This window comes from Pseudorca crassidens, chromosome 18, assembly GCF_039906515.1.
Source record: "Pseudorca crassidens isolate mPseCra1 chromosome 18, mPseCra1.hap1, whole genome shotgun sequence".
In the NCBI taxonomy this organism is placed as follows: domain Eukaryota; kingdom Metazoa; phylum Chordata; class Mammalia; order Artiodactyla; family Delphinidae; genus Pseudorca; species Pseudorca crassidens.
The window spans coordinates 65,475,518-66,614,292 of record NC_090313.1 but is presented as its reverse complement, the minus strand read 5'-3'; the positions used below and the strand labels follow the sequence as shown (position 1 = coordinate 66,614,292).

General features: G+C 41.3%; 6 protein-coding genes and 4 long non-coding RNA genes across 31 annotated transcripts; 6 read left to right on the top strand and 4 right to left on the bottom strand.

The window, feature by feature from the left end:
- Nucleotides 1-41,671: 41,671 nt before the first annotated feature.
- On the top strand, nt 41,672-201,953 carry FREM2 (FRAS1 related extracellular matrix 2). Its single transcript, XM_067713219.1, has 24 exons — nt 41,672-47,198; nt 59,281-59,370; nt 112,556-112,702; nt 119,396-119,626; nt 129,724-129,849; nt 130,928-131,179; nt 156,631-156,780; nt 158,463-158,672; nt 160,054-160,251; nt 161,029-161,193; nt 161,763-161,945; nt 165,120-165,250; nt 167,194-167,352; nt 171,137-171,440; nt 173,550-173,681; nt 176,707-177,038; nt 186,464-186,656; nt 188,168-188,272; nt 189,754-189,881; nt 189,980-190,114; nt 190,863-190,989; nt 192,233-192,420; nt 193,002-193,148; nt 196,103-201,953. The coding sequence occupies exons 1-24, from the start codon at nt 42,020-42,022 to the stop codon at nt 196,610-196,612; spliced, it is 9,522 nt and encodes a 3,173-aa protein (XP_067569320.1). The 5' UTR covers nt 41,672-42,019; the 3' UTR covers nt 196,613-201,953.
- STOML3 (stomatin like 3) lies at nt 199,583-236,856 on the bottom strand. Its single transcript, XM_067713221.1, is given in 9 exon segments — nt 199,583-201,727; nt 214,775-214,909; nt 216,604-216,807; nt 218,465-218,518; nt 218,520-218,548; nt 221,192-221,241; nt 221,243-221,262; nt 221,344-221,447; nt 231,701-236,856. Coding segments are annotated over 9 exon segments (693 nt in total). The 5' UTR covers nt 231,753-236,856; the 3' UTR covers nt 199,583-201,682.
- A 147-nt stretch (nt 236,857-237,003) lies between these two features.
- On the bottom strand, nt 237,004-266,171 carry PROSER1 (proline and serine rich 1). The gene is made up of 13 exons (XM_067713220.1): nt 265,069-266,171; nt 261,983-262,048; nt 259,586-259,654; nt 257,537-257,631; nt 256,456-256,549; nt 254,520-254,630; nt 252,161-252,244; nt 250,703-250,781; nt 249,766-249,861; nt 245,268-245,312; nt 240,116-241,763; nt 239,193-239,343; nt 237,004-238,583 (listed from the first exon to the last, which is right to left on the bottom strand). The coding sequence occupies exons 1-13, from the start codon at nt 265,111-265,113 to the stop codon at nt 238,461-238,463; spliced, it is 2,706 nt and encodes a 901-aa protein (XP_067569321.1). The 5' UTR covers nt 265,114-266,171; the 3' UTR covers nt 237,004-238,460.
- Nucleotides 266,172-266,305: 134 nt separating this feature from the next.
- On the top strand, nt 266,306-276,139 carry NHLRC3 (NHL repeat containing 3). 2 transcript variants are annotated; one of them, XM_067713217.1, is made up of 7 exons: nt 266,306-266,603; nt 266,813-266,971; nt 267,937-268,021; nt 269,798-269,998; nt 270,758-270,849; nt 273,298-273,410; nt 274,004-276,139. In XM_067713217.1, the coding sequence occupies exons 1-7, from the start codon at nt 266,520-266,522 to the stop codon at nt 274,254-274,256; spliced, it is 987 nt and encodes a 328-aa protein (XP_067569318.1). In that variant the 5' UTR covers nt 266,306-266,519; the 3' UTR covers nt 274,257-276,139. The 2 variants fall into 2 exon arrangements, with proteins under 2 accessions (XP_067569318.1, XP_067569317.1); XM_067713216.1 differs by lacking the exon at nt 267,937-268,021 and adding an exon at nt 267,276-267,423 and having other exon boundaries at nt 266,307-266,603.
- Nucleotides 276,140-288,314: 12,175 nt separating this feature from the next.
- Nucleotides 288,315-295,482, top strand: LOC137211103 (uncharacterized). The gene is made up of 3 exons (XR_010936903.1): nt 288,315-289,168; nt 291,494-291,614; nt 295,351-295,482. It is a non-coding gene; the product is annotated as an uncharacterized lncRNA (long non-coding RNA).
- Nucleotides 295,483-343,657: 48,175 nt separating this feature from the next.
- On the bottom strand, nt 343,658-386,183 carry LOC137211161 (uncharacterized). Its single transcript, XR_010936929.1, has 3 exons — nt 386,070-386,183; nt 345,353-345,467; nt 343,658-343,900 (listed from the first exon to the last, which is right to left on the bottom strand). It is a non-coding gene; the product is annotated as an uncharacterized lncRNA (long non-coding RNA).
- Nucleotides 386,184-411,176: 24,993 nt separating this feature from the next.
- LHFPL6 (LHFPL tetraspan subfamily member 6) lies at nt 411,177-666,666 on the bottom strand. Of its 5 annotated transcripts, XM_067713204.1 has the most exons (5): nt 666,536-666,666; nt 666,085-666,198; nt 634,132-634,706; nt 440,286-440,384; nt 411,177-412,301 (listed from the first exon to the last, which is right to left on the bottom strand). In XM_067713204.1, exons 3-5 carry the CDS (start codon nt 634,514-634,516, stop codon nt 412,183-412,185), a joined length of 603 nt encoding a protein of 200 aa, XP_067569305.1. In that variant the 5' UTR covers nt 634,517-634,706; nt 666,085-666,198; nt 666,536-666,666; the 3' UTR covers nt 411,177-412,182. The 5 variants fall into 5 exon arrangements, with proteins under 5 accessions (XP_067569305.1, XP_067569304.1, XP_067569306.1 ...); XM_067713203.1 differs by lacking the exons at nt 666,085-666,198; nt 666,536-666,666 and adding an exon at nt 636,143-636,435; XM_067713205.1 differs by lacking the exons at nt 666,085-666,198; nt 666,536-666,666 and adding an exon at nt 635,823-635,956.
- On the top strand, nt 636,606-645,314 carry LOC137211095 (uncharacterized). Its single transcript, XR_010936885.1, has 5 exons — nt 636,606-636,757; nt 637,368-637,529; nt 642,062-642,234; nt 643,135-643,392; nt 644,717-645,314. It is a non-coding gene; the product is annotated as an uncharacterized lncRNA (long non-coding RNA).
- A 64-nt stretch (nt 666,667-666,730) lies between the features above and the next one.
- On the top strand, nt 666,731-966,675 carry COG6 (component of oligomeric golgi complex 6). Of its 17 annotated transcripts, none has more exons than XR_010936888.1 (27): nt 666,732-666,991; nt 668,887-669,030; nt 673,010-673,081; nt 674,375-674,433; nt 680,171-680,282; nt 680,649-680,731; nt 681,115-681,185; nt 684,373-684,466; nt 689,203-689,331; nt 689,410-689,501; nt 691,336-691,400; nt 692,585-692,676; nt 694,090-694,207; nt 703,328-703,459; nt 703,798-703,965; nt 706,703-706,810; nt 707,838-707,891; nt 710,734-710,813; nt 742,121-742,295; nt 776,719-776,875; nt 799,747-799,897; nt 832,793-832,933; nt 939,870-939,948; nt 941,304-943,682; nt 943,882-947,925; nt 948,952-949,824; nt 953,019-953,290. XR_010936888.1 is itself a non-coding variant. In XM_067713212.1 (20 exons), exons 1-20 carry the CDS (start codon nt 666,839-666,841, stop codon nt 745,338-745,340), a joined length of 2,073 nt encoding a protein of 690 aa, XP_067569313.1. In that variant the 5' UTR covers nt 666,732-666,838; the 3' UTR covers nt 745,341-745,403. The 17 variants fall into 17 exon arrangements, 3 of the variants coding, with proteins under 3 accessions (XP_067569313.1, XP_067569314.1, XP_067569315.1); XR_010936890.1 differs by lacking the exon at nt 953,019-953,290 and having other exon boundaries at nt 941,304-941,616; nt 943,444-943,682; nt 948,952-951,669; XR_010936898.1 differs by lacking the exon at nt 953,019-953,290 and having other exon boundaries at nt 943,882-947,104; nt 947,703-947,925; nt 948,952-951,669.
- Nucleotides 966,676-1,116,679: 150,004 nt separating this feature from the next.
- On the top strand, nt 1,116,680-1,118,325 carry LOC137211113 (uncharacterized). The gene is made up of 3 exons (XR_010936913.1): nt 1,116,680-1,116,848; nt 1,117,554-1,117,635; nt 1,117,775-1,118,325. It is a non-coding gene; the product is annotated as an uncharacterized lncRNA (long non-coding RNA).
- The last annotated feature ends 20,450 nt before the right edge of the window (nt 1,118,326-1,138,775 follow it).

Here is a 1,138,775-nt window from a genome sequence, read left to right as displayed (position 1 = left end):
TGAAAATAATGTATTCTGTAACTCTGATTTCTAAAATGCTAAATTAATCGAATAGGTTTTGGTTCAATATTTGGTGGTAGTAAATACAAATTAAGTGACAGAATTACAAAAGTTCACTGCAGTGAAACCTAAAAACTATATGGAACATACGAGAAAAGGGAGACGTAGATTCTGAGGTCACAATCCTTCCCCTTGGCTATTGCAACTAATAATCCTGTTTTCTCTCCTTCTCTCTCTCTCTCTTTTTTTTAAAAATTATTTATTTAATTTTTGGCTGCATTGGGTCTTTGTTTCTGCGTGCAGGCTTTCTTTAGTTGCGGCGAGTGTGGGCTACTCTTCGTTGCAGTGCGTGGGTTTCTCATTGTGGTGGCTTCTCTTGCTGCAGAGCACGGACTCTAGGTGCATGGGCTTCAGTAGTTGTGCCATGTGGGCTTAGTAGCTGTGGCTCCCATGCTTTAGAGCGCAGGCTCAGTAGTTGTGGCCCACGGGCTTAGTTGCTCCATGGCATGTGGGATCTTCCCGGACCAGGGCTTGAACCCGTGTCCCCTGCCTTGGCAGGCGGATTCTTAACCACTGCACCACCAGGGAAGCCCTCTCTCTCTTTCTTTTTAATGACAATGAGCCAATGTATCCAGAAGCATGGATTATAATGTTTGAGTTCATTAAGTAGAATTTTGTTTTTAAGTCAATGAGGAGCCCATTGAGACATTATATAAGGAAGAGCATAGTTCAAATTCACTTGAGAAAGGGGCACGTCAATGAATCCGATCAAAGAAAAAGGTAGGGAGCTGGGAAAATGATGACAGAGGTCCAGACTCAACATGGTTAAAGCCCAGGCAGGAGTCCTTGATGAGACAATATATAGGGTTAAGTGAATGACTATGAAAAATACAGGAGAGAAACACGGTAGATTGAATATAGGTATTTTCTTCTATTCCCTCCTGAAACTCAGGAAAATGGTGATAAAGGGATTTTCTTAAGAGCATAAATGCCCAAGAACAAATGGTAGAGAAGATGCGGCAGCAGTCAAATTTTGGAAGCTGAAAAGCCAGTGAACGAACTTAACAGAGTAGAGGGAGCCTGGACCTGAGTTGGCAGCAGAGAAAGGCCAGCAGCAAGGCCATCTGAGCTGCAGAAGCCTAAAAAGGCACAGAAATTGGAGGGACCATGTACCTGAAAGTAAAGATGCAGTTAAGAATAAAACTAAGATAGGCTACCTGTTCACATAAGGAGCAGTTATCCCCCAGATTCTCTTACCCTACCCAGCTGAGCAACTGCTTCTCATCCACCCAGGCAGAGGACAAGTCTGCCTTCCACAAAGGTAGAGTTGGGGGAGAATGTGAGGCCAGACACCAGGCTCCACTGGCAAGGGAGTGAGTGAGCCGCTGAAAGTGAAAACTAGGGCTGCGGTGAAAAACCTGTGTAAGAAAAGAAAAATCTCCCACCACTTAACCCAGTCGACTGGCTTAGTTTCTTTGTCCTTCTAGGCAAAATGATAAGTCTAGTTACCATCTGTCACCATACAAAGATAGTATATTATTATCGACTACATACATTCTTCACACTGTACATACCATACCTGCGACTTATTTATTTTGTAACTAGAACTTTGTACCTCTTAACGTATTTCTCTTATCCCCTCATCACCCTCTCCCTGGCAACCACCTGTTTGTTCTCCATGTCTATGACTCTGTTTCTGTTCTATTTGTTCAATTGTTTTGTTTTTTAGATTCCACATATATGTGAAATCATATTCTTTTTGTCTTTCTCTTTCTGACTGATTTCACTTAGCATAGTACCTTCTACGTCCATCCATGCTGTTGCAAGTGGCAAGATTTCTTTCTTTTAATGGCTGAGTAATATTCCTGTGCGTGTGTGTGTGTGTGAGTGTGTGTGTGTGTGTATCACATCTTCTTTATCCATTCATCTGTTGATGAACACTTAGGTTGCTTCAATATCTTGGCTATTGTGAATAAGGCTGCAATGAACACAAGGGTACGTATATCACACACAGAACATTTCCATCATCACAGAAAGTTGTATTAGACAACGCTGATCTAGATTAGTGTGTTCATTATGGAACATGGGGACATGGACTTACTCACCTGAAGGGATTTTATGTTATTAATAATAAGTGATCCAAAGCCATCCCAAAGCTCTAGATGCTATCATCGTCATCCAAGATGTTCAGACTCAAAACCCGATTGCGCTTACCTTTACATAAAAGAGTTAAAATTCACTAGTTTAGATAATTTATTTAAATTTAACAGATTTCTTTACTCCAACAGATCAAAGGCTATGTGGTACAAATATTTTAAATTATCCTCAACATAGTTCTCCTTTCTGATCTTACCAGATATAGCCATATGATCCTCTCCTTTCTTCCTTAGATCAGAAAAATCAAAATGGAAACTTTCTTATTTTCCAATGAAGTTAATTAAAAGCAGTATCAACAAGAGAACAGTTTTTTTTAAGAATGTATAGCCATAATAGGTGTAGATAACATTTATCCATGACATCGTATTAGAGGAAAACTCAAAACATTCAAGATAAAAGTAACATTTTTGATTTTGGTTTGGGGGGATGTTTCTTTGCAACTCTGAATGTAAAATTTGCCACTGAGTAAATTCCTTTCTCTAACTCAATCATAAGAATGTATGAGCACTATATTGAGCTATACAAAAACATTTTTCTGGATGAATTGAATGAACTCCCAACTTCTAAAAGTTTTAAACATTTACTTATAGATAACACATATAAATATCATGTTTTATTTTATTATATCAATATCAAGATATTTGATTAAAAATATTATTATCCCTACCTCAATATGTCAAATAAGCCATTTAATGGGATCATTAATTTGATTATTAATGAGTCCAATCATTATTAAAAAGAAAATTTATATAACTGCAATAAAAGAAATAAGTAGGACTTTTTTTCTTTTATGTCAAAATAATACCCTATTCTGCAAATGCTTAGGACTTCAGCCTTTAACAATATTCAAACAATAGTTAATGAACATCTATAAGTGCTGGAGAGTCAATACTTAGCTAAGCATGGTGCCCCCTGCTGTGAAATTTTCAGGCTAGTGGTAGAACTGACAGCCACGTAGACATTACACCCATTTGCATGTCATGGGAATATGTCAAACAAGATCATGACACAAATCATCCCTAAGAATCTCAGATATAACCTGCCATACATATTTATTAATTCAATAACTATTTATTGATTTGTGCTATATATCAAGTACAGTTCTAGGCCCTGGTGATACAACAATAAATTGATAAGGTTTTATAATCCAAAGAACAATCAGCATTAGTTTATATAATCATATTCAAGTTTTATCTCTTGCCTTTTTTTAGGCTCATATAGATTGAGAGGGAATTCACGTTGCTGTGAATTTTATCTCTTAGTTATTTGGTTTGCAGAACTAGAGAGTAGAAACCAGTGCCCATCAGCTCTTTTCTTCAAATCATAGCAGGGACTTCCCTGGAGGTCCAGTGGTTAAGACTCCGTGCTCTCAGTCCAGAGGGCACAGGTTTGATCTCTGGCTGGGGAACTAAGATCCCGCACGCCGCACGGTGTGGAAAAAAACAAATCATAACATATTTGTTGAGCCTTGAGATACCATCTGAGAGTAGTAATGAATAATTAAATAAACACAAAGTGACAAGGCTGTTGTAAAACTGTATCCAAGTACTCCTGGCTGTTAGAGGAAGATACAGATAAGTATTCCAGAGTAGACTAGTAAGGATTTATAAAAGAGAAGACATTTGAGTTTAGTCCTGAAGATGGGTGGATGTTTCCTACGCAGAGAAGAGCATGCCAAACATAGGAAAAATGAGAGCCTCTGAATTCAGTCTGGTGGTTTAGAGCACAGAGTTCAAGGGGGAGAATGGCAAGAGGACGAGATGACATATTTTTAGAGGGTATATTTTTACCATGAGAAATATACGTGTTTGAACTGAATTATCAATCAAGAGCTCTTTTACAATCTGACTCACGAGCCAAACATCCACTTTCTCCTTTTATGTCAAGCTTTTTCACAAGAAATGTATCGTTTTGCGGCATTCTATTTTGGTCAATGCTGGTTGATAGAAAGAATGTAAAGATCATCCTTAATATATTTTCAACTAAAATTTTCATTAACCTAACAGATATTTTAAACCATCTGCTCTGTCCCAAGCACAATATACGGAACTGTAGTAACACAAGAGGTAAATAGGATACAGTCTACCTTTGAGAATTTGCTGTTTAATTGGGGAAACAAAGGTGATCCAACATAATTACATACAAACATGACATGTGCTCTCTGATAAAGATGAGGGAATTTGGAGGGGAGGAAAGATGTGGCTACCTCAGGGAAATATAAGATATTTAACAGAAAAAGTAATATTTTCTGTGTCTTTAAGAATGATTAAGGACTTGGCAGAAAGAAAAGTGAGAAGAAAGTATTCTAGGCAGAGGGATAAAGATAAATGATGTCTTCTAGCTATAAATGTTCCTGGCAAACATTTCTCTGTCCTAGTTTTGGATGTTAATAAAAATATTTTCAAATGTAAGAAATTCATATTTTTATAAACATACTTGCTCATTATAAATGTCTATTTTACTAGATTTTATATGCAGCCAACTAGACACCATGCTTTTGAAAAATATTATTTATGAAATAAACATATTCTAAACATCAAAACCCGTGGACCCAATTTTCATTCCTCCATCATATCCTGGATGTATTTCCCCTACTTAGAAAGCCCCATTTGATATTGCTGTTGACAAGAGCAAGTAAACTTTTAGAGTAAAACAAAGCCAGCATGGGAGACTGAAAAGCCACACAACTTTAATCGAAAAATTCCTTTCCAGTATTTCTCCAAATTTGGTCCATAGCAAAGTTGGGAACACCTCAATAATACACTTTCAGATAAGATTTCTCTCCTTTCTGCTTTAACAATTCCAGTATCTCACTCCTTTATATTTATAAGTTTTTACTAAGGTGTAGTTTATACATAGTGAGATGCAAAAATCCAAATGTAATTTTTGATGAACTTTGACAAATATATACATCCCGGTAACCCACACTCTAACCAAATACTTCTGTCACCCCCCAAAATTTCCCTCTTCTTTCCATGTATAGAAATTGGTATTAATCATTATTGGTGTCTATATTCTTATACATTAATTTATAACCTGCAATATCAAGTATACAGGAAATCCAGTCTCTGCCCAAAGGTAATGGTATTTAAATACATACACAAGCAATACATAAGCTAATCATAAGTTCTGTAATAACAGCTTCCCTGTAAATACAGGAGTACTTTTAGCATGGAATAGATACCAAAACGTCATCACTAAAAACACTTATTATTTTTATCATAGAAAGAATGCACATAACTATATTTATATGAATGAGTCACCAAACCAAAATAAAATTAATACCAAATATAAAACCCTTATAATAGAACAATGCTATATACAGACTTTACAGTAAATACTTCATGGAAGAAATGAGATTTCAGCAGAGTGCTATATAAGGAGGAAAATACAGGGACTTTCAGGAAGTCACATGGAAAATGCAGGAAGAATCATGTGTAAATGCTACATGCGTGTGTGTGTGTGTTTATGTGTGTGTGTGTGTGTTGGGGGCAAGTTAAAAATGGAACAGAGTGTAATTTGTGAAGCATGAGGCATTAGTAATTGCTTAATAAAAACAGTGCTTACATGAATTAAAATAGATCATAGAATCCATTGAGTAACTGCTGTATGAGAATGTCTTGAATTTCTAAGCAAATTCCTGAGACAGAGAGACCTCAAACGGACTATGGTACAAATGCTACTGGTGTAGAAGATTTTTGTCTTAACCTTTGTAATGTGCTTAGCTGACAGTTGATGGGGGGTAACAATTTTGACCTTCTGTCCTTGGATAATTTTCACCACTAGTAGATACGATAATGCTTATTATAAATGTCCTCTAATATTGCTAAGAAGATGGCATGTTTTATAGTTGAAAACAAACAAAACACCTCTGTGTGTTTGCATTACTTACTGTTATGCTATTCAATTCTTACCACAACTGCAAATACAACCTCATGATGACATAAGAAATCTCTTCTTGGACTTGTTTGCCTGTGGCTTTGAGTTCATTCTTATTTATCTTTCCAATGAATACCATCTGTCTTTCCAGTTAGTCTATAAATTCCCAAATATCTTGAGCCCACTTCTCTACATTGTAAATAGTCAATAAAGGTTGAGGACAGAATGACTTTAGATGACCACTTATAATGTAAGCTCCAGATGCTTCCTAGAAACATACAATGGATACAAGTCTTTCTTCATTACTCTTTAAATATACACATAAAGTCTTTTATAAAAATATGAGATAAAGTTTATTTATTAAGTTTAGGTATGTATTTACATTCACTTTTTTTCTTGTTATAAATCTCAAGAAAGCAGTAACTGACTCTGTATTTATTTCTACTTGTAAAGTGACTAATGGGACACAAGGCTTCAGTAGAGACTTAAGAATGTATTCTGAGTTAATGATCATGCTATCTAGCTGGGTTATAGTATTATGAGCAGAGAAAGCAGGCTTTCAACAACTGTTCTTAATTGGGAAAAATAAGCCCTTCTGAAAAACAAAACTTACATTTTTAAATCAATACCCAATATAAAACTATAAAAAGGCAAAAGGACAATAAAACACACTAAAAGGCAATAAATAAGGGGCAGGCCATTAAAAGTAAACTGAAGTATTTCTGGGTGTAATCATCTTTTGATGGGTCTACTTGGCTGAGCTACAATGCCCAATTATTCAACCAAACATTAATCTAGTTGTTGCTGTGGAAGTATTTTGTAGATGTGATTAAAGTTCATAATCAGTTTACATTTACATTAAGTAAATAATCTGGGTGGGCCTGATTCAATCAGTTGAAAGGCCTCAAGAGCAGAGCTGAAGATTTTACATAAAGAGGAAACTCTACCTGTTGACAGCAGCTTCCGCTCCAGAGTTCCAGCCTGCCTGTCCTGACAGCCTGCCCTATCTATGTGGGCCTTGCCTACCATCCCCACAACTACATAAGCCAATTCCTTGCAATAATTGTCTTAATATATATCTCCTACTGCTTCTGCTTCTCTGACTGAACTCTTTCTGATACCAGGCATGCATTAAATGACAATGTTAGTGCTTTTATATAAAGCTTCTATCTCAGCCCCTCATTTTTAGTGACAAAGGATTGCTATAATTGCATCCTAGAGGAGAAATGTCCTGAGATCACGGACTTTTTTAAAAAAATAAATTTGCTTAACACCATTTCAGAGAGCTTTGTATTAATAAGGATTGAAAACTATATCTTCAAATATTTTAAACAAAAACAAATATTTCAATATTTTGTAATCAGAAAGTCATAACCAAGAAAATAAAATGTTCTTTAATTCATTTGATGTTAACATGTAAACAATAACCAAGTAAGAAAATTTCAACAGAGTCTTTCAGGTCATTATTTTCATAGGTTTTAAGGCGAGTACCTAAAGTAATAGTTCAGCATTCCTAGCTTATTTGTTTATGCAATGAGAGCCATTAATCATTCCATTTGAGCTCAAGTATTTGCAATTGAACCTTGTACCAGAGCTCTGATAGAGTAGCATACTTGAAGACTGACCCTGTGGAATTTCTTTTCTTATTCAACAAACAATTCAGTTCAGTTCAAACATTTATTGAATACTCATTAGTTACTAGGAATATAAATTCTTTACGGCTAAGTTTTGATTATTTGCCTATTAAACTCTCAAATACAAAATGGGTGTCAGGATTCAAATACTTACACTACTGAGAAATGTTAGAAAATTAGAAAGCCACCATTATTCATATTCTGAAAGAAATTTTCTTCCATTGACACTCAAATGAAACAATTTCTAATATTTTCCCAAACTTAAACCATACCCCTCTCTTTCCTAATTTGGAGGAAAACATTTTATAATGTTGTAATGCATTTGTAATGCAATTCTGTAGCTAAACTAACTACCACTAAATCTTATACTTTCTTAATGGATTAGATTAGAAGAAAAGAAAGAAGCTTGGCCAGCACTTAGCGTATAAAAATAGATGGCAAAATCAGAAGGGGTATAAATAAATGAATATGAAGGGAGGGTAGAGAAACGGTCAAAGAAAAAGAAATATACAAAAAAGGAGTAAGAAACAGATGACAGACATTAAACATCTAAACATCAGGAAATAAAAGCAAGGAATAAGGTTCAAGCAAAAGGAATTTTAAAAGTCATTCTTCTGTGGAATAATCAATTAACAATAAAAGAATGTTTTAGCATCCTTAGAAGAAAGCTTACATAATAAATCTCAGATGATTTGGTCTTATTCTTCCACCAACTAGACAGTAGGAAGACTAACTAAACTATTAAGTCTAACGCAAGGAAACTGATCCTCTAGAATTCGGATTTATAATACCAGTGGAGATGACTATGGAATACACTCTTATTTTTCTCCTTAGAAATCTGGGAGTGGTCTAAGGCCTAAATTCCCTTGAGAGAGGGAATGGATTGGGGCACAGAACTCTTTTAAAAATGTATCTGAACCCACCTTGCTTCCTAATATATTAGTAGCTTAAAATAATACATGTCTGTCTACCCCTACATTTAGCCCACAGTGTCTGTACGGCTGGCCTACTTTATTAAGAGCTCCTTTTGTTTTTATGGGATTGCATAGGTATGAGTGCAACCCATCTGCAGAATGAACTGCGGCAAATCTTCCCATGAATCTCTGAAGTCAGATCTGTTCTCCTCATAATGCACAAAATCTTGTTTTTCTCTCATTCCTGTAAAGTAGCAGAAGTTTTTCTGCATGAAAGGTTGGTTGTGGGCAAATTCCAAGAAGCAAAACAAATTGAAAGACTCATGTCAAAAGGTCAGTTTTATAAAGATTCTTCCCTTGGATTGTTTTCTCTCCTGATACACCTCCCCTGGTGTAAAGTAAGGCCAAGTGTTTATTTCTTACAGTCAAAACATTTGATTCAGCCCAGGTGAGGACACTAGGACAGTAGGAGTAAAAGGGCTAAAAAGAACAGGGGGAGTAAAGACGGAAAATGGTAAACACATAGCTAGTTTGTTTAATGTAAATCCTAACATGCAAAGCCTTCTTTACAAAATCCCTGTTTGCGATGTTAATCTTTTTATCCTTGCCATTGTTGAAGAATGTTCCTCTTCTGGTATTATAAATCCTGGATTGTTTCCAAAAACTCCCTAACCCAAGAAAAATGTCTCAAGGCCCTAACCTATTTCTAAAGATTTATGAACATTAAAAGAAATGAAGGATTTAAGTATGAAGCATGGTCTCTCTGCTTATAAAGTTGGTGTGTGTGTGCTACTTCCCTAGGCCTATTTTACATGATGTTGTTTTATTGGAATCAGCATGTTGGAAGTTTCTAGGTTTGTTTATCTGAAGCATTCGTTACTGACATCTCTTTCTTTCTTTCTTTCTTTGTGTGTTTGTGAGTCTATTCATGTGACTGCTAGTTTTTCTGGTAGCATGGTAGCTGAGAGTTTTTTTGTTTTCTTTAATTTTATTTATTTATTTTTGGCTGCACTGGGTCTTTGTTGCTGCACACGGGCTTTCTCTAGCCACTGCCAGTGGGGGCCACTCTTCCTTGCGGTGCGCGGGCCTCTTGTTGCGGGGCATGGGCTCTAGGCACGCAGGCCTCAGTAGTTGTGGCACTCGGGCTTAGTTGCTCTGCGGCATGTGGGATCTTCCTGGTCCAGGGATCGAACCCATGTTCCCTGCATTGGCAGGTGGATTCCCAACCACTGCACCACCAGGGAAGCCCAGTTACTGACATCTTTAAAACATCCTGTAGTGTACTTACATGCCCATTTTGACTGCATTACAGAAGAACTATCTCAGCAATAAGAAGTAAAAGAGGGCATTATTTTTATCGATTAAGGGATCAACTAAAATATTAGAAACTGAACGCAATGAGAGGAACATAAGTGGGAGAAGGTATTGGATAGGAAGAAGCAAAATAACGGATGATATTTAATGAATGATTACTACGATGCCGTCACACTTCTAATTACTTTACATCTGTTGTTTCATCCAATCCCTATAGCCATTCAGCTAAGCAATAACTCAAACAATATTTTTATTTCTATTTTATAAATGAAGAAACTGAGAAATGATGAAATAAAATAATTTGCCCAGTGATTACACAAGTAATCATATATACACCATATACAAGTAGTATATGGTGAAGGTAGGATTCCAATTCGAGCATTCTGACCCCGATTTCCACAACTTCACACTATGCTACATTGGCTCACTTAAATTATTTTCCTGAATTATACATTAATATCTCTATAATCCGAATTATACCTTAGCAAGATGTTGGGAACTCCCAATACAAAGGCCAGAATGGGGCTTCCCTGGTGACGCAGTGATTGAGAGTCCGCCTACCGATGCAGGGCACGCGGGTTCGTGCCCCGGTCCGGGAAGATCCCACATGCCGCGGAGTGGCTGAGCCCGTGAGCCATGGCCGCTAAGCCTGCGCGTCCGGAGCCTGTGCTCCGCAGCGGGAGAGGCCACAGCAGTGAGAGGTCCGCGTACCAAAAAAAAAAAAAAAAAAAAAAGGCCAGAATGACATCCTACCCCATGTTTCATTTGCTTACACAGATTTGTCATAATAGTAGATGATGATCACTCCGAATTTTCTTCACTTTTTAAAAAAACTTTTTCCTGGTTTTTCCTGCATAACACTGTAGAAAAGAAATTCTAACCTTTTTGGCCCCATGGCCCCTTCATGCTCTGAAAACTGCTCTGAAAATTTATTGAGAATCTCAAAGGCATTTTGTTTATGTAGGTTCTATTTTATATATTAAATCTGAGAAATGTTTAGAAGCTAAATTTAGGACTTCATTTTAAAATACAATAATAAACCCATTAAATGTTAACATAAGTAAACCTATCTTTATTAAAAATAACTACATTTTCTAACACAAAAAAAGCAAGAAAATTGGCATGATTTCACATTCTGGCAAATCAACGTCTAGCATAACAGGAGACAGCTGGATTGTATGTCTACTTCTGCGTCAATAACGTCCTTAACTGCGCATGCACCGGTGGTGAAAAATACAATGACCACTAGTACCACTAGCATAGTTTGGTGCACTGTGTTGACATGCGCTAAGGCACCAGGAGTTTTGCCCATCATTACGTTTGCTCCTTCAGTGCAAAGGCCAAAAGACCTGATATTTAAATCCCAATTATTTAAAAAAGAAACAACTAAACACAACCCTGACCAAATAAAGCTTTTGTTTCTACCAGCACACTAATAAAACAGTAGTGGAAGAAATCATCATTTATTATGGAATGGTTTTCATCATGTGATTTTAATCCAATGAGGAAAGTTATTGGGAAAAGAATGGAAACCTTGATCTGATGCAGAAAGCAAAAAGCAGCGCCAGGCTCCTCCTTTTCAGGTGGCAGCTGTTTCTCATAACCAAGACACAGGTTTTTTTGTTTTTTTTTGTGGCACGCGGGCCTCTCACTGTTGTGGCCTCTCCCGTTGCGGAGCACAGGCTCCGGACGCGCAGGCTCAGCGGCCATGGCTCACGGGCCCAGCCGCTCCGCGGCATGTGGGATCTTCCCGGACCAGGGCGCGAACCCGCGTCCCTTGCACCGTCAGGCAGACTCTCAACCACTGCGCCACCAGGTAAGCCCAAGACACATGTTTTATTTTCAAAAATAATTGCGAGGACTAAGGAATAGCTACAAATGCCTTATGTAAAATTAGAATTGTTGTATTTTTATTTGGTTTGTGGAACTTTACCAGAAAAAAGAAGAGATCAAACACTGTTTAAAGGAACTGTTTGAAGTCCATTGAAAAAAAAGGTTGCAATGAGCCATGTTATGATACTTCAGTCTTCCTTTGATACATACTGGATAAAACTCTGGCAGACATATATGTCTAGCTAAAAAGATTGGTGATGGTTATGTGACCAAAAGAGTGTGACCTGGTAATGAAGACAAGACTGTGGTGGAATTGACCCGCCTTTCTCCTGGCAGTAATTAGCACCTTGGTTGTGTACAAAACAACCAACCAAACTAACTGTGATATGGCATTATTGTTAAAAGATGCTTTTTACTTAGTATGCTCACACCAAAGGACAGGAAAATCTTGCAATCATCAAGTGGGGTCCATAAAACTAAGCTCTCTATTTGTTATTCTTAGAGGGGACATCTTTAAACACAGAACAAATAAAAGAATGAACTATTCAGAATGGCGGAACCAACACCATCAAATGGGACACATAAACAGAAGTCCAGCAGAGATGTTCTAACACCTTCCTTAGGCCATAGAGATACTTGTCAATCTCAAAACTGAAACAACGAGTTACATTAAAGTCCTGTACCATATATATTTTCTGAGCATCCAGAAAATATACTCTTAATGTCTCCCTCCAATGACTTATTATCTGAGTAACGGTTTCTCTATTTAGTATATTGTATTATTGCACTTGAGTGTTTCTAAGTCTGTCTGCCTCTGGGACTGTGATATTAAGGCTGAGAAACGTCCCCCTCTGTGCCCCCAGTGCCTGGCACACAAAAGGGACAACTTTATATTTGTTTATATCTGTTATATTCCAAGAGTGCAGGGATTTTCCACTATTGCATTCTCAGTGCCTAGACCACTGGCATCCAGTAGGTACTCAGTAGATTTGTTGACTGAATGGCACAATTATGATTAGTGGTCCACGTATATCTGCCACTGAAAGACAGAAGAAACTATGTTCCTTTTCTGTTAGTTTATTTTATTTTATTTTATTTTATTTGTGTTAGTTTATTTTAAATAGCATTTTTCCTAACCATGACATAGATTTCTATGGCTTTTGTTTTTACTGATTTGCCCTGGCTAGACCCTTAGATTATAAACTCTTCAAAAACCAAAGACACTTGTCTTACCCATATCTGAACTCTGTACATTTCTCTTCACAACAGCAAACTCTAATGATGTTATCCATGGCAAAATGTCATAGCCTATTCTCAACGTTTTCATTTTATGTTAAGAAAATGTTAAACCTCTCTCCTTCATATCTCACTTTCTACGTCCATCAAAAAGTTAAGAAAATCAAATAAGCGTATTTTAGAAAAATGCAATTAGTATAAGCACTTAGAATGCCCTCTGTCGCCCATCCGCTCCTGCTAGCTCTGGTCCAGGCTTGTCCTAAGACATCTCCCTGACAGACAGGATCAGGGTGTGGCTCACGAGGCAAACAGTGGAGTCTTCTAGTTCTTGTGCCTCACAATGGGTATTATGCATAAAAGAGCAAAAGTCTATAGAGTCCTATTTCTATGCAATGGCTACTAGGAGAAAATTTCTGTTAATGTCCTATCTACTATGTTTATGCAATACTAAAGTATAATTTGAGTCTAAATGAAAAGTTTAGTTTTAATACTAAAGTTACAAATGTAATCGTATCAACATTAGGAAAAAATAATTTATGAAAATGGTCTTTACATAGTAGCCCCTATTTATGTTCTGGAGCTCTCTAAGGGAAATGACTCTGCCATAGGGAAGCCCAAACACGCACAAAACTACAAAAAATCACTGCTCATCCTTCTTTAGAGGGGGAAGTCATGGAGTACAGTGGACTTTGCTTCTATTGACCAGCCATACTGATAGGCTGGCACCGCCCCCTTGTTCATAGAAGGCTATGACCACCTTCACCCAGGGCCTCCTTTTTCCTAAAGAGTCTGGCTTCATCTCCATTCCACAGCTAAGTTAGCTTCCCCAAAGATTATGAATCATCTTCTAATCATCAAATCCAATGACTGGTGTTTGTTTCACATTCTGTGCCATCCCACTGAACCAGTCCATTTCCCCTTCTACTTCTTTCCCCTTCTTCACTCTTTCACCATCTGCCCCTCACTTAAAAAAAAAATTTTTAATTAATTTATTTATTTTTGGTTGCATTGGGTCTTCGTTGCTGTGCGCAGGCTTTCTCTAGTTGCGGCGAGCGGGGGCTACTCTTTGTTGCGGTGCACAGTCTTCTCATTGCGGTGGCTTCTTTGTTGTGGAGCACGGGCTCTAGGCTTGTGGGCTTCAGTAGCTGTAGCACGCAGGCTCAGCAGTTGTGGTGCACGGACTTAGTTGCTCCACGGCATGTGGGATCTTCCCGGACCAGGGCTCGAACCTGTGCCCCTTGCATTGGCAGGAGGATTCTTAACCACTGCACCCCCAGGGAAGTCACTGCCCCTCACTTTTAAAACTGGGTCTTTGATCTTATTCTTTTCTCACCCTGTCTGCCCTTCCTCAGAAACCCTATTCATTCTCCCAGCCTACATCTAGAATGTATATCACTTGGCTTTCCTTCCCTAATTTTCTTATTTCTGTTTGTGGGGTACCATCTCTTTCCAAGCACCTACACATATTTTGTGCAAATATTAAATTTTACTGATTCTTCACCTTATTAGATTGAACCGTATGAAGTAGCTATTAATGTAGTCAAAAATGGCCAAATATCAGTAATTTCCCATGATTCACTTTATAATTACCAGCAAACAAGTTCAAGTGCTTTTAATCTCAAACTACTCCAGTGGCCTCCTGTCTCTGTACTTCCATTTCTATACCTACAACAATTTCTGAAGGCTGTAATTTATTAATCCTTCTGAAATACTCATCTTTGAGAACTTGTCTTAAGTAAATAGACTAAATTTCTTCACTTTTCATTAATCATCTTACAATTTGCTCCAAACTTACCTTTACAGGCTTGTCGCCCTACTGACCTTAATATTCCTCCCTTCCAGTTGAACTGGTGTAAATATCATCTCTCTCCCATCTTTAGTCAGAGAACTCTCCTTTCTTATTTCAGAGATTCCTCTGCCTATAGACACACTCAAACATTAACCTTACGTATACGTGGGACATTCCCAGTATCATTCACTTCGCTTGCAATTATTTTTACTCATGATGTGTCTTTCTACACACTGTTTAAATGCCTTCAAAGTACAAATGGTGTCTTTTATGTCTCTTTATTTCTTCTTTAAGCAGAGTAGAGAGTCTTATATATAGTAAGGGATCAAAAGATAGTTGCTCTCAGTGATTTTTTAAGTGGTCTGAGTCATCTCCCAGATACCATCACTTAATCTTCTCATCTGAAAATAGTTCTCCAGGCCCAGAGATGGGATGTCTTTTAAAGTGGTTTTTAGACGAAACTCTTTCCTATCAATGCTACTGCAATTCATGGCATCACGCACTTGTGGACTGATTTATCTCCTGGGCAGACTCCTAGATTTCATCAGAATAAAAACTGATGAAAGATAGAGACTTTTCACAGGTTTTTAAAATCTTGGACTAGACTTGAATTTCTTTAAATCGCTAGCAATGACATCTTGTAGAGATGTATAGTGATATATCTCAGAATCTACTAAATCCAAACAGCTCAATGACTAAAGTTAAATTGAGAACTTTGATACATGAATGCTGTTTTCATGGGACCTCATAATCTGTTATCTGAATATCCAGACAAGAAAATGCCTCTTTTGTCATCAAGTCATAATTGTCTGGTTCGTCCACTGCCTGCTTGATTTATTTTTAAATACCCTGATCTTTGTCTTCTCCTAGATCTAAATAAAGTAATTCTTACAGGCCCTACTGGTCCCCTAATGTCTTCTACCCATGTTTCATCCGTGCTGCCAGACAATTGCTGAGATCAATCCAAGATGATTTAAAAATAAGCTAGTTTATGTTTTTAGATAACTCCCTAAAAAGGCAACTCTCAATCCTAAAGTTGTATTTCTTGAGAAACTTCTATTGCATTGTCCACTTTATTGCACAAAGGCAAAAAAGACTAAAAATGGGTGGTTTTGACTTTAAAACAATTGAAATAACTTCTATAAAACAGCATACTCTCTTCTGGTCCTTTGGGCCATTTTCAAAGACTACTTATCAAAAGAAGAGTCAATAGACTTAAACAAAGGTTTATACCATTAAGCTCCAGTGAGGAAAAGATTCATTTCAGAGGACCACAAAAATATATGAATAGGGAATAAAATAAATTAAATTTAATCTTCAGATGGGACATACTTAGGTAGATTTTCTAAGTATCTGATATGATAGCATTCAAAGTCATTTGGTTTAAATTCATGATTAAAGAAATAAAGATATCACATTTATTTAAATGTGCTGTATTCATTAATTATTGAACCACATGACTGACTTGCTATTTTACCTTGGTTAAAGATTAATTGTGGTTGTTCTTAAGCTTTCCTTAAATCTTTTTACTTTGTAATTGAGTGGAAAGAGTATGCTTAAAGTTAATTTCTATGTCATATTAGGAAGGAAGGAAAATTGATTACACCCGGCAGAAAAATTTCCCTTAACTCAAACACACTGATCTAAAAATGAAGGCCAAATGAAACAAAAGATCCTGGGTTTTTTTTCTTTTTTTTTTAATTGACCTCTGTTCTTCGTTTGTTTGTCTTGGAATAGGTTATGAAGCTTTCTTACTAAACATTTCATTTCTTGGCTTATAGCCAATGTAATATTATTAGAAAAACATTTTCCCTCTCTATAGAAATTCATATGTCCGTTAGTTCTTTCTTTAATACTGGTATCTGCAACCTAATTGTAATTGAACATTGTAATTAAACATCATCATTTATTTCTCCAAAGGAAAAAATTTGCATTTTTATTTGTTATCTTCCAATTCACACCCCAAAATAAATATTAAATGTCTACTACGTGAGAGTGCTTTAATAATTCCAATAATACTTTGTAAGCAATGCAAGTAAAATGTATGGATACTTTTATTGTGTTTGTATTAGGTGCAATGGGCAGCCTTTACAATGGCTCCCAACAATCTCTGCCTTTCTGTGTTTGTGTCCTTGTGTAGCCTCGTCCCAAATTGTATCAGAGTTGGTCTGTATGAACGTTGAATACAGTAGAAGTAAGGTACTGTATAATAAAAAATGTTCCTGGCTTCCCTGATCTTGCCCTTTGCATCTCTTCATTTGACTGGTTCTGATTTGTATCCTTTATAATAAAACATTATAATTATACTATTATAAATTTATAAATATAATTATACATTATATTTATATGAAATATAAATATAATTGTAATATTTTATTACAAAATTATAAATATAGTGCTTTGCTAAGTTCTGTGACTCAGTCTAGTGAATTATTGAACTTGAGATGAAAATAGGAACCTACAGATTTGTAGCCAGTTGATCAGAAGTGCAGGTGACCTGGTGTCTGGGGTTGAGGGCAGCCTTGTAGGAGACTGTGCCCTGAACTTGTGAAATTTAACCAAACTCAGGGAAGCTGGAGTCAGAATTGCATTGCATATGGTATGTCACTTCCAAGAGTACAAGATACAAGATATCGTGGCTTCTGCCTCTCTCTCTGAGATCCCTTGCTCTGGCGAAATTAGTTACTATGTTGTGAACAGTCCTAGTAAGAGTTCCATGGTGAGAAACTGAGACCTCCAGCCTACAGCCATGTGAGGGAGCCTGTTTTGGAATTGGATTCTCCAGGCTCAGTGAAGACTTTAGATGACTAGAGTCCTGACTGACACTTTTGTTATAATCTCATTTGAGACCCTGAGCTAGAACTACCCAGCTAAACCATTCCCAGATTCCTGAACCACAGTAACTGGAGATAGTAATTATTTTGTTGTTTTTAGCCACTAAGTTTGGGATAATTTGTAATGCAGCAATAATTAACTCACTAGGGAGTATAAGGTTATTTGCGTTTGGTTTTAAGATTCAGATCTCTTGTTTTCCAGTCCATCCAAAAGAATAACATGTAACTACCCATTCGTGTCATTGATTGATTTTTCTTTGGAATGGATCTCAGTAAATTTGCATTAGTGCCCCAAAACAAGTAAGACTATCCCTCTTGACTCTAAGATAGGCTAAACAACCCCAAATCTCACTCGCTTATTATCATAGTAAAAGTGTATTTCTTGATCACATTGTAGTTAGATGTGGTCCAAGCGAAAGATCAGCCATGTGAACGTCTTTCATCTTTTCACATCCCCACATGGGAAAAAGTGGGGAGAGTCTTATCACCAGGGGTCTTATTACCAGGGCTGGAAATTATGTACCTTACTTCTGCCCACATGCTGTGGCCAAACTCAGTCACACAGCACCAACCTAACTTCAAAGAAAGCTGCAAAATCTGCCTTTTATACCTGGCCAAGAAGAAAAAATAGAATTTGTGACAATCAAGAGTCTCTGCCGTAGAGATCTGCTTTCTTCGAGGTCCACTGGCTCCGGCCAGTAGCATCAAAAGGTATAAATGACATCTTCCACCCCAAGCAGAGGAATCTTCATGATTTAACAGAACATAGATTAATGCAATAACACTAAACATCTCCCTGAGACGGCACGTGTGGCGTATCATGATTGTTAGTTTCTATTTTGGTGAAAATGTTATGCTGTTTATTTACACGGTCACAAAACAGTACGAAATGTCGGTTTCTCTATTTCGTGTACTAGTATGTTTTTGTTCTGTCACGCTTGAGACAGTTACAAGATCTGTACATTTATATATGACCTGATTGTGTGGACTCACTAGGATGAGTAGGGGAAGGGCATTCTCATAGGCACCTAGAGACACACACACTCAGGTCCTTTGTTCTGACCTGTGTTGCTTCCGAGATGGACTAGTTAGTGCCTAACTTCTCCAGCTCCTCTCATCTGCAGACGTTAACTTTACTGAACTTTTAGGTTTTGCTCAACTAGGCCCCTGAGCCAGTACCCGTGATGAAAGTCATTCCAATAGGCTGTTCACCAACATGCAGCAATAGAGTATAGCTAATCATTATAGTTCATCTTGCTGCCCTCAATACATGTACATTATATCCCTTGCCTGCCTCCTTCTTCTTCAATCCACACCCCTGCCCCGCTTCGTCCTGCCCCCGTCACATGCACACACACCTTCCATGTGTGCCTAGTCAATATGCTTGGGCTTATGCTTAATTGTATGTCCACTTCCCACTCTGAAATTAAAGCATTGGGCTGAAATGTAACCTACTACATTTAGGCCCCACTATCCACTTTGGTTCTTGTTAAATTTGAATCTGAAATCTCCATACCCTTTTAAGATATTTAATTTGGACTAAAATACTAGAGGGAGACCTACGTTATACATTTTTCTAGTGTCTCTGGACCTGCTCATTACTAAATTCCTCCCTGTACTGGCAGCCACTGCTGAAGTTTCAGCATGTCTGAAGGCTAAGCCTCTATGGTGATGACATTACGTTGTTTATTGGTTTTATTCAAAGACCTTACAAAGATGAAGTGAGCTAGAGATAAAGAGAAGCTTAAAAGGACTGAATATTTATTTTTGAAAATTGAGTATTCTAAGTAATTTTTGGTATCTGTAACATATTAAAGAAATCACCATAATGTATTTTCACATATATGGATTTGCCACAATAAAACGAAGAATACAGAAATAGAGATAAATATGTAAAAATTGATCATGTTGGAAACCAAAGAGACAATATATATTAATATAAAACACCTTAGATCATTCTCTTTATATACTCATTCTTTAGTTCCTGAGAACCCAGAAGAAAAAAGTATATATTATCCAAGCTATTTGGGACTCACTCAGAACCTAGAATTTAAATTGAAACTTGAGATTAAAAGTCGGTTTTGTGGCTAATTGGCATATACCCTAAAGAAGAAAGGGATTATCCAAAGATTCAGACACTCCCTTTCCCAAAAATCTGTCAGCAAAGCTACCTTGAACTTTAATGATGGTAACAAGATTGAAGTTTTATCATGTTTTATTATCTTCTTGAAAAACAGGTGAGGATGGGGGTAGAGAAGGGGAAAAAATGCACTAACGAGCACATTAATTACTCTCTTTTAAATCTTGATTCATCAGACTTTCCAAACTGGAAACCCTTGATATCTTATCCTGAGCTCTGCTATTTATCAGTGGATAGATTAGAGAAAGAAAATTAAAAATTAAAATAGCCTCATGTGTTCTGACCTCTTCTGTAAGGGCTCTGAAAAAATGCTTTAAATAAACAGGCATGTAGCATTTTTCTTTCTCTTCTCTCTGGAAGAAGAGAGCGAGGGGCAGATGTTTCCACTGTCCTTTCTTCTAAGCACTCTCTGTTTTAGCTGCCAACCACGCTTAGCAAAGAAAGGGGGCTGATTACAAAATCAGTTCCAAACGCTCTTCTTAGGATGAGAGGCTATAATGAATCATTGAACTGGAGACCTGGGCAAGACCCCAGCTGCTTACAGGCAGTAACTCCTACAGTCGAGATAAAAAGAAAACTGACACAGAAAAACTTAGACAAAAGCAAATTTAAACTTTTCTTCTCTGGAAGTGATAACTGAGCCAATTTTGTCTTCACGTTAAAGCTGGGTGGGAAGTTTTTCTCCCAAAGAGAACAAATGGAAAATTTTTTTTTCATTGCAAATATTAACTCTAGGTTTAAATTCTCACATTCATAGGCAACTTGTCTTTCTGGAAGGCTCTCAGAAAGAGCCTTCATCATTTGCCGGTGATTTTATATAAGAAACATGAAAGGGGATGCACTAACTCCACCCCCATCCTCGCTCAAGGGGGTGGGGACTACAGAATGTAGTCCTGTAGCGATGTTTTCATTCACAAAAATTCGGAGAACTAACTATGTGTCCCACATATTCTAGGTTCTAGGGACAGAAAGATGAACAAGAGGGTCAAGAGAAACGGTTCTTCCCTTATTATCTGTAGGACTTACAGGTCATCTCTCTCTATTTAAAAGCTTAATTCCCATGCTGTGAGCCTTAAGAGGTACTTTCCCTGCTCTGAAGATGTCTTTATCCTTCCAAAGAAATCCAGAATATACATTTTCTCACAGGGCACTGAGACAAAATCAACATTGTCGACAACAGGGGTGTTCCAGCCCTAAATGTGTGTGGAAGTTCGGGCTAGGAGTCAGGAGGAGGTGGGTGGGCATCTGTTTGGCTTTGGAAAAAATGCAAAACCTTTCCCATCACCAAAATAAAATATATTTCTGAGACACTATTGCCCTTCTGCCCAGGTGAGTGCATGGTCTAAAGACGGGATAGAGGAGTAGGCCCTAATTCATCTCTTCTTCCCACACTTACCCCACACCCTTGGGTGTGACTGCCTTTCTAACACGTATTATTTCCCCTTATGTACCACACATGCATATATTTGTTTGTTCTCATCTTATATTCCTTCTCTCTCTGAAAGAAATGCTGACATTCCTTACAACCCTGTAACACCCAGAAGACATAAATAGGAATCGGTTCTATTTTGGTACTATTCTGTTAAGGATGCTGTTTAGCTTCCCCCAAATATTAGAGTGTGATGGAATTATATTGGTCTTTCTAACTAACAATACCAGTAAGGTTTTATTTTGTTTGTTAGTTTTATTAATTCGAGACATTATAAAGTCAATAAAAGAATTTGTAGATAAAACTAAACCTAGTTATTTTAATCAATACATATTTATTGAGCATCTATTATGTGCCAGCCACTTTCCTGGCACAAAGACAGACAAAAAAATCTTCTCTCAGGGAGTGTAAATCTATGAAATGTATGAAATGTATTCAGTGCACACACACACACACACACACACACACACACACTGACTTATAACAGGTAGTGTGTGTCTTATGTAAACTAAATAGTATCTTAGAGAAGTCTTTAGCAAGAAAGCGGGAAAGACAAGTGATGATTACCTAGTTTACCTTCCATGTCAGATGCTATACTCATTACTTATTTAATTCTCCTAATCACCTAAGAGATCAATATTATGAGGAAATTGGGAATTTAAGAGATTACACTGTTCAGTGGTAGAATAGCAAAATTCTTTTATATCCACAACTCCCTAATGCCTTCTATAAAAGAACATGGTTTGAAACGAGCAAATTAGCCTTTGACATGTTAACTCTGGAAAAAAAGCAGGAACACCATAGGAAAACTAAATGAATGTTGCTCAGTAAACGGAAGGGCCTTCCCTTTCCTGCCACTCTCTGCTGTCTGTTCCTCTTTTCCTGTCAGTGAAAATAGTACTGCCATGTCCCCCCAAACCAAGCAAGAAACAGAATAATTGCTCACTTTTCTCAGTTCTTTAAATCGCACTATAATTCAGCTGCCCTATTACTCTCAAATCTTTTCACACAAATGTCTTTTCCTGAAATCTTTCTCTCCTTTTTACCCTTACTTGACTCACCTGCAATTTCTCCCCTAAAATATTGAAATCTCCTCACCGCATCCTTCTAGGTCCTGCACACCACCCTCTAGCCACCAGTGTCAGAGTGGCTGCTCTATGTAGAGACTCCACTCCTTCTACAACATTAGATCCCAAATCAGCAGCAAATACAGCCCTATCTTTATTAATCAGATTAAAAATACATCGTGCAAAAAAATGTTTCTTCTTCGTGCTTGAATTATGGAATCTGTCCTTAAATCTCTGCGTCATTGCATTTCCACAGTATAACTGGGAAAATTTTTAGTAAAGTCATAAACATCATTCACACCACTGGGGGTATCTTGCATTTCTTTCATAATACTGATAAAACTTGCAATTTGCTTGTTTACCATTTGTCTTGTGCTAAGTTGTAAGGGCACCTTACATTTGTTTAGCTTCCTTTGGTTTGGTTTGGTTTGAATTCAACAGTATAAGCTCAGAGCCTCACACACCGAGTGAATGAATAACACAAAGTCAAGACTGGTGCCTGGAACCAAGGAGTGGCTTTGCAACCCAGCTAACTGGCTGCAAACTCACAGTTAATCAACAAGCATTTACTGCATTGTACACACTGTGCGTCTGGCGGTCTGCGTTTTGTCTGCCTCTAAAAACATGTATCTGCTTTTCAAGCTGTCATCATTGCTTTTCGTCAGCCTAACTAAGGTAGAAAGAGACATGCAGAGGTGGAGAGAAAATAACTGTGCTCTACGTGTTCAAACTTGATGGTGTGTCGTTTTGGTGTTTGCATGATAAAAATATGCCTAAGACTGAATTATGTCAAATATGTACGAATGGTATTTTGCCTGCAGTAGTACCAGAAATCTTAGAGCCTTCAAACCTCTGCAAATCAAAGACAGACACACAGTGCCAGCTACCAGGTGATGTAAAGAAAAGGTTTTCCCATTTTGTGGGAAAGGCGACGGATCTCAAGTTAAGTAATTTGCCCACAGTCGTGAAGTAAATCAATGAAAACACCAAGGTTAACACAAGGTGGGCAACAAAAGGTAACACACTCCCTGTTTAAAAAAGCTCATGGTGGGGCTTCCCTGGTGGCACAGTGGTTGGGAGTCCGATGCAGGGGACACGGGTTCGTGCCCCGGCCCGGATAGATCCCACATGCCGCGGGAGCAGCTGGGCCCGTGAGCCATGGCCGCTGAGCCTGTGTGTCTGGAGCCTGTGCTCCGCAACGGGAGAGGCCACAACAGTAAGAGGCCCGCGTACCGCAGGAAAAAAAAAAAAAAAAGCTTATTTAGTAGGAATGTTCTGACATCAGTCAACCTTAGTTTAAAATTCAGAAGCTTCTGGGAAAGAAAGGAAGGAGAGAGAATCAGAGGAAACCAAGACACTGTGGGATGAATTTTATGATTCAACAGAGGGGTTAAATCCGAAAAGATTCTATTACTGCCCCCCCCATCATACCTCTCTATTTCCAGGCTCTATTCCATTTTAATGCCTATGTTGAAATTTTAGTCTTTAGCCTGCTGTCTGCTTCTTCTGTTGGTTTCTATAGAGCAGATGTTTTAAATCTAATATCCATGAACCCCTGGACTCCACGGATGAAGTGGAAGCCCGGGAAGTCCCTCTTCATGAACTCCTTGAAACTGCAGGCAAACCCTTTGTGTAAACGTGCAGACGTGCATCCCACAGGCAAGGGGTCAACAGCCTTGATAAAATTGCCATGAGTGCTAATACTGTGCAAAAATGAGTCGATTACTGCCATAAAAAATAAATAACGAGATCCACACAGCAAGTCCTATTCAGAAATCAAAAAATTGTTTTCTTTAGAAATACAAGGAAAGTATTAGCTGAAAAAAGGGTTGATAAGAAACATAGAACTCTAAATTGTGCTACTGCTGTGCTAGCTGATGAGGGTAAAGCTGAAGTACAGTAACAGTAACTTCTCCCCCCTACAAAGGGTCACCGTCCCAAACCTGCAGGAACCCTTCACTCAGCCCTGGCTCATGACTCAGAGTGAGTCCCCTCCCAACAGTGATGGATGTTCTGATGCCCACTGACCGCTGATGTCTGTTCCTTCCCTTTTATCTCCAGATCTTTGGTTTTACTGAAGTTAAAGCTTCCCTTCCAATAATTTCTAGAGTCCTTTTCTCTGGAAAAATATTTATTTGTTTCTCTTTCTCCTGTAGTGCATCAAACAGTACATGATGTGACTTTCTGTGTGCTGTGACATCACAGATGTAGTCAAGTTTCTAGTATACGTCTCACTTTCCATCCTGACTAGCAATAGTTAGTATTCAATGATGGGTTTAATATCTTAAGAAATGCCCAATTTTAGAAAAGATTTTCATCTACAATCTACCTAAAATGTAACATTTTCAGATTGTTACATCCTTGTGTTAAAAACGGATGACTCTAGTCTAACAACTGACTTCTCAGGCTGATCATGGAAAGAGATTTTACAGTAGAGCAATCAAAAGGAAGTCCTGTTCTCAACTCTTTATGGTAATTCAACTTTATACTGTAATCAAGACACAGGAAACAGAAAAGCAAAGGATTCAGTCCTCATTGTTTTTCTAAATACTTAACTCACAAATGTACCGAAGACAAGCAATTTAGCAAAGATTTAAAAAAAAATGTAAATACAAAAATAAAAGCACAGGATGTGTCCAGGCTAAGTTAGAAAATATTCGGATGAAAGAGTGTCCTTAATAATTCTAAAAGTTTTTCTGTCTCTACCTAGCACAAAACAAGTGTTTCCCAACAAATGAATTAAGAAATGTCTCTTCATTCAATGGGACTATTTAATGACAGTTAACTTTTATCCTTGATTAGTAAGACCTTTTTGCTGTAATTAATGGAAAGTGAACTCAAAATAGCCCAAGAAAAAAATGGGAGAGGGGGATTTATTGCCTTACATAACACACAAATATTCCTATTTCTCCTTCAGTTCTGAGTTCTAAGTCACCTCCTCTGGAAAGTTTTCCTGAACCCCTACAAATCCCATAGGTGGTACCATGGGATGCCTTATAGATCCCATCTTGGGGTGAGTTTCATTTGAGAATTTTTTTTTAAATTCTATATTCCTAGGAAAAGACTAATCGTTTTATAGCCATGGTAATAAGTAGCCACCAGAACTTTAAAATCGGTTTCTTCCGTGACAGTTTGCCTCAGGAAACATATTTTTGTAAGCCAGCCAATCAGTAGCAACGCCTCATCAATCAGGAATCAGCCAATCAGAAATAGACTCAGACTCAGTCCTCTAAACGCTCCTTTAAGTGTCAAACAACCCACAGCAGTCTCATCGAAACATATTTCTACAGATGATGTTCAATTCATTTACATGCTTGAAATTTTGCCAAACTCTGAACTGCATTCTTTTTCTAAACCTTGTGTGAGATCCACAGCCTCCTCTGCTCAGAGAGACTGTGCCCGGCCAATGTAGCTCCCCCTCACTGCAGTAAACAATCCACTCATCTTTGTGCTTCTTGCTTTTTATATAGCGTAGTCCTCTCATAATTCTTTGACGATCTATATAGTCTGTTTTCTTATCAGTATCCAGCACTGGACACTCTCATTAGGGCAAAGGCTGAATCTGTGTTTGTTGCAGTTGTACTTCCCTTGCCTGGCAAGGAAATATACACATGGCATTTGTTGATTAAATATGTGAGGATGTGAGGATGGACGGGTAGGTGGGTCAATGGATGGATGGATGGATGGATGCATCGGTAGATGGATGGTGATAGAAAGGCAAAATCATATTGTCACCTGGAAGGTTCTGGGAGATGGCCCTCTGGGCAAAAAACATCAGAGGTCTCAGAGGGAATTCCAAAAGCAAAGGTAATGAGAAGATCCTTCATAAAGAGATTGTGATTATATGTGAGATACTGGCAGAAATTCTCAAAATAGGTAGGGGTAAATTTTAATGGGGTCCTTTTCCAGTTTTCTAGAGCAGGAGAAGGGGGCCCATGAAAGAGAAAATGATTCAGAGACAATAGTGTCTCAATGAATATATAATCTAACATTTATCCGTCATCAGGTGGAATCAGAAGAAACTCAGATTATTAAATTACTTACCAAGCCACTTAGAGAGTTGAAAGTTTAGAACTCATAGCTTAGCATTTGATTTTATCCAAATCACATTGCCTCAGGTTGGGTTCCGTGGGGAAAGAGCCTAAGATGGAGATTCTTGTTCAAGTGATTTTTTGAGGAAGAACTCCTGTGAGATTGGGAGAGACAGAAGCAGGACCATGCAAGGGAAAAATCCAAGCAAGAATGTAATCTCAACTACAACCTGGCTTTGGTGTGATTCCTCAGGGAAGCTCTGAAGTATGAATTAGTCCGCAGAACTGGTCGCACTTGAGGCAAGGGGGCTAGCCTTGTGAGCCACTGGCCTCGGTCTGATGCTGTCTGGGTAGAATAGAGTCTTAGTTTGTCCAGTGAAGTGGTTCCTGTTTGGCCAAGGGCAGTTCTCAGAGCAGGGAGAGGGCATGAGGAGTTATCAGCCGACCCCAAAGCAGCTGGCAGACAGATGCACCTTGGGGATCTGGGCAAGGTACCAACAGCGTCCTGTACACAAGGCTAAAACAGGGCTTCTCAATGGTGGTAGTATTGCCAATTGGGGCCAGAAAATTCTTTGTTGTACAAGGGATATCTTGTGCACTGTAGGATGCTTAGCAATATCTCCAGCCTGTACCCACTAGATACCAATAGCACCACACCACTTTTTTCCCCAATTGGGAAAACCAAAAATGTCTCCCAACGTTGCCATACGTCCCCTGGGGGCAAAAATCACCTTGGTTGAGAATGCCTGAGTTAGCACAAGAAGTGAACGTGAAGGTTAATTAAGTAACTTTATCTTTTTTTTTTTTTAACCAGGGCCTGGGACTTTATTTTTTATTTTTATTTTTTTAACATTTTTATTGGAGTATAATTGCTTTACAATAGTGTGTTAGTTTCTGCTTTATAACAAAGTGAATCACTTATACATATACATATATCCCCATGTCTCTTCCCTCTTGCGTCTCCCTCCCTCCCACCCTCCCTATCCCAACCCTCTAGCTGGTCACAAAGCACTGAGCTGATCTACCTGTGCTATGCGGCTGCTTCCCACTAGCTATCTATTTTACATTTGGTAGTGTATATATGTCCATGCCACTCTCCCACTTTGTCCCAGCTTACCCTTCCCCCTCCCCGTAACCTCAAGTCCGTTCTCTAGTAGGTCTGCATCTTTATTCCCGTCTTGCCCCTAGGTTCTTCATGACCTTTTTTTTTTTTTTTAGATTCCATACATATGGGTTAGCACACATTATTTGTTTTTCTCTTTCTGACTTACTTCACTCTGTGTGATAGACTCTAGGTCCATCCACCTCACTACAAATAACTCAATTTCATTTCTTTTTATGGCTGAGTAATATTCCATTGTATATATGTGCCACATCTTCTTTATCCATTCATCTGTCGATGGACACTTAGGTTGCTTCCATGTCCTGGCTATTGTAAATAGAGCTGCAATGAATATTGTGGTACATGACTTTTTTGAATTATGGTTTTCTCAGGGTATATGCTCAGTAATGGGATTGCTGGGTCGTATGGTAGTTCTATTTTTAGTTTTTTAAGGAACCTCCATACTGTTCTCCATAGTGGCTGTATCAACTTACATTCCCAGTGCAAGAGGGTTCCCTTTCCTTCACACCCTCTCCAGCGTTTATTGTTTGTAGATTTTTGATGATGGCCATTCTGACTGGTGTGAGGTGATATCTCATTGTAGTTTTAATTTTCAGTTCTCTAATGATTAGTGATGTTGAGCATTCTTTCATGTGTTTGTTGGCCATCTGTATGTCTTCTTTGGAGAAATGTCTATTTAGGTCTTCTGCCCATTTTTGGATTGGGTTGTTTGTTTCTTTGATATTGAGCTGCATGAGCTGCTTGTAAATTTGGGAAATTAATCCTTTGTCAGTAGTAACTTTATCTTTTGCGGCACAATGCAGAAGAGGCTGTGACACAGAAGAGTCACGAAGCAGATATTTTTGAACAATATTCCAAATTGTGAGGTAAGGAAAAGGGACTCTGAAAGAATTCACAAGTGACTCTCCAGCAAAAATTATCTCAACAATTTTGCTCTTTCCATGTACAGAAGTATGCACCTATTAATTGTTTTGATTGCATAGATAAATGCTTCTAACACAATGTAACACATTGCTCCCTAAGTAATGTGTTTCCTCAAGTCATGAGGCACCTGTCACCATGGGGTTTTCTGACAGTGACAATTATCATACTCTCTCATTCTTAGAACCGGGCAAGTAAAACAAAATCCATTGTCAAAAATAGGGCTCAGAGCAGGTGATCAAGCCAGACAGGATATGAGGAGGGTTAAGCAGAAACTTCAGTACATGAGAAATGGAAAGAAGGCACCAGTCGTATAGACTCAAGTGGAAACTGAGAATGTGATCTAATGTATTTCTGCAATTGGTGGCTCAGCAGGACAGGTGTCAATAGTTCCAGCGGCAAGTACCTGAATCAGTCATGGAGGCATCAAACTCAGTGATGAGATGCCTCCCAGCTTGTCTATTTGATGGACATATACAAATCCCTTCCTGAAGACTCAGTTGAGTTTTCATCTTCGCTGTGAAAACTTCCCAGCCTGCTCTCCCCACAAGCAGAGGTGAGGTTTCCCTCTACTCTTTTTCTCTACCCAGGGCATAGATCTATTAAAATACATACCCATTGTTTCATCACTGTTGGACTATTTGTCATTCTCTCCAACTTTTAAAAAATTTTTATTTTATATTGGACTATAGTGGATTTACAATGTTGTGTTAGTTTCAGGTGTACAGCAGAGTGATTCAGTTATACATATACATACATCTATTCTTTTTCAAAGTATTTTCCCATTTAGATTATTATAGAATATTGAGCAGAGTTCCCTGTGCTATACAGTAGGTCCTTGTTGGTTATCTGAGTTTGGGATTGACCTATATCTTCTCTCCAATTAAATGGTGAGCTTCCTAGAACAGGGTTTTGTTTTTTATCTTCATGACTTAAACATCTAGAACATTTATGCAATATTCATTCAACAAGCCTTCACTGAGTACTTGCTATGAACCAGCCACAGTCTGCCTCAACGCTCTTCTGTCCTACAGATTCCCTATAATAAGGGAAGAACACCTCAACACCAAAAAAAGGAAGTATTACCTCTCATTGTCTTGAGAATGACATCACCCTGCTACCCTAAGAGTCTCTGTGCTTCTGTGATGGGCTTTGATTGCCATTCTCCATCCCAGGGAGAGCTGCACTGTGATGGATTCGGTGTCTCACGAAGTCTGTGTGCCCTGGGCACCCCCTGTAATTTAAGCTGTCCTATGAAGAGACAACCAGAGAACTCAGGACATTTGCTGCAGCTGATTAGCGTTATAATACATGCAATATACGACTGTTGATGATGAATGCCACCAGCAGAGGGGAATGTTTGATATACCTCTCTGGGATTGCCTGATTTTTACTGCTACTTTTTAAGAACTCATATAAATCAGAGCCACCTCTTCTCATAAAATTGTTGAGATTTTTCTAATATTATTAAAATCTAATATGTCATTCAGTGATATTGGGAAAGAAAGAAATTATATTGGAGAAGTCAAGTGGATTTTGATGTTCCAATAGTTGTTTTCCTTATTCACGTCACCAGCACTGGGGACATGAAACATTTTCCAAAAAAAAGAAACCTTTTTTTTTTTTGCGGTATGCAGGCCTCTCACTGTTGTGGCCTCTCCCGTTGCGGAGCACAGGCTCCGGACGCGCAGGCTCAGCGGCCATGGCTCACGGGCCCAGCTGCTCAGCGGCATGTGGGATCTTCCCGGACCGGGGCACGAACCCGTGTCCCCTGCATCGGCAGGCGGACTCTCAACCACTGCGCCACCAGGAAAGCCCAAGAAACCACTTTTAGAAGCTACTTGCATTTGCAGACATTAATGGGTTCTTTTAATAGCCTGATTTCCCCCTATCTAAGATTATCCAGAACACTTGTGAAATATTTTGATATTTATAGTTGTAATACGCCAGTAATTTCAATCACTTAAACTCCCAGATGACATCACAGTAGTACTATCTCAAAATTAGGAATGTTTTACAAACTTTTTCTATTATACATGTTTTTATCATATACATGTATGTATTTCTATTATTCCTTTAACAGCTGTTCTACAGTCGGGGCTAGCGTAGCAAAATCAGCACCTAAGGTGTTATTTTTAAGCACACACAGTAGCCTATCTGGAAACATAATAGTATTATGAGTATTGTGATTTACATTCTCTGGGGAACAAAGGCAATAAACAGAGTCAGAATTTCATCATGGCCTAATGTAAAAAAGATAATCTTCTGCTGTATCATATACCCATATCAACATGCCTATAAAAGAAACATGTTTCTAGATAAAACACAGAACCCAAAGATAAACATATATATTTTTCTGAGTTAAGACTCATCTAGCTTAGCTGCATATTTTTACAAAAACCATCCTCGCAACCTGGAAAGCTGTACTTAGATACACAGTCAGACAGATATCAACATGCAGGGATCTTGAGGCATTAGGAAGAAAAAGTATGAAAATGCCCAAAAATATTATTTTGGCTACATAATTAAAAGAAGAAGATAACTTCTAGAATTTAAGTGGCAAGTTACACATTTTAAAATATTGTAATTATATTATTTCAAAGTCTAAAATAATAGTGCAACGAGCTGGAAGAAAAATCCTCACTGGAGTTTGAGACATTACAACTCTCCATAAGCAGAGCCCATTATGACTATCTTTGAGCATAACAGTTTCACACCAGGAATAGATCAAAGTAATGTAACAGCCTTGTGTATATAATTACAACCTTCCATCCTTTGAAGACAGTATAGTAGATGTGGGTGTGTACATGTACATGCATGTAAAGGCATGCTCTTTTGGAAAAAGAATTGGGCCAAAATTCTCTTGCTTAGGTTGTGTTGAGTTCCAGTTCTTTGGGTCCATTTTCTCCCCACACGTTAGCGGTCAAACACTTCCATTCCTGCTCCTTGTGAAGTCAGTTCGCCACTCTTCCAGTTAGAAACCATGAAGCTGTCTTTAATTCCTCCCTCTTCTTCATTCTCTGTACGTCTATCCATTCTTAGCATAGTCCTTTGCATGCAGTAAGCATTCGACAATTATGTCTTCAAATTACTTGCTATGGACATATTTTTACTTCCAAGTGTTCTAGCCTTTCCTTTTGTTCCTTATTTCTGCAGCGACCCTACTCATTCCACCCTAGTCAATTCACTGTAGTCCTAGGCACTCTATTCTTATTTACCATACAGGAAACTAGCTGCCACATTAATCTTCCTAAAGTATTACTCTATTGATCACCTTGAAAATCCCCAATAACCACTGCTACTTTAGTTTTCAAATCCTAATGCTATTTCCTTTTCTTAAGTGACTTTCTAACCTGAATCACCACAGAGTACTCATCAATACTTTCATTTTATACCACTAAAAAACCTATTTTCACCATCATTATCCACTACTAAGGTGCAGGGTTTTGGGGAGTTTTGGGGTTTTTTGGGAGGGTGGGGGGCGGGGGTTTGGCTGCACAGCATGGCTTGTGGGATCTTAGTTCTCCGACCAGGGACTGAACCCAGGCTGTGAGAGTACAGAGTCCTAACCACTGGACGGCCAGGGAATTTCCTAAGGTGCAGTTTTAACCACACCCTTTGATGTCCTCCCTGATGTATAGACTCTCCTCTCTTTATTCAGTTATTCAAATGCATCCTTCAATTTCCAACCCAAACCTACATCCTTCATTAAACCTTCCTAGTTTCTTCTTCAAGTACTTCATTTTTTTTCTGAACAATTACTGTCCTTAGTCTACCTTGCAACGTTCATTATTTAATTATATATTATTCTTAATTCCCTTCTAATTTTCCCTTAATTTCCTTCTGATTATTCTGGTCTGGTTTATCCAATTTGGTGGTTCAATTTTTAAAGGTAGGACAGGTTTTAACCACCATCTCTGAGCTCAGAAATCATGAATAATAGGCATAGAAGATATAGCTACTTATTTTGTCAATGCTATATACTGATTTTGATGCACTAAGTCAGAATACATCAGACAAAATAATTGAAAGAAAAGTAAAAACTACTTTTTCCTTCCAAGAAATCAGTGTCAATGATAAGCATCATATGTAAGTTATGGAAAACAGCAGGTGCATTAAGTTCAAATTCATCAATATGAATTTGAAAGCTCTTTAAGAAAATTTAGAAATTGCTTCAGTAGACTTTACCATTCTTGTTCTTCCCGTCACCAATTATTCTAGTAAGCTTTCTTAAAGGTGAGAAACCTGTATATTCTTATTAGTGGAAAATAATATGATTACATTTACAAGAAGACAAGCTAACAATTAGGAAAATTTGTTTCAATTAAGTTAGCTTTTTAAATGTATTCGATTTAGTATTAGGTTAAAATATCTCCATTCATTTAAAGTGAGATGGACACATTTTGTTTTCTGTAACTGACATTTTCATTGAGAAATAATCTCCTTCCTTTATCCATCCAAATCCCAACTGCTTAACCTTAGACATAGTAAGCACTCAAAAATTATTTCTTCAGATGACTTGCAATGAACACATTCTTACTTCCAAGTGTTTTTTCTCCTTATTCCTACAGCCACCCTAGTCATCCGGCCCTAGGACCCTTATTTAAAATATTATAAATAATAACAAGCACTTGTTACATATTGATCTACAGTGATTTTCCGGTGTTGTTTTGTTTGCTTAGGACAAGGTAATAGGTACAGACAGAGCCATAGTCTGTGACTCAATGGCAACAGCTCATATGTAAAAAGGCAGCATTTGCCAACCCTATTGTGTAATGCGACTCCTCAAGTGACTTCTCTGTTAATTTGCTAAATTTTAATTTATCTATCTATTTTCTTTTAGACAGTTTTTCTTTGTAACTTTTTTAAAGTCCATTATATTGCCGTAAACATCTTTGTTTGTATAGAACTCATTTCAACCTTGGATTAGTTCCTAGGATAAATTCTTAAAATGGCAATAACTGTTTCAAAGGAATAAAAATATCATCTCCTCACTGGGGGCTAACTAATATACTAACAATAAGCTAATTCCTTTCTGAAAGTGTGGTAACCGTGTATACATTTTCTATAACTTAGCATTCCTATTTTTTCCTTTTCCTTTTTAATTTCTGTTGCTGTTGGGTTAGGGTTAGGGCTTTGTTTCTCTGAGAATTTAAGAGGTTAAAATGGAGCTAGGGGGCTTCCCTGGTGGCGCAGTGGTTGAGAGTCCGCCTGCCGATGCAGGGGACACGGGTTCGTGCCCCAGTCCGGGAAGATCCCACATGCCGCGGAGCGGCTGGGCCCGTGAGCCATGGCCGCTGAGCCTGCGCGTCCGGAGCCTGTGCTCCGCAACGGGAGAGGCCACAACGGTGAGAGGCCCGCGTACCGCAAAAAAAAAAAAAAAAAAAAAAAAAATGAAGCTAGGGAACTTTTCAGCTAATTTATTTCTGCTGTTTCAAATTATGTTTAGCAGGATAATGTAGCTTATTTTACTTTGAAATATCCTTGAACCACAAATAATGGAGGCACTGTGTTGGCAGACGAGATTGTCTGGAATAGAAGAACCCAGTCACCGGATCTATATTACCTGGGTTCAGAGCCCAGCTCAGCCACTTATCAGTCCTGCAATCCCAAGAAAGCTATTGTGCTTAGGTCTTGGTGCTACCTTTTAAAACAGACACTGATAAACAGAGCAAACAAAATGGCAAGGGGTCTGGAAAACGTGTCGTAGAAAACAGTTGAGCAAATCAGCAATATTTAGTCTGGAGAAAAGATAACATGGTGGGGACACGATTGCTGACCTCAAATACCTGGAGAGCTGTCATGTGGAAGAAGGAGTAGATAGAATCCATTTCATGCCAGAAAAGAGAATAAATGGAAATGACAAGGAGGCAGTGTTCAGCTTTATGGAAAGATGGACTTTCTAATAATTACAGCTTTTCAGTGATAAACCCAGCTGCCACCTGGAGCAGCAAGCTTTCTGTCATTGGAGGATTTGTAGCTGTAACCAAATGACCATCTATCCTAGATGGTGAAAGTTAAATAATGACGTCTGGACAGGAAGGAAGGAGATGGGGAACGGAGCTTGGGGGACCTGGCAAAAGATAACAGGGCTGAGCGGGAGGGAGCAAATTGGGAACACTGCTTGAGATGCTAGGAGGTCACTGGCAGAACCAAGGCTGGCATCTTTCTAGGTCGGGGCTAGAAAATTGTTGGAAAATGGGGTCTAGAGATTGATTCATAAATAAAAAAGGAAAGAGAATATTTTTTGAAATATGTCAGTGACCTACCAATGAAATCATTCTCGAGGACTAATTCATCTTAAAAAATAATTTCTGAAAATAAATCTGTAATTGTTTCTCTGTTATAACCTTATAATTCTGTTTTGAAGCTATCAAAATAAACGTTTTTCCCCCTCTAGGAATGTGTGCACTATTCATTTCATATTAAAGTTAGATTTTTTTAAGTTTATTTACATGTATCCCTTAGATTCCTCTGTCTCACAGAACTTAATTCGTGTGAGTAGACGGGAGAAAGCACTCTATTTCAAAGAAGCTTTTGTAAAACTCCACATGGTATATTTCTAGGACACAGTGAGTACTTCGTTGGAAACCTACTAATAGGAGTCGAAAATAGAATTGCTGTAAGAAACCTACAGAAGTCATCCCATAAGATTTTGTTTTTAATTTAAATCCCAGGAAGAGAAGAGTTTTTCCCTTATTTGTTCTTTGTTTAGTTCTTCTGGGTTCCCCTGAGTGGTGGCCTCTTGTTTCAACTGTGCTTAAATTCCACTTCGTTCTGAGTTTTGTTTGAAAACCTACGGGTGGAAAATCCACAGCTATTCATGCCCTAGGATCACTGGCTTTAAAAAAAGATCTTAACAGGACACAGCCAAATATTGGGGAAAACTGTTTTTAAGGGCGTCAAGGCTTTTATGCTGAACCTCAGGCCACACTGAGTTCTTATTGCTGGCTCAGCTCAGGTCCCTGCAAAGCACAGTGACCCGGCCTCTCCTCTCTTCTCCCTCCTCCATCAGTCACTTTTCTCAACAAGGATTTTCACAACTGTGTGGATTGAGTACGTTTCCAATATGTAATCCAGTTATCCCCATTAGGAAAGCCCGTCAAAAGATAATGCTATCATGGACCACTTTCCCCTCTCTGCGGTGCTCAGTAAGCCTTTCACTGAATAAGAGAAACATACGCAGGTTTTGCCAAATGTGCTTACAAATGTTTTTTCATGGCATATTTCAGAATGTAAAAGAAAGAACAAACTAGCAGTAGTCAGATGACTTGAATTGTAATTCATGTAATTTATTTTTCATTTCATCAAATTTATTTAATTCTAATGTCATTAATTGCGTGAACTTGAAAAAAAAAAAAACCTCACTGAACCCAGCTATGTCTCAATTTTCTCAGTTACAAAATGGTACTATTGATACTTAACCTGCTACAATGTGCAGTGGTTGTTTCGCTCCCTGGAATTGGAGCTCCTTTCTTCTAAGTGAGAAATTCCCACAGTGCGAATCTTAGTGGTAAGGAGAGTTACTCAACACCAGGAGGCCAAAAAGCGCAGACACACACTCTCCCCGTGCCCTTGGCAGGCAGAATGTGGGCCCGAGACTTAAGCTGGAAAAATCCATGCCTGCCTGGATGTTTGAATTTACAGTGACAGAGAGAGAGAGAATTCATTTGGTCCGTGGCTGCCGTGACCTCGAGTTCAAGAGTGGCAGAGGTGATGTTTACCGAGCTGCTGCCTCATACCCAGTGTTGGCCGTAGTGGAGGAGTCGCCTGCAGGGTCCACTGTCCAGCGGTGGCTGCAGTGGCATCCCCACAAGACCGTTGCCGAGCAGGACTTCGCTTCTGGTTGCCTAGGCTTTTCGGTTCATGTTCACTTTTCTGAGCCTTCTGCTATTGCCTTCCCAGATATGAGAGCAATCCAATATCTTTTCATTTCTTTTTTGCTTAATTCTCTTCTGCTTGCTACTAAGAAAACTGAATAATATACCTGGCTACCTCCCAAAGGTGTTGTGAAATCTGGCTGAGTTGTTTCAAGTTGTTTCAATCTGGCTTGGAAAAGAATAAAATGTGATCTAATTTCATGTAATAGGTGTTTATTAATGTCTTTATGGAGGTAAAGGATGAGCAAATATTCATCAGGCTGTGTGCTCAAGATGCTTTCAAAATAGTGATGGGCACAAGAACACAATGACAATACCACAACATACAGTAACATTGGTTTCAGGTGAGAAACGCAAGCAAAGGCCTGTGGTGCAGGGGGAAGAGGATGGAGAAAGAGTCAAACACATGTAGCGTGTACTAAGTTGAGTAGATGAGCAAAGATTCCATGGGAGAGGGAATATTTGACATCAGCTTTAAAGGTTGAATTGGAGCTTAAAAGAGGATACAGACACTGGCTTTGCAGTTGGAGCTAGGACTCTCTTTTCCTCTCCAGCTCTACACCCAGATCTCAACCTCCTTGGTTCAGTTTCCTCACCTACGAAAGGAGGAAGTTATGGTATTATAAATGGTCTATAAGGTTCTTGTAGTTCTTAAATTTCTGATAGACTCCCGTGGGCAGAGAAGGAGAACATTGCAGGTAGAAGGAGCATGGTGGGCTAAAAAGTGAAGGTTAAAAAGGTGAGATGAGCAAAGATCTAGAAGGAAGACAGCACGTTCAATCCCCAGACAATGTATAGTTTAGCATAAAATATAAAGATGAAGACAGTGTGTTTTACTTGACAGACAATGGGAAGCCAGAAGAGATTATAGCAAAATGCTGTGATCAAAGATGAACTTTTTTTCTGGAGAGATGCATAGAATGACAGATACAACAGTAAGGAGACTGGAATTTGAAGGAAGTTAAAACAAAAATAATGTTGAACTGAACTAGGATGATGCCAGACAGGACTGGGAAGAGAGGACAGTTGTGAATGACATTGTGGAGATAGATTCTCTCCAGCTTAATGACTCCAGAGAATGAGGGAAGTCGTGGTCAAGAAAACTTGCAGGGCGAACGTCACCCGATAGAAGGTTTATAAATCTGTTTGGTAAGGAAGTTGAAATAGTAGATTCAGAAGATTCAAAAGATTCAGAAAGAGCGAGATGTGTGCATAGTTTGAGGGGGTATTGCTACTGAGGGAGACTGTTTTCTACAAAATAGGAAAAATTAAGCAAGATTTTAAGCAAAGATGAAACAACTAGGAAGATTGGAAGTCCAAGCAAGAGAGGAAAACTGATAGAACAATTAATAGATATAATTAGGATATATTATTTGTTATAATCACAATCAAATGTTTCACTTTCACTAATAAGATACTAAGAAATAACTTCAGAAAATGAGATGAGAACCAAAGAGAAACTAAGCGTTTGCTATCTTTACTTCATAAAAATTTGGAATATATCTCTATCTATCTATACCTATATATTTTTAGATATAGAAAGGTATTTGAAAACAGTGATCATTTTTCTTTATTTCAACTTTGCATATATGCATATACATAATACATATACATTTTGTTATTTCATCTTTCCTATAGCTTCATGAGGAAAGTCAAGGTGGTATTTTCACCTTCCTTCTCTCCTCTCCAATCACATTGTTAGAAACGGAGACAGTGACTTGTCCACAGCTCCAAGCAAGTAAGTGGAAAAGCCAACTTCAAAGCAGAGTTTTCTGACTTCTAGTCCAGTGTTCTTTCTTTTTCCACATAGTAGACCCCCATCTGAACATAGCTTCGTCTGGAAAATCTGGGTATTTATGACACTATTTGTATCACCTTATGATAGATCCATCTTGAAAATTTACCTATCCTCATAATGAATTTTAATTTAGTTTTGTATTGCCAGATTTTAATTTTGATTTTCTTGTTGATTAAAAACTATAGCCACTTAATGATGTTGTATGTAAACTGCCCATGTCAATGAATACAAACATTGTCATACAATCGAAAAAGGAACAATCGATTCATTGGCAAAGCGCACAAGCTAGGAGTTCTAAGTTTTCTAACCTAGTAGTAGTGACTTATTTTTTATTAACAGAGTCAGTCTTTCTGGCAAGAATGAAAACTATTGCTTCTGAGCACAGAACGTAAGGAAGGAAAATGGCGGGTCATCCATAAATTTGGTCTTATGGCACCAAATACCAAAACCCAAAGGGTAACCAAAGGGGAATTTGTCCACAAAGACTGAGTCCCTTGTTTTATAGTTGAGGAGACTGTAGTTGCAAAACAAAGGGAACTGCTGCAAGTCACACAGTGGGTGTCAGAGCCAAGGCTGGAACCCAGCTCTTGGTCAATCAGCGCAGGGCTGTTTACCCCTTCAGCCCTGCTCTGAAATCAGTTAAGTTTGGATTTATAGGAAGCCATGGTTTTGAAGCTATCCAAGAATAAAATTCTATTGAGAACGATGACAGATTTTTGACATAAAGCTTCAATCACTCATCTGTAAGTATTTTTAAGGCGCCTATGAGGCAATCTCTATTGGAGTCTTTTGAGCCAGTAGAGGAACATAACATGTGAAATAAACCCTGAAGTGGCACTGTAACAATCAAAATGTAACCAGGTGTATCTTTAGCTCCAGTCTTACTTTAGAGTACCAAACCCATTGTCCAGTTTCTACATGAATATCTTGCCTGCATCTTAAATTCATCACATTACCTCTTTTATTTCAGGGCACAAATCCTCTGGTGCTTAACCTTAGGTCAGAAGTCATTTGAGTTTTAACGATCAATAAATTTAGCTTTAAGTTGATTTGAGGAGACATTCTGGTGTGTTTTTCATAGAGTAAACAAATTTAAGAATTTATTATAGAGGATATTTTCCCCAGAATATATACAGCAATTGTCTAAAAGCTTAAAAAGGTAAGAACTGAAGAATTAAGCTCAGATTTTAAAAAATTACAAGCTTGTCAACTTATTTTATCTCTTGTAATATTGTGAATGTTGGCCATAAAGTATCCTTGCTAATTTAAGTATAGAAATATTTTAACACTGAGCCATTTATCTTAATGTGAGATCATTACCACCAATAATATTTGCTTTCAGATGAGAATTTAATATTTCACTGTTATATCAACGATCATCAATGCAAAATATATTTAAGCAAATGACAGTATGTGTTACCTTCGATGTAATTTTAAAAACCCAAATAACTAAGACATTTACCAAAAAATAATAATAATTCCTAGGAATCATTCCATCACTTCAGTCAAGGCAGGCTAAATTAAAAAGTCAGAAAAGATTATAATTTACTGATTTCCTTAGGCTACTTGAAAATACATGTGGACCTCTATTCTTCTTCCCATGAAACAAAATATTGAACTCTGCCCTTCGGGCATACTGCCATACCTCAGATGCTGATCTTATCATTGCTTGCAAGTCAAACAGAGTTGGACTTTAAAAGGAAGAAAGGAAATGCCTGGAGCCATTGGGAAGCATCAGGGGTCAGGATGATGGTCTCATTCTGGTCAGAACATACCCAGAGTCACAATGCCTGAATAAGGATGACTTGGCTTCCAGCTGACGTTTTTCAATCAAGACACATAACCAGAATTTGAAATACAATATATAAAGAACCATATTCTGAAATTGATGTCCTATTTCGCTTGGCATCTTCCCATTTATTTGTGAATAGGACATAATAGATGTGTTCCTTGTCACTACAATTTGAATTCTGTATGTAATAGTAAATAAGCATACTAAATTAGACAATAATAATGCCCAAAGCAGATTGGAAATTGACGAAGAGTTGGTTGGGGATTTTCTCATACATTTAAAAGATTGGTCACATCCCTTCTGTGTTCCTGGATATTCGTTTTGTACTAAATTGTGAAATGTATGTATCAATTGTAAGCGGGAGTTCAAAGTTCCCTAAAAGTACAATATGTATAGAATAAGCTGAAATATATTCAATTAACTAAATGTTATTTGTTTGGGTAAGTGGCTCACTTAAAATTAGTCTCTCTCTCCCTCTCGACTCCCAGGGTCAGACACTGCCCAGCGGGCTTCCTGGAGCCGTCTCTGATTATCACTCAGCACTACTTATGCACAGAGGTGATGCTGTGGCCTTGAAAATAGCTCTCAATGCTTCAGGCAGGGATCAAAACCCTAAACTGGGGGAGCTCAGGAGAAAGACACAAAAGGTTTAAAGGGATAAATGCTTCTCACTGCAATGTACCCGCGTATGCATCTTATATCTTCAATTTAGACTGAAATGTAAAAGGGAATAACACTGTCTTACACTCCTTTCCCCCCCCCCCAAATCTAAAATACCTTTAAGCAGGAAAAGGGCAAGATGACCATTATTTCGATTTTATATTCCAATTAATTATCTGATTTGTATTATCGGAGAGAAAAGAACATGACCCAAAATAAAACATTTTGCTCAGGATAACCAAGACTGCTTAAAGAACTAATCTAAAATGGTAGAGTATTCATGGTGAGGGTTTGGGGGTGGGGGGAAGCAGTTAGAAAACCTTTCGGAAAGGGAATCTACACACTTCTGAAACCCGACAAACACAAGGGGGCAGGCAGAGCTCGAGTCTGACTTGGAAACCTGCTGACTGAGGGTAGCTAGCCTGTTTTAGTTCGCCCTCAGGATATTTATCAATTCTCCTGGCAGGTCAAGAAATGTGATTCTGACACGCGGGTCTAGTTAGTACTTGGTCTAATTACTGCGAAGAGAACAGGAACGTCTCTAGTGACCACTACCTCCACAGCGGCGGCTTTGGAAGAGCCAGGGGGCTACATACCCTGGAACGTATCCTCTGCTGCGACTCTCTCGATTCCGCTCTGAGGGCATTTCTCACGCATTCCAAGCGCCCCTTTTTCCTTTTCCTCTGAAATTTGGTCGCAAAGGAGGGGCTTGTTAAAATCTCTCCAATCCGAGAACTGTAGTCATTGTAATTTACGAGGAGACAGCGAGGGGCGGGGGCGAGGGGAGGCGCAAACTGCTCTAGACGGGCTTTTAATTCCAGCTTTCCTTCTTATGCGCAAAGGCCCCAGAGTTTCTCCCTAAACTGCTCTGGGTTTTGATTCACACTCAAGCCACGTTGCGTCTAACTTTCCTCTCGGGTTTGTTTGCAAGTTACAGTGAGACATAAGCATTCCCTGCGCGGGATCCCATTGAATTGGGGGGATGGGAGCTAAAACGGGGGTATTGCTGGATCGCAGGCAGCTGGAAAAGTTGAATCTAGCTCGGCGGCGTGTTCCGGCTCTGGGGCTGGAGAGCCGCAACCCCATCAGTGCAGTGCGGAGCTAGCGCCCTCACTTCCAGGACAACGCGTCGCGCGTTCTACCTCCTCCCCTCCGCGCGGTTTCCCGGCCTCCGCCCCTAGGAGCTGATTGGCAGAAGTCGCAACCCAACCCTCGTCTCGGGGCCTCCTCCCGGGACCGACGATTGGCCTCATGGGAGGACTGGAGTAAGGGGGTGCGAGGGGAGGGATTTCCCTCAAAGCTCAGGGTCCCGGGCCCTGGGAGGGAGGAGTGCCGGGACTCAGTTCTCCGCTCGACTGAGCCGCGAGCCGCGGAGCTGGACCGGCCGGGACGGTTTAGCCTCCCCGGCAGCTCCGGGGACCGTGCCGAGCCTCTTTCCCATCCCTCTGGTCCAGCCTCGGCTACAGCAGGAACCCCCGGGCGCCGTGCGGAGTTCCTGGCACTTTCCGGAGGGCTCTCTTACCACCTGCCCCGGACTGGGACTGACTGCGCTCTCAGGGCGACCCGTCCGAGCCCTAACATCCGGACCATGCACGCAGCCCGGACCCCCGGGATCACTGCCCGCGCGCGCCACGCAGCTAACCCCACCACCTCTCAGCTGTTGCCTCCGCCGCCGCCCCGGCTGGTGCTGCTGTTTTTGCTTCTCCTGTCACTGGTAAGCCGCGTCCGGGCACAGCCCCCTGACCCCGGCCGGGCGTTGCTGTCCCCGGATCTCGCGGGCGTTGCAGGAGTCCCCTCCGAAGAGGCCATAGTGCCGGCGAACCGCGGGCTCCGGGTGCCCTTCGGCCGTGAGGTCTGGCTGGATCCGTTGCAGGACCTGGTGCTGCAGGTGCAGCCGGGGGATCGCTGCGTAGTGACCGTGCTAGACAACGATGCGCTGGCCCAGCGGCCCGGCCGTCTGAGTCCCAAGCGCTTCCCGTGCAACTTCGGCGCTGGCGAGGTGCGCTACTCGCACCTGGGCGCGCGCAGCCCGTCGCGGGATCGGGTCCGGCTGCAGCTCCGCTACGACGCGCCGGGAGGGGCGGCAGTGCTACCCTTGGTGCTGGAGGTGGAGGTAGTCTTCACCCAACTGGAGGTTGTAACTCGGAACTTGCCCCTGGTCGTGGAGGAGCTGCTGGGCACCAGCAATGCCCTGGACGCTCGGACCTTGGAATTCGCCTACCAGCCCGAGGCTGAAGAGTGTCGCGTGGGCATCCTTTCGGGCTTGGGCGCGCTGCCTCGCTACGGGGAACTCCTTCACTACCCGTCAGTCCCGGGACGTGCCAGCGAGGCGGGCACCCAGGAGCCGCTCCTGATGGACTGCAAAGCTTTCCAGGAGCTAGGCGTGCGCTACCGCCACACGGCCCCCAGTCGTTCTCCAAACAGGGACTGGGTGCCCATGGTGGTGGAGCTGCGCTCACGAGGGTCTCCTGTGGGCAGCCCTGCTTTGAAACGCGAGCACTTCCAAGTATTGGTGAGAATCCGAGGAGGGGCTGAGAACACTGCACCCAAGCCCAGCTTTGTGGCCATGATGATGATGGAGGTGGACCAGTTTGTACTGACCGCCCTGACGCCAGACATGTTGGCCGCCGAGGATGCTGAGTCTACCCCGGACTTGTTGATCTTCAACCTCACCTCTCCTTTCCAGCCTGGCCAGGGCTACCTGGTGAGCACTGATGATCGCAGCCTGCCCCTCTCCTCTTTCACTCAGAGGGATTTGCACCTCCTGAAGATTGCCTATCAGCCCCCCGCTGAGGACTCCGACCAGGAGCGTCTCTTTGAACTGGAGCTGGAGGTAGTGGACCCAGAAGGAGCAGCTTCAGAGCCTTTTGCCTTCATGGTGGTGGTGAAGCCCATGAACACACTGGCTCCAGTGGTCACACGGAACACTGGGCTCATTCTCTATGAGGGCCAGTCTCGGCCCCTCACCGGCCCTGCAGGCAGTGGACCACAGAACCTGGTCATCAGTGATGAGGATGACCTAGAGGCAGTACAGCTGGAGGTGGTGGCTGGCCTCCGGCATGGTCGCCTTGCCCTTCTGGGTGCCTCAAGTGGCAACCCTGCCCCTAAGACATTTACGGTAGCTGAGCTGGCAGCCGGCCAAGTGGTCTACCACCACGATGACAAAGATGGCTCCCTAAGTGACAACCTCGTGCTTCGAATGGTGGACGGAGGGCGCAGACACCAGGTGCAGTTCCTGTTCCCTGTCACCTTAGTGCCTGTGGATGACCAGCCGCCAGTCCTCAATGCCAACACGGGGCTGACACTGGCAGAGGGTGAAACCGTGCCCATCCTGCCCCAAGCTCTAAGCGCAGCTGACATGGACTCAGATGACTGTCTGCTGCTTTTTGTGCTAGAGTCGCCCTCCTCAACTACGGGGCATCTGCTTCTCCGTCAAACCCATCCTCCCCAGGAGGAAGAGATGCTGATCGGGGGCCCTTGGAGAAAACAGGGGGTGTTCTATGAGAAGACGGTGACAGAGTGGCAGCAGCGAGACATAACGGAGGGGAGGCTTTTCTACAGACACACTGGGCCTCACAGTCCTGGGCCAGTCATGGACCAGTTCACATTTCGAGTCCAGGATAACCATGACCCCCCTAACAGGTCTGGGCCACAGAGGTTTGTGATACGCGTTCATCCCGTGGATCGCCTCCCTCCAGAGCTGGGCGGCGGCTGCCCCCTTCGGATGGTGGTACAGGAATCCCAGCTCACGCCGCTGAGGAAGAAGTGGCTGCACTACACTGACCTGGACACAGACGACCGAGAACTACGCTACACGGTGACACAGCCCCCAATGGACACAGATACAAACCACTCACCAGCCCCACTGGGAACCTTGGTCCTGATGGACAACCCTTCAGCGGTGGTGGCCCATTTTACACAAGCCCAGGTCAACCACCATAAAATTGCTTACAGACCTCCAGATCAAGAACTGGGAGTGGCTGCCCGAGTGGCCCAGTTCCAATTCCAGGTGGAGGACCGAGCTGGGAATGTGGCTCCAGGCACTTTCACCTTTTACTTGCAGCCAGTGGACAACCAGCCACCTGAGATCCTCAACACTGGCTTCACTATTCAGGAAAAGGGCCACCACATCCTGAGGGAGACTGAGTTGAGTGTGAATGATATAGACACTGATGTGGCCCACATCACTTTCACTCTCACCCAGGCACCCAAACATGGCCACATGAGGATGTCTGGACAGATACTGAGTGTGGATGGGATTTTCCACTTAGAGGACATAAAACAGGGTCGGATTTCCTATGCCCACAATGGGGATGAATCTCTGACTGATAGTTGCTCCTTGGAGGTCAGCGACAGACACCATGTGGTGCCCATCACTCTCAGAGTGAATGTCCGGCCAGTGGATGATGAGGTGCCCATGCTCAGCCTTCCTGCAGGCACGCTGGGGTCCTATCTAGATGTTCTAGAAAATGGGGCTACTGAAATCACTGCCAGTGTTATCAAGGGGACCGATGAAGACACTGATGATTTGATGTTGACTTTCCTCTTGGAAGATCCACCCTTATGTGGAGAAATCCTGGTCAACGGAGTTCCAGCAGAGCAGTTTACCCAAAGGGACATCTTGGAGGGCTCAGTCGTTTACGCCCACACTAGCGGGGAGATAGGTCTATTGCCCAAGGAGGACTCTTTCAACCTGAGTCTGTCAGATATGTCTCAAGAATGGAGAATAGGTGGTAATACTATCCAAGGAGTTACCGTGTGGGTGACCATCCTCCCTGTTGACAGCCAGGCCCCAGAAATTTCTGTAGGTGAACGGTTTATAGTGATGGAAGGTGATAAAAGTGTTATAACCTCAATGCACATAAGTGCTGAAGATACTGATTCCCTCACTGATGACATCTTGTGCACCATAGTTATTCAGCCTACCTCAGGTTACGTGGAGAACATCTCTCCAGCCCCAGGCTCTGAAAAATCAAGAGCAGGAACTGCCATAAGTGCTTTCACTCTGAAAGATCTCAGGCAGGGTCATATAAACTACGTCCAGAGTGTCCATAAAGGAGTAGAACCGGTGGAAGACAGATTTATATTTCGTTGTTCTGATGGCATTAACTTTTCAGAGAGACATTTTTTCCCCATCATAATCATTCCCACCAATGATGAACAGCCAGAAATCTTTGTGAGAGAATTTATGGTGATGGAAGGCATGAGTCTGGTGGTCGATACGCCCATCCTCAATGCTGCTGATGTGGATGTTCCCCCAGATGATTTAACTTTCACTGTTACCAAGTTTCCTACCCACGGTCACATCATGAACCAGCTGATAAATGGCACGGTTTTGGTTGAAAGCTTCACCTTGGACCAGATCATAGAGAGTTCCAGCATTATTTATGAGCACGATGACTCAGAGACTCAGGAAGACAGTTTCATGATTAAACTAACGGATGGTAAGCACTCTGTGGAAAAGATGGTCATCATTATGATTATCCCCGTTGATGATGAGACCCCCAGAATGGCCATCAATAATGGACTGGAAATAGAAATTGGGGAAACCAAAATTATCAACAACAAAATATTAATGGCAACTGATTTAGATTCTGAAGACGAATCCTTGGTTTATATTATTCGTTATGGGCCAGGACATGGCTTATTACAGAGACAAAAACCTATAGGTGTCTTTGAAAATATCACACTGGGCATGAATTTTACCCAGGATGAAGTGGACAGGAACTTAATTCAGTACGTCCATTTTGGGCAAGAGGGCATTCGGGATCTAATTAAATTTGATGTGACTGATGGAATAAATGCCCTTATAGATCGTTACTTTTATGTGTCTGTTGGGAGCCTTGACATTGTCTTCCCTGATGTGATAAGTAAGGGAGTGTCTTTGAAAGAAGGTGGTAAGGTCACCCTCACAACAGACCTACTAAGCACTAGTGACTTGAACAGTCCTGATGAAAACTTAGTTTTTACCATCACCAGGGCTCCCATGAGAGGTCACTTAGAATGCACAGACCAACCTGGAGTAGCCATCACATCTTTCACTCAGCTCCAACTGGCTGGCAACAAAATCTACTACATCCACACAGCTGACGATGAGGTGAAGATGGACAGCTTTGAGTTTCAAGTCACTGACGGACGTAACCCCGTCTTCCGGACATTCCGTATCTCCATCAGTGATGTGGACAACAAAAAGCCAGTGGTCACCATCCATAACCTGGTTGTCAGCGAAGGAGAAAACAAGCTGATTACTCCCTTTGAACTCACTGTGGAAGATAGAGATACTCCAGACAAACTCTTGAAATTCACTGTCACCCAGGTGCCTGTTCATGGTCAACTCCTATTCAACAATACCAGACCCGCCATGATTTTTACCAAGCAAGACTTGAATGAAAACTTAATCAGCTACAGACATGATGGCAGCGAGTCAAGGGAAGACAGCTTCTCCTTCATGGTGACTGATGGTTCCCACACAGAGTTCTATGTTTTCCCTGATACAGTATTTGAAACAAGAAGACCCCAAGTGATGAAGATCCAGATCTTAGCTGTTGACAATAGTGTCCCCCAAATTGCAGTGAACAAAGGGGCTTCGACACTTCGCCCTCTGGCCACAGGCCACTTGGGGTTCATGATCACAAGAAAAGTATTGAAAGTGGAGGACAGAGACAGCTTACGTTTTTCTCTTAGGTTTATTGTGACGGAGGCCCCTCGACATGGATATCTCCTCAACCTGGGCCAAGGCAACCACAGTGTGACTCAGTTTACACAAGGTATGGTTCACTTTTCTTTCTTTAGAATCAAAGGGCACTCCAGGGCTTCCCTGGTGGTGCAGTGGTTGAGAGTCCGCCTGCCGATGCAGGGAACATGGGTTCGTGCCCCGGTCTGGGAAGATCCCACGTGCCGCAGAGCGGCTAGGCCCGTGAGCCATGGCCGCTGAGCCTGTGCGTCCGGAGCCTGTGCTCCGCAATGGGAGAGGCCACAACAGTGAGAGGCCCGCATAACACACACACACACACACACACACACACACACACAAAAAGGCACTCCAAGTCTTATTTCTTGAGATATGGCTGTCACTGAGAACTTTGTAAATAGAGCATCAAATTAGAGTCCAAGGGAAGGGAAGGGAAGAGAAGGGAAATGAAGGGGAGGTGAAAATACAGGGACTCTCTTTCCTGGGAGAACAGCTCCCTTCTTGCCATATGTCCTACTGCAGTGACCTTTATTAGAAGGAGTATCTTATTTTGAAAATACAAGCTAAATTGTCAAAGGAGGAGCTCGACTTTGGTGAATTAAATTTAAAGCAGGCTTTCCAGTTCTGCTCTGTTAGCCACACCCGTCCTCTGAGCAGCCTGTTTTATATGCTGCACACAGTTCATGAAGCATGTTAGCATCTTAGAGAAAGATGTGCTTTCTAAATTCTATATATCCACATTATTATTATTATTATCATCACCCACCATTCAAATAGAACCTTCAAATTTATATTATTTTGATTGCTTTTTTAGAGGATTTGTTCTAAGTCTGGTATAGTTGTTAGAAACTTTGTAACGAAAATAAAAAAGATGTATTTATATTTACTTCGTAGATTTTATAATTTTTATAAGACTTTATGACTTAGGCTAACACCAGTCCAAAGACGTAAGAGGTAAACACCTATCTAGATTTAGAATGATCATATGTACAAGGCATGCTGCAACAATCCACACAAGAAAAGAAAGTATACTTAATGATGTATAAGAAGACAATAAGTCCACCACCAAAATATACAACCACTTCATTGTTAAGAACCTGCAGGTATGTTAACAAGATTAGTAGTAGAAGGAAGAAAATATTTTCTCATTTCAAACCTCCTCTCTGCCCTGTTTCAAACACAATAACCAACACCGTTGCCTGAAGCATCTGCATCCTTGAGACTAAAGCATTTCTGTAACCTCCGTTTTCTTTGTGTGTGGACAGAATCTGAGACAGGAAGGGCAGGTGACCTGCACAGAGTTACTCAGTGACTAAAGGGAGAAGCCCATTCAATCTGCTGGCTTGGGAGTTAGAGCTCTGTTTTCTAGAACGTGCGACTTTCATTACAAAGAGCTTTGGGTTGCTTTCATGAAAATCTCACCCTTGTCAGAATGGAAACCAGATGGAGTTAAACCCCAGGGCTTCCCAGGGGGAGTGTTCTTTTCCTGCAGCAGTGTTGTGCTCTTAGATAACAAATGCTTTAATAAACATGGATGTTGCAAAGTGTAGTGTTAAAGTAAACTGCTTCTCTGTTTTAGATGCTGGCAAATAGCCCTACACTCCAACCTCCTGATTCTTGGCTGAAAGCCTGACTATATCCTAGGGCTTGCAGGGACAGGAAAACTTCAGAGTGCCAGTGTCATGCCAGACCAGCAGGAAACTTTTGTGTGAAGGCTTTCTGAGGGTAGAAATGCATGCAATCTTAGACTGGTTTATTTTCATGGAAAGTAAAGCGGATGAAAGGAATATGGAAAGGATATTCTTTACAGGATTGAAAATGTTACTTCAAACGACTCCTCTGATGAGAAAATATAACCTGAATTTAGAGATTTTTTTTTTAAAAGAGAAGGAAAATAAGCAAATGATTTAATTTAAATTCTATGGACCAAGTCCAACAGCTCAAAATATTGGAATATTATTTCCTAAATATTGAGCCATAAAATTCTGCTATTTCATTACAGGCTGTTGCTCTATCTGTCATTGACTTGACGTCACCATGATTACTTTTTATAGTCATTTGTAAATATAGAGTAGCTATGAGTTTATTATAAAAAGTGAAGATAAATTTTTAAGGTTACATTTTAAAAGAAATCATCACGTTCCAATAAGAACCCAAATGCTGACTAGGAAAATTGTTGGTATTTAATCACACAGGACTCATTACAACAAGTTGAGGCTGGAGTTTGGTTCATAGGAGTTATTTATGGAGATTAGATAAGTGAGTAAAAATGGAGAAACCTCCATTATAGAGCTACCAAGGCTGCTCTTACAGTAGAGAAACTAACAGCAGTGACTAAAGTGAGGACTGTACTGTCTTTTTCTTTGTTTTCGTTTTATCTTGAAGGGATGAGATGAACTCTATTTTGATGGATTTTCAATGCACTGAATTAAGTCCACTTAGCACATATGGCTTGGGAAGGCTATTGCCAACTAAATTGACTAAATGGTCCCTAGGAGAAAAAAAACTATTTCTAAAACTTATTAAATTTCACTATTAGGAAAAGTAAACGAGGTAGAATTAGACAAATTAAGGAAATTATTTTGTTATTTCAAATTTTGCTCTTTCTCAAGGTGCCCTTCCCTGCTCTCTCCACCCCACATCTAAATCACTTGTCTCAAGTACCCGGATTTTTTTCTCTACAATAAATACATAATAATGTCTTGTGGGAGATAATTTAGAAATCAATTTCAGAAATTTCCCAAAGGCAGCCAGGGTGTGACTACCAGGAACGTTAATGAATTTAGAATTAAAAAAAAAAATAAAACATGGAATGATTATGTAGATAAACTGAAATAAATGTGATGCATGTTTAACGATGAGAAGAAAATCTAGTTAATTGTTAGATGTTTACTGAAAGAAAATAACATTTTGGCTGACGTTTTTATCTTCCTAATACTTCTGTGCCTTAAGAAGCAAGTGTTTATATGTATATTTATAGTGTGTTTTGTTATTTTTAGAGGTACCTGTAGAATAACAGTGTTATGATCAAAGTCTTTACTCACTTGAGATTTTTTTAAAAGCCCCCCTTTCGAACAATGCATTATTAACAGAATTATGAAAAGGGTTGTACTTTGTTTCATCTAATCAATTTGACACCTGAATGTCTTATAATTGAATTCATGTTCTCATTACTTTAAAAAAGAAAAGTTCTTAAACATCAGTCTTGAAGAGGTATTTTATTTCAATGAAACTATCTCCCAAGTACTATAGTTTCTGCTTAGAAAACATTGATACAGGGATTGAGTATTGTTGTTGTTGTTTTTCCTATAGTGGAGCCTTTAGATTTTCTTATAGAATTAAAGAAGAAATGGGAACATTGGACAAAGGTCTTCCCCACATGACCGGAGGATGTTGTCTTTATGCTAAGGACCTATAGTCAGAGCAGAGTTCACTTCATTCCTAAACCGATAATTTAAAGGTTGTAAAAGTTAAGAGTTGTAAGAGAAAACAGGTAAAGAGCAGTGCAGGGGGCTTCACTACCCCCAGAGAGACATCATCCATTCGAAGGGAGAGATGCAGGTGTGGACCACGAGAACTCCGGGCTCTTTCATTTTAGATTAACAAATATTTGAGCCTTTACTGAATGTAAGATCCTGAGCAAAGGACTGTGGAAACAAAAAACAGATTGGAAAAAGAAATTTTTAATCTTCTACAAAAGGCAGCCATGCAGAAAGAGGCAGAATTTGGGGAGATTACAGTAGAGTTAGAAAAGAAATGCTAAGGGAGAACAACACATCTTGAACTTGCTTCACCTTTAGGTATCTCTATTAACAAGAAGGTACTATTAACTATTAAATCAGATTTTCCCCTCCTCAAATGTCTGATTGTAAGCAAGTCACCTTCCAAAACTGTGTGAGCCAAGGTAGATCATATGTTTCACATCTGTAAAGCGGAGCTATAGAAATTCATGGAGTAATTTGTTGATTCTAATACTTTGCATCACTTGATACTATTCTTTCATAAAATCATTTTCTTTTTTTTTTTTTACATCTTTATTGGAGTATAATTGCTTTACAATGGTGTGTTAGTTTCTGCTTTATAACAAAGTGAATCAGTTATACATATACATATGTTCCCATATCTCTTCCCTCTTGCGTCTCCCTCCCTCCCACCCTCCCTATCCCACCCCTCCAGGCGGTCACAAAGCACCGAGCTGATCTCCCTGTGCTATGCGGCTGCTTCCCACTAGCTATCTACCTTACGTTTGGTAGTGTATATATGTCCATGCCTCTCTCTTGCTTTGTCACAGCTTACCCTTCCCCCTCCGCATATCCTCAAGTCCATTCTCTAGTAGGTCTGTGTCTTTATTCCTGTCTTACCCCTAGGTTCTTCATGACATTTTTTTTTCTTAAATTCCATATATATATGTGTTAGCATACAGTATTTGTCTTTCTCTTTCTGACTTACTTCACTCTGTATGACAGACTCTAAGTCTAGCCACCTCATTACAAATAGCTCAATTTCATTTCTTTTTATGGCTGAGTAATATTCCATTGTATATATGTGCCACATCTTTATCCATTCATCCGATGATGGACACTTAAGTTGTTTCCATCTCCGGGTTATTGTAAATAGAGCTGCAATGAACATTTTGGTACATGACTCTTTTTGAATTATGGTTTTCTCAAGGTATATGCCCAGTAGTGGGATTGCTGGGTCGTATGGTAATTCTATTTGCAGTGGCTGTATCAATTTACATTCCCACCAGCACTGCAAGAGGGTTCCCTTTTTTCCACACCCTCTCCAGCATTTATTGTTTCTAGATTTTTTGATGATGGCCATTCTGACTGGTGTGAGATGATATCTCATTGTAGTTTTGATTTGCATTTCTCTAATGATTAATGATGTTGAGCATTCTTTCATGTGTTTGTTGGCAGTCTGTATATCTTCTTTGGAGAAATGTCTATTTAGATCTTCTGCACATTTTTGGATTGGGTTGTTTGATTTTTTGTTATTGAGCTCCATGAGCTGCTTATAAATTTTGGAGATTAATCCTTTGTCAGTTGCTTCATTTGCAAATATTTTCTCCCATTCTGAGGGTTGTCTTTTGGTCTCGTTTATGGTTTCCTTTGCTGTGCAAAAGCTTTGAAGTTTCATTAGGTCCCATTTGTTTATTTTTGTTTTTATTTCCATTTCTCTAGGAGGTGGGTCAAAAAGGATCTTGCTGTGATTTATGTCATAGAGTGTTCTGCCTATGTTTTCCTCTAAGAGTTTGATAGTGTCTGGCCTTACATTTAGGTCTTTAATCCATTTTGAGCTTATTTTTGTGTATGGTGTTAGGGAGTGATCTAATCTCATACTTTTACATGTACCTGTCCAGTTTTCCCAGCACCACTTATTGAAGAGGCTGTCCTTTCTCCACTGTACATTCCTGCCTCCTTTATCAAAGATAAGGTGACCATATGTGCATGGGTTTATCTCTGGGCTTTCTATCCTGTTCCATTGATCTATCTTTCTGTTTTTGTGCCAGTACCATACTGTCTTGATTACTGTAGCTTTCTGGTATAGTCTGAAGTCAGGGAGCCTGATTCCTCCGCTCCGTTTTTCATTCTCAAGATTGCTTTGGCTATTCGGGTTCCTTTGTGTTTCCATACAAATTGTGAAAGTTTTTGTTCTAGTTCTGTGAAAAATGCCAGCGGTAGTTTGATAGGGATTGCATTGAATGTGTAGATTGCTTTGGGTAGTAGAGTCATTTTCACAATGTTGATTCTTCCAATCCAGGAACATGGTATATCTCTCCATCTATTTGTATCATCTTTAATTTCTTTCATCAGTGTCTTATAGTTTTCTGCATACAGGTCTTTTGTCTCCTTAGGTAGGTTTATTCCTAGATATTTTATTCTTTTTGTTGCAATGGTAAATGGGAGTGTTTTCTTGAGTTCATTTTCAGATTTTTCATCATTAGTGTAGAGGAATGCCAGAGATTTCTGCGCATTAATTTTGTATCCTGCTACTTTACCAAATTCATTGATTAGCTCTAGGAGTTTTCTGGTGGCATCTTTAGGATTCTCTATGTATAGTATCATGTCATCTGCAAACAGTGACAGCTTTACTTTTTCTTTTCCGATTTGGATTCCTTTTATTTCCTTTTCTTCTCTGATTGCTGTGGCTAAAACTTCCAAAACTATGTTGAATAAGAGTGGTGATAGTGGGCAACCTTGTCTTTTTCCTGATCTTAGTGGAAATGCTTTCAGTTTTTCACCATTGAGGACAATGTTGGCTGTGGGTTTGTCATATATGGCCTTTATTATGTTGAGGAAAGTTCCTTCTATGCCTGCTTTCTGCAGGGTTTTTTTTTATCATAAATCGGTGTTGAATTTTGTCAAAAGCTTTCTCTGGAGCTATTGAGATGATCATATGGTTTTTCTCCTTCAATTTCTTAATAAGGTGTATCATGTTGATTGATTTGCGTATATTGAAGAATCCTTGCATTCCTGGAATAAACCCCACTTGATCATGGTGTATGATCCGGTTAATGTGCTGTTGGATTCTGTTTGCTAGTATTTTGTTGAGGATTTTTGCATCTATGTTCATCAGTGATATTGGCCTGTAGTTTTCTTTCTTTGTGACATCCTTGTCTGGTTTTGGTATCAGGGTGATGGTGGCCTCGTAGAATGAGTTTGGGAGTGTTCCTCCCTCTGCTATATTTTGGAAGAGTTTGAGAAGGATAGGTGTTAGCTCTTCTCTAAATGTTTGATAGAATTCGCCTGTGAAGCCATCTGGTCCTGGGCTTTTGTTTGTTGGAAGATTTTTAATCACAGTTTCAATTTCAGTGCTTGTGATTGGTCTGTTCATATTTTCTATTTCTTCCTGATTCAATCTTGGCAGGTTGTGCATTTCTAAGAATTTGTCCATTTCTTCCAGGTTGTCCATTTTATTGGCATAGAGTTGCTTGTAGTAATCTCTCATGATCTTTTGTATTTCTGCAGTGTCAGTTGTTACTTCTCCTTTTTCATTTCTAATTCTATTGATTTGAGTCTTCTCCCTTTTTTTCTTGATGAGTCTGGCTAATGGTTTATCAATTTTGTTTATCTTCTCAAAGAACCAGCTTTTAGTTTTATTGATCTTTGCTATCGTTTCCTTCATTTCTTTTTCATTTATTTCTGATCTGATTTTTATGATTTCTTTCCTTCTGCTAACTTTGGGGTTTTTTTGTTCTTCTTTCTCTAATTGCTTTAGGTGCAACGTTAGGTTGTTTATTCGAGATGTTTCCTGTTTCTTAAGGTAGGATTGTATTGCTATAAACTTCCCTCTTAGAACTGCTTTTGCTACATCCCATAGGTTTTGGGTCGTCGTGTCTCCATTGTCATTTGTTTCCAGGTATTTTTTGATTTCCTCTTTGATTTCTTCAGTGATCAGTTCGTTATTAAGTAGTGTATTGTTTAGCCTCCATGTGTTTGTATTTTTTACAGATCTTTTCCTGTAATTGATATCTAGTCTCATAGCGTTGTGGTCAGAAAAGATACTTGATACAATTTCAATTTTCTTAAATTTACCAAGCTTGATTTGTGACCCAAGATATGATCTATCCTGGAGAATGTTCCATGAGCACTTGAGAAAAATGCTTATTCTGTTGTTTTTGGATGGAATGTCCTATAAATATCAATTAAGTCCATCTTGTTTAATGTATCATTTTAAGCTTGTGTCTCCTTATTTATTTTCATTTTGGATGATCTGTCCATTGGTGAAAGTGGGGTGTTAAAGTCCCCTACTATGAATGTGTTACTGTCGATTTCCCCTTTTATGGCTGTTAGCATTTGCCTTATGTATTGAGGTGCTCCTATGTTGGGTGCATAAATATTTACAATTGTTATATCTTCTTCTTGGATCGATCCCTTGATCATTATGTAGTGTCCTTCTCTGTCTCTTCTAACAGTCTTTATTTTAAAGTCTATTTTGTCTGATATGAGAATTGCTACTCCAGCTTTCTTTTGGTTTCCATTTGCATGAAATATCTTTTTCCATCCCCTCACTTTCAGTCTGTATGTGTCTCTAGGTCTGAAGTGGGTCTCTTGTAGACAGCAAATATATGGGTCTTGTTTTTGTATCCATTCAGCCAATCTGTGTCTTTTGGTGGGAGCATTTAGTCCATTTACATTTAAGGTAATTATTGATATGTATGTTCCTATTCCCATTTTCTTAATTGTTTTGGGTTCGTTATTGTAGGTCTTTTCCTTCTCTTGTGTTTCTTGCCTAGAGAAGTTCCTTTAGCTGTTGTTGTAAAGCTGGTTTGGTGGTGCTGAACTCTCTCAGCTTTTGCTTGTCTGTAAAGGTTTTAATTTCTCCATCAAATCTGAATGAGATCCTTGCTGGGTAGAGTAATCTTGGTTGCAGGTTTTTCTCCTTCATCACTTTAAATATGTCCTGTCAGTCCCTTCTGGCTTGCAGAGTTTCTGCTGAAAGATCAGCTGTTAACCTTATGGGGATTCCCTTGTGTGTTATTTGTTGTTTTTCCCTTGCTGCTTTTAATATGTTTTCTTTGTATTTAATTTTTGATAGTCTGATTAATATGTGTCTTGGCGTATTTCTCCTTGGATTTATCCTGTATGGGACTCTCTGTGCTTCCTGGACTTGATTAACTATTTCCTTTCCCATATTAGGGAAGTTTTCAACGATAATCTCTTCAAATATTTTCTCAGTCCCTTTCTTTTTCTCTTCTTGTTCTGGACCCCTATAATTCGAATGTTGTCCCAGAGGTCTCTGAGACTGTCCTCAGTTATTTTCCTTATTTTTTCTTTATTCTGCTCTGCAGTAGTTATTTCCACTATTTTATCTTCCAGGTCACTTATCCGTTCTTCTGCCTCAGTTATTCTGCTATTGATCCCATCTACAGTATTTTTCATTTCATTTATTGTGTTGTTCATCATTGTTTGTTTCATCTTTAGTTCGTCTAGATCCTTGTTAAATGTTTCTTGCATTTTGTCTATTCTATTTCCAAGATTTTGGATTGTCTTTACTATCATTATTCTGAATTCTTTTTCAGGTAGACTGCCTATTTCCTCTTCATTTGTTAGGTCTGGTGGGTTTTTATCTTGCTCCTTCATCTGCTGTGTGTTTTTCTGTCTTCTCATTTTGCTTATCTTACTGTGTTTGGGGTCTCTTTTTTGCAGGCTGCAGGTTTGTAGTTCCCGTTGTTTTTGGTGTCTGTCCCCAGTGGCTAAGGTTAGTTCAGTGGGTTGTGTAGGCTTCCTGGTGAAGGGGACTAGTGCCTGTGTTCTGGTGGATGAGGCTGGATCTTGTCTTTCTGATGGGCAGGTCCACGTCTGGTGGTGTGTTTTGGGGTGTCTGTGGACTTATTATGATTTTAGGCAGCCTCTCTGCTAATGGGTGGGGTTGTGTTCCTGTCTTGCTAGTTTTTTGGCATAGGATGTCCAGCACCGTAGCTTGCTGGTCTTTGAGTGAAGCTGGGTGCTGGTGTTGAGATGGAGATCTCTGGGAGATTTTCGCTGTTTGATATTATGTGGAGCTGGGAGGTCTCTTGTGGACCAGTGTCCTGAAGTTGGCTCTCCCACCTCAGAGGCACAGCACTGACTCCTGGCTGCAGCACCAAGAGCCTTTCATCCACACGGCTCAGAATAAAAGGGAGAAAAAGTAGAAAGAAAGAATTAGTAGAAGTAGAAAGAAAGAAAGAAAGAAGGGAGGGAGGGAGGAGGGAAGGAAGGAGGGAAGGAAGGAAAAAAAGAAAGGAGATAAAGTAAAATAAAATAAAGATAAAATATAATAAAGTTATTAAAATAAAAAAATAATTATTAAGAGAAAAAGAATTAAAAAAAAAACGGACGGATAGAACCCTAGGACAAATGGTGGAAGCAAAGCTATACAGACAAAAATCTCACACAGAAGCATACACATACACACTCACAAAAAGAGGAAAAGGGGAAAAAATCATAAATCTTGCTCTCAAAGTCCACCTCCTTAATTTGGGATGATTCGTTGGCTATTCATGTATTCCACAGATGCAAGTACATCAAGTTGATTGTGGAGCTTTAATCAGCTGCTTCTGAAGCTGCTGGGAGAGATTTCCCTTTCTCTCCTTTGTTCTCACAGCTCCCAGGGGCTCAGCTTTGTATTTGGCCCCGCCTCTGCGTGTAGGTTGCCGGAGGGCGTCTGTTCTTCGCTCAGACAGGACGGGGTTAAAGGAGCAGCTGATTCGGGTCTTTGCCTCACTCAGGCCGGAGGGGAGGGAGGGGCACGGAGTGCGAGGCGGGCCTGCGCGGCAGAGGCCTGCGTGACGTTGCACCAGCCTGAGGCGCGCCGTGCGTTCTCCCGGGTAAGTTGTCCCTGGATCTCGGGACTCTGGCAGTGGCGGGCAGCACAGGCTCCCGGGAGGGGAGGTGTGGACAGTGACCTGCGCTCGCACACAGGCTTCTTGGTGGCGGCAGCAGCAGCCTTAGCGTCTCCCGCCCGTCTCTGGGGTCCGCGCTTTTAGCCGCGGCTCGCGCCCGTCTCCGGAGCTCCTTTAAGCAGCGCTCTTAATCCCCTCTCCTCGCGCACCAGGAAACAAAGAGGGAAGAAAAAGTCTCTTGCCTCTTCGGCAGCTCCAGACCTTTTCCCGGACTCCCTCCCGGCTAGCCGTGGCGCACTAACCCCCTTCAGGCTGTGTTCACGCCGCCAACCCCAGTCCTCTCCCTGCGCTCCGACCGAAGCCGGAGCCTCAGCTCCCAGGCCCGCCCGCCCCGGCGGGGGAGCAGACAAGCCTCTCGGGCTGGTGAGTGCCGGTCGGCCCTGATCCTCTGTGCGGGAATCTCTCCGCTTTGCCCTCCGCACCCCTGTGGCTGCGCTCTCCTCCGCGGCTCCGAAGCTTCCCCCCTCCGCCACCCGCAGTCTCCGCCCGCGAAGGGGCTTCCTAGTGTGTGGACACTTTTCCTCCTTCACGGCTCCCTTCCACTGGTGCAGGTCCCATCCCTATTCTTTTGTCTCTGGTTTTTCTTTTGCCCTACCCAGGTACATGGGGAGTTTCTTGCCTTTTGGGAGGCCTGAGGTCTTCTGCCAGCGTTCAGTAGGTGTTCTGTAGGAGTTGTTCCACGTGTAGATGTATTTCTGGTGTATCTGTGGGGAGGAAGGTGATCTCCGCGTCTTACTCTAACGCCATCTTCCCGGAAGCCCTCCATAAAATCATTTTCTTATATGTAATGCCTTTAAACTCCATAGCATGAACTTATGAGAGATCTTAGGAGATGAATAAACCATAGAACACACACGAGACAAATAAATATCACATACTATTGCTGAAGCAATTTTTAGCTATGATCTTGGATTTATGTAACCTTCGAAATAACTACTTGCTGATTGGCCCAGATCCAATAGAGGTCTACTGTATCACTGAACAAAATGATGTTTGTTTTATTATGTTGTCTGTGTGGCATCATTAAGGAGAAAAACTGATAAAATGGATGAATACATTTTTAAATTGTATTTCAGTCAACACTGAAAACAAACTGAATTTGATAGCTAGAATAGAAAACATTAGAAAAAGCGTTTCCGAGGCAGAATAACTTTTCACTCTGAATAAAGGTTTCAGCTTTCACTCGATGTTTTCTAAGTTCTCTTTGGCATTGGGTCATGATAGTAATTTCAATCCGTGGGATTTTTTAAAAAAATATTTTCTTCATTTTTCCTTTTAAAAATTTGGAGAGCTTAAAAGCAGCCTGCTATACCATGAGAGGTAAGAAAAGTTAGCCTGAGGTAGAGCCGAGGAACCTCTTTCCTCTTAGGGCCAGTCCTACAGGGAGGCAAAGGGTGTGATTTCAGTAGTGCCAGGAAATCTGCCATGCCTCAAAATATCTCCCTTTCCACCTGTCATGGAGTCTGACATTCCGTATTTAGATAGTCACTCCTTTGGTGCATGAACATGCGAATACTATTGGGAAGGGCAACACCTTGCTATTATTATAACCTAGCTCTTGCATTCTATCTGTAAGGGATCAGATTTCCAAGGGACAGCTGAAATCAAGGGGCTAAGAGATATGAGAAATAGGATAGCACTCTTTCCCTTAGGAGAAGAAGGAGATCTAAACATGGCTCAGAAAAGTAATAGCCAATAGGATTTACCATAAATGATGAGTCACCAGTTTTGCCCTAGTAATTAATCATCTTCTTATTTGGTTCTTTTCTAGCTGACATTGATGATATGAAAATATGCTACGTCTTGAGAGAAGGGGCTAATGCCACAAGTGACATATTCCATTTTACAGTTGAAGATGGTGGTAAGTATTCACTCTCCTGTTACTATAAACAAGGAGAGTGACTTTTATTCGTTGCTCTTTGACTACTTTATTACAGGGAATCGGTATCAAGTATCAGTTTATGCTCACCTGAGTTTGTACTGCGTGAAGTTGGTATTTGCTCATGAAAATCTTACATTCTCAGTCTGACACAATACTACTCTGCAATGATTGTAAATACATGTTCTAGTTATATTATTCTTGTCTTATGATTTGTAAAGCACTAAAGAGAAAGATCTATGTAAATAGGATTCCCATGTCCAGTTGTTCAGATTATACTCTGCATAAAGCTGTCTGCTTGAGGCCACCAGAGGATGTTGGGACCAGCCCAGCCCCACTTGCAAACCATGTGTTCTACCTAGGTGTGTCTGCCCAAAGGGGGTGCCTTTTTCTAATTTTCTTGGGTGCTGTGTGGACTAATGCTGGTGGATCATACGTCGCCTTCACCAAGAAATCAGTGCTAAATAAATGTGTATTAAGCTCAGTATGTCTAATGATTTTCTTAGTTTTCTTAGTTTGGGGCATTTTGTGACTTGGTCTAGCTCAGCTTTTCCTTGATGAAGTCTGAATACTGCAGAGAATAGACTATGATCTGGGATCTAAGTCACCTCGGTAATTTATTGTCATCGCTCCCCCACAGCCCTGACTGCCTCTCACACTCTTCAGCTCCCTTCCCCCACCTGCAGCCTAGGAGGAGAGCTGGCCACTTCTAGATTGATCATAAGGATGTTTGTGTTCTCACTTGCTGTCAGGAGAAGGAAAAGAACCTCAGGAAGAATGTGTGAACGGGACACAGGAAATGAGGGGTCCTGTGTGCGAGAGAAGAGAGAGGGAGAAAGGATTCAGTCACCTGTTTCCTTACGATGCTTTATGAAAACGCACACTCTTCTGTCCTCTATCTCAAAAAGATTCCATGCTTACCCTTCCTATTTTTTTGAAGCATTAAATAGCACTTATTTAAAATGTCGTTGGATGTAACAGGATCACAGCTCTGAAAAATGACATCTGCTGGGTGTGTGACAGAGAGGAAAAAGAAAAAAGTGTGTTAACTTGGGTTCAACTAAATTTAATAAGTTTAATGCCTTTACTTTTTTAGCAACCGAATCATACGTTAGTATTCTACATATTGATAAATGAATCTTAGTATGAGACCAAGTTCTGAGAAGGAAATCAACTTATCAGAAAATAATCTGCTTGTTGAATCTTGCTGCCCAAATGGGAAATACTACTGCGAGTAAACTTTAGAGTGAGACTCTGAAATAATTCAAATTTGTCTTATATATATACATATGTATTTTATATATATGTGTATATATATATATATATATATGAGGACTAAATCTTTGTTTCCAAACACCATGTATCTCTTTCCGAGTGACTGAATAAACCTCAATAGCAAAAGTATGATTTTCTTTAAAATTCCCCCAAAATTGTTTGAAATCCAATGACTACGATTCCAAGACATTACAGCCTATACTTTTTTATACATTTTGCTTTTTCTTTTTATAGATATATATGCTCTATTATTATGCACTTTTCTTTCCTTAGCTGAATGGAATGGTAGCAATTACTTTAAAATTTTGATCTGTATTCAAACTTTGGAAAACATTATACTGTATCATATTTCAAAATATTAAGTGAGGAGTGACTAGTTGAAGAGACTGGGTTTATTTTTGGATTTGCTGAAAAAGTGGCTGAGCCTCTAAAGATTGTGTTTATGGAAATAGGAACTAAATCATTTGGGGAGCTTTTTCAGAGCTAGAGTTTCATGTGAGAGAGAAAAATTCCGGAGATATTGTCCTTTACTCTTCTCCTCCCACTGACTTAGCATTACTTACGGAGCTCAGGCACATTCTGGCAACTATCTGTGGAACAGAATTTATCTTAATTTCCCTGATGCAAGAAAACTTCCCTTTGACAGAATAAATACAGAGACCTGCAAGATTAAAAAATAAAAAGTCATATATGTATTTCAAAATAGTTTCAATCTGATACTTATTTTTTTAGGATTTTTGCACTGTCTCTCGTAACATATTCTAATATATCAATGAGAAGTGCAATACTATTTAAACTTACAGAGTATCTTGAATGAAATTCTCCTCTCTGGGAAGTGTGAGGTATTTTGCTAAACAGAAGTAAAAAAAAATGTTTGCAATATTTGTGATAAAAGAAGAAATAAAGATATTCTTCCTCTCTACAGAAATATTATACTAAGAATTATTAATTTTTTCTGACCTAGCTATTATATCTTCTAATAGTACAGTCAGTAATTTCATCAAAATATACTCTAGAAAAGACCTATTTTATAGACTGTAATATTAACATTTATTTTCAAAATCTTCAAATGTAGCAATGTAAATTTCATGAACTAGATGACATGTTTATGAAGACACATTTGTGATGTCGTTTGACACTTCTCCAAGATATGTATGCCTCAGGAATTATGTCAGGTAATACAGGGATTGAATCTTATGAACAAGGATTCTCCTTGTTTCTCAGTTGGAAGGATCTAGGTCTCAGAGTAGCCAGGTAACTTCCCCAAACACATCCATCCATCTATCCAGGAAGTAACAGAGCTCCCTCAAGGGTACTTACTCTTCCCATCCATTTGATGACAGACTTTTTGGACCAGAGGGTTTAGTTACTGAATTCAGCTGTAGTCATTTATTATCATTTACTTTATACAATTATAGTAAGCATATCCGTACCCCATTCCCATGAAATGCTTCAGTATTTCAGATCTGAGAAGTCAAGGCGCCATGGCATAAAATCAGTCAACTCTCTACTGCCAATTCTCTCTCCAGCTCACTAAAAATCACTTTCTTCAAGTCAACCAGATTGATTTTAGGACAGTGACTATCTAAGAAAATTACTGGAGCAAATGTAATCCTCAAATAACATTAAAAATAAAACATAGGGCTTCCCTGGTGGCGCAGTGGTTGACAGTCCGCCTGCCAACGCAGGGGACACGGGTTCGTGCCCTGGTCCGGGAAGATCCCACATGCCGCGGAGCGGCTGGGCCCGTGAGCCATGGCCGCTGAGCCTGCGCGTCCGGAGCCTGTGCTCTGCAACGGGAGAGGCCACAACAGTGAGAGGCCCGCATACTGCAAAAAAAAAAAAAAAAAAAAAAGAAGGCTATAATCTTCCACTTGAGACATGGCTCAACAGAAGCAAACATTTGTAGGCACATGTATGTCACCATGAGAAGAGTAGCAATCTGGAAATTACTAATGCCAATAAAAATAGAGCTTTTTAGTAATGGTATCTGCATCAGGAAGTGTTATGCAGCCCTTAAAATTCATAATTATAAATTGTCATATTATAATTCTTCAAATGATCATTTAGTAATGAAATACATTTATTGGAATATTAATGAAGAACCTGAGGAAATTCCCCGGTAGTACATTGGTTAGGCCTCTGCGCTCTCACTGCTGAGGGCCCAGGTTCAGTCCCTGGTCAGGAAACTAAAATCCCACAAGCCGCACGGCACAGCCCAACAAAAAACCCCATGAAAATGTTACATCAAAATAGGTCATCCATCCAGTTTTCTGGGGCCGATCAACACATGCATCTTCATAGTTACAATCTAAAAGGTCAAACTCTGAAATTAGGAAGTGTATTCCTGTTATCTGTGGCTTCATCCAAAGAGCTTTTGGATATAAGTGTGGGTAACAATCACCTATGGATTTAGCTAAACCGTCTTCCATCTCTTTTGCTTTTACCCTTTATGTCTTCTCAAGGGTAATTCAATGTAATAATAATAATACAGACTTGGGAAACACATCCTCCTTTGATAATTGCCTCTGTGAATTAAAATTCCAGATCTAGTACTTGGGATTTTGTGGGAAGAAAAACAGCATGTATTCTTGTTTTGTTTTGTTTTGTTTTCCTAAGCTAATAGAGGGAAGAAATTAGAAAACTAATAATAATAAAATAAATCCAAAAGATAACAAGAAATGAGAGAACACAGAACATAGAACAGAAGAAACAAAAAGAAAGCAAATATTATGATGATAGATATAAAGCAAAATGTATCAATAATTATATTAAATGTAAGTGAACTAAATATTCTAATTAGAATATAAAAGTTGTCAAACTGGATAAGAAAACAAAACCCAATTACATGTTGCTTACAAGAAGCACATCCTTGAAAACACATGTATTCTTTTATCCCCTTCATAATAGAGCATTTTACCTGATTTCTTCTCAGCGTTTAACTCTGTAATTTTCCTCTTCTAACATTATAAGTATTCTAACATGAAAGAGCTCCTGTCCCTTTTTAGTTTTGTCTCCAAGGAAATCGTCTAGCTCTTTATTATGATGTGAAATCCAGTCTCATGTAACTATTCCAGTTATGTCCCACCCTCAGCCCTGATGACCGCTAATCACTCCTCAACTTTCAACTCAGATGTCATTCCCTCTCCAAAGTTGCTCCCAATATCTTGATAACAAAATTAGGCATGCCCTTTTTTTGTGCTTCTATCCCTACCTTTCTTTAGAACAAGAATGTTGTATTCTGATTATTTGCTAATGTGAAGACCTCCGTTAGTAGAGAAGAAACTTTTTCAAGTCAAAAAAAGGTGTCATTAATCTTTATACCACAAGGTCTATCCAGGGGTGAACACACAGTAAATATTAAACAAATAGTAAAATAAATGAATAGACAAATGGCCAAAAGAAGCTCTATTTTATATAAGGATCAATTAAATAGTATTCTACAAAAAGCTCCTATAAACAGTTCCCAGGGGACCCTTTGCATTCCTTTAGAACATTCTCTTATCCTAGCATTGATTTAAATCCTTGTGGCAGCAAAAAAGATTTTTAGTAAAGCTTTCACATTTTTAAATAGATGAAACTAACTGCTGTAAAAATGGCTTTCAAACCTTCAGTGAAATGTACTTAAGATTGAAGAGATTCACAGTAACCACCAGTTTAGAGCTCATGTTATTCTTAAAGGAGTCTTTTAAGAAAAAAAAAGTTGTCAGTATGTTATATAAACAATTATACAATTTTAAAATTTAAAAAGAAATCAACATTTTCTATAAATCACTGAAATTTTTAAGTCAGCACCACTGTCTTAAGTATTTTTAGTCACCCCAATTTTTTTGCCTCATGTAAGACAACTTTATGACAGGGAGAGAAGTAGAAAGCTATATTAGCATAAAGTATCCTCAGTTCTTATTAAAAAACCATTATGTATATTTTTATGTTTCTTGTTTGTTTGCTTGTTTCAAGTCTCAAAACCTGATCATCAGATTCAAGATACTTCTTTTTTTTCTGCAATATTTCTCTTTTTTAAATTTTTATTTTATGTTGGAGTATAGTTGATTAACAATGTTGTGTTAGTTTCAGGTGCACAGCAAAATGATTCAGTTATACATGTACATGTATAGATACATGTACATGTATCTATTCTCATCTATACATGTACATGTATCTATTCTTTGTCAAATTCTTTCCCCATTGAGGTTATTACAGAATATTGAGCAGAGTTCCCTGTGCTATACAGTAGGTCCTTGTTGGTTATCTGTTTTACATATAGCAGTGTGTACATGTCAATCCCAAACTCTGACATAAATCAAGGTACTTCTTGATGGGCAGAAGAAAGAATTAGGATACGTGATCATCTGGCCCGGTATACTTAGTAGGCGGAGCCCTACGTTTTTCTCCATTATGAAAACTGGTTTGCCGCTTCCTCATTTGAGCTCTCATATGACATGGGCACACCGTCTGTGAGAGCCTCTCTCTGGTTTTGGCACTGAAACTGGGCGTCAGACATGATATGCGTGTTGGCCATTATAATGTATCTGGTCCATAGCCAGACATGTGTTGCCACTGTCTTTGATTGTGCCTTGCGGTGCCCAGTTTTTCATCTGCCAAGATCCCTAATTCATATGCTATTGAAAGATATAAATAGCTTCTTGACATAGTAGAAAAAGCTGCAAAGTCATTTCTGTATATGAAATGTCAGTTAAGGACGAGGCTTTCAGAATTTTATTCCGTACCTGATGGTTGAATACTCAAGACACCAGGAGACTGGAAGCTCTTCATGCTGGTTTAGAAGAAGCACAAGTTTTTGCTGGAAGGTGACCAGTAACTTCAGGGTTTAGAGCAAAGTCATTATTGATAATTAGCTTGAATTTAAAGCAAGGGCTGGAAAAATATAAATAAGTGCAGTAAGTCGGAAAATGAGGTCTGAGTACAAGCATGAAAAGATTTTACAGACATTCAGCTGAGAGGAAAAAAAGCAAGCATTCTTGGCAATAAAGTTAATTACTAGTGACATGAGAACCGGAGGAAAGGCACTAGTGCCTCAGGGGCTTATAATAAGACGGTGAAGTAATGTCAGGCACTGATACAAGTATTTTTAATCTGTAAGAGAGCACAGATCCACTAGAATACAGATCCTGGGAGGAGGTGTTGGCGACTATGGCATAATGTTTGTAAGCCTCTCCTTTTTTATTGAACAGTTCTGAACAGTTCAAGTCATCAGGATCTTTCTGTGCCAGAACCCTGCCTTTAAAAGCATGAATCTATAAAAATACCTGTACTGTACTGTCCATGAAAGAATGTGTACCTTTTAAATAGAAAAATATAAACTAAATTTTATTAGTTATTATTCTTCAGGTTCATTCCAAAATTGTATGTCATATGGCTGTACTGTTTTCATTAGCTTTTGTTCAGAGGAAACTTTTCTTAAATCATTAAATCTTCCCGTGAATATGAATCCTTATTAGACACATTTTTAGAGGTTTACCATGGTTCTATATTTACTCTCAAAACAAATGATAATCACCTTTTAAAAACTAAGCAAATCTTTCATAAGTGACTAAAATACCATAATCTCAAATCAAATATTTATTTGTGGTATATATTACATTACTCAGTAATATCCCAGTCTGTCTTTTTAAATTTGCTCTGCGTGGCCAGGAGAAATAGACCGTGGTGTTCAATGACAGTTGTCATTAGTATGATTCTGTATTTGCTAGAACCTATAAGAATACAACAGAGAACCAGAATGCAATGGAAGAGAAGGTTCAGAGTTTCTATGGTGAAACTTAAAGAGTTTCCCTATTCACTTATTTATTGAATTATTCAACAAGTATTTTTGGTGCCCCAACTATGTTTCAGGTGTCTATTGGGATCTTGGAAAATAACGACGATCATGGCAGTTTTGACCTCTGACCTGAGGTTCTGATAGCTATGGATGGTAAAACAGTAGACAAATACAACACGTATACATTGTTTAAAGTACTATGGGGGTTATAATTAAATCCAAGATAGAGATGCAGATGTCAGGAAAGGCCTCTGAAAGGTGTACTATTTAAGCTTAGACCTAGAATGAGATGAAGCTACGTCAGGAAGAAGGGAGGAAGAAATGTTCCAGGTGGAGGGAAAAGCACGCGCCATGGCACTGAGCTTGGTGTGTTCAAGTGACCGGAAGAACATCAACACACCTGGAGCTCAACTAACAAACCAGAGAGTGGGACAAAGATGATGCTCGAGAGACAGACTGGGGCGAGAGCCTTATAGACCCAGGGCAGCAATTTAGACTTTGTTCTGAGGGAAAGAGAATCCCCCAAATCATTTTTTTAACTTTTTATTTTATTTTGGAGTACAGTTGATTAACAATGTTGTGTTAGTTTCAGGTGCCCAGCAAAATGATTCAGTTATACATATACATGTATCTGTTCTTTTTCAAATTCTTTTCCCATTTAGGTTGTTACAGTATATTGAACAGAGTTTGGGATTGACATATACACACTGCTATATTTTAAATGGATAACCGACAAGGACCTACTGTATAGCACAGGGAACCCAAATCATTTTAAAACAAGGGAGTAACACATTCCAGTTTATGTTTTCAGATGATGACTCTTGTAGCTGTGGAGAGTCAAGGGGGACGTATCAAGGAGAAAGCAGGGGCTGTTGCAGGAAGACATCTGATACAGAAAGAAGAAGACAGGCTTGCGTAATTTCAGATCTCAATCTATAGTACTTACTGATGGACTGGATTATGGGGTAAGGAAAAAAGAGAATTAAGCATGATTCTGGGTTTCTTGGCCAGCGGAATATGGTGCTGCCATTTGTTGAGATGGAAAAGACTAGCGGGGCATGGAAAAGGTTGAAGGGAAATTAAGAGGTCCTTTCCAACATATTAATTATGAGATGTCTTACTTCTTTGAAATGTGTACACAGGAAGGTCAGCCTCTTGACCCTGCTTGTCTTCCTTTCCATCCAAGTGAGGGGCGCAGCCTCTGGAGTTAGAACTGGGACAAATACCAGTTGGTGATGTGACCCTGAGCCAAGAGACTGAACCTTTCCAAGCCTCAGTTTCACTTGTAAAGTGGGACAGTAATAGTACCTAGCTAATAGGGTTCTTTTGAAGATTTAAGTAAGATTATTCGTGGAAATAGGATCATTCATGCAGCACAGTTCCTGCAGCATAGTAAGAACTGTGCAGGTAGCTACTACTATGAGGGTTTCCAGAGCTTCTCTTTCTGTCTCCCTTTTTTTTTTTTTCCTTGCTTATTTTCCCTCTCTCACTCCTCCTTCTGTCGTTTTCTTTCTTCCTTTCTTCCTTGTGCTTGCTTTTCTCAACTGTGTATAAAGTTTGACTGTCTCTTTGTTTTTGGTGGAAAGATGGGATATACAGGGACAAAAGTGGAAGAATAATGAACACTTCCTCAATGCTGAATCTAAAGGCCAAGAATGCTTCCAAAGTTATTGGACCACTAGTAAGTAGCTAAACTAAGATTTCCGTTAATCTAATAATGATGAGTTTTCACTTTGGCCAAATCATAGAAATACAAAACACTGTACTTCTTTTCACTGTACATGTTTTATTTCTCTTTTTTACTGACTGGAAATATAAATTTTGTAGACTTGAAGGTTAAATACAGTAACATGCTTTTACCAAAATGTAGTACTCCAAAACATCTTGATTTAGCAATTGTGAGGTTTGAGGGACAGTTTTTTTTTTTTTTTTTTGAGGGACAGTTTTGATCGCAAGTCTAACACGCTGGGACACAACCAGCCGGAGACAGTGATAAAATACCATGTTTGTTCAGGTCTTAGAATCTCCTAAATATATTTAGTATAGAATGCTGTACTGAACTATACTGTAGTATAGTTATGCAGCTGACAGATGTTCCATTTAATCATTATCATAAAGAAAAAAACAAATAAAAGCATCTTTGAGAAAATTAGTAAATTTAAGTAATAAGAAGAGCATATATTTTGAAATTCTCCATTTATGTCATTGGAAAATAAGTGCCGTGGATTTGTATATTAGTCTTAACATGTTCCTTAAAAGCTGAATATTGCTTATGTGAATTATTTGCAGTAGACGGATACTTCTCTTTTTTTAATTAATTAATTTATTTGGTTGCTCCGGGTCTTAGTTGCGGCATGCATGTGGGATCTAGTTCCCTGACCGGAGATCGAACCCGGGCCCCCTGCATTGGGAGCGCAGTGTTAACCACTGTGCCACCAGGCAAGTCCCCAGTAAACAGATACTTCTTGATTCCGTGTAATAAAAATGTAAAATCTTATTTTCCTGTGATTTTACAGGAAAACTGTCTGCTTTTTTAAAATCTCATCCTTCTCATGTTCTTAAAAATAATGATTGGATAATATGTAGATTTTATTTAACACCTTCATTTATCTGTTTCTACCTGATAAGTTTTGCAGCCGTGGGTCTTTCTGCAATATTCCAGTGAAGTCAAAGGGAAAAATGTCATACCTAATCCCAATTGCAAATAAGGAGAAATATGGTTTTTTCACATTGTGATAAAATGAGGAATGTGTGAACCACACACACACACAAAATATAGATGTTTTGGTTCTTGCTTCACAAATGTAGATTGACTTCATAATGTACATTTCCTAGGAGCAATACTGTTTGTGTAAATGAGGGGGAAAAAGTTTTCCTGAACCTTTTCTTTTAGAACAGTTAGTGTAAATTTACTAAAATCGTTAATTTATTGATCTGTTTCTGCCCCTAAGGATAAAAAATCAATTGCCAAGTAGTGGTATCATTAGCGATTTTTCATTAGGGAATAAATATAAGGTTAAGAAAACAGTGTACCTTTAGGTGGTTCACATTTAGAATTCTCGTATTGTTGTTATGGTAGAAGATTCCAGAATAAATTATTCAGTTATGGCTAAGTACCATTTCACATAAGACTCACTTTTTGCAGAGGCTAATAGTATTCTTGGTGCTAAGAAATTAAAAGAAAAGATTAAGGGAACAAAATTATCTTGCTATGTTTGGTTTTCAATTTAGAACTACGTTTTATTCTTCTTGTTGATTGTGATTTAAGCTTGGAAAATAGCACCTTCATAGTATTTTGATGAAGGAAGCCAGGACACAGTTCTCCTCTTTTTGTTTCAAGAGAGCTCTGACTACTTTCCTCCAAACTGAGAGAGCGGAAGTGCCTGCTCTCTATTTCTTTGCTGGTTTCCTCTGTGCAGAAAGAGCTAATCATTTCATCTTGGTAATGCCCCACCTGTTACCTTTAACTCCACTTACATAGTTATTAGAGGCATGATTTGAGAACACTGAAAACAGTGTTTTTAAGCATAGCTCAAGAGAGCCACTTCAGAAATTGAAAATAAAGTGGTAAAACTGGTTAGTAGACTTCAGAAATCCAAGAGACAGAGAAGAACCATTTTGTGTTCCCATAATCCTTCTCTTGCTTTGCTTTATTTTTATGCAGAAGTAGCCCCAAATTAAATGCATGGCATCATTGCTATAGAATTAAGAAAAGTAGGCTACACTTAACCATTTAAGAAATTGTTATTAACCACTTAAGAAAAAGTTATTCTTACTACTTAAACCTGAAGAACCATTTTGTTTCACCATGCATAGCCATCCAGTTACTAAACCAGTCACTTTTACCTGCTTCCTGAATTTCTTTTGAATCAGATTCCTTCACTAACTCTATGGCTATTGATCCCGTTAGAACCACATCAGTGTGGTTTATCTTAAATGAGTTATTAAAAGTAAACTGCTTAAAATAATGATTGGCACAGAATAAGTGCTATATAAATGTTAGCCATTTTCCCCAGCTGTAATATAGTAAGCTATCCATGAGAACTATCTCTGTTTTTTACCCTTGTTTTTCATTGATGTATCCTCAGTGCCTGGAGCATATAGCTGCTCAATAAATGTTTATTGAGTGAATGAAGGACTTTTTTCTCATGTAATTCTCCTAATGGATCTCTTCATCTCTTGTAACTTTCCCCTCTGACCCAGATACACACTGTTTCTATAGTTACCTAAAAAAACAGTTGTGATTTTTAAAATTATCTTAAAAAAAAAAACCTTCTGTCCTTCCCTCTGCTGCCACAGTTCATTTTCTACAGTGCAAATCTGATGCCATTATTACTTTCTAACTCACAATGGTCTTTTGTTATGCACAGGATAAAATTCAGACTCTTCTTGGGAATTCCCTGGTGGTCCAATGGTTAGGGCTCCACACTTTCACTGCTGAGGGCCCAGGTTTTTTTTGTTTTGTTTTGTTTTGTTTTTTATATCTTTATTGGAGTATAATTGCTTTACAATGGTGTGTTAATTTCTGCTTTATAACAAAGTGAATCAGTTATACATATACATATGTTCCCGTATCTCTTCCCTCTTGCGTCTCCCTCCCTCCCACCCGGGGTTTGATCCCTTGTCGGGGAACTAAAATCCCACAAGGTGCACAGTGCAGCCAAAAAAAAAAATTCAGACTCTTCTTGATGTACAAACTAGCCAAGTCTAATCTATCCAGCCACACAGCCTTTTCAGGATTCCTGCACATGCCACATGCCTTTCCTTTCTTCTTTGGTATCCTTCCATTGTCTCTGCATGAGATTCACTCCAACAGTGTATTTTCTCCCTGATTTCTTCTACCCCTGTTATTAAGGTCAGACATCACTTCCTCTGTGTCCCCATAACTACTAATATTTGTATCCAGGGACAATATTCAAAGTATTGATTTGTATATCCATATATTGATGTAAATAATAATTTAAACCATTGTCAATTATAAAATTATATATATATACATACATATGAATGTGTATATATACACACTCGTATATCTATAATTACTTAGCAAGTGATATAAGTGGCAGCACAAATAATAATAGCATAATATAAGAAGGTTGTTAATATACTATGCAGTATAATACACATATATATGTTTTATAAAAGTGCTTACAAGTATAAGTTTACAGTACAAATCACTCATCAAATCACTAATAATTTTAAAATGTTGTTTTGGTGTCATCTTTTATGAAAGCAGCTTTCTCAAGCTAGAGCATACCTTCCCTGAGCCATCATTTGACGTAGGATCAAACTCTTCCCTCAAACTGGTCATGATTAAGTGACTTGTAACACTAATTGGTAGAAGATTTCTCTCAGCATCAACGATATTGTTCATGGTGTTTTTGTTGACCTAAATCAATTACATCCAAATTCTTTCTAAGCCCTACAAAATATATGAGGCTCACATATTCAATGTCTATGTACAGATAAAGTCACAAAAATTATTCACTGGAATGCAGGGTTTAATTAGGTAGAACTTCAGGACCAATGAGAGGCTGGGTATTATCTTGGTTAACAGTGTGAGCTCTTCCAGGCATTTTGGGCTTGAATTCTGACTCTGCAAGGTTTTAAATAATCTTTCCGTCTACTTGTTAATCAGTACAGATGCATTCGCCATTTTAACAGTCAGTATACAAGCTCAGAACATACCACTGTGTCCTGGAACACTTTACGTACATCTGGGTTTGTAAAGCTTCTCCTCTGCAGGAACTGCTCTCTTCATATTCCTGTCTCCTTGTCCAGGGCTTAGTCTCCACCTGGCACTGAGCTGGAGGTCAATAAATATTTATGGAATGAAATCATGAATAAATGCTGAAGGTAAATAACTAGTGGTTTCTATTTTCTCTTAAAGTTGTATGTGGAATATCTTCAGAAGTCAAGAGAGGAATCTAAAGGAAAATAGAAAAGTCTTACCCATGTAAAAGAATGTGAAATAAACAAAAGCTTGTCTTGTCTTGTCCTTTAGCTGTCTTCCAAACACACAGAGGTGTATATGAACATATATTTTCCCAATATTCTTTGCATAGAATTTATGGTGACATCCAACTCTCTGTCTTGCTTATTTTATAATGGAGTTCCTCTTCTTATGTGTATGCCTGGATATGTTTCCAGTTTAGAGACTTAGCTTTTAGACATTTAAGCTTTTGTAAGTGCTGCAGTTTCTTTGACTTAGTTATTATAATAAGCGTGCTGAATCTTATTGATTTATGTTCTAGACACCACTGAGAATGGAATGAGTTTGTACTCTTAATAGACTCACTTCACTCCCCTTTTCCTGCATCATTTTGACAAAGCTGAGAAAACTGCTAACCCCTTCCCCTCTGGGTTCCCACCTCCACCTCCTGTATGTATGTGGTAAAAGTCAACATCCATAAGAAAAGGTACAGAGTCAATTAAATGTGACCTGATAATCGTTTCAGTTCATTTGAGAGAACAGTAACACTGTAAGGGATAAAGTGAATTAGCAAAGCACTGGAGATTCTTCCAAATAAATGGTGTTGCTAAGTGATGTGATAAAGTAAATCTGTTTAGAAATAAATCAGTCTCTGCTTTTACCTGCCTGATTAAATATTCACTATATGAATTTTTTAAATAGATCTTTATTGGGAAAAACACTATGGATTTATATAGTGAAGGTGGTGAAGACCATGTTTACAGAGTCTTTAGAATTATAGATACAATATAGCATCTGATTTTGAGATTTCAAAGAAAGGCTTGTCTTTTAAAAAGAAGATTCCTAAAGTTTTACCGTGTTGATCAAGTCACTAGCTTACTTTATTCATGTAGAGATGGTTTTCGGGTGGTGGTTTGTTGGTTTGTTTGGGCATGCCTTGCGGCTTGCGGGATCTTAGTTCCCTGACGAGGGACTGAACCCAGGCCACTGCAATGAAAGCACCAAGTCCTAACCACTGGACCACCAGGGAATTCCCTAGAGATGGTTTTTTAAAGTCTTGTTACTTATTTAAAAGTTAAAAATAATTTTAAGATTTTAAAGCAATTTTTCCATGAAAACTACTGAAGAGAACTGAGTCCATGTAATTATAAAAACATCAATTAAAAAGAGCATTTGACACTTCGTTATTACGATCCTCAAATACCCACAGTGCACAAACAGTTTTAAATACAGTGGCTTATCTTGTAGATTCCAAGAGTTAAGGAATTAGATGCAAATAGGGCAGACCGGAAACATAGGTGTGTAGACTGGTTGTGATTAAGGGCTCTTATGCAATTCTCTAGAAAAACATGATTCTGCTTTATTAGGTAGTCGCTTAATCCATGGTGATTGAGTTACTTGACCCAGGGTTTTTTTTATTGTTAATGATAGATACAACTGATTTCATGATTAAGAGTCTTTTGAATCTACCAAGATAGCTTAATACAGGTTCTGCCATATTCTTATTTCTTCCTTAGGGATAATATATCCATATGGACCCCTTCTCGTATTTTAATGATCATTCGGTATCTTTATTAAGTAGAATTCAGAAAGCATTTTATATACATTTTCTGTTTTTATCTCATCAGTTACTTTGAGTCAGGACAGTACACACACACACACAGATTTCTCCTGTGGGATCCTAGTATTATCACCATTTGGCAAGCAGTTTTACACTTTAATGAGTTAATAACATTTTCCTGCTACCAGTTCCAAAACTGGCCTTTTAAGCAATAATATGAACAAAGACTGAAAAATTTTTTTTTTGACGTTCTGAGTTACTCCTGGATGGTAATTTGATTTGGCATTTAATTCTCACAGTTAGGTGGCTGTTATCAGACACGAGTCTTCTATCATCCCCATTTCTTTTAATGGTATGTCTATTCTCTCAACCATCTAAACATCTTTATAAAATATTTTTGGACCCATCTATATTCTCTCTTCCATGCTAAAGGTGGAATCAAAGCTGTATTCTTGTTGCTTTTAAGAGTTGATGAGACCAAGACCCCCCCCCCCACCTCAGCATTCCTTTTCCCTTTTTAGTATTAATGGAAAGAAAGTAGGGTTTACAATGATCTTTTGAACTTTGAATTCCTGGCATGCTTATTCAGAGCATCTACTATCTCAGAAGTCATTTTACATCCCCAGCGATAAGCTATACATAAACAGAGGTTTTTTTAGTATTTGCTAATAGCTCTTGTTCTACCAGTTTCTCTCTCTCTCTGTCCTTCACTATAGAAAGTTACACTAATATTGATACATTTAAGAGATAATTCTATTAAATCTATTAGACAATTATCTGTTAATTACATGCCCTCAGTTTTGAATGTAGCCATCATTGCAATATTTATGGTTGGTAGTGGGCCTGCAGATAGAAGAGATAGGAAACAGTGTGTACTGAATACTTCGTATGTAACCAGCCATTTACCCAAGTCAATTTACTGGATTATCAAAAGAGCAGTCAGTGATTTCTATTGTTGCCATTTTACCTAGGAAGAAAGTGAGGCTTAAAGAATTAAAATAAATTTCTCAGAGTTACTGTATTAATTTCCTATTGCTGCTGTAACAAATTATCACAAGCTCAGTGACCTAAAACAACACAAATTTTCTTATCTTACAGTGTGGGGATCAGAATTTTAAAATGAGTCTGACTGGGTTAAGATCAAGGCGTCGACAAGGCTGTGTTCCTCTGGAAGCTTTGGAGGGGAATCCGGTTCCCTGCCTTTTCCAGCTCTCAGAGGTTGCCTGCATTCTTTGGCTTGTGGTCCCTCCTTCCATCTTCAAAGCTGGCAGTGTAGCATCTTCAAATATCTCTCTGATGCTGACCTTCTGCTTCACTCTTCCACTTAAAAGATTCCTTGTGATTGTATTTTGCTTATCCAGATAATCTAGGACAAACTCTCCATCTCACAGTCAGCTCATTAGCAACCTGAATTCAACAGACAATCTTAATTCCCCTTCGCCACTAGACTAACATACTCACAGATTTCCCTGGGGGTTAGGGGGAGGACGTCTTTGGGGAGCCATTATTCTGCCACCCAAAGTAATCCTGTTTGTAGGAAATAAACCAAGTGATAAGTCAAGTCCAGGTTTGTCCACATGTTGGTGGAATTCAAGGGGCATGAGGCAGGTCCTCCTGTGCAAAAATATCTCACCCACTGCCTGCCGTAATACCTGAAAATCCATCGTTAGAGTTACTTCCTTTGAGGTTTGTATGTAAAAGTCACCAGGAATCCCCCAAGTAAAATTCAGATGTTACAGGTCCTCAGGAGATTTGTCAACAGCTTATTGAATACAAGGGACATTTCCGGAGCAGGAAGTAAGGGAAAAGGGTAGCAAAGAAAGTCACCAGAAGGGGAAGTGTAATGATGCCAGTTCTCTTCCCAGCCTATTACATCATTTGGCCCAGAGCTAGTCTTAGTGGTAGGATTTCCCCCTTACTTAGGGATACGAGGCATGTACAAACAGGGTTGTAACTTTTCTTTGATGTATTTTCTGTATTCTTAATCCTTATTTACTACTCTCTTGTTGATACTTGACAATTTAACTCTAAAGAAAATCAATTGGCCCACTCTCAACTAGAACGGAGATGCACGTTTGTCTAGAGAGATTGACACTAAATGGACAAAATTCCACTGCCTTCTTGGTATGTGCAAGCCACATTGCTTAAAGATGTAGGGATTACATGCACTCTAGCAGATACTAATTGTGTCTCAATTCTGGGTAGATACTGACATACAAAAGCCTGGGTTTATAAATTCAGACCAGAATGATCTATGCGGATTAAAGAAAGCTACCTGAATCATACCCTATAAAATTAGGTATCTGCAGTGTCCCATGTACCCAGGCAGGGGTTCTGAGCCTGAGCTGGATGAAGGTAAGGGTAGGTTCCCAGCGCATAGCCTAAGGGGCAGAAAGCTGAAGTTCTCAGTCCAAATGCATTGAATTGTGCTTTGCAAATACTTTATGAGGCAAATGACAGACGCTAAAGAAACCAGGATCAAGCAACCCAGTTCAAAAGGGAGGGAGAAAGACTGAATCTAGACAGCATGGGGCCCCTTGACCTCCCTGGGGTGAGGAGGGAGATGTTAGGATGCTCAGAGGGTTGGGATCCAAAAGAAGGAGTCCTGTTTCTAAGATGTATGTATTATTAGTCTCCTCAATGTGGATCCTGTATCCTCAAATGTGTATCCTCAAATCCTGTATCCTCAAATGTGGAGGTAAACCAAGATATTTCTGATCATGACTTTAATGAAAAGCAGCACAGTGACTATTACAGCGATTGTGTATTTGGTAGGTGCAGAAGGAAAAAAAAAATCTTGTTGGCTGGCAGTGCATTGAAATGAACTCCAGATGTCTCTAAAACTTGAGGAAAATGAGATTAACTGACAAGACATCAGAGGGAAGAGCCTAATGGAGAGCATAGGTAGGGACCAGGGAGGGTGAGCCAGAGCAACCCCAAAGAAAGGAGCAGCCTTGGATGAAGACAGCAGACCGGAAGGAGAGCAGGGATGGCAGAGGTAGCCATCTGGGGAAGGGAAGTAAAGCCAGCCGCATAGCTTTATAGTCAGTGGGTACATTTCCTGTGGCACAGTGGCAAACTGATCCTTAAAAACAGTCCTGTCACCTGCACCAGAGCAAGGATGGAGGTGTCAAAGATGACATCTACTGATGCTGATCCGAAAGGCAACTTAATACCACGTTTTATGAGAATAAGTAGTCGGCCAGGCTATGCATATTCAAGCAACAAGATTTCAACACACTGTGAAGCTGCAGGGGGAAAAAGTATTAAAATTTCATAACTCTTATTTCTGAGACTAGCTCTTGATAACATTTTAGCACTGATGAATCCATGTTGATGAAATTTGCCAAACTTTATTCCAAGGAACAGTAAATTAAGTAATAGTTACCCTTGCATTTTAGTGGAATAAATACAGGCTTGTTATCTCCTTATGGTACCCAAAGCTACTAGTGCCAGAAAATAAAACCCTGAAAATACAAAGTTTAAAGATGATGATAGTTTCCATCCTTCCTGAATACTACCTACAGCTTAGAGAGAATGATTTCTCAACCACGGTCAGGCATCAAAATCACCTGGGGAGTTTTTTAAAATCCGGAAGCTCAAGCCAGCCCCAGAAATTTGAATCTCTGGAGCTGGGACACAAGCATTTGGTTTTTTTTTTTTTAACTCCTCAAGTAATCTTAATATGCAGCCAAGATTGAGAAGCACTGACTTAGAATACGTTCTAAATCCTGCCTGGAATTCTGACCTCTTTTTTTCATTTAACACTGATTTAACTGACTAAGCTAAGTCTACATTGCTTGAGAAATGGTTCTCAAATTTTAGCATGTAGGACTTGTTAAAACACAGATGAAAAGGCCCCGCCCCTTGAGTCTCTGATTCAGTAGGTCTGGGGTGGGGCTCCGGCACACTGGAAGCACATTTTGAGAACCTCTGTTCTAGCAAGATGATGTAAAGATAATTAGGCAGAGTTTATATCTGGTAATATTTTTTCCATCCTACTGCCTATCCACTTGACCTCAGATTCAATCTATGACCCAGAGTTAATATCAAACATGAGATTTCAGATACTTTCTATTACTCATTTCTGCCAGTTGAAGAGGTTCGCAAAAGGTTTTGCTGAATGTTGAAAATTTAAGCTTGGAGGTATTTAAAACCCAGCTGGAGGTGATCATGAGGGTGTGCTGCGCTCAATGTGTTTATTCATCTTAAATCTGTTAATATCTGTGTCTGGCACATAGTAAGCAAGTAGAGCTTGTTAACACATGCATGCATTTTTCATTTTGTCAAATATAAGAAGAAATTTTTGATAATATACTACTTATTTAGAGAAAATTTCCTTTGTATTTACCTATCCACTGTTTGTTTTTCCCGTGCTTATCAATGTTGCTGGGAGAAAAAGAAATATGTCCTGAAATAGACACATTTTAAAAGTAAATTATACTTTTTTTGAAATACACTTTGTAGGGAAGAAAAGAAAGAGATGAAGTTATAACTAGGACTTACGGGGAATCATACATAACCCCCAGCGTATTTTATATAAGCCAACCAGTAATCTGGGTGTGTAAACGCAAGTGCAGACACACACATTCATTTATTATTCATTTATCCATTCATTAACTCTTCCTTATCTAACAATTTTGTGTCAAGTACAATACTAGGTGCAGGATTTAGAACAATGAAGAAAACATAAGGAATCCTTGCCTTTATAGTTCCTACAAGGAGGGGACAAAGAAACAGTGGACAGGTAAACAGATAAAATTTTAAAATGGTTATAGATCATGATGAGTGGTCTACAAATAAAAGGAAACAAACAGTGGGTGAGATGGAGAATAATGGAAAGACGGAGAAATGTAGGAGGTATTTAAACTTTCCTAGGTAAAGCCAGAGAAGGCCCTCAGTAAGCTGTATTCAAGCTGAGCCTAATAGGCGAGAAGGATTTAGCCCAGGGAAGACTTGGGAGAAAGCGAGGCACTCAGTAGGAACGATGCAGGCCATTTCTGCAAAGGTCTGAGGTAGAAAAGAGCCTCGCTTCTTCAGAACTGAAAGAAGACCAGGGTAGCTGAAAGCACAGTGAAGTAGAGGGAAAGTGAGCAGAAGACAAATCATTCAGAGCTGTTTAAGCTCCATGGATTCCATCTAAAATACGGTGGGTGTCATGGAAGATTTCTAAGTAACTGATAGAATCAATCTATTCATTAGAATTAATATAGATCTAATTTTTGCGGATCTATAGAGAACTGATTTGGGGGGTTTTCAAGCTCAAGTAATTGGATAAATAGCGAGGCTTTTGGCTGGTGTGGGGGGCTGTGATGTGGGGAAAATGAAAAGTTCTGCTTTAAACACGTCAAGATTGAGAAGTCTTTGAATGAGGCAGCAAGTGTGCAATTTCACGTGGGACCTACAACTCACTGAAGTCTGGGCCTGTTTTGAAATGTAGGTTTCGTTATTATTCGGATATGGTGAGGCCAACAGATTAGGATTCAATGCTATTGAAAAGACAGTTTGTTACTCACAGTTCCCAAGAGGAGGGGTACATCATGTCACACGGGGCCACACAGGGAAGCACCAGGGTTGGTCAGGCGTCACAAGGCGCAAGGGGAAAGCATGGGTAGCAGCCTTTGCTGTGGCTCCCGTCACGAGGCAAGGAAGGTAAGCAGGCTTTAGGACTGGCTGGTTTGAAAAATTTCGGCAGTCTCTGGGGTATAGGTGCTGTCTCCAGCTGTCTGGTACCTGACCCGGGGTGGTTAGGACAGAAGAGTATTGCCTCCTGAAGGGTAAGAACCTGACACACGAGTTGGTTCAGAGTACGTGCTCTGGATTGGTTGGTTTGCATATGAGAAGCATGTTACCGGGAACAAGACCCCAGACTCCAGAACATCAAGAATACAGAAAATAGGGCTTCCCTGGTGGCGCAGTGGTTGAGAGTCCGCCTGCCGATGCAGGGGACACGGGTTCGTGCCCCGGTCCGGGAGGATCCCACATGCCGCAGAGCAGCTGGGCCCGTGAGCCATGGCCGCTGAGCCTGCGCGTCCGGAGCCTGTGCTCCGCAACGAGAGAGGCCACAACAGAGAGAGGCCACAACAGTGAGAGGCCCGCGTACCAAAAAAAAAAAAAAAAAAAAAAAAAAGAATACAGAAAATAATAAATTGAGAGATCGGGATTGACATATACCTACTACCATATATAAAATAGATAACTAATAAGGACCTACTGTACAGCACAGGGAACTCTTCTCAATACTCTGTAATGACCTATATGGGAAAAGAATCTAGAAAAGAGTGGCTATATATGTATAACTGGTTCACTTTGCTGTACAGCAGAAACTTAACACAACACTGTAAATCAGCTATACTCCAATAATAATTTTTTTTCTAAAAGGGCTACAGAGCAGCATCAAAAAAAAATGCAGACAATAAGAAAATATAGTTAATACGGGGTTGGAGGTATGAATTTGTAAATGGCATCTGTTGCGTGTATATGGAGGACAGGGTGGTAAATAAAATCTGAGAACTACCCACCATTCCAGATACCTTTGGTAAATGCTGAAAAGTGTATCCAAAAGACAGGTGCAAAAATATTCTTTAAAAAAAGTTTTTTTCCCTCCACTAGTAAAGATTATGGCCATAGGGAGCCTAGACAAAGAAATTGCAGCTGCTTCCCCTACCCCAACCTGTTGCCCAAGCTATTCTTATGTGGTGTTTTAGCATAGACGTGTGATTGTGGGTGGAGGAAATAAAAATATTTACCCAGCACGCATATAATGAACTTACAGCTGTTGCTGTACCTTAATTTGGAATCTGATAGCTGCTTCTAAAAGGGTTAAGTGGTGGTTCAGTTAATCGGTAAAACTTCTGCCAAGTTTCTAGGTATTTTAATTAAAACAGTTGAAATGAAAGGTGGTGATTGTCAGGCCTGACAAAGTAAGATTCTTTCCTGACTTTAATTAAGGTGCAAAGGAAGTATTGTTTTAATTCCCCAAAGCTTACTGGAGGTTGTTTTTATGCTTTGGGTCCAATTTCAGCCATACTGAACCAGCAGTTTTCCTCTGTTGCACCAAAACCCCTCTAAATCGTGGGTATTTAAGTTTTAGATTCAAGTCTAAAGGATAGAAATCTTTACCATATCATTGATATAAGTATGTTAAAAGAAGCCCTCTAGGTAGTGTACTATTTTATTCCTTTATGTAAAACGCTGTAAAAAGTGCAGATCAAACTTCTGCTCTTCAAATGCATTTGAAAACTTCTCTTTTATGGATAAAATATTGCAGGCTGCCTGAAGGCAGGGACCACGTTTGTTCACCGTCTTATCTATCACCTGACAGCCCTTGGCACAGGGTAATTCATCAATAAAATCTAGTGAATAAATGAATGCATGGACACCAAGTAAATTACAACGGCAGCAGTTACCATCTATGTAATAAATGTTGCCATGTCCCTCATGCTTCTTCCACTGCATAGCCTCTCAATATCTTCCTTTCTTCAGCCCTGTTTTGCTTCTGCCATAATATTTCATAATTTTATTACATAATTTTAGTGATGGGAAAAGTGGAACAATTCAGAACTATAAAATTAACTATATTTCTCTTTAATTATAATAACAAGTTAATCCAAGCTTGTTACGTGAGCATGGCTTATGTGCAGATGGTTATACAACAGCAACATTGCCAAAAGGGTCAGCCGACTCAAGATTAACCTTATAAATGCTTATTGGACCTGGGGTTGGCCCATTTCTCAGATGAAGAAAATTAGGCAAGTAGAGGTTTAGGATATACTTAGATTCACACGGAGAGTTAATGGTACATTCAAGACTAGAATCCTCAGATAAACTTTGCTCTGGTGAGCACATGATATCATAAATAATGCAGAACATGGTATATTCTTTTCCTTTCATTTTTTTTCTACCTGGTGGTTTTCTGAGTCTCTGATAAGGACCAGGTTACCTGTTATCATTGGCAGGGCTGCCAGTGTTAGCATTCTTCACCAAGCAGGATTAATACTACGGGAGTAAATATACAATAAGCGTGAGCTTTGGTTTTCTCCATTTGGGTTATTGAGAAGGTCAAATATCAAAGGCTTTGTGTTTGAGATGGAACGTTCACTAAGACTCCCCACCCTATCATTTCCATGAATATGTTTTATAAGACACTAAGCTCATGAGATATCCCGTGAAAAGAGTTTCGTAGTAAACTCTGTTTGGGAACTACTGCCTACTTCATCCTCCTCCTAGAGAGTCATAATAGTTTAAGAGCTCTGAAGAAAAGAAACCTTTAACTCAGCATTTCCCATACTCATTTGAGCACAGACATTTTCTTTTTCAAGTAACACCAATGAGTATACTATAGGATTTGTCTTCCAAAAAACACAGTTTATTATGCACACTGTGAAAGAGAATGATGAATTTTTGTGCATATGATACTTTCTTTCTGAATTATTTTATTTATGAGATAACAGCAAGATAGGAACTTGTGTGTCATTCTTGAAATGTATTGCTACATAGCTGTCCAAAAAGATAACGTAATTTTGTCATAGCCTCAGGAACATCTTAGCAGATAATTTCCATTATTGTGACATCACCAAGATTGTGAGTTTTTTAAATGTTATTTTAATAATTATCACTAAATTCTAGACCAAAGAGGAATTTGAGCTAATTTTATTTCTGGCATGTTCAATGTTTCTAAAGGACTTGGATTTGATTCTCACTCAACTTCCTTTACCCATGAATACTTCTTTCAAGACCCTATACCCATTTGTGAGTGATGCATTAGGACAAATGCAGTATTGTGATATACGGACTGAGGCTTTCTTTAGACCTTTGCACAAGTGTTAAATGTGGGCTCTGTCATACCTAGCAGTTTAATGTTTGTGGTCAAACTGTGGTCAATATGTTTCTTTCAAAGGTACATAATTATAGAGGTTTTTTTTTTTTTGCGGTACGCGGGCCTCTCACTGTTGTGGCCTCTCCTGTTGCGGAGCACAGGCTCTGGACGCGCAGGCTCAGCAGCCATGGCTCACGGGCCCAGCCGCTCCGCGGCATGTGGGATCTTCCTGGACTGGGGCACAAACCCGCGTGCCCTGCATCGGGAGGCGGACTCTCAACCACTGCGCCACCAGGGAAGCCCCAATTATAGAGTATTTAAACTGTAGTTTCCTATGCTGAATTAGTAACACCGGGAGAAATGATAGTCTTATCTGTGGTCTGGCAGTAAACATAAAGTATCTTATGTTGGCTAACTATGTTTTATCCAGATTTGTTAAATGATAAAACAGAGACAGCTGTCAGAATAAAGCTAAAAGTGTATGAAGTAGGTAAATGAAGAGATCAAAAACATGAGGGGCAATTTCTCTTTTTTTCTTTTTTTTGGTACAATTACAGCACAGTTGTTTAGGAGTCATGAGGGGAGTGAACCCTGATGGCCGAGAATTTAGAAACAGTGTTAGAACACTGCCTTTGGCTAATGTAAAATAAACCAAGAGTCCATTGTCCTGTACCTCTCATGGCAGTCCTGGGTCTAGTTGCAGTGTGAAGAGGTCTTTGTTGTAACTGGAATTTTCTTATTTTCTGTTGGACTGTCCCAGTATGCTATGGTGCATCTGTTTAAAAGCAAAAGTATGGAGGGAGTAGATTTTTATACATTTAACCTCTTTATAAATGATTTTTCTTTTTGTTTACAAAGTGATTCTCTCAACCATTATTCAGTGGTAAAAACACAAATGGAATCTAAGAACTTCATATATGGAATATGCACAGGGGAGGTGAACTTGGCACCTCGGCAATTAGTAAAGGCACTTAGGTGCTTGCTAGAGGGATTTCTGTGAGCTTTTGCATTTCTATCAGTGTGAATCAGTATCCCATTCTGGGAGAAAGGAATGCTGCATTGCTGGAGATTCTCATTAAGACTTGGCACTTTCTTGGAAAGAGTTGCAAGAAGAAAGTAAAAGAATTATATTTGACCTATTCCTCAGGCAGCTCACCCTCACTCCCCATCCGCCCCAGACCTATTATTTGCACCTATGTGATTTGAGATGTGTTCATGGCTTATTCTTCCAAGTTTAAAACACTTTTATTCAACCATGATTTGTCATCTAGATAAGGCTCCTTGCCTTCACTTTATAGGTGCAGATAAGATGAGAAAAATAGCCAGAAATATTATTGTTTGTATATTTAAGGAGGGAAAGATCAAAGACACTATTTTTCTTCAAGTTTCGAAAGTGTAAAACCTAGCCAAATACACCGAAATGACTATAAAACTATTTTTATGCAACTTAATTTTAAATAAGCTTTTCTGCTTCAAAGTCCTTATCTATGCCTTTGCTGAGAAATACTAGTGCCGCTATGAACATTGTTTAAACTAAAGGATCCATAATTTTCTTTTTAGACTTAAATTCAAATGCAAACCTTAATGTTTACTGTTCCATTTCTGCCTACCATTTTTTAAATAACAGTGCTCCATTCAAAATTTTATATTGGAGAACTCTTCATAAACGTGGCAAGAAAAAATAACTAAAAAAGACGGAGAAATCTACGTTAACTTCCAGAAAATGTAGCCACTGAGGAAATAATTTCTGCTTCACTGACTTTATTTTACTTAGTAACTAATTTAGATATTAAATCAAGAAAATTGTAATGACTGAAACATAAATATTAAATGATTAAAATTAGTCTCACATAAATGTCCTGAAAAACAGCATATGGATGTTACTGGGGGATGGGGGACGGGGGTGGACAGAAATTATAAGATGTCAGTGAGAAATAGCCAAGCAGCAAGTCCTCTGTTAGACAGATTAGCTTATCAAATGGGTCTTTGTTTGTTTGTTTGTTTTTGTTTTTTGCGATATGCGGGCCTCTCACGGTTGTGGCCTCTCCCGTTGCGGAGCACAGGCTCCGGATGCGCAGGCGCAGCGGCTATGGCTCACGGGCCCAGCCGCTCCGCGGCATGTGGGATCTTCCCGGACCGGGGCACGAACCCGCGTCCCCTGCATCGGCAGACGGACTCTCAACCACTGCGCCACCAGGGAAGCCCTCGAATGGGTCTTTTATGTCATCCTCTGAGGGAATCAGGTGGATGATATAACTTATTATCTAGCCAGAATACTTTTGAGAGGGAAAGGGGGCACTAACCTTACTGGACACCAAGACAACTGATATAAACAGGAATCGTCCTGGACAGATAGAAAAGAATGCTCAGCCTACAGATTATGGATTCTCACGAGGGGAATAGAAAACCCCTCAATAATCATGCTTCACCATTATTTACTATGTTCAAGGCTCTGGAAACAACTCTGAAATGAACAAAGAGGCCCATCGTCCTGGAGCTTACTACTTATGTGATCAGCTGAAAAAATAAAATATTTGCCCAGGATAGAGTGATTTACAAATAGATGGCCTTAGTCTATATATAACTTCAAGTGTACTGTAGAAATGAAGCAAATAATGACAGTGGACTTAAAAAGAGATCCCATGAATTAACAGTATTTGATACCTGGTATAAAGCAGGTGATTCTGAATTTCATTTTTAGATGTGTCATGTAGAGCCTTAAAATGTTACACTAGTTCATAACACCAGTGACTTCATATTCAAGTTAAACTGGTGACTGCAAAAGACACGTGAAATATGTACGTATCCCTTTTCTTTTTTTTCTTTTTTCTTTTTTTTTTTTGGCGATACGTGGACCTCTCACTGTTGTGGCCTCTCTCCCGTTGTGGAGCACAGGCTCCGGATGCGCAGGCTCAGCGCCCATGGCTCACGGGCCCAGCCGCTCCGCGGCATGTGGGATCTTCCCAGACCGGGGCACGAACCTGTGTCCCCTGCATCGGCAGGCGGACTCTCAACCACTGCGCACCAGGGAAGCCCCCTTTTCATTTTAAAGCATGTAATATTAAAGGTGCTTAAACTCTAAGCTTGACTAAAATCCTCTTAAAGGAATTTAAGTTGGAAAAAATGTCATGTCTTCGTAGTCCTTTAGAGTGGAAAAGTTAAATATCATTTGCTCTAAGATTTTTAAAATTAAGACCACATATATGTCAGAAGTTATAGATTCATGCTGTCTGTCAGATCTTGCCAAGTTCCTTACTGGACTTTGCTAATCCATGGACATTGCCAATTGAACAGAAATGACTACTACTAATAAAACATATCTTCATTAAAATGTATGCTTTATTTTCACTTAATAAACTAGTGAAAACCATTATTTTCCATAATAAACTAGTGAAAACCATTATTTTCAAAGTGAGCTGTCTGTAAATTCAGTAAGTGTCTATTGAATTTGTGTTGTGTGTAAAGCTTTGTGCTAGGCTTTATATGGTGATTCAGAGATCACCAAGACACAGCCCCTGGCAGGAGGAGGTGTAGCAAGGAGGAAAGAACTGACATTCGTGTCAGACAGCCTGGGTTCAAAGTCCATAATTTAAGTGCAGTGTCTCTACGGTACAGTCCTTCTAAAATAGCACGAAAGCTCGCTGGAACTGAAAGAACTGATGGACGTTCTGAAAAGAAGAAATCATCCTAGCAGGTGTAATAATGGAAGTTAAGAAGAAATTAATACAATAATTGCCAAATAGTGAAGATTCAGTATGGGCGTAATGGTGAATCTGTAGAGAATGCAGTCAGACACGGTTTGGGGAACTGTCAGAAGAGCTTAGAATGCTGATTGGGAGGGGTCCCACCGGCTTGGGAAACGGTGAGAAATGTTATTGTATTATTGGGATATTGTTTCAGTAATTGACAATGGTTAAAGAACTATGAAGGGTGAAAGTGATGCCAGAAGAGGATCTTTGACAAGGACAAGTATGAAAGAGACTTCATTATGGAGTGTTTGAGTTACCTACACAGAGGATGGCAACGGATGATGGAGAGAGGAAAACTGTCAGGCACCTGCTAGAGTCATCAAGTAAAGAGGAAGGGTGTCTCAAAGGTCTAGGCTGAAATATGGGATCCAAAGAGGGAACTGGTTTTCAAGAAATGGCAGTAGAACCGCCAGTTTCTAAGAAACACTGAGGAGTAAGGAGTAGACCAGTACCTCCTTCCTCAGTAATGAGGAGTGGATAGTAGGAAACAAGCAGCTTCTGTTGGAGAGAACTTTGGAGGCAGTGGTTTTTCCTGAGGATGGGCAGGTTCAATGAAGGCAAAACAGTGGCACACGATAGATAACCTCAAATGTGTACAAATGTTTGCCTCTAATAGAACAGGGATACAAAGGGCACAGCAGTTGTCCAGAAACCATACTTACCCTTGCTATCTACAGGAAATGGACATTTTCTAGTCTACTCCTTTTATTAAAACATTGGTTGCAACCCACCCACTAAAATGATTCCAGTAACCCCTGATGAAATGTATTACAGTAGGAGATTTTTCATGTAATTAAAAAAAAGTTTTTAGGGAATTCCCTGGTGGTCCAGTGGTTAAGACTCTGCGCTTCCACTGCCAAGGGCCCGGGTTCGATCCCTGGCTGGGGAACTAAGATCCCACAAGCCATGAGGCGCGGCAAAAAAAAAAAAAAAAAAAAAAAGTTTTTAAGAATCTTTAATCCATATGTATCTACAGCAAGTGGTATAATGATTAAAACAGAGGTATAATGTCATTCTTCAGTTCAAATCCCTTTCCTTTGTTTTATTGTTTTTAAAAATTATTGGACAAAATACCTCTGATATTTATCTTATGGAAACATGAGCTGCCTGCATTTGACAAATAGCTTACATAGAACTGTATTTACTACCTATTAATGATGAAAATAAATCTTCTAGTCTCAAGCCAGAAAAAACTAGCTCACCCAAACAAATGTTTAGGAAGCCTAGTGAACAGGTGTATAAAGCAATGCAAGGAAAGCAACGTTTACACTAAAAACTAGACTTGATGCCTACCTGTTTATGTTCTTATAAAAAGCCATTGTCCAGTGAACAAACCAGGTAAAATGAACCCATTCTTAAGAAGTGTCAATTTGTAAAAAAAATAGCATGTATTGCCCTATTTTTTTTCTTTAATCATGTTTTCTGAACTTTACATGTTCAACATACATTTCGGAGCCTGGCAAGAGGCATAGGACAATATGAGAAAAGAGAAGCTCAGGTGGATTTGTGGGGCAAAAATGTATTTCTTTCTTTTGCACCTATGAAGTATTCTATCTATATAAACAGTTAAAAGATTTTCCTTGACCCTAGAGCCTTTGTGATTAAATAATTGTTTATGCATATTGTATAACATCAGTGCTAATAATTTTTTGGACTGAGAACTTCCTTTTACTCTTAAATAATTCTTGAGGACCTCAAAGAGACTTTAGGGGGAGATATATCTATGGATATATGCCGTAATTTAAACTGAGAAAATTTTTAAGTATTCATTATTAATTCATCTAAATATCATAATAATAAACCCATAATATATTTTTAAAATATTTTTATTAATAATAACTATATGTTCCTAAATAAAAATCTTAGTGAGCAGAGTGGCATTGCTGTACAGTTTTAGAAATCTCTTTAATGTTTGGCTTAAAAAAAAAGACAGTCTGCTTTTCATATCTGATTCTGCATTCAATCTGCAGTGATATGTCATTCTGGCCAAAGTATATTAAGAAAACTCAGCCTCACTACTTTCCCTTTTATGGAGAATGCTAATATCTTCATACTATATATAATTATTAGAAATTGAGACTCACACTTATGTATGAGATGTTAAAATCATCTCAATTTATAAGTATTATAATCCAAAATATAAATATGCCCCTTAGTTTAGAAATTATGTGGTCAAATTTTGATAAGCAGAGACCTCTGACTGTAACATATATATCCAATAATGGCTATGTTTGAAAGTGAAATTCGCTAAGGGCAGGAATTATCTGCTCTCTTTGATGGTTCTCTCTTGATTATATCTGTGAAGAAGATAACTGCTCCTTTGTCATTCTATTTTCAGTTTTTATTCTTGGTAAAAAAAAAAAAAATGTCCATTGATCAAAATAGTAATTACTTGTCACCACAGCAGGAAATCATAGCACGAACTTTTGACAATGCTTACTCAGAAACTACTTAGGACCGTTTAAATAGTTGTCGCTGGACAGCTTAACACACAGTAGTGCAGAGTCCAAAAATGCTCTGGTTGGTCAGAGGATGAATGGAGTGGCTTTTAGGGTAGCCCCAGAAACTGAGTTTTCTGTTGTCAGAAGCCTTGCTCCAGGCAGGTGAGCGTTTGTGGGAGCTGTGAGCACCGGCACGGTCAGGTAACACTGACCGCTTCTCTCTACCTCCCCATTCCCCCCGCCCCGCCGCATCTCTCTACCTCACCCATCTTTCCAGGTGATGAAGCTAGGAGAAAGAGATTTCGTTCTCCTGACCCCCTCCAAGTCTCAGAGACGCTGTTGGTGTGAAAGTTGGAGTCCCCATTTCGCCAGGGAGCAGAGGGGAGCAGTCAGTGGCAGAATGGAGGGTGCAGAACACGTTCCCTTTGGCTGCATGAAGCCTCTTCAATGTATTCTAACTGCCCCCTCCCAACAAGCGCTGAGAACTAGACTAGCTTGCACTGTTTACTCAATCAAGCTTTTCTTTGCCTCAGAGGTTCACTTAATGATACAAGATATGTCAAACCTTGAAAGATAATTTTTAACTAGAAAGTAACCTATTTGTAAGAATGATTTTGAGCAAGTGGTTCTAACTGGCTTGTGTTTTCTGGCCTTAGGGTGCTACAAAATTGTTTCAAAAGGAACCAAATAGGGCTAAAAGCAGACGCTGGAAATAGGGATGGAGAGACTGATTTGTGAAGGGAACTGGTTTAGACGTATTATGATTTTATTAACGGATACATCATCAAAACTGCTCTCTGTAACCAGGGAGCGGGCATTGTTTTTGAAAAGCAAAAGAAAAGGTACTCATAATTGATTGTAATATTTTATGTCATTTCAACATGTGAAACCTTTTTGATGGTTTACATTGAAATGGCTGCATTTTTACACTGTCCTCCCAAATGTTTATTTATGTATTACAACATGTTCTCTCTGTCCATTATTTGGTGTGCAACATAATATATAGCAAGACAGTTTTGAGCATGTGGCTTGTAGGAGAAGCAGGTCCATAGATTCACGGTTAAACCTCAGCCATGAGGAAGACAAAGCAAATAATAACTGGTTATTCCTAATTTAAATAAACAATGGAAAACCATCATGGAAAGAAATTTATACTGATGCTAAAAACCAACACATTAACCTTTGATGAAAATTCCATTAACCAATAGATAGTGTTAACTTTTAGCAGAAGATACACAATCAGGTGACTCACACATAAAATTTACTTTTGTTCCTGCTTCCATAATTCCTTTTATTCATTTTCTCTCTTACAGCTTACTTTTAGTGGCCTCTGCGTTTGGTAGTCTCTCTGGCCCCAATGCCCTTATTCCCTTCTTTATTTAAGCAAAGTGCTCTTCGTCTGTGAAGATTAAGCTTCAGCACGGTCTCCTCTTGGAAACCGTTCGTGACTAAGGTGAAGTAGCTCTGTGCACCTCACCCACAAGGGTCCTGTGCATGTGTGCATCGTGTGTGGGCGTTTCAGTAGTTGGTACTCTTGTCCATCTCCCCTTGGGGGCTATCTCTCCTTCATCTTGGGATCATCTACCCCTAAAACAGCCCCTTGCACATCACACATGTTCAAGGCTTGTTGAATAAATAAATAAAATAATGAATTAGATTTAACTTTTGAACAATTAGGAATCCCAGGAGGTCCCGTAAAAATTATTATTTTAATGCTAGGTGTGTGGAATGTACATGTTTTTGCTATTTAGATGTTTAAAATTAAAAACAGTATCCAAGACGAATCTGAAGGGAAAAAAAATACAGCAGTGCTCACATTTCTTTTCAGTATCTATGGCAAAATGCAAGCTTAGAAGCTGCCCAATGGATTTGACCACTAAGATTTGGTTGGTGATCTTACTAAACACGGTTTTCCTGGGACCAGAAGACCTACTGCAATGTAGATCAAGTGTTAATGGAAGGTGGAGAAACCGGTATTCATTATGTTGAGTCCTCTTTAGGCTTTTATGGGAAGGAGAAAAATAGGGCAGCTTTCAGGTGTAGCCCTCTCAGCATGGCACTCCTGACCTGTTCAACCTGGCCCTTCATAAAATCAAATGGTTCCACCTACAGTTGCCTTCCTTTTCTCATACTGTTTCCTGCCTCGAAACAAGAGCCTGCTCTGATCATCCTCTCTAGGACTCAGCCAAGCCCCCAACTTCTCTGTGAAGTCTCCTCTCATCTCCCCTTTCACTGGCTCTCCTGTGTTCCCTCCTTTAGAACGTATCCCCTGCCCCAACCCCACAGCACCATTCAGATCGCCTCAATGCTATTGTCTATTTCCCAAAGAGATTCTACTGAGTGCCTCTAAGAACAGGGATTTGGAGTCTTATTTGGTTCTGCAGTGCCTAGCTGGAACTTGTTTTATTGATAATGATAACGTAACGAATATATTGAGATGTAATTTAAAGTGGCTTTTTAAAAATTAGCTGTGATATTGGTATCAGAACCTCAGAATCACATACACAGTTAAAGTCTGAGGGCATTCAGAGAAAGATATTATCGCCTGCTGATACCAGCATAATTTTATCCCTCAGTTCAGAGTGGCTACATTTAAGCCTGTTTGAAATAACAAGATGGATCACAGTGTTTCAACTGTTCCTTCCACTCATAATTTATTTGATTCTTTATGGCAGTTCAAAGCCAAATAATATACATACTTTTACCAAAACTTGTAATTGTGTTTTTATAAACTCTAAGAAAACTTTTGGTTGTGAGTTATAATAATCTACTTTAATATGTCTTCAATATGTGTTTTATTTATTTATTTTTCATTTTGCGGCACGCGGGCCTCTCACTGTTGTGGCCTCTCCCGTTGCGGAGCACAGGCTCCAGACGCGCAGACTCAGCGGCCATGGCTCACGGGCCCAGCCGCTCCGCGGCATGTGGGATCTTCCCAGACCGGGGCACGAACCCGTGTCCCCTGCATCGGCGGGCGGACTCTCACGGGCCCGTGAGCCATGGCCGCTGAGCCTGCGCGTCCGGAGCCTGTGCTCCGCAACGGGAGAGGCCATGACAGTGAGAGAGGCCTGCGTACCGCAAAAAATAAAAAAAAAAAAAAAAAAAAAAATGCACGTGCATATCTAATAATGAGTATTTCCACTATGTTCCATGAGGCGGGATTCCCTAATTTATATAGCACAGAGATCACGAAAGTGAGAAATGGGATCAGATTCCTCATGTAGAGAAATTATATGGACTAGGAAGGGTATCAGAACGTGAATCTGGCACAGGGGACAAAACAGAGGCTAGCCGTGAGGCGCTGCCTGGGACCGTCAATTTCTGAACCTACTTTTTAGGGTCCTTAGATACAAATTAAGTCTCTGGGCTTTTCCCAATGCTGACTTCATTTTTCACTTTCTCTGATCTTCTAAGTCTGTTACACTTGTCCATCTGCTTTCCAGATTTCAAATGTTATTGCTTCTACATTCTTTCCTGTTCTCTTTCTTCTTGGGAAATTATGCCATTTTATTGTTCACTGGATTATAATTTTTGTGAAGCTTCCAAAGAGGGTAGAAATATATCTGTGTGGAATCTTCTAACCGTGAGCCTCCACCCTTGTTCTTTACTGCATGACAGTAGTTCTTCCAATGAGTTTTGAGTTTAGGACTTAAATGAGCATTTAGCTTGGTCTGCATCTACTATATTGGCAAGAACCAACACTTGTAAATTACTGCAACTTTTAAATGGTCATCAGGGCAATGGCAACCATATCGTTGGTGGAAATGGCCCAGTCGTAAGGTCTGAACTGGGTTTTGTAGGATGACTTAGACATTGAACTAGGACCACAAATACTGGAATATTTCACATGTGTAACCCTCAATGTACTTGGCCAACTTATCTATATGGAGCACTGATCAAGAGGAGCAAGTAGGGGCTTCCCTGGTGGTGCAGTGGTTGAGAGTCTGCCTGCCAATGCAGGGGACACGGGTTCGAGCCCTGGTCTGGGAAGATCCCACATGCCGCGGAGCAACTGGGCCCGTGAGCCACAACTACTGAGCCTGCGCGACTGGAGCCTGTGCTCCGCAACGAGAGAGGCCGCGATAGTGAGAGGCCCGCGCACCTAGATAAAGAGTGGCCCCCGCTCACTGCAGCTAGAGAAAGCCCACGCACGGAAGCGAAGACCCAACACAGCCAAAAATAAATTAATTAATTAAAAAAAAAAAAAAGAAGAAGTGCTGCCCGAACCACTGGGGCTCTTCTTCCTGTTGTCCAAAAAAAAAAAAAAAAAAGAGGAGCAAGTAAAGCAAAACAAGCTTCTGATGAACAAAATTGATGCCACTAAGTACACGCCCCATCTCATTCACCTTCCTCCCAGATATGCCCCGGTGCTGGGGCGTGGGGGGGTTTCCTCTTGTCCAAATCTACACTTAAGATACACGATCCAGGGAGGCTGCAGCTAACTTTATACCTGGCCTACTGGAGTCAGTTTTCACCTAAGTTTTTGTCACTCTGGATAGTATGTTCTTTACCATTATGCTGTTCCTCCCCCACTAAAACTTTGTGTGCCAAGGTTTCTCCTCTTTGGTTCACTCAGAGTCTGTGGAGCTCAGTTTGTCTCATTATTCCAGGCCCCTGGCAGATTTCAAGGATAATATTAGGATGGCTGCAGAGAATCTACTTAAAAGAGGGGAGCGTTAATAACGTAAGTGATGGTGAACAATTGACAATAATGGAAGAAAGGGAAAATATTTTAAAACAAGCCCAGAAACTCAAAGGGCACAATGGGGGCTATTTAACGTAAGTACAGAAAGTCTTGTGGTTCTCAATAAGCCATGAGGCATCGCTTTATTAGAGTAGTGTAATAACAGCTGTTCCTAACTGTGTTCCGGAGTCTCTAAGCCAACCACCATAGCACCTTTTGCTTTCTGATATCTCAATACTTAACAAACAGAACAATAAAGATACCTTTCTATGTCTTTTCCCTTCTTACATCACGAGCTGGCTTTTTACATCCATGGCCCTGGCACCTAGCACAGTGCCTAGTTCATGGTAGCCACTTGTAATTACTTGTACAGTAAATGGCTTAACAAAATGGCTAGCAATGTGGATAGATAGATAGATAGAAACAAAGATAAGTATTGCTGAAGACCAGTGAAATACTTTTGTAACAAAACATATAAAGACAAATTTTAATTCTTACAGAAATGAAAGGGGAGAGGTGGAAAAAAGATAAAGTGAAGAGAGTAAACATAAAGATTTTTTGGATTTAAAGAGTGTCAGCTAATACTATAAACTACTAACATCTGTGAAGTCAGAATAAAAGCATCTAAAACATTTTGTTGTTATAGCTCTAGTTTACAGGTTAGTAGCAAACCTTAGTTTTTCTTTGAATGACTCTAACTTGTTTCTGAACTTAAAATAATACCAAAAAATTCTATAGAAAAGAAGCCAACTCTTCAATTAAAAGGGATGCCACCTTCCTTATCCAGATAATTAAGCAGATTTTCTTTCTTTTTTTAAAAAATTTATTTTATTGATTTATCTTTGGCTGCTTTTGGTCTTCATTGCTGCAAGCTGGCTTTTCTCTAGTTGCCGCAAGCAGGAGCTGCTCTTCGTTTCGGTGCGCAGGCTTCTCATTGTGGTGGCTTCTCTTGTTACAGAGCACGGGCTCTAGGCTCGCGGGCTCAGTAGCTGTGGCTCGTGGACTCTAGAGCGCAGGCTCAGTAGCTGTGGCGCATGGGCTTAGCTGCTCCGTGACATGTGGGATCTTCCTGGACCAGGGATCAAACCCATGTCCCCTGAGTTGGCAGGCGGACACTCAACCACTGCGCCACCAGGGAAGCCCCCCAGATTTTTAACAGTACTTTTACTCATAGAGACCATGTGATAATAAATAATCACAGTCATTATTTATTTAATTTTATATAAACTAACATGACGTGGGAGTTCACTGAGTCATGTGTTTCTCACTAGAAGTCAAACTGTCTACATTCGGATTATAACTTGTTTTTTTCTAAGGCAAACAACATCATGGCCATTAAAATATTAGTTAGGATGAATGGCCCAGTAATCCTCAAATATGAAGGTAATGCCTGCATGGAAAATAGAACTATCTTAGAAAATACACAAAATAGAAATTGAGGAGCACATAAGTAGTGTATAGAATCCAAATGATCGGGGCTAAATATTCATAAATGAAGCAGGCTTTAATCTGATTCAGTTATTTTAAATTCTGTTGAAGTATGTTTTTAATAGTATAATAAGAAAAAGAAAAACTCTGCTGAGTGTGCTATTCATCTTTTGTGATACATGTTAATAAGAAAAAGTTCCAATCTGGGTGACAAAACCAATCCTGAAACACACCTCATTTAACTAAAGTTATTTGAACTTCCATCCCACACTTGGTAAAAACTATGAGTATAGTCCCTGACATTTCATAATAGCATTCTTTATATTTCATTCTGGGTATGATTGCTTATAAAAGTCAACAGGTAGTGAGTGCTTAATCACCTCCTTGGAAACACCAGGCTGGCTGTCTTTCCTGTGTGGTTTTCACATATTTTGTCCCATCTTAAAAATATTTATGAAGAAACAAAATGTAAATTTTAAAAATATTTCTCATATTTTGCTCCCTTCTTCTCCTCTGTTGACCTAAGAAGTCTAGGTTGTCATGCTAACCCAGTCACTTTTTTTTTCTCCAACATATTATGGGCGTAGATCAAAACCAGGAAGCTGACAAGGTCACTGCTAGGGGATTATTCTTATTCTTAGAAGAGATTTGGGGGCAAAAATGGGGATTTTCTGCCTGCGTGTGTTTGCCTACCTCATTTCTCCATCTTTCTTTGCCGACTCCTCACAAGCTGGCCTCTGTGTCAAATTCACATTCTGGGGTAATGTACCCTTTCTAGTCCTCATAATTCCTCTATATGAAGAACCTGATCCCATTTCTCACGCTCATGATTCCTGTACCACACAAACTAGGGAAGCTTGCCTCACAATACAGTTCAAATACTCATTATTAGATGGACAAGTGTATTTTTTGTAGAACCCTTATAATTGCATCCATCTCTACTCGTCTGTCCTAACTTGGTCTTTAAACCACTTATGTTAACTAGAAGCTCTAACATAGGCTCAATAACTATGTACTCTTTTTTTCTTCACATCAGCCTCTCAAGCCTATTTAATTTTTGGTAAGGCTTATAAACAAGTTCGTAAGTAGAGAAACGAATGCACTTAGAAGCTACCATATGTCTTCAGACTGTTCCTATTGGAAGATGTATAATGCTGTCTAAGTGTGTTGAGCATGAAGGGTGATAAAGTTCTGATCCTGACTTTGCCATAGCACATAAAAATGTCCACATTCATATTCCCAATACCCAGATTACTTTTCTAATCAAAACTCTCTCCCTAGCAATGGTAGGGGTGAGGGATGCGGGCTGGCCAGTGGGTGGTGTAAGGAAAATGAAGTGAACCAACCACGTAATCTTATGAATTTACTCCCTGGCAGATTAGCTAAAAATAATGGTCTAGAGTAGGCAACACTTATTAGAATATATGCTTTCAAATATCTCCACTATGAGAAAAATATTTGCTGTCAAGAAAGCCCTCATTTATAAAAAAAAAAAAATCTTGAAAAGATAAAGTTATGCATAATTTAGGCTGAATTAATTAAGAGAAGTTTTATTAACCCCTGACAGTTTTTAGGTAAAGAGGATTAAAACTGAGGTTAGGAAGAAAGAAGGGAAATTGCAGAGCTGGAGGGCTGGCATGAAAGGAGTAAGAGCTTTAAATGACCAAAGGTGATTGATTCCTCCAGAGAACAAAGGTGCAGAAGAGATACACAGAGACAAACTTTGCCTACCTGGCAACATTGCCTGGGTCCTTGATGGAGCCAGAGCGGAGTTCCAAACACTGGCTAGGTGTAGCCTACCAAACTAGTCTAGACATCTTACTTCAGACCTTGATCACAAAGTAGGGCAGTTTGGTCCAGTTCCCTTTGTTCAAATTCACTTAGTCCAGCATCTGTAATTTCTATCACGTATTTCCTGGTTTGAGCCCTATCCCTCACCTCTCCTGAGCCTCTCATTTTGAGAAAAGAGAAACAAGATAACCAAAAAGAAAAGAAATGTAAGTGTTCCTCACCACTTTACTCACTTTGTTATCAGTAAGGTACTAAAAGATACTTACAAGATTTTCAACTCTTAAGAAAGCATCCTGGGCTTCCCTGGTGGCGCAGTGGTTGGGAGTCCGCCTGCCGATGCAGGGGACACGGGTTCGTGCCCCGGTCCGGGAGGATCCCACGTGCTGCGGAGCGGCTGGGCCCGTGAGCCATGGCCGCTGAGCTTGCGCGTCCGGAGCCTGTGGTCCACAAGGGGAGAGGCCACAACAGTGAGAGGCCCGCGTACCGCAAAAAAAAAAAAAAAAAAAAAGAAAGCATCCTGAGAGTCTTCTATATTCCTAAAGGCTAGTTTTCCCATTATTATTCTTTCATTTTTTTTTGGTTTTTTTTTTTTTGCGGTGCGCGGGCTTCTCACTGTTGTGGCCTCTCCCGTTGCGGACCACAGGCTCCGCACGCGCAGGCTCAGTGGCCATGACTCACGGGCCCAGCCGCTCCGCAGCATGTGGGATCTTTCCGGACCGGGGCACGAACCCATGTCCTCTGCATCGGCAGGCGGACTCCCAACCACTGCGCCACCAGGGAAGCCCTACGATTATTATTCTTTAAAAGGTACTCATGATCAGGTTTTCTGTTTGTGTGCATTTTCTCTTGTAAAGATTTTCAGTTTCAATTTCTTGAATATATGTATGTATACGTTGGTGTATGTACTCTTCTATACATATATACCCCAATAGTGGAGTTAATTAACAATTTGCATTTGTTTCTTCAGTGGATAAAAGATATTTTCCAGTAGAGCTGGCTAATATCATTGACAGCAGTCAGTTGAGATGTGAATCAGTGACTCAAAGATGTTCTTCTGCTTCCTTCTAAAATTGATGAGTACAGAGCTGCTGTACTTATTCATATTCTCATGGGAAGTAGTTACTGATCAGGGTGAGGAAGAAGTACAGACTAGAGAACAATGTGCTTTCAGATTTTTAAACATCTGTTTATCAGCCTTAAAGTCTTTGTTGCAGCATTATCCTCTTTCCAAAACCCAGCTAAGTCTGTCCTTCCCGTGCCTGTTGTTTTAATAGCTTCAGAAGCATTGTTCTCAGTAAGCCTTTAAACCCCTTATCAGAGTTGGGCAGAGCATAGGGTTCAAATATCCACAGGGGGTAAGATCCAACTGCAAATGGGAGGCTGACATGGCTCTTTGTACGCTGTTGGTGATTTTAGCTGTATGTTTTTGGAACTGGCCAAAATCCTAATCTTTGTCTCTTCTGACATCTGAGCCCGCATTTGACTAATTAAAAAACAGAGCTGAGGCACTATAGTGTTAAGCCACAAAAATGGCAAAGCATGCGTCTCAAACAATAAAGGTGGCCTCTTGGGAACAAGTATACCAGTAATCAGTCGTATTTATTTGAACTTAGTTTATTTTTCTTGGCATTCTACAAGGTAACGCATTTACTTTTCCATTCGGATTAGGAAATGGAAGTGCCTTGAACCAGAATTTATATAGCTGATAGAAGGAAATCCCTTAATTTTGTTGGTTTTTGCTCCTCAAGATTATGAAGTACAATTCCAACTTTTGAAGATTATGAAGTACAATTCCAACTTTTGGTGTCAAATGTGAACAATTGAAAATTATGTTACTTGGATGTGATTGACACTACCCAAGGCTCTCTGCTCATATCTGGATTTTAAATGCTTTATACTTGAAGCCAACTTATCCCAAAGTACATTCTATAGAACAGAGTCTCACAGGCTAGCTTCAGGAATGGGTTCCCTGGTGAAATGAGATTGAGAAATGCAACACACTCTGTCCCTTCCTTGTACATGCTCAGTGACATTCGTATATCAAAGGCCCTAAGAATTGCAGCAGTGAAGAATTCTGTTTATATAGCTTAATCCCGGGATATTTCTCTCCTAGTTGACTCAGAGTGATTTTTTTAAACACAATACCTATTAACACACAGGAAAAATAAGGTTTGAATAAACGTATTCAGGGAAATGCTTCTCTAATTTGTTCAGTGGAAGACCATTAAAGGACTGTGTATTCTATACTTTTGGAAAATGTTTTGGACAGTGTTCTCATTCTTTGTAAAAGCAAAAGAAAGGGGTGTGTGTATGTGCACACGTGTACGTGCCAGCACACGTGCATTTGAATAGGTAGTATTTCTCCTTTCAACTACAAAAAAGCATGGAAAGCTGGATGACCCGTGTCCAGTTTTGTCCTAAAATGACCAGCTCACACTCCTAAAATGACCTTAGGAAGTGAAGCCCTTCTACTTCGTACTCTCAACTCTCAGGTGTTCTGGTGAAGCCTAATCTCCTGAAAACCTCTAGAAGGGAAATCATTGCCCACATATTTGATTTCATACTAGAATCCAAGTCATGCATACACTGTCCCTTTGGCATAGTTTGTGCATTTCTCAATATCCTCACTCCTAACTTCCCTGAGGATTAGCCATAAATTTTGATTGTGTAGGAAAACTACTGGCTCAACTACTTCCTGCAACAAGAGAATAAACTCTTTGTACTGGAAACTTTCCACATCAATGATGGTTTTGAAAATCTCTGCATATTTATGTAAAAAGAGAAGGCGGGTTTATCATTTGACCACATGTATTATCAGTTCATAAGAAAACATGGAATTTATGGAGAAAAGGCAAATGATATGTTTATGTTAGGTTCTATATGTTGATATGTCAGAATATAGTAAGTTTTAGATGATTGACATTTGGGGTCAGATAATTCTGATTCTTTATGCACAGTCAAATCTTGACTGTCCTGTACATTATAGGGTCCCTAGCCTCCCTGGCCTCTACCCACTAGACACCAGTAACATTCCCCTCTCTCTCCCCCATTGTGACAACCAACAATGTCTCCCAACGTTGACAAATGTCTCCACAAAGGCAAAATCATTAACCCTCTGCCCACCACTAGAAACGACCCATTTAGACTAGGTTATGAGCTGCAAAGTCAATGTATGGCTTTCCAAGTGTGCCTCTGAAGAGTTTTCTGCGACCCGTGAATTCTTTGCAGTAATCATTGTCTCAAATCTTCAGAATATTCAAATCATGCCACCAGCATTGCATATTAACCAAGTGAAGAAAAATGTGGTTGATCTTGGCCTGAAAGCGAATTTTGTCATACTGAGTCACATTTTATTTTAAGCTGAGAGAGATAGGAGTCAGAGAAACTTACCTGTGGCAGTTTCGGCAAAAGTTTGTTTTCAGTCTGCCAGTTCAAGTATTGATGATATTGACTGTTTATGGTGGGCATTTTGGTTAGCCATTTTATTTATTCTTGGGTAAATTTGAATATCCTAACTATTCCTATTTTATTGTGGACAAAACTTTAATTTTCTTATAGCAATATTCATAGACTCATTTGTCTATGAATATTGCTATATTCACAGCAGTATTCCACAGCCAGTGGAAGATTCATTTATCTTCCACTGGCAAAAGCCTAATTTGGGGAATTCCCTGGCAGACCAGTGGTTAGGACTCCTGGTCTCATTGCGAGGGCCCCCCGGTTCCATCCCTTGTCGGGGAACTAATGTTCCACAAGCTGGCAGCGGCCAAAAATAAATGATAAATAAATAACATTATTTTTAAAGAAAGAAAACTAATCTGGGGGGTACTTGTGAATGATACCTTTGATTCCTAATCCAACTTTATTCTAACGAGTCCTTGAATAATTCTACCAAACTAATATTTCTTAAAGTAGAATTCAGATTCTTTCTCTACCCCAAATTTCCTCCATCCTCCCCCTGACTACGCCCCAGCCTATCTCCTCCTTCTCCGATGTGCTTCCGCAAACCCTGCAAAGCTTGACTGTTCTATTGATGAGCGCACCAAGCCGTCCTCCTGCACCTGTTTTCCTGTGATTTCTTCCCCTCCGAGTGGCACCGTCCTTTCTCCCCCGCCCCGTGGCACCTCATGTGTCAAGACTTCTGTGGTCCCAGTTGAATGCCCTCCCGTGCCTCCCAGGTACTGTAGGTTCACCCTTTCACCTTACATGTTGCATTATAATTGACATATGATTTTTGGTTTACCCTCCTTACTAGAGTCTGTCTTACAGAAGGGACTATATGTGAACCCTCCTTATTCTTTACAACACGTGTGTTTGCACAGAGCTCTGTTTAAGCAAACACGTTGCTGTATGTTGTCTAAATTATTTCCCTGCAGGGTCTGGTGCTCTAAGACCATACCAACTTGTCTTTATACTTATTGTGTCTTTTTTCTTTCTCTTTCGGCGGCTATATATGACTAAAATCACCAAGAGCGGATGTATTTGTAGCTCTGGCATAATTTTAAGGGGATCAGAGCAGTCACCAAGGAGTCTGACTAATTAAATAACGCACAAGTTGAGCACAAAAGCTAGCTTTGAGAAACTAATCTGAAATAAATGAAAAGAAAATGTGAGAACAAACATGACACTGATGGTTTTCTACTCCTTCTCTCTCTCTCTCCCCTCCCCCCCCTCTCTCCCTTTCTCTTTCCTTCCCTCCTCCTTCCGTCCTTCCTTGCTTCCCTCTCTCCTACCTTTCTTGACAGACATCAATGACGTGGCTTTTTTAGTTTGTCACAGGAGCGATAGCCAGGTAACCAGATGTGATATGATTCCATAAATTTCTTTTTAATTTTAAATCTAAAATTTCCAAATCTTGATTTTACTTCTGAGAACAAATACACCTAAGAACATGTAAGTGGCTCAGATTTGAAAACAGTGACAACAGATCAACCTAAAACTTGAATTTAGCACTAGCATCCTAGGACTCTAAGTCAAAATTCACTCACAGTATTTTAATTATAGAATGGTTTCTGTGCTGCCATTCCACACTGATCCCTCCATCCTAGCCATCAAATTTAAATTGTGGTAAAAACGTAAACAAGTTAGGTTAAAGAAGGTTTCTTTGTTTAACAGCCAGATTAAGGCACTTCTGGATGTCCCCCCCCCCCCTTTTATACATTTGTCTCAGGGTGGATATAACACATTTTCAAAAGACAATCCAGAATAGAGCTCAAACTATAATCCTTGTTAATTGTAATGGTTGTGTCTTCTAGTAATGTGCACGGTACTCTTATACAAATAGGAAGCAACCTCCCTTCACAGGGAATTAACTAAATGGTGCTAAACTGGTTACTCGGAGAGGTACAGGAGAAAGAACCATTGCTTTCATTTCCCTGCAGAGTCTCCTTGGGGTGAGGGGAGATGTCTGGCGCCACAAAAGGAATTAGGCTCTGGTTTGAACAGAAACCTGAAGGCTATTAAGTTTATTTTAAGAATGTGTTGCCAGGGATCTAATAAATTTATACGTTGCCTCAGGCAGTGCATACATGAAATCTTGCTGCACCAGGTGTTTTGGTTCGCATTTTTTCCTTTCCCCAGAGGCAGGAGAGGGTGTGGTTCTTCTTGACAGACTTAACTCACTTTTGATAAAGTAGTTATTGTTTCTATGAAACTATGGCAGTTTTTAAATTTTACTGCTATGTGTAAATGGGGGCAAACGATAGAAAATTATCTGGGGGCTGCTTTACAAAGAAATGTAAGTCCTCCCACATTTATTTATGTATATTATATATATATGTATTATAATTTCGTATCATCTTAAACACAATGTTTATGATCTTATGCTTAAACACAGTATTTGAGATCACAGTCTGTTAAATGGAAAGACCAGTAGCTTAGGAGTGAAAACCCCTGGGGATTTATTTCTCTTCTGCAAATAGCTGCTTTGTAATCTTATTCAAATCACAGCCTTTCTGGATCTTGGGGAAATGGAGCTGGGAGAAAAGATGCAATCTGGAGTTCATTCTTGCCCTAAAATGCTTGGAGTTTATACTTGTCTTGTTCAGCAGATAATTATTTCTTGAATTAGTTGGTGTTCTTGTTTAGCATACAGAATCCCACTTTCATTTTCAGAAAATAGTTTCCTTAGTTACTCATATTACTGCATTAAACTGACAGCGCTAGCTTTTAATTTAGACCTCACGTGATCCTCTCGGAGCACGCATGTTGTAAATGAGAGTTCCCCTTGAAATTATACGTTTGCATTGTCCTTTGTCCTCTGTAGAGGTACATCTGAATTCCTTATCCTAGGCGTGCATCCCAACAGTGAACACATTCATTTCACCGGGTTTAAACCCCTAATTAAGAAAGCAAAGTATTGCACAATTAAATCAGGTTTGTTTAAGGAAATATTTTTAAGCCCTAAATTAGGAGATATAAACTCATGGTTCTCCCCTTATTTTTTTTTTTTTTCATTTTTTACAGGGGCTGCAAGTAAGCACATTCCTTTTTTTTGCTAGGGATGGAGTTGGGGGGAGGGACCATGCTTAGAGAATTGTGGAGGATCCCTGCAGGCTGGGGCTTGCCGCCTCTGCCCCAGCTGTGGCCCTGATGGAGCACATCATTCAGACTGGAAGAAGCGTTTTCCTCCCGGTGCCCCTTGCTTTTGTCTATGGCCTCAAATTCATTCAAAAAATAAGAGGGTCGTACCCTTAACTTAGGTTAATTTTTCTGATTCAGTCTCAACTATTTCAAAACTGACCTGCATATCCGTTTTTTTCCCACTTGATTCTTACCATTTGTCAGCCTTGCTATGAATTAACACAAGAGGGCTTGCTGATGGTAGAGGGAAACACACTCAGATCATCCGTTTTGCTTCTATCCAATGGCGCTCATTTAGAAATTAAGTTAAAGCAAATAAAAATTAAGTTAGCGTCACCTGTAAATAGAATATTGACCTAAAGGAAGTAATCTGATTACTCAGAAGAAGTGTAAAAACAATATTAGCAGGTTGAATTTGAACCTTAAGTCAATCACATACTATATCTATAGAATTTAAAGTGAGTAATTTAACCTGACACTTAATGTCATCCGTAGAATGTGGAGATGCCTAACCTGCAGGGCTATTGTGAGATGCATTGAGATAACATACAAAACATCAAAATCACCCTGACCATGGCCCCCACTGTGCCCAGCCCTCCTCTCCAAGCATATTCAGGGTCCCCAAGGCTGAACTGACATTCAGCCAGTTTACACCTGCCCTCAGCTGAGTTTTAGTTCTTTTGAGCCATTGCCTTTTACGACTGGCCGGTGCCTGTGTTGTGCCAATCTTGCTGGTCAAAGGCCATGCTTCTGCCCACGACTAGGTGTTCTCTGCACTCAACCCAGGGCCACCACCACTCTGCCGGGAATACCAGTTGCCATGTTCAGCCCCCCAATAACAGGGACCTGCCTGTGGCCCCAAGGCCCCCAAAGAGTGGGTGCCAGAGCTGTGGGGTGATCTTTTCTGTTCTATTGAAGGGAAAGGATGTTTCAAAGAGTGCTGCTTGGAACCTGGTATAAAAAAGTAGATTAATTAAGCATCTCTTTAAATTTCCAGTTATGGTTTTCTCTCTTCTGGGACCCATTCACCCAGGAACCTGGGCTCTAGCTAGAGATGAGTAATACCTTCTTACTGTACTCTGAGTCCCTACTTTGAGCTGACGTTTAAGACTTTGTACAGAGGCTACAATATTGTGCCTGGCACATCCATTTTTATAACCGTGAGTTCTCTGTTTAGAGGTTCCTTGGAGTCCAAGAAAATCAGTTTCCGTAGGGTCCGTTCCTCCAGTTTTCCAAACAAGCAGAAAAAGGCATGAATCCCCATTCTTAGCTGTTGCTTAAATTGAGCTTCTAGAACAGAGTATCCTAAGATTCTCTAGGATTAGGAGTTATTCTGCATCAGAATTCTTTCCATGTATATTATTTTCTAAGAGGTTAAAGATAACCGTGTGAGTTACCTAAATTCTCATAATATGTCCAAATTATAACAGGTAGCCGTGCAGGGGAACCCGTCCACCCTTTACCCTTGAGTCATGACTGTGTCTGAAGCCTAGTGCTATTCTGACTAGGGACAGATCTTGGAGGGAGGCCAGGGCTGCGATCCGAATGCGGTAAGCATTCCTTTCAGCTCACACTCCTGGGCATGAGCCAGGGGAAGGATTGATTAAAGGAGGGCCAAATGCGTGTGGAGGAAGAACACTTCCACTCCCCGCGCCCCATTGTGCCCTGTCCCAAAAGACTAACCTCTTGTGATTTGTACTGAGTAAACACAGTTGATTCTTGTTCTTCGCGGTAATGTTCTATAAAATCGCTGTGAATACTAAACGATAGCTCCCAGGGGAAGTACAGAGTTAGATTCCCTGCAAGCCTCTGGTCATACATTTCATCAACCGATCAATACACAACCTTGTTTTCCGTGTGTTTCTGTTTAAAGACACCTTATTTGATCTATATGTTGTTGATCCATTAACAGTGAACTCGTGGTCATCAGACTGTAACTCGTGCCTGAATGAAACTTCTGGAACATGTGTATTTTCTCCATAAGGGCACATCGCAGCCTTCTTGTGCTCAGGAACGCTGCACAGCACTTCAGCACTATGATTGGGGGCTATTTAAATAGAGAAATCACCAACGAAAAGCACAAAAATGTGGAAAATGTGGCACTAAATGGACGGTGAAAAGGACGCTTGTTTACAGTACGAGAGCTGAAACAAGAACACTGAGTCAGATGATGCAGATTTTTCAAAACTGCTCTGCAAGTGTCCGGCAAGCCCACAAAATAAATATTATCGAGTGGATGAATTCTTAAATATGGAATCCCAGAATAATTAGAATTGTCTGTGTATTAACCTCTTGTAGAGTAGACGAATGGGAATTCAAGTCTGTGGAACCTCGTGTATGAATACCCATTATTTACACATTACGGGTATATGTGTGATCAAATCATGTCCCTGAGGAATGAACCCACTCGTATTAAAGCAGACTGTGATGCTCTTACTTCTAGGTGAACATTGGTATATTTGTCAGCCCCATATCCACCTCCGTATCACTGGGTAACTTCTTATCTTTAGAGCCTACCAAAGGATAGAGGGTAGAGTGTAAACTTATCCAGGCTTGAGCTCAATTTTATGTAACTTGTATGACAACGACCAAGTCATCACAGCTCCATGTCTGCTTCTTTATTAGGAAGAGTGTGCTTATAAGTGCCTTGCCTGAGAATAGCCTAGAAGACCTCTACATGAGTGTGTATATCCATAGAGATCAGCGTGTGCCGTGCCTGTTTCTCTCCACCTCTGGGTCTTTGTCATGCTACCTGTCTTTCTGTACATTTCTCTGTATATTCTTTATGTGTCTTTGTGGATCTGACCCCCTGTACTATGCTGCCGCTTTTTCAGAATGTGTATAGCAGTGGGAATGGCATGGGTAGGTGCGTACAAAATGGAGGAAGAAAATAATATCCCAATTATCGAAAGTTGTATTGCAGCAATTTTGGAAAAGATTATTGGACTAAATCCTTGGAGTTATTAAATAGTCAGCAAAATTATAAAATCTCTTGACAATTTTTCTGGGTCTGTCTGCCAGTTCTTCTGGAGTTCCGTCGGTCATACTAAGGCACAGCTGCCCTCAGATCGAGGCTCTTCATCTCTGGGGGTCTGGGTCAGGATTAGCACCACTACCACCCCTTCCCAGGGCAGATTTTGAATGCATCTTGACCACTCTCTTTGTCTTTAATATCCAATTACTTAAATAGGAAAAGGAGAAGGAAATAAATATTGAGTAAATGTCCTGAGCTCCTATCAAATTCTTTGAACTTCCCTTTCTACTGGATTTCTTATCTCTGTTCTTATACTTAATCTTCCAGGAACACTTCCTCTCCCCCCGCCCCCATCCAGCTTTTTAAAATAGCTGTATATTTGATTTCCAAGTCAGCTTCCAGGCTGAACTTCAGGCAAATGGAATTGTAGCAAGCTAGAAAATCTTAGCAGTTTGGAAAAATATTACCCATGGATCATTTTCTATTGGTAGCTGACTTTTCTTCAAGAAAAAAAAAAATTGTCAAAGCTAAACGGACACCCAGAAATGATCCTTATTTAAGCACAAGTCAAAGTCCTGACACTAGTTTCGTATTGAAAAAACTATGCTCTGTCTTTACAGAAATCAGTCAGCCCTAAGTTCCTAGGGAGGGCTAATTGAAGCTTGTGACTCTTTGTTATTCTAAAAAAACTTGTGTTCCCGTTGAAAAAGAAGATGAAGATGACTAAAGACCAGCTGGAAAAGTTCAAAAGAGGTCTTTTCATCAAAACCTTAATGGCTGTGGTGTCAGGATTTGGGGACAAAGCATTTGGGAGTGTAGTTGTCAGCTGTCAAGCACCTGTTGTATGGATTTATGACACAAGTTACAGACTTTAATTTGTTTCCAATGAGACAGTGAGACTAGCTCCTTGAGCATCATAGATGACAGGATCTATTTTAGAAAAGCGAAGAATCACATTGAAGTGAAACTTTGCTGGTTTTTTATGTTGTTTAACTTCATCAGAAATTTCACATTCAGTAAGCGGTGGCTATTATTAAAAGTGTCAACAGTGATTATTTCCACTTTGAGGTTTTAGAGGAATTTACTTGGTAGGTAATTAACGAATAAATAACATGTCTTTCCATTCTTTAGATAAAATATGGAGTTCCATTATGCAAGGCAATTTTAATAATGAGAGTTACAATAAACTTCAGCTTAGTTCCTCAGATCCTTATATCACTCCTGCATAATAAGTAGTGCCTAAGATTTTCCAGATTCTGAAATGCAATATGATTTGCGTATGTAGAACTCAAAAGAGTTAGGTAGTAGTTAATCCCATTCAGAGTTAAGCTTTATACATTTAGCTTTGTAGTCTCTAGCAAAATATCTACTTAAAAATCCCCGATGTAGAGTGAATGCTGAACCTTTAAAACAATTGCCTGGAGCATGTCACTGTCTTGCAAAGCAAAGTTTCTCAGTATTGTTTTTGAATTTTATTTCAAATAAAATCTGAAAGTGGTCGACATATAAAATCCTTGGCAAACTTGTTCAGCAGTGTGTCACTTGAAACCCCTGATTAACCAGTAACCGGGCACCCTCTTCCTTCCAGTACATAAGCACCAACCAGAAAATAAGTTTTATAATTTATAATCTGTAAGTAGAGATGAAATTAGCTATCCCTAAGGCCATCCTCATGATGGAATGGAAGGATTAAACAGACCTTTTGTCATCAATAACCCCTGGAGGTATGATCTAGACAAACACAAATTCCAATAATTCACATTCACAGGTAATCATTTAAAATCTTTACATAGTGTTCATAGAATAGAAGTATGCAAGACATTTTAGAAAGAGTGTCATTAAAAATAATTTTCGGGCTTCCCTGGTGGCGCAGTGGTTAAGAATCCACCTGCCAACGCAGGGGACACGGGTTCGAACCCTGGTCCAGGAAGATTCCACATGCCACAGAGCAACTAAGCCCATGTGCCACAACTACTGAGCCTGTGCTCTAGAGCCCGTGCGCCACAACTCCTGGAGCCCGTGCGCCACAACTACTGAAGCCCGTGCGCCTAGATCCCGTGCTCCGCAACAAGAGAAGCCACCGCAATGAGAAGCCTGTGCACCGCAATGAAGGGTAGCCCTGGCTCACAGCAACTAGAGAAAGCTCACGCAGCAACGAAGACCCAGTGCAGCCAAAAATAAATTAATTAAAAAAATAATTTTATTTAGGGAATTCCCTGGCGGTCCAGTGGTTAAGACTTAGTGCTCTCACTGCCAGGTCCCAGATTCGATCCCTGGTTGGGGAGCTAAGATCCCACAAGCCATGCAGCATGGCCAAAAATTTTTTTTAATTTAAAAATTAAAGAAATTAAAAGTAAAAATTAAAAAATTTTATTAAGAGAAAATGACTCAGTGCTAAAAGGGATATGTTACATTTATGTAGGATATTTATATTGCCCATTAAATGAAGCACCACTGAACTTCTTTCAACCAAGACATTAGAGTGTCTAATTCATTAAATTGGCATTTTTCTAACAGTAAGCAAAATGAACTCCCTGCCCTCCTGGATCATGGGTGACAATGGGAGGAGACAGAGTGAACAAACAAAAAAGAAAGCATAAATAGGATATGAGGTTATGGAAAGCACTGGAGGGAAAAATTGCCCAGAATAAAGGAGCTAGAGAATTCTGGGGTTTCCACTGGTGTTTGTTGTGTCATATTAAGTGTCAAGGAAAGGCCTCATTGACTCAAGATTCTTAACACATGCAATATTTAGAAAAAGGGTAATATCAAATCTTAAAATTAGCTAAAAATTGTTAAAGAAATAGAGAAATGGTATGCTTAGTGATCTCATTCTTAGACATAGGGGAAAGAAACAGGAAGAAAGTATACAGAATTGTAATAAAATTCATTTGTTAAGCACAAGAGTTACCAAGTAAGTCAGAGGTTATTCATCACAAGTCAAGTAAAACTGTAGCATGTGCTTTGTTTTTGTAAGCTGAGAGCTGTTATGAAATAAGGAATGAAATAGGAGTCACAAAGTAGCCATTTTATTACCAAAAATCATACTTATCCATAGGCTTTTTAGTCAAGGAAGACGTCTTTAGACCTCATTGTGTTCCAGGCACTGTGTTCGATTTGGCTGCTAGAAGGATGAATTTGACCAGTACTTGTCCTGGGGACGTGCACTCAGGCAGTTAGTGGCAGAATACACATGAAGATGAAAGGATTACAATGACTCTGATTGGAGATACAGAAGAAGTATACACTGCATGGTAAGCCAGGCTCCCTGAGCTTTAGGTGAGCTGGACCTAAACAAATTGCAAGGAGGAGTAGGAAGCTAAAGATATTCTGGGCAGAAGACTTCCCACATGCTTTTGCATGTGGGAAGAAAACAGTGAGAAGCTAGATATGACCAGCTGTTTCTCTCCGTGGAGAAGTGATAGGATGTGAGGCTGTAGGTATTTGGACGGACAGGAGTGGCTTGGTAGAGCATGACAGGAAGTTTGGAATAAAATCTAGGACTTGGTGGAGCCGCAATCTAATTGAGAGAGAAGTGTGGCATAAGGTTGTCTTCAAGTAATGATTAGTTGAGAAATCAGAAAGGTTTCATGTATTAACTTAATTGATTAAATGTTATTCTGTTCTTGTTGTTTGTCTATGACTTTCTAGAGGAAATGTTCCCAGTAATAGAACATAAACACAATAATGTAAAAAAGTATTTTTAAAGACAATAAGGCCAAGTGTTGGCATGGTAAAAAGAATGCATGCCGGTCAATCTCTGACAAAAATGAGTACAATTAGTAAATGTGTACAATTAAACAATATGAGAGGATATCTGCTAAAGCACAAAACTGCACAAAATAATCAATAGGTGAAAAACTGCAGAATCACAGAGATGAGAGGGCTGGGGTCGCTGCAGGAGACTTCAGGAAGGGGATGGTAAAGGGAGCCTTTGAGGAGTAGAAAGTGCAAGCAGAAGAATGATGGGGGTTATCGCTGTAGGCAGAAGCACAGACGTAACAGAAAGGGTGAGGGTGGGAAATCCATGGAGCAGCAGGACTCTTGGATGAACCTCAGAGTGAGCAGATTAGAGACAGTGGGAAGAAGACAGGGCAGGACAGGTGAAACCAGAAATCTGCACGGATAGCCTGATGGCTTGATGTGTGCAGCAGCTGTACGGAGACGGGGCAAAGGAGGACTGAGTGTAGATGGATTTGAGGCAGGTTAATAGTCTGGCAGTGGGTGTGCAGGGTGGACTTGAGCATGCGTGGGGTGAGCGGGAAGGAGTAAGGTAACTTTTGTTGAAGGATGCTACGTATGTACTGCACTGTACTGCATGGGTATATGGGTTATCTCACTTGATCCTCACAGCAGACACAGGCATTAATTAATATGACCCTCATTTGATTCTCCAGATGAGGAAACAGAGGTCTAGGGAAGAAACTTGCTCAAAGTCAGACAGCAGATAAGAATGAAGTGGGCTATGAACTCCAGTTCTGGGTAACCCCCAGCCCGTGGCCCCTCCTCTCCAGAACAGTACCCGGTGTCTAAGACATGGCAGGCATAGTAAGTTCTTAAGGACAAAATGTGGAATGAATTTCCTGTTCTCCAATCTATTTATATCTTAGATTTTTAAAATGAACAAAAATGACAGGTCCGTAATCCCATCAGTTTAAAACACCAAACAGCTCCATATTTGAAATGTTTCCTGTTACTACGTCACTGCATGCACAGTATCAGTACCATTCGTTTCTATATTTTGTGTTTTAAGTATTTCAACAAAAAATTCTTTTTTTTTTTTGTTTAATGACTGAATCGCATTTCATTGATTTGATGGACCATAAACAGTAAACTCTGAGATTTTTGGTTTGAGGGCTATTATAGAAAATATTGCAATGAATAGTCCCTTACAAATAGATTTTTGCTTCTCGCACAGAAGGACTTACAAGATCAAATGGTATGAACGTCTTTTTGTCTCTTGCACACATTGCCATGTAGCTGTCTCAATGGCTCGGTGCTAATTTACAATTTAAACAGCAATAAATAAGAAAACCAATTTCCCTAAATAATCTCGGCTGTGCTGGGTGTTCATTTTAATCTTTAGTACGTGTCAATTCATAACTCAAAGACGCTGCAATTTTTTTTTAAATTTCTAGCAAAGATGAACATTTTTTTCATGTGTTTGTTAATTATGTTTTCTTTCCCACGTGTGGATTTTTTTGCTCTCAGTCTGTTAAAGCCTTGATGTTTTCCTGTCTCATTTCTTTTTCTCTAGTGTAGCCCTGTGTGAACTCAGAAGAGAATAAACTGGAGTTAAAATTGTGTCTTTAGCTGTGTTTATTATTTGGGCTTTTTTCTCCCTTTTACAGAAAGACTTAAAGGAAATTATTGATGCCTTTGTGTATAAACCTCACCTTACTCTGAAATAATTGGTGTAGATCAAAGGAAGTAGAGGGATACATGCATAGTGATCAGCTGATAACCATTTCTCTTTTCTTTCACCTAGCAGAGCAGCTTTCACATTAGAGAGATCACACACATTTTCTCCTGATAGACCGCCAGCTCCATTTTGGTGGGAAGGTGGGAGGAGAAAGCCTTATCTTCAGAGTAGAATGGAATCAATGAAAAGACCTGTCTGTTTGCTTTAAGGAATGGAGTGGAATCTAGTGGGGAAGGGAGGTGGAGAAGGGATATTTGTTTTTCCTTAAGTGGTTATAATTAAAGCCTTCCACCCAATTGCTCAGTGAACCAGAAAAAGGTATTTGTGAAGTTGTGTGTGTGTGTTTAACATCACAGAAGAGCCCTGCAGCTTTCTTTATAGAAAAACTTGCTCTCCAGCGGCACCTTGTGGGAAATGAGTCATCCTGCAACTTGGATACTTGACTTTATGATTTAACAAAATTGCTTTTGGTAGTTCTGTGTTCCTTCCCTCTGACCCACTTTCCCTGCTAAAGATCAAGGGATTTTGCAAAGAATTATGTCAGTTGTATTTCTGCATAACAGTCAGTGAACAGTAAGATGTATCTTCATGTATGTATCCTAGATTGTGAATCAAACCAAGTAGCTAGAGTGATTCGTCATGTTGCATCATTAAAGTCGTATTTGGAATGTCTAAGGTTATTCATTCAAGAAACCACTAATTCGAGGCTTTAAATTTTTGTTTTCCAGGTGGAAACAAGTTAATCAAGCAGCACTTTAGTCTGAATTGGGCATGGATCTCCTTTGAAAAGGAATATTACATGATCAATGAGGACTCCAAATTTCTAGATGTCGTGCTTAAACGTAGAGGTTATTTGGGAGAGACTTCCTTTATAAGTAAGTTTAATTTGCACTTCTGTCTCAAAATCCCATTTTTCTAGCAAAAGTTCATAATTTTACTATGATTAAAAATGTTGGGCTTCCCTGGTGGCGCAGTGGTTGAGAGTCCACCTGCTGATGCAGGGGACACTGGTTCGTGCCCCGGTCCGGGAAGATCCCACGTGCCGCGGAGCGGCTGGGCCCGTGAGCCATGGCCGCTGAGCCTGCGCGCCCGGAGCCGCGCGCCCGGAGCCTGTGCTCCGCAACTGGAGAGGCCACAGCAGTGAGAGGCCCGCGTACCGCAAAAAAAAAAAAAAAAATTTAGTTTTCTGCTCTAGTTTTAAAGCTTAGGGAGATACTGACAATTAAAGGTTCTTTACTAAAGAAACATGCCAAAAGTTTTGTGCTTAGGCTAAATCAAAGAGACAAAGGCTGAAAAAATAGGAAGTATGTAATCAAAATATATACCTCTTCAAATCTTCTACCTACATATGATATTTCTCTGATATAAAATAACTTTACAAAATGACAGTAATAGCTCATAAATTAAAATAACTTAAGTGTCACTAGATCTTAGAATAGGCTTAGGCAAATCTGTAATTTATAAGATAAAATCCTGCTGAAATATAAATTTATGAAGGCTACTTTAATACTAAGTAAACAAAAAACTGTTCAGTGATCTATTAGACATTGAAGTGTAATTTACTATCTGTTTGTTGCATTTGAATGCTCTGGTAGGTCACTAAAAGTTTCAAAAACCCTAACACTACATAAGAGCGCTACGTAAAAGATAAATGTTGTAACTTTTCTTCCCAACAGTAAGGTGTTAAATACTAATCCTTTTCTGCTGCCTTACCCTTTTAAATAAAATCAACAAGGACCTACTGAATAGCATAGGGAACTCTATATGGGAAAAGAATCTGAAAAAGTTTGGATATATGTATATGTATAACTGAATCACTTTGCTGTACACCTGAAACTAACACAACATTATAAATCAACCATACTCCAATATAAAATAAAATTTTTTTTAAAAGAGTCAAAAGCAAATGAGTAAACCTTTTTTCATCTCCAAGCTCACATTCAATTTCATGTAAACATAAAATAGAGAAAAGTAGGTATATTAGTCATTTTAAACAGTAATATAATCAGCACAAAATATTTGGCATGGTGATGAAAAATAATAGCACCCCAGGTGATTATATTATTTTTGGTACCGTGTGTTATGTAGACATCTAGGCTGATAGAATTTTCATGCAGTGAAAGAGATTTCATTGTGAGTATCAACTAAGGTAAGAATCTAGGAAAATGTTGGCAAAATAAAAAGCTGATAACCCTGTGTTTGTTTCCAAAATGATTATTTGAAATTTTACTGGTCCATGAAATTCAAAAGCCTTAAACAGTAGATCCCTATCAACACACACACACACACACACACACACACACACACACACACGCATATTCTACACACCATACTTTTGCCATGAACTCTATTCCCACCCACCTGCCATGATTTCCACTGATGCTGGGATGCTGGATATTAATTATCCCTTATTTCCAAAATGCTTTTTTGTTTTTTAACTTTAGATGAGGGGTTTTCACATTTTGCTTTACTGACCCCTCAAGGCTCCTCTGGCTTCAGGGGTGCGGGTCCACCTGCACACCCATCTGGCAGCTCTGCTTTTATCATCTTTATTTGCCTGTGCATCTTTGTAGGCGGTCATTTACAATCTGTGTTTAACCTTCTAAAGCACAGTGAATGCTCTTATTGCCCTCAAAGAGGCGTGTTCTTTCTGCGCACACACGTGTGCCCTTCAGATCAGGAATTTGATTCTGCCTTACGTATTGTCAGTCAGAGATGCACCTTAACTGTGCTTTGTGCTTGAAAATGTAGCAGATAATTCACAGGGAAAATAATGACTAAAAGACAGAGCACCTTAGCAATTCTTAAGGATGTTTTCATCTATTTGCGTTTTACCTAAATTCCCACTCCTAGTGAGTATATTTAGTTATTCACTCACATACGGCCCCTTGATAGCAATGGGAAAGTTAATGGTTGAAAAATATTTTTAAAACTATCTTTTCAGATTTTTCTCTCTGTTGCCATTTTTTAAGCTGAATGCTAAAATATTGAACGAGCTGTTTTTTTTCTCCCTAAGTTATTTTTTCAATGAACTATTATTTCCTTCAGGCGTGGAGATCATTCATAATTCTAAAAAGGCTCTATACTGCTACTTGGTTAACCTCACAAGGTTACTTAGTAACCCAGGGTGATAGAAAGTTGGAAAGACTTCTGTGTGTGGCCCATATGCATCAATCATTGAAGATGGTAGTAGAATTCATGCTAGGACTGGGAATGGAAAAGTCAGGTTAAAGCAAAGGGTAGCCCTATAGAAGTTCTGCAAGGGCTATGTTTCGTATTACTGTTCCCCTACAACCTCCAATTTCATGTATGGAGGTTTAAAATTAGATAGTTCGTATTATAGCTAAAGACAGAATATCATTTACCTTCAGGCACACAGTTAATAAATCATGTATTTTGTATATGTATTTTCTCAGAGATAATTGTTGATTTTATAACCATTTTAACCCATTAATAAATTAAATATGTATTTGCATCTCGCAAAAAAATTTCAATTTCAAAGATCTTATTGCTCCCAGTTACTGAACACGCATTAAACGCAAGATATTCCACTAAGCACATTAAGTACTTTACCCATCTCTTTTACTCTTTACAATCTTTTTTATTTTTTTTTAATTTTTAAAATAAATTTATTTATTTATTTTTGGCTGAGTTGGATCTTTTTTGCTGCACACGGGCTTTCTCTAGTTGCGGCGAGCAGGGGCTACTCTTCATTGCGGTGCGCAGGTTTCTCATTGCGGTGGCTTCTCTTGTTGCGGAGCACAGGCTCTAGGCGTGCGGGTTTCAGTAGTTGTGGCTCGCGGGCTCAGTAGTTGTGGCTCACGGGCTCTAGAGCACAGGCTCAGTAGTTGTGGTGCACGGGCTTAGTTGCTCCGCGGCATGTGAGATCTTCCTGGACCAGGGCTCGAACCTGTGTCCCCTGCACTGTCAGGTGGATTCTTAACCACTGCACCAACAGGGAAGCCCTTTTTACAATCTTTTATTCACTAACTCAACTAGTATTTTCTTGAGTGCTTGTTACGTGCCAGACACTGTGTTAGGTAATGGACTGTGAGATGATAATAATGATAGCTAATTTATTGAGTTATTATTACAGGCCAGCCCTGGTTCTCAACACCTTACATAGTCAACCCCAAGAAAAGTGGGTCATTATATCCCCCGTTATACAGGTAAGGAAACAGAAAGGTTGTCATATCCCCAAAGTTACATAGCTACTAAGGCCAGAAGTGAGATTTGGCTCCAGGGCAGATTCTCTTAACTACCACCCCGCAGCACTTCTTAAATCCTCTGCAACTGAGGAAGTTAACTTGCCTATGATTTCATAGCCGCTATGTGGCAGAGGTAGGACTGAAGTCTAACCTCTCATTCCAAAGTACCTTGCTTAACCCCCATACCATTCTTCCATGCCACAGGAAGAGATGCAATTGTAGTTTCATTTAGTAAATCAAAGTAATATGTTTTGTTTAATAATTATCTTTGAAAAAAGAAGCATAAATTTAAGCCCAGTTTATAAGCCTTTTAATTTCCAGAATTCTTTTTCCCCAATATAATAATATTTTTGTAATATGTATGGTTTACTAGCTGAATATTTGTATCTCCAAGAAGAGCAAAATTTTCGAACATTGAGTGTGTGACTGTCTTGTCTACCAAGTAGACAAGTATGAACTAATCTGTCTCCTTCACAATCTATACACCATTTCTTCATCCTTTATTAAAATTGGGCACCTATGTAAGAGTGCCTTGTGGAGGTATGATGTATTTAGTATGTATCTACCCACCCTCAGATCTTAATGCACATAAGACTTACATGGGGATCTTGCTAAAATGTTGGTTCTGATTGAATAGGTCTGGGATAGGGTTTGAAATTCTGCATTTCTAACAAGCGTCCAGATCTGGTCCATGCTGCTGGCCCATGGACCACGCTTTTAGTAACAAGGTAGACTAGCCCTGCACTTAGAATAGGTACTATGTGTTAATTATGAAAAGGGAATCTTTATTTTTGACCCCAAGTAAATTTAATATTCCATCATGGTCTTATCGTACCTTTTAAAAAAGATGACATGCCCTTCATTGTTTTCTCATGTTTGAGAAACATACCAAACAGTTTAAGACAATCTTTTTCATAAAATAGAACTGCATTCCTCTTCACCTGACGAATCAATGATGTTGTCTATTTATACTTCACATCCAGTTGGGAATCTCTTTCAAAATCCACCACAAAATTACAGAAACAACTGAGATTTGGCTTTGCAACTTATTTTTTTTTTAGGTTGGATGATTTGATTATCAGAAGTATGACTAGTTGGAACTAGTGGACACTCCTTGTATTATACGGAGTCCTTTTGGTTTTTCACTGCCTTTTGAATCTCCAGGAAAATAATGCATTGTTGATGAAACAAAACAAATCGGAAAAGTGGGCAGTAGCTATCAGAGTCCAAATAATAGATTCTTTTGCTGGTCGTACCACTGGGGATAAATGGGTCAATGAGCCGCGTGTGTGCTGGAACCTCAGAGAGAATGATTCCTTTCATCATCACCTTGGCGGTGAATTGTGGTGGATCCAAGAGGTGTTGACAGCCACTCTGTGAGCATTAGGAACCAGAGAGCTGACAGGAAGTCTGCAATGCTCAACAAGATACGTAGTGCTGAAATTCCTGGTTCTGTGCCCTTTTTTCTCTTGCCATTCAGTAAATTATGCTTCACCTCCTATTGAAAAAAAGGAATATTTCTGAGACCTATAAGACAGAAATAGTTTAGTGAAATATTTATCTTCATCTTCCTTTTAAGATGAAATAGTCAGTGATATATTCAGATGAAGAAATAAATATTCAAATTAATCTTGCAGGGTGGGGTGAATTGGGAGATTGGGATTGACATATATACACTGTTGATTCTAGGTATAAAATAGATAACTAATGAGAACCTGAAAAAAACCCCAAATAAATCTTGCATAAGCACCACAGGACAGAGGTTTTATCTGTTCTGTCTGGCTCACAGTAGGCACCCAATGAACATTTGTGATTGAATGGATCTTACGTGGTCCAGTTTCATTTCTAGTTTGAAGAACAAAAGGGCATTTTCTGAAAATAAGATAATTTTTTTCAGTTAAGTGAGAAATGGTACAAAGAATTTATTTTCAGACTTTTTAATTCTAATAGGCACAAGATTTTATTTTTCTCTTTTTAAATCTTTCTACCAAATTCTCTGAAAATGCCAATATTTTTGTTTTTTGTTTTTTTACATCTTTATTGGAGTATAATTGCTTTACAATGGTGTGTTAGTTTCTGCTTTATAACAAAGTAAATCAGTTATACATATACATATGTTCCCATATCTCTTCCCTCTTGCGTCTCCCTCCCCCCCACCCTCCTATCCCACCCCTCTAGGTGGTCACAAAGCACCAAGCTGATCTCCCTGTGCTATGCGGCTGCTTCCCACTAGCTATCTATTTTACATTTGGTAGTGTATATATGTCCATGCCACTTTCTCACTTTGTCACAGCTTACCCTTCCCCCTCCCCATATCCTCAAGTCCATTCTCTAGTAGGTCTGTGTCTTTATTCCTGTCTTACCCCTAGGTTCTTCATGACATTTTTTTTTTGAAAATGCCAATGTTTAAAGGAATATATTTGAAAATTATTCCATTAACTTGTATCATTAAGAGGTTCTGATCAGTACTTGAAAATATACTAGAACAAATACTAACTGCCATTTTGTAATTTTTCTATGATGTTGAATTTGTTGACTCTTACTCATTGCTTTATAGATCATACATCTTATGATTTGAGTATGTGGCATAGTAATGGCAAATAAAGATGCTCTTGTAATGTACTTAGAGACTCAGGGATCCTTTAACCTTCCCAGCTAACTGAAATGGAACTTGAGTGAACCGACAGAGTACTGCTCATAATAACCATATATATTTAGCTCTCCAATTCTCTTCGCATGGCTTCGTGGAATTCTGGAATGCTCCACAAAGAAAAACCTGGCAATAGTCATGTTGACAAACACTGAATTCGATTTTTTAAGGGTCCTAGTTCCATTAAATGTTTACAGAATATTATAATTTTTTATTATCATGCTTGGCCATTTACAGCTCAGATTATCAAAGAATTCTTTGACTCACAGAGTCTCTTGCTGGCTTATATTTTCTAGTTAGAGAATTTTTCTTAAGTTTTTAAAATATAACACATGCAATACAACCCATGCAAAAAAGTAAATGTGAAGAGTTTTTAGATCGTACGAATTTGTGGGTGTGAGACTATTTCAGAATGTGAGCATCGATTTCCTCGGTCCTGCTTTACAAGTGGTTCTAACACAAACTTAGCTCGAAGAATATATAGCAAAACCATAATGGGGCAAGAGTAGAACACAATCATGGACTGCTTAACACCTACAGTAGAACACTTTTACTGTAAGACCCATACCCAATTATCCATCTCATGGAATCAAGGCAGGATTTACTTTGCACTGCAGGATACAGTGACGCACAAAAAGTTAACAACAAGGAAAGCCTTAATAACCTAGTTGAAAATGAAACAAAGGAAATGATATTGTGTTTCTGTGAAGGTATTGGCTCAAGAGATGGGACTGCAAAAAAAGACAAAGACTTCAAGGGCAAAGCACAGAAACAAGTGCAGTTCAACCCAGGCCAGACCCGGGCCACGTGGAGAGTGCGGATCCTGAGTGATGGGGAACATGAACGGGCCGAGACCTTCCAGGTGGTTCTCTCAGAGCCCGTGCTGGCTGCCCTGGAATTCCCTGCAGTGACCACAGTGGAGATCGTGGACCCAGGAGACGGTAAGAGCTACCATCAACTCAGTGGTGTTGTCACTGTTGGGTTTTTATGACAAAACACCTTATAAAGGAGGTTTTAAATTCAATGTTTGGATTTTCCATAGAGAGAACTTTCTAGATGAATGGTTCAGTATTCTCAGATATGCTGATGGGAGAGAGGACCCAAAAATTAATGAAAGGAAGGGATATTTTTTCAAGTCAATGAACTACAAATACACCTAGGATTATCAATATGTTCTTTCTCTTATTATTATTTTTTTGTTTGTTTTTTGTTTTTTGTTTTGCCATGGCTTACAGGCCCAGCCGCTCCGTGGCATGTGGGATCTTCCCAGACCGGGGCACGAACCCGTGTCCCCTGCATCGGCAGGCGGACTCTCAACCACTGTGCCACCAGGGAAGCCCTTTCTCTTATTATAATTTTATCCTTCAGAACCGACGTCACTCATCTCATTTTTCTAGAATTATTTCATGACTTTTTAAAGTCTTTTAAATGTGTTTTAAAATGTCCTTTAAACAAATGCTTTAAGAATTAGACCATTTGGGGATTAATTTGTTCTCCATATAACACTTTATTCAAATTTCTTCATATATTCACCAGCCAAAACTTTTCATTCTGCCATATGTTTCCACATTTGTTACATAATACCCACCAACCCACCCCCTCTCCTTGGTGAAAAATACCTTGCATCATTGCTCTTAATTTCTATTAGATCATGTTTTCTTGTCAATGCACACCCTTAGCTGCTGTTGGTTAAAGTGAACCTCACTGATTTGAGTGTAAATTGACCTTTCCCTCCCCTGCCGTACTCCTCCAGTCCTGACTTGTCTCCGTGCAGCCAGGAAAAAAAAAAAAGGTTGAATTGGCCTTTTGAGGGCTGGCATTTATACAAAGCTTGGTGAGCCTCTCTAAAGCTGAAATCCTGTCAGAAGACAGACGTGGCTTTCTTTTAAACCGCCAGCCTATTTATTTCGTTAGTCAGAAAACTCTTAAATGTTCTGTGAAGATACAATCTACCGAGTACGTGAAACGGAGACATATGTGGAAATCTCTGGGTTTAACAACTGAGCATAATTAAGGAGAGAGGATAAGAGAACCGGAGCTCCGGCTCTGTTTGTTTAACTAACATCTCTGCCTTTAGTTGCCTATGAACTTCAGTTATGTTTATCATTTCCGTTAAAGAACAGGACGGAAATGTTAATTAGCATTTAATTACATTTAATTTTATCTGCATTATCTAGGAATAAACAATTAAATTTTCTTCTAGTCCTGAGTTTGGGGTAAGTGCTAGCATAATAAAGCTTTTCTCTCTTTTGAACAAGCCCATGACAGCTTTAATACATATAAACTGGCCCATTAGTTACAGTTTGTCTGAAGCCATTTCTTGATGTTTTATTTGCCCATTGGTATAATTGACCTCAGGAATAGGACACTTAAACTCATTTGTGCCTTCCTGTTTATAAGCCCAGAGTGACACACAATACTCCCTACCCATAATAAGTCTGAGAAGTGGGATTTTAAAAACAAATACACACAATACACACACACACACACACACACACACTCCTTATATAATCTATACTCTTGAAGGCTACCTAATTAAAATTTGCCACAATTTTATTTTATGTAATGGTCACCTGAGTTGTCTTGGCATTTTCTAGATGAAGTTCAGCCCTATTCATCCCAGGCCACGATCGTCCCTATGATGGCTGACAAGTGTGCTGGTACAGCAGATGCCTAATATAGTCCATGTCTTGTTGAACATCAGCGGTCTTGAAATGACAAGACATGGGTCTGTTTCACAGCTCTGCAATGTATAGTTGTATGAGATCTAACATCGAATCAAATGGCTTTTATGAAGATTTAGTTTCCTAATGCACACAACAAGGAAAATTAATTATTCTCATGTTGCAGCATTCTTAGGAAAGAGTTCCATACAACATAAAGCAAAATACAAATTTTGTTGTTATTTCTAATAGCATAAATACAATGTTAGATTTTTTGTTGTTGTTTATTTTTTGCCATTTATATATATTGTCTATTATTTTCAATGTTAGATTTCATATTAAGAGATTAAATAACCTTTTTTCTTTCCACAAAGGATCACTTTCCCAACCATTTCAAAATTTTGATTATTTCTTTCTACACTTGCTTGTAACTCTTCACGTGTGAATTCACTAGCTCTAGGAACCATTGTGCCTGTAAGCTCTCCCTCTGCTGCATATTAACTCTAGGACATGTTATGAGATTTTTTTTTTTGCATGTATTAAAAATGTATCCAGCTCACACTTCTGCTGGGGACAGCACTGTGTATTGGGGATGCAAAGATAATAGGATACAGTCCCTTCTATCAAAGAGCATATGGTCTAACAGGAAACAGAGCCCTGTAGATAAGTTATGGCGGCAGAATGTGATGTAGTATCAACACAACAGAGAATGAACAGAGTGTTACGGGAACAAGAGGGGGAATAATCAACTCTGCTTTATCTTAGGCTGGGAACTGCTTTTACTTATTAGCCAGTTTATATAAACACATGCAAGTACACACTTGTGCCAGTACTTACCAGTAACTGGTACTGATAAGGATAATAACTGAAATTCATCGAGCACCTGCCGTGTGCCAGACAGTGTACTTAACACATTATATACATTCTTTCATTCACTCCTTTACCTCACTGCCTTTCAGTCATACGTACCGTTTAACTTGATGTTTATAGGATGCTCTCAATTTCACATGAGACAAATTTTAGAACATTTGTTCCCAAATTTTATGACAAAAAAACTTACGAACATAAGCTTTCTCCACACACACACACACACACACATATACATACATATATCCATCATGGATCCTCACATGTTCATAATTATACTCTTATAATACTCTCCCTCGATTTATGTTTTTAAATTACACAGTCATGGCTCAGGTAAAGCTTTTTAATGACTATGACTTTATTCAATAAATGAGTATCTACGTCTACCGCAAAAATAACAAACACCCTTAGGTGCTTATTTACTTAACTCGACTCAACACTCAGTGCCCATATGGGTGCTCTGTAATGCTTCTCCTGCCTCCAGATGTCTGTGACTCTCTGATTGGGCACCATGGCTCTGTCTATAATCAATAAAGTTGACTTCTCTCTAAAGATTGGTGCAGTCGTTGTGTTTTCCTGCATCATCTGTGCAAGAGTGCAGCCTGACTCGAGGAGCAGACACCAGTGAGAGCCTGGTGCAAGTGCACCCCATCCCCCTCCCTCACAGCCCTGGACTGGCCATGGGTAGAATGGAACCAAAGTTCCCAAATGGCCACACACAGATCTCACAGCTATGCTGGGACCTGCCCCTGCCCATCCAGGAGGGGCCACCCGAGCGCAGTTCAGCTATCAGATGGGGCTTCGGAAGCCCACATTTTTGTCCAGAACAGACTTATTTTGTTGCATAAAAGTGAAGACTGAAAAGGAGCTTTTGGTACTATTCAACAGAATGCTGTTGGAGCACAGAGAGGGAATACAGCGTTCTGCCACGATTATGGAAATCAGGAACTTCCTAGGCAGATGGGTTTAGTCATTGATTAAGTAAATCAGTAAATTCAATTTCCTCATCAATTGAAGCCTGGGGTACAAAGAGAAAAACTAAAATAAGCAGAGAACAGACTGCGGAGCAGAGAGGTAAGCCTCTCTGTGTCGCACCCCCTACGCCTCCAGGTGTTTCTGCAGCCTCAGGGTGCACACCCGTGGAAAATCTGCTACTGTTATGAGTTTTACCTCTCTCCTTCATCCTCCTCTGTCACTTTGCTGTCCTCCTCGGTTCACTTTGATTCCACAATCTCCATCTTTTGCATATGCCCATAGAAAGTTCCAGCTGGGAGGGGTTTTTAAGTGCATGAAATGTTTAACTCCTTTTCTGGATGAGGAACCCAAGAAATTGGGCCACCTTTTAGCCTCTGCCTAAGTCAACCACTTGAAAGCTGTTTTATTTGGTTTTCTTTTAGAATCGGCAGAGATGGGTGACATTACATTTCATTTCAGGGGATGGGCACTCCTCTGCGAAATTCCATTGAATGGTTAACAGTTGTCTTCTGTTAAAAGATCCGCTGCCGCTAGGCTGGATTGTGATCAAAAGCAGACAGCAGATTTCCATAAGACAAGAAGGGCTTTGAGGAAATTTCAGATCACTGTTATTCCTCCTGCCCTGTTTTCTAACCCAACTCAGAGAAGTCCGACAGGATTATTCCTTAGGCAAAGGCTTTCATAATAATCATCATACCAATCTCTACCACACTGGAGTGCCCACTGTGAGCCAGACACTGCATTAGGACCTTTACAACCTTATCTCATTCCAACCTTATGTTTACAACTCTGCAGTTTATATATCAATTTACAAATGAAATCTCTGAGGCTCAAAGAATTTATTTTCCTAAAGTCCCCCAGCTAGTAAGTGCCAGAGCCAGTGTTTGAACAGACAAATACACACACATATATGTATATATATACACACATATATGTATATATACACACGCATATATACACACATGCATGCACACATATGTACACACACGCACGTGTGTGTATACGCGCTTTTGCATATATGCGCACATATATGTATATACACATGCGTGTATATATGCGCACATACATGTGCACGCACATATATGTGTATATGCGCGCACATATGTATATATGCGCGTGTGCATATACATGCACACATATGCGAGCGTATACACGCACGTATATGCATATGTACACATGTATGCATATATACACACATATGTATATATACACACACATATATGTTTATATATATACACACACACATTTCCTCCAAAGCTCTTCTCTTTCCTGAATTATACGGTTGCCTGTCATTTCACATGAAGAAATAATGAAATCACATCAAAAATCATAATTAAACAGTATATTTTGCCATAACAGCATTGTTTCACCTATTCTTCTATATAAAAAAGTAACTCCTTTTATTCTTATTCTATTATCTTTTGTCTTTATACATCAAGCCTCAAATATATGAGTATAGGTGAATAAAAGCAAGTGTTCTAGGAAAATAATCAAGACCACTTTAGCCCTTGCATGATGTATCTGTGTGTTCAACAAATGTTTATTGAGCATCTGCTATATGCCAGGAATTCTGCTAAGAGCTAGGGATATATGCCCGAGTGAAGAATGCACACTGACCCTGAAGCATCATATCACTCAGTGATTACATTCCACTAAATAGTTACATTTAACAATACAGATGCTATGTGTTATGATAAGGGGAGCAATCACGGTGTCCACAGAAGTATCTAACCTGGGATGAAGATTCTTGACTTTCTTTATACTAGGTTCCCTAACCGTGAGAAATTACACCATCTTTCCTCACTCTTAGAAGCATATAGGTATTAATTAATATAAAACACTTTAATTTCTGGGAAGAGGAAAATATGAAGAACTAAAACTTTTGATTTCATATAAAGATCCCTTTCCTTTTTTACTATGTGTCATTTCTAACCAGTAAAATGACTTTTATGTACTTTATTAGGAGAACACAACCTTAAATATAGGTATTTGAGTACAGATACCTAACATAGATATCTGAAGCCTATAAGTATTTTATGCAATTCTTTAGTTTGTACACTTGAAGTATCTGCAAACTTCTGATTGAAGTGGGCTCATTCTGATATTTTAATGATGTCAAAACATAGCTACGAACTAGTGGATTAAAATATATGATCTCTAATCGTTTTTGGCGGGACCAGTTTAGGTTAATACTATATAATGTATAGTAGAGAATAAACATACTATTCTAGAGGAAAATAGAGCTTATATCTCAAGAACCCTAATCTTATCGGAGACAAAGAAAAGGCAAACTTTCGTGTGCTGAGTGAACCAAACCCATTTCATGAGGTAGAATTCAGATGACATAGGCTGACTAATATATGAAATTCAAATATTATTACTTTTAAAATTTTGTACCATCGGAAATGTTGACATAAAGAGATCACTGGCTAGGTGATATTTTGACATGAGTGTGCTAAAACAGAAGGTCCAGAATTAATGAAATGATAGTCAGTTGCAGCTGATGACACCAAAATGATAAAGCACGCAAGAGCTTCAACTTCAGTCAGTGTCAAAGCTTTCTTCTTTTTGAACTGTATTGCTGTGCAGCATGGGTCATTGTCTTAAGAGAAAGAAAAAGATATTAAACACTTGTTCAAAGGACAAGCACACATTTGTACATTTTTGGCCCCAAAAAGGTAGATAAGGAAAAAGGTGGTGCAAAGTAAAACTATTTCAGTGATGGAAAACTTTCCCAAAATTTTCTACATTCACAAAATAAAAACATTCAATGATATGAACAAAGATTACTCAGAGTTTCACTCTAACCAAAGTATTAGCATAGTGCTTCAGAATAATTTTTGGACCTCATGGTATCCTGATGTGAACTTGTAACACTTATTGTCATTGTGACTTAGATATGTTTTCATTATTCTGTTCTTTTAAGTCCCTGTTAAATTAGCCTATATTACCATATCCGTTTCAGAGTTAAAACAAAACAAAACAAAACAAACGATTGAAATGTTAGAAAGCTTCCCACTGATGTTCAAACATCAGTGGCAGACTCCACACTAAGTACCATTTGTTGGCTAGTCTGAGGGCACTGGAGCAGCCTGAAGATGTACCAGAATATCTTCTGAGTTGTTTTTGAATGTGCCAAACTGTTTAAAGATGATGAACACTCAGTGCCTTCATCTAGGCCCTGCATTTTCTTTCCCTTCTTTGTTCTATTATAGGAAAGATTTTTAGGAGATATTTTTCTCTCATGTTTTTAGCAGAGGCTGGTGTTTTTGTAATCCACTCAGTATAATTGAGAAAAGGACATCTTTCAAATGTAGCTACAACTATTTTATTTCTGAGAACAGAAGTCATTTTTTTGCCTAAGTTACAGCACAGTCAAAACCTAAAAATAAAAATTGCCATTAGATAAATCAAAGTACTCCTTTCAGTACAGTCACATTGACTAATAAAGCACACGTTCACTTTATTCCGCTTTATCTTTCAAAACAAAGAATAATGAAACCAATCTGAAAATTTAAAAGTAACACATGTTCATTGTCAAAAATGGACAGATTTAAAGAAATAAAAGTCACTTGCCCTGCCACGTGAAGATAACCACTGTTTACACCGAGAGGATGTCCCTGCAGTCATTTTTTTCTGTGTCTCTATTGACTTATTAGAGAGTTTACTATTTCCGTAATATCACCCTTGTTTTGTCTCTCGGTGTATATAGGAGCGTGTATCTGTTAATCCCAAACTCCAAACTCCCCACCTTTCCTCTTTGGTAACCATAAGTTTTATTCCACTGTAAAACTTTCCCACTTCTCTGCCTGCCTTTGGGTCTCAGCCAAATACAAGTGATGGTGGCTGGATAAATAGCCTTTGCTTGTTTCATCCCACTGCGTGGTCCTTGTATATTTCCACAGGATCCTGCCCTGAGTAAAAACCAAAGTCCTGCCAGTGGTCCTGAAAGCTCCGTGCGATCCACTCACCCCCACTCATCATCACTTCACCGGCCCATGTTCTGTCCTCTCCTCCTTGCCCAGTTTACTCAGACCATCAAACCACACTGGTGTCCTGGCCATTCCTTGCATATACCTGGCCTGAACACTTGTTCATTCCCTTTGCCAGGAATTCTCTTCCCTAAATTACGCACATAGGATATCTCATTACCACCTTGCCATCTCAGCTCAAATGTAACTCTATCACAGACACTTTCCTGTATAATACAGACCTGCCGTGGCGCATACCATGCCCCAGCCCTCCCTCCACCCTCCACCCCCCGCGCCCCCCTGCATCCCCGCCGGCACACTCCATCTTCTTCATATCATTTGTCACCTCCTGGCATACTATATATTTTCTTGAATATGTGTTTATTTTCTTCCTCCTCTCCACCCCCAACTAGAAAGAAAACTCCATAAGACCAGGGATTTTGCTTACCTCCATGGCTCCTGTGCCTGGTTCAGTGTCTGGCAAGAAGGAGTCAACCAATCCATGTTTGATAAATGAATAATTAGTTATTAAATCTTACATCCACAGATTTTTTTTAATGATGCCATTTTTTCAATTGCTGTATCAGTCAGAGTCCCAGGAGAAAAGAAATGGCGCATTCAAAATTAGCAAATTTAAAATAATTTAATAACATGACTTTTGCAAAGATGAGACCGAGAATTGGGAAACCACCAGGTTTAGTTAAGTGCCCCAAGGCTGGTAAGAGCGGATACCATCACCACCTCTAGGCCTCGGGGGAAAGGGAAGGAGAAGTTAGCTGGACCAGTGAGCGAGCTAGGGCGGCCAGTGGGCACGATGACCGTTACTTGGTGGGGTACAGCCAGCTCTGGAACCTTGAGGGGAGCCAGGGGGACGAATGCTGACCCCACGTTGCTCTCACCCTCCAAGTCCGGCCTGTGCTGTCAGCCAGAGACAGAGCACAAGGGAAACCTTTGATGTGGTTCTCATTAGTCAGCCCCTGGAGCACAGGGCAGAGTGGAGAGGGGTGGAACGTGGACCTTGACGGCCAGCGTCCACTATTCCAGCGTCTTTTATAATCATCCAAAGCAGTGTGGCTTACTGTTTTAAAAATAATCATGAAGCATTTTCCGTGTGTGTGTGGGACTTTCAGTGAAACAGACTCCCAGGCAACTTCCAAAGTATCTATTTGAGGGTTATCATGTCAAACTGTTGAACTAAACGTTCTATTGAACTAAATGTAGTTTTACATTGAACCACGATTTCCAACAATTTAATTATGCCATTTTTATTATTTAGTGTACCTTTGCGCTACCTTAAAAATGAATCCGTGAGACTCATAGTATTATATAAGTATAATGTATACTCTGTGCTATTGTTATACCTGTAGAGGAGGAGGGAAACCACAGATGTGTCCCTTACAGTGATGCATAGATTTCTAAATTCTAAAGGGACTGCTGTTTAAACACAATAAACAAACAAAAACACCAAGTGTCAAACAATGCATTATTATACTTTTATTTTTTTTTTAATTTATTTTTTAACATCTTTATTGGAGTATAATTGCTTTACAAAGGTGTGGTAGTTCCTGCTGTATAACAAAGTGAATCAGTTATACATATGTTCCCATATCTCCTCCCTCTTGCATCTCCCTCCCTCCCACCCTCCCTATCCCACCCCTCTAGGTGGTCACAAAGCACCGAGCTGATCTACCTGTGCTATGCGGCTGCTTCCCACTAGCTATCTACCTTACATTTGGTGGTGTATGTATGTCCATGCCACTCTCTCACTTTGTCCCAGCTTACCCTTCCCCTTCCCTGTGTCCTCAAGTCCATTCTCTACGTCTGTGTCTTTATTCCTGTCCTGCCCTTAGGTTCATCAGAACCATTTTTTTTTTTAGATTCCATATCTATGCGTTAGCATACAGTATTTGTTTTTCTCTTTCTGACTTACTTCACTCTGTATGACAGTCTCTAGGTCCATCCACCTCACTACAAATAACTCAATTTCGTTTCTTTTTATGGCTGAGTAATAATCCATTGTATGTACTTTTAATCATTAATCATTCAAAAGGAACACGTTTGGGGTAAGAAAAAATAATAATAGAGTGGACATTACAAGATCTGAGTTGTAATCCTGACTCGACCAGTAAGAGTCCTTGACAAATAATTTCAACTCTGTGGGTCCATGTTTCCTCATCAAAGTAAGAGGTGAGACAGGATGACTTCTGAGGCCTCTTCTAAGTCTAAAAGTCAACTACTCCAACAGAAGGTGGAGATCTTTCCCGAGAGAACAAAGTTGGACTTAAAGGAAGTGTGTCAGCAGCACTTATTAATTGAGAAAAAAAAAGCAATTACTGGAGATAAAAGCAATGTTGGGTCTTATTTCTAGGTTAAGAATTCACTAGCCCAGAGCCTACACACTCTATACCTGCTTCTTCTCCCCTGTCTTCCCTCCTTCCCCTCACACTGCGCTATTCTAAAAGAATATGCCGGGGAAATGATCAATCATGAGAGCAATTAATTTGCACAGGATTATGTCATATGTAAGATGCTCAGACAAAAACAATTGTGTTTTCTCCTTAGAATCAACTGTATTCATCCCCCAGTCTGAATACTCCATCGAGGAGGACATTGGTGAACTTCTCATTCCCATCAGGAGAAGTGGAGATGTGAGCCGGGAGTTGATGGTGATCTGTTATACGCAGCAAGGTAGCTCGATTTGCGAGTGAACTAAAATGTCCCCGTGAAGATATAAATAAGCCTCTTTAACATGTTGGAGGCATAACATTATGCCACGAAGGTTATACTTTACTAGTCCAGTTTTCAAATAGGAAAAAAGCATGCAGGCGGATGTCTTCCTTCACTGTGGCACCTTTGAGGATCTGGAAGGACTCTGCTGCTTATTGGAAACATTTCTGATTCATTTGGTTACTTTAATACTCAAGGCCTTTGGGGTTGTAAGAAGTTGAAGCTCCCCTCTCCCGCTCAAGCCTGCTCAAGTAGAAGGCGGTTATTGTTAAAAACAACAACAAAAAAAGAGGCAAAGAAATGCATACCCAAGGAAAATAAACTAATTTCAAACTGGTCTGAAACTCGTAGCAACCAAATTTCAAAACATTTGTTTTGCTCATTGAGTAAGCTCCCTCCAAAAGGTGATTTTATGCAATACAAAATTAAAATTAATACATAATACTCATTAATATACTAAATACCTTTCTAGGAAACAGGTAGGCTTTTCTAAGAATGTAAAAGAAAAGGTCATAAATGCAGTTGACACTGCAGACTTTCATTAAAATTTTCATTAACATATGTGAGTTGAAAGGCAGTAAAGAATCGTGGTCAAAATGCAAATTTTAGGATCAGCCTTGAGCTCTGGGTCCCAGAACAAGTGGTTGGACTTCTGTAAACCTCAGTTACCAAACGTGTAAAGCCCAGTAGGGTGGTTAAGAGGATTACAGAAGCGATGCATGTAGAGCGCTTGGCACTTTGCCTGCACACAGTAAGCATTTGAATACTAAGCTATTATTCTGTATTATTGTGTTGTTTTAAAAGACCACTGGCAGGAAGCAGAGGAGAAAACCCTTGAAATGTACTATTTGTCAGATGTTGGAGACCATTGTAAAGGTGACTTATGATGCTAGCACAGTATGGAGGAGTTATTGCAGTTTCCAGGGGTGTTCATAGATACGATGGGCCATGAAAATGCTGCATATGAAAATAATCGTTTCTGGAGGTACCCTTGTAGTATGTTCTACATAAACCCCTTTTGGATTCTCTCTGTTTCCAGGAACGGCACGAGGAACTGTGCCAACATCAGTGCTGTCCTATTCTGATTACATATCCCGGCCCGAGGACCACACCAGTGTTATCCGCTTTGACAAAGACGAGCGGGAAAAAATGTGCCGGGTCGTTATAATTGACGACTCCTTGTATGAGGAGAAGGAAACATTCCACGTTCTCCTGAGCATGCCGATGGGTGGGAGAATTGGATCAGAGTTCCCAGGGGCTCAGGTTACGATCATCCCTGACAAAGACGATGGTAAGTACTAATTTACCCGAAAATTATTCCTCCTACCAGGCGCACCAACGTCAGGCACAACCTTCTAAACAGAAGGATGAGAGTGCAAAAGAATTTTCACATGCACGTTTATCTTATGCTTGATTTTATAGTGCGATTAAGATTCTAAGTTGGCTGCATGTATCAATTTGTCTTTCATGATTTAGTGTTTTCAAAGAGCAAAGTCACACCTATGTGTTTTCACCTGTGTACAGTTTCTTTTACAACACCATTTATCATTAGGTGATTGAACTTTAAAAATTTCCTGGTGAAGAATTGAAGCAATTTTAATAGACAATTTATCTTTTTGTTTGTTTGTTTTGCTTTGATTGCAAAAGCTTCTATTTTGTAACTTTAATCTCCATGTTTGAACTCGTTTAACAAAGAAACCCATCAGACGAGGCTATTAAACGAACGAGGAAGGTAATACATGGAAAATTGAGTCTAACAGGCTTCCCCAAAGGGGGAGGGTTTATCCTAGACTACTCTTCCTGAGGGAAACCTAATTCCCATAAAAGAATCCCTCTTTCTGAGCAGAAAAAGGAGCAAAAGGGTCTTCATCATCACAGCTCAAAAAAACAGTTTGTGCTTTCTTGTGAGAAAAGAGAACAAGAGGAAAGACCGTGAGTCATGTTGTCATGAAAGTGAGAGCGGTAAACTGAGAGATAGGACCCCAGGACTTGAATATTTTTCTGTCCGTCTTGAATTTTCCTCATGGTAGATAAAAAGAGGAACAAACTCGGTGGATGAATCTTTTGGTTCCCAAACTGGAGGAGAGTCAGAAGACTGTCATTCGAAAGAATCTGAAAACTCAGGAAGTTAAAAATTACCTACCCGGGAAGTGCTTTGATGGTTGTGATAGTTCAGTTAAAAAGGCTTTAACGTGTCTTGTGAGCTTATACTCTGTTCCAAGCCCAGCGCTGGGTCCTTTGTACATTATGCTCCGAACAATCCTGTGAAATATATAATAACGTCTGTTTTTTACTGAGAAGTAATGAGAATTAGAAATGATTTTATCAAGAAGGATTTGAAGAAAGTCTTACTTCTACCTTAAACTTAGATAATGTCCGGTAGCTTTAGTTGACTAGTTTAATAGGAAATTCTATTTTGTATTTAAATATACAGAAATTTTATTTTAAATTCAGTTGATCTCAGAGAAGAAGCCAGTATTTTGAATGTCAGCCAGAACATAATTAATAGCCCACCCTAAACACCTATCTGCTATCTAGATAGCTCTGTTTTTATTAATATAGATAGAAAGATATAGAGCTTTAATTTTAAAATAGAAAATACATTTAGTGATTACTTTGGTTCAGTTTGCTTTGTTGGCAAAAAATTGTTTCCATATGGATTGTTACAAGATGCACATGGGAAAAAAATAAATGTTCAGAAAGAAACTATTATTTATTAAGCGCGAGGCATTTTCACTTGTACATTGCTAGATCTTTTCAAGAGTAAAGGGTGATGTCAATTTTTTACATATGACAAGGCTGAGAGAGGCCAAGTGATCGACTTGAATTTACAAAGCCAGTATGTGGCAAAGTTAGTATTATCGGAGCCCCATATGTGACCTTTCCATACTGCCACTCTGCCTCTAGAACAAGTGCCTAGTGGTGACAAGTTTGTGGAACCATAGGTACAGTATCTACTACGACATAATATTTGTTAAACGCTTTATTAGCATCAGTGTTTCACTTGAGCATTACAGTTCCCTGGTGTAGACAGCTAAAGGGGTATTAGGAGTGGGGTAGCCAAAGCCCTCAGAAGCTTTTCACCCCAGAAGAGGACTGGGGAATTTGGATGCCACAGGCTTTGATTTTAAGGCATTAGAGTACCATGCAAACACTGGACCAGGAGTTTGTCAGGAATGTTACCAGCAATCACCCAGCCCCCGTTTAATAGAGCAGAAGTCCTGTGTCTACCTCTCTGTTTTCTCCCATTTGTCCTTTCCCTTCCACTTCTAACTTTTTATTTTATTTTTTAATCACTCAGGTCTCACTAACGTCTTACCTTGTGGGAAGCACCACAAGTTTTCTAAGGATAAAATAAAACAAAGCAAATAAATAATCCCTACCCTCAGAGAGCTTTCACTGTAATGAAGGGAACAAGGCAAAGGTACACTGAACAGACTCACAAACATAAAACCTCACCAGAAAGTACACGATTAACTATAAGCACATACAGTGCTTTAAATAAATTCACAACGTAAAATTTTAACTTAATAAAGTACAGCACAAATTTAGCGTTGGAAGAAGGAACTTGCCACTTTAAAGATCCCCTCGTGGAGTAAATCAAGAGATGGAATCTCTGGATAGTGTCACGTTGCAGTTTAGTAAATATTTGTTCCTTTCTTCAGCACATAGGTTTTAAGAATCAAAAATTCACTCATTCATACATCTATTCATTAAAGATATGAGTTAAGCACCTCTGTACTCACATATTTCTCAGTGCAATAGCAACAAGGGGACACGAGCTCTGAACTCATGGACTTTTCAGACTCTGGGGGGTACACAGATAAGTGAACAGGCAAGCATAAAATAAACGTAATAAGTGCTCTGCTGAGGAAGGAACATCTTTCTCTTTCAGGAAGAGCTTCTTTGAAAACATGATTTCTTAGCTGAAATTTGAGGACAATATCAGAGTAACCCGGCAGAGAGAGAAGGGAAGTGTGTTCACAAGTGCAAAGGCTGAACGCATGTGATGCTTTCAGGGAACTGAAAGCTCAGATATAGCACAAATCTACAGCTCAAAGGAGTGAATAACAAAGAAGAATTTGGCTGGGCAGGGAGTTAATCTGGTAGGATTGGGTAGCCATGTAAAGAAGTTGTGTTTTATTATTGAAATAGAAATCAGAAACTCTGACAGGTTATAAGGAGAGTGACAAAATCAGATTTGCATTTTTGAGATATTACTCTGCCGTGGCTAAAATGCAGAGACTAGATTGAACTGCTCTGAAGGCTGTTGGAGAAATATGGGTGCTAGGTGATGGTGGCTTGAACAGGGTGGTTGTATGAGGATGAAGAGACCAGGGAGCATGGACATGACATGGGAATTGACTGGACGTGAAAGGCTGGAGGACAGGAAAGTCCAAAGAATGATATCTTCGTTTCCAACAGGGCAGTTGGGTTAAGCGTGGTGCAGTTCACTGAGACAGACAAAACAGGAGTAGAACTGGTGTAGGGACAAAACAATGAGTTCATTTAGGACGTGTTAGTTTGAAAAGGCTGCATGACTTCAAGGTGCTGGATATGGAGTAGGCAAATGGAGATATAGGTCTGGAGATTAGGACAGAGTTATGCACTAGGACATTAAATTACATGTTATCGCTATTGATAATAATAAAAGTCATACAAGATGGCTTATACAAGAGGATAAGATGGCTTCAGAGGACATGCAAAAATGGCCCTCATATGACTTATGATGTGGACAGATTTTACTTGATTTTCATATTTTTTTAAAAGGAGCACATTTCACGAATGTTAAGCAGAGATGGGAAAGAGTGAAGAGAAAGGTAGTTAATGTAAGGGTATGACAATCCAGCAAAGAAAGTGCTAAAAAGAATCTAAGGATCAGACATGTTTCAGTGTCTAAGTGCTGTCAAACATTTTTAATCTGTAATGTCTAACATGCAGCAAGCTAGGACATTATCTTAATTCCTCTTGCTAGTCCAAGCTTTGGGGGATTTTTTTCCAACATGCAACTATTTCACTTGTTTTTTAAATAATAGGAAAGATAAACCTAAAACTTATTTTAGAGAAATTTGCTTTGTGATCATCTTTGTTGGAATACTTCATATCTTATGAGCTTTGGGGTCAACTTTTATTAATGTCTCTGAACCTCATTTTCCAGGAGTAAAATGAAGAGTTTACCTGTATTTCCTATATTTTACTAATTTTTCCTATATTTTTTCATTTTAGAAGTTGAAATCTTACGATGTACATAGTTTATAAGCGAAAACAATACTGCTACACATAAAGTACTGTCTGTGCAGACTTTCACCAGTTCATCATGGAAAGAAAGAATGCCCAGGTTAATGGGGAGAAAGTCAAATTTCACTCAGGTGCAATAATACAGTTACTAACAGTTGTCACATTTGAACACTTACTACGTACAAAGGACTTTACGTGAATTATCCAGTTAAATCTCAAAATAAGGTATCTTCTCCGTTTGATTGATGGAAAAATTAGACTTACAGAGGCTAAGAAAATTGCTTAATGTCACACAGATGCAAAGTGTTGGATATATGTCCTAAATTTAGGTCTATTTAAGATTTGATTTGCTTCTCCACTAGGCTATAATGAATCCTGAAATTCATCAAAGGGATTAAAATACGTCATACCTAATGACATAACTGAAGGGATACGATTGTCATAGAATCTAGAAAAGGATAATCCAAATATAGGTCAACATTGGTCAAGGGAGGGGTGTTGTTTCTGAAGGTGGCCAATTGCTCAATCACTAAAATTTTATGTAATTGGAGTAGGGAAAATATTTAAGCCTGCTACACAATCTGAGTGAAATATCCTGCATGACTTTCCAACACTTTTTGCTCTGATTGCTGTCTCCGTTTCTGTGGTAATGGGCATACCAGATGACGAGTCCACCGACCAAATGTTCCCGGACTAAAAAGAAACACATCCTTTATAACTTTGTAACTCAAAGCAATCTGAATTTTTAAAAAAGGAATTGATTCTCCAAAGCTAGAGTATTCCTCAGTGAAATTATAGGATACCATTTCTGTGGCTGCCGAGTGAAGGACCAACACCTGGATGGAAAGTCACTTTTCTTAGGCGCAAATGTTTGAAAATCTCAGCTGGGACCAAAGGTTTTCTCTGTACTCTTAATTATATGAGAGTAGAGCAGGGGCTCAAAGGACAGAAATATGTCCTGATTGAATCTGTATTACATCTTTAAGAAACCGCTCAACTCTTCACTGTGTTTGGAAGAGACTTACACGTGAACAACGTGCTGACACAAGAACAGTGCTCTCATTTTGTGCAGATATCCTGAACATCAATGCCTTCAGTCCTCAGTACTTCAGTAAAGGTTACAGTTTAGTACTACAGCATTTGTTCCTTAGGAAGAGTATCAAGTCAGTGCTAACAGTATTTCACTAATCTTTGCTGTCGGTCTTTGGTAGTTAATTAAGGAACACTTAAGCTGAACCCATTTTCAGCTTTTGTGTGCCCACCCGCAGGGGTTTTCACTAAAGTGGCTGCCTTCCTCGACCCCCCTAGAAAAATTACCATGCTAGTAGGTATAAACCAGAGACACGTAAAAGGCAGCACAGCATGGTGAGCCCTGTAGTAGATGTAACTCAATTCAGTGCCATTCAAAAGCTTCCAGACATCAGAATAGCTTTCTCAACAGCAGGAGTACCATAGAGAAGAAAGCATTTCTAGTGCTAGAAAAATACATCATGGTATGGTGTGTGGGTGAAATAGGTTTCATGCATTTGTACTGAGCTGAAAGGCTTGGTCACCGTCTTGGTGACCAAGAAGAATAGTATTCTTCTTGAATACTATTATTTGCATTTGTGTAAACTCCAATTAAATAACGCCAGGCCCGTCTTTGTAAGGAATGGCCAAACTCAGTTAAACTAACAACTTGACAAAACAAAGTTACATTCTGCATTTGGTATGCTTGGGTTAGAAAAATATTAAAAAATCAAGACATGGAAAAATGAGTTTCTGACTGCTCAGAATATGAATGCATTGAAGCCCTTAACAGACTATTTAATGTAGTTGATAATGCTAAGGATTCAGGGAGAGCTAATAGATGTTTAATGAGTGTCTGGTCTGTGGGGAGGCGTTGCAAGAGTTCGCTGAATAATAAAGATTATATTTTTCCACATTGGAAGAATACTAGTTGAATGATGTAGATATTACACCGTTTGAAAACGAACATAAGATAAAGGAAAACATATGAAATGTCTTGCATTTAAAAAAATATTTAATCTCACATACCACACACAGAGCAAATATTTATTGTGCACTTACTAAGTGTAACAGGTGGGGATTATAAAGACACTTAAGACATAGGCCGGGATCTCAGAGAGCTTAAAATCTATTTGGGAAAAAAAACACCTAAGTACGTTAAAGGTTAAAGGAGAATAATTTAGTTCGGTAATAATTTGAAACACCACAAAGCAGACAGAAGAAGGCAGTGTGATTAAAAGCAATGTTATGATCACTCTGTGAGTCAAGAGGAGGAACAGATAAAGGCTTTATCAGATGGAAAGGATTCAGGTGAATGGAGAATAAGGCAAAGTATTCCAAGATAGCATGCGTGAAAGCAGGAGGGAGAGAAAGACGTGGGAGCAGAGGGCAATCCAACTTGGCCACATTGCCTTTTCTGAGAGACGCTCATTGCCCAGCTTCCAGGATTAGGTGTTAGGAGATCTGGGCTGTGGATGCATTTTTGCTGCTTTCTATTCAAGGAATCTTCACCAATCCACTTGTCTACTTGTACCTGTTTTCCTCATTTGAGTACATTATCACCTGAATTTCTTATTTTACAGAATCTTCATGAGGACCAAGTAGCATCTGTATGAGAGCACTTTAAAAACTAGCTCAACTAAAGAAAGGGTGGGAGGCATTGGCAGTTGACTCTGGAAAAATTGGTTGGAAGCACACTGTGGATGCCATTGAATGAGATAAGAAGTTCTGACTTTACTTCGTAGGGAGCACCCAAAAGTTTCTGGACAAAAGAGTGCAATAGGGCTTCCCTGGTGGTGCAGTGGTTGAGAGTCCGCCTGCCAATGCAGGGGACGCGGGTTCGTGCCCCGGTCCGGGAAGATCCCACATGCCGCGGAGCGGCTGGGCCCGTGAGCCATGGCCGCTGAGCCTGCGCGTCCGGAGCCTGTGCTCCGCAGCGGGAGAGGCCACAACAGTGAGAGGCCCGCGTACCAAAAAAAAAAAAAAAGAGTGCAATAATCAGAGCGATGTTTGGAGGTTATTAATTCGATAGCAGTGTAAGTGAACAGAATAGGAGCCAAAAAGGGAAGTGGACCTGTAGGGGGAGGACGTTGGGACTGGAAAGGAAACAACCTACCGCTGAGAATAAAACCTGCTAAGACTTGGACCTCATGTAAGGAGGGAAATTTAAAAATATGTATCTAAAAACATGTGTGCTTGACAGGTTCAAGGAATGGAGGAACCATTCGTTAACAGGAAGTTAAGAGAGAGAATCAGTCTAGGGAAAGGAAGCTGAGAGAAGATGAGCAATTCTGTTCAAATATGCCGAGTTCAATAATGGAAGGTTATTAGAATGTATTTCTACTAAATGTTAATGTGCGGGTTGTTTTGGCTGTTAGCTGCAAATAGTAATTGTCACTTGTTATGTTACAAGAAAATTGTGGAAATGTACAAAATGAAGTATATTATTGGAGTTGTCACGTAACAAGTGCACCTTTAGGCCTTTAAAACAAATGGGTTTTTAAAATAATTTTAAAATAGTGTGGTCTAGTTCCCTCGTTCTGTACCCCCATTGGGTTAAACATAAACCATTTTATGATATAGAGTCACTTCACATCATTTTTTTTTAATTGTAATGGTTTCAGGAGAGGGCTTTCGAAATTACAGGATTAATTCATTTTTAACAAACTCGTAAAGGGGAGAGGGCAGGAAGAAAAAGAGCATTGGTGAATATGAATTGGAGGGGAGAGAGAAGGGAGACTTCCCAGGCTTGGCCTTGGGAGGACCCACAGGGTCCCAACCCCCAGTCCTCTCTTCTTAATTCTGGACCTGGCTGAACTCAGAGCCCAGCAGGCCAGCTGTTAATAGGAAACAGCTCCACGTGGGGCTTGGGTACAGGGACACAAATTAAAATAAAGGCAAGTAAGCAGGGGTCCGAGGCTGCTGGAGTGGGTTCATTAGCAACGGGGTACCTGTTATGGTCACCGGCTCTGAAGGAACTTGCTCCTCTGCTGTTGGGAACTGATCTTTTTGAAACTGTTGATGCATTATACTGCTCACAGCAGGAAAGGCATTCAGAGCTTTGTTCCTCTGCACACACACGAGCTTGGCAAGCAGCCACTTGAATCTCTGCTGCCCGTCGCATGAAAACATTCACCGCTATTACCAGAAAAGGCAAAGGCTCCAGAGTTCTTTGTGAGAACAGCTCACCGTTTTGTATAACTTACATTGAAGAATGACCTTATGGCTCGCCAGAAAGTGAGCACAGGGAACTGTGCCACGACATAGGGACAATTCACCCAGAAATAAGCTCTCAGATTCATGGAATGTAAACTTGCAGATACGTTGTCTGCTAGGGTAGTTCTAAGATATTAAGGTTACACTATTGAATAGGATCATACTGTTTGCAGTATTAAACTAACTCATGTCTCTATGTTTCAGGGCTCCATAGATATCATATATGTCATGTAATGATAAGTATAATATATAGTTATTGTAACTATAACTATTATAACTATTATATATGATAACAATAACAGGTGTGCTAAGCCTCTTACTTGAATGATTTCATTTAACACACAGACACACAGACTATGAGCCTGGTTGTGTTATGCCTCCGTTTTATTGTCTTTGAGCGGTTAGGTAACCTGCTCAAGGTCAAACAGTTGAGAAGCATTTAGCCAGGCTGACCACAGAGTCCATGGCGCCAGCCGCTATGCGGCCCACTTCATACTGTACTGGCAGCATGTGTATTTAATAGATATTCTACACCGTATATTCTACACTGTAATACTCAAAAATAGCATGAGGCATGCTAATAGAAATGAAACAAACTGTATCCTTTTCTGTGCATGCAGACTTGCGGACCCTAGAATACTTAAAATGTTAGCAGTTGTAGACGTAAGGCTAACTTATACATGAATTATTTTGGTTCACCTTTTACCAAGTATAACTCCTCCAGGATCATTAAGAGAACATGTGATGGAGTCTGGTAGTTCACTTGCACAAGGAAAAGCATTGCTTTTCCACATCATTTAGCAAGTTGTCCAGTGGAAGGGTTTCCCTTCTGAAGGACTGGGTTTGGGCTGTCTTGTCAAGTCCTCATGGATAGATGCTGTCTTGTGTTTGTTTTGTCTTTTTCATGGTAACACTATCTGCCTGATTCCCATCTTTTCCACACAGGAGAGGGAACGCTGGCCATCAAAGGATACATATTGCTGATGTATTATCACTCAAACCCTGGAAGCAGATCACTACACATGTTATAGGAACCGCAAGGTCTCAGTCACAGCTGAATTCCATGTTAGTGCTAAAATTCACATAAATCTGGGAAGCAACTTCTCAGATACTAGACTTCAGAGTTTGTAAGCTTAAAATTATTAAAAGAGATATTATAATCAAAAACAATAAAATTCATGAGACTGAATAATTAGAAAAGATCTCTTAGTACATGTTAGCAGTAGCATCGGAAATTCCAAATTATTCACCAGCAACAGAGGTCTAGTGTATTCTTTTGTTGAAAGTATAAAGCACAGAGTAAAGGCCGATAAACCAACACTACAACTTGGCTGAAAGCAGAACACTTACAGGCTTGACCTGCGTGCTCCATGACGTAAAGAGAGGCCAAAGTCTGTGAAGTACTACAGTGAAGTCACAGAGGTCTGTGTATTTATTTAGTAAGTCCAGACAATGCACTATGTACTTATGGTCTGTTGTTGAGAACATACACTTCATAAAAATCCATTACTAAATCGACAACAGCATCTCCTTTGATTGTATTAGAATGAAAAATTAAGAAAAACATTTTGGAATGTAAGTACTATTTTCTGACACTGTTGGTATGTCCGTTGGTCACTGTAGAAATGTGGAACTTGTTAGTTTGCTTCCCTGAGAAACTTTCACCAACCGGAAATAGTTCTGCTCGAATTAGAGATCTTGAATGGGCGTCCCTGTTCTCTGTATATCTTACGTGCTCTGCACGGGTAGATGTTACCTTTCACGGGAGGCTGATAGCCTTTATGAGCTCCCTAAGAAGCAGGTCTTCGTTCTGCCTTACTGAAGCAGACATTTGAATCCCTTTTTCTCTCCCTTTATTCCTAGTTTAGAAGTCATATACATACCTTTTTTTTTTTGTCATTGGCCTTAAATCTTCTTTTAATAGACGTCAAGAAACTTGCTACAGACCTCAAAAGATACAAGATTACCCTGTAAAGTATACGGGGAATGTCATTTGATAAAACCAGTGGACTACATCATGCTACAGATAATCACAATAATAATCTATGTTAGGATTATAAGATGTAGCTAAAACTAAAACCACCTCTTTTGTTTAGGCCATTTGTAACAATTTGAAACACTTAAAATTAGGGATAAAACTTTCCCTTCACACTTCTAGAGACATAAAGCATCGCTGCATCCTTTCTCTAAGGCACAGGTTGGGCTGCCCTGGTGGCACAGTGGTTGAGAGTCCACCTGCCGATGCAGGGGACACGGGTTCGTGCCCCGGTCCGGGAAGATCCCACATGCCGCGGAGCGGCTGGGCCCGTGAGCCATGGCCGCTGAGCCTGCGCGTCCGGAGCCTGTGCTCCGCAGCGGGAGAGGCCACAACAGTGAGAGGCCCGCGTACCGCAAAAAAAAAAAAAAAACACAGGTCTTCATTCTGCTGTAGTGAAACACACAACTGAAATAATGTATATTCAGACATTTATTTATTTAAAATGTTTGCTGAGCATCTCTAATGCACCAGATGCTGTGCCAGGGGAAAAGAGATGAAGGATTTGTCCTGCCCTCACTCCTTATGTATATACGTCAGCACTGTATAGCACCTAGTAGCCCCCCTTCTGAGTAGTGGGCATCCCCCAAGGCACCAAGGACACTGTGATGAACAAGACAGGCCCAATCCATAGAGGATTCCAACAAGGAAACAGGCAAACAGATACAAAAGTGGCAGCTGATCAAACCAGGCTCCATGTGCAATGGGTGCTTTCAAAGGGGCATCCAGTGGGACCAGAGGTTCTGGGAAAGCCACACAAAGAATCAAAAAGACTGAGTCATGGCATTTGGCAGCCCAGAAATTGATGTGCATTGTCACATGTCCCCTCGGGCTGTGACAGCAGTCACCGAGTTAAACACAGTCCTGGGAAAAGAAATTAAATGGTTGGTAGAACTTTATTAGCCAGTACTTAATAATAAAAGAGTCAGGAGAGTCAGAATATTGACATTGTAAGAGAGAAATAGCTTTCTCTTTACACTTCATGGGGCTGAAATGTATCTCAGCTTCAATTTCCCTGAGGGTGTTTCACAAACAATCTGTTTCACTGTCTCCGGAAGGATGCCACAAAGCTGAAATTCTGGTCCAAATGCCAGCAAGAAGCTCATTCTTCTTTCTGTTGTTGTTCAAGAATCGCATTTCTTCAAAGGGATAATTTTCAGGACCACACTCACTGCCAGGGACAGCTTTAAAACGCCAAACCCGTGGAGTCCTTCACGATCGCAGCGCTGCAAGGTGATCCTCCAAGTACAAAATAAAATTATAGATAGTACAGATGCTGCCTTTACATTTGTGACTCTGCGGTGCGTGGTCTCCAGCTCAGTAAACTGGTAAAGTACTGTCTACACTGCACAACAGGGTTGAAAGAAGTACAGAGATTTATACCCACTTGCCAGGGGATTGGTGTCCTCCCAATGGATCAAGCTTGCATGTCTTAACTGACATTGGTCCAGAATACATATTTTGAAGTTTTTTAAAATGTCAGTACATCTTTTTTTTTTTTTTTTTTGCGGTACGCGGGCCTCTCACTGTTGTGGCCTCTCCCGTTGCGGAGCACAGGCTCCGGACGCGCAGGCTCAGCGGCCATGGCTCACGGGCCCAGCCGTTCTGCGGCATGTGGGATCTTCCCGGACTGGGGCACGGACCCGCGTCCCCTGCATCGGCAGGTGGACTCTCAACCACTGGTCAGTACATCTTAATAGCACTATGTCCTAACCTACTTCAGGATACTGAGAGGACAAATAAACTGTTAGCAGGAGATGTTTGATTAATTCTCTGAGGACAACTTCATTACCTCGTTCAAAACATGATATCCCGTGACATTTCTGTGAATAGGGAAACTCCATTAAACCCTTATGTTGTAATTATGGGAGACCCAATAATTAAGTTATGTATGGAATTCATTTCTTCTTTTTCTTTTGAAACAGTGAAAGTAATATAGGCATACAAGTAACCATGGCCCTAGTGCCTTAGCTTCTGAAAGAAATCAAAGCAAATCAAAGAAAAAATAAAGAGCAGCAGTAGTCCTTGCTCTAACCTGGTTTTCCTCCTGCATTCTTTTTTTTCTTCTTCTTCTTCTTATTTTTGGCTGTGTTGGGTCTTGGTTGCTGTGCGCGGGCTTTCTCCAGTTGCGATGAGCGGGGGCTACTCTTTGTTGTGGTGCGCGGGATTCTCATCGTGGTGGCTTCTCTTGTTGCAGAGCACAGGCTCTAGGTACGCGGGCTTCAGTAGTTGTGGCACGTGGGCTCAGCAGTTTTGACTCGCGGACTCTAGAGCACAGACTCAGTAGCTGTGGTGCATGGGCTTAGTTGCTCCGCAGCATGTAGGATCTTCCCAGACCAGGGCTTGAACCCGTGTCCCCTGCATTGGCAGGCAGATTCTTAACCACTGGGCCACTGGGGAAGTCCCTGAGCTACCTTTTAACCACTTAGTTCACACAACTCAGCCCTAACTCAGGGCTGCTCCTTTTATCCCAGGAGGTTATATGGCTCTATTGTTTTTAATTTCACTTTTTAAAAATATTAGACAGATTTCATCCTCTATAAATGAAAACAAAACACAAATCTAAAGGATTAAACACGATGTTTTCTTAGGACCCATGTATATTACTGAGTACATTTTATCTGAATATGAGAAGTCACATGAAAATCATAATGCCTACACTTCTATCATCTGGGTTTATGGTTTCTCTTTAGTGCGCAAACCATTTATGAGAAAGAATGGTTTTTTAACTCTTATTTTTCCTTGAGAGGAAGCAACTGTTTTCTTTTCAATAAAAAATAAAGACAGCATAGATAAAATGTTGAATGAGAGAAATAGCTGCAAGCTAGTATCATTATCCACGAGAAAACGAATCCGAGAAGACCAGGAAGAAGGTGCACAGACCCGAAAGCTTCGTGATCTGACTTCGCACAGCTGAACTGGGTTTCGTCCATTTGCAGACCAGGAATCCAAGAACCATTCCTCTGTCGATGGACATTTAGGTTGCTTCCGTGTCCTGACTATTGTAAATAGTGCTGCTATGAACATCGGGGTGCCTGAATAGGAGGGAAGTCCCAAAGGGTGGGGATATTCATTTTGTGGTGCAGCGGAGGCTGACACAACATGGTAAAGCAACCATACTCCAATAAAAATTAAAAAAAAAAGAAATCCAAGAACCAAAGAGGTTGACTTCCCCAATGTCAGGCATTTCAGAAGTGACTGAAAGGGGACTTGCACTCATGGCTTGTAGGACAGTTTCCTGTGTTTTTTCCCCATCACACTGCAAGAGGATGGAAGACTCCTGGGACCACTTTTCAGGTTCTAGCTAAGAAACAATGGAGCAGAGTCGGCCACTGCTACTGAGTAATACTCACAAGGAAGAACAGGGAAGGAGGATTCTTACAAAAAAGGAGCACATCCCCTCAGCTTGAAGTGGAGCAGCTTTGCTTATTCATTCTGGAGTCCCTTCCTTTGCCGCCTGCAGGCATGTTTCAAGTGTCGCTTATTGAACAGTCTGTGGTCAAGGTTATTTATTTTTTGAGTGTCAACCACATGCTTTTATTCCTGAGACCTCACACAGGTTGTGTTTGACACCATGTTGGCCGTAATCTTTCTTCGTTCAGCTGCTGGGATTCCCACATAAATCACCCTGATGTCAAAGTCTCTGCAGACTCTGAAATTTTATGAAATTCACTTTAGTCTGCAGGAATAAAAATATACATGCATGCCTTCTGATGGGTGATTTGGGGAGCAGTAACAATTTTAAATGAATGGAGAATTTAAGAATAAGGTGGTATCTTAATTTTCTTTCCCTGTTCCTGTAATGATGGTGTGCTCTTGTTTTTTGGGTTTTTTTTTTTTTTTTTTTTTATGGTACGCGGGCCTCTCACCCCTGCGGCCTCTCGCGCAGGCTCAGCAGCCATGGCTCACGGGCCCAGCCGCTCCGCGGCACGTGGGATCCTCCCGGACCGGGGCACGAACCCGTGTCCCCTGCATTGGCAGGCGGACTCTCAACCACTGCGCCACCAGGGAAGCCCTGCTCTTGTTTTTTTAATGAAGAAATTTACCTTCACAACTGAGGAATACTGATCTGTAACATATTTTACAGATATAACATAATTTTTCTCTTACATGGAATATTGTGTCTCTGTCTTTACAGACTCTCATTACACTTCTTTAAAGAAAAATATTCTAAAAATGCTCACTTTTCCATTTTTTAATCATTTTCAGAGAAAGTACTACATAATAAAAAAAGCACAGATTTTGCAGTCTTAGAAACTTACATTTGAATCCTGCTTCCACTATATATGAGCTGTGTGACCTTGAGATAATTATTTAATCTCTCTAAGTTTCAATTTCATTTTTGTAAACAGCAGATAAAAATAATGACGTTATAAGTCTGTGTTGGGAGCACGATAGGTAATATAACAAAGATTCTAGGGATTCTGATGTGACCTGCAGAGGCAGACACTCAGTAAAAGTAGCTATTACGTCATAATATTACTCTTGCACTAGCTTTAATAGTAACTGGTGTGTTTTCACAAGATGAGCTTTAGAGCCATAGTGATGATTACTTTGGATTAGAGACTGGAAGCGGTATCAGTCTTAGCTTATGTCTCCACACACTATTTTATGACCTCGTATGTCAGGCTCCACACTTCTCATTGGAGTTTATGGATGAACAGTAGTACTTGATTTCCACCTTTGGGGAGGTCTCTGTCTAATGAGGGAGATGAGTGAGTGAATGAGTCATGTGAATACAGCGTGAAAAGCGCCATGTGAAGTATGAGCTGCAGGACTTGCTTGACGGCTGTCAACTGGGAGGAGGTTAGATGTGAAAATCGAAAGGCACAAACCTTGCAGGACCGTGCAGAGTCTTAGATAATGATTTTTTGGAAAGTGCAATAACTTCTCGGTTCCCTAGAGAGGATTCTCATCCACACCACTGAGAAATACTGCAGCAAGCTGGTAAAGATGCCAGAATCTGTTAAGGGTAAAAAAAATGTTTTAAAGATTTTAACAAGAGAGAAGAGACTTTCCACTCTGTAATAAATGTTTTTCTTAAATCTACTGTTTTGAGGTTATGTTTAATGGAGGTGTGTTATGCAGATTAATTCTTGCTTAGTATTAATACTTTCATTACAAAAGTATTACATGAGAACCATAGAGAAGTACACAAACTAAATGGCAGTAGTCTTGTCTTATCTCCCTCTTCAGACCCACACCTCTCCCTTGAGGTCACTTAAGTACAACGTGTGGCTTTTCTGTACACACAATTTCATGCACACATTTTCTTTTACTTTGATTAGAAGTAATTATTGTTATAGTGAAGAGGCAACGAGCACATATTCTAGAGGGAGGCAGTCTGACTTCCTTTCCACTTACTGGCTATTGATCTGGAACTCCTGGACTTCAGTTTCCTTATCTGTATAGTGGAGATGATAATAATACCTACCTCAAAAGGTTATGAGCACTTAGAACAATTCAGGCATACTGAAAATACTCAATTAATGTTTGTTATTCTACTTGATCTTTTTCTGCATAGTATTTTATGTTATAGTTATTTCACATAACAGTGTATGACACAAAAAGCTTTTTGTGTCATAAACCTACTGATTCTTTTTAATGGCTACATAGTATTCCACAGGGTGGCTGTAACGTATTTTAAAAAGTCCATATTGATGAGCTTTTAAGTTGTTTTCAGATCTTTTTCTATCCCACTCATGAGATAGTAAATATCTTTTTCACATATGCAAGATATCTCTTATTTGCTTAGTACTTATCATTACATTCAGTTTTAGATGCTACAAAGAATACTGTTTAGGAAATTGTAAATTGAATCCATTGAGTTGAGAAATCAGTTAGAGAGTTATAACCAGTTTTCCTTCCTCTCCCTTGTTTATATGATGTGATATCATATAGGATAGAAATAAAAAAGAGTTTTAAAAACACTCTCCTAGAGATGGGTTCTCAGAAATATTTGTTGAATAAAGAATATTCAGGAAGCCTTCTTCAAATGCTACTGGATGGTGGAAAACTCTGATGACCTTAACATTTAAATTTTATTTAAACTTGTATCGACCCTGAAAAAGACAAAATCAGAGTTTTGGAGTGAAACTAGATCGACAGTAGAATCTCTAATTACAGTATCTTTTTTTGGAGAAAGGCTCACCACGTATTCTCAGCTGAAATCTTGGGAAGATTCAGTCCTTAAGTTATAAGCATTTTAGACATGTCCTGACTTTTCTTTATTCTTTCTGAGAAAATTATAGTTGGCAAGGAAAAGCAATGTCAAAACATGCCTTTAAACTGACATATACTCAAACATATATTTGACCTTTTTTTTTCCAACAAGAATTTTGAAAGTGCTTTTTAGAGACTAAATATTAGGTCTTTCTTAAGAATGTGTGTTTACATATGTTTTGAAAGAAAAGTAGGGAAAGGCCCAGTCAAAATTATTTAAAACTAATTTTTTACAAGATGTTATTTATAGAAGGAAGTTAATCTAATTTTTTTTCTTCCTATTTACAAACGTAATAGATGCTACTTGGGGAAAAAATGTAAAGTATATAGCAAATTAGTGTGTGGAAGAAATGTGCAACAAGGGAGGCAAACTTCCCTCATGATCCCATCTCTAAGAAATAACCAGTTAGCAACTTGATATATATTCTTTCTTATTTTTCTGTGCATCAATAATATGTGTATGAACAACACGGATTATTTTATACATACCATTCTATAACTATCATGTAAGAATTTTTTTTCTTTACAGAAATGTTCAAAAATTATACAGCGTCATGTGTGCTCTATCTAAAATTAACCAGTGTTCCATTTTTCTTAGTTGCCTCAGGTCCTTTAAAGGAATCAAACACTAGACATAAAACATAATTTTCCTTCTAGTACCATTCAACTACCATGGGCCTCCAAAGTAGCAATGATCGCAAACTGGATAAGTATCTATTTCAACTTGCTTTTTTTTTTTTTTTTTAAATCAGCATCGTGTTTTCAAGATCTGGTTATTTTGATGAATTTAAATGAGTGTTATTATCCATTCCCCTGCCGCCCTACTGACATTGGGTTTTGTATGTATACATAGAGTTGCACTAAACATATTTGTAAATATTCCTGAATATACGTGTAGGGAACTTTTCTAGGGTGTATACCTAGAGATAGAATTGATGGGTCATGCTGGACGTACAAGTTCAATTCTAACAGATATTGCCAACTCTCTCCAAAGTGATTGAATCAATTGCCTTTCTACCAGCAGCATCTGAGAATGTCTGTTTCCACACATTGTTGAACTGTTTGGGTTTTGCTAATCTTATGAATATTAAATAATATCTCATTTTAAGATTATTTCCATATAACAGTGAAAGTTTTCTCTCCTGAGATTTGAATGTTTATATAATTTTTCAATTTTTCCATTTGCTGTTAAAATTTTTGTTGTAGATTTATAAAAGTTTTCATTTATTTTGGATACCAATCTTTTGTTTTGGGGCTCAGGGATACATACATGCTGTAGACAAAGGTTATGTTGCGATATTTTTTAATATTCCTACTACATTATTTTGCCTCATCTATCATTTTCTGAGCATTGTAAGACTTAAAAAACCCACTATAATCGTGGATTAATCAATATTTTCCTATAATCGTCAATTTTTGCTTTATATATTTCAATACAAATTCAAGAATGTCAGATAATCCTGGTTGGCCGTTGTTTTGTATTATGTGGAATTCCTCTGTATTAATGAATTTGCTTTAAATTGTATTTGGACTTTTGTTAATGTTACCACGCTGCCTTGCTTTTTTCCTGTTGGTTTAACATAGCCTTCTTACATCCTTATAGTTTTCATATTTTCCTCAAATTTTGTTTACAGCTACTTTTTTACGTCTGTTTGTTTTTTAATCCAGCCCATCTGTTTTAAATAAGGAAAGTTAAGCCGTTTGCCTTATTCTAGTGATGGCAATATACTTGGGCTTTTAATTTGGGGTTTCTGCATATGGATTTTTCCTCTATTTTTTTCCCTCCTTCACAGCTTCTTGTTATGCCAAGAAAGTTTCCCGTATCCTTTGTGATCTTTATTTTCTACTGGTTTCTGTCCTTTTGGTGGCAACTCATAATTTTCATGAAGATACTTTACTATCTGCCTAACAAAGTTTACTCTCTTGAAAAAGACAAGGACATGGAATAGTCTAGACACCCACTGAATTCATCTGTTTATAACTTCCTCTCTGTTGTCGCAAGTTTCAGTTTCAGCGTTAAGTTGAGAATATCAGTTACGATGATCGTTTATGCTTGCCATCAATAGTTGGATTTACCAGCATATTTTATCGATTGCTCAGCAAAGTGTCTTGCATCCAGTTGCTCCATTTGATTTTACTTTTCTTCTGTGCTTTTAGCACTTTCTCAGTGTGCATCTATAGGTAAGAAAACCTCTTCGTCTTTAATGGCTGAAAATATGTTTATTTTGCCCTCGCTCTTGAGTTCCGTTTTCCTTTGGTTTCTATGGCTCCAGTGTTGATTCGCAGCCTTTGTGCAGACAAGAGGCCAGCAGAACCATTCGCTTTGCGCTCCGCTCACCACTGTGATGTCCTGTTGTTCTGTTACGTTCTTAGTTCACAGAGATGCTTATCTTGTTTTGAGCATAGCTCTCCCTTTCCTTATCAAGCGTAATAATGATAAAGGGAAAGTCTTCAAAGCTACCAAGAAGAAATGGCATGCTATCTTTCATTTTTAATCTATCATTGCTGCTGAGGAAGCCAAGTAGAGGGTGTGAAATCACAAAACTGTCTTTAACCAGATGTCAATGTCTTCACTAGATTTTCTACCTTAAAAAAAGGAAAGAAAAAAAATCAACTTCATAGCCTGGTCTTTCATTTTCTGAATGAACTGTAATTCAACCAGTCCCCTTCTGAGGGATTTTGGGCTTGTTTTCAGTTGTGCCTGAGTACAAATGAAGTACAACATACTTGTGTATGTATCTTTGTACACTTACGTTAGCATTTCTATATGATACACCTACATACATTGAATTCAGGGTAGGAATTATGTTCATTAAAATCTTGTGACAACCTTTTGTATTATGGTTGCCTTAGTTAAGGTTAGTTAGCTTCGTTAAGGGTACACACTTTATCTAGGCATGGATCCTAACCCACCATTTCCCTGATGTGTGACTTTGGGCAAATCTCTCAATCTCCCTAATCCTTAGTTTCCTTATCTGTGAAAAGAAGACTAATATAGTACGTACCTCATAGGGTGGCTGTAAGGATGAAGTAAGATACTGAAATCAAAACAATTAGTGTGGTATCTAACCAATACTTATTATTTGCTAAAGACACTGACATGAGCTAAAACAACCTGAAGGTTGCTGAGACCTGTAGAGGTTTTCAAAAGCACTGGTGAGATACACGGGTGGGGCTGGGAGTATATGGTAGATCTCTGTACCTTCTGCTCAGTTTTGCTCTGAAAACAATTCTGAACTGAAAACTACTCTAAAAAATATAGTCAGCTTAGAAAAAGAAAGAAAGGAAGAAAGGAGGGAAGGAGGGAAGGAAGAAAGGAAGGAAGAAAGGAAGAAAGGAAGAAAGAAAGAAAAAGAAAGGAAGAAAGAGAGAGAGAAAAAGAAAGAAAGAAAGGAAGGAAAGAAAGAAAAAGAAAAAGAGAAAACACTGGTGCCTGGGGGAACCCATTGGAAATTATGATTCGATAAATTGGAGGTGAGAACAAGCATCTGTATCTTTAAATCTCCTTGGCGGATTCTAATGCACATCCAACTTGGAAATGCCTGGAGGCAAAGTATTTAAAAAGTGGAAGTAAAAAAAAACCCTTCTCTTGGAGTTCATTGTGGTGGGCTCCCCTTGCCCCTGTGGACCTGCTCCAGATTCAAAGGTCAGCCCTCAGCAGTCGTTTTACTGCAAAGACGAGCACTTCATCCTCCTTCTGAGGCTTTGTAACTCCCACTGCCTGATGCTAAGGACGGTTGTCTTCTAACTCAGCCACCACAAAGACGTATTTATTCATTTGCTCTGGCAAATCACTGATCCTATTTTACACGGTGTTCATTACCTCCGCAAACGTTAATTGAGCACCTACGGCCAGATACTGATTACACTAAGTGTTAGGAAGGCGTCAGTGAGTAAAGGAGGCTTAATTCCTCCCCTTAGAGAGCTCAGAGACAGTGAGGGATACAAGCCTGAGGTGACTGGGGAGGGGGCGGGGTTGACGAGGGAAGACAGGGTGCTCCCCAGCACAAGTGACTTCTCCTGAAACCCGAACTCCCTGGTGTCCAGTGGTTTAGGACTCCGTGCTTCCATTGCAGGGAGTCTGGGTTCCATCCCTGGTCAGGGAACTAAGATCCCACAAGCCGCGTGGTGCGTCTAAAAAATAAAAATAAAAAAAATCTGAAACCGGAGTTATCCTGTGAGGAGGGAAGGGTGTTCAAAGCAATGGCAGTGGTATAGCAAAGACTGGGAGTGCCACATTTAAGACGTTCAACACACTGGATTTTGGGGTAGAAAAGAGGCTAAAATGAGATTTAAAAGGCAAACTGAGACCAAATGTTTAGTGTTTTACAAACCAGTGTTTTTAACCAATGTTAAAAAGTCTGTTAGCAGCCCTAAGAGCGTTGAAACTTTGAAAGGCTTTCAGCAAAGGGATTGCCATGATGAGATTTGCTTTGGGGGATGGCCTCTGGTTAAGAGCCTAGCTAAGTTGCTGTTGGGAGAGTTCAATGTCAGGTGACGCTGGCTGCATCTAAGGTAGTGGCAGTGACAGAGAGAGAAGCCAGGGGGTGGGCAGTGGTGGTGACTCTGCTGCCTCTGTTTGAGTTTACCTTGAGGTGCCGACGGCATGGCGTTGTGTAGGCAGCCAGTTTTCAAGGTCCAAAACTCAGAAGAGAGATCTGAATTGGAAATCATTTAGGGAGGTTCCTTTGTATTATTTTCAGCCCTGAACCAAAAGATGGCGTAGAAGTTTTTTGGTTTTTTTTTTTTTCAATTCTAAGCAAACATCTTAGAGCTGCAAAGCCTACTTGACCAATGTTCCAGGTACACGTGAGTAAATAAGATTTGGCTCCAGATAGCAATTACTACTGGCACCTCTTCCTTTCATCTCATGAGACACAAAGTAATTGTAAACATCAATCTAGACACCACAGACTGAGCAAAGGAAAAAAGTTCACTTTTTCCCTGTGGGGAAAAACTTAAATGATTTTCCCTTTGTCTTCATTGCAGGTGTGTGTGTTGTACGCCAAGCCTCCTCGTCAACTATGTTTGCAAGAAATAGACATGATCCTATCTGTGTTGTTTGTATTGAAAGTATTCCCAACCTTGAAAAGCATATTAATGTTTAATGAACTAAAACAGACTCTTCTGTAGGCAATGCCTTGATCTGTGCCCTTTCTTTAAAAGTGTTAACACCACAAAGGATACAGAGAGTAGAGTTTGGCTTCCCTTGAGAATTTCACACTATATCACGTGGCCAATTTAAAAACCTCCCTTGTGCTTCCCTCACACTGTTTGTATATAACTTATCTTTTCTCCGCTGGGGGAATAAACGTGCATTCTGCCGTGTCACCTGTGGTTGGTGGAGTGGTGACGAATGACTGTTTTATGGTGTTTTGTGGGTGTGGGCTACATGACTTTATTTGATATTTTCTCATTCCAGGTAGTAATACCAGCCACTGACTGTTTTCTCTATTAAGATTGTGAACTTACAAGGCACGGTGTGTATTTAAGATCTGATTACACAATTAAATAGTTTTTTTTCTTTCTGATCTACTTGAAGTTGTAATATGGATATTTACAAAACTAATAGACAAAGGTCTACAGTTTACTTAACTTTTAAGAGAAACCAAGCTTCTAGATAAAAACCAGAGAGGTGAGTTAAAATCTTATTCATAAATAATGATAATTTGCAAGAACAAGCAATTCTTCTGAATTTCGCATAGGTATCCTTTAACTGTTGACAGTTTCATCCATTTATCTCTCTCTTCCTTTCACTAGTTTATTACTTCCACATTAAAATGGTCAAGGAAATTCTTGCCAGTTATCTTGAGCAATTATCTATAACTCAACTCACTGCTTGAAGGATTTTTAAGTCGTTCACATTCCATAAGATTCTGTACAAATGGTAATAATTAAAAATAATATTTAAGTTTTAGAGACTTATGACAAGGTATTGAGAAGTTGAAATAACAATAATGATGATTCTTTGCAGTTCTCATTCAACCACACTGAAAAGATACAGAGGTGCTAATGCCACCATTTCTTTTTATTCATGATGTAAGAAACTAGGCAGTTAATGAGAATGAATAAAAACTATTAAAACGTGTTTTAATTTCATCAGAGTCACTTTATACTTTAATTGCAGTGACTGCAATTGATTAGTAGACTAATTTTCCAGTGATCATGAATAGAGCACAGAGAGGGAGAGAAAGTACATAACTAACTTAAATCTACAGATAGGCAAAAAAAATCAATCTTAAGGAGAAAAATATCTTTCCTAATGCGTTCTATTAGCTGCAGTGGTGAAATTGAGAGGTTTAGGATTAAAACCCTTTTTCCATTCCTCCTCTTTCTTTCTGCTGGAGGTAACCACACACTATACAATGGCGATACGATACATTGTTTGCATCATTCACATAAATCTTATTATTTATTGCATTGTCACATGTGCTGTGACCTCCCACCTCTGTCTCTCTCCCTTCCTCTCTCTCTCTCTCTCACACACACACGCATAAAGCACATATGTCAGACACATAATAAATGTTCTACACGTGGTAACTATTATCATTACTCTTCACTCTTAATGACAACTTGGATAAAAAAATTTCAGAGTACTATTGAATACATAGAACTCTTTTTTTCCTTATATGAACTGCACATTATGCTATAACATCAAAACACTTGATCTGCAGTTGACGGAGTGAGTCTGAACACACACTTGCAGAACAAAATTTGGTCTCTGCGTAGCCCATTTGGTGATCCATGGTCGTATTCACTCACGTGATTTTAGTCTGTTCCACCTCTAGTATGTATCTGGGAGGAGCAGAGAGACGGGAATACGGGAGGGGTCTCCCTCACTGCATTTCACAGATATCTTCCATAACTCAAATCTAATCTGTACAATGATGCGGTTTGCCAGGAATGTGAAGAGGCTTAGATCACTCACTAGATGCAGATGATCAGGCCTCTGCAATAATCGCAAAAGCCTTTTAAAAGACACACAGATGTGCTTGGTGTGGTCGTCTGGTCACAATAAGCATTTTCAGGGTTCGTCTTCACCTTTGCCCCCTGCTCAGCGTGAGAAATGTAAGGAATTTATTGGCTTGTATTTGAGGTCCACCTTGGCTGGGGTGAATAAGATAATCCCTTCATCTGTGTACATCCACTCACAGGCCCTAGCACTGTCCAGGCTGAAGGGATGAGAAGGTGAAAGTAAGCTGTGGGCAGATTTATCACCCCGTGAACCAAAATATGCAGCAAAGTCTCCAAGGTTGCTTTTGTATTATTCAAGAGTTCAGGGAGCTCTGTGCTTTTTATCATGCTCGCATATGAAGAGACAAAGAAAACACAACTTTCCAGTTTCAATAAAGATCATTTATTGGGGGGAAGGAAGATAAAGAATCCTTCCTCGAGCAGTGCACAGAATGGGTTTCCTGTGGTTGTGAGCCATAATTGTAGGGTTTTGTTTCATTTTTGTGTTTGGTAATTCAATTAAATGCTCTGAAATGTGATAGTCGTCTCTTGAATGACCTTGTGTTTTAGGGAACATTGATGTGAGTTGCATGAACTTTTAGACTTAGATCTCTGGAGTCCTGTAAAAACCACACACAGATGACTAAAATGTCTCAAGTCAAAGGACTATCTGCCTTATCACATGAATATACTCAATTAATTTATCTTTGTTGATAAGCTCACAATAGGGAAAGTATACACTCCATTTACTATTTCTGCAATTTCCCACAAGCCTATAAATATTTCAAAATAAGTTTTGGGGATTTTTTTTAAAAGCTCATAGATTGTCTCCCAGGTTTCTTCATTAGTCAGCTAACTGCTATCCCTCAGACTCTGGCAGCTGTCTCACGAGGTAAACTGCTGGTCACGGGTAGAATCAGACAGGGAATGATGGTTAGATCAATTCATCGCCAATACTGGAGAAAAATACAAAGTCTCCAAAGTGTGTGTCCTGTTTTAATGGCCTAAGTCACATGATTTTCATACACGTTTAAAACAAATGTAAGGGCTTCCGTGGTGGCGCAGCGGTTGAGAGTCCGCCTGCCGATGCAGGGGACACGGGTTCGTGCCCCGGTCCGGGAGGATCCCACATGCCGCGGAGCGGCTGGGCCCGTGAGCCATGGCCGCTGAGCCTGCGCGTCCGGAGCCTGTGCTCCGCAGCGGGAGAGGCCACAACAGTGAGAGGCCCGCGTACCGGAAAAAAAAAAAAAAAAAGTAAGCCCCTTGGTATGAGATTATTTCTCTAGTGGAACCTCAGTATAGAGTACCCCCAAAACCCTATAGGTAACCTACTATGATGTCCTAAAGTCTTCAGGACTCATAATCATATATTTTCTAGTTATGCCAATCGTATGTAGTCTAGTTATGCCAATAGGGGCTAACTCTCTAGGGGTTATAAGAGGCCCAAAGACAGCGGACTGGTGGGCTAGAAGATGTCGTTATGCAAATAGTCCCCAGAGTGATGACGCGGTAGGAGACAGGAAAGTGAGCCGTCCGGCCAAATTCATAAAATTTCAGCTTATGTGTTTTGCTTCATTTTGCGGCTACTTTGCCAGCTAAACTTTTAGGAAGTACATTTAGAAGCCATTTACAACCCCACACACAGGGGACAAAGTAACTCATGTGCCGCAAGATAAGGGTGCTCCATCACAGGCAATTCCCTGGTGGTCCCCTCGGTGCTTCCACTGCCGCGGCGGGGGTTCAGTCCCTGTTCAGGGAACTAAGATACCACAAGCCGTGCAGCGCCGCCAAAACAAAACACAGCAAAACAACAACAACAAAAACAAGCAATAAGAAAAAGTTCCATTAGACACTTTACCATATGTATTTTTGTTTTTCAGCAGAGGCATTTTGATCTGAAAACTGTGTAAGTCTAGAGATTAAAGAGATGTTATCTTGCTAAAAGGAAAAAAAAATGATGGTATAAGGAAGTCGATAAGATGAAGCGAACTGTTCTTTGGAATTTCATCGTACAGTTTGATGTGGAAAAGTAAACGTAACAGAAATGGTTTCTGTTTCCTTCTTAACAGAACCCATCCTCTACTTTGGTGACGTCGAGTACCCTGTGGACGAGAGCATAGGCTCTGTGGACGTGCGGGTGTGGAGAGCCGGCACTGACCTGTCCCAGGCTTCTAGCGTCACCGTGAGGTCTCAGAAGACAGACCCTCCCTCTGCTGATGGTGAGCAGTTTCCTACAGCAACTCTTTTGAGTATTCTACAATTTTCCACTTGCCGTGATGAAGTACCTTAAAGCCCAAATACTTCACTTCTGTTTAAGCAGTCTGGTTGAATGTAATTTTTTCTGAAATTATTACTGTATAGTTGGCAAATCTAGGCTCTATTTACTATTGTGAGAAAATACATCTAGAGGACCACAAATCAAAAGCTGAGTTATAAACATATAAGTCAAAGACTCTACATTTGAATGCCTTTATTTGCATGAATTGGTTCTCTATACTTGGGAAATCTACCATCGTTGAATATTATGACATCATATGCACAACTAGAATAATTGTGAAGGCCACCCTCAGAGAAATCTAGTGGCATTTAAGTGTCATGCAGGTATGTATCTCTAGCTTGGCTCCTTCCTCATTTTAAACAAACGTCCCCATAAATACTTGGGACCCAAAGACTTTTCCTACACTTCATTATACAATCTGTCCTAGCCGACACATGCTTGCCTTTTATTCTGGAATCTACATCTGCTAAAAGTTTATCTTAAAGCTGGGACAAGCATAAGATAAGAAATTTCCTTTTTTGTTCCACCTAAATGACCAGCAGTACAAACTATCTCTTACACATGCCCACACGCGTACATCGTGCACACATCACACATTCATCACGCATACCATTCATCCCGTTTTATGTCACCCTTAAGTTTTCACTTTTTAAATGTTGTAGAACCAGCATAGTGTTTTGCATGTAGCCGGTGTCCAATAAACATTTGTTTAGCCAAATCAGTCATTTCTTTACAGAAAATTCAAATCAAAGAAAGAGATGAGAATAAAGGTAAAGAAGAAGAGGAAAAGAAAAACACGGAAAGAACCACAGTGAGATTCAGATACAGAGACTTTTAAAGATGAATTAAAGACACATACTCAAATATAGTTGCATATTCAGAGGTAAACAGATACAAAAGGAGAGTTAGAAGAGCAGAAGGTATGAAAACAAGGAAGAAATAATACTGAACACTCTCCCCTATTCTCAGTCTTTATGGATGTAGTGCCTAAAGATTAAGAGAAAGTTTTGTTTTTTTAACTACTTTAGAACATAAATGGAGATGTCAACACTAGTATGCGCCCCACAGTCTGAAAAATAATAAGCCAAAACCCAAATATGTCTCTGGGGCAGGTGTGGGTGAAGCATGTCAGACAAAAGCTTGTATCTGAAATGTGTTGTTTTAACCAGCAGGCACACACCTAAAGTTCTGTAGTAGCTTCTGAAAATAGATGTGGATATTTAACTAATGATAACAAAATTTCAATATTTATATTTCATATATAATTTATGATAATCAAATGATTGATATGCTGGTTATTTTTAGACCTGATTTTTACTAGTTCTATTTGAGAATTCCAAAATAGATGGAAGAAAACTATAAGAAAGCTAAAATAACTAAAGGTAAAATAACTTGTTAGACATAGATAAGACAAAGTTCAGAACCTGATCCTTGATCTACCATCTCAATAACCAAAAGGTTAGATACTAATCTTTTGCATTTCGTTAAATGTATTTTCTGTAACGGTATGCTAGTCTATATATTTTAAAAAGGATTATAAATATATCTTCACAGTTTGCTTCTCATAATTTTGTTTAAATTGAGTTAGTCCCCAACTGAAAAATTCTTCTGTTACTGTCATAGCTGGAACAGACTATGTGGGAATCAGTCGTAATTTAGATTTTGCACCTGGAGTCAACATGCAGACTGTTCGTGTTATCATTCTGGATGATCTTGGACAGCCGGTGCTGGAGGGAATTGAGAAATTTGAACTTGTGCTTCGAATGCCTATGAATGCTGCCCTTGGTGATCCCAGCAAAGCCACGGTGGCCATAAATGATTCTGTCTCAGATTGTGAGTGTTTATTAATTTATGATGATAAGTAAAACGATAAGGTAGACTTTATATAAATGTTAAGTAAAATGATAAACTAGGGTTTATATACCCGTATTAGTTTGCTAGGGCTGCCATAACAAAGTACTACAGACTCAGAAATTTCTTGTCTGACAGTTCTGGAGGCTAGGAGTCCAAGATCAAGGTATCAGCAGGGTTACTTCCTTCTAAGGGATGCAACAGAAGAATCTGTTCCAGCCCTCCCTCTTGTCTTGTAGATGGCAATCTTTTCCCCTGTGTGTCATTATATCAGCTTCTATGTGTGTCTCTGTGTCCAAATTTCCCTTTTATATAAGGACACCAGTCATATTGAATTAGGGCCCACCCTAATGACCTCATTTTTACTTGATTAGTTCTGTAAAGACCCTATCTCCACATAAGGTCACAGTCCGAGGTACTGGGTGTTAGGACTTCAACCTGGGAATTAGGGGACACAGTTCAACCCATAATAATACCTTAGCTGACCAAGTCTTACTTTCTCATCCTGATTATTTTGATAGAATTAAACAGCTTCAGAAGAAAACTTTCAGTCTTCCTCGCAAATTTAAAAAAATGAGATTGCTATCAATATCTTGATTGTGTGTCAAGAACTCCCCCCCGCAGATGGGTGGAAACGCATGGGGTTGCACAAACCCTTGAGTATTAATGGTCTTTTTCGATTTCTCAACACAAGACACTTTCTGTTATCTCCTTACTCCCAGACTCCTGAAATTCCCCTAATGATGTGCCAAAGACACTGTTCTGAAGCAGTAAGCTTCTGGACACATGGCAGGTCTCTCTGACACGTCATCACAAGAAAATTCTGAATAATCTTCTACCACGATGATCCTGACATTGCTTGGAGGAGTCTAACCTATTGTCAATGAGGCCTATAGTTAATTGACCTAGTATAGGTGTCACTTTCTATTATGTAATATATATAATATTATAGCCATTGTCAACTTTTCCAACACGGTCCAGGTAAACTGTGCATGTGATTATGTGCACAATATTTAATATTATTCATATCAAGAAATTCTGAAAAGCTCATGGTAAAGCAACATATATAGATACAGACATCTTAAAATCTCTGGTTTTATCTACTTTCTCACATTTCATTGCATCTTCCTACTCCACAAAATAGACAGAGCAAAATTACAAGGATAAGGAAATCAAAATACTGAGTTAAGTGATTTGCTCAAGGCCAAAACATTGGCAAGTGACTGAGTGGAGAGTTGGTTCCAGTTCTTCTCATTTCTGTTCCATTATTCTTCCCACGAAACCATGTTTCCTGAAATGGCGTTTTCCTTACATTTCTATTCACTTTGATTCATATGTTTATTTTCCTGTATTTTTTTTGCAGTGCCTAAGATGCAATTCAAAGAGCGAGTATATACTGGCAATGAAAATGATGGGCAGGTAGTTGCTGTGATCCACAGGAGTGGAGATATCCAGTACAGGTCTTCCGTGAGATGCTATACGCGCCAGGGGTCTGCACAAGTGATGATGGACTTTGAAGAACGCCCAAACACTGATCTCTCCACCATCACCTTCCTCCCTGGTAAGTTTCGGCTTGAAATTTTTATTTGGAATTTGCAGAAGCCCAGTTTGGGGTGTGAAATATCTATCAAGGAAATACAGGTTCTGGATTTCAGCAAGCTTATGACATGGTTTAATGTGCACTAAATGATAACAAAGGGAGGTAGATTAACAGGGTGAATGAATGTTCCTTTGGTTTCCGTATCAACTTATTGATTAGTTTCTAGTGCTGTGCTATATTGTTTATTCAAACTTTATGCAGCAGATAATGTCATATCAAATGTGTAGATTTCACAGTACTGGGAAAGACTTAATGTTCAAATGACAGAAATGAAAGGAAATAGATGTCACATTTTTAGTATGTATCCAATGTCATAAAATATTTGACCACTTTGATCCAATAATTGTACAAGATACATGTGCTGTGGTCAAATTAACAATGACCAACCAGTACAAAGTTGCTAAATTTGCCTCCTGATCATAATGTTAGAAATTTGTAAATAAAATTGGCATTTCCTCTTTTCCCCTTGTTTTCAGACATAAGTGACAGAACTTAAGACAGGCATTAAAGAACTCCCTGTACAAGTAGGGCCTGTCATTGCATATGTTCAAACCTCATCATTCATTCAGCAAATATTAATCAAAGGCTTATTACATGCCAGACACTGTTCCTTGCGCTGTCGATACAGCAGGGAAAAAAGCAACATCCCTGCCCTCGTGGGGCTTACCTCCTGGTTGCAGATGCTTCCCTTATGGCCTACGGGATGTGACTGCCCTGCTGTCGTTATTATTGTTCCAGGTGAGACTGAAAAGCCTTGTATCCTTGAGCTGATGGATGACGTACTATACGAAGAGGTAGAGGAGCTCCGTCTGGTTCTTGGCACTCCACAAAGCAACTCCCCTTTTGGAGCTGTGGTTGGTGAACAAAATGAAACTCTGATAAGGATCAGAGATGATGCTGATAGTAAGAAGCTGTTTCTTGTGTTCAACTGTAAATTAGGAACTGAAATCCATCTGTATTAAAGTTTTAGGTGGCTCAGAAAATAACCCTCTCTTTCTGACTTGGCTTTTAAAGTAATTGAGAAATAGGAAAAAGACTAAGATAAGTGGAGAACGAAATAAACCATTTAAACTGAAAATTATGTTGAAGAATATGGTTGATACCTAAATGCTAAATCCCAGGCATTCAGACCTCCCTACTCCTCACATACCCTTGGGTGCAGGTCGTCCTGGGTCAACAATTTCCTCCTTCCCTTCCCTTAGTCAGTGGCCCACTCGTGTAAAATTTTTGGCGCATAGACACAGCCCACAGCACGTGATTTCTGGGGGCTGGTTAATTGCTAAGGAAGGAGCTGGGCCATGCATGCTCAGTTTCTCATGACACACCAGTGATACTGAGTGAGGGGACAGAGGGAAGGCAAGAGAATAATATAATTAAGCTCCTCCCACATGGGAAACAGAAAAACCATTAGAAGTGGAGAAAAAAAGCATTCCCTTTACAATTTAATTTGTCTGTGTCTCCCACTGTTTTAGAGACAATTATTAAATTTGGAGAAACCAAATTTAGCGTCAGTGAACCCAAAGAACCAGGACAGTCGGTGGTTATAAAAATTCCAGTGATTCGCCAAGGAGACACTTCAAAGGTTTCCGTTGTGAGGGTTCACACCAAGGACGGTTCAGCCACGTCTGGAAAGGACTATCACCCTGTGTCGGAAGGTATGGGGGCTCCTAGGGCCCGTGTCCAGATGGGTTGTGCTCACACTGTGTTAGTGCTGGTACCCTTGAGAAAATGGAAGAGAGATATCCATCCAACTGAAATACAAATACATGTACTCCTTTAAATTAATCTCCTTAAGGAAAACAAAGTCAATGGAATTTATTTCCAGAGTTTCTCTTTTTGACTGCTGGGTACCTGTGTTAGGGAAATTTTGAGTTAGTGTGCTAGATGATCTTCTGTTTTGAGTCTACAGTCCTTTCATTTTCAGTGGGTTTTACCTGCGTTATGGCAATCCGATATTAAATAACAATTTTCCTGAATATCCTATTGCATTGAAAATGTGCATGATAGCCAAGAAGATAGTCATAGAACAACAACAATGCAAAACTTCAAGCTAGAAAGTTTAATGTTAATGGAGGACAGTAAAAGGGGGACAGATTACCAGCCACAGGGCCCATGAATTCTCTGGGCCTTAGGAACTCATAATGAATACATTTCATCCATCCCTCTCCTTCTTCAAACTTTCGGATCATTTCACCCATTACTTTTATGAGTATAAAACAAGTCAGTTCTTCTCTCTCCCTGTGGGTTGTTTAGTGGCAAAATAGAGACTGCCAGCAGTTTTTGATGATCATAGACTACAGGCGTTCATCCTGATCTGCTCAGTTGAGAACAAAGTTTAGGAAGTGACAGAATCAGTAATAGAATTAATGAAACAGTTGGAAAAACTAGCATCTTCTACAAAGGAACACTTATTTTCTTTGCACATATGGTAAAAGTTTTGATGAACTATAGAGCTTCAAAGTTATCCTCATATTATTTTCTACGTAAAGAATGATAATACATTGGAAATATATGCATAAAACCCAAAAAGAGAGGAAAAAACTGATCAGCTGCTAAATTATAAAATCTAAAATAACTATTTCTAAAATGAGCATGTTTTACATGAAGGAAACACCTTCTAAATGTGGATGACATGATCTTTAACAGAAGATGCTTTTCTTATAAAGAAAATTCTTTTTGCTAAGACAGAAACAAAATTACATGTATATAGTAAATTGACAAATGAAATCAGAGAAAACTTAAATAACAGTAAATCAACCTGTGTCTCTTTTATCCTATAAATGTCAACATGTGTTTATTAAAAAAATTTAATAATCTTTCCTGAAATATATTTTAATTTCTCCTTTTATGGTCCAAATTGAGGTAAACAAAAAATTAAATATAGAATAAACATTGAAATATTTTTGGTTAATATTTAACCCAAATATTTTTGGGTTAAAAATGTCTAGGGGCTTCCCTGGTGGTGCAGGAGTTAAGAATCCGCCTGCCAAGGCAAGGGACATGGGTTCGAACCCTGGTCCAGGAAGATCCCATGTGCTGCCGAGCAACTAAGCCCGTGCGCCACAACTACTGAGTCTGCACTCTAGAGCCTGCGAGCCACAACTACTGAGCCCGTGCACCTAGAGCCCATGCTCTGCAACAAGAGAAGCCACCGCTCACCACAACTAGAGAAAGCCCGCCCGCAGCAAAGAAGACCCAACACAGCCAAAAAATAAATAAATAAATTTATTTAAAAAAAAAAAAGTCTAAAGTGGCTGAGGAAACAACTATCACCTAGCATGTATACTGTAAGAAAACAATTAATTTAAGCATTTAAAATAAACACTTAAGTTTTCAACTTCTCAGAAACTAGGTTTATATAATTCAGAGGGTTACAAAACTCAAATGTTTACAAGGCCAAGACAAGCAATGAAAATGAGGGAAGCTAGGAAAGTGTGAGGGAAAGATGGAGTGATGGAAATGTTCTTCAACCAGAAAGTCCATTCCGTGCTGAGAAAGACCTGTACTGTCATAGCCAGATGACTGTTGCCAGGCAGAAAAGTACAAAAGATCTAAAACATCTGTATTTTTCTATGAAATCCCCAGATGTTGAAGGGTTAGAAAATAAATTTTCATTGCACCTTCACACAGGTCAAATCAAACAAATTGGTGACCCAGAAGTGATCAGCTATTTTCGTCCTCTGGAACGAGGACTGTACGCCCTCTTGGGGCATGAGAAATCTAAGGCTAATGGTATCAAAGAACTGGCTAAGGCCAGTGTGGAAAATGGCTGTACCCAGAAACAGAACTAATTTTAAAGATGAGTCTGGCTTACAAACACAATTTTAAAGAAGAAGATCCTTTTCATAATTGATGGAAGTAGGAAAAGAAAAATACGTTGGAGACACATTTTCTTCTGCCACATTTTAAAGGATTTCTTAATTTAGAATTATAATGATTGAATACCGCCGTTACGTGAGAAAGCAGCGTCTGTTATCGTCTCTGATTGGAATGATTATGCATTATATTCTTTATTTTCTCCTCTGAACAGTTTTTCACAAGGCATTGTAAAACCAACAAAATTGTTTATTCAAGTTTGGTCAGCTGCTTATTCTTGAGTTCAATAAAATCAATTAATTTTTTAACATTTTAAGAACCTCAGAATGAATGGTTAAAAAAGGATTACCATTATTGGGTTTATTTTTCATGACAATGAAGGAATTATTTTTAGTGAGGAGCGACAGGGTGAGAGAAAAAAACACCATTAACATTTTTCTTTAAAAAAATTGCTGAATTTCCAAGATTAACGTCAACAACCGAAAGAAGTCTTTTAAAAATATAATTTGACATGATATTAAAAATTTCAACAATTTTATGTCCAGCTTTTCTAGATATATACATAATGAAAATACTATTCACACTCAATAATGCCTGTGATCATATATTTGACTTATGTCCTGTTGGTTTAGAAATTCTGGGAAATGAGAGGTGAGTTTGTCTGATTGTGCCGATATCAAAATTGTTGATTGTCTATTCCATAACTCTGCATTTTTTCAAACTGTGGGTCAAAAAATCAATTTAGTAGCTTATGATTATAATTTTCTTCTGGATAAAATGGAATAGAATAGAAAATATTAGAGTGCAATGCATATTGTAAGAATAGGTGATGTTTTTAAAACTTTTTATTCCATTTTATCCACACTCACATGTGCACACAAACATATACACGTAAGTATACTGGGCCACAATATGAAATATATTTCTCATTGTGGATCACTGTCAAAGAAGCTTAAGAAAAACTTCACATATTCCTATGTAAAAGATTTAAACCTGTGATTTTGCATTTGTAGAAATTGAGTTTAAGGAGGGAGAAATCCAGCACATTGTTGAAATTGAAGTAATATTCGATGGGGTAAGAGAGATGAGAGAGGCCTTCACTGTCCACCTAAAACCCGATGAAAATATGATAGCAGAGACGCAGGTAAGTAATTTATGGATATAAATTTGTGGCCAGTATTTTATCATGGAAAATGCATGTAAGCATCACATAGTGTACAGTTAAGTAATCAACTTTATACAACCCTTGTATAAAGACAGTGCCCATAATCTTTTTTCCCCTACTAAATAAATTTTGTTTCCATTCGAAAACAAGAATCAAGTAAGTCCTGGGGCTTCCCTGGTGGCACAATGGTTGAGAGTCCGCCTGCCGATGCAGGGGACGCGGGTTCGTGCCCTGGTCCGGGAAGGTCCCACATGCCGTGGAGCGGCTGGGCCCGTGAGCCATGGCCGCTGAGCCTGCGCGTCTGGAGTCTGTGCTCTGCAACAGGAGAGGCCACGGCAGTGAGAGGCCCGCGTACCGCAAAAAAAAAAAAAAAAAAAAAAAGTCCTAAATTCCCTGGCGGTCCAATGGTCAGGACTCCATGCTTTCACTGCCGAGGGCATGCGTTCGATCCCTGGTCAAGGAACTAAGATCCTGCAAGACCCATGGTGCAGCCAAAATAAAAAATTCCTGTCTCTTTCTTGAAAAATCATGTTTGTAGAAACTCAAGGATTAGAGCCTCCGAGTCCCACATCAGCCCAGTTACCCTTCCTATTTTAGTCAGTAACGACTGAATCTGGGGTTAACCTCCAGAGAGAAAACATAGTCTCAGCACAAAGATGAGGCTATTAATTTAGTGCCACAACTCATAAAAACACACATTTCAACCCACAAAACAGTTTGCTAACCCTCAAAATTCCCACCTGCTCATCGTAACTTTATTAAATTGATGTCCAGAGCCTCAGTGACCCAAATGTTACTGTCCTAGCACTTCTTTCCTGTGTTTATTTAATTTATATTATTTCATCAACCAGATATTCTTCAAGATAAATGTAATTTCCATAGAATTTTGAGCTTTAAGCCTAATTTTTAAAGCTAAGTGATTTAACGAACAGACCAATGTTTACAGTATCTGTGCTTACATTTACTCGATTTCTTTTATTATTTGTTTCACTATTAGCATGAGATCAAATTGGGGAGACTGTTTTTTCCCTTAAGTACAGGTATTTTTAATATTTTATAATTTTTACTACTTGATGGTATTTACAGTGCCTTGGGTTTTTTTTTTAAGTCATATTTAAAATGCAAGAAGTAGGGGCAGAAAATCTTTTTCAAATATATTTTTGTAAGTCTTGATCACATAAGAAGTGAGTCTTTAGTTTTTATGGAGCATCATATTAAACTCTTTTGAGTAAGAGGAACAGAGATTCACTCAAATCACTTCAAGTGATCAAAGCCCCTTTTAAGAAGACCCACGTAAATATAGGCTTGGAAACTGCAATGTATCGTTGGATATTGAAAGATGATTCGGGAGCAAAAGGCAAATGTGTCAGTGGGGTTTCCTTGTCATTCTACCCCCAGTAGATGTTCACAGGTTCCTCTTCGGTCTGTGACTCAGCTTCTCCCTCTGCCTGTGCTTCTGTCCTCTGCTCCTCTGAAGCTTCACTTTTCACCTGATTTCCACTTCAGCAGGGTCCATGCTGTCACATGACCTCTAGCATCTGCCTTCACCCTGGTCTCTTTCAGCTTTCCTCCCACTATTAACTAATTGACTTTTTCATGGATCTTCCACTTTACCACCCCGAGACAGACTTAACTACTATCATCACAATTTGGAGAAAAAAATACAAGCCCAAATACTTTGTGGGCCACTGGCCAACCCAGGACTCAGGTACCCTCCCCTGCACCATAAGATATGGCCCAGGTGCCAGGGTCATGAGGAACAAAGCACATAGAGCCTGTCACACTGCAGAGGCTCTGGGTGTGACAATTTTTACTATAATGAAGCCATGGACTTGCCAAGCATTGTGAGTATTGTTCTGCACAATAGAAGCAGCATGAGTCTAATATGTCAGTAATCATGGAGAATTATCTTTTCCTTCTAGGCCACCAAAGCCATTGTGTACATAGAAGAATTGAACAGCATGGCAGATGTCACTTTTCCTTCTGTCCCTCAAATTGTGTCCTTACTGATGTATGATGACACTTACAGAGCCAGAGAGAGTGCTGGACCTGTGTCTGGTTATCCTGTTGTCTGTATCACAGTGAGTAGGAAGTTGAGGAAAATTGTAAAATAGTTAAAATAATCATGAACATTAACCAATATAGTATGGGCTTTGTCATGATGAAATAAAAGTGGGGGAAAACTGCAGGATTTAATCTATGAACTTTTGAAAGGAAACTGTTGATCAAGTAAAGGTCCTATTTTTCTTCCTTCATCCAACAAAGGTTTACTAACTGATGTACACATAGTGTGTTATCTCATATTATCTCAGGGTTTGCCACTGAGAGAAAAATAAATAAGATATGAACTCTACACTCAAGGAATTTAAACATAAGGGAGAGAAAAATGTATAAGAATCAGTCACTCTACTATAAGGCATGATGTGATCATTATACAAACTAGGAGATAGAACAGCAGCTCCACCTGTGAGGGAAGGTTTGGGATCGTCCAATGAAAATGTCAATAGTTTAAGAGTCACATAAGGGGGAATCCCCATAAGGTTAACAGCTGATCTTTCAGCAGAAACTCTGCAAGCCAGAAGGGACTGGCAGGACATATTTAAAGTGATGAAGGAGAAAAACCTGCAACCAAGATTACTCTAACCAGCAAGGATCTCATTCAGATTTGATGGAGAAATTAAAACCTTTACAGACAAGCAAAAGCTGAGAGAGTTCAGCACCACCAAACCAGCTTTACAACAATTGCTAAAGGGACTTCTCTAGGCAAGAAACACAAGAGGAGGAAAAGACCTACAATAACGAACCCAAAAGTTAAGAAAATGGGAATAGGAACATACATATCGATAATTACCTTAAATGTAAATGGACTCAATGTTCCAACCAAAAGACACAGATTGGCTGAATGGATACAAAAACAAGACCCATATATTTGCTGTCTACAAGAGACCCACTTCAGACCTAGAGACACATACAGACTGAAAGTGAGGGGATGGAAAAAGATATTCCATGCAAATGGAAATCAAAAGAAAGCTGGAGTAGCAATTCTCACATCAGACAAAATAGACTTTAAAATAAAGACTATTACAAGAGACAGAGAAGGACACTACATAATGATCAAGGGATCGATCCAAGAAGAAGATATAACAATTGTAAATATTTATGCACCCAACATAGGAGCACCTCAGTACATAAGGCAAATGCTAGCAGCCATAAAAGGGGAAATGGACAGTAACACAATCATAGTAGGGGACTTTAACACCCCACTTTCACCAATGGACAGATCATCCAAAATGAAAATAAATAAGGAAACACAAGCTTTAAATGATACATTAAACAAGATGGACTTAATTGATATTTATAGGACATTCCATCCAAAAATAACAGAATACACATTTTTCTCAAGTGCTCATGGAACATTTTCCAGGATAGATCATATCTTGGGTCACAAATCAAGCCTTGGTAAATTTAAGAAAATTGAAATCGTATCAAGTATCTTTTCCGACCACAACGCTATGAGACTAGATATCAATTACAGGAAAAGATCTGTAAAAAATGCAAACACATGGAGGCTAAACCATACACTACTTAATAATGAAGTGATCACTGAAGAAATCAAAGAGGAAATCAAAAAATACCTAGAAACAAATGACAGTGGAGACACAACGACCCAAAACCTATGGGATGCAGCAAAAGTAGTTCTAAGAGGGAAGTTTATAGCAATACAATCCTACCTTAAGAAACAGGAAACATCTCAAATAAACAACCTAAACTTGCACCTCAAGCAATTAGAGAAAGAAGAACAAAAAGCCCCAAAGTTAGCAGAAGGAAAGAAATCATAAAGATCAGATCCGAAATAAATGAAAGAGAAATGAAGGAAACGATAGCAAAGATCAATAAAGCTAAAAGCTGGTTCTTTGAGAAGATAAACAAAATAGATAAACCATTAGCCAGACTCATCAAGAAAAAAAGGGAGAAGACTCAAATCAATAGAATTAGAAATTGAAAAGTAGAAGTAACAACTGACACTGCAGAAATACATAGGATCATGAGAAATTACTACAAGCAGCTATATGCCAATAAAATGGACAACCTGGAAGAAATGGAAAATTCTCAGAAAAGCACAACCTTCTGAGACTGAACCAGGAAGAAATAGAAAATATAAACATACCAATATCAAGCACTGAAATTAAGACTGAGACTGTGATTAAAAAGCTTGCAGCAAACCAAAGCCCAGGACCAGATGGCTTCACAGGTAAATTCTATCAAACATTTAGAGAATAGCTAACACCTATCCTTCTCAAACTCTTCCAAAATATAACAGAGGGATGAACACTCCCAAACTCATTCTGCGAGGCCACCATCACCCTGATATCAAAACCAGACAAAGATGTCACAAAGAAAGAAAACTATAGGCCAATATCACTGATGAACATAGATGCAAAAATCCTCAACAAAATACTAGCAAACAGAATCCAACAGCACATTAAAGGGATCACACACCATGATCAAGTGGGGTTTATTCCAGGAATGCAGGGATTCTTCAATATATGCAAATCAATCAATGTGATACACCATATTAACAAATTGAAGGAGAAAAATCATATGATCATCTCAATAGATGCAGAGAAAGCTTTCAGCAAAATTCAACACCATTTATGATAAAAACCCTGCAGAAAGTAGGCATAGAGGGAACTTTCCTCAACATAATAAAGGCCATATATGACAAGCCCACAGCAAACATCATCCTCAATGGTGAAAAACTGAAAGCATTTCCACTAAGATCAGGAAAAAGACAAGGTTGCCCACTATCACCACTCTTATTCAACATAGTTTTGGAAGTTTTAGCCACAGCAATCAGAGAAGAAAAGGAAATAAAAGGAATCCAAATCGGAAAAGAAAAAGTAAAGCTGTCACTGTTTGCAGATGACATGATACTATACATAGAGAATCCTAAAGATGCTACCAGAAAACTACTAGAGCTAATCAATGAATTTGATAAAGTGGCAGGATACAAAATTAATGCACAGAAATCTCTGGCATTCCTATACCTATAAAAAAATAAAGAATCACATAAGGAAACGTCATTCCTGTATGAAGTGGTTGCCTTACAAATGGCATAGTTACTTTTTCAATTGCCTTCTCTTACCTTTGAATTATAAGCTCCTTGTGAGCAAAAACTGGGACGCATTTATTCTTACTTTGCAATACCCCTGGTGTAATGACCTACGTATAATAGGTACACAATAAATGTTTATTGGATTAGCAAGGCAGAAATAATAATGCGGTGCAAGTTACAGAGGTCTTGAAATGTTATATTAAGGAACGTGCACTTTATTTGTTGGGTAGCAGGGAGCTCTTGCACAGAAGAATGGCATGAGGAGAGGGGTTGTATTGGAGTGTTACCATGGCAACCGTGGTCACCTGACGAGAAAGGCCCTGAATTAGATAGAAAGGTGATGCTTGGCATGGGAGGGAAAAGACCAACTTAAGAGACATCCTACAAAAAGAATCAAACAAGTTCACTGACCCACTGGATGTTGGGGGCAAAATGAGAGAGAGAAGAGAGGGAGAGAGAAAAGAACAAGGATGATTCGACAACTCTGAGGATTCGAGAGATGATGAAATGAGTATCACTTCTACTCGTATCAGGTTAAAGGTGGAAACGGCCAATAAGCTGTTTGAAATGCAAGATTAGAGTTCATAAAAGCTAGCATCGCGAGGACTAGGAATTTGAAAGTTGCGTGAATAACATGTAGAAATGGAAAAAAAGTAGTAGTGAAAACACTAAGGGAGAGAGAACTTCAGAGGAATAATTTCCACCTTGTTCTAAACTGTGGCCCTAACATAGTTACTTGTTTCCCATAGGCTTGCAACCCTAAATATCCGGACTATGACAAAACAGGATCCATTTGTGCAAGTGAGAACATCAATGACACTTTGACCCGGTACCGATGGCTGATCAGCGCACCCGCGGGCCCCGACGGAGTCACCAGCCCCATGAGAGAAGTGGACTTTGACACCTTTTTCACTTCATCCAAGAGGATCAGTTTAGACTCCATATACTTCCAGCCTGGCTCCAGGGTGCAGTGTGCGGCTCGGGCTGTGAATGCTGATGGCAATGAAGGCTTGGAGCTGATGAGCCCTACCGTAACCATCGGCAGAGAAGAAGGTAGTGCATGGCCGTTTTCACATGAAGGTCGCTGGAATACCATGGAATGTTATATATGTCTAATTTCCAGTTATTCATTCCTCCAAATGCCCCATGTATTCCGTAATACTCTATACGGGTTTTTTTGGGGTTTTTTTGTTTTTTTTGCGGTACGCGGGCCTCTTACTGTTGTGGCCTCTCCCGTTGCGAAGCACAGGCTCCGGACGCGCAGGCTCAACGGCCATGGCTCACGGGCCTAGCCGCTCTGCGGCATGTGGGATCTTCCCGGACCAGGGCACAAACCCGTGTCCCCTGCATCGGCAGGCAGACTCTCAACCCCTGCACCACCAGGGAAGCCCTCTATAAGTATTTTTAAATGATAATCTATTTTCGCAAAAATATTCATTAGAAAACAAATATTTATTCATTTTGCATTTTTCGATCACTGAGCATATGTCAGGCTTTTGGCTGTCATATGAAAAATAAGGCAGGATTCCTGCCTTCCAGGAGTCCATACTCAGACTGAAGACACAGACAAATTTTAGTCTGGACAGGACACAGAAATGCAAAAGTAGTAGTGATGGGTTCTAGCCTGAGTGGATCTGGAAAGGTTTCATCAAAGAGGAGATGCTTAAGCTGAGTCTTGAAAACAGTAGGGGAAAACAAGCATGAGCAATGACTCATAGAAGCATGAAAAAACGTGGAGTATTCTGGGAACTACAAGCAGAGAAATGGGGCAGGATGAAAGGGAGAGGAAGGGAGATCAGGAGACGAAGCAGTTGGTACGCAAGGGTCGGATCTGGACAGGGCAGCTCATACGTGATGCCGTATCACTCCCAGCTGGTGGCTGGCTGAACAGGAGTTTGCTGGGGCAGGAGGGGAAGGACAGTCCAGGTAGAGAGGTGTGTACTAGTGTCCATACTTGGTTATTAGAGGGGAGGTTGAGGTCAGGGCTAGGGCCCGGACACAGTGGAGGTGGAAGATACATGTGGCCGGAGACAACACTGACGAGACAGGAAATCCACTTTATAAACTAATCCTTTACTCTGCAGAAGAATGTTTAAATCAGAGTTTTCAAATAACAGTCTTTTAATAAGATTCTATTTCTAAAAATTCCATTTGTGTACAACACTTCGGATGTACATATGTTGCAGCAAGAAAAGTTATATGTACCACCTCCCACCATTATATACTCAGGATCAATATTTATTGATAACACGTAGAGTAACCATGTTCTTTTATTAGGATTAGAATGTATGGTTTTTAGATTTCTCTTAAAACCAAACTATTGTGTTGGTACCAAAACTAAATTAAACAATGCCTTAAAGTGAGTCACCCCCAATTAATAGAGCAGACATCCCAGATGCTAGGGCCTGATTCTGATCTGTTTTCTACAGACAGAAAAGAAGTTATTTATTGCCTAGTTCTCTGGAAACTGTGATCCAGCATCGGGCGGTCTCTTCCATGGTATTAAAATGAAGACACTACAGTGCTTTCAAAGCAAACATACGAGGAAGTTTTTCATGTTAAAATTCTAGATAGATAGATAGATTAGACAATGAGTTATAATTTATAATACACATACTGTAAGAAATTACATATATAGAGAAAACTATATATTTTGCTCTCTGATTCTAAGAAGGCTAGTTTTTGTTTTTTAGAATGAGTGCATTTTTAGTTTTATTATAAATAATGTAAATTTTATGACTAGTCTTAAGGATTTAATTCTAAGGTAACAATCTCATTCATTTAATTAAGCTACACTTACTTTTTCCTGTTGTTTTTCAATCATTTTTACTATGCCTGTTTATACTTTATGTTAAGACGATTTTGTGAATATGACCATAACAGACGGTGTCCAGCACAAATTAAATCACATTGAACAATATTTATTTTTTCTTAAACTTTATAAAACACCCCAAATGTTAAGAAGAAGCCATTGAACTGTCTGCTGGGATTACTTTTCCCATGATGGTCTTTTGCTTCGTCATAATATCAACTCTCAGCAGTGCCTTAGTTCACAGAGAATTTTAAAGTACACAGAAAATTCATAGTGCCTATTTAAAAATATATACTTCCAGTGTTGTCTATTATCTTCTTTTAGCATAAATGTCTTCATTTTGCCTCGAGGTCTTTGTCAGCCCCGGGTGCCAGGGATAGTGGGAGCAGAGCCCTTCTCAGCTAAATTGCGCTACACGGGTCCCGAGGACCCAGAGTATACCAACCTCATCAGGCTCGCCGTCACCATGCCCCACATAGACGGTAGGTGACTTGGGAAAGCAAATCCATGGAGGTGGTTTGGGCTTCTCTTTACCTGCTTTATTTGACTGAACACAGGCAGACCTCATTTTATTGCACTTCCCAGATACTGCGTTTTTTTAAAAATGGAAGGTTGGTGGCAACCCCGCTTCCAGCAAGTCTGTCAGCGCCATTTTTCCAACACCACCTGCTCACTTCATGTCTCTGTCTCACATTTTGGTAATTCTCTCAATATTTCAAACCCTCCACCAGCAAAAAGATTAAGACTCCCTCGGGATAGTTAGCATTTTTTAGTAACAGAGTATTTTTTAATGAAGGTGTGTACATTGCTTTTTAGACATACGCTATTGCACACTTTATAGCCTACAGTATGGTTTGTTTTTAATTTTTTTGTTGCAGTATAGTTGACTCACAATGTTGTGTTAGTTTCAGGTGTACAGGAAAGTGAATCAGTTATACATATGTATATATTTTCCATTCTTTTTCAGATTCTTCCCCATATAGGTTATTACAGAAAACTGAGTAGAGTCCCCTGTGCTATACAGTAGGTCCTTGTTAGTTATCTGTTTTATACACAGTAGTGTGTATATGTCAATCCCAAGCCAGTCTCCTAATTGGTCACTTCCTCCCACGTTTCCCCTTTGGTAACCATATATTTGATTTCGAGCTCTGTGAGTCTGATTCTGTTTTGTAAATAAATTCATTCATATCACTTTTTTATCAGATTCCACATATAAGTGATATTTGTCTTTGTCTGACTTACTTCACTTAGTATGGTAATCTCTAGGTCCATCCAAAGTTTCTGCAAATGGCATTATTTCATTCTTTTCATGGTTGAGTAATATTCCGTTGTGTATATGTACCACATCTTCTATATCCTAGTAAATTTTAACATAACTTTTATACGCACTGGGAAACAAAAAATTCATGTGACTCACTTGATTTCAATACTTGCCTCATTGCGTTGGTCTGGAACCAAACCTGCAATATCTCTGAGGTCTGCCTGTTTTCTGAATGACCAAGCATACAATAAATGCTCAGTTTGCAACTTAAGCTTCAAGTCCTGCTTCTTTTGAGTGTTTCTGTTTTCTTTCTGCCCGGTTTTTTTCTCAAGTCTGACAATTTTGACGTTCTTTAAAATTAGATAAATTTCACACATGTCACAACACAATGAAACAAAGCTTTGGTTAACGTGCTTGCTGTCTTTTATGACACGGCACAGTGTGCCTTCAAAACTCTTGAGCTTGGACTTACAGGAAAGCAATTTGGAATCTCAGTCCCTGCCTTCAACACCTGTTTGCTTTTCCATATCTGGAGTCTCATAGATCTTTCCCAGTATTTATTGCAACAACTAAGACATTTCCTAGGCATTAAAATAAGGTAAAAAAAAAAAAGCAATTAACAATGTTAAATTCTGTGTCCATTTTCTCTGGATAGGGAAGTGTGGGCAGAATTTCTGAGTCAGTAACTTTACCCACATTTTATGAACCTTTCCTCAGGTACAGAAGACATTTTCAAGTTCTATTCCTCTTAATTCGCTGAAGTATATTAATATTATTACTTAGTATGTTAGTTATATTTTAAGTACCTAAAGGACAGGAAGCATTAGGCAATATTAGGAACTACAAGGTAGAATTTACCTGCCTTATGGAAAGGACATAATTCTGCTTTGTCTGCTTATTACAAACCCAAATTTATGCTGGTGGGCACAGGTGCACAGAAATCTGCACCTCCTTACTTTACAGTGTAATGTTGGGTCCATGTTTGACCACCCTGCCTTTAGACCCATATGGGAGGTGTGATTCAGATGTGCAGAGGGCAGAAGGGACCATCAGGGAAGGGCAGACCTATAATAGTTCTTCCTAGTAGAAAGATTGGTCCCTCGTGCTTCTCCTAGAGCTTGACTTAGCATTTTCTGAAACATTCGATAGCCGTAGCTCCGCAGAAGCTGACCAGTTCTTTTGCGGGGCCAGAGGATCTAAGAGGGAGAGGTGGAAAAGGTGTCAAGAGAAGACCCCTTTCACAGTCCTTTTTGCTGCATTGCTTATGCCAGGGCTCAACCAACTGTGTCCCATGGACTGGATCTAGCCTTCTACCTTTTTTTTTTATGGTCTGCAAGCTAAAAATGGTTTTCACATTTTTTAATGTTTGGAAGAAACCAAACCTTCTTCTTCTTTGAAAGTAGAATATTTCATGACACATGAAAATTCTATAAAATTCTAATCCATTGGCCGTGATTAAGTCTTCTTGCACACAGTTATGTGAATTCCTTTACAAATCATCTATGGCAGCTCTGGCTCTGCAATGGCAGCTTTGAGCAGTTGCAACAGAGACCTTGTGGCCCACAAATCCTTACAATATTTACAGTTTGGCTCTTTACAGAAGAGGTTTGCCAACTCTTAGCCTATACCGTATAGTGGTAGTTTTCAAACTTTTTGGTCTGAGGACACCCTCAACATTATTTATGGCCACAAAGACCTTTTGTTTTGTGGGTTATAGCTATAAATATTTACTGGATTTAAAATTGAGGTATTGTTAAATATGTATTTATTCATTAATTTTTAAATAAGAATGAATCTATTACGTGTTAACACGAAAAACATACTTTTAAGAAAAAGAACTACAATTTATAAAGCAAAACAAAAAAGTGGCATAGTTTCACATTTTTGAAAATATCTTTAGTGTCTGGCTTAATAAAAGACAGCTGGATTCTTATGTCTGCTTCTGCATTCAATCTATTGCAATATATGATTTATTTTAGCCTCTGAAAAACTCCACTGTACACTACTGAGAAAATAAGCGTGGAAAAGTCCAATAATACCTTACAGTCGTGAAAATAGCTTTAATGTTATAGATCTCCTGAAATATTCTCGGGATCCTCCGGGGTCCTAAGATACCACTTCTATAATCACTGCTCTGCAGTATTTTATAACACTTGTCTTCTCAAGAGATAAAGAGATTATAAAGTGTTCAAAGGCCTTTGCTGTTGGTAAAAATGGTAACAGTGATTTACAAAAATCCCTTGTAGGCATGCTCCCTGTGATCTCCACCAAGGAGCTCTCCAACTTTGAGCTCACCCTCAGCCCTGATGGTACACGAGTTGGAAACCACAAATGCTCCAACCTCCTGGATTATACTGAAGTAAAGACCCACCACGGGTTCTTGACTGAGGCTACCAAAAATCCAGAAATAATTGGAGAGACGTATCCTTACCAGTACAGCTCATCTATCAGGGGTTCCAATACCTTGCGCTTTTACCGAAATCTGAACCTGGAAGCCTGCTTATGGGAGTTCGTTAGCTACTATGACATGTCAGAGCTGCTCACGGACTGTGGAGGCACCATTGGAACCGATGGACAGGTACGGATGTTTAGCATCTGAGCTTTGGTCACTGGGCAGACCGGTTGCTTTTGTTCAGTTACGTAGACTTGGAATAAATCTCAGCTCCAGTCTTCCATCCTGGTGATGTAGGTTATTAGGCAGAGGAAAGAGCAGGTAGTTGGCATGAGTGCTGTGGAAATCCGTGTCTGTTTCCAGAACAATGTGTCCAAATCTATGTATTTTTTAGCAATGGATCAGTAACATTATCTTTGTATTGAAAGGACACCGTATAGTTATGCTGCAAGCTCCAAATCTGCTCTGATGTTAGAAAACTCCAAACACGAATTTCTCTTCGAAGTACACATTCTCATTTCTTGTGTTATGCACAGATGGCTGTGATGCGTCACGAGTGCTCTCAAATGAGGGTCCTCGGGGTCAGTCTAGTTTTTCTCCCTTCTTACTCTCTTTCTTCTTTCCCTGCCTTCTATCTTTCTCTCCTTCTACTCCTATTTCCCCCCGCCCCTTTTTCTTTCTAGTTTTCTCCCCATTTCCTCCCTATCTGGTCCATTTCTCCATCACTAACATAGTCAAAAGTATTTTCATTTAAAGCTTACTGTTATTTCTACTCTGCAATTACTGATTCTTCTTCATACTACACAGGCAGACATTTACACATAAAATACACACACACACACACACACACACACACACACACAATCCCCCCCATCACCACCATCATCATTGTTGTTAAAATGATGGTGAAGCAAGGTCTCCATTAGCAGTTACAGTAGAGAATCTAAAATATGTAGGGTGTAGCTTAGATTTGTGATGAGTATTTGAATTAAAAGCCACGCTTTGTCCAACTGGACTGAAACAAAGGGCTTATTTACGTAACTTATACATTAAGACGTTGAATGGTACCCAGAAGATGTCTTATCTTTCAAGATTTAGCTGAGGTGAGGCTGGATTTTTTTTCCGTGCTATATTCCTGTGATGTTAAACTATAAAACAAGTAGTAACAAGAGAAATGTAGACAGTAACTATCAGTTTAATTCCAGAGCAAAGCTGTAAATCTCGACCGGTTCCGCTGGCGTTGATGTCTAATGGCCACATGTTATGTCTGGGAACTGTTGGGCTCCAAGGTAGTGAGACTTTTATCTCTGTCTCCTCTAAAAGCAACAAAATATCCAGAAACTTGCATGAATTACTAAAAATCTCAAGCAAAAACACCAACAGGAAGACAGTGTAGAACAGTGGAAAGAGCCTGCATATTGGAGTCAAGGAAATGTGGACTTATATCTGGCTCTGACATTCTCTAGCTACGTCTTCTTGGGCAGGTTACTTAAACCCTCATAAGTGTTACCTCTTCAAGTCCCTCGTTCCCACCCTGTCTTTGCTACCTGGAAGAAACGTGAAAGAAAAAAGGTCCTATTCTCAGAATAAAGACTCATATTAACACATCTACTTCAGCCTCTTCCTTTATAGGTCAAATATCTCCATTCCTTTGGCCGTTCCTCCCAGAGCCTGTTTTCAATCCATTATTAAATCATTCCTCTTTTCTTTCTGGATGCTCTTCTCTCAGGATCTTGCTGAAATCACAGGCTCTGTTGGCATAAGTGAAATGGGACATAGTAATAGGATTATATTGTAGTTCTGGGTCTTCTTTGTTAAAAAGCACTTCATCCCATGAAGCGTCTCTGTGGGTCTCGTCTAGTCTGTGGTCACTTTTTAGCCTCAAGAATGTTTTCTATCTTCTCTGCAAATGGCGGTAATTTTCTGTCTTTCATACGTGCAACCCAGACGGGCTTCCCTAGTGAAAACCCTGCACTTATCCTACTTAAGCTTTATCCTACTTAAGCCTATATCTGCCCACTTTTCTGGTGTATCAAGGGCATTTTGAATGCAAATCCGTCTCTCCAGCCAATCCTCACTATAAAATGCTCAGCTAAATTAATTTTACTTCGCCGGAGTTTTAAAATCACTGTTCCTCTGTTTAGTTAAGTTCAGTTTTTTTTTTCCCATTACAACTGCTAACTAGAAAAGTTATTACCCTGCTTCCGTAGTTGAGCTATCGACTGTTCTACTCCACTAGGTGAAAACTGGCAACTGCCGGGTTCAGTGAAGTTTTGCCTGCCTGAACACTTTATGTTACTTTCTACTTAGGGAGAAGAGAGAGTGCAGTATAAGAATTATTGAACCATCCAGTTCCCAACTGGCTTGTGTTACCTTGAGGTGTAAGATGGCCAGCTGGTTATATGAGTTTCTTCTGAAAGGACTTTTCTGCTTTCGCATTGTTGAAAATAAACGTAGTAACACAAGCATGATGATCAACATAATAGAGGTGACCAGATTCAGTGTAAATCATTGAAATTTCAGGTTCTTGTGACAAAATTCTTAAAGCCTCAGTGTAAATGGAATTGCAGTAGCATCTGATAAAGCGTGTCCACTCTCAGAGTGAAGCTCAGAGATGGCTATCTCGTTTTCCCCAACTTTCTTGGGTTTGAACTTCTACTTCTCTAGTTATTGAGATCCTCTCCTATATCCTCACCTCCCCTGACACATACATTATTTAAAGGTAGGTGAGGGAGAAGAAAATACATATTAAAGTAAAGGAAATATAACTCTTTGAGATATTTTCTTAATTTTCCTCACAAGTTTTAGGTTCTAGAGAAGAGAAAATATCTAATAATATTACTACTACTACTAATAGTAATAGCTAACATTTATTTAATATTTACTATATGCCTGTCATTGTGTGTAAGTACTTTACATAGTTTCACTAATTCTGTCCTCAAAACAACACTGTGAGACAAATGAATTTTGTCTCCATTTTTGGAGATGCTGAAGCAAAGAGACTTCAAACAACGTGTCCCAATTCAATTCGTTTGTAAGCCTGTGCTCTTAACCACATCATGATACTTATCTGGACATTTAATCGAGTGAATTAAATGTCATTTAATTGGGCGAATGTGAGGAATGGTTATGGTCACAGACGAAATTGCAAGAAAGGCAAATAAACTTTTTCCTCTGTTCTTTGTACAAGAACAGAAATAACCCCAGGTCTATTTGTCCTCTGCCAATTCCATACTGCCCTGGCCAAGCAGCTAATAGATGTCTTTCCCTCTTCTGGTCCTTTTCTAGACTTGCTGCCTTAGATCAAGGTAATCACTATGCAAACAGATTTTACTAACTGGTAACTGCTTCTGCCGGGAACAACATGATACAAACCGATTTTTATCTTTAGTGTTCTTAGCAGCTAAAGCTACTGCCTGGAAATATTGCCAGGGCCCTGCATTTTATTTTGTGATTAAAAAGAGGTTTTTCACACACTCTTAAAGATTTCTGCCTTCTCTAACCTCCCATATTCAAATTATTTCACTTGTAACAGAGAGTTACCAAACTGAAGGGATCACCTGAAATATCTAAGATAGTTATCTGTTCACAGCAGATAAGTGAAGTCAATAAATGAAGTTTTATTAAGTTTTATGCAGTTTGACTACAACTAGCTTTAGCTGATATTAAGACCAGTTCTGCCTTTTCCATCTTGTTCGTTGCCCATTCATTCATTAAAGAAATAATCAGTGAACACCTACTCTGTGCCAGGGACCAAATAGGTACCCAGTGAGGACACCAGACACAGACCTTAAACTCCTTCCAAGTCGAGTTATAGGAGTCGAATACTTGCTCTTATAAAAGTTAACAATTTTACTTGCCAAGAAGAAGAAACTTGAAATTTCTCTAATGATATTCACCACTAAAATCCCTCCTAATAGTTACTTTCTAAAATGTAAAAACAGATATAGCAGGAAAAGAAAAACAGAGATAAATAAAATAAATTATTCCGCTCCACCTTTTTGTGTGACCTGTATTTTATAAATAAAATTTTAACTTGTTTGGGTACACAATGAAAAACACTTGTGATGCAAAGTAGTCAGTAATGTTCAACTAAGTTTTTAAACTATTGGATATTTTTGATTAGTTTTTCTCTTGAAAACAACTTCTCTTAAAACGAAAGAACTTCAGTTCATTTCACCTTTCATCAGCCTGACTATTCATGTTAAAAAGTCAGAATCTTAACTCTCACCTTGTTAGGTAAACAGCAACTGATAACATCATTCAAGGAGCATGACTAAGTTACAAAAATTCAACTCCAATCATATGACATTGTAATTTACTCATGAGAAGACATAGCCTGATTTTGGGAAAGTATACGTATTTTTTCTGAGTTCCTTGGTTAATGGAATAATTTTCCTTTTTTAAAAAAACTATGTGTTTGATTTAGAAACACAGACCTTTGGGGCTAGAGTACACTTTAGAAGTCATGTCTTTCCATTCCGTTATTTTCTACTTAGTACACTGGTTTAGTCTTTTTTTTTTTTTAAAGATGTAAGCCACTCTAAATCATTCTGCAAGAAATGGCAAGAAGAATCCAAAATGTATAACTTTCATGAAGTATGTTGCTTCCTATTGTGTCAAATTTGTCAATTCATATTTTTAGTGGTGTAGGTTTTTTGGTTAATGGAAAGTAAAGATATTACCGTGGAAAGCTGGGAAACTAAAAAAGTATAAAAAGGAATTCACTCATTATCCCGCTATCACTGTACACAGACATATTTTCTAGTCTCTTTTCAATATACATACACATTTTTAATAGTAGCAGCATAATATTATCCATACCATTTTGTATACTGCTTTTTAACCTAACATACTGTGATTCTTTTCCCATGACAAGAAAAATTCTTCACATAGATGATTTTTGATTACGACATATTTCACCTTGTTGCTGCGCCATCATAATTATTTAAATATTCTTCTATTACTGGTCATTTAGATTATTTATAATCCTATACTGTAAATATCCCATAGAGTTGTCCTTAATCCTAAAGAATTTGTGGACCAGTATTGATCCTCCCTCATTCCAAGGTCCCTTGTGCATCTCTGATATCACAGCCCTTCAGAAAGGCTTGTAACTGGAAAGAAGCCAAAGTTTCCTTCCAGCCGTTCCTGGATGTGTAGACTGCTATTACGCAGAGACCTTGGCTAAGAATTCTAACTTGTTAAAACAATGTCTTCCACTGAGTCGCTAAGTACACACTTTACTGAGACTTCAAGCTATTGAGATCTATGAGCCTTCTTTACACATTCACAAACACCACCGTCTTGATGATATAGACATGCATCTGGCAACAAAAGCAGCAACAGAAAGAAATTCCAGCCAATGGGAAATCCCCACCAGTGGTTGTCCTCAGATAAGGTTCTAATGGCTCTGGCTCAGTTTTCAGTCTTTGAAGTAAGCACAAATCACTTGTCCTGCGTAAAGTAGGGTAGCCGCATGACTATCAAAGATTTTGAAATGATTGTTGTTTTCAATATATGTGGTCTAATTGAAAGACCTTGAGTAGAAGAGTCTAATCTGTGCTGTCCAATATGGTAGCCGTTAGCCATGTGTAGCCACTGAGCATTTAAAATGGGGCTGGTCCGAATTGGGATATGCCGTGCATGTTAAATACATACCAGATTTCAAAGACTTAGTACAGGGGCTTCCCTAGTGCAGTGGTTGGGAGGCCGCCTGCCTATGCAGGGGACGTGGGTTCGTGCCCCGGTCCGGGAAGATCCCACATGCCATGGAGCGGCTGGGCCCGCCATGGCCGCTGAGCCTGTGCGTCCGGAGCCTGTGCTCCGCAACGGGAGAGGCCGCAACAGTGAGAGGCCCGCGTACCGCAAAAAAAAAACACAAAAAACAACACTTAGTACAAAAAAAAAAAAGAATGTAAAATATTACATTCTAGTTATTTTATATTGATGGCATATTAAAATGCAATATGTTTGACATATTAGGTTAAGTAAACTATTGTTAAAATTGGTTTCACATGCTTCTCTTTACTTTTTGAAATATGGCTACTGGAAGATTTAAAATTACATGTGTGGCTCACGTTATGATCCCATTGAACAGTGCTGGTCTAGATACTTGAGTATTAGTCCTGAATGTACTGAATAATCTTGGGCAAGCCAATTACCTTCTCTGTGGCTTAAGTTCAACACGTGTAAAATAGTGCCTTGCTCAAGCTGCAAAGGGGCAAAGTAAATCTGGATTACTTTTTATTAGTTACATACCTCTATTGCTTACGTCTATAAGAATTTTTAAATATCTGTAAGGTAATATGTAAATTGAATAGCTTCAGCTACAAGTCCAAAATAAGTGAGGAATTAAAACTACTTGCAGTTTGGGCTTCCCTGGTGGTGCAGTGGTTAAGAACCTGCCTGCCAATGCAAGGGACACGGGTTTGAGCCCTGGCCCGGGAGGATCCCACATGCCGCGGAGCAACGAAGCCCGTGCGCCACAACTAGTGCGCCTGCGCTCTAGAGCCCGCAAGCCACAGCTACTGAAGCCCGCGCCCCTAGACCCCGTGCTCCGCAACAAGAGAAGCCACCGCAATGAGAAGCCCGCACACCGCAACGAAGAGTAGCCCCAGCTCACCGCAACTAGAGAAAGCCCGGGCGCAGCAACGAAGACCCAAAAGCAGCCAAAAATAAAATTAAAACAAAAAACTACTGCAATTTTCCTCAACAATACTTTCCACCTTGGGCAGCACTGTGAATGTAATTTTTCTCTTGGGGTACTCTTCTTTCTTCCTATTCTTCCCCTTTTCTACCATCTAACACAGATCAGCAGACTTTCTCTTGTCCCTTCAACAGGCAATATCTCCCCAAATATAAACCTGCTGCCCATCATTAGTCACTTACTAGTAGTGATAGAAATTTATATCAGTATGGTACCTTTCACAAGTCATTTGCACTTTGCACTTTCCCTTTAAATATGGAATTTAAACTATTGTTTGCCTTTGTTGAAGAAACAAATCAGTAAGGATGTGTAAACTCACTCATCATGTCAGTTTCTTTAAGAGCAGTATACCAGATTTAACATACATTTCTTTCAGTATAAACAAATACTTTTAAAAGTCCTGTGGAATAGGCTGAAAGAAAATGAAGGGTTCATTAAGATGGCATCTAAAGCAGGGGTCCCCCACCGGTACCGTTAGGAACCCGGCCACACAGCAGGAGGTGATCGGCCGGGCAGGCGAGCGAGGCTTCATCTCCTCCCCACCGCTCGCATTACCGCCAGAGCCATCCCCCCGCGCCCCCCCTTCCCAGGAAAAATTGTCTTCCATGCAACCGGTCCCTGGTGCCAAAAAGGTTGGGGACCGCTGTAGAGGTTACATTGATTGCACTGTGTTCTTCAATTTTACAGGAACGAACAGGTAAGTGACCTGGGTGATCTGCCTAGTCCCATTTAGGCTCCAATTCCTTTAGACAGAGATTCTAAGCAGACAAAAAGACCTGGCTGTGGTGAACAAGAAAATGCAATAAGATGCCGATTCCATGTCCAGAAATGATCAAACTCTAGGTTACCAGGAGGATCAAATGGAATCACGTAAGAATTCGTCAGGGAGCCAAGTAACTTGTTCCTAGGATGTGAATGTTAATAGTTCTCTCCAAAATAGCACACTCAGTAACATCTGATGGATAGAATGTAATGTTGGCAAAATTATTTTTAGCACCTAGAAAGTTTAATTGGAAATCCATGTCTACAGCCTATTCTTTAATGAGTGTTTATTAAAATCACAGGATGAAATAGTCATCTTAATTACCAGTGGCATATGGATTGACAATTACTCTCCATTACACCGTCAGGGTGTCAAAACTGCACTTCAAGATCCCTTCCTCAATGACTGCAGGAATAGCTACCCTTAGAAACTGCTATCTCAGAGGACTTCAGTGCAAAGGCGCCTCTCCTGCCGACCACGTTAGGAGATGACGAGTGTTAGCTACTACACAGCTGAGAATCATAATTTGCTTGGTGGATGGTTTTCTTTCGATACATTTTTGTTGGTGATTCAGGTTGTCATTTTGGTGATTTGAGGAGTTTACTTTTAACCCCATGACAAAATGATAACTAAGAGCTATCATGTTTTAGATTATTCAGTAACTCACATGTATGATTCCTGTTGCCACCTCAGGGTGGAAGGAGAAATAGACCTATCAGAAAACCTGACTCAAACTTGTAAGCAGTATGATGTGACCTCAGCCCATTTCCTCTTGTGTAAAAGAAGGTAGTTGTATTTTCCCTGCTATTCTGCCGCGCTATTCTGAGAATTAAGGATGATAACCTTTGTTAGGTGATCTTAAGACCACCCTCAGCTTGGTTTGGAATACGATAAAGTGTGAAAGAGTAGTAAAAGCATGGGCCAAAGGCTGGGGTCTATTATTGGCAGGGCTACAACAGAAGGAAGTGGGAAATTTGCTTTATTTCTTTGAGTCTTAACTTTCCTCTCTCTCTCTTTCTATCCTTCATCTCTCTATCCATTCATTCAATCATCCACACATACATGTAAATATAACTATGGGGAAGAATGAAAACATTGAGTAGCTTTATTTGTGAACTTAACACGATGTCTGAAAAGTGGTAGATGCTCAATAAATATTAGCTTATCCTCCGTGACCCCAGTCCACCTGCAAAATACAAAAGAAGAAAGTATAAATTGTAAGAAGACACTTCAACTAATTATTTTTGAGCCATCTTAAATATTACATGGAATCTTAAATGTTACATGTCACTACTAAATATGTTTGCTTTCAGGTCTTTGCTGCTTTATTTCCTCTTCCTCTATATAATAACTTAAAAGTAACTTATAGCACTGTTATTCATAATAGGCAAAAGGTGGATATAACCCAAATGTTCATCAACTGATGAATGGATAAATAAAATGTGGTATATGCGTACAGTGGGATGCTATTCAGTAATAGAAGTATTGAAACATGCTACACTACGGATGAACCTTGAAAACATTATGCTAAGTGAAGGAAGCCTGTCACAAAAGACCATATGTTGTGTGATTCCATTTATGTAAAATGTTCTGAATAGGCAAATGCCTAGAGACAGAAAGTAGGCTAGTGATTGCCAGGGACTGGGGAGGGAGGATGGAATAAGGGGATGACTGCTAATGGAGATGGAATTTCTCTTGGAAGTGATGAAAATGTCCTAAAACATTGCGGTGAAATGTTTGCGGTGATTGCGGTGAAAGTTGCACAACTCCCTGAATATATTAAATAACATTGATTTGTCCACTTGAAATAGGTGAGTTACATGGTATATGAACTATATCTTAATAAAGCTGCTACAAAAAAAAAAGCACTGTTTTAGTATGCTCAAAATAATGTACTTTAGCTTAAAGATTTCTGCTGCCTATCCTTTGCTGCAAAGGAAAGTAGTAGAGTAATAACTATTTAATTACTCCCAAATTAAGTGAGCGGGACAGTAGTGTTATAAATGCTGTCATTTCCTTTCCTCAATGATTAACTCAAAACCTTCAGATAAGTGAAAGGAGAAAATGGCTTGCACAAAATTAAGCTGGTTTCATTAGCAACACTGACTCGTGTTGATAGATACAATTTTATTGTTTTAGGTCCTAAACCTAGTGCAGTCCTATGTGACTCTTCGAGTCCCTCTGTATGTTTCCTACGTGTTCCATTCCCCCGTTGGGGTAGGAGGCTGGCAGCATTTTGACTTGAAGTCAGAGCTTCGTCTGACTTTCGTGTATGACACTGCCATCTTGTGGACTGATGGAATTGTCAGCCCCCCAGAAGCTGAACTCCAAGGTGAGCTAACAGAGACTTGGAAAGCTAGTTTTCTTACCTATTTGAATGACTTAAGAGAAATTTTTACTGCAGCTAAAAATAATAGAAGCATCTTTCAATGTATTTTATTTTTATAGTCAATATTTTCAAATCATTTCTGTCATGGAAAAACTTCTTTAAATTATATCAATGCATCAAATTTTGCATGATACGTGACTGTTAAATATAATGTCCATTTTAGGCGATTAATCATTCATGTGTTACTCAACACAATCTCTCTCTCTCTAGATTTTAGAAAATGGATAGGGAAAAGTTCCAACTGAAAGTAAGGAATGAACCCCAAAGAAAAAGTTACACATTTTTGTTTATGAAAATGGGAGATGCATTTTAAAGCCCAGTATAAACTGTGTCCTGGATTCTAGTTCTGGGTCTATAGCTAACTAACTGTGTGATCTCAAACATATTGCTTGACCTTTGGCAGTCAATTTCTTATGAAAGATAGACTAGACTTCTAATTTTCTTTCAGTTAAAAAATTCTATTATTCTATAATACTTTAGCTGAATGTCTTGGAACAGTGGTGGTGCGTGCCACTACAATTTGGGCCCCCAAATCATCTGCATAACTTTGTTTCAGTCTTGATGTCAGAATCATAATTCAAAGTCCACAAGCATGAAGCTAATGAATCCATTAGTAGAATTAGTGCTGTTTCTTTTCAGGCACATACTGCTGTTCAGGCTCCACGCATGTCTAACCATCATTGCTTCTTACGAGCCAGAGGGAAAATTCGGTTGATAGGACATCTCAAAGTGTGTTGTCTTAAACAGATTAAAATTACCTTAAAGCTATGTGAAAGGTAATATGATCACCCTAAGTAATCAGTCTAGACCGTTTCAAATGTTTTAATTCCATATCTTGCCTTAGGAAATGTATATTAAGTGAATCTTAATGCAGATCCATCCCTTGGTTCTCAACTTCTACATCAGGATCTCATGTTTCCTTATTCTATCTGTAGCCAACTTTGGTCACCTTGCTAAATTTCTTGGGGAAGTTTTGGAGTTTTCATTAAGCCATTAATGAAATTAATTTGGAATGTGGAATCAATTAATTTGGAATAATGAAATTACATTTGGAATTACTTTGGAGAGCACAAACCTGTTTCCACCTACATGTCCAAATCTTCAAAATTTGACCAGTTCCTCCTGTCTCTCAATTTACAGCTTAATTTCTATAGACTAAAGCTTTAAGAAATATCTTGGCCTATTGTAATCACTCTGTATATTTCATATGGACCTCATTCATGTGACCTTATTCTATTCTGCCTGCCTTCTAGACAGCTTTTCCTGTTAGAAAACAAAACAAAACAAAATAAGAATATTTCTGCCTCTCTGATCACTCCGAATTTTTCTGGTAATACCTTTTGGCTAGAATGCTTAAAGATGAGAGGAACCTGAATTTGGTTTTGGAAGAAACCCCAGACATTAGGAGTCCTTGGTCACCAATATTCCCACTCTTGTGTCCCATCCCATCATAGGTTCTCTCTACCCAACCAGCATGCGCATCGGTGAAGAGGGGCGTTTGGTCGTGAACTTCAAGACAGAGGCTCAGTTCCATGGCTTGTTTGTGCTGTCACATCCCGGTAAGCCCCATTACCCTTAAATAGCCGCTCCCCACACAACAAGGATATACTTGTTCCATATTTGCACACGTTCCAGCATGCTTCCTTATGAGCTTTGAAGCCCTTAATTTCAAACGAACCACGTATGTACAAATATCTATATGAGGGCTTGATCATTGCTCAGCTACGTCTTATAAGCTACAAAATCATCACTGTAGAATTTTAGAGAAAATACCAAATGGTTGAAGTAAATTTAAAAGAAAACTCTACTTGGAGTTCCCTGGTGGCCTAGTGGTTAGGATTCCACGCTTTCACTGCCGTGACCTGGGATCAGTCCCTGGTCGGACAACTCAGATTCTGTAAGCCGCGCAGCATGGCCAAAAAAATAAAGAAAGAAAAGAAAACTCTACTGAGTTAATTTTAAGAGTTTTCCTTTAGATTGAGAACATAGCCACAACATTCCCATTCTCTACTTCAAATGTGTTGTCCAAAAATTTGAATTTTAGGTCATTTGTTCAGTGAGCACAGCTCTTCTCTAGGTACTGTAAGAAAACTTTATGATGGAGACAGAAGTACCACTTCACTATTACACTTGTTTCAGACACGTTAGCTAATTATGTTAAGTGTTAGCCATGTAATTTTACTAATCTGATGAATTGTGCTGTGAATGTCAATAATGTGGCAGTCACTCACGTCTAAGCTTTTATAAAAAGTTTCATTTCATTAGAAATAATTTTTTATTTGACTTCACATTACTAAACTGGTTTGCACATCTTACTGGTGTGCCAACTCATGTCAGATTGGAAGAGGGAAGTAATTCACGCGCTGTCTTCTGTGTCCTTCTTTTTTCTGGGTCGGACGGAGAGAATCAGGCTGAAATGCAGGAAGAGAAAGACAGTTTGCTGTATTTTTGTGAGTCTGAGCTCTGAAATACAGAACCAAAAAGAATCATTTTGCTTTATTGTAATTGACTGTTCCGGAAAATGAGGATTTCCTGGTCTTTACAGTTCCCTTCCACGTGTCTACCTTTCTATGAGACTGAATCTTTGTTTAGATATGATTGAGGCAATCTAATTAAAATTAGCCTCCATGTATAAGTTGGGTGTGCCTGGCTCTGTGGGAGCAAGTAGCCCGAGGTTCTGTTCATAGCTTCAGCGCATAGTGAGCCTTTATCGAACGGCTGTGCCTCCCTGGAAAGCAGCCCTGAACTAAGTGAGCATTTCTGTACAATTCGTTTTTGGCAGCATTATATAGAGTGGAAAAAGCACTGCATTAGGAATCAGAGGCACACAGCCCAGCTGTGTGATCCCGGGAGAGTCACACAATCGCTCGCAGCCCAGTTTCTTTAACTGCAAAATGAGGATTATTATACCAGCCCTGCTACTTTGCAGGCTTATGATAAGAATACATGCAAATAAGGGATCATAAGGCACTTTGAAAACTCCAAACGGTCATGCACTCTTTTAACCACTAGACCATTATTGTTCTTGGCATTTTTCTAGCGGCCTTCACCAGCTCCATGATCATGTCAGTTGATCACCCAGGTCTGATGTTTTCCCTGCGTCTCATAAGGAGTGAACCAACCTATAACCAGCCAGTCCAGCAATGGAGCTTTGTATCTGACTTCGCAGTAAGTGACTGAGGCTCTTAATTTTCCCTTGCTGCTGCCTTTGACTACATCTCAGCTTTTTAAATGAAAAACACGAATGTCGTCTCTGCTCCTTAAAGGTACGGGACTACTCGGGGACGTATACTGTAAAACTGCTGCCGTGCACCACTCCGTCACACCAGGAGTACCGCCTGCCAGTCCACTGCAACCCCAGAGAGCCTATCACTTTTGACCTTGACATCCGATTCCAACAGGTGTGTCTCATAGAATCTTCTCCCACGTAGAAGCCCACTTGGTTAAAGTCATAGTTTACTTTTATCAGTAAAAAAGAAATTTTTTTCTCACCCAATGACTTCAATTCTTACATGCTGAGAAAAAAAAGGAAGTCAGGCAGGAAGGGAACAAGGGAGGAGGAAAGAAGAAAGAATTGCCCTTTATCCGTTGCGGGTTCGGTATATAAAATCCACAGGTTAAGAGTATGCAAGGGTTATTTTTTTTCTTATGGGATCTGATCTCCTCCTGGAGTTTGCTGCCTTGGAGATTTGAGAATTTTCCCCAGAGTTCTGTACTTCTTCATCTCGTCCTTGATCATCAAGGAGAATAAATATCCTGTAGTCCATGCCACCTCAGAGCGCCTAGTTGCCAGTATGTATTAAAAGAAATGTGATGGCATCTTTTGCCCAAGAACTCTTACTAAATGTTGGCCTTCCGCTGTTTACAAGTCCCTTATACATCCAGTAAACCAGTGGAAATGAGCTCAAGCAATGCTAGTTAGTCCCATTCGAAAAATGATGTAACCTTGACAGTTTTGTCTTCTTAAGAAGAACAAAGTCAGTGTTACAATTCCCTAAGAAGGTGGTTTGGCTGGACATGAAAATTTCTGTGCAGTGTTTACCATTCTTTACGTCAGCGTACAATGCATGTGTGTATCTGCAAATAATGTGTTTGTGCACCACCAGAACCATCAACAACACATAAAAGGGCCTTTACGCTTGGTTTTAGGTCAGTGATCCAGTGGCAGCTGAGTTTAGCTTGAACACGCAGATGTACCTACTCTCCAAGAAGAGTCTCTGGTTGTCTGATGGATCCATGGGATTTGGACAAGAGAGTGATGTTGCCTTTGCAGAAGGTATCACTTTACACGTGAGACGCCTGCTCATCTGTTTGCCATTATATCTGTCGTCCTTTATTGGGATCGTGTTTGAGGGGAACAATTATAACCTCCTTTACGGTCTTGAGATTATAACTGGGTCTTTATCATTTTGGTGGGAGGGGTCACTGAAATTGGATATATGTTACAGGATGGTTTTTATTCTGGGGAAGTTAACCTCTATTTCCCTTATCTAAATGACTTTTGAAACAAGTCTGGATTTTTTTCCTTGAATGTTTTTATTTTCAATTTGCATACACACCAATACTGCAGCTACATGAGAATATATAGTTCATGGGCAAGGGTTGTGCCTGTCTTGTTTAGTGGTATATTCCCAGAACCTAGCAAAATACCTAGTACACATGGTAGGTGTTCAGTAGTAGCTGTGAAAGAGATGATGAAATACCAGGGAGTTTCCTTAAACCCTCTTTCAAAATCAAATAAAGCTGGGTTTGGGGAGGGAAGGATTAAGAGTTTGGGATTAGCAGATGCAAACTAGTATATACCGAATGGATAAACAACAAGGTCCTACTGTATAGCACAGGGAACTATATTCAATATCCTGTGATAAACCATAATGGAACAGAATATGAAAAAGAATATATATATGTATAACTGAGTCACTTTGCTGTACAGCAGAAATTAACACAACATTGTAAATCAACTATACTTCAGTAAAATTTTTTTTAATTTAAAAATCAAAGCTAATTCAGCTTTTTATTTATGTTTTCTCTTTAGTGTTATTCTGTAATGATTTGCCTATATCTTGGCAACTAATATACTTATGTAAACTGGACTTTAACCACAATGGGATGTTATGAATGTTGAATTATAGGCCAATGGGAGGGAGACGCAAGAGGGAGGAGATATGGGGATATATGTATATGTATAGCTGACTCACTTTGTTATAAAGCAGAAAAAAGTTATGTCTGGAAAAAAAATAAAAGATAGGCCAAGCCTTGAGGTTATTCCCACTACAGGCGGAGCACGCTGAGGGTCAGTAAACCTCCGGTACCTGTGATCGTCTGCAAAGTGGCCTCATCTGAGGCCTGGGAGTGGACCAGATCCTGAAGCTAACTCAAAAAGGGCTTCGACATGTGATGCCAGATTGGGAAGAGAAGGAAATGCTTTCTAGTGTCATTATGGTCACAGACTGTTTGCAGTGTCACATAGACATACCTTATCACTTAACAGAAATAACATTTCCACGTCTCTGTTTCAGGCGATACGATTTATGGCCGGGTCATGGTGGATCCTGTCCAGAATCTGGGCGATTCCTTCTACTGCAGCATCGAGAAGGTGTTCCTGTGCACCGGGGCTGACGGCTACGTTCCCAAGTACAATCCACAGAACGCAGAATACGGCTGCTTGGCTGACTCTCCTTCACTCTTGTATAGATTTAAAATTGTGGTAAGAGCTTTGGCCCAAACAGTGAACTGGCTAGATACTCAAAGCTAATGGTCTTTGTCTTCTGTTTTAAAACAACAGCATCTTTTTAAAGGAAACCAAACGGTGGCATTTTATGGTACAGTAAGTCCCCTACATATGAATGAGTTCTGTTCCAAAAGCGCATTCGTGAGTCCAATTTGTTCATAAGTCCAACAAAGTTAGCCTAGATGCCCAACTTACACAATCAGCTATACCGTAGCCGCTATGTCACTGCTGTTTTTACGCTTATTTCTGGACATCCTGGGCTTGAAATAAAGATACTGTACTACCGCACTCTATACAGTACTGTACGGTAAAGTACACAAAAGCACAACCACTTGTAGAGGATGCAAGCGCATGACAATGTACCCCAGAGACGTGAACTAATTTATGTGATTGGACACGCGAATGCAGGTTTGCATCTTTGAAAGTTCGCAACTTGAAGGTTCATGTGTAGGGGACTTACTGTAATTGGTACTTGCACAAAACTAATAGGAAAACCTTCTGCATTTGCAAAAGTTGGCATTATCTGCAGCAGTCCTCATTTTCCTTATTGCCTAAAGGACAAAGCTCAGCCGGAGACACAAGCCACCAGTTTCGGAAATGTCCTGTTTAACGCCAAACTGGCAGTGGACGACCCTGAAGCTATCTTGTTAGTGAATCAGCCTGGATCCGATGGATTTAAAGTCGACTCAACACCACTCTTTCAGGTGGGCCAATAACAAGGTCACTTACAAGAGGTGTGTAACCACATGCAAGTTACTTAACATCTGAGCACCTCAGATGTCTCCCATGTAGAAGGCAGTAATTGTCATACTGCGTAGAGTTAATGTGAACTTTGAGTAAAATAACGCATGTAAACCACACCAGACCCTCCTGGGCTCCTAGTGAACATTCCATAAATGTTAGCTATTATTATGTTTATTAATGTATTCATGTTATTTTAAGTCTACGTGTAATGAAGACCCTTATTCAGTCCAGAATATAAATCTAAATTTGATGGTTGGGAACTCTGCTCTTATTGTTCGAAACCTCCTCTCGGTTGACTTTTTATGGCCACCTTTATAAGGGTGATCTTGTGTGAACTGCTGGACTCAGAGAAACAACTGTGCACAGCCCAGGAATCTCTCTTCTTTTTTTTTTTTTTAATATAAAGAAATTTATTTTGAAATAGAATAAAGTTTCAGGGGTACAACATAGTGTCACAATTTTAAAGGTTCTACTCCATTTATAGTTATTATAAAATATTGGCTGTATTCCCTGTGCTGTACAATATAGCCTTGTAGCTTACTTATTTTATACGTGGTAGTTTGTACCTCTTAATCCCCTACTCCTATCTTGTCCCTCCCCTACTTTCCTCTCCTCACTGGTAACCACTACTTTGTTCTCTGTATCTGTGAGTCTGTTTCTGTTTTCTGATATTCACCAGTTTGTTTTATTTTTTAGATTCCACATATAAGTGGTATTATACAGTAGTTGTCTTTCTCTGTCTGACTTATTTTACTGAGCATAATACCCTCCAAGTCCATCTGTGTTGTTACAAATGGCAAAATTTCAATCTTTTTCTGGACGAGTAGTATTCCATTGTACATATATATACCACATCTTCTTTATCCATTCATCTGTTGATGGACACTTAGGTTGTTTCCATATCTTGGCTATTGTAAATAGTGCTGCTATGAACATTGGGGTGCATATATCTTCTAGAATAAATATGTTTGTTTTCTTTAGGTATATACCCAAGAGTGGAATTGCTGGATCATATGGTAGTTCTATTTTTAGTCTTTTGAGGAACCTCCATACTGTTTTCCACAGTGGCTTCACCAAATTACATTCCCATCAAAAGTATACAATGGTTCCCTTTTCTTCACATCCTCACCAACACTTCTTATTTGTGTTCTTTTTCATGATAGCTATTCTGACCAGTGAGAGGTGACAGCTTATTGTGGTTTTGACTTGCATTTCTCTGATGATTAATGATGTTGAGCATCTTTTCGTGTGCCTTTTGGCCATCTGTATGTCTTCTTTGGGAAAATGTCTACTCAGGTCTTCTGCCTATTTTTTAAATCAGGTTGTATTTTTTTAACATCTTTATTGGAGTATGATTCCTTTACAATGGTGTGTTAGTTTCTGCTTTATAACAAAGTGAATCAGCTATACACATACATATATCCCTATATCCCTTCCCTCTTGCGTCTCCCTCCCACCCTCCGTCCCACCCCTCTAGGTGGTCACAAAGCACTGAGCTGATCTCCCTATGCTATGCGGCTGCTTCCCACGAGCTATCTATTTTACATTTGGTCGTGTATATATGTCCATGCCACTCTCGCACTTCGTCCCAGCTTACCCGTCCCCCTCCCCGTGTCCTCAAGTCCATTCTCTATGTCTGTGTCTTTATTCCTGTCCTGCCCCTAGGTTCTTCAGAACTTTTCTTTTTTTTTTTAGATTCCACATATATGTGTTAGCATACGGTATTTATTTTTCTCTTTCTGACTTACTTAACTCTGTATGACAGACTGTAGGTCCATCCACCTCACTACAGATAACTCAACTTCATTTCTCTTTATGGCTGAGTAATGGAATCTCTATTCTTAAATACTTTATAAACGAAGATAGAAAGTTCTAACCTAGAGATAGAAGGTAAAAAGAGACCCAGGAGACCATAACACTGAGCAGACAAATGAGACAAATTAGAGATGTGTCCGCATTGTGAATCCTTGGGGGAGCAAGTGCATCTTTTAGGATGTTTACTGAAAATTGTCCAGACAGGATGGGCTGGAGAAATATGTTATCTTTATTCCTCGTAAAGAAGGATGCTTGAGAAAGCATGTCTGTTCTTCTGAATCTTTTCAAACAGGAAGTTAAGTTAAAGTATGATTTGTTTTGTTTTGTTTTTAATGTTAACTCTGAAGGCACTTGACCTCTTCTAAATCCTGAAGGCTTCAAAGAGCCATCAGAAAATGCCTTCTTTTCACAAACCCTGAAAAGCAGAAAAACTGACCTTTTCTATGGCCTTATGTGTAAAATACACAGCAAGACATACTGGGAAAGAGTCTTGAGGTTCAGAAGGTCTGACTCTAGTCCTGCCTCTGATACTAACTAGTTCAGTGACCTTAGGCAAGTCACTTAACTGCTACATATTCTCATTTACTCATTTTTTACTATTTAATTTTTGTACAATTTTTAAAGGGTTACACTCCATTTACAGTTATTACAAAATATTGGCTGTATTCCCCATGTTGTACAATACATCCCTGGAACCTGCCTTACACCCAATAGTTTGTACTCCCACTCCTGTACCCTTATATTGCCCCCCCTCCCTTCCCACTGGTAACCACTGGTTTACGCTCTATATCTGTGTCATTCGCTCATGTTTTAAATGAGTAAGTTAGACTGTGTGATCCGGAGTTCTCTGCAGCTCTGACAAGTCATAGCTTACCAAATATTTACCACCACGTGCTCCCTTAAGAGCGGCACGGCATATTTTATAGAGCGCTTTACACAAAGCCTTGCGCATACTACACGTGTAAAAATATTACGGATGTGAGTTCTGCGGACTAAGTTAAATGATTATTATCTGTGCCATGAGTTTCTCTTGCAGAGTCGTGAATTTTTAGGTTGGCATAGGCTTTAATTTTCTGATGAATAGAGTCGTGTTTCCTAGGTCTCTCTGGGTCGAGAATGGTACATACACACCATCTACACAGTAAGATCCAAAGACAACGCCAATCGAGGCCTTGGCAAACGAAGCGTGGAGTACCAGTACCACTCTCTGGTGAGTAAAGGGAAGCCCCAGGCAACTTCCAAGAGCCGGAAGAAGAGGGAAATCAGGAGCACACCCCCGCTGGTGTGGGAAATCGGGGCTGAAAACAACCGAGGAACAAACATCCAGCACATCGCCCTGGACCGCAGCAGCAGGAAGCAGATCCCCCAGGGGAGGGTTCCTCCTGACGGCGTCCTCCCCCGGGAGCTCAACCGTCCCACCTCTGAGGTCAGCCTGGTCACGGTGGTGGGAGGCGTCGCGGTGGGACTCCTCGCACTCTGCCTCACTGCCATGGCAGTGATGATGCGCCAGGGCAAGAGCGGCAGGAGAAAGGACACCCCCAAGGGCTCCGGCAGCACCGAGCCCATGATGCCCCCGCGGGGCCACCGCAGCGACAGCTCAGAGGTTTGACAGCCACAGGTGGAATTCAGCCTTTTCCTCCAGTGCGCAGGAGAAGACAATGGAAACCCAGTGCTTCTGTCAACAGCAGAGAATTGGGGACTTCTGTGTCAAAGCTGCTCAGAGGACCTGACTGTACTAGTGAACTTTGATTTGCATGCTGTCCACTCGTTCAGGCATCAAAGGACAAATTCAGACCACAGACCACATCTTTCCTCTTGCCCAGAAGGCATCAAGTATGTATCCAGATGTACACAGAGCCATAGACGGACGGTGAGGAATGTACTTCTCACCTTAGGCATTTTCTCTACACAGTAGAGATGAACCTCTTCAACGGTGCTAACAGATCCCTTCAGAAGTTTAAGAGGAGTCTATTGTTGCTATATTAGTATGTCTTGAAGGTGCAATTATCACATTGTTTATTCATTGTATAACAGTTTATTACTAAAAAGGTTTTAATTGGTAGTCTCGAAGAATGATGAATATACTGTTTATTGTGACAAGTTTTCTAATAGGCGAAGACAGAATGGAATTACGACCGAGGGTAGCTCAGCCCACACATCACATTTTTTCCTACTGGAGAGAGAGTGGAAGGAAAGACAGAGGGACAGTAACCTACTCACTTCAATTTGGATTGCTTCTCATCTTCGTCGGACCCTTCTTGTTTCATTTGCTTATTTAATTTTAAATTAAACCAAAGAATATGTTAAGTCTGGAGAAGATTGCTGAAGAGTGACTGCTCTGTTCGGGTACCTGGTCAGAAGTAGAATTCTTGCATGATAATACGGTATTGGTGCTCATCGGAGAGGGTTGGTGACATTTTGATGATGAAGAAATGCCATAGAGTTAGATTCACATTTACAAGACAATGTTCTTTAAGAACTGAGCCTAGATGTTTGCAGTATTGAACCCATAAATGATCAGGACAAATATCATTCTGATGGTGAAGGGAGAAAGTGGTATTTATTAATATAATATGTTTAACCAAAGTGCCTCTTACCTATACTTTATAGAATAAAAGAACATTTTAACAACGACACATGAGTTTAACCCTCACAACAGCATCACACAGCAAGGTCCAAAACTCAAATTGTCCAGAAGACATTTTATTAGCTTTCTAATAGACACCTGGTCCAAACGATGGAAATCCCTTCAACCGTCATTCCAGAGATGATCTTAGAGGTGGCCAGCATCCCTGATCATATTCTTTTTTTTTTTTTTTTGGCCATGCCACGCAGCATGCAGGATCTTAGTTCTCCCACCATGAATCGAACCTGTGCCCCCTGCAGTGGAAGCGCAAAGTCCTATCCACTGGACCACCAGGGAAGTCCCGATCATATTCTTTGATCAAAGAAGAAAACTTCACTCTCTGGCATCTTCAGTTCAGTGAACTGATGCGTGTGGCCCATCTCAGTACCTAAAAATATAACTTGTAATACTGCTTGCAGTGTTCAAAACCAAGGACTTGAGTGAGCTTGCTCGGCAAGCTTCTCATCGTCTTTCTAAGAAATGTGCTTGCATCAAATAGCAGAATTTTCGATCGGAAAGGGAAAATGTCAGTAGTTTAGTGACCAATCTTCCAAAAGCTAGTAAATGTATTTCAAACGACAATAAGGTCAGGAGAAAAAGAACCGACCTAAAGACTAACCCTCAAGTGCTGCCTGGGGTCCTCTTTCATTTCTAGTTATAACCTGGCCAAGCTGGACGTCCTGGTGGAATAGAGATGTTTAGAAGACTAACCTCTCCTCAGGTCATACAGTCATTTCCAGCTCGGTGTCTGTGAGTACCAACCATCTCTTGATTGAAAAAGGGAAGCGACACTGGTGCTGGGAGAGAGGCCAAATGTATCCAATACTTGCCTCTCTTTGGGGCAGCTCTGCACTTGACATTCAAAGTCTTTTAAAGGATAGAGTAGACCGTATTCTCCTTCCATTGGGGAATATACAAATGCCACCTACAATTCAAAGGTCTCCCAAAGGACTTATATAAAGAGAAAGTACTGTATAATCCAGGAGATCACTTATCAAATAAACATTAATACTTTCTTAATGATCCCCTTTTCTTTTGCTTTGCCCTCTGGTAAGATGCTTAGCTACTTCTTTGGCTACCTCGTAACTTGTATAGGAATGAGCATGACTTAAGCAACTTCAAATAGTGTGTGGACTTTTTACTACTTAACCATTGGATTCAGTGTGTGTAGACTGTTAGAACCTAAGTACTCTCAGTTGACTTTATGTTACGTTAGTAGTTAAGATGCTTCTGAGCCTGACTGTCATACAGCCTTAGGGGTCTCTGTGACTAAATATGTTATCAATGAAGCATCATTACAAGAAGTCTATTTTGAGCCTTTGAGCCAGGCTGGTTTTTTACCAAATTTCTCTCTACAGTGAGTTGTTCTAATGAGACGACTTTGGATGAACTGGAGTGCTTATACAGTACAGAACACATCCTTTCCTAACAAAGAAAAATCTCTCCCTCTCTGCCCATCTCCTTCTCTCTTTCTCTCCCTCTTCTCTTCTTCCTTCCTTTCCTCCCAGTGAAAAAAGAGAGTCTGTGGGAATTAAGCAGAGTTTCTTAAGTGTAAGCTTGGATTTCTGCATCATTTTCTTAATATTTATGTACTGAATATGTGACTTAATAGACATTTAATCAAAAACTTTTTAGTGGAAAAAAGAATCAAACACAATGCTTTGTTGTGCAGTAAAACAGATGCTTAGTTTCAATATTTTGTTTTTAGAGAATTATTCTGGTACAATCAGAATAAATACATAAAATAACTTCCATAGAGGACAGGATATAAGCAGTCATAGCTCCTTAGATACTCATAGCTTCTGACTCCAATGAAAACAAGGTCTTGTTGACATTATATAGTAAACACAAAACAATATTAAACTTTAGTGGCTCACCTGGTATATGAACCATGACACATGAAAACATCTAAGTGTGTTTTAACAATGGTTTTATTTATTTCAGTTAATTCCCTCAGTTAATGTTTACCAAACGCTCCCCTAGGATTAGCCACTTTGAGAGATTACTTGGAAACCAAGCTACTCTCCCTGCCCTCGGGCAGGTTGCCTCCAATGTGGCTCTTTCTTTGGACTAAAGGGATCAAGATTTGTATTGGTTTCTCTCCTGGACAAACAACACACCAGGCACACCTGTGAACTATAATTTAAAAATCTCTCTAGAGGACCAGCAGTAGAGTCTACTCTTCTCCATCTAAAGAACCCCACGTTATGGATCATTCTGAACACAACTCTAATACAAAAGATTTCAAATCAGTCATTTAATGGAATCATCCTTTGCAAACCCACTCAGAGAAAGTACGTTGCAGAGATGTAGGTGGCCCTGCATATTCTTTTCCTCTTGATGGAAGACAGACCCCCTTTATTCTAAGAATGGGATATAACACCTAAACTCTTCTTCTAGTTCTGTAACTCACCAGCACCTCCTGAAGTCCACTCTTTCACAAGCATCACAATGTGTGAACAACATGAGGACAGGTCAGCTGGAATCCTGCTGCCATACTTCTGCACAGCATTTGTGACAAGAGGACCAATTCTTGTGAAGGGATTCAGCTCTGGAAGCAACAAAAGAGCCTCTTTATCAAGTCATCTTACCTCTAATTATTTTCCAAGGTACCAACTCCAAAGTCAATTTTTAAAATGAGAACAGAACTGTGTAAAACCCACAGAGAGCCTTTCCTCATACAAATCAGTGCTAAAGGCTAAAGCAGCCCCCAACTGAGAAATTAAATTAGAGTAACAACAGAGTGAAATGTAATGACATTTAGATTTTAAAAGTTGGAAATCTGATTTCAGCTGCTGCTTTGAAAATATCTATTTAGTATCAACTTAAAAACCAACTTAGTCCTTTAATAGGAAAACAAAAATTTTTTTAAGATGCAAATGGTTTACAAATTAGAAATTTACATAATTGTATTAATTTGAAAACAAGCACATTATGGTTCTTTGAAACTTTCATTTTTTTTCTAGCCATGATAGCAATAATAAAAGGATGAAAACAGGTGTCTTCACTCACCATATGGCAAATGAATGGGACTTAAAGATTCCACATTCCAACTTGTCAAGGCTTAGAAATGTATCATTTGTCCAGAAACTATAAATACTACTGTTATCTCTCTCTCTCTCTCTCTCTCTCTCTCTCACACACACACACACACACACGTGCATAAAAAAACAGCCAAACAACTCATTTCTAGAAAACAACGACCCAAAAAACATAGTTCTACCCGAAAATGCCCATTTTGAAGATTTTCAAGGTCAACGCAATTGTCATTTGTAAAAACAGACTATAGTGGGAGTTTCTGTGACATTAATTCAAAGGTTAATATGTTTCCTTAAGATTTTTCTCCTAGAATTGATCCCAGTATTACATGGTAATGACACAGGAATTCTTAGAAAATGTCTTCCATAGGTTCGAAATATTCCTCACTGTTTATTTCTGTTTCCATATCCTTGGATGTTAAGAACATAATACTTTGAGATTTTGGTAGTTATTTTTATTTTGATAAGAGATTTTAAAACAGAAGTACATGGTATTTTCCTACAGTTTTTACTAGAAAGATTACACAGAAACATTTTAAATAGGGAAAGAAAGCCGATTCTGTCTTTAGAAATAAAGTTGATAAAACAAAATAGACTAATGTGAGACTCTTTTAATTTTATTGGGAGAAAAGTGAGAATGTTGACTTTACAAACTTTTAAACAGTTTTGCTTTCTTCCCGATCTTTCAAGTGCATTTATTTTCTTTCCCCTGACATTTGTGTGCATTTTCTTCAGTATTGTGTTTTGCTAAAGAACAAATACAACAACATCAAAAACAACTGCTGTAGCAACAACACCTACTTTTACTTTGTTTTCTTTCCTTTTTCCTGCCTTTCTTGCTTTCTTTTCTTCTTTCTTTCATGGGCTTTGTTTTCTTCTCTCTCTGAGATTTGTCGTTCTTCCAGTAATGTTTCCCTTTTAGTTTTGAAACCATTACCATTTTCACTAAATCATTAGCATTCTCATTCATCTGAAAGCTGTCAAGTGAGCACAGGGTTTTCGCAGTAGCCCTTCTTTAGAAAATGTTCAGGCTTTTGGATGAAGGGAAAAAAAGAACTTCCTGCAAAAGATCAAAAGCATCATGTTGAATAATGTGATGACAATCTGTGCCTTGCTTTTCTCTCAGTGGAGGTTCAACATTGACATTTAAGATGTAAAAAAGAAAAATCCCTGTAAGACTTTAATTGAGTAAGAATAAAAGGTCAAAGATCACGCAGATGAAGTTGTTTTGGATGACTGAATACTTTCCGATGAAATAAATGGCAAAAAAATTATTAAAATCTTAACAGCGTTGAAGTATTGATATTTAAAATTATAATCATCAGATGCACAAGACTTCTACTACTACCCAGACGTGGCCTCCGCTGATTACATGATTCCTTAAACACTCTAAGTGAATTTCTACTACAGATATTTATTTTTTCTGATGTTTGGCCCTGTAACATAGGAAATGTCAGGATTGTACCTTAAAAAAAGAAGAAAGAAAAGAGAAATGTAAACTTTAAAAACTAACATTAAAAATCAAGTCCATTATAATAAAAATCACTTAAAATACAGAAAGGCAATTACTGGAAGACTAAGAAAATTTGTGTAGGGGCTCACATTAAGCAGATCCCTAAAAGTACAAAGCAGAATCTTTCTCAGTGGCCTCAGGAATTCAAGCTTTTGGCAAGGTATTTTAAGCCCATTTGTCTATACAAAAAATCTTTATCCTGGACAAGGAATTGTATGTTTTATAATCATTTTAAGTGCCTGCTTCTGTACCAAGCGCCCTCAAAAACACTCAGCAAATTTATATTTATCTAGCCACTGAGTGACATAACTGTGTAATAGAATTATTCACAGAACTTAATAGCCTTTGTGATTTTCCCACGGGAATTCTTCGAAAACATTCAGAGTCTAGTGGTTTTTTTCATCTGTTTACTAGGGTGCTGCGTATTTGCACGATATTGAAGCTTATCCCTGGGAATTCAATTATGCAAAGAATTTGGAGCCATTCAGTCTTAAATCCATGTCTAAAATAATTCTTGCTACCACTTGCACCTGTTTTCCTTCAAAATACATCACATGTTGAATATAAATAAAGCCCATATAAATATAAAAGTGTTAAAATGGCCAAGTTATAGTGGTGCATTTTATAACTTTCATTCACACTAAAATCACAGAATCCCCGTGGTCTGCAATGAGTGGCAGTTATTCCCATTCTGGTTCTAGAGACTCGGTTCCAGGCTTTCACCCTGGGATCTGTGCTCCCACTACCTCCTTAGTGCAGGTGGCAACATGTTGCGCTCCTCTGGGTCCTAGTGTCTGCCTACCCATTGTAGACAGGGGCAATGTAGAGTTAGAGGCAACAATATATTTAGGTGACTAACATTTTGTCCCGGGGAGCAGGGTGATAAGACCTTGCTAAGCTCTGAAACTCTGCCTGGCTACACTGGTGAGGATGAATCAACTGATCTGATCTATTGCCGAGTGTCTTTACTGCCAAGGAGACTAGTCACTTTTATGCAAAGTTAACCTAACTCAATCATTACTTGATTTATTTTTAATATCATTTAATTTTAAATTAATCATTTATTACTTTTAAATTAATTCATATTTTAATTTAACACCAGAAGGAAATGCAAAGACAGCCCCTTATAACTGTTGAAGACAAATCCCCCCAAAGGGGCAAAATACACAAAAGAAGGCAGAGTTGGGGGGGGGCGGGGGGGGGGAAGAAATCCTGTCAAAGCTCTTCCGGCACTTCCAAGGCTCAGGGGAGAAATGGTCATGTTTTAGCAAAAATGTTGCGATCAGCAACAGAAATGTGTGGCTCAATCAGTCCTCACCATAGGAGAAAAAGAAGGTGTGTGTGGTAGGGAAATTTCCAAGCTGCGTGGGACAAAGCCTGACCTCCAGGATGTTGGGGAAGGGAACCAAGGAAAGGAAGATTCATGATCCAGCCCCACCACAGTATTGACGGTGGAAGGTAGGATCTCCCTGCCAGAAAGTCACAACCAGCACACAGGCACCCAATTTAAAGGAAAAGCCCCCAAACCAGATTTAGTCAAAGTGGACCTGACTAGAAAAAAAGTCACCAGGAGCAGTCAGGCTCTGCTGAGACTACCCTCTACTGATTCCTCCCTAACCGCCCCCCAAGCCAGGAAACTGCCCCAGAGGAAGTTTGATAGGAAGCTTTGAAAATCCTATTCCCAACAGCTCCCAAGGCATTTCAGGATGTTAAGATCTCATCCTAGAAATTTAAATGTGACTAATTGCAAAGTGACAAAAGGTAGTAGAGAAGGTTACTGGACAGAATAACATTATATCCAAAGGAAATTGGGGCAGGTCAGAGATGCATGCAGGGTACTCACCAGGGGAAGAATATTTGGAGAAGGGTATAGGCAAAAAAGGTCAGAACATTTCCCCAGACCTTCCTCAGAGTTGAAACCGTTCAGAAGACAAAGAGTCAGAAACACAGAGGCTGCATTAGAACACGAGAGCTAGAGCTGAGGCCTGACGTCGTTCTGCCACTTCTGATGAGGACCCCCCTCCCTTTCCACAGCACTGCCACCATTTGGCTTGAATTGTGGAGAGACCGCTAAATCAAGAGGCACTGCTGATACCCAAGTGGCAGAAGAGAAGGCCTCAAAGGCAGTGGCCTGAATCAAAGAAGCTTTGTTTATAATTTACAGATGGATGATTTTCTGTTGGAACGACCTACACAGCATATTCCTTCCAGGGCATTTCCTGTACATTAAAACGGGTCTGCTCTGTGTGGATGAATTCTCTAATTCATCTCCTTGGAGATGAGCCCTCCTTCTATGGAGATGAGGACCCCAGGCTCATGACTTGGTGTTTTTAAACCTAAGTTTTATTATAATTCAGGTACGACACGGTCAACAGGTCAAGAGACAACTGCCATTGAAAAGATAGCTTAGTTATACTCACAGATCCCAAGAGGAGCTGGCACACTGCATGCACCACCAGGGCACTAGGGGAGCAACAGTGTACATCAGGAGGCAAGGGACTTCCCTGGTGGCGCAGTGGTTGGGAATCTGCCTGCCAGTGCAGTGAGAAGACCGCACACCGCAGCGAGAGATGGCCCCCGCTCGCGCAGCAACAGAGACCCAACACAGCCAAAAATAATTAATTAAAAAAAAATCAGAAGGCAAAAGGAACAAAGGCAAAGTGCAGGCAAGAGCCTTTATCATGGTTTTCATGGGAAGGAATGGGTGAGGCAGGTAAGCGGTTTAGGATTTGCTAGTTTGAATCATTTTGCTGGGCCCTGGGACACTGAGCTGTCCCTAATTATCTGGTACCTGGCGCTAGGGTGATGAGGGCAGATGGTATGGCCCAGGGTGTGAGGGCCAGATAAAGGAGGCGGTGGGGTTAGGAGCTCTGAATTGTTTGGTTTGCATATGAAAGGCATAAATGGCTAGGAATTGATTAGTCCTCTTTGAGTCTGTGGTAAGGGCAGAGTTAAGTAGCTTCTAGAAGAAGAACTAGGATCTTTTCATCTTAACTCCCAAGATATTTAATTATACTCCAAATCACAGCAATAAGCACAAAGACCTTCAAAACCAAACATAAAAATTTTAGACTATTTCTTTCCTCCTCGCAAACAGCACTCAAATCCCTCAGCAAAAGGTAAAAGAAGGAAAAGCAAAGTTTGTGAGAAGCAATGAGGAGTCTTCTGTCCCAGTTGTGTCCAGTCCCTCAGGCCCTCAGTCCAGCCACTGGAAGTTCCTAGGAGTTGTGAGCAGAGAAACAAGACGTGGGGTTGGGGGGGCGGCGGAGGGCGGGGGTAGCAGGTGGCTGGATGGGCCTTTTTTAATGTTTCAGAGGAAATCTGAAATGAGTGAATTTTTGGCCAGTGAACAGGGGAGGCCCTTTTGCCAAACTTACTAATTAATAAATCAGTTGTTTTTATAAGGCAATGAATACAATGTCCAAATAGCCAAGAAACAGTCATAGGGGATTTTCAATTCAGCTTGAATTTCTACCCAAAGTAACATTAATTACTGATCATACTTCCTGGAATTGCTGTTTTCCCCACAATCTGCTAGTGAATTGACTTTCTTCTTTAACTTAAAGGTCAAAAAAAAAAAAAAAAACAAATTGGAGATAAGCCCCATCCTGCCCCTGCCACTACATGGAGGGACAGACAAATATTAACACGGAGTCAAGCTCCTCAAATGTACTGTGGCCTGTGCTTCTCTCTCTAAAGGTGTCTTGCCTCCCTCTTTCATACCTAAGATAATTGACAGGGATGTCCTCCAATTCACATTTTTCTTTTGTGATTTGGAGCACGGAGGAGGGATTTCTCCCTTTTCTAACAGATACTACAAAGTTAAAAGCAAGCAAAAATTATGTTGACAGAGGAATTTCTATCTTGGCTGATTAAAAAAAAAAAAAGATGAAACAACTTCTGGAAATATTTAATAGTTGTGTTCTCTCTCCTGGACTGTTTTGAGCGCCCGGCCTTTCTGCGGCGGATTAACAAGCCCGTAGGTTCAGAGACAAAGGCTGAGGTAGGCTAGGGTTCCACCCCTGCAGGAAGGAGGGCGAGTTTATGATTCTCTGTAACACCAGTTAATGGAGCCTCTGGAGTCTTAGCTCATGTTTTCCCAGATTCCAGATTTCCCAACATCAGTCAAGCAGTCCTGACTTTTATTGAAGAGACAATCTGTCTAGAGATATTACTGTTTCCTTAAGCAACTCAATAAAAAGACAAAGAAAAAGCCACAGGGTTAGTTCAACTATTCTGTAAGCTGACTTCAGAAAGAAAATTTTTATTCTATTTCTTAGGTATATCACACATATTTCAAAGAGGGGATAAATGGCATTATATGATATTTGATCAGAAAATGGCTTCCATTTTGACAGAATCCTAGAGAACACCAAGACATTCCGGCCTATAGAAATTTACCATAATTTTATTGACTGCATAAGATCCAGGGATGTACACTGGGATCAATGTGGACTCTGGGTTAGTCTGGATTCAAAGAAATAAATTTTCACAAAAATTCTCCTGATGAAACACTACATTATCTTCAAATCTCCACTCAATTACATTTCTTCCTATTACTCATTAAAAAGAAAAGGCTGTGAGGGGTTCCTTCCATTGTCTGCCTTCCTTTCTGATATTTCGTGTTATTTATCAGCACCATTTGGATCCCACATGTTGGCAACCTACCATATGGATTCTATACCGAATTAGAAGATTCATGTGATCTAAATTTTACATATCAGGGAGGGATATGTTATTGCTAAATGAGTAAGACTGAGTCCACTAAGAGGCCTCAAGGAGCTTAGGGTCCAGTTGAGGAAGCCAGACTTAGCATATGATGAGCATCAGTTAAATACATCGGTGTGAGATGTCAGTAAATAACCAGGACATGTGTGTGCCACGGAAGACAGGGAAGGGGTCTGCAGGTGTACCGAGGAAGACTTCAAGGGAGAATTGAGACTAATGGATGGGTTGGGTTTGGACTAAGAGAACCCAGAGGCAGGCTGAATTTATAAGCTGTCTGATGAGTTTTGAGCAACGTATCAATTAGATGTTTAATTAGAGACAAGGGATGAGACAGATAGGAAGTTTGTGGCTAGACTATGAAGAACTTTGAGGGCACAGGTTAAAACTAAGGAGTAAGGTCAATATAAAAAATTGGTTTTTGCACTTAATAGTGACCAGGCATATGGTAGATTCTCAAGTTTTTGTTGAATAACCATATAGTTAATGAAAGAAGTTTCTCCTTTATAAGAGACTTTCAGGAGAAGATCTGAGAAAGATTGAATTAGAAAAAATACCATTTGCAACTCAATGAGAATACTGTAACTGGGCAAAATAGATGCTAAAAATGTTATGAGAAATATTGATTGGGGGCTTCCCTGGTGGCACAGTGGTTAAGAATCCGCCTGCCAATGCAGGGGACATGGGTTCGATTCCTGGTCCGGGAAGATGCCACATGCTGCGGAGCAACTAAGCCTGTGCACCACATCTACTGAGCCTGCGCTCTAGAGCCCGCCAGCCACGAGCCACAACTACTGAGCCCGTGTACCACAATTACTTAAGCCCGCGTGCCTAGAGCCCACGCTCCGCAATAAGAGAAGCCACCTCAATGAGAAGCCCACGCACTACAACGAAGAGTGGCCCCCGCCCGCCGCAACTAGAGAAAAGCCGGCGCGCAGCAACGGAGACCCAACGCAGCCAAAAATTAAATTAAATTAAAGAAAAAAAAAACAAGAAATATCGATGGGGAACTGAACAGCTGGTGACTCAGTCAGCATCACCAAGTGAGACAGCCAGATGCTGAGTGTGCCCTGATGGGATCCAGGAGGACATGCTGGGCTACACATGCTCTTGCCAAAAACTGGTCCTGAATGGAATCACGCTTCCAGATCTAATTAACCAGTTTACTGGAAACGATGCTAAACAACATCAACAAAATTCAGAAAGGGGAAATTCTAGAGGACAAACAACCCAGTTTCTCCAACAAACAAAGGGCACAGAAAGAAACACGGGATGTGAACATGTAGATTAAGTGAAATTAAGAGGCCAATGAAACACAGAAAGAAACAGGGGCTGTGAACGTGTAGATTAAGTGAAATAGGCCAATGAAACAAAAGCCCTCTCTGTGAGAACTTAGGATTCTTAACTCAAGCAACCTACAGGTAAAAAGATATTTTTAAGAAGATTGGAGACATTTTAACATGAACTGAGTATTAGATGATATTATATAACACATAGTTCTTGCTGATTAGTTACATACTGGTTTACATGATATAGTGTCTGAAAATCTCCAGAGATGAAGAAGTGACCACCAAAATTACTGGCTGCAGAACCACGCTGTGCTGCTAGATCCTCACCAGCAAAATGCGTGTCACGTGCCCCTGCCTCTCTCCCATTTAATTCTGTTCCAAACTCAGGCCACACACCTGTGCATTTCATTGGATAAATCTAATAAACATCTGTAATGGTAGCTTTATTTCACCCTTTAGGACATTAAAGGCCAGGCTTTGCTGGCTAGATCACAGAGTTTTGTGTAAGAGACATCCAGACAGGAAGAGAAAGGGGTGGGAACTTACCCTGTTCTAGTAACAGAGGACAGTGGGAAAAGGGGGTTAAGAGAGAGAGAGACAGAGAGATGGTGGAGGGGAAGGAGGGAGTGATTAGGTAAGTGAGGATCACAGAAAGAGCAAGTGGGAGCTTGCCACCCCCTACCATTTCCCATTTAAGACTCTGGAAAGAGATCACCTCTCCAGGGGTCCCTGTTCCAAGGTTGCACACAGCCAAATACACTAGTGAACAGTACCTGCGATGTCCACAGCCACTAGAAATTGTATTGGCCCAGCAACTAAGGGGCAATGCCTGGGGCAACAAAGGGGGACTTCAGACTCTGCCTCAGCAGTATGGTCAGTGTCACGCCTTGCCTGTCGTTAAAACAGGAAAACCACCGGAAGGGGGTCCTCTGCACTGGCTTAAATGAGGTGGTGCTGGGACTGCATCTCAAGAAGATTAGACACTTCCTTCTCTCCAAAGACGTTGTCAATTATTTCTCCCTCCTAACTCCACCCTCCCTTCCAGCTTCCCTCACCAGAAGAAAAACACTTGAGCCTTATTCTGGGGGCAAGTGTGACTGTATTTTGAATATCATCCTTGACACTCACATTCCAGGAGGGCTCTGACCTTTCCTGATTCTTCTACAGTCCTTTGCCCCCAGATATGCTTACTTTCTAAGGAGCCCTCTTTAATCAGCCTTTAGTAACTAATATAGTAGATGACCTACGGTAATGCTAAAGAATTAAGGAAGCTGAATGCTGGAAGGCGGAGAGCAATTTGAATCTTCTGGAGAGTTTTCAAACCACACCTGCCGTGGCCGGAGATTCTGCTAGAGCTCTCACACCCCCATTCCCACCCCATGGGACGTGAGCAGGCTGTTTGTTTTGATAAAGAACTTCCAGTGAGTGAGAGAATGATGACCTTCAGGGAGAGCCACTAGTTTAGAGTTTGCTGTATGCTGGCAGGAAAGATTTGCATTTTCAGTGCCATCACAGAGACCCAAAGAAGGGATAACTGAAGACTGCTGGAACTGGCTAGGAAAAGATTTGGGCAGCAAAATGTCCTTGTATAAGCAGGGCCCCCTGCTCAGGTGTTCCTCAGTGCCACAGCTGCCCTGGCCTGTGCTGAGTCTCTGCACCACTGTCCATGAGACGTAGGGTCACTGGTGAAGTGTCTACCTGGTGTGACTTCCTGGACCCAGATACTGGCTGGCGTGGAGGAACTATGCTACATTTTTGTCTGTTAAAGTGCAAATATTTGCCCTGTAAGAAAAAAATCTGAACGTCAGTGAGTTTAAAAATGAGTACTAGAGGGCTTCCCTGGTGGCGCAGTGGTTGAGAGTCCGCCTGCCGATGCAGGGGACACGGGTTCGTGCCCCGGTTCGGGAGGATCCCACATGCCGTGGAGCAGCTGGGCCCGTGAGCCATGGCTGCTGAGCCTGTGCGTCCGGAGCCTGTGCTCCGCAATGGGAGAGGCCACAGCAGTGAGAGGCCCGCGTACCGCAAAAAAAAAAAAAAAAAAAATGAGTACTAGCGTCAGTAGAATCTACTGAAAAATTCATAAGCCGTGAATTGAACAAAAATCCTATCAAGTATGATATGATTTCATGGGAAGAATAGGTTACAAAACCAAAGTTGGAGTGGGATCCCCGTTTTGCATTTATATGAAGATAGTACCTGTCTGTTGAGGGAAGCATGTGGAGGGGATGTGAGTGGAGACGGGGGTAGATGGAGGGGGTGGGATGTGAGGGTAGGGGTGATGCCAGGAGTGTGGGGGTGTGTGGAAGGGAGTGTGTGTTGGGGTTCGTGTGCACACGTGTGTGCATGCTCTCACAGGCCTAAACACAGCAAAAACTATAGTGGGCACCCAGACTTCTAAAACCTTGAAGGTTGGTATTGAAGGCAAAAAGGCGGTGCAAGGGTTCTGTCACTCCTCCACCCAGTTCCCCCAGTAAAACTCAATGATGTTTAAGAGCAAGAACTTTGGAGTCAGACCTGGTTTTCAATCCTAACCCAACGTTCACAGCCGAGGGACCCTGGACAAGTTATTCAGCCTCTTGACATCATTCTCTCATCTGTAAAACAAGGATATTTCTTAGCACCCATATGGGACTGAGCACAGTGTCACACATGGCAGACATTCAATAACGGGTAACTTTTAAAAATTCTAGCCCATTGCTCAAAATGGATCCCGAAAGAAAACTGCACCATGGCAACAAAATAATCTCCACGAGAGCAATTTTGCAAATATGTGCACATTCTATGGCTTCTTTATTTTTAAGAGGTTTTTTGTTTTTTTGGTTTTTAGAGAGGAAGAATAGAGTTTGCAAACTATTCTTGATGACTTGGGGCTCTTGGGACTAATGATAGAGTGAAAACATGAAGTCCACAGGCTAATGTTCCCCAGGGATTTCTACCAACCAAACCTTTTACAAGCGTTCTCACTTGTAAGCAAATAAACTGACTGGACCTTGCAGCCTCCTTATGCCTTGTCTCACCCTGTGACAAAGGTGCTGGGAGGCTGAGATTGGCCACCAGTCCCAGCAGGATGACACACAACCAGAGAGCTGAATACAATCTGCCTAGAGGAGGTGGTGATAAATTTGCAGCCGTTAGTCTTTTGTTTTTTCTTCAGGTGGAATAATCTTTACTTTTACTAAATGATTAGTCTTACAAATAATTAGAAAGCTTCTATAAAATTAGTATTTCTAGGTGATTTCTGAATTATATATTACTTCTATTTTTCTCTTTTTTTTTTTACTGGAGTATAATTGCTTTACAATGTTGTGTTAGTTTCTGCTGTACAACGAAGTGCATCAGCTATGTGTATACATATATCCCCTCCCTCCTGGACCTCCCTCCTACCCATCCCACCCATCTAGGTCATCACAGAGCACCGAGCTGAGCCCCCCATGCTATACCGCAGGTTCCCACTAGCTATCTATTTTACACATGATAGTGTGTTTAACATCAAAATCAATCACAATTTTAAGCATTGTGGGGTTTTGCTGTAACGATTGGAAATTTAGCCAATAATAAATTTAGCCAACTTTGGAATTAGGAAGCAAATAACTAAATATTGGAAATTTAGCACAATAATCACTTTGGAATTATACAGCAAATAGCTAGTGGAAATATGTGTTACTTTGCAGATTATCCAGAGTGCTTCTTAAACCCATTAAAAAGTAATTCTGGGGCTTTCTTGGTGGCGCAGTGGTTAAGAATTCGCCTGCCAATGCAGGGGACACGGGTTCAAGCCCTGGTCTGGGAAGATCCCACATGCCATGGAGCAACGAAGCCCGTGCACCACAACTACTGAGCCTGCGCTCTAGAGCCCGCAAGATGCAACTACTGAGCCCCCGTGCCACAACTACTGAAGCCCATGCACCTAGAGCCCGTGCTCCGCAACAAGAGAAGCCACCACAATGAGAAGCCTGCACACCACAATGAAGAGTAGCCCGGCTCGCCGCAACTAGAAAAAGCCCGCGCGCAGCAACGAAGACCCAATGCGGCCAAAAATAAATAAAATAAATAAATAACTTTTTTAAAAAGTAATTTCCCCCAGCTACTACAAGAAAGTTCCTGCTCTAAGTCAGGGACACCTACTCACTGATTCTCATAAGAATAATGCAAAGTACTTTTATGTTCTTAAAAATAAAAGCAGTATATGGTCCTTCTTTTTTCTTTTTCTTTTTTTATAGCCTCTATAGCATCTCCCTGCTAATGCTGTTCCAGCTGTAGAGTTACTGGGCCTAAATAGTGTTGAAATTCTCAACACTTCTAAATGCTGGTCTCCATAGGAACAGATATGCCTCCCTAAGCAATGGCTGGCCGCAGCAGGAGGGTCTCAGGTTCTGTTAGGAACCTTCTTGTGGTTACTGTAGCTGATGCCACCAATGCCCTCTAGTACATTCATGGGCAGAGGAAACAATGGTGGAATTCTTGTCTGTGGTGACAGTGGTTAAGGTCTGCAGGTAACGCAGCTGGAGGGCGATGGGGGACTCAGCCAGCACCATGGAGGCTGACTTCAGGGCTTTAGAAGCATTCATTTCTCCTTCTGCTGCAAGGACCTAAATCGACAGAAATAAAAGCCTTTAGACAGCTTACAGCTGTCACTAGTGCTTTCTTTTCCTGGGTCTGCACTGATACTTCTCTCCCAGCCCCTACTTGGCCACCCATGTTTCATCTGCTTACTTCTTTGGCAAGGATTAGAGTTTCACATCCTAATGTGATGAGAGAAATTGGAGAAGGTTGCAGGAAGCAGGGAGATAGCTTACAAATTATGAGTCCTTAGATTTCATTCTCGAACAAAATAAAAGCGCTGCCTTTAACCCAAACAAATACAGGTCCATCTACCCTGGTGATGCTCTTGAGTCACCATGGAGCCTCACCACTGGCTGCTTTCGTTTTCAGAGAAGTCTGAAATTCAAGGCCTCCAACTGGCTTCTTTTCTGTCCTTTTTACTTATCATAGATTTTTATTTTAGATTTCATTCGGTTGCCAATTTTGTCTCATCCTTACAATGTAAGGATTGTTTCAAGCTCTCCCCGCTCTTGATGCAAGCAGCAGCAAGTGCCGGGCTGCAAACCCTCACTGGGACTCTCCTAAGTGCCCTGTTCCTCCTCTGGTCCTCAGACTGCCCAGGAATGACTGGAGCTCAGCTGCCCCTCTGTGCGCACTCACTGCCCACGTGCAAAAGCGACTCCCGGGCTTCCCTGGTGGCGCAGTGGCTGAGAATCTGCCTGCTAATGCAGGGGACACGGGTTCGAGCCCTGGTCTGGGAGGATCCCGCATGCCGCGGAGCAGCTGGGCCCGTGAGCCACAACTACTGACCCTGCGCGTCTGGAGCCTGTGCTCCGCAACAAGAGAGGCCGCGACAGTGAGAGGCCCGCGCACCACGATGAAGAGCGGCCCCCGCTCGCTGCAACTAGAGAAAGCCCTCGCACAGAAACGAAGACCTAACACAGGCATAAATAAATTAATTAATTAATGTAGGGGCTTCCCTGGTGGCGCAGTGGTTGAGAATCTGCCTGCTAATGCAGGGACCACGAGTTCGAGTCCCGGTCTGGGAGGATCCCACATGCCGCGGAGCGACTGGGCCCGTGAGCCGTGGCCGCTGAGCCGGCGCGTCTGGAGCCTGTGCTTCGCAACAAGAGAGGCCGCGATAGTGAGAGGCCCGCGCACCGCGATGAAGAGTGGCCCCCTCTTGCCACAGCTGGAGAAAGTCCTCGCACAGAAACGAAGACCCAACACAGCAAAAATAAATTAATTAATAAACTCCTACCCCCAACATCTTCTTTAAAAAATAATAATAATTAATTAATTAATTAATGTAAAAGAAAAAAAAAGCGACTCCCAAGTCAACTGCTTAGAAGCTGCTGGAGCTTAGCAGAGAAACCAGAGATAAAGTAGAGGGAAACCTCCCTCGAGTCCCAAGTATGATTCCAAAGTACTGGAGGCTTCTAATCTAATTGGCTTCTGATACTTCAGGAAACCCGTCCACACAGATATGAGGGCTATGGATCCAACAGACTCACGGACACGCCAGACCAAGCTGCACTCACATTTTGTACTTCTAACCTGCATTGTAGTCACCCCCTCCTCTTAGTTCAGTTCACTTAACACACCAGAAGGAAGATGCTCCAAAGACAGGCACCAAGTTGCCACCTCAGAATCATCAGCTTTATAAACGTGCAGGTTCCTGGGCCCACCAGAGACTCTACTTCACTGAGTGTGAGGTGAGGCCTGGGAACCGGTGTTTGCTTTGCTCATTTCTCTCTAGGAGGCTCTGCTGTGTGGCCAGAGTGGGGACCCCCCTGGCTCAGTCACTGAGTATGCTGCCGAGCACCCTTGACCCAAGACCTAACACCAAGCTTCCTCAAGGTGCATTAAGCTGCCTATGAGCTTTCAACTCAAGGGGAAATTCTCAGTAAAAACTGTGAGAAAGAAACCCTCTTCTTATTGAAACCGTTGAGGGGACCTGAGCTTCCTTTCAAGCTCCATCCTTGTTGGCTCCAAGGCTGGGAAGCTCGCCCTCCAGTGCAGATGGAGTCGCCCTTACCCTGGCCCTGGCCTCCCGGGTGGCCTCGGCCTCAGCAGCCATGGACCTCTGCAACTGCCCGGGAATCCGGCCGTCTTTGATTTCCACTTGGGCCACCTGGATCCCCCGCAGCTTGGTGGCGTCATCAAGTAAAGTCTGTTTCCAAGTCAAAAGAAAGGTCGTTGATCAGAAGACAGGTGTGTAATCGAAGTTCCTGCTGTATGTTATATACGCAAGAAAAGTCCTCTTCTTTCCCTCCTTCTGTATTTACAGCATTTGGAGTGAGACAGTTTGGAAAGGGGATAGGAGTTCTTACCGCCCACTTCCTGGCATTGAAGTGAATCCTGGGAAGGATTCAGAAACAAAACTTGATAGGTCTTTTAATAGGTGGTCTCTCAGCAGGTCCGCCCCAAACCATTCCTAATGAAGTATATACTATCCATCTAGATGTGAGCAAATAGCCCACATTTTCTTGTCACTGACACCAAACTGGCAGCAACGGACTTTGTCCTGCTTCTGCCATTTGCAGCTGTGAATCATTGGGCCCATGACTTAACCTTTCTGATTCTCAGTTTTCATACTATAAAAGGTTTTCTTTCAGGATTGTCATGAGTTTTGGAGATAACACATGTTAAACTATGTATCGGTGCCCAGCAATAACTCAGTACATATTATCACTGGGTACTTTGTGAGATATTATTTGTCTTGCTCTGTTTAACCCCTGACCTGTGGCTCAGTTTTAAACAGGTAGCAAGGCTATATATATATATATATATTTAAGGCATATATTTTTTAGAGCAGAAGAAGCCTAAAATCAAAGACATCCTCATCTTTTGTTAAAGCTTAAGACCACTGAAGATATCTTGCTGGTTATCCTGGAGGGGAAGGGATGAGAAAGAATGCCTTGAGAAATAATGAGACCGGATGGGTAGTTCCCTCAAAGGGGAAAGGGCAGAGATCTATGTGATACCAAATAGCAAGTGAGCCCTAGCTTTTCCGTGATCCCTGCAGAGAGCTGGGAGATGGGGAGACCTCACAAGCAGCCAGTGACCTGACTGTGATGGGGAAACAGCTGAGTCGTTGAACTCGTGTGGCTCTTAAAATGACGTGGAGAGTTATCATGCAGAACTGATATTACCTTATAAAACCTCGGGGACTTTGCACTACCTTAGGGGCTGGAGGAGATGCCAAGAAGGGCCAAAGTTGAATTTCCCTCTTAACGTACAGAAGGCAGGCTCAGAATCAAAATGTTAATTGATTCAAGAAAACACAGAAATGTGATCGTCTATAATCTAGGGTGTACGGGAGGTGAGATGGATACCTGTTACATCCTTATCAATATTATAATTATGACTGCTATTCATATCATTATTGATATTAGTACATGAAGTTGGATTTCCCAGGGACAGCAGTCCTGTGCTGTCTCAACCAAACCTCCTTCTAACGTTCACATTCCACTGAACTGCCTGAGAAAGGGCAGCCCTTCCTCTGGAGTAATCTAAACTAAAAATAACTCTGATCTCTAAGCTCTTCAAAAAAGGCTAAAGTGTACAATGGTAATTCATAATTTTGAATTCCACACACACTCCAACAGCTCCCCGCTCCCACTCAGATTTTTAAATCTGGACCTCATGATTATAAAAAAAAAAAAAAAGTGAAATCCCAAACTGAAGCCCATCTGTTTAGAGCAGTTGTGTGTGTGTGTGTGTGTGTGTGTGTGTGTGTCTGTGTGTGTGTGTGCGCGTGCGCGCACATGGGGAGGGGTGCTTTGAACTGCTGATATTTGATCATCACTGTTAATTAAAATGAGTGAATTAATGATGTAGGCTATTGGTCCTTGACGTCTTTACCTGGATGCTATGGGCCATCTCTTCTCGGCCAGCTAAGATCTGGGACAAGGTCTGTGTCCCTAAGACATTTCTCAGAGTGGTCTGAGCCAGCAGAAATGTGGCCTGCTGGACATCGCTGACATTAGCCACTGCCGAGACGGCACTGTAGATTCTGTAATAGACCACTCCATCCACTTGAGTGGTCACAGAGTCTCTGGTGAGGATCTGTAGAGCAGGAACACGGAAAATCACATGCTTATGACTTTCACAATGATTGATCCACAAAGGGTCAGCCAGTCCCAGAGCCCTCTCCGCAGGAGGAGAGCTTTAATGACAACTCATGCCAGCATCACCAGAAATCTGTCCTGGCTTGAATATACTATCATCCTTGTTGATAGCAAAATTCCTACACAGATGTGATCTGTACCTATCCCTGTAACTTCATCTTAGAGAAGTCAGAAGTGAAATAGGTATTTCCACTTTAAAATGTGATAGTAGAACCTGCTGGAATTCTACCATCTAAGTAGTGGTAGAACACCTGTCTCCCTGATACCTGAAATCTTTTTGGTTCTCAGTTTCATCAGGCTTGATGAATAGCAGTGCTTTTTAGAAAACAGATGGCACCAGAGACCGTGTTCTGTATTCAAATAAAGAAAAATCCATTTATAGAGGCTCTGCATTAATTGTTCTGAATTAACAGGACAAGTACTTTGGAGCAAATGAGCTTTCTGTGGGTACCACGAAAGCAGGACCTAGAACTCCCTTCTCCCATCTAGAACTGTTTACTATGGAGCCAGAAAAGGCCCATGAGAGGCCCTAAACATCCTAAGCTCTCTTATGATTAGGGCTGAATTCCAAAGTAAGGACTCTGCAGTTCCCACCAATGGCATGAAGACATCATTGTTGAGTCTCGATTGAGTTTTCTGGACCAGAGGGAGGAAGATTAACATTTCCTCGTAAGTGTTGATTTTCTCACTTCTCATCCCCTTTGCCCTCCCACACATTTTCTTTTCTCTTCCTGGATCATTTTGTTTATCACAAATTGGCATGATTATTAGCAATTCTGTTTCTCTTCCTTATCACCCACTTACTGGGTCTGGTCATTTAGTTGCTGTACTTTAAGAATTGAAAAGAACTATTTGAAATCCAGTTACAGGTGAGCCCTGTACAGTGTCTGCTCCTTTCCCATGCACACCCCACTTTGTTGCATCCAAACACTCAAAAAATTTAGTACAGTACACACGGTTATATTTAAAATGGATAACCAACAAGGACCTACTGTATAGCACAGGGAACTCTGCTCAGTATTCTGTAACAACCTAAATGGGAAAAGAATTCAAAAAAGAATAGATATATGTATACGTATAACTGAATCACTTTGCTATACACCTGAAAGTAACACAACATTGTTAATCAACTATGCTCCAATATAAAATAAAAAGTTAAAAAAATGTAATGCAGAGGTGAGTTATATCGCTATTACTAAAACATTTCCGGAGACGGTGATGGAAAGGATAACGTCCTGAGCAGCCACCAATAGTTTCAGCCCCCAGTACAATGACTTATCAGACTCCTCCAGGGGTCGGCTTGTCATTCTCCACCCACTTTCTCTGCCATCTGTATCCCTTCTCTCTCTTCTCTCAGACTTTCTCCCACCCAGCCATTGCAGGTCTTCTAGCAATTCAGCCCTTGCTCTCGGCTTCATTCTCATTTGGCGAGACAAAGCCCTGTCGTCTCAGGAGCCACCTCCCCAAGCAGATCTCTAAGAATTCAGTTCATCCTCCCCTTTATAGTTTGAAAACATATGATACAGTCTCAATGGTCCCTGTAACAGGGAAGGTATTGGTTTTATTTCTAGAAACATAGCTTTAATCAGCATTACCTCCTGTGGAGGGATGTTGCACGTAATGGTCCGGAGATCAACTTTGACAAAACACATCTATGCAAGGCAGGACCAGGATCAAACCTATGCAAAAGAAAATATGGTTTAGAATTTCACCCAACTGAAAATAACTGCAACAAATTGTCTGCTAGCTATAGAGTACATTATTTGCATGGGACTATAAATGCTTCTCAGATGATCTTCCATACGTACACCTATACCTTTGGGGAAATTATTTCCTGCTATGAGTCAATGACTAAAGAAAAGTGATTCCCTAGAAATTAAAATCTTTTGGTAAAAAGCTGAAGATCCTTGACAATTAATTTTTAGATTTTCTTTTGTAAAACATTCAACTTACTTCTATCCAAGTGTTGAGTGTGACATTTATTTAAAAGGATATTTTGGAAACTGGTTTCTTTATGTTAAAGGTATCTGTATAAAAGATTCAATTAATAGACTTTAGACCTTGAATATCAGTGACTGTCAACATTCTCATTTATCTTCATTAGTACTGAAGGAATGTTAAAATTGAAATCTTCCCAGGATTTCAGTGTCCCCAAAACCAATGTATTAGAAGATTTGTAGTTTCTCTGTAGCTGTGTTCTAGTTTATATATACAATGACATTCCTCGGTTGTAAATACTTTTACTTATCTCTTGTGAAGATTTGGATTGAGGTAGGGATAGGGCTAAGGAAACTCATTTGAGGATTCTATGACTCCTTAACACTGCCCTGGGGAAGGTTCTCTACAGCAAGCGCTATAAAGATTAGAACCACAAGGAATGTCAGCAAGATGGGGACACCAATCCATTTTCATTTACCAGAAAGATTCTGTGCTATTGTTTTTGTTTTCAAAGAAGAAACAACTTTCTACACTGAGTATCATGAAAAGGACAGGTAGCATCAACAGAAAACACTGTTAAGGTGCTTTCTTTCTTTGGGTGTCTAAACCTTTCTGGGGTAAGGATTACTTCCTAATTTACTTTTTTTTTCTGGTGCTAAGTAACCAGTTAAGATCATGGCCTTTAGAACTAGAGAGAGTTAAGTTCCAGCCCTACCACTTACCAGCTGTGACCTGGGAACATTTATCTAATTTTTCTGAGCTTCAGTCACCTAATATCTATAAGATGGCAGTGAAGATTAAGCAGGTGTCAGCATGATAATGAAATAAAATACTAAACATAGTGCCAGGCATGTATTCAGTGCTGAAAAGTAGCAGCTCCTGTTATGAACACTTTTATTATTAAAGCATAATTTACTATTTACAAAAGTGGAGATGTTTTCCATTAGCAATTTGGCCTGTTTTCCTCCGGCTCTTATGACATTTTGAGGTAACTTCTCTTAGCCCCAGAGACATGTATGACGAGATTAGTTATCCTGGGAGATTTAGTGGTGAACACTTCCGGGAAAATTCATTTAAAAGAGACTTTTCTCTAGAGTCCTGCAAGTTATAGCTATTTGACCTCTCTCAAATCCAATTTTATTCTAATTTATAATCTTGGCTTCACCACGTGAAACATGACCAGGAAGGGGTTAACTTTGCTCTGGTATTTCTCACTTGGATAATTCTAACACCTCTATTTGGACAAACTCATAAAAATATGCATAATAAGCAATTTTTGCCCTCTTTCTTTTAGGTTCCTTATTAGACAGGTAGGATTGTATCAATACTACTTGAAATGGCCAAGTCTCCGTAACAAGCTTCCCCTTTGGAAGTTTCTCATATGTTTAAAAATGTAACAGATACCTGAGTGCCTACCGTAGTACATGGCCAAGTGCAAAGCGCACAGAGTGAATAAGGAAGTTCCTGCCCCCCCAGAGATCCTACAGTGCAGTTGAAGGGAGAATGATTTTACTTAAATACATCACATTAGGGGGAAGAAAGCAAATGTTATTAGAGAAGTATAGCAAATAACCATTCTCTTCCATGTGCCTTCCAAGATGCTGTTTGGAGAGCCTCCCCTGTCAAGAATATTAGAATCTATCATATGAAATTGCCATTTTGGTGGATCGAAACCAAACATTAGCAATTTCATAGGGTTCAACACAATATACACAAGAGAAGTTATGAGTATTAAATCAGTGTCTTACTCCTGAGGACTTTTAGTATCGATACTCCTGGCTCCCACAAAAGAAAATCCCATCCTTTTATGATATGAACAGTTTGGGACATTTTTTATTCTGAGGCTGTAGAGAAAGGATGGAAATAAAGACCACATTTGACAAAAGGAATTGTCAAATGGCTTCCAGCTCTATGTTGCTCTTAATCCACTTGTCAAGAGAGGACATTACCTTTGACTTTTCCATTGGCTCTTTCAGAGTGAGAATCAAACACCAGCTCCCAGAATACTCTCCCTGAGTAGCTTAATTGTCTCCCTTGGCCATTTACTCCCTCCCTTCATTCTTCTTTCATTCTCTTAGTGGCCCTGGTAATAAGGGACACCCAGCCAACGTAACCGGAGCCACTCTTTGTTCACATTCACTGAAACTCTCAGAGGGAGTGTTAGAACACTGATCCAGATTCCAAAGCTCTCCAGCTAATGGTCTAGTGATCGCTTCTGTTAACTCAAGTAAGAGGACAAGATCCTTCAATTGTACAGAAAGGCAAGGGCTCCAGCTTCCGGTTAATTTTTTTTTCAATAAATGTTTCCAGAGAACATTTTTGGTGGCACTAGTAGCAGTAATAGGTGCCCGTGATCCTTATCACGAGCAGCTGCAGTGTCATACCTGGCCCTTTGGCTTTGTCAGCTTGGATGCGTCCCGGTCGGAATACAACAGCGTTCGTACTCCTTAATAATCTAAGAGATTAAGGGAGAGGATTTAGTCTTAATGATTCATCAGCTCATGGAGAGAGCCCAGTTTATTTCCCAGGGTATTACCTTCAAGCACATCCATATGGAGATAGGGAAGGTAATGACCATCGACAGGAAAGAAAACGAAAACAGGATCCAGCCACATACACCAAGCCCTTTACTCTTGATGCCTAGGAGATGAGGAGGCAGTTCTGTAGCTGACATGGTTCTCAGGAAAGCAATTCAGCTGCATGGGTGAGGAAACCGTCCAGAGGGCTGGCCAAGCCAGAATGGGGCTGAGGAAGCGACCTGAATCCACACACACGCACGACTGCAGGAAACACCACACACGTGCGCACGCGCACACACACACACACACACACACACACACACACACACACGGAAAATGTTCCTTCAGGTTTTTAGATGAAAACTGACCTGTCCCTTCCAAGAAAAGTCTCATAGCAATCAATAACAATAATCACCGTTACATTTACTTAGGGCTGCCATGGTCTATTATTCTCAAAATGCATAAAACTACCCGCCTCAGGATCATCAGGGTGTCATTTTAAAAGACAGATTTCTGGGCCCCCAGAATTCTCCAGGGGAAGTCTAGGCAACCTCTGGGGCAGATAGGTAGGTACTCTTATCCCCAAACAAGTCAACAGAGCACAAGGAGAAACATCTTCCAGAGTGCTTACGTTTGAGTTTCTATGAGAGGCTTTAACTTCCCAGTGTGGTGGCCTCAGGAAAGCCACTCGACCTTTCTGAGCCTCCATTTCTTCATCTGTAGGATGGGGATGGAAATTACCTACCTTGAAGGATGTGATGAGGATTAAATGAGATTATTTATATAGGCACCTAGCCCAGACATTAATGCCTACCTGAGTAGATGTATATTACTACACTTATTCCCATCTTACAGATTGATAAATACTTTAGAAGTCTTTATATTCACTATTTCACCTTGTTTTAAATCCTTGCTGCTTCTTGGTTCTCTTCTCCTTGACACGAGCCCCACCCTCAACCCTCCACTTCCTCCAATTGATTTCACATTCTCCACACAAACACTAGAACTAATCATATTTGCTAGATAACTCTACTCAGATAATCCACAAACACCTTATGTTATTATGCCTCTATCTCAGTTAATGTCTTAACCATCCAACCATCCGTACTTAACCATCCGCATTATTGTCCAGGTTAAAGACACAGGGTCATCATTGCCTCTTCCCTATCCAACTACAGAAGTCACTGAGCCTCATTGGTACCACCTCAAATTCAGCCTCACGTATCCATTTTACTACAACGGGTTCATTGGCGAACATAAATTTACGAATATTTACAAAGGTTCTAGGGTTTTGCTCTTACAGATAATGCTGTGATGAGTTTTTTTTTTTTTTTTTTTTTTTTTTTTTTGCGGTACGCGGGCCTCTTACTGTTGTGGCCTCTCCCGTTGCGGAGCACAGGCTCCGGACGCGCAGGCTCAGCGGCCATGGCTCACGGGCCCAGCTGCTCTGCGGCATGTGGGATCTTCCCGGACCGGGGCAGGAACCCGTGTCCCCTGCATCAGCAGGCGGACTCTCAACCACTGCGCCACCAGGGAAGCCCAAGTTTCTACTTTTTTAAACTGAATATGTTTGGGAGATATTTCCATGTCATTACATCTGGATCCACCTCATTCTTCTTCATTGTTGCCTCCTATTCTAAATTTGTGACTCAGTTATTTAGCCATTCTCCTATCGATGGATATTATGGTTACTTGCAATTTTGCCTTCACAAACAAGGCTGCAATAACTGTGCTTGTACACGCCTCTCCCAGACGATTTGCATCTTGAGGAAAGCATTGAGAAGGCAGCACAGCCCTTGAGCCCTCTGGTGTGTTCCCTCCCTGCTGACACTGCCGTATTTGGTGTTCAGGAACTTTGGGGTGTGGGGGGCTGTGACATTAGCAGTGCTGCACACACAGGCAGCTGGGACTCCAACAAGGACATCAGCTATGCTTTATGCCCTGAGCAAGCCCTAGCCATGTCCAGACTAGCTACAGCCTTAACACCAAGCTGCAGAAGCAAGTGCTTGTCACAGAGAAAACTGCCCTGGCCTCCGGAAGCTCCCCTGCAGTCCCACCCAGCCCTATAGCATCATTACCTGAGGCTCTGTTAAGTACTAAATGTGCAGAGAGAGACCAGGGATGAAGACACGATTAATCGTCCAAGATTTACACCTGAGCGTTAGAATTACCCAGGTCTCTGCTGCTGGGAGGATTGGTGGAGCCTGGGGGTGTCATTAGCTGCCGGCGAAAGTGGGGCTGTCGGCTTCCCCCGCAGGGCTGGGCAGCTCTGCCTTGTGAGCAGTAGCTGGGCGAGCACAAAGCGCTGCTTTTGCAGCTTCCTGCAGAGCAGATCTTTCAGCCAGCCTTGCCCCTCCCCACCTCTCCCGCAGTTAAAACTGTGGATGCTGTGCTGAGAATTGGATTTGAGGATTCTAATTCCAGTTCAAAGGAAGTACTGGGACTGTATGACAAAGGCTCTTCAGAAATCTCCCTTTACCTCAACCTACACAAGGATTCTTCCAGAGCCTTCCCTGAGCCATTCCCTTGAGGGGACGATGGAAAGAAAATGGGCCACACACCCTCTCTGTTAGCCATGAAGCCCTGAGCTCATCTGATCATCTCTTGCTTTATCCAAATCCATGGATGGGTGTTTTCTATGGGTAATTGTCACCATATCATAAAGCCATCATCATATTACTTCCTGGTAGAGAACTGGACTTTGTCACCCCCGGAAAATTGCCCTCCGGTTTCTCATTCATCAATTTAACAAAAATTTTACCAGTTATATGCCAGGCACACTGTGCTAGAGCTGCAGATACAAAAGAGAATAAGATGGGGAACTTTCCAACAGGAGTTGGAACAGGGCTTCCCTGGTGGTGCAGTGGCTGAGAGTCTGCCTGCTAACACAGAGGACACGGGCTCGAGCCCTGGTCTGGGAGGATCCCACATGCCGCGGAGCAACTAGGCCCGTGAGCCACAACTACTGAGCCTGCGTGTCTGGAGCTTGTGCTCCGCAACAAGAGAGGCCGCGACGGTGAGAGGCCCGCGCACCGCGATGAAGAGTGGCCCCCGCTCGCTGCAACTAGAGAAAGCTCTCGCACAGAAACGAAGACCCAACAAACAAACAAATAAATAAATAAATAAATAAATAAGAGTTGGAACATCTTTCCCTCAATCTGCAAAATGAAAGGTGAGCCATAATGCACAGAACCTGAGGCCCAGCGCTGCTGACACTGGGGAGGACTCCGGGACTTCAGTTGGAAGGACTTTAAAGATAACTGAGGCCAACCCTGCATTTTGCAGCCAGAAAACCTCCTGGTTAGTGTTGTCACCATCATGTCAATCTCTCTTTAGGTAAAGTGGTACCCACAAGTTCCACAATCTTAGGCAGTGAGGCAAAACTAAGCTTCATTTGTCGAGGCACGCCTCTGGGGCTTTGTTCCTGGAGCTTAGATGCAGCCCATAGCACCAGAAGGGACTTAAATACCCTCTAGGACTAGGGATAAACACTCAAGGCAAGATTTGTAACTCATGTGAGGCTAGGAAATAAGGAAGAATATTCTAGATCACTAACTGCACTTAGATAGCTTTAGAAGTGGAAATGAATTTCAGGAAATAAAACAGACTAGGTGACTTGGTGGCTTATTTCCCAACTTTGGCTTGATCAACAGTATTTAAATATTAGATCAATTCTATATGCAATCCATGCCCACAGATCTGTGTTACTGTAAATAGCCATTTCCTCTCGAAGCAGAAATAGCCATTTAGGTAACAGGACAGCGTTTAAAATACCCAAACCGAATGATGTACATTACACATCAGGGAAATGAAAATGAAAACCACAATGAGATAAAAATACACAGCTTCCAGAATGGCAAATGCTAAAGACTGACGATGCCACATTTTAGCAAGGGTGTGGAGCAATGGGAATTCTCACGTTCGCGAATTAATACAATTATCTTGAAAAAACTATTTGGAAGTATCTGTTAAAGCCAAACACACACTTTATGACTCAGTATTCAACTTCTAAGTAATATCTCAGAGAAGTGAGTGCTGATTACAGTGAAAAACATACTCAGGAATGTTTATTGCAATTTTATTCGTAATATCCAAGAAATGAAGAACCACCCAAACCCACCAACAGTAGAATGAATAAATAAAGTCGTGGTATGTTCACATAAAAGATTACTCAGGAAGAAAAAAGACAAGGTTACTGCTATACAGTATTCAAAATATGGATGAATCTCATAGACAAAATATTGGGCAAAATAAGCCAGACACAATAGACACACTTTGTGATTCCACGTATAAGAAAGAGTACATACTGTACGACCTCGTATTGTATCATTTCGTCCAGGAAGAGGCAAAATTAATCTATTATGTTTAAAGTCAGAGTAGTACTGTCTCTAGGTAGTGAGTGGAGTTTTGTCAGTTGGGTATTATCTGGGAAGAGATAAGGAAGCTTTTTAGGGGGATGGAAATGTTCCATGTCTTGATCTGGGTGGTGATTGCATAGACTTCCACATATTGAGCCTGTGGAAATAAACAAAGACCAGCCAGCTAGAAAAGCAAAGGGTATTTATTCAGGCTCTCACAAAAGAGTCAGCCTCTATCTCTTGTGTTTTGGCAGAGACTCAAAGGCAGGCAGAGGAGTGGGAAAGCTTTATGGTGGAAAAAGGGGGTGTGCCCTGATTGGAGGCTGTTGGCCTAGGGAAGCTGTAGATGGACAAAATAGAAGCAGAGCATCCTACGTGATTGGTGTAGGGGTACCTGCTTGGTTTTCTTTTGCTGGACCTAAATTGGAATCGGGGACAAAAAGCAGGGGAGCTGTCAGTTATTAATCAAGTCCTGGCCATTTGGGGCTGAATGTTACAGAAGTAATTATGTAGCTTCCGATAACAATGTGGTTTCCTGAGAATCTGACATCAAGCAGGCTGGCTTCCTGGGCTGATTATTTTAGATAAAAGGTTGGTTTTCTGGGCTGGTTGCTGCAGGTTGGTGGTCAGAATTCTATTTTTAGATATGGTCCAGCCTTTGTCTGTTGTGTATTCAGTCTCTCAGGCCAAGGACTTAAGACTTGCGCACTTTATTGTATGTATCTCATACCTCAATAAATGATTCACACAGAGACCAGAGGATTCCTACGGGCAGGCTAGCATTGAAGATGGGAAACTCACTGCTTGTTCTGAATTCTCAGAAAGAAGAGGACAGAGAGGCGGGAAGAGCTTTAGCACAGCCAGCCTAGGGACAGACAGGCGACAATGCCTCACAGGGATGGAAAGTGCAGGTCCTTGGTCGGGGGACCCTGCGTTCAAATTGAGACGCCGCCATTTGAAAGCTAGATGACATCTCATGAGTCACTCAACCTGCTGAGGTCTTACTTTCCTTCTGTTAACCCAACAATAACTAGTTGTGAGAGTTAAATAAATTACATGTAAAGGAATTATTAGCCATATCAGGAGGCCTTCTAGTCGGCCAGGCCACTGACTAGGATTTTCCTAGAGGTCTTAACATTTCCTTCGGCTTGCCTCGCCATTAAAGAGATTTCCGTTTCCCTTGAGCATTTCCTTTAGAACGCTTAACTTTGTAAATCCTTTCTCTGCCCCTTTGAGATGTAAGTCTTTTTAAAAGCCTCTTGCCAGTTTTACAATCTGGGACTATCTTTCTCAAGGACCTGGGAGCCATTCTCTTGAAATGTAATCATCAGGTAGATAGCATCCCTAGCTCCCAGTCTCTGTGGGCCAGTAGGAGCCTAACTTCAGTGGGTACCATGCTCCCAGTTGTAAAAACACACCCTGTCATAAAGATGTGAGAATTTTATTAGCAAACCAAACCCAGACAGCCTATAAGCACCGCGCAAAGCCCTTCATGCTTTCTCACTAGCGCACTCCAGTCTTTAAAAATCCCACATCCTGGGGAATCCCTGGCGGTCCAGTGGTTAGGACTCAGTGATTTCTCCGCTGGGGCCCGGGTTCAATCCCAGGTCGAGGAACTAAGATCCCGAAAGCTTTGTGACGTGGCCAGAAACAACAACAACAATAACAAAAACCCCCAAAACTCCACACCCCTTTGTTTCAGTGGTGTTGGTTCAGATTGAGGTTTGGCTTCTCTCCTATGGCAGTAAGCTTGTCCAAGGTTTTGCTTTCTTGCCTGTTTAATTTTGTCTGGTTCAATTTTGCTTTGACAACTGAATATTTTTTAAATTTTCCTTTATTGATTTATTTTTCCAGATGGAATTCTGAATATCACTTGTGGATGTTCTGTTCCATCCAGATGATGACTCCTCTCTATGCGCAAGAACTGCATTTGCAAGGAGAACACGCAATAAAACCCTAACCCCTGCAGGTTTCTACCTCCTAAAGCGATCTGGTCACTGACTGTATAAGTTCTTTCAGATAACTTTTAGAACCTTAAAAAAGATAAAGGGAGAGAGGGAGAGAGAGAGACACAAGATTTTTGGTGCAGAACTACCAAATCAGAGCTAGATGATGATTTTATCATCCTTGTACTCCTAGGACTACAAAATTCCATAATCCCAAGAGTCTTCTAAACTGTCAGATTTACATCTCAACTACAGAAGGATGATCTGAGCTTGGTAGTTACATGAACTTCAGACACGGTTATACCAAGTTTCTTTTTTACCATTTGGTCTTTTTAAGAAAGAGTTAAAATATATTTTGAAATGGAATGTTCAAAAAGGTGTAAAAATAATGTTTTTCATACCTTATATACCCCCTTTCAGCTAAAGAATTTAAGCATTGCCAACACAATTAAAGCCCCCTCGTGCGCCCCGCTTCGTGACCTCCCCCTCCGCCAGAGGCAGCTTGCCCGGCAGCTTCCTCATGGTAAATCCAGTGGGGCTCCATCCCACCAGTCAAATGCAGCAGCAACTCCCAAACCTGCCGTTCAAAGACCAGGCTTGACACAGGGGTTCTCAGCTTACCCGTAGTTGAGCTTTTCAGGTGGCAGTGCTGTGCTCTCTCACTTCTGGGTCTAGGTGACTAGGGCACATGCCAACAGCACATAAACATCCCCTGCGGTAGAGAAAGCACCAAAGTCCTCACATACTTTTTGCCTCGCATGGGCCTTTGTGTCCCCCAGACCCCCATTCACATCCCACATTCTCCTTTCTCGCACCTTCTTTTCTAGGAAGATTTTCCAATCTTACCTTCACCTTTGGGAGCTCCTCTACTGAGTTTCTAAAATACCCTCTATCATCACTTTTCATAGTACACTGTAATTTTTAGTTAACTTTCCTGTAGATTTTTAGTGCTTTGGGAGCAGGCGTTTTATTTTTACATCTCTGTCTCCTGATACACAGTAGATTCTGGATTCATTCATTGAATGAATGAAGTGGGCGGCACCCTCGATGCTTTGAACTATCAAGAATGATGCCCAGCAACAAGATAGACTTATTGATCTGTTTGAAGCTTCTTGTTTGGAAATAACGATCCATCAGAGGAGATTCTGTTTGCTTTCAAGAGAGTCAGTTAACCTGAGAACCACACGTACATCTTCGCATTTTCTCCTTCATACGTACTATCTTACACCCTCAGCCCCCCACACCGGTATAAGAAGAAAATAAAGAGAAAATGTTTTCCTTGCGTCATTCTCCTCTCTCGCCAGCCCCCCTTCCTGTCTGAAATAACTACCAACAGCAACAAGTGCAAATACTTTGTCCTGAAGATTTATGCCCATTCTCACGATAGTGTTATTTATAAGAGTGGTAAATCAAAAACACCCTGAAAGTACAATGGAGGGATAATTAAGCAAATCATGATACAGCTACACAATATCATATTATAAAATTTTTTAAGGTACAAAAACATGAGAAAATTGCTACGGTATATTGTTAGAAGAAAGAAGTAGTAGGATGCAAAATTATACAGATGGTATGATCTCTCTTGGCAAAAACAATATGCTTAGAAAAAATATTGGATAAAAATTAACCAAAATATTAACAGGGATTAATTCTGAGTGATGGAAGTATGACTGGTTTATACTTCTCAGAGTTTTCTTATTTTTTGCTACCTTTATACTTTTAAAAAGCAATTTTAAAATGAAAACTAATCATGTCAAGTAAAAAAAAAAGTACTCTGTGTTTTCAGAGCAGAAAAGACCAGGTGCTTCTCAGGGGAAAAATGAAAGGTGTGTGCAATAAGAACAGGCACCCTCCCTGGACCTGGGGAGATCAATAGTATTACAAATTCTTCCCTCTTTTCTGTTCACTTCCGATCCTGTGGAGATACAGTCAGTAAAATAGTCTCAGCAACTTCCTGGCTCTTTCTCCAGCGAATCAAGGATTTTAAGCACCGAACATAAAATCTGAAGTGAAACCCAACGGGTAAACACTATCTTTTCATCACCTGTAAATTATCTGTCCTCCTGCCTTTTTCTCTGAAGTATGCACACAGCTTGCGTCAAGAACTTTTTTAAGGAAAAATGCAGAATTGCTGAAAAGAAATACCGTGCGACTCAAAGTGTGGTCTCAGTCTGGCAACCTCATGAGCTTAGGAATTTACTTGGAGGCAAACTCTCAAGTCCATCCCAGACCTAAGGAGGAGAACTTCTGGAGGTGAGGACTGCTCTGAGCTTTAAAAAACTCTCCAGGAAAATTCCTTTGCACATTGACATTGAGAAGATTTCTAAGACTGAGATGATCAAGATTCCAATTAACTTCACTTTAACTCTTAAAGAAAAAAAAGAAAGAAAAAAAGAAAGGGGTAGGACTTTATGGCCGAGGCTAGTGAGTAGTGGTGTACTAATAACAGTGAGGACGCTGGGGGAAAAGCCCTAACTTATAGCGTTCTGTACATTCTGATCTACCCTTGTGACATCACCGAACTTGGAGTCAGGAAGAGATGCACCCTAATGGCTTTCGAAAGCTAGGACAAACCTGGGGGTGATAACTAAGACTCATTTATTCATTTAATTCTCGCAACATTATGAGTGGAAATTTCTGTACAGCTTGAAGAACCAAATGATGTTGTCTTGTTAATGTGTCCAAGAAGGAGGAGGGCAAGGGCAAACTTATCCCACAAATCTCAGAGAAGGACTGATATTGCATCTCACAAACTGCCTAAAGCATATGAAATAGAAGTTGTAACATAATAAGCCCCATTTCGGTTTGATCTGTGATAGGGCGGGTTTGTCATTATAGTCAAAAACCAGCACCAAGTAAACCCATGAGCACTTTAAAATATTTCGCTGGTGATACAGCTTCAATCGTGCCATTTATCCAGTTGATGTCTCAACCTGTTAAACGGAAACTAAAATGTCTCATGAAACTTCTTGTTTAAAAAGATAATCAAGGGTACCCTCGAAGAGATCCCCCCACTTGCACCTTCCAAATGATGTTCACTGCCTCCAGTATACCCACGTTGCTAGGTCAACTTCACGAGAAAAGTTTCTTTTTCAATCCAGGTATATACCTCTAAATGTATACTTTCTTTTACAAGCTAATAATGACAAATGCGTTCTCTATTTCTAACCTGCACTGTGACTTCTTTAGCAACATAAAGTATAGAGCACGGGTTAGGACACACACACCCCACCACCACCACCACCATCATCATCATTTTCTGGACCTTCAACAAGTTTTTAAACTCTCCAAGACTCAATTTTCTCCACCATAAAATAAGCTTATAAAAAAATCTACCTCAGAATTATTGTAGCATTTAAAAATATAACGTGAGGGCTTCCCTGGTGGCGCAGTGGTTGAGAGTCCGCCTGGCGATGCAGGGGACACGGGTTCGTGCCCCGGTCCGGGAAGATTCCACATGCCGCAGAGCGGCTGGGCCCATGAGCCATGGCCACTGAGCCTGCGCGTCCAGAGCCTGTGCTCCGCAACGGGAGAGGCCACAGCAGTGAGAGGCCCGCGTACCGCAAAAAAAAAAAAAAAATATATATATATATATATAAAAAACATGAGAAAAATGCTTTACAATACAGAAGAGCCGTTAACATTCACGGAGGCAGTTGGTAATTACAGGCTAAGTTTTATCTTCTTCAACTTCTCTCCATGTATCAAACATGGTGGACCTCAAACCAACTTTTCTATTTAATCAAAGCATCATCAGATGATATTTGAAACTGGGTAAATTTTAGCTTGTTCAATATGTCTTTGCTAGTTAATGCAAAAAATATGAATACAAAGATAAACACAAATTCTATCTAACACTTAAGAAAAAGGGCATGTCATAGACTGCTCTTCAAGAAGCAAATAAAACCATGATAAGCAATGAATCCAAAATCCTGGGCTCTAAATGAAATTGAAGCCAATCTCAATAATGTATTAACCCACCTCGTGCTCGCTCGCTCTCTATGACGATACAACTCTCACTTTGCTTAATATACATAAAACAAACTTAAGGCAGGAAAAAAGGAACTTACCCACTAAATTCTCTTTATCCTGTTTCTCTGGGGAGGATGCCCCAGGATCCATCTCATTCTTGAGAAGCTTTTATACTTGGCAAATATTCATAGGTTTGGAGCCAGACCTGGGCTCCAGGCAGCACCCAGGTGTGCTTCAGAGAAGGCAGAGCAGAGAGACGGAATGAGAGTGAGAGAAGTTCCTCCTCTTCCGTGAGCACCCTGAGGAGTAGGTACCCTGGTGAAGGAAGCCTGTTAACATAAACAAAATGACCTCTTTCATGAGTTCAGGCTGCCATTGTTCATAGAGAGAACTCAAAACTACGTATATGAACTTCTGACTGTGTTGCTTCTTGTAAAACATTACTATGTAGTTTTCTATATAATTTATATCTTATAAAACACTTCTATGCAATGTGTGCAACTTGTTTATCATTATGAACTGTCCGATACACATGGCACGTATCTCCATCCTCATGTTTCAGATGAGAAAATTTCATCCAATGCATTTTACACACTGCAGTGAGTGATTTTTTTGTGTGTGCGTGAGTGATCTTTTGAAACTCAAATCTGATCATATCTCCATCCTGCTTAAAATAATCCAACGACTGCCAATTATTAACATGTAAAGATGAGAATCCTAAGTATCCTAAAGGACCTGCTAGTCTGTCTCTCCTTCCCTTTCCAGCCTCACTCACATGATACTCCCCTCACGCACTTAGCAAGAGCCCCATTGGCCTTCTGTCAATCCCACTAACCTATATGTGTTTTCTGTGCCACAGGGCCTTTGCACGTTACCATATGCATAATTCTTTGGTTCATGTTTGTTTCTTCCTCTAGACCAGGAGTTGGGTAACTATAGCCTGCTGGGCAAATTTGCTCTACCACCAATTTTTGTAAATAAAACGTTATTGGAACACGGCCACGTCTGTTTGTTTCTATATTGTCTTTGGTCACTTTTGCACTAAACCTACCTATTGAGTAGTTGCTATAGAGACTGTACAGCCTGCAAAGCCTAACATATTTACTATCTTTCCCTTTACAGAAAATGTTTGCTGACTCCTACGCTACATTATAACTTCCATGAGGGGAGTGGCTGGCTGGGTCTGTTATTTAACACAGCACCTGCAGCATTTAGAACAATGCAGGCACATAACTGTCATCCAACAGTCACTTGCTGAATGCATGAATAAGTAATTTATCAAAGATAACAGCTCACAAATGGCAAAGTTCTTTCTCGAATCCAGATCCCTGGGCTCCTGTCCCAGGAGTCTTTACTTCATCATATTACTCAGAAACAAGGGCAATATTGCACTCACTCCAATACCGAAAGCACCAATATTCTAATTTTCTAATGTTCATCTTTCTCATATCAATATTCCAAATAATATTTTGTTTGTGGAAACAAAACAACACAAAACAACCTCTGATATTTCCCAGCTTATCTTTTCTAGTCTTTTCTTTTCTCCCAACCATGTAGTTATTTTCTTCTTAGCAACTTCATCTGAAAAAACCTCCCAGATTGTGGGTTACTTTTGCCAACTACTTGATTCATAACTGCCTTCTCCACAAACTCAAATTACGGTAATAACCAGGCAGGGCTGTCATGCACAGTTGGTAATTATAAGCATTAGTATGGAATATCAGAACTTGGGGAAAGGAGGCTGGGGACCAGAAACAGATCAAAACAGACACACATGCATGCACAGAGTCAGAGACTTTCAGCTTTCGAATACTTTCCTCTGCTTTCTCCTCATACGTCCTCGGTTATGGCTTGATGTGGAAATGATACTACAGGCATAGTGGTTAAGAAGTAGACTCTGGGCTCACGCTGCCTGGATTTAAAGAAATCCTGGCTCTACCATGAACTAGCTGTGTGACACTGGGTAACTTAACCCCTTCATGTTTCATTTTTTTCTTTTCATCTGTAAAATGGGCATGCTGGTGGTCTTTACCAGAGTTGTCTGTGTGACAAATATGTGAAACAGTGCATGTAAAATACTCAGAATAGGGACTTCCCTGGCGGTCCAGTGGTTAAGACTCCACAGTTCTACTGCAGTGGGCACGGATTCAATCCCTGGTCGGGGAGCTAAGATCCCACATGCCACCCGGCACCGCCAAAAAAAAAAAAATACTCAGAATAATGACTGGCATTAATACATCATAACTATTATCCCATGAATGGGAGCTGAGCTGTATTTCTCAGGACTCAGCTGTCTTCTTTCTAAAAATGGGAATGCTGGGTTAATTTTCACAATATCGTCTTTTCCCCTTGTTTCAGCTGAGTAGAAGATTGCTTAGTGATTGGATGTGTTCAAACATTCATCACGTCCCTTCTCTCCCTTGTCTAACGCTTCTCCAGTTTGCTGCAAATTTGAAAACTCGAGGTCCGTTCCTGGTTCTGTGCTGTCAATCCATAGACTCCACTGCTTCCTCCTGGCCTCTGCTTGATCACCATGTCACCTTCACTTTGGGACTAACCTCTAATGGAAAGAGCAACATGAAAACTTCCTGTTTCCATCATTTCTTGAGAATAGATCATAGACAGTCTTTCCCTGGAACTGGAAGCTGCTTTCCCTCCGAATCAGATGACCCTCCAAAGTCATGAAAACAACGTTTTGGAAGTGCCGGTTTAGTTAATTTCTAAATCCATTTCCCCTTAATATTGGCTAGATACCACTTACACCAGCACCACCAGTCACTGAGGTGCAAGGTTCAAAACAACAGTAACAATAAGTGTTCCCTGGTGGTGGCTGGAAAGTCTCCAGAGCACTTACAACAAACACATCCCCTTGGAAGATGACTAAACAACTGTTTTTCTTCTTCCTGCAAAATGTTCCAAATATCTCAGCCTAGAAAGCAAGAATGATTTCAACAACTAAGGAACATCTAGGACAAGCTGAGTCCCTAGCCAGGAGCCTCAGGAAATGAATGAAACATAAACCCATTTGCAATGTTTCCTCTTCCTTTGCTAATGATATTAAACCATACACGGGCCAGTTAATGGAATTTTCTCCCCTTTGTCAAGGGGGATTGGGAGGTAGGGATAAATCAGATTGAGAATTGCCAGAATGCACTTCTGATGAAGATTTTTCTGTGTGTTTCTAAACCTTCATTCTTTCAGTTCCTCAACTAGGCAAAGTCCTGAAATGAGAACAGCTATTTTTTTTAATTTAAGTTTTTTTAATTTTTAAAGGTTACTTTCCATTTACAGTTATTTCAAAATATTGGCAATATTCCCAGAGTAGGACAGCTATGTTTTTAAAAGCCTTAATTCTGTTCCTACTCTTGACAGGCAGGATGCCATCCCCAAAGATGTACATTTTATTTTCCCTGAACGTTCATCTTCGAGCACAAAGGGATCTTGAAACCATCCACTCTAGCCACAGGCCTCTCTCCTTTCTGAAGCTTCTGGTTTCAGGAACACTCTTCCGCCAGATGCACCCACCACCATCTCTTAAGATGCACACATCTGTTCCAGGACTTTTGATGGTCCCTTAGGAAAATGTTCCTTGTTCTTTAAATGATGAAGTTCTCTGATTTCATTAACTTTTCATCAATATACATCATCCATCCTGTCTTATTCATTCTCATTCATCCAATACTTTTTTTTTTTTTTTTTTTTTTGCGGTATGCGGGCCTCTCACTGTTGTGGCCTCTCCCGTTGCGGAGCACAGGCTCCGGACGCGCAGGCTCCGCGGCATGTGGGATCCTCCCGGACCAGGGCACGAACCCGTATCCCCTGCGTCGGTAGGCGGACTCTCAACCACTGCGCCAAAAGGGAAGCCCAACACTGATGACTTTTAACTCTTACCATAAACTTTATTGGGCATAAATTAAATTTTAAATTGAAATTGAAAACTTATCATAATGCCCCTCCTGAGTACTAAGACCTTGGGGAGATGTTAATTTTGATCATTCTCCCCAACTTACCTGCTGATATTGGCCAATACTTCATCTTTTAGCTGAACCAAATTAGACATTGTTTACTACTATTGTGTCACCTTTAAAAACAACAAAGGCTCATTAAATCTGATGTGGTGTAAAGTCTTTTCTAAAATTCGGTGACAGTAACTATATTTTATAAATGCACAGACTAGACCCATCTAGCAAATCAAGTGGTGAAGCTTAAAATTAAGGTTAATCAATTACATGAACTGACTGTGTTTCCAAATTCTATGAAGACTACAGGCCTTTATGGAAAGAGGCCAGAGAGGTCCACTTCTATTGCCTTTTCATAATGGCAGTCCTCCCTGTCTGCATATTGGAATCTCTGCAGTAACAATACAGTTTACTATCTCTAATCCAACCTGCATGCTGCAGCCTGATGTTTGCAAAGTACTTTCTAATAAATTTCCAAGCTGTTGACCATAGAGCAAACGCCCTGCCCCTCAGCATGGCTTTCAAGGTCATTGACCATGAGGTCCCTCCCTTGCTTTTTAGATTCATTCAAACTACAAACCTCATTCAACTCTATCCAGTTGTATGATTATCTTACTTCAATAGTCTGTCACACTTTGTGCCTTTATAAAGTACGTTCATTCTTATTCACCCTTTAAGACTTGAATGTCACTGAGAAATCTTTCTAGATTCCCTCAGGCAGTAAGGTCATCTCCCTCCTATGTATGTTCGCAGCACTTGGTAGTACAAGCGGCCTGGTATTGGTGGTAAATGCTTGGTTCAAATTTACCCTTTACTCACTGTGACTTACATCTTGGCTTCTTTATCTGGTTGGTTAGGTTGCTGGTCCTTACCTCATAGGGTGTGAGACACATAAAACCAGGCCCCAGTAATGACTGCAAGTGCTCCAAAAATGCTCTCTTCATTTTTCAGTGCTGAATATGTAGAAGATGCCAGGAATACATCTACAAGACGAGCAGGATGTCATTCCTTTGCTATGATGAGAAGGGGCTTATAGAACAGTAGAAATAAACCTTGTAGTAGCAGCACCATAGAAAGATTACTCATTCAGTAACTTTTTTCTAAATGAACGGTCAACATATATAAGCAATGTATGTACAATATACAATATAATCTTTAAAATGTTTTATGAATGTAGACTAAAAAAGAACAAATGACAACTTCTAAGAAGTGGCATAAAATTAACTATGAGGTTATATTCTGTGTTCAAAGATAATTAAAGGCATAAATAGTCTGTGTCAAGTGTTGGTTATAAGTTTCACGTGAGATATTATTTAAAGGAATGAGCATCAGTAGTAGATACTGACTTTCAACTAAATTCAGACAAAAATGTTCTATATATTAGCTCCAGCACAAAAACTTAAAACACTTACCCAAGCATTGAATAAAACACGTAAAGTATGTCGTATCCATAAGGTTTATTTTTAAAAATTGTTAAAAACTAACCATACAGGAATATTAATATACTTAAAAAGTTTTTTCCCCAGGTTGAAGGAAAATACATTAGCAACATCTTCCAGACACCATCTTTATAAAAGTAAAACTTCTAGATGATGAAATGTACTACAGTAGATTCTATGGTTTATACTTTTAATCACAGGATTGGAAATCATCCTCCCTACGCCCTGTCCCCCAAATGCGGCAGCTGTTACACGTAATGACATTCAACCGTGTTATACTAGCACAGAACCTTAATAGAGTACACACTGCATATTTACTAACAGAGCAAGTCTTTCTATCTGTTGTCACATAATTATTCTAGGTAAGCATGTGATTCTAAGTACAAATAGAAATACTACATCCCATGATTGTAAACATTCACCAAGAGCTTCCAGAGTACAATGAGTAATAGAGGTGGCCCAAGGGGCAGTCAAATGTTCCTCACTCATTTGGATACTGCTGAGATTAAGAAAGAAGTTTTGAAGGCAAATTATCACAAGCCTTACTTGTATTTCTGTAAGAAAGTAGTTCTGGATATGTATGTTTTTAGTTGAAAACACCTGAAAGTCATTCTAAAGACTATATTAAGCACCATTTTCACTTACCTGAAATACACTGAGTTAAATTCAGCAGTACACATATGATCATTAATGTCAGAAGTTAAAAATAACGGTGGGTCTCAAGTTCCCTTTTGTGGATACACATGGAGTACGGATACTGAGTTCCAGTGATGCTAATAGGAAGCACTCTTGCATACCAAGGGTAGTAACTCCCCCAAGGCCACATGCAACCCGTTAAGTCTGAGGCACGACTATTACTTCTGTCAGTGGATGCTGTACAAGCAGATTTAAGGCTGTATTCGGCTATAAAGAGTTCAACCTCTTTAGTATTCTTCTTACATAGATCATATACATGATTCAAAATTTCATAGGGTGGGAGGTGAAAAGTCCCCAAATACTTTTTTGTTTGTTTTTGCGGTACGCAGACCTCTCACTGTTGTGGCCTCTCCCGTTGCGGAGCACAGGCTCTGGATGCGCAGGCTCAGCAGCCATGGCTCACAGGCCCAGCCGCTCTGCGGCATGTGGGATCTTCCCGGACCGGGGCACGAACCCGTGTCCCCTGCATCGGCAGGCGGACTCTCAACCACTGCGCCACCAGGGAAGCCCCCCAAACACTTTTAAAAATACTATTCTCCATACAATTTATTGTCAGCATATTTACATAGGGGAATGTCCATACTTAAAACCATTTTTAAAAAATGTAACGACGTTTTTTAAGCTCTTATCCCAATTTCCCCAGGATTATCCTCATCTTCATTTCCTGACTTTTGGCCAACTGCACATTTGTGTGTCCGATTGTTCACTGCAGTCCTCAGGCGATTCTGATGTTGCCCTGGAGGAGAATATGCATTTAAATGTATTCACTGCCACCCACTCTGGGACAGGCCTGGTTGCAAAGAAAACGGTGTTCCTGGTGTTGAAGGATAACTAGGAAACCCATCCGGCTGAGCTGGGTAGCTTTCCAGAGCTGAAGCTGAGTGGACCTGATGGAGAGATGAACACACAGGTTAGCAGAGTTCCAAATTCAACCAGGCCTGTACTTGCTTTGGCCTGTCCCACACTACAGATATTTAAACCAGGAAAGAAAGAAAAAATGTTGGGGCAAGGGAAGTCTGTTCAGTCTCCTGAAATTTGTAAGAAACGTTCAAACTTCTTCAGATGTAGAGGTGCATAGAAATGTCTTTAAAATGTTTAATATCCTTTAAAAAAAAAAAATCAGCAGGTTTTCTAGAGAAAATTCGCCTTAATGGTCCATTATTTTAGCTTAAACTGTAGAAGACCAGCTAAAATTTCACTGCCCCATCTAAAGATTCCATCTGTAAAATCTCCAAACTGAGATTTAAAAGTCTGTAAGCAGGAAAAACAATTCTTACAGATGAAGATACTCTACCACCTTTGTTACCCTTCTGAAGGAAAACAAGAATAATTTGCAGATTCTGGGAGAATTAATCATCAAATCTCCAGATGTTCTGCTAAGAGCCATTTTTTTGGCCAGTGCCGAAATATCACTATTTATCTGTATTGCAAGGTTGTCACTACAGAAGCTACGTTACACGTTACCGTTCTATTTCCACCAGGCATTGCCTACTTACCTGCTGTAACAATGCTGACTGTGCGGCTGCATTATGCTGTAATTCCTGCAAGGATGATTGTGAAGGATTCTGGGAAAACCCAGGGATACCAGGGAGGGACAAGAGGCCTGGAAAAACAGAACTGCCTGCAGCTTGAAGTCCAGATGATAAGCTAAAACGATAGAAGAACAGGTCAAAACGCAAATAAGGGGACTTCCCTGGTGGCACAGTGGTTAAGAATCCACCTGCCAATACAGGGGACACGGGTTCAAGCCCTGGTCCAGGATGATCCCACACGCCTCAGAGCAACTAAGCCCGTGAGCAACAGCTGCTGGGCCTGCACTCTAGAGCCCGCGAGCCACAACTACTGAAGCCTGTGCGCCTAGAGCCCGTGCTCCTCAACGAGAGAAGCCACCGCAATGAGAAGCCCGCGCACCGCAAGGAAGAGCAGTCCCTGCTCGCCAGAATTAAAGAAAGCCCGCGTGTAGCAACAAAGACCCAATACAGTCAAATAAATAAATAAATAAATTTAAGAAAAAATGCAGATAAGACATAAAAGCTAGTGCTTCTATATTTGTCAAATACTATCTTAAAATGTTAAAAAAAAAAATCTGTTCCCTGTTGGAACCATAAAAGTCAGCCACTCACTGATATAAAACTTTCCGTTATAAAGTGTATTATTTTGAATTCAGTGAGTTTATGTTTGCTGTTTTAAAATCAAGATAAATTACCAAATACAAATCCTAAAATTATCTGAGCAGGCATTGTTATTTTATATATTTATCTTAACATAAAACATTTTTCGAGCATCTAAGTGCCGACCCAGAAAAACAGAATTTCGCGCCACCAAACAACTGGATGCCGATTTTCATCTGAATGACTTCAAAACAAGAGCATGAAGGAGTTAGGTGAAGGATGCTTTCCCCTCCAGACCATCCACCTACCCGGCTTGCGCAACCAGAGCGGAGTTGAAACTGGAACTAAAGGCGGAGGCGAACCCGGGGAGGACGGGAGCGGGCGACGGGGCGGTGGCGGCGCCGGTGGCGGGCGGCTGCAGCCCCGGGAACGAGGGCAGCGCGGGGGGCGCGCCGGAGACGGAGAAGCCGGGGTAGGAGGGAGCCGAGGCCGGCAGAGGTCCCTGCGCCACGGAGAAGAGCGAGGGCACGGCGGCGGGCAGGCTGAGTGGGAAGGCCGCCGCCGAGGCGGGCGCCGAGGGGCCGGGGGCGCAGGTGGGGGCGGACGAGGCGGGGGCGCCGAGGGGCGGGTGGGCAGCCTGGGCGAAGCCGCTGCTCAGCGAAGTGAAAGGGGGCAAGGCGCTGAAGACAGGGGCGATGGGCGCGGAGGAGCCATGCGCAGGCAGCGGGAGGGAGGGCAGGGGGCTCGAGCCGCTCGGGGTCGCGCTCAGGCCCGGGAGGCCCGGCAGAGCAGGGGCGAGGCAGGACGGTAAACTGACGGGCACCGAAGCCGCCGCATACGCTCGCCCCAACGCCCCTGGCAGGCCCAGCGCGCCCGGAGCGGGGGTGGGGGGCGGCGGGGGAGCCGGGCCCCTGAAGGCAGAAGGAGTGGGGCTTGCGGGCTCGGTCTTGATCACCACGGGCAGGCTGGTGGCGGCGGGTGTCGACGAACCGGGCGCGTCTGCGTGACTCGCGAGCGGGCCGTGCAGCAGGGTGGCCGAGGAGCCGCAGCCGGCAGGCCCCGAGGAGGCAGCGGCGGCGGGCGCAGGCAGAGCCGGGGGCGTGGAAGCCGCGTTGGCCGCCGGCGAGGGCAGGCCCGGGAACAGGGCCAGTCCCGGCGTGGAGGCCCGCTGCGGGCCGTAGCCCTTGTTAAGGGCGGCCGCCGCAGAGTCGGAGCTCTGGTTAGTGAGGGAGGCGAGGGAAGCCAGCCCACTAGTAACGGCGCAGGGTAACGTGGAAGAGTTGATGAGGTTGGTGTCATTTGATGTCAGAAAGCCTTTTAAAGCAGACAGAAGGGGATTATTTACACCCAGTGGACAGGCAACAGTGGGAGCAGAACTGCAGGCGATTACAGAAGGAGTCGGGTTGGACACACCTTGGGAGGTCGGTGTTAAGGTCAAGGGGAGACCAGCAAAAACCGATGCCAGTGAGGAGGAATCGAGGTTGTTGGTAGAAGCGGCAGTAGAGGTGGCGGCAAAGGGGAGGCTAGTGAAAGGGGCAGAAGTAGAAGCAAATGTTTCACTGGAAGCAGGGGTGGCCCGAGGTGTAGATGCGGCCTGAGGTGCTGGGGTAGGGGTGGCAGAAGAACCTGGCAGTGGAACGTGGCCAGAAAAAACAGAAGGAACGGGAGCAGATGTGGTGCTGTGAACAGAAGTCACCGGTGCAGCCAGCAAGGAAAGGGTTCTGATAACTGTTGGATTGGGCGTCGTTGGCTGAGGTGCATGAACAGCTGAGACCTGACCCGGGAGCACAGGAAGGACGGTGTTCAGCAGGTTCATCCCAGGGAGGGCGGCAGTGGCCGATGCCGATGGATGATTTACTGCCTTGACCGGGGAAGCAGCAGGAACAGGAGTTGCCGCAGGTGTCGAAGGGTTAGAGCCACGAGGAGAAAAGAGCTGACTTGCTGGGGCAGAAAACGCTGTGGCGGGAGAAAGAGAGGCAAGATTTTACCATCACGCTGAAATGTCAACTTTTAACTCAAAAGAAATGAATGAAAATTTTTGTAATATTTAACAAATGTCAGAGAAAATCAATGACAGGTATACTAGGCTATTGCAATGTCTACATTGCTAGATTCCATCACCCTGATTTTCACCAGGGAGCCTCAGTTAGATCCAGCTGAGTTCTAGACTCTGCTCAGAATAGCCTTCCAATTCACAGTGAGGAAGCCTTGACAAGTGAGCAAATAAACTTTCCTTTCATAGTTTCCCATTTTTTCTTTAAAAAATTCAAAGAATTTACTTTAATTGTGATTAGCATTGGTGTACTTTTAATTCTCTCAAACCACTTGTCTAGAGTAATAATACAAGTCATTTCCCCTCTTAAGAGCTTTCAGGACATCATTTCATCATTTTTAGAGGCATACAAGGCCATCTAGGATTCAGGCCATCTCTCCAGTATGTCTGGTTGCCACTCTGTGAGTTGAATTTAATATTCCAGATGATCAATCTATCCAGTTTTCCCCCCAGGCATTCTCTCATATTGACTCCTCTACTTAACCTCTAACTTTACTTGGCTGGTCCTAGGAGCTCCTTTAGCAGCAAAGGCCTTGACTAATTCATCTTTAGAGTCTTCACGCCTAGCCCAGTGCATGGCATCTGTGTGTTTAATAAGTGTTTGCTGCACTAGATATATCATGATTACCTCAACTGCAAGTCCTCAAACCCACCCAAAGACTTATTCTCAAGACTTCTAGAGTTTGCTACAATACTTTCATTCTGACAAACTCTACAAATCATACAAGCATTTGGGGGATGATCTGGGCTTCCTCCCTGAATCAGTTTAATGAAAGCGTTGGCCTCTGATGATCTTGCTGGTGCCAAATGGAATGCTATACTGCTATACTCACATCGGAGTCTGTTCAGCTGTAAACAGAGAATATTCCTTTTGCAGGGATAATCAACCGAAAGACATTTTCATGGACTAAGACTTAAATTTTTAAATCTATGCAAAATAAAGACTCTGGACATAAGGAAGCTCACATGGTCAATGAAGTAGTGCACTGTGTTAATCGTGGGTGGAGAAGGGACCATAGGAAAAGAACAGAGGAAACCCACCTCTACATAATTCATTTGTACTAAGTGATGGCCAAAGGGTGCCGCCTTGGGCTCAACAAATTTTACAGCTGTTTTAGAAAATAAATATGATAGGAGAATTGACAAATAGTAATATATAAATATATAAACGTCAAACTCAAAAGATCTGTAGTTCATACCACAGTCATGTCATAAGCAGTTAATTTAGTATCAAGGAAGATAGCTATCAATTTAAATTTAGAGTATATATGAAAATGGACTTGTATCTTTGTTTGTATTCAATTTGTTTTACAAGAATTAGAAGCACAAGGAATATATGCCCAGTTTTGTGTGTGTAAATAATGTATCAAAAAATTATTTAGGTTAACATTGGTTGGGAAACATTCGGTTGGGAAACATTTGAGAATTCACTGTCTTATTTAACTTCATGCTGAGGACCATGTAGTTAATGACAGATGGCAAGGTAAAACCAAGCTGTCCCACAGTGTTCTTTATAGTGGCCTCTGTTGGAGATCTTTTCATATAACACAAAAGCGATGTACTATTAATCACAGTGCCTGCAATTACAATGGAACACAACAAAAATGAATTCCTGAAAACCATACCAGGAGAAATATCACTTTCCTGTCATCTAATTTGGTTGTTGACCATAAAACACTACGTGTTAGGTCCTGTTCTAAGTACTTTACACCTGTCATTTCATTTGTCCTCACATAACCCCCGCCCCCCGAGATAGGCACTAACACCCCTATTTTATAGATGGGCAATCTCAGCCCTGATGTGATTAAGCAACCTGTTAAAAGATCACGCAGCTATTAAGTGGTGTTCAAAGGATATAAAGTTTCAGTTATGCAAGATGAATAAGTTCTAGAGATCAGCTATACAACATTGTGCCTACAGTTAACAATACTGTATTATGTACATAACAATTTGTTAAGAGGGTAGATCTCATTAAGTGAGACCTTATCACAGTAATGATGATGATGATGATGATGATAAAAAGGTCATGCAGCTATGAAGTGGTAGAACCAAGATTTGAACCCAGGTCTATGAGACCCTCGCACTTAAGCATTATACTAGTTTGTATTTATTTTTGTTTCTTAATATGGTTCAGAAAGGAAAAAAGAAATCTTAATCATGCTAACGTAACAGCAAAGGAAAACAAATTGTGCTATTCCTAACAAAGGAATGACAAAGGAATAACTTATGACACTTAATCTGCTGCTTCTCCTCAGAAACAAATCTTTTTTTTTTTCCTGGTACCCGGGCCTCTCACTGTTGTGGCCTCTCCCGTTGCGGAGCACAGGCTCCGGACGCGCAGGCTCAGCGGCCATGGCTCACAGGCCCAGCTGCTCCGTGGCATGTGGGATCTTCCCGGACCGGGGCAAGAACCCGCGTCCCCTGCATCGGCAGGCGGACTCTCAACCACTGTGCCACCAGGGAAGCCCAGAAACAAATCTTTTAATGAAGCTGATCGTAAAGGCTGAAGTTTCCTTAATCTCTTTTTCATAGAAACTACATAAGCTGCTCAAGGTTACAAAGCTGGGTGGTGCCAGAGCCAGGATCAAAAACTGTATGTCCTGACATCTCGGTGTCCTTGCCACCCTGCTATGCTACCTCCTTAGAATCTACCAGCTAAAAAGCACTGTTTCGGCACATTCTTAGGGAATGGAATTCTCCCACCGAGACTCCTAACCATGCACCAAAACGATCAGATTCATGTGCTACTTTGCTACACAAGAACTGGTGCAGGTTTTGTCTCACAGCAGAAAGCACCTCTTTCCTGACCACGCGTATCTTCTACTAGGGGGAGAATAGACTGATACAGTGCTGCTGCCACCTGCAGGCACCAGGGGCCACGTCTCACCTTCCTCTTCCAACTCCACTTTCTGCTCTGGTGCCCTGTCTTCTTTTCTTAAATTAAATTCTTTCTTCTTTTCTTATATTAAATTACACTACCCCAAATACTTATTGAAATAATCAAGTCTAAAAGGTATATCTGACATAACATTTGTCAAAAAGGGTTTTTATCAAAAAGAAATTGTTCATATATTTAAAAAAATGAGGCTTCAAATATCACATAATATAAAGTGAATGCAGATATAATGCCACCTAGCACTTTGATTGCTTGGAAGTTTTACAAACAGGATGCAAAGGCATATGGTTATTTTTAAACCCAGTGAGGATGTGCATTTCATGTTGTGTGTATAAAATGTACTGCCATTAAGCCACTTTCAGCAAGTATCAATTAGTTAAATTTTTTAACCAGGAACTTTCCCTAAAGCATAAAGATTACAAATACACTCAACTCAAACTGATCTCAGTGAATAACAGAGCAGGCAGCCAGGACAGACATCAGTTATCTCTGGATCAAATTTGGTACTTACCTGGATTCTGTGTAGGTTTTGACTGATTGGAAAGGTCTTCATTCTCTATGTGAAAATAAATAAATAAATAAAAGTTGATTTCAAGCTTTAAACAAATTATTCACCATCATAATAATCAGAGACTGGGGTCAAAAAAAGAAAAATCCAGGATATGTATGTATACTGTGTTAGGAAAACAACATATGCCTATAGAAAAAGAAAGAAAATAAACAAAAATCATAGTAACTATATGAAGATTGCTAGGATGATGAGCAACTGATTCCCACCATTCCTCCTTAACTTAGCAGGCTTTAAGCAAACACTGTTACTTTACAGATACATTTACGAAAACTTTGGGGAAAGATGATGGCCTGAGTGTGCCATCTAGGAGAAAGTGCAGCAAGAGGGCAATGACGAGCCACTGTCACTGGCTAGGCCGACAGTCACTGCTGGGCACCAGTGCCTACAACAGGGAGGAGGCCTGCAAGTGGAAGGTGGATGCTGAGGGCAGAATCTACTGCCGTCGGAGGAGCCCGAATCACAAGCCATGTGGATCACAAAGCAAACTGAAGGAAAGTGGCTCTGCCTACCTGCTGTACTCAGTTCTGGAAAAGACCCTACGCTAGGAGGTGTCAGGGAGAACTACCCTAGTTGAGGCTGGCTTGAATCCTGTGAGACCGAAAACCTAAAGCACACTCCTCCCCACCCCCATGGGAAAGGACCTGTCTAACCAAACAGGTCAAAGATGCCAATGGAAAAAAATGACCTCGCATGGCTTGACAATAACTGCCCGAGAAACCAACAGTGTGACAGCCATAAGGTGCAAAGGGAACCCCCAAGCCCTGACATGGTGAGCAAAAATGATCACAGCTTGTTTAAGGGACTTAGTATAAATAAACGACTGAACACGATGGTGTCTATCAACGGAGAGTCCATGAAAGAAAGAAAAAGAACTTTAAAATCCTGTAATGCAGATTAAGAACATATATATACAAAATACTGCAAGAAAAAACTGCAAGCAGAGAAGATGAAGACTTTAGATATAAAAATCTAACTCCAAATTAATAAATGCAAAGAATGATGAAGATTAGAAATAACATTGCTGAAAGCTAAATTACTTAGTTGAAAATAAACAAAAATTCCATTTAAAATGGCAAAAATACAAAAAAAAAGTATCATAAATGAATAGCTGAGAGACTTAAAATAAATACAGTACAAAAGAAGAGTATTAGGAGAAAAAAAGAACAGATGAGAAAGCATTAATTAAAGAAATATAAGAACAAAATTTTCCTAAGCTTTAAAGACTTGAGTTTTCATATCCACAGGGCTTAAAAAGTTCCAGGAAAGATCAACGATAAGATCCACACCTAGATATCCTGGCAAAATATCTGAACACCAAGATTAAAGACATTTATGAACTCTGAAGATAAGGAATATTTTCTTTGTAAGCTTATAGAAAGAGACTACAGTTCTAATAAAGAAAAGAAAACGGGAATTGGGTTTCTCATCTACAACCCTACACATGCACCCTTTTTGAAAAAGCTACTTAGAGAAATTTTCTACTAGATGAAAATCAGAATGAGTATATGAGGACAGGGCATCATAGAAGAAACAGTTAAGCCATGAGTTCAGAGGCACAGAAAGAAACATGTATAGTAGTCCATCAAAATACACAAATTGATGAAAAAAGAGAGGGAGTAAGGAAGCCAATCGTGGAATGTAGGACAGCTGTTTTTAATTTCTGTACACTGACAACCATTAAGAATATGAAGGCAGTCACTAGTGATATTAAAGACAGAAATTCTAAGCTTGGGTAGGGGCAAGGAAACAAAAGTTGTTAAAAAATTAAAAAGCAATTTAATCCAAGTAAACAAAAATAAAGAAAATTAAAAACTAGGATAAAAGAATAATAATGAGTACAAAAATAAAATGGAAGGACTAAGAACAAATATGTAACTTTTATGATTATCAGAAATTCCTATTAAGTCTCTTCCCCACTGGTTTAAAAACTCAGATTCCAGCTATATATAATTTACAAAACAACTAAACAAACAAAGCCAAATGAACAATACTCTAAAAAAAAGAAATTTGAAAATATACAGGCAAAACACTTTTGAAAAATGAAAATGAAAAGGAGTGAGGACCCAATAAGGGTCAATACCCAATAAGGCCAGAGGGAAAGAAGTTATAGTAAAGTGTAAGTCAGCTGACATTTTATATCCAGAAAATTCAAGAGACTTTCAAGAAAAAAAAAGTATAATAGGGAATCAGTAGTAAGTACCTAGAAATAAAATATCCATTTATAACTGTAACAAAAACAAACAAACAAAAACAAACCCTCTAAAATCCTGAGACGCAAACCTAAGGCAAAGAACCTGTATGAAGAAAACAAAATCTTCTTGAAAGAAGCAGAAATTAACATAACATTGTAAATCAACTATAACTCAATTAAAAAACAAAAAAAACTTCTTACAAGGCCTGGGGGAAAAACACTACCATTTGACAGGATTTAAAGCCATACATATGATTGAATGGTAAAACTTAATATCGTAAAAATGTCAAGTATCCCCAGATTACTATGTAACTATAAATTCAACTCTTTTTTTTTTTTTTTTTTGCGGTACGCGGGCCTTTCACTGTTGTGGCCTCTCCCGTTGTGGAGCACAGGCTCCGGACACGCAGGCTCAGCGGCCATGGCTCACGGGCCCAGCCGCTCCGCGTCATGTGGGATCTTCTCAGACCGGCGCGCGAACCCTTGTCCCCTGCATCGGCAGGCGGACTCCCAACCACTGCGCCACCAGGGAAGCCCTCAACTCTTTTTAACTGCATAAAATGACCTTAAAGTTCAGATGGAAGAACCAATTTCCAAAAATGGATAAGAAAAGTATGAAAATATAGTGAGAGAAAGCTAGCCTTATCAGATGTTAGAATATACTATAAATCTGCTAATCTAATCAATATGGTATCATCACAACATAAAGTCACTAGATTGGAACAGAATAAAGAACCCAAATAGGGCTTCCCTGGTGGCGCAGCGGTTGAGAGTCCGCCTGCCGATGCAGGGGACACGGGTTCGTGTCCCGGTCCGAGAGGATCCCACATGCTGCGGAGCGGCTGGGCCCGTGAGCCATGGCCGCTGAGCCTGCGCATCCGGAGCCTGTGCTCCGCAACGGGAGAGGCCACAGCAGTGAGAAGCCCACGTACTGCAAAAAAAAAAAAAACAACCCAGAACAGAGCCATGTGTGTAAATGAAAACTTAAGATAAATGTATTATTTCAAATCACCAGGGAAAACAGATTAGTTAATAAAGACTGCTGGCATGAATGGACTGACTACCATCTGCAAAAAAAATTAAGATGAACCTCTATTTCACCCCTATGTGAAAATAAATTCTAGAGGGAGTAGGAATCTTACAAGGCCTAAATTATCTGGACTACCTAGGGTTAAGAATTTCTAAACTAAGGTAACTTGGTTCCAGCTTTTCTTTCACAGCCTCTATCTGTCTATGCAAAAATGTAAAACTCTAAGGGCAAGAGGTACCATAAACAAGGGCAAGAAATAAAATGACAAATTTTGGAAAAAATGTTTTGCAACTTTAGTCAGAGTACTCAGCTGCAAACAACGGAGCCACTCTGGCTAGAAAAAAAGAATTTATTAAACACTAGAAAGTAACTTTGAGTCTCTGGGAAGGGCAGAATTAAATTAACACAGAACTTACTTTAAGTTCTATCCCTACCCTACACATATACAGAAATAAATGGCAAGTGAATGAAAAGCTCTACGTTTAAAAAGAATCACTACAGTAATTAGAGAATGTAGATGTCACAATGTTGAAATGGGAAAGGATTTCCTAAACAAGACATAAAATTCAGGAGAGTCAAATAAACAATAACTGATCGAAATAAAAATTAAACTTTTGTAAAAGACAGACAAAAGGAGAAAGCAGCTAAATCAGCCTTATCAGATTGGCAAGAGTAAAAAAGAAAAAAAAAAAGCCCCAAATTGATAATATCCCATTTTGCAAGGGGGTGAAGAAACCCTACACTCACATACCTTCACTGGTAGGTATAAACAGGTGCAGTCTTTTTGGAAAACAATTTGACAAGATAGAGAAAAATATTTACACTTCGTATCCCGTATTCCCAATGGGCCCAAAGAAAAAGGCTGAACTGGAATATGCTGGGGAGGTTCAGCCCTCCTGAGCACCTTCTTACAAGCCTTTCCTTCCCACGGCAGACAGAATGTGCCCAAATGGCGACACGCATTAAGTCGGTGATGCTTTTCCACAGCCTGTCAGTTTCCTGCTCATGAAGAATGGTTCTTGTTTCTACAACCTGCTCGTGTTCACACATGTGGGCCGAGGCTGCTTTAGTGGAACCTGTATGTTGCACTCAGATCCATCATCATGTTCCGGGGCTGTGCTCCCTGTTAGGATACCACCGCATCCCACAACTGCCCCCTCCAAGTGTACCATGTACAAGTTATTGACTGTTAATACCCCGTAACGACATGATTTTACCTGCTGCTACTGGATTAGGAGTATATGGAGGTGGCGGGGGCACACCTGGAGCTATGACATTGGCTAATGGTACCAGACCTGCATTGTTATAAGCACCTAAAATAAAAAGATAATAGAAAAAAATATATAAAATTTAGCATCATTCTGAGTTCAAACTGTATTGACGCAGCTATCTAATTTATTTCTAAAACCGTTATATAGTACAGTTGCATTTTACACAGAGATTTGGGTCTATGGTTGAGTGAAAAGTGAGATCAAATGAGACAACCAGAGACTTCTATTTCCCACTGCAGGCTCACTCCAGACATAACTCACTGCAGGGCATGGTGGGCAGAACCGGCCAGATTTAAATTATCTGCCTTTTCTGTCAAGTAGACACACTCGGCCTTTTTAAGTTAAATGCATTAATGATGCCTCTGAATACCAACTATCAAAAAGGGATTCAAGATGATTTACCCATAATCAAAAACCCATAAAAATAATTAATGATGAGAAGTAATATACAATTAATTTATCAAAAGGAAAATATCCTTGGGCTTCCCTGGTGGCGCAGTGGTTGAGAGTCCGCCTGCCGATGCAGGGGACGCGGGTTCGTGCCCCGGTCTGGGAAGATCCCACATGCCGCGGAGCACCTGGGCCCGTGAGCCATGGCCGCTGAGCCTGCGCGTCCGGAGCCTGTGCTCCGCAATGGGAGAGGCCACAACAGTGAGAGGCCCGCATACCGCAAAAAAAAAAAAAAAAAAAAAAAAAAAAGGAAAATATCCTAAATAAACTCTGTCTTCTCCATTGTTGCAGACCAAGACACACGGCAAAATAAAGCTCATGACAGCATATTTCATAAGTGCTCCAGATTTCCAAAGTACATATATCAACATTTACTTTCAACTTAATAAAGAGCAAAAAGAAAAAAAAAGTAAAGTCTGAAAGAGCGCCTTACTTGGTGCAATAGTTGCATGTGGCCGGCATGGAGGTATCGGATAAGGAACGGGTTTATGTGGATTGTATGTTGAAGGAGGCTAAATGAGGGGGAAAATACAGCAGTTAGGAGAAAATCAAGTAAGCTGTCTCCTGGCAAAACAAACTACAACTTGTCTTTCAAAACATTTAGGCCTAAGAGGCCAAAAATGCCCCAGCATATCAAATGCCACTGCACTAATACATGGTACAAATGAGGAAAATGGCTTTAATAAATGTGGTTCCTATTAAATTCCAAAGATAGATCCTGCCAAAGACTGCTGTGGAGGTGTTTATTTTTTAATTTCAGTTGTAAATCATCTCCAGCGAAGGGCCAAACCTTATCCTAGACAGCAGATTCTTCTCTGACCCAGTCTATATTAATCCAAGAATTCCTATCTCCTCCTATGGAACAGCTACTCAAGAACTTCCAACATCCTCCTGAGAATTCATCTTATCATTCTTACCCTCTTTTCTCCTTTTGGAAGAAAAAAGCACTATTTCCTTTAGCATCTGGCGTTCTGACAACTCTAGTAGAACGTAGACTGGAATTATGAATTCAGTAACTTAGTCTTTTTGCCTTTTGAAATCCACAAATCTTTCATTTTAGAGTTGATAGAACTTATGTAAGTAACAAGGAACATTCAAAGGGTTGATCTCCAGAGAACCGGAGGTATCCAAAGATAGGCCACATGCTGTACTTTTAACTACAGAGAGAGAGAGAGAGAAAGACAGAGACAGAGAGAGAGGATGCTAGAGCACGCACACCCACTCGAGGCGGCTGGCACTCACGCTCCTGCAGCAGAGGGGATCCACTGGTGGTTAGGGACCCAGACTCTCTCTAGTGCTCATAACGGCAGCCCTGGATGAGGTACTAGTCCTGCACGAGGGCTATGATCTGTGACTACCTTGCTATAAACAACTGCCACTGGAGTTCTTGGCAGGTGGGGAGGCGGGACTGCAGAGTGGCTGTGTGGAGGCCTCCAGTATGTCAGCTCCAACAATCCTTCAACCCACGGGCTTCTCTTCTCCTGTTCAGTTCATATTCCAATCAATCATTCTAACCACTCCCTTGAAAATACTCTCCGCCTCCTAGCTCCATTCTTACTTCACTAACACTAATGCTAATTCAGCCACCAAACCACAACCTTCGTTAAAGTGAACTCTCCGCACTCCACATCTCCAAGCAAACAGCTGAATGTGGCTGTAGCAAAAAGTAAGAACAGTTCATCTGGTCTACCTTTAAAATAAGCTATTAAACCTCAATAGGGCCCTTAACACTGTTAAACAAGTTTACCGTATTTCCCTAGGCCATTCCCTTTCCTAGAGTTTCTAGTATACTTTAAGCTTCACAACACAAAAATGAAACTTATGCCTTGAATAGACAGAAAACTAAATATAAGAGTTAAGACTTGTTCCATCATTTATTTTCTAAACATACTGGTTTGGACGGTCCGAGAATCCGTGCAGCTATTCCTTTGCCTTCGTTGGTACACTCTTCACCATCTTTCTTCAAAGGGGTTCCCTATTAAAAAAAAGAAAAAGGAAAGATAATTGAGACTTAAAAAAACCCAAACAGGGCTTCCCTGGTGGCGCAGTGGTTGAGAATCTGCCTGCTAATGCAGGGGACACGGGTTCGAGCCCTGGTCTGGGAGGATCCCACATGCCGTGGAGCAACTAGGCCCGTGAGCCACAACTACTGAGCCTGCGCGTCTGGAGCCTGTGCTCCGCAACAAGAGAGGCCGTGATAGTGAGAGGCCCGCGCACCGCGATGAAGAGTGGTCCCCGCTTGCCACAACTAGAGAAAGCCCTCGCACAGAAACGAAGACCCAACACAGCAAAAATAAATAAATAAAATAATAATTACATCTGCAAACATCCTTTTAAAAAAAAAAAGAATAAAGTGTGTATTAAAAAAAAAAAAAAACAAAAAACCCAAACAAACCCAAAAGCAAAAACAGAACAAAACAAGACATCCACTGTATTACACAGAAAAGGTTGTAACTTGGCAGGAGATTAAGGACTTGGATTGCAAACCCAATCCTGCCCTGGCTGCCTGATGCTGACAAAGTCCTCGACCCTCCTCTGCCACAGAACCCTCATAACATGTACAGAGGTAGAAGGAAACACACAATGCACATGGAGATGACAGAAGAGGATAAAGTATGTTCTAATTTTTTTGGGCTTCCCTGGTGGTGCAGTGGTTAAGAATCTGCCTGCCAATGCAGTGGACACGGGTTGGAGCCCTGGTCTGGGAAGATTCCACGTACTGCGGAGCAACTAAGCCCATGAGCCACAACTACTGAGCCTGCGCTCTAGAGCCCACGAGCCACAACTACTGAGCTCGCATGCCACAACTACTGAAGCCCGCGCACCTAGAGCCCGTGCTCCGCAGCAAAGAGAAGCCACCACAATGAGACGCCTGTGCACCGCAATGAAGGGTAGCCCCCGCTCGCCACAACTAGAGAAAGCCCGCGTGCAGCAATGAAGACCCAACACAGCCAAAGATAAAAATAAATAAAAATAAATAATTTTATTAAAAAGAAAAAAAAGTACGTTCTAATTTTTTCTCTGTGCAACAGGAACAACCAGAGACAGACCTCCAGTGTTACAGTGTGTAACGCTCAAAGAATCAAAAAGAGTTCTTGTATTACAGTTGAAAATAAGTAATAAAAAATGGTGTTTTCTATAAGCAGTAAGTGTGATAGCTTATACTGACTCATTCAAGTCTGCTGTAATTAACAGATCAAAATAAGTTGACACCCTATTACAACGTGTCCCCCCGATAGCATGTATTTTAAATGGTACATACTAGTATGGAAGCCAGCTTCCAAGGTGGCCCCCAGCAACCCTCAGCTCCTACTGCCCTTGTGCAGCCCTCCAGTCCTTTTATACAGAACTGACCTGTATAAAAAATAGGATATTCCAGAAATGATGGCCGTTGACTCCCAAGTCTGAGTGATAAGAGAAAACACAGCTTCCGCTGGCCTTCTCCGGGACTATCTGCTCTGGTGGAAGTCGGCTGCCATGTCAGGAGGTACTCAAGCAGCACTAAGGAAAAGTCCTTATGGCAAGGAACAAAGACCCCCTGCCAACAACAACACTAATTTGCCAGGCATGTGAGTGAGCCACCTCGGAAGCTAGGCTTGTGTTTCAATCAAGCCATCAGATGACTACAGCCTCATGAGAAACCCTGAGCCAGAACAAAGCTAAGCCTTTCCTAGATTCCTGATACATAGAAACTGCATGAGATACTAAATGTTTACTGTTTCAGTCCACTAAGTTCTAAGGTTATTTGTCACACTGCAATAAAAATATACCATTCTATGAAAAAATTATTTCACAAAGAATTCTGAGGAACACTGGGTGATACAAAAACAAGTGTATTTCTTACGGGACTTCTCAGAGCCTTTATTATGCAACATGATTCTCCAGGAAGGAGACGCTGCATTCAGAGTTTCCCAAACACACTTAACTGTGAAACTGTCTGCAGAATACCGAGAATTTGAGAAATACTCCTTTACTACATGTAAATCAGTGCTTCTAAAATACTTGGAAAAATAAAACCAAATCATCCTCTTTTCCATTTGGCTTGTTCTTCTCTACATTTTACGCAAATAGTTTAATACAGCTTATGTATGAACTTTCATTCAGTAGTGAATCTATGAATTACGTTGCTGACATAGCAAAATCCCTTTCCTTTGTAGACACACCATCAACTGGCATTTTCTTTAAATATCATTAACTATGCTCAATTTCATATGAAGAGGTTTTGTATATAGCCACAAAAGTATACTTACTGGGAAAATTCCATTTATGCGACTAGGTTTTCCTTTGGGATATGGATTTCCTGGGATTGTTCCACAAGAAGATATCATAGCATGAGGAGCTTTGCAGCCCGCCTTGAAAGCCTGTAAAATAACAAAGAAGAGGGTAGTTAAAAAAAAAAAAAAATCAAATAAACTCACAAATTAAGTATTCTGGATGTTGGGAAGCCCTGCTAAATAACATGAATTAAGGAAGAGCATCACATTCAATCTGTTCATACATCAATCAGCACTTCCACTGGTGAACATGACCAAAATTAATATGTAAAATCACTTCATTTAATGGAATTATTTAAATGGTATTAATGTTTTTAATGTCACAGATAAGACTCCTATACAAAGATATCGTCACAATGGATTTTGTAAATTGTGTGCAAAGAAGTCCATTTACTGTTTGATATGTCTCACTTCTCCAACGACCAAGAAATAACACTGTCCAACTCAATAAACACCAAGCTCACATTACAGGTAAGGCAAAGAGAGCACAGCCATGAAAGAGACACGGTCTCCACTCTGAAGAAGTTTACATAACTTAGTGGATAAAACACAAACAACAACATGGGACACTGGGTGTCCAAAGAGCTATACTGATGAAAAAGTAAGAGTTCTCTGGGTACCAGTGTTCAACATAATGTTACATAATTATGAGATATACTGAAGGATGAGATCTTGGTCTAGCTTATTTATTATTGTGTCCCCAGCTTCTGAAATGGTGCCTAACACATACTGAATTAGTGCTCAATAAATATTTATTAAAGGAATGAAAAGCACTGTAATAGGTGACATATATTCTAATGGATCTATACTGTATAAGAATATCAAGTTAAATATATATATGCTGTATTTTATAGGTATATATGATATTATTAGCTATATAATCCAGCCCGTACTAAACATGCCAACCCTAAAAATCATCTCAATTTTTGGCTATTATAAATAGTACCAGGGTGAGTGCCCTTATATATGAATGTGTATGTTTCTATTTATTTCCTTAGTATAAATTCCTAGAAATAGAATTTTGGGGTCAAAAGGTACGAACATTTTAAAGGCTCTGCAAGTTTGCCTTTCAGAAAAGTTGTACTAATTTACATTGATTAAAGGACCTATTCCACAGAAGACTCAGGCCCAGATTATTTCTGAGATGGGAAAGTCACATGATCAGAATGCTTCATAAGGAAGAAAACTACGGTAGTAAATGCTTAATGCCTTAAAGAATTTAGTCAAAAAACTCGATGAAGTTATTAAAGTAAAGAAACGTGGGCTCAGATCTTGCTTTTGCTACAATAACTTATGACTAAGGCAAGTTCTCCACTCTCCTGCGCTTCGTGGAGGGCGTGAGGATTAAATACGATTGAGCTGCAGCTCCTAGGGGAGCGGTCCATGCCTTCCTCAAGCAGGTTTCTAATCACTAATTCAGTCTCCAACCATCACAATCCTAAGAAATAACTACCTTAAATGACGAATCAAGTTTTCTAGGCTTGGACAAGTACTACTTCCCCCACTTTTACAGATTTTAAATTAAAAAACTGCAATCTTGCTTTGTTACTCATCTTTTATGAATTTGATGAAAATAAGCCCGATGACAAAACAAATTTAAACAGTCAAGTTCCTAAATACATAAAATGAAAGACAAAAGCTTGGAGCCATGGCAGAGCTACCAAGGGACCGAGAATAAACACCCCATGAGGCTCACGCTGAGGGCTGGCTTCTCACTCTCAAGCCGTCTCTTCATTCACCAGTGTCCCCCCCACCCCGCCCCAAAGACTGCTGGGGTGTCATTCTTAACCCATCACATAACAGCACTCAGGTTATTCAACAAAGTTAACATAGGAATAAGACTGTACTGTTTTCTTCATCAGCATTCAGGAAAACCAACATACCATTTACAGAGCAATCTTGAGGAAATTACCTGTTCAAGCACTCTCTTGCACCGTTTCTTCTCAGACATATTTATCCTGAACAGATCTTCAATGGGACGAGAATTCTGTGCATCAACAATGTTTCTACCAAGCAAATACAATTTAGCTTTTCATTTAAGAAGCTGGACGCACATATTTAATACATAGATATATCTGAGTAAGCTTTTCCCCATGACATAATGAGGAAAGTATGATTATTTAGTTTTAATTGGTGAATGTAAATAACATGTTTATATGAAGATGGTAAATATAATAACTGAACTGACATTTATCTGGCTACCTGAAAGTAACAAAGTAATACTTCAAATAAAAATCACTATTTTGAGATTCTTGCAAATATACCCTCTCAATGAGTGTCAGGAGAGCTACTGGCAACAGAACAAACCCATGTGCTAAATGCCTAAAAATCATGGTTGATCTAAAAATGAAGTTTAACCTTATGCTTCATTTTAATTTTGTGCTTTTTGTGGTCATTTACAAATATATAAGGGACTTAAAAATGCATATGCTGTAAATAAACAGCAACTTCTAGACTCTTACATTATAGGAGAGTAGGTTCCTTTTCTCTTACATTCATCACAATCCTTTCTCAAATGTTGTGCTGGGTGCTTTCACACATCTTACAGTGTGTAAAGTTCACATCCCTACTAAGTAGATGAGATCCTTTTTCTCACAAATGAGGAAAATAAGATCCAGAAAGAGTAAGTATATATTAAATCAAAAAAATACACGTTGTCAGAACGTGGAAGAACCCATCCAACTATAAGTCCTCTGGCTTTGTCACCAAGCCTTTCACGTTATTCAGAGTGGGAATGCAAAGCAAGTCACCGAAATGCAGACAAACTGAAATAATTAAACTCGATAAGCCCCACTATTTTATAAGTTATAACCATGTGTAATAAGCACACTAGATACTTAGATATAAGAATTCAGCTCTATGCTTGCATAGTTTTATTAGAGTTCCATTTACTAACATAATTCTGATACATTAACATACACTAATGAGTTAAAAAGCGTTTAAAAAGTCTTCCAAATTTTTCTCCAATGAAGTAAAAAGAAAGAAATACTTACGAAGCTAGCAGTTCAAGTGCAACTAGTTTGTCTTTACTGAAGGTGAAACAGTTGAGTATATTGACCACTTCTGCTGGGTGAACAGCCACCATTTTCTATTAATATAAAAAATAATGAGAAATTTTTTCAACATGAGAAATTTTCATGCAAGAAACTGCCTTTTGGGGGGAGTGTAATTAAATGTTCTTAATATAAATATTTGAGATGAAAACTGCTTAATCAAAAGTAAGTCCTAACAACTGTGTGAATTAAAATTAGGCTTTTCAACGTAACTACTTTAATTGAAGAGCTAAGTTCTCCTATGTGCTCCTTCTTATCCACATTTCTCAATATGTTCATCTATGGAAAAAAAAATTTAGATGTTCTACTTTCCTCAGAAAGGCTATATAAAAAGGGATATTTACAAATATGGGAGACACGCTGCTCGAGAAGTTAGAAAAAAATTATATTCCTCAGTTAGAGTGCTAGGTACACCACAATCAGAACTTACTAGTGAAGTCCATGGCACTGAATAGTGTTATTAAAGAAAGGTACTCCAATCACATCATTAGAGGAAAGATGGGTTAAACAGGTTTCTTTATTGAACTTTCTTAAGAGCCTTGTTAACGTGCACTGTGACAATCCAAGATTGTGTGGACTGTTACATAATTTATTTGCCTAGGATACCTGTATCTTTGAAAAGCAGGTCAATTTATAAATGTATGTTAACAGTGCAGGAAATTCAAAAGCAAAGTCAGGATAAGGAGACCAGTTAGAATTAACTGATCAACAAAAGTGGTTTTCAAACACTTTAACTCCTGTACCACCAAAAGAACTGGTAAAACCATATACCCCATTTCGTGTTTTTAAATTGACATCTAAAAATTTTACCAGACGTTTTACGTACCTGCAAAACATAGATTTCCTTATATGTAAGTTTATTACATATTTCTGAAAACCTTGGAACTACTGATGTAGTTCATTTACTTTATGAAAATGTCCATAACAGAACCTGTCAGTCTTCAGTAGGAAAACAGTCAAATCAGACTTACTCTGTCTATAAGTGCACTATGGTGTGCCTGTGCAGCCTTCTCACCTCTGATTTTTAATTCTAAGGTAGGTGGATAGGCAAGCCAGCCTAAGAGCTTTGTCATGAGTTTGCTGTCCTGATAAAATAAGGCAAGGTCCCCATCAGTATTTCTTACGGAAGCTCTGTTTTGCTCTCCCTCTCAGGATAGTGCATTGTCTCTTTGGTCCTTAGAGAAAGATTTTCACCCCTAGCTGACGGGTGAGACAACTTTTTTTTTTTTTTTTTTGGTAAAGCAGAAAAAAAGCTATTGTTAAAGAGAAGAAGCACTAACAGACCCAGCACTTTCTTAGGCAAATTAGTTTAGGAAGCTAAGGATTGTAGACTTCCTTAAAGTGATCAATGCCTGATACTCCCAGGAAAATCTTCCTATACAGCCAGGTCCTGTTTGACTTTGATGCCTCTGTTAATCTAGGCTCTAGAGCTGTGCTATCCATATAGTAAGTCGCCACTAGACACGTGTGCCTGTTTAAATTGAAATTAAATAATACCTTAAAAATACCCTTCCTCAGACAGATGACATGTTTTAAGTGCACAAAAGCCACAGGTAGCCAGTGGTTACCATAGTGGATAGAGCTGATATAAAACATTTCCATCATCGCTGAAAGTTAATTTGGACAGTGTTGGTCTAAAAAATGTAAGCATAAACCAGTCTGACTATTCTTCTAAGACTAAATACAAGAGGGTGAAGATATACAAGAATAAAAGTAAATAAAAATACTTAAGAATTCAAGCCCTGTTTTGCTTGCTTATAAATATTTTCTACTCCAATCTGCCAATTAGGACCCTGTACAATTTAATAGTACAGTACATACGATTTAAATTTACAAGTTTTAATTTTTTAACATAGTTATTTTGAATAATCAAAGTATAATGAAATTTAGCATATCTAATGGAAACAAATTACAACTCGAGATGAATTAGAGAAAACTAGGGGAGAATTCAAAATAGTTAAATTTTACATTCTAAGGAAAAATACTTACATGCTGTAATGCTTTCATTGCCTTCAACTGAGGCTCAGCCCAGGAGAAATATCTCAGTAAATCAACCACCTGAAAGCAAAGAACTAATTTAGCTCTAATGACAATGTGTTTGCAGACATTTCTCCAAGATGTATTTCAGTACTTTGAATTACTATTCAAAGTGTGCCGCCTAGGCCCCAGGGATGAGGCATAAGCGTGACACCAGAGTTCAGACTGGGCTGATGGAGTAGCCAAGTGCAGCTACTGAAATTTAAATCAACTGCAATCAAACCAAATCAAAAACTCAGTTCCTTACTGGCACAAGCCATATTTTAAGCGCTCAACAGCCATATGAAGCTGGTAGCTACCATGATGGTCACTGCAGAGAGAGAGAGCATTTCCACCATCACAGAAAGTCTTGGACAGCATTGGTCTAGAATAAAGGAAAGTATAAGGTACAGGAAGAAGAAAGTACCTGAAAAAAAGGAAAGCTGGAAAGGTACTAGATGGAGATAAAAACATCGCGTAGGAATATAAAGATATAGTATGAATGGAAAGTTTCAAAACATTTAGTGGAGAATAACAGTTTTAATCAATCACGAAAGGGTGTTCAGTGGTGTGGTTTAGTGTAGGTTCACTAACTTCTACTCTTTAACTCACATCTGGAGGGCATACTACTCTTACTTAGACCACAGATCTATTCCCTAAAAATGTAAGAATCACCCTGAATCACGCCAGCAGCTTCTAAATGGTAAGTCATTTTGAGAGCACAGCCAGCCAGGCTCTCTCCCACTACCACCAGCGAAGTTCAAGTGAATGAGGGAGATACTGTGCAACAGCCAGGAAGAGGTGAGCAGACACCACGATCACAACACTGAAGTCTCTGCGTGGTCACCACCACCTGGGTTCACTGCCTCTAAGGACACCCCAAAAGGGGAAAAAAAGACTCAAGACGAGAGGGTAATAAAATCTGGGTTAATGAATTATTTTACTGTGAGCTCCTAAAAACGTGTTAAGGCTTCAATTATTCCACAAAGCGAGGTTAATGTTAGGAACTGGTGTGGTCTGTGAAGAAGAGTAAAAACACTTCACTCCTTAATGAGCGATACATAAATAGCAAACAAGTATTGTGGGTACTTTCTACACAATTTTCTAAGAGTGTATGCCCTTACTTTTATGAGAATAATGTTTTTACTATATAGAGTAAATGTTACCTGGGACTTTACCAACCATAAAACTTTATAACTTATCATGTATGATTATTATATTATAATATAATAATCATTATAATAAGCTTAGAAGGTCACACTTAGAAAGTAGCTTGATAAAATTTTTAATAACTTTAGCAAAGTCATTAAATTTTTAGCAAAGTCATTAAATTTCCACAGTAGGAAGTTATCTACAAAATTTCACATATATACACAGAAACACAAGAGAAGGAAAGAAAAGCTATCAGCTATGTGAAATTATAAATCTTTCTCTGAAACATTTAAATTTTTAAAAAAGCATAAGGCAATTTTGAAAAGTAATGGGATAGCTGCAAAACCCTCATTGAATAGGCAGCAACACGTGCCAGTCACAAAGCAGCTTTGAGGACTTCAGTAGGCAGAACTACAGGCTTAAAGTTATTCAAGTTTTGAAAGTCTTGAGAAACAGATGAAAAGTTGGAGCATTTACTAACTCAATCTATAGATTCATCCACTGTCTACCCTACTCACGTTCCCAACCTTTTCTGTTCTTCAGATGTACATTTCCATTTCTGGTCTATTTCTCTATCAAGTATTTTCCAAGTATCTCTTGGAAATCCAGCTTTCTCTGCATATGTGTGTGTGTATATATGTGCAAACCTGTTTGTCAAAATCAGCAAACTCCCCCTAAAGTTGGGTGAAAGTCCCCACTAAACTACCACACTGAAAGTATTAGTCTTCTGGCAATTACAGAAACTACTTATTAGACACTATTTTTTTTCTTATTTGCTAAAATTTTTACATAGTGGCTTCATGTAAGAACATATATCACCATTTGTTCAAGTTTTATAAAATGTAGAGAATTTTGCAATTACTGACTCATAAATACTGTACAATTTTGGGTATGTTTACCATTAGAAGTTTATAACATATGATACTGTGCCCAGAATATAAACACTTTGAACTGCTTTCTTCAGACACTGCATTTTAAAATCATGTTAGCATATGATATCGTGGTGAAAGTGGGTATGCTTATAAACTATCCCAACTATAAATCATGTAAAGTTTTCTGCTAAAACTGAAAGCTTCTAAAGTTCCTGAATAAACACAGCAACAAAGTAAAAGCAATTCTGAACTTGACCAGCAGGTAAATAAAGACACTAATCAGAACATCAGTGTGAAAAAAAAAAGAACAAAAAAAATGCTGTTGCTTAAACAAATAAAGGAATACCTGTTCACTGGAGAAATATCCGTGCACATATTCAATTGCTTTTAATTTGTACTCTGTCAAAACAGCCTAAAAAACATAGAAAAACAGAATGAATATATGTAATCATATGCATATATCAAAACTGCCTAAGCAACTCAAACAGCCCTGGCACAAGGAGGCCGATAAAGTCACCATGGTGATGTGACATTCTACCTTCCCAAGTTCCATGCTGTAAGGGATACACTGAGACAGCCGGAAAAGCCCCTGGGCCTCCCTACTCACTCCTACAAAGGAAGGGAACAGAATTGTGAGAGATGTGATTCGACATTAACAGAAATTAAGTATTCCTGGAAAAGTAACTGCAGTTTTAAAGCATCCAAAATCCAACAAGCCGTCATTTTTAAGGTTAAACGTACTACCCATCACTCATTCATCAGATAATTATTTATTGCACACCTATATGTGCTAAGTGATAGAGAAACATGGATAAGACATGGTCTAGTCCAGGCTCTCAGTATTTCTACAGGGATGTGAACCCAGGAGCCAATCTGTGCACCTGACGCTAACTGGCAGTGCGGCCTCTGAAAGGCATTTTAATTGCCCTGAGAGCCTCCTCACCAATCACTACCCACCTCAGTTACTGTGAGGATTAAAACAGTCGAGAGTAGATGTGACACATAATAGGGAAGTTCAGAGAGGAGTCGATGGCCTTGACCCAGCACTATCTAGCGCCCAACGAAATCATGTATTATCTCCTTGCAACTATATGCTAAGCTTACAGATGGAAACACCAGACTATCAAAATTTGGTAACAACTACTCATTAAAAATCCACTAATCCCCTTTGTATGGTGACAGATGGTAACTAGACATATTGTAGTGGTCATTTTCTAGTATACAGATAAACACGGACAGTGTTGTAGGTCAGTTACACTCCAGAAAAAGAAAAATCAACTAATCCCTTTGCATTCACTACAAAATAATCGTATTTGTACTTTTCACATGCATCATTCTGCTAAGAGAAAATACTACGACCAGTCAACAGAGAAACACATCCAGGGAGCTCAGTAGCTGAAATTTCACTGAAAAAGGGGAGGGAATGGTATTCTGGATAATGTACTCTTGGGAGTTCGAGTATTATTGCCATTATTGGACACAATCAAAAGCAAGTTTCTGGCCCAAATCCTGGACTGTGTTGATGCCAAGTCATGTCTTAATTTTTTGATCAGCACCTGAGAGGCCCAGCTGTATCCCCAGGCACAACACCATGGCACTCAGGAGTCAGACTACCCAACTTTGAACAGTGCTCTCCTCCCTCACCAGGTGGGTAACTTTGAGCTGGCTGGTTAACCTCACAGATACTAGATCTGACCTCTGTAAAATGAGGGTTGTTAGGAGGATCTAATCAAATAACGCATGGAGAAAGTGCTTAGAATAGACACACTCAGTTAAGTGCTCAGTAATAAATGACTATTATTGTTATTACCCCCTTCTTAAAAAGCAAATTAAATATTGCTTTTTCCCCTCCTTTCTTCTCCCCTCCTATTTCTTTTTCTAGTGTCTTCTTACATGGCTTTGTTTTAAATGACAGTTGTGACAGCCAGTATTACCTACAGACGTAATGGTGACATTCAGAAAGATACTACCTGGTTTAAACCGACTTACATTTACAAAGTCTGAGAGCAATTTTTAAAAAGCCAACAGTAATTCACACACTTAGATATGCTTATATATTCATCCCATTTTAATAGCCTAATACTATGTTGATGTATCTAGTTATTTGGCATAGACAGCAAAAGATGTATTTTGATTTCAGACCAGAAATAAGGACTTAAGTTGCTATGTATTTGACTTTAATCTCTGGAAAATTTCCTATTCCCTTCATTAGTAATTACTATGTCATCTTCCCAGAGTTTAGAAGGGAGAGAATATGCAAACCAACACTCTACAGCTTCCAAAGGTAGAGATCAACTGGTCTACCCGAACAAATTATTTTCTCATAAACCGTAGTTTAACATCAGCTCATGAACAAACTGTGGCAAATTCTAAGCATATAATTATCAAGCTAATGTTTTATTGCAAATTTTCATTGGACAAATTGGGTTTGCAAAAGCAGAAATTCAAAAAATCCTTAATATCCTTACAAATGTAAATTTAACCTAACACTCAAATTTGACGAAGAAAAAAGCTTTAAAAAGGATGAAAGAAAACAAACATTTTGCTTTACAGAGAATGAAGAAAAACAGCATGTCCACAAGCAATTTTATTAATAACTTCGTAAGCTGAAATAAATAATAATCACCAGAGCACAAGGTAACAAGTCTTTTCGCGTCAACAAGGGTCTTAAAGATATGAAAATGGCGAGATAATTGCCCGGAAATTCTAAGCAAAGGACCCTGTATTAGCATAAGAATGGTTTGTCAGTTCTTCCAGGTTTAACTTTGTAAACTCGTACATTTTGCGCTTGAAATAGTGTTAGGCTCAAGGGTACATGCCAAATTTTTTGCTGTCCGGTTCATTCTGGGAGGTAGGCTATGCACAATAGCCTAGAAATGAAGCAAAAACTTGAAAGCAGGAGAAAAAAGTTTTGAAATGCGAGTGTTTGAAGCCCATTCCTAAGAATGACTTTAAACTTAATGCCACACTTATTAGGACACTAATTTTGTCCGGCACAGGCAACAAATATAGTCCGCTTATACTCAGATTTTAAAAACCTGCGATAATAACTACCGTTAAAGAAACTGCCTACGCTATTATCTCTAGTTTTCACTCACTCTTACGTTACTAAAGAGGAAATCGGTTCAGAAATATTAAAATCACTTATCCGAAACTACAGAGCTATTAAAGATTTGTAGCGGGTTTCGGAACCAGGGGCTCTGAATATAATATCCGCAACACCGCACTGATTCTCAAGAAGTTTAGCGTTAACATAATTTCTATTTGTATCGTGAAATATATCAAGATTTAAACTCCTACCCTACACGTTAAAATTCCAACCAGTTTTGCAATCCTTAAGCCCGTATTTTACACAATCTGCACGCAGTCCCTCAAAGAGAATCAATCACGAGAATTCGTAGCTCACAGATTTAAGGAATTAAGTGCAATTACCTTTCTAATTTCATCCAGCACCGTTTCAAAGGACTTTTTGTCCATCTTGACTACTATCTCGACGAGAGGAGTTACAGTTTCAATTACAAAACGTTCATCCCTGGTCCGCTCCGATAGTAAAAACGTTTACAGCTGAGAAGAAAAAAGACTCAAGGAGCAGAATAAAGGATGCGAAGAGGTAGAGTACTTCAAACTCTGCAAAAATTTCTAAAAGTGCAGACTTATAAAAACTTTTTATTAAAAACAAAACCTGTCAGGCTTCCCCAGCTTCTTTACACAAAGCTTCAGGACCCCCTCGGGGAAGAGAAACCCGAGGTTCGGTGGCCGGAGGCAGAGCGTCGGTCCCCGCAGCTCAAAGGCATGCGCCGCCGGGGGAAGGTCCGGAAGCCGCCTTCCCGAGTGGAGCGGCCCGGAGAGCAGAGGCACCCGCGCCCCGAATCCCGCGGGCGGCGAGGAGGGAAGCACCGGCTTCTCGGCCCGCACTTGCACCTCGGCCGCCGCCGGCCGCCCCTCACCGCCGCGAACCGGGCCTCATGGCCCGCCTCGCGCTCACTCCCAGCAGCTCCGCCGGACTCCTGGGTCCCGTAGCCCGGGCAGCAGCGGCCTGGCAGCTCTTTGTTACCAGCTGCCACCGCTTCCGGGAGCGGGCCGGCGGCCGGCGAGCACCGGGAGCCGGGCGAAGGGGGTACGGTCTCAGGTAGGGGGACTCCCGAAGACCGCAACGCCAACGGCGCCAAGAGCCCTTCCTGGTTACCCCCAGAGCTTCCCCCGGCTCGTGGGGTCCTTCAACGGAGCCCGTCGCGCCAGAGTAAAGTCAACTCTGCGCCGTCTGCTGAAGCCACTCTTCGCGGAGAGCCTGTGGAGGGGTCCTGGTGTGGGAATGTAGGTGTCCATAGCGGATGCCTGGATGTCTCGGAATTGGATGAAGTTGAAGTCTTTCCCAGAGCCTGAAAGTTATTAATCAAACCTTAATTCTAAGGTTTGACTGTGCTAATTATTGGTTGTTAAGTCTGAATTTAAAAGAATGAACGTCGAGTAGTTAAGGCATATCTAAGGGCGCCCCGATTTTGGTGGACCGGAGAGGTCCACAGCGTGGACCGTCCGAAGGGTGGTCACGGGGTAAACCCGGGGCACGTGACAAGGGGAGGGGAGGGAGGGGAGGGAGGGAGGAGGGAGGGGAGGGAGGAGGGAGGGGAGGGAGGGAGGGAGGGGAGGGAGGGAGGGAGGGAGGGAGGGGAGGGGCGGTGGGAGGCGGGCGGTGGGAACGCCCTGAAAATCCGGAACCCCGGTTCTGATTTTCTTTCGCCCTGGTCTTTGCTGCCTTCTGGTTCTCTCCTAGGCTCATTGGAGCTAGGAGCTCAGTGCAGCGACGAACCGCGTGGACCTGAGGCTGTCCGGGCGGCCACCAGCCGCCTGCCTATTTTCTTCCTCGCCAGGATTCCTGTCTAGTCATGACGAGATTCTGGGTCTGCGTAGCCGGCGCTGGCTTCTTTCTTGCGTTTCTGGTTTTCCATTCTCGATTTTGTGCCTCTCGGGTGAGTTGGATAGTGAGGAAATGGCTGTCGGGTGTGTGGATAGCACTGTGGGGAGACGGTCTTGGGATGGAGGTGGCGCTGGTTCTCTTACTAGTTCATCTCAGAACCTGCACCGGGGGCCGAACCGCCGACGCGTCGCCTGTTTCTTAGCGTTAAAACGTGTGTAATATGGTACATCGCCATTTTCCTTATTTTCTCTTCTTTCCCAGCTCCCGTTACCTCTTCACTTTGCTTTTAAAATTTCCTGGAGACCTGAGGAAGCCCTTTACCGGCTGGATGTGGATTGGCCTAAGTATTCAGAATACTTCACTGGAGCAACATTTTGTGTTGCAGTTGACTCCCTCAACGGATTGGTTTACGTAGCCCAAGTAAGTAAAATTGGGATTTTTTTTTTTTTAGGTTATGGATACAAGGAAAACAGTTTTCCTGTCTCACCGAACTCAGTAACTGTATACGTTTATATTACGCCAATTGTAGAGTTCGTTTTTTGAGTTAAAGTTAATACTTTGGTTTTGAACGCGATAGAGATTAATATTGTAAGGTTTTGTAGATGGTTTTTTAAACGTTCCTAAATTCCTCGGTTAACCTGTAATTTTTGTTTCTCTCTGCCAAACTAAAGATTGCTTCCTTAAAAGTGATCCTATCTAAGCCGTTATTTTTGTATACCTTCAGAGAGGGGATAACATCCCAAAGGTATTAGTGTTCACAGAGGATGGATATTTCCTACGAGCCTGGAATTATACAGTTGACACACCTCATGGTATATTTGCAGCCAGTACACCACATGAACAATCCGTCTGGATCACGGACGTAGGAAGTGGTATGTTTAGTAATACCTATTAAATTATCTTGCTAGAAATCACATCTTTGCCCATGTTCTTGCTTGTCCGTTTTAAAATCAGAGTGGCCGAATCTAATTGTAATTCCTTTAATGATTCGTGAAATCGTTTGTTTCTAAATCTTTATATTGTACTTCCGTAGAATCAGGACATTTAACAAGGAGGCTATAATTATTACGATCTTTCCTTTAAGTTGTCACAGGGCTTTTGCCTTTTAAAATATCAGTTGCTCTTCCTAGAGTAGATAATTCTAAACTTCTTCTGTGAAGCAAAATAAAATGGCGATCTCTAAAAGCTAATGAATGGAGTCCTTGCCTTTAGTTTTCCTTTACCACTTCTCTTTCAAAAGAAATTATGCTGATAACAGAAGTTATAATAGGCTAAGTGCCTAATAGTTTTAAACAGATCTCATGTGACAATATAATGAAAAATCTTTGACTTCAGTTCTTGCTATTGAACCACATGCTTTAAAAAGTGAAAAAAAATTATTCCAGGTGAAACAAAAGAGAGAGAGTGAGATTATGCTGAGAAACCAGAACTGCTTTCTTGCCCAGAGTAGAAGATCTGCACAAACTGCTGGTAATGTTTCTGAAATCCCACTGACATCAGCATGTCTGAAACCTTCCTTCTGTCGAATATTTTTAGTAGAATGTGCTGCAAAACAAAGTAAACACAGTTGAACTTAAAACCGTGAGATAAGTTTTCAGAGATAACTGTTTGCTTGTGCTTGTAGCTTAAGACAAGATGGTATAAGAGATAACCTGGTATTGTCTTAGGATCTCCGGAAGGAAAGAGATCTTAAAATATTTCTAGTCTTGTCCCAGTTATGTTCATGGCTTGAAGGTCCTTCTGTTTCCCCACTTCTGGCTAATGCAGATACCGTTTTGGAATTAAAGAGGTCTCAGTTTTTGTAAGAAGTGCCCTTACCACATCTGTTCTCAGAACCCAAAAGATTTCTGAGCCTCAGCCCCGTGACCCATTTATTTAAAGCTGTATTTTGGATGGTAAGATTTTGGTTAACCCCCCAAAATCTAAGTTATCTCTGAGTTCATTGTTAGACTCTATGAAATTTGATTATTTTCGCTTTTTATTTATTTTTTTTCTTTTCTGGATTCACTGTTAAAAGAGGCCATTACTTTTTAATTCGTTCCATTCATGTGATCTTTTTTTATAAAATACTTCACTGGTTCCCAGAAATAAAAAGAACACACATGATCTCTTCATTCTTTCCATTATAGGTTGTTTTTCCACACACAGATCTGAAGACAGTTTTTCTATTCCTTCCTATATTTCGAAGAATAAATTCTCTTCAGTAAAAACATGGCTGCATATCATAGCCATTAAAAAAAAATATTTACTGTTATTCTATTTCTTTTCCAATTCCTTAGAGACTTTGTAGTTTGCTTTCTTTAATGTTTTGTTCTCTTATTATTGCTACAGACTTTAGCTCAAGTCTCCAAAACAAGTGTAATAATAAGTACAATTGTCAAGATAGGATTGTAATGCAAGCTGATTCACTTTATTTCCAGAGACCCCATTGTTTCCAATTTATCATTTGAATGCCTACCAGTTAGTTGGTCTTGGTATGCCTTCAAGTTGGTTTCTGTTAACTGCTTTATAGTTTTTCCCTATTTGTAAATATTCCACTTTATACTTTTGCTTGTAAGATAAGTTTCAGTGTGAGAAGATAATATACTGGTGATTTGGAAAGATCTATTCCTTTCTTAGGAAAGAAAAGCTAATGGGTTGAATTTTGTATTTGTTTCCACTAGGAGAAAATGTAGCTTAAAAAAGTCAGTATTGTTATAAACCAATGTTACCGCAATAAAAAAAAAGACTTAAAAAAATTAACACAAGAATAGATATAAATGACTTTTATAAACAGAAGTTTGTATTATAAAGAACTTTTTCAGTCACTCACTGAAATTGGAGATCTGCCCGTGAATGACTGGAATAACAGTTTTCAAATATAAGTTGTTCCTTTTCCAGATCCTTCTTAATTTTCTTATACAAGTAATGCTTATTCAAGGTCATAAGATTAAAAGAAGAAAATGGTGTACCAGTACTTTTACATCATGAGCCTTCTGTTTAAGGAGTCAGGTTTTTTTTTTTTTTCAGTTTTTTTTATTTGGATTTAGAATCTTACTTTGGAGTACCTGAGGTTTTAATTCATGAACGGATTTGGCTATAACTAATGAAGCTCTATTGCTTGTCAAATATAACATTTAATTATCTGAGCCTTTTAACTTTTTATTGCTATTTAATTCTGTTAAATTTTTGCTCTCAGCTTACTTGAAAAATGTGAATGTTTGTACTATGGTTATATATCTGAAATGTGCATGTCTATCTTTATAGGACTCTACGGTCATACTATTAAAAAATACAATTCCTTTGGTGATCTTGTTCAAGTTTTGGGTACCCCAGGCAAAAAAGGCACTGGTTTAAATCCCCTGCAGTTTGATAACCCTGCAGAATTATATGTAGAAGACACAGGGGATATTTACATTGTGGATGGAGATGGAGGATTGAATAACAGGTTGATCAAATTGTCCCAAGGTACGTGGCTTAGTTTTGTGTGGTATTATTGCAATACTTTAAAACTGAAGGAACTTTTTGGCCAATCCAATATAAGAATGTTACTTAATAAGTTGGACTTAATTTGTCTGGTACTCAGTATAACTTCAGTCTTTGCCTCTATCTTCACATTTCCTTCTTCTCTGTGTGTCTCTTTGTCTCAAATCTCCTCTCCTTTCTCTTATAAGGGCACTAGCCATTGGCTTCAGGGTCTGCTCTAAATGCAGAATCACCTCATCTCAATACCCCTAACTTATTGGAACTAGGGCCTTTGCAGATACAGTTAAGGTCACATTCACGGCTCTGGAGATTGAGACTTGGACATATCTTTTTCTGGTGGGGCTGGGGCGAGGGACACCTTCAGCTCAGTACAGGGGAATTAAATAAGATGGCCTGTAGAAACGTAATTTTTAAGCTCAGAGGAATGGTAATACCAAATAACAGGTTGGTTATAAGGGGAACCAGTTTCAGGACAAGGTTGACATGAACCCTAAACAGCGGTTTTGAGTTATGAAAAATTCAGGTGGAAACAGTCATTAAAGAAGCAGATTAATTGCTTGAAACAGGGAAAGAATTTTTTTAAGCATACAAATTAGTCAAATGGATGTATAAACAGAAAGCCAGGAAAACATCAGCTGGGGGTATAACTGAATACTTTGTAACTTATGACATAAAGTATAACATGTAAATGCATAAGGTATTCTGTATGTTGTTCTGACCATATATGTGTACCATTTATAGATTTCATGATCCTTTGGCTACATGGAGAAAATGGGACAGGGCCTGCTAAGTTCAGCATTCCTCACAGTGTTACAGTTGATTCTGATGGTCGGGTAAATATACAGCGTCGCTGGGGACTGTCTGAATATATGGGGGTGGTGCAGAGCATGGATATATGGGCACACGGGAGTGTCTAGACATTTGGATACGTGTGTATGTTAGTGGATGTGTGTATCTGGGTATGTCTGGGCAATTCCTCTGGGTATATCCACATACTCTCTTATAAATGTTTGGGTCCTATAATGAAGTTCCCCAAATATTTAGAAATGAGCAAAATAGATCACTCTGTCATTTAAAGGATAGAAGAAACAAATAATGGAACAGGACATAAGTGAAGTTGCCTGAAAAAAAAAGAGTTGTGTTGAGAACGTGTTGATCAAAAGGGAGATGGAAGAGGTTAATCTTGGAAGCTTGAAAAAAGGAGTGACCAGGCACACTCTAGTTCTCCAAGTGACCTAGCTCTACTCTGTCTGAGGAACAGAAAGCTTTAACCAACAAATTTCAATTTCTTTTGTTCCCACCTCCGTCTGTCTGCTACCACCTCTTGCTTTTACACACCTTTAAGCATACACGTTGTCTCTTTTGGGGAGTCACCTTCCTGTAACCAAACCCACCCAAAATGTTTTATATTAGTTTCTCCACCTGTTTTCCTGTAGTAGCCCTTACTCCCCCATTATAGTAACCATAACACTGTAAGATGATGGTTAAATTGTCTCCCCTAATAAGAGTGTAGGCAGTATGAGGGCTGGAACTGCATCCCTTCTGCTTTCTGTGTTAGTGCCTAGCACGTAGGAGTCATCTTACAACTTCGTTAAATGACTGAATGCCTTGGTGCGCAGTGGATGCATCAGACTATCTTGGCTTCACGCCATTAGAAATTTAATTCATTTCCACTTCTGATTCTGTGCTCAGCAAGCAACCTTCTGATTATGACTTGGCTTCCTATGTTAACAGAGAGAGAATGTTTTGATCATAAAATCTGCAAGTATTTGCATTGTAGATAGGAAGATAACTGAACATAGGAACTTCATCTGAAAATTGGAAACTGGAAAATTGGAATTCTGGTTTTGCACATTACCCTCCTGAACCTGATTAGCCACTCCCCTCATGGGATAAGAACAAGGTCAAGTTTCTGAGTCGGCAAGACCTAGACCCAGGTCAGTTCACCATGGTGAGGAATGTCCTTGGAGGTCATTTGATGGGGATCCTCTAGCATCACCAAGTGATGAAAACCGGGCGTGTTCATTTCTGGACCCTTGTGTTTTTATAACGACAGCAGCAATACTATTGTGGCATTTAACATGATTAACTCATTTAATCATCGCCTCAACCCTATGTGAAAAGTTTATTAGTTCCAGAGTTAGACTTGTTGTTTCTTAAACCAGGTTTCTCATAATAAAAATCTGTTGAGTAGGAAAGATAATGCTAACAGCCTATAGTGTCATTCAGTCCAAGGGTCTAAACTGTATTTCCTCCTTGGCCACTTATCTAAGACAGTAATCCCAAAATCCTTAAGGAAACTCCTCTTTAGTAAAGAATCATAGATCAGGAAAAGATCTAAGAAATACCCTTACTTAGGGATCAATAGCCTTTCTAAAGTGATACACTGAGTCTTTATTTGTTTCTGACTAGAGATGAATTCAGTGGCTACTGAAACTCACACACATTGACAAAGACTTAGTCAGGGTTACTCTGAAGAAATAGTCCTGAATCCACAAATCCAAGAACTCCAGGGATCCTCAAAAGGGGGAGGTAGAGGTCAGCACGTTTGGCCCATCCTGTACATATGCTGCAGGTTGCATACATCAGATACAGTACACGAAATGTCATTTAGGTCCAATCTGCCTTCCTGTTTATAACAACAGTTTCCTGAAGAACTCATGGCCGCCTATAGCAAACCTAAATTAAACCTACTGTTAGCCCGTTATCATGCTTTATATGTCACTAACATCTCCCAAGCTTCTTCTTTAGTTTGGCATTTCGGTTTGGAACTTTGGACACACCCTGGTGAATAGCAGGTAGAGGTTTAATGATGTGATACGAGTGAGCAGCTGGCTTCCCACTGGCCTGGGGTCCTAAAGAGCAGGGCTGCTTTTCTATGTCTTTGTCTTGTTAGCTGGCCCAGGAACCAACAAGTCAACAGGACTCAGTGACAGCGGTTAGAGGAGGGAATGAATGAATGCTGTCACTTCTCGGTGTCTGCCCATCCTCTGCATTGTAGTGGAGTACTCCAGCTTTTCAGTGAGCCAGATGTTTAGTATAGTAGAGCATTCTAGGCTTTGGGTTAAGACGGGTGGCCATACATGGTTCTCTTGCTTATTGTAAGCTCTGCTTAAAACAAAGTATTTAACTTCTCTGCATTTGAGTTTCTTATCTGAAAATGGGGTTTTTAATATTCTCTTCTGTGAGGTCCTCTAAGTCCTCAATGGGAGTTTATGAAACTAATGAAAATAAACATGCATTCTCTTCCCCTCTTCTTTTTTCTTTCTTTGGGTTCCCAGGTGTGGGTGGCGGACCGAGGCAATAAAAGAATTCAGGTGTTTGATAAAGACACGGGGGAGTGGCTAGGAGCTTGGAATAATTGTTTCTCCGAAGAGGGACCTTCTGCAGTCAGGTAATCATTTCTTTTTGTTTTAAAATGCTTGTTTGATTTGGTTTATGTTAAGTTTCTCTGAAGAGCTAGCTGAAAGTTTAGAACATTTACTGTTAATTTTAATCAGGGAAAAAGGAGAAGGAAAGAAGTTTTCAGAGAACATGTAATCATATTTCAAATCCCAGGCAGCGTGAATGTGGTTAAACTCCCAGCGCACTGTGGGATCCAAGTATCAGAGATAATAAAGCCTGGACCTTCCTACATCCTCTGCCCTCGAGATGCAGTTTATTTTTAAACAGAGAATGAAAATAAAAATCTTGAGTCTATAGTTTCAGACCCAGCCTGACACCGATTCTCCATTAGTTTCATCTCTGTGTAATATTCCAATATTGTTAATTTTAAAAACATAAACTAATCTTTGGTTAAGTCTGTCATCACAAATCTCTTGTTCCCTGTGAAGCAGAATCAGATCAATTTTCAAGCCCCCTTTAAAGAACCCTTCAGCAAGCAGGTCCTTACTGTTGTGTAGCACTGTAGGGGATACACATGTCGAAAAAATAAACATGTATGTTAACTTTGCCCCGGTTGATTATGTGACATGTCCTCCTCCTTAGATTTACTCCCGACGGGAAGCACTTGATCGTAGCTCAGCTGAATCTGAGCCGGCTCTTACTCGTGGCGGCGCCCCCGGTAGGAAGCATTGGCGACTGTTCGGTGATCAGCACGATCCAGCTGGCGGATCAGGTCTCACCTCATCTCTTAGACGTCAGTGGGAAGACTGGAGCCGTCTATGTAGCAGAAATTGGAGCAAAACAAGTACAAAAATACGTCCCTGTGAAGAGCTATTTCTCTTCATTCGGTTCGTAACTGTTTCTTTCCCTGAAGGTCGTTTCAAGTGGAAGTTCAGATTCTCAGCTTTGGGGCATTCTTGTGACTTCATTTCACACAAGTGCATAAGGATACTTTATGAAAGAAACGTAGCTCTAATGAAAAATGGGGTGGGAAAGCGGGACTAAGGTGGTAACCCAGTAATTTGCCCTATAGACTCATTCTCGCTGGGGGTGGGGGGAACACAGGAATAAAAATGGGTTTGCAGGATAATTTATTGAATTTCACATAAACAACACAAACCTTCACTTAGTAAAAAATGAACTGCTTGAGAGATGGGGTCAGATGGGGTCTTGATTAACGAGAACCCACAGAGTGCCAGGTCCTGAAGATTCGGGAATGAGCAGGCAGGGTTGTCTGTGCCTTTGAGTAGCTTATAGTCCACAAAACACGGCAGCAGCAGCGCACCAGGGAAGTAGGACTTTCTGAAGGAGGGGTGTTTTGTCTGAATCATGGAGACTTTGCAGGGGAGTCCGTTTGAGTTCCTCAAGCTCCGTTTGAAAAGCAGGAGGAGAGAACGACGTCCAGGTACAGATGTTAAGAAAAGTGCACGCTTGCTGTGAACTTCGCTAGACTTTATTTTACAGGCCCAGCTTGGCTTTGGTCCTTTAGTTGTAGGATACGTAGTTGCATCCTTTAAGTGTAGGAATAAAATGGCTAGCGTCAAGCACTTTACCGAAAGGGGGTTTTACAAATAACTGGAATGGTTTTTAAAGGGAGCGTTAAAAGTAGTTCCTCTCAGTGCCGCCACCTTCCTTCCTTCCTTCCTTCCATCCCTCTTTTTTACATGAACTCTGTCCCTTTCTAACATTTGTCTACCTCAGGGAAGTTTTAGAATTATTTATGGGAGAATGTGTGCCAAACACTTGGAGCTATTAAAATGAAGAATTTCCTACCCTTCTATTTCTATGTCTCTTTTTTACCCCTTTGAATATTGGCCTCCCAGTTAAGACCATTTGTTCAGTTTGTTCTAGTTCATTCTAGGTTTGGAAGGAACCTGGCCATATTACAGTCTTTCAGATCATTCTTCGCCTTTTCTCGCATCAGCCTCCATCTTTATCTCCGTGTTTCACTGTAAATTGTATATGGCAAGTGAGAAATCTTGAGCTGACTGTCCTCATTACCTGTTACGACTGGAGTCTGCTTTCCAGACTCGAGGAACTTACACTTTTGTCATATCTTGATGCAGTTAGGAAGGTAAATCTGCCAGCAGGAAACCCTCTCCTGTGTTCCAAGGCCATTGATGTGTGTTTGTGCCACTGGTCAAGCTGTGTGATCTAAGTGAGCTGCCTTAGTTTTCTCTTCAGTGAAATGGGAACATCATTGCCTTTCCTCCTTCAGGAAGGCTGTGAGGATCAGATGTGCAATAGGTACAAATGTGCCCTTTGAAGTCTGTAGCTCCAGGTACATTAAAGTCATCTTATTAGCAAGGGTCCTACTACATGTGCTATTTACCTGATACCAGCTATCAGTTTTGCCTTAATTTTGCATTTATTGCTTTTTTTCAAAGCGTATCCTCACAAATTTTATGCAGTTTAGCCAAATCGACTTGGATGAAAGGAAATAATTTGAGGTTTTATTTGTCTTGTTTCCAAGCCAGGACAAGAAGTGCAAATGTCTCTTTGAAAGAATATAGGTTAGATTTTGTCATTTCAAAAATGTTGTATTTAACTTTGTTTTATACCAGATTTTTATAAAACTCGCTGAAAGTATTGTTTCCATGTGTCCTGCTAAAAGTGTTTATTTTATTAGCATACTTGTAATCATGGTATCTCACTTTTCTCCTTTGGATTAATTGGGTAAATTAATTGAATGAGAAGTGTGTTGTATTTTCTATTAAAAAATAAAAGTTTTGGAAAGAATGCTGTATTGTCTGATTTTCCAGTTAAAGCTTGATTTTATTGTTATAAAAGCAGTCTGTAATTTCTTATTCCATTGAAGGATTTCAGCAATCATGAAATCACAGGTTGGGAGTATATCCTCTTCATTCACAGTTGAAGTGAGGGCCGAAGTGTGTAAATATTGCTAGAGGTTGCTTAGAAGACTTAATGTGGCTTTTTTTGGGGGGGCTCTGTTGGGTCTTCGTTGCTGTGCACGGGCTTTCTCTAGTTGTGGCGAGTGGGGGCTACTCGGACCCCTCTCTGCGGTGGCCTCTCTTGCTACGGAGCACGGGCTCTAGGCGCACAGGCCTCAGCAGCTGTGGCGCGTGGGCTCTAGAGCGCAGGCTCAGCAGTTGTGGCGCACGGGCTTAGTTGCTCTGCTGCATGTGGGATCTTCCCGGACCAGGGCTCGAACCCGTGTCCCCTGTTTTGGCAGGCGGATTCCCAACCACTGTGCCACCAGGGAAGCCGCCTTAATGTGGCGTTTAAAATGGTGGGTGGGTACAAATGATAGTAATAACTAGCTAACTATATTTTTGCATTAGAAATGGAATCTCTTTACACCTCTACTTTCTAGATTTATTCTGGGGGGAAAGGGGTAGGGTGTTCTAAGTTAGAACACCAAAGGCTATAGGTATCTTTCTTAACCTCCACTACAACATTGGGTCTTTAAAATGGAACATTTGTCCATCAAAGAAACCATGTATGCAGTGTGACGATAAGCAAAGGAGATCTCTATGCTTTGTGCTCACGTCAGATAACAGATTAAAAGACAACTTCAAGCAATGTGGCTGTTAAGCTAAAAGCAGTCAAGGCCTAACTTTTGTTTTGCCTTCGTTGGTTTTAAAACATTGGATTTTAAAGCAGGAAGGATTGGATAGCCAACATTGGAACGGAACTCTTTGACTTACTTCACTCTGTATGACAGACTCGAGGACCGTCCAAGGACAGAAATAAAGATGCAGACATAGAGGTTGGACTTGAGGACACGGGGAGGGGGAAGGGTAAGCTGGGACGAAGTGAGAGAGTGGCATGGACATATATACACTACCAAATGTAAAATAGATAGCTAGTGGGAAGCAGCCACATAGCACAGGGAGATGAGCTCGGTGCTTTGTGACCACCTAGAGGGGTGGGATAGGGAGGGTGGGAGGGAGACACAAGAGGGAGGGGATATGGGGATATATGTATACGTATAGCTGATTCACTTTGTTATAAAGCAGAAACTAACACACCATTGTAAAGCAATTCTACTCCATCAAGATGTAAAAATAAGTAAATAAATAAAACTGGAAACTCAGATTTTTGCTCCTCAGACGCACCAAAGTAAATCACAATCAATGAAGTCTTTTTTAAAAAGTCAGAATAAATCACATGTATTTATACAACAAAAATGTACGAAACAACAAATGTATGAAGACAATTAGGCAAACGTCTTCTGCCCTAGCAGTTCACTATCTAGGTGGGAAGACAAGCCACACAAACCCCCCTTACTTTTCAGGCTCTTTCTGGAAGTGCCCTTTGGTACTTGTGTTACATTCATGATACAAAAGAGGGCAGCAGAGTCCAGATTATGGTAAGTGTTTCTTGGAATCAAATGTGGACATCTGTTGACTTTCTTTATACTTTGCTTAAATCTGAGGCTCTAGTGTTAACCACACTTAATTTTTCTTCTTTTTCTTCAGTTTGCTTACATCTCGAGGAAATTGGTTTATAGGTGACATATTTTCCAAGGGTTGTTGGAACTTTCTACTGTTTTCATTGGACATTGCCATGTTTAAGAAAAAGAAAAGGTAAAATCTTTTCAGTAGTTCAAACTGACAGCCAGAAGTGAATAACCCTTTTTAACCATTTAAAACTGTAACCTGAAAGGTGTATTTAGTGCAATAGAAAATGTATTTGTGTTAGCAGGGAATTACTCCTTTTCTCCCTACTAGCTTTTTGTTGTTTTAACAATTTCGCTCTGTGGCTGCTGACTCTTTTACAGATGAGCAAAATGGATTATTTACAAAGAGACCAAGTCATTTCTCTACCACGCACTTACCCATAGAATCCCTGAGTTTATTAAGTAAGTTAATCTTCTGAACATTTAATGACATGTAGATACTCTTTGTAAGAACTGAGTGGAATTTGAACAATGAAAAACAGCACTCTTTGAAACTTTTGTTTCTTCCATTGTAAACAATGAAATGATATTGTCATGATTTAATTCTGCTTCAATGCAATTTGTAAGGAAAAGACACCGTGTCATTCATGAAACAAGCATGCTTTGAAATGAGCATGTTTTAGGTAGGTTGAGTCTTTTGAATAAAATCTTTTAAAAGGTAGATCAAATTGTCTGTGTCACAACAGGTTCATATCCTAAACTTGCTTCTCAGTTTTCAGCCATTTCATTCTCAAGAAAGAAAATGTTAGTAGCATGGTGCGTATCTCAGATTTATTCTTTACCAGAATTGATTACTATAATGTGTTATGCAAATTTTTTCCCATAGGACTTTTATGTATTACAAATGGTCACAATCACCAAATTTTTATAACATTTTTCTTCATAGTATATGTACAGGAATATTTTAATGTTTTGATGTTTACTGTGTTTAAATACTAATTTTTACTTAACTAAAGGAATTTAGGAACTAATTATGTATACATTTGTTTTTAATCAACACTAATTTAAAAAATTTATCCAGTTTTTTTCTTTGTGGTGTGTGTGTGTGTGTGTGTTTAAGTGTGTGTGTAAAGGGCATTATGCCCAAATAGTTCAGAACAACTGTATCAAAAGAAGTAACTGCAACTTAGCATGGCTAAATGTAAATTATATACATTGAAAGAGTCATGGAAAAAGCCTGATTTGGCAACAACTTGTCTGAAAAAGATTTAGAAAGTTTGTTGACCAAAAACATTACAGCCATGTTAAGAAGAACTTGTTGCAATCGCAGGTAACATTGGTGTAAATATAATGGCAAGTTTATAGATAGGATAGTCTGTGATCCTGGTAAGCAGAGCAGAGATCTTGAAGTTCCCTTTGGGATGCAGCATTTTAAGGGAGAATCCCACAAATAGACTCTAATCCCAAAGCAGGGGACCGAAATAACACGGTGTTTGGAAATAATTCTGAGACCCTGACAGGGTGACCATGTAGGAGTAGAGTGAGCTTTCCTCTAGAATTAAGGCAATGAGCAGAAATAACAGAGTGGCCAATTGGCCCAGCCCAGTGAAAAAACCTTCCAGTGGAATGGATTGTGTTAATGCTGGGAGTGGTAAAGCTCAGTGGTTCAGAACTTGAAACCTGGAGTTAGGTCGACCTGGGTTCTGATCCAGGCCCTGCCACTTAACTTTCTGTATTGTTTTGAGGTTCTCTGCTTCATTTTTCTCGTTCGTGAAATGGAAATAATAGTATTTTCCTCATAGGATTCTTGTGAATACAAATAAGATCATGTAGAGCATTACACCCATTCTCTGACACACGGGAAGCACTCACCAAACCTTAAGAGATTGACTTGCAGTATTTAAGCCACAGATGGGCAGCCATGCCACCTTTGGGCAGAGATTCTTACACTGGGAAGATGGTGAGGCCAGATGACCTTCCCTATCGTATGATTCTGTATTTAGTCGCAGTACCGAAAACTGAAGGTATAGTTGTAAAAACCTAAGTTATCTGTCGTTTAGAAATGGCCATTTTTTAAAGACAGATTTTTCACTTTGCATTAAAGCTATTTATCCATCCAACAGGTACCTACATGCCAGGTACCAGGAATAGTGATGAGCAAGGTAAATTTTCTGGAATTTACATTCTACATGGGGAGACAGAACAGTTTGAATGGAAAAAAGAGATTCTGATTAGAATATGTGGTACATATTAACACTTGATTGGCTAAATAAACACCCATTCCCAACCTCCTCCCTTACCTTCCACCACCTTAGAGACTGGTGCTTGCTTTCTCAGCTAAACAGCATGTAGAGGTAGCCATATGATGTGATACGGTCTGGCCAATGCGGTCCTGGCACTTGTGGAAAATCATTTGGTTTTTTGATTTTAAAAAAAGGTATATTTGGCACCACCATCTTCTCCCTTGAATTGAACTTGAATGTGATGCGTGGAGTTGCAGCAGCCTTCTTGGAACTATAAAGCAACAAACCAACATTCTTAAGGAAGACAGAAAGCTAGAAGGAGCCTGGGTTTTTATGATTGGGGAATCACTGAACTGGCCTTGTAGTTCCTTTCTGCACACTTCTTTTTATGTGAGATAATTAAATGTTTGAGTTACTTAAGCCACAGTTAGTTGGATATTTTCTTGCAGATTAAATTATTCCTAAGAAATTCAATGTTGAATTAACCTGTATTAATTTGGGAAGGATGGATATTTTTTATGGTTTTAAGAGTCTGTATCCAAGAAAATAATTCACTCTGCTTTTATGTCTTATATCCTTTAATAAGATAGTATTGGCGTTTTTTAAAAAAAATATACATCCTGTACATTTCTTTTTGACACATTTTGATTCCTATGTCAAATTTATCCTATGTATTTGTTAATTGTAGCTACTATAGTAGGATTTTTTCCCCCATTTCTAATTAGTTTTTGCTGGTATAGAGAAAAAGTATCAAATCTTTTTACATATATCTACTCACCTTTATAAACGCTTACTAATTTTAATTAGCTCTTATAGATATTCACATATGCTAGGTATACCACTCTGAAAATAGAGATAAGTATACATCTTCAATATTTTTATTGCTTGTTTGATTTCAAAAATTTTATTGCATTAGATACACTGTTCAAAACAATGTTGAATGATAGTCATGATATGGAATGTCCTTATTTCTGATTTTAATGGAAATGTTAGTACTTCACTAATTAATATGATGTCTGCTATTAGTTTTGGTAATTTTAATATTTAAGTAGTTTTTTCAATCTCTGGGATTTTCTTTTTTCTTCATTTTTTTTTGGCCACGCCACGTGGCTTGCAGGATCTTAGCTCCCCAATCAGGGACTGATCCCGGGCCACTGGTGAAAGTGCTAAGTCTCAACCACTGGACCACCAGGGAATTTCCATCTTGGAATTTTATTAAAAATAATTACTTAGTTTTATAAAATGGCTTTTGGCACTGATGTATACAATATGTTGATTAATGAAAGTTATAGTTTTTTTAATGTTTATTATTAGGAAAAAACCTTACTTGGTCATAATCTCTTGCTTGGGAATTTTATTCTTGAAACAAAGAGGGCAGAAGAGTTCCATTTATATGCACTTCATTATGTTCTGCCCATCTCCAAAAGGAATTTTGAGTTTCTTCACAATAAAATATTTTAAATACATTAAAATAATGTCAAAAAATTGTATGAGGGGAGAAAAGTACATTTATGCAAAACCTGGATTAATAACAGGTACAGCAATTAAGGATTAAGTTAATTCTGAGTTTTCTTGTAGCCATAGCAGAGAAGGAAATATGGATATGTAATTTTCATCTGATAAAAGGAAATAGATTTGTTTTTAGGAAACAAAAACTTTTTTCCCGTTTTTTATTGCATGGATTTTTTTCTAATACATTTATTTATTTATTTATTTTTGGCTGTGTTGGGTCTTCATTGCTGCGCAGGCTTTCCCTAGTTGTGGTGAGCGGGGGCTACTCTTCATTGCAGTGCGCGGGCTTCTCACTGCTGTGGCTTCTCTTGTTGTGGAGCACGGGCTCTAGGTGCGTGGGCTCAGTAGTTGTGGCGCACGGGTTTAGTTGCTCCGTGGCATGTGGGACCTTCCTGGACCAGGGCTCGAACCCATGTCCCCTGCATTGGCAGGCAGATTCTTAACCACTGCACCACCAGGGAAGTCCATGCATGGATTTTTATAGGTGGAAAAAGCAACATACTTCAACAAAAATTTAATGTAACATAAAACTTCATACTTTTTTATATGATGAAAAATCAAGGAAGGTGTGAGAAGGGGACAGGGTCTTTAAGCCAATAACTCAATAAATAATAAGAACTGGTACTTGGTGTACACACTACTGATTGGATGCAGTCTGGCACGTCCAATAGAAATGATGGTGAAAGTGTTCTGTATTTCTGCTGTCCAACGTGGTAGCCTTTGGCACTTACGGCCGTTGAGCACTTGGGATGTAGCTTGTGTGTCTGAGGAACTGAATTTTCAACTTTATTTTTAATTAAGTTAAATTTCAGTTGTCACAAATGGCTATTGGCTACTGTATTGATCAGCACACATCAGGTGATTCTGGATTCTCATAATAATGACAAATAATTTGTTTTCGCTCAGTTTCCTTGTTCATTTGTATAATTTGCATTTTCTGCCAACCCCTTAAATTCATGGATTATCCAGCATGACGTTTTGGCAATGTTGGTAATGTTTCAAACCAACCTCAAAAATGAAAAATTAACATTCACATTGAAATATTTCATTGTTGAACCTTCTGTTAAATATTTTCCAAATGAACATGAAGCCAGTCTGTGAAAAACTAAGGAAAATAGTTCCCAAGAAGCTTTTTTTTTTTCATTTTTAAATTTATTTATTTATTTTTGGCTGCGCTGGGTCTTTGTTGCTGTGCCCAGGCTTTCTCTAGTTGCGGCGAGCGGGGGCTACTCTTCGTTGGGGTGCGCGGACTTCTCATTGCGGCGGCTTCTCTTGTTGCAGAGCACGGGCTCTAGGCACTCAGGCTCAGTAGTTGTGGCATGCGGGCTCAGTAGTTGTGGCATGCAGGCTCAGTAGTTGTGGTGCGCGGGCTTAGTTGCTCCGTGGCATGTGGGATCTTCCCGGACCAGGGCTTGAACCCGTGTTCCCTGCATTGGCAGGCGGATTCTTAACCACTTGCCACCAGGGAAGCCTCCACAAGAAGCCTTTAAGTATTTATTTCTATGTGTATTTATTTTATCAGCTCACCTCTGGGGACATACCTGTTCTATCATTTTCTCTCCTGGGAGAAGAAATCATTTTTCACATGAAACAACTCAGGTTTCAATGCAAACTTATTTCTCATAGATTATGCAGCCCACAGAGGTACTTACAGTAATTGTTTCAAACATCCTAGAAATCAAGGTGGAAGGCAATGAAATGCAATCCAAGCTTCATACTGTTAATCTTTAATTATTACATCTTTGCTGATGATTACATTGGTTTTCATCTTTATTTGTATTTTAAAGCCTAGATCATAAAACTTATTCCAAATAATACTACTTCCAATTTTCTTCTACGCTATGAAACATTTCAACAATTGTCAACTAATAAACAGTGTCATTCTATTGATACCCCTGCATACTTACCCCTGCCCATTGGCTACTTTGCATTGTCTCCAACATCATATTATTTCATCTTTAAATATTTGAGCATGTTTTCTAAAGTGTAACAGTAATTTTTTTTGAAACGACGCTACTGACTTCAAAATTTAGTTCCTTAATATTAGTATATATTGTCAGTGTTCTAATTTTGCCTCATCTTATAGATTTTTAAAATTGTTTGCCAGGGTTGAAATAAATTCTCTATATTGATTTGTTTCTTAAATTTTCTTTACTTTGTAGGTTCTTCCTCTTTCTCCTCTTTTTCTTGCTCTGTCCAGTTCCAGCTCTGAATCTCACTTTGTTTTACCTTATATGTACTTGTTGAAAGAAGTGAGCCTCTGTTCCATAGTTTTCTGGAGTCTGGATTTTGTAGATTTTATCTGGACTTGTTTAACATGTTACATTGTCTTCTATAGTTCCTGTAAATTGGTAGTTAGTGCTGAGGCTTCATCAGATTAAGATTTTATTTTATTTTTGGCAAAATTACTCTAGGTGGTGGTATGTACTTTTGTTTGTTTGAATTGTCGAAGAAGCTTAAAAAAATATTCTGTAACCTACATCACATTTTACACAGATATCTCCAACCTGCTTTCCTATTGTTTCTCTCCATAAAGACAATTTTTTCACAAAGGCTGAATTTTGTGTGTCCAGCTGACATTCAGTGAGGCCAGGATGACAGCAACCATTTCATTTGAAGAAAATAAGTAGGTGGTTGTGGTAGTTTGAAGAATGTCTCCGTCCAAATATATTTGGATCCTGGTTTCCAAAACCCGTGAATGTTACCTTATATGAAAAAAGATGTTGCAGATGTGACTAAAGTAAGGATTTCGAGAGGAGATTATCCTGGATTATCTGGGTGGACCCTAATACAATTTCATGTGTCCTTGTAAGAGGGAGGCAGGAGGAAATTTGATGCACAGAAGAAAGTATGTCAGTGTGGCCACGAGCCAAGGAATGCCAACAGCCACCAGAAGCTGGGAGAGGCAAATGGATTCTTTTCTAGCACATCCAGAGGGGACGTGGCCCTGTCTGGGCCTCAACTGTGGCCCAGTGCTACCGATTTTGGATTTTTGGCCCTGAGTATTGTGAAAGAATAAATTTCTGTTGTATAAGCCTCTAAGTTTGTGATGAGTTGTTACAGTTGCTGCAGGAAACTAATACAGATTTGCTACCTGGAAGTGGAGTACTGCTGTAACATGTACCTAAAAATGTGTAAGGATCTTTGGAATTGGATGATAGGCAGAGACTGGAAAATTTTTGAAGAGCATGATAATAATAATTTTTTAAAACCCTTAGATTGTCTTAGACTGTTGGTAGAAGTATGACATTAAAGGCACAAATGGTGAGGGCTCAGAAGTAAGTGAGCACAGGGCGAAAGCCTATATCATCTTAGAGAATATATGTATCATTATAAACAGATTGTTAGTAAAAATTTGAATTTTAAAGGTGATGCTAGTAAGAAAGAGCTCAGGAGGAAAAGAGGAAAGTGTTTTTGAAAACTGGAGGAAATGGGATAGTTATTATACAGTGGGAATAAATATAAGAATGACTGCAAATCATCAGACAATGGAATGTCTTTAAATTGCTTAAAAAAAAGGTCACTTTAGAATTCTATATCCAACGAATGTTTCTTTGAAAAGTGAGAAAAAATAAAGACATTTCAAGCTAGTAAGAGGTGAAAATGCTCATTGCCATCAAATCTGTACTATAAGAAATGTTAAATGAAGATCTATAGTCTGAAAGAAAAGGATACCAGTTGGAAACCTGGATCTACACAAACGAATAAAAAGGGCCTGAAATGGCAAATCTGTGGCTAAACATAAAAGACATTTTTTTAAAATTCCTATTAAAAGATAAAGGACTGTTTAGAAATACAGATCAATGGAACAGGATAGAAAGCCCAGAGATAAACCCATGCACATATGGTCACCTTATTTTTGATAAATGAGGCAAGAATATACAATGGAGAAAAGACAGCCCCTTCAATAAGTGGTGCTGGAAAAACTGAACAGCTACGTTTAAAAGAATGAAATTAGAACACTCCCTAACACCATACACAAAAATAAACTCAAAATGAATTAAAGACCTATATGTAAGGCCAGACACTATAAAACTCTTAGAGGAAAACATAGGCAGAACACTCTATGACATAAATCACAGCAAGATCCTTTTTGACCCACCTCCTAGAGAAATGGAAATAAAAATAAACAAATGGGACCTAATGAAACTTGAAAGCTTTTGCACAGCAAAGGAAACCATAAACAAGACAAAAAGACAACCCTCAGAATGGGAGAAAATATTTGCAAATGAAGCAACCGACAAAGGATTAATCTCCAAAACATACAAGCATATCATGCAGCTCAATATCAAAAATACAAACAACCCAATCCAAAGATGGGCAGAAGACCTAAATAGACATTTCTCCAAAGAAGATATGCAGATTGCCAACAAACACATGAAAGAATGCTCAACATCACTAATCATTAGAGAAATGAGAATCAAAACTACAATGAGGTATCACCTCACACCAGTCAGAATGGCCATCATCAAAAATCTACAAACAATAAACTCTGGAGAGGGTTGGAGGAAAGGGAACCCTCTTGCACTGTTGGTGGGAATGTAAATTGATGTAGCCACTATGGAGAACAGTATGGAGGTTCCTTAAAAAACTAAAAATAGAACTAACATATGACCCAGCAATCCCACTACTGGGCATATACCCTGAGAAAACCATAATTCAAAAAGAGTCATGTACCACAATGTTCATTGCAGCACTATTTACAATAGCCAGGACATGGAAGCACCCTAAGTGTCCATCGACAGATGAATGGATAAAGAAGATGTGGCGCATATATACAGTGGAATATTCCTCAGCCATAAAAAGAAATGAAATTGAGTTATTTGTAGTGAGGTGGATGGACCTCGAGTCTGTCATACAGAGTGAAGTAAGTCAGAAAGAGAAAAACAATAAAGATGCAGACCTAGTAGAGAATGGACTTCAGGACATGGGGAGGGGGAAGGGTAAGCTGGAACGAAGTGAGAGAGTGACGTGGACATATGTACACTACCAAATGTAAAATAGATAGCTAGTGGGAAGCAGCCGCGTAGCACAGGGAGATCAGCTCGGTGCTTTGTGACCACCTAGAGGGGTGGGTTAGGGAGGATGGGACGGAGATGCAAGAGGGAAGAGATACGGGGATATATGTCTATGTATAGCTGATCCACTTTGTTATACAGCAGAAACTAACACACCATTGTAAAGCAATTATACTCCAATACAGATGTTAAAAATAAAAACAAATAAAAATAAAAGATACATGACTGTTTAAAGCAAAACTAGTAATGATATATTGATGTGTTTATATAACATGCAGAAGTAAGTATGACAGAAATATCACCAAGGATGATACAGGATAAATGAAAATATACTGTTGTAAGAACATGAGAAGTGATATAATATCATTTGAAAGTAGACCCTGATAACTTAAAAAGGAATATTGTAAATTCTAGTGTAACCAAGAATGAAACAAAACGGATAGGTAATAAACCAATAGAAGAAGGAAAAATGCTGTACAGATAGTTCCAAAAGAAGCCTGGAAAAGAGGGAAAAAGAACAAAGAAAAGGACAAATAGAAAATGGCATAACCATACACTTAAACCCAGTCATATTAAATATTACATTATATGTAAACGATTTAAATAGCCCAGTTAAAATTCAGTAAGCATCAGACTGGATAAAAAAGGTATACAAGAGATGAACTTTGTATATAAAGACAGGATAGTTTAAAGTGAAAGGATGAAAAAAGGTATTCCATTACAAACAGTAATTATAAGAAAGCTGCCGCATAGCACAGGGAGATCAGCTCGGTGCTTTGTGACCGCCTGGAGGGGTGGGATAGGGAGGGTGGGAGGGAGGGAGACGCAAGCGGGAAGAGATATGGGAATATGTGTATATATATAACTGATTCATTTTGTTGTGAAGCTGAAACTAACATACCATTGTAAAGCAATTATACTCCAATAAAGATGTTAAAAAAAAAAAAAAAAGAAAGCTGAAGTAGCTATGTTACTGTCAATCAAAGTATACTTCAGAGCAAGAAATATTACAAGGGATAAAGAGAGAAAGCTTATAATGATGAAAGGATCAATATATCAGAAAGAGCTAAAAATCAAAATGAATATAAGATTAATAGCAGTTTAGAAATACATCAAAGGAAAAATTGACAATAAAAGAAAAATAAATCCACAATCAGAGTTGGAAATTTTAACACTTATCTCTCAGCAATTAATAGCACACACACACACAAAATCAGTAAAGTTGTAGGTTATCTGAATAATGCTCTCAACTTTGACCACATGGACAAGATGTTATGGAAAAACCCAAATGGACTTTTTGGCCAACCCAATAGAACACTATGTACAGCTGTTGGTTACACATTCTTTCTAAGTGCACAAGGAACAGTCACTAAGTTAAACCACATGTTATGCCATAGATCAGTCAGTAAATTTTGAATGTTTGGACTTGTACAGAATATCTTTTTTCTGACCACATTAGAATTAAATTAGAAATCAAAAACCCTATAATATCTGAAAAATCCCCAAATATTTAGAAATTAAATATTACATTTGTAAATAACATGTGTCACAGAAAAAGATCACAGCAGGATTAGGAAAATATTGTGAAGTAAATGAAAATACAAGTCAAAATATGGGAAATGCATTTAAAGCAGTGCTTAGAAAGATATTTATAGCTGTAAATATGTAGGAAAGAAGAAAATCTAAAATCAATGGTCTATGATTTCACCTTAAAAAGGCACAGAGGAGCAAATTAACCCAAAGATTATGAAGAAAATAAGAAACAAATGGGAGTCAAGTAGAAAACAGACAAATTAATGAAAAAAAAGCTAGGTATTAGAAAAGATCAATGAAATTTATAAACCTCTTAGCTGTACCAATCAAGAAAAAAGCAAAATTACCAATATCGGGAATGAAAGTAGTTTTATAACTACAGTTACTACAGACATCAAAAGAATAAAGAAATACGAAAACTTTATACCATAAAATTTGACCTCTTAGGTCAGAAGTTGGCAGCCTTTTTCTGTGAAGGGCCAGATAGTAAATATCTTAGGCTTTTTGGGCCATGCGATCTGTCCCTACTACTCAGCTCTGCCGCCGGAGCGTGAAAGCAACCATACACAATGTGTAAATGAAGGGGTGTGGGTGTGATCAAACAAAAGCTTACTTAGAAATATTACTGACACATCCATGGATGTGGGTGAATCTCAAACATACGATGCTGAGCTCAAGAAGCCAGAAATAAAAGAATACAGACTGTATGGCTTCATTTACATGAAATCCCAGAAAAGGCAAAAGAAATCTATAGTGACAGGAAGCACATCACTGTTTCGAGCCGTAAGGGGTGGGGGTGACTAACTGTGAATACTAATAGGGCAACATTTTTTCACATTATGGAAAAACTCTATATCTTCTTTTGGGTGGTAGTTTCCTGGGTATATACATCTGTCAAAGCTCATCGAACTGTACACATATAGTGGGGTGTGTTTTGTTGTATGCAAATTAACCTCAATAGATTTTATTTTAAAATGAAACAGAATATTGGAGAACAGACAGAACAGAAGATTGGAAAATGGAGAATGAAAACAACAACAAAAAAAGACTTTCATGTGGAGAACACTTTCTTGATAATCTCGACCTGCACATACACCTGGTGAGTGAGAGAAAGTGGTTGAGCGTAAAAAAAAAGTCAAGACAGTTTGGACAGCTGTTGTATAGCAGATGCTAGGAAACACAAAATGAATGAATTCCTTGCCAACTGAAATCAGGAAGCAAGAATATTGAATGTGTCAAGTGTTCTCATTTCCTTTACCTTCCTTAGCCATGATTTGTAGCCCGGAGAAAGCAGTGAATAAGCCTGACTAAGGATTAGGGACTAGAGAGCACATATGGCTGGTGAGAAATGTATAGTGTTAGGAAAAGCAATGCAGATATGGCTGCACAGCTTGAACAGAAAAGTTAGTGGGTGGGAAGGGGTAGAAGTGGTAAACCTTGGTTAGAGTGAAGAAGAGTTGAGCATGTATGAAAGAGGAAAGGTGATGAGGAAGAACGATTTGGACTAAGAAAAATTACTTTCTATGATCAGTTGACATATTACACAACATGAATTTACCAAATTAGTACAGTAATGGCAGGCAGATAAGGCTGAAAATAGAAAGCACTTCTGTCAGGCACAGACTTAGAAAAAGCCCCTCTCCTTTCTGTAGGGCAGCGGTTCCCAACGTTTTTGGCACGAGGGACCAGTTTCGTGGAAGACAATTTTTTTTCCACGGATGCTGGGGGACGGTTTGAGGATGATTCAAGCACATTATGTTTATTGTGCACTTTATTTCTATTTTTTAAAAAATTATTTATTTATGTTTGGCTGCGTTGGGTCTTCGTTGCTGCACACGGGCTTTCTCTAGCTGTGGCGAGCGGGGGCTACCCTTCGTTGCGGCGCGCGGTCTTCTCATTGCGGTGGCTTCTCTTGTTGCGGAGTACGGGCTCTAGGCGCACGGGCTTCAGCAGTTCTGGCATGCGGGCTCAGTAGTTGTGCCTCGTGGGCTCTAGAGCACACGCTCAGTAGTTGTGGCACATGGACTTAGTTGCTCTGTGGCATGTGGGATCTTCCCGGACCGGGGCACGAACCCATGTCCCCTGCATCGGCAGGCGGATTCTTAACCGCTGTGCCACCAGGGAAGTCCTATTTCTATTATTATTACATTGTTGGGCTTCCCTGATGGCGCAGCGGTTGAGAGTCTGCCTGCCGATGCAGGGGACACGGGTTCGTGCCCCGGTCGGGGAAGATCCCACATGCCGCGGAGCGGCTGGGCCCGTGAGCCATGGCCGCTGAGCCTGCACGTCCGGAGGCTGTGCTCCGCAACGGGAGAGGCCAAAAAAGAGATGGGGCACAATTCCATTGTATTTCTTTCACCTTTGTATGGCAAAACCAGGAACTATGCCTGGCTGATAATAAGTTCTTCTGTAGACAGGAGTTGACCCTTGATGGATATCGCTTATGTAGTTGTTTTTGTTTGTTTGTTTGTGTTATCCTTGGAAAAATGAACACTGTAAACATTAGGCTCACAAGAGTCTCACCCAGATAAATATCTGTACCCTTTGGCAAAGGACGCTTGAAATAGAGCATCAGATTGAAGAGGAAAGATTAGGAACTAGAAAAACTGGTGGCTGATCTAATCAAGTTTTGCCTTATTGGAACAAATTTAGATCAAAGACCAATCCTTGCCATTTAGCTCCATTTTCTAACATTTAATCTTTTGGGAAGATCTTCTTTGGAGGAATTGGTTCATTCAACACATATGTTGTTTCCCATATACCAGGGACTCAAAAGTGTTGAAGATATTCTCTCTCTCTCTTTAAGGATATCACAGGCTAATGGGTAATAGAGACATGCAAGGAAAGAGTTAAATGCAGTTAAATGTGTTTGTAGGAACATATCCAAGGCAGGTTATGGGCATAAATCGGAAATGTTTGACTCTGATTTCCTGAGTCTAGGGATATTTAGCAAAGAAGAAGCTTGAAAGTAGTCTAAAGAATGAGGAGGAGTTTTCCAGGTAGAAAAAGGAGAGAACGACATTCCAGAACCAGGGAAAAGAATCTGCAAAAATATATAGGTACAACATAGCATAACAAACTTAGGGAGGTATAAATAGCTTACTTAGTATGGCTGGAATGCAGGATTTTTGGAGAGGGTGGAGGATTGCACAGGAATCGTCAGGGGCCAGGTTATAGGGAACTCTGTATCTGCTGAGTGCTTGACTGGATCCTCTTAATCAAACGTTCTTCACGGCCCTGGGAGATACAGGGTACCACTGGGGTCACGTTCCCATTAGTATGAGTGGCTCCTACAGAGTGATTAATCTCCTTTCACCCACAGATTTTGGTTTGGCTCCTTCCTCTAAGAATTTCAAACTGGGCTGTGCCTTAGAATCCTCTAGTAGTAGCTTTTAAAAAATACATATTTCTCTTTCGCTTCCAGGCCATCCCTCAAATCAACTTACTGAACACAGCCCAATAGCAATCCCAATAGCAAACACATGTTTGGGGGCTACCAAAGTGGGGAAACATTGACAAGAGTGAAACAGAGGTATAATATCAAGGTAATATTTACTATTTGGGGAAGGTCACGTTGTCCCTGTAGGGAGGATATTTGGGAAGGAAGATAAAGGGCACAAATGACCAATGGCAGGGATTCTCCAGATCATTGAAGTAGTTTAGGCCAGATATAAAGAGATCTGAACTAAGGCAGTCAGGTATAAGGGAAAGTAGAAATAAGAAATCTTATAACTTTAGAATCTGTGGCACTTGGATTCCGTGGACCTGGATGAGGAACGAGAGAGACAGTAAGGGGTTAAGAATGGCTCCAGACTTCCAGCTTGAGTTTTATGGAAAAGGAAATGGAAGATCCTTAACAGGTTTGGAGAAGAAGGCAATGAACTTAATTTGGGACATTGTTCCAACTTGAGATGCTTGTGGTATATTTAACACCAGACGCCCTACAGGCAGTTGGATATCCCAGGCTGGAGTTCCAGAGAGAGGTCTGGGCTGAGAAAAGGGATTGGGGGGATATCTTTGCTTAGGTAGAAGTGGAAGCAAATCCAGTAGGTGAAATCACTCAAGAGTGGAAAGAGTAACAGAAGACTGAGAACAAAAGTCTAAGAGCAACAAGTTTCAAGAGGAAAGTAAGAGAAGACTTAGCAAAGGACACTGAAAAAGATCAGACAGACAGATTGGAGGAAATCCAGGAAGGAATAACATGACCGAAGTTACAGCAGCCAGAAGAATAATTTCAAGAAGAGGATGTACTCAGGACTTAAACGTGTTTAAGACAGGTCAAATGAAATGACCATTTGGTTGAGCCAAGAGAAAGTTCTTGGCAACTTCGGTAACGACGATTTCAGTTAATCAATTAGGAAAAACTGGAGCCAATTTGCTGTGGGTTGAGAAATCCACTGGAGGAGAGGAAGGATAGATAAGGAAAGAGTGCTTAATTTTTTAAGAAGCTTGCTTAAGAAGAGAAGAGAAATAAAGTGGTAGCTAGCTAGAAAGGATACCGTGTTGAATGCCTGTCTGTGTCTGTTTAGGACTGGAGAGAACTAAATATTTGCTGAGAGGAAGATACAGTTTAAAATTTTCAATGAAAGGATAGTTGATACAGGAAGAGATGGGAGTCTACAGAATGGGGAGTGGGGCTTGCCCTAGTTTTCCTTATGCTTTAAGCTCCTTCCACTGATTTGGGAAAGTAAGAGAGCGTACCATAGAGGAAAGGGAAATCTTTTTTTCTTCCTGTCTCCCCACCTGTACTTTCCCACTGTATTCTCTACAACGACTTCATCCCACTTGCACTACCTTAAGACTTTGAAGACAAATACATTTATGGGCACAGGGATTTTGTGGCATTTTATGCGGTGGTTTGATGAAAATAGCATAAATAAAAATATGGTGATGCTTAGTATAAATTTCTCATTCAAACCACACTAAACTGCATTGACTTGACCTCAAAAACAGGGTAGAATTGAAGTTACTGTTAATTCAGTGAACTTAAAGTGCACCTTTATACTTTTTGCTGCATTACAGAAATTGGCAGTCATCGTTCCCAAACACACTTTTTCCTGTTATCCTAGAGAGTATTAATTGAGGTACTTCCGAAGGGGGTAAAGTCTGTCTCTGTACTATTTCAGGCTGAAAGGGTTAATACCTGGTCCAATTCTCCATCTTTCTCTCATTTTTGAAGTTGAAGAGACAGATTACTATGGAGAAAATGTGCTCTCACTGTGCAGTTTCCTCTCTGTGTCTGCAGAGCCTGATGAAGGCACTGTGCATTTAGGGTTTCATAAGAAAAATAAACCCCCTTCCTTAGTGTAAAATTATTCAGAGACACCTCTGTGGGTATCATTCTGGAAGTTGTAATGGCAGTCATACAAAGCATGGAAAACAGAAATAGCGCGTAAAAATAGAAACGATGCATCACAGGAAATCAATATTTTAATCTCAAAGGAAGTAACAGAAAAAGAGACAGTATTTGAACCCAACAGACCTAGACTGAGATTGCAACTGTGATGTCTACTAACTGTCCCTTATCTCTGTAAAACCCCCTGTAAAATGTGGTAGGCCCCTTCATTTGGATAGGAATTTCTGCAGAAACTATTTCGGTTGGCTTTTTTTTTAAATTTTTGGTTGCGTTGGGTCTTTGTTGCAGTGTGCAGGCTTCTCAGTGTGGTGGCTTCTCTTGTTGCAGAGCACGGGCTCTAGGTGCGCGGGCTTCAGTAGTTGCAGCACACGGGCTCAGTAGTTGTGGCACACGGGCTTAGTTGCTCCACGGCATGTGGGATCTTCCCAGACCAGGGCTTGAACCCGTGTCCCCTGCGTTGGCAGGCAGATTCTTAACCCCTGTGCCACCAGGGAATTCTCACTATGTCGTTTTATAGTTTTATAGCTACAGCTCCTGTGCTCTCATCAGAACTCCAGAATGAAAGAAAAATCTATTTTCCCCAGTTTCTCCCAAACTGCCGAAATTAAGTTGTCTGTTATTTGTACCCTAGAAATGAGTACAGAGATAGACTTGGAAAAAAGTAACTTGTAACTGACCATAAGAGTATGAAGAGGCTTAGGAGTGGAAAAGGGGGAAGGAATACCGCCGGTCTAGTTATTCATGAGCACTGTGCTTGGGTGAGTTTTCTTTCCTCTGAGCTTCTGTGGTTGAATACTTGTCTTTCTTTTTCTGCAGCCCTGTTGGCTAAAGAGGTATACAGATCCCACAAGCACGAGCCTCTATAGACTAGAAGGTAAGCGTATACCGAAAAAATGGAATATTCAGCTTTGAAGAGCAAAATATCAAATAAAGTAAAACAAAAAAGAAGCAGCCAGTGAAGAAAAGCCAAAGCCCAGAGAGGCTCAATAGGGGTTTCCTAATATCCTTGCAACCTCCAACATGTGTTCCATTATTCTTTCTGTAACATCTGTTACACTATATTCATGTTCTCTTTTCATTCCTAATCTTGCTTATTTGCAATTTCCTTCTTAAAAAAACCAATATGGCTAGAGCTATATTTTTCTCTCTAAAGAACCAATTCATTCTTTCTATAATACCTTGGTTTTCCTATTTTGGCCCTTATTCTTTTCTATTCTCTTTGGGTTTATTCTGTTCTTTTTCTAACTTCTTAAGTGCATGCTTAGCTCATTCTTTTAAAATTCTTCTTTTATTGCATAATGCCATGAACTTCCATCCAAATTTTCATAGGTAGTATCTATAATTCATTTCCAAATACCTTATTTCCATAATGATTCTTCTTTGAAGTCGGTTTTTAAGCTTACAGTTATGAGGAACTTTATTTATCTTTGTGTTTCTGATTTCTAATTTAATTGTACAATGGGTAGTGAAAGTAATATGTTTGATACAGACTATCTGGTATATTTAGACATGATTTTTAACTTCGTATATGGTCAATTTCGTTAAGCTCCATTTATGCTTCTAAAGAATGAGAATTCTCTAACTGTTGTCATTAGATAAAGCTTGCTAATTGTATTATTTGAATTTTCTTCAAAAATTTTTCATCTCCTTGAGCTATTAATTAGTGGGAGAAATATGGATTCTCTCATTTTCTTTGGATTTTTATCAAATTTTGCTTTATATTTTCTTATATTCTTTCTGGAATGTAAGAGAAAAAACCCTCAGGAGTATTAAAGAACATACAACCTGGAGTAATAGATTTCCACTGATTGAATGTATCATTAGTTGGATTTGATTAACTTGAATATTCCCCCCACATTCACTTTTCCAGGCTTTTTAGCCTGAGGCTCGTGTAATGCCTCGTTACTTTTATGGTTCCATTACAGTCACCGTGCCCAGGGCAGAGCTTTGTTGAAAGAGATAGGAGCTGCTTCCAGGAGATTTCAAGCCACCTGGAACCGGATGGTGCCTGCTTGTCTGATGGCTTCCTTTGGAGGTTTGCATTTCCATTAGTAGGGGTTTGTCACTTGCTGGTGACTCCAGCAACTGGGAAGGAGTGAATGGGCGCTGTGTCTGCACACCTTCTTACACAATCTGGCATAGTTGAAGAAGGAGAAAAAGAGGCCCAGCCAGTCCACCATATGAGTCGAATTTAATAAATTCTTCTAGTCATGATTTAATGGACTTCTTTTCCCATTTCATCTTCCTTGTTTCGTTTTTTTCTCTTGATCCCCTTTATAACCACAAGGAGGACATTGGGTCACGGGTATCTGTTTTTTTCTTTTTTAACAGTAAATTTTTTGGAGATAATTTTAGCTTTAAAGAATTGCAAAAACAGTAAGGAGTTCTTACACACCCTTCACCTTTACGTGAACATCTTCCATAACCAAATACAATTTTGTCCTATGTGAACATCTTCCATGAACACAGTACATTTATCAAAAGAGAGAAATTAAGCTTGTTACAGTCCTATTAACTGAAATTAATAAAATAAATAAGATAAACACAGATTTCACCAGGTTTTCAATTAATGTCTTTTTTCTGTTCTAGGATCCGATGCAGGATCTCACATTACATTTTTAAAAATATATATTTATTTATTTATTTTTGGCTGCATTGGGTCTTCGTTGCTGCGCGCGGGCTTTCTCTAGTTACAGTGAGTGGGGGCTACTCTTCATTGTGGTGCGCAGGCTTCTTACTGCAGTGGCTTCTTTTGTTGCGGAGCACAGGCTCTAGGCGCGCAGGCTTCAGTAGTTGTGGCACACGGACTTAGTTGCTCCGCGGCATGTGGGATCTTCCCGGACCAGGGCTTGAACCCTTAACCCCTGCATTGGCAGGCAGATTCTCAACCACTGCACCACCAGGGAAGCCCCTCACATTACATTTAGTGGTTGCATCTCCTCCATCTCCTTCGACCTGTGATGGTGCCTCTTTCTTCCCTTGTCTCTCAAGACCTTGGTACTTTCTATGCTCAGTTGTTTTGTGGAATATCCCTCACTTTGGGTTTGGTCCATGTTTTCTCATGATTATGCTGAAGTCCTGCATCGTTGGGAAGGACACGACAGAAGCGATGTGCCTTCCTCAATGCACCCTATCAGGGGGTACCTGACATCAGTATAGAGGTATCACCATGTTAACCATGATCACTTGGCTAAGGTAATGTCTGCTAGAAAGCTCCTCTGTAAATTCATTATTTTCCCTTTGTAAATTACTACATATTGCAGGGGAGACACTTTGAGACTATGCAAATATCCTGTTAGGACTTGAAACTTTTGCGCCAGGTTACCCAAGGTCTAGTCCTCTGTGGGCATAAAATAGAAGCCCATAGGCTACTGAAACTTCCTCCTTCCTTCAAACAGGAGTCTTTCACCAGGTCAGCTTACAAGCTTACCTTGCAGGTTTGCAGTTTCCTTTTCATTTTGGCCCCAGAGGAATTGCTTCTTACTGCCTAACAAGCTCAGTTAATACACTTGAAAGAATACTTGCATTTTATCCAACATTTCTCTGTGTTTTGTAATGAAAGACTTTTTTTTCAGATGATGTCAACATGCTGCTGAAATTGATCATTGCTCCACCCACACACATGCATTGACACCGATATTCTCAAGTCCATCATTACGATGGCTGTATTTTCTGAGTCCAAAATCAAGATTCCTCTTCTGAAAAAAGGACTTTTCTTGATTTGTGAAATTTTTTATGTGAAAAGACTTACAATTGTGTAAACATTAAATTATCTTATACATTTAGTCAATCTTTCAGTCTTTTTTTGAAAAAAGAAGATCACCTAAAATGTAGAAAATCACAGAAAATACTGGACATATGTTCTCTGCACCTATAGCTCACTAATCATGTCGCTCAACTTCTCTGTTTCTGTTCTGGGCACGTGATCTCCTACAACACAGCTGCATCTATGGAACACTGAGCTCCGTTGTTCTCCTGTTTGGTGAAGATGATGATATGAGCAAATGACTATTGTTTCTAAATAGCAGATAAATATACAGTATACTTAACAAAATAGTTCTCCTTAACAATTCTTAAAAATTGTTTCGATCATCTCTCATTGCTATTTTACTACATCGTCCATGTCTGACTTCTATACTGATACCACTGATACCCTTCCAGCCTGCTTCTTTCTATGTAGCTTTTTTTTTTTTGACTGGTACCATCTGTCATTATAACTCATCTTCCATGCTGAGTGGATTTTCATGTGGTGATTACTGGTTTCCTAGCCACTTGGACCTCACAGTTCTCCATGAAAGAGGAGGACCTCAGTCTGGCTGTATTCAGATACCTAACTCATCTGAATTTCCTGCTGAGATGAAAACCTGAAATGGAAAGTCCATCCAGTGTTTTCTGTTTAGGCTGGGGTGGAGGTTGGCTGTGTGTGTGTGTGTGTGTGTGTACATGCAAGTGTGCTCATTTGGAGAGTGAAGCTAAGTCTCATTGCTCAATAAAGCAAGGAACAGATGGCACTGTCAGTTCCAGGCACAGCACAATCACACACCATATGAGCATTCCAAAACAGTGCTGCGTATGCAAACCCAAGCTGCCAGCAATCCCTCTGATACTTAAATCCCCAGAGCTCCAAGAGAGCATATTGCACTGCATTCCTGTGAACAGTAAAAATTGCTTGACTTTCTGCCTTCCCTCTACATTCTTTCCCACACCCTGCTCCCTGGGGCTAGTTGGAGATGAGCTTCAAACTAAAATTTTCTGAAATCGAGTCTCTAGTCATTTGTTCTCTAAGGCAAAGAGACACTGACACATGGTGATGCTAGAAATAAAGGAGTGGGATTCATCATAATAAATGTGAAAATTATTTATTCACTGAACAAATATATGAAAATCTCCCTTTATGAGCAAAAGCCTATGTGGAACAGACAATAATATATATTTTTAAAAAGTACAATCCCTGCCTTCAAGCCTGTAATAAATCAGAGGTGATAAGATACACAATGTAATCAAAATATGAGCTGGAGTATAAACAGCATAAAGTGAAAAAGAGTTTAAATGAATGACATCGTTGCTAATTGAGAAGATAAACCTTATGGAAGCAGTGGCATTTGAAATGGACTTTGAGAAAGTCAGTGTTTAGTTATAAGACAAGGGGGTTGTAGTTTACTAATGAATTAATAAAAATTATATACGTAGTAGTAGAATAATTTCTATTTTTATCCCTAATCATTTAGCCCACAGAAAATTAAAATGAGAAAAAAGTATTACATTAACTAGTCTGGGGATTTGAGTGTGTTTGAGTGAGTTTCTTCTCAATGAAGAAATTCCTTTGCAACATTTTCTCCTCTGCTTGAAAACTTTCAATCCAACTGGAACTCATACATTGCTGCTTGAGTGTAAACTGGTATTACCATTTGGGAAAAGTAAAACTAAATACAGGCATATCTTATGATCCAATAAGTCCACTCCTATATTTAGTCACCAAAAGGCACCGTCTAGAATATTAACAGTAGCATTATGTAGCCCCAAACTGGAAGCTACCCAAATGCCCATTGACTTTAAAAAATTGATACTATATCATGGAATATTCACTTAATGGAATACCATACAGAGATAAATGAATGATATATACATATCTACATGAATCTCTTAGACATAAAGTTGAGCATAGAAGACAGATACAAGAGAGTAGATAATGTATGATTATGATATATAAAATACATAAACTGGCTAAAGTAATCTGAGCTGTTAGAAGTCAGAGTAATTGTTACCTCGAGGGTTAGTTAGTGGATGGGACCACAAGGAGGGGTTTCTGAGGTGTCGGTAAATGTACAATTTCTTTTTCTAGGTTCTGGTTAAGTATATTCAGTTTATAAAAAATTACCAAATTTTATTTTTATAATATGTACACTTTTCTGTAATATATTTTGATTAAAAGTCTTAAAATATTTTCTCAAATTAAGATAGCCTAGATTTCTCAAATATGAAACTTAGAATAATCAACTTAATTGACCTTGCTTTTGATCTTTAAACCTAGTTCTTTGTCTTATTATTATTATAAAAATACGTTGATCTCTAAATCTCTAATGACTCTTTTGTACAGATAATATGCATTTTTCTTCAACATGAAAGTTTGAACTAAGTCAGAATTGATGTTCTTTAGGTTCTTCTTCTCCTTAAATATTGTTCTACACAGTTCTGTCCGTATATCGCTTCTCTTTGCATTCTCTCCCATCTCTACCTGCTCTCTCATTCACCCCATGGATTCAGTTTCCACCACTGATGAGTAAGACTCAGTTTTCCTCCTTAGCTCTGGAGACCTTAGTGGCATCTTCACCTGGATGTCTCACAGGCCCTTTAAATGTCACATGTGCCAAATGGAGCTTGGTATCTCCCCAGCCAAGGCTCCTTGGCCCCTGTACTCCCTGTCCTGGTGAAAGACCCCACTGTCCAATTCACAGTCTGACCATCATCCTAGACTCTACTCTCTTCCTTCTTCCTCACTCCCACATCTAATTAGTCCACAGGTTCTGTCACTTCTACTCCCTAAAGGGCTCCTCAATCTTTATTCTTTTTTAGTCCCAAGTCCACTCAAAAAAGCTTGTGGAGATAATAAGTCTATTCTACTAGTTGCTCAGAACAAAAATCCTTGGGTTGGTTGTCCTTGACTCATCTCATACACATCCAACTGGAAAACTCTATCTTCAGAATATATCCAGAAACTGGCCACTTGTTATCACCTCTCACCCACCCTTACCACCTTGATTCAGCACAAGCTGCTCTCATACCTGTATCTCGTGCTCCACTCACACTGTCCCGTGAGCTGTGCCCCAGTAACCACACCACCGTGAACGCACACTCTCTTCTCATGCTAGGGATGCCCAGCCCTCACTCAACAATCTGGAAATTCTTTCTCATCATCTAAGATGCACATATACCACTGTCTCTCTAAGAAATCTTCCCTGGACTCTCAGGCTGAGCTAACACTCTACGTTGTTATTTATTTATTTATTTATTTGTGGTACGAGGGCCTCTCACTGTTGTGGCCTCTCCCGTTGTGGAGCACAGGCTCCGGACACGCAGGCTCAGCGGCCATGGCTCACGGGCGCAGCCACTCCGCGGCATGTGAGATCTTCCCAGACCGGGGCACAAACCCGTGTCCCCTGCATCGGCAGGCGGACTCTCAACCACTGCGCCACCAGGGAAGCCCTCTACGTTTTTATTTATCTTTATATTCTGACTGCTGAGGACATTGCCTGGCATGTAGTTTGTTCTTGATAAATTCAGAGACGCTAATGATGAACTAACCTACCACACTGTAATAGAGCCCTGCCATATTGTCTCTTGCAGACGTTTATCATAATAATTATCACATCCCATTGCAAGTTTTGATTTTCATGTCTAACTTCCTCACCAGGTTATGAGCTATTCAAGGTCAGGAAACGTGTGTCTTAATCATCTTCGCATTCTCTGTATGCTCCTAGTAGTGTTCAAGAATAATTGCTAAGGGCTTTGATGCTATTAGGAGATGAGGCCTTTGGGAGTTAATCAGGTTTAGATGAGGTCATGGGGTGGGGGGCGGTCATGATGGGATTACTGTCCTTATACAAAGAGACACCAGATTCTCCCTCTCTCTTTTCTATGCGAGAATACAGCTAGAATCAGCTGTCTGAATACCAGGAAGAGTGATCTCATCAGAACTTGATCATCCTGGGACCCTGATCTTGGACTTCCCAGCCTCTAGAAACATGAGAAAATAAATTTCTATTGTCGGAGTCAACCAGTGTATGGTATTTTGTTACGGCAGCCTGAGCAGATGAATACACATTCCATCTAAATTAGCTACTTCTGTCTATTGTTGACGACAGTGACCGAGAACCTCCCTGAAAATACACGTAACACTTTCTCTACAAATTACTGCCTTGTCTTGACTGTACGTTTCAACTGGTTAGCATATGGCACGAATAAGGCCAAGATCAATAAGCCTGTCATAGTACAAAGTCACAAATTACATTCTTAGCCACAACCTAAGGAAAAGTGAAACTGAATAACCCCACCGCTAAGAAATCAATCCAAAGCCCATTTCCTCCTAAGCAGGTGTTTATACATGCCATGTTTATAAACTAAGAACAGAATATTGTTACGATATACTTTCAGTTACTCTCCTGTAATTGACTATTACCACTGGTCACTAATTTTTTTCCTCTTTGCTTGACTCACAGGATAATGAATAGCTCTTCACTTATGTCACCACAGTTACTTAATTTTTATATTGAATTAGATTTTCAAGAATCTGTTTACTTTGTGTGTTTTTAGAAGGAATATTTCCTTCCTCCACTTTTCAATTTCTCTCCAGAGAGAACTCACCTGCATCAGTTGATCCCCATGGAAGAGCAACAGGTGTATTTAGAGCTTTGGGTTAATATCATGAAGTCCAGCATACGTCCATGGCAGAGACACCGGGCAGCTGCATTCACAGCGCCAGTTTTCTTGGACTGTTGCCAATGGAGAGGTTGCAGTAAACTGTAAATGTGAAACCAGAAAGGCCCAAGTCAAGTGGTAACCCCCTAATTGATTGTCTGATTCTTTTAATTTGGAGACTCAATTTAATATTCAGAAAGGAGAAGACTGAAGACTGACTTAGACCAGGGAGGGAATGATTGTCTAACACTTCCCCATTGAGTTGCTTAAAGGGAAGTGCACACCAATTCTGTGTGTCTTGCCTTCTTAGTTTCGGCACTAGTTTATTCCTAAATAAAGAATAAGGAAGAGAACAGTATGTTAATGGTCGTGGCCCATGCTGTCAAAATATAGCTGTGGCGTGGTTATAGGATGGTGAGTGTTCTTCCTAAAAACAAAAGCAGGGACTTCCCTGGTGGTCCAGTGGTTAAGACTATGCTTCTGTTGCAGGGTGGGAGTGCAGGTTTGATCCCTGATCAGGGAACTCCTGCGGCCAATAAACCAAAAACACAAAAAAGCAAACAACAACGAACTCAAAATAGAAAAGGTTAATTCCACTGATTTCAGAGTTATGCCATCTGACACTATTACAATGGAACAGAGCAAAACTCACGCCAGGGTGCAGGCTCACAAAACAGTGTTCTACCTTTAAGCTCTCGCTGCTTCACGCCTCCCCTATGTGCTTCCTCTACTGCTTTCCTGGATCTTCTCAGCTCTTGCCTTTAGAAGCTATTTTTTATTTGGGGGATGGGAAGTATTAGTCTGGGGTTAGTTGGTGAGGCACCAGCTGTCTCATTACCAGAGTGATAAAATATTTACTGCATCAAACTGACAATGTCACAAGTTTTCCCTTCAGGCTCCTCAGCAAGAAAGAAAACCACCAAGTTCAATGTGCCACTCCAGCAGTAGTACATCATGAATGTGACCCATAAAAATAGTAACTGGGGCATTTCGCCCCAGCTCTTCTGGGAGGGAAACAGCCTCTCTGTTGGAAAGTCTGAAAGAAATTGATGGTTTGGTTGTGCTTTGGCAAGTATTTGCTAGGAGGCCAAGCACACTGGCAAGAGAGAGCCAATAGAATCCAAAACTCGTGGGCTTAAATTTGCAGCACAAATGCAGGCAGACGATGGTTCTCTTTGGCTCTCATATCCTGCCACTTCTTCTTTCAGGCAAATCATCTCACCAACTTTGCTGTTCCAGCACCGTAGGACCAACCAAGCAAGGAGGCAAAGCTGACTGCTGCTGAAGCTCGACTCTCAGCCGACCTCTGCAAACCCTCTCCTTCCCACTTTGCACTGCACGCGAGCCTTACGACATTAATCTAAAAACCCATCAACAAAAGAGACTATAGCCAGTCTTCAGGATCCTCAATGCAGACAGTGGTCTTTATCTTGACCCGAAGTTAGCATCCGTTAAGAGTTAAGATTTGTTTTGAATTTTGTGATACGTAGCATGATTTCCAGCTAAAATCCACTGATGATCAAAATATTGTGCTCAATTAAAAAGAAGAATGTGCCTAAGTCCAAAATTCAAACAAAATTTTATTTTGTTGGTGAAAGAAAATGGCTGTAAATTTCCTTGAAGAGAGTGGTCAGGACAGGCCCACAGTGCTGACTGATGACTCTGTTAGTCATTAGCAAGAGTTCCAGAGCAAGAAAACCCTGGCACTGCATTTCGTTGCCATCTCCTCTTGGATTTCTCTGATTTTCTTCCCAAAGAGGTCTTTTTAATGCATGAAAACTCATACACCCAAATCAAATGTAATAGAGACAGGCTGGGCATCCATAGCTCTCCTTAGACCCTCTGTAATTATATTCCTCCAAAGAAGGGTACCATTGAGGAGACATCTGATTAGCTCTCACGAGACACAACAGGAAGCCCAAGGAAAGTCAGGTTCAAGTTGCCTGATGTAATTACTGATGCATTTAATTAAATCATGTACAAAGGCATTAAATATTTCAGCGAAGTCTGTTTTAAGTTGTTTCACCTCTTGAAAGACACTAATATGAAATGATTTTCTCAGGTAAATGAGATTTAGCTGTGTTGGTGGGTAGAGCAGACACAGCAGCTGCAGGTTTAATTAAACGTTTGCCTAACCATGTAAAAAGACAGTGATATATCTTCATGGCATCTGGCAGCTTCACCATCCCTCCCGTCATTCTTTAATTAGCATGCTGGTGAATTTAACAGAAGATGGCTTTAACTCAGGAGCAGATGGCTTTCCTGAGTGACAAGGGGAATGACAATTTCTGTCATGTTTACTTGGTATGTAGCTTTTCTAGTGGGAAAGATCCCTTCGAACACGGGCCTGACGAAATCAGGGGTCAGGTTTAATATCTTCTGAAAGCAGCCACTTCTGAATCTTATTCAATTAAAAAAGTCTGACTTGTGAGCTTCCAGAGATGGTTTTCCTTTGTCTCTCTGTGTTCATTTCTCATATTTTATGACAAGACTAGTCTTTCAGTTGTTGCGTTTTACATAAATTTATATAGTTTCTCCAAGGTAGATAAAACTGTCTGTTGGACCTAAAACTGTCTCTGAAATAATCATCCTCAGAGTTTTAAAGTTTAGGAAACATGAACCCCATCTCCTCCTAGCTGGCAATCAGCTTGAGAGAAGAAGGGAAAAAATACCTCTACTTTTCATAGATGTTGCTTTTGAAATGAAAGAAACAGGTAGGAAATTCTAAGGATTAAGAAAAATAAAAATTCATAAGGGTTGGTGTGCTTTGGCTCTTACGGGTCAATATTTAGAAGCTTCTTTCATATGTAAATGCTTTTCCTGTGGGTCAAATACGGTATTTGTTTTCCTCTTTCTGACTTACTTCACTCTGTATGACAGACTACAGGTCCATCCACCTCACTACAAATAACTCAATTTTGTTTCTTTTTATGGCTGAGTAATATTCCATTGTATATATGTGCCACATCTTCTTTATCCATCCGTCGATGGACACTTAGGTTGCTTCCATTAATACTCTATGTGTATTATTTTCAATACACTACATAGGAAGAAGAACTGTATCAGTCTCAGTGCTGGACAGTGATGGACATGTGGGGTCCACGTGGCTCTGATGAGCCTCTTGATTCACAACATCCTGGCTTGTGTGTTTGTGTCATTTTGAAAATTATCTAGTTGATGAATTCTGCTCTAGATAAAAAGATTATTCAATATCATGTAATAAAGTATTTTCTTTCTTTCAATACATCTGAACAAATGTCTAAAAACATTTTAGGACAAATGTTTAGGATCTTAGAGACAAAATAAAGCAACTGAGCTCTAAGCAATAGAAGAGAAAGAAGGAATATTTCTGGTAATGGTGAGGAAAAGTGAAACAATTGAGTTACACTGACTCCGTGACAGAAAGATAATCGAAATGAAAGCTATTGAAATTTAAGTGGAAAGTGAAATTAACATCATCCGTTCTTTCATGCACCTAATGCTTATTCATGATTGCTGTACTTTAAATAAGATTAGTTGGGTTTTAATCTTAGACCTACGATTTTCTGAATCACTGAACTTCTCGAAGACATAATTTTTGCTTCTATAAGATGATTCTAAATACTATCTACCTGGTGCCACTTATAGGAATGTGTAAATTCACAGGAGAAAATAAACCTCAATTATCCTGCCGTTTCACTATTAAACATGTAACTGGTATGGGTTTTCAGGATACTAACTCAAAAGTATCAAATAAATATATATATTTATTTCAAGCCCACATTCTGTATATAGAGAAAACTTAATGTAGTTAATTATAAGCAAATACCATCATTTTGAGGGTTAAATTCAATCAATAAAAATCCCCTCTCCCTCCATCTTTTCTCCACGAGAGCATGAAATATCCAAGAGGCTTTTTATTTCATTTTAGAATTTTATTTTGATTTATCTATAGTGCCTTTGAGTGTCCTTTGAGTATGTTGTGTGTGTGTATGTGTGTGCGTGTGTGTGTGTTTGTCTATCTTATCAGTGGTTAAATGATGACTGGTATTGTCATTTAACTGTTCGAGTGAAGTGTAGGACCTTATCTCCCTTTATATCCCTTCACTTTCCCCCATTTATAATACAGTTGCTTAAACATTTCCTCTACATAAATGCATAACCACACGAGACCAGTGTTGTGATAAGTAAACGTTGGCAATGGCAGATAAGATAGTTATAGTCTGTTCTGTAGAGCTACGTCCTCAAGTAGACCCTAAGAAATACCATATAGTCCATGGATCAGGCATCCCTGCTGAAGAAACTGGCGGAATGGAGCAGAACTGCTTTGTGTTTAAGTTCATGGAGATTTCCACAGTGGGTCTCAGCCAAGGTTGACCTAAGCATGAACAGTTTATCTTCCTGTGATCTGAGTGGTACCAGGAAGTTTCATCTGCTTCCAAATACTCACCCAGCCAAGTGCCTGAAATTCCTCCACTAGAGATTGGTGCATCCTGGGTTAAGTATGAGGCAATAATATAGTGCTTAGTATCTAGCAGGCATTCACTGCATCACTGCCATTGTTCTTTCTATTATAAGTATGATCTTCTCAGGTCATGGATCTTAACTGAGAGTATTTTTAGGTGCGTGAGAGCACTTTTTGGGTATCATGGTGCTGGAGGAAGGGGATTGGAAAGGCAGAAATGAGGCAGGCAGGGTGACTAAATTTCCTGTAGAGGGGAGGACTGTCTTATATAAGGATGAATTGTTCTGCTGCAATCACCAGGTTTTTCTTTTATCATGTATTATAGGAAGAGAAAAAAATCTGATTTATTACTCTCTCCTTAGTGTGCCTTTATTTACCTGATTTATTTTCTTTTTAACCTAGGAAACCTATGTACCGTGCAAAACCTATGTGCCTGTGGAGATGGGGAAGCACCAACACCCAAGCTGGCCTGATTTATAAACACAAACCTGCTAGGGGCAGGAAGCGGGTTAGGAGGGAACGGAATTAAATCAGTAAGTCTTTTGGAAATCGGCCTGTTTTTTTCTTGCACTCCCAGCCCCTCACACGTTTATGTGTAGATACAACTGCAGAATATTGGAAAAAACAAGAAGTGTAGAAGGTGGATGAGCCATAAAAGAGAAGAGCATAACCCTGGGAGATTTTAGGTTGACTCGGACTTAGCCACGGGAATGGGAAAGGCGGAAGGTGGCCCACTCGATGACATGGGCGTTTCAGGATGTAAGAACCAGGTGGAGTTTATCTTTCTCCGTCACTCAAGTCATTTCAGTGGCCACAATAGTGCGCATTGAACCCATTTCGGACAATAGCATTGATCTTGTTCTGCCTAGTGGGCTGTGATGAAGCCCACGTGCCTCCCAGACAAAGCTTCACTTCCTGTGCGTGCAGTTTTCGGAGGAGTGTGGAGAATTCTCCCTTTGTTCTCCTCCAGGTTTTTTATTAGCTCCTGCCAGGGTCTATGCCTCTCCCCGCACCTGCTGAGTTAGCAATCTTTCAGCGTAAGTCCTGTACGCTGGGATTGCCCTGACAGAGATCTCATGCGACGCAGCCTTCCCCTGGAGCTCTGGCAATGAGAAATTTTGAGAACTGACCTGCCTACTCTCTTCTCAAAGACCACTTGGGGATCATGCAAACATAAACATGTGAACTTTTTTAATATATGGAAAAATAAGATCCTAAAATGATTTGAGGTGTCTGGGAAATAAGTTTAGCAGCCTCTTTACAAAGAACATGCTAAAATTAGCCTTAAGCAAATGCAAGTGTGTGTTATCAGGAATTTGAAGATATTTAAAATAGGTCTTGGAGTCAAGATCGTAGAGAATCAATAAGTGTTTTCCAAACGGTTACGAGTGAAGTTCTGTTTCAACGTGATGTTATCTGAGCTTAGATCCAGAATGGGCTATCAGTAGAATAATGTAATAATTGCCTCATAATTGCTAGAAAACAAGCTTACTCTCTGATTGTAATTGTCAAAATGTGAGGTCTGAACTCTGTACTGATAACACTCTAGAAACAAACTATAAGTTATAGCCCTCACTTAAAAGGTAAAAGAATTCTGATTGTGGAGATTACAAACAAGACTTTCCATGCAGTCCTGGTCTCCGGTTCTTACCCTTCCCGTACAAGCTCCATCATTTCCCCCATCTCTGTCTCACTGCTACACACACACACACACACACACACACACACACACACACACACACACGAGAGTCATTCTGATAAAAGGAAAAGGTGCGGGGGACAGATTTATCCAGGGACTGTTCCAGGTGAGGACCCTGGGGGAGAAAGAGATAGCAAGGCACAGATTTTAACTGGGAGGGGTCGTGCTTCTGAGCACAAGGTCTGCTAGGGATGCGGTCTTTACAGCAGGAAGTCTGAGGCCCCTTCACAATAAAAACTCAGTTCTGGCCGCAGTTATGGCCCTGTGGCCACCACGGCAGACCACCTAACAGGTAAGATCATTGTTCAGTAGCAGGGCGATCATGGTATTCATTCTTACAGCTAAATAAGATGCATTCCTCCCTCCTTCTCACCTCTCTTTATTTTTTAAAATACACATTTAAAGTGCTAAGCATTGTACTAGACTCTAGAAATGCAAGACTGAGAAAGACACAGTTCCAGCAAACAGAATAGTTTGTCTGTCAGGAACCATAAACATGTACAGAAATGACCATACTGTGGGAAGATTTAGGTTAATAGACAGTCAGGAGGTCATTTTTCTCCACAATCCTGGGTATCAGGAAGAGAGCATATGAAGAGAACTTAAAAGTCGACCAACATTTCAGGGTAAATTGTGGAAAAATGTTGGAATTAGGACTTTATCTTGAAAAACGATCCACAAAAATGGAAAATATGTATATATTTCTGAGAGTTAGCCAAAATTTAGTAAAAATTGCTTCTATACACTAATTCACAAAATGAACAGTGATAAAACAAGCATTTGTTTAGACAGTGGTATAAAAATTCTCCTTCGAATTATATGAGGACCCTACATGTCTTTCACTTTGTATTTGACCTCCTCCATTCAGCCATCTGGTGGTCAGTTTGCAAAAATATTTGAGGGCTTATCCATTTTTTTCAAGAGCTTTCTTAATCTTCTGGTTTAGAAGGTATTCTCTTTTGGAACTTCAATGATCTTTTTATATAGAAAATAAACTTCAACACATCTGGATGCCCAGCCAATGCACAAGCAGCCTTTGAATTAATTCTTTATTCTCCAGCCAAGGGCTTCACTACCTCTTCTGTCTCCCCTCATGTCTGCAAGTTCTGAGAATTTCCAAGGTCCTATGAGGGTAACTCCAGCAGATTCTTCCAGCCCTTGAGCTCCCCTGTCTCTAAGTCATTGACACTCCTTCTTTGCCTTTCTTTCTTCCAAAAATGCACTGGTATTTTTCATCCACTGATGTCTCTGGTTATTTTGAATTATACGTGCATTCTTTCCTTTACCCTTATTTAAATGGAATACTGTGAAGGCTTGGGGAGCATCACATGAGGTGGGTCTACCATGTGAAGCAGGAGCCTGTGCAGGTTTGGATGCTGACAAGATCACCCCTGTATCCGTGGAAGTTGAAATACACAGTCAGAGCCAAGGCAGGAGGAACAGCTGGGAGGTTGTCCCTTCCCCCATTCGCAGTGAGCTTCTAGATGACACAGTCTGCATTTACTGCCTCCACATTTTCCCTTGTGGGTGTTCTTTAAGCTACTTCAGTGTGGCTTCTGTCACCATCACTCCAAGTCAATCTGCTTTTGCCAAGCTTACCAGGAATTTCTTCGTCGCTAAATCTAGTAGACACCCAGTAGTCTTTCTCTTAATTGGTCCACTGCAAATTTTCTTTAAGGTCTCTCCTCTTTTGACATATAGATGGCCAAGAGGCATATGAAAAAGTGCTCAATATCACTAATTATTAGAGAAATGCAAATGAAAACTACAATGAGGTATCACCTCATACCAGTCAGAATAGCCATCATTAAAAAGTCTACAAATAAATGCTGGAGACAGTGTGGAGAATAGGGAATGCTGTTGGTAGGAATGTAAATTGGTACAGCTGCTATGGAAAACAGCATGGAGGGTCCTTAAAAAACTAAAAAGAAGTACCATATGATCCAGCAAACCCACTCCTGGACATATATCCAGAGAAAACTGTAATTCGAAAAGATACACCCCCCCCACAATGTTCATAGCATCACTATTTACAATAGCCAAGACATGAAAGCAACCTAAGTGTCCCTCAACAGATGAATGGATAAAGAAGAAGTGGTATATTTATACAGTGGAATACTACTCAGCCATAAAAAGAATGAAATAGTGCCATTTACAGCAAAATGGATGGACTTAGATATTATCATATTAATTGAAGTAAGTCAGACAGAGAAAGACAAATATCAAATAAGACAAATAAGATGTGGAATCTTAAAAAAATTATATAAATGAACTTATTTTCAAAACAAAAATAGACTCACAGACAGAAAACAAACTTATGGTTCCCAGAGGGGATGGAGAGGGCAGCAGTAGGAGACACATTGGGAGTTTGGGATTAACATATGTATAAAATAAACAGCACAATACCAACTGTATAGCACAGTGAACTATATTCAATGTCTTGTAATAACCTATAAGGGAAAAGAGTCTAAAAAAGAATATATATATGTATTCTTCATCACTTTGCTATACACCTGAAGCTAAGACAACATTGTAAATTAACTATAGTTCAATTTTTTAAAATGGTTTTTGAAAAAAGTCTCTCCTCTTTTGGCTTCTGTGCTTTCTCTCCAGGTTTTTCTGGGTGCTGTTGTTTTTATCTTTTACATCCCTGCCCCATAAATAAATGTTGACATGACCCAATGTTCTGTCTTTGCCCATCTTCTGTTACACTCTTAACTTTCCTTTGATTCCAAGTTTAATTTCAGTCTCTTTCCCTTTCCTGAGGTCCAGATTCTTGTGTCCAAATAACTAACAAGACATCTTCATTTCGATTTTCCATGGGCACTTCGAACTCAGTATGTTTAAAATGAAAGCTCTGTTCCCTCAACTAATCTACTTCCCCTCCTTTATTCCCCATTTGCACGAATGATGCTACCATGTCCTTGGCTGCTAAGCAAAGAACCTGAATCAAATCTTTAATGCTTTCTTTTCCTTCGCGTCCCACTGCTAATAAGTCACTAAGTTTTGTTGCTTTTTCCTCCCTAAATTTCTCAACTTTTTTTCCTCCTCTTAAATCCTAAAGCCAAAACCTTAATACAGGTCTTTATCACATCTCTACTCAATTACTGCTATAGCCACGTAATTTATTTAACTGTGTCATTCTGTTCCCTTGCCAATTATTTCTCCGTAATTCATAATGCCATTACATTTTTTGTTTTGCTAATCTTATCACATCACTCCTTTGTATTAGTTATCTCTTTTTTTTTTTTTTTTTTTTTTTTTTTGCGGTACGCGGGCCTCTCACTGTCGTGGCCTCTCCCGTTACGGAGCACAGGCTCCGGACGCGCAGGCTCAGCGGCCATGGCTCACAGGCCCAGCCGCTCTGCGGCATGTGGGATCTTCCCGGACCGGGGCACGAACCCGTGTCCCCCGCACTGGCAGGCAGACTCTCAACCACTGCGCCACCAGGGAAGCCCCGTGTGTTTCTTTTATAGACTTGCCCTATAGGCTCTAGAAAAAAAGGTCTGTAAGTCAGGAGAAAGGTTACACCAGATATAAATATGAGAGATGTTATCTATCCCTCAAGTTACTTCATTGTTCTGGATATAGAGGGAATCATAAAAAATCAGAAAAAATACTGTGAAGGGGGAAGAGAGGCAGAATAGTTGTTACCTGTCCTAAGGTCACAAGGGCAGAGAAAAAGCTGGCATTGCTTACTGTCCTTCATTCTCTGAGTGCTGTTCACACCAGGTATGCCAACTGCACGTACTGCCTCCTTGAGCATCAGTCATGAACTACTGTGAGTGAAGGACTGGCCACTCCCCACTCCAGTATCCAGCGGTTTAGAGACTTTTACAGTTGTCAACTGCTGTACTGAATGTATGGAAGCTCAATTGAATTTAATTCGTAATTCTGAAGCCCCACTTAGAATTGTTGATAAAACAATCCGTTTGTTGGCTTGCCTCGTGTTCTAAGGGCATCTTATCTATTATTGATTTAACTATACAAGTCATTTCTTTCTTTTGAACATAAAAGATAAAACTATTCTTTTGAAGTTAGTTTGTCTGTAAGTGACGCCCTCTTTAATCAGCATAAGTAGGAGGGAGAAATAGGCTTCCACGTATGCATTTTTGAAAATTAGTCTAATTCTGCCATCATCCCATGACAAATTTGAGTAATGTGCTAACGAATTTGGGGAGAAAATCAGTGTTCAGGGTAATTCATTTTATTTTCCCAGTCAATGTTTTTTTTTTTCCAAACCTTGTTTGTTTTTTAAATTTGGAATACATTTGAGAAAGTTCTCAGATTCAATTTCCGTAGAGTCTAATAGAGATATAGCTTCTAACCATCTCGGCAAACGTAAAAGAAGTCAACCGTGGAAGCCAGAACGAGACATATCAAAGCACTTTTGATCATTTCATTAGTGATTTCGCTCTTTCCAAAGCTGGGACAAGAGGTTGTCAGAGCTTGTGTGGCTCCCAGTGTGTGCGTTTTCTCATCTCATTCCTCCTCAGCTAAAAGCAGTTGGAAGCTGGGAGGAGTAAGTTTGTCTTCTCTCCCTTCGCTTTGAGCATCTTAGTGACACAAGGGCTTTAGGCAAACAGGAGTGCTTGTGTGTCCGTCTCTGTCTGACCTCTGCAGTCTGGGCCTCGTTGGAGAAGAAGCACCGCAGTGCATCTTCCTGTGAGTTATGTGTGCTCATAAAAACATAATGCGGTTCACAGAGCTGTCAGCTCTCAGCCATGAAACAAAAACACCTGTCAAAAGAATTTTATTCTAACTTGTTCATGACACCACAAATAGACAGAGGACAATGCCATCATTTCAGGGGACAGTTTTACACAGCAGGCCTCTTCCGAGGCATTCAGAATACAGCAGGCTGCTTCTGGTCACTAATTAGAGACGCTCCTCTACCGACACCGTGAACCAGCTGCATCAGGGAACTACGCTCCTCTGTGTGCATGTGTTATGCAGGGCTCTGCGTGTGTTAGCAATTACCACTGCCCGGTAGTTCCTGGACAGAGCTCATTACTCAGCAGATATCTATATTTGTCTCACAGTTTTGAGATAAAGTTGCTTATTAGGTACCATTTTGCTAATTACATTCATAGATGCAAACTCTGGTGCTCAAGCCATTGGAGTAAGTTTGGAGAAGTACTCACCAAAGAACCTAATCCCTTACTGCACAGAATCCCTGAGTTCCGTGTAAGAATACAGAGCTAGATTTGGGATGGCCAGGCTTCAGCCAACCTAAGCACCCAATACAGGGTGCACTGGGGGTGAGGTTGGGCGTGCCCTGTTGGGTGGAGACATTCACCCCAGTTAGTAACTTCTTTTAGAGGCCGTCCACCAGAAGGAATATCAGCAATGGAGATGGCATTAAGCACCGCTACAGGCTGAATCCCCCACCCCCAGATTTGTATGTTGAAGCTCTAACTTCCGTCGACTGAAAAAAAAAAAGCACAACCTAAAAGTTAAGAATTATGTTTTATTGGGCCAACTTGCCGAGGATTTCAAGCCCAGGACGCAGCCTCTCAGACAGCTCTGAGGGACGGCTCCAAAGAGGTCAGGGAGGAACCGGGATATATAGGAGTTTTTACAATAAAGACCAGGCAGTCGGAACATCAAAAGATGACTGTTAATTAAAGAAAACCAGGCATCTCAAGTCAATGAATTTAGTGCTTTTTCTATGTATGGGTAGAGGCAAGAGTCTGGACTCACTGAAGTAATTGCTTTGATCTGCACCTTAGCTACCTGGGGCCAGCATCCTGTGCTTGCCCATCCTGAGTCCCCTGAGGGTGCACCGCTCTGGGGGCGCTGCAGTGGTTGAGGGCTTGGCAGTGAGCAGCCCGTTTGTCTCCATCCTGTAGGGGTAGCAGTGGTGACTGATGGCTTGATGGCATCGTCCTTAGTTTGCTGATATGGCTGGCAACATTTTTCATTCACACCCCTTGTACCTCAGAAGGCGTTTGGAGACAGGGTTTTCAAAGAGGTGGTTAATTAAAAACGAGGTCAGGAGGGTGGGCCCTACTCCAATATGATTGGTGTCCTTATATGAAGAGGAAATTAGGACACAGGCCTAATTAAGATACAGATGGAAGACTATATGAGGACACAGGTAGGAGAAGACAGCCACCTATAATCCAAGGAGAGAGGCCTCAGAAGAAACCAACCCTGCTCTCACCTGGAGGTTGGAATCTAGAACTTGATCTTGGATGTCCAGCCTCCAGAACTACGAAAAAATTAATTGCTGTTGTTTAAGGCACCCAATCCAAGGTATTTTGTTATGGAAGCCCTAGCAAATGAATACAAGCATTTTCTAAAATCTCTTATAAAAATATGTTATTTAAACAGATGGTGACTGCTGATGACCAGTGTACTTCTCTAGAAGAGAAAGAGATAAGAACAACGTTTCCTTGCCTTAGGCCACATGCAAAATAAGTTCAGTGGTTTTAATTGAATTGGGTGCACAGAACATTTGTAACAATTTAGTCCAATAGACGCGTAGATTGATTTACGTTTACGTGAAACAGCAAAAGTAACTTTAAAAAGAAATAAGGAGAAATACTATTTTTAAAAGTTTGGGGAAAGTGCTTTCTAACAAAGTTTATTTTAAAGTTAAAATGGTCAAAACTATTTCTTGGATTTACTATGGGTAAGTCTTTTGTAATAAAGAATGAGTTAAGGGGCTTCCCTGGTGGCGCAGTGGTTGAGAGTCCGCCTGCCGATGCAGGGGACACGGGTTCGTGCCCCGGTCCGGGAGGATCCCACATGCCGCGGAGCAGCTGGGCCCATAAGCCATGGCCACTGAGCCTGTGCGTCCGGAGCCTGTGCTCCACAACGGGAGAGGCCACAACAGTGAGAGGCCCGCGTACCGCAAAAAAAAAAAAAAAAAGAATGAGTTAAGTCTTCATTAGAGTACTGTTAACTTTTTCAAGTAAGTTATCACATTACTACTTGACTTTGTATACCTTTCATTCCCGCCCTAGATATTGCCCCTTATTTCCTCTCTTCTCAGCCCTGGAGAATGAACAAAACCCTTCCCGCCCAAGGTCTTGTGAGGAAGGAATGTAATTTACCACTTACAGCAATGCGATCACTGCACAAGTTGCTCTTGGGCATAGAGAAGGGAGAATCAAGAAATCTGCCTGAAGTAAGGGAATCCTTCACGGGACAGAGAGAAACAGAATATCACTGTCAGCAACATGGATGGACCTAGATATCATCATGTTAAGTGAAGTAAGTCAGAGAAAGACAAATATCATATGATATCACTTATATGTGGAATCTAAAAAAAAATGATAAAAATGAACTTATTTACAGAACAGAAATAGACTCACAGACATAGAAAACAAACTATGGCTACCAAGGGGATGGTGGGGGTGGGGAAGGATAAATTAGGAGATTGGGATTAACATAAACACACTACTGTATATAAAACAGGTAAACAGCAAGGACCTACTATATAGCACAGGGAACTATTCAATATCTTGTAATAACCTATAATGGAAAATAATCTGAAAAAGAATACATATATGTGTATATATATATGTGTGTGTGTGTGTGTATAACTGAATCACTTTGCTGTACGCTTGAACTAACACAACATTGTAAATTAACTATATTTCAAAAAATTACAAAAAAAACCCTCCAAAACAATAACAACCCCCCCCACCGCAAAAAAAAAAAAAAAAAAAAAAAAAGATTATCACTGTGAAAAGAACCCCTGCGTGACCCAGGGAAAATTAATGAACTTTCAGCCCTTGGTGCCTCTTCTATAAAATTGGGACTAACAATGTATTCCTCTTAGAGACTTCAGGAAGAGTTTGTGTCACAACAGTATCTAGCTCCTAATTTATACTCAGTAGATTTTCTGCCTTCTCTGTAGTTTTTCTCCTCCTGATTCTGTTCCTCTTTCTCCTTTCCCCGCTCTCCCCTTCCCTCTCATCCTCTTCCGCTTCCTCCTTCACGTTTGTCCGGTCTTACAGTCTTCCTGCCGCTTTAATCATCTCTCAGGATCCGCTCTAGCAAAAAGCACCCTAAGTCCCTGCGAAGGCACCAGTGAGTCATCCATTTAGGAACTTGCCCAAACTAGACCAGGCCTGCTGACTAGGCCTACTATCTGAAAAATAAAATTAAAAAAATAGGGGCTTCCCTGGTGGCGCAGTGGTTGAGAGTCCGCTTGCCGATGCAGGGGGCACGGGTTCGTGCCCTGGTCTGGGAAGATCCCACATGCCGCGGAGCGGCTGGGCCCGTGAGCCATGGCCGCTGAGCCTGCGCGTCTGGAACCTGTGCTCCGCAACGGGAGAGGCCACAACAGTGAGAGGCCCGTGTACCGCAAAAATAAATAAATAAATGAATGAAGCAGGAGATTCTGGACCCCCAGAGACCCAGCCACCAGTCATAGAGCTATTGTTCACATCCATTTAGTTTTTTTTTTTTTTAATTGGGGTATAGTTGCCTTACAATGTTGTGTCAGTTTCTGCTGTACAATGAAGTGAATCAGCTATATGTATATATATATCCCCTCCCTCTTGGACCTCCCTCCCACCCCACCATCCCACCCATCTAGGTCACCACAGAGCACGGAGCTGAGCTCCCTTCTCTATACAGCAGGTTCCCACTAGCCATCTGCTTTACACGTGGTGGTGTGTATATGTCAATCCTAATCACTCCAGACACTATTATACAACCTTATGCCAGCATGTAACCAACATGTTACCACATTGGTTTCAGCCCTCCAGTGGGGGGAGTTTTCCTTTAGTTTCAAGTATCCAAGGAGAAATGTATCCCCAGATGTTTAGGATGCATATGTAAATGGTCTGACACAACAAAACATTTGCTTCCAGATGAAGTCCATATTTGGGCCCATTTTCTAACCTCTCTTGGAGTATAAATGACTGGACATGGTAAAGTCCAACAAACACCTCATTACCTCCTTTAAAGCTAGAACAATGAACAGATTCCTCTCAGGATTTTTTTTTTTTAAGTAATATTACACAGCAAGCCAGCACAATTTTGCACAGTGATTTCTCATAGGAACTCTGCAAGTATGATCTAATCTATTTGTTGCAATAATGAGAAATTTATCTTTCATAGAAATTCATTGTGTGATTTATTTTAGTACAGTAAGCAGTCTCCATTTGCTGATTTCTTTTATTTCCCACAGGAAGGGAAAATTTAATGCCAGCCTGGTAAATGTTAAGAAGTTTGAGGTCAATAAAGGGAAATTTGGCTAAGAATTTCCCAGAAGACATGAATATCAAAAATGGGAAAATTTATACTTAAAAAACTTCTACATGATATGTTAAAATACCACTAAACTTGTCATCATGGGGAAAAAATCAGAATTTAGTTGCACTTTGTTATAGGAGCTTTCTGGTGTAATATTCTTTTTCTTTTGAATTAAATATTTTGAGGAGTGGCGTGGGTTAGAGAGGTCCCACGGTCTTGCTAGAGATTGGTAAAGGTCTTAATCTGACCATGCCTTGAGTCGTTATTATCAAATAGGTAACCCCAAAGCTATTACAATTACAGTTTTGCTTATAGAAAAAGAAGGTATGTTTAAAACATACATGGGATATGGGAAGAGCAAAGTGGTGCATTTAGACTGGCTGGCTGGGGTCGGGAGCTGTGTGTGCAACAGAAAAAGAGACACAGTGGGCACATTTACAACAGGGATTCTTCAGAACAAAAGATGAGAATGTTGGTTTCAATTACCACGTGTTACAATGGAAAATTTCCCCATGACCCTAGCAAGGAACATTAATGATACGTTTGATTACTATGAAAAACAGATTTGAGTAGAACTATATTAGAAATGAATTTTTCAAAGAAAAGGATAAAATCAGGACTGTAAACGATCACCAGGGAAGCACAATTTTTTCCCAAAATATGAACAATCCATGGAAAGCCATATCACTGGGCTCTGCCTCTGTAGCCCCATTCCCTGAAATTCCATTCCACCAGCTCATAAGATGTTGAGTGCTTTTTGTTTGTTTGTTTTGTTTTGCGGTACGCGGGCCTCCCACCGCTGTGGCCTCTCCCGTTGCGGAGCACAGGCTCCGGACGCGCAGGCTCAGCGGCCATGGCTCACGGGCCCAGCCACTCCGCGGCATGTGGGATCTTCCCGGACCGGGGCACAAACCCGTGTCCCCTGCATCGGCAGGCGGACTCTCAACCACTGCGCCACCAGGGAAGCCCGATGTTGAGTGCTTTGAAACTGAAAACTGGGAGCTTCCAGTTAATATCACTGAAATATAAGTAGAATGCTAGTATTCCGTAGTGCTTATTGTGTATAGACACACTTCTAAATACTTTAAATTAATTCATTTAATGTTACTTAGATGAGGTAGATGTCAACTTTTATTATCCCATTACACAAATATGGACACTGAGGTGTGGAGCTACAAAAGTAACATGCTCAAGGACACACAACTGGTAAGAGGCAGACCTGCTAATTGAGCCCAAGTAGTATGGATCTCAAGTTCACTTGCCTGACTACTTAGTTATCCTACTTCTCAGTACGTGTAAGATGTGTAGTCTTTGACAATCATGACAGTACACTTTAGATTTTCTGGGGCATTGTGTTTTCAAATAGTCTGCTCGTTGCACCCACATAAATTCCAGTATCCCAGATATTCTCTGTCACACACAACAAACGTTTGTATATATTTGTGTATGGATGTAGAATTTCCAATTCCCAAATGTTCTGATTTTAAATGTTCCAGCAAAAACTATTCTATAGTTTCCATTACCTACCTTTGTGTAAATAAAATGTTTATACCCATGATTCACTGGCATGAGAACATCCAACTTCTGTGGACCTCAGTCTCCTTATCTTTAAAATGAGTGTTGGGCCAGATGGGTTTCCAGTGTCAAGATTTTCTAGTTTACGTTTCTCGGTTATATCCTCATGTTTGCTGGAGTAGCATGCAATCAGTCCTCTAGGAAATGATGGTGAAAATCCATTCATATGCTCTAAGGTCCAGGGTAGCACATTCCTAGAGGTAATTGAGTCAGCTCAAATCAACGTCATTGGCCATCTGTAACTCTCCACGGGTTAATTACCAACACCATTGTCAAGACTCTAACCTGTTTGTGCTTAGAAAAATGTTTCTGTGGTTTTACTCTTAATTTGGCAGTAGCTGATATTAATTCAGATCCCACATTATACTCATCGGTCTTCCACGACTGCCACTTCCCACAGGCAAGCTGATTATCCTACCCACAGAAACAGCAGCGAGCACCCAGCTTGTAAGGCAGCAGATGAACAAGGCTCAGGGAATGAGTTTTATGTACTGAATGGGGCGTGAAGTTCATTGCGCTCCCTATCACAGTCAAGAGGACTTGCAACAGAGAGAAGAAATAAGTCATTTACATAAACTGGAAGCGATAATGGAAGAATTCAAAATCGCTCAGCCAGTTAAAACCAACTCAGTACCTTCACTGAGTGTAGGACCTTTCTATGTAAAGTCCTTCAGTAGATTAAATATACAGAGGGCTGGCAAAGAGAAAGGAACTAACATTTATGGGCATCTAATATGTGCCTGACACTGTGCAGTCTTTAAGATAATCATAAAATAAAATAATAATAACAACAAACCCTTGTGTATGGACAATTCTAACTGCTTTCCATGTCACATCAACCCCAAGGAGTAAGTACCACTTTTATCCCAATGTTATTATTGCTTTCAATCTTATAACAAATGTAAGAGAGAGTCAATATTATCCTTATTTTTCAAATGAGACACTGTGTTTCAGAGAAGTTTATAATCTGGCCTTGGTCCCGCAGATAATAAATAACTAAGGCAGAGTTCACACTTATACCTGTCTGGCCCCAAAGTTGTGTTTTTCCCTGCCTCACCATGAATCTCGATGCTTTTGAAAAACTCTGCGTTCTACCTTGCACCTGAGAATTTCCAAGGCGGAAAGGACTTTGATGAGCCCAAGCTCATTGCTTTTATTTTATAAAAAAACATTGCTTCCTTCAAACGGTTAGCTCACCTGAAACCTGGGTCCCCGACTTCTTGCCCTAAATCAACTTTACTTCTGTAATTGCTGGTCCATAGAACTCACACCAAAAACAATGATGTGTAAGCTGGGGTACGCATCAGAGAGCTCACCTAGGGCACTTAAAAAGTACAGATTCTCCAGCACCACCATAGACCTAGCTATTGAATCCAAGTTACCTAGTCAGCGAAAGTGTGATTCTGATGTCACTCTAATTTCACACAGTACCAATATAATTACTTGCTCTAAACTCCTAGAAACTAAATTTTAAGGCACCTTATTGCTGCAGAATGATAATGGGCTGGGCCTCAAGATATACTGGGACTTCAGTAGAACAAGCAAGTAGAGAGGCACGATCAGAGACTATGGGTTCTGACTCAGCGGTACGGTCACCTGTAGTTCTGACCCGAACGATGCGTAAACACTAACCCTAACCCAGGAGTTACATGACGCTAATCACACAATGCCCTTTAAGTTCTTTTTCTTCTTATCTCTTTCAGTATCTTGTCACCTGCATCTTTCCCTTTATAGCCACTCTACACTCCAGCTATACTGACCTACCCAAGGCACCATTTTCTCTCCTTTCAGCACTTTTCCCTCTACATAAGAAAACTCTCTCCATCCTCTCAACCTTTTTTACCGTCTTCCCTGTCTTTATTTACACTTCTGGGAAGACTCCATGCCCTTCCAGGTGCTGTCTTGCATCCTATACCTAGCCCCTTTCAGTACTTATCATAGTGTCTGTTCAATGGATAGTTGATTGGATATTCAGTTTGGTTTTGGTTAGTAAAGTTCAACAAATATGTGGGTTCTGGGCTAGACAGAACCTAGGGCTATAATACAAAGAAACTCTTGCTTATGGGAATAAGATCTAGTACGTATATAGCAACATGTTTGTGATGTAAATTGGAAATAACCAAATGTTTATTAATAGTAGGAGTGGAATACTATACATTAGTGAAAAAAATCAATGATGTGCGGTTACTCATATCATCATGCGTGGCCCTCAAAACATGGTAATGAATAAAAGAAGTAATTCTAGATGAAAACCTACAATATACTCTATTTATGTAAAGTTCAAAAAGTCAGCAATATATTGTTAAGGATAATCCAAGTGATTAAACTACAAAAAAGAACAACACACTGATTAAGTAAAATTCAGAATGTTGCTTGAATGGGAAAGGAGAGGGAAGGAATTCACGGGGACCACAAATACAGCATCCAAAGTGCCGGTTGTCTTTTATTTTTCAAGAGTTGTCTGTAGATTATATGGGTGTTCACTTTACTGTTACCTTTAATATATACACATAAGCTTATTCACTCTTTGGAATGTGTCCTAAATTTCACAAGTAAAAAATCTGAAGTGCTAATTAGGCGATGGAAATGGTGGTGGTGGTATTCAAAAGAATGACCATATTTTTGAGCCATGTGTTAGTGCTTACTTGTTCTGTCCCACGGGGCGTATTTGTAGACGCCCTCCTGGAGTTGTGTTGGAGACAGCTTCCTTACATGCCTCTCCCTAAGTGAGTACCAATGCCCCTCCTGAGGGTTGGTAGCTGTTTATTGAAAGCGTTGGGAGAGGGGGAAACGAGTGGCAGGTTCAAGGAGAGAGGATGTGGGTTTTGTGCCCTTGGTCTAGCTTTCTTGTAGCACAACTACAATGTTTGCTGTCTAGGCTTTTTGCCAAGAGTCCCACGTGGATACTTCTAGATCTCCTACCTCTCTCATTCCTTACTCTCTGCTTTCTTTATCTTGCAAAGCACTCCTCCTTTAACCTGTTCTCCTTCCTGTGTTCCTGTTTTGTCCACCTCTGCAACCCAAACCTCTTTAACCTGGGTCTCCCTGATTCAACAGTCTCTTCATATTTAATAAATCTTACTACCTAGTGTGTTGAATTCCAGTTATGTTTCTCCTCCCTCCAGTTACAGCTGTGCCACAAACAGGTGTGAGTGGTTTCTGGCTGACGTGACTTCCTACGCCTGGGGAAAATAGTAAAATGAGTTTTAGTTCTACAGAGGGTAGGAGGCTTATGGGGCTACGAGGAGAAGGCTTTCACCCTGGGCTGCAGCTACTTCTCTCCTATGGTATCCAGTCAAACATCTCACCACGGTGCACATTGATTTCCTGCCCAAAACAACTAGCGTGCAGAAAAATTCATATTCTGCCTATCATGTCATTTTGACCCCTCCTTTTTTTGACAACCAGTACTAAATAGTTGGGACTTATTATACTGAAATATGCTTCCACTAATAAGGACCTACTGTATAGCCCAGGGAACTCTATTCAATACTCTGTAATGACCTATATGGGTCAGAATCTAAAAGATTCTAATCTTTTAGATTAGAATCTAAAAGATTCTAAAATTCTAAAATCAGATTCTAAAATCTGAATCTAAAAGAATCTAAAACAGAGTGGATATATATATATATATATATCTGATTCACTTTGCTGTACAGCAGAAACTAACCCATTTTAAATCAACTATACTTCAATAAAAAAAATTTTTTTAAGCCAAAAATAAATAAGTAAATAAAATACACTTACCCCGTTTTTGCCTTGAGTTGCATTACAAAACACTCTGTTAACTGACACTGATTGGTAAGAAACAGGAGCGCTAAGGGGGTGTTTGTGCTGCTTTTAGAAGTAGGTTGTTTGGGTTTGAATATCAGCTTCACCCCTTCACAGCTGGCTAACCTCGGACGAGTGAGCTAACCACTCTGGATCAACTGTCTCCATCACATGGAAATAGCCACGATCCTACCCATCAATTAAGTGAAATAGTCTATGTAAAGTACCTGGCGCACGGCCAAGTTTCGATGTTAGTTATTATTATGTCATGCACAAGCCACATCGGTCTAATTATAGGGTTTTCCCTTGTGAATGATGAGGTGCGTGGGTGGGGATAGGGCGGAGCGACGCAGGGAGAGATTGATGCATTAACATTGGGTGTTTTTATCCCAAGTGATATGTACTTTGGAAACACAACATTCATTTCTCTGGTTGCACAGGTTGGTAGATGTCAAAACAGCCCAGGACGACGATCAGTTTAAAAGCAAGACTATTTCTTGAACCTAAATAGATCACTTTTTAAAAAATCATCAAACCTTTTACTTGATTTTTTTAAGTGTACGCCAGAAAGACATTTGGACATATCTGCTCTTAGGAAGAGGTTTAAGAATCTGCCTTCATTCTAAATTTTCCTCTGAGGAGGAGAGATATGGCAAATGAATGTAAATAGTTAAGGGTCTCTTGTTCTTTTTTTTTCTTTTCTTTTTCTGTCAAAAGACAAGTCTGGCTTGTTAAATTTCAAATTGGATCTGGAGCACAGATTTTGCAAGATATGTCAGCTCTCAAAAGTTTAAGAGAACACTGGGAAGCAAACGTGAATTAGATTAGGGGGATGAGGGCATGCCAACGCTGGCCTGACCTGCCAGTGGCTGCAGATACGATTTCCCTCTGTCCTGCCAACGTTTGGGGAAAAGGAGCTGGCTGTTCTTTTAAACAGAAATAAACAATAGAAGGTGACAGGAAGCTTAAGAAAGGCAAAACCTGTGTGTGTAATGGGGGTGCAGGGGAATATAAGGCTCATCCTAGAATAAGTAGGCTCTTCCTCTCAGATTCTTCTAGAACTCCACATCTTAAAAAGATATTTTAATACATTGTTAGGAAAACACTGCTCAAGCCAGGGCTTGGATCGGATATCTCCTTAGTATTTGACCCGTAGCTAGTAGTGTGAGAGTTGCGGGGTGATTTTAAGCCTGTTGTATTTAGCTTTCTAACTTCTTCCCTGAGGTAGTGAGATGGAAGTCTGTTTCCCCATCCCCACCCTATGGACATCTAGAAGCGTATCTGCACGAAAGACCCTGACATAAACTGTGAAAGGCATCGGGACGAAAAGAAGAAAAAGAGGCTGTGTTCCACGCACATGTGGAGGGTGTACTGGAAAGGTGCCAATCACTCCAAGATTGGGAGAAGTCAGGGGATCCCCCTAACGTTGGGACACAAGATCTGGGGTGGTAAAGAGACCTGGGAATGTAGGATGAAGCTCTGTTATCTTGGGGAACTTTCTGGACACAGACTGGATCCAGGTTTCTAAACCTGAAAGGAAAAAACCGCCTTTCATGGAAGCCGAGAGGTGAGACCTGCACCTAAAGACCCTGCAATCTGAGGACACCTAGCTTTCTTGCACAATATTAAGCAATGGGCCACTGATTCTCGGAGGGAATGAGGAGACCATTGTACCTGTGACAAGGGCGTGGTGGTGGCACAGGTTAGCAAAGCAGCCATCGGTAGACCTATGCTGTGAAACCTCCAATAAAATAAGCTAGGGGTTCCAGCTAAATGTGTCTCTGATTGTGACCCAAGATCCTTGACTCCTGTGGTCAGTGGGATCTGGAAGACATGGAAATACATAGAAATATTTAAGAATAAATGGATCAGCATAGCATATGATCTCAGAGTCAACTCTGGGAATATTGTAAGCCAGAAACTTCTTGGATTTGGGAAAGTATAAAAGAAATACTTATTTTCTTAATATCATCAAGAATCATCGAGATTTGTTCTGGGAATACTAGGAATTAAACAGATTTCAGGAGCTTTCCCTGTCTCTTTTATAGATTTGATGACAGGTAAGTGGTTGTTATGCAAACATATTATTCACTTATTTACCCAGTTCTTACTACAAGCATTCCCCACGGTGTGCCAGTTTAGACTGGCCCATTGCCTCGCCTCTTCCTGGGCACACGTATTCATGAATAAAGTGGTACAAGTCCATTTTCACACCCTTAAACCGAACTCACATACGCATTCACACATACAACTTTCAGGCACCCATAAACACACGTTCATGACCATGCCAACCGATGGTTATTTGGGAAGACCTAGGCTGGGAGGCAGGAAATGTGGATTCTAGGCGTGGCTGTCTCGGTAATAAATTGGAAGGCTTACATTGTTTGTGATTCAGCTTCTTCATCACAGGATGAGCGGGGTTGGAGTATCCAAATATAATAAGTTTTTTCTTCCAAAAGTTGTAGATGAAGAGGGGTAGAGTGAGAGGTTAGTGAATGGAGAAGCATTTAAGGCATTTCTAAGCAGTAGAGAAAGTGGAAATACAGACTTCTCTTGGGAAACTTACACACAAATACTCATAGCGTAACTTGAAGTCAAATTATAAAATTTGGGGACCCTACTATTTATTGGACCTTTTCAAGTCACAGGATTACAATGCTGCAAGGGTCATATTTCTCTTTCCATCTCTCCGATACCTCGGCCACCTCCATAGCTTCCCAAGATAACCCATTCGTTGCTGGTGGCTCTAATCATTATAAAATTCCTTCTTTAGTTGAGATAAAGCCTGCCTCTTCTTGATTCTTTTCATTATTATTTAAATCCTTTTCTTCCAACCAGAATGTGGAACAAGCAGAGAACAATAGTGCATGACAAAAGTGGGCAAAGACAGCTCTCTAAATAGACTATGCACAGCTGCGATCTATTGAAGGTCAGCCCTTGACAATAAATAAAATTTTTTAAAAAAGAGATTATGCAAATGCCATTAAGTGTAAGAAAAGATGCACACCTTCTTTAGCCATCAGGGGAAGGCAAACTAAAACCGAAATGAATTATCTCTGCACAAAAATCAGAATGGCAAAAATTTCAACGTCTACCAAGTCCAAGCATGAGCAGGGATGTGAAGCAACCGGAACTCTCGTATGCTGCCGGCTAGAATGTCAAGTAACACAAGCACGGTGGAAAACTGTTTGACAATTTCTGCTAAAACTAACATAGGCCCATCTTATGATCCAGCAATTCACACAGAGATAAAGAAATGTGTGTGTCCACAAAAATGCATGCATGCAAATATTCAGAGCAGTTTTATACATAATAAACTCAAATTAGAAATAACAAGAGTGCCCACCAACTGAAAAATTAATGGGAGCATATTCATACACTGGAAAACTACATAGGGATGAAGAGAACAAAGTACTGAAATGCACAACAGCATGAACGTGTCTCACAGAAATGATGTTCATTGGAAAAAGCCAGACACAAAAAAAACTACCTCCTACACGCCATCCATTCACCCGAGGTTCAGGAAGGGTCAAAACTAACCAATGATAACAATATTCAGAATTGTGGTTCTCTGTGGAAGTGGGAGGTGGATCTAGAGTGCAAAGTCATCGGGGGCTGGAAATACTCTATATCTTGATCTGCATGGTGATCATAGAAATACATGCATGTGTAAAAGTCATAAAACTGTACTCTTATTATAAATTCACCTTATGCACTATCTCTCAATAAAAAATAAATAACTGGGGCTTCCCTGGTGGCGCAGTGGTTGAGAGTCCGCCTGCCGATGCAGGGGACGCAGGTTCGTGCCCCGGTCCGGGAAGATCCCACATGCCGCGGAGCGGCTGGGCCCGTGAGCCATGGCCGCTGAGCCTGCGCGTCCGGAGCCTGTGCTCCGCAACGGGAGAGGCCACAACAATGAGAGGCCCGCGTACCGCAAAAACAAACAAACAAAAGAAGTGGACAGGAGTGTTCCAAGACACCTTCCCGAGAGCAAAGCTATTCTTCCCTCATCCACTGGACACTGTAAACACAAAGTCCCAAAGTGGGCTTGTTGGTAGGCAAGCCCACTCCCACTTCAACTTCCTTGGATCTTGGACCCAATTTTCTACTTATTGAGGACGGAGCACAATAGGATGGTCCTTTAACTGAGTGCATATTCACCTTCCAGAAGGCTAGCATCTATTCTTGCAGGGTGTCATCTTCAAACTGGTGCTTTATCTTTATCTTTGAAAGGTAATTCCATCATTCTTTTTTTTTTCTTTTTTTAATTTAACACCTTTTTTGGAGTGTAATTGCTTTACAATGGTGTGTTAGTTTCATCTTTTTAAAAATTATTATTTAACATCTTTTTTGGAGTATAATTGAATTCCATCATTCTTGTCCACTTGGGAGATTCTGGGTGGTGTGGTTTCTGATATCATCACTGGATACCCTGTGCCCACAGCTGCACCTCTTTTGGCAGAAAGTGGGTCTCTTGGACTGAGGTGCTGCCATGCATGATACCACAGGGGTGGATCAAATATTCTGTAAGCTTTCAGGGACTGGTGCTGACTGGGGCTCCGAGAAGAGGAAAGGCAAACTCTTACCTTGAGTATGTTACTATTCCAGTCAAAATGAATCACTGCTTCCCTCTAGGATGAAAGAGGTTCAGTGTAGCCAGTTGGCCAAATGGCTGATTTGTTCCTTCTAGGGATGGTTCTATCTAGGGATAGTTTCTTCTAGGGATAGGATATCAGGGACTGTGTTGATTTATGTTGCTGGCAGCTTGGATGTTCAGAGTGGCAGAAATAGATGAACCTTATGTGTGGGAGCTCATGCTGCTGGAACCAAGTAGAGCCTTCTTCTCTGACATCATGGCTGCATTGTGCCAGGACTGGGATGGCTGATGACAGAGACTGGATGACAGCAACCAGCCGAGGCTTTTGTCTAGTTGGTTGTTTGGTGCCCCTTCCACAGTGAATGCTCTCGGGTGGATGCTGACCTGCGATGCACAGGTCTTCATATTTTGTGCCCACTTCTAGGTGCATCCACGTACCTCTTCCCAGACCTCTTTCTACCTTTCCTCTTCTAGACTACTGACTTACAGGCCAAGCCATTCACCACTGTATGTATTTATCTGTATGTATTTATGGCAGATCATTTATCTTTATTTATAAAGTAGGTGATCAGGGATACTTCCCATATACCTCTAGTAACTGAAAAGATTTTCTTTCACCTGTGTCTTCCAGCACCACTTGAGAGTGGAGTTATATGAGACCAAAGGTTTATTTTTGGCTTGCACCTACATACCAAGACTACCCATTCTCTTTCTTTCTTTCTTTCTTCCTTCCTTCCTCCCTCCCTCCCTCCCTCCCTCCCTCCCTCCCTTCCTTCCTTCCTTCCTCTGTTTTGGCTGCACCAGATCTTAGTGGCAGCATGCGGACTTCTTAGTTGTGGCATGCATGTGGGCGCTAGTTCTCCGACCAGGGATTGAACCCAGGCCCCCTGTATTGGGAGTGTGGAGCCTTACCCACTGAACCACCAAGGAAGTCCCTCAAAACTACCCATTCTTAAACCAAGCCTGGCCCTTTTTCCTCCTTTGTCAGCTGGGGACCCATATATGCAGCAATACATGCACACTGAAAGAGAGGCAGTGATGTAATCGTAGGGAACGACACAGGGGTCACAACCCTCCGACTCCCACCCTCTGGCTCTGGCTCATGTCCACAAACTGGGCGAGGGCTCATAACTTTTTATTGAGGCAGCTGCCTCAGCCTCTTGTTCTTTCTCCTTGATTTTTTTTTTTTGGTTTTATAGCTTGAGCAGTAAATTTGTTGGTTGTCCATCCACCTTGTCCTTCGAGATTCCATTTCCTATTAACCAACTCTGTAGCTCTCTGTGGGTCATGAATCCCTAGTTGCCACTTGACCCGAGCACTTATTATGATAAATTTATTCACTTGTTCTTGGATGTTAAGCACCACCAACCTGCCTCCATTATCAGTATCTTATCGTTCTCATTGCTATCACAGACACAGTTCTGTAATAGCATCTCCTACCATCAGCCAGGCCTATAGAGGAAAGACACCACTGAGCTTCTCAGTGAGGCAGGTTTCCTCCAGGCCCTCCCACTGTCCATAGTCAGTTGCAGGTTTCCACTCTCACGTGGTATATTCTCTCTAGCAAACCCACTTTTGTGAGCCTTTTGATTTCTTCCACCGTTTGCAAAAGCCACTCTGGAACTGCTCCTTCATTTAGCGGAAGCCATCACTCATCCTAGGCTTTCAAGGGCCATCCTCCTAGCATAACAGCATTGTCTCATGAGGTCTTCGCCAGAGTGTCACATTCTGTGTCTCAGGAGAGTAGGCCCACACTGATAAACTCTCTCTTCCATGATTTGATATTCTGCCTGCCTTGGGTCTAGTCCCGTGCTGCTCTCTCTGCTCCTGTAGTCTCTGTTCACTAGGTCTTAGAGCTTCTCCAGGGATCGTCTGTTTTCTCTCTTATGAGGATGAACACTTAGCTAGCTGGGTGGGTGCTGCAAGGCTGATGCCTCTGCACTTTCAAAGGGTTAGGAGGAGTGCTACCCTTTAAAAGCAGGGAATGGGCCGCTTCTGTGGGCCCAGAGAGTCCACGACGGCCTGAGATTTCAGGTTCTTGAGTGTATTGACCCACACGTCCCCATCCCCCATTTTAGCCTCCTCTTCCTTCCTAATCAAGACCTTGCCCTTGGCACAGCAGGCTTGCTGCGGATGGGAATTTAATAACCTCTGGAGTTCTGAGACTGTGCCTCAGGTTATTCTAGCTGTAGAGGAAATGAGAGTCTATCTATATGCAATAAATGAGGCCCTCTGACTTTTACAATTCACCTTATATTAGTGATTAATCACTCTGGTGGTTTTAAACACATCAGCAAATTTTGACACACCAGCCGGTCTTTGTGAGTCACTTCTAACAAATAAAATATGGTCGAATTGACCCTGCATGACCTCTGAAGCCAAGCCGTAAAAGCAATACAGCCTCTTCCTACTGTTTCCCCTCTTGGCACTTTTGCCCTGGGAATCCAGCTACCGCGCTGTGAGAGAGTCAGGAAGCTGCATGGAAGGAAGGGCCACGTGTAGCTGTTCCACTGAGCTGGCATCGACTGCAAGACCTAAGACTCAGCAAGCCCCTGGACGAGTCCAGCCTCTAGCATTTCAGCCACTCCCTCTGATGCTGAGAGGAAGAAAGATGTGCTACGTTCTCTGGGCCCTGCCCAATTGCAGATTTGTGAACAAAATAAATATTGTCATTGTTGCCACTAAGTTTGTTTGTTTTTTTTTTTTGCTTCTTGACCCCAGACATTTATTAAACGATTTTCCTCCAAACACTGGAAAATGTTTTACGCACATGAGGATACAACCTGAAGGACAAAGGTGGTTCCAACGAGGAATGGAAGTCACGGTAATGCCCTAATCTGGACCATAACAAGAGCCATTATTTATTGCCTTCTATGCACTTTGTGTGGTTACTACTATGTGATTTGATTATATGTATTACCCCAGGTTCTCCCAATAATCATGCAAAATAGGCATCTTAATGATCCTCATTTTATGGACGAGGAAGCTGAATCAAGGTCAAAAAAGCTAATAGGGTTGCCTGGTTCCAAAGTCTATGTTTTTCTCTAGTTGTGGCAAGCGGGGGCCACTCTTCATCGCGGTGCGTGGGCCTCTCACTATCGCGACCTCTCTTGTTGCAGAGCACAGGCTCCAAACGCGCAGGCTCAGTAGTTGTGGCTCACAGGCCCAGTTACTCCGCGGCATGTGGGATCTTCCCAGACCAGGGCTCGAACCCGTGTCCCCTGCATTAGCAGGCAGATTCTCAACCACTGTGCCACCAGGGAAGCCCTAAGAGGACATCTTAGAGAAAATCTTGATATATAGACCAGCAGCTCAGAAGAGAGATGTGGGCCCCCAAATTCATACTGGGAATAACTGTGTACAGATGGTAATTGAAGTCAGGGAAGTGAATGAGATCAACACAGTGGACAGTAAATGGGCTTAGAACAGACCAAGAAACAGTTCCAAGAAATGGATTTTGCAAGACGGACAGTAAAAACGTTGTTGGTAAATGATATAAAAAAAGGGCAGTCAGAAGCATAGGAGCAAATCAAGTAACTGAAGCCAACAGAAAAAAATGCTTTAAAGCTTTGTTTTCAATATAAGCGATATCATCAAAATGGAGCAATAGGAGGTTTCTACTGCTCTCCCTGCCCCCCCCCCATTATGATAATCATCTATGCGTGAGAACGCCTTTGTAGAAGTCAAGGAGTCCAGTGGAGAAGTTCCAGCCCACTGTTGGAGAAAAAAAAAAAAAAAAAAATCCAAGATTGGACAGAGTGAAGAGGGGAAAGGGAACAGTTTCACTTTACCCACATCACTCTTCCCCCAGGTGGCAGAGCTCAGTGCAAAGAGAAACCTTCACAGCCTGCGATTTCTCCCATGGGGGAAAGTGAGAGTGTGTACGAGCCTAATTTCTCAAGCCGTGCAGGACATTGCCGGAGAAACCCACTTATTTCCTGCCCCATCCAGAATACCGAGGTGTGCTGCATAATTGGGGGTGGGGAGCAGCTGGGAGAATAGTCTCCGGGGTTCTTGGAGGACATCAAAGTGATACAGATCCTGTCGTACTAACTGCTTTGCAGGCTCCACCAGGAAACCCACCCATGAGCCGCTGAGGATGCCTCACCTGTGTGTCTGCCCAACCGGTACTCGGGTGCACCCAGCATTCTGCACACCTTACTCACACCCCCACCTCCCTGCGCACCCCCTGAGGGCAGGGAGAGCGGAGCCCTGGTGAGAAGGTGCAGCGAACTGGCCCAATTCTGTGGGATTGGGAGAAAGCACAGTAGCTTGAGCAGTCCGTACTGCCCTAGGGAAGGCAAGCAAGAGGCTGCCACCTGCAGGCGTGGCTCTGCAGTGTCAAGAGAAGGCCTACAATCTCGACAATTCTCTCCAAGTGGAAACGAGAAGTGCGGAACAGGTGTACCCATAGAAAAGACCTGAGAAGGTCTCAGAATCCCTAACAGGGCTGACCGAAACTGTTTCCTCCTGAAGCCAGTTAGTTTAGGCGGGAGGAGGAGATTCCTTCTTCAAATGTGAAGACAGCAATGCAAGACTTCAAGGAACATGAAGAATCCAGGAAACGTGACACCACCAAAGAAACACAATCGTTTTCCAGTATCGAGGGCAAAGCATTGAAGTTATCTGATTTTCCCAATAAAGAATCCAGAACAGTTGTTTTAAGGCAGCCCATTGAGGTACAAAAAAAACACAGAGAAAATACAATGAAATCAGGAAAACAATACACTAACAAAACAAGACGTTTAGCGAAGAGATAAAAGTCACATAAAAGAACCAAAGAGAAATTCTGGAATGGAAAAAATACAATGAATGAAATAAAAAATGCAATATCTTGGCAATCATTTTCTGGATATTACACCAAAAGCACAGCCATAAACAGAAAATTCAACAGGGGAGACTACATTAAACTAAACAGCCCTGCACAGCAAAAGAAACAGTCAACAAAATGAAAAGGCAACCTACAGAATGGGAGATAATATTTGCAAACCATATTTCTGATGAGGGGTTAATAATATCCAAAGTATATAAAGAGCTCATACAACTCAAGAGCCAGCACAAACAAACAAAAAGCAAATAACAGAACAGACATTTTTCCGGAGAAGATATATAGTCAACAAGCACATGAAAAGATGCTTAACATCACTAATCATGAGGAACATGCAAACCAAAACCATAACGAGATATCACCTCACCCTTCTTAGAATGGCTAAAATTAAGAAGACAAGAGATATCAAGTGTTCTTGAGAATGTGGAGAAAAGAAAACCTTAGTGCACTGTTGGTGTGAACGTAAATCACTATGGAAAACAGTACAGCGTTTTCTCAAAAACTGAAAGTAGAGCTACCACGGGATCCAGCAATCCCACTTATGGTTATATACTCAAAGGAGATAAAATAACTATCTTGAAGAGAGAGCTGCACTTCCATGTTCATTGCAGCATCATTCACAATAGCCAAGGCATATATATAATAATAATATATATAATATATATATATAAAAGAATATTATTTGGCTATAAAAAGAAGGAAATCCTGCCATCTGAGACAACATGGATGGATTTTGAGAGCATTATTATGCTAAGTAAAATGTCAGACAAAGAAAGATAAATACTGTATAATCTCACTTATATGTGGAATATAAAAGAGCTGAACTCATCGACACAGACAGTATAATGGTATTTGGGGTAGGGAGTGGGTAAAATGGGGAGATGTGGGTCAAAGGGCACAAACTTTTAGTTCTGAGATTAATTAGCTTTGGGGACCTAGTATTCAGCAGGGTGATTTTAGTTAATAATACTGTATTATACACTTGAAAGTTACCGAGAGAGTTAAATGTTCTGACCACACACAAAGAAATGGTAATTACGAGAGGTGACGGAGGTCTTAACTAACATTATTATGGTAATTATTTTGCAACATATATGTGCATCAAATCATCAAGTTGCACACCTTAAACTTACACAGAGTTATATGTCAATTATATCTCAATAAAGCTGGGGCAGGGGAGGGGGGAGACTTTGTTTTCTGCAGTATTGTATCCCCAGCACATTAGTAAGTGATCAAGGTACACTTGTTAAATGAGTGAATGAAGAAAGGACTCACTATTTTTGGAGGCTTCCTAGAGGCCAAGTAAGATGAGTTCTGAGAAAAGTACATTGAATTCTCTGGTGTCTTTGGCAGGAATTGTTCCTGCGGAAAGGCAGGTGTGTTGAGGGGTAGAGAACAGTGCCACAGTGAAGATGAAAAGTGTAGAGAACTTTTTCAGTTGGAGAAAATAGAGAAAGAAGAGTATCTGGAAGATATTGTGAGATCAAAGCATTTTTTTATGTTTATCTTTTTAAGATTTGAGCAATTTGACGATGTTTAAGTGCTGATGAGAAAAAGTCAGTGAGCTCAGAATGCCTGAGAGCTAGAAAATGAAGACTGAAGATACAGGAAAAAGAAGGATAATTCTAAGATATGGTCGTGGGAATGGGGCCCAGAGTTCAGACAGTGAATCAGCCTTAAACAATGGAGGGGCCCCTCATCTCTGCCAGCTAGATGCATGCCAGTTTGCAGATATGGTGCAGGGAAGCTAAGGAAGTTCCTATTTAATGATACCTAAGTTTTCTGTAAAGCAGAGAGCAACAGCATTTGCTGGGAATTAGGGAAAATAATTATTTCCTGGGCTGCCTGGAAGTTCTTACTTTATATTTCTATGGAACATGTGTCATACCCTTAGGACATCCCCGGGAACTGTTAGTAATTAAGGCTTTTTAATAGGCCAACTGTAAGTGCTAATTTTCATCATTTATTTCCTAACTTATGCTGCTCTCTGGCAAGAAAACTGTCATGTTATTTGGCAGAGCTAGACGTCCATCTCTCTCCTTGCAACTGTTGATTATAAGGTTCCTAAATTCTTTACCGTCAGGGATCCTTGTATAATATTTTCCCACTAGTCCTTACATATTTGAAAGATACTGTCTAGCAAATGAGCTATATTTATAAATTAATAAATAAATTTCTATTTTTTAATTGATTTCGTATAACATTTGCTCTCAGCCAAAAAATGTAACTGATCAGCATGAGTAATCATGTTTGATTAATCTAATTCTAATGAAAATGGAAAGAATATGACATTTCAGTTATCCTGGGCAGTCTTACTGAGGATAAATGTATGGTGCTTGGGGAGTTTTTTAAAATATTAAAACAACTTTTGTACTCCCATTATTATTATTATTATTTTTGCCGTATGCGGGCCTCTCACTGCTGTGGTCTCTCCCGTTGCGGAGCACAGGCTCCGGACGCGCAGGCTCAGCGGCCATGGCTCACGGGCCCAGCCGCTCCGCGGCACGTGGGATCTTCCCGGACCAGGGCGTGAACCCGTGTCCCCTGTATTGGCAGGCGGACTCTCAACCACTGCGCCACCAGGGAATCTGGGGGAAAGACTACTGCTATACTGTGACCACCTCAGCCTTGATCGTGATCCAGTTTTAAAGTGTTTTCTTTCCCAAACCAAGGATGTGAACTCCAATTCCCCTCCCTGTATATCAACCCTTTAGGAAACCAGACCATCATGTACAGGATATCTTGAAAGAGATATTTCAACCCAAATACCTTGAAGTAATTGCGTTTTTAGTTTCTCTTTGAGAATAACAGTGAGTAATAACTTTGTAATAAAGCTATTAAGGATGATTTTGTCTATTTCAATTCCGATGTTTTAAAATACGTTATTAAGATTATGTAGGAAAAAAAATCTATCCATTCAATAAATATATCTTCAGACTACTGGTGAACCACACACGTGATCACTTTTAAATCTTCACAACCAGGAAGAGCTGGTGATTCATACCCTTTCCTCACCTTAACTAAGGAAATGAAATGAACACCTTTGGTTGTCAACTTCATTCTAGTTAATCATTGAGCAGGGGGAGCTCTGGTGATGACATGGTTTTCTTAGCATCACTTAATTTAAGGTGATTTTTATAAATGTCACATCTTCAATTTAAAGGTTAACTTAGAGAGATCCGTGCTATTATTTGTAAAAGAAAGGCAGCACAAAGTTAATGTATGTATTTTCAGTGTACGAGATTTAAAAGGTACTTCCCTGTTCCAGAAAACTCAACAGACATGTTGTCCCGTACTTGAGCTAGTTTTAGTGCACAGTTCATCTTCTAAAGGGGGGAGTAACACTTATAAGCCAGAGAGATATTCCTTGGTTAATGAATGGTCTACTAAAGAGAACTTTCTGAAAGTGTATTTGTTCTCTACAGGGATTCAGTCTTATCAGTTCTCACCACTTCCTTTCAGACAGTTACTCTACCTGTTTTTAGATAAATAAGTTGCCAGGTACAGTTAAGGCTGGGAACCTAAGACCTTATAAGGCACACAAAAAAACCAGGAGGGTAGAACTTCCCAACTGTTGCTACACAGCCCCTGGGGAATTCGTAAGATAATTGCAAAGGATCTAAAAATATAATACATACAAAATATATATTTCACACACAGATATGTACTATTATTTTCCAAATATGTATGGGCTACTGTGATAAAAAACATTGCCAGTTTAAAGCGTTGCTGAATTCATAATAACTTTTTTTGTTCGTTATATTTTTTCAGTCAGTAGATAGAAGAAACATGATTGTACTACCATTTTTTTAAACTAAAAATAAATTATGCTGCTCGGAAAATTTAGAAACTATAACTACACATTGAGTTGATTGATTAAAGCCATGGCTTTTCAGCTTTTGATCACACATGTCTATCAGTTAAAAAATTGAGCTCACACATCCCAATTAATGTATACTTATTTATAAGCAATATGTGTGTACTGCTATGCTATATATTTCAGCGCTTTATAAAAGTTCTGTAAAAGAAAATTTAAAAAATAATCAGCTAAAAAATAAATACAAGTGTTAAAAATTTCTTCCGGCACCCCTGAAATTCGGTAGCCCATTTTGGAAGCTCACTGGATAGAGAGAAAGATACTAAGGGCTGTCTGTAGAAATAAGAGGAATTAGGTTAGTATGTTCTAGGAGAAACTGTGCAGGTCAGTTAGACCTTGTGGACAGGGCTTCTGGGTGCTCCTGACATTAGATTTTCTACTGACTCTTGCCATTAGTATAGCAATAAATGGCAAAGGCACTGATCTACATTGTCTCACCTGTTTTACACATCAGCACTGCTGTTTGGAAAGAAATATAGAGTAGAAACGGCAAAAACCTTGCTGTCCTCGTGCCCCATATAGACTGACCTGTATTTAGAGCAGTCTTGACAGCCTGCTCTGTCCTTTGATTGCCATTCACACTGTCCCATAACCCTGAGAGCTGAGCCTGTTATCCACGTGGCAGAGCGAACAGTGTGTTTGAACTGATCTCTCCGGGGACTCACTGGGGCCTGGCATGACCTCACAGAGTTAACTTTCTTACAGGGATGCTAAAGCCAGGTCAGTATACATTTGATATTGTGTATCCTTCAAAACACTTGGTGGTGGTATTGAGGAGATGTTCCTACTTGTCAAACTAAAGGAGCTATCACTAGATGAAGGGAAAAGGCTGAAATGCATGGGAACCAGACCTAGTCATTGTTAGAGTTACTGATGCAGAGAGATGAAGCCTCGACAGCATGCAGGTTTAAACAGCTTGAGGTGTAAATGGTCCAGTCCTTGGCTTCCAGGTCCCCAATTGTCCACGCTTGTGTGCGCCATTCTTTAACAGTTCATTGATCCACTTCTTACCTCCTTTTCAGAAGTGCTCAGCACAAGAAGCCCCATTGCCTTCCACTTCCAGTGGCCTGAGGTTGCCTGCTTCTGTCTCCAGAAACAGTTAGCCGTGGGCTCCGATGCCTACCTAGCACGCCAGCCCTGGCAGAGCAGAGTGAGCCTCTACAAGGTGCTGAGAACCTGGGCCTGATCAACTCACCATCCTAAGGTCCTGCTTTAACCCTTGGAAGTAAATAGACAAGAGCCCACAGAAACCATGAATCACTTTGATGGTGAGGAATTAAACCCTACTTCCCTAGAACAAGCCCAGAGGATGTCTTTGTGTTACACTAACCGCAGCCCACACCTGAAGAGACACCCACCCCTGTAGCATTTCCACCAAAGCTCATTTCCTCTTACTTCTTTTCTCCTTTGCTCTCACAATCTCCTTGCCCAGCAATCATTCTAAAAAATTACATGAGGGAGATAGCCTTTCAAAGAACTTTTTTTTTTATCTCTTTCTTCCTCTTCAGGCTAACCAGCAAACTGGAAGTCTTCATTAATACTTAATAAAGTAATTTATATTGAGCCTTCAGCCAATGTTTTCAAAGGACTTTGCACGCCTCAGCTCATAAATCTTTACCCAAGAACATCATTATGCTATCAAAGGTGGAAGAACTAAGACACAAAGTTAAGAGCGTCTCTCAAGGTTTCACGGTGAAAGATACACCACAATGCTTAAGTACGCTCTGCATCCTTAAGCCACTGAGATAAAAGAGGGCTTGGTGCCCAAGTCAGTAGCTCCAGGTGGTGTCTCCTCAAATGTGGCCTGATGCTGGCCTGTCCCTGCCTGCTCACAGCTCACCATCTCTGGGGAGACAAGACCTCCCTGGGAATCCGCTGCCTCTCCTGAACTCCGTGTCGACAGATAACAGCATCTCCAGCCAGGCTGGGAGTTTCTTCAACTTCTCTCTTCTCACTTCCTCTGTGTCACCAATTTCAATGAATCCTACCTCAAAAACCTCTCTCTGGGCTTCCCTGGTGGCGCAGTGGTTGAGAGTCCACCTGCCGATGCGGGGGACGTGGGTTAGTGTCCAGGTCTGGGAGGATCCCACATGCCGCGGAGCGGCTGGGCCCGTGAGCCATGGCCGCTGAGCCTGCGCGTCCGGACCCTGTGCTCCGCAGCGAGCGAGGCCACAACAGTGAGAGGCCCGCGTACCGCAAAAAATAAAAAAAAAATAAAAAAAAAAAACCTCTCTCTCTATCCATTCACTTTCCCTTTCAACTATTAGTTAATCATTTAATTAGTACATCCTTTATTATCTTTCATACGGACTTTTGCTTCAATCTTCTATGTGACTTTCCATTATTTCTCCACTCTTTGAGGTATCTTTTATTCCACCCATTGGAGTGACACTTCTAAAATATAAATCTGAGCATGTCACTTCCTTTCTTATAAAAAGATGCAATCTCCCTGCCACCACAGCAATCTATTGAACCGTTGGAAGTTGGATCAAAAATATACACGCGAATTCTGTGAGCTTAAAAAGCCCCTTCCTCTTCTGATTTTTCGGAGGTCCCTGGGGTGTTACACTATAGGCGTGTGTCATGTGGTTTACTTTGTGTGTTATTGCCTGCTTAACACCAGACTTCACAATCCCAGCCCTACCTCTGCTGCCTCGGACCCCCTCTGTGCCCAGGCCGTCATCTGGGCACTGTTCCATCATCCAACTTGGGCCACCAGGCATATTGCCTGGTCTGCTACCCTCCCTTGCTCAGGATAACTTGTGCATTTCTTCCCTATGAGATGGACTGCAAAATGAATTCCCATGATGCATGTTGGGCTCTCTCATAGTATCCTAGAGTAGATTGCTTGTTTTCTGATGGCTTAGCATTCTTTTGGCTTTTCATAAATTCTTTCTCCTCCATCTCCTACCTCCAGAGGGACATGCATACCCCTTTAGAGCGGCCAGAGCAGGTATACATTTTTATAATGGACCTGGAACCACTTCTCCTCTCTTATTGTCTCAGTCTATGGTTTGTTTGGACTCAAAGAACAAAGTTCTTTCTTCCCTTGGGGTGAATTGTCTCTCAGATGAATCTGTCCTTTCTGATGGTTAATTTTTTGGCTCCCTCTAGTGTTTTAGGCATTCCTGTAGATGTCTAATATCCAACTCTTGATACTATTTAAGATCTTTTCTCAGGAGTCTTCTCAGTTCGCATGAAGATCTATCAAGCAAATAGTCATATGAGGGTTTCCATCATGGGTTTCCCATACCTCATCATCTTTTGAGTTTAATTGTCATCCCGTATGACATTTTGATTTCCCCAAAATGTCTGCAGGATGAAAGTGTACACTTCTTGGCATAACATACAGAGTCCTTTAAAATCCAGCTCCTCCTAGTATTCCAATTTTTTGTGTGTGGTACGTGGGCTTCTCACTGCTGTGGCCTCTCCCGCTGCGGAGCACAGGCTCCGGACACGCAGGTTCAGCGGCCATGGCTCACGGGCCCAGCCGCTCCGTGGCACGCAGGATCCTCCTGGACCGGGGCATGAACCCGTGTCCCCTGCATCGGCAGGCGGCCTCTCAACCACTGCGCTACCAGGGAAGCCCTAGTATTCCAATTTTGTCTCATCATTCATCATCATTGTTCTGACTCCTCAAAGTGTTTCCCCACCAGAGCTCGCCTTTCCTGGATGCAGAGCCTCTGTTTGTTTTCTTCTTCTACCCGGAATGACTTTTCTGCGATTCCTGTCCATCAAACTCTTACTGAAACTTCAAGACCCAATTTAAATGTTACCTCCTTGTAAAGCTTTCCCAGGTTCCTCCAGGAGGAGATAATCTCTCTTCCCTCTGTGTCCCTATAGATTTATGTGTATCCTAAGAGGGTGTCAGTATGACATTTGTTATCCTGCATGTGTCTTGCCCAGCAGCTGTGAGCTCCTTGAGCACACAGAAGGAATTCCCTTCTGAGATTCCAATGCTCAGCTCAGTGCCTGCCAAGTGATCATTTTGGGGAAATAAATGAGTGAATGAAGAAATTTTAGCAGTTCGTACACAAAGAAGATTCTCCACCCATAGGCAAAGACTTTGCTAAAGTAGCATCTGCAATAGGAGGGTCTTCAGACTCGTGGACCTTAGTTGATGTCTATACAAGCCAAGGAAGGAATGTCTCACTTAACCTTGGCAATAGTATTTTTTCCACCATGGGTTCTTAAATTAGAAAAGATGACCTAGGGCTTCCCTGGTGGTGCAGTGGTTAAGAGTCCACCTGCAAATGCTGGGGACACGGGTTCAAGCCCTGGTCCGGGAAGATTCCACATGCCGAGGAGCAACTAAGCCTGTGCACCACAACTACTGAGCCCATGCGCCACAACTGCTGAGCCTGCGCTCTAGGGCCCATGAGCCACAACTACTGAGCCCTTGGGCCACAATAACTGAAGCCTGCACGCCTAGTGCCCGTGTGCTCCACAACAAGAGAAGCCACCACAATGAGAAGCCCGCGCACCGCAACGAAGAGTAGCCCCTGCTCACCGCAACTAGGGAAAGCCTGCACGAAGAAATGAAGACCCAACGCAGCAAAAAGAAATAAATTAAATAAATAAATAAAGAAGATGACCTAAGTGATAGAACATATGCTGTGTTCTGGCATGTTTTTATGTACATATAATTATTTTGTTTATTAAGGGTTTCTCCATGAGTGTTAAAACAATAATATTTAGACTTAGAAGTAATCACATTTCCAGAATGCGCTAGGATTCTTCATGTTATCGTTCATTTTTAATTGGATTTGCAAATATATTAATAGCATAGAGAAAGGCGACTATGGCATAATGGCCCTGTAATATGGATGTTAGCTCTTTTCCTCAAGTCCAGGCTTCTGTCGTTGGGTGACCAGGTAGATGGCAGTACCATCTTCTGAGATATTAAAAAGAGAAGAAAAATACATCTGGGGAGAATTAAGCTGAATTTAGTTTTGAATATTGTGGCAGTCATTAATGCTTTTCTCTAAATATGTTCAGTTTTCCATTTTCCAGGCACATGGAGGGATTATACTGACTTCTGGTTGAATGGGGACGTGTGACTAGCTCTGGTTAATAAGTTGTGAAAAAAAATCATGTCGCTTAACTGCCAGTGTGGGATCCTCAGAGCTCCCTCTCTTAACAACTGGCAATCCTCCGTATGGTGCCTGCTCTGTCAACCTGGATCTCCAAGTGAGATCCATGTGGAACAAAGCCACACCAATCCATGGTGCACATATAGCATGAGCGAGAATCACATCTCCTTTTAAGCCGCTGAGCATAACTTAGTCTAACCTGAGTGATACAGAAATGTCAAATGCCTGTGCAACATTCCAGTAGAGAAATCCGATAGGCAGATAGATATATGAGTCTGAAATAGAGGCTACAAGAATAGTCAATGATCTGTTACATGTAAGAGTTCAGATTAGAAGAACACATGAAATTACCCAAGGAGAGTGATACGGCTGTTGTCCTCTCTTAAATAAGCTAGTGCATGACTAAGAAAATGCTCAGTTACTGTCAGCTGCTGTGGACCAAGGATGAAACCCTGGGAAACATTAACATTTAAAGATAATTGAGAAAGAATAAATGAAATATGTCATATAAAGTTACTTTAAAAACATTAAAAGGAGGTTTGAGATTAGGCTGGGATTTCTTTTAGCACTATTAGTGAAAAGATCAATTTTATATAGATGCAAGTAATGGATTAGCAAACAACAGCCAAAAGCCCACTGGTGATGGAATATAACTTCTTCAGGATGCAAGAAAAGCTAACTATGCCGGTCATTTCTCTCTAAAGGTAAATCGCATGCAGGAGTCTGCTCTCTCCCTGCAGACAGATATGAGGTTAGAACAGGTAAGTAATCGTGACGCATCGATCTTCAAGCTGAGAAAACCCATGCTACTCAAGGACTCTTGGCTAAATTCTGCAACAGAAAAAGGGCTGGTGGAGATGCCTTAAGGCCTCAATGAGAGACACCATCCCCAGAAAACCAACAATGATTTGGGGCGGGGGGCGGAGGGTTTGCATTTGTTTTACTCAAAGCCAGAGAAAGACCCTGGCTGATGAAGTAGAGCTTTTCACAGTGAAGGAATAAGGAGAAAGGTGTGAATTGTTTTATATTTTAATCTAAAAATTTCCATCCCCTTAAGTCATTGTTTCCAATCTAATTTATGTCTATGCCATGTTTTAAAAGTTGCAGGAAGCACATTGAGCTAGCACTTAGTTAATTTCTTCCCTATGAAAACCACCACTGAACCATAAGGCCAGTAGCCCAGGAATCCCCATGATCTGTTGGAAACTTCACATCTCAGGCACAATGCTTAGAAACAGAAGTAATTATGAGAATGTCCTACTTCTATTCCCAATCCTGGTGAACCCGCAGGTCTCCCTTTATTTTCTCTGAAAATCAAGCCTAAGTAATTAGCTTTAAGTTTGCTCTCTTTCTCCTAAAACCTCAGTCCTTCAAGGGCAAGATCATCTTCCAATCAAAGAGCAAACCCAACCCAATTTTACACCCCAGCATGAAGAGACAAAAGCGATCTCGAAGGAGTAGAACAAACTTGAGTCCTCAGCTCCTCTCTCAAAAACTCTACTCCCAAAAGAGTGGCCCTACGTGTCTCCATCTTGCCTCTGTTTGGCCCTGAATGACCCCCAGAGTTGGATAGTACCACAGTGGAGATGGCCTTACTGGTGATAGAGAAGCACCTGCTAAGACCCAATTATGCACCAGGTATTACGTCAGGCATTTCACAAACAACCTCCCCAATCCCTGAACAACACTGCAAAGTTGCCTTCCTTATCTCCACTTAATATACCCCAATTCTCTGTGCTCTGGATATACATATTGTCTCATTAAATCCTCACAACACTCTAGACCAGGCATTGTTATTTTTATTTTATGGCTAAAAATAATTGAGTTTCATTGAGAAGTAACTCACCTTGGCTCCTTTACATATTAAGGAGCAAAACGAGAAGTCTCACTTAAGTCTCTGTAATAGGCTTCTGATGACCTAGTCTTAAAAATCCACATGGATAAGGAGTGACTCCATCACTATATATTTGAATATATATCCTTGTCTCTCCTTCTAAATTAGGCAACACTTTGAATATAATTGGAAAAAATAAAACTGAGTTTGGAAAAATTGTGATGATGAATGAATTAGTCATAATGGCAAAACAATCAATTAATCACTAGGGCTATATCTAATTATCAAAGCTGTTCATTAATTCTGAGTTAGTTAATTGTAAAAATATCTAAAAGTTAATATTAAGTCAAGAAAAGATATCATCCAACATTTTTATAATTGAGACATTTTTATAATTGAGACATCTAACATTTTTATAATTGAGACAAAAGATATCATCCAACATTTTTATAATTGAGACAAAGAGATATTTTATCTCTTTATTCTACACTGCATGTGCCAGACTGTCTCACCCCTCACTGTGCCCCTGTTTAGTCTTTTTTATGCTTAGATGTGTTTAAACACCGCCAGCCCCACAGAGCTTGGTCCATGGGTGGGAATAGCTCCTCTCTGGTTTTACACCTGTGTTTAGCTGCAGGCTTTGTCCGTTTCTCATGTGTCTTGTGTCTTCTATGTCCAGTCTTCCCTGGTTTGGTTCAAGGTCACTACTAACTTAGTTGCTCCTCATTCTGTCATTGGCAGGTGTAATCATTTTCTATGGCTGCTGTACAAATTCCCAAGCGCTTAGTCACTTAAGCAATGTAAATTTATTATCATTCAGTACTGGGGGTCAGAAATTCAAAATGGGTTTCATTAGGCTAAATTTAAGGAATCAAAAAGAATGTGTTCCTTTTTTTTTTCTTTTCTTTTTTTTTTTTTTGGATGCTCTAGGGGAGGGTACTAGTAAGGATTCTCCAGGGAAACAGAACCAATAGTATATTGATATAAATATAGACGTAGATATAGATGAGAATTATTATGAAGATTATTATGGCTCACAATCACAGCAGCTGAGAAGTCTCACAATCTGCTGTCCACAAGGTGACCCAGGAAATCTGGTGCTGTAATTCAGTCTGAGTCCAAAGGCCTGAGAACCAGGGAAGCAAAACTTCAGTCCAAGGGCAGGAAAAGACTGATGTCCCAGCTCAAGCACTCAAATAGAGAAAAAAAGAATCTCCCTTTCTGTGGTTTTTGTTCCATTCAGACCCTCATCCACCAATGTGGGTGGATTGATGCCCACCCACAGTTTCAAGGAGGGTGATCTACTTTACTGAGTCCATCAATTCAATTCAAATGCTTTACTGAGTCCATCAGTTCAATCTCATCTGGACACACCTTCACGGGTGAAATAATGTTTAATCTACGCACCCCATGGACCAGTTACATTGACCATAAAAGTAACCTTCACATGGAGAATCCACTTCCTTGCCTTTTCCAGTTTCTTGAGGCTGCCTGTACTACTTGGCTTGTGGTCTCACCCTCCTACTTCAAAGCCAGCAATGGCCAGTTGAGTTTTCTCACATTGCATCACTCTAAGCTGCACCTTCATCACATCTGCCTCCCTCTCACTTGTGATCACACTGGACCAACCCTGATAATCCAGGATAATCTCTGTATCTTAAGGTCAGTTGATTAGCAATCTGATTTCCATCTGCAACCTTAATTCCCCTTTGCCATGTAACCTGTTATATTCACAGATTCTGGGGATTTGGATGTGGACATCTTTGGGCATCCTCTATTCTGCCTACCATAGAAGAGCATGAAAGTGGTGCTATACATGGATAGAGTCATGAGGAGTGGGTAACAGGGCAAGGATGGAGAGTGTAGCATCTCGACTGAGCATGTGGCCTCTGCACTCTGGTGGAACTGAGTTCAGATCTCAGCCTCGCCACTTGCAGCCATATGGAATTCAGCAGGTCACTTCACATCTATGAGCTCAGTTCTATCATCTGTAAAGTACCTTAGTAAAGGTCCCCTAACAACAGAGCCTGAAACATCAGAATAACAATCATAGTACCTACTATTTTTGAGTTCTTACTAAGTGCTCAGTAAAATTGCAGGTATTATTTTGATGACGATGATGATGATGAAAAAAATCGGTCTGAGCTGAAGTTTGGCAAGTCAGCAGTCTAAAAAGTGGGAATGAAACCAAATGATTTTTTTTTTGATGTGGACCATTTTTAAAGTCTTTATTGAATTTGTTACAATATTGCTTCTGTTTTATGTTTTGGTTTTTTCGCTGTGAGGCATGTGGAATCTTAGCTCCCCGACCAGGGATCAAACCCACACCCCTTGCATTGGAAAGCGAAGTCTTAACCGTTGGACAGCCAGGGAAGTCCCGAAACCAAAGGAGTAATATAGCAAAGCACAGGAGCCTGTGGTGATCTTAGTAATAATCATTTCAAACTGACCACAGGACATTTGCTCCAGTTAAAGCCAAGGACAATTTGCCCTGTATCTTTAGATACAGCTAAATTTGCTGTATCTTACCCTACTCTTCCTACCGCTTAGAACTTCAAGACCACTGCTAGCGTCTTACCTGATTCTTCAAAGTCACTGTCCCCTGGCAGCCTCTCAAGATGCATAATGAAGTTCAAGAGCAAATCCAAATCACCAGCGCTCAGGACCTGTGTCTCCAGATGTCTCCTTATCACCTACATGGTTGAGTCGAGGCATTAGCCTTGAAGTGATTTAAAAGACTATCCTCACGTAAAATACGCCCCCTTCATCTTAGAAAGAACACCCTTGTGAAGTAGTTCAGCTAACGGCACATTAAGTGACAGAAACAATTTAGCAACTGTCATCATATAACAAAATAATGTCATCTTGGGTTTCAGGGAGAGACTGACTTACTAGGAGAGAATATCTCAAAAGACGACTCAGACAAGGTAGACAACCGTTTGCTTAAATCAAGTGACAAATGTGAATATCATTAAATAGCTATGGACCCACGCGTATATTTCCTATTTTGTTTTGGGTAACATTCAATGGGTTTCTTATTTTAAAATGTGCCTGTGTGCTAATTTATTTGCTGTGTTTCACCCTGCTCTCCCTGCCTCCCGGGCTCCTGTAAAATACCATAGCACGATGATGAAATCTAAGTCTCTAACGCAGAGGTGATCACTGGTTGAAACGCATGCTGTTCATCTGCTTCGTGTACCTCCCACCTCCACCATGGGCACAACTGAGCAAATCAGCCACAGCATCTTGGTCAATCCTGCTTTATAGGCAGGCACTACAAATCTCGTGAACGACCCACAAGTATCGTCTGTGCAGACCTCCCTGAGCTATAGCATTTCAATGATACACAGGAAGGATTGCCATCAAAGAACAAAGAGCTGCTCACATCTTATGGAAGCAAAATCAGCAGCTGAGGTCGTACAAGGAGCTAGAATATCCTCTCTAAAAAAATCAATTTTTTAATTAATTAAATGCATAGCTAATTAAAATATTTCCCATGAGGTTAAAAAACACTTTCGCCACCACTGTAATCTCAGCAGCTTCTTATTTTCCCAGGTCTTTTTTCTATGCATCTAAATATATCCATTTATACACAAAGAAATGTACGTTATGATCATACATCAGTTGGAGTCTTATAAAACCAAACGGTAGCTCTGAAAGGTTAATGAAAAAAGTGTATGGACATAAGTCCCAAAAAAAGAAGTACAAATGATGAATAAACATATGAAAGTATCCAACCTTTTTAAAATAAAAAATGTAAATTAAAATAAGTTATTATGTTTGGCATCAAATTGTCACAGGTCTGTTATACGAATATTGCCAAGATTATAGTGAGGTGGGTGCTCTCATAACAATGACAGAATAGCAAATTGGTAAAACTTTTCTAAAAGGCATTTTAAAATAGATATCAAGGAACTGAAAATATATTTAGACTTCAGACTTAGTAATTTTGTTATAAATATTTATGTAGTTTTAAATACATGTACATAAATATTCATCTCATTATAATAATAAAGAATTATACTTGATATATACAGTAGTTATAAGGACTCGTCATATGTTATGTGATTTTTGGAGGACGTATAATCCTGAAAAAGAGAGGCTTTTGAAGAATTTTAAGTAATACGAGCAAATGGGTAAAAAAAAAATAAGCAAGAGACAAGTGTATACATACCATGATCCCCATTATGTAAAACACACACACACACACACACACACACGTACAAAACTAAAACTAAAGTGATATAAAATGATAGCAGTAACTATCTTCCTGGTTGTGAGATTGCTGTTGACTTTTATTTCCTCCTTTGTACTTTTTCTAAATCTTGCACATTTTAAAGAGGAATCGTTTTCACAGCTTCCATGATGTCTGTATAGTGTGTGTGTGTGTGTGAGTGTGTGTGTGTGTGTGAGTGTGTGTGTGTGTGTGTGTGTGTGTGTGTGCTGGGGCAAGTATGAAAGCATGAGTATAAGATGACTTCCACCTTTCATAGCTATTCTATACCCTGTGGATGTCCTCAGTACCTCCTGTGACTCACTCTTGTTTTAAGTACCAAGGCAACGTCATCAACAAGTTTCAGTTACTAGCACTGAATCACAACTGTAGCAGCTCTGTTCTTGAATGGTGAACACTTGCAAAGGCTATAAGGAATCCAAGCATTTTTCAAAGGGAAAAGAGAAATGGAAAAAACTTAGCAGAACTGTGCCAACGTAGAATAGTCTAACGTCTGTAGCTGGACCACAATATTTAGTAAATGTCTGCTACGTGCAGGGCATTGCGCTAAATGCATGGGAAAGACAGTGTGCAAAACAGACATGATGTGTTCCCTCAAGGAAAGGAAAGTCTGGAAGGGGAAGGTAGCCATCAATGAAATGATCACACATATAGACACAGAAAGTCAAATAACCACAAATGGTACAAAGTGCTCTCATAGGAGTGCATTACTCCCTACATTACCACAGCCTCTCAAAATACATAGACCTGGTGTGTGTATGTTTGTTTAGGCACATATGAACACTCATGCCAATTTCGGTACCGTTGAGGCCAAGAGTGAGAGTAGAGACATATCTAATCCGAGGATTCTCTAAGAGATAAAATGCTGGGCTCTGGTTCTTCCCTTTTTTACTTCTTTGGTTGTTTCTCAGTGGTGTGAATAGAAAAGCTGGAACCAGAAACTAACTCAACATTTCTTTGCTTGGGACTGGCATGAGCTTGGAATGATAGTGAATTCAGGATTAGAAGACATGGGAATATTTTTGTACTCCCATCAACACAGACTTCCCAGTGCATAGTCAATTGTAAAGTCATTGAGAAGGAAGTTCATAATAAAATTACTTATCAAAACAGGTACATTTATAAGTCGTGGGGATGTAATGTACAGCATGCTTACTATAGTTAATAACACTGTACAGTTAAGTCCCCTACGTACGAACAAGTTCCATCCCGAGAGCACGTTCATAAGTCCAACAAAGTTAGCCTAGGTACCCAACTAACACGATCGGCTATATAGTAGTGTACTGTAATCGGTTTACAGTACTTTTCACACAAATAATACATAAAAAACAAACAAACACAAAAAATAAAGCAAACATTTTAAATCTTACAGTACAGTACCTTGAAAAGTACAGTAGTACAGTACAACAGCTGACATAAAGGGACTGGCATCGAGTGAACAGGCAAGCACCAGCTACATCACTGCTGCTTGCTTCTGGACATCCTGGGCTTGAAATAAAGATACTGTACTCTATACAGCACTATACAGTAAAGTGCACAAAAGCACAACCACTTGTAGAGGATGCACGCATGTGACAATGTATGCCAGACACATGAACTAACTCACGTGACTGGACATCAGAACGCACGTTTGCATCTTTGAAAGTTCACAACTTGAAGGTTCATATGAAGGGGACTTACTGTATTGCCTATTTGAAATTTGCGAAGAGAGTAGATCTTAAAAGTTCTCATCACAGGAAAAAGAATTGTTTTGTAACTACGTATGATGACTAATGTTAGTTAGACTTATTGTGGTGATTATTTCACAAAGCATACAAATATCAAATCATTATGTTGTACATCTGAAACTAATATAATATTATATGTCAATTATACCTCAATTTTAAAAAGGCAAAATAAACAAACAAAAAGGGTACATTAGCTAAAAGTCTTGCCAGTGAACCAATTTTGTTGAATTCAGTTAAGTTGTATTGAGTCATGTGCTGCATGCAAGACCCTGTTTAATACCCTGTGAGCAAATGCAGACATTTATAATACACTCTGCCCTAGAGGAGCAATGATTTGAAACAGAACTGGCAGCAGAGCAAATTACTGTAAAGAAAAATTCACCCCTGCCAGTGTGTCTTAATAAATGTTTTTATCAAATTTTTAATGGGGCCAGATGGAAAGGGATTGCTTATGTAGCCCTGCGACATAATGGAAAATGCAGTTTAATAACGAGTTAATAATGAACGTGTATGGACTAAGCAAAGGCACAGTTCGTTTTTAAGATTTATTAAATGGGAGATTTGACTGTGCCTCTGATTTCAGTGTGTGCACACACGCTTTTAAGAGATGAAAGCTGTGATTTCATTGTTTGATTTAGTCTTCTTGGGAAAAAGGCACATAAAGTTTGTAATACTTGTGTCCCTTTACTGCTTTAGTGTTTGGAGAATGATAAAACTACGAATTTTTTATTTTTTTAATCAGACAGAAACTTGGATCTGGGATGGGATGAAACTGTACATGGAAATGCTCCCGAGACTGGTTTATGCAGGGCATATATGGCTGTCTCTAGGCTAGGGCAACAGGGGAGTTGTCACCCTGGGTTCCATGCTCAGGATACAGGAGCTTTTGATTTAAAAATGTAAAAAGTACACATTTCACAAAATTTAACTACACAAATTAAATTGTACGTAGTTTTACCCAAACACACACATACTAGTCGAGTAGTTCCAAGATCACGCCTTTATAGGGATGGCACTGCACACGTGTACACCAGCAAATTTGAAACGAATGAGAATTCCAAAGACACTGATGGATAAAGTGTACCTCAGAGGAAATTACATTGGATGTTAGGTTGCTTGGCTCTTACATATTAATTACTTATTTTACATATTAATTGCATTTAAAAACTCTGTACTTCCGCATAGCAAAAAAAAAAAAAAAAAAGATGCAAACTAAGGCAGAGGGCCACTGTAGCAGGGTGGGCTCCCTGGGAAGCAGAGGGTGTGGTGAGTAGGGTTCTTGGTATCCACACCTGAGCAAGGGAAGGGAAGGAGGCAGGTTGTACAGAGAGAGATGCTGAGCTGCCCTGCAGTCCAAATGGGCCTCAGATGACCCCGTGGGGCACGCTGCTGGTAAAATAGCCCATCAGAGTCATTCTGAGTTTGGCTGAAATGGCCAAACCTTTATCCATGTTGATTAGTCATTGGATGTGGACCACCAGGAAAAAAGGTTTGACCTTGGGTGACGGAGCTGTCTGCAGCCAGGTGAGGCAATCCCTGGAGAGCCTACAGGGGAAGACATGAGCTGGCAGCACACTCAACAGGTGGGGGAAAAAGTCCTCCCTTGAATTCCCTGAAGCGGGGACCTGGGCCATGGATCATAGAGCCTGTCCACGAGAGACCTGCGGCAAATGCTGCTACACAGCAAGTAATTCCCTGAGGGTTTTCTCTCAGGGAGTTAGCAGGCTGCATGGCAGAACTTCCTTCCAGATGGTAATGCAAACCCTCCAAAATGGGGCTCCTATTCGAGGCCTTTTCTCCTCTTCTCTCCAGGAGCAAAATGCAACCTTGTAAATCTTCAAACATGTACAACAACACAACTCAGGGCAGTGGCATGGAACTGGCAAATCAAGGAGAAAACAGGCCACCTAATTATACATCTTTATTTTATAAATGAGGACACTGGCCTCCTAAGAGGTTTTGGATAGTCATTCATTTATTTAACAAATTTACTTACTGTCTCCTCTGTGCCAGGTGTTACCAAAATGCTTGTGCTTAAAGCTAATAAGGTAATCTTTGCCCTTCACAAAATATATCTTCTCGTGAAGGTGACTGTCACATAAAGAGGCTATTACAATATAGCACCATCAGAAAGTTCCTGCTTGAACCCAGCCTAAGGGCGTGGATTCCTTAGTAACCCAGGGCTTGACCCCAGTCAACTTGCTGTGACGACTAGAAAGGCATTTCAGAACCGACTCTTTATTGGTAAGGCCTTTGAAAGTCAGGGCTTACTATTCAAGAGGACTGGGATGTATTAATCTCAACTGCAGTCTCTGTCACTTGTCTTTTACGTGTGAGTTACATGGAAGAATTATAACCTTTGAATGATTTACAACTATTGAGAAGCAGCGTAAGTTTACTTTAAACTAAAATTAAAGCACCCTTTGATAAACTTCTTTAAATCATTACAGAGCATCAGCTAGAAAAATTCCTGAATCCTTTTGACCTTTAAAAATACCTACAGCTGGATGCTGACTTTACAGATTACTATCACTTTCCCTTTTGCAAATAAAAAGAGCTATGTAAATGTCAAGGGGAAATTATTTCTGAAAACTGGGCACTTTGCAAACAACGTATATGCCAATAGAGGTCACCTCTTGGAAATTTTGAAGAGGGGTCCCCAAATGTGGAAGCTAATTTTTGTATCCAAATTAGTAATTTTGATAACTCTTCACTTCAAGCTAGCACTTCTTTTTATTTGTTTGGAATTTCCAATTAAGAAAAATTCACCTTTATTCCAGGACTTAAAATCATTCTCAGCCAGCATCAGAGAGAAAATTCTAAAACTCTATAAGTTTGAAAAAAGTACTAGTATAGGTGAAGTGGTTACCTGAGATTCTGAAACCATATTCTATTTGAGATACATTTTGAACTTTTTGGTTAAGACACATCACCAGATTTCTACAAAATATTATTATTTATTAAGGTTTCTGGGAAGAACTTTGTAAAAGTGTCTGTTTCCCCTAGTGCTGTTAATATGAATTGAAACTCATTTCAGTGAAGCGCCCTTTACGATTACGTGTGAGATGAACATGTATAAATAACACTTTATAAATAAACTGTGAAAATGTGATCATTTTCAGAGGCAGTGAAATCTCATTAGGCCTTTTTTTTTTCTTCTTGGATATGTGGGTGACAAAACGTTCAAAATTCTTAAAGGTTAAATTTGTGACTTTGGCAGATTCATTAGAGATGGAAATATCTCCTCAGGAGGGGTAGGTGAAAATTAAAAGAGGCAAAGGCATAATAATTGATGGTCTCTCTGGGGAGATCGATAGCTTACTGCTTCCTATACCAGTGGCGCCAAGTCTGTAATGCCTTTGTGCCTTCTCTGTTTTCCACTGAAACTACACCCCGTTTAGAAAAAAATTTAGAGGAATCAGATAAAAGGATATTGAATCGAGATTGGTCTTATTATAAAACCAAGGGTCAATCCAGTGTTGACTGGCCAAAGATGAATATAAAATGCAAAGGAAGCCCGTTGCTGTGGAGTTAGGAAAGACAACAGGTACCCTGTGGCATTAACTGGGCACCTGCATTGCACAAAAGATCACCAACTGCAGGGGACTGAGCTGAGCCCACGGGCAGGGAGGGGAAGCAGCGTGGTTCACGTGCCTCCCGTACTTCAACCGTCATCCATGTCTGCAGAATCGGCAATTCTGAGACACAAAACCCTCAACTTGCCCATGCTGATCTTAGCAATAAAAATCCTTATTTGTTTAAAAGTACACTTTGCACTTCTATTTTCATCTGAGGATTCCAAATAGCTTTCTGGGGAGCGAGGCACGATTCATTCCACTTTACATGATTGGGTCAAGGTCTTAACCAGAAGCCATGGTTGCCCTACACATCCAAGTTCAGTTTTGCTGCACAGAGAGATACATGTTGGAGAGAATTTTTCTTTAATGAGAATGCTAAGAATGAATACCCAGAATCCTTTCTCTGCTTTTTCCCTGTTGAAGTTAGATTCATTCAGTAGGACAAGGATAAATACTGTACAGTTATGTCAACTGAACTTAGTCTGAAAATGCACTTTGTCATTTCTGCCCTGCCATGGATGTTTAATAAAATAGAGGATTCTGGGCTGGTTTTCCACAACATATACAGACCTGATAAATAGGGTGGTACTTCCTCTTTCTTTATCAAAAGAGACTTATTTCAGCTAGCCAGCAGGAAAAAACCTAAATGTATAGATGCAACATAACCCACATTTGCTCTTTTAAACAGATTGTTCAATGGCTCTAACAGTCTGAAAGCACAACCATGTATTTGGAGATGTGCCCAGAATGTGTGACTTACCGTCCACGGGAGGTGATGGGAGCACCTGATCGAAAGGGAATTGTCTAGGTCTGTTAAAATAGATAACCAACAAGGACCTATTATAAAAAATTTTTTTAAATATTTATTAAAAAACAACCCCCCTCCCAAAACAAAATAGATAAACAACAAGGACCTACTGTATAGCACAGGGAACTCTACTCAATATCTTGTAATAACTTATAATGGAAAAGAACCTGAAAAAGAATATATATGTGTGTGTATATATATATATATATATATATATATATATATATATATAAAAACAGAGAATATATATATATATGGAACCATATCTCTTTCTCGTACACCTGAAACTAACACAACATTGTAAATTAACTATAATCCAATTAAAAAAATGGTTTAAAAAAAGAAAAAAAATCATCTAGTCCTTCATGAGCCCAGGGACACACACTGAGGGATGCGGAGGAGGAGGGTGAAATAAACCAACGTTCAGTGGAAGCTTCTTGACAATGACAAGAAGGTGAAATTTTTTTTTTTTTTTTTTTTTGCGGTACGCGGGCCTCCCACTGCTGTGGCCTCTCTCTCTTTGCGGGGCACAGGCTCCGGATGCGCAGGCTCAGCGGCCATGGCTCACGGGCCCAGCCGCTCCGCGGCATGTGGGATCCTCGCGGACTGGGGAAGGAACCCGCTTCCCCTGCATCGGCAGGCGGACTCTCAACCACTTCGCCACCAGGGAAGCCCAAGAAAGTGAAATTAAAAAGCGGATTTAGAGCCACCAAAATGTCTGACCTCCTCTGTTAATGAAAGGTGATTATCACAGATAATAATACTTAGTGATATTTAAGTAAAAAATAGAATCTACTAAAAACCTATTTAATTATTCATAAAATAGCTGAGAAATGATTATACTGGGATAGTAATATATCATTGTTGTATGTTTTATTAATAATAAGTTATAAAAATGGATGAATTTGTCATTTCGAATAAAGAAATCAATTGCAGACCCAGAGGTTTCTTTATTCGCCTCTGGGTGATTCAAGGTTTAGAAATAAAAGGCTATAGAAACAGAGGACACAAGGCTTTTATCACCCTCTAAATTTAGGGCTTTGACTGATAAGGGCTCTGAGTGTTATAACCCAATGCAATTCCACCTACAAAGTGCTAAAGTTAAATTGCCACTTATTTGAGGTCTCTGAGATAGCGTGTTTCGTTCTTACTTTGTTTTATTTGATCTATTTCCTGGGAGCAAGCTTGGTCCTACAGGGAAAAATATTAAAGTTGCCTCTATACTCTGATATGAAAACTGTGACCAGCCCTGCTTGGGAAAACAGATCCTACCTAGCAAGTTTTATTGGACAGACATCTGTCCCATGACATTAAGTATGGCTAAAGAAGAAAGCTTCAGTTTAAAATGTGTAAATATAATCTGACAAAAAATTGGGGGCTCTGTCTCACTAGCACCTTAGGAGGAATTATCTTCTGGAGTTAAGGTGCTGGTTTCTTGATGGCGGAACGGGAACAGGAAGAAAGATAAAGGCCAACAGAAAGCAACAACTTGGCATTCCTCGATGAAGAAAAACCATAGAGGCAAACCAGATTTCTACTAATATTTGCTAGAGTCAGGCCTGCATGCAAGAAACTCGGTTTTAAAAGTTTTTCTTCTGATCCAGATCCATCCTCAGCTGCAGCAGACAGAAGATGAAGGTGGGAAAAAGAAGGGAAAAAAAGGAAGTGAGAAGATGCACAGGAAAATCATGAGTGCTGAATCTTCAAGATGTGACAAACCAGAAATTGTGTGAGGACCTCCTGAGCTACAGTCTCCCCTCTGATTTTGGAAGGGAGGAGAAGAACAGTTTAGGAGAGACCAGAGGACTTTCTCATTTAAAAATAATGTAGCACCTCCTAACTCTAAGATATTGCTGGGAAAATGATGATCATTTGCCTTAGAACCAGCCAAAGTGAGGTTGAATATTCCAGCAGTAAGATCCCACACTGCCAACAAGTGTCAGCAAGGATTTGGAGAATAAGAAACCCTCCTACACTGTTGGTGGGAATGTAAATTGGTGCAGCCACTATGGAAAACAGTATGGAGTTCCTCAGAAAATTAAAAATAGAACTACGATACCATCCAGCAATTCTACTTCTGGGTATTCAACCAAAAAAAAAAAAAAAAAAAAGAAAACCGTAACTTGAAAACATACATGCATCCCCGAGTTCATTGCAGCACTATTTACAAGAGCCAAGATATATAAACAACCTAAGTGTCCATCAATGGATAAATTGATAAAGAAATTGTGCTATATACATACATTTTTTTCCCAATAGAATATTATTCAGCCATAAAAAATAATGAAGTCTTGCCATTTGTGACAACATAGGTGGATTTGGGGGCATTGTCCTAAGTGAAATAAGTCAGAAACAGAAAGACAAATAATGTAAAATCTCTCTTATGTGTGAAATATATATATATATATAAAACCAAGCTCATAGATACAGAGAACAGATTGGTGACTGCCAGGGTTGGGTAGGCAGGGGGTGGGAAAATGGGTGGAGGGTCAAAAGTAAAAAGAAAAAAGATAAAAAAGATTCCCCACTGCTTTAGGTATATTACAGTTCCTATATTTAAAAAAATTTTTATTTCACATAGTTTACCACAAATGCAGTTTAACATATTGTTGTCTGTTTAGAGCTCACTGTTTTTCCGAATCCTCATCAAACAGCAGGGTTAAAGAATTTCTGCAAAGCACCTGCATTATATAGCAGAAAAACCCTTGATCTTAGAAGCAGAAGAGCTAAGCTTGTGTGATTGCAGCTAATTAGCTTTGTACATTTTTGTAATTCTTATAAACTCACTGAGTCACCCATAATGTGGGGAAAATCAGATAATATATGAAAGTATTTTATGAACTGTAAAGCAATAAATAATTTTGTATCCACATTAAGGTTTTTTTTTTTAGTTAACATCAAATTGGACCTGGCATTGAACTGAACATTTAATGTTAAGTATATGTTATAAAAGTTGGGTTCTACCTAGTTACAACATAGCCTACAACAGAAAGGGGAAATTCAGTCTCTAATTCTGGCTTTAACCTGCGGACACTCCTTCCTAGAGTGGGATGACACGGGCAACATGGTTAATCCAACCTGTTTCCAAGAATAATAGTAATCCCCACTTTCAAAAAACTAACTCTTTAGAATGGAAAATTTCAACACATGGAATCGTGTGTTGGTGTCTTTGAGGGGGCATTTTTACTCCATAACCTGTTCTGAAAAAATTGAGTGATAAAAGGTAAGGCAGGTGGGAAATCAAAGTAGCATCTCTATAACTGGAATGAAGTTGGGAGAACATAGTTTAGTTGGAGAACCTAATATGTCTGCTAGCCAAATCCTGGAATTAGAAACACTTACCCACCCAAGTCAAAAGAGTAGGTCACCGGGGTAGCCCTTTTATGTATGCCCAACTTAATTCTTCAAACTTTACTAGTAGAACAAATCGCTACACCGCTGCCACCTTGGGGCGAAATGAGTAAAAGGCAGAGAGAGGCCAGGAGTTACACTTAATCGTGTTCCCTTCACAAGAAGGAAACATCAAGAGTAGTGAAAAAATATTCCTCATAACATTTCCCATTTTGATCTCTTAATTCTTTGGGCTTTTCTCTCAATCTCTAGTGGAGAGGGGACCAGCAATCTTTCGAGACATTTCTGTTCTCATCTTTTGGACATTTCCCAGAATAACCACTGCTCCTCCAATAATAAAATTTATAGGTATAATTCACTAATAAAATCCAACAACATTGATGCATTTGTTTGCTAGGGCTCCTATTCCAAAGAATCACAGATGTAAGCAACAGAAATTCATTTTCTCACAAATAGGAGGCTAGAAGTCTGAGATCAAAATGTTAGCAGCGTGAATGAAACATCTTGCCTGCCATGTCAGTAAACAAAAGATGTTGCAGCCATCAAGTCACTGCAGCCACCCCCAACGGTGCACCCTTAGGGGACTCAGGCTGGGAACGAACAAGATCTTGGCCCCAGATAGTTGAGGTGCATAACAAAGAGATGATTTCAGTGAGTCCAGACTCTTGCATCTTCCCCTACATAGAAAGTGCTCAATTCATTAACTTGAGATGTCTGGTTCTCTTAATGAATGGTACTCTTTTGATGTTCCAACTACCTGGTCTTCGTTGCAAAAACCCCTATATATCCTGGCTCTTCCGTTACCTCTTTGGAGCCGTCCCTCAGAGCTATCTGAGAAACTGTGCTTGAAGTCCTCAGAAAGCCTGTCAAATAACACATCATTCTCAGCCTTTAGGTCGTGCTTTTTTTTTTTTTTTTTCTTTTCTTTTTTTTCCAGTTGCTAGCAGGGTTGGTTTCTGCAGTTTGTTTCTTCTGAGGTCTCTCTCCTTGACTTGCAGATGGCTATCTTCTCCTTGCCTTCACCTGGCTTTCCCTCTGTACCTGCCTGTGTCTTAATCTCTTCTTTTATAAGGACACCAGTCAGATTGGATTAGGGCTCACTATAATGACCTCACAGGTAATTTTTTTTTTTTACATTACCTCTTTAAAGACCCCATATTCAAATGCAGTCACATTCTGAGGTACTGGGAGTCAGGATTCAACATGTGAATTTTGGGAGAGACACAATTCAACACAGAACAATTTAGGTACTCCAGATTTTAATATGAACCCCTCTTTCAATTTCAAATTTCTAAGGAGAATGTAATGTTACATTTCATTGCAGTTTGAAGCCCAAAGACTTTAAACTATCTTGCCCTGTGGACTTAGAAGTTTAAAGTCCAAAGTTTAAAGTTCTTGTTAAATTAAACCAAGGACTGTCCTCTCTAATGTGTTCTTTTGCTCAGTCCAGCGTATAAAAGTCTCCATGTCTCGGTAGAGTTAGGGCTTTGTCAGCAGCTGCAGTCTGGGCTTTCTCGAACTGTGTGTAGTTTCTTCAGGGCCTCGGGAATGATAACATCAAGAGTCTCATCTCCTTCATGTTTTTATAGAGTCCAGGGAATTAATAGGAAATGCAATTTTATAGGATCTCACACCCACCAAATTTAGAAAACATGCCAAACCACAGTCTCTAGAGCAGGAAACAATTATGTTTCCATGACCTAGAACTTAGTTTGGTAGAAGGCCGTAGTAGATACTCAACGGTACCTGGGAGATAAAGGAAAAACAAATATATCCTTAGTTTCAGCTTTGACAGGATGCCAGTAGATGCCAGTTTTGCAGAATCTACAACTTGTAAAGAAGGTACCTTGGGGAAATTCTCCCAACAAGAGGTTGAATTTGGCCTTATCAATACAGCCTCCACAATGTCCATGCAGACTTATGCCTACATGCCTTTGCTAGGGCTCAGAGCCCCTTTTTAAGACCTAGTGAGCACCTCGATAGAAACTTCTATAATATTGGGTTGGCCAAAAAGTCTGTCTTATGGAAAACCCCAAACGAAGTTTTTGGCCAACCCAATACTTGCCTGGGGACAAAGTCACCACAAGCTGCAAATAAAAGTCAAACACCAGGGCTTCCCTGGTGGCGCAGTGGTTGGGAGTCCGCCTGCCGATGCAGGGGACGCGGGTTCGTGCCCCGGTCCGGGAAGATCCCACATGCCGCAGAGCGGCTAGGCCCGTGAGCCATGGCCGCTGAGCCTGCGCGTCCAGAGCCTGTGCTCCGCAACGGGAGAGGCCACAACAGTGAGAGGCCCGCGTACCGCAAAAAAAAAAAAAAAAAAAAAAAAAGTCAAACGCCAAAATACTGTGCAGCCTAAACTTAAATCTCTTGTGGGTGAAGAACTTAAATGCCAGCCCAATATAGATTACTACACATCCCCAACATCTGAACTTCCTGCCCACATGTTAAAAAAGGCACACACACTAAAAAACGCCACAAAGCCCAAAGCCACAGTTCTGGCACCATCAAAAACCTCACCATATGCATACTTTCCCCACAAATTCCCTCAAAAATAAACTCATTCAACATTTATGTAGCTAATATTTTGTAACTTTTAATTTCATATTTACAGAAAAGTTATAAGAATAGTACAAAGAACTCTCGAGTGCGTGTATATTAAATATGAGACATATACTATTGATAATGTATATATTAGTGATATGTATGTGACACCACAGACGCACACACACATCACAGATTCACCAGTTGTATTCACTTTGCCCCATTTGTTCTATAATTCTTTGTGTATGTATGTATTCTTATCTGATCCAATTTAGAATAAGTGGAAATATCAAGTCCTTTTACCCATAAGTACAGTGTCATTTAAGTTAAGCAATCTAATGTTGATAAAACTTTATTATGTAGTTCAAATCCATATTCAACTTTTATCAACTGCCCCTTTATAGCTTTTATTCCCTTGGTTCAGAATCAAATTTAAGATCATAAATGTTTGTTTAACATTTCTTAATCTTAAAGAATCCCTCAGTTATTCTTTGTCTTTTTGCCTTTGATGTTTCTGAAGAGTACAAACCAACTATTGTGCAGAATATCTCTCAATTTGTGTTTGTCTGATGTCTCCTTATGAGTAAATCTAGGTTATACATTTTTGACAGGAACATGCCCATCATCTTTGCCACATTCTACTCATTCAAAGCAAGTCTGTAGGGACAGTCAGCACCCATGAGTAGGAGACTGTAAGAGGGCATGAATTCCAGGAGGCAGGGAATTTTGGAGGCCAACTCAGAAGTCTGTCTATACCCCTCTCTGAAATATTGTTGCTTTATAGCAGTAATAATAGCAGGCTTTCTTGCCTAGCTTCTGATTCTAGCGTTTGGCCATTTGGAGTAATATTTGTAGTGTGTCTTTCCTAAATATAGTGTTTATCCATCCCCATATAACCTAGAGTTTTTTAATTAAAAATATCTGCTCTGTTCTATTAAATAATTTTTTGGTGTCTATTAATCTAATTATATGCCTTTTCCTTTCACTTTAATGAGCTGAATTGCACTGACAGATTTCCTGATAATAAAAAGAATCCTTGCATTCTTGGAATATATTCTAGTTAGTCATAGTGTATTAGTCCTTTGCTACACTGTTGGATTTTATTTGCCAATATTTTAGTTATAATTTTTACACCTACATTTAGTACAGATGATTGTTTACAGCTTTCTTTTATGTACTATTGCTATAAAATTTTGATATTAAACTTGAGCTGGATTTAAGGAACCATGGAGTGTTCCATCTTTTTCTGGGGTTGAAAATAGTTTAACAAATGATAGAATCATCTGTTTTTTTAATGATTAGATAAAATTCAGCTGTGAGGCCATCTGGTTCTGGAACCTTTTTAATGAAAGTTCTTTAATCACCTTTTCAATCTCTTCTATGGTAATTGGTCTAATCATGTTTTTTATGTATTAATTTAATTTGGGTATTTTATATTTCATCAGGAAATCTCCTATTTCTTCTACATATTTTCAAATTTGTTGCCTTGGAGTTGCAGGTATTGTTTTATAATTCTTATTTTCACATGACTATTATTATTATCATCACAAATTAAATGATCACATTCCTACTTGCTTTTCCACCCCTCCTTTTGCGATCAAAATAGACACCGAAGTCCTTCTGGGAATAAGGTAGGGGATAAATATTCATACATATACATAGAGGCTTAAATGCATTAGTGAATCAACTGCAACACCCTGGTCCATGCCATCCAATTCCTAGCACTTAAGGGAGCACTGGTAATTACTGACTGAATGAATCATCTGCTGTATTAGTGAGCTCAGGATGCCATAACAAAATACCACAGACTGGGTGGCTTAAACAAGAATTTATTTCGTAAAGTTCTGGAGGCTGGGAAGTCCACGGTCAAGGTGCTGGACAATTCAGTTCCCTGATAAGGGCTCCCTTTCTGGCTTGCAGATGGCTGTCTTCTTGTTGTGTCCTCCCATGGCAAAGAGAGAGAGAGCAAGCTCTCTGGTATTTCTCCTTCTAAGGGCACTAATCCCATCATGATGGCCCCACTCTCCTGACCTCATCTAAACCTCATTACTGTCCAAAGGCCCCATTTCCAAATATCATTACCTTGGGGGTTAGGACTTGACTTGTGAATTTGGGAGGGGGGCACAATTCAGTCCATAGCACCTGCTATGGTAGTACCAAATACTCATGTTGTGGGTTTAATTGTGTCCCCCAAATAGATATATTCAACTTCTAACTCTTGGTACCTGTGAATGTGACCTATTTGGAAATAGGATCTTTACAAATGTAATCAAGTTAAAATGAGGTCATAGTAGATCAAGGTGGTCTCTAACCCCCAGTGACGGGTGACCTTATAAGAAAAGGGAAACTGGGATACAGACACAGACAGGAAGAGAATACCATGTGTCCATGGAGGCAGACATTGGAGAGATCTCTGTTCTCCTTGACCATAGCCCTGAACCCTTCAGTTTAATTCCTACAGATAAATAAACACTTCTCAAATGTTACTCACATCATGTCACTTTTTTGTTAAAAAAATGACCCCAATGAGATTCCATTTTCTCTCGCTATCACTAAATTCTTGCCTATCTTGTTTTTGAGTTCCCAAACAATCATATACATTTTTTTCACATTTTTCCTTTTCTAATTGGGTTGAACTCTTTCCTGTCCAGACATATGCCATGTCCTCTTCTGCTTTCAAGGTTTTTTCCCTTCTTGCAGTTTCCTCTACCATCCTGCTTTGTAAATGTCATGCTCCCTTTGAGGTCAAAATCAAAGTGGAAATCACACTTTTCATTCATTCTGCCAACACTTCTCATCTCCTCTCCTCTGAATTTATAGAAACGTTGGAATCAATACCTCAAAATTTTGCTCCTTATTATGTATCACTTGTTTTATCTGTGCTTATCTTGACGGCTCCTCTTTGAGGTGAACACCATTTCATACTTCTGAGGCTCCCTCAGGCCTACAGCAGTGATAAGATATGCAAGAAAGACTTTCTAATTAATTTGTAACCTCCACATGCATACTAATTTCACCCACCACGTGCATAATAAATATTGCATTTCAATATATATGCATCCATCCTGGCCAAAGACGACACTGTTCGACCTACTCCATTCATAGTGCCTCTGACCTAAATTTTTCCCCACTTGAAGAAAACGAAGAGGAAACGAAGCTTCATTTAGTCGACATGCAGAATAAGAGCTGGGACGTGAGGATGATCCAGGGGGTCATTTGCAAGTGCTCTGCTTTGAAGAAACATAGAGGTTTTTTTTTTTCTTTATAAATTTTTTTTCTTTATAAACTTTTTTTCTTTATAAATTTTTTTTCTTTATAAAATTCTTTATAAATTTTTTATAATTTAACACAATAATCCATTATAGTCAGAAAGCATGATAAGGAAAGAGAAATTCTCTCCTGTCATCCACGGACTCATTTATTGGTCCCTTTTGTCTTGAGAGCTACCTCATGGGACATCTGAGCTCTCTGCCTGTTCCAGTCTCTGCCTTTGACAATTCTCTAGGGGAGTAATTCCGTATCTGGACTTTCTCTTTGCTTCTCCCCATTGACAGTCCCAATTACTGGCGGTCTCAAGTGAACCCCACGTGCCCATCTATCTTGGTTTGTGCTGCTCTAACAGAAATACCAGCGACTGGGTGGCTTACAGCAGAAATTTATTTCTTACGGTTCTAGAGGTTGGGAAGCCCAGGATGAGGTGCCAGCAGATTTGGTTCGTGGTGAGGGCCCTCTTTCTTGTTTACAGATGCCTTCTCACTGCTTTCTCACATAATACAGGTCACCTCTCTTTTCTATTTTTATAAGAGCACTAATCCCCTCGTGAGAGGTCCACTCATGACTTACTTCCCTCCCAGAGGTTCCACCTCCAAACACCCTCACACTGAGATTAGGGCTTCACTATGTGAATCGGGGAAGACACAGACATTCAGACTGTAGCACAGCTCTCATTTAATTTAATTGCATAAACTACGACCTTCTTTCTGATTTATCTCCTAGCTTTCTCCTCTTTGCTCAACCAGCTCTGGCCACACAGTGAATTTGCTGCTCCTCAAAGAAGGCCAAGAACACATGAGTTCTCTCTGTGTAGAATGTTCTTTCTCTAGACGGACTCATGTCTCACTCCTTACTTCATCCAGGTCTCTGCTCAGATGTCACACCCTCTGTTTTAAAATATAGTACATTCATAGACAATGTGAGGTATGGTAAGGCCAACAGATCAGGAAACACTGCCGTGGAAAGGATAGTTTGCTGCTTGCAGTTGTCACGAAGAGGGGGCATGTCATACATGCTGGGCCCCCCGGGGAACCACCAGGGTCAGCCATGATACAGGGAAGGTGCTGTGGGCAAGAGCCTATACTGTGATTTCCATGGAAAAGACAGGAAAAGCAGAGTTAGGACTGGCTAGTGTGAATAATTTCAGTGAACTCTGCAACGTAGGGGCTGTCGTTAGTTGTCTGGTTCCTGGTCCTGGAATGATTAGGGCAGGTGGATAGTGGTCCAGGGTGTGAGAGCCCAGTAAAGGAGGTGATTGGGGTGTGGGCTCTGGACTGGTTGGTTTACATTTGAAACACACACATGGGAGAGCTGTTTACTATCTCTAGGAATTGGCTAACCGAGAGAGGTAGTCCCTACAGGGTCAGGAAGACCTCCAGATGTCAAACCTTCAGAATACAGAAGATAAAATAAACGGTTACTACAATCCTCAAAGAGGCCTTCCCTGACATCCTCAGGGGGCATCCTACACTCCATCATCAGTCTCTATTCTCTTCGCCTTTATTTGTCTTCATAGCACTTCATAGAATACACCTGACGGGTATTTGTTGTATGTCTTCCTCCACCAGAATATAAACTGTATCAGAACTTATATGCCATAAGGTTACTTACTACTGTATCTCCAGTACATGCAAGGGCTTAGATCTGTTCCCAGCCCACAGTTCACGCTCAACAAATCTTTGCTGAATAGATGCATAAATATGCTATAAAGAGGTCCATACATCTTGGAATATAATTTTCAGGGATAGCACTATATGTGGATTCTGTATCACCCCAAATTACATGGACGTAAAGATGATATACTCTAGAAAAATCGCTGGATAAATGCAAAATGGCTCTAGTAAACAGAGACTGACATACAAAGTATATATAATGCATTTGAATAAATTTTTTTCAGGAAATATGAGAATGAAAAAGCAGTATTTCTAAATTAAACAAAACGATGATATATATTATACAATTGTCTCTGAGTTTATAATACATATGAAGCACTATTTAATATGTAATTAGCATGTGTATAACTAAATTAACATACTGAAATTTAACAACTTCATCTACATCTGTAAAACTGTATCTATTCAAGTGGGTCAGAAAAGTATCCTTGAGAAAATTACCTTATATTCGGGGTTGCTCTATATTCAGGCCTACAAAGTGTTCTTTCAGTCTACTTAATTTGGGACTGTGTTAATGTCAAGGCAATGTCAAAGAGTGTTTGCTAGAAAGCCATTAAAAAGAAGAGAAGACAATACTGTCCAAAGTAAATTAGTGTCAGTCATGGAAACATAAGAGATATAGAACCAATGCCATGTCTCCTTTTCTGTTCTCATCTTCGAAGAGAAAAAAGATTGGTTCTCCTTCATGCAAAGAAGCTACAGCAGAGGGCAGCAGAAGCAGAGATCACTGGGAGAATGAACTGAAGCTTCTAAGAAGAGAATTAACTTCCTTTCAGTAATAACTATGCAAGTACTTAAAGAACTCTCCTTGAGGGCTTCCCTGGTGGCGCAGTGGTTGGGAGTCCGCCTGCCGATGCAGGGGACGCGGGTTCGTGCCCCGGTCCGGGAAGATCCCACATGCCGTGGAGCGGCTGGGCCCGTGAGCCATGGCCGCTGGGCCTGCGCGTCCAGAGCCTGTGCTCCGCAACGGGAGAGGCCACAACAGTGAGAGGCCCACGTACCGCAAAAAAAAAAAAAGAAAAAAAGAACCCTCCTTGAAAGTCCTGGAGGGAAGAAAGAAGGCCCTAAAATGCCGAGTCTTGGGGGAGCCTGAAAGAATGATAGCACCGCCATTCTGAGAAAAGGAGAAAGGTTTGAGAGGTGGAGTATCTGATAACTGGTCCATATATTTTGAGTTTGAAGTGATCGCAGAACATCCAAGAGGTTCTGAGAAGGGAGTGAGTTGAGCCAGACTGAAGGTTCTCAGACATAAATGCACGTTAGGATCTGTAGAAATTTCCGCGGTAGCAATCTGTCCCTCTTCCCCAGAAACTCTGATTCAGTTGATCTAGGGTGAGGCCAGGGCAGCTGTTTAAGTGACCAGGCTTAGAGCTGCAAATCTCCTGCGTAGAGACAGAGGTCAGGTTCAAGCTGTTTAGGTGGAGCAATCCGTCCTACCTTAAGGCAGTGTGGCTGATTGACAAGAACAGTGAGAGGACCAGACCTGGGTTTACATCCTTGCTCTGCCACTTCCTGGGTATTGGGACCTTCAACAGGTAATTAACATTTCTGAAACTCGCTTTCCTTTTTTGTATAATATAGGTAACATCTTCTATCTATAAGACGGATGTGAAAAGATGGAAGTCTACTGAGTTATAGGATGTCATCAAGTGATTCTATTCTCCCTTCTCTTTTTATATTGAAGTCTTGAAAATGGTTGTTTTTTTAAACTCATTTGCATAGTTACTGATTTGTAATACGTACTTTGCTTTTAAAAATATATTGACCAAGTACATTCTTCTATACTGATCAAGTTGCATATTCCATTTACTGGGTGCTGAAGGGGCAGTGATAGCCATAGTGCTGATTAATGGACATTGTGACTCATGGTACATGTTTAAAGATGGACAGTAATTGCTTGCATAAAACTGGAAAATATGCATAAAATTCCCGATGGACCATGGAACTTACGTTTAAATGTGCATGTATAATATACACCTGTGTTAAACATGCAGACACATACATATTCCTGTGGCCTTCATCTACGTCTATGAAGACTCATGTGTCCTTCATTTCCTTAACAAATCTTCATTTCCTTTTATACATCATGGAAATCAAAATTCTCCATCTTCCAAGTTATGTAGACTCTTTTGACAGGAGGGTAATACCATCCAAAGCAAGAGATAGATTCTGTGAGCCTTAAGAAAATAGACCCAATGAATTGAACTAGAGACAAAAATCTGAGACCTTGAAGGTAATTTGTGTTAATGATATAGTTTGCAATAGATGAATTAAACATTTAATCTGTATGTTCCCATTTTGAAATGTTTCTATTGACATCACTCCCTTGGCAAACACCCATTTTCTCTCAATAGTTAGAATTTATCAACTACAGCATCAGTAAAAAGAGCCAAACACATGTGGCCATCAAAAATGCCTCCTCACTGTTATTCAACTATAAATAATAATCTATAAAATTATATGGTATCATTCAGTAATTGCTATGGGCTGAATGTTTGCGTCCCCCTGCCCAAATTCTTATGTTGAAATTCTAATGTCCAACGTGAGAGTGTTAGGGTCTTTGGAAGGTGTGTATGTCATGAGGATGGAGCCTTCATGAATGGGATTAGTGCCTTTATAAAAGAGACGCCCCAGATCTCCCTAGTCCCTTCCCCTATGTGAAGACCCAGTGAGAAGATGACCATTTATGACCTGGGGAGCAGGCCTTCACCAAACATAGACCTGACCACACAAGCACCCTCACTTCAGACTTCCAGCCTCCAGAACAGTGAGAGATAAATTTCTGTTGTTTATAAGCTACCCAGTCTACCGTGTTTTGTTATAATGGCCAGAATGGACTAAAACAGTAACAGTCATAGTCATTATTATTATGGTTTTTAACTTGACCTCCATCTCTACAGCTTTTATTTTCACTGTCTTGAGTTCCAAAGAAACACAGCTAGAAACACAGATTCATATAAAATGGATTTACTAAGAGAATGCAACTGAGAGGTGCTTCTTCACCGGCCTCTCATACTTCTGTATGTTTTATGAGCACAGGTACTGTCTGCCTTTGTTCTGAGCTATCTTTTCAAGGTTATTTATATAACAAAGGTTATTTATATAACAAGGTTATTTATATTGGAAGCTAGAGATAGTGTCTCCCTCGACAGTAAAAGATTGGTTTGTTTATCGTGTAGTAAATTAAAGATAACATCTCCTTCCAGGACAAAGGAACTGATTCCATATACTGTTCTTAGAGCTGAACGTATACTTGGTAATGATGCTTTTCATGCTTATACTATGAATGCTCACAAGTGCCACAGCAGATTCTCCTGATAGCAGAAAGCCGCACGTGGACACATTCTGGTGCACTGGGGACCTCACAACTAATGATTCCCTTGAGCTACAGATCTTTGCAGCTAGTGATTTTGATGATTTGAGTCTCTGGCCAAGGAATGTAGCCTCCACTTGGAGATGACCTTTAGTCTTCTGGACTTGTTGCCTCTCTGATAGAACAGCTAAGTCCACCCCTTTTGAACAGCTATCAGCCTGCTACTGGGATCTTGTCAAAACTGAACACCGAACCAATGGAGGTCTTGTGATTCTCTGCCTACTCTTCTAATTTGAGGTAAGACAACACGGGACTCAGTGACTGACAAGGTGGAAAGGGTTAAGCAAGTCTCACTTTCAAATGAAAATGCAGAATGCAGCCAGCCTGACGCCAGGCGATCCCTTCAAAGCAAGGACTAGGCTCAATTATTCCATCTGAACTAGGAACCCAAGGCCTGCCAGGAGGCCACTTCGTACTGCCAACAACAAATTAAACAACACTTTCTTTCCAGGCGTGCCATCGATGCCCTTAGGATTGTATTTACATGGAAAGTGGATATTAACATTCCTCCCTCCCAGAAAATACAGTGATTTATGTTTATTCGTAAGAGATCTCTAAGTGTTTAGAAGACATCACGAATTGATGGTATGGCCCTCAGAAAAGAAAAGAGATCTTTCTAAATTAAGACTGCCCTTTGTTATTCAGGAGAGCTTTTCAGAGGGAAAACTAAGTCATGATTTATGTGTGCCTGAAAGTGTTATTCGTTCAACAGGAGTCATCCAGCTAGAAAAGGCAGGACAAAATTTGTCCCTGACTGTAGCGAAAGGGATAGGATTGATGGCATCGCCTTGGTCCTTGGAGTACTGAGATCACTTTTTAAAAGATGCATGAAACATCATCAGTGTTTTTTGGAGAACTATGGGGAAGAGAAGAAATGCTCAAAGCACATGACCACATACGGTTTTAATTTTCCCAAAGAAGAAAGTAGATTATTTTGCTCTTAATAGCAATCTTGAGGAAAATTGTAAAATTAATGTCTTAGAAATAATGATCTGTGAGGCAATCTTCAGAAGAAGAAATGGTGATCGCCAAGCCAGCATGTGTTAATTTAAAATGTTGTATAAAATTATTACATTTTCTTTCTCTGAAAGGATTACTAGACCGGCACAACAGAAAGTGAAACATGTGATGATTCTGGAATTCAGCAAGCCATTTGACATGACATCCAGTGGACATGCTGGGGAAATTGGGGCTGGGTAAGTTTATAACTGAGTATATTCAAAACTGATTTATCAGTGGTTGCTAGGGACTTCCCTGGTGTTCCAGTGGTTAAGACTCCACGCTTCCAATGTAGGGGACGCAGGTTCGATCCCTGGTTGGGGCACTAAGATCCCACATACCCCATGGTGTGGTCAAAAACAAAACACAAGTTGTTGCTAAACGTACCGATTGATTTCCTTGGCCTCATCTGGCTCATGATTTTAAGCAATAGGATGCTTATAAAATTGGTGGTGACATGAAGCTGTGAGAGGTGAAATATGTGTTGAATGACAGAATATGGTCCAAAAAGGATCCCTTAGGCCACACTTTGTATTTAGGGTGGATAGATGTAAGGTCAGGAACTTGAATCCAAATATAAAATTGATGAGACCGGGCTTAACAGGAGTATGTGTGAAAAGCGTTTTTAAAACTCTTTAGATCAAAGTTGAGAACAAGTTCAGAATGAGGCAGCAGTGCAATGGAACTTTCCGAAAGTCTACTAGGCTATTATCATAAAAGTGTTATAGATCAAAGAGAGAATGGCATTGGTTAGATATATTTGGAATATCAAGTTTATCTCACCCCCAGTAATTTCATAACACCCACTCAAATGGGATATCTCCTCAGAAATTTTAGAAACAAGAGTCTTCACAAATCAATGGAGAACTCCAAAGACGAGAGAAATTCCAAAGTGAAGGAATGTATCTTGGCAATCTCCTTGATAAATGATGATGGTTTGAGGATCTGGAATGTCATCGTCAAAGACCAGTTGTTGATATGCTAGGATGAGATCAAATTTCACAAAGACCTGCTCGCTCCCCCGCTTCCCCGCCCCCTGCCTGTGAAATCCACAGAAAGTTGCTGACCTGACTGCAAGCAGTGCAAAGGGTAGGGACTGTGTAAGCGCTTCACAGACAGTGCACTTGAACTCATTATGACCTCCTTTTCCATTTGGCACTATTGGTGCGTTCGCAAAAGACTCGAGAACATAGTTATGTTTACTCCTTTGCAAAATTTTCCTTTTTTTTTGTTTTTTCCACCTCTCAGAGCGATTATTCTCAAAGCCAGATCCATAGACCATTTGTTCTTCAAGAACATGAAACTGGATCTGTGGTCAAACAAGTGAGCGCACTTAGTTGGAATTTTTTATTTTTAAATTGAAGTTTCACTTGTTATCAAGTAACAAAAACACAATGTTTAAAAATCAGGTGCTTCTACAGGCTTAAACAAAAATAGGCAAAAAAAAAAAAAAAAAAAGGCATATCTCATCTTATTTTTCCTCATACCCAATACCCTTTACATGAGACCCGATTTTTATTATTTTTCACATCTCTAGAAGCTTTTAGGAACTTTTTGTTCCCTGAACTTCGAAACTTCGTGTTGTTGTGCTAAACTGTGTGTGTTCCCAACTAATACACATTCTACTTTACAGCTTCCAGTATTTTGATGCCGTCTCTTGTTTGCTCTTTACTTCTTTCCTATTTCCTGTTTTCTTTGTCCTTGTGGCTTCTTTTTTAAAAATCCCTCTAACTGACATTTTATCAGCAGTTAATGACAGAGCAGATATAAGTATATGTGTGTTTAATCCACTAGGTTTTCTCAATGTTTTCTTTACTGTAGGACTTCTAAGAACCTAAAATATACTCAAATTCTTTTTAAATATCTGCGAAGGGGATATCCTGTACGGTATTTTTACATTAGTCGATGTTGCTGCGGTAACAAACAACCCTTGAATTTCAGCAGTTTACATACAACAAAGATCTATTTTTTATGATACATGTCACTATTTGCAGGTCATCATGGCTCTGATCCACATGGCTACTCATTCCAGGACTCAGGCTGAAAGAACAGCCCTGACCTAGAACATGCTATTCTTGTAGGAGATATGACAGCAAGAAGGCTGGTGGAAACTTCCAAGGCATCTTAGAACTTCTGCTTGGAAGTTCATATTCCATTGGCCAAAACATGCCACACGCTGAGCCCAAAGGCTGTAGGGCAAGGGACATCTATCTCTCCGACAGAAGGCACTGTGCCTCACACGGTGATTGGCAGGGATGCAAGATTCTCTTACAAGGAAGGGGAGAGTAGAAAACTGAGCACAAGAGTATCTAGCAATGATCACAAACGTGTTTGACCATGGAACCCCTTTTTTTTTAAATAATGGCTCCTAACATTTCATAGCATTCATGTTTCAGGGAACATGATTTGGGAAAATGTTTTCTATGAGCACGAAGTATATTGATAACTAAGTAGAGTGATGTCATGGGAAAAATCTCAGAGTTTGAAAGCCAATCTTCATTCCAAACAATGGGTCTATCACTTGCTTAATTATGTGCCTTTGGGAAAGTTAATCTCTCTGAGGGTCTTTCCTTATTTGTAAAATGGGCATAATAACACACATTCTTCAGGATTAGATATAATGTATGTAAAGGGTCTAGCATGTCATACTCTGCCATTAATAAATATTTACTGAATGAATGAATGAATAGATGAATGAATTAATAAATCAATAAAAGATATTAAGTAAAATGGTGTAATGGCTCAGTTCAGTTGACTTTGGGCTCTTCAATGTATCAGAAGCCTAAAATGGGAGTGCCATTATTTGGGTCACCTGTTGATGGATCATAGTAATTAGACTATTTCAGTGGTGTGAATGCTTTTAACACAATCTTTTCCCAAGAAAACTTTGCATTGTTCTTCTTGCCAAATTTATATCTTAAATTTATATTTTATATCTTATAAAATTTATATCTTATCTTGAATCTGCAAGCAGAATATAAGTATAGACAGTTTCCTGCATAATCAGAAGGAAGTACGTCTAAACTGATCCAAAGATAACCAGGGGGCAGGCATTTCCTGTGTTCCTGTGTCACACCATGGGCAAGTGTTCTCAGCTATATGCTGTGGACATTTAGATGGTCTTTCTTCAATTCTGAGCCAATTTGTGAAACATGTTTACTAAGTTTTGGTTCATTTTTGGGGACAGTTGTAAATAATAAATTTCCCCCATCAAGAGATAGCTTGGGTGGGCTTCCCTGGTGGCGCAGTTGTTGAGAGTCCGCCTGCCAATGCAGGGGACACAGGTTCGTGCCCCGGTCCAGGAAGATCCCACATGCCACGGAGCGGCTTGGCCCCGTGAGCCATGGCCGCTGAGCCTGCGCCTCCGGAGCCTGTGCTCCGCAAAGGGAGAGGCCACAGCAGTGAGAGGCCCGTGTACCGCAAAAAAAAAAGAGAGAGATAGCTTTGGAGAAGTTCAGCATGAAGTCCAGATACAGAGATATATCCCATAATATAACACCTAAAAAGTTCTTTTGCCTCAATAAAAATATCAAATGAGAAGGACAATCCTGTAACTAAATGAAATACAATCTAGGATGAAATAAGAACTAAAACAAAACAAAAAAACAAACAAAAAATCACTAAGTACCAGTATAGAGACAGACAGTTTGGCTGCAGAATATAATTAGAATTGCCTTTCCAAACTCACTGATTCTTTTTATCAGATGTTTGACTCTGAATAATTACCAGTCATGTTGGTGAGAAACGTACCTTTAATTACTCCAGAAGTCTTTCAAATGCCCCAGTTTTTGGTTTTGTTTTGTTTTCAATTAATTAATTTATTATTATTATTATTTTTGGCTGCATTGGGTCTTCACTGCTGCACATGGGCTTTCTCTTGTTGCCACGAGCGGAGGTTACTCTTTGCTGCGGTGTGTGTGCTTCTCATTGCCGTGGCTTCTCTTGTGGTGGAGCACGGGCTCCAGGCACATGGGCTTCAGTAGTTGTGGCGCACGGGCCTAGTTGCTCTGCGGCATGTGGGATCTTCCCGGACCAGGGCTCGAACCCGTGTCCCCTGCATTGGCAGGCGGATTCTTAACCACTGCACCACCAGGCTAGTCCCAAACGCCCCAGTTTTAAATGGTGAACCAATGGTGAGAAATTGTGTTGTGGGAAAACTTTGCACTTCACAAATTGTCACCAACACAGCATCTGGTTGAGAACTTTCTATTCTGTTTTCTTCCAGACAGAACGAGAGCCTTTGCTCTGCATGGCTTGCAGAAAGATGACTAACTCCACATTCATCCAGATGCCCTGTGTGGTTACTTACAGTACAAGGTGTGCTAGGGCTCTCTGGAATAAATCACATTCATTTGCTAAGGAGTAGTTCCCCTCCCAAACTCATTCTTATTATGATTAAGATTTCCTTGCGTGGGGGGAGGGAAGGGTGGTCACAGAGACAGTAAGTGTTGGATAAAAGTATTGCTTTATTGAGGCAGAATTGTTCTGGCCTAACTTCACAAATCATGGAGGCATGCCGCCCAGAAACTCAAAAGGATTGAGAAATGATGATGTTTAATCACACGTTCCTTAGTTCATGTATATAATAGGTCCTTCCACCTTAAATGATTTGAAATAGAAAAAAACTTTGAATGGGGTTTGCACTTATGAAAGATTTTCAAAGTGCTCTGTATCACTCCATAGGGAAAAAACTGGTAGCCGTGATATGAAAATATTCCCCGAAAATCCAATTCCAAAGCGATCTTGTTCTCCCAAATTGCCTCTGAAAGCTCTTCTATAATGGATGAAAACGATGCAGAGTGATCCACTAAACTTACAGGCAGAAGAACTGGCTTTTTGAAAAAGAATAAGTGAGGGAAACTTTGCAGACTTTGAGAACACAGGAAGGTGTTTTTCAGGGCAAGCTATGTGATATTGTAAAATAGAGGTTCCACTGGTGAATTGCGCAGGGATGCGGCAGTTTTCAAAGCTCTGTGAGTACAGTCAATTGAATCTATTAGAATACTCCTTGAAGTCCATTTGGAGACTCCATCCTCCTGTCATTGCCTGACTAATCCTTCATTGCACCGTTTTGTCAAATGGAAAAAATAATCTGAGTTTACATTGAAGCAAAGGGGCTGGAAAGACTTAGGTGGGAAATAATGGTTTGTAGCTTATCCTTCATCAGAGGACCTCAAATGCTTTTCTACATGATCTTTTTTTTTTCATCTTTCCCCGAGTTCTTGCCTGGATTAAGATAATAGGTACTTAATAGTTATGGAACTAGTGGTCCAGGCTTGACCTAGTATCTGATGAGGAGGAAACAGTTAGCACACAGTGGAATGAAGATCAAATTACAATGCCTTTTGTAAGAATAGAAACAACCTTTGTTTTATGATAAACCTGTTTCCATTACTGTATTTCGTCTCCCTCTACATTCATGAAAACGATTTATAAGGGCTAAAAATTGCAAGTGTAAATGTTCAGAGGACCTCAATGCCCACTGATGTTCAGAGTCCTGAAGAGAGATTGTCTTGTGCTTCTTCAGATGCCCATCTAAATGTCTCAGAGAGAAAATTACCCAAAAATTATAAACTTTAAATCTCTCCCCTAATAAAGGAACTCTTTGGATCAGGGGTGATTATCCACCCAAATTTAGGCTTATGTACAATTTGGTTTTAATATATATCTCAAGCGCCACATCTTTTCTTAAGCCATGTGTCCAAAACTTTAACAAAGGAATATTCTTTGGAGGTAAGCTTTGGACTTACGCTCAGTGTAGAATGTAGCACCAGGACCATATTCGCAAAAGCACAGAGTTACATTTGAGAAACCGAATGTGCAAATGGACTATGGCTGGGTCATATGTAAAAAAAGAACTCTGCCCCAGAACCTGCCCCAGAAACCAGCCCCCTTATCTACAATCAACAGCCCAGGAAGCCAGCCTGCTAGGCGTAAGACTTACAGGAGGCCCGACTGCCATCACCAGTAACAATCCAGGAAGCTGAACAATAACTTCTGTAACATTCAACCCCAAAGGGCCAAGACCTAATTAGTAATTGAGTTTTTCTAACTTTTGTTCCCACTTCCAACTTCAGACCAACTAGAGAAAGCCAATATGCAATCACATAGAATGTCCTGCTTCTGTTAACCCGCCTACGGCTTCCCCATGACAACAGCGCCCACTCAGGACATACCTGAACCTTCCTTTCAGTCCACAGTAAAGCTTTTCCACTCCTCTGCCTGCTTTTGAGTACCTGCCAAATGCAAGTAATGACGGCTGACTCCTTTGTAGCAAGCTCTGAATAAATAAGCTTTGCTTTTCTCATTTGGTTGGTCTTTATTTCCACACTTCTAACTTCAAAGAGGCGTATGACAACTTGGTCAAGATGTCTGCGGCTACTGAATGTGGTAAGAATGAGAAAGTCAAAGGAAGATTGAAGTGTTTTACTGCAGAAATTATCAAATATTTAGAGCTGACAATGCAAGAACTAAAGAACTAGCACTGCTTTTCCGATGATTTGCTTTTCACTCACAAGCCTGATTGAACCAGGTCAGGATAACAGGGCATTGTCTAGAAGAGACGAAGTTGTTAGATTTAAAACAGCAACACGTGTACGCCATGCGAGACAGGCAACTGTAGCTGACAGTTTCCTCCAGGAATGTACAATTAAAAAGAAATCTGTTGCCAGAACAGAACAGCTGGAATGTGAACATAAGAGTTTTAAATTTCATCCTTAGGCCTGTGATATTAGTAAACCAGGAAAGTGACAGGCTTCTCTGTCTATTTTATATTGAACTGCCCAAACAGGATTAAAGAACTGAGGTTATAATAATAAAAAGATAAGACAAATGAAAATCAAAGGATGTTCAAAACAATGATTATATGAGTCTAATAATCTGAATGTATTTCTTTCACCAAGAAGCCTGTGATTAGCTGCTGTATTCTAGGATGAGAGGCCACAGTGAAAAGTCTATCACTGTACAATACTTCAGGGAAGAAAGACATGAGATTATTTTACTTTGGATCGAAATAATTACATTCACTCCCAGTTATTAAGTAGGATGAATTAATTATTGAAATCCGTTTGTCTATTGCCAGTTATAAAGGCCCACTCTGTGCCAGCAATGTGGTGTGAGCTGGAGCTGGAAATGGGCGTGAAAATAAATACTTATAGATACAACACGATATGTACAAGTGTCCATGTGACAACGCTTGTCAGCTCTCAATATGTGGTTTGGTTGCTCCATGACTGAACGGCTGCAGAACAGAGCGTAAGAGGATGAGAGAGACCTCCCAACTGCACCGGGTCAAGGAGTCTTTGTTAGTGAAGTACCGTAAGGCTGCATTTGTACTGCTGCCTTTTCATGAAAGTGGCCCCAACCCACCCTTTTTTGGGAGTTCGGGCATATGCTGCTTTGATTTCTGATCCCTACCTTGCAGTTGAAACAAACCCTGATAGCCCATCAACAGCTAATTGTACCAGGTGCCTGTGCCACGAGCTGAAGCATCCGTATGCCAGTCGGGCACCAGGTGAACCACCTCTGAGTCCCTGTACTCTGTACTCATCTTCTCTTGCTGCCATAATAACTTACCACAGCTTAAGACAACAGCCATTTATTATCTCACAGTTTCGGTAGGCAGAAGTCCCAGAGCAGTGGGACTCAGAGGGCTTCCTGCATGAATCTCACTGCACTGAAATTAAGATGTCAGCAGGGCCACATGCCAAGTCCCTGTTTCTTAACTGGCTGTGGGCTGGAGCAACCCTGGCGAGTACGACCGCCTAATTTCCCAACTTCATGGTCCCTTTCCTCCATGGTCAAAGCCGCCAGCAAACACAGGTCAAGTCCTTCCCCTGCTTCCGCATCTTTTCTCCTTCCTCTTCCTCTGGTGCATCTTTGCCACTACTGCCTCCCTCTTCCACTTTTAAAAGCCCACGTGATTACATTGGGCCCACCTGATAATCTAGGATAATATATTTTAAGATCTGTAAACTTCATCTCATTTGCAAAGTCCCTTTTGCCCTGTGGGGTAATGTATATGAAATTTCCAGGGATTAGGGCATGGACATCTTAGGGGGACCATTATTCTGCCTACCACCCTCCCCTGAAACCTCCACAATATAGTTGTCCCACACCTGTATAGAGAGGCAGCAAGCCAATGACATGAAAGCCTTTCTTTTAGATGAACCAAGATAAAGTACTTTCTTAAAGTTCTGGTTGTCATCTAAAAAAGGCAAAGCTGTTTTTCCAGTTTACTGTGAAGCTCCTATATACATTCCATTTAGGGAAGAAATGAAACCTTGGGTGATGTTGGCTTCTATTCACAGTCCTGTATATCTTTGCAAAAGTTCTCCAGTAATTCTGAGCCTATCTGTAATCTAAGCTTATATCTACTTCTAGCAGGCTCAATGGATAGACTGATACAATATAAAAGGTCACATTTGAGCTGTGTCTTAAAAAGAAAGTAGGAAGTTTGGGGGTGGAATAACATTATTGAGGCCCTTTATACGTTAAGAACTATGATATATATATCCCTTGAACAACACGGATTGAATTACACAGGTCCACCTACATGTGAATTTTTTTCAATAGTAAATACTACAGTACTACCCCATCATTTGTTGGTTGAACCCGAGGGTACCGTGGATATGCTGGAACTCCGTATACAGAGGGCTGACTATAAGTTATATGCGAATTTTCGAATTCACACATATGATTATGGAAGCCAGCAAGTCCCAAATCTGCAGGGTGTGCCAACAGGCTTGAGACCCAGGGAAGAACCAACATTGCAGTTCAGATGTGCAAATCAGTTAGCAAAATTCCTTTTGGCCAAGTATTTGGGGACTGTGGCCCAGCCAAGCGGACACATAACATTTTAACCGTATCAGGCAAGTTATCAACTATTTGTATTTCATCGATATCAAGGGTCCCCTCATACTTGTGTTTTGTGATTGTTTTTTGATGGGTGTTCGGTGAAGAGGGGGGAGCTCACAATATCCAATTAAACTTCTTCATAGCATTCTGGAAAAAAGAAGTCCATTTTTTTACTCTAAAATTTCCAGGTGAATCTAGCATTAAAATTTAAAAAGAAAAAGAAAAATTATAAAAGTACTATAAGAAAACATGGGTGAATTTTTATATATTATTAACAATGTTATATAATACCTCCTAAGTCCCCAAAGGTTGACAACTCTGACTATATTAAAAAAGAAAAGACAAAAGTTGAGAAAAAACTTTCAATACATATGTCTAACAAAAGTCTAATTTCCTTAATGTCCTCAGAACTATAAACCAGGAAGAAAAAGTCAATAATTACATAGAAAATTGTGCAAAAATCTTGACCAGTCTTCAGCAAACTAAGAAAGCTTCAACTTAAATCCTTCTAAGAAGAGAACATTTTTCGCATATCAAAGTAACCAAAATCAAAGTTTGATGAGACATTGCATGTGGAGGAAATGTGAAACAGAACGAATGCATTGCTGCTCTGAGTGTATATTGTTACAGCTTTATGGAGGTCAACTTGAAAATATCCAATAAAGTGCAAAACGCATATTGCTTTGACTCAGCAGTTCTATTGCTTGGAAGTTATCCTATATATAGTGTCTCACATGTTCACAAAGACATATGCAGAAGAGTATTTATTACAGCAACTGCTTGCAAGAGCAAAATGTTTAAAAACAACATAATGTACGTTAATAAATATTTGTTAAGTCAACTACAGTCCACCCACACAATAAAATACTAGCAGATGTTTTTAAAAGCCATCTCTATATGGACTAAAATGGGGTCATTTCTAAAATACAGTAACAAGTGAAAAAAGCAAGATGTAGAAAAGTACATACAGTATGCTTCTGTGTATGTAAATTAAAGGGGGGATAAAATATACGGTATAGGTCTGTAGAAGGACGCTCAAAACTCTGGATAAAGCAATGAGAAACCAAGGACTGTGGGACAAAATGGGAGGAAAACAGCTTCTCACTACTGCATATTACTTCATACCTTTTAAAACTGTGCACCATGTGTATACATCACCTCTTCTAAATGAATAAATAAATTCAAGGTGATTGGAAATTCTATGGGCAGAGAATTTACAAAATCAAATTGTTTACAAAAGAAATGTTATTATAGCAACAGGAGCCACTGATGATAAGATTGTCTATTCTGTTCATAGCATTCTTGGATAGCTAAAGACTGCATATAAGAAGTCTTCATATGCATATATGTGTATATATATTTGATATAAAAAACTTGAAGAAAGAGGGTCAAGCCAGACATTGCAATTTCTGGACCAAGAAGTATGGGAATGATTTATGATTCATTTTTTCAACAATGAACTGAACACAATTATATGTCAAGCAATAGGAACGATAATATAACGAAGAAAAAAATCCTTATTTCCTGCACTCAAGCCACTTAAAACTTAATAGACTAATGGGTCCAAGATAACAAGAAAGACAAAAAAATTAATGAGAAGCACGGTTTAAAATAACTTGAGGTGGCTCAACTAACACTAAAAGGTTATTGTAGAGAAGTCTTTCAGAAATTAAAATCTTGACCCTCTCTGACTTTCAAGACCTTAGTACTCACTGGTAAAGAACCAACTCTTCCAATTTCAAGTGAAGTTCCCAGCTACGACCAATGGCTCTCGCTACCCATGATCACCCACGTAGTTTCCATTTCCCTTAGCTGGGAATATTCTGTGCTGACTTAGCACATAACATGGATGTGCAGCTGTCAAACAGCCAGCAACTCAGCCCCAGGGGCCAGGAGGTCTTGTCAGGCTGCAGTATGGGGGAATGGATTCTATAAATAGTGCGCAAAATGCTTCAGGAAATACTTTGTAATCACTATCAGGAACATCTCCGTAGCTCCAAAGGATTAAAGAAAGCAACAATTGACTAAAGATATTCTGATATGTAATGCAAATATGGAGAACGTTCCACACATTCTAGTTTATCTTTATGTATAATCCACCCTTTTCCAGGATTTTTAATTTGGTAGAGAAAAAAAAAAAGCTCTAAAAACAATGCTTCCAAATGTACATTTTTGGGGGCACCTTCTACATTGACTTACACTTTCCACTGACTTACATATATTCTGTTTACAGTTGACACTTAGTAAAAACTTCAACTTTGGTTTAAAACTGGATAGTAAGAAAGTGCCGTCAACACTTCATTTAAAAGTTGAGGTTCTTTTCCAAAAGCTCAAAGAAGATTCAAACACAATCATCTCAGACGTGTAGATAAGGGATCGGCAATGTGTGTCTTGGGAGCCATGTCTAGCCCACAGCCTGACTTTGTAAATAAAGTTCTTCTGGAACATAGCCACCATCAGTTGCTTACATGTTGCCCGTGGTGGCTTTCACACTGTAACAGCCAAGTGGAGTAGTTGCTTTAGAGACCATATGACCAAAGCCTGAGATATTTACTGTCTGGTCCTTTTCAGAAAAAGTGTGCTGACCCCTGATTGAGACTCATGGAGTTAGAGCCTGAAATAGCCAGAAGAAATTGGCTATGGGACTGCATCAGCGATAATTAAGATTCTCACTCCGATAATAGCTAGGACTCTGAAGCTAGAGAGGCTTGGGTTTCAATCCTTGGTCTATCATGCTTTTGCATATTAATCAAGTTACTTGTTCGCTTGGTTCATATTTTCTCATCTGTAATACAAGGGTAATAACACACATGGTGCAAGATTATTGTGAGAATTATAAAGAGATGCCATTTATAATAACCATGGGGCAAGGTAAAGAAGCCAATGGATAAGAATCCAACTATCTCGGACTTCCCTGGTGGCGCAGTGGTTAAGAATCCACCTGCCAATGCAGGAGACACGGGTCCGATCCCGGGTCCGGGAAGATCTCACATGCCACGGAGCCACTAAGCCCATACACCACAACTACTGAGCCTGCGCTCTACAGCCCAAGAGCCACAACTACTGAAGCCTGTGTGCCTAAAGCCTGTGCTCTGCAACAAGAGAAGCCACCGCAATGAGAAGACCAACCACAGCAATGAAGAGTAGCCCCTGCTCACCGCAACTAGAGAAAGCCCGTGTGCAGCAACGAAGACCCAACGCAGCCAATAAATAAATATAAAATTTTAAAAATAAATAAATTTTTAAAAAAAAGAATCCAACTATGTCAAAGAATGCACCTTTCTGTGTGTTCAAGAATTTATTGGGGGCTTCCCTGGTGGCGCAGTGGTTGAGAATCCTCCTGCCAATGCAGTGGACACGTGTTCGAGCCCTGGTCCAGGAAGATCCCACATGCCGCGGAGCAACTAAGCCCGTGCGCCACAACTACTGAGCCCGCGTGCCACAACTACTGAAGCTGGTGCACCTACAGCCAGTGTCCCACAAGAGAAGCCACTGCAATGAGAAGACCATGCACAGCAACGAAGAGTAGCCCCAGCTCACCGCAACTAGAGAAAGCCCGTGTGCAGCAATGAAGACCCAACGTAGCGAATAAATAAATAAATTTATTAAAAAAAAATAATCTATTGGGCTTAAGACAACAAGCATTTTATTACATCACAGTTTTGTGGTTAAGAGAGTCAGGCAGAGCTTAGCTGAGTGATTCCATTGTTCCACACGGGATTGACTGGATGGGCTGGTCTGGAGGTTTCAGATAGCTTCACTCCCACGTGACTTGGTAGGGTAGCTAAAAAGGCTGGGCTCAGGTCGGACTGCCTACTGGAAAACTTACATGTGGCCTATCTACCCTGGCAGTCCCAGTGTGGGTGGACTTCTTAGAGGGCAGCTCAGGGCTACAGAGAGTATGTTCCAGAGACAAAAGCCGAAACAGCAAGACTTCTTATGACCCAGCCTGGGGAGTCACAGAGTGTCACTCCTCTAAGGCCAGACTTTACTGGGAGGACTCATGGAGAATTTACGGCCATCATTAATCTACCATGCCCTATTTTATATACATAAAATAATTTCACTAAAATCTACCACCAAAGCAACAAGAATCGGATTCAACCAAAGAACTGGGGGATTTAGGGTTGCATGACGCTGGTTTACATTAATTTGCCAATTTTCTACAAAGGTTTTGGCAGCATTGAAACACAACCTGTCCGTTCTAACAACCAAAGAGGTTGGCATTCTCAATACCCTTATTTTTATTTTCTAGAATTTACCAGATAGCTGAGCTACCGTGTTTTCGTTACGCTTATAAAATGAGCAAAAGAAAGGTGTTTTCCTCTTCCCAAGGAAATAAGTACAGTGTACCTGAAAATATGAAGGATTTTAGCCATATTTGAGAAGTATTTTGAGCAATTTGAAATGAAAAGTGGTAGCCATCTACTATCTTTTTTCCTTCCTTGAATGTGGAAATGTAATTTGTACTTAATTTTCAAATCCATTTTTATTCCAGATGTATTGGGAGAGGAAAAAACCCGTGATGGTGAGGAATTCAGTAATATATCATTGAGCAGATCCAAGTGGGTGGTTCTTCCAAGAAATGCAGTGAAACTAAATCAGAAAAGTGAAGATCAGTCCATGGGCTGAACAGATGTTAGACTCACAGTAGACACACATGCCCCAGAGCTTAGCTGAGGCAGAAACTCTGTGGAACCAGGTAACAGTTTTACTTTTGGTGTTTTCTCACAAACTGTGAAAACTTTAAGAAGGGTGATGGGAGGGACGATCTGAAGTTTTATGTGAAAAAGAGTATCATTCTCCAAATGAGAAAAATAACTGAAACCTATTCTGGAAATTCTCCTTTTGTGCAAATTTATAGGAAACTGTATTTGTAAAATGTACTTTTCTTCTTAAAATATCACTCTCTGATACATAAAAGAATGAATTTTTCAAATAGCGTTTATTGTATTTATGTCACTTTAGTGGGCATGGCTGAGTAGCTGGACGGGAGAATGGCCAGTAAAATCCTTGGGGTACATTAGGCCTAGAATCACGCTCAGTTATTTTAACCCCTAGTGTTTCACTTGAGAAAAATCAGGCCATCTCAGGTCATCCATGGACATTTTAAGGTCAGAAGCATTGTTTTCATTTCCAAAGAATGCTTCCCAAAAGAACATCCGTTAATCAGATCAGCAATGAACACTTTTCAGTTTAAATAAAACAAGTTCTTCCATTTTTTTTCTTTAGTAATCTTAAGAAAGAAAGATTAAGAAAACTCATGCACACTAAAATCACTAAAATGTTAACCATTTGTAATTTAATATTATTATTTAAACATTTAAACCATAAAAATTGTTGAGTTTATCATTTAAGATATAATAAAATAAACTGGAAACCACCTTTTGCTTTTTTAAAAAAATATATAGGCTCTTCAACTAGAAATGTTTTGGTTCTGAGGTTGGCTCCCGGAGGGAAGATCTAAATGTGGCACACAATGTGTACCTTCACGCTGAAAAATGCCATTCGTGAAAGCTGAAATACCCAGGCACGGGCTGTGGCTTCTTAGAAAGGAACCAGCGTTCAAGAATCCCATCCATTGCTAATCACCCCCATAGTTATAGTACATAGCGGTTTACAAAATGTTTTCACATAAATTGCCTCATTTGATCCTCCCAAGCCTGTGAGGTAGGTTTTACTAGACCCATTCTATCGTTAAAGACGCTGAGACTCTGAAAAAAATAAAGCCTTTTTTTTTTTCCATTTTCCCCCAAATCCTTGACCAGTCTCAAGCTAAGTCAGGACTCTGAATTACATGCTTTCCGCCACACCCTCCTCCTACCCTCCACCCTTCTCACCAGGATTCCCTATTCTGGTCACACTAATTTTCTTCCTGTCACCCATGCAACCTGTTCTCTCACCAGTTTGCTTGTTTGCTTTGTGTTGTTTGTTTAAATGCTGCTTCTCTTGTCCGAATACCTTTAACCCAGAAAGACTGCCCTGAACACTGTCAGCCCACATCTCTCTTACCCTTTTACAGTAACCCCCCATCACTTAATATCTGTGATGCACCCCATGGCATTTGCTTGTGTCGTTTCCCCTTCCTTCCCTAATATTTTCAAGTCTTAGGCATCCAAGTGGCACATGAACACCTTGAGGGTAGGGGCCATACCACTTCTTTACTCTCCTTCCCCCAAGTGTCAAGCACAGTTCTGTGTCCAGAGTAGGAGAGTACTTATTACTCAAATGAACAATTTGAAAGTCTCTTTTCTTGAGCCAGGTGCCTGGGTCTCATTCCTCCGAAGCCTGAAATGCCCTCTCTGCTTCCACTTTCCTTACTCCGAATTATCCTGCAGATCACATGTCACCCTCTTTGTGAAGCTGTCCTGACTCATCAGGGAAACCTTAGTCACTGTCTCCCAGCATTTGTCACCCTCAAAGGTGATTATTTGCATGTCTGTCTCTCCCAACAAACAACCTGGAACGTACACGCAGCGATCGGTACCAGCCTCGGTTTTCAAATACCTCCTGTATGTTTCTGTAATTGTTAATAGAAGGAATTCTTAACCCCAATTTGATTGTAAACTCCTTTAAAGAATACGGCTTGGTAGATATCTGTGGAGTGAATGCAGTCTTTGGAAAAACATTAGCTCTAAAGCAGTGAAATCATCTCCAATGAAATGCACTCATTCATTCCTGAAAGGAATAAAATTACCCCACAAAGCCTTTTTGAAAATCACGCAAACATTTTCAGAGGAAGTTGGTATATTTATCTGAATTTTTTGTCATAAACAAAACATTATATTCACTACGCACTTGGCATAATCCTGTTGGAAGAAAACTGATGGCGAGCAAAGGTAGCTGTCACGTAAATCACTTTTACAAAGAAAATGTCTGATGCAAATATTTCTCACGACTCGAGGATAAGCATATTAATGTGCTCCATAAAGATTTCATCTAATTTCTAAAATATATGGAATTTGGCTTTCCATAGCATATTTTACAACCCAGATAATGAAAAGTAATGAGCTGAATATAGTCTATTATATCAAAGTGAATAGGATGATCATTATTCATTCTGAACACTAGAATCTATTTTCATTACAGCTTAGTGAATTTAGTCTCTTTTAATAATATCTTAGTGAATTGTGTGCTATGAAAATGTATTTCATGAAAATGTAGAGTTCTTGATCAGGAATGGCAATACTACATAATACAAGACTAGCCTTATATAGGAATGAACATAAGAACGAGAGCTCAGACTGCAGTATCGGGATCACCTGGGAAACTTGTTAAATATACAGATGCTCTGGCCTCGGCACCAGAAATCTGCATCAACCTCTGTACTTTTAATAAAAGTGATAGTGATTCACCCCAAAATTTGGGAACAAGTAGACTAGGGGGATAAACTCAGGGATGTGCTGAAATCAGCTCCTACTGGCTTTCTCATCTCTACCCAACTCTGCACTCCCTGGTGACACACTGCTAACTAAGCCAGCCAATGGGGGCAGTATTTACACCATGGAAATTGGCAACTACTATGTTGTTAAACATTTACCAGCACTCTACTCAATAAGAAATCAAAGCCTTGCTCTCTCTTTGTAAGAGAACTTTTTGGATAAACTTTGGTCCTGTTGAAATTGTCTGATAAACAATTTTGTTATGGATTGAGGAAGAGGTTTAGTAGAAACTCAAAGTTCCCAAGTTGTTAAATTAGGTATTTTTCCTTAATGAAGTGAAAATTAAAAGGCTCAAGGAAGTGAGTTAACAGTCATTTTAAAAGCAAGGAAAAACGAAAATTTCTTGAGATGGTGAATTTTTTTAAGGATTTATGGCCCAGGTTTTACCCTGCATAAGGTGACAGGGAAGGTGTAAAGTGGGGTGACCTGCAAATCTGCATTGCCAATGTTCTCATGTTTAACCAGGTTCAACTGCCCTGTTGTTTTCCCACTGCAAGCCAACTCTGACTCAGATATGGGGACTTGACTGGGAGGATTACATAGTGTACACTCAGCTATGGGGACTTGACTGGGAGGATTACATAGTGTACACTCTCCCACTTCTCCTGGACAGGTGGTAGGCATTTATGCTCACATGATTGCCTAAAAATAAACCAGAACTTGACAGGGACAATGCTAATTTAATATTTTATCAAATAACACAGGAAACTCAGAGATTTGGCTTTCAGATTTGAATTCTTTCTCCACTCCTGCATCACACATGAATTTTGGAAGGCTTGGGTCAGCAAGGAGTCCCATGACTCTGAGACATATTCATGCTGTAGAGGGTTGTGTGCAATGTCTCAGAGGGGGAAAGCTACAGTTTTGAAGGAGAAAAAAACCTATCTTGCAGCTTCACTCACTGATGTAAATTGAGTGATAAAAGCTTTTTAAAAAATAACTGGCAGAGTGTAATAGGTCTGGATTCACAAGAGAATTACAAAGGATCAGGTGTTTAAGAATAATAAATATACCAAAAGCTGTCTTCGGGATGAGCCTGCAATCTAAACGCTTTGTGGCATCATGTATATTGACTGCCTGTGCCAGCTTTCCTGGTACAGTTATGATTTTTGTAAATTTCTAGTTTCTCCAGTAAAACATTTCCATTACTGACTAACTAAATGGGATTAATGTATAGCTCATAAAGATTAAATGACTCCACAAATCAAAAAAGAAAAAATCCTTTAGCCAGATGATATGTCCCAGTTTGAGATTTGGAGAATATTATCACCATGTTTATAGAATTCATGATAAGATAGATTCCTTATAGCTAGATATTTGCCCAGAAGTAGACTCTGTGTTTTGAAATTAAGAGCACACACACAGACACTCCCAGCATCTTAGTTTAAGTAGAAGGCTTATTTCTCGGCCCCTGCCCTCCCCTGAATCAGACCCTCTTACCTCTCTTAAGGCAGGAAGTCTGTTGAATTAGACAAAGGTCAGCAGCTTCAAGTGTCACAAGGAGAGTAATCGATGCTTCTTGGGCTATAGGTGGATCTATGGAACTAAATAAAAAAAGGAAAAGACAGAGGTAAATAATAAAATCATTCTGGGAGAATGAGTGTTTTCCTAAATGCTTAACTTACTGCCATTTTCCCCAAATTTGTTCCTCCTTAATAAGAGTCATTCCATGTAGGGGTGGGTCTCTTAGGAGAGGGGATATGGGACCTGAGGACGTATAGCTAGGAACAAGCTTATTGTGAGGACTGGAGACTGAACTCTGGCTGGCGCCTGCCTGAACGGTGCAGCTACGTGGTACCTAAATTCACAGGTGCCAGTGAATATCCCACACAGAAATTGCTCCCCTACATCTGATTTTCCCTGAGAAACACTGCACAATGTTTCACTGTTTTCCTCCTGAGATGGCCAAGTAGTGGGTCACATTAGGCCCCGATAGTCATGAGTCAATCTCGCCCACCCCCAAGGAACATTTTGAGTTATCATGTTTTAAAGGAAATAACATTCCTAACTTAGACATTCAAAAGATGTATCTGGAAAAGGGACAGGAAAAGATCAAGGAATAAAAAGTGGTCTGTATTAACAGTTTCTAAAGTATAATCTATTTTGGGAAAATGTGTTTTATACCCTCTCATTTTAAATAATATTGCACTTGGACGTAATAAAGCTTCTGAGATATCCTGCAGTTAAAACAAATATTCTTAGATTTGTTTTCCTTTCTTTTTCGTGTTAAAGTAAAATTGTGTTAAAATACACACAGCATAAACTTTACCATTTTAACCATGTACAGTTCAATGGTATTAAATACATTCACATTGCTGTGCAGCCTTCACCACCCTCAATCCCCATAACTCTTTTCATCTTGGAAAACTGAAACTCTATACCTATTAAACAATAACTCCCCATTTCCCCCTCCATCAGCCCCTGGCAACCACCATTCTACTTTGTCTTTATAATTTTGACCACCCTAGGTACCTCATATAACTGGACTGGATTATTTCACTTAGCACAATGTCCTTGAGGTTCATCTATAGAACACGTGTAAGAACTTCCTTTTCGTGGCTGAATAATATTCCATTGTACATATAGCCCACATTTTATTTTATCCATTCATCAGTCAATGGACACATGTGTTGCTTCCATGTTTTAGCTATTACGAAAAAAGCTGCTATGAACATGGGTGCACAAATATCTCTTTAAGACTTTGCTTTCAGTCCTTTTAGGTATATGCCCAGAGCAGATAGATTTGTTTTTAATTCAACATTTCCCAAGCTTTTCAATTATAGATCCCTGTTTAGATGGAACCCCTATTAACCCATGTTCTGTAGCCCATTAGTTGGAATATCAGTCAGATATGGTGCTTTCTTCAGAACAAAACAAAACAAAACAAAACAACCTTAAAGAAGCTCCTTCCCTTGTATAGAGCTTCATACACAAGGGTGTTTCACCAGACCAACCCACTTCTGAACTAATCAGCTGCTTAGTGAGAGCTGGGCCCCAGGCAGAGAAGTGGACCCTTGAGGTGACCAGAGCAAAGCATTCCTGCTCAGAAGGGAAGGAAGCCAGGCCTCCACTTCTAGAGCTCAATGGTTTGCACTCCAGGGATGGTACTTCTGCTTAGGTCCCAAATGTCACTCTGACAATTCATAATTAAAGTCATCGACTTCCTTTTCTGGGGAGGTTTTACTATCCACCACATGTGCTCTATCTTTAGGGTGCATTTGTTATTGAATTATAATTTATAACTTTTTCTGGCCAAATTATTTCTAAAAAATAAATCCTCAAATCCCTTGCAGTCATACGCACAACGTGTGGATGCCGAGACGCTCAGTAATAAAAGGAAAGCTGCTAACGTAGACGTACCCATATATTCTAAAGGCGCAGAGGGACCGTAACCTCGATTCTGCAGGCAGTGGGGTGTGCTGACCTCCATGGCTCACTCACCGGGGTTTCTAGAGTCAGATGTTACTTACAGCCAGCAAGCAGATCTCTTTCACTCCTTCTGTATCCTGAGATTCTGATTCTAAGTTCCCTGGTATTTAAGATGAGCTTTTCCCAGTGCCTCTTCTGTGTCTACCCAGCAAATGCCAAGCAAAAGAAACTTAGGAAAGGGGAGGGGTAGAAACTTTGTGTTGCAGCTCAGCAGGGAGCTCTGGGAAGGGGAGCACAGACGTCACAATAGCAAGAACTGGGACTTCCCTGGCAGTCCAGTGGTTAACACTCCACGCTTCCACTGTAGGGGACGCGGGTTCGACCAGGGGAACTAAGATCCCACATCCCTACCTGCCAAGCAGCACGGCCAAAAAAACCCCCAAGAACTGAGCATTGAAGGAAACTCGCATTCCTTGGGGCTGGTCCAAAGGGGATCTGGTGTTCATGAAAAGGGAGCCCTTTGGGAGTTGTCAGGGCTTTAGTGGGAAGGGCGGGCTCCCGGGCTCCCGCCCACACTGCTGGCATGTCACCCTGTAACTGTACGGGACACAAGGGCCCCCAGCTGGCTAGAGAGGTGGAAGGCAGAGAAACAGCCCTCTCTAAAGCATGGTTCTCTACCACGACGTGCTTCCCTCCAGACAGCCAGGGGCGCGGCCCTGAGTCCCTCTGCTGGAGTGCCCTTCTCCGGCCAACCTGCAGCCACATCTCTCTATGGGGGACAATGTGAGACACCAAGCCCAGGCCACCCTCCTCTCCTCCACCACACTCCAGGTACCCAGCATCATGAATCCCCCACCCAAGGGCTCCAGCCACTGCCAGCCTGCAGGGAGAGCATCCCTCCTCCATCCTAAGGCCTGCAAGGTGGCCAAGGAGTGCTTATTTGCAGGACAGGAGGGACGTAGGTTTGGACACAGCTTAGGCATGCAGGCTCGGGTATCACACACATGCCTGTGTGAGGTACCTCGAAGTGAGGGACAGAGCTGAGAGTGGGAACAAAGTGGGAGTGGGCATAAGTTGTATTCTTGCCCTCAAGCCCTGCAGATGATGGAGCTGAACCCACTGAATCCGTCCTTTTAGGCATCACGTGACACTGGCCAGCAGACATCACCATACACTAAAAAAAGGCCTCTTGCTTTGCTGGGTACAGTAAATGATCCTCATTACAAAAGCTACCAGCCCTTAATGTGTGCCGGACTCTGTGCTAAGAAGTTTACACGCGTTCTCTCACTTCATTAACCATGCTATATGAGGAATAATATCATTCCCATTTTACAGATGAAGAAGTCGAGGCTGAGGGGGTTAAGTAACTTGTTCAGGTTGACACAGGTCATAAGTGATGGACAGGGGCTCAAACTCTAGATGAGATCTCCAACCTGAGGCGGGGGCCGAGAAGGCTGAAGCCATGCAGGTGGGAGTTGGGCTCCTGAGGTGGAGAGAGCGAGCCGTGGACACCTAGGAAGGGGGCGGGAAAGAAGCAGAAACACTCCTAGAAAATGGAATGGCTTTAGAAAGAGGAGAAGTGAGTCAGAGGCCAAGGACAAAGTGTTGCCAAGAGCTGGAGGCCTCGTGGGTGCTGGAGGAAAATTCCAGCTTCTCCTCTGAAGAGAGCTCAGCTCCATCGCGAGTTGTCTTAAAGCAAATCGTTCAGGTAATCATGCAACACACCTCTCAACCAGCGGCGCCCAAACCAATTCAATTCGAGAGAAGATTTACATTTTAGACAAAAGTGAATAGCTGGCTCTCGATGTCTGTAGTTCAGAGGAGGAGTTGCCTTTTTTTTTTTTTTAAACTGAAACATAGCTGGAAAATCTATGAAAGGCCCTTGTCGTGGGCTCCTTCACATAGTTTCAACAGCTACAGTGTTTTTGCTTGTTGTCTAGAAACCTGGGAGGATCTGTAGGGCTGAATTTCTGAAAGAGAATTTACAGAAACCAGGTCAGTTAGAATCAGGGCCACTAGGCCTACAAGTCCTGGCTGTGAATTATTCAATTAAAAAAAATTTATGGTGAAGGGCCATTTAAAGTCAGCTTCTTGAGTTTGGGGAGAAATGAAAAGTAATAAAGAACAGTGACCCCATTAATTTAAATGTCTGCTACCTCTTCTTTCATAATTACAGAAGAGGTTTATGAAATATCTGTATATAAGTGAATAAAGAGCACTTCCTCATTTCCCAAAAACATAAATTTTAGGACAAAGAAATAACAGAAGAAAAATAGGTAGTATCAGGGTTGTGATAATAAAATAAAACACAAAGTACATCACAGTCTCTCAGTACTTTGCAGTTTTGTTCTTGATGTTGTGTCCCTGCCAGCTCTCTGTGAAGGTGTCTATCAAAAACTCATCCAGGGCTTCCCTGGTGGCGCAGTGGTTGAGAGTCCGCCTGCCGATGCAGGGGACCCGGGTTCGTGCCCCGGTCCGGGAGGATCCCACATGCCGCGTGAGCCATGGCCACTGAGCCTGTGCGTCCGGAGCCTGTGCTCCGCAACGGGAGAGGCCACGACAGTGAGAGGCCCGCGTACCGCAAAAAACAAACAAAAAACAAAAAACTCTTCCCTCTCTGACTACACAGTCTGATGCTTCCCCTCCTTCTGGTTGCCAAAAATGAAAGTAACAATCCATGTCTGCAAGAGAAAACAAGTATTTTTTTTTCAGAATAAGAAAAGAATGCAGCAGGAATGAAGGAACATTAAATGAGCCTTCCAGCGAGCCTGGTGGTACCCGCCCCACTGATGATAAAATTCTAGGTCTGTCTCTTGGAACCCTGTTAGGCTCACTAGAGGCACTTAATATATGTTAGTATTTTGTCAACTTCACAGCACTTCACTTGGATTACCACCCCCCTTGTACAGTGAAGGAAATATATATCGGTTAATGAATTTTTACCTCATTTAAACTTTTCCTTCATTTTCTTAAACTTGCATTGAGTCAAAAGTGGATAGTCAAGGTGTAAAACTAGGGATGAAAGTAAAAACATTAATACTCCAACTCCGAATAACTTCATAATAAAGAAGAGTGAAAAGGTTCCCCAGTGTCAATATAGAATTTGACTCTGCGTGTGTTGGGATAGGGAATCTATAAAGATTTTTTCACAAGCATCCAGGGAATGACAAATATTCGAAAACTGAATTTTTTTGGATTGTCTTTTTGTTTAACCTGAGTCCTAAGTATGTTTTCTTTTGAGAACCCTTGTCGTACTATGACATAAGCCACAGATGCTTTTGCATCATTTTGCAAATAAAGAAAAATTGCTTTTATGATAAACCGAGTTTCTCCAGAACTTTCCAGGGCAAAGCTGTTGTTCTTGCTGCTACACGTGGTGCAGTCTAATGGGTAAGGACACAGGCTTTGAAAACGAGGTGGCCTGGGTATAAATCTTGGCTGTGCCACTTCCTCATTTTGTAACTTTGGGCAAATTACTTTGGACAAAATGTCTCTTTGCCACCCTCTTCTTCATGTGTAAAGTGGTGATAATAACAGCAGATACTCTTAAATATTTGTTGTGAGGGTGAAATGCATGTGCATAGCTGAGCACAGTGCCTGAGAAATAGCAAGCACTCAATAAGCACTAGCAGTGATTAAAGACAAAGAAAGTCTAAAACTGTAGCGGGCTATCTCGGCGTCACACCCTTCATGCAGACACAGGTACAAACGATAGTAATCTCCAACTCAGAGAGACAGCTCGATAAGAGACAGGCAGAGCTTTCATCAAATGGAGCCATGGATACTGCATATTATAAACAGCAACACCAGGAGGAAGGGCCATGACTAACTCACGGGCTTCTGGCATAGACTTCACAACTGGCTGAAGATGTAAGTTGAATAATATGAGGTCTGTCTGGTCTTTGTACCAGGTTCCTAGGATGGAGCTTCTGAACCCTTGAAATTTCCTCAGTGCTAAGAGTGTTTTTGTTTTTCATGGTGGGTCCCATGATGGGTCCCTAGATAGTTTCAGGATGCGGGCCAGCCACGCATGAAAGACCTGCTGTGTAACTAGTGGGCTGGTAGTGTGAGCCACGTGATATTAGATGTCCCTCCTAGGAGGAGAGGGATGCTGACGATTGAGTTCAGTCACGTGGCTAATGATTCAATCAATCATGCCTGTGTGGTGACATTGCGATAAGAACTCTGAACGTCGAAGTTGGCCGAACTTCTGGTATGAATACATTTATATGTCAAGAGGGTGGTGCATCCTGATTTCACAGGGAGAGGGCAGGGGAACTCTGTATTCAGGACTGTCCCAGTCCTTGCCCTATGTGCTGTTCCTTTGGCTGGTCCTGATTTGTAACCTTTATAATAAAACTGTAATCACAAGTACAGAGCTTTCCAGAGTTCTGTGAGTCATTGTAGCAAATTATGAAATCTGAGGGGGTCTTGGGAACTCCTGAACTTACAGCCAATTGGCCAGAAGTCTAGATGTCCTAGGGACTCCTGAACTTGCAGCTGGCATCTGAAGTGGACAGTCTGGTTGGGAACTCTGCCCTTGACCTATGCAGTGTGCACGAACTCTGGGTCATTAATGTCAGAATTGAATTGCAGTATTGTGTTGCATGAACTGGCCCTTAGCATATGGGCACTATGTGTATGGAGTAGACGGGCATGCAGACGCTTGGACATATTCGACGCGGAAACCACGATTTGGAAAAGGAAAAATAGTTTTCAGTTAAGGATTCTTTTATGAGCCACGGTGTAGACTGGAAAAAAACGTGTTGACATGAACACCGACAAAGCGCGAGCTAAAGTCTCAGCAGGGAAAGGTCTCTGCCAGTATCCATTGAGCACTTCACATAGAGACGGCAGCTGTCAGTCAACAAATGACTCCTCCTCTGAATTCCATGGTTGTGGTGAGAAGGACAATTGTGATCAATCAAATTAAGCCTAGGGAATAAATGTATCGTCAGCCTACTGTGCGAATAAATTAGCAGTGTAAGCCTATTTTTTCCACTCTGAAATCCCCCTACTCTCAAAGGAGGAGATGCTCGTGTCAGCCTGTGAAGTTAAAGTTATGATAAAGCCAGATCATCACAACACTTACAAGGCCACTAAAAACCATTTGTATGATTCCATGAAGCTTATTCAAGTGTCATAGCTCAACAATATATCAAGAATCCTGAAGAGCCTAAACCTCTCACTTCGGAGGTGACATTTCAAGACGTCACTGCTAAAGATATGATATCAGAAATTTATAAGAAAGCCAAGATAGGATAGAATGATTGCTGAGCGTTTAGTTCCCTCCAGAAAGTATGTGACCTACTTCACTCAACAGAGGAATTCGTGAACTTCATATTAGTGGGTATTTTAAAACCACCTTCAAATGATGCAATGGAAAAGGAAAAAAATTACTTTCCAAGGCGTAGATTAAGAAACCATAAGCTGCTTTATCCCAGGCTGAAACACTCATAAATCTGTCGCGTTTACACCTGACAGAGTGCCAGAGGTCATCTTCAGCGAGAGATCACTCCTGGAATTCTGAATTCTTGCCTTGCCATGAAAAATAGTTAACAAAGTCACAGATCATTTGCTTTCTTTTTGACTTAGCAGTTCTAATTGAGTAAAAAATAAAGAAGGAAAGAATGCTGAACCTCACTGCCGGCTAGTGTTATCTACCACCAAGCTGGATACAGTAACTTGGGAAATATTATCCATTTAACTAATATGGATTTATCATTTTAAAAATTACTTTCATTAACAAGAGCAATGACATTTATTTTACATTTATGTAAAACTGACAGTCACTTTCCTGGATTCCTATTAACTGAGCCTCAAAATTTTAAAATAGGCCTGATAGGAAACGGGACTCTTGGAATGGTGTGAATATCTAGATGGGGATCCAGGTGAATTCTCTCTCTAACAGAACACCATTTAACTTGGTGAAAGTTATAAAAATAGAAACAGAAAAAACAACCATTTAAAATCTCTGGAAATTGCCCTAAGGATGTACAGCAGTTGGAGAGGTATTTACTCAAATTATGTTAATCTTGATAAAAAGAGAAAGTTTTCAGCATTTGAGTTAAGACCTGCTCCCATCACCCTGCCCACACTCTGTGTGACGGCAGAACTGCTCCTTGTGGACGCAGGCAAAAAGATGGGGTCTCCTGCTTCCCTTAGCTTCTACTCTATATCTTACTGTAGTTTATTTAGTATAAATCTGAAGGTGATTGCGATAAAATATGGTGCATATTGTACGCTCTAGAGCAATCACTAAAAAAAAACTGAAAAATGTATAGTTAAAAATCAATAAAGGAACAGCAATGAGATACTACTACATACCTACTAGAATGGCTAAAATACAAAAATATGACAATACCAATTGCTGGCAAGGATACAGAGCAACAGGAATGCTCATTCATTGACTGAAGGAATACAATCAATGGTGCAGCCATTGTTCGCTTGCGTGGTCCAGTCACTGTGGAAGAAAACCTGGCAGTTTCCTTACAAAGGTAAGCATAGTCTTACCCTATGATCGAGCAATCATGCTCCTAGGTACTTAATCCATTGATTTGTCATCTTATGTTCACACAAAATCAGGAAGCAATTATTTATTGATTTACGATTGCCAAAAACTGGAAACAATGAATATGTCCTTTAACGGGTGAATGAATAAACAATCTGCTACAGCCATATAAAGGGATAACATTCAGTAATAAAAAGGAATGAGCAACAAGGCATACAGGAATAAATCTCAAATATGTATGGCAAAGCGAAAGAAGCCAGTCTGGAAAGGCTACATAGTATATGATTCCATTTATATGACATTCTGGGAAAGGTAAAACTATAAAGACAGTAAAAATACAGTGGCTGTTAGGGGATGGGGTGGGGAGGGAGGATTGAAAGGGTGAAACACAAGGAATTTTTTTAGGGCAGTGCAATAATTCTGTATATTACGTTGGTGGATATATGACACTAGGCGTTAACCAATACCCATAGAACTTTATAGCACAAATAGTAGACTTTGTTTTTTTAATGTGCTCTTTAGCCATGCTACCACTATAGGAGATTGGTTTTTCCTTCAATATTCTTCTCAAAATATGAACTGCTAATTTCCTATTAGTCCAGGAAGGGCTTTCCCTTTTAGTGAGGTGTCAGAGCTCAGACTGGCTCAAATCTGATCCCACCACACTTTGCCTCCAGGATTCTTGTCCTGCCGAAGCCAAGGAATGTTAAGTTTCCTTTTATAAGAAGAAGCTTTTTCTAACTGAAGATAATGAAACCTTCCCCCTTATTGTGAAGAAAAAGTGTGCAAACCACTTCCTGTGTTACAGAAAAAATTTGTACTCAGAGGCTACCATTTTTTTAAATTTATTTATTTTTGGTTGCATTGGGTCTTCATTGCAGTGCGGGCTTTCTCTAGTTGCAGCAAGCAGGGGCTACTCTTCGCTGCGGTGCGCAGGCTTCTCACTGCAGTGGCTTCTCTTGTTGCGGAGCACGGGCTCTAGGTGCTCGGGCTTCAGCAGATGTGGCACGTGGGCTCAGTAGTTGTGGCTCGCAGGCTCTAGAGCTCAGGCTCAGTAGTTGTGGCACACGGGCTTAGTTGCTCCACGGCATGTGGGATCTTCCTGGACCAGGGCTCGAACCCGTGTCCCCTGCATTGACAGGCTGATTGTTAACCACTGTGCCACCAGGGAAGCCCGAGGCTACCATTTTTTATCAGGTAATGCAGCTAGAAATAATGATGTGTTTTGAATAAATAACGTGTTCTAGGTAGGGAATTACAAGCTCCATAGACATTATTTCTTATAATACTTTCAAATAGCCTTCAAGGTAAATAAAAACACATGTTCTTTTCATAACACAAGGTAGGAGGACTTCATTCCCAGTATACTGTATGCTAAATTTGCACTGATTCTTATGTATTTTATTAGTAGGAGAACCATATGTTCTGTTAATGCATGTATGAAAAATTTTAAAAGCATCATTTAGGAAGTCAGGGGAATCCCCGGATGGAATGAAGAATGTGAAAAAATAATCTAAATGAAAAAAAAAGAATTAAAGGGAAAGATAGACTATTTTTAGACTATTCAACAATAATAGTTGAGGACTTCAATATCCCACTTAGTGGAACTAGGCAGAACATCAGTGAGGATATAGAAAATCTGTACAATTCTAACCCAACTAGACCTAACAGACATCTATAGAACACTTCATCCAACCACAGCAGAACGCACAGTTTCCTCTAGTACACAGGGAACATTGTCTGGACCATATGCTAGACCATAAAAACTGGCCTATAGGCTAATAATCTAAGTTCTTGGGCATAATGGACAAGATCCGGGTTTTATTCATGAAATTCAACAAATTTTATCAAACGTCTATTAAATGACAAGCACTGATCTGGAGGTTGGCGTAGCAATCACTTTCAAGAAAATTACAATCAAGGAAGGCAGACACACAAACAAATAATCAGCAAGATAATTCTAGAGTGTTTTTTTAGTCTGGAGGAAATAAACAAAGTGATAGGATAGTACTTGGGCAGTGAGGGGTGGGTAAGGGGTGGCCACGTAAACGAGATCACTCTACTTGAATGGAAATCCAAAAGCTAGGAAGGTGTTGGTCATTCAAATATGTAAAAGCCCAAAATCTAGCAGAGGGAACAGCAAATACGAAGGCCCTGAAGATAAAGCAAAAAAAGTGAGAGTGGCTGGAGAACGTAGAAAAAATGAGTTAGAAGTGCAAGCAAGAAGCAAACCCCACCTGCCGAACCCCAAGGGATTTGGTTTTATTCAGAGGTGATAAAAGGCCAAAGGTCCAAGCTAGGGAAGTAGCATGTTCAGATTTGTATTTGCATAAAAAGATAATTCTTACAAAAATACGAGAGAGCTGAGAGGCATGGATTAGAGTAATGATCAAGGTGGTCGTGGAGAAAAATAGGCAGATTTCGGATTTGTTTTGGATGTGGGCTCGGATGTGAAAGTCAAGGATGAAGGATGACTTTTTAATTTTCAGCTTCAGTAACTGTGGGTATGGTCGCCATTGACAGAGATGAATAAAATTGGAGGAGAAAATAAGTAGAAGAGAGAAAATCAGGGTTCTGTTTTGGACACATGTAGCTTGCATGCTGTCAGATATCTTCATAGAAACAGGTAGGCGGAAGTTGGATGTTTGGCTCTAGGGCTCATTGAGGGGAGAATTCAGGACTGGATATACAAACATGGCTGTCATCAGCAATTAAGTGGCAGATGGGGTCCTCGTCCCACTCACTAGCTTCATTCTACTCTGACCCCACCCTCCTGACAGGAAGGGTCACCTCCATTTCCTCACTGTACCCAGCTAACCTTTGCCCCCACGGTCTTGCCTATCTGCTCTCGTTTCCTGGAAGCCCTCTCTCACCACATCCAACTGCTGAGTATCTACTGATTTTTCTATGACTGAGAAAGAATTTGCAAGTACTATCCACTATATATGTTACTAACAACGTTGCAAGCTACTATAATCCCACTCTACACCTAATCTTTGCTTACCTAAAAAATTCTCAGAAAACAACAACAACAAAACTTATAGAAATTAAACATGATATGTACTAAACTGAACCAAAGGTGGGTCCTAAGGCTCTAAATGCAAAACCAAGGCCAAAATGAATGTATATATATGCATCACTGAATCACTTTGCTGTACAGCAGAAATTAACACAACATTGTAAATCAACTATACTTCAATGGAAAAAAACCACAAAAACTGAGGCCAATCTGTTAAGCATTGTTGCTAAGCATTCAATCCGAGATTTTGCTAAACAACTTATTCTGCCTAAAAAGTCTATCCTAAGATTCTTGAGGAGTCTATTTCTTTAATGACTCCCGTGTGTGCGCGCACGCGTGTGTGTATATATGTGTACACATGACAATAATAAGGTCTGACAAGTGCTCAATTCGGTAGCTGATTTTTCTTTAACAAGTACAAAACTCAAGTGACAGCTCCTCTATATAGCTTTCCATCAATGGCAAGATAAAATAACTGCTTCCTACTGTATTCCTAACTGGATCCTTTACAAACTTCTATAATTGTAGCTCCACGTATTAACATGTCTGTCTCCCCATTTGACTGCTTCTTGAGGGTTGGACCTTCTGTTTGTAGTGTATTCTCTCATTTATAGACATACCTCTCATCACTTAAAAATGTAAGCTAGGGAGGGAGGGAGAAAACTGTATGCAGCGTGTTTCAAGAACAGTACAGTTCTTAATACTTTATTTAATAGGAATTCATAATTTACATTCTCTGATTTCCTAGAAAACTTGACAGCCCCAATTTAAAAAAATATATATGCACCTAGCTATAACTAGAGATCATTAAAATGCAACATTGTATTCAATTATTTAACTAGGTCAAAACAATTCTTTCTTCTGTCTCATTTCTTGCCAAACTGCCTAACATCTTTCTTTATTAATTGAATAGCTCAAAACCACTTGCCAGAGGCAGAAAAAAAAAAATCTAGTGCGTGAAAATGTCTGCATCAGCGACCTGACACTCAGCAAAGCTCATGGGAATCGTTCCTTGAGAGCCTAATCGTGTCCAGAAGCAGCCCCTGATCCGTGGGAAAGCCTGCTGACAATCTCCAGTCGCAGAGGAGGACGGGACACGGAGAGAAATTCCCAAGATTCTGAGCTCAGGAGAGAAGGAAGTACTCATCTTGGCTGCCAGCTCTGGGGTCCTGCAGTTTGGGCTGAATGTTTCTTATTGGTGTTTGTGAAAGTTTCAGGTGGTGTAACTAACACTCAGGTTTTTCTAGTTCCTGCACAGTGCCTTGTGGTACCTCTTTTCAACGCTCCTATCGGCAGAGCTCTTCCTCCAGCACCTGATTGGACACACATAGGTCTGAACTGTTGCACGGGCAGATGTAATTTAAAGTAAACACCACATCCAATCAGATGAGTGTTGTGAACTTTTATTAAAAATATCAGTCCGTGAAAGAGCTGTGGGGAGTCCTTCTTCATGAGGTGACGGTCTGACCAAATAGATCTTCAGGGCCTGTGACAGCCCAGGTTTAGAGGTTTTATATATATTATCCAAGGAAGCTAACTGTCAGAGGACACTAGAGCCATTGGGGACAGAAAATTTCCAATTCAGAGTCAGATGCAGGCTCTTAACATTATGTAAAAGATGTTCTTATTGATTCCTTAATATATAACCGAGCACCAGACTTCAAAATGTGAAAATACTGAGTGAAAATAAAAATCACATTTACTGAGGACTTGCTTTTTGCTAGGCATTATGTTGAGGGTTTCTCATTAGGTAAGTATTATTATCACCTCCAGTTAACAGATGAGGAAACAGAGGTTTAGAGATTACCATTCTTGTCCAGCTAGTAAGTGGCAAAAATGGGTCTCCAACTCAAGGCTGTTTTACAGTGACATATTCTGTTACTAGTCCATGGTTTTAAATTCCAAGCGTAGCTAGGGATTAAGACCAAAAAACAGAATGATTTAATCCAGAAATGAACCAAAGAAGCGAAACCATGAAACAGGAAATGTCAGAGCCCTCTTTTCCAGGACCCCGAGAGTTGGCTGGTAGGATTCCAGCCAACTTAGAACTTAACTGTTCAAAGATGAATGGTCTGGAGAAAACTGCCCAGTCTGCCCTGGTCTGGTGTCTATCTAGACCCATGGAGGAAAAAATACAATTGGGTAACAGCTGGCATATGCTCAGGAAGGAAGATCAAAGGCACTGTGGAAGACACACAGAATTCTGTATCATCATTTTTACCTTGAGACTAAAACTGTCCTAATGAAATCAGAATTTTATTCTCAAATCCTTCTGGTATAACTCTTATCTCTCAGAAACCAATTATGGAGAGACTGAAAGTTTCCAATACGTAAAGGAACTACTAGCCACCCCTACTGGACACCTATTTATCTGGTACTATTAACTACTCACTCCCGTTCTTCTCAGCCTAGATGCCTACCAAGGAGTCAATCCTCTATGTTTCTAATTCATAACCCTTTACTAAATTGTGTGGCAGCTCTTTTCGAGAATCATCAACTGAGCCACTTCGGGTTCTTTTTATTTGAAAATAGATTTACACGTGTATCTTTCTTTGGAAACAAGGTGTGTTCCTGTTTTAAGTCAGAATATTGTAGTTCCATTCATGTATTAAATGTATTAGAGGAGCGTGCATGCCATTTAAATTAGTACCCATCATTATATGTTGTGGAAATGTAGATTTTCTTTTCTACTAAAAAGAAACGAGGAAGCCACACCTATGTTAGTAAATATTGCTGAAAAGACAATGCAGACCACTCCTTGAAGAAGAATAAGAAAATACCTGTTTTCTATTCTTTCATTTGTAATAATATTCACTTCCATTTCAAACTCAAGTTGCCTCATTTCCTCAGTAGGACATGCCTGATACTCTCCAAAGTCAATAACCTTGACAGTGGTGAGGATGGTACCAGGATGGGACTCTCCACAACAGATAAAAGTGTGAACCAGATGTATATGTACGAATAGGGTTAATATGGGTGCTTGCTGTATCCTTCCTTATGGCTTTCTCTTTTAGTGTCATAATTTATTTTTCAAATGCAAATGAATAGCCCCTAGACATACCTCCTGAATAATCATCTCTGACAGTAGACCCAAGCATCTGCCCTTTTAATGAGCAGTATAGTAGGGGAAAAGTTGAGTGATCATTTTAATGCCTAGGAAGTTATTGGTGAGCTTTTAATGCATAAATTATCTCTTGCATTGCCTCCAAGACACCACAGAGTGCCATAAAAGAAACCCAATCCTTGCAATATAAACAAATAGATTTCTAATCTGTGTTTACTTGACCAGAGCAGACCCATGGATTTTGTACTTGGTAGAATTTCTCCATATGGAGTTAATTCACAGCACAGTCTCCAAACTAGTTTGCTGGGAAACTTCCTTTGACTCCCATTTTAAGGACTTTTGCACCCCACCTTTGACCCCTGCTCTGCTTTCTGTAGAAGACCCCGAGGAAAAGTTCTGGAGAAACTCCTTCCAGATGTAGTGTGCAATTATTTGCTCTTACTCTTATCTTAAATTTTTTCTTCTTAAAGACCCTTAGGAGCCATCAGATAAGGAGGATTTAGGGTTTAGATTTCAAAGGACATTAGATTTATATCTTACCCATATATCTAGCTTGGGTAATTAATGTGTCACATCATTTTCCAAGGAATCACTGAAAAGTCTACACCAACTGATATTCTTAGACACAACTACAAACAAACCCATGTGCCAACAGAAAGCCTGTGGCTGAAGTTCCTCAGAAACAATATAGCTGTTAAATTCATTCAGTCGTGCAGCCAATATTTATTGAACACTAACAATGAGATAAAGGCAGTGCTAAGTAAGAAGGACAAAAACATGGTCCCTGTAACGACAAGTCAAATGATACACATTAGGCGATTAATTCATTGCCACTTTGGTAATAGGAGGGTCTACAGAGAAGCTCACCTCATCTGAGGCAGGAGGAATCAGCAGTGGTTTTCTTTATGGGTGGCCTCAATTATGCATAGGGTTTAGCTAGGCTGAGAGAGGTCCAGAATGATGTTCTAGGCAGGCAGGACAGGAGGGCAAATGCTACAAGCCATTTGATGTCTTGCCTCGTTACAGAAACCAACAGGAAGACAATGCAGTCCAGCACAATAGATGAAAGGAGAAGAATTACAAGAGACAGGGTGGTTAGAGACATACAGACTAGGTAAAACAAGAGGCAGGGGAATGATTGGATCTGGGGTTTTACACATCGACTATTTCACCAGGCAGGAAAATGGGTTTAGAAGAGAGCAGGTGAGGACATGGGAAGATGCCTTCAGAGTGTGCAGATAAGAAGGGGTGTATTTGTCTGCAATGTATTAATCTCCTAATGTCTAATAAATATTGGCTGCAATGTATTTTTTAAATGTGATATATAAATATACCTACATGTATGTACATATGTATGTATGTTATATAATAGTATAATGTGTAACAACATGCGAATATATGTAGTTCTTTTAAATCTCTACCCTAGAGGTGACTACTTAACATGCAATCTACTCTCATTAGACATCCATTCACCAGAGGCAGCAGCAACCAATATCTTCAAATATTACTATTCAACCTTCACCAGAGAGTCGGGTCATTGGCAGAGGAATGCCAGAAAGAATATTTCACTGGTGAAAGGTGTGACATTCAAAATTTTTGAATTGACTTTGGTCAACTATACAATCACTTCTACTTTGGCATGAACAGTGTTCTGAGAGTCTCAGGAGCCCAGCAGGCTCTCTAACCCTTAGGAGCGGTAACCTACGTCTTGGTAACCAGACACTTGGTTGTCTGTCCCACTACTTAGCAGAGGGCTCTGCTCCAAAGGAAGGTGAGTTGAATCCTGCTGCTAGAATATTGTCACATCTGCTCACGTGAACGTTTCATGCTGGGTACTTTTCAAAGTGCCTTATGTACAAATCAGTGGAACAGATTGTATGACGGTTTTTGTGCTTACTTGCAAACAAATGTTTGTATACGGGGCAGAATCTCATTGGAGTCTTGCTTTAATCGTAACATCCCATCTGGTGGTAAATTTGAGGAGGAGATATTTACAGCTCTCATAATCTCCAAACCTCCTAAACTAGTGACGTTTACAACAAGAACCTGAAAGTGGGATTGGCTAAATTGGCTCAGATCCGTTCACAATAACTGGATTAAGACAGTATCAGTGGAAATGGGGAAGAGTGGAACTACCTAGGGGGTAGAATTGATGTGGAAAAGGGAGAGGAAGGTATCTAGGATGACTAAGGTTTCTGACATGAGCAACTTGGCTCATGGGCATGTGATGCATAAAGAACCCTGGGGACAGAGCTGGTCTAGCAGGAAGATTACAAATTCAGTTTTGGACGGTGGCTTTGACATATCTGTGGGTTTGCTAAATGGAGATGTTGCATATGCAGCTGGGTATAAGATGTTTGGGGCTGACTATATCCCCTTGGGAGCCTTTGGGAAATGGATGTAATTGAAGCCATGGGGATATGAGATTGCCCAGGAAGGTAATGGTGGAGAAAAGGAGAAGGCCCTGAAGAGCTCCACCACTGAAAGTCTGCGAACCGGAGCACATAAGTCAATAATGATTTTGTTACTCTAGCAAATATATGGCATTTTTACATAGTTTTGGAACTGATAGAAAAATTCCCTTTCAAGTGAGAATTGCCTTAATTTGAAAAAATACTTTTTTGAGCCAAGTGAAGAAGAGAACCCTGGAGTATGCTTCAGTAGTTCACAGTGAAATAGGAACACAGAACCACTATGCAGCAGAGAAAAAGAATTTAGTTTGCTCTTTAAAGAAGAGGCCAGAGGAGGCAGCCCACTGAAGAGACCAGGTTGGTGTGTTTATTGGAACTTCACAGTGAGAGGCAGCTAAAGGCAGGTGGTCTGCTGCTCCATTGATAGCTGTTTGCAATGTGGCATTGTAAATTCCTCCTCCAGCCTCACCTGCCGAATCTTCGGTAAAACCTAAAAAAACTCATAAATGCTTACTGTGAGCAATTTTCTTTTATAGAAACCAAAGAAAAACCTGAGTTTTATGCCAGGGGCAAAGAAACAAAGGACAAAGGCGGCATATGGGTATATAAGAGGTAGCCTCTAAAAATATCCCCCCCAGGGATTTGCAGAAATGTGGGGGCTGGCTTTGAACTCTAATAGGCTGTGGAATTGAAGAGCTTATTTTCCATATATTTTGATGGATAGGCATATCTGTCCTCTCATGGCTGGGTTATACATTTTTAAATAATCTCTTTGTATTATTTTAAAATTATTTTTGAATAGGTAGTATAGTCATAAGTTTAACAATACGAAGGGCACTTAAAGTAAGTCTCCCTCCCATCCCTGTATCTTATCCAGAGGCAACTATCATGTTCTGTTTCTTACTTATCTTTCTAGAGATATTTCACTGGTATAAAGCAAATACACGTATATTCTTTAAAAATGTTCACAGACATTTTTTTTTTTTCTTTTTTGTGGTACGCGGGCCTCTCACTGCTGCGGCCTCTCCCGTTAACGGAGCACAGGCTCCAGACGCACAGGCTCAGCGGCCATGGCTCACGGGCCCAGCCAGCCACTCCGCGGCATGTGGGATCTTCCCGGACTGGGGCACGAACCCGCGTCCCCTGCATCAGCAGGCGGACTCTCAACCACTGCGCCACCAGGGAAGCCCTGTTCACAGAAATTTAACATATTGTATAAATTCTTCTGCATCTTGCTCTTGTCTCTTAGTAGACACTGAAGATATCTCTGTATCAGTACAGAAATGCTGCCTTTTAAATGGCCGTATAGCTTTCTACCTATGGATGTACCATCATTTATTTAGGGAATTCCCTACTGATGGTCATCTAAGTTGTCTCCAGACTTTTGCTATTTCTGAAAATGCCTCAATGAAAAGCTTGTCCATACACCGTTTTGCACGTACTACAAATTGAAATAATTCTTCTTGCCAAAGGAGTTGAAAGCTCACTGCTCATCATGACCAAGGGCAGGACCTGGCGGAGGCAGGTGCCGAAGAGAACACAGGTAAAGGTTCAGAAGGCTCAGCTTAGAACCTCAGGCAACTGCAGCAGCAAAATCAAAGCCAGCATGTTTCAGGGCAACTGGAGGAAAGTAAAACATTGTAGGGAGATAAACTCGTAAAGACTTAGGACTAGAGAAAACTCACAAAGACTTAGGACTAGAGATCTGAGATTTGGAAGGAAGCATTCTAGAGCATATCTGACCTCACAGGACAAAGCAATGTGGATCACAAAGAAGACAAACTGAAGTAGCAAGAACAATCCCTTTGAGCTTCCATGGAAAACGGTGATCAAGAGTCCTTCCATGGATTATGTTGGGTTCTCCTCAAACAATTCTATTAAGAAGGTAAGATTATTATTCAGATTCTGCAAATGGGACACTAAGGGTAAGAAACTTGCCCAAGTTCACACAAAGAAGACATGATGGAATCAAGATTCAAACTTGGGCGCTCAGAGCTGGAAGGTCTTAATCACTGCGGTATGCATGAAGCTTTAGTCAAACAATGTAATGTAAATCCACTGCTGATAACTAGCCCTAATTCATCCAGCTTTTTCTGTTAGCTTTTCCCTTAATCCCAAGCCTGCCTTAAAGACCTGGTGTTTGTCAGTAAAGTGGCTTGGAAACTAACAACTAAAAATTCACCTCAAGCAAATAATAATTCATTCCAGGTAAGTGCAGAAAAACAGACAGCCTGTATAAAAAGTGTCTCCCACTGAAGCTTATTTCTATGTGTGCTACAAGTTAAGCATTCATTTAAAAAAAATTATTATGATTGATATTAGAGGCTAATACATGCTAATAGAACTGTAACAAAGAGTACTCGTTTTAAGGGTCACAGTTAAAGATAAAATATGTCAACGGTAGAGCTCTCACAGTGTATGACGCATATTAAGTGATCAGTAAACACTTTTTAAATGAATAAATAGTTAAAAGAAAAATACCAGGATATCAAAAGCCCTAAGAAAACGTCGTGGGCGAGCCAAACTAAACATCTCAGAGTACGCTATGTATTAATAGGAAACACAGCATAATTTTCAAAATATGACAAGCAAGTTCCTCCCCATATCCCAGAGAAATGGCAATTGTGAAAATTGTTAAGAAAATAAATAGAAGGAGAGTTTCCAGATCCAACTGCTGGTGGAAGTAATTTAGCCTCAGCATTGCCATAGATGGTTTCATAGCATGACATTCTCTCCCTGCTCTCGTTCACGTTAGAAAGCGTCTCATTTTTCATCACTGCCATTTATTTTCAGATCTGAACCTTTACTTTAATGATCACTTGAGTGCACAAAACTAGAATAGAGAATATTGTCCTTTTTCCACAACAGGTGAACTCCTCCAGGGAAAAATCAATTATTTTCTCATTGACCCCCATTGGTAGGTGTTAGTGCAGTGACCCAGATCGTGGCACCCTTTTGCTCTGCTCTGGGGAATTAGTCCAACTCTGTTCCCTCAGAAATTGCTCTTGAGGTGACAGGCAGTTTCTTCTTGATCCTGTGGGCTTGCTGGAAGCTGGTAGAACAATCCAGTGGTCTCATTTCCATGAAGGCTCTCTGGGAAGACCCTCTCCACGTTATGAGAGAAAGCCTGAATCAAAGAGGGGTACCTGCATATTTGATGTTCTGACAAATTCACTCTAACCCTAAGGGCTGCAAAAACAGGTTTTTTTCCTTTGAATTAATTAATTTTTTGGTTGAAGTACAGTTGATTTACAATATTGTGTTGGTTTCAGGTATACAGCATAGCGATTCAGTTATACACATATATATATTCTTTTTCAGATCCTTTTCCCGTATATGTTATTACAAAAAATTGAGTATAGTTCCCTGTGCTATACCGTAGGTCTTTGTCGATTATCTATTTTATATTGGGTTGGCCAAAAAGTTCATTTGGGTTTTTTCCGTAAGATATTATGGAAAAACCTGAACAAACTTTTTGGCCAACCCAATATACAGTACTGTGTATATGTTAATCCCAACTTCCGAATTTATCGCTCCTCCCACCTGCAAAAACAGTTTTTGTAAAGAGCACTTTGGTATTAACAAAAATGCTGAATGAATTTTGTCTTCCACCTTCCCTTCACAGCTAGCCTTCTTCTTGCTTTTGTAACTTTGTAATAAGGCATGAATGATACACAAAAACCTGACCATGTTTAATGTACATAATTTGATGAGTTTGGACATATGTATACATCCATGATACTGTCACCACAATCAAGGTAATAAACATATCCATCACCTTCAAATGCTTCCTTATGTCTCTTTCTTTGTGTACGTGTGCTAAGAACACTCAACATGAGATCTACAATATGAACAAAATGTTATTACCTTTTTAAATAAATTTACTTATTCATTTATTTTTGGCTGCACTCGGTCTTTGTTTCTGTGCGTGGGCTTTCTTTAGTTGTGGCGAGCGAAGGCTACTCTTTGTTGCGGTGCACAGGCTTCTCATGGTGGTGGCTTCTCTTGTTGCGGAGCACGGGCTCTAGGCGCGAGGGCTTCAGTAGCTGTGGCACGCAGCCTCAGTAGTTGTGGCTCGTGGGCTCAGTAGTTGTGGCACATGGGATTAGCTGCTCTGCGGCATGTGGGATCTTCCTGGACCAGGGCTCAAACCTGTGTCCCCTGCACTGGCAGGTGGATTCTTAGCCACTGTGCCACCAGGGAAGTCCCTGAACAAATTTTAAGTGCACAGTACCTTATTGTTAACTGCAGGCACCGTGTTGTAGAGCAGGTCTCCAGAGCTGACTCTTCTTGTATAGCTGTGACTTTATACCCATTGAACAGAAATTCCCCATTTTCTACCCACACCCACAGCTAAGTTTCTTGAAAGAGCATAATTTTCTTCTTCTTTATCTCTTACTCAGTCTTCTACACCTAACAATTTAAGTTCCACCCCACCACTCTACTACAGCTGCTCTTTTCTGTGGTCATTATTAAACTTCTCATTCTTCTTCTTCTTCTTCTTATCATTATTATTGCGGTACGCGGGCCTCTCACTGCTGCGGCCTCCCCCGTTGCGGAGCACAGGCTCCGGACGCGCAGGCTCAGCGGCCATGGCTCACAGGCCCAGCTGCTCCGCGGCATGTGGGATCCTCCCGGACCGGGGCACGAACCTGCGTCCCCTGCATCAGCAGGCGGACTCTCAACCACTGCGCCACCAGGGAAGCCCCTAAACTTCTCATTATTAAGTCAAATAAATATGCCTTGGCTCTCCCAAAGTATTTGCCATAAACACTATTGAGAACTCCTCCCTCCCTCTTGAAATTCTCTTCTCTTTCACGGGTGTCTGTAACCATATCTTCTTTTGAATTTTCTCCTACCTCTGACTGCTCCTTCAACAGGGATCCTGATTTCAGGATCAGGATGTACTGACTCTATCCCCCTGTCCTTTCTAATCTGCCCCATCCTCTCCACCTCCACTAACTTTGCCTACCTAGGTTGGGGCCCTAACACTTCTCGCCTGGATGACATTACCCTATTTGTCTGTCTCCTTTTCCCAGGCACTTAGACCACTGTAGGTGTTCAACAACTCTTTGTTGCTGGGATGAATACATGGTGACAATTCCTGTCCCCACCTCTGCCACTCAGTGACTCACCATACTTGCTCCAGGCACCTTTCTAAAACACACAGGTAGTCATGCTGCATCTCTCCCTAGGCCAAATCCTTCCACTGCCTCCAGGATCAATTTTGATCCTCTTAGCATGGCACAAAAAGCACTTCTTGCCCTTTTCGTGCCTCATCTCCTACCATCCCCCAATGCACACTCAGTGCAGCCCTGTGAGATAACCCACAGCACCAGTACTCTTTAAGAACCTCCCCCCACCCCGTCTCTTTTTATTAAAGTACAATTAACATACAATAAGCATACAGTGAAGTGCATGTATCGATCGATTCTGGCAAGCGTATACATCCATGTAACCACCACCCTCATCAATATACAAAACATTCCCGTCATCTCAGGAAGGTCCCTATGTCCTCAACAGTTAATCACCTCAAATAAATCACTGTCCTGATATCTGTCACCATATATTGGTTTTGCCTCTGTGTCTGGCTTCTTTAGTTCAGCATAATGTCTGTGAGATTCGTCGATGTTGCCATGTATACTAGAAATTCATTCTTTTTCACTGACGAGTAGTATTCCACTGTTTAAATATATCACAATTCCTTTATGTATTGGTGGACATTTGAGTCGTTCTCAGTGTCGGATTATTACGAACTCCAAACATTTTAATGCCATTTTTTGTGGACATAGATTTTTTTCTTTTTTTGCATGAATACCTAGGAGAGGAATTCCTATGGTTAACTTAAGAAAAACTGCCTAAATGTTTCCAACCACACATCTCCATACTTGGCAACACTTGGTGTTGTAATTTTTTTTTATTTTAGTCATCCTAGCGTATGTTAAGTGGTGTTTCACTGTGGCTCCGAGTCTCACATTCTTCCTGACTACTGATGTTGAGCACCTTTTCAATGTGATTATTGGCATTTGTGTATCTTCTTTTGTAAAATATTCCATTTATTTGAACCATTCAAAAAATTGAGTTGTCTTTTTATTATTTCTTTGAAAGAGTTACTCAGAATATAAGTTCTTTGCCAGATATGTAACTTTTCGAGTCTTTGGCTTACCTTTTTGTTTTCTCAGTGATGTCTCTGAAGCGCAGAAAATCATCATTTATCATCTTTCTTTTCCTTATGCCCTTTAACTTTATCTTTAATAAATAAATTAAGGTAAAGGATTCCAGTTTACCTGGGAGAAGCTTCCTCCTTATCTTTGAGAGTCAGTTGACATAACGGGACATGTAATCACTGATGTTCTTCTTTGTTTTCCCCCATAAGCTTAGGAGCAACTTGAGAGCAGGGGTTGTACTTTATGGAGTGCTTTATATATAGTAGTAGAATGTCTAGCAAGTAGTGGAAGCTCAAGAACTATTTGTTACCCAAATATGTTGAAAATTGGAAGAGTCAATTCAGTTTCATCAATTAACTACTCTACGCATCATCTTCTCTTCCTAAAAACAAGGAAAACTCCCCACTTACCTCAAAAGCATGCACAAGCAATGAAAGCTTTCTGAGGTTGTGAATGGAGCTTTTTTGGTCCCTTACGTGTACATCAGTAAGCAGCCTGTGAATATATACTTTTCATAGATTTTATATTATTGTTATTATTAATATTATTTCATGAATCCTGATTTTCACTTGAAAAGCTGTATATGTAATTCTTTATTTTTTAGTATAACTCTTAATACAGCGGATGTTCCTCATCAAATGCTGGGACATCTTGAACCAAAGAAAACTATGACTAGTCAGAATAGAGACACGAGGGTTTGCCAGTTGACTTGATCATGTCAGAGTGATCAGCTTTCTATCCTAGTGAGGTTCACTAATGTCCAAAACCCTGAGGATTACATCAAAATGACAATGTTATCATTCAATCTGTCCAAGAAATTAGACCTTGATGAATTCCATTGAGAACTCCAACTTGATAATGAGCTAAGAAGTCATAACACTATTCTGACAGGAAGGTACAGTTAAAGAAATTTGAAAAGCACCAGGAATACATGAAAATGATGGGCTAATGGAGGGAGCAAAGTGCAATCTTCTCCTCCTGGCAGGAAGCCACAGAATGGAGAAGCCCCTGCTCAGTGAACAATGAGACACAATCAAACGGCATTCAGTGCATGATGAATTAAGCATCTGAGAGCAGAGTGACTTTTTCCATAGCAACAAAGCCTCAGAAAGCCCAGAATGCTATTGGCCAGAGTCTTGTATTGTTCTTCCGGGGCTACATCAATCCTCACCCTGGATGATTAAAAGTGCCAGAAGCAAGTGTGATATTCGGATATTCAAGTTAAATGATAAATGTGCACAGAATGAATAGAAAATATAGTTACATGTGTAAATAGCCAGAATGTTCAATTTCCAAATATGAAAAGTATATAATTTAGAAACTCATTGAAATGGAAGTTTGAAGGATTTGCTGCTTACTCAGCAGCGCCTAATAAAAGAATGTATCCGTTATCCAATCTTTGCTTTTGAAAGAGTTGGTTCTGTTAGGGGGTTGTGAAAGGGTCCAGATCTTTCTCGCTAGTCAAGGCTTTATGCTGGTAACAGGAGTGTGAAAGAATCTTTCTCAATGGCCAAGATCCCTGAAAGAACAGAGGTATGAAACTGTCCCTGGCACAGAAGCACCGAAGCAATGCAGCGCCTTGTAGAAAGTGGAGAAGCAGCACGTCACTGTCAGCTTGTGACCGCTCTGTCGTCATCCATGGAGACTGAACCATGACCTGGTTTTCGTTGCCTTCAACCACTTCTCAATGTTGTCCATATTCTCAAACTTCATCCAAAAGAGACTTGAAATTCTTCTCTCATAAGGATTTGATCATGATTGAAGTGCAATGAACAGGCAGTTAGAATTCTGGTTGCAAAGAATTTAAGTTGAAAGCAGGAATTATGTCTTACCTGTAACACCTTGTGTGCCGAGAATAACTCCTGGTTGGATGACTAGTGGGTGAATGAATAGGAGGCCTAAAAATGAAATGGAAAATTTACAGGACAGTTGGAGCTGAAAGGCTACATTTAGGAATTAAAGAAGCGAACCCCATAACTGAATTAACACTCTATGACACATGGAGCTACTGATCAAAGAGAGAATTTATTCACAGAGCTTTTCAAATACAAACAAAATAGCACGTTTTTATTTTTTACAAAATGAATATTGGAATAAATGTGGTACAGCACAGTACAATAATGGATGAAAGAAAACAAGATCTAGTGACTGGAAAATGTCTCTCATTACTCTCACATCTTCAACTGAATTCTCTCCTACAGTGGACAGAAAGTTGCCCCTTTACTTCGTAAGAATACCATAGCAGAAACTACTCAGAGAAATATTGCATATTTTTTGAATAATATTGAAATACAAAGGCTTAATTCTAAAGATCTGCATAAACACTGAAAACACGTTGAGGGCATAAAGAGTTTATGCAGAGTATACAAAATACTGATAAGAGTGGCTTATTGGTCCATTTATTAGGTTTAATGTATACTTTATAAAGTGATAATATGGTATTTTAAATGTGTATTAAAAAGAAAACAGAGGAGTAACGCACTGCTAACCCTCTCATACAGACTGTGCAACAATTTAAATGTCTGTGTGTGGGCATGTGTGTGGATGCGTACATCTGTATGTGCTCGTGTGCTTTCAGAAATGCCGTGACTTACTGGGGACGTCTGTGCGTTACCCTGCTTCCCAACCTAATACTGTTTCTCCTAGCCCTTTCGATTCTCTGAGTCATCATCCTTAAAAAAAAAAAATCCTTGTTTGCTGCATATATAGATTTGTTTTGTGTATGTGTGTGTTCTACATCAACAATACTCTGTGGGATAGAAACACCCAACACCCTGCAATATTTTTAGCCTTTGGTCCATTTTTCTCTATCATTCCATGCTCTACATTTCTTTCACAAACCTTGCACAACCCTTCCCCATGGTATAATGTTTTTAATTCCACTGGGTTTCATTTCGTTAGTGTTGTATGGTTTAGAACCACTATTCCACCTTTTGAGAATAGCTGGATGCTTCAGTCCCTCCCAGCCCCTTCAGCCCGTCTTCTCCTCTGTTTGCTCTTGGTGGCTCCATCTCAGTATGGGTACTGTTTCTGTTTCTTGCCTGAGAAGCAAGCCAGCCATGTGCATAGCAGCATGGCGGTGGCAGCACCTGCTCCCGTGCAGTAGTAGGCCCAACCGATTTCACACTTACCTAGGGACACAAGAGAAGGAGAGAAAGCAGGCACAGATCAGGATGATTTTACAGGAGGTTCTGTCATTTCTCCCAGGGTGTGTGTTCCTGGTGTACCACGGTGAAACGGAAATACTCATTAGAAATGTGACACTCACTCAAATGGAATGATAACAAGGGATGAAACTTATCCCATGATGGAAGAAAGCCGGAATAGTTGTGGGCATTTCAGAAGGACCTCAAGGCCTATGTCTCCTGCTAGCTAGTGACAGAAACCTTTTCTCCCCAACTGCAATGCTCACTCCCGTGGCTGAAGAAAAGGAGGAATAACAGCAATCAGGATAGGAGAGATGAAGGTATTAGTTCCGATTTAAATCACCCAAACTCATATGCATAATGAGGTACCTTAGAAAAAAATTCAAAATACAGGTAAGTCCTAAATATAGATACAGTTTCTGCAAAAGGGCCACTCTAAGGAGGAGATCACTTTGAAGAATAATGCTAAAGTGAAAGAATCTACCAAAAAACTCCTGGAACTACTAAGTGACAACAGAAATGTTGCAGGATACAAGGGTAATATATAAAAGTCAACTGCTTCCTATATACCAGTAATGAACAAGTGGAATTTTTAATTAAAAACACAATACTATTTATATTAGCATCCCACAAAATGAAATAAGTAAAAATCTGACAAAATAGTACAAGGTCTTTATGAGGAAAACTATAAAACTGATGAATGAGATCAAAGAACTAAATAAATGAAGAGATATTCCATGTTCATGGATAGGAAGGCTCAATATTGTCAAGACGTCAGTTCCTCCCAATGTGAGCTACAGATTCAATGTAATTCTAATCAAGATTCCAGAAAGTTGTTTTGTGGGTATCAGCAAACTTATTCTAAAGTTTATATGGAGAAACAAAAGACCCAGAATAACCAACACAATATTGAAGGAGAAGAACAAAGTTAGAGGACTGACACTACCTGAATTCAGGACTTACTATAAATCTCCAGTAGTCAAGATGGTGTGATATTGGTGAAAAAATAGACAAATAGACTAATGCAACAGAATAGAGAGCCCAGAAGCAGACCCACATAAATATAGTTAACTGATCTTTAACAAAGGAACAAAGGCAGTACAATGAAGCAAAGACAGTATTTTCAATAAATGGTGCTGGAACAACTGGACATCCACATGCAAACAAAGGAAATTGGACACAGACCTTACACCCTTCACGAAAATCAACTTAAAATGGAGCACAGGCTGAAATGTAAAAAGTAAAACTATGAAAATCCTAGAAGATAACATAAGAGAAAATCTAGATGCCCTTGGGTATGGTAATGACTCTAGATATAACACAATCCATGAAAGAACTAACTGATAAGCTGAACTTTATTAAAATTAAAAAAAACTTCTGCTCTGTGACAATGTCAAGAGAATCAAAAAAAAACTGCAGACTGAGAGAAAAATGTGCAAAAGACACATCTGATAAAGGACTGTTATCCAAAATATACAAACACTTAAAACTCAACAATAAGAAAACAGACCTGATTAAAAAATGGGCCAAACACCTCAGACCACAGACACCTTACCAAAGAAGATATACAGATGGCAGATAAGCATATGAAAAGACACTCCACATCATGTCATCAGGGAAATGCAAATTAAAATGACAGTGATATGCCACTACATACCTATTAGAATGGCCAAAATCTGGAACACGGACACCACCAAATGTTGGCGAGGATGTGGAGCAACAGGAACTCTCATACATTGGTGGTGAGAATGTGCAATGTTACAACCATTTTAGAAGACAGTATGGTGGTTTCTTAGAAAACTAAACATACTCTTACCATACAATCCAGCAGTTGCATTCCTTGGTGTTTACCTAAAGGAGCTGAAAACCTGTGTCCACACAAACGTCTGCACCTGGATATTTATAGCAGCTTTATCCATAACTGCCAAAACTTTGACGCAATGGAGGTGCCTTTCGAGTCAGGACTCAAATCTGGGTACCAGGTTCTAAGAATAAGAACTCACTGACCCAAAACATCCTACTTGAATTAGTGGGATAGGTTTCCGCATTCATTAATCCTTTTTTTAAAACAACATTCAAGTTATTCTTTTTGCATGTACAGTAAGTAAGTCCTCTATATCTCTCATGCAACATTGTCTTTCCTGCCCTAATTGAATCCCCTTTTTAGTCAGTCTTAAGAAAACCAGAAATCAGACAATGCTCCAACAACCACCATTTTCTCCCTTTTCTTTTGTTTTTCTTTATCCATTACATTAGCTAAAACACATACAACCAGATGCTTGGATTTCACAGCCATTGAACATACAAACCATAGTTTGAAAACCATATCTTTTTTTTACATGTCAGTCATTTTTTACCTTGTTCATTAATAACTTCTCTATTGAAAACTACAAAGACTGTTAGGTGTAGCATGTAATTTGACTCCCTATCTTCACTGAAGTCTACTGAGGCGGTAGTTAGCATGTGCCCCATTTACAGATAAGAAGGTGAGGTGAGGCAAAGCTTGAGTCATTGGCTTGTAGTCACCATAAGTCAATAGCCACAAAATTAGACCAAGAGCCTCCACATCTTAAAAGTACTCTAGGGCACTACCTATGTACCAGACAATAGGATACGTTTAGCCTGCAACTTTGGTTTCTCCCTCTCCGTATCCAATAATAAATAATAAAAATTAAGAAACAGAAAACACAGATTGATTACTATTTGCTCTGAATTGTAGAAGAGCTTTCGTGGAGCAAATATTAATACATTTAATCCTCATAAGAACACGACGTGGTAGGTACCTGAGTATCATCCCCACCATTCGCATGGGGACACTAAGGCCAAGGAAAGTTCAGTAACCTGCCCAAGGACTCACCTGTATAGTAAGTGACGAGTCCTTTGCGTCTCTCTCCACAATTTATTCTGTGTGCCTCCACTCCTCCAGTGCCTGTAGCAACCCCCGGCAGTCTTACCTGCTGCCATTGCTTTCCTGTCTCCCTGCTTTTATTTATAGTATCATCAACAGCAAAGAGGGCAGCTATCTTTTCAAAAATCAATCATGTTAAGTCGCTCTCTTACTTAAAATCCTTTAATGATTTCTCAAACATGCAATCTCCTTCCAAAGGCCTGTGAGCCCCTGAATGAGCTGGCATCTGCCTACTTCTCAGACCTCATGACCACCTTCCCTCTTGTCTTCTTTCTGGCCATACTGGCTGTCTTCTCTGGACCACATCAGGCTTGTATTGGCTCCAGTACTCCTCATTCATTATTCCTTCCACCCCAAAAATTCTACTTCCAGATCATTAGAGAGCTGGAGCTTTCTCAGATGGGATCTACCTGCCCCCCACCCCCAACTTGTCTCATCAAAGTCACTCTATTCCTTCACCTCACTTTATTGCCTTTGTAGCACTTGCCATGGTTTGTAAATAACGTGTGTGCGTGTGTTTAACTTCAGTCTATCCCACTAGAATGAAAGTTTCAATTTGGGGAGACCTTTGTATAGTTTGTTCCCTACTGTACCCCTACAACAGTGCCTGGCTCACAGTAGGCACTCAGTAAATAAATGCTGAATGAAAGACAAGGTAAAAGAAAGAGAGAAAGAAAGGAAACAAAGTAGGCAGACAGTTAGTCTTTCAAAGATAAAGTATGGGATTTTAAGAGTAACTCCAGTCTCATTTGACACAGAACTTCTGGAGAGAAGTGCCCAGACCAACTGTGCGTTTATAGCTTTGTACAGAGTGTGTTCAATTTAAAAGGACAATAGATCCTGAAAGAGCACATCTCCACCGCAGGCTGGGTCTCACTGGCACAACGACCTCCATTAATACTGACAGATAGAATCAGTCTTTTCAAGGGTAACAGAGTCTCCTTCATGGACCAGATTTTCTGATAGCCGTAGGCTAATGTGGCTGTGAGTCTTGGGAATAATCTCCATTTGGAATTATTCTTTAGCTGGACTAAACAAATCTAGGAGGGAGAATTAATAGGTAACTGAGAGATGGCAGGTGGTTTAGAACCAAAAAGTCAGCAAAATCTGTGGTCAGTCCATTCAGTATAAGGCTCATAACACAGAACACAGTCAGTTGTTCATTAATAATAAGGTGTTGATCTTCCATGACCTAACATGAAAAGTGGAGTACAGAATTCTTTACTAATTATCGGACACTCACTCAAGAAAAAGTAGTTGGTGAGGCTATTTAATAATAGTGTATGTGGGCTTCCCTGGTGGCGCAGTGGTTGAGAATCTGACTGCCAATGCAGGGGACACGGGTTCGAGCCCTGGTCTGGGAAGATCCCACATGCCGCAGAGCAACTAGGCCCGTGAGCCACAACTACTGAGCCGGCGCGTGCTCTGCAACAAGAGAGGCCGCGATAGTGAGAGGCCCGCGCACCGCGATGAAGAGTGGCCCCCGCTCGCCGCAACTAGAGAAAGCCCACGCACAGAAATGAAGACCCAACATAGCAAAAATGAATTAATTAATTCATAAACTCCTACCCCCAACATCTTCTTTAAAAATAATAATAAGTGTATGTAACAGTAGTCACGTGTGTTAAATAAAGATTAAAAAAAAAAAGCTACTAAAGCATTGACTATCAGAGAACCCAGGAAAGACAGTATAACTTTTCCTCTCCTCTAGAAAAGTCAATAAAATAGCGTAAGCTGAAATCTTAGGGGCTCTGAACTGGCAGGGTTGCTGTAGCAGATGGTGCAGATGCTCCACCCAGTTCCTTTGGATCCCTTTGCTGGTTCTGGGCTCTCATCCATCAGCTACTGACTGTACTTTGCTCCTAACAGCTTATACCTGCAACCCTCTTCAGAGGACCCATGAGCTGGGGGGCCACTTTGTTCCAACTCTCAGAAAGTTGAAGTACCCCTGGTGGGACTGGTAGCCACTGACGGGCTGGTGCAGGAGTCTGAAAGCCCTCCTTCTTGCCTCCAGGTGGGACAAACTCTGCTGTGGCATGAATGTTCCAGAGCTCGTAAGAGTCCAGACTGAGGCTGGGACCTCACCTGGAATTGCACTCTCGCTTCGTGTCTACGCTTTCACTATCTTGCTTTCCCACTTCCTACTGGTTTCTCCTCAGCTCATTTCCTTGATCCCTTGGACAGGAATCCTCATCTCAGGGTCTCAGCTCTGGGGAACCCAATTTCAGAGAAGAGCAAATGAACACAGTCTTTCTTGTTTTTCTTTAACGTGATAAGGGTTTGTGAAGGTTCTTCAGTTGTTAGAGGCTTAACCCATCCACCTACCCACCCAAGCCCTGCCATCCCCTGAAACACCCAGAGCCAGGATAGAGCCTTCAGCACATCCTTGCTATGCTATCATCTTCCCGGGGCCAATCCAACTCCTTGCCTTGATAAGTGTGTATGTGCCATTTCTAATAACTATTATGTTTCTGGAGCCTTTCTTGTTTGTGTCATAAAACATGTAGTCAACTCAGCAGACCAACCGTCCGTCATATGAAAATGGAAAGGTAGGACACCAAATAAAGGTACTCAAAAAGTGTACTATCATAGAAAATGTTTGAGGATGTTACACAATCTTGCTGCTAATTACACACACGTGCTAGTTTATGTGTGTGATTTATACATTTTGTGGTTTAAATTTAGCAACTGGCTAAGATCCAAAATGAGCAACTAATGATCAGTGTGATTTCAAAGAAAATTATTCCTCTATTTCAGATATGAAGACGTTGGTTTGCTAAGTAATTGATAAAATAAATCATTATTAAATCAATAAGGATTTATTCTGGTATTTTGGATTGTATAGAAATATGGCCACCTCATCAATCTAACTTCAAAAAAATATACAAAAGCATATACCACACACACACACATATCTTAAGAGAAACAAAAAATGGTCAAGGTCAGTGTAGTAAGATCAAGACGTGTCAATAAAATTTAGGCCAATCTAAAGAAACACTAAGTCATCCATCCCCTGATTCTGGAGTCCCTTCTTCCCACCCTCTCTCCCTCCCTCAATTCTTTCATAAATTCAACAAATTAAAAAAAAGTTTTTACTGGAATATAGTTGATTTACCATGTTGTGTTAGTTTCAGGCGTACAGCAAAGTGAATCAGTTATACATATATCCACTCTCTTTTTTTTTTTTTTTTTAGGATTCTTTTCCCATGTAGGCCATTACAGAGTACTGAGTTCCCTGTGCTATACAGCAGATTATTATTAGTTACCTATTTTATATATAGTAGTGTGTCTATGTCAGTCCCAATCTCCCACAACAAATATTTTTTAACCGCCCACTCCAACTAGGAATCACTGGATGCGAGGGATCTACTTTGGAAAAAGATAAATACAGCCCCTGCTATCAAGGAGCCATCGTCTAGTCAAGGGTGTGTTAAACAATAATTACTTAGATATTCACATAATGATAACTGTGATATGTGCTTTGAAGAAAAAGCATCCAGGATGCTAAGACAGCAAATCACAAGGACTTTTATACAGTGAGGTCCGTGAAGGAGAGCCTTAAATTAGAAGTGAAATTTAAGCTGAGACCTGGCAGATGAGCAGGGGCTAGCCAAGCCTGAATGTGGGAGGCCAGGGAAGAGTGTATTTGCACCAGGGGGATGGGAAATGTAATGGAGAAACGTAAGCAGATTTGGGTCTCGTTAAAGTATCATTCAAATAAGAGATGGATGCCACTGTGCCTGTAAGCAAGAGATGGGGTTGGGTGTGACCACCTCCAGAGTTTGAGAGCTGGAAGCCTGGAGACTTCCTCTTCAAATGTTCATCTACACGGGTGTAGAGACATGTGAGATAGTCAACAACCATTGGTAAGTCTTGATCACCTACTCTTTGTGTTGCAATATTACAGGAGACCAATGAGGGGACAAGACAGATAGCATCTTTGGTTTTACAAAGCTTATGTTCTAGTAAGACTGATTCTTGAGTATCACTCACATCAGTTGCATTATTTTGAAGCCATACCTTGTATATTTTACACACGTCTGTTAGAAATTCAGTTAACAAAATTAACTAGATATAAAAGGGAGTTTTTTTCATGAAACTATAAATGTAAATGTACCTCGAATTTCTTCAAAGGAGAAGAAAGATTCTTCTTCCTGAGCATGTTTCCTTCCACTGTTAAAACCCACACGCTCAATAATAAGAAATTAGCACTGTGTTTTACAGTAATAGGAGAAAAAGTCTTTCTGAGTACATTAGGCTATTAGGAAAGAGCAGATGTTTAAGTTAATATGTTTTAAACCTTACTGTAGTCCATGAGTAGTAACGGAACCAAAGGAAACCAGGGAATACAGGACCATTCTTCCCTGGCCTCTCACTTCCCCTGTCGTGGCAAAACATTCTTGTTATTTTAATGCAAATCGAAAGCTTTTTGCTAGAGGACAAGTTTTGTCTGGGATCCTTTCAGGAAATTAGAGAAGCAAATCTGTTAAACTTTCTCTTTTGCTCTCTGTAATGCTCCATCAAACAGGACTCCAAGCACACTGGGTTGGCAAACTGCTGCTTTCAACGACGGGGAATGCCACCCTTGACAGATAAAATAGAGGTTAATCAATGGGAAAAGGTCCTGTGGCTGCATTCCAGGGCAGCCCCGGGAAGAAGATGGCTGGGAGAGGTGTGGCTGATTCTTTAGGGTGCCTCAAATTAGTTTTTAAGCGCATCTCCTGTTAGTAACAGAGACAGAAGAAAAGGTACAAAGAACCCAGCTTTACTACAAATAACAATGAAATTCCAGTGATCAGTTTTATTTGATTACTCTTTCACAGCCTACCATGTGACTGCCTGTCTCATTCCTGTATCCCAAAGCTCAGTACAATGATGCCTGGACCACAGCAGACGATTGATACATATTTGTGGTGTGAATGGCTATCAGACACTATACCTGTGCTGAGAACAGAGATCTGAAATTAATAATTATATAATAGTTGTCATGGACAGCCTGTGAGCCAGGTGCTAACCAGTTTAGAAGTGGCATCTCATTTAACCATTTTTGCCTATGATACTTTCAAGAAATTAGAGAAGCAAATCTGTTTATACTTTCTCAATATCATTCCCATTTTGAAGATGAAGACACTGAGTTAACATGCAAGATAAGTCACTGGCCCAGTATCTCAAATAAATGATGAAGCTTGAACTTGAACTTGAGTCAGTTCCAAAACTTTTTTGTGTGCTCAGATATGTTTTAGGAAGATCTGTATCACATTGTTCCCATTTGTCTCTGCTAGAACTTACATGCCACAAAGAAATAAGATATATTTTGAGTGAAGTAAGTTAGAAAGAGAAAAACAAATATCGTATATTAATGCATATATGTGGAACCTAGAAAAATGGTACAGATGAACCGGTCTGCAGGGCAGAAATAGAGACACAGATGTAGAGAACAAACGTATGGACACCAAGGGGGGAAACTGATTGGGGGGTGGTGGTGGTGGGATGAATTGGGAGATTGGGATGGACATATATACACTAATATGTATAAAACAGATAACTAATAAAACCTGCTGTATAAAAAGTAAATAAAATTAAATTAAAAAATTAAAAAAAAGATATATTTTGCATCTTTGAATTTACCAGTCTCCTTAGAAGCCTCCATGCACCCGTGTGTACCTTGCACAATTCTAGTTATTAAAGGCCTGCATCTTGCAGACTTGGCTCTCCCAATTTCAGGGCCAATGAAACCAAACTGGCACTCTCTTGGCAATCCCATCCCCCTAGAGGATGTGAGGCAGTGGGGTCCAATAAGCTTGCTTGATCAAATTCAGATAATTGATTTTTCCTGGGTGATAACTGGCTATGGGCACGCTGTCAAACTGGATGTTTCTGACCTGCCCCCGTCGGAGCGGAGCTGAGAAAGGGCTCCAGGCCCTGGGCACCCTCCAGCTCCCCTCTGCCTGTAAACCCCTGGCCATCGCGCCATCCTCATACCCAGAGACTTTGCCACAGTGCCTCCTGCTGTCCCAGTGCTCATTTAAGCACAAAACAGGGTCCCACAGGTAGTCCTGCCCCCGACTGATGCTGTCCAACGCAAACCTCCCTGTGTCTTCCACCTTCCCCATGCTCTGCATTTGAACCTGAGCCCTGCCCGTTCCCAGCTCACTTCTTTCCTCACTGGGTCACTGCTGAGTTCCCAGCCTTGTGGCCACAGGTGCCTGAGTCCAGATATAAGCTGACTGCCTTCACTTATCAGGCAGAATATCTTTCATCTGTGATATTTAAAGTTTTTCAGCATGTAAAGATATCAATGCAACGTTTGTGTAGAGAAGAAGCAGGCATGTCAGATTTCATCCCTTTTGCTGTACAAATCAGGAAGACAGGAAGGTGGAGGGAGAAAAAAACTTTTGTATTCTTTTGCAGTACGCGGGCCTCTCACTGCCGTGGCCTCCCCCGTTGCGGAGCACAGGCTCCGGACGCGCAGGCTCAGCGGCCATGGCTCACGGGCCCAGCCGCTCCGCGGCATGTGGGATCTTCCCGGACCGGGGCACGAACCCATGTCCCCCGCATCGGCAGGCGGACTCTCAACCACTGCGCCACCAGGGAAGCCCAACTTTTGTATTCTTAAATGCCATGGGTGGAAGTCTCTCCTCTTGAGTAAATTCCTTCCTACCTCTTCATATTCAGACCATCTTGTCTGCCCTGTGCATTAAAAGCAAGAACAAAAGAATCTGTAGTGGGACCAATTCCTTTTGTTCTTTTGGGAAGTTACTGAACAGAGGTGTTGCTAGTGAAAAACAACAACAACAGGATTTAAACATTTGACCTAAAACACACAAAAGCTTTAATTCAAACTTTTAATGGAACAAAGAGTTAAAATGACACCTGTGTCTGAAAAGAGACGAGTGGAACTCAAACTTGATCGCTGGGCAAAAAATGTGGAAGTAAAAAGGCTGAGGGAAGATAGTTTGTGAGATGCGGCTCATTTTAATGCTCTTTGCTTGTTTCTGTCTGTTTAGGACGAGAAGCATAAACTCACATTGCTGACCAGGGTCGACCTGGACACAACTTCAGGGCACCATTTACACTGTACTCCCTGAGATGTACTCTAGGAGGTACTGTCCACAAGCAGATCTCAGTAATGGGATCTCAGCACCCCATGGGCGCTTCCCAAGAGTAGATAGTATGGAGGGACGTGCAATGGTAGAACCCTCCAAAGACTGAGCACTGAGTCTGCACAGAGTGCCCCAGGCAGCGGAGGCCACCTTCATGCCTCCTGTTTCCAGAGTGCAGCACAGTGGACAGACCCAGCATTTCTCCTCAAGAACTTCCACTCTTGACTCTCATGAGTGAGGCTGGCTATATCTTCTACCTCTCCTGCCCCTTCGTTCCCAGGTTTAGGGGACTGGACAGTTGGATTTGAACTCTCCTGGGAGTTGAACGGTACCTTTTCCCCCCAAACACATAGTACATCTCAGTGTATAAGGGTCTAGCTTGGAGCACTGGACCCACTTCTACAAATAGACTCTTAAAAAGACTCTCCACCTTCTTTGTCTGCCCTACTTTCTCCCCGGAGGTATCCAGGAATGTAAAGAGTTAGCATATAACGCATATGTGTCCATTGGTAAGAGCTGGCACACTCAAGCTATGGCATTTGTAAGTACTCTCCGTAACCTGCACGTCCAAGGGAGCAGGGATTTACTCTCTGGAAAAGATAAGATATGTTTCTGCAAAGCCCTCATAACAGCACTGCGTCTAAGGAGATGTGTTACAGTCAATTGTGATAGGGCTGGCCAGACGAGGACGTGACGGAAATGACTGCTGTGCAAGGACTGTACTCAAATACGAGTTCATGTTACATGGGTCTCAGGTTTCAGGGGGAAAAAACCTTCTAAATTACACATTCATTCTATTCTATTCAATGGCATAAATTTCTCTTCTGGATTCCCACAAAGATTTTGTTAGAGAGCCATAATTTTAATTTGCTCTGTTGTGTCTCTCTTGTCCCTATAGACATGTTTTTGGCTCCACCTTTAGGGAGAGGACCTGAGAAATAAAGAAAAAAAGAGTTCTCCCAGGTACTATTTACCGTCTCCCATGGAAACAGCGCTAGCCATCATCAACTTAGGGATTTACTAGAAAGTGCCTATCTGAGGTCCCACACTCACACAGCTGCTCTAATTCACGAAAAGAACAGCAGCTGGACTTGATATAAGGTTCAGTCGTTCTGACCCCAAACTACACATCAGGGGAGAAAAGACATTATGATTTATTATTATCACTTTTATTTTTATTATGAATACTTTCTGGAACCTTAAGTTCTAATATCAGAGTGTAGATTTGGACAGCAAGCTTTTTAAAAAAACTTTTTGAGCACCTGGAGATTTAAAATACTACTTTATGTTTGTTCTTTTCTGAAAATGGAAAACCACGAAGTAGAAATAAAGTTCAGAACAAACAATACCCGTTATGAGAAAAATAAATTCCATCTCTCTCATGTGTAATTTTATAATCACATTTATCAATCTGTAGGTTAAAGTACTGTATCAACGTTAATTTCCTAATTTTGATAATTTTACTACTACATAAAGGAATGTTATTTTAAGGAATTATTCACTTAAGTATCTAGGCATGGGGCGTCCTGTCTGAGGGAGAGATAATGGAGCAAGACAGAGGGGGAGAAGGACAAAGCAAATATGATGACGATACTTCACATGAAGGGAATCTGGGTGCAGAGTATATGAGAAGTTTTTGTACTAGTTTTGCAACTTTTCTATAAATCTGAAATCATTTCAAAACCAAAATGAAATAAATATAAAACTTTATATATGTAGACACAAATATATATGTGCACGTACACATATACCTATATATACATATACAGATGGTCCCTGACTTACGATGGTTTGACTTACAATATTTTGACTTTGTGACAGTATGAACGCAATACACATTCAGTAGAAACTGTACTTTGAATTTTGAATTTGGTCTTTGCCGGGGGCTAGTGATGTGCAGTCTGATCCCCTTTCTTGATGCTGGGCAGTGAGCACAGCTGCCAACAGGCCAGGCGATCACGAGGGTGAACAACCGATACACTTACAACCACTCTGTTTTTCACTATCAGTACAGTATTCAATACATTGCAAGAGATATTCAACACTTTATTATAAAAAAGTGTTTTATGTTAGATGATGTTCCCCAACTGTAGGCTAATGTAAGGGTTCTGAGCACGTTAAGGTAGGCTAGGCTAAGCTCTGATGGTAGGTAGGTTAGGTGCAGTAAATCCATTTTCAACTCAGGGTATTTTCAACTTACGATGGGTTTATTGGGATGTAATCCCTTCATAGGTTGAGGATCTGCATATAACACCAGTGGGAGGGAAGTTCCCTGGCGGTCCAGTGGTTAGGACTCCGCACTTCACTGCTGTGGGCCCGGGGTCCAATCCCTGGTCGGGGAACTAAGATCCTGCAAGCTATGTTGCATGGCCAAAATAAATAAATTAATTAATTAATTAAAATAAAACCAGTGGGAGAATTGTATACTTGTAAGTATAGAGAGCAAGAACTCAATACGTTGGTAAAATATGGCATGCAACATGAGAAATCTGCATAATGACAATTTTTGTTGTGTAATTAAAACATGACAGCCAATGAAACAAACAGCCTGTGGATTTAATCCACCTAAGTAAGGAGGACATTTTAGCATGGATCATGAAACGCTGTGAAACGGCAACTGGGAGGAATATGTGTGCAGGACACCCAGGAAACTGAGCACGGGGCTCTGTCTTCTCCAGGATGTTCCCTGGGGGAGAACAGAGCAGCACGTGGGCACAGAGGACCGATTTTCCTCCACAAAATTCCTTGGGCCTGGGAAGATGTAGGGGTTATACACTCTTTCCTTCCTACCGAAGGAAAAGGGTTTTCCAGCTGATATATAGAAGGTTCACACAATCTAAGTATGTGCTCCAAAAGAGAAAGACCATAGGGATTTTTTTTTTTTTTTTTTTTTTTTTTTTTTTTGCGGTACACGAGGCTCTCACTGCTGTGGCCTCTCCCGCTGCGGAGCACAGGCTCAGCGGCCATGGCTCACGGGCCCAGCCGCTCCGCGGCATGTGGGATCCTCCCGGACCGGGGCACGAACCCACGTCCCCTGCATCGGCAGGCGGACTCTCAACAACTGCGCCACCAGGGAAGCCCCAGAGGGATCTTTATGTGCGATCAAAGTCGTCCCCAGGCAGCTCCAGCCGTGGGTGCTTGAGGCAAGACAGGAAGGCGGGAGGAATGAGGACTACAGTAAAGGGATTAAACCTGAACAGGACAGAGGCATTTTTACATTCAAGCCTCGTCAAGAGCCAGTGCAACAACCTCCATTTCTGTGTCCTTTTGACTTTATTCTTTCTTCACTCCTTCTGCCACCTAGCACATCATCACAGATTTTAGAGTCAAAGGGATACTGGAAAAGGACCATCTAGATCAAGGGTTGGCAACCTTTTTCTCAAAAGGGCCAGAGAGTAAATATTTTAGGTCAAAAGCAGTCACAGACACAGAGTAAACACACGAGCATAAATGTGTTCCAATAAAACTTTATTTAAAAAACAGGCAGAACAGATTTGTCTCATAGTTTGTGGATTCTCGATCTAGGTCATCTGTATTTCACTGATGAGGATCCTGTGGCCCGGGAGACTAAAGTGACCTTCCCAGATCTTTTGAACGTGTTCTCTTCAGTAGGAGAGTCTTTCTCTTTGTTTCTAATGGAACATTTCCCAGGTCCCAATCTAAAGCGGGGTGCTGATGCTGCGTTATTCTTAACCAAAAATCTAGTCCTATTTGGGTAATAAGTTTCTGCACTACGCAATTACCTGCTTGCACATTTAAAGTTAATTTCACATAGCTAAAGCAATCATTATAAAGTTGTGAGGGGAAAAAAAGCAAAGCAACAACCTCTTTTAACAGCAAACCAGTACATTTAGACATATGGACTTCATGTCCATTTAAGTAAATCACTAGTGTGAAAACAGCTCTAGATACAAATGAGCAGGGTTAGATGAATGGATAAACAAAACGTGGTCCGTCCACAGTGGACTGTTATTTAGCCTTAAAAAGGGGTGAATGCTACAAGACGGATGAACCTTGAAGACATTATGCTACGTGCAAGAAGCCAGACACAAAAGGACAGATATTGTATGATTCTACTTACATGAGGTACCTAGAAGAGGCAAATTCATAGAGACAGAAAGCAGCAGAGTGGTTACCAGGGGCTGGAGGTAGGAGATAATGGAGAGTTATTATTTAATGGGTATAGATGCTATTTGGGATGATGAAAAAGCTCTGGAAACAGATAGGGCGGATGGTTGCACAACATTGTGAATGTACTTAATGCCATTGAATTGTATACTTTAAAATGATTAAAATGGTAAATGTTATGCTATATATATTTTATCACAATTTCACAGAAAAGGAGCAGTGTTATGTGGGATAGAGAACAGAGCCGAGATGGGTCCATCAGAGAAACTGGAAGCTCTGAGAACTAGAACACCAGGTGACTTTGCTGGGCGTGGCTGCCTGGGAAACGATGCTTTTTCACTTCCACTCACACCTGGGCACCCAGGGGTCTCCCTTGCGTACCACACCAAACTTGCTCATTGCTTTCTTTCATGTCAGATCCATCCAGGGTCCTTCCTTCTAAACTCTACACTAAATCAGGACTCTGTATCGTCTTATCCTGAAACCCCTGTCAGAATCACATAACCACGAAAATGGTGGCAGAGGTGGCTTGCCTACACAGCACTCCCACAAAACAGAGGAACAGCAAGAGAAATAAAAATACCCCGGTGCCTTCAGAAAAGTGACTGAATTTCAGTTGAAGTTCAGAAAAGTAGGGTGAGTGCAGCAGCATCTGAATTCTTATGATCACACCAAATGGACCTCTGTTCCACAGCCCGGTGGATAGTTTTGTTACTATACATTTGCACGATTTACCCATAAAGACGGGTTACGTTTTGTCCAGTCTGGCCAGCTGAGTCTCTGCCGGCGCGCTGGTTTATTAGTTCTTGCCCCTTAGCACCGGATCCGCCCTAAAAGTTTCACTAGAGACAATGCCGTTGTTCAGACAATAAGGCACACACATTGGCCCCATACACAGAATGTGTACCACTGGCCTTTGTGCTCATGCTGTGAACTGACACAGAATCCCAACTCCATGTGGAGGTGGCTGAGATAACCAGCGGTGCCTTATTCAGTGCCTGGCGATAAAGATTATCCTTTGGTTTCTTTCTATAGCTGCCATTTATAAAGGCTGAAACTACCTGAAATTCAGCTCCTTTGACTCATGGATGAGTGTGAAAGGACCCAGGCTGTCTCTAATTGCTGCTTCCCAGTGTGGCCTGTGCCTGCCGCCAATCTTCCAACAATCCCACGTGAAGAGGTGCCGGTTTCCAGCCGGATGGCATTTTATCTACCCTCCCGTTTGCACCTGTCACGCTTTCATCGGCCACCGAGCAGCCTCTGAATATAGTCTCTGTATCCAGTGAAATGGAAATGTGTGGCCGCAAGGGCTGCTCTGATCTTGGGTAGCTGCCCTCGGTCCAGAAGGTTCCCTTGATGATCGCTCCTTGCTTGTAAGGTAGCTCTTGGGAACGGACTTAATCCAGTTTGGTCAAGCACAACCTTGAGACTCTGGTAAATTACAACACCCACCGAAGAAGCAAGAGGGATGGTGAGGCGTAGCTACTCTCCAACAACCTCATTTCCAAGTTATAATGAAAGCGAGTCTCAGACCACATCCTGCTCCACATACCGACACTTGTTAAACACACACTTATCAAACAGCAGGCACACGTCAGCTCAGCAACCTGTTCTGAGAGCTAGTTACATCCTAGCTGCCTCTCGTTTTAAGTGATTGGGCTACCATCTTGCATGAAAGACACACTGGAGGCAAATGAAGCAAGGTTCCGGGAAGAATTCTGTTCCTTCTGGCAACAAATAACCCCAAATCCTCTGAACCAAAGACTAGAAACGGAGTCCTTAGGGATGATCAAGCTCTGACCGCCATTCCTGAGGACAGAATGGGCACAGCTGGAGTGCTGTAGTAAAGCTGTTCTCATTCTTCAAAATCTGTATCACCGCACTGGCGCACACACAGCCACTGCGCCAAGCTCTCCACACGCCCCACTGGCCCCTCGCTCCTCTGACCTAGGGAACCCTGGGGAATCCTATGTCCCAGGAGTCAAAGAGCTAGTGCTTGGCCGAGCAGGGCCCCTCGGGAGCTCCAGCATTTGTTTTGGTTTGGATTATAGTCAAGGCCCATGATACACTGGTTGTTAAATATTTTAAATATCTTTCAGACTTACAATAATGGCTATATGCCTGGATGGCTGTTTAAATCCTTTCCTGTAAGTACAGGGAGTATCTCGAGCTCTTTAAGCCAATCCATAATCTTGAATATCTTTTTTTTTTTTTTTTTTTTTTTTTGCGGTACGCGGGCCTCTCACTGCTGTGGCCTCTCCCGTTGCGGAGCACAGGCTCTGGACGCGCAAGGCTCAGCGGCCATGGCTCACGGGCCCAGCCGCTCCGCGGCATGTAGGATCTTCCCAGACCGGGGCACGAACCCGTGTTCCCTGCATCGGCAGGCAGACTCTCAACCACTGCGCCACCAGGGAAGCCCAATCTTGAATATCTTTAGTTTCACCGATGACAGTCCATTTTTAACATGTATCATGCTAATAAGTAAAACACCAATTCCACCATTAAAATCCAATTCCACCATTAAAACACCAGTTTTAATAATAAAACACCAATTGCACTATTAAAATCCATTTCTGACCATGGCTATACTAATAGTGAGGCTTCTGGTGCTGGTCGAGATATGGGTAATAGTAGCCTTGAGTTTCCACTCTGGATCTGAACCTGAGCTGTGACTTCCTGTAACTCACACACACATCTCAGTCTGTCTATTCGAAAGTATTTTTAAATGAATGACAGGCATCGGAACAGTGGTCTTAAGAACTTCGAAGAATCTGAGATTTTATTCTACTTGTAAGCTAACCAGTTAGGCTGCCCCACTTTCACGGATGCTGGCAAAAGCTAGGAGGCTTCTGGATCGGAGATGGGGGACTGGATTATTACCCTCAGCACAGCAACCAGCACGAGCTTCACATCTGGTGAAGACTCCATCCCACAGGGGCTGATGCAGTAAACTCAGTAAGTTTGTGTCACCGTTAAGGAACCTAAGCTTACGGATCCCCACTTTTTTTATAACAGGCTGCAAGCGAATCCACCCACACTGTGCCCCAGAGGGAGACGTTATTATAGGAAACAATAAATAACACCTGTCCTCCGCTCCAGCAGGAGGCACTGTCTTCCAAGGCTGCTCACTATACAAACATCTTTGAAGAGACAGTTCAGAACAACGTGCTCCCCAGGCATGGTGGAGGACTGCCCACTAAAGAACCTGGTTAGGATTCTAAGTGGAAGCATCTTCCATTCCTTAGGAAGGTTGAACGCTCATTTTCACAGGTACGATTTCAAATTAGAATTGGTGTATGGGAGTATTTATTTGCAATAATGCCTATTGCAAGTAGAGATGTTTCTCCCTATAACCTCCCTCTGACAAACACTTTGGTAGATAATGAAATCGAGTCAAAGGAACCCAATGGCTTTCCAGCTTCCTGGGGAGATTTGAGGATTGTTGGGAGACTAGGTCTAGAATTCAGGTTTCAAAGCTTTCCAGTGTCAGACTTCCAAATGCTGTTTACCACAGGCTCTGAGTCTTCACGTGCCAGGAATCCACTTGAATAATAAATAAAAACTATGAATACTCTTTCCAGAAAAAAGCACATATGTGCAAGTATATAAACTTTGCACAGTTTTCAGTGGGGTAACAAATTCCCTGAAGCCTGTTGATGGATGGACTTTGGGTTTCTTGAACGGTCTGGAGACCTCAAGTTAAAACTCATCCCTAGAACAAGGGTTACTGTAACATTGAACTCAATTACCAATGTCATCAAAACACCCAGTTGCTAACCCAAGCAGCTTACGTACTAAGATATCCCGTAGCAGCTATCCAAAGCATGATCCCAAATCAAGAGGTTGAAAAAAAACCCTGTCCAGAACATACAAAAATCAGTGCCTCAAAGATGCACAGTGCACAGAAACAGAGCTGAACTGTGTTTTTTTAAAGCATGCTTCTAAGATGATGTATGATGACTTGAGAAAGGACACAGATTAGAAGTGAAGGAACAGGAGAGAAAGGGGTAATTAATAACTGCAATGAATAATCGCTGACAGGGTGACATAAAACTGTTGCAAAACAACTACAAAAAAAGCAGAAAGAACTCAAAGTTTTTTCAGTCTTGGTTATTTAGTAAAAGGGCAAATCACTCAACGAATGTCCATGGCTCTTGGGGATGACTTCGTATGACAGCATAGCCGCTAATGATTTTTTTTTAAGTCTTGTTTATCTTTTATATATTCTGGCTAAAGCGATGGAAAAGTATACGATACATCCTCAAACTTTTCCAACATGATTAAAGCAGGAAGTGTGCTGGTGTTTAAGGCAGCAAGGAGGAACTGATATTTATTTGTACGTCTTCATGTGCAAAAGCATCTTCCACTACCCCCTTCAATCCTTTTAACAGGCAGGTGAAGCAGGTACTGTTATCTTCTTTTAGAGACTGAAGAACTGAAGTTCTGAGAGCTCAAATAACTTGCCCAGAATCAAACAGCTCTTGGGGAGTGAAACGGAGATTCAAATCCAGTCCATGTTTTTTCCTTTAAGAGAAAAATTCATTTATCTGGAATAACTCATTTGTACAGAATTTTCTGAAAAGATCTGATAAATGCGTTTTACTCTACAAATTCTCTATATTAATTAGTTTTTGTCAACATTCTACCAGGTTAAAAATCAGGTGAAATGTCAGACCAGCCCTTTGATTACTTTGTTACATTTTTGGTTTTATTCTAAAACCACTTTTGATGGGTTATTAATCAATAATGCTTACCAATGACCCTTTCCTCACAGGAGACCTGTTAAGAGTTCTATCTTCTATTTCTATTACAGAACAAAGGCAAAAACCCACAGGAAGGTCACTAACAGAGGAGTTAACACAGTAATGTGAATTCTCAATTCTGGGCAGAACTATTTCTCCCAAGATTAAGAGCCACCATACAAAGATTTGAAAGAACTCTCCTCTAACGTTCATACAGACACATCTCCCAGGAACATCAGTGAAACGTCTTTCCTCAGTGTTACTATTCGGAACGAATAGATAATTAGATAGGAGGATGGTCTAAGACAAATCTGTGCGAAATCTCTCAACTGTAATCTCCTTGAGGGCAGGGAGCTGGTAGGAGATTTCCCAAAGGGGTTGTATTACATTATCAGAAGGAACTGTCAGCTTGGGATGTTGGGGGTGGGCAGTAGATTCTTCTTTTTAATTAATAGATTTATCCCTAAATCCTTAACTATCAGAAACACTTAATAAATCTACATATTGATTCAAGATGATGTTCATGTAGCCAATTTGACTTCATTGCTGCTTCTCATAGTCATTGTTAACATAATCGATTAAACAAAGTTCCTTCCTGAGAGAGGATCTGAAACATCAAAAGCCGTTAGATTTAGTGTTAGTGCATTTCTACCCCCAGATTAATATTCAAACGAAACATACTAGGAAATAGTAAAGAGCACATAATACAAAAGAATAACGAGAATGAACCAGTTCAATCTCCTAGACTTCCTTCCGTAAACTGAGTCTAAAATGGCACACCACTCAGGTATATCATTTTTTGTTTTTAGAAAAGGATAACATTGAAAAAAAATGAAGAAGCACCTTTAAAAGACAGACTAACATATTCTTCCCTATAGTTTGGTGGCCATATCTTAATATTTCCTAATATCTCAATATTAAGATATGGCCACCAAACTACTGGGAAGAATCATATTTCTCATCTCCTGCAGGTTTTCTAAGCACATTTCCTTTCTTCCGCTAGCGCTGAATTCCACTGCTGCAAATCACTGCAAGCCACTTTAGGTTTTTAAAAGGCACGGATACAACAATGGGCAAGATCCTGCTCTAAAATAACCAGACCAAAAAAGACTTCAGGAAGGACAGATTTAAAGCAATTTCTTCTTTCATCTACCAGGGCTTTTGGTTTTTTAAACTATGACCCTGAACTTGATTACCTTCTAGGAGATGGTTAAGCCATTAGTCCCTTAGAGAGTAATGTCATGATTCTCACCAAGATACCAGTGGCCAAGTAGATACAGAAACATGATAGCAGCTGCCTTTTAGTGGTCAAAAATGAGCCATAGGGTTTCATCCTTTTTATCTTCTCTCTTCCTTCCTTTTCTCTCTCAGCCTCCCTCTCTCCCTTCTTTTAACCATTGAGTAGACAGCAGATATGTGACGTGCAGGTAAGAATCATACCTATCTAATTCATAATTTTATTCTAAGTATCTGGTACAATTTTTGGAACCTAGAATGTGCTTAATAAATATTTGTTGAATAAATAAATATGTCTATTAAGTCCTGCTATGAGCCAAACACTGCGATAGGCACCAAAGTTGCAAAAATCCTGTCCCATAGGGACCTGCAAAGATGTGTTTAGGGAAGCAGATAGGATTGGATCTATGATTATACAGAATGGGGTGCTTTTTCCTAAAGCAGGATCAGAGGCATTTACTCAGCTATAACTTAAAGTGGAAATGTTCATGCTCTAATGTTATTGTCATGGTCCCAGGAATGGGCGGGCTGAATTTACGCCCCTGAAATGAATTGATTTTTCTCCCTACTTTCTGAAATGAACACAGAAAATCCTTCACCTCCTGAAAATGAGGCCCCAAGGAAAGCTGAGTGACCAGCAAAGCTGATTGTTTTTTCCTTGGAGGTGCCCAGACACTTGGCTCCGTCACTTCATCACCAGCCAAGTTGGACTTCCTCTGCCTGGGGCAGTTTCCCAGCATCCTTTCCAGCATCACCTTCCAGAATGTTCTCATGGGTCCCCCCAGGCCTACCAGTTTAGGTCTTGGTTTAACTCACAGCAGCTGCCCGGCTTCCCTCTGTCACCCTCCTGCACTAGAGCTGAGTGAAGGAATATAGGCTCATGCTGGACCTTCTAAGTGATTTCCAGTGATTAGCACTTAAGTGTCAAAAGTTTGGAACCGTTCCAGATGATAGCCATGGAGGAGGCGGGAAATCATCACTGCTTTAAAGACTTTACCTTTGGCTAAATCTCAATGCGTATTCAACACCTTACCTCTAACCAGTCTCCCAAATCGCAGTCTCATCATAGTATCATCAATTACCTTTAAGCAATGACCAGAAACGCATCAAGCGTTAGGGGTCTCTTCCCAAACCGAGCAACAGATGCTGCCTTCTGCTCTCTGGGAGCACCTCGCAGGCCAGCCCGGCTCCCGCACAGCTCAGACGGCTGCAGCCCCTGGGCAAAGCCTTCGCTTGGTCTGCATGAAGCAGCCTCAAAAGTCCACGTAAGTCACAGGAGTCTTCTCACTTCTGACCAAAGGGATGCTCGTTTTATTCAATATCACAGCAGCTGAGAGCAGCTTCTCCTGTTACTGGCTGCAAAAGTAGAAGTTTCTCTGTGGACATCAGGAAAACTGGGTCACTCAGCTTCAGAAACACCCACTAACGCCAAGCTTGAGAAAGCTCAAAAAAGAAATTTTCTACTTTCGCTCCCATTTTGGCCCACTGACCCCGCCATAGCTTGCCAATCATTTTTTTTTTTCAAGTGCAGTTTGATTTGAGAAGAGAGAAAACACGAGTCAGGAGTCAAAGAGCTCAAGGAGACGTGTCCAAAGAGATGTGCAATGGTCATTGCTCAGATCAGAGGAGAAGAGATTTCTTCACTGGCCTGAAAATCTGGAAGAAACAGACTCTCATCTTCTCTGACACTGAGGTTCTGAGTTTTCCGAGTTTATGGTACTGTTCTTGAGAAGCCAAGAGCATAATTTCAAGGACAGGAAACATGATGGCTTCTCAATCAAATTAAATAGCAAAGTGAAATCAATAATTACTCAAATTTACTTGGCAAATTAGCAAGACAAATTAATTGAAACTCTACTTTTGATCATAAGGATAGAGTTAGAAAAGTCTTTGGTGGATGAAAATATCTCTGAGGCATGAATTAAATCAACTGGACAACCTGATGATAAAGCCTTTATGCTTAATGTACAAATCCCAACTTGCTGGCATGGAATATAAAGGAAGAATAGAGATTATCAGCAAATATTCATTAAAAGTGGTCCTGTACAAACAATGTGAATAATAACAGCAAACATCTACTGGGCTTTTATTCCGTGAAGATGCTGTGCTACACTATGTATTATTCTTATCACTTATACTGTTTTGTTCTCTTAAAAATTAATAAAGAGAACCATTATGGTTACCACTTGCACAGCACAAACCATTACTGTCCCTTTGTCCACAACCATGGACTTCATGACAGAAGGAGCACAGAGCACCAAAGTCTGACAAAAAATAGAGACTGAGATGCCTTTTCTCCTCTCAGCCTCATCTTCCACTTACAAATGTCACTACTTCTCAGTAAATCTGGTTCTGTAAAACTCTGAACACATCCGTGCTGGGCCGCAAGAAGCCAGTCCATACATGGTATTGCCTGACAGCAGCTATTCATTCAAGATGGGCACGTGACAAATTGGTCCAACTAGACCCAGGAGAGAGACTTTTATTCCATTACGGGGGGAGAAGCTCGCCCTCGCCTATTTGACGTGAACAAGGATGCTTAGAGACACAAGTGCCAAATGCAGTCCTCTTCCGACCAAGGGGAGAACTAGCCTCAGGATGAAGGACTTTGAGATGGACAACATCTTTGAGCCCCTGGCTCGGTCAAGTCTAAAGCTCACCTACAGGCTCTGGCCTGTAATAAGGGATCTTAAATGTCTTCTTTGTTTAAGCCAATTGGCATCAGATTTTCGTAACCTAAAGTTAAAGCCTCCTAATTTATATAAAACAAAATGAATGAATGTTTGTTAAACTAAATTCCAGCAAGATACAAAAAATTAATTTTTCTATATAAATTAAGGCTTTTTTAAAAAAGTATGGTCGCTGACCACTTATACCTGAATCACCGGGGATCCTTGTTTGAAACACAAATGACAGAGGCATAATATCCAAGGCATAGAAACTAAAAATCTATCCTCTCAACCAGCCTACCTCTGATTCCAATGCTCAAGGTTGAGAACGACTGTCAAGGCAAGCTATACCATTTCAGTGGGGGAATTTAGACATTCATTACGCAGCGTGCCTTAAATTCTTGTTTCCCTGTTTTGAAAATGTGTGAATTCAAACCTGCCCCTGGCTTCCTCATAAATAAGTGTGATCTAAAGGTAAGCAGAGTAACAGTCTTTGATTTGTGAAAGTGGTTATTTTTGCAAAATTGCTTCAAGGCTCGGGACTTGATAAGATATGAAAATGCTTGAGAAATAATCAATAGCCTGATAAAACTGTTTTTGATGAATGTAAAACAAACTCTCCCCCAAGTGCCTTTCTAAGGAAAGCAGGCATTTAAAAAAGTAGACTCTATTAGGCTCCCACCACGTTATGTTACAACCACAAATGTAAGCTTTTTACGTAGTCCCTTCCTTGCCTAAACAGTACTCATACTTTTGGACTCAGTTTAAATGCTCTTTCCCTGGGAGGCCCTTCCTAGCCCCCCAAGGATTCCTACCCCCTCTGGTGCGTAATCAGGCTCCTTCCCGGCTCTTCTCCCTGACCTGCCTGCAACCTACCTCCCTGTCACCCTAAAACACGCCCACGTTCACTCTTTACCTACCGAAATCCTCTACAGCCTTGAGGGCTCAGCTAAAAATAATACCTCCTTAAGAAGCACCCAGGCGAGGTCAGGGCCCCCTGAATGGTGAAATAGCAACTAAATGAAACACCAACCGGGCTGCTTTGGGCTGCAAGCAAGAGAAGGCCTGCCTCAATCTTTACCCTGTAAGGAAATGAATTACTGTTGTGTCAGCAAGGCTGGAAATTCTAGGGATGCCGGCCCACAGGCTGGTTTCTCTGCCCGCCCCTGCCCTGCGGCCTGCTCCTTCCTGCTATTCCACCTTGTCAGGGGTGGCTGCCAGAGGGAGGGAGACCACGGCTTCTGATGCCTCTTCCTTAGGCATGTGATTCCATCTTTCTCAGAAGCCTCTGGAAACATCTCCAGTCTCACTCGCCCAAATGAGCTTAAGCTTTCCATGCTAGTGCTAAGAGGTGGGATGCCCAAGCTTAATTAATGGGGCTTTTCACACCTTATGTCGCAACATGACACAACAAGAAAATGGTAGTATTTACAAGGGATCCTAGGATAACTGGATGGGGCTGCTCGGTGCAAAGTCTTGGACTGTCCTATATCCTGACCGGCTGAAGGAATCGATAAATGAGCACAAATGGAATGAAGACATTTCTGGCACAACAGGGGGACGCTTTGCTTGAGGTCAGGGGTCGGAAACTACAGCTCCACTACCCATTTGTGTAAATAAAGTTTTATTGGGACACAGCCACACCCATTCATATGGGAACTGTCTTACCATGTACTTGGCCATATGGCTTGCACAGCGGAAAATATTCATGATCTGACTCTGGCTCTTTATAGAAACATTTGCCAAACTTTGGCTTAGACTGACCAACTAGAGTGGAATAATATTGGCAAGACAACCACAGTGCCCATTACAGTGCCTGACCCTTTATAACACACTTTCCATATATATATGTGTGTGTGTGTGTATATACACACACACATATATTTATATATTTAAGCATATGTGCCTTTCCTGTTAGTTTTTAAGTTCCATGAGGGGAATAAATAGTGTCTTTTAATTTATTTATTTATTTTTGGCTGTGTTGGGTCTTTGTTTCTGTGCGAGGGCTTTCTCTAGTTGTGGCGAGCGGGGGCCACTCTTCATCGCGGTGTGCAGGCCTCTCGCTATGGCGGCCTCTCTTGTTGCGGAGCACAGGCTCCAGACGCGCAGGCTCAGTAGTTGTGGCTCACGGGCCCAGCTGCTCCGCAATAGTGTCTTTTTAAATTCGTTCCTGATGCCATGTCCCCAGCACCTTGCACAAGGCCTGGCACATCGAAAGCACCCTATAAATATTCCTTTGCTGAATAATTGAATGAATGCACTCCTTAAATAATCTGCCAAAGTGGGAACAAAAGCAACGATGATTTCTTTTGGGATACGCTCTAAAGCAGCGGTCCCCAACCTTTTTGACACGAGGGGCTGGTTTCCTGAAAAATTTTCCTCGGATGGGGGGCGGGGAATGGTTCAGACGGTAATGTGAGCAACGGGGAGCGATGGAGAGCGGCAGATGAAGCTTCACTCACTGGCCTGCCGCCCACCTCCTGCTGTGCGGTCCGGTTCCTAACAGGCTGGGGACCCCTGCTCTAAAGACAGCAATCACAGCTCAGTAACGGCACGCCAAGAAGTTGACCCACATTCCACTATAAGGAGGCCGTGAACCTTAATCACATTAACACTGCCCAACCCTCGGGAGGAAAGATTCATCCACACGCTGTCTATGGAGAGGCGCACAAACAAGCTCAGGTTCTCAGAAGTGGCAGAGACGGTAAGACGGTACGGCCACGGCTACAGCGCGTACGCCACTAACACCGGGCTACAGAGTCATCCTTCCAGAGAACCTCACCCTCCCACGCACAGGGCGGCGCCCAACCCAGCCTAGGCTCTTCAAGTTTGCTCCGTAACCTCTGAGTTCACTCACTCCCTGAAGTTCAGCTCTCATCAGTGTTCCAGAGAACAGTAAAGACAGAAAACACAGGAAGTTCGGTGGGAGACGTGTGGTGACATCTCTATCCCACGGCTTCCCTTTAGGTCTTCTTTAGGAAGAAAAGATCACAGAGTCTGAAAAATTAATAGTAACCTGGAGAAACGGAACTCGATAAAGCCAAAATACTTCTTCAGGGGACCCAGAACTCATCTTATCTGTAGATAATGCCAGTTTTGATTTTTTTTCTCATCATCCAATCTAAGAGAAATTTAAAACTAAAAAGGCCAAAATTAAAACAACGCTGTAATTTTAAGGTTGCTAAAACGGCTTTAGTGAGTTTATAACATAAGAAAATTATCATCACTAGCAAAGAAAGAGGCAAGTGTTTTGTTTTTAACGTTAATTTTGACATTCAAATTTTTAATCCTCAGTGCTGAGAAGCTGTAAAATCCTGGGGTGCAGTAGCGAAAACAGGATCCGAGTTTCATTATAACCTGCTAATTAATATGGCAAAACACAACAGCAAGACACCAGCAAGAACAGGATTCTAACCAAGTTGAGGCCTGTGTGAAACAGCAGAGAATCCCTCAAATACCAGAGAAAGAAAAATGCCAAACGCTGTATTGCAATATCTCCCCTGGACACAGTTTGCTTTCCAGTAAAAAAAAAGGATAGGCTAGCGGTTAACTTTGTGCCAGCATTTTCCCCTTCTCTGCATTTACAACAATCACAAACCAATCTAGCCTTAGGACAGCTTCGCCTGCAATGAGGGAAGAATGGGCAGAGGGAAATCTCTTATTTTTTTATCCATGCAAATTGGGTGGTATTTCAGGCACCATCTCCTCTACCCAAAGAGCCAATAGTATTTTGAGGGAAGCAGGTGTTTGTCATCCATTGAGTCAACCAAAAATTGCTTCATTTTCAAATTCACAGACTTTTTATATGATATCACATCTGCCCATTTTTCTCAGTATCCAACAGAATTTTTTTCTTATAAGTTCTTTTATTTATTTATTTTTTGCTGCATCACGCGGCACGCGGGATATTAGTTCCCCGACCAGGGATGAACCCGCGCCCCCTGCGGTGGGAGCACGGAGTCTTAATCGCTGGACTGCCAGAGAAGTACCTTTTGTGTGTGTGTGATAAGTTCTAACAAAAATTTTTTAAATGAATTGGGATATAGTAATACTGCCGTTAGACCAGTTCCCTCGAAATTTTTCTACTTAGAGAGAAATATTTAATGTGAAAAGCAGACAGATGTTTAAGTTAGTAACTCACTACGCGCTCATTGTCAAAAACTTAATCTGTCTATCCATATATTAGGGAAAAATGTGTTGGCTATCATTTGGCGATAAGTGTTTTATGGGCTCATAATCTTCGGTCTAGTTAACACCAATTCTAGCAAAACATCCTAAGAAAATGATTCAGTCAAGAGAAGACTTACATTCATTAAACTACTCCTTACAATATGTTTACGTAACACCAACCGAGTAGACAAAATACCCAACTGGAAAGAAATAAGCAAGTGGTTAAGTAAATGTAGGTTTCTCAACCAACGGAAATATTAGCTGACCATTACAAATTAGAATGGTGCAAACCATGTCGTATTATGCAAAACATTTTTATAGGCTGCCACTAAGTAGAATACATTCTCCGCACAAGTGAGAGATAGCTCAGATTTTCTGATTAGGACACAGGAAAAATCATGAGCCCTTCATCAAGGTGTGAACTGTGGCCTACTTGATCACAGACCCTGCTTCCTGGGTCTCTATGGTCCCCTGACGAGCTTTCTTCATCCCTCCCCTGTGCTTTGCTGAACTGTAATCCTTGCCTGCCAGATGGTCCACAGGGTCACTTTAAGACCCAGCTCCATTCCCATCTCTTTCACAAAGCTGTGTATTACCCTGGAGTGAAAGTGCTTTAGATTCCTTAGCACTGACTGTCATCTTCTTGATCATAGTACTTGCTTTATCTTCTCCAATAGACAGTGAAGTCCACAGAGAGAGTTACTTTTAGTGCATGAAATGACTCAAATATATGATTTTGAATGAATGAATGAATGAATATTAACTCCTCATAGCAAGGACCATTTCTTTTCTTTGTATCTATAGTACTTCCCACAGTACAGGCCAACAGTAGATTATACATAGCTCTTTACTAAACAGTTGAACAAATGAATGTATGTGTATTGTTACACGTGACTGCTGGCTCCAATCCTGGGATGCGTTTTTCTTCCCCATCCCTTTTCCACCTTCTCCTTCTATGAAAGATCAGAGAAGCTTCTCTTCTAAAAGGAGTACTATGCATGAAGAGAACTTACCCAGGTCAAACTGGCCAGAAATGTAGCCACAAGTCTGCCGGACCTCCTCACTGTCCCAGCCCAGGGGGTACAGGGCACAGCCAGCACCGATCAACAGGCCTGCAAAGAGAAAAGACAACGGGACTTTAGCAATGCCCCTCTGCAGCCCTAGATAAAGGTACAAGGGAGAAGAAATCAATATAGGCAATGTGACAATGGAACATGGGGTCTGCTTTTGGGAAAGCACCAGCCAAGCTCCCTTTAGTGACCTAAGTTCAGTTTAATTCCAAGAACAATTCCAAGTCTGCTTAAAAGGGGGTGGGAGGTGGGAAGAACAACCTTGACAGACAGCTCAGTTTGGTTCCAACTTCCCCTTTTAAAGCATTAAAAGCCTTGCAAATCCTGTTTAGGGAGTACAATCCAGAAGCCCTTTTAATCACTCTTGTAAAAAGCCAACCCATTCCACCCTCAATCCATGTAAACAAGTAATTCGAGAGCCAGCAAAAGGGCCTCATGGGTTATGCATCATCATTCATTAGATTGCTTTTTCCAATTTAAGAATCAAAATAGAATGTATCAGCATCATCAAATTTTTTTTTTTTGTGGTACGCGGGCCTCTCACTGTTGTGGCCTCTCCCATTGCGGAGCACAGGCTCCGGACGCGCAGGCTCAGCGGCCATGGCTCACGGGCCCAGCCGCTCCGCGGCATGTGGGATCTTCCTGGACCGGGGCACGAACCCGCGTCCCCTGCATCGGCAGGCGGACTCTCAACCACTGCGCCACCAGGGAAGCCCACATCATCAAATTTTACCAGGGGCAGAGACAGCATAAAGATTTTCATGAACCACTTGAGCACACTGATTGAACTCGTGGACCATGCTATGGTTACCATGCTCCCTTGAGAAGTTGAGAATCACCAAGTGTCCACGCATCTTGGAAACACTCAAGAACACAGACGCTAACTGTGACTTCAGTTCTTCTTGCAGCGAAGACCAAAAGGTTTGATGAGTGAACTAAAGCAAGTGACGGTTTTATTTTAAGTTAAGGTATCACGGCAGCTCACCCTGAGCAGACAGCTTTCGATTGGTGAGTCTTTAGTTTTACATCAAAACCTATCAATAATATGGTTTTATGAGAAGCTGAATGAGACTGAAGCACTGACCAATCAAATCTGAGGGCTAATCTGAAAGTATCATCTTGTCACATCAGTCAGCGAGTATTAACATCACCCGTAAATCCACAAGTGTGCTGAGCCAGTGGGACCAATGCATACACAGTCTGACTGTCTGCAGGATTGTGGGTTAAGAGGCACTAAATAACGGAGGCCCCTAAATTAGAAAACCTGTTAATGTGGTAATGTATAGGCCGAACAACAGTGTCCCCAAAGGCATCTAAGGGAGATCTTCAGTATTTCTGGATTGAGTCTCTTCCTGTCCCCCTTTGGCTTCTCCCCTGCCCCTGGTGGATGACTTGAGTAGGTGTAACCTGTACAAACTGTTTCCTCACAGGCATCTAAGGAGGAGCTGCTTTCTACCCCACTCCCCCAGCCTCTATGCCAGCTGTGTGGGGAGACATCCCCCAGAAACAGACACGTTTCCCACCCTGTTGCCCCTCCCTCTGATCCATCCCTTAGACCCCAGTAAAACGAGCATCTAATGCAGAAGGGCTGTGATCCAAGGGAATTGCCTGCAAAGAATCACTGCAGCTGCAATCACAAATTCCAGGATCCCTGTATGCAACTGTGTAAATATGAATTGTATTGAGGCCAAAGAATAATTCGAAAAGCAATGGTACGAGGTTTGCTGACTAAGCAAATATCCCAGTGACCAGTTTCCTTAGGCATTTTGCCCTAGGATAAAAGTTATAGCATTCTGAAGACAATTCCAAACTAGCGTTATCCACCATCAGGTAAAGAGAGAATGAATGAGGATGCCAGAGTTTGTGTAAACTGAATTCCATGAATGTTGACTAAATAACATGGCATCATTTCCATGCTACTCAGTTCTTAAATTAATAAGTAACACCACCTTTTGAGATCTGGTGAGCAATTTTTAAATGATGACACACGCAGAAAGGCCGTTAGGTATAAAATGTTCAAGGGTAAGTAAAATGAAAAACAGTACAATTTAAAGCATCAGTATTCCCTCTATCTGATAGGCAAACAAATGATAAAGTCTCAATTGCTAATGTTCTTACAGTATGGCAGAAAAATATGTGTCATGTGTTCATGAAAGGAGCTGCTTTTTTTTGGTTTTGTTTTCTGTTTTGTTTTTGTTTTTATCAGAATTTATTCTTAACTTCTGAAAAGAATTGCTTTTATTTACCGTTACCCAATGCCGGTTGTTGTGTTTATATGAATTTCTTTTTAATTTTATTTATTTATTTAATACAGCAGGTTCTTATTAGTTATCTCTTTTATACATATTAGTGTATATATTTCAATCCCAATCTCCCAATGCATTCCCCTCCCCGCCCAAGAAGCCGCTTTCGTCCAGTATAAGGATCCCAGCATTTTGCGAGACTAAACAGAGAGGAACTTTTAAGTGCCTGTTATGGAGCAAACAGGCCTGTGAGTCTCTAAGTGGTACAACGCTTGGTAGTCAGGGTTCTTCTGTGTAATAGAATATTGGGCTGTCTTTGTAACAGTACGAAATATGGAGTCAACCATATAAATTAGAAATAATTTTATACATAGGAAATCTGTGTCAGGTGTAAGAATTAAAAAAAGAAAAATACCATGAGCATATGTTCACATTAAAAAAGTATTCAGCGGAGGGCAACTAGCTTATCTGGATTTTAGTATTCATATTTATGTAGCCGTTGTTTTGTCATCTGCTAATGTTTGCTAACAGTAAAGATACTGCAGATTCTGAAGATGTGGGGAACATTTCTGGGAGAAAAGTGCATGTTGCAAACTCCTCAGGCTAAGTGATTGTTGCAGTGATTAGGTTCCGTAGGTGAATATCTGGCTTGCCCACTACCTCGCTACTATTATACATTAAGGTGAAAGCAAGTCTCGGGCCAAATTCAGCCAACTACGAAACAACTGTTGACTAGCAGGCTGGCACAAAAAGCGATCATACGACCAATACTCTAAACTCAGTGAAACCCTCCCCCAACTCCATCAGACAGTCACTCTAACAAATACCTTCAAAACACAATAACTACAACAATTATTCAGATAGCAGGATCAGGGACACTTCAGGTCAGATGACACAGGATCTTCCAGTTGATGGAATGGGAGAGGGTGCAGGAGTCGAGTTCTAGACCTGCCCTGCCCCACGCAGTAGCCACGAGCTACACGTAGCTATTTAAGTTAGGGATTTCCCTGCCGCTCCAAGTGGTTAAGACTGGTGCTTTCACTGCCAGGGCCTGGGTTCGATCCCTGGTTGGGGAACTTGGATCCTGTAAGCCATGCGGTGCAGCAAAAGAAAAAGAAAATTAAGTTAATTAAAATTAAATAAAAATAAAATTCAGTTCTTCAATGGCACTAGCCACATTTCAAATGCCTAGTAACCACATGGCGCTAGCGGCTACCATACTAGACAGTGCAAATACAGACCATTTTCATAATCACAGAAAGTGCGATTGGAGAGAGCTGCTCTAGACCTAAGACACCACTTCAAGAGGATGGGAAAAAACCTGCCACTCTAAAATGTCCCTTTGGAATGTGGATTATTTCTAACTAAAAACAATCAAGGCCCAAAAGATTCAGGAAGAAAGTTTGACCTTCCCCTTAACTGCCTAAAAGAATGTAGACAGAGGGCCCGTTCCAGGAATAGAGCTATCACCAGAGATATTTGCAAAGAATACGGGCAAGTGTGGTGGAGGAAACTCTACACAGGGATTAAAGATCAGAGTTCACTCTATGTCCCACTCTCTCTGCCCAGCCCAGTAAACATTTATTTACCAAACACTTGCTTCTCCATCTCCATGTAAATTGCCTTCTTCCCCTCTGAAGCCCCAAAGGACTAACCCCCAACATTCTCTTTGTCTTAGCTGAAGATGGTATTTCAAGTCAGTGAGGTTTTGCCATTTCAGGGAATCAATCACTCAGTTTTTCCTGAGTCTCTCCCCATGTACACATGTTATTAAACGTTTGTTTGATTTTCCTCCTCTTAATCTATCTCATGTCAAGTCAATTTAATTCTTAGGCCAGACAGAAGAACCTAGAAGGGTAACGGAAAATTTCTTCCCCCCCCCCCGCCGGCCCCCGACACTGGGCTGGCCAGATTCTTACACCTATGCCTGACACTGCCTGTTAACAATCAAAATCATCCTTACTCTTTTAGATTCTCCCTTTGTGGGTGGGGGTGATGGGTGGCTAGAAGCCAGGAAACTACATTTCAAAAACTCTCCTGCTAGCAGAAGTTCTGGCTCATAGTCTGTCAATGAACAGGTAAAAGGGAGGAATAAACCATATTCCCCATTGGCAGCTGCAGCTAGGTGACATGCTCTTCTGCAGACAGTAGACATGATATTTGGGGTGTGACTTCCTGGCATCCCTCTCAGCCTCAGCTCTCTAAGGGCAGATCATCAGCTGTCCTCACCTTTTTTTTTGGATAATTTTTGATTTTTTTTAAAAAAAATATTTATTTTTGGTTGTGTTGGGTCTTCGTTGCTGTGCACGGGCTTTCTCTAGTTGCGGCGAGCGGGGGCTACTTTTTGCTATGGTGCGTGGGCTTCTCATTGTGGTGGCTTCTCTTGTTGCACAGCACAGGATCTAGGAACGCGGGCTTCAGTAGTTCTGGCACGCGGACTCAGTAGTTGTGGCTCACGGGCTCTAGAGTGCAGGGTCAGTAGTTGTGGTGCACGGGCTCTGGGCATGTGGGATCTTCCCGGACCAGAGCTCGAACCCATGGCCCCTGCACTGGCAGGTGGATTCCTAACCACTGCCCCACCAGGGAAGTCCTGCCCTCACTTTTGATCCCTGCACTTCCTGAGCTCCTGAATTCTTCAAAGCAGCTTCTCTGACCTCCACTTCCCCAGACCTCCTAGTAGGTCTGTGAAACTTTAAATCCCTGGGTTACATTCCCTGCTGCCTGAAATACCTAGAGTGGTTTCTTTTATTGGCCAATCCCTGGCTGGTACGTGCCCTACTTGTGCAAGGGCAGAGGGGCTGATACGAATCTTTCTATCTGTCCATTACTTAAACATCCATTTTCTCAATTAAAAATGGTCTCAAATACAATTTATGCCAATTACTAAACCTCGGGGTAAGTATAGTGATATTAAAAGGCTTTGTGTTAACTGCCTCTGTGGTGTGATCTCTGGTTAGGGAACTTATGCTAATTAACTTCTAGAGTGTGGATTTCAAAAGAGGATACATCAAATGTTAACTAACTGCCTTAATATTGGCATCAACTAGAATTGTATCGTCTATACTGAGTTACTAATATTGTAAAGTTAGAGAAAATTAGGATTGGCATATATGCACTACCATGTGTAAAACAGATAGCTAGCGGTAACCTACTGTATAGCCCAGGGAGCTCAGCCAGGTGCTCTGTGGTGAGCTAGGTGGGTGGGATGGGGGTGGAGGTGGGGGAGCGGAGAGGGAGGTCCAAGAGGGAGGGGATATATGTGTACACATAGCTAATTCATATCTTTGTACAGCAGAAACTAACACAACATTATAAAGCAATTATACTCCAAAAAAAAAAAAAACCACCATAAAAATGAGAACATCATTTTAATGGAAGAAATCTGGCATTGTTCAGTTTTAACAGTGTTAAGTCTTAGACCATGTTGTGGAAATCAATGTTTGATGGAAACATAGTTTGAAAATCCCTGAATTAGATACCACTTAGATATGATACTGTGTGCTGAAATGAGGCTCAGAAAATATTCAGGAATGTGAAGTGGTTGCCCAAATGAAATCTTCGGGACTTAATGAGTTTTTATGGCTCTAGCTGACTAATTTGCTCCTGGGGAGTAAACGGTTCAATTAAAATCTCTGGCTCACAAACTTTTATATTATCTACGTGGATTTTCTCTGTTACATTTATAAACCCTGTGGTTACCCCATGGGGCTTAATTATGTGGTATTTTAACCAAATTCCCATTTCACTGCCATTACAGACATCATGAAAAAAAGTCACACTCTGTGAAAATCTGTGCATATAGGAATGGAAGTGAGGCAAGATGCTGTGAATCGGAGGAAACAACCTGAGGAAGGTGGTAACAGAGGTGGGTGGTTGGAGGAGATGTGAACTCATTGGCAGCTACAGGCTCATTTGCAATTAAGAAGAAGTCTATTCTTGCAATCCTAAAGACTTTGCAACTTTTAAAGGGTCATGCGTCAATCACAAATTAGTGTAAATTAGTTCAGTCTTTAGTTTTCACAGGGCACCTCGCTGGAATCAGTTATAGGACATCATAGACTATTGGAAAGGTCACTGTGTAGGAAGTCTTGGGGATTTATCCACTTTAACCTGAGTCCTCTAGGGTTTTGGCCTCACCCTGTTCAAGCTAACTAAAATGTCTGAAGAGCCAGGTCAGTGGAATGACCTCGAAGGAGAAGCCAGTGTTAATGGAGAAGAAAGAGTCCGGATAAATGCAGAAAGGTGGATGCTGGGAGCTGCGCTGTGATGCTGTATTATCCAAGGGGTCTGCCTTTAGCCCCATATGGGCTCCTGGGCCTAAATCTTAGGACACACTCTGCCTGCCCGTAAACTGCCTTGGGGAGAGAGAGGGTCCCAGTGGAAACGCTATGCATTTTCGCACCACGCTGGAGATACCTGCCATGATACTAATTATTTTTTAGAATTTGAGTGTGAAGTCTGAAGTTTGTAAAGAGCTCCGTGGTCAAAGTAAGAACCCGAGGCTGGGAATTTTCCCTTCTGCAAACCATTTTCTATTCAGTCGGTACTTCGCACTCAGCCAACGGAATATTAACATAACAATTCAGCTCCTGCCAAGAAGGCAAAGCAAACCTCCAGTTAGCCAATGCCAGTCGCTCCCCACAGGTGGTAAGAATAGAGTCCTCGTGTTAAACTCATAAAGTCTAATTTTTTTTCCAGGCCACTCTTGAAAGATTTTATGTGACCTCACTTTTTTTCCATGACTATCGCTCCAATCGTTTCCACGGTTTATTATTTTTTTAAATAGCCTGACTTTCCCCACCTATTGCCCCTGGAGTGGTCACACAAGCCTTTCCCATCAATTCATCTTTTATGTTTTTTGGATACTTTTATCCATCCTCCAGTTCCTTTATCTTCCTTTCTGCGGCAAGCGCCGAGGGAAATTGTTTTCTTTACTTTTCTCATGAAAGCTGCTCGGTCTCGTAGCCCGTTATCTGGACTTTTCTTTGGAAGAGGCTGGCGTATCTCCAAGTCACCACATGTTAATTTATGTACATGATATTCATCCATTTTCAGCCCTCGATAACCGTCCTTTTACAAAATGGAACAGCAAAATAAAGCCAGTAGTGGGGAGGGCACGAGGGCAAGGGCCAGTATTATAACTCTTCGGACTTTGAATGCACAACGAGAAGGAAACTACTGAAGTATTCTAGAAGAAGGAGGCTTGGTTAGGCTCTTGTAAGCCGTACCTCCTTTCACAGTGCTTTCTGAAAACTGAGGCACTGAGGATGCAGGAGGCTTGTCCAAGGACACAGAGCCCAAATCAACCCCAGGGCCCCCGGGGCCCAGCCCACGGCTCTTTTCCACCTATCGTGATCCCGATGCTTGGACATAAGTCCACACCAAGCTCACACACTCTCTGCCCACAACCTGAGTTCAGGCCACACGTGTTGGATTTGAACAACATGGTGTTTTCCTACGTCAGATTTTTCACCGGCAAGTCCACATTTCTTGACTCTTGAATAACTGAAAGATATGCCCATCCTGGGCCTACATCCAGCTGGCTGAAGCCAGGTCGTGGCGGTCCCATTAAATGGCTCAGGCACCCTGGCCAGTTCCCGAAGGCATATCTGACTGGGGACCACTGGTTCTCTGAATATGTCTCAAACGACCTCATCTCTGAAGGTTGAATCGCTCCTCTCTCACTGAGACACTTTCATTCCTTACTTACCCACACTCAGACCCCACGAACATACTAGCTGTTAAAGTCTAGCAGCCTCAGCAGGCGGCTTGCCCTGGCCACCCCAGCAGTGAGCTACAGGTTCCACTCCCTCCTGTGAGCTCCTACTGGGATGAGCTCTGTACCATTTATTTGGGGTTTACCACCTTGCACTGTAGTTATTTAAGTATCATGTTTCCTGAAAGGCCAGAAACTCTACTGTATGCTTATTTGCATCCAACTCACTGGTTCATGATATTGGTTAAATACTAAACAGCAGTGATTCAGTATTTACAAAAGCTTCAAAATAATTATATAATAGTTATCTAATAGTTAAAAGATGATATTAAATTGCAGTGATACTATTTATTCAGAATTTACAAAAGCTTTAAAATAATTATATAATAGTTATCTAATAGATAACAGACAATATTAAATTGTAGTGATACTATTTTTTTCTTTTTTTTTTTTTTGCGGTACGCGGGCCTCTCACTGTTGTGGCCTCTCCCGTTGCGGAGCACAGGCTCCGGACACGCAGGCGCAGCGGCCATGGCTCACGGGTCCAGCCGCTCCGCGGCACGTGGGATCCTCCCGGACCGGGGCACGAACCCGTGTTCCCTGCATCGGCAGGCGGACTCTCAACCACTGTGCCACCAGGGAAGCCCAGTAGTGATACTATTTATTCAGTATTTACAAAAGCTTCAAAATAATTATACAATAGCTATCTAATAGATAATAGATAATTGCCTTTATTTAGCAGAGGAGGAAATTAAAGCTTCGAGAAGCAGGTTCTTACTCATGTAGCTACGAAACGGTAGATCCAGGCTCTTACTTTTAGGCCAGTCTGAGCTAATTCTCCTCACCAACACCTTCTAATGACGCCCAGACCCCAAAGTGTTTGTGGTCCCGGCTCCGACCTCACCTCCCGTGTTCACATGTGTGTTGAACCCTGCGTATAAATGGAGAAGTAGGGATGGAGTAAAAGATCAGGAGAGATTTCAAGTCACCAATTCTCTACCACTGACTCTGCTTTAGCGACAGGGAGCATTTCTGCTGCTGCCTGCTACCGAAGACAAGGGACAGGCTCCTGCGAACCCTACAGATTCCCCCTTCCCTGGATGCTGGTGAGGGAGAACCCGGATGTGAGTTTCAGCACACAACGAGCTCTGTCCACAAAGAGCACGTTGAGGCATCAAGATGAGAAATGGATTCTCCCTCGTGAGAAGTTTAGCCAAGGAAAGCATATCTTATCATAACGCTAAAACATAATAAAGAAACATGACCACTTCTGAACTATCAAAAATACTTTTACAAATCACAATAAAACTATTTCTTTGCTAAAAACATCCTGCAGAAGAGAATATTCTTCAGGTTCTCTTAAAATATTTTCCAAAATGGCTCCTCGATTCTCACGCCTTCCCCTTTTCCAGTTCATGCAGCAGGAGACGCAAAAGACGTCAGGCGCCAGAATACCTGCTCCTTAGCTCAGGGTGAAAAATCACAAGCTGATTTCAGCCAGGAGTGACGTGTCCTCTTTGCTCTTTCTAGAGTCCTAAGCAACCATTGGTAGAAAAATTAAAGTTGCTTCAAACAGTGCAATGTGGGGGAGATTTTGTAATTCCTATGCGACAGTTTTCTGGTAAATTACATCTGCTCCAAAGCAACATCTCTCTAACCCTAGTAATTAAGAGCACCTCATTTCCACTGTTTCACCTCTTTAGGTCTCCACTTTTCTTACCTGTAAAATGGGGGTGGGAGGGACCTCCTTCTCAGGGTTATTGCAAGGATCAAATGAGGTAGTGTATGTAAAGAGATGGGCACAATGCTCACAGTACGAGTTCAATGAATGGTCTCTACTGCTAAGCTTTGGACTTTGAGCTGATGTAGGGGAGGGTGGTAGATTTGGTTCAAGCCAATGTGTGCTTATACTTCTCTCAGAGAAGGTCCTCTTCTTAGACAGAACGCAGAGAGGGTACCAGCAAGGATGTTCGTGGAACCGAGTCAGGAACACTTGCCCTGGCAGTCCTATCAGCTGTGCAAACCTCAGTAAGCACGAATGAAACAGCCACAGCCTGATGGCCCTCACGCTGGGGCGAAGGATCCGCACACGACTCTAAGGAGAATAATACTTTCATCTGTTGTGGTTTCTGGTTTTTTCTTTTTACTTTTAAAGGCACTGTGACCTTTCTGTGAGGCAGACCGAGCCAGAACTGATGTCCCCACGTGGTTAGGATGGAGTCACAGATGAGAGCGGAGATCTGAGGGTCCCCAGGGGGATCATCAGAGGCGCTGTAAACTCAGGGCCCCGGACTCCTGCTTCTATGCTTTGGTTCACTGCCTCCACTCTGAGGCTGCTGGGAAGGGAGCTGGCAAGGCTGAGTGCTGCAGCTCCAGCTCTGAAACAAAAGAAACTCTAAGTTTCACGGACCCTAAGGTGTCCCGTGTTACACCAGAGGAAAAGAAAGACACAGTCCCACATTTCCAGAGGAGTGTGGTTTCGGACCGTGCTTCTCAGACTTGACCTGTACACAGAACAGCTGGGGGGCTTGTTAAAGTGCAGATTCTGGTTCTGCAGTGTGAGGGCAGGGCTGGGTCTCCTGCATTTTGAACCAGCTCCCGGTGAGACCCAGGCTGCTGTCTACGCCACACTTTGAGCAGCGAGGGTCCAGTGGGAATAGTGCAGGCTTTGAGGGTGATCACGTCAGGTTTGAATCCTGACACCACCTTACCAGCTGTGTGACTTCGAACAGCATGCTTTTGACTTCCCTGAACCCAGATTTTCATCTACAAAAGAGACCTAATGGTGCCCATATCTTTAGCATTGTTATTAGAAATAAATAAAAGGCTTAATAAAGGTGCCCAGTTCAGGGCTTGGCATAAGACAAGAGCTCAGTAAATGGTATCAATAGTTGTGTATCAGTATTAATAATAATATTGCATCACGGGAGTTGCAAACATTTCATTCTGTTTTACCTGCTGATTTCCAATTCTTCGTTACCAGCTCCAGATAATTACCGGTTTAAAACAAACCCCAAAACAAAAACTCCCTAAGAAAAGCAGAGGGCTCTGCCTTACTGCTTGCTTACATCTTCTGAATAAATATATTTTCTAAGACCACAAAATAAATATATTTTCTAAGAACTAAGACCACAGCTCTACAGCGAAGGATTATGACATTCCTTCTTTGTTCCCTCCAACATTATATTATGAAAAATTTCAAACTTACGGCGAAGTTGGAAGCATTGTTATCGTGAGCACCCGGATACCCACCATCTAGGTTTTATGATTAACAGGTTTTTAAAATTAGCTTTATCACCTGTCTTTCCATTTTTCCTTTCCTCTATCGATCCATCAAGACATCTGTTTTGCGGGGAGGGGGATTAGGGAGATGCTTGTCACAGTTTTTCAGCATCAGGACATGTGAAGTTTCTTTTCATTATTCATGCTCCACCCTCTTTATTTCCCCTTGGCCCAATGGTCTGCACAGACCTATGAGGTACACGCAAAAGTTAGACCCCAGGGAGGGAGGGAGACGCAAGAGGGAAGAGATATGGGAACATATGTATATGTATAACTGATTCACTTGGTTATAAAGCAGAAACTAACACACCATTGTAAAGCAATTATACTCCAATAAAGATGTAAAAAATAAAAATAAAATTGCAAATATCCCCCCCAAATAAATAAATACTTGCTTATTAATTTCTACCAAAAAACAAAACAAAAAACAAAAGTTAGACCCCAAACCCACAACTGTCACAACATTGTATCCCTAAGCTAAGGCCTGATGGCACTAAGTGGGGACCCATCAACCTAGAAGTAACTTATATACAAATCTAAAGCAAGGAATACCTCTAAGCTTTCCACATTTCTCAAATAACCACCCTATGACCTAAAATGGGATCAGCGTGCTTCTGCTGTCTGGCCCAGAAATACCAGTAAGACCTTCAAGAGACATTTCACCAAACCCAGAATGCCAACAACATAAAGAGTTCCAGCCCAGCCCAGCCACGCAGCTCAGTTTCCAGTGGACACATTTTCTCTCAAGGATGACTGCTGTTTTGTACAAAATGAATCACTCCCAATACTCCATAAATAAGAAAAAAAGGAGGCACAGAATCATCACGCTGCAACATAAAAGCTTTCTAGGAACAAGGCTAGGCTCCAACAATATCCTGTTAGAAAAGTCTGACCAAATCCTGAAAACAAAAACCAGACACACAAAAACACCCAGGTGTAAGTAAATTTATACTGCGAGCCTGAACACATTCCACCCCCTGCCTTGGACATGCAACGTCAATTCCAAAGCAGACTCTGGTCTGGTCCGTGCATGCTGTTTAACTGTGGTTACTTACCCTCACTCAGCTAGATATTCAAGAGCTGCACTGCCAGGAACAAGGCCTTTGGAGTCCGAGAGTCCTGTATTCAAATACTGAGTGTGCTACTTAATAGATACTGATGGAGGAGGTCTCTTAAATTTGAGCCTCGAGAATTTCACCTCTAAAATGTATGTACCAGTTTTTCTTTACAGAGCTGTGGAGGGGATTAGATAAAATGTCCCAGCAGAGTGCAGAGCATATAGAAGCAGTTTTGCTCTTATGAAATAAGGAAGAAAGAGAAGGGAAAAGCCATAAACACTTTTTAAAGTTTAATTTGTACGAGAGCGGCTTATGAGAACACAGTACCCCAGCACCAGGATGCTTTGCTTACGGGACAGGTTTGCAGAACTTCCGCTGGGATTGCAGGGCAGGTGACGCCACGTGTCCGAAGCCTCACAGAGAACACATCATGACACATCGCATCATAAGCTGGAATGCCATCCCCAGCCACCTCCGAGCCTTCCCCTGACGTGCCTACCGAGCTTTGCTTTGATTCCTCCTGAATCACTCACTCCCAGTTTCCTTACCCTCAGGCCTGTAGAGTGATTTGCCCTGGGTGTGGGAAATCACACTGCTGTCCATCTGACTGTGTAATTCTCCCAGAGGCCCTGGCTGAGCTGACACCAGTGACATCGGTGAAGGGACTGAGGGCCCAGCAGTATACAGGCAGAGTTGCCTGGAAAAGAGGCCCCTGCAATACACCATCTCCTGCAAGAATCAGAGTAGATTTGGGGGTTGTGTCCTGTTTGAATGGAGACAACAGTGAAACCAAGCTGCCCCAGTTCTGCGTGGATCCTGTGAGGAACTATGCTGTTTACTGCATTAAGACACAACGAAGCTATGCATCTGGGGACTCAGGGAAGGGGGCTGGCTGAGTCGGGAACTATTAGAGTATCAGTAACAAAATTCCTTTGGAAGAAATAAGGGGAAGGATTGTGGGTTGGGGAGAAAGGGACCAGAGAATGAATCTTTTCATAGGGCTGCAAAAAACATTAACGTGTTGATTTTATTTATAGCCAAAGAGTCTGGAGAAAGGACATGGCTAGGTTTTAACTCAAGCACGGTCCTGACTTGGAAGAAGCCTGTCGCAGAGAAAGGGCAGATGGCTTGGGAGCCAGAGGCCCTTCAGTGTGGAGCCAGGCTCTGCCCTGGTTGACGGCTGATGTTCATATGTGAAAGGGGAGGGCGCCCTGCAGATCACTCGGGAAAAGCACACAGAGAGGGCAATATCTCCCTCCCTGTTTCTGATATCCTAATATCATAAAGTTACCCAAGGCAGTGGAGAACTCAGGTAGAGGAGTCTTCTAAAAGAGTGATGAGACGCCTGGGGCTTTCACTTCAGCTTTCCTACGATAAATTCCATTTTAAAAACCTGTTTCAGTTCTAAGACAACAAGATTTAGGAGGAAGCGTAAAACCTCTCGTCCCACTAGTGTCTTTAACCAATACATCAAGTGCCCAAGGATGGACGGATTCTGTGTTCCAAACCTTATTCATTCATTTCTACTGGACTTAACAAAAAAGTATCAGGGTAAGACGTGATTTATCTTCCTATTTATTTCTAAGGTCCTTAAGTATTTCATCAGGGACCCCATGACAACACTACAGTAGAATGTCGGGCACATTTTTAAAAAGTAGTAAACTCTACAGGTGATGAAATGAACGGTGAGTGAAAGGCTTTCTACAAGTTGACATCGCGGAGGCCTCTGTGCAGTCTGCAGCCCGCCACGGTGAGCCACTTGAGGCCTCAAAGCTTCGGCAGATGGGAAGAGTGATTAAAGTACTTCTGAAAATGTAATGCAGAGGCTATCGAATGAAAATCCTGTGTAGTACTGAAAACAAGCCAATAATGCCCCGACAGGCCGCTTTTTCTTTGAGTTCTAGATATTCTGATGGCAGAGATATTCCTTATACTTGGCTTCCGAACAAAGAAATTAAAGCATGAGGCTGCCTGGATTTTTATCTTGACAAACTACCGTCGCAGAGGCTAGACATAAATCTAGGTTTTTACAACTGATGCTGAGGCCACAGTGAGAATCCGATACGGCACAGGTTTCACAAGGACAGCTACAGTATCGCGGGATGACTCAGAGCACAGCCTTGGAAGTCTGACCAGTTCTCTCTTGGCTTCGGGATCCTGAATAACTCCCTTGCCTTTCTCTCGAGCATGTTTCCTCATTAGTAAAATAGGAATAAAATCCATATCATTGAGCTGTTTATAAATAAGGACTATTTTATATACATATGCACACACACATATACATACATGCATACATACATGCGTGTGCATATGCCCACATATACACAAACTCTATATATGATTGTATATATCTAGATTATATTATTATTTGAATATATACAAATTCTATATGCACATATATATCTTTTGACTAGAATATATAAGACACTTGTAACAGGTTTCTACTAACTTTCTGGCTTAGCATATATACTATTCTCACTACTTATAGACTCATAAGGCACGTTTTTCACCACTAAAAAATGAGAGATTATGAAGATACCGTAAGATCACTGATGGATGCCAACCACGAGATGGTACAGGTGGCTGATGCATGTAAAACAGACAGTTCTTGAAAGATAATTTTTCCTTCATCCACCGTCTGAGACATCAGGAAAGAAAAACCGCATCTATTTTCTTCAGGTCTTTTTAAAATACCATCAATTCCACTAAAAAACAGTAAAGCCATCTGGAATAGCTGACAGACAATTTGGAAGCAACGTCTTCAAGACAGCTATAATGATTTTTCCTTTTCTGTTTTCCTTCCCTCTTGAAATGTCAAGGATAACTGAAACTTTTTACTTTTCCATCTGTGATTTACTGACCGGTCCCAAACAAATTTCGAAAGGACTCGAGAATTTGTTTCCAGTCAGTCCAATGCTGGTTTTTAAAATTTTAATTCGATTTTTAAAGTACCATATTTTGTCATGTGTTTTTTCGATATTTAAAAATATTTTAAAACATACATTGAAATGTGATCACAAAGGTCTTTCACAATGAGAAAAAAATACTCTAAGTGCTTAAAATACTATCGTAAGCAGTCACAAAGAAATCACTGGGATCTTTTTCAAATAGGTTATCCTAAGAAACTTATTAAAATAAATGAAAAGGGCTTCCCTGGTGGCGCAGTGGTTGAGAGTCCGCCTGCCGATGCAGGGGACACGGGTTCGTGCCCCGGTCCGGGAAGATCCCACATGCCGCGGAGTGGCTGGGCCCGTGAGCCATGGCCGCTGAGCCTGTGCTCCGCAACGGGAGAGGCCAAAACAGTGAGAGGCCCGCGTACCGCAAAAAAAAAAGAAATAAGTCCCAAATGGATAAATGCTGCTTCTCACATAGCAAAACTAGCAGAAGATAGAGTCAGGAATTCTCATTCTTACCCTGCTGATCTAGCTAGCTACCTGAAAATGAGTTTTACACAGAGACTTTAAAACTGAACACCAGATGTATCCCCAAGGTCTAATAAGATATATTTAGAAATATATTTCTATATATTGTATATATTTGGTAGAGAAAACAATACGAATTGATGTCTGCTTCATTAATTGAGCTGGTGGGCTTTTGGGTCTGTGCAAAGCATGGTGCTTATACTGTGGAAAAATTAAAAACCTGAAGAAGGTCCATTCATTCTAGCATCTGCAAGAAAGAGAAGTAACACAGAAATCTTTCAAGCTTGTACTTGTGTGATGCTAGCAGCAAAACCAACAGTTAACATAGAAATCAGTTAATTTGGGATGGGAAACAAGAGAAGGTGGTCTTTGAAAGATGAATGGGGTTTTGATAAGTAGATGGCGTCATGCCAGGTGAAGAAAGGGGGCCTGGAGATGGACAGGTACAAGGCAGGCTTGAGGAAAATGAAACTAGACTAAGTTAGGAACCAAGGGAGTAGAGGAGAGTAATGGCCAAGTGGTTGGCATGTGGTCAGTGACCCTTGAGGAGGTTGGTAACTCTGGGCCAAGGAAGTTGATCTTTATTCTGTCAGCAAAAGGACCTTAATGTTTGTGAACTGGGTTCTCAAATGTAAGCACTGAAAGGGACCCTCCAGATGACCTAATCTAGTGCTTCTGAAAATATGCCATCAGAATATTCCTTAGGACCAAGAGAAGTGAATTTCATACCTTACAGAGTCAAGTGACCTACTTGAATCAGTCCTCCTCTGAAATAGGCCTTTTTTTTCGACTTGAGAAATTACTGTGGGATTTTCCGTTCTATTCCACAGATAGCCTTATTTTTGTGTGCAAAAATGCTTCCTCCAAAATGGAGTTGGAGTAAAGTGGATGCTCCCATAAGATATTTGGGGTTCATCCTGTGGCTTCACATATGCATAGCAAAGCACCCTTTTCTCTCTTTTTAAAAAATTTTTATTTTATACTGGAGTGTAGTCGATTAACAATGTTGTGTTAGTTTCAGGTGTACAGCAAAGTGATTCATCTATCCATATACACGTATCTATTCTTTTTCAAATTCTTTTCCCACTGAGGTTGTTACAGAGTACTGAGCAGAGTTCCCTGTGCTATACAGTAGGTCCTTGTTGATTATCTATTTTAAATATAGCAGTGCGTACATGTCAATCCCAAAGACCTTTTCTCTTTCAGTGTACATAGGCAGAGCTCAGTTTTAGAAGAATCTATGAATCCAGGCTGCAGCTCAAAAAGATGAAGTGACAGTAAAGGAATCAGAAATGAAATGCTCAGAGTCATAGCTGGTAAAGGAGTCAGAAATGAAACGCTCAGAGTCATAGCTGGTAAAGGAATCAGAAATGAAATGACATCTTCTGGCCCTCTGTTCAAAGCTTGTTCTGCAACATCACATTGTCACACAAAGAAGTACCAGTGCTGATGGGCACAGGGCACATCACATTCACAAAGGTTCAGAGGTCACCTAGTGCTACCCCATGAGTGAGAGGGAGACTTCTCCAGTTGGTCCCATGGACCCCATCACGCCCCACCATGCCAGCCACCGCTCCCCACAGGCTGCAAACAGAACAGTCTCTGGTGAGGTGAAAGAGATGATTTAGACGAGGCTTCCTCCAAGGGAACTATTTCCAACATCGAAATTTCCAGCTTATTTAGGAAGGGAGAACAGAGCCTCAGATAAATGCCTCCCTTCCCAAGTGGAACCGAGTAGCTGCTAATCAAAGGTTGTCAAGCATGATTTGTACCACTCAGGGCTTCATGGAAGGCACAAAAAGAAAGACCATAACACCATGTTTATCTCCTTCTCATTGCTGGTTCTGGCAATAGTATTAGAGTCAAGGCAGGCTGAGTCAAAACAATTTTCTAAAAATATGGATCAGCTGAGACCATTTAAAGCCTCCTTTTATGGAGTTAACGTTAGGACTTTCCCCTCGGGCTGTTTTGTGTATTCTTGCCCAGAGCCTGCTCCTCCAGCAGCATCTAGCCGTCTAGAATACACAATTCTTTCTCCTTGCCAGGGGATCCCAGCCTCCCAAAGACTGATGAGCGAGTCTGCATCCTTCCCAGGAGCCTGCGCAACTATTCCAGAGGGCTCCGTCGTTCAGGGTGGGATGTGGTCTAAGCCTCCGTCTGAGTTTCCGGTGAGGAATAATTGGTTTTGTTGGTGGGACTGGCAGCGAATCTGTTTCAATCCTTCCAAGGATGAGCTTCTACTTTCCCAATTTTTGTGAAAGGAGAGACTTCGACTCTAGAGGGTGAACTGAATGCCATGATATTATATGGACGTTCAATTTTAGGGGGAAACAAAAGCAACCCCTTATCTGTATCAAGCTTTTCACCGAACTCTGTTTTTTGTTTTTTTAATAAATTTACTTATTTATGGCTGCACTGGGTCTTCGTTGCTGCGCACGGGCTTTCTCTAGTTGCGGCGAACGGGGGCTGCTCTTCGTTACGCAGGCTTCTCACTGCGGTGGCTTCTCTTGTTGTGGAGCACGGGCTCTAGGCGCAAGGGCTTCAGTAGTTGTGGCTCGCGGGCTCTAGAGCACAGAGCTCAGCAGTTGTGGCACACGGGCTTAGATGCTCCGTGGCACGTGGGATCTTCCCAGACCAGGGCTCGAACCTCTGTCCCCTGCATCGGCAGGAGGATTCTTAACCACTGCGCCACCAGGGAAGCCCTGTGGTCCTTTCTTACAGCAGCCCCAGGAAGCCACTATACCTGGTCAAAAATATTCTCTTCTCTCACTGTTTAATTTTTTTTTACCCTCTTAGGCGATAAGTTGATAAAGGAAAGTGCATTAAAAGAAAAAAGTGGAAAGTTATTTTCTCAGTTTACTAACCAACTCCTGCCCCCCTCACCCCGCCCCCATCCCTTATGTCTCTTAAGAAAATTCATCCAAGAAGATACATACACAGAGGCTCTGATTTCTCCAGGCACAGCGCTGAGGTTCAAAGAGGCTGCCTGCACTCAGATGCCACAGGTAACACCATAAATCTCTGCCTTACTTACCACTGGGTCAGAGAACGAAGGCCGATCGGGGATCCTCATCTTTATAACCTGGAGGAAGCATAACTTACAGATCTGACACGGTTAACCATGCGTGCCTGACATGTGAGATGCAAGCTGTGTGATCATAATTTATATTTAAATAGCTTCTTTCACCAAAAGGCTGAAAGAAATTTACAGACTTTTACTTAATTAATCCTTGTAAGCCATCCATGACGAAGGTAAAGTAAGGTCATATATTCCCCTTTCCTCTGGCATCTCAAGGTTTGGCCACTTCTTCTCCTCTTTATTCTAGTTTTCAGGATTGCTGAGCTTCCCTTCTCCCAAATGCAGGCTTTTATTTTGAAGCTGATGCTCCTATTTCCATATAACCCTATTTCTGGGAGCTCCTGCTTAGAAGAAAATTAGCCCCATTTCCTGCCCCCCCTTTTTCTGGGGGGGGTGCTCTGAAAGGTCCAATCTATTTTGAAATTACCATTTATTTAAAGCTTTAACTCCCAAAGTATCTTGAGGTCTGGGAGACTAAGTGTTCACGAATGTGTGCATGCCTGTGTAGGGAGAGAAAGAGAAGCAACAGCCTTGCCAGGTGGCACTAGGATGCCATAAAAAGTGTTTTAGGGGTGGAGACAGGATCTCAGCAGACACCACATCCTTATACACATCTTTCGTAACTCTTTTGGTCCGTTTTCAGATTGTGTTCCATTTGAACTCCTCCCGCCATTGCCATGGCTGGGAAATGCGGAGGAGAAATACTCAAGGAAGCTGAAGAAGAAAGGACTTTTAGCCTCAACGCCATTCCAAACAGGGCTGCTCTTCCTTTGCCTGTTTTCCTATCGATCCTCTGACTAAGCAATTGCAACTCCTGAGCACCCTCCTGGATGTTAGGCAAAGATTCCAGAAAGCTTCGTAAGTTTCTCTGAGCTCTTTGGAAAAAGAAATTATTCAAAAGAAAACAACAGTGCCATGAAACACTCGGTCCTCTGTGAGGCTCTGTCTTTAATTCACCTTCATGAGAAACATTAATATCCGTATTTCTCGATGTGCTAAGGGCTAAGGCTCTTCTGCACAGGGTAGAACAACAGTGAGCCGTAAAGCCACTTCAATCTGTACTCATCTGTATTTGAGGTGACTCAGTGAAGGGCTGCATTTAACCAACTTGGAATCTTTGCTGGTACTAGTTTGCCTTCTTGGATATTGTGGACCGACAGGATTTAGCCAAGTACCACCAGCCTCTAATACAGCAGAGCACTCTTTACAATCATTTGACATGTGTGCGGCCAACCCACCTCACAACTGGAAGTCTTTCCTCGAGCCAATAATTAGTGCAAGAATTCAAGTTTTTAAAACCCAATGGTTTTTCAGACGCTATAAAAATTCCAACCCCGGGCTTTCAAAGTTTCAACACAAGTGTTTGCAAGCCAAAAGAGCTTAACACTCAATCTGGTTTATTCTGCTGCTTCTATTAAAATCTGTTACTAACCACATTTTTATCGTACTTGCAGCCGTCTTGTTGAGAAAGGGTACATAAGTCACAGTCTAAAGCGGTTTTGATATACTCATCTCTGCTCAAAATAATCTCAAGGATTCAGAGGGAAACTAAGTCTAGCCTCTTTGAGCAGAAGGATGTTAAAACAGAAGGTTCTAAGACAGCAAGAAAAGCATATTAATTAGCATTTATTAGAAGAGGAAAGTGATGCTAGGAAGGAAACAACTAGAAGGGGGTAGCACAAGTTCTTTCTTTTCTTTTTCTTTTTGTTTTTTTGCGGTACGCAGGCCTCTCACCGCTGCGGCCTCTCCCGTTGCGGAGCACAGGCTCTGGACGCGCAGGCTCAGCAGCCGTGGCTCACGGGCCCAGCCGCTCCGCGGCATGTGGGATCTTCCCGGACCGGGGCACGAACCCGTGTCCCCTGCATCGGCAGGCGGACTCTCAACCGCTGCGCCACCAGGGAAGCCCCACAAGTTCTTTCTAAACTCGTATCAAAAATATTTATGTAGGTATGTCTTAATTGCAAGTTTATGATAGCAGAATTGGGAAAGCAGGGCAGGAATTATTAATCCTTCTGTGTGGAAGTTGGGAGAAGCATGGTGCCTGGAAGGATAGTGTCCTATAAGGTCAAGCTGCAGAAAAGAAAGAAATTCATTGACAGGTCAATATGTTACGGCACATGCCTAATGCTGACTGTTGTGTCTCGGGCAAGATGAATTCCATCGTTATCAACACCCAAAAGCAGCTGGAGGGGCTCTGGAGATCAGAGGCCTCTGACTGTCAGGGTCAAAGCAAAGAAACACATACATACAACATGATCCAGGAAAGCAGATCTAAGTGAAGGGGAAATTAATAATAGTCATATTTAAAAAGAGGGATGGCGATAACGCGTACTTCAGCATGATAGCTTCTGCTTCAGTTGATATTTTCTGTTAGCATTCACTTGTACAAAAAAAAAGTTGACATGAATGTCATCAAAATGTAAAGTACATATTCAGTTTCTCAGTAACACTAGCCACATTTCACATCTCCAATTGCAACACAGGGCTAGTGTCTACTGCATAGACAGCATAGATATAAGACATTTTCATCATTTGCAGACAATTCTGTTGGACACTGCTGCATTAGAGGGAACACCTTTTAGACCATTATAAGAATGGCTGACGTTAGTAAGGCCATTCTGTATCTTCCCAGCACCAAAATGCCAGACAGCATCAATCACTGTGTTTACTCTCATCTTTCTTGATTTCTTCTCATTATTATGTCTCAGTTTCACCTAGTTTCAAGCTTAACCACTAAAGAAATAGATGAGGGTGAACTATTATAGAAAAAGACCCCTTAAACATAAATCAAGCCATCTTATAATTAATATACAGAAAACTAGTTTGGATTATTCCTTTGTAGAGCTAGGTGACGTTAAGTTCTGGTCTCACAACTATGTTGAGTGTAACTGAAAATATTCATAGCAGACAAATTGAGTATTCTCAGTATCCTAAGGCCGGCAATTATAGAGCCCCCAAAGTCCTTTCAAATGTGAGTAATTTTACAACATTTATTTGGACTTTGAAAGAAGTGCACACAAGTGCCGAAGTCACTTGCATGAACCCTCTTATATAAATAACAATGAAAGTGGAAACTAGAAACGAAGAAAACAAAGTACAGTTTGTTCCTCTTTCTGTTTCTCTCCTTTAAAACTGAGAACATCACTGTTTTCACTGAAGAGGAGAAATTCATCAGCTTCATCAGGATACAGATTAGGGACACTTGGAGTCAACAGGGGGAAATGACCTCACCCTCTCATGCTGTCAGGTTCAAAAAGGTTTGGAGAGGGGTGTGTTCTCCATCTGTGCCTATTCTTACCAGGGGTTACACTGGTGCTAAAGCAGAAAGATTAGCAGTATGAACATTTCTGAACTTTTTGGAGATATACACACTCAGCCTTTTCTTTCTGGTTTCTTAAAATTTAGGTTTCACAAAAGAATCATGAGCTCTATTGCTCCATCATTCTCATACCTTTCATGATTTGCCAATACTCTGCCCCCATGAGCCATCAATCTGTTTCTTATCATTTTTATATTGCTATGAACAATTAACCAACATGGTTCGGTTAAGGTGTGGGACTAAAAGACATGTTTGAATTTCATAAGGCTAATTAGCTCTCCTCCAGCAATACCTTTAACCCTGTCATGAAAATTAGGGGCATCAGGCTTCCCTGGTGGCGCAGTGGTTGAGAATCCGCCTGCCGATGCAGGGGACATGGGTTCGTGCCCCAGTCCAGGAAGATCCCACATGCCGCGGAGCGGCTTGGCCTGTGAGCCATAAGCCTGCGCGTCCCGAGCCTGTGCTCCGCAATGGGAGAGGCCACAACAGCGAGAGGCCCGCAAAAAAAAAAAAAAAAAAATTAGGGGCATCAATCAGGAGAACCACTTGGAAAACAAGGAAGGATCTGGGCATACACTTTAAAAAAAAATCAACCCAAATGAAAAGCTAAATGGGAAATGGATTATTCAGATAACAGGTTTCTTAGTGATATTATTGATATATAGACTTCTGCTGTCCAATATGGTAGCCACTAGCACTTGAGATGTGGCTGGTCCAAACTGAAATATGTTGAAAGTGTAAAAGACACACTAATTACAAAGACTTAGTATGAAAAAAAGAAAAGGAAAATACCTCATGAATCATTTTTATATTGATTACATGCTGAAATAATATTTTGCTATATTGGGTAACTTAAAATATATTATTAAAGCTAATTTCATGCTTCCTTTTGCTTTTTAAAATATAGCTCTTAGAAAATGTTAAACGACCCATGTGGACACATTATACTTCTGTCGATGACATAGATATAGACCATGATCACAGGCTCTATTTGTGATACAAAAGAGCGTAGAAAATGCTGACTCATGAAAAGCAATCCTAAAAGTCATTCTAAAAGCAAGGCAGAAGAATCCTCTGGCAACAAGAGCAGAAGAGGTGCTGGAATTGGAGAAAACATCATAAATATCCCCACTGTTGAGAGCAACGGAAAGGCCTGGCCAGCAGCTGAAGCTACTGCAATCTAGTCGTATCAAAAAGACATCAAACGCAGATTTCAAGATCCCTGCCTTGTCTCTTGAACTGACTGTGGGAAAGGAGCTCTCGCAGTCCGGGCAGCTGGGGCTGTGACTCCTGAGGTGCTCAGATCCTCACTTGGATTTTCTCTTGATCAAAGACGGCACCTCACTATTGAAACAGAGCCAAAGGCTCCTGGGAAGAATTCTCCCAGTAGGGCACACAACGACCCAGGGAGACAGCGAGATAGTTTGATAATTACATCCCAGGGTTTCCCGAATAATACTTAAATCCCCAGATACTGAGAAATAACGAAAAATAGGGATCAGCAGAGTATGAGACCTGGGAGAAGCCATACTTCTATCAAGTGGCAATTCAAGTCATTCCCAGAGTTGGATAATGAAGGCTTTGCCAGTTTAGACAAGGCAATATCCAAGCAGCTCTCCTTTTCTTCCTTTATTTCCAAATTTACACCCCTGCACTCTATAAACTCTTGTGTTCTATAAACAGGCAAGAAGGGAAGTTAATGAGCGTCAGCTTTCTCAGCCAAAAGGAATTCTTTCCCTGCTTCCTCTCCCATCCTTCCAGGCTTAGAGATGACCATTACTGCCCTGTCACGAAGTTTGTAATTCACTTTCAGTTACTGCATAATTATCAGCGTGATACGGTGCGTACACCACCAGTTGGTTTAAACATTCCCGTCCGGGAGTCATCAGCTAGAGGCACAGTCTAGAGGCAGCTAAGACAAGCCCTGCTGTTATCCGCAAGTCAATCAAGAGCAGAGACCAGCCCTGCCAACTGCAAATAAATATCAACCAGAGGTTTTTACTGGTGAAAGTAACGTTTTGTTAATTAGCATGATGGGTGTAATAATAGGATCTCATTAGGTGACCCTTTGGATTTTTCAAAGTATGTGCATGAGCAAAAAATAAGCCAGCTGTACCCTCTCTGCTGCATGAGGTTATAAGTACGCAGCCTGGCCAGTATCCTTTTAGGCCTGAATCTTGCACCTCTTAGATGCATGGTGCCTGTGGTTGCATCCCTGGTTGGATCTGTGCTCAGCCATTGTTTTAGAAGGATTTCTGACTTACGATGCCAAGTAGAGGGCTGGAATCCTGCCGTGTAAATGCTGGTTGTTTTTGTCCCAAGTAAACCTTTTATAAAAGAGAAGGTCAGCACACCTAGAAATACAGAAAGCTGAGACTTTGTGGAGCTTAAAGGACAGTGTCTGATCTGTCTTGTGTCTGTTTTCCTGAAGGCTGCTTATTAAATAAGTGTGAGACAATTTTGTCTGAAATTTACATGTTGGTAACCTAGTAGCCAGGTCATAAGGGAGTGGCTTTCTCTCACCTACTTGCAATTTCTTAGTTCTTATTATTTCTCTAACAAACTGAACCTCGGTGTTGTGCGTGGCCCAACTGGCTTGGTCCGCAGACAGCAGCCCCATTCTTCACCCTGATGCAACACATGAGCCTTCTTTCAGCCCCTGAGTGTATAATGCTTCCTGCCTTGAGGGCTTACGAAGTCCCCTCTGAGCTCTTTACGTGGCCCATTCTGATTCATCCTTCGGGTCTCAGCATAAATCACTAGCTCTCAGACTTGGCTGCACATCAGAATCAGCTTCGAAATCGTCCCACAGCCCAGGTCGCACCCCATACAGATTAAATCAGAACATGTGGAGCTGGGAGCCAGGCATCAATATTTGTGAAAGATTCCCTGGCTGATTCCACCGGGCAGCCATTGGGGAACCATGGCCTTCCGATGCTATTTTCTTCAGTGAAGACTTTGCTAATCGCTCCACCTAATCTACGGCCCTCTGTCATTTCATTTCCTCTGTCTCAGAGCTCTCTGTACCTTTTCTCACTTTATAATTAGCTGTGCCATTTCTGTTTTGACACCCCCTGCCTCCTAGACTGTATGCTCTATGAGGGCCCACAACGGGGCTGTTTTTCTTATCTCAGTATCTCTACAGGGCCTGCTACACAGAAGGAGTTCAGGACATACTTGTGCAAAATAAGTGAATAAGTGAATTCAGTATTTATCTTCTCACTGATACTTTCTCCCCCAATAAAAACGAGTCAACTAACCAAATATTTGAGTGCTAACTGAATGATCGGTTTTCTAACAGGTACTTTGGAATGATGGCAGGGAACCTGTAATCTATTTGCAGGCAGGATTAGTGCACATGAAATCGTAAGAGAACTGGATAAGGCTGACTATATAAAAAGCAAGGGCTTAAAGCAACAGTGAGTGCAAGGCGATGAGTAGCCCATACGTATGGGCGTTTGTCCTCCTAGACTCACGGGAATGAACTTGGGCATCGACAGTCAAATTATAAACCATATAGTGCAGACCGTCTCTATTCATCCCTACTGTGCATTCTGTCTCTCAGATTTTTGAATTCCACCACCTGGCAAGTTCTCCCAATCTTCATGCAGCACTCACCTAATTCAGTAGCCTTTTGTTTATCCAAATTGGAAAACTAGATGCACTCGCAAAATCTGAAAAAAAATCACCGTCTTGAAAACCGATTGCCATCTTTATTTAATTTTGAGCAAGCCCTGGGATAATATTTAAATGATTAGCCTGATGAATCATAGGGCTGTGCTAGAAGAAACAGATTTATTTGTGCACTCTAAAACATTTATTCTGCTCTAAAATATTCTCCTCACATTCTATCTTCCACCCAAATTCTTGACGATGTAAACATTTTCTAGGCTGTCTCTACAAACCACAATTCCTACATCTAGCATGGATAGATCACTTCTAAGCAGAAACTCAGATTGGGGGGAGGGGGCCATAAATGTTCTTGCCAATTTCAAGAACCAACACATAAACAAACAGACTAAAAGAGGTCCTTCTGCCTCATAACATAAGCAGGTGCCGCAAATTAAGGTAATGTTCGTGGGCCATAGCAGAGAGTGAGGATGAATACATTTTAGAGAGCTCCAGGGTGAAGGAAATCATGTGGTAAAAGTATTAAAGGATATGCAAGATTAGTCCGAGCTGCTTGGGGGCAGGGACAGCCCTTTTTCTCTAAGCTAAATTTGAGTTAAGGCAAGACTCATCCTATTAAAGCAAAGGATGGAATTTGTCCAAACTATTTTTGCAACGGGTAACATTAAAGAGGCCTCGTGGGTGTGACTGACATTAATTTATTATTCTGTATTGTAAGTGAGCTCCCCAGGGTTCAGGATGAATGGGAAATGACAATAGAGCGTTCAGCACAATTTCCCTCCGTGGTCCAGCTCAGTCCTGTGTCTTAAAAGGCAACAGATACTCTTACCCATCAGGGCTTGAGACTGTTATGTAAAACATTGTCCAGTTGGGTGCCTTTTCTTTTCAATAAACAGTACACCATTTGAGGAAGAATTGTGTCAGGATATTACCAGAGTGTGACTTTTAATATCTCCGAGGCTGGTTTTTGTGCACAGTTAAGATTATCTAGAAGTTATTTTCTTAAAAATAAATATTCCCGAAGTTTCTAAATCCACTTTGTAAACTCTTTTATTCTCTTTTGAAATTTAGCAAATATTAACAATGGCTTTCAAGTGATCTTTGATCCACAATTGGTCCTGTTTATTAACTTAATCAAACCCCTTAAACATTTTAAACTACATTCACAAATTTACTACCTCTGATTTCCCTCATTGCCTCAATTATTAGAGTACAAACTCTACCACACACATAAGCAGTTCTTATAAATATAACAAATGAAATCTTAAACTTAGTGGATCTTAAGTTATCTCAAATGGTTCAATTCTGTTTATAAACTTATTAATATTTTGACTTAAAACCGCAAGTCTGAATAGTCAATGACCCATCTTTAATTTAATCACAGGGCCCAGGGCAGATACTCAAACACTTAAGATTCCATATACATTCAGATTTCTTAATACAAAAACATTTACTATTATGGGGTGATTTTTTTTTTTTTTTTTTTTGTGGTACGCGGGCCTCTCACTGTTGTGGCCTCTCCCGTTGCGGAGCACAGGCTCCGGACGCGCAGGCTCAGCGGCCATGGCTCACGGGCCCAGCCGCTCCGCGGCATGTGGGATCTTCCCCCGACCGGGGGCATCGGCAGGCGGACTCTCAACCACTGCATCACCAGGGGAGCCCTATGGGGTGATTTTTAAAAACATCACACGTTTAATTTTAAGTCTTCTTATGAAAACAACCAAATCACCTCAAACAAGTTTGTGGTCACGCTGACATGTAGATGTTTGAGATTATATTTCTCCACTAGGAGTGACTGAATATCAACCACAGGTTTTAGCCTAGATACTCTGGGACTGTAAGAGATCCAGGGTAGTTTTTCTCACTACCATCGTCAACATGCCGAGGAAATTCTGTTTTGACAGTCAATAGGCAACATGGGTCTCAAGACCATGATCTCCATAGATGGTATTATAGCCCAGGTCCCTAGATTAAAGTCATATCTTCATTTAAGTTTCCTCTTCTAACAGAATTTTGCAGCCTACATTAAGCTTAGAGCTAATATCCTTCGCTGTTTCAAATGTATTTATTTGGGTTTCATAGGTATTTCGTTTCTTCATTGGATCCCACAGATCTCCTCCCTTTAAAAAAATTCTGTACTGACCAAGGAGTTAATGATTTTCCTAGTCTCTCCAATATGGTTGTAGATCTTCTGCCTCAGAATTTCTAGGGCAGAATCTGGTTCTTCCAGACCAAGCCCCTGAGTACTCCATATTCTGGACACAGCTCAGCACGAAGGTTACCTTGATGCAGGCTAAGGCATTACTATACAGCACGCAAGTTTTCCTTTCTCCAGATCTTCAGCTATAAAACATCTTCACTAACTTTTGATCCTTCCCAGGTAAGTGCCAATTGGAGCATACGTGAAACAACTCAGAAACCGAAAACTGGAAGAATCAAGTCTGTCATCAAAACTTAGCATTTGCTAAGGAAAATGACCCGGAAAAGCTTTAGAAAATATCTGCTTGATTGAAAAAATGGTGCTGAGCTGCAAATACAATATAATGAGGTATGAAAGTGACGCTTTTCTACGTAATAAATATTTGCTTGAAAAGGTGTTTCACCTTAATATTCACTGACCCATCCGTATACAGAAATACACAAAACATACACCTGACCCATCCATAAACAGAAATACACAGAACATATACCTTTGTACATGACTATTATTAATAACCGATTTTTGACCCACCAATTTTTAAAAAATTTTAAGAACCACTTTACAGAAGTTGCAGTTTAATTAATCATCAACGACTGTATAACAAACCAATTATTAGAGTCAGGTAAACAGTACTGGATTCGGAAAGAAACAGGGGCATTTCTTTTCTGAGAACCCATGGAAGGCGGCAGAAGCCTGTCTGGGACACAGTGTCCAGCACCGCGCTTTCTTTCTGCATAATAACCAAGTGTGGAAGTGGATGGCAGAGACTACTTATTCATCTTTGTACCTGCCATAGTATAAGTCAGGACGTTTGCGTTCAGCTATCTCAAATCTCTCTTGAAATACAACTGGAAACTAAATAAGCGAACATGACATACACGCAATCCTAAGAATGTCAAAAACTACTGAATAAACTATGCAATTATGCTGAGAAATAGCTGAGTTTTAGGTAAACTTACTTACAAGTCAGTTACAGAAATTGAAATTGCTTTTTATTTATAACAATATCTTCATGGTCTAACCAGTAGACTAATATAAAGTACCCTAACACAGGCAGAAATCTCACCCCAGACTATGAGACGAGAAGGCCAGGGAATTATGCCGTAGTAATGAAGACATCTTTTCATACTCAAATTAAAAACAATGTTACAAAGTTCCTGGTATAATCACTTCAATTAATTATAATTTATTTGATCCCCTTTACAGATCTTCCAGAATTCGTGCTTGCCTATAGCCAATTAGAAATACCCAGAGACTTTTCAGTTCTCATTAAAGGAAACGAAAATGCTCTAATAAATAATGTACCCTCCCACAGTTTGGGTCCATTCTATTTTTTGTTACGGTGCTTTCCTATATCTTGCACCAAACACACAATAAACACTTGTTCCTTAAACTCATGCCAGATTGAACTTCTGTGGCTTGAGTCACTGAAAAATAAAAAATCAAGTTCAAATAGAAGTAGACCATGACAGACGACCAGTTGCCTTGTCAAAAGACACTCTGCCTGTCAACTTCAAAAGAAGCAAGCCAGTCTAGTTTGGAGCTTCCAATGACATGACCAGAAACAAAATATTCAGAGACTATTTTTAATAGTAATGGAAAGGATGAGAAGTTTGTGTTATGATTTTGTTTTTGAATTGGCTAAATTGGTTGACTTTAAGAAAACAAGGACTTCTGGGTTTCCCTGGTGGCGCAGTGGTTGAGAGTCCGCCTGCCGATGCAGGGGACGCAGGTTCGTGCCCCGGTCCGGGAAGATCCCACATGCCACGGAGCGGCTGGGCCCGTGAGCCATGGCCGCTGAGCCTGCGCGTCCGGAGCTGTTGCTCCGCAACGGGAGAGGCCGCAACAGTGAGAGGCCCGCGTACCGCCAAAAAAAAAAAAAAAAAAAAAGAAAACAAGGACTTCTATTTTGTCTAATTCCACCCAAATTAACTTTAATGTTTTGTAAAGAGCCACCACAACAATGAAGGATAGTGTACCATAGCTGGAAAGTGGCCTAAAATACGAGGAATTTGTAATTTGAAGCAGGTGACTTTGACAACATCACTTAGATCTATAATCAAAATGGTTTTTGATTCATAATTCTAAGTGGGTTTTCTCTTCAAGACATATCTCCTTAGTTTATCTGACCTGACATCTAAATACTTTATAGTTCATATTGAGAATCACTGAGATGTTATACATGACTGGCATTGGTGGGCATTTTTTGTTATCATAGTGTTAAGCCCTGATGTGCTTTGGAGACTCATATATGTCTTTGGACCAAGCTGTTCTTACTAAGTGCCTTCCACCAAACACAATCGAACATGACAGTTCAACATACATAATAGCTCTTCACATTTCCTAAAGTAACCGTTAAGTTACTTGGATAAAACTTATCAGAATGGTCTTTGGGTAATGGTCTTTAAAACTGGTACTTGGGGGCTTCCCTGGTGGCGCAGTGGTTGAGAGTCCGCCCGCCGATGCAGGGGACACGAGTTCGTGTCCCGGTCTGGGAGGATCCCACATGCCGCGGAGCGGCTGGGCCCGTGAGCCATGGCCGCTGAGCCTGTGCGTCCGGAGCCTGTGCTCCGCAATGGGAGAGGCCACAACGGTGGGAGGCCCGCGTACCGCAAAAAAACCCACAAAAAAACCAAAAACTGGTACTTGGTAGGGAAGAGAAATGTGACCAAAAAAAAAAAAAAAAAAACCCAGAAAAATCAAAAGAATTCGTTCTGTAACAATAGGCTCCTTTTGGCATTAGTCATCTTCTAGAAAAAGAATAATTCAACATTGCTCAATGCTATTCAACAGTACAGCAGGATCCCTAAGCCAGATTGTAGATAGTTTTGTCATTTTTGTTCCAGATAAAATAATCCTGTCCTGGAGCTTACTCAGTACCAAGTGCCAAAAAAATGTTTACAAGAGGAGCTTCTATTTAAGATAAAAATTCTTAAAAGATTTTATAGATTGGAAATCACTGTTCAGATATCCAAGTATTCTATCTATAAGTTTATGTGCTAAACTTGTCTACGTATCTGAATTACACATCACATTTTGGTTAACAAGGACATCATCTGAAGAAAAAAATTTCTAGCCGTGATTTAAAAAAAAAAAAAAAAAAAGTCAAGAAACAAAAAGTCTTTCACAACAGTTCAAAAATCCTGAGGCCAAATTTATTCATTCACTTGGCTTTCAAGCAGGCAACTGCTTTGTCCCCAGCAGTATTATGCAAGCTTACTTAAGAATGCAGAAGAGCTTGGAGAGCTGAAAATTCTATTCCCATTGCCATGGTGAAAACCACAGAGTATGACGATAACAGCCCCCAGCACAAGTAGGGTGGTCTCCTATATTCCCCTGGAACCCCGCCACTGCACTTAAAAACAAATATTACAACTTAGAAATGAACTCTCTGTTTAGGATCTAGAAAACATTACTTCAAATATCATTTAAGGGAAACAGAACTTTCCCACCTCTCATCAGCAGCAATGATACAAAACTAACAAAAAAACCAGCATGAAAGATAAGAATTTTCCTGTATCTGGAAAAGATGTACGAATAACATTCACAAATAGATGCTTCTCACATCTTGGGGAAGGGCAGCTCCTTGTAGAATAACCTAAACCCAAGTATTTTGTACAAAACTACCCAGAGGACACTCCCACTGGGATGATCAATCAGTGCACAGTGGCTTTGGGATGTTTTCCAAGAGCAAAGTCTCCGAAGAATGTGAACATTTCATTACTTCCTTCTTTTCTGAAGGTTATTGAATCAGGAAGTCATTGTTCCCGATTAATCTTTGAAGGGAAAAAAAATAATGGCAGGAATCGACAATAACTTCCCCACAGCACAGCACAGCTGCTTGGCTTCTAATCCCATGCCATAGTTCACGTATTTCACATTAAACCAAAGAATCATAAATAGGTGGTGTATCATAGGGAAACTTTCCCAGGTGAATGTCTCTGTCAAAAGGATATTTGAATAAAAGGCTAAATTTATTTTTCGTAATGTTATGTTGCCTATAATAAACATATTTCCTCATGGGCGGTATGACATGTAAGTGTGAATAAGCTGTGTACTCTGCACCCTAGGGGCAATTAGTTGCTCTAACTAGGAATATACACTTCAACTGTAGGTAGCTCGCGTTTCTTCAAAAGGCCACATTCCAGGGTGGTTTCTACAGATTTACTGTCATTAGTTTTTCCTCTATATTAATCTTAGAAAGTTTTATAATTGGCAAAATGAATGTAAGAGGTGGGAGGTTTGTTAGTGAAATTATTGGTGCTTTAAGGTAGGTGGATTGGCTAGAATAGAAAGACATTCTTCATTCTTAGGTGTACATGCTAGAAGAATCTAGAAAAATCTGATTAGCTATGGAGGATAAACTCTGAATTGGCTCCTGAGACTTGATTCCAAAACAGTGCTGTATCTAGGAAGGATTCATACCACTTCAGTTGCCTGATTCCATCTCTCAAGTTAACTGAAGTCCTGGCCCTAGAATAGTGATGTGTTTATCTCAAGGGGACTCACTCCTTCACATAAGCTGTGATGGAAACACCTAAAAGGACAGAGAGCTGGGATTCTGATAAGCTTCAGAAAAGACACTATCATGTTGGGACCTGATGACGGATAAATACATGTGTGAAAAATTTTCTTCTAATTATGCTTCCATATTTGTAGTGGGATGGTCACAGAGGGAAGCTGTAACTCTCACCTACCTCTAAATCCTAGCAAACACTGCTAGCTGTTTCCAAAACTCTGTTTCTTTTTCTGGGGCACACACACACTTCGACTACGTTCGCCAGCCTGTCTTCAGTTGAATGTGGGCATAAACCGAAGTCTAGTCAAAGGAATGTGAGAGGAAGTGATGTGGGCCATTTCATATCATGGCTTTTAAAAAGTTAATGCAGCACCTCCGTGCTCTTTTCCCCTTTGTGTCAGGTGGATATAGGGGTAGTTGAGGTTCAGGGAATGGTACACACATAGAAGGAGCCTGGGTCCTTGAGTCATCATAGGGAAGCTGACTAGTGATAGCTACTTGGACTGTAATGGGAGCTAGGAATAAACTTTTATTGCATTTCGGCCATTATACATTCTTGGGTCTGTTAATACAGTTTAGCCTATGTAACTGAATCAGGAGACTGTCAGTATTTACCAAAAGAACCTAATAATTGTGCACGACCAGACCGAATGAGAACAGTTGGCATACGTTTAACTACAAGTGACCAACACACTCTATTTGCAGAATATCTGAGAAAAAAAAGTTGCGTTTGGGAATTAGCAGACAGAAACTTGACTTTTTGACTGATCACTACTCCTAGGTCTTTTGAATTTTGTTTTCTTTCTTTTTCTCATTCAGGAATCATAATAGGCCTCATACTCATACCACAATAACTAAAAACAGCAGCTAACAATGATCGAACTGTGTGTCTGGAACTGTTCTCAGAAGTTTATGCATCTAATTCATTTAATCTTTATAACAACCCTAGGAAATAGATGCCACAATTATCCCCCCTCCCCATTTTATATATAAGGAAACGAGTACAGAGAGAATGTTTACCCAAAGTTATACCACTTATAAAGGACAGAGAGGGGACTGGAGCCCATGCAGTTGGGCACCAGTGCACATGCCCTTAACCTCATCTCACCACACTACCTGTCTCCAGAATATCACAGGAGATTCAAAGATGAATGAGATTTGAGTTTATAAGGTTAAATATTCAATATAATACAAGGTAGTCCATGTATCACTAAGGGGAATACAAAACACTGTGGAGTTTCAAAGATGGGAGAGATAATATCTAATCAAAGAACTTTGGAATATTTTATGGAGGAAAAATAGCATTTGTTACTCATTTTAATGCAATTCCACATACTTTTATTGAGCACCGCTTTATGCCAACTCTTCAAAGACTTTCTAGCCAAGTAATAACTACAAACTGTACCCACACTAATGTGCGCTCAGGAAAATATTCTACCATTTAAAGTAAGAAAACGAGAGTTGAGTAGTCACAAAATAAGTTTTTATTTAAACTTCATATCCTGAGCTAATTTTGTGTCTCTTTTTAAGTATGTCTGAAATGAGTTTTTCTGCAGTTATTTTCTTTAATAAGTGAACATGTGTTTGCATTTGCACAAGTGTATTGAATCTCACATGCCTATTGAAAAGCGCACATACAAGGGCAAGGCTCAAAGAATTTTCATAAAGTGAATGTTACCCTGTAACCTTTACTCAGATTAAAAAACAAAATATGACTGGCACCTCAGAAGCCTTCCTTTTGCTCCTTTTCAATCACCACCCTATCCCAAGGGTCACCAATATCCTAACTTCTAGCAGAATAGATTGGTTTTGCCTGGCTTTGTATTGATATAAATGGAATCGTACATTTGGACACTTGTTATGGCTTCTTTCACCCAACGTTATGTTTGTGAGATGTTCATGTCATCCATATGGTTGATCATCACTGTAATTGGTTTGTTGTAATTGTTGCATGGCATTCAGTTGTGAATATACCACAATTTATCCACTTTACGGTTGACAGGCATTTTGATAGTTTCCAGTTTTTGCTACAAAAGATGCTTCATCGTATATATGTCTTTTCATGCACATAACTACATCTTGCTGTTTGAAATACACCTAGGACTGGAATGACTAGATCACAGGGTATGCAGGCAACTAAAAAGAGATTTCCTACCTAGAAATTAAGCTCAATAAATAATGTTATGTGTGAGTAATAGTCCAAGTCACATCAGAAAGCCTTAATAAAATCCCTTGGCCATTCAGGGTATTTTCCATGCCTATTGGCATTCAGACCCTTGGGAGTGTTAGACAGTTTGGGGTAAATTAAACTGAAAGAAATCAGGAGGTTAACTTATTTCAAACATAAATAAGTTCCAAGAACCAGGCCAAATCGATGTCTTTGGCTTTACACTGGGCATGACCTTTTTCTTAAAACACTTATAATTCAAGGGATCACTAAGATTTTAAAGTCTGGGCTCCTCCCTCTTCCTAACCCTTAGGCAGCAAGCACATGACCAGGTCATTTGGTGCAAAGCACATACCTCAGCCCCTGGGGCAGGCCAACTTGGCTGGGTTTAACTTGGCCTGTGCTGTTTTGTAATAGCAACCCGAGACGGAAAACACCTGCAAAAATACCATGACTGAGCTGGTGGGATCAAAGACCAACATGAAATGGTCTATTGTTAATTTCTAGGAACTGACATAGCGTGTAGAATGAAATAATTCAGTTGGGCATGAATCCTGTCGGATTTCTGAAAGGCTCGTATGTGACTGTATTGCCGGGCCAGATAGTAGAAGGAGAAGTAGTTCGGCAAAGTTGAGGAAAAATGAGTCCTGCCGTGTGTGTGTAGGCGTGTACGTGTGTGCACTCAGTGTGTGCACACACGTGTCAGACAACTTAGATCTGTAATCAATATGTTCCTGGTGGAGTCCTCTGATGGCAGGGACAACTTGCCATAAAAATACTGAAAAAATACAAAAACCAGCTGAAGAAACACTTAAGTCCTGAGTTGTGCTTGGAAGAAGCATCCTGGTTCCCCACTGAACTGAATTCCAGAGGCAAGGGCTGTCTGGTTTATCCTTGCTCTCCACAGCAACTGGTCAGGGTCTGGTACATAGTTTGCAATGACCGAAAGTCTACTGGGTGAAGAATAAATGAACTTAGAAGTGAAGGGGAGAATAAATAAAATAAGCAGGCAAGCTCTATAGTCTAAGGGCTGAATTTGACTCTTCTCAAGCGTTTCCCATTGGCAGTCAATTTATCTCCTTGACCTTTAGTAAATACACTAAGGAAAGAGGAGAGAAAAGAAAACAATACTTACCTAGCTTGAGTGGATATTTGATACTTAGGTATTTACAGAATAAGGACTAGAAAGACTTTTCAGATATCACCTCTCTATTTCTCTGCCCATGGGAAGTGTTTAGTGGGAAAGAAATGGATGTCGGAGGTTGAAGAAATGTCCAATGGATGAGATTATGAAGGTTCGCCGGGTAATATCCGAAAGCAGAGCACTGAGTAAACATAAACCACAGTGGGAATGGTAAAAAAAAAAAAAAAAAAATTAATATGAGCTAAAGTCTCTGCTAGGATTATGAATATTGAAAAAATCTCAGGGAAAAATCTGAACAATTAGAATCAGGTTCTATGACCCCCACAAAGAACCTGCCCTGGAGTATAAACCCCAAGGGGCTGTTATCTTTATCTGTTTTGTTCACCGATGTATCCCAAGGGTGTAGGACAAGGCATGGCGCATTATAGATGCTCAGCATCTATCTGTCGAATGAATGAATAAACCTTAAAATGTTAAAATGAAAAGAAGGGGGAGAAGGCATTAAAGGCTATTGTGTTAGTGACATTAGTTGGCCAGTTCACTTATTCTACGTCTCAGCTGAAAGCAGAGGTCATCAATACTGTCCAACTGGGGTGCTACATGATGATACCTATGACTGAACAATTTGAAGGACAAAAAGATGGAGAATAAAAGGTTTTGTCTGTTCTCCCACCCTGAGCTTCTTTTCCCTACAACCTCTTAATACTTGGGCAATAAAGTCAAAAGTTTGAAACTGAAGAACAGTAAAGATCAGATTCATCTATTTAACGTGTGATGCGTTCTTTAGTTACAAGAAGGAAGGGGATGTACCAGCGTTCTCCCTTTTACGGTTCGTGTGAACGTAAGTCAAATACGGGGAAGTCGTAAAGCCGCCGTGCGGTCTTTTCAACTTTTATAACTCCGGTGTCAGGAGTGTTAGAAATCATTTGAAAATGGCATGCAAATCTTCCTCAGGTTGTTAAAACCTCAGTTGTTAGTCCCAGCACCTATTTTTATCTTGTCGCCTATAATAGGCATATAAACATTTGTCACGTGCGGGCATTGAAATGATGAATACATTCTGTATAATCAAACAAGGTTTTTTTCATAAAGGTGAAAACACTTTTGTTTTAAAGTGTCGTTTGCAGATTTCTTCTGTCCTTGCCTAAATACTTAGGTTATTACAAATTTAGAAAAGCTCAAGGATGTATGGAGACTCCTCTCAACTCCAGGAAGAAACAAAGGTAGAACAGGCATAGCTGCTTTTATTATACTTCTTATCAGTGTCTTTTCTCTCCAGTGAAATCACCCTGGCTTCTTCATACCCTCATGAGAATGAGACTGGGCTTTACCCTAAAAACGGACTAATCAGCCTTTCTCCCAAAGGCAGTGTCTGTTGGCAGCCGTGGTGCAGAATCTGTGGCAATCCCTTGACTTTGACTTGTACGTGGATCGAGAAGGCTCAATTAGGTCCTAGCCGCTGCGTAATATTAAATGAGGCAAGGGTTGCATGGGGGAGTCCACGAGAGGCCTCCATTCCTAAAAGCATGAACTAGAAGCCAAAGTGGGAGTTTTTGTTTTGCTTTTTTAAGATACATATTTCTGTGCCCCTCTCTCATTTAATCCACAGCATCTCTAACTTTCCTCCCCCTCGAAAGGGCTAAGAGAAGGCGGGAAGGAGTCATCTCAATGACGAAGTTTCTTTCAGCAAAATTCTTCCTTGTTAGCCATTCTGCAAAAGTTCGTTAGCTGAATAAACCGTTCTCTCCAGACCGCATCTTTATTCCTTCTCTTTTCCCCTCCCCCTTCCTTTCTTTTTAACCTTTCAGCTCAGAATTAAGTCTTTGTGATATTCAGCACATCAATGAACTCTCGTCCAGCCCCTCCCCCGGGGGGGGGCGCGGGGTTGGCTCCTGGGCCAGGGCAGGGGCGACTCTGAGGGCTGCATTCCAATTCAGTGTGGAGGCGACAAGGAGCCCAGCCCAGCCCGTCAAACGGACCCTGTGTCTGAGTATGATTCATAACACAAACATGTTTAGAAAGCAAAAGAAAGGAAGAAAAGGGCATGGGATTTGGAGTCATTGAGTCAGTATTGTTGGAAGATTTAGAGCATTATGCAGGGAGGAAAGAGGATTTATTCTTGTGTCCTGGAGGCACCCAATCCACAGGCAGATCCACTTCAAAAGAAGGCCAGTGACATTATATAACAGCTTCCAAAATAAGCTCAGATTAAAACCAAACCAAAGCAAACCCACAACTACTCTTCCCACCCCACTAGCCCACTTCTACCCTGTCATGGCAAAATAAATACATGAATGAGCGAACGAATGAATGAAATAAACAAGTCCTTTTCTTTCCTTCTTCTTTTTTTTTAACAAGTCCTTTTCGACATATGGCCAGCTTTGTCTATAATTTTTTTTTCTTTTGGATAATGTCGGGGCAAAAGCTGAATCAGCTGCTAATGTTTTTTTATGACATTTGGGAAAAAAATGCTGCAGGGATATTTAAACAGTCAGTGAACTTAAAGAACAAATTAATTCAGGTGTTCTTATTTACGCACATGGAGTGTAATAGATTCAAAACTAAATGATTGATTGGCTAGAAATATGCTCTGATTCCTAAAATAAAATTTTTAAGGAAAAGATTAAAGCTTTTTTATTTTTTTAAGGATGCAGTAGAACTGGCCATGTCTTATTTTCGTATTACCCCCTTATTTTTCATAAATTTATGTACATTTTACATTTTATCCAGCAATCTCCTTGTAATGGACATGGCCGAATATTAAAAACGGTAGAAGCTAATGCCACTTTGAATGTGTGCAGTCACTGATGCCTACTGTATGTTTATACAGGACTGGATATATAGGACAATGCATGGCACGTTATAGATGCTCAGCATCTACCTGTTGAACGAATGAATAAACCTTAAAATGTTAAGGTAAATGACCGACGTCTCAAGACTCTCATTAAGGCAGAATGCCTTAGAGTTCCAAGTAGCGGCTGTGCATTTTCTTCAGTTATCCAAATAAAATACCTGATTTAGTCACAGAAATCTCACAATAGCGCCTTAGCTTTGGGAAATGAAAGAGCTTTGCCTTTCCTCTTTCATACCCTCAGTAATCTCTGGCATTAACATAAAATATCCACTGTGGCCAACCAGCCCTGAGGACTTTACAGCAAAATACAGTCACATTCATCCTAAGTTGCCTGGGAGAGTAAAGGTGGAAAATGGATTCCAAGAGTTCACGATGCTGCCCAATGACCAAAACAAGGATTCCAGATTCGCTGTTTCTGAAATGTTTCAGCAGTGCTACTCTACGCCCTGCCCGCTTTTTTTTTTTTTTTAAGTAATAGTTAGGGGATGGATTAAGTGCAGTTTGCCAACAGGTGTACATTTTAGGTTAGGTTGCAAATCCACCCACTTAGTTTGTTAAAATAGTCCCACAAAACGCAGAAGACTCTGCACTCCCTTATGTACGGACCTCAATCTTCCTTACAAAAGAGAACAAACACTTTTAAATGTGGAATCAATGATACAGAATAAGGGGTTGTTTCTCTACTCTGGGACGTCTTGCTTCTTGTAAAGTACAAGCATAATTTCACCTCCTCTCTTCAGTGAGTTTAGACTGATGTCATTGGTGGGACCACAGTGGTCTGAGGTCAAAGTCTTTTATACTGTTGAACAAAGAAAGAGAGGCGCATTTTCAGGCAGCTTTGGATGAAATGGTTTCAAAATCAATTTGGTATTCCCACCCTCTTCTCTAAAAAAAAAGTGAAAAAAATATTATAGTTCTTATTTAATAAAATTCATTAAAAAATTCTAAGTAAAACACTTTACAACCAATAAATTCCACATTCACTGTATGTGAAATAAGAGTTGAGTTAGTATTCTCAAATTAATTAAAATGTTTTAACTTCTACTAAAGCTGTTATATTCTTAATCATCTGGGCAAAGTTAAGTTCATAATTCCTTCTAAATCCTAATTTTTATTGAAATTTTTAATCATTACGAGTGCTGCACATACCAGACCCAAATTCTAAAAAACAATACATTCCCCTGCCGACAAGGAATTCAGAAATGATTTTTCTCTGTGTCTTGATGGTCTTTCCCCAATTTGAAGCTTGCCAATACAGATGAGAATCAACTAAAACATTTTCTAAAGATATTTTTAAAAGCCAAGTACTTTTTATAACTGTTAGTAAATGTTAATATTTCTTTCACAGAAGTCAAAATGGAGGAGTAATGATTTTCAATAAAGTGACCAAAGGCACAAAGAGGTTTTATAGAGAAAACACACAGCTTAATAGCCTGTGTGTCTCTAGAAGGTCTGGATCACCAGCTGCGTTTGCACCTGCTCAGCTGCCCCTGGCCTTTATATTATCGGGCAAGCCTCCTTCAAATTAGGCTCTCTGGAGTCTGTACCCACTGTCTCTGGCATCTCCCTTCCTAACTAATGCAAACCGTACCCTCAGAAACAGGGATTATTTCCCAAAGACTTTGGAGTGTCTGAAGATTATGGTCTGGGTTACTATGCAATCCTCAACATACAGGGTATGCCTGAGCCTATCACAGTGTAATCTGTACCTCAACTTGAACCCCATTAGGTGGGTTTGATGAATGCACCATTCACCCTTTGTGTCTTACTTCTATAGGTAGCAATTAATGTTGTTAGTATTATGAGGGGGAAAACAAGACTTTGCCATTTCACAGAACTGTTCTAAAGGAAGCACAGAGAATGTTCACATCCAGAAACTGGGACCCACCTCACCAATTTTCTGAACACGCTGAAGTTACAGGATTCCTTTCATACTTAAGTATATAACCCAAGACCCCTCAAAGAACTGGCTTGTGAAAATCAAGAGAGGTGAGCTCTCTGATATTTGGGGAGGGAAGAAAACGCCTTAGGGCTTTCACCAAGGCAGGAAAAGGGGTCTTGTCAAACGTTAGAAAACTTTCAAAAGCCTATCTGAAAGTCTTGAAAAAACTGTATTTTCACTTTCATTGTAAGAGATACCTACGGGACCTACTGTATAGCTAAAGGAACTATAATCAATAACTTGTAATAATCTACAAGGGAAAAGAATCTGAAAAAGAGTGAGTGTGTGTGTGTGCGTGTATGTGTTATAACTGAACCACTTTGCTGTACACCTGAAGCTAACACAGCATTGGAAATCAATTATACATCAATTAAAAAAAGGGAAATAAATCTGGTGAGAGGTGGAAAAAGAGGATCTTCCTGGTGTGTGGCTGCAAATAACAACTGTAGGCAAGATAAAAATGACTATGAATCCTACAGTCTGTTTCTGTCCCGTAGGTCTGACTTTACCTGTCCTGGAAAGAACTTACCTCCTTTCCTACAGCGCTGTCCTTATAAACAGCAATACCTTGTCTTTAAATTCTCAAAACTAAGAAATAGTTTGGAAACAGAATTGAAAAGGAGTTGTGCTTTATCATTTCTGTTTTGCCAGGAGGACATTCTTATTCCTGGAGGTAGCAATATCTAATATTTGTCTATCAGATCACAAAGAAAACCAAAATTACAAAAGGGGATGCCCATCTACTTTCCTATTATGTCCCCGACAGACAGGCTGTTCATCATGGAGAAAAGCCAAAAGACTGAAAGTAAAACTTCAAAATGCACCAAAGTGATGCTTGGATATCATATTTGCTTATTGGTTTGAAATTCAATTACAAAGATGTTTTTCAAATATTTTGCAAAATATAACTAATAATTTAAAATTACTCTTTATCGATTTTACTAAATGTTGAACTCATAAACCTCTAAGCCTTAAGTTCATAACATACTAATCACACACATACTGTGATGAAATAGATTCCAGCTTTATGACTGATCCTACATACTGAAAGAATTTAAAAACCATTCTCAATGTCCTTTAGATGATTTCACTGGGTGAATGACAGTCCACTGTTCCAATTTTTGTTTTACAAGGTATGAAATCAGATGTTTCATACCAATAATTGTCATCATTTCCAAATGAACATTTACTTGGCAACATCCCTTGTTAATGGACTGACAAGTTCAAGGTTCCAAGTTCATTGTCACTGAGAAACAGTGGAGAAATGATTGGGGCCATCTTGTTACTCACAGCTGTCATCTGTTTCTACTTACGCGAAGCAGTCCAGTAAAAGGGCCTTGGAGCGGGGAGGATGAAGAAGTATTCAAAGCTGGCTGTAATTTGAAGGTTGGCTAAACGAACAAGGCCACTTATATAACATATTTGAATTCTGTTCCCTTACCTGGCAAAATACACACCCACAACACCAACCTGAGGAATATGCCATAAAGGACCATCAGGCGGACTGGCTGTCTTAAATCTTGGCTAGCACAGTAACAGAAAGAAAGAAGTAAGCACAGACAATTGGTTTGGGTGTTTTGTTATTTATTTTTGCTTAAATCTTCAGGAGATAACCTTGTTTCGTGTCCCTGTTAGCAGATTGTGTCAGAGATGATCACGGGTCAGTAACTTCTGGGCAAGTACCAAGACAAGTTATGCAAGAAGTTATCCTGCTCTCATGATCTACACAGAAAGCAGCAGACTACAAGGTCTGTTTTAACATTATGTATTATTAATTTAAAAAAAAATGATGCTGCTGTATCTCATTTCAAGAAAATACAGTGGGTGACGGCCACAAGTTCCCTACAAAAATGAGCATTTAATCCCAAAGCTCTCATCCCAGGTCCTTCCCTCAGCAATTTATTTTAGGTCAGGAGCCTCTTTTGTGTGGCCTTTACTGGAATCAAGAATCAGTAAAAGGACGCTCTGCGTGTATAATTCTCCACAGGTCTCTTACAGTACCTAGAGCATCTCAGACATTACACACGCATGTACCTGGTTGGAATATCAGTGCTTCAATATGCCACGTGACTTTAGATAAGTCTTGCCTCAGGAATATTTGAAGATTATTTGAAACACAATATTTGTGTTTGATAGACTTTTCAAACACACAGTGCAATGAAATAGTCAAAGTTATACGGACGGTAGAGCATTAAGGACTTCTACATTATTATACAATCATCACCACTATTCATCTCTAGGACTTTCTCTTCATCCCAAACTGAAACTCTGTCCCCATTAAGAGATAACTCCCCATTCCCCCAGCCGCCTCACCCCTGGTAACCAGTATTCTGCTTTCTGTCTCTGTGAATTTGACTCATCTAGGTAACTCATTATAAGTGAAATTAGGTTGGCTTAATTTTAAAAGGCTTAAGTAGAATAATACTTATCTCAAAAAATAAACACATCAAGCTAATTAAGTTGGCTTTTACTTATGTGTAGCCCTCTTTTTTTGGCTCAGGTATCTTCAAAATAGAAAAAAAAAAAAAGTCCTCACTTTTTGCTCTAAAATGATTACAAATCCATTTAGTTTATTTTGTATATCAAGATAACTCATTTGTCACTCAGCTCCTATCATATACCAGATACTATGCTAGGCAGGCCAGGAGGATAAAATGGTGAGCGAGACAGACTATAGTTCCTAGCTTCATATAGCTTATGGTATAGTGGGAAAAACAGTTAACAGAGAATTCAAAAGCTCTAATAAAGGTTCTGATAGGAGAAATGCAGCGTGCTTCCAGATACACAAAGAAGCAGCATCAAACTCAGGCTGGGTAAAGGAAGGCTTCTAGGGAAAAGTAATGTATAAGCTGAGACATGAAAGATAAGTAAAAATTAGGAGGTGGGAAAGAGTGATTCCAGGCACAGGAAAGAGTATCTGTGAAAAAGACCTCAAAGAATTTCAACGGAGAATGAGTCAAGTATGAGAAAGAGACTAGAGAGAGATGAGATAAGGCCGGGGCAGAGCACGCTGGACCTTCTGTAAGTCACGCTGATTGTCTGCACTCTTTTTCCAAAGCAATGAGGAGTTGTAGAAGGAATCTATGCAGTGTTGTGACATGATCATATTTCAGAATGCTCACTCTGGCTAGAACTGGATTAGAAGTGGGAGAAACTGGACCAGGTAAAACCAGTTGGGAAATTATGGTAGTAATCCAAGGATGGCACTGGGATGAGCTATAGCAAAGGCAATGGGAGGGAAGTAAGTGAAATCTCCTTTATGTTGAATTCCTGTAAACCAGTAAACACACACACACACACACACACACATTTTAAAGAGCATATGCAAAATAGTTATATGAAACCACGGCTGTTCCTAAAGGGTCTCATGAATTAAAATGAAAATATAACTGAAAATTATGTGAAATTAGATAATAAAATCAAAGGGCTTTTAAAAATGATTTGACCTTAGATTTGGAAATTCAACGAAAATGAGAAAAACTGCATTTCCATCTTAGAGTCTCAATCCCTCGATTTGGAGGAATCAAGTTTGAGAAAGTGTAAATAAGTGAAAGTTGTCAAAATGAGAAGCACCAAGTAGCAACAGTTATGGAGAGACTTCCAGCGAAAGCTGTCAACAATTGCCCCATGACCTCAGCTTCATCGCCTCATCGCACCGATAACAGTAATGCGGACTGTGTAGGAAACATCCATATTGTGTGACTGTGAAGTACAAGGGCACATGAGTAAGGGAAACTGCAAAGTGGAGCTCCAGAAAAATTAACTTGTTTACGTGCCAGGCATATATAGGCAGTGAGATGAAATCCAATTTAAAATTATGGGGATTTTTACACAGTTAAAAGAATGTTATTGCAATGTTTCAAAATGATGAAAATGTCCTGTATGAAATGTTTAATTTCAGAGGTCTGAAATCGTTGTGGCTATATCTCATTTCCGTCTGCAATAAATTAATATGAAACTTAGAGAGAGGGCACTGTATGTTTTTAGAATATTTCCCAGACCTTTTAACAGTAACAGGGCAAAGTATCTCAGCATTTTTTGACTACTAAAGTTACAATTTTATTTTGTACCCTTAAATTGTTTTAGATAGATTTATTAAGTATAAATGACATACAAGAAATTCCACATACTTAAACTGTGCAATCTGATACAATTAGGCATGTATATATACCCATGGCCACAATCAAGATAATGAACTCCCCAAAGTTTCCTTGTGCCCCTCTTTAACCCCTCTCTCTTTTCCCTGCCACCATCTCTTCTTCCACAGACAACCACTGATTGGCTTCCAGTCATTACAGGCAAGTTTGCATTCTCTAGAGTTTTATATAAATGGAAACAGGCAATAGGTACTCTTTGGCTTCTTTCACTCAGCATAATTATTTTGAGATTCATCCATGCTTTAACATATATCAGCAGTTCGTTCATTTTGTCTGGTAATCTTCCCTTGTATGGATATACCACAATTTGCTTATCAAATGTTTTACAACATTTGTGTTGCTTTCATTTTTTCATACTGTTACAAACAAAGCTGCTATAGGCATCTGTATACAAATCTATGTATGGACTTATGGGAAAATACCTAAGAGGGGAATGGCTGGTCATATGATAGGTGTATGTTTAACTTTTGAAGTAAGTGCCAAACTCTTTTGCAGAGTGGCTTTACCATTTTTCTTTCCCACCAGCGGTGTATGAAAATTTCAGTTCATTCACATTCTCACCCACATTTTGTATGGTCCTTCTTTCTAATCTTAACCATTCTAAGAGTTGCATGGTGGTATCTCATTGTGGTTTTGACTTGCATTTGATTTGATTTTCAACTGTTCTTTCTCTACTGAATTGCCTTTGCGCCTTTGTCAAAAATTGGTTGCCCATGTATGTGCTTGTTGCTAATATTCAATATAAAAAGATACAATTAATTTTTGTATAGCGATCTTACATCCTGCAACTTTGCTAGGTTTATTTATTAGTTCAAGAAGCTTTTTAGGGGATTTGTTCAGATTTTCTATATGGACATACATTTATATCTGAGAATGAAGACTTCTTCTTTCATCCTCTCTAATCTGGATGCTTTATATTTCTTTTTCTTACTTTATTGCACTGGTTAGGACTTCTAGTTCAGTGTTGGATGCAAGGGGGAGAGAGGACATCCTTGCCTTGTTCCTGATCTTCAGGGAAAGCATTCAGTCTTTCATCATAAAGAATGATGTCAGCTATAGATTTTCCATAGATGCCATGAGGCTGTAGAAGTTCCATTCTATTTCTAGTTTGCTGAGAGTTTTTATCAGGTATGGATGTTGGATTTTGTCAAATGCTTTACTGCATCTATTGAAATAATCATATACTTTAATTTTTTTAAGTTTTAAAAATATAGTGATTTATATTGGGTTGATTTTTTAACTTTTTATTTTATATTGGAGTACAGTTGATTAACAATGCTGTGCTAGCTTCAGGTGTACAACAAAGTGACTCAGTTATACATGTACATGTATCTATTCTTTTTCAAATTCTCCTCCCAATTAGGTTGTTACAGAATATTGAGGAGAGTTCCCTGCACTATACAGTAGGTCTCTGTTGTTTATCCATTTTATTTATTTATTTTTATACATCTTTATTGGAGTATAATTGCTTCACAATACTGTGTTAGTTTCTGTTGTACAACAAAGTGAATCAGCCATATTCATACATATATCCCTATATCCCCTCCCTCTGAAGCCTCCCTCCCAGCCTCACTATCCCACCCCTCTAGGTCATTGCAAAGCACCAAGCTGATCTCCCTGTGCTATGTGGCTGCTTCCCACTAGCTAGCTATTTCACATTTGGTACTGTATGTATGTTGATGCTACTCTCCCTTTGCCCCAGCTTCCCCCTCCCCACAACCCCCTCCCCAGAGTCCTAAAGTCCATTCTCTACGCTTATGTCTTTATTCCTGCCCTACCACTAGGTTCCTCAGTACCATTTTTTTTTAAGATTCCATATATATGCATTATCATACAGTTTTTGTTTTCCTCTTTCTGACTTACTTCACTTTGTGTGACAGACTCTAGGTCCATCCAGCTCACTGCAAATAACTCAATTTCATTTCTTTTTATGGCTGAGTAATATTCCATTGTATATATCTGCCACATCTTCTTTATCCATTCATCTGCCAATGGACACTTAGGTTGCTTCCATGTCCTGGCTATTGTAAATAGTGCTGCAATGAACATTGTGGTACATGTCTCTTTTTGAATTATGGTTTCCTCAGGGTACATGCACAGTAGTCGGATTACTGGGTCATATGGTAGTTCTATTTTTTAAGAAACCTCCATACTGTTCTCCATAGTGACTGTATCAATTTACATTCCCACCAACGGTGCAAGAGGGTTCCCTTTTCTCCACACCCTCTCCAGCATTTACTGTTTCTAGATGTTTTGATAATGGCCATTCTGACTGGTGTGAGGTGATACCTCATTGTAGTTTTGATTTGCATTTCTCTAATAAGTAGTGACGTTGAGCATCTTTACATGTGCCTCTTGGCCATCTGTATGTCTTCTTTGGTGAAATGTCTACTTATGCCTTCTGCCCAGTTTTAATTGGGTTGCTTGTTTTTTTGATACTGAGTTCCATGAACTGTTTGTATATTTTGGAGATTAATCCTTTGTCTGTTGCTTCATTTGCAAATATTTTATCCCATTCTGAGGGTTGTCTTTTCGTCTTGTTTATGGTTTCCTTTGCTGTGCAAAAGCTTTGAAGTTTCATTAGGTCTCATTTGTTTATTTTTGTTTTTATTTCCATTACTCTAGCAGGTGAGTCAAAAAAAATCTTGCTGTGGTTTATGTCTAAGAGTGTTTTTCCTATGTTTTCCTCTAAGAGTTTTATAGTGTCTTACATTTAGGTCTTTAATCCATTTGGAGTTTATTTTTGTGTATGGTGTTAGGTAGTGTTCTAACTTCATTCTTTTACATGTAGCTGTCCAGTTTTCCCAGCACCACTTATTGAAGAGGCTTCTTTTTCATCTCTAATTTTATTGATTTGCATCCTCTCCATTTTTTTCTTGATGAGTCTGGCTAAGGGTTTATCAATTTTGTTTATCTTCTCAAAGAATCAGTTTTTAGCTTTATTGACCTTTGCTATTGTTTTCTTCATTTCTATTTCATTTATTTCTGCTCTGCTCTTTATGATTTCTTTCCTTCTATTGACTTTGGGTTTTCCTTGTTCTTTCTCTAGTTGCTTTAGGTGTAGGGTTAGACTGCTATTTGAGATTTTTCTTGTTTCTTGAGGTGAGTTTGAATTGCTATAAACTTCCCTCTTAGAACTTCTTTTGCTGCGTCCCATAGGTTTTGGGTCATGGTGTTTTCGTTGTCATTTGTTTCTATGTATTTTTTGATTTCTTCTTTGATTTCTTCAGTGATCTCTTGGTTATTTAGTAGCACACTGCTTAGCCTCCATGTATTTGTGGTTTTTACAGTCTTTTTCCTGTCATTGATTTCCAATGTCATAGCGTTGTGGTCAGAAAAGATGCTTGATATGATTTCAATTTTCTTAAATTTTCCGAGACTTAATTTATGACTCAAGATGTGATCTATCCTGGAGAATGTTCGGTGTGTACTTGAGAAGAAAATGTATTCTGCCCCTTTCGGGTGGAATGTTCTATAAATATCAATTAAATCTATCTGGTGTATTGTGCCATTTAAAGCTTGTGTTTCCTTATTGATTTTCTGTTTGGATGATCTGCCCATTGGTGTAAGTGGGTGTTAAAGTCCCCCACTATTATTGTGTTACTGTCAATTTCTCCTTTCATGGTTGTTAGCATTTGCCTTATGCATGGTGGTGCTCCTATACTGGGTGCATAAACATTTATAATTGTTATATATTCTTCTTGGATTGATCCCTTGATCATTATGTAGTGTCCTTCTTTATCTCTTGTAACAGTCTTATTTTAAATATAGCAGTGTGTACATGTCAATTCCAAACTCCCTAACTATCCCTCCCCCCCAACCTTCCCCTGCCCCGGTAATATATTGGTTGATTTTTGAATGTTATATCAGGCCTGCATTACTAGAATAAATCCATGGTCGTGATAGATTAAACATTTTACATATTGTTGGATAGGATTGGCTGAAATTTTTAAAGAACTTTGGCATTTATGTTCATGAGGGCCAGTGAACTTCATTCTTTGTTTGTAACATCTTTCTCAGTTTTATAGATAAGAGTGGCCTAGTAGTAGGAATACTTCCTGGGAAGTCCTGTCTTCTATTCAATTTTCTGAAAGAGATTTGTAGAATTAATATTATTCCTAAATGGTTGGTAGAATTCAGAGTTTACAGAGAAGGAATTTGTCTACAAATTCATTTAAAAAATAGATACAGGGCTATCATCTTTACTGTTTTTCCTTTGGTTGTTTGTGTTTTTTGAACGATTTTTCCATTTCATCTAAGTTGTCAAATTCATGGCTTGCAGTAATTCATAATGTTCCCTTATTCTTTTAATATCTATAGACTCTTTAGTGATATCACCTTTCTCATTCCTGATATTTGTAATTAGTGTCTTCTCTCCTTTTTGTCCCTGATCAGTCTGGCTAGAGCTCTGTTAATTTTATTGATCTCCTCAAAGAAACAGCTTCGGATTTCTGCAGTTTTCTCTATTGTTTTGTCTGTTTTGAATTTCACTGATTTCCACTCTGATATTTATTATTTCTTTTCTTTACTTTGGATTTCATTTACTCTTTTTTTTTTTTTAACTTTTAAAGTGGAAGTGGAGGTCACTGATTTGAGTCATTTCTAATAGAGTAATACTCTATTAAAGTAAGTTTCACTCTAAATACTGGCCTAGAAGCATCCTACAAATTTTAATGTGTTTGTCTTTATTTTCATTCAGTTCAAAATACTTCCCTCTTTATTTCTTCTTGAATCAAGGGTTATTTCAAAATGTCTTATTTATTTTATAAATAACTGCTAATTTTCAGGTATCTTTTTATTATCCATATTTATTTCTAAGTTAATTCCATTCTGGTCAAGCAACATATATCATATGAACTTCTAAAAATTTATTGAGACTCATTTGATAGTTTGGAATATGATCTTGGTAAGTGTTTCTTTTGCACTTGAAAAAATTGTGTATTCTGCTGTCATTGGGTAGAGTGTTCTGAAAATGTCAATCAGATCAAGTTAGTTGACAGTGTTGATCAAGTCTTCCATATCCTTACTGGTTTTCTTTCTAACTGTTCTATCAATTATTGAGAGGGGGTATTAAAATTTCTGAGTACAGTTGTGGATTTGTCTGTTTCTCCATGCAGTTCTACCATGTACTTCTGCCTCATGTATTCTGAAGTTCTATTATTAAGTGCATGAATATTTAGGACTGTTGGGTCATCCTGATGAACTGATGCTTCTATCATTAGGAAATGATCTTCTTGCTCCCTGATAACATTCTCTGCTCTGAAATCTACTTTGTTGGCTATTAATATAGTCACTCCAGCCTTCCTTTGATTAGTGTTAGCATAGTGTATCTTTTTCCATCTTTTTATTTTTAACCTATTTGGGTTTTTATATTGGGCTGGCCAAAAAGTTCATTCGGGTCGGTCTGTATGATCTTCAAGTAAATATTTCTTGTAGGCACCATATAACTGCATTTTACTTTTAGGCAATCTAATCATCTTTGTCTTGTGTTTGGGGTGTTTATTATTTTTTTATTTAGTTAGTTTTTAAGAAGGTTTGTGTACAAGTTTTGTGCTTTTTTAAAAAAATTTATTCTACTTATTTATTTTTGGCTGTTTTGGGTCTTCGTTGCTGCGTGCGGGCTTTCTCTAGTTGCGGTGAGGGGGGCTGCTCTTTGTTGCGGTGCGCAGGCTTCTCATTGAGGTGGCTTCTCTTGTTACGGAGCAGGGGCTCTAGGTGTGCAGGCTTCAGTAGTTGCGGCCTGTGGGCTCAGTAGCTATGGCTCACGGTCTTAGTTGCTCCACGGCAACTAAGATCTTCCCGGACCAGGGATCGAACCTGTGTCCCCTGCATCGGCAGGTGGACTCTCAACCACTGCGCCACCAGGGAAGCCCTGTAAGACTTTTTATATTTATAATAACTCTGTAAAGTTCCTCAGTTTTTGGATGAAGAAACAGATTTAGAGAGGTTATAAAACATATGGAGGGGGGCTTCCCTGGTGACGCTGTGGTTGAGAGTCCGCCTGCCAATGCAGGGGATGTGGGCTCGTGCCTCGGTCCGGGAGGATCCCACGTGCTGTGGAGCGGCTGGGCCCGTGAGCCATGGCCGCTGAGCCTGCGCATCCGGAGCCTGTGCTCCGCAACGGGAGAGGCCACAACAGTGAGAGGCCCACGTACCGGAAAAAAAAAAAAAAAGTCTTACAAATTCTGGTAGATGGTAAGTGCTCATAAAATGCTAGCTGCTGTGCTTTTATTATATTATTTTAATTCTCCATTTAGTCCTGCTTTCCTTAGACATCATTGTAATGGGGAACAGTGGTTACTTTCTTTTCTAGTCCAACCTCATTAAATAAACTGTACTTTGAATCAGTTAATACACAGAGCCTGAAAGGCTGAAGTTGCAGCATAGCTTAAAAGGGACAGAGACCACATAATCTGTAGCCTAGATGGCCAGGAGCTATTTTAGAAAAAGCAACTTGCGGCTTCCCTGGTGGCGCAGTGGTTGGGAGTGCGCCTGCCGATGCAGGGGACACGGGTTCGTGCCCCGGTCTGGGAAGATCCCTACATGCCGCGGAGCGGCTGAGCCCGTGAGCCATGGCCGCTGAGCCTGCGCGTCCGGAGCCTGTGTTCCGCAACGGGAGAGGCCACAGCAGTGAGAGGCCCGCGTACCGCAAAAAAAAAAAAAAGAAATGATGAGTAAGTTCTACAGTGTAAGAAGCTCTTGGGAACAAACGTATGGACACCAAGGGGGTAAAGTGGGGTGTGGTGGTGGTGGAATAAATTGGGAGACTGGGATTGACATGTATACACTGATATGTATAAAATAGATAACTAATAAGAACCTGCTGTATAAAAAATAAATAAAAATAATAATAATAAAAAACCAAACCAAACAAAAAAATTCTACCATACATTTGAAGAAGAATTAATAACAATTCTTCACACACACACACACACACAAAAAAACCAAAAACAAAACCAAGAAGCTCTTAGGCTAATTTTAAGGAAAAAACAAAAAGACAAGGTTTTGTGTGGAGAGAAACTTTCTGGAAAGATTCACATTCACGTTTAAAATACCACTTTAATCAAAACTTTGGAAATGCTAAAAGGGTGAGCGTGGGCGTTGACTGGCTACAAAGGCAACAGAAGGCATAAAGTCGCAAAAGCCCTGGGTTGGGCCCCAGCAGATCGAACTGATCTAGGATCCACTGCTGATGAGTTGTGTGTCTTTGCCCAAGTGCCTTTATCTTTCCGGACCTCAGCTGCTCAGTGGGAGTGTAACATTGGGAAGGTTAGGTTTAAACATCTCAGAGGTCTCTTCGAGCTCTGGAATTCTATTTGTAATTTCTTTTCTCGTGTTGTGAATTTTTGCCTTGTCACCCCCTCCTGGACGTCTCTGCATCACTGACACGACTGACAACAGTCTCCTTCTGAAAAGTCTTTCCTTGGCTTTTATTGTGAGGGCAACTCAGGGTCTCATTCCAGGGACTTCCGTCCTCAGTCGTGACCCTCAGGGTTCAGTTCCTGAACTGCCTCTTTCTCTCCTTTCTCCGTTTAAATAGCTGAGCACTTCTAGTGTCTTCTACTAGTACCTCTACTTCGGTAACTAACAAGTCTCCACCTCTAGTCCTAATGACGTCACGTCGCACAAGGAAAATGAATTATGGGAATGGACTTGGAGATTTAACAATACTTAGAGACGTTCTTTAACTCAGGGCTTTGTAAAAACCTGTTGAAAATAACTTTCCTAATTTCACAAATTAAAAAACGTAAGACAAGAGAGATCAGATTATCCACCAGCTACCAAAATGAACAGGAAAGTGCCCAGTCCTAGTGCAGAGCAGATTTCAACAAACTTTTGTTAAAGTATTCTTTGGAATCCCTCCCAGGTGGGATATTAAAAGAGACAAATAATTTAAGTACTCAAGGGTCGGTAGTTACCCAGTACTTGCTCTTTATAATTTACTTGGCAACCCTTTCCAAAGAGTTATTCAATTGTCCACGTAAGTACATATTTGGTTCAACCCACTTACTTGCTGCAGAATAAAACAAACAAAAAGTGGTGCAGTTAGAACAACCTGGCCTCTTCAAAAGGCAGCTCAGGTCCTTCAAGAAGACCCGCTACCTTAGAGGACGTCAAAGCTCATTTGGGATGGAAGCAGCTTCTCCAAAATGGGTCTGCAAAGATGGCAAAGTACTGCAGAACAGCTTTAGATGTAGGCTTTCCTCTATAGTACTTTAAGTATAACAGATGGGTCTTCATAATTAGCATCACATTTGCATTTTTCTCTCCACAAAAAAAAGAGCTCATAATCTTGGAAGGAGAATTAAACGGCATCATTCCATCGTTGTTTTATTGATCTTACTTATAGTTTGTAAGTCGGGTCCTCTTTATGGTCCCTATTATTTCCAACCCTCTCCTAGGAGATGAACAAATTTGCAAATGAGGAAACGAGCAGATAGTTACTCAGGACCACAAACTCGAAAATGACTTTCGGACTAGAACTAACTGGAAGGCCCTGAAAAGGGGAAGAAATATGGGGACTCAGATACAACGCTAAGCCCGTCAATGTGATTTCCTCCAAAAGAATAGGCCTATTTATCTTTGTGTACATTTCTGTGAGACTCGCATCGTCTCTGTGCTATATAACTCCCATCGCTCAGAACCATTTAGTTTAAAGGGGCTGTTAAATAAATGAAATCACTGGACAAACTGCCCTCCCAGGCCAGCTCTCCTGGTCTATGGCTCCAGACAGCAAGTGACGTGCACTAAGGTGGGGCATGGAGGCTGAACAGATGCCATCTTCAGCAGCAGAGCATGGAGGCGTGGGAAGAGACACTGGGACATTGAGTACGCTGGGAGAAAGTGTACCCCAGGGGAGCAGGGCCCGTGTAAACAAAGATCGTATCCCATCCCGTGTATAACAGGTAGCACCTTGATAATCCTCATAACTTCCCTGTGAAGCTGATCTCATCCTCATTTTGTAGATAAAGAAACTAAGAGAAAAGAAACATCTTGCCCCAAGTCCTTTAGTAAAGTCGCAAAGCCAGGATTTTCATCTAGGTCGTATTCAACAGCAAACTTCGCTATCATAACTCATACACCATTTTGACCTCCCAACTCCATGCAATAAGTTTGCTTTGGTAATGACTTGGCCTTGATTCATTCATACACAATCCTCCGTAGTCAATAGCATAACTTTGCAAGTCACCTGAATAGGAATCGGGAGTGTCATCAATGACCATGAAACAGAGAAGAGAAAACCCGTCCACAGGGAAACTAAACCTTTGACCTTACGCTCTTGAGGGCTGACTTCTAACCCATTCAATTAGCCACAGACTATTAAGTGAGCAAATTAGGGTCCAAATCCTCTCAAACCACAGATCTGAGCTGACCCTTCTAGGCATACAGAGTTAACGTGCACTGATTTTGTGTGCCCTCACTGAGCACACTGCAGGCCTTCTGAGTATCCCCAAACACATGAAGCTATAAGGGAAAATTATAATCTTATTTTGAAGTTCTCTTGCAATAATAATGCCTATGCTTTGCTACATCTTTTTTTTTTTTTGCGTTGGAAGACGATACATCTAACTTAGGAATCAGTTGAAAAGAATCAGTTTTTCATCAGACTCATTATTCCTCCCCAGAGGCAAAATTAGACCTTAAATTCTTGAGTTGGAAGGATCCCATGGAAGACAGTGTGTCCTAAACAAGAAGCAATAGCACCACACACATGACTGCTAAGATCTGTAAACCCAGGCACCCTGTAAAGGACACCCCTGCCCCAACCTGTTGCTACTGGGCTTCGGGCCTCTTCAACAGCACACTGAGCCCGTTCACACAAGGCTCAGTCCCTCCGATCACTTCTCACTTGAACCAGTCACTTAAGGGCTAGGTTCTCGCAAAGCAGGAGAAGGAAAGAGAAGGAAACAAGAAGAAGGAGTTGTATCCTCCACCTGGTAACAGTATGGGGGCTACTGCCCTTCTGCACCTTCCGTAAACTCCTTTTTATTTTTTTTTCTAAAAAAAAATTATTTTATTGAAGTATAGTTAATTTACAATGTTGTGTTAATTTTTTTAACATCTTTATTGGAGTATAATTGCTTCACAATGGTGTGTTGGTTTCTGCTTTATAACAAAGTTATACGTATACATATATCCCCACATCTCTTCCCTCTTGCATCTCCCTCCCACCCTCCTTATCCCACCCCTCTAGGTGGTCACAAAGCACCGAGCTGATCTCCCTGTGCTATGTGGCTGCTTCCCACTAGCTAGCTATTTTACCTTTGGTAGTGTATACATGTCCATGCCACTCTCTCACTTTATCACAGTAAACTCTTGATAATTTTGAAAGGACTGGAAAGTGAGAAACAGAAAAGATAAGGGGAAGGAAGAAAGGAGGGGAAGGGAACCCATCTAGGCTGCTCTTCTATTCCTCCTCCCTCCCCCGACATCTGTACGCGGGCCTCTCACCGCTGTGGCCTCTCCCGTTGCGGAGCACAGGTTCCGGACGCGCAGGCTCAGCGGCCATGGCTCACGGGCCCAGCCGCTCCGCGGCACGTGGGATCCTCCCGGACCGGGGCACGAACCCGTGTCCCCTGCATCGGCAGGCGGACTCCCAACCACTGCGCCACCAGGGAAGCCCGACATCTTTCCTTTTATCTTCACTGTAATTCCTTGTACCACCTTATTCCCAAATCCTAGTCTCCTCCACTGTAGCCACGCCCCGGGGCACCGTAATCACACCAGCCTTGTGGGTGTCTTTCCCACATCTCGGGAATGGTAAGCAGGCACAGATCTCAAAGCTACAGGATTTCAGCGAGAGCAGACTTGTTGGTTGCATTTAATATAAAAGTCTGTCTTTTCATAGAAACAGTGCTCTCCGAGATGACTTAAGTTTGATAAAACTGTTATTCTGGGTATACTTTGAGCTAAGTAGGCTTTCAGGGGCTGGCTTTAGATCTTCAACGTCATATAACATAATATTCTGAGTCCCAGTGCTTCTGTGTAGGAGCTGCACCCGTACTGCATTGTGCATATTTATTCACTGGGTAGAAAAAGGAGGAAACACGCAAAATAGAGAAGGGCACTTGGCAGAGGCAGGGACGTGCTAGCTAAAGCGCGCGGCACGTGGGATACGTTCTGTAAGCATGAAGAGTAAGACCAGGCATTACGTGCACTAGAAATGCATCATTTGTTCCAACATCTCTACTTTTGTTTTCTGTAAACAAGGTACAGTTTTATGTAAAAGAAAAACAATTGCTCTCATGATGTCTGGCGGCTGCTCTAGATGCAGTTATGGAAAAACCCTATTAAGAGAAATCACACGGCTGCAATTCTTTTTAATGGAATGTTTCAAACCATCATTCACGAGAGAACTCTAAATCCAGAAAGGTGATGGATTCTAATCTCCTGGTGTTCATCTGACAAGATCGTTCGGAAATATTTAAACTGCCTGGAACAGAAATCATTTACTGGAAGGCTATCATAAATTGCTTAATGCGTTTATTTCGGGGCAAAAAAGAAGAGTAATGCTCCGTTTTTTAAAGGAAAAAAAAACCTAATAGGATTAGATTTGCCATGAGAGGAGCTCGAGAGGAACTCGGCCAATTGGAGCTGGCAAAACCGTGTGAGCAGATGCACTAAGAATCATCTGATCTGGGAGACACTGGTCCCAAAGCTGTCATACCTCCTCAGACTGCCTCAGCCATGTGGATGCAAAAATGGAATTATATTTCTAGTTTGCAGTTTCACAGAGGCAAGGGAGGTACCACTCACCTCACAGTCAGAGGGAGAAGCTTTTCAGTGGCATTTGATGTCTCTCCCTCTCACAGAAACAGAAGTCCAGCTCAACTGGCAACTGACCTACTGGACTGAATGACCACGGATAATTCCTTAGTATATTTCATGATAGTTACATTTAAATACGCATTAACCCGTATGTGTTTGAAATGGACTTTAATGGCAAACCCAAGAAACTAACACCTAATTCTAAATCAGACAAGTTAATACAAATTTTTTCACTTTTATATAAAGGGCTAGAGCTATAATCAATATTTCCTGATCTATCATAGTCACGACTGCAAATGGAAATGGTATTAGGAATCACGGAAAAGTAATGTTGATAGGAAAAGCATTTTTTCAAAGTTGTAAGCAGTATGGTTTTGCCATTGAAAAAATATCATGACTGTGAAATATTCAACATTCACTTCAAGGTTTAGAATTAAAAGTGAGCCTAAATGTATGCAACACACCGCCCTACCTTTAATTTACATGGTGGAGCTGATTTTCAGAACAGAATATAAGACGGATATATAGATAATGATTCAAGTATCCAAGCAGCTAAGCTTACTCTAGACACCGTTAGAAGCCACACTGAAATCTAAATGGGATTATGCCAACCAAGGGATGGTAACTATAGCTGTGATTTAATTACCAAGTCCACCCAAGACAAATGGTTAAGGGTTCGATGACTCTGAGGTGAAAAAAACCAAGAGGAATTTCAAATTAAAATGGAATAACTTTACCATCAGATTTACCATCCCTGTTTCCTTACTGTGATACCTCACTTATCCACAAATATTTATCTGGCAATCTCACACATTTGGAACATAACTAAAAAGCAATTAATCAAACCACAAAATTCAAGCAAAAAAACTCTTAACTGTGTCTTGAAGGAGAGACTCTTATACCATTTACTTTATAGATTATTTGCACAGAGCAGAAGAATTATGGTCGTTCTTATGTGTGATTCGTTTAGAAAAGTTCATATTGTCTTTGTCTAATCCACTGAACAAGTCATGAAAGTACTAATTCATTTTAGAAAGGTATCCATTTAAAAGGCTAAAAACAGTATCTACGTGTGTGTGTGTGCGCGTGTGTGTGTGCATGTATGGGTGGGTGGGTATCCATCTATCCATTGAGAGAGAGGCTTAGGTGCAAAGAACTTCAAGCTGATATTGCCTGAATTCAATTTTCCATTAGTTACATACTTCTTAAATTTAGCATAGTGTCCAGAATATAGAAGTAATAATAAAAAAGAAAACAAATCTTCTTTAATGGTTATGGATTAAGTCCCAAACACTCTGCTAAGCTTTTTTCATACATTATTTCTAATTCTGAAAATGGCAGAGAAAGGTAGGTCTTGCCATGTCCCTTTTATTAGTGAGGAAGCTGGGCTCAGGAAAGGTCGATCACTTGCCCCAAGTTTAGAATGAAAGGGCCAGAGTCTGGACAGAAACACAGGACTGACTTATTCCAAAGTCTATGCTCTTTTCACGGTACTAATACTTGCCCCGGAAGCAGTAAGTGGATGGCTTCTTGATTTGAACCACTAAATAGTGGGGTTTTGATAGATCTGATCTAAATGAATGCCATTTTTGTAGGTGAAAAGTAGTCAAATATTGGCAATTCCATGTGGCCATAGCTAATAAGTATACACTTCAAAGCATTATGGACCACTTTGTGATGTGTTTATCTTCTTCATGTTATGTTTTACTTAAGTCAATTGTAAAATTAAATTAGATTATAAGCATACAGTAACTGGAGAGTGGGGCCCCTGTAATGAAAAGTATGGTTAATAGTCTAATGGAAATCACTGTAATGAAAAAATGTTGATATTTGAAAGATCATATATTAGAACTCTGAATTACCACAGTTTCACCATGAAGAGTTTAATATTTGATAGTATTTTATTTCTATCACCCAGAAGACAGCTGGTTGTTGACTTCTGATCATACAGGAAATCTACACCAAAGCTGAAGTGGAAATTGAAAGGTTTTTCTCCCAGTCATGAGTTCCATTTTGTTTATTATTTAGCAAGGGGCGAGGGGTAGTCACAAATAGTTTGTAGAGCCAATGGAAGAAATTATTATGCTTGTTTATATCTCTGGTTAAAAAAAAATTATGTTATTCTGCAGCAACTAAGATATTGGGTGATTAACAATGGCAAAAAGAAAAACATCAAATGGCACTATGATTCTATTATGAGTAAATACCTTTCTAAGCTGGGTCTATGCCTTTTGATTTATGAAGATCAAGGTGTATCATAATTGGTAATCTTTTCTGAGAAACAACCTGCATTCAACCTAATTACATAACCTAGCCAAGGAGAGAAAAGAAGCCACTATACCAAACACTGGTACTATTTGTAGACGATTAAATGAGATTGTTTTGTACTGAAATGTATGTTATTCAGAAGATTAAAGTAGTACATTTTGAAAGTACACAAGTTGTTTACAGCAAAGCATGTTATTATAATGGTGGCTTGACTGTTTACATGTTCTATTAGCATATGTCTCTACTGCTAACGTTCTCTTTCCAGTAAGTCTCATAAATTAGAGTTAAGGTAGGGCTTCCCTGGTGGCGCAGTGGTTAAGAAGCCACCTGCCAATGCAGGGGACATGGGTTCGAGCCCTGGTCCGGGAAGATCCCACACGCCGTGGAGCAACTAAGCCCGTGCGCCACAACTACTGAGCCTGCTCTCTAGAGCCCGTGAGCCACAAGTACTGAGCCCGCGAGCCACAACTACTGAAGTCCGCGTCCTAGAGCCCGTGCTCCACAACAAGAGAAGCCACCGCAAAGAGAAGCCGGCGCACTGCAACAAAGAGTAGCCCCCGCTCGCCACAACTAGAGAAAGCCCGCGCGCAGCAACGAAGACCCAACGCAGCCAAAGATAAATTAAAAAAATAAATGAATTTATTAAAAAAAAGAGTTAAGCTAATTTTCCTGTTTGTTTTCAGCTTTATCAGGTTACACCCTTCACTAACATTTCTAAAGATTTAAGTATATTCAAACAGTTCTGTTAAATTTTGGGAGAAAAATCTTATTTAAGCACAGCAATAAAACAACAGAAAACAGAAGCACAGCTACAGGAAATGTGTGTGTGTGTGTGTGTGTGTGTGTGTGTGTGTGTGCACGTGCGCGCACTGCTGTCTCTTGAGAATAGATGAGCTTCAGAAATATTTTTGGATCAGGGCCATGAACTGAATAAACATGGACTTCATACAGACCCAAGAGGACCCCTGCATAGTAAAGGAACAAAAGCTTTCTATAGAGAATGTGGTATGTACAGCTACATCAAGTTAAAAAAAGAGTGTAAGACAGAGAGTGTAAAAGAGGTCAATAGCATTACACCAGCCGGTGCCACTCCCCACCAGGCTGCGGGGCAAGTGAGGCAATCCGCGGAAAATCTGAGGTTTAATCCAAACAGAGCTTCACAGAAAAAAAAAAAAAATCAACACAGCGAGTTGCATTGAAAAATAATCTTCAATCACCCAGATTATCGAGTACTAATCGAACGGATAGTTTAAATGTTTGCCCTTCAAAAAGAACTCTCACATACTAAGCCAGTTAACCCAGGTTTTGATGTGCATCGTCAAGTTCAGAAAGACGGGCTTCCCTTTAGAGAAGAGCAAGGCAGTCATACCTTTCGTAAACATAAAACCACAATTGCCAACATTACAATAATGTCTTAGAATCTGAAGCTGGGCGGTGAGCGAGATGCTCCTTCATCTCTTTACAAACACTGGAGCTGTCTCCCACGTCTGCTGGGGTGCGGGGCAACACGAGGACTCTGTCCAGATCTTTGATATAGTCCACTAGGATGCCACCCAGACGTGGCCATCTTCCACTGCCTCAAATACTGGAGTTAAGATGCTGAAGACTGTAATTCTAGCTAAAGGAAGAGCAGCAGGAATAATGGCCGGTGCAGGATAAGTTAAAAACAGAGATACCCACTGATTTACTAAATGCAAAGGCCATTCAATTATAATAGAGGGTATCCTAGTTCTTTTCACTTACGATGCCTACCCTTGCCTAGCTGGCCCTCTTCTCTGTTGTTCCAATCCACCCTCCGGCTTTGTCCATCTGTCCCAGTTTCCTCTGCCCAGAGAGTGTAGCCTTATTGCTACTCTGCAGAAAGGCAGTAAATGCACGCGCCAAAGGCAGCCTTGGGAAAACAGAGAGACCAGCAACAAAGAAGGCTCCCTGGAATCCTGACCTTTCGAAAGCTTTTTTATGGGCACGTAGGAAAAAAGAGAAGCCTTTTACTCACCTACACACACCGGGCAAAGGAACATACAAGGCCGTTCTTTTTTAGACTTTACCCTGGGAGTCGGGTCATTCTTCCACCTAATATAATACACTTTCACTGGCTTTACTTGAAGAACTACATTTAAATGCTAACACTGTGGTTATGGCTTAAGACAAGGCTGGTTTCTTCAAATAAAATATCTAAGCAACCTATCATATAAGTGCAGTAAAAAAAAAAAAAAAGCAGCATCAGGCTACTTAAGAAAGATTAAGCTACATCCATTTTGAGTTTCTGAAGTATTTTTATTGTAAGCCTGGAAGTAAATCATGAAGCGCATTTAAACTTACGTCGTGCCTTTCAATACAGAACCTCTTATCTTGAAAAGCACATAGAAACTTTTATGTATCATATTTTTTAGAGTGCTGAAATTTTAAAAATCTTATGTTTATTTCATTTTCATTAAAAGGCGTGGCATTGGCAAGGCAAGTACATGTTGACATACAAAGAATTTACATGAAAATCAAGGCGCACAGTTGGTGATGGAGTGTGTCTACTTCCGCTTCATCATTTGCTACCTGATCTGAAGTGAGTCCCTTGCCATCCCGGGGGGAGGCTGCCCATTCACTCATTCTTTAATTCAATAGATGGACAAGACAGATGGACTAATGTGAAGTCTTCACCATAAATGGAGAAAGACTTCAACAAGCAAGTCATGTGTGTGATATACTTAAAGAAAGAATTCTTAAAGAAAATAAGAATCTAACCTTCTCTTCAATACACTTGAAAGTCAACCACCAGAGAGAATTGGGAAAAAGCCAAAGTGAAGACCAGAGGTTCTGAGTGTCTATATGTGCATGTCTAGATGTTCTCTAATTGAGCTCTTTCACTACATCCCCCAGACAAATAATTTTAGAATTATCCACTGCTTTGAGTGGTCCACCCCAGTTTCCCTCCATCTCTGTGGATAATTAAGAACTGATGTAAAATGGAGAATGTGAAGAACATTAGATCTCTGTTGTAAATTACTCTAACCTTCTAATCAGTCTCCGTTGTAAATTATTATACCCTCTGCGGGACAGGGTAAGAGCCCAGAAAAATGAAACCAAGGTTCCTGAAACCTATAGTTTTACTTTAAAACATAATCCAACACCTTTTGGTCTTCTGGATTGGTGACATTCTTATTTCTTCTCTCTATTAACATGTTAAGGGTTGTAATCCAGGGGTGCTTGGGTAAGAGTTGGGTTCACTTTAAGGATAAGACTGAAGTTCTTTCTGTAATTCTACTTTAGCACTGATTAACACGGACGCTTTAAAGAGCTGCTTTTTGTAGATAGAATGAATTCATTATTATACATATTCATCACTTTGGCTTCCTAGTGATACTGTTTAAAGAGTGGAGAGACAATGTCCAAAAGGTCACAATGCATATAACTGCTGGCATTTTAACTCATTTGGAAAAATAAATGTTGTCATTGTATCACTGGAGAGCGTCCTTCACTTTTTTCTTCTTAGCATTGTCACTTTGAAGATCCTGTTGGTAAAAGTCAAGCAGTCGTCAGTTTTTTAATATCTAAATCATTTAATAAAATTCACTGAGCAGTCAGAGGACACGCAATTCTCCACCTGTAGCTGCTACAACCTGGTGGGCAGCAAGCCCTAACCCAACCTGGGTGACTCATTGAAGAACACAGGAAATGGAGAAGTTGAAATTTCCACAGCACACTCTGAAATAACTGAATATAAAGACACCCTCTGCTCTCATCAAAGAAGAAAAAGTGTGCCTTTGTTGTCACATACCATCAATATTTTCACTGTGGAATTAATTAAATCATTTGGATGACAAAGCCCATTTTCCATTTTGTTAAAAATAATAACCATTATTTTAAACTTCCAGACAGAGTAGACAGGCTAGTCACAGCAGCAACGACTCCTGCTTAGAAGCCTAAGGAAGAGAAATGGTTTATGAAGACAATAACCCGATTTTATTTCACTAGGGAACGAGGCTTTCAAGTCTCTCGTTACTTCTCACGGTAGATGTAATGTATTTATCAAATGTTACGAAGCGTTTACTTCAACTGCTCTAGTCGTCAGTGGCAAATAAGATGACCATGTGAGAGAGAAGAAAAAAGAAGTGGTTTTTTCCCCTAACCACAGGATCAATGTTGCTGCTTAAATGAACAAAACACATACGAAAAACAAAATAAATCACAGACGTTTGATTACATTTATGAGGAGCCATGGCATGTGTGCGTGCCCACATTCCTGCCTCTAAAAAACAACGATAGAGTAAAAGTCATCATCTCCTAGACACTCTACAGAAGACACAAATATATTCAAGGTAATCAACTGTTGATTCTCAGAGCTTTGATTGCCAGAGGCCGATTGCGGTAAAAGCGGGATTGCATTACTCAGCATGGTTAATGAGGAAATAAGAACAGTCTATTTGGGAAGGAGAGGAGGATACAAGCTTCCTGAGGGCAAAAAGTCATTGCTAACATATCTGGAATCACATCTAGATAAGTGTCAGCTTCTTTTAAAGTTTATATTATCCGACCTGAGCCAAGTCTTCCGGTGGGTAACTTTCAGAGTGGCAGAAAATTGAGCCCTTGGAGATACACGTAACCTTCCAAACTTCAGAGGGCTGTTTAGAAATGACTAACTCAAGGATTTGACTTTACTCCCCAGTCTACAAGAAGTTGATCTTGGAGAGCAAAAATACAAGTTTTCGTTTTTTAATAAATTGGGAAGATCAAAGGATCAGCGTATTGCCCTACATGACACTATTTGACCTAAGACTCTAGAACAAGTCCAGAGATGTAAAGAGTTGTGGGAGGGATGTGAATTATCTAGTGTATCATTCTCTCTGGGTTTATCTCCGTATTTTGAAAACAAACATAATAATGCCAACCCTAACCGACTCCTTCAGAAATAGAGGAAGGGCGAACACATCCCAAATCATTTTATGAGACTATTAATCCCCTGATACCCAAAAAGCCAAAGACATCACAAGAAAAGAAAAGTAAAGACCAAGAGACTCAAAGAGGAAAAACATTCTTACCAAAATATTACAACATTGAATCTAAAAATATATAATTAGGACAATATGTCATGACCAAGTGGGGTTTATCCCAGGAATGCAAGGCGATTAATGCAATTCACCAAGGTAATTCAAGGGGGTGAAAAGAGACTTTTCAACAAATGGAGCTGTATTAACTGGATATCTGTATGGAAGAAAACACAATAACCTTGATTCTTAACCTCATATTACATTCAAAACTTAAGTCAAAATGGCACGTGAACCTAAATATGAGAACTAAAATCTTAGAAAAAAATGTACAAGAAAGTATTTGTATCATTGGGTTTGGTAAAGATTTCTAAAACAAAGATTTCTTAAGCACAAATACTTGAAGAAAAAATTGCTAAAATGGACTTCAGCCAGGCTAAAACCTTATTATTTGAAAGATACAGTTAAGAAAAAATTACTAGCAACAGACTGGGAGAACATTTTTGCAAACAATGTCCAAGAAAGAGCTTCTATCCAGAATATATAAAGAACTCTTGGGCTTCCCTGGTGGCGCAGTGGTTAAGAATCCGCCTGCCAATGCAGGGGACACGGGTTCAAGCCCTGGTCCAGGAAGATCCCACATGTTGCACAGCAACGAAGCCCGTGCACCACAACTACTGAGACTGCGCTCTAGAGCCTGCAAGTCACAACTACTGAGCCCACGTGACACAACTACTGAAGCAGCATGCCTACAGCCTGTGCTCCGCAACAAGAGAAGCCACCACGATGAGAAGCCTGCGCACCGCAACGAAGAGTAGCCCCCGCTCACCGTAACTAAAGAAAGCCCGCGCACAGCAACGAAGACCCAATGCAGCCAAAAATAAATAAATAATAAATAATTCTAAAAAAAGAACTCTTACAATTCAAGAAGACGAACAATCCAATTAAAAGTGAGCAAAATATTTAGCAGACATCACAAAAGAAGGTATATAAGTGGGCAATAAATACATGAAAATATTTTTCACATCACCAGTCATCAGGGAAATGTAAATTAAAACCACAAGAGATATGACTATCCACCTACTAGACTGGCAGTAATTAAAAAGACGGACAGTAAAATAGATAGCTAGTGGGACGCAGCCGCATAGCACAGGGAGATCAGCTTGGTGCTTTGTGACCACCTAGAGGGGTGGGATAGGGAGGGTGGGAGGGAGACGCAAGAGGGAGGAGATATGGGGATATATGTATACGTATAGCTGATTCACTTTGTTATAAAGCAGAAACTAACACACCATCGTAAAGCAGTTATACTCCAATAAAGATGTTAAAAAAAAAAAAAGAAAAAAAAAAGATGGACAATATCAAGTGCTGGAAAGGATGTAGAGCAGGTGGAATCTGCATACACTGCTGGTGAGAATAAAAAATGGTACCAATACTGTGGAAAACAGTGCGGCAATATCGTATAAAACTAAAGATATACTTGCCATAAGAGCCAGCAAGTCCATTCCTAGGAATTTATCCAAGATAAATGAAAACTTCAGGATGTACAAAGGCAAAACACCACAGCGACAAAAAGACATCAGTAGTAGAGGGTGAAAGTCGACTATAAAGGAACTTTTTTTCAGACGAGGGACTTTGTTCTGTATTTTGATAGTGGTGATGGTAAAACTGTCTGGCAAACAATTCTGGTGCATTACCAAAATTCATCAGGCCATACCCTCAAAATGGGTGAATGTTATTGTATGAAATACATTAATAAATAAAATTGAAAATGATATAAATGTTTTTCTTTGTCCATTGCCTTTTGGTAAAAAATGACACAGTCCCAGGGAACACCACAGAAGAACACAGTGAAGTTAAGACTTTGAGAAGAGTGTGATCGAGAATCCAGATCTTAAAATAAGTCCAACCCAAGCAAACTACCTTCCAGCCCTATGAATATTATCCAGTAGCATTTTATTTTGTAGAAAAAGATGTTCATCAGGGGAGAAAGAAAACAATAATAACAGCTGTTTCTGGGTACATTAAATTACATAATGGAGAAATAGCTCAGTCCTATAACAGGTTTCCAATGTCAGTCTGTATGAGTAAACCCTGGAGAACTGGGGAGGAAAGAGTGAGAGCGGGAAGAGGGTGGAGAGGAGAATGCAGTGTCATGCAGGAGAAAGACCAGCTGGGAAATAAACCAGGAAAAAGTACCAGGCGAAAGAAGTGAAGGGAAAAGCAGAGGGAGAGTTGGATAACGTCAAAGGAAAAGGACAAAGAAAACTAAGAGCCATGAGAACATCAAGGTAAATGAAAGCAAGCAGAGTCGGAAACCAGCTATTGATAGAATGAGTCAAGAGAGAAGGAAAATATGGAAACTACCCATAAGGAAGGAGAGAAATGAAGTAAAGGAGGGTTAAGCAGAGCAGCTTGGGATGGGAATGCGAGACAGAAGCCTGCCAGTGTATTATTTTGTTGGAAAATTAAAATATGTGAAGGAAATACCAGAGGAATAACTTGAAGAATTGCTTTCCAGATGTTCTCAACATCATTTTTGTCCCTCTTCTATGAAATGTAACCTTCCTGGAGCCTTTCAAAATCTTGTCTGGCTCCCTTAAACTTAAATGACTCAAGGCAAGATTTCTCTTCCAAGGACATTTTAATTTACAGGTTATTATTATTATTTTTTTATAATTCTTCTCAAAGATTTCAGTATGCTTATGAGGTGACTGCCCACTGTGAAGCAGAAGGACAAGAGGAAGGTGTATTATAAAGACAGACCTGTACTCTGCCTGGTTCCACGATTGTCAGAAATTGTGTGAGCTGGACACGTCCCTTAATTTTTCTGTGTGTGTATGTGTGGGTGTGGGTGTATTTTAACAAAGCGATCTCTCTTGCAGTTCCATTTATTTGACTCCTCTTTCTTCCTTACCCCTTCCTTTATTCCTTCCTTCCCTCAATCCTTTCTTTGTGGCTTTTTCTTTCTCCCTCTCTCCTTCCTTTCTTTTGCTGTCTTCCAACAAATATTGAGAGCATATGTTATGCTGAGTGCTGTGCCAGCTACTGGGGACACAAAGCCACAAGGGGCTCAGTTGTACTCAGGATTTGGACTGGCCTGGAGATAGCTAATTCATCAGTCACTTTCAGTGTTTTAACATTAAGAAGAAGCATGTTTTTGGCTGTTCTATCCTCCAACATTACTTTTTAATAGTATAAAAGCAAGACTTTCTTTCCTATGGGAATTGTAAGTCTTTTTGAATACAGCATTTTTCTAGTTATACGCAATTATTTCTCTCCCTATTTCCTAAATGTCATGTCTTCACTATTCAGTTTGAAATGTAAAAACTCAGCCTAACAAGACAGCCTGAGGGCTGCAAACAACGATTCTGTGAATTTAAGGATAACCATTTGTGGCAACAACAAAAGCTCCAACAACCCAAAACATGAATACTTTGAGAAAAATGTGCCTCATTTTAGCAAAGAACTGAATGTGCAAGGGATCATTCAAAGGAGGTTTGAAAATACACTAACTGGTGCTGGCATATCAGCATACCTTTCAACTCTTTTAGATTCCCACAATTATTGGAAAGAATGCGGTGTAGGAGGTTCTATTTTTTTAAGAAAATATACCTTTATATATCTCAGTCCCTCCTCTTCTTAACTTATTTTACGCTATTCAATGAATCTCTTGAGCACCCACTGAAATTTCTCTTGTCATGCTATGTCTAATTGATTTCTGCAAGCTAGCAGGCACTTCCACCCAAACATCACATGGGAGACACAACTCTGGAAGACGCGGCAGGCTCAGGAAAGAGCAAAGCTCACAGCTACCTCCACACAAGTCAAGGCTCAAGAATTCAATGGCTGATTATTTAAAGTAAGGTGATGAAAAGGTTTCTGACCAAATCGATAAGCAACTCCTGTCCTTTCCTTTGGGAGAAAGGTCACATCCCTGCTTGCCTCAGAGTTTCTCTAGCTTCTCCTAGCGCTTTCCAGCGATGGCTCAAAAGGAGACATTTGAACAGGGACCCTGGCGCAAATGGTAAAAGTGCAGGCTTGCAAAACATCATGCGTGCTGGTTTCAACTGGCAGAAGAGAAAACAACACAAACAGCAGCTAGCCCAAGAGTCACAGCATCTTTCAGAAATGCTAAATGATGATTTCTCAAAGAGCAGTAGCTGGTTCTTTTAAGTTCCTCGGTACAGAACCCAGGACAACATGTGTGGGCACTTAACAGTATTTGCTGGCAAAACAAATACAAACAGCGTTGGTTATCTAGAAAGTCGTGCTCTTAAGTGGTTTAGACTATTAACAGTGCTCTTCGTAGGAGTTAGCTCCCTTGGAGTAGACATTTAGTTTGCTCTTTGGAAATATTAATGGGGAGAAAAGACTCTCTTTGTGGTCCTGTCAATGCTTTAAAACCAAATGTCCTCATCCGTACGTGTTTACGGCGACTTGTGCAAAGGCAAGGGGCGGGGGGAGCAGAACCCCACGGCAGCCAACAGCCCATCTGGAGAACCCAAACACCATCACAAGTCACTGCCCCTCATGCTGGTTCTTCCTTACAGCTGATGTTTGTACTCAGAGATGCTAAGGCTAGTCCATGCCCAGAAGGAAAAAACAACTGCTTAGCTAGTTATACCTAGGAAAGGGACCAGAGGAGAGCAGAAGTGAAGGAATCGTTGCAAAAGCCATGATAAAAGTCTACCTGGAAACTTGCTGCTGAAAGATGTGTATTGAAAAAACCTCAAACCAGCGGACAATGGTGCATTCAGCTGGAATTTCTTCTTCCCTTAAGAAACGCTTACTACAGACATTTATCACGTCATCAACTAGTACTGTTTTTTCAAACCCCGAGTTTTTTTTAAGCGTTAGTTAGAAACCTCTCACAAGAACAGACAGAAGAGAGGTCCAGGATTTGTAGGAAAAAAACCCCAAAACACCCTTGAGTTGAGTTTGTCATCTGGGGATTACGCAGTCAGTCCCCCATCTCAGGTCGGTGATCAGCAGAGGTAGGGCTGACGCTTTGGGTCTCCTGCCTCAGGGGCCCAGGGAACTTGAAGCCGGTCTTCTCTCACTGCATCCTACACTCTCTGTGGATGGAGAAGATGCTCAGCGGCTGATCCCTTTCCCCTCATTATCTCCCTCTTCTGAAAGCCTGGGGGTGATGCTGCGCTAATAAGAGGAAGAAGAGATGACTCAAAGCTCAGAAACACTCCTCCAAGGATTCATTTACTACAGCGGTCCCCAACCTTTTTGGCACCAGGGACCGGTTTCCTGGAAGACAATTTTTCCACGGATGGGGTAGGCGGTCGGGTATGGTTCAGGTGGTAATGCGAGCGATGGGGTGCGGCTGTAATACACATGAAACTTCGCTCGCTCGTCTGACGCCCACCTCCTGCTGTTCGGCCCGGTTCCTAACAGGCAGCGGACCGATAGCAGTCCGCGTCCCGGGGGTTGGGGGCTGCTGATTTACTACCAAAATGTCACAGCAAAACAGTGCTCCCTGGGGAGAGCTGCTTTTGGACTCCACCAAAAATCCCTTTGCATTGGTTGCCTTTACGTTTGTCTTTTTTTTTTTTCCTAACACGTGTTCTACTCTATCTCAAACATCGTGTCTTTGGGAAAGTTTAGTGAATTGAAAAGGTCCATCTTTCGCTCGCACTCACTTAACTGTCCGTCATATTTAAAGTCATTCCCCTCATTTCCAAATTCTACCAATTCTATCCATATACAGTTGCACATCATTCCGGACTTTTAGAGAAAGGGAACAAACCTGTATTAAGTAAAAACTAGATACCACACACTTTTCATTTCTGTCTCCTTCTATGAAGTGGGGCATGGATGCAACTGTCACCAATGTACAGGTAAGTAAATAAATGCAGGTAAGTCTCACACATAGTAAATGGCGGAGGCAAGAATCAAAGCCGAGTTTGTGGGATTCCAAGTTCCGGTGGTGTGCTTTCCTCTGCTTCTTGTGACCCTCAGAAAGCCTCAGGAATTGAAGTTTTGTGAGGACAAGGTGAGAGTCATCTCTGAAAGGTTTGGAATCATTCTCCAGGTTAGGGCTGGGGATGTTATCATGGTTATTTATCCAAAAGGAAAAACTAAGTGACACTAAACCAGGCTGCAATAATGTCAGCTATTAGTGGCTAATGCCCTCTGGTTCTCCAAGAAGGGTCCATGAGCATTGAGCATGTTCAGGAAGGGAAAGGAACTCCCAGGGGGACTTTACATCTTCCACAGATGCACTCCTCCTCTACCCCACCCACACGGCCATCTAAGGCGGTGAAAGGAAATGGGTGGCATCACTGCGGTCACTCAGCTTGAGAGACGCTATCAAGAGTGATGGATTGAAAAGATTCTGGGCTATGACAAGAGTAGAGTCAATTAGCCAAGCCTCACTGCCCTCCTCCATTTAGGCTCCTGGTATGGGTCTGGCCAACTGATTTCAAACTCAGTGACTTCAATCCCTCTACCATCATCCCGACAACTTTTCCCCAACCACAGAACGATTTTGTTCATTGGTAATTTATATGCTGTCAAAACTGGGGAGGCAGATCCAAGATCTAGATTGTATCCTACTATGTTTACTCCACTGGCGCTGATGTAATTAGTGGAAACTGAGCCACAATTGCCTTGGTGGGTTACCTATATTGATTATAAAACTATTCAACATAAAAAGCATGCAATATGAAATAATCCAATTGACCCAAACTTTCCTATTAACACATACCTTACATACAAATATTAATTTGGGGTAGGGGTGACAGTCATAGTATTTTATTTTATTTTTTATTTATTTATTTTTTTTGCGGTACACGGGCCTCTCACTGCTGTGGCCTCTCCCGTTGCGGAGCACAGGCTCCGGACGCGCAGGCTCAGCGGCCATGGCTCACGGGCCCAGCCGCTCCGCGGCATGTGGGATCTTCCCGGACCGGCGCACGAACCCGTGTCCCCTGCATCGGCAGGCGGACTCTCAACCACTGCGCCACCAGGGAAGCCCAACAGTCATAGTATTTTAATCTCTAGGTGGGCGCCTGTGATAGTCCATGAGTTGCCGTGTAGGTGCAGAGACTCAACTGTTGGATGAGAAAGGTCTGATGATTTCAGCTAGAGGCTTTCAATCAGGCAAATTAGGAGGGAGCTGGGCAGGGAGGTGTGGAACCTCCTAGTTCTTATTCTTTGAAGTGGGGAATTCCCTTGCAGTCATTGGTTTCCTGAACGGTTCTGTTGTAGCACACCCATGGCCACGTGCAAATGAACAAATCTCGATTCACGGATCCCACATACAATAAGCCCATCTGGCTATAGGTTTTCTAGATATGCAGATTGAGCACCCCTAATACGTGGATGCTGACTGGACATGGGGGCCCTCACTGTGACGAGGTAGCCCCCCGTTGTTGCTCTTGACAAAAGTACCTCCAGAATTGCGATTTGGAGTCATAGCTCATGTGGTCCCAAACTCTACACAGGTAAAATATGCCAGGCACAAAGGGAATTATGAACTAGGGAGCTGTTCAAGAAAGGCGAGGTTTCAAGTAGGTCAGTGATTTACACTCCTTTCTTATAAGCTCAGTGATGAAGTCGTTCATGCATTAGGTCTCAAAGGAGTGAGGCACTAAAAACAATCTCCAGTACAGCATGGGAACACTAGTAAGAATAGGCGGATTGGGCTTCCCTGGTGGCGCAGTGGTTGAGAGTCCACCTGCCGATGCAGGGGACACGGGGTCGTGCCCCGGTCCGGGAGGATCCCACGTGCCGCGGAGCGGCTGGGCCCGTGAGCCATGGCTGCTGAGCCTGCACGTCCGGAGCCTGTGCTCCGCCAACGGGAAGGGCCGCGACAGGGAGAGGCCCGCGTACCAAAAAAAAAAAAAAAAAAAAAAAGAATAGGCGGATTATATCAAACTAGGAGTGATATTTTGGGGCCAATTAAATCTTTCCAGTAGTAATTTTTATACAAATCAGTGAATTGAGGGACTGATGCTAGCAAACACACTCTATATAAAAGAGCAAAGGATAAACATCATTTCACACCTGACCCAGACCAATACAGTGAAAATAAAGATGGAAGTCAAATGAAATTGAAGATAAACTCATAACCCTAATAGTTGCTAAAGACTATTCATATTGAATTTTGGATGAACTGTCCTAGTTGACTCCACGTGAAAGAATGGATGTAAAAAAATGTTTTAACCCCAAACTGCTACAAAAAGTGTAAAGAAGCCCAAATCTGAAGTTCTTTAATTTTATGCAGTGAAATGTAGCAATTAAAGGCATAGCTAAATATAATTTTATCTCTGTAATATTTGAAAGACGGAATGTAAATAAATTCAAACATCAGGAAAAAAACAGTCTTTTGTCAGATCTAATGTCTTGATTTGGGTTTTAAATATTTGGTCACTGCAAAAAATAAAGTATATGACCTATTTCCAGAGAACTGGAAATAATGAACTTGTTTCTCTCCTTAATCAATAACATACAATGGTTGGGGGGTCAGGGAACATGGCCATAGCTATTATTCAAGCTAATTATCCTGGGATGAGATCTCAGACTCACATACTGAAGGAGTCCTTCAGATAATTCAGTGTATATTATATCTGAGAAGACTGTCTTCTAATAGGGGTATTTACTACCTAAAGAAGAACAAAGAGTCAGCAATCTTCCGGCATGGTTGCTGTCAAACAACATAAATCAGGGACCACGATTGATTAACTAATTTGAGTAGTTAGGACAGATTTGGTTGCTATGGCAATAAAGGAAGGGTTGTTGAAGATCTGATCAACTGAGAGATTCCTTATTCTCATGGGATTTCATAGAAATCAGAAACCACAAAGAGAAAACGCCCACCAGGTTATTGACTATAGCTGTAAGATAATACCTTACAATCACTTCCCCTCTGAAGCATTTAAATGGCTTTACCAATACTAATTTTTAAGATGACCCAAGACAGCTAGCGGCATCCCCAATCTCTCATTAACAGCATGTTCAGTGAGGGGGTTCCCAGGCACTACATGAGTGAGAACTCAAAAATTCTAGGGTCTTCCTGTCTCTGTGACCTCTAAAAAACTCACTCTCCTAATTTAGAAACTACTTTCCCAACATATTCAAGGGCTTCAAATAGCCATTACCCGATTACTGCAATTTTAGGTTAAAGAAAATGCGAGTCCACTGTCCTTAGATCACATCCCCTACGCTGCTGCCCTTCACTCTGGCATCCAATTCCAGTAGGGACGGTTAGAAGCTGCGTACATCGTGTATAAGGACCTCCAGAAAAGACGAACTGGGAAATCACTTCATAATCCATTATTATTATTATTATTGTTATTTGGCCGTACCACGTGGCATGCAGGATCTTAGTTCCCCTACCAGGGATCGAACCCACACCCCCTGCGGTGGAAGCATGGAGTCTTAAGCACTGGACCACCAGGGAAGTCCTCACTTCATAATCCTTGTCTGAAGATATCTGAAATGTTCATCTATAGGGGAAAAAAGGTCAAATCTATCCTACACGGTTTCAAAAGGTAGAATTTCAGGGTGGCCTCAAAGAGCTGAGGCAGCGTCTTGTAAAGATCCTGGTTTGAATTAATATGAACAAGAAGAAGAAAAGAGTCACCTGCATGGAGAGAGTTCCTTTCACTGAAAAATGGTCCAGCAGAGGCCAGTAACGACCTACTGAGATGTGTGTTGGGAAGATGGCCTCCCATCGCTCAGACAACTGGGCTCCGAGCTCGGTGGTGGCTTCCTCTAAGGTCCCGTGACTGTGATGGTGCGACGCTGCCGTGAAGGAAGTGCATCCCTTCCCTGGAGCACTGCCCCCCGTGCTCCCTGGTAAGGTTTTCCCTCTTAAATGCCAGCCTTTCGATCAAAGGGGCTCTCTTTTGTGGAGCAAGACCACTACACTACTCTCTGTTCCTCAGCTCTATCCCTTTCACCAGGAAGAGAGGTCTGGAGACATTATTTAAGAAGCCTTGATATGTTCAGCTGAAATATTTGTATCTGAGTTTGACTGACTGATTGATTGACGGACTGATTTTCCTAAAGTTCTCCAAGTTGCCACATAATTCACACTCCCAGATTGAGAAAAATGGAACGCTCAGTCCCAAAGACAAAGCAAGAGGGCAAAAGAAGATCTCCTGATTCAGACTCACCTCTATCTGATACTGGCATAAATTCAAGTGGGCAATTATATATTGTATTGTATATATGTATTAATTATACACTGGGCACATGCCCAGAGCTGTTGTGAGAAAAGCAGGGATGACATTTCTCTGTTTTTGTGCCTTATCGTCTTACACAGAAGACCTGAAGTACCTTACGAGTAGGATGAATACATAGTGCCTATTTCACAGAGAAATAAGACATAGAATTCTCAAGATCTTCCTCCCCCTGTAAGGTGCTTATTTAGGGGAGTCATCTAATTAAGTGGTTGGGAGCCCAGGCTTTGGAATCAGATGGTCTGGGCTGAAATAACACTCAGTCAGTGACAAATTGTGTGACTGTAGGTGATTTGGAAGTTATTCTCATTTTATAGCATTTACCAAAGTAATTAAAGCCCTTGCTCTTCACTCACATCTCTGTATAAAATAAATAATAAATGAGGTTACAAAAGACTCCACGGTTCATCAGCAAACACGTTTTCCGACCAAACCTCTTAAGCATTTACCGTATGATGATACTGCAGAATAGATTACCTTTGTTGTTCTCACGTAGCTTTTCCTAAGTAACTTTCTAGGAACCATCTATTAAATATACAAGGGCGAAACACAGCAATTTGGTTCTATCTGTATTCATTTATTTGCTTCATTCTGTAAGTCCTCCATTACTTTTCAGAAACTGATCTTTGTTCCTTAGGGACAAAACGATGAAGACAACATAGAGATCTGTCCTACTAGAAGAACAAAAGGTGAATATGGATAAAAGTAGACGAAGGGCTAGCACAGCTTTGATTCTTATTTACAGAAGGAATCTGGGTCTATTCTTCACCCTCTCCTTTGTGCCCCTACTGTAAACCCTTAACTGCTTTAATTCGTCTATGACTCTTACCTTTCTTTCTTTTTTTTTTAACATCTTTATTGGGGTATAATTGCTTTACAATGGTGTGTTAGTTTCTGCTTTATAACAAAGTGAATCAGTTATACATATACATATGTTCCCATATCTCTTCCCTCTTGCGTCTCCTTTCTTCTAGATCCTGAGTTTCCTGAGTTTGGGTACCCTGTCTTATTTGTGTTTTTCTTCCTAAGGTTTAAGAATAAACTAAAGTTTAGTACAAGGTTAAGGAGCCCTCTTGCTTATCACGTTAATGCAATACTCATTCTTCTTGGTTCCATATTCCTTCCATTCGATGTCATTAAGGTCTTTCTCAAGGGCTACCATCCCTGAAGTTCCTGAAACAGCACCCAACTGCTGTCTTTTCTACCAATCTACATAAATCCAAATCTTCATAGTTACTTCAATACTGCAAACTTAGTATTCGCAGATCTGTGTAAGCCTCTGTATTACTGATATTCCTTTGTCACTTTTCTCCTACCGCTTTTCTGAAAATTCTTTACTCCTTGATTCATTCCTCTTACTTATCCTTTTATTTCATTTTTTTTATAATAGACAAAGAACATTAAACAGTTCCCTTTATAGCTGCTGTACAGTAAGCATGCATTTCTGCCTGGCCTTAATCATTTGATTCGAAACAGTGAGCTGGTGAGGGCGGTAGGGACTGGGGCTTAGCTCTTGTCATCAGACAGGTCATCTTGTATCGAGTGGTTCCTGAAAAAAAAATGCTGGTTGGTTTCTTGAACTGAGCCAAGATACATGCAGTATCTTGACGTTTCTGTCACCAGCATGATACTTCCATGATGTAGCTCTTCATCCTTGGCTACGTCCTAAATATAATGCCATGGTTTGCACTCTGAAGTTTATCAGGATTATTCATAGTCCCCAGGAAATTATCCCAATACAGCTTCCTAATCAAAAGTATCCAACACTGGGCTTCCCTGGTGGCGCAGTGGTTGAGAGTCCGCCTGCCGATGCAGGGGACACGGGTTCGTGCCCCGGTCCAGGAAGATCCCACATGCCGCGGAGCGGCTGGGCCCGTGAGCCATGGCCGCTGAGCCTGCGCGTCCGGAGCCTGTGCTCCGCAACGGGAGAGGCCACAGCAGTGACAGGCCCGCGTACCGCAAAAAAAAAAAAAAAAAAAAAAAAGTATCCAACATTACCCCCTTTTACATTCTCATTACCCACTACTTAGGACTTCTTTACACTTGATAAAAATTCTCAGAGGAAGCCATGTGTTAGATTCTTTTTTCTTCCATCAAAAACTCAATCCTGATTTCATAAGGGAATTCATGTTATGATTAGCGTCCTCTTTTCACCATTTGTACAGTTGGAAGATACAAGAAGAAAAACCCAGAACAGGGTCAAAATTCAACATTCTCTTCAAGTGAACGCTGAAGCATTGTTTCCTGCTCTGGAAATGTTTTAACTAATGTCTGCCTTGGGCTAGCAACCCTGTGTAAAGCCTAGAGCAGCACTAGCTATTCTAGGAGGAAAATCAAATTTATAAAGATTTAACGCTAGGGTACTAGTCGCTGCAGGAGACATTTCTCAACTCTCTTGCCAGGAGAGCCGTCCTCAAAGCACTTCAAGTCAGGCTCTGTCTTTTGTCTCCTGGCCTCTGGACAGCTCCCTTCCCCCCTCTCCCCACTGCTCTCTCACTCCCGCCTTCTGTGCTACCAGCAGCCAGGAAGTAACTGAGTTGTCCAAAATACTCCTGGGATTCAGATTCTCACGGTCTCTCAGCTCCTAGCGGTCCTGGCCAGACCACTTCTCTATCATATGCAAACCACCGACCACCACTCCCTCCCCCTCTTTATAACATGGCTCATGGTCCTCTGGTTCTTTCCTCCTTCAATACAACTGATGTCTTTCTTCACTGTGTTTCACTCATACAAAATGTGGGACATATCAGGTTCCCAGGATGCTTGTCTACAGTCGGGAATGACCCCAGAATGCCCCCTACGATGGCCCTGCTTCCTTGTTAGCCTTGGGAGCAAGCCAATGGGTAAGTGCTCAGGATGGAAAATAAATCAGGGGAAAGTCGTCAAAAGAGTATAAGAAGCCCTGTCTTTGCAAGACCACGCAGGCTAATGGAGTGAACCTGTACTAGACACGTGTGGTTTCTGATTGACCAACTGAGCTCCATCTACCTCCTCACCAAAGTGAAACAGAATCAAAGTAATAATTAAAGACATCTCGCAAAGTATTTGCTGAGTATCTGCTGTGTGCTAGGCACTAGGGAAACCAACGATGAAAATGCCATACAACGTCTCTTTCTACAAGGCTCTTACAACCAGCTGTGGTCTCAGACACAGACACTCACAATCACACTGCGATTGCATCGTTACTACAAGAGAAACACACGCAAAGCGCTATGAGAGCACGGATGGTCAGCAATTAATTACGCCTCGAGGAAGAGTCACAGGGAATATTCAGGAAGTACTTCAAGAGGCAATATTTTTTGTTTTTTTGTTTCTTATAAATTTATTTATTTTATTTATTTATTTTTGGCTGTGCTGGGTCTGCGTTGCTGCGCGCGGGCTTTCTCTAGTTGTGGCGAGCAGGGGCTACTCTTCATTGCAGTGCTGGGGTTTCTCATTGCGGTGGCCTCTCGTTGCAGAGCACGGGCTCTAGGCACATGGGCTTCAGTAGTTGTGGCGCATGGGCTCAGTAGTTGTGGCTCGCGGGCTCTAGCGCGCAGGCTCAGTAGCTGTGACGCACGGGCTTTGTTGTTCTTGGCATGTGGAATCTTCCTGGACCAGGGCTCGAAACCGTGACCCCTGCATTGGCAGGCAGATTCTTAACCACTGTGCCACCAGGGAAGTCCCGCAAGAGGCAATATTTATCCCCCAGATTTAAAGTGAAATGGCATTTGGGGTTAAATAATCAAGCTAACCATTTCATCTCGCAACTCACTTTTAAAATACATATAATCCAAGTCAAAATAGGCTAGCTAAAATGAAAAATTCCTTTGGTAAATTCTGACTAAACTAAATGGGCAAGGTGAACTCTTTTTCGGTATCTCTAATATGAAATATAATGTTTTGTGCCAGGCACATTCAAATAACTGCAAAGGAAAACCATCTAATATGTTTAATTTGTTAAGAAATCTCCTGTCAAATTTAGAGAATAACAAGATTCAATTTAATTTAATATTTTGCAATTTATTCTGTTTATATTCTATTTTTTCACACTGTCAACTTTTTAATCACCATTGTGTGTCAGTTTTTTTTCTATGATAATTAAACACTGGCTGCTAAAAACTAAAGAGGAAACTTCTTTTAATTACAAACACAGACTTTAAGAAGTTCCAATAAATCAAAATGAAAATTTCTTTTCTTTTGGGATTTAACAGATTGCATTTCAGGTACACACACATTTCTAACTTACTAGGGGGAGGCATGGGCACACCCGCAAATTCATATTCCATGATATGGAGGACAGATTTTATAATAAATAGTTAAAAAGATAGACAGACATAATAAATAATACGAAAAAGTTTGATACTTGGTTCAAGAACTTTCTAAACCTGAAAGCTAATCTTAAAAAGCATCTGAGTGAAAAAATACTGATTTCAAACCAAGTGTAATAATTACTCAGGTTTTAGGTAATGCTTTTCAATGTGTAAAATATTATTACATAATAAGAGTAAACATTTCAATTAGGATCCAAAACAGGAATCTGATCATCATTGTAAATGCTCTCTTTTCCCTCGCTCTCCACTTCAGACCTTCAGACATTTGCTCAATAAATATTCATCATGTATCTACAATGAGCAAAGCTGTATTCTAGGCGCCACGATCTATGAGTGAAAAAAGAGTCCTCCTGAAAGGACTTAGAGACCAGCCAAGGAGACACCAGCAACTACAGTGCAGGTTTGGTAGAAGTAGAGGCTGGATGCTGGGGGAATATCCAATCAGAGTGAGGGAGAAAGTCTTCTGGAGGAAATGATCCCTGTGCTGAATTTTGAAAGACGGAGGAATGAGGAAGCATTGGCCAGACGGAAGAGAGAAGCCTATTTCAGGCAAAGAAGGCAGGAATTTCTATTATTTCCACTTTTCCACCTTGAAGACATCATTGAAATCCGTCCCTTCCTCTCCACCCTCACTGCCACTGCTTTGTTTCAAATCCTCAACATTTTCTCCTGAAAGACATTAATACATGCATTTCCTAGAGGGTACCATGGTAAGCTGGGCAGAAAGGAGAGGCATGTCACTTGACCACGGCAGACAGCAACGATGCCGTAGCAGCCCCGTTATCCACACACAGCGCATCCGGGAGGTTCTACAGAAATGGTCACGAGATAGCCCCGGTGCCACAGGTACTCTGCGCCTCTTTGCCTCCCAGCCTCAGCTCTGAACCCCCTGCATACAGATCTATCAAGAACGCATACTGATCTGCTAAGTTGGATTTTAGCTGGCTTTATGTTATGTATTGTCAATTATACATGTATTGTACCATGTGTATTATATACATCATTGGAGACCAGGATGGTCAACCTTAGAAATCAACCAAGGCACTATAATTCATTTTTAAGGCATTAGAAAATGTCTTGTAGTGCAAAACTTCAAACTAATATAAACATGATTATCATTTCCATTCATGGTTCTCCTAGAAAAATACACAAGTTTTTCAATAAAAAGGGAGTTATTCTAAAAATTTTTTCAGCAACACATCATCAAATGATCCTTATCCTTGTGGTGCGGATGGGATACATGGAAGGCACTTATTCTTTTCCACCTGGTCTCATAGGAAGGGAATAAATACTCCAGACAGGTGAGGTGGCACTCCCAAACCACACAGCAAACTGGTGACAGAGCTGGTCTGAAACCTGACTCCCGGGTCTTCTGGTTCTCAATCCACTTTTCTTTCGCCTCATCTCACTGGTCCTGGACTTTTAATAGTTTACAAACATGCCTTCTTCCTGTGGCTGAGTGCATCCTTTTTCAAATATATCCTATGCAGTCACTGGAGAAAAGAATCAGATTATAAAAACTAAAATCGCGGATTGGTTGAACCCAATTTAAAGCACCTTCCCCTCTGCAGTTAGTAGCATCCTTACAGCTTCCACCTCCGTTTGCTTTCTTAAGGGTTCCTCCTCCCCGCAGAAGACTTTAAGGAAGACTGTGAGAGTCCCCCGTCTCCTGCAGAAACAAATCTTCCCCCTTTCTCACTCTCCCGGCATCTTCGTTGTTACAGGACTCCTGCTTTAAAGTCTGATAAACACCACATGCTCCCACTTGTTTTATTTATTTCCTGGGAAATATGTCAAGGTTCAGCAGTGAGAGCAGGAACTTCTTTTTTTCTCTTAATGAACTTGCAAGGTTTCTTCTCTTCTTTTATTAACCGTAGTCCTCTGCACCGGTAACAGTTTTTTCTGCAACTGTAGCTAAAATCTCTTGAAGGTATTGGCACTCCAGCGATAAGTTCTCATTATGTGAGTGGTAATTACAGAATGAAGGGGACAGCCGAAGGCAGAGGATGGCGTGTGAGTGAGGAACAGACGTTTTCATGGAGCTCTCCTCTCATATGTGAGCTCTAAAATTGGCCCAGGTCCTCTCTGCATCTACACCAGCAAGGTTCTGATGCCACCTCAGCTGTCTCCTTCAAACAGGTGTGCTTTAAGAACTAAAGGTCTTCAGGGCAATGCCCAACTCTTCCAGAATAAGGACAGGAAGACACAAGATCAAATACACACAGACTCATGAACACACACAAATCGAACACAAAATGCCACACTGAGACATGTATTATTAAACTTGCAGGCAATCACTGAGTTCCTTAGAAACTCCAGAGTGGGAGAATGAAAGCCAATACTAGTTCAGCTGAAGGATGCGGCATTTTTGTTCCCCCGCGATGCTATTCACACTTAATTTCTTCCAATATAAATGTGTCCAGTTTCACTTTTTCTATAAGGTTAATCTACAAGATTTTACAGAGCTGAGCTTCCTAAAGTCTCCTTTCTTTCAGGGGCACTGACAGCAGTCTCCCCACAATGTCATCCACAGAAGTCCTTCTTGGGTCACTTTCCATGAACCTGTCACACACCGATTTTCAGTACGAAATAATCTTTCACTGGACAGGAGTAGAAGGTAAAACTCTAAACAATTGTATTACTCAGGATTTATGAGAGCCAAATACTATGTCCAGTTACAGAGAAAATGCCATTGACATTATTTCTAAACTGGAAGCCGTTCACAAGTGCTACTGGGCTACAAAAAAAAACACTGAATGGTTGCAAACTCCAAGCACAGGCGCTCACATTGAATCAAGAGGGCGGTTCAGAACGGAAATGGTATTTACATGAGGATGTAAATATCAACAGGTAACTCCTTGGCCAGTTGTTTGCTGATACAAATTCTCACAAGTTTATAATTAGATATCTAACTTAGCACTCTGGCAAAGTGCAACTTTAAAGCTTAATAAAACCATCAATGCTACTCCAGAATCTCTTTGGATTCTTTTTGTATGACTAAGGAGTCCATTAAGTCCAATTTCTTTCTTCCTCGGCTCTTCCAGAGAAACAAAAAGAGAAATGGGGAGAAAAAAAAAAAACTTTCCGGAACCTGATGACCATCTAGTAGATTTCCAATTACACAAAATGTCCTCAATATGTTAGGACAGAGTTTGGAGAGAGGGTAACTATTGAACACACAGTCATTGATGGGAGGGTAAGGGTGGATAGTTTATCTTCCTGAATAACATTGCAATTGCAACATCAGAGGTATTCTGCCACAAGCCTACAGATATTTTATGGGTATGCCTTTTCTTTTCTTTTTTTTTTTTTGGCTGTGTTGGGTCTTCATTGCTGCACGTGGGCTTTTCTCTAGTTGTGGCGAGCAGGGGCTCCTCTTCGTTGCGGTGCGCAGGCTTCTCACTGCAGTGGCTTCTCTTGTTGTGGAGCACGGGCTCTAGGCGCGCAGGCTTCAGTAGTTGTGGCACATGGGCTTAGTTCCTCCGCAGCATGTGGGATCTTCCTGGACCAGAGATCGAACCCGTGTCCCCTGCATTGGCAGGAGGATTCTTAACCACTGTGCCACCAGGGAAGTCCCCAGGGTATGCCTTTTTTATGACCTGTATTAAACATTCTGTATCTTGTGGTCTGAGAAAATGTAATAAAAACTTTTAAGTAATATCACTGTAGAAAGAAAAGGAATAAATTGTCTACTTGCAGTAATACAGCTTTTCTATTTTATGGGCTTGTTTAAAATAACAACACAAATTATTTTTCACTTTCATGGCGAGAATTTCACTTGCCTTTATTTTTCCATTTTTCTTGGTCTAAGTCAATGTTCCAATTTTTCACGTAAAAAGGAACTTGGCAAGACAAGTGAGTAACAACTTTTTATTTATACTTGGTCTTTATCTCATAATTTAAAATGTCATGTTATTATTTGCCCCTCATTTGTTTAAACAGGATCTCTTTTCAAAAAGAAGAAGAAAATAGTGTTTCTTCGTCCTCTTTCTTCCTCTTCTGGAGTCAAATCAACAAGTCAGTCTGAGTTAAATTTAAAGGATGCTCGTAGGGTTAATTTAATGCCATGCCACGCTAATCCTGAGCTGGCAGTGACCAAATAAATAAGCGCTTTTTAAACTCTGCTGGTGCTAAGTACTGGACAAAGGGAGCTGTCAGATGATGTCGCAGCCCACAGGGACAGACCAGTGGCAGGGCCAGGCAAGCACTGCAGACAGTGAAGAATCTCACACCACACAAGGCTAGAGGAGCAGGTGGAAAGGAGAAGCCTCGGGCAGCAGAGACCCCAGCAAGTAAGGGAGGGCCTCCTAGATGGACGACGGTGGAACTCAGCCTTCCAAGAAGGAATTTGTTTCATAGGTCAACGGTTCTTACATTTTAGGTTGAAATTGTTAAAAACAGACTCCAGCTCTGCTCTCCCAGAGAATGTTACACAATACGTCTCAGATCTGACCCAGAAATCTGTGTTTGTGATAAGCTTCCCATCTGATCTTGATTCATGTGGTCCCAGGACCACCCTTGGAGAACTACAAAGTAGACAGATGGGGGAGTTAATCTGGGTGGGGGGCGGCCGACCAGGCAGGAGGAGCCATCTGTGAAGCTAGAAAGTAGGGCAGTGTGCATGGCCACGGAGGGACCGGGAAGTCATGAAGGCCTTGCTTGCCGTGTGGAATGACATGAACCTGACCGTGAGTGTGCTGGAGAATCCATTTCAGTGTGAAAAAAATGAGAAATAAGAACAGATGTGCTCAATAATTTAATGATAGTAACAAAGCTGAGAATCAATCCTTTCAAGTTGATTAGTTGATCCGTTTTTTAGAGCCATGAAAAAATGAGAAATACCTTCTCTGCTCTTGTTTTTCATGCAGACATTAATGTCAGAATACAATGGTTTCATACGCCCACCAAAATTTCGGGGGTGCCATGATGGCAGCATATCTCCTAACAGATGATGCCAAGGGGCCCATGGATACAGCAGACACCGTCTACAGCAGCATGCAAGGGGGCTTCCAAGACAGCACCCACCTTCCAGCTGGCACCATGACATATTCTGAGTCAGCCCTGCCTCCCAGGGGAGACCACTGGCGGCTGGGAGATGTCAGTTAACATCACAGGGGGACACCCACATGAAGTAGCAGCAATGGGCTATCATGATCAGAGTATAAATGAAGCAACACCAGTCCCTGGTCCAGTAAAAACGTCAGAGGACTCATCCCACACCACCCAGGGAGAGCCCAGACAATGACAAGTGACAGCGATCCCTGGAATAAAGGGCTGAGTTCACGGCATCCTTGAATAAAGCAGGTATCTCATTAAAAAAGCATCCCACGACGGAGGAAATGAAAAATCATGTAGGTGACAGTGTGTGCTTATATCTGTGTCCTGACTATATATTACCAGTGATTTTTAAAATTATTTCATCCAAACTAAAAAAATTAATTACCTTTTCCCATAAAATGATTACATACTATTCCTATTAATGAATTACAGTAAAAACATATGCTCAATAATGTATTTAACCTAATGGAGCATCTATCCTGTTTTTTCAGTCTGTATAAGAACATCTACTTTTATTTAAACATATATTAATTAAAAATAAAAATCTGAACTACAAAATAAAAAATAAGCTCTATTTTTTAAAAATAAATTTATCTATTTATCTATTTATTCTTGGCTGTGTTGGGTCTTTGTTGCTGCACGTGTGCTTTCTTTAGTTGCAATGAGCGGGGGCTACTCTTCCTTGCGGTGCGTGGGCTTCTCATTGTGGTGGCTTCTCTTGTTGTGGAGCACGGGCTCTAGAGCGCGGGCTCAGTAGTTGTGGTACACGGGCTTAGGTGCTCCACGGCATGTGGGATCTTCCCGGACCAGGGCTCGAACCCATGTCCCCTGCATTGGCAGGTGGATTCCTAACCACCGATCCACCAGGAAAGCCCAAATAAGCTCTATTTTAAATTCAATTATTCAGACACTATTTGAATAAAGGTTTGCAACTAAAATAAGATACCATGTGCCAAAGAGATACGTGGTCTTTAGCATAACTTTTAAATTCTCACTAAAGATCTAGTAAGAATTTGGCTAAGTGGCCTAAAGAGATTCTGCTGAAGGTAATGAAAACCGAATTGAGGGCAAAGTGCATTCTTGTGTTTTTTCAAGTTTCCAATATAATTTATATCAACTGTAGCATCACTAGAAAAATGTCTGGTTAAAAAAATTTTCAATATATTTCAGGTGTGAAGAATCTATAAACCATATTTGCAATGCGACACCAACAATAATATTTAATAATGTATGTACTCAATATTACAGAACCTGTAAGGAGCCTCCTCCCTCCAAGATGATGGCAAACAAAGGCTCCCAAGCTTAGAATTAGTGTCCTTCATATCTAACGAAACACGCAGTCTTTGGGCCTCATTAAATGGGAGGCCCGCTGCTTCGATGCAAAGGAGGGTGTTTGTGGTTACATACAGTGAATGTCTGATAAGCTGCTGACAGTATTTGCAAATAGTAACAGATCGAACAAGGGTAGGAAAACAGAAGTTGTGACACTTCAAAACTTCATTCTTGGACTTCCCTGGTGGTGCAGTGGTTAAGAATCCGCCTGCCAATGCAGGGGACACGGGTTCGACCCTGGCCCAGGAAGATCCCACATGCCGCAGAGCAAGTGGGCCCGTATGTCACAACTACTGAGCCTGCGCTCTAGAGCCCGCGAGCCACAACTACTGAAAAAAACAAAAATAAAAACCTTCATTCTCATTTCCCTTTGCCCCCGAGCACGCATTTTATGCTTTCAGAACCTTGTTTTCTCACGTTCAGCCCACCCAACTCTCCCCAACCTCCTCTGACGTCACCACCACCAGGTCCCCGCTGGCCCGGCCCCTGCTTCTGAGCTGTCACACTCATCATGCCCAGATTCCTCCTCCATGACTCTGAAGCTTTTCTGTTCCGTCTCAGTCGGGCTCTCTCCTTTGCCTAAACCACTGCTGTATATACAGCCAGAACCACATCGCTTGGTTTATGATAGCACTTCATGTGCCTCTGCCTCGCTCTCTAAGTAGGTTTCACGGGAAGGGACTTATTCCCAAGTATTTTTGGAATTCTGTTAGCATCTCTACCATGCAAACTATAGAATACCACGTTTAGCAGTAGGACTTGACCTGCAAGCGTGCTCTTTTTCTCAGGAGGATTTGTGAAGGGGAACACGCCTCTGCTACTGAATCCCCCAGCTACATATCCTAGGATGCTGTCAAGAAGGAAAAGAGTCTTCTGTTTATAAACCAAGGGCACTATCACAGGACATGGGAGTCCATCCCCAGATGAAACATGTTGGCTCTTGTCTGCTGATACACCTGCTCCCTAGTTAAGTGGGAAGAAAGTGTGACTTTTGAGAGGAAAAAAAAGACCCAAGGATTTCTCGGTTCTAGTTCCAGCTTTTCTCATGGTTTATGAGAAGCCCCTAAGCATGGTGTCATGGAATCAACAGGTAGCTAATAAGTAAAGAGGGTCTCACTGAGCACGAATCATCTGTCTATTGATTTCCCTGAAAGTTGGTAGTGGATAAACTTACCCAAAAAGAATGTGGATGGAAGTATGGAGTTCACAAGCCAATCAATGCCAATTTAACAGCATTGAACTGGAGACCAATGTCCAATTTTGAGAGGAATTAAACTAAGAAAATGTTTCAAAATGAGGACCGTCTTCCCATTTATGAAATCGAACTAAAGCGTGATCGGTGTTTATTGAGCACTTACTATATGCACAGCACCATTCTAAGGAGGAACAGGGAAGGAGGCCTTTAAAAAGTGAGTGTCCTGTCCTACAAGGAGTTTTCACCCTGTGATTAATGGAAGTTCTGAGAAGTGATATCTGAATGAAATTTAGAATACTCACAGAAGGCGCTGTGGAAGTCATTGGATATTGATTGGAATTTTTCTTTAGAAAAGCAGAACTAAACTGTGAACATTTTCTGAGCCTCTGTGGGGTGCCAGGCACCATACCAAATGTTTGAAATGTAATAATGAACAAATAATGATTGAAAGAAGTCACGGACTAGGACGGGAACTAGACCTATGAACACACAAGTGTTACCTATACAACTTGTATACCAACAGTACGTTACATGTACTTTGGATGGATATTTTGTCTTTTAAAAATCTAGCTCAATTACCTGGGTTTTAAGATGAGCCCACCTAGAATGGTCACGAACAGAGGAACAGCAAGACAACACAAATGCCTTTTTGGAGTGAGAGGTGGGACATAACAATTCAGAAAACATCTCTCTTTTTTTTTTTTTTGCGGTACGCGGGCCTCTCACTGTTGCGGCCTCTCCCGTTGCGGAGCCCCGGCTCTGGACGCGCAGGCTCAGCGGCCATGGCTCACGGGCCCAGCCACTCCGCAGCATGTGGGATCTTCCCGGACCGGGGCACGAACCCGCGTCCCCTGCATCGGCAGGTGGACTCTCAACCACTGCGCCACCAGGGAAGCCCTAGAAAACATCTCTTGAGTGCTGGGAAAATCTTTGCAGAAGTTGACCCAAAAGTACTTTATCTCAATTCATAGAGGAAGTCTCTGATCCCTTCCCCAGAGGAGTTCGATCAGCCACAAGGTCAGGCAGGGACTGCAGTTTCCAGAGCTGTCTCAGGGTCACTGCAAAGCTACTGTGTGATCACAATGTGAAATAGAAAAACAAAGACAGAAACTAAAAGGAAGGACAAGGTAGGAATAAATAACAGAGACGTCATCGACAGTCATCAGCAGTCTGTGTAGCTGGGTCAGTAAACGTATATTAAGGGCAGATCAACATTGACAATCCCCTGTGACTGATGTGAACACACTTGAGACGCAAGTGCCAGGGCGAGGCAGAGACAAAAACCCATTAACATGGATCCAAGCGCATTTATGACCTATTTCACGGTCCGATTTTTTAAAGTTACAGTATAAAATTAGCCTTTTCCCATGTTACTGGAAACTCTGCAAACAAGTTAATTTGACAAACTGGAAAATATAGATAAAAAATAAAAAGAAACTCCACCCATAATTCCACAAGCATTGAAAACTCGCATTAATATTTTGGCACCGATTCTTCCAAAGGTGCCAGTTTGTAAGAAGGTCTTGAGAAAAGTCAAGAGTATTAGTGAAGCCCAAGAAGAAGAAAATCTGAAGCTGGACTAGAACTATGAGATCTATGTAACGTGAACCTCCTGGATGAGGATTTTTATGCATATTTAAGTGAAAGTGCTCACCACGCAAAACACATGATAATTCCATTGGAATTTTATACTAGCATCTTGATACAGAAGCATCTATATCTGGCTATTTATATTAATATTAATATGTATGTTCCATACAGAGCATCCACTTACTGTAACTCTTTTCAACTGGCCCTGTCATTTGTCCGCTGTTATCCAAGATAAAGGGTCCCTCCTGGCACTCTTAAGAGGGAGGGATACCAAGGCGAACCGCCATTCACTGTTACCACAAAAAGGATTTGTCTAATTAGCAGCTCGTGGATAGGTCTTAGAGAAAATGCCACAACAGGAACGTCTCTTGTGTGGACAGAGTCCTTTCCTCTCACACGGGCTCCTCGGTTTAAGAGCCCAACCTTTTTCACTAGACAAAACTCCCTGTAGAAAGATTAGCCCCTGCAGATGGTAAATCAAAGCAGAATGAGGCAACTATGCAAACACACAGAGACTACAAGCTTATCTCTTACCAATATTGCTAAAAGAACAAACCTTGAAATCATAGAACTTGAAATTATTTTTAAAGGTCAGAAAAAGGTACATGTTGCAATGTCATTTTAGTATTGAAAAAGTGGAATTAACTGAATATTCATAAATAATGAATGAATTATGACATAGCTATAGGGACAAAGCATTATTTGGCTATTAAAAATATATTTCCTAGCATGACTATTTCAATCTAATGTATTATATATTTACATGTCCATATGCAGATAATTATATGCAAATTATTGAGTACTGTGCACTGGTTTTCTCTCTTATTATAGTTTACTTATACTTTAAGTTTGTCTAACCAACTTGTATTAGTCTTGGAATTAAAAAAAAATTGTAAAAAATATCCAAAAAGAGAGGAAAATGCTAATTTTATGATAGTAATTGAAAAACTCAAACAATCATAAAAGGGACAATTAAAATACAGTATTTTAGTTTATAGTAAAAAAGGACTAAAGGAAACTGCTTTAAAATATTTGTTCAATAATCATTCAGCACCTATTAATTTAGCACCTACTTCATACCAAGTACTGTTCTATTCCTTGAGTATAAAGTGGTAAATAAAACATACAAGATTGCTGCTTTCCTGGAGTCTACATTCTAAACGAATAAAACACAATGACCAAATACTTAAAGAAGCAAGATCTTTTCAGATACTGGTAAGTACCATGATGAATGTGATGGAAGGTAAGTGGGAGGGATGGTCCTACATTAGACCATGCACTTAGGGATTGCTGCTTTGAGGAGAGAGATCTGGGATGGAACCAGAAGAGTAGGAGAAAGCAGCCAGCATGTGAGGATGTAAGGACAGGGAGGAATAAGTAACAATGAGGATAAAGACCCCTAAATTAAATGAGCTTGTCGGGGCTAGAAAACAGAAAGCAAAAAACGGGGAGATGGGTACAAGATGCATTCAGAGGAACAGGTGACAGATCATGCAAGGCCAGAGGAATGAGCTTGTATTTTATTTTACTTAATGAGAATTTATTTTAAGATTTTAAACAGAGGTGTGACATCATCTGAGTACTTTTGGGGAGGAGAAGAGACATCAAACATGACTCCAAAGTTTCGAGCTATGGCTAGATGGCGGTGCCACACTGCGATGACCACTGGGGGGGGCGCACATTTTACAGGAACAGAATGTGGGTCTAGAGAATCAAAAGTTGGTTCTGGGGCTTCCCTGGTGGCACAGTGGTTGAGAGTCCGCCTGCCGATGCAGGGGACACGGGTTCGCGCCCCGGTCCGGGAGGATCCCACATGCCGCGGAGCGGCTGGCCCCGTGAGCCATGGCCGCTGAGCCTGCGCGTCCAGAGCCAGTGCTCCGCAACGGGAGAGGCCACGACAGTGAGAGGCCCGCGTACCGCAAAAAAAAAAAAAAAAAAAAAAGAAAAGTTGGTTCTGGCCATGTTTTGTTGGACATACCATGTGGAGTGCCTAGTAGGCAATTGGCTATCTGAAGCTCAGTGGAGAGGATTGGTAAAACCTTAGGAATTATTGGCATGTAGATAAAATTGAAAGCATGGCTCCAGGGACTTCCCTGGAGGGCAGTGGTTAGGACTGTGCGCTTTCACTACCGCGGGCCCGGGTTCAATACCTGGTTGGTCAGGTAACTAAGATCCCGCAAGCTGTGCAGCTCAGCCATCAGAAAAAAGCATGGTGCGGGATGGAATCGCATATTCCAGAAGAGCCAATCCTGTTCAAACTAACAGGCCAAGCAGAGAGGGAGATGCGAAAAATAGCTGGTGAGTTGGAAGATTAGGAGGCCATGATATCTTGGAAGATGAGCCAAAAGACTATTTCAAAAAGGAGAAATCGTCAACATGTCAAAAGCTGCACAGAGATGTAGTAAATTGGGACAAAGAATTGGCCACTGGATTTGCAACACAGAGGTCATACATGACCCAGACAATGGCAGCTCTGGCAGTGATGGAGCAGTAGGAGGAAAGAGAATAGGAGGGGAAAATAAAGACAGCAAATATAGAAAATTCAATTGTGTGAAGGCTGGGAAAGTAGTAGCACTTGGAAGGGAATGCAGTGTTTCATTTAAGAAGGGAGGTACAAAAGCCTTAGAAGTGAAAGAGAATGGATGAGATACAGACTCAAGTGGAAGGTCATCCTACAGCCATTGTAACAAATGGGGAGTCAGAGAATACGGAACAGATGCAGGTAGCCTGGTAAACATTATAGAGGGTGGGTAGGGGGAACTTCCAAGTTTATCTTTCCAATTTTAACCGTAGTTATTACTCTGATGGGTTGGATTATTGGTGAATTTTACTTTAGTGTTAGAACACATTTTTGAATTTTCCAAAGTTTCTGTAATGAATATATAGTATACTCATAACAGAAACACACACTGATACACCAAAAAAAGTTTTTTAGTTTGATTTGATTTATTTTAAAATGAGTTATAACTGACACATAATATCATATTCATTTCAGGTACATAACATAGTGACTTGATATTTTTATACATTATGAAATGATCATCACAATAAAACAAATACTGAATGAAACTTAAAACCACACTGGAAACATCTGAAAACTTTAAAAACTGTAATGTTACACGAGAGATTTATTTGAACATACATTAAAAAGACAGCAAAATTTTGTGACATAATCTCTGCCATGTTTTAGCTCTCCAGCTGTCAAAAACACTTCCCATCTCGTCTATTTCTTTCTAGGGGGTGTGTTTGGGGCAAGGGCTCCAGCAGCTGTACCGTTGTGTCTTTGGAACTCAACCAGAAAATGGAACTTTTCTTTGCCCCTAACTCAAGTCTAACATTAAAATGTCACATACACAAAAACAATAGGTCTAGATGATCCCAAACTCCTGTCTTCCTGGTCACAAATTTTTAACAAAACTACATCCTGCTGCTTTCCATTCAATTCTGCCGCAGGCGAAAACATTTTATGTTGTCATGAAATACACAGCTTATTGGTACAGATTTTATTTCCTTTTAATTTTTTTTTTTTAGATGAAATACTGATGCAGTTTTCTTCGTTGGTTTCAGAATCCATATAGACCCCATTTAGGGTTTTACAAAAGCACCAAAAATCAGTGCGGAGAGGAAAAAGATGGAGCCCCAATAGAAAAAGCTTATTGACTGAGGAAACAGGAAGTAGCTAAAGACAGTCAGTCATCACTTGTGAGTATCTGTCGCCCTATTCCCGCCATGGAAGAAAACGTCTTGAGACACACTGAGCCCAGTTTGCCTTTAACATTTGTGAGATGTTTAAGGTAGTTTAAAATCTGGCATTCCATAAGGAAGAAGGGTATCACTGATCACAGCCACAAGAATTACTAGTTATCTTCTTAGTTGAGTAATACGTTATTTCTCTCAGTTTAAACAGATTCACTTGATGGAGTACACTTACACAGGTACTTTTTTTTAGTTCTACTTTCCAAAGGTAGTTTTCTAAATTTCTCTTTAGTTTGCTGCAGTTGTAAGAAAATTTAATGAAAGGAAACCCTGGCTGGTCAGAAAAACCATTTCTTCCACAAACTCAGGATCGTGAATTATAAACAGGGTGGATTCTCTTGGGGAAAATCAGCCACTGATGGAAAATTCACACTGCGCCTTCCTCTCTTGCCTTCCCTCTCCTCTTATGCTTCTCCTCCCTCCCTTCCTATACTGAGATGATTTATTTTCCTTTTTGGATCGTTTTCAATGAACATGAATTTCTTCCAGAAGATCCAAGCATCACAGAAGGAGGCTGTAGCCAGTTATGAGGGTTTTACATACCAGCCTTCATCTCATCCACATTTATAATAAACTACTTTCGGGAATATCTTTCATTATACGCAGAAGGGTGAATATCGAAAGGAGGAGGTGCAGGCCTGTGTATGGTAGGCGAGTTCCCTAGAGATCTCTGTATGTGACTGCCTACCATCACCTTAACCTTCAGAATGACTGAGGGGACTTTTTTTCTTCCCTTCCTTGCATCGCAAGAGAGAAATTACTGATATTTACAGTGATGAAAACAAATGACCAAACCTGGCAGTTTTCATCTAGAGTCAATTCACAATTATCTACCCGTAAGCCCGTGGATTTTCCACGGCCAATTTTCTTTTCTTTTTTTTTTTTTTTTTTGCGGTATGCGGGCCTCTCACCTCTGTGGCCTCTCCCGTTGCCGAGCACAGGCTCCGGACACGCAGGCTCAGCGGCCATGGCTCACGGGCCCAGCCGCTCCGCGGCATGTGGGATCTTCCCGGACTGGGGCACGAACCCGTGTCCCCTGCATCGGCAGGCGGACTCCCAACCACTGCACCACCAGGGAAGCCCTCCACGGCCAATTTTCAATTCCAGAAAGGTTTCTATTGATACGTCCTATCCTTCAGGGTCATTCTCCCCTCATTAGTCAGTTACTGCTCAGGGAATACCAACGACATCTAATATCAGATTAAGCAAACTATGAAGGAAAATAAATCAGCAGGAAAATTCATATTGCGTACAAAGCACAAATAGGCGTGTTTTTGGTATACAACATCCTTTGTATTATCAACACCACCACTTTCTAACTGAACAATGGCATTTTAAAACTCTGAAAATTTTATTTGTATATCAGATTCAGAGAAATGGGTTCAGCTATTTTTCAAGTATCTTAAAATTCATTATCTAATTTATAAATGATTCAAGGAAAATCTGTTCTTCTGTCACCTGATAGCCATCTTTTATTCATTTCATTAGCAGCACCATGGGACAATGGGAAAGAAAGATAAAAACCAGTTCACTTTGCTACTTAATAGGTTCCTGGAAGAATTCTGGTACATTCAAGACCAGACTAGAAAGTAGACTAAAATAAGATTTCTCCATGTTCTACCTCGGAATTTCAATTATTTATGTGTTCCTTGGTTTCTGCCACTGTGAATCATCAAGAGCTAGCCAACAGGAAGGCAGCGATGAAATTCAGTACATTTTCAAAGGACAAAGCAAATCAGGATAGAACTAAAGGAAAATGATGAATAGCTCCAACTTTTCAAAATCTAGAAACTGTAGTGAAAGAAACTTAGTTTGCTTTGACCCCCTATAACATTTACACCTATATCACCAGTTTGGCACTGCGCACACTGGCTTGTGCCATTACTGTTGTTAGTAATAATACCAATCTTTTACAAAGTTCTAGGCTGTGAAAGGCTGTGCACCTTTCAAACAATGTCTCTGATCCTGACAACATTCCTCCAAGATAAGTATTATCATTCAATTTTATTGATAAGAAAGCAAAGGTTCAGGGGTAAGTAACCTGCTCAAGGTCATCAAAGTCCCTTGGGTCAGTGGTGCACGAGGGTTGGACTCAAGACTGGTTGACCCTCAAGCCCTCTCCACACAGCTTTTTCAGTGTCAGGGGAGACTGGTTACAGGTCTTATTCTCCTTCCTAACAAGACTGTAAGCATCTGGTGGAGGGTGGGGTTGGAATCCTTAGTGGGACCCGGACCTGGACATTCCATATCTTTGCACCATTCATTGTCTCCTGGGCAGTGCTCAATAAGTGCTATTGATTGTGGCTCCATCTTGGTAGGGGATTTTTATTTGTTTTGGTGTCATTTTTGTTTCTACAGAAAGGCCAGCTGCAGCAACGCAGTTGCTATGTGTGGAGATAGTAGTGATTCTGCTACCAATGGTATAGACTGTGTCAGCTAACATAATATTTTAAAAAATGTACAGAGCCCTGTGCTATCAGTTACAGACAGGCAATATACATACCAATCCATCCCAGCACCCACTAGAAGCAGGTGCAGGGGTACAAACTGTATCATCCCAAGCAGTCACTGAGTATCACTGCCAACACAATGACACCGGTCAGGGAGCCTTGCTCCACTCTAAAGACAGATTTGGGGCTTCCCTGGTGGCGCAGTGGTTGAGAGTCCGCCTGCCAATGCAGGGGACACGGGTTCGTGCCCCGGTCCAGGAAGATCCCACGTGCCGCGGAGCGGCTGGGCCCGTGAGCCATGGCCGCTGAGCCTGCGCGTCCCGGAGCCTGTGCTCCGCAACGGGAGAGGCCACAGCAGTGAGAGGCCTGCGTACCGCAAAAAAAAACAAAAACAAAAACAAACAAACAAACAAAAGATAGATTTGTCAGGAAGAGAGGCATTGCAACCTGTCACTACTAGTGGAAGTGTAATCTCTTGAAAAGCAGGCGTCATTCTGAGCCCCTTTTATAGAACAGAAAGAAATGCTGGCATATCAGGGCATCTCATTTCAAAAGAGAAAACTGTAGCTCCTGGATTGGTCTGCTTCACTAATTTATAACAAGTGGGTAGCCATAAAGAAAAGATTGAAAATGTGTCTCTGCTTATGAAAAATCACTAAAAGTTGTTTGAATATTCTTGTTAATTCACTCAGTGGTACTTAATCAGCACACGACGAAGACTGCAGTACAAATGCCGTCATCTTCTGAGGCAGCTACAGCTTCCACGGGGTCACCACTCAACTCACTGCATGCATATCTACCCTTTTCATCCAAAGGAAGATGATGAAATTTGAGGTCTTTCTGAAAAACTAAGCATATAATCTTGGAAGCTTTTGGAAACGATCATACAGACAAAAAGGGCCACTCCAAAAAGGCTTTCTTCCAAAAATTGTTAAAAATGATAAACGGACCATCTGTCCATTCGAGCCATACCACGTGCCTTTCTTATGTTATTCAAGAAACAAATGGAGATGGAATAGAGATTCCTCAGTTCTCAAAAACTTGGTAGTGCCTTTGGGCACTTGGGTTTTAAACTTGGGTTTTAGTGGGCAAAAAAGTGATCTCTCCATTTTTAGTAGTCAAAGGACCGTGCTTCAGGCTGGAGCTCTCCTGTCCTGCTCCAGCTGCACCACTGGCTTCCTCAGAGACCTTGGGTAAAGCTCTTAGCCTTCTCGCATTTTAGTGTGTCCAACTGTGAGATAAGAAAGATAATGACAGCAATAAGAAGGCTCAGGACCTACGTACCTCACTGAAGGGTTTTACGAATTAATCATATTGGGCTTTGATGCTGCAGAAGTATCTGACAACAGTTAGCAAATTCCCACATTAATGTAATATACATAGTCCATAGGATTAAGTCAGAGGCTTTGCAGGGTAAAGGGCTTGCAGGTAACTTCCTGGGCAAGGCTTTAGGTAACATTAAAAGAGATACATTCTTTAATTGCTTTTGCTATTTATCCCGGGGAAGAACAGGAAGAGAAGCAATTTAAAAACATCGTATCCAGTTCCCTGAGAATTATAAAAGTAACCAGAAAAGGATGAAACTTTGACAGTTTTAATTCCAGCTCTGAGAAGAGGTAATGGATAGCTGTGAGGTGATTCTCCGTTTTGTCCCAGCACTTTATTACTTTTCCCAGTCTGCCCTTAACACGATTACGATGACCTCCTCTCTCACGCTCCACCGTAACCTGTCCTTGGCCGTCAAAGATGCAACTTCTAAGGCAGACTTTTAAGGTTGGATAAACCCTGCTTCTATCAGTCTAGCCACATGGAGAAAATCTTAACTATCAAATGAAGTCGTAATTATCTTGTTAGAGGATGTAATTCATCGTTAGTTGCAGTGAACTTTATGCTGACACATGATCCCCATTAGATAGTCAGTGTAGGTGCCAAGCCCCGGGTTCCCACTTGCTAAAGAGCGATATTGACCCAGTACCGTGCTCCTCGGTTCCATAGCCATGGTGCTTATTAATTTAAAAACACCGTGTAGGGCTTCCCTGGTGGCGCAGTTGTTAAGAACCCACCTGCCAATGCACGGGACCTGGGTTCGAGGCCTGGTCCGGGAAGATCCCACATGCCGCGGAGCAACGAAGCCCGTGCACCACAACTACTGAGCCCACGTTGCCACCACTACTGTAGCCTGAGCGCCTAAAGCCCGTGCTCTGCAACAAGAGAAGCCACTGCAATGAGAAGACCGTGCACTGCAATGAAGACCCAGTGCAGCCCAAAATAAATTAAATAAATAAATTTTAAAAAAACCACTGTGTAGATATTTATCATAGCGCAAGTTTTCAAAAATACATTATCACCAATACTCACTACTTGGACTCAACACATGTGACTCTGTAGATATCACTTTAGATTCTGTGTGCTTCGTCATGAATGTGGAAGATGTGGACAAAAACTTCCTTACTGGAAATGTGTTCAGTTTATGTAGCTCCTGTGCCTTCCTTTATCTGTTGGGTTACTTTCCTTTCCCCCATCTCTCATGCCCAATATCATTTAAAGACTCCCATCTCTCCTTTCCTATAAAGACAGATCTGCCAGGAAATTGTTCAGTCCTGGGGTTTTTGGGGTTTTTTTTGCTGTAGAGGGTTTTGTGGTATCTCGTCAAGCGGTTGTGGTTGGTGATTACATCACAACCTGCGTGCCAGACTCACTGAACGATGGCGTTAGAACCTAAACGCTAACCGTGAGGAGGTCTAGGGCACTGCTGTGCAGCCCGGAGGAATTGCTCTGCAAGGCTGATAGTTTCTTCTATCTCTAGTGTTAAAGGAACTCCCTGATGGAGCGCTGACCTGGAAGACAGGGACCTGGGTTCTAGTCCCAGGCTAACCCTGGGCAGGAACACGACCTTGGACAAGGTACTTCAGTTCCCTAAGCTGCTGATCTGTCTTCAGAAGGGTTGAACTTGTGCTATACAGTAGGTTCCTTGTGGTTATCTATTTTAAATATAGTGGTGTGTATATGTCACCTGAAACTAACACAACATCGTTATCAACTATACTCCATTATAAAACAAAAAAGGTTAAACTTGATGATCTCTCAGCTACCTATTATTTTTAAACATGGGCACGTGTGTGTGTGTGTGAGAGAGAGAGAGAGAGAGAGAGAGAGAGTATGCACTATAGTATGATTCCATGACTTCTCATGATTATGCTTTTTTTTGTAAAGATACATTAAAGGAATAGAGAAAACTGCTGTGGTTTCTTTAAATGACTGATCCTGGTTTTCTATTCAAACTTTGGAGAGCTAAAGTGTAAACTTCTATTTAGAATCCACCAAAAAACCAAAAAGGTAACAGACATGAAGTTAAAAACAAGCATCCATTTAAATAAAATCCAAACTTCTATTCCTGTACCAGAAGTTGAAAACAGCAAATAAAGGAATAATAGCTAACAAAAAAATAAAGCAATGGCATAAAGAGGATCCTGTGGGGAACCTGACCTCTCCTTCTACCTCTCTCCTTCCTATTCACTGATCCCAAAAGACACAGGAATTGTTTAGGCCTTTTTTATGTCCTGAATAGAGAGAACAGAGCTGCAATAAGAGTACAAATCAAGAGGGAAATAAGTCCATACAAGCCTGATAGGAGAACAAAGCAAGGTGGAGAAAATCATAGTCTCTAAAGGGTAGACGGATGAATCAGTTTATAAAATGTCCCAAAGAGAAACAATTCTAGTTTTTGCCAGTGGCAGGGTATTTCTCAGGTGTATCAGTCTCTGTGTTAACTCCAACTCCACTCTGGAAAAAAATGATGCTGGATGCAATGAATACTGATGTGCTGAAGTGTTTAGGAAAAGGATACGACTCCGGTAAATAAGAAGGCACTAATGCTGGAATTACAGCTACATCTGTGGCCAAAAAAGTAGCTGGAAGGCTCAGCATCTGTCAGAAAATTGCAACTACGATACGTGAACCGCTAACACTAACAATTAAAACAACACCACCACAAAGCCTCAAAGAAGCTTTAATTATTCATTTAATTTGGTAAGTAAAGCTGGAGAGGACAGCTGCTAAAGATCCAGCTTTTCTTTACTCCTTCCTACTTGTTTGGTTCTCGAAATTTTTCTATTGTTCATGTGATCCTCTTCTGTATTTAATGAACCCTGATTTTCCTGGAGGTCCTACCACAAAGTTCCGTGTTCAGTCCCCATACTTCCAATTACAACAGGCGTGTGAGCAAATTATTAGCTCTCTGAAATGGACAATCAACTCCAACTTCACTAGAATAGGGCCATTCTGGTATTTAATACCCTCAAATAGTGTCATTAAAATAAAGATAGTGACTGCTGTGTGCCTCTAAATGTAGTCAACAAAAATCATGAGTCTTAACCATTGCACATTGAAACTACTCAAACTTTACAGTCAAGAAGAGGGGGATAGCATGGGGAGATCAGCCCGGTACTTTGTGACCACCTAGAGGGGTGGGATAGGGAGGGTGGGAGTGAGACGCAAGAGGGAGGGGATATGGGGATATATGTATATGTATAGCTGATTCACTTTGTTATAAAGCAGAAATTAACACAACATTGTAAAACAATTATACTCCAATAAAGATGTTAAAAAAAAAAAAAGAAGAAGAGGGGGGCTTCCCTGGTGGTGCAGTGGTTAAGAATCCGCCTGCCAATTCAGGGGACACGGGTTCAAGGCCTGGTCCGGGAAGATCCCACATGCCGCAGAGCAGCTAAGCCCGTGCACCACAGCTACCAAGCCTGAGCTCTAGAGCCCGCGAGTCACAACTACTGAAGTCTGAGCTCTAGAGCCCGTGCTCTGCAGCAAGATAAGCCACTGCAGTGAGAAGCCTGCATGCCGCAACGAACAGTAGCCTGCGCTCACCACAACTAGAGAAAGCCAGTGCACAGCAACGAAGACCCAACGCAGCCAAAAATAAACAAATAAAATAAATTAATTAAAAAAAACAAAAGCAAAAGTGATGAGCAAAAAATACAATACAGTTTGCTATGCAGTAATGCCATGGAGGTGTTACAGATTTTGAGCCATAAGCAAGGAGGGGGAAGGGGGACCTTCTGATTGGAGATCAAAGAAAGACTTAGGGCAGAGGTGGCATTTGAAGTCATTCTTAGTCTGGGTGAAGAGGGGAAGTGACATTTCTGACAGCTGGGTTAACATGAAGGGTAACTCGGAGGCAAAAAAGAGCAGAGGGAGCTTGGGCGATGGGGAGTGGTTGCCGCTAGCTGAAGTCATAGATATAAGGCCTGAAAGGGAAGCAGAGGATGGGTTATATATGGGACTTGTCTAAAGAGTCTGGATTTTATTGGGAAGTCAAGAGATAATTCAAGTAACATTTTGAAACTGGGGAGCCACAGGTCATCATGGTTCTTTAAGGATCATCTGTCTGATGAGGATGGGCAGGCTCAATTTCGAAGGAAATTCCTGGTGTTCACTCGGTGTGTGTACGGGGGGCTGCACAGTAATCGTCTAAGAAGAACTTGGTGAGGACGTAGAGTGGAGGTGGTGGGAAAGAGGAGCGACAACGCTTCTTCCTAGAGTACAGTGGTCCAGCACAACTTTCCGTGATGACAGAAACAGTCTATATCTGCCCTGCCCAATGTGGTATTCACAGCCACCCCCCCATGCCCAACAGGGATCTGAAATGCGGCCAGTGTGACAGAGGAACTGAATTTTAAATTTTATTTAATTTTAAATAGCTCTGTATGTCTCGTGACTACTGTATTGGACAGCACAGTTTTCAAGTAATAAACACTGCACAGGTAAGAAGTCAAAAAACTAGAGAGAAATAATACAAAAAATGTTTAAGGAACAGAAGGTAGACATTTTACACACTTTTTGTAACTTCCCCCCCAGTTTTTTTTAACTTCCCCCAAATTTTGATCTGAGCCAAGTGCCTGTTAAAATACATTAAGCTGTGACCTTTCAGAAAGCAAGAATAGTTTTCTGTTCATCTTTCTGTCTCCTAGTCCTTGGTACAGACCTGAGTACTGTAAGTACTCAGTAAACAACTCTGAATGACTACATGAGTGAGTTGATGAGTGAACACATTGTGTGTATGCAGTTTAGAGCTCACCATTCAAAGAGCTGAGTTTAGGCAAATGTCTCAATGGGTGAAGGTAGCAACTATGGGCTGTCTCTATAGCTTCATTCCCTGATTGCTCCAAAATTCAAGATTCTAGAGTATATGGACAGAACAGTCCAGAGAACTGAAGTTTCATTTTCTTAGTGAAATTGGTAGTGTTACCTTTTCTCAAGAGCTTTAAAAAAGCCAAAAGGATTCATATGAATGGTAGAAACTTAACACCATCATGCATTTAGTTTAACACTTTTAGAAAGCCATTTTCTGCTTCTTAAAGCAATATATATTTCTTATAGAAGCTCTGGAATATATTTAAATAATAAAGGAGAAAATAAAATTATCTACAATTCTATAACCAGAGGTACTCACCGCTGAGGTATTATTGTTATCAAACCAAACTTGGTTCTGGTCACCCGCTCTCAGCAAAGCTAACATACTGACACAGGATTGTGGTGAAGGAAAGTGCAGCATTTATAGCAGGGCACCAAGGAAGAGTCCGGGCAGCTAACGCTCAAAAGACCCGAACTCCCCAAAGGCTTTCAGGGAAGGGTTTTTAAAGACAGGGTGAGGGAGAGGGCTGTGGGGTACATGATCAGCTTGTAGACATTCTTCTGACTGATTGGTTGTGAGGTAACTGGGATTCAACATCATCAACCTTCTGGTTCCAACCAGCCTGGGGTTCTAAATCCTAGTGGTCAGCACAGAGTTAATTTTTTCCAGCTGTTGGTGCTTTCAGTATCTGCATGACAACTCAAGCATATGGCTTAGGAGATTATCTGTAGCCCTTGAGGAGGAACTAAAGGTTCTTGACCTGGTTTAACAACTAAACGATTATTATTTTGTCTTGCTTGACTGTTTTCCATGGTTTCTGTATTTTCTCACTTCTCTGATTAAATTTGTTCTTTGGAACTCCTGGAAGGCCTAGAAGGCTAGTTTTTCTACAAACAAGAGGCAGGTGGAGGACATGGGGCAGTCTATCCCAAGGAAGCACCATTGGGTCCTGCTCAGTTACAATCCCCCCTTTTATTTGTTATTGTTCAGTCTTGAGGGGGAACAGAACAAGAAAGGGAATAAAGTTTTGGATAGAGAAGTTAATCATAAACTTGGCATGGGAACTTGATTTTAGGGAGACTCGGTCTTATCATTGTATTTCTTTTATGTTTTTTTTCTGTACAAAATATATATATATAAATATGTATATATACATATATATAAACCTCTTCTCCAAAAGAAGTAAATCTTTACACCATGAGCTATGTCAACATTCTTCTAATTTTCATAGCTGCATAATATTCCATCATGTTAACATGCCATGATTTATATAACCATACCTTTACTGCTGGTCACATACATTGTTTCCAATCTTCTAGAATGCCATTTGGAAATTTATATTGTGACTTAAAATATCTATAAACTTGACTGGTAACTCCACTTCTAGGAAAATATCTTAAGGAAAAGAACTTCAATGGGCATCAAAGAATTATTTATAATAGTGTAAGACTGCTAAAAGACTTCAATATCAACTAACAAAAGATAGTAAATTATGTTACAATGAATATTATAAAACTTATGAAAGTTGTTTATGAAAAATTTGAAGACAGAAAATGCTTACAAAAGTAAACAAAAAACCCCATACAGTATCAAATTACATAGATAATATAATTACCAGTTTTTAAACCAAAACCTATACATAAAGAGGGGGATAAAAGCCTGGGAAACATATAGCAAAATATAGGCAAACCTTGGAGATACTGTGGGTTCAGTTCCAGACCACCACAATAAAGCAAATATCACAATAAAGAGAGTCCTATGAATTTTTTTATTTCCTAGTGCACATAAAAGTTATGTTTACACTATACTGTAGTCTATTAAGTGTGCAGTAGCAGTAGGTCTAAAAAACAATGTACGTATCTTAATTAAAAAACATTTTATTGCTAAAAAATGCTAACCATCATCTGACCCTGCAGCGAGTTGTGGTTGTAACAGTGAAGATCACTGATCACAGATCACCATAACAAATATAATAAAGATGGAAATGTTTGAAATATCGTGAGAATTACCAAAATGTGATGGGGAGACATGAAGTGACAAATGTTGGAAAAATGGCAAGAACAGACTTGCTTGACACAGGGCTGCTACAAACCTTCAGTTTGTAAAAAAACAAAAAAACAAAAAAAACAAACAAAAACCATCAGTGTCTGTGAAGGGCAATAAAGCAAAGCACAGTAAAATAAGGTGTGCCCATATTAGCAATGATTGTCCTTGGCCGAGAGACGAGAAAGCAATTTTATTTGCTTCCACCCCCAATGTTTCCGCATAGTAAAAGTTCTATAATAGACACAATTTTCTCTTCAGGAGTCCACAGAGCGTAGTAGTTAAGACCACAGGGTGCTCTGATGCTCTCACTAACGTCCTCAAGGAAGACATCATGGCCCATGGTGACATTTTTAGGAAGCCGTGCGTATTCCTATATAGAAAAGCAAGCGAGCATAACTTCTAAGCAAGCAGAGACTTAACAGGGAGTTTGAACACGGTGCACGTTCTCAGTCCTCTTCAGAGAGGGGCACAAGGATGTGGTGAGCTTACTTAAAACCTCAGACAACAGTTACTGAATGTTAACTTCATCCACTTCCCATTAGGAAGAAAAATCATTACGTTACTGTGTCAGAGAGTCTCAGGTCTCCTGTAGGGGGTTCGGCCAACGGTGCCCCATAGACAGGGCAGATACACCAGGCGGCTGCCGTTTGTTTGTAGACCACAGTGCTGAACCAACCACCCATGTGAAAAGGCGGTAAGTACAGCTAAAGTGCGCTGGCCCCAGAAGTTGTTACCACTTGCAGGACTATTACCAGTAGGAGCTGTCTTTTAGTGCTGTCTGTAGCAAGGCCCTATGCTAAGCAGTTCACATTATTTTTCAACATTCATTTCCCCTTTGGCAGATGAGGAAATATTAATTAAGAACTTGTTAATATCCCCCATTCTATATACGGGAAAATTGAAGGGCAAAGAGAAAAAGTAAACTGCCTGAGATCCCTTAACTTTAAGAAGCCTCAAAGGTGGGATTTCACTCCAGTCAGTCTGGCTCCAGAGCCTGACTCCACGGCCTCCATGGCTTCACCATGCTTTTAACCTCTGCTCCAAACAATATTTACATAATCAGCATGAAGTCTGTATACTTATTTATATTGTAATATGGGGAGGGGGAAGGGTAAGCTGTGACAAAGCGAGAGAGAGGCATGGACATATATATACTACCAAACGTAAGGTAGATAGCTAGTGGGAAGCAGCCGCATAGCACAGGGAGATCAGCTCGGTGCTTTGTGACCGCCTGGAGGGGTGGGATAGGGAGGGTGGGAGGGAGGGAGACGCAAGAGGGAAGAGATATGGGAACATATGTATATGTATAACTGATTCACTTTGTTATAAAGCAGAAACTAACACACCATTGTAAAGCAATTATACTCCAATAAAGATGTAAAAGAAAAAGATACATTGTAGAGCATTTCTAGCTAATGTGAACAATGATCCTAACAGCATTAAACTGAAAGAAAAATAATTCAACAAAACCCCTTTCCATAGCCAGAGCTCACTAATCTATGGATTCTCTGGGGTACTCAGTTCGAAATGGGTTACATAGTCATTTCAGATTTAATTGGAATAAAATTTGCCAAACTTACTGGACTGTAGTCCTCACAGGAGAATAGAAGTGTCCCATGCCAAAAGGCATGTTTCTCTGGCTGAGATTATACATATCCTTTTCCTAATGAATTAGCTCAGAATTTTCCATTTTTATTAACCAATTGTTTGTATCACTGATCACATGATCTGGAAATAAGAAAGTGACTATGTAACTATGAACTGTCTGTACCTTCGTGCCACTACATTCCACATGTCATCCTGAGGCATTTAGTTAGAACACCCTGTTCTCCTATCCCAAATTGTCCGTGCTCTCCACACTCGTATCTGTAGGTGGAAGGGAGCGATGGAAAACAGCTCAGTCACCTTTCAGGCTTAAAAGAAAAATAGGCATTCAGAAACGGACACTGTGGATCGAACAGGGGAAGGTCCAGTTTCCAAGTCCATCCATTGTACATTGCCTCAGGGCCTTGTGACACATTTTATTAACAGGAAAATACATCTCAAGTCAGTGGATCTATTCAGATTTCAGGTGGCGGGGCTCCCAGGACCTATGCTAAGTTTATATTCCCAGTTTACAACCACTTGCACTCTGACCTGCGATTTCATTTAATAGGATTCAGTGCATCTGATCACTCATGTATGGAATTTTTCTTATCATTTGTTTTATGATAAGCATACCTTTCATTTGGATTGTAATTACAGTTCTCAAAGCGTTCATTGAGCTATCGTAACATTGCAGTGACAGGCATAAAAAGAAATTATGCCCATTTTAGAGGCTAAGAGTGAAGAGACGAGAGTTGTGGTACAATATGGAGAAAGGACACATCTCCTTTCAACAGCCGTATTGGGATTTGTTTATAAGCCAGTCCATGAGTCAAACACTACAGGTTGCTTACTAATCGCCAAACCTGCCGGCATCCAGTTAATGTTGATTATGCGCCTACTAAGGGCCACACACGGAGCTCGGGCTGGGATGTAACTCAAGAGCTTGGGATGCAACTCAAGGATTGGTTGTGTAACTAACTCTCCAGGTTACGCTATTGCCCAGCCAAGGTCGGGACCAGAAGTGCTGTGGAAAGAGTTCAGGCTTCAGGAACCCAGGTGACCTGGAGTTGAAATTCTGGCTCAACTGCTTACCAACCAGGTAACTTTGGGAGTCATTTTACTTTTCGGAGCTTCAGTTTCTTCATCTAGAGCCAACGGAAACAACCTCTCAGAGCAAGTGTACAGGTAATATGAGATAATGGATACAAATAGTCTGGCACGAGGTAGGGATTCAATTAAGAGTAACTCTATAGGGCTTCCCTGGTGGCGCAGTGGTTAAGAATCCACTTGCCCATCAGGGGACACGGGTTCGAGCCCTGGTCCGGGAAGATCCCACATGCCGTGGAGCAACTAAGTCCGTGCGCCACAACTACTGAGCCTGTGCTCTAGAGCCTGTGAGCCACAACTACTGAAGCCTGTGCACCTAGAGCCCGTGCTCCGCAGTAAGAGAAGCCAGCACAATGAGAAGCCCACGCCCCGCAATGAACAGTAGACCCGTTCGCCGCAACTAGAGAAAGCCCGCGCACAGCAACGAAGGCCCAACACAGCCAAAAATAAAAACAAATAAATAAATTTATTTATTTTTTTTAAAAAGAAGAGTAACTCTATGGAAAGAGGAGATGAGAGGGGGAGGAAGAAAAAGACGGAGAGCTCAGCCAACTCAATCCCTTGATACCTTGATGAGTCCAGGGTTCCGAAATGGGATATAACAGACCCTAAAGTAGACTCTTTCAAAACCCAGCACTTCAAAAACGCACGCATGCGGTGGCATTTATACCTCCCCGATGCAGAGAAGGACCAAGCGTCTGAATGCCAAAGAAAGACATCCCTCCTGCACACAACAGCCTGGTAACTCAGCAGCAGAGAGCTACAGAAAAGAGTGTGAAGCACCATGAGGGGCTAGGCTGAATATAGTCACCACAGGAAGGCAACAATCTGTTATTAGAGAAAAGGCTCATGACATCCCATTTTAGAAAACATGTGCCCTGCTGGCCACTTCAGAGATCCAGAGGTCGCTCGTGCCATCAGCATTTCCAATGGCTGACTGGGCGTGAGGCACGGTCATTACTTTCTAGGAAACCCTGGGTACAGCGCGGTCCACAGAAGCCAGGACTACAGCACAGGCAGCATCCCTGCTGGGCAGGCTGCAGGCGGCCGCGTGAAACCTCTCTACTATCTGAAATCCTAACCCACCTCAATCCAAAATGCAGAAACTCATCCCAAATCTAACTCCTGGCTGGAAACTGTGGAGCCAGAAAGAGAAAATTGGGCAATTAAACTGCAGTAGGGAATCTGGATTTAGTGACAGATCATTCCACTCCTCATCTTGTGCAAATAAACTACTTTCCAAAGCTACTAACGGGCTTTCAGCCAAACACCCACTTAACTGCAGTCTCCACAAGAGGCAGAGCAGGGCACGACGTCAGGTTTTATGGCAATGCTAATAAGCAGAAACGAGGTAGGTAATCAGGTGATCATGAAACCACGGGGTTCAGTTACTGGCACTGACTGTGAACACTATGGGAGGGACAGGTCAGGATGACAGAGGTCTCAAAGAGCTGATTTTATTCTTGATTCGATGGCTGTATGTCATTAACTTCACCACGATGGAGAGAGAGAAGTGAAAAGTGAACTCTGTTTACAGGGACTCTACCAAACGGCCGGTAGGAATTTCATGTCATCCCTCAAGATGCTCTCATGCTACAGAGGCATGAGGAACAAACTCCTTAGAAGAGCAAAGTGTGCATTTTTGTTTGTTTGTTTGTTTTTTGTTTTTATTTTGCGGTACGCGGGGCTCTCACTGTTGCGGCCTCTCCCACTGCGGAGCACAGGCTCCGGAGGCGCAGGCTCGGCGGCCATGGCTCACAGGCCCAGCCGCTCCGCGGCATGTGGGATCTTCCCGGACCGGGGCACGAACCCATGTTCCCTGCATCGTCAGGCGGACTCTCAACCACTGCGCCACCAGGGAAGCCCCCAAAGTGTGCATTTTTGAAAGCACTTGGTTCAACGTTACCAGCATAATTTACTCCTCTTGTGCAGCAAGAAGTTGTCTTCTTACTTTTTACAGTTGTGGGAAAATTAGTTCAGAAATAATGAATTTTTACTATTTGTATAGCAGTCAATCAGTGATAAGCCTTCCTGCTTTGATTTCGTATTTACTCTTCTGGTATTATGACAGCAATCCCAAAGATGGGGGGAGACGCACACAGCTATTTAACTTAGGGTTTTTTTTCTCCACTCTCTTTATAGTGTTAAGCATGCCAGCGATGACGGTATGGCCTTAAGTGATTTGCTTTGAGTGGCAGTCTTTTCAAATTAATAACTCTGATGTCAGCTTCCCTGTCATGTTGCCAAGTTTAATTCCCACTTCTGCCACAATTAATACTCTAATGAAGACGCGGTCTGATTTTAGTGCTAGGACACACTTAGAAAGCGTCACTCTTCTTAGCTACAATTCAAGCCTCTGCAGTGAACCATGATAAATCACTCCCGCCGAGAGTCCCTATCAGTTTAAGACTAAAAACCACTGGACGTTTCCATTTCTCTCTAAAACTTGATTACACCACGATGTATTGAACATTTTAGCATCGCTATTTTCCAAGTGTTTTACTCAGTTTTGGGGGATTCTGCCCAAACCATTCCACAAAAGGTAAGTGATCTGGTTCCTACTGAAAACCTAGAGGGCAAGTGATTTTCCCAAGAGAGAAGTTATCCAATGTCCAATCAAGAATTAACTCAGTGTCCGTCGAACTCCATCTTTGCCTCTAAGATCTGAGATGAATGGATAAAGATGTGGTATATATACACAACAGAATACTACTCAGACATAAAAAAGAATGAAATAATGAATGCTATTTGCAGCAACATGGATGGACCTAGAGATTATCATACTAAGTGAAGTCAGACCGAGAAAGATAAATATGAATGATATCACTTATATGTGGAATCTAAAAAAAATGTGATAAATGAACTTACTTGCAAAACAGAAATAGACTCACAAACGCAGAAAACAAACTTATGATTATGCAAGGGGAAGGGGAGGGAGGGATAAATTAGCAGTTTGGGATTAAGAGATACACACTACTATATATAAAATAGATAACCAACAAGGACCTACTGTATAGCACAGGGAACTATAGTCAATGTTTTATAATAACCTATAATGGAAAAGAATCCAAAAAAGAATATATCTATCTATCTATCTATCTATCTATCTATCTATCTATCTATATATATATATATATATATATCTGAATCACTTTGCTGTACACCTGAAGCTAACACAACATTGTAAATTAACTATACTTCAATTTAAAAAATGGTTTAAAAAATAAATATATATAAAGAATTAACTGAAAACTTTATTTTCTAGTCAATTGCCCCATTAAGGTAAGAGCATCGATCAAGTGCCCACTCGGGCGGGGGTTTGGGCTAAGCCTGGCCAACAGGAGTTAATCACGTTCCCTTTGTTAAAGTGCTTCCCAAGTTTTGCACATGTTCTATCTACATATAGTACAGGAGATATCAGGATACTTTTTAGTTCTAGAAACTCATATTAGCCACTTTTCCTCCTGCGATTTCTTGATTTCAAAGGTTTAAATCAAGGACAGAAAGTCAGCAGAGACTGAAGCTCTGAGTTCTGAGTATGCAGTTGTGGTGAAGAAGTCCAAAACACAGCCCGGCGCTCAACGCTTACGGTTTACAGCTACACTGGGAGGGGACACGCAAGCCCCCAAGTATCTAGTTTGACAAAGGAAACAAAAAGGCACGTGAGCACCGCCAGCTCTCTGTGCTAAGACGTCAAGGATAAAGGAGGTGGGGCGCAAATGTCCACAGTCACATCTCTGGCCGGCATGGACAGTGGCTCTTGGGTCCCCACCAGCAGCTACGAAAACCTCCCACAGTGAGATTGTGAGGTTTGCTGCTTCTCCAAACGTCTGAACTTCACTGTGATTAGTAAAAACATCAACTGATCCCTTTCCTGTACTCCAGGCATGACAATGAGATATTTTTCTTTCATTGTGCTGTTAAAAGCCATGGTGATTACTCCTTTAGAGTCATGGTCAAAGTTGGTCCTCTGGTTTTGAGGAAACAACTCCCAACAACTCCCAACCTGGCCCTCATCAGTCTGTACGTGGGTCACGGCAGCAGCCTCCCTGCTGATCTTTCTTCTTCAATCCCCTCTTCCTTCTCCTTCAAATATCCCTACAGAGGATGACCCTGAAGCCCAGGACCTAGGCACACCTTTCCAATATACCTGTTCAGTGGAACCACCCGCTACCACTCAGTCCACGAGGTCCGGGCGTCAAGAGCTCTACCTCCCCCTCTTCCAGGAAGGACCTGGATGTGGTCTGGCCTATCCGAACCCAATTCGAGGACATTGCCTGGGTTTCTGAGGCAGCACGGAGCTCCTGGCTACCGGCTTACCACCAAGAGATGGGCATCTCCCTGAGAAAGGAGCTGACTCAAAGATGGCAAGAAAAGGATCCAGCAGGCCCGGAGCCAGGCTATCTTTGAACTTCAGTGACATAGCCAATAAATTCTCCTTTTTTGATTCAGTCACTGGAGAACTCTTCCAATGCTCTGTTTTGCTGAGGATTCTTGCAGAGTTTCCTGGGAAATCCAAACTGGTCCATCCTTCCTTTCCAAACTCCTCTCTTTGCAAGTTGGTACCTTTACTTCCGGATGTGCCACCTTCTCTCTGCCTTGACCCTCCAGGTGCTGGCTCAGTGCTTTCCTTTATCATCTCCCTTTCCAAATAAAAGTCTTTTGCCTCTTGCAATGCAAACTCATCTGAATTCCTCATTCCACCTCTTGCCAGCACTTATTCATTTCCTGTACTCCATCAGTATGCATGTGATGATAGATTCATGGAGAAGTGGTTACCTCAACTAAATTATAAATTTATTATTCTCTTATTTAATATCCTCAAATCTTTTAAACTTTATGTTGCCCCTTTTGGTAACTAAAAATTCTATTCCTCTTTTAATATCACCTGAAATTTCAGAACAAATTAAATATGATGACTAAAACCAAGCTCAATATTTACTGTAATGTTAAATATGCACTTTTAAATTCAACTTGGACTAGAAAGTTGGATTGTATCCCTAAGACCAGTGGTCCTGAAACTTCAGTGATCATTAGTATCACCTGGAAAGCTTAGGCAAGCTCAGACTGCTAGGGCCCCAGAGTTTGCTTTTCAGTGGGTCTGGGGTAAGGACACGAGGAACGTGCACTTCTAACAAGTTCCCAAGTGATGCTCTGGTTTAAGCACCACAGTTTGAGAAACACGGCCCTCCACCCTATTTGTTGAGACGAGCATGGTCTTTGAATTCTAGGTCTAGAACTCCATCTCTGCCTCTATGATCTGAGGCAGTAGAGCTCAAGGCTCTGAGTATGACCTGTAGTCACACAGAATAGGGCACCATCCGAACCTACCATGTTGCTGGGTGACCTTGACTGGGCAGATTCCTCACTCTCCCTAAGTTTCCATTTCCTAACGTGTAGCATGAGGCAACAACAAGGGTGCTTACCTCACAGAGAGGGTCAAAAGTGGAGTGTTTCTCACAATACTCGGCACATAGTAAGTGCACAGTAAATGCTGACTGTTACTCCTGGTGGTGGTGTTATTGCTGTCAGCAATAGGAAGTCAGTGGTCTTCTGATTCCCCGTCCAGGATTCTTTTTAACTCAGCCACCATAACTCTTATGTGAATATACCTTTCATTATAATGCCAACTCTAATATTATCCTTTCTCATATCTCATTCTATTATTTTCGTTTATTACAATGTTTGAAATTATCTTTCTTTGATCAGCCCAGAAATGTTTCCTCCTATGACAGAATGTATTTTTTCCTTCAGCCGAATTCAATTAAAACTCAATTTTTAGAATGTCTGTGCGTTAGAACAAGTAAGACACTGGGACTAAAATAGCCCCGATTCCTTTCGCCCTGACAATTATTGTCCTACACAATATACTGAGGCTTCCCATAGGCTCTATCTATGGAATTCTCAACTGTACAACCATCATGGAGGATGGTTATTTGTGACATTTCACAAAAACAAGAGGAAAACAAGATCCACTGTTTCCTGCTCTCTTTCATTTACCCCATGAAGAGTGCAGGCCAGAACCCTGCTCTTCACGTGGTCATGGAGTTTCTGAAGAGGCACCTACATGTTCAAAAGCTTGACAAGGCGCTGGCCCAGAGAGAGCCACAGCAGAGAAGCAGGATGCTAAGGAAACTGGGAGCTAGGAGTCAAGCAATTAACATTTTTTTCATGCTTCACTATAATTAGCCAGATCAAAGGGGACCTGGGCTTACGGAATTCACCGGCCCACGTGACTCTCTGAGGACAGTTAGGAAACAGTCCTGTAGGCCTGCAGTATGACTAATTGTTCACAGGCAGAATTTGTTTTCTTATAAATCACTCCTTTGTGAATTTACCAGCTATTCCTATCCTGAAGTGCTGCCCTTGAGAACACCAGCAGGACACCTATAGTTCCTGTTTCCTGAGTGTTCCTGCGTGTTGCAGGTGATCTGTGAACACCTCAAACCCACCCTGCAAGGTAGGCACTGGTGTTCCAGGTTCCATGACTTGACCATGACCTGCTAGGAAGTTGCAGGAACTAAACTCAGCTCTTTAAAAAAGTCAGTGATTTGCAAACACTCATGATCATAAAAGGATCCCCTGAGCTGCTTATTAAAAATACACCTTTTAAGCCAGGAGATCTGGAGTGAGGCTGGGAAACAGGATCTTTAAAAAGCTCCAAGTGATTCTTATTTTCCCTCAGGTTGGGTAAACCAATTGCAAAATATAAGAGAGCATCTAGGGCTTCCCTGGTGGCGCAGTGGTTGGGGGTCTGCCTGCCGATGAGGGGGACGTGGGTTCGTGGCCCGGTCCGGGAAGATCCCACATGCCGCGGAGCGGCTGGGCCCGTGAGCCATGGCCGCTGAGCCTGCGCCTCCGGAGCCTGTGCTCCGCAACGGGAGAGGCTGCGGCAGTGAGGGGCCCGCGTACCGCAAAAAAAAAAAAAAAAAAAAAAGAGAGAGAGCATCTAATTACCCCCAATATATTTAAAACAGAAACTCTATTTCGTGGGAGTCTTACAGATTTCATGACCGGTCAGTCTCCTCTAGTCTTTTTCTCAGAGACCCAGAGTAATAAACTCATTTCTATCACTATCCACATATATGTCAGTCCCCTGCCCAGGACCCTGATTGGTTCCCAATTGCGCTCAGCATCACGGACAGAATCCTTACCGTGGCCTGCAAGGACTCCATGATCTGGCCCACTCTTACCTCTGGGACACCCTCGCTCTTTCAATGATTCCTTTGCAAACACACAGCCCCTTGCCATCCCAGAAACACTCCAATTCCTACCCTGTGCCTTTGTGCTTGCTGTTCCCTCTGCCTGGAACATCCTTCCTCCAGAGATCCACTTGGCCAAGTCCCTTACCTCCTGTAAGTCTCCACTCAAACACCAGCTACATACGGTCTGCCCTGATCATTCCATTTAAAATTCAACCATTCTCAACTCCTGTAACTCCTAATCCCCTGTACCAAGCACCACTGTTTTCTTTTTGCCATTTACTATTGTATATACCTACCCTACATACATACACTAAAGCATATACATACCTTCTAACACACCATACAATAAGATACTATGTAAGTTACACATTATGCTTATTGTTTATTTGTTATCTTCTCCTGCTACAGAGTGAGCTCCACAATATCAGGGGTATTTGTCTACTGATGTACCCCAAGCACCCAGAACAGTGCCTGATATGTAGTAGATGCTTAATAAATATATGTTAAATTAATCAATATAAATGAAACAAGATTTCACACAACAACACTTAACCTTACTATGTCAATGTATACTCCAATATGGTCCATCCAATTCTCTTCTAATTTATTTCACTAAACTGTTGGCTGCAACTCATTACTTGGTCACCCAACAGTTTGAAAAGCACTGACATAATTAAGGGACTTCCCTGGGTGGAGCAGTGATTAAGAATACGCCTGCCAATACAGGGGACACGGGTTCAAGCCCTGGTCTGGGAAGATCTCACGTGCTGCAGAGCAACTAAGCCCGTGCGCCACAACTACTGAGCCCATGTGACACAACTACTGAAGCCCGCACGCCTAGAGCCTGTGCTCCACAACAAGAGAAGCCACCACGACGAGAACCCTGTGCACGGCAACGAAGAGTAGCCCCCGCTCGCCGCAGCTAGAGAAAGCCCGTGCGCAGCAACAAAGACCCAATGCGGCCAAAAATAAATTAAAAAAAACAAAAAGACTACATATGACACAACACTGTAAATCAACTATACTTCAATAAAATAAATTATAAAAAAACCCCAAAACCCATAGCCTCATTCTGCACCACCATCTTCCAAATCACCTTCATCACAATACAACTTTCTAGGGAACATTGTGAAGGTTTCCAATATTCAGCACTGGTTTCCAATATTCCTATTCCTTGACCAACACGGCAATTAAACCTTGTGATTTTGGACAAAAAACCCCCGCAAAGGCATAAAATAGAAACGAAAATAAAATATATATGAAAACAGACTTTTGTTACTACTGCTAATATATTTGCCAAGCCTTTAACAAGGGGTGAGGGTCCGAATGTTCGGTGGCAAACACAGGGATCAACTGTGAGAAAGGACCTCAGGGGCACAGGAACGGCGGGACGAAGAGAAGAGAGTAAACATCTGTCAAAGTTAACTTCCATCTGATCTCACACTCTGCTGAGCAGCGGAAATCAAAATCACCTAATTTTCCACCCAGCCAGGCTGGGACGATGATCCACAGAGAGAAACATTTCACGTTCCTCATTTATTTTATTTTATTTTTCGCTTGTCACCCCTAAATTAATCAGGGCCACCGCCATTCAGCAGCTTAATCAACAGAGCTCCATGATCCTATTCTGTCAGCTCCTTAAGAAGAAGGAAGTGGAGGAGAGAAAGCTGGGGTGGGGGAAGAGTAGGCAGAGAAGGAAGAAGGTGGCTAAGGATTGAGAGAGAGAGCAAGGTGTAGAAAAATAACGTGAGATCTCACATACAATCTGAAGCTGAGGCAGCCATGTAATTATAAAGCTAGCTTTTCTTTCACTTGACAGCAGAAGAAAAGGAGGTGAAGAGAAGCTTTTAAATGAAACACGACATTCCCTTATTAAAGTCTGATTTCGCTTTTAAATGGCTCAGCGCTTTGCATCTTTACTTCCACACTCTGGGTTATCCAACGAGTAGACGTTTAATGAAAAAAGAAACGACAACGTTTTGGAAGAACATTACGCATGTTTCTAAACACACAGTCTCTTTATCAACATTTTTATGTTGATCAAAGCTTTTTATGTTATCCAAGCAGTAGTTGGGCCCTGTTTGGTGAGCACAGATGTATTCTGACTTACAGGGAAAATGCATGGTATGCCTTTTGTTTAAAAATAACATGATGCATAACGTGTGCAATGCATGAAGAATTTATTGCCCATTTCCGCTTCAATTCCTCCTTACAGGGGACAGCCCGCAGAAACTGTACGTCCTTACAAGCAGAGCCTGCTGGCCCACACTGCACCGGAGCAGCACGTTGGGACCTGTAGACCACAAACAGGAGCTGCAGTACATTTTCTGTGCGATGAGAGGTCTAAAAGTTTCAGGCTTTATTTTCCATCTCACAGCAAAAGATGATGCTACTTCTTTCCTCCCCACACCTGAAACAGAGCAGGACCCTATGGTCCTCCTCCTCTCCCGTCCCATGTCCTCTGCCTGCCTTTTGTCTGTAGAAAAACTTTAGTCAAGAATAAGTTTAATCAGAGAAGTGAGGAAATGTAGAAGCAAAGGAAAGCAGTCCGACAAGACCAAATAATAGTAGTTCAGTCAGTAAGCAAAGTCAAGAACCTTTAGTTCCTTCTCAAGGGCTACAGATCATATTCTGAGCCCTATCCTGTGAGCTGGCTTGTAGATACTGTAACCCCCGCCAGGTGGAAGAAGTTAACTACAATGGTGACCAGACTGTAGCCATGACATAAGCTGCCACGATTCTGAGAATTGGCCTCCAGGAAATGCGAACAAACTGACCCTGGAACTGAAGCCTAACTGTACTTGAAACAATCAAGATGACACTGATCAAATCACTGCAGGACGAATTTCAAGATGACTGTCAGAGCTGGCGGTGCTCCTTCTGCCTGGAGGCCCCTCCCTCCACCTATAAAAGCTCTGGCCCACCAGCTGTCAGTGATGGGGAGTCGGCCTTTGGACACGAGTCCACCCCCCGTCCCACCGTTGCCAGCCTCCAAAATAAAGCAAACTTTCCTTTCCACCAACCTTGCCTCTTTATTGGCTTTAGAGCAGCCAGCACCTGGACCCCCCTTTCGATAACACACCCACTGAAACACCCCCTCCACCCCACGGGACTCCAGACATTTCCCCCAAAGTGGGAGGAAGATGTTCCAGTTGCTGCAGTTTGCATCTGCTTGATAAATATTATCACTAAGAGTCCTAATAATGCCTAATGTTTATAAGGACATCTGCATATGGCAAAATATTTTTACATACTTTATATACATATGAGGTGGATGTTATAAACCTCGTCTTATAGAAAAGAAAACTGAGGCTCACAGAATGCAATTGACCCACAGATACACAGCAAGTAAATGACAGGTGCAAGACCCCAACCCAGGTCTCTGACTTTGGTCCAGGCCTTTTCCTCCCTCCCTCCCTCCTTTCTCTTTTCTTTCTTTGTCCTTTCTTTCCCTTTGTCATTCCCTTCTCTTCTCTTTTCTTTCCCTTTCTTTTTAACAGCTTTATGGAGGTACAATTGACATAATAAGCTAACTTACTTGAAGTGTACAGTTTGATAAATTTTGATGTGTATATAAAAGTAAAAACATGACCATAACTAAGATAACAAAGTATCCATTATCCCATCAGGTTTCCTCCTGATCTTCTGTAATTCCTTCCCCCTCCATTTCCTACTCGGCCATCCCAGACATCCACTAATGTGATTTCTTTCACTATACATTAGTTTGAGGTTTTGAGAATTTTATATAAATGGAATCATAGAGTATGTACTCTTTTTTTGTCTGGCATCTTTCACTCAGCATAATTATTTTTAGCTTCACCCATGCCATCACATGTACTGATATCATAAAGTGATTCCTTTTTATTGCTGAATATATTCCTGTGAATGAATGTGCCACGATTTGCTCATCCATTCATCTGTTGGTGAACATCTGGACTGTTTCCAGGTTGGAGTGATTATAATTACAGATGCTATGAACAGTCATACACAAGTCTTTGTAGGAATGCAGGCATTCATTTCTCTTTGGTAAATTCCTAGGAGTGGAAGGGCTGGGTGGCATGGTACGTGTGTGTTTCACTTTTTAAGCCGCTGTCAAGTTGTTTTCTGAAGTGGTTGTACCATTTTACGTGGCTATCAGCAGCGTGTGAACGTTTTCGTTTACCCACATCCTCGCTAACACTTAGTACATTAGTCTTTTTAACTGTAATCGTTCAAACAGGTGCTAAATGATATCTCATTGTGGTTTTCATTTATGGAATTAGCCTTTAATTTAGGAAACAAACATCACTTCTCTGGTGATAAATGACATTGAACACCTCTTCGTGTGGTTCTTTGCCAACACATAGCTTCTTTGTTCACACATTTTACCCATTTTAAATGGCATTTTGTTTGTTTTCTTATCATCAGGTTTCGAGTGTTTTTTTTCAGAAATTTTGGATACAAGTTCTTTATCAGATATGTAATTTGCAAATATTTTCTCCCAGTATTTTTCAAAGAACACATGTTCTTAATTTTGACAAAGTCAGATTTAGTGATTTTTTTGTTTATAAATCATGCTTTTGATGTTGTATTTAAGAAATCTTAGCCTAACATAAGGTCACAAATATTTCTTCCTATGTTTCTTCTAGACGTTTTATAGTTTGACATTGTACATTTAGGAATATAACATGCTTGGGGTTAATTTTGTTTTTTTCTTAACATCTTTATTGGAGTATAATTGCTTTACCATGGTGTGTTACCTTCTGCTTTATAACAAAGTGAATCAGCTATACATACACATATATCCCCATATCTCTTCCCTCTTGTGTCTCCTTCCCACCCTCCCTATCCCACCCTTCTAGGTGGTCACAAAGCACCAAGCTGATCTCCCTGTGCTATGAGGCTGCTTCCCACTAGCTATCAGTTTTATATTTGGTAGTGTATATATGTCCATGCCACTCTCTTTGTCCCAGCTTACCCTTCCCCCTCCCCATGTTCTCAAGTCCATTCTCCTTTTTTTTGTGGGGGGGTTCACGGGCCTCTCACTGTTGTGGCCTCTCCCGTTGCGGAGCACAGGCTCCGGACGTGCAGGCTCAGCAGCCATTGCTCATGGGCCCAGCCGCTCCGCGGCACGTGGGATCTTCCCAGACCAGGGCACGAACCCGTGTCCCCTGCATTGGCAGGCAGACTCTCAACCACTGCGCCACCAGGGAAGCCCTCAAGTCCATTCTCTATGTCTGCATCTTTATTCCTGTCCTGCCCCTAGGTTCTTCAGAACCATTTTTTTTTTATTAGCGTCCATATACACGTTAGCATACAATATTTGTTTTTCTCTTTCGGACTTACTTCACTCTGTATGACAGACTCTAGGTCCATCCACCTCACTACAAGTAACTCAGTTTCGTTTCTTTTTATGGCTGAGTAATATTCCATTGTATATATGTGCCACATCTTCTTCATCCATTCTTCTGTTGATGGACACTGAGGTTGCTTCCATGTCCTGGCTATTGTAAATAGTGCTGCAACGAACATTGTGGTACATGACTCTTTTTGAATTACGTTTTTCTCTGGGTATATGCCCAGTAGTGGGATTGCTGGATCATATGGTAATTCTATTTCTAGTTTTTTAAGGAACCTCCATACTGTTCTCCATAGTGGCTGTATCAATTTACATTCCCACCAGCAGTGCAAGAGGGTTCACTTTTCTCCACACCCTCTCCAGCATTTATTATTGTTCGTAGGTTTTTTGATGATGGCCATTCTGACTGGTGTGAGCTGATACCTCATAGTAGTTTTGATTTGCATTTCTCTAATGATTAGTGATGTTGAGCCTTCTTTCCTGTGTTTGTTGGCAATCTGTATATCTTCTTTGCAGAAATGTCTATTTAGGTCTTCCGCCCATTTTTGGATTGGGTTGTTTGTTTGTTTGATATTGAGCTTTATGAGCTGCTTGTGAATTTTGGAGATTAATCCTTTGTCAGTTGCTTCATTTGCAAATATTTTCTCCCATTCTGAGGGTTGTCTTTTCATCTCGTTTATGGTTTCCTTTGCTGTGCAAAAGCTTTCAAGTTTTATTAGGTCCCATTTGTTTATTTTTGTTTTTATTTCCATTTCTCTAGGAGGTGGGTCAAAAAGGATCTTGCTGTGATTTATGTCATAGAGTGTTCTGTCTATGTTTTCCTCTAAGAGTTTTATAGTGCCTGGCCTTACATTTAGGTCTTTAATCCATTTTGAGTTTATTTTTGTGTATGGTGTTAGGGAGTGTTCTAATTTCATTCTTTTACATGTAGCTGTCCAGTTTTCCCAGCACCACTTATTGAAGAGGCTGTCTTTTCTCCATTGTATATTCTTGCCTCCTTTATCAAAAATAAGGTGACCATATGTGTGTGGGTTTATCTCTGGGCTTTATGTCCTGTTCCATTGATCTGTATTTCTGTTTTTGTGCCAGTACCATACTGTCTTGATTACTGTAGCTTTGTAGTATAGTCTGAAGTCAGGGAGCCTGTTTCCTCCAGCTCCATTTTTCTTTCTCAAGATTGCTTTGACTATTCAAGGTCTTTTGTGTTTCCATACAAATTGTGAAATTTTTTGTTCTAGTTCTGTGAAAAATGCCATTGGTAGCTTGATAGGGATTGCATTGAATCTGTAGATTGCTTTGGGCAGTATAGTCATTTTCACAATGTTGATTCTTCCAATCCAAGAACATGGTATATCTCTCCATCTATTTGTATCATCTTTAATTTCTTTCATCAGTGTCTTATAGATTTCTGCATAGTTTTTTGAATATGGTTTAAGTTATGGGCTGAAGTTCTTTTGCATATGTATATTTTCTTTTTATTTCACTATTCTATATTTGACTATTTTTTAAAATTTTTAACTATTTTAAAGCATTCTTCTATTCTGATTATTGTCATTGGTTTTTCTTTAGGAATGCCGAGATGATGAATAAACAAGAGATCTAAAAACACAGATAGTAAATATCATAAAGTAGACAATATTAAAGTAACAACAAACAAGTTACAAGAAATAGGAAAGGCTCTTTGAGAGGAACTCACTAGACTCAGAGAATCCTGATGGAAGGCTGAAGTCCACTCAATTTGGTTACTGATTGTTCTGCAGTGGGTAAAGTGAACATAGTAAATGAGCATTGTTCTAGAATCCTAGCCAATCAAGGCACTTCAGGAGAGACTGAAAAGCTAGGTAAAAATAGCATCACCCATGAAAGGTAGAGTTAAGTCTATCAAGTCATAAATTCCGAGCAGTGTTGGTTTATAAGTAACATTCCTCATGTTTCCTTTATCTTCCTCCCCCCAACTATAATACACTGTTTTCCAGAAGTGCTACTTTTGCCCTGAGGCAAACAGGGGTGGAAATGTCTGTAGTAACTGTCAAGAGGTCTGCTTTGTCCCTTTCCAGGGGTAGGTTACTAGAAACTGAAAATCCAGAAACAATTCTTTCTCCTGCTGAGCCAGGATTTTACTTTTACCATTGAGAGCCGGGAATGGTGGGTACCTGAGAAACTGTATTTTTTACATAGGTCTGAAATCATTAGATCTATAACTTAAATTCTTCACCAAACCCTATGTTAATCAAGAAATCAGCATGCATCTTTCCAGAAAAAAAAACAAGGTGGGGGGAGGAGGGAGAATGGGGAAGAAAGTATCAAGTTAGGAGACATAGGAATTAGTTGCAAGTAAGTATTCTTTAAAGAAATGGATAACTTTGCTTCCTGAACGGAAAAGTTAAGTAAAACCAAACAAAACAGTCAAAGAGAAAAACTGCAATTTTAAATTTGTAGTTTAAACCTGAAATTAAATTACTGGAACTGGCATCCTTGATTATTATTTTTTAAATATTTTCTCATGAAGTGTTTTAAAATCAGAGAAAGCCATAGATTAGTATATTGAACATTTCTGTATCCACATCCTGATTTACCAAATCTTAACATTTTACCAAATTTGTTTCTTAAAATAATACAATATTACAATAAAGTTGTTCTTGACTAAAAATTTACAAATGAGAATAAACTGCAGAATATATTTAACATACTTCCTCCTACAGGCATTTAGTAATTTTCCATAGTCATCAGTAATCAATCATGGCACTCTTTGCCCCAACCTCTATTTATTGATTAAAATTGGTTCAACAAAAATAAAAAGAAAAGAAAATGTCACCATCCCTGACAAATGCATAGGAGGAGCAAAACAAAGGTTTCAACACAGAAACAGGCGGGGGGAAATTGAACTTGAACTTTCTAGACCAATTAGCTTGACTTTATGAATAAGTACAGAAATTTTGCTTTATGAAAAATGAACATCAAGCCACAATGTCTTTTTTAAGATTTTTTTTTGATGTGGATCATTTTTAAAGTCTTTATTGAATTTGTTACAATATTGCTTCTGTTTTATTTTTTTGGCTGCAAGGCATGTGGGATCTCAGCTCCCCGACCAGGGATCGAACCCACAGTCCCTGCATTGGAAGGTGAAGTCTTAACCACTGGACCACCAGGGAAGTCCCACACACTGTCTTCTTTTTGTGAAATATCCACGGTATTTAAAGAAAGGGCAAAGGTTAGGAGGACAATGAAAAGGGTTTTTTTTCTATGAATTTTAGTAACATTTTGGAATCAATCACCAATTTAAAGTCTAGTTTTCTCTGGATCAAAGTTACACTGAAAAGGTATTTGCAATCTGTTTTCTGGTGCTCCACAGTAAGGTTCTGCCTGCTGTTAGGTGTATGCCTTATGGAACAAAAACAGGTGCAGCACTGCCCTTGAGAAATGCTTCTTGATAATAACAGTGACACAAGGTCCCTTCCCGCACCCTCCCTTGTAACTTCCTATTGTTCCCTCCATGTTTTCCATAACCTTCTGGAGCACCTACCTGTGAGATTTCTCACCTGACCCAGCCAATGCCTGCAGGCTCTCTGAAAAGTTTCCGTCTACAGACAAGCTGTTCACAAGACTCTCCCTGAGACCATTGATGAATACCTATTGTTTTTTGGTCCTGAAGTGGTTAAAATATTTTTTATTTGAAGACAGTAAGTATAAAGATCCTATCAAGTTTTAAATACTTACCCACGATTTCAACAACTTCCCAACGCTTACCTTCTCCTTCACGCTCAGTGAACGCTCTGTCTTCATGTTGTCTCTTTCCCCACCCTAATTCTGGAACTCTGTCTGCGTGGCACCTGTTTCCTTGATTGAAAACCAACTAACACCTTTCATTCTTTCCTTTCATAGTATGTAAGATGTATGAGAAATAAAGTCAAACTTCTCTCTGTCATCAGTTACAAAATGACTGAGCCAATCCTTCCCAATTTTTAAATTTTACTCTGTGAAGTTGTTTCGGAAAATATTCATATCTTCAGACTGCTCTTCAAATCTAAAAAGAGTTAGAGGAGGTTGACTGGGTCAGGCCGGGGATGCCTGGAATTTGGAAGAACACAGCCTAAGAATCCACACTCTCTTCCTGCCAGTTTTGTTCTAAGGACCATCTCTTGCCCTTGGAGGGTTTGGATAGCAGGCAGGGGTGGGAAAGGCCCACCCAGTTATGGGATACATTGTTTTGCCTTTCCTTTCTCTGCCATTGGCCACTAGAGAGACCACACTTACCATGATTTATGGCCAAGATGTGCTGGGTGCTGTTAGAGAAGAAATATCCTCACCATTTGTTGGATTTGCCCTTCCCTGGCCCCCATATCTCTTCCTTTGTAAGCTCAAAGGGCATTTTTCGAATAATAGTGAATAAGTTTAAAAATGTACTAACTGGAAATATTGGTTATGGAAGTGTGTCTAAGGTTAGCTTCAGTCATTTTAGATCAAATCAAATAACTTCCAGTTGGAAGCAAAAGGAAATGACTCTTCTCATGGCATTCATGGAATTCTGACCTAAAGCAATTCTTTCACTCTAATTATCAAGATACAGTTTTCTCAGCCCTCATCTCTTATACAAACTGCCAAATTTGTAGCATCTTCTACACTCAGTCTTGCTTCTGGGTTGTATTTCTATCTACATCTTCCAGTAGCCTTGTTTATTGGAATCTGTCAAAACAGTCTTTAAAAGTCTTAAGGGCTTAACATATACAGTTAGAAAGTTCTGACAGTGAAGAAACAAGTACGTATGTTCAGTAAGATGCTTAGAAAGCTAGTTCATGGGGAAATGTGAAAATAATAAAAGTAAACTGTATTTATTGAGCGCCGATGATGTGCCCAGCAGTGTAGTAGAAGCTTTCATATTAGTGTATCTATTCTTCACAATAATTCTAAAAAGTAAGTATTGTTTCCACTTTACAGGTAGGAAACGGAGCTACAGAGAGGATACACTTCATCGTCCAAGGTCACATCTTCTAAGTCAGGCCTTTATGATTACAACATGAATATGACCCTTTCTCCACCTATATTCAGGAAGTGTTTATCGAGTATGTATTATGTGATCCCTACTGTACTGGTATTTTGTGGGATAAATAATTTATGCAATTTAGTGCCTGGCCTCAACAGCTTTTAGTAGAATATATTCCATTTCTGTGAGGTAAGAGCCAAGTAAAAAATCGGTGGTGGGGTGGAAGTAGATTAGGACCCTCAGGCTTAAAGAGTAATCAACTCAACAAAGCTACCCAGCTAGAGGATCAAACCTGGACTTTGAACTTGTCCCTTCTCCAGTTTTATGCTTCTTCCACATGCTATAGGGCCAAAGCGTTCTTTTTTTTCCTTTAGTTGAAGTATGGTTGATTTATAATGTTGTATTAGTTTCTGGTGTACAGCAAAGTGATTTAGTTATACAGATCTCTTCTTTTTCAGATTCATTTCCATTGTAGGTTATTATAAGATATTGAATATAGTTCCCTGTGCTATACCGTAGTTCCTTGTTGTTTATCTATTTTACATATAGTAGGGTGTATCTGTTAATCCCAAACTGCTAATTTATCCCTCCCCCCTTCCACCTTTCCCCTTTGGTAACCATAAGTTTGTTTTCTATGTCCGTGAGTCTGTTTTTGTTTTGTAAATAGGTTCATTTGTATCATTTTTTTTAGATTCCACATATAAGCGATATCATATGATATTTGTCTTTCTCTGTCTGACTTACTTCACTTAGTATGATAATCTCTAGGTCCATCCAAAGCATTCTTAACGTTCATTCATTCATTCTTCAAGAAATATTAAATTCCAAGTGTGTTCGAGAGACTGTGACAGATGCCAGGGAAATAACAGGGAATATGCTAGGTGTGGTCCCAGCCCTGCAGAGCTTAGAGCTGGAAACAGACTCTCGCGCCCCCTCCCCTCCGTATAGCTAATAATAAAGGCCCATTATAGAGCTACAGAACATTTGTTTCTCCTTCCTGAAGTTTAACTGATAATTAATTATCTATGAATATTACTCTATTCTCATATAAATGCTTCCTTCTAACTTACTCAGTTCCATGACTCTAGGTTATGCCAAAAGAAGGCATTGTTTAGATCACTGGGTCTCCAACTTTGGTGTGAATTAGAATCCCTTGGAAGCCTCGTTAAAACACAGATTGCCAGACTCTACCCCAGAATTTGCGGTACAGAGTAGTTCAGAGATGGGGCCCGAGGATTTGCATTTCTAACAAGTTTCTACGCAATGCTGGAGCTGGTGTGCGGACCACATTAAAAACCACTGGTTTAGATCAACCCCAGAATGATCAGCCTCCCATGCAAGAAACTTAGGACAGCAGGGATAACTCCTATCATCTCTTACCTGTGATGACAAGGACTGTTATTCTGATTGTACACATGAGAAAGCTGAGGCCAGTGAAAAATCAAAAGCTTGTCCAGGAGTAGGTACGTGTCTCCTGACTAATCATGAACACGGGAGGTCAGATTTCTCCGAGCAAAACTGAAAAGGTTGTACAGAGACTAATAGCTAGATCCTTATGAAGTAGTCAAGGAATTCTGCCCTCCTTCCAACTCTGAGGACCAGTCAAGAAAACTGATGAGCCCATCCTAAGCCTACTCTTTCCAACTTGATTCTTGAAATCCAACAATTCATCTTAATAATCCCCACTCCCGGCCGTGACACCCATCTCGATGGGAAGCTGAGGGAAGAATGAGGACTGTTTTAGGACTGAAGGTCAGGAGACCCACATTCTGGTCCAATCTCAGGCACTGAGCATTTCAACTGGTTGAATTAAAGTAACCGGGTTCACTTCCTTCCTCTGTGAACTGAATAAATTGCAAAGAGGTCTTCTGAAGTCCCATCAAGCTCCAGCACTCTGCAATTCCCTCTGATTTCCCTGGTTAGGAATGAATTAAAAATAGATGAAAGGAGGGCTGGAGCCACAAGTGACAGAGCTCTGAGTGCGAGGGTCTCTTCCAAAAGCAGAGAACAAGAACCTCATCCTCTCTCTGCACCTGCGGCTCAGCAGGGCAACGACTAGTCCGTTCTCTTCAAGTCTGATCAGTCTCCTTGCTGTTTACAGCCCACAGAGGAAATGTGGTTTGGCATCAACACTGGTCCCTTGGTGCCAGGTTCGTACCTACTCTGAAAAGCAGGTTAACGTGGCGATCCAGTTACAAATGGGGACCAGAGCGGTCACAGCAGGAATGGCGTGCTAAGTGTGAAAATAAAATTTACCAAAGAAATGTGAGCCACAAGACCCCCCAGGGTGGCTCATTATTATTCAGCCGAGGTCAAGTGAGTGCCAAGGGATGGGAGGAGGGAAAGGCACACCCCTTGTCAACTCAGCAGAGCCTCCAAACCGGCAGCAAAGCACGGACTCCAATGTAAGATGCATTTCTGCGCTTAACGTGGAAAGGAAAGAATTTAATAGCCCGAAAGCTGAAGAAGCCAACCCAGGACATAACCGATTGATGTAAACATTTTAATTCCAGCCAGCCAAAAATCAGAAGAAAAATAGTCAAGTGGTAAAGGATAGGGACTCCTATCCCCCATGTAATAATGCCACGTGTTAGACACAAGCTCAGAGACTGTGTATGAGGAACATGTGAGTTTTCTGGGCATTTGTAGGAAGACACCAAATCGGTCAATAAGTAGCAAATCAGTCCTGGGCATTCCTTTGAGAGGCTTCTGAGCCGCTGCTGTTACACTGCATTCATTTGATCCTGATGAGACCCGAATCCCCTTTAAACAGAATGGTTGCACTTCTAACGGCGCTGCCCACTTGGCCTGCAAAGACTCTTATTCTGTTTTACCCCTGGTGGGTTTTTCTGACAAAACGCTGTCCCTGCCTGTTAGCTCCACTTCGAAGCAATCCAAGCCAGGGATGAGCCCGGCTGTCTTCAAGACGGGAGGCGCCTCACAACTTCTGCACCCACTTCAGGCTTTGCCCACTTTCCCATCAAGGGTCGATGACTTTTTTTTTCCAGAAGCAAAATAAAGCGTGAAGTGCACAAAAGCTATAAATCAGCATCAGGAGACAAGGTCACGTGTTTTACAGCCCACGATCCAAACACATGCTGTGCCACATTGGCCTCTACAGTCACTCGAACTGACATAAAGCGCGCCGGGTCTGACACTTTTATTTTCACCATTTGCCCTTGTTGCAAGATAAAGGCTGTCGCCTCATCCTTCCTGGGAATTCCTCTCTGGTTGAACAGCTTCCTAAATGCTGGCTTTTGTTTGATAATCATTTTCAGGCATTGCTTTAAATCATCTTTCTCCCTTTCTAATGTATCTCCGCCTGACGGCAAAGCAGCCCCAGAGCTAGCTGTGCCGAGGCAGGTGATTAAGCGGCTCGCTGATTACCTCTATATTCGCATCAACGCCGCCTTCCCAGCCACCCTGACGCATGAGTGCTGATGGGGGAAGGTGGGGAGAGACCCAAACTGAAGAAACTGCTTAAATAAAAAGCATTATTAACTGAGCGGGAACACCAATAATCAAAAACATCTGCTTTCATTAAAAAAAAAATAACTGGGTATTCCACAGGAGAGAGACAAAAACTGTAGCTTGAATATAGCTTTAGATGAATTCAAACCTCCAAAGTTACATGTAATTACAGTATGCCCTTTCTCTTTATTCATGCTACTCACTTAATAGGTTTAAACTAAATTTCAACCGAGGCATTTTTTTTGAAGTGTTTTGCAGTCTAGCATATCCTAGAAGGCTCAAGACTGTGGAGGCTAATTACGGGTTCTTATTGTCTAATCCTTCTGGAATGGTCTCCTAGCTGGATTCCTGCAAGCTTCACATTTGGTTTGGGGACCGACAAAGCCCTTCAGGGGCAGCCACAAAAATTTAGCAGCTATGCCACACTTGCAGCAGCCTCTAGGAAATGAAAGCAAAACATTTCTCTCGTGGCAAAGGCTCCGTGCCCCTGAAATGATGTCATCTATTTGCAGGCCATCCTGCCTTCCGCCATGCCAGCCTCAAATACCAGACAGCACGTGACTATCATTCCGCCCCACACAAGCATCCTCGTGGTAAACCTGAGCCTGACTTTGCTGGCGTGGGGTAACAAATCCCTAGAGAGCTACATCCGCCATGCAAGAGATCATCATCATTGATCACTGTACGTTTCTCACTTGCATATAAAAGATAACTCATGAACACGCAGACTTCCCATAAGGTCCCACTGGTGTTGAAGGCCCTTAAACACAGCCAGTTCGTAAGGAGACAAACAAGGATGCATTGGAGGTGAATGAACTAAAAGAAAACTCTGCGCTAAGACACTGACATGCTAGATAACCTTGGCCAAGGCCCTTGGGCTCTGTAAGCCTCAATGAGCTGAACGGTAAAACTGAACAAAATCAAAACCTTGATGAAAATTTGACACTGAATTTAATTCACTCGGATGAACTTTCCGGAGTAAGTTACAATCCCGGAGACAACAGTCAAAACACAAGCAAACATCAACAGTGCCAACAGGGGAGGGAGCTGTATCGCCTCAACTGTCCAACTTATTACATTGTCTCTTAAATCAGCCTGTGCAGCATTCTCTTAATGGAAAGCACATGACATAATGGCGATTTAAACCTTTCATACTGGAAATAGAGTGTGCTATGTCATTTTAAGGACAGAAGAAGGTTTAAAAAAATAAAACCATTCTGATCTCCCTACATGATCCCCAAATGATACCTTTTCCTAGAAATTGCTTTAAAGAAACCCTACCACGGTGTTAAAGGGAAAGGCTTGCCAAGTGCTCTAAGGATTACAAAGAAAAATACTGCAGACTGGAGGGGGGGCGGTAATGAGAACCTCTACACTTCTAAGTTATATAATTAGCTCCTGAGTACCCAAGACTATTTAACAGGCACTTTGCTGATTGGAAAGGCAAAACGATAATGAAGTTCAAAGAGGATAAATGAAGATACCACTAGTTAAGCCAGTAGAATGTTCATGGTGTGGGAGGGAAAAAAACAACAACCCTATTTGCTTCTGCTCAAGCATTCAAGATTTTCAGGAGGATCAGATGACAAAAATGCTTTTTTGCTCTGATTTTACAAAGAGAGACGGGGTCTTTGGCTCCTTTTTCTTTATCCAAAATCTGAAATAACGTCAAGTAATCCAGGCATCAACCTTCATCACTATGACCTACACGTCATAGGCCAAATACATCTCCAGCCCATTTTCCAGATCCAGGTTTCTATCCAGTTTTCCGCAGCTTGCTCCAAAGCCTTAGAAGTTGTCTCTGTTCTCTCTATAGCTAATACTGATGTATATCCCCGTTTGTCCAGGACAGTTCCAGTCGGTGCCTGTTGCCCTGAAGTAATGATTAACAGTGCTTCCTTTCACACGCACGACGGTCCAGATTGGAAGGATGAATTCCGTGGTCACCACATCCGCATTCCCTGCTTACCGCACTCCACCCACCCCAGCTTCATGGTGTATCATCATCTAGATCATCATCTCCCGCCCAGACTGCTGCAATATGCTATTAGCTGGGCTTCCCACCTCCATGGTGCCCTTCCCTTCCTCCTATTCATCCAGCACGGGTGGATCTTTTGAAAGTGAAAATCTAATCCATCACCTCCCTGCTTCATTGCCCCTCCTCCCTGCTACTTTCAGAATAAAGTTTTAAACGCTTTAGAGTGCTCAAGTTCAAAGTCCTCCATGATTTGACTTCATTCAAAAAAATCCACATTGTCTTCTATAGCCACATCGACATGTGAGTGGTAAGAGAGATGGAAGGAAGAGACACAAATTGAAGGAATTTCTTACATAAAAAGCACTATTAACTGGGAGGGGAGACCAATGACACAAATTATTTTCGTGGTTGTTACATTTTTGTTGAAAAATGTATGACATGTTGAACTTAACTCTACGGGAACCTCCCTATTAATAATAAGAACGCAAAATGCAGAGTTCATTTTCCCAGATCCTGAAGTGTTGAAGAACCAACATTCCAGGTCCTGAACAACTTCTTTCCGGTGAAAGACAAGAAATCTGAGACAATCTGGCTACTGTTCCCAGTAGCTGTGTTTCAAAAACTGTGGCAGTCTTTTCGTATTTTGTACCAACTTATATTTTTAATGTACTAGAGAAGCTTTCTATTTGAAACAACCCTGTAGAAAATCCTTCTGAATGATGAAGAATTCTCTTTTAATGTATATTTTTCTGTTGGTTAACTTCTCATTTTCATAACTTCTAAATTTCTCTAAGACTTTCTGACACCTCATGTTGGACCAACCTACAAGGAATCTCAGGGTTGGAAAAGTCTCTAAGGGGCATGCCTGTCTGGTATTTATTTCAGTCCTTCTAAGATAGCCTTTCTCAGCTTTGGGGTACATTAGAATCACCTGGGGAGCTTTTCAAAAATACAGATGATTGGGCACCCCACCTGTGGTTTAATGACTCAGAATCTTCAGAGATGAGGCCCCAACAAGTGTGTTTGCTGATTTTCCCTGGAGCTGGGCAATATTGAGTAGTATCCAGTCCATGATGGGACACGCAGAGAACTGACAAACCAGCAGAACCAAAGACTATTTGGTTTCAATGTGAAAATAAATGACTAAACCAAGCAATAAACAAAGTAGCTGCTGGGAAAATCGGAGCCCAAGTATGTGAGAAACTATGGAAACTATGTAAATATTTTTAAACTGGGGCTTATTTCTAATAATCTTGCTTCATACTATTCAAACGAGTCAAATTTTACATAACCCTAAAACTATGTCTACACATACCAAGAGCACAGTGGAGGTAAGCATATTGTCAATTTGTCTACATAAGAAGCTGATTAAAGAAACCTGGAGGTGGAGTTCAAACTGTGACCCACTCTGTGATCATATAAGTTTTCACATGTTGCACACAGGTTTATTCATTATATTGACCGTGATACAACCGGTCCAGGGTAAATCTTAAAGACATAGATAGGAACACCAGCAATGTTAACTTGCGAGCCAATATACATAACTAAGAAAGTGAGAGGGGCAGGCAAAGGTGCATTCGCTATATATTCTTTTCCTGAAAACATTTCTATTTTCTTTAGGGCTAAGAATTAAGGTCAAAACAGCTAAGCTTATAAGAGCTCAAAAATGTAAGGTAGGATTATCCATCACTATCTGTAAAGCGAGGTATGCCAGAAGCACTTCATTCTTACCGAAAAGTAGAAGCAGTTGTCACAAAACACAACGCTACTAAGGGCAATTTAATTAAAAAAAATAAGGCAAAAGAAGTTGGACAGTCTTCCCTTGCATCAGCTCTCAGTGAATCCAAAATGCCCCAGACTCCCAAACTCATGGCTTCTACACGTTGATTCAACTGGGTTTCTCACCTCAGGGCCACAGTTCAACCTGTCTGGCAAAATACTTGCCAAATCAAGGCACATCCCTATAAAGTGAGGCTTCAGAAAGCGTCAAGGGACAAACAAATGGGCACTCAAAGCTAGTTAGTGAGTTCTTTGCATACCATAACATAACCAGGTTCTAATTCCCCGTCAAACTCACAGCAATAACAAAAAGCAACCTGCTCATCAAAACCACTTACATTTAACCAATCAAATCTTGGAAGAGCAGCAACGTTCTACCAAAATGCAAATACTGTCATTAAAATGTCTTTCTTCTGAGCTGCCTCAAAACCACAATCACAAGCATGTATGTAGTAACGTTACATAACTAAACAAACTTACATATTTTGCAAGTCCAGTGCAAATATAAATATACTGGAAGAGTTTGCTAATGATAGAAGGTCTACAATAAATCCACTTCTAAAACGTTGCCGATTTATTTGCCTTAGGTTTGGCTTCTGAACGTAAGAAATTTTCAATGAGGTCAGCAAGGACTTTTTCTTCAAATTACTGATTAGGTTGGCATCAAAGTGCCAAGACACTCTGAATATTACAAGAGTTATCAAACGCTAGTTCTTCTCCTTCTGTATCTTCCGCTCCATCTGCAACTGATGTCAGATCAATCAGACCGGGGGATTTCCTCATTTCATGGCTTTAACGACAAACAAAATCCTTACTTATTCAACACTCATGGGTAATTTTTTCTAAGCCTTTACACCAGCTAAAACAGTGAAAGAGCATGACATATGAGAAATCTGTCATCAAGGCTGAGAAGGGAAGCTCAAATTCATTCTTACTCTTCCTGTGACCTTTAGGTGAATCCCATACTTCCTCCTTCTATGTCAATAAAAGAATGAGCGTCTACAAACCCTAATACCTCAATTTCTGGAGCATAAAGTAATATATGAAGCACCCTGGGTGTTAACAAAGAAAAAAACTGAAGTGAGGTTAAAGCTACCCAAAGCACATCACTAATATTCAAGCCCAGACCTGTGGGGACTCAGCTCATGCACTAACCACTGGACTCACCAGATGGAGAGATTCAGAGGAATGGTCCATGCTACAAAGGACTTCTAGCCTTGTAAATCAGTGATCTCAGTGGAAAGTGGGATGTATCAGAATCTCCCGAAGGTTCTGATCCACCCTCCCTGTCTAGGAGCATAACGCCCAGCAGCCTGGTCTTCAAAGTGGGTTCATCTGAACCAATGCCTTTCATCATGTAAAGGGCTCTGTAAGATGCAGTGACCTACAGTTAGGGCAGAGTAAGTATATTTGAAAGGGCAGGAATCAAGAATTAGACACAGCTTCTCAACGAAAACAAACTCTGGGGGAAGCAGGACAAGACGCAGCCTCCAGGGCATCAGGTCAAATCGACCTAGCGCGAAGCTACCTGAGAATATGGTGTCTGGTGGTTATTGGGACCAGGTGTCGTACCAAGAACACAAGAGTGTGTCCTGGGAGAGAGAATACTGAAAAGGGGGCATGCAGGAATGGTGTCCCCTATGGAACACCTAATTAGCACTAAGAGATTCTATAGGCAATTCCCCAAGGGCAAAAAATAAAATAAAAAATCATAAAGAGGGCGTGGGGTCTGGGCACTGAGAGTTTTTAGCGTGCAAGGTGATTTCACTGTGCAGCCAGGGTGGAGAATGACTGGGAAAGGATGACTACTGGGTCACGTGGAGTCCTAGCCATGGGAAAAGGCAACTGGACCCATAAGCAAAAGCTTGCTGGGATCCAGACAGGATCTGAAAACACAGGTCTGTAATCAAATTCTATGGATACCTAATCCTAAACCTGTGTCTACACAGACGCCGATTCTGTTCCTTTCTTTTAACAACGTTCTTACCTTCGTAGGTCTCAGGTAGCATAAGGTACCTGCAGCCTTTTAGAAAGATCGTTTCGACAAATGAGAGGCAGAAACAAAGACCCTTACTCAGGCTTCAGTGAATATTTCCTCCAAGTTGGAAGTAACGACTCGCGATTTTTAAACTACCTCCCTTATCCAGGGCTGCTTGCTACAATACTTATGTGATCCTTCTTATTTCTGTGATCCTTTTATCTCGAATTGAATCTTAGAAAGCAGAACTTCAGAGTGTCCAAAAATACCAATTATTACATATAGCCAGGTTCTACTGTTAACATATCACTTGCTGGATATTACATACATTTCATGTGATGAAAAGAAGGTTAAAAAATGAGAATCACGGGGCTTCCCTGGTGGCGCAGTGGTTGAGAGTCCGCCTGCCGATGCAGGGGACACGGGTTCGTGCCCCGGTCCGGGAAGATCCCACATGCCGCGGAGCCTCTGGGCCCGTGAGCCATGGCCGCTGAGCCTGCACGTCCGGAGCCTGTGCTCCGCAATGGGAGAGGCCACAACAGTGAGAGGCCCGCATACCGCAAAAAAAACACACACAAAGAAACAAATGAGAATCACATTTCCTCTACTCCACATGAAGAATTTCTGGCTTGATTACCAGGTTCATACCATTTGGTCAGAGGCAGAGACGCAGGATTTTACATAGCAACTGGACCGCTGATAAGATATGCTGTGTGCTGGGGGTTTTTATGTGCGTTTGTTGTTTATTAACCACATCGACACAGTGAGCAGCGAACTGGATGTTTTCCTCATATTACAGAAGTAAAATGTGGTCGTGATGAAGACTCATCATCTATCCAAGTATTGACAACATGTCTAATGGTGCCCACTGCAGAGCAGCGGAAAGATTCTTGAGTGTTGACTAGCTTTGCTGAGAACTTCTTTTCTCCGAAGGTGGAAGAGAACAAAAAGAAAGCTTGTGCACTGAGATTTAAATCTGACCAACCAACAAGGACAGGCCAATTAGCAAAGGGAAAATTAATGGAATACTACATGAAGTGGTCCTCCTGATACTCTCTTTTAGACCCTTCCTCTTTACTTCTTACCTACCTCATTGGCTCTCATTGCTTTCACTCACCCCGACCCCCAGTACACACACATGCATACACCCGGCCTCTAACTAGCCCATCTTTCTCACTGCCACCAGTGTAAGCACTCTGCCATCCAACTTTTGTCATGTCAATTTCCTCCTCCAAACAAAAAATCTCTCCTCTTTAACAAGCACTTAGTACTTACCATTTGGCAGGTCTTGTGTAAGAGCTTAACAAATGGTAACTCAGTTAATCCTCACAAAAAACTTACAAGGTAGCTGATGTTTTAACTTTGTTTTGCAGATAGGGAAACCGAGGCACAGGTTTTAGTAAATTACCTAAGGGTACATGGCTAGTAAAGGGCACGGCAGGATTCAAGCCAAGGCAGTCTGACTCCAGAGTCTGTGCTCCTAACCAGTACACTGTTCACAGCATGGCCAAGTCCAAGATCTCAGCATGGCAGAAGTCTATGATCCAACCCTCCAACACGACTGTACCCTGCACCCCCTATGCATTCCACACCCCATTCCACTCCACAAGTCAAAGCAGACGACTTAACTGTTTCACGCACATGGCCGGTGCCAGTCCACCTGCATATGTACAGGCAATGTTCTCTTATCCCGTATGGACCTCTGTGTCCCCTTTAAGATTCAGCTGGCATACTACTCTTGAGATGGAGCCTTCTCTCTACAAGGTCTACAAGTAGGTCTACAAGACCTACTCTCTTCCATTTCAAATTCCCTTGATCTTTCTACATCTGAGAGGAAATTCATCGTGTTTTGCCTATAATTACCTGTGTACTTGCCTATTCCCTCTTCCCCCCAATCACAAAAAGACTGTGTTTTGTTCAGTGTGTCATCTGCAGAGGATCTGTTGTAGTGCCTCACTCTTGTTGATTTCAGTCGCATTAAATTCTAATGAACAATGTAAAAATATGGGCTGAATAGCAGTATGGTTAAATGGAGTCATAGATTGTTACTCAACTCTCTCCAAAATGTGTTGACAAACGGACAGTCACCCTGATAGGAAGTTTCTGGTGGGCAACTCTCCTATGTTCTTGGTCCTGTCAATAACTTTCAGGCAGACACAGAATGAATATTTCTCAGGTCATTGGATGATGCCAAAATACGAGAGGAATAGAAAATAGATAACGTGACAAAATCAGCTCAGAAAATAGGTTGACACTACATAATTAGAATATCATCAGAATAAGTATGAAGACCTGAAGGCAACAGCGTTAGAATGTAGGATGAGGGAGGTGCAAGCTCAGACGTCTTTGAAGAGAAGAAAAATAACCAAACCTGCCTTAATCCATGCTCACTTGAACAATGTACACCCTCACTTTGAGTCTTTATTTAATCCTCTATATAATTTTATACTTTAGACCTGATATATGTAAAGTGCCCGTTATACAGAAAGTATGCAATTTCTTGTTATTATTATTGTCATTATTATTATAAAGGGTTTAGGTTTCTAGAAACTCAATACTAGCCAGCCATGTGGCATGATTACTAAGGTTAGCACACGCTTAAGCTGCATTAATAGATATGGAGACCCAGATCATAAGAGGAATGGAACAACTGGACTCTTCATTGGTCAGAGAACTTATCAGTGGCACTGGATTCTGGAGAACATTCCAGAATCCAGAGTGACGTCAAAAAAAAAAAGTAAAAAGCCTGAAAGAGAAATCCTAGGTATGGAATTTACTTTTTTATCATTTTCTACCACAGCAACTCTGCTCTCCAAGCAGGTATAGCCATACAAGACCCATTTATTTTACAAAAGATGAAAAAGTAAGTATAAGTTCCAGAATTAAGGCTGGTATTAGAATCAGCGAGAGAAAAGGAACAGAGAGTAGTTTAATGGAGCAGAGCTTGAAGAATAAAGACTCCATAAATACACGGGGTGAACTTCAAAAGAGAGTTAACATTACCTTAACATGGAAAAGAAAGGATCGTTTGAATAGTCATATGAGGGAAGGACAGGAGAAGACGGCACACGTACAAATAAAGGATAATACAAAGCAAGGGCTGATGACAGGGTGGGTGATACACAAACACATCATACTTTAAAGAATGTACTGCTGGTATGAAATATGAAACAGACGCTTAGATAAAGGGAAGAAAGAAGGGATACAGGAACGCTGCTGTACCGTTGAGAATTAAATACTCAACAAATATCTCCTTAGTACATACACTGAGGAAAATCCAATGTATACTGGTTTTATATAGACTGGACTTTCATCCAAATAAGCAGTGTGGGGGAGATTCTAAGTGGGTCCCTAAAAACCACATTTATTAATACACCTTTTGAAATTTATTACAATTTTCTATCACATAATTTGCAGGAACTGAATATATTTGGAGCTGGTACCATTGCCTGACTCAAAGGCTCACTAAAAGAAAAAAGAACAAGATCTTGATTCAACCCTTTGGAATATTTTGCAGTTGTCTGTTTTGATGGGTAGATGACGCAAAAGGAGAAGGGGACCTGGGCTTTGAGAAAACCCTGGCCTTCTTTAGCTAAAAGCACCTTGAAGGAATGGAATAATTAACAGCTATATGTGACTGCCTTTCTCTGCACCTACGATGCAGCAATGGATTTAGTGGGAGATGAGACAGATGGGTCTCTCGCTCTCAGGGAGCTCACAGGCCATCAGGAGAGGTGACCTAACACAACTGGGCACAGAAATAATGAAGTATTATTGGGCTGGCCAAAAAGTTCATTCGGGATTTCCTACATCTTAGGGTAAAACCCGAACGAACTTTTTGGCCAACCAATATTTTCATTGTAAATGTTATAAGTAAGTAGAAAGGAAGGGGCATTAAAATCACCTATAACTGGGGGTTCTGACCAAGTCCGGGGTATATGGAATGATGAGAATATTAAATCAACAAAGGAAACAAAACTTCTTGAATAATTCTTTTACCTGTCAGGAGTGGCAACTTGGCAATGCCACTGATGAAATAATGGCTAGAAAATAAGCCCAGCAGATAGAAATGAAAGAGAACATGACTGGCAGAAAAAGAAAAATGCATTTGTGGACTACCTATGGTACACGCTCAGGGCGTTTGAGTTCTGTACAAGGAGCCAGAGAAGAGCCACGGTACATGGGCAGACGGTGGCCAAGGAGACGTCAGTTGCTTTCTTTCCAATCTTGATGTAACCCTTCAAGGGCTTGTTTTTATGTTTCATTTTTGGGATGTGAATCATATTCCCACTCTCAGATCCTTTTAAAAGTCATTTTCATTACAAAGCCTCATCTTGGGTTGACTTTCGAGGTCACTGCCTGAAAAGGGATATTGTCTTTATAACACTTGGGTTTCATAGTTGGGTGACACAGTTCTCCTTCTGATTTAAAATTTATATGAAAGGAGATAATAAGATAACTCATTTCCATAGAAACATTTTTTTCATAGTATTGTATCTCTGGAAGGATATTATCCAATTTGCTGACGAATTTCTCTGCTTTTAATAGTATCTTAAGCCTTCATGTCAGCCGTAATAAGTTTAATGTTATTCACTAATTCCAGATGAACCACTCAAGGGTTAATTTAAATATTACTGAGCCACTGGCAAGGAAGGGTGACTGATAAGTGCCGACATAACTTTGCATCTTCTTCTTTACACACTTGGACATTGAAGAATAATGATGATAAAAAGGTAAGGGTGGCCAGGTAAAAGACACACACCCAGAGCTTCCCTGGTGGCGCAGTGGTTGAGAGTCCGCCTGCCAATGCAGGGGACATGGGTTCGTGCCCCGGTCTGGGAAGATCCCACATGCCACGGAGCGGCTGGGCCCATGAGCCATGGCCGCTGAGCCTGCGCGTCCAGAGCCTGTGCTCCGCAACGGGAGAGGCCACAACAGTGAGAGGCCCACGTACTGCAAAAAAAAAAAAAAAAAAAGACACAAACCCAAAAGTCATATCATGCATTGAAGAAGCTTTAACACTTTTAAAGCCAATTCGTTAGGAGACTCTTATAATCGTATGGTAGAAACCAGTGCACCGTTCATGCAAGAGGCATTTACTATCACCCAGCACAGTAGAAGCATAATCCTCACAAAAAGTCTCAAGGTTACTAATACATAATAACAAGTTTTTTTCTCATTTTACATAAAACTCAGTGGATACAGGAAGGTTAAATGAAATGCTTCTGACCAGTCCCAGAGAAAGCGCTAGCCCTTAACATGTCTAAAAGGCACTAATCCTTAACCAATGCAGCATCCTTGATAGAACCAAGTCTTGCCAGTTAAAAAGACTCTCACCTTCCTCTTCTAACATTGTTTCATAATATTATCTTTGCATTTCATAATATTATCTTTGCAGAAAAAATACATGTATTATCATATCGCCAGACAGAAACCTAAAAATCATCTTGTAAATAGACAACACCCCTATATTGACTAATGACACTCCTGGAACTTATTTACGATTGAGCCCAAGTCCCCAGTACAAGCACTAGCAAATGGTCATGCTCAATAAATTCTAGTAAGTGCTGGGACTCTGTTGGCTCAGTGACTTTTGATACATTAAACAGTATAAAGAACTAGAAATTAGGATGCTGGGTTAAAAGACTTTATGTTCTCCTTTGTCCGATCATTTCTTACTAAACCATGAGTGGATGGCGTTCGCATTTTCCCCACTGTCTTTCTCCCCTCAACTAATCCCAACCCACCAAGCTTTCATGCCCATCCCTAGCAAAGAGGCTATAGCCGGAAGTGGTCTACTTCCAACCAAAGCCATGGATAACATGACATGCAATAAGCAAGGGGAGCTTTGGAGGCTGCACGGATGGTTCTCAGGGAAGAGACAATAAATAGCTTCATTTAGGGCTAATGCACTGCTCACAGAGATTTCTGTCTCCTGTCCATGTTTGAACAATGGACTACGTGTCTCCATCTGTTGCCCCAAGAGTATATATTCTACAATCTAATGAAACCGAAATTCTGCCTCTTGAGAGGCTGATGACATGTCCGGGGTTGCTTCTTCCTTCTTTCCTATGATGGATTCACGCTGGAAGGTTTGGACCTAGCTAGTCAAGAGCAATTCCACAGGGCAACACAATGCTCCCAGGAGCAAAAACCATTGAACGCTCCGTGGTCAGAACAGACTGTGTCAGGTTTCAAGTTCTGCACTGAACCCAGGAGCTTCCCAAGATTGGTATCAAATGGGGGCCACTTCTAATTATGCACTGGTTATTTTCCTGTGTCCCTGTTCCTTAGCTTCAGTGTTTGCTTTCAGACTTCCCCAAGAGATGATAAGATCAGCAGGACAGGGAGATACTCTCATACTTCTCTTTATTTATATCCCAGAAACTTCCCTGCACATGCCAAGGGTTTGACCAAGTTATCAAACTTACATATTTAAGAACTTCCAGTTACTTCTGCTAGATATAAAACCTGCAGTCACAAAGCTTCAAGCTAGAAGTTTTGTATCTGGCCTGTCTCCTGTTCTGTACAGACGTATAGATCGCGGTTTACTTCTAAATCATACAGAATCTCATCTCCTTCCACCTGAGATGACCCTACGAAAAGTGAAGTCACCGTAAAAGGACCTAGGAGGGGTCAACACTATGAATCAAGCCAGAACTCAGACAGAAGCACTCTTTGGCACATTCTTAATCCCTGGACTCAGAGTCCAGGCCAGCTGCACACTCACGAACACAGTCCAGCCCTGTCCCGTCCCCGCAAACCGTGCTGAATCTGCTGCTCAGGGGGGATACCTGCTGCTCACCCCTCAACTTCCAAATCCTTCCTCTCCCCTCTGACTGAAAAGAGCTAGGCCCCTGAATACTGTGCAAGCTGACTTAGAAAGGGAAAGTCAAGGACTTCTAATCAGCTCCCACGGTCACCTCCTACGGCCTTTAACCTCAGCGGGGAGACCCCAGACAGGCACAGTAATGACAGGCCCAACAGTACCTTGAAGCGCCTGAGTGTCAGGCTGCAGGGCATCCCCCTCTCTCCCAGAAGCCAGCCACTGAAATGGTCAAGCGTCCCTGTGACTGTTGGTTCACCCTAGTGTCACCATAACAAATAAAAGTGGAATGTTCCCATCTCTCTCTAGGACATTAAAAATTATTTCCATTTTAGGGGAAGTGGCAGGCAAGACAAAACGTAGTGAGAAACAGAATTTAAGCGCTGCTTCCCGTACAACTGGGCAACAATTCTTGCACTTGTCACCCCCGTTGACAAGCTTAAAATAAAAGCCTGAGTTTTATCTTTAGGTCCCCAGATAGTCTTCCAGGAATTCCCTTTAAATTCATTCCCCCCACCCTTTGGCAAGAAGAATTAACACAGAATGAATAATAAATGTATTTATTGTGTTGCTTAGACCCTTTGGAAGGAAAAAAATGTATATGACTAGTTTTCCAAATAATGACTGTCTTTTGTTAACGGAAAGAAAGATGGCCAAGGCAGTGCCAGCTAGCTTCTGTTGAAGACAGCTGGAGGGCAAGGTCACTGTTTCCCAGGAACCAATTAGCAGGGATGCCACTGCCAAAGAGTAATACATGATATTCACGCTAATCCCGTCATTTCTATGTAAACATATTTAATGATAGAAACGTTCGGATGAATGGATAAGAAGATGCAGCACATATATACAATGGAATATTACTCAGCCATAAAAAGGAACGAAACTGAGCTATTTGTAATGAGGTGGATGGACCTAGAGTCTGTCATACAGAGTGAAGTAAGTCAGAAAGAGAAAGACAAATACCGTATGCTAACACATATATATGGAATTTAAGAAAAAAAATGTCATAAGAACCTAGGGGTAAGGCAGGAATAAAGACACAGACCTACTAGCGAATGGACTTGAAGATATGGGGAGGGGGAAGGGTAAGCTGTGACAAAGCGAGAGAGTGGCATGGACATATATACACTACCAAATATAAAATAGATAGCTAGTGAGAAGCAGCCGCATAGCACAGCGAGATCAGCTCAGTGCTATGTGACCACCTAGAAGGGTGGGATAGGGAGGGTGGGAGGGAGGGAGACGCAAGAGGGAAGAGATACAGGGACATATGTATACGTATAACTGATACACTTTGTTATAAAGCAGAAACTAACACACCATTGTAAAGCAATTATACTCCAATAAAGATGTATAAAAAAAAAGAAAAAAACCTTGTGTTCTCTGTCTCTTTATTCAATAGACATTCATGAGTCCCTACTATGCTCAAAGTCACAGGCATGGAGGATGGAGAGGATTAGTAATGGGTAGACGCCTTAGGATCTTCATTCATACTAAGGTGTCGGGCTCTGTACTGGAAATGTACGGAACATGTTCTCATTTAAAGTCTAAGGACACAGTAAAAACAAATAAACCTTGTTGACTTGATCTAATTTGACGTTCTTATCTCTAATACACAAATGGGGAATCCAGGATTTAGGAAAATTAATTTGCCCAGCTAGCAAGAAGTGGAGTTGAAATTCAGTTTATGCTACTCTAAGTTTTGCCTTTTTGCAATTTACTGAGCTATTTGTTGGGAAACAAAGAAAAACTACGATCTTGTACTCCAAGTACTTATGGTCCAGATGGAGAAAATGCACAGATAAAATAAGTAAACACCACACAATGTAAATGAAAACAAAGCGATAATTTTAAAGAAGTTTTACACAAACTGCCCAGAAAGAGAAAGCTTTATAAAAGAGAGAAGTATATGCTGAGGCTTCTCCAAGGATCCATTTATCCAAATCAAGACTATACCTGAGCACTTCCTATGTGCTTAACGTAATGCATGATGCATAGTAGGTGCTCAATAAACAGCTGCTGAATTATTGAATGAATGAGTAGGATTTCCTTAGATGAACATCAAATGGGGAAGGTATCACTAAAGAAGAAAGTACGTAAGACACGGAGACCTCAAAAATGCCCAGCTCCCTTCTGGGAGCTGGAAGAGGGTGGGGAGAAGAGTCAGAAGGGAGGTGCCTGGGGTACCAGCCAGGGGCAGACTGTGGAGCATCGTACTTACCTTACCTGTGTTTAAGAACTTGAACTGAATCCCACTGGGGATGATGGGACATTTTTCCACCGGGATGTGCACAATGTTGGTACTCAAGATTGGAGTTATCACATCCCACAAATCCAAAGGGCACCAACCACTTTACATTTTATATGAAGAGTGCCCCTTTATTGGGCAAATGGAAGTAGATCATTGATATTGCAGACCTGTGACTGAATCTAGGGAAGCAGAAGATGGAAAAGCCTAAAAATCTCAGTGAGAGCCCAAACTTCCAACCACATAACGTCAGAGACATAGAAGGTTCCTCAAAGGACATTCCCTGTCAAAACCACAGTGCCGGTTGTAGAATCAGACAGAAACTCCATCTGAAACCACTGCCTCCTACTTGCTAAAGACTGGAAGACATTCAGTTAATTAAAAATAGTAAGAAAGGTGGCATTCATCTGGTATTCTACAGTATCATAAGCAATATACACTTAACTGCCTCAGCTTTCCACAGAGTAACTATTTGCAAGTTACCTCACGCCAGGATCATGTATTAGAGTTAATGAACAAACTGCGGCTTTTTCCAATGACATGTGTGAGGAACTTAAAAGTGCATATTAAAAACAATCTAGACATGGACCATCCCCTCGTGACATACTATTAGGAAACATCCTTATTTTTCTGGATAAATTGCCTCTAGTTTGTAATAGAAAAAGAAGCCGTATTGGTAGAAATGGCTTTTATGTAAATGAGAATTAATAAACCTCACTGTCTCTGTCGACAGCTGTGCTTACATTTTGTTCCCCTTTGGACACAACAAACTTAAAAATAAAGAAAAAATTAAAGCCACCTAAACAAAACGGGAAAAGTTATTTGAAATGAACAAAATGTACTTTGAGGTTCTGGTAAGATTCTAAACAACTCAAGTCAAAACCATGCTGTGAAATAAATAAATAAATAATCTTTTACTTAAAAAGCAAAAAACAACCGTGTTGTGGGGTTGAAGCAGGCACGTACATTTAGAAATAAAACTGTACCACACAGAAGTACCAAATTTCAATTAGGAATTTAGGAATCCTGAGCTTTAAGCAACAAAAGCTAGCTGGACCTCTTGTAGATTTCTTGCAAGTACCACACCGCTCCACAAACTGCCAAGCAATGGATATGGGTAGCCTAGAGGCTTTGCAAATCTCCTAACAAAAGTTCAACCATCATATTAAGAGCACAGGAAATTCAACTAAAGAGTAAATAACTTGGGCTCAACAAATAACACTTTACAGAACATAATTTCATAATTCAACCCTTCTGCCACAAACATGCTCAGGGAAGGAGAGTTGTGGACAAAGGGTCACGTGACATTAAGCAAAGACTGAAAATACATTTGTTGGTTCTTTATCAATAGCTGTCAAAAGGCAACCATGAAAACTGATACGGCTTTTATATTTTCAAGTGCAGTCATGTGCTTTCACTGTTTGATCTTTTATTATTGATTTATGTTTCTAAAAGCCCACACATCCGCTGTACACAAAATATAATGCCTATAGTAGGAGTGTGAAACATAGAAATTCTGAAAATTATCCCTGAACCGTCTTCTGTTCGTCCCTCTACCCTGGATGGTTGCAGTAGAGAATAATCCCACCTCCTGCCTGGTAATCTGGCCTCCCTCCAGTATTTGCCCTCCCCAAACCATGTTTGTTTGTTCTGATGTCAGACTGCTCTTTTTTTTTTTTTTTGCGGTACACGGGCCTCTCACTGTTGTGGCCTCTCCCGTTGCGGAGCACAGGCTCCGGACGCGCAGGCTCAGCGGCCATGGCTCACGGGCCCAGCCGCTCCGTGGCACATGGGATCTTCCCGGACCGCGGCACGAACCCACGTCCCCTGCATCGGCAGGCGGACTCTCAACCACTGCGCCACCAGGGAAGCCCTTTAATGTTCTTTAGGTCGAGGAAATTGAAGCTTTCTTGTTAGTCCTCCAGCTCCCAGCCGAGAACAGGTTAAATTGAAACCTGTCAACCAGTTTGCACAGTGCCTAGTAGATGGTAGTTTTCAAAAGGTGGTAGTATTAAGCATTCCATATGCGGTTGTGTGGTACACTCACACGATAATAGCAACAGAAACAATTATTAGGTTTCATAAATAGAATTCTATATGTCAATTTTAAATAGTCCTTATTACAAAGTAGCTCTACAAGTGTCAATATGCAAAGATCTCAAAGAGATACTGCAAATTAAAAACTGAGGGGTCAAAATGCATAAATAGCACGTTGTCATTTGTTGAGAGGCGATGGGAAAGGAAAGCAGATATTCTGACATGCTTGTACATGCAACACACACTTGTTGAATGATGCCCAAGACAGTGTTAACAGTGGACGTCCTCTGGAGGAGACCCAGGTAGGTGTGGGAAAATGTAGCAAGAGACGCTTTTACTATATGTACTTTATACCTTTATAACTGTGGACCATATACATGCATCACTAATTTAAATACATTAAAAAATATAAAATTATATATATTTTTTCCTTTGAAGACAGAGAGTGTAACCCTTCACTCTCTTACCATTTAAAATACTACCTCTATTATTTTCCTAGGGCTGTCATACAGTACTGCAAACTGGGTGTCGCAAAATCACAAAAATTTGTCCCCCACTGTTCTGGAAGCTAGAAGTCCGAAACCCAGGTGTTGGCAGGGCCATGCTCTCTGTGGAGCCTCAAGGGGAGGATTTGCCTCTTCCAGCTTCAGTGGCCCCAGGCATTCTTTGATTTGTGGCAGCATAACTAATCTCTGCCTCCATGGCCACATGGCATTTTCTGGGTTTATCTCTCTGTCCACATTTCCCTCTCCCTACAATGACATCAGTTATGCTGGTTTAGGGCCTACCTGAGTCCAGTATAACCTTATCTTAACTTGATTACATCTGTAAAGACATTATTTTTCCAAACAAGGTCATATTCATAGGTACCTGGGGTTAGGACTTCAACATATGTTTCTGGAGGACACAAGTCAACTCATAACACTACCATCAGCCAGGTGATCATTCCCTACATTCTACAAACCTCGTTTCTCTGGCCCTTCTGTTTGGTGGGAGCTCAATACAGCAGAGTGCCTGGGTGACCCCAAGGCTCACATGTCTTCCTTTTAAAGATCTGGCTGGCATTGTAAAAATGAAAATGTTATCTCTTCGTGGCAGAAATTTAAACAAAAGTTCGGAAGAACAGAAGAGTAGATATTTTTTAGCTCTATTAATAGGGAGACAAGGTCACTATATACCACTAAAGGGAATTTCAGGCACTTGACGAGGTTGCTCTGTGAATTCAGGGATAGTGAACACACGCTGTTTTTCTAGCAATCAATTTTTTTCTGGTTGAAGTTGACCTACATAGATATGTGTGCTGCTAAATTTTATAGCTAAACTGAAGCAAATAAAACATTACATTGAAGCTTTGTTAGAAACAAAAACACCTTTCTTCTGCTGTGATTTTTACCTCTTCCTTTGACAGTCATAATCACCTGTTGCTACTATTACAGGTAGTAAACAATTGTGCTCGGGACAGGAGAAAGAAGGGGTAAGGGGTGAGGCAGAGAGAATCAGCATTCTAAACAAATGACTGAAGTAAGTCGAGATCAGAATAAACTTAGCCAACCATTCACAAAGCATTCATTAATGTTAATTGATCACCTACTCCAGCCCTCTACTTGACAATCTATAGGAAAGGACAAACGAGACACGGTAATCTCACTCCTCTCCTAATGCATTAAGTGTTTTTTTCACCGTCGAGTTAATAAAAGATCTATCTGTTTTTCAGGTCACAGCCCGAATTTCACAAGCAGCAAGTAGTAAACTTGCATTATCAAAACACAGCAGAAAAAAACCAAACCAAAACAAAAAAAAACATAGCAGCAATTTCTAAAATGTTTTTAAAAATGCATTGCAGGGGCTTCCCTGGTGGCGCAGTGGTTGAGAGTCCGCCTGCCGATGCAGGGGACACGGGTTCATGCCCCGGTCCGGGAAGATGCCGCAGAGCGGCTGGGCTCGTAAGCCATGGCCGCTGAGCCTGAGCGTCTGGAGCCTGTGCTCCGCAACGGGAGAGGCCACAACTGTTAGAGGCCCGCGTACAGCACAAAAAAAAAAAAAAAAAAAAAATGCATTGCGAAGTGTCATTATCTTTGAATTATACAACCTACTGATTGCTACAAGGGCATGGAAACCAAGAAGGAAGAGGGGCAGGAGTGACAGAGGTTGCTTTTATGGACAATCTTGTCTGTGGCAGCCATAAACTTGCACCACTCAGAGGGGAGCAGGGTCGCCAGAGTGGACACCAGTCACCGCATCTTCAGTCCCTCAACAACGATGCCAAAGCCACGCCTCCCCCAAGGTTGTCCCAGCCAATGACTGAGCAGTGTGAGCATAACACTAGGTCTAGCCATTCCTGCCCAACTATGGACTCTTCCCATGGGCAATCGATCCATCCTCAGAGACTTGCCACTGGTCTGGTCGAGTTCTGCACTGAAGTCTGAAGTTCTCCCACCCAACCGTTCTTCCTTCCTCTCTCATTTCACAGGGGTCCGCCCTCCAGCCCAGTCCAGTAGCTCTCTCCACCTTTCCCCGATTCCTCCCATCACTCACCGATGTTTCCCCCAACTCCAATCTCTTGCATGTCTGACCAATTGAATGCACTTAACATTCTACTTAAACTACTATAATAGTGAATCAGTCAGTAATTAATCCAGTTCAGATTTACCTTTTGTCTACTTAAGACTTCAAGGGCAGGTGATGGGCAGTGTCTTTGTAGGCAGTCACTTTTCCTAAAGCCATGAAGGGTAATTCTTTATTTTTCATCTCCGGAGCCTTGACCATCCCCTCTCGGTCCCTATCCTGACACATCCACCATCCAGGAGCAGCTCTGACATTTCCCTAGGTCATTACAAGGCTGTGCAACACGTTCCCTCTGACAGGCTTGTACTTCTGCACCTGTCATTTTGATAAACTGGCTGCCTACTGATGGGAGCCCTTTGAGCCTTGCGGGATTTTTTAAAGCTCAAGTTCACTGTTCTCTGTTGGCAGTGTCTTCCTGCCTCTCACTCTATCCCTCCTCCTGCAAGGTACATAAATGCACTGCTGTCTGAAAATAATGGGACAGGTGAGGTCACTGGCAGCTCTATGTTCACAGTCCTAAGCACACACACAAGACAATCCTACATGGCTTTAGCTGAGACACATAAAATGCTACCTCTGGACTGTAAAACGCAGGTTTATGAACCAAGGAAATCAGAGTTACAAGTCAAAATAGAAAACTTGGACTAACACAATGAAAGTCCACCTTCTAAGTTCGGAGGTTCCAGCCTGTGTCTGCCTCAGAGAGATTTATTCTTCCACACGCACAGTTTATTTTGTGCAAGAGAAGGAGCCCCTGCAACTGTCATGCGAAGAAATTTCAATGCTTTAAAATTTCATTCAAATGTTTCAATGATTGTAATTACTTAAATGCAATTATTACCTTATAGCTTGGGTTTCTCTAAGTTGGAATCACAACCTCCACATCTCATTATTAATCATTACAATTTTTAATTAAGTCGTTGGTTTTCTCCCATGTTACTTAAAAATGAAGAAAGGAATACAACAAAAGCAAAACCCTCAACAACTCAGAACCCGAACAAGGCACAATTATCAGGAAAACAGGTCTAGGCCCGTTCTTTTAAACCATTACTACAGAACTTCGTTGAGTCAGAACACAATCCAGGGACAAGACCACTTAAAAAAGCAGTAAGAGAGGCTTCCCTGGTGGTGCAGTGGTTGAGAGTCCACTTGCCAACGCAAGGGACACAGGTTCATGTCCTGGTCCGGAAAGATCCCACATGCTGTGGAGCGGCTGGGCCCGTGAGCCATGGCCGCTGAGCCTGCGCGTCCGGAGCGGAGAGGCTACGATAGTGAGAGACCCACGTATCGCAAAAAAAAAAAAAAAAAAAAGCAATAAGAGTCCAGATCAGGTTACCATGATCGGGGCAGCCTGGAACAGTAAAGAAAGCAAGAAATCAATGTCGGATTGCAAGTTCCATTTCTAACTCTCTATTTCTTGTACTATGTCTTCACTTCTTTGACGCCATGCCATTTTTCCCATTTTTAAAAGAATCTGTTGACTAAGCCAATGGTCAGTGTTCGTGTCACCAATGGTGGCACCAGTCTTCAGATCTGATGCAAATTTGAGGGTCACGTCTCATGATTCTGGACTACGATATGTAACCTGAATTCAGTGGAGACCTAACTTCCAGTTTAGAGTAAATCCAGGGTAGAGAGGAACATACTAGTTTATACCCATCGAAAGCAATCGACACATGGCAGAAGGTGGGTCATTCTACAGGACAAGGGGCATGGCCTTTCCAGGAAGTCACTGTCATGAAAAAAAGGACATATCTTGAGGAAAGGAGACCACAGAGATATCAGATGTAAGGCACAGCCCTGACTGGCTCCTGGCAGGGACAAACCAGTTGTAAATTACATTTTGGAAACAATTCGAAGTTTGTATATGAGTTGGTATCAAATTACATTAAGGAATTACTATCAGTTTTGTTATATATAATAATTTTAATTTGGCTACACAGAAAATATTATTTTTTGAGATATCCACTGAAGAAATTAGAGGTAGAAAGTGAGGATATCTGTAATTTACACTAAAAATCGCTAAATTAAATGTAATTTATTCATCTACATAGGGTGACACGTATACCCCAGGGCTTGGCAAACTTTTTCTGTAAAGGGCAAGACAGTAAATATTTCAGGCTTCACAGACAATAGGGACTCTGTTGCATTTACTCAGTTTTACTGTCGTAGCACAAAAGCAGCCACAGACAATGCATAAATGAATGTGCATGGTTGTTTTCAATAAAACTTTATTTACAAAAACAAGGGGTCTACGGGTCATTGTTTGCTGATCTCTGATCTACTCCTTCATTTAAAAATAGATGCTGGGGGGCGGAGTCAAGATGGCAGACTAGGAGGACATGGAATTCACATCTCCACACAACTAGGGCACCTATCCGGCACCGGTGGGGGACCACGGTCACCTAAGGGGACAGAAGGAACCGCCAGTGACTGGCTTGTGGGATCTTGGTTCCCAGGCCGGAGGTAATCCCAAGCTCCTGTGGTGAGAGCTCCAAGTCTAAACCGCTAGACTAACAGAGAACCTCAGACCCCAGGGAATAGTAATCGGAGTGAGGCCTCCTGGAGGTCCTAATCTCAGCATCAAAATCTGGCTCTATCCAACTGCCTGCAAACTCCAGTCCTGGACACCTCACGCCAAACAACCAGTAAGACAGGAATAGAGCCCCATCCATCAAAAAAAAGAAAAACCCATGAAACCACAAAAAATATGTTACAGATGAAGGAGCAAGGTCAAAACCTAAAGACCAAATAAATGAAGACAAAATAGGCAACATACCTGAAAAAGAATTCAGAGTAATGATAGTAAAGATGATCCAAAATCTCAGAAATAAAATGGAGAAAATACAAGAGACATTTAACAAGGATATAGACGAACTAAAGAGCAAACAGCAGAGTAACTGAAATTAAAAATACTCTGGAAGGAATCAATAGCAGAATAACTGAGGCAGAAGAACGGATAAGTGAGCTGGAAGATAAAATGGTGGAAATAACTGCCGGGGTGCAGAATAAAGAGAAACGCTTGAAAAGAACTGAGGACAGTCTCAGAGACCTCTGGGACAACATTAAATGCAACAACATTCAAATTATAGGGGTCCCAGAAGAAGAAGAGAAAAAGAAAGGGTCTTAGAAAAATTTAAAGAGATTATAGTCAAACACTTCCCTAACATGGGAAAGGAAATAGTCAATCAAGTCCAGGAAGTGCAGAGAGTCCCATACTGGATAAACCCAAAGAGAATAATGCCGAGACATATATTAATCAAACTATCAAAAATTAAATGCAAAGAAAAAATACTAAAAGCAGTAAGGGAAAAGCAACAAATAGTATACAAGGGAATCCCCATAAGTTTAACAGCTGATCTTTCAGCAGAAACTCTGCAAGCCAGAAGGGACTGGCAGGACATATTTAAAGTGATAAAAGGGAAAAACCTACAACCAAGATTACTCTACCAAGCAATGATCTCATTCAGATTTCACAAAAAAATTAAAACCTTTACAGACAAGCAAAAGTTAAGAGAGTGCAGCACCACCAAACCAGCTTTACAACAAATGCTAAAGGAACTTCTCTAGGCAGGAAACACAAGAGAAGGAAAAGACCTACAATATCAAACCCAAAACAATGAAGAAAATGGTAATAGGAACATACATACCAATAATTACTTTAAATATAAATGGACTAAATGCTGCAACCAAAAGACACAGACTTACTGAACGGATAAAAAAACAAGACCCATACATATGCTGTCTACAAGAGACCCACTTCAGACCTAGGGACACATACGGACTGAAAGTGAGGGGATGGAAGAAGATATTCCATACAAATGGAAATCAAAAGAAAGCTGGAGTAGCAATTCTCATATCAGACAAAACAGACTTTAAAACAAAGACTATTACAAGAGACAAAGAAGGACACTACATAATGATCAAGGGATCAATCCAAGAAGAAGATGTAACAATTGTAAATATTTATGCAGCCAACATAGGAGCATCTCAATACATAAGGCAAATGCTAACAGCCATGAAAGGGGAAATCGATAGTAACACACTCATAGTAGGGGACTTTGACACCCCACTTTCACCAATGGACAGATCATCCAAAATGAAAAAAAATAAGGAAACACAAGCTTTAAATGACACATTAAACAAGATGGACTTAACTGACATTCCATTGAAAAACAACAGAATACACTTTCTTCTCAAGGGCTCCTGGAACATTCTCCAGGATAGACCATATCTTGGGTGACAAATCAAGCCTTGGTAAATTTAAGAAAATTGAAATTGTATCAAGTGTCTTTTCCAACCACAATGCTATGAGACTAGGTATCAATTACAGGAAAAAAACTGTAAAAAATACAAACACATGGAGGCTAAACAATCTGCTACTAAATAACCAAGAGATCACTGAAGAAATCAAAGAGGAAATCAAAAAACACCTAGAAACAAATGACAATGAAAACATGATGACCCAAAACCTATGGGATGCAGTAAAAGCAGTTCTAAGAGGGAAGTTTATAGCAATACAATCCTACCTCAAGAAACAAGAAACATCTCAAATAAACAACCTAACCTTACACCTAAAGCAATTAGAGAAAGAAAAAACCCCCAAAGTTAGCAGAAGGAAAAAAATCATAAATATCAGATCAGAAATAAATGAAAAAGAAATGAAGGAAATGATAGCAAAGATCAATAAAACTAAAACCTGGTTCTTTCAGAAGATAAACAAAACTGATAAACCATTTGCCAAATTCATCAAGAAAGAAAGGGAGAAGACTCAAATCAACAGAACTAGAAATGAAAAAGAAGAATTAACAACTGACACTGCATAAATACAAAGGATCATGAGTGATTACTACAAGCAACTATAGGCCAATAAAATGGACAATCTGGAAGAAATGGACAAATTCTTAGAAAAGGACAACCTTCTGAGACTGAACCAAGAAGAAATAGAAAATATAAACAGACCAATCACAAGCATTGAAATTGAAACTGTGATTACAAATCTTCCAACAAACAAAAGACCAGGACCAGATGGCTTTACAGGCGAATTCTACCAAACATTTAGAGAAGAGCTAACACCTATCCTTCTCAAACTCTTCCAAAATATAGCAGAGGAAGGAACACTCACAAAATCATTCTACGGGGCCACCATCACCCTGTTACCAAAACCAGACAAAGATGTCACAAAAAAAGAAAACTATAGGCCAGTATCATTGATGAACATAGATGCAAAAATGCTCAACAAAATACTAGCAAACAGAATCCAACAGCACATTAAAAGGATCATACACCATGATCAAGTGGGGTTTATCCCAGGAATGCAAGGATTCTTCAATATACGCAAATCAATGTGATACACCATATTAACAAATTGAAGAATAAAAACCATGATAACCTCAACAGATGTAGAAAAAACCTTTGACAAAATTCAACACCCATTTATGATAAAAACTCTCCAGAAAGTAGGCATAGAGGGAACCTACCTCAAAATAATAAAGGCCATATACTACAAACCCACAGCCAACATTGTTCTCAATGGTGAAAAACTGAAACCATTTCCTCTAAGATCAGAAACATGACACGGTTGCCCAGTCTCACCACTATTATTCAACATAGTTTTGGAAGTTTTAGCCACAGCAATCAGAGAAGAAAAAGAAATAAAAGAAATCCAAATTGGAAAGGAAAAAGTAAAACTGTCACTGTTTGCAGATGACATGATACTATACATAGAGAATCCTAAAGATGCTACCAGAAAACTACTAGAGCTAATCAATGAATTTGGTAACGTTGCAGGATACAAAATTAATGCACAGAAATCTCTTGCATTCCTATACACTAATTATGATAAATCTGAAAGAGAAATTAAGGAAACACTCCCATTTACCATTGCAAAAAAAGAATAAAATACTTAGGAATAAACCTACTTAAGGAGACAAAAAAGCTGTATGCAGAAAACTATCAGACAATGATGTAATAAATTAAAGATGATACAAACCGATAGAGAGATATACCAAGTTCTTGGATTGGAAGAATCAACATTGTGAAAATGACTATACTACCCAAAGCAATCTACAGATTCAGTGCAATACCTATCAAACTACCAATGGTATATTTCACAGAACTAGAACAAAAAATTTCATAATTTGTATGGAAACAAAAGACCCTGAATAGCCAAAGCAATCTTGCGAAGGAAAAACGGAGCTGGAGGAATCAGGCTCCCTGACTTCAGACTATAATACAAAGCTACAGTAATCAAGACAGTATGGTACTGGCACAAAAACAGAAATATAGGTCAATGGAACAGGATAGAAAGCCCAGAGATAAACCCACACACATATGCTCATCTTAGTTTTGATAAAGGAGGCAAGAGTATACAATGGAGAAAAGACAGCCTCTTCAATAAGTGGTGCTGGGAAAACTGGACAGCTACATGTAAAAGAATGAAATTAGAACACTCCCTAACACCATACACAAAAATAAACTCAAAATGGATTAAAGACCTAAAACTCTTAGAGGAAAACATAGGCAGAACACTCTATGACATAAATCACAGCAAGATCCTTTTTGACCCAACTCCTAGAGAAACAGAAATAAAAAGAAAAATAAACAAATGCGACCTAATGAAACTTCAAAGCTTTTGCACAGCAAAGGAAACCATAAACAAGACAAAAAGGCAACCCTCAGAATCGGAGAAATTATTTGCAAATGAAGCAACTGACAAAGGATTAATCTCCAAAATTCACAAGCAGCTCATGAAGCTCAATATCAAACAAACAAACAACCCAATCCAAAAATGGGCAGAAGACCTAAACAGACATTTCTCCAAAGAAGATATACAGATTGCCAGCACTGAAAGGATGCTCAACATCACTAATCATTAGATAAATTCAAATCAAAACTACAATGAGGTGTCACCTCTCACCAGTCAGAATGGCCATCATCAAAAAATCTACAAAGAATAAATGCTGGAGAGGGTGTGGAGAAAAGTGAACCCTCTTGCACTGTTGGTGTGAATGTAAACTGATACAGCCACTATGGAGAACAGTATGGAGGTTCCTTAAAAAACTAAAAACAGAACTACCATACGCCCCAACAATCCACTACTGGGCATATACCATGAGAAAACCATAATTCAAAAAGACACATGCACCCCAATGTTCATTGTAGCACTATTTACAATAGCCAGGACATGGAAGCAATCTAAATGTCCACGGACAGATGAATGGATAAAGATGTGGTACATATTTACAATGGAATATCACTCAGCCATAAAAAAAATATATTACTCAAGACGAAACTGAGTTATTTGTAATGAGGTGGATGGACCTAGAGCCTGTCATACAGAATGAAGCAAGTCAGAAAGAGAAAAACAAATACCGTATGCTAACACATATATATGGAATGTAACAACAACAACAAAAAGTCATGAAGAACCTAGAGGTAAGACAGGAATAAAGACACAGACCTACTAGAGAATGGACCTAAGGATATGGGGAGGGGGAAGGGTAAGCTGTGACAAAGCGAGAGAGTGGCATGGACATATATACACTACCAAATGTAAAATAGATAGCTAGTGGGAAGCAGCCGCATAGCACAGGGAGATCAGCTCCGTGCTTTGTGACCACCTAGAGGGGTGGGATAGGGAGGGTGGGAGGGAGGGAGAGGCAAGAGGGAAGAGATATGGGAACATATGTATATGTATAACTGATTCACTTTGTTATAAAGCAGAAACTAACACACCATTGTAAAGCAATTATACTCCAATAAAGATGTAAAAAAAAATAAAAAAACAATAAATGGTATTGACGAACCTAGTTGCAGGACAGGAATAAAGAGGCAGACATAGAGAATGAACTTGATGACATGGGGTGGGAAGGTGAATCTGGGGCGAAGTGAGTAGCATCGACATATATACACTACCGAATGTAAAATACTTGGAGGGTGGGAAGCAGCAGCATAGCACAGGGAGATCAGCTCGGGGATTTGCGATGACCTAGAAGGGTGGGATAGGGAGGACGGGAGGGAGGCTCAAGAAGAAGGGGATATGGGGATATATGTATTACTATGGCTGATTCGCTTTGTTGTGCAACAGAAACTAACATGGTATTATGAAGCAATTATACTCCAATAAAGATTAAAGAAAAAAAAACTGTATGTCATTAACTTTTACGGAATATGGCATGTCATGAAATTTGAATAGACTTAGTACCTGAAAGAGGTTCATAGAGATAATGAGTAAAAACTGAGAGAAAATTCATGCTATATAGATTCTCCATTAATAAAAAGAAATCTAAATCATGATTTAGATTTTGGGGGAAAAAATCCAGAGTTAAGACAGCATATAAATTCTTCGGAAATGAAAAGCGGAGGTAGGGGTGGAGGAGTGAAACCCCTGCCAAGTTGCAAGGTCATAAAAGGAGTTGAAATAAAATACAAAGCTATATATAGAACCACATTTTTCATGGTAATACACTTTATGGTTCAAACTGGCAGTAAGGTAGGAGACTTGTGAAAAAATACCACATTAGATTCTTCAAATTAATTCTATGTATTATTTGGGGATTCTTAATTTAAATTGACCAGAAATGACATAAGAAAAAAGTTACTACTGTTAAACCTTATTAGAAAGTTGTTTGTTGAAACATGTTATTTATTTTTAAAATAACTGCTTTTAAGTATTGTACCCACCCAAGACATAATACATACATTATTAGAAATACTACTGTATTTCTACAATAATTTATGCCCTGAAATTTAGGCAAATTTGTCAAGAGGAGGGGAGATTTATCTCTGCCCTAACCCAACAGAAAGGATTTTCTGATGAGAAATAAGGTCCTCAGGGACATATGTCATCTACTTAATATAATAAGTTTTCATCCCATTGTGGGAGTTTTTTGGGTTAGCAATTAATATCGTAATTATAAAATAGATGTGTCCTTCTATAAAACAGGCTCCCATTGGAAAATGCTTACCTAACCAAGTTGAAGAAACTATTGTAATGGGAAATAATAAAATGACATTCCTTTCAAAGAATCTGAAATTGTCAAACCTCGGTTTAGCCAATCGGGGATTTACTTCTTTCCTGACCTGTACCAGCCACTGAGAAATGGTACTTCTCCAGTGAATGCTGCCAAACCTGAAATAAACCCATGAGCAAAAGGTTCCGCCAGTTTTGAAATCATAATTTTTTATGACTCAAAGAACATACCTAATGTTTCCAAGCTCTTTTTTTTTCAATATTTATTCCTTCCTTTGTCTTCTGACATTGTTAAGAATGAAGTGTCTTTCTGATGTAAATTACTAATTTCATTTGTCAGAAACAATAGGTTAAGTGAAGCCAAAATGCCCCAAGATAGGGAACAGTATGCAATGCTCTACCTTAGATGCAAACTTAAGCCATTTTCCTTTTGGTAAAAAAACAAGTCTACATACACCCACCCTCATGCCCACTCACTCTACCTCATCCCCAGAAAAGCAACAAAATTAAAGGTCTTACTTCACAGATAAAACAATTATCAAGGCAAGATATGAAGGGCTAGGTGATGGTCGCGAAGTATTACGAAAGATTGCTTCCAAAGAGTATGTCTAGGTAATTAAATTAACTTAAATAGAATATTATGGAAATATCACCTGGGAAATTACTCACTACAAAGGATTTAATAATAGAATATATTAGGAATTCGAAGCAGGTAATCCTCCCCAATAACAAACCAATGGGCAAGTTTAGGTATCAAAGACTGTGTCCCTGTATGGTTTGTTTGATTGTTGTTATTCTGATAATGTCAGGAGAAAATCTTTGAAAAACGACAGTTTCTACAAGTAACAGTAGAATGTCATATTAAAGGACCATCTGCATAACTGTAAACTACAGAAAGAACCAGTAATCTTTTCTATTGTTTTCCCATCGTTTGGATGACAGCACACCTCCCCAAGGTAGGTTAGGTTTGGGACAGCTAAGCACCTGTCTTAAGCCAACTCAGTCACTGCCCAACTTTCTTCCTTATTACTTCTTGGTTGGAAAATCACACCCCTAACTTCAGAATAAAATTGATGCCCAAAATTATTATGCAGAATTACTCATAAATCTATGCTATGTGTTAGGGGAAGAAAGAGATTTTTTTAAATTATCAAAATTCTGCCCCCTAATACTATGTTCTCAGCAAAAGGAATCAGAGATGGGTGATTCCAGGTTGGGCAGGGAAAGTACAAGGTGAGACTTGGGACATCTTGTTATGCCAGAAAACAAAAAAAAATGCTTGAAAAAAAGATGACAGTATGCCACGAGTATGCAAGAGCCAGCTTGAAAGCATCAAAAGCACTATTCATAAAGGGGGACATTGATAAATTAGACTTCATCAAAATCAGTAACTTTTGCTCTTTGAAAAACATTGTTGAGAAGAAAATGAAAAGACAGGTCACAGACTGAGAAAATATTTGCAAAATACATATCTGATTAAAAAAATCTTTTATCCAGGGTATATAAGAAACTTTCAAACCTTAATCCTACTAAAACAATCCTATTACAAAATGAACAAAGATTCTGAAGAGATGCTTCCTCAGAAAGGATACATAAATGGCAGCGAGCAGGCATATGAAATAATGCTACTGATCAGTAGGGAAATGCAAATTGAAATTGCATATATGGTCAGTTGATTTTTCAACCAAAGTGCAAAGGCAATTTAATGGAGAATCTTTACAAAAATGATGTTGGAATAACTGTATGTCCATAGGCAAAACAAACAAACAACAAAAATAAAACCCTTTGACTTCCACAATAGACCAAAGCACAAAATCTAAAACAATTAAACTTCCAGAAGAAAACAGAGAAGAGATCTTTGTGACCTGGGGTTAGGCAAAGGTTTCTTAGATACACCACGCAAACCACAATGAGATATCACTATACACGCATAAAAATAGCTAAAATTAGAAGGACAGATCATACAAAGTATTGACAAGGATGCAGAGTAACTAGAACTCTCACATACTGCTGGTGGGCATGTACAATGGTGCTGTCACTTAGGGAAACAGTTTGGCTTGTAAAGTTAGGCACACATATACCATACAGCCCAGCAAACTGATTCCTAGTCATTTAGTCAAGAGAAATGGAAACTCAATGTTCACACAAAACTTTTAAGCAAATGCTTATGGTAGCTATATCCACAATCACAAAAAACAGAAAAGAAAGGAAAACAAACATCCTGTAACTAGGATATATAATACTACAATGTGGTACATGCCTACAATGGTATATTACTCAGCAAGAAAAGAAAACAAGGTATTATATGCAGCTACATGGATGAATCTCAAATGCATTATGCCAAGTGAAAGAAGCTAGACTCAAAAGGCTACATCAGATACAGAAAGCAGATTAATGGTTCCCCAAGACTGGGAAGGTTCAGGGGTAACAGGGAGTGACTACTAATGGGTATGGGGTTTCTTTCTGGAGTAATGAAAATGCTCTAAAATTGATTATGATGATGGTAGCACAACTTTGTGAATATTCTAAAAACCATTGAATTGTACACTTTAAATGGATAAATTGCATGGCGTGTAAATTTTCTCAATGAAGCTTTTTTTTTAAAGGTTATATATTGTATGATTCCATTTATACGACATTCTACAAAAGGCAAAAATCCACAGGCACCGAAAACAGATCATTGGTTGCCAGGGGCTGGGGTGGGTGGAGGATTTGACTACAAAGGGCTTGAGGGAACTTTCTGGTGGGTGATGGGACTCTTGTGTATCTTGATTGTGGTAGAGGTTACACAATTGAATGTGTTTGTCAAAACTCATGCAACAGTTAACCTACCAAGATGAATTTAACTGCAAATAAATAATACCTCAATACATTTGACATTAAAAATTAAAAAACAACTATATCTCCTATCAGAAAAATAGTCATTAGCTTCATGGATTTTAGTTTTGTTACCAAGTCCAAGCTCGCTCTGCTCACTGCATGACAGGCAAATAATTCGGGAGATGAGGTGTTGAGGCATGGATACGACGTTATTCAGAAAGCCGGCAGACCGAGAAGATCATGCACTAGGGTCCCCCCAAAACCATCTTGTCGGGGGTCTGGATGCCAGTTTCTTTTATAGAATCAGAGAGGGAAGCAAAGTAAAAAGGCAGAATAGAGAGGGAGAGTCAGGGCGGAAGTAAAGTAAAAAGGGCCATCAGTCTTGCAAAACATCTCCTGGAATGGCCAGCCTCCAGGAGGGGATATGTTAATTTCTTCTTTCTTGCAGCCATTCACAGGCGGGCAGGGTTCCCTGAGGTAGGCGATTATGTATGATTATATAACAAAAGCAACGGAAAGCAAAGGCTAAAGTCAAAGAAACAGATCCAACATGGAGTCAAAATTGGCTCTTCCCTGCTACAGTTTCTATATTGGAGAGATAGTATAATTCACCTTCCCCCAGATACCATATTATCAGTGGTCTGTCACAAACAAAACATCTATGAATATACGGTTTGTCATTACATTTTTAAACCGAAGTGGTTTTATTCCATTTTTTAAACACTTTTTAAAAATAAATACAAGGGGTAATACAGTAATATGCAATTCCAGTCACAACTGCAAAACCTGATTCTATTTATTACCGTTTTATGAATAAGATAAATTCAGCTTACATGTGCTTTTTATATTAAAAATGGACTTTAGATTCTTGAGAAGCATAGACAAAGGGAAATTTAATTGCCTATTTAAGAGAAATGTTCCAAAATTGAATTATTTCATTTTTGGATATTTTCTTTTTTTTTCTTTTTTTTTTGCGGTACTCGGGCCTCTCACTGTCGTGGCCTCTCCCGTTGCGGAGCACAGGCTCTGGACGCGTAGGCTCAGCGGCCATGGCTCATGGGCCCAGGCGCTCCGCGGCATGTGGGATCTTCCTGGACCGGGGCACGAACCCGCGTCCCCTGCATCGGCAGGCGGACTCTCAACCACTGCGCCACCAGGGAAGCCCCCTTTTTTTTTTAAATCTATTTATTTAATTTATTTATTTTTGGCTGTGTTGGGTCTTCGTTTCTGCACACGGGTTTTCTCTAATTGCAGTGAGCAAGGGCTACTTTGCGTTGTGCTGCGCAGGCTTCTCACTGTGGTGGCTTCTCTTGTTGCGGAGCACGGGCTCTAGGCGTGCAGGCTTCAGTAGTTGTGGCACGCGGGCTAAGTAGTTGTGGCTCGCGGGCTCTAGAGCGCAGGCTCAGTAGTTGTGGCGCACAGGCCTAGTTTCTCTGCGGCATGTGGGATCTTCCCAGACCAGGGCTCGAACCCATGTCCCCTGCATTGGCAGGCGGATTCTCAACCACTGCACCACCAGGGAAGCCCAGATATTTTCTTATAAAGTATGTTAGATGTTTTCTACTAAGGAATTAGAATATTTTTAAATCTTAAAATACTGAAAAAAAAAAACTCTGAGAATTTGAAAGAATAAGAACATCTATATACCAAGTACCCAGATTCACCTATTTCTGACCTTTTACCTTAAATGTTGTCATTTTCTTTCTCACATATGTATCAGTCTAGTTCTGGGCTCTCTAGTCTGTTCCACTGATCTATGTGTCTACCTTTTCACTAATACTGCATGGTCTTAATTAATGCAGCTTTCCAGTTAAGCTTGAAATCTTCCAATTTTGTTCTTCCTTTTCAAAAAAATTTTTTTAATATCTTTAGTGGAGTATAATTGGTTTACAATGTTGTATTAATTTCTGCCGTACAACAAAGTGAATCATCTCTATGTATACATATATTCCCATATCCCCTCCCTCTTGAGCCTCCCTCCCACCCTCCCTATCCCACCCCGCTAGGTCTTCCCCAAGCATCGAGCTGATCTCCTGTGCTATGCAGCAGCTTCCCACTAACCATCCATTTTACATTTGGTAGTGTATATATGTCCATGCCACTGTCTCACTTCATCCCAGCTTTTGGCTATTCTCGTTCCATTACCTTCTCATTTAAAATTTTGAATCAACTTGTCAATAACTACAAAAAGTCCTGCTGGTATTCTGATTAGGAATGCACTGAATCTATAAATCAGTTGGGGGAGAACTGACGTCTTAACAGTATCAACTCTTCCAATGAAGGACTATTTTACTTCTCCATTTATTTAGGTCTTCCTTGATTTTTTTTCCCTAAGGAAAGACTTAGTTTTTAATTCTAGCATCTTCTTTTTCATCCCTACATATCCCTCACTCCACTCCCCAAAGTCAAGTTTTGACACATTAAAGAATGTGCTGAAGACATGGATACGTCTATATTTCTAAATTTTCAGTTACTGACGTAATGATAGTCCGTTGTACCTAAAAGTTTCCACTTAATGACGCAGAACATCTTAGCTAACTTCCTTAATTATATGTGAATACGGTAAATACAGTTGACCTGGGCTTTTTATTGGACAAGGTAATTATTAAAACATCAGAAAAAAATTCATGAGAACATAAAATTTTTTAAATCAGTACCCTTTGTGCCACGTACCATTCCCTTCATGAATCCGAAACAATATGTGATTATCTCATTCACAAGGTTTTTTGATCAAAATAAATTGTACACATGGGTAATCTAAACCCAAAGTCAACAGGCCAGCTTCAACATGTACCCTTGAAGCTGACCCAGAGGCAGGGGCCAACATTAACATAAGCAGAATCCATTAACTGAGAGGAACACACACAGCCACACTGAAAGTCTGTGACTGTGACAGTAATAGGTAAGCTGGGTATTTTGCAAAAAGCCCCATTGTTCTTAATGGCATCGAAACCATACCACTGGGCCATACCACTGTCACCAACATGAACAACAGTGGTGAGTATTGGTGCACGCAAGGATCAAAAACTGTGATGAAAGGGCTTGCAATTAATAATAATTGCTCCCCAAGTGTCTACTTTACATAAAGATTCCACTTCATAAGGGATGCATTCAAGTCCACTGGACAGGCTTAATATTTTCCCTGTGGGTGGTCCTTTCTGGGAAAGTTATTCAAAGGCTCTGCAAGGAGCTAGCAAAACATCATTAATAAGAAGGATACAGAAGAATTATAGAGACAAAGCACACCTTACCAACTGGTGACATCTTACAAAGCAGCCCAGGCAGTTTCTGAAGGCTGTGAAATGAAGGGCTCCCTGAGACAATGAGGACATAATCACTTATTTACTCAAATCTTTTATTTATGGGAGCTTTTGGGGAGGTGCTGACGCAGAGTGGGGTTGACACTTGTAAGCCTGGTTGTATGCTTAACTATTATTTTTCTGTGGGTAATTTTAAGTAACAAAGGAAAATTTTATTAATGCTTTTGAATGGAGTTAAAGGCAAAAATGTAAAGCAGCAAGAACCAAGGGAAACCAGAATCATATTCTTATAACTGCAACAAAGTGAGAAATTTACAGAGATACCAACACTTTCATGCTCACACTGGAAAATCATTTATTTTAGTCTTCATGAGGAAGCCAATGAATGTAATTAGTGAAATACAATTTTTAAATTATTTTCATAATCACTTAATAACGATGAATCATGTGGTAAATTGATTAAAATAGCCCCATTCTTCACCCCTCCTTACACCTAGACTCCTTGCAGTGAAAATTTACAGCCTGACCCACTGAAGTTTGACTGGCCTTGTGACTTGCTTTGGCCACAAGGATGCAATGGAACTGATATTATGTTGGTACTGAGATTAGATCTCAAAAGGCCAGGTATGCCATGGAATCCTGCCCTGCTGTCATGGAAACAAGCCTGAGCTAACCTGCTGGATGATGAGAAACAGAGAGAGAGCCATCTCAGCTGAGACCACCCCACACCAGCCACTAGCCAATGTATCCGCAGACTGAAGACATATGAGTGAGAGCAGGTGACACTATCCTAGGCCATCCCAGGCCTGAAGAATTGCTCTTCCAATATATAAACTCATGAGAATAATTAATATATAATTGTTTTGCCATGAAATTTGGGGGTTGCTTGTTACATGGTACAAGCTAACTGATACAATCACCTATCTTTGCAAGTTGCTCCTTGAATTTCATTCTGTACCATTCTCTTCCTGCCCTTGTGTTTTCAAAGTTACCAATATCACCATTACTAGTCCTATGACTCCTGATTATTAAGCCCACTTTGACCTCTGCCTCTCTCATACTTCCCATAATCAGTCCCTTAGTCTTGCAGCTTCAATACAGAAGTGAGTCTCAAATCTATCTGCTAAAGCTGGAATCACTTGTCTTCCAAAATCACTCCTTTCCTCCTCACTGTTTTGTTTCTTTAATACATTCTTTTTTTTTTTTTTTCTTTTTGAGGGAGATTGGCTGGGTTGGCCAATTCTAATCGTAGGATCCTTTTTTTAAAAATTATTTTATTTTATTTTTGGCTGCATTGGGTCTTCATTGCTGCACTCAGGCTTTCTCTAGTTGCGGTGAGGGGGGGTTACTCTTCATTGCGGTGCGCGGGCTTCTCATTGCAGTGGCTTCTCTTGTTGTGGAGCATGGGCTCTAGGCGTGCGGGCTTTAGTAGTTGCAGCATGTGGGCTCAGTAGTGGCACCACTCGGGCCCTAGAGAGTACAGGCTTCAGTAGTTGGCAGCATGCGGGCTCAGCAGTTGTGGCTCGCAGGCTCTAGAGTGCAGGCTCAGTACTTGTGGCACATGGGCTTAGTTGCTCCACAGCATGTGGGATCTTCCTGGATCAGGGATCGAACCCATGTCCCCAGCATTGGCAGGTGGATTTTTAACCACTGCACCACCAGGGAAGTCCTTTAATATATTCTTTAGCCACTAAAGTAAAGAAATTTTCTTACTAAATCAAAATCATTATTTTACTAAAATGTATGTCAGGGCATATCATTCCCCATCGTAGATAGTTTAATGGCCCCCAGGTGCCTACAGAATGTTCTGAACACTTTAGCATAGGATTCAAGATGCTCCATCGTCTGGGACTTCCCTAGTGGTACATGCACCACAACTACTGAGCCTGCGCTCTAGAGCCCACGAGCCACAACTACTGAAGCCCGCGGGCCTAGAGCCTGTGCTCCGCAACAAGAGAAGCCACGACAAAGAGAAGCCTACGCACCGCAACGAAGAGTAGCCGTTGCTCACCGCAACTAGACTAAGCCCGCGTGCAGCAACGAAGACCCAACACAGCCAAAAAATAAATAAATAAAAATAAATAAATTTACTTATTTAAAAAATAAAATAAAATGCATGATTGGAAGTTACCTCTCAGCTGTGTAATGCTCTTTTTTCCCCATCATTCAGCATTCTTTCATGATGCTGAAATATTTTATTCTCACCAATAGCACTTGCCTCAAAATCCTGTTTATTAGATGGTAGGATGAGAATGCCATAAAAAGAGCCACAATAAATTTATTCGTAAAAACAGGTCTGACACAAGTTTTACTAAAGTTGTATGCTGGCATATGAAATAAGGTCAGGGAATATCTGACTGTAACTTTGCTTAGTAGAAATACCATTGAGAGTAAAAACGCTTGATCTAACTTTCTCCCCAGTACTAGGCAGGATACCCTATTTTAGGAAGGGAAGTAGCTGTTCTTCTCTTAAATGATGTTTTCTAATCTTTAAATGCCACCCTTTTCACATGTATTAAACCAAAGTTGACCTTTTTTAAAAATCCTTATTGGAAATGAGGAACATTCTACGAAACACTCCATTCTATAAAATTCCTATTCATTTAATGTAATCAGGCTTTGGGTCGTGATCCACTCAAGTTTTGTTTTGTTTTGTTTTTAAGATTTTTTTGATGTGGACCATTTTTAAAGTCTTTATTGAATCTGTTACAACATTGCTTCTGTTTTATGTTTTGGTTTTTGGCCACGAGGCATGTGGGTGGGATCTTCGCTCCCTGACCAGGGACTGGGCCGCACCCCCTGCATTGGAAGTCGGAGTCTTAACCACTGGACCATCAGGGAAATCCCGGTCCACTCAAGTTTAATTGGACAAAACAGACTAGGAGGGGCCAGAGCCTGGAAGCAGAGCTCCCCACTGGAGTAATGCTGGTGTGGGTGCTGAGATAAGGGCCAGCCCATCAGACCGAACACAGCATCCAAGGAGACAATTACAGGCAGGTGCTGGAGGTCTCAGCAACAGCGAGCAGCAAGGGAGAGATGAGGTGGAAGGCCGCGGCAGCATTCAGTGCCTCTCCTCCAGGGACACGGGGAGATGTCCTCCCAGGAAAGTGACAACTGACACATGCAGTAGAGGCCCTCTGGCTCCATCCCCCAGGCTGGGATTCAGAGACAGCGTAGGGTTTCTGGGAAGGGGAGTTATGGAGGAGACGAGGTCTTTATTCTAACGTGATTGGCCTAAATGAACAGGAAACCAGATGTGGATGAAGACAGCGTTCAAGAGAGGCACTTGTATCTCAAAAGCAATATGCAAAACAGGGCACAGCGCCAGAATGGGACTGATTGAAGAGGACGCTGCAGATCCCCAGAGCCCCTTGAGCCCCAAGGGGCCTTCACCCCACCTCCGCCAGTGTCATTCCTTTCTAGTGAGCACAGTACGTCTCATAGAAGAATTGTGAAGATGAAAGCATCTACTGAAAGCCACCTTTGTGTCCCTGCTCCAGGCGGTGGGAAATCAAAGATGAGGAAGACCACTGTCTCTGCCTTAAGAAGCCCGAAGTCCAGCAAAGGAGGTGGAATGTGACGGGTACTGCGCTGCTGACGGTTACTGCACGCTGCAGAACACAGGCCAAGCCGTCTAACCCAGATCTGCTTCAGGTAGGAAAACCTTCTCAAATGGACTGAGTATGTCTTATTGAACTAAATCCTTGGGCAGTTACTAGAGCAAACCCCTATCTTTTCTTCCTTAGACAGAAACATTTCTTTGACTTTCTTATTTTTAAACATTTAAGGAAATCCTTCCCACTCTTTACTGAACATCCTCTAAATTGTCTCAGAGTACTGTCAAATCAGACCACCAGTGATCCTTGCCACTTACGTGACCAACTGAGCTTCTAAGATGGTTTAAGAAGTCATCGGAGGGCTTCCCTGGTGGCGCAGTGATTGAGAGTCCGCCTGCCGATGCAGGGGACGCGGGTTCGTGCCCCGGTCCGGGAGGATCCCTCGTGCTGCGGAGTGGTTGGGCCCGTAAGCCATGGCCGCTGAGCCTGTGCGTCCGGAGCCTGTGCTCCGCAACGGGAGAGGCCACAACAGTGAGAGGACCGCGTACCGCAAAAACAAACAAACAAACAAACAAAAAAAGAAGTCATCGGAATACTACACGGGAGAAAAGGCACTCGACAATCCATCAATAGGGCTGCTGTCCAAATCCGCTGGGTTATTTCTTAGGCAGGAGTTTATATGAGCTCAAAATTGACATTATTAATAATGAGAAGTTAGTAAACACCTCCTGTAAGCACCAAACTGCATACTTTGACCAAGAAATGGTGTTTCGATGAATGAAATAAATGAGTCACCTTCCCAATTATTCTGTGAGACAGTCTTTATTACTTCCATTCTATAGATAAACAAACTAAGATTCAGAAAGCAAATAAATGTTGCCAACATATTAGCTAGAAAGTAAAATCCTTCTAGTGGGGGGAAAATTCAATTCCTGCTGTTTGTCTCCAAAGCCTGTAGAGCGTAAATATCCACTTCGCACCTACAGTCTTAATCTTTCCATTTACTTCCCGGGAATATTCCAGGGCACTCTACTCTAAGTTACGCAAATTACCTAAAATGGTGTGGCACTGGGCTATTCCAGAGCAGTTTTACATGAATCACGCAACGGTTCTGCTCAACTTTTGACTGCATATTGGCTCCAGCATTGAGCCTGAGGTCTTAGTTTGGCAAACGGGACCAGCCCTTCACCAAGTGGCCCAAGGTGGGCATCCTAGCTCCCTCTCTTGCCATCCTTCCCCCTTTCCTCTGCTTTCCTAACCCTCTATGCTGGAGCCAGCCTGTGCCCACGTCCCTGTTGCCGCCTCTGACCAAAGGCCTTTCCCACTTTTCTGCCTGGTAAACTGACTCAGCACTTCAGGGCGCAGAGGGCCCGCTTCACGGAAGCTTTGCCTGCCTCTTCCCGTCTCCCAGCACTAACTCACTGCTCCCTCTTCACGCTCTCAGCATACTCTGGGATGCCAGGATTGCAGCCCTTACCACCCTGCACTAGGACCTGTTTGCCAACCTCTCTCTAAAGCCTTAATTAATCAAGATGTGGTCCGTGGACCAGCAGCACTGACATCTCTGGGGGTTCTCAGGTGCTCCCCAAACCCACAGCACCAGGACAGACATTGCTAACAAGATCTCCTTGACTTTGGTACACGTTAGCCTTTTGAGAAGAACTTCTCTCAGAGTCTGTGAATTTCAGGGTAACAATGGTGTAGTTCTATTATTCTCCCAACTTAGCACAGGGCCCAGTACTGAGTGAATACTCTGTAAATGTTTGTTGAATCAAAGTGCATGTGTGATCTCATTTGATTCTTATAACAACTTTCTAAGATAGGAATTACACTATGTTCCAGGCGAGAAAACTGACGTTAGGGACTTTAAGAAAATTTCCTAAAACACACAGCCAGTTGATTAGCAGGATGAGGTCCAAATCTTCTAACTTCTAATTCTGTATTCTTTTCATTTCCCTATTCTATATCCCACGCATTGTAAATAAGAACAAATATTTACCCAGTAATTCACAAGATACTTATTTTAGCATTAGAATTTTGCCAAGGTCGGGTTAGCAGACACCTTGCTTTCAGGTTCACGCACCCATTAACTCCTTCCTTGTATCTTCAGCTGTAGAAGATCTTTCCTGGTGGGTTCCGGTCATTGTCATCAATGGTTGTTCTAGAAATAGTTGTGATTTTGGTGTGCCCGTGAGAGGAGGTGAGCTCAGGGTCATTCTACTCTTCCATCTCGGCTGAGCTCTCACTCATTCACTCCTTTATGGAGTAAAATCTCGCTGAGCACCCACCATGTGCCATGCACTGTACCCAGAATCAAAGACGCAGAGTCTTGCCAAATCTACTCCTGCCCTCGTGGGGACACCACCAAGTAAAGGGCAGCCTTCACCCAGTGTGAGAGGAGCCACGCTGGGAGTCCAGGGCGTGACAGAAACATGGAGGAGAGACCCAGGATTCAGACACAGAGTCAGGCTCTCTATGAAAATGAAAATCACACGTTAGAACTTAGTTTATTTCATTTATCTCTGCATTTTCTAAGACCACACCTGTGAGTGTGTGCACGTTGTGTGTACACAGTGTGCATACGATAAAGAGGGAAACAACGAGGACAGGCACTTAAAACAACCTATAGCACATGCTGTCAAACAAACTCTGGTAAAAGGTAGGAGAGAGAAAAAGACCCACCAGGGCGCCATATGGTTTTTGATGCATCAAAGATTTACACACTCTTCCTATTATCATTAATGGCTGTTATGAACATAATTTGTCCCCAAGCACCAAGGGGAGAATAAATTTCTCACCAAGGGAAGAAACAGAGGGTATTCAAAGAAAAAATACTTTATGCAGAAAGCTGATGACTGCTAGCTGGTAATGAATGCAGGAGGAGTAATAATAATTTTTTTTTAATTCCTCATTAAATGAGTCGTAAGGGTCACAGGGCAATACTAGAAACACACACACACACACACACACACGCACACACTCACACACGGCATCTCTGAATTATCCAACAAAGCAACGATAACAAAAATTGCTTTTTTAAATGCAGGGCTAAATAAATTAAAAATAAAAATGACAATAAAAAGGAAGTGTAATTTCCAATAAGTTTAAATTACAAAGGCCATATAAAAAGCAAAACAAAGTAGAAGGATGGAGCAAATAAGAAAACCTCTTCTCTGCTAGTCCATTCTCCCTGAAGTCACTAAATCTGCTGAGGACAGAAACAAAATATAGGGCGATATCTTCGTGCAGAGGCAAACAGCAAACACGCTCCTAAGGGACCAGAATAAATGAGTCCAGTGGGTTGCGAAGTGACTTATACAGTTCAATATGGGTGTTTGAGAAGGAGACAAGGGACCAGAAGTATTCATCGACAGTAAAAGCATACACGTCAGCATCCAGAGGAGTCCTGGAAAGCGTCATGGCTGCATCTTTTCATGCCTTCTTCACTAATGAGACTCAAACAGACAGGCCAAGGGGAGGCATGGGACTTGGAACATCATTTCTACTTTCCTGGGAGCAGCATTTCTCAAGGTGATTGGAGGCTTTTGCTCCTCATTAGATCTTAATCAATCCATTGCCATGTCTCTGTATGTTATTATTCTTACCAGGGTAACAGATGACAGTCATGATTTCAGATCATAAACTCTAACAGCTAACTCACGGGATTGGAAACGAAATTAAGACTCAAGAATGGCATGTTGGGCTTCCCTGGTGGCGCAGTGGTTGAGAGTCCACCTGCCGATGCAGGGGACGCGGGTTCGTGCCCGGTCCGGGAAGGATCCCACATGCCGCGGAGCCGCTGAGCCTGCACGTCCGGAGCCTGTGCTCCGCAACGGAAGAGGCCACAACAGTGAGAGGCCCGCGTACCGCAAAAAAAAAAAAAAAAAAAAGAATGGCATGTTCCTTTACTTGTCAGAGCCTGTGCTTCCTCTCCTGTAAAACGAGGCTAACAGCCACTCTCCCCTAGGAATGTCAAATAAGAGGACAGACATTCGTTGTGTAGTCCCCAGAGGCAACCAAAATTGTGTCATATGTATGTAAGTCTCATAATCCTGTGCAGGACCACGGTGAGCTCCCAGTAAACATGGGCTACTATTATCACTGCCTTGGAAGGCTCCATGCCCTTGAAAGTCACTAAATCCAGGAAATTCTGAGCTGTTTTCCTCTGGAGAGTTTGTTTGTTTGTTTTTTAAAGAAATACAGCACAGGTTTAGCCAAATCAGCAGGTAAACTGCCAAGGCTAAGGCTAAACTCTATTTAGTATACTCTGAATATGGTACCTAGCACACCACCATAAATACACAGTGCTTAATGTAGCTGTGTAGTTAACTACATGAGTAGTGGATAAAAACGGTAAAGTCTACCGCCAGGATTAAATGAGGTGACCTCTTTGGATTCCCTCCAAATGGAGGCAGTTAAGGAAAATGTAACATTAAATACCTACCTACCTACCTATCTATCTATCTATCCCTAATCCATCCAGACTACGTCCTCCAGACTGGGCCAGAGCAACTTGTATCTGTGCCTCTTCGTCTTTCTAAACTGCAGGAAGTGACCCATGCAGTACAAACTCAAGAACAGTAAATAACGATCCTCCATTCTGCTCGTACTACTACTACGTCACCTGTAACCACGCCACCTAGAGGTGAACACTGTATCAAAAAGAATTACTATGGCCCCAAAAGAGACTCCCCTAAAACTGCACATTATTTCGGTTGCCTTTGGGAAATATACAAGTCGAAACATCTAACCACGGGAAAGTGAATTGAGTTTGGACCTTAGGAAACAGAAATGCTGATGAAAGAATGTTTGCTTCTTTAAATATAAAGGCTTTGTGCATAAAGGGTTAAGAATACCACTTCTATATTCTGCCAGCCAACAATTCTCATCTGGAAATTGGAACAGTATGTTAACTCTCATGCAACAAAATGAGAAAAATTCTGATGGGGGCAAGGTTCTACAAACCTGTCTACATATCGCAGTATATCTTGATATTGTATAGCTAGCATCCCTCAATAATAAGCAAAATAAATACAAAGGGCAACAAATTAAAGACTGTTTTCTCACACTGGGTGAACAGCAATCCCAAGGCATAAACATTCCTCCACATTCCAAAGTCCCGAGAACACCCCTAAGACCAGAATCATCGATACTGTTTAAAGATACCACTGGCTTAGAATAAAAACTAAACAGTCCTGAAATAAGCTTGCCATCAAGCGCATCCCATATCCAGAGGGAAGATGAACCCAGGGAGAAAAAACAGAGGGCAGAGCTGTCAAATCGAGTTCTAATACATCCCGTCACAGGGTGATAAAAGTCTTCTTTTAAGGACACGATTCCAATCCAGTTTAAGTCAGAGAGTATCATTTCTAAACACGATAGTCAAAAAGAAAGTCGGGTTGTTTTTTTTTTTAATTTCATTTTGAGTTCAAGTTTACTGCAAATTACATGTGACAATACAGTTCTTAAATAGTGCAAAATGAAGCTCCAACTGTAATTTCGGTGTCGTGGTTTTTATAGTTATGTAGTTGTTAAAATAAGCTGGAATGCTGGCAGAGACAACAGAAAACAATGAGGAGGAAATGGCCAAGGAAACAGGGCAGGAAAGTGATGGGCAGCTGGAAAGGGATTTTGATGGGAACGGTGAGGTTTATTCAGTCTGGATTAATCGGGTTATTTCCGAATGAAAACTGATTATTATAAAAGAACCGTCTGCATAATCTAGTAAAAATCTGTACATTTTTGGTAGGGTCGATATGAAAGTAGGAGGCTGACAAGCCCTTCTTTTGGAAATCTGATTACTCTTTGCATGAGAATTATCACTGTGAAGTGGGCAAATTCCAGGCCTGTTGACTCACTGTCTCGCCACCTACACTGGGGCTCCCAGCCCAAAGGGGCTCCAGCCCACTGTCTGTGGGGATTCCAGCACCAACCCAGCTCACAGAGTCATGTGGAGAATAACAGATGTGATGAGAAAGCTGACTGCCAAATAAAAAACAGCCCAATCAACAGAAAAGCCACAAGGCCACTTTGTTTATATTTTAACTCGATTTTTAAACTATTACACCCAAAAATATATCTGAAACACACACTCAAACAAATGCAGACAGGGCTTCTGGGAACATGAGAAACTGTAAATACTTTTTAGAGCAAGAAGGTGTCTCTCAAGTTCAAGTGTCAAGGCATGATTTTCTCCTGTTGGGAAGACTAGAAAAAAGGAGGAGGAAGTCTTCAAAGAGAACCGCTCACCACCTCTTTAAGAAGGTGGAAACTGTATTTAGCCGGAGAGGAACAAAGGAGCATCTGACTACTGATAGTCTAGTACCTCCTTTTTGCTTATATGAAGGCAACTTATTTCCTTACTTGCTATACTTTAAGCATCATTCTGAGATAATACATCCTTAGAAAGCAGAAATGGTATCTCCATGACTCTCAATACAGGCATACCTGTTTTAATCTCATTTTTCTTAGAAATTGAAGGTTGGTGGCAACCCTGCGTCAAGCAAGTCTACGGGCTCCATTTTTCCAACAGCATTTGCTCACTACATGTCTCTGTGTCACTTTTTGGCAATTCTTGCACTATCTTAAACTTTTCCATCATTATTATATTCGTTTTGGTGATCTGTGATCAGTGATCTTTTATTTATTTATTTTTTAACATCTTTATTGGAGTATAATTGCTTTACAGTGGTGTGTTAGTTTCTGCTGTATAACAAAGTGAATCAGCTATAGGTATACATATACCCCCATATCCCCTCCCTCTTGCGTCTCCCTCCCACCGTCCCTATCCCACCCCTCTAGGTGGACACAAAGCCCCGAGCTGTGATCAGTGATCTTTGATGTTGCTATTGTAACTGTTCTGGGGTACCATGAACCACACCCATAAAAGACAGCGAACTTAACTGATAAATGTTGTGTGTGTTCTGACTCCTCCATCAGCAGGCCATTGCCCCATCGTGAATGCAAAGGAAAAGCGTGAAGAAAATTAGAGGTGCTACTCCAGTGAACACACGACGATAAAGTGAAACAGCCCACGGCTGATAGGGAGGAAGTTTTCGTGGTCTGAATAGAAGACCAAACCCCAACACCCCCTTAAGCCAAAGCCTAATCAAAGACAAAGCAAGGGCTTCCCTGGTGGCGCAGTGGTTGAGAGTCCGCCTGCCGATGCAGGGGACACGGGTTCGTGCCCCGGTCTGGGAGGATCCCACATGCCGCGGAGCGGCTGGGCCCGTGAGCCATGGCCGCTGAGCCTGCGCGTCCGGAGCCTGTTGCTCCGCAACGGGAGAGGCCACAACAGTGAGAGGCCCACGTACCGCCAAAAAAAAAAAAAAAAAAAAAAAGACAAAGCAAGACTAACTCCCTTCAGTTCTGTGAAGGCTGAGAGAGGTAAGGAACCTGCAGAAGAAAAGTTTGAAGCTAGCAGAGGTTGGTTCATGAGGTTTAAGGGAAGAAGCCGCCCCCAGGACACAAAAGTACAAGGTGTGAGCGCTGATGTAGAAGCTGCAGTAAGTTATCCAGATCTAGCTAAGCTCATGAATGAAGGTGGCTACACTAAACAACAGGTTTTCAGTATAGACAAAACAGCCTTCTATTGGACGAAGATGCCATCTAAGACTTCCATAGGTAGAGAGGAGAAGTCACTGTCGGGCTTCCAAGCTTCAAAAGACAGGCTAAGTTTCCTCTTAGGGGCTAAGGCAGCTGGTGACTTCAGGTGGAAGTCAGTGCTTTCACCCTCTGAAAATCCTACCGCCCTTAAGAATTATGCTAAATCTACTCTGCTTGTGCTCTCGAAATGGAACAACAAAGCCTGGATGACAGCACATCTGTTTATAACACGGTTTACTGAATATTCTCAGCCCATTGTTGAGATCTGCTACTCAGAGAAAAAGATCCCTTTCAAAATATGACTGTTCACTGACAATGTACCTGGGCACCCAAGGGCTCTGATGGAGATGAACGTGGAGATTCATGTCACTTTCATGCCTGCTAACAAAACCTCCATTCTGTAGCCCATGGATCAAGTAGTAATTTCGACTTTCAAGTCCCATTATTTAAGAAATATATTTCATAGGTCTATAGCTGCCACAGATAGTGATTCCTCTGATGGATCTAGGCAAAGTAAATGGAAAACCTTCTGGAAAGGATTCGCCATTCTAGATGCCATTAGGAACATCCATGATTCAGGGGAATAGGTCAAAATATCAATATGAACAGGAGTTTGGAGGAAGCTGATTCCAACCCTCACGGATGACTTTGAGGGATTCAAGACTTCAGTGGAGGACGTAACTGCAGATGTGGTGGAAAAGCAAGAGAAGCAGATTTAGAAGTGTAGCCCTAAGATGTGACTGAATTGCTGCGATCTCATGATAAAACCTGATAACAGATGAGAGGAGTCGCTTCTTATGGATGAGCAAAGAAAGTGGTTCCTTGAGATGGAATCTACTCCTGGTGAAGATGCTGTGAAGATTGTTGACATGACAACACAGGATTCAGAATATTACATAACCTTAGTTGATAAAGCAGCAGCAGGGTTTGAGAGGATTTACTTCCATCTTGAAAGAAGTTCTACTGTGGACAAATGCTATCAGGTGGTATCACACGCCACAGAGAAATCATTCATGGAAGGAAGAGGCAATGGATGCAGCAAACTTCATCGTCTTATTTTAAGAAGTTGCTGCAGTAATGAGAGGGCTTCATTAATAAAACTTTTCTCTCCCCCTTTCCACTATGGCAAGAACTATAAAAAATAGCCCTAGTTACTTAGTTGAGAGGGGTTTTTGTCTGTTTACTGTTAAACACCATAAAAGCCAAGAAATTTCATACATGAAACCGGAGCTGGGGAGAGAAAACGTCCGGGCATCCATTTCTTTCTTTAAATGGGTGGCATGTATTTTCATAGTTTTTGTAGCAGAGAACGGGAAATACTGCCTCTTATGAAATGTTGAAAGAAAACAATATGAAGCTGAAATAGCCTGTGCAAAAGCCCAGAATAGGATACACAACATAAACTTAGGCAAGAAAAACACCCTTTTGCGGTACGTGAACATCGGGTGAGCTGGCGCGGTGCTTTAGAAAACAGCTGCTCGCGTCACTCAGGACGATGACCTGCTCAGTTCTGAATATGTCACTTCTACCTATCGATTCCAATTCAGCCTAGAAAAATGCACAGAACAGTGTAAACAGGGCAAGGCACCATACATATCTGCCTATATGAATAAAATACCTAACGCAAATCAGATCGTTTTCAAAAGCTGCATTTCTCAGCTTTCTCTCAATTCTATAACCAGAATCTTTTATCCTAGAAAGTAAATTTGGAAACACTAGGAAATGGTTTTCATATTCTGCATTTCATATTCTGCATTTCACTTTCCCCCGGCATGACTGAAGTCAAAGCTCCTTCTTACCCATCTCAGAAGCTCCAGACTGCGGCTCCCCTGCAGCCACTGCCACTACTTGCCCTGTCCAGTTAAAGCGGGCCGGACACAGGCTTCAGGGAAGGACTCCTGCTTTGCCGCCCAGCAGCAGACCAGAACCGGAGTTGATCTGATTCAGCCACCTCCATTCCGGAGATCAGGGAATGAGAGAGGATTCAACACACCGAGAGGGTTTCCTGGTGAGCCCTCACCCATTCTCTTCAGTCACCCTTCTGCAATCTGAGGAGTGAAGCCTTTTCACGGGTGCTTGAAACCATTTTCCATATTGGTTTTCATTACTGCCTGAAAATCGAAAACCCCAGTATAGCAGTATTCCTATATACCTGACAGTCACCTAAAAGGAAATACAATCAAATATTGAATAAAACGTTTAAGACACAGAGCAATCTACCAAGTTACTCATCTAAGGCTCAGAGTGGTAGTAGTGGATTGTTTGCTCTTTAAACTTTGTGTGTGTCACAGTGTCCATTGGGAATCAGATGAAAGAATGATACCGCTTTCCAGAAATGGCTACAATACACAGGAATGCAGGGCCAGATGTAGATTTCCTACGAATGATGAATTAAGAAGTCCTAATGTAGAGGTTCGAGTCCTATGCTCAATAAACTATTGCACATTATGTGCACTGCCTATTACTCAAAAACCTCTCTTTAAAAAGCAAAAGCTTCCAGATGGCCAACAGGCACGTGGAAAGACTCTCGACATCACTAAAGATTAGAGAAATGTAAATCAAAACTACAATGAGGTATCACCTCACACCAGTCAGAACGGCCATCATCAAAAAATCTACAAACAATAAATGCTGGAGAGGGTGTGGAGAAAAGGTAACCCTCCTACACTGTTGGTGGGAATGTAAATTGGTGCAGCCACTATGGAGAACAGTACGGAGGTTCCTCAAAAAACTAAAACTAGAGCTACCATATGATCCAGCAATCCCACTCCTGGGCATCTATACAGAAAAGACAAAACCTCTAATTCGAAAAGATACATGCACCCCAATGTTCACTGCAGCACTATTTACAATAAAGACATGCAAACAACCTAAATGTCCGTCAACAGATGAATGGATAAAGAAGATGTACATATATACAGTGGAATACTACTCAGCCATAAAAAAAGAATGAAGTAATGCCATTTGCAGCAACATGGATGGACCTAGAGAATAGATGGACTTTACTTCACTTACTAAGTGAAGTCAGACAGACAAACACAAATATCATTTGATATCACTTATATGTGGAATCTAGAATACAATACAAATGAACTTATTTGCAAAACAGAAGCAGACTCACAGACATAGAAAACAAACTTATGGTTAACAAAGGGGAAAGGGGATGGGGGAGGGATAAATTAGGAGGTTGGGATTAACAGATACACACTACTGTGTAAAACAGATAAACAACAAGGTCCTACTGTATAGCACAGGGAATTATATTCAGTATCTTGTAATAACCTATAATGGAAAAGGATCTGAAAAAGAATGTATATACATATATATATACATATATTTTATATATATATATATCTATATATATATATCTGAATCACTTTGCTGTATACCAGAAACTAATACAACATTAATAAATCAACTATACTTCAATAAAAAAGTCAAAGTCTAACCAAAAAAAAATACATATAAAATATTAAAAAGGAAGGTTGAAATATTTTTCCTCTATTTCTAATTATTCAAACCATAGATGTTTCCAGGCTTAGTTCAAAACCTACACATGGGTCCATGGCACCTTCTCCGATCATTCCAGAGAAAACTGAGGTTTGGCATCTTGACAGAAGACATACAGCTTTACTACACTCCATCTGTGTCACAGCAACAGAAGGACCACGTTACAGAAGGAAGAGGGACATGAGCTTGCTCCAAGCTTTTGACCTCTCTAAACCTCAGCTTTCTCATCTGTGAAATGGGGCCAACCCTCCCTTACAAAAATGTGGTAAAGATTACAAACAAAAGCGTCCAGCTGACAGTGAGTATATAATAGATCACAATTCCTATTATCTAGATTATTCATCCATTTTTGTGTGTCTGATCTTGTCCTCCCAGCTCCACTGCAGAGCAAGCTCTGGCATCAGGATTTAGCTGGATGATGACATGCCGAGGTTCCTGTGAGTTGAGACTCTTCACAAGAGGCTGGAAGCATGGAGAAAGGGTACAAGCAGGATGTGGTTCCTTCCTTTACCAGGAAAGGAGGAGGGTCTAACACATTTCCATTCCATTCTCTCCTCCCCACTCTGCCTCATCAAATGGAAACACAATCGTGACCACATACATGGGTGACCAGAGAGCTATGATCTCCTTCCTCTTCCTGAGGGTAGCGGAGCACAGAAGATAAGATAAGCCCTGGTTTGGGATCCAGCGAATGCCCACAGCCCATCATTTCAGAAGCTGCTGATTCATTTGCTTGCGCTTCACACTTTAACACATAGTTAAGTGATGACTGTTTCTTAAATACACTTTTCCCAGGCTACTCGTGTTTCATTGCCTATATAAATTGAAAACTACTATAATGGAAATCCACAGATTGTCCTATCATTTTAGTCACATCTTCCTCCTTCACTACAAAATCTTTATGTCCAAGGATCAAGAAGTACAAGCGGCCAGATTTATTTTTGGCATCATTTTCATTCCAAAAGGTCTACCTTTTGGTAGTAAGTGATATGCCATGAAGGCATCAACTAGAGGATAAGATAAGAAGCGGCAAACGATGCTGGTAGCAGTTTAACCTTCAGAAAGTTCAAAGTCCCGGGGCGGGGAAGACACCAGGACGGTTCTGGAGGGAGTGAGGGGCTTCCTCCTGGGTCCGATGTGCACGGTTTCTCCCTGTGGCTCACTTCCAGCCATTGGACAGCCCAGGGGGAGGCTGTCAGCTCCTCCCGACCTGCAGATTTTCTTTCAGAGGCTGAGGATCATCTGTGCTGACAAGTCTGATTAGAAATCACCAATCTACTTTTCAATCTGCGCATAGGGGCCGACATTGACTTTCCACTCAGGTTTATGTACTGTGCGAGCAGCCCTGGAGGACATCTCTCTTCCTTCTGCTTTATTACAATTCAGTTTTGCTTGTAAACTAAACCTACTCCTGGGGATTTCTTAAACAGAAAGGTTTCTCTTACCTCTTCCTGGGACTGGTGACTCTTTGGCAATTCCATTTTGAACTTGTTCCTATGTCTCCAAACCAAAGAGGAAATAAGCTCATTTGTCACTGCTCTAATTTATGATCATTTAACCAAGGCTCATACCAACTAAATTTGGGTCAAAATGATTTACTGGTGCAACACAGCTAAAGTGAGGTTGGTGGAGTTTACTGCTTTCAATTTTATGCTCAGAAAACTGGCGCAGGCTGACTTCAAAGACAGTAAATTAAGCATCAGTTCACAAATTTACAAAGACAGTCATTTACAAAGACAGTAAATTAAGCATCTGTCACAAATTTGCAGTGTGACAGATACTAGTATTAGGTACTCGTCCTCAATGTTTCATTAGGAATCAAAGAAGCAAAGCTTTCATACTATTAACTAGAAATGAAAGAATAGAATATGTTTAATTCACAAGCAAAACCAGGAAGGACTGGAATTCGAACTTCTGGCTCTTTCCTGCATTACAGCAAGGCCGCTTCACAGTGTACAACCTGTGCAACCGTACAGGGCCACCAGTGGTCTCAATGCTCTGCTGTCACCATCTTGCGATTCTTAATTTTTCAGCAAGGGGCCCTGCATCTTCCTTTTGCACTGGCATTATGTCACCAGTCCTGCACGAGAGGTGTGAACATTATTAATCTATTGTCCTTCCCTACTTAAAAACAGAATAGAAATCATTCAATCATTTATTCATTCAATGGCTATTTGCTGAGACCTACTGTGTGCTAATGGGAGAAACTCTAATAAGACAGGTATATTCATTATCCTCATGGAGTTAACAGGCTAAAGGGGGAAAAAAAAACCAGTGAAAACGATAACATTTAAATAAGAAAAATATTTAAGTGCTAAACTGACCTTTAAAACTTCAATGAAAATTCCACGTGGCAGTTAAAAAGGATGTGTTCCCAAACTGAAGAAATACACCCACCTCTGCTGCTCCTCTTAAAAAGCATCTGTCCCCTCTCTCCTCTAGGCCACACACTGAGTGACAAGGCAGCACCCCTCTGAGCAAAACTGAGGCAGTGGACACTCGAGGACCAACTGAATTCACAGTTTCAGGAAGTCATTTTACAAATTTGGAAAAGTTAGCATTTTGGAAAAGAGCACAAGTGCTTCCAAGGACCAGTTAAAGGAATGAAACTCAACGCGCACATACTCAAGTGTTCCATTTGTCTCAAAAGGACCAAGTCCCACCCACCCCCGTGAGCTATTGTCCCGTTAGTGTCTCTATGTGTCCCACTGTGATCTACCAGAGGCAGTACGGCATGGTGGCCCTAATGAACGAACACCCACATTCACTCATGGTTTATGGGTATCTCTCCAATAACCCCAGCACTGGTGGCTACATCTGCTGATATTTTGATCCAGAAACATGGTTTGGTAACATGGAAGCAAGAACAGCCTGGCAGCTCGCCAGATAAGACACGCTCTCCATCAACAAAGACTGAACAGAAGAGAAGGCTGCTGCGCACATTTACCCCCTTTAAAATATACCCCGAGAGCACGTCTCAACCCACATCACTGACAACTTCTCCTTTTCCTTTCCGGGAAAGAAGCAACCGAGTTAGTTTTTATATAAAGGAAATGGGTGACTCAATCACCGTGGAGTGACAGGACCAAAGAACCCTATTCAAGACCCCTGACAAAAATGACGAAATCAACATGGAATAAATAGCTGTGAACTGCTTCAGTAACGTTTTCGATGGTTGGCTATGTCAGTACTGTCTGCTGGTTCCAATGTAACTGAAACGGGAACAGGTAGAAGAAGATCATCTTTTGAAATGAACTCGATCAGAAATATTTGCACTTAAACAGGTCTCCATTCTAAGCACGGGGCCGTTGACAACCAAAACAGAAAATTCCACCACATCTGTCTTTTGCTATCATGTGTGATAGTACCGGACAGAGGAAGTGACCTAGCCAAAGGCAGCAGGGTAGTAATTAACAGTGTAACATAAAGGACACAGGCCAAGCATGTCCTGGGCCCCGAATTAGAAGCTTGCTCACGTGAATACCTGGAGTTAACATTTTCCAGAATGATTTTTAGCAAATCATCCATCAGATGAATGTAAATACTGAGATAAGTACAGGATATGCTGAGAGATTACAGCTGAGGGGTGGGCAGTCACACACAGGAGACAGTGTCCCTCCCTCCCGGGCCTCCACCAGAAAAAAAAAAAAAGTTGATCAAGTTTCAAGGAAGCTCAAGAAAGGCAGGATTCCTTCAAGCTGTGCAATCAGAGAAGACTTTATGGAGAAGTCAACATTCAAAGCAAGCCCTAAAAGGCAAGTGAGCTTGGGGTCTGTGTCCAGGGGAAGCGGAACAGGGCCAGCAAAGGCACAAAGGTGGGACTGAGTGGAGAGTGCAGAAGAAAGATTGTGAAATTCAGTTTGGGCAAAGCGGAACCCACAGGAAGGATGCCCGTGGATGGTAACGGGACAAATGGGGCATGTGGGGCACAGTGTAAATGGCCTTTATCCTACAGGGAGAAACAGAGGAATCTAGAGCAGGAAGGGCCATGACCCCAGGGAAGAAGATGACTATAGAGGCACTACAAGGACGGCCAGGAGGGAGGCAGGTACGCAGGAAGGGAGCCCAGGCAAAAGATGGACATCAGCCCCCTAGCACGAGTCCTCTGAGCCGTTTGAGATAAATGTGACAGGGCACCATGACACTAAGTTGGAACACAATTTAATGCCTTTTTAATTAATGGCTTTTTCATAATGAATAGCTTTTTAAATGGTCACTCAGAGGTCATGACTATCGCAGTAACACGGTTCAATTACATACAGCTACATATTATATTAACTTTCTCATAATACATTCAAGACGATAAAATTTCTCATCCTTCTACAGGCCAGCCTGATATCAAAATAAATGACTGTTTTACTCTGTTCTGCTCTAGCCTCAATTTCAAAATATATTTTATCTTTCTCTTATAATGTACTTGGTACAGTTTTCAAAGAATTATATACAAGCATCAAAGATATTTTCGTTTTATTTTGCTCAGTTCCCCCCAGGATCAGAAATGAAAGCTCCAAACCCCCTGAATTGAGCTTTAATCTTAGAGAACATCACTGCAACATATTACTGCAAGTATCAGTGGCAAGGTTCATTTTGTGAAGATAAAATAACGATCTAGCTGTAGAACACAATACTGAAGCTGGCTGTTGGTAGAATATCAATGACATTTTTCTGAGGGAAAGTCCAGTGACCAAAGCCATGAATTTATAAACTCCTTGAGGTCACAACCTTGTATTATACTTACTTCTTTTGTTTCTTGCAGCACGAAGCTGCAGCAGGATTTTAAGATTCAATAGGGAAATCTGCACAAAAGTGTTCTGTATATTATAAAATGATGCATTAAACGTAGCTAACATTAGTTGACCTGGAACTCTAAAGAACTAATTTTCCTTTCAGTTGGTCTCTGTGGTTATTTGAAAAGGATAAAAACATGGACAGGTAGTAATCAGGCTGTGAATACCTCGGGGTGCGTCCGAGGAGAGATAGAGGGTTGAAGGAAGAAACGTCACAAAACCTAAAGATAGTACAGAAAAATACCACCGAGATGGAGAAGACCCACAACGTGGGAACACGAGCTAAAACAAACAAGCAAACAAAAAACACTTGTCCAGATGTTGAGAATATCTATTCAGATTGCATCTCAAATTATGATCCACAGGGGTCAGATACAGCTAGTGACAAGGTGTATTTACTAGGTCCTGAGTAGTAAGTCACCTGCAGATAAGACTATCACTAGTTCAAAACTTAGTTTGGGAAATGCAGCAGAGTGCAATAGCAAAGTAAAAGTAGACGAAAGTATAATCAAAGTTATTTTAGCTCTTTATAGCACTTTCTTGGTTTTTCTATTCATTATGTTACCCTCATATCTAGAACGCTGCCTAACAGAGAGCAGGGATTCAATAAATATTTGTGTAATGAACGAAGCTTGTTAACTTTTTAAGTTAAAGTGTAAACTTTTAAGTCAAATAAACGATTGGTAATGGCCACCATTTGCTGGGAAGCTACCTTTTCAGGCCTGATATTACATGACTTACACATATGTAGACTTCACAAAAACCCAATGAATTAGTATTACTATTAGTAATAGGCGAAGGAATGGAGGCTGAGTGAGTTGCTTTCCCAGGGCCATAAAGCTGATGAGTGGCAGAATTCAACCCTGTCTGTCCAGATCCTGTGTTCACTTGGCTTTACACAACAACACAAAGCCAGAGAAAAATGTAAACACAAGAACAAAAAAGTACGAACATTTCATTTTACTTACAGTCTTACAGAAATAGTTTCTTCTGCAGTCTGATTGCGTGCCAAATTCTGAAGCATCCCATGTGGGGAAAACTTCTGTTATTCTAATCCTAGGCTATAAGTAATGCTACAAAAACAATCAGCCACCACTTACAAGCCTCACAAGCTAAACAGCGGAAGTATGGAGAAATGAAAACATTTCCCTCCTCCAATATTTTCCACCATCTTAAAGTCTCATCAGATTCAGATTTCCAGATCTGCTCTAAGTGGACTGCAAGACGATTATGGTAAAACCACACCACACAAAGCACGACTGGCTGAAATTACACTGAAGTCAAATGTACGTAAAATAGCGCCACACAGAGAAGAAGAGCTCACTGCTGTGTAATTTCGTGAAACCTGCTGGGCACCAAGGTCACAGGCAGCCAAAGTGAATTTTAAATGGTGCCCGACCAGGAGCCTATAATCAGGATAGCCACCAGTGGGTGGATGAGATAAATGAACTAACCAACTTTCTTCCACCAGGCAATCAAAATAGTATGCCATCTTTATGCATGAGACCCCAAATTTTTTTTTAAGTTAAAATATTCATCCTTCACACCTCTGCTTTTTCCACTACATTTCTAGCCTCTTCCTTCCTCAAGGTGCCTTTATGTTAGTGAACATCATGCAGTGTGATTTTTGTTCCTACCTTGAGTGTTCTTCTATATATTCCCGGAAAATAAAATCTATTCCTACAAAGCACAAACTTCTCCGTAACCCCGGTCCACCAGCAGAGGAGCTGTTGAGCAGCTGTCACTGTCCGAGGGCAAGCTTAAAACTGATGATTGAGGGGCTTTCCTGGTGGTCCAGTGGTTAGGACTTCGCCTTCCAATGCAAGGGGTGCAGGTTCGATCCTTGGTCGGGGAGCTAAGCTTCCACATGCCTTGGGGCCAAAAAACCAAAACATAAAACAGAAGCACTATTGTAACAAACTCAATAAAGACTTTAAAAAAAAGTGGTCCACATCAAAAAAAAAAAATCTTCAAAAAAAAAAAAAAATGATTGAGTCAGACACAGCCAGGAGCTTCCCTTCCAACCAGGACAGTCAAATGGTAAAAGAAAGTGTCAGGATATAAAAGCCATGTCTTTTTTTTTTTTTTTTGGCTGTGTTGGGTCTTCATTGCGGTGCACAGGCTTCTCTTGTTGCAGAGCACGGGCCCTAGGCGCACCGGCTTCAGTAGTTGCAGCACACAGGCCAAGTAGTTGTGGCGCATGGGCTTAGTTGCTCCACAGCATGTGTATCTTCCCGGACCAGGGATCAAACCCGTGTCCCCTGCATTGGCAGGCAGATTCTCAACCACTGCGCCACCAGGGGAGCACCCCCATGTCTTATTTATTTATTTTATTTTATTTATTTATTTATGGCTGTGTTGGGTCTTCATTGCTGTGCGTGGGCTTTCTCTAGTTGCAGCGAGCTGGGGCTATTCTTTGTTGAAGTGCACGGGCTTCTCATTGCGGTGGCTTCTCTTGTTGCGGAGCGTGGGCCCTAGGCGCACGGGCTTCAGTAGTTGTGGCTCGCAGGCTCTAGAGTGCAGGCTCAATAGTTGTGGCTCACGGGCTCTAGAGTACAGGCTCCATAGTTGTGGCACACGGGTTTAGCTGCTCCGCGGCATGTAGGATCTTCCCGGACCAGGGCTCGAACCCGTGTCCCCTGCATTGGCAGGCGGATTCTTAACCACTGCACCATCAGGGAAGCCCCCGTGTCTTTTGAAGAGTGACTGAAGTAATACTTTCTCATAGAAGGTTCTCAAAGACACTATAAATCTATACATTTAACCCTGGTCTCTCTCATGAGCTCTGTGCCCATGTTGCCAACTGCCCACCTAACCTTCCACCTTGAAGTCCCCCCGACCCAGAACCACAAACCGTGGATTCAGGAGATGTTCTTTGGTGGACATCCTCCAGGCCCTGTGAGATGTATGTACTGAGTAGGCTGCCAAGCAGGGCAGCTGCTGCCAGCCTTAGCCAAACTCGGCTGCAGACCCTGCATCCTTTCTCCTGGGTCCTCAGCACTGACGATTGATCGAAAAAGTCAAAAGGGCCAGGTATAGGGACAACAGGAGTTCCGGAATGTCTCACTACTGATCAAATTGCTTCGTAAAATGCTTCCGCATTTGTTGGGGAGTCACATGACCTCCTTGTCTAAGCAGGATCACTTTTCTTCTCCTCCGATCTTGCTTTACCTTGATAAAGCAAGGATTGGCTCTGCCTTGATTTCCTTATTTTCCCTACCCTCAAGGTCCCTCAATAAGATAAAGTCTCACCAAACTGCACCTGGAGTGCTTGGGCTTTGCTGTCCCCTCCTTAGACTCTGGGAAATGGAAGAGACAAATGTACTGGGTTGGCCAAAAAGTTCATTTGGGTTTTTCTGTAACATCTTTCCAAACTTTCTGGCCAACTCAAAAGATACAAAACATAGGGTGGAAATACAATCAACGTGATTTGGCAAGCCCTGTCTGTGCACCTCCTAGAAGGAGGCTGTGGTTATGAGCAGTAGGTCGCCCGCAGGAGGCGTGGTTTATGAGGCAAGGTGACTATAGAGATTATCAAAGAATTGTCTGAATACCTAAGGATTATAATTTCCTATTTAAATCAGGTAATGCAACCCCTAAAAACAAAACAAACATACAACACACATGAACAGCAGCAAAAACGATGTCCTACCGCACACTCAACTGTAGAATACAGTGACTCCATTGTAGGTCCAAGAAGAGACCATGGGAAATCCTACATCCACATTCAAGACAACAGTGCACATATGTGGAGGGGGAGAAATAGTACGGGGAGCTTGGACTGTTACGGGGAGCCAACTGTGGCCAGGAGTGAGAAAAGGCTATACCGACTTTGACCATGAACCTATGTCCCCCTTTCCAGCCACATGCACAGTGGAATGCCATGGTCCCGTAGGGAATCCTGGCCTGCCCAGTTCCTCCCAACATCATCAGCTACAATCTGCTACCCATACAGAAGGTACGTTCATACACTGCAGAGAAGACCAACTGGGTAATCTTGTCATAAGGTAACACTGGGGCATGAGTTTTAGGAAAACCCTGGGGCTCAGAAGTAGAGATAAACAAACACTAAGAAAGTCATGCCTCATGCACAGCAACTCTCACCAAGGAGGAGTATATCAAATGAGGACTGGATTTCATCACAGAATCTTACTATTTTAGAGCTTAAAGGCACATTTCTTTTTTTCAAAGATTTGATCGACAAACATATGGAAACTGTAACTTACAATGGAATGACACAAGGACATTTCATGTTTCATGGCCTTTAATGCAAATGACTCATGGCACATAAATAATAATCACTGATAATATTAACTCATAGGTAATAACCAAGGGATAACCAGTTTCCTTTCTTGCTCTGCCTTATTACGCAGCTGTAACATGACTAACATAAGCTATGACAGGAATCAATTAGGTCTCCTTACTAAAAGATTCCTGTACTACAAGTAATAGACAGCAATGTTCAATTACAAACATGTTGACAATAACACTTATTCTTTATAGATAAAATAAAGGTATAATTGAAAATGTCAAATTTTCTATGAAAATAAGATGTATAAAATCAATCTTACATCTCCTTATGTTTATGTATTTGCACACTTATTATTTCCTGCACTTTTAGGGAGAGAAAAGGAAAATATCTGTTTGTGAGAAGCCAGTGAAGTTCAATGACACGACACTGAGAGTCACTTTAGGTGTCATCAAGAATGCTCCTCTTAGAAGCCCCCAGGTGTGCTGAGCAGTCAGTAACCCCCATTTGCACACAGGTGAATGTTAAACAGTTATAAAATTAAAGATGTCTACATTGTAATTTTATACAGTAAGTTACATCTACATACTGTGGTAACAATGTTTATTACTTTTTTAAACATTTCACTCTGTAAATCAAAACAGAGCTGCTATAATTTATGTTTTCTTGTTTGTTTTCTAATTTTCTGAGGAACTAGGGGAAAAATGCCTAGTTTTTTATATACACGGAAATATAAAATTACTGAGACATCATTCATTTCCTCATTTATTCATCTAAAAATAGGAGCAGCAAAACCCGTTTGCCTCCATCTCAGAAATGTCTTCAAAATCGTTTCCTCTGTATTCCCACAGCTTCGATGAGGTTCTCACCATCTCTGGCCAAGCCTGCTGTAACAAGCCTCTTGCTGCCTTCCCTGGTTTTGTCGTTTCCCCAAATCAGTCTTTACTCCTCACTTGCTACTGGATTATATAGTTCCTAAGTCAATTTCACCCATAACCACTCAAAAACTTCATTTAACTTTAATTAAGTGTAGAATTCTTACCACAGAATATGAACAGGGACCTTCAGACCTGATCCTCTGTCACATCACCTCTGCCCCCTACCTTAGAGTACGCTGCCATTCCCTGAATTCCCATCAGACCTTTTTACAACTCCTTGGCTTTGAGAATTTGACATTTCCCCTGCTCGAAATCCCAGGGAGCCTCTGCTCATCCTTCTGACTCAGCTCAATAGAACCTCTGCTATGAAGCCTTTCCAAACCCCTCCAGACACAAGGTCCCTCCCTTTCCTGTGCTCCTACAGCATTTTATGCACACTTCAATGGACCCTGGGCATTTTTAAACATCTGACATTTATGCCTATTCACCAAACCCCCCCAAAAGTTCATAGTATGACGTAATCTGCCACTTGGCTAAGGTAGGAATTTGAATTATATGTTGTATTTTAGCCAGGGTCCAGGAAAGCAGAAACCATCCTAAGTATTTCAAACCCAGAGGATTTAATATAATACAGGAAATTGGTTACACAGATGATAGAAGAGCTAAAACGCCAGACAGGAGTTAAAGAGGTGACCCAGAAACTGGCATCAGCAGAAAACTGCTACCATCCATGAGACTGGAGCGATGTTGGGGGGAAGATGGCATTACTGACGACTAGAAGAACCGGACCGTGTGACTAGGGGAGGATCACGACAGTGGCTCCTGATGGAAGCTGGGACCAGGAAGGGCTGGGCTTTCCAGAAGGAGGGACAACTGCTGCCGGAGATTCTGCCCAAGGGAGAGCTAGAGAGGGAGAAATACCCTGGCTTCTCCCGGACAGCCTCCCATCCTCCAAAAGTGCCTCCCACTGGCTGCATCTACCCAGATGCCAGGTGTCGAGGCTTCTGGGAAATGCCGTCTCCTGCGATGCCGGACAATGACTGGCGCGCCGTGTGAGGCTGGTGAGCATCTCACTTGGCAGCTGGACAAGCCTCACCAGCCGATCACTGTATGCAACGGAGTGGATGTCTGCATCACGAGTCCTTTGGGTTGTGACTATACTTCGCATGTTGGTTTCCTCCAGAAGGCTGTGAGCTCCGCTATAGCAGGGACCTCATCTCAACTTGTATCCCAGCACCCAGCCTGGTATCTGACATATAGTAGGCACTCAATAAATACTGCTAAATGTCCATAAACACTAATTCCCTGCATTTATAACATATTTTAACTCAGCATTTCCTCAAGTTTGTTGTGCTGCCCATTAACTCAAAAAGATGCTGTTGCCTGTAACAGGTTAAGTAGGACGCTGCCATTCCCAAATAAGTTTGTGAAACACAGTGCTAAACAAATTAAGCTGGTCTCTTGGTCCATCCGAGCTGCAATGATAAAATACCACAGACAAAGTGGCTTAGAAACAACAGAAATTTATTTCTCCCAGTTCTGGAAGCCGGAAGTCTAAGATGACGGTGTCAGGGTGGTAGGGTGAGGGTTCTCTTCTCCTTGTATCCTCACACGGCAGAAGGGGCAAGGATGCTCTCTCAAACTTCTTTTATAAAGGCATTAATCTCATTCATGAGGGCTCCATCTTCAGGACCTAATCATCTCCCAAAGCCCTCACCTCCTAATACCATCCCGTCTGACATTAAGATTTCAACAAATGAATTTCGGGGGTGTCACAAACATTCAGACCACAGCAGCTTGTTTCTTTATTGCAGATAATACAGTTCATTCAGAGGTTTCAAAATGTGCTTGAAGACAGATATGCAGAATTATGCAACATCTTTTCAACATATATGACTATGGAACACTTTTATCAAAAGACTGACATTACACAGGGACATCAGTTAAGGAGTCATTGCTTTAAGTGTCTTCACATTTGTGACATTTTATTTCTTCTTTGAAATAGTCCTGTGAGGTACAGAATAACAAGGTCACACTTTTCAAATAAAAATGTTGCTAATAAATAATTAAAACTAATATATCAGGTATTAATCGAATATACAAGATGTCATTTACTATTCTAGTCACCGTAGGGATAGAAGCAAAATGTAAATCTTAGTTCTTGTTCTGTTTGAAGAGATAGGACATACAAGAAAAAAAGAACCATAAAATGGTACTTTCTTTTTATCCAGCAATATTTTTATATGTGTTTTAGTACATCATGGTATCTGATGTTGCCTGATTACTGAAAATGAGGCACATGGAAGGTAAATTATTCACTGAAGTTATAAGCAGGTCAGTTCTGGACCTTACATTAACACTTGAGCTTTATGAATTCTAAAAGAAAATCACTAACTGGTATGATGTCTATCATATAAAGAAAAGAAAGGATAACTCGATCCCCCAATAATTAGACAGCAATATCAACGCACCAACACTGGGGTATTGGGGTATGAATCCAACCTCGTGATCTTCTAAAAATGACCCTTCAACAGTCCCTGGGAAATCACCAGACTCCTTTAGAGGATCTAGCTAGAACTCTCTGTGTTTCTATCATAATATTTTATTGATCAAGGTTGACAAAGTAGAACATTATCCTTCGTTTCTAAAGAGAGACACAAGGTCCTTGGTTTTGTTATTTAAGAAGTGTGTCCTCACCAAATGAACCTACCTACGAAACAGAAACAGACTCACAGACATAGAGAACAGACCTGTGGTTCCCAAGGGTAGGGGGTGGGGGAGGGATGGAGTGGGAGTTTGGGGTGAGCAGATGCAAACCATTATACACAGAAGAGATAAACAACAAGGTCCTACTGTATAGCACAGGGAACTGGATTCAATATCCTGTGATAAACCATAATGGAAAAGAATATAAAAAAAGAACGTGTGTGTGTGTGTGTGTCAATCACTTTGCTATATAGCAGAAATTAACACAACATTGTAAATCATCTATACTTCAATTTAAAAAAAAAAAGAAGTGTGTCCTCTAAAATTAACATTATCTTCGGTCTTAACAAAAGATTACTACAAGGGCTTCTAACAATGGGGAACTTTCACTAGGGAAATTACACTAGAAAACTTGGCCAGCGTGTATTAATGAGAGATAAATTCTTCTGTCACATAATTTTTTAAAGACAGCATATTTGCTTTGGTTGGAGGTTTTGGCATTCTCCCCTAATGGCCTCTCTACTGCATGTTACCTTATTAACATTAACCTGTTTTGAGAATTGGCAAAAAGTTGCTATATCATATTACTTCAGGTGGTTCTATGGTACTACAAACATAAACTGGGGACCAAAGAAACAATAAAAATATTCACCTGTGTTAAGAGACTTACTATTCATAATGGTCAGAAATTCTGAATTCTACATATAATACAAGGTAGAATTTCAATTAACACTTTAATATTATGATGACAGCATTCACAGCTCAACACGTAACTAATGGGATAACTCTGGGTGTCGCTCTCTAAAATTCAGTGTTCACAGCTGTTTAAAAAAAAAAGAGAGAGAGAGAGAGAGAGAGAGAACAAATTACCTGCTTCACTGGGGTGAAAGAAATGAGAACTGAGTATGTTCCAAGGATCACTGGTCCCTTCAGGGAGCCAGTTCCAAATTAGTTAGGGAAACACTTAACACTACACTTAATACTACACTTAATACTATACCTTCCCCACGCCCCCAGGAGATTGGTATAAGCATTGACATACTCCAGGCTCTGTGAAGTTCTGCTGTAATGAAATTTATTAACTTTCCATAACCAAGTGTTTCTCCAATCTACTTGTTCCCAAAATGATTCTGCTTTTTCAATACCTACTGGTACTCCGTCCGGAGCCAGTGCTCCCCAGAACACACTTGAGGGTGATGCCTCATGAAAACAAAAAGATGAATTTCAATGACCTCCAGGGGTAAAAGTTTTGAACTTAATGCTGTTTTTCTTTCTGATTGTAAGCAACACACACAACAAGACACCCTTGCCAAGCTGGAGGTAGTTGCAGAGCTCAAGTACCGACAGTGTCACAGTGATGAGTTTGTTTGGAGAGCAAACTGGATGCATTTCGTGATGCTACCTATACAGAATGAGGTAAAGCTCTCTTGAGTGTGCGTTTAAAGTTTTTCTTTTAGAATTGCTTGTGAATTCACATGCCTCAGTTGGTTTTCCTTGTAACTGAAAATACGTTTTTTACAAGGCAACGAACCAATTTGCAATCTATGTCTTAGTGAAGTTAACCAGTCCAGACAGACCCTGGCCTCAGAAGGATCAGGCTACAGCTGTGTTAGATGGTGGCAACAAAGGAAAGCAAGTTAAAAATCAAACGATTCTCCTAAACTATGGCACAGATGAAACTACCTATGAAACGGAAATCGACTCACAGACATGGAGAAAAGACTTGTGGTTGCCAAGGCAGAGGGCGGGGAAGAGGGTGGGAGAGGGAAGGATTGGAAGTTTGGGATTAGCAGATGCAAACTAGTATGTACAGAATGGATGGACAACAAGGTCCTACTGCAGTAAGATCTTTACGTCTTTCAGTTAGCCAATTCCTTACCACAAATCCACTGAGAATGTATTAGAGGATGTATTAAGGTCTCATTTTGAGTTCTCCATCTGTCAAATCTTGTTTCTGGTATAGGGCAATGATAAATAAAAAAATACATATATAATATATAAATGATCATTATGATGTGTATATAATATATATTAAGAGAGAGAATTCCAGGATAATTTTCTGTGTCAAAAACCAGGATATGGGCTTCCCTGGTGGCGCAGTGGTTGAGAGTCCGCCTGCCGATGCAGGGGACACGGGTTCGTGCCCTGGTCCGGGAAGATCCCACATGCCGCGGAGCGGCTGGGCCCGTGAGCCATGGCCGCTGAGCCTGCGCGTCCGGAGCCTGTGCTCCGCAGCTGGAGAGGCCACAATAGTGAGAGGTCCGTGTACCACAAAAAAAAAAAAAAAAAAAAAAAACAGGATAGATCGATGTGTTCAGTCAATACCAAACCACAGAGATGGGGTCTTTTTACAGTCCAGTCAGAGAGGTGTAAATAAGATCATGATAAAAACTAAACATTAACTAAATTCTGAATGTAAGCCATCTACCAGAAGTCACATCTTAAAAAATACAAAATGATGAACTTAGAGCAGGGTTCTCAAGGCGGTGGTCTCAGAACCAGCATCATCTGGGAACTTGTTAGAAATACACATTATCAACTCCCCTGGCCAACCCCCCAAAACCTACTAATCAGGGAGCCGCCCTGGGTGGGCTCCAAAACTCTGTTTTAAAAAGTCCTGAGGGTGACTCCGATGCATGCTAAAGTTTGAGAACCACCGGCTCAGAACTCAAGGCCGCTTGCCTGGACTTTATATTGTAAGGTTAGAGGGAGCTGAAGGAAGCAGGAGGAGCTTGTGATCTGTGAGGCGCAATTTAAAGAGGAACAAAGAGAGCTCTGCCTGCCCCCCCAACTGGCCCAAGAAATGGCTCGATTTCTTAAAATTAGAGCAACTTCTTTCACTTAAGACACTGTCACTAAAAAGCCACCATGCCCATTAATACGCCAACACTTACTTATCTTATTCCTCAGCTGTCACTTGACGGAGCCTGGATATGAAGGAAAGCACGATGGGACACACCATACGTCAGGTCAGGTTCAAAGTGCAGCAAGGGGAGAAGTCCGAAGCCCTCACCCAAAGGGATGAAAGACAGCCCAGGTGGAGCCCTACAGTGAGGGGACTCTGGAGAGGCAATGGTGCTTTCAGCACAGAGACGGGGATGCTCTAAGAAACACTCTGTCATCATCACCGTCTTGAGCAGCACGTAACCATCAATTAGTTGAGGAGATGGGTCTCCCCTGGCTTCTCAGGACAGAGCAGTATCTACACTGGGAAGGTAGTTGTTTGCCACTGATTAGTAGTCTACACTCATTTTATACATATATGTGACTCACATCCAAACTAAATGTGGAATAATACCAATTTGGGACTCTTTTCCATACCCCGTCGTTAGAGCGCCAGCAGTTTCCAAAGATGAAATCTACAAATTCAGACCCTGACAATTGCAAGCACCAGTGGGCAGAACTTAAGATAGCCTTAATATGTCTTTACTGCGTTCTTACATGCTTCGCTTACAGAGCATGTAAGTAAGATATTTTACTAACACGTACGTCAAAAGTTTGGTATGAAGTTTCAAAAATTCTGTTAAAGTACTTAATGACTACAACAGTATTTGAAAGCACATGATTTTGTGTTCCACAAACAAAAACAACATTACAACCTCTATCTTCTCATAACACCATTATCATAATCTCTGCATGTTAACATTTTTCTTATGCGTGATATTTCTCAAAGGCTTTCTACATGCCTTTTAAAAATTCAATTGAGGGTAAAATTCAACCCAGGCTCGTTTTTAAAAATTATGACCAAGACATGACTTCAAATATAAGATGGAGATGGTGGCAATTAAAGTTTATGCTCAAGTTACCACAAGAAAGGCAGAAGTCATTGATTCCTTGAAGTATTTCTTTTATAGGTAGTAAATGTCCATGGACAACAGTCCCATTCTGTGTTGTTCCACCCGTTTACAGGTGACATTTTGACCTCTAACCAACCACAGCAAGACAATTCAAAATGAAGGTTGACACTTTGTCCTTTAACTAGTTCCAAAGTACTGCAGGGGTTTTACTGCCTGATGTTACACCATATGTGCAAACTCCAGACACAGCAGGCATGTTTAAGTAGGATGCCTCTGTACTTTGCCATTATCCTGTTTCCTGTTGTTCTGGAGCAATCCTAACTTTAGCTAAACATAACCTTTCTGGGTGAATCATTTTTAGTAGAAGAATCCGCCTTATAGCAGAGTGCCCTGCACTTTGACTGTATTTCGGAAGCATGGCCATTGACGGAATTCATAGAACCCAGTGGTTTGGTATTTTGCAGTCTTTATGAAACCCACCCATTTTATGAAAACTTTCATAAAATAAAATTATTTACCACTTTTTCTTATGAATAAAAACTCAAACAATTATGAAATGAACAACAGGAGTAATTCTTTCTGAAGCATTTTTTTGGTCAACTGGTCTATCACTAAATGGTAATGTTTAATGGCAGATTTTTCAAAACCTTTTCCGTAATTCAAGTTATTTTTTAATTCTAAAATGACTACTGTCTTGGGTAATGGGATGTATTTACTTACTCGGGCCCTCAAAAGGCTCGAATCAGAAAAGCCCTCTTAGGTTTTACATTCAGAATTAGTTTCTGCCAGGATTTGAGGAATGCTAATAATAACCTATATCTTCAGCTCAATGTCAGTAACTCTTACCAAACCAGAGTTCATGAAAAGCATATACTAAGGAAAAAACAGTCCTTTAAAAAGTATACATGACTTCCCCAATGGCCTTTCCCCTTGAGTTTTATGTAAAGTAGAACATTTAGCTCTTTATAATTCCCTCAAATCTATAAATCTCACCAGTCTCAGATTTACTTCCTGTTGCCTTCCTTCATTATACGTTTAAAGGTAATCAATAAAAACTGATTTCTCTTTGTAAGCACCTTCCTGTTCTGCCAGAAATAACAGTAGTCCCTGCCCTAAAACGAAGAAGAAAAGGAAAAGGAATATTTACCAGAAGAGGAGAAAAAGAAACCGCCCCAGTGTTTTTCCTGAGCCAAGTGAAACGCAAACAGCAAATCAAGTTTATTCTTAAAGGAGAAAAACCTTAAAAATATTCCTGGCATTAGTCCTATTCTTCAAATCTGTGGTATCAACAAGTTTTTAACTCTGGGTTTGTATTTCCACTCTCTACAAAAACCTCATTATACTGCCTAATAGCTTTACTGTACTGTCTTTCTGTAGGAATCCACACATCACACGCAAGACTTGTGCTCAATGCTGAACAGTGAAGCAGTAGAGGAAGGATAGTAAGTCCCCCAGCTTGCCTCCTAGGGCAGAGTGGGATGCAAGACCAGCGGGAAAAAACAGATGAGAACAAAGTTACATCTGGTAAGGAAATCAAGAACTGCAAACAACGTATCTCTGACTCAGAAACGCAAAACTTTCAGCCACTTGAATTTTTAGCACAAGAATTTTCTGACCCAAAATGTTACTTGAAGGTTTTATATTAAATCATCTGAAATCATCTGTTGGGGTTTCTCCAATATAGACTCTACTCCAGAACTCTCCATTTTTAATGTTCTGTCTTCTGCATTTTTCAGCGAAGACCATGAGAAAACACCCAATGAAAGAGCAACAGACTTTTACTTTGTAATGAAGTTACGAATACATTTTATACGTTTTCCTGGCTTCCTGTTTTCTTGAACTCTGTACTATCTACAGAGGTTGTCCTGTTTCACCAAGGCAGACTATAAATCACACGAGTTCAACCCGTCAGGTTGAAAAATGGAGGTGAAAGGCACAGCAGAAAATACATGAAGTATAATTAAAACCATATGACCAGAGATATTGAAGCAATACTTGTTGGAGGCAACCCAAGTAAAAATCAAATCTTTTCTAGTGTTAGTGAGACTGGCCAGTCCCTTTGAAACAAACACACATCACTTGCTAAATACTCTTTTTTTTTTTTCTCCTTCACAGCAAAAGCACCGGGAGAAGTTCAGCCCTAACAAGGTACTGAAGCCTATCTTTGTGGCATGGTTGAATTCATAGTTGTTCATGTAAAACTGATCTCTCATTTAAAACAGTCATCATTTATTTAGAAATATAGTTTAAGGTGGGGCAGGGCTCAATTTTACATCCACCAAAAAGGATAAAAGGCTTATGATGACAATGTTGACTCAAAAACCTTTTCTACTTTTCTATGAAGGGTTCATCTCCTAAGACCTGAGGATTCCAGAAAGACACAGATACTGTAATTGCTTGTTGTTGATCATAAAGAGCCAGCAGCTATAAAATCCAGACCGTCTCCTGGACTACATTATAAACAACCTAGACACTACTGCCTCACAGATGTGGTACTGAGCAGGCCAATGGTGTCCATGTTTAAGGATGTACAGAATTAAGAGCTCTTGAAGTTGTAAAGCATCTTTGACTTTGGCAATCTGTCCCCAGAGCCTATGTCCCCTGAGCGTTCCAAGGGTCAATTACCATAATCTCAGTAGATAACTGGAACACAACTTTCAATATTGCTTTGGGGTTCCAGTAAACAATGTAAATTTAGCGAAGTCACTTACCCCCCAGAAACTGAATTCCTCCAGCCACTCTTCCCACTGTCCGGGAGATGAGCTCCGACACACAGCAGCCCATGAGGGCGGTGAGCGCCACAAGCAGGAGGAGGCCACAGCCCAGGCCTGTCACGATGGTAGAAATCCTCCATTCTGTGCTGGGGATGCCCTGGAAGGAGGCGTAGCGCCCACATTCCTCCACCATCACCATCATCTGCCGACTCTCATCGTGCACGGGATACGAGCACCTCCGGAAAGTACCGAAGGACACAGGCTTGCCCAGCTGAGATCCCCAGAGCCAGTAAGGCATGAAGAACCCCACGCAGGAGGTGGCAGCACAAAGAAACGAGAGCAAAGCCCAGATGACCCCGGTGCAAGTCAGACTGGATGCCATCTTTCACCAGACGGGGCAAAGAGGACCCAAAGTAACTGTTCTGGGTCTGCAGGAGGGAGTGAAGGTGTGAAACCACCGGGGACCCACAAGTAATCCACAGTTCTGTGATGGGAGAGTGTCTATTAACAGAACGGATCTTCAGTCCTACTGGGCATCAACTTCCCATCCTGTGCAGTAAGGAAGATGGTCCCTGGTAAAACCATAAGAAATATTAAAAGTTAAATGTTTTTAGAAATGCGATTAACACCGATTCAGTTGGTCTACAACTTTCAATGAATAAACAAAGATGCCTCCATACTTCAAAAGTGAGAAGAATCCCTTCTCTCTATAAACTTCTCCGTAATTCAAATGTTGTCAGACTGGCTCAAACCTTTTTCATGTCTTTATCTCCTATAAATGTCCCCAAATTAACTCATGCACTTAAAGAAATGCATGACTTCTACTTGCCAAGCCAGTGAATTCATTTCATATACTCACATTAAAAGTAATGTAGCATATTTACCGGCAGTAAACATAATTCCGAATGTCATAATAAAATGAACCATACCGGGGTTTGTTCAGTTGGCTTGCAAGTTCATGCTCATAACTTGTCGCAACTTCTCTGTGTCCCTTTAGGTGCATTAACACTCTGCACGAGCCCGAACAAAATAACTAGGATCACAATTACACACTGCCCAGGCATACAGAATGGATGGAACTATTAGGCATCCCCAGTCCTCATTCAGTAGCGTTTGTGAATGCCTTCAATCTCAACTAGCTTCTAGTGTCAACGAAAGAAAGCTTGCGTACGGCTTATTTTCATACCTGCAATTTTGATTCACGGCCTCCAATTAAATTATTGGAACCATCTCTACTGCTGAACGAGCGTCACTATCTAATCTGAAAAAGAATCCACACCTGCCAGGACTCTACATCGATCCCCAGTCATTCTAGTGATTCCACGTGCATTCACTTCCATACCTCCCTCCCTCTGAGAAAGAGTTCCAGAACCACTTCCCACACTTTTCACAGCGAATGCATAAGCCCAGAGCCACGCACCCCAGTTCCGTCCCCAGGACTCTTTTAACTCCAGCTTGACGTCACCCACCCCCTCCTTTCCCAACCCTCGCCCCTGCCCTTTCCTTCCCACCCACCACCCCATTTCCACCCCAGTGTGTCACTCCAGGGGAGTTCCGGCTACTTGTTTGTTTTTTTTAATCTTGTCAACTGCGGTCAGCATCAGCATTAGCGGCTGAAGTTGGTCTGCTGGGCCCGGAGGCTGGGGAAGACGGGTGGCACGGGGACGTGGGGTGGACACCGCCCTCACCTCGCGCTGGGGCAAGGCGCCCCGGGGTTAGCCAGCCCCCGGCAAAGGCCTCCCCCACTCCACCCCGAAGACACACAAGGATCCCTCAACCCCCAAAGCGGGAGAGGGGCGTTTTCCAGCCGGCTCCGCGCGGAGGGAGCGGATGAGGATGGGCAGGCAGCACCCCCCGGAGGCAGACGCCAGCAGCGGACGCGGCGGGCAGGGAGAGCCGGCCGGCAGCCCAGCTCAGGAAGTCCGAAGCCCGGGAGCAGCCCAACTCCGGCGTCCGGAGAAAAAAGGAGCGGAGACCGCGCCCCGGGGCAGCCGCGCGCGGGACTCACATGGCTGGCGGGCGGCGGCCACCTTCTCTCCCGGCGCCGGGGCGCACTCACAACTTGCTGTCTCTCCCGGGCGGAGCATCCACGGCACGCAAGACCGTCCTTCCCTCTTCGCCGCGGTCCCTAACAGCCGCGGAGCCCCCGGGCCCGACGCGGGAGGGAGAGCAGGGGCCGGCAGCAGGCGGAGGGCTCCGGGAGGACGCGCGACGCCGCCGCCCGTGCAGCCCCGCTTCCCGCGGCTCTCTGGCGGCGGCTCGGGCGGAGCGCTGTGGCCGCGCGCGAGGCGCTGTAGCTCGCGGGCGGAGGGGCGGATCCGTCTTTGGCAGGCGAGGCACGCAGCGCCTCCTCCCCTCCGCCGCCCGGCCCTCCTCTCTCTCCTGTCCCCTCCCCTCGCGCCCGCCGGGACCCGGAGCGGACGCGGCGAGGGCGCGGCGCGCCAAGGCGGGGACCCTCCCGGCACGCGGGGCGGGGCGGGGCGGGGGGCGCGGCCGCCGAGCGCCGGGGTCTCCTCCCACCCCCCGGGCGGCTGTCTGGGCTCCTCCAGCCCCGAGCCCTCTCCCGCCTTCGTGGCCCCGCGACTCCTTCCAACGCGAGAGTGGCGGAGGCAGAGACCGAGAAGTAGGGGCGAAAGTTGCTTGTCCTCTCGGGTGCTCGCCAGGGGCTTGGAAGATGAAACACGCTCCCTGTTCGCTTTTCGGGGGTCTGGTATTTGGGGTTTAAGCTCCGGTCTCCGACCGCCTTTAGGAGACGGAGATGGAAAGGAACGCCTCAGAGACTGGGCGCGGTGACCCTTTTGAGCTTTCAGGAGCTCTTGGCACGTGGTCACTTTGTAAGGGGGTGAACAGGGCCAGTGTGGGCGTGGGAATGAGAGGCGAGAGCAGAGAACCCGAGGCTCAGGGATTCCGTCAGGCAGCCGCCTTTCCAGCCAAGCCAGGGAGAAAGCAGAGGGAGATGACAGCGAGCCTCCCCCAAGAAACATCCTCTTCAGGAACCTCTCTCGAAGCATTTCTCCCTGTCTGTCCCCCTCTCTCCTCCTCTTTCTCTCTCTGTCTCTGCCTCTCTCGCTCTCCCCCTCTCCTCTCTCTTCCCCTCCCCCCTTTCTCTTCCATCCCTCCGTCCAATCAATTTTGCAATCAATACCGCCATTGAATTTCTTTACTGAGAAACACGGATTCTGATTTCCCCTCTGGACTTAAGGTTTTTGTTTTTTTTTTTTTCTTGTCATTAGCGCTAACCTCTCTGGAAATTTAGAGCTACATTCAGTAGACTGTGGGTCTCTGCTGAAGACGGTATTTTAAGAATCCTGCCATCTGGGAATAGCAGTTTGTGAAGTAGCTACTTCCTCAGTACAGTTTGTGCTTTTTCAAAGCAGTTGAAAGTTAATAACTGGGTAGGTATATATTTCATAGTAAATTTTCAAATTGTACCCTTTAAATTAGCCATGGTAGAGTACTTTTTTTTTATTATAGCTGGAGATGTGCGTTCTTTATTATTTTGAAAGGCTTTGTGTAATTAGTTCCAACCCTTTATGAGGTCATAGACCTTTTTAAGAATATGGTGAAACGGATAAGCCTCCCAGAAAAAGAAAAAAATGCACAGTAGTATCAAGTTTTCTCACAGTGGTTCTCAAGGGAGAGTATGACCCCTCCCAGGGGATATTAGGCAAGGTCTGGAGATATTTTTGATTATCATGAACTAGCATCTGGTGGGCAGAGGTCAGGGGTGCTGCTAAACACCCTACAAGGCACAGGACAGACCCCCGGAATTATCCAGCCCCAAATATCAGTAGTTCTGAGGTTGAGAAAACCTGTTTCAATAAAATGTCCGATGGTTCCCTGTTCCCCTGCATCCCTTCCGTGATCAGAATCCCTGATCAAATGCTCTGATTTATTTTTATTTGTCTTGTACAAGTCACTGGTTAATGAGTTCAGTGACTGTGTTAATAATGATTGGCCTGACTTTCTGTTATGTATCATGACCTAGTTATTACACAGAGCCTTCAGATCTGTATCATGTATAGGTAGAAGGTATGACTCCATAAAGACAAAATAATGAGAGTGAGATTGGGACTCACCCTCCACACGCCCACTGTGGATATTGGTCTAGGACACTTTCTCAATTTGGAGTTTGAAGCACCGAGATGGCTGGCTGAGATTTAAGTCCTGGCTGTGTCTCAGTCCCAACACTAAGTCTCCTTAATAGACTATTTTATCTAGTCCTCAAAAGAAAAGCGGAAAAATATGAAGGGGGTACAGTTATTACTTTACAGAGAGGTTAAGTCATTTGGCTGAGACCTTACAGCTAAAAGGTGGACTTCAAAAAATATCTCATTATCTGCATTCTATTAAACAGAGTAAATGCTATTGAGATTCTGCCTAAGATGAAGATGAAGACAGAGGAGGCTGGTTGTTTTCTTTTTTAATCTATCGGGAAGAAGTATCAATTACTCATGAAAGCATAGCGTATTACACACTAGGACTCAAATTTCTGACTTAGAGGAGTGAATTTGGACAAGCGGTGCCCTTTCTGGGCCTAAGTTCTCTCATTTGTAAAAAGAGGTTGGAAATAGATGATTCTACCTCACGACTTCTAGCATCATGATTATATAGATGCTGTTATATTTGAGAAGAAGTTTAGGGTCATCTAATTTTGTTCAAGTATATAATTTTACAGATGAGGAAGCAGAGGCTCAAAATCCTTCCAGTGTCTTACCCAGAGCTGAGCCTCGAATCCGTGTATCCTGATCTCTCATTTCATTCCACCGTGTAATTATCTTCCCAAACTACCGAGCCATCTGTGTTACTCCTTGAGTTCTTGTTTGCATACTTCATAGGCAAGATGCATTATACTATTTTTTAAAACCCTTGCATTAAATTTGCACCTTCAAAAGGATCTTTAAATTACTTCCCAGCCAGAAGGTCTCACATAGCAAATGCTGCTTATACCTCTTATTCCAGGTTTGAGTTTCTAGCATGTTTGGATGGTAGTCCCATTAAGTCATAAGATGAGATCATGAATGTAAAAACATGTGGAAAGCTATAAAGCATCTATGACAATACTCTTGGTTAGCTACCAAATATTAATTCCCAATCCCTCTTTCTTATTCACTAGATACTTTTGGTGGCCACATGACCCTATTCTAGATAATGAATCAGCTGAGGAGTCCTCTAGGGAAGACTGCATTCTCTGATTAAAGAAGGAAGCATGAGAGAACAGTTCTCTCACCATCTTGGCCGCCTTTTGGACACATTATTGAAAAATAAAATGCTTAGAGTTGTGGCAGCCTTTTTGTAACTGCGAGGAAAATCACAGAAATAAATCCTAGCACCCTAAGATTGTGGAGCTACTCACCTTTTGAATTTTTTAGAAGTAAATTATAGACTGTAAGTAGATTTAAGTCATTGTTATTTAAAATTTCTGCTTTTTAGTATCTGAAAGCATTTCTAATTGATAAAGCACTGTACAGATAAGACATTTGCTCAATGATTAAAAAAACACACATTAGTCAACATTGTAGCCCAGTGCTTGGCAATAGAAGATAGATACTCAATAATTTGAACATTAACTGAGGGAATTCATAAACAAATGAATATTATTGTGATTGTTTTCCTGTTCTAGTGTGGCCTACAGAGTGGGTATTTATCTTCTAAACAGAGAAAGTGTGCTATGTGAAATTAGGGAAGGAGTATGGTAGTGAAATATAGGAAACACCATGGATCAATAACTGCTGACCATCGGGGATTGGTTGAAAAGGGGCTTCTTCAGTTCACATATGTGGCAATCACTATAGTTTGGCTGATACAGTGTCCTTTCCCAACCCTCTTCTTCCATACCTTTCTCTCCAATTGAAGCAGTGAAAGCTAAAATCTCCATTTCCCAGCTGGTCTTGAAATTTGAGGGGCATGTGACAGTGCTGGCCAATGAGAGGAAAGTGGAGGGATGCTGGTCCCATCACATCCACACCCTCTTTCTTCAACCTTAGAAAATGGATGTGGTACACTTTGTAGCACAGCAGGTACCTTTCAACCATGAGGTGAAAAGCATTAGGACAAAGCCCACATACTAAGAATGATGGAGTAAAATGGTGAGTCTGGATCCATGGTATCTTCCTTAGGCCGCTACATTATTCTCAGACTTCCCTTAGGTGAGACCAATAACCAACCCTTAGCTGTTTAAATCTGTGATTAGCAATAAATAAATACCTGCTAGACTATTCAAACTAACTGTTCTCTTGCAGTCCAAGAGCTAGCAACACAGTTAAGTGGATTAGAGCACGGACGCTAAGCAGAGCAGAGAAGAGAGAGGGCAGAACGATGTCAAGGGAGAATTCATTCTCCAGCAATCGGTGGCTGCAGTAGGCATTCCTCATCTATAGCATGTATTAGACAAGATGGACCCTCCTTACAACTTGGCAATAGAAACAGGAATAGCTATGAAGATAGCTGATAAAATGTCTCCCCTTAAAGTCTTAACTTTGAGAAATTCAAGGAGACTGAAATTCTAAGCATTATAAATGGCCTGATACAGGGAGGTACACCTCAAAGACAGACCAGCAAGAGAGAGATGCAGGAAGATGTAAGATGCAAAAGAACTAGTGGATAACGAAAGGAGAGACTCCTTATAGAGCCAAGGAAGAGAGATTTTCCTTAACTGTTCCTGGCTGGGGAGTTTATCAGTTTATTATCAGAATGGATCATTTGTTCCTCAACAGAGGCTGGGAGATACCCCAAGAAATGTTCCACTAGCTAAAAAACTATAATCAGATTTTTCAGCCCAGAAACAGCAAACGGTTAAAATAAGTAGAGACCATGGTAAGTTCTTCAATTTTTTTTTGCCATTTCCTTCCTTCCTAAACTACCCCTTCCCTTCATGAATGCCTTCTTAAAACAGATTTAACGAGGTATTGCTATGGTGTCCATCTTATTTGTAGGGGAAAAAAAAAATCTCATGGGACAAGGGACCTTTCAGATTTCCTGGTCTCCATTTCAAGTAGTCTCTGGATGAGATCATGGATTGCTTTTAGGATGATTATTCTTCCATTTGTATACATACATTTACCACAGCCATCCTAACATCCTGTTGAAGTAAGGTTGCCTATTTCATTTTCTAGGACAGAAATAGCATAGGATAGGATGTGTTTGATAGACTCAAGACCCCTCTTCCCTGTAGAAATTGCATATGTCTCGTTATGTACTATTTCTAAACATAGTGATTTGTATGACTATATTCCCCAGAAGCTCTCATGGAAATAAGATGCATACAGTCTGTGGCCTGCTCCCAGAGGTGCTGTCTGCATTCTTTTTATGAATTAAAGTAGCATACACATTTTAAATCAATAACTCATTCATAAGAAGAAAAACATGTGGAGTGTTAAATCACATTTAACACAGCAAACACTTGACATTAAACCATCAAAATGAGAAATGTCCATAATATATTTTTGCTACATGACCCAGTATGCATTTTAAAGCAGTGCATAATTATGTTTAATACTGAATCAGTGTTATGCTTTTGCTACTTTTAAAGTATGCTTCTTTTTTCTTCTGGTATCAAAAGTCATCTCAGGCTTTTTCAGTGTTACAACTATGTTTTCTAATTTTTAAAACTTTTCCCAGAATATGTAGAAAGAGGAATATAACAGTCTCCATAGAAACAGATAAAAATTTTGTGTATATGTGGATAATAATATTTTCCACCAGTGTCATAACTTCTGAGAGAACTCACAAAGATTTGTACTACAGTATTTTAAAAATCTTAAATCCCACCCTCCTTCACCAAAATAAGATGCATTGCAAGGATTGAATATACTAATACAACAGTCTAACAGAAGAAAGCCAAACTTAAATGCTGGATTTGGTATTATAATACTAAGAGGGGTTAACAAACACTGATTTTTCTAAAGTAAATAATTTCGTATTACAGAAATTGTGAAACGGCAGAGGGGGAATGCCTCTTCCCCAGTTCCCTGGATTTCCTCAGGAGAAATCTAGCTGAAATGTACCCGGGCTCTCTCCACTCATTCAAACCCTTGGGGCAACTGGTGTCTCCAGGGAGAAACCACCTGCCAGTGTGCTGGTCGGGGCTGCTTCTCTCTTGTAAGTGAATCTCCCACATGGGAGACCTGCCCTCATCCATATTGCTGAGAAGAGAGGGTGGGTGAATCTGCTGAGTTCTGGGCTCCATTAGCAGACCCTTTGCCCCTCACTAAGCCACATCCTCCACTTTAGCCTTTATCAGTAATAATCATAATATTTTAGTCTCCATCTGCCTCTTTTTCCCCTCAGTTTGTTCAGATTGCAGCTGGGGAAGAAAAGTGCTATTTATTGGCCCCCGTGAGAGACCCCACTAAGAACTATCACAAATTGAATGTGTGCATGCTTAAATATTACTTAAATATTACTATTTTGTGACCAATATGCCAGCAACACCAGGTCTTTACTAATAGGGATCAAGAAGAAAAGAAGGGAACTAATTTTCAGCAGTTAGCATTGAGTCAAAAGGCCAAAGACTGTCTCTTAAATGCTGTGCTTGGTTGAGTCGCCAACTAGAGTGAAGGGGTGGATGAAAAGAGAAAGCTTTCTTGCTAGTGATGTCTCTGAAAGATCAGTGTCTCCGTGTGTTAAAAGCAAAAGAGCATGGGCAAGGTGACAAGAAACAGAAGATATAAGAATAAAAATAGAATTAAGAGCAGTGTACATCAACCATGTCAACAGGTAGACATTAGAAGCGGTCATGGGGGTAATAAACAGCAGAGTTGGGGAGAGGAGAGGGGGAGAGAGAGGAAGAGAGGCTGGGAAGGGGAGAGAGGGAGAGAGTGACAGAGACAGAAGGAGGGAGGAGGAGGGGGGAGGAGAGGGGCAGAAAGAGAGCCACACAGAGAGGGAGGCCAACAAAGAGTGAGAAGACAGGTGTTCTGTTTCTGGCTTTCGGTTCTGTTTTGCTTTGTCTCCTGGGAGGGAAGGATAAAGAACAACGCTGTATCTTCTACCTTGAAGGCAACATAGGATACTTGCCATGTCTGGTGAAGGATGGGAAAAATACGGATCCCGTGATGCAATTGCTACTACGAGGGCATTAATGCGTCATGAGGAGGACATGTCCACTTGGAGTGTCAAAGGGACATTCACTACGTCGACTGAAATGAAAACGCACGATGGAGGAGCTGTGCATTTCAGGTTCATTTGGGGACTACTGAGGACTATATAGCCCAGTAGACAGCCTCTCAGAGAGCTCTGAGGGACTGCTCTGAAGAGGTAAGGGTGGGGGGGTTAGTGTATATGTGATTTGGGCAAAGGGGGTACATGCAACCAAGCACATTTCTGCAGAAGTTTGCTGCTAGTCACAAGGAATAGACATCTTAGTTAATGGTTTCAGTGCTTTTCTAAGTATGGGAAGATGCAAGAATCCAGGTTCCCACAAAATCTCTCCTGAAAGTATCTGACTACCTGAAGGCCTGCTCTACCAGTTTTCCCAGAGCACGGAGTGCCTCATTCCTGATCTCCGCCCTGAACTCCTTTCAGGGTGTGCTGAAGGTCAGTGACTGCAGTGGCCAGTGCCTTCATTCTTGTAGAACCAGATGGCAAATGACATGTTTTAGTTGTCAACTATATGCAGGGAGATGATGAGGTAGACCTGGCCTAAATCAAACATAGTTAACTCTTAGCATAAAAGTATTTTCTGGTTTGTGGACTTCCAGGTCTTTAATGACTCTTCATTCCTACACCCATTCTCTGCCGTTGGCTGAAAGGCTAAACTTAGCATTCTTACCAGAGGTTAAGTAAGCAGGGAATAAAAAAGGAAGCTTGCATCAATCAGTATTGTTTTTGTTATTTGATGGTTTAAAAAAATATGAAGTTTCCTTACAGAAGGGTTCTAAATAATATATGTAGACACCCCCGCCGTCTCCACTCAGGAGGCGGAACTTATCCCCTCCCCAACTCCGTGGAGGGTGGGTGGGCTCAATGTCTCACGAAGAATGAAGTATGGAAAGGAAAAAAAACCAGTAACTTTCCAGTGGAGAAGCCTGACAGATAACACCTTAACCAGGTGACCTAGATGAACATTACTGGCCACGTGTGGATTCCAGTTTCCCCCGATATGATGTGACCAAAGCACACTTCACTTCCATGGTATTCTCTCCAAAAACCCATCACCCCACTCTAATCACACCCGACCAAACCATATTGGGGGACATTCTACAAAATACCAGATCAGCACTCCTCAGAACTGTCAAGGTTACGAAAAAACCAGGGGAGGCTGAGACACTGTCACAGATCAGAGGAGACTGAGGAGATGTGGTAACTAAATGCAATGTGGTCTCCTGGATGGGGATCCTGCAACAGAAAATGGGTGTCAGTAGAAACACTGGGGAAACCCAAATAAAGTCTGGAGTTTAGTCCATAGTAAGATGCCAATGTTGGTTTCTTAGTTTTGACAAATGTACCACAGTATGTAAGATGAAAACATCTGAGGGGAAACTGAAACTGGATGAAGGGTATATGGGAATACTGTCTTCTATCTTTGCAAAATTCTGTGCAGTTCCAAGTAGTCCAAAATAACAAATTTATTTTTTTTAAGTATTATTTGTTGTATGTCCTTTTCTACGCTGGACGTCCTTGAGGACGACGCTTCACATTTGAAGAACACGTCACACGTGAAAACACGTTTTCGTGTACCTTCATCTAAACTTCCATGGCAGCCTGCAAGGCAGGCAAGATGGGATTATCTCCATGGACAGTGTAGAGATGAGGCAGCAGAAATTAAGAGTTTCTGTCCTTCTGCAAGTCACTCAAGGAGGAAGAAGAAGAGCCAGGACTCAAGCTAGGACTCTTTCTATACCTCATAAATTCCTCACTTTTAAATTCTAGTCCTAGTGGTTCTGGGCTTCCCTGGTGGTGCAGTGGTTAAGAATCTGCCTGCCAACTCAGGGGACATGGGTTCGAGCCCTGGTCCGGGAAGATCCCACATGCCGTGGAGCAACAAAGCCCGTGAGCCACAACTACTGAGCCTGCACTCTAGAGCCCGCAAGCCACAACTAGAGAAAACTTGCACGCAGCAACGAAGACCCAACGCAGCCAAAAATAAATAAATAAAAATTTAAAAAATAATAATAATAAATTCTAATCCTAGTGGTTCTGTTGGGCGTGATTGATATGAGATTGTTAGACTTAATGTACTCACGTTATCCTGACCCCTCTGTGTGAGGATTTGAGTGTGGAAAATAGCAATGAATGCTATAAGAAAAAAAACTGAAATGGGAAAGAATATGTCAAAGTTCCAATATTTACTCCCAGACTTCATCATGAAGTAATAAAGTTCCCTCCGCCAAGAAAAATCCCTCTCATCCTTTAGGGATTGGCTCAGGAATTACTTTGTGAGTCTGTCCTACGGGCTCCCCACTGCATTCACGGTGCACACGTCTCCAAAGCCTGTACTTCCGTAGCACTTTTCACTGCTTCTTTTGCTTGTTTCTTTGTTTGGGATAAATATTAGAAATATACCTTCATATTTGTGCTACATATAAAATGACTCTCCCATTTCTCCTTTTCTTAAGCCACTTTTTCTATCCAAATTTAATCCTCAAATTTTATTAATTTAATCCTCATTTTTTTTTCTAGCCAAATGGCTCACTGTGGATGGGCATGTTAAATTTCTTAAGTTAAAAGTCTCAAACTCAAATGTCTACGAGAACCAGGGAAGGAGTATAAATGGGTAAAGTAGATCCAAGCATAAGAAAAGTCAATTGGCCTCTGTGTCTCTATTTTCCCACTTTTAAAAAACCAACAAAAATGGATATTTTTCTACTATAAGAAAAATGGTACTTGATGATGCATGGTAACTGACATTTGACCTCAGGATTTGTAGGGGAACAAGAGAGTGATCTGGGGACTTCCCTGCTGGCACAGTGGTTAAGAATCCGCTTGCCAATGCAGGGGACACAGTTCGATCCTTGGTCCGGGAAGATCCCACCTGCCCCGGAGAAACTAAGCCCGTGTGCAACAACTGCTGAGCTCGCGTACCACCACTACTGAAGCCTGCACGCCTAGAGCCCGTGCTCTGCAACAAGAGAAGCCACTGCAATGAGAAGCCCACGCACCACAACAAAGGGTAGCTCCCGCTCGCCGCAACTAGAGAAAGCCCGCACACACAACGAAGATCCAACACAGCCATAAATAAATATATAAATAAATAACTTTTTTAAAAAAGAGAGAGTGATCTGAATTGTGGCAAATAGGAAAGTTAATGCTTGAATAACTAGAGATGCTCTGAGAATTCTGGAAGATCCTTTGGAAGACTCAAATGTTGCCTTGATTATTCCTTAAGTCTACCATATAGAAGAAATCAGAGATGCTGTCAAGCACTTAAAGGTCCAGCAGAGAAGTAGCAAGGTAACAGGAGGTGGGAGAACTGAGGACAAATTCCCAGGGAAAGATATGACATTGTCATGTCGACTCACAAGGTTAACTATGGGCAAAACAATGACACAGACTATACTTTCTAACCTTCCCAATTCTCCATGTCTAGTTTGGGGCTTCTCTCTTTTCATAAAACGTTCACTACCCTGAGGTAAGGCTGCCCCAGCTATGCTCAAGCCTTCTCAGGCAAGTCCAGCCCCTTCCATTTCCCATTCTTTGTGGCCATTTCCCATTCTTTCAAGTTCTGTCAGCTGAAATTCTATTGGAATAACATTACCTCTTTCATTGGATGCATTTTAAGTAGGACTCTATGTCTATGATGTTGAGCAGTTTTTCCTATGCTTCTTGACAATTAAGTATTCTCTTTTGTGAATTTTCTGTCCAAATCCTTTGCCTAATTTCTATTAGGTTACATACAGGGGATTAAACAAATAAGTAAATATATTAGGGCTAACGAAAACTAAGTTTCTTACGGTTTGAGAAGGGAGTTACAATCACAGAAAGGAAGAAAATGAAAATGAATCCTGTGTTGTTGATTGGACATAGAAGGATTGAAGTGAGGTCATGGTTTTTGGTATACATAGATGGATACGTAGACATCTGTGTAGGCAGGGAAAAGTATGAGATAAGCCTGGAATATATTACTATGACAGAAAGAAAGCAAATACTCGATGATGGAATTGTATTAAGATACCACAGAAGCCAGTTTGGATAGCCTTCCTCAGGTCAAGTCTAAGACAATAAAAATAAATAACAATAGCAATAATATGACTCATTGAATAAGATAAGAAACTATGAGTCCTAAACAAACAAGCAAGTTTTAAACTTTTTTGATGGAATTCCCTGATGGTGCAGTGGTTAAGAATCCACCTGCCAATGTGGGGGACATGGGTTCAAGCCCTGGTCCGGGAAGATACCACGTGCCGCGGAGCAACTAAGACCACACGCCACCACTACTGAGCCCGCGTGCTACAACTACTGAAGCCCACGCACCTAGAGCCCGTGCTCCGCAACAACAGAAGCCACTGCAACGAGAAGCCCGTACACCTCAACGAAGAGTAGCCCCCGCTCGCTGCAAATAGAGAAAGCCTGCACGCAGCAACGAAGACGCAATGCAGCCAAAAATAAATAAATAAATAAAAATAAATAAACTTGTTTGATGAGAAATGGGATATCTACATAGTTTCAAATTACTTTCCATGAAACACTTATTAATGGAAAGGAGAAAGGCATCATATTACAGCGAAGAATTCTGGCAGGCACCGCCTTAATCAAACGATAAAAGTGAATATCACCAGTAATTGGACAAATTAAAATTCTGTACCACATGATAAGATGCAATTACAACACAGCATCAACTACAGTGATGTTGCTACCGACAAGGCATCCTGAATCTCGTTATGAGGAAAATCAGAGAAAGTGAAATCGAGGGGCATTCTGTAAAATGACTGGCCGATATCTTCAAAAGTGTCAAAGGCATAAATGGTTAAGAAGGGTTGAGAAGCTGTCCCAGACTGAAGGAGAATAAGAGATGTGACACATAAAGACAATCACGTGATTCCGAACTATGTCTTTGGTGAAATTCATGGGATCTGAGGACTTCTTTTTAAGACCATCAAATAATTTATTGCAATTCAGCTTGTGCCCGAAGGGCGAGGAGAGGGTTGGGAAGAGAGTAAACAATTGGGGTGCCAGTGGCATCCGGGACAGTTCATGATGGTCTGCCCAAAGCGTCCGTGGGAGGGTCTGCGGTCACCTGGGTCCACTGTTCCCGAGCTGGCGGGCCTCCTGCGGGGCTTCCTTCCTTCCTTCCCTCCTCCCTCCTGTGTCTGTGCCTCCTCCCCGCATCCGGCGGCTCCAGGCCCGGCGCCTGGGCCGGACAGGTAGAGGGTTGGGAAGTGGGCGGGTGGAACAAGCGACGAGCAGGGACTTCACAGTGGACGTAGCGGCCAGGACAGCAGGTACTGGCCGTCCGTGCAGCCCGGGCGCCCTGGTGGGGAGGGCTCAGCTGCGCACCAGCCTGTAGAGGGCGCCCTCCACACCACCACTGGGTCCTAGGGATCCCCGGGGGTCCCGGAGGCTCGAGGACCTGGAGCCAGAGGGGCTGCCCTGGCACATCGTGGCCAAGGCCTCGACATAGGATGTAGGGGCTGCTGTAGCTGCGGTCGCCCAGCCAGGTCACGGTTGTTCGCCGCCAGCACCCTGGGCCAGTCTCCCAAATTCTCACCTGAGAACTCTCACCTCTACTCCCTGTACTGATGGGTGTCCTTAGAGGACTCGGTGGTGCCGATGGTGAAGACACAGAGCTAGGAAATCTACACAGCCAGTAAATTTTCAAAGTTATTTTCTTGATTTTGATGTCTTTATTGTGGTTATGTTTGTGGGAAATAGACAGTAAAGTATTTGATGTGATGGGGGTCAGGTTGGGATTTGATTTTACCTTATTACAAGCTGATCAATTAGCCTGTTACCATTTCAGGGATGCTGGCAGAAGACGTAAGAGGCCTGGGGCAGAGACAAAGTATTTTATTACTCATGGCACAGGAAGCAGTGTGAACACCATCATTTGCATCTGTCCCCGTTCCCTCAAAGTCCCATGGGGGCAACACAGAGGACCCACGTGGCACCTGCACATGCAGTGGGCTGCAATACAGGGAGAAACACCGACCTTGGGGAACCTGCTGTTTTATAGCAAACAGCAAGCCTAATCTTTGCCCAGAACATTGCCTCATCCCTCAACGTTGCTCATTGCAGACAGAACCCTGATACGTACCCAAGGAATAGTGTGTGCCACAGGAAATTTTGTGGCAGTATTCCTATTATTCCTACTATTGCAAGGTTCTGAACTGAAGTGTCCATCAATAGTACATAAGTAAATTATGGTGTATTCAGAACTGAAGGAAAAGCAATGCACTAGTGTTCCATAAAAGAATATGGATGAATCTTACACATCTAAGGTTAAATGATTGCATTCAGACACAGGAAATAGACAGCGTTCTGTTTCATCTGTATAAAGTTGACAAATGGACAAAACTATGGGACACAGAGGTCAAAAGAGATGGGGTCCTGGAAGTAGTGTCTAGAAGGGGCTTGAGGGAGGTTTCTGAGATGCTAGCAGTTGTTTTTTCTTTATCTGTGTGGTGGTGTCATGCTTGGGTTCACTTTGTGATAATTCATTGAGCAGAACACGCATGATATGTGCAGTTTCCTATGTTTTTACTTCAACTAAAGATTTAAATGTGAAAAGAATGCTAGTGCATGCTTATATAAGTGAAATAATATAAAGATGTGTAAAAGAAATGCTAATAACTTTCCCAGCTTCCTAGTCTCCTGGGGTATCCATTTTTAATAGACCAGCATGCCTCCTGTTATATTGTCTCCTAATTAAACAAGCAAATACACTCATGTATACACAAATATCTCTGCTTTCTCTTTTTTTGTTTTTATCCATTATGTAATACACTTTATAGACTTTAAACTCTAATATTTTTATTTGACAATTTGTCATGGACTTTCTGTAAGTCAATAGCTATAGTTAGAACTTTTAGTCTATTTTTCTACCCACACTTCTGTAATTTTACACAAATAAGTACATATACTGTTGTCTGTTTTTAGTGATGCCTTTTTTTTTTCTATGCATCCCCCCCTCACACATGATCTCTCTTACTTCTTGAAAAATCTGGTATTTTCCCCCCTACTTATATTACCATTTATAAATGAATAATTTGTGTATTTAATCATTCATGTGTACAAAATGAAAATTTATATACAAATGTATAAAATGTGTTCATATTAATAATCTCAAACTTATTTTGTTTAATATTTCTACTCTATCTTGCTCCCAAAATACATTTAATGTAGTAATTTCACATATGTAATAATCAAAGCTCCATATGGTGTATGGCCCTTCAAAATACACAAACATACACAGTTATTATAAACACAGCATTTTAAAGGTAAAAAAAGTGTGACTAGTTTTACTTTTCATCACAATTCGATCACTTGGGCAAATAGTACCTTCTTTGAATTAAACATAAGGCTTTACCAGGGTGTACTGTTTACACCAACTGGAAGCAAATGGAAATATTAGGCTCAGTAACATGCACTAATTTTTCTGTCCAATATCTGCATTTTAATCTCCTATCTCTGGTGGGGAAAAAAATCTCATTATTAAATCATTAATGTCATTGCCTATGAGTTAACTAGATGTTCTTTTGTTATACTTAATTTAAATTATCCCTTATCTCTTGCAGGATACCATAATTTCAACAAATAATTAAATTTGCTTTCTATTTTTTAAGTAAGTCACCCTGTAAATTGACATCTATTGCTTCAGAAAACAAGGTTAATTAACATGTGGAATTAAAACAAATGCAGTGGCACGTTATGGCATTTTCATTGTTTTCTTTTAAAAAAAGAGCTTACAAAAATTTTACGTTGCTTTATAAAGTTACATGGGAATGAGGAACATTGGTGACTTTAAAATAAATTTTCAATTTAAAAATCCATCATTGTAAATTTGTGTCAAGCATGGCAAAGTATGTAGACATATACTTCACCAGTAATTTTTATTTTGATATCAATTTCCTATCAGAGGCAGGTGATTTATAAGCTTTTTAGTGTTAGTAACAAAATTAATAACAGTGCCTATCCTTTACCTTAAAAAGTAGAAAATAAGCTTTAGAAATAGGACTTCAAGGGATAGCCTGGAATTGTGTAAGAGAGAATTTCTCCTTTTTTTTATTAAAAAAAACTTTTTAAATAAATTTATTTATTTAATTTATTTAGTTTTGGCTGTGTTGGGTCTTTGTTGCTGTGCGCGGGCTTTCTCTGGTTGCGGTGAGCGGGGGCTATTCTTCGTTGCGGTGCATGGGCTTCTCACCGCGGTGGCTTCTCTTGTTGCGGAGCACGGGCTCTAGCTGCGCGGGCTTCAGTAGTTGTGGCTTGCAGGCTCAGTAGTTGTGGCGCACGGGTTTAGTTGCTGCACGGCATGTGGGATCTTCCCGGACCACGCTCGATCCCGTGTCCCCTGCATTGGCAGGCGATTCTTAACCACTGCGCCACCAGGGAAGCCCCAGATTTCTCCTTTTATATCATCATTCATCTGGTATGCTTTCTGGTCTGTGGTCCCAAAGAGAGATTGGGTGTGATTTCTGCTAATTAGGCTTTGGAATCATGTTTTGATTAAAGAACCTCCCCTAAAGAAAAATCTGTTTACTCTGAGATTATTAGAGCACACTGTTTTTGCTCCTTCAGACGTAAAGAATAGGGCTGGCTCAATAACACGCATCCACATTTTATCAGGCCTCTCACACCAATATGTTGGTTCATCGCAAAGGTTGCTGTTCACCTGTTGTCACACCTCCCCAAGCTTTTCTCTCTACTCTTCTCTCCTCTGGTACGAAGCGCCAGCTGGTTTTGGTGGCTCCGTTCCTTCGCCTCACGATTGAATTTCTTGTTCAGAATGAACCACTCCATCTCTGACACTAGGCAGCTCTTGAAACAGATAGGCCCCAAACTGCAAACCAAATAACCCCAGGGGTCAGCTATTAATTAGGAGACAGTTGTTCATAATCATATGCCAATTGCTGGAGAGCAATTCCAGTTTTACTAACCAGTCCCTGTGGGCAGCTTTGCTTTCAAACCTCCTGTAATAGAGTCTCACCTGACTTAGGTCTTGCTGTTTCTGTGAGATTACTGCTTTAAGCTGACAAAAATTGCATTGCATTAATATTTAAAATAAAAATCAATGATTACTCTAGTACAGTGACAGAATGCTGCTGCTGAGTGCCATTGAATTTCTCATTAATATTAATTTGTAGTTTGTAGAGAAACGGTTTAACAACCATCGCGCTACACACATGTAATTCAAATATTGATGAACTGAGCCATAAGTCTGTAATCGTGAGAGAAATTGCTCATAACTGTCTGTGTTTGATTATTTTCCAATTTCTGACCAGCATAAATTTGTTTTAGGTTGCCAGGAATGACAGAAAATTTCCCAAATGAGATTTGTACCTAAAGGCGTGATAACCCTGGTGTCAATATTGTCATCATCAATCTGATTTATTGAGTATATTTTAAGGACCTGGGACTGAACGAAGACTGATTTTCCTTAGTATGAAAAGAGGATGCTGTTGATCCAAAATTAGTAGGATGCTTTTTTGAATTGTTCTTCTTGATCGTGGTAATTAACTTCCACTTAGCTATAAACACATGTATCATGTTTGCAACATCAGATGAACATGTGCCCACCAAACAGTAATTAAAGATCCCCCATCCTAACTGGATGCATTTGTAAATTCCAAACAGAAAACTTGCTTTTTATAAGAGAAAAGTTTATTTGTTCATTAATAAATATTTATTGACGGTATGAGGCGTTATACTAAGTTTTGCTGTGAGGTATATGGGTAAATAACACATGTATTGTACCATAAGCTAGGAGATTAGTGAAGCATGTATGCAGTAACCATAATACAAATTCCATTTTTTATACATTTATTTTATTACAACCTCCTTGGGTTTGTGAGAACCAGAGAGAAAGAATAACAAAATTATTGTAGAAATGAAGCTTCTCCTTGGGGCCTATCACCTATGGATGTGCTTTTACTGAAAAACACAGAGCAGCAGAACACAAAAGTCAACACGTATCAGAAGCTTCTGGAGGACTTGTTAAAACAGTTTGCTGGACCTCACCTTCAGAATTTCCAATTCAGTGGGCCTATGGCAGGGCCTGAGAATCTATATTTCTAACAAGTTTCCAGGTGATGATGAAGTTCTGCATTGAGGAATCACTTTGAATAACCACTGGATTAGAGACTCCCAAAATTGTTTAGTAGTAAAAGAAAATATGCAGGGAGCATTTTCTTTCTTCCTTTTAAAACCTTTCCTTTCCTTTCTTCCCTCCCACCCTTCCTTCCTCGTTTCTTTCTTTCCTTTTTATTTTATTTTTTATTTTATTTTATTTTTTGCGGTACATGGGCCTCTCACCGCTGTGGCCTCTCCCATCGTGGAGCACAGGCTCCGGACATGCAGGCTCATCGGCCATGGCTCACGGGCCCAGCCGCTCCGCGGCATGTGGGATCTTCCCAGACTGGGGCACGAACCCGTGTCCCCTGCATCGGCAGGCGGACTCTCAACCACTGCACCACCAGGGAAGCCCCTTTCTTTCCTTTTTAATATAAATCTTCCTCTTCCTCAATCTTAAGAGACTCAGTGGGTCTGTGACGACGATAAAAAGTCAACACTTTTTACGGACTTCCCTGGTGGCGCAGTGGTTAAGAATCCGCCAGCCAATGCAGGGGACGCAGGTTTGATCCCTGGTCCGGGAAGATGCCACATGCCGAGGAGCAACTAAGCCTGTGTGCACAACTACTGAGCCTGTGCGCCACAACTACTGAAGCTCGCGCGCCTAGAGCCCGTGCTCCGAAACAAGAGAAGCCACTGCAATGAGAAGCCCGTGCACTGCAACGAAGAGTAGCCCCCGCTCGCTACCGCAACTAGACAAAGCCCGCACGCAGCAATGAAGACCCAAAACAGCCAAAAGAAAATAAATAATACAAATAAATTTATTAAAAAATAGTCAACACTTTTTAAAAGCTTCACTATAATTTTCTGAATTCCAGGTGAGTTAATTTTCCTTTCCACTGTACTGGGGAAAGTTAAATAGGGGAGAGGATTGCGTGAACATGGTAGGTAAGCACAGTATAAAGGGACTGGTTAAATAAAGTGGAGAATTTGCACTCTTCGATTTGATTCACATACAGACACTAAAACTTCCCTCCATATAAACACCCAGTGGGCATCCTCAGATATTCAAAGGTGGCAGAATTTAAAACATTCTAAAAGGTCAGTTCTGGACTTCCCTGGTGGTCTAGTGGTTAAGACTCCGCACTTTCAGTGCAGGGGGCTCGGGCTGGATCCCTGGTTGGGGAACTAAGATCCCACGTGCCACACGGTGTGGCCAGAAAAAAGAAAAAGTCAGTTCTGATTGCTGACAGGCTGTGCACTTCCAGGCCTGGGGCGTATTAGGAGCCGAGGGTGGCGCTGCATCGGGGCAGTCATGAGGAATGACTGGATTACTGGGACCTTTCCTCCGCTTGCTCCACACATGGATGTTTCCCTATTTTTAAGCTACTTCAAGGTCCCATGTCATTTTTCACTCGCACTATCCTTAATCCAGTAACACATCTTTCTGTTTCCCAAACTGGAAAATAAGAACACCACAAATAGGTACGGGGTACCTTCCAGGAGCATCAGTTTCAATGAAAAAGGGCACTGCCACGTTATCTCCCAGAAGAAACTCTAATGCTATTTCAAGCACCATGGAAGTATGCGTGTGAATGCATGGGTTTGCATGTGTGTGTGTGCACTTTATACTTTTGTGCTGGGAGGAGAGTAACAGTTCTTCTGGTCATCAACAATACTTGCAACTATTTCTTCTGATAGCTGAATGGTCAAAACTGGGTGTGGAAGATAGAAAAACTAGCCCTGCAATAAATTATGTAACTTCCATTACATAAATTGCCTTCATTATCTGTGCCTATGGAACATGGCTGGATGATATCAGACTGAATTAACAGATTGAATAATTCTTGTTAGCAGCAGGACAGCCAGTCCTCCAGAATAAGCTGGGACATAATCAATTACTGAGCTAGTTAACTTGTAAAAGGATAAGCAAACCTATCAAAACCTGAAATCACTTCCTGTTCTTAAAATGGTATCTTATATATGTGTTAGTCAATAAATAAGACCAGAAATGGTTAATACAATTGAGATATGGCAGATGACTTTAAAATATAACAGCATCTTCCTTGGGAGTGGCCTTTAGAGATTTGGTGTTTTCTTTCTGCTCCAAATCATAGACGCATGCCATTGAAAGGAACTTCAATTTGATGTCACACCACGTGGAGAAGTCTCTTCTGCACCTCTCAAGGGATTGTCGGCTGGCGTCTACTGACAGTAAATGTGTGACCATTCCCTTGTCGGTTATTTTGAAATGATAGAGGGTTCTTCCTTTCTAAAATTTTCACCAAAATGCTAATCCTTCTCCCATGAGTCAGGTCTCTTTGATTCCAAAGCCCATATTGCTTTATAGTATCGCACTGCCTCCGAATGAATACCTATTATGTGCCAAGACATTTGCAAGATAATTTAGGAATAGAAAAATTAATGAGACCCAGCACCTCTTCTTAAAGGTGTTTAACCTGACCATAGAACAGATAATACATGCACATAATTCTTTCTAATTCAAGTGCCAAAGAGAACCTTTAACTTCTATGAAACTTTGTTCAGATGAGGTAAAAGGGATGATACCCAAATGGAAGGTTTCATGAAGGAGACAAATGGTAGGTGGGGATACAGAAGTAAAGTGGGGAGAGCATATAAGGCAGAAGAGTGGGCATGTGCACGGTGGGGATGAAAGGCACTGGGCACGTTTAGAAGAAGGGGATTAAATGCTCGCAGTGCAGCATAAGATAGGTATAGGGAAGCAATGAGAGTAAAATATAAGGATATATTTCTCAGATGGGTTGGGGTCAAATTACAAAGCAGCTGGAAGCCAGAGACAGCACTATGGACTTGATTCTCTACACTGGTGTGCTCCAACAAGGGACATAACCCCAGGATGGATGTCAGAGAGTGGAGAGCGCAATGGGGTGCAAGATGATGTCAAAACTTTTATTTAGTTTTAATTTTTAATGTTAGAAATGAAAGAAATGATGCATTACTGAAATGCACTCTATGGGTTGACTCTAGTTCCCTCACCCTCCACATTTCAAGGTCATAGATCTCATGTCATGTACAGTCGGGGAGGCATCCTGAGGGAAGGGTGGGTGCTCCATAATGCCAGGATTGGGAGGGAGTCATCGTTTTTTGCTAGTTTTCAGTGTATTGCTCACTGCAACAGGCTACCTTGCAATGAGTTTGCAGACGTGAGGGTCCAGTTTGGTGGATTATAGATTATGTCATTTAAGTTTAACTAAACATCCTCCAAAATGGCAAACAGCCTAAAAAGATGCCTTCAGAGAACCCACAGATTGAAGATAGTACTAATAATACAATCACAAATAAATTAAAATGTGGCAGAGCGGACATTCCTTATCCTCCAAGTATAAGATGTCCATCACCTACATTACAAGACAAAACCAAGGATAATCTAATGAGAGGTGATAAGAAATAGTATTAGAAAAAGTGACATTTGAAATATAGGTATAGACCCCATGTTATTTATGAGGAAACTTCTTATCAACGGTATAATAGTATTGTGCCTTTGCGAAATCCTGAGTTTTTTTTCCATGACAGCCCTTGAACGAGGTATTAAAATAAACTGAACTTGGAATGAGAGCAGCCACTTCAGTTGCTGTATCACAAAGTATTAACCAAAGTTTTAAAAAATAATGAAGCATATATATATATATATATACATACCATAAATATGAATAAATACATATAAAATCTTTTAAACTAAAATAATTAAGCAGACATATCTATAAATTGTATGCATATGTAAGTAAACATGTATATGAATAATAAAAATTTAGATTTAAAAAGTTCTTTGAACCTTAATAAAATAAAAATTATTCAAAATATATTTTCTCTTTATCTCAACCTTTTATGTTTTTGTGCCTGTTAAATAATGCAACGTATGCCCGTTTATGTCTCTAGCATGTTATTACAGTCATAACTTAAATATATAGTTATAAATATGTATGTATCTGTACACTGCACACTCTCAACATGTTTTAGCTGAAGGGGGGTGATACTTTTGAAAAGTTTGGGGATCGCTGCTTTACATTTGGAATAGGGATGCATTGAAGGTTTTGATCCAGGAAGTGATATATCAATACATGAAGACATATCAAGAACTGTATTTAAGAAAAAAATCTGGTACCAATGTACTATGAGACTATTTCACGGACCATAAAAGACTATTTTATAATGAACTGTGAAACAGAAAGAAGGGAAGTGGTTAATAAATTGTTGAGAAAATTCTGGTCTTGAATAGGGAGGTACCGATGGGACTAGGAAGGGGGAGCTAGAGGCATAGATACGAGAGTTCTGTGAAGGATTTCAACACACGATTCATTACCAGGGAAAGTGAGGGGCGTAGTGGAGATGAAGCAGAGATAACCCTGAGTTTCTCCTCTGGGTAAATGAATGAAGGGTGAGGACATTAATATTAACAGAAATGCTGTGTTTTCAGCTTGGTTTAGAACAGAATATATTTTCTACAATTTGGGTCATCGTTTATTCAAATACATCAGTCTATTCATTTATTCATATTAATTTTTCATTTATTCAACAAATACTTATCAAATTCCAACAACATTACAGAAACTGCATGAAGTGCCAAGTATTCAAAGATGAATGAGATGGTTTCTGGACTCAGGGAGCTCACAGATTAGCGCGAATAATATCATAAAAATGTGTCGATAATGACACAGAGTGTGAAAGTGCAGTGAGAGAACCACCTGGAGGGTGATTCAAGAGCACATGGAAGGGACAGCTGGCCTGACTCGGTACATTTTTGGAAGAGGAGGCTCCTGAGACTCTAAAAGAATGAGTAAGTGATAGTCAAGGGAGGAAGAAAGGAAATGCGTTCCAGGCAAAGGGATGGATGTGACGGCCAAAGCACAGCGCAGCGTAGGTGGGAAACTCAAGCAGAAAAAGAGTTCAACAGACATCAGGTTCCCTGTGACTGGTGGACTGCTTAATTCTGATAAGAGGCCATGGACTCATCTATTCTGAAAACAAAATCAGTAACAATCAATTAAAAGCCAAAAGCTGTCAGACCTATGCAGAACAGTGACAGGTGGAGACCAAATCAAAAGAAGGGGAAATAGATGGTTTCTATGTTAAAGCCGCAGCACAGAAATTGGACAATGAAAATAGTACCTGTGGCTATTTAAACTGGAGACATTACTATCTGGTGATTACGTGTAGTATGTGTTAAGTAAGAGAGGCCAGCTGGCAACCCTGTAGATTCGGACCACAAGAATGAACAAGTAGACACAATGAGGCTTGTTATTGGAGAATACATGCATATGTATAAGGAAAGAGGGAATGGCCAGAAGAAACTCTGGAAAGTGCACGGATGTTTACACCTTAGTATTAAACTATGTATTTACATGTATGCGTACACGTGAGTGCCAGATGAAACTTGAGGCTGAAAGGAGATAGGAAGTGTGTGAAAAAATATATATGCTTTATTTATCTGATAATGTGGGACTGTTGTATGAAACTTGGGCAGGAATGGATTATTGCATAGTTCCACTGAGAGTGTGTGAAATAGCTCAGATAAATGTGGCAACTACGTGTTACTTTCTTGATTATATAATACCTCTTACACCCATCTTACTTCATCTAGTCCTCATTACTCAATAACCCAGGTAGTGTTATAGCATTTTGTACAGGAGGAGATTGAGAATTGGAGGCAAAATATGACTTGCCCGGGGGCATATAGTGGCAGAGTTGAGATTCAAACCAGGCTTTCTGACTCTGGAACCAGGGTACCAACCATTTTACCAGTGGTTTCAACATATCAGTAGCTTTCTGGAGAATTATCACTTGATAATTAAGGTTTTTGGGGTTTTTAAAAAATGTATAAAGATAGCTTTTGTGTGTAGAAACGAATTCTTACATCTGCATTCATTTTCACTAATAGTTCATACCTTACAATTTTGATTGTAAGTTGAAGATACAACTTAAATATTAAGTAAATTTACTTACAAACTTAGTGATTGTTAATTAATACTCAACTTGTTTCTAAAATTAAGATATTAAATTTCCTCCAGCATTTAAGTACAACTCATAAATTTAATTCATGTATTATTTTAAATATTTCATATTAAAGTCATGCAAGTTATGTTCCCCTAAATATTTAAGAATTTTTTTGTGATTGACTTAATTATCTAAAACTTTCAACTTAAATATTTCATATATCTGGTTTTCTAAAGTACTTCAAACAGATAAGCAGGTGGAATTACAAACCTAACACACAAAATATTCTTAAGTACATAAATGATACTTGAAAACCTAATAATAAAGATTTGATGATTCAGATTTATTTTAACTTATAAATGCTGTTAAAACTTATCAAATACTATTATACCTTTTAAAATTAAAATCACACACAAAAAATTTTCAAGTTGAAATTACAAGTTTAATATGTCAGATTTAAAAACAAGACAACCTATATTTTTCAGATGATTATATACACTGCTCAAATTTCCCATTTTCTTTTTCATTTATTTTCTGCAGTTGTGGTCACCTAGATTTGCCCTTAACATTCCAAACTGGTACAAAAATATTGATTCCAAGGATTTTATCATTATTTTCTCCATGCTTATTTTTACATATTCTTGGAGTTGCTAAGTCATTTTATCATCTCTTTACTCAAAAAATTTCAGGCTGTGGTTAGAGATTCTGGACAGAGACCTGGAACCTAGTGGCAATTTCCAGAATAATCTACCTGAGCTGCCTGTTAATATGCCAATCCTGTTTATCTAGAAATGGTTTCATCTGGCTACTTCTTAGCCATTTTATTTTTACACTAACTTCTGACACAACTCTTACTATAACCCCTGTCATAAATATAATTGTCTAATTTGGGTGCACAACATCTCATACTCACACTACCTCCCACCCCACTGAGTTGCAACTAATCTGTTTGCTGGAAGCTAATTAAAATCTGCATGACAGTCCCATCTACCCCCAGTGCTGGGGCTGTAACTAAACTCTTTATCTACTTGGATTTTGCACCTTTTAAATATAGATTATTTCCTAATCTGTCTCACAGACCACAAATTTATAGTTATTATGTTGACCAGAATTACCTCTCCAGTACTGTGTGCTGTTGGGTTTGAAACCAAGCAGGACCCTGTAGGGCCTTCCCAGGCACAGACATCCTCATGTCCCCTGCCTCTTGTTTGTAAAAAGCTTTAGCCTCCTAGGCCTTTCCAGAGTTCCAAAGAGCAAATTTAATCAGAGAAGTGAAAAAAATGCAGAAACAAAGGAAAACAGTCAAACAAGACAATATCATACTAGTTCACTCATAAAACAAAATCAAGAACCTTTAATTCTTCCTCAATGGCTATAGATAAAATCCTTAGTCATATCCTTGAGTCGTTTGATAGATACTAAAACCCCAACCAGATGGAAGAAGTTAACTGCATGCTGACCACCAGCACGTAGAGCCCAAACTGGTTGGAACCAGAAGGTTGACGACGGAGATTCCTGAAACATCACCCTGTTACCTTACCATCAACCAATCAGAGAATTCTGCACAAGCCGATCGTGCATCCTGGGACTCTGTCCCTCACAGTCTTTAAAAACCCTGCCCTGAAAGCCACTGGGGAGTTCTGGTCTTTTGAGCGTGAGCTTCATGTTTCCCTTGCTTTGTCCCACGCTTGGCACTTTGCAAGAAATGCTGCACTTTTCTTCACTACAACCTGGTGTTGGTAGATTGGCTTTGCTGTGCTTTGCCTGAGCGCACTCAAGTTTGGTTTGCGAACAGGTTGGAACCATAAAACATGGTGTCCTGACCAATGGATGGGCGTGTGGTCAAAGTTTACTCGCTTTAGGACTTCGAATGTTGAGCAAAAGCAGAAAAAAGAATTAGCAGCAGTGCCCTAAAAACCAACAAGTGGTTCCACTTACTGAGATCCTGAGTTGCTGCTGGTTCCCAGCTGGACCTTCAGCCTTCAGTTCTTTGAGCTGCCTTCACCTCCTTCCAGTAAATTACACTGTCTGTTACTTTGCAACCCCAAACTCCAACTGGTACAGGCAGCCAAGGGGAGGCTGCACAGATGAGAAAAAAAGGTGTACTTAGCAAAGAAAGCCGGCCCTTACCCAGGCTCCAGTCAGACCAGCCGCAGTTATTCATTCTGCAGATTTCATGTGCAGGTTTGAAATCATTTTATTGCTAAAGAGGTATGAAATCATTACATTCATGACTGCTAAGGTTTCAGTTATGAAACTTTAAAATTGGAGAATTTTAAGGACAAACTGAAGGATGAGAACTGCGGCAGAAAATACGCCTGAATCAAAAAAAGAAAACGAAAAATTTGAAGCAGCTTTCAAAATTCATGAGGTTTCAGAGAAAAGAGAGAAATCAGGAACTATCTCCATGTGAGAAGCCTCAATGCCTAAAAATCAAGGACTAGGCAGTAAAGCAGGTAACAGAAGATGCAAAGAAAAGGCGCAGGGAGTCGTGATTAAAAAGAGATAGGAAATGTGGGACCGATGCTTCAAAGTCCCTGAGAGAAATACACAGGAGAGACAGTACATGTTACTAGGACTTTCATGGAGAAATTGACATAACTAACAATGAAAGGTAAAAATTTCATACTCGATTTCTCAGCCTTTGTAGAAAACAGAGCATGGACATGTGCTTTAGGTTCAACTAAGCAGACACACAAATGTAGAAACAAAACCTGAGGACACAAAGAAATTGGCACTGCAGGGAATCAAGAGAAACTGACACAAAAAGCATAGATGGGGACAACTCCTCAGGAGGTGGTATAATTTTAAACAACAGTCTCCAGAGACAGCGCCGGCAGTTGTGCGGTGGAGGCATCCCAAAGTTCAGGGTCAGTGGGTGAAGTGACCTTTCGGTCCAGGCTTCAGCAGTAATGACATTGGGGTCCACGATGAGCTGTTCTCTGGAGTGATTTTGATGATGGCAATGTGTCCCCAGCTTCCTTTTGTTTCCCCATGTTCTCTTCCAAGTGTGGTCCTTCATCCTTGCTATTAATTTTGAGACTTACCCCAAATCCTCTTGTCAAATAAATTTCTATTGAAGTCAGCCCCAGTCAGTTCCTATTCATTGCAATGAAGAACTCTAATTCCATTTTTAGTTTTTCAAGGAAACTCCATACTCTTCTCCATAGTGGCTGCACCAGTTTACATCCCACCAACAGTGCAGGAAGGTTCCCTTTTCTCCACACCCTCTCCAGCATTTACTGTTTGTAGGCTTTTTGATGATGGCCATCCTGACCAGTGTGAGCTGAAACCTCATTGTGGTTTTGATTTGCATTTCTCTAATAATTAGGGAAGTTGCGCATCTTTTCATGTGCCTTTTGGCCACCTGTATGTCTTTGGAGAAATGTCTGTTTAGGTCTTCTGCCCATATTTTGATTGTTTGTTTGTTTGTTTTGATATTTAGCTGTATGAGCTGTTTGTATATTTTGGATATTAAGCCCTTGTAGGTTGCATCATTTGCAAATATTTTCTCCCATTCCGTAGGTTGCCTTTTCGTTTTGTTCATGGTTTCCTTTGCTGTGCAAGAGCTTATAAGTTCGAGTAAGCCCCATTTGTTTATTTTTGCTTTTATTTCTTTTGTCTTGAGAGACTGATCTAAGAAAACGTTATGATTATGTCAGAGCATTTTTTGCCTATGTTCTCTTCTAGAAGTTTTATAGTTTCATGTCTTATATTTAAGTCTTTCAGTCATTTTGAGTTCATTTTTGTATGATACAGCAATCTCACTCCTGGTCATAGATCTGGAAAAGACGAAAACTCTAATTTGAAAAGATGCACGCACCTCAATGTTCATAGCAGCACTATTTACAATAGCCAAGACATGGAAGCAACCTAAGTGTCCATCAACAGATGAATGGATAGAGAGGATTTATACAATGGAATATAACTCAGCCATAAAAAGGAATGAAATAATGTCATTTGCAGCAACATGGATGGACCTAGAGATTATCATACTAAGTGAAGTAAGTCAGACAGAGAAAGACAAATATCATATAATGTCACTTATATGTGGAATCTGAAAAAAGATACAAATGGATTTATTTATAAACCAGAAATGGACTCACAGACATAGAAAACAAACTTACGGTTATCAAAGGGGAAGAAGGGGAGGAATAAATGAGGAGCTTGGGATAACAGATACTACTATATGCAAAATAGATAAACGACAAGGTCCTACTGTATAGCACAGGGAACTATATTCAATACCTTGAAATAACCTATAATAGAAAAGAATCTGAAAAATAATTTATATATATACATATATATAACTGAATCACTTTGCTGTACAGCAGAAACTAACACAACATTGTAAATCAACTACACTTCAAAAGAAAAAAACTCTAACTTATAAAGCTGTAAAACTTTATTTCGGGACTTCCCTGGTGGTGCAGTGGTTGGGAGTCTGCCTGCCAATGCAGGGGACACAGGTTCAATCCCTGGTCCGGGAAGATCCCACATGCTGCGGAGCAGCTAAACCCGTGTGCCACAACTACTGAGCCTGTCCTCTAGAGCCCGTGAGCCATAACTACTGAGCCTGTGTTCTAGAGCCCGTGCTCTGCAACAAGAGAAGCCACCACAACGAGAAGCCCACACACCACAACGAAGAGTAGCCCACAGTCGCCGCAACTAGAGAAAAGCCCGTGCGCAGCAATGAAGACCCAACACAGCCAAAATTAATAAAATTAAAAAAACACAAACACTTCATTTCAATACTTTTCATTCAGTAAGCCTTTAATCAGCACATATATTGTGTACGATATTGTGCTGGAAACCAGGAGGGCAAAGTCCCCATCATCCAGGTACTTAGAGTCTAGTGGAGGAACACAAAACTTAAGTAAATTTAAAAATAATTGTATGACACAAGTTATTAGAGGTGTTGTATTATATTAAGTGCTATGGAATTTGCATGACATATCAATTCATTCTGCCCAAGGCCAGATGGGGAGCTATGTGAAGGTACAGAGAAGAAGTGATATTTGAGTGGAGCCAGAAGGACAAATAGGATTTCACCAGTTTCACAGGAGCACACATTCCTGGAAGAGTGAGTTGTATGAGCCAATGTATGGGGACTTAAAAGTTTGGGATGTGTTTGTGGCCCCAAAAATACAGGTGGCTTGAGTGTTGTAATCACAAACAAGTACCTAGAAATAAAACTACAGTGGTACTCTGAGATCCGATTATGAAGGGTGTGTGTACACTATACTAAAACGTTATTTACTTCAGTAACTGCCATTATGGTTTTTAAAGCGAAAAAGTGATAGGACCAAATCTGTTTTCGAGAAATAGTGCTGGTGTCAGTGCAAAGGTAGTAAGAACAGTGTCAAGGCAACACTGACACAGAATACATTTGAAAGTTTGGCTGCAAAAGTTTTTGCCTACATTCCAAGTGAGAGGTGTACACAACTCAAAATGAAAACTGAGGAAGCAGTAGTAGAATTTGAAAATTACTGTCAACTTAGCTGGTAACTAACGATGAGATGTGAGGTAGCCTTATGTCCTCGGAAAGACTTCTGTAGCCTTGGATTACTCATCATAAACAGAATACTAATGACATGATAAAATGGTAATGATCCCTATGTTGCAGGGTAGTTATGCAGATAACAATAGTGTATTAAAAGGATCCAGCATTGAGCCTGATTCTCAATAAATTTGGACACTAAATAATAGAAACTATTGTTTTTAATACAGAGAAGAATGTAGAGGACTGAGCATTCTATTTTATTCTGTGATTCACCAGACGTGGCTTTCATAAATGCCATATTATACTTTGATGAAGTCACAGTGACCAAAATGATGTGACTTCCACTTATTTCAGAAGCCAAAGAGCAGGAAAGCTTTAATAACTAACCAAAGGGGAAGAGGGGGAAATTGAAGTGGCCCTCCTTTCAACTGATACTTGGAAGGTAAGTATGTCCACGTTTTACACTTCAGCATGGTTCTTCTGTGGTTATATAAAAATGCTTTCCCACATGCTGCGGAGCAACTAAGCCTGTGCGCCGCAACTACTGAGCCTGCGCTCTAGAGCCTTCGAGCCACAACTACTGAGCCCACGTGCTACAACTACTGAAGCCCACGCACCTAGAGCCCATGCTCCACAGCAAAGAGAAGCCACCACAATGAGAAGCCCACGCACCGCAATGAAGAGTAGCCCCCACTTGCCACAACTAGAGAAAGCCACGTGAAGAAACGAAGACCCAACGCAGCCAAAAACAAATAAATAAATTTATTAAAAAAATGCTTTGTTATATAAAAATGCTTTACTCTTTTACATGCATGTATTTGCTCTCCCATTAAATTAAAATATTTAGGTCGGAGCCTGTCTCTAATACTTTCAGTGTCTACTATATTAAGGAAGTTCAATATACATAAATATCTTTTACATTTTCAATAAAAGAAAACCTTTATCTTCAATAAAAATTGTTATATATAAATATTACATATACACATATATATATAAAACCTAGGTCTCTAATGAGGTTTACCTGAATATTTATTTTAACTGTTGGAAAATACTGATTTGAACTATTGAAAAGTATTGATTTCAAGCCCTTAACTTAGTATTTATAATTAGCCTTATAAAAGAATGATAGATGAACATTAAAAAATATATAAATTGCTTTAAATATATTTAAATTTTGCAATAATTTCCCTGTCTTCATCCTACTATATCATCCTAATTTTCAAATTATTTTGTTTCCTTTTTTTTTTACAATTGCAAATTCAGAGAAGTACAAATAAACACAGAAAAGTAGGCCATAATTACCTTACCTTAATAACCGCTGTTGACATACTAAGTAACCCACGGGGAAGATTAGAAAATTCAGTCCGTTTGGAAAGGTGCAAAATGAAAATTGGAAGCCTCTCTTCCAAAGGAATGTCATCCTGAAAAAAAAAAAGCCTAAATTTACACGTACCTCTATTTCACACACACACCACACACACACCACACAAGTGATCACACTATACACACTGTAACTCGCCTTGCTTTTTCACATACTATATTTTGGAATTCTTTCCACATCTGCATTTAAATCTCCTTCATAGCAGGAAACAGTTACAAAGTATTCTAAAGCGAATTTAACTAGAGTTAGCTTCTACTGAACACAGTTGCCCAGGCACAGGCCTCAGTGTATTTTACTTAAGTCTAGCTCAGACTTTCACAGATTCAGGACCCCGAAGTGCCTTTAATCCCATAAACCGTAATTCCCAAACTCCAAACCTGATTTGAATTTCAGTCCACTTTGCAAAATCTCGCGTTACTCTCCTCTCACCCGGCGGGTCTTGCTCCGCCTCCCCCAACTTCTCTACCCTCCCAGCAGCTGTTACCACTCCTAGCAGCCTGGCGGCACAGGAGTGGGCGAAGCAGAGCCTTCCGAGGGCGCATGCGCGGCAGACGCGCGCCTGCGCGGCAGACGCGCGTCTGCGCGCTACGGGGCTGCCGGCGCGCTACGGGGCTGCCGGCGCGTCAGTGCTCTGGGCTAAGGTAGCTGGGGCCGAGTTGGGGGGCGGGACGTGCGGCGCTATGGCCGAGGGCAGCGGGGAAGTAGTAGCAGTGCCCGCCACCGGGGCTGCCAACGGCCTCAACAATGGGGCCGGCGGGCCCTCGGCGCAGACTAACAACCCGCTATCGCGGAAACTGCGTAAGATCCTGGACACACGGCTGGACAACGACAAGGTGAGCGGGACTGGCGGGGTCGAGGGTGCTGCGTCGTCCGCGGGTCGGACCCGGGCTGGGGGCGGTATCTGTCCGGCGCCCTCGGGCTCGTCCCTGTCCCCGCCGCGGAGGGGACCCCAGGCCCGCGGGACCCGCTGCGCTGCCGTGTGGGGCAGGTGAGAAAGGGGAGGCCGAGGAGCCCCTGGAAGAGCAAAGAGGTTTCCTGGGTGTTGCCCCATATTTAATTAAAACTGTTCTTCGAAGACTCTGGATAGGGAAGGCAAACGGTGAAGTCCCCTGCCCCCGCAGGTGTCGGGGGTCTGAGCAGGGAGGGGAGAGGAGAGCCCCAGGCAGGAGAAGAAAAATGCAAAAGAGCAAACTACAAAATAAGACAGCGCGAATGGTGAGCTTAGGGGGAACAGGAGATCAGGGCTAAGCATCCTTGAGCCTTTCCATTGACAGGTGAAAACAATTAAAATAATTTGCAGCGTGAAAGGGCTACCACCTGCTCATGGCTACTAGTTTTTGTTGTGAGCTAAGCACTGTCTATGATGTATGGGCTCATGCTGTATTTCTTTACAAGATAGTTTATCTTGTAAACTATCTTGTATTTCTTTACAGGATAGTTTATCCTCTCCCAAGTACCTCCTGAAACTTAGATTGGACTTTCCACCTTCCGTGGTAGCAGATTATCTCTTCTGTATCACTGAGTCGCTAGGTATATTGGTCATGCCATGGTGGCATAAAGAAAAAAGAATGTGTATAAGTGAGAGTTTTATAGATAAGTTTCTATCTAAAATTTTTAGATAAGTTTCATAGATAAATTTTTATTTTTATACATATTTTAGACTGTTTAAGTGAGAGTTTTACAGATACATTTTTATAGATAAAAATAGAATTTTTAATCTATAGATACAGAATTTTTATCTATAAATTTTATTTTTATAGATAAATTTTTAGGTAACTGACAGTAAGCTGTCAATAAGAATTGGTGTGTAAAAAATAGCGTTATACTATAATGAGTAAGAAAGATTGGCTCTGGGACCACCACTTATTAGATATAACCACCAAATTGGTGCATTATGGTTTCAATAAGTCCCTTAACTTCTGTGAGCTTATGTTAAGTTTCTAAATTGGGAATACTGCCAGTAACCTCCTCAGGGTTGTTGTGCAGGTTCAATGAGAGAATCCAGGTGAAATGCTTAGCACAGTGCCGCAGCAGTTATTTCTTGTTAAATGTTAATTCATTTTTTAAAAATTTATTTATTTTTGGCTGCATTGGGTCTTCGTTGCTGCGTGCTGGCTTTCTCTAGTTTCGGCGACGGGGGGCTACTCTTGTGCGCGGGCTTCTCATTGCGGTGGCTTCTCTTGTTGCGGAGCACGTGCTCTAGGCGTGCGGGCTTCAGTAGTTGTGGCGCACGGGCTCAGTAGTTGTGGCTCGCGGGCTCTAGAGTACAGACTTATTAGTAGTTGTGGCGCACAGACTCAATTGCTCCGCGGCATGTGGGATCTTCCCGGACCAGGGTTCAAACCCATGTCCCCTGCATTGGCAGGCAGAGTCTTAACCACTGCGCTGCCAGGGAAGTCCCAAGAATTTCCACTTTTTTTCAATGGCTATATCATAATGTCTTTAAACCAATCCTTTTTAGATGGACATTACGGTTTTTTCTAATCTTTGCAGTTCCAAACAATTCTGCATTGAATAACGTATATATGTCACAATACACAAGTAAGTATGTCCTTATTGTGTCTCAGAAATAAGTTTACTGTTCAGTAATGTGAAGGTCATCCAATATATTTTGGATTGTGTAATGGAAACAAATTATTTGGAAATGATTTCATTAAATTTTTGCTTGAGATTAGAAAAACATTTGAAAATCGGTCCCAATAATGTTCTTTTATTATCAATTATGTAGGAGATGTTGGAAGCTCTCAAGGCACTCTCAACCTTTTTTGTTGAAAATAGTTTGCGCACTCGAAGAAATTTACGTGGAGATATTGAACGCAGAAGTTTAGCCATCAATGAAGAGTTTGTAAGCATTTTCAAGGAAGTGAAGGAAGTATGTAAACTTTTCACTTACCATTTATTGAGAGCTTACTATATGCCTGGCTCTGTGCTGAGCTTCTCTATGGATAGAGTTGATATGTTTGCAACTCGTGTACCGTGCTCAAATAGAAATTTAGCTACTTACTCCAGCAGCTTCTAGGTCTTTCTCTGGATTAGTGTGATTTCTAAATCTCTAACCTCCACTAGTGCTGCTTTTTGGAAAGTTGTAACATATGTTCCAGGATGTTCTTTTAGGAATCTTCGCTTTTGAAACAAACAGACAAACAAACAAACAAAAAATAGCACTTCTCTGAGTGGTTTTCCAGTAGAAATAGTCCCTCACTGAATAAACCTCCCTTAGATAACCACTTCTCCGCTGGAGATGAATTAGGATTGAGTTACTTTACTGCATCCTAAATTATGAAATTTTCAGATTAATTAAGATCAATGACTTCAGTTAATAAATAATGTTTCATTACACTTGAGTGAGCAGTCTACTCACCATAGGGTGAAAATGAATTTTATTTATTATGTTATATTTTATTTATGTATTATATAATACATATTAATTCGTTAATTATGTTAATATTACTGAGTGATATTACATAGTTAATAGTTCTGTGTGAGTTGTATGAAAGTGTCATACATGGTTCTAGTGAGACAGATTATTTTTAACAGTGTAGTAGGATTTCATTGGCTGAAGGCTAATAATCTGGAAGATTAAAAGGGAAGTTTGGTAGTGTTCATAAAAATAGGGAGCGATAGTAGTGATGAGCACATCTAAACTGTACTCTCTAAACACCATTTCCCTCTGGAAGGAGGTACCAAGTGAGGAGGCTGTATAAGACTACTGGGAAGTGTCAAAAGGACTCTGGAGCTATAACTTAAGAGGTTTCCACTGGCCAAATATAGGATGATTTGAGCATCAGTAGGAATGACTGCAGTGGACTGAAACACAGCAAGCATATTTAAATCCATGAGTTCATAATGATACTAAAAACCAACAGAACCCTCACTGCTTATCTTAGGTGGATATGAGGGAACCAACTTATCGTTTTGAAAACAACTAAATAAAAGGAAAGAGTCAAGCATTTATCCTGTCTTTGGTACCAACTATATACAACTGTTGAGGCAAGGCTTCCCTTTATAGTAATATTCCACTTACTAAATGAAGAAATGATAGAAGAGTTTGTAACCACTGTTTAAACGATCTAGCTCAGGGTTTCTGAGTCTTGGCACTATTGACATTTGGGGCCAGATAGTTGTTGAGGGTTGTCTTCCGCTTTGTAGGATGTTTGGCAGCATCCCTGGCCTCTGTCCACTATATACCAGGAGCACCACCTTTCCTCAAGTTGTTCCAGCCAAAAATGTTTCCAAACATTGCCAGATGCCTCCTTGGGGGACAAATTTGCCCAAGTTGAAACCACTGATCATCAGTAACTGCTTATCTCACAAAAAGAAACAGTCATATATGTGACTCCTAACAAAGGTATACAACATCACCTGTGAAGAATTCTTGCAAGAAAATTGGACCAGAATATAATCAAGCTTCTAGATCTAATTGCAAGTTTATAGGAAATATTGGGGACAGAGGAGTATGTTAACAGTATGAAGAAGCAGTCAGCAAGTCTGGTGTGCTGGGAACTGTGCAGGCAAATGAACTGGTTTCTTCAACAAATAAATTGTAAGAGAAAGACAATTTATTTAAAGAAATAAAGGAAATATCAACCAGTTGATGTTTGTGAATCTCATTTGGTTCCTGACTTGAACAAATTATTAAAAAATCTGAAACAACTGGGAAAATTTGAACACTGAATAGAAATTTCATATTAAGGGATTATTGTTGAATGTTTAGATGGGTAAATGGCATTTTTTTTTTAGTTCTCTTAGAAGTGCATACCGATATGTTTATGGATGAAATGATATGCTATCTAGAATTCAAAATAATTCAGCTTGGGGAGGGAGAAAGTGGATGGGAAGAGAGTTAGAAAGTGGGTACAGAGATAGATCACACAAGAGTGGTCATGAGTTGCTAATTGTTAAAGCCGTGTGTTGTGTACATAGGCATTCACATTATCTCAACTTTTAGATAATTTTGAAATTTTTCCATAATAAAAGGTTTCTTTAAAGGTTATCATACTGCAATTGTATTTAACAACCTGTAATTTTATTTAATCGGGAATAAAAGGCAGTTTGAGTTCAAATGAAGACTTTACATACAAGCAATGTAAAGGTTCTTGAATTACAATTTAGCAAATCTCTGCATTTAAGTCATATATTAAGAGATGTAATTTCTATTATTTTACAAATCAGATTCATTCAGTGTACTATAGTGGCTAAAGTAAATATTAGGAGTAGTTATTCTTGACCTTGTTGGCTGATAATGTCATAGTGCTAGTCTTATACAGTGAGATTTAAGGAAATAGATTAATTTGCCTATTAGTACCTATTTGCTATTGCTGACATTAATTGCTATTTTGAAATCATTCTTTTGTTTAAAGCAGTTTAGCACTTAAATAATTTGATTTACATCCTATTAATGGTAAGATACAGAGAGTAACATTTGAAAATGTCTGGTGCTATGATTTTTATAATTCAAAGTACTTTATATAGAGAAAGGAAAAAATTTAATTCTGGAACTAGGATGTATGCTCATATTCTTGTAAGTGATTTCCTAACTCTGGTTCATCCTTACATTTTGTTCGTAGTCCTGCTTGGTTGCTTTCTTAGCTCTTGCCCTATGATTGGCCCATCCCTTCATAAAACTGTCATGTTTTTATTTGAAGGTTTGGGCATTGTGTTGAAAGAGACCATAATAAGACCCTGTCTACCACTGAAACTTTCTTTCCTTGCATATCTTTCTGTTGTGTTACACTGAATTGAATTGGGAAAAAGAAGATAATAGTGCAGTATGAAGTTAAATATAATTCTGTGATATCATTTTTTCATATTAAGAGATTGGTTCAGTAAAGATTGTAGAGAATGATTTAGTAAAGAGTTTGGAGCCTGGGAGGCCTGTTGGAAGACCGTTTTTTATCAGTCCGTACAGGAGAAAGCAATTGAACTGAACTCAAGTAGTAGTTGTTTGGGTTGTAAAAAAAAGAAATGGATAAGATGTACATAATAAGGGCTATAAATGATAGACCTTAGTGACCAGCTAAATTCTTGCATATGTGGAGGGGGCTGGAGGTGGGAGTATATAGGGAAAGAATGTTACTGGGAGACTTACCAGATTTTTGGCATGATCTAATATGTGATTACTTTCAACCATATAGGAGGAGGCACTGTTGTTAGTTTATTGGGTTTTCAAATTTTCTTGTTTTTTATTAATTAAAAGTTATAAATAATTCATTATAGAAAAGATAAATAATAAATTCAGAAATAGAAGGAACTAGCAATATTACTTATGATTCTACTGCACAGAAATAACCCGTCAGTATTTTATTGTATAGCCCTTCATAGAGTCTTCCCTGTGTTCTTCTGCACACATATATATGTATTGCTTTATAAGCCTTTTTTTAGCTTTATATAGACATCTTTCCATGCTAATTTACATACACACACACACAGATATTATCGTTGTTAATGTATGCACGGGTTTCCATTGTATGGTTGGAAACATTTCACATTATCCATTTGTTTTAGGCAACTCTGTTTAGGCAACTCTGTTGATCATCTCTTACATATATTGCACACTTATCTGATTAATTTCTTAGGATAAATTCTTAGTGTGAGAATTTCTGAATAAACAGGTATTCATATTCTTAAAGCATTTGCCATTTTCCTATTGTCAGACCCTCTAAAAAGAATATACTTGGTTTTTTTTAACATCTTTTCTTATACTAGATATTATTCTTTTTAATCGTTTTCAGTCTTAAATATGGGATCTTTTGTCATGCTTTGGCAAGAAAGGGACAAAAATAAGGATTTGGCTAAGAGGAGAAATTTCTTTAACTATATATACTGCTTGATGTTACTTTTTTTCTTTTCAGGAACTTGAAAGCATACATGAAGATGTTCAGGCAATGAACAGCTGTTGTCAAGATATGACATGTCGCCTACAGGTACTGTATAATGTCTGGATTTTAGCCTAGTTCCTGATAAGCTTTCAGAAATTGCTAGATAGGTCTACAAAATGTGTGGATATCTGATACATCATGCCCTGTAGGATGTTTGAATATAAATATTATGCTTATTTTTTTAACTATAAATGTCTTTGTGCCTCTTTGGTGATGGTTTACTAATATTGCACAGTTAACTCCAGAAGCCTTTATATTTTGATCTTGCCAGTATAGAGATAACTGTGGAATTTTGATAAACTTTTCAATCCCATAATGTTCAACAAATGCAGCAGAAATAAATTCCTTAGTGGAAAGCCTTAGGAATGATTTCAAACTAATGCTATGCCCAGTAAAGACCCAGCTTAATTATGATTTATGTTCAGCCTAAAAATATCTCAGGAAAATGTATGTAAGTTTAGGTCTGTTTATTAAAGCAGTTCCCAACCTCTAGTTTGGCTGTAGAGTTAACATTGACCTACATACTTCTGACTCATTTAATGCCCTGTGTTTCTACCTGCCTCACAACCACTGACTTGTTTCTCTTCTCGTTAGTAACTGCCTTAGTTTTGTAGTGTTCCCCAGTTCAGGTCTTTGAGAGAGAATCTCACTGGTTACACTTGTGATTTGTTTCAATTCACTTTATAAATATTTTCCTAATCCTTGAAATACCTTTTCATCAAGTTTTCACTCCTGATCCTTTCAGCTCTGGTTTGGGAGAGAGAGGATTGTTTAGTATGACTTGGCCAGGAACAGCCCTCTGTCCTTTAGATGGGGCTATCTTTAATGTTCTCCAAAATCCTATATGAGGGTTTTCTTTTTTGTATATCCCAACTCTCAAATTTTTATCTCCATCTTGGGTATTTCTGTTGAGTTCCACAGCAGCGTATCAGTGACTTAACTTACAGCTTCATTCGGAGGTTTCCTGGTACCTCAACTCAGCAAGTCTATAGCCGAAGTCCTCTTCTTCATCCTTACCTGGCTCTGGCAGTGCTTCTGTTCCACTAAGAAGCATCAGGAACTATTAAATTCCTTAATAAACATCGTTGTGATACCTTTTTCTTTCTTGTAAGCCTTAGCATTCTGTGTGTATTGAGAATTCTGAGTGAGTTCTTCTTATTAAACATAGTGTATGAGCCTTGAAACATCTATTTCAGGTACTTGGGCCTTTTTTAAACTTTTGAGTTCTGGAGTGTGATCTCGTTTCCTATAGTCTGAACTCCAGTAAGTGGCAGTATTAGTTTTCTGAAGTTGAAAAAAGTTGAAATGTACTGATAATAGGTATGTTTATAATTTTAGGCAGCAAAGGAACAGACTCAAGATTTAATAATAAAAACCACTAAGCTTCAAGCTGAAAGGTAAGTTTTTCTTTACATAATCAACTCTTCATTAATTTGGAGATAACTGGGAAAGAAAATTATAGATAACTTCAAAGTTAAAACAATAATCAAAAACGTGACTCAAAAATGATACAAAGTATGAGGTTCTAAGCTGTTATCCAAGAGTAAAATAAACATAAAACAATAGTTTAGGAACATTGATAATTGGGATGATTGAGAGATTATCCCTCTTTGGAAGTGATGATGCATTGTTTGTTTGCCATAGAATTAAAAAATGACTGCTTTTTAAAATGTGGATTTTTCAAATTTTTAGTAATTTTATTATCTTTTTCTCACAATTGTCTTTTATTTTTTACTTCTGATTATGCATCTTGCTATAGTCAAGTTACAGAACCGTTCCATCACCACACAGGTCTCTCCCATTGGTGCATGGACCACAATGAGAAAAGTTGCAGCCTCAGCTGATGTGAAGAGGTGGTTGGCTCTACAGAGCAGCCAACTCTAAGGAAAGGCAGGTGCTGGATTTCTGTACTCAGAACGAAGCATGCACCTTGAGCATCGAATGAGAATGTTTTTAGTATCAAAACTAATCTTTTGAAAGAAAAGTTTCCTAGAAAAGAAATTTGCAGTTAGAGACCCACACATAAATTTTTCTGTTACGTTATTGTTGGCTGACTATAAAAACATATATGGATTCAACTGAAAATTGTGACTAAAAAATAAAACTAAGAGTAACAGATCACCAATCCTGTATACAAAGTTTGTGGTCTGAGTTTCTGGTCTGAGTTAAATCTTTCTCTTGCCATCTTTACTGTAGTGTGTAGTACAGTCTCGTAACTAATGATTGGTTTGATTGACTCTCTTTCCTACTGAACTGTGAGCTCCTTGAGAACGATGACAGTTTCTTAGTCTCTTTTTGTGTCTCCAATGCGTAACACATTGTAGATTCAATAAATAATTTTGAGTGAATGAATATGAAATATAGCTATTCCAGTGTCAGGAAAGGAACATAAAATAAAAAATGAAAAATAAGCATTTTATTGGAGCTTGTAACATGTGTGGGACTGGTTAATGTCTGCAGGAGGCAATATTAGAATATTGTCCTTCTGTTCATATGTTGTCAAAACTATTTAAGCAAGGTTGTTTATGTTTATTATTTTAGTAAGCCTATGAAAAAAGTGTTTTGGCCTGGCATGTTTCTGGGAAGCAAACATTTATGACATTCTAGTATCCCAAGAGCTATGGATTTGATGTGCCAAATGAACATTTGTGTGAATGTATTTTAAGAAAATTACATAGCAGAAATCATAACAGATTCCTGGGTGCTGGCAGAGTTGTTTTTCCATTTTAAAAAATTACCTTTTCCTTTTTAACGAGAAACTTAGACAAGCATTTGGCTTTAGAAATAGAAATTCTATGGGCTTATTTGGATAACATGATATTCTTATTCAGACAAATTTATAAATGATATGAATATTTTTTCCAACTGAGTTAGAATGAGGTCATTTTGACAGCTGTTGCTCTATAGGTAAAGTTTGGTGTAGAATTGTCTCCACAGAACTGCAGTTTAACATTTGCCCTTAATGTTTAATTGACAGTCAGAAGATGGGTTTCATTGATGATTAGGAAAGGCTATGTCCAGATGAACATACCTCCATATTTTTGAATACCACCGAAATCACTATTTATTATGTATTTTTTTGTCTCATGGAAAGGCCTACCAGCCAAATTTCTGTCTGGACTCAGATAAACATAGCCTCTGGCTTATGTTTGTTTATTTTTGAGGTGTAGTATGTTAGTGGAAAGAATGTAGACCTTGAAAACCTGAATTCTAATACAAATCTTGGGTGAGAGGTCATTAGATTTTTAATCTTTAATGAGTTATTTCTTAACCTCCCTCAGTCTCAGTTATCACATCTGAAAAAAGGAATAATAAACTATGTCACAGGGTATAGTCTGCTGAACACACTGTCTGACATACCTCAAGGAGCGTTACCCTCCGTATTTCTCCCCCCTTATTAGACAAAGTTGTGTAGCACATCTTGTTTCTACATTGGCTTTGGTGGCTGGAAGTTTAGACTGTTCTGCACTTAGCTATGTTATTTAAGTTCTCATTCTTTCTCTTTCTTTTTCTTTTTTTTATTTTTTAATTTTATTTATTTTTGGCTGCGTTGGGTCTTCGTTCCTGGGCTCAGGCTTTCTCTAGTTGGGGCAAGCAGGAGCTCCTCTTAGTTGCAGTGCACGGGCTTCTCGTTGCAGTGGCTTCTCTTGTTGTGGAGCACAGGCTGTAGGCACACAGGCTTCAGTAGTTGCAGCACACGAGCTCAGTAGTTGCGGCACACGGGCCCTAGAGCATGTGGGCTTCAGTAGTTGCAGCGTGTGGGCCCAGGGCATGTGGGCTTCAGTAATGTGGCTTGCGGGCTCTAGAGCACAGGCTCAGTAGTTGTGGCGCATGGGCTTAGTTGCTCCGCGGCATGTGGGATCTTCCCGGACCAGGGCTCGAACCTGTGTCCCCTGCATTGGCAGGTGGATTCTTAACCACTGCGCCACCAGGGAAGTCCCTCTCTCTCTCTTGCTATTTTATTTTTTAATGGTTTTGTAATTTTAATTATTTGTTATAAACTATTTTAATTTAGGTTTTGAAGTTGGTAACACATAAAAATATAAAAAGGATTTATTTTGCACAAATATACATGTAAAAATATAGAGCATATGTGATACATATTCTTTCATTGCCTGGTAAAAAGTTAGGAGAAGGCAGGGGAGCATCACATCTTTCTTCTTTCTTCTCCTTTATGTATGTAAGACTTAAAGAAGAAAATTACAATCAGGTATAGTTTCACCACCCAGACATAGCCACTGTTAACAGTTCGGTGTATCTTCTCCCAGAGTTAGTATGTGTGCATAGTTACATTTTACTTCATTCACGTAAAATTTCATGTTCATTTTCCTGTATCTTTTATTTTTAAAAAACATGTTTTTTAATGTGGCATTGTACTTTTTCTTGTGAATGAACAAGCATTTTTAAATTATCAGATATTGTTTCCATCATTAAACATAATGGTTTGGTAAGTGTTTTTAAATCATTTTGTGCATTTCAGATTATTTTCTTAGGATAAATTCCTAGAATTTAATTGTAATTAAAGAATCAAATGGTAAAAATTTTAAAAAGTATCTTCATATATATTGCCTAAATTTCTCTCCGGAAAGGCTATGCCAATTTCCAGCTTCATCAGCAATATATGAGAATGTCTATTTTATTAAACCCTGTAGACACTAGATGTTGTCATTAAATACAGCAATTTTATAGATGAAAAATGGTATCACACTATTTTAATTTACATTTAATCGAATATTGGTAGATCAACCTTGTTTTCATTTTGTTTTGCCGTGTATATTTCTTTGCTTTTTTTTGTTTTGATCTATATCTTATGCCTCCCCACCCACCCCTTTTTTTTTGCTAGCTTTTTTCAATTATTTTGAAATTATTTGGTGGAGATGAGTTTAGAAGTTAGAGTTAAAATATGACAGGGGTATATTTTCAGGAAAAAAAATACCACAAGATTCATAAATCATGTTCTGGGATGGTTTAAAAGAATCATTATAAAAATGAAATAATCTGTTTATTTTATATACTCAGGCAGTATGTGAATACATGTCCTGAAAATTCCTGTGTATGTGTAAAGTTTCTTTCTAAAAGTACATGGGGGTTGCTGTACGTATTTTTCTGTGACTTGTTTTTTGTACCTATAAGTGCCTTATAATTTTGTGTGAATACATATAGCTCGACCTCATTTTTTATTTGCTGCATATTATTCCACAGTATGCATTTGCCATATTCACTTACGTTTTATATAACTTACATCATATACAGCGATTACATGAATACACATCAAATACTCTTAGAAGTTTTAATTTACAATAAACATTTATGTTTTATTTTAGCATTAATTTCATATACTTTTAATTTAGATACTAAAAGCCCTCCAAAAGTTACCATATTTCATTTGTATTGTACAGTAGGGCAGGGTCTGCCTCATGTGTACCATTTGTCACCTCAGACCCTAGCTCAGGGCCTTTACACCTTGGAGATCCCTGTTCATGCTACTTGATTGTACAAATACTCCTCAACTTCGTCAAGAATGGTTGTGAAATTTTACCTGGGAAGACTATATATGGTAAAACTAAAGAGTAATGTGATTTAAATAATATCTTGAATTTACAGTTGATCCTTGAGCAATACGGGTTTGAACTGCACAGGTCCACTTATATGTGGGTTGTTTTTTCAGTTAATACGTACTGCAGTCCTACACAGTCCATGGTGGGTTCACTCCTCTGGTGCAGAGGGCTGGCTGTAAAGTTGAATCTGGCTGGTGCAGATTTTCCATTGCACAGGGCAGGGGGTTGGGGGCTGGGGTCGGCGTCCCTGACCCCCATGTTGTTCAAGGGTCAACTGTACTAGATTTAGTTAAAACAAAATGAACCAATAAAGCGATGAATTTTCCGTTGTGCGTGGTAAATTGACTATAAAGATCCAAAAGAAACTCTCAAAACATTTTCATTGAAATGGTTAATTTGTATAGTCTCAAGGAATTTTATGAAGTGTTAAAATTGCTTTAAATCCTGTATGATAACAATTTGAGCTTTATCTAAAAATATAAAACAAAACCTGTTTAGGTAACTTTTAGATATCAGTATCAGTATTAATATGATGATTAAGGACATAAGCTATTTAAATCTATAAATTTAATTAGGTGATTTACATTATTTGAGAAAAACAGAACATTACTGCCACCTGGAGGACCTTTCCTTTCTAACCTTCTATGTCATTCAGCAGGGCATTTGACTGAATTTAAAACCTCACAACTCGAGTGCAAACAAAGATGGCATGCGTTGTACTGTCTGTTCAGATAGGGTTAATGTTTATCTTTGTTCAGTTTCATTTGAATATTGTTAGATTGTAGAATATCACTGCCCTGTGAATACTACTAGTGAAACACTTATAATTTTATTTATATATCTTCACATCTAAGATCTAGAAGGCAGGGATGTTGAATTTCTGCTCTTGTAGTTTGTATTCCTGACTTGCCCTTAGATGGGACCCTGCTCAGTCCTCCAGGTCCCTGCAGACTAGAGTGTGCCTTTTGCTAATTGTCAGCTAGTCTAGATAGGTTGCGTTCGGATAGTATAATTGAAAAGACTTTTTTTTTATTATGATCGTATGCAGAAAAAGTGGGGAAGGGAGAGTGGAAGAGTGATTTTTTTGATTTAATGAGGGATTACTAAATGAATTCTTGACTACTATTTCTAACCTAAAATAAAAAAACAATGGACCTGATTTTTGGTTGTTGTGTACTTCATGTGCAAGCTTCAAAGGCTTAGGATTTTTTTAGTGACTGAGAGGAAATTAACTGGCATATTTCTCTTCTGTAAGATAACTTTGTTTTCAAGAGGCAAACTGTGCAAGTACACCTAAGTGGCTAAGGATTGTAATACCCGGACCATTCATGAACGTATTTCTTCTTCTGCTTAATGATTAATCATTTTACTGTGGCTTCTACTGAACAATATCAGCCAGTTTTATCACCTGCGTGCCTGATGGGCTTCTAATATTTGAGGCAGAAATAAGGCTTTTGAAGATATTGAGACTCTTCCACACCTCTGTTTTAAAAGTTATGTCAGATGTAACTTGTTTTAAAGCTATGCAGATGCATAGTGTGCTTGATTTTTTGTTGCCTTTTTTAAAATATTACAGTCAAACATTAGAAATAAGAGCGCAAGTTGCAGATGCCTTCTTATCCAAGTTCCAGTTGACTTCTGACGAAATGAGTCTTCTCCGAGGTACAAGAGAAGGACCTATCACTGAGGTATTTTGCTTTCTGTAAAAATCACTTAAAGCATAGCAGTTACAGATGTTATAGAGAAATCACTCTTTTTTTAAGGGTTTATTTTACCACCTAAAATTTTTTTTGATTTAAAAATGTTTTTAAATTTAGCAATTAAGGTGCATATTTTAAATTACCTTATTTTTCAAAGCAATACATATACTTTTTTTTGGTTGTTTTTAGAAGTCAAAGAGTACAACATGGCTTATAAAGAAAACCTACATCACCTATCCCACTCCTTCCCATCTCTGAGTCCTTTGGCAACCATTTTCAATCTTGTTCATTGCTTCTTTTGTAAATTCTGTATTCTAGATCTATAGTTAAAAAGAATATGCTTTACTTTTAAAGGATTTTTTCAAGGCATTGGGAAGAGTAAAACAGATTCATAATGATGTCAAAGTTCTCTTGCGTACAAACCAACAAACAGCAGGGTGAGTAGTCTTTTCAGTTCATGATTGTGTTACCTTTTATATTTCCAAAATTTAACGATTTTGTAGGTTCTTCTTAAAGTATATGACATTATGACATTTTGTGAAATAGAAGTTTAATCTTTATGTATCTTTGGATAAGGAGAAAGTTATACCCTGATACGTTTAGAGTAAAACAGCAGTTGGGTATCTAAGTGATGGTGTTAAACTTGGCGACATTTAATTATAAACATTTACTGAAAAATTATTCCACAAGATGATAAAAAGTTAATAGGCTATAACCAAATCACTCTGTAATTAAATAAAGTGATTAGGTCCTTAGATGTATTCAATAGCTATTGGCTAAAACTTTTTAATAAATTATAATAAACGTTTAATGTTTTTAGTTTAGAAATTATGGAACAGATGGCCTTGCTTCAAGAAACATCTTATGAAAGACTTTACCGGTGGGCTCAAAGTAAGTGATTTCTTTTATGCAGTCTAGATTCATGAATATTAGTGTTTGATTTTGTTATTTCACTTAGTCTTTATTTGATATCATTTTGATCTTAGTAATCAAAAACTATTTTTAAAAAGAAAAACTTTATATTTGAACATATCGTCTTTGTATGTGTCTCATAAACATCTACTATCATTCAAGCACTGTCTATGATTAAGGATGGGAATAAAAATATAAAGTCAGTATTTCTGCCCCAGATTATCTTAAAGTTGATTAGACATCTCTTGTTATTTACATGACATGTTATTTACTTATAGTAGTTACTATTATAATAAGTGGTGAGTTTTTCTATTACTGCTGTAACAAATTTAACACAATCTTAATGGCTTAAAATAACACAAATTTATTATTTTATAGTTCTGTAGTCAGAAATCACCATGCTAAAATTAAAATGTGGGCAGGGCTGCATTCATTTCTGGAGGCTCTAAGGAGTAGTCTGTTTCCTTGCTCATTCAGTTTGTTGGCATAACTTAGTTCTTTGAGTCTGAGGACTGAGCTCTGAGTTGCCTTGCTGGCTGTCACTGAGGGTCTTTCCCAGCTTCTAGAGGCTGTCTGCATTCTTTGGCTTGTGGCCCCTTCCTCCATCTTCGAAGCCAGTAATGGGTAGATGGAGTCACTTTCTCACTTTGAATCTCTTCTGCCTCTTCTTCCATCTCATATCTCTAACTCTTCTGCTAGCCTTTTTTACTTTTAAGACCTATATGATTATCTTGGACCCACTTGGGTTATCTGGGAAAATATCCATATTTTAAGGTCTGTCACCTTAATTCCATCTGCAAAGTCCCTTTTGCCACATAAGATGGCATATTCACAGGTTTCAGGGATTAGGGATCTTTGGAGGACCATTATTTTGCCTATCACAAATGGTTTATTTGCTTTAGATTTGCTTTAAAATGTTTCAGTAGTCTGTTCATAGAATTGCCTGTTAAAAACAAAGTAGTTAAGACTTCAAGAATGGAACATGTGCACAGGATATTTTAATAGTTGTTACCAGCTGACTGTTGGAACGAGTTGGGATTAAATCCAGTTAACCAGTATACTTGTACTTGACTGTAAAAAACCTTATGTGTTTCAGATGATTTACTCTTTATCTCCAAAACTTCTTTCTTTTTTTTTTTTTAATGTTTATTTACGTACGTATGTATGGCTGTGTTGAGTCTTCGTTGCTGCACGCGGGCTTTCCCTAGTTGCGGCGAGCGGGAGCTACTCTTCATTGCGGTGCACGGGCTTCTCATTGCGGTGGCTTCTCTTGTTGCAGAGCACGGGCTCTAGGTGTGCGGGCTTCAGTAGTTGTGGCTTGCGGGCTCTAGAGCGTAGGCTTAGTAGTTGTGGTGCACGGGCTCAGTTGCTCCGCGGCATGTGGGCTTTTCCCGGACCAGGGATCGAACCTGCGTCCCCTGCATTGGCAGGCAGATTCTTATCCACTGCGCTACCAGGGAAGCCCCAAAACTTGTTTCTTTTTCTACTTCTCTTGTTTGCACTGTTTACTCCTATTTGGAGTATGGTCTGGCTTTCCCTCTTTATATCCAAATCCTGCCTCAGTCTTCAAAGTCAGGCTTAGGTTCTACATCTTCCTGGAACTCTCCACAGCTACATGAAATCATAGTGGCTTTTCCCATCTCTGAACACTAACTACTGAATATATTTATTTGGTATTCAATAATTTACTACTCTAACATAACTTAACTTTTCATATATGTATGTCTTAGCTCTCCAGTTAGAGTTCTGTTTTCATAAAGGCAAGGACATTGCCTCATATTTCTTTGTGCTCCCATGACGTCTAACATGGAAGTTCCAAACTGACATTCTGACTCCTAGGGACACTGGAGTCATCGTAAGATAGCTCCAGTCCCATACACGTGTATGTTTTTCTCAGTCAGTGTGTGCCAGAAAAATATACTGCTAGCGTGAGGTCCTCATACTCCCAAAGGTTGGGAGCTTCTGAACATGCTCTGAGTTTTTTGAGCAGAGTAGACATTTAATAAGTATTTTATAGATAGGATAGTAAAATAAAGGACATATTGGTGTACAGATTTTTTAAACAGTTTAAAATCTAAACAATTTTGAAATTATAATCTTAATACTATATATTAGTTACCCATATAAACATTTTAGCAAACTCCTTGAAGATTGCTCCCAAGGTAAGGAACTGGTAATATATGTTTAGTACTCCCTCCCCTCCTTGACATTGCCATGTGTATAGCAGTTATTTAGTGCACGTTGTTCATTGACTGGTTTCTTCAGAACTGTAGTTTTTTATAATAATAAAATATGTGGGGACTTCCCTGGTGGCGCAGTGGTTAAGAATCTGCCTGCCAATGCAGGGGACACGGGTCTGAGCCCTGGTCCGGGAAGATCCCACATGCCGTGGAGCAACTAAGCCCGTGAGCCACAACTACTGAGCCAGTGCTCAAGAGCCCGGAAGGCACAATTACTGAGCCCGTGCGCCACAACCATTGAGCCCGCGTGCTGCAACTGCTGAGGCCCGCGCGCCTAGAGCCCGTGCTCCGCAACAAGAGAAGCCACCGCAATGAGAAGCCCGCGCACCGCAACAAAGAGTAGTCCCCGCTCGCTGCAACTAGAGAAAGCCCACGCGCAGCAACAAAAGCCCAACACACCCCTCCAAAAAAAAAAAAAAAATATATATATATATATATATATATGGTATACCAGATAGCAGATGTGGTCATTTGAAGTTATGTAGGTATTTAACCTTACATTTTTACACCTTACATTTAACCTTACATTTGACAGCATGAACTAGTTTTTGATTGGCATGTTCTCTAGGCTTTTCCAAGCTTTTTTTTTTTTTTTTGCGGTATGCGGGCCTCTCATTGCGGTGGCCTCTCCCGTTGCGGAGTACAGGCTCCGGACGCACAGGCTCAGCGGCCATGGCTCACGGGTCCAGCCGCTCTGTGGCATGTGGGATCTTCCCGGACCAGGGCACGAACCCGTGTCCCCTGCATCAGCAGGTGGACTCTCAACCACTGCGCCACCAGGGAAGCCCCCCAAGCATTTTTTTAATACAGTATTTAGACTCTGGCTTTACAACAGACATAATAAGGTACTTATTAATTGTACTTTAACAAGTGTTATAATGTTATAATGATTAAATAACACAATAAGTGTTATAATGATTTTTCAGGTGAATGCAGAGCGTTGACACAAGAATCATGTGACATATCTCCAGTACTGACTCAGGCAATGGAAGCCCTGCAGGATAGACCTGTCTTATATAAGTGAGTGACTTTTTTCTAATTAAAAAAAACAACTTACTTTTTCTTCGATAATTTACATTGACTTTCAGTATTATCAAATTCACATACAATAGTGTGAGCAATATAATAATTTACAGTGATGTTTTTATCTCATCTCGGTACCATTGGGGCATCAGCTTATTTGCATATTATTACTTGCTGTAGAATGCAACATGGAGATGAAAACCAAGGTGTCCCTGTATCTAGACTACCTCTTATTTGTGTACAGGCTAAGGGCTTTTCCCCAATCTGTCATCTCGTTAACGACCTAGGAATTGTATGTAACTAAAACTCCTGTATCAACCCTGCCCTGGAGAGAAGGTCGAATAGACTGACAAATAATAATTGCCCAGAGATGAAAAAAGAAAATTTAAAATTAGAATTCCATCAGTAGGACTTAAGAAAGAAGGAGTTCAGGTATTTGATCCTGTAAGTTATGTCAGCCAAGCGCTATGTGATAATGCTTTGGATAAGAACTTTATGCATTATTAACTTATAAATTTATTATTCTGTATTTTTTCTTTTACTTTTCATATAAAATAGAAGTAAATACCTTTTTTACTTTTAATGCCTGGAATAGTATGGAAATAGGAAGACCAAGTGGGGAGTTAAAATTCAGGAAACAGAAAGCCAGGGGACTCCTGCATAGGCATCAGTCCTGCCCTGAGCCATGCCTTTCATATGCTTACGTATTTTTAGAGGATTTCCTTCTTACTCTGTTTTCTGACTGGAACATTGCTTGTCCTGTAATAAGGTTCCAGAACACAAATGCTGGACAGCTACATAAAATAATAACATCCCAGTGCTACTTACTGAGTACTCACTATGTGTTAAGCACAGTTCTAAGTGCAGCAGACTTAACATCAATAAAACATTGCCTTCAAATTGCTTTGTTTTATTGAACAAATAGACAAATCCACTTCAATGAATACATTAATTACTTTTCTAAAAGTCAAGTCTCAAGTCTCAAGTAGTCTGTGGTGAGGAAGGGGGTGAATATTAGAGGAAATTCCCCTCAGGAAGTAGGTATGAAATGACTTCTTAAGGTGATAAGCATTTCCCAGGACGAAAAGGGAGGAGAGAAGATCCCAGGTTGAGGGAACAGCAGGTGCAGAGGTGTGGATTGAGGAGGCATATGTACCTTTAGGAAACTGCGACAGCTTGCCCTGGCGGTTGGGTTAGTAGCAAGAGCTGGATCATAATAGCCCTGCGTGTTGTGCCGGTGCCTGTGATAAGCTGATGTTTTCACTCTTGACCACCAGCGCAGCAGATCTTATCGACTTCGAAATTTCTTTCCCAGCTTTTTCACTGTAAGCTATTGGTGTTTGATTCTGAGAGTCTTTTGGTACTCAAAACATTTGATGTTTGTTTAATAATGTGCAACATTGACCACAGATTCATAATTGTTCACAAGGTTAATCTTTTTTAAAAAATGCCTTTGTCTGTTTTGGGCATCTGAGAAGGTCAGCTGACTTCTACTGTATAAACATATTTTTTCTAAATTTTGATTCTTGATCAGCACTTGGAAAGGAGCAATATTGCATAATGGTTTAAAAGGTGAGCTCTGAGTTAGATTTTTTGATGAACCCATGCACCTTTATAAGCTTCAGTTTCCTTGAGCTGTAAAATGAGGATAAAAATAGTGCCTGTCTTGCCGGGTTGTTGGGAAGATTAAATTAGAATGTTCCCATAAGGTGTTTACCATAATGCTTTGCTCATCACAAAATATTAGCTATTATTTCTATTTTGAAAGGAGGTAAACTGGAAAGTTTTCAGCTAAAGAGAAGTGTATTTAAGGCCTGCGCGACAGTAAGGCAAAATGCTTGAAAGACAAAGAATAGAACTAAAATAGGCAAAGATTTATCTCTAAAGGACACACGGGATGGGGGCAGTAGTGCAGCATGGAAGGTTGTAAGAAGCATTTGCGGGTTGAATGGGGAAGAGGGAGCATTTTAGTGACAGTTAAGTACCATAACATGAATGTTAAGAAAGAGAAAATGGTCCTTTCATCTTAAGTAATCACCTGTTTCCAAAAGTGGTGGTTTCTTTAAATTTAGGGAGAACTTAATAGTGTATCATGTTAACCACCAGATGGCACTATATGAACTTGATTTAAGTGATGTGTAAAGGCTTCACTGTTCATTATTGTGTCTCACGTGTGTAAGTATCACGTACGAGAAAATGTCAGTTATTGAAGTCTTTGGGGAAAGTTGCCATACTCAGTTTTTCTTAGGTATTATATAACCGAATGCTAATGCATTATTGACTTTTAATAAATCAAGTACAGAAGTTTCTTCAAAAAAAATTTATTACAAGTAGAAATGAACAAATTGATGTTGTCTTCTTTCCATTCGTAAACCTTCAGCATATAAATTATTAAAGAACATAGTAATGTGTACAATGCTGATCTTTCTTCATTTTTTTATTTATTGCATTTCTTAGGTTTCTACACTATTTTATCTTTTAATTCTTTTTTGGACAAATTTTTTCATCTTTTAATTTGCTGTTTGACCAGAATTTTTCTTTCTCTACTATGGCTAGATACAAAAAAACGGAGATTTAAATTTTTATTTTAACTAGAGGCATTTTAGAATATTTACATAATTTTAACAGTCACCTTTGTAAAGCTACATTTTCAGTTTTTGACCTTTGTTGGAAGAGAATCCGTTTTGGTCAAAGAAATTTTCTTCTGTCTCTGGGAAAAGATGTTTCGTGTCTTCAGGTATCATTGAAGGTTCCTTTTAGCTCATGCTGTTCTTCAAATTATATCTATTGCAGGAAAATAAGCATTAATATTGTTTATATGTTATAGTAAACAGATTCTAGTGTTTGTTAGGCTTTTTAAATCGCCCCTCCCCCATTTAAAATGCCAGTGGATTCACTGGTTTCTAATATAACTTGTGGTCACAGTGAATAGTCCTAGAAACAGAAGTTACGTTGTTTCTGTTTATTACATAGCCATTTGGGTCCAGAGGGTGAAGATTAGTTTTACATATTTAAAAAGGTAAAAGTTTGTGAATTTTGTGCTGTCATAAGGAGTCGTCTGATCACAAGTCATTTCATGGACTTGATGATCATTTAAAGCAGGGGTCCCCAACCCCCGGGCCGCAGACCAGTAGGGGTCCTCGGCCTGTTAGGAACCGGGCCGCACAGCAGGAGGTGAGCGCTGAGCCAGGGAAGCTTCATCTGCGGCTCCCCGTCGCCCCCATCGCTTGCGTTACAGCCTGAGCCATCCCCCCCACCCTTCTGTGGAAGAATTGTCTTCCACGAAACGGGTCCCTGGTGCCAAAAAGGTTGGGGACCGCTGATTTAAAGGAATGCATTCTTTACCCTGAACGTTTATGATTTGAGAATATGAGGCAAAAAATAGAAATAAGCATTTTGGTTCTAATTTATTTTAAAAAATAGAAAGTGAATGCAAGGCAATTGTGTACTTTAGCAACACTTAGCTCGATACTGCGTTTTCATCTTGACGTATATATCTGGTATGTCACTGCAGGGAATTTCAAAACCATTTCTTTTTAACCAAAACCAAAAAACCACAAACAACCATGATCTGATTACTAGAGAACAGTCCTCTAAAAAGGTTCAGAGTCCTAAAAATTCACAGCTATTGATTACTTCACTACACTTTGATTTAAAAATATTCCGTCTTCCAGCTTTCCTATGTTAAAAAAAAAATGTGGGTTTTTCATTAAATCAGTAGCATATTAAAGAAAGAAGTATAGCCTAAGAAATTCTTCTGGAAACCTTTGGGGAATTTTGATAACTTTTATTTATATGTAAGGTAATGAAATAATTCTCAACATTTAGTAGAGTACTGTTTAGGGATTTAAAAGTTAATTGGTCTAGAATTCGCTGACATCGGACTATGAAAAAAATACTTTGTTTTCCTATGTACTTTTAAAATAGAACTTTCAGTTGGGCATCGGGTGGGGATAATGGGAAACAAAGGCTGATTCTAGTCGAAGAAACAGGTACTGTTGGTAACTCTAAGCCATCCTATAATTTGATCCCAAATTGTCTGATTCTTTCATTCAAAGCTTTTCTTTCCTACAAATTCCTCACCTTCAAAAGTCCATTTTTTTTCCCCAACCATAATTGATAACTTGTAAATATATGTAAAAGTATTTGCTCTGTATGCATAGTTGGTCAGTAAATTTAAGGAACATATGTTTAACATTGGAGTCAAAATAAGCTTTTAAATATTAATAGTATATTTTGGACAAATTTTGATGGTAAATTTTGATAATATTGAATAAATATAAATGAGAATTTTTTAGTGTAGAAGGAAAAGTCTTATATTTTGGATGGCAGAGTTCTAACTGTAACTAGCCTCTGAGAACTGGGTATTAGGCCTTATGTGTGCAGTGGAACATTGTGTTTTGGGCAAGGGGGGCACTGAAACCTGAAGAGTCCCGGATTTCCACCTTGTCTTGATTTTTACTTTTACCAAATCCCCTGCTCTATCCCTTATTGCCACTGCCTCTGGTACTGATTCCAAATCCCAGCATTCTTTCTTAGGCATAAAAAGATGCACCTTTAGGTTGAATTATCATTATGATAAAGTTATTTCATAAATATTTTTTGTTGTTTAAAACAGTATTGCTTGAGAGAATTGTGTAAAAAAGCTTTAGATATCTTAGAAAGTGCATGAATACTTTGATGTAACCATTAGGAAGAAAAGCAACTGTTTGTTAATAACTTGTTTCTTCTAGGTATACCTTAGATGAGTTTGGAACAGCTAGAAGAAGTACAGTTGTTCGTGGATTTATCGATGCTCTTACAAGAGGGGGCCCAGGAGGTACACCTAGACCCATTGAAATGCACTCCCATGACCCTTTGAGGTATAGTAGTCAGACAGTATTGGAGTATTTGATGTTTTTCTGAAGGAAATCTTTACTAACATTTAGTTTTTTCATTAGATATGTAGGAGATATGTTGGCTTGGCTCCATCAGGCTACTGCTTCTGAAAAAGAACACCTTGAAGCTCTCTTAAAGCATGTAACTACACAAGGTGGGTCCTCTGATTGTTACCACTCATGCCTAGATCTAGTAAATCACGCAGGACTTCCCTGTTTCTGTTTTCTTCATGGAGATAAACTCTTCACACTAGGTGATTTAATAAGCATCCTAATTAATCTTCCTGTCTCTAGTTTCCCCCTTTTTCTGCTGATAGACTTTCTTTTCCGTCACTTTTATTTTGTCACACAACTGATCACATTTTTATACTGGACCCTTGGGACCTTTTCTTGTAAGCCTAGACCCCTCTGCTTCACTTTTAAGGCATCTCTGGAGTGCCTGGCCTACATTATCTCAGCCACCATCCTTTAAAGGCAAAAGGTGATGTTCTCTTCATTTTATCTTGAGTACACAGGCTCAGTCAGTGACTGGCCTAAGGTCGTTAAGCTACTACTTCTTTCATTTCTACTATCCAGCCCCTTTTGTCATTCTCATGTGACTATTTTAAAGTTTTTTGAATAATTACCTATGTACTGGGACTTCCCTGGTGGTCCGGTGGTAAAGAATCTGCCTTCTAGTGCAGGGGACGCAGGTTTGATCCCTGATCGGGGAACTAAGATCCCACATGCTGTGGGGCAACTAAGCCCATGCACCACAACTAGAGAGCCTGCGTGCCGCAAACTACAGAGCCTATGCGCCCTGGAGCCTGTGCGCCACAACTAGAGAGAAGCCTGCACGCTGCAATGAAGAGCCTGTGCGTCGCAACAAAAGATCCTGCACGCCTCAACGAAGACCCAGCGTGCCACAACTAAGACCTGATGCAGCCAAATAAATAAATAATAAATAATTAGCTATGTACTAAATGTACCTAAAATTTTGGTCTTGATTTCAAAGAAGAAAAATGATTATTTTTGAGTTGCAAACGTCTGTTTACAGAATTTCAAATCTTCTTAGTTGTGACTACCTTAAGATGCCTGTTGTAGAAGGGGTTAGTAGATAATTAAGATGCTCTGGCTTTGCTAGGAAGTGAAGAGAGATGTTGTGACTGGTATCACTTACCTATTTTGAATAGCTCAGCCCCACGTCATCCTGGTTCAGCACGTCATCTGCAGGAGAGGCCAGTATACGAATGGGTGCAGGACTTAACCTCTTCGTTTTTAACTCTTCGATATTGAGATTAGATTCAGCATATGTGATAGGTTGTCACAAAGTCTGCACTTTTTAAAGTTGTTTTCTGTTATGCTAATTACCCAGTTTAAAAGAATGTATTTGTTAAAAGATGTAGGAAAATTTACATGAGAGGTAACATTAAGAAGTGGGAAGAAAATAATTGGAGTTAGAAATAAGTTATTCTGTGGGAATGGCATGAATTCTTCTAAACCTGAGTCTCTCCATCTGTAAAAATGAAGGTGGTTACAAGCAGTACATGTCAAGTACCCTGTACAGACCTTGATAAATAGTCAGTAATCAGTAAATGTCCGTTTTTCCATTAGATTGCAAGGCGTGTTTTCCATCTTTATACCCGTAGTTTGTGTGCTTAGCACTACTGCCTAGAGTAAGGAGTTTGTGGAACCAGTGCTAATACATCTTCACATCACCTCCTTCAGTTAATAAATTTCACAGTCTGTTTTTCATACATTTACTCTTTTTCACAAAGAAATAATGTTCATTAATCAACAGTCAAATCAATTGATAGGGCTTTAGACTCATATTGATATAATTAGTAATGTCCTAAAGATATTAAACTTAATAAAATATAATTAATTGTTATTTTAAATGTTTATTAATGCCTTTAATCATATGTATTAGTGTTTGTTAATTTTCTGAACTTATGTGAAGCAAAGTGTAATATGGAAAAAAAATTTTAGTTATGTTATAATTATTTGTAGGTGTTGAAGAAAATATTCAGGAAGTTGTTGGACATATTACTGAGGGTGTTTGCAGGCCCCTAAAGGTAAAATATTTTGTTTTTATATACGTTATATGGTAGCTGGTTAAATTAATGACTTATTCTGATTTTTAAAGAAACAGCAGCTTGAATTCAGGCCGTAATTTTGTCAGATTAACACAATGTAGGGTAATAAAACGCATTTTAAAATAATCATTGCCAATTTTCTATGCAAGAGGTTTTTGCGTACTCATATACATGTATTTATAAAATACCATTTTAGCAGATCACATTCGTTGATATTATGACATACTCCAAAATCTAAATGTTTTCAAAAGCATTTGTTTATTGAACATCTCTTGTGTATGTACTGTTCTACCAAATGCTGCAGAGATGTAAGTGAACCAGAAAACACAATGTCTGTGTTTAGAATCCAGTTAGGAAACAAGAAGACACATATGTTATCAGCAGCTTAATAAGCATAGATGTAATATAATATGTAAGTAAGCACATTCAGTGTGGTTTAGATTGTATTTGTTAATTAGGGAATATAAAGTAAGGGAAAGATTAGTGAGGGATGGATTTTTTTTTTTTTTTTTTTTTTTAACATCTTTATTGGGGTATAATTGCTTTACAATGGGATGGATTTTAATTAGAAAAGATTCCTAGTAGTTAAACTTGAGCATATCAAGTTAACCTTGAACTAGATCTGAGGTATTGCCCTGGCAGTATTATAATTGGCCAAAGAGGTTGGTGCTAATTCAAGATTTATCTGCTTTCCGATTCTCTAATAGAAAGAAACTTGGTATAGTCGTTTAAAGAGAAGATTTTTTTTTTCATTTTTTTCCTTAATATTCATTCATAGAGCAGTACCTTTTCACTGATAATCTGTTTTTAGGAATGTAACAGCTGCTTTGCAATTTAGTGCTAAACTAAATTCCATTATACGCTGGTGAAAAACCTCGAGATGACCTCATTGTGTTGATTATTTCTGATAGCAATTGCCTTGAACCACATTCTGTAGGTAATGGATCATTTTTTTTATAGAGCATATCTGTGCTAAAGTTTCTGTGTTGTTTTACCATCCTCTGTGATTTAATATTCAGAAATTATTTATTTAGAAGGAATTTTGTGATTTCTGCAATAATAAAATTTAATCTTTTTAATGCTATTCATACCACATGTGATTAATGAAGAAAAGTTACACTTTTAGGAAATGTTTAGTTTTTTTCTCACGTGTTTTTTAATAGGTTCGAATTGAACAAGTAATAGTTGCTGAACCTGGGGCAGTTTTATTATATAAAATTTCTAACCTCCTCAAATTTTATCACCATACAATCAGGTAAGTGGAATGGTTAAATGTGATTCTTAAATCCCATGTGACACTTCATTTCAGTTAGAACACAGTGTAATATTTTTTGTGTGTGTATTCTATGCATGACTAAGTGTAACTAGTAGAACCTCCACACCATATGAATCATTATATGCCTATTATACATTCTGTACTTTTGAGGTCCATCGTTTCCTTTTCCCTTTCTTCTCCAAGCATAAGTACACACACATACACATAGCAGTGTAAGTCTATAATATAAGTATTTTTTGAGTCCTCCTATATTAGTAAAAGAGATCCATGGCACCTAAAGCAACTATATGTTATACTCAGAGTAGGGCATAATTAGTAACATGTCCTATTCTGGGTGTTTACATAAATTCTTCTTTAACATTTCGTTTTCCATTAGTGATAGAACAGAACGATAGCTTTATCTCCTCTAAGTAATAGCTGTCTTATCTTCTCTAAATAAAAGTGACTTTATAGATAAGACAAGTGGTTCTTAATCAGATAAAATATGATCTTCAACTCCAAACTTTGCATTCATTTTCACCTTGCAAATATCTTTTGGTGGTATACATAGACTTGAGCCTTATTGTAGATGTCACTATAAGACCATGTTATATGTGTAGTTGTGTTAAAAGTGTTCTTCCAAGCTATGTTTTTGATAGTTTTCATATTAGCCTATTAAAAAACAAGTTTAAATTACTTTTTATCAAGCATGCCAGTGTCAGGAACAGAAGAGTCACTTTCAGTACATGAATAGGAGAATAAAATAGGGAGTTGTTTTATATACATGCTTGTCTTACATTCTGCCAAAAATGAGAAACCCCATTGGATAAGTCTAAGAAATATCCTTGTAATATAAAATTGAGAATTATGGAATGTAGAATAATTATTTCAAAATGTTATCAGATTTTTCGTAATTAGTCTAAATATATGCTATTTAGGTAACTATAAAAATTGAGAAGCTTTATAATTTACAGGTGTGTTATTGATACAGTGTAACAGTTTTAATTTAAAAAGCTCAGTATTAATAAAAAATATTTTCTCAATAGAGCTATTGATGGAATGGCTTCCTTAAAATCAGATCTTCTTGGATAATCAAAACATGCATTTACTATAATAGAGGAAAAATAGAGACATAGGTTTGCATATTACAAGTGTTTATTCTAACCCACTGCTTTTCTAAGAGATTGTGAAATATTTAAAACCCTGTAGTTTGTTTTCATTTGTTCATCACCTAACTTAAAAGGAAAAAAACCCTCATTTTTATATGAAACTAGAGTAATTGTTTTTAATTCACAGGTTATATTCTATATAAAAACTTTTATTTAAATCTATGTCTTTTTAAAGAATTCTACTCAGTTAAAGAGCTGGGTTGTTTTGACTTGTTTTGCAACCTGAAATATTCTTTGCTTTTAGTGGCATTGTTGGAAATAGTGCAACTACATTGTTGACTACCATTGAAGAAATGCATTTGCTGAGCAAAAAAATATTCTTCAGTAGCTTGAGTCTTCATGCCAGCAAATTAATGGACAAGGTACGTTTGAAAAATGCAATTCTTGAACTATGTGAATGTGAGTTTTTCACATTTAAAAATATTGTTTTACTGTTTCCATATTGGTGACAATTTTTTCCCATTCCATTCAGCCTTCTTTTGAGTTCTTCCTGTGAACAACAAAATTCATTTTGAGGTGGCTTACAGGATGTAGGCTTATAATCTGTTCCTGGAACAGTGTAATTTTGAGTCATATAATTAGTGGTAGAATCTCAAGCCCTAGTTTCACTACCATTTTTCAATAACCAAAAATTTGTAATTAAAGCAAACTTACTGTATTTAATAGGTCAGGGCTAAAATGACATACAGATTGGAAAACTTGAACTTTTACTAAATGTTTTTTCTAAACAGCTTACTTAAGTTTTACATTCTTGGTCCAGCTTTGTCCTTATGAAATTTATGTTCTTTTGAGTTATATACTGTAATTAATTATGGAAACAAACAAGGTAACAAGAAACTCCCACAAAAACAAACAAGATAACAAAAAGTCCCACAAAAACAAATAACAAAAACCTGAAAGAGTTCTGTGAGAGCTGATATTTTAAATTGAGCATTGTGTTGTGCAGCAGTAAATTGGAAAGACCTTAAGGAATGGGTTTATAATGATCAAATCCTTCTTTGTTTTCATTTCATTATTAAAGACTCACGTTTTTCAAGGATGCATCACAATCACCATTCTGGCTTTTTTTTTTTTTTTTTTAAATTATACTGGTCTATCTAACAGCCTGGTTATATTAGACACAGGTTTGTAGTATAGTGTGGAACAATCAGTAGCAATCCAGTCCAAAGTACCTGGTCTATTTTTACATTCCTAAGCTCAGAGAAGCCTTAATAAGAGTCTGCTTTCTGACCCCCGGCAGCATGAATTTGTGGAGCTGGAGTATTTCCCTTATATATTTTCCTGTATCACAGGAAGTTTACTAACAGTCAATCAGTTCTCATTATAGATATGTTTACATGAGTTCTTATTTAGACAGAATTTTTCTAAAATCATTCATACATGATATAGACTTTGAATGTGAACAAACATGTGCTTCCTAATGAGTACAAAGCAAACAGTCAAGGTCTGTTGGTCTCAGGTTACTTTTCCTTTCACAGAAAATAGACTAATAAATCGGTGATTACTATAGAATACATGTTTTATGAAAGACGTGCCCAAGGTGCTATGCTAGCACAATAAGAAGAGTATGTATAATAATATTCATATTCAGAGAGGGAGCTTTCCAGAGAGGGAGTTAATAAGAATTGAACTTGAAGGACATGGGGGATTAGATAGGTAAAAAAGGAGTGGGTAGAGGAAACAAATAGAATATGCAAGCTAAGAGTCATCAATACACAAATTTTCATTTATTAAAAATCAGTTGGAAACTGGTGTGGCATGTAGATAGGAGAGAGCCAGGTTGCAGACAGGATAGTTAAGGGATTGTCGAAGTAGTTTTAATGAAAATACATACTCTAAGGAAGAGCCATAAGGGGACAGATTCTTGGGGGCTAAAGGTAAACCTTCAGAAGTTGGTGACTGCTTGAATGTGGTTAAATGAGAGGGAAGAGTTCTAAAATAATTCCTAAGTTACCAATCTGGGAATATTGATACTAATCACAAGTATCTGGAATAGAGAGAAAGTGTAAAACTGGGGGGATAAAGGTGATGATATTGTCTAAGTTAGACAAGATCCATGTGGGATATCCTTCTGCAATCAGTCTGATCTAATGGGGAGCTGTACATTTGGATTTACGGAGCTTTGCATGTAAAAGATAGTTGAGTCCATGTGTTTGTCTGAGGTCACTAGGAATCATGTTTAATAAGAGTAGAGCTTCCAGGACACACAGTCTTGAGAAACAGTGACATTTAAGAGAAGAAAATAAGCGCTACCATGGTAGAATGCTGAGGAAGGATGATTGGAGAGTCAGGAGAGAAATGAGAAGAGGGTTTTATCAGAAAAGCCAAGAGAATAGTTTCAAGAAGGAGGGCATAGTTGATGACAGATACTATATGAAGAGTTCTAGTAAAACAAGGGTGACAGGTTTGTTATCTTTGTCAATATATAGATGATCCATGACTTACTGAGGGCAGTTTTATTCATGTGGTGGGGACAAGAGCCAAATTGCAATATGGGAAACACACATGAACGCGTTACCCAAAGCTTTACCAATTGGAAAACATCTGGGCTAAAAACTGGAAGTAAAATGTAGTAGGCATTCTTATTATGAAATTTGAAAGAGAATAATAAAGCAAAATGGTAAAAGGAAAGATGGAAGTACATTTCTATGATAAATTAGGAAACAGGAAAACAAAATTGATTATTTGTTGAAAAGGTCGACAAAATTGACAACCTTCTAGCAATTCTTTAACCAAGGAAAAAATAAAATTTAAAATTATAATATCAGAATTAGAGATAATAACCAGAGATGAGGATTAAACTTACTAGAGAATACCATATTAAAATATATAAATTTTATTCTAAAATATATAAAAAGGATGATTTTAAGAAAATAAAATTGACAAAAAATGATTCAAAATGAGGTAGGAAACATGAATACACCTAGGGAGGAAAGAAAAATTATTAATGAACATGCTGCTAGACTTAATTCAGTTTATATAGATAGCTTTACACCTACAAAGAACAGAATTCTCCAGAACACAGAAAAATATGGAAAGCTTCCAAGTTCCTTTTAGGTGGTGTAACACTGACATAAAGACCTTTTAAAGACAGTACAAAAGTGAAAACCTCAAATCAGTCACTTTTTAAGTTTTTTTAAAAGGTAAATAATTATAAAAATAAATCCAGTATTATATTAAAACCAAGTATTGGTTATTCCCAGGAATATAAGAATATTTCAATGTTAGGAAATATATTAAATGTTTCAGTGTTAAATTATATTCTCATGATATTTAATTAAATTGTTGAGGGGAAAATATTAGTAAATAAAAAAGTAAAAATACTTAACCATATAAAGATTAATAAAACTAACAGCCAACCTCATGATTAACATAGAAGCACTAGTAATATATTCTATTTAAGTCAAGAAAGAACAAGAAAAGAATATTTGCCAATAACACATTTAAATAATAGAAAATCCAGATAAAGAAATGACAGATATAAATATTTTAAAGGAGGAAATATTAGATTGTTTGTGGATGCTCTGACTGTACTTCAAAACCCAAGAGAATTATTTGAAAAGTTGTAGAACTAGTAAATGGATTTAGAAAGGTAATTGGTGACAAGATCAATATACAAAGATCAGTAATTTTCAGGGAAGATGGCAAAGTAGGAAGCACCAGGAATCTGTCACCCCACCTAGATGACAGTTGGACTAGCAGTATTTGTCTAATGTAACTGTTTTGGAACTCTGGAGTCTATTGAAGAATTGCAATTTCTAGGGGAAGGCTTGAATAGTAATAAATTGCAGTCAATTTTGGTCAACTTCAACTCTTAGCATAGTTGCGACTACCCATCTTCCACCCCCAGTGCTGTGTCAGGCAGCTGTACACTTGTTCCTTGAGCACCTTGCACACAGCTTGTAGAGCCAGGGTGAACAAAAAGGAGGACACTGTCCTCTAAACTTCTGGGATCTGTGCTCTCATCCCAGAGTTGTGAAGAGGAGGGTGGCCATTGTTTTTGCACCTCCCCATTGTGTCAGACACCTCCTCCTGTGGCTAAAGTGACTTCCTGGGGATTTCAAAGACTAGTGCATTTTTCCACCCCCTTAATTTTTTTCTTTTTCCCATTTTGGGAGTCAGACATTAAAGTCTAGGACATTCAAAAGCAACTGTATATATGAGGAAAATTGGAAAGTGACCATATGTTCAGGGAAAGGAGCAGGCTCAGAAAGACCTGAGAAGAACTTCAGTTTATACCTTAACCTGATCCTTGGCTCAGAGAGAGGCTACAACAGTTTTTTTTTAAAAACCCAAAGTAGTAACAGAAAATGGCATCCCTGGAGGAGGGGGAGAATCTGATTTCCAGGGTTAAATTATTACATTCAAATGTTGTTTTCAACAAAAAAATCACAAGGCACACAAAGGAACAGGAAAATATGGCCCATTCAAAGGAGAAAAAAATCAACAGAAACCATTCCTGAAAAAGACCTGATGGCATATCTACTAGACAGAGACTTTAAAACAGTCACGTTAAAGATGAGTCAAGAGAACAGCATATGAACAAAATGGAAATATCTATTAGAGTTAGAAAAATCTAAAGGGAAATCAAAAAGAAATTCTGGAGTTGAAAAGTATAACAACTAGCAAACCAAATGAGGAAGCCTTTAAAAAAGACTCTACAGCATGATCAACTGGGATTTATCCCTGGAATGCAAGGATAGTTCAGCCTATGAAAGTCAGTCCGTATAATTACCACAGTAACAGAACAAAGGGGGAAAAAAGTCACATGATCATCTCAATTGATGCAGAAAAAGCATTTGACAAAATTCAACACTTCTATCATAAAAATACTCAACAAACTAGGAATAGAGGGAAACTACTGCAACATAATAAATGCCATACATGAAAAACCCACAGCTAACATTGTACTCAATAGTGTAAGACTTAAAGCTTTTCGTTTAAGATCAGGAACAAGTCAAGGATGCCCACTTTTGCCACTTCTGTTCAACATAGTGCAGGCATTACCTCATTTTATCGTGCTTCTCTTTATTGCACTTTGCAGATAATTGCGTTTTTTGTTTTGTTTTGTTTTGTTTTTGTGGTACACGGGCCTCTCACTGTTGTGGCCTCTCCCGTTGTGGAGCACAGGCTCCAGACGCACAGGCTCAGCGGCCATGGTTCACGAGCCCAGCCGCTCCATGGCATGTGGGATCCTCCCAGACCGGGGCACGAACCCGTGTCCCTTGCATCGGCAGGTGGACTCTCAACCACTGCGCCACCAGGGAAGCCCAATTGCGTTTTTTTAACAAATCGAAGTTTTGTGGCAACTCTGTGTTTAGCAAGTCCATTGGTGCCATTTTCCAAGAGCATTTGCTCATTTCATGTCTTTGTGTCACATTTTAGTTAATTCTCACAATATTTCCAACTTTTCATTATTATTTGTTACGGTGTTCTGTGTGATCAGTGATCTTTAACATTATTGTAATTGTTTTTTTTGCTTTGTAGTTTTAAGTTATATACATTGTTTTTTAGACATAATGCCATTGCACTCTTAAAAGACTAAAGTATAGTTTAAACATTTTATGTGCACTGGGAAACCAAAAACTTTGGTCTCCAACCTCAGCAAAGCCCTCCATGATGTCCAGCAATCCTGCATGTCCTCAGGCAGCCCCACATATTTAACTTCCTTTCACTTATTTTCTCAAATCTACCATACTGTCTCCTACCAGAAGTGCCAAATTTTGCAAAATTGGATAATAGCCGTTTTAAAATATCTTTGCCAATATGAGCAAAAGTGCTATCTTTTTTTTTTTAATTTAGATTTCAGTTTTTCTAGTGAGAATGAACATTTTAAAGTATGTTTATTGGCTGTTTGTGAATTGTTTTCTCATGTCCTTTGCCATTTTCCTACTAGGCTGTATCTTGTTATTTTCTGATATTTTTTATACATTAAGAGTATTATCTGTCATATATATTACAAATCTTTTCTCCATGTCATCATGTACCATTTAATTTTGCTTGTAGTAATTTCTGATACATCACTTTCAATGTTTACATAGTAAAATCTGTAACATTTTTTTTCCTTATTGTTTCTTCTTTGGGAACATGCCATAAAACATACTTCAAAAACTTCCCCACAACAAGAAAATACATGTAGAATTTATTATATGCTAAAGTTAGCATCTATCAGTAGGAAAGTGTTCGATTATTTAATAAATTCATTTAAATGTTTGTTCTTAGGTCTTCCTGTAGTTTCACTTTTATATCAAATTTTTAATCTACCTGAAGTTTATTTTTGTCCATGCTGGGAAGGAAGGATCATACTCATTTTTCCCAAATGGTTATCCATTTATTTTATTTTATTTTCACTCAGAAAACCCCATGAAGTTCTTAAATACTTTATTTCTCTTATAAAGTTAAAATGAAAGTTGCAGGAACATAAAATGGCTAATAAAAGGCAAGTTTTAAGCATGGTATCTTCCTGTTAAAACCCAGAATAGAATAGGATAAAAACAGGAAAAGAAAGAATTGTAATTTGAATATATTAAGTACCAATTAATACTGCAGCCTATGTGAGTTTATAGCAGTGACGGGTGTTGGCTATTATTGTTATTTATTGTTGTCATTATCATCAATAACTGTGCCCTGAAATGTTTTTCTTAGATATGAATTGGTCATATTTAGGGCTATTTTAACATTAAATTGAGATTGGAATATGATACTGTTTACAGTTTATGTGTTGCTTATATATACAACCATTTCAGGTTTCTTTCAGGAATTATCATTCCTTCACTAAATTTTTAATGTTCCATATTTTATATTAATTATATCTTCATCTTATTCTGCCTCTTGTAAACCATTCATCTCTTCTAAGAAGATTCTAGCCTTATGAGGAAAACAACACTTACTGCAGAATGGTCTTCATTAGCAAAGCACCCAAGTGGAAATTTTTGCTAATAGAATTTTAAGTGGATAGCAAAATTGTTAAGAACAGCTTTTAAAATGAATAAAGCCAGATATGAACTCTTTTCATGATTCCTTCTGTGCTTTTAGAAAGACATATTTAGGAGCTAATTCTTTAGTATGAAAAAAGAAAATGCAAGGACATTATTTTATTGAAAGATGTACCTTTTCCCTAACAAAGAATTTGAAGCACTTAAGTATTCAAGTATGTGTACTCCCTTCCTTATCAGGCTCTTCTGAAACATTCATAACTGTGAATCTGGCAAAGTCTAAAGGGAATATGTGTCTGTACTACAAAAGATACAATGTCATATCCATTTTAGCTAGAGAGACATTTTCTAAAATTCTTTTCACTATAGTAATAGTACAATTCTAATTTAAAAGGGATGGTGTGTCATAAATGAAACCCATATCAAATTAATAGTAGGCAGGATTGACCAGCTCTGTGAAAATAAAACCTAAGTGGTCCTCTAAATTTTGATATAAATTCTAGGATATCATTACTGTTTAGAATCTCTTTTTACTGTTCAAATTGTAGTACTTGGACCAGCAGCTTGGACATCACCTAGGAGTTTATTAGTTTATCTGAGATTAAAAATCTCAGGCCCCACCCCAGACCTACTGAATCAGAATGTGCATTTTAAGCAGATTTCCCTGGTCACTCATATGCATGTTAAAGTTTGAAAAGTGCTTTTTTTTTTTTTTTATTTTGGTGGTACGCGGGCCTCTCGCTGTTGTGGCCTCTCCCGTTGCGGAGCACAGGCTCCAGACGCGCAGGCTCAGCGGCCACGGCTCACGGGCCCAGCCGCTCCGCGGCATGTGGGATCCTCCCGGACCGGGGCACGAACCTGTGTCCCCTGCATCGGCAGGCGGACTCCCAACCACTGCGCCACCAGGGAAGCCCCTGAAAAGTGCTTTTTTTTAAATGAGTATTTTGAGTTTTACATTATTCCTTGCAGATTATTCTGCTAGGAAAAGCAAATAAGAACAGTGTTTTCAGCTAAAATGCTTTTTAAATTTTAAATAAAAGTATGTGAAATAAAAAGTTGTAATTATTTGAAGTTATATCAAACAAATGTTAGTTTGCACTGTTAAATTTATCTTGAATAATATTATTGACTTAAAAAATTTAATTCCGTAAATAAGGTAAGAGGAAACTTCTGGAGGTAATGGATATGGTTTATGGAATGTGGTGATGGTTTAATGGTTACGTTACCAAGTAGGTGCTCATGTGCCCGCAGTTCCAGAAAGCCAAACTCTGACAGTGGGTGTTTGCAGCAAAGTAAGGGTTTATTTGCAGGGTACCAAGCAAGGAGAATGGGCACCTCATGCTCAAAAGATTGGAATTCCTTGATGGCTTTCAGGCAAGGGTTTTTAAAGACAGTGTTAGGGGAGAGGGTCCTAGGATGCGTGATCAGCTTGTAGGCCTTCTGGTTGGTTGGTGGTAAGGTAACAGGGTGATGTTTTGGGAATGTTAACCGTCTGGTTTCAATCAGTCTGGAGTCTAGTCCTTGTGGTCAGCAGGTAGTCACCATCCTCCACCTGGATGGGGGTCTTAGTTTCCCCAGGACAACTCAAAGTATGCATCAGATTGTTATTTATATCCCTTCAGGAGGAACTAGAAGTCTTGTGACTCTCTTGTCCTGATCATTAATTGCTTGGGTCAGCTCTTTGGAACTCACAGAAGGCCTAGGAGACTAAAGCCTTTTGTTCCACAAACAAGAAATGGGGGACATGGAGGGGATTTTGTACCTGGGAAGGCCTCACAGGGTCCTGCTTGGTTTCAGTCTCCCCTTTTCTTTGATACTTCTCAATCCTGAGGGGAACAGGGGCGGGACAAGAAAGAGAGTAAAGCTTTGGATAAAGAGGTTGTTCATAAACTCTGTAAGGGAACTTGGTTTTAGGGGGACTTGGTTTCAGGTATATACTTACTTCTAAATTCATCAAGTTGTATACATTAAATATTTACAGCTTTTTGTATGTCAATCATACCTCAATAAAGTGGTTTTAAAAAAAGCACTTTAGTTCCATTTACTGTTAATTACTGGAACATATATGTATTTAGAGTGAAAGGAGTCTATATATAAAATGAAGCAGTTAATTTAAAAATATGAGGGTTTTTGGGCTTCCCTGGTGGCGCAGTGGTTGGGAATACACCTTCCGGTGCAGGGGACATGGGTTCGAGCCCTCGTCTGGGAAGATCCCACATGCCGCGGAGCAACTAAGCCCGTGTGCCACAACTACTGAAGCCTGCATGCCTAGAGCCCATGCTCCGCAACAAGAGAAGCCACTACATTGAGAAGCCTGCGTACCGCAATGAAGAGTAGCCCCCGCTCGCCACAACTAGGGAAAGCCAGGGTGCAGCAGTGAAGACCCAGCACAGCCAAAAATTTTTTTTAAAAAATTAATTAATTAAAAAAATTAAAGTATGTACTAAAATCTTTCATATGAACTATTTTACCATGAACTGGCATTTATGTAGACACTAAAATTTAGTAGAAAAATACAAGCAGTGGATAAGTCATCCTTCATTTTAGGTTGAACTCCCACCACCTGATCTTGGACCAAGTTCTGCATTAAATCAGACACTCATGTTGTTGCGTGAAGTTTTGGCATCTCACGATTCTTCAGTTGTACCGTTAGATGCCCGTCAGGCCGACTTTGTGCAGGTAGGTTGTAAATTCACGTTTAATGATTCTTACTGCTCCTCTATTGTACGTTCTTTTGAAATTCTGGCACTTTATAGCCCATGTATCTTGACAATCCTTCTCATTGCTTTTTCCTTCAGATATTAAACCAGTTCCCTTTAATTTAAAAAGTATATATTCAGTGATGCTTGTTTTAAAAACTATTACAGTTGCGGTACCATTTAATCTTGTTCTTACGTGCTTCTGTAAGTTGGCCCGCTCCCCATTAGTTTGACATTCATTCTGAAGTGCCGTTAACACAGACCCGTATCACTGGTTGGGAAATAAGGAATACATTTGATTTTATTTTTCATTTATAGGTTTTATCATGTGTCTTGGATCCTCTCCTCCAGATGTGTACTGTATCAGCCAGCAATTTAGGCACAGCTGACATGGCCACCTTCATGGTCAATTCACTGTATATGATGAAGACAACATTAGCTCTATTTGAATTCACCGACAGACGTCTGGAAATGCTACAGTTCCAGGTTAATTTTGCCATAAAGTGACTGCTCACTGTGATGAAATCTTTTTACTATACATGATCTCAGTTACTGGCTTTAAGATAATTTCAGTGACCTGATTTATATGAATCCCTTGTTATAGTCTGATAGAACCCCTCCCTGCCCCCATGCATATTCAGTATTTCAGTTTCGTTTTGGAGAAGCCAGAATATGTAACAGGTAAGATATTTTATTCAAGCCATAGTATGTGGTGTTAGAATGGAGCTTTTCTGACTGATTTGAACTGTTATTCTGTATGCAGATTTCAGTTTCCATACTGTGAATAACGTGCTATATTTTTCAAGCTGTGTAGCTAGTGCAGAAGGTGTTGCAGAGGACAGATATATTTTTATCTATGTGTAAATCAGTGTTAGGCACAACATTACAGTTTGTTATGCCAATCGCTCTGGTCCTATAAGCCAAATGGTATCACTTAAGAGTCACAACAAGGCCATTTATAAAATTTACCAGATACTTGGCTTTTGGTTTTGAAAGAGTGATTTTTGGTAGATAGAATGTTTCAAAAAAAAAACAATAACAACCCTGAGTCTTCTTTGTTATCACAAGTATATAAACAGTTTGGCAGTGGCTACAGTAAAAATTTGTCATTTGGGGTTTTTCTAAGGACTGAGTTTGGGACCTCCAAGTTTGTGATGTTTTCTACTTTCTAATTCTTTCTTTCAAAAGAAATATAATGAAGTATGATTAATTTTTCTTTTTTGCATAATTGTTTAAGTATAATTAGTAAAATCTTTTTTAAAAATAGTCATTGGTTTTTAATGTATTTATCACTAATTCAACCCGAAACTCTGCCATTTGTCTAAATCTCTTCTCAAGATGTGCACCTATATCAGTTGGTCCAGCAATCTGTTTTATCACCAGTTATCTTTGTTTCTCAAATATTCCAAAGTTGTTTTTTGCATTCCAAGAGGACAAGCCCCACCATGTAAGTGCTTCTTGAGCCTGCATCATTCTTGCTGATGGGCTGGTGGCTGGCACTGGTCACGTGGACCAGCCAGAGTCAGTGTGGAGAGGACTGGGCAAGGGTGTGGATGCTGGAAGGCGCGGGCCCCACAGTGATAGTTTTCCTTGTCGAGTAAAAGATCCTTATTTTCAGATCTTTTCTATCACTAGTCCATTAATTTTCTTCCATTCTTTCTTCTTCCAGTGTTTCAAGTGAGAAATCTAGGCTAGTCTGATTCTCTGTTGTTTGTGATAACCTATTTTATTCATGTGGAAGCTTGCGAGGATTTTCCTTTGAGTTCACATATTTCCTCAGGATATTTTTTGGTATGTCTCTTTTTCTATTATTTCCATCTTGGATTTTGCAAAGCCTTTTCAGTCTGAAGATTCCACCCTTTTGTTTTTTGCTCAGTAAAGTTTTCTGTTATCTGCTCACTTCTCCATCTGTTACTTTTTATATTCTGAAGCTCCTGTCCTTAGTTGGCTTTATCTCCTAAATTTGCCTTCTAATTTCTGTTTAAATCTCTTCCCTTTAATATATTTCTTTGATATTTACTCTGTATTACTATTCTTCCACTTTTCTTTCAGATACTAATTTGGTTCTTGGCAGTAACTCTTTCATTAAATATTTCCATTTGCAATCTTGTTTTTCTTGGATTTTCCAGTAAGACTAGTAAGTAAGGGTTCTAAGGTTCTAATTGTACTTTCTTGGGCATTCACTTAAAAAAAAACTAAGGTACCCTGCGTCTTTCAGTAGTGTTGCCTCAGGAAAAGATACTTGTTCTCATTATTCAGGTGGGTTTTCTCATAGAACCTACTCACCTCTTTTAAATCAGTTGTAAGTTTTTTACGGGGAGGGGCTCAGCTCAGTTTTTTACGGGCTGGAGTGACTTGCACGGTGGCAAACATTCAGATGGTAGCAGATAGCATCTCTTAATAGCATACTGTGCCACTGGTAAACAAGCTGGTAAAACTGAGGGGAGTATCCAGTGAGGGGTAACAGGAAGATCTGTAGACTTACAGGCCTGTACTGGTTAAAGGAAGGAGCAGCCACTTCTCCCCACCTGGGAATACTTCATCCCATCAGGTAGTCTCCTTCTGCGGCTTCTGCCCCCATGAGCATTAGGTGGCTTCCCCAAGAATAGCACCAAACAGGTGACCACGTACAAGTCCCACCTGCTAGCTGGCAGCTCCTGAACTTGACATCTTTGCCCAGCCTTCTGCTGGTTCCTCAACAGTCCCCTAGTTGTCGCAAATCCGCCTTCCTCTGGAGGACTTACTGCCTCAGCCCCCGTGGGATTTCCTTCAGACTTCTCCAGATGATGTATTTGATTGGTTGAGTTAGTCCAGCAAGTTGGGAGCATGAGGCAGTGTGGATGTGAGGGACATCAGGTCCTCATCTTCCCAGAATTCTTTCTAAGTATTTTATTTTACACTGTTGTTCATGAGTAGTTTTTGTTTGTGTCTTGCTTAATACCAGCTTTTAAAAGAGCCAAGAAGCAACCCAAATTTTTCGACTAGTGGCTAGTCCTGGAATCCTCAAGTAAGACTTTCCCTCCCTTTCGTAAGAGGACTTCCTCTTTGGGGAAGGAAAAGTCTTTGTACAGGAGCAGTCCCTATCCTTCATATTTTGGCCTCATAGCCGCTGCAAGGAACACGTCCATGATGAAGAGCTAAGACTCCAGGCTAGTCTACTTCTACTCTCAATCAGTCTTATTCTTCTTTTAAAATATTTTCTTTTAACTGTGTTTTATTTTAGATTGAAGCACATTTGGACACACTTATAAATGAGCAAGCTTCTTATGTTTTAACTAGAGCAGGCGTGAGTTATATCTATAACACCATACAGCAACATAAACCCGAACAGGTAAGCACATGGATCTTCCTAACTAGAGAGATACACCAATTTAGAGTACGGCTTCTAGAGCTAGACACTTGGTAGTAATTTTTCACTGGGAAGGTGACTTCTCTCTCTGATTCCTCATCATCTGTAGATTGAGGGTAATAATATCTGTAACATAGAATTGTTCTAAGATTGAGATAATACCTGTGTAGTTCTTGGAGGACTATCTGAGATATAGTAGGGTGTCCCAAAATACTATCTTTTTTACTATAGATAGTTTGGGTTACAAGTAATGAAAATATACAAAAATTAGTATTGAAAAATATATAAAGAATACTCATATTGGTAAATTTTTTAGTCCTTTATCACCATTGATTTACTAAGTGCATAGATTACTATATAAATAGCAGTCATCCCCCCTTTTAATTTAGCAAATCATGGTCTATTACTTCGGAAAGGTAAATACTTCTGGGGCTAACATCTGATCTTAAGTTATAGAACTCCAGTAGAATTAGAAAATGGAGTGGTGGGAACCCTAGAAAACCATGTAAGCCTCTTTCTTTAAAAAGCAAAATACTTTTAAATAACATTAACATGAATATTTTATAGCCCAGGGACAAGGTTTGAATTTTTTCTTTTGATAAGGTAATAAGCAAATTTCTACCAGTAGGAGCAAATTCTGCTGCCTTTTTATATTATCTAAAATTATCAAGGCAACTCTTAAAGCCCCCATGTCTTACTGCCATTCCTCAGTGCTTTATTGCCCTTTTTTTCTTGCTTATGATTAAATCTGAAGTATCCTTTTATTTCCATTGTTAATAAACTTATGTGCTTCTCCAACAAATATTATTGAGTGCCTTCACGCTAGTTATACAAAATGAACAAATCACAGTCCCTCTTTTAATTGAGGTTGGAGATAGGACACTTGAGTTCTTTGGAAATAAGCTAAATTTTCAAATTCGGGCAATCTACTAATGGATTGTATTTGAGAAGTGAAGTGTAACATATAGCACCTGTTTTCATCTTGGTTTTGTCCCTTTTTTTTTTTAAGGGCCCTTTAGCTAATTTTCCCAACCTAGATTCTGTGGCACTGAAGGCTGCAATGGTAAGTACATAATAAAGCATTTCAACATACGTTTCCTTATGGAACATTATTCTTATTTTTTCCTGTGTGATAATTATTGTCTCGGGTGATAATTTTATCTCTTCATATGCAGTATTCACGTTGGGTCCAGTCATAATGTTGCACATGTATTCCTTTAACTAAGGAGATCTGACCAAGGCATAACATTTGTAGTAATATTGCACCATACCCTAATAGTGTCATTATTCCTGTTTAGGTTTTCTTCAGTTTCAGAGTTTTACTCCTAACCTAATGGAGAAAGGAATGAGAGACACGAAGGAGTTAGCTATATATCATCATAGACGTCCATCTGTCAGTGATCCTGGGCTTATAGTTCTTGACTTCTTCCTGAGTTGATAACTGAAATTGGATTCCAATCTTAAAATATACTCTTGACTGTGACGCTCACCGAACCTCCACTTTATTACCTTCTTTTCAAGTGATGAGCTTGCTTGCACATCCCTTTCTGCATGAGCACCACTTCTTGTAGCATGTTTCCACATCTTAAGTACATACTTTGCCTATATATGTGTGTGTGTATACACACACGCACACACAGCCATCAGTTGGATGACACTCATTTAGTCCTCATAGGAATGATCCCCTTTGGAAGCTTTATGATACGAATTCTAGTGGTAGTAATAATAAACAGTAAGTAATGACAACGTCCATTAACATATATTGAGCATGACACACATTTTTAATGTACTAACTCTTTAATCCTCCTAACAACCCCATTCAACCCAGTACTTACGCTCTTACCTACTATATGTACTGCCTGTCCTATGTGTTTCAATACTCACTGCCACAGTGGTTTGACTTCGATAAACAGTTCTCTTGGGTGACTTCTCTGATGCCAGGGCTTTCCTATCCATCATCTGACAGAGCTAAATTTAACTGAAAATAAAGGGTAGACCCACAAGATACCCAACAAATGCAAAGAATACAGAGCTGACAGAGTTAACATTAGACAAGGTAGATTTTAAAAACACTAAATATCATAAATAAGGAACATTATGTCATGATAAAAGACAGCATATAAAAAGTAAGTCATAACTTGTGTATATCCAACATAACAGTAAAAACTGTAGAAATGCAAAGATTTGATTCTGAAAAGTGCAAAAATAAATGAATACATTTTACATTCATTAAAAAAGATAAGTTTCTTAGAAAGTTAAATGTACACTCACCATACCGCCCAGTAATTCCACTTTAAGGTATTTACTGCCCTCCCCCGCACCCCCGCCCCAGCAAAATGAGGATATAGGTCTACGCAGAGATCAGTAACCTTAGTACTCAGTAAATGTGTGCGTCCCGCCTATTTCTCCTTCTCCAGTGACGCATATCCAGTTCATAATATAAACTCACACAATATATTTAAGCCCTATTACAGGTTCGTATATGCCTGATCTTAACTTTAAAAACAATTGAGTTGAATATCTTAGGTGTCTCTAAAGAAACAAACTCTTGATTGAGTTTTATGTGTGATCCATTGTTTTATCTATAACTGTTTGGTGCCCCAACTTGGATGCTTCAAAGGCACGTCAGTTCACCATATCCCAAACTGAGCTCTTCTAACTCTTCCCCACCAGCCCCAACCCCAGGTCCTTTTCCAAGTGTTCTTAACTCAGAAAGTATAAGAGCATCTGTCCACTAATTATTTCAGCATTTATTAACCAAGTATCTGCTATTATCTAGGTATCATGCTGAGAACTGGAATGATCTAGTAAGAGATGCAGTTATCACACAACTAAATAAATATATAAAGAGTACAGTTGTGAATTGTGATAATGCTGTGAATTACACAGATCCAAAACCTGGGCGTCAGCCCCTTTATCCTGTCTGTCACTAACCAAATCTTGATGATTTTGCTCTCTAATTCTCTCAGATATCTAATCTTCTCTTCACTCCTATTGCCCTTGGCGTCTAAGATGCCGCAAGAACTACCTATGTGGTGTCCTTTCATCTGCTATTACAACCTCCCCTTCCATTCTTCTTGCTGTAGCCAGATTTAGCTTCTTAAAATTTAAATCAGATGATTTCCCTTCTTTGGTGGTTTCCTAATGCTTTTACAGTAAGAATTAAAATCTCCTAGAAACCATGCAAGTCCTGCATGGAGTGATCTCTGGTAGGCATCCTCTTTCTCACCTAAGCCTTCCTCCACACCAGCCCCACTACACACTTAACCTAACATCTATTCATCATTAAGATTTCACGTAAAACGACCTTTCCTCAGAAATGCTTTTGCCAAACGTACAGGTTAGGTCTGTGTCCTCCTGATTGATGCTTTTGTAGTATCTTGGTTTTTCCTTTATTTACATTATTATTTGTTCACTACCTCTCTCACTAGGCCATAAGCTCTGTGAAGCTAGGGACTGCCCTCTTTTGCTCACCGTTCTATTTACATTATGTTATATGGCACCTTACCAATAACAGGCACTCCATAAATATTAATTTAATGAATAGAGGAGTGACTAATTAAGAGATACATTGCATTTAAGAAAGTAAGGTAGACTTGAGATCTGAAGACTTTACTTCTTGCTAATATTATTACCCAAGAAGTTTGGTGAGGGAGATCAGGATAAATGGCTTGGATCAGAATTTTGAAAGTAGGTATTGCTGATACTGACTGCATTAAAGAGTTGACACTTTCAGTGAGTTTTTAGTTAAAATGTGTAAGGAATAGCTCATTTTGATCATGAGGAACTCGTTATTTGGAATATGGGATTTTTACTAAGATTTAATCCTTAAAAGAGATGCTTATTTGGGATGTCTGTTAGCAGATATATGCACTTTGTGTTTTGGATGTCTCTGTTTTGTTTAGGTTCAGTTTGATCGCTATCTGTCAGCCCCAGACAACCTGTTAATGCCACAGCTGAACTTTCTTCTAAGTGCCACAGTGAAGTAAGTATTTTTTGGTCCCAATTAGCTGGTAAAGAGTCACATATTTTTAAATGCCAAGCACATTTATAAGAAAAAAAATTACTTTCAAGGTATTTTGATTGTATAGTATGGACCTAGCATCCTGTTATAAATTCATACTAATTATAATGACATTAAAAAATTGAGATATACATATGGTTTATGTAAATAATAGTGCAACTAAGAATTGGTCAGTACCTATTTACCCCTTTTTTCATTCAGAAAATTTCTAAAATGTTTTTTGCAAAGTATTCTAAAATTAAATGTAACCTATGAATGTATTTTCATGTTTCTTTAAGAAGAAAAATTATGGTATCAGTTTGGCTACTTATTTTAAAAATCAGGTTGCTATGAAAATGTAAGTCATTTAACACATTTAAGATTCAACATTAAAGCAGATTTTCTAACTGCTTTTTCCCCCTTTTTTGATTGATGGCAGGTCCTACCCTCAAAAATACGTTCTGTTCTTATTTCTCCTACTGTATAGGCATAGTATTATATTTGATCTTATTTATAAAGCATTTGAAATAATAGGAGATAACTTTCATTTAGTTAAATTTTGAACCTTTTCAAAATGATAATTCATTTTTAAGCAAAAATATTTTCACGTCTTTATGTTCTCAATTTCTTTCTATTCATATTGTATTTAAAATGTCAATTGTTTCTTTGAAATAGAGCTTTGAAATGTAAAACTTTCTTTCATTCCGTCTCATTTTGTTTTGTTAATATTCTGTTCTCCTGAACTTTGCTTGTCTCTGCGGTTGCAGTACCTTTGGGACACCTGTCATTGTCTCCCTTTTTCTCGTCTTGTAGTTTGACTGCCTTTCAAAGGAGATTTTGACTGAGCACTTCATCCTTGGCATAAACTATTGAATACATTTAGGTAGCCAGAAAGTGAGGTTGTATAGATAATAAAGAAAAGAATAGAAAATTAAAATACCCTTAAAGAATTCTTCCTTCCTTGTAATGAATTAGAAGGGCGTTGTTCTTTTTTCAACGCCAGACTCCAACATTTACCTTTTAATGGTATAAAAATAGAGGTTTGACTACAGAAACCACAGCTATGCATATTTATAAAATATTCTCAGTGTCTTTTCTTACTGAGTCAGAATTGTTTATATGAGTAATTTAAGAAATAAAGAGACTATAGATACTTCCTAAAGTGAGCTTGTGGAAAAGTGGATATGATTTTGAGGATTCTTTCAGGAATCTTCCTCTATTATATATGCTAGAAACAAAGCAGGTATCTTTAAAAAGAATTACTTTGGTTTTTTAAAAGAGGTAGGGGCTTCCCTGGTGGCACAGTGGTTGAGAGTCCGCCTGCCGATGCAGGGGACATGGGTTCGCGCCCCAGTCTGGGAAGATCCCACATGCCGCGGAGCGGCTAGGCCCGTGAGCCATGGCCGCTGAGCCTGCGCGTCCGGAGCCTGTGATCCGCAACGGGAGAGGCCACAACAGTGAGAGAATAGTTTTCTTCTCTTTAACTGCCTCCTTTTAAGCCACCTGTCTTTAACTCTCAGGAATACCTGTGTAAACAAAAATAACGCAAGTTTGGGAGTGGGGGTGGGGTTAGCCTACCAGAGAAATAACGACTAATTGGAAACAGTCTCAAACAGTGCTTTAGAGACCTCGGAAAGTCCAAGCCTTAAAAGTAAGGCTAGTCTGTTCTACAGTAAAGGCTACTTTTTTTTTTTTTTTTGCGGTACACGGGCCTCTCACTGTTGTGGCCTCTCCCGTTGCGGAGCACAGGCTCTGGACGCGGAGGCTCAGTGGCCATGGCTCACGGGCCCAGCCGCTCCGCGGCATGTGGGATCTTCGCAGACCGGAGCACGAACCCGTGTCCCCTGCATCGGCAGGCGGACTCTCAACCACTGCGCCACCAGGGAAGCCCTAAAGGCTACTTTTGACTCACACTAATAAAGCTTAAAAACAAACCTCTAGAAGATCACGTGGATCTTTACTAAATTAACTGCCTTCCAGAACAAAACTTAGCACTCGTAAGTATGACAGAATACAGACAATCAACAGTGTAGCATTTATAATGCTGAGCATGCAATAAAAAAAAACCACTTAGGTTTTAAGTAGTAGGAAAATATGAACCAAAACTAGAAGCAAAATCTGTCAACAGAAACAGACTTACTGACAGAGTTTACAGAATTAGCAGGTAAGGTCTTTAAAAAGTGTGTTCAACAACTTAAAGGAAAATTATATTGAGAGGAAAAGTTAGGAATTTTACAAAATGGGAATTCTAGGCCTGAAAAGTACAGTATCTAAAATGAAAATCTCACTGGATAGGCTTAACTGTCAGTTGGACATTCTAGAGCGAAAGATAAGTCAACTTGAAAAAAGGACAATAGAAATTGTCCAAATGGAAGCACAGATAGGAAAAAATTAAAAGCTGGAAAAAAGATGAAGAGAGTCTAGGTGAATTGTGAGATAATAATAAACATTCTAATACAGGTGTAAGTGAAGTGTCATAGTGAGATTGAGGCATAAAAAATTTGAAGGCATAAAAGAATTTTTTTCAAATCTGATGGAAAACATGAACCCACAGACTGAAGAAGCTAAATAAATCACAACAAGGAAAGCTGTACCAAGGTACACTGTAATTAAATTATTGAAGACCAGTGATAAAGAGAGAAAAACTTAAAAAGTAGCCAGAGGAAAAAAAGATGTATTATATGTGGGAACAATGATAAGTATACTAGTGACTTCTTGTTAGAAACAGTTCAAACCAGAAAACAATAGAATAGCATCTTTAAAAAGGTGGATGTTAAAACACTTTCAACTTTGTGTATTCATCAGAAGTATTTTTCAAACTGAAAGTGAAATAAATACATTTTGAGATAAGATAAACAAAAGTAGAGAGGATTGGGCTTCCCTGGTGGCGCAGTGGTTGAGAGTCCACCTGCCGATGCAGGGGACACGGGTTCGTGCCCCGGTCCGGGAAGATCCCACGTGCCGCGGAGCAGCTGGGCCCGTGAGCCATGGCCGCTGAGCCTGTGCATCTGGACCCTGTGCTCCGCAACGGGAGAGACCACAACAGTGAGAGGCCCGCGTACCACAAAAGAAAAAAAAAAAAGTAGAGAGGATTTATCATCAGTATACTGCAAGAAATGATAAAGGAAGTTCTTCAGGCTGAAGGAAAGTGATACCAGAAGAAAACTCCTATTTACACAGAGGAATGACAAGTGCAGGAAATGCTAAATATAAAAGATAGTAGACCATTTGAAATAAAAATAATAACTGAATTGTGGAGTTCTTAACACAGAGAAATAAAGTTTATGACTACAAAAGCACAAAAGATGGAGTGGGAGGGAAGTAGAAGTATACTGTTGTGATGTTGTAAGTTTACTCATGAAGTGTATAATATTGTTTAAAGGTAGATTGTAAACCTTACAGCAAGCACTAAAATAAATTATCTAACATGCCAACAGATAAAATAGAATGTTAAAAAAACTGTTATATCAAAAGAAAGCAGAAAAGAAAAGAACAGATGGGACAAATATAAAACAAGTAACAAGATGATAGACTTAAATTCATCCTTATAAGTAACTATATTAAATGTAAAAGAACTACACACTCCAGTTAAAAAGCAGTGGTCTTAGATTGGGTGAAAATGCACATGACCAAACTGTCTGCTGTCTATAACAAATCCACTTTAAATATAAGGACACAGTTTAAAAATATGGTATAATATATACCATGCAAATAAAAATTATAATAAAGTTGAAGTAGCTATATTCTGATATTAATATCAGAAAAATTAGACTGATAGATAATACCAAAGATAAAGAGGGATATTTCATAATTATAGGATCAATTCATGAAGAAGATATAATAGTAAATATGGGCAACTAGTAGCAGAACTTCATAAAACATGAAGTATAAGTTTATAGAATTGAGGAAGAATAGATAAATTGACATTTATTTTGACATTTCAACCCTCCTCTGTCAATAATTGATAGGAAAATTAGAAAACTAGCTCAGTGTAAAAGAACTGAACAATGTTGCTAATCAGCTCAGCCCAATAGAAAGAGAAGACCACACACAACTATGGAAAATAACATTCTTTTAAAGTGCATATAAAACATTCACCAAGCTAATGTAAAAATGAACAAAAAGAAAATAAGAAAGCCACTAGTGAGTATTCCCATCTATGAACATGGTGTGCCTGTTTATCCAGATCTTCTTTTAGAATTTTCAGTAAAGATTTACAGTTTCTTCATATAATTTTCCATGTATGTTACTGGGTTTATTCCTAGGAAACAATTCTGTGGCTTTTATAAGGTCTTTTATTTTCCATTACATGTTCTGATTAGATACTGCTGATGTACAGGGAAAGTACTAAATTTTTTGTTAATTTTGAATCTGGCCAGTTAACTAAACTCTTAGTTCTATTAGTTTATCAGTTGTTTGCCTTGATTTTTTGTTTTTGGTACAGACATCTAAAGTTAATGAGTTTCATTAATTTTTTTCAGTTTTATGACTAAACTCATTGTATTGGCTAGGTGCTCCAAAGTAAACAGTAGATGTAATGGTGAGTGTGCATATTTCATTTTGAACTTTAATGTTTCTGATGTTTCATCATCAAGTGTGATGTTTGTTGTAGATTTCCAGTGTTCCAACATGGACACATGGTATTCATCTCTAACTGGGTGTGTAGTGTAGTAATCTGTAAATTCAGCATAACTGCAGTCAAAATTGCCGTGGAACCATTTTATTAAATATTTATCTAGAAAGAAATATATGAGAGGAGACTCTGGTCACTTTTGACCATCTCCACAGTTGCCACTCTGGTCCAAGGTGGTATCATCTGTGCCTGGGTTATCATGTTAGCCTTGGATCTATTCTGTTTTCGCCCTTGCTCTCTCTATCATTGCCACACCAACCTCTACGATCTAATCTTAGCATCTCAACTAGAGTGATCCTTGAAAGGGTCGCCTTCACTTAACCCTCCATTTTACAGAAGAGGACATTTTTAGAAAGGTTAAATAATTGAAACAAGGTGAAACAATTAGCAAGAAGCAGAGCCAAGATTCGAATCCAGTATTCCAGAGCCTATTCTCTTTAACACTAGCTTGTACTGTATTTTTATTAACTCCTTCTATGTTGAGATTACATTGTTTTATTATTTTTAGAGGAAGCTCAGAAATGTTAGGCATGTGTAATAGATAAGGCTTATGTGAGATATGTGCCTTGGTCTCATCTAAAATATGCTTTAATTTTACTCCGAATGACAGAAAGCTGACCCACTATGGCATCTTTGGTGTGTATATTGTGATAAAGAGAAAACAAAAATGTACATTTTTAAACCAGTCTATTGTAAGTGTATTTTTTTTCTTAGTTTTCCAGGTTTAAACTGTTAACACCTTCTTTTCTCCTGTGGCGTGTTTGATTGCACTCTTAACTGTGGCACTGTAATAAAGCTCAATTTTAGTGATCACAGAACCTGAATGTTGAAATAAGTTATTTTTAGAAGTGCTGGGTTTATGGTAATGATGAAAGTTGTATTACGTTGTTATGGCAACCAAAATCCTAAAGTACTGATTAATGACAAGCTCACTGATTCTGGAAGTAAGCAGTGCATTTCTTATCACGGCTCAGTACTTTAAATAATTATTTAAAATATACATAATTTCAGTGAACATATTTTAAAGTGAGAACGGTATCTCCGTTTAGTTATACAATTATCTTTGTTAGTATTTCTAAAATTTATAATACCATATTTTTATGGCATTATGACATTTATAACTGGGCAAGTTAAATTTCTTAAGGTATGGAATTCCCGTGCATAGGTAACTAAAATATGTTGCCTTTATGTGAAATTATGTAACAAACTCATCTTCTCCTCATTTATTTCTTCTTCTTTTTTCTCATAGCACGTTAGCTATATCTTTGATATATACTGGTATAGCAAACTATATGGGAAAAGAAAAACTGTACTTTGCAAAAGTAAGAAAGACTTTCCAAAACATGAAAATAAGGCACATAGGGTCTGGGAGAACAGCATGTCTTTTTTTTTTTTTTTTAAATTAATTAAGTTATTTATTTTTGGCTTTGTTGGGTCTTCGTTGTTGTGCGTGGGCTTTCTCTAGTTGCGGCGAGAGGGGGCTGCTCTTCGTTGCGGTGTGCGGGCTTCTCGTTGCGGTGGCTTCTCTTGTTGCCAGGCACGGGCCCTAGGTGCATGGACTTCAGTAGTTGTGGCATGCGGACTCAGTAGTTGTGGCTCGCGGGCTCTAGAGCACAGGCTCAGGAGTTGTGGTGCATGGGCTTAGTTGCTCCGCGGCATGTGGGATCTTCCCGGACCAGGGCTCGAACCTGTGTCCCCTGCATTGGCAGGTGGATTCTTAACCACTGCACCACCAGGGAAGCCCCATCATGTCTTTTCAGTGTCATACTGAAACATTGTTAACAGGCCCATCAAAAATTATTTAATTATTTAAGAGGAATGCACCCTTGTTTGATTCTCTGTTTACTGTTGATTAAAGGTTCCATGGTTTTCCATGTCCTGTGTTTTTTCTTGCTCCATGGGATGTTAACTCATTTTATTTGTAACTTAATTTATTCTAACCTTCCTTTTTAAATACCTGTAAATGACCAGTTCCTCAGAATGTTTTAACCAGCTTTACCATCTTAGTAATTTCCTCATTGAGTTATTAAATTTTTGACATTCTTTATTTGTATGAGTCATGTTTTTAAATTTTTTGAAATTACCGTGAGAATTTTATGGTAGTAAAGAAACCAAGAAAGTTAATGGTCTAACTTTATAGATGAATCTTGGCTTACATTCAGATTTTGCTTTTCCATTTTAGCTGGCCTTTTGCATATCTGTTGGTCGTGTGAAAAGCAGAACTACCTTTAGAATTTTGACATAGAGAAACAGTTCTGAATGTACTGTCCATCAGCTATGTGATTGGCTGTGATTGATCAAAATATAGAAAGTAAAATCTGAGGTGGGTACCCATGCTGGAAAATAGCATACATGACTTAAAGGAAAAAAAAGGTACTGCTTTTCTTTACCTGTAGACGAAGTGATCAGTAGATAAGGACATTCCACGTTTTCAGAAGCACATGACTAGACTGAGATGATTTGCTGGTCATTTTGTATTTATAGAATTCCTGAATTTTTCTATTTTGAATATTGATTTTATTTGTCACTATAATTTATCATTATTTGAACTCTGTATTTCATACATGGTATTAGTGAATAATTTGGGCCACGACACCAGGCAGGCAGGCAGATATACAGATACATGTGTATACTTTTTCACATAAAGGATGAACTTACATAGTAATTAGCATTATAAATAAGGAGGAGGAGATAGTAAAATGGCAAGAAAATTGCTTTAGCACTTTAGAAACACCACCCATTTTTATACAAGTAACTGATATGCTTACTACAGTTCATTATTTAGGGAACCCAATTCTCCAAAGTAATGTGTGTGTCTGTATGTATATGTGTATGTATGGGTGTAAATAAACACATAGAGATGTTTTAACCACAGTTCATTAAAATGCTCTTAACTCTCAATGAAATGATATAATTTTAAAGCTGGAAGTGTCTTGTAAAGATTATCGAGGTCAGTATTTTGTTTTACAATAGTGAAATTAAGTCCTGGAACGGTTAAATTACTTGTTCGAGGCAGCAGTAAGTAGCAGAACTTCAACTAGAGTTGAGATCTCCTGACAGTAATGTCCTTCACTATACCATTTTATCTCTACCATATATAATTCATTAGGAAAACATCAATGAACATGAGTGTATGGACATGTACCTGGCTTTGGTAGTGATAAATGAACTCTTAACATTTGTCCAGAAATATGGACTCACTATCAGGCACAGTTCTTGCTCTTTACAGTTTGGATTTGACTCAGATTCACTTGGAGAATGTCTATTTCCATTGCATTTCTATCCTCTGGATTTTTTTTCTTACTAAGTTATGAGCACTTTTTTTTTCTTATTAATCATCCATTTAATACACATCAGTGTATACATGTCAATCCCAATCGCCCAGTTCATCACCCCCCACCCCCACCCCGCTGCTTTCCCCCCTTGGTGTCCATACGTTTGTTCTCTACATCTGTGTCTCTATTATTTCAGCCCTGCAAACCGGTTCATCTGTACCATTTTTCTAGGTTCCACATATATGCGTTAATATACGATATTTGTTTTTCTCTTTCTGACTTACTTCACTCTGTATGACAGTCTCTAGATCCATTCATGTCTCAACAAATGACCCAGTTATGTTCCTTTTTATGGCTGAGTAATAATCCATTGTATATATGTACCACATCTTCTTTATCCATTCGTCTGTCGATGGGCATTTAGGTTGCTTCCATGACCTGGCTATTGTAAATAGTGCTGCAATGAACATTGGGGTGCATGTGTCTTTTTGAATTATGGTGTTATCTGGGTATATGCCCAGTAGTGGGATTGCTGTGTCATATGGTAATTCTATTTTTAGTTCTTTAAGGAACCTCCATACTGTTCTCCATAGTGTCTGTATCAATTTACGTTCCCAACAGTGCAGGAGGGTTCCCTTTTCTCCACACCCTCTCCAGCATTTGTTGTTTGTAGATTTTCTGATGATGCCCATTCTAACTGGTGTGAGGTGATACCTCATTGCAGTTTTGATTTGCATTTCTCTAAGAATTAGTGATGTTGAGCAGCCTTTCATGTGCTTCTTGGCCATCTGTATGTCTTCTTTGGAGAAATGTCTATTTAGGTCTTCTGCCCATTTTTGGATTGGGTTGTTTGTTTTTTTAATATTGAGCTGCATGAGCTGTTTATATATTTTGGAGATTAATCCTTTGTCCGTTGACTCGTTTGCAAATATTTTCTCCCATTTTGAGGGTTGTCTTTTCATCTTGTTAATGGTTTCCTTTGCTGTGCAAAAGCTTTGACATTTCATTAGGTCCCATTTGTTTATTTCTGTTTTTATTTCCATTACTCTAGGAGGTGGATCAAAAAAGATCTTGCTGTGATTTATGTCAAAGAGTGTTCTTCCTGTGTTTTCCTCTAAGAGTTTTATAGTGTCTGGTCTTACATTTAGGTCTCTAATCCATTTTGAGTTTATTTGTGTCTGTGGCGTTAGGGAGTGTTCAAATTTCATTCTTTTACATGTAGCTGTCCAGTTTTCCCAGCACCACTTATTGAAGAGACTGTCTTTTCTCCATTGTATATCCTTGCCTCCTTTGTCATAGATTAGTTGACCATAGGTGCGTGGGTTTATCTCTGGGCTTTCTATCTTGTTCCATTGATCTATGTTTTTTTTGTGTGCCAGTACCATATTGTCTTGATTACTGTAGTTTTGTAGTATAGTCTGAAGTCAGGGAGTCTGATTCCTCCAGCTCTGTTTTTTTCCCTCAAGACTGCTTTGGCTATTTGGGGTCTTTTGTGTCTCCATACAAATTTTAAGATTTTTCGTTCTGGTTCTGTAAAAAATGCCTTTGGTGATTTGATAGGGATTGCATTGAATCTGTAGATTGCTTTGGGTAGTGTAGTCATTTTCACAATATTGATTCTTCCAATCCAAGAACATGTTATATCTCTCCATCTGTTGCTGTCATCTTTAATTTCTTTCATCAGTATCTTATAGTTTTCTGCATACAGGTCTTTTGTCTCCCTAGGTAGGTTTATTCCTAGGTATTTTATTCTTTCTGTTGCAATGGTAAATGGGAGTGTTTCCTTAATTTCTCTTTCAGATTTTTCATCATTAGTGTATAGGAATGCAAGAGATTTCTGTGCATTAATTTTGTATCCTGCAACATTACCAAATTCATTGATTAGCTCTAGTATTTTTCTGGTGGCATCTTTAGGATTCTCTATGTATAGTATCATGTCATCTGCAGTGACAGTTTTAGTTATTTTTCAATTTGTATTTCTTTTTCTTCTGTGGTTGCCGTGGCTAGGACTTCCAAAACTGTGTTGAATAATAGTGGTGAGAGTGGAAATCCATGTCTTGTTCCTGATCTTAGAGGAAATGCTTTCAGTTTTTCACCATTGAGAATGATGTTTGCTGTGAGTTTGTCATATATGGCCTGTATTATGTTGAGGTAGGTTCCCTCTATGCCCACTTTCTTGAGAGTTTTATCATAAACAGGTGTTGAATTTTGTCAAAAGCTTTTTCTGCATCTATTGAGATGATCATATGGCTTTTATTCTTCAATTCGTTAATAGGGTTATCCCATTGATTGGTTTGCATATATTGAAGAATCCTTGCATCCCTGGGATAAATCCCACTTGATCATGGTGTATGATCCTTTTAATGTGTTGTTGGATTCTGTTTGCTAGTATTTTGTTGAGGATTTTTGCATCTATATTCATCATTGATATTAGTCTGTAATATTCTTGTTTTCTAGTATCTTTGTCTGGTTTTGGTAGCAGGGTGATGGTGGCCCCGTAGAATGAGTTTGTGAGTGTTCCTTCCTCTGCAATTTTTGGAAGAGTTTGAGAAGGATGGGTGTTAGCTCTTCTCTAAATGTTTGATAGAATTCACCTGTGAAGCCATCTGGTCCTGGACTTTTGTTTGTTGGAAGATTTTTAAATCACAGTTTCACTTTCATTACGTGTGATTTGTCTGTTCATATTTTGTATTTCTTCCTGGTTCAGTCTTGGAAGGTTATACCTTTCTATGAATTTGGCCATTTCTTCCAGGTTGTCCATTTTATTGGCACACAGTTGCTTGTAGTAGTCTCTTAGGATGCTTTGTATTTCTGTGGTGTCTGTTGTAACCTTTTCCTTTTCATTTCTAATTTTATTGATTTGAGTCCTCTCCCCCTTTTTCTTGATGAGTCTGGCTAATGGTTTGTCAATTTTGTTTACCTTCTCAAAGAACCAGCTTTTAGTTTTATTGATCTTTGCTATTGCTTTCTTTGTTTCTATTTCATTTATTTCTGCTCTGATCTTTATGATTTCTTTCCTTCTGCTAGCTTTGGGTTTTGTTTGTTCTTCTTTCTCCTGTTCCTTTAGTGTAAGGTTAGATTGTTTATTTGAGCTTTTTCTTGTTTCTTGAGGTAGGCTTGTATAGCTATAAACTTCCCTCTTAGAACTGCTTTTGCTGCATCCCATAGGTTTTGGATCGTTGTGTTTTCATTGTCATTTGTCTCTAGGTATTTTTTGATTTCTTCTTTGATTTCTTCAGTGATCTCTTGGTTATTTGGTAATGTATTGTTTAGCCTCCATGTGTTTGTGCTTTTTATGTTTTTTTTCCCTGTAATTCTTTTCTAATCTCATAGCGTTGTGGTCGGAAAAGATGCTTGGTATGATTTCAGTTTTCTTAAATTTATTGAGGCTTGATTTGTGACCCAAAATGTGATCTATCCTGGAGAATGTTCTGTGCGCACTTGAGAAGAAAGTGTAATCTGCTGTTTTTGGATGGAATGTCGTATAAATATCAATTAAATCTATCTGGTCTGTTGTGTCATTTAAAGCTTATGTTTCCTTATTTATTTTCATTTTGGATGATCTGTCCATTTGTGTAAGTGAGGTGTTAATGTCCCCCACTATTATTGTGTTACTGTCGATTTCCTCTTTTATAGCTGTTAGCAGTTGCCTTATATATTGAGGTGCTCCTGTGTTGGGTGCATATATATTTATAATTGTTATATCTTCTTCTTGGATTGATCCGTTGATCATTATGTAGTGTCCTTCCTTGTCTCTTGTAACATTCTTTATTTTAAAGTCTATTTTATCTGATACGAGTATTGCTACTTCAGCTTTCTTTTGATTTCCATTTGCATGGAATATCTTTTTCTATCCCCTCACTTTGAGTCTGTATGTGTCCGTAGGTCTGAAGTGGGTCTCTTGTAGACAGCATATATATGGGTCTTGCTTTTGTATCCAGTCAGCAAGCCTGTGTCTTTTGGTTGTAGCATTTAATCCATTCATGTTTAAGGTAATTATCGATATGTATGTTCCTATGACCATTTTCTTAATTGCTTTGGGTTTGTTTTTGTAGGTCCTTTCTTTTCTTGTGTTTCCCACTTAGAGAAGTTCCTCTAGCATTTGTTGTAGAGCTCGTTTGGTGGTGCTGAATTCTCTTAGCTTTTGCTTCTCTGTAAAGCTTTTGATTTCTCCATAGAATCTGAGTGAGATCCTTGCTGGGTAGAGTAATCTTGCTTGTAGGTTCTTCCCTTTCATCACTTTAAGTATATCATGCCACTTCCTTCTGGCTTATAGAGTTTCTGCTGAGAAATCAGCTGTTAACCTTATGGGAGTTCCCTTGTATGTTATTTGTCATTTTTCCCTTGCTGCTTTCAATAATTTTTCTTTATCTTTAATTTTTGCCAGTGTGATTACTGTGTTTCTTGGCATGCTTTTCCTTGGGTTTATCCTCTATGGGACTCTCTGCGCTTCCTGGACTTGGGTGGCTATTTCCTTTCCAGTGTTAGGGAAGTTTTCTATTATAATCTCTTCAAGTACTTTCTCTGGTCCTTTCTCTCTCTCTTCTCCTTCTGGGACCCCTATAATGCATATGTTGTTGCATTTAATGTTGTCCCAGAGGTCTCTTAGGCTGTCTTCATTTCTTTTCATTCTTTTTTCTTTATTCTTTTCCACAGCAGTGAATTCCACCATTCTGTCTTCCAGGTCACTTATCCGTTCTTCTGCCTCAGTTAATATGCTGTTGATTCCTTCTAGTGTAGTTTTCATTTCAATTATTGTTCATCTCTGTTTGTTTGTTCTTTAATTCTTCTAGGTCTTTGTTAAACATTTCTTACATCTTCTCGATCTTTGTCTCCATTCTTTTTCCGAGGTCCTGGATCATCTTCACTATCATTATTCTGAATTCTTTTTCTGGAAGGTTGCCTGTCTCCACTTCATTTAGTTTTTTTTCTGGGGTTTTATCTTGTTCCTTCATCTGGTACATAGCCCTCTGCCTTTTCATCTTGTCTTTCTGTGAATGTGGTTTTTGTTCCACAGGCTGCAGGATTGTAGTTCTTCTTGCCTCTGCTCTCGCCTCTGGATTTTAAAAAATGTGTTTAATATTCATTATTGTACCTTATTCTGATTTTAAACTTCTTGTGAGGAGGAGTAGCCCTGTTTTTGTATTCCTTATGTAGTATAAGTATACACTGTGTTCAGACTGAGTATAGATCTTAGAGTATGAGGTGTGAGTAATGAATGCCTTATACACCTCCAGAAATCTTACTGCTTTTTGAGGGGGAGGTAGAGGGATGGGCTGGGAATTTGGGGCTGGTAGATGCAAACGATTACATTTAGAATGGGTAAACAACAAAGTCCAAGTTTATAGCACAGAAAATTATATCCAGTCTCCTGGGATAAACCATAATGGAGAAGAATATTAAAAAAAGAATCTATGTGTAAATGTCACTGTGCTGTATAGCAGAGATTGCGACAGCCTTTTAAATCCGCTACACTTCAATAAAAAATAAAATACAACAATTCAAATAAAACATCTTACTGATTTTAGTAAAGAACTAAAAGTGCTGTAGCTAAAAATCCATTATTTAAAGTACCAGGGATGTAATGTACAACATGATAAATATAATTAACACTGCTGATTATATATGAAAGTTGTTAAGAGTAAATCCTAAAAGTTGTCATCACAAGAAAAAAATTTTTATTTCTTTAATTTTCAACCTATATGAGATGATGGATGTTCACTAAAGTTATTGTGATAATCATGAATGATGGATGTAAATCAAATCATTATGTTGTACACCTTATACAGTGCTGTATGTCAATTATATCTCAGTAAAACTGGTATAAAAAAGATAAATCCATTATTTACCTTCTTGCAAAATGGGTATCAAATGTATAGTTAACAAGTTTTCCAAATGCTAGTTAGAGTATTTTCAGCTGTATCATTTATGGAAAATAATTTTTATGTCATTTTGATGCATTTATTGTTAGGCTCAGTTAATTACAGGAACGATCACTAATCAACAGATTAAAAAAATATCTCAAAGCCTCATCTGGATAAGTAGTTTTCCAAACCAGTTTCTACCGTCCTCCCTTCCAACAAAAAGGTAGTACAGCCAATAGCATTACTCCACTCTGCTCAGAAAATTGACTCAGTGTATCTTCCTTCTACCCAGTCTCATTTTGGGAGCTTTAGCAATTTGGGGACAATGTTAGGTTGCTCCAGCAAATCAAAGTTGCTTAAATCAAGAGTCTGAGACCCCATGGGAACAGTGTGCTGATGACTCGAGATCCAAGTGGACTCCCCTTCTCTTTCCATCTAACTAGTTTTGTTCTTTTTTGGACCACAGATCCACTTATTTCTGCAGATAATTTTACAAATGTATTAGTTTGGTCATGGATGTTCTAAAAACGGATTATTTCTAGCTCAGAAGATCAGAGAGGCTTCTTGGATGAGAGAGTACATTTTTACTGAGAATTAAGGGCGTTTAAAGTGGGTGAGACGGACATTCTATGCAAATGGAGGTATGTGAGTAAGCAAGGGAATTGAGGTCAGGAAGAGCAGGGCAGATAGAACAGTCAGTCAGGAGCCGTGCTGGATTGCAGCATTAGAGTAGTGATGCAGAAGGTGTTATAAAGGGTTCTGAGTGATAAGGTAAGGAATTTTGACTTCTCTGAAACCAGAAGAAGCCATGGAACCTCCTTGAAGAAAGGCCCTGGGTAGGGGAGAGACACGATAAAAGGTTTGCTTTAGAAAGATTAATCTACGAGCAGTGCTCATGATACATTAAATGGGGAACAGACTGGATGGGGGAAGACCGGGTAGGAGTTTTTCTTAGATACTCCAGGCAAGAAAAGTTTGTTAGGGCCTGAACTGAGGTGATGAGACATAGTTATGCCATTGACAGAAGCAGGAGACATAAGAGAAGTAGGTTTGGGAGTAAAGCTTTAAAGACACATTTTTAATTTAGTTATAAAAATCAGAAAAAGATGTTTTCATCAGTAGGTATATAGAAATAGAAGTAGCTGGGGATGCCGAAGTAAATGTCATGAAAACATAAGGGGTTAATGCAGATTTAATGAGCCCAGTGTTATTTTTTTCTAAAAACATTTGCTTCAGTTTATTTAAAACTATTTCTATTCTTTTATGTACTTATGTAGAAATGCGTATTTGAAAATGCTGTGATTTGTTGTAGGCAAGTGTCACGTTTTTGCGAGAGAGAAGAAATCTAGGAGATATGGTTGTTAGTGTAGGAGCTGTAGGTGAAAGGACAGTATATTGTAAGTTATTCTGAGATTTGAAGTATTGAGAAATTTGAATAATTATAAGTCTCTTTAAGGTTGATGTGTTATCAGTCATGTTTTCAAAATCAGCACATTCATGGTGGGTCACGGTTTCTGTTTCTTGTTTAGTAATCCACGGTATATCAGGCGCTGTTCTAGCCCTAAAGATAAGGCAGTGAACAAAACACAGCTCCTGCCCTCCTGCAACCTGCGTACTAATGGAGAAGATTTAATAAAGAAATAATAAATATAAAGAAACCTTTTATCCCCAAACCAAAATGACTAACTCATGTAGCTGTACAGTGGTTGTAATAATATATGTGTGATAATTACGAAAACGAAATTCGTCGGTTCAGGCATGGAGCCTTCTTACAGTGCTTGGTGTTTCATTCTCAGATTATGTGTTCACATTCTGTTTGTTTGTCAATAGAGAGCAGATCATAAAACAGTCTACAGAATTAGTCTGCAGAGCCTATGGTGAAGTGTATGCAGCTGTGATGAATCCAGTCAATGAATACAAAGATCCAGAGAGCATTCTACACCGATCGCCGCAGCAAGTGCAGACACTTCTCTCCTGATTGTCTTAGAATGTGTTAGCAAAACATTGCATTCCTAAAACACTGAAGGTTTTCTTGGTTTTTAGTCTGTTAATCTTTACTTTGAAATTTGATGGTTACAGTTTTCTTTGTATCATAAGAATGCAGCTCCCAATAATTGCTTTGCTTTGGTCACAGTAAAGTGAAAGTAAGTAACACGTGTTGACCTGAGTTGGCATTGCTCTGTGTCTGCACTCCACGTCTCTCCAGCCCTGCAGTTCCCCTCAATTCTGGAATATAAATATGTGGGGAAAGAGTAGTATGAGAGGTTGGAGGGATTTTTCTTTTTTACAAGATTAGTTCTAAATTAACTGTACATTAAAAAATTATCTACACTTAGGAATTAGTTCGAAGATAGGACCTAATAAATATCTCTTTACTTAAAGATTCATTTGCTTTTTTGCTAGATATTGTGAGTAGGTATACTTAAACTGAGGAGCAGAAATGTACATTCAGCAAAAATAGGAAAAGAGAGAAGTAATTTAAAGGTGGCTTCTACTCTGTGTCTGCCCTAGACTGAATTCAAGGCGAAGTTCGGCACTTCATATGGGATGTAGGCATCCTGTGCTTCGTGTACATCTAGTGTTTAAAAAAGAATACTTGTGGTACAATGTGGACTCTAACTTCAACACACTTTGATGTTCAAACCAAAGAAAGAAGGTATACTCTAACCCTGCAGGAAAAAGGCCAGAGTAGCGATTGCTAATTGACGTTATGTCTAGCCTTATGGTGGCCCCTTGTTTGGGCTCTGACTTTAGAACCGTACCAAGAGTAAGATTCAGAATCACTGTTTTTGTTTTTGTTTTTTAAAAAACAAAAAATCTAAATGTGTTTGATGTGACTTGACTTTGACTTTGTTGGTAAGACTTTGAGGACAGATTTTTATTAGCAAAATATCTTAATTTCTGGGCTTCCCTGGTGGCACAGTGGTTGAGAGTCCGCCTGCCGATGCAGGGGACACGGGTTCGTGCCCCGGTCTGGGAAGATCCCACATGCCGCGGAGCGGCTGAGCCCGTGAACCATGGCCGCTGAGCCTGTGCGTCCGGAGCCTGTGCTCCACAACGGGGGAGGCCACGACAGTGAGAGGCCTGCGTACCGCAAAAGAAAAAAAAAATCTTAATTTCTGGTAAATCCATAAAAAGAGCTAAGTCTCTAAATTATATGTGAGAAAATGAGGCATAAGGAAAAAATTGACTAGGTTAAAATATTTTGAAAAGTAGTAAGATAAAATTACTATTTATATAGCAAATACAGAATATATAACAAATCAGTATTTACAGAACATGGTGTGTTCATCTATCTGAAATATGATTTTTTTGGAGCAAGAGTGATTGATTATATATCATCTCTTTTGGTATTTAATCTGTATTTTTAGTCTTTTTCCTTCAATGAGTATATGTGATATATAAAAGATAGAAAATAAAGTATGATATAAATCAAGAGCTTAAATTTTATATAATTTATATCTACTGTGAGAAAAGATTGCTTACTTACCATTAGTGAATTCCTTTGATTTCTAGGAAAAAGGTATATTTAGCTTTTTACTTAATTTTTTCAAATAAAATATTAAACTGTTTTTAGAGTAGCAATCATTGCAGTATTTTTATACATTGTATCAGTGTGTTTTTAGAAAATATGCTAATAGGAAAGAAAGTACAATATAGGGCCAAATTGAGATAACCAATGGAAGATTGATGAGCAGAATGTGGTATCAGTGTGATCTTGAAAACTTAATTAAAATAAATGATTGTAAGTGTTAATTCATTAGCTTAACACTGCATTTGCTATTTACTTCGTAGTTTGCATCTTGAACTGTTTTGAGATGGCGTAAGTATAACCTTAGGTAATGCGTGTCAGCCTTTCCTTCAGAGAGAAAAGGTATTTGCCTGACCAAAACCCTCTCTGGTTGGACGTTTCCATTTCTTTCTTTGTGCTTGTACTTGGAACAGGTGAATGTTATCTGAGAAAAATCACACAAGTAGACTGACTTTTTAAATTCATGATCACAGTCTTCAAATGGCACTCAACATTGCTTTGTAGTTCTACTCCGTCTCTGGTAAACTCACCTCCCCACTTTTCAAGATGACTTTTCCACCCTCACTTAGTGAATGACCTTCGTAATTCATTGAGAAAACAGCTGGTAGGCTAATCTCCTGCATTTTTCTACCCTCATATATTGCACTCATCTTCATCTTTCCTCCTTTTGTGCTGGAGACAGTGTCCCTCCTCCTGTGACAGGCTGTTCCCTTCCTCTGGACTCTGGATTCCATTCTGTCACCTTCTCAGAGACGTTTCTGAGTTATCCGTCTCTTTTGCTTCAGCAACTTGTGACTTCTCTGTAGGATTATTCTCGACAGCATACACAGTGCTCTAGTGTTGATAGTATTTTTTAAAACTTTCCACCTCCCAGATCCTCACACCTCCATTTCTCTGCTGCTTTTTTTAATGATCGTCTATGCATGCTGTCTTATATTTCTGCTGCCGTTATGTCTTAAATTAGCCCCATATGGCTTCAGCATCACCACTACAACACAACTAACCCTGATGAGATCGCCATAGTATTATATGTTGTCAAGTCCAATGGATTCTTCTCATTCCTTATTTTATTAAACTTTCAATAGCATTCCACACACTTATGTCTGAAATACTATACTTCCTAGGCTTTCACAGCACAACTTTCTGCTAGTTTTCCTTCCAGTTCATTAGCCAAACCCCTCTCAACCTCCTTCCCTGGTTCTTTTGCCTCTTTGTGACCTTTAAAAGCTCGCATACTCTAGGGCTTGATCCTCAAATTTTTTTCCTTGCCTTAGGAGTTTTTTATTATCTCACTATAGCCTGGCCTTTTCTGACTGCTATTAGCTCACATCCTTAGGTCTATCCATATAGTGGAATACTCTACAGTAGTGAAAAATGAAGTAATTTCCAAATACATAATGTTGAACAAAAAAAAAAATTACAGAATAATATAGTATGAGTCCATTTATAGAATTAAAAAAAAAGATAAAACAAATTTATACATTCATGGATACACATGTGGTAAAGCTATAAGGAAATATAGGAAATGATGTGGAATTCAAGATTATCTCACAGGATCTTTAGAAGTTACTAATGTTCTATTCTTACAATGGAGTGTTGGTATATGTATATTCATTTTGTTAGTTTCTAAAATTTACATATATGTGACGTGAACTCTTGTCTATATATTCCACAATTTTAAAAAGAGTTTTAAAAAATTGTTTAACACGGCCTGGGATAAAGTTAGAACTCAGTATGTGTTAGCTAATATTTTTCATTGTGCTTGTTATTAAACACATTTATTAAGTGCCAACTGGGGCAGGCTCTGTGATAAGCAACAAGGTTTTAAAAGACCACTAAAATGTGCTTCTGTCATTGAATTCCCTGTCTTGCACAGATATCGCATGTATTATAAGTAGACACAATGCAGTTTGATAGGGCGTTTGTGCATGTAGGTAAGAGGAAAAAATGAACTAACATCATTTTTTATGAAAGCCACATGTATGTACTTGGAGTTGAAGAGGCTGAGAGCATAGAAAAGAAAGTTTTAAAACACAACCATACATTTTAAATTCTTTGATGATCATAATGACTGGGTTACATTAATTAGCTATTTGATTAAGATGCAAAATTGTCTTATAGGTTGGGGACATCAACAAAAACATTGGATTAAGGAATTCCAAAATTCTGCCTCTCCCTAAAAGAAACAATAAAACTGGGCTTCAAAAACTGTCAAGATCAACTTTTTCAGAACGCTAGAAACCAACTAAAAGCTAATAGCAGTTAGATTGTGCTTATTAAAAAACTAAGCAAAACAAGCTGAGTCTCGGCATGCTTTGTGGTATTTTAACTTAGGCTAGTCCTATGCTTTGCTCCCAAACTCAGCAATAGCCTTGAAAATAGCATCCCACGCTTCCTAGTACTGGAGAAAGCAGAATGGACCAGGTTTGCAAAGATTGTCCTTACTTGACATGTCTCATGCCTCCCTGGGAGACCCATTTGAAAAGCTTATTTTTCTCTTGCCTAACTTGGAACTTGCCCAGGGCTAAAGCCACTACCCAGGGGGAGGGGCCAGTTGAGGGGAGGGGCCAGTTGAGGGGAGGACACTTCTCTGCTGCCTGAAGTTAGGACAAATGGTAGACTAAGGTAAAAGCTTGGGAAGAAAAGTTAGAAATGAAATAATAAGGGTTTTGAAACACTCTGACATATTCTTGGCAATCTAGAAATCTAGTGCACATGTCTAGCACTGTGCATGCTCAAGAAGGACCAGAAAGACCCTAAGCACTCACCTCTGGGTAACCTTGAGGCTTTGTGGAAGCAGAAAGTGAAGGCTGAAGCAACGTTAGGAGCTACCTGGCTGAATGTTGAAGGAGTGCCCCAACTCTCACACACAACATCTCAGCAAAGACTGGGAGTTTTTTTGGTTCCAGACATTGAAATCTCTGTCCAGTTATTAGCTGACAGCTAAGCTAATGGACCACTTTAACTGGTCACGCACAACAAAGAATATAGATTTTACAAAATTAGTTCAGGAAGGTCACTGAAACATGCAATAACAACCACGAAAGGCACCAACAGCAGACTCTGAGGGATGGGGTGAGAAAATCTGATTTCCCAACAGAATGGGCACATCGTAATATTAAAAATGCTCATGCTTCAAGAAGAAAAAAGCAAGGTGCTCAAAGTATGGCCAATGCACAGAAGGGAAAAAAAAACAGGCGATAGAAGCTGTCCCTGAGTAAGCCCAGATGTTGGACTTACTAGGCAAAAGACTTTACAACATCTCTTCTAAATATGTGCAAGGGCTGAAAGTAAGTATGAGAACAGTATCTTCCCACATACAGAATATCAATAAAGAGGTAGAGATTTCAAAGAGGATGTTTTTATAGTTATGAATTTATAATCATAAAAATAATTTAGTCATAATTTTATAAAAATTACAGAAAAGAAACTTCTGCAGTTGAAAAGTGTATTAACTGAAATGAAAAATTCACTATAGGAGTTCATCAGATTTGAGCAGGCAGAAAAAAGTATCAGCAAACTTGAAGATAGGTCAATTGAGATTATCCAGTCTGAGGAATAGAAAGAAAAGAATGAAAGAGAATGAACAGAACCTCAGAGACCTTTGGGATATTATCAACAATATTCACACAATGGGAGTCTCAGAAAGAAAAAATAGGGAAAAAAGGACCAAAAGAATATTTGAAGAAATATTGGCAGGAAACTTTACAAATTTGATGAGAACCTTAACATACACACTCAAATTCACCAAGCTCTATTGTAGGATAAATTCAAAGAAATACACCAAGACACATCACAATCAAACTATCAAAAGGCAAAGACCAAGAAGGAATCTTGAAAGCAAGAGAACTCATCATTTGCAAGTGATCCCCAATAACACCTGATTTCTCATCAGAAATCACAGAGGCCAGAAAGCACTGGATGACATATTCAAAATGGTGGAAGAACAGCTGTTAGAATTCTATATCCAGCAAAACTGTGAAAATATAGGAGAAAGTAAGACAGTCTAAGATAAAAAACAATCATACCATACATGAATGTTTAAGGGTTCTTGAGGCTGAAATGAAAGGGTACTAGACAGTAACTCAAATTAGCAAAGAAATAAAGAATAGCAAGGAAATACAATATATGGGCAACCCTATAAACCAACTAGATTTAATAGACATCTACAGAACACCCCATCCAGCAACAGAGTATACAGCCCTCTCATGGGCACATGCTGAATTATCTAAGACCACATGTTAGACCACAATACAAGTCTCAGTAAATTTAAAAAGATTAAAGTGTGTTCTCCAGCCACAATGACATGAAATTAGAAATCAATAACAAAAGGAAATTTTGAAAATGAATATGTGGAAATTAAATAGCATACTCTTAAATAACCAATGGGTCAAAGAAGAAATAAGGAAATTAGAGAAAACTTCGAGATAAAAGTTTCGTATTAAACAGCATATCAATTCTTATGGGATACAGCAAAAACAGTGCTCAGAGGGAAATTTATAGACTACATTAAAGAAAAATAAATTTAAAACCTACCTTTATACCTTAAAAAACTAGGAAAAGAAAAGCAAACAACTGAAAGCAAGAAGAAGGAAATAGTAAAGATTATAGCAGACAGAAAAAATATAGAATAGAGAAGTAACTTATTTCAGCAAATGGATGTGCTAACCATTCTGTAATGCATGTACAGATGTGTTTGAGTACACATGTAAAAAAGATGTTTCAAAAATTGTTTCTTACACAGCATGTTGAAAAGAGTGTTATTTCTGAGAATGTATGGGCTGACCATTGTGTAATGCATGCAGACAGGTGTTTAAAGACATGTAAGAAGAAGTTTCTAGGAGTGCTCCCTGCTCATTGTGTTAAGAATAATGTTATTTCAGTTACTGGATGTGCTGACCATTCAGTATTGCATGTAGAGAGGTGTTTATATATTTAAAAATATAAAATAGGAAAATACAGAACAGAAAAGTTGGTTTTTTGAAAAAAATTTTTTAAAAATTGACTACCCTTTAGCTGGACAAAGAAAAAAAAGACAAAATTACTAAAATCAGATATGAAAAGAAGGGACGTTACTACCTCACAAAAATAAAAATGATAACAATACTACAAATAAATACATGTCAACAGATAATATAGATGAAATGGACAAATACTAAAAAAACAAACTAAACTGACTCAGAAAGAAATAGAAAATCTGAATAGACCTATAGCAAAGAGACTGAGTCAATAATAAAAACACTTCTAATTTTTAAAAAAGCCCAGGACTAGATGTCTTCACTGGTGAATTCTACCAAATGTTTGAAGGATTAACACTAATTCTTATCGAATTCTTCCAAAAAATAGAAGAGCAGGGAGCACATCCTAACATATTCTATGAGCCCAGTATTTGTTATTGGTATGACGAAGCCAGAAAAGGCACCACAAGAAAACTACAGACCAATATCCTTTGTGAATATTGACACAAAATCCTTAACAAAATACTAGCGAACAGAATCTAGCAACATATTAAAGGGTTATATACTATGATTAAGTGGATTTATTCCAGATGCAAGGTCAGTTTAACATGAAAGTTAGTCAATGTTCTATACCATATAAATAGAATAAATGAAGAAAAAAATGCATGATCACCTCAACAGATGCAGGAAAATCTAACGCCCTTTCATGCTAAAATAAAGAAACACTCAACAAACCAGGAATAGAAGAGAATTTCTTCAACTGAAAGGACATTTATGAAAAACACACTGCTAACATTGTACTTAGTGATGAAAAACTGAAGACTGCCCCCTGCCAAGATTATGAACAAGATAAAGATGTACACTCTTGCCACTTCTATTCCACATTATACCAGAAATTCTAGCAGAGCAATTAGGTAAGAAAAAATTAATTAAAGACACACAAATTGAAAAGGAAGAAGAAACCCTATGTTTATTTGCTGATGATTATGGTCTATTTATATTTATATATATATAATACTAAAGAACAAAAAAACCCAAAACTATAAGAATAAACAATGTAGCAACATTGCAGTATACAAGATCAGTATGCAAAAGTCTGTTGTATTTCTAAACATTAGCAGTGAACAATCTGAAAATTAAAAAAACAATTCCATTTATGGTAGCACCACAAAGAATAAAATACTTAGTAGATTTAACCAAGGAAGTGAAATACTTTTCCACTGAAAACTACAATACCCTATTGAAAGAAATTAAAGGTGCCCTAAATAAATGGAAAGACATTTCATGTTCATGGATTGGAAGACTAAAGATTGTTAAGATGGCAGTATTCCCCAAATTGATCTATAGATTCAATGCAACCTCTATCAAAATTCCATCTGCCTTTTTGTGTTCCAGAAATAGACAGGCTGATTCTAAAATTCATATGGCCATACGGGGGACCTTGAATAGCCAAAACAATCTTGAATCTTCCCAGTTTCAAAACTTGTTACAATGCCACAGTAATCGAAACAGTGTGATAGTAGCATAAGGATAGACATACAGTTCAGTGGAACAATTTAGAGTTCAGAAATAAATCCATGCATCCATCATCAACTGATTTTTTTACAAGGCTGCCAAGACCATTCAATGGGGAAAGAACAGTCTTTTTAACAAATGGCACTGGAACAACTGGAAAACCACATGGAAAAGATTGAAGCTGGACCTATATCTCATACCATATCCAAAAATCAACTCAAAATCAAAGATCTAAATGTAAAAGCTAAAAACTAAAACTCTGAGAAGGAAACATAGGTGTAAATCTCTGTGGCCTTGTATTAAGCAACAAGTTTTCGTCTTTTATACAATAATGGATTTTTAAATAAAAATATGAGTAAAATGTAGAGTCACATAATGTTGAATACTTGCAGTAAGTCACTTTATTTTTCCTATTAGTTAAATATGCTGTTAACAATTATAAATAGATAGGCCTACATATGGTTACTTTTGGGCTATAGTTGTATTTAAGCACAACTATTTGGAAAATGCATACTTATTCCTCCTCAGAGAGAATGTGCTTTTGGAAATGGATAATATAATTATGTATTTTTATGGATCCAAATATAAAACTACCATAAATTGGCTATGAAATGAATGTAATAATCATATTAATAACGGCATGCCAGCCTATCAAATTCAACTAACATTAATGCCAGTGAATATTAAAAAATAAAAACTTTCCTAGCACTGATAATGTAATAAGTAAAAATAAATTGTACTAAGTTTATAAAAATGAGATGAATTGGGGGAAAATTTTGATAGGGCCAAAAATATCCATATGAAATATTTGCTTGCTCTGAGGGGATATATCATTTTTTGACAAAGTGTTTTGTCATTGTGTATTTTAAACAGGGAAAGTCCAAGCCAATCTAGAGTTTTCAAAGTTTATAGCTTGGCCACCAGGAAATTAATGTACTTGAGTATGCTCTTTATTTCCGTTAATGTCAAGATCTGAAATTCCCCTGGAACAAGCATTAGTTTTTTGCCCACTAACTGCAAAATGACAAGGAGCAAGAGTGATTTTCCTTATGCAAGCCATCATCAAAAGTTGGGTCTCCTGTGTAGAGCCCAGCCTTTCTACGGGTGTCATATGTATGAGCCTAGTCTGCAGGATTCAGACAAGAGCTGGCTACTGTTGCTAGCCAGGCCTCTGATGGAACATAAAATGGTAATGGGGATTGAGCTGAGGTAGAAAAATGCACTTGCCTTAGAAGCCGCGTCTCAAAAAGGAAACCAAAGATTTGATTAATATTCCACAGACTTGTAATATGTATTTAATAGCAGATCAGGAATCTTTCTTAACAACTGTATTAGTTCCTTTTCATAAACAAAGATGTAAGCAAAGCATTCGAAAGCCAAAAGGCTGTCGTTAAAAACAAAAGTCAACAACAAGAAGAAAAACATCAAGTTACCCTGCTTTTATTCTGAATCTTACAAAGAAGAAAATCACTTATCCACTGAGTAGTAACAGGTTAAGGTAATGAATCATACAATATTAAACCATGATGGAATTTGCAGAAACCAAAAATGTGCAAATTCACTCTTATGATTTCCCGAAAGACTCTCTTTTTGCAAGTGGTAAATCATTAGCAGTGGTGTTGCTCTTGGTAACCGCAGGTCCTAAGGGATGGTGCAGAATTAGTATTGCTTCCTACTTTCTGTATGTCATCATGGTGGGGTGAGGCTAGTGCCATCTCTGTCATATATCTAATTTCCACATATGTGGATACATTTCTGGATCTTTGTTGCATTCTTCTCATGGGTGTATTTATTCCTGCACCAATAACTGCTACTTGAATTGTCAGAGCTTTATAATAAATCTTGATATCAGGTAGGGTGTTCCATTTTATTTTCTTCATCTAGAGTGCTTTGGGCGTTCTTGGCTTTTAGCTATTTCACTTAGATTTTAGAATCAACTTTATATTTCTCAAACAGCAGTTGGGAATATGGTTGTGATTACTTTGAATCTATATATAAATTTGGATAGAATGAATATCTCTATGATCTTAAATAATTCAATTTGTGAACCTGTTGAATTTTCCCTGTTTATTCAGGGTAGGGTTAGTGTCCCTTAGAAAAACTTTTATAATTTTCTCCATATAAATCTAAGAAAATTTTGTTATATTTTTTTCCTAAGAAACTTAACAATTCTTGTTTATAGTGTAAGTGGTATCTATTTTTAAGTTACATTTTTAAATTATTGGTTGCTGTATATAGAAATGGAATTGATTTTTGTGTGTTGATTACATTAGATCCAAGCATTAACTAACTTTTTATTTCTGATGATTTTACTTTGGGTTTTCTGTATAGACATTTATATTATTTGAGACTAGATGACACTTTTGTTTCTTTCTTTGCAATCTATAAGCCCTTTATTTCTTTTCCTTGCCTTAATGTGCTGACTACAACCTCTAGCACGATGTAACTAATAGCAATGATAATAGACACTTAATTCTGATTTTAAAGGTAATGCTTGCAGTATCTCACCACTAAGAATTAGGTTTTTAGTTGATTAATCAGAGAGGAAGTTCTTTATATTCTTACATGCTCTTAGTTATTAATTATGAATAAGTGTTGAATTTTATTAAGTGACTTTCAGAATCTATTGAGATGTGCATGTGGCTTTTTTCTTTTACTTTTTAATCTGGTAAATGACATTTATATTTTTTCTGATGATAAAGAACTCTTGCATTCCTGGGATAATCCTAAATTGATCATATTATTTTCTCTTTTTGTATAAACCACTGGATTTAGTTTTGTTTATTTTTGTATGTTGACTAGTGACCTTGCTAAATTTACCAATTAATTCTAAATTTTATCTGTAGATTCTTTTGTAAACTTTATCCATGCATTCCATCACATAGTCGGTGATTAATGGGAGTTTTGATTCTTCTTTTAATTTTTCTAGCTCTATGGTACTGTATAATGTTTAACCAGTATGATGTTACAGTGTTGAATAGAAGCGGTGAGGGTAGTCACCCTTGTCACCCTTGACTACCCTTTAGAGGATAGTCACCCTTCTAAAATGTGGGGAAGGAGGGAAAGCTTTCACTAGTAGATATTTTGTAGATAAGCTTTATCAAATTAATAAAGTTCACTTCTGTTCTAATTACTTTAAATTATGAATGAGTATTGAATATTATCAAAAAATTTTTTTTCTCTATTTAGATAACCATATGGTACCCCTCCCCATTATTTGCTTAATGTGGAGAATTTCAAATGTCAAAATAACCTTGCCTTCCTGGAATAAATCCAGTGGGCATAATGTACAATCTCTTTCTATATATCTCTTGATTTGTTTTATTAATATTCTATTTAGAATTTTTGCATCATGCTCATGAGAGATTGCTCTGTAATTTTCCTTTTTTTTCAATGTCCTTGTCAGGTTTTGGTAACCAAACCTCATAAAACTAAGTGGGACGTGTTTTCCCTTTTTCTCTTGTCTGGAATAGTTTGTGTAAAATTGTTATTACTTCTTCTTTAAATGTTTAGAAGAATTCCAGGTGAAACCAGCTTACCTGGTGTTGTCTTTGGAAAGGGTTTAAATTGCAGGATTAGTTTTAAAAATAGATACGGGACTATGCATATGGTCTATTTCTTCTTGTGTTAGTTTTGATGAATTCTGTTTTTCAAGGTATATGTCCATTTCATCTAAATGTATTGTCATCCTCTTATCTTATTTAATGTCTGTGGACCTGGTAATAGTAATTTGTGTTTTCTTTATTTCTTTTTTTGTTTCCTTCTTAGTCTTGCTAAGAGTTATGGACTTTGCTAGTCTTGTCAGAGAATCTGTTTTTGATGTGATTGATTATGTTTGTTTTCTATTTTGTTGGTTTTTTTCCTTATCTGTATTATATCCTTCCTACTACTTTATTGGTATTTTATTTGCTCTTCTTCTTCTACCTTCTGTTTTTTTGGCCATGCTGCTCAGTTTGCAGGATCTTAGTTCCCTGACTGGGATCCAACCCGTGCCCCCTACAGTGGAAGCGTGGAGTCCTAACCACTGGGCCACCGGGGAATTCCCTTTTTCTACCTTCTTGAAGTGGAAGTTGTATCATCAGTTTTCAAATTTTCTTCTTTTGTAATATATTCACTTAAATATGTTCATCTGTATTTCCTTCTAACACAGACTTAGCTATATCCATAACTTTTATGTCATATTTTTATTATCTTTCACTTCAAAGTATTCTCTCGTTTCCATTGTGATTTCTTTTTTGACTCATGAATTATTTAGAAATGTATTTACAAATATATGAAGACTTCCTAGTTATCTTTTTATTATTGATTTTGAGCTTAATTCTACCGTAGCCAGGAAATATATACTGTATATCAGTCCTTCTATATTTGTTCATACTTGCTTTAGGGTCCAGCATATGACCTATTTCAGTGAACGATATCCCCCTTACACTTGAAAATGATGTGTTCTGTAGTTACTGGGTGCAGCGTTCCACATGTGTTAAGAGGATAAACATTGTTCATCTTGTGCAGATCATCTGTAGTCATGATGTTTGATCTGCATGTTGTCTCAGCTACTGAGAGAGATTTAAAAACAAAATTTTTAACTGTGATCGTGGATTGGCTTATATTTCTTTTTAGTTTTGTCAGTTTATGTTTTATATGCTTTGAAGCTATTTCTCAATATTTAAATTTTATTCATTATAATTTTTTCTTTGAACCATTAGTTACTTAGAAGTACATTATTTGCATTTTTGCTATTAAAGTTTTTAGCAAGGGAATGAGGCAATAAAATTTATTTCTTAAAAAGAAATATTGATGATGATGTCGATTTCCTTCTGCCATGCCCCTTGGGCATCCACTGGCTGTGTCCTACTCCACAGTTATAAACGTAAACTACGGACTCACCAATTAAGCTGATGTATGAACTAGTGGCAGCACCAGTCACTATGCTCCCATGATAAATTCAGCTAAATCCTCACGTTCGTATTGTTCACTCCTGTCCTTCTCTCTCAGACCCTGGGTTGGGTGATGTGGATTCTGTTGGCTTTTACTGGTGTTTGAATACTAGCCTATGACTTTAATCTCTAAGAGATCTTGATGTCTTATATACTAATCTGATTTAATTGACCAAAACGACCTCATCTCAAAGTGAGTTATGGTAAATAAAAACGTTAACAAGTATAAGCAAATATATCACACTGGTTTCCAGCTCCCAGTTTTTTGAGATAATAAAATGTGAATCCTTTTTATCACTGAACGTTGCAATATTCATTGTAGATGGTTTTTCTTGAACAAAATAAGGAGGCAGTTTTCTTGTTTGGTGGACATTCTGCTATTTATAAAATCTTCCATAACCTGAAGCATACACGTAATGTAAAATTCAGTTTGGTTTATATCCAATAGCTTCTGAGAGTTTTCCATGGACTTTTGGTGGTCGGCAAAGGACTTATTGGAATAGAAGTATCACAGCTTCTGTGCTGTGTGCAGATGCTTACTGAGTGTGATGAAGGAATCATTCTCTATCTAACTGAGCACATATTCTGAGCAATTAGGCCAAGTGCCAAAACCATTAAGGCTCAAATGCCAAGTGCCTGTAGGGAGGGTTCTGTTACTGGATTTAGCAACCAACCCCTGGCTCACTTACCAGAGGGGGGCACTCCAGGCTTCCTGATCGCCGTGCCCGCCTGGCTGAGACTCAGCAGCTGTCACCCGGCTGCTGCTGGCTTCTACACGCTCTCCCCATCGCTGCCTCTGTCCCCCCTCTTCTTGCCCATCTGCCCTCCATGTGGCTGCCACTTGAGTGGTGGGCGCACAGTTGGAGGCACCTTACAAGTTGAGTCATGACACCAGCTGACACATTGCATTCACCTTTCCAGTGCCTCCATACCCCGCAAGCCCCTTCTACAGCTTGGCAGCTTGAAAGGAAAGGATTGCCAATTCCTGTTTCATAACATTTCAAGGGCTCCATTCTGAGTCTCTGGAGTATCCTGGCACTCAAGGAAACTGAGCACAGGGGCGGGAGAGGGAGAGCCACACGGGAAATTATGGACATCCAGGCAAGCCCTGGCCTGCACCCAACAAAACCTGGGGAGACAGGGAACGAGAGTAGCATTTGTAACTCCAAAATTGTATCAAGATGAGCTGAAGTCTGGTTCTGTCACTTCCCCATCCTGCCCTGTCCCACAACCATCACCCCCCCCCAAAAAAAAGAGCGGTGCAATTTCTTAACAATTTGACTTTTATCCAGAACTGAGGCTCTTTGTTTGTTAGAGCTAAGCATTTGGTCCAAGACTGTCTGATTCTTTCTGTGGGAACTTGAATCAGCACCCGCCACCCCAGGCCCCATAGAAGAAGCAGATGGGGATCTTGGCGAGGTTCGGAAGTCCAGGACTTGGACAGGTTGAGAGTTCTATCTGCCAGACTGACTGGCTTGTAATTAAAAAGCTTCTCCTCTTCCTCTTTTGCACTTCTCAACTTATCTGAGGAATCAAGAGAGTGTTCAATCATGCATAAAGACAAATCTGTCCATATAAGTGCAGATCTGCATTTGAAGTCAAGGGCTTACCAGCAGAGATGAGTCACGCAGGCTGGTTAGGGCGATGGGGCACACCCAGTGTTCTCTGCACGGTTAGAGCTGGGGTGTGCAACCCCCCTTCCCCTCTGTTTGCATCTCTAGTCCCTCACCTAAGCTGCGCCTACACTAAACACCCCTTGACTGCAGGATTCTGAAGCGGGTTTTGGGTCTTGTTAGTGACACTGACACCAGATTGTTAATGTTTATCTGCTTTCTAATACTCAAAAGAAAATAAGTCGGGCTTCCCTGGTGGCGCAGTGGTTGAGAGTCCGCCTGCCGATGCAGGGGACACGGGTTTGTGCCCCGGTCCGGGAGGATCCCACATGCCGCGGAGCGGCTGGGCCCGTGAGCCATGGCCGCTGAGCCTGCGCGTCCGGAGCCTGTGCTTTGCAACGGGAGAGGCCACAGCAGTGAGAGGCCCGCGTGCCACCAAAAAAAAAAAAAAAAGTCATTAGTCTCGACATTTTAATGTGTGAGCGTTCTGAGAAAAAACTTAAACTTGCTCCTTTGGACTAAGTTGTGCTCGTTGTCAGATTGAATGCATGTTAGAAACTTAAGAACAAAGTGAGGCATGACCACTTACGGCTCTTGGCGTAATAAGAACTTGGAGTTATTTTCACAAATATCTGTGTTTTTCTTTAAAATGTTCTAAAAGTGCCGAGGAGTTGGGGTCTTCTCCCTAGAGGAGCTCTTCAGTGGGGCATTGGTGATTTGGAGGGGGCAACAGCAGGAAGCACTGCGGTCAGTGCCCACCTGTGACGGAAGAAGAGTGTTATTTCTCTGTGTGTTCATGGAGGGATCGTTTACGGATCTCACCAGAGTCGTGTGCACACTTCCAGGGCAGGAGGGGAAGATGTCACTTGTAGGGGTTTCCTTACAGGTTGGCAAGGACTGTGCTGCTACCTGGGGGTGTTTCCCCTGGAGTCATTCTCTGATGCTTAGATTTCCCTCTCACACAGGCAGACGGCTCCCATTCCAGCTCTGAATTCTGCCGGGATAGCAGGAGAGGTGCCAGTTGTCCAGCTTGCTTGGGTAGCCACACCAGGAGGAACTCTGGAGACGGTGGAGGGACAGGGATCTCTCCTCTGCAAGACTAGAGCTTTATCTTCCAAAGTGGAGACGCCCCAGCAGGAGGTGAGACCTGCTTACCATTAGTTGGTCCCGCTCTGAGTCATCACTGCCTGAAGCAGCTACCAGCTGTGGGCTTCACCAGTCCTTCGGAGGACCCCATGGTCACCGGGGTCTCCTCCGACCTCGTGGCACAGTCAGGCATTCTCAGATCGCTCCCACTCACATTTGTTTATGCAATTTTGTTTTTCTTGCAGTTTAACACACGCATCTCCGTCTCTCTCTTTCACACCCAGGCACAGTGAGATTTAGTAACCCATTTTAATGAGGCAATTATATTTTAACTCTATTATGTGCAATTATCCACTCACTTCAATTGCCTCAGCTGGAGAGCCTGGTGTTGAGGTCCCGCTGGCACTCGCTTGCTGGCCCCGGGGGCAGCTGGGTGGCTGGGCCTCTGAATGCTGGAACGCGGACACTCCCGCTGCCCCCCCCCCCACCGCCCCCGCTCTCCACAGGTGGCTCAGTGCTACCACAGGGCAGGGACAACTGCAGTTTCTGGCCCACCCAGTGAAGCTCTTGATTGCTGTGTGGGTGGCCTAGATCTTTCCCATCTGCTCTGCTGTGCTGGCTGGGTTGTTTATCCAGGCCCCAGAGCCCCAGGTAGCCTTCAAGCTTGGAGGGACCAGAAAAACAGACTTGGGTAATCGGAGCCATGCACCTTGGTCTGGGTTTTTTTCCTATAGTCATCTAGGCTTTAGGTACCTAGGAGTGAGGGTGGGAGACGGGGGCTGCTATATGCCCATCCTACCTTTGCAGGAAAGTCCCAGTAGTAGCTTTAAAAAAGAAGGTTTTAATTATATCTGCTTCATGCAGAGTAATATACCTAATTTATGTGGCAGCACAATGCATAACCAAGCGGCCACCCATGGGCTTAACCGCCAGCTTAGTAACTAGAATATTTCCGATACTCTTGCATCTACCTGTGGCCATTTGTCCATCCTTGCCTATGCTTAGAGGGAGCCATTTGCTTGAATTTTGTCCCTACTTTTCACTTGGTTTTCTTCAGACTTTTAGCCCGTATGTATGTATCTGCATTCGTTATCTGTTAGTTTTGCTTGCTTTGAGTTTGATTGAAACGGTGACCTTCTATAGGTAGCCTTCAGTAACTTACTCTTCTCCACGCAGTGTAATGTTAAAGATTCATCTTTGCAGCTGTGTTGAGTTGCAGTTCATTTATACTCACTGCTGTATAATATCCCAAGTTATTTGTCCATCCTCCCATCAAAGGAAGTTCTGGCTTTTCTTGATATTTTTTGTTTTGTTTTTTTGGTTTTCATTATGAACAATGCTTCCATACATGCCTGTGTACATATACCAGTGCACATGCGCGAGAATTCCTCTATCTTGGACTGGAATTTCTGGGTTGTAGAGCATGAAAATGTTCAAGATTATAAAAGAGTGCCAAATTGTTTTCTAAAGTGGTTCAACCGACTCGTAGCCCTTCCAGCCAGGCAGTATCTTTTGGCTTTTTCAGATTCCTAAGTGTTCTATGTCCAATGTGACACAACGGTTAAGAGCATTATTTGGAATATGAACTCCAGATGTTGGCTCTGGGACCTTGCAAAAATTAGTTGTTCTCTCTAAGCCTCAGTTTTTTCATCTGTAAAGTGTGGGGAAATACTTGAGTACAGTTCGCCTTGGCAAACTCCTTGCCTTAATGAAAATGCAGCATCCCCCAGCAGCCCAGTGCCAAGTGGAGCAAACCAAAGTCCCCTGTGCTGTTGTTCAGCTGCTTAGTACCATTCACAATTTAAATCTGTCCTGCAAAGAAAATGAGAGATCAGTAAGATATCAGAAGGTATAAACATTTTCTGGTTTGTATCAGAGGTGGTAATTTGGTGATTTACCTAATTAACACCCACCACGACTGCTGGTATCTCGTACTTATCAGTTGGGTTTTCTCTCTGGGCTGTCAGTGGAACACCTGTGCCCTCAGAGCCCCATAGACAGCGCGAGCTACACCAAGACTCCCTCTCACTGGAGCTGCCCTCAGAGACAGCCAGTGATGATGCTACAAGCAGTAACGTTAGGACCGGGCTTTCACAAAGCACATTTCTGTAAGGCCTATCATTGTCTCCCCACTGAGGTCCTCATAGTTAAATGTTATTTCTATTCCCATGTCTTACAGATAAAGAAACTGAGCGTTAGAGGCAATTAAGTGACTTGTGTCATGTAAATTGCAGAAGCTTGACTGAGGCCCAAGTCTTCTGTCCCTGGATCCAGTGCTTTCCCCACCTCCTCACTATGTCTTACTGTGTCATACTCCTAGTACGTGTTCATTCATTTTTCCTTTCTATGTTAGTAATATAATCCACTCGATTATAGAAAAACAAAAAGAAATCCATTTGTGTCTGCGGAGGTGACTGTAGCCAATAGCCAGGATACCGAACAAAGTCCACTGTCAAATGTGCTTTAAGAACAGTTCAAGAATTAAATTGTGAAAGGCTCATTCATAATGAAAAAGGCTTCAGATCACGGGCTTTAATTTCTCCAGGTTTTAATGACTGAAAGGTTTGGTGACAGCTGAAGCGAGTAGTTCCTGCATCTTTATTGCTGGGATGCTTTTTCACGAGGAGCTTTTTCACCAGGCATTTTCATCACCGCCTCATCATCTTCTCCTCTCGTTTCTACAAGACCTCACTTGATAATCTTAATCGTCTTTTTAGTGTTCACTTTCACTAAAGAAAACCTCTCTGGGCTCAGGCATCAGCTGTCCTTGGTGACCGGGCTTCACGTCTGTCTGGCTGCCGCTCAGATGGTGAGGGCTCAGATGGTGAGGGCCCAGCTGTGGCTCTGCCCCGCTCCACCACCTGCACAGGCCAGCAAGAGGACACAGTGCCGCCGCTTGGGTCATTCCACTCAAGACTGAGGGATGAGAACCACCCCGATTCCCAATGACTCAGGGCCCAGCCTGCCCTCCGGAGTCTCACTCGGCAGGTCACAGATCCAACAGTCTTTCTGGCTTATTTCCCACAGATGCTGAAAGGCACTCGCCCCGCTCAGGTCACACTGCAAGATTTCCAAGCACTTCTTTGTGCACCGTCTTGATGTCGCGCGAGATCAGCCGGGTGTGATTGTCCCGGAGGCGTCCAGATGGAGGTAGAGTGTGCGGTGAGCCTCAGCCTTCCCCCCGGTCTCCCCAGTCAGACCCTGCCCTGCTGTCAGTCCTGTCACAGGGTCATCACAGAGAGCGGTGACTGGACCCTGGAGCAGGGAGTTGAGGAAGTGCATTGGCCCAGGTTTTGTCTCTGCAGGAGAGTCCTGATTTAAGCCCTGATTTGAGTAAATGTGACTTTACTGGCCCTTTCTTTTCTTAGAGACATGTTTCCTGCCCTCAGGGAGCTTATCGTCTTTATTTCCTCAGCTCTTCATTGCTTGAGGGCAAGAGCTGGGTCTTACTTTGTGTTCTTTGCAGGGACACCAGCCCCTGAATATTAGTTGAACTGACTTGGTCTTCGAATCTCAGAGAAGCCATCAGGTGTAGTGGTGGTACACAGCCTCTGGAGCCCAGGCCTTAGAGTCCCATCCTCTCTCTGTCATCTGTTACCTAAGGCAGGTTACCCTGGCAAAGTAACATTGCCTTCTTGTGCCTCATAAACACCTGAAATGGACTTTGCTAAAGTTAATCCCTGGCACTGTGGTGTCACATAATTTACCATCCAGGACTTTTGAATCTCAGAGAAGTTCTCAGTGAACACCTGAAATGGACTTTGCTGAAGTTAATCCCTGGCACTGTGGTGTCACATAATTTACCATCTACTTCCTGGCTCTGAGACCCTTCTCAGACTCCCCTTCCTGGCCTGAGAACTCAGTTCTTGACCTCTTATGGATGGTTCCAGTAAACAAGTAGTTGACTCCACTTATAGTCTCTTTAGAAAACAGAAAAACATCCCTCTTCCAATTACCCTGGGCTCTCTTGCCCCTGCTGAGGACCTGAAGGGTTTTCCAAAGCAACCAAATACTCTAGCCAGAGGTCCTAGTCTCAGACCAGCGACCAGCTAGTAAAGACCTATACTCCTGCCAATTTCCCAGGGACCGAATTCCTTCTATACACTTGCCATTTTAAATCACCCGTTTGGGGCCGGTCCCTTTGTATATTTCAGGTCTCACCGTCACCTAAGCCCCACAAGGCAGACATCAGTATTGCTGTTGTCCAGTGAGAATCAGGAGGGTCTGAGAGGTTGAGGCTCGTTCCCCGGTGGCAGAGCATGGATCAAAGCCAATTCTGTCCCCTCTCCACTCTTCTTCCATCCTAGCTACAGGAAGGGAGAAATAGCAAATCTGTCTCCAAGGCAACCAGAGGAAGGAGGGCGGCCTTCCGAGAGTGCAGCTCATTTGCGATATTTATGTACACTTGTGTCTTGGGAAGAGGCTTGGGCTGGGGTTGAGGCAGCCACGAGCACTTTCCAAATGGACTTCCCTGGCTGTTGGAGGGGAGAGAGCTTCGTGTGGTCTGGATTCCCCTAACAGTGAGAGTCTTGAGCAGCGGCTCTTTCTTTTTCTTCTGACAAAGAAAAAAAGATTTTATGCCATTTATATATTTTTCCACTAACCACCAAAGAGGCCGGGACACAATGATTTTCCATAATTAGAAGCTGATTATCTGTTTCTACGTCTGCTTTGATTAGAACAGGAGGAAAAGAAAACAAAATACAAACTCTGAACTGAAGATTGTCTGATTTTAGATGGGTAGTGCCCAGTCATTAAGGAGCCGGGCCACTATCTTTGGTCCGTTATCTGGGGAATAGTAGTCACTGGACTATAGAAATTCTGCCCCAGCCTAATTTCAATCAGGATACTTTTAATGCTGGTAGTTTTGTAGAACTAGGTTAATTCTTTCCTATGACTTGAGCACCATCCACCTAATAATCAGCTGCTTATTATTTAAAAGTAAATGCATTCCTTAGAATAAGAAATGCTGTGATAGCTTGTGCAAAACCTATCATGCTGTACTGTCTCAGTTCAGGTGGAAATGGAAGTTATGAATCTACCGACATTGTTGTTTGCTCCATGATATCTAACTATTGGCTGAAATGTACCTAAAAATGAATCACGAAACGGAACACGAAGGTGGTAAGGAGTTTGGGTAGATTAGTGTAAAGTGGTTAGGTGAACACCCACGTGTGTGTGGTGTGTGCTGAGTGGACAAACCCCAAAGTGGTCCCTCGGTTCCCAGAGCGGGACTGTCTAATTGCAGGAAAGGGCCCAGCCAACTGCTTCCCTAACTGTATTAATAGGGCAAACCAGAGCGTGCTGTTTATAGAATGCTCACCAGTAAGCCCCCAGTTCACATCTGCCAAAGGAGACCTTAGTCTCGACTTTCAGAGTCTTCCATATTCTCTTATTTTTCCCCAAACTTCATATAATTTAAAAACTTTATAAATGCAGTGTACATTTTGAAGACTCCTTTCTTCTAATAGAAAGTTATTTTTTATAAGTTATTACCAGTAATTTCTGGTGCTTAGAACAGAATGTGACGTACACATTAAATATGGGTTTTTTTTAAAGATCTTTTAAAAATTTTATTTTATTTATTTTTGACTGCGTTGCGTCTCCATTGATGCGCGCGGGCTTTCTCTAGTTGCGGCCAGCAGGGGCTACTCTTCATTGCGGTGCGGGGGCTTCTCATTGCAGTGGTTTCTCTTGTTGTGGAGCACGGGCTCTAGGCACGCAGGCTTCAGTAGTTGTGGCTCGCGGGTTCTAGAGCGCAGGCTCAGTCGTTGTGGAGCACAGGCTTAGTTGCTCCGTGGCATGTGGGATCTTCCTGGACCAGGGCTTGAACCCATGTCCCCTGCATTGGCAGGTGGATTCTTAACCGCTGCACCACCAGGGAAGCCCTTAAATACGGTTTTGAAACACTCTGAGAACTATGTTTAGTGTTTGGTACAACTTACATTCTTCTCAAAAGCTCTTCTCTTTGATCTGTGGATTTGGATGTTAAATTTCTTTCCTATAGATTTTTATACTGGTTCTTTTGTCAGTCTTCTTGTTTATAATTATTTTTATCAGCAGTTTGGGGCAAACTTTTTAATAGTTTACACCTAGAAAGTTTACAAAGATGCAAAATTTGCAGTTTGTGTTTTCACATTATTGAGAAATCACCATGGTTTTATTCGGGAAATTCCGAAGAAGTGAGACTGCAAATTCATTGGTAATGATTGTGTAAAATAGGGGTTATGAAAATGCAGAGCCACAACAGTGACACTGAAGCATCAATGAAATATCAACACTTCGACAGGGAACAGCATTTCCATTGCTTTCCCAGCCCCCAGGGAAGGTCTGCTTTTACTGAGAAGCCATCAGGTGTAGTGGTGGGTACACAGCCTCTGGAGCCCAGGCCTTAGAGTCCCATCCTCTCTCTGTTATCTGTTACTCAGGCAGGTTACCCTGGCAAAGTAACATTGCCTTCTTGTGCCTCATTTTCCTCATTGGTAAGATGGGGATAATGGTTTTGCGACTCAAGCTAAAACACATAAAAAGTGTGGAATAATGCAGTGCACATAATAAGCATTTATGGGATGTTAGCTGTTCTTAGTTTCATTACAGTTATATTGCTGAAATTTGGATTGGAGAAAAAGAAAGAAAACCACACAACTCAGTGATCTCTACCCATTTAATCCTTGGTATAACAGACAAAGGTCTAGACAAAGAGTGAAGACATCTGGGTTCTGGTCCTGGCTTTGACTCACTCTAGCTTTGTGACCCTACTGCGCATCCAGGGGCTTGGTTTCCTCAGCACTAAAATGAGAGGATTGTAGTGGAGATCCATTCCCTTCACCTCTAGCATCTAAGGTAGTGCTCTAGTGGGTCAAAAAACCCCTAAGAATTTAGTTATTTTTTTCATGTAGTATCACATCTTAATACATCAAAACAAAGCCTCCAGATGCCAGCTGAAGTGAGAGCTGGAAATATTCTGAAACAGAGTTTTCAGAGATACTCTGAAAGACACTTTTTAGGCAAAATTCTGATCAACAAAGAGTTGGGAAAATATGACTGTTTTTAAAAAGCTAAAGAAAACAACTGCAAGAGAATAGTAATATCAGCTCTTTTATTCTAGTGTCTGGCTTTGTTTCTAGGAACCATTAGATGAAACAAACAAGCAGAGGAAGGAGGAGGAGGGAACAAGAGAAATAAAGTACAACTTGTGTGTCATGTATGGTTGTTATTTTAAGAAAATGTATTCTGACCAATTTTATTCAAAGAATAAATCAACAAATACCAAGTAGCAGTCTGCCCCAAGACTTTTTTTTCCCCAGTATAGACCTAATCAGAATAATCAGGTTATGTCAAAAAAGTTTCCAGTAAAATGGTTGTCTCTCTCTTTTCCAGTGTTATTGTTAAATACTAGCCACTGTGGAGTCGCACAGCCCCCTTGCCTGGTAGTCTTAGCTGAGTAAACATTAACACTGTTCATTTTCCCCTTGGAAAAATGAAGGCAAACAATGGGAAAAGATGTAACAAATGTTTTGCAGCCTTATTATAAATATTTTATGAGTGAATCAGAGAAATTAAAGATGAAAAGCCCACTGACTCTTGCCGGTACCCTGAAGTCTACTGCTGTATACTTCTAAGTGGTTTGTCTGGTCTAGTTTTTAGTGACTCGGGTGGTAGGGAATTTACCACTTCCCTCAAAGCTACTTTCCAAGTGGAGACTACCTGGCCCGCTAGGGAAGTTTGACAATCCCCTTGCTTGGTTCGATTTTCTCATTAGTCTCATCTGATTTGGCCCGTTCAGTTGCTCATCTTTAGTGTCTTTAGAGTCTTCATTGTTTCCTATGAAACAGTGTGTTTTTCGTTTCTTTTCTTTTCATTCAGCCTTTCTCTCTTCCCTTTTTGCCCGGAAGGGAGCAAAGATTTTTATTTTTTGCTTGTGGATAGGTGAGCAGTAACCATCATTCAGCAAATTCACAGCAGCAACCACAACGTGAAGTGATCACTTACCATGTCAGGTGTCGTGTTAAATACTTCGTATACATTATCTCATTTATTAAGTACCTACTATTCACCAGATACCAGGAATGCAAAGTTAAATACGAGCCTACATTTTTGACAAAGCTTATAATGTACCGGAGGGGACAAGCATTCAAACAGGTAACGTCAGCATAGCGTACCCAGTACATGGGGCTGTCTTCAGAGTATTGTTGGGACATGGAGGATGTCCAGTCCAGCAGTGAAGAGAAGGGGACAAAGGCAGAGGTCAGGTGGGGTGGGAGGATGATATCCCAGAGGAGACGAACTCTACACCGAATCCTTAAAGAGTTAGAAAGGGCGTGTGAAGTTGGAGAGAAATTACATAGAGTTCAATGTTTTTAAGTTGAAAATCACGAGGATTGTTGGGAGGTAAGCTAGTCCAGCATCCGCTTGTAGAAAACTCTGTATTACCTGGTGTGAAAACCTCGGACTTTGCTTTGGATTTTAAGCAGGGAAGTGACGTGACTGCCGAAAACATCCAGGAGTGGGGGCAGGAGATGGTGACTGTGGATTCTGTCCTGGTGAGGTGCAGTGAGTGTTGAGATCCCAGGGTCAGGTTAGCTGTTCTTGGCTGGAATATATTTAAGGCCACCTGTCACCTTTGACTCTAAGTAATCAAGTCCCTTCTGAATCTCTGCTCCAGATACCTTGATACTGAAAAGCTGGTAATGGAGAACACATATTTGCTGCAGCCAGTGGGCTTATGTCAAGTGATGGTGATTTGTTGACAATTATCTAACAAGTTCTGAGGAAGACTAACTTTCTCTTGATGGCACATGTGAGGTGTGATGGGAGAGAGATACGAACTACCGCTTCCTAAGCATCCACTCTGTGCAAAGCCCAGTGCTACGGGCATGAACGTTTATTGTGTCAGCAAGGTGGCAGCAGAAGGTCAACCTTCTGGAAGTTAAGCAGTCCTAATCAACACATAATGGGAAACAACCACCTGCAGCAGTGTTCCTATCTAAGATCACTTAGATAGGATCTAAGAGATGAGTTGTTTCTATTTTCCCCACAGCCTAAAAGTAATAGATGATAAAAGAAGCCTAATACTTGAGGTCAGTATCCAACTTGGTTAAGGTGATTATGGTATAGCCTCAGGATAGAAATGGCACTAAAGGAAGCTTCAATCTGATAAATTATACTGTAACAGGCTTGTCTGAAGTAGTAGAGAGATAATGTCTGTCTGAAGTTTAGAAAAAGCGGGATAAGGCAAAAGGTCTCTATCAGGATTCATTCAGAACATCCAAGGAAAGGAGTGACTGTAGGTAGCTGATGTGTGCATTGCCATCATTGGGTTTCTAAGGGTCTAGAAACACAGGATGTTCAGGAGCTTGGGTTAAATTGTCCTCCCAATTACTGAACACGTTTTCTGGAATCTGAGCTCATCAGATAATCTCCTTTGTATGAGCAGAGATGGAATGGGACTGTGGTAGACTGTGGCCTCTGCATTCAGACCCCCTGGGCTGGTATCTTGGCTCTGACCCTCAGAAGCTATGTGTATTAGTTATCCATTGATGCATAACAAATTACCCCGACCTAGCAGTTCCGAACAATAAACAGCTCACAGTTTCTAGAGGTCAGAGATTTACGAGTGGCTAAGCTGGGCAGTTTTGGCTCAAGGTCTGTCGTGTGGTTGCTGTCATCTGAAGGCTTGACTGAGGCAGAAGGACCTACTTCCAGGGTGGCTCACTTCCACGGTGCTGGTTGTTGGTCTTCCCACGTGGGGAGAGTTCTGAAGATGTGATGACGGGGTTTCCCCAGGGTGAGCAATCCAAGAGAGAGCTGGGAAGAAGGGGCAGTGTCTTTCATCCTAACGTAGGAAGTATATTCCATCACTTACACCACATTCTACTCATTCGAATTGAGTCTCTAAGTCTGGTTCAAACCAAGCGAGGGGGAGAATTATGTTCCGCTTTTTGAAAAGAGGACCTTCCAAGAATTGTGCACACAATTTTACACCATCACACTGTGTAACCTTGGGCAATTTATCTAAAATCTCTGTGCTCCAGTTTCTTCATCAGTAAAGTAGAAATGATATTAGTATCTGCCTTATAGAGTTGTATGAATAAAACGAATTAGTGGAAAGACCTTGAAACAGTGCAGGATATATGATAAGTGCTCAGTAAGTATTAGCAACTGTTACACTGATGACTAACTCTATTCCAGACCCTCTAGCCTGGGATGGAGCTAATCTGGAAGCAAGAGGAATGTATGCTGGCGCCAGTCATGGGTTCCCCTTAAACTGATCCTTCTTACTAGCAACAGAGTTATCTCCACACCCTGCTGTTGGGCTTTGATGAGCCTCAACACTGTTCTTGCCTATGCTGGGGATTCAGGACAGGCAGTATGTTTACTTCTTTGTTATGAAGACGACTTATTATTTTCTCACCAGAGGAAGTGGTCTGGAAAGGTGTCAGCCAGACTGGGTGATTTCTCAGGTTCAATGGCATGGTGATGAGGAAAACCAAATGGCATCCAGGGGTCCTGCTGAAACCAGAGGTATAAATCTCAGCTGAGCCACCAGGAGCCACCCAAGAACCCTTAAATAGATCCTGTCAGATTCTTAGGGTGGCTTCCCTGAGGAAAGGCCTCTCCAGAGCTCTGTCCTGAAGTCACCTCAGAAAGCTGTGTCTCTGACATCACAGGAAATGGATCCAGGGCCAGAAATCACTTCAAAATTACCCACCTCGGTTCCTGAGAACTGAGCTATCAGGAAAAAACATTGCGGGTTTGTTCAATAATCCGGCTTCCAAATAGTCCTTAGAGGTATTATCCTAGATTAAATCAAATTAATAAGTATTTATTAGGTATCTAGCATGAGTAAGTCACAGTGTTGCCTAAACTGGAAGAAACTTTCTGAAGGCCAAAGAATGATTAGCATTTTAACCCATGTCGGATCTTAGAAAGATTAATTTGCTGTCTGCCACAGTCAAATTCACAGTGATATTCCAAGACCATGTGTCAGGAAGTTAAATAAGGAGAGAGTTTTGAATTTTTTACTTACAAACACACTGTTCAAACTAGAAACCCAAATCACTACCTACTCGTCACGGGAGCAGCCCTCACACCAGCAAGCTTGCCTTCAAAAAGAGAGAAGAAGAAATTTGATAGGGTGTACAAACCTCCCAAGTCTGCTAACTAACCAAATTAAAGTTAAAAGTTCAGAACTTTTAATATATAAAGCAACATAATGACTTGTTTCCATGGAAGGTGAGACCCCCAGGAAGCAGAAAAGTCACCCTCAGGCATGCATGCCCTGGGGCTGACCCTCCCCTGAAAGAAATGTCCCTTCTATTCAACGTGGTATCAGGGTGAAGTAATTTATATATTTTAATACAACAAATGAACATTGCTATTTCTGGTCGGGTATTCATATTAATGTAGTTTCTCAAGGTATTATGCTTTCAGCTAATTTAATAGAAAACTCAGCTTCAGGATGAATATTTGGAAAATTTACATACACTCAGATATTACTTAGGGAGTTCTGAAGCTATTTGGACATAGAATATTATGATCAAGTGCTAGCACAGAATTTTCAGGCAAAATTGACCTTCTTGAAAATGGATTATACATGACATAATTTCCCCTGGTGTTTATTCCCATGAAAGGATGCCACACAAGGAACCAGGCAGAGACACAAAGAGAAGAGTCTTTTCCCTGCACAAAAGTCTACCCAAGAAAAGGCGGGGGGCCCCTCAGCACCACGCACAGATGCGTGGCTGTGAACCACGACCCCTCTTTTCTTCTCGGAAAATGTTCTCCAATTAGACGAGCACGCGAGGTGAACTGCTGCTAACTAAGTAAAAAGTTCGTTACTTTCTGCAACAGTGAATGCCATTGAGTTATACCAGCGATGCCGAATTCTTTTTCCTCCGAAGGCCCCATTTGGCCTCTAAATCTCTTTCACAACACCCCACCCCCCCCTTAAAAAAGTCTCCTATTCACTGGGAGGCTCTCATCCAAGGGAAATAGATGGTGGTGAAGGACCTGGGGGCCGGGGACGCTGAGGGGAGCTGCTTTAGAGAAGAGGGGGCCGTGAGGACCGCTCCCCACAGAATCCATGGTTGCTTATTAGGGTCGGAGGACGCTTTTGGCAAACATCAAATTAGGACCAAGCCTTCACCCCAGTTCACTGGAACGTGCAAATTTGGTTGACAGGTTAGAGAAGAGAGGTTTTAAAAAGTTAAATTCTTTTCCCTGAAAATGTGAAATGACTTTGTGCCGTAGAAGAAAAGTGGTAGCTAATGAGAAGGACTTTTTTTGTAGCATGAGAAGCAAAGAGGCTGGAAGAGAACTATTTCATATTTTAGATGCAGTCTGCAATAGCTGAATAACCTTCTTCTTTTGACTCACAGCTTCACACAATGCAGGCTTTCATCACATGAAGAGCCACAGCAGAGAGTTTTGGGCCATTTTCTCTTTTTATTCCTTTTCTGAGCCCTCCCCCTTCCCCACCTCCATTCCCCCGTTTCCTCTGTCTGGGTTTGAATAGTCGAAGTGTGCCCACAATATGTATGTACTAGACACATTGTTACCTCCCTTTTACTAAAAGCACCTGGCGGGGTCACCAGCCTCCAGAGCCCCGCGGTGGAGTCTGGCTTAACTCTTTGAGTGACAGATGTCCAAATATATGTTACAATGATTTTAACAAATATTAGAAACAGACTAACAAACCCATGAAAACCTAAAAAGAAAATCGATCCTGTCATGGTTTGTTCAGTTTTATAATTTCCCTTCCACTGTGCCTGGCTCTGGTGTCCCTTTCCCTTAGGTCCTTAATACGAAGATGTGAATTTGTTCTTCCCCGGCTGAATCGGTGGGATGGTTCATTGCTTTTAAATCTAATCCTGACAATATCTACAGACTTTGTGGTCACAAAACGAGCAACCACACATATGTGGTAAAGGGAAAAAAACTCAGTACCTATTATATAGCAAAGCATAAGAATAATCACATGCCTTGTATTTCTAAAAACCTATTCTTCTCAAAAGGCTGGAGGACTGTCAGAGAGTAACGTTTCAGATTTCTGCTTCCAGCCAAGATGGAGTAATAGGGACTGGATGTACCCTCCTGTCTGAAACAACTCCAAATCCAAAACAACTATAGGAAATAATAGTTTCGAGACACTGGGCCATGGACATCTTAGGGTAATTTAAATCACAGGAGATTTATCTTAGTTAGAAGTTGTAGTTTGGGTCATAAATAAAAGAGTTTAATTTCTTACTTGGCATGGGTGTAGAATGCTGCCCATGCTGATTGTAGTGACCAGTGGGCACCTCCACTCTTGTCCAAATCAGAGAGGAGTCTTCCCCAAGTACTACACACCAATATTCTGCAAGGAGTATACATGGAAGGGGTTTTCTGAGGACAAACCTCGATCTGCTTCATTTTCATAGGGCCTTAGCTTAATGAAGATGAGGGCAGACCTATCCTTGGACATGACCATGAGCTGATCGGGTTTGGAGCCCCGGTGAAAGACAGGAGCTGCTGCCTTCTCACCGTCACAGCAGGGCTGGCGATGGGCCTCTCAGGGGCAGCTCCTGGACCAGGCTGCTTGGGAAGCAGGAGTCTGTCTGTGGCTTGTGGCTTCCTCTCTTTCTTAGGATGACTAGCTTAAAGGCTAAGGTCTTCAAATCTGGCTTTAAAAATAAGTGCAGTCAGGGAGATCAGCTCGGTGCTTTGTGACCACCTAGAGGGGTGGGATAGGAAGGGTGGGAGGGAGAAGCAAGAGGGAGGGGATATGGGGATGTATGTATATGTATAGCTGATTCAGTTTGTTATACAGCAGAAGCTAACGCACCATTGTAAAGCAATTATACTCCAATAAAGATGTTAAAAATAAATAAAAAAATATGAGTTAAAGAAAAAGATTTAAAAAAATAAGATGAATTCAAGAATTATTACATTATCTATAGCACAAGGAACTATATTCAATATCCTGTGATAAACCATAATGGAAAATAATATAAAAAGAGAATGTCTCTACATGTATAACTGAGTCACTTTGCTGTACAGCAGAGATTGGCACAGCGTTGTAAATAAACTATACTTCAAAAAAAAAAAAGAATTATTAAAAAAAAAAGTGCAGTTTGTAAGGGGGCTTCTGGGGTGCTGGCGATGACCTGTTTTTTGTTCTGATTGATAGTGACCAGTGTGTTCACTTTGAAATAGTTCATCAAGGTGTACACTGGTCATGGTGAATTTTTCTCTGTGTTTAAGTTCATTAAGAAGTTATAGAGGGAGTTCCCTGGTGGTCTAGTGGTTAGAATTTGGTACTTTCACTGTCACGGCCCGAGTTCAATCCCTGGTCGGGGAACTGAGATCCTGAAAGCTGAGTGGCATGGCCAAATAAATAAATAAATAAATAAAATTTGTTAAAAAAAAAAGAAGTTATAGAAATAAGCACAGTCGTTCACGTTAATTATGTACGTCTTTTAACTGACCCTGTTTTGATCCAATTATTACTTTATTATAGAAGAATGTGAAGTAAAGCCTGAGTACTGATTCTACCTCATATTTTTAATGGCGATCCTAAAGGCCTTACATATTTTCAGATAAGGACAGCAACAAAAGAATTCAGTCTCTTCCTTCCTGCAGGTGGAGACAAAGCTATATTATTCTATCCTGTGCTCTTTGTTAGGAAACTTTTACTTCTCAAACAGAAATAAAAAGTCTCACTAACAAGAGCATGGTGGCCATGGGGCTAGTGGGATGGGATTATTTAGAAATTTACTGATGATCGGCAACACAAAAGCCTGGCTTTTTCAATTACTGCATGACTAATATTTATTTATTTAATATTCGTTTGGGTTTTTTTCTTTAGTTTTCTTTTTTTCATTCCTAATGTTACAAGTGAACACAATATCGTATTTTAGAATTGTTTTACTCTCTTCTGTGTTTCATGTTAAATTCTTAAAGTCAGGAACTGTGTCTTTTCTGTTTCAAAATGATGCTACAGTTAGCAGGGTTACTCATGTGCTTGTGAGATTGAAAAGGACGATACTTCCTAGAGGGCTTCTTAGATTACAGACCAATCCAAAGTAACCAGATATTCCGTACTATGCAATACAGTCTCCAGTTTGGATTCTGACTCCACACCAGCAAATTACCTAGAATCTATCTCAGTTAAATCCCAGGACATCTGGACATGGTTTATCTGTTGACCTGGATCCCCCTCAAGTTAGGAGTAGCCATACACAGAGTAATACAATTTTCACATACAAGTGCAACTTCTGAGTTTAGAGAGAGGAATTTTTCATGCTTATATTGTTGAAGATCTTTGGAAATAAAAGTAACCCCAAGCCAGGTGAGATTATTTTTCATACTAGCCTAGAAAAAGCAGAAGCTGGGCTGGAGGTGTTCCCAAACAGCATGGAGCCTGGGGACTGGAAGTGTGGTCGACAGAGAAGCAAGGTGGTTGCCATGTGGCTTGACTTAGAGCTGGCGCAGTCTGGTCCGTTCCAGGCAGGACATCTAGCGTCAAGGAAGGGTAATGAGAAGGCTGTGCCTGGAAGAGTTGCCATTACCTTCGTGGTGAGCTGGGAGCTTATATTCATGGAGCTCTTAGGAGATACCTGTAAGCACCAGTCTGCCTAGGTCAGAGTACAGCCCATCTGACCTCACCAGCAAAGAAGGGCTCAGATGCAGGACCTTTCAGGCAAGCATACCTCAAAGGCAATGGTGCAGCTGATACTAGCTGTGAGAAGTGAGTGGTCAAATCCAGGAGAAGTAGAGGCTTAGATTAGTTGGGAGACTCCAGCAGAGAGTTGGAGGAGACCACAGCCACCCGGAAGGAGCAGGTAGCCCCTGGGCACCAGATCTAAGCATCCAGTATTGGCTGAACATACATTCTGCTCTAGGGGCTATAAGCACTGGATCCGGAAGTCAAGAAGACTGCCTTCAGGGAGTTCACAATCTAGAACACAGCAGGCTCTCCACAGAGTTGGAATCAGTTGAAACTGTAAATTACCAGAGTTTTAAGTTTACTGTGAGAAAGTGGATGATTGATATAGCAGTTGTCCATATGCCTGTAAGACTTCCAACTCCTTTTTTCTTAGATTCAAAGTTAAGGAAACCTATGTGGATAAAGACGACGTCTTAACCAAGGCCCAGGGCCAGGAGAGAACAGTGAGTCCTTCCAGATAAATTCCCCAAGAGGGTAGAAAGAGAGTCATTTCTGAGCTGGCTGTTGCAGGAGGAGGTGGTGCTTCGGAGTCGAGCTTCATGACCTGCCGTGGATTGGGCAGGAATTGGAGCAGAGGCCCCGTTTCAGGCCCACAGCTTTGGTCAGGACCAACTGCAGTATGTTTCAGCCTCATGGCCACTGCATGGCCAACAGAAGACCTCTTTGGACTGTCCAGTGGCAGCGTGGTTATCTTGCAATGGCACTGAAGGTGACCTTGAGGGATGCATCTGAGTCCCTGCTCTAGTCGTGAGGCTGGAAAGCCAGGAACTGCTAGTAGTAACACCTGGGAACTCTGGGCTGTATCAGGGTATATGGTAGGCAGATGAGGGGACAGGATGTAGGATGGCTGGAAGTAATGAGACTGGACTTCCTGCTATAGGACCATGTGAGAAATGCAGTATTTTATTATGGGTCTCCACTGGTAAATGTTATCTTTCCAGATTTAAAGTGGACTTATCTCTATGATCATTTTCTAGTTACTATTCAGGAGTTTTTTTGCATAAATGCCATCCATATTTTAAATTGGCGTGTCTACCTAAACTTCACCATCTGAATCAAAAAGGATCAGAGAACTTACCCTAATTCAAGTATATCTACCAACCCTTTTATTTTCAAATTATTTGATGTTTTAAATATTTAGGGTACTCAGAAGAGATTTCAGCTGGAAGATTATATCTCATGCAACATTTTGATTTTCTAGCTATTAACTCGACTATAATTTTAACGAATTCCTCCAGCTTAGGGATTGAAGCAGAAGTAGCAAGGCAAAGCGGGAAGAGAGTAGGGGGCTAGCGTACTTGGAGGATGAAGGATTTTCTGCTTTGCTCAGCTTTGGGGAATGAAGGAAATGGTATATCAAAGCCAGGACCGGCCTCAGTGCCCTGGGATATAAATACGACGTGTTGTACAGAGAGTGGGATGAGCCCTGCGAGGTGCGGTCACGGTAGAGCCCAGCAGTGCCGCCTCTGTGTATACATCCCCGGCTCAGGAAATCCTGCGCTCTTCGCTGAAACCCTAGGGCTTAGAGGAGAGTCCTCACCCTTGGAGGAGGGCTAGCAGGCTGAGCAGAGGAAGCTATATGAACTCACGGGAGAAGAGAGGAGGAAACCTGCTACCCAAAACAACTAGGCTCACAGACTGTGCTAAAGGGAGAAGTTTTCCCCTCCAAGATTACAGGAAGCTGGTCCAGACCTCCGCAGCGGCATGAATAGGCAGAGGAAGAAGTGTGAAGGCAGATAAAGAGGGTGGCTGGAACGCTGGCTCTGCCTGTTCCCGTTCATCTGACACGGAGTGAAGAATAGTGGAAGCCCGGAAAAGGGCATGTGGCTCTGAAGACGCGGGGGGAGGGGGGGGGAGGGGAGGCGGGAGGCGCGGGTGTTCGGACTGGAAGGTTTAGGAATCACATCTCCGGAAAACGACCATCCCTCTGCCGTCAGTGATACTGAAACAGGCTTTGCAGAGAGAAAACCGTACTCATGCTTGCACTTGCGAGACTCAACTTTCCGGCAATAGAATTTCAGACAAACGTGAAACTGAGAATCATGTGTTAAAGCGCCCCCAGGAAGAGCCGCTCTGTGATGCCCGTTCTCTTTAGCCCCGCTGAGTTGAGGTCTGCAGATTCCGGAGGTGACATCGGGTTTTACCCACAGCAGCACTCTTAATTCATTGGTAGATTCAAGCAAACTTTTAACGTGTTGAATGACCAGTCGATTCCCACTCACCCCTCTGAGAGTCTAGCATAGATGTGAATAGAAAGAAGACAGATCACATAGCCTCCCGCTCACAATTCAGCAACTGTACCTTCTTAAGACACTGTTTCATCTGAAATACTAGAAGCAACTGAGACACAATATTATTAATCACATTATGAGCCCCTGGAGATTGCTTACTGGAAAGTATTTTGAGAAATTTACAGATGGGAAATGGAAGGCACCACAAGTCTGCTGGTTCTCTGCCCATTTTTTTTTTCAAAGGTAGGAAATGTCTCTTTTCACTGTGAGATTGGCTCACCACTCTATGAACTGAAGTGAGTAGACTGGGTCAAGGGTCAGGGGAGTGGAGTGAACAAAAGGGCGTGGTGGTCCCTGCACAAAGGACCAGCTCCTGGCAAGGGGGTCAAGTTTGGTTTCAGCAAAGGGCTTTTGCACTGCCTGCCAAGAAGATGGGGCTAATTAGGTAGGAAAGCGGAGGAGGAAACTGATGTTAGTGGAACATTTAACTGGATGCTTTAGCATTTAACTCGATTCTGTATCAGATGGAGTGTGTGAGTCTATATTTAATTCTCACAACAACCCTATGAAATGAGAACTAGTAGTCTGATTTTACAGATGAGGAGACAAACTCAGATTAAGTGAACTTGCCTGGTGGCACAGAGTTATGAAAGGCATAGTAAGATCTAGAACAAACATCTGACACAGACTTCTATGCTTTTGCACTTTTAAAATAATTCACTATTTTATTTAGCATTAGCCACACATGTATATAATTTTATTTTTACTTAAATAGTGGAGTTGGCAGACAACAATGCTTCCTTCTGGAATTTCAGGCACTCAGGACAGAGGTGTGGAGAAAAGATATTATGGAGTGGGATTTTCTCAAAGTGCCATGCCTACAGCTTCCCCTGCGTGACAGCTGTCACCGCGACGCAATAACTACTGTAAGCAGAGCGCCCAGTTGCCCTCTCCATCTTCACCACCCTCACATGGTCCTCACATGTGAGGTCCACATGTGAGGTCCACCCTCACATGGCACTCAGTACATGGTCCTGGGTGAGTCGTTCCATCAGCCATCACTGTGAGTGCTCAGGAATGTGGAGCATTCCATGAAGGAAATTGCACTGTCAGCAACATTGTCTTTGAATGTTGACACTTGCTCAAGGTCAGGCCACCCCAGGGACCATCATCGTCATCTTGTGACCTGTGCAGGACCTTATGCCTCTGGAACCGTTCCAGGTGTGGGAGGTGATGAGGTCTTGGAAAACTCTGCTCGGTGGCCTGGCTTGTAGAAACGTGGCCAGATGGTTTTGTCATCAGCCTTTGTCTACACTGTACTCCATTGGATGGGAATGAACCAAATGGAAACTCAGATTTACTGAGACAGACAATAATATGCACATACAGCACGTAGGATATAGCATGTAGGATTGCTGCGAGCATTAAACAAATAAACATACGAAAAGCACTGAACATAGTGTCTGACAAACTGTTAGCACTAATTAAACATTAGTTATTATTATTATTGATATTCTTGTCTTAAATGTATGTTCTCTAAATGATTTTAATTTTCATAGATTATTAAAAGATAGAATGAACTGAAGAAAATTAAGCCCTAGAGATCCATTTATTGAACAACCTTTTTTCCCTATCACTCCTTCCTTTTTCTCTTAAACATCACAATTCCCTTTTGTGTTGTCACAAAAGTTACTTACTTCAGTTGGCAGAGATAGTATTATGCAGGGGATGATTAAAATATCCTCACTTGTAGTTGTTGTTTTAAATTTTATTATTTATTAGTAGGTAATAACATGTATACTGCAAAAAATTCCCAAGGTATGCAAGGATATAGAGTGAAAATGTAGTCTCCCCCTCACCCAGAACCTTAGTCATCAAAGTCTCTCCCCCAGAAGAATTCTCTTACTTTTTATGGTATATCTTTTTAGCTGATTCCCTTAGGTTTTCCAGAGAAAACAGTTGTTTCCCAAAATACAATCACATCACCTGCAAGAATGATTCTGCCTCCTTAAATTTTATACCTCTTTTTTTTTCCTATGGTCTAATTGCAGTGACTGGTAGCTATGGAACAAAATAAACGATATTGCAGACAAAGGACATGTTTTCTTGTTGCAGAGTTTAAAGATAATGCTTTAGCAAGAGGCTGGTATACATACATACATACGTACATAAATACATTCATACACACATCCTTCCTCTCCCTTTTTCTCTATCTCTGCATCTAGATACATACTATATCTATATCTAAATAGACATTAGATATAGATATGTCTATGTGTGTGTAATTCATGTTAAGTAGCTATTTTTAGTATTTAACATTTTTTATCTAAAATGGATATTATATTAAAGGTCTTTAAGCATCTATGGAGATGATAGTATGAGTTTTCTCTTTTAACCAATTAATATGATGATCTATATTAATATAGTAATAGATCTCCTAATATTTAATGATCTGGGCATTACTGGAGGATTCTGTTTGCTGACCTTTTATTTAGGGTTTTGCATCAGTATTCATAAGTGAGCATGGTCTGTAGGTTTCCTTTTTTTGTATGTCATCTTTGTGGAATTTTTGTAATTTAGCTTTGCAAGAAATTTTTACAGACTTCTACTTATGAAAATATGGTGTGGGACTTCCCTGGCAGTCCAGTGGTTTAGACTCCACGCTTCCACTGTAGGGGGCACGGGTTCGATCCCTGCTCCAGGAACTAAGATCCTGTGTGCTGTGTAGAGTGGCCAAAAAACTTAAAAAAAGAAAAATGGTGTGTTACATATCTGAAAATAACTTCTCATTACAGAGCACGTAAAAATGTTGACTAAAATAATGGAAACATATTTTTTTAATTAATTAGGCTTTTTAAAATCTCTTCTGGTGTCAGTTTTGGAAAGTTTTATTTTAATAAACAATCACGCATTACAGTTTGGTTCCCAAATTTATTTGCGGAGAGTTGAAGTACTTTCCTATGATTCCGTTGAAGTCTTTGTATCTGTGATCATTTTTTATTAGTTCTACTTAATACTTATTTTCTTTATTAAATTAGGTAATTGTTTATTCACTTTATTTCTTTTAAATATGTAATCCTTGAATTTATTAACTATTATTTTTTGAATTGATTAATTTCAATTTTCATGCTTATCAAATCTTTCCTATTGCTCTACTTTTGTCATTTACTTTCTAGCTTCTTGAGATAAATTTTTCTCCAAAATTTTACTGTGGTAAACTTTAAACATAGAACACAGTTGAAATAATTTTACAGGGAATGCACAGATTTCCTCACCTCATAGAGTCTACCAAGAACATTTTTCTATGCTCATTTTATGCCATATCTGTCTATCCATCCAGCAATCCATCTTACTTTGTTGACTCATTTCAAAGTAAATTACAGAAATCAGTTCACTTCCTCCGTTTCACATACATATCATAAAATGGTTAAACATTTGCTACAATTTTTCCTTTTGGTGTAAGAGTTACATACAATGAAAAACACAAATCTTAAATATACATTTGCTGGGTTTTGACAGATATATACATATGTGTAGCTAAGACCCTAAGACCCTATCAAGATATAGAATATGAACATAACCCCCGAATTTTCCTCCTGCCCCTCCAACTCAATCACTGCCTCACATCCCTTCCAGAGACTATCATTATTTTGATCTTTTCTCAAGATAGATTAGTTTTGCCTGTTTCGGAAACTCATAAAATGTACTCATACAGAATGTACTCTGTTGCGTAAGTTTCTTTTACTCAACCTGTTTTTGAGATTTATCCATGTTGGTGCCCGTATCAGTAGTTGTTTCTTGTTATTGCTTAGTAGTATTCCCTGGTATCCTATTATTAACAGACACCGAGCTTTTCCCTGAGTGTGACTCTTATGAATAAAGCTACAGTGAACAATGTTGTCTGTGAATATATTTTTCATTTTTCTTAGGTCAAAACTTAGGAGTTGAGGTTTTACAAGACACCGCCAGAACTTTTTCCAAAGTGGTTTTACCATATTCCCATCAACAGTATATGAGAATTCCAGTTCTACATCCTTACCAATGTTTGCTGTGGTATTTTTAATCTCTAATTTTGGTCGTTCTGGTGAAGAGTAATGTTATCTCATTGTTTTAATTTGCACCCCCTGGTGACTAATGATGTTAATGACTTTTTCATGTGCTTAATGATTAGTTATGTATCTTTTTTGGTAAAGTGTATGCTCAAGTCTTTTGTGCATTTTTACTTTGTTAGCGATTTTTTGTAGTTTATATTATTGAGACCTTGCATGCCTTTTGTTAAATTTATTTCTAAGTATTTTATGGGGTTTTGTTTTTGGTGTTAAGATAAATAGAATTTTATTTCATCTTATTTTCTGGTAAAATAATTTTTAATCTTGTTACTTTTTAGTAACAGTTTTATAGATTTTAAAGCATTTTCTATACAAACAGTGCTACCTGAAAATGCAGTCAGGTTTCCTTCTTCCTTTCTGACACTATGCCTCTGCTTGTTTATTTGTTGTATTGTAAAGTTTCGGACCTCTAATACAAAGTTGAATCAGAATGGTGAGAGTAGGCATCCTTGCCTTGTTCTCAATATTATGGGGAGAAAAAGTTTTGAAATTTCCCATTAGGTGTGATGTTAACTATTGGCTTTTGGCATATGTCCTTTGTCAAAATGAGGGATTCAGGGAGTTATCTTCTGAGGTCTTAGTTTGCTGAGAGGTATTTTGTTTGTTTTTGTTTTGTTTGTTTAATGCTGAATGGGTGTTGAGTTTTGTTCAGTGCTTTTCTTTGCATTTTAAAAATGATCATATATTGATTGATTTTTAAATCTTAAACCAATTTTACAATCCTGAGGTAAACTCTACTTAGTTTTGATGTATCATTCTTGTATATGTTACTGAGCTCTATTTGCTAATATTTTATTAAAACTTTTTGGATCTGTGTTTGAGGAATGTTAAATGATTATTTTTAATCTTCTCCTTTTTTGTTATTTGTATTTAAGGTCACAAATCTTTTTTACCAGGCATTACTTTACCTGTTAGTAAGAAGTTCCCTATATGGTGTTTTTATATCCTTATGTTCTGAAATATTCTGCAATTCACATTTTAAATTTCTCTTTTTTAGATTGGCAGGTGGTAGAGGTTTTTTCCTACTTTTTAGTTTTTATATTAATTTCTAGATTTATTTTTTCATGTAATCAGAGAATGTTATTTGTATTATTTCTACATGTTAGAATTAATGGATTTTCTCATTGTGGCCTAATACATGACATTGTAGTGAGTGTTGCATGGACACTTGAGACCAGAGTTTGCCTGGGACCGAAAGAGTACCCGGGACGTAAGACTTAACAGTGCAAAAGCTGGGACTGCCCTGAATAAACTAGGGCAGGTTGGTCACCTTACTTAAGAATAGAATTCTTAGGTCACTTTCATTCATTGAAGACTTTGTAGGCCTTGCTGACCTTTAGCTGTGAACATAACAATAAAATAGTTTGAGAACGGTGTGTTTTTCCTCCACTATAAGTGATTTGCTATTTTATCTTTAAAATCAGTAACTTTACTGTCTCAAAATCAATTCTGCTATGTCAGTTTTCCCTGGGGCATTCTATGTCACCTTAATTGTAGAATCAAATCTTTACGTAATTCCTGAACGTTAAAAAAATTTAACATTCAATAAATATTCTCCACTTCCATTAGGTTTTCCCTTCTTTAAGGACATCAGTTATACCTTTTGACCCTCCTCAATTTTATATCTCTATGGATATAAAGTTGCTTTTCTCAATTCTCCTCTCTATAATCCTCGCTGTATTTCTCATTTGTTTGCTTCAATTTAGGCTTTGTTTATGGGAGAATTTTAGTTTTTAATTTCTCTTTTTCCTGATTTCCCTTTTTTATGAGTTATATCAGCTCATGTGTCACCTCCTTCTGTTGTCCAACCATGACTTCTCTGAGCTCTTACATTTCTGCTTTATGCCTTTGATTTAGAGATGTGTTTTCTTCTTCATGAGTTAAAATTGTTTCAGTGATATCTTTGGTTTACATTTTCATTTGTTAAATGCAACTTTTTTTTTCTGGTGTAAGTGCTTTCTGTATATTTTAAGTTTATGTTTAATCCATCTGCCCCCCTCTGTGATATCTTTGAAGGAGATGAATTCTTTCTGGGCCAGCTATTTGTAATCGTTTTATGTGGAAGATGCGTGACTTCTGTGTTTCAGGCTAGCGGAAAGTCTTCCTAATCCTCAGGGTTGTGTGTGTATGTGAGTGAATAAAGGTTGAAACCTGTGTCTCTCTAACTACTCAGAAACTCAGTACTCTGCCTCCTTGTCTCATAGACTGTTTCCTGGAAGGTGGCTTGTCTCTGCGATTCCTCATTTAATCTTACCTTCCATGCTTCCTGAAGCTACCAAGAGTATCTGTGCTTCTTGTTTCAAACAAGAGATGGCTGGTTTTGTACCTCTAAGGGACAAACCTCCTAGAATTGTACTCTGTTGATTCTCTGACAACTGCAGCTGTGAACCTTCCAGCTCGGTACTTGATCTTTATTGCTTTTGTCAGCTTATCTTACGTACTGTATTTGTCAGCGTATCTTACGCCAGCTTATCTTACATACTGTATTTCAGGATTACTATACCTCCTTGTTTGCCATCAATGGAGTGTGCATTTCTATTTCTGCTCCTTGTTGTTTTCCTCTGCACTTTTTCTATAATTCCAGTGTTATTCTAAGTGGCCTATTTTGAAAGGGCCCAGAGCATTAACATTAATAATTTTAAAAATCCTTTCTTCCTCTCTCAGATATCTCTGCAACAAAAAAATGGAGAAATTTTTGTTGATGTGAAGTGGTTAAACTGATGGGTGTGGAGAGGCAGCTGGGATCATCAAAATTTTAGGTGAAACATCTTGAAGAGTCAATTTTCATGGAGGAGTGGTAAGGAAAAAGAGACAAGAGAGGGTAATTACCGCAGAGCTGATAGTCAGTGAGTACACATAGGTACAGATGAACCACATATTTACAGATGACATTGAATCAGGTTGGGCACGTATCTGTTCTGATTTTTAGTTTCTGTGCCATACTATTTTGTTACATATTTTGAACATTACCCATCTACTGAACACAAAGTAGAGATTTGTTCATTGTTTGAATACTTCAGTCTGTGTGGATAGCCAGTTTGGAGGCGTTCTTCAATTTTTCTGCACTGACTACATTAACCAAGTAATTGCCGTATATGCAAAGTATTACCTGATGCCGACACCAGCTCTTCTATTTCTTCCTCTTGTTTCTTCTTTACTTTACAGAAAAATTAACTCTGTGGTGGCTTCACTTCTTATCCAGATATTTTATCTATGAATAGGACACTCTGATTCAGATTTTCTCTGTTAATGCCGAAGCACTGTTTATATACTAACAGTAAACTGGGCTGTTTATGCAGTATAGCCAGACTGGCCTGTCATGGTTTCAGGGGAGCCCTTTTCTCAGGACATGAAAGCTCTAGTGTTAGAGATTAATAAACTCTTTCAGAACCCATCAACAGTAGCCAAAAACCCTTTCCATCCAGCCACATGTACTAGTTTGGGTCCTTTCCTCCATCAAGGATTAAAGAAACAAAAACAAAAACACCCTACTGAATCACACCCCTGAGCTGTGTTAAGCCCATTTCTTTGAGGCGAGAATGAGAGTTCTGATTGCATTCAGATTGATTCTATCTTCCTCCAGTGCTCTTATGAAATGTTGCCACCCTGCAAGACTGGCTTAATTCACATCTTATCTGGTAAGATTCTGCAGGGCAGTTACTAATGCTTACATTTAATGAGCATTTACCGTGTGCCAGGAGCTGTGCTTTCCATGCCTTACCTCATTTGATCCTCAGAACAACTCTATTAAGATGGAACCATTACCAACCCAATTTATGGAAATTAGATCTCCGATTTAAGGAAATTGATGATGAGGGAGGATAAGCACATTGTAAGCTAGTTAGCGTGAGTACCAACAGTCTAACCTGGCCCGTATGACCCCACTAAGCAATGCCTACCCTGTGTGCACTCTTCCTCTACTTTGGGCTTCTGTTATTTATACCCTGCCTTCCGAACCCAATGGTTTTCAATCCTGGCTGCACGTTAGAATGACCTGTTGAACTTTTTAAACAGTATTAATTTCTGAAGATACTAATTTAATCTGTTTGAATGCGGCTCCGACTGGTATTTTTTAAAAGTTCCCAAGGTTGAGAAACACAACCTTGGCACCTAACATGCTGATTTACGTATATTAGGTCCCCAATAAGTACATCTTTAAATGAATTAGAGACTAAATTATTATCTGATTTATTTAGTAGGGTTTGTAGTACAGCTGTGTACGCCAAAAAAAAAAAAAAAAAAAAAAATCAGTGTCTTAAATGAGCAGTTCTTGTCAAGTAAAAAGATTTGATTTTTTATTCCCATTCTCTCATGAATGGATAGTGGAGTTTTCCTGAGACTTTGAGATTGTAGAATGACATTATCATTCTGACAGATAACAGAATATATGCTGATGTATTCTTGTGTTTTAAAATGTTCTCAGATTTCATTTCAAATATTGTGAATACAGATGGGTATGATTTTTTGGTTTCACAATAATTTTTAAGATGATAAAAGAGGTTCTGAGACCAAAAGTTTGAGAACTGCTACCTTAAGTGATGCTTTGGTGGCTTTGGTTAGTAAATACATGTTTAGAAATTGTGAAACTTACATCTGCACTCACAGCAGGGCCTAAAATCATTAAAGTTCTTGCTCCTCAAAGTGTAATCCATGTAGCAGGAGCAATAACATTTCCAGGAGCTTGTTTGAAATGCAGAATCTTGGGGTCTTTCTGAATCAAAACCTTCATTTTGACAAGATCCCCATATAATTTTTGTGACCATTATAATCCAAGAAGCGCTGACTTAGAGAATTAGCCTTATTGATTATACTTGTTAGTAACAGTCCCACATCATTTTTCTCATCTGTCATAGAACACACATTTGTTTTTCCCTTTCACTTCTAGCATTATGCCTTTATTGAATTTACTCGTATATAGACGTTCATGACAAGTATCAGCATCTCAATTTATAGATGGAGAAACTGAGAAACAAAAAGTTGGAGAGGTTTGACTGTGTCCCAGAGTTAAATCAAATGCCAAAGTGACAGGAAAATGCAGAGCAGCTGACTCATGCACTGATGCGCCTCCCATTAAAGGACAGGAAGACAGCCCCAAACTCACAACATGGAAACTCACTGTTACATAGGACCTTGGGATTTTATAAATGTAAAGGCTTAAGAACATCTCCAGGGCTTCCCTGGTGGCGCAGTGGTTAAGAATCCGCCTGCCAATGCAGGGGACTCAGGTTTGAGCCCTGGTCCAGGAAGATCCCACATGCTGCAGATCAACTAAGCCTGTGCACCACAACTACTGAGTCTGCGCTCTAGAGCTCAAGTGCCACAACTACTGTAGCCCATGCGCCTAGAGCCCGTGCTCTGCAACAAGAGAAGCCACTGCAACAAGAAGCCCACGCACCACAACGAAGAGTAGCGCCCGCTCACTGCAACTAGAGAAAGCTCATGTGCAGCAACGAAAACCCAACGCAGCCAAAAATAAATAAATTAAATAAATAAATTTAAAAAAAAGAATAAGATGCAATTCTTTAAAAAAAAAAGAACCTCTCCAAACATGAAATAGATCCATTCAATGATAAGAAGATTTAAAGCTTTCCTCCTCAGTGCTCCCATGGTGCTCTATGTTTTGTGTCTACAGAAGTATTGATCATTTTATGTTGAAATGATTGGTTTATATGTCTGTTTCCCAAGCTGGACTCCATGGTTTCTAAGATCAAGGACTATGTTTTATTTTTCTTTCACTCTCATGGTTTAACCCAGTACTGGGCACATAGAAAGTGCTCAGTAAACACTATCTTAGTTGGCTCAAGCTACCATAACAAAATACCATAGACTTGGTGGCTTAAACAACAGAAATTTATTTTATCATGGTTTCTGGAAGCTGGAAGTCCAAGGTCGAGGTACCAGCATGGTCACCTTCTGGTGAGGATTCCCCTCCTGGCTTGTCCATGGCCTCCTTTTCACTGTGTCCTTACGTGGCAGACCTTAAGTTCTCATTCTAGACTGATCTCAAGGCTCAGGGGCCTGCAAATTGGTGAAGATCTTCCATGCCAGTCTGCAAAGACTGGAGAAGGTAACTGTTTTTTCAAATGCCCAATTTCAACAAAAGATCACAGGCATGCAAAGAAACAAGGAAATTTGACTCATTCAAAAAGACAAAATAGATATCTGGAAACAGTCTCTGAAAAAGCATATGCTTCAGACATACTTTAAAACAACTATCTCAAGTATGCTCAAAGAACTAAGGGAAATGAGGAAAACAATATTTGAATGAAGTGAGAGCATCTACAAGAAGATAGAAATTATTTAAAAAACAAACAAATTCTGGAGCTGAAAGATACAATAACTGAATTGGAAAATGTACTAGAGAGATTCAAAGACAAACTCAAACAGGCAGAAAAATGAATCAGCAAATATGAAGATAGGTCATTTGAAATTACTGAGTCTGAGGAGCAAAAAGAAAGAAGAATAAAAAAATTGAATAGACCCTAAGGGACTTATGGGATACCATAAAAAAGCAATATATGCATTATGAGAACTCCAGAAGAAGAAGAAGAAGAGAGAGAAGAGAACAGAGAGATTATTTGAAGAATTAATGGATGATAACTTCCAAAATTAGAGGAAAGACATGGTTATACTAATTCAAGAAGCTCATTGAAATCTAAGTAGGATAAATCCAAAGAGATCCACATGCAGACACATTATAGTTAAACTGTCAAAAACCAAGGACATAGAGTCTTGGAAGTAGCAGGAGAAAAGTGACATCATGCACAAGGGAGCCTCAGTAAGATTTCTAGCAGATTTCTCAGCAGAAACCTTGAAGGCCAGAGGCAGTGAGATGATAAAGTGGTGAAAAACAAAACCTGTCAACCAAGAATTCTATATATGGCAAACTGTCTTTTAAAAAATGAGGGAAAATTAAGAGATTCCCAGACAAACAAAAACTAAGAGAGTTCATTACCACTAGACCTGCCCAACAGGAGATGCTAAAGGGAGTCCTTTAAGCTGAAATAAAAGGCCACTAGACAGAAACTTGAAGCCATACAAAAATATAAAGTTTTCCAGTAAAAGTAAATATTAAAAATACAGTATTATTGTAATTTTGGCTTATAACTCCATTTTTAATTTTTTTACAGAATTTAAAAGACAAATGCATAATAAATAATTATAAATCTATGTTAATGAGTATATAATATTATTATAAAGATGTAATTGTGACATCAATAACATAAAGTGAGAGTGGAGCTATAAATGAATAGTTTTTGTATGTGATTGAAGTTAAGTTGGTATCAACTTAAAGTTGATTATTATAAATTTAGGATGTTGTATGTAATCCTGATGGTAACCACAAAGAAAATATCTGTAGAATACACACAGAAGGAAATGAGAAGGGAATTAAAGTGTGTCACTACAAAAAATTAAACACAGAGAAATGCAGAAATGGAAGAAATGTGGGGAAAATGCTATAATATGTGCAGAAAACAAATAACAAAATGGTGGGATGAATTGGGAGATTGGGATTGACATATATACACTAATATGTGTAAATTAGATAACAAGAACCTGCTGTATTAAAAATAAAATAAAAAAAAAGAAAATACAACAACAAAAACCAAAATGGCAAAAGTAAGTCCTTCATTATCAATAATCACTTTAAATGTAAAGAAATTAGATTTCCCAATCAAAAGACATAGATTGGAATAAAAAAATGAGATTCAACTCTATGCTGTCTACACTGTAGATGTAAGGGCATGCATAAGTTTAAAGTGAAAGCACGGAGAAAGATATTCCATGCAGATAGTAATGAAAAGAGAGCAGGGTGGCTATACAAATATTAGATAAAACACACTAAATAAAAAACTTATGACACAAAGAAGGACATTATATAATGACAAACAGGTCAATTCACCAGAATATATTAATAAACATTTATATACCAAACATTGGAGTTTCAAACTATATGAAGCAAAATTGATAGAATTGAAGAGAGAAACAGACAACTCTACAATAATAGTAGGAATCTTCAATATCACACTCGCAATAATGCATACAACAACCAGACAGAAGATCTATAAAGGAAATACAGGAACTTGAACAACACTATAGACCAACTGGACCTAATAAAAATGTTACAGAATACTGTATCCAGTGACAACAGAATAGACATTTTTCTCAATTGCACATAGATCATTAACCAGGATAGACAATATTTTAGGCCAAAAAACAAGTCTTAATAAATTTTACAAGATTGAAATCATACAAAGTGTCTTTTCTGATCACAGTAGAATGAAACTAGAATTTAACAGCAGAAGGAAAACTAGAAAATTGACAAACGTGGAAATAAAATACTCTTAAGCAACCAATGGATTAAGGAAGAAATTACAAAGAAAATATCTTGAGACAAATGAAAATGAGAAAAACAGCATACCAACTTAATGGATGCAGCAAAAGCAGTTCTAAGAGGGAAATCTATAGTTATAAATACATGAAAAGAAGAAAAGCCTCAAATCAGTAACCTAACACTATACCTTAAGGAACTAGAAAAAACCAAACTAATTCCAAAGCTAGTAGAAGGAAGGAAATCATAAAGATTAAATCAGAGATAAATAAAATAAGGAATAGAAAAACAGAAAAGACAGTCTTTTCAACATATGGTGTTAGGAAAACTGTATACCCCCATACAGAAGAAAGAAATTAGACCCTTACCTTATATGAAAATGAACTCAAAATAGACTAGAACCTAAACATAAGATATAAAACTCTTAGAAGAAAACATGGAGGAAAATCTTTCTGTCTTTTGATTTGGCAATGAGTTCTTGGATATCACACTAAAGAAACAGAGAATAAAAGAAAAAATAATTAAGTGGACTTCAAAATTAAAACTTTTGTACACCAACAGAATGAAAGGTAACCCACAGAATGGGAGAAAATATTTGCAAATCAAATATCTGATAAAGGATTTTTACAGAGAATATACAAAGAATTCTCACAACTCAACAATAACAACAAAAAACAACCCAATTAAAAAATGGGCACAGGACTTAAATAGACATCACTCCAAAGAAGATATATGCAAATGGCCAATAAGCACATGAAAAGATGGTCAACATCACTAATCATTAGGCAAATGCAAATCAGAACCACAATGAGATACCACTTAATACCCATTAGGTTGGCTGTTATTGAGAAAACAGAAAATAACAAGTGTTGACAAGCTTTTGGAGTAGTTGGAACCCTTGTGCATTGCTGGTGGGAATGTTAAGAGTGGATCTGTCATGGAAAACAGTATGGTGATTCCTCAAAAAATTAAACATAGAATTACCATATGGTCCAGTAATTCCATTTCTGATATATATGAAAAAGAAATGAAATCAGGGACTCGAACAGATGTTCATAGCAGCACTATTCACAATAACCAAAAAGTGGAAACAACACGTGTCTTTCAATGGATGAATGGATGAACAAAATGTGGTATATGCATGCAATGGAATATTTTTCAGCCTTAAAAAGGAAGGAAATTTTGACGCATGCTACAACATGGATGAATCTTGAAGACATTTTGCTACGTGAAATAAGCCAGACACAAAAGGACGAATTTGTATATGATTCCACTTTTGTGTGGTACCTAGAGTAGTCAAACTCTTAGGGACAGAAAGTAGAATGGTGGTTACTCTGGTCTGAGGGAAGAGTCAATGGTGAGTTAGTGATTAATGGGTAGAAAGTTTCAGTTGGAGAAGATGACGTTTTGGAGATGGATGGTGATTGATGGTTGCACAATAATGTGAATGTACTTATTGCAACAGAAGTGTACACTTAAAAATGGCTAAAATGGTACAATTTGTTATGTATATTTTACCACAAAAATTAATAATGCCAGAAAAGAGTCAAATCTTAAAAAGAAATAGCTTTATTAGATCAGATGACCCATCAAATTTGATTTTTTTCCTGGAAAACTTGCTCCTGGGGGCCTCCTTTCTTTTCTCTAATGTGGATGCATTAATGATCTCCGGAGACTCAGTGGTCATCCAGGGATTTCCCTGCCCAGCTCTATTGTTGGGGCCACTGCTTCCTTAATCTATTTCTTGATTTATTCCCTTGTTTAGGTGGATAATATTCTCTATGAAAGGATGCATGGGTATTTAATCTTCTGGATCCTCGTGTGTTCCAGAATGTCTTTATTTTTGCCCTTAGCTAAATTGTGGTTCGGTTTTCCTCAGAACTTCTCCATTTACTTCTAGCCTTCAAGGCAGTTCTTTCTTAGTTGTTCCATCACCCCTTTGTCCTTATGCCTCAACCTCTGTCCATCATCTCTATCTTGTAGGTTTTAGTGAATCTGGTTTCTGACTTGAAGACTGTGTCCCGCTACATGTTTTTGTAAAATGAACAAGACAATTGGTGAATACTGTTCACTGATGTTTTCTTCCCATGTTTACCTCCTGGGTTCAATCCTTTGCTCCCTGCTGTGCCCAGGAAATCGTTGGGACTCCAGAGCTATAACCCAACTGTATAAAAAGCGGCTTTGTAAATTGTCCATAGTCTTAACTTTCCCTGACTTTTTGTTTCATTTCAGAATAGCCTTGGAGTTGGATTTGCTATTTCTGGTCTTTAGAATTTTTTTAAAAAGTAGATCCCCAGAAGAACAAAACAGCAACTAAATAAAAACCTCTATTTGTTTGAAAACTTAACTTGTTAGCTATTATGCTACCTTCATAATTTTCATCTTAGACTGTTATTATTATTATTATTATTTGCGGTACGTGGGCCTCTCACTGTTGTGGCCTCTTCCGTTGCGGAGCACAGGCTCCGGATGTGCAGACTCAGCGGCCATGGCTCATGGGCCCAGCCGCTCCGCGGCATGTGGGATCTTCCCTGACCGGGGCACGAACCCGTGTCCCCTGCATCGGCAGGTGGACTCTCAACCATTGCGCCACCAGGGAAGCCCTAGACTGTTATTATTAACCAAAAACCTGTGTTTGCAGAGATTAGATCCTTCCGCCTGAGACAGCATGGCACTGAGGGTTAAGAAAACATATTTCAGATTTCATTTTCCATTTTTTTGTTTTGTTTACTTTGTCCCTTTGTATGTGTTCCCATCTAAGTGTTTTCAGTTTTTAAATAAATATTTAAGACCCAGATCTACCTTTGAATGCATGCATAGTCAACATCACCTTCAGTTAAATCTTCTACATTTTGCAACAAATGGCAGAAATTGACCTTGATATTTTCCAGGAGGACAAATTTGTAAATATGAAAAGAGAAAAGAAAATCCTGCACCAAGATAGCAGATGACTCAATATAGTTTCTATAGTGAAATGAAGACAGTTCACAAGGCCGGCATATTTATGAAAAGTACAATAAATTACGTAATACCGCAAATGAGCACAGATAATATGAGCCTGCGCCTTTTTCTTCATGCTGGCAACTTTATGTATCTAAGCCCTTATGTGTTTTACCTTCAGTGGGTTTTGTCCATAAAAGCTAAATGTTCTGGAAAGACCCGCCACTCCCCACGGTGAAACTGTCATTTGAAATCCTCCTTTTGCTTTGTTACAGATGCTTTGTGTGGAAAGGAATAAAACCAGCCTTTGTTTTTTTGATGTAAAGAGGGTTAGAGAAAACATTGATGAAGGATATCTATACATAACTTAAAAAAAAAAAAGGCCACTATTTGACCTTCCTGACTCAGTAAATCTTTTTAACTGAGCAGGGAGTCATTGGACTAGTGGGTTAGTTGGAGTTTCACCGCACTTTCATTTTTTCCCAACCTGTCCTTTGACAAGCACAGAAAGGCTACATGGTGGAGCAAAGGAGGAAGAAGGAAGTGGAAGAAAGTCCTGGGCAGCATGTACATAGAGACATGGGTGTGGGCTCTAGGCATCCCAGGTTTCCCCCAGCAGGATATAGTGCTACGTGCGGGGTGCTTCCTCAGGCTCCGCCCATTCTCCCTGCGTTCATTGTAGCCACCAGGGAAGATTCAGTTGTCTTCACCCATCACCACTCACTTTATCCCAGGAAGTTCACACCCACCTCCTCCTCCTGCCTCCGTAAGCCTTCGTGAAGAGCGGGCCCAGTACATGAGCCGCCCTGATATTCGCTGTTTCCTGAGACACGTCCTTTTAAAACGAGCTTAGTGCATAAGGGGAAGATGCGGATGAAGAAGCCCAAGCCTAGCGTTGGCTGGGGTGTCCCCCGGTGATCAGCACGATCCGGGGGCTGTACGTCCGCTGTCACCTTCAGTCCTTCTGAAGAGCTGCCTGTCCGAGGCAGGGCACCTCATGTCTCAGCGAGGTTAGGGAGTTTTCCCTAGGCCACTTCAAAGCCCACATTCTTTATATGAAACCACGCCCCCCAGACCAAGTGACAGAGTCTAACGAAGTTCCAAGGCTCCCCATCGGAAGCCCCTGACCCCTCTGTTGCCTCTGCTTCTTACACAGCGCCCCTGCCACCCAGAGGTCACCACTGAGGAAGAACGTATGCGCTTTGTGTTTCTTGAGAAGATAAGTTGCAGATGACAGCGTCTGGGGAGGACCCACAGGTCCTGCTGGTCTTGGTCTGTGCCAGGAGAGAGCCGTTTCTGCCACCACACTTCAGGTATCTGCCACCCCCCCCCCCAATGCTCCACCCCCAGCGGCTGATGCCTCTGGGGCTGGTAAGGTAGTTGGAGGAGAGTCCTCAGAATTGGAATTGGACACGCCCTTCCCATTAAAATGGAAATGCTGATTTTGTGAAATGAAGTTTGGCCGGCAAAGAGCGTTTTAAGGCTGGCTAGGAGACTCAGTAGGCATGCGTTCATATTCTTCCAATAATCTCAGCTTGTTGAATGTAACCTGGTGGGTGTGCGTTGCTCTTTCAAAGCACTTTCGCGTATATTCACTTATCCTATTTTACAAGGGAGGAAATTAAGACTCAAAGAAGTGCCTTGTCCAAGAAAAAAGAAAAAAAGGGGCGGGGAAGCTGAAGTAAAATACAGATATTTTGAAATCTATGCTAGAAAACTTTTCCCTATGACTTGGTGGCCTTTTTTTTTTTTTTTTGCGGTACGCGGGTCGCTCACTGTTGTGGCCTCTCCCGTTGCGGAGCACAGGCTCCGGACGCGCAGGCTCAGCGGCCGTGGCTCACGGGCCCAGCCGCTCCGCGGCATGTGGGATCTTCCCGGACCGGGGCACGAACCCGTGTCCCCTGCATCGGCAGGCGGACTCTCAACCACTGCGCCACCAGGGAAGCCCTGTGCCCTTTTCTTTAATATCAGGTCCTACTGGACATCACTCCCTTCTCACAGCTATTTCTTTTCATCCCTTGTATTTTCTTTTTTTCTTTTGGACAGAGTTACTTCACTTATTATTGATATTGATTAAGGGAGACAGCAGAAACTTGAGAATTGATTACTTATACAGTTGACCTTTGAAGAATTCAGGGGCTGGGATGCCAGCACCTGTGCAGTCGAAAATCCACGTATAACTTATAGTGAACCCTCCATATCCACAGTTCCATATCCTCAGATTCAACCAACTACTGTAGTATCTACCACAGAAAAGAATCCGCATGTAAAAGAACCTGTGTTGTTCAAGGGTCAACTGTACTACCTTCTTCGGGTTCTGGGCTGACAGAAAAGAAAACATAATCTTTAGGGAACACTACTTTAGTATGGAAATATTAAAGTAGGGACTCATTTTTATAATGCCCACAACTACATATTTTACAGTTATTGTTGATAAGAATATGAATATCAATAACTGAGAAGTTTCAAGAGGAATATATATGTGTGTGTGTATATATATAGTCTGCATGCATATATATCCACGCATGTATAAACAAACGTACATTTGTATACAAGAAAAATACAGGGACTTCCCTGGTGGCGCAGTGGTTAAGAATCCACCTGCCAATGCAGAGGACACGGGTTCGAGCCCTGGTCTGGGAAGATCCCACATGCATTGGAGCAACTAAGCCCGTGCACCACAACTACTGAGCCTGCGCTCTAGATCCCGCTCGCCACAACTAGAGAAAGCCCGAGCACAGCAACAAAGACCCAGCACAGCCAAAAAAAAAAAAAAAAAAACTATGTGCTCAATAGCATTGTTGTTATTTAAAAAAACAAAAGAAAAATACAAATGGCTCCAGTAGAATAATAGAACTCTAAATTAATTTTTTGTTTGTTTGTTTTAGATAAATGTTTGCTTCTTATTGTCCTTCTACAGCTGATTTCTTTTCTACTTTAGAGTGCCATTACTATGGTTTCCTGCTCAGCGTAATAATTTCTATCTGTATGAAACTATCCTGATTTCTACCTGCAAGTCTCTGTGATTTCAATTGTGTGAGGAACATGGTGTCATTCAGATAATGTTCAAAAAATGCAAATATTACCAGTAGGAATGTCCACAGAAGTCTTTCCCCCACATTACATCGGAGAAAAAACAGAAGTGTGATGGTAGTAAATGTGTACAAAAGAACCAAAACACTGCGGGGGTGATTGTTAAAAAGTTAAAGTGAGGAAGACAGCATTCTTGTTGAAAGTTTTTACAAATCAGTGGTATAAACTCAACCGCCTCAAACTCTGATTTTCATGTGAAATGAAACCAACAAAGGACCTTGTCCGGTTTCAGGTTCTACTTGGAACGGTTTTAGCATCTGCTCCCAGGTGTTTCTGATTAGAGTGTCTACCTCTTGACGCTGTTTGAGCCAAGCTATGTTTTTAAGCATCTGCAGACTTTTGCTACCTCGAGCTTCAGGACTCCTGATTTCTGTGTATCAGCGTCAAGCTTCCGGCTGTTTAAGTCATAGACAGGGGGCAGAGTGTGTCCTATTGATGGGGAAGATGGAGGCTCTAGAAACTCGTGTAGTTAGGGAGACAAAGAGTGAAGGAGAGGGGCGCAGGCAGACTGGACTCTGGACGTCTGGGGCCGTAAGTCCAGTCCCGAGCAGCCGACTCCTCTGGAGTTGAAACCACCCGTTTTAAGGACTGTGAAGCCAATTCCTAATGAGTCAGCTCCTCCTCTTTTTGTTGTTCGTCTGTCAGGAACACAGAGCAGGGTTTCTCAACATTGGTAGTACTGACGTTTGGGGCCACATCATTCTTAGTCATGGGGGCTGCCCTGTGCATTAAACAAAATTTAGCGGCGTCCCCGGCTAGCACCCACTAGATGTCAGTAGCGCCCCCTTAGCTGTGACAATCAGAAATGTCTCCAGACGTTACCAAATGCCCACTGGGGTAAGGGTGCAGAGCAGTATTGCTCCTGGCAGAGAGCCGCTGAAATACAATATTGTTTGGGGCACTTATTCATTAAGACCAATTTTTCCAAATTTTTGGCTCTCAAACATTATTTTCCTCTTGCCTTAAAAAGGAAAGTATTAAAAGTTTTACAGTTATATGGCCCCTAATATGTATTACACTTTTAATAATTAATTAATTTTCGTTCACGTTGGGTCTTCGTTGCCGCGCACGGGCTCTTCTCTAGGTGCGGCGAGCAGGGGCTACTCTTCGTTGCAGCGCACGGGCTTCTCATTGCGGTGGCTTCTCTTGTTGCAGAGCACGGGCTCTAGGCGCGCGGGCTTCAGTAGTTGTTGCAGGCGGGCTAAGTAGTTGTGGTGCCCGGGCTCAGTTGCTCCGCGGTGTGTGGGATCTTCCTGGACCAGGGCTTGAACCCGTGTTCCCTGCATTGGGAGGTGGATTCTTAACCGCTGCGCTACCAGGGAAGTCCCCTACACTTTTTTTAATGATGAATTTTTTATATAACAGTAGTGACCACTTTATAAAGGCGACTCTTTTTTTTTAAAGAACCTGTTTCCAGGACTCTCGTTCCCTCTATTTTTCTCTTGTCCTTCTTCTCCATACCCCAGTTCTTCCAGAACCTTCATAAACAGTAAAAGGAATGGAGGTGGCGGTTCCCTCCGTAAGGTTCAAGATACGATGATGCATTTTGGGGAGATTGCTAGATCTAAGAGGAAACAGAGAAAGCAAGATGAGGAATGATGATGCTAGATTAAATTCTAACTCAGAAAAATAAGGAGCTTGGTGATATATAATATTAGACATTTTGGAAGATGGTGACTATGTCCTCTTTATATTTGTCCTGGAGAAGAATACACTGAAGGACTCAGATATGTACCCTAGACTTTGGACCCCTGAAGCAGACCTCTACAATCTTAGAGGTTGATGTAGTTATAGAAAGGGAACACCCATAAGAAATATGGCTCTGGCGGAAGGAAGAGTCTCAGGTATCACGAGGTGACTCCCAGTGAGGATAAGAGACGAACCATCCAAAGACCCAATGTGAAATTCCTGAAGAACCAGAACCGAAGAACCTGATTTTAAATTCCTCTTTATCCCGCACCTTGCCCTCTACCTTTTGCGTGGTTTATATAATATATTGAAAACACTGAATTTAAGCTCTTAATGTTATGCGGATTGTGCTAGATTGTTGAGATAAAGGTAGACATCGTTGAGTCTGTTTTTGGAAATCTTCCAAACCCAGCCTGATTCATTTCAATTTTACATTGTGGTTTGGGCCCCAGCGTTAATTGTAATAAAGGGTGTCCTTTGGTGCTTGTCCGCAGTGTGTGTATTTCCCTTGGGCCATGAATAAAAGAAATGTCTGGGTTTGGGTATTCTTGGTGTCCTTTGCACGATCTTTTTAAATTTTGCCTTTTATTTTTAACACTGTTATCTCTGTTTTGTTCATTGGTTTGAATTTTTGTTGCTCAAATAGCAACAGAGACTTTTACCAGAGGCTTTACGTGTCTTCTTGCTTCCTAAAGCTTTTAGGCAGGCCAGTCACCCTGTGAAGCCATTAGAAATACTAGATTTTGAAACATGCTTGAAAAGTGACAAGATTTAGTCTTCTACTTGGGCAAAATCTCTATAGGCTTATGACAGTTTTACAGACCCAACACGTTATTCTAAGCGAGTCTGTTCATTTCATCTCATCAACATTCTCACTCAGATCAGCCAGAAATTCTGAATTTATGACGTGTATTTCATAGAATCATATTCACAACTTGTTGCTGGATCAAATTTGACCCTAGGTGACAAATTTCAAAGCTTTAATTCCTTTATGCACTTTGGTTTTAGCAGAGAAATTTGTCCATGAGCTTGGACCATATTGGTCCCCAATAAAACAACATGTGTAGATATTGTCTGGAGATAAAAAAAATAACCAGAATAGATTCTTATACTACCTCTATTTTTAATACTGTTCTTTTTTAAAAAGAAACTTTATGAGATGCCATATATAACATGGGTGTATGAAAAGATATTCTGAAGTTTAAGGGAGATTTCTCCCTCAAATTGTAACAATTTAAGTGCTCTTCTTAAGGAGTTTTATTTGTTTATTTTATTTTATTATTTGTCGGCCATGCCCCGCGGCTTGTGGGATCTTAGTTCCCCAACCAGGGATTGAACCCGTGCCCCCTGCATTGGAAGCACAGAGTTTTAACCACTGGACCACCAGGGAAGTCCTCAGGATTTTTATTTTAAAAGATAAAGGTTTTGATTTGAAGTATTTGCTCCTTTCTTAACCTTCAAAATCCTGAGGTCAGTATGTCGCTGCTCTCCAAGTGAGCTGGAGATGATACCGACTGAAAACAGAACCCCATGTGCTTGAAGATGCTCTGATTCAAGTACTTACAAAGTTCAGAACTCTTTTTAAGAAATTGAAAGTCTCTCATGCCGGCAGCCAGAAGGTGAATGTGAGAAGAATGGAATAGGTTTTAATTTTTTTAACCAAATACATTTCCCATCAGGACAGCCTACATAATTTTTCTAGGCCAGTGTCAAATGAACACGCAGGGCCTCTTATTCAAAACATTAAGAATTTCAGGACAGTGACAGCAGACCATGAAACCAAGTGAGGGCCTTTTTTAAGCATGACATTGTTTGAGAGACACTTTTCCTTCTGCTTATCGAGTCCCTCCCTCTAGTTCAGCTGGGTACTTTGTCACTCAGGGAATGCTTCTACTTGTTCAGAATGGGCCAGGGAGATTAATTCCATGGTTCATCTTGTATTTACAAGAAAACACGTGAATTTTGGATAGTAGCATAAACCTGCAAAATACTTTTAACCCAAACTGTATTTTATTAAATTTAGCCATCCTTCATTGTAGGAAACACTAGTGTTTTATGTAAATTAAGAAAGAAAAGATGCTGCTGTTCAGTATGATGCATCATCCATTGTAAAATGAACTGTAAATTCAGAGACATTAAAATGTTAAAGACCTTAGGGATGATGAAGCTGTGGATCTCAATAGAGAGGGTTTGCAACGCCATGGGTGATCTGCCATTATCTCCCCACCACCCAGTTGTATAAGGCTCTTTTGTTAATAGAAGTGAGGCACAGGGCCTTAAGGAGATGTGCTGGGGTCATGTGCTTTGTTGGGGGTAGAGCGGTAGGCGCGGCCACTGGGACCGAGCTGGGGCTTTCTCCTCACAGCTCAACTGCCTTGTCTCTTCAGTGGAGTCTTTCCCTGGGTCAGAGAAGGTCAGTGGCAAAGAAAGAAGAAAATGACAGAAAACTAGATAGAAAAGGAGAAACATGCATGCAAATATTAATGTTTTCTCTGTCTCTCTCTTCACACACACACACACACACATACATATATATGTATTTTACTATATATACATATTTTTTTAATGAATTTGGGAAGCAGTATTTTTGATGTGAAATTTAATCAGTTTATGCCTCACTTTTAATTAGTTTCAAGCTGTTGATGATTACATATACATACTTATCTATATCATTTCAAGCTGTTGATGTATGTACGTATGTGAATATGCATTTTATATTTGCGGGGGTGAGTGGTGTAATTATTTGTGCAATAAACACCATAAAAGTTTAATGTAGACGATACATAAAGTTACCATTAAGATGAAAGACATTCAGTAAATAAGCCACAGGGTCAGTGAAGATTAGGGAAAGTGTTGTCATCTCTGTATTTAAAGTGTCTTGAATGTGAGCAATCTGAAATTGAAAAAGAACTGTTTTGGAGATATTTACCAGAAATTCTTTCTTCTTCACTAGCATCCACCTTACCCACACACACGCATGCACACGCACTCGCCCACAGTATGCCCACACACCATCTCCCGAAGCCTCCATTGCAACCCTACGGTCTTGTAACTGAGGTGCATTGTGTGACTGAAAAAGCAAAAAAGAGGAAAATTTCCACTTCTGTTGCTCCTCCTAAGAGATGGGCTCTTCCTTCAGAGACCAAAATCTCCGGGACAGGCTTTGTCTCTCACCCTCACTCCATCCTGCTTTGGGAGTGGAGGATGGGGGCTGGGCCGGGATGTGGCAATGTGGGAATTTGCTTCAATACACTGGGTCCCCTGGTGGAGAGCCCTGGGGGGACAGGGCTCAGATGCCTCTGGAATTCCAGGGGGACAATGGCAAATGGGCACCGTGGGCTGTGTCTGCGTGCCAACGACTAAAGCTCAGACATCTAATACAAGGTACTGGAGCCAAACAGAAGCCAGTATTGAAGTTGATCCTTTGGAAAAGGAGGAGTGAAAGGAAAGAGATTTGGAGAAAAGCCGTTGGCACCATAGCTTTTAAGACTCAAGCAGCCAAAGACAAATTCAAGTTACGTTCTTCCAAAGATACTCTTCTTCAGCCTGAAAGCCACAACTGGTAGAAATTTGCAAAAGCCTCGTACAGAGGTGGACTTAACCAGATTCAGGTGGGAAAAAATAAACGAGGAATGTGTTAGAAAATAAACTTTAGTTCCTAACTTCCTCCCCCGCCTCCTTTTCCCTTACTTTCCTTTGGCTACTTAATGAGAGGGGAAAAAAAAGATATCCATTCTATTATTCCTTAATTTTCATCTTGCAGCTCATTATCTCAATCAGCACATCACAGATGAGTGCACTGATTTCTGAGAAAAATTCCAGTGCGTTCTTGTAGCTGTTGATGAGCTGTGGCTAATCGCCACAGTTAAGATTTTCTGTCATGACCTGAAATGGATGGTAAGCGTTTGATTGGCAGGAAGGTTAAATAAAGGAACAGCGGGCAGAAGTGTTCATGTTCTTTCTTGGCTCCTGGAGATCTGGGGTGGGAAGAAGGAGGTCAGGGATCATGAAACAGTAACCACCCAAGACCAATGAAAGAATAATTTTATCTGGACCCAATGTGGTCCCAGCATTACAGTGTACATTGAAGGAGAGGCACGGGTGCCCAGGGCTTTGGAATAAAGCATCTTCTGATGTGAAAGGTGGAAGCATCTGGTCTACAAAGGGAAGGCTAGTCACTGGGACTCGATGGAGAACTTGGACGAAGACAGCAGACTCCCTTGGGTGAGAATAGCCAGAAGCAAGGGCTGGGAGTTGGAATCACTGCTTACCTCTAGTTTGGTGCTCTAGACTCAGTCTCTCTCCGCTTTCAGCCTCCCCATGTGTGAAATGAAGGAAATAGAAGCGAATTTACCTCCTAGGGTGTCTTCATAGCGTAATGTATAAAAAAGGTTTGCAAGGGACAAATGGAACAATCTGAGGACATTCTGGGCCACAGTTAACACCAGTTAGCTGGAGAATTAAAGCACATGAGGCTTGAAATGAAAGAATGCAAAACCCAAACCTATAGTGTCCCCCGCAAAAGAAAGAATGAAAAAAATACATAAGAAAGAAAACTGAAAACTGTGAAAGAAAAGCCCATGGGGCATGATGTCCCTCAGGGGTGTGATACATCAATGTGATCAGTGTCAAGTGTGCACTGAGAACCTCCGGAGAGGGCAGTAGGTTTATAAACTGCAACATTTATAAGACCAGGACACATCTGTGACTGTGGGTGGCAGTGGAAATTGAAGAGATGCAAAAGAGAAATTAACGTTGGTCTATAAACAGAAGGAGCATGACATAATCAGAAAGAAGGAAGAGAAGCAAAAAGGGTAAAGGGAGTGGAATATATGAAATACAGTTTAAAACAATCAGTTAAAAAAAAACCCACACCCTCCCCTGCACCAAAACAAAAAAACCCTAGTTAATTTAGAGTAAAAAAACAAAAACTAAACTAAAACAAACAAAAAAAGCCTTCTCTCATCTCTCCACAACCAAACGGATCGTTGGAATTACACAGGCAGTGAAGCCAGAATGGTTACCTGGTTGCTTCTTGCAAACACAATCTTAACGAGCAGCCTTACACTTGGTCCTAGAATACGTAGGACCAGATTCTGGGGAGGACCAGGTAAAACACAATGAGTCATGAATCAGAGCCATCCAATTCGTCTGCAGTAGAAAGAGAGCAAAGCAGATGTTTCCTCTTTGCTGCTGAAGCCCTTGGCATCGAGGCTGGATGGTTGTATTTGGGGAGAGTGGGCAGGATGGGTGAGGGGCACAGGCCTCCCTTGTTCTTTCCTTCTCTCTGGTAGAGTCACCTGTGGACTATGGGGAACGGGGTTAGAGGGAGGGTTCTTTGTATTCTAAACAAAGTAAAGGGACCGGTGCTGCCTTCCTCTGCCTATGATAGAACCTGAATTCCAAAATGCTGAGGTAGGGCACAGGGGAGCAAAGCATAATAAAGTATTGCTTTGGAAACCAACCCAGATCAAACCTTATTTTCAAGGCAATATGAAAGAAAAATAAGCTTTCAGAATCAAGGCTGATGATTGATGCCCTCTTTCTTTTCATTTCAGCATGTGATTAGCTAGCCAAGGCAAAGGCAAATGAAATCTAAGTCACCAGTGTCCTGGTCAAGTATCAGGAAATGCCTTCCCTACCACAGCCGTCTTCCACGGAATTTCAAAACTGTGGTGTTTCTGCATCATACTTGAATAGTTTGTGGCTTCCAGGGAGGCATCAGGCTTGTTAGAACTACACATGCTTTGGATATTGAATATTTTTCTTTGAAACTCAAGAGGAAAGACACAGCAGATGTAAAATAGGTTCCCCGCCCACCACTTCCTGCCACTGTGTCTTCTCTACACTGATAATACCACCTTCCTCAATAGGCACAGCAGGTGGACACCTCCCGGGAAGATGGGCAGATCCTCCCACCTCTTGGTGTTCTCAACACAATTTCCTTCTTCCAGCGTTTTTCCAAAAAGAAGAAACATTTCCTAACCAAAAGAAGAAAGGCTTTGGATTAGGAGAATTAGAAATGGAGAATGTCCTGAGTCGTTTGCAATCTTATCTCAGATGAAACTGAAAGGAGGGAGCCCTGTTCAAGCCACTGGCTGTGCTCACTGTTTATTTCCCTTAAATCAAGACCGCAGGCACTGGGCCCTGGAAAAGTAGGTTTTGGACACGTCTTAGTACCTGTCATCAAGGACTCATGTCTTCCATGACATATGGACATTTTAAGATCTGCAAATAAATATACTAGGCAATAAAAGGTCTGTCTGTGAGCTCAGAGTGGCAAATGGAAAATTCTGGGGGATTTTCAAAGTTCTCACATCAAAGCAGATGGGGACACACATCATTCGTTTTTAGTTTGAGCCAACACCATTTCCCGGGAAAATGGCACTAACCTCCTAACTGGCTCCTCCTTTTATGTCCTAACCACCCCCGTCCACCCTTCTCTTTTTCTATGAAATACGTGTGAACACAGCTTTCTCTGGAAGTGAGCCCTAAGACTCAAATTTATGCTGCTTATTTGAAACGATTTAAAACAAATATTTTTGTGAAGCTTGGATCCTCGATTTGGGAAGAACTGTTTATAAACAGACACGGACACAGTTGATGACACAGTTGGCTTGAAAAACGTAAGCCTGCCTTCAATCTGGCCCCTGAAATAGTATTTGTAAATGATGAATTTGTGTATAAAGGAACAATTTCCTGTAAATCAATGTACCTTACTTTAGATTTCAGTTTAATACAGAAAACCCTCCGTCCTTGGAAATCAAACGGCACACAAATTGTTCATGGTCTTCATAGGAAAAAGCCATACATTATTTGGAGTGATTTATCTAGACTTTCAATCCCTTCTCATTGGAAACCTGTATTTTTCAGTAGTGTTCCAATTAACCTGACCCAGCAGAATAAATCTGGGATACCTGTGTTGACAATAGATGAACACAGGCTGATTCTTTGGGCATTTTCATCGTAGGATGCACCCTAATAAAGAACAACAGATGCTTTTAATGATACCATTGCCATGAAATGGCTCTTGGTTTTTCCAGTTTCAGACCTTCTCAGAGCTATTTCAGTTATTAAAGAGAAGAAAAACAAACAAGGGCCACTCATTATGATTGAGGACAAGCATGGTGGAGTCAGTGCACAGGAAGGAAAATCCTTTGTCAGTTTCAGCCATATTATCCAAGGCAGGTTGTTGAAGCTAGACTCACGTTTGAGGTGTGTTAGAATAGCAGATTTTTTTGGTCTCTTTGCAGGGGTATTTATAAAAGTGTCATATGATTCTGCTCGTCTTTTAAAAGAGAATATGGGCAAAACCATTCTCTTTTCTAGTGGGTACTTTTCCTGCAGAAATCAAATGCCTCACTCCCTAAAATTTAGGCCTGAGGGAAGTACCTTGTTGTTTCTTGCATCTCGGGAATCTCTGCACCAATTGGGAGAAACTTGAATGTACCCAAGGGAGCATTTTTGACTACTGAGCAGGAAATTACATCCTGGGAGGAGCAGTCTTTTGCATAGTTCCCAGAGGCCTGGAGAGCTGGAGGGACCCTGGAATAAGCATAAGAAGGGCCTAAACTACCAAGGATAGTGGTGCTTTCCATTGGTTAGGAGAAAACAGAGCAAGGTCGGCTAGAAATTCAGGGAGCTACTGTTCAACTCCGTGTTTCCATCTTCCAGAAGCATTGGCTCAGAGGTCATTTCCTGGGAATTTTTGTTACAAAGGAACACCTTTCTCCTGTAATGTAAACAGGATGATGACCTGGACCAAGGTTTTGATGCTGTTTTTTTAAATATCACATTCTAGCCAAAACGTCTTGTTCCATGACTATTTATTTGACAAGTAATTTTATTTGGTCCTCATTTTTGCCTCCAACAAAGTGATGACAATATTTTCTGCCCCAAATAGCCTGAAACGGGTCTTATAAAAATAATTATGAGCATTTATATAATTTACTTCTCCTTGTGTTAAAGTAAATAAAGACAAGATGTTTTATAGGATTACTATTTTTATTTTCAGTAACATGAATCCCAAGACAAGCATGATTACAGTATCATGGTTTTATAGTGCTCTGTGGTTTATAAAGCATTTTTTAATATATGCTAACTCATTTGATATTTACAAAAAATACTAGAAGATAAACCAGATAGCTGTTATTTTTTCTATTTCATAAATTAAGAAATAAATAAGCAGAAAGGTTAAAGGATTTATATTAGGTCACACAGTCTGGAAAAGAAGATTTAAAACCCTTGGTTTATGATAATTTTTAATGTCTTTCACTCCTCTTTCGTGCCAGGGTTTTATCACATCACTAAATCTGTCTTTACTTTCTGAGCCAAGTTGCTTAAAATCTTAATATTCTTATTTTTCAAGTATTGCAGTTTTAGCGTAGAAATAAAACTGTGACCAGTCTGTTGGGTTGTGAGTCAAGGTGTGAAAGATTTGACAGCATGGTAAAACTCAACCTAGATGCCTCATAAACAAACTGACTTAATAGAGAGTTAGGGGATTTCCATTTCCAAGTTTATGATGGAAAGAAGTATTAGTATCTAACTAATTTTTTTTCTGTGCAGACCTTATTGAATTTTTTCCCCAACTTACCCTTTAATAATTCTTCAGAGTCTTTTCATACAATAGTTTCCCACTCTCCTGGCCTCAACTTTTGGTCTTAGTGTAGACCCCCCCCCCCCACAACCAAACAACCAATCAGAGTCCTTTCCCTGGGAGTCACAGGCAGAAGGAGATGCAGTCTTCTCCAGTGGATAGGCCTGTAATGGGTAGATTTCTGGGACCATGGTTTTCGTCACATGGATTCCAGAGCAGAAGAACACGGAGACTGAGAGAGAGAGAGAGAGACAGGGGGAGGGAGGTGGGGGGTTGGGACAGGGGACAGGGGCGTGGAGGGAGAGAGAGAGAGAGGTCTGAAGTAAGGCTTTGGGAGAAGAGATGAGATTCAGAGGGAGTCCTAACAGATTTCCAAACCCTAGTTCCAATCACTTCCTGGGGACTTGTGGCATCCCTGCCCTTGGGTTTTGGGAGATAGCCCTGTAGCCTTATTAATATATGAACTTGGATTTAATGTGCTTAAGATCACCTTTCAATCCCACTGAAACAGTTGTTCAAAGTAATTGCCTTCCCAGGCAGAACATTTTACCTTCAGCTCTTTAATCCACACCATGTGTCATAAACACAGTGAAGCATTGATGTAATTATGTGAAGGACAGAGTGGAAATGAAAACGAGGAAACGCAGGCTGGTGGTTAGATTGGCAAACTAAATGTCAGAAGTTTTGTTTCAGTTTTTGACATGACCCTGGGGACACACTCAGTCTTAGGCTCTCTGCTGTCACCCCCCAGAGCCCAAGAGACCAGGTCTGTCTCCTACTTAGATGAGCATAGCTTCTGATACTCTGGGACCCTTGTGATGGTAAGAAGATGCTTCTAAAAGTGGAGAAGTCACAAGCCCAGGCAGAGTGAAAGGTCAGTTTCACAGTTGGCCCATATTTTCTCATCTACAAAGCAGAGGACAGTGTAAGTCATACTTGATAGGGCCAGTTTCAACTATAGGAATCAAAGGCAATGTGCTTTTTATCTTGTGACATAGTTACCAGCTCAACACGGAGGAAATCTGGTATGGTGGGACTGACAGTTTTTTCTGTGTATTTGAATAGAGACAAGTACTCTTTTTAAAAAACTCCTGCCCTTCTGCTTCCATAGAACAATCACTTGTCTTTCAAAACCATGATGTGGCAGCACTCTTTAGTCCAGAATCCTTTATGTTTTCTATTAGGATTTTCTGATTGGCTCAAAAAATCATTGCACATTCCTTCTTACATATGACATGATTGTCTGTGTAGAAAATCCCCCCCCCAAAATAAAATATGTATAAATTAAACAAAACATGTACAAGATCTGTATACTGAAAGTTATAAAATGCTGATAAAAGAAATCAAAAAGCACCTAAATAAATGGAAAGATATACTGTGTTCACTGATGGGAAAATTTAATATAGTAAAGATATCAATTCTTCCTAAATCGATCTATAGGTTTAATGTAATTCCTATCAAAATACCAGCAAAGTTTTTTGTAGACATAAACAACCTTTTTCTAAATTTATGGTGCAAATCCTAGAATAGCGAAAATCATCTTGACAAAGAAGGATTGAGAGGAATCACTCTACCTACTATTAAGGCTCACTGTGGAGCTCTAGGAATCAAGACAATGTGGTATTAACAGACGGATAGACATATATTCAGTACATCACGGAACAGAGCAGAGAACCAGATATAGACCCACACAGATGTGCTCCTTTGATTTTTTTGAGGAAAGTGGAAAAGCAGTTCAATGTAGGATAGCCTTATTAACAAATGTTGCTGGAATGATTGAACATCTATAGGTTAAAAAAATTGAACATTATACAAAAGTTATTCCAAATGGATCGCTAACTGAAAAATAAAGTGTAAAATTTAAAAACTTTTAGAAAAAAACTTAGGAGAAAAATCTTCAGAATCTAAAACTAGGCAAAGAGCTCTTAGACTTGTTGCCGAAAGGATAAACTGATAAAATGGACTTCATCAAAATTTAAAAGTTTGACTCTGCAAGAGGCTCTGTTAAGATGAAAAGTCTGTACAAGGTACAGACTAAGAAAGAATATTTGCAAACCACATATTGACAAAGGACTAATATCTAAACTATATAAAGTACTCTTAAAACTCAATGGTGGGGCTTCCCTGGTGGCGCAGTGGTTGAGAGTCCGCCTGCCGATGCAGGGGACACGGGTTCGTGCCCCGGTCCGGGAAGATCCCACATGCCGCGGAGCGGCTGGGCCCGTGAGCCATGGCCGCTGAGCCTGCGCGTCCGGAGCCTGTGCTCCGCAATGGGAGAGGCCACAGCAGTGAGAGGCCCGCGTACCAAAAAAAAAAAAAAAAAAAAACTCAATGGTGAAAAAACAAATAATTCAGTTAGAAAACATTCCAAAGACGAGAACAGACGCTTCATCAGAGGAGATTTACAGGCAAGGACATGTGTGTAAAGGTGCTCATCATCAATCACTATTAGGGAAATGAAAACTAGAAGCTAAATGAGATATCACTACATACCTATCAGAATGGCTGAAATTAAAAAAAACCAAACAGTGACAGCACCAAATGATGGAGATGAAGCTGAATCATTTATACATCACTGATGGGAATTTAAAATGGAACATACAGTACCATTTAAAATGAAAAATAGTTCAGCAGTTTCTTATGAAATGAAATACTTAATTACCATTTGACCCAACAATTGCAGTCTTTGTCATTTATCCCAGAGAAATGGAATTTATTTTCATACTAAAACCCATACCTGTTTATAGCAGCTTTATTTGTAATAGCCCCAAAGTGGAAACAACCCAAGTGTTCTTCAGTAGATGAATGGATAAACAAACGGTACATCAACATCATGGACCACTACTCAGCGATAAAAAGGGACAGACCACATTGATTCACACAACAGCTTGGATAAATCTCAGTGGAATTACCGTGAGGTAGAAAAAGCCAGTATCCCGAAAGGTCACATACTGTATTACTTTTATGTTGCTCCTGCAACAAATTACCACGAACTTAGTGGCTTAAACACAAATTTTTAATCTTACAGCTCTGGAAGTTAGGACTCTGAAATCGATCTCTAAAGCTTTAAAAAGTCAGGGTGTTGACAGGGTTCGTGCCTTGTGGGAACTCTAAGGGAAAATCCACTTCCTTGACTTTTTCAGCTTCTAGAGGATATCTACACCCCTTGGCTTGTGGCCCTTGTATCCCCCCAACCTCTGTCTCCATCACATCTCCTACTACTGTATCTCTGATCTCTTGCCTCCCTCTAATCAGAACTTTTTGGATTCATTCAGATAATCCAGGAAAGCCTCCCTCTCTGAAGATGCTTAACATGATGACATCTATAAAGTATCTTTCACTATGTAGGCTAATGAATTCACAGGTTCAAGGAATTAGGATGTGAACATCTTTGGGAGACCATTTTTCAGCCTATTACATATACTGCTTGATTTGATTTCTGTAACATTATTTAAATGAAAAAAAATCATAGAACTGAAGAACAGATTAGTGGTTGCCAGGGGGAGGGGGAGAGGGTAGGTGTGGCTCTAAAAGGGCCACACAGGGGGTGTGTGTTGACTGCTTTGTACCTTGAGTCTGGTGGTGGTACAGGCACCGTCTACACATAGGTAAAATTGCATGGAACTAAATACACACAAACACAAGTGAGTATAAATAAAACTGGGAAAATTTGAACAAGATAGGTGGATTGTATCAAAGCTAATATCCTGCTTCTGATATTGTCCTATGGTTTTGCAAGATGTTATTATTGAAGGAAACTAGGTTATTATTGAAGGAAACTAGAAAACTAGGTAAAGGGTATGTAGAATCTCTTTGTGTTTCTTACAACTGCAAAATATTATCTCAAAACAGAAAGTTTAAAAAAGCAAAACAGCAAACCCCAGAAAGTCATAGTGATTATTCCAGAAAGGTAATAATACCTTAGGTTGGATCCCAAGCCCAGCTGGTAGTCAGAATTATTTGCAGGCCAGGCAGGGGGGTGTTGTAAGAATACAGATTCCGTGACCCCATCTTGGACCTACTTGACTAGAATTTTGTGGGATAAAAGCCAAGAACCTCCAGTTTTAAAAACTTCACAAGTGATTTATTATCAACTAGGTTTAGAAACCGCTGTATCATAGCCAGGACATGGAAGCAACCTAACTGTCCATTGACAGATGAATGGATAAAGAAGATGTGGTGCATGTATACAATGGAATATTACTCAGCCATAAAAAGGAAACGAAATTGAGTTATTTGTAGTGAGGTGGATGGACCTAGAGTCTGTCATACAGAGTGAAGTAAGTCAGAAAGAGAAAAACAAATACCGTATGCTAACATATATATATGGAATCTAAAAAAAAAAAAAAGGTTCTGATGAACCTAAGGGCAGGATAGGAATAAAGACGCAGATGTAGAGAATGCACTTGACGCAGGGAGGGGGAAGGGTAAGCTGAGACGAAGTGAGAGAGTGGCACTGACATATATACACTACCAAACGTAAAATAGATAGCTAGTGGGAAGCAGCCGCATAGCACAGAGATCAGCTCGGTGCTTTGTGACCACCTGGAGGGGTGGAATAGTGAGGGTGGGCGGGAGACACAAGAGGGAGGAGATATGAGGATATATGTATGCACATAGCCGATTCACTTTGGTATAAGGCAGAAGCTAACACAACATTATAAACCAATTTTACTCCAATAAAGATGTTAAAAAAAATGATCCCTCATTAAAAAAAAGGAATATTTTAAGAGTGATTTTAAATTTTTCTTCTTGGTTTTCACATGACTCTTATTTTTGAAAAAAAATTACATACAACTGTAAAAATATTTTGAAAAGAAAATGTCTATGATGTCATAACCATAAAATTTATTCTCATTTTTCATATAACTTATTAGCCCTTGACTCCATGTATGTGTTTTTTATGTAATTGGCTAATATATGCATACCATTTTGTTTCCTGCTCTTTTACATAATAAACATTTCCCCTGTGTCTAAAAAAAAGAAACCACTGTATCATATGATGTACTGCTTTTCTTCAAATGGTTTTGCATGTAGTACTCTTTGTTTACATAAAATTTCAAGAAACACATAGGTCCATCTTACCAAGATGATAGTAGAGGAATAGACAGTCCCTTCACATATACTCTTCAGGTGGATTTCTGAGTAAGATGAGAGAAAAATTGGGTAAGAATGGGAGAAGCTTGGGTTATTGAGTTTAACAGTGTGATCAGGTAGATGATTCAATCAGAATTAACCTACTAGAAAGATAGTAGTTTTGAGATTCTCCCCAACAGGGGAGGAGGCTGTTGTTTGGAGGAGACCCCTAGCAAGAGAGAGGTGACAGCTGTGACATAAAAAGGAGACACGTTGATTGGAGATACTCTGGGTGCTGCTTTGGATGTAAAATTTATTTTAAAATTTTATTTTGTGTTACTGTGCATGATTGTTTGAAGGTCCTAGTCAGGATATGAAGAGAGCCTTCATGTTAAGTTTCCAAATTGGTGGGAAAACCAACATGGCCAGATACAGAGACTGGAGAAGAGAATAGATTAAATGGTAATTCAAAGGGCAAAGGTAACTTAAAGGTTTGTGAGTGGAAAAAAAATTTCTGAGTGCGCTTGGGTGGGAGCCAATAGAAATGTCTCTTAAAAGATAATGTGTGTCTGTTGTGCTTGTTTGACATAAATAGGTGTTGTACGAATAAAGGTGAGAACCCTACAGTCTATGAGTTGACACTAGCCCAATTCAATTAATTGAGAAATTGTTAATTTGGAAGCTTTCCCTAAAAACCAGGGCCTGTGTCCCATCCACAAAGTTAATAAAAGACCTGATGGGGGTAAATTAAGACATGCAGGCAGTTAAAATTAGATGTCATGGAAGGAAACAGTATACGCGGTTCCTACACAGCAAGCTTGGTATTGACTGATAACCAGCCCTAAGCCAACTGGTACTTTCCTGATTACTGCTCACATCACCATTCCTCTCAGCACTGGAGAGGTCTAAGAGCCAAGATCAAGACAGCCAATATTTGGAACTTCATCAGAAAAGCCTGTGTGATGAGATTACCTACCCTGTAACCCACCTTGGGCAGCATTTGCCCCGTGTTTCCAAGGGTGGAGGGAATAGGTCTTAAGATAGTGACCCTGTTCCTGCCCAAATCCCTCCATATGCAAAGGCAGCCACTGTACATACTCTCCTCTGCCCATCAGATGCTCATCATTCAGTGAAGGGACTCCCTGCTTTGATACCATATTCCTAGAGCTGTAGCTCTGCAAGTAGAGCTATCATCACTGGCCATGTACAGGGAGAAACGAATACTTCTGCCAGCAATATTTGCTAAGAGATTAAGTGATATTAGATGATACTTGCTGCGGAGACTTAATGGGTTCTGGGACCTTAATCTACCGTAATGTGCCAGCCTCAGGGTATGTAATATTTGTTAATGTTCTTTTTTAAAAAATTTATTTCTTTATTTTTGGCTGTGTTGGGTTTTCTCCAGTTGCATCGAGCGGGGGCTTCTCTTGCTGCGGAGCATGGGCTCTAGGCATGCGGGCTTCAGTAGTTGCAGTGCATGGGCTCAGTAGTTGTGGTGCTTGGACTTAGTTGCTCCGCGGCATGTGGGATCTTCCTGGACCAGGGCTCGAACCCGTGTCCCCTGCATTGGCAGACAGATTCTTAACCACTGCGCCACCAGGGAAGTCCCTAGTGTTCTTTTTAGTACTAAAATATTCCTTTAATATGCTATAGCCAGAGTTCTTGGGAAGGGAGCTGTTGCTAGTTTACTGGACTTTTGAGGGAGCTTGCAACGGTGTTTGGGTGGGAGCCGGCGGACGTGTATGCCTCTGGAAAGATAGTTAAGTCTATTGTGCGTCACAAATGGAACAGGAGATGCGTGAATGGAGGTGATAGACCTCTCATAACCTGCAGCCCATGAGCAGACCCTCTCACAGTTGATACACAACTGGGGCCGTGTCTCCATTCTGCTTCCTGACCCTCAAAGGTTGGGGAAGAAGCAGTATTCTCCCAGCAGATGCTCGGCTTGGAAACTGGACACTTTTGAGAATGATTGTCTCTGGGGTCAAATATGATGCTCTCGATTCTAGTCCTTGATATTGAATCCAGACTTCAGGAAGAGGACGTATTTGGCCAGGATCATCTCATTCTGCCCCATGCTCTTCCAAGCCCTTCCCTATACATTCTTAACATGATTATTTATATCAGATCACCTGTCTGGCCCTGAAACACTGCAAGAATCCCACATCTTGAACCTTAAAGCCTAATCCTTAATGCCTTCTAGTTTTCTAGTATTTTTTCACATAACTCTCTGGCTCAGACTCCCCTGATCTTTGGGGCATGTTCTCTGTTGTGTTCTGCTCATTGGCACACGCATGTCAGAACGTGCTAGAGTGGAATGGTGACCCATTAGTCAGTGAGCTGAAAGGAGTAAATAATTTAGGTATTGTTGGAGATGTCCACAATTTCCTACAGGTGAACAACTCATCCAACACTGTACTTAAAATTCCAATACCATTCTCCTCTGGAGCTTAATAAACATTTTGGGAACTAAGCCAACATTACTCTCCCATATCTGCCCTTTCAAATCAAAGGGATAAAGGCTGAGACTGTTCCTCTACAGTTTTATCATTAGCTTTTCTTTTCCTGGGTCAAGTACTTTCCTTTGGCCTCAGAAACCCAATACCATCACCCCAGTCTCACTTTGCTGACCAACATCTGTACCTAGTCCCTTGGGTGTGAGATAACTTTAATCAAATCAGTACAGACTTGGCTGCGATCTGAAACACTTGTGAATACAAGGATTGTCTCCCATCCCCCTGGCCTTTTTACTATAGGATTACCGTGTTGAAATAAGGCTGGAGATCCTGTGACAAAGATCAGATTTACTGTAAACACCGTAATTTATTCCTCCCCAGAGACTTTTAAGAGACCAGGTATTCTGTTGCTCTGGTGTTTTAATTCCATGTCAGCAACAGAGGTAGAGAATTAACTTGATTCTCAATGACATCTCAAGTCCCTAGCTACTTCTCACCTCCAAGCCCATACTTCTAGTAAATGGCTGGGTTATATATCACCACTGTAGCCAGGAGCCACTCTTTTCATGTCATTTCCTGAGTGTAGGTACTTGCATTCTGAAGGGCTTTTGAAATTTCTTTCAGATCTTCTTTGTAAATCCCTTATGGAACAACCCTGTGAGGCGTGTAAGGCACATTTCTTTTGAATGTATAGAGTATCATCATTTGGATATGAAATGTCTCAAAATGTATAATAGTACACGCTTGGGGATATGTGCTTTTTTTTTTTTTTTTTTTTTTGCGGTACGTGGGCCTCCCACCGCCGCGGCCTCTCCCTCTGTGGAGCACAGGCTCTGGACGCGCAGGCTCAGCGGCCATGGCTCACGGGCCCAGCCGCTCCGCGGCATGTGGGATCTTCCCAGACCGGGGCACGAACCCATGTCCCCTGCATCGGCAGGCGGACTCTCAACCACTGCGCCACCAGGGAAGCCCGGGATATGTGCTTTTGAAAATTGATCATGGCATTCTCTCTGGGATTTGTCACTCTGGCTTCTTATCTGAGGTCCAAGTTGATGGCAACCATGTAAGATATACAGCACCAGACCACAGGGTGGACCCGAGGCAACAAGGCCCAACACACCTGGCCTACTTTACTCAGACTGCCTAGCACTGCTCCTTGCCCAGATCTTCTGGGTATTGGGCTGCCCCCAATGCCCTCACACACGTGCCACATTCCAACTTCTCTTTTTCTCTTTTATTATTTCATCTTCACCTTTGCCCTTTTACCAACATGAATCTCAACATCTTAACCTCTGAATGCCAGATCTTCCTACCATCAACACCCAATTCAAGTTCTTCTTTGTCATTCATCCAACACACATTTATTGGGTACCTAGTCTATACCAATCAACATGCTAGGTTTGGGGTACCCATTGGTGAACAAACAAGCCTGCTCTCTGCCCGGGGGAGGTCACAGCGTATAGAGGGAGGCGGACAAGTAACTGGAAAGCCAACAAATAAGCAATAAAAAATGAGCAATGAGATAGAATAACAGGGAGCACGCAGTTAGAGAAGGTGCTGACCTTTAAGCTAAGACCTGAAAACTCAGAAGTCAGGTGTCCTTTGGGAGTGAGAGCGGAGGGCACCTGGCAGAGCATGTGGTGTGATCGGATGCACGCCTTAAAAAGCTGCACGTGGACAACAGATGGGAGGGGGACAGGAGTTAAAGCGGGGAGACCAGTAGGTGGTGTAGAAGTAGTCCAGAGGAAAAATGATGGATGAGATGGTGGCGGTGAAAATGCAGGGAAGGGACCACACTGGATTGTATATAGGGTGAGACAGATGGAGAGGAGCCAGGAACGGATCGTTCCCAACTAATTTAAGCCCCTACTCACTCTTGCAGACTAATGCCAGGCACCTAGTAAAGATCAAAACATCTTCCTTTCCTACTTTCTTTGAAGGCTTAGCAATTCCATACATGCCTTGTTTGGCAGTAACGCAGGTAACATCCTGCGACATCTCTTCCACTGTTTTTTAATCAAAGATACTAGAACACACCATCAGCTAAACACTAAAAAGTGTACAATGTACCATCCTAGGACACAACTCACATAGCTCTTGGAGGAAATAATCTCTTTCTGTGATAGTAAGGCCATGATTACAAAAAAGAACATCAATGATAACGTCTCTCTACAGTTTCAATTTTATCTGATATTCAATTCTTGATTAATTATGTCCTTAGGTTCCAGGGTAATGTGAATTCCGGGTTCTTTTGCAGAGGTCCGAGGCATATTTCAGGCATGACCCTTACTCATGATCGTAGGCCAGGAAGTAAATGGCAGAATTGCACTGGTGGCAAATCCTGAGGCCAAGCTGTGTCTACAGCGGATGGCCACGTTGCAAGGGGTCAATCAGATATTGTCACGTCGGGCTCCCTTGCACAGTAGAAGCAGAGGAGTCTGTGCTTGCCTGTTGGAGATTGGGGATGGGGGGAAAGAGAGACATGCTGCTAAGGGAAGCTGAGTACAGATTGGTCCCCATCACCTGTGGGTCAGTGTGCTTCGCTGTGGTTTCCAGTGGCGGTCTGAGAGCCAAAAAATGTCAGGTGGACTTGTGGCTGGCTTAGCTAGAGAATGTTCTGAGTGAGGTCCCTCAAAGATGAGTCTTGGGGCTGGAAATTTTTGAGCAGGAATGTTTGGAAGACCCATGTGTAACCGGCTGGTGGGGTAGGGATGGGACACTCAGCTGAGGAAATATGAGACAGCCCCAGCTGTCAGACATCAATATTTAGAGAGAGGGGGAAAACCTTTTGTTAAGGAAAAAGACAGTCTTCATATAAATGCTTCTATTGTGTAAACATGTCCAGAACGTTGTGAAATCAACTTAGTGAGCATTCTGCTGTACCTAAACTAGCCAAACAACAAACACAGGTTATTCCGTTTTTCCACTTGGGAAAAAGAAACACTGCCTCAGTTCAACCCCCAATTTCAGCCTGTGACCATGAGCTCTTTCCATAGTAGAGGAGGGGTCTGACAGTGGCTTTGCTGCTGGCCACTCCAGCCATTTAGAAAGAGCCCCAGGCTGGTGCCTGCTGTGGGGAAAAACTGTGTCTAAACAGCTGCCCCTGAATCAATGGACTGAGAATGTGGGTGAAACCAGTGAGCTGAGGCTCGGCCGGGCGAGTGAGCCACAGGCTGGGACATCAGCTCAGTCTCCGCCCTTGTCTAGCGCTGGCAAATGCCTAACCAATTATAGCTACTGCATTTTGATGCCCTATTCTGTTCACCCACAGGACAGACATATGCTCCTTTATTTTTTCAAGTACTAAAATGAAAATGAATACTGCCAGTCAAAAAGTACTAACTGAGAACGTGGAATGGAGAATGAGCGAGGAATTGTTGCCTCTTGGTGATGGCATGGAAAAGCAAAGCTTTTGGAATCAGGTACTTTCATTTTGCAATGGTATGGGCTTATTGTGCTTGTCCGTTCACGGAAATACACTGCTTTATTTTCAGTTCTGTGCTCAGCCTACAGGTCCCACCTCAGTCCCCAGAGATACACGTACTTGGCTATCATTTTCCTCCACATACTGGAAAGAAAACAAACTGATCAGGAGACCTTCCTGAGTTAAGAGCTTTATAATGATACCAGTTACAATAGTAAAATGATTTTTTTACCCATTTACTTGTATGAGTCCCTTTTCTTACTCTGTTGATGCATTTTCAAAAATGCAGACTGCCAAATTCAATACTATAATTCAGTTCTTTACTCTAAAATATTATTTATATGTCTGTCCTGGCAAACTAATCAAATGTTGATCACCTATATTCTTTAAGTTTCAAAAGGAGATACTTTGGCTTCTCCCATGGCCTCTGTAAAAGTGATACCGTGATGCTTACTCAGACTGTATTTCTGTTTGAGTGACTGTTGCTTTTCTGTGCAGATGAGGTTCCTGAGATGGCATTCCTTTTAAGTTTCTTACAGGAGCCATCTAATCAAGGTGATATTTGGATTGAAGTTGTCTAAGACTGAAACCGTATCACAGATCATTAACCTGGTCAGGTGTGGCTGCTTTGAGAACTGTATGCTGTTATAAAATAAGAAAACAATGCTTGTGGTTCCTATGTTGGGGATCACCCACATTTCACTCCTCATAAGGACCAGGTGAGGGTCAGAAGTCCCCTAAGAGAATGTTACTCTCCACCATGCTCTCTTATGGCTTCAGTGTACACACCTGCATGATAGCATTCATCCCTTTGAAGGTAATTGTACATATTTGTTTTTCTCTTTCACTTAGTTATGAAGATTGAGGCAGTATGGTAGAACAGGGTCGGGTTCAAATCCGTTTGGGCCACATTTTAATCTTGAGACGCAGGTCAAACTGTGTAACCTCCCTGAGTCTCTGTTTTATCATTTGGTAAAAAGATGAGAATAGTAATACCTATATCACAGGGTTGAATAAGGGATACATATGTACTGACCTGCTATATATACTAGGTGCCTAAGAATGTCTGCATCTAGTTTTCAGGCTGTAATTTATCTTGCCATAATCGGTGCTTAGCCCTGTACCTGCCCTTAGGAGAGGATGCAATAAATGTACGTTAAATAAATAAATTGATGAAAAAATGCTGAGGGAGTCAGCAAGATCTTTGAGAAGGGAGTTTGTCTGGAAGACACTCCGTTCTTCTGCCCCCAGTCAGTATCCCTCACCCAAACTCCTAACGCTTCATACACACATCCAGGGTTTGTTTACTCTCAGGATGGAGGTGGGGTGGAAGGGAAGGGCAGGGGCTCTGGACTTTCACTGCCTACTGTTGAGTGAGTTAGTCAGTTGAGTTGATTAGAGACCACTGTTCTGTTTGTAAGCCTAAATCCACTAAAATGGGAACAAGTAGGTATTTCTCAAAATTCTTGCTGCCAGGTGTGAAGAAAAGCTTACAGTGTTATAGTGTGTCCCCAGGTAGCCCACTGGTGGTGACCCCTTGGCCCTGTGCTGGGGCAACCTTCGAGGGGACTAGAGAAAGATGGAACTCTGCTCCCCGCCCACCATGTTTTAGTGCCAAGTACTTTCCATAAGCACTTTCTAAGCTAAAAGACAGACTTACACATCCATCGCTACTATTTCATTAGTTCCCCCTTCAAAATCATCTATCTCTTTCTCTATGTCTTTGCCTGTTGCTCCAGGAGCAGAAAGTGATGAAAGGCAAGACTCCTCCAAGAAGATGAAAGGTCCACTTGTTATGAAACATTGCCTTTTCCATGGTTTAATACTCTTCAGATCACAGGTAGAGCCCAGAGCACTTTCCCTGGTGTTTGCCAAACCCCAAGCCGCAGACGGTAGAAGAGGCAGAACATGAGCAATGCAGGGATGTGGGCTGAGGGATTCTGTGTTTAGACAGATGCTGTCCAGCTGTGTGTTGAGCCAGAGAAAGCAGGAGTCCACACCTGGAGCACGGGCCCCAGGGGAGCGAGTGGAGACGTTTGCACTAACCATGTGAGGTCATGGGGAGAGCCAAGCGTGAAGACAGGATTCTCAGTCATCATCACCCACAAAGTGTCACCAGGAAAGAGAGGGGTTTTAGTCATAAACTGGATAAATGGCTTATTTTTCTTGCAGAAGAGTATGAGAATGAAGTCATATGAAAAGGGATATCAACATAAGAAGCACTAGTGACAGATTTGGGTGGGTGGGAGTGGTGAGGGGATGGTAGTCCTACTTCCTTGTTATCTCCTGACCACTATGTATCCTTAGTCTGGACCTGGTTTATTCACTAGGTTTTAGTTCGTGTGTCCACACGGATCAATTGGTAATGGCTACCTGGAATGTAGGGAAAGAGCTGATGATTGATTACTGATGTCTGCCCCAGGACAGGAAAGAGGAATAGTTGGATTAATGCCATTTACTGGTCATCCCTGGTCTAGAACTCAGCTTGCTTTAGGCTTTACTTTCCTCATCTTGAAAACCAGACCAACCAGAGTTGTGTGAATTATTTTAAGCCTAAGGTGTAACTAATGAGAGTATTGTTTGAGGGTCATTGTGGTTATATTAAGTTCACTGGCTTATAACACCATGTTTAGCATTCAAGTAAATGAAAGTTATTTAACCTTTTACATTATTTAGCATAATCCACTCATTGTGCATTGGTATCTGGGATTATAGTAGTCCTGGTATTATGTTATCATTTACATAATGCAGTGGTACCTGATATAGCCTTACGGATTATAGGCTTGGTGTTGGTTGGTGTTTTATAGTGAAATGTTAAAGACTGAAACACTGCACAATTTATTAAAGAAAAGGAGGGGGCACTTGAAACTGTCTTGGAGATCTATGTCTGTCTGTCCATCTCTATCTATCCATCTTCAAAATGTGGGAAATAAGAGTATTAGAGGTAAATAATAATATAAGCCTATATTTTAAACAACTGCTTTATAACAAATAAGCTTTTTGATTGCAAAACCTTCAAAAAATAGTCCTAGTCTCAAGGGTCTGGAAGAGACTTTGAGAATCCCCCTAGCTTTCTAACCACCCCTTATATTCAGGCAGGACTTCATGCAAAGAGCTTCCAGAACTATTTTGCACAATTCTCTTCTTTAGAGTTCCTAAAGCAGATTTGACAGTCTCCTTGAATCCCTTATTGCATGACGGATCCAAGTTTTGTGGGACGTGGAACTCAGACAAATTTCGGGGTTCCTTGTAGAGAAAAGGGATACAAGAATCTCTTTTAGAAGTTTTACATAAACATGAGACATGTAAACACATTACCAAGTCCTCTGCCAGGGTTTTGGAAGGGGCTCGTAGCCTTAACTTTATCAGCTCTGAAATGTTAACTTTATCATCTTGGTATTCTTAGCAGTCAGTAGTTTGGGCTAATTTCCTAATCCTGCAGGAATTGAGGAAATAGCTCCTTACACACTTACCTAAGGTAAGAAAGTATGTAATGATTCTGATTTCATGTATCACATTCTTCTAGGAAGCAGAATCCAAGAAGTGAAAATGTGGGAGTATATTTTAAAAAATTGTTTATAAGACTATAGGCAATTATGTATAGAATAGCCATTTATACACTGGCACACGTACAAAGAAGTTGGGGAGTTTTTCTCACTCTTTTCTGTGGTAAAATAATCTGGCCTCCAAAAATAGCTAAAATTTTTTATTCTTTCCCCCTTTCCACCCCCTGGCCTTCTCACCTCTCCTCTCCTCTTCCTTTCTCCTTCCTTCTCCTTTTCCACCTGCTTCTTTAATTTTCTTTTTCATTCTTTTCTTTCTTCTTCTCCACCTCCTGACCCTGCTGTCCTTCCTGCATCTCCTTTTTTGTATCTTTTCCTCTTCCTTCTCCTTTTAAGCTGCATATGAAAAATTCCAAAATATCACAACCAAACTGTTGACAACAGCAAAAAGTTAGGCTCATTGTTCCTAAACATCCCTTTCTTATTTACTTAATGTTTTTAGGGATATTGAACAGACTCAAATTAATTGTGAGCCCATAAGAGGAACTGAAGGCCTAAGAATTACCCAAGAACAGAGTCAGTAAAAATAAGGTAGCAGTCAAACCCCCAAAGTACAGATACTGGATGTAGACACATTTCTGGTATCCTGAACTCCAAACACAGGGCTAAATCATGGAAACACAAAGAAGGGGAAAAAAATTGTGTTTTTAATTTTCTTCTTTCAGAAAGCACTCTATTTCATTTTTTTCTCTAACCAGGTCTGCAGACATATTTTGCAGTTTTGTGAATTTTTGTCCTTTTGAAGTGATCTTCCCATTACTCAAATTTAGGAACTTTGTTTTAAAATTTTAAAACGTGAAATATTTCAAATCTCAGAAAACAATACAACAAACACCAAGAGAGCCCATCAATCACATTGAGTAGATTTGCTGTATTGTTTCTGATCTCCGATTTTTTTTTGAAGGAATAAGATATTTTTCATGTACAATTAAGGCCCTCAGTATCAATGCTCCTTGGACCACAGACTGTAACTTGAATCACTAGGTTAAAACAGAAACATATTAAAAAGACATGTATTCACAGTTCAGCTTTTCTATACCCTCAATATATTCTATTTTGGTACTTTTATAATATAAAACACTGCATGATGAAAAGGCTTACAGACTGCCGCTGTTAAGCAGGTTTGTACATTGATTGCCCAAATTAGTTTTAAGCAAGATGATCTTTTCACATCAATTAAGTTATTTCCATTAGTTTAACTTTGAAATGATGTTTGTCTGTTTTTTCCCATGGTGCCAGCGGTAGCTCCGACACACAAATACATGTGGACACATTTTTTTCTTGAAAGAAATGTTCAGAAATGTAAACATCTTTTGCTGAAGTTCTCAGTGTAACAAATTTCTGATTTGCAAAAAACTTCCATGTTAAAAAAAATTGCTAAAGCTCAATGATTATTTCACCCAGGTCTATGGACATTTGGAAGTCAACAATATGGAAGTGGTAATAAAAATGGTTTTCAATTTTTAAAAATATTAGTACATGTGATTCTTCTGGGCGAGAATCATTGTTTAGCATGTTCTAAAACGCAATGAAGGCAGCAACATATAGCACTACGTTGGGCAAGTTATTTAATTCTCCGTATTTTATTTCCTTTTTTGTAAAGTGAGGATAATAATACCAATTCTTACCTCACAGATTGTTGAGGGTGTTTAATGAGCTGATATATGTTAAGCACCCGAAACAGTCACTGATAAAAACTAAGCATTCAGTCATTGTTATCTGTTATTATTATTAATAATAACATTATTAGGAACAGTAATGCAAAAAACTGATAACAGAAATACATTTGGGCTCTTCCCCCTGTCTATTTTAAAGATTTCAAGTCTTAATTTAGAACCCTTCTTTCCTTCTACTGAAGTCTAAAGCACTCAATCGAAGACTTCTGTTACAAAGACATGATTTTATATGTCAAAGAAGACTATTATTCAAAGTCTAATTACAGTTTGGATGAAGAATTGATGTCTTTAGGTAATTGGCATTTCTCTCTAAATGCCTGCACTATGAAGAAAAGGGCTGTTAACTCTTGATGGTAGCATCTGCAGTCTCAGGCTAGTCTAGTAACGCAATCCTAGTTTCATTAATTTAGAAGAGACCCCATGAAGATGATTTGTGTGACCCAACGTAGATAAAATTTTCATCAGTCAGGGTTCCAAGAAGAAGTGGATGAGACCCTCCAGTGGGGCAATCTGAAGAGCAGAGTTAACCAAGGGGACCCCGCCCGGTTAGCAACTTCCCGAGCTTTTACCCCCGGGGCCTGCAGGGGGCGCGCGGAGGGAGCCGTTACAGACTCTGGAGACCCAGAGGGTTTAAGGGGGGGCCGTCCTGTAGGACTGGAGAAGGCAGCAGGCCCTTGGTGACCCTACAGGGAGGGAGCTGGGGACCAGCAGGAACTCCACTCTCCTCCTCTGATCTCCCTAGCTTTCTTTCCACGGGCCAGACCCAACTGGAAGCCAGAGAGTGTGGGTACCACAGCCAGTGAAAAACGATGGAGAGTGGACCCGCAGGGCTGAAGGGAAAAGATCCAGTGCAGAGGTGCAGGCGATGAACACGGGACTAATGAGAAAGCTGTTCTCTTTTCCCCCATCCTCTTACCCCATGAAGCTGGACCTAGAAAAGTAAGGTGGCTACTCCAAAGTTTAAATTGTCTAAGCAACAAGTCCATTTAACATGTCAGCTTCAGAGACGTATGCCTCTCAGGTTAAATCTGAAAGTGACTTTATTTAAGATACTCACACATCCAAGGAAAGCATGTGCGCCCCAGAAGGAAGCCTGACAGAGCTGCTGCTTTCTAATGGCATGAGCGATTTTCTTTCCAAATTCCACCTGAATCTCAACTCTTTCTTCACTTAAATCACACAAACACGAAATCAGACAAATGACCTGCTCCAGATACGGACACTGGTGAATTGGGGTATGCTTACTTTCGCTTTAGAGTTTCAGGATTTTAAGTCATTTTATGATAAAATCATTAGGGCCTCACATACTTTTTTTTTTTTTTTTTTTTGGTACGCGGGCCTCTCACTGCTGTGGTGTCTCCCGTTGCGGAGCACAGGCTCCGGACGCGCAGGCTCAGCGGCCATGGCTCACGGGCCTAGCTGCTCCGCGGCATGTGGGATCTTCCCGGACCGGGGAACGAACCCGCGTCCCCTGCATCGGTAGGTGGACTCTCAACCACCACGCCACCAGGGAAACCCTCTCACATACTTTTGAAAACTGCAGTTTATTCAAAAATATAAACTAGTGGATATATTTGGTTATTTGATAATAATCATTTTAAAGTATGTCTCACAGATGCACATGGGCAGCATTTAGTGTTTTTCAGATGGGATTACATAGATTCTGCTTTTATCTTGGTCTCTATAGTAAAATTATTGACAAAGTAATGAAACAAAAGATATTGTTCTATGATTGTATGCCTTGTGCAATAGCTCTCAGCCTCTTACACCTTCCACCATTCAATTGTCTCCAATAGGTCTCAACATTAATGTTTCAGATTTATTAGATTAATTAATTTACTTATTTAGTAGAAATTTAAAAGGCCTCACTTTCAGGAAAGGTCAGATTTCATAAATAGCCTGTTATTATGTTTATCATTTATTATGTTAAACCTGTGAAAAATTGTAGTTGAAATTGCTAAGGCTTTAAAATAAGTAAGAACTATTCTTTTAGCAGTTGAAAATTGCAATTATATAGTTGAGTATAAGTTTTATTACTTTGATGACAGTAAAACATGTTCAGTAAAAACTATTGCCATCGAAGTGTTTTGTAAAATTCTAAAATGGCAGGTGGACAAAACAGGCTTATCGGGAAGCTGGACAACAAAGACTTGTTGCACACGCGGGAAGCAAGGGTTAGAAGAAATTTAATCCAAGGTGACAACAAGCATATCAAAAGTTATAGATCCCTGGAAGCGAGGGTCAGAAGAATGCGGCACGCCACAGACACAAGTGACAGCCAGTTAGTAAGCTGCAGTGTTAATTCTGTGACTCCTCTAGGCTCTAGTGGGTCACAGAGCTTCTGGCCCGACCGTGGTACTTGGATCCCACAATACTGGGATACCATCCCATGGTACTGGGAGGCCTTAGCATATGTTGTGGCTCAGTGCTTTTTAGAAAACATGTTTTAGCTTGTTAGATATTCACAATGACTTCAATTATATGTCTGCTAAAAGTTATTTTCCCTCTGAATCTAAGAAAGCATTGCTTAAAGTAAACAACATATAAAAATCAGAATTAAAAAAAAAAAAGAAAGATGCTGATTTCAGCTCTGAGTCCAGAGAAAAGAATGTCACTTGCACACTGGCTAAGGTTTCCAACATAAGCCTGGGGACTAGAGAGGAGTGACAGTGGCAGGGACAGGCTCCAGCAGAGGTGAATGGCTTGCTGGCAGCAGCATTAATATCTTTCACCTGCTCCCCTGGTTTGACTCATCTGTGAAGCCTCTTCCTGATAATAATCTGGCTTTCCTTGTAGATTTGTCTACAGGGGAGCAAATGAACAAGCAAGAAGATCTGGTCTGGTCCTTTGCTTTATGTTTCATTGTAAGTTAATCAGTTGCCATTCTGGTTATTATACATCAGTAACTGGGGATCCAATTAATGTGAGTCTTTCTGGAGAGCAGGATCTACTATTGATGTTCTGATTGACTGGGTTTCTAAGCTTGCAGGGCTCAGGACCAGATCCTGAGTAGCAATGAATTCACTTAATTCACCAAGGTTATGGCATCCTTGGGGACCTCACTGGGAAATCTTTGCTAAGTTTGCTTTTCCGTTCAAACCATAACAGGAGGTCTGATAAGACTGACTTTTACAAACCCCATAATGATCCCAATGGTTCGAATTGGTACACTTGATACACTTAATCTTGCTTACCTGAGCCTTGAGCTAACACGAATTGTAGAAATTTCCCTGGTTTGAACATTGCTCAACACAAAACCTTCATACAAATCAGTTAACTGAAAGAACAAGGAAGAAATCTAAAAAGGATAAAGCTTTCTTCTGTATTTTTCTTCTTGGGGGAGAGCTACTACAGTGTGAAAGAAATGACATATGTCATAACTCAGATACAAACTCTGAAGCTGAGATATTAAGCTAGAGTATTAAAGGTATTAACAGTGAGCTCTAAAAACATGCAAGGATAGTCGGAAAGTAATTAAGAGTAAAAAGACGGAAATAGGAATGGAAAGACAAAATTTTATTAGCCCTCAGCTGACAAAGTAAACCTTGAGGCTGAGTGGAATTTTGTCCCTCAGATCAATAAGTTGAACTGTAGATTATATCTATAAGCTAAGCCTCATAAGCTGAAATAAAGGCAAAGCATTTGAACTCACTTCTCCTTTAATTATTTATAATTTGTATATTTCCTAAAAGGACTGTGTGGTAGTTTATGCCATATAGCATGGATATAATAAAAGATAAAATCCAGTTATGTAAGTGTGAACCACTTAGCCACTTGAATAAAAAGCATCTTAGGTCCACCCCATCCCCCCACCAAATATCAAACAAAATCTGTCTTTGAGTAAGATTTTGTAAGACACACAAATCAAATATTAATTTTGGTATCTTCCCCACCTTTATGAGAGTAAACTAGTACATTGCCCCAGCAATACAGGGAGGATACTTGTTCTTAGTTGATGGAGCTGCTGACTGTTACATTAGCTTCAGAAGTGATCTGACCTGCGCAGCTGTCTGCCGGGTCCCGATGTTGAAGGAGGATCGCAGAGACCCCCCCTACAGAGGCTTCTTCTTTTGTTTCAGTCTCAAGCACGGAAACGTTTCCTATTGTTTTTAGCACCAAGACACTTGGTATGCACATGGTTCCCCCTTATCCGAGTTCCTCCCATCTCTGGGGTGATATACGGGAGGGGTCATTGGTGTCTTCAGGTGTTTACATGTGTCCACCCCTCATGGTCCCCCATCTTGTCTCCCAGGCCCAAGGTCTTGGAACCATGGCCATCTCCTGTCTTTGTTTTCATCCTCTCATTAAAGCTCAAATCTCCAGTCACTCTCCTGTTTAATGCCCATCTCCTTGTTTGCTTCTCCCAAAGTGCTAAACATTTCCAAACAGAGACTGGGGGAAGGAATTATTTAGAGCTCTAGTCCTTGAAACACTGCCAAGTCTCCCAAAGGCAGAACTTCAGAACTCAGACCCCAAAGGCCTTGCTGTGCTTTCTATAAAGAAAGAAAAAGAGGAAATTACTTTCTTTTTCTTCTTTACAAAACTGTATTTATAGTATAAATATAATCAAGACCTCCAAGTGACTTCTTTAATGTAATAGCACAGAAATAAAATACCAAGACCTAAACAGTAAAAGATGTAAAATGATTATATTAGAAACGTCAGCAAATGAAGATTGGCTTGTTTTCCACTATTGTACAAACTTTTATCTGAGCGTCTCAGCAGCTATGATGATAAAGGAAACAGTGGATTACCAAGCTCTTGCCTAAAAATAGTGGGTGAGCACTTATCTGCACTGTATTCATAAACTACATACACTAGTAAAGCGTCTTCAGTATACGCTTTAATGAAACACAGGACTCTACAGAAATTTGCTAAAATACTACCAGTGATTTGCAAGTAGAATTAAGCTTTCAGGCACCTTTAACTCAGGTCTGGGTCTGTTCTTGGAAAATGGGGATTGCCTATAATTGTTGTCGAGGAGTTATTCATGTTTTTAAAAAGCACTTTGGTCTGATTTGTTGATGTAACTTTTACTTTCTGTTTTTCACTGTCAAACCTAAGAGTATGCAGTTGGCAGGTCTCACAAGAAGCTGTTACTGGCCCCTGGTGTCAGGTGACAGCAGCACAGGGAGGTCTTGGTGGGGAGAGCTCTGGAGACCCACTGGAGGGAAGGGTGGGTGTGCAAGCAGGGGAGGAGCTGCATCTCAGAACGGCCAGAGCAACAGCCAGAGTGCAGAGAAAAGCTCACTCTGAGCCAGGGATGAAGGAAGGTGAGGAACTCAAGGACTCAGAGCTGTGCCGAACCAGGAAATGGAAATCCACATGCAATACCCAAGCGGAGGCAGGGGCTGGGAACAGAAGGAGCTGTGGTCAGTAGTCTAGAGCCAAACAGAATCCAGAGGAGGGGATGGGGATCTTTAACCGTGTTACCTGTACTGCCAGATAGTCTGTGTTTTCTGCAATGCTCACACAATCCGGATGGTAGGTATTATTATCCTTGTTGTTTCACTTCATCACAGTAGCCAAGAACATGGTCCAGTGCATCACTAGCTTAAATGATAGAAGAAACTCAATATTCAGATCCATTTACTAATAAAACTAAATTTATATTAATAAAACGTTTATTTGTGGGCACAATAAACACTGTGTACTTAACACAAGAGTTACCATTGTCTTTAGTGAGAGAGTTGAAAGCAGCAAGACCTAAGGGCCCAGCCCACCAGCGATGCTCGTCTTCCTGTGTGAGATGCACTTTTAGTAACTACAAGTGAATAAAAAGGAAAAAAAAGGCAAATATAGAAAGGCAAGAATTCTTTTTATGAAAGATTTAATTGCATACTTAGAAAGTTCAAGGACGGTAACCAAAAATTACTCATGGTAATTAAAAGGTGGAAAAAGAGATCCATGGAAAATCTTTTATCTTTTTTTCAAATTTAATTTTATTTATTTATTCATACAGCAGGTTCTTCTTAGTCATCAATTTTATACACATCAGTGTATACATGTCAATCCCAATTGCCCAGTTCATCACACCACCACCTCCACCCTTTGTCCTCTACATCGTGTCTCAATTTCTGCCCTGCAAACTGGTTCATCTGTACCATTTTTCTAGGTTCCACATATATGCGTTAATATACGATATTTGTTTTTCTCTTTCTGACTTACTTCACTCTGTATGACAGTCTCTAGATCCATCCACGTCTCAACAAATGACCCAATTTCGTTCCTTTTTGTGGCTGAGTAATATTCCATTGTATATATGTACCACAACTTCTTTATCCATTCATCTGTCGATGAGCATTTAGGTTGCTTCCATGACCTGGCTATTGTAAATAGTGCTGCAGTGAGAATTGTGGTACATGACTCTTTTTGAATTATGGTTTTTGCTGGGTATATGCCCAGTAGTGGGATTGCTGGATCATATGGTAATTCTATTTTTAGTTTTTTAAGGAACCTCCATACTGTTCTCCATAGTGGCTGTATCAATTTACATTCACACCAACAGTGCAAGAGGGTTCCCTTTTCTCCACACCCTCTCCAGCATTTGTTGTTTGTAGATTTTCTGATGATACACATTCTAACTGGTGTGAGGTGATAGCTCATTGTAGTTTTGACTTGCATTTCTCTAATAATTAGTGATGTTGAGCAGCTTTTCATGTGCTTCTTGGCCATCTGTATATCTTCTTTGGAGAAATGTCTATTTAGGTCTTCTGCCCATTTTTGGATTGGGTTGTTTGTTTTTTTAATATTGAGCTGCATGAGCTGTTTATATATTTTGGAGATTAATCCTTTGTCTGTTGATTCATTAGCAAATATTTTCTCCCATTCTGAGGGTTGTCTTTTGGTCTTGTTTATGGTTTCCTTTGCTGTGCAAAAGCTTTGAAGTTTCATTAGGTCCCATTTGTTTATTTTTGCTTTTATTTCCATTATTCTAGGAGGTGGATCAAAAAAGATCTTGCTGTGATTTATGTCAAAGAGTGTTCTTCCTATGTTTTCCTCTAAGACTTTTATAGTGTCCAGTCTTACATTTAGGTCTCTAATCCATTTTGAGTTTATTTTTGTGTATGCTGTTAGGGAGTGCTCTAATTTCATTCTTTTACATGTAGCTGTCCAGTTTTCCAAGCACCATTTATTGAAGAGACTGTCTGTTCTCCATTGTATATCTTTGCCTCCCTTGTCATAGATTAGTTGACCATAGGTGCATGGGTTTACCTCTGGGATTTCTATCTTGTTCCATTGATCTATGTTTCTGTTTTTGTGCCAGTACCATGTTGTCTTGATTACTGTAGCTTTGTAGTATAGTCTGAAGTCAGGGAGTATGATTACTCCAGCTCCGTTTTTTTCCCTTCAAGACTGCTTTGGCTATTCAGGGTCTTTTGTGTCTCCATACAAATTTTAAGATTTTTTGTTCTAGTTCCATAAAAAATGCCATTGGTAATTTGATAGGGATTGCATTGAATCTGTAGATTGCTTTGGGTAGTATAGCCATTTTCACCATATTGATTCTTCCATTTCAAAAACGTGGTATATCTCTCCATCTGTGGGTATCATCTTTAAGTTTGTTCATCAGTGTCCTATAATTTTCCGCATATAGGTCTTTTGTCTCTCTAGGTAGGTTTATTCCTAGGTATTTTATTCTTTTTGTTGCAGTGGTAAATGGGAGTGTTTCCTTAATTTCCCTTTCAGATTTTTCATCATTAGTTTATAGGAATGCAAGAGATTTCTGTGCATTAATTTTATATCCTGTAATTTTGTATTTTTATGTATTTGGCAATGTTACCAAATTCATGATTAGCTCTAGTAGTTTTCTGGTGGCATCTTTAGGATTCTCTATGTATAGTATCATGTCATCTGCAAACACGGACAGTTTTACTTCTTTTCCAATTTGTATTCCTTTTATTTCTTTTTCTTCTCTGATTGCCATGGCTAGGACTTCCAAAACTATGTTGAATAATATTGGTGAGAGTGGACGTCCTTGTCTTGTTCCTGATCTTAGTGGAAATGCTTTCAGCTTTTCACCATTGAGAATGTTTGCTGTGGGTTTGCTGTGGGTTTGCCTTTATTATGTGGAGGTAGGTTCCCTCTATGCCCACTTTCTGGAGAGTTTTTATCATAAATGCATGTTGAATTTTGTCAAAAGCTTTTTCTGCATCTATTGAGATGATCATATGGCTTTTATTCTTCAATTTGTTAATATGGTGTATCACATTGATTGATTTGCCTATATTGAAGAATCCTTGCATCCCTGGGATAAATCCCACTTGATCATGGTGTATGATCCTTTTAAGGTGTTGTTGGATTCTGTTTGCTAGTATTTTGTTGAGGATTTTTGCCTGTATATTCATGAGTGATATTGATCTGTAATTTTCTTTTCTTGTAGTATCTTTGTCTGGTTTTGGTATCAGGGTGATGGTGGCCTCATAGAATGAGTTTGGGAGTGTTCCTTCCTCTGCAATTTTTTGGAAGAGTTTGAGAAGGATGGGTGTTAGCTCTTCTCTAAATGTTTGATAGAATTCACCTGTGAAGCCATCTGGTCCTGGACTTTTGTTTGTTGGAAGATTTTTAATCACAGTTTCAATTTCATTACTTGTGATTGGTCTGTTTATATTTTCTATTTCTTTCTGGTGCAGTCTTGGAAGGTTATACCTTTCTATGAATTTGGCCATTTCTTCCAGGTTGTCCATTTTATTGGCATAGAGTTGCTTGTAGTAGTCTCTTAGGATGCTTTGTATTTCTGTGTTGTCTGTTGCAACTTCTCCTTTTTCATTTCTAATTTTATTGATTTGAGTCCTCTCTGTCTTTTTCTTGATGAGTCTGGCTAATGGTTTATCAATTTTGTTTATCTTCTCAAAGAACCAGCTTTTAGTTTTATTGATCTTTGCTATTGTTTTCTTTGTTTCTATTTCATTTATTTCTGCTCTGATTTTTATTATTTATTTCCTTCCGCTAACTTTGGGTTTTGTTTGTTCTTCTTTCTCTAGTTTCTTTAGGTGTAAGGTTAGATTGTTTATTTGAGATTTTTCTTGTTTCTTGAGGTAGGCTTGTATAGCTATAAACTTCCCTCTTAGAACTTCTTGTGCTGCATCCCATAGGTTTTGGATCATTGTGTTTTCATTGTCGTTTGTCTCTAGGTATTTTTTGATTTCCTCTTTGATTTCTTCAGTGATCTCTTGGTTATTTGGTAACGTATTGTTTAGCCTCCATGCGTTTGTGCTTTTTCCGTTTATTCCCCTGTAATTCATTTCTAATCTCATAGTGTTATGGTCAAAAAGATGCTTGATATGATTTCAATTTTCTTAAATTTACTGAGGCTTGATTTGTGACCCAAGATGTGATCTTTCCTGGAGAATGTTCTGTGCGCACTTGAGAAGAAAGTGTATTCTGCTGTTTTTGGATGGAATGTCCTATAAATATCAATTAAATCTATCTGTCTGTTGTGTCATTTAAAGCTTCTGTTTCCTTATTTTCATTTTGGATGATCTGTCCATTGGTGTAAGTGAGGTGGTAAAGTCTCCCACTATTATTGTGTGGCTGTCGATTTCCCCTTTTATAGTGGTTAGCAGTTGCCTTATATATTGAGGTGCTCCTATGTTGGGTGCATATATATTTATAATTGTTATATCTTCTTCTTGGATTGATCCGTTGATCATTATGTAATGTCCTTCCTTGTCTCTTGTAACATTCTTTATTTTAAAGTCTGTTTTATCTGATATGAGTATTGCTACTCCAGCTTTCTTTTGATTTCCATTTGCATGGAATATCTTTTTCCATCCCCTCACTTTCAGTCTGTATGTGTCCCAAGGTCTGAAGTGGGTCTCTTGTGGACAGCATATATATGGGCCTTGTTTTTTTATCCATTCAGCAAGCCTGTGTCTTTTGCTTGGAGCATTTAATCCATTCACGTTTAAGGTAATTATCGATATGTATGTTCCTATTACCATTTTCTTAATTGTTTTGGGTTTGTTTTTGTAGGTCTTTTCCTTCTCTTGTGTTTCCCACTTAGAGAAGCTCCTTTAGCATTTGTTGTAGAGCTGGTTTGGTGGTGCTGAATTCTCTTAGCTTTTGCTTCTCTGTAAAGCTTTTGATTTCTTCATCGAATCTGAATGAGATCCTTGCCTGGTAGAGTAATCTTGGTTGTAGGTTCTTCCCTTTCATCACTTTAAGTATATCATGCCACTCCCTTCTGGCTTGTAGAGTTTCTGCTGAGAAATCCGCTGTTAACCTTATGGGAGTTCCCTTGTATATTATTTGTTGTTTTTCCCTTGTTGCTTTCAGTAATTTTTCTTTGTCTTTAATTTTTGCCAATTTGATGACTATGTGTCTCGGCATGTTTCTCCTTGGGTTTATCCTGTATGGGACTCTCTGCGCTTCCTGGACTTGGGTGGCTTTTCCTTTTCCATGTTAGGGAAGTTTTTGACTCTAATCTCTTCAAATATTTTCTCGGGCCCTTTCTCTCTCTCTTCTCCTTCTGGGACCCCTATAATGCGAATGTTGTTGCATTTAATATTGTCCCAGAGGCCTCTTAGCCTGTCTTCATTTCTTTTCATTTTTTTTTTTCTTTATTCTTTTCCACAGCAGTGAATTCCACCATTCTGTCTTCCAGGTCACTTATCTGTTCTTCTGCCTCAGTTAATATGCTATTGATTCCTTCTAGTGTAATTTTCATTTCAGTTATTGTATTGTTCATCTCTGTTTGTTTGTTCTTTAATTCTTCTAGGTCTTTGTTAAACATTTCTTGCGTCTTCTCGATCTTTGCCTCCGTTCTTTTTCCGAGGTCCTGGATCATCTTCACTATCATTATTCTGAATTCTTTTTCTGGAAGGTTGCCTATCTCCACTTCATTTAGTTGTTTTTCTGGGGTTTTATCTTGTTCCTTCATCTGGTACATAGCCCTCTGCCTTTTCATCTTGTCTGTCTTTCTGTGAATGTGGTTTTTGTTCCACAGGCTGCAGGATTGTAGTTCTTCTTGCTTCTGCTGTCTGCCCTCTGGTGGATGAGGCTATCTAAGAGGCTTGTGCAAGTTTCCTGATGGGAGGGACTCAATCCTTTTATCTTTATGTGTAGTTTTGCTATTTTTTAGTCATTGCATAGCATAACATACATGGGATGTGATACTGAAGAAATTAAATTCCAATAGAAATACTGGGCCAGAAACAGTCAAAAGGTCACAGTTTTTCACATTAGTTAACATAATCAGTTCATTCATTTACTTATTCATTCACTAACTCATTCTTTTATTAGTTCTTTTTGTAAATATATAAAACCACAGGCCCTGTGTTGGGGAAGTGAGACAGCTTCCAGGGTTCCTGTGAAGTTTCCAGGCTACTGGAGGAGAAAGCTGTTAAATATGTTGTTACTCTGAAGGTTGAGAAGTGCTGTCATGGGCGAGATGCTGCCATTTCCCCACACACCAGCACAGTGTAGGTTTCAGAGATAATTTTTGTGTCATACCAGAAATACAGTTTTGTTAGTTTAGGGGTCTAGCTCATTTAATCAAACAAAGACAAAACCAGCCAAACAAAAACTCTCCTTTTATGCTTTGCATTTACTGGGTAGCTTTACAAAGAGATAATATTGGCAATGTTGAATCTCATTCGCCGAACTGGGCTTCAGGTGACATTTGGATCTTTTCAAAGGACAAAGTTTTGTCATCATTGAGAATATGTGAAGAAGTGTTTTAAGCCCTGAAAGTACTCCCTTCAGAGGGGCGACAGTGCTGAGTGAGACAGCATCATTACAATAAATGTCAAATACCCCAAAGGGACTTCTACGAAGGAGACAATACTCCCTGAGCTGCATCAACGCGGGTTTAAAAATGCTGTCTCCAAACTTAAATATCACCCCTTTTATGGTAGAGCTTGTCCTGGTTTTGCATAGCTCTTATTGACCCAGAATTCAGTACTTACCTGTACTGCAACCTTCCTTTAAACACTGAACAATAATGATTTTCTTAAATATTCCCATTGCTCATGGGAACTGGGATCAGATGAACTAGATTTGGGTCTCAGCCCATCCTCAGACTGTAACCTAAAGACAGGTTTCATCTCTCTAAGCCTCCATTTTTCCCCCAAACATTTTATTATAAAAAATTTCAACTGAAAGACTTTTACAGTGAATACCCATGATCCTATCACCTAGACTTTACCATTAACCTTTACTATACTTTCTTCATCACATTATCTATTCATGTATGCAACCCTCCATCCATCCATTAGTTTATTCCATTTTTTTGATGGATTTCAAAGTAAATTTGCAGAGAGTAGTATACTTTCCCCTAAATACTTCAGCATATATATTGTTAACTAGATTGGATATTTGCTTACAATTTTTATTTTTGTTATAAAATGGATAAATCTTGTGTATGAACCACCCTTTTTTAAGTTATAAAATGGAGTGGAGAGTACTTGTCTCAAAGAGTTGTGAGAATAACATGGGCTAATGTGAAAAGTTCTTTGTAACTTACAAAGTGAGGTATCAGGGTGAGGCACTATTTTCACAATTGTAATTAATGTAATCATTGTCTCTTTGATAACTATGACTATTAGATGGGAAGCCAACTCTGAGAGAGTGGCCATTTCTGTTAGACACATTACCTGCATGAGTATAAAAGCTATCACGGCCCCAATGTTAATTGTCAAACAATTTGCACACAAGTACTCACACAATCATGACAGGGCTGCTTGTATGACATCCATCCCAGTAGTCTGGGAAACTGTGCAGCGTCTGGAATATGTCTGGCAAAATGGTGATGGCAACGTTCCCTTCCCCTCGATTCGATTACCATCGCTGGACTGCATTTTCCATGCTATCTGGGTGGCCCCAGAGGCCGGCCCCGGCTTTACATCCATCTTTGAGTTCTGTCACATTTCGTGGATGGTTGACAAATCAGAATGCTGTGGTCAGAGAGGGAGCTTGGTTTCCTGTCCCCCCTTAACAAAACCACCAATGGCACTAAAGTTTCAAATGTGGACGCTTGTCAACCAAATGCTGTTATTTGGTGCCAGTTAATCCTCATTATTAATATTGTGAATGATTAGGTTATAATGTATTTGGTTAATAAAATGCTACTGTGGAGAAGCTTGGATAGGACTGGTCTGGAGCTTGACCTGCCTGAAAATACTGAGCAGGTGTTGGAAGTTTATGGCTAGATTTGGGTCATGGGAGAAAGTCCTGTCCAGTGGTGTGGATGTGGCATGGCTGCTGAGAAGAGGTGGTTGAAGCAAGTTGCCAGCATCAGAGCATAATGATTCCACAAGGAATAAGGAGGGTAGAACTCCACATACATGGAACAGGGACTCCAAGGGTTATCACAGACTGTGAAGGGGCTAAGATTTTTACCCTTCTTGCAAACTAATAAGTTAGCCTGCCACAGTTTCATGGATGTTGGCAGAAGACATGAGACTCTCGGTCAGAAACAAAGGACTTTATTTGTCGGCAAGTGGCATGAGGTCAGGTTTGCGCTGCTTCCCTCGGTTCTTGAACAATGGCCAATAATCATAAAGGCATTTGATATTTATGAGCACTTACTACGTGTTGGCACTGTTCTGAATGCTTTTCTTCCTTACTTCGTTCAACAATACGATGACCTTATTTGTGTCCTTATTTGCAGATAAGAAAACAGGCACAGTGAAGTTAAGCAACCAGCTCGACTAGCAGCATAGTTGAAAGAAGTGGAATCAGGATCCCAGAGTAGGTAGCATCTGAGGCCGTGTTTTTAATCCCTTTGACATGTATTTCCAGGTAACCAAGTCCTAGAGAGCTATGGTCAGAGCTGCTTGTTCTCAGTCAGGGAGGTTCAGGTGACCGGTACCTGGCAATGTTAAAGTCCAGAGCATCCCAGGAAATGAGTTGGGAGCAGAGTATGCTAACACGACCTATTTTGTTAGTATAAATACTTTCAGTTGTGTAGGACAAATGTGCCTGGGAGGCTACTTTGAATGAAGGTAGCAATGGTTTCTCTCTTTTTTGTAGAGGGTTTCCCAACTACTGCGATACTATGGTAATGTGTTTTTCTGTAACCTTATAACTCAATGTAATTACCATTGCACATTACAAGCCCCAGTGAGCTCATTTTACACTTTAAGTTGGAATTCTATATATAGCAACATCCAAGCAAAAGAGTTTACAATCCTATTATTCCTTAGTCTGTCTCCCACATTCCATATTTTGTTACTTTCCTCAAACTTCTCATCGCTTCACCCCCATCCATGCTCTCAGTTGACAACTTGCTTGCTATTTAACTGAGATCAAAGCAATCGCAAAAGAACTTGCACAAGCGTCCAAAGCATATCTCACTGACTCTGCATCTGAGACCTTATAGTCTATTTTCTCTTTTGCTATTATGAATATACTAACCTGGCTCCTTGCCAAGGGCAACCCTGCACTTTTACATGAAATTGGAATGCCATTTCCTGTGTTCTACCCAAGGATATTGCCCAGCAGTTTTCTCCTCTCTTTCTTGAATAATCAGAAAGAGAGGAGAATAATTTCCAGAAGAAGTTATTTGTCCCATCTACTCTGCTACTTTTCTGCCACCCTTTACAGTAAAACTCCTTAATAGGGTTGACTCTCCTTCATGTCTCCTGAGTTTCTCCTCCCATTCTCTCTCAAGTCTATCCCAGGTATGCTTTTGTTCTCACCTCTCCACCTAAATTGCTTTTGTCGAGTTCACGAGTGACTTCCATATTGGTAAATCCAATAATCAAAACTTAAGTCTAGTCAAACCATAAGTGACATTGTGGATCACTCCTTCCTCCTTGAAACTGTTTCTTCATGTGACTTCCAAGTTACCACACTCCCAGTTTTCTGTTTATCTCTAGCTGCTCCTTCTCAGTCCTCTGCTGTTTCACTGTATATCTCTGACCTCTAACGCTGGAGTGTCCTAGACTTCTAGACAGCTTCTAGACACTCATATTTAGTCCCTTTCCCTACGTAAGCTCTCCATAGAATGCAAAAGATATGCAGAGCAACTTCTAAGCAAGAACAGCTTTAGACTGGTGACACTGCCAAGGTAGTGAATCAATTCTTTGTCTCTCTCAGACTTGATCTGAATAACAGTTTTCCTTTTAAGACAGTTTTGTGTTCCTGAGTCATTTATATATTCATTTATTCAACAAATATTCATTAGGCATTAACGAGAAGGAAGCCATTGTTTTAGATGATGGGGGAAGAGTGTGGAAGGTGACAGACAGTGCCCCTACTTTCAAGGAGCTTACATTCTAGTGGGGAGGGTGTGGGGGGAAGGATACAGCCAGTAAACAGGTCAATAAACTATCAAGATAATTTCTGAAGGGCTTGGAAAAAGTGACATGATAAAGGATAACGGGGTGGGGAAGGATGGTGGGTGGTCAGGTTAGCGTTCTTTAAGATGATTTTGGAGCTTAGATACAAAGAATGAGAAGGACCTACCCAGTTATGCAAAACCAGGGAGGGCTAATCCAGGCAGAGAAGAGCTCACTGCAACAGCTCTGAAGTCGGCATGAGCTGAACTTGTTGAAGGAGTAGAAAGAAAGCCAGTGGAGCTAGAACACAGGGAGGGGCCAAAGAGGTACAGATGGCAGATCACGTGGGGTTTGTGACCTTGGGAAAACATATGATGTAACAAAGTAGGGCCATGGAAACCACTGGACGGTTTATTCAGGGAGCAGTTCAAACTGATTTATATTATTTATTTATTTATTTATTTATAAAGAAGATGTTGGGGTAGGAGTTTATTAATTAATTTATTTATTTTTGCTGTGTTGGGTCTTCGTTTCTGTGCGAGGGCTTTCTCTAGTTGTGACAAGCAGGGGCCACTCTTCATCGCGGTGCGCGGGCCTCTCACTATCGCGGCCTCTCTTGTCGCGGAGCACAGGCTCCAGACGCGCAGGCTCAGTAGTTGTGGCTCACGGGCCTAGTTGCTCTGCGGTACGTGGGATCTTCCCAGACCAGGGCTCGAACCCATGTCCCCTGCATTAGCAGGCAGATTCTCAACCACTGCGCCACCAGGGAAGCCCGATTCCAAGTTTTTGACCTGAGTAAGTAGTAGATGGTTGTGCCATTTGCAAAGATGAGAAAGATTAGGAGACAGACTGGTTTAGGAATGGTAATCAAGACTCTGTTATGGACATTATATATTTACAAAGAGATATCTAGTAGATAAATGGAGGTATTACACACACACACACACACACACACACATCTGTTTGTGGTAACAAGCATGTATTAGCTTCTTGTGTCTGCCGTAACTAATTACCACAAACTTGGAGGCTTAAAATATCTATCCTCTCACAGTTCTAGAGGCCAGAAATCCAAATGGTTTCACTAGGTTGGAATCAAGCTGTCATCAGGGCTACACTCCTTCCAGAAGCTCTAGGAGAGACTCTGTTCCTTGCCTCTTCCAGCTTCTGTTGGCCAGCATTCCTTGTCTTGTGGCCACATCACTCTAATCCCTACCTCTCTGGTCACATTGCCTTCTCCTCTTCTGTGCTCTAATATTCCTCTGCTTCTCTCCTACAAGGAGACTTGTGGTTGCATAGGGTACACCCAGATAATCCAGGTTAATCTCCCCATCTCAAAATCCTTAATTTAAGTTACATCTACGAAGTTTGTTTTTTTTTTCCCATATTAGGTTACATTTAAAGGTTGTAGGGATTAGAATGTGGATATCTTTTGGGGGTGCATTATTCAGCCTCTCAAAATATATATATTCAGACAAATAGAAAGTTTCTGACTCCAAGAGTAAGGGTATACGTCCTACCTAGCTCAAAGAATTTTCTTTATGGGTGCCCAACAAGGATGTGTCCTCTACCTGTCTTGATGCTCTCTGTGACTCTCAAAAGTTCTTGTCCCCCTTTTTTTTTTTTTATTCCATCTTGTTTGATTTTCCTGCAGTAAATACTTTCTGTTTGAATGAGGTTCATGATCTAATCACCTTTCACTGTTTGCTTACTGCTGTACTCCCACGCCTAGAACAGTTCCTGGCAGTAGGTGCTCAATGAATACTGGTTGATTGAATGAATGAGGAGATGGCACTGAACAAGCAGACATGTACCTGATACTTGAGTTCAGATGACTCTAATTTCATGGGACTTACATCGAGCAAGTGATGCTGGATTTCTGTATTTATAACACTAAGTCAGCGTCTAGCCTTGTGTCTTTGAAGACAGGTGCTAATGGTCTCTGGAACCTGGACACATTATAGCAGTTCATTCAATGCCCAGCAATAGATTAATTTCAGATTCATATTTCCAAGTGAGTGAATCAATTTTGGAATGCACTGGATTACTACTTTCTGTCAGAAATGTTCCTCCAATTCTCACAGCTTTGCAGAATGAGGTTGATGGAGGAGTTTTGGGTCTCAATGAAGAATCAAATGCTGCCTAACCCAGGTTATTCACTCCCTTACTTTCATGGGTTCTTTGATGACCTTTAATCCTTTAGGTCACGTCTTATCCTGGAAGGAGGTATTCTTCTCAAATGCCTCAGCTACATGTGCATTCATGGTGCTAGTAGAGCTTTTTACTGTTTGTTTTAATCACACTTTTACAATAACAATAACAAACAAAACTTCATTAAAGGAAAAGAGAGTTACATCTATTGATATGTCATGCTCTGCTATTTTTTGGCCACTATTGAAAACACTCATTTTATAACTAACCTAGCAAGCTATGAGACTAGGGAAGTGGTAAAACAGCTCCTATCACTTTTGTTTAAAATGTAACCTAGAGGAGAAAAGTAAAATTCTGGGAAAACACCTAACAAAATAAGGGAAATTAGGCATTCTGGTACAGAATTAAATTTAACATACATCTCAGAATTTTCAAACTCTGCCTCTTGGAATAAACAATTTAGGCTACCAAAACATGGTGATTGTTTCTGAATTGCTTTCAAACTTGGGGACAGACTTAGGCATCACAGCAGACATATCAATAAATGTGTCTGTGCAAAGGGTATTCGTAAATTGTTTGTTCTTTGAACAAAATGCCAGTGTGTGGTAAGAAGAGAGAATTACTTAGAAAAATATTACGCCACTATGGAAATTGACAATAAACTTGCAGTGTCAGCACCAGGATCTTTTAAAAACACAGAATCTAAAAATAGATGAATAGAAAAAGAAACTGACAAAGTAGCGCCAAGCAAGTGTCTTTATATTACAGGAGGAATAGAACTATGGAAAGAAGGACTTATTTAAATAAGCTGTAAATAAAATGTCTGCATCATTACTTTAAGAGTATCTTCAAGAGCAGAAATATAGTAGTTGTTACTGTCATCATCCACGTTATCATCATTACTATCATCATCATCATCAAAAACCATTAAGAGCATTTTACATCAATAAAAATGTGGCACCAAAAAACGGGAATTTCATAGTTTTCTAGGAGTTAATATTTTAAAAGTAAATCACCCTGGGGCTTCCCTGGTGGCGCAGTGGTTAAGAATCTCCCTGCCAATGCAGGAGACATGGGTTCGAGCCCTGGTCTGGGAAGATCCCACATGCCATGGAGCAACTAAGCCCATGCACCATAACCACTGAGCCTGCACTCTAGAGCCCACGAGCCACAGCTACTGAAGCCCGCTCACCTAGAGCCCATGCTCCACAACAACAGAAGCCACTGCAATGAGAAGCCCACGCACCACAACGAAGAGTAGCCCCAGCTAAAGAAAGCCCGTGTGCAGCAATGAGGAACCAACACAGCCAAAAATAAATAAATAAATTTATAAAAAAATAAAATATTAAAAAAAAGTAAATCACCCTGAAATGTCTACACAAGTGAAAATCATACTGTTGTCTACTTAAGTATAAGACATGCTGACATAGAAGAGTTATAGAAATTCTCACTTAAAAAGCAAATCTTGTATGGGACTTTTCTGGACTATCTTCTTTATTTTTCTGTTAACCTAAAAGTCTCCTAAGAAAATAAGTGTATTAAAAAAAAAAACAATAAACTTTAGGTTCCATTGCACTTTGGAAGTGATTGAAATGTGGTGGAGGTGACACGGTAAACATTGCAGAAGTACATGAAGAAAGACAAGAACTCAAGAAAATCCTTGAGTTCTCATCTGAGCAATTCGTTAAAGCTTTATGGAGAAAAACAGTACTTTCACAGCAGTTTGAAGGATGGAACCGAGATGGTTGGAGAGGAATGAAGTCGTTGTAGCCACATGGTTCAATTTGAAAGAGGGCTCACAGGTAGCTGTGAGGTGCCTGGACATTGGAGCTTCTGCAGGGCTTAGGAAGAAATAATATATATATCTGAGAAGAGAACCCTAAGTAAGGAGCCCTGCTTCCTAACAACCAACACTGACATTTTGGATTTAGTAAATCATAATTTACTTTAGACACTCTGAACTTGTATATTACAATTGATGAAATAAATGGAAATTTATTTATTTCTTAATTACAAGACCATAATGGGACTTAACATTTCTAATTGCCCTGGTCTTCTGAACAGTTTGACTAGCTTAAAGTGGAGCCTGGTTTTAGAGAGCAGACCAATGTCTGTACTAAATTGTCTGTTTGTGCAACTAGAGGGAGCTAGATGCAGCCGGGACTGTGAAAGAGGACTGAAAAGATTTGCCAGAAGACTGATTATTTGGTTTAGAGGACAGAAGTCTATCTCACACCTTATTTCTATATAAATTCCAGATTAATTAATAATTTCAACGTGAAGTGGAAACGACACAAATATTTGAAGTAAAAAATCAATATATAATCTTGGGAGTGCAGAAGCACATTTTTAAGCATACCAAAAGGAAATACAATTTAAAAAACAATCAACAGTTTTTATCATTTTTAGCATGAATAACCTAAGTAACATTTTTAGGCTTAGAGCACTGGAAAAAATATTTGTTGCATACATATCAGATAGAAGATTAAGATCCTTAAAATATAATGAGTCCTTAGAAATCAATGATTAATAAATAAGTGCAACAACAGGAAAATGGGAAAAGACATGAGTAGACACTGCCCAAAGAAGAAATACAGATGGTCAATACATATTTGATACAATGTTCACTTTTACCACAACAGACAGAATTTCAAATTAAGGCAAGAATAAGATACAATCCCCCCTCCATCAATTGGTAAAGATTAAAACTGGTAATACCCAATGTTGGCTAGGGTGCAGGGAAACAAGAAAAAAAATGGTAGCAGAAGTATAGATTTATCCTTCCATAGGAAAATTTGGCAATATTTATTACAAATATTTAATATTTATTAAAAACACTCCCTCTGCCACTGGAATTCCAACTACAGGAATGAGGATGGGGCTTCCCTGGTGGCGCAGTGGTTGAGAGTCTGCCTGCCGATGCAGGGGACGCGGGTTTGTGCCCCGGTCCAGGAAGATCCCACATGCCGCAGAGCGGCTAGGCCCATGAGCCATGGCCGCTGAACCTGCACGTCCGGAGCCTGTGCTCCACAACGGGAGAGGCCACAGCAGTGAGAGGCCCGCGTACTGCAAACAAAACAAAACAAAAGAATGAGGATGAAGGTATAAGTATATTCATCTCAGGATTTTTATGATCAAAAAAATTGTAACATCTTAGCAGTTACAATCTGAAGAGTTTTCCAACTTTAGGAGAATTGAGAAATGAGTTAAATTACACACCTTACATAGCCATTAAAAATTATATTGTAGAAGAATATTAATTAACATGGGCAAATGATCAGGCTCTGTTTTTTAAAGTCAAAACAGCAGATTTTAAAACTGTGCATTGTATGAGCTTACTGCTGTAGAATAATGTTATGTACACATAGAGAAGATATGGAAGAACAAACAATAATGTGTTAATAAAAACTGTGTTTTGATGTTAGATTATAGGTAATACTGAGCAGTTGGATTGCAAAGTTCCTTATGCATTGCCCAGCAAAACCTGCTTTTGTCACCTTTAATTTGAATTGGTAATAGAATTTTGAGTCAGTGTTACCTTGTTGACAGACATTGAATACAGGACAAAAGTTAGACGGGACATCTAGCATGATGGAAAGTGAATGACAAAATGATTTGTTAATGGAATGATTTTAAACCATTCTGTGTGCCTTGAAATGAGGACTTTGGAACAAAGAGGAGAATATGATAAATGTAGCTGGGCCAGTGGCATTCACTACTGGGATTTGGATCAGCTCCTTTGGTAGATTTCTCAGGAATCTGTTTGCATAAAGTCCTGAGCAGCCAACTGGGAGAGAGCACCTCAGGACAAGCTTGCCTCATAGCAAAGCTTCACAGCGAGGTGCTAAGTGGCTCTGTTATCACAGTGCCTGCCACTCACGTGTGTCCCAGTATAATCCTCCAGGATTTCCTGAGTCCGGGGAAGGGGCCTGTTTCAGTTTAAAAACAAAAAACAGAAAAGCAAAAACAACTTGGGCACACCATCGGGACTCAGCATGCTGCTTTGGTACCATTCTTGTAGAAAGAAACTCCAAAGGAGAGAAAGACCTTCTGCCAAATGGCTCGGCTTGAAGCTTGTGGAATTACACCATCCTCTGCAGAAGCAGCGTGGCTCCCTGAATCATGCCACCCAACCTCACCTCTCAGGTGAACCTCGTCCTGGTGCTTATGCCCTGACAGCTCCAGATCAGTTTTGATCAGCTTTTAGTGGGGAATGCCAAGGAGAGGGAAATTAGAGTCTGGAATACTACTGAGCCCCAAATTATGTTAATATGGAATAGGAATGTCATTTTGGTCCAGTGGGTTTTAAACTTTTCTTTTTAACAGTAAGATACGTTTTTTGTGAATTAAATATTACATGTAATCCAAAATGTAATATTGATAAGGCAGAGCTGATTGACATGGGAATGGGGAGGGGCTAGAAACCCAGCTGTTCCATGTCACCCCCTCGCTAAGCTAGGGGTACTTCCTGGAACCACTAAGGCTGAAAACCACAAATATATCCAACTTCCAGAGATGTGCAATGACTTAGTCAAGATATGCAGCAGCAGGGTGAAGGCTGGAATCCAGGACTATTTACCCTGTGGTGTTTTTCCCACTACATCCCTTTCTCTACCACTCCTGTAGCACTTCTGCCCTAGAAATCCTCCACAAACACTAGGCGAAGGATGTGCTAACTAACCTTATTGTGGTAAACATTTAGCAACATCTACGAAGATCAAACCGTCACACTGTACACCTTAAACTTACATCATGTTATATGCCAATTACATCTCAATAAAGCCGGGAAAAAAATCAAAACAGAAAAAGAAAAGAAAAAAAAAGAAAACTTCTATGGTGACGCTTTTAGAGAAACAGACTAAGTCTTGCAGGTAGAAATGGAGAGGAACAGAGTAGGTGTCACAGGTGGGATGACCCTGGAGAGACATGACAAGCTACAAAAACCCCATGGAAAAGCCACACAGGGCCTCGACACATCTGCCCCTGAGCCCCTAGACAATACAGCCGAAATCTGCTTCGGGCTCTTTCCTGGGGGACGTGAAGGGGCCCTGAGCTGAGTGGGTTCCCCGCAGGCGTTCCCTCCTGCTGTCGTCCTTCAATATGGTTTGAATCTGCTGGCCTCCCAAGGTCACTGTGGGCCCTCTGATGGAGCCTTTGATTTAACATGTAAGGGGATTCCCACTGGCTGATAAAATATTTTTATATTTTATCACTTTCCTGCAGCTAGCGGCTTTTGGCACGCAGGGTGTTTTTATAAATGTTATAAGTAAATATTTTGGGGTCCATCACCGAGATGAGCATGGACCTGCAAGCCTGGGACTGGAAGATATTAGGCTCCACTGGAAAGAAGTGGGAATAGAAAAAGTAAAATATTGAGGACGTGAAAGTACTTGTCAAAGCACTGCAACTCTGCACTGTGGCTCCAACATCCAAAGTTAATAGAATTAGACCAATAAAAGCAAATTGATTTTAAGCAATATATCTAGATATCCAAGGGCTTTAAGTGCTTTTACTTGGGTTATGGGCCATTTAGTAGAGGAAGGAGAGTAAGTAGGGTTACATTTTCACATTAATGACCGTCACTTTTGTTCTCCAGACAGAACCAGACCCTTCAAGACCCCTCCACAAAGCACGGCAGACAGATTCCTAAGATGCCAGGCCACTACTCAGGGTTTCCAGGAGTCATGGGCCACTTTTGGTCCAAATGTCCCTTTGAAAAATACCCCCCAAAATAAATAAAGTGTGGGCTATGGTGGTGCTATGCTCCAATGCCCTTTCGAGTAGTAAAGTCTCAATGAGCCGCTCGGAAGCTGAGGTCAGGAAAATTCTCTTTCACACTGGGTGATTCACTACGTAGGAAACTTACTCCTTCCTGGGGAACCGCTAAACCTCAGCAGTGGCTGGGAATCCGGGGAAATCCACACAGAGTGTATTGGTCAGCAGATCCAAAGTGACATCTGCCCCAAGACCCACACGGCATCTTTTCCACTTTTCTCTCAGCTCCCATAGCCCTTGGCGCAGGTCAGAATGAATGGGGGGTGCTCAAGAAATACCTTTAACTTGCCTTGTTGATCTCGTTTTGCCCTGTTAGTCTCACCCCACCTACTCTCCCAGTGGTTGGCTGTTTGCCCCATGCTCCCTTGAGTCTAAACTTATTTGAGTCCAAATCACTTCACAATTTTTCTAATTACCTCCAGTGCATTTATTCAACACACTCATAAATTTTCTTCCTGTTCAAGGTGCTTTCAACACTATTTACTGTCATCTTCAAATTTAAGAGCTTAGTGTAAACTCAGATAATTAACAAAGTCAGTGCCAGGCATCTAGCAGATAGTCAATAATATATTGGCAGGAAGGAGGAAAGGAAGAGAGGGAGGGAGAGAAGGATGAAGAGGGGGAGGAATCACCCTGGACCACAGCCCACATTCCTCCAGGGTGATTTTGAAACACCTGGTTAACATCCTGATTGAAGGGTGGGACCCGGTCCAGCCTACGTAAGCATCCTCCTCTGGTGCAGTGGAGATAAGATGACAGCAAGGGCATGGCAGGAAGAAAAGTGCAGAAAGGTCAGATAGAGTAAGAGCAGGGCTGAGGAGGCAGGAGAACGCTGCTGAGGATGCAGACCCCGGCCACGGGAGGAGGTCGTGGTAAAGATCCTGCCACGTCCCACAGCATCAGTCTCTGTGGTCCTCAGGCTCCTCTGTAAACCCTGTTTGAAAAACATGAGTCTAGATTGGGACATCCTTCAAGTGGATCCAAATGGACTGAAAACATTTCTGGGGTCTAGGTGTGATGGTATCCTCTATTTCCTGCTTGCCTACCTGTCCTGTCTCTGGAACGTGAGGGAAAGAGCACACAGTACTGGAGCCAGTCTCTGCCTGCACGGCTGAAGAATGTTCTTACCACTCACCCCACCTTTCCACGGATGCTGGCCGTCTTCACCCCCGACGAGAGCTGGCTTCTAGGGGCTGTGAAAGAGAATCACAGAAGGAGATTCTCTGCCCTCTAGAAGCTACCCTAGAAGGTTGTCCTTTTTTTGTTTTCTCTGATTGGAGCCTGTAGTACCAACTGACCATTTGGGTTTAGGTCATCCTTGGAGAAGGTCTGGTGGGATTTCAGAAGAGGATCTTCTGAAAATATGTGAGGAGGAACCTACTACGGGACACAATTATTTCAGTTGCAGGAAATGAGACTTTATTTACATCCCAGGTAAATTCTTCAAGGTCAGAACATAGCTAGGGAGGGAACAGAGGGGAAAACAGATAGTAATTTTTTAAACTTGGCAAATTGTGGCAAATTAAGGGCAAGATTTACTGTCTAGATATGCAACATAGGTCTTTGATGATAATAGTAATATTGAATGAGATGAAATACTTACTAAGGGCCAGGCTGTGTTAAACTCTTATCTCACTGCTTACAAGAAGCCTATGAATTAGGTTCTCTCATATCTCCATTTTACAGATGAGGAAACTGAGGCTGACAAAATGCGGCAAAGTGCTCAGGGGCACATAGCTGGTATATGGTAGAACTTGAATCACTGAATTTGTATTTCCAGTTGAAATCCTATTCTCTGCGCTTTGGGCCACATGTATATATACACAAGCTGAATAAATCCTGTTGCAAGATTAAAACTGACAATTGCTTTCTCCCCCAGGTTCAAAAGCGTTTTCACTACTTGAACCTGCTGTTGCCTACCTCTGGGGCAGGTTTGCTTACCCACTAAATTATACCACCTGGTAAACTGGTGGGATCCCTGTCCCCACCTTCCGGGTCCCCCCCCACCCCCCCAGGCCCACAGCACAAGCGCCTGTGTACTCACAGGGGTTTGCTCTTTCTGGTAGGTCTGGGACCCTGGACTAAAGATTCCCATTCCTGTTGACTGACTTTATTAGTGCAACTCAAGTTTCTTGGTTTTCTGTTTCTTCCCAAAGATGCTTCAGTGCCTCTGGCCCACTGCTTCTGACCTAATTACTCTTGCCCTGATAGAGTGTATCTTGATTATGGGATTCTTGAGCCATCTTCCAATCTGGGTCTGCTCTGCTTTTTTGCATTTATGCAGGGAGCTCTTGAAAGGAAGTTTAGGTTTTGTTCAGCAGTTTTTCTTGTCTTGATCTTATTTCCAGCCTCTGTGCAAACAAGATTACATATAAGGCTTCAGCCCTGGATCACTCTGTAGCTAACCACAGTCCTTCAGCATGTGAAGGCTGTTCTCAGGATCTCAACAACACCTATTCTATGGCTTCTAGAAAAGTTTCATTGAAAAAGAGGCATATTTCCTAAATTCTAGCAGTTGCCATTTCTTAATAGAAGTAATTGGAATGCATAGTCTGTTCCTATGTTGGAAGTTACTGAGAAACCAAAGTCCCCCATAGCAACAGTATTGTTCTGTCCTAGCCCACTGTTCCCACTTTCAAGATATGTTGAAACAATAATAATAATAAAGCTATTTCAAATATGCCAAATCTAAAACATCTGTACTCCCAGACTCCACTATTGTGACTGTGTTTCTGGTTGATAGTCTATAATCTTATCACTTTTGGCCACACATCCACATACCATCCTGGGTTATTTATGAAGATAAATCCTGTGCTGAGATCAAAATCAACAATCATTTTTTGCTGCATCTAAATTTATTTTTGCTACTTAAAAAATGATTTTGAAAATATTTTCCAGTGGGTTTATTTGTTTTAAAAAGATTTTGGTAAAGAGATTCCTCTGAACAAAAAGTAGCTCTTGGGTTGTCAACTACCAACTGTGACACATTTGGAATATCTTGAATTGTTACCCAGTAACAGACAATTCAGTTTTAAGAGTATTTGTACCCTTGGCTATGTTATTACGTTTTAATGTTTTCAAAGTTTGTCTATCTAAAAATATAACTCCAGTTATTAATTTCTGGCTCATTGAGAGCATGGATTTATTAGCTAACTGAACTGTATGTTACCCATACTTTCTGAGTTTCGATTTCCTCATCTCTGAAGTGGAAAGAGTAACACCCACTTTATAGAATTGCCATGAGATTTCAATGATGTAATCCAGGTAAAATAATGATTTCCCATCACACAGTAAGTGCTCAGTAAAAGGTAGCTTGAAAATAGCATCTAAAGAGTGAAGTTTAAAATGAATAACTGAGGGACTTCCCTGGTGGTCCAGCGGTTAAGACTCCACGCTTCCACTGCAGGGGGCACGGGTTCAATCCCTGGTCTGGGAACTAAGATCCTGCATGCCGCATGGCATGGCCAAAATAAATAAATAAGATAAAATAAAACAAAATAATTGCGTTACAAAATTTGTGCCCACCTTCTATCCCCACAAGCCTGCGTGCTCAGGGAGGTAGTAGCCTCCTTTGACCTCCAACCTTCCCCAGCTTTCGGCTCAGTTCTGACACAGAGCAGTCTCTCAATGGATATTGGTGGAATGAAATTCACCCGAGTATCCACTTGCCATGCCCTCCATTGCATTGATTAGTAGTTGTCTATGTTTATCTTCAGAATCGATTTCTTTTTTCTAAATACATTAAAAAAACTTTAATCTCTGATTTTTAAAGATACTGTTTTTGTTTCACTCTTCTGTTTAAGAAACTGACATTGAAATTCTAATGCAAATTCAGTACAATGGTGTTAAGAGGCTTATACCTAAAAAGAGTCAGCAGATAAATGATGGAACTGGCTTTTCCAAGGAGAGGTAAATGGAGGCAACTTGGGAGAACAGCAGGAATTTGTCATCTGCTTTGGGGCTTGTCTCAAAAACAATCAGCTACAGTCTGGAGAGCTGACCTACAACTATGGAAAAATTTGACCTCACATGTGAATGCGTTGGCCACTCTGCTGTGAGAAGACCAATGTCATCAGGGCCATTGCGTGAAAGAGGCAATTCAAAGCACACTGGGCTTGAACATAGAGCTTTTCCTCTATAAGGAATATATTTCCCAACTATTCATCTAATAGACCTTTTCTACTCTTTAACTATATACAAAGAAATGTATGGGCAAATGCTCCAAGCTAATTTATAAATATTTCTGCTGCTACTGCAATATTCTAAACATATTTGGCTCAGATTTAAATGTTAGGTGTGTGTGTGTTTAGAACTTTATTTCCTAAGACTGTATCAACGTTAGCCTAACAAATATTTCAAACACCCAATATGTGCTATGAATGGTGCAAAAGGCTAAGTGCATGGCACAAAAGAGCAAGAGGAAACGTGCCGAGATGCTAGAATGGAAGATTGGGGCCAGATTGTGTTATGCTATGCTTTTGAATTTGGAACATATATTATCTTACAGGACAAGGTTGGAACATATGCTTACCTTGAAGGAAAAGCAGTGTCAGTACTGGCTACCTGGAGAGCTGTGACGGAAACCAGTCTATGACTGAAAGCTGCAATCATGCCACGGGAGGTGAGAGTGAGGGTGACCGCCCACATGGTAAGTGTTTGTCATTCTTTGTTTTGTGGTCAAAGGCAGCCACTGGAAGTGTCTGGCAAAGGAAATGGGTCTCATCAGGTCTCTGCTTAAGAAGACTGTCAACAGGTCAACAGTGAGGGAGATGAATTAGAGAAGGAGCAATTAACATATTTGATCTCACTTCATAGGCAGCTCTTTTCTAGACACAGGAGACACTAGCTATCTCCCTGGGCACCCATCTTCGCAGTTTATGGGAAGGCAGGTTACTGTGGGACAGGTTACTGCAATGGATGGAGGATTGCTGCCCCACTCTGCCCACCCATGAAAGGAGGGCAATCTTCATTCACTTGTCTTGTGGGAATTGAGCCGGACATCTGTTCACCTCTCAGATTACACGACCAAGTTTCATGTTACACGAGAGACATTCTCTGAACTCCAAGCTGAGTATCATCCTGATAAATATTACAAACTCATTCAGGAAAATGAATTCCTATCTTTTCACCCAAAGTAGGCTCCTGAATATGCTGGTATCTGAGTACATTTCACCAAAATGAGAAGCATTTCTCAGAAAGAGAAATTAGCAGCCAACAGTACAATGTGTTAGAGTTCCAGCAGGAAACAGATGGCACTCTCAAACTCAGTGAGGAGTGTTAACAAAAGAGTGATTTACAAAGATCTGGAAAGATTTAGGGACGTGTACAAAGGATGTTGAAGGACCCTGGGGCTGAAGTAGCAGAAGGTGATGGTGATTGGTAAGCTCTTTGTTACCACCAGGTCTAAAGGCAAATGTGCCAGTTCCAGATCTCAGGGTGGGCAGCTCTAAGGAAAGGGTCACTGGAGAAGAGCTGTGACATTTGATGGAAAGATGTGGCCAACCTGTGTATACGGCAGGCAAAGAGTTAAATGCACAGCCTCCTTCTCACCCCACTGGGGCTGAGAACCCATTGATGTGGCCTGTACAGATCAGCCTGCAGGGCACAGACTAGAACAGAGGAGGGTGGAGTGTGGGTCTGGAAGGCAAAGAGAAAATAACAAGCTCAGTGCAATTTTTGGTATGTGATGAATTCACATGAAATAATAACGATAAGAAATCAGCAAAATGCGGGCTAGGAAACCCCAAGCTCCATGTTCCTCCATAAAATCATCAACAAACAAACAAACAAACCCAAACCCACCCTTGCCTGAATGGAAACAGTCTTGGTCTTGAGTGTGGCAACTCAGCTCCCAGTTTCACTCTTTAAACCACAGGGAGGGAGCAGACCTTATTTACAAATTATTGTGTATATCTGTTCTAAAGTGGCTGGGGATACCAGAGGATCTGACTCGCTGTCTCTTGCTCTCATAACGCAGAACACATGCAGGAAAAGCTGTAGGCTTTGCTCACAAAAGCTACAAGGAGATTACACACCCACAGAAACCTGGGGCAATAGATGCTCACTGGAGACATACAGTAGACCATCTGAGGACCAGAGGAGACAGTGAGATGAGACTTTTTGGGAAATGAGGAGATTCAAAATCAGCCATTTTTACAGGGGAATCTAGAAAGCCACATGCATAACCAAGTAGGACATATGCTCAGAAGAAAAACTAAGAAGACCTAAAAATTTCACCTAAGGCTGATTCCTAGTCTCAGAGAAAACCTAACTAAGTAGAAGGAATACCCCAGCACAGAGTCAGTCTACCAAGACTGGGAGTTGTAATTGCTCTCTCTCTTTTTTCTCTCTGTATTTTTTTCTTTGTCCGTTTCATCTCCTGGCATTCAAAGAAGTTTCTATCAAAACATTAGTTGAGCACAAACTAAAGTAAAAGAGATTTCAGTGAGAACACATGGCAAGAAATAGACTTTGCAAAAATGGTTTGGAAAAGTCTCAAAACAAATGGACTATCATAGCCTTCAACAATCAAACAAACAACAAAAAGTAAATTCTGGGGAAGGGGGGAAATCTGATTCCCAGACTTAACACATTATAATAATCAAATGTCAAATTTTACTTTATCTCTAAAGACAGAATTAGGTTGGAAGGGAAAGGAAGAAAAAGATATTTAATGCAAATAGTAGCTAAAGAGAATTGGGGTGGCTATACTAATATTAGAGAAAATAGACTTTAAGTAAAAAATTATTACAAGAGACAAAGAAGGATATTATATATTGATAAAATATCAATTCATCAAGAAGATATAACAATTATAAACATCAGAGCTCTAAAATATATCAAGCAAACACTGAAAGAATTGAAGGGAGAAATACACACTGTAAGATAATAGTAGGAGACTTCAATGCCCCCACTGTCAATAAAGAATAGAACAACCAGACAAAAGATCAATAAGGAAACAGTGGACTTGAACAACACTGTAGACCAACAGAATCTATCAGACATATACAGAACACTCACCCAACAACAGCAGAAAACACATTTTTCTCAATTGAGCATGAGCATTCTCCAGGATCTGTTAGACCACAAAACAAATTTTATTAAATTTTAAAAGATTGAAATCATATAAAGTTTCTTTTCTGAACATCCTGGAATGAAGCTAGAAATCAATAACAGAAGGAAAACTGGAAAATCCACAAATATGTGCAAATTAAACAACATATTCTTAAAAAAACCAATGAATCAAAGAAGACATCACAAGGGAGATTAGAAAATATCTTGAGACAAAAAGATAATGAAAAACATAACATACCAAAATTAACTAATGCAGAGAAACAGTGCTAAGAGGGAAATTTATAGCTGTAAATGCTTACATTAAAAAAAAGAGGGCTTCCCTGGTGGCGCAGTGGTTGAGAGTCCACCTGCCATTGCAGGGGACACAGGTTCGTGCCCCGGTCCGGGAAGATCCCACATGCCGCGGAGCGGCTGGGTCCGTGAGCCATGGCCACTGAGCCTGCGCGTCCGGAGCCTGTGCTCCGCAACGGGAGAGGCCACAACAGTGAGAGGCCTGCGTACCACAAAAAAAAAAAAAAAAAAAGGAGAAATCTCAAATCAATAACCTAACTTACTCTTTAAGGAAAAAGAAAAGCAAACCAAAGCTAGCAAAAGGAAGGAAATAATAAAAATTAGAGGAGAGATAAACAAAATAGAGAATAGAAAAACAATGAGAAAAATCAACGAAACCAAAATTTGATTCTTTGAAAAGATCAACAAGGCTGACAAACCTGTAGATGGATTGACTAAGAAAAAAGAGAAGACTCATGTAACTAAAATCAGAAATCAAGCGGGACATTATGACTGATTTTTCAGAAATAAAAACTATAAGAGAATATTATGAACATTTGTATGCCAACAAATTGGATAACCTAAATGAAATGGACAAATTCCTAGAAATACATATCTACCAAATCTGAATCATGAATAAATAGAAAGTACGAGTAGATTTATAACTAATATGAAGATTAATCAGTAATCAAAACCTCTCAAAAAGAAAAGTCACGGGCCAAATGGCTTCACTGGAGAATTCTACCAAACCTTTAAAGAAAAATTAACATTGATCCTCAACTGTTCCAAAAAATTGAAGAAGTGAGAACATTTCCTAACTCATGCTATGAAGCCAGAATTACCCTGATAGCAAACGCAGCAAAAATGCTATAAGAAAAGAAAACTACAGATCAATATTCTTTATGAACATTGATGCAAAAATCCTCAACAAACTACTAGCAAGCTGAATTCAACAGCCTATTAAAAAGGTCATATACCATGGCCAAGTGACGCAAAGATAATTCAATATACAAAAATTAACCAATATAACACACCACATTAACAGGATGAAGGAAAGCCCCCTGCATGATCGTCTCAACTGATGCAGAAAAAGCATTTGGCAAACTATCAGAATATCAATATACAAAATATTAGTTACAACTTCTCTTTATTTGGGACGTGCCACGTGCCAAGCAGTATAATGAGGCATTTGATATAGGATGTTTTGAATCCACAAGGCAACACCCTAAGATATGTAATATTATATTAGCACATCCCTCTTACATATGAAGAAACTGAGGCTGGGGCTTCAAAACTGAAGTCATGTGTCAAAATCACATATATAGTGAGGAGCAGAGTAAGTACATACGTTCTAGATTTTCAGCTTACAAAGCCTAGGACATTTCTGCGGTGTATTGTGGCTTTTGCTTCTGTTGTTTGTTTGATCACACCATTTTGTTGAGGGGCTTCAGGGAAGGAGTGAAGCCTGGGAGGCCAATGAAGATACAATGTCCTTGCCCCAGGTGGGATCTCCCCAGCTTCACAGTTTGCTGAAATCTGCTTCTATATGAAGGGGAATCAAAATGAAGGTACCAAGAGCAGATCTGACAAAGTCACTACCTAACTGATGGGCTTAATAAAATGGCCTCTGATGTCTTCACCCCTGTCCCCATCCCGACCGGTAATAAAGGGCTACAATTTTGGTTGCATGTTAGCTTTCATTGCTGGAATGGAGGTCTGGCCCATCTCACTCCCAAACTGACTGTGGACTGCCGGATGATGTCTCTTCCCTTTCCACAGTCTCCCCAGGGAAAGACCGGTTCACCCGGAACCAGCAGCCCAATAATAGAGCAGACCCCACGTGGCGGCAGGAAGAACAGAAACAAAAAGGCAGCTAATAAATTGAGAAAGCTGGAATCGATCTGGTTTTGACTCAGAGTCATACTCTGTCTCTCTTGGAAAAAAAAAAATTTCTCTCTGAAAGATTGGTGCCAGCTCACTGTACTTGAGTTATAAATAAAAGTCAGAATTAGAGTTTCCAATTTTTTAATGAGTTTTAATAGATGTATTGTTTAGCTTCCTGACAAACTGATGAAATGCAGACCAACTAAATTGCAAAAATGCCTCTGACATTTGTTTACTTGGACTATTACAAGAAAAGAGATTGTTCAAGGTTATATCCTTTTATTTGTAGTGAAGCCCAAAAGTCTGCTTCTGCTGACTCCTGAATTTGTACATTTTCAACCAGAAAAATCTCTTTCCAGCTAATACCTTGCTTTAGGCCCACAGCTGGGGAGGCGGTGTACCTGTCAGGTCAAGTGCTTCTGCGCTATGAATGGTGGGAATGGTGACATCTGCAGACTAGGAAGTAAAAGAGCTTTTGAGGATCCAGCTTTTGTGGATGAGGTGAAGGGGCGTTCACCTAACCTAAAAGCCTGGGTTTTTCTAAGACTTAGAGACCGGAGATTTCTGGGGAGGAGCTGCTGGTATGTGAACTCCTTTTCACTGGAGTTATCCACAGAAGTAACCCCACATTTTGTTTAGGTTCCATTGATTGCCCTCTGCTCTTTGACGGTTTTCACAGTCTCCCTTGTCTATCACTGGGCATGCGTGTAGAGTGACAATGACAGAGGAAGCACTTAATGTTAACCAAGACATGAAAGCCCTTAAATGCTCTACGTGAGGTGAATTCTGGCTGCTCTAAAAGGTTATGTGATGCTGTAATATGGTATGTCATGCCAGTTTCATCATTCCAACCCAAGTTGTCTTATGTGAACCTGGTCTATTAAAGGAAAAGCCTTCCTCCTTTAAGAAAACAGAAGTTAAAAAAATAAGAAAAAAAAAAAACCTCTTTCATTTCCGCATCTCACCAGGTCAGGTGACTTCTGTTATCTTCTCTGGGTTGAAGGCTTTAACCACGGGAAATAGAGTGGCACTAAGCAAGAATTTTCCTATCACTGAGAAAATCTGCTTGTTAAGTTTGCCAGAAACTGTCTACCTCTCAGCCAAAATGACAGGCTGGCGAATCCCATGCCAGTGGGTGTGGGCGGCTCATCGGGCTCTCATCTCTGAAGGCAGAGCGTACAAGTAGGTCACAGGCAAAGGAATTGGTGGCTTCCTTTCAGTCTTGCCTTTCCAGTTGGGATTTTAAAGAAAACCTCTGGAGGGGAGGCTCGGAGGCAAGTTAGCAGGTATGGAATACCTGGGGACCAAGTAGCCCCGGTCATGAGCAACGATTAGGAGGACAAAACCCACGTAGGCTAATGAGAGCCTGTGGTACCATCCCTTCCTACCAAAATGTTTACTAAACCCTGAAATCAAAGACTGGCAAATCCCCAAAGATCAACTCTACCCTCTGGGGTCTGTCAAAATCAATCCCATCCTTCTGGGTCTTAGGAGATGTGATCCTTGCCCTCTGCCTGTCTGCACTTCTCAGCTCTGACCATCAGTCAACTCTGCTGTCAGCATTAACTTTTGTTCAAGTTCAAATCTGGAAATATCTTCCCTTTATTCTCTGTGCTCCTTTTCTCAACCCACTGCGACACTCCCCTGTCAAAGAAAGCCTTTGTAGAGCTCAAAGTAAAACGCTGTTTCAGAATGGTTACCACGCCAGGGTGTAGCCCGCATTCAGCAGAACAGAAGCGGAATGTGGCCTTTGGCTTGTATAGTTGTCGTGTCTAAAAATAGCAGAGACGCCCCTTACTGTACTGGTGACACAGACGCATGAGGGATGAATAATCATCTTGGCAGTCATTGGGGGTGGGTAAGCAATAGAGAACAATGAGTAAAAAGTGATCTCAAAATATTAAAATGAGGAGCACAAACTTCAAAGGATGTTTTCATTGTGAACTAGGGTTTTCATTCCTTGATCAATTCCTCTGCCCCTTTATTCTTTATTTCTAAAACCTGAGTTTGCCCTCATTCACATCTTCTATTGAACAGGCTGCGATAGGGGAACACTCATACTCCACGGAGTTCTCTTTAAGGGCCCTGACTGCCAGACTAGAAGACGAACACAGTGTCAATCAGTATGCCCAGGTGTCCAAAGGTGGAAGAGTTGTGAACCCACACCCGTCTCGTAAAGACACTTCCCCTACACTTTGCAGTGATAAATCCACTTTTGCATTATGTAATTCAGATTTTCAGGTGACTCTAAGCAGTCCTTTCTCCCTTGCAAATGTAGGAGACTCTTACCAGCAATTTGCTCATTTTCAATAAATGGTCAAATAAAAGCGAGAACCATTCACTTGGAGTGAAAAGCAAAGTACATAACTTGACTTCTTTTCCAGCTTATTACCCACGTTTTCCCCCTTCTCCTCTGGATTGCATGTATAAACACGACATGAGGGCTAGTGTCTTGTATTTCAGAGCTAGAGTGTTTTGATGATAACAGCACGTGGAGCCCTGGGGTGGAATGTCTTAGTAGCAGTTAAAGGTTAAACAGCTTGAGTAGACATGCTCATCAGTGTCTTTGAAGAAGGGCCACATTAAGTAATGCAAGGCCAAGGGCGAGATCTCTGACCGTCCTAAGCCTCTCTCTCCAACCTTCAAGACACAGCAGGTATTATTGCCCCAAGTTGCCTTGGAGCATGTCTGGGCGTGTCTGCAGCCTGGGGGTGGAACCTCAGCTGTGTCATGGAGTAAAGGATGCTCAAAGCTGGAAGGTACTTTTTAGTTCATAGAGGCCAGTTTCCTTCATTCACAGTCTAAGGCCTGTGTAATTTAGCTGCGGCTGTCCAAGAGTATTTGCAAGTGCTCTACATATTGTGAAGCATTTTCCTACGCATAATGTCCTTTGTTTGTCCCCTTATATTTGAAGTACAGATAATCGTCCTTTTTTGCAGTTGAGGAAATTGAGGCTCAGAAAGATGAAGTGGCTGGTTCCAAGTCATGAAACTGTAAGCAGTGGGGCTGGGACTGAGGCTCGGTTTGGTTTTATACATTCTGTGCTCTTGTCACTAGGTTATGCCACCCTGTCTGCAGCTAGAAGAGCATACCTCGTCCAGCAAACCTTTATTGTGTGCTTTCTAGGTGCCGGTATCATACACAGCTCTGTAATCTGTGTTCCTGCTGCATCTAAGCCATTAATAAGATGATGCTGGATTTCCATCCGGTGGTCCAGTGGTTAAGACTTCACAATCCTACTACAGTGGGGCACGGGTTCGATCCCTGGTCATCCCGATGCTTTGCAGCATGGCCAAAAAAAAAAAAAAAAAAGATGATGCTGCATAATCGGAATAAACTTTATCTTTTGGTCATTTTTATTTCATTAGAGACATAAATACAAGGACCGTTTTTTTCTTTTTTTTTTTTTTTTTTTGGTCTTTACTTTCCTGTGCAGGTAAGGAGTCTCATTTTGGCTTCCCTCATGAAAGTGGTACTAACATACCCAACAAAGATGATCATAAAATCTCCTGGGGAGGTACCTGGGAGAGTACCAAATCCAACTTTGTCATGTTTAGAGATGAGAAAATTAACACCAGAAACTTCAAGTAACTTTTCTAAGGCCACACAGCTAACTAGATGCTGAGCCAGAACTGAAAACCAAAATGTCTGATTTATTTCTCCTGGAAAATAAATTCTAGTTTATTTCTCCTAGAAACTGAATCGTTTTCGGCCAAGTGTAGTTTGACTGCTTCGTATTCGTACTTCTTTTTCCAGGACAGTTTTTACAAAGCGGTAAGATAAAAAGGGACACCTTTAGGTTTTAGGTTATATATAAATATGTATATACCTGATAGAAGCATACAGGAAGATTAGCAGTCAAGCCCATTAATCTGAAACAAATGAGAAAAATGAGGAGCATCTCTGTTCTCACTTACATTTGTCCTTTCTAATCAAGACCATGTGAAGCTAGAAAAGAACCAGGAGCACAGCGTGACTGCCAAAGACAAAGAAAGAACAGCAGAGAAAGAAAACCGAGGGAAGAATGGAGTAGAGACGCGGTGCTGTTTCCAGCATCTCAGCACAGGGTCACACTTCCAGCTCTTCATCAGCTAAGAATGTTCTGCTCACATCGGGCCAGTTCACGCTGCACAGGAAAGCCTGTAGCCCTCCGCTCACAGCCCCCACTTCCTGTGGGAGGCAGCAGATCAGGCTCAGCCCTGCCATTCCCTTGACTGACATGCTTCCAAGCCCGAAGAAGGACCTCGCTGCTCACCCTGCCCTTTGGTGGAAAAGGGTCCACTGTCACCTGCCGACAGTGATCAGGAAACGATTGTCCATTTCTCAGGTGTCTTTTTCCCACCTGTGTGTATGTAGGAAAGCTCAACCTTCTTTGGGCCCACAGCACTCCAAGAACTCACCATTCATGCAAGTTAATTATTTACACTCACCCTGGAGCCGATTCTAGGCTGGCACTATGAATATGGGAAACAAAATGGCAACTTCTCGCTCAGGAATTGAGCCCATTGCGGTGAAATGACGTGCCCACCATCACACAGTTAGTGGAAAAGGCAGTAACGAAAAGACTCAGATCTGAGTTTCAACTCCATTTTCTTTCCAGCATCCCAGTGTTGGCCGAGGCAAGCATCAGGGACCACTGGCACAGGGTCAGCTGGGGGAATTTCCTGCTCAGAGGACTTGGTCCTTCGCTTTTTGATTCTATTTCTTACTGAGTAGAAGGAAATATTTATTTTCATTAGGAAAGTTAAAGGGGTAGAAGACCCAGAAGTCCTGGGTGGGATTGTGTAATTTATAGAGAACTCCGTGGAGGGCAGGGCACAGGAAAAGAGAATGATTGATGTGCCCAAAGGCACATGATGAAACCCAAAGATCTTCATAAATGTCAGGTTCTCAGATATTCTAAAGACACTCTTGCTACGTGTCTTCCACATTTTTAAGCCCATGTTCTCACACAATGCTTTTTCAATGAAGCCTCCATGAATCTCTAAAACCCAAGAAGATTTTGAGTAATTTCACGTGTCATATTTGGGATCATGAAAATATACACCCTTATAGATTTTTAGGTGTCCCCAGGGCAACTAGGTACTTCTCCTCCCCACACCCACCGATAATCCCTGTAGCCCAATCCTGCAGACGAAGAAAATGCCAAGAGATGACCTGCCTAAGATCCTCTAGCTGGTTAGCTGCCTGCCCAAGATAAGAACATATGTTTCCTGTCTTCTAGTCAAGAGCTTTATCCTCTGTAACGTCCTGTGTCCCAAGAGTTCGAGTGTATCAGAAATGTGAGCTGTACTTCGAGTATTCAATTCTTCAAATTCTTTAAAGCGCTCAAAATATTTCCTTGGGGAAGTTATTCTAGGCATCTTCTGGGAAACAAGCACATGGTATATCCATTATCCAAATGGCTCTTTAGTCAGAGAAAGAAATGTTGTTGTTAGCTGCAGAGAATAGAGCCCCAGCCAAAGTCTCAATCTGCCTCTGAACAAAGGGGTGGGAGAGTGAATGAGAAGAAGAATTACAGAAAAGAAGACACCGGTGTCCACTTGAATTTGGCATAGTGAAAATTGATGAACACATGGCCCAAAGCAGTATAAGCCCTCATTCCTAGACTTAAAATTGTAAGAAGAAAACTAATCAGCCAAGTGAAATGAGAATTATTAAATGCTTGGAAGTGCCTCAGGAATCTTTAGAAATTTAAGCAACACTCTATAATTAATACATATGGGATTTTTGTTTTAAAGAAAGGAAAACTACAGCTGTACTGTGGACTCACAAAGGAAGATAGAGGATTTCATCTTGAAAGACAGAAAATGATCTCTCTCTGAGAATATGAAAGAAGGTGGATTCACACTGGAACATGCCTGAGAACTGCAAGGGACAGGAAACGACAGCAGCAGTCCCTGGAAGGAATGCGTGGGCAGAAGGATTATAGGAACTTTCAAGGCTTTTATAAAAGGATCGGAGAGAAAAGAAACATAGGAGGCCCATTAGTAAATCAGAAGAAAGATGGATTTAATGATGCCCATGACATTATTGAGATCATGAACTGCATCATTAAATTCACCTTTTAAAAAGAAGAAAGAAAATATATCCCCAGGAGTCTTTTTGTGTGGAGAGGAGGGGCAGGGAGGGTAGAAATCTGAATCTTTTAAAACATGGCCACTTGTAAACAAGCAAATTTTAAAACCAGACGAATTCAAAAGCAAGCAAAGCTAATCAATGGCGTGAGAAGTTGAGAGAGGGCTAACCTTGGAGAGGAGGGGTGGGGGGCTTCTGGGATACTGGTGATGTTCTATGTCTACACCTGTGTGAGATTCCGGGGGTGGGAAATTTTTTATGAAAATTAATTGAGCTGGACTCTGCGACCCATGTACTTTTATGTATGTGCCATACAGTACTAAAAAGTAAAAATAGAAATGAAATAAAAGGAGAGTTTTGAAAAAGGTAATTATCAAAATGATAGTGATGTGACACCAGAATCCAAGGCGGGGTGGTAAGGTGCCGGATTATCAAGCAACACATAGTTTCAAAAATCATTAGAGGGCTGAAATGGAGTGGAATAGCCATCAGTCAGGGTACAACCACATTTTACTTTGCAATCAATATATTCCTGTACAATTATGAGTATGCATTTATGCGTGTAATTTTGTGGTGGACATTTCTCATTAATAGGAATCTTATACCCCATTTGAAATTAAATCATCACTGTCTAATTTTTCTTATTTAAGAGAAAATCCAAATTTCCATCTATACAATTTGTTTAAATTGAAGTGTATCCAAATTGGCAGAAAGGAATGAAATCATATAGCCATATGTGACTTTTAAGAAAAAGACTAGTCAATTCAACCAGAAATAATTTGATTGCTAATTACGTGGCCAATTCAATACTAGTTATCACTGAGGATAAAAAAGAAGTAAAAGATTTTGTTTCTGTTAAGGACTAGTAATCTAGTCGGGGAGAGAAGACTAATAGATGTGAGTGGCACAGAAATGCTACATTGTTCATTCAATGCTGTCTCTAAGTGGTAATATGCATGTAATAGTATGAACACATGGTATCTTAGAGTATGATTTTGACTTTCTCTTTTCATAAAAAACGGTGAAATGAGAACTACTATATTGATTGAAATTTGTATAGACTATAAGCTGAAAACTCATTTCATAGGAGTTATCTGATGGAGATCAAATTAGATGTCATTTTATTAAACAGGTTCATTAAAATTTTCTAAGAAATTCTTTACAACAATAAAATATGCAGTTGTTTTACTAATCCATAACATTCTGTGAAAGCTCTAGAACATTTAAAAAGGGGGAAGGGGAGGAAATAAGGAGATCTCTCAAGTTGAATGCCAGTACCACTGGAAATCAATTACCAACATGGTATGTGGGAAGACATTGGTCAAGTCCAAGTGCTAAAAGCAATGCTGAGGTCAGAGTGCACAACAAACTACATTAGAATTGGGAACATGACTTAGTAGGAAACGGCAGAACAAATAAGCAGAGTCTAGGTCTCTGTCTACACAGTAGTAAAAACTCCCATGTTGAAAAGGAAAAAATAGTCTAGTAGAATGAGCAATAGCTCATCTGAATGTCCACATTTCAGCCTTGTTTCCAGCCACATCTGTGAATGAATCAGAAGTTTCCCTCAGTCGAGTTGACTTCTGGCTGAGTACAATAGGCTGAATAATTGTTCCCCCAAAATATCTCTGTCCTAATCCCAGGAGCCTGTGACTGTTACCTTATATGGCAAAAGGGACTTTGCAGATGTAATTAACATAAGGTGTTTTTTTTTTTACATCTTTATTGGAGTATAATTGCTATAATTACAATGGTGTGTTAGTTTCTGCTTTATAACAAAGTGAATCAGTTATACATATATTCCCATATCTCTTCCCTCTTGTGTCTCCCTCCCACCCTCCCTATCCCACCCCTCTAGGTGGTCACAAAGCACCGAGCTGATCTCCCTGTGCTATGCGGCTGCTTCCCACTAGCTATCTATTTTACGTTTGGTAGTGTATATATGTCCATGCCTCTCTCTCGCTTTGTCACAGCTTACCCTTCGCCCTCCCCATATCCTCAAGTCCATTCTCTAGTAGGACTGTGTCTTTATTCCTGTCTTACCCCTAGGTTCTTCATGACATTTGTTTTCCTTAAATTCCATATATATGTGTTAGCATACGGTATTTGCCTTTCTCTTTCTGACTTACTTCACTCTGTATGACAGACTCTAGGTCCATCCACCTCATTACAAATAGCTCAATTTTGTTTCTTTTTATGGCTGAGTAATATTCCATTGTATATATGTGCCACATCTTCTTCATCCATTCATCCGATCATAGACACTTAGGTTGTTTCCACCTCCGGGCTATTGTAAATAGAGCTGCAATGAACATTTTGGTACATGACTCTTTTTGAATTATGGTTTTCTCAGAGTATATGCCCAGTAGTGGGATTGCTGGGTCGTATGGTAGTTCTATTTGTAGTTTTTTAAGGAACCTCCATAGTGTTCTCCATAGTGGCTGTACCAATTCACATTCCCACCAGCAGTGCAAGAGGGTTCCCTTTTCTCCACACCCTCTCCAGCATTTATTGTTTCTAGATTTTTTGATGATGGCCGTTCTGACTGGTGTGAGATGATATCTCATTGTAGTTTTAACATAAACTTTTTGATACGAGGATACTCAGGGGCTCAGTGTAATCCCAGTGGTCCTTATAAGAGGGAGGCGGGAAGGTCAAAAGAGGAATTAGAAGATATATGACCATGGAAGCAAAAAGTTGAGCAATAAAAGGAATGGATAGTGCATGGACCAGGGAAGCAAGGCAGACTCCAGGAGCTGGAAAAGACAAGGACGTGGATTCTGCCCCAGACCCTTGAGACAGACCTAGCCCTGTGGGCACCTGGATTTTAGCCCAGTGAAGCTTATTTCAGACTTCTGGTCTCCTGAACATGAGGGAGTGGATTGGTGGTGTTTTACACCACTACCTTTGTGGTAATTGTTTATGGCAGCATTAGGAAACTAATACACTGTGTAAGGTAATCAGTCTACTTAGACTTGATTTTCTCCAAGATGCCTGTCATGTCAGGCACTGGATTGGAGCATAGCTTTTGCAGACTAACAGGTAGTTCACTGAGAAGCAGGGTCTCCTCTCAGGGTATTTCTTATGCCACTTTCTTGAGTTCTTTTCTTTTTTTTTTGTGTGTGTGTGTGTGGCTTTAGAAGTTCTAAGCTTGAATTTTAAATCCACGATGAAGCCCTTGGTATTATCAGCTCTGAATTATTGCAGGAAGCCAGTCCCTGAGCTAGTTTCCTGAAATTCATATCTATCAAGGCTATGGCCCACCTCCAGAATGCATGGGGACTGGGACCCAAACTCCAGGAAAAAAGAAACTAGCCACACGGCTAAAGAAAGATTGTTATAGCACACCTAAAACTAATATAATATTGTATGTCAACTGTATTTCAGTTAAAAAAAAAAGAAAGATTGTTACCCTTGGAAAATCATAGATGATTAAGACATCAGCTCTAAAGTGTAAGTTTTAATGTGTTTCTATAGGGATTGTTTGACTCAAATTTCCTTTTAGTAAGTAATTTGTTCCCCTTCTCCACAGTAGCAAAAAAAAAGGGGAAAAGGATACTTTTAAAGAAAGGGCTTATCTGTGAACACATTTTTCTCCCTAACTGGATCATCAGCTCCTTGAGGATAGAGTCCATGAATTATTACTCTTTGGTTCCACAACAACTAGTTGAGTGCTGCTCAACAGTAGCTGATGAGACTTTTTTGTTTGTTTTTTTTTCCATAAAGGAGGGGAAGAAGGAAGAAGGAAGAAAGGAGAAAAAGAAACTCTTTTAAAAAATACTTTTCTTGAAATCATGAATTGGGGAACCAGAGTAGATTTCATCAGTCAGGAGCTACAAATTTTAAAAATTCATTTATAAAAATATTGGTTTACTTTTTCATTAGTATCAGCCTACCAAGTAAGCTTACTACTGAGCCTAGATTGGAGAACAAAAATCAGGTACAATGGTTTGGGTATTGAAAAGCGATAGAAAATGCTAACGTTGGTGAATGAAATTTTGAATGGAATTTGCAATGAATATTTTGAGTATTTTCACGCTAAATAACTAGCTCCACGTTTTTTTGGTGACTTTTGTTGTAAAACTAAAAGCTATGTATGCAGAACTTTAGGGAAGATTTCATACATTGTACAAGCATGAAAATATTGGCATAAGAAAGACACTTGTCAACTCTTCTAGAAACTTAAGTATAATGATAAAAATGTAATAACATTCAAAGAAAAAGGTTAGTGCTTAAATAGGAAGGGCTCAATATATATTTGTTGTTTGATCAAATCTTTAGTAATGATGGCCCTAAGAAGAGAAGCACTTTAATGTGGAGACAGGAAGTACTTGAATTACTTGTGGGATTGATGCAAAAGCAAACGCTTACCAAATGTTGTAAGCTTTATTCAACTCTTCTAGGCTTATCATTTCTTTTTTTAAAAAAATTAATTAATCAATTTTTGGCTGCATTGGGTCTTAGTTGCTGCATGCGGGCTTTCTCTAGTTGCGGCGAGTGGGGGCTACTCTTCGTTGTGGTGCATGGGCTTCTCGTTGCGGTGGCTTCTCTTGTTGCAGAGCACGGGCTCTAGGCACACGGGCTTCAGTAGTTGTGGCACATGGGCTCAGTAGTTGTGGCTTGTGGGCTCTAGAGAGCAAGCTCAGTAGTTGTGGCACACGGGCTTAGTTGCTCCATGGCATGTGGGATCTTCCCGGACCAGGGTTCGAACCCTGGCATGGGTTTTTAAACACTGCACCACCAGGGAAGCCCCTAGTCTTATCATTTCTTAAGTGTGTTAGAATTTGCAGTATCCAGGCAAGGATGACAGCCCATATTGACAAAGATGGTCTACATGGTTTGTGTATGATTTGTACAAGGCATGGCATTGGACTAGCCTTGTGCTGGACCCCACCAGGAAGGGGACCCTCCATGCTTCCACAGTGAAGGCATCTTCCCAGCACAGAAACAGTGGGAAGTCAGGAAACATGGATTCGAGTCCAACTATGACCTTGTGAAAGTGACTTATCATCCTCAGACATCAGTTTCCTCTTTTGGAACGCGAGGGGGTTAAATTAGAGCACCGCCGAAGTCCCTTCCTTTTCTGAAATCCTATAACTTTACACTTGGCCTAGAGAACAGCGCTATCCATTAAAAAGGAATTTTGTCCTCTGTCAGGTTCCTCTGCCCTAAATATTTTAGGTCTTGACTTGTACACAGTAGGGAGCAAGAGGCACCTCCTTTGGATCCTGCGGTTAAAAATATTTAGTTCTTTGGTGTTGGAAACATTTTCTTCAACTAAATATTGTAACCTTGACATAGCTGGATTTGTACTTAACTGTAAACACACGCTATTGGCAAGACCTCGTGAAATAATTGACTTACAGTGACCTTGGGGCTGGCAGCATAGCAGCTCAGGTTTCTCGTTATCATTCTGTGCCAGATAAGATAGTTTTCCTCCCATTCAGCTGAGTTTCAGCCTTTGTTTGTGGGGAGGTGGGTAGTGAGAGCTTTAAAACGCTCAGCATCATATGTTGTGATGTGAATTTCAGCAGCCTATTTTGGGGAGCTATTTTTAATCTCTCAATACATGATTAATGTGACCACTTTCTCCTTATCACTCTTTGATTTAATTAACAACTGGTGTGATTTCTCTTTCTGGTTGTGATACCAGACTATTAAGATTTTGAATCATGAATGCAGCCATGTTGGTTAAAAAGCCAACAAAACTGTTCTTGATGGGACAAGAGCGTCTCTGTGGGCTAGTGAGTTTTGTGAAGTCTGTTTGCAAGACCACGTAAGGGGTTGATTGTAAAATAAGTTTAAGTGGTGCTGCCATTCAATTAGAAAGGACCATAACAAAAGTGAACTGTATTGCTCCATAAAAACCTCACGTTATATAAGCTTAATGAGCATTTCTATTGTGTAGAAAAAGACTTGGAAAGATTACTGTTCAGCCTCGGTTATTCTCTTCCTTTGTATTATTCCTTTTCATATCAATTATATAACTGAGGAAGAGAGATGCTGCTGCATCTCTAATATTTGACTGCTCCCATAAAGGCTATTTTGTTCCTCCTAAATTAGAATCTGGTTAAATGGTGAGCAGTAGCCTTGGGGATAGGATCTTGATTTACCAAAACCGATAAAAATGTGTTTCGAGATATCTGGGAACCACGTGGCAAAATAAGACCTTTTGATCAATCTTCAGGAAGGAGATATTAACCGGAACTTATCTTTTCTTACTCCTGCCCAATTTATTATTCTCATCACAAATTAAAAACAAATACATCAACCAAAAATGTTTAATTCCCTTATTAGTTAACCAAACTAACCAAAAGTTTGAATTTCCAGTGAATCAAAGTTGCAGGACCTTGAAAGAGAAAATGGCTGAGAATAAATGAATGGAAAGAGCTTAGTACAAGGGCTGATACATTTTAGATGCTCAGTAAAAATGATGACTGTTATTAACAGCATAACATCTTTGACTTTGCCATTTGTCTTTTCGTTCATTTATTTCAGAGCAATCATACCCCAGTCTTGTTTTCTGTCTTCTTCTTGCTGCTGAGGGATCTGATACCTAAATTCGCAGTAGCAAAATTCCTCTAGAATTAATTAACACATCCCATAGAGTAAGTTATTATGGGATTTAAACTGCATCTCTAAAAATTGTATTATTACATTTATAAATTAAAAATCAGTTTTGAAAGGGGGTTCAAAATGGAGTCATTTATGGAGTCAAGAGGTATATACTTTTACTCCAAAAGACATTGGCTTGTGGACAATGTTATTTATCTTATAAAAGAAACCGTGTACTAAAAAAAATCAGGAAGCTTCAGGAAGCTGCTTGGAAGTTGATAATTTGAGCTTTGAGGGAATTTTAATCCAGACTCTATAATAAACTTGATTTGATAGCTTAGGAAACTTAAGTCGTCTACCTTAATTTCTTCATCTATAAAATGAGAATTATGATATAACAGAGGATTCATATTTTATAAAATTATGGTAGAAGTGTACATTCCAAGAAGAACTACCCCGAAATAAGGTACATTCCCTTCTTAGCATAATGGTGTAAAGTCACTTCTGACCAGGAAGATGGTGAGGTGGATGGTCCTGATGCCTGTGTTTCTGTGATTTTGTGATTCTGTGACCGCCCCAGATGGGGTAATGCCACTAGTTCTGAGTAGCTGAAGTGGAGGTGGCATAAAGAGAAGGCATCATGGTTATGGGAGAAAAATAATCCGAGCCTCCACTTTACCTTCCCAGCTGATAAAATTTGCTTCTATTCAAAGTTGAAAGAGTACGTATTTCAAAAACGTTTCCTGGCTGATTACAGAGCTGTAACAGTAATGATGCCAAATCAAATTGGATAAATGCTGCCGGGCACATAGAAGGCCCTCAGTCAGTGTTTGTAAAATTAAACCTGAATATAAATGATTGCAAGGCATTTTGGAAATTAAAACTTCCTTGAAATAGTAGATATCAAAAATATGAGCCAACTATGATTCAGAAAAAATTAAAGATCAAAGATGAAATGATTAGATTCCTAATCAATGATTCATCTCATAGGGATCGTCTGAGAAATGTTTAATTGATGAATATAAAGACTTTGGATTTTTAAATGATCTTTTGAATGCATTTTTAGCTTGTTTGATGAGTTTGCACATTTCAGCTCTTTATCATCATATATTTATCGGATGACTACCAGATGTCAGATACTATTCTAAGCCCTGGGGAGGCAGGAGTGAACAAACAGGAGAAAAATCATACCTTCATGAAACTTCCTTTAGAGCGGGGGAAACAAACAAATATGAAAAAGACATAGCATCTCAAATGTAATGTTATATAGAGACAAGCAAAACAGGGAAGGAGGGGAGGAGAACGCTTGGAGGAATGTGTTTTTGTTATAAACAGAGTGGTCAGGAAAGCCTTGCTGAGAAGATGCTTCTGAGCAAAGATGTGATTCTGGAGGCAGGTAGTGAGCCCTGGGGGATCCTGGGGGACCGGCGCCCCAGGTAGAGCAAGGAGCACCACCTGTGGAGGCGCCATGCCCTGGCTGTTTGAGGATAACAGGAGGTCGCCGTGGCTGGCGTGGAGTGAGCAAGGGTGACAGTCAAGGCACTTAGATGTCGGGGCTGGGGGGCGTGCGTGGTGACGTGGAATGAGATCACACAGAGCCTTTCGGTCAATATTAGAATTTATGCTTTGAGTCTGAGATGGTTGACCATTCACGTTATAGACATAACATAAAATTTATCATTTTCACCTTTTTTAAGTATGCAGTGCAGTGGCATTAAGTACATTCGCATGGCTGGGCAACTATCACCGTCATCCATCTCTAGAACTTTTTCATCTTGTCCCACTGAAACGCTATACCTGTTCAACAATAATTCCCTTTTCCCTCCTACTCCCAGCTTCTGGCAACCACAGTTCTACTTTCCTTGTCTACGAATTTACCTGTTCCACATACCTCACTCATATAAGTGGAATCACACTACATCTGTCCTTTTGTGAGTGGCTTATTTCATCCACAGATGGACACTCAGATTGCTTCAACCTTTTGGTTACTGTGAATAACACTGTTATGAACATTGATGTGCAAGGATCTCTTTGGATCCTTACTTTCAGTTCTTTTGGGTCTATACTCAGAAGTGTTCATTCAAGGCTTTTGACTAGAGGGGTGGCAGGTTTCTCTGTATTACTCTGGCTCTTATGAGAAGAATAGGCTGTGAAGAGATCAGGGTGAATAGAGGTGACCTGTTAAGAAGATATTTTTTATTGGATCTTGAATAGCTTTTGAAGGAAGAGCCCACAAGATTTTCTGGCAGATAGGCTTCTGGGAGTGAGAAATAGAGAGGGGGCTTCCCTTCCGTGGTGGCGCAGTGGTTAAGAATCTGCCTGCCAGTGCAGGGGACACGGGTTAGAGCCCTGGTCGGGAAGATCCCACATGCTGCAGAGCAACTAAGCCCGTGCGCCACAACTCTAGAACCTGTGCTCTAGAGCCCGTGAGCCACAACTACTGAAGCCCGTGCACCTTGAGCCCGCGCTCCGCAACAAGAGAAGCCACCACAATGAGAAGCCCATGCACCACAACGAAGAGTAGCCCCCACTCGCCGCAACTAGAGAAAGCCCGCACACACCAGCGAAGACCCAATGCAGCCAAAAATAAATAAAGTAAAATAAATTAATTTTTAAGAAAAGAAATAGAGAGGAATCAAGGATGACTCCAAGAATTTTTCTTGTTATAATACTAAAAATGTTCATTTGTCATTTTGAAATAAAAAATTGACTGATGAAAGTTTCTAAATGGACATGTTTCTGCACATTTCAAAGGCTGCTACATATTTGCAGGGAAGATTCAGGCAGGTACGAAGAAGTCTATGCATTGATGTGGCTCTCCAAAGGCATGTACTTGGTGATAGATATATCATCATATATCATATACCACCAAATATATATATATATCTGTGTATATATATATGTATGTGTGTATATATATATATACATATATATATATATGTATATATATATATATATATATAGTAGGGCCCGTTGAGGCTTTCTGAGACCTTACAGGAAGCAAGAGATAAATGCTATGTGCAAATATGACAGAGCCTCAGAAGTCGTGACCCAACATCGTTTGAATGCCTAGGAATCTGACACAAGTTTGGTTTATTTTTGAGCAAATATATTAGAGCTAAAATCTAAATGTTTATTTTCAATAAAAACTTTCATATTTACTGTTAACAATATTATTATAACAATATATAATAATATTATAAAAATAATAATAATAATAGGCTATCTGTGAGTTTTAGAATTGTTAGCAAGGCTGGGGAGGCAAACTTAAGGACTGGCATAGGACACCTCCAGGAGTTCATGTGGCTGGAATTACCAGTCCTAGTAAAGGAAAAGTTGAGCTTTGCTGACAGCCACTGCAGCCATGACCATGGGCACTGTTGCCTGCACCACCATGACTGTGTCCCATGTAAGATGAACTAACTCTACCTGGTCACCATCTTAGTATCACATGCAGGATTTAGTCTCCAGTTGGCACAGCCAATGGGCTGATCCTGGGTCACATTGCCTGTGCCCTTGGAGCAGGCAGAGGAAAGATCTAGCTGACCCAACACACAAAGGGGATTTCCACCCCACAGGAATGGGGATTGGATGTGGGACAGCAAACCCCTCTCCTGATAAGAAATGTTACCATAGATTTCTCACAGCTACCTCAAACGCAAGACACTTAAAGCAGGACACTGTTTGTTACCCAGGCAACTTGTGCCTGAAAACATCTACCTCATGTATTCAGGCTAAGGAATCTTGCTTCACAAGGCTTTATTTTAATAGTTGTTTGGTTTTATTCAGTAATTGCATTGGTCAGATTGTTAAATTTTGATCACTTCTTGCTTTTCTTTTCCAGTCCTGGCACACAGGTTTTGTTAGGAAGTGATTAATGAAGGAATGGTTTAGGGACTCAAGGCAACACAAAGCGAGTCTCAAGGTAGAGTTTTATTGATCCAGGGCAAAATAATCTTGACTTGAATTCTTACTCTTTTATGTGATTTTCATGACGGTTTCTCCCTTGTAATTTTCAATGAGCTTCAGTTACCAAGCAATGCTTTTCCAACCCCACGAATGACAGAGAGCAGAACCTGGTGATTCAGGGCTTACCTTCTATTAGAAAAGGAATGATTATGCATACATCTCATGATTAATATCTAAACCAAAATTGGTGTCTTTAGAACTGACTTGACTGACAGATATTATTGTTTTGCTTAATGCCTTTTGGTTTGTATGTTGGGTAATAGAAAACAGAAAGTGTGTTTGGTAAGCCCTTAGGAAGAAATTAGAGAAAAAACATGGACTTAGAATAAGGAGTCCATGGAAAGGGTTAACGAGTAGAGAGCACTGGGAACAGTACCTCTTAACATTGTCTGAGTTTGTGCTGATTTGGAAATCTTTTCTATAAAGCTGAGACTGGTCCCCTTCTTTTTCAGTTCTTCCACAGTGCTATAAATTGTTTAAAGAGGCCATTCCAGCAGAAATCAGCATATAACAATTGATTACTCCTCTCTCTTTCTTTTTGTCTCAGCATTATTGAGGGCCTTGTCTCTTTTGATTCTTGTCAGGCATGGTGTTTTAGAGTGCATGCGGTATATCACTGAGCATTGTAACCTCAAGGAAAATAGTTTTGGTTTGTATGTAGCATGGTATTATTCCTTAAGGCAGAGCTTTAAAGAACTTTCATACAAGGGTCTACAACAATTGTATTTTTTATAATATTTTCCCTTGCATTGTCATTTTAAGTATTTGTCATTTTATAGTACATGTGTAAAGTTAAGATAGATTTTAAACATCTGAGCCTTGTATAAAATAATGATTCATTTACCTGGGTTGTACGGACTAAATATTGACAATAAATCTATTTTATACTGACTGAAATTTGTTAATCTAGCTCCGTAACATCTTGGAGCATAATTAAAATGAATACTCTCCCCATTTAAAAAGAAAAGGAGAGCGTACAGAGGCAAAGCTTTCCCTGGTCTTTTTTTTTTAAATTTATTTTTGACTGTGTTGAGTCTTTGTTGCTGCGCACGGGCTTTCTCCAGTTGCCGCGATCGGGAGCTATTCTTCGTTGTGGTGCGTGGCCGTCTCATTGTGGTGGCTTCTGTTGTTGCAGAGCATGGGCTCTAGGCGTGCAGGCTTCAGTAGTTGTGGCTCACGGGCTTCAGTAGTTGTGGCTCGTGGGCTCTAGAGCGCAGGCTCAGTAGTTGTGGTGCACGGGTTTATTTGCTCCGTGGCATGTGCAATCTTCCCAGACCAGGGCTCGAACCCGTGTCCTACTGCATTGGCAGGTGGATTCTTAACCACTGCGCCACGAGGGAAGCCCTCCTTAGTCTTTTACTCTTTCACTATGAAGCAGATCACAACACCCTCAACACTTAGAATAATCACCATCTTTGGAAAGTATATTTAATTCAAATATTTAAACATTTTCATGTGTTGATGAGGAAACCATCCCAATACGTTAAGCCTGATTTGTACCTGTGGAAGTCTACAGACGAAGAGGAGGTGAAGGTGTGTCCTTGTTCGAAAAGACATATTTTCCTTTGCTTTTGTTGGTGAAACTCAGCATGTCCCCTGCATTCACGAAACTATAAAGGAGATAATGTGATGTTATTTGAACATCTATAAATATCCACAGAGGATAATAGACGCCTTTGCTACCTTTAAGCCCGTGTGTTACATGAATTTTCAGTGTCTGGCAGTTATCACAGATGCACTTTATGGTTTTTAAACTTAGGATCTGATTATATACTCGCTGGGCTCTTCACTGAAGTACCTATTTGAAAAAGGAAACCACCCACCATATTTAAAATTAGAACCTACCCCTACCACCTAAGCATTCCTAATCCCCTGACCCAGCTCTGCCTTTCTTTTTATTTCCTATAGCAACTTGTAGCCTTCTAAAATACTATATGGTCTGGGCTTCCCTGGTGGCGCAGTGGTTGAGTCCGCCTGCCGATGCAGGGGATGCGGGTTCGTGCCCCAGTCCGGGAGGATCTCGCATGCCATGGAGCGGCTGGGCCCGTGAGCCGTGGCCACTGAGCCTGCGCGTCCGGAGCCTGTGCTCCGCGGCGGGAGAGGCCACAATAGTGAGAGGCCCGCGTACCGCAACCACTGCGCCACCAGGGAAGCCCTCCACCACTTTGTGTGTGTGTGTGTGTGTGTGTGTGTGTGCATGGCTTATATAGTCTAGCAGGGGTAACTTTGGTTTGAAGAGAATTAGACTCAATCTCTTGGATCATTACATGAGATTCCTAATGTATGCATTTGTTGTGAAGGGATATTTGTCCAAAGAGAGTTGTGGCCTCTTTTTCAAGATTTTACTGAAAACCATGTGTTCCGTAGAAAACAAAATAAGCATAAATCATAGTCTAATCACGTGATGCTTGGTATTTTCCTCAACTGCTCTAGAAGACCTGAACTCACCATCATAATGTGAATTGCTTTTATCTTACTTTCTTTCTTTTTAAAATCTATAAATCATCACCATCATCATGGTCATGGTCATCCTCACCATCACCAACATCATCATCACCATCTCATCAGCATCCTCGGTATCATCACCATCGCCATCACCATCCTCATCATCCCACGAAGTCTGAGACTACATTATTTAAAATTTCTTAACCAAATACAGTAAAACCTTGCTTATCTGAAGGTCATAACCAGAAACCACAACTCTGGAATTGAGTCAATAAATGGTCTGTAGCTGTTCTGAATCACCTAATTAAAAGTATCTTTTCAAGATCTCCCTTCCTTTCTTCTTGCCAGCTTTTACTATTCTGCTGGCTCTTGGCCTGCAGTGGAGGTCCTCTGGGGCAACCTGGTTTCTTGCAGCCATTTGGCCTTGGCTGCTGAAGGGGAATTAGGAAGAATGTGGTTGGGCCGGAGCTGGGGAGGAAAGCAGGGCCTGAGGGAAACACGATATGACTACGCTATTGTTTTCTAGGCTAATCTCATTGTAAATTAAAGAAAAGAAAGTTCAGTCATTTGAGATGCCCTATTCTAACTTTACACTTGATTTATTGTTTGAGTGGTCATTAGAAGTTAAATTAAAAATTTTTTTTCTGCTGATTTTAGAGGCATTTCTCCTTTGGCTTTTATCCCTGTATTTGGCCTGTTTTCTGTTTCTTTCTCTTCTTTTTTTCTTTTGTTTTTGGCCACGCCACATGGCATTTGGGAGCTTAGTTCCCCAACCGGGGATCAAACCCTCCCCCACTGCAGTGGAAGCATGGAGCCCTAACCACTGGACTGCCCTGGAAGTCCCCTTCTTTCTTTTAAGTCTCTAGAAGCTTTTAGATTATTTTCTTCATCATTAGTGGGCTGAAATTTCTAATTAGTGAGTCCTTATGTAGGTCTCTTTTTGAAACAAAGTTTTTTTGGCTATACGTTTGAAGAGCCCTCTCTAAACGAGGGTCCTGAATCCTTCAGTCTGAGAAATTATTCTTGCATAATTTCTTCTTGGCTAATTTTTTTTTTTTTTTTTGCGGTACGCAGGCCTCTCACCGTTGTGGCCTCTCCCATTGCGGAGCACAGGCTCCGGACACGCAGGCTCAGCAGCTGTGGCTCACGGGCCCAGCCGCTCTGCGGCATGTGGGATCTTCCCGGACCAGGGCACGAACCCGTGTCCCCTGCATCGGCAGGCGGACTCTCAACCACTGCGCCACCAGGGAAGCCCTGTTTGTAGATTTTTTGATGATGGCCATTCTGACTGGTATGAGGTGAAACCTCGTAGTTTTAATTTGCATTTCTCTAATGATTAGTGATGTTGGGCATCCTTTCATATGTTTGTTGTTAATCTGTATATCTTCTTTGGAGAAATGTCTATTTAGGTCTTCTGCCCATCTTTGGATTGGGTTGTTTGTTTTTTTGATACTGAGCTGCATGAGCTGCTTGTATATTTTGAAGATTAATCCTTTGTCAGTTGCTTCATTTGCAAATATTTTCTCCCATTTTGAGGGTTGTCTTTTGGTCTTGTTTATGGTTTCCTTTGCTGTGCAAAAGCTTTGAAGTTTCATTAGGTCCCATTTGTTTATTTTTGTTTTTATTTCCATTTCTCTAGGAGGTGGGTCAAAAAGGATCTTGCTGTGATTTATGTCATAAAGTGTTCTGCCTATGTTTTCCTCTACGAGTTTTATAGTGTCTGGCCTTACATTTAGGTTTTTAATCCATTTTGAGTTTATTTTTGTGTATGGTGTTAGGAAGTGTTCTAAGTTCATTCTTTTACGTGTAGCTGTCCAGTTTTCCCAGCACCACTTATTGAAGAGGCTGTTTTTTCTCCATTGTACATTCTTGGGCAGGTGTATTCTTAACCACTGCACCACCAGGGAAGTCCCTGCCTCTAATTTGTATTTGTGTAATACAAATTTATTTAGCTTTATTTAGTTCAAGTGATCAGCTCCTTGATCATTTGGAAGCTGATTTTGCTTTAAGTTACATAGTATCTCAATTTTGGATGAAAAAAGACAATTTTTGGAGGTTGGCTGGAAACTTACTTCGGTTGGTAAGTTAAGAGCATCATTCGTCACCACTGGCTCCTTCTCCAGTGCTCTCTAGCTCAGTAGCTGATATCACTAGTGTCTCAGGGTACTAGTTTTCTGGACTGCCTTAACAAATATTACAAACTGAGTGATTTCAACAGTAGAAATTTATTGTCTCACAGTTCTAGAGATTAAAAGTTGGAGATCGAGGTGTCAGTAGTATTGGTGTCTTATGAGGGCTGTGAGGGAGGATCTTCCCCATGCCTCTCCCCTAGCTTCTGGTGCTTTGCTGTCAATTTTCGGCCTTCCTTGGTGTACAGAACATCACCTTGATCTCTGCCTTATCTTCACATGGTGTTCTTCTCATGTGTGTGTCTGTCTCCAAATTTCCCCTTTTTATAAGGACACCAGTCATATTGGATTAGAGCCCATGCTAATGAACTTGTTTTAACTAGAGGATCTCTGTAAAGACCCTATCTCCAAATAAAGTCACATTCTGAGGAACTAGGGGTTAGGACTTCAACATAGGAATTTGGTGGGGTCACAATTCAACCCACAATACTCAGGAACCTAGATGTCATTTCTGGAAGCTCATTCCCTTCCCCCTCTGCATCCAGTCCATGGCTGACTCCAACTGTTCAGCCAGTTCTACCTTAACCACTTTGGGTCTAGCTATTTCTTTCTATCCTTAAGCCAACACTATCATTCTTTCTCTTGGACTATGGTAGTAATTTCCTCACTAGTCTTCTGCTTCCACTCTACTCTCTCCTAAACTGTTTTCCAAACACTAGCCAGAGAGCTTCCAAAAGTACATATTTGACTATATCTCTCCTCCTCTTACAGCATTTTATGGCTTCCCACTGCCTAGGGATAAACGTAGAACTCCTTCATGTGGCTTACATGCAATTTGGCTCTAGCCCTGTCTCTCCTATTTTATTCTCCCAGTGCTCTGAGCTGGGGCCAAACAGGAACTTCTTTCAGTTCCTTGATCGCACCATGCTCTTGCCTCTACGATTTGGACATGCTGTTCCCAGTCTGGAACACTCCTCAGCCCCAACTTCCCAGACACTGAGTCATGCTTTAGGCCTCAACTTTAACGTCGACTAGTTTCAGGAAGTCTAGCTCTCTGTAACAGGCTGGATTGTGGCCCTCGAAAAGATATGTCCATGTCTTCATCCCTGGAACCTGTCATTATGACCTTGTCTCAAAGGAAGGTCTTTGTAAATGTAATTAAAATTCATGGCCGTATCCCCAGTGTGTAGCCCAGTGCCTGTGGCACATCATAGGTGCTAACAGTCAATATTAACAATGTTAATAAAAATAACTTTTCTTGAATAAATAAATGAATGACTTAGCCCATGCTGCAATCTAGGCACTATTCAGATAGTACAGATTGGGAAAAATATCAGAGGTCTGGCACCCGTGAACCCTCCGTAGATCTGACCTTCCTAGTATCTTAAGAAACGTTCAGTCTCCCTAGCAGACAACATGCTCACATCTGGCCAGATACATTATAAGCCCCCAAATAACACCACTCCCCAAAATGAAAATAAATACAATTTAACTTGATTTTTACAAATATTTTAAGGAATTCTCTTATCAAGACATTTGTCAAAATGTAATTTTTATGGAACGCCACGTTAGTTATTTAAAGCTGTTCTTAAAGGAGTGACCTGGTTCTTAACCTAGAAAATTCCATAGTTTAAATGAGAGAAAAGGAGAACCCCAGTTTTCTTCTTATATGCAAAAAATTCGAAATATATGAGAAGATATATATTATTAAAGACTAAAAGAAAACTAACAATGACAGGAAGGCATAATAATAAGCAAATTCACAAGTTCCATGTCTGTTTACATTCCATTCTTGAGCTCAACGTCATAACCAGTGGTACTTCCTTGAATGTCCAACTGCTTTTCCTTTCAGAAATGGCTCCTTCCCAAATTCCTGGTGAGCAATAAAGCCCATGACCCCACCTCTTCCGCCTTGGGAGGGGCTGATGAGAGTATCCCTTATTCCTGGATATCACGATTTTTTTCAACGGTGGGCATGAATTTCAAGTCAGATCAGTCAGACTGATTTTCAGGAATTGCTGTGGATTTCATGAGAAAGAGGTGATTTTATTATTTTCTTTTTCTTCTGAGATTGCTCGTTCTAAAGGCAATGCAATCTAAGCTTCTCATGGCCATCATACCCAGCATGTGATGACAGCCTGCCTGAAAAGGAAGCCAACAAAGAGGAAAGCAAAGGCAAAAAAAGGAAGAGAGAGACAGAATCTTGCTGAAGTTGTTTCAGCGTTGAGAACCAGGAGTGCTTAGGACTCAGTTTACCCTTAGGTTATTCCTATTGTGATACAAGATAAGAAGGGGTCTGGGTGATGTGATAGGGAGAGGAGGGATGGAGGGGAATGTGACAGATGTTCTTAAAAAAACCGATGCTCCCACTTCCATGGGGTAGAGTTGTCACTGGGCAGTGACTGTCCATTAGGGACTACATTTCTCAGCTCCCTGGCAGCTGGATAAGGACATGTGACGTTGTTTTTGCAAATGGAATGAGGGTGGGAATGAAGTTTGCCCCTTTATTTGTTTATTTTCTGTGAATAGACTTAAACATTTTCAAAATTCCATGTGAATCGTCCTGTTAATATTGTAAAACTAAGCAACTTTTTCCAGCTGTATTGAGATGTAACTGACATAGAACATTGGGTAAGTTTAATGAAGCATGTCCCGGTAGACCCGAGGAGGTTCAGACCTGGGTGTGCTTCCTCTACCCTCTCTTGCCCTCTTTTGTGGTCGCCAGGGTATTTTTACTTCAGATCAATAGAAAAGGGAGTACATTCCTGAAAATTAGTCTATAAAAGACGCACAGGAACTTAAGGCTGAACTAGTAAGAAAGAGGCATTTAAAGAATATCTCAGTGCTGAAATGTTCTGTGCCCTTTTTGAGCTAAAAGAAATAATCCAATCTGATTAATGGTGATGACAGTTAAATGACCTACCAAACCATGTCCCTATTACGTGAATACCAAGCATCAAAACCTTACTCTCCTGGTCTGGAAGCTCTCTCCCTCACTGGAAAAGCATTTGGTTTTGGTCACTTCTCAAGCCCTCAGTTTCGTCATACAGATCATTGTTTCCTTCCCTCCCTACTGCCCAGATTCCATCATCTCGTTGCCTCATTGGAGCTCTTGCAGCCACCAGCCTACCACTCACTGGGGGACGTTTCAGCCCCGACTTTGTGTTGGAGCCAAAGAGTGAAATTGTCAGGGCTTTGTAGTGGACAGGCTTTCCTGTCTGTTAAAACTTAGTCCCATTATTTTAGCAACAAAGCCTCCTCTGTTTGGCCTATGCTGTTCTACTATTTTTAGCCTTTCTTCCGGGTGTGTGCACGTTTGAAATTTAAGCCGAAATGGGACGTGGATTCTTTAACTGTATCTAGGAGGCTCAGTGGATATTTGAACTTTCAAGTAAGAATTAACCAGTTAGCCACAAAAAGAGAGGAAATGTTTCGATTGTTTTAAGATAACAGTAATCCTGTTGTTTTGATTTGGAAACTTTAGGTTTGAAGAAACCTTCCAGAGACTTGGAAGATGTGTGTGGACTCCGCCACAGGCTAACTTGCACTGTAAATGCCAGACTCCTGGGATAGTTGTTTAGCTTTATGAAGCAGCAGACTATAGGTCCCCTGGAGCCAGAAGAGCTTTTCTCTTTTATTTTATCCATGTGATCACCTATTGCAGAAGCATCCCTGGCAGTCATGAATGTTGCATGCTTGAGAAATGTGCTTTCTTCTTCACTGAGTCAGTCATTGGGTTATTATTAAAAGACAGGTAGTCAGCCGGAGCACCACTGCTTGACGCCGATATTCTTTCCCTGGGATCTTTGGATAAGTGACCGTTTTGATTGTCTTGTCCCTGTAGACATGCCTTGAACTACTTTGGATTAGCAGTGGGATGAGTGAGGAGTGGTGGATGGTGTTGGTTTGGAAAACAACAGATTGAAAAGCCAGAAGTCAGGAATTCTTTGGTGGTCCAATGGTTAGGACTCAGTGCTCTCACTGTTGGGGCCCCGGGTTCAATCCCTGGTCAGGGAACGAAGATCCTGCAAGCTGCAGGGCGCTGGGGGAAGCAGGGGGGAAGAAAAGGCAGAAGTGTCGTGAAGAAAGACATGAGAATGAGAGAGAGAGGAAGGGAAAGTGAAGGGGAGGAGTGGGGAGGGGAGATCAGTCCAAAGGTCAACCAGCTGGGATGATTTCATAATATTGTAGGAATAGAAATGTTGGCTGAAGGAGTTGGAGGCCTGCCTGTATGAAAACTATGGCCAAGCACGTTTGGATCATCCATGCATTTATTATTATAGACAATAAACATGTAATTGAGTTGCCCACTATGTGCCAAACTTCAGATCGGGAGCCACATCTTCCGAAAGAAGGCCATTATTTTACCTCGGTGTTTTGCGAGTGTTTCATGATAATTTTCATGAGTGCTGACACTAATGTGCACATTTTGCAGATGAGGAAATGTGAACCACTGAGAGGTTAAGTGATTTGCCTAAGGTCACTAAACAAATGACTGGCTGCCTAGTGATTAGAAGATAGAGACTTTTAAATCTCAAATGGATTGCCTCTGGCTAGATAGCAACTAAGGTTTAATTGATCTAACATGATTTTTTAAAAAACAATTTTCTTCTAAGAGACAGAAGACTGGGTTTATCAGCAAATACAAAGCTCACAATGCTTGCCCTTTTCCGGACCATTCCCTTGTGGTGTGAAGCCAAAAACATTGAATGCTAATTACTCATTTGATCATTTTAAAAAACTTATTATCAGATGATGTCCTTGGTGGAGAAAAGGCTTTTTGATTTTTTAATACGCTTTTGCAAATCGGGGGCGAGAGCAGTGATACTGTAGCATCTGGGCTTTCTTCACAAACATCAGCCATTTGTGACTGTCATCTTGTCTCCTAGACTAAAATTACTCATAAAATTGGACTACAGAGCGTAACATACCAGAGACTGGAGCTACAGGAATCCCAGCTAATATGAGAAAGAGGAGAATCACAAATCAAGGGATGATAATCTTAAGATTATTAATAATTTATAATATTATTAATTATAATATTATAATTATTAATAATATAATTATTACATTTATAATATATAATATAATATATGACATATAATATAATATATAATAATATATATTATATTATATTATATTATAATCATTATATTAATAATATAATCATTAATTATAATATTATAATTATTAACTATAATATTATTAATATTAATAATTCAAATAATTTGAACTCTTGAAGTGTAGGAAGTGCCTCGGTCCAATTATACTTCACCCAGAGATGAGCCAATAGATGTATAAAGAAGTGAGAAGGGACTGAGTGAAAGGGTGAAGGTTTGCAAGTTGTCTGAGATCCATCAGTTGCAGCCTGATGTTGGTCGTTGGATAAAGAATTTGAATCCTCTCAGCCTTGCTGAGAATTATCCTGCCTGTTTTAAGCTTCAAGGATAATGGCCATCTTGTCCTGCTCGATGACTAGTGATGTAAGCCGGTCTTTCTTGGTGGCTGTTGGGTGGCACTCCCCTTGATTTATACACCCTGTGAGAGGGACAGAACCTGACATCCTGTTTGTTGTCACAAACAGCTCTAAATTGTAAATCAGGTGACAGCCATACTCGTCTATTTAAAGGATATCCTCCTTTTTTTTTTTCTAAACAACGTTTTCTGCGTATTGTCCTGGCTTTACAATCTTTGGAAGCAACCGTTTGAAGCATGAGGGTTTTCCTCAGTAAATGCATCAGACCTCATGGCAAATGCCACATTATCTCCTTAACCAGAAGGCACTGAATTGCAGACGGTAGGTGGAGGTGAGAAATTGTTTCAAGTCAGACAGGAGTTTGAAAATTACCTTCTCATGAACTCGAAGTTGCCTATTCCTTATTTTGGAAATAGAGAATTCATATTCAATAGTCAAGGGGCTGTGAATGGCTTCCAGGGTCCGGAAACCTAACTTCCTCTCTGCTTTTTTCTGAGACAGAGGTCCACCGCTTTTAATAAATTATTTTTTAAAGTCTAGGACCCCACTGTAGTATTGCATACCTGCTTAATTGTGCATTTTGGATTTTCTTTAGCCAAGTCTGATATATGATTCGACAAGGGGACCAGAATGGGAGTGCCAGCCCAGTCTTCATGTCTGCTTGAATCTAACCATTTGTAGATAAATATAACCAATGTAAAAATTTCCCATGCTGATGGAAAGAAGAGGTGTAAACAATACACAGAAAGGTGGCTGAAAAGGTGAAATTGGCTCTGGTATCCCATGGGACGTTCACATTCAATGAGACATACAATCATAAACTTATATTGTGTCTTACTGTGTTCAGCACAATTCCATCTTGTCATGAACATATCTTTGAAAGTCTGTCACGTCAGGCAGTTGAGGGGGTGGACCTTAAGTCCTTATGAAGAATCTACATAACAGAGAGTGTTCTTTCCCATGACTGACTGAGAATTACTAATTCTTTTCCCTGGGGCAGGAGTCTCAGTCATGTCTGCTGGGATGGGAATCAGCAGGTTCTACTGGGGGAAAATAATTTTCGATGCATCAGAAGGGATTGGAAAGAGAACACTGGATGAGGTGAGCTTTCTGCCTGAGAAGGTGCTAGAAAAGGTACACGTCTGAACACGACCACGTCTTTTGTCAATAAGAGGTGACCTATTAAATGTCTGCTTTTTCACAAGAGCCAGTAGTCTGGAATTCAAGGAAGAAGCAGATGGGAAAAGTACCCTTATAGTTCAAGATGAAATAATTCAGACCTTTGAAAGTGATCATTTATTTTTGTACTTTTCCTTGAACAGTTCCGCACTCTTTAAATAATAATTCATTCCTATATTTTCCTTCTCATTTTCATTCTGTTTCCAGCAACTCCCTTCCTACTATATAATCCCATAATACTCATTCTTCTCATCTCAGTAAATGTGTGATCTGGGCAAAGATGGTGAGATGGAGCTCAAAACTAGAGAAGAGAGGGGAGGCTGGTGCTTTCTAATGGGTGTCAACCAAGCCATGTCAGTCTGTGGCCGGATAGTAGAGGAAGGCATGTGGGCTTTGAAAAGAAAACATCTCTCTGTTTCTGCAAGTTCGTTTTGGCCTTTCTAATGTGTCTTCTCAGTATGGACTCTTGAAAAACTAACCTTGACTGTCTTGAAATTAAGAGAAAAGGGATTGGCCCACACTCTGTCAAGAATGGTTATAGGCTTTACTGTGAGATGAGGGGTAGCAGTGGAACAGCCGGCTCTGAATGGGAGGGGAGTAAGGAGAACCAGTGGGACCGGAGGGGTTGGGGCAGTGATGGAAAAGGAAGCAGGAAGCCTGGATGGACTCAGGCAGGCACAGGTGGGTGTGCCATCTCCTTTCTTGAGTCTTTGAATGCAGGCTCTTTCCAATGGCGTGTACCCATTCTCCTTCCCCAACTCATTACAAATAGTGCACATCGTGAATTACTGGAGGCTTCCCTCTTAAGAGGACCAGATATCCCAGTTGTACTCGGCAGCCTCCTCCTACACTTCAGTGTTCACTCTCCCTCATTTCCATTGCTCCCCCAGCCCCAGCATAATTTGGGGGTTTGGCTAGAGATATAGGTTGTCCCTTTTTCTATTTTGTCCTTATCCAGTCCTCTTTCATTCCTTAAAACCTTCTAATGTATTTCTCCCTAATACTTATCCATGATTCCATTTACATAGGTTTTAAACGTTTTTGTTAAACATTCAGAATTATTCTTTTACATAATTTGAATAATCAAATAGTTTTTCAAGATTTGTTTTTAAAACAACCCCAGCAATTGCATCCTCTGCACTTCCCTCCTTTCCCCATTTCTGAGAGGTTATCATTTTCAAGCATTCATCTCCATATTTCCAAATAACATACTTCTTGGTTTTTCAGCTTCAGGCATTTTTGGACCTCCCGTTACAGGTGAGGACTCACTCTCTTTTACCTTGCTTCACATGCATCTTCTATGCATGTCTTACCTAATCAGCAATTACATAATTATTACAATGTAAATGCTGCTTATAGCTGAGTCATATGAGAAATGTAAGTTTTCTTGTGTAACTTTATATTCTCCTTGGAATTTTTTTCCAATGTTATTGAGATATAATTGACATCCAACACTGTAAGCCTAAGAAGTACAGCATGACTTGACATATATATTGTGAAATAATTACCATAATAAGAAGAGTTAGCATCCATCATCTCATAGAGGTTTTTTAAAAATGTGTTTTCCTTTTGATGAAAAGTCTTAGGATCTCTTAGGATTGGATGAAGGTGGTCAAAAGGTACAAACTTCCAGTTATAGGATAAATGACTATTGGGGATGTAACATACAACATGATAACTATACCTAACAGTGCTGTTCAGTATATCTGAAAGTTAAGAGAGTAGATCCAAGAGTTCTCCTTGGAATTAATAATTGCCTTGGTTCTGGTTTCCTTGGCTTTCTATGTCCTTATTACTAAACATCCCCAAACTCTCCTCCAGTTTCTCCATTGTCTGTTCTAGAACTCCTAATTTCTTAATGTTGGTCATCCTAGACTGATCCTCCAATTTTCTTCTCTTTTCTACTTTTTCAAAGATTTCTCAGCTTTGCAATCCAATATCCCTATCAACTTTTTCATTCCTTCTAGTATATTTTTAACTTATAGCTCTTTTTTTCAGAATGTTCCTCTTAAAGAATAATATTATTGTATTGTGCTTTATGGAGCTAATATCTGCTCTGATTTCCGCAAGAATATCGATAGTTTTTTTTAACGCCCTGTATAGGTTCTGTTTCCCCAACTTGTTTTTTTCCTGTTTGTGACTGTTGGTCTCTGTCATTGGTGATTGAGACTTTCTCAGATACGTGGCGATCCTCTGCTGATCTGCTAAAATTTAAGAAAGAGGCCCTCAAAAGCTGAAAGGCAGCCCTGTATGTGGTCTCACCTTTAGGAACACAAGAGGATGATCTGGGAACCCCTGCTGTCAGATCAGGGATCTGATCAGGATGGTCAGATTTCAAGTGAAGAAGGTTTTGTCCTCTGTAGGGTATGAGCCTGGCTGCCAGTGTCCTAGAAACTGAGTGGTTATAGAGGATTTATGGTCCCAATATTCAATAGCCAAGTGGACTTTGACTTGACCACCTATTTTCAATAGGTAGCCCCATCTTCCACTGTGCCTGTTTTCCCTCATTCCAGAGACCCCCTTATTCTTCCTGTCCTGAGAGAAAACCTCCAGGCTTCCACCAAGGTGGGGAGATGCTGAGCTGAATGAGAACTGTTCAGGGAATCCGACAGTCTGAGTGTTTCTTATACAGATTTTCAAATAATCACCCTGTCTTCATCTCTGCTGTCATTCCCAAGTCCACAGCTACCTAGTGCTGCCAATTTCTAATCTTTGGGGAGGGTTCTACAGTGCAAGTCATGTTCAGCTGTTACCACTGGCCAGTTTAGTATTCATTTTAATTCCTGCTATTTCACTTATCATTCATCCCTTTGCTTGCTAGCTTTCACAATTTTATTGCTATTTCTTTCTCTCTTGCTCTTTGACCTTGTAGATGAATGCCTTGATTTTTTTTTTCTTTTACTTTCCTTTTATTGAGGTTTCAGGAGAGTGAGTTCAACCTACCATATTTAACCACAAGTCCTCTTGTGATCTCTAAAAGTAGTTTTCTCAGGAGCAAGAGCACAAGAGCAGGGTTGTCATGTGCAGTTGCATAGGTTGTACAGTGCACAACTCTAAGGGGAACTATTCCCATCGTATGTTGTACATTTCTATATTTATTTCGACAAATATCTGGAAAATGACAGTAAAATGTCTTGTTCTATAAAAATAAGTATAACATAGCAATTGTTTAATAGATAGAAGTAAAGTTTCTTCAGGAAGAGATTACTTTTTCTAAATTCAAGCAAAGGAGCCATGTGTGCTAATAGCTGTTCTGAACAAGGGATTTGAACTGAGACTTCTGAATTCAATGATGTTTCTGAGTCTTCTAGTTTAAGTTGGACCAGACTGACTTCCAAAAATGGGCTGAGAAGAGTTTGAGAGTGCCAAGCAAATAGGGAGTTTCAACAGGTGGCCTCTCCGTAGTCTGATCAGGATTTTTAAAATGTCTACTGTGAGGGAAATAACCGAAATTTTCTTGCCAACATGGTGAAATAAGATCTTCCTAATTGGTAATAGTTGTAGACAAAATTGTATTTAAAAATAAAATCGGCAGCAGATTTCTGGTTGAAAGTCAGTTGGCTAACAGATCCTGACAGGACCTCTCTTAACTTCCTATTCAAATAGCCATGAAGACAGCAAAAAAAATGAGCATTTGTACAAAACCCAAACTCACAGCCAACCTATTGCCAGAATCTTGGAAGAAAGTCCACCAATAATGAGGTCTATGGGGTGAAACTAGACATCAAAATTGGTGCCTTAGGTGTGCGTTTCCAGCTGAAATGGAACTCAATCAACTGCTTTAGATGAGGTAGGAGATCTGAGGGGCCCAGTTCAGAGATCCAAGGTCCACATAAAGCCCCAAACAGGGGGCCGGGCCACAATGCAGTTGCACGGATACTTCTTTTAGATTCACAGGACTGATGTCTCCGTATACACCTGACCCCATCAGTAATTTCCCTTCCTCATTTACTTGGAGATTTTAACCCCTTGGAAAATATGTAGCAGGAAGTGTGTCTGGAGGGAGATGAGAAGAGAAAAAGGCAGGAGAAGGTGTGGCAGTGGCATGTTGCATCCTGGGAAAATCCCAACAAATAGTTAGAGGTGGGAGCAGATACCAGAAGGGCATGCTGGGATTCATTTATCAGGGTAAGGAACCACATTGGGTGTAAGAGACTGCCTCAGTCTACAACAATTGTACTAGTGGGATGATGTGGGCCAGTCACTGGGAATTAGGCAAGAAATTGTGCACCTCAACTTGCACTCCAATTGTAAATCATTTCCATTGTAAATGAACAACACATGAGATCAAGGGCAAGTCCCAGTTCTTGTCTTCTGGAGAACACCAACCTCTAAGATAAGCAAATAGGAAAACCTACAATAGTGCAAGGAGTATGTGAGAAAAATACTGTAGAGCAATAAAGTGGAGACTTGAGAAAGTCTCCTGAAATATCACAGAATGATTTCCTGGATGTTTGGTAAACTTGGTATCATGATTTCAAGTTTTACACACATTGTTACCATACCAGTAAGAAAGAAAGAAACAACATTTTTTAAAAATTGAAAAGACACAGCTGTTGCCACACCGAAAGATGCGCATCTCTGTGCATCAGAGGTAGAGCAGAAATTAGAAAGCTGTCACGGACTGCTTAAGCTCTCACACTAGAATCGATCAAGGTGACTGGGGGGGCTGATTCCTTTAGAATATTGGAAACACAGCATGCCCCATATGTGTCAGCAGCCCAAAGCCAGCCCACTGCTGAAACCGGCGCTTGCGGCGGGCACCCCACCTCTGAAAGGAAGTGGAAACACTTACAGTTGCTGCCGAGAGCTTTGGCTTGCACAAATGTACTTACACGGGCTACACAGAGGGAGCAAAGATAACTGGGTAACCAGGACCTGGGCCAGCTGCTGCTACAGGCTCTGGGGCTGGGTCTGTGATGCACCCCCAATCTCATGATGGAAGGAACCCAAGCTCCAGTCCAAAACCTGATTCTGCTGCTAGATGTGTGTGTGTGTGTGTGTGTGTGTGTGAAAGAAAGAGAGAGAGAAATGAGATAAAATAGCTAAGAAATAGGAACAATAAAAACAACTAGAGAATAAACTCCTAAAGAAATGCAAATAATAGAGCAATAAGAAAATGACTTATTATAAAGTTCTTGTAAACTATGTCTAAGAAAGTATAGCTCGTAATGTATCAAATCCTTCTAAACCTAGCTCTACGTCTTATTAACTGTGCGACCTGAGCAAGCCACTGCTGAGTCTTGGTTTCCTCATCCAAAAACATGGGGACTAAAATAGTACCTATTTCATTGACTTATTGGGACTATTAAATTAGTTACAACACTGCCCAGCATAGATCAAACTAAAATGCAATGATGGAATTAAAATCTTCATTAGAAATGGTAAAAAATCAGAATTGGTAACAGAAAATCTGATGAATAACCTAGAAGATAAACTTGAGAAGTTCTGTCAAAGTTTCTAAGAAAATGAAAAGAGATTAAAAAATAATGATAGAAAATAAAATAAGCATAGAGGACACAGAAAAGCATCCTGACATTTAATATAAGCATTCTGACATTTAAATAAGGACATACATTTTTGAATTATTGTTGATAACCTTGAATTAACAATATATAAATCTGTATGAAAAGACAGTTTGCCTTCTTTTCAAGGATCCATGAAATACGTCTCTTGATTATATACTAAGACACACTGTGCTATGCAAAACTGTAGGTTTTCAAGAGATCCTTTGGGTTGCCTTGGTCAAAACCAAGGGTCCCTAATTGTAAGTAGGTTTCTAGGCCTCTCAATTCTCCATTCAACTAAAAATGTTCTGCTTTTTTATCTTTTTACAAATAGTAGTTTCTATTAAGGTTTAATTTTTTTAGTGTTGCATTGGTTAAAAAATAACGGATTGAAAACTTCTGCTCTGAAAGTTAATAAATTCCTAAGAGTTGAAATAGGGTATATAAACCCAATTCTCAGACTATCAGAAAAGTGATACCAGAAATTAGTGATGAAAGTTAAAACCAAAGCAAAACACCCCCCTGGCTGTTTGGACATTAAAATTATTGTTCTAACACATTATTGACTTAAAGAGATAATCAAACTACAATTATAATTAAACTACAATTAAATTACAATTTCATATACATGAAAATGTTACATATCGAAACCTATAAGATGTGATGAAAAAATAGGGTATAATTATAACCTAATATTTCCATTATTAAATGAGAATTTTTAAAAAACATGCACTTCACTCTCCTATTAGGAAATTAAAAAAAAATTAACTCGATGAAAAAGGGAATTTTAGAGATAAAAGTAAAAAATAAGTGAAAGCAAGAAATAAATATTATAATCAATACATCCAAGAGTTGAAACTTCGTGAGTTAAAAAACAAACAGAACCACTAAATTAGACAAATCTCTGGCATTTATAATTTTTAAAAGGAGAAAAAACACAAATTAACAAAATTCATTTAATAAAGAGTAGTAATGAGGTAATAATGAGTAGTGATGTATAGTAATGAGGAAGTGGTTATAATCCCAGACCCAAAGAATATATCAGGTTTATAAGAGAATTTATATACTCTGGGCAGGGACTATAAATCAATCCCATATATTAGGAAAGAATTTGATATATGAGTCAAAATTCTTCACAGTGTGCCAACTTTTTGACCCAGAAATTTGTTTCTAGTCATAAGTTTGACAAAATTATTATAGAGGTGAACCAGAACTTATTTAAAAGGGAGTTTATTTTTGCATTATCCAAAAGAGCAAAACATTAGAAATTTCATAAATGTTCAACCACAAGGGACTATTAAATAAGATATAGTACATTTATTCAGTTCAATGCCATGTAACCATTAAAAAGCTTTAGAATATTTGACATGTTTATTTCACTTGGGAAAGTGAAAAAGGCAAGCTTCAAAACTTCAGTCCAGGCTCTTTTTTTTTTTTTTTTTTTTGCGGTACGCGGGCCTCTCACAGTTGTGGCCTCTCCCGTTGCGGAGCACAGGCTCCGGACGTGCAGGCTCAGCGGCCATGGCTCACGGGCCCAGCCGCTCTGCGGCATGTGGGATCTTCCCGGACCGGGGCACGAACCCGTGTCCCCTGCATCGGCAGGCGGACTCTCAACCACTGCGCCACCAGGCTAACTTAATGGGTTGATACCACATGATTTCCCAATTTCGCCAGTCCAGGCTCTTTGGGTGGATTAAATGATTTCATTAATTTATGTCATGCCGTCAGTGGAGAAGGCATTTAACATGTATTAGTTTCCTCTCCTACTCAGGATTATTCTGAGAGCTAGTTGTACATAAGGTGGCTGCTCCAGGCCTGGCACGTGGTTATCACCCATCATGTAGACTCTGCCGCTCTACCTCTCGCCCGTGTTGACGAGAGCTAAGGTTTAACTCTTGCACACATTGGCATCTTTGTCCCAGGATGCCTCAAGCTAAAATGTGGTTTCTGTTGTGGTGAGGAAACACAACCTGATAGCGTGTGTGTGTTGACCTCTTACCTACTGCTCTCTCTAAACACGTGTTTAGCACTGAAAGCCTTGCTGATAAATCAGAAAAGAGCCACTGCATGAAAACTAGAGATCATGGGACTTCCCTGGTGGTGCAGTTGTTAAGAATTGGCCTGCTAATGCGGAGACAAGGGTTCGAACCCTGATCCAGGAAGATCCCACGTGCTGTGGGCAACTAAGCCCGTGCGCCACAACTACTGAGCCCACGTGCCACAACTGCTGAAGCCCACGCGCCTAGAGCCCGTGCTCCACAACAAAGAGAAGTTACTACAATGAGAAGCCTGTGCACGGCAAAGAAGAGTAGCCCCCGCTCGCCACAATTAGAGAAAGCCCACGCGTAGCAACGAAGACTCAATGCAGCCAAAAATAAATAAATAACTTAATTAGTTAAAAAACAAAAAAACTAGAGATCGTACTAGAGATCCAGCCACTATTTCTTAGTTAGTCTGGCCGTGAGCCAAGCTCTCTGTGTATATGTCTTCTCTAGCTCTACAGCATGTGTTCAGAGAGACCCTGGGACATCCTACTAGTTGCCACATCCATTAGAAGACAAAACTCCCCTTATGACTGTTTTCCTTGAACTTAGTGTATTTTACCAAGAGCTTTCATAAAATTCTCTAGGTAGGAAGTCTGCAACCATTACAGTTGATTTTAATTTTTTTTATTTTAATTTTTATAACATGTTATGTTGAGTTAGAACTGGACTCAGTCTTCCTTGAAGGAATAGTTTCCCTGAAATATTCAAAATATGACCTTGCTCCTGACCCCTTCTTTTGCCTTCACACGGTCAAGGTGATGGCCTATTACGTGTGTCTGATGGAGATTCTGAGGGGAAGCTGCAGCAAGTCTTTGCCGGGTACCTCAGCATTAATGACGGTTATGTATTCCTGCACCAGCCCTGCATAAAATACCATCTTTGCAAAGTGTGATGGCATAATCTGCCTAGGGTTCTCTCCCCCGACAATTGGGATTTTTAGAACTCTCATTGCAGGAACGTGTGGGTTCATGCCCTTCAGGTTCATGACTCCCTATGTGGCTTACTGGGTAGGATTTCTTTATCCTCCTGTCCTTCAGTATTTCTGATAATCCCAAGCACTATTTTGCATCTATTTCAAGCTTTCAATTATCCTTCTATTTTGTGTCTTTTATGTACATTTTTATTCCTAATTCATCTACTGTTATCTCATCCCAGTATTGGGCAAGACACATTTGTTGCTATCTAAGGGCCTCTGGAGTCATTGGTTGTTTTGGTAGCACACATACAAGCGTATTTCCTTTCTTGGAATTGGGAAATCATGTGGTATCAACCCATTAAGTTAGAACTGTTTCAGGGATCTGGTTTATGAATGTATAATAATAAGTTCAGGTTCTAGGGCCCATGGGCAAATGTGACCTCTTTGTAGAATGAGGACTTCTGTGGTGTGAGAAGCAGGGTTCCAACGATGCTCAAAAGTTTTCCTGGTTACCTAAATAATCTTACAAAACAACATTTTAATGACTTAAGTGTAAATAGATTAGACACATATGGATTCAATTTCCCTTCAAATACACAAGACTTGGTAAAATCCAGGGGAAAGAGCTTAGGGCAAAATGTGTTTTGGTTTATAAAAACCCAAACATTGGAAAATAACAACTGGAACGTTTGTCTATAGCCCCAAATACCATGGGGTCAGCTTATTCCTTACCGTCAGTTTACAGCTTGTTCCAGGAAAGCGGAACATGTCTCATCTATTCCTGTCTTATGTGATAAAGTACTCTTAAAATAAGGGGACATCTTCGAGAAAAATCTTTGAAGACAAACTCATCAAGCCTCCCAAATGTAGGGTATCATTTGCTCTGTCCAATGCGACTCTGATATCTTTCCTCTCCTGTTGGTTCCGTCTTTGGGTCTTTGCATTTGCTTACCTTGAATTATTTGGTGAGTACTGGGCAGCTCCTTGGGGAAAACTTGTAACGGCAATAATGAATAATGTATATATAATATATATAAATATTATATATAACAATATATGTAATATATATATTATATATAGTAATTATATATATTTTTTTTCAAAGACTCAACACTCTCTGAAAATAAAAAGTACTTTGAAACACAGTATAAAATTGTTTGAAACTCCTCTAGATCCACTGGGCCTGTAAGCTCACCCCATTTCCCTGCAGTGCCTCTCGAGTTTTTGTTCAAAGAAGGGGAGTGCAATGGATCACCCCATCTTTTTGTTAAGGTGATATGTAAGAAGGGCCAGTGATTGTGCAGCCCGTGAGGACAGTGGGTGTTGAAGACTTGCCCACCAAACAGAGAGGTAGTTCATTGCACACAGCACAGTGTGTGTGCATGTGTGACTGTGTGTTTGGTGGTGGTGGTGACTTGTCCCTAATTCCTAAAAAAAAACAGACAAGAGCTCTGAATGGGAAAAATGTGACTAATCGGTAAATCAAGTCAAATTGTTGTTGATGGACCCTGCCTTCAGCCCGTTGTAACCATTTATATTGGGCATTGTGCATTCTGATTGTTAGAAATATTTACATCTACTTGTGTGAGTTTTTTTTCTCTTTTCATTAACGCAAGGGTGTTCCCGTGCTGCAATTGGGGATACAAACTAAAAATAAAAAGGTGTACCTTGATAACAATAGAAATTCTTCAAAACGGATGCTCACGCGCTGACATTTTGATGGAGTCAGCATTGCCACAGATAAATAAAATCAGTTGATAATCAAAACTGTTAGTCGATCAGTCGATCACACCCTCCCTTACTGAATCATTTGATCAGAAGTGCTCACCCGGAAGGTCATAAGGGTGGTGATAATGATAAACATCTACTAAGTGCCATGTGTTTTATCTCAAGTATTCCTGATCTTCACCAAAACTCTTCCACTTAGACGTTCTTAACCCCATTGTCTGGATGAGAAAACTGAGGATCAGAGTCTATAAATGACTTAACAAAGGTCACACACTTGTAAGTAATGGAGATGCTATTTGAATCCAGATCTGGGTGATCACAAATCCATTCTGTTCCTTTTCCTAGTCCTCCACCAGCCCTTTGTTTATCAGATGATAAGGAGGGGCAGGAAAACTATGACAGTGGTAATAACAGCAAAATAACAGCTAACCGTTACTGAGATATCATGGTAGGAGAAGCAACATTTTAAGTTCCTTGTGAAATGGTCCTCAGAACAACCACATTTATTGAGTGCTTATTGGGTGGCAGACTATGTTTTCACCTTTAATGCATTTCATGTTTAATGTAATCAAAACTACTTTGATTCTCATGGTGTCAGAAATATTATCAGTATGGATTAGGTAAGGAAACTAACTAGGTTAACTTTTCCAAGGTCTTCCAGCTGGTAAGTGGCAGAGCCAGGATTCAAGTGCGTGGAGTATGCTCTAGAGCGTCAGCATTTGTGATAGACTGTCTTTCTTAGACAAGTCGCTGGAGAAGGAAGAAGCCAGGGCCCAGAGATTTGGGGAAGTTGAAGGTTTCAGGAAGAGACAACACTGGCAAAGACTAGAGCCTTCCTCTGAGTTGAGTGACGTAAAAGGATCAGGGATGGAGAGGTGAGCAGACCTGCATTGGATAATTTAGATATTCTTCCAGAATGGAGGACAAACCTCTGATCTGAGTAAGAAGGTGAGGTTAGAATTGAGGGCTTGCAAATCATGAAAAAATAAGTAAAGCATCCTCACAGGATAGGCCAGAAAGGAATCCTGAAGAAATTAATGGAGTTGCAATGGACCCAGCTTTTGCTAGGACAGATGAATGAGGGGGAGGGATGAGGGGTGACCATCATTGACACAAGGTCAGGACCGAGAGCTGCTTTTCCAGTCTCAGAAAAGAATTTGCCTTGCTCCACTGGCCCCAACCTCCCCCTATCACAGACACGAGGCTTTGAAGCAGCTTCCAGGGACAGAAGGACTAGAGCCTGTGACCTGGGATAGGGTGAGGCGGCCTGGCCTCCTGCAGGGAGGAACTTGTGGTTCCATCCCATCAGCTTCCGGCTGGTCCCAACCAAGGCTGTCATCTGCAGAGCAGAATTACGCACGTCACCTTGGTGTAGACCAAGGGACCAGAGAAAGCCCTTCTGACAGAAAACCTCCCAAAGATTATTTCAACATTGCCATTTCTTTCAATTTCTTTCTCTTTTCATTAGTGTGAAATAAAACATAACTTTATTTATTTTATGATGAATTTCTATTGAAGTATAGTTGACTTACAATGTTGTGTTAGTTTCGGGTGTACAGCACAGTGATTCGATCATCTCTAATAGAAATCTCAATCTGCAGAGGGGCTGGGAGCTCTAAGCTTTTGGAATGGTTCTAATTAAATATCAGATGGAATCTGTGTCCCAATTCTAGCAGAAGCAAACAGATACTCCATTTAACTTACCTTAGGTTGCCCGGTTTGGCATAAATCCAACACATCCATCCTAACTTTAGGGGCACAGGACATTAGCTTGTGCGTGTGTGTGTTCACAAGTAATTCCAAGAAGTTTCATTTGCTCACCTGCTCTCAGCAGCTGTAGATTATGAAGGGAAGTTTCTACAATCCCATCTGCATCGGTGCCTGTTTCAGGCAGGGAGATGCCCACTGTAAGTCACAGGTGTCCTGAACAGCCTGCTTAAATGATAGGATGTGTATTGAATGTGTAACCGGAGATTTAGAAAGAGAGAGTCAGAGTCAGTTTAACCCAGTGGCTCCAAGTCCATCTCCTCACGGTCCCCAGGCTCCTCCCTTCTCTGTGTGCAGCTTCCCTTGGGGCAGCAGAAATAGATACCGTGGTTTCGGACTACACGTCCACACACCACAATGTCCAGAGGAGGAGAAAACAGCCGCCTCTTCCAATGGCTCAGTCTTCAAAGAGAGGAAATTTCTTACCTAGAAGCCCTCATCACACTCCTTCTAGTACCTAACCGACGCACATTCCTTTGGCGCAGGGAACGCTATGCATTGATTGACTAAGTCTTGGCATCTCCGTCAACCAACGGCAAGAGGGATGCAGCTGTCCGAGACCAACCAGGTCTGCTCCTGGTCGTGGATGGGGCAGCTTTCCTGAGGCCCAAGAGTGCTGAGAGGAGTGGTGGATAACAGCCCAGAGGTGGGGTTCCCTTAGGCAGAAGAAAAGGGTAAAAGGGGTTTGGGGCAGGTTATGCCCTGAAGGGCATGGTGGGGGGGGGGCGGGGTAGGGGAAATAAAGAGGAGTGTGAAGCTTAGCAGCTCCTACAGAGCTGAACTCTGCCAGTGGTACCAAGGGGTGATGAGCCCTATACCGCAGTCCCTCTCAAGGGGCCTCCATGGAGACAGCTGCCTGGCTCTAGGAGCAGGTCCACGGGGCTGGGTCCTGCTCCAGCAATGGCTGCAGAGAGTTGCTTGGAGATGTGATCCTTGCTGTGCTCCTAGGATGGTACTTTAGTGGGATTCTTTCACTAAGTTCCAGAAGTGGTGTTTTTGCATGGTCCTGTGCATCCCGACAGCAGTCACTAGAGGGCTCACGGGGACACCTTTCCCAGCTGCCCTCTAGAGGCGGAGGCTGATGCTGAAAGCTGATGCTAAGCTGTCCTGTGATGCAGAGCCCTGGGAGCTGATTGGAAGGCAGGCGGTCACAGGAGACCTTGGAGGAGCAGGGCTGGGGATGAACAAGCTGGTTGAGCTCTCACGTATTAGTCACGCATGAGAATGACATGTGCAAGAGTTATACTGACGTCTGTGGGGTCCGATACGGAGCCAAGAGCCTTGTGTGGTTACTGAGTGCTTGAAATGTGGCTCCTTCAAATGGAGAGGTCCTCAGAGTGCAAAATACACACCGGATCTCAAAGGCTTAGGACGAAAGAAAAAAACGTAAAATGTCTCAGTTTTGTACATTGATTATATGTTGAAATTATAATATTTGAATATATTGGGTTAAACAAAATATATTATTAAAATTAATATCACTTGATTTACTTTTGTTATTTAAAAGTAATTTACTTATTTCATTATTATTTTCTAAACAACGTGAATGGACTTAGGACCTTGTGTAAATAGTCATTTTCCCATATAATTATTTTTGCGCGTTTTTTTAATTGAAGTGTAGTCGACCTACAGTATTATATTAGTTTTAGGTATACAATATAGTGATTTGACATTTATAAAAGAAATTTAAAATTGCCTATGTTTGTGGCTCGCGTTATATTTCTGTTAGATGGCGCTGTGCTGAGCCATTTGCTAAGGAGAGAGTAGCTTGGTGGAGGTCGGTGGCGGGGGGAAGCTTGAGCCAATTCACAGAGACCCTCCCACAGGTGCGTGGCCTGGGGTCAGAGGCGCTCCCTAAGATTTTGAAACGGTCCAGCCTCTATCAGGTGCCACCTTCATCCTCTAGGCACGCCTGAAAAACAGCTCCATTGCCTGGGCGTTCATGCCACTACCACAGTTTCTGCTTTCCCAGCTCCACGGCTCACTATCCTTATACATAAAACCACATGCCTGATGAACCTGCCCCAAATCGCACCATTAAAAAATCCTGTGTGTCAGATTAAACTCAACACCCAGCTTATTAACTGCATCCCACAGTTGCCCCAGAGCTTCTGTGTGAATCAGAACAGATGACTAATGTCAAACCTGGATACAGAGGGAAAAAAAAAACAAAACACCTTACACATGCATTTATCTTTTTTTTTGTTTTTTGCGGTATTTGACCATTTAGCATCTAGAGACTGGGAAAATGAGCTTTCGTGGAACGCTGTTGCTTGTATGATCTGTCTCTTCAGAGGCAGACGCCTCTGACCTCTCTGTGAACATGACCTGTCGCTGCTCGGCATGTGTCAGGCAGATAAGTATGTTGTGCGTCACCTCTTTTTTCGGAGAACACAATGGAAATCTTCCAGCCCCTTCCTCTCTCAGAAGGCAGAAGTTCATTACTTTTCAATACTCTTTACGTAACTTGTAGACAGATGAATAATATAACCTGTTAAAACAGAGGCTTCCCAAAAGGTTTGGCCAAGGCTAACGCAAAAAATCAAATCAGATAGAAATGGAAGCAATCATGTGAAGCAACAGCTAAAATGGTGACTCTTAATTATAAATCCTGGGGCATCAATGTGGGCCTTCCTGAGACTCTCAAAGTGGCAGGAGCTAATGGTATCAATACCTAAGGTTCTGTGCCCAGAATAAGTCCCGGGCCTTCTTGTGCCATCTGATCCTTCCTGTTCACCATCTCTGCCCCTGACCTCCAGGGCAGTGTCCACTTTTGACTTCAAAGGCACCCCCAAGGCCATACCACAGGACACTTCATCCCTCTACCTTTCCCCTCCAACCTTCCCAAAGTGAAGAAACCAAGATTCCTCCACCTGCCAACCGAAGCTGGGGACTCCTTTTAGTCCATAACTGGCAATATTGATTAAATTGTAAATATTTATTTCACATTAAGAAAGGCAGGATTAGCATTGAACAATGGATTGGGTTTCGTTCTAGAAATCATACAACAAAACTGTATGCATCTTTTAGCCGTAGTGACAGAGGTTAACTTAAAAATGCCCACACCTCAGGAATTCCCTGGCGGTCCAGTGGTTAGGACTCTGTGCTCTCACTGCCGAGGGCCTGAGGGCCTGAGTTCGAACCCTGGTCGGGGAACTAAGACCCCACATTGCAGCGTGGCCAAAAAAAAAAGAGAAAAATACCCATACCTCAAACAGGCACAGTCCCCACATGCTGCAACTCTAAAGGGGACACCCCTCATTGGAACATACAAGTTCCAGTGGATCTGACAAATGTCAACCCCACCACTGATGCAAACGTTACCCGATTCACGAGCATTGCATTCCTTTTTGCCTGAATTCTATTACATTCCTTTCAAAACAAAAGCAAAGCTCATTTTGCCTTTTGTTTAGGATTTTTTAGATAACTTTTCAGACCTACTGAAGTGATAGCACACTTCCTTCTTCACTCACCTTTCAAATCCAGTACAACCCACAAAACACGTACTGCAAGCGTTTTAACAAACACAAAGTACTAAGGAGGCTTAGTACAAAGAGAATAAGGTGCAGCAAAGGTTAGCATGTAGAACATGCTTCTTGATCTTGTTTAGAGCCTAAGTATTCCTTTCATCAATTAATAATTCTACTCTGCCTAAGACCCTGTGGTAGAAACTGTGAGAGATACAAGGGTCAAGAAAACAGGATTGCTGTCTTCAGGGTGCAGTTAGAAGAAGGAAGAACTAAACAAGTACACAGATAAACTATAGGGTCCCCATAATATGTGAGTGCCTTGGTCACACACAAGGCAGTAGTCCTTCAAAACCCCACTCCACTGTTTCAATGTTTAGTATTGAACCCCTATCTATTGCTAATGAAGACTCTTCTAAAAATGGCCCAAAAAATTGCTGTATACACTACTGACAGTACGTATAAAAGAGACAACTAAGGAGAACATACTGTATGGCACAGGGAACTCTACTTAATTCACTGTGGTGACCTAAATGGGAAGGAAATCCAAAAAAGAGAGGATATATGCATATGTATAGCTGATTCATTTTGCTGTGCAGCAGAAACTAACACAACATTGTAAAGCAACTATACTCCAATAAAAATTAATTTGAAAAAATTGCTGTAATTATGTGCGACAAAGTTCAAGCACAATGCAGGTCCTGCTGTGAGCTATCTCTGTTTCATTCTGTGGCCAATATTTTGCGTCCACAGGGCGGGACAGGTCTAGAAACCACAGGTGTTGCAGAGGCGCAGCTGCGAAGAACAGGTGGGTGGCAGAGGAGGGGCAGGAAGGAGAGGTCAGGAGAGGGCTGGGACCAGCTGGAGTGCTGGGTACGGAGGGGAGTGATGCAAAAGCTTTGGGCTTTGTCAGAGGCATAGATGGGGTCATTGAGACGAGACATGGAGGGCGGTGTTCCCTGAGCTGTGGTTTGGGGCTAGCTATATAACACGAGCACTTTGAAGCTTCTGGGCAAAGCGTTCTAGCTGCCTTCCTATCAGCCCAATGTTCAAGGGAAAGTATACAATTCCTTTCCTTTCCTTTTTATCTCCACACTTTATATTTCCATGGGGCCAGGAACTTTCAACAAGTCAAGACATCTTTTTTCTTCTAAAGACTCTGTTACTCTAATCTGCGGTTCTATCTCCTAAGAGTCATTTGATATCTTTGTATTAGGTTTTATTTTTACATTTCAGCAGAGAATTCCTTGGTTTTCGAACAATTTTATTTGTTCTCATGCTCCAAGTAGTTTATTTCAGAATCCTGGGATCTTTGAAGTAAAAAGCCCAAGGAACTGATAGATAGTTAACAGGACGGCAGCTTTGCTTCTTGGGTAGTGTGCATATTATCAAGAATATTATTATTGATAACAATACAGCCCTCTTTAAAAGAAATGAGGAGACGAAAAGCTCTCTTATCCTGAGAATTCTTGTGCTGCAGTATTAAGGTAGTGTCAGGTTTTTAAAAGGGGGAACTAGGATATTTTAAATATAGACTTTCCCTGCCCCCTCAGAAGATAAAAAGTAGTGCTTTTGGCCATGGTGGTAATTTCATACAAAGAATAAAAATTTAAAAACCACTAATACATCTGAAAATACAATTTACCAAATTTTACTGACTGGTAAGTTAGAGACTGCATGAGGGTTTCCCTGGTGGCACAGTGGTTAAGAATCCGCCTGCCAATGTAGGGGACATGGGTTTGAGCCCTTGGCCAGGAAGATCCCACATGCCACGGAGGAACTAAGCCCGTACACAACTACTGAGCCTGCTCTCTATAGCCCGTGAGCCACAACTACTGAGCCTCTGTGCCACAACTACTGAAGCCCACGTGCCTAAGAGAAGCCACCGCAGTGAGAAGCCCGGGCACGGCAACGAAGAGTAGGCCCTGCTCGCCGCAACTAGAGAAAGCCTGCACGCAGCAACGAAGACCCAACGCAGCCAGAAATAAAATAAATAAAATTTAAAAATAGACTGCATTGAGTTACTATGAAAAATAGTTAATGGAATATGGGAATTTAAATGCTGCTTTCCCATTAGCTGGTGACTGGTCTTTAACTGTGAGAGAAAACAAGCCCGGTAAACAGGAAGTCATCTCCATGGCAACGGGCCATTCAGCTTAACTTTTTAACCCATGAAGAGGTAATTACTTTATTTTTTATTTCCATTTTTACAATTTTCACAGTTTATAATAGCAGTGAGGACCTCTGGGTCAGGCATTTCCCGGCTGTTAATAACAGGCTGCTTTCAGGCCACCAGTGCTTGAACATTGTGCCAATTTTTTTTTTTTAAATGAAAAGAGAGCTGTGATTTTCTTTTTCTCCTTCCTGAAGTCCGCAGCGTAAATAAACGACAGGATTTGATGTTCGCACACATGGTGTTTTGATTTCCTGCGGATGATAGCGTAAGGGCAGACACTGATCTTCACTGGTGGGTGGCCAAGAGGGTGGGGCTTGGGATGGAAACGCCACGGGGAATCCCTCTGGATGGCAGGTTAGAAGATGACCCCGGGAAACTGAGAGAGAAGATGACACCCGCGGCCACACAAGGCAGAGCTCAGAACACGAAGGCGCGGCCTCAGAGACCAGGGAAGGGTCTGCTGGAGGCTATCATCAGTCAGTGCTGCTTTCCGAACTCACCACAGAGGCCAGAATCCTGGGCAGCTTCCCTGGCCTTTGCTCGCCCAGGAAAATTGGTCTTCCAGAGTAGAAACTTTAGTGATCTATGCATTTGAAAATCATAAGGCAACCTACAGTCATGAGTTGTCTTGGGAACAAAAGGAGAAGATTGGGCAAAGCCATTATTTTAGGTACTAGAGCATCACCTTAGGTAGCTAGAACACCCACCAGCCACTCTCTGCAGGAGAGGCAGGACCCAGACACAGAGGCGCATCCCTCCCCAGCAGACTGTGGAAAATCATTTTATTTTTTTACAATAATATATCACTTTTTATTTTATTTTATTATTTTTTATTTATTTATTTTTGTCCGTGCCGAGTGGCTTGCGGGATCTTAGTTCCCCGACCAGGGATTGAACCAGCGCCCTTGGTAGTGAAAGCTCGGAGTCCTAACCACTGGACCACTGGGGAAGCCCCATTTTTTGCTTTTGTTTTGTTCTGTTTTGTTTTTTACAAACCTATCAATAATTACCTTATTTAAAAAAATTTTACATATGTATGTAAGTACAGTTGATTTACAATATTATATGAGTTTCAGGTATACAGTATAGTGATTCACGGGGTTGGTTGTTTGTTTGTTTTTGCCGCACCACACGGGATCTTAGTTCTTGGACCAAGGGTGGAACCTGTGCCCCCTGCAGTGGAAGGGCAGAGTCTTAACCATCGGACCCCCGGGGAAGTCCCTGGGCAATTTTTAATCCAGCTTTAAAGTCTCTTCTCCCCCAGCTTCTGGTCTCTGAAGGGGAGCGGGAAGGGCCACAGGAACTCTGTAGCAATCCTCTTCAGCTGTCCTGACCGTAGCCCAACCCGATTAACCATCAGTGTGGAGGCATCAGTGTGAAAAAGAGCAGACAGGAAGGAGGAGAATCTCTGAAGCCACAGCCACTGCCGCCAGAGCCCGGGGAGAGGCAAAGGGAAAAGAGGAGTCATGGGGTGCAGGTGGGGATGGGCTGGGGGAGGGGCCAGAGGGGAACCAAATCCGGCCACTGGCCAAATGCCTCCCAATGCAGAACTCAAACCCGAGTAGGCTCTCAAAACAAAGAGAGAGGTGCCACCCACCCACAGGAAGAGAGGGAAGACTGATGCCAGAGAAGAGGGAAGAGTTCTGCCTGAAAAAGGAGACACACACGGCTCAGGCCCGCGTCCCCAGAATCCCTGAGATGCCCGGAGAGTTTGCAGTTCTTTGATAAATGCTGGTATTCTGATGACCGCGCAGGTTGAGATAAGATTATTTTCAAGTTTTATTAAAAAAAAACAAATTCATTTTGCATTTCTTCTTAAGCTGTGTTATTTGCGCACAGAACCCATCACTGTAGGAGAAAGGATAAATGCGCCTGATAGAATGTCTCCGGAGCTGGGCGACAATGAAGGGACAGGGAGAATTTGATAGGATTCCTCCTGGACTCCTCTTGTAGGGATTTTGTGATCCTCACCCTCTTCAGCCACATTGACACAACTGTCTTTGGATGAGGGACCATTAAAATTAGTTCTTTCCTTTCCAGTCTCTCATCACCGATTTTGTTACCCTGAAATCTGAGCTCTTGTGATCTGCTCCCCTGCCTGCGGTCAAAACCCAGTCCATCTGGATTTTCTAACACTATCCTTAAGATGACATGGCTCCCGGGGGGACCAGAACTCTTTTTCTCAGATCAGGGATTCTCAGATTTAGAATTCTGTTATCTTTCTTCTGTTCCTTCGAAGTCAGGGTCACCTTGTGAGAAGCTGTTATACAATGTACTAAGTGTGGACGTGTCCATCCGCCCTCTAAATTTCCTTATCCAAACTATACAATGAGAACATCATTGGATTTTATCCTGCCTTAATATTTTTAGCATATCCTCCAGAGGAGTTTTATGCTCTCATGTACTATCACCCACGTCCTGCCTAAATTACCCTAAATATTAGTAAAAAGAATCCTTAATAAGCTGGATAGAATAGAGGGTAAACAGCAGTGCCTATCACGTGTCTTCTGTCAGCCAAGCCCTCTGCGGCTAAAACAGGAACGTTTGACTCTCCTGTGTCTGCGGATTCCGCAGTTGGTTGAATCCGCAGATAAGGAGGACCGTCTGTACTAAGCAATTTTATACCACGGACTTGAGCATTTGTGGATTTTGATATCTGTGGGGTTCCTGGAAGCAGTCCCTTGTGGATACAGAGGGACAGCAGTATCTCCTGCAGCCCACACGAGGCTGGGTGTAGCAAAGCAAGCAAGGTGCTCTGCTCTCCAGCTGGCTTGCCGAATAGTCTCTCCAATTAAGCCCTTCTTTTAATCAGGTTGAGAGAAGAATCCAGACATCTCATTCAGAGACTGTTTTCTACACTTTTTTGTATTCTTCTCAACACCGTGAACACAGGCTCAATAAATGTTGAGAAATGCACAGTTTGGTTCATGGTCTTCCCGTTGCATTGAGGGCTGTGACTCTCAAAAGAGGGTCACACACAAACCCAAGCCTTGGAGTTGGTTTTGGTTAGGTACCACTCAGGACGATGAGACTGTTTTGAAAAATGGAAGCTTTTTTGACCAACCTTAATACTAATTTCAAGCAGATTCCTTGCAATGACTTGCAGCTGTGACTGTCATCCTGCCATGAGGAAAGTGTCAGCAAGACCAAGAATAGTAGCAGTCTGTCATCTCCCTGTTTTTGACGTTCTCATCTAAAATGTTAATTAACTAGTTGCTCTGCACAGAATGAAAATAAAAGTCAAGAAAAGTAGCAAAGGCAAAAAGTGCAATCGTGCTAGTATTAAAATGCGGAGTTTGTTTCCCTGGGTTGTACATGAGCCCCATTCTCCTCATTTAGGCTGTAAACATGTTGTAACTAGCAAACAACTAAATACTGATGCCCACCAAATGAGAGGAAAATTCAGTAGGTACCTGATTTTTGTTTCTGTTTAAGATGATTAACAAAGATAGTTACCTGATTCTCTTTTGATTAATCCCTTAGTAACTGAAACTGCTTTTCTTTCACACATTTGTTTGAGTTTCCTATGTCTTGCATTCCACAGTAGAGAGGCCAATTCAGCAATAACTTCATGAATCGGTGCCTCAAGTGAATCCACAAGACCTTAATTTTTTAAACTAACTTTAATGAAAAGGTGATCAGAAGATTTTAACTGTTAATTAGCATGGTTAGACAAATATACATACTTTTGTGATAATGCTAGAATTTGAAATCGGAAGACTACTATTTCTAAGACCAGTTTAGTAAAAATTCATGTTTCCTTAAGGGCTTATATGGTGATTACCTTTTATGTTTTAGGTTAATTCTTTTCCAGAATAATAAGGCTCCCAGAGAGTATTTGAAAATGTTATTTATTTGTAAACAAACAATGGTGTCATTCATAGAATCAGAGCCTTCTCTGTCTGGGAAGGAGTTACTGTCAGAAATAGCAAAGCCTGGATGGAACTGAAGTTTGGCATTTAACCTTTGCCGGAAGCATGATATTTCAATTATCTTAAGAATGTGTCAGATAAGGGAAGTGAGTCAACAAGATAAACGGAGACAGAGAGAAAGGAAATTATACTGGACCAGAGAAATCAACGAACCAATAATATTTGTTGATCAACTACTCTATATAGGTGCTACGGAGATTTAAAAAATAAAGGTTAAAAAATGGATTACTTATTCTCAAAATGTAGTGGGATATATAGGAATAATAAAGGGAAGTAACAGCAAAAAGTTCAAGAGAATCTTAGATTACGTCTTACATATATGCCTTATAGAAATCTAAAGAGACAGTGGTCCACGAAGGCCTGAAGAGACAAGAGAGGGGTTTGCAGAGGAATGGAATCTGAAGGCATATTGCAAGATTCAGACAGGAAGAGAAGAAATGGTGGGTTTTGTTCGTTGTTTTGCAAGGGAACAACGTCCTGAAAAGAAGAGCAGTGAGGACCATGTGTCTTTGGAGCGTTGAAGTGTCTGGTGTGATTTGATGACTGGGTTGTTACTGAGAAGTCAGAAGAAAAGCTAGAAGAAAGGGTGGAGTCATACGGCAGAAGCCCTGGCGGTCACGTCTGACACGGTCCGTTCTATATACAGGATAAGGGAATAGCATTTAGGGAAGATCCGTCTGGAGATGGGCCCCAGGATGGATGAATAGATGCTCTCAGCCTTTCGGGGCAGGATGGGAAGGGGTTGGAGCAGCTGCCATCAGAGAAACCAGGAGCAAATTGTTGCAGGAATCCACGTACGCCATGATAGGGGCCTGGACCACAGCAGAGGGGAGCTGGCGGAACAACTTGTTAATTCCATTCAGGTCAGAGGGTGAGTGCATAAATGTTCTTGGCAAATTTAGCCTAGAAAGGGCACTCATAAACAGTCTTGTAAGTGTCCTCTTCTTATTTCCACCTCAAAACCACCGTTGAGTACTGACTACCTGATCCTCTGCTGGATTGAAACCCACTTTGGAATAAATTTCTCCTCTGTAGCCTCAGCACCGTCCCTTGCAGGGTGATGGTGGCTGTGGCCCGAGGCCTCTGTCCGTCCCCCAGGTCTTTACCGGAGTCTAAATCTCTCTCGCTCCCGGAATCTGTATGGCCATGAAGACCCAGCATGAGGACAGAAGAAGCTACTTTTATTAATATAAATATAGGCTGTTTTGAAGAGGTCATTTTCTCTTCTTTTTTCTGGTACTTTGATTACAGATTTATTGGAGGTCACTATTGTCTAAAATGTACGGTACTACAGCTTGTTCATTTTGCACTCCTACTAGGAGAACACTTCAGCATCCTCCCCAGTATTGGTATATTTATTTATCATGATGCATTTTCTTAGGTTAAAAGTCATATTTTAGGGAGAATAAAACATATAAATGTGCTTTATAATTTTTAAAATCTTGGTTTACCACCCTGTGACACAATCATATCTTCAGGATATAAATTGGGTTTATTTACATCCTTGGTTTAGACCTGTCATAGCTGGCAGAGACACCCCAAACTATGAGCAGTTCCAGGTGGAGGATGTGCTCCAAGCTGCTGCTACTAAATGGTGCTTTTTATCCATCTTCTCCAATAATTATGTAAAAGTTTTAGTTGAAATGTGGCTAGTAATTTTCCGTCTTCCCTGATGTCAATCAGAGGTCCCTCCAACTAATCAGAACTTGTTACATTTTAACACGTTTAACAAACGGGCTTAAAAACCACTGAAACACTTTTTGGGGGAAGATTTTTTTAAACATGGTAGAAAAAAGTTTGCAAGTTTCCTAAATGTATCAATTAGGAGTTTTTAAGGCGAAACACATTGCTCCTGGCACTAAGATAATAAAACAATGGAAACATTTCCAGTGCTTCCAGAGTGTTCTCTCTATAGCCAGTTTCTTTCCAAAAGCACGTGGTTTTATATTCATTGTTGTACTGTCACCTGTACACTGAAGGAAAAGTTTGCATTTACATCTAATAAAAGTTTGTGTTAGAAGGAGAAGCTCTACTTACTGATAACTTACTCTTTCATTGTTAGAATTGCATTGAATGTTATCTATATTGAATTTTTAGAAACATTTTTGAACCACTTGTATAGTTGGGGGAATAATTAATTTAGTTAGAATTAAATGCTACAATCCAGTTAATTATGGCATACATCAACTGCAACACATCACCGTAGACTCAGGGAGGTAACTGATTTCATCCCTCACCTGCCATTGGTGATCTGGGACCACCAGACATATGGACTGAGTGAGGAAGCCAGTATTAATCCTTACATCACATATTAGTACATTTCATTTCATTTATCCTTTTATATATGATAATATATAAAAATAGAAGTTCAAATGTTTTCCCATACCTCCCCAGGGGATCATCTTTTTTTATATAGACTTTGTTTTTTAAGAGCAGTTTTAGGTTCATCGGACCATTTTTTAAATCCATCCTTGACAATCACTATCTTAAATGAATGGTGGTAGGGTGGTACCAAAACTATAATAATGACTTCTTGTGGCTGTATCATCGGAACCTCCCTGAACCTCACAAGAAAGATTATTAACAGCAACATTTTTAATTTCGCAGTCATCTTGAACTTACCTGCCTATTGTAAGACATCCAATTTCTCCTAAAGTCTCAATAAATAATTGCTGGGTCTTCCTGGTGGCATCTTACCCATATTTATAAATCATCTTTTCAAGCTCTCCTCCATGCCTTCCACGTTGGTGTCTGCTGCCCAGGCAGTCACCCAAGGTGTGTGTTTTGCCACTGTCCCCGGGGCTGCTGTCCTTGGTGAAGATGGATTCTTTGCCCAGAGCCCTGCATCCTGGGACTCGCTTGAGATGCCAACATTTCAAAATGTTGTTTTGGAGGAAAACAAGTAACTGAAGACAATAATTTGGTTGAAATGATACCATGATCTAAATGAAATATCCGCAATTGATATTTTGTTCCTTGACAATTATTTCCACTTATACAATTTTTAATTTCAAAATTATTTCAGCCAAATGTTCCTGCCTGTACAAATTGTAATATTGTGGAGTTGGAAACCATCTTTAAATTGCTACCACATTTTCACGATTATGAACTCCACAGAGTACAATGATTTCACTGGCAGAAAATATATTGGAAGGAAGAAAATCAGGGGAAAAAAAGGAAAGAAATGTATCCAGCTACTAATAAATTCTTTCAAAAGGCAAAAATAATTGATGTTTGTGTAAATAGTTATAAAACTGGCTGATGATGAAACCAAATTATCAACACAGATAAAATACAGTATTTGAGAAACATTCTTTTCTTTAAAAGAAATCATCCAAATACTCATCCTAAGACAAGTTGTTGATTTTCATCACTGCCATGTTTTTGTTTTAAGATCTTTTGATGTGGACCATTTTTAAAGTCTTTATTGAATTTGGTACAATATTGCTTCTGTTCTATGTTTTGGGTTTTCGGCCCCCAGGCAGGTGGGATCTTAGCTTCCTGACCAGGGATTGAACCCGCACCCCCTGCATTGGAAGCCGAGGTCTTAACCACTGGACTGCCATGGAAGTCCCTGCCATTTTGTTTCGAATTAAATTGATGATGATCAAATTATTTTTAGCCAAATTACCTAAGGGAAATATCTTTCTCCCCAGTTCTGAGTCACTTTCTGTCACTCAAGTTTTGAAGGTGCACTCTTCAGGTCCTGGTTATTTTCAGAGCGTTTCATGGAAACGGGTTCTTACTTCAGCCAGCAGCCTCGCCCACCAAGAGGCGTCAACCAATCACTGCAGCCTATTGGATGCTGTCGCCTCTTCCTTCTGGGAGCTCTTCCCAACCACCCTCTCTCCTCCCTCAAGACAACTCAGAAGACCTGGCAGTTTGATCGAGCTGCTTACTGGGTCAGCATTGAAAACCTCTAGGTTGAATAGCATTTTATAATGCTTAAAAAACCCACATGATGTAAAATGCGTATTACAAAGCAGCATTTTATAATTTAAAAACACCACATTCACATCCATTATTATTTGTTTAATTCTGCCAACACATCTGTAAGGAAGTCAGAGAAGAATTGGTTTGATCATTTTACAGATGACAAAAACAAGTTTTAGGCCTGGAAGGAAGCTTCAGTATGATTTTAAAAGTCCAATTTCCTCATTTTCCATGGTGCATAAGGTAGTCTGGACAATTTTACACTCTTTTTTTTTTTAAACAGGGACATTCCCCCTCCTTACTCTTACCCAGCCAATTCTTCCAGGGAAGCACAGTATGTACATAGATATCAAGAAATATTTTATAAATGTGAATTTATTGATATGAACTGAAACTAGTTCAGTGAAAAAAAATGAGGGTAGCCTACTGAATGCAAAAAGTTGAAATTTGAAGTTAGAGATGACAATAGCCCTCTTACCCTCAGCATCAAGTCATTTCTCATCTTTGTTTCGGTTTCACAATGTTTGGAATACAACGTTCCACCCCGTGTGGTAAACTGACTTCTAAGATGGTCCCCAATGATCCTTGCTTCCTACTGTCCATGTCTTTGTGTAATTTCCTCCTTTGAATATAGGCTGGACTTCTGACTTGCTTCTAAAGACTAGAATACAGCGTAGGCAATAAGATGTCACTTCTGAGATAAGGTTATAAAAAGACTGTGGCTTCTGTCTTGCTAGCATTCATGTTCCTTGGCTCTCCTCCCTTGCTTGTTCTCGTGAAGTCAGCTGCCATGTTGTGACTTGCCCACTGGAGAGACCCACCCACATGGCAAGGAACTGAGAGAGGCCTCCATTCAATAGCCTGCAAAGAACTGAATCCTGCCAACCACGAGGGGAGTGAACTTAGAATGGAATTCTTCCCCAGTGGGGCCTTTAGATGACTACAGCCAACACCTTGATAGCAGCCTGGGAGAAACTCAGAGAACCAGTTAAGCTGTGCCCAGATTCTTGACCTACAGAAACTGTGAGATAACCAATGTTAGTTTAAGCCATTAAATTGTGAGACAACTTGTTATGCAGCAATAACTAATACACCAGGCAAACAGCTGCAAAAGGTAATGGACTTTTAACATCTCCCCTTGCAATCTCTGGATTCTCTTGAATTAGGCAGAGAAGGAAGACAGGGGAAGCTTAGGCCATTTTCCACATAAATTTAATAAACTCAACAGCAGAAAGTAATGTCTCCAATGTTGTAGCCTGTGTAATAAACACACTTGAGTGTACTTTTTGGTTTGTTACAGTGTAAACAGTAAACACAGTTTTTCTTTTTTAACATCTTTATTGGAGTATAATTGCTTTACAATGGTGTGTTAGTTTCTGCTGTATAACAAAGTGAATCAGCTATACATATACATATATCCCCCTATCCCCTCTCTCTTGCATCTCCCTCCCACCCTCCCTATCCCACCCCTCTAGGTGGTCACAAAGCACCGAGCTGATCTCCCTGTGCTATGCGGCTGCTTCCCACGAGCTATCTATTTTACATTTGGTAGTGTATATATGTCCATGCCACTCTCTCCCTTCGTCCCAGCTTACCCTTCCCACCCCCCCGTGTCCTCAAGTCCATTCTCTATGTCTATGTCTTGATTCCTGTCCTGCCCCTAAGTTCTTCAGAACCACTTTTTTTAGATTCCATATATGTGTGTTAGTATACAGTATTTTTCTCTTTCTTACTTCACTCTGTATGACAGACTCTAGGTCCATCCACATCACTACAAGTAACTCAATTTCATTTCTTTTTATGGCTGAGTAATATTCCATTTAAACACAGACTTTTAAAAAGTGAATTTTATATGAAATGTTTGTGGAAATCATGGAAGATGACACATGTAGTGGAAAGAGACCAGGTCTTAAAAGTAGACTGACTTGTGGAGGCTTGGTTTCCTCATCGTAAAATTGGAATAATAATCCCTAGCTCATAGATCCTAAATGACATTGGCACTCAGTTCAGTGCCGGATCAACCAATGCTCTTTACCTTCCCTTGTGGCACTGAGACAGGTGAGGTGACTTGATGTACCCAAAGAGGATGGGATCGAGGACTCGAATTTGAAATACCCCAAATTACCAAGCTATTGAATGACAGATTTTGAACTCTGAATCCAGGTCTCTGGCTTCTTCCATTTCACACAGGGAGCGCCAACCCACCACCTCTGTGTCTTAACTCCCAAGAAGAATTCTCCTTGGCACTCCTGTTTAAGCTGATAACTCTAGTGGAGTTTGTAACACACTAAGAACAAAGGCTTACAAATATAGATGGAAGAAGAATGGCATTTCGTTTAGCTAATCCACATTTAAAATACCACATTTAAAATACCACATTTAAAATATCTTTCTAAACACAGTCTTTCCTCCACCCTCTATCTTTGATTTTGACATTGATAGAGAAGCTTTCAAGAGAGCAGCATCGCTCAATTAGGTGAAGCTACTAATTTGAAGGAACAATACATGATGAAAGGCACTTACATGTGGTGATTGTAACAGCAAATGTCTTCTACCATTTCTCTCCCTGAAACATTGTATCTTGTCTTTTCCTCCATTTATGTATTGTTAAGGACTATTGAAAGAGAGAGAGAGAGTGAAAAGAAGAAAGAGAGTAGAAGTACTGCTTTGGAAGAATAAAGGTTGTAGAAAAAGATGAGCCTGATGACAGGTGTATATGGCAGCAGTAAGAGCACCCAGACCACTTAAGAGGGGATTGGGTCCTTTCCCAAGTACTCAGGTCTGGGCGTCCTGGTCCACAGGATGAACAAACCAGAAGAAAAGCCATCCTTCAAACCTCCTGGAGTGCTTTGAATTAGCACAGGACCCTGCTATGCTCCTTCGGCGTCTCATCCTATAAAGACTGGTGCAGAGAACTTCAGGGCACCCGTCCAATCTTTTTTCCTTCATTCGGCAGATAGCTAACATCCTCTTGGACGCTAAAAGGAAAATCTTTGAGCTTATTAATAACTTATTGCACATTCTTATACAACAAAAGCATCTGGGTAAATACGTTCCAAATAAAAACCATTTATGAATACATAAGTGAATGATAAAAAGGAAAATAGAAAACTATATATAATCTCTTGCTCACTTTTTCTCCCTTCATTTTACTTGGAATATCCATGTCACTGGTGTGTTATACTTTTTGACAGCCCTTCAAATCAAAGGGATTTGACTGAGAGCCCAAAGAATAGTATTTGCCCAAGCTTTATAAATCTTTTTACTCTTTAGAATTGGCATCATGTAGTGGAAAAACCACTGCCAAGGAGAGGGGAAGACCTAGTTTCTAGTTTGGGTTCTATAACCAGCTGGGTCATAAGCAGCAGTGTGCTTTCTGCAAGGCTCTCTCCTTCCTGCTCTGTCCAGGGCAAACACTGAAACTTCTCCCATCTTCACGGTCATTATCTTGTCTGAGTCATGTTCCCCTCTTACCTGCACCACCTGAAATAGCCTTTATGCTAGTCTGCCAGCTTCACCTTCACCCCCTCCAGTCCATTCTTTCCCACACAGCTGTCGGAATGTATTTACAGAAGTGAATCAGGGCATGTCACTCTTTACTTAAACGTCCCATGGTTTCCCACTGCCCATCTTTCATGTCTCATCTCGGCCAGTCCCCTGTCTGTCCACTACATGCCTTACAGTCTGGTCTTTTGTCACTTCTAAAGCCAAGCTCTTTCTTCAGAGCATTTTCCTTTCTTCTTACCTCTGCCTAGGATATACTTCCCCCAGTTCTTCTCCCAAATCACTCCAAAGTTGGTGTGTAATAAATATTAATTGAAGTAAATGAACCCAATTCCTAATTTGCTCCTTGTCATACTTCAACTTAAATACCAGGTCCTAAGAGAATCTTCTCCCCATCATTTGAACTAAAGGAACAATTCTTTCTCATTATTTTCCCACATCTGTCTTTATTTTCTTTTCAGCACCCACCGCAAAGGTGACTATTTTTTCTTTTATCTTTGTTTGCTTATTGTGAACCTTTTCCATCAGAATTTAAATTTCCTGAGGGTACGGACCATGTCTGTCTTTTCAGCATTATATTCTCTGTGCTCAGCATGGAACAGTGCCCCGCCCAGAGCTGATTTGTAATAAACATTCATTGAATCAAATGACTACATGAATGCACCCAAATTCTACCATATTTATTCCTTACCTAGAGTCCTTCCAAGGCCGTCCATAGCCTGTCAGAGAAATACTAGATTCTGCATGATCTAGAGATGTCATTTTTTAAAAAATTGAAGTATAGTTGATTTACAATGTTGTGTTAGTTTCAGGTGTACAGCACAGTGATTCAGCCATATATATATATATATATATATATATATATATATATATATATATATATATATATATATATCTGTATTCTTTTTTAGATTCTTTTCCCTTATAGGTTGTCACAAAATATTGACTACAGTTCCCTGTGCTGTGCAGTAGGTCCTTTTTGGTTATCTATTGATATTTAATAGATAATAGTGTGTATATGTTAATCCCAAACTCCTAATTTGTCCCTCCCCTGCTTTCCCCTTTGGTAACCATAAGTTTGTTTTCTATGTCTGTGGGTCTGTTTCTCGTTTGTAAATAAGTTCATTTGTATCATTTTTTTCAGATTCCACATATAAGCGACATCATATGATATTTGTCTTTCTCTGTCTGACTTACTTCACTTAGTATGATAATCTCTAGGTCCATCCATGTTGCTGCAAATGGCATTCTTTCTTTTTTATGGCCGAGTAATATTCCATTGTATATATATTTATGACATCTAGAGTTGTCATCTTGTTGTGGTTCCTCCTCTCTTATCTAGAGTTTTAAAATTACTTGCATTTACAATTAAGCCATATTCTTTTTAGCTTCCATTTTTTGGGGCACAAAGTGTTTGCCTGGAATGTCAGCCATTACCTCTCCTGCACATGATCTTCCTGGCTGATTCCTGTTTGTCATTCAAAATTCAGTTCAAGCATTCCCTTCCTCCGGGAAGCCCTCTTGGATTACTTTCTCCTTCTGTCTCTCCTACTCTGTACCTGTTGGTAACCCATGCTTCCTTTTATCATAGCACATGTCACACTCGAGCGGGATGTCTTCCTGACTAGGGGGGTTGTTTCTCAAGGGCCAAGATTGTTTCTTCTTACTCTTGTCTGTTTGTTGCCCAGTACATAGTAGATATTCAATAAAAGTTTGTGAATAAATATTAGTGAATGGCTGACTCACTCCTCCTCCATGGTGTAAGAGTGTAAGAAGTGCCATTACTAAGGGCACATCCCACAGAACGCACTCATGAATGGGTAGTAAGTCAAGTGCATTTAGTGCTAAAATAAACCACCTTGACACCATGGCTTAAATTCATATTTCAAGCCGCCAAAGCTTTTGACTTTGCAAACCATTGTCACTTAAGGTCATCCTCTCTAAAAAGGTGGCATATACCCTGGGCAGTCATCAGACTGTCCTGATTTTGTCCTTGCAATAAAAATGTAAACTCCAACTTGCTTTTGGCCATGGAATTGAGCACTTAGATGGAATAAGTGTACCACATGGTCAAGCTGAAGTCTGAGCATCACGTGAAGTCTTGGGACTTTAAAAGTTGTCAGGTAAATGAAGAAGAGATGAAGGGTCCTGGGTGCCTGGTTTGTCAGAGTGGCTAGTGGCCTGCTTGCCTCAGAATCGTTGGGGCCTCAGGCGTCACAGGGGGACAGAGCGCGCCTCTTGAGTGGGAATGGTAGAGCTAAGGTCTGCCTCAAACCCAGCCAGAGTAAACTCGCCTGCAGTCTCTCTCTGCTTTTGTGTAGTTCTTGACGTTCCCTTTCTTTCTTCTACCTTGTAAAGTGAGGGAAGAATCAAGGTGATTTGCAGTAAAGCCGATTTTATCCTAGAAAAATATTCAAAATAATAAACATAACACCTTATATCTGTTTACTTGTCTAACGTTTTATAATTGTAGGATGTTGTCATTCATGGAAAACAATTGTAAGCCTGATGGAAAATTTGAAACTGTGTATTTGGAAGTGAAAAATGTCTTGTAAAGCAATGTTTCTCAAAATCTACCCAAAACCCACCCAGAATTTTTTGTTGAAAATGTAAGTTGCCAGACCCCTGAAAGACATACAGAGGCAGAACCCCTCTGGGTACAGCCCGGGAATTTGCATTTTTCAGTGAGCTCTCTGGTGAGTCTTACACATACGCAAGTTTGAGAAACCACATTGAAAGCATGTGACATTTTCATTAAAGGATAGCAAGGCCATGGAGGTAATATCAGGACAAGTGTCCCTGGGAACATGTAACTAGAGGATTTGGGCAGAACTGAAAAGATAGGTTATTTTAGAGGAAAAGAATGAAAGAAACCCAAGATCCTGCATTGAAAGGGCTAAAATTTATATGGTAGAACTGAGGCCCTGACTACAAAGGACGGCCTATTTTTCCCAGTGTGGGGATAGGGTGTGTGGGCACAATTACCATCATCAAAGTGTTGTTCCTTGTCGCTAAATAAAAAGTAGCTCTGGGACCACAGTCGCCTATTATTAGAAATGTAATAGTCCTATCTTATTTTAAAACCTGTTTTTAATCTATTGCCACCTGTAAAACTAGACTAAACAGATCAAATGTTAAGGCTGTCTAAAAATACTCTGAGCGGAAACATAATTAGGGCTCTAATTGGGATTATCATTAAGTAGGCTATGCAGCAAAGCTTGAAGAGATAAGCCCCTATCAGAGGCATTAAGTTCTAAGTCTTTATTAGATTTATGGGACCCAGCCATGTGTTTTTTGGACAGTATAGAAATTATGTTGAATTGGTTTCAAAATCCAAGTAATGATCGCAATTTATTTTCATTTAAAGAATATTCTAAGTGCCTTGGTTTTCAAAGACTAAACAATGTGTTGCTTTGAGGCTTCTGGCTCATGAGAAAACTTAGCTATAGGTCTGATGCTTTCTGAATTTTCAGATACCACTTCAGGAGAAAACTCAGAGCCGTTTTGATTCCCCCTCTCAAGGTTCTCATGTTTGTGCCATATGCTATGGGACCATGTGAAATCTCTTGATTTGATCACATATCATAGAAGCTACTCTCTGTGCAGAAGACAAAAAGTAAATATGTTCAGCAATAGTCAAGACTTTATTTTTTTTGTTCTAACAAGGAAACCTAGAAGTGTCATTATTTTATATGTGATCTTTGGTGTTTGTATATTAAATGATCATATCAAAGTGGTCATTGGAAAAAAAACCTCACATACTCAAAATTAACAATTCAAAATGACTGAAATAATAGGGTTTCACTGTAGAAACTAATCTTAAAATGAGAAGAAAAATGTTTAAGCCTCCCTATCTGGTTCCCTTAATATAATATTTCATTCTGGAAATGATTCTTTAGCAGATGAAAAAAACTAGCTTAAGGAAAATTATCTGTCCTGCCTCCTTAAATCACCTGCCCTGACTCACGGTTTCCTTGAGCTTGGAAAAGGTTATTAGAAGTTTTAGCTGAAAAAGATGGAAGGATCTAAGGGAGGCTCAATGCCAGTTGTCTGCAAGCCCAGCTGGGGAACTTGTTGGCCAAGACGGCATCTGTGCTTTTGTGCCAGTGATGTGTTCTCTCTGGAATTGGTGAGTCTATCAGGTTCCTTATCTCAAAAATGTGTCTCAGAGATCTTATGCCTTCCTCACCCACAAACCAGCTCTTTTCTCATAAACTCATAAATGTCACTACAGTTCTTCAAACAGAACCTTGAGAGGCATCTTGATTCTTCTTCCCCATCATCCCTGCATCCAATTCCACCACCAAGTATTAGATTTGTCACTTTTTTCCTTCTAGATACACCTCACATTTTTCTCGTCTCTGTCTTCAGTGACATTTTTGTCCAAGTCACTATCACATCTTGTCTGATTAGTGCAGTAGCCTAAGTAGGTACCCTTACATCTACTCTTTACATTCCCTGATACATTTCACACATAACGCCAGAGTGATTATAAACGTAAGTTATATCTTATCGCTCCCCTTCTAAAAGCCTTTAATGACTCCCCATTGCACTTAGAATGAAACGTGAAATCCTTAACAGTGCTTACAAAATTCAGTACTACCTGGACACTGCTTATCTGTCCAACATGATTGCCTGCCATGCTTTCCCTTGCCTACTACCCTCTAGGGATCTTCTTCCAAGAGATCAAGGCCTTTCCTCCCTCACTGTTCCCTAGCCCAGAGTGGTCCACCCTCCCCCCAGCACAACCTAACTACTTGACCAATCCTACACATCCATCATCCCTCAGCTCCAACATCATTTCCTCAGGGAGGATTTCTCTGATTCCCCACCCGTCTAACTTGGATTCCCTCTCTACTTATCTGATTGATTTTATCTTCCTCTATGGATTAGAAGCTCCACAAGGGTAGGGACCATATATAATTTGCTCACCACTGTCTCCCCAACCTTGCATAGTTCAGGAAAAAGTTTTAGAATAAATGAATAATTGAGAGAACAATTTCCTTTAGTATCTTAACACAAAATTAAAACTGCCAATAGAAATAGAAACAAGTGGATTTCCAGTTATTCTATGTCAGGTTCCACTTTCCATAGAAGAACTGCAACAGAGCAGGCATTACACCAGAGCCCTAAAGTTCCTTCCCCTCCAAAGTTCATATTCATGAACTCGAAAAAGATCAGTAAAACTTCTTTTCCATAGGAAATGTTTGTATTTGGTTTTGAAGCAATGCAGGAACAGATGTTTTCTCCTGGTGAATGGCATTTGCATTAACCAAGTTGTTTTCACGTCCTTTGAAGTATTCCATCAGACTCTTCAAAAAGAACGAGGCTCCTTGAGAGAACCAGTCTCCTTGACATTGGTCTGGGCAATGATTTTTTGGATATGACACCAAAAGCACAAGCAATAAAAGCAAAAATCAACAAGTGGCACTATATCAAACTAAAAAGCTCTGTACCGCAAAAGAAACAATCAACAAAATGAAAAAGCAACCTGCAGAATGGGAGAAAATATTTGCAAGCCATATATCTGATAAAGCATTAATGTCCAAAGTATATAAAGAACTCCTATAAAGAACTCAATGAAAAACCAAACTACCCAATTAAAAAATGGGCAGAGAAACTAAATAGACATTTCTTCAGAGAAGACTTCCAATGGCCAACAGGCACATGAAAAGATACTTGACATCACTAATCTTCAGGGAAATGCAAATCAAAACCACAATGAGATATCACCTCACACTAATGTTAGAATAGCTATCATCAGGAAGACAAGAGATAATAAATGTTGGCAAGTGTGTGGAGAAAAGGGAACCCTGGTGCACTGTTGGGGGGACTGTACACTGTTGGTATAGCCACTATAGAAAACAGCATGGAGGTTCCTCAAAAAATTAAAAATAGAACTACCATATGATCCAGCAATTCCACTTCTGGGTATATATCCAAAGGAAATGAAAACAGGGTATTGAAAAGATATATGCACTCCCATTTTTACTGTAGCATTATTCACAATAACCAAGGTATAGAAACAACCTAAGTGTCTGTCAATATTTACACAATGGAATATTATTCGGTCACGAGAAATAAGGAAAACCCACCATTTGTGACAACATGGATGGACCTGGAGGGCATTATGCCAATGAGATAAGTCAGACTGAGAAAAACAAATACTGTATATCACTTATATGTGGAATCGAAAAAAGCCAAACTCGTAGAAACAGAGAGTAGAATGGTGGTTGCCAAGGGCTGGGGGGTGGGGGGTAGGAGTAGGGAATAGGGATGTTGGTCAAAGGATACGAACTTGCAGTTAGAAGAGAAATAAGTTCTGGAGATCTAATGCACAACACTGTTATTATAGACAACAATACTGTAGTCTATACTTTAAAGTTGCTGAGAGACTAGATCTTAAATATTCTCACCACAGAATGAAATGATCATTATGTGATGCGATGAAGGTGTTAGCTAACTTAGTGTTGGTAATCATACTGCAATATACACATGTATCAAAACAACATGTGGACCCTTAAACTTTCCTAGAGTTATATGTCATTTAGGGCTCAAAAAAAAAGACAAAAAGAACAAGGAAATTGAAGGACAGATGTTGAAGAGCTGCTGTTATTCAGCAATGAATTATACACCAACCCCCTGGGTAGTCAGGATCCCTTTGCTTGGTTAAGCTTGGTTTTTCCACTTCTCAGTTTTCCTTGTACATTTCTATCTTTAAAATGGGCACAAGATTTAATAGAGAATTAGTTTTCTGAGCCTTTGAGTATATAGAACTTACAGGGGTAGCAGAGGGTATCAACATGAAATATAGGAAGCATTAAATTAGCAGACTGAGCTGCATCTCCGAGGATAGATTTGAACTCCTGAACTCATAGAATGTGTCTGAGAACAATGATACCCAGCCTGATTGTTGGGCTTAGATGAAATAAAAAGAATGTTGTGTTTGCCAACTAATCATTTGCATTAAGTATCCTGACATTTGCACTATTCCAATGCAAATCTTCAATAATCTTTCCTCCCTCCCTTCATTCCTTCCTTCCTTCTCCTTTCTCTCTCTCTTTCTTTTTCTTTCTTCCTTCCTTCTTTCCTCTCTTCCTTCTTTCCTCCCTCTCTCCCTCTCTTCTTTCTTTCCTTTCAAAAATTACTCTGCTCTTTGACTTTCTCTAAATATCAACCAATATTTGTTCTTAGAAAATGAATATCTAGTATTGCCTCTGTGGAAGGGGGAAGAGGATTGAAATTAAAAAGGGGGATGTAAAAAACATCAACTTTTTTTGCAGAGTTTTATTTCATAAAAAAAGAATTGAGGCAAATATTATAAAATGTTGGTATATTTTAAATTCAGTGTGTTGGTTACGTGGGTGTTTGTTATATTAACTTTTTTATGATGCATTTTTTAAATTAGAGAATCTGATTTGAAATCGTACAATTAGTTCATATGTTAATTAATTATTAATTAATACACACAGCCAAGAGCCACCAGGCACCTACGACATTCCTGGATTTGTGCTGAGAAATGTGATATGAAGACAGCACTCTACCCATGTACAGTGTCTTACTATAGTATGAACTTCCTGATTTAGGTTTCCCTGCAGTAAGAGATGATTTTTGATTTTTAATTGAGATTGGACGACAGGTCTATTTATGAAGTGTTTAAAATGGCCGGGCTTTTTACAACCTGATATAGGGCAGATGCCTTTCCTACTTATCTCCTCTTTGTATCCCGTCTTCCTTTCCAAATTCATTCCAACTGCTAACTCATTTCTTCTAAAGTAGCAAGTCTTCATAAAGTGTTTGAGTAGACACGTTCAATCAAATAAGAGTGTTAAATATTCTGTCAAACAAAAGACTTGGAAGATCTTGAGCGAGAATCTAAGAATGGATATCCTTTATGCCCAAAGATCCTAGGTAAGCTTGCTTGTTGTTGGTTCTGTTTCTAAATTGAGTTAGCATAACCAACAAGTTTGGGGATGAATTACAAGAACTTTTTTTCAAATATTGTCTTAATTTATGATGGTTACTTAAATAAGAGCTAAACTCCTTAAATCAAATATTACAGAAGGGTGCTGCCAATGTCAGTTGGCCCAAACAGTGAGTCTAAAATTGAAACTACAAATTTGAGTGCCATGCATACTCATTCATGTTCATCATACCTTTGAGTGGTTAAGGACTTACCTGAACATGGGGGATTACCTACTAAGATTTAGAGAACTTACCAATGACAAGAGATTAAAGGAATCTCGCTCAGGCAGTCAATGAGCAAATATTGCCTCCGTGTTATTAAATAGGTCTTTGCCAGTGTTTCTATCCCTTCATCTAATTCCTGACAAAATGGTATTCTAATCATGAAAGGCTTCTCTACTGAAAGTACATAATTCCTTCTGTATTCAGGCTCTTTACTCATCATTTTCATGGCGAAGACAAAGAAAACAATAACCAACAAGACATAAAAGACTGAAAGCAATGGGTCTCTTGAGCTTTGTGCCCTTTTTTTAAAAATTCATTAACAAGAATGGCATTGTGCATGTATTGTCGCTATTATGATTATGGATAAGCGAATACATTAATAATTGAGTCCCTTTTTTGTTTTTTTCATATTATTTCAAAGTTTGTCTCATTTATAAGTATATTGACTGATGTGGTCATAAGTGATGGAAACAAAATATTCTTTTCATAATATATTCTGTAACCTTGAGCACCAATGTGGTAGGAAAACACTGAACAATGGAAACCAGGGGCTCGCATCCTGGCTGAGTTCAGAGTACTACTTGGTTATTTTGCTGTAATTTCTTCCCTGTGAAGAATATGTGAGATGGGGAATTCTTAGAATAAATAACAGTTTAGTAGCTAGTATGAAAAAGGGAGTGAGCTTATGTGGAGTATCTGTCCATTTCAGTCCACGTCAGAGACCTACTCTCCAACAAAGATGGGCTTGTAATTTCAATTTCACCAAAATGCAGCTGGAATTCTGGGGCACAGGACACCTTGTCTGGAATCTAGTTTAGTGCATCTTTATTAAACTCCTTTCTCAGTGTCTTCTTTAATCATTATTAGGATGAACAACAAGTAGTTTTTGCCCAGATTCCTTTTTTGAAACCTTAGTTCTCACCTTAGCAAGCTTGTATCCCAAGTTGGGGGTCCACACCTCTGAAAAGCCTTATTCCTACAAAGCCTCATGTAACGGCCTCAGAGGAGGCTTGTGCCTGAAAATGACAAGATGCAATGGGGAGGATTGGCAACAACATTAAAAAAAAGACACAAAATAGTCTCCACCTACCAGTCAGATGCTGCTCCATCAGAATGGAAAACAATGGAAGGAACGAAGATCATTCAGTTGCACAGGATCCATTTCGAGCAATCGCTAATCAATTCAGGGACACCTCCTCTCCACCCCCTTTCCCCCTCCATCATCTGTCTGCCTTTGTGTAGCTCTGAGAGCAGCATTAAGAATACTTTGACAAGGGTGTCATTTTAATCTGAATGTCTCAAAATGATTGGGGAGGAAAAAAGTTCTCCTTTGCCTTCAACTCCAAAATAAAATGATCTGGGAAGGAGGAAAAAAGCTTTCCTCCAAGAGATCTTCTTTTTGTGCCAGGTCTTCTAGGACTGCCCTGAGGATGGAGATAATTTGGGGATAGAAGGGAAGGTGTGACGTTTGTCATCATTCATCAGGAAAGGATTAGTCAAGCCAGCCCAACAGAGGCTGATTTCTCCCCACTTACAAGGACTTTAAGGAGAAAGAACTTAGAATCTGTAGCCAGGAGTTTGAATTCAGGCTCTGTGCCTTATTTTCTATGTGACCTTGCTCATCTCTTTCATATCTTGGAGCGTGTTTTTTCAATTTGTAAAGAACAGATAATACCTGAGTCAGGGTAGTGTGAATATTAAATTAGTGATGCATGTGAAGATGCTTCTGGCGTATTTACCCATTATTTACAAGGGTAAATAATGATATTTGAAATGAATAAAGACACAGTGTGTAAAGTCTGTGATAATGAGAACTTAACCTAGGGTTACCATTAGGTTGAGAGGTGATCCCTAGATGGGGTAACATGCATTAAGCCATACACTCCACATATGCCCCAAATGTACCTGTACATTTCTTAAGCCAGGTCAACCTTGAGCATGAGCGGAAGGAGGGAAGACTTGGCATTGGGGCCTCCACTCACACTCTCTATTTGTGTGGTTTCCTCTCTGAGGTCTCCCACTCGCCCTCCAGTAGCAATGACCCCCCACAGGATTTGCTTGCCAATGACACGTCCTCAATCATCAGTACCTTTGAAACTATGCCGTTGCGTTTCTTGTCCCAAGAGTTCTTGCCGTATGCATTTGGTTGCTACACCTCCTATCACATCTATAGGTTCTCTCCCTCTCAGTTCTCTCTCTCCTATTGCAATATACTTATGAAAGAAATTGGGTGATTTGTTCTGTAGAGCTTCCTACATTCTGGATTTGCTACCTGCATCCCTATGTTCCCAACCTTTTTCTTTATCTCTTCTATTCTTTGTAAAGTGGAAGCTAGACCCAGAGGTTTTTAGATTCAGGTTGGATGTGTGGTTAAGAATAGCTTACAGATGATGTGGTGGGCTTTCCATAAAGTGGAAGCTAGACCCAGAGGTTTTTAGATTCAGGTTTGATGTGTGGTTAAGAATAGCTTACAGGCGATGTGGTGGGCTTTCCACTGCATCTTCAAGAGGCATGTATTCTCTGGTTGTTTCTCTTTTCAATGACATTGAGATTGACTGGTGGGTTGGAGCATGATTGGCCTGACTCATTCTTCATAAAGTTCACCTAATGGTTTACACAGTCCCTGGTAAGTGCTGGGAGAGTCACTATTTCAAGAGGGTTTGCAAAATACTAATATTCCAATTCTATCATTTTTTAATTTATTGGCTGTCATTCTTTTATAAGTAAAAACTCACACACATCAAGTGTACTTACTCTTAGGTAAAACATGGGCAGGAAAGACAATATAAATATTTGCATTTTTCACTTTGCCAGCTTTCAGAATAATGAGTTGGTTCGCAAGCATTCTTCAAATGCGACCAATGACGTTGCTGTGGTTTCTATTTTTCAGTGTAATAATGAATGTGTCGATTTTGACGTATTTAATATGTGTCAATCCATTATGGTTACTCTCTTTTGTAACATCCAAATGATCTCAGCTTTGGCCAGTAGAACTGCCTACAAGTTGGCTACTAAATTCTTTTAACATGACTCCAGTAACCTTGAATTATGCTTTTCAGAAGCTTCTTGCTTAGCTTCTTAAACTCCCAAATTCAGGTGACTATCTTGAAGGGAGAGCCATCCATGTGCTAGAGGCCTAGTTCTCTGACCCACTCTTTTCACCAGGATCTTAGTCTATCAAGACTCTAATTTTGACTTTTCATCCCCATGTGACTGCCACAGTCTCTGTTGGTTTTTCTTTTTCTGTGGTGGCCTCTGCCTGGGGAAAGCTCAGTTTCTTTTCCTGCACCCAGATTCAGCAACTGTTCCCAGGCAGATGGGAACCCTCATTTTCCACTCTTCGGCCTCTTTTCAGAATCTTGAGGCCCCTAGTCCTGGTTGTTTCAGCATCTCTCTCATGCACTAAAATAGAGTTTTTGTAATTTACCAGGCAAGAGTTATTGTTTAGCTGCAAACTACTTTAGCAACCCAGGTCTTCTGATATTAAGCTGGGTGTTTTCCCAGGATCATCACAGCAGTAGATGTGTTTGGTGGACAGCAGCACAGGTGGAAACAATGGACTCGGTGTGGTGACATCAGGATGGAGAAAGTGTGGTTGGCTGAACTTTGCAGTTGGCTGGACCTCAGAGACCTTGGCAGTGATGTTCGGCCTGGGTCTGAGCCAAGCAGGCCCTGCTGAACAATGGGAAGCTGGCAACGGTCACTTCCTGCACACTCAGCTCTCCATTTAGGTGATGTCAGAGAAAACCGAGCAGAGACTGCCTGAAACTCCAGGCCCTGGGATGGAGCTTTGTCCTGGGCACAATAATTTAAAGGGGCAAAATTTTAATAGAATGACTTGCAAACTTTTTCCTGCCTTTAATTGCCCTCCTCTATCAGCAAATATACTGTAGCTGCTTCTCCAGTGATCATGGTGATCTCTTTCCTGGCCTTGAATCAGACACCAACATGGCCAGTTGAGGGGATGGATGTGGTTGGATATCCAAGGTCGAAGGTGGGAGGTCTCCAGTCTGGGCCTTCTCCTCTTCCTTCCCCTTCCTCATCTAGGGTATTTTTTGTGCCACTTGCTTTGCACCAATGACATAATTTCCTGCTATTGGGCACCAGGCCTCCATCCGCCAGATTCCAGGAGCTATAATTTCTCCCCTTACTGTTAGCAAAACCTTCTAAGGGGGTTCTGAACTAATTTACCCTGATGAGGAAGGGCAGGCAAATCAACGAATGGGACCTTATCTCACTCCCGGGTGTTTCCATCGTGCGGGGCTTAGAAAAACCCTGAGCTCAAAGCTTGACGCACCGACCAACTCAAACAGCCTTCTAAGGAGAGAGGGGATTTCTGGTTTTTTACCTTGTTTTTCCCTATCCTGAAATTTCAAAGGCCATTTCCTATTCATAATGGACTCCTCAAAGCAAAGTCAAATTTTTAATCAATAAAATATTTTAAAAGGGAGCAAAGAGATCATACATTTTCCAGGCAAGATGAATATTCTGGGAAAACACTGAGTTGCTATCATGGGTTAGAGAAACATAAAATGTCCTCTTAAAAATTATTCCATACGTGATGAATAAATGTAATGTGGCATCCTGGATGGGATCTTGAAACTGAAAAAAAGCACAGTGGGTAAAACTAAGGGAATCTGAATAAAAAATGGATTTTAGTTAATAATAAGGTATCAGGTAAGATGTTAATAACAGGGGAAACTGGGTGTAGAGTATAGAGGAGCTTTCTGCAGTGTCTTCACAACTTTTTGGTAGATCTAAAGTTGTTATTCTGAAATAAAAGGCTTATTTTAAACAATGATTTCATATACAAAGAATCTGTTGAAAAGCAAAGGGAGGTGAGACAATCAAAGGTTACACTTATGACTCAAGTCATAAAACAAAATAGAAATATAATATTCCATGCAGATTTGCAGAAATGATGTCAGCAAATCACATGTATCTAGAAATAGCAATAGTGGAATAGAGCATTTCAAATGGGGAAAGCAGCATTACAGAGCCCAGCATCACCAAGTTCTTGTTCACGTACAAATAACCCTGAGAAACTTTCTGTGAATGAAAATGTATATAATTTCCAGTTTTTAAAGAGCTATGGGCTGGGAGCCAAAATACATCCTTGGGCTCCATTCTTTCAGTATCCTAAAATTAACCTATTGGAATGAACTATTCTACTCAGCTGTTTCAAATGGGAAATCTATCTCTAAAAGTAAACATTTTATTTGAGGTGTTTTGAAATGAAGCATTTGATTTAAAAAAAAATGTCAGACATACACACAAAAATGTATAGAACAGTATAAGAACGCCTATGTGTCCATTACCCAGCTTTATCAGTAGTGGAGACTCCCTAAGCTCATTTCAGCTCTTTCCTCTCCCCTCTCCTATTTTTCCCTAGAATAATATAAAGCAACTCTCAGATAGTAGAGTCATTTGCTTTTTAAATAAACCGACATTTTAGATATTCTTTTGTAAACATTGAAGGAGTACCTACTTTTTAAAAATCCTTATTTTATATTAGAGTACAGTTGATTTACAATGTTATGTTAGTTTCAGGTGTACAGCAAAGTGATTCAGTTATACATATACATGTATTTATTCTTTTTCAAGTTCTTTCCCCATTGAGGTTATTACAGAATATTGAGCAGAGTTCCCCGTGCTATACAGTAGGTCCTTGTTGGTTATCTATTTTACATATAGCCGTGTGTACGTGTCAATCCCAAACTCCCAGTCTGTCCCTCCCCCGCACCACTCCCTGCCAGTAACCATAAGTTTGTTCTCTAGGTCTGGAGCACCTACCTTCAAGGCAGCTATTTTAGGAGGTGAACATAGAGATGAGTGAGATATGGCTCTCGCTGGAAAGGAGGAGCTTAGTTTCAGAAGAAAACTAAGACATAAACATAATATCCCCAATCACAATATAATGGGATAAATGCTGTGATAGATACCCAGAAAGTGTGCTGTAGGGGTTCAGAGTAGGGGTAGAGAACTTCAGTTGGGATGACTGAGAGGAAACATTGTAGGAGAGGTTGCATCTGACTCAGATCACAAATGAGGACCAGTATTACACGCACAGAAGGACAAAGGGTGAGGAAGACCTGGCTGCTGCCCCCAGCCTGTGCCCCTAGCCTGTGCCCACCCCTTTCTCCTTCAGACACACACGCAGGGCAGGGGCATCTCAGAAGAAAGCCATTTCTCCTAAAAGAAAATGGATCCACCATAATGGGCCAAATATCAGAAGCAACTTCAGCCTAATTTTGATAAAAGAGAACCTGAAGGAAGTTAAGTTTTCTACGAACCTGACAGAATGGAGACTCTGAAAGAAATTAAATCATTATTAAAAAATCAAGATAATTCTAGTTCTTTCACCCCTGAGTTTGAGATATGACCTGCTGTGAGTATTTGAAGATGTTGGCGTGAGACTAGATAATTATTATTATTTTTTTAACATCTTTATTGGAGTATAATTGCTTTACAATGGTGTGTTAGTTTCTGCTGTATAACAAAGGGAATCAGCTATATGTATACATATATCTCCATATCCCCTCCCTCTTGCATCTCCCTCCCACCCTCCCTATCCCACCCCTCTAGGTGGTCACAAAGCACCGAGCTGATGTCCCTGTGCTATGCGGCTGCTTCCCACTAGCCATCTATTTTACATTTGGTAGTGTACATATGTCCATGCCACTCTCTCACTTCGTCCCAGCTTACCCTTTCCCCTCCCCGTGTCCTCAAGTCCGTTCTCTATGTCTATGTCTTGATTCCTGTCCTGCCCCTAAGTTCTTCAGAACCATTTTTTTTTAATTAGAGTCCATATATATGTGTTAGCATACGATATTTGTTTTTCTCTTTCTGACTTACTTCACTCTGTATGACAGACTCTAGGTCCATCCACCTCACTACAAATAACTCAATTTCATTTCTTTTTATGACTGAGTAATATTCCATTGTATATATGTGCCACATCTTCTTCATCCATTCTTCTGTTGATGGACACTTAGGTTGCTTCCATGTCCTGGCTATTGTAAACAGTGCTGCAATGAACATTGTGGTACATGACTCTTTTTGAATTACGTTTTTCTCTGGGTATATGCTCAGTAGTGGGATTGCTGGGTCGTATGGTAGTTCTATTTTTAGTTTTTTAAGGAACCTCCATACTGTTCTCCCTAGTGGCTGTATCAATTTACATTCCCACCAACAGTGCAAGAGGGTTCCCTTTTCTCCACACCCTCTCCAGCATTTATTGTTTGTAGACTTTTTGATGATGGCTATTCTGCCCGGTGTGAGGTGATATCTCATTGTAGTTTTGATTTGCATTTCTCTAATGATTAATGATGTTGAGCATCCTTTCATGTGTTTGTTGGCAATCTGTATATCTTCTTTGGAGAAATGTCTATTTAGGTCTTCTGCCCATTTTTGGATTGGGTTGTTTGCTTTTTTGATGTTGAGCTGCATGTGCTGCTTGTATATTTTGGAGATTAATCCTTTGTCAGTTGCTTCCTTTGCAAATATTGTCTCCCATTCTGAGGGTTGTCTTTTCATCTTGTTTATGGTTTCCTTTGCTGTGCAAAAACTTTGAAGTTTCATTAGGTCCCATTTGTTTCTTTTTGTTTTTATTTCCATTCCTCTAGGAGATGGGTCAAAAGGACCTTGCTGTGATTTATGTCATAAAGTGTTCTGCCTATGCTTTCCTCCAAAAGTTTTATAGTGTCTGGCCTTACATTTAGATCTTTAATCCATATTGAGTTTATTTTTGTGTATGGTGTTAGTGAGTGTTCTAATTTCATTCTTTTACACGTAGCTGCCCAGTTTTCCCAGCACCACTTATTGAAGAGGCTGTCTTTTCTCCATTGTATATTCTTGTCTCCTTTATCAAAAACAAGGTGACCATATGTGCATGGGTTTATCTCTGGGCTTTCTATCCTGTTCCATTGATCTATATTTCTGTTTTTGTGCCAGTACCATACTGTCTTGATTAATTAGCTTTTTAGTATAGTCTGAAGTCAGGGAGCCTGATTCCTCCAGCTCCATTTTTCTTTCTCAAGATTGCTTTGGCTATTTGGGATTTTTTGTGTTTCCATATAAATTGTGAAATTTTTTGTTCTACTTCTGTGAAAAATGCCATTCATAGTTTGATAGGGATTGCATTGAATCTGTAGATTGCTTTGGGTAGTAGAGACATTTTCACAATGTTGATTCTTCCAATCCAAGAACATGGTATATCTCTTCATCTGTTTGTATCCTCTTTAATTTCTTTCAACAGTGAAACTAGATAATTATAGAATTAAGTTTGGGCTTGGAGGTAGCAAAAATGTCAAAGAGCAAAGGAGCATAGTGACCGAGAAAACCTTAGAAATGAGGGGAGCCACTGCTTCAGCCTCTTGGAGTTGAGGTATCAAGGAAAAGGAGGGATGAGAAAGGAGGAAGTGATTGTCATAATAACTTGGTTTTTCTCAGTGAAGTGGAAGTAGGATCATGTGCTAACCATGGGAAGCAAAGGAATTAGCTAGCAATGGTGAGAGCAGTGGTGCTGTCTCCACTCCCCAGGCTCTTCCCTACAATTTCCAGCCAACTAGTGATGAGGTGAGACCACGTGGCTAGTCCAGGCCCATGGTATGTGACCATAAATGACTTGTGTCCCTTGCATGATGAGGCACTGGGGACCGGGGGTGCCAACTTTATTCAGCCTTCTCTGGCCACAGCAACCCTGGGAGCCACGTGGTGAGATGGTGGCATCCCAAGATTGGGAAAGCTGGATCCCTAATTATTGTACAGCGGAGAGCCAGCCAATAGGCTGTGGCTGTGACCCAACTGAGGTGTGACCTTCTGTTCTAACATCTTGAGGTTTGTTTGCTAGTGCAGCCCAGCGTAGCTACCCTCACTAGAGCCACACTCAGTGCCACACTGAATTTAGGTTACCTTTGTAGCCAGGATCACCATGGAAGCACCTGTAAGATTTCCTCTACTGGGTCTTCTGGATCCCAGTAACTAGATGAAACTCGAAGAACAGAGACCGTGTCTCACGTGCCCTTCAGTGGACCCAACCCAAGTGGACCCAAGCATTTTACAAAGATTCACAGAATGTGAAAATAGATGGAAGAAAACCTCAGAGAGTGACCTTTTGGAATTTTCACGCTTCATAAAGAGAAAGGCACAAATCTCAAATGTTTCAGTTGGAAAAATAAGGCGATGGTCTAAAAAGACAACTCTGGGAAGAGTGTTTGGATTTTCAGGGTCATCTTTTCATCGCGTGCAATAACAGTGAAACGATTGTGTGGGGTGCGTTCTCACAGGCAAAGGTTCGGTTTAAGTATCAGATCAGAGGCCAGGACGCTAACTTGGACACCGTGCTGACTTAGAAATTATACTTATTCTCAGTTGTTCCCCCCATTATTTTGATCAACTATACAGTTTCAAAGCAACTGTAGATGTGAGTCCTGGATATGGAACAGTCTTGGGGAATGTTTCAAAAACAACAAAATCATGATAGAATCAAGACATTTTAGAGATGATCTGCAGGAATCATAAACCTGTGTACTTGGGGGGAAGAAAGGCATCTCCTGCCAACAGCACTGATGTTAGGTCAGTAGGTTTCCCATCTTGAGCGCCTACAACACTCAGGGGAAAGAACATGGAGAAAATATAAGTAACAGCCTAAGAAATCATGATAGAGAATAGAATTCCATAATACTTTGGTAGACATAGCAGTTTAGTACTTAAAAGAGTGAACTAGAATAAACTCACAGTTTCTTATTATAGAAGCTAATAATTATAATTCACATTTGTATAGCATTTTGTAATAAAAAGCTTTTTGTCTCATTTATTTCTTACAACAAACGTCTGGGGTTGGTAATATTATTAGTTCTCTTTACAGTAAAGCAAACAACAGGCTATAGACACTCATCACTTTCTGTTATAGGAACACTGGCAGAAATTAGGCATCAGAGTGGGTGCCCCACTGAGCCCCTTTTGCTGCTTGAGCAAGAATTGGGTGGAAGCATGGAGGGGTCAGCTGGACCACAGGGGGCCCCTCACTCCCCGCTTCCCCATGGGCTGGCTTGCCTGTCCAGTCTGTCAGGTGGGATCCTTGCAGCATGGTGTACCAAGGCCAGGGAGCAAGTGACTCCCACCCCTGGATGACCCAGGGCATCAATGAGCCATGTTACTTCTCAGATACACCCAAGCTTCCTTGTGTTTTTCCGGTGAAGAGAAGTTTGCTTATTGTTGACGAGCCGATGCATGCTGGTCGGCAGGTGTGTGTGCATCTTTCAGCAGACTGATGCCTCCTGCACTCACAGAAAAGTCTCTAGGTTTGGGTTAATGGTGGAGACTGACTAGCTTGTTGCTCTAACCACACGCTGCTCTGTGGCTGGTTCTTGCAGTCTGGCAGTGTCTTCATTTGCAGAAGGTGAAGATGCTCGTTTGCAGGAGAGGCAGAGCCGTGACAGAGAGGACATGGACTGGGCCATCTCTCCGTGCTTGCGGAGAGCTTGGGAAGGAGTCGGGAAGAGGCTGGTGCAGTTCATCATGGACTGGGTCATCCTTCTCTCACACACAGTGTCGTTTCAAATGGAATAGCCCAGGCTCTGGTAAATCTACTGATAAGGAGGTATTGTAGCATTTTCTGGAAGTCTTAGGTGCAGATCACACCTGTGGAAAGGGTGAGCTATTTCCTAAAGGGAAGGAGTATTTATGTAGTCAGTCATCCTGGAGAAGATGCTCCTAGGAAGGAAAGGAGGAAGCTGGCCTTAGACTGGGTCAAGAGACAGCTCGCTCCTTCCTCTGAATTAACTGTGGCCAGCGCAGTGGTGTAAAATGCTTCTGGTGGCGGGAAGGGACAGTGGCTCTGCCGTGCGGCGTGAGCCGGCGGCTACACAAGGAGGTGGTCCGGTAAGCAGCCCCTTGCTGAGGGCTCATGTGCTGAATAGCTGCATTATAATCCACATAGTATTATTTACATCGGTCACAGTATCTACAGGGCACTTTTCTTCCATTATCACCGAATCCTCAGTATAACCATGTCAAAAGTGATAGTCTAGCTTTCGTTGTGAGGAACTCCTGAGAGACGGTCTGTCCCCAGTTTGGCACTGAGTGTGGAAGGCAAGGAGGAGTTGTGGGGACCATGGGGCCACGGGGAGATGCTGCTGAGCCTGGTGGAGGGGTGACCATAGGATGATGGTGAACGGCACAGGCAACAGCTGGGCAGCACAGAGACAAGATGGGAACAGAGGAACGAGGTCCCTGGAGTCTGCAACCCGAGGATGCTCCAAAAACAATGGGCAGAGGAAGCTGTGCCAATAAAGAGGTGGGGCCTCCGACCACTGAACTGGGCTCCACTTAGAGATGGGACAGACTAAAACCATTTCTATCCAGAAGGTTCTGTAGGAAAGAAAATGAGCCCAATGGTTGATGTGTTATTGTACCGCTGAAAAATCTGGGGTAACATCATAGCAAATTCCTTTCATTTTGATTGTTTTTAGCTACATTTACAGGAGAAAGAGAAAAATCGCAAGCGAACAATCAGAGCTCAATATTTTCTAGTATGTGTTTCAACAATTCCATGACCAGAAAGATTACTTGAGACAATGCAAACTCTTCAGTCAATTTTGAAGTGTTTTTGTTGTATCGTATTTATTAAGATTAGAAAGTCAGCTAATGTGTTCTAGAAACATTTTTCATGACAATTATTGAAACGTTATGGTAATGTCATCAATAGGAAATATCTGCGCTAAAATATGCAATAGTAATTCTAAATTTTCAGGTCTAAGACTGGGTGAGCTCAGGCTTTATGGACAAAGAAACTTGATTTTATGACTCCTAACCCCTGGATTTATACCTGGCAGTCTCCCAGGTAAAGGGCGGAATGGGGGGAAATTTGGATTGAACGTTTTCCTCTAGTGGGGGGAAATTCTTTATAGGGGAAAAACACTCTTGAAAGACAGATTCTACCAGTTTAGTTAATTTGGATTAACCTTTGATCCCCACTACTGACTTACGAGTTGGGTGCTGTGTACAAGTTGTTAAATGTAACTCAACCTCAGTTTTGTCATCCTTAAAATGGGGTCATAATAGTTCTACCTCAGCTGTTCTAAGAATTAAGAGATCCAGAGCATGGCGCACACAGCAAGTGCTCAGCGCATATCTGCTATTGTCCCAGTCAAAGACACTTTCACAGCGACGCACAGCAGCTCGCAAATGTTTTCTATTTCACTTATACTATAGTTATGATCATATCGCCTGTGTTGGAGATTGAACTCTCAAGGCACTCAACCTACATATAGAAAACACTTTCCTGCCCGAAAAAGTTTTAATCATTCCATAATCTTTATCATTATAAGTCTTTATCATCATAAGTTGTGATTTTTCCCAATACCTGAATTACACGGGTATATCTGAAAGTAGCACAGGCGCCTACACTGAGGGAACTGTTAGGAGTTTGCAGACAGTGCCCCTAAATATTCTCACATAGACACGTATTTACAACTTTTATTATGTGCAATTGACACATATTTGCAAGATATTTTTAAGGGACAGACTATGTGTTTCATTTGAAAGAGCAAAATTGCTCCCCACCAGAGCCAGGGAACACTGGTAGAGAAAGAAGAAAGAGTAGTGTGTCTGCAGCGGGTGGAGAGCCCTGAAAGTCTGAAGCTGGGTGTGTTATTTCTGGCTTCCCCACCGGCCTCCTCCATGGCTTTGGCAAAGCTACACAGGGCGTGGAAACAAGAGCCTACCCACACGATAGCATGGTTATTCTGGCGTGAGAGTGGGTGTTGCAAATTGGCGAGCTACTTCCAAAGAACTGGAAAATAAAAGCAGATGTGAGTTTTGACATACGCTCTGGGAGGGAGCTGGGGAAACGAGCATGCAGAAGGGGAAATACTCCTTTTGGTTTAAGCCGGCAAAGGATCCAACTATTGAAGTAGGAGGTTTGCTCAACTGATGCTTTTATAAGTGAACTAGACTTTACGTATTGGATTCCTTGCTCCCAAATATTTTGATTTACTTTGGGGGGTGTCTTGAGAAACATTTTTTTTCTCTTCGTCATTCTTAGGATTCTCCTCTCCGTTTGTTTCTCTGTCCCACCAAATAGAAATCCATCAGTGGGAACAGAAGTCTCTTTCTAGTTGAAGATTTATGAGGGCCTTGTAATAATCCTCTCTAGAGGAGCAACAAGAACCCCATGACACAGTGTCACTGTAATATCTGATGATCATCTTCCTCGTTTGCCAGTAACATTGAGATGTTTTCTGGCAGTGCAAAGAATTGGCCAGGTCCACTCAATTCCATTTCCTTGTCAAAACTGAGCGGCATGAAAAGCCCAGGCTTTGGGAACCTCTGAATGTTTGGGATGCTGGGGAAGAGAACGCACAAGCTCCCATTATGAGGGGGCAGCCGCACACTGTGAGGGGAAGAGAGACAGAGAACCAGAGCAGGATCGTGGCACCCTGCCCATCCGCGGGAGAAGCTGGCAGCTCACCTGAGAAATGGAAACAGCATTCCTCCAATTAGTTACCTCTCATCTTAGAAGCCTTTGTGAAGGAGCCTGTGTTCTGGGGAGGCAGCCCCACAAAGTGATTAGGTCATTTTGGGACCTACGGAATTGCTCATCAAGGAAGGAGTTGGCTTTAGAGGACAGATGAAGAGAACGGGGCAAGGGAAAGAAGTGTAAGCGGTACAGTGTAGGGTGATTGGCGACGTCTATACTAAAGGGTTTAAGAAAAGAGTGACGCATCCTCTTTTCAGTATCCTTTGGAGAACTTTTTCTTCCCACCTTTCCGGTCCCTCCTCAGTCTCCCAGGCAAATCAACCCAGCCCTTCAATGCAGGTGCTTCTTGGGACTCTACTGGGTCCCTTTCCTTCTCATACTGTGCACTGTCCCTGGATAACCCCAAATATTTCTGTGGTGTCAATAACTAACTGAATTTTGTAGATTCCTCCAAGCATAGCCTCAAGTTAAACCCTTCTTTTGAGCCTCATAGTATACCTCTAACTGCCCGCGGGGCTTCTCTGCATGAGTACCCCCGAGACCTCAAACTCAGCAAGGTCAACACAACTCACCAGTTTTGTCCAGGCTTGTCCTCAAATCCTGCTCCTCTCTCTCTATGTCACGTATCTGCCAACAGCATGGTCACTCACCCAACACTCAACCTCAGTGAATATCTCACACATCCATCTCCTCCTCTCCGTTCCCATGACCACTACTTCAGTTCAGACTCCATTCATTTCTCACCTGGATTGCTACCTGAAATCCCTCTCTCACGTCTCATCTCCTTCACGTCAGTTCTTCACAGGGTTATCGTGGTACTATTTATACAAGATGAGGCATGTTGTGAAATGGGGTTTTGCTCCTGTCCTGCTTTTTGTCTGGAATCCCATTACTAAGAACCATAGGCCACTCTGAAGAGCCATGGAACTAGCAGGCACTCCCTCCCAGGGCTGACCGACCAGAGGCCAAATGAGATGCAGATCTCACTCCCAAGACTGTCTCCAAAATATGTCTATGGAAGACTGGAGCTCAATAAGTTATCAGGGAAGAGGGGGTCATCGAGGCCTGGGGTGAAGGAAAACAATGTTTTGGCTTTTCTCCTCCCTTTCTCATAGGGACAAGAGGCTTCACTGTCCCTTGAGTCAAGGAAAGTGGGACATAAGAATTGTTCACGAAGACTGGAGGTGCCTTCAAGGAAGGACACTGGAAACTCACTTCCCAGCTGATGTTCACTGAGCGACATTAGCTTGGAGCAGAGGGTTCTCGGGAAAACTTGACTTGCATCCTCTGGAGTCTGCCAACATGTGTGAAGATAGAGGCAGATGTCTGCTTTTCTCCTGGAGTAGTCTGAAGACAGCTCAACTGGGGGAAGAGAAGAGCCAGTGGATCAGCCTGAGTTCCCAGCAAGGATACACACATTTTCATGGGAAGGTCATGTCACAGAGGGAAGCTGGACTCCTGCCATCTTTAAGGTATCCTGACCTGCCAGGAGAAAGGCATTGGAGGATACACTTTTGAACACAGGAGCTGGGGAGGTATCACAAGAGCTGATCTCTGGAAAACATCACCCACGTCAGGGAAGTACATGGTACAGAGAGCTTACAGAGTCTTCCAAATCGGAAAATGAACCCGCAAAAGGACACTTTCCTCTTTTCCTTGAATCCCCCCCTTCCTTCAAATCTTCTCCTGGAGGAGCCGAAACAGAAATGATAGAACGAACGGCAGGCTCCACGCCCCAGCTCAGGACTGAGCAGAAGGAAGAGAAGCTGTGGATCGATTGTGAGATTGCTGTCTGTATGTAGACTGTGCTGGACTTTTTAATATCTGTAAATGAGTCCATTGTCAAAGCAAGACTGTTCTTAGAGCTGAACCTGACTGGAAGCCTACAGGATCTTCTAGAGATGTCGTCAAAGGTTGAGGACAAAGGACCTGGCAAACACATTTGAAAGCAGTGCTGGGAGAAAAACAAAGTCATGTCTCATGTTCCAAAGTCAAAAATAACATGTCATTCCTGCTTAAAATCCCTCAGTGGCTTCCAAGCATTACTCTTGGCACATAATAAGCCTAACTGGTTTCGTTTTTTATTGACTCTTTTCATATGCTTAATTTTCTTGTTTTTTCATCTATTTATTTATTGTTTTTGGCCGAGTTGGGTTTTCGTTGCTGCGCGTGGGCTTTCTCTAGTTGTGGCGAGCAGGGGCTACTGTTTGTTGCGGTGCACGGGCTTCTCATTGCAGTGGCTTCTCTTGTTGCAGAACACGGGCTCTAGGAGCGCGGGCTTCAGTAGTTGCAGCACGTGGGCTTCAGTAGTTGCAGTGTGCGGGCTTCAGTAGTTGTGGGGTGCAGGCTCAGTAGTTGTGGTGCACGGGCTTAGCTGCTCCCTGGCATGTGGGATCTTCCCGGACCAGGGATCGAACCTGTGTCCCCTGCATTGGCAGGGGGATTCTTAACCACTGTGCCACCAGGGAAGTCCCAGCATAACTGTGTTTTAAAAAAATAAATGAATGAGCACATCCATATTAGAAAAAAAAAGTAAAGCTACTCCTACTCACATATTTCTGACCTACAAAAAAGAAAGACATTGAGAAGGCAGGTTATTAAACACTTTCAGAATATTAAGTAGCCCACAAATTGACCATCTCTTGTTCTTCCAGCTCCACCCATCTTGCCCCAAATATAATGTCTATACTATATCTCTATCTATAGCTACATCTAAATCCATATTCTTGTCCGTATTGTATCTTACGTCATTAATGAAAACATACGGACAGATGTTCTTATTTTGTAGCTTTCATTACTTTGAGTGCTCATAGAACGTTTTACCATGTTCAAATCAGTAACCAATGAAGATAAGGGAATGAAATATAATTTGTTAGATATTGATATCTATATAGTTATCCGTATCTATAGAGATGTAGAGATACAGGTATTCCTTTTTCCTTCCTTTTGTCCCGGCCTGTTTCCGCTTTGCTGCTGAGAATCCCCCGGAAGTGTAGCTGCAACTGATCCCTGGGACTCTCTCTGGCCACCATAGTGAACCCAGTGGCAATCTTGCAGGCCAGCATCATTAGCTACCCACCCAAGGCACAGAAACTCCTTAGAAAATCCTTTTCACTCTTGACAAAGCCTAGCTCCCAAGACTTGATGCAAAATCATATTCTGGTAATTAAAAAAAATAAATGAACAAATGACTTTTTCTTTCTCTTTGCATTCCCATCTCAACAGCCCTGTAGATAATATTTCAGGCTGACTTGAGAGAAAGGCTTAGAAATGTGAAAAAAGGAAATAAAAGGAAATAATTTTTTCTTTTAAATGACGCTGATACAAATCTGAACCATGAACTGGATCAGGCTCTGTGCTTGTCTGTGGAGTTAAAAAGATGAAAAAGATATGACCCCAGCATACAGAATGCTCTTTCTGGTGGAGATTTATGTAAATGGATAATTATAACATGGAATGAAAATGCACAGATAGACTCAACACTCAGACATTCCCGGGCTCCCGAATTCCTCCTTCCTCTGCTTTATTTTGTGATGTCCTGAACACTGGCTGGGCAGTGAAAAATCCAAAGTTAAGACTTCTTATTTGGGCTCAGTTATTTGGCACATAGTTTATTAGGGACAGTCAAGAGAACACATCCAAACATTTCCAAACATACACTCTGGGAAGCAGTGGCCTCGTGGCACCCAAGGTGAAGAGCTGATAGGGGTGGCAAGAAATGATTCTTTTTCTAATGGAAGAGTTTCAAAAAGATACTAAAAATCTGTTGCTATGTAACATTTAGAAAAAAATAAGTTGTGCATGAATCCGAATCTACACCTCCTAGAATGAACAATAGGTACAGATTTAGTAGCTTTCGTAGCAAAATTGATCTGGAAAGTTGGTGAAAATGGATACCAAAACATCAGATGGGAAAGCACATTGCAAAATAGCTTTATAATCTTAAGCACGAAAGGATGATACCGTCTCCATTAAATATGATGGATCAAAACTATTTTCTAATCTCTTATGTAATTTTTACCGAACATTATGTTGCTGCAATAATAATGATTCAAATAAAAATGGAAATATCCAATCAATTAGATAATCTTGGCTGACTGAGTACTGAATCAGAATCTCACGCAAACAGAGTATTTTCCCCTGCAAATAAGTAACTCCTGGGGGGTGTGTGCTCTGGGGTTTGTGAAGCCAGGATTGTTTGTGTGAATCAAGTAACTCCTTCTAACTGCATTGTTTTTTAGACGCTCTGCTATCCAAAAATCGTGTTTGACCTTGTGGGGATTTTTTTGTAAATGGTCCACAGGAATTAAATATATTAATAAGTTCACTTGGTTCTAAATATTAGTAGCATAATCGTGTAAAGCCTAAATCCTTCCAGTTATGATGTACACAGCTACTTGGTCCAAGCTTTAAGCAAAAGGAAAGGAGCTCTTCAGCAATGCACAGTGGGAATGAGGGCTTGTTTTATAAGTTCATTGCCAATAATTTTATAAGGTTAATGATGCTGCTTTGATAATGGATCCCCAGTATCAATCCTTCTAAGTATGACTTTATCATGTGTGGAGAGACTTGTCAGTCATAAAAATCAGGAATTTTTTAAATCAAACATGTATACATTATTTCAAAATATGAACTTACTGAAGAGTTGGATTAGATGTCCTGGAATTGATGTCTAAGCCTATTCCAAGTGTTACATGCTGAGAGTGTGTTTCTCTCTGGGTTCTGACCATCAATTAATCATTCCCATAAAATGTGAACTGAAAGGTAAATCCTCCTTAAAAGTTGAAGGCTGAAATGCAGATACCTGGCACCCGATGTTTCCCAACACTCCATTTAATAATCCTCCTGCTTCATGGTTACTAGATTGCCCATCAATCAATCAGCGAAGAAGGACTTGTAAACTGGGCAGGTGGATGAACCTGGACCAGGTGTATTTAGGCACAACTTACTGTCTGTCTGCTTCTCTTGTTTGGAGGGGACTGAGTGGGCGTGCCATGGGGGCCATGCCATGGGGAGGAAGGGCAGCAGGTTTCTGGAAGTGCCTGGGGCTGGAGAAAAACATGAAACTGGGTCGCACCAGCAAGTTGTATTCTTGTGACAGCAAGTTTTTGATACTAGTAACTATTCGACCTCTGAAATCTCTAAATCTTAGGTAAGATCTGAGTGATCAACAAGTTTGGGGTCCCCAGCAAATTGGGGGAGACTAATTTCCTCTGCTTTAACCCTTCCCTTTTCAGATCCATCATAAGTTCTATGTGCAGGTATATTACTCCCAAGCCCCCATCACTCTCCTCTGTACTTTCTCTCTCCTACACACACACACACACACACACACACACACACACACACACACACACACACACACACACACACACATACACACACACAGCAGAACACGCTCAAGAAACCCAATCTGGGCCATCTTGACTAATTGTGTCTTGTCTACTTTCTGTAGTAATCTTTTTAGGGGAAACATTTGAGCTGTTTTAGAAATGAGACAGGGCTTTTTGGGTTCTGTGTGGCTGCCATCTTCTCCTGCCTTTCATCAAGGAGGCCAAACCCTGAGAACTGCTGTTTTGGCATCAAGAATCACAAGAACTGTGTTGAGACATGGGTGAACCATCAGGAAAACTCTTCACCAGGCTGGGAGGGAGGCGGAGCTGGCCGCTTCTGAGGAGGGACTGACTAGGTGGGGGCAACCCGCCGCAGAGGACCCCTGGGGCACCAGATACCCTGTACCCCAAAAACGCTCCTTAAAGGCAGGACCGTAGAGACAAAGGAATAGAAACCCGGGAACAGTGACCCAGAATGACTGAATCATAAGAATGAAAGTAACCAGGAGCCTGTTTTCTGTTTCCCCTAAAGCCAACCAGCAAAGGTTGCCCTTCGGCTATATCAGCAGAAAGACTGATCTGAAGAAACATGCTCCCTGTCTGGCAAGCCTCCTTTGGCATTTGAGACTCTGGTATCCACAGTCTTGGAACAAAGAAGTTTCATTTTTCAAGAGCTGGCTGGGAATTTTAGAGAAGGAGAATTCCTCTTGAGTTTCACACGTTCGAGAGATTAGAAGAAGGGTGGGGTACGAGTGTGCTGACATATTCTACTCTTACTCCCTGATTTCTTGGAAAACACCATGTTGTCACTGATTCCTAGGGCTTCAGAGCTATCCAGGTGCGGCTGCTCCAGTGAATGGGCTGTCCCCAAGCTGGTATCTGGGCAACCCTCTCTTTAGTTCAGTACAAACCAAAGCACATGACACAGTCAGTGAGGAAGGGCTGACCGCTGTAGCATACCCACATCACCAAAGTTAGGGGCAACAAGAACAGTCTGTTCCTGTGGGGTCCCGGCTTTCGCTTGTAGTTTCTTGTTTGCTTCTGATCTTCTCCTCCTGACTGCCTGCCATGTGTGCCTTGAGTTCCATATCAGATCCAGAGACAGAGCCTTAAAGAGATGACTTAACCAAAACCCACGTTTGCTTAAGCCAATTCTGTTATATGTCTATTTAATTTGGTTAAATCTGAGGCAGTGAATCGCCAAGATACTGCAGCCTTTGATCGCTGTTGCACAGCATGGTAGGAGCACTAGATTTAGGGGAGAAAATGAATTTTGATACTTACCATTTATCACGTACATGGCTTTGACAAGCCACGTAACTTCTGTTTCTTCATGAATGGAGTGGAGCTCAGAGGTTTGTGGGGATTAAATTGGATAGAGGTATTTATGGTGCTTTCAAACTATAGTGCCGTAGCATTGTTAAGGGATTAGGTCCTGTATTAGTCAGAATAACTGATGTTAGCTGATGTAACAAACAAACCCTAAACCAGGGGTTTAAGAAAGTAAAGGTCTATTTCTTGCTCATGACAGTGCCCAATGCAGGTTGGTGGGATGGGAAGTAGGTGGGTGGACTTTGCTGCTAGCTGTCGTGTAACGACCCAGGCTCCTTCCTTTACGTTGCTCTACCTTCTTCTAATGCCTTGTCCTCAACCAAGGAAAGAGGTAAAATATGGGGAAACGTATCTGCTCTTAACTGCCTTGGCTGGAAAGAGACTCACACACCAGGGGGTTGGAAGCAGCATTCTGGCTGTGCCCATGAAGAAGAGGACAGCGTAGATATTGGTGAACGCTAGAATTCCCTACTACAGAGCCTGACAGTGTTAATGATTGTATCCCTCCACGGAGAAATTATTTCATGCTTATTACGCTCTGTTTAAAGTCAAATGCCATTAGGAAAGACACACTCTCTTTGACCATCGCCGTCAGAGATCAAGTTGAACAAGCTGCTTTGAATGTTCAATAAATACATTCAATCTTTCAATGCAAATTTTAGGCAACGGATCATAAAGAAAGAAGTTTATTTTGGAGCTGCTGAATAAAATAGAAAAAAAGAAGAAGAACCCCCTGATTGAAAGATGGCCATCAGTATTTATGTATGTCAATCACATAGCCAGGTCCTTTGCTTCCTCTTACACTTAGGATTGACTAGTATCCCAGTGCACGTCAGTCACGGCCGACGCTAAAACTGCTCAGTGGCTAAGGTTTGCTATTTCCTGTTCATGCTTTATGTCAAACACAGTTGCAGAGGGCTCTGCTGATCTTCATCACTCATGGGGCCAGCACCCCTCTCTACACGTGCTCCTATAATCACGCGGGCAGGAGAAGAGGACAGAAGCTCTTAAAGTTTCTCCCTGGAAGAAGCAGACCTCACTTCTGCTCGCATTTCATTAGCCGAAAAGGTCGTGTGACCACGCCAACCTTCAAAGGAAGCAGAACATGACCCAGTAGGAAGGATGCATTGGTACCTGGGTCAATGGTTTTCGCTCACACCCTCTCTGTCTCTTATTCCTTGTTGGGAGGAAAAGCAAGTGAATGAAGACAGGGTGAATGGAGAGACAAACAGAAATATTTTGTCTAGTGATCTGGAGGCATTTCAAACTATGTTGATAGAAAAACATAATCTGCATCATCAAACAGAACTTACAAATGATGTTGAAGTCGTGTTGCCCTTGAATCCAGAGCCAAAGCTGTATACAACCCTAAAGTTTTTGTTTGTTTGTTTTTTGTTTTTACGCGGGCCTCTCACTGTTGTGGCCTCTCCCGTTGCGGAGCACAGGCTCCAGACGCGCAGGCTTAGCGGCCATGGCTCACGGGCCCAGCCGTTCCGCGGCGTGTGGGATCTTCCCGGACCGGGGCACGAACCGGCATCCCCTACCTCGGCAGGCGGACTCTCAACCACTGCGCCACCAGGGAAGCCCAACCCTAACGTTATTTTAAACAACAACATGGATGAACCTCAGAAGATGTATGCTAAGCGAAAGAAGCTAGATGCAAAAGACCACATACTGCATGGCCCCATTGATACGAGATTTTAGAAAAGGCAAAACAATGGTGTCAGAAAGATTAGCGGCTGCTGAGGACTGGTGTGTGGGTGGAGAGGACTGACTGCAAAGGGACATGAGGACACTTCTTAAGGTGATGGAAATATTATATATCATGATTGTGCTGGTGGTACCATCACTATATGCATTTGTGAAACTTATCAGATTGTACTCTTAAAACTGACAAGTAGGGCTTCCCTGGTGGCGCAGTGGTTGAGAGTCCGCCTGCCGATGCAGGGGACGCGGGTTCGTGCCCCGGTCCGGGAAGATCCCACATGCCGCGGAGCGGCTGGGCCCGTGAGCCATGGCCGCTGAGCCTGCGCGTCCGGAGCCTGTGCTCCGCAACGGGAGAGGCCACAACAGTGAGAGGCCCGCGTACCGCAAAACAAAAAAAAAAACCAAAAAAAAACCAAAAAAAACCTGACCAGTTGTATTGTGCTTAGACTGTATGTCAGTACAAAGCCGGTGCTTTACAGACCTTATGGTGCATCATCTGTAAACTTTGTTTTAAACTTAGGTTTGTATTTGAACTGCGTGTTCTTGAAAACTTACACGAAGTGTTTTCTTGAGGATAAACATGTTATTCTCTTCGTTTCAATTAATACGACTATGGGGAATCTAGTAGTTCCTGACTGCACAAATGAAGAGTCCATGAAACGCTAATTGATCGCTCTGTCCAGTGCTTCCTTCTGAAATAAAATCATCCAAGCGGTTGTTGACATTGTTTTTATTCCTAGGCTGTCCCATTTGAAGTAGTGTAACTACAGCTGTGGACAGAACCAATAGACAAGAGAGCAGTGTCTCAGATGTTGGCAGAAGTCTGCGGGTTGGGCCTCAAGGTAGCCTGTGGCCTGAGGTATGATTTGGCTTCAGAGCTCTTCCTAAATACAGTGCTCTATATCAGAAAACAGAGCAAAATAAAAAACCAAAACCTCTTCCTCGCAGAGTATAAAATACACAGCACAAGTCCACAGGAAGAGCACAGATCCTCCAAGTTCCTTCTCCCAAACAGGGGCCTTTTCAACTTTTTATCAAGGCTATTGAGCCAGGATGATGAAAATTAGAGGAAGTGCAGGAAAGAAAAACGGAGACAAGAGGGGGTCCAAGGTGGACCGTGTTCTCTAGACTTGCCTTCTCTCCCAGCGGTAGCAGGCCCTGACTCCCCTTAACCGAGTTCTTCCCCCACGTGAGAACCTGCCTGCAGCTTAGCTCTGAGCAGGAGACCCCAACAGGAGCTGCAGGCAGAAACCATGGGAGAAAAGGCACCAGCTGTCACTAGCGGGGTGACCGTTGATGGTATGATAAGCCCATGCGGTAGAGTGAAGGAGGGATAAAGAGAGAGCAGAGAGGGATCAGAATAGGCTATCAGAGCAGAAGCAGAGGCAGCGGTAGACAGTTGAAGAACGATGGGCACCAGAGTTACTTTTATCCTACACAACGTCCAACTTTTGGTGGGACATGAGTGGGCAGCAGCTGCTGACTGATTTCCTGTGCTTTTCTCAATTCCCTGCACATCTATCTACCACGGTTTGCATCCTTTCTTCTTTACTCCAGCTCTTTTCCATCTGTGTCAGTTCTTCTGGTTTTACAAATCAACTGATACCTTTTTCTTCTCAAGTTCAGACCTCCCAGCTCTGTGGTTGGCCTCTCTTACGTGACACAAGTTAAAGGTCCTAATCTTTATTTTTGTGCCAAATCAGGTGACTGGTGGCCCAATGACAGCAATCTCCACCTTTGCACTTACTGTTAGTACCTCTCCCTCGTCAATTGATTGCATTTATTTGTGCATCTCTTGAACTCTGCTTGAAGGTGAAGATCACTTCTTACATCTTTTTACCCAAACAGCGCTGTAAATTTGACATAATAGGTGTGAAATACAGAACTGTTGCTTTTATTTAATTTTTCTTGGAGTAACAAAGATCTGGAATTCTCTGGCAAATCAGTTTGTCTAGAAACCAGTGGTATCTCTAGGTTTCCCTAGAAAATATCAGTACCACTATACTTAAGCTATTTTATATGGTGATCTTTAATATTTCAACAAATTCCCACCTAACTCTATGCTAGAGACCCCAGGGTCCTTCCAGATGCTTCCAAGAAGGTCCAGAATTTAACAAATAAGATTAGTTTTAATTTATTGAAGATTAGAACAAGATGGAATCTTAAAGATGAGCACATTCAACTCTTTAATATCACGAAGGAGAAAACTGCATCCCTGGGATTTCACTGACTTTGCCTAAAACCCTACAGCCAGTTAATGGCCGAAATGAGTCTTAAACCAAGATTTACTAATGTTTATTCTTTTCTGTTTATCATGACAGGAGGCCTCTTCTCTACTTAATTTTTAAAATAAAATAAATGCGTGGAAATTTTAACAGGAGTGGGGAGTCTTACTGAAAAACCAGTGACAACTTGGTACAGGGGTTTTCAGGTAGGATTTTCTTCAGCATCACTGGTGGGCTTTGTAAAAGAGACTGATTCCCAAGTCCCCCTTCAATCAGCAGGATAAAAACTCTCAAGGTAGACCCAGAAATGTGTACTATAAGAATAGTTATTATTGATTCTGATGAACCTCAGTTAAGAGCCACTGAAAGTAGGAGAAACTGGACTTTGATTTCAATGGCTCTGAAATGGAATCTGAGAGATTCTACTTGCTGTGTGATCTTGAGCCAGTTGCCTAACCTCTCTGAGCTTCACGTTTCTCATCTGTAAAAAAGGAGATGACAATGGTAGCTCTATAGAGTTAATGACATGAAACACTTAGCACAGTTCCTAGCACAAAATACACACTGTTTTTACACGGCATCTTGGAAATTCTCATATTCTTCTCTAAGAAGAGATCACATTTGCCCTAGTAGTTGAAGGCATGGGTTCCAAGATCAGAGAAACCTGAGTTCCAAGCCCACCTCTGCCATTTAATGTTTATATAGCTTTGGAAAAATTACTCAAATTGTCTATGTCTGAGTGTTTTCTTCTGCATGGGTTAACAATAGCATAGTGGTTGGCACATGCCAAAAAAAACACCCCTATATTATTATTACCATTATTATTACTATTATTACCACTCTATTCTGACACCTAATATACAGATTTTACCAGCTGAAGGCTCTTCATTTTATTGTGACCAAATGGGACTAGCTATTCAGGTGCTGAATAAGACACCGTAAGATGGCATAAATCCACCATTAGAAGCTGTTTTACGGTGCACTTATATTTTTATTGACATAATTTACATACAATTGAATGTGCAGGTATTCACTGTACAGATAAATTAGTTCTGAAAAATGCAAACACTCATTTAATTCACTTGTCTGTCAGGTATGGAACTATTGTTTTCACTCCAGAAAGTTCCCACACGCCCCTTCCCAGTCAAGCCCACCTCTCCGCCCGTGAAGAGACAGCTACCATCCGGATTTCTCTCATGATGGAGTAGCCTGACGTTTCTGGAATATTTTCCGTCATGTTTTCAAAATCTTCCGCTTTGTTGCCTGTATCGATAGTTTACTCCTGAATACACTTTGTTATTGTAGTATCGTTAATTTACAATGTTGTGTTCATTTCTGCTGTACAGCTGAATACACTTTTAATTATTTAATAGGTGAAAGATTACTTCACTCGCTGCACTCATTCTGTAAGTGCTATACCAGAGAAATAACTTACATGATCAACTTTTAAAAAAGAAGTAGTAAGGATTATAGACACAACATTGCTGATGCAGAACTCTTTTAACAGCTGGTGGCAGGAATAAAACCGAAACATGATAACTGTAAAATCTGGATTCGGCCATTTTGTCACCTTCGTGGGGAAAAGGTAGACCAGTCCTGGCTTGAGAGCTTTACTCCGGTCTGATGTTTTCGTGGAGAGATCTGAACATTAAAATGGGGCACTGCCAGGGTCACAAAATGTCTTCAAAGTGTTTTCAAAGTTAGGAGGCACCACGTTTGAAAAATTCCCTAGAGCAGCGATGTCCAATGTGCATGGTTCCACAGGCACAACCGGAAAGCAGTGTATTAGGTCTTCCACATTTATCTAAAAATAAGAAAGATGTTGAGCTTTACTAACACGTATGATGTGGATTGCCACGGCTCCTTGTGTCCATGGTGAGAAGTCAGGTGAGGGAGGAAGAGGAGGTCCACCAGCATCCTCCTGGCGCTCTTAGCACTTTTCAGTGTATGGCATTTACGTGAGCCCTTGTGGAAAGGACTTAAGGATGATATCATCTAGTTTTTTGTTTTGTTTTGTTTTGTTTTTGCAGTACGCGGGCCTCTCACTGTTGTGGCCTCTCCCGTTGCGGAGCACAGGCTCCGGACGCGCAGGCTCAGCGGCCATGGCTCACGGGCCCAGCCGCTCCGCGCCATGTGGGATCTTCCCGGACCGGGGCACGAACCCGCGTCCCCTGCATCGGCAGGCGGACTCTCAACCACTGCGCCACCGGGGAAGCCCCATCTAGTTTTAATTAAATCAACCATCACAAAATATGGGCTTAAAATTAATCCTGCAAAGAGCTCACAATGAAAGATAACACGGTAAAGTAAGCACCAGCGAGGATGGCAGCATTGACCTTTCTCTTCCTGGGAAGTTCTTTGTCAACTGCACTGTGAACTTAAGACACTAATAGTCTCATCACCCCTGAGAAGCATTGGGCAGAAAACATTTGAAATTATCAAGAAGACTATTTGAAACAGGGACTCAATTTCATTATCATTAAAGATAAGCTTTGGCTGAGCTTATGCTGAGCCCGTCTGTTAACTCACGGTAACATGAAGCCATCATGGTTAGCGAGACATTTAAAAGTATTGCCGATTTTATCTTCATCTTTCAAGTGCTCTTTTTTTAGGACATTCTGGTTCTACTTTTGTATATGTTTTAATATATATACTATTTCGTATGTTAAGTAATTTCTGAATAAATATACATGTATTGGAGGTATTCAAATATTTTACCACAAGAATGAACCATCTAGTGTAATGCAACATGAAGCTACTTCTGTGTGTCCTCTCCACTGTGAAGTACTTTTTATCTCTGAATTACAAAGTGAAGAGCGATGAACTTAGGGATACGTGGGATCAAGTTCACTACGTTCTAATGACGTGTAGTCTGGTCTCACGAAGCTGCTTCGCCCCGTAGTTGTGCTTCTGCAATGTGGTCAGATGAAATGTATATTACATTTAAAGAATATAGTGCCTTCCAAAGTAATGCAAAACACCCTTTTTTTGGACTATTCTTCCAGAAATTTGCATATTCCCTTACTACCTGGATGTGTTGAACACTTACTACCAGGTTCCTTAATGTCCACAATCATGTAGGTTCACGCAACTATGTTTTGCTATTTTGAATCTTGAATTTATTCGACCCCCATGAGCTTGCTTACTGTTTGACTGGACTGTTTAATGAGTGGGAAGAGAAAAAAAAATAGAAAAGAGAGAAAGAGAAAAGTAGAAGCTTCTAAATATCAGAAGTGAAACTGGGATTCTTCTTAGGCAACTAATCGTAGTATCTGCTACCGTAATAATCCTCTGCTTTGTGTAGCGCTTTTCTTCCAAAGAATGTAAAACACTTTATAGACAGCTTGAGATCACGTGATGAAACCACATCCAAACCAGGAAGACGTTAGCTCCTGGTTAATTTTTATGGATAAATGCCTTTGGGACTTATACCTGAGGTCAGGGTTTAATTACTCATCTAAGAAATGAGAGGGGAATTTTGATGGGAAGAGGAAAAAATAAAAAAGAGAGAAATAGGACAGCAGAAAGAGCGATAGCAAACGTCACTGGTTATTTTCCAGTTAACTTTGTTTTCTTCTGTCACTTACCACCTCTGCGAAATTTAATTGGTTTTCATCAGGTGGTGGCCAGATCCCAGTTTGGTGATTACCTTCCGCCTGCTCAGAGTGTTCCTAGCAGTTTCAATTTTCTCTCTTTCTTAAGTTGCTTGTGCTGCTACTTGGTGGAACTGTGTTTATGTGAGGGACAAAGCATTTGCTGAGAAATATTTTTCGTGTGCCCACATTATAGACTAAACATTCCCAATACATGTGCTTGAGACCTTCTCATAAACATTCCTCAAATGTCCTTATTCTATAACGTGTAGATGAGCATATCCTTAAAAATACTTTCTAGTTTTGGCCATGAAATGATTTATTTCTACATAACAGATGCTTTTCTGATAAAGCTCCTTGACTCACCATTTTTAGAAGGCAGCCCATCCTGGATTTAACTGCCCCTGTTGATATGCTGTTTCGTAGATCTAGTTTATTTTTTCTTGCGTTATATGTTTAGTCTACCTGATTAGTTTGCAATCTCTCAAGGACAGCAGCTGTGCTCATTGCTTCCTTTGGCGGTATTTACTCAGTGGAAGCATTTTCTCCACTACTGTGATCATAAGCTCGAGTTCCCCCACCCACCCCCAATTTTCAGGAGGCATGCGGAGCCTCGCGTACAGGGTCCATTTAGATGGCAGTGTAGAGCTTATGCTTATGATTTACTCATTCGTTCAACTAATATTTTTGATCTCCTACTACCTGCCAGAAGCTATTTTAAACTCAACAGTAAACAGACAAGAATTTCTGACCTCATGTGGCTGGCATTTCAGTGAGGGCAAAACAGATGATAAATAAAATAAACAGGGAAAATATTGAGTAAGTTAGCTAGTTCTAAATACCAAAAGGAATAAAACACCTAAAAGATAGCATCTGGATATAGACCAAGAAAATGAGGGAGTAATCCATGGAACAATCTGGAAGGAAAACGGTCCCTGCAGGGGAGAGAAAGTGCACTAAGGCGGGAGCAGGAATAGTTTGTTCAAGGAAGAACAAAGAGGCCGTCAGGCAGTAGCAGAGTGAGCATCTGGGAAAGCAGTGGGAGGAGAACTCAGAAACGTACTGGGTCCAGCAGTGCAGGGGCTTGTGGGTTACTGAAGAGACCTTACTTTTACTCTGAGGAGAAGGAAAGCTATTTGTTTACTAGGGCTGCTGTACCAAGTCACCACAAACTGGGTGATTTAGGCAACAGAAATTGACTGTCTCACCATCCTGGAGGCTAGAAGTTCAAAATCAAGGTGTTGGCAGGGTCGATTCCTCCTGAGGGAGAATCTGGAGCAAGCCTCTCTCCTTGGCTTGTAGATGGCCGTCTTCATGTTCACATGACATTCTCCCTGTATTTGAGTCTGTGTCCAAATTTCCCTTTTTAATAAGGACACCGGTCGTGTTGGATTACGGCCCACCCTCATGACCTCATTTTAAGTTGGTAAAGACCCTATCTCCAAATAAGGTCATGCTCTGAATTACAAGAGTTGAGGATTTCAACATAAGAATTTTGGAGGGACACAGTTCAATCCATAACAGAAGCTACTGCAGGTCGTGGAGTACAGCAGTACAGGGGCTAACTCTACTTAAAAGAATCGCTTGGGCTTCCCTGGTGGCGCAGTGGTTGAAAGTCCGCCTGCTGATGCGGGGGACACGGGTTCGTGCCCCGGTCTGGGAAGATCCCACATGCCGCGGAGCGGCTAGGCCTGCGAGCCATGGCCGCTGAGCCTGCACGTCCGGAGCCTGTGCTCCGCAATGGGAGAGGCCACAACAGTGAGAGGCCTGCGTACCGCAAAAAAAAAAAAAAAAAAAAAAAAAATTCTACCTTAAAGGAAGAGATTCATATAAGGAAGTGAAAGGGTTTATATCAAAGTTGCAACATGTAGGAAACATCCAGTACACTCTTCCTGGATTACAGAAGCCAAGCCCCACCCACGTCAGTCTAATCATCTTCTAGGCTTTAAAGTTATCAGTCAATGTTTTCCAAAGGTGCTTTTCGGAACCTATGTAATTAAAAAGATTTTAAAGTAGCCATACTTTAAAGAAGCCCTGCTCTTCATCATGTCTTTGAAAAGTGAGGCAAGATCTTGGTGGTCTGAGCACTGTAGCTGTACAATAATCGAGCACAGTCCCAGTATGATAAAATAAGCAGGTCAGCCCCTTTAGGGGCCATAAGACGATGTGGCTTTTGTGAAACAAACCTGTATGTTTAACGAGAGGGCCTACATCAGTCTCTGCTACTGAAGATGTTTACTATTAGTGATTCTTGCTATGGAGAGACTAAATGTTTCCCCACTTCCCCAGCCCTAGGGAACAATTGCTCCATGTAAGTTACAACCAGTACATTTGTTGGCTGAGCAGAAGAATGGAGTTTGGTCTTTTGGGAGAGGCCACCGCAGGTATAGCTCAGTTATAGGAACGGCAGTGATACATCCTGAGGAGGGTGGGATTGAGCGCAGGCAGGAAGCATCTCTCTGAACCACAAGGATGGAGTCCTTCTCTAATGTTGACGTCATAAATGGTCAAGGATGGGCAGGGTCCCCAAAGTCAGCAGACTCATCCAAAATTAAACCATCCTAGGAAAACAATCAATCATTTTGTTTTTAAAAAATGACTCCAGAGAAGGTCATTACAATGGCGGCCAAGGTTGGGCTCCTAAGCAAAAGTAATTTTTCTTGCCTCTAACTTGGATGATTTTCTTTTCCTTTAAGATACCTTTTAAAAGTCATATATCATACCAATAACAAATCAACATTGACTTTTATAGGATGAGAGGCAGATTCATGGATTTTAGTTTTACATAGACATTTACTTTTCAGATAATTTGAAACTTGAGAATTTAACAAATTAGCTCATTTCATCTAAGAACTAATGGTCTTTCTCTGAGTCATTCACAACTGAGGGATTAAAGAAAACATCTTCTTGGTATATTAGTCACGGAGGAGCCTTGACTTAGCTTGGAGAATGTTTATGGGAATGATAAGTAGTTTTTCAGTTTCAGATTTCTAGTGTGCTCATTTCCTTTTATGAGTAAACCAGTCATGAGTTTGGAAAGATGAGCGTCAACATGAATGCAACTTACTGATTTGGTGGTTATTTGAACAAGAATCTATGTAATTCAGCAGATATCAGGAGCCTTACATGAAGTTCTAACAGTTTATGTGAACTTTAGTCATGAAAACATCTATAATATGGGTAATGAAATACCGGGAAAACTATTTGGAGACAATTTTCCATGGATCTCTTGGGTTTCTGCAAGTCTTGTGAGTCGAGACGCTGACTGGCTTTGCTCTGGACTATCTTTTCCAGGATGCTTTTATATCAACAGCCTTGGAAGACAGACACTTCTCCTCCCAGAGCAAAGGGCAGGCTTGTTTATAACATTGGAGGATGGAGATAGTGTCTCCTTCCTGAGTAAGGATAGGCGTGCTTATTGCTCAGTATAATAAAGGTAGTACCTCCTTTGGAGCAAAGGGAAGGCATGATTACTGCCCATTATAAAAAAAAATCTGGGTTCCTTAAGCTCAGGGCTCCTCCCCTGTAATGCAAACCTCTGTGTGTGCAGGTGTCCCCTGTCCTTCTTTGTGTTTCCTGGGAGCATTGAGTCTCGGGGGAACAACAAGGAAATGCTGATATTCTTACTACCACTACTGCTGTGAGTCATAACGTCCTCTGTCTCTGATTTAGGCATCTCATGTCTTCTGCCAGCGTCTGGCAGACTGTGACAGGCTGACTCCTTAGCTTGCAAGTAGGGTAAAATCTCAGACCTGACACAGTTCTTTGGTTTTTGTTTTTTTATAAATTTATTTATTTAATTTATTTGGCTGCATTGGATCTTCATTGCTGTGCGCGGGCTTTCTCTAGTTGCAGCCAGCAGGGGCTACTCTTCATTGCGGTACGCGGGCTTCTCATTGCAGTGGCTTCTCTTGTTGCAGAGCACAGGCTCTAGGCGCGCAGGCTTCGGTAGTTGTGGCTCACGGGCTCTAGAGCGCAGGCTCGGTAGTTGTGGCTCACGGGCTTAGTTGCTCCGCGGCGTGTGAGATCTCCCCAGACCAGGGCTCAAACCCGTATCCCCTGCAATGGCAGGCGGATTCTTAACCATTGCACCACCAGGGAAGCCCCCGACACAGTTTTGACAGTCACATTGATATGCATTGGAAAGGTATTGTGTGTGTGCGTGTGTGTGTGTGTGTGTGTGTGTGTGTGTGTGTGAGAGAGAGAGAGAGAGAGAGAGAGACCTTCCATGTAAATGAGTTGGTTTAGAATTTCTGATAAACTAGCAAAATAACTAAAAATTTTTAAAAGGCTGTCTCCACCACTGTTACATTTTAAAGCTGGTGGTTATCCCCTAGATTGTAGATTCTTAACAGGAAGGAACTATGCCTTCATTTCTGAAGTCACAGCTCCTTGCTCTGTGCCTGACGCATAGTAGGTATTCAGTAAGTATTTGTGGAACCAAAGTTAAATAAAGCACACCACTATAGAGTGTTCTTATATTGCACAGTCTCTTTTAATAAGTTCATCTGATAATTATTAAGCTTTACTCTTGAAAAGGGGTGTTACTAATATTTTGAGTATTAAATCATACAAATGTGCATTTTACTATAATTTTATCAAAAACTAGTTTTTCTTTAAAGGCTGGTTATCAAGCTGCTCTGCATTTTCTAATGTGTTATGACTATATCCAGCCTCATGGAACAGAGCAGAGTTGGCGAGTTAAGATATTTTGCTTCTCATCATTGGACAAAATGAGGTTGAAAATCATTTTCAACCTCTGTGATCCTACGGTACTGATCTCCTATCTTTCTCCCATGAATCTAAAGAGTATTAATATTCATTTCAAAGTCATTCTCTTTGTAAGTCACATTTTCTGGGATTCCTTTTCTCTCTTTAGGAAGGCACACCTGTCTCTGCCTGGAGATGGAAAAATGTAAACAAAAAAATAACTCACCAGGAGGGAAAAGCGGTGCAAGTCCTAAGCCTATGGTTATTTGTGCATCTGGGGCTGGGATTCTCTCTCACAGTCTATTCCAGACAGTTTATCTGAGCCCAGGTGGGTCAGGCGTTCTTTGGGTCTGGGGCCGGGATGGAGTGCAAAGCTGGAGCTGAAGACTGGGAACTCTCCTTATAAAGTTCCCATTACCATCCTTGGAATAGAGCAAGGATTACTTTACTCTAAACGACTAGTATTAAAAATATTGCTGTGAATGAAAAATTCAGTTTAATGGTTGAAAACATGAGGCTTAGAGTTGGGCAGATCTCCTGTCTGGCCTGGGAATGAAACCCGCGCCCCAGAGGTGAGTGGGGGTGAAATATCATCGTATCTGGCGTGGCCCCAGTGCTGTGACTGCCCTGTGGAGAAGGGTTCAGAAATCTTAATTACAGCAACTGCTATTTCACCTAGTATTTGTATGCCAGGTAGGCAGGCCAGAAAGAAACACATTTGCCTTTCCGTTGGCATGGGGTTGGGGGGGAACGGGGCGGAGGGTTGGGTCCGGTGAGGAACTGGGGCAGAAAACGAAATAGCAGGTGTGAATAGATCTCCTGTTAGAGAAGGTTCTGGCGAAGGTGATGTCTCTGCATCCGAAGGTCCTGGGTTTTTTTCTGTGTTTTTATTTTTGTCACAGGTGCTTGGGAGACAATAACTCTCATAAAGATTCATCACTCCACAGGTGTTTTGAATCAGAAAATAATGAAGAATAGGACCCAGTTTCTGGCCTCAGAATCTCCTACAGTCCATTCAAAGGTCTTTCATAAACGGTATCTTAAATAGGGATCAGGGCACTAATTCTATTAGAACTGAATATTTCTCTTCTTAGAAAAGTGCATGGTACCTTTTCTGGCTGAAATCTAACTTGAATGTGCCGCCGAACACTTTCTGCAACAAACTATGATGTAGAAAATCTGTCCCCAAATTCTGCGGAGGAACGAGGCATCACCTAGTGTGCAGAGACGGACTCGTCTGAACGAGGTTAATCTCCAGAGCTTGTTTAGTTCAAAATACTCTGTATTCATTAATTCCTTGTCATTTGTGACACACAGAGAGAAAAAGCATGTGCACATCTGCGTGTGTGCATGTACCTGGGTGTGTGACACAGAAGAGGAAAACTGAAGGGGGAAACATGACCGAAGCTTGATGTTAAAAGGAACACTGAGTCAATGTTATTCTAGGCAGCACACACACATTTCAACTTAGAAACTGGCAAGTTGGTTTTATTTTTCAGATGCGCAAAGTGCATACTTTCAGAATGATGGAAGACTATTTCAGCATGATATTTAATAAGTCTTTTATATTGATGACAAAATGCCAGGCTCGACCAGACTGAGCCGAGCTACCACCATTCGATCTGGGGCAACCACTTTCTCAAGGGACCAAGACACTCCCTGGTGAGCCAGACCGCACTCCGGGGCAGAGACGTTTTATTTATTTTGTGGATGAAACGATATGGCATACGCCACGGGTCTACTTGATTTTCTGCCTGGTTTCACTGCCGACTATCTGGACCAACTTCACTATTCCTCTGTCAAAGAGCATCCCCAGCCAGCCAGCCCTCACAGCGCACGCCTGAGTCAGGAGCCAGCAACTCAGGTTTCAAAGTGACTTAGACAACTTACTGACGCCTTGGTCCCCAGTTTCCTATCTGTGAGACAGTTTTGCTTGCCCCGCTACATTTAAGAAGACATTGAGAGAGTTCTACAATGTCTCTGGGTCCATCTGAGCTCCTTCCAAGAATGACAACTGTTGGGGGCCGCTTTTAGGGTGGTTGCCTTCCCCAGACCACACTCCTCTGAGAACTGCCTCTCCCCCCAGCAGCCCTGGGCCCCAGCAGCTGGCTCGCTTGACGTGTTGCTGAGCTCCTGGCCAGAGTTAGTGGAACCAAGGGTGGACGAGAGGAGGTGCCCTCTAGGAAGCCGACCCTCAGAAATCTGGAAAGGGAACCTAGAACCTGGCTCATTTGGTTGGGAGCCGTGGCCGCTGAGCCTGCATGTCTGGAGCCTGTGCTCCGCAGCGGGAGAGGCCACAGAAGTGAGAGGCCCGCGTACCACACACACACACACACACAAATCCCTTCACTAAACAAAACAACACACATCAGCTTCCTGCTTGTTCCTCGGCATCCTTGTCTGTTAGGGTTAAGTCCATTTATTCAACATTAACGTGAAACTGAGCAGAACTTGAAAGCAGAGCCCAGAACTGAGCCATTAGCAGAGTTTTATTTTTCTTAGCACGTTGAAAGATGACCCATCTCAAAGCATGTGCTGGGTTTTGACTCCTGTCCATACACAGGTGGACCCTGGCTCCATTCACCAGCTGCGGCCGCCCCATGTCACTAGGTGAAATGTGCATGTCGTTCACAGCACAGTTGGCCCATTCCAGATATACTGTCAAGGGCATCAAATGAGCCAGAAGAATTTGGGGCTGACACCAGACGCCGTCCACCACCACTGTCCAGTGGTCCCTGGAGGTGTGAGAAGCCAAGTCATTTCTGTTCACAGAGAATCAGAGTGAATCATGACCATTTCTGTCAGCCTGAGGTTGAAAGTGAAACCCTATTCAACCATCAAGATTTGCTCAACGGGAGGTTGGTTTCGGTGGGAAGCAGAGCACAGCATATACTCATAAGTAGTCCCAGACCTGTAGGTGGAGAGCTTTCCTTTCTGGTCCCTGGTTCAGCACATCATCAAAGAGTCTCTCTCTCTCTCTCTCCTTCATAGAAAAAGGGCCAGTACACTGTTTTAAACAGATCATTAGATGAAAAGTTGAAATACTGCTTTTAACCCCAGCTATGTGTCCTCGAGCAAATTATTGGCTTCTTTGAGTCTCAATTTCCTTGTCTTTATTTATTTTTCACTTTTTCTTCCTAGCTTTATTAAGATATAATTAACGTATAACATTGTGTAAGTTGAAAGTGTTATATTGCACTATGATTATCACCGAGTGTGAGCTAACACCTCAATCATGTCACATAATTACCATTTCTTATTTTTTTAAGGGGCATTAGACTATATCACCTCCAAGTTTCCTTCCAGGTGTAAAGATGAGCGGCTCTTCTCCTTATAGCAGAAACTCTTTGGAGTAGGGGTCGTAATTTCAACTCCTGTGGCCCCTCCCCATTGCCCTCTCCACAGTGACGGTCTTTTCTAAAGGGGGGGTGAATGTGTCATGAAAGTCTTCCTTTAAAATGCACACACTTAGGCGTCACAAACCTCAACCATTAAGCTACAAACCACCCCAACGATAAAGGCCCCTTTCCGCCGAGTAACTTCATCACAACAAGAGATTACTATCAAAAGGATGTTTGATCCTGCAACTTCCCAAGAGAGATAAGGCTTCTAAATTGATATCTATGAACTCTGTCTTTCTACAGAGGCAGACAGCTACTCATATTTCCCCACAGAAGAAGTGGGGTTAGCAGGAAAATAAGAGTGTGTTTCAACTCCTTTTCAGTGGAATTTATGGGTAAACCGAGGGGATTCACCTTGCGTTTTTTTTTTTTTTATTTTTATTGGGGTAGAGTTGATTTACAATGTTGTGTTAGTTTCAGGTGTACAGCAAAGTGAATCAGTTATAAATATACATATATCCACTCTTTTTTAGATTCTTTTCCCATATAGGTCATCACAGAGTATTGAATAGAGTTCCCTGCGCTATGCAGTAGGTCCTTACTAGTTCTCCATTTTATATATAGTGGTGTGTGTATGTCAGTCCCAATCTTCCAATTTATCCCTCCCCCCTGCCTTAACCCTGGTAATCATGTTTGTTTTCTACATCTGTGACTCTACTTCTGTTTTGTAGATAAGTTCGTTTGCACCCTTTTTTTAGATCCCGAGAGGCCAGACTCTGACTGAGGATGTCCTGATATCTGGGCATACCCCGTCTACAGCGCAGCCACAGAGAGGGTAGTTCACCTCCCCGGCCTCCCGGTCTGTTCTTCTGCTGACTCCTGCCTTGTGGGTCACACAAGGGTGCTAGCAGAGGGCACTCTTGTGAGAAAAAGTGCCAGGAACTGTGCCTCCTCTAGAAATGTCACCAAGACTCCGTTATGGAACAAGAATGAGACATCCCATCGACTTCCAGGCATTTAGGTTCTGCGGGCTGGCGTGCGTGGGGTGTTTGCTTGCTCTGTGCCGCCAACGCCCTTGCTGACTTTTGCAGCCACGTGAGGCTGAGCTATTATCAACGGTGCAACAGGAATAGGGCTCCTTGTTTGATGCAAAAACATTTGGCCAAAAATGCATACATCTTGGAGGATCCATGAAACTTTAAAGATAAGAAAAACCCAGTGTCTGAAATCAGAGACAGCTCTCTGGAAAACTGAGTGTGTAAGATGGTCAAATGTGACATAAATGCCAGTGATGTGTGCAGACCACACCATGTCTGCTCATTCTGTGACCTGATGAGTGTTATTTTGAACTGAAGTGACTTTGTATAAGCATGGATATTTTCCCTTTTTTCTTCTATTTTTTTAAGAAGGAAGAAAATAAATTAAACCCAGTAGTAGCCAATGAGTAAATATGTTATCTATTGTTAAAATTTATCTATAGCCGTACCCATAGAAAAATTCATGTAAGAGTGTAACTTCATAATTAATTTTAATATGTACTTTTGGATCATTTCTTTTATAATTTTCATCACAGTGATTTTTTTTTATAGAAAAGTAACATTTTTATGGCAGTCTCTGATGTCTCTATTCCCCACAGAGAACAGACACACTTGTCTCCGACTGTGAAACTTCCTTTTACTGAGTCGGTGATCACTCTGCATTGTCAATCACTGCTTGTAAGTACATCACCTTCAACAGACCATGGAGTCCTTGAAATAAAGGGACATCCCTCCCTTAGGCTTAAAATACTTAGCAATTGGTACATATGAGATATATAATAAAGAATTATTACATAAATAAGTAAATTTACCATTACAGAACCATGTTACATAATGCAAAAAATATATATCTATATCTATATCTATATCTATATGTATATAATGAAGTCTCAAGTCTAATGGGCCAAAACAAAAACAGAAAAGGAAAAAACTAACTTAATTTGTAACATTCCTTTTTATCTGATGTCAATTTTGTTCTCCAATAAGCCATTGATAGGTAAAAGGCAAATGTTAAATCCCCATTGCTAGCAATGCATCATACAGAAGCAACACCATCCAAACAAAAACACATTCTTGGTCAACTTGAGTTTTCTCTCAAATATATATAAATTGAGATCCAATAAAAGGAATTTAATTCCTGTCCAGAGTAATTCAGGGAATCTTTTCTGGAGGAGATCTCTGTCAAGATGAAATAATGCAGTCTGCTTGAGCTGGGTCCAAGTATTTTAGAATGTGTTGCCCTCACCATTTTTGAAAGTCCAAAATAGAGGATCTAAAAAAAAAAATCCACAACTTTTTTTTTTCTCTGAATGGAACATTCCATTTCAGTGCAATTCATCAATTTTTTCCACCTTGCTCTTATTACTGTTTTTTTACCAGATGCCCATTTCTTTCTGTTATTTCTTTCCATGCCCATGCATCCATGCCTGGTAACCTGAGGTTTATTTCTTTTTATTTTTTAATTGAAGTATAGTTGATTTACAATGTCGTGTTAATTACTGCTATACAGCAAAGTGATTCAGTTATACATATATATATATATATATATATATATATATATATATACACTTCTTAATATATATTCTTTTCCATTATGGTTTATCATAGGATATTGAATATAGTTTTCTGTGCTATGCAGTCGGTCCTTGTTGTTTACCCATTATATATGTAAAGGCTTACACCTGCTAACCCCAACCTCCCACGTCACCCCTCCCCCCAGCCTCCTCCTCCTCGGCAACTACTAGTCCCAGGTTTATTTTGGTGAAGCGTTCTGGCTGTGGCCAGGGTCAGAGGAAAAAAGTTAGTCTTCACTTGCAAGTTTTAAAATGCTGTTTTATGGACCATATCGAGGATTGTTTTTCTTTCTCAAAATCTTTCTAAGAGAAAAAACGTACACCATTTAGGGAGCTTCGTACTGGGAACAGTCTGCATCATGGGCTGTATTGTCTCTTCACTCTTAGGGGGCAAAGCAGGCACTGTGCTTCCCACAATCACATGATTAAGATGACCCCATTTTTGTCCTCTGCTCCAAGGTCTCTGGACTAGGAAAGAGCCTGGTGGCCTGTACAGCAAGACAAAACGTGGCAGTTTGATCGTATCCTGTATCTAGAGAAGAGCTTCAGGGAAGATGGTCTGCATAGCTCTGCATTACGCTTCACTGGAGCACAGCTCACCAGAAGCAAAGCACTAGCAAGTGACATTGTCCGGGACCCTTACCTCGAACTTTTTTCTACCGGAAAAAGGGGGATAGACTGGGGAGGGGAGGGGATGGAAGATTCTTCCCTCCATGTCTGACTTGAACATCATCCATTTATACCACCTGGACCCCAGCATTAGTTAATGGAAGTAGGATGTGAGAAAGTAAAATGAGAACACAGACAGTCAGACAATAGAATCTCAGCCTAGGAAAGGACTTCAAAGCATTTCTGTTCTACCCGGTTACCTGCCGTTGAAATTCCTCTATAATATCTCTGCCAAGCAGTTACCTGGTGTTTAGTTAGACAGTGAATAAGACAATCCACTCAGAGTGTGGCTATCACCGTCCTCAGAAGGATGCACTGTTCTCAGGAGGACCCTGTCGCCTCTTGGAGATCTAGATGTTTTGGCCATAGGTGTGACTTTTCTGACCCCAGGCATTTTGTGTTGATCTGGTTAGATCGTTGGTCAGAATGCAGGGTCACAGCTTCCATCGTTAGGTCTCATGACACTAGGAGGCTTATTTGTTTATTTTGCAAGGAGAGCCCAAGAGGAGATGAAAAAACCCCCAAATGTTCTGCAAGCCCTTTCGCTTCCCAAACATGGTAGCCAGCACTTCCACTGGCTCTGTTTAAGGGTTTCTTTCCCTTTGCTGTGTGTGACCATGTCTAGCCACCCAAGGAACAGCCTGCTATATGCTCTGACCTGTGCTCTGATCTTTCCTGAGGGATAGTTTATCGCACCAGACATCTCGGCAGTCTGGTTCAGGCCACAGATTCGGACCCCTGGATTTCCCTTCCGGATGCTAATGTTGCCGTCACACCTCAAGGACACCACTACCCATTCAAGCCCCATTGCTTCCTCTTCCTTTTGTTTATTTTCAGTCATAGAGTTTGCCAGTATGATAGTAAAATATGACCATATTCATGTATTCTTTACTTCTAAAGAATTGAATGAAAATAAAGTGAGCCATTGCCTTCTTCTAAGGCGCTGAGGACCTTTTGGTCAATAACCATTACTAAGCTCTCATTATATGCCAGAAGTCAACTTGATATTTTTTTCTAATCCCATCATTGTTTTGAAATACATATTTTGAAATTGACCCTGAAATTGACAGATCTTTTAATCTTTTTTTTTTTCTTTTTTTTTTTGGGCGATACGCGGGCCTCTCACTGCTGTGGCCTCTCCCGTTGCGGAGCACAGGCTCCGGACGCGCAGGCTCAGCGGCCATGGCTCACGGGCCCAGCCGCTCCGCGGCATGTGGGATCTTCCCGGACCGGGGCACGAACCCGTGTCCCCTGCATCGGCAGGCGGACTCTCAACCACTGCGCCACCAGGGAAGCCCCTTTTTATCTTTTTAAACATCATTTTAATGGTGTGGCTCTTCTGCTTCCTCCCATCACAATCCTTCTTGCATTTTCTGCTCCAAGAGGTGGAGGAGTAGAGTTCTGTTCTACACCAAGGAGACAGTTGGCACTCAATGAATAAAAGAGATCGTAGACCAGGGGAACACTCAGAAAATATAATTATTAAAGCAGAGATGTATGGTAGGGCTTTCAGCAACAGAGCTGCTTGAAACTCCTTCAGAAAGAAGAGCTAGAATTCCTTATCTTCCTTTTATTTTAGCATCCAGACTTCCCCTCCTGGCTCCTAAAAACCAGCTTAAGCTCCTTTCTGCTCCATAGCTTGTCGGTGACTAATCATAGTATAAATGTTCCTCTCCAGCTATAAGTAACACTGGAGATGCCAAAACTCAGAGAAGCATTAAATCACATGGAACGTTCGTATCAGTAGAACGCAGGTCCTCTAATGATCACTACCTGCTATAACAGTACGATTCAAGGATCCACCTGGAAACAGACCTCCTTATCATTTGCTGACAAAGAAGGCTAAGAAGTGCTTCTTAGCTGGAAAGACACTCAACTTATATTGTACCACTCTTGTTTTCTCCTCCCACATGGGCCGTGTACCCTGAAGGAAATACTTCTTAGATGTGTTCGGAGGTTCTGTCCATTCTTCAACCCTGAGGTGACAGTGGCAGATGGCTACCGCCCTTCTCTTAGGCACCATGATACCTAAATTACCACGTAACGATGGGACCCATTCTGATGTCAGAAGCTAATGTCCTGTGAGGCGAATGGGCTGCTTCTCAGAAGACCTGGAATAAATGAGGGGCAGTGGAAGTGGTCCCCCCACCGAGTGCAAGTAGTAAGCAGGTACATGGTGTGCAGAGAATTTAAAAGCAATGATAAGATCAACTATCTTGTGTGTGTGTGTGTGTGTGTGTGTGTGCGCGCGTGTGTGTGTGTGTGCGTGCCTGTGTTTGTATCTTTGGCTCCCAGAAGCCCCACTGAGAGTGATTTGTTTTGAATATCGATGCCTGTTCTGGTTGAGACTTTTCTTTCCCTCTTAAAGGTTTCAGCAGAGGCTGTGAAAAGGTAGAGATCAGAGCATACAACATTCCCTAAGGGACTTCTCGGAGGCTCACACTTCATGTGCCAGACTCCCTCGCTTCAGGATAAGTATTTGACATGCTTTGTTACCTGATTAAACCTGCATGTTTTTCCTTCTGGCTTATTACTGTCTGAGGCACTGTGTTGTGAAATGAAAATTACTGGCATTTGCCTGCCAAATGCAGTGATTCAGAGAATTGTGAATTAGGATTCTTTAATTACAGAGATCTGTGCCTGATAGGTTAATTTCAAAAGCAAAGTTAACCACATGTGTTCTATTTATTTTCAAACTAATTCTATTGAATTACATTTCATTTAAAAGGCCTTCTTGGTCCCCTTTTAATAAACAAAGAACAAAAGACAAATGCTTTGTTAAGATTCAATCTCATTTCACCTGGGCTACAGAATGAAGAGGAAAATTACATTCTCATGAAATAGAATTCAAACACCAGTGATTTTTATGAGATGTTGCTTTAATAGTACTATTATTTGGTAGTATTATTCTGAACTATTTTTATATTAAATTATTTGAGAATAAATAAGGTGATTTATGGGGGGAAGACAGAAGGTTCTGTTTTAAGCTCACATGGTTTTCTCTATTTCCCATTGATGTTTAGATTTTCAAGAAATCACTATAAATGGTATCTAATTTTTAATTTTATAGACCATTTTGTTATTGTTAATAGAAATTAATTTGAAACAACAGTAACAATTATTGCTACACAGTCTATGAAGGCAGCTTCTTTATTTTTATTTTTTTAATTAATTAATTTATTTATTCTTGGCTGAGTTGGGTCTTCGTTGCTGCGTGCGGACTTTCTCTAGTTGCAGTGAGCGGGGGCTACTCTTCCTTGCGTTGCCCGGGCTTTCTCATGGCTGTGGCTTCTCTTGTTGTGGAGCACAGGCTCTAGGCGTGCGGGCTTCAGTAGTTGTGGCGCACGGGCTTAGTTGTTCCACGGCATGTGGGATCTTCCCGGACCAGGGTTCAAACCCGTGTCTCCTGCACTGGCAGGCGGATTCTTAACCACTGCGCCACCAGGGAAGCCTCAAAGACATTTACTTTTAAAGGATATATCCATTATAGTTATTTTAAGTTTTTCTTCCTTTATTAAAAGCAAGGTGTGCACATAATAGTAATTTGCAAAAGATCCAGACAGTAGAGCCCCAAATAAGAAGTTTGTCTCCCACCATCCCCATTACACAGAATCACAGACTGTTAACAGTTTCAGAATTTATTTCCTCTAGAGCTGGTTTTATATTTTATATGAGATGCCTCTATTCTTTTCAAGAACTTTTTTTTTTTTTTTTTTAGCATATGCCCCTCTGTTACATTAACCTCCAATTTCCTAGGCTCCTCCCCAGAAGCAAAGCATCTTGGGTGCCTCTTACGCATGCTCCTGGATATTATATTATCTAGGTAATTATTTAAATGACTCTCAAGTGGAAGATAGTTTCAAAATGCTAACAACTTCTGCATTTAAATAAAATGTGAATATAAGCATGAAAATGCTGTAGGGAAAGCACAGGTTGTTTCTCCTTTTATATAATCCTTCAGGATGTCATTCCCTTGGAAAACTCTTCAGAAGTGGTGTCCCCCTCATTGCCTCTGTCCAGGGACCTCACTGTCCTTCATACACGGTGCATACACTCCTCGTCCCCAGATTATTTACACTCACAGGGAGATGCAGCTACCCCCAACTGGGTAGGAAAACCTTGCTTTGTTTGGGGGCTCCTTGTGACTCTGTTCTTTGATTCTGTGCCATGACACGCTTTGCAGGTAAACTCACCTCATACCACCAAGAGCTTGTAGTATTAAATTGATCTCACTTCTTAGGTTGGCATCCAAGATAAACTCTCCCTATACCAAATTCTAACCATTAAAATAAAGCTCAAATGTTTGGAGGGTAGTTTTAAAACTGTAACATTATTTCTTTAAAATGACCACAACACAACAAACTTTTCTGGCCTTTCACACACCTTGAATTTTGGTAACTCTTCCCAAAGCTAAATGGGAAAAAATTAAAGGCCAATATATTAGTTTATATTTACTTTTAAAACAATTATTTTATGTTTCTATAACTGATTTATAACCAGTTGATAAGAACTTCCATTTTTCTGTTGCCCTCCTGGCTGTTTTTAAGGCACTGAGGTTCTACTGAGAAGGTTCTACTGAGAAGCCTTCTAAGAAGATGTGTTGGGACCCAGTTCTTGATTTAACATAAATTCTGAGATTCCCTGCTGTTCCCTGTGAATCCTTGAGTGGATTGAGGAAAATGAGAGAAACATAATTCTAAAACAGTATAGCACGATGCTACAAACTTTCTGTGGTTTTATTTCTTTTATGTTCCCTTTAAAAACAAGGTATAGGGTCTTCCCTGGTGGCGCAGTGGCTAAGAATCCACCTGCTGATGCAGCGGACACGGGTTCGAGCCCTGGTCTGGGAAGATCTCACCCCAGACCGTGGGGTAACTAAGCCCGTGCGCCACAACTACTGAGCCTGCACTCTAGAGCCCGCGAGCCACAACTACTGAAGCCCGTGCGCCTAGACCCCGTGCTCCACAACAAGAGAAGCCACCGCCATGAGAAGCCCGGGCACCACAATGAAGAGCAGCCCCCGCTCGCCGCAACTAGAGAAAGCCTGCGCGCAGCAACAAAGACCCAACATAGCCAATAAATAAATAAATAAATGAAAATAAAAAGTAAAAACAAGATATAGTGAAAAACAACAGATTTTTTCAAAAATTGTTTTGTGATACCACCAGCCCTGCAGCCGCTCATGCAGGCACCCAGCCTTGCTCAGTAGCTGATTAGTCCTCACTTCATGAGGCAGGGTCTGGCAGCCAGTTGGGCTGGGGGCCAAACCCACCCACCAGGACACTCAGAGTAGTTGGTTGCCCCACAACAGAAGGGCCCACTCAGCCCACGTAGGGGCACCCCTAGGCCGTAGAGTTCTGGTATCCAAAGGGGAGTATGCTAGGCCTACATCTCCTACATAGGCCACTTTTCCAAGATCCAGAAACGTAATAGGCAAGATATAGAAGCAAGCTAAGTGTCCATCAACTTAAGTGTCCAGATGAATGGATAAAGAAGATGTACAATGGAATATTACTCAGCCATAAAAAAGGAATGAAACCTTGCCATTTGCAACAACATGGATGGATCTAGAGAGTATTACGCTAAGTGAAGTAAGTCAGACAGAAGAAGACAAATACAGCATGATCTCACTTGTATGAGGAATCTAAAAAACAAACAAACAAAACACAATGAGAACAGACTCATAGACACAGAGAATAAATGGTTGCCAGAAGGGAGGGGAGTGGAGGTGGGGGAATAGGTGTAGAAGATTAAGAGGTATAACCTCTAGTTATATAATGAAAAGTCACAGGGATAAAGTACACAGCATATGGTTAATAATTATTGTGACAACTTTGTATGAGGACAGATGGTTACTAGACTTACCATAGTGATCATTTCATAATGTATGCCAATGTCAAATCACTATGTAATACACCTGAAACGAACATATTAGTTATATTTCAATTTCAACTATAGTTCAATATTTGAAAATGGCTTCCACTCCTTTGCGATCTATTCACCCCCCCATTTTAATAGCCATGTTGGATGGGTTGCATGAATGAGTTCATTGTAAGGGTGGATATCGGCTCATTAATGCTGTTTAAAAATATTCACGTGCAACTTCCTGAGTTAATGGTTTCAAACATTTAAATTCGTTCGTTGGAAAATAAATAAAAAATGGAAAATCTGTGCTTTTTTGCATGTCAGACTCTGTTCTGGGCACCAAGAAGACAGACTCCCAGAGCCACAATCCTCAACAGGAAGAGTCACAGCCTGCTGGGTGAGGCAGGTCACAGACCACCAGCCCAACGTCACGATGGCTCTTGGAATAAGAGTGAGGAGACACGAACTCTGCCTGGGATCCTGGAGAAGCTTCCACAGAGGAAATGATGGTTATCCTGCGTTATAACGAAAGACGGAGACTTTGGAGGTGAGGATGGATGTTCACGCTGAGGGAGCTGGGGTACAGACGTCGCTTTGGTGAGTGGTCTGGTGAGGCTGGAGCGGAGAGGGAAAGGGCGAGGTCGCTGATACACCAGGCTAATGATGCCTCGTGGGTGCTAAGGGCTCACTGGAGATTTTGCAGTAGGGGAGTCAGAGCCGGCCCTCTCCCTGCTTAGGGCCAAATCAAGGAAACAGCCTGTTACTAACCTCTGCACCCCCCTGAGTGCAGCAGGCACCCCAGGGGGAGTCCGGACAGGAGTGTGACGGTGTTTCTCAAATCAACAGGATGTATTTGTAGGAGAGATATCAAAATAACTCTTTCCACCCCGTCCCCGTCCCCCCAGCCCTGTCCCTCCGACAGATCCCAGCTTAGTCACAGTTATTTTCCCCAGAGCAATCCCTCCTCCTAGAACTGGGAGAGGAGGTATTCCCAGACCCTTGCTGGGAGGCTTACTGACGTCTAACCACAAAGCTGTGCAGAACAGACAGCCCTTGAATGAGAAGGCTGCTTCCCCAGCCCACGGGCATAGCAGGAGGACGACTCTAGCCCAGACGGCCTGCGGAAGTCAGAGCAGACCTCTTAGAAAGCGGTGCTTCTTTGCTACCTCCATGCTTTACATTTTTCTCTTTGTGGAAGTTCTGTTCCTGCCCGAAGTTACTTGCAGAAGAGCAAAAGGATCTGTACAAAGATTTATGTTACAGAGGTTTTCATTGCCACTTGATGAATTTTGGCGAAACATGGAAAACAACCCTAAATTTCTAACAATGAGGAGCTGGTTAAATCAACTATGGTATATCCATGCAATGTTATACCACGCGGCCATTTTAAATGGCGGAGGAAAGAATATATAATGAGATGGTACAATGGTCTTGATTTCTAAATGCTAGAATTACGCGTGATTTCTTCTTTCGGCTTATATGCACCTACTAAATTTTCGGTAATGCATGTACACGTTTTAATTAAAAGGAATGCTATTTTTGAAATCAACAGTCATTTTTTCTTTATTTTGAGGTCCAAACACTCTGGGATTCAATACCAATTTAAGGCACTATAAATATAGCAAATGCTTAAACCGGATCTTCATGTATAATTTACTGAAGGAGTCAAGTGTACATTTCGGAACAATTCAAAGCTCTGATTTGGACTGTGGTCCTGGGGACATGGTAAATCCTCAAGAGTAAAATTTAAGATGTTTCATCATCCATCCAAACCCCTTGACACACAGATTTTCTTTACGCAAGGTTGTTCAGACACCATATTTTTTGTTATTGAACGTGTAATTTGACAAATTGTTTTCTCTGTCTCAACTCTGGGATTTAATAGTTACAAATAGGACCTTAAAAGGTAGACATCCTTTACCTCCCCACATAATTATTACTTACTGTTTATCACTCCCGCTCACTGGTCCTACCAACCGCTGTCCCCAGCAGGCGTACGCAAGTGTAACAGTTCTGTCCCGGTTGCCATTCTGAAAATAAATTTGATTTAATTGTGGATCAGCAATATGGAATATAATTTATATACATGTAGTTGAAAGGGGCCTTTATAGAATTTCTATTTATTGCTTTTATAAGCTCAAGCAAAATAATGTTTTTCTCAGGTTTTTTTTTTGCGGTACGCAGGCCTCTCACTGCTGTGGCCTCTCCCGTTGCGGAGCACAGGCTCCGGATGCGCAGGCTCAGCGACCATGGCTCACGGGCCCAGCCGCTCCGCGGCATGTGGGATCTTCCCGGACCGGGGCACGAACCCGCGTCCCCTGCCTCGGCAGGCGGACTCTCAACCACTGCGCCACCAGGGGAGCTCTTTTCTCAGTTTTGCCATGAATGCTCCTCTTCTGGATTTTGATGGAGAGTCTTCCTCGCATCTCTGGCGAGTGATTCCCAAGTAAGCAGAATTCTAGGTGACTGATGGTTTCTCTGGAAACGGGAATATACCTCTCGTGCTTTCACCCACTTTTAAATTTTACGCCTTTTATTTGTCTTCTTTTTTCTTCTTCCATACCTCCTGTGTAAGTTTTCCTTTTCTTTTCCCCTGGGCTGACAGTTTTCGCCAGTGGAGCACACAGGCTTTTGCTTAATGTTCTGGGGGGTAATTCGGGACTGCAAATTGCTATGATTTTCATAGACTCTCACTCTATAAAAATCCCTGTATGAATGTATAAATCTAAAAGAGAGTTTGTGGAGAAACAGGAAAAAGGCACAAGCCCTGAACTTCAGGTACCGTTTCTACATAAGGAAGAAAACAAGGAAAATGAAACAGCAAAGCCAATGGAAGGACCAGGAGAGTATGTTCTTCTAAGACCTCACATAGAAATGTCATCCCCAGATGCCCACAGAGACTTTAACTATTTTCCCTTAATTTTGGAAGGGCAGGCTTAAAAGTGTTTTAATATTAGAAGTGTCAGAATAAGCTTCATGAAAACATTCTTTCTTATTGGAAAGGGAACATTAATTTCAGATTAGCAATTTAAACAATTTTTTTATCACTTTAATTTCGGAGCTGTCAGAAGAGAAGCTTCATAAATATTCTTTCTTGTTCGGAAGGGGCATTCTTATAAAATGGAAACTCTGGGGTGGCCCAACTGAATATGCCCTGTAGAGAAACTATAGAAAATGTTAAAATAATGAGATCTTACCTTCCAAGTGCCCAGGGAGTGGGACCCAGGGAGGCAGTTTGGAAGAAGTGTTAACATTTAAAAACCACCTGGGTTCCATATAATACGAGGGAGTAGCAGTCCAGCCGAGTTAATGGTACTTTTGAAAAGTGTTTTAGGGGCTTCCCTGGTGGCACAGTGGTTGGGAGTCCGCCTGCTGATGCAGGGGACACGGGTTCGCGCCCCGGTCCAGGAAGATCCCACATGCTGTGGAGCGGCTGGGCCCATGAGCTATCCATGGTCGCTGAGCCTGCGCGTCCGGAGCCTGTGCTCCGCAACAGGAGAGGCCACAACAGTGAGAGGCCCGCGTACCACAAAAAAAAAAAAAAAAAAAAAAAAAGTAAAGTGTTTTACTTACTCTGCGGGGAGCTCAGACATAAGGAAAATCTGGCTCGGCTGTTTGTGGTTTTAGAGCGGCCATATTCAAGAAAGCCAAAGTGAAATATAGGCATTATATAAAAATCCCCTTTACATATCAATGTGCTGTATGGAGTCCTAATTGCAGATAGGGAAACTGAGGTCTCTGAGAATAGATTTGAACTTGCCCAAAGACATAGCAAAGCAGTCATTTAAAAGAAAACTTCTAAGTCAGACAAAGACAAGAATTAGACAACTGCTAAGTCAGACAAAGATTCTATGTGGAATCTAAAAAGTTAAATATGGGGAATTCCCTGGCAGTTCAGTGGTTAGGACTCCGTGCTTTCAGTGCTGAGGGTCCGGGTTCAATCCGTGATTGGGGAACTAAGATCCCGCAAGCTGCGTGGCGTGCCAAAAAAATAAAAACAAAACAAAATAAAATAAAAAGTTAAATAGGTAAAAAACAGAGAGTAAGATGGTGGTTACCGGGGGATGGTGTGGGAGGGATAAGGATTATGGTGTTTAAGGGTAATAATTTGTAACAAGTAGTAAATAAGCCCTAGAGATCTAATGCACAGCATAAAGAATAGAGACAATAATATTGTCTTATAATTATGTAATGTGATAACTCTCACTATTTTGGCAATCATATTACAATATGCAAATATATCAAAGTAACACAATGTGCACCCTAAACTTACATAATATTATATGTCAAATTTATTCAATAAAAAAAACTTCATACAAATGTGATACATTTAAAAAAACTTGAAGGTGTTTCCAATTTTGTTCACATGCTCTGAATGTCTGTTAATTCCTTAACTCCAAATATTTGGATAACTTGACTTTATTTGAACAGCACTTTAAAATTTAATACACAGCCCCCTTTTCAGCATTATAAAATTTTGTCTCCAGAAATAAATGTAGTCTTGAAAATTCCCCATCACATATACTCTCCCACAAAAGTGTAAGAAGCACATCTTTTTCCCTAATTCCTGGCCCAGATTCGGGCTGTAAACATTTCCAAACACCTGCGTGCGCATCAGCAGGCTCCACATCTGCTAAAGGGCCTGTACGTGGATCCGAGACCCGCTTCAGGCGTCATACATCCTTTCCAAAAAGATCTTGCCTTTTTCTTTTCAGGAATGATTAGGAAAAGCTTGTGTGATAAGCTTGATCGCTTATCACAAGAAAGAAGGCATTGGCTGGCCCAGCTTAGTGGGAGGGAAGAGAAAAGGGAAAGTGATTTTGGAACCATGTGTAAGCGTGGACTGATCTCACGGAATCTGATCAGGGATAGGGTTCCATTAGACCTTCTCATGAGGGAAGCAAAACTCCAAAGAGAACTGGAGCTGGAGGTCCAAAGTTAGTGATATTTGAAAAGACCCGACTCTTCACTTTTAATAGTGTGATATTTACATGGTTCATGAAGACTCTTGGACATGCTTGGAGTTCCATGAATATGTAATGTTGTTTTGAATATTACTCCTATTCAAGTGGGTCCTTTTTAAACATCATACAAACACTGTCGTTTTCTCGGGGCTTGATGCTACTGGTTGACCATCGGTAGGACCTCTACCCTAAATTTCCTCTCCAGGAATAGTGACAAATGCATGTGAATCCTTTGTTCTCTTTTGTTTGACCCACTTATCACCAATGGCTTGTATTTGCAAGAACGAGTTGTGTACTCTTAAGTCAGACCTTATGAGGCGTATGACCTTGGACAAAGTCACTTAACTTTCCCAAATTTTGGCTTCCTCATTTGTAACGTAAGAGTAATTAATCATAGAGCCTACCTCAAAGATTTCTTCTACGTATCATGCAACATAATGCAATGTAAAGCATTTAACCCAGTTCTGGCACCAAGTAAGGATTTAATTTTTCTAAAGAAAGTAGCAACTAACATTTATTAAGTGCTTATTATTTGTCAGGCAAGGTTCTAATCACTTGATAGGTATTAACTCATTTAATACTATTATTACCTCATTTTACAGATGAGGGAGTTGAGCCACTTATTTGTCAGAAATTTAAAAGATCAATAAGTAATACTGCTTACTTCTTTTCCCAGGTTGGAAAAAAAAATTGAGAGAGAGACACACAGGAATAGGTCGATGAAGCTCTAAGTGTTACTTTTATTATTAATACAGTCAGTCAGAGGAAATGTCTTCAGATCTGCAGCCTTGCTAGTACTTTTTTTCCCAGAAGACAATTTACCCTCCCACCTATGGACATCACTGGACAATTGCTGGACTGCAGGTTATTTCCTGCAGAGAAGAGAGCAGATCACAAGGCTTCCTCTCAGCAGGAAGTGAGATCTGAATAAAGAGAAGGAAAAACCGAGTTGAGCATGTCTTGTTTCTTCCCTCAACTCCTCTGTCAGGTAATCCCTTCTCCTGTCAGGAGGAATAAATGAGAGGATCCAGCCATTAGGCTAAGAAAACTCCCACAACATTAAAAATGGAAGTTAGGGTCTAAGAGGCTCTCCAAATATCATCACCATCATCATGACTGTATTTATTAAGATTCAATTTCTTAAATAGATAGTAGACTCCTCAGAGTTTTTAAAATTTCTGTTTCTATCAATTTGGGCAAGTTGTGTCTTTCTAAGAGTTCATCTATTTCACATACATTTTCAACTTTGTTGGCATAAAGATGTTTCTATAACCTCATTATCTTTTTAATGTCTGTCAGATCATAGCAAAACTCCCTTATTTACTTCCTGATAAGAATAACTTATGCCCTCTCTTAGTTCTGCTTGATCAGTCTTGCTAGAGATTTATACATCTTCTTGGACTTTTTGAAATTTATTTTTAAGATATTAGCTTTGTTGAATCTAATGTATAGTGTATATTTGCCTTCCAATTCACTGATTTTTGCTCTTATCTTTATTATTTCCTTCCTTCTACTTTATTTGGCTTTAACAGATCTAGCTTTCTGGGCTGGATACTTAGGTCATTGAATTTTCAGCCTTTCTTTTCTAATCCATGCACTTAAAAGTATAAATGTCTCTCTAACAGTGGCTTCAGCAGCATACTACAAGGTTTGATATACAGTATTCTCATTATCATTAAGTTCCAAATATTTTCTAATTTCCATTTTCTAGTCCCATTTATCTCATTTCTTTCTTTCATCTATTTCTACCATAATTTCAGTGTAGTCAAAGAACATGAAGTCTCTGGATGATTTCAATTGTTTGAAGTTTTTCAAGAGAGATTTACAGCGTAGCATATTGTCTATTTTGATCAATATTTTCTTCAGAGATTGGGTCAAGTTTGCTAATCATGACGCACAGATCTACTGTGTTTTATTGACTTTTTGTTAAAATCTCCATTTCTTATTGTGGCTTTGTCTATTATTCCTTTTAATTCTGTTGATTTTTCCTTATATATATTGGGGCTATATTACTAGAAACATATAAATCTAGAATTATTATATTCTTGATGAATTGACTATTTTATCTTCATGAAATGTTTTTCTTTTTCTAGTAATGCTTTTTTCCCTCAAACTCTACTCTTTTGCTATAACTACACCAATTTTCTTTTGGTTAACATTTGTATGAATATAAATATGTATTTTTTCATTTTTTTATTTTTAGCTTTTCTAAATCCATATGTAGAAGCTGTATCTTGTGCCCCAGATATAGATATTCATAGGGATATAGATATGGGTAATATACAGACATAAACATAGATCAATATCTGCAACCTTATCTATGTCTACATTTATGTCATTATTATGTCGATAATATTATATTATAATTTATAAATATAAAAATCTATTTAACAAACTAGTGTCACAACATACATGATATTCTGTAACCTGGTTTTCCTACTTAATATATATTATAGAAGTCTCTACCTATGGATGCCATGTTATTTTTTCAATATTTTATCATGAAAAGTTTCAGCTGAATAACAAAGTTAAAAGAACTTTATAGAACACTTGTATGTCCATCACCTAGACTCTACCACCAACAATTTACCAGCATTTTACTAAATTTGCTTTCTCACTTGTCTGTCCATCTATTCATCCATTAATCCACACCTACATCTATATCATCTATATCTATACCTGGAAAGTATATATACACTGTAAAAACTTTTTTATCTCCAGGTAGAATTGAATTATAGAGTTAAGAGGTATAGAATTTTTATTTTTATATTTTAATTATGTCTGTATCATTTAGGTATTAGAAAGTAAGCAGGAATAACTTTTGAAAGAAAAAAATAAAGGAAGAGGTATTAAAAATAATAAAACAGATTCCCAGACCTGATCCTTAGATACTGTGTGTCAGTGGATCTGAAAACCAGCCTCTTTTCCACCAGCCAGTCCGGCCTCTCCCCATGTGTGTCCTGCAAGCATTTCTTGAGCATTTAGTAAGTGCCAGACATGGAAAGAAATCCATTCCTCGTGCTATTCCATTGACTGCTAACAACCACCACATGAATTAGGTACTATTATTAACTCCATTTGAAAAAGAAAAAAACAACAAGCACAGAAAAGGTCAATTTCCCTCCAAGTTGCACAGTGGTGGGTGGTGAATAGCAGAACAGGATTAGAGACCAGAGTCTGACTCATTTTTAAATGAATCAACTCAAAGAAGACACAGAGTGTCCACTATGAGCCAGACAAGGGAAGCGGCAGACACCACGTATACCAAAATGAACAAGATCTGGTCCCTGACCTGAAGAAGTCTTCAGTCTGTTGAGAACGACAGGGCATTTTGATACTGTCTGGCAAGGGCCCTGATGGGGTAATCACGGGGCATCTGGGGAGCACGTGTTAAGTGCACTTGACCCATTGGTGGGGGGGGTGGGGTGGGGGGTATTGTCTGGAAAGATCTTCTGGAAGAACTAATATCTAAAGCTGAGACCTGGAGATAAGGAGGCATTAAGTAGATCACAGTACTCTGCCGGATGCTTTAGGACATGGCATAAACCCAGGGCCAAGGGTGGGAAAAAGGCAGGGGTCCAGGGTCAAGAGAGATCCTGGCCCATTTTAGTTTTATGTCACAGCAGGAGTTGTATTTCTAAAACACAGATCTGATCGTGTCATTCTTGTATTAAGAGCCTCTAATGTTCCCTGCTCCCTACAGAGAAATACCCCAACTCCTTAGCAAACACGCAAGGCCCTTCATAACCGGCTCAGCTTACTTGCTCTATTTTTGCTCCTCCAGCCATGCTGAAATACCCAACTGCCTCCACCACATCCTAGCTCCTGCTTTTCCCTCTGCTGAGATACCCCTTCTCCCCTCTCTGCTCGGTGAATTTCTACCTATTTTTCAAAGTCCACTTAAAAGTCACTTCTCCCCTGGGCATCCAGATGAAATTAAATGTTTCTTCATTGTTCACATGGTATCTTTCTCCATGCCTTAATGCGTAAATTATTATATTATTATTTTTGTGGCTGTGTTTATCTTATCTAATGGAAGCTGAGCTCCTTGACAGCTATGCACTTCTCTCCTCCAGGCCTAGTGGGTTGGCAGAACCTCGGTAGGTCACCGACAAATACCTGTGTAATTGAATCGATTTGAACTCTAATTTCGCCAGTCGTTGATTCGATGTTTCTAACTTCACATTTTTCCTCTAAATTATAGTTAAAATTGTCAGTTTGTACGACCTCATTTTTAGTCCAAGAAGTCTGGCTCATTTAATTTCTTTATAAATAATGATTTATGAAAAGGTTAAGTGCGGTCAAGGTTAAGTTGCAAGCCTTGCTGCCGTGGAATAACCCCAGGAGAAACGATGAGAAGAGATTTGAAGGATAACAATTGAGCAGAAATCACATCTGCAGCTTTGATTCCTGGGCACTGGCACAGGAAGTGAAAGAACCCCCCTGAGGGTCCAGCTTTAGATTAAGAGATTATTCATGGCCAATCTGCCAACTGGAGTCTCAGGGAGTGGAGCCCAGGATTCTGTGCTTATTAACAATCCCCAATCCTTGCCCCCAAACATGCCCTCACTCAGTGCCTGCTCCCTCCCAGGTGATTCTTATGCAAAGTAAAGTTCCAGAACCACTGCTAATAATCTCCCCTGGCAATATAATTAGTCAAAATTTTTTCCCATTAAATTGCACTTTCCTGGGAGGTATAGTCCAAAGCACATATTGTTGAACAGCATGAAGGATTCCGTCCATGGTGTCTAGGTGAAATCACATAACTGACAAATATGTAGAAGTCCCACTAAACACTTTGACATGATGATAATTATAAAGAGTTTGAACTTCTAGTTGTTCCAATGTGAAAAACTGTAGTCAGGAGCCAGAGAATTTGAAAAGTGATTTTATGCTAATTAATTATGCGATTCCAGGCAGATCTTTTTGGAGATAGGACTATTTTAAAGTCGGGATCCTGCTTTTCCCAACATATCCTTTTCACAGGAACGTTAAACTTAGTAGTTAATAATAATCACCAGAAGTAATATGACACTAACTTTAAAAGCCTGTCTTCACAAGGAAAATGGCAAATGTCACCATGCTGCAATAATAATATGGTTATTATTATTCCAAATCCCATTATTATTGCAAACTCATAGACCATGAATTAAATTATGTTCACAAAATTGAATATTAGAGTGCAGAAAAATACAAATATTTAAGACACATACAACAGTTTTAATGTGCAGGCAGAGGGAGAGTGAGAGGAAAATGGTCTCCTTCTGGCATACATTTAATAATACTAGTGCGTGGCAAAGCATTCAGGTGGTTAGAGTTCAGTGAATATAATAATAATAATTAATTATAGCACCAGGTATTACTATCCACGTGCCCCAGCTGTGCTGGAGCTTTCTATACATTATCTCTGGTCTTCAAAATAACCCTCCAAAGAAAATATCATTCCAGTGTTTACATTTGAATACACTGTGTGTAGGCAATTGTCTAAGGTTTCACAACTAGTTAGTGACACTAGTTTCTGAACCCAGGACTGTCTAAGCTCAGAGTTCATACTCCTTTTCCTTTAGATGATAAACTGCACGAAAGCAGAGCATGTATCTGTTTTTATTCCCTGTTCAATTCCCAGAGCCTTGAACAGAATGTGGTATAAGGGGCTTCCCTGGTGGCGCAGTGGTTGAGAGTCCACCTGCCGATGCAGGGGACACGGGTTCCGTGACCCGGTCCGGGAAGATCCCACATGCCGTGGAGCAGCTGGGCCCGTGAGCCATGGCCGCTGCGCCTGCGCGTCTGGAGCCTGTGCTCCGCAACGGGAGAGGCCACAACAGTGAGAGGCCCGCGTACCGCAAAAAAAAAAAACAACTAGGTGCTCAATAAATAAAAGAATGATAGCATGCTACCCAGATCAAGAATTTCATCCTTGTCAATTTCCTGGAAACAATCCTTAATTCCACAGTTTATGATGTCCTAACCCAAAGAAAAATAACATTAATCATGATGATAGGCAAAAATATACTAATAAAAACTTTGGATTAATCCAAAAAAGGGCAAGCACAGGTCAAAAAAATAAATAAATAAACAGGACAAATAGAAAACAAATACTAAGACGGGAGACACAAGAGAAGAAAAGGACCTACAAAAACAAACCCAAAACAATTAAGAAAATGGTCATAGGAACATACATATCGATAATTACCTTAAACGTGAATGGATTAAATGCTCCAACCAAAAGACACAGTCTTGCTGAATGGATACAAAAACAAGACCCATATATATGCTGTCTACAAGAGACCCACTTCAGACCTAGGGACACATACAGACTGAAAGTGAGGAGATGGAAAAAGATATTCCATGCAAATGGAAATCAAAAGAAAGCTGGAGTAGCAATACTCATATCAGATAAAATAGACTTTAAAATAAAGAATGTTACAAGAGACAAGGAAGGACACTACATAATGATCAAGGGAAAATGATCAATCCAAAAAGAAGGTATAACAATTATAAATATATATACACCAACATAGGAGCACCTCAATACATAAGGCAATTGCTAACAGCTCTAAAAGAGGAAATTGACAGTAACACAATAATAGTAGGGGACTTTAACACCTCACTTACACCAATGGACAGATCATCCAAAATGAAAATAAATAAGGAAACAGAAGCTTTAAATGACACAACAGACCAGATAGATTTAATTGATATTTATAGGACATTCCATCCAAAAACAGCAGATTACACTTTCTTCTCAAGTGTGCACAGAACATTCTCCAGGATAGATCACAACTTGATTAAAAATCTTCCAAGAAACAAAAGTGCAGGACCAGATGGCTTCACAGGTGAATTCTATCAAACATTTAGAGAAGAGCTAACACCCATCCTTCTCAAACTCTTCCAAAAAATTGCAGAGGAAGGAACATTCCCAAACTCATTCTATGAGGCCACCATCATCCTGACACCAAACCCAGACAAAGATACTACAGAAAAAGAAAATTACAGACCAATCTCACTAATGAATATAGATTCAAAAATCCTCAACAAAATACTAGCAAACAGAATCCAACAACACATTAAAAGGATCATACACCATGATCAAGTGGGATTTATCCCAGGGATGCAAGGATTCTTCAATATAGGCAAATCAATCAATGTGATACACCATATTAACAAATTGAAGAATAAAAACCATATGATCATCTCAATAGATGTAGAAAAAGCTTTTGACAAAATCCAACACCATTTATGATAAAAGCTCTCCAGAAAGTGGGCATAGAGGGAACCTACCTAAACATAATAAAGGCCGTATATGACAAACCCACAGCAAACATTCTCAATGGTGAAAAACTGAAAGCATTTCCTCTAAGATCAGGAACAAGACAAGGATGTCCACTCTCACCACTATTATTCAACATAGTTTTGGAAGTCCTAGCCACGGCAATCAGAGAAGAAAAAGAAATAAAAGGAATACAAATTGGAAAAGAAAAACTAAAACTGTCACTGTTTGCAAATGACATGATACTATACATAGAGAATCCTAAATATGCCACCAGAAAACTACTAGAACTAATTAATGAATTTGGTAAAGTTGCAGGATACAAAAGTAATGCTCAGAAATCTCTTGCATTCCTATACAGTAATGATGAAAAATTTGAAGGCAAAATTAAGGAAACACTCCCATTTACCACTGCAACAAAAAGAATAAAATGCCTAGGAATAAACCTACCTAGGGAGACAAAAGACCTGTATGCAGAAAACTATAAGACACTGATGAAAGAAATTAACGATGATACCAACAGATGGAGAGATATACCATGTTCTTGGATTGGAAGAATCAATATTGTGAAAATGACTATACTACCCAAAGCAATCTACAGATTCAATGCAGTCCCTATCTATTTACCAATGGCATTTCTTACGGAACTAGAACAAAAAATCTTAAAATTTGTATAGAGACACAAAAGACCCCGAATAGCCAAAGCAGTCTTGAGGGGAAAAAACTGTGATTAAAAATCTTCCAACAAACAAAATAAGACTCCCTGACTTCAGACTATACTACAAAGCTACAGTAATCAAGACAATATGGTACTGGCACAAAAACAGAAACATAGATCAATGGAACAAGATAGAAAGCCCAGAGATAAACCCATGCACCTATGGTCAACTAATCTATGACAAAGGAGGCAAGGATATACAAAGGAGAAAAGACAGTCTCTTCAATAAGTGGTGCTGGGAAAACTGGACAGCTACATGTAAAAGAATAAAATTAGAACACTCCCTAACACCATACACAAAAATAAACTCAAAATGGGTTAGAGACCTAAATGTAAGACCAGACACTATAAAACTCTTAGAGGAAAACATAGGAAGAACACTCTTTGATATAAATCACAGCAAGATATTTTTTGATCCACCTCCTAGAGTAATGGAAATAAAAACAAAAATAAACAAATGGGACCTAATGAAACTTCAAAGCTTTTGCACAGCAAAGGAAACCATAAACAAGACGAAAAGACAACCCTCAGAATGGGAGAAAATATTTGCAAATCAATCAATGGACAAAGGATTAATCTCCAAAATATATAAACAGCTTATGCATCTCAATATTAAAGAAACAAACAACCCAATCCAAAAATGGGCAGCAGACCTAAATAGACATTTCTCCAAAGAAGACATACAGATGGCCAAGAAGCACATGAAAAGCTGCTCAACATCACTAATTATTATAGAAATGCAAATCAACACTACAATGTGGTATCACCTCACACCAGTTAGAATGGGCATCATCAGAAAATCTACAAACAACAAATCTGGAGAGGGTGTGGAGAAAAGGGAACCCTCTTGCACTGTTGGTGGGAATGTAAATTGATACAGCCAGTATGGAGGTTCCTTAACAAACTAAACATAGAATTACCGTATGATCCAGCAATCCCACTACTGGGCATATACGCAGAGAAAACCATAATTCAAAAAGACACATGCACCCCATGTTCATTGCAGCACTACTTACAATAGCCAGGTCATGGAAGCAACCTAAATGCCCATCGACAGATGAATGGATAAAGAAGTTATGATACATATATTCAATGGAATATTACTCAGCCATAAAAAGGAACGAAATTGGGTCATTTGTAGAGACGTGGATGGATCTAGAGACTGTCATACAGAGTGAAGTAAGTCAGAAGGAGAAAAACAAGTATCATATATTAACGCATGTAGGTGGAACCTAGAAAAATGGTACAGATGAACCAGTTTGCAGGGCAGAAGTCGAGACACAGCTGTAGAGATCAAACGTATGGACACCAAGGGGGGAAAGCTGCAGTGGGGTGGGGATGGTGGTGTGATGAATTGGGAGATTGGGATTGACATGTATACACTGATGTGTATAAAATTGATGACTAATAAGAACCTGCTGTATAAAAAAAATAAAATTAAATTTTAAAAAAAAAGAAAACAAATACTAAGATGGAAAATTTAAACTCAGGCTACCAGTGATTAAATTTAGTATTTAGTAAATGAACTACTCCAAGTAAAAAATAAAGATTGTTAGACTGGAATTTTAAAATTACATTCATACTGTTCACTTAGTTCTTGTAATTCTCTATTTATATCTGTTTTATGGGTGAAAGAAATGGAGACTTCAGGGAGTAAAGAAACTTGACAAAATGACATAGCTGATGAACAGTCAAGTCAGGATAAGAGCCCTAGTTGTCCAGCCCACAATCCTCACTTGTACTGGTTTAGTACTGCTCAGCAAAAAGAAGGTACTGTCGAGCTTGGCAAGAATGGTGTACGTGCAATTCCAGGGGCAGAGCCAGATTGTAGCAGGCGTGGTGAATGGTAAAGTTTAACCCCACCATAAAGAAGTGAAAGCTCTTTGGGACTAGATAGGATTTCTGGGCAGTGTTAAGGAAACAACTGACATCAGACACCACCAATCTGTAGTGCAATCAATATACAAAAAAGTATGATTTTCTCCAATAGCATCTGCCTATCCTGGTTAAAAGTAGAGAAAATGGATGGTTGATCTATTCTGGGTTTGCATTTTGCTGGAAAGTGGCAAAATACGAGATGGACAATAGAGACTAGGGTCTGGGGGAGAGGCTTCTGCCTTGGGGTCTGAGCTGCAGAGGCAGGCTGCATAGTCAGGGGGCGGGGTATCTAAAGAGGGCAAGGGCAGAGGTACAGGGGCTAGATGTCTGTATGAGGCTGAAGAGCAGGTATCCCAGGAGGAAGAGAGGGAGAGATCTAGAAGGATTGACCCCTGCTGTCAGAGACCAGAATGGGTATCCAGACAACGTCTTGTAAGACATTCTAGAGATAAATTAGAAACAACGGTTAAGTAGATTTATTTTGTATCATTAAATTTCAAGGAGAAAGCTAAAAGCTGGAGACTGCAACTCACTTCTTGTTGTTACCTGAACCACCATTTTCTTGAGTTTCTTAAAAATTCTGATCAAAGATCATTAAAAAATTCTAAATTCCTCCAGGTAACAGATTGCTTTCTCTGCATCACTCAATTTTTTTTTTTCTAAAACAGGGAGGAGGAAGATAGTTAAAATTAGCCACCTCTTTATAATGCATTTGCTGAAACTAATCGGTAATTATTTTTTAACAGAGGCAGTTGGTGTGTGAGTGGTGATAATATATTTAAAATATACACTTAGCATCATTAACGAGGTTGTCATTTCTATGTGGGATGGAGATGGTCAGAAGCTGTCGCCTTTATGGCAGAGAGTTGCTCTTTCAGTTCTGGGGTGGGATGTGGGATTAGAAAACTCTTAAGAAACGGCCCTGCAGTAATAATGCGTGTCATGATATGTATTTGAAGAGCAGTAATACGTACAGTTTTTCAAGAATTTCCATATAGCAAACGAATCATTTTTATCCTAAAGCTTGAGTATTTTAAACATCTATTAACATAAAAGCGTGGCTTCTTTACAGTAAAGTATTGACATGGATGGAAACTCCCTGATTCTCTGATAATAAATATATCTTCCCATCCTAATTCTTAAGCATTCTAATATTAGCCTTTGCCCTTCTAAATTCCCATATTTGGATTCAGAGTGAGACTTCCTTTTCGCTTCTCATTTAGTCAGCGTTGGCACCCAACTCCCCTCTGTCAGCTTGATATCCAGCTCCGGTCTGACCTAATTCTTCTGAGGCGATGAACTCGCTTACTCCCCATAGCTGGTCAAAAGGAATCAGGGAGGGGAACGAGGAGAGATACCAAGTCTTTCTTGTGTTGGGCTGCGTTAGGGCATCAGCCTAATGCATTTAGGTACTTTGATCACATTCCATGGACAGTATTTTTTGCTTTTGTTTTTGTTTTGCGGTACGCGGGCCTCTCACTGCTGTGGCCTCTCCCGTTGCGGAGCACAGGCTCCGGACGCGCAGGCTCAGCGGCCATGGCTCACGGGCCCAGCCGCTCCGCGGCATGTGGGATCTTCCCGGACCAGGGCACGAACCCGTGTCCCCTGCATCGGCAGGCGGACTCTCAACCACTGCGCCACCAGGGAAGCCCCCATGGACAGTATAAAGCACCTCCTTAGTCCCCACGGCCCCATGATTGAGTTTAACTTGACCTCACTTCCTTTTCCCTGGCAGAGTGGGGTTGAGAAGGGGGATTTTTTTTGCCACCTCAAGTGGGTCCTAATGCTTGTGTGTCACTTCCCAGTGCCCTTCCAAGCACTGGAACGTCTGGTGGTGCCCGTGAGTCCTGGTTGCTGCTGCAGACATTTCTGCTGCCCTGTCATCACCCCTTGACCATGTTGTGGCATGTTTATTACACAGAAAATTGTCCTTTGGGTTCCGTCTTCACTGGACACTACGCTTCTTCCCTCTGTTTGCTGATGAGATGTTTTCCAACTGACCACCTTCACCACAGCAGCATGGAGCCTTAGTTATAGCCAAAACTCATAGCAGCGTTGTAATTTCCATCTTGCAGCTCCGACTGAGGAAAACATAGTTTAGCATTGTTGTCTATAATTGATTTTATTTAGTTCTAGGACTCCATTCGCAATAATGGCCCCCAAAGTATAACTCTGCTCAGCTAGGGATTGTGAATTACCCACCTAAAGTCCATTCTCCCATTCTTTCTTACTAAAAGAACACCAGTTTTATCCCAGCTACCAAACATCCAACCACAGTTTATGCTTCCCAGATTCCCTTGCAGTAGGTATGGACCTGTAACTAGAGTCTGATAAGTAGGATGTACACTGGAGTGTTATGTGTGACTTCCAGAATAGCCCTTTCACGTAAGATAACTCAACCTGAGATGTACCCTTCCCCCCACCACTGCCCACCTCCCACCTCCCTTCCGCTTGCTGCCTAACCTGTAGGAGCTCGTGTATGACTTGCTTTCTGTATTGCTTCATTCTTACAGATTACTTTTAATTGTGGGTTTTTTTCCTTCATGTCTTGTTTCTTCAATAAGAATGCAGCAAAAGCAACTTAAAATCATGGACTGCTTTATTAAGCAATGTCGTGTGTGTGTGTGTGTGTGTGTGTGCGCGCACATGTGCGCATGTGCACATGCTTTGGGGGTATAAACATAATAGAAAAGACAATCCCCGACATGAAAAAATGTAAGATCAGGATAAGACTTACTTGGTAAGAATAATAACAGAACATATCGAAGGTATACATACAGGTACACTGATATATATCAACATGTAGATATAGATAGATTTTAACCTAGTGTCAAGATTGGTATGTTACACTGGATTTTAAATGATCACTTTCCTTCCCTTTACATTCAGAAATTCAGCTGCTCATGTGTTTAGAAGTGAGATGCTCAGAAAGGATGAGATGAATAGACATTTCTCCAAAGAAGACACACTGATGGCCAAGAAGCACATGAAAGGATGTTCAACATCACTAATTATTAGAGAAATGCAAATCAAAGCTACAATGAGGTATCACCTCACACCAGTTAGAGTGGGCATCCTCAGAAAATCTACGAACAACAAATGCTGGAGAGGGTGTGGAGAAAAGGGAACCCTCTTGCACTCTTGGTGGGAACGTAAATTGATACAGCCACTATGGAGAACAGCATGGAGGTTCCTTAAAAAACTAAAAATAGAACTACCATACAACCCAGCAATCCCACTCCTGGGCACATAGCCAGAGAAAACCATAATTCAAAAAGACACATGCACCCCAAAGTTCATTGCAGCACTATTTACAATAGCCAGGTCATGGAAGCAACCTAAATGCCCATCGACAGACGAATGGATAAAGCAGACGTGGTACATGTATACAATGGAATATTACTCAGCCATAAAAAGGAACGAAATTGGGTCATTTGTAGAGACATGGATGGGTCTAGAGACCGTCATACAGAGTGAAGTAAGTCAGAAAGAGAAAAACAAATATTGTATATTAATTATATTGCACATATATATAATATATATAATATATTGCATATATGTGGAACCTAGAAAAATTGTACAGATGAACCGGTTTGCAGGGCAGAAATAGTGGCACAGATGTAAAGAACAAACGTATGGACACCAAGCGGGGAAAGTGATGGGGGTGGTGGTGGTGGGATGAATTGGGAGATTGGGATTGACATGTATACACTGATATGTATAAAACAGATAACTAATAAGAACCTGCTGTATAAAAAATAAATAAAATAAAATTCCAAAATTCAAAAAAAATAGAGTAGCCCCCTCTCGCCACAACTAGAGAAAGCCCATGCACAGCAATGAAGACCCAATGCAGCCAAAAATTTAAAAAAAGAAAAAGGATGAGATGGAGGAAAGACCCTCACCCTTTTGAGCTGTAAAGAACTGTTGATGCTCTGCTCCCACTCTCTTTGTAAAGAGGTTCCTCATTAACCACATATGAGGATGCCAGGCCGACAGAAGACAGTTCCCTGTAGTCCGTGTCTGAGAAATTCATCTCCTTCCTATCAAGTACTACTGGGAAAGTTACTGAGATGACATCTTAATACATGAAGGAAATCATCTGCAGATTCATTACATGCAAATTTTTTCTTAACTCCAAGTGCCTTAAAAACACACACACCACACAGACACAGACACGAGCATAACTATCTTTGTATCATTTCTAGAATACACAAAAACCAAAGAAAGTCTCCGTGATATCATGAAGTATACTGACAAACGTCAATTTACCATAAAAATGCTAATCTTGAAAGTAGTTAATACAGTAATATTTCCTGGAATCTAACGGAAAATGTTTCAGAATCATAACACATAAAAAGAATGGTATTTATAATAAATATAATTTAATCTCACAAATAATGATAAAATCACAACTTTCCTTCTCAGTTGTTTGACCCATGGAATAAACTAGTGTTCTGCTGTAAATTGCATGGCATGTTGGTGATCACTCAGAATGGGCAGGTGATTGGAGAGTGGGACCCTTCAAAACGACCTTTTAAAGCTCATTAGCTGTATTGTAATACGCCGGCAGGTGTAGCAAAGACACCAGCTTCCTACCAAAGATTCAGGCTTCCCTCTGCCCAGCATAGTCGTTGTCAAGAAGCGGCTGCCCTTGTATCTGTGTGGTCCGAGCTGGCTCAGTTCTGGGCGTAGGCGTGTGGGTGGAGAGATGTGTGTCACTCAGGCCTGGCCCATGGAAACCTGCCTGTGATCTTCCAAGCACTCTTTCATCCTCCATCCTCTGGCTGGAAGTGAACAATGGAGACACCAGAAGAGAGGGGGAAAGATGTGTAGAAAGACCTGGGTTGCTGAACCACTGTGTGGAATGCTGTTTGCAAAGGATTCACCTTAAACTGATCTCGTGCAAAAATGAACTTTGTGCTAAACGTGTGCAGACTTGCCTGTTATCACAGTCAGCTCTGGCTTAATTAACACACAGGCTGAGGCCTCCCTGGTCCTCCTCTCAGGGCGATGCTGTCCTTTCACTGAGTTATTGGCAGGAAGGCCCTTTCCATGGCTCCTCTCCATTTCCCCATTCTTCACTTTTCTCTTTGACCTTCTCCCTATAACATCTCTTTTGAATCACTTGTCGATCCATTGGAGATTGAGTCTTGGCTTTCCTTTTACAGAGACTGAGGCTGCCAAGGGCTGGCTTCAGGAGCACAGGAAGTCGGTGGTGGCGGGGGGAAGAGGTGGGCCAGGGTCCCCTGAGGGCATCACTCTCCTGCAGTGTCTGCACTCCCCCCCCCCCACCGTAATTCCTCTTTTCCACCCCAGGACCACCTGAATCACACTCCAGGGCCTGGATGTCAGTGCTCTGCTGAGGTCGGGAGGGCGGCCACCCCTAAGAGTGTAAGAGTGGCTTCTGGACTCTTTCTGCAAAGGAGGGATCCAGGAGCTTGCTGTAGGAGGGGCCCTGAGAACACCTGGAAAGCAAATCCCATTGTGCTCAGCATAAGGTTGTAACTGACAAAGGGCCTCAAGGGGTCTAATGTGCAATTTTATTTCCTCTTTGTGAAGTTCACCTGATGTTCCCTGAGGCTATGCCAATGAATAATTACCCATTTCCGTTCTCCCAAGGAGAATCAATCACTGTACCAAATAGTAACGGCTCCTTTATGTAATATCCCTGGAATGTAGGTCATGGCAACATTCAAGTTCCATTTTATGAAGAGGAAGCTTGCTTGAGACACAGCACCCTGTTTTATTGCCTTTTTGTTGTGTTCCTTAGTATGCACAGTTCAGGAATTGGAATGGGGCAAGTCCATTCCCAAGTGTGTACGTGAGTGCACGTGTACATGGTGCACAAGTGGGAGTGGGAGTGTGGTCCTCTGTGCTTCCAGGCCAGTGGCCTTGACTGGCACCTGAAAACTGGGTTTGGGGACTCAAACCGAGTTGGTTGTGGATCTCCAGAAGGATGTGACATGAAGAGTCAAAGACCTAATTCTTGTCACTGTTATTTCACAATGAGTACAATAACCGTGTGGATCCCAGCTCCAGCACTTACCAGCTGTGAAACTTTGGGCAGAGTACTTAACCTCTCTGTTCTTCCGGTTCCTCTTCTGCAATATGGAAATTGTAATGATACCTGCTTCATAGGGTTGTGAGAGGATAACATGAGATAAATATAAAGTCCTCAGTGCAATGCTGTAATAGCAAACCTCAATTTACATTAGCTGATACTAATGACAATTAGAAAAAGAAGATTGCATTGTCTACTGAGGAGGTTACTACGTTCATCACAGAAGACCTCTTAAGTCTCTTCCCTGTTGAATAGTCTATGAATCTCTACCGGAGCTTCCTCTGCCATAAAATAAGGGTAATGTTCACTCATCTACCTCCCTGGGTTCTTGTCCATCAACTCAGTGGTACCTGGAGGTCTCCTGCTCTGTGAGTGGCACCTGCCACATGCTGGGAAGAGAAAGCCCTTCCTAAGGGACCAGTTAGATCATGTCCCACCCCTGCAGGAAACGCTCCAGTGGCTCTTCCTCTAACACGAAACTGAGAAGCTCCCGAAGTGGTCTGTGTGTCACCAGCCAGCCACCAAGCCTTACCAGCTGCAGTGCCCACCTTGGCCCTGAGCCCAAACTGCTCACTATGCACGAATCTTGCAGCGTGACTCTCTGTCCATTCACTCTTCCCTTGGGGTTGAATGCTGAGCCTACCTCCATCCACACCCACACACACCCTCCATCACAAGCACAGATGTTTCAATATCATTGAGATTTCTTTCAGGACTCGTTTTAAGCACCTCTTTCATTTTGAAACCTTTTACCAAACCTACCCCCAAAGTAAACTGACTTCCCTCTTCCCTAGGACCTCCCAAGTCTTCCTACGTGTTCCTGTCACTGCACTTACAACCCTTCATTGCACTGTTGTTCGCACATCTGTTCTTCTTGTTTCTTCCTCTGTATCCCCTGTACCTAAGACAGCACCTGGCACATTTTGTGTTGAAGCGCCTCATATTTCTGTTTTTATAGATGAAAAACTCAAATGTTGGCAATTTCATGTGGTCCAGTCTAGAGTGGGTTAATATCTGCTGATAAAGTAATAAATGAGCAGATGAATGAATGAATGAATGAACTTCTGCTCCCACTGACCTGCTAGTAGCTGACAAGTCTCTTAAATGATATCATGACTTTCACAAACGCTGATGTATCTTCCTGGGTACATGTTAATCCTTTTTTTGATTTTCCAGTAGAATTTTCTTAAAAATCTAAGCTATAGCTGTGAGTTACATTTTTACAGTAAAATGATAGAGACCATTCATAATATTGTTCTCAGGCAAACAGAAGATTTAAGAATTGTCTAAGACAATCTCATACACACACACACATTCACATATGCATTCACACACACACTTTAGAATGGACTTATCCCATTCTGAACCCTGAACTTGTACATACTCATCCCTGTTTCTCCCCTACTGAACCAGCTTGAAACACTGTTCCAATCTACTCAATCCATCATAATTGATCAATATATTATATGGAAGCCAAATGATTGTCCTATTTCCCAGTCCCACTCCTCGACCCAACCATCTATTCTTCTAAAAATGGTATTGCGGTCACAAAATTGGCTCCAAATGTGACGAACAACCATGAGACAAACAACACACGTGACGTGTTTTTGTCTCACGTTTCATATCATCAGAAAATGACCCAAATCACCCACTGATAAGTCCCTCTTTGGGGATCTTCGCTGATCAAAGAAGTGAAGGTGGAATGTATCATAGGCATTGGGGTTCCCCACATCTCAGGTATTGAATGTCACCTTTCGACTAACACTGTGCTGAGAACCAGCCCTCTGAAGTGGGACCGGATTTGACAAGAGTCAAGGAGCTCTAACCCTTCTCTGATGGGGCCAGTCAGGAGCCTTGACTACCAGTGGGTTGTATGACTGGACCAGCGAGCACAAATTCAAATGCCTAGAGAGGCCAGTAGATCACGTCAATAGGAAAAGGAGGCTCAGTGGGAATCAATAGGGAGCAGTGAGGAGTGTGGCAAAGTAGTTCCAGAAAAGTGTTCCCATGCAGGTCTGTGAAGTCAATGTTGCCAGATTTTAAGATTTTTAAAGAGAAGCTAGAAATCTGGAGAAATTTATGAGAAATCTTCTGGATTTTGAAATAGTGCATGTGTCACATAAAACAGGGCTGAAGGCTAGATCTACTCTCCTGTCAACCAGTTGCAACTCTTACATGAAACCATAACCCATGACACCTTAGGCATACAAGGTATTCAGAGACTGAAAGGGGGTTCGGTGGTCAGAATGCTCAAAGAAAACTCTCATTTTAAATACTCTCACTTAGGATTCCTGCAAATATTCTGACCCATGATGAATCACATGTCTCAAGTTTTAATTTGGAAGCTTTGATAACTCTAGTCAGCGTCTTGGGCCTCCTGGTCAGTTACTAGTTATCCCACAAGGCTGAGAAAGACAGAAAGAACTGGCTGAAATAGGAAAGGCAGAAAGAAGGTTGAGTTAGGCAGTATGTTTATTTTAGGGAAGAAGGAACGTTAAAAAGCCCCTCCTTGTTTTCCAGCTCCTGATGCATGTCTCCTTTTCTTTCACTTGATCTTGTCTCTCAACTTTGAATGCTTGGCTCTGTTATTAAGAAATTGTGTTTCAGTCATTCTCAGAGGTTTAGTCTGTGATGAGGGTACGGCACGATTAGACGATTACCACCCCTCTCTAAGAGTTTCGGTCCAGCATCAGCAAAACCTGCCTTCCAGCCTGAACTTCTTCCAACCCACTAACCGACAGATGGCATCACCGATGTCTCTGAGATACACACACACACACGTGTACGCACCTTCCCCGCGAGTGAACACGCAGCTCGGCTCTGGTGTTAGAAGCACAGTGAACTTATCAAGCAACAAAGTGGGTGGCAGGGAGAGAGATGAATCTGGAGAAAAGGTCACCTCCTCTTTGGCTCCCACCCCCAATTCAGGAGTCCAGGGCATTTAAGGTCTAGCGCACTTCCACGTGGGATGGAAACATGACTCGATGAAATGCAGCTTTTGCACAGGAAATGGGAGGGTCGGCAGTTTGGGCTGGAGCACATGTAGAGTAATAATAACGACACTGCCGTTGCTGATGTCAGACCTCCATTTGTCAAATGGCCCATGGAACCGTGACAGGGCACGGTCCTCCAGTCTACCCAAGTCAGATAATTACACTGACTGCAAAACACCCAGGCACGGAGCACAGGAAACCTTTTAGGGGTCCTTTATCAGGCCCTGCCTTTTCCAGAATGAGGCTAATTTGCTCCTATTTCAGCCGGCTCCAGCTCAGAGAGAACAGGCGAAGGGAGAAAAAAGAGAGCGAACCGTCAGTGTTATTGAAGAGATTCAGGATGAGTCACGCTCACACGCAGGCCGGGGCCATGCCAGACGCCACGCCACTCATTAGCAGACCTGCAAATTGGTGTTCCTCTCACAGCTGAGCAACAGAAGGCCCCCGGGGACCCGCGAGGCCCTGTCCTCCCACACCCTGCAGTGAGAAAGGCCAGTGTGGGCAGGCCTGGGTGCAATTGGCACCCCAGATGCTAAGTGAATCTGTTTTATGCGCTGTGTTGCTTCAAGTATAATTATCCCAGAGCTCAGCTGGTGTGGAAATCAAGGTAACATCTCTTCTTGTTCCACTGAGACAGTTACCTGACTGGGGACTCCATGTCCTCCCCAGGTTCCCTTTGGAGAACCCAAGAGCTGGGCATGTACGTGTTTTGCCAACCCTGCTCCTCTCATATCCAGCGACAGCTGTGAGCCCTGCTCATCCGGAACTGCAAACGGTTCTTTTCCTTGTCCGAATGATGCCAGCAATTAGAACTTAAATGAATAGTTCAGGCCATTGGCGGGCTCAGGGCACCAAAGACGAATCCAGCTCATTTTCAGGAGATGAGGGTGGGCTGTAGGAATCGTTGATTTCAGTTCCCAAGGCAATGGGGAAACTGAGGCAGAGAGGCCAAAGGACTTGCTCAAACATGTAAAGCAAAGAAGAGGAGCCAGGTCCCCGCTTTTCTGTTCATTGTCACTCCATTTGTTGCAGCTACAATCCCATATGATAAGACATTGCTTCTAGTCAGGACAGTAAAGTGTTCTCCCCTTCCTGAAAACATCACTCTCAGAATCAGAACTCCATAATGTTCAGGCAAAACAAACCAAAACAATCTGGCTTCTGCTAGTGTGCTTTGTGCCCTCCGCAGGGGACCTGAAAGCAGAGGGGACAGGGCTAGGACATCGTCTAAGTGACCACAAGAGGCACTGAACACAGTGGACCATCACCCGTTCCTCAGAGTGACGTGGAGCCACGATGGGCTTTGGCGGAGAGAAGTGACTCTTATCACCCAGCTCAGGGGGGATCTGGCGTCCCTCCTCTGCCAGGATCACTACAGAGCCTGGTTCTAGAGCTTATGTTATTTGATATGCGCTGCTGTACATATTAGCTTAGATTTATGGTATCTACCCAAAGTGACCCTGGCCCTGAAAGAAATCCACGTGGTGATTAAGAACCATCATTAACAACGCAGATATGACTCAAAGCACTCACACTCCACTTCTTCGGGCTGGAGACGCCTGCGCCCTGGCTTCAGGGAGATGTCACCGTCTCCGTGATGACCCGGGCAAGTGTGGTAAGACCTTGGGGAAATTCCTGTGAGTTTCTCAGGTTTTCAAAACTCCCTGCAAAGCTGCTAGACGGTGCTTCATCTAAAGGAAGCATGTTGGTAATAAGGACCTACTGTTGGCACAGGGAACTCTACTCAATACTCTGTAATGACCTATATGGGAAAAGAATCTAAGAAAGAGTGGAGAGATGTATAACTGATTCACTTTGCTGTACAGCAGAAACTATCGCAACATTGTCAATCAACTGCACTCCAATAAAAATTAAGAAAAAAAAGATGTAAGAAAAAAAATAAAGGAAGCATGTTGGCAAACTCAGAGATAATGTGTGAAGGGCATTTACCATGATGGACACTCAGCCCTGGGCTTTCCTCTTCCTCCCAGAGGAAATGTAAAAGACAGAGCCAGCGCCTGGTACACGGTGTGCCCTGGAGATGGGGGGCTGGGGACCACTGCGCCCTATCCTTGGGTGGGTCCTCCAGTGTCTCGCATTTGCTATGTTCCTGAGTCAAAAGAGGTAGAGCTTAAGACAGGAGATCAAGTTAAAAGAATAGCTCACCTGACCCCCAAAGGAATGTGCTTAGGAGTCGCCAGGGACCAGTATGGCCTCCCCACCCCGACCAGGGCAGGGCTCACTGGCCGGTATGACTACTCCTGCCCAGCTGAAGCCTGACTATAGTGTACACAGCAAATCCATGCACACCAAGGCAAACATCCTCTGCTTCCAATTTTTACATTTGTTTCTTTCACAAGGGAAGGGATAATGGCATCTGGCGATGTCTGCACAGCTCTCACAGGCACCATCTTAAGTGTGTTGACTCTGTTAGCTTCCGTTACAACCTTAGGAGGAAATGCATTCCTCATTTACACGTGAGGAAGCCCATGCACTGAGAATTCCCAGTCACACAGCTAGCCAGTGGCAGAGCTGGGATTTGAACCCACTCTGCTGGGTAAGAAATGATGACATGATTCTACGTGGACACAGGGTCTTGCGCAGCCGACGTACTCTGGAGCATTGGGGGGGACCTCTCTCTCTTCAGTGCCGTGTGCACATGCAAGAGAGGCAAAGAAGACGTGGCAGATTCGAATCAAGGGGAAGTCCGGAATAATGGTCAAGAACAGGGCCTTTGGGATCAAAGGTGTGGCTGGAGTCCACTCTGTCCCTTACCAGCTAGGTGACCTTGGGCAGGTGACTCGACCTCTCTAAGCCTCATTTTTCCCATCTATAAAATGGGTGTAAGGAGGGCTCTATCTCACAGTGTTCTTGCAGGGTTAAAAAGAGCTGATCCCCCCCCATCCCAAACAGCACTGAACAGTGGCTGGCTAACAGTTAATGTGGCATACACGGTGGTGTAGTTATTATTAAATACAGCGAGCTAAACGGCAATCAGGGCAAGATAAAGTTTAAAAAACAAAGATTTAAGGTCGACATGATCCTCTTAGTGATCAAATTTGTCATAGAGACTTATGACCCACAGACAGGAATTTCCCTTAATATAGTCGTTTTGGGAAACAGTTCCTTTTTCTCTCCTGGCTGCCGTCATTTATTTGACTTCCTCTGTTCCTCCCTGGGATTTGGTGAATGATTCACAGTTATCATGTAACAGCTAAGCCTGGCTTCTCCTTGGTAACAGCTATGCCCATGGTGTCAGCAAAGCTGCCTCTGGGCAGTTGGGGCCGGACGCTGGATCCAGAGCGGACCTGCCCCACACATGCCCCTCCTCTGTGTCCTTGCTTCCCTTCGCAGCCTGGCGGCGTGTAGGCACATGGCTGGCCAGGAGCCTGTATTCCTCACCCGGGTCCTGTCACTATAATAACCATGTTTTCTCTTGCGGTGAAGAGTAATTGAATTAAATCGGGCGGCATTTGATCCTGATCATGTTAATTGTCTGATCCAACTGAGGCCTCTGTGAGGTCGCGGGCAGGAGTGAACAGAGCGGCCAGACAGATGTCCTCATCCCTCGGGCCTGGTGGTCGTGTTCATATTTCTGTGCCCACCCTCGTGACCTTCCTCCTCCAGGTGGAAGCCTCTGGAGGTTCAGTGGGCCTGGGGGTGAACCAGGAGAATCCCCAGGTGTGTGAGGAACACAGCAGAGCTGGCGGGAGCCTAGTTTGACTGATGTCACAACATACGGACGTGCAAATGTTCCAACAGGGACGGGTGGAAGCACAGGCGACGGGTGGCTCTATAAAACTATGAGCACAAAAAGTACTGTGTGTGTGTGTGTGTGTGTGTGTGTGTGTGTGTGTGTGTGTGTGTGTGTCGGTGGGAGATCCACAAGCAGGAATTAAAAGTTTTGCTCTGGTAACATCTCAGACTGTCTGTGGTTTAAAAGTCACATGTCTTTGGCAAACAAGCAGCCCCAGGAGTCCTTATCAAGAGTAAGTTATGTGGGTATGTCGCTTATCTAAAAGTAAATAAGAAACACAGATGACTGCCTTTAAATGTCTCACTAGCTCTATTTCCCCTTCTTTCTGCAGATAAAATTAAATACAGGCATCACCATCTAAATGTATCAGCAGGATGAACGAAGGGACGCCAGCAGGGGGAGATAGGAGGAAGGCTCAGGGGGTTATAGGTCTTTAAAAACCTCTTTTCCTGTCACCCTTCCCCTTGCCCTCACCGTCCCCTTGGTCCTGGTATCACTGTTCAGACGTGAAACTGAGAGACATTTGCAAACGCTCGACCCCATCTCTCTCAACCTCCGTTTCATAATTCCTTAAGGTAAACAATGGAAACAAAAAGATGCTCGCACATTGAGGGTGCCTGGAATTGCCCTGCTTGGAAAACACTGGCAAGGTTGACTTCCATCCTCAAAGGCACGACCTCTGTCACTTCACTGTGGCCATTACCCTTGTTGGCTGGTCCTTGGTGAACCCAAGAATCGAGTTGCCAGGCTGGGAGGAGTCCTTCATTTTGACTGGTCACCCGGGACCTGCCCGGAGGAAAGAAGTGCTGGGGTTTTGTGACTACTAAACAGAAGTCAGTCCCGAGGACTTAGAGGGCTAACAAGTATGGTCCTCCAAGGAACCCGGAGTAGCTGAACAAATACGGTCCTCCAAGGAACCCGGATTAGCTGGCTTCTGATTCTATCTATTCTCAGATTACTGATCCAGGAGGAGGTGATGGAAGGATTTCCCCCTTCACTTATATTCAGAAGGTTCAGTCTGTGTGTGAGGATAAGTATCTGTGGGCTGAGCGAGAAAGGAAGTCCCAAACACCCCATCATTTTTAAATGATGGGTTATGAAACATTAATGACTCCCAGCATGGGGAAAGTTTCCATTGGGACATATGATTCAGCCCAGTGAGACAGCCCAGAGCCTTCAATAGATGTCAGCTTGGTTTCCAACCCATGAATCCTCTACAGCCGACCACCGCCTTCCCAGTGAGAAGTCCTCCCCAGAGATACGACGAGTCACCATCACAGTATTGATACAGCAAAGGGCGTAAGTCCTTGCTGCACTGTATGCAACCAGCCTAAAGTCTAAGATCAAGACCTAAATAAGCAGGAGTGCTAGAAGAGCATATGTCAAAGGCATGCTGGCCTAAGCATCTTCCCCATGTGGCTTTCTAACACCCATGGAGACTTCATACTTGAATCCTCAAACACTTAAAAGGGATTGTCCCTAATGATACAAACAAATTGCTAATTTATTCCTCTTTATAGGCTGTTTTAGTAAATGAACCATAGATTAAATGTAGTGCTAAGTCGAGTGCATGATGGTCAGGGAATTCTCACCACACAAACGAGCACAGCAGAATGAAGTCTCCAGAGCCCATGGTGAAATTTAGTGCCGTCTTGGAACTTTCCGGGTCCCCTTCATCTGCTTTCTTTCCTGCACGTCCCTCATTCATGACGATGTTCCCCAGGTGCTGTTGGTGGCCTTTTCTCTTCTTTCTCACACGCGCTCCCTGCAGGGGTTCATTAACAGCTGTGGAGGGCTTCAGCTACCATATGCACCTTGGGAAAGACCCAAATCCAGATGTTTAGGTTAACACTCTCTCCTCAACTTCAGTTGGTTCAGCAAACGTCAGTGGAAAACCTACTCCACGGGAGGCACTGGGCCGGGCACTGCGCACAGGGAAACGCATCAAACACGGTGTTGCCTGTCAAGGCTCACGTATAACTTTATATCCAGATACTATCGGAATTTTCCACTTATAGTAATAATAATAGCAGTAATTCGTTAAAAATCTGCTACCATTTATTGAGAACTTGTTTGGAGCCAGCTACTCAAAACATGGTGCTTTCTGGCCCCCAAAGCACGTGAGCATAGCTCTGCTCACGCACGGGTCAGGCAAGCCTCAGTGCCTTAGCTCTGCCACGAAACGTCTTCATTCCAGCCTAGCAGCCATCCAGTGACAAGTGGACACGGACCAGGTCACATCTTTTTTTTTTTTTTAATAAACTTTTTCTTTAGAGCAGTTTTATTTTCTTTTATTATTTTTAAATTGAAGCATAGTTGTTTTACAATGTTGTGTTAATTTCTGCTGTACAGCAAAGTGACTCAGTTACACACGTATATACGTTCTTTTTTATGTTCTTTTCCATTCTGGTTTATCCCAGGACATTGAATACAGTTCCTTGCGCTATACAGTAGGACCTTGTTTTCCGACCGGGTCACATCTTGATCACGTGTTTTGGATCATTTTAGCACGGATGCAAGGATCATGGTGCTTCCTATTTGAAGTTTCTATTGTCGGCAGATAATAATTAAAATTTGAAGTAAAAACGTCTTACAACTTCTCTTTTAAGCTTCCAGATCAGTTGAGTATTTCGAGATTGCAAACTGAGTTTTTTTGAAAAAAACTTTGCAACTAGATCCCTGAATCAGTTTTCTCATTATTATATAATTAGAACAAATAAATATGTTTTTTAAAATATAAAATGTAAGATGATGGGCTTCCCTGGTGGCGCAGTGGTTGAGAGTCCGCCTGCCGATGCAGGGTACACGGGTTCGTGCCCCGGTCCGGGTAGATCCCACATGCCGCGGAGCGGCTGGGCCCGTGAGCCATGGCTGCTGAGCCTGCGCGTCCGGAGCCTGTGCTCCGCAACGGGAGAGGCCACAACAGTGAGAGGCCCGCGTACCGCAAAAAAAAAAAAAAAAAAGTAAGATGAGCTTGTCACATATAACCCCAAGTTTTTGTATTAGTTAATACTTCCTTATTGTTCTCACTGGTTGATTTTGTAACTGTTATAAATTTGAACTTACAAACTAAACATTCCCTAATATTTTTTTTCTATTTTTTTAACATCTTTATTGGAGTATCATTCCTTTACAGTGGTGTGTTAGTTTCTGCTTTATAACAAAGTGAATCAGCTATACATATACATATATCCCCATATCTCTTCCCTCTTGCGTCTCCCTCCCACCCTCCCTATCCCACCCCTCTAGGTGGTCACAAAGCACCGAGCTGATCTCCCTGTGCTATGCGGCTGCGTCCCACTAGCTAGCTATTTTACATTCGGTAGGGTATATATGTCCATGCTACTCTGACCATCACCTTTGGGAAGCCACCCTGAATTCTCCAGGTGGAGATAGGACGTCTGTTCCCCTATCTGTGTTCGCACAGAAACACTTGCCCACCACTTCCCTCATTGCTGTAGTTTTTGCTGACGTGCCTGAGCTCCTAGTTGGGAAGACCTGTAGCTTATTTGTATTTATTTACTTAGTGGCTACCCACTACTGGCTTATAACATGTACTTAATAAAGATGGATTGAATGAATGAACGAACAGGTAAGCAATTTAAATAAGAACCCAGATTTAGTCCTTAAAGGATTTGAGCTTTCAAATTGCTAAAATGTCCATGCTGGATATGTAATGCCTACCAAGCATCAGGTCCTGATTTAACTGTTTATGCAAATTGCCTCACTGAATCCTCCAAACCAGCTCCATGAAGTAGGTAGTATAATCATCATGTTAACTTTTTCAGATGAGGAAACTGAGGCAAAAGGAAGTGATGTGATATGACCAAGTTCCCACCGCTAGTGAAAGGCAGGGCTACACTCAGACCCCAAGCTCTAACGCCGTGAGAACATCCTGCTCTAAGTTCCCGCTCAGGGGACTCCCTACTGATTACACAGAGATGGCTGTAGGTAGTTGAACATCTTCTTGAAGACGCAAAGTCATGATGACTATCCTCTAAAACAGATGCATTTGGGAACTGGTGAGGCCCTTTCTCTCTGCACTTGATGGCCCCAGCATATGGTAAATTTTAAGTACAGATTCCACTTTGACTCCCTGACTATCTGGACTTCTCAGTGTGCCTGTCTTTGGAAAGACCAGGGGCAGAAGAGGAAGGAACATGAGCTTTGGCGTCATGAAATCCTAAACGTGGAGCGCAAGTCTACCATTTACTGGCTGTCTGACCTTCTCTGAATCTGTTTTATCATCTTTAAAATGAGTCCATCACACCAGTGTAACACTGGTTGACAGTGGTTGCTATTAGAATAAAACAAATATGTATGAAATACCTAGTCTATTCACTTTCCTTTCTTCTTCCTGTTCTAATCCTTTGATTCTAATGTGCTATGGGGTTTGAAAGAAAGCTTCTTAGAATCATGCCTAAGATAAGCATAGACAAGGTTCTGAGTCTTCATTATTTGAGTAAAGCACGTGAGCTTCAGAACGTGTCTTCTCTTAGCAGTTACCTTGGTGCCACTGGAGGCAGCTTTGCTTTTTCCCTAATTCTTGCTTGTCTTCCGGATAGATGAGGCTGTGTTCCAGATAAGTGAGGGGTGCTGGTAGCCACCTGTCCTACCTGGCTCACCGCTAGGTGGCAGCACACCACACTTCCTCTACCCTTACTGTTTTCTGTAAGTGTGTAAAAAGGAGGTGCTTTACTTAGGGGCCAATCTCCACTTCTCCATCTCCTACGTTGCTTTTGATGCAAATGATCGCTTACACTTTTAGGTAAAAGCAAATATTGTTTGTGTGCGCTTTCATGCACTCCTTTAGGAGGACGTGGAGCTTTGAAGCCAAACTCAGCACAGTTCATTAGACCATTTTCACTGGGAGGTTTTTCTTACACAAAATGACCCACAATTAAAAATGTGGAGAAATTTTCTCAGTGTGGTACAGCTTTTTAAGAGACAGGGACAAAGCCTTTATCGAAAGAGCAATTTATCATGCCAGTAATTTTCTACCTCCGTCCTGCTATTATTAAGGATGGCCGTTTTAAAAGGAACTCTTCAGCTCTGGTCTCTCAGCTTAGCCTGTAGCCTCACATAATGGCCTGTCTCTAACTTCAGCCCATTTCCATGGAAGTAATTATACCACAGGGCCGAAAAGGGCGATTTGCCACAGAATCAAAGAAGAAGCAATTGGGTCCGAAATGAAAAACAGTCTCTAGATAAGGGAGGGAAAGAAGGATGATGAAGTGAGGGGGATCCAGAGAGCACTGTTTTATGTGGAAGAGTGCTGTAGACTAAAGTTTTGAAATAAAATATCATCAGAATACGACAATAACATATGAAGCGAATGAAATCATTTTCCTCATGCCCCCTTCCTTCTCCCATATTTTTTTATCACAGCACGTGGTTAGACGGTCCCAAATAAATGGTTCTCTACAGACACTGTGATAGTTCTTGAACCAAGCATTCCAAATAAATAATTTTATTTCTTTCTTAAAATCTTGGAAAAGAATCACAGAGTCCATGGCTATAGGTGTGATCTGGGAACTCATCTTATCCCATTCCTGTGTATTCCGGAAGGTTCAGACCAAAACTCTCCCAAGAAGATCAAAATCGACACTGGAGAAAGATCACGAATTTTTTTTTTTTTTTTAAGCCAAGGACAAAGATCCTTTGGTGTAATGGGTCAAATATTTTGTCCAGAAAGGAACATAAGCTCTGGAGTCGGGAGACCTTGGGGGAAGGCTGGGCTCCGGGGTTTGCCAACCCTGCCACTCGGACAGGTTCACATAATGTGTCTGCGCTTGGGTTGCTTCAAAAATGGAGATAATAATCTACGTCACAGGGTTGTTCCAATGATCCAGTGAGACAATGGATGTGAAATTGCTTTGTAAACTGGAGAGTGCCATTCAACTACCACTTACGAGCACTGTTGAGTTCACTCAGTTCTTTTCCTCCTCAGTGAGCTACAGCACCCAGCCATTTACCACCAAAGTGCAGAGGACTGACGCCCGCGGGCCGCAGCGCCCGTCCCCCTGTGTGCGCAGACGCCCTGGCTCAGCAGCCTGGAGGGAGGGGTGATCTGAGGACAAAGGAGGTGCCTGGACCTCCCCGCCCCCTCCTGGGAAGCGCACCTGCGCTCTTTCCGCAGCCCCGCCTCCATCTAGCACTGGAACTGTGGCCTGAGTGACAGGAGACGTGGCTTCGGGCCACTATCTTGCCGTATGACTCTAGGTTATTTCTTCATTTCTTTGGTTACTCATTCAAAATAAATAGGGATTAGAGACCCAGGCTCTTGAGCCAGGCAACCTGGGTTCAAATCCAGGTTCCACCAGTGACTTGAGAGGTGACTTTGGGGTAAGTACAAATACTGGTCAGTATTTATAGAGCATTCAGATATGCCAGCCCAGCTCCGAAGGCCTCATCTGCATCAGCTCAGGTGATCTTCACAATAATCTTAGGAGGTTAGCCCAGTTATGATTCCCGTATTCCAGACAATGGAACTGGGGCCGACGTGCTTCAGTACCCTGCCCAAGGTCACTCAGCGAATGAGGGGCAGTCTCACACACTGATATGATGACGCCTAACGCCTCCTAAAGATGTAGGTGGAGAGCTCAGAGTAGTGTCCGCCCCTAGGTAAACACTCAGCGATCGCTGTTATTTATTGTTCATTAAGGACCCATTAAATCCCAGCCACTCTGCTAGATGAGCCCATGATACACAAGCTCCCCAGGCCCACCCCGTAAGATCGCAAATAACCTTACTTGCTGTATTTATTCCACACGGTTGTTCTGGGTATCAAGTCAGAAAGGCAATGTGTAAAGATGTAGGTGGGATATGTATTTTTTTTAATCGGAGTACTTTCGAATGGCGTGTTAGCGTCTGCGGTACAAGGAAGTGAGTCAGCTGTACGGACACATATTTCCCTCCCTCCTGGACCCCCCTCCCACCACCGTGCCATCCCACCCATCTAGGTCATTCCGGAGCACGGAGCTCTTGAAAGTGAAAAAGCAAGTTAAGTACATGGGGAAGCCAGAGTTAGCATTAGTTTATGTTAGCTGAATCTGACACAATGTCCTTGTAAGAGGAAAAACTGAATCCAAGAGATATATTATAATAATCTTCTGGCTGGAATAAACAGCATCTGGTGCTGTGACAAGTGTCTAAGGCTCCGTTTGCCAAAATCACCGGTTTGATTTTGTAGTTCTTAGAGTGTCACGTTGACCCCTGCCCTGTTGTCATAACTCTGTGCTTGTTTATTTTCCTCCAGGGTGGGACACTTAACAGCAACATGAAAGGTCTGTTTTCTTTTCCAGGACTTGTTGGCCTTCTACCAGAATATCAGAGAACTGATCTTTCTAAACACCCAATCAACATATACTTCTTGGACATGTACTATTTGCAAAACACTATGCTAAGGACTGTATTTGTTCATGCTTCCCTCACTTTATATCTATTGCTGTGGGTTAACTCTGTTATAATCTTTATATTACAAGGATCACAGAACAAATGCCACAGGGGTTCATTGTCCCTTTTATCTCCAAGAATGTCTCATAGAAGAAAATTGAACCTAATACAATTTGTGAAAATATTAGAAAGCACCATGGTTCTTTTAGCCCAAATGGCAAACTTCTGAGGGAGATAGAATCATAGTAACACGAATGTTAATCCGATTTTAATGGGCATTTCTTGACCACCTACTCTAACGTAAGTTCTAGAATATAAATCTTCCCACCTTGGACAAGTTATTTAACCTTACTGGACCTCAGTATCTTTATCTATAAAATGGGAAAAGAAATAAAATACTTGGGAAACTCTTAGAAAGCATTTATTACTTCATTTAATCCTCTCAGCAAGCCTGTGGAATTGACGCCGTTCCCTATTTTATCTGATAAAACTGGCGCTTAGCTTCCTGAGCAGAGCTGCATAGCTAAGTTCTCACCGTTGGCAAACAGCCCGATGAAGACTCAAATACACTCTTTATCTCAAAAGCCTGTGCTCTTTGCCCTGGACCAAAGGCCCAAGACCAGAAAGCACTGCCTTTGGAAAATTCAGAAGCCTAAACAGTCAGTGCCACGTTTTATTCTTCTTCCACTCAGTTGTCCTTGTCCCTGCCATGTGGACACTCTGGCCCTATAATTTCGTGGTATCTCTGTTTGCAGGTCAGCGCTCAGAGAACTTCTCACAAACAGTTTCAAAATACAAATGCCCTGTTTCAAAGCTAAGCAAAGCCAGATTGACTTTAAAATCAGAAAGTTCCGTTCTCCCCACTTTGTGTGCGTGGCACACTCTGTGTGCTGGAGGTCAAGTTTTCCCGGTGATAAGGGGGACCTGACCAGAAAGACCTCAAAGCAGGAGAGTGGAGCATGAGTGCCCCAGAGGTCATCGGCAGAAAGATGGCCTTGAGAGGAGCAGTGTATCTAAGTGGACTTGCCACCGGGAGTCCGGGGGGAGCAAATACACGCTATTTCTGCCAAAGGTCACACACCTAGCGGGGCAGCTGACAAAACCAGGGTGGCTTCTAACTACAGCACGTGCGCTTTACCAATGTCCGAGCAGCTAGTGAAACTGAGAAACTTCCTTTGGGAAGTGCAGTGGGTTTAAATGCCTCAAAGTTCAGGATAGTGTCTTCTGTTGCTGCAATTTCTTCTCTCTCTCCTCTCCCTCCCCCTCCCCTCCCCTCCCCCACCTGCTCTCCTCTCCTCCCCCCTTACCCATCCTTTCAGAGAACAGGAATCAGTCCATTTAACTCAATCCATTGAACTCAAAGCCTGTTCTGTCCTACATGTTCATAACTTTCAGTAAAACTTCATAAGATAGCTCTCACAACAAGCCCTACCAGGTACCACTCAAGGTGATGTGCACAAATTTTTCTACCCCTGTTTGATACACTCACGCTTAGCAATGATAGTTCCTTTGGGTCCCGTTCGAGATGCTAATGAGGAGGCCCCCTCCCTGAGCTGCAGGTAGTTAAGCGTGTTGGAAGAGCGGCAAGGGAAGTTTCCAGAGACGTATCTGGAATCACTACCTAATGAAGTTAGAATAAATGATCATATCTAATATCCAATGCAAGAGGCATTTATTATTGTTCCTAAAGGAAAACTAAAACACACTTTAAATGAGAGCACTCTCATTTACTTTTCTAAAACGTTGTGCACACTACTATATATAAAATAGATAACGAATAAGAACCTACTGTATAGCACAAGGAACGCTACTCAATACTCTGTAATGACCTATATGGGAAAAGGATCTAAAAAAGAGTGGATATATGTATGTGTATAACTGATTCACTTGGCTCTACAGCAGAAACTATCACAACGTTGTAAATCAACTGTACTCCAATAACAATCAAAAACAAACAGGGCTTCCCTGGTGGCGCAGTGGTTGAGAGTCCGCCTGCCGATGCAGGGGACACGGGTTCGTGCCCCGGTCTGGGAAGGTCCCACATGCAGTGGAGCGGCTGGGCCCGTGAGTCATGGCCGCTGAGCCTGCGCGTCCGGAGCCTGTGCTCCGCAACGGGAGAGTCCACAACAGTGAGAGGCCCGCGTACCGCAAAAAAACAAAAAACAAACATTGTGGAAAGAATGCAGGCTCCTGCAGAATGGACTAGGAAAGGCAGCAAAATGATGGGTTTTGCTCCGGTCACTTTGCAGACTTCCTCCTAGAGGCTCTCCTGGGAGAAAGGAGGCCAGTTTGGAGTCAAATGTGCAGGGGATTCTCCAAGCCCAGCTTCTCCTGAGCCCAGCCAGGCACCCAGGGACCCGTCTCCTGCCCCCAGGAAGTGGCAGGGCCAGCCTTCCCCGGTGCTGTGCTCCCCTGAAGAGGAGGGGCCCCCTCATTATCCAGATGCTGTTCACACCCTCATTCTGCCAGCAGCTCCCCAGAAGCAAAGGTGCAGGGCTGGAGCTGCAGCTTAGCTGCATCATCTGTGTGCTCGGAGACCACTTGCCCCAATTCCCCGGGTGAGAGTGCTGGGTGAGCCTGGCAGTCGTTATTCATCTTCACCGCAGCCTCCCTGGCTCCCTGAGAGCCTTCTTCCCTCATCCTCTCTGTGGCTCACCTCGGAGCACTCCACAGAAAACTTTCTCTTCCTCTGGTAACTCAGGTCAGATTTGCAGAATGCAAATTCAGTGAAGGCTCAAGTCATTTTCCACATTGGGTGCCTCTTGTGCTTAAATTCAGCCCCAAATTGCTTGATTCTTGGCTCTATTCAGACTGCATGGATTTAGCCTGAAATTCCTTAAGTCATCAGAGAATCCCCAGGACCCCTCAACTTAATTCCATCCACCCCCAGTGTGTGTAGCTGGGCTACATCCACAACCAGAAAGGAAAAAAATCTACTTACAGAACCCAGGAAAGAGAGAGAATCTCTCCTGATCACAGCAAGGTGTAAAATATATGATGCCATTGCTGGATTCAGTATGTGAACTCGTGTAATTTCACAAAAGGAGCTCAGAAAGGAGAGAGGATATCCTGGGGTCTAGGCTTGTTCCTACCATGTGAAAAGCAATGGATTCTTAACCTTTCTTTTTTGCGTCGTGGAGCCCTTTGAAGACCTGCTAAATGCTCTGGAACCTTAATCATATATGTACAGCCTTTGAGGGAATGGATACCAGAGTCTGCCCTCAGGGTGATAACCCCTCCCTAGTCTACCCCTACAGTGTTCTCCAGTACCAACACCCACAGCGTCCATTAATCCTGCATTTGGGGGGAAACAATCTAGCAAGTTCTATTTTACTGTTCAAAATGCTAATTGTTCCATGTAGCCTTGAGAGTGAAACCAGACTAGTGTGGGGAAGTGTAATCAACTGGTCTCATCCTGGGTTTTTATGAAATGCTAAAATTATCCTCAGCTCCCCAGAGCGTTACTGCAGTTCCATATGGTTTATATCCTAGCAATCTAGCAATTCATCAATCTGTTTACATACTGATGTTATACTTAGATTGATATTTAACTCTCTTCAGAATCAGTGCCTTGCAAAAGATTTATAAATGACTGCTTTGCAGTAATAGAATAGATATTGAACCAAATGGAAAATAGTAATCATTTAATTACAAATCATGGTCCCTTTCTTTTTATTTACACATACATAACCATATATTTACACATACGCACATAGAGCTGGCTGTGTCACAGTCCCCGACATTGACAAGTATGTCAAATACTAAATGTTGATTTGTTAAACAGCCGCTAAAGTTCTGGATATAAACAGCCTCCTATAAAAATGCACATAAAGTAAATGTACAGCTATCTATACACACATAAAAAGTGTGCACTTAACTTATCACTCTCTTTTTCTGCTTGTTTTTATTTCATGGTATATGTCACTGTGGGATTTAAAATCTTTCAGGAGACATCAACAGTGTATGAAATAAATAGCCTTTTTTTTCCTACTCCTATAGTACCATAGAATTTTAAAGCTGGAAGAGGTTTGAAAGGCTGTTTACCCTGGCTTCCAACCCAATACAGGAATCATCTCTTTTACAACCTTGACAGATGGTTGTGCGGGCCTCTGCTTGAATACTTCTAGTGATGGGGAACTCACTTCCGCACAGATCTAAATGACAGGAAGATCGTCCTTGTGTCAAGCCAAAATAGGTTCCTAGTCATTCCCACGACAGATCCGAAACCAAACTTGTCTTTCTTCTCCTTCAAACTAGCTCCTTCTTTTATGTCTCCCATTCTAACTAATAGAACCACTGATCAGCCACTTAGAAACCAGGCCCCACACATCTCTTTTTCCCATTCAATTGGTTACCAAACCCAGATGAGTTTGTCTTGCCTCTTGGATCTGGTGCCTTCTCTCAGTGCCCCAACTTTTCTCACCTCTTTCTTGAATTATTGCAATAACCAACAACTGATCACTGTCTGTAATCTCACCTGTATGGCTCACCACTCACTGGAATGAAGACTTCACTCTGTAAACCCTACACTGAAGCCCTAGGACACTAGAGGATGCAGCTGCCCACCCCCTCCCCACCATGGTGAGGCTCCAGCTGTGTGTCTCAATGCTCTGCCTGACACCCTTCCCACTGCAAGTCCCAGCCCTAAGGGACCACTTCTGGGGAGCTCCCCTGAACACCCCGTCATAATTCATACCACTATGCCTTCGTGGATTTTGCTCCCTTGCCTGAAGCACTGTTCCCCCTTGATCTACCCAGTGAAGTTCCACTGACCCCTCCTGACCTCAGGAACAAATCCCTTTTTGTCATGATGGAAAAAATGGAATTCACATAGAAATAGGAAAATTTATTTTGTCTGGGGCAACATTCTCCCTAATCAGCCCAGGTGTGAGATTACCCACTTCTTCATGTGCTAAATCTGTTTCTTTCTCCAACCAGAGGAAGCTAGGATTATCTCTATCGACTTCTGAGGCTATCATTAGGAAATATACAAGTCCCCTGAGTTGGCCGAAGGAAAGTTTATTCAACCTGAATGACCCTAAGGAGTTTGTTAATAAACAGTCTACCCTCGGCTCTATATTCTTCCTTATCTATTAAAGAGCAGTTACCCATGATTTGAGAATTCATCCAGTACACACAGATGGTCTATCCCGGGAATGGTCAGATCCGTGGACACATTCCCTTACTTCCTAGACAAACTTAGGCACGCCGAATTCGTAGCTGCCGCCATATATTTATATTCTTCCCCAGGGGCTCTGAAACATAGAGTTAATTTTATTTCTATTGGACAAATGTCCTCAATGAAAACAATAACGGCCTCTAGCTCCAACTAGCCCATGTTTAGCAGACTGGCCTGAGCCTGACTGCCTGTTGAAGGGAATATACTCTCTCCTCTCCCCAGGGGCCCCCCCAAGCCTTTCAGTCCCTGAGTGTTCATCTGGAACTCAACTTAGATACATCTCTGAAAACCAAATGTCTAATGAACACGTATGTACATACAAAATAACCTCACGAGTGTTTATAGCTTTATAATCACCAAGGAATGGAAACATTCAATGTCCTTCAACTGGTGAATGGATACAGAAATGGTACTGGCCTGCTTACTACGAAGCAATAAAAAGGAACAAACTATTGACACGTATAATACCATGAATCTCAAATACATTATGCTCAGTGAAAGAAGCCAGAATCCCCAATACTACATACTTTATGACTGCATTTACATGACACTATGGAAAAGGCAAAACTATAGGAACAGAAAACCAATCAATGGTTGCCAGGGCTGGAAAGGGGGAAAGAGGTTGCCTACAAAACGGTGAACAGGCATTTCAGGAACTGATGGAACTGTTCTATGTGTTGATCACGGTGGTGGTCACACAAGAAGTGTGTCTGCCAGACCTCACAGACCTATACACTAAAAAGACTGAATTTTAGTATATGTAAATTACACTCAATAAACTTGACCAAAGATAGTTTTAAATGAAGTTTTGTTTTTTTTTTTTTTTGTAAAAAGAAGAAGAAATAGTGGCTAAGTAACATTATTCCCCTCCTAACCCCAGCGTTCAAGTAGATGTGTTTAATCGGTAAGGATAAAATTGATACCTAAATGGGGTCGGGATTGGACAACGTCCACCCAGCAGGGCAAACTGATTGCTGTTCTGAGAGACCACAGAGTGCCCTTGTGGGAAGAGCATTTCAAACTTGTTGATTCTAGAATTGTTGATAGTATAGGTTGGGATGGCAAAGGGGTGGCCAGGGTAAGAGTCAAGCTTGGCGCTTGTGGGTGCACATCCTTCAGTGGTCCTCCTCTAGGGCAAAGGGCAGGTGTCTGAACAACCTATGAGGTTGTTCAGCAAGCATATGAGGTGATAGACATGTAATTTTCAAGTGCTTCCAATGCAGCATCTCACTGAATCCTCCTAAGAAGTTTCTGAGACAGGGGTTATCCTCCCAGTTGTGTAGATGAATAAGCCTGGGTTGGGGGAATATGACTGAACCAGATCCCAGCAAGATAGTGGATCCCAGCTGGGCCATAGGGCTTCCGACTTCACGCTTATTTGTTTGTTGCTTGGTTGGTTGGGTGGTGGTGGCAGTGGTGATGGTGGTGGTTTAAATGCTACTCAAGCTCTTCATCTTTGAGGTTAGTCCATCATCAGAATAAAAACTGGTGGAGATGATAGAGAAAAGCTTTTCTCTCACTCAAAGATAAAGATGAGGGTGAATTTCTGAAAGAGAGACATCAAGGATTTTGTCCGGAATAGTCACTTACAGCTCGGTGAAACCAAGCATCTAATTTACAATTTTGTAGCTCAGGGCAGCATTCAGGTATTTTGACTACACGATTGAAAACACTTGGATATTTGGAGTTTTGAGATGAACTGTCTGACCTTTTCTCTGTCAGCCAGGTGTCCAGGAGTTTTTGATTTACAAACCGCCCAAAGGTGACCCAGTGGAGGCATGTGGCGGTTGGGTACCTACAGCAGAATTTCAGTGTCTCAGGAGTTCTGTTATTATATCTGAAACCACTAGACTCACCCACATGAAAGAATGGGAAATACGTAACACCTTCCACACATCTTCCTGCTCACAGATCCCCCTGCTATACTGCATGAGAAATACAGATCATGTAATGGTTTTGGTAGACATAGGAACAGATTTGGAAACTTTCAAACCAGAAGGGTCAGAATGTTAGGAAGTTTGTAGCAGGGAAAATTCTTGCAGTGGCAGCTGAGAAGCTAAATCGTCTGACTAGACTCTCTCCTCTTTTTCCGGCACATCGCCTAACGGAACAACGCAATCCCGTGTGGTTCTGTAACAGTCACGCCAAACAGATGGCGCCCCTGCTGGAAGCCCTTCCGGGGTTCCGTGCGGTGCCTACGTGGGAAACGGAGGTCCAGAAATGTTGACTGCGGGGTTAGTGATGCGGTGGGAACCTAGGAATGGGATGGGGCAAGGGCTGTGTGTTCACTGCTCCAGGTCACACTGAGCTCCCTCCTCAGTCGAGCCAGGAACAGGAAAGAGTTCAGGGGACTAAGTTCCACCCTGGTGCTTCCCTACGCTCTGGAGATTGTATTTTTTCCCATTTCTCTTTTTTTTACTCTCAACTTTCCCCCTGACCCCCTGCCAACAGGCCCATGCCTGCAGAAGGAAATGGAGAAAGGGCTCTCCTTTCCTCCTTTTGCTTTTCCTTTGATCACCCAGGTGAGCCAGGGGAGGGGGCAGAGAGAGGTGGGATGGGGAGAGGACCCTGGAGAGGAGCAGAATAGAGGAGAAACTAAAGCCCAAAAGCCCAAGAGCCTTAGAGGATGCCTGACCTACTAATCATTGTTAATAATCGTACATCTCCAGGTTACCTGCAACCAACCCTTAACAGTCCTTACGCATCTCACTTGGAGCAAATTCGTTTTGTGAACCATGTGGGTTTTCACAGAAGAGAAATTATGGATTGATATCCCCTTAGCAGAGATGTAACTTTGGAAGTATTCATAAACACCTCCACTAAATGTCAGCTTCTTCTCTGTCATTTTAAACATGACTGGATTTCTAAAAAGGTGATTTTCAGCATAGCTCTTTGAGACCACATCTATTGGGTAAAGTGAGATATACCTGCAATACAGTCAAGGTTCCCAGAGGAAGACATTCTCCATTTCTTCCACCATTTACCATAATACTTGGGCGAGATGAATGCAGAAGCAATGAACGTGACAGTTAGGCTGAGCTGAGCAAAGACCTCTCTGTCCCAGGGCACAGGGTACCATCTTGATTGCTATTCCTGGCAAGGTTTGCAGGGTGATAATAAATGCTTCTCTGGGACAGAATCAGTCTGTCTCTCTCATTGCAAAGCAGAAGGCAGCTTTCCCACTTTTATGGAAAATGGGTAGGGAGAGAGAAGATGGCTACAGGGATGAACTTCCTGGTCATTTTATCTTCCAAAGCTCTGGGGTTTATGGGACCAGTGGAGATGAAGCAAGTGCACAAACTGTGAGTGAAATAAAGCAAACCAGCTGCCTTTTCAACCTTATGTTTTTAATCCCATCTCTCAAGTAGTGGCCAATTTAACCTTTAAGGATGTCTGTGCCCAGACTGTACGTAGCAAGGGCAGAACATTAAGAATCTCTTGACTTGGCCCAAATCCTATTAACAGTGCTAAAATAAGTACAATAAATTCCGCAGAAATGGTCGGCCATGAGTCGTGCTTAGCATAACTGAAGCTGTTTCAAGTGTAACCGCCAGTCATTCAATCAACAAACATTTATTGAGCACCTCCTGCATGCCAAGATCTGGGTGAGGCCGCAAGGCACCCACTATGAATATCTCCTGTACCCTGGCCTCAATAGTTTGCAGCCAAATTGGGAGACAATTACATACACAAATGACCCCAAGGCTATGTAATAAGGGCTAAAACAGGGATGCAAAATAACTGCCACATGGAAGAAGGAGTGATCAAAGCAGCGTAGGGGGTGGGTGGGGCACTGGCTGGGGTAGGATATTCCCGGAGAACAGCGCTTCAGCACAGCCTTGCAAGGTGAGTAGAAGGTGACGGAACCAGGAGTCCCCTATCCAGGGCATGTTTGCTCCTGTGGGATTCTCAACCCAAGAGCATTGAATTTTCCATCAAGAGGGCTGCCGATTTAATTTTTCCTTGAAAATATATACACGAGTATATACACACATTTGCCCTCCTTGGTCTTGTCAGATTGATAGCAATTATTTTTTTTGTGTTTTATATTCCCAGGTCATGGGTGCATTGAGATCTAAATTCCAAAGGAATCAAGAGCAAGTGTACTTCATGTCTGTGATTTCAAGCACTCTGGGGAAAGATTTGGGGTAGTAAGTGAATAACAGTGAACAATATTTTCCCATCTGAGTGGCATGTCATATAGTGTTTGCTCTTAGAATTAATTTAGCTTTCTGGTCAGGCTATCTGGCACACTTTTCAGGGTCCCCTGATATAAACAGACTAAGCAGTAAGGAGGACATCAAAACAAGTGTGCGTTTGTCTGGAAAGTGGTAACAATTGTGCAAAGTGGAGGAAGACAAATACATGCAAGAAAACAACAATGAACAGAAAGCTTTAGGACCTAGCTAGTCACTACACTATCTCATCACATCAACCAGCTGGCCATAAAAGCCTAGCTAGAAATTCAAGTCAAGGTGAGGAGAAGCTATAGGTTGCAGTGAAACGATGGAGGTATTTGGCTCTCCTAATTTATTATTTTTTTAGATCAGGTCAAGTTTAGCAAATTTGTGACCATCTAGAGGGGTGGGATAGGGAGGGTGGGAGGGAGACGCAAGAGGGAGGAGATGTGGGGATATATGTATACGTATAGCTGACTCACTCTGTTATAAAGCAGAAACTAATGCACCGCTGTAAAGCAATTATACTCCAATAAAGATGTTAAAAAAAAACAAAAACGAAAGAAAAAAGAAAACCTCCTCACTGTTAGTCAATAATGAGAAATGGGTCCAGTTCCAAAGTTGCCTAGAGCAAGTATTTGCCAAAGGCAAGCTGGGGTCATACGTGAATACTTACCAACCTAAATACCTTAGTTCCCTCTTCTTTTGGCAGGAGTCTGGAAAAAATGCTCATAGCCTGACAGCATTTACCTTCATTTTATTTGTAAATCTGAATGAACAATATGCCTTTCTTGATGTAGATTCTGCTAAACCAAAGGGAGAGAGGAGGAACAGTGTCCTGGTTTGCCCAGAATTCTAAGTTTTAGCAGTGGGAAACCCCTCAGCCCTGGACAGCCTGGGATGGTTGGTCACCCTAAGGGAGAGAGAATCCCAAATACAATTAGCCATATTCCAAGTGAAGGAATTCTCAGACGGCAGGGGCTATTTGTCTATAGGTCAAAGCACTGTACCTGCCCAACCTTGGTTGGCCTGTTATGTCTCCTTCCTTTACCCATGATATGTGGGCCTGTGATGGGAAGGTGAAAAAAAAGAAATAGACGCTTCTTTTCCTATAAAAGTTCTCAGGGTCAGCACCTCCTTCTCATGGCCTATTCAGTTACTAGTAGGTAGACACAGCCGATCAAGTACTTGGTGAACAGCAATCTCAACGTGCAGACAGTGAGATTGGCACTTCCAAGAGGCTCTAAGAACGTTCCCCCAGTTCAGTGGGGTAAGCATCACCTGGGAACTTGTTAGACATGCAAATCGCCAGGCCCCCATGTCAGAGGAGAAAAGAATAAAGTCAGAGTGTAGGACATGAGCTTAAAGAATTCTGATTGCAATTAGAACAAAGGCTAAACGTAATTTTCTTTTCTAATCTCTATCCGTATGAGGTAGACTGTTTTACCATTAGATGAAACTCGGGTCCAGATTAACTGCTTTCTTTTCTCCCAAATCTCCAAAAAAGCCCAGAGCACAACTACAGCCTGAATTAAGGAAACAGAATAAAACAATTACTGTTTTAATTGAAAAGGATCCCCAGCAAATATTGATCCATGTCACAACCATGTGCTGGGGATGGAAATTAAGTCATCCTGAAGGATAAAACCCTGTCCACACCCCCATCCTCACCGCACCCGCCCTTTTCCCCCCTCTAGAAGCAGGAGAAATTGATTCTAGTAAAGCACTGTTCTCTCCAATGCTGACCCAGTTAGGTCAGTGACACCTCTTCGAAAGGTCTGTGGTCTCTGCCCTCCCAGATAAATCTCATTCAGGGTTGCCCAGCAGCCTGGCTTTCTGGCCTTTAAAAATGGTGATGGATTTATTTAGAATCGGGGGCTACCGAGCCGCGAGCTCAGGTGTTGCAGAAATGGCAGGTGGTTGGAGCTGACTTGACAGCAATTAAATGTACAAATCTTTGATTAGGCTCCCGGGAATGGAGTCATTAGCAACCCAGAACGGACCAGCTTGGTTTCCACCGCCTCATTAGCTGCTCCACCGATGTTACTTTAAAAAGCAGAGAGGAGGAAAAAAAAAAAAAAACTCTCCAGCACAGAATTAGGAAACTTGAGTGACAAAGCCGGGAGGGAGGGGAAGCAGCCAGTGTAAGCATTTCCAGCTGAACAAACAGGTCCCCTGGTTTTTTGCAGTATGGTCGCTGACATGCGCGTGCATGTTTGCTGGACTGTGAAATAGCCCCGTACCTGCCTGATTAATCTGCAAAAAGGGCTTTTTTAAGAAAAAAAAAATCTGCTTTTTCGAAATTCTCAGTTAATTCATTCTTTCTATGGAAAGCCTCAGTGTGGTGGGAGCCTTCCTCCAAGGTGCAGAGGGCAGAAGGGCCAGATTAGCTACAAGGCCCCCTACACCTTCCCCAGGCAGGTCTGGGGTCCACACCCGCCCCGTGGGGGCCACAGAATCTCAGTGTCCATCTTCAGCTCCCCTTCCTGGCTGCCACTGTGATCTGGGCTGATATTTACCTTGTAGATTTCCCCCACTTTGTTAGAGAGCTACAGGTGGGCTAAAACCAGCTACTGCAAGTTAAACAATCTTCTCAACTGGGAGGTTTAAAACAAAAGGGAAGGACTTCCCTAGTGGGGCAGGGGTTAAGAATTCGCCTGCTAATACAGGGGACACGGGTTCGAGCCCTGGTCCAGGAAGATCCTACATGCTGCAGAGCAACTAAGCCTGTGAGCCACAACTACTGAGCCCGCATGCTACAACTACTGAAGCCTGAGCACCTAGAGCCCGTGCTCTGCAACAAGAGACGCCACCGCAATGAGAAACCCGTGCACCGCAAGGAAGAGTAGACCCTGCTCGTCGCAACTAGAGAAAGCCCGCGCACAGCAAAGAAGGCCCAACACAGCCTAAATAAATAAATAAATAAAACAAAAGGGGAATGTATATCACAACCTTAATGTAAAATCCTGTGTGACCATTTATTTGATATGAGCCTAATGCATTGTGTAATTTAGTATATTTATGTTTCTCCATCTGCCAGTCAGTGGATTAATATTTATAAAACATGCCCCACATATATTTATTGATCACCTATTATAAACCTCATGTTAATTGCTGTGGGGCAGTCTACCTATGACTTTAGAATCTGTAAGAAAGAACCATCATCTACATTTTCCCTCATTTATTCTTTTATTTATTCAACAGACACCTGCCGTGTGCCTGTTTAGTTTAAGCATTGTTCTTGTCAATAAAAATACAAAGGACAGTAAAGTACAATAATTACAATTGCTTACTCTCTGATCAGCATTTCACTGTGTTAATTCACTTAATCCTTGCAACTCTGTGAGGTAAGTACTACTGTTATCTCCATTTTAGAGATAAGAAAACTGAAGCACGGACAGGTTAAGTAACTTGCCCAGTGTCACACTGCTGGTTAATAACAGAGCTGGGATCTAGACCCCAGGCAGTCTGGCCGCTTAACCACTACGCTGTGCTCTTTCAAGTTGCTTACGGCTTAATATGGAAGATAAACATCAAACCCAAACATTTCAATACAATGTGATAAGCACATCTGCTTAAAGTATATTAAAAGTATGTGGTAGAGAGAGAAGGGAATTATGAAGTGCCCGTGGAAAAGAATTCACAGTGGAAAAAATGCTTGATCTAGGTTTCGCACCAAAAAGAAGAAAACCACAGCTTTGAAGAAGGTATAATCTAATAAGACACTTCACTAAATATCTTCGACACCATTCTGACATAGTCTTTGAAACAAAAATTTCACATATGTTGGGAAACTTGAAAAGGAAGGGAACACACCTGAATGTGAGTGTGTTGGCAAGAATGATTTTATTAAGGAGGTCGTGACTAAGCAAAGCCTTTAGGAACTGGTCAAAGTTTAGGATGAAGCCTTGTTCAAAGCAGAGAACCCAGGAGAAGAGGAAGGCAAGGATGGGATTGGCGGAGGGAGAAGAGAGAGAACAAAGAAATATGCTTCCAAGGAGATGAGATGAGGAGATACTGTTGGAAGAATGATTTGAACCTAAGCACGGCGGGCATCGAATGAGAGATTTTATTTAATTCTAGAAATCGATTGAAGGTTTTCGGAGGAGGGGAGTGAAATGAAAATGACTTGGAAATACGGAGGAAAGCAGTAGAGAAATTCAATCGAATTAATATGATAAAAAAGTATATTTTCAAGCTAAGTGACATTTCAAGCTTAGGGGTTGTTTTTTACTCAAAATAACAATCGACTACAAAGAGTTTTTGAGAAGATCAAATATGGTAACGAGAGGAATTCTTCGTGAGCCATAATATACTGTACAAACACCATTTTTATTTTTCACAATTTATTTATACGAACTTTAATTCACTTCTGTTCAAAGTTAGGATGATACCCGAGCTATGTGCATGTCTCTGTGGCTAATAAATGGAAAGACCATCTCAAGGAGCTTTTTATATTGTAGTGGACGAGTATGAGAGGTCTTTCCAGAACATTCGCCAGAGGAATCAGACGGCACGTTCTCGGAGCATCTTGGCCTCCCAAGAAAATGGCAGTGGTACCTCCAGACTGGAGTAAGTTCTTCCTCTATCGATTATACTGAGGCGCTGCCCCGAACCAGGGAGAGAAAATAATTACTGCCCTTTGGCTGCCACCACCAACAACCAAAACAGATGATTCTTCCAAGTCAATGAAGTAGCACCACAACCTCATTTGCTATATTCTTTTTTTTTTTTAATTTATGTATTTATTTATTTATTTTTGGCTGTGTTGGGTCTTCGTTTCTGTGCGAGGGCTTTCTCTAGTTGTGGCAAGCAGGGGCCACTCTTCATCGCGGTGTGCGGGCCTCTCACTGTCGCGGCCTCTCTTGTTGCGGAGCACAGGCTCCAGACGCGCAGGCTCAGTAGTTGTGGCTCACGGGCCCAGCCGCTCCGCGGCATGTGGGATCTTCCCAGACCGGGGCTCGAACCCGTATCCCCTGCATTGGCAGGCAGATTCTCAACCACTGCGCCACCAGGGAAGCCCTCATTCGCTATATTCTTAACTTTCCACCCAATCAATTGACTTCTCTTAGACCACAGCCCAACCTATTTCTTTTTAAAAATAATCTCTTTAACTCTCTTGCCCTACTCTTAATTTTTTTTGCAGGGGGATGGCTGGGTGGTGATGGTAACTGGGTTCATTCTCTACCACAAGTTCCAAATGCTTGTTTGTTAAGTGACTTCCTGGCTTTTCTTCTGTTATTGCTATGGAGAGCTAGGTGGCCTCCCCTCAGCAGGTCTGGGTCAATGTTCCCTCCTCCCTTTGATAGAAGACCACGCTGCCCGTCCCCCACCCAGGTTGCTGGGGAAATGCCTGATTGCTATGGATGGGGGAGGGGAGGGTTCATCTAAGGGTTCTGGAGTTCCAAAAACTTTAAGCTGATGCATAACCCCAAGACAAGGACAAGGTGACATTTGAAGTTAAATACATTGTTTTTCATAATTGTGAATTGGAGCAGAAATGAAAATGGGATCTCATCTGTTAAATAATAATGATTATAAGACATGCATAATTTCTTCTGAGGTTATTTCTTTCCCTTGAGCTTCCTTGGGATAAACAAGGAGACAGAAGGAGTATTGCTCGCTTCCTGAGCCTGTTGTCAGGCTCGTTCTTTGAAACTACCATCCATCTCCAGCATCCCCAGTTGCCTTGCCTTTCTGGACTTTAACTGGGCCTTCGTGGCAAAGCGCCAACCCTCAGTGAATACTGCAACCTGCCCTTCTTTCCCTATTCTCAACTCGTTATATGAGGGAGGAGAAGTATTGCCCCACCATTCAGATGTCTGCTGCCACAAATCCGTGGCCAGTCTTTCTCTTGTCCTTGTTCTGCACCCTTTCAGTAGAATTTCCACTTCTTCACACTCTCCGGAAAGGTTTCACAATCTCCTGAACCCCTCGCTTGTAGCACATGGCCTTCACTTCTACATCTTTTAAAAGCCTGAGACTGTTATGGGCAAACTTTAAGCTTGTCCCCACCTACAAAAACTTTCATCCACTTACCTCCTTCCCTAGAGTCTCACGAAAGATGGAAAAGATGATGTTTTTCTTTGTTTTGCTCCCGTTTCACCTAGGCCAACCTCTTTCCTCTTGAGCTCTCGGGATCCTGTCCACCCATCTCCTTTTGGGCTTGGATCCAGCAATACCTTCTTTTTCTCTTGCCTTTACAACTTCTTCCCCTACATAAGTTCCTTCCTGCCAGACATAAACTTTCTTCATTGTTTCCCACTAGAAGGAAACACACTGAAGCAGCCTCTAACTCTTTTTTTTTCCCCTTCCTCTTTCTTTTGTTCTCACCAAAATATCTGAACCAGTCAACACCCTCTGTCTCTACTTCCTCAGCTCACACTCCTTCCCCCGCTCCTTGCCCAGCTACCTGCCAAGCCAGTTGGCCCCTTTCTCGGTCCTACCTGGTTGGTCTCCACGTGGCACTTAAGACGGTTGATCTCTTTCTTCCCCCTCACACTCTCCACTCTCTCAGGTTCCATCACATCGCTGCCTCTTGTTTCTCCTTCAACCTCTCCCATCTGTCCTTCTTGGCTTTAAAGGCTGCTTTTCCTCTCATGCCCCTTAAATAGTGGTGTTTCCCAGGATTCTGTCCTAGACCCTCTTCTTTTCTCACCCTACGTTCTTTCCCTGGGCAATCTCATTGACTCAGATAGTTCCACAATCACCACTATGCTGGCAGCATGCAAATCTGTGTTTCTAGCTGGGACCTTCTGATAAGTTTCATGTTATACAAACAATGGTCTGCCGGACCTCTCCACCTGGCTGCCCACAGATCCCTCACATTCGGCTCTTCTGAAGGATCTCACCTTTGTCTTTTCGACACAAGCTGCATTTACATGTTCTCCGTCTCAGTAGATGGACCACTATTCATCTCGTCTCCCAGGTTAAAAGCCCCAGGAATGTCCTCAGTTCTTTCTTCTCCTTCATCAACTCCTGTCACATGTACCATGTTCTCAAACGCGCCCCTTCCTTTCCATTTCCCTGTCTTACGTAGGCCCCAATTGTCTCCACCTGGACCGCTGCAAAGCCACTAACAGAACGTCCTGCCTCCAGGCTTGTCCTCCTCCAATCATCTCACTACACAGCGCCCTGAAGAATCTACCTAAATCACAAATCAGGTCATCTTATCCCCACACTTAAAACCCTTTAAAAATTCCCATGGGCCTGTAGGATAAAAAATCAGTAGGGAGTCTGTTTATTATCGCCGATGTCACTGGCCTCATTGCTCATCAAGCCTTGTCTTCCACTGCTTTTCCAGTAACACTGAACCACTGGTGGATATCATCCTCCTCATCATCATTGCGAGCATCCAGTGTTTACCATGTCCTGGGCTCTGTGCAGCCTCTTCACATGCCTTAGGTCACACAGTCCACACAATAACCCTATCTGGTAGGTACTAATCATTACTCTCATTCATACACAAGGACATTGAGTCAGAAAAAGGGTGAGTAACTTGCCCAAACTTGTATAGCTAGTAAGTGGCAGACATGACCTTTCAACCCAGGTAACTGGACTTCAGAACCCACTCTCTTAATTCTATTACACATTCTGTGGCTTTGCTTATGTTCTGCCTCCAGCCTAGAATGTTCTCTCCCTCCCGTCCGCTCGCTCCCTCGCCTGGCATCTTCTGCTTCTGCTTAAAGACTTGGCTTAGACAACAGCAGCTCTAGGTAACCTTCTCCAATCCCTGGGGCTGGATCAGGTGCCTGAGTTTGCCCCTCCCCACACACATCCCTCATGCAGTCAGTGATCCCGTTACACATCTGGCTATAATGATCTCTTAACTGTGTGTCTCCCCCATCAGACTCTGCCTTATTCATCCCAGCATCCCCAGTGCCCAGCCTGGTGCCTCACAGGTACCAGTTACTCGGTACCCATTAAAGGTATAAATGGTGAATGCCTGGCCACCAGCGCTCTTCCTTACTCTGAAAAATAAAGTCATATCTTCATGCGGCAGGATAACGGTGATTAATCCATCTCAGAGAGCTGTGATTTGAAGGATTCTTCTCCGCAGCTAAAAGCACTAGTGTGCTGAACCATTCATGGTCCTGCACCATGAGCGCACCGTGCCTGACCAGCCTAAACCGCACACCCCCGGCAGTAACTGGAAAAACGGAGTCAAAGGCAGTGGGGAAAAGTCACACGACCAGCGGGATGCGCAATGCGCTTGCACATTTTAGCATAAAGTTCATGATTCTCTATTGCAATGAACTCTTCAGCCTGCTTTCCAGGCCCTTCACCTTGATCTGCCTTTCTAGCTTTACCCCACGCTACTCACACTTTAGGACTCCACTTTCCAACTCTCGCCCTGCCTCTGGCCTCTAAGCCTCCATATTCTTGCAGACGCCATCTTGCCTGTCCTCTGCACCTTTGCAATTCCTGCCAATGCTTCCAGAGCAGCTCAGTTGGCCCTTTCTATCTACAGCCTTCTCTGTCCTCCAGACCGTAAGTGATCTTCCAATAGTTATTCTCTACATCAACCATTATACACCAAAATTAATGCTATACCGTCATGAAACATCCTTCTTCATGGCCCGGACAGATCTCTATAACAATTCAGGTTTTTGTACATTTGTGTATTTTTCTCCAGGGAAAATGTAGGTTCTTTGAAAGCAAAAACATATTGTACACTTCTCTCTCAGTGTCCAATAAATAGGGGACTTCTTTCTAAACCCTTGATTCTTCCTGACCTTTCCATCACAACAATCTTCCTCTTATTCCAGGCTCAAAGAGGGGATTTCTTTGAATTTCACCTCTTACCCTAGATCCAGGCTGTCACTAAGTCCACCTGACCCTTTCCTGATGACACCTCACTGACCTGTCTCTTTCTCTGCAGCTCTGCAGTTCTCACCAGCCCGTCTACACCATCCAGTGCTGCACAGAGACGGTCAAGCAGGAGCACCCGGAGCCCTCCCCCTCTGTGTGGTCCAGCTCTCCAAACTCCCCTGTGCTATGCTCTGTGGCCCCTGGGTAAGCAAATCCCCACATCTCGTGATCCTCGTGTACTTTGCGTAGCACTACAGAGGAGGAGCTAATAGACAAGACATTTACAGAAAGCCCATGACTCTGACATCAGCGGAAAACCCCCAGAACAATAGGAGAGGCAACACGCACCTTAGGCACGATTAGGTAAATAGGTAAATAGTGGCCTTTACCTAAGCCCTACCGCAATTTTTGAGCTGGAATCAAATCACATGGAACAACTCCAGCACCCTTGCAAGATGTGATGAAAACCAGCTTATTTGTCGTTTAATTTCCCCTTCAATATGCTGCTCTGTTTTATGAGCCATATAACTTGTGAAGCAATTATGGCTATCACGCACAGACTTGGTCAGGAGACAGAAACCCGTGAGCCGGGTACAAAGGGCTTTGCGTGGGTGGGTCTCTGACGCGGAGAACTCGGGTGTGTGGGACTCGGGTGGGAGGGGTCCCTGGGGGAAGGTCTTGGATCAGGAGCTCGTGAGCGAAACTGTAGCTTTTGGAAATAACCAGCATTTGGGAATTCTGGCCGATATGTGAAGTGAGAAGTAGAAGCATTTTCTGGCTCCAATTTCAGATTCTCTCATCATGGAACAAAATCACAGGTATCACAAGTCACCCCACTGCCTCCTTGACAGGTGACCGCCTTGTACAATGTCAACGTGCTATGGAGCAAAATAATAATTATACCGAGTGCTCACTGGTGCCAGGTGTGTTCCTTTGAAGAGCTTTGTAATATTAATTCCTTTCAACCTCTTGACAACTCCCTATATGATTACTGTTATCCACCTTTTACAAAAGAGGAAACTGAGACCGAGAGGGTCTGACTTTCTAGCCGAAGGTCCCAGCCACAAAAGTAACACGAGGATGTGGGTGCTGGCGGCTTGATGCCAGCCCCAAGGCTTTCCTCTCTGCTATCGACTATGCGTATGGTGCTTTCTAGGTCCTGAGCACTGTTCTAAGCGTTTTGCATGTACCAGCCCTTAAAACCTTGCAACAACCCTATGAAATAAGAACTATTTTTGTCCCCAATATGTAGATGAGGGAACTGAGGCCCAGACAGATTCTGTGACTTGTCTGACGTCACACGGCTGGAGAGGGGCAGGGCTCAGATGGAAAGGCATGCGCTTTGGTCCTGAGACCAAATTCCTGAGCCCGTGGTCCCCACTCACCAGTTGCGAGTGAGGAAGGGCCACCTCTTGGGGCTGCCAGGTGACGGGTATGAGGTGGGCACAGGGGTGTCCCACGCACACACATGCCGCCATGCCTCTCTGAAGACTCCCCCATCACCTAGGTTCTCTCTCACCCTCTTTTCTGGTACCGGGTCCCCCGATGCTCTCTCCTCTGGCTGTAGTCCTGGGACAGAGCAGGTGGCAGTGCTCGGTTTTCCAGGGACTAGGTTTTGTTTTCGACTGCAAACGTCAGCTGGACTATTACCACGTGGCTATGAGACATAGTTTTGTTAGAAAGAGACTCAGCAGGGTGCAAGTCCTCTTGTGTCCTAATCCCTTCGTGTGCAAGGGCTAGGCCAGCCTCTCCCGTTCTGGTGCCTCTCCCCACGCTTCTCTCATTAGGTTTGCTAAACCCCAGTTTAACTTTTGGCACCTCAGACTCTGCCTGTTCTCAGTTAATAAACTGGAATTGATTTGGTGACTTCACAAAGAAAGAGAATCTCAATTCTGCTTAAAAACGAGGCTGTGGTGAGATGGGGGGGTGGCTGGCTATAGATGCCCTGTTCCTGCAGATCATCTAGGGAAGTTTAGCTGAAAGAGGTAGTTGGGAGAAGAGTGAACAGTGTTTGGCCTGAAAGCTCAAAGTCCTGGCCCCCTGCTCTTGGGGCAAACGTTGTGGAATTTCCAAATGGTAATTCTAAAAGGTTTGCATTTGATGTAAGAAAAAGGAGTAAATGAGCGTGGCACTGGGAACAGACCAAAGGTGGGGAATATGGTGCTTGCGGATTTTGTCTTGCAATATAAATCGAGTCAGGGAGGAACCGAAGGTGTAAAGCATGGCCTCTGGAGCCTGGTTGCCTGGGTTCCTGCCCCAGCTCTGCCTCTGGCCACCAGCCACATAGCCTTGGGCAAGAAAGGAACATCTCTGGACTTGGCACCCAACTCTGCAAAAGGAGTCGGTGGTAATTGAGAGGTTGGGAGCATTACGCTGGTTACCATTCATAAAGCACAAAGCACGTCTGCTGTTTAGTAAACTCTCAGTAAGGACTAGTGATCCTTGTCACCTATGAACAACATAACAGAGCTTGTGCTAGGGCAGGTGTCTGTAGGAAAGGAATAGCTGAAAGGCTCTGCCTCTCCCGATGCTTTTCATATCACCTGGTTGTTAACCTGCTTTTATCTGTTGTAGTAAGAACAGGCTACGATGGTGGGGGGTTTGCAATCCTACTCTTTACCTTTTGTGGATGTTTGAGTGTTTTCACAATAAAATGTCTTTAACAGTCTAGGATTTTGTGATGGAAGTGTATCATCCTCTTTTTAGAAACTTATATTTCATAATTCATATATTAAATTTAATAAATTAGAACTAGAAGGTGGGCAACAGGATCAAGAAGAAAGTGGAAGCAGTTACTACCACTTTATGAATACTCTTTTGAGCAAGACCAACCTGGGTCCGAATCCCAGCTGGTCCACTCACGGGTTTGGGGTCTTTGGATAATTTACTAACTCATCTGCTGTTTGTTTCTTCTCTTCATCTAGTCAGGTGATTAATCCCTGCTGCCAGGATTGCATGAGGTTTAAATGAGATGACATATGTCATCCCCATCCAGACACACAATAGACGCTCAACAAACATCCCATCTTTCCTTCCTGCCACAGTGGAGTACAGAGGTGGGGAGGAGGTGGGGTGGGGCTGAGGGTGGGGCAGGAAAAAACTCCAAGGCTGAGAAAATGAGTTTTGTGGATTTGATGAGAAACTGGTCTTGCACCCTCTGTTGAAATGGGCTCAAAGCAAAATTGTGAAGTAGGTTAAGTAGAGTCTGGGCTGCTTTCCCTCCTCAGCAATGGCCTCAGGCCATCCCTCACACAGGACCTCAGAGGAGAGAATGAGACTCATTCATTCATACAGACAGACACATTTCAGGCTTTCTAAGAAAATTTGCATTTAAACTTAACTAAAAGAACAAAATCCCATTAGTTGAATTTCAGCCGGCAACGTAGAGGAGAGAGTTTTCTAGGGGTTCTTTTGGGTGGGAGTGGGGCAGTGAGGGAGCAAAGGAAAGGCCTTTCTGGTGTCCCTGAAATCACAGCACATAAATGCCAACCTCCTTTTATTCCAGCAAAGTCCGCAGGCTGAGTCAAGGGGGAAATGAGAAGCTCTCCTTCAGCGCTGTTCCCCCTCAGGAGCCAACTCTGTTGGATGGTGGGGGATCCTGAATCATCCCAGCCCAGCAAGAAAGGGAGAAGGACCTTCTGCCAAGTCTGCAGGTGCAGGACACTGTGCAGAGGACGGTGGCACCAGGGACATGAGGACAAGAGAGAAAGGAAGGGTGACAGGCTAAATGTGCTGGGTATCATAGAGCTTTTGTGGATATCATCTCATCTAACCTTCACTACACAATAGGAGGAAGATAGCATGACACACGGTAAACAAGGTTCAGTGTAAGCCAGGACACACACCAAACATCACACAGCTAGCAATCAGCAGAGCCAGGAATCAAACCTAAGTCTACCTGGCCCCAAAGCACCACGCTAGACTGCAGGTCTGGAAGCTAAGAGGAGAATGGGGAGTCTCCCTCTGTCTCCATGATGATCAACTTGACCCCAGAGAACACAGTAACTGGTGCAAGTGTCCTGTGTGCCACCTGCCCTGTGAGCTCGGCGCTGTCCTGGCTCCATGCTCTTCCTGTGTCTGGGGAGGCAAGAGGGCAGGGCCAGCACCATTACCCTTACTGCCATACTTCCTCTATCATTCTGTTTTCAAGCAATGGGCTTTGAATGCCCCAGCAGACCTATCCCCCAGGTGGCCATGTTCTGGTGTGTTCTGGCCGACAGCCGGCCTGGCCTCACCAGCTGTCTGCAGGAAGGCTGATGTTTCATGTCCTTCCTGCCTTCTCTCTCCTCCTCCAATCTCCCAGCTCAGGCTTATTGCCTGCTGTGCCTGCCGGTCTGTTTTCTACTTCCCTCCCCAGAGCTTGGTTTGCTCTCTGGGTAAAAACACAGAAGGCTGCTTCCTACAGGTCCTTGTAGGGCATTGGTCTTGGATGGTTGTGGAGGAGTAGGAGGTAGAGGATGATGATGACGACGGTGATGGTGATGATTGTGATAATAATGAAGGTAAGTGCAGACCAAGCAGCCCAACCCAGACCTTGAGAAGTATACCAAAGAGCAACAATTTCTTTGGGGGCTACTGATAGGATAACTATTCCACTGTCATTTTTCCTGGGACATAGATTATCTGAATCAAAAAAAGAAAAGTAATCAGGACAGGAGGAAAGAGCTACCCCCCCATCTTGAAGCTCTGGGTACCTGAAGTGAGAGCTGGGGGGAAGCCTGGTAGGAGAAGGGGAAGGATGGAGGTGAAAGGGCAAGCCACTGGGATGCAGGTTAGGAAGCAGAAATACCACCTAAACTTTATTTTTCTCCCCATGGGAAGTGGCAGCAGCCACAGCAGTTTGGGAGTCTCCAGTCTCACCAGAAGACAGTGGCCCTTGAGACCACACCCGCGTTTATGCTGGTGAGGTGACCCATCGTGGGCCACTAGGTCATGTCAGGATGGAGGTTGGCCATGCCAGAAAGACCAACCACGTAACTCGAGGTTGGAGCTTTGAACCACCTGACATCAGCCCAACCTCTCGACCTCCAAGGAAAGGATGAGTGAATTCAGACAAGTGGCCAATGATCCAATCAACTTTGCCTACATAATGAAACCCCAATAACACCAAGCTCAGATGGGCTTCCTGGTTGGTCAGCATATCAATGCACCAGAATACATCCTGGATACATCCTGATTCTACATGGAGAGGACACAGAAGCCCTGCATTTGGGATCCTCCTAGGCCTCACCCTATGGGTGTCTTCTTTTCACTGGTCCAGATTTGTATCCTTGGTAGTAAAACTGTAAGTAGAGCACTTTCCTGAGTTCTGTGAGTTGTTCTACCGAATTATCAAATCTGAAAGGGTCATGGGAATCCCCAAAGTTGTAGCCAGTTGTTCAGAAGCGTGGGTGGCCTGGGGAGCCTGGATCATGTGGCTGGTGTCAGAAGGGAAAGAAGTCTTTGGAGGACAGTGCCCTTTCCCTGTAAAGTCTGTGCTAACCCTGGGTGGTTGGTGTCAGAACTGCACTGCAGCCTCCCTTTGAATGACTGGATGAATCTGCTACAGTCCAGTGAGGGGGGAAAAGGACAAGCTATGTCCTGTCTTCTAGCCACTGCACGCTCCAAGAGGAAGCTGAGTGGCGTTCACGTCCGCTGTCTCTCTGGGTAAAGCAGTAACTAAAGTTCTGGTTCTGGAGCTCATTCTCCTACAAAGCCCTTAAAGAGTATGTTAAACAGGGTGCCACTGAATTGACATTTCTGGAGTCAAATCATCTATTTTGGCTGATATAACATGCTAGTGCCGAGCAGTGCATAGATTACTGAATAATCAAACTCATTTGTTGTCTGTAAAATGGAGATAATTTCACATAGTTCAGACACAGTCCAATTATTTTGTTGTTAAGAAAAGTGAATTGGCTCGGCCCTTTGCAATTCGATCAGTTGCTTGGCAATCAACCTGCCAATAGTTTTCGCCTCCCCATTTTTCCCTCTGATTTTAATTGTGGCATTGGAATAAAAGGATATTCCACACATCTGCTGCCTTAGACTTTGAGGCTGAATTTGAAAAGTCAATCCTTCGCCTGTTTTTTTTTTTATTCCCAAACTAAAGAATCCAACCATTGTTTTACATCCCTTCCTTTCTTTCTTTTCACCTTGCATCCCCCAATCTTCTCCAGCACCTTTTGCTTTTCCTTTCTTCTTCTTTTATTAAAAAATATGGAAACAAACTAAATGTAATAAGGATTTAGCCAATGCTGAGAACACTACAAGAAATTCTATTGAATCCTATACGTTACATTCTAACTTCACATTACTGTACGTATTCAACAGTGCTTGTGTTTCACCATGACCCCCAGATCTTCTCTGTATTTCATGCCTGCTTGGATCTCCAAGCCTCCCTTCTCCCCATCTCTCCCCTTCTCCACCATTTTTGCATATGTGTATAATTTGCTTTACCCCAAAATTTGGTATTTGGCATTGGTTCCAGCAACATTATATTTTATCCTGTGTATAGTTTATCAAGGTGACTTCAAATTTCCTTCTGTATTTTAAGGGCCTAGTAACAATATCCAAATACATGGCATTTGCCTGAGATTGGAGCTGTTGCTTTTTCCCTTAACTGGGAGCATTTTAAGTCTTGGCTGCCTGTCAAAAAACATGGTTAGATCACATCCATGGCCTTTTCTAAGGGACAGTGTCCTACCATAGCCCGTGCTAAAATGGAAGCCCCGGATGTGGCCCTATTACCTCTGTCCTGATCTGATTGGATGGAAGTAGATACCTGTGTCAGGGCTGCCTATCCAGGCTTATTTCATGACCTGTTGTAAAGAGCTGAGCTCAAACAGGGATCCGCTGGGCCAAGCAGATCCTCACTGACAGGACTTTGAATGGGGAAATACACAGAGTCTGTGGCTGAGAGGCAGTGGGTAAGACCACGAATAGCCTTGAGCCAGCTGAAGTTAAGAGCAAGCCCAAAGTGTGAGGAAGTAGAAACATGATCAAACAGAAGACATAGCATAGAGGGGTTATATTAGGTCGAGGGCGGTGGGAGGAAAAGCTAAAGCACGCACATAGAGAGCAGCAGAAGCCAGAGTTGGCCAAGTCGCTTCAGTGGCAGAGCACAAATTCCACCACCTCCGAGTCCCAAGGTCCCGAGAGCCATCTTGCCTCCAGCTCTGATCTCCGGGTGGACTAACCATACTGTGGTTTCTGAGAAGAGAACTTCTCCTGCACTGCCCCTGTTTCTTGCAATAACCGCAGCCCCCGTCGACAGGACCCAGCCATCGTGGGCCGCGGCTCCTTGTAACTCAAGGTTACACATTCGCTGCTCCCACTGTGCCTGCGTACTGACGTGGAGCATCGCCAAGGGGTCATCCCTTACCGGCCGCTGTAGCTCCCCCACGGTGCTCGCTGTGCCCCTTCAACATGGACCAGCCACTCAGGGAAGCTGTTCTCCCAGGACTCGCTCTCCAACAAGAATGCCTGAAGGATTCAAGGTAAGAACAAGCAAATAAAAACCCTTACAGATCACGTGCCCTGCATCCCCTTATCTCCCTGGAAAGACGTGATGGTTCGGGCTGCATCTGCTCATTGACACCTCCATGTGAAATCCACCCTCTGCTCTGTGACTTCTGGTTTCAAAGGGGAGTCAGGGCTGGGAGATTCCCCAGGTCCTCTTCCGACTTCGAGGGAAAGTGATGCCAGAACGATCTGAGTGACACACGGTTCCTTCTATTATTCCTCAGCCTCTGGTTGGCCTGCAAGGCAGCAAGGCTTTGGGGGCCATCAGAGCCGTGAGATGAGAAGAGGATGGATATTTACGAGTTCTGCCCCACCCTGGTATCTGCAGGGAAAAGGCGGCCAATAGTTCTCCTCCTGAGGACCAAGAAGAAAGAGCACTTGAACTACTGCAGATGTGTCTGAAGCTCAGAGCAGGGCTGGGAGGCGGCCCCAAGGTCACTGGGTCATTCTCACTGCTTTCACACAGGGCTGTTCCAAGTCCTTGACCACAGTCCATAAACGCATGAAGGGATTTACATCCCTCGCCCGTGTATCACACTGATGAGTAACCCCTGTGGATACACCCGGTGAATTCGTGGTCTTTCTAGCACTGATGCCTTCCTGAATATGCTCATTCACGGGGAGCTGGTCACCCCAGACCATTTGAACCCATAATTCCCCAGCTCTCCTTGTGCCCACATGTCATGGCTGCTGCCAGGAGAATGGTTTCCTGTCCATCTTTCTGACTGCTGGTGGTGATGATGTGGTTGTGCAAGTCAGGACGACGCCCTACCATCCAGACAGGGCTAACTCCAGGCAGGGAGAGTGGGTTACTTGGTCAGCCTGGCACCCCGAGGTCTCAGCTGGGCCCCTGAATCATCGCTGAGCATGTCGAGAACTCTGCCCCACACTCCTCTGCAGGCCTGACTCATGGGGCAGCTTCCCCTGAGAACGCCCACGGCTCCAGGTACCGTTCACAGGCTGGTGGCCGCCTCCACACAGACAAGCGAACAAAGCCAGTCTCTAAGCTTGCCGAGCTCTGCTTAAAGACACAGGGCCTTGTGCTCAGAGCCACAAGCCGGCTGCTGCTACGTGCACACCTCTCTCCCCCGGGCTTCTGGTTTCTGCCATGACAACGTAGTGTGGTGAGTCTAGCTGGCGTCCCTTTCACACAGGTAACAGCCAGTCTTAGAGAATGCAGTGCCACACACACACACACGCACACACACACACACACACACACATGACTAGGTTATATGTAGGTATGACTATATAGGTATAACCATGGTGTCAATAACTACTCTGGGGTGGAAATGGTCTTGTGTAGGAAGACAAGGTATCTGACATTAGCTAATAAAATGATCCTGAGTAAATCACATCTCTTCCCCAAGCCTCATCTGGAAAATAAATAGTTTGGATTAAATTCTCTCCAAGATCTTTCCAGCTCCAAAGACCACTGATGCTGTGGATACTATAAATCTCTCACTGCCCTCAGACTTTAATTTTCCTTTCAGATAAGTAGTTGTTATTGAAAAGAACCATAGAATTGAGTCAACCCAGAAGGATATTTTCAATATCTTCCTTCCACGTAGGTGACTAATAGTTAGAAGTATAGGTGAAGAGAGCAGGCAGTGGGAGTATAAATTAAAGAGGATGAACCAGCTGAGGTGTAATTGAAACCTTCCCCATCAGCAAACTGTAAACAGAGAAACTCCCAGCTGTGCATTGTGGGAGTTGCCACAGGGAAGGGAGTCAATGCTGGGAGAAGGAGCTGACCAGCAGGAAAGGGTTGGGAAGACATGAGAGTTGGGAGTAGAAACAAGATGGCGGCCACCAGTGAAAGGAGCCAGCCCTCTCCCCCTGCTGAACCCAGAAGGGAATTCAGGCATTCGGGTGCTTCAGGTAAAGATCAAGCCAGAGAAGCAAAAATTACCTGACAACTTATGGATTTCAACAAAGCAGGAAGCAAGAAGCCTGAGGCCACAAAAGAAAGAAGAGGTGATACTTCACGTGAGTGAATCTGAAAGAATTTTCTTAGCCTCCATCAGGAGCTGGTCAGAGCTGCCTGAGAAGGTCTAGCCCTAGTGAATACTTAAGTATTTACTCAAAAGCAGATATTTCTAGTCTGAGAGCTTGAGGAAGACAGAAGTGGGTGCATTAGTAAGACTCTCAGGATGGTAAGGAAGCAGAACGCAAACCAAGTCCACTTCAAGGTCTTGAATGAATAAAGTCTCAGCAGTTGTGGGTTGAGGCACGTGGATTTGTAACTAGAAGTCATAATTCATAGTGATTATATGCAGACAGTCCAAATAACGTTTAATGGCTATTACACAGTATTTTCTGTAAAGCAAATTTCTTCGTGTAAATCCAAGGTGCTTATTTCACGTGAGATATTCTGAAGAGCCCTGAGAAAATGAAACAGGCCACAGGATAATATTCGACCAAAATAATTATCACGGGGACATTTTTTAAAAGGAAGTGCTGCTACCGATTGGGAATCAAAACTTTTTCAGAGTCCCTCCATCTTGATAGGAAAACGAAAACATGGACAAAATGCCACAGGAGCTTACAAATCTCAGAGGAGACAGACGACCTCTCTCTAGCTCTCGAAGACTAACCATCCCCATGAAGTAATCAGTACTCTCCCTCCCAACTTACGTATTTTCCATAAATAAATATCACCTCCTTTGGGGACAATATCTATTTTTCCCTTATATAATAGGCTTACCCTTCTTTGTTTGAAGTTTTTGTAAGTCTCTGAAATTCTGAAGACATTAGCAATGGCCATTATTTAATATTTCTGAAACTGTCGTATCTCTCTTCTGCATTTCATGACTCAGTTCTTTGAGTTTCCGATATCCAACTTGCCCACCATCAGCTTCTTTATCCTCTTGCCATCTGGCTTCTGGACTCATGGAAACCATCAGTGACCCCCTCCTAATCAAATTCAATGGCACTGCTGGGTCCCCACCTTTAGCATCACTTGTTATATCCTGTCCTGGCTGCATCCCTTCCTTAATTCTCTTTCTTGCCTTGGCTTAAGAGATAACTGCTTCTTTTCCTCATCTATCTGCTCCCTCATTCCTTCTCTGTCGGTGAGTTCAAAGTCCAGTGACAACAGGGACCAGAGATGCACATAAGTGATGGAGGCAGGCCAGGGATGAACTAGAGCTAAGGGTGTATTCAACGGAAGGGGTGGCCATTACTCAGCTCTGACCCATGGCTGCACTCAGGGAAAGGAGGCCCAGTGCTGTGGAGGGTTGTTCAAATTTTTCAGGGAATCTAGGAATCTGGATTTTTATGGGGAATCTCCATCTTTTTCAATGTGAGAAATGAATTCAAAAATTTTTCTTACAAATATGTGTGAACCAAACCAGGCACATTGGAAGGGCTGGGATCAGCCTGCAAGCTGTGTGTCTGCCACCTCTGCCCCACGCCATTTGCTCTATTCCACCACATCGAGAACATGGGCTCCCGTGGCCAACAAGGTCATGTGTGAAGTTGGGAGTAAACCAAGACCACGGATAGAGTTGCTCGGTAAGAAATAGAGACATGCTCTTGTTTTGTGCTAAGGAATACCTTGTAGAAGTTTCCTCGAGGGTGCTGGATAAACAGAAAGGGAATTCAGGAGAGGCACATAGAACCATCCGGAATTGTGAGAGTCTTCGTTGAGCTTTGTTGGCTGTAAAGGACAAAGGTGTACATGGGCTCCCAATAGTACTGGATGCGGAGCACGGGCACACTTGGAATCCAAGGCAGTTCTAGCAGCCTGGTTATCCATCTAGCAACCAGCAGCAGGATATCGGCGATCTCTCTCTGGTGTTCCCCCTTTACCAAGCCCCAGTTATGACCAGATTCCAGCTTCGTTGTGCACTTCCCTTCTTGGGTCCTCCTTCCCAGCTAGCGGATGCTTGCCTACACTTCGGATTCAGTTCTCTCTGAGAAGAATTCTGTTTGGCCTGGTTAATCATTTTCTGACCTTCTTTGAGCACTGATTTTTGTGCCAGTCTACCTCACAGGCTGCAAGCCAGGTAGAAATTTGATTCCTTTGAGTCTCTGCCTTCAGGCCAATTGCCCCTAACCCGCAGGTCATTCGGTTTCCATGGGCGGGGGAGATTGTTGGTAAGTTCAGAGCGTGATCTGCCAGCCACAGCTCTCTTACCAGAAGTCGGGGTGAGGCAGGCAGCTGAGATGTGAAAGATTCGTCTCATCAGTGACTCTGGGATGGCATTAGGAGTTATTGAAACTTCCACTACTTGACTAGGGAAGGAGTTTCCAAGGAAAAATGAAACTCAGTAAGATTTATAGAAAAGAGAAAAACTGTTCTGACCTAGTCAGCTCAGGAAACAAGGGCATCAGTTATAACAGGGAAAGGAAAAAAAAAAAATCCAAGAAGCCTGGCATTTTTGTTAGAGAACTAAATTAACACCGAGGTTTTAGCATCCCAAGTACTGACTCACTGAGAAAATCAAAAGGTCAGAGAGATGGAAGTCAAAATGTCAGACTGATTGATAAAGCTCGACTGCAGAAATGGCTCAGACCAGTCGACCAATGGGCTTCGCCCTGGAAACAGGCAGATCTACCCACCTCATTACAAGCCAACTGGAGTCACCCATGACCACTCACTCGCCCTAACAAACTTTTGGACAAGCAGGCTGTGAGCAGGGCATGGCCCACGACGAGGCAGATGTATGTAACAGAGTTGCTTTTCTCCAACTTGCCAGATAAATGCAGGCTCTCCTCCCTTTGGTGAAGACTGAAACAAAAGGACAGATGTTTCTACTTTATTGTTAAGGGAAGAATGCCGAGGTAGGGGGCATGGAGCCCCCTAAGAACGGTCAGGTCAGAGGGCTGTGCATTGCTTTACAGATTCAATGAAATAATAACATTACTTATTAGCCGACAGTTCCTGAGCACTCGCTCTACACAAGCAGACCAGGTCCTTGCCCTCATGGAGCTTACCATCGAGGGGAGGGCAGGTATTAATCATACCACCGGAAATAGGTTTACCTTTAGACACTTGGATAAGTGCTTTGAAGGAAAAGTACCTGGGCCTGGCAGAACAGTAAAAAGCTAACGAACCTAGCATGGAGGTGACCAGATGGCCAGAAAAGGCTCCCAGGAGGAGGGATGTTTGTGCTGAGATCTGAAGGCAAAGATGGGAAGGGAGGCCGCCAGGTGGAGTGTGTAAAGGCCCTGGGGCTGGAAAGGAGAATGTCACCTCGAAGAGCTACAAGGAAACGGTTTGGGTGGAGTCCTGAACAAATGGGAATGCGTTGGTTATGCAGGCCCTGAAATGCCCCCTTTCTCCTCCAAACCCGTTGGAGAAATTCACATGAAGGAAACATGGCAACTAACAAAGACTTTAAAATAGTCAGGCAGGCTAGCTTCTAAGAAACAACTAGTTTTTTTTTTTAATAGTTACAAAAATAGGTGCTTTGATAAAAGAAGGGAAGAGCTTCCAAAGGCGGGGAGTGATCACAGCACTAAGTACCACTGAGAAGTCAGCTAAGGAGAGAATCGCAGACTCCTAGATAGAGAGCCAGGGCCACCACTGGTCATCGTGGCAAAAACCCTTTCAACGGACCGATGGGGCTGAAGAAACGGAAGCAGCTGTTCAGCAGAGAAGAGAGGTGGGATATCAGCTGGAGGGAAATGCAAAGTCAGAGGACTTGTATTTTCAGATTCCTATAAAGCGCTTAGCAGTTTGAGACCCATTCAAATATTCAGTTAAATAACCTCTTTTCTTATTTATTTTATTCTATTTTTTCTTTTTCAGAGAGTAAGTTCTCCTGCAGTGTAGGAAGGGAATGGATTCTCTGTGAAAAGGGATCTTGGTTTCCTGGTCTCCAGTAGGACTAAGAGAAGTTGCTAGCCTCTGACTGCATCTACTAAGCTGCCCATTAGGGAAAAGTGGGTTTCGTGCCTCTTCCTCAATGCCCCCCGTTGCACTACAGGACAATCGTCTGTGCGCTAACATCTCTGAACTCAAGGAGTGCTTGTTGAGCTTTCTGATGTGCTAGGTGCTGAAGGTAAAGCAATGAATAAAACCCAGTGCTTGAATTTAAGGAGCTCCCAGAATGCCAGGAAAACAGACCTAAAAACAGATATTTACAAAACAATGTTGTAAGTGTACAATAAAAGTATAAGCAAAGACAGTGTTTGTACAAAGGGACATAATATTTAATCTGGGTCTTAAAGAAGGAATAGAAGGTTGACTGTCTCCAGAAGGGTGAGGAAACATTCAGGACAGAGGGGCTTATACAAAGAGGATGTTGATTCCCTTTTTGAAGTTATCTCAACTCTGCCCCTAATTTTTTTTTTTTTTTTTACGTTCTCCAATCTGGTCCTTCCTTGAAATGAAGAACATGAATTTTTAAGCGACGTGGCCACTGAACACAGAGAAGCCAACTGGTCAACATAATTAATAATCCCATTTCCATACTCCTATAAGCACCTTCCTTGCAATGCTCAGGGTAAATTCTAATGCACTGAAATAGTAAAATGAAAAATTTTAAACACATGACTCCCTCAAGGTTCTCACATTTTAAAGAGGACACATGAACATAGGCACAGTAAATCTCTAAATGGAAGCTCACTTTACAAAACCTTCTTATATGTTTTTCAATTCCTTGAACTAAATTTGCGAGGATGGTGGGTGGGTTTAGGCAGAGAAGGGATGAGAGCTGGGAGAGGACAAATAACTGTGGCTGATTGGGGCAATAAACCGCGTGTCAAAACATTTACTCGAGAAAGATTCGGGCCTCAGGTGAGAACGTTTTTGTGAATCTAAGTAATTTCTCCTCACACAATAAAACTTAAACATGGAAGCAAAGTTAAAAACGCAGGTCTAATGACCAAGTTACCTGGATGAGAGGTCAAATTTCCTGCATGGAAAAACTTAGAGATTGACTCCAAAAGTTGACTTCTTGAAACTCTAAGCAGCAAACTGTGTTCTCACTAATGACACTCGGGCTCTGCTATAGAGGCCACTCTGGCCTCAAGGGCAAGGATGATTCCTACATCAGGACAGGTGGGGCTGAAGAGCAATCTAAGCATGGGTAGGGACCCAGGGACAGGACCTGCCCATTTCTATCACCACCTGAATCTTCTGGAATGTTCCCAGGCACCCAGCAGGTTCAGCGATGGTGCCACCAGGCCCCTCCTTGCTGCCCGTGAGCAAATGGATCCTTGGGCTGAGCACGAAGCAGTCGTTAGCACCCAGGGAAGGTAACGGGATCAGAGCTTGCAAGGATACATTACCCTTTCTGCACTCACAGAGCTGATGTTTATTGCAGGATGTGAATGGCATCCTGCCAGGGCAAGGTTCTTAACTCCTCCTCGTGTCAGGGCTCTCAAACTTTTGGTCATCAAAGTCATCTGAAAAGGTTGTTAAAACCCAGATTACTGGTCCTCAGACCCAGAGTTTCTTATTTAGGGCCAAAGGATTTACCTCTCCAACAAGCTCCCAGCAATGCTAATGCTGATGGTCTGGGGACCCCACTTAAGAAGGTCCTAGGGCATCCTTGCTTATCCTGAAATTCCATGCACAATCTATGCGTATGAACCTGTGTGTTTTTGTCCTTGAATGTGCTTCATAGCTTTCATCAGAATCTCTGAGTGAATCAAACCACAACAAACAAAAGCCATGAACTTTAAGAACATTTACTAATGCAAAATACACAGAGAAATGCTGACCCAAAGAGAGAAGAGTGTGCCATGGTATAGGAAGTGTAAACTCACTGGACAGAGCAAAGTCAGTTCCACAGTAAGTGTTCAGAGTTGTTGAGTGAGAGCTGGGTAATGGTTGATAGGCACAACTGAAATAAAGAGATTTGGATAGGAATTAATATTCTCACCTTACAGGAATTTATTTTTAATTATAGATAATTATGCTGAATTACAACAAGATGATCTGAAGCATTACGCTAATTCAGGAGTAATGAATTAGCATGAATTACTGATGCAATCTTTAAAAATGTAACCTATCAATCAACACTGGATCAGCAACAGACAAAAGGCTATGATCTGACATTATTATTGTACAGTATTATAGTTAAAACCGGCCTTCAACCTAGCCTTTAAGAGACCCCATGGAGCAACGAGGTGCCGATACCTGTGTCTCCCTGTGGAGCCAAGTGAAGACCTATATCCCTTCAGGTTGCCCTCCCCATTGGCTGGCTCTCAGACCCCTTAATTTTAGAGGTAGTGGAACACAACACCTTGTGCTCAGTCAGACCTTGCTTCAAATCCCAGCTCTGACCTTTACTAGTGATGTGACCTTGAGAAAGTTACTTCCACCTCTCTGAGCCTCAGTTGCCTCATCTGTAAAATGGGAATGAGAGCCTAACACACAAGGCTCTTCTGATGATTCAACGACATGATATGTAAAATCTCTGACCGTGAAAATGCAACAGATGGTCATGGAGCTCAGGTCTTGCCTTGGACCAGTGTTGGCAGCAGAATCACACATGGCTGTTATGCTTAGAAACTAGCACCTAGCCTTCCAACGAGCCCTTCCAGACCCAGATTTGTTTAACAGGACATAGCAGTCTGCCTAGTTTTCATATAACTAACACTTCATGAGGGTTGTGGCTCACAGTCAAAGGATGGCTCCTGAGCTTGCAGGTGGAGTAAGGTCCTTTAGTCAGTGGGAGAAAGTGCTGGGCTTGCTGACTAAACGTCTGCCCGATGTGTATTCTCTCTCCTGAATCTGAGAGACCACAGACTGAAGACACAAAGGGGGGTGAGCAGAGGGGAGAAGTCGATTACAAATGTCTCCCACGCAGTGACTGCTAATTTCTATAGCAAGAAAGCTGACGACTGGCTACCTTACTCAAAGTGAAAACACCTCGTGAAGAAGGGGGGAAAAACCCAGTATTAAGTACCATCTATGAGTCAGTTTTGCTTGCATATGATTACATAATGCCCTTTTCAGAGAGGAACAAAACAGAAAAATATTGCCCAAGTTCATAGAGCCAGTAACTGGTAGAGTCCGGATTAAAACTCAGATCTGTCTTACTCCAAATGTCACATGTTTTCAGTTAAATCATACTGTCTTTACCAAGATAATTGACTTCTACTTCATAGCATTGCTATTTTAAATAGAAGGAAAAAAAGATGGTAGGTATAGAAGCAGAAAAAAACAGAAAGTACCTACAATAACTGCAAGTAAGTCAAGAAGAAAGCACCTACCCGCACATAACCAGAACAAAAATGAATGACCAAACACACAAAAGCACTTGACGCAAAATACTTAATCTATCTCAGGCTCTAAGACCTTTCTCTCATCCGGAAGGCCAAGAGTTAACCAGGCTAAATGGCAACGGCAGTGAGGTCCAAGGCCTGTGGAGGGCAGCAGAGAGTCAGAGCTTGATGAGTACCACTGGCCATGGAACTCCAGGCAGAGGTGGAAGCCACCAAAAAGCCTTGCCCAGAGAGACTTTATTGATAACGGAGAATCAATCTGACTCTGTGCAAAGAGGTCAACCAAGGTTAGGGTAGACCTGGAGATGGGTCTTTGCATCTGGGTCCAGACAGGCATTTGCATTCCGGTCAGGGTGGCAAGAGGGGTTTAACCAGGGAACAAACTGTCCTAGCAGTGAGATCAAAGACCATGGATTGCTGATAGAGCTAGAGCCCTAGTGGCGTACACCTTGGGCACGAACACGCTCCGCTCTGACGGCTAGGTTGGGCTTCGCTTGTGTTCCCTCATAGCAAGAATATGGAGCTGGGTGGGCACTGTCCTGTGAGGTTTCTTGACTGGCCCCAGAAAGCATATGAGTTTGTGGCTCTTGATTTGAAATGGACGTTACCCCAGGAGATAGCTTTGAACTTGACAACACCCATCACTGAAAGTTTAGATGTCATAGAACGTGAGTGGAATTCAGAGCCTGCACAACAGAATGGGTCAACCACAGAGAAAATCTGACACACACACACACGAAGAATAAAGACGATGTCCACGTTCTCATTCATACCTTAAATTTAAGGAGTACCTACCATAGGTCTGATCCTATAATCAGTCTAGTGAATGCAAGGATACATATGGCATGATCACTGCCCTCCAAAGGGCTGTGCAGTAGTGTAATTGGGGAAATGGGATCTGTATGTAAGAAGGTTTGTAATGCTGCCTTGGCATCTGTGAAATACCAAGTAAGAGTGTAAACAATAAGGGATAGAGTTATGCTGAAGTTCAATGTGGTCTGAGATGGCTTAGGTTGACTTCACAAAGAAGTAGAACATTAACTGGATCTTGGATAAAAGTTAGGCTTAGGTGGTTAGAACAATAGAAAGGAGGGTATTCCAAGAATGGGAAACTGCATGAGCTAAAGAGAGGTGGGAGGAAGGTGTGGGGCAAGGTTAGGGACCGTGAAGAGATCAGTCTGTCCAAATTGGTGAATTCATGTGGAAAGAGGAACATGCATCCAGGGATTTTAAGAATAATCTCACTTTCAAATTTGTAAGACCATGTATGATTTTAGATGGGAAAATATGGTTATCATAGGTCACCACCCACTAAACCCTGACAAAACCCTTGAAGCCAGGAAAGTAAGTCGTGTAAGTTTGTAGAGAATGCTATCATTGTGTCTCTACCATAGTAGTTGGAACTCGGTAGGCTCAATGAACCAATACAATTTGTTCTCTGTACTTTGAGGGTTGTGTTCCTAACGCATATTTAGTTATCGAAAATCATATTAGGGCCTTAGGCTAAGTTTTCAGATGTGCAATTCCAAAATTATTTTTTTCCTTTGGGAATTTTAAATATATGCATAAGAGCATAGCTTAAAAAATTAAACATCATTGAGCAAATCCATCCACCCAGCTTAAGTGGGGTATTTCTTTTCCCCTTACCGTGTAAGGGCAGATTTCTCATATTTTCTTATCATTCACTGAGGGACAAATATATCACACAGCTTTTCCAAGCAGCTGTGTGGGGAAGACTTGAGCATTGTTTTTTCCTTAAGGATATAGGATTACTGGTTGGATTTAGAAGACAATTGTTTATAACTAATAACATTAGATGTAACTCATTCTTCTTAATTGATCCCATCATATGCAAGTCTTGTTATAAGAGCTCTACTGTAACATAGAGAACAGACTGCTGGTTGCCAAGGGGGAGGAGGGTGGAGATAGGATGGATTGGAAGTTTGGGATTAGCAGATGCAAACTACTATATATAGAATAAATAAACAACAAGGTCCTACTGTATAGCACAGGGAACTATATTCAATATCCTGTGATAAACCATAATGGAAAAGAATATGAAAAAGACTGTATATATATGTATAACTGAATCACTTTGCTGTACAGTAGAAATTAATACAACATTGTAAATCAACTATACATCAATAAAATAAAAATTTTTTTAAAAAGCTCTGCTGTAGAAGAAATACCTGTGTTTGTGACTAGATACAAGAATGAATGAATGAATGAATGAATACATGCAGAATTGTTGATGACCACATTTAAGATGTTTCTCAAAGTGTAGGCAGTGAACCTCCTGTATCAAAATCAGCCAGAATGTTGATCTAACATGCAGAGTTCTCCAAGGTAAGGCTCAGAAATATGCATTTTAACCAATTCCTGGGTGATTCTCACAGCTCTGAACGCTAGAATCTTTGCTGGAGGGTAGGGAGGGAGCAGACTTTGGGAGACATGGAAGCTGAGCTGAATAGTATCCGAGTAGATCCTGACTGTAGGGGGAGAGGCCAGGAGAGAAAACCCCAGTTATTCTCCCGAGGCTCCTGCAGGCAGAAGTACTCTGAATGTACACTATGAGGGGGTGATTTGCACAAATACATTTCAGCTTAAAAAATTAAGAATACATTTAAGAAAAGAACTTAAAAAAAAAGAGAAATAGAAAACAGTGTTCAGTATGTGACACTGAGACCTGCCTCCTGAGAATCAGACAACTGAGGTGTCACATACCTGTGCAGATGATGACTGCTCCCAGGACAGTGTTGCTGCCTCAGGGTTTCCATAGCTCTTAGCATCCTTGCAAGAATGGACCAACACAGCCTGGTGGTATGGGAGAAGCTCCCCAGAGCAAGACAGAATCCCACAAGGGCAGGTCATAGCAGCCAAAGACTGGATCCTGTGGGAGGAATAAATGGCTTGAATAAGTGGTTTGGACTTCTATCTGTCGGTGACAAGGATCTCAGGACATTTGGTTTTTAAGATGAGAGCTGATATAGGCAAAAGGGTACTTGAGAAGATGAATCTGAGAAACATGTACAGATTGGAGGGGACAGAAATCACAGGCAGGGAATTCAGTAAGAAGATGACTGCTAGGGTTTACCTCTTCTAGTTGGCCCCTTTCTTTTGATCATTTTCATATTTCTTGCCACCACTGACTGTTTCCGACTGACCCTCTAAAGTGTAGAGATTCTGCCTATCACTCTTTGCGTTTCCCACTATGTACGGCACTGAACCGAACTGAGCCATCTCACTCTTCTAGTAATGAAAAGATATTTGATTTTTAATTCAACGCAAATCATAGTTATCAGCGTTTTATTTTTTTATTCATTCAACAAATATTTATTGGATACATATTTCGTATCCAATACGAAATATGGACTAAACACGGGGAAGAGAATGGTGAGAGATGTTACCTGTCGTGATGGGCAGTGCTCTCCACTGGGAGACAGACACAAAAGGCAAAGAGTGTGCCAGGGCATTCAGGTGAAAATAACACAAGGAAAGGAGCAGAGGCCCCAGAGAGAACTGTCTCCTCCATGGAGGTAAATTAATGGTCACATGAGGTGGGGGGCAGTGGCAGTGAAGGAAAAGCATGACCTTGAATGCCCTGTAAAGGGGTTTGAAATTTAACCTACAGACACTAGGGAGCCATTGAAGGCTTTGAGGCAGGTGAGTTCATTGACAAGATCTGAGTTTTAGAAAATAAACTTTCTAACACAGCACAGCATGAACTGGCAAAGGTAGACTCTTGAGACAGGTATACTTCTCCTTGGAGTGTCACTGCCATAGTCCAGGTGAAAGATGATGAAGGTCCAAATCAAGGCGCTGATCTGAAGAGGCCCAAAGGCCCACAGAGGAGATAAAAATCTATAAGGCTAGAGAAGGAGCTGAAAAATGTCCCTGCCCTGACGACCACATGGACCAGAGAATGCCGTTCACTGCACACACCGCAAGGAGGAAGAATCTGTAGCAGGCTGACACATTCGGCTCTAACTCACGCATCACACTGCAGTTAGAGCATCCCATTGAACTCACCGACTTGGCTACAGCCCTCCGCTGCTCTGAGCTCTCCCGTGGACCACTCTTACTCAACGTCATCAAGTACCAACTCATTACCTCCTAATCCAACCAACATTCATCGGATGGCAGTAGGTGATTTCAGGGAAGGGCGGATACATGGCGAGTTAAGATGCAGCTCCTGCCTTTCTGAAGCTCACAAGCTAAGAGTCATTGATGTATTCATATTTCCCATGAGCCGGACCGTGGGCTGAGCACGTGATACACCGGGTGAATCAGTTATGGTGCCAATAAATCCACATAGGGAGGCGAATCACGTGTTGACGCGGCTCTGAGACTAAAAATGACTCTTCTAACTCACAAGTACAAATGTTAGTTCAATCAGACCATTTTATTTTTCTCATTTATTGTGTTTAGAGAGGGGAAATGTATCATTTTAAGCATAAAATGTCACCCTGATCTATTTTACGTGTAGAGATGACACATAACTATTTTACTTGAAAAAAACATTCTACTGTTCAGAAGTGAACGTAGCCTGACAGTTTAGTAATCAGTAGACTAAAACCTGGAGCTTCCCCATCACCCTGGACAGCAACAAAGGGCTGATACGTCACTTGCCGCTACGACAGAACCACCGTACAATTTCCATACAATTCTGTGACTCAATCCCGACTTCGGACAGCTTGGTCCAGGCATAATAGGAGTGTCCACAGGATGCAAGCACAGCTGCTTAATTCAGTTTTAAAAATTTAATCACCGAATTTTTCTTTCTTCCCCTCCAAGACACCAGCCAAGTGTTGGACTGATTTTTTTTCCAGAGAATTTATTGGTTCACATCATGTAGATAAGAACTCTGTGTCCAAAGAACTTGGAGTTTCAAAGCGATGTGACGATGCAATGAGACATTTGACCAAATTCCATCCTGGAGTTGATGATCCCACCCAAACGGAGAGGAGTGGCTGCTTCTGGTTTGAACTAGCTCTCGAGGCAGCGGAGCCTGGTATAAACATCACTGGACCAGGGATGTGGCTATTGGGATTTTTGTCCTTGCTCTGCTATCAACCGGCTGGGCTAACTCTCATAGGTTTCCTCATCTATCAGTGAACTCTTTGAACCAGTTGATTTCAGTGGCTCCATTCAGCTTTTGAAATTTGACAATCCCAAGAAACGTCTCTTAAAGAACTCTTTTCCAACTTTGCCATTCCGAATAATCAGATCTGGTCCCGCTGAAATTTCCTGTTCTCAGTAATTACAACTGAGTGGCAGAAATCTATGGCATAAAAAATTAATCATAGAGCAGTAAGGATGATAAAATTTAACCAGATGGTGACAAGATGAACTAACAGGAGAAACTTCTTCATTTCCAAAGCCTGGTTTCAGGAGTTTGCAGGCTCCTTGAACTTGGGTGATTACCGCAAGTCATTAATCGTTTCTGCAAGCAGGGCTCAGCCTTAGGCTCGGCCTGGCTTTGAGAGGCTCCAGGCTGGTCTGGAATTTCATTTGGATCCTGATCAGAAGCATACTGTGGATGGTAGTGAGATCTACCTCTTTCTGTGTTTGAGGACAAAGAGACTTCTGACAACTGGGTAGGAAGAAGGCTTCCAAATCCAGAAGGAGAAGTCAGGGCCAGAGTATCTGTCCTGTTTGCCGTCAAACTAAGAGGGAGGATATTAGAAAGAAAGAAAGAAAGAGAAAGGAAGGATGGAAGGAAGGAAGGAAAAAAAGAAAGAAAGAAAGGAAAGGAAAGGAAAGGAAAGGAAGGGAAAGGAAAGGAAAGGAAGGGAAAGGAAAGGAAGGGAAGGGAAGGGAAGGGAAGGGAAGGGAAGGGAAGGGAAGGGAAGGGAAGGGAAGGGAAGGGAAGGGAAGGGAAAGGAAGGGAAAGGAAGGGAAAGGAAAGGAAAGGAAGAAAAACTTGCTAAAGGTCTCCTGCTGTTTGTGCCTTACCCTGGCTAGGAAGGAGGAGAGTTTCATTAAGCTCTTCCCTTTGTGTCTGCATATCTTAGGGGGTAACTTGTCAACTCAGAAACTTCGGGTTAGAACGTGCTTTGTAAGCAGATCTGGGTTTTTGAAATCCTGGTGGAGTCTGGTCTCTGTCCTTCCTGTGTTTATCCTTAAATCCTCGTTGGCCTCCCTTCTCTTTTTATTTGTAGTGGATTCAGGTCAATGGCTCAGGATCGAATTCTTTTAAAATTTGAGAGTAATTTCAGAGGAAAAAGAGAAGCTTCAAGATTCTCTAAAATTTGCTTGTAGGAAGAAAGACACGTTCTGTCTTCCAACCTATGGATATCTGTGATTTTGCTTTACAAACTGGGTTTATTCCTTCTGACCTGTCACTCCAGCGCGCTGGCCCCCTTGGGAACGGGAGAGGGGCCTTAGATCCCTGATAGAGACCTGACCCATACCTACATTTTCACCAAGGGTTTGGCCCACATGAAACTGTAGGAAAAGGCCTAATAAGGCACGTGAGTGTTTAACCAAACTCAAACAAATGATTAACTACAATGTGAGGAGAAAAACAATAACAGGAACCAACAATGGTACGAACACAGATGAATCATATGTCAGGCCTTGCTGATTGACGTCAGACTGGCTGCAAGCGGTGTCTGACAAGTTAAGGACAAGGTGACCTCCAGGGTCAGATGCTCCTGCTTCTTTAGACTATTTTCCTTTTCCAGGTACCATCTCTAAAGGTGTGCAAACACATAGCAGAGGGGATTTTAGCAGGTTAGGGACCAAATTTCAGAAATGCTGCCCTAAAGAGATTTAGATTATCTGAATTTATTCTAAAGAAAAAAAAACCTCTAACAATTTCAAGACTTCAAAACAAAAATTTATATTTATACTCTAACTGATCACCTTCACAAAAACATTTTTTACTATTTCTACTCTGCTTCTGTCCCTATCACTCTTCCCTTTTTTTTCTTATGACACTTATTACCACCTGACATGCCATAGACTTGTCTATGCCTGTCCCCCACCCCACTAGAATGTAAACTTTTTAAGAATAGGGACTTTTTATTTTTTGGCTGTGTGGCATGCAGTATCTTAGTTCCCCAGCCAGGAGTTGAACCTGTGCCCTCTGCAGTGGAAGAGCGGAGGCCTAACCACTGAACTGCCAGGAAAGTCCCCAAGAACAGGGACATACTTCTTTTTTTTCCCCCCCGGTACGCGGGCCTCTCACTGTTGTGGCCTCTCCCGTTGCGAAGCACAGGCTCCGGACGCACAGGCTCAGCGGCCATGGCTCACGGGCCCAGCCGCTCCGCGGCATGTGGGATCTTCCCGGACCAGGGCACGAACCCGTGTCCCCTGCATCGGCAGGCGGACTCTCAACCACTGCGCCACCAGGGAAGCCCAGGGACGGACCTTTTATGTTCACTGTCGTATCCCCAACATATGGATTACTGCCCAGCTCACAGAGGTATCAGTGACTGAATGAATCTAACCAAACACCTATCTAAGGGCATTCAGTAAATGTTCGTTATGGGAATTAGTAAATAAAGGGATAATTAAGTCTAAAAAGAAGGAAGGAAGCAGATTAACTGACCACCGATAACAAGGTTTCAATAAATGTTAGCGAACAATAATCATCATCCTTTTTATTATTATATACTTAAATTACCTGTCCATGATTTTAGTTGACATATAACCAGGAGCTGATTGGTCCAGGAAGGGGCAGCTGCAATGGCTGGGGTGACCGGCCCTCACTCCACATGGTTTCTTAGTCCCTAGGAGGCTAGCTCGGGATTTTTCTCGTGATAGCAGTCTACAGCAGGGTTCCAAGAAGGCGAGCAGAAGTACTCAAGGCCTCTTGTCCTCAAGCACTCTTGAGGCACTGGCTTGAAATCAGCACACCATCACTTGCTTCTGCTACATTTGGGTGGTCAGAGTGAAGTCACAAGGCCAGCCCATCTTCCAGGGGCTGGAAAATCAACTCCATCCCCTGCTGGGAGGGGCAACGAAATCACATGGCAAAGAATGCAGAAACAGAGAGGGGTGAAGAATGAGGGTCAGTTCTGCAATCTGCCACAATGGCATGTATTTCTATTCATCTGATGGATTCTTCTCCACTCATTAAAATGACGCCTATGTAACCAACGCATGGAGTTAAAAGGATAAATGAAAGAGTATGTGTCAACTTTTATTACAACCATATAAATAGACACACAAAAGGTTAGAGGAGAATATACAGATATGATGGTTGCATAAGGATGCAGCTAGTTTTTATAAAATATTCTGACGGCTTTACTGGAGAACGCAAACCTCACATCACATCTGCACGCAGCGTAAGCCACATTTCCTTCCTTCAATAGGATTTGGCTGAAGTACCCAGTGAATGAACAAAAGAGTTATGGAGAGAAAAAGCAAATGACCTATTTTTTTTTTCTTTTTAGACAAAATGTCCAAAACTCCATGCCAGACGATTCAACGGGCAGAAGGAATTTAGTGTGACATAGTAAGCTTGCTATTTCTAGGGAAAAGGAGGCACAGCATTTAGAGTACAAAGCAGAAAACCTTTGCCTGTTAAAGTATTTCGTGCAGGAGTGAAACCTTTCGTTGTGTGACTAAATCAATGGAGATTATCTCCTCGGTCGGAATTTCCTTTTGTCTGCACGTGTCCTCGTTGGGCATCTGTTCCTGCATTCGGTTCAGTTGCTGAGTTCTCAAGTGAATGACTTGATGCAAGGTAATGCTGAATATTGGACTGAGGTTACTCTGTAGATATTGACGTCATGGCTTTTGACTCTATCTGAGGTCAGTCATTGACCGGCACATCACACTCAATGCCGTGGGCTGACGTGAGCCACCGGAGGTGTGGTCCATCACTAGCTTGGATTTTGTGATGCTGAGGTTCTAATATTATACAAACCTGCTCTCGGGTACAATTTCTTCAGGACTGCTTGCAACAGGACTCACCTGTGGCCTGACTGGCAAACCATGGTGTGTCATGGGAAGTTGCATGTGGGTTTACACTACGGATGAACCCTCACATGGGGCCAAAAGGCACAGTTCTTATGGGACAGCAAAGGAAAACAGAATCATAGAAATTCACAGCTGGAAGGCGACTTAGCATCTGAGGAAAATCAGGTCCAGGGGCAGCGTGCTATTTGCATGTGCTTCTGACCTAAAATGAGTTGCAGTGAGGTTTCTCCAAACCTCCTCTCCACTGTCCTGTTGCCCATGAGGATTCTCTGTTCTCTTGCAGATAGCAGAGGGCTAGGAGTACCAGCACCTGAAACCAGCAGGAGGAGAATCACTCTACAGAGAGAGGACCATGTCTCTCCCCATTTCACCTGCTTCCTGCTGACCTCCAGAACTTTGAGTCCAGGGAGATGTGTGAAAGCTGCCGGTCCTTCGTCCTGTCGCAGCCTCTTGCCCACACTTCCCAGATTCTTGGTTTAATCCTCTAGCCCAGGCTAGAACCTCTGTGTCCCCAAACCCTCTCCTCTCCGTTCATAACAAAACGTGTGCTCAGAGACTCTTACAAAGTGATGTATAACTTATTTATTTTTTTAAAGATTATTTTGACCATTTTTAAAGTCTTTATTGAATTTGTTACAATGTTGTTTGTTTTATGTTTTCTTTTTCTTTGGCCACGAGGCATGTGGGATCTTAGCTCCCCAACCAGGGATAGAACCTGCACCCCCTGAATTGGAAGGCAAAGTCTTAACCACTGGACCGCCAGGGGAGTCCCTACAACTTATTTAGATCCCAAAGTGCGGACCTTCTTTGAGGGATTTGCATGGTCATGAGGATTGACCCTTAAGGAACTGGAACTCTGAGAGAGGAACCCACGGAAGGGGCACAGACACGCCCTTGGGAAGGTGTGGAGGCAACTTGAAGGAGTGAAGCAAGCCAGGGGGTGGGGTGAGGTCCTCCAACAGCCTCCTTTGCAATAAGGGTTTCAGGGTGACTGGTCGACACCATGGTCTGTGCCAATTCAAAGAGGTTCAAAGGGGGCTTTCCTGGTTGCGCAGTGGTTGGGAGTCGGCCTGCCGATGCAGGGCACACGGGTTCGTGCCCCGGTATGGGAAGATCCCACATGCTGCGGAGCGGCTGGGCCCATGAGCCATGGCCGCTGAGCCTGCGGGTCAGGCGGCACGAGGCTGAAACATGCAGATACGGGGTCACCGCGCCGTCCAGGCTGCCCTGTGTGTGCCCACTCTCCAACCATTTCCTGGGTGTGGAGCAGGAAATGGTCTTACAGAGATGGCCAGCAAGGAAGGACTGTGGAATCTCAGTGCTCTAAGCCACCTTAACAGACATCTGTGCAGCCCTGTCGTTTTACACAAATAAACTGAGCCCAGAGAAGGAGGGACCCCTTGCTCTCAACCTCACACAGCGGAGGAGCCAAGACTACAGCTCAGGGCCTTGCTCCCAGAGCAGAGTTTGTCTTAAATATCTTCCTTCTCCCTCACCCCCAACCTCACTCCACAGGGAGCTGTCCTAAAGGGTGTCTGTGAAATGAAAAATCGAAGACAGCTTCCTTTCGGTAACACTGTAAGACTCTTCATATCAAAAATTTCACCAGCTAGGAAAAACCACCTTTCTCAAATCATGCACCCCTATTTAGGGCTCAGAAAACAGAGACACCAAATCATTTTATGCTTTGCTTAATTATGATGAAGAGCTTAGTAAGTGTATGTGTGTGACACTCTACTGGGCATTTTATACACCCTACTGCCGTTAATCTTCACTATTATCTCCATTTTACAGCTGGGGGAACTGAGGCTTTAAGAAGCTAAGAAGTCTGCCCAAAGGCTCACAATTATTAAAGGACAGAGCTGGCACCTGACCCAGAGCCCTCACGGACCAAATATGGCCCTCATCACTGAGCTTCACCCCCGACTCAACGTCCAAGAGGTGTTAGCTTTCAACGGTCCAGTTCCCAGAAAACCTACTACCATCCTGCCATCTAGGGAGCTGCCCCAGTCTCTTACACAAAACACTACTCTGTGCCCACTTCATCACACTTTTTTTTTCAGGCTCCAAAAATGTGATCTCTCTCATGATGCCAATTAAGCAGGAATAACGGACTTCTACTCAATAGTTAACCATTCACCATGTATGGAAGAAAATCCTGGAAGGTCTGGTTCAAATACGAAAAGTGTCAGCTCAAAGGAAAATTCCTTTAATAATTCTCTGGAGGGGGGAAGTGTTCTGGAGGAAGGCTTCCTGCAACTTTAACCAAAACGTCATGGATTGTGTGCACTATAATGGCAGAATGTCTTGATCCCAGAAGAATACGCAAAAACAGAGGAGGTAACTTAGATTCATCATTTGGACACCTGAAAGGATGTCAAGAAACCTTTAACCCACCGAGAATCAGTGGAGGGCGCTGTCATTGTGGATCGCCCAACCAGACGACGGGGCATCACATTAGCAAGCTGGCTGGCCTATTAGAGGCACGCAATTCTTTCATATACTTAGTGCGGAAGTGGAGAGGATTCAAAACAGTTTCCTTGTCTCTGACACACATCCAAATTTTTAATAGCAGCTAAGTACCTTACTAAGCAATTGAATAAAATAATGCATTCAAGCCCCAGAAAACCTTTTCAGGCCTCTTTTTATCTCTATGTTTTACTGATGGAAAAACGGATTGTAATTCACATTTACAGACTGGGCACATGCCGTGCAATATATTTTTTTTTCTTTGTAAAACTCAAGCATTCCAAACTATTGGAGGAGTTAAGCGATTTTTGATCATTTTGAAACTAGCTGTCAGATTTAATCTGTGCTAAAGCGACAGAGGGCAAATGTATTCTGAAGCTTGTTATATAATTTACAGATTATTTCTGCAATTTATATTCCATCAAATAGGGTATATTAGGCTCTCAGAAAGCACGTAATGATCAATTAATTTCAGCAGAGCCATCCTGGTGGCACTTATGGGACAGACATGATTAGACCCTTTTCAAGCAGAGTCCCAAGGTCAAGTCATCAAATAGGACTGATTACATTTTCTAATGGTTTCTCCATGCCCATTAAAGAGCACTCAACTATTCAGACTCTCCTCTGATCGTGACATTCAAAATTTGCTCTGAAGGTTCCTGACAAGCAAAAATGTATTCTCTAATCTTTAACCACATAAACAATAGCTAACCACTTGTAATTGAGTTTAAATTGATTTCAGGTGGCTTCAGAGAAAAGCAATTTCTACAACAGATTAACCTCTTAATTAAAGTAGATTAAGAATACTGTCAGGTGTAGAAATTCTGCTGCAGCAGAAAATTATCCCTCATTGACATTCATTTATGAAAGGATCGCTGCTCTATCCCCAGGTAACAGGTTACTTATTGGTGGTGCTTGCTTCACTAGGTCAGCTCAAGCCTGACTCACTCTGTAGGTTCTCCGTCTTCTGTAAGGGACACGCGTGGGGGACGGAGGGGGTGATGTAAAGTAGACATTGTTTATGGCATGATGCTGTCCTTCTACTTATGTCTGCAGAAAGTTACTTCTCTCCAAAACATGGAACCTTCTGGAAAAACCACAGACTCCCTTAAATGATCTGAGGGTTGAGGACAATCATGTATCAGCCTCCACACCCATAGTGACCAAACACGTCTCTGCCAGGTGTTCTTTGGTGCATTTAAGTAGACATCATTCCTGTCCTCCAAGTTCTTGCTGCACAGGAGCGGTCCTCAGATCAGCACCGCTTGGGGGGCTGCTAGAAATGCAGAGCCTTGGGCCTCTCAGGCCCTCCCCACCCCAGGCCTACTAGATTAGAGGCACCATTTTAACAAGATTCTATACATCAGAGACACTTGGTCAGTTTGATGAAAACAACAACAGGGTGCATGATAGAGACCAAACCATTTCCTCTGCACTTTTTATTTTTCATCTCCCTTCTTTCAAGAACATCCTGGCTTCCCGTATTTCCTATGCTGGCTGTGAACATCCCAGGTGATTTCAGTCCCACTCACTCGATTCCATCCCAGAACATGGGACATTTGGAGTTCCTGGATTGGGCCGAATCAAGCTTTAACCCTGTGCTGCCTCCATGGGCCTGGGACAACCTGACCTTGGTAGTTTGCTCTCTTGGCATTAAACCCACAGCTCATGTTCCTGCATTGGTCCCAGCCTCTGTCATCCTCAGCCTGGGGATTTTTTGCTGCTCTCTGAACTTGCATTTTTGATCTTGCCCACCTGGTCTCAAGACACCTCGCCTTACCTGTCTAAACTTAGATTGTGGCATTGACTTCTAACCCACCCCGTAGGTGGCAGCCTCCAGCCCACCTCAGCGTGGCTCGTGGTTGTTCAAAGGAAGTGATACAAGCATGCAGCTGTGCTCAGCACCCAGGTATGGTTAGAAAAATTGGTTTAGAAACGGCAGATCTCAGGCTCGACTACGCACTAGAATCCCCTGAAGAGACTGAAATTTGCCAGTGCCGGGGTCCCATCCCAGATGAACTTAAATCAGAATCTCACATCCTGAGCATAAATGTTTATAAAAGCTATGATGTGATTCTATGATGCAGCCAGAGTTAGGAGGCACTCGCTGAGAGAAACTTCCCCGCCCGGGCCACGCCCACCCCCGCTCCATCCTCTATGCTTGAGTAACAATTTACTTCCTCTTATATTCCACTTAGCCTCTCCCCACCACCAGAGCATTTAGAAAAGAGTGAATGAACAGTGTAGCGCTTCTGTGGGTCTCAATGGGGGGAAGGGGAGGAAGGGGGGTGGGGAGGAAGGACCTCCCTGGATTATCAATCACGTTGCTAAGGCTGTGCCAAGAGGGTGATCCAGGATGGATGGTAAACTGACCACCCCAACCTCCCCCAACTGAAGGTGCACGACTAGCTCAGAAAGTGAGAAAATGGAACCCGGTAATCACAACCACCCTCAAGCCTGGAAGAAAGCAGACGAAGCACCAGGGAAGAGATTTAACATAATACAGCACACGTTCTCCTACTTGCAGATGTTCCAAAAAAGAAAAAACGACTCCCACACTGTTGGCGTCCGTAAATGGCAGTTCTAACCTCTCCTGAGCATCCGTAAGGCGGATGGGGCACCGGGCCGTCGGCAGGGGGTCTGACCACGCCCAAGATCTACAGGCTTTGGAGGAGGAAGAGGCAGCCCTGCCCCCATGCCCTCCAGGGCTCCGCCCCTGGGTGGGTCTGAGCCCGCAGGGGAACCAGGTCAAAACACCTGCTGCCTGCTGCGGTGACTGGGAGGGGCGGGGGGAGCGAGGGCGCCCCTGACGTGCTTCCTCGCTCACCTTTTCTTTCATGGGTCAAGAATTCATAACAACTGCCACCGTGTGCTGGTTCTCTAAGTGCCCAGCCCAGCAGAGGATGTGCACCTGAGAGCCAGAGAGACATGCAAATTCTCCCGGGGAGGGTCCCGCCCAGACCCACTGAATCAGAAATTTTAGAGGGGGGCCCAGCAAGTTCTGTTTTTTTTTTTTTTTTGCGGTACGCGGGCCTCTCACAGTTGTGGCCTCTCCCGTTGTGGAGCACAGGCTCCGGATGCGCAGGCTCAGCGGCCATGGCTCACGGGCCCAGCCGCTCCGCGGCATGTGGGATCTTCCCAGACCGGGGCACGAACCCGCGTCCCCTGCATCGGTAGGCGGACTCTCAACCACTGCGCCACCAGGGAAGCCCGCAAGTTCTGTTTTAAGATGCCCTCCAGGTGGCTCTGACACACGCTTAAGTTTTTTTCGTTACTTAGAGCTTTCTTAGGTGTCTCCTCAGTCGCCTTTCGGATCCTGTATGGAAAAGAGAGGGGATGGGGAAAATGCCGGCTCTCTATTCAGATGCCTGCGCCCTGGTGCCTGCGGGGCTTCCCAGCCGGTTCTCAGCAGTCCCCTTTCTGAACCTCTGAGCCTCTGTTTTCTAGGCTCCTGCCTGCCTGGACATAACCTTTGTCTGTTGAACCTGAGGGAGCTGCCTTATCCTTCTTGCCTCAGTTTCTCTCCCAGGCCCTGCTCCTCTGCCTGGCTCCTTCCAGCTCTGCTTCCTCCTCTCATAGCGGTGGAGGCCCAATCTCATCCTCTGGGCAGCAAAGACCCTGGGTGACGCCGGCTCTGTTTGCCCTTCCTATCTGTCACCCTCTCCGGCCAGCTACATTTAGTTAGCGACCAATGGGCTGCTATTAGCAAATTCTTTTGAATGAAATAATTAAGGACTTTTGGTTTCCCAAATCCTTCTGCTTGTATTATCTCATCAGGTCGTTGTGACAGTCAAATAAGGAACTCAGGTGTTACCCCTATTTAAGAGTCAGGGACACTGAGACCAATCCAGGTGATGGTCCAGCTAATAGGAGAGCAAAGACTGCAGTTCAGGTCTCTCAAACCCTGACTCAGTGCTCTTCCCACTGAGCTGCATTTTCCACACTCTTCATTCATCTCTCCGGTGGTATTTTCCACTCTCCCCAATAGCACACCATCCACATTTTAGGTAACAGATTTGTAATCAACATTCACCTACAGCAAGTACTGGTTGAAACTGGACAAACAGCAAAGGATGTATTCTGCCTTGTCACACAGGTGCGCTCCAAAGATTTAGCAGAAGATAAGAGGAGGGATGTTTGGGCCACACAGAGGGGTCACCTGCAGCCACAGTGATTGATTTCTGGGGTCAAAGGATGCTCTGGTGATTGACAGAGTTGATTAATGGTCAATCACTCCTGCAATGGCTGAGAAATCAAAAGCTTTTCAACTTGAACGTCTTGTTAGTTTACATCTACCTCTAATTTCTTAGGATGATCAACCAACAAGGACGTCCTGCGTAGCACAGGGAGCTCTGCTCAATGTTATGTGGCAGCCTGGATGGGAGGGGAGTTTGGGGGAGAATGGATCCATGTATATGGACGGCTGAGTCGCTTTGCTGTGCACCTGAAACTATCACAACATTGTGAATCGGCTATGCTCCAATATAAAATAAAAAGTTCAAAAATAAAGAATACATTTGGGTATTCGAGAGCTAAAGGGATTCCCTACACGATCCCTCAGGTGCAAGCTCCCTTCCCTGAAGGCCATGCCCTGCCTGGAAAGGTATTGGTACTTATCTGCCAGCCTGGGTCTGCCTGGAGGTTAGGGGCTCAACGCCCTGAGCTGGGTCACCTCCCGCGTCTGGTGGGACCACTTACCCAGATTCCCAGACTCTGAACTCCTCTCTTGGCCTCTCCATGCAAGTCCTATGTCCAGATTGCAGTGTGGGAACCAGACAGGCGCCTGTTGCCCCAGCCTCCGTGACTAAGGCCTTCACCTCTGGACATCCACCTCACCACGTCTCTGCCTGTGGGTGCTGCCCTGTGGGGACCTCTGCATTCTAAACTCGTCCAGCCTGTGAGGAAGCCAGACCCGGGGCCAGGCCTTCTGGTTCAGCTGGCTAAGTCGGACTCCGATCGCAGCTCTGCCTTTGAGACTCACATAAGCCCCATTTCTCGTATCACCACCTGGCTTTCTGACACCACACGCTCTCAAGACGACCCACCCCAAGCCCAGCCTGCCTCCCAGGGCGGAGTCTCTCTGGTCATTTGTGACCCATGGTTCCTGTGACCCGGCACCGTCTCTCCAGCTCAGTGGAGGGTCAGTTCTGCACTGGTCGAGCCACCTGGGATTCAGATCTAGAGCATGGCTGGGGATGAACCAATGAAAAGAAAGAAATGAATATATGAAGAATGGATGGACCAATAAACTGCACGTTGGAGAAAGTGGAAAACAAGTATAACCACAACAGCCTCTGCTTTCAAACGTGAAGGAAAAAGGAATTCACCATCCCTTCCCCATGTCAGCTGACCCTGGATCCCAAAGGGATTTCTATACCTCCTCAAAAGTGGTCTATATCCTCCGTTCTTGTGAGAGGTCCCCGCACTTTCCTGAGCAAATGACAGTGAAGAGGATGATGCCGAGAGGATAAAACAAGAAGAAATAAAGGAAATGAGCAATAGAAAATAGCTTTAATAAGCACTTACTTTGTTCCAGGCTCTGTGCTAGACACTGAGCATGCAGTAACCCCTGAGATCCTTGCCTTAATCTCCTATAATAGTAACATCACGGCCAGTGTTTGGGTGACAAAACTGGTGAAGCCAGAATGTGGTTCTAAGCCTGTGCCCCTCACTACCATGTGAGGTTCGTTTCCTCACAGGCACTGGGTTCCCTGTTCTGAGGCTTAGTTCACTCCTTCGTTTTGGTCTCAGGAAGTGGTGGCTTGGTTGGCCAGCCCCCATCATCACCATATGTGATGTTTTTACCTATAATCCTCTTTGGATTAAATTAGAGCATCCACATAATCCCTTGAAGTGTTGAAAAATGAAACTGACCAGCCAGGTCCATTCATTTCAGCTCACGTGTCCTGGGAAGAAGTCTGAACTTGGATCCCATTCACTGCCTTGACTATGCGACCTTGAAAACCACCGGCCATCTCTCAGTCCGCTCTCTACCATTCTATGCCTCCATAGTGCTGTTCTGAAATCAGAAGAGATGTTGATTTAGGAGCCCTCTATAAACTGGAAAACACTACCAAAAGTAGATTATTATTACGTCCAAAGAGCGGTTCAACTCTTTTTTTTCTTGCTGAATTTACTAACTACCTAAGAGTCAGGAAGGGAGGGAGACAAGATCTTTTATGGCTGGGTTCGTTCCAACAACAGTACTTTCCACAAACATCCATTAAGGTCTTCACATGAGCCAGGCACTTTTATAGATCTTTTCTCTTTTCAGAGACAAGACATTTATGACCAAGTTACTTCTGCATCTTCTCATATTTGGGCGGGTGTTACACCTGCTGTGGGCTAAAGCCGGGGAGCTGGACCTGGATAGGTCAGTTAACTGGTTTCGGACACCGTGGTTGGACTCCACCAGCACCCAACTGTCCTCATCCTGCCTCGCCTCTTTGCCACACGTGCTTCTGTGCGTGCTTTTTCACGGAGGCCATTTTGTCACACGGATTCCCCGCAAGAGAGTGAGGATGAATCACCGGAGCTCCGTCGCCCTGTAACAAACAGCTCCAAACACACGTCCTGCCGAGCATGAGTCAGGTTAAGTGCAGACGTAGAGGCAGTCTCCTTCCCAGCTTTCTACATTTTTCCGTCTAGCTTCTCTTCCTGGGTTTGTTTTGCCTTTAGGTTTTCTTTTCTTTTCTTTTTCAACTTTATACCTAGTTTTTGATACTTTCCGCTAAGTGCCTTGGCTAAGAAAGAGGCAGCATGAGTTTTTTTGGAGAAATGCATTCAATGTAAATATAGTATAGTATTACTATATTTTATATAGTATATTTATACTATATATAATATAAAAATATATATTAAGTTTATTTATACTGTATATAATATTTATACTATATTACATGTCGTATAAATAAACCCATGATAGACTGTTGTATTTCTCCATTTCTTTTAACTAAACATTCACTAGAAACTTATTTGTAACAAACTTTTGATTGAGATATAATTCCAATACCTTACAATTCACTCACCTAAATCACACAGTTCGTTGGTTTCTCGCGTGTTCACAGAGTTGCACAACCATCAGCACAGTCAGCATTAGAACGTTTTTATCACCCCAAAGCAAACCTCCATACCCATTGGTGGCCACTCTCCTTATCCCCCTAAACTTCTCAGCCCAAGGCAACCAGTGAAATACTTTCTGCCTGTACAGATTTGCCTATTCCAGACACTTCATAGAAATAGAATCATCTAATACGTGGCCTTCTGTGACTGGCTTCTTTCACTTTGGCACAATGTTGTCAGGGTCCACTGGTGTCAATGTTCCCAGTAACTTTTGCATCTCTTCAGTTAGGAATTCAGACTCATGGCTGCTTCTCATGGAACTTTGTATTGTCTTTGCTTCTCTTGGAATAATAATAATAAATAATAATAAAAGTATCCTTTAGTGGGCGCCTATATACATATTGTCTCATCCTCACAACAACCTATAAGGGGGTTACTATGGTCACTATTTCTCAAGATAAGAAACCAGGAAATGTCATCATGCTCATTAGTGACAGAGCCGGTGTTCTAACTCAGGTCTCTGAGTCTAAATCTGTCTCGTCTGCCTCACACAGTAAGTCTGTCTTGGAAGATGAGTCCTAGTGATTACCAGCAGCATCATAAACACCTTCAACATGTTTCTGACTCTTGAAACCCAGCGCTGGCCCATGGCTGTGGCTTGGACTCACACCAGAGGAACAGACGAGAAGTTCCTTCAAATGAAACACCCAGAGACATAGCCTAGGTGGGAAATGAGGCGGGATGCACCATGGTCAAGACTGTGGGACTCCAGAGTCCAAAACAGACCCAGCTTCAAAACCCAGCTCTTCCACCTTTTAGTCGTGTGTCCTTTGAGCAGTTACTTTCTGAGTCTGGATTTTCCCACCTGTAAAATGGGGAGAATGTTTCCTACTTTGTGGAATTGTTACGGGGATGAAATAAAAAGGTGAGGGCTTAGCATGATGCCTGGTACAAAGTAAATGCAGGAGAATATTCACCACTACTGATTACGATCACCGCCTTAGACAAAGATGGGATGGCATTTTGTCAGTCATCCAGGAAGCCCACACCCATGGCCTCTGCACACACACACACACACACACACACACACACACACACCAGCGTAGTTTGGGAGGTGAACTCCCCACTGGCCTTCTATGATCATACCTAAAGTACCCTGTTATAAGGGGGAAGGGTTTAAATACAAGAGGGAATAAAGAAGAAGCAAGACCTACAGCACTGGGTAAGAGAATTTCCCAAGAACCTGACCTTGGGATCCCAGAACAAATGATCTCCAGGAGCCCAGAACTTCAGGGAAGAGAGAGGCAGCCATGCTCTCATGGGTCTGCTGCAGCCAATTACTGATGCAGAGACAGCCTTTACAAAGTTCACTGAGTCTTGCAAAAACATGACTACCGTAGCAGGAAAATTTTGTCAAATTACGCAATTTGGAGGAAAACGCTCCTTTCTGTCCCCACTGTGATGTTCAGCTCCTGGCTAAGCCAAAAGCAGCTCCTGGCAAGAAAATCATTAAAAAAAATTGTTTTTTGGGGGGGGGGAGCATATGGTGAAAAGCAGGGAAGGAGGAAAAGAACCCTAGAGGAGTTTTTCCCTAACCTTTTATTAAAATGATTTTCTGCCTTTGGCAAAATGGCACTAATCAAAACACATAATTCACAATGAAATTCATTTCAAAGGTTTGACTTTTTGTGAAAGTTCTGGATGAAGAATCTATCCCACAGACACACGCTCCTATGCACACAAAGATGTGCAGGAACGTTTAGTGCAACCTTTTTTAATAGTTCTGAGAAACAACTGAAAGGTCCAAAAACAGGAGAAAGGCTAAGCAAATATGGTACATGCATCTACCAGAAATCCATAGAACTATTAAAATTAATGGACTGTGTTCATATTGATATTGAAGGATGTGAAATATATAAATTGAACAAGACAGCAATCCATTAGACAATATATTGAGTATAGGCACATCTGGGAGGTACTGTGGGTTCAGTTCCAGACCACTGCAATAAAGTGAATATCGCAATAAAGCAAGTCACACAAATTTTTTGGTTTCCAGTGCACATGAAAGTTATGTCTGTTTTGTTCACTACTATATGCGTCCTGCCTAAAATAGTGTCTGGCACCTTGTAGGGACTCAAATATCTGTCGTTTGACTGAATGAGTGAATGTTCGTGCAATACTTTTGTGATGAACAATTAAATACATATGTACACTTACGTGTTTATATATGCATATGTGTATATATGTATATACTTGTAGAGGTGTATATGTAATAACTGTTGAAATTGTGACAACTGTCAAAGACATAAAGATACTGATGCTCTAAGGCCAGAGGAGGCTGTCCTGTATGGGGCATTCTTCCTGTGACCTCTTTACCTCTGACCTCTCACCTTTCATTTGGGATTACTTTTCCTTCATTTTTTTCTACATTAATGGTTCTTCATTGGCGCTCCAGTATATGTAAATGCAGAAAGTCAATGAATGAAAGGAATAAGGCTATGAAATATTTTAAACTAGAGGTGATAGAGGGCAGTTTCTGTCTTACATTAGCCTCAAAATCCACTGTTTCTGGTTGCACCAGATTAAGAACATTTCTGTCTGTATAGGTAAGTATTTACAAATAATAACTTTTTAAGTAAACAGGTTATCTTGTGGGCTCAGAAGATGGTCCAGTTCAACTGAGATAGTGAGAGAAGATTTACCCAAGTTCTTGTAACTCAAGTGGATGCATCAATAGGAGCACAGGGGCTTCCCTGGTGGCGCAGTGGTTGGGAGTCCGCCTGCCGATGCAGGGGACACGGGTTCGTGCCCCGGTCCGGGAGGATCCCACATGCTGCGGAGCGGCTGGGCCCGTGAGCCATGGCCGCTGAGCCTGCGCATCCGGAGCCTGTGCTCCACAACGCGAGAGGTCACAGCAGTGAGAGGCCCCATACCGCAAAAACAAAAAAAAAAAGAAAAAAAAAAGAGTACAAACTGATGAGTGAGTGCTGTCTCCTATTGCTAAACTTTTGATACAAAATAAATTTATACCAGTGTTGTTAATTATAACTTTTTAATACGAAAACTTATTTCTTAAATAAAAATTGAATGAAATGGTTGCAGTTTATCCAAGCCACGGCAGAGACCTGCAGAAAATGTTGACAGGCTTCGTCGTGAAGCGGCTTTGATTGGTGACCTGTTGACACCTTTCCCTGTTGGCAATTTCACCACTTCTCTGGCAGAGCTGACATCCCAAAGGTGCCCAACCCAGTGTATTATGTGAAGCTTAAAATGAAAACACGTGAGGAGCCAGCCTGGTAGACATCTCGTGCTGCCTGCATACCTGTCCCCACACCCACGCCTTCTCAGAAGAGAGTACGACACTGCCAGGCTAAAGGGTTGGTAGCAGTGTCTATCCTTAGGATGTTTTCACAGGTTTGACTTGATGTGAACATTCTGTCACACAGAGTGAAGTAAGTCAGAAGGAGAAAAACAAATACCGTACACTAACACATATATATGGAATCTAAAAAAAAAAAAAAAGGTTCTGAAGAACCTAGGGGCAGGACAGGAATAAAGATGCAGACATAGAGAATGGACTTGACGACATGGTGAGGGGGAAGGGTAAGCTGTGACAAAGCGAGAGAGAGGCATGGACATATATACACTACCACACGTAAAATAGATAGCTAGTGGGAAGCAGCTGCATAGCACAGGGAGATCAGTTCGGTGCTTTGTGACCACCTAGAGGGGTGGGATAGGGAGGGTGGGAGGGAGACGCAAGAGGGAGGGGATATGGGGATATACGTATATGTATAGCTGATTCACTTTTTTATATAGCAGAAACTAACACATTATAGTAAAGCAATTATACTCCAATAAAAGAAAAATCTTGCCTGGTGATTTCTTTTTTTTTAAATTAATTTTACTTATTTATTTTTTTGGCTGTGTTTGGTCTTCGTTGCTGCGTGCGGGCTTTCTCTAGTTGCGGTGAGCGGGGGCTACTCTTCGTTGCGGTGCGCGGGCTTCTCATGGCAGTGGCTTCTCTTGTTGTGGAGCATGGGCTCTAGGTGCGCGGGCTCAGTAGTTGTGGCACATGGGCTTAGTTGCTCTGTGGCATGTGGGATCCTCCCAGACCAGGGCTCGAACCCGTGTCCCCTGCATTGGCAGGTGGATTCTTAACCACTGCGCCACCAGGGAAGTCCTGCCTGGTGATTTCTTTGAGTATTTTCCATCTTCCTTCACTAAAACTTAAGCTTCATGATGGCAGAAACTTTACCTTGCTTGCCACTATATTCCTAGTGCCTAGCACATAGTAGATGTTCAAGAAATACATACTGAATGAACGAACAAATGAGCAAATGAAAACTACCCCCAATGTTGACATAATCTGGAGAACACAAAGGATTGGGCTGAGAACTAATAATTTAGAGCGTAGAGCATACACAGTTGTAAATGAGAGAAAACCTCAGCGCCAATAGACAGAGAAGCAATTTCGGAAACCATAAATAATTAGAAGCAAGAATTTTTTCAGAGGATAATAAAAGAAGTCACCTCTCTTAGCCAATAATGGATCGATTTAGAGGCAGCCTGCACTGGGGAAGTCTTACAGTGTGTGGCAGGTCCCCAGCCGTTGAGCTACAGTTCCAGAAAAGGACGCAAATGTTTGGGGAAAGATTTAAAACTAGGCAGGACCCTGGGCTATGGGCCTATCTGTGAGTCTGTCTGTGGGGGAAAAGACCAAGTAGAATCCAGAATTAAACCGGAAAGCCCTTGTTCTGGCCACTCCTCTCTAAGACACAAAGGTCAGCGCTTGGTGCTCACGACGAGGCTGGGCCACGCCTGTGGGCACAGGTTAGGGTGAGAGGTTAGCCCCGCATAGGGAGGAGTTGAAAAACAGAGACCAAAAGAGGGGAGCAGACGTTCGTCATCAGAACGACATCCAGCACGGCATCGGGGATTAGGAAATGCTATCTCCCAAGAGCACGTGCTACAATGGGTTCCTGTCCCACAAGAAAGAATTCTCTAGACCTCACAGGGACACACCCAGTCTTACTCTCACACCTTCGCATTTGCCGTTTTCTGTTCCTTGGAATACCGTCTCCCACTTTTTATCTGGCAAACGCTCGCTCGCTCTTCAGAAGCCAACGCACACGTCAGTTCTGCTGCCGGCCCGCACAGCTCTGCTTCCCATGGACGCCTGAAATCCAGTCCCACCCCACGACATCTGGGTCTGGCACGTGGGCCTTGCATGTCTTGTTCTGTCCCGAACGATCATGGCGCCTGTGCCTGAAATAAGCCCTCACGAGCGAGGGCAGAGGGAACGTCTTACCCTGGCCCTGTCTCTCCAAGTTCACACTCTGTGCGCCCAGGTGGGCACACTGAGAAACCAGAGCAGGCAGCCCCCAGCCGTGCTGATGCCTCAGTCACTGACCTTCGTGGTCAGAATGGACAATACTCACCACCTGACGTGGGTCCAGGCCAGGCCCACAATGTGTGACAGTTTTATCCATTTTGGGCTCCCACGGCCCGTCAACTGGTCTGTGGGAGCTGCCAGGGTTCCCAAGTCTGCTGCTCCTTTTTCCTGCCTCTGGGTTTCATGGTTCACCGTCACTCCGACTCCGGAGCAACGCTCTCCGGTCCTGATGGCTGGACACATCCGTCTGCCCTGTGGCATCTCTCAGCCAGCCAGGCCTTCCGTCAACACTCGCTGTGGGAGTGGAGGCAATAGAGCACTAGGTGCTGTGGACCTGGACAGAGGCGACAGGACGCAGGGACTCTGTGGGGCTCCGTGGGGCTCCAGCTCTGCCAGCCCACATCTGGGACCCGGCAACAAACCCACGGACTTCAGTGAGTGGCTGGTGGAAACTGTAAATGCCTGTGACTGGGGAAGCTGGGATCATCATCACAGAATCCCAACTAAATGTCCCTCCAGGGTATGTCTCTCGACTGCACGTAGGTCTAGTTTGCATAGTTTCCTCCTGACCAAAACCAGAGAGATGCCCGAGCTGACCTTCTCGCTCATCTTTGGAGATGCGCTGAGCCCAGGCTTTGTAGGCAGGCCAAGTCAGCGAGCAGCGTCTGGGAAAGTTGGGTGTGCTCTAGAAGAGACCCGCGGCTCCGTGAGAAGACCCCAGCCTCGACTTCTGACCTGGGACCACGCAGCGGGCCCAGGGGCCTCCAGCACAGTGCTGACCACGTGGCCACAGATGGCCTCGGGCCACTCCATGCTGGAAGCCTGGGCTGTGCCCATTCCGTGCAGGACAGAAGAGGACTAACTTTGCAAGAACGGGAGGAGCTGTCTGGAGTCACCGCACATTGTCACGCACCCCCCCTGACTTCAGTAGCGTCTTGCAACGCAGACATCTCTTCGTGTGTATGTGTGTTTCAAAGCTGCAAGATTTGGTCTCCGTCTCGACAGAATGTACTGTTAACTGGAACAGTCCGGATGCCTCTGCATGACTCTGAAATGCCAGCTCTGGTTGTGGTCAGATTTCACCCAGTGTGGAGGCCTGGCTCAAGGAAATCCAACTAAGGCTTATATGGGTGAGTCTAGATTGCCCTCCTTCCCCGCCGTGGTCCTCAGGACAGAGCACAACTTAAGAGAGGTTTACCAAGGCCTGCAGGTGAAGGGAAAACTGGTACAAACCATCTGCCCACTGGTCCAGAGAGGAGACAAGAACTTACCCACAAATGCTAGGGAAGGATTTTCCATCATCTTTTGCTGACTGACTTAAAAAAATTATTGGAGGGGAGAGGGAGGGACCCTGTGGGTCTTATGAGATGTGTTCCCTGCCCTTCTCTCTGACTCCATCTTTCCTCCCCTCCCCTTGCTCAGGACACCCAACCATACTGGCCTTTGTCCTGTACCTCTAACTCCCCAACTCTCCTCTGCCTCAGGGCCTTTGCACTTGTCATTTCCTCTGTCTAGAGTATTCTTTCCTCACCTCAGCTTAACTGTCACCTTCTCAGAAAGACTTTCCTTGGCCACCTTATACAAGTAACCCTCACTTCCCAGACTCTCTCTATCCTATCCTCTTGTTTCATCCCTTCATAGCATTCCTTCAATCTGAAGTTAGCTTGTGTATTTATTTATTGGTTTATTGTCTGTCTTCCCCGACCAGAACATCAGCCCCATGAAAGTGGAAACCCTGTCTGTTTTATATCCTGGTGCCTTGCACATATTCCATAAATATTAAATGAATGAATGATATTATCACAGCCTTTTAAGATAATGTCATTATCTTAATGGGGAGAAAAAAAAAACCCTTCTATGAATTCTAGGTTGAGAGAGAAGAGGAAATAAAGCAGAAAATGGAAGAATTGCTAGCTGCTACATTAGCTCAAGACTGAAGCAACCAGAAAGGCGAAAATCTGAATGCTTAAGTATAAAGTGTGAGCCAAGGCAGTTTTCAAATAGGAAGAGGATTATGTCCTCAGGAAGCATATGGATTATAAAACGCCAAGGATGGCTACTTCACACGCCCTCAAGACCCATGCCCAGTTCCTTCCTGGAAGGACCGCGTGATTTTTCAGCCCATCCCAAGAACCCTTCAACCAGAAACACTCCAAATGAAAGTACAAAAGAGCCCGAGAAGCCTTGCCATGGACAGCATCTGGGCAGAAATAAGAACATCTGTTCTCAGCATGAACCCTATTAGCTCCATCACGTGGCTTTCAATGAAAGAGAAAAAGTACAATTATGATACATGGGCATCATCATCGGTGGCAAGGTAGCAAGTGGCGCTCCACAGTGGGCGGCGTGCCCGGGGCGGACGTGGCTGCCGGGAGGGGTGGCCACCCGCCGAGGGACAAGAACAGCCAGCAGCTATAGCTCGGTTACCTGGAGTCCGCAAGCCGGGCTCCTAGGGGCCGGGGTCCTGTGAGGACTGGAGGAAAGAGAGTGAGCGCAGGAGGGAGGCGGGGGAGGGAGAGGGGAGAGAGGAGAGGAGGGGAGGGTAGCGCGGAGACACAACAGGTCACCCTGCCGGGCAATTAACGGGAGGGGCAACGTCCCAGGCGCTAAACCAAGACCACCGGGGTTTATGCCGCAGCAACACCACTTCCTAGACGCGTGACCTCAGGCAAGTTGCCTGACCATTTTGTGCCTTGGTTTCCTCCACCCATGAGAGGTGAAAATCCCCGCAGAGGGTCAGTGTGCAGCACTAGATGTGCGTAAGCCCTCAGGAGGTGTCAGCTGCCGCTAGTGCTGTTATTACTACCATCATTATCACCGTGATTTATGGCCGCATCGACTCCTTCCAGCACAGCCAGCTATGTACCGGTATTATTCCCAAGGCAGGAAGCCCGTGGGTGGAAATGAAGGGCCCAGCCTCAGCCCTCTCTGTCTCTAGAACCCGGGCTCTTTACAACTGTCACGCAGGACCCTGTGCCTCCCGAAAAACAGCCCTTGAACTTATCAGAAGGCAGAAGCAATGCAGACTAAAGCAGTGTCTTGCTTTGCGGTGTGGAAGGTCAGGGGCAGACTCCTTTCCTAGGCCCAATTATTACAGAGGGTACCACCTGCACCTAAGGAAACAGGAATGGAATGAGACAGACACGCGTTCGAATCCCAGCTCCACGCTCAGGAGCAGCAGGCGCAGCCCCGATGGCTGAGCCTCTGTGATCCCTGCTGGAAACACAGACTCAGATGCCCCGAGGCTTTGGCAGGGATCCCACAGGACCAGGTGGAGACCTCACGGTGTTGGGCACTCAGCACACGGTAGCTCCCTGCATCATTAAAAGGCTGCAAGCTCCCTGCGAAAGCTGAGAAGCGAACGGGAAAGGAGAAGGATAACAGTGGAGAAGAGGGCGGGCCTGGGGGCAGGGACCTGAGGTCGTGGGGTGGGGCTGGAGGCTGCCCGCAGAGGCACAGGGAGGCCGGCTCCGGAGAAACGGAGGACAGCCAGGCTGCCCGGGAGCCACAGACCCCCATTCCCCTCAGCACCAAGAGCCTCTCAGCATGCCAATATCGGTGCTCCTGATGGCCAAACGAAGCTTCAAGAAAAGGTTCCGTGATGTGCAAACAATCTATTTAAGAGGTCAGGAACTTATGGACTGTCTTTTAAAAGGATTTCTTACCAAGTTGTTAAATTTTTATAAGAGGCGTTAAAGGGAGGTATGTTTCTAATATCCAAAAACACAGACTATGCAGAAGGGGTTCATATGCAGTGGAATCTCATAAAACTCCGGTGTTGCTGTTGACATTTGTTTATGTAAGTTCTCTCCTCTTAGAAGATGCCTTCCTGATGTTTTAGCCACCCGGGTGTTGGCACATGAAAAGCTGTTTAATCTTGGGCAAGCGGCCTAAATGCTCTGAGCCTCAATTTTTTTAACCGCAAAAGAAGTTTAATAGTAGAACCTACCTTATAGGTGGGTGTGAACCTTAGAGGAGGTAAGGCGTACAGAGAGAACTCAATCGATGTCAGTTAATACTGTTATGGCTACTGGCATCATTATTTAGCAATTGCGGTAGACGGAGCGCTGCTAGATGACTTAAGGGCCGTACAAATCTGATTTCTGGAAATGGCCCAAGGAACGTAATCAAAACTATCACCCCCTTCCTCTGCCTCTTCCCCTGTAAGCACCAGTTACGAGGCCCTCTCAAGCCCTTGATGAAAGCACCTCTCTTGTCACTCTGTCCTCTCCTCACTTAGTTTTCTTCATCTCTCACGGGATCTTCATCTACCAACTGCAGGGCCTGTGCCGATCCTGCGGCGAATCCATTTCATCCGTTCTTCATACAGAAGCTGCGTACCCCATCTCTGAAGTCCTGGCTCGTCTTAAATTTAGATTCCTGCCTATTTCTTCATTCTACTACCTAGTATAACGACATTTGCTTTTATTCTAAAAAATCATTTAAATGGCTTACCACGTGGTTAAATTAACATTCCCAAGACTTCCCAGAGCTTCTCTGGCAGCCTCTGTAACTAGTACGTGGCAGGGCTCAGCAGATGGTTGTGGGCTTGAACCACAGGTGTAAAGAAAATGCCTAAGTCAAAAGGCTAGGGGTTAGTACGCAAACATGACAATAATCGGCAAATTGGGAGGGTGGGATTGTGGCTGCATTTTTTTCCTCAATTTCCCAAGTATAGGAGCAGATATTTTCTCTGATTGTGATTCTTGAAAATGTAGTGTTGAGATACGAAAGTGCATGGCAGTGTTGTCCAGACGCTACACAGCCGAACATCCTTAGGTTGCTGCCTGCGAGTGCTGGTGGACTGCCTCATCAGTGATTTTCCAGCAGTGTCAAAACGTAAAATAATATTCCCGGGACCACCTGCCAAGAAGTGGGTTTATCCTGTACCCCTTCTCACCCTTGGGTGAGGAAACAGAGCATCAGGTGTGTGGGGTCCAGTGTGGCAAGCAGTGATTTATTTGCTCTTAGCAACCGCGGCTTCAGCTCAGCTTAGCGACATCTGGAAGCTGAATATTCTCATCAAGTGTGTTTTATTCAACTGCCTGCCCTGGGGGTGCTGCAGCCTTGGTTGGCCTCCTGCTGGAAGCTGACAGCTCACACTACACCCTCGACCGAGCGTGGCTTTGGCTTCCACTCTTCCCAGGCACACAGGGTACAACCTGTTCTGAGCTGGCTTTCATAGCGCCTCATCACCAGGTAGCAGATTCAACATCTTAGTCATCACTCCGCTTCCCGCAGCCCCACGGCCTAAAGGAAGATGCTTTCCTTTTCTTGAAAGTGCCTTTTCCCTCTTTTTTGCAGTTTTGTTACCTGTTTGCAGTTTAAGAGCCAACGAGGCAGGTGGAGGGAAACAGCCTGTCAGAGCCAGCAAATCCATCCAAGGCTTTGTAGAGCCTGCGGGGTGGGGGTGGGGGGGTCAGGCGTGGCGCAGAAGACTGTGGGCATCCGTGGCCCCAGCCTGAGAACCTGACCCTTCAGTTCGGGCAGTAAAGCCCAGACCCCAGCTACTAGGAGTCATGACTCTGAACGCGAGAGGCACAGAAATCTTCCTGAGTTCTGCTGGACAGTCCAGGGCCATAAGATCCTTCTTCAGGTTTCAGCAATAAACATGCAAAACCAATTTAAAAAAAAAAAGATGATGATGATTTAGGGAGAAGGCACTGGAGTTAAATGGATAGACATGGATTTATATCCCATTCTTGCCCTAACTAGCTGAGGGGTCCTGGGCAAGTCACTTGACCTCTCCGAGGTTTCGTTTCCTCATCCAGAAAAATGTTGGAGAACTGTACAAATCTCATAGAGCCTATGATAAAGACTAAATGAGATAATTCATGATAATTTATGTAAACGTATAGGATAACACCTGACACTTAGTAAGAGCTTACTAAATACGTGTCCTCAGTTTTTGTTTCAAAATTATCAGTCAAACAAATAAACTTACCTATGAAACAGAAACAGAGTCACAGACGCAGAGGACAGGCTTGTGGTTGCCAAGGGGGAGGCTGAGGTGGGGGAGGGATGGAGTGGGAGTTTGGAATTAGCAGAAGCAAGCTAGTATATAGAGAATGGATGAACAACAAGGTCCTACTGTAGAGCACAGGGAACTATATTCAATATCCTGGGAGAAACCATAACAGAAAAGAAGGTATATATATGTATAACTGACTCACTGTGCTGTACAGCAGAAATTAACACATTGTAAATCAACTATACTTCAATAAAATAAATTAAAAATAAAACAAAAACGAAAAACCAAAATTATCAGTCAAGAAATGCACGAGGATGGGACAGATTTCAGATCATTTCGCTTGCCTCCTAGCTTTTGGTTTTTGTAAATACTTGCATGAAAAGAGCCCTTATCCCTTCCCCATCCTCCCTCCCCGACTCCCAACCCAATGTGCCTGTTCTCACCCTGATCCCTGTGGCTCTGTGTACGCATCCTATAGACTGTACCTCCTCGTCCTTGACTCTTCCCTAGACAGCCCCTCTAGGGCACAGCCTGTGCTTTTCCGAGCCCACAGCCTTTTTAGTGCCCGGGATGCTGTTTCCCTCACACGAGGTCCTCAACACTATGCTCACTGAGTGAATTCTTGCCTTAAGTCTGAAAAATGAACTATCGATTTCATGGGCTGAGATCTTTGAAGATTTTCAAAGTCTCAGAAGCACTTCCCAGTCAGAGAAGTTCAAAGAATGAATTCATCGACTGGCTTATTCTGCTCTCAAAAGTCATTTACACTTCAGTCAGGAGAGGCTAGGGAAAAGGCTGTTCGCCAGGGAGCTTTTGCCTCTTCGCACAATGTCTGATATCGGAGGAAAGAAATTTCCTCTGGTGTGCACTTCAGAACGTATGAACACCACGAGCATAAAACTAGCCCTTCCTAGGGGCCCAGAGGGAACCCAATTCTTGCTTCCTGCAGCAAGGGATTGTGTGGCATCGGAACAGCGAAGCTGCCCTGCATCTCTGGGCCACGCGGAGAGGGCTAGGGCCACGTCCTGGTTTGGGATCGTGGTACCAAGAGGCCGAGGCAGGCCAAGCTTCAGCCAATATCTCCAAGGAGGTCTCTCTCTCTCTCCCCCTCTGTGCTGCTGCCTCCTTCCAGATTCTCTCCTTTCCTTATGTAACTAGTTATAATTCACCGTCAGGTTTTTAAGGTGGGTTTGGTGCAACCTGACTGTCAAGTAACGTTACGAGTGCCAATGAATGACGGTGCAAAGTCCTAACACCTGCACGGAAAAAAAACAAAAACAAAAAAAACCAAACAAACCACTGGACAAATAGAAGTTAAGAAAACTCTGTCCACAGTACATTAATTAAGAAAGCCACGTTACGTAAAGACTTTTTGAAAGAAGCCATTGTCTACACTGACCTGACATTTCAGAGCTTGTTCTGGGCTTCCTGATAGGACAGTGGTTTGCTGCTATACGCCAAACCAGCCGTAAGATAGGCAGATGCCAGGGCCAGGGGTCGGAACCCATAGAAACAGGAATGGAAAACGCCTGTGTAAAGATGGTAAAATTCTTTACAAGTTTTCCTGAGATTCACATAAAAAATGATCAAGTGATGCTATAAAAATAAATGCTTGCCGATCTCACAAACAAATTAGAAGCTGGCCTCGTGACTGCTCAGAAATGAGGAGCTGGGGACTTGAGCAGGTGCAGGTCAGACCTGGTACTGGAAATAAACAAGTTGCCCCAGGAACTTGACACTGGGAGAGACCCAAATTCCCAGAAAGGGCAGCGCCCACCAAACAGCCCAGGCAGTTTGCTCTCAATTATCCACCCCATGTGTAATTTCACGGAAACTTACTCTGAAAATCACAGATTTTTTGACACTTAACTCAGAAAAAAATGAGTTGTCCAACAGTGATTTCATGCCCAAGTAAACCTGTCATCTTTACTCTTAGTCTTTTCTTTCCCTTCTTACAGGCAAAAAGGATCCAGACATTTTCCAAGAGAAAATAAACTCCCAAAGCTGCAAGATTTGATTGTTCACGTTTGCTTACGATGCTCAGCTGAAGAAGGGGGCTTTCGAGTTGGCAAAGCGCTTCCCTCCCACGTCCCCACTAAATCACCACTGGCTCCCGAGGCTCTGACTCAGAGAACGTGTAAGCCCCAGCCTCGCCTCGTAAACACAGCGTTTCCATGCCCCACGTTCTAGATTCCTTGCTGGCGCAGTGCAACTCGGGGTCGGGGCAGCTAAGGTAAGGAGACCATTCCAGTTCAACTTCTGAAGCTGTTTTTCCTCTGCTGAGGTTTAGGTAGAGGCCAGAAGGGCTGTTTTCACTATTGTCTCAAACTAAACTGCTGACAACTAAGTATGAACACTTGGCAGAATTTCAAGCTCCGACAATAAGCCATCTGCACGAAGAGACTGTTTTGTGTTGCTTTGCTCTAGTTCTTCTTTCTCTACCTTGTGATACTCCAGAAGCCTATGGGCACTTTGTCCCTGCCCACTCCCAGGACTCCAGTAGCCACCCTGGTGGTCCTCACGCCTGCTCAGGCAAAGTTATCCCAAGGCGGTACAGCGGCCCTGGCTTTGGGGAACGGGGCATGTTGCCTCCCGCCTCGAGCACGGGTCCACTTCTAACCCACCTGCTGCGTGGGTTAATTGTGATTGAACACATTATCAAGACTGTCCTGAGAGTCAAGGATGACTGAAAACCACGGGGAGAGTGGAGAGGCACTAAGCCGATTTGAGAAGGGTCATCGCCCTTCTCCCCATTAATGCCACATCTAAGATTGACAGGGTTTGCTCCCACCTGCATTCTTTCATTCACTCAACATCACTTCCTCCCATGCCTCCCGGGTCTGTGTACCCCACAGTCCAGATCTTTCCTGGTCCCCATCTTCCATCAAAACCCCCTAGTTGTGGGGCTTCCCTGGTGGCGCAGTGGTTGAGAGTCCGCCTGTCGATGCAGGGGACGCGGGTTCGTGCCCCGGTCCGGGAAGATCCCACATGCCGCGGAGCGGCTGGGCCCGTGGGCCATGGCTGCTGGGCCTGCGCGTCCGGAGCCTGTGCTACGCGACGGGAGAGGCCACAACAGTGAGAGGCCCGCGTACCGCAAAACAAACAAACAAAACAACAAAAAAAAACCCTAGTCATGTGAACCATTTCCTTTGGGCTCTGTCATCACTCAATGGAAGCAGAGTTATCTGATAAAATAACTTCTGCTAACATGCCAAGTCTCTCAAGGAACATATACATTTATCAGTTTCCTTCTGGAAGCTACGTTAGCGTAAAAAGTGATTTTAAGTATGGGAGACCAGGGATTGGTATTTGGAGGGAGCATGAATTAGTCACGAGTCTTTCAGTGACCAGTAGCAGAAAGCCAGCTGAAATGAATTCGGACAAAAGAAGGAGTTAATTGGATGATGTGACAGGAAAGGGCGGGGGTGGAGTTGGCCCCAAGCACAGCTGGAGAGAAACCTTGTCAGGACCTGCACTGGCTCCCATCACAGCTCTTGCCAACATGTTGGCCCAGCTCTTATCAGCTTCTCCAGCTGGCAGGGGCCAGGCCCCTGGCAGGTCTGGGGCCATACATCCTTACAGCTCCCACTGAGAGAAAAGGCCTCTCTTTCTTAGAATAGGGGAAAGGACTCTGATTAACTGAGCTTGAACCACATGCCCATCTCTGGGCCAATCACTCTGGCTAGAGACTTGGCTATTGTTTTCATTTTCTATTGCCACACTGAGTGGCTTAAAACAGACTACATTTATTATCTTATGGTTCTGGAGGTCAGAAGTCCAGTGGAGGTCTCATCAGACAAAAAATCAAGGTGTTGGAAGGATAAGTTCCTTTCTATAGGCTCGGGGAAGGGGGGAGGGTGGTGAAGAATCCTTGCTCATTCAGTTTGCTGGCAGAGTTCATTCTTTGTGTTTATAAGACTGAAGTCCTTGTTTCCTATTTCATTCCCCATCTGTGGGCCATTCCCAGCTTCTAGAGGCCACCCACATTCCTTGGCCCATGGCCCCTTTTTCCATCTCCAAAACCAGCAATGGTGGGTCAAGTCTTTTCAAGCTTCAAATCACGCCTGCTTTTTTTTTTTTTTTCCTATTATCACATTCTCTGACCCTTCCGTTTTCCTCATCCACTTTTAAGAGCCCAAACGATTACATTGGGTCCACCTAGAAAATCCGGGACAATCTCCCTGTCGTAAAGTCCACAAGCCTAATTCCATCTGCAAAGACCCTTTTGCCATATAATGGCAATGTATATTAAATAGCGTATTTGCATGTAAATGGCAACAAATTTGTAAAATATACTTGCAGGTTCTGAGGATAGAACATCTTTGGGGGTCGCCTCAAAAGATGGTCCCTCCAGTAGTGGACCCCCCATATTTGAGGGTTCCACTACTGGACCATCGCAGCCAGGTTTTAGTCTCATATCCACCTGTGTAGCCAGGGCGTGGGCTGGTGTGATTGACAGCTCCAAGAGAACCATGCAGAAGAAGGAGGATGAATAAGTTTCTTAATGAAGGACAAGATGCAGTTAGCAGGGGGAAGAAGAAGAGAAAACTGTCCACTACAAGGCAGGATGGGCCTTATTACGCATTCAAGCCACTGCTCAAAGGTGTTCCTCTTCCAGTAGGAATTTTAATATTCCCAATGTCAAGTGCCTAAAACATTTTTTAATGAATAAATGAATGAATGAGAGGGAAGACAGATCAGAGGCAGAGATTTCATCTGTTACCAAGTCTACCCATCCCAAAGTGCTAGAACTTTGTTGGACTTAACTCTGAGCAACACAGAGGAAACAGAAACTACTCATAGGAATTTGGCCCGAAGAATCATGCTCACATATGGCAACAGAAGACAGCCAAGAAAGAGGGGGGACTGGGATCTGGCTCAAGACTCGTGCTCGAGTAGATCAGGGGCTGGAACAGAGGAGGTTAGCTAGAGAGGCACGCTGCGGCATCTGTGGGACGGAGGAGTGTGCAGTGTTTGTTGGGACGTACTGGCTATGGTTCAAACTCCTGTAACCAGCCACACAAACTTGGGTAGCTTTCACCTTGGGCCAGTTTCATCTCCAGCAAAAGAAGAGAGGAGGATTATCAAGGATGTCAATGAAGTGGCAACCCACACCCATGCCCTACACACATAACCACCCACCACGCTTTCGCGCTGAACCCCGGCCATCCTCAGAATCCTCCAAGCAGCTCTCCAACGGCCACTACAAATTAATCCAAGTCACAACATGCATTAAAACCCCTTGGTTGTCCTAGAGTCAGGTAACTTCTAACATACTTTCCAGCTTTGACGTTTAATATTCTAATATAGGGCAACTGCCTAGGACCAAAGGAGACCTAGACTCCCAATTTCAAACCCCTCAGGCTGGATGAGGACAAAGCTACCTGGTGAGAAAGGCAGAGAGAGAGCGGGAACAACCTTCACGACTTAACCCCAGGGCTCAAGAGCAGTTTCCGTAGGAATTCGAATCAGAGGTAAAACAAACCTCCCTGCTCACCAGAAGTCACGAAATGCCACCTGAGTGCTACACAAGAGACGACTTATGATCCCTGACGTGCGGGTAACTGCCTTGAGGTTACATGGATAAGCCATCTGGGTTTGGGGCAGGAAGAGACGGAGCAGATAAACTGGGAAATATTGCAGGGCAGTTCCCTAAAAGCCCTGCAGCAGAGATTAGCAAACAGGCAATTATTAAGGCGAGGTCTCTGGATTCATACCAGTGGGGGAAGGGAAGGAAACAGGATTGACCAGAGGGTAAAACTGGACTGTGGACTTGGTCCAGGTCTCAGCTGATTGCACGGAGGGCTCTGGAGCTGGGCTGGCCTATCAGAGGTGTCCCCGGTTGGGACAAGGACGTCAGACTTTATCAGCCTCCATTGACCAGTCATTGGAGGGAGGCTGTCCCCAAGAAGGTGGCAGTCCTTGGGTGAAGAGGCTGCCTCCGTAGAGGACAGAGTTCCCAGAGCTCCCAAAGAAGACTGAAGGAGGAGAGCTGTCAGCCAGCAGCATGCCCAGAAGCTGAGGAAACAGTTCCTTTGATCCTGCAGGAAGGGCTGGGTGGAGCCATATGGAAAGGAAATGGGTCTTCTACCTGGACCGTCTACCTGGATTACTTTTTACTGTTCGTTGGCCTGGCAGAATCCTATCCTCTGTGTCTTATATAGTCTGTAGCTTCTGCAGGTGTTGAGCCAGGGCCAGTGTTCTGGTGTGCTCAGCAAAAGAAATTACCAAGAGTGGGAGACATAGGTGGTATGGAAGGTTCATTCCAATGGATAAATGTCATGAGTTATTTTATGTTAATGCTATAGCAAAAATATAGGTGGACAAATTATATCATCCATGTAATGTAAGTTACATAAAGAGAGTATATTAGTCCGCTAGGGCTGCCATGACAAAATGCCACCAATGGGGTGGTGGAAACAACGGAACTTTATCCTCATCATTCTGCAGCCTGGAAGTCCAAGACCAAGGTGTTGGCAGGTTTGGTTTCTCCTGAGGTCTCTCTCCTTGGCTTGCAGATGGCCACCTTCTCGCTGCGTCCTCACATGGCTTTTCTCTGTGCACACACACCCCTGATGTCTCTTCCTCTTCTTATAAGGACACTAGCCCTGTTGGGTTAGGATCCCACCCTCACAACCTCATTTAACCTTAATTACCTCTTCAAAAGTCTCATCTCCAAATACAGTCATATTAGGGGTTAGGGCTTCAACATATGAATTTGGAGGGAAACACAATTCAGTCCATACGTATAGTCCTTTTAACACACTCTGCCCAGTAGTCTTATGCATGACTGAATGGTAGAATGTAAAATTTGTATATGGAGGCCATTAAAAATATATTTTGAAATTTGTTTTGTCTCCCTTTGTTTTTACTTTATTGTAGAGATTTTATTTAGATTAGGATTTGGAAAGCATAGACAAGTTCAAAGAAAAAATAAAAATCACGATATTTTTATCTCCCATTTAAAAAAAAAAGTAATATTAACTTTTGATGTATTTCCTTCCAGTCTTTTTTCTCTGCTACATATGAATTTCTTTTGCAGATTGGATCGCATGTATATTGTATCTACATTTTTTGCTACACATTATCTTTTTGTCATTGTTCCATCTTAAAAGGAAGATAATATATCCACAGCTTCATTGTCTGATTTTTTTTGTGTGAACTACTGCACCTAATCTGGAGTAAACATTTTCTTGAATGTCTGGCTTTCCAATATATTTCCTTTTTCATACAATTTCCTTTCTCCCCTCTTGCTATCCAAACGTTCTGCATCATTTTAGGCCCAGTTCAAGCCCTACCTCCTCAAGTAAAGGCTTCTCCAGTATTTCTGGGGCATAGTGACCTGGCCTCCTTTTAGATTTATATAATGTGCTTTCTATATTATTTGCTTAATCCCATCTTTCTCGTGATATACCTTGAACCACTGTCACAATGATTTTTAGTTTAAGCCTTTACTCCTCAAAGGATTGCAAACTCCTTGAGTACAAAGATGGCGGCTTCGACTCTTTTGCTGTGGACAATTGCCCTTTGCTTGATTGGCTGGCTTTTTTGGTGGCTTGATTAGTCTGCTAGTTGGTTTGCTGTTTTCTGAAAATTAGGAGTCATCCCCGGCTGTCTGTGGAAATAACGTTTTCCCCCTCCTATCCTTTGGAGGGCACTGGTTTGTGACATTTCCGCAGCAGGGCTAAATTGGATGCATTGTGTTTCTTTGTGTTCCCCTGATTTCCCTGCTCTGTGTGTCTTGACAGCAAGATGGTTCTATTATGTTATATCCTATTGTGTTTTTATAATGGCTTAATTACTGCCTATGGGTTTCTAACTGAAAACTGGGGAGAGGGTAAATTCTATAAATAAAATGTGTGATCGGTGACATTAATATGCTGCCAGATTTAGCTGTGTCTCCGTTGCTCAGGTTTATGTTCAAGTTCAGAGTGTTGCCAAATAAATGTTGTAGGTAAAGAATCTATTTTAGATTCGTTTAGAGGGTGAATTAAGCTTCAGTCAAAACATATTCCAGAAAGAGGAACTCTGATGTTCTGACGTGCCCTGTGCCGTATGGCCATCTATCTCAGCACGTTTTCTCTCTATGCAGTAGACTGGCCAACGCCTAGAGACATAGGCATTGAACGTGTCTATGAAAGAAGATATTCTTTGTGCTGAATCTGGACAAGCAAAACTTTAAATTATCGTTACTAAACCAAATGTTTCAGTATTTAAAATGTATATAAGACTGTATCTGGTTCATTAGGATGAACATAATACATTGCTGTAAATGGCTAAGAGGCCAACCCCTAATGACATTCAAGGGGGGGGAAGAGAGCAGGAAGGAGGGAGGAAGGGAAACAGGGAGGGAGGGAGACAGGGAGGAAGGAAGGAAGGAAGGAACCCACGTATATGCATATATCCATAATGCCAGAGAAATCTGCCATTTGGTTACCTTCCCTTTGGAAGCCTTACTAAATTTAAATTTCAGGTTAAATTAACAACCATAAGAACATGTAGAGACTAAGAACCTACAATCAGCAAAGCAGGAGGCATGATATTTGACATTGCAGCTTTGATGCAACTATTTTGATGAGAGAATATTTTGTCATGTTTAAAACATTTCAGCTAGTTTTTTTTTTAATGAATAGGGAGGCAGATAACCTCACCCCTTCCAAAAGCTCCACAATCCCATTCACCACCCTTGAAATGCAGACACCTACCACCACTCCAAGGGATGGAGGAGGTTCCGGAAGGGAAGGAGGGGGACACACATTACTCACTTTTAAAAAGCGATGTTTATATTTGACCAGACCTTTCTGATGCATCAAAACATCTGCATCAAATGTTATCCTTTAATGCAAGTCCCAGTGGAGCGCCATTTCTGGACACGCAGCGTGCACGGGAATGTTGAAATTACATAATTACTCTGATAATTAATAGAGAGAAAAAAGAAGACATTTCACGTATCTACATCTGTCAGCGGAGGGGCACGTGTGCCCAGACTTGTCCAGTTGGCCACTTCAGCCCCTCACTCCCTGCTCTGCGGGCAGAGGTCAACTAGGTGTCCCAGCGTTTGCATGGGACAGGCCCTTCAAGGGTGAGAGGAAGGTGTCGATGCAGTGGAGCATGGGTGAGGAAAAGCAGGGGCCCAGGAAAGGCCAGTGGGCCTTCTCCCCTGAAACAAGAGCTAGAACAAGAGTAAAACCATGAGGGGAGAGCCCTGTGGTCCTGTCAGGGAGAGGAAAGTGAGGCACTTCTCACCGTACCTGAAGAAGGTGGCTCTTTCCTTAAGCATCCTTCCCTCCAGAGGACTGTTAGTGTGAAAGCCTGTAGCTCCCCATCCCCTGGCCCCTAGAGTCCCACCCACGCGGGGACCCAAGGCTCAGGCCAGCCCCTGGCGATGGGTAGGTTCATGAGGTTTGTTTCCAAAACTGAGCTACATTTTCCCCAGTTCCAAGTCCCTGGGCAGTGAAGGGCGGGGTCGGGAGGCACAGTCGCTCCTCCAGGATGCCAGCCCCTCCGTCTCCATATCTCCTTCCTGATTTCACACCTGCAAGTGCCCAGAGAGAAAGGAGCCTGGAGGACTGAGCACTCTGTCATCGAATTCCCTCCAGGGCACAGCCCCTGCAGGTCTGGGCTGTGCCCCGGGGGCTCGGCAGAGATCCTAGCCTTCCTCCACGAGTGGATTATTTATTTAACAAACACTTAATATAGGGCTTACCACTGGTCAGGCAGTGTCCAGAGTGCTTTGCAAATATTAGTTCCATTCATCCTCATAACCAGGCCGTGAGGAAGGGGCTATTATTATCTGTATCTTACAGATGAGGAGACGGGGACAGGTTAACTCATTTATTGCCCAAATGCACCCAGCCTGGAAGTGGTGAGGCCGCTGGGCTGTGTGTGACGCTGCGTGGCACAGCTGGGGAGGGGAGGAGCAAGCCAAGACCCGGAGGGATGGAGGAAGGGACTCCCGGCATCAGCACACCTAAGTGGGCGTGGCCAGGGCGAGGGGCCGCCCAGATGCCCCAGGAGGACTTGGGAGCTGTCCTCTCCCTCCCTACAGCCCATGGGTTTGTCCCCATTCAACCAGCTGCCCTCTCGCTTGCTTGACTGAGTCATGGGGCAGAGGGCCCAAGGTCGCTGCAGCGATTTGCAAACCGTGCCTGCAGCGATTTGCAAAAGGGGACCGAGAACCCTTTCTTCTGTCTTCTTAAGACAGTCTTCAGAGGTGCCCATGACCTCTGGCTGCGGGGGTGAGAGTGAGGTGGGGGGCTGGGGGCAGGGGTGTGGGTAGCGCTGCTAGATAAAATACAGAACGTCCAGTTAAGTTTCAATTTCAGATTCACAACACTTTTTTTTTTTAGTTCAAGTTACGTTCCATGCACTCTTTGAGAAACACACGCTAAAACAATTATTCATTGTTTAAATTCTAATTTAACTGGGTGTGCTGTATTTTTTTTTTTTCCTAAATCTCGCAGCCCTAATCTCAAAAATGCTTGGTGGGCGGGGACACAGCTAGGTGGGCAAGTGGGCTGTGCACCACCAGCCAGATGGAGGATCCTGTGGGGAAGCAGGAGGGCTGACCCCTCCGCCAGAAGAGGCAGTTTCCTACCGCCCGGACAGAGGCCGTGTCATGGCTTGTGACAGAGGGGAAGAGTCACCATAAGCCTCCATGCTCCACTGTGCCGCTCCACCGGCTTGCACCCCACCCTCTGCATGAAGCCCCCTCCCCCCTCAATTTTTTTACCTGGAAAAATTTCAAACCTACGGAAAAGTTGCAATAATAGTACGACGTATACACTCTTTTTGTCACATCTGCTTTTTCTTTCTCAATGTGCATGGGTGCACGTGTACACCTAAGAACACGGGAGCGTATTCGTTTGTTAGCTGAACCATCTGAGAGTTTGTCGCAGACATTGGGAGACTTCATCCCTAAATATGTCCCTAAATAGGAGCGTGTGTCTCCTAGGAACAAGGGCATCCTCCTCCATAGTCACAATACCATGGTCACTCTCCGGAAATGTGGCATTAATACCATACTCTTAGCTAAGATGAAGTCCATTTTCAAATTCCTCACATACATATAATTAATGTCACATTAATATATATTAAAATATATAATGCCACAAATATATGTATATATAAACATAAAATATATTTGTGTATATATACGTACACACACATTATTGGGATGATCAGAGGAATCTGAATGTGGACTTTGCATATATATGTGTATATGTATATATATACATATATACAAACGCATATTATTATTAATTTAATGTAATTAAATTATTTTAAAATTTTAATCCAAGATTCAATCAAGGCTTCCAAATGTATTTAATTTTCCTGTTTCTTGAGTCTCTTTTAATGCAGAACTACCTTCTCATAGAGTGCCTTCTGCGGGCTAGACCATGGGCACGTGGCTTGGCATCCCGAATCCAATTTCATCCATGGAAGATAAAGGTTGTCTCCTTTCATAAGTAAGCAAACAGAAGCTTACTGAAGTTAAGTAACTCACCCAGGGTCACATGGCTAGTAAAGGGCACGGCCAGTATTGGAACCCAACCCTGACTCCCAAATCCTTTCCTTTACACTGTGCTGTCTGAGCTCTGTCTTCTAGAGATGATGCTGAAAGGGACTTCTGAGGTGGGAACCTGAGAACCATTCCAGGAGGTGAGAGAGAGTTCCATAGAAACACACAGGATTTTAAGAGAGGAGCAGATGGGGTTAGCTGGGAGGCACTGTCGTGTCAAGGTTAGAAGTCAAGTCTTGAAGCCACCTGGGTTCCCACGTGGATTCCTCTGTTTCCCAGCTTTGTCCCCTTCACTTCCCCACCTGGAACATGAGAGTAATGACAAGAGCCAGTGAACCAAGAGCCAGTGAACCAAGAACCATCTAGAATCTTCTAGAATCTTCACTTCCCCACCTGGAACATGAGAGTAATGACAGCCACCTCACCGGATGAGCGTGGGGCTCTATGAAGTATTCACATTAAGTCCTCAGCACCAAGGTGATCTGGCACATGCCAGGCCCTCGACAAATGGTAGTTACTGCAGCTATCACGTGAGGGGAACAGCTGCCCGACAGGAGCCACACCAAAGAGCTGCTGCGCCGGCGGCCAGGAGCTGCCCATCTGAAGGGCAGCAGGATTCGCTGCTTTTAACATTCACACGTGTGGGTTCCACCACAAGGGAAGGGGAACAGCAGTGGGGGGTTTGGGGAATCCGTCTGCATTGCTGGAAACCAGTGAGATGAACCCACTTCCTGACTGGAAGAGGAGCCCTCTGGCGGGGACACCGCTGCCTTCGCCCACCAGAGAGGCCCCTTCTCCACCTTTCCAGTGTCATCAACGATTTCCTGGGGGTATGGAAGTCCAGTATCTCAGGGGAAGGTGGGAGTGGGCTTCAGACGGCTGGAATGGAAGCAGACTGTGGCGGACCGCGCTGTGTCCCCCTCAAAATTCACATGTTGAAGCCCTCACCCCCAGGATGTGGGTTATGTGACAGTATTTGGAGATAGGGTCTTCCAAGTGGTGATGAAGTTAAAATGAGCCCATTCGCATGGGCCTTAATCCAATCTGACTGATGTCCTTATAAGAGGAGATGATTAAGTCACGGAAACCCCAGACTTGGGCACACGCAGAGGGAAGACACAGGGAGAAGACAGCCATCTGTGTGCCACAGGGAGGGGCCTCAGAAGAACCCAAACCTGCTGGCACGTTGATCTTGGACCTCCAGACTCCAGAATTGTGAGCACATGTATTGCTGTTGTTTAAATCACGCCGTCTCTGGTACTTTGTTGTGGCAGTTTGAGCAGACTAATTTACAGGTCCTCAGGTCCCCAGAGGCAGGGCTGGCCTGCTGAGTGAGAGAAAGAGGCAGCTGGATAGAGATTGAACCTGGCCTTTGGGGAGCAAAGCTCAGGGCTTCTGCTCTGCAGAGGACTGAGGGCCCCAGCTGCAGGTCCCCGAGCCGAGAGTCCAGAATCCTCGGTTATTCCTCCACTGGACAGAGGCAGGGGTTGTCAAGATTTAATCAAGCCATCAGCCTGAGTAATGTCTTATCTCAGAAATGAGAGCATGAGGAATGAGGACCGGCTAATGGTTAAGGTCCCTTACTCATCAAAAGCCCCAGGATTCCCACAGCAGGGGAAGGGGAGCGGGTTGGTTGAAAGCGCGGGCCAATCCGATTGTCCTGCTGACGACAAAAGCAGTTCAGTGGTTTCAACGCTCCATCACTTCTCTGCAGAATCTGGTGTGAGTCGTACGAGAGCCAGTGAACCAAGAACCAAAGCCAGGCTTTACATATGTTGTGAATTGCCTTTTTCTTTCTCCATGGAGGAGGGTGCTTGACAAGTCAGGGTGGCACCAGGGCTGACTCAGGTGACTGTCTTCCTGGATGTGGGGCTGATCTAACTCTGTGGCATTGGCAGCGTGGAGTGACCTCTTCTTTGTGACACAGAGCCGCATGGTCTCAGGGGATACCGAGAGTCTGGCCTGTCCAGGGACACTGCCAGGCCACACGGGGAGCCAGCGTGTTGAAAAGCTGCTAGGAGACCTGGGCAGCCGACAGCCAGCTACAGCCGTACACACTTCGGTGCAGAGACTGGCTCCCGACGCCCCTTGAGGGGCCAGCAAAGTTGTATGGTCCCAGTCTCCTGCTCACACCCACTTCCGCAGGATAGAGGAGGCTCTCCCTCCATCCCTGACCGCCAGCACCCCCATCCTGGACCCCAAGCTCAGAGTTAACAGGGGTAACAGCTTCAGAACTATTTTTCTGCGATTCCCTTAAAAGTGACCAATACGCCAGTTGTCAAGCTTCAAAAGATGCGTGCGTGAACTCACACACATGTGATGCCATACTTCTGAACTCTGACTGCTCTTAAGCATTTATTCCTCTCACTCCTCTGATCGTCCCGGGTCAAGATGACGTCACCTAGGCAGAATTATTCTTCTCTATGGAGGGTCAGGAAATTGAGTCACTGAGAAGAACCGGGGTTAATCCGGTGACACAGGGCATGACAGAGCCTGAGTAGGACTCAGATGGCATCTCCAAGTCCCTGAATCAAGGTTTCAGCTCCTAGGAGATACATACATGTTTGGCCCATTTTCTCCTGAATTTTTTATTATATTATTTTATTACTTGTAATTTTGTGATTCAATTGTATTATATTAAAATGGCTTTAATATAAATGAATAAAATATATTAAACTACATTTTAGGACTTCCTTGGTAGTGCAGTGGATGGGAGTCCCCCTGCCAATGCAGGGGACACAGGTTCGACCCCTGGTCTGGGAAGATCTCACATGCTGTGGAGCAACTAAGCCCGTGCGCCACAACTACTGAGCCTGCGCTCTAGAGCCCGCGAGCCACAACTACTGAGCCCACGTGCCACAACTACTGAGCCTGTGCTCTAGAGCCCATGAGCCACAACTACTGAGCCCACGTGCCACAACTACTGAAGCCTGTGTGCCTAGAGCCCGTGCTCGGCAACAAGAGAAGCCACCGCAAGGAGGGGCCTGTGCACCGCAACAAAGAGTAGTCCCCGCTCACCAGAACCAGAGAAAACCTCGTGGTCAGCAATGAAGACCCAATGCAGCCAAAAATAAATAAAAAATAAAATACATTTTATAAATTATAAAATAAATTTTATTATTTTATTATCCAAAACACGCCACCTGCTCCAAATAAAATTTAAATGTTCAAATAATTGAGAAATTATTTGCCATTTTTACTTATGCATCTGGATGGTGGCACTGGGCACGCTGCAAATAAGGAGAAATAAATAACTCTGAGATGTGACAGCATATGTATCTGCTCAAGAGTGCATGGCAAGGATCTGCTTTTCATTTCTACAGTATTTCGTCAGACATATGGGAAATCACGCTAGGTGACTTTTATTTAATAAGTCAGCCATGCCCAACGCAAAACTCACAGGCACACGCGGACCGTCAGACATCCTGCTCTCCGTGGGAACAAGCGTATTCTCACTCCTGGGGATGTCATTACTGATACTGGAAGAGGACCTGAGGTTTTCAGAGGGATTGCCCGTTTCCGATACAAAACTCAGCGGAGCGTGGAGAAACCCAAGGCTCTAGCTGCCTGTTTAACACCCGACCTTCAGCGCTCAGGGCTGCAGGTAGAACGATCCCAGGGGTGAGAGCCCCAAATTGCCCTTTCTCTCTCTCTCCTTATCATAATCTGTCTTTACCAGGCAAGCCAAGAGTAGGCATCCCAGGTGGGTAACTGACGGTTTCAGCATCTTTCCCAGCTCCTCATTTTTCCTTTTAGTCTCCTGATTAGCTCTCAGATGAGTATATTTGCCTGCAGGGCTGCAGAAGCGTCTGCATGAGTGTGGGAGGCGGGAGGACCCTGAGGGAACCCTTCGCTGCACAGCCCGGAGATGGCACTGCCTTCTCCGCCCCGCTTCCCCACCCCGCTGGAAGCCCTGAGGTGGGAAAGGCATCTAGTTCACTAACTTGTGTACATCAGGCTGCCTGTGCTCAGCAAAGAGAGAGGCAGAGGCAGGGAAGGAGGAAGCAGGAACCTGATTTTGTATAAAACCCTTTATCATACAGTCTACATTACTGAACGTATTATAGTACCTAGTGTGCACGGCTATTCCTGTACAGCAAACCCCATATGCCCCCATCTATGAATACTTTAGGATGACATAAGGTGCTTTCCATAGTAATCTTTGTTTCTTTGGCCGCGCCGTGAGGCATGCAGGGTCTTAGTTCCCCCACCAGGGATCGAACCCGCGTCCCCTGCAGTGGAAGCACTGAGTCTTAACCACTGGACCGCCAGGAAAGTCCCTCCATAGTAATTTTGAGTGTACTTAGTCTTTGCCTCACAGACTGACTTTAGAACCTAATCTCCCATAAAGATGCAATTCCACGCTTTTAAATGTAAAATGTAGTTTAATTATGCTAATTAGGAGAACTCTTGACTCAAAAATGATTAAACTCAAGGAGCCAGTGTTCAGCTGAGTAATAGATGTCAGGTACCCAAGGGTCTGAGTCTCAGACATTAAACAAAGAAGAAAAGAACAGGAGAGAAAGGGGTGGCCTGACACAGGAGCTGAAGTGGTACCTGTCGCCCAAGGAAACAAGGGGCTTACTGTGTGCATCTGGCCTCAGTCAAGGGCTAGGACAGGGCAGTGGTACACAGTGCAGACAGCACAGCCGCACCGCGGAACTCAGGTACCAAAACGGATCGTCCACACAGTCCCCCTGCTCTCTTTGTCATCACCATCACCGTCACGGTCATCCACATTTCCTGAGTGGCTTCTCACACCAGATGGAGGAGACAGTGGGCTGGTGTCCAGGGCAAGGTCATTTGGTTTCAAGGAACTAAGCAGCTCAAATCACCAGGAGGTTTATTATAGAAAACCCTCACAAGTGCAGCCAGCCAGCCGCGGGCAAACTGGGAGGCCGTCCGGCAGGGAACTCTCTGCTTCTCTGAGGCCACGTCGTCTCTCATCTCCCACTGACTGTCCGCTCTCTGCGACCAGTTTCTGTGCCCACTGACCACTCACCATGGCCCACACGGCCAGTCCCGAAACGGAGGGCTCAGCAACTAAATCTAGATGACCTTCCAACCTTGGAGACCACCATCAATTGAGTCCTGGCCCCTTGAATCTTAGTTACAATTCCTCAAAGAGAGAGTAAGGGGAAGGAGGGAATCGGTTCTGGCCACCTCATGGGTCAGGGGTACACTCTTCCACTCTGATCAGGACAGAGATGGGCACATGTTATAACAGCAGCCACCCAGCTTCCCCCTCCAGATGGGGCTTCAGGTGGGAGGCGGTCCAAGTTAAGCTGGGCAGGAGACTAACATGAATGCAGTGCAGGGGCTTGCGGCAACGAACTCATCCAAGACTAAGGAATTTCTAAGACACCTCTTCATGTGAGCAAACTGATACTCTCTCCCTACTCAATATATCAGCGAATGTGGATTGACTTATTCCTAACCACCAACATCCATGCTTTTGAATCGTTTCTCGTGTCCTAAGCACTGTCTAAATACCAAGAGGCGTTACTGCATCTAACCCTTACGACCAATAAGATGAGAGCTAACATCACCCCCAATTTACAGATAAGAAAACTGAGACTCAGAGAGGCGAATGAACTGGCCCGAATTTACAGTCAGTAAATGACAGAGCGAGGACATAAACCCAGGGCCCGGTCACCTACCTGTGTGCTTTTTAATACTGATTTCCTTTTATTTGGCCCCATTTCTCTGAAGGCTTAAATACAAGGGAATAAACTTTACAGTTTTTCTACAATAGTCACTAAAAAGTTCCTAAGAGAAGATTTGCATTCCAGGTTCTGTAATACTTAGTGCCACAAAGATTGTTTTTTTAAATGTTCCACCTATATTTCCAGAAGGCATTTAAAACTTATATCACGATATCGAGAAACGGTTACCTGAACATCTCATGTGTGCAGACCCCTGACCGGGTGCAGAGGATACAGTCCTGCCTTCCAGCCGTTTAATCATTTTTATTTGCCTTCTCTGGATCTTCTTCAAACCCCTCTCCATCACTTCATCTTACTTAAGAGGTGAGGCCAGAAAGAAGTCTAAGAGAGGCCTGACAGAGGCCGGTCAAGGTGGGAGGATTGGTTCAAAGTTCCCTCCTTCCAGGCACTTGTTTGTGAATTCCAAGGCTACGACTGCCTTCTCCTTAATGAGAGCAAAACACAACTGATTTAAGGTTTAGCTGGCGTACCACTAAGGCCACTGGCTCTTTTTCTTCCATACTTGTACATTGTCTGCTCCTTCCTGGCCTGTTTTCGTGGTCTTATTTCCATTCCCACATAAATTTCCCAGCCCTGTCTCCATCATGTGGCATCCTGTTTTATATCATTCACTATCACCAATGGGCCAGAAACACTTGCGATTTTAATTCTTTCTTGTGTTTCTTTTTTTCTTACCATAGACTCTTTACATCTTGAAGGATGTTTAGAAATAATTAGTTCTATCTAGTCTTTGCCTTAGTTGGGACTCATGGTTGCCCATTTCATCTTTTAAAAGCGGCAAGGATGGAGTGACAACAATTTCTTTCAGTAAGGGTTTATGGACAGTTTTTAGGAGAGGGAAATCTGTACTATACCAAGCACTGGATTCAGTACTTTAAAGATATTTTCTCCTTAATTTCTTGAAATGACCTGGTGATATGGGTTTTATCGTGATCATTCTACAGATGAGAGGAGCTAAAGATCAGAGAGATTAAAGTCACTTGTCTAACAAGAAGCAGGTGGGAATTTAAACCCAGTTCTGGCAGCTTCCAAGGTCCATGCTTTTGAATCCTTTCCTACATTTACTTTCTCACTGTCAAAACATTTCTCTTTGCCAGACTTAGGTTTTTCTAATCCTAGCTCTGTCATCAACATGTCACTAGATGTGTCAGGTAAATCATTCTACCTCCTTGGGTTAATTTTCTCATGGTGAAAATAGGAATAATATTCATTTCACCTGCCTTGCAGGTGAAGCTGAATGTAAAAGTACTTCAGAAAATATATATCCTAAACAAGTACAACTTCTTCTTATAGTTATTACCAATCTTGAGCATTGTCCAGTGGGGTTCAGAAGACTCCCTCCTAAAGGATTTGAGGTTCCTTGTACTGGTAAAGAAATGGATTTGTTATAAAACATATAATTCTCCTAAGAAAGTGCTGTATCAGTTAGGATGTTTTCACCTGCTGGCAACAGAACCCTGAATCAACTGCTGTAAACACCTGGGGGATTATTCGCACGGTAAGGAGTGCCAAGGTAAGGCAGCTCCAAGGTTAGTCGATTCATGGGCTCCTTAATGTCATTTGTGAGCAAAGTTCCTCCCATCTTTCAGCACTGCCCTCCTCAACTGGTTGGCTGGTATTCAGGCTCGCTGATCTCACGGAAGCAAGATGGCGGGCTTGGGCACCACCAGCATCCAGCAGAAGCTGAAGGCGACCACCTCTTCCTGGTGGTCTCCTTTTATAAGCAAAAAAAACACAAAAAAACAAATCTTTGCCAGGTGCCCCCATCCCCCAGCAAACATTCCTTCACATCTCACTGGGCAAAATGGTACCATGTGCTCTTGCCTAAACCAATCATGGGATGACCATGATTGTCTTACTGGGACATATGGTGGTGGGAGGGACAACGGCTCATCCAAATAAAACCAGGGTTCTGGGACTTCCCTGGTGGCTCAGTGGTTAAGAATCCGCCTGTCAATGCAGGGAATGCGGGTTTGAGCCCTGGTCTGGGAGGATCCCACATGCCGCGGAGCGGCTGGGCCCGTGCGCCACAACTACTGAGCCTGCGCTCTAGAGCCTGCAAGCCACAACTACTGAGCCCACGTGCCACAACTACTGAGCCTGCGCTCTAGAGCCCGTGCTCTGCAACAAGAGAAGCCACCGCGATGAGAAGCCCGTGCACCACAACGAAGGGTAGCCCCCGCTCGCTGCACCTAGAGAAAGCCTGCGCAGCAACGAAGGCCCAACACGGCCAAAATAAAGACGTAAATAAATAAATATAAATTAAAAACAACAAAAACAACAGGGTTCTGTTAATAAGGATGAAAGGGAGAACAGCTGTTGGTGAGCAACCAACAATATATGATCTAGAAAATGAATTACACCGCTTAGGTATGATGGATTCTAGTACCTTCGAGTCTCAGAGGATCTCTAACAGAGAAGCGAGCATGATCTTCTCCCCTCATCCCCACCCCCTACTTCCATTTAATTTCAACCCAGTTTAGTTTAAAGGATTCGATTTCATTCCACATTTACAGACTTCAAGATCCTCCTGCCTCCCTGGGTCTCTCATTTTCTCTTTACTTTGGATACGGCTTGTGTGAATAGGTACCAGATGCTGAAGGGCTGCTTACCATTTTCTTTGCTAGGCTTTCCCAAGTGAGACAGAGAAGGACGCCAGGATGGAGAGGCTCTTCAAGGGGCCTTCATTAAAATAAGCTGCAAGTTTCTCTGTGTCTCCTTACCAGATCACAGCACTCTCTGCAAGCCACATCTCTACAGTGCTGTCCAATGTCTTATGACCTGCCCAGCGGATTTGGTCTCCAGTGGACAATACCCCTCCTGCATTCCACAAAGGCAAGAGAAGACGCTTGTTCTGAACGAGCTGCATGGAGCTCCTTAGCGTGTGGGCATTTCTGGATTGAGTTCAGTGTTCTGTGAATCACAGTGATTGGTACGTCCCAGGAGAGACGCTCCAGCATTCAGAGGAAACTCAGGGTTAATTACATAAGCACAGGTAATCACTCTTCAGAGGTAATTATCCGGGTGTATACCCATAGAACTGAGTCTCAACTCGAGAAGATTTTTAACTCTGGAGTCCACTGGCGTTTCCTGTCTTTCTCTCCCTCTGTTTATCCTAAAATGAACGTTAATCAACACTTGGCTCGAAGCACACCATGCTTCCACCATGTAGTTATAACACGTTTCCTCATTTTTTTTTTTAAAGTTTGACCTTAAATCCCCAGCTTCTATCTCTGAGTCAAGATCAGTATTTGTAACAGTGAGTTAATCAGGCCCTGGGGCCCAGGGGTGCTTAGAGAACACCCGCATCCCTACCCCATCCGATGCGGTAACAGACCCAGAGGCTGCCATAGCCCACACTCATAGCAACATTCTTCCAGTGGAGCTGAGGGGGATATATTTAGGCTTTGTGTTATGGGGAAATTATGTGGCACAAAAGCAATAATGTTTCACTTATCGCCACTTAGAGACCACCAAAATAGTCATAGGCAGAGATGGACAAGCTTGGATATCCAGTCATTTTGTAAACACTTTAAAAACCAAATGAAAACCTCAAACTGGATGCCATTCCCTGGCTTTATTATTTTTTTTTTTTTGCGGTACGCGGGCCTCTCACTGTTGTGGCCTCTCCCGTTGTGGAGCACAGGCTCCGGACGCACAGGCTCAGCGGCCATGGCTCACGGGCCCAGCCGCTCCGCGGCATGTGGGATCTTCCCGGACCGGGGCACGAACCCGTGTCCCCTGCATCGGCAGGCGCACTCCCAACCACTGCGCCACCAGGGAAGCCCCATTCCCTGGCTTTTTGATGACAATTCTTGTGACCATGGTTAGGAGAGTCTTAAAACACTGGTAAGAAAATGTCTTCTCCTCACTCTCTGAGCAAGAGAAGAAAATGGAGATGTTGTGTCACTTCTACCACTGGGACACATCACTCTTCTTTGCACCAAAAGATAAATCCAATTATGAAATTGGCTCCATAGGTGCACAGGGTTAGGAAAACAACAATGAAGCCATTTATTTGTAATCAAATATTGGAACTGGTGGGGTCTGTTTGCAGGCTTTAGCACTACTAAGAAGTCGCTAAGCCTCTGGGCTTTATTATTATTATTATTCATTTAATTTGTAAAAAATGATACAGATCAGATCACTAATAATACCATTTGCACACTTATTTCCCTCTCTTGTATGTTTTAATTTTTAAATTTTTTCCAGTTTTATTAAGACATAATAGACATAGAACATAGTATTAAGTGTAGAACATGATGATTTGATATTTGTCTATATTGTGAAATGCTTATCACAACATGGTTAGTTAACAACCATCACTCACATGGTTACAATTTTTTTTCTTGTGATGAGAACTGTTAAGACCTATCCTCTTAGCAACTTTCGAATAGATCATACAGCATCATTAACTATAGATGCCACGCCATATGTGACATCCCCAGGACACACTTACTTTAGAATTGGAAGTTTATACCTTCCGACCCCTTTTATATGTTTCACCTGCTTTGGGGCCTTTTCCATCTGGAAATAAACTGTAAATTTGTAAAGGAATTCCTTTTTTTCAAAACACTTTCTACATTTATGATCTCATTTGAGCCTCACACCCTGTGAGATAGGAAGGGTAGTTTTTATTGTTTTAAAATCGATAAAACTGAGGCTTAAAAAGGGTAAGTGACTTACCCAAGACCGATGTGGGGAGCTGTATATACTAGTTGGCCCAGGACAGTCCTGTTCCCAAATGTTGTTCCACAGCAACTATGAAAGGACTTTCTTAAACTCTCAAAATTGTGCTGGCTTGAATGATAAGGTACACTGTCTCCCAAACCGTAGGTCAAGGTCGGAGCCCAAACTTCCAGCTCTTGGTCTAAGGCTATTTATTGCAGCCATCTTCCTCATGGTTACTGAAATAGCAGGCAATCAGCCAACTAGACAGAGCTGCTCCTGGTCTGGCTCACCAGGGATTACAGCCTGTGATGAATCAAGTGCAGCTCTCCTGGGACGATGAACCTTCTCCTAGAGATGGATGTAGCTTCAAAGGTGACTCAGAGTCGCTGACTCAATTCGGCCATGGCCACCCAGGCTGGTCCGAGGTTCCGAATGCCAAATACTACTTAAGAACGCCCAGGCCTCATCACTCTGGCCACACTGATCTACCCAGAATGAACACCCTACCCCTCGACTCCCCTGACCCCAGGTCAGTTATTCATGTTAGTGCTAAATTTACCTCCAGTTCTCACCAACTTTATAGTATCTCACAGTAAAATTGGGAAATCAGAAATTGGTATTCTGATTCCAAGGCGAGTGAATACATATTAGGCCAAAAAAATAAGAGAAAACTCTTGTTCATCACAGAATCCAGGAATAGAAGCAATTGTTTGAGGAGATGAAAATCGTATCTCAGGATCCTTATCTTACGATGTGACTTTGCCTACACTTAGGACGGATTATAATTTCTACCTTTTTTCCTATTAAAAGGAGAAATAAGTAAACGAATGCTGAGTGTTTGAGAATAACCTGAGTTCTCAGGAGAGAAAGAACCAGAGAAACTCAATATTTAGTTTTAAAGACTTGATTTTACGAGCTTGGTTGTCCTTTATTTTTCTGCACTCAGTCTAATGTCAAATGGCTTTCTCTCCACCTGACTCTCCAGAGTTTGTTAAAATAAACCCCAGATGTGGGCCCTGTCCTGTTCCTAATGGCTTGTCTCCTCTTACCCTAAGTGTGTGCATCTTTGGGTCATTTTCCTAACAGCCTCTGAAAATGTGCTTGTGAATAAGGAATTGGGGCTTTGTCTCCATTTTGAAAACCACTGTAGGTGGGAGGAAGCAGCCTGGGAGCCCCTGGGAGTGGATACCACTGAGGCCCAGGAGCTTCACCCACCCAAAACCCATGAGATGTTTTGAGGTCTGGAGAAAGGTGCAGCCCAGCAGGGACCCAAGGCCTGGAAGGATGGCTCTAATCTTGGCCAATGGGGAAATTGTGCAGGACGATGACCCCCGAGGGAGGAACACTACCCAACCACGCAGTAGCACCCCTCAACAGAGCTTTCTTGATAGGAGCCATGGTGCCCCCCTGGGGACCCGGCCAGCAGCAGACGGGTGCCAGGCTGGGCACTGCTCAGGCCCCCTTCAATGACCTCGACCGATGGTTGGTGAACATAAGCTTCCCCCAGTGGCATCTTCGTGCACAATTTTTCTTTAATAAAACTGGCCAGGGCTTCCCTGGTGGCGCAGTGGTTGAGAGTCCACCTGCCGATGCAGGGGACACGGGTTCGTGTCCCAGTCCGGGAAGATCCCACATGCTGCGGAGCAGCTGGGCCCGTGAGCCATGGCCGCTGAGCCTGCGCGTCCGGAGCCTGTGCTCCGCAACGGGAGAGGCCACAACAGTGAGAGGCCCGCGTACCACAAAAAAAAAAAAACAAAAAAAACTGGCCAGAGCTTTTAAAAATAATAATAATAACAAAACAACAACAAAACCACTATACTCTTCCCCGTAGGAATCACCTACTCCTCCAGAGAGGGAACTTCCCAGGGAGAGATGTACTGGGGGTCGTGTGTTGCCTTTTCACACAGCCTACTTTCTCCTCTTACTAACTAACCACCTGTGGAAAGTTTCCACTCATTGTTGCTCGGCCACTCCCTTCCTGTGACCTGGGCTACACTTGAGACGGAGGCAAGCAAGCCTGGGCTTGCCTTACGTGCTCCAACACAGAGGGCAGCGCTGACAGTTCAGACTCAACCGGCCACCTCAGAGCTGCCCGAAGGCCTCTGCCGCCAGACAAGGCCTAGCAAGGGTCGCCAGAGTCTCAGTACGAGATCAGCACCAAAGCGAGAAGACCTGGGTTTAAATCTGAGTTCTGCCATGCAGTAGCTATGGTGATGCAGGGCGAATCTCATAGTCAGAGTTGAATCTGAGATTCTCTCTGGGGCTGCTTCCCCCATGAGCAAAGGCAGAGAACGCCAACTACCATTTCTACCAACAGCTGTCGGTTACTACACACTCATCCCAGGCCTGGAGCTGCTCTACGTGTGGCGCTCACACCGTCTCCACCCTCCCAGCCACCCTGCAGGGAGGACGTTGTTATCCCCACTTGACACATGAGGAAAGAGACCCAGGGCATTGTCACCCCCCAAGGCCACACAGCACAAAAGAGTTGACAGTTGGGTATGACCCTGGTCTTGCAGGCTCCAGATCCAGGCTCTATATCCATGAGAACACATCACTGCCTCTCAGAGGTTTGCTGGGAGGATCTATCAAATAATACAGGACAAGGTGCTCAGGAAAGTGCCCTCCAGGTCAGAGCCGCCCTTGGTAATCCACTTCTTTTCTGTTTCCATATCCCTTGCCCACATCCCATGTCACTCTCCCAGCTGTCCCCAGGCACCCTGACAGCGCGAAGACCAAAGCAGGGCATCCCACACACTTGTTCTGTGTTCTCGTGTGATGCCACAGTTACACACCCTGCCAAGGCAGTGGAGAAAAATGAAGCCAGAACACTCTGTGCCAGAAATTCTTTGAGAAGAATTATCTCAGAGGTAGGTCAGAGATGCCAGGCAGATCCCCCGGTACAGCTGTCGCTGATTCGTGAGGTTCTATCTCCCTGTCCTTTGTGCTAGCTCAGCTAAGCAAACGTGCCCTCACCCAGTTACTCTCCCTCTTCTTCATTTTGTCACTTATCATCTCAGTTACCATCCCCAAAGAGGCCCCACAAACGAAGAAGGGCTTGGAACCGCAAGAGTCAACATCATACTTAATAATAACAATTACATAATGATATATCTCCCATATAATAATATGTAATTGCCCAATAATTACTATTAAACAGTGCCATGGTGACCACTGAGGTTCCCAAACCCTTTAATTAACTGTTGTCACTGATAATGGAGCAAAAGATCATTCGCTAACGTTGCTTCTGTGTCCCACAGACACTTCTCCTTTGAGCTCTCGAGTGTCTTTATTTATGTTTTCATTCTTGAGCTGAGGTTTCACAAGGAGATGGAGATCTTAGAGCCCCAGACTTAGAACTCTGCTTCCCTAGGCATGTTCCCTGCAAATCTTCTAAGGATTTACTTTCTCCTTCATCTCCAAGTGCAAACAGTATCTGGAGATGCTCCTTATCTGTAGTGATTGATGGGGAAACCTCCTATCAGAATAGGTAGAATGAGCCCATGCCCCAACTTCTTCCCGACTTGCTTTGAGACACTCAGAAAACAAGTAAATGTGGATAACTCTTGGGTAGAATTAAAACAAAGTCCTCAGTTATGCTGAATTTAGAATCTGAAAGTTTATAAAATTCAGTCTCTCTAATTCGATACATGGCCTCCTATGGAGGCAAATACTGAATTTCATCTTTTCTTTGCTGGATTCCATCTTTGAGACATCTTTTTGGGAGATGGGTAGGCGGAGGGGATACCATAATAGTATAAGAATTTTTTGGGGAAAACTTTTTATGCTAAAATTGATGCAGGAGGGAGCTTCCTGGTGGCCTAGTGGTTAGGATTCCAGGCTGTCACTGCTGTGGCCCAGGTTCAATCCCTGGCTGGGGAACTGAGATCCTGCGAGCCGTGTGGCGCAGCCAAAAAAAAAAATTGAAAATTAAAAAAAATGTTTGAAATTGACTCAAGAAGAGTGAATTATTTGGCTAAAAACTGTTCCGGGGACTTTCGAGCCCCATCTTTCCCTGCTTCCCAGACCGCAAGTAGATCACCTGAAAATTTACCTAGGAAATCTGTGAGCTACAACAAGAAAGATTTCCCTGTCCTGGTTTGAGACTGGGTCCCTTCATTGCTTAGGGATGCCTGATGCATAAGGCAGGATAATGAGCTAAAAAATCAGCCCATTCTATAGGCTAAGACGTGGATTATAGGTCAGTGAGACTAAGGAGGCTTAAGGCAAATGAGAAGAGTGTAAAGTCCTTTCCTTCAAACCCAATTGATCCCACGATGATTCTTTTTCCAAAAAAAAAAGAGACAAAGCAAGTGATTTTTCTATCCATCATGGCAAGCCATTAAAAAAAATACTTTTTCCAGCTTCATCTACCAGCTACCACTAAGAGGCTGATCCTTTTAGCAGATAATAATCAAAATTATCCCCTACACCTGAGGGAATACTACCGCAGGCGACAGAATCTGGAATATAAAATAGTTTTTTGAGGTCTTGACAGCGCTCTAGTTGTTACTCTTGGAAGAAGACTTTGGCAGCACAAGACATAATTGATGACGACCCCCCGAGGGTTCTGCGTGGGCCTCACCCCTGCTCCACGCCAAAGGATGAAGGATGGTGACGTGTAGCTCTTTTCTTTCACATGTTGCCCGTGTTCGGGCCACCGCTCTTCTTGGTCACAGCATCGACCTGTGCCTTACAGGTTGGACAGGGATACATAGACTTTAGTGTCCATCTGGTGACAGAGGCAGCCCTTGCCCACTGGGCAGTGGAGGTGTCAGCTCCAATCCCCAGCCCCAGTATCAAGGCTGTGTCTCGGGGCTGAAGGTTGGAGTACCCTGAGCTCTAGAGTGAGGACACACCCTTGCGCAAAACCTTTTGACAGATTTCCAGCGTCCGTAGGAGGAAACCTGAATTTACCGCAGCCTAGAATGCCCTCTATGAACGGTCTCTCCAGTGTCAGCAGACAGCACTCACCTCCATCAGGACTTCCCCCGACACTAGCCCGCAAGCTCTCTCCTGCATTAGCAGTTTCACATACCCCGAGCACGTTCTTCTCCTCCCTCGTTGTCAAGCTAACTCCTACCCACCCTCAGCATTTCAACCTGAAAATCATTTCCTTAGAGAAGCCCTTTGTGAACCATCCCGTCTGAGAATGTCGCCGGGTGTATGCAATTGTAAACTATTCTTTCATAAGTTATGAAAAAGATACATAAAAAATGACAAACTTTGCTGCCCTTTTTGTCCCCACTCGGCTATAAGTTTTATGAGAGGAGAGAGCTAGGGTTTTGTTCCTTTTTATTTACCCAGCGTTGGGCATGTTGTCATTTACAAATCACTGTGGAATAAATGAGAGAATCTGGTAGATGAGACGACCAGAACATTGAGAGACACGCCCTATGAACCGCCATAGCGAATCAACAGAGAGGAGCTCAGGCCATGGAGTAAATAGAGCGCTGGTGTACTGCAGGTGGGGTCCAGATGGTCTAGCCCCGATGTACAGAACACAAGCTCATCAAGTCTTCAATCCGCACATCCCATTACTATCAGAAGGACTACACTGGGGAACTTGGCCCAATGTAGTATCTGAAAGGAAGTCCAGAGACCCTGGATTCCCCAGGACAGTAGTCACTTCCAATGTCTAGCACTTTGCTCCCCCAAACCATCAAAAAGTCCTGGAAATGCTCGTGTTCTAGCATCCATACTGTATCTTCCAGTATGTCTTAAACCCAAAGACAGGGAGATAAAAGGAACCCTTTGTGAATCATAAAACCTTAGTTTTGGTTTAGAAACTCTAAGCACAGAGCTTACACGTGTGTCAACCTCAAAAGGTAGGGAGGTGTTCCAAAATATCCTTCCCTCAGTAACCTACTTGCAAGTATGTAATTTACTCTTTTATTTATAGCATTGTCATAACTGTATTTTCATCTTTACTAAAGCTTAAGGGTAATGCATTCCGTAAGTTCACTACCTGCTGTATGAAGTTGTAACTTTACAAACTGCTCTGAAACCCTTGTCCTTTAAAGCTTCAAGCCACTCTGCGCCTCCTCGGCCTCTGGTAATCTCTTTATCAGATGCGGAAGGTCCTGTTCGTCCTTTTCTCCCTCCCTCTTCACTCATCATCTGAGCATGATCTCTTTACCTCCCTTGTGTCCTGTAGCTTCTTTATGGCCAGTTCCTTTCTTAATTGACTTGCTTTACAAAGAAATGTTAAGAACCATAAGGTTTCCTTCTCTGATGCTGCTAGACACTGCCCCCACTACTCAAAGGGTTATCTAGACCAGCAGCATCGCTCAGAGGCTTGTTAGAAATGCAGAATTCCGGGCCTCCCACCCCAGGTTCCGAATCAGAATCGTATTTCAACAACAGGTGACTTCTTTTCACATTAAGGTTTAAGAAGTTGCTCTTAAAAAAAAATAAATAAGTTGCTCTAGAGAACCTTCATCTTAGGCGCCAAGAGGCTCAGCCCAGCGGCTCCCCCCCAGCACACCTCCCCGCCGTAACCCCTGCCCCACAAGCAGACACTCCCCTTACACAGCAGCCTCCCTGCCACTTGGAGCAAAAGAGCTCAGGGAGCCTCCAAACTCCCAGGAAATGAGGGTATCAGAGGTCCCGACAGTAACTATCAGCTGCCTTATGTGTTCAGTAGAGTCTTACGAGCTACCGTGTGATCTCCTATGTGAAGGTGGTCTCTGCCCATACACATAAATGGTGTGTGGATAGAACACACACTGTCATACATGCTAATTAGGATCTCATGGTTCCACAGTTTTTGCAGAACATACACCCCACATTCTAATCCCATGTAGTGCATCGAAGAGACAACAGCACAGACTCTGGCGTTAGACAGACTGAGTTTTAACCCACCTCTGCCAAGAACAGTGGCAAGACCTTGGGCGAGTTATGGAAATCTTAGCCTCATGCTCCTCGTGTACAGAATGAGGGAAATGCCTGCCTTGCAGGGCAGTATGGGATTATAAGTTGGTATAATCTGTATTTGTCACAGCTCCTGACATGTACCAGGTGCGTAGTAACTTGAAGTCCTGTTATCGGCGTGACTGTCATGATAGATACACGTGTCATGTAACTTGTGGGTTTTGTTCACTCTCAGATATTTAGTTACATCCAATTCAGTTCTCAATGGACCTCTATGTCACTTTTTGTATAAACTGGTCCTAGCCAGTGTTTTAATCCAGTTGGCTCTGCCTTTACAAGTTTTCCTATACTGGGGTCCAAAGTGTATTCTTTAGCTGTAAATCAATCTGTGCCTGTTTTGATCCCCTTCATCAATGCCTCATGATCTTAGGGAGAAGCTGCTCACCCATTTAACCAACCCCGTAATTATTCCCAAACCTTTGAGTTCCTACTTCACACTCGGGCAGTGGTTCTCTAGAGGTGGGAGAGGAGAGGATCTCAACAGGGGACAGTGGCAATGTTTGACTGTCACTTCTCCTCCCCATGTGTAAGCTGAGGCTTAGGTTCTGACGGTGTTGAAGTTCAATGTCTCTCTCTACGCAGTCCCACTTCCTCTACCCACCTCCCTCCCCTGCCCCAGGTCTTGACCCACAGAGCACTCCTTAGGGACCTTAAGCATTAAAGTTGGGAAACTAAGGGGATGCTCTGAGAGGACGACATAGTCCTGTTCTCACAGGACCTCTGTTGGGTCTTTCACTGGACACGGGCTAGTTCAAGCTCATCCCTCTTGAAAGCACCAAGTGACTCTATCCACGTCCAGCTCTTCCTAGGACAGCTACCATCAACTTCATAGCTACCTAACATTTTACACTAGTGATACAAATACTGGATAATCTGAGAGGAGGTGGTGCTTTCCTCATGCACACGTAATCTTTAGCTAAAAAAAAAAAGATGACACTCCATCTATTATTCCCAAAGGGTAAACTGACAAATACGTAGAAATGACAACCGTGAAATGTTTCTATATAATCAGTAGGAATAAAAGTACACTTGAAATAATGTGCATAAAAATTAACAAAATGCACAAAGGAGTCTATGACTGCTAGAAAGTTGGTTTTGCCAGTTTCACCAAGCAAGAGGGCTCTCTATGTAAATGATGGAGACTGGGAACCGCTCTTCTGGTTGGATAGTGACGGTCCCTCGAGTCCTGGGATGTACACAGTATGCCCCAGTCAAGTCTCCATCCTTCTAAGCACTTACGGGACACGGTGGAGGGCACAACCTGACACACCCAGCACACAGAGCCTCCCACACACGTGCCCACTCCTTTAATAGCTGAGTTCTCGGCGCTGCTTTCTGGTTTCATTTCCATTTTTACCTTGTTTGCAGGGCTCATAAACACCAGAGCGAAAGTGCCTGGTCTCAAATCATCAGGGCAAAGGCGATCTAGCCTTGACCCACCTCTGGGGTCAGTAGGCTTCAGCTTCTTCGTGGTAGTGCTGGCAGCTCTGTTCTTTTCTTCTTCCTTCCTGTAGACTCCATCATTTCTCCAAATAGCTCATGTGTCTCACAGAAAGCTGATCGCGTCACCAACCCCAAGAGCGGGCGCTGATTGGTCTAGCATAATCCAGGTAACCCCTTACCTCTTGACAGTCATGGGTTCTAGAGCTAGGCTTCAGCCAGCAGTTCACAACACTATTCTCTTGGTACTAGTTATTGGTGCCGGGGCGGGACAAGACCTAAATTGGTCCATTCAGACTGAAGTGAAGGATTTTTCTTCCATGGATGAAGAGAGTCTCTTCCTCCTTTAACCCCAGGAGGCTGAGCAGGGAAGAACACAGCCCTGATTTTTCCTAGTAGTCCTCATGCAACCTTGAGGAGAGCAAGTTTAAGAATGAAATCAATGCTAGCATTAGGCAGAAAGACACAGATAACTGGATCCTTGATGACACAGAGCCATTGAATCAATCAATCCTGATTGTTTGCATTGGGTTTTCTCTTAGAGCCCAGAGCATCATAACAGATCATTTCTCCACCTCAGCAGAACTTAGGGTCCTATGAAGGAGGCACCAGGAGGCTTAGTAACCCACTGCCATCTTCTCTTTTACCTTAAACTATTTCCTGAGACATCGTCCTAGCCCACCATGGCGATCGAAAGACCTCCTTCCGGGCTTCCCTGGTGGCACAGTGGTTGAGAGTCCGCCTGCCGATGCAGGGGACGCAGGTTCGTGCCCCGGTCCGGGAAGATCCCACATGCCGCGGAGCGGCTGGGCCCGTGAGCCATGGCCGCTGAGCCTGTGCGTCCGGAGCCTGTGCTCCGCAACGGGAGAGGCCACAACAGTGAGAGGCCCGTGTACCGCAAAAAAAAAAAAAAAAAAAAAAGAGACCTCCTTCCTAACAGGTTAGACTCCAATTCAAGAGCCTCCACAAAGCCTCCTGGGTCCCTTCCACCCTGTAGCCTTCTTTTTCCTTCTCCTATCCCTTCCTGCGTCCATCAGCCAAACCTCTTTACCTCTCCATTCCCGCCAGGGCTTTGTGACCTTACATGTACATTTCACCAAGATGGCCTCGGGTCCAGGTGTTTATGACGTCCATAACAACAACTTGCTAATCTCTTGGAAGCCGCCCAGTATATGGAATCCTGCAGTTTACCTGGATGATCAAACGACTTCATTTTTTTATTCTCCTTAGTTGGCATCAGTGTCTTAGAATAGAATCTGGGGTCACGCTTTGCCTAAAAAGAAAGAGCTGACAGGGCTTGCAACTGGCAATGCATCCGTTCCACCTCAAGGAGATCAACGGGGAGAAGTTAATGAAATGGAACAGTTCTCATATTAACCAGTTAGCCATTCAGCTTAGGACAGATGTGGAAAATCAGCCCATATGAGACAAATTCATTAAAGTGAAATTAGCCGTTCAACACCTTGATATCTGAACAGACTGATGTTTCAAAATTATTATAATTATGACCATGAGGATAAAGAGAGCCAAACTTTTGAAAGAAGACTTGAAAAAAAATTAAAAATTCTAGTACTACCCTGCGAGATGAAAATAATGGGCTGGTCACAGATCCCCAGGATATGAGCAATTGCTCCAAATCCTTCTTGATGAGGAATCTGTGACTCTGAACTCAAAATTAATTCAAATGCAAATAATATCTCTTCCCCCTGAGAATCATTATTCCTGATTCGGCAGGCAGTTTAATGGGAAATCTGCAGGTGCACTGCAGACTGAACCGCAGAAGTTGTTTCAGCTCCAGACGAAAGCTTCGGCTCCTAAAGACATGGAATTTGAGCGCCTGAGCCCAGAGATTTGAATTCCCTCACTGCCCCTGAAGTCGAGTCCCCCAGTAAAGCCCATGAGACTTAGTAAGATGTACATGTGGTGTCTGCAGCCTGGAAAGCATCGTAAACCTCTTCAGCTTCTCTCAAGCACATACCTTACCCTTTGGTAGCTGTTAACTATCTTAACCCTTTACATAGAGATTCTTCTTAAACAGAACCTGCAGAAGACACTCAGTCCCCAGTATGGTCACCTCTAGGGGGCCCACACAGGAGAAAAAGTTGGAAGTCTCTGAACTTGGATGGCTTCGGTTTGAATGTATGATGCTAGGAAAATGACATGGCCATCTGTCCTTCAGTTTCTCCATCAGCAAAACAGGGGCAGTAATGTATCTACCTTGCAGGACCATAATAGCAATTCAAGCTTTTCCTAGGCAACACAGGAAACTGGTTAAGAGTATGGACTCTGAAACCAGACTTACCTGGGTTTCAATCTGAGCTCTGCCTCTTGCTGACTACACAGCCTTAGCAAACTAACTAACCTTTTGCTTTATGTCAGTTTGCTCAGATGTAAAATGGGGATAATAATATTAACAATCTTCCATAGTTGTTATGAAGATTAACATTTTAAAGGAATTTAGACCGGTGTCTGACTTATACAACAAGTACTCTGTGTGCACTGAGCACAGTATTTGGCCCATCATGAGAAAAGTTCTACATTAATATCAGAATTAGTGTTAACCTCTGTGTGAGTGGGAATAACATTGTAGATGAGGGAAGAGGGAATAATATTTCTGAGGATAGAATAGAAAGGACAAGATACTTTTAGTCAGAAGACATTGCCTTCTCAGCAATCCCATCTTACCAAGCTTCAGGTCATAGTAGAAATGCAATGTGATACTTTGGTGTATCCTGGTGACCCAGGATCTCCAAATAGAAGTACATCAGGCACCCAGATGCCATTCTCACGAGAAGTCCGAAAGCATGTTTCTGACGTCAGCAGAAGGGGGACCAAGGTAGGAAGCTATCTTGTGTGGCAATCGTGGGTCTGAGTGACTGTGGGCACATGAAGTGCTTCATTCTTAACAGTACTGAGTCACAGACTATGTTCCAGAATCACACAGACACAGCATCTCAGGCAGACGAGTTGTACTTATCTGAGAAATGTAAATAATGACAGTCCTTGGCTTTCAATCTTGCAGGGTCATGAAGACCTGCCCGGTGTCAATGTCCATTTTTTTTTAAACCACAGCTGAAAACGTAACACCTATTTATTCAAAGAACAGAGGTGCAGAAGATGTGCTGATTCAATAAATGGGTAATAGGGTATACTTAGCTTGTTTTATGTGTTAGAGCTACTTCTAAAAATTGGGAGTAGGAAAAAAAATGGAGCGGTAAATCATGATGAATATTTGATTAAAACAACCCTGCAGCAAATCTGAAAAATCTATTTAAATACAAATAATCACCCCAATTTTTGTTTTCTGGGATTTTTCTATGATTATAATCTGGGAGGCACACAGAGTTTTCTGAAGCCAGGGCTTCTATCTTCTATTAGAGACTTTTGCCTATTACTTCTTTTGTTCTGGATTGTATTAGCAAGCACTTAAAGGTGTTACAAGGTAGGTGAGAGCTGAGATGTAGTTCTGTCATACAGAACTTTCTCTCAGTTACTTGAGGTCAAATGAGCTTAAAGTACCTGCACAGTAAATATGAATCACTGCATCTTGCCACGTCTTGCAGATTTGTCATTGTAGAAGGTTATAATTTCATTAAGATAGCCTTACAATGTGATGACAATCCTGTATTTGCTAAAGCTATTTTATGTTCAAGGACGAAATTTAAAGCAAAATACAAATATATATATTATATATAAATATATATATATATATTTAAAGCAAACTACACACACACACACACATATATATATATATGAAAAAAATAAAAAGAATTTGCCTCCTTTACCTTTAGTGTTGGAGGAAATGGCTAGAAAAACACTTGCAATAATTTCTTTGCTTCTGGGTCAATTTAATCTCAAGGTTTTTCTATCTCATTATCGATTTCAGAAAACAAAAAATAAATTAAATGAAGAAATGGATCACAGCTCCTGTGACCTCAGAGACGCACCACTCGATCTTCTCTTTAGCCAGCTGGCAACACAGATCCCGTTTTTCTTTCTGCCTTTGGTTTCAAAGGTGAGGGTAATTTCAGAGCCATGCTTCTATTATCTGTTGATGTTTTTTGTCTTGTGGTTACAGCACTATTTTGAACAGGGTTTCACCACTACAGCTTTCTATCCCCAGATGGTTATGTCATGTACCTGAACCACCCATCAGCAAAGCACCCCAGTCAGGGGTGACCATGCACCTCCCTCTCATCTCAGCCACCACGTGGTCCAGAGCTTTCCCTCTCCACGATAAGCAAACCACAGTTCATCCCGAGAAAAAAACAGCAGGCTGGGAAGAGGTCAGCCAACTCATACAATGAGAGAAGGTGGAAAAAGCCCAGCTGGATGGCCTTAGTCCCCTCTTTCTCCTGTTCTCAATGGAAGGCACTGGTCTCCCTCACCTGAGTGTCATCAGAGCCACCACACCTCAAATCCCTTCCCGTCTTCTCCAGACTGAGAGGGGTCCACGTTTGATGGAGGCCCTCTCGTTAGGAGGCTGAGAGCTCATTTCTGTGAATTTACAATTTACTCTTTGGAGCCAGAAAGTGGCAAAACACCAGGAGACCTGTTACCTCGGGGCCCTACAGAGCGTTCTATTTATTTGTTTGCACATTGAGGGACAGGGATTAAATGGACTCCCTCCATGGGAGGGCTGTTTCTAATTACATCCCTTCACCTGTCAAGTTGTTCTGATCACTCATGTCTATGGCCTTTGTTCCCATCTCCAATCAGGATAACATGACATCCAGAAAATCTTGGTTTTGTTCCCTGTTTGACAAATGTTTCAAAAACCACAGAATGAAGGAAGCAGAAGAGAGGTTTAATTTTGAAGTCAAGATGCTGTCCTATGACAGCTGCAGAGTGTACCGTTTACTCGAGGGGTCTGAGTCTTGCTGAGGATTCTTGAACCATAACAACCGCATCAGTGTGCACCGATCCTTCTCAATCTCCCCTTCCATTCTACGCCTACCCCAGTATTTCATTGATTGGAGAGTTTGTCCCCATCGGGGGTTCGTATGCTTGCGGGTGGATCAGAATCACCAGGGGGACATGTTGAAAATACCTATCCCATGGCCCTGTTCTTCAGGAATTTCATTTAGAGGATATAAGGCAGGCACTCAGAAATCTGAATGTTTAGCTGGTAGACCAGTTGACTCTGAAGCAGGAGGTCCAAGACCACGTTTGCATACTGGCCTGGGTCGAAGTCGACACTTCTAAGATCCTCCAGAGGACCTCATCCTTTTCAGCAACGCCAGCATGGATTCTTTCCTTTTTTTTTTATATTAAGTACTCAAGATTAGACACTGTCTCCAGGCCCCTGAAGGATCCTAAGGTCTTGTTGAGGCCAACAATGCAATCTCTCAGATTCCTAGGATTGCTCATCTACAATTCGGAAACTCTTCTTGTCCGTAGGACACGCCAGGCGCTCAAGATAGCAGGCTGAGAGGAGCAGATCTTGCCCTCAGGATCTCACAGGCGTGTGGAGGAGATGTTCTGTTAAATGAGCAATTACAATATGGCAGAAGAGTCAAGATGACAAAGATAAGTACAGGTTGCTATGCAAGAACAGAAGAGGGGCCCTGCCTGAGACAGGAGCTCAGGAAGCCTTGTCTGAGCAGGTGGCATCAAAGCAGGGCTTTGGGTATGAGGAGAAGAGATTAACCCGGGCAAGAAGGTAGAGAGGGAGGCACAGAGCAGAGTGGGTGCAAAGCATGGTTCAAGCACCCACAAGGCACTAAACATGGCCAGAGGGTGGGGCACAGGGAAGAGTGACCAGGGGAGAGGCTGGGGGGGGGGGGGGCGTAAAGCAGAGTAGACCATGCTGAGGAGTTTGGAAATTATTCACTGGGTAATGAGGAGACATGGGGAGGTTGAGATGTGGACAGACGTTGGGTCAGATGGGGGAAAGTTTGGATTATTTCCTCACGTGGCCAGGCTCAAATACCAAAGCTTCACAATACATGTCGCTCTGGCACCATGTTTCTTTTCTTAAGTAATAAAAAAAGTTTCAAGTTTCTATTACACATGGAAATAAATCTGTTGGCAATTTTAATCTGATGGAGGCTGCCATGGTGCTGTGACTTAATGACAGAGTCCTTGGCCAGCAGAAACAAAGAAGGTGATGTTGCTGGTCTGATTCAACTTGGCGCTAGTCCCTTATTTTACAAATCCTCTTCCTTTTCAATTTGTCTTCTCCTTACAAGCTAGGATCTTCCTGATGGAGTCTTCAAGTCATTAGAGGACAATACATTTCTAGCTCAAAAGTGTAGTTAGCCACAAACCCCTTAGCAGCCTAAAAACCCTCCACTGCAACCCCAGCCAGCCTTCCAGACACAGCCCCTGCATGACCACTGCACTGCAGGCACCATGGTCAGAGCCCACGCCTGCCACACGGCTGCCCAGATCTGTGCACTTGCTCATACGCTTTCCTCCGTCTTCCGACAAGAACGTCCTTTCCCCAGCCTCATCTCCCCAACAACATTTCTCTGTTTCTCTAAGCTCAAGCGGCTGATGGCCTGAGCAGAACTGTTTCTTTTCTGAGCATCCGGATGTGCATCCTCAGTTAGATCGTCTTCTAGAGTTTGGCTCGAGTTGGAGTCACCTGTACACAGATCTGCACTGTGAACTCCTCCCAAGGCATGAATCCATCTCTGTCAACTTTGTCTCCCATATTCCTAGCTCATTAACTGAATGGCACGGCCCAGGAACTTCTGTATTCCACACACTGTGCTTCGAGAATCACAACCCACAGGGAGGCTCCAGCTCTTAGTAGCAGCTAGAGCCAGAGAGCTACCACTGACAGCTACACTCTGTGCTGACTACGGCCCAGGCACCGAACTGAGATTGTTCATGTATTCGTATTTATGTATGTGTACACATACAGGCATGTTTATGTATGCCTGTAAATGTGTATACGAATGTTACATATATATGTGTTTGCATGTGTATATATAGTTGATAATATATAAGTATATATGGAGAACGAACCCCACGTAAAGAGTATTATCATCTCCTTTTTGGAGATGGTTAAAGTGAGTCATAGAGAGGGTGGGTGACTTGTGGGAGACTTGACTGCGGAGCAGAGGAGGCCGTCTGAAGCCATCTCCCTCCAAGAAGGAAGCCCCCACCTACACCGAAGCGTTTCCTGCTGTTACCCACTACCCCAGCCCCGTGCCCGGAGGACTCCTAACTGATGCAAAGCCTTCCACTCATCTTGAGGCTTCCCTGCCGCCTCGATTGGAGAGCTGGGGTGAGGGGGAGGGGCGTGCAGAGGAAACAACCACAGAGTCTGGCGGAGTCATTGCTTTGTGAAAGAAAAGAGAAAGACAAGTCAGGGATGGAGCTGGAGAAAGAAAGGTTGGAGAATCTGGGAAACAGAAGAGTACAGTAGGGCTTCCCTGGTGGCGCAGTGGTTGAGAGTCCACCTGCCGATGCAGGGGACGCGGGTTCGTGCCCCGGTCCGGGAGGATCCCACATGCCGCTGAGCGGCTGGGCCCGTGAGCCATGGCCGCTGAGCCTGTGCGTCCAGAGCCTGTGCTCCGCAACGGGAGAGGCCACAGCAGTGAGAGGCCCGCGTACCACCAAAAAAAAAAAAAGAAAAAGAAGAAGAGTACAGTAGCCTGGGTTGTGGGAAGCACAGCTCTGTACTTGCTGTTTTTATTTTAACACATCGGCAGCCCCTGTTGAATGGCTGTCTCCCATACTGGCCTGTAAGCTTCTTTTTTTTCCCATTTTTATATTAATATTTATTGGAAGCCTACTTTTGTTGATGGATTTCTAGGTATTGGTTGATATAGGAGTGAATGAGATGAACACGATACCTGTTTTATAAAAAGTCCACCTAACTGATTATACAAATAGTCACATATCTCAGAACTATATTTTATAGCATTATAAAGGTAATAAAATCCAAATCATTGATTATTTGATGAAGAAGCGGCAGTCCAGAGAGCTTGAATGGCTTGTCAAAGTTAATAAGCTAATTACTATCAGATTGACCTTAGACTTAAGCCTTCTAATTGCATCCAATGTGGCATAATTGTATCTATATTTTAAATTTCCAATTATTATTCACTCCTACAATTATTTTGTTTTGTTTTGTTGGCCTATAAGCTTCTTGAGGGAAGAACCCATGGCTACTGGGTTCCCAGCTGTATTCCTAACGCTTAGCACAGTGTCTAATAATAATAATTAATATTATTATTATTACTATAACAGGAGCCAATAGTTACTGAGCACCTACAATGTACCAGGGCCTTGTTCCAAGCACACTCCTTGTATTATCTTCTCTCATCATCACAAAGCCTTGTGGGGTAGGTAATATTATTAATCCCATTTAATAGGTGAGGAAACTGAGTCCCTGCAAGGCTACATAACTTAGCGGGGCCACACATCTAAGACAAGTCAGGACTGGATGTGAATACAGATGTTACAACCCAGAACCTGTTTTTAACGACCATGCTGTACCACTTCCCATGGCATAGGAACCAGCCCCATAGTAAGTATCTGTTGAATAAAATAATGAGTAAAGGAGGGGAGAGCCACAGGGCCTGAACTGGAGGGAGGGAAAGAAGTGTGGGAACTGAAAAGGATCGTTGGATTTGGCAATTAAAACAGTGCTGGTAACCTTCATGAGAGCATGGTGGGTATCCACTCTCTGGCCCCAGGAAAGCTGGAGCACCCACGAGGGGGTCTGTGCTGGGCTGGTCTTTGCATCCTCAGTTTCTAACAAGGTGCCTGGCACCTGGGCTGCTCTCAGGAGGTGGTCCCATGGCCCGGACCCCAGCTCCCTCCCATGCATCCCCCTGGCCCTGTGAGTGAACAAAGGACATAACAAGCTGAAGCCCCTGGGAGTGACTGAGAAAATGACATTCTTAACCCCACAGAGACGTCGAAAAGAGGAAATGTTGAGACAGAAACCAAGAACTCTTGGTTTATAATTTTGAGCCGGGGCTGGGGGAGGGGAGGAGGGAACTCGCTTTCATTGGCTACAGTCACCACATCAAAAACAAGTAAAACATGAGAACGGCGAACCACATGAAGGGAGAGAGCGCCAACCTCAGGGAGCCTCTCGACACTTAAGAAGCTTCTTGGTAGAACTGAAGCCTCCGGAATGAAAAACAAGTACCGTTGTTCTTTATGGTCTAAATCACTTCAAAAGAGATTCACGAGCCCCGAAAGATAAAGCTCAGCTTAGATGTGCACCCACCTCACTTCCTTGCTAGCAGCTTCCACCGCATTGCAGGAACCAGGCCCCACTAAGCAGGGGGGAGGGGCTGGGGACGAGGGAGCGGGAGAGAGGGAAGACCCCGGCTGCCCTCTGTGCATCACTGTCATTTGCAAACTGCAGGAGCTGGAGCCAAACGGGGAGCCGGGAGGCGGCACTGCGCTTGACGTCTGTGTGGCCGGCCAGCTGGACCACCGGACGCCGCTACACTCGGCTCCACGAGGCCGCAGATTTCCGACTCAGATCTCAGCCAGCAGCACGGACATCTACTACCCCAGAAAGAGATCTGATGTTGGGCCTAACGGATCTTCTGCGTGTTCCTTTCTGACCATGGAGAGACCTCCCAGGAAGACCAAATATGTCTACAAGAAGGGTCACGCCCCTCGCAGGGAAAATATGATCCTAGCACCACTGCAGTTCCTGGTGGCGAAGAGCTGAAGGAAAGCACCAGAAACAAAGCAAGCCCAGCCTGTGGGGAGCAGGCTAGCACGAGCTCCGTGGCGTTGGCACTCGTGGAAGCAAGCCATGTACAAGCAGTGCAAATCGAGAGCACATTTCAGAGTCACCTCCACTTCACGTTCGAGAGCGTTTTGGTGCTTATGGCTAACTGTGGGTGTGTTTGGTATTTCTGCAATTCGCAACACATGAAGCCACACTGGGAGAACCCGAATCAGTAGGAGGTGGAGAGCCATCCAGGTTCTGCTCCATCAGCGGCAGCCGGGGACTCTACGCTGAGGATGACGGCCCAGATTCCCAGCTGATGAGAAGCAACCCAGGCTCCTGCTTTGAGGGAAATCTTCGCTAAGCCCAGAGGTCTCCTGCCTTCTATCAAGAGGGGACAGAGTACCGGTAGCCTGACTCAAAGGCCCTTCTTTCCTGGGAGCTGAGCCAGAACAGAGGAACAAGCCAGAACAAGTTGTGGCTGAGACCAGAGAGGGTCGGAAGCCCCCAGGATGTCCCATGCAAAGTGGGTCCACTGAGCGGGGAGAGGCCAGGGTCTCCCTTGCTTTCTCTGTACACTGTACGCTGCTCAGAGCAAGCGGTGCAGCCACACAGCCCCGCAATGCCGTGGAGGCCCATGAAAGGAGGGGCCCCCTTGGCTGCGGTGGGCTTTTTCCCCATATGTGTGCTCAGGGTGCCACTAAGGATGGTCACTTCAAGTGAGGGGGAGAAAGGGAACATACAGAATTGAAATATATGACCCTTTGTAAGGGTTTGGCCCCCTTCTGGAAACTTCAGGATGGACTGGGGTGGGCTAAAGCAATATATATGAAATGTCTGTGTTTGTGTACACAGGAGTAGGGCAATCAGAATGAAAACTAAAAAAGGAAAATAAGTAAAGCAGCACAGATTAGTTTACATAAACACGTGACAGTACACGAACAAGCTAAATGTATTCCCTAAGACCAGCCCCATAATGGTGGCAGAATGGGACAAGCTGTCACTCATCCAGTAAATTATAAATACAAGGAAAAGGTAGGATGACATTCATATACATTTCATGTATAATAAAAATACACGTGGGGGGCTTCCCTGGTGGCGCAGTGGTTGAGAGTCCGCCTGCCGATGCAGGGGACACGGGTTTGTGCCCCGGTCCAGGAAGATCCCACATGCCACGGAGTGGCTGGGCCTGTGAGCCATGGCCACTGTGCCTGCGTGTCCGGAGCCTGTGCTCCGCAATGGGAGAGGCCACAGCAGTGAGAGGCCCGCATACCGAAAAAAAAAAATATATATATATACGTGTGAGACTTCCCTCGTGGTCCAGTAGTTAAGAAACCACCTTCCAATGCAGGCGACGCGGGTTCGATCCCTGGCCTGAGAACTAAGATCCCACATGCTGCGGGGCAACTAAGCCCGCGCTGCAACTACTGAGCCCACACGCTCTGGAGCACGTGCATCACAACTAGAGAGAAGTCCGTCTGCGCCACAACGAAAGATCCTTCATGCCGCAACTAAGACCTGACACAGCCAAATAAATAAATAAATAAAATATTAATAGAAAAAGAAATAAACTGACTTTTCAAAAAAATACATGTGTGACATATATATGTTAGTTTAACAAGGACAAGTGTCCTTTCCCAATAAGGACTGTTTAGCATGGCCTTCATTTTTTTGAAATGATGGTGAGAGTAAATGAGAATTGTTTTTTTAACCAACTTATCTGACCAAAATTTAAAATTTGACAATTCTACCTTGCAACCAATCCTAATTACTTTTTTTTCCCCAACTTCACTTATCTCTAAAATTGAAATATCTAGGAACTGCTAACCTACAACATGGAAATGGTACATAATTTCTTTGTAAACTTCAAGCCTCTTGGACTAATGCAGATTTTCATCCCGTACTTTTTTCTTTTGACAGTCAACATCATATAGTTGCAAGGAGGGCTGATGTTTAGAAGGACGTACCATGTGCCAGGAATCATACCAGACTCTTTCTTGTAATTCGGGTCATTAAACTCACACAACATCTTGGTATGGTAGATGTGATTTAACCCAACTTTTCTCTCTCTCTCTTTTTTTTTTTCCAAAAGAGAAACAGAGGCTTTAGAACCTGAGCAAAACCACAAAGTGGTGAAGTCAGGTTTCAAATCGAGGCCCATCCACTCGGAAGGCCTATCCCATGTCCTCAGTTATTACTGAGAGGTACACGCCATTGTACCTGAAAGACAGCTTGGACGTTATCTCCTGCAGCCTGTTGTTTCACAGAGAAGACCAAGCTACGCTGAGGTTGACTCCAGGCCCTGAGCCCTCTCTGCAGCCCCAATGCTTTCACGAGCACCCCTGTGCGCTCCTTTCCTGCGCCCAGGCCCTAGCCACCGGGGGGAAGAGACAAACCCCTTCAGCGCCACCCAGATGCACCCTGAGAAGCCTGGACTCCACCCCAGAGCCTGGCACCTCTGGATGCCACTCCAAGCCGGCCCACGAGGCTCACCCCACACAGCCACACAGGAGGAAGATGCTGGGAGCTAAGAGGCTCCCTAGCAACGGCCTCCACCCAGCTCAGGCCAGGCCCCGAGGGACAGGGGGCCACAGGGACAAAAGGGCATTGTGTGTGAGAGAGAGAGGGAGTATGGGGAGGAATGCACTAGCAATTTCTTCCTTTTTCTGATCTTGCCTCACCCAGCTGTCTCCTGGTAAAGGAAGGAACCACCATAAAGGGGCTGGATGCCCACCGTACGCGACAGGAGACCCGAGCTGACTGATTGAGTTATTAGATATCCTCTGAGGGATGAAGAGCTTCATTTAGCCTGCATTGTGTCACTTGATACAATGCCCCCGAGTATATAGACGCTGCCTTATCACATTCCCTTTGATTCTCTTCAAATAGGGGCATTTAAAAAGAGTCCGATAATATTTTTCTGAAAGGAACCTCCACCTCCCTTTTTTTTTTCTCTAAGAGGAATACAATCATTTGTTTCCAAAAGGGGGCCCTCCAAAAGAGGCTGCCTGAGGAGCAGAATCCATTTTAATAGCATCTTCTCCTTGCTGAACTGTGTCTTCATTTTACACTGCGGCTTTATTCTCTGCCCCTTTGACACAGCCAGCTGCCTTTCACATTCCAGCTCAGAAACAGGCTGGCTTCAGGCTGTAACAGGCACCAGCTTCCAAAGCCCTTTCTCCGGATGACTCACGTTAGCCTGTGTGAGCCTGTGAGCCCCATCCTGCAATTCCTAGACCTTTGTTTCCTTTACGAAGCACATTTGTGGGTGCATAGCTCTTAGTACGAAAACAATTGTCTGCTTAAGTACCCTGCCCTACAGTGGAGTGAACTAAAGAATTACACAGTGGAATGTCTGGCTCATATCACGTTCAGGTTCATCCTGTTATCAACTCAGCAGACAGAGGAAGTGACATCACGCGCCCAAGTTCTCCTTTGAAGCTGGGGGTCCAAACCAAGACCTTGTCTGTAGCACAGCACTCCGGGCAGGAAGCATCACGCTTGGACTTTACGTTAAACTGTCTTAGAAAACAATAGGCCGAGCCATCAGTTTCTGAACCAGAATTTTGAATCCTGTCACACGAATGGTGAAAAAGGCCTTCTGTGAATCCTGCTCTTAGCCAGGAAGGTGACAGAGGAGAGGAGATCCGTCTCCCTGAGTGTCTTGAAATTTAAATCTTTTTGTACGAAGCATGAGTACGCAGGGGGTAAGAAATGCTCGACTGAGCAGGCTTTCGTGAAACCAGTGGCGCAAATCTGTCTAACACTAGTCGCCCGTGTCTCCCTTCGCCCGAATATTCCAAGCCTCTGCTCCCTACCTCCCTGACCCCCCTGTCTGCTTGCTGGCTGTTCTTCCACTCCTAAGCAAACATGCTTTATAAACTGGTTATCTTGGGTTTTTCTCGGTGAGTGACGGCTCTGGGAACCCTCATTGTGGATCTGAACAGCATGCAAAATCATTTTACTTTTAAGACAAAAGACGTTAGCTTCCCGTTGCTTTCTTGGCCATCTTAACTTCTCTTCCCTTCCCATCCTGCTTTCCCTCCCCTCCCCTCCCCCACTCCCCAGGGCACTAAATAAAATGCTTAGAAAACGAAGGGCACAGCTGCCCTTTCTTCCCATTAAAACAATCAAGAATGATGGTGAATTTCATATATTTGATTAGAGAAACTCCAATTTGGTGCACTTGAATCAGCTGCCTTTGTCTTTGGCTCCCGATGGCCTGATTTCAGTGGAATGTCCTCTGCTGTCCACTGCCAGCTCCCTAGAGCAGGGAGAAAATTCAGCCTCTGAAAGCATTTGCTTGGCAGACTCAGAAACAGGGTATTTATGCTGTGGAAGATGCCAGGCCTGTTTCTCACTAATCAGAGGGGGCAATTCATTAAAACATGGCCACTTACTGGTGACCCTCAGAGCTGTAACCCCCAGGGTCCTCTTTAGCAATGTTAATTTTTCATGGATTTTATTGCTTCTCTTAGCTGATATTCACCGTTAAAATTCAGGCCTGAATCCTGTTCAGACAGCCCAGGAGATTCTGGTGCTCCAGTTGCACAGAAGAAATTCAGAGAATAATAATTGCGTTTACATATGGAGTTCCTTTCATCCAAAGAACAACTATAATCCTAGTAGAAAATAAGAAAATGTGTCATAATTTCCCCACAAGGTGTTATTAAGAGAGTCTGAAATGCTGCCCAGGCAACCCCTACCTTATAGGAAGCTTGTAAAGGAACTGACCTCACGGGGAGTTTCGAGGCTTAGAGAACGCTGCTCACTTGCGTTCAAGTTTTGTGGAGACTTTTACAAAGGGCTCTCATTAAATATTCTAAATAATGGATGCTCCACAAATAAGTACAATAATGAATTAAGAGTGAGAATTCACTCTCAGAGATGGATTGGAACTCTCCAGAGATTCAGAGATTTCCTGAATCGATTTCATTGCCTACCATTGCCAAAGTCAGAGACTGCACTTGGGATGGACCGGGTCACCAGGACTGTGAAACTCATTTTCTACACTTCTATAAAGAAAAAGTCCCATGTCTCCTGGTGTCCACCCCAAATCGGCCGCCTAGCCCAGCGCCGCCAGATGACTTGTCCTCCCAGTTGCATGGTAGGAAAGCAGAGCCAGGGAACCTGAGCCAAGCTAGAAATAGCATCCAGGTTGCTGGGTTCCAGCGTCTGTGCCGGATCTGTGAGTCAGCCTGTCAACAGCGCTGACAAGGGACGCACCGGGCCCCGCTAGGCCCAGGGAGAGCAGCAGAGGAAGGAGGACACCCTGTCCCCGCCAGGCCTGGGGGAGCATCACACCAACGCCTCACGGGTGGGTGAGGTGAGGAGACGAGTGCTTCACTCACAGACCAGTGTGTGCACGGCGGCTTTCCAGACACTGCGAGCCCAAGTCTTCCTAGGAGGCCTGGGCTCGGACTTGCTTTGGCTTTGCGCTCCAAGGCCCTCTGGTGCTGGGGCAAGAAAAATGAGCTCAGCCTTCCAAGCAGGGCCACGTTCCCAAGAGTGGCGTCGGCTGCCAGGTTCGAAGCCCACAGGGCAGGCCTGCAGGAGAAGGTTCTGGGCTGACATGAGCCAGTCCCACACGGGAGCCCCCAAGATGAATAAGCTAACTTCGATTGCAGGAACACAACCGAGGGCTGATTCTACCTCCTTTTCAGTGGAAAAGTCCAGTTTTAAGATCCTTATTGTGTAAGAAGGAATGTGAAAAGAATTTCGCATCCTATTATGGCATTGTGTTATAATAATGGAATGCTCTCTCCGCCCAGTCTGGCTTACTGGCCCCCAGACTTTGCCAACAATTATGCGGTTCCTTGGCGTGTGAGTGTCGCCGTGAGGACAGCTTCTCGAGCCTGAAAGAGGCAGTGAGGGCTTCAAGGTGGGAAGAAGGGCATGGTGGGCCCAGCCCCAGTGTTCCGCCCACACACACACACACACACACACACACACAAGGAACACACCTCTCAGTGGGGCAGCTTTACCCCTCTTTCTGAGAGCCCCCGGGACCCGCCTGGGAAGTTTGATACTCTGACAACTGCAGCTGCGTGAAGCGCTCATTCTCTTTGATGCAACACACAATGGGTTCCATAAAAAGGAAACAAAACGCTCTTTAACCAGCATGCTGCATTCTGTGCAGGAAAACCAGAGTCCAGGGCAAAGGGTTTTCCTTGACAAACCAGGACAGGGGTGCCTGTTTCTGCCCTTTTACTTTGCTTGGGAATTAAAGCTCGTTCCCCTTGAACAGAAAGATCTGATCAGGACGCTCCAGAATTGACCAATTCAGAGACAAGTTCTGAACAACCAAGGGAAAATAAGCTGTGTTTTGAAGCCATCAGGCGTCTGAAGAATTCTTAAGGAGGAAATGGTGACAGGTTCTTTTCCATCGCCTCCGGAACTGAGGACGAGGCAATGAACTTCAGCTGCAGCAGGAGAGATCTGGGTTAGACGTGAGGAAAGTTTTCCAGACGGAGGAATGTGCGGCCCTGGAACCCGTCACTGAGAGAGGATATTGGGACATTGCTGAAGAGCGCACGTGCCCGGCACGTCACGTGTGGAGAGCAGCAGAGCCCTGGAGTCTAGGCACCCGCAGCTGGGAAGGGAGTGATAACAGCACTTTGTTTTGTTTTGAAATTCCTAGTTGTTAGGCTCCTGTCATCACATCTTTTCCCCAGAATCACCCTATTTGGTGGGAGAGCACTGCCTTTCGTGTCCTCCTGACGAATTCTGGTCTCACCAGCCTCTTTCTCATCTATGCTTAGGAAATGTCTCCCCGGTCACCTCTTCCTCTCCACAGATTCCAAGGGTGGAACAATGGCCGTCGAAGGCGTGTCTGGCTGAGGTATTTTCCTTTTTCTTCATAGACTTCATCCACTTCCATGTACGTTCTCAGCGGCCAGGCCAGTCCTCCTACACACGAGGGTGATGTCAGCAAACCCAGGAAGCTTTCTGAGCCAAGAAGGCCTCAGACCCAGGAGGACGCAGTCATGGGTCTACTGGCTGAAGCGCTCTGTGTCTACAGGACGTGAGATGGAAGGTCCGCAGAGAGCGTGCCCTCAGGAGTGGCTGCCCTGAGGCCACAGGCTGCCGGCCGGCCACAGCCCAGCCGGGAGATCAACTTCTCCAAAGCGAAGTTGGTGGAAACCAGCTACCCATTTTCTGAGGTACTTTAGCGGTGCAAGATGAAACAAAACCCGCCACCACTGCTCTGTCTACACTGAAGCAGAATCCAAAGACGACAAATCAGATGTCCTTGAATGGCGTGAAGCACCCATTCCTACCTGTTCCGTCAGGAATTTGTGCCAAAGACCAGCACCCAGCTTTCTCAAAACTCACCCGCAGACTCCTGCAACCCAGCCCTGGCACCGTGTACTCCACCGAACGTGAGCACCGGACCATCCATCCTAGACATCTCCCAACTGCTCCCCTCTGCAACATCCCTCCTCTCTTCCTCACCATCATCACAACCGATGTATCGACAACGCTCGGAGGCACACCAACTGACCTAGAATTCCTCACAAATACCCCTTCCCTTGTGGGTGACATCCCATAACAAATCTGCTAAGTTTACAAATAGAAAAGTTATTTCAATAAATGTAAACATTTGTTTTCATACATATGATATGTCTGCAGAGCTTTTATATCACTGACACAGTGTCATATATAAGAAAGGAAGGGGTTATTTAGATTAGTCTTGGTATCCAAGTTAGTAACGGGTGGTGTTGAATTAGATTACTCTACGCATGGAATACAAAGCAAAGGTATGTGTCTTTAATGCTGAAAATATCCATACTTAACATTTTAGATCGTGTTTCAAGATGTGCCTATCCCTGGCCATCACAGCAATGTCGACAGAATCACAGCTACTCTGAGACTCAGGTGTCCATCAGATCTCTCACCTCTCCAGAGGCCCTCACGGAGGACTATAAGGTACCCACAGGTCAAGGGAGAGGGTGACAAAGGCCTGTCTGGCTTCCTCTCATGCAGCCCAGATGAAGACTCTAAGTGTGTCCAAGATGCCCTCTGATGCTCTGAAGGAGGTAGGTGTGGGCCCTGACATTCAACTTGGTTCTAGCTTGCATCAGCCGCTCCTCTCGCATGGACCACCCAATGAGACCTTTGATGCGTATCGGCCAAATGACCCAAACACAGGGCAACACATATTAAAAATAAGTCACAGACGGTGAGCTTCTTGAGCATAGAAACAGTGTCTCACTCAACTAAGCATCCTCACTGCCTGGTAAAATTCCTGTTTCCCAGTACTTCATAAAGCTAGCTGCTGAATCCATACACGAATACATCTTTCCTGTCCTCGAACATCAGAAAACCATCAGAGAACTCCAAGGAGGAGAGGTGCAATAGTGTTGCTGGTAAGAAGACAACTTTGTAGGAGGAGGGATAAGTAGGATTCGGTCCTAAAGATTCAGAGCAAATGCAGGCAATGGATTAGCTGTAAATTTACCCGTATCATTCAGTACCTGTATTCCCAGACGGGCATGGTAAGAAAAACTGACCCAGCCACTGCCTAGGGTCAGGAGACCCAGGACAGCTAAAATGGGAAGGATACACACCAACACGAGAGTAGCTTGATGGGTAAGCAGCTCCCAGAATGTGATCTCCTCCCACAACTTTTTCCTCATAATTGTACCTCTTTGGAATAAAGGCAATTCTTCCAGGGCTAAGGCTATAGGCTGAGTCTGGGCCCTTCTGGGGGTGGGGGGAGGAGAGCATGCACGTGCCCCCTGAAACCATGCATATGTCAGTGGAGACCTGCTTGGCCCCCAGAGCACCTGTGAGAGAGAACTGGACTAAAGGTCGTTCTGAGAAGCATTACTGTTTATTACTGGTTATTATCAGTCTGGAGCACTCTGTGATGTGTCTAGTAATTGGATAGAATCATGAGCATAAAGAAATGCTTAGCTCCATAGGACACCTGGGGAAGAAACATAGGGATGGATGCAGAAAAGGCAAAAGGAGGCCTTGTTTAGATTTGCAGCCCTTTACCAGCGCTAATGCGAAATCAGTGGTGTGCCACTGGATGCTGTATTTAAGGCGTACTAAATAAGCATTAAATGTGTCTAGACCTTGCTTCTAGAAACTTGCTTTCAAAACCAAATGAGTATAACGGAAACAACTGCAATACGCACAGAAATCTAAAAGTACGTGAAATGTATATAATTATAAAAGAGATGTTTTAAAACGCCCTGGCCGTGACTACTGCCCGGGACTTTCTCATTTGAAAGGCAATAACAACGTCTTCACCAGTTGATATTTCTATGTTCGCAGGGGGTTAGGCGAGACTGAAAAAGCCGCCCGGCTACTCACTGGCTTCAAACAACATAGAGAGACAGCATTTCTAGAGGACAGAACAGGAGGGAAGAGGACTGGATGAGGAAAGAGCGGAAATAGGCTCGTGTCTCAGCGGAACGGCTGAGGTTTACCACCGTTCCGTTGACCGAAATCGCCAGCAAGCTGATAGCGAGGAACCCTTAACGTGTGAGCCGCCTCTGACTTGTGTCAGCCCAGCATGCAATCGTCTAAATGATACCACAACAGTGCCAGGGCACACACTAAGCTCTTACTGTAACAGCCGGGCTGCTGAGCGGGAGACGTGGAAGGAGACGGAGCAAAGGTATCCTGGGCTGCAAGTGCCCACTGCTGGGAAGCCACGGGGAGGGCTCCGACGGGCTGTGGAGTGACGACAGCAAGGAACCAAGTTACCAAAAGGTTGCTGGCGGGATCTCTCTACTTTGAGGTTAAAAGACGTAGTAGACCAAGAGCGAACCCTAATGTAAACAGTGGACCTTGGGTGATAACCAAGCATCCAGGTAGGTTGTAACGTTGAGCCACTCTGGAGCAGGATGTTGATGGTGGGGGGAGGGACTGTGCATGTCGGGGGGAGGGGGACAATGGGAAGTCTCTGTGCCTTCTACTCGGTTTGGCTGTGAACCTAAAACTGCTCTGAAGAATAAGGTCATGTATAAATAAATAAATAAAGTCCAAAGCAGGGACAGGATGTATCATCGTCCCTGCAGCAAATACAGGGATCGTACGTATCAATCAACCTCATCCAGTGCAGAGCTGAAAGGATGTAGTTAGTGTCAAAGGTCTGCATGTGACTCTGATTCCAACCATCCTACCTCCTACTCCAAAGAAAAAGTGACTCCGAAATTCGTCCTATTAACGTGTGTAGTATGATCTTAGGTATGTACCCCTCTACACACACATGCACATCAAGAAGTCTAGCCACCTGAAGTCTAGAAAAATAATGAACACAATTATAATATTGAATGTAATTATAATAGTGAGTAGGGTGACTTTTAATTTAATGTTCATTTTTTTATATGATTTGAAATTCCAACATGAGTGTTCACTAATAATAATTTAAAGATTTTTTATTATGAATTTAATTAAGAATAAATGTTTAAAATTTAAAAAATTTGTCCTAGTAACATATTTCCAAGCTTCATAATCTTATATTTTTAACCTTCAAACATCTTCAACAAGTAGCTGCCTTTTTCATTATTGCCATCACTCTAGATGTGAACCCCTCCACATTAGTTTCCTATTCGTGCTGTAACAAATTACCAGCAAACAGCAGCTAAAATACCACCAATTTGTTATCTTGTGGTTTTTTTAGGTCAGAAGTCTGGGATGGGTCTCCGCAGACCAAAGGCAAGGTGTCGGCAGGCTGTGCTCCATTCCGGGGGCTCTGGAAGAGAATCCGTATCTTCTGCATTCAGGTTGTGGGCAGAATTCCTTGCAGTTGTAAGACCAGGAGCTCCATTTTCTTCCCAGCTGTACAGTGAGAACCGTTTCCAGCTTCCAGAGATCATCACGTTCCCTGGTCCCTGGCTCACGGCCCCTTCCTCCATCTTCACAGCCAGCAAGCGTGGGTTGAGTGGTCCCACCCTATCTCTCTGGCTGACTCTTCCTGCCTCCTCTCTCACTTATAAGGACTCCACGTGATTAGAGTCCTCGTCGTCGGGGTAATCACCCAGCCATCTGGATAATCTCCCCAACTCAAGATCCCTACCTTAGGTCCCAACTGCTAAAGCTGTCAGCCATCCAGGGCGCGATATTCACAGGCTCCAGGGATTAGGGCAGATACGTCTTTGGGGAACCATTACTCTGCCTACCACACTTTCCTCGCCTATTAATAGATGGCCTACATCCACAGTGCTTTTGGAACTGCCTCCCCTAAAGTCATCTTAATGACTTAAATGCTAAATCTGCTTCATCCTTATGGGACAGTTCTGCAGCGTTTGACATTGACATGACCTATTTCTTGAACGCCTGACTTCTACTTGCTGTGATGATGTCTGCTCTTCTCCTTTTACCCCTCGGGCCATCCCGTATTGAATCCTTCATCAATTTCTCTGCTTCTTTCTCTGAGCGCTGTGGCTTCACCTGTACCTCTCAGGACTGTATCCAGCTCTCCTAGACCTTAGTTCTGAATCATAGCTGCTTTCTAAGCAGTTCTGCTTGGATGAACTGTAGGCTCCTTTTCACCCCAGAGCTGACCATTTCCTGCATTATATACGTCGTCATGGCAGCACCAAACCTCCTTCTTCCGTGACTGATCCTTAGAAGTCATTCTCTCCTCCTCGTTCTGCCTCTTCCTCACATCCCTCCACCCAGTCATCGTGCCCTGTCGGTCTCACCTCCTGAGTATCTCTTGTATCCGCCCTGTCCTCTCTCTCCCATCTTAATTAGAACTTTTACACATATTTTATGAGTCACTGACCATTTTAGCAAATCATTCCTACCATTCATGTCCCTGTGCTTTTGCTTAGCTTGTGGGTTCCCCAAGTATGAGAACCGTGTTATCTGTGCGTCCTGAGGTTATAGCACAGTGATATTTTCTTAGCTAAACAAATGAATGTCTAACTTGAAAAAAGTCAGCTGTATTTTAAATACTTTTCTATTTTTCATGTCTCTATGCAAAACCAAAGACCCAGAAGAACAACTAAATGAAGTGGAGATAGGTTCTCTACTAGAGAAAGAATTCAGGGTAATGATCGTAAAGATGATCCAAGAACTTGGGAAAAGAACAGATGCACAGATTGAGAAGTTACAAGAAGTTTTTAGCAAAGAGTTAGAAAATATAAAGAACAACCAAACAGAGTTGAAGAATACAATAACTGACATAAAAAATACATTAGAAGGAATCAACAGCAGAATAAATGAGGCAGAATGAATTATTCAAAACCAAAGAGAGTTGTTTACTAATCTTTTTCCTCAGATCACATGTTCTGGCTGATTTCTAGGTGGCATCACACCAGTTGGACAGAGAGCTGAAAGTAGATAGGGTTTGATCCTCACTTACCTGCAACCAATCCAGAGCAGTTCTGATCTGCACCCCGTCTTCCAGCTCTGTGTCTACTGGTGTGGATATATACTGCAAGGGAGAGAGAAAGACAGATGTCTAGAATCATTTTAACATCTTTTGCTTTGACCAGACTTTGATCTTAAGTAAATGCTTCAAGACCATGCTCATGCCTATATTGTAACCCATAAAGCAAAGCCCCCAATTCAAAGAAAATCATTTTGTTTTTCTGTCTGCTTCAGGGTAACCCTAGATGATTCTGACCCTGACTGGTAAACTTCTCATGGGTATTAAGCTCGTTAGCGGTGTAGTGTGACATCTTAAAGCAAACTGGCAGCTAATAAAGTTTTCAGGTAGGCATATTTCCCTAAATCGTCTATAACGAAATCTGCTCTGTTCAAAGGGGTCAAAAAGACACACTGTTGGACTAAATCCATTTCCTTATATGAAACTTGTGTCCTATCGACCTCATAGGGTTATTGTGAAGGTCTAATGAGATAATACATGTAAGAAAAATAAAACTAGACCCTTTACAACTGTACACAAATGTAGGCATGTCATTTTTGTTAACAGCATTAATATATATTTTTAACGACTCCTAAGATTTCACTTCGTCCCGCAAGCAGTTGCACGGCATCTACACTTTCTTTGATGTTTCTTTTTCCTGTCTGTCTATTGTTCTTCTCACCCTCTTTCTGAATTTGACGGGAAAAGTACATCCCTTAAAATAGTCATTCTATAATGTGCACAGGGCAAGGGCTTACAGGACACACCGATGCATTTCATTTATTTGGTTTAATCAGGATTTGAATAAATTATACACATTTCTTCTCCCTGAAATTTCATGTATCTGGCACTACAAAGAATTATAATGAAAGCTAAAAAGGTGGCATTATCTCCTATTGTTCTAATACCCCCAGCCTGCTACCATATATTATCCACTTCTAACAAGATGGGTGGACACTTGCTCACGTGGGGAGAGTAGGCAGGCAGTAGCTAAGGAGAAAACAGGAAATAATAGGAAAGACTCACTGAGGCCTCACCAGTATCTGTTTTCTGTCTATCTCCTTTCAACTATTCAATTCAGTAAAAGGTATGTAGGATCCACCCAAAACTGAATTCAGCAAACTTGGTTTACTACCAGCGCTACACTGTGCCAGTTTCCAGAAAGTATACAAAGATATGATACTTACAGATCAAAATAACTAAAAACTGACAAAATAATTAAAACAGGAATTCATATGAGATAGAAAAATGATGTATGCTAGAGTTAACATATAGGAGTAATTAGGACAGCAGAGAGGGATTAATTTAGATTTAGAGAGTTACGAAAACCTTGTCAGGGACTTCCCTGGTGGCGCAGTGGTTAAGAATCCGCCTGCCACGGCTTCAATCCCTGGTCCAGGAAGATCCCACATGCTGCAGAGCAACTAAGCCCGTGGGCCACAACTACTGAGCCCGCGCACCACAGCTACCGAAGCCCGCACATTCTAGGGCCCGTGTACTGCAACTACTGAGCCCGAGTGCTGCAGCTACTGAAGCCCGTGCACCTTGAGCCCATGCTCCACTACAAGAGAAGCCACTGCAATGAGAAGCCCATGCACCACAACGAAGAGAAAGCTGGTGTGCAGCGATGAAGACCCAGCGCAGCCAAAATTCAATAAAATTAAAAAAAAAGAATCTCCAGTGTTTTTTTTTAAAAAAAAAAAGAAAAAGAAAATCATCTCAGAGTAGGGGGCTTCTGAGCTGAGAATCGGATAGGCGAGATGGGCAAGGATTCCCACGAGAAGCAACAGTGGAGTGAGGACAGGCGTGGGTGTGGCAAAGAGCAATTATCTGTACAGAGGAGGGAATTACAGCGTGCTGTGCAGTGGGTCTGTTTTACGCGGCAAACAAGTTTTGTTCAGAATGGAAAATGAGTAACCATTATATTTAGTTCTGTGTCTTTCTTCTAATTTAGTGAGGCTCACTGATACATAATTTACAGACAGTAATATTTTCCCAAGTGTACTTATTTTCACATCTAGCATAGGGCCCAATGCCTAACAGAAAGCCTTGCACATGGTAGACATTCAACAGCTATCTGAAAGGGGATGCCTGGTCCGCCACCAACCTGGTATGATTTGACTTCAGAAACTGTCTTCTTTTTCCATAGGACTTTCTTGTAAAACACTGAGCTCACATGCTAGATGACGTTACTGTCTATCTTGATAGTGGCCTGACTTTAGAAGGTCCTTTGCTTTCACCAATTTTACACTTATTCATTTAGAAATTATTGCATAAATGTCAACTCTCTCTCCAGAGTCTCAGAGCATCTGGTTTGCAAATAGTCACAGGGAATCCTAGACAAAATGTGAGGCAGGACATCTGATATTATTTCTCTCTTTATGATGAAGAGACATTTTCTAACTGAGACTTGGTGAAAAGCGGAGATTGGGTTTTATTGGGGGGGATATTAGATTGAGGAGAAAACATGCCAGTCATGTTTCATTGCTTGAAGCCCATTTTCAGGTTCATTCTCTCCACTGAGGCTCACATATGCAAAGCAGGTATGATCTGCCTAATTTGATAGATAAGGAAAAGGACTTGAGAGCTGAGTGACTCGTTCAAGGTCATGGGCATAGGTGACAAGCCACAGACACGGACTAAAACTCAAGTTCCAGTGCAGTGCTCTCTGAAAGCAACCACAAGACACTTTTGAAGTAAGGTAAAAGAGTGAAAATCACCTTGCAGACACTACCTTTGCACACTGTACCTGTCAGGGCTCAGTTTCAGGAAACAGAAAGTACTGTAGCTATTTTAAACAGAAAGGGGTTTAATACAGGGAATTCAGTGCTCACAAAATCGTTCAAGGGGCTGGAAGGATGAGGCTGTAGGCTGGGGCCTCGGGAATGATCCCTGGCACTATACTGCTGACCCAATCCACAAGGGGAACTGCTCCCTCCACCCCAAACAGAAGGTGGAGAGCCGGCAGGCTGCCCCGGGAATGGCTGAGCTCCAGAGCACAGCCCCAGAGCTGTGGATTCTGGAAACTGTCAGCATGCTGCTACAATTGCCTCTCTACTCACATGAGCTGACAACTATACAAGAGAATTTTGCTATAGAAAAGCACAGCATCTTTAAGACCTTGCTTGCCAGCAACATTGGCCAAAGCTGCAGAAATCTGACCTTTTATCAGAGTTCTGCATTTCAAATCTTCCACGAGTGCCTCTAACTGGGGAACCCTGATTTGTATCCATACCCCTAGCTGCAAGGGATCCTGTGAGATATACAGCTGGAACAGATGCCAAGTACTAATGTATCTATGACAGGTAAATTCCGACACTGACAGTTTCCCTCGATTAGAAACAGGTTTCTTGGGTTGTGTTCTAGAGGCAGACATCACAGGCGATCTGCGGCCACGTGCCATGTGCGGTCACACAGGCTGTACTTCTCGGGACAGGGAAGGAGTAACTCCTCGGGTTGTGGACGATTCACAGAGACTGTAAGTGAAATGCCCGTCCCTGGCGCTTCCCGGGCGAGCCTTCTCCCTGGCTGTCTGCGGGAGAGCAGGGTTTGGTTACAGCTTTGACACAGAGAGAAAACCATGTGTGCGGCTAGGTTAGGAGGTTACTTGGAAATGGAGGATCACCCAGGGTGCTGAGGCCCTGCCTAACGAGGTCAAGACTGACTTGAGGGGCTGACAGCCATAGTACCTGCCCAGGTCAGATGTTTCCATCAAGCTTTCCTAATTGAACTTTAACATAAACAGACCAGAGAATGGAAATGTAAGTTACAATCTAAGTCAAAATCAATTATGCTGTGCTAAAAAGTCTTTGAACTGACTTTGCATTATGGAGAATTAAAAATAAATTCTCTCTCTCTCTACCCCGTGCATTAAACACACACACACACATTGCCTGGCTCCTTTTTATTTTATTATTTTTTAAAATAATTATTCCTCATTTATTTGTCTTTCTGACATTTCTCTCCAGCTAAACCCATAATATTGTATTGGGTTCTGGCTTTACCACTTCAATAAAGACATTGAGAAATTAGAATATACCCAGAAGATAGCAATTAAAACAGGGACAGGTCTAGACTCCATGTCATGAGACTATTAGCCTTGGAAGAGAAGCTTACATATCCAAAGTTCCATCGTTATGGATGAGGAGTGTAATTTGCTCTTTGTGGTTCCAGAGGGAAGAACCTGGATAAATGACTCAAAGTTACAGAAAGGGAGTTTAGGCTCAGTAACCATTAGATATGGCAGCACATGAAACAAGCTACTTACCTGGATGTCTCTCAAGGGACGGCATCCCATCTCTAATCACGATTACCATTGGGTCACCTGTATCTGATTGGATTATACGCCATTCTCTCTCACTGGCCTTGAAGCAACTGCGGGACACAGATCCTATGCTTTCGTCCCTGTATCCCCAACTCAGCCCACAGTGCATGCTACATAATAGGAGCTAGATACAATCTTGATGAAAGAATGAAGGTGAGCAAGGCCAATGGACACAAATGACATCAGCGGAGGCGGTCTGATCCCAGATAACTGGCTCAGAGCATCAGAGTCAGTGATGCTGAGGGGAATTGATACCTAAGCCACGGCTTTGCAGAAAGAGATGCTCAAAGCCTGGCATGAGCACGGGCTCCAGGTGGAAGCTGGCGGGGGATGTGAGTGATTAGACAAGTCTGGGCACCAATGCTGTCATGCTTTCTCAGTGCCCGTCCACAGCGGCAGAAAAGGCTGTTTATTTTGGACTGGGGGTAGTGGCAGAGTAGCTCCTACGTATAGAAGGCCTTTAGTTTCCAGGTCTTCAAACACTCTCTTTTCATGATCTCACTCATCCCACCTCTTCCCTGGGAAGATGCAGGCAGGTGGCCGCTACCAAAGGCACACCAACCAGCCTGTTTGGACAAGAGCCTGCCCAATGCCTCCCCTCTGGCAAGCAGCCACCCGAACAGCCAAGAAAGGACTGTCTTTCAACCCCAGTGACATCACGGGATGTGACCTGAAACCATATCGACCCCTTTTCCTTGATACTCGTGACCCACTGGTTAATATCAAAATATGAGCTAATCACGAATCCGTGACCTGTGTGACTCAGCGATGGACAGAGTCCCCGAGGCCGAGTGAGTGTGCAACAACAGTGTTTGTGTGTTGGATGCAGCACAAGGTGCTGAAAGGAGCCCCTTCTCCTACACGCGTTCTCCCCAGCCCGTCCCCCTGCCACTTCCCCCCACCCAGCCAGCCCTCTCGTAAGGCCCAGGACCGTCATTCCAGTTTGACGGCTACTGGAAGGCATCATGTGCTTGTCAGCACTGGCCTGTCACCTTATTTGTAACAGCCCTGGAGCGAGCCGCCTGTCCCGGCCCTTGTCCCCGCCGCCCCTGCTACTTCAGCTCACAGTGGGCGCTGCCTCCCAGGCTTAGCTCCCAAGGTCAACAGGCACAGCTGTCCCACCCTGGCATTCCTGCCTGCTGACTACCCCTGGGTCCCTCCCGCTTGCCACCTTCCTTTCTTATAGTAGCGCATCTGGTGGCCCCCTGTGGCATGTTCATGGGCACAAATGAGGAGGGTTTCTCTGCTGATTCACAGGAAGAGTGTTCATACCTTTTGACTTCCTGTTTCTGATGAACCACGTACAAGAAAAAGAAAATGGTTTGTTAAAATAATAGAATTGGCCCCAATAGTCACTTATTAAAAGGCAAATGGAAACTGCACGTTGATTAAGGACCTGTCCCTGCAGCCCATCTTCACACCGAGGGGCCAGGGACCACCCGTGACACGTGGCCGACGCTGGAGCAGCCGTGCTGCACGCATGCGACCCAAGACATGACAGTCTTTAGGAGAGGAAGTGAAGAAGGGTGTCTTCAACCGAAACCCCAACGGATAGAACGTGTGCAGAGTGAGTCGGGGGCACGGCAAATGAACCGTGAGGGGCTCAAGAGCCCTGACTCCTGTTCCAGCAGAGGGGGCTTCCTCTCAGCACCAACCTACCAGCCCAACTGACTGGATTCAGAGGACTGGGCGGGGAACCGAGCTCCCACTTGAAAGTGGTCGGAGGATGGAAATGCAAAACGCCATCCCCGATCGCCTTAAGCTGGAGCAGCTGCCATCCACGCAGCATCAGTAGCTTACGGAGGCAGGAAATAGAGACCAGGGCCGTCTGTGCCCTAAACTGTGAGCACACTGGGGTACACTGACTAGGATGCCATAGCTAGAGGTGACAAGTCCCTGCCCAGCCACCAGGAAGGCTAAGGGAATCAACATCCCAGCATCCCTGCATCCATTCAGGCTCTGGTGCATCTGACAAGCGTGCTTGGTCTGTGAGCGCTTGCAGAGCTCTGGCCGCCCTCGGAAATGTCACGAATGTTCAGTTAAGTGAGTCCCACACACAGTATGTGTTCGGCAAATAACAGGCCCCTTTTCTCCAGAAAGACTGTGCAATACAGCTCTTAGGAACATGGCCTCTGGCAACTTACAATCTGGCTCTGCTGCTTATTAACCGGGCAGCCTTGTGCAAACTATTTTAACAGCCTCGACCTCTTTCCTCACCTGCCCTAAACGGTTGTTGTCAGGAATTGACTTAATATATGTAAGACAAAGCCAGGCCCACAGAAAACGCTCAACAGACGGCAGCCGGTATTTTCATTCTGCGACTCTTCAGGCTGGATCCGTGCTACATTATTGCACCATCAGCCTCCATACATCGCAGTTGCTTTGCATTTGTCTGTTTGCCCACACACACTGGCCTGTGAACTTCATGGGGCAAGAGCTATTTCTTCCTCGTTTCTGCATTCCCAGCCCATGGCAGGGGACTGGCACCTAGTAGGCACTGAAGACACGAACATCACTTAGCCTGCTTGGCACCCAGGGCTGTGTGCGTGAACTGATGCACGGCAGTGACAAGAAGCGTGCTTTTCGTTGCTGCCTGTCACCAACTCTTTCTGTTCCCAGCTTCAGGCCGTTCTTTTTCTTAGTCTCAGTCTTATGAACCCAGGATCTCTCAATGCGTGCGACCCTGCCCCGGACGTCCCAAATCAGAGCTATAGGGATGGCGCCGTGGAATCTACAGTTTACCGTAAATCCCAGGTGATGCTGAAGCCCGCGGAAGATCGGGGAAACGGCCTGCATGCAGCAAGCAGGGGTCAGCAGACCACAGGCAGCCCTGAAACAGAAAGGCAAAGTTTCCTTCCCAACTTCTATAAGCAGAAAGCGGTGATGTCTCACACCTGCAGGACGAAGGGTGACACCACCTGATCGCAACAGATGGCCCCTGCGTGGAGAGAGAATCACGTGGTCGACAGTGTCCACAGGAGAACGCAGTACTTCCTTCCTCAAATGCTGTTTGTTCTATCAAACCCACGAATCTCCAGGAGCCAGTCCAGAGGCCTAGATTCCTTGCCAGTCATTCCAGAAGGAGGAGGGACCCGTTTATCATGCCCCTCCTGGGTGACAGGCTCTGTACTGGGAAGTGTGCCCAAGATGAATGAGTTAACATCACTTGAATTTAGCCAGACCTAAACTTCATATTCCCTCAGGGTGGAATTTTTTTCTGAAGAGCAGAGGAGGTTAAAATAAAAACTTACCAGTTAATAGCTGCATTGCAGATGATGCTTCCATTGGAGCAAGGGAGACGCATACCTGTCAACTAGGGCCACATTCACGTAAAACGCATCATTATACTGAAGCCTCCCGTTCCACACAGATGAATCACCACAGCAACAGCGAGCAGAGATGCTCGGAGAATGGACCGTGCGAATTGCCAACGTGCTCATTAAGTTCTTGGTTGATTTTTATCTAAAACATCTTGGCCCACAGCATTGCATCGATGAGAGCCACTCACTCCGCAGAACCGTGGCAGGAGTTGGACAACACATGCTTTTCTGGAGTTCTGGGGAAAGTCAGCATAAAGAGCCCACCCAGCTCGGATAGATGCCCAGTAAAGCAGCTGGATGACAGGCCCCTCAGATCTGGGAGATGCTTTTTGACTGTGGAAAAAAAAAAAAAAACCTATGGAAAACCCTTCATCTGAATGTGTACTCTGAGCACAGGTAGCGCTCTGCTCTATGCCCCAAATAGCCTAACCAAGAGCAGAGGGGCCAGGGCCCGGGCAGCTCTGTGCCAATGGCACGGCCGGAGCACGGCTCAGCGCCGCCTTTCCTAGGGACGCTCCTGGTCCCAGGCACTGTGCACCCTACAGAGGGGGTTTGTCCCAGCCAGAAGGTCCGAGTTCTGCCTCTTCTCCCAGTGCTAGCCTGGCAAATGGCGACATAAGACAAGTGGCTATCTGGAAGGATCCAGCTGACTCCGGAGTGCCGGGTCCGGAAAAGGGTGGGAAGTGGTCATTGAGAAGGGCAATTCTGTCAATGGTCAATTCTTCAAGAGTTGACACTCAGTTAGGGAATTACCCCAGCTCTCCTCTCCTTCCCACCAGCTCTTTTTTGAACTTATTGTCATGATCACCTTCAACAAAGGGCTAGAAGAAGCAGGGATAGGAAACCTTTTGAGACTCCACCAACTAACCCTGAAAAAAGATGTGAATGGGGAAGATTAGAACGGCCAACTAAGAGGTGGGTTTCATGAACCCAGCCTTCCTCTGGTGGATGCAGGATGCCCTTCTGTTACTTCCCCTAAGCGGCTCCTTTAGAAACTTCACGGTGTAACAGCTCTGGCTTCTCCTCGCTTTCCTTTACGTCTCACATCCTTCTCCCCCAGATTCTGCCTTCTGTTCTTTGATGTTCCTGTAACCCCCTTTCATGACCCGTATGATAATGATGATGTAATTGTCTGACTCTCACTAAAGACTTCAGGCCACGAGACAAAGGACTATGTCTCTCTTGTTTTGTCACTAGCGTGTGTCTGGAATATATAGTTAAAAAGCAATAAATATGTGTTGGGTGAGTGACTGGATGAAGATGATGACCAATACACAAGCAAACAGAGGATCAAAATACATGCGTGTTTTATCCTGTTCAGGTCTGGAGTTCAAACATATTATACCCAGTTATAAATATCCGGGAGATGTAAGTGGAGAAGAGTTTTCTTTGTCATGTGCAGGTGCGAAAGGCAAGTTGGAGAGAAGTTAAGACAAGAGGTAAGACGGGTTAAAGCTGAAAGCAATGCTAAGTCTTTACCTTCTGGGAGTGGTCTGGGACATACATAATGTCAGTGTGGCACTACCGTTCGTATACGGCTTTTCACTCTTTTAAACTGCTTTCACATTATTTTATTTTGTTTTATCTTCATGACAACCCTTGAAAAAGAGCAAGCCAATACTGTTATCCCCATTTGACAGGTAATATTATAGAGGCAGGGAACCACATGCCCTACCCCAGGACACCTTGAGATGAGTGTCAACGCAGGCATGGACTGAACATACCTCAGGCTTTTCAAATGCAACCTGCCCCAAACTCAATTGATCATATTTCCCTCCTGAAGCTTCACATAATACTGTGATCCCAAAACACAGACGGAAAGAAACACTTTCAACGTATATTTGACACAAGATTTATATTCAAAGCATCTAAAGAACTTCTGCCACTCAATGATAGAAAGAAAACCAACCAAATAAAATGGGCAAAAGAGTGGAAGAGACATTTCTCTAAAAGAAGATCTACAAATGGAGTCATTTCTTCCAACACGGTCTCCCAAACACTAGTTCCAGAGGGTCTCGAGGTGCAAAGCAAATAATTTGAACTTTGTCCAAAAAAACAGAGTGATTTTAAGCAAAGATTGAAATGCCCAGTGTTTTAATTTTAGGAAGATCACTCTGGATGTTAATGTATGTTTCGTTAAAAAAAAAAAAAAAGAAGAAAGAAACGGTCCCAAGGTCAAAGACGTTTGGAAAACCTTAACCAATCCATCAGGTGTCTTTGCTGCCAGGTTCTGCACAATCAGTGACCCTTTGTGGGTGGACCCTAAGAGCAGAGAGAAGATGAGAAATTGATCAAGGAATTGGTTGTTTAAAGAACCTTTTGCCAAGAATCGCTTCCTGGAGAACAGGGTGAAGACCCTTTTCCTCGCCTGCCCTCTTGTACCCTCCCAATCACATCCAGTCCCGCAGTCTCAGAAGGTCATTCCCAAACTCTCCTTCTCTCCCATCCATGCTATGCTCTTGGTGCTTTCTGTATCAGCCTCTGGGCACGACTCCACCGGAGGGAGGATCCTCTAGTGCCAACGTGATCACTCACTCCCCGGGTTAAAACCCCTCAACGATTCCCACCGAAAAGAGGATCAAGTTCGAATTCCTCAGCATGAAAACGCCCAAAGCCCTTCTTACCTGACCGCTTCCTCTTTCTCTCTCCCATCTCCTCTCCCCAACACGTCCCTATGCTCCAGCCTTGAAAAGCTACTTGTGCTTCACCAAGGGATGCTTTAGCAATCTGAGCTTTCCCTCGATGCGTTCCCTCTCCATTAAATGCCCTCGCCCCCTCCCTTGCCAATCATCTACTACTAATCCCACTCATGCGTCAGAGCAATTCAGACTCCCCAGACAGGACGGACTTGCCCCGGAAACTCTCCAGGTAGGAGCTCCGCCCCCTCGCCCTCCTCCTCGGGCACTTCTATCTACAGCCCTTGCCTCTCTGTACATCACTGCTGGTGTGTCTGTCCACTTCCTGGACCAGAGTGGAAGCACCTGAGGTCAGGGCTGTGGCGTTTACTTCCTGGGTCCTATTCATCTCTGTATCCCACACACCTAGTGCAGGAACTGGGCACTGTAAACCCCACTGATTCCTGCTCATTTTTCAGCCCCAGGTAAAACCACCTCTTCTGGAAGTCTTCCTTGACCTCAGCCCACAAAGTCACACTCCCTTGTCATGGGCCTTCCCACTTGCCTTTACTTTTCCTCATTGCTCTCGTCATCTCCTTAATTATTTCGCTGTCTGATTATCTGGTAGTGAATCTCTCCACGGGGTAGAGCTCATGTCTGTTGAATCCCAGTGTGAGAACAGTGTCTGGCACAGAGCGGATGTTCCATGAATATCTGATGAGCACATGAATGGATGAGAAAGTGTATGTAAGTGTACAGTAATACCTGGCTGGGGGAAGTTTACTCATCCATCCAACGGGGCATGTGTTGCGGCTGCATGTTATATGAGGAAGGGTGATAAAATCTGAGATCAGGAATCCTACCTGTGAAACCACACCAAGACACTCCCATCTAGAGAGGCGGGGAGTCACATAAAGAGCTTCTCTTTTTCCATCTCCTACCTGTGTCCATGGCCAAGCACACGCAGACGAGGAAAAGAACATGGCACCCTGAGTTTACCAGTGGGGAAGCCCGGCTGACTCAGAGATCAAGGCCACGTGGCACTTTTTGCCCCTGGTTCCCCCAGTGGTATTTAATTACCATCATTAAGTCATAACAGGAGTTCTCTTTTAAAAATAATATAGTGTTAAAAATAACGTTTTATAAATGTGCAAAAATGGAATCTAGAAATTATTTACCAGGTTCTGTTGCTTCCCCAGAATGCTTCACCCAGGCAAATCAATTTGAAGCTGAATTTTTTACAAATACGTAACAAATGGGCAAAAACTACGTTGCCCACTCTCAACCCAGCCCATGGAAATAGAATAAGCTGCAGTTCCTCACCCTTTCCTGATAGCACTCCAAACTCCCTCCCTCCAGGTTCTTTTATGGGAGAATCTTTATCTTAAACCACTTTATATGCAGTCATTAATTTTCATAGCACTCCTGCTAAGAAGATTCTATTACTTCCATTAAACCGCAGAGTAAACTGAGAAGCCAAATTAAGTGATCTGCCTGCTCAGGAAATGAGTGGCCTGACTGGGTTCGAACATAGCAGCTCTGATTTCCAAGGCCTCACACCCAGCTGCCACCCCAGTATTTCCTGGCTCTGTGCGGTAGTTAAGGGCCTGGGCTTCCAAGTGCATAAAACCTGGGCTCAAATCTTAACTCTGCAATTTCCTCGACAAGTTATTCAACCTCATTAAGCGCCTGGAAATTGCAGATGATAAGAAACGTGTTTCATAAAGTTGCTGTGAGGATTAGATATGATCACGTGCACAGAGTACTTAACACAGGCTCTGTAACAAAGGAAGACGTATTATTATGCACACCTGGAAGGGTATAGCCCTTACCCAAACCCCCTCTCACAGTCTGTTCCTCATCACATCAGAAAATGAGTTAAGTCACAACCGCAGCTGTGCTCCACAATACACACACGTGCAGATAAAGTCTGCTGTGGGGCTATTAGGATACCCGAGCACATTCCTAGAGAACTGCTACATCAATAATTATCCAATTATTCATTCATGCATGCACGCATCTATCCATTCCCCCATCTAGTCATCCATTCATCTACCCATTCATCCATCCATCCATCCATCCATCCATCCGTCCATCCATAACCTCATCCATGCATCTATCCATCCATCCTTCCATCCACCTATCCATGTGTCCACCCACCATCCTTTCATCCACTTATCCAATCACCTATCCTTCTATCTACACATTCATCCTTTCATTCATTCACTCACCCATCCATTCATCCACTCACCTATCCACCCATCCACCCACCCATCCATCCATTCATGTTTAGTGCACACAGAAAGCACCTAACGTGTGTAAGCCCTGTGCTAATTGCTGTGGAATATACTAAGATGACTAAGACATGGTCTCTACCCTCAGAGCTACAAATACAGACAACTACAGAAAAGTGTAAATCAGAATGGAATGTAAAAACTGTCATAAGAGAAGTTATTGAAGGTGAATGGAAGGCATTGGCCACATAGAAAGAGTAGTGAATTACGAGCCAGGAGACCCTCTTTAGTCCTGGCTTTAATGCTGATCTAACATAAGCCCAGTCACCTCCCTAGAGTTCTGTTTCCCCACATATACAGTGAGGAGGCAGAAGTGGAAGATTCCAAGGGCCCTTTCAGCTCTAAATTTCAAACCCTCTGCTTCTGGATAAGGCAAGGTAGCATTCAGACTGAGACCTGAGTAACAGATATGGCATTGCAGGAAAAGAGGACGACACAAGCACATTCATGAAGACAGAAAGACATGGAATCTAAATGGAATGACGTGTTGTTACATTTGATTACAGCAAATGGCAGAAGAATACCATGTCTTGAGAGTTAGATGCAGACTATATTGTGAAGGGATTTATTTCCAGGCTAAGGAACACACACACACACATGTGCGCATGCACAGACACACACACACACACACACACACACACACACACAGGTGATGGGTGACATATGGTCAGTCCATACGTTTAAAAAGTAGGCTGGGGAATAGAGAGGGTGAGCTAACACTGGAAACAGGAAGACCAGGTGACTGGGTAAACGGTTTTTGTAAGAGTTTAGATAAATAACCACCAGGGTCTGAATGCAAGTAGCGGTAGGAATGTAAAGGAGAAAAATGTGAGAATATTTGTAGGCACAGTCGACAAGGCCTAGTAACTCATTAAGAGTACGGGGAAGTGGTTAGAGATGAATTTGGAGCTTTGCATTAACTAGCAGAAAAATGTATTCGAGATCGCAAAATGTCAAGACTTAACGCTGGCCCCAGGCTGACTCTGGTGGGAAGGTCACGTACGGGCTTTGCCTTCCAACCACATGGAACTTGCTGTCCAAATATATGGAGAAGAGCCTCCATTCGTACAAGAAATCACTATTTCTTCCACCTAGTATCTGCCGAGTATGTACAAAACTGAGTCAGGTCCTTCCACCACCGGGAGGAGAGAACGAAGACACGATTGATGCCCCACGCACTACCCAGAGTCGGCAGGAATCTGTAGGACTCACTGCAGGAAGGAAAGGACAGGTCAGAACGGTGGGAGGAATTCATCACTACTTAGCAAGTGGTCATGATCTTCTTACTCTGTCGGCACTTTCCCAGGGTTATGTACTCAGGGCACCTCCCCACATTGCTGCCAGCAAGGGCAGAATGCAGCTTTGCAAAGGAAAAGGCTCCATTGCCAGAAGCCCTGGAAGAAGCTGAGCGGGGATGCAGGGTCTCCTGTGCCTGCCCTGAAGGCCGCCTGACTGCAGAAGTTGAAGCCTTTGGGATGGCCGCTTTCCTTTCCTAACTATGCCTGCACAAAGGAATATTCCCCCGCCCTCAGCAGACCACAGCGGGGACAGGCAGGCAATGCTCCGGGTCTGTGCCAGGACCCTCTAGGATAGGCACTCCGTCAAGCGGGAGGGACCTTTTTCCTGCCCACCTGCCTCATGAACACCTACTCATGGGTCAAGTCTCACCTCCAGACCGTCTCATCTAGAAGCCCTTCCTCATTATCATCATCCCCATCCTAGGCACAATGGGCCACTCACTCTACCCCAGTCATAATTTTAAGGGGACCCATGATTCTTCATTTAATCTTATATATTCACAAATCACCCACCCCCCAATAAACTACAAACAATCTCTCAGGCAGGGCTCTATCTTAATCATCTTTGCACCTCAGCACTTGGTCTTGTAGATGACACCTGGTGCTACTCAAGCACTTGTCACCAGGAAGAACAGCTAACTTCTGCAGAGGCTCACCCCGTGGTGGGCACTCTCCACAGGGCTTTATGTGCACCGTCCCATTTAACCCCCACGATGACCACACGTTTGAGTTTGGTGTTATGAACCCCACTCCACAGATGAACAAACTGAGGCTTACACAAACCAAGCAACTTGCCCAAAGTGAGAGTGCTTTTTTTCTCTCCTGGGACCTCCATCGCCTTAGGTGCAGGTGAAACGGTCTGACATTGAGAAAACTTCAAATATCATTGCAAAACTGGGGACTGTCAGCTGACAATGAAACAGTGGGTTATATGCAGACACCCACACTCGGAATCTAAGAATTCTTACTTATTCACCACTGGAGAGGATTTGCTAGTAATTTAAAAATAACACCAGAGGGCTTCCCTGGTGGCGCAGTGGTTGAGAGTCCGCCTGCCGATGCAGGGGACACGGGTTCGTGCCCCGGTCTGGGAAGATCCCACATGCCGCGGAGCGGCTGGGCCCGTGAGCCATGGCCGCTGAGCCTGCGCGTCTGGAGCCTGTGCTCTGCAACGGGAGAGGCCACAGCAGTGAGAGGCCCGCGTACCGCAAAAACTAAAATAAAATAACACCAGATCACACAAGCCATGTAGCCCATCATTAAGCCTAGTTCATGGCTAAGAACATCTAATAAAATAGACTTTAAAGTCTAACCAGCTCCTCTCCCCACCACACTAACTCTGGAGATACGTGCTCATCTGTAGGAACATTTTCCCTCACTGACCCCCACTGACCTTTCCCACCACTGTCCCTTTTCAGACACAGCAGGCAGCAGGCTCCTCCTCCGAACCCACCTGAGAACATGTGTAGGTAAGCAGCTCCCAGGAGAAGAGGAAAGAGACCCTTAGGCTCAGGGGAGATTTGCTGGATGGTAGTGCTGGCTGGTTCTCGCATGCTGCCCACCTCTACAGATAGTCCCTTTGATGGCTGCAAGCCCAGAGACCCCACCAGAGCACCAGGTAGATTGCATTCTTATTAGAAGGGCCTGAATCCTGTACAGAGAGACAGAGGGACTCAAGCAAACTCCCATGGCCAAGGTGTACAGTATAAACTGTTACCCAACCGCTGCTGCAAACTGGCACATTCGGTACAGCCAGAAGAGGCTTAATTAGCCTGAACTAAGAGTCTGAAGTCAGGTGATTAAGAACATTTCACAGCCTGGGTTGGAACATTAGAGATGCTACAGATTTTCCTGCCACACCACTGTTGGGCCCCAAACTGGAAAAGATTTCGTTTCCTCCAACCCGGGCTTAACTGCAGAACCCTGAGAAGGGGAAGCCTTGTCCTACCCGTTAGAACCCACAGTTGTTTATTTGCATGTGTGTATCTGTGTGTTCTCTTGGTGTTCTATGCTCCAGATCAAAGGAAGCTTATGCAAGAGGAAAATTAATTTAAGTAGCAAAGTAGTGACATTATTTCAAAGTGTCCTGAGAAGATTGTCCCATAGTTTATGTGTTCATTTACTCAATCACTCAGCCTTTCAGCCAGACTGAGAGGATATCCCTGTAGCATTAGACTCCATTACAGAATGCAGATCCACAAAGACACACGGTGACACATCACCACAAGCTTAGAGACTTAAAACAACACAAAAGTACTAGCTTACGCTTCAAAAGGTCCAAAGACCAAAATGGGTCTCACTGGGCTAAAATCAAGGTTTGGGTAGGGCTGTGTTCCTTCTGGAGGCCCTAGGGAAGAATCCATGTCCTTGACTTTGGCAGCTTCTAGAGGCCACTGACATTCCTTTGCTCATGGCCCCTTCCTCTTTATTCAAAACCAGCAGCATCAGGCTGCGTCTTCCTCTGCTACAACTTCTCTGATTCTCTACTCTTCTGCGTGCCTCTTCCACTTTTAAGAACCCTTGTGATTACACTGGGCCCACTCTAATAAGCCAGGACAATCTCTCCATCTCGAGGTCCTTGATTTAATCTCATCAGCAAAGTCCCTTTTGCCACGTATATGGCGTACTGTACTATACAGTACTACACTATAATGTCGCCAAAATATAAAGCGATATATCCACAGGTTCTGGGGATTACGATCTGAACACCTTTGGGGGGCCATTACTTTGCCTAGCACAGTCCCAGTCCCAGTAGTGTTCATTTTTCATATCTGATTGAAACTGATTAACCTTGATTTTGGCCTGTTGTTCCTCATTAGCCTCCCTGGCTACGCTTGAAGGTGTTTCCCCGGGCGTAATTTTTGCCAATTGTTCTCAGACCTGCCCTGGTTTCCTTTTAATCATCAGCTCGCACATTCATCTCCTTTGCAGTCTCTAAGACACCCCATCCGAAGAAATAACTTACTATTTAAGACACACTGGTCTGCCATTTGATTTGGAACTAAACAGCAAACGCTCATTTGAATATCCCTGGACTCCTAGGCAATGGCCCGTGCCTCACTTTTCTCCAAAATAGGTTCTCTGGACCCAGCCCAGAAGGGCATGTGCGGTTGGTTCCTGCTCAGAGGAGGATGTGTCTCTAATCCCTGCTGAATCAGGGTGGCTCAGATTAGCCATCTTCCCTCTTCCATTCATTTCCACTTTTGAGACTGACTTTACACAGCTCCAATTTTTAACCCCTTTACGCGTGTGGTGGGCAGAACAATGACCCCACCCTCCAAGGAAGTGCACATCTTGATCCCCAGACCCTGTAAATATGTCACCTTACACGGCAAAGGGACTTTGCAGATGTCATTGAGGTCAAGGACCTTGAGCTGGGGAGAGTACTGTGGATTATCTGGGTGGCCCAACAGGATCTTCCCTTTCTTCAGAGGGAAGAACGTTTCCTGGCTGCAGAGAACCAGAGAGAGACGGCAGCGGAAGGGACCAATCAAAGCTGGAAAGAGCGAGGAAACAGATCCTCCCCAGAGCCTCCAGAAGGAATGCAGCCCTGCGCACACCCTGACTTTAGCTGGCTGAGACCCTTGTCAGGGTTCTGGCCCACACGACCCTAAGGTAATAAATTCATATTGTTTTAAGCCAGTAACTCGTGATAATTTGTTACAGCAGCAATAGGAAGTTAATACAATGTGCATTCTTTTCAGTCCACGCTGATGATTTAAGCCCTCAAAATGACTGTGATTCAGAATCATTAGTAGACTGGCGGCACCCTCTTCCAGATCATTAGCCAGAATTCAAATAAGCCCAGGCCTAATGGGGTCCCCCGCAGGAGTCCATGAGAGAACGCCAGGGGTTGAAGGAGACCTGCGATTAATTATCATCTGCGTTTCCCAGACCTGATTTTACATCTGAACCAATCTGGACTTTTCCTGCCAGACACGACGCTGCACGGGTTTATGTTTGTAAAAGAGATAACCTTCCCTGTCCTTTCCTCCACTGATGTTATAGTCACTGCTCTCCACTCACTCCAGGTCAGCACCTCTCCTCCAGCGCACACAACAGGGACACATACAGACACAGACAGACACACAGACACACACCTCCCTCTTCGGAAAAAAGCAGCCCAGTTTTTAAAATGATTTGCTCCCCCAGGGCTCTGATGTCTATTGCCCCAAGACTCTGGGGCTCTGACTTTGGAGCTTTTTGACTTTCTTTCCCATTCTAAATGTTTCCATATGTTATAAAGGAACAGTAGGTTGGACCAGCCAGTTTTCAAGCTTTCCATGAAGAGAAGACATTGGATTTTTTTTTCTTCTGCAGAACACCAGGAATTGCGTGGATTTTTGCCATAATTCTTTGAAGATGTCAGCATGAACCAGCTGAGGGGCAGTGATTCCAAGAGGTACACTATTCGAATCACCATTTCCCCTGACTAGGACCCCTCCAGGCTTCAGATTTTGAGTTCTTGTGGTGCTTGTTTGGTCTTCTGAGTCTTATTTCTATATTTGTTTATACATGTTATGTGTTAAACACTATTTCAGGTCCTGGGAATCCAGTGGACATTGTGGGCTGGAGCTACAGAGTTGAGAGTCAAAACCAGTGGAATTCCAGTAATTACCCGGGAGACCTTTGCAGATGGAGAAGGGAAGGCAGATCCAGCACGTAACCTCCGAGCACTCCAAACTTTCGAGGTCCAGCAGAGGAGAAGGACTTACGGAGGAAGAAGTGTTATGGTAGGAAGAGAACAAGCAGAGTGTGTGGTATCACAGAAGCCAAAAGAAGAAGGTGTTTCAAGGAGAAAGAGAACGGTTAGTGGTGCCAAAGGCGGCTCAGAGGTCAAGGAAGAACAGACAGGTGATCGTTGGTCTTGACAATGTGAAAGTGATCTTGACACAAGCAACTAGAAAGGAGAGAAGCCCAGCTGTAATGGACTGAAGGAGAGAATGTGGAAAAAGGAGTGGAAACTGTGACTTAGAAAACACTTTTAATTACAGGTATGCCTTGGAGATATTGTGGGTTCAGCTCCAGACCACCCTAATAAAGTGAATATTGTCACAGAGCAAGTCATATGAATTTTTTGGTTTCCCAGTGCATATAAAAGCTATGTTTATACTATACTATAGTCTGTTAAATGTGCAATAGCATTATGTCAAAAAACGATGTACATACCTTAATTGAAAAATACTTTCTTGCTAAAAAAGTGCTAACCGTCATCTGAGCCTCCAGCAGGTCAGAATCGTTTTGCTGGTGGAGGGTCTTGCCTCCATGTTGATGACTGCTGACGATCAGGGTGGTGGGTGCTGAAGGTGGGGTGGCCGTGACAGTTTCTTAAAATAAGACCACAGGGCTTCCCTGGTGGCGCAGCGGTTGAGAGTCCGCCTGCCGAGGCAGGGGACACGGGTTTGTGCCCCGGTCCAGGAAGATCCCACATGCCGCGGAGCGGCTGGGCCCGTGAGCCATGGCCGCTGAGCCTGCGCGTCCGGAGCCTGTGCTCCGCAGCGGGAGAGGCCACAGCAGGGAGAGGCCCGCGTCACACACACACACACACACACACACACACACACACACACACACACACACACACACACACACACACACACACACACACACACACACACACACACACACACACACACACACACACACACACACACACACACACGGTAGTAGAAAGACTGCTGTCTTGTCAGCTAAGACAATAATGAAGATACTGGCCTGAGTATCCGGTGTAGACACTGATTATTTATCAAGAAAGTCACTTATCCTGTTGGTAAATGTACTTCTAAACTTTCAAACAGGAACGACAACTATTGTATTGATCAGACGTTGGAGAGTTAATTCTCCCTGGAAATGTCTGCTTCTGGAAATATCTGAAACACTGAATGAATTTTAAAATATGTTTTGCAGTGTATGGTAGAGCTGGAAGAAAGTAAGGTGAATTCTCAGAGGCTAGAAACAGTAAGACAGCATGAATCCAGGGAGATAAGCTGCTGATGGAGCGGACCTTACCTGCGTCATCTGCCGACCACTGTGACCTAGCCCCGGGGTGTTAACAGGTTCCATGCCTGCAGGACGGGAAACACACCTCGGCTAGAGTCGGATGAGCAGTCAGAGGAAACACTGGCCAAAAAAAAAAAAATCCAGGACCTCAAAAGGGAAACACTTTCAGCAAGTGAACCTAAAAAAGAAACTCTAGAAGAGAAAGAAATAGATACGTCTGTCTTGTCCTTTGTTCTTGATAGAGGAATAAGAAGTGGGGTGGGGGGTCTTCTCTGCTGAGAATATCTGACTATAAACCCACACTTAAAATGGTTTGGGGCTGGGATTCATTCTAAAAACGTAAGCCACACATTGAATAAAAGAGACTTCAACCCAGGTCTCAAAGAATTCCTGCAGTGAAGTCCCAAGAAACAACTATTTACAAAGAAAAAGAGAGAGAGACACCCCAACTCGATATAAGAAGAAAGATTTTGATTTTAAAAAAAGGTCAGTTAGAAACTTGAGAAACCAAAAGCTGATATAACTAGTCAGAACTGAAGAGGAAATGAATGAAGTTAAAGATGAAGCTGAAAGATTTACCAAAAATGAGGCATAAAGTGGCAAAGAGATGAAAAATGTGAAAGAGAGGTCAAAGGGCGAGGAGGTCAAGGGCAAAGCTCTAATATCAGTCTACAGGGAGCACACAGGAGATGGGGGATGGGGAGATATTAAAAGAGATAACAGATGAGACCTTTCCGGAGTTGATTAATCAACGACAATGATCCCCTGATTCCAGGAGCCCAATGAACACCAGCATTTCCAAAGAAAGCCCCACACAGACACATAAGGGCAAGACTGCAGAATCACTGACGACAGAGCAGAAGCACCCAGAGAGAAGGAGAGCTAACCTACAAAGAGCTTTAGCCCAACAGCTGACTCACAAACAGCAGCGATCGCGAACAAAACCATTGATGATCCAGCAAGTATGAGGATGAAATGAACGTAACTTCAAGCAAGAAAAAAAACCTGAGAGAGGTTATTACCCACAAACACTCAGTTAAGGAACTTCTAAAGAATGAATCTCAGAAAGAAGAAAATGATCTCAGAAGGAAATAAAATGATTCTCAGGAAGAAATGAGGAGTAAAGAAAATAACAAACGTGGGTAAATAAAGTACAAAATAATAAATACGGTGCCCCATTTGTGAAGTTTAAAAAAATGAAGTTAGAAGTAAAATATTAAATAAAGATGGTATATGAGTCAGAAATAGGGAATTTGGGAAGTTATCTTACCCCTAGGATCATCAGTTTCCCCACTCTACAAATGTCAAAGAGTAGCCATTTGCAAAAGGATTTCTGGAATCTAATTGCTTCTACCTCAGCTCGACTTTTGATATCTTGCGCAAAGCTTTAATGGTTGCATTTTCTGTGAACCAAATCTCCTAATGGTGGCATTTTGCTTCAGATCCAACATTTAAGTAGCTAAACCAAGTACAACAGATCCAAGAACTCCCATATTTTCACTTTTTCCATTTCCATCTCCATTTAATTTCTAAGAGCGATGAGATAACTGCAGTGGCAGCAACCTAAGTGGCCGTATATTTTGTCTGAAATGCCTGAAATCATTCTGAGTTATTACGTAAATAGCAAATCTGCTCATTATGTTGTTACGGGGGGGGCCCAGCCGTTCTCCTGCTGGTGTTACGTCTTAAGATGAGATCATTAGAAAATGATCAGTGGTGTAATGTCTGAGAGGCTTAAACAATAATTTGAGTCTTTCAGATGTGTACAAGGTAATTTTAAGTAAATTCCAGAGTTTTTCTGATGATAGTTTTTAGTTCAATCATAGCTCCTTTTAAAGAAATGCTAATTGGATGAGGTAATTTTTTTTTTTTTTGCGGTACGCGGGCCTCTCACTGTCGCGGCCTCTCCCGTTGCAAAGCACAGGCTCCGGACGCGCAGGCCCAGCAGCCGTGGCTCACGGGCCCAGCCGCTCCGCGGCATGTGGGATCCTCTCGGACCGGGGCACGAACCCGCGTCCCCTGCACCGGCAGGCAGACTCTCAACCACTGCACCACCAGGGAAGCTCGGATGAGGTAATTTTCAATGCAAAACTTGACACATTGCAGGCCCTCGGTAAAGAGTAGTTATCACCATTCTTAGTATAATTTCTGGGTAGAAATAAAATGAACGCAAAAAGCATGGCCATCATGATGGACTGTTGGTCTTCAGACTGTTGGTTCCCTCCCAACAACGATTTGTAACCTTCCAAGGGCACAAAACTGATGGACACAGATCTTTATCACCATATTTATTTTCTGGGAATTACTAATTTATTATGCCCATAAACTCTTAGACAGCACTCAGTAACTGATGGGCACTAACAATGAAAAGATGTCTAAAACGTGATCCTTCCTCTTAAGGAGTTCATCATTGGCCACTGTGATGAGTAAGATTAGTGCTTGGATAAAAGCTTACTGGGCATCCACTTGTGCCAGGCCCTGGGACACAGAGATTAACAATATATGGACCTTCAGGATCTCATTGTCTAGTGGACAATACAGAGAAATGATAAACCAGTAAATTACAAAGCACCACAGCTATAGAAGAGCCACGGACGAGGCACTGGGAAGTACAAGAGTCAGAATAGCTGATCGTGACTGGAGGAGTTGCAGACAATTTTTAAAGGAGCTGGCATTTGAAACTGATCTTGAAAGGTGAGTGAGAAATAAGAAGAAAGGAAAGAGCATCCCAGGCAGAGGGGACGATGCAGCAGCAACCCAGGGTCATGAAAGGGTGTGCCAGGTCTGAGGAATGGGGTACTGTGTGGCTTGACTGTCGAATATGTAGGTGAAAACTGGAAAAAGCTTAGGTTGAAAAACTAAATTGGCATCAGTTTGGGACAAATCATGCAACCTTTACAACGAATTTAAACCTTATCCTGGAACAGCAAGGGTCTGCAGGGAATCTGAGGCAGGAGACTGCTCTATCCAATTTTTTTTTAATGATTTCAGGAGGGCAGTGTTAAAGTGACTCCAGAGGTGAGAGGGACCAGAGGTCAGGAAAAAAAAATCCTTTAGAGACCATAGCAATAGTCTAGACAAGACATGATGCTCTGAAGCAAAGTCATAGCACTGGGAATGCTGCCAGATAAATCAGGAGAAATTTGACAAGACAGGCAACTACTTGAATGTGGAAGGAAAAGAAAAAGAAAACTCAAAGATGATGGAGGATTATCTAACTTGAGAAACTAAGTGAGCCATTTCACCTCTGTCTGAGAGAGAAAGTATAGGATATAGAGCAGGTTTGGGAGAAAAGATAATACATTTTCTTTAGCAAATTTTAAGTTTGATATGCTATGGTATCTCAAGAGGGAGGATGTATCCAGTAGGCAATTCAAAATATGGGGGGATGTTTTGGGGAACTGGGAAAGTGATAGTTGAAATCCTGGATGTCTTCTGGAAATTTCAAGATCAAAACAAAACAAAAAGTAGAATGTAGGAGGGAGACCGAGAAGACCTCGGGATTTGCCCAGATCAACCAAAGCTCATCGTAAAACCAATCCCATTCATGAGAATCCACAAGGCACTGCACTCTGCATGTAAATGCAGACAGTAAGTGACAGTAAACTCACAAAGGGTCCCACATTTTCCCAGTCTTTTATCTAAGTAAAAAATGCTCAAGATACTTTTCTCTCCTAACTTTATTAAGCCACGACTAGCTGCAAACTCAATGTCAATATTCTTAAACTTTCCTTTACATCTAACTGACTGGAAGCCTTTGAGGTAAGGAGGGGATAATGCAAAAACACAGAAAACAAGTTGATGTATCAAGAAGCCGCAGAGCAACAAAATTAACCCAGGACTAGTAGTCTGTGGCTTTTCTTTATGAGAGCTACCCTTCTTTTATCTGCATCCTCTCTTCAAGGTGTATATATACACATGTGAGCTGAAATACCTGCACATTTGCCTTAAGAACATGCAATGGGAGGCTGAATTAAGGTGGTTTACTCTCTCCCCCGCAAGACGGTTTCCTTCCTTATTACTTCCATATTTCTCACTTGCTAGAGACAAACGTCTCCTGGAAGACAACGCCATTCAAACAGCCAGTGACATTGGACTGATCTCTTTGTTCCTGATTATATTCCCTGCTTTACCCTATCTCTGTATCTATGCCTTTGAAAGATCTGAAATTCAAGGATAATGAGATACGATCCAAGTTCATGCCCCAAACTGTTCACATCTTCCTGGAAAAGACTAGAAATCCTGACATCCCCAAACAAGAAGTCTCCTCTCTACCTGTTCAGTGATGGTGCATTGGGAAGGCAGAGAAATTTCAGCTGACCATCAAAATTGTTTGCCATGCATCAGCACGTTTCAAACTGGAGTACGAAGTACTAAATGGTATGAGCTGTGGGCCAGATAATTCCTGAAACCGTAAGATTAAATTGGTGCTTCTCTTAGGAACTTCAGTTTTACTTGAAAATATAAAGGAGGATTTTGTCTTAATACTGAATAAGCACAAATATATTAAGGAGCAGACTGCCAAGTTTGCATGGATTTTTTTAAGACAAAATATGAGACTTCAAAGGAATTTCAGACCTCTAGACAGACTGCTTCCAGCCCCCTAAATCCGAGAAGCAAAAATTCTCTCTCCTTTGCCACGAGGGCATTTCAGATGCTTGGAGAAAATTCTCGCTGGCTGGAAGGATAAGAGGGGAGGACAAACTCACAGGTCAGTTTGGGAAAATGAAAATGTCTGGAGGATAAAATAGGTACCATCTAGAATGAGAATATAGAGAAAGAGCACAGACACAGATTAAGAGATGAGAGGTAAATCTAGAATAAGACCAGGTAAGGCTGTGTCACCCAGTTGCTTTGCAGTCTTGGGGAGGACATGTCAGTTCCCTGAGTCTCCCTTTCCTCAGATATAAAATGAAGGAACTGTACTAAAAGGAAAGTTACAAGCTCTGTAAAATTTTTGACTAGTTTCCAACATTTAAAACTTAGGAGGTTTCAAACAAAAACCTGGATTGCTGTCTTCTCTTGAAAACACAGAACATCTCACGGCTGAGCCTGTAACACTGCCCCACAGCAACAACTCCTTGGAGTCAGTGAGCCTTCCTTAGACAGGACACGAGTCCCTCCCACGTCCTGGGGTCGTATCTGGACCCAGGTTTCTCCCCCTTGCCTGACTCTGTATACCTGAGCTGTCCAACGCAAAGGCCCCTGGCCACGTGGGGCTACTTAAATTTAAGTTTAACTAAATTAAATAAGCTTAAAAGTTCAGTTTCTAGACAATTCTGAGTGTTCAGTAGCCACACGTGGCTAGTGGCCACTGAACTGGACAACACAGTGAAAGGACATTTCCATCATCCCAGAAAGCTGCATGGACCTTTGAAGATGCGGCCCAAGCTGAATAACATTCTGGATCCCTTGTAGCCATGACATCCCAACTTCTTCGTGGGGAAACCCCGCCAGCAGGGACTGGAGCCCCTGCACACGTGTCCCTTTTAAAAACTCTTTCCTTCACAATCTGTTGCCATAGATGGAGACGACGTCTAAAGGCACATTCTCGGATCAAGGGCGCACGTGGCTTCCACCAGGAACAGGGAGGGACAGGTGGGGGGGGCCGGTTTGGTGGGGTCCCACACAGCTGGAAGCAGGCAGATGTGTGGTCCTATGGTTCCTCCTCTCCCCACGGCCCCAGTCAACCCAGCTGCATCCCAGGGCTGGTGGCAGTTCCCACTTCCTTCGTCAGGAAAGGGCAATTAAGACAGATACGCAAATGGTACCCATTCCAGAGGTGCCCCCCTGCGAAAGAAATTAGGGCAAATCTAAAAGCGATTAGGCTGTGCACACATAACATAATTGAATAAGCAACGCAAAGTCTGCCCGCTGGCACAGAGGCCTCAAGGAGAGCAGGAGGTGTGAGCTGCACTTAGCGGCGCTAATGTGTAATTACAAACGAGTCGGATGCCTCCGTCCTATTCATTACAGCCAGCCCCTCTGGGAGGACTACTGGGCAACACTTGGTTAGCAGTTAATAATATGTGCCAGGTAACAGCACAATCACATTTTTTTCTAACACTAGCGTTCACAAGGGCCTTCCCCCATGGACCAGCAAACATGAGGCATCCCTGTTCACTTTTACATAGGCTGTAGGATTCAATTTGGGGAAAACCACACCGTCCGTCTTGGAAGTGGGGATTTGGTGACTTGACACCTATTTCAGACCCTGGAACAGCAGTGGCTCTCAACCCAGCCAACAGCTTGTTTAAAAAAAACATACCTAACCTGGGCATCACCCCAGCCCAGTTAAGACAGAAGTCCAGGAGTGAGGCCCAGGAATTGGTACGTTTTGAAAATTTCCCAGCAGATTCTAAGATGTAGCAGGATTGAGACCAACTGGCTTTATTTAATTTATTTATTTACTTATTTATTTCTATTTTTGGCTGTGTTGGGTCTTTGTTGCTGCGTGAGGGCTTTCGCTAGTTGTGGCAAGTGGGAGTTACCTTTGTTGCGGTGCACGGGCTTCTCATTGCAGTGGCTTCTCTTTTTGCGGAGCACGGGCTCTGGGCGTGCAGGCTTCAGTAGTTGTGGCACACGGGCTCAGTAGTTGTGGCACACGGGCTCAGTAGTTGTGGCTCACGGGCTCTAGAGCACAGGCTCAGTAGTTGTGGCGTACGTGGGATCTTCCCAGACCAGGGCTTGAACCCGTGTCCCCTGCACTGGCAGGCGGATTCTTAACCACTGCACCACCAAGAAAGCCCGACCCACTGGCTTTTGTAATCAGGCGGCCCACGTGACCACACTGCCCACATCCTGCTGCTCTTAGACCTACAAGGAGAACAGGATGCTTCCCTGCCTTGGCGTCTTTGTTGACAGATGGCTGGTCACCAAATTGACCTGTCCTGTGGTGGTCACGGGATGGCCAACGCACGTGGAGAGGGTAAGCGTCAAAGATGATGGGTACCGAACGCCTAGAAGCTTTTCCACCTCTATTCCAAGATCCAAGAGAAGTCTACACCAGTATTTCCAGATTCCCTGGGATCCTGAGCTTGGGAGAGCGAGTGGGAGGCTTAGCTATGGGAATTGGATTGTGCCCTGGGAATAAGGGCCGGGAAGAGACAGGAAGGAGGTGATGAGAGGAATCCAAGAAGTTTAGAGGGAGGAAAATCAAATAATTAGCCATGCAGCTGCTAAGCCATAAAACTGAGAGCGAAAGAGAGAGGAGGAAAGGCAGAGAGCAAAGAGGGACGTGACAGGCGCAGGTCCGGCAGCCAGGGATGGCGACAACTGTGTACTTTCTGTGTGTGGCACCCAGCTGAAGCACGTGGCCTCCCGTGGCCAGAGTGAGACCTGACCAGCCGCAGATAGCAGATGAGAACACGAGTGTTCACGCCGGCAGCACGGAGCACTACCAGAAACCTCTGCCAGTTTCTGGATTGCTTTTGCAAAACCCAGTAAATCATCGTGGGTCCTGCTGCCTGGCATCCTCTCTGCATATCTAAGAAGCAGTGAAACAGCGGACCTCTCGCGTTACGAGCTCCCTCCTGCACGGGATAGCTCAGTGGCCCCGGCTGTACAGCTGTCCTCCCCTGACCCGGGCACAATCTCTCCCTAACGAATGTTCCCTCCTGATAGCTCAAGCAGACGGCTCCGCGGGAGCCTGAACACATTCCCACATTTTCCAGCGTGACTCTGTACACACAGGGAACTGTGGGGTTTGTTTTGGTATTTGTTTTTTTTTTTTTTAACACAGTAATGACTTGGGGACTCTCAATGCCTTACCAGCAACAGCCAGGCTGTTCCTGGGATCCAGATCTTGTCTGGAACTTTCTCCTTGGCACACTCCTTGCAATCTGCTGACTCTTGGGCCAGTCCTAAGGGACACTGGAGAGCTTCATCTGAAGGGCCAGCTGTGCAGGCCATCCCTCCTCACCCCAGGGCCTGAGTGCTGCATGACGCTTTGGGGCCTCTTTAAAGGTAAAAGGATGTTTTAACTCCTTTTCCCGGGCAGAGGAAGGGAAGGCTCTCAGACTCACCCAGGGTGGGAAGGAACCTCAGAAATGATCTATTGCAATGGCTCTCAATCTGTGACACATTAGAGCCACCTGGGGTGTTTTTCAAAGTGAATCTCTGTCTTTGTCTCATCGTTGGTGGGATCCTGGCATGGGTCTTTCTTCTTAGTTCCCCAGGTTATGCAGTTCTGGCACTCAGGAACTCCTGAGTGTGGCAGAGCTGAGACTGAAACCCAAGGCCCCTCCTCCAGGGCATCCCAAACTCGACTGTGCCTGGGAATCACCTGAGGGGAATCCTGAAGGTCTGGGGTGGGTCTGCATGTCTGCAGTTCTCAAAGGCTCCCAGGAGAGGCTGGCCCTCAAAGCACACTCTGAGACACTAGGCCTAACATCTAGCCATATAAATAGATGAGTCACAGGGCAATTAAATTCTGGTCTTTCGAAGGTCAAGATTAGAGAGCCACATTTGGTAGAGAGGTTGGATGCGAGTGACCCGTGTTTTTTATCCTGAGTCTGGAAATTAACTGCTGTGTAATCTTGAACAAGTCACTTAACTTCTCTGATCTTTCATCTCCTTAAAATGGAGGGGAAACTAATCCTTACCTTACAAAGTCATTGGGCTGATCAGTTGAGACGTGAAATTGTTCTACAAACTCTAAAGTGCTACAAAGTAGTTTATTATTAGAACAGTGACCTTTGAAAGACACCAACATTGGCCCTGAAATTGGTCATTTTTATAGTCCTTTATTTCTCCCAGTAGGAGCATGTGAATGTGGGCACACGTGCGATAAATGATTTTCATTTCCGAAAGGTTTTAAATTCCGTGTGTGTGTTTGCATGTGTATAGTGTGTGTGTGTTCTCGTCCCACCGCCTCGGCGGAAAGAATTGCAAGGAAGTTGTCTTTAACCAGGAGGGCTCAGTAATGCAGAGCAAATGTTCAGAAGCAGCGGCCAAACTGGTAGCTTTTCGAGCTCCTTTCCACGGCATTAACACACCCTTAGCCCAAACAAAATGGAAGCACTGGCCAACTTCATCTCGGTGTTCTCGCGGCCACAGGGCGCGAGCCAGGGCAGGGTGTCTCGTGTGTAGCCCGGGCAGGGAGAGCGTCTCTCAGGACCCTCGCCCTTTTGGAGGTCTGAGCCCCCGATGCCCGCTGGCTCGCATGGCTGTCACCACTGAGGCTCTGCGTGGATGTTCATCCCCGAAAGAAGTGAAACCCTGGCAAGTCCTTAGCCCACATTCTGGAAGCGCCTGACTGAGGTTACGCAAACACATTTGGCACGGGCTTCGGGGACCGAGAAGTTCTCTGGGTTGAAGCGCAGAAACACAATGTACTTGTCCTACTTCCGAGATCGCGTCTGAGGACTTGGCTGCCTCCGCCGAGGAGCTGCCTCCTCGCTGACGTCATCCTGCGCCGGGAGGCAAACATCTCCGGGTTCAGCAGTTCAGGACCAGAAGTGAGAGAAGGTTCGGATCAAAGGGAGTCGGCCGAGGCTTGGCTCTGACGGCACAGCTCAGGGAGAATACACCAATCCTTACAACGAAGGAATCGGCACAGCCTATGCGGAGGGGCCGTTCTGCTGAAACACCCCCGGGCCGGGGTCAGTGGTCATGATGTCACCTCCGTGGGTTTTGTGGCTCCAGGTGCTGCCACTCACACACACGCCGCCTGGAAGCTCCGGTCCCCAGGGGCACAGGAGGGTATTGGACGTCCCAACCGTGGGGATGAAATAATTTCTATGTAGAGCTCGTGCCTTGCCCTCATGTCACTGTGCGTAATATCTCAGGCATCCAGAGACTACGTTTTCCCAGCCAAATCCAGGCGGGTCCTGCTGGCCCTGAGCACATTTCTCAGCCTCAGGTTATATCTCAGCACACAAAGTACCCAGGCCCCTCCAGGTGCCTCAGAGGGCCATTCTGGAGAAGCATTTTCTTTTATTAAAAAAAAAAAAAAGGATCGTCTTTCCCACATTCCTATTTTTCACCTGTAAAATCCATGATTTTTATGACCAGATCAGACCTCCCTAATGTTTCAGACCGCATAGCCCCACTGAGGCTTTGTGCTCAGAATAAAAGCTACCATGAAATGAGTTCTGGTAGAGGTTTGCATCACAAAGTCTTAGGAGGACAGTGACAGAGGTGGGCTTTCCTTCACCGCCTTCGAGGAGCGATCGGCCAGTCTGGGGGCTCACCCCTGGCTGTCCACTGGAAGCCCCTGGAAGCTTTATAAAAGTCCCAATACCTGAGTCGTTCGCCAAACAAAGTGAATTGCGATTTCTGGGGGGTACCCAGCAACAGTATTTGTTAAAGGCTTCTCTGTTGTTCTAATGGATAGCAGGGCCTGAGAAATCAAATCCCCCTCTTTTTTTTCTAGGGGAGAATATTTTAGCCCAGAGAATTCAAGTGCTTTGCCTAAGGTCACACAGATCCCTGGGGACAGAACTAGCACCAGAGATGAGTTAAACCAGTTGCTGGACCAAGCACCCTGTTTTAACCCCAGGTGGGTGGAAGGATGATTTTGTAGAGGTGCTGCCAGGGGAGCTGTTTTACCTGATGCTTCAGGGCGAGGCTGCTAGAACAGACTCCCTGGGCCTGCTGGTTGGAAGAATTACTTAATTGATTAATCTGATTTCCAGTTCTGCCACCTTACTGTGGGACCTTAGCAAACCACTAAGCCTTGCAAAACCTCACATCCTTTGGCTACAGAACGGGCATGGGTGATGTCTGGGGCGGGGAGAGGTAATAGTAATAAGACTTTCCTCTTGGAATTGTGAGGGTTTAATGAAATAACTGTAAAACGCTTCACACAGCACTTGGCACATAATAAGTGTCCAATAACGTGGACTGTTGTTCATATTATTAACATCACACAGATGTACTAGTACTAGTCCTTGGGCTCTAGTATCAATATCTGAAGTGAGCCGCGTGTCATGTGCAGGAGATGGGGCGGGGGCTGGCCTCAAGGATGCTCCACAGTAAACAGGCAGAGACTACGGTCCAAGGAAACACGGCCTTTCTTGATTTCCAAGATGATGTATGGGTTCAAATTCCAACCGCATTACTTGGAACGAGGTTCCTGGTCCTCCTTCCCTTTGTGGCTCTTTAAATACAGGCAGTCTCGGGCTTCCCTGGTGGCACAGTGGTTGAGAGTCCGCCTGCCGATGCAGGGGACACGGGTTCGTGCCCTGGTCCGGGAAGATCCCACATGCCGCGGAGCGACTGGGCCCGTGAGCCATGGCCGCTGAGCCTGCGCGTCCGGAGCCTGTGCTCCGCAACGGGAGAGGCCACAACAGTGAGCGGCCCGCGTACCGCAAAAAAAAAAAAAATTAAATTAAAAATAAATAAATACACGCAGACTCTGCGTGCTCGTACTCAGCTGACACACTTGTAGAGAATGAAACCTTTGACTCATCTTCCTTCCAGACAAGACTGGATAGGTCGGGGTGGGGGGTGGTTTCCCACCCGGGGGGTTTCCCACCCCAGTACCCAAGTCAGACCCCATGCTACAGCACAAGAAAAAAGAACAGGGATTAGAAAACCCATCCTCTTCCCTTCCCCCAAACATCCTCCTGCTTTCAGTATGAATATTATTGACACCATCGTTTCATGGTTCCCTGTGAGTTGAAACTTCATTTTTTCATGACTCCCCTTTGTTCCTCTACCCGGACTATAAAAGAAAGGGCTCTCTTCTCTTTATCCATAGCCCCAGCCCCCCTCAAGCCCTCATTAATTTCACCTGAACTATTCTGAATTATTCTCCTGAATTCTTTGCTGCTGGAAGTGTGGCCTGCAGACCAGCAGCTTCAGCATCACAGAGGCTTCCTCCAAATGCAGAGTTTCAAGTCTTACCCTCGATCTGGCAAACCTGTGATCTGAGTGCCCGTGGAAGTTGAGAAGCGCTGGGCTGCCTGACGCCCTCCCTCCTGGGCTCTGAGCATTTTCCTCGAGCCCTGAGGGCCTGATTACCTGGCTGCGGTGCTGCTTCGTGTCGCTCCCAAGCTCAAAACCTTCACCTTTGCCCATGGACTACAGGCTCTATTACTCCTTCCTGTGTATACAGGGCTCTCAGATTACAAAGCATTTCTATTTTGCATTTGATCTATGGTCACATCTAATCTAACAGCAATTTCAGGATAATGGTCCAAAGAGCCCAAATCCAACCATGTGTTTCTGTCTCCCAACGACTACCCTGCCTAAACCACCACCATTGTTTGTCTAAATTACCACAATGGTCCCAGGGCTAGTCTGCCCCTTCTGTTCCTGTCCTACTGCAATTCTTTTCTCACAGAATAAATGATGCCCTACCCTTGCTTTCCACCAGGCAGTGTTTCCCACTGCCCTTGGAATCAAAAACAAACTCTTCCTCTAGACCACAAAGCCTTATCTGATCTGTCCTGATAATACAAAGGAACTTGTCTCCTCCTTTCTGCCTGTCCTCCAACCACACTGGCCTTCCTTCTGATCCTCGTGTATGGTCTTCCTATTACCACTGACTGGAACTCTAGACCCCAGGTCTTCACATTTCTGGCTCATTTTCCTCAGTTGCCCACTCCTCCAGGAAGCTTTCCCTAACTGCCACATCTGAAGTACGAAAAATCCAGCTCTTCCACCCTGTCTCATTATTATTTACTCAATTGTCTGTTCTCCTCCCTTCACAGTAATTATCACTATCTGAAACTACCTTATTTTCTTTCGGCTAGTGTATGTCTGTCTTATCTGGGTCTCTGTACCAACGTGTCAGCTCTTTGAAAACAGAGCCCTGCATGCCTGGTTCTCTCAATAACCCTAGGACCTAGGCAGTAGGTGTGTGTTTCTTGCAAGAATTAACGACTGAACACCATTCCTTTATTCTGAACCTCACCATAATCTAACGACCACTAGTTCAGACATTAATCCACCATTCAACTGGGGAGTCTCCAATTGTTTAATGATTTGCTGAGCCAGTCGGCCGGTAAATTACAACGTCATAATTTAACTCAGATCTTCCGGCTCCAAATTCCGTGATTTCCTCAGTACACCACACTGTCTTTCATAACAACGACTACGCCCAAGATTCAAGGACATCCATAATGTGTACCTAATTTACCCTTTCTCATCTATTACAAAATATTTCCCCGCATATTCTCTCACTTTACAGCAAAGCTATATGCTCACTTTTCCCTGAACTTTCCCCACACTCTCCCGAATCCTTGCTGTGCTCATGGGATGCTTCCCTTTCTCCTACCCTCCCAGCCCATCCATGCCTGCTGAAATCCTACCTTTCTTTAAAGTCCCATGAAATTCACTGCCCGCTCCATGAAGAGTACATATAACCCAATGTGTTCTTGCCCTGTCTTGGATTCTTATAGCCCCTCCCCCCTTTTTACGTTCCTTATGTTACATCATCATAATCCACTTTGTGTTACAGCTACATGGTACATCGTTCATTCTCCATCTGCCCCTGAAATGGCAATATAGTAAATAAGTCTCCTACATACGAACGAGTTCCGTTCCGAGAGTGCGTTCGTAAGTCCAATTTGTTCTTAAGTCCAACGAAGTTAGCCTAGGTAAACAACTAACACAATCGGCTATACAGTACTGTACTGTAATAGGTTTATAATACTTTTCACACAAATAATACATAAAAAACAAACCAAAAAATAAAGAAAACATTTTTAATCTTACAGTACAGTACCTTGAAATGTACAGTAGTACAACAGCTGGCACACAGGGGCTGGCATCGTCTGAAGAGGCAAGAAGAGTTACTGACTGGAGGAGGGAGAGGAGGTGGGAGATGGTAGAGCTGAGGGATCCTCAGCAGTAGGAGATGGAGGGCGAGCTGCAACGTCACTCACGCCTGACGCTGATGGAACTCAAGTTCCCATCTCTGAAAGTTCGCAACTTGAAGGTTTGTATGTACGGGACTTACTGTCCTCTCTGGAAAGCTCCTTGTCTGTCCCAACTCTTTGACATACCCTTTACACATGCCACATGCATTTACTGAATTCACTTGACCCACATGACTGCATTTAACGGTCTTTTGTCTTAGAAATGCTATGGAAAAGACTTATAACGTCTGCTGTGTGACCCAAACGTGGTCTTAAAGATCCAAAAAGAAATTGAAGAGACTTAAGGGGATGAAAGACAACAATGACGATCACGTGCTCCTATAAATCAGAATGTGTTTTTAGGTTTCAGAAGAGGAACAAAGGACTTGGCTACTCATACACCGATCCCCTCTCTGAGAAGACAGAAAATAGGATGAAGGAGAAAGAGAAAGAAAGAAAGAACCATTGACCTGACCTTTTCCCCACTGATGGCCAACAAGTAGAGCATGGAGCCTGGGAATTTATTCAACTCTGCTTATGCCTGAGGCTTGACCCAGTAGCAACCCAAGGGCAGGATGTTGGTGGCTGCCAAACCCTGGTCACAAGAGACAGGGCAAGTCAGGAACCATGGCAGGGGTCCAAAAGAAGACTGTGCAGTGTCCTGGCATTACAACATTTCTGGGCTACAGTCTAGTTGAGGTCCCAGATTGTTTCTAGAATTTTCTCAAAGAGCCAATGGCCTACTAGTCAAGAACTTTCTCTCTCTCTTTCCTCCCATTCCCACTCCTCTTCTTTCTGGGGCCTTCTCAGGACCACAGTGAAATAATCAGAGGTAGGATTACTGTGAAGCTAACGACAGTTAAGATTTGGGGTCCTGCACATGCATGAGCTCTGTAGTGCTGGGGATTGCTGGGACTTTCAGGGAGTTCTAAATGGAGAAGGAAAGCCAGTTGAGAAAAGGAAAACATTCCTAAGAAAGCATTTCTGGCAAACTGGCTAAAAAGAGCTTGGCAAGAAGGGACCTGAACCTCTAAGCTTCCAGTAATTTGTTACAATTTCTTTACTCATTCCAAATAAATAATTATATTCATACCTAATTTGTCATTTTGCATTCTTTTACATTAAGAAGACCACACACACACACACACACACACACACACACACACACACACACACAAAGTATGTAAGCTTCAGGCTCCTCAAACCTGTCTCTAAAATAGTATCAACCAGAAACAAGAGTGAATGACTTCACTCATTCAACAATGTTTGCTAAACACCAGTTCATACTCACAGAGCACAGTGAATGCTGATGAATAAAAGGATGCCAGGCACTGGGGCTACACGAGCAGACCAGGTGGATGTCAATGTGGTCCTTGCATTTTGAGACCCTGTAAGGACTGTCAGGACATTGGAGAGTCCAGGGTGGATTCACATTCCCTAGAAGCACGATACGGAGGATAAATTTCCCAGTTCAGCTCTGGCAATAGTCCGGTGAACATCTATCCATCCTGTTTTAATCATGTTCACTTTGTCACAGAAGATGCAGGCAATGATCTCCATGCTGGTCCTCAACCAAGTCAGAAATCAAAGTCAACTACCCTCCCCAAATCCAAACCAGTGTTTGTGCTTACTCACTCACCAGTCCCACCAAAAGTCGGGCAGACTGGATCAGGCAGTTTGAAAGGCCCAACAGCCATCCAAGCCCTTGGCCACCTTGGGAGACCCACCCATCAGTCAGCTGGAAGAGGTGCCAGTTCTTCGCTGCAGTGGCTCATCCACCTCCTTAAAAAAATAAATAAATATAGCATCTGTTTGGGGCTTCATCATAAAGCTCAATGGTTTGTAGAACAAGGATTGAATGGGTTGGGGAGGATAAATATTGTGTCAAAGTCACAAAAATAACAAGGCCAAGGCAATTGAATGATTGTTCAATCATTAAGCAAAGATTTATTGAGCACCTACTATGTGCTAGAGGACACATCCTTGAACAAAACAGAATCACTGTCTTCTTGGAGCTGAAACTCTAGCAGAAGGACAATAAGTAAGAGCTATGAGATGAGAGAGAGAGAGAACACACATGACAAGGAAGTTCTGGACCAATGGAGTAAAGAGGGGTGTGTGTTCCCCAAGAACAGCCACTTTGCTGGCTGTGCCCTGATATACATAAGAAGGGCCACAGCAGGGTCTGGGACTTGTACTTCCAAACCACAGCAGGTATATCCCCAACAGAAAAGGACTGCCTAATCCACACCACACACATTGGCACTGTGGCTAGCTCAACTACACAATAAATAAATATTTTTCAAAATGCAATATTTCCAGCCAGAGAAAAGATTTCACTGAATGTCATTTAAAAGCGATTTTCATTTCATGTCATTGAACTGACTTCAAAAGCACTGGCCATAAATTCCATATAATAGGCGGTTCCATTGGGGAGGACTGGTGGGGCAACTGTCAATTAGGTGTTGCATAAAAGGATGCAAATGTCTCATAAAAGTGATGGAAGATCATATTATTGCATTAACCGTGTCGTTCTTGCCACGCTGTTACACACCCTAGAATAATAACCGACACATTTAAAAGGTGGAAATCATTCTGAATGTGCATTTCAACCGTGTGTAAATGCACACTGCCTTGAGCCAGTTCTTAACACCTTTGTCAGCCACTTTCAAATCTTCAAGTGCTGGGGAAAATAATTAAGAGGTGAGATAGCTGATGGGATAGTTTATGGGCTCCACCAAGGCATTTTCCAATCTGTGATGTTTTACAGTTGTGCCTTTGAAAGCTGGGTTGTCAAATCTATAAAAATACAAACCTGATTTATCCCATCCATAAAATCTTCTAATGGTGCCACGCTTCAACCTCCATTTTTTTCCCCCAGCTTCTAAGGTAAAGGGTTTCAAAATGTCAGCAGAACACTCCTGACAGGACAGCAAGTGAAATCCGAAGCAGATGTGGGCCAGGAGCAGAGGGCGTGCAGACTTGCCTCCGTGGAGGGCGTCAGTCTCAAATGAAAAGGAGAACACAGGATGGGATGTACCCAGTAATTCACTCAAAACAACAAACAACCAGGGGAGTCAGAAGCAATACTGACAGTCTCCAATTTTCATGTGCATTTCTGAGTCACAAATGAGGAAACTGGTTGATAAATACAACTTCACTTGTACCCCCAAAACTTTGTTGGCTGGAGCTCAATTGAGATACAGTTGCAGAAGCTATGGCCAACCCAAAAGAAATGGCTTCGTTGGGAGAGGAAGTGAAGTCTCATTCCACATTAAGAAGAAACAGAGCTCTGAGGATAGTCTCAAACCTGAGATGGAGGTTTGCATGTGAAACAAAAACAAAGAATAGGGATTTAGCAGTGACCAAGATGGACGAAAATTTCTGCTTTATGGGTGGAGACAGATAATAAACAAATACACAAAACAGTAAAACAGATAAGGGTGCTCTGGAGAAAAATAAAGCAAGGAGTGGGCGTAGGGAAAAGGGGGCGGGGATTGTTGATTTCAGTCAGGTTGTTGGAAGACTTCCTAAGAAGGTGGCATCTGGGCAGAGACCTGAAGGAACTGGGGTGGGGAGGCGGGTAAGTCTTGGTAATGTCTGAGGAAAGAGCTGAAGGAAGAGCGTTGCAAAAGCGGGAGGAGAGAGCAGGTTTGGCGTGCATGAGATGCAGCGAAAGAGCTGGTGTAACCGGAACAGGATGGGAGCAGGTGAGACAGCCAGAGGAGAAGGCAGAAAGGTCCTGGGGGCAGCTCAGGAAGGGCCAAATTCAGGAGTCGTGAGTACACAGATGGATTTACAGGCATAAGATTGGATGAGATTATCTAGGTAACAATATCAAAGAGAAGAGGTCCAAGGGCTCAGCCCTAGGTGAACCAACATTTAACAGTCAGGACTGAGGATAAACAAGCAAAGGAGACCTAGAAAGAGTAAGCAAGGAGTTAGGAGGAAAACTAGAAGAATGTGGTGTCCTGGAAGGCTAGTAAAAACAGTGCACCATGGGCTTCCCTGGTGGCGCAGTGGTTGAGAGTCCGCCTGCCGTTGCAGGGGACATGGGTTCGTGCCCCGGTCCGGGAGGATCCCACATGCCGCGGAGCGGCTGGGCCCGTGAGCCATGGCCGCTGAGCCTGCGCGTCCGGAGCCTGTGCTCCGCAGCGGGAGAGGCCACAACAGTGAGAGGCCCGCGCACCGCAAAAAAAAAAAAAAAAGTGCATCAGGTGGAAAATGTGAGTCCAAATCACTGTTGAAGTCATGGAAATAGAAGTGAACTACAGATAGTAGGCGTTGGTCTCATACTGGGACTCTTAAAGATGGAGAGTAAGTATAACGGCAGCATTCTAAGGAGAGAATGCACATGGAAATGGATCATGTTAAAGCTGTGTATGACCTTGTAGCCCCTGAAGGTCTCTGTACACCCCAAGGGGGTGCTGACCCCAGACTGAAGTCCACTGACTGACATGACTTGTACTTTCCCCTTTTCCGTAAACTGCCTACAAATCCTCCCCCAACTCTTGGTTCCTCTTTCACAGGAAAACAAGAGTAAGATGCTTTCTGCATGCTCGCCACCACACTTTCCCTACAATCTGCCTCCTGCCCATGGACTCTGGCTCCCCTTGTGTTACTACGGGTGCATGGCCCAGCTGGACACTCTCAAGTGGTTCAGCAAGAGAAGAAAACTATTTGGAGAGAGAGAAAGGGAGCAAATATGGCAAAATGTTAACAACTGCTGAATCTAGGTGAAGGGATATGGTTGTTCATGGTGCCATCCTTGCAACTTTGTAAACTACAATGTTTTTCAAATTTTTCAAAACAAAATTTTTGGAAACTACAGACCAGTCCTATGCTTACTGTAAGATGTATTTCAAAATTTTTATTCTTTCATGCTTTGTGATTATTTATCAAAATATGTAATATATTTACATAATTTTGCTAAATTCTGCACTGATCATGATATTTTAACATGAATAAATTGAACATAAGAGACTTACAACGAAGACATTTAAGCCATTTTTAATTTAACCACATATGTACTTTTTTGGAAGTAAAGCAATTATAGGATGAACAATACTTTGCATTATAAAATAAATTATAAAAATCTATAAGTGGAATGCAAAAATGAGTTCAAGCAAAAAGCAGAATGAGATGAAACTCCTAAATGATAAAGAAGAACTCGTTTATGCATTTTTAAATGGATACTGATGGATATCAAATCACTATAATATTAAAGTTCTTTCAGAGTAATTTAAAAGTTTTATAATTTAAAAATGTACATATTTACAATACACTGTAATTAAGATTTTCAACTATTTAAATTTCTGATGAAAATTTATCCATTTAAAATATGCAAAGGGGTACATAGTTTTCAAAAATTATTTTAGGAGATTTTTAAGCAGAAAAGGTTTGAATCGCTTTGTTCTAAGTCTAAAAGTTTGGGTATTTAAAAGCAGGGAAGTGTCCTGTAAGCGCCAGCCACCTTTAAGAACCTACTTAAATTAGTGCTCACAGATTCGAAAGAAGACCAGTCAGCATAGGAGTATGCTTTTCTCCAGCCACTTTTATCTACTTGGATAGAGGCATGGGGAAAGGAGAGCGGGATTTAACTGGTGTTGGGATTTTTGCCAGGCAAATAAGAGAGAGAGAGACAAAAGAGTTGATGGTATATTTCAATGAGTGATTACAGTGATTGACCATAAGCTGAGAAAAGAGGGAAGTAAAGAAATGATGGGAATGTGGG

Bases quoted from the DNA above. Each gene is read 5' to 3' on its own strand.
- FREM2 (XM_067713219.1), top strand. From the start codon at position 42,020: ATGCACGCAGCCCGGACCCCCGGGATCACTGCCCGCGCGCGCCACGCA. The intron at 160,252-161,028 runs GTAAGTTTCGGC...TTATTGTTCCAG, and splicing joins CACCATCACCTTCCTCCCTG to GTGAGACTGAAAAGCCTTGT. The intron at 193,149-196,102 runs GTGGGCCAATAA...CGTGTTTCCTAG, and splicing joins ACTCAACACCACTCTTTCAG to GTCTCTCTGGGTCGAGAATG.
- PROSER1 (XM_067713220.1), bottom strand. From the start codon at position 265,113: ATGGACAAAAAGTCCTTTGAAACGGTGCTGGATGAAATTAGAAAG. The intron at 252,245-254,519 runs GTAAGTATACTT...TTTTTTTAATAG, and splicing joins GCATAAATGGAATTTTCCCA to GGAACCCCTTTGAAGAAAGA. The intron at 249,862-250,702 runs GTAAGGCGCTCT...TTTTTATTTTAG, and splicing joins ACATGCAACTATTGCACCAA to GTGCTTATAACAATGCAGGT.
- NHLRC3 (XM_067713216.1), top strand. From the start codon at position 266,520: ATGACGAGATTCTGGGTCTGCGTAGCCGGCGCTGGCTTCTTTCTTGCG. The intron at 267,424-269,797 runs GTATGTTTAGTA...CTATCTTTATAG, and splicing joins GATCACGGACGTAGGAAGTG to GACTCTACGGTCATACTATT. The intron at 269,999-270,757 runs GTACGTGGCTTA...TACCATTTATAG, and splicing joins GTTGATCAAATTGTCCCAAG to ATTTCATGATCCTTTGGCTA.
- LHFPL6 (XM_067713204.1), bottom strand. From the start codon at position 634,516: ATGGCATCCAGTCTGACTTGCACCGGGGTCATCTGGGCTTTGCTCTCG. The intron at 440,385-634,131 runs GTAAGTGACTTC...TTCTCTTTGCAG, and splicing joins AGGAATTCAGTTTCTGGGGG to GCCTGTTGATCGGTGCTGGC. The intron at 412,302-440,285 runs GTAAGTTCTCTT...TTGTGTCCCTAG, and splicing joins TTCTGGCCAGTTTGACCTGG to GTAAGTGTGAAATCGGTTGG.
- COG6 (XM_067713212.1), top strand. From the start codon at position 666,839: ATGGCCGAGGGCAGCGGGGAAGTAGTAGCAGTGCCCGCCACCGGGGCT. The intron at 673,082-674,374 runs GTACTGTATAAT...TTATAATTTTAG, and splicing joins ATATGACATGTCGCCTACAG to GCAGCAAAGGAACAGACTCA. The intron at 706,811-707,837 runs GTAAGCACATGG...TTTTTTTTTAAG, and splicing joins AGCAACATAAACCCGAACAG to GGCCCTTTAGCTAATTTTCC.